General features: G+C 41.6%; 6 protein-coding genes, 2 non-coding genes and 6 pseudogenes across 16 annotated transcripts; 7 read left to right on the top strand and 7 right to left on the bottom strand.

Annotated features, from left to right (window-relative positions):
• Positions 1–230,269: 230,269 nt before the first annotated feature.
• Positions 230,270–234,796, top strand: SIX2 (SIX homeobox 2). Of its 2 annotated transcripts, none has more exons than XM_003926753.4 (2): positions 230,270–231,411; positions 233,476–234,796. In XM_003926753.4, the coding sequence occupies exons 1-2, from the start codon at positions 230,852–230,854 to the stop codon at positions 233,789–233,791; spliced, it is 876 nt and encodes a 291-aa protein (XP_003926802.1). In that variant the 5' UTR covers positions 230,270–230,851; the 3' UTR covers positions 233,792–234,796. The 2 variants fall into 2 exon arrangements, with proteins under 2 accessions (XP_003926802.1, XP_010335760.2); XM_010337458.3 differs by having other exon boundaries at positions 230,270–231,417; positions 233,476–234,751.
• A 4,509-nt stretch (positions 234,797–239,305) lies between these two features.
• On the bottom strand, positions 239,306–243,687 carry LOC101031565 (dolichyl-diphosphooligosaccharide--protein glycosyltransferase subunit KCP2-like; annotated as a pseudogene).
• Positions 243,688–296,257: 52,570 nt separating this feature from the next.
• On the bottom strand, positions 296,258–300,620 carry SIX3 (SIX homeobox 3). Its single transcript, XM_039480568.1, has 2 exons — positions 299,418–300,620; positions 296,258–297,749 (listed from the first exon to the last, which is right to left on the bottom strand). Exons 1-2 carry the CDS (start codon positions 300,218–300,220, stop codon positions 297,557–297,559), a joined length of 996 nt encoding a protein of 331 aa, XP_039336502.1. The 5' UTR covers positions 300,221–300,620; the 3' UTR covers positions 296,258–297,556.
• Positions 300,621–319,686: 19,066 nt separating this feature from the next.
• On the top strand, positions 319,687–320,664 carry LOC101028164 (uncharacterized; annotated as a pseudogene).
• A 147,354-nt stretch (positions 320,665–468,018) lies between these two features.
• Positions 468,019–873,839, bottom strand: CAMKMT (calmodulin-lysine N-methyltransferase). The gene is made up of 11 exons (XM_003926755.4): positions 873,612–873,839; positions 863,056–863,228; positions 844,147–844,211; positions 540,208–540,268; positions 537,858–537,912; positions 536,737–536,800; positions 528,849–528,915; positions 498,669–498,743; positions 489,742–489,805; positions 478,390–478,521; positions 468,019–472,939 (listed from the first exon to the last, which is right to left on the bottom strand). The coding sequence occupies exons 1-11, from the start codon at positions 873,765–873,767 to the stop codon at positions 472,862–472,864; spliced, it is 990 nt and encodes a 329-aa protein (XP_003926804.2). The 5' UTR covers positions 873,768–873,839; the 3' UTR covers positions 468,019–472,861.
• LOC120360907 (large ribosomal subunit protein eL8 pseudogene) lies at positions 696,643–697,491 on the top strand (annotated as a pseudogene).
• Positions 845,530–848,010, top strand: LOC141581666 (splicing factor 3A subunit 2 pseudogene; annotated as a pseudogene).
• LOC120362216 (small nucleolar RNA SNORD81) lies at positions 866,199–866,275 on the top strand. The gene has a single exon (XR_005578177.1). It is a non-coding gene; the product is annotated as a small nucleolar RNA SNORD81 (small nucleolar RNA).
• Positions 873,840–874,121: 282 nt separating the features above from the next.
• On the top strand, positions 874,122–922,656 carry PREPL (prolyl endopeptidase like). Of its 5 annotated transcripts, none has more exons than XM_010337462.3 (15): positions 874,249–874,385; positions 875,699–876,239; positions 892,370–892,492; positions 894,168–894,234; positions 894,795–894,998; positions 896,409–896,544; positions 899,590–899,806; positions 900,410–900,595; positions 906,832–907,029; positions 910,551–910,726; positions 912,330–912,546; positions 915,810–915,959; positions 920,358–920,481; positions 921,297–921,370; positions 921,745–922,656. In XM_010337462.3, exons 2-15 carry the CDS (start codon positions 876,021–876,023, stop codon positions 921,832–921,834), a joined length of 2,181 nt encoding a protein of 726 aa, XP_010335764.1. In that variant the 5' UTR covers positions 874,249–874,385; positions 875,699–876,020; the 3' UTR covers positions 921,835–922,656. The 5 variants fall into 5 exon arrangements, with proteins under 5 accessions (XP_074252813.1, XP_010335764.1, XP_010335763.1 ...); XM_010337461.3 differs by having other exon boundaries at positions 894,792–894,998; positions 921,745–922,655; XM_074396712.1 differs by lacking the exons at positions 874,249–874,385; positions 875,699–876,239 and adding an exon at positions 874,122–874,242 and having other exon boundaries at positions 894,792–894,998; positions 921,745–922,653.
• Positions 922,367–982,618, bottom strand: SLC3A1 (solute carrier family 3 member 1). Of its 2 annotated transcripts, XM_074396723.1 has the most exons (12): positions 982,034–982,618; positions 977,632–977,684; positions 968,142–968,611; positions 963,719–963,898; positions 963,084–963,238; positions 957,309–957,434; positions 942,267–942,386; positions 941,245–941,369; positions 938,421–938,616; positions 930,133–930,300; positions 928,917–929,033; positions 922,367–922,994 (listed from the first exon to the last, which is right to left on the bottom strand). In XM_074396723.1, the coding sequence occupies exons 3-12, from the start codon at positions 968,563–968,565 to the stop codon at positions 922,554–922,556; spliced, it is 2,052 nt and encodes a 683-aa protein (XP_074252824.1). In that variant the 5' UTR covers positions 968,566–968,611; positions 977,632–977,684; positions 982,034–982,618; the 3' UTR covers positions 922,367–922,553. The 2 variants fall into 2 exon arrangements, with proteins under 2 accessions (XP_074252824.1, XP_003926806.2); XM_003926757.4 differs by lacking the exons at positions 977,632–977,684; positions 982,034–982,618 and having other exon boundaries at positions 968,142–968,662.
• A 25,226-nt stretch (positions 982,619–1,007,844) lies between these two features.
• PPM1B (protein phosphatase, Mg2+/Mn2+ dependent 1B) lies at positions 1,007,845–1,085,582 on the bottom strand. Of its 3 annotated transcripts, XM_074396683.1 has the most exons (7): positions 1,085,149–1,085,582; positions 1,070,305–1,070,426; positions 1,040,187–1,041,046; positions 1,031,693–1,031,810; positions 1,022,745–1,022,856; positions 1,022,298–1,022,355; positions 1,010,444–1,011,492 (listed from the first exon to the last, which is right to left on the bottom strand). In XM_074396683.1, the coding sequence occupies exons 3-7, from the start codon at positions 1,041,030–1,041,032 to the stop codon at positions 1,011,187–1,011,189; spliced, it is 1,440 nt and encodes a 479-aa protein (XP_074252784.1). In that variant the 5' UTR covers positions 1,041,033–1,041,046; positions 1,070,305–1,070,426; positions 1,085,149–1,085,582; the 3' UTR covers positions 1,010,444–1,011,186. The 3 variants fall into 3 exon arrangements, with proteins under 3 accessions (XP_010335769.1, XP_074252784.1, XP_003926807.1); XM_010337467.3 differs by lacking the exons at positions 1,010,444–1,011,492; positions 1,070,305–1,070,426 and adding an exon at positions 1,007,845–1,009,599 and having other exon boundaries at positions 1,085,149–1,085,580; XM_003926758.4 differs by lacking the exon at positions 1,070,305–1,070,426.
• Positions 1,085,583–1,088,441: 2,859 nt separating this feature from the next.
• Positions 1,088,442–1,090,068, bottom strand: LOC101051389 (all trans-polyprenyl-diphosphate synthase PDSS1 pseudogene; annotated as a pseudogene).
• Positions 1,090,069–1,094,546: 4,478 nt separating this feature from the next.
• On the bottom strand, positions 1,094,547–1,097,201 carry LOC101031877 (heterogeneous nuclear ribonucleoprotein R pseudogene; annotated as a pseudogene).
• Positions 1,097,202–1,106,647: 9,446 nt separating this feature from the next.
• On the top strand, positions 1,106,648–1,106,754 carry LOC120362156 (U6 spliceosomal RNA). The gene has a single exon (XR_005578141.1). It is a non-coding gene; the product is annotated as a U6 spliceosomal RNA (small nuclear RNA).
• The last annotated feature ends 46,679 nt before the right edge of the window (positions 1,106,755–1,153,433 follow it).

Below are 1,153,433 nucleotides of genomic sequence, written 5' to 3'. Positions count from 1 at the left end.
TATCTAGAGTTAAAGGGCCCAGGCCCAGTGGGAAAAGATACTAGATCAGTGACTCAGGCCACAGCCATTCCTTCTGCCCTGGACAAAGGCAACAGAATCCCTGCTCCCTGACAACCCCACGGCAACGAAGAGAGGCTCAGTTCTATTGCAGTTTAGCTTATTTGCCCTTGGAGAGACAGGAAAGAAAACTTCTCTGAAATAAAAGTATGTGGTAACTTTGCAGACCAATTCATGCAGTAATGTTTATTGAGGGTCTACTACATATGGGACACTATTCTAGGCCCATAGGGTTCATCAATGAATTAAAGATCCCTGCCCTCATAGAGCTTACATTCTAATAGGTATGAACAGATGATAAATAGCAATCATAAAAAATTAAATCTATATACAGAAGGCAAAAAAAAAAAATGCCATGGAGCAAAACAGAGCAGAGTAAGAGTGACTGGAAATACTGAAATCAGGAGTGGGTTACATGTTCAAGGAGGGTGTTTGGGGCAGGCCTTATACTGAAGGTAAGGTTTGAACATAAACTTGAGGGAAAAGAGTAAGTTAGCCATGAGGGTATCCAGGAAAGGGTGTTCTAGGTAGAGGGAACAGCCAGTGCAAAGTCCCCAAGGTAGGAATATGTCTGGCATTTTTTTTTTAATTGCACTTTAGGTTCTGGGGTACGTGTGCAGAACACGCAGGATTGTTGCATAGGTACATACATGGCAATGGGGTTTGCTGCCTCCATCCCCGTCACCTATATCTGGCATTTCTCCCCATGTTATCCCTCCCCAACTCCCTACCCACCGCTGTCCCTCCCCTAGTTCCCCCCAACAGACCCAAGTGTGTGATGCTCCCCTCCCTGTGTCCATGTGTTCTCATTGTTCGATACCCACCTATGAATGAGAACATGAGGTGTTTGATTTTCTGTTCTTGTGTCAGTTTGCTGAGAATGATGGTTTCCAGATTCATCCATGTCAATACAAAGGATACAAACTCATCGTTTTTTATGGCTGTATAGTATGCCATGGTGTCTATGTGCCACATTTTCCTTGTCCAGTCTATCATCAATGGGCATTTGGGGTGGTTCCAGGTCTTTGCTATTGTAAACAGTGCCACAATGAACATACGTGTGCATGTGTCTTTATCATAGAACGATTTATAATGCTTTGGGTATATACCCAGTAATGGGATCGCTGGGTCAAATGGAATTTCTCTTCCTAGGTCCTTGAGGAATCGCCACACTGTCTTCCACAATGGTTGAACTAATTTACACTGCCACCAACAGTGTAAAAGCGTTCCTATTTCTGCACATCCTCTCCAGCATCTGTTGTCTTCAGATTTTTTAATGATCGCCATTCTGACTGCCATTAATACCTAACCATGATGGTATCTCAATGTGGTTTTGATTTGCATTTCTGTAATGACCAGTAATGAGCATTTTTTTCATATGTTTGTTGGCCTCATATATGTCTTCTTTTGAAAAGTGTCTGTTCATGTCCTTTGCCCACTTTTGAATGGGTTTGTTTGTTTTTTTTCTTGTAAATCTGTTTTAGTTCTTTGTAGATTCTGGATATTAGCTCTTTGCCACATGGGTGGATTGCAAAAATTTTTCCCATTCTGTTGGTTGCTGGTTCACTCTAATGATTGTTTCTTTTGCCATGCAGAAGCTGTGGAGTTTAATTAGATCCCATTTGTCTATTTTGGCTTTTGTTGCCAATGCTTTTGGTGTTTTAGTCATGAAGTCCTTGCCTACGCCTATGTCCTGAATGGTTTTGCCTAGGTTTTCTTCTAGGGTTTTTATGGTGTTAGGTCTTATGTTTAAAGTCTTTAATCCATCTGGAGTTAACTTTAGTGTAAGGTGTCAGGATGGGGTCCAGTTTCTGCTTTCTGCACATGGCTAGCCAGTTTTCCCAACACCATTTATGAAACAGGAAATCCTTTCTCCATTGCCTGTTTTTGTCAGGTTTGTCAAAGATCAGATGGTTGTAGATGTGTGGTGTTGCCTCCGAGGCCTCTGTTCTGTTCCATTGGTCTATATCTCTGTTTTGGTACCAGTACCATGCTGTTTTGATTACTGTAGCCTTGTAGTATAGTTTGAAGTCCGGTAGTGTGGTGCCTCCAGCTTTGTTCTTTTTGCTTAGAATTGACTTGGCTATGCAGGTTCTCTTCTGGTTTCATATGAAGTTTAAGGTTTTTTTTTTTTGTTTTTTGTTTTTTGTGTTTTTTTTTGCCTAGTTCTGTGAAGAGGGTCATAGGTAACTTGATGGGGATAGCGTTAAATCTGTAAATTACTTTGGCAGTATGGCCATTTTTACAATATTGATTCTTCCTGATCATGAGCATGGAATGTTTTTTCATCTGTTTGTGTCCTCTCTTATTTCCTTGAGCAGTGGTTTGTGGTTCTCCTTGAAGAGATCCTTTATATCCTTTGTTAGTTGTATTCCTGGGTATTTTATTCTCTTTGTAGCAATTGTGAATGGCAGTTCATTCTTGATTTGGCTCTCTTTAAGTCTGTTATTGGTATATAGGAATGCTTGTGATTTCTGAACATTGATTTTGTATCCTGAGGTTTTGCTGAAGTTGCTTATCAGTTTCAGGAGATTTGGGGCTGAGATGATGGGGTCTTCTAAATATACAATCATGTTGTCTGCAAATAGAGACAATTTGATTTCCTCCTTTCCTAATTGAATACCCTTTATTTCTTTTTCTTGCCTGATTGTTCTGGCTAGAACTTCCAATACTATATTGAATAGGAGTGGTGAGAGAGGGCATCCTTGTCTCGGGCCAGATTTCAAAGGGAATGCTTCCAGTTTTTGCCCATTCAGTATGATATTGGCTGTGGGTTTGTCGTAAATAGCTTTTATTATTTTGAGATAACATTCCATTGACACCTAGTTTATTGAGAGTTTTTAGCATAAAGTGCTGTTGAATTTTGTCAGAGGCCTTCTCTGCATCTATGGAGATAATCATGTGGTTTTTATCTTTGGTTCTGTTTATGTGGTGAATTATGTTTATAGACTTGTGTATGTTGAACCAGCCTTGCATCCCCAGGATGAAGCCTACTTGATTGTGATGGATAAGCTTTTTGATGCACTGTTGTAATTCATTTGCCAGTATTTTACTGAAGATTTTTGCATCTATATTCAATATGGATATTGGTCTGAAGTTTTCTTTTCTTGTGTAGCTTCTGCTGGGTTTTGGTATCAGGATGATGTTTGTCTCATAAAATGATTTGGGAAGGTTTTCCTGTTTTTGGATTGTTTGGAATAGTTTCAGAAGGAGTGGTACCAGCTCCTCCTTGTATGTCTGGCAGAATTTGGCTGTGAACCCATCTGGACCTGGGCTTTTTTTGGTTGGTAAGCTATTAATTGGTGCCTCAACTTCAGCCCTTGTTATTGGTCTATTCAGGGTTTTGACTTCTTCCTGGTTTAGGCTTGGGAGGTTGCAAGTGTCCAAGAATTTATCCATTTCTTCCAGGTTTACTGGTTTATGTCCATAGAGTTGTTCATAGTAATCTCTGGTGGTGGTTTGTATTTCTGTGGACTCTGTGATGATATCTCCTTTATCGTTTTTTATTGCATCTATTTGATTCTTCTCTCTTTTCTTTTTTATTAATCTGGCTAGTGGTCTGTCTATTTTATTGATCCTTTCAAAAAACTAGCTCCTGGATTTATTGATTTTTTGAAGGATTTTTTTCTCTCCCTCTCTTTCAATTTTGCCCTCATCTTAGTTATTTCTTGTCTTCTGCTGGCTTTTGAGGTTTTTTGGTCTTGCTCCTCTTGCTCTTTCAATTTTGATGATAGGGTGTTGATTTTAGAGCTTTCATGTGGGCATTTATTGCTATAAATTTTCCTGTAGACACTGCTTTATTTGTGTCCCAGAGATTCTGGTACATTGTGTCTTCATTCTCATTGATTTCAAAGAACATCTTTATTTCTGCCTTCATTTCATTGTTTATCCAGTCAACACTCAAGAGCCAGTTGTTCAGTTTCCATGAAGTTGTGTGGTTCTCAGTTAATTTCTTAATCCTGAGTTCTAATTTGATTGCACTGTGGTCTGAGAGACTGTTTGTTATGATTTCCATTCTTTTGCATTTGCTGAGGAGTGATTTACTTTCAATTATGTGGTCAATTTTAGAGTAGGTGTGATGTGGTGCTGAGAAGAATGTATATTCTGTGGATTTGGGGTGGAGAGTTCTGTAAATGTCTATTAGGTTTGCTTGGTCCAGATCTGAGTTCAATTCCTAGATATCCTTGTGAATTTTCTGTCCCATTGATCTGTCTAATATTGACATTGGAGTGTTAAAGTCTCCCATTGTTATTGTGTGAGAATCTAAGTCTCTTTGTAGGTCATTAAGAATTTGCTTTATGTATCTGGGTGCTCCTGTATTGGGTGCATATATATTTAGGATCATTAACTCTTCTTGTTGCGTTGATCCTTTTACCATTACATAATACCCTTCTTTGTCTCTTCCTCCATCCCTTTATTTTGAGCCTATGTGTATCCTTGCATGTGAGATGGGTTTCCCAGATACAGCACACCAATGGGTTTTGACTTTTTATCCATTTTGCCAGTCTGTGTCTTTTGATTGGGGCATTTAGCCCATTTACATTTAAGGTTAATATTGTTATGTGCGAATTTGATCCTGCCATTTAGATGCTAGCTGGTAGTTTTGCCCATTAGTTGATGCAGTTTCTTCATTGTGTCGATGCTCTTTACCATTTGGTATGTTTTTGGAGTGACTGGTACTGGTTGTTCCTTTCTGTGTTTAGTGCTTCTTTCATTAGCTCTTCTTTCATTAGCTCTTATAAGTGCTTCTTTCATTAGCTCTTCTTTCATCACCAGGTGGTGATGAAATCCCTGAGCAATTGCTTGTTCTTAAAGGATTTTATTTATTTCTCCTTCACTTATGAAGCTTAGTTTGGCTGGATATTAAATTCTAGGTTGAAAGTTCTTTTCTTTAAGGATGTTGAATAGTGGCCCCCACTTTCTCCTGGCTTGTAGGGTTTCTGCTGAGAGATCTGCTGTAAGTCTAATAGGCTTCCCTTTGTGGGTAACCTGACCTTTCTCTCTGGCTGCCCTTAGCATTTTTTCCTTCATTTCAACCCTGGTGAATCTGATGATTATGTGCCTTGTGGTTGCTCTTCTTGAGGAATATCTGTGTGGTGTTCTCTGTATTTCCTGGCCTTGAAGATTGGCCTGCCTTGCTAGGTTGGGGAAGTTGTCCTGGATAATATTCTGAAGAGTGTTTTCCAGCTTGGATTCATTCTCTCCATCACATTCAGGTACACCTATCAAATGTAGATTAGGTCTTTTCACATAATCCCATATTTTTTGGAGGCTTTGTTCCTTTTTTTTTACTCTTTTTTCTCTAATCTTGCCTTCTCATTTTATTTCATTGAGTTGATCTCAATCTCTGATATCATTTTTTCTGCTTGGTTAATTTGGCTATTAAAGCTTGTGTATGCTTCACTAAGGTTTTGTGTTTTTCAGCTCCATCAATTCATTTATATTCTTCTCTAAGCTGTTTATTCTCGTTAGCGTTTCATCAAACCTTTTTTCAAGGTTCTTAGTTTCTTTGCATTGGGTTAGAACATGTTCTTTTAGCTCAGAGAAGTTTGTTATTGCCCATTTTCTGAAAGCTGTTTCTCTCAATTCATCAGACTCATTCTCCATCCAGCCTTGTTCTCTTGCTGGTCAGAGGTAGTGATCCCTTGGAAGAGGAGAGGCATTCTGGTTTTTGGTGTTTTCGTCTTATTTGCGCTGGTTTCTTCCCATCTTTGTGGATTTATCTACCTTTGGTTTTCGTAGTTGGTGACTTTCGGATAGGATCTCTGAGTGGATGTCCTTTTTGTTGATGATGAACTTATTTCTTTCTGTGTTTTAGTTTTCCTTCTAACAGGCCCCTCTGCTGTAGGACAGCTAGAGGTCCACTCCAGACCCTGCTTGCCTGGGGATCACCCGTGGTGGCTGCAGAACAGTAAGGGTTGCTGCCAGTTTCTTCTTCTGTTATCTTTGTCCCAGAAGGATACCCACCAGATGTCAGCCTGAGCTCTCCTTTATGAAGTGTCTCTTTGGATATACACGGGTTGGGGAGCTGCTCAAGGAGACAGACTATCCCTTATAGGAGCTCAAGTGCTGAGCTGTGAGCTCTGTTGTTCCATTCAGAGCTGCTGAGCAAGTACGTTTAAGTCTACTGCGGCAGAAGTCATAACTGCCTTTTTTTCCCAGGTGCTCTGTTCTGGGAAGGTGGGGCTTTATTTATAAGTTCCTGATGTGCTGCTGCCTTTTTTCAGAGATGCCCTGCCCAGCAAAGAGATAGCCTAGCCACAGTCTGCCAGCAGAGGCATTGCTGAGCTGCCGTGGGCTCTCCCTAGCTGCTGTGTGAACTTCCTTGTGGTTTTGTTTATAGAGGTATAGTTTGAACTGCATTGATAATGGTGGTCTGCCTCAGTAATGGTGGACTGCCTTGGTAATGGTGGACTTCCTCAGTAATGGCAGACATCCATCCACCCCCGCAACCCCCAGAGCTGGATCATCCTGGGTCCACCTGTGCTTGCCATGAAACTCTCAATCCCGAGCATTTCAGATTGCTGGTCTTTGTGGGGGTGGGACCCGCTGAGCCAGATCACCTGGCTCCCTGTTTCAGCCCCCTTTTTTTCAGTTGAATGGGTGACTCTGTCTCCCAGGCATTACAGGCGCCAGTTGAAATGGCCCCCCAGATTCATGTGAGTTTTTGTGTGGAGACCCACTGTGCCAGCTGAAACAGCCATGCTGGAGACTCATGGTGCTTTTCTGCCTGGGAATCTCCTGGTCTGTTGGCAGTAAAAACTCATTTGGAAATGTGGTGATCACTCACCCTCTGCGTTCTCACTGGGAACTGCACTCTAGAGCTGTTCCTATTCAGCCATCTTCATGTCTGGTGTGTTTAAGAAACAAGAAAGCTGGAGTGGGCAGAGGGAAGTGACCAATAAGGGAAGTAGAAGGAGGTGAGGTCAGAGAGATCACAGGGGCCAGATTCATATATGGCCTTGCAGGCACTGTAAGGATTTTAACTTTTTCTGTTCCTATTTGAGCAAATTAATAAAGATCAGCCTCTCTCCTTAGTCAAGCTAGAGTTCAGGAAATTCAACAAATATTTCTTGAATTTGTGTGTCAGGCTCTGAGGACTCATGAATGAGCAGAACATTCTCTGCCTTTATGAACTTCAAGTGTTTGCAGCAGCATGTATGGAGGAAAAGTTTGAAGGACCAGGGGTTAGAGAACTGAATTCAAGGCCTGCCTTTCCATTTTACCTTGACCACTCACCAAACCCTGGCTGCCTGTCACTGGAGATAAGATGCCCTGGTCACCTCCTAGGTCTTCTATGTCCCTTTCCTTGGGTCAGGTAGGTGGAGTCTGTGTTGTTCATCTTTGCATGCTCACTGCTCTCCCTGTGACCTCGTTGGCACTCACTTTGCCTGGTGAGAACCAGCGTCTGCCATTTATTCAAATCTCTAGCATGAAAAACACATCCAGGGGTGTCTGCTTTGCAAAGGAAAATTTACCCATTCCTTCTATTTCATGCCTTCCTGATCAGATAAAGCTGCATTTAATGCTGACTTTTAAGTCAAGTATGCAAGACTCCAACCAACAATAACAAAGGCAGGCCCACAGATTGCTTGAATGGGGTGAGCTTTTAAAATGCATTCAGACAGTGTGAGGATATTAATAGGGAGACACATATCTCATTTCACACTACAAAGCAGACCCCACAGTGGGGCATGGAAATTCTGGGTCCTTGGAGGTTAGCTTAAGCTAAAGAGAGAAACTTGGGTAGAATAGACATTTCTGATGCTGTGTCCTGAGCTTCCAGCTCTGATGGCACATTCTGTCAACTCGGCTCTGTTTTGTGTGGAACTGGACACTCAGTGATGGCTAAAAACAGAAGTTGACTAAACTAATGAAGATACTACATGTAGACACTGACAGAGGCAAAATGCTAGGTCAAGACAGGCCCTTTGGAAATCATCTTGAACATTCTTTCTTTTTTTACAGGTGAGGATGCCAAGGCCTGCAGGTCACATTCTGATTTTGTGATAATGAGGAGACTGAAATTTAAGTTTCCTGGTTCCCACTTCAATGCCATTTACACCATGGGTATACTTGCCTCCTCTGGAGTCTCAGTGTTCTAAATGTCTTTCCCTATCTGTGTGACAATGGTCTCCTGGGCCCAGGACTAGCCGAATGGACACTTGGATATTTTTGGGGTGCAATGATGGAGATGGACTGTGTTGGTCACAGTGGAAAGGACATTGGCTAAGGAATCTAAAGACCTGCGTTGAGGCTGGGCTCCGCACTTACTTCCTGGGTAGCATTTATCTTTTTGTCTATTTTTTAAACTGTATAACATGAAATAGAGTTAAGAGAATGTGTGCTAATGAACTCTGAAACCTGGAAGTATGCATGCAGATTTGATGACCGTTATTTTCCATCTCTCTTTCCCAGATTCCAACATGGCTCTTAATTAGGGGTGAGGTCTTGGATCAGGGAATGTGAGAAAGCTGGCTGTTCTCAAATGGGCCTGACATGGAACCCTGGCTTTCATAGTCATATTACCCAGGGCTGCTTTTTCTGCTCACATCTGACTCTATCACACCCCAGCTTGACAGCCTCACCAGATTTCTCATCAGTCCTCAAATTCTCCCCAACCTTAAGTGTGTCCTTACACCTGCAAATTTCTTTTCTTGGGGGAATTCCTCCTTTCCTTTAAGATGGTAGCATTCCTGCACATTGATTTTGTATCCTGACACTTTGCTGAAGTTGCTTATCGGTTTAAGGAGATTTTGGGCTAAGACGATGGGGGCTTCTAAATATACAATCATGGTGTCTGCAAATAGAGACAATTTGACTTCCTCCTTTCCTAATTGAATACCCTTTATTTCTTTTTCTTGCCTGATTGCTCTGGCTAGAACTTCCAATACTACATTGAATAGGAGTGATGAGAGAGGGCATCCTTGTCTCGGGCCAGATTTCGAAGGGAATGCTTCCAGTTTCTGCGCATTCAGTATGATATTGGCTGTGGGTTTGTCATAAATAGCTTTTATTATTTTGAGATATGTTCCATCGACACCTAGTTTATTGAGAGTTTTTAGCATAAAGGGCTGTTGAATTTTGTCAGAGGCCTTCTCTGCATCTATGGAGATAATCATGTGGTTTTTATCTTTGGTTATGTTTACGTGGTTTTCATCTTTGGTTATGTTTATGTGGTGAATTTACGCTTATAGACTTGTGTATGTTGAACCAGCCTTGCATCCCCAGAATGAAGTCTACTTGATCGTGATGGATAAGCTTTTTGATGCGCTGTTGCAATTCATTTGCCGGTATTTTATTGAATATTTTTGTATCTATGTTCATCATGGATATTGGCCTGAATAGTGGCCTTTTCTTTTTTTGTTGAGTCTCTGCCGGATTTTGGTATCAGGATGATGTTAGTCTCATAAAATGATTTAGGGAGGATTCCCTCTTTTTGGATTGTTTGGAATAGTTGCAGAAGGAGTGATACCAGCTCCTCTTTGTATCTCTGGCAGAATTTGGCTGTGATCCCATCTGGACCTGGGCTTTTTTGGGGTGGTAGGCTATTAATTGCTGCCTCAACTTCAGCCCTTGGTGTTGGTCTATTCAGGGTTTTGACTTCTTCCTGGTTTAGGCTTGGGAGGGTGTTAAGTGTCCAGTAATTTATCCATTTCTTCCAGGTTTACTGGTTTATGTACATATAATTGTTTGTAGTAATCTCTGATGGTGGTTTGTATTTCTGGGGAATCTATGGTGATATCCCCTTTATCATTTTTTATTGCATCTATTTGATTCTCTTTTCTTTTTTATTAATCTAGCTAGTAGTCTGTCTATTCTGTTGATTTTTTCAAAAAACTAGCTCCTGGGTTTATTGATTTTTTTGGAAGGGTTTTTGTGTCTCTATCTCCTTCCGTTCTGCTCTGATCTTAGTTATTGCTTGTCTTCTGCTAGCTTTTGTTTTTTTGATCTTGCTCTTCTAGCTCTTTCAATTTTGATGATAGGGCGTTGATTTTAGATCTTTCCTTGCTTCTCATGTGGGCATTTACTGCTCTAAATTTTCCTCTAGACACTGCTTTAAATGTGTCCCACAGATTCTGGTATGTTGTGTCTTTGTTCTCGTTGGTTTTGAAGAACATCTTTACTAGAACTGTTTCCAACTCCCCAGGACAAATTAGTTGCTATCTCTTCTGCGTGGTTGTGAAGAGAATGGACTCTAGAGCTAGACCATGTAGGTTGAAGTCCCAGCTCTGCCACTTACTAGGGGTTTGCCTTGGAAAGGTCTTTAGTCTCTCTGTGCCTCCGCTTCCTCACTGAGAAAATGGGGATACTAAAAGAATCTGTATCATAAGGTTATTCTGAAGAGTGAATAGTGTAAGTTAAAGCATTTAGAACAATGCCTGATTCATGACACATGCTACGTAACTATTTTCTGTTATTATAATTAGAGTATTTAATATACGCAGTATAATATAATAGATCACATATCTGCCTTCCCTACTCAGAGTAGTAGAACCAGACGGGAGTCCTATTTTTCTGTCCTCTTAGTGCTTAACACCATGTCAGTAACATATTAGGTGCTCAATAAATGCTTGTTGGATAAACAATTGGGTACAGTCTACATGCTCATGTCTACGACATCATTTATGCCAATTTTTTTCCCAGTAAACTTCAAGGGACAAACAGTCTACACCTCTGTGGCTTTGTGTGAATCATCTTGTAATTAAAAATAATGCTCAAGGTCTTATTTTTGTTTAAATAAGTAACAAAAGAAAGTTGTCCTGGAATTTTAAACAGTCGAACTATAATGTGAAAACAAGTGAAACTCAATTGGTAATAAATTACCACTTGGAGTAGTGGCCCTGGTTACACTGTTCTTGACGTGGTTTCAAGAACACAGTCAGAGCTGGGTTCTATTCGAAGAGCACTTTTTTGAAAAGAAGATCGCCCAGGTTACTGGGATCATATGGTATGTTTGGGTGCAATAAAGGACTCAGACAAGTGAACATGGACCCCAGAGGGGACAGACAAGCTAAGCAGATGCAGCGTGAGGATGAGGTCACAGTGGAGTTGGGCTTCTAATTTCCTGGAAGAAGTGGGTTTTAAGCCACTGGTTCCACTTCTGCTCTTAACCTAATTGCTGGGCGCAATGCCCTGAAACTGACACCTAGCAAACTATCCATCTGCCAATTTGGGTTTAGGGGAAGAGTACTATGAGGTAAATGACTATTATTTTCTTAATTTTTCTATTAAGAATTATATTCTTATATATACTTATTATATTCTTAATTTTTCTATTCTTAATTTCCAATTATTTTCTGAAATACAAGAAAGTACAATTCCTCCAAGGGGTTGAAGGGTTAAATTTCAACCATATTCTCTCTTACCAATAGTCACTGCTGAAGATAATAATCTAACAAATGATCACAGTTGACAATATCTAGATATTAACTAAGGCAATGATGTAAAGATGTGTGTTTATGAATATAATATGTATATGCATACACATATTGCATATTCATATGGGGATATTGATATTCAAACAATTTGAATTAGGGATGGATAATCAAGCATGCCAACATACGCACTTCCCCTATTTTATAACATGATTTTCAGGCCAGTAGACACATTCTAGGAGCCATCTGATGGGCTAGTAAAGGGCATGGTAAATTGTCTGCACAGATGGTTGCCAACAATTCGTCGCCTCTATGGATGTGCACATTGGGCCTTCCGTTAAGAAGTGGAGCATATTTCTCTTCCCCTTGAACCTGGCTGGCCTTGTGATTTGCTTTGGCCAGGAGAATTCTGCTTGTAAGAGACCTTTAGGAAGCCTGACAGCTCCCACTTTTACTCTCTTAGAGCTTCGAGCCGCCATGTGAGGAAGTCAGACTACCTTGCTGGAGAGCAGGACCCAGCCAACCCCCTGCCATTCCAGCCTCCCTAGCCAAGGCACCAGACACGGGAGTGTGAAGCTGTCTTGGATCCTCCGGTCCCAATCATGATCCCTCCTTAACAACGCTTGGAAAAGAGATGACCTGTCTCTCATATACCCTTTCCACATTTCACCATCGTGAGCAACTGGTTTTGAGCCAGTATGATTTGGAACGTTTTGTCACATGGCAAGACATACCTGAAACAAGGGATAGTACTGACCTACATTAGTGTCTGAGCTCTCTTCCTGTGGTCTCCTCTTTGGATCAGGATGAGCTGGGGACATTCTTGAGTGCCCATCTCTCCCCGCTGCTCATGGCAGTCACTGCTAGTTGATTGCAGCTCTCTTTCCCATTCAGCCTGATACTCCCTTAAACCTCACCACAGAGCTCGAGACAACCAGTGCTAAGCCACTGAAAGAGGTCCTTGCCTTTCTAGGATTCATCATCATTTTCCCAGAGTGTCTGTCAATGAAAGGAGTAGGAGGCTGGTATACCCTAGTTATATATTAGCACTCCCTAGAATCATGGAATGTGAAAGATGATGGAACTTCAGAGATCATCTCACCCAGTGGCCTGAACCCTGGAGGCAGATTAAAACTACCTGGGCTGCTTTAAAATTTAAACTGACGCCCCCCAGAGATTCAGACTCATCGGGTCCTCAGTATTTTAAAATACATATATTCTTTAGCAATAAAGACATTTGAGTTCACACGTTGGCCCCTGAAGGCACAGATCGCAAGTGGCTAAACCTTGCTTCAGAGACCAGGCTGGTTGAGGAATTATTGTGAGGGTTCTTAGGACATCAAGGGCAGACCATCCAAGGACTCTGAACACCAGAAGGAAGAGGGGTGTTCCCAAAGGGAAAATGAGGATTCAGACTGGGAGAAAGAAGGTAAGGACAGACACCCGGGAGAGCCACCTCCTTAGTCTGGAGGTAGACATCCTTTCCTAGCTGTCAGGAACAGTTGGCAGCTGATCTGTGAGGGCAGTTTTTGATATACGGCTCCAGATGTGAGGGGAAGGAAGGTATGCTCTGTGGTTTGAGGGTTTTTCCTGTGGAGAATTTCTTAAACCTCAGACCTGACTGTCAAGAAGCACTGAGACCGAGTATGGCGTGCAGGAGAGATGTGTTTGACACAGCGGGGTCAGGAGAGTTCAAGGCACCTTCTTTCTGGGTAAGTTTGGCAGGAATGCAAAAACACAATGAGGGGACTGGAAACCTCATGACAGTAAAATTTTAAGGCTTCAATTTTTGGTAAAATATGACTTGCTGTCAGGTATATGAGTTGGTAGCTTTGATGCAAATATATCATAAATCTCACCTCTTTACTGAAATCCAAAGAGATTTTCGGTATATAAATAAAACCATGAGTGTGATAAAATTGCTTTTGATCACCTCACGTGAAAGGTGTGAGGAATGTTCAAACGGTTACCATAATTAAAGGACTGTGTGATGAAAAAAATAATCTGAGTTGAATATCTCTCCTCCCACCCCCACCCCCCCACCCCCATTTTAAAAGGTATTTCTGGAGAAAAGCAACACCCACCCGTTTTGGCATTGTTTTGACCTTAACTTTGTAGTCTGAAGAAAAGTTTTGCTTTTAGTGACAGCAGGAAAATTGTCTTGCAGTTGAAAACATGACAAACTGTGAGTGACGCTGGAATTTGCAAAAATGAACCAAGTTTCTCCTCCCAGCCTCAGCAGAAACAGATGACTTCTAAAGAGAGCTCAGTCTTGTCTGTCACCAAAGGAGTTGTCTGGGGACCTTCTCTCCTTTTCCTGGTCTGGATATTCTATCTGTAGGGTCATGGTGGGAAGTCATCTTTGCCTGACTTGTTCTATTCGTCTTTTACAAATTATCTTGATATTTTTTTCTTTTTCTAGACTTTCACTGGTCTTGAGAAAATGATTTTTGTATTTGCTTTTTATACTAATCACAGTTTTTTTGGAGACAGAGTTTCACTCTTGTCGCCCAGGTTGGAGTGCAGTGGTGCAATCTCGGCTCACTGCAACCTCCACCTCCCGGGTTCAAGCAGTTCTCCTGCCTCAGCCTCCTAAGTAGCTGGGACTACAGGTACGTGCCACCATGCCCAGCTAACTTTTTTTTGTATTTTTTGATAGAGATGGGGTTTCACCATATTGGCCAGGCTGGTCTTGAACTCCTGACATCAGGTGATCCACCTGCCTAGGCCTCCCAAAGTGCTGGGATTGCAGGTGTGTGCCCAGCCCTAATCACAGTTTTTATTCCACAATCATGGGCTTACAATGGTAGAGAGATCATTACTCAGGCAAATGCTCCCATCTCCTTGCACACACATTAGAGCAGGCGTCCCCAAACTACGGCCCAGGGGCCACATGTGGCCCCCTGAGGCCATTTATCCAGCCCCCCGCCGCACTTCAGGAAGGGGCACCTCTTTCATTGGTGGTCAGTGAGAGGAGCACAGTATGTGGCGGCCCTCCAACGGTCTGAGGGACAGTGAACTGGCCCCCTGTGTAAAAGGTTTGGGGATGCCTGCATTAGAGTGTCACAGTGGCTGCCTCACTGGTCACCACAGCTCCATCCCACCTGCTCCCATTCATCCTGGGCAGTCTCAGATTTAATTGTCGTAGCTGGGATCTGCGTAGTCCACTGCCCCTCTCAAAATCATTCAGGGATTCTCCTTTCCTTACCACATGAAGCTCAAACCCCTTATCTTGGCCTTCAAGACTCTACACACTGGTTCACCTTTCTCTCTCGCACTCACCTAACTTGAAACCTTGGATCCAGCTTTCCTGTTGTATTCCTGCCTGTTCCCATTTCCGACACATTGACGTTCATCCTGTCAGAAATGTCCTCTTCCCTCAGGTACAACCCCCGAAAGGTCCAGCTTCCTCCCACCTCCTCTGGAACACTTTCCTCAGTTACTCCATCCAAATCCCCTGAACTTTAGTGGGAATTATTTGATACTTATCCTATACACTGACTTATATGTTTATTTCTCCCTTATGTGTATACTTTATTTTTCTTTCCAGGAGGTGAGATTTCATTCATTTATTCAGTGGCAAATATTTATTGTGGACTAAGTACCTATGAAGCCCTAGGCTCCATGCAGAAACACTGTAGTGAGTGTGACAGACATGGTCCCTGCCCTACAGAGATTACAATCTAGTGAGGGACAGTAATCATTCCATGTGACAAGTACTCTGTAGGGGACAGTCCTGAGTGCTATGGGAGAACATAAAAGGGCCACTTAACTGTGCTCTTGGCCAGAGAGGCCTCCTAAAAAAAAAATGCCCCAAATGAGACTTAAAGAATGGATGAGAATTAGGCAAAGATGGTGGAGATGACTTGCACATGTGTAAGTCATGGAGCACTGGAAGAAGTCAAAGGTCAGGATGCCTGGGCACAGAGAGGGTGGGGCGAAGCAACGAGAACACGGTTGGAAGTGAATAGAGGCCCAGGCCTGAGCCTTATGGTCGTTTTGTCAATGGATGCTTTTAAAGCATGATATTCTTTAGGAGAGCTTCCCCTGTAAGAAACAGGACCAGTAACCCTAGAACCACCTAACTCTGATTTTGTACCAGAGAGACGATTCATGTATGAACTCCAGAGACAGGTAATTCCAGGGTTGGCGCGTTCAGCAGTTTAGTCATGTCAAGGCTTCGGGTCAACTTCTCAAAAGTTCCTTTGGTTTTTCCTTCAGGGTCACGGTTTGGCTTCCACAGCTTCAAATATCATATCCTCCCATGGCAGGAAGGTAGAGAGGGTGAAAGCGGGTGAAGGTCTCTTCCATATGCCTCTTTTTCTTTTAAATCATGTGGGAGAAACTTTATCAGACTCCCCCCTGCAGTCTTCATTCTACTTATCATTAATGTGAACTCAGTAGCATGCCTGCTTTTAATCTAAACACTGAAAAGGGGAATCAGATTTCCATGATTAGCTTGAACCAAACTTGATTCATCTTCCAAAACTGGAAAAAGACCCTATCTTTCCAAAAGGCATCATCACCCCATCCTGGAACATGTTGAAGTTTTTAGCAAGGAAGAGAGGAGAGATTATTGCCCAGGGGACCACCAACAGTGTCTGCCACAAGGCATCTCCTAAATAGACTGACTCAAACCCCCAGACCAAAGGCCTAGAAAAGGGGAAAGTATGTTTGTTTCCAATCATAAAAGATATTTTCCTTCATTTCTATTATATATAAAATGTCCCTGGCTTTCAACAAAAAATTATGTAACATACAAAAAACAAGAAAAAATACTCTCAAGATACAGGGCAATCAACATAGTAAGACTCAGATATGACATATACAATGATCAGACTGAGAATTTAAAATAACTATGGTTTATGTGTTAAAAGTGCTAATGGAAAAGATGGACAATGTACAGTAGCAGATGGATTATTATAGTAGAAAGATTAAATAGTAAGGAAGAAGCAAATAGAAATACTAGACATGAAATACACAGAAACAGAGATGAAGAATGATTTTAGCAGTCCATTAGTAGACTTGTACAGCCAAGGAAAGGATCAGTGAAAATGAAGACTGATCAGTAGACATTACCCAAACTGAAACACAAAAAGAAAAAAAGAGTGGTAAAAAGAAAGAAAAACAGAACAGAGCATGCAAAATCTATGAGGAAGTACCAAATAGTCTACATACATATAAATTACAGCCTCAGAAGAAGAGAGAAAAAAGACAGAATAGTTAAAGAAAGAGTGCTTGAGAATTTTCTAAAGTTAACTCCTAACACTCTACCAGGGATCTAAGAAGCTTAGAGAACACCAATTAGAATAAATACAGAAACAAAACAAAATTACCTAGAGTTATCATATTCAAACTGTTGAAAACCAAAGATAAAGAGAAAAGCCTGAAGGCAGTGGGGAGGAAAATGATAATATATACAGAAAAAGAAAGATTATAGCAGATTTCTTGTCAGAAACTATGTAATCCAGAAGATTATGGAGTGACATTTTTGAAGTGTGGAGGGTGGGGAGAAGAACAGATCATCAAACCAAAATTTTATAACCCATGAAAATATTTCTCAGAAATAAGGAAAAATTAAAGGCTTTCTCGGGCAAATAATAGACTTGTGGACTACAGTAAAAAAAAAAAAAAACTCACTGTCATTTAATCTATTACTAGTGAGAAGTGAGGCTATTTTTTTAAATGTATAATATTAACTTGTACTTTGTCTTTTTTAAAATTTTTACTTTAAGTTCTGGGATACACGTGCAGAACATTTGTTCCATAGGTATACATGTGCCACGATGGTTTATTGCACCAACCAGCCTGCCATCTAGGTTTAAAGCCCCACATACATTAGGTATTTGTCCTAATGCTCCCCCTCCCCTTCCTCCCCACCCCCAACAGGCCCCGGTGTGTGATGTTTCCCTCCCTGTGTCCGTGTGTTCTCACGGTTCAACTCCTCCTTACGAGTGGGAATATGTGGTATTTGGTTTTCTGTTCTTGTGTTAGTTTCCTGAGAATGATGGTTTCCGGCTTCATCCATGTCCCTGCAAAGGACATGAACTCATTCTTTTTTGTGATAGCATAGTACTCCATGGTGAATATGTGCCACATTTTCTTTATCCAGTCTATCATTGGTGGGCGTTTGGGTTGGTTCCAAGTCTTTGCTGTTGTAAATAGCGATGCAGTAAACATATGTGTGCAGGTGTCTTTATAGTAGAATGATTAATACTCCTTTGGATATATATCCAGTAATGGGATCGCTGGGTCAAATGGTATTTCTAGTTCTAGATCCTTGAGGAATCACCACACTGTCTTCTACAATGGTTGAACTAATTTATACTCCCACCAACAGTGTAAAAGTGTTCTGTTTTTCCATAGCCTTGCCAGCATCTGTTGTTTTCTGAGTTTTTAATAATCACCATTCTAACTGGTGTGAGATGGTATTTCACTGGAGTTTTCATTTGCATTTCTCTAATGACCAATGATGATGAACTTTTTTTCATATATTTGTTGGCTGTATAAAGGTCTCCTTTTGAGAAGTGTCTGCTCATATCCTTCACCCACTTTTTGATGAGGTTGTTTTTTTTTTCTTGTAAATTTGTTTAAGTTACTTGTAGATTCTGGTTATGTACTTTGTCTTATATGAATTACCAATTCATATCTTTCACCCATTTTTCTATTGAACTATTTGTCTTTTTCTTGAATGAGTTCCTTATATGTTTTGAATATCAGTCCTTTGTTGTATATCAGCAAATATCTTTTCCTAATCTTTTACTTTACTTTTAGTGTATTTATGGTCACTTTCATTGACAGAATTTTATTGACAAAGTGAAAAGTAACCACGTTTTCTTCTATAGTTTTTGCATAGACTTACCCTATGTGGCATCTCTAATATTTTTGTTAATATTTTATAGTGTTGCATTGTGTTTGGGTCTTTAATTCTTCTGAAACTTCTATTTTTCAATAGTTAAAAGTAGTGATGAAAATTAATTTTTCCCAACTGGAAAGTCTATCTTTTCCCCATTTATTTAAAGTGCCACATTTGCCGTATAATACATTCCCCGTATATCCTTGGCTCTACTTCTAGATTCCCTTTTATGTTCTATTGAGCTATTTTTTTAAACCTTAAACCAATAGCAGTGTTTTATTTCTCATAGCTTTATATTACGTTTTGACATCATAAAACGCAATGGCCAGGCCTATCCTGATCAGCTCCTTCTAGTAGATAAATGACATACCTGCCTAAAATTTTGAAAAAAGAGTTCTAAAAGAGAAAATATGCTTTCCTACACTTCTGATGTAGTCCATCAGAGCATGGTTTGAGGAGGAATAGTGATGGCCTGTTGTATTGTCTTAGTGTAACTAGGTATATGTGATGCCTGGTTATTATAATTTAAGTTGTGTTTAATGTGGCAATATGACATTATAGCAATATAGCAAGAAACTGAACCTGATAATAGATCTAGAAAATGTGGCTTGCCTATCGTGGTTCTGTAAAACCATTCTGGAGTTTTCAGATGTTACTACTGGGAATCTCTGAGCTCAAAAAAACAAAACAAAACAAAAAAATAACAAAGCAGTGTTTAGAGCTGATCATCTGGCAGTTTCTCCCGGCAGGCTGGCTATGGCCAGCACTCAGGCCCAGCTGTCATAGTGGAATTAGGGAAAACCCAAGGAGCTGTGTTCACCAAGCTCTTCTGCTTGTTATAACCTCATATCTTAGAAGGGCATGGCAATGACATGCAATTTGTACACCCTATGTGTCTGAGGGTTCCTTCCTACTCATCTGCAAGCCAGGGTCTTCTGGGCTACTTCAGAAATTTAGAAGAGCATGTTCTGTCTTTTAGAACTTGTTTTTCAACATTTTCTTGGATTTTTCTTTAACATTTTCTCCTCTAGAAGAATTGTATCATTGGTGTATAATGTATTTTAAAAATCTCGCTGGAAATTTAATTGTAATTCCACTGAAATTTTAGAATAATCTGGGGAGAATAAGCATCTTTACAGTGCCAGGATTTTTCAATCAGATTACATAAACATTTTCTTTATTTGGGTTTTCTTGTATGTCCTTTAGTAAAGTTTTCTCATTTTTCTTTGTTTAGATCTTATACATTTTTAGTTTATCCCTAGGCATTTTGTAGTTTTGTGGATTTTGCGAATAGGATATTTTTCATAACATTTTGGAATTGTTGCTACAGAATAGAGACAAGCCATGGTTTTTGTATGTTAATATTGTGCTTGGCTTCCTAACTTAATGAAACATGCAAATTCTGATCATTTACTTCAGAGAGTTCTCTTAGATTTTCTAGGTATGCAGTGATGTTGTCTGCCAGTACTGACAGTTTTGTTTCTTCCTTTTACATTTTTATATCTTATTTCTTTTTCTTATCATTTAAAAGCCTAAGACTTTCAGGTCAATGTGGAGTAATAATGATAGCATCTTTATTTTATTCCTAACACCAATAGGAAGAATTTTGTTTTCTTCTTAAATATGATACTTGCTCAAGTTTCTAGCCAACATTCTTTATCAAGAAAAGAAAATTTTCTTCTATTTCCAGTTTGGTAAGAGTTGTTGGGAATGGGTGTTATGGTTCATGAGGTAATTGTTCTGCCTCTGTTCAAGTGATATTATACTTTTCCTCTTTTAATCTATTAATTTAACAGTATTTTGAAATGTTGAACCACCATTGCATTTTAGGGAATAAACTCCATTTGATTTTTCCCATTTGTGGTAATAATGCTTTTAATCTGTTTGTAAGTACTTAAATAGGACAGGTAATATTTTGTTGTCATGAAAACTGATGCTCTGTGGGCCTCCCTGACTCTGTTGTTCTATTACTTTTGCTGCTGGTAATTGAGTCTGTGGTCATTCTCTTCAAAGATTTTATTGCAAATTACATAGGGGAAACTAAAGCTATTTGGAGTATATTCCTCAACTTTTAAAAAATTGGTTTTTTATTTATAATTGACATAATAATGGTACATATTTAAAGGGGGTCCAGTGCCATGTTTCAGTGCATGTATAGATTGCATAATAATCAAATTAGAGTCATTACCTTATCCATCACACTCAACACTCATCATTTCTTCGAAATGATAACATTCCAAATCTTCTCTCATGCTATCTTCAAATATCCACTACATTGTTGTTTGCTGCAGTCACCCTACTTTGTAACAGAACAGAATACCAGAACTTATCTTTTCCAACTGTAACTTTGTACCCACTGACCAGTCTCTCCTATTCCCTTATATCCTTAACTTTGTTTGTTTGTTTGTTTGTTTGTTTGTTTGTTTGTTTGTTTTTTGAGATGAAGTTTTGCTCTTGTTGCCCAGGCTGGAGTGCAATAGTGCAATCTTGGCTCGCTGCAACCTCCACCTCCTGGGTTCAAGTGATTCTCCTGCCTCAGCCTCCTGAGTAGCTGAAAGGCTATTTCCCTCTTCAAATACATTTGGGGCTATATCGCTGTGGAGTTACATACCCTAACATCAAAATCAGACCCACGGGCTCATTGCAACCTCCACCTCCTGGGTTCAAGGGATTCTCCTGCCTCAACCCCCTGAGTAGCTGGGATTACTGGTGCCTGCCACCATGCACAGCTAATTTTTGTATTTTTAGTAGAGGTGGGGTTTCGCCGTGTTGGCCAGGCTGGTCTCGAACTCCTGACCTCAGGTGATCTGCCTGCCTTGGCCTCCCGAAGTGCGGGGGTTACAGGCATGAACCACCGCGCTCAATCTCTTATATCTTTAACTTTTAAAAGTTGACATCATAGAGAACAACCAAAGCATACCAACTGGTGATTGGTTCCTGTCAGAAACACAATCCTATATTTATTTGAGGAGGGCTGACCCATGATAGCATTGTGTAGTTCATCTTCATGTGAAGAAACATAGAAAACTACAAAAGATTTCAGAGAGTAGAGAGGATGGACCAACATGGAGTCAATCCAGAATCCAGGACACAGACAAAAGGCTAATGATCTTTAGGTTTCCATGACAACCAGAGGTGGCTTTACCATGTAGCTAATGAAACAAGATTCTGGGCCTCTCAATTGCCCCGTCCCCTTCCTGGGCCCTGCTCCTAATTTTGCGTTTGTAATTTTGTATTCTTCTCCTTAAAAAGAGACCTCAAGTTGTATAAACCTTCGACCTCACAAAACGTGCACCCCTAATGACAACCCCAGGCATGACACGCATACCAGTCACCAAGCCTAGACCCAGTGCTCTGAAAGCCCTTTTCTGGCAGCCCTGATAATTCTCTGAGTTTAGTAATTAGAGTGGGTGGTGGATTAAATTACTCTGTTGCTTCCCAGCTGGGCTGGGAGAACTGTGGCCTGACATAGAAGCCGGTGGGTGTCACATGGAACAAGTGCTCAGCTATCTCACACTCTGCTCTCCACAGGGGCACGTGACCAAATTCATTATTAACGCCGAGCTGATCTGGTTACCTTGATTGACACTAAGTGATTTCAGCCTGGGCTGTATTTTTCTTGGTGGGGAAAATGCCGCAGAGCTGAAAGGCTATTTCGCTCTTCAAATACATTCGGGGCTGTCACTGTGGAGTTACGCACCCTGACATCAAAATCAGACCCACGGGCTTTGGAAGACAGAAAATGACATCATGGGCAAAAAATGGTGTCAGCTTAGTTCTGTTTTTCCATTCTGTTTCTGAACTCTGACAGAGAAGTAGTTTGAAAAGGCTTTCAGGCAAGGAAAAGGAAGAGTATAGTGGTAGCTGGACTTGTTTGCCCACACAAAAAGTAGTTTCCAGGATGCATTTCTCTATCCTTATGGTTCCACTCTGTTACTATTCAGCTTCATTTTAAAATGTTTTTATTTGTTAGGGTTTTGTTATCTAATGAACAACACTTAGGAATCATTTAACCTGCTATTGAATAAAATTTTAAGCTCTTAGTAGAATGAAATATTACTTAATACAACACAGTTTTGTTTATAGTACCAAAAAGAAAAATATTACCTGTAAGAAATTCTACCCTAAAGTCTGACTACCCTTTCCCATGTGTGCTAAGTGCATAAGACGAGTCTGTGAATGACCCAGTATTATCTTTACAATGCTGTGCTATGTGAATTCTGACTGCGTGTAAGAAATACATCAAACCTAGTAACACAGGCAAAAATCAGATACTGCTAGTCCGTAAACTTCAATTAGAAAGTTTATATTAGACTAGAGGGGAAATTTTCGCATAAAGATATAGAGCTATAGTGGCTTAATGTGAACTATTGCCCTATCTCATAGGATTCAAGTAGTTTGGATGGAGTAAATGTTTCATTTAACAAGCAATTGTTTTGATGGATTCCTCTGGACTTGAGAATAACAAAGGGAATGTTAAAAAAAAAAAAAAAAACACCCTTGGTCATTGTTCTGGTCCTCATACATGCTCTGGTTCTCTCTCTACTGCTGGCGTAGAGGAAGGGGACCCCCTTGCAGGCTCACAGCCTGGTGGGCTTTGGTGCAGAGATGTGATAAAGCTTGTTCTAACTATCTGCCTGTAGAGATAGTTACTCATGTCAGACTGGGTCAGGTGAGCAGGGAGGCAGAGCCACTGCTTAGCTTCAAATCACTAAGTCGTAACTCCCGACTCTGCTCCTCCTCACTGCTTGAATTTCTGCCTCCTTTCCAGGGAAGATGACGATGAGATGGGCTGTTTTTTGACAGAGAAATGGGAGGGAGTGTCCACTGACCCAAGGAAAATACTTCATCTCATGAAAACATGGTTTCTTTTATATAGAGGCATATAAAAATGCATGTAAACAAGCATTTTTTATTGAACATTAAATTTTATTGGTACAGAGCATGTGTTTTGTTATACTGGTGACTAATGCCTTTTAAAAATGAGATTTTGAAATGCCATTCTACTTATGTAACAGAGATAAAGAGCTTTTAGGACATTGTTCTGCTGTGAACCCCTATAATAATAGCTGATTAGCAACAAGACAACTTGAGGTGCCAAGAATATTTTCTGCAGAACTTTCTATTAAGTAGGAAAAGATTTTGTTTTTTTGGGAAGACTCTCCAGATGGTTTTGCCTGGGAAACCTCTCTAACTGGCCCTCAAACATCATTAGTTTGCAACTATTAGTGTTCAAAAATACTTATTTGCATGTAGATGCCCTGGTTGGTCCCTATTTCCCTGTCTAATGAGGTCACTAGAAGAGTAATTTATTTAAAAAACATCTAGCTAAAAATACGTTTATCCATGAGCAAAAGAGGAGGAAATATACATATTAAAATTTGCTTATTTAAAAAAATCTATCTCAATACTGACTGACTTTCGTTTTTTTTGTTTGTTTGTTTTTTTCACTTTAAGTTCTGGGATACCTGTGCAGAATGTGCGGGTTTGTTACATAGGTACACCTGTGCCATGGTGCTTTGCTGCACCCATCAACCCGTCATCTAGGATTTAAGCCCCACATGCATTAGGTATTTGTCCTAATGCTCTCCTTCCCCATGCCCCTTACTCCCCAACAGGCCCCCGTGTGTGATATTCCCCTCCTCGTGTCTATGTGGACACTGAGTATCTTATAAAGCCCTTATGATGCTCCATAATCATCATTTTTTTTTTTTTTTGAGACGGAGTTTCGCTCCTTACCCAGGCTGCAGTGCAATGGCGCGATCTCGGCTCATCGCAAACTCCGCCTCCTGGGTTCAGGCAATTCTCCTGCCTCAGCCTCCTGAGTAGCTGGGATTACAGGCACGTGCCACCATGCCCAGCTAATTTTTTGTATTTTTAGTAGAGACGGGGTTTCACCTTTTTGACCAGGATGGTCTCGATCTCTTGACCTTGTGATCCACCCGCCTCGGCCTCCCAAAGTGCTGGGATTACAGGCTTGAGCCACCGCGCCCGGCCCCCATAATCATCATTTTTAATAAAGCGCTTTTGAGTCTACAGTAGGTTCCTGGATGTTAGCTGCTATGACCATGATGATTATCACATTTATGAAAGTATGCTTGTTTTTGAAAATAACAGAAGCCAAAGAGGGAAAGTAAATAAAAATATTTTCCAAAAAAATTATTGAAATAACGAATGTGTTGGAAGTGAGTATTTTCCCAGGTTGGTGATTTTCTTATACTATAAAGTGTATGGACAGCTGAGTCCCTGGTCACATTCGCAGGGTCCTGTCTTCCGAGTTCCCCTGGGCTCCCAAACACAGCATCCTTGCAGAGGTGTGTGTCACATAGCATCATCCCCAGCTTCTGGAAGACATGGCCCTAGGTCTTTAGGGAAAATCTTCCCACTTTCAGATTTTTATAAGCATCCTGAGAGCTGCCGGGTATGTTTGCTGCAAAATAAAGATTAGTTCTCAAGATCACTACACAGACTAGCACGCATTCCATGGGAAAGAGGGTTTTTGCTCATTTGCCATTTTTTAAAGTTGATGGTCATTCAGGGCGACTTTGGTCTCCCCCAATTATCCCTGACTCTCAGCTGAAGTGACCACAGGTACGATATGTGTTCTGTCTTAAAACAAAGCAAAACTTCCTCAATTTCTTTTACAGTAGGAAAGCTCATGGGTTCTGCAACTTACTAGCTGTGTAACTTTGGGCACATTTGCCTCAGTTTCCTCACTTGTAAATGCAGAAAAATCATACTTTCTCTTCCTGAGACTGTGAGGATTAAATGAAGTATGTGGAAATCATCTGGCACATAATAGAAACCCAATAGATGTGCATCCTCATTCCTCTGCACCCCTTTTGGGAAAACCTTTCCTGCTTGGATAAATCCAAACTTTCTGGAGGTTTCCTGGTCTGAATATCACCCTCAGGGGAGGCTGAGCCCAGATCGGGGAGTCTCTGTGCTCTCCACCTGCATTTGCCAAGACCCTTCCTCTTCTCTACACATCTGTCCTTCACCCCGAGCTCCTTCTGGGAGGAGCAAAGGGGCTCCTTAAACTCAAAAGGATCCTTCAAAAGGGTGTTATGTTAGCAGCGGAGTTCCAGGGATAGTGAGACCAAAGGCGGATTGTTGGAAGGGGCTTTTGAAAAGCAGGGCTTTCCCTGAACCCCACAGATGCCCCCATGCAGTGGGCTACTTATTCTACCTGAACCCTGGGAGAGCTCCAGCGAAGGGCTTACACAGGCTCTAGCAGAGAGTATAAGCAATAGCCATCGGTAGCCACAATGAGGGATTTTAGGCTGGTCAAAGTCAAGGTCATTCATTAACATTTTCTCAGCACCCATTCTTCAAGAGTGTATATGTTTTGCTCATTGTTTCTCAGCACCTGCACTAAAAGAGCCATTGTTTAGATCAAGGTACTAGTGCAAGGATCCCTGGATAGGCTTCTGAGGGCAGGTGATTCCCTGAAGCTGTGTGCCAAACAGTATGTGCACATGTTTTTGTGCATTTCTGGGGAGAACATCCAGAATTTTCCTTACCTTCTCAGGAAGCTAGGAACCACCTGCTGGTTGTGAATTGAATGTTCTGGGACCAGTAGGAGTTTGGGCTCCAGAGTCCTTCCAGGGCCTCCAGATAGATAAAAGGTTATGACAAAGGGCACAGCCATCATTCCTAGGAAGCCCATGTGCAGTGACTGAGCACTGAGCAACATTTGCTGCACCTCCTTGTAGCCATGGCTTCCTGGACCATTAGCTCGTCAACAGTTGGTCTGCATTTGGCAAAAGAAAAATCAGTCATCTGGTACTAAGCCACATTCTGGGCTACAGTTGTAGGGAGAGCATTGAGCTTGGCCACGGAGGGTGGTGCTCTGGGCTGTTTGGCCACCTCAGCCAGGCTGTTCAAGCCTCAGCTCTCCTACTGGGATATTAGCTCCTGGCTGTAAGGCCATGTCTCCTGCCATGTCTCCTGCCCTCATTAATGTACCCTGCATAGTTCCTGGTGTCCTGAAGATGCTCAGCTCATGTTCATGGAGGTGACAATTATAACAGGAGCTTATAATCCCTGCCCCAGGCTAAAGGGAAAATCAGTCTATATCAGGCGTCCCCAAACTACTGCATACGGCCCCCTGAGGCCATTTATCCGGCCCCCCCGCCACACTTCAGGAAGGGGCACCTCTTTCACTGGTGGTCAGTGAGAGGAGCACAGTACGTGGCAGCCCTCCAATGGTCTGAGGGACAGTGAACTGGCCCCCTGTGTAAAAAGTTTGGGGACGCCTGGTCTCATAAATAACCATGAGAGAATTACAGGTCAGGAGCTTGGAGGCTGCAGACCAGAGGATCACTAACTTCAGCTCAAGGGCTGGGTGGGCAGATGGGGACTCCAAGAAGTATTTATGGGGGCTGAGAGACAGGGCTTGATGGAATGGTAGAAGGTAGGCATGGGGGTATGCAGACAAAGGGCGTTTCTGGGAGGGAAGTGGTCTGAGCAGGACAACATGGGGCAGGGAGGTTCTGGGCTAGAGCAAGCCCCCTGGCTGGGCTTATCCAAGACTGCCTAGAAGAGAGGGGCCAAACTGGGCTGGGCAGTGGTTGACTGCCCACTGCTCTGTGCTCCCCTCGCCCAAGGAGAAGAGGACTGACTGAGCGATGGGTCTGGTGGTCCCCTGTGGCTGTGCCACTGGGTCCAGGGACCTGCTGGCCCCAGGTCCTGTGGGTTCACTGACCAAGGCCCCAAGCCAGGGCAACCCAGCAAGGCTCAGCACTGTGCCAGGTTATGCTCTTTACAGCTAAAACCTCACCAGTCTCAGAGGAAAGTGCTTCTGCCTTTCAGTTCTCGGGGCTCACACAGATCACTCTTGAAGGCAGGCAGATCTATAATTACTGAGGCAGCTGAGATGCTTTTTCCAGGGGCTGGTGTTTAGGCTTATAATGTCGTCATTTGTAAGGCCCGTTCATCTCTGGTAACAGACGAAGTAGGGCAGTGTTACTGGACTTGAGACAGGATTTTTCTTCTCTCATCCCACTCCACCCCTCTCACTTCCCTTCCCCGAATTTCAGCTTCTCTGTCTCCAGATGATCTCTAGTATTTTCAGTGTTATCTCTTCACCACAGAGGGAACATTCTAGGAGACAACAGAAGTCAGAATTGTGCTTAGTAGCCTCTGCGAGATTCAAAACTCCTTCAAAAACTAATTTAAATATCTCTCGGCTGGGCGCGGTGGCTCAAGCCTGTAATCCCAGCACCTTGGGAGGCCGAGGCGGGTGGATCACAAGGTCAAGAGATCGAGACTGTCCTGGTCAACATGGTGAAACCCCGTCTCTACTAAAAATACAAAAAATTAGCTGGGCATGGTGGTGCGTGCCTGTAATCCCAGCTGCTCAGGAGGCTGAGATGGGAGAATTGCCTGAACCCAGGAGGCGGAGGTTGCGGTGAGCCGAGATCGCGCCATTGCACTCCAGCCTGGGTAACAAGAGCGAAACTCCATCTCAAATAAATAAATAAATAAATAAATAAAAATATCTCTCTTCCTCCTGGCAGCCTTCATGGATTGCCTTTCCCTAAGACTTTGCTTTCTTTATGATGACCTTGCTATTTATATAAGTGGTTCTCTTCTGTTGCATCTGGTCCTAAAGAAGCATTGCAAATATTTCAGGCTCTGGACCCTTTAAAGCATCATTTTTTAAAGCCTATATATTCTGTCCCTCGTTTAGATTGGGGATAGAGGGGGTAGGAATTCTGACGCCCTCTCTCAGCCTTTGTGTGGGGATTGTCTTCATTAGCTTCTGTGCTTAAGTCTTCCTCTTATCTACTTTAAATCGTCTCTAGACTATTCGCAATACCTAATACAATGTAGATGCTATGTACATAGTTTTATGCTGTATTGTAAAATTTGCATCATTTTATTGTTGCATTGTTATTTTTAATTTTTATTTCTTCCAATTATTTTTGATCATCAGTTGATTGAATTCAAGGATGCAGAATCCACAGATATGGAGCACCAACTCTACTACCTTCTACCCCTTCCCATCTATTTATTCTGGATGTGTGTGTGTTGTGTGATTGAGATGTGGGGACCCGATGCATTATGATTAAATTACAAACATTGTACGTGACTCATATTCTCTTTGAAAATTAATTGCTATGTATGCTGGTTTGAAATTAGATATACAATATTTATTTGAACTTATTGCTATGATTAAATAACTTTGCTGTCCACCAACACTCCTTTATATTATGACTTGCCCACTGTGTAGCTCATTTTACTTCACCTCTCCATTGGCTGGAGTGGATCCCAGAGCAATTTTCTCAGAAAAGTTACACCTGAGAATAAGAATTTTTCCTTGAAACATTTATACCTGAATGGTAAAATCATAATCTGGCTAAGTTAAAAATTAACCTTTTTAAACTTAGACCTTAGAGATGTTGTATAATTGTTTTTTGCCCTATTATAGAGATGTCTAAAGGTCAGATGACTCCTTGTGGCTAAAACTACATTTTACTGCTTGTGCAATTTTTTTTTTATTCCTCTATTTTTAGAATCTTGCCAGAATATGTCTACATACGGGTATCTTAATTGATTTGTTCTGTACAGTAGGTTGAGTAATGTCCCTCAAAGTTCATGTCTACCAGAACTTCAGAATATGACCTTATTTGAAAATAAGTTCTTTACAGATGGGAGTACTTAAAAGATCTTAAGACGAAATCATACTGGGTTCATGGTGGTCCCTAAATCCAATGACTGTATGCTTATAAAGAGAGAATGCATCAAGAGACACACAGACAAGCCAAGTGAGGATGGAGGCAGAGATTGGAGTGATCCTGCCACAAACTAAGAAGCTGGAAGAGGCAAGTAAGTTTTCCTCCCTAGAGCCTTTGGAAGAAGCATGGCCCTGCTGACATGTTGCTTTGGGCTTCTAGCCTCCGGAACCATGAGGGAAAAAAACTCAGTTGTTCTAAGCCACACAGTTCATTACAGCAGCCCTAGGCAACTCATTCAGTCTGGATGAAGGAGTCTCTTGAACTTACAATTTTTTTTTAGGTCAGTATTTTGTTCTCATTTCTTCTGCAAATCACCTAGAATTCACAAGTATGATTTCTACTTTCTGTCTTTTATTTTTATATTCTGTCCAATTGTCTTGATCTCTTTGTTCTTTATCTCTGTATTCTGAGAGAGCTTCTCCAATGTCAGGAAAAACTGTGAAAGACTGAGACCCATTCAGCACCCAGCATTCCATTGAAGACACCCAGCAAAAGATGACTGAGTGTCTTTTCAGTGGAATGTTGGACGTTGTATAGAGCAGCAGTCCCCAACTTTTATGTACCAGGGACCAGTTTCATGGAAGACAATTTTTCCACAGAAGGTGGGGGAGGAATGGTTTTGGGATGAAACTGTTCCACCTCAGATCATTGAACACTAGATTCTCATAAGGAGTGCGCAACCTAGATCCCTCACGTGCACAGTTCACAGTAGGGTTTGTGCTCCTGCGAGAATCTAATACTGCTGCTGATCTGACAGAAGGCAGAGCTCAGGTGGTTAAGGCTCCCTTGCCAGCTGCTCACCTCCTGCTGTGCAGCCTGGTTCCTAACTGATGGTCATGGCCCAGGGGTTGGGGACCCCTGGAATAGAGAACTTTTTGTGGTTATCTGATCCTACAAGGTCCAGAGACTTTCATTATTTATTTTTTCACGGTTATATTATAACTCTGGAATATGTAGAGACCTGCTATGATGGAAATGATTCCTGTCCATAGGAATAAGGAAAGGGAGGAGTGATCCAAAGAGGCGAAAGTGAAGCCCGAGTGCCTGTGGGGATGAAGGGCGCCCAAAAACAGTGTTCACAGAATCCTACCTTTTCACTAACAACCACTTTTTAGAAGACTGGCCCCATGCTCAGTGGAACCCTTAATTTCCCTCCAGCATCTTGATTGTCACTCTTAAGTGATTCACTGTGTCTTAGTGTAGCTAAAACATTTGCCAAAGTATACAAGAAAAAAAAATGGTTTCTGGAATTTTGGTCTTTTAATCATTGCTCAGTTCTGGGAACTGAGAGGCACCATCTGCAAAAGGCTTTTGAAGGAAATGGGGTGGGAAGGGTTGTGGGCGGAGTCAGCAGGGAGAAGAACAGGTCCCTAGATCCATTAGAACAGTCTCATCTGCCATCCCTCTAAGCTGAGCGGCCACTTTGAGGAGAAAACCATTTTGTGGTGTCTTCACCAAGCCTAGATATTTTAACTTCATTTCCAGGCTGGTCCTTGCCACTCTTTCCTTGATTTATTTTCTGGTTTTTTGGCTGTTGTAGCAGGAAAATCTGTTCCCTTTTCAAACAAACAGAACTGAAAAAGCTAGGCCAGGAGAGAGTTCCCACTTAGAGCCTAACCTCTAGGCCTCCAGAAGATAAGCTGCTTCTTCCACTCCTTGGCCCCTGGCTTGGTCCTTGCATGCCCTGGGGCAGACAGGAAGGAAGAGAGGCCTTATTCTCAGAGACTCAGAGCAGGGTCAACGTCCACCTTCTCTGTAAAGTCCTCCCTGGCCACCCAGTCCTCTGACCCTTTGAACTTCTACTTCATTCACTATTCTACCCGTTTTTGTATTTAATGCTAGACTTGGGTGAATTTTACAAATCATCCATTTTCCAATATGGAATTATTCATTTTTCTAGCTATAAACTCCTTTAACAGCAAAGACCATATTCTACTTTTTTTCTGTTTACCACAGTCCTTAACATGAACCTGGACACATGGTAGAAGTTTAGCAATTACTTGAGTTGACCTAAATTCAAGCCATCACTCAGCCACTAGCAATACAGTAGCACGAACATTTCCGAGGTCAGGTAAAGAATGCTGGGAGGTGGTCAGACCCTGAGCTCCCAAGATGTTCTGCAATAATATCATAGGGAATTATGCCAGTCCCCAGAATGTCACCTCCAAAACTCCCTGCAGGGTCGTGGTATTAGGGAATTGTCCCACCCCCAGGAAACAAAGAGTTATCTAACCTATCTTATGTCACTACACTTGCAGAACTTTTCACTGTGCTTGGCCATGGTGGCCAGTATTTCTTCCCCAGTTCCTCAGCTCTTCCCTCTCTTCAAGTGAAGGCTTAACTTTTTATTTGCTCTCTTGTCACACTGTCATCTCTCCTGTGTCTTCTCTGGATTTTGAAGAAAGCAAATCCTGGCAAGCTTTGTCAAGTATTATCTTCTTCTTCCTTCAAGGAATTCTTTCACATCTTCCTTTGCCTAAAAAGTCCTTCCAGTCTGGGTAGAGTAGACAAAGTTTTCCTTTTCTTCTTGTGCAAATTATTCTACTCTGTTCAAAGCAACAAATACTGAGTTTAGTTGATGATGCACTTTTATAGATAAAGATATTGACTTACTTAATTTCACTTTATGTTTAGGTCTTGACCTTTATCTGGGTCCTCTGCTTGAGTATGTTTCCAATATTATGCTAAATGGGGGTGATCCTCTTGGAATAGACTCTGTATTAGTACATTTTCACACTGTTGATAAAGACATGCCCTAAACTGGGTAATTTATAAAGAAAAAGAAGTTTAATGGACTCACAGTTTCACTTGACTGGGGAGACCTCACAATCACGGCAGAACGTGAAAGGTGCATCTTACAAGGTGGCAGACAAGAGGGAATGAAAACCAAGCAAAAGGGGTTTCCCCTTATAAAACCATCAGATCTCGTGAGACTTATTCACTACCACGAGAACAGTATGGGGGAAACTGCCCCCATGATTCAATTATTTCCCACTGGGTGCCTCCTACAACACATGGGAATTATGGGAGCTACAATTCAAAATGAGATTTGGGTGAGGACACAGCCAAACTACATCAGACTCTCTGGGACTAAGATATCTGCAGTGTTGGTTTTCTGTGCCTCTATTTTCTCTCTCTCTCTCTCTCTCTCTCTCTCTCTCTCTCTCTCTCTTTTTTTCCTCAAGATGGCTCACCCTCCCGTGGTGGGGTCTCTATGCTCCCCTGTTCTTCTCTCCTCTTATATTGGCTTCCAGGAAAGGATCTGAGAGGAACTGCATGAAGACCCAAACATTGCTTATTTCTTCAGTGGGCAGGTGATGGAGAGAGAGGCCAGGTCAAATCAACCAGCTAAACCCTATAGAGCAATGCCAGAGACAAAACAGGAATAAGACCAAGGCCGCTTTTTGGCAAAGGGCCTCCCTGGTGCCCCAGAAGCTCATCTACATAGCCAGGCATTCTCTTAGGTGCTTTACCAAGCTGAGCTGTTCTGATTTTAGAGTAGACATAGCACCAGCCAAGCCTGGAGTATTTGAACTAACAGTCTTGTAACAGAATCAGCCAGAAAATTCTAGAGCTGAAAGCAAGGTTAGACATCCTCTAGCCTGGATGTTTTACTTTGCTGATGAGGAAACTGAAGTCCCAATAGAAATTATCAACCATCTTTCCATTTGTTAGGGCAGAGCTGGACCTAGAGCTCTGGTTTCCTGATTCTCAGTCCAAATCTTGCTCACTGTCCTTCTTTTCCCAGTTTTTACGGCTATACTTGCTTATTTTTCAGTATAAACTTTATAATCCACTGTTCTAGTTTCATGACAAAAGTCTTTAGGTGTCTTTATTGCAATCATATTAGATTTATATTATTTATAAAATAACTGAGTAGAAAATTGAAATTTTCATGATGTGGATCTCCCTATCTAACAATATGGTATACCTTTTTATTCATTTCAATTTCCCTTTGTGTCCCCAGGAGTATTTTAAAGTTTTCTTCACATATTTCTTGAAATTTTTAGATTATTTTCATGTCTTTTATACTCCTGTTGCTATAGAAAATAGGGCCTTTTCTTCTACTGTATCTTCTAATTGGTCCATATTTATCTCTATAAAGGCTATTGTTTATTATATATTAATTTCATAGCTGGATTTATTACTGAATTCTCTTGTTTGCAACAGTTTTTCAATAGGTTCTCTTGGGTTTTCGAGACACATAATCATGTCATCTACAAATCATGATAGTTTTGCCTCTGCTTCTCATATCAAATACAAAAGTTATTCAGAATGCCATCCAAGTTAAAAGGTTTTGTGCTTCAAAGGATACCATCAAGAAAGTGAAAAGACAACACACAGAATGGTAGAAAATTTTTACAAATCATGTATCTAGTAAGAGACTCATATCTAAAATATACAAAGAGCTCTTACAACTCAATAATAAAAAGATAAATAACCCAATCAAAAAGTGAGAAAAGGGCCGAGTGTGGTGGCTCATGCCTGTAATCCCAGCACTTTGGAAGCTAAGGCAGGAGGATTGCTTGAGCTCAAGAGTTTGAGAGCAGCCTGGGCAACATGGCAAGACCTCATCTCTACTAAGGGTTAAAAAAAAAATTAGCCAGGCATGATGGCATGTGCCTGTGGTTCCAGCTACTTGGGAGGCTAAGGTGGGAGGATTACTTGAGCCCTGGTGGTTGAGGCTGCAGTGTGCCATGTTTACACCACTGCACTCCAGCCTGGGTGACAGAGCAAGACCCTGTCTCAAAAGAAAAAAAAAAAAAAAGGAAAGGATTTGAATAGACGTTTCTCTAATGAGGATATACAAATGGCCAATAAGCATATGACAAGATGTTCAACATTATTAGCCATCAGGGAAATGAGATACTATTTCATACTTGCTAGGATAGCTATAATCAAAAACACAGCTAATAACAGTGTTGGCAAAGATCTAGAGAAATGAAACCCTCATATGCTGCTGGAGGAATTTAAAATGGTACAGCTGGTTTGGAAAACATTCTGGCAGTTCCTCAGATGGTTAAACATAAAGCTACCACATGACCCAACAATTCCACTCCTTGGCATCAACACAAGAGAAATGAAAACAGACATTCACACAAAACCTTCTACATTAATGTTCATAGCAGCATTATTTATAGAGGTCAAAAAGTGAAGACAATCCAAATGTCCACCAACCTATTAACTGATAAATAAAATCGCTATATCTGTACAGTGGAATAGAAGTCAGCAATAAAAAGAAACAAAATACTGATACATGCTACAATATGGACAGACCTTGAAAACAAGGCCAAGTGAATAAGCCAGTCACAAAGGACCACGCATTGTATCATTCCATTTAAATGAAATGCCCAGATGAGACAAATCTATAGACAAAAAGTAGATTCATAGTTGCTGGGGGGTAGGCGTGGGGGTGGGGAAAGGGACAGACTGAGGGATGATGCTTATGGGCTATAGAGTTTTTTTGCGGAGTGGGTAGGAGAATAGTCTGAAATTGATTGTGGTGACAGCTGCACATCTCTGAATATACTAAAGCCACTGAATTTTATACTTTAAATGGATAAATGTTCTAGCATTGACATAATAAGAGACACGAGTGGAGTAGAGGAGTCCCAGCTCAGGGAGAAGGGAATGGTACTACCACCCAGAAAATTCGAGAGCTAAGCAAGGTTAGACATCCTCTAGCATGGATGCTGTACTTCGCTATTTATATTGAGAAAAAATCTGGGGCTGAGGCTGACTGACTAACAATGTGTCTGCCATAATGATAGCCAATATAGGTTAGATAGGATGTTCATGCCAGGCACTGGCTTAAATACTTTATATGTTTCATCTCATTTAATTATCTTAAATATGCAAGGTAGGTGTTATCATCGTTTCTAGTTTCTAAATGAGGAAAATTCAGGCACAGCTTGCTCAAGGTCCCAGGGCTGGTTAGTGACAGAGTCAGGAGTCAGACCCTAGAAGTCGAACACCAGAGTCCTCTGTCACGCAACAATGCCTCTCCTGAGAGCCTGGGAGCCTACACTTGAAATCTATCATCTGGAAGTGGTCACTCTTCTTGGGATAAACTAGGCATTTATTTCAGCTGAGGAGAGTCACAGCTCGTCCTCAGACATCTAGGTCAAGAGCTGCAGGGTGCAGGGGGAGCGGAATGCTGCAGAAATGTCTCGGGGGGCGCTGGGTGGGAAGAACAAGTCATAGACACACACAGAAAGCCACTCCAGCCCCCACAATCACAGCCTCTGTCATCTGGAAGTTTTGCCTGAGTTTTTTCATTTGAGGAGTTTCTAAGGCCCTTTGGGGCCAGGCTAACGCCTTGGGGGTCAGGGCGGGGGCTATACCTGGATGTGAGTGAGGCAGTCTTCGTGTAGGTGTGCTTGGCTTTTCTGGGTGACCTGAATGCTAAATGTCGTGTGCCGTGGCGGGAATGGGCACTTCCGTTCTGTAACCCTTTTCCCGTTGGCCCTGAGAGTACTTGCCGGCGGCACTTGCAGCTACAGCGTTTATTCCAAGATAACTTTGCCACAGAATATCTCGCTGTTATTATTACTTTTGCATTGCTCTAGTATATCGACTCTGGCAACAGAAGACATCATTCTATTTATAGCATTCTGGTTTTGGTAGTGGTATTTCCATTTCGATGTATAGTAATCCTTGATTGCTGAAAATGTCAAATCCTAGAATACATAGCACTCTTATGAGTGATGTTAACAGCGTTCTTGGACAATTTTTGGCCAAAGATTCATTTGATGAATCCGATTTTTCTGAAATAGATGATTCCGATGTCAGTTTGGTTTAGAAATAACTCCAGAAACGGTTTTTATATTTTTATTTTCACATTGAAAATCAATCTGATTTGCTTCAGCCTCAAAGAGCATGCGTATGTAAAATTAAATGAGGCTGGCAGCAAGCCGCACTTTTTTTTTTTTTTCTAAACGGAAAAAGTTAGGGGGCAAAGGAAGCTGGCTGCCCTTACACTGCTCACATAGGAGGTCAGCCAGGACTGGGAGAAACGAGTAACCCACCAGGGCCTGGCACCCCATGGAGTCACCCAGCCAGTCTCCCCGACGTTCTCCTGGGGACGGCCAACCATCAGCCACTGCCCCTGGCCTTGGCAGGCCCCTCAGGGGGGGTGTGGGAGGAGCTGCTCACTTCTAGTCTCCTTTAAGTGGAGATCTTGGCCTCTTTCCCCCCTTAGCACGGTCCCCTCCCACCCACAAATCCCAACAGGCTATCTGTGATGCCAGTTGGTGGGGGGATGGGAGGTGTCTTGAGCAGACACAGGGCACAGGCGGTAATATCAGTGGAGGAGTGAGGCAGAAAGGTGTTGCTTGGATGTAAAATGGGAGAAAGCACACAATGAATGCAGGGAGACATGTGAGAAAAGACAAACGTGGAATCTGGCACCCGGCAGGCACAGGTAGGGTGCGGGCTCCACACCCCGATCCATCTCAGCTTGCTCCTAGCCTTCTCAGATTGTCCTCCACCTTCCTCTCCAAGTTTGGTCTCAGCATTACCTGAGTGTATGTGTCCCCTTCGCCACTCACTACCTGTGGGTCCTGAGGGAATTTGTTCTCTGAGCCTTGACTGCCTTGCCTGTGAAGTAGGTCGCAGGACAGGGGAGCCTCCTTCACAGGGTGGCTGGAAAGGTTAAGTGAGACAGTACGTAAGTCGCTTAGCACAGTAGGCTCTTAGTAACAGCTCAGTAAGAGAGATCTACTTTATTATAATATTTTTTAAATTAATTAATTAATTAATTAATTAATTTAGAAATGGAGTTTTGCTCTTGTTGCCCAGGCTGGAGTGCAATGGCACGAGCTTGGCTCACCACGATCTCTGCCTCCCAGGTTCAAGTGATTCTCCTGCCTCAGCCTCCCGAGTAGGTGGGATTACAGGCGTGCACCACCATGCCCGGCTAATTTTGCATTTTTAGTAGAGATGGGGTTTCTCCATGTTGGTCAGGCTGCTCTCGAACTCCTGCTCTCAGGTGATCCATCTGTCTCGGCCTCCCAGAGTGCTGGGATTACAGGCGTGAGCCATCACACCTGGTCATAAAATTTCTTTTCTTTCTTTTCTTTTCTTTGTTATTATTATTATTTTGAGAAGGTGTTTCACTCTTGTTGCCCAGGATGGAGTGCAGTGGGGCGAACTTGGCTCACCACAACCTCCACTTCCCGTATTCAAGTGATTCTCCTGCCTCAGCCTCCTGGGTAGCTGGGATTACAGGCATGCGCCACCATGCCCAGCTAATTTTGTATTTTCAGTAGAGGCAGGGTTTCTCCATGTTGGTCAGGCTGCTCTCGAACTCCTGACCTCAGGTGATCCACCCACCTCAGCCTCCCAAAGTGCTGGGATTATAGGCGTGAGCCACCACGCCCAGTGAATTTATTTTTAATGTAACACAGAATTTACCATTTCAACCATTTTTGAGTATACAATTCAGTGGTATTAAGTACATTCATACTGTTGTACAATCATCCATTTCTAGATCTTTTTCATCATCCCAAACAGCAACTCTCTTCCTATTACTCCCCTATCCCTCCTTCTCCCCTGCACCTGATAACCTGTAATCTAGTCTCTGTATGAACTAGTCTACTTTAGATATTTCCTGTAAGTGGAATCATACAGTATCGGTCATTTGTGTCCAGGTATGTTTAACTTAACTTTATAATGTTTTAAAGCTTATAATGTTAAAAGCTTATAAACTTATAATATTTTCAGGGTTCATCCATGTTGTGGTATGGATCAGAATTTCATTCCTTTTTAAGGCTGAATAATATTCCATGGAATGTTTTGTTTAGCCGTTTGTCTGTTGATGGACATCTGGGTTGTTTGCACTTTGATTTGTTGCATCTATCAGAGGTGTTATGGTCGCTCACCTATGAAGAAATTTAGTCTGGGCAAGGGAGTCAGAGCACAGCATCTGTAGCACACTGCCTGAGGCTCCATGGTTTCTCTTACCACCTGAGATGTTGGCACATGTCTTAACCTCTTTCTGCTGCAGTTTCTCATCTGTGAAATAGGAATACGAGGCTTAGGGCTCCTGTGGGGAGGAAATGAGCCAAACACAGGTAAAGTAGCTACAGTGGTTTCTGGCACCTGGTCAACATGCAGGAAAGTTAGCTGTTAATCTGGTGTTGGGAGTTTTTGCCTTTACTGAGACCTATCTGGGTAGACTGGAGTTTTCTAACTTGTAGGAGCTGGTGGTCAAACAGAGAGAATTGCAAAACTGGAAAATGTTAGAGGTGAAAAAGACTTCAAAGACCACCTACTCAAACTTCCTCCTTTTACCAGTGGGGAAACTGAGGCCCAAAGAAGAAGGGGCCAGAGTGACAGAGGCAGAACCGGAGGCAGGCACCTGCCCTCAACCTTTAGACCTCAGCTTCAGCTCCAAGCCTGGCTTCACCATCCCCATCCCCTCGCTAGGTTCCTTTCTTCAAAAGTCACACCAAGTTGGGGTGTAGGGGCGGCTTCCCACCCACCATACCCAGGTTAGTTTTACTAACTTGAAAGCGAAAAGCTAATAATAGTGACAAGGCCTGAAACTTCCATGCTTTCCTAACCTGGGTATGGCAGAGGAAGGATTCACAGGAGCAGGGTTCTTGGACCTTGCCTCAGACACGATGCCAGGTATTGGTGGTGCTCTGCACACCACCTCTCCTCTTACCCACTTCTGCTGGGCTGGGGGCTGCAGGGGGTGAGGGATATCAAAAGGCTTTACTTGGGAGGGTCTTTTCTGGCAGGGGGCTGGGAGTGGGCATGGAGGAACCCAGACCTGGCCAGCCACGGTGGCGAGACTTTGGTTGTTTTAGGATTAGGTACCTGCGTTCAGTAAGCACATCTGTTGTTCAGCTGTTTGTATTCTCTTTGTTCATCTTGTTGATTTCCTGCGAGGTTATTCTTGGAGAATTCCAGCCTGTCTGAGCTCTACAAAGGGGGCCGGCAGGTGCAACCCACACCTGGGCTGGAGAACAGGGCGGACAAGGTGACTTGGTGACAGTGAGAACAACGGGGCAGTGCCAATGGAGACAGAAACCTGGGGAGGATATGGGACTCTGTCAAACTGTCCCCTTTCCCTGGAAGAACTTCTCTTTGGAGCACTTTGATGAAAGTTATTTGTTTATTTGTTCAAAGGCAAAATTTTATGCGCCCACCCATCCCTACCTCCTCCAAGGGATTAATCTGACATAAGGAAGTTTTACTAACCTGGGCATGGTAGGGAGAGATACAGTCCATTAGGGGAGGCGTGATGAGAAGGGGAGGATGGGGAAGGGTAGGGGGTGCCGCGTGGGTAAAGATTAGGATGAGAATGGCAAACTTGATAAATCTAGTATTTATAGCTTTAGCGGAAATCTTTTTTTTTTTCTTCTCTATCATTTTCCTCTCCCCCTCTTTTATCTTTCCTGGCATATTAGTTATCACCACAGCAAAGACTCTTTTCTTCAGAGACTTCAAGCCGCTGGTAGCAAGGACTGGACAGTTGTGACCAAGCCCCTTCCTCACCCTCCAGCCCTCACTCAGGACAGGTTCATTCAGGATTGGAACTGGGAGGAGAGAGTTGGATTCCAGTTTAGGAGATGGGGGGCAATGCCTGGGGTGGGTCTGAGCAGGCTCTTCTCCAGGACAGGAGAGGGGAGACGCTCACCTCTGTACCTGCTGTGAAAACCAACACCCAGCGACGGGGCAGAGCGAGGAAGGGATGGCTCTGCCCCAATCCAGCAGCTGAAAGTGAGAAGCTGATGATAGTGACAAGGCCTGAAATGCACCCCATGGTAAGGCCTGAAATGCACCCCACAGTAATCGAGCCGCGTCTGGCTCGAGCCGTCTGGGAAAGGAGGCCACATCCGGCCTGCCAGGCTGCACCATGCAGACGTGGGATGCAGCCGGTCACTGTCAACAGCATGTTCCCAACCGCGTCCTGGAACCAGGGATGGGAGGCAGGTCCAATCTCCAGGCCACAAGGCCAATTCTCTCCTGCCAGAGTGAGGGTGAGAACATCCGAGGCCACCTCTTCCCAGCCCCAGGTCCGTGCGAGGCTCAACTTTCCTGGAGGTGAAGTCCTCAGGAGCTGCCGCACAAATGGTAGTAACAGCCCGCCCTGACAGTGCACTTCCCAAGTGCCAGCACTGTTGAGAGTTTTTGTCTAATTCATCTCATTGAATCATCGTAACAGCCCTATGAGATAGGAATTATCTCCATTTTCAGATGGAGAGACTGAGGCATGGAAAGAGGGCAGTGCTGGGGTTTGAATATAGCAGTTTGGCTCCAGAGCCATGCCCTTCACTGCTGGGTGGCACTGCCCTGTATCTCCATAGCACGAGCCAGGGTGGAGATTTGGCCTGCATCGTGCACCAAGGAACCCACATGTCCTAGAGATGTGATCTGTGGGTGTTTAGTTAGCACAGGTGATGGCATGGCATCAGAATCGACTGTCTCCTCACTTGGAACAGGACGGGATCTTGTCCAACCTGACACCCTCCTAAGGTTAGGGCAGCTGGGCCTGGAGAGGTTGCCTGAGGTCATGCAGCTAGAAAATGGTAAAGTGAGGATCGGATCTGAGGTCTCCTGACAGTATCCTGTCAACTGTTCCATATTTTTTTTTCTTTGTCCCTGCCGGCCCCCACAGGTCAAAGGCCCCACAGTGGAAGGCAGGGGTAGTGAGTGGCAGGTGTCTGTTGGAGATTTCCCAGGAGGGAGGGGCCGTGCTGACTGATCACCAGGCCCTGCCTCGGCTCTGGCTCCTTGGTTTCCCGCTCCATCTGAAAAGAGGAATGAGGAGAACTGGAGAGACATTTGGGTCCCCCTCTCCCTGGGGTGAGGGCTGAGCAGTGTCCCTGGGGACCCTCCAGCCAGCTTGGGAACCAGTTTAGGCAGGTCTCACCCCAGGGCTCTCCCAGAACTCAGCTTGGATTAGACACGGATCTACCTGTGGATAAGGGAGCCCTGCTGGGTTGTCATTGCAGATAGTGGCAAAGGCTGTGGATGAAGTGTCCAAACTGGTTCAGCACCCTCTTGGCATGCTCTGATTTTGTGGATTTATTTCGTTCACCTGTTAAGAACCTGCCCTGCCTTAATCTCTGTTCCCTGAAGAATGAATGTCTAGATAGTGGTTTCCTTTGTTTGTTTAAGGGCTGTGCTTGTGTCTCCTGTGCTGGGTTCAGCTGGTCTGCACTCCGGGCCCCCAGCCCACAGGCCCCCCGCTGGCAGGGTGGAGTTCTAGTGATGTTTGGATCCAGATGCAAAATCATTTCAGCTGTTAGAATATAAGGCCCACTCTTCAGTTTATGTGTGATTAGGGGAGCTTGGGATCAACTCCTTGACCCAAAATATTCCTGACTCCACATGCCTGAGGACCCTAAATGACACCAGTAGATGTAAGATCCCTTCTTGAATCAACTTTTTTTTTTTGCCATTAGCAACTTATTTGTTTATTGTGGTACAAAAATATATAACATGAAATCTACCTTCTTAAAGTTTTTTTTTTTTTTTTTGAGACGGAGCTTTGCTCTGTCACTACAGCTGGACTGCAATGGCATGATCTCAGCTCACTGCAACCTCCACCTTCCAGGCTCAAGCAGTTCTCCTGCCTCAGCCTCCTTAGTAGCTGGGATTATAGGCACGCATCACCATGCCCAGCTAATTTTTGTATTTTTTTAGTAGAGATGGGGTCTCACCATGTTGGCCAAGCTGGTCTCGAACTCCTGACCTCAGGTGATCCACCCGCCTCAGCCTTCCAAAGTGCTGGAATTACAGGCATGAGCCACTGTGCCCGGCCCTTCTTAAATTTTTAAGTGCAGTATCATTAACCAAATGCACACTGTTATACAGTAATACAGATCTCTAGAACTTTTTTATCCTTCATGACTTAAACTTTGTACCCACTGAAGAGTGACTCCTCACTTTCCTGTCCCCAGTCCCTGACAACTACTTTCTGTTTCCAAGAGCTTGAGTACTTCAGATTCCTGATACAAGTGGAATTGTGAAGTATTTGTCAGTCTGCAACTAGCTGATTTCACTTAGCATAATGTTCTCAAGCTTCATTAACATTGTAGCATATGACAGGATTTCCTTCCTTTTTTAAGACAAAATACTATTCCATTGTACATATGATCACATTTTCTTTATCCATTCATCTGTTGATGGACATTTAGGTTGTCCCTGGGTTGCAGAGTAGTACTGGTCTGTGGCCTGTTAGGAACCAGGCTGCACAGCATGAGGTGAGCAGCGGGTGAGAAAGCATTACCGCCTGAGCTCTACCTCCTGTCAGATGAGCAGCAGCATTAGGTTCTCATGGGAGGAGGAACCCTTGGCTACTGGGAATAATGCTGCAATGAACATGGGAGTGCAGATATCTTTTTGAGATTATGATTTCAATTCTTTTGGATAAATACCGAGAATGGGGATTGCTGCTGTATTAGTTCACTCTCACACTGCTATAAAGAACTACCTGAGACTGGGTAGTTAATAAAGAAAAGAAATTTAATTGACTTACAGTTCAGTAGGCAGTACAGGAGGCATGACTAGGGAAGCCTCAGGAAACTTACGATCATGGCAGAAGGCAAAGGAAAAGCAAGCACATCTTCACATGGCAACAGGAGGAAGACAGCGAAGGGAGAAGCACTACACTCTTTTAAACAACCAGATCTGGTGAGAAGTCTATCACACGACAGCACTAGGGGGGTGGTGCAAAAGCATTAGGCACCACCCACATGATCCAGTCACCTCCTGCCAGGCCCCTCCTCCAACACTGAAGATCATAGTTCAACATGAGATTTGAGTGAAGACACAGAGCCAAACCATATCAGCTGCATCATATGATAATTCCATTTTTAATTTTACAAGGAACCTTCATACTATTTTCCACGGCCACTGCAGCATTTTACATCGCCACTAGTGCACAAGGGTTCTAATTTTTCCACATTCTCCCCGGCACGTGTTATCTTGCGGGGTTTTTTTGCAATGGCTATCCTAACGGGTACGATACTCATTGTGGTTTTGATTGGCGTTTCCCCAGTGATTAGTGATGTTGGCATCATTTCAAATATCTGTTAGCCATTTGTGTATCTTCTTTGGAGAAATGTCTATGGAAGTCCTTTGCCTACTTTTTAATCAGATTATTATTGTCTTTATTGTGTGGTTATTGAGTTGTAGGAGTTTTTTTAAAACATATTTTGCTTATTAACCCCTTATCAATGATATGGTTTGAAAATATTTTCTCTCATTCCATGGGTTGCCTTTTTACTGTTGATTGTTACCTTTGCTGTACAAAAACTTTTTCATTTGTTGTTGGTCTACTTGTTTATTTTTGCTTTTGTTGCCTGTGTTTTTGGTGTCATAGCCAAGAAATCATTGCCAAATCCAATGCCATGAAGATTTTCCCTTATTTTTTCTTCTAGGTGTTTTATAGTTTCAGGTCTTACGTTGAAGTCTTTAATGTATTTTGAGTAGGTGTTTGTGTATGGTGTAAGATAAGGGTCTAATTTCATTGTTTCGCATGTGGTTATCAGTTTTCCTAGCATCATTTGTTGAGAAGACTCTCCTTTCTCCATTCTATAGTCTCAGTAGAGTCTAAAGGCCATTTGCCTGTCTATGTATAGGTATATTTTGGGGCTCTCTATTCTGTTCCATTGGTCTATGTATGCCTGACCTTATGCCACTACCATACTGTTTTAATTACAGTAGCTTGGAATATGTTTTGAAGTCAGGAAGTGTGAGACTTCCAGGTTTGTTCTTCTTCCTCAAGATTGTTCTGAAGTTCAGGGTCTTTTTAGTTCCATAAAATTTTCAGATTTTTTTTCTATGTCTGCAAAAATGGCATTTGGATTTGATAAGGATTACATTAAATTTATAGATCACTTTGGATTATATGGACATTTTAACAATATTAAATCTTTCGACTAAAGGGTTCCCAACCCCTGGGCTGTGGACCAGTACTGGTCCTTGGTCTATTAGTAACCTGGCCACACAGATCTAGAGATCCGTAGGAGGTGAGCAGGTCTAGAGAGTGAGTGAGATCTAGAGATCTGTAAGAGGTGAGCGGCAGGCGAGCAAGTATTACTGCCTGAGCTCCGCCTCCTGTCAGATAAACAGCAGCATTAGATTCTTATAGAAGCACGAACCCTATTGTGAACTGTACATGTGAGAGGTCTAAGTTGCTTACTCCTTACACAAATCTAATGCCTGATGATCTGAGGTGGAACCATTTCATCCTGAGACCATCTCCACCCTGTCACTCCAGTCCGTGGAAAAATTGTCCTCTACAAAACTGGTCCATTGTGCCAACAAGGCTGGGAGCCACTCTTTTAAACCTATGAAAGATGTCTTTGCATTTATTTGTGTCTTCTTTAATTTCTTTCAGGAATATTTTATACTTTTCACTGTACAAATCTTTCAATTTATCCCAAGTATTTTATTCTTTTCGAAGCTATTGTAGATGAGATTGTTCTCTTAATTTACTTTTGGATTGTTTGTTGTTAGCATATTAAAATGCAACGAATTTTTGTATACTCATTTTATATCCTGCAATTTTGCTGAATTTGTTCATTAATTCCAACAGTTTTTTTCTGTGTGTGTGCAGAATCTTTAGGGTTTTCCACATGTAAGACCATGACATCTGTGAACAAAGATAATTTTACTTCTTTCCAATGTGGATGCTTTTTATTTCTTTTTCTTGCCTAATGCTCTGGCTAGGATTTCCAGTACTATGTTGCATTAAGTGGCAGGAGTAGGCCTCCCTGCCTTCTTCCTGATCTTACGAGAGGTTCAGTGAAATAGGCACTGAATTGGCAAATCAGCCAATCAACAAACACAAAGTGCTAACTGTGATCCAAAGAATCTCGATTTTTAGTCTTTCTAACTTGCTTAGATACTCACTTCGTTATTACTCTGGGCTGTGTTAACCCCTATAAATGAGAGAGCTGCATTAGATTATAAGGGCCTGTCCAAATTTAGTGCTCCTTCTAGATTTTACAGTTCAAAAAATATTATTTAGTACCCAGTAGGCATTTAACCAAGGGAAGGTATAAGAAAAGAAATATTAAATTCTGGATATATCAACAGCATATAACCAAGCACTTATATACAAGGTGCTAAGCAAGAAGTATTCTTGTTTCCTGCCCAAGGGGAGTTTACCATCTGTAAGAAAGGTAAGATATGCATATATGGGAAGTGCAATATCAGTGAGAGAGACAACAGTGCTGTTCAAGAAGGCAGGGCCAGCTTTGTTGCCAAATGAAGGACACGGGAACAATCTTTTGATGAAAGCAGTTCGCAAAGTAGGGGATATAGTGAGATTATTCTCAACAAAAGGGTATAAAAGACATTGCCAAGATGAATGACATCATGATGAATCGGGTCAGGAATCCAGAGAAGAGAACTGGCTGGAATTGTTGGAGGTGGATATTGGAAAAGCTGTGTGTATGGTGAACATTTGCTTCCATTGGGTTCCCCATTCTCCCTGATTTTAGAAACTATCCTGATTTCTTTCTAGGAAGCATTCCTTCCACCTCATCAGCCCATGAACTGCAGGTGGAAGCACCACATTCCTTCCCTATCCCCCAACCACAAGATTGATTGGTCCGGGGATGGGTCTGTGACCCAATCATAGCCAAGGAACAGCTGGTATGTTTACTGGGGCCATTCGGAAACAGGAAAGTTACCTTCTCACTGGGCTTAAACCTGCAGCAAACCTCTTGCCACCAGGTGTGTAGAGTCTGAGTGGAGCCAGCATGGAGAAAGCAACACCAAGAGATGAAACCAGATCCTGGTGACTTTAGGTGAGGCCTTGAATTAAGCCATTCCTGAAGCCAGATCAATCCAACATTCTGTTGCAAAGTGAACCTTGAACTAGATTTGGGTGGATGGAAATGAGTAAAGAGGATGATCCATGCATATTGTGCTACAAGAACTAGGGTGTGTTGTTGAGGGAGGGATGTGGCATCCACGGAGCTGTGCAGAAACTGCCTGAGAGAGAGAGGGTCTGAATGGACAGTGTGCACAATACCTTGCCAGATAACACATATTTTTATGTCTTTGAGTGAGTTTATCTGTTTGGACAAATCCAGTGGGATTGCTAAGGAGTGGCATGTAATGGAAAGGCAAAGGCAGGGAGACAGAAAGAGCTCTAAAAATAATAGAATACAGCAAGCATTTGCTAAATGCTACACGCTAGGCACCATACTAAGCATTTCCCCCCATTGAATTCTTTCAACAGACCATGAGGTATGATCACATCTCCATTTTACAAGTGGGGAAACTGAGGCACAAAGAAAGTGTCCAAGGTGGCCTATTTAATAAGTGGCAGAGCTGAGATTTTAACCTGAACCCCTAGGCTGTCTGACTGGAGCCTGCATTCTTAACCCACCCTCTCCTGCTTCTGCCTTGGGGCAGCCAAGGGCCAGCATGAGAGTGGGGAAGGAAAAGGGGACAGCTATGGCCCAGTGGGGTCACAGGAGAACACAGAAGTCATTTCTCCCAGGGTGACCTGGATTTGACTGTTTGTTCATTTTCACTCAGGTTTTCAAAAACAAAACAAAACAAAAATCCTTTCAAAGAAAGCTGTTGGACAAACGCTGCCAGTCTGATTTGCCTACCCCTGCTAAGCAGCAGTCATCGGAACCAGGGAAGGCTCTGGCTGGCTGCTTCCAGTCAGGTCTGCCAGGCTCCTGGGCTGGCTGAGGACTCACAGGGGAGCAGGTTCCTCAAGACAAGCCCCTTCGCCGGCCCGGCTCGCTCCCTCCTCCCCTCATTGTCTCTTTCCACCTCTGTGTCCCCTTTCCTTGGATTGCCTCAGGAAAAGGAAAGAAGAAACGTTTTTCTAAGAAAGAAGTTTAATGAAACCAAACACTTGTAGTTCCAACTATTGACATTGGATTCGTGCTTCTCCAGTTCTGCCATTTGGGACAAGTCTTTCTCCGTCTCTCTTTGCCCAAGGGTGTAATGCAAACAGACCATAAAAAAATAAACTTTCCCCCCAAATATTATCTTAGGCCTCATTTTATCATGCTTCCTTAAGCTTTCTCTGTAAAAGGGAAGAAAAAAGAATGTGGGTTTTAGTTTGCACCAGGCTGGCTGGAGAGGGCCCTGTAGCTGGTTCTTCCCGGCATGGACTCTCTCCTTTGGCTTACGGTCTCCTTCCCAGAACATTCAATGGCTGTTCCATTTCCCTTTGTGCCTCACTTAGGTCCCTCATCAATTCTCCGGTTCTTGTCCACTCACCTGTAAAATGGGCTGATAATAATGTGATGATACTTCATGATCTGCTGAAAGAATTCAATGGAAAAAATGCTTACTACAGTGCCTAGCATGTAGCATTTAGCAAATGTTTGCTGTTATTCTACTATTTTCAGAGCTCTTTCTGTCTCCCTGCCTTTTCTTTCTATTACATGCGATTCCTTAGCAATCCCACTGGATTTGTCCATCTACAAGTTTGCTGCAACACAAAGAGACTTAGAACACAGGCTGGGTACCATACGAGAGGGGACGGTTGGCCCTGATCTAGCTGCAGAGAAGATGCCCTGCCTAAACGCAGTCTTGCTCCACTTAAAAGCAGAACAAACCAACAAGTGAAAACACTCTGTGCTGGCCACAACGAAACATAACTGCCGGGTGGGTTTGGGCTCAAAGAGACCTGTTTTCAACTCGGCAAAGACTGAGTGAGGTAACATTTGAGAGCGAGGCCTTAAACTCCACATTCCCTAGACTGGATGATGCCCACAATTTACCTCCTAAGGTGAGTGAGCATGAGGACCTTTCCTTCTTGACGGTGGGCTCTGATTGGATGGGGAGATTGGAAGAAAAACTGAGATTCTTAGGGCCTTTGGTGACTTCTTAGGAGGTCAAAGGACCTGGAGAGAGAAGGCTGGGCCGATGGGGCCAAGTTGCCCTTTACAACAGTTTTGCCACATTCACATCTTAGCGACTTACCTGGATGTGACAGGACTTTGAATTCTGAAGAAACAAACAAAAAAATCAAACATTTACCCTGACGGTCCTATTTGAACTGCACCACTGGTAACCAGAGTAGAAGAAGGGACATTTCATACTGGAATTTTGCCACTCTGAAACCCCAAATAAATGAATGGGTCTAGGCTGAATCTCAGAATTGAACATCTATGACTGTTCATAATACAAAAAAATTATTTTGTAGCTAACTATACTTTCTGGAGAACAGATGTACCACCACCTATGAAGTTGTCTTGCCCCAAACAATAAAATCCACATCGGATCAAGCCTACAGATCCAACTAGCAATATGCAGGAAATACAGGCGCCAGAGGAACACATTAACAACACCGTGGGGGTGCAAGTGGCAAAATCCATGCTGTGGGAAACTCTACAAATGATCCAGTTCTTAGGGAAAGGGGTGGGGTAAAGGGGAAATCTATACATTAAAAGAGACTTTAAAATATTTAAAAGTAAAACTAAGCCACAATATTGAAGGATGCACATGTGGACTGATAATGCCATGAAGAAAGGAAGGAGGGTGTTTCCATAGAAGGCAGGTAAGTAGTCGCCTCTAGAGGGCAAAGACGTAAACACTGTGAGGAGAAAGTCTCTTTGTTTTCTATTGCTTATAACAGAATACCTGAAACTGGGTAATTTATAAAGAAAAGGAATTTATTTCTTACAGTTAAGAAATAACTTGGCTGAGAAGTCCAAGGTCAAGGTACCGTGTCTGGCGAGAGACTTCTTGAGTGCAGGCACTTTCTGCAGAGCCCTGAACTGGCACAGAGCATTGCATGGCAAGGGGGCTGAGCGCTAGCTCAGGTCTCTCTTCCTCTTCTTGTAAAACCACCAGTCCCACTCCCCTGATAGCCCATTAACCTATTAATCCATTAATTCATGAATGGATAACCTTCACTTTTTAATAATTTATTAAGCTATACATTTATTTTCTGTGTCTGTGCTAATTTTTTTTTTTTTTTACCATATAAAGATATTTTTTGTTTAAGTACCTGCCCCTAATTCTTCCTCTACTCCTACCCTAACGAATTTGGAGCCCTTTTGACTGTCAGCTGCCAATTTCTGGGTTCTAAATTCTGCCTAGCTCCCTATCCTATTCCTAGACTACCTCCTGATTATATTTTATATCAATCATAATGAGTCATTATGCTACAGAAACAAATAACCCCAAGATCTCAGTGGCTTAAAACAAATGTTTACTTCTTGCTTATGCTACATGTCCATCATATCTCAGCAGGGAGCCTCTGCTCACCTGTGTTGCTCAGAGACAGGCTAACAGAGCAGCTGCCTCCTCCGATATCCTCAGGGGCTAGGCCAGGACTGATTGTCCATCAAATGGTTTGGCATGGAACTGACACATGTAACTTCTGCTCACAATCCATTGGCTAGACTGGTCACGTGGAACCACCCAACCACAAGGAGGATGAAGTGCTTTGCTGTAAATGTGCCCAGAAGTATCTGGTATATATTAATAAAGCCATCCTTACTTTTCATGGCACTGATATGCACAAGTTTCGGTTTAGTAAAATAATACCAGTTCCCAACAACTAGTTCAAATTTCAGTCACCACAGTATATTAACTATAATTGCATAAAGTACAAAATTCACTGCCTGCTTGCCAGTCCACAAAATTGTGGCATAAACAACAGATGCACGTCATGATGAACCAATCACATCACTTCTTTCAAAGCCTGTCCGTGATTAGTCACTCTGCATCTTACTTTGCTCATGCCCAGACAGCAAAATGTGAAGTTGTGTCACCTCCTTGTCTTCCAGTGATAAATTCATGTGACTGAAATTTTACAAAAAAAATGGATCATTGATAGAGGGTAAGCTAACAAAAGTAAAAGTGTAACAAAAAAACAAAGTGATAATGCTAGAAGTGAATTGGATGTGATTAGATTGAAGATTTGAAACTTGTAAGAGCAGAGCAAAGGTTGGATACACCATGGCCCGTATGGAGCTATGGTACAAACCGCACTGTAAAAATCCAGTGTGTATTAAAAACAAGGTAACGTTGCTTCATCTTTGAGTTTAAATTGCAATAGGAACAGAGAACTGCTTATGCTTGAAATGGAGTTTTCTACTTTGGATTGAAGACTGTGTAATATTTCAAAATCCAAAACAGTTTGGCTTGCATGCTGGCCAAAGCATTGACATTAGCTGCCACATTGAAAGAAAATGGTAATTACAAGGATACTGAAGAAGAATCTTTTACTGCCAGTAAAGGCTTGTTTCCTTATTCCAGAATTTACCATGAATTGATTGATGTCAAGCTATTGATGAAGCTGCTAGCACAGGTAAGGATGCAGCTGGGAATTTGCATCCAGATTCCAAGAAAATGAAGATGTCTCAGTGGAAGTGGCACTGGCAGAAAACTTCACTTTCAAGAAATTCTTGGGGTTTTTTTTGTGACATTGCAAGAACAAAGGATAAAGCATCAGAAGCTGACTTAGAACTAGGTTACACTTAGAACAAAGCATGGCAATTCACCAAGGCATAGAAAAGTTGCTGCATCTGTATCATAAGTTATACAGTGAGGGAAGAAAGGGCAAGAACCGTGCAAGCTACTTTTGATACGTTTTTTACAAAGAAATAAAACACCTTAATTCTCAATGTTTCTAATGTTTTAAATTACTACGTAATAAATAAACATTAGTTCTGTTAATTTTTCATTTCCCTGTACATTTATAACCAACAGTAAGAGAATGTTTAATGTCTTGACAAAAATGTTGAAAGGTCACAGAACACCTGTAATTCTTCCCATTGATTATTAAGGTTGCTTTGCGGGGTTTCAGCTTACACAGTCATTTTTATGATCTTGCACTACTATGCAAAATAAGGACTTCCTGTATACATAACTGGTTTATATGGAGTTAGATTCCAGTTTCCCCATGTCTGTCTGCACTAACTCACTTGCATGGGGTATGAGAAAACTCCTGGAAAAAATATTTGAACCACAGAATTAGGTAGGAATAGAGATTCCAGGTATAGTTTGGAGGCAGTTAAACCCTAAACTGATCCAGCCACCTTGATGGCCTATATGTGACCCTGAGCGGAAAAGAGCTTTATGGGTAAAATGAGACCAACTGCACCCATGTAGAGCTCACCATTCTGCTGTGGGATCCAGATAGAAGAATGTCTGCTATGCAAAGGGATGATGTTTTTTCACTTACTGTACAGAGGTGGGGTGCATGGATATATCAAACTACAACCAAAATAAAGACTCAAAACCTGGTTTGGGCTGAGTATCCATGGGACCTTCCGGAGCCAAAGAGAAGGACTTAGTCTCTCAAATCGGTAAAATAGCATCTCAGTCTTCTTGGTGCTACTTTGAAAACTTTTTCCCTAGGTAAACTTCTCCCCAGCTCTATTTGGTAGTATCTCTTTTTAAGACACCTACGTCAGGTTTACTGTGTTCCAGGCACAGTGCAAAGCACCATGGAAGTGTTAATCCACTTCATTCACATAACAAAACTATGAAGTAGGCATAACAGACAAGGCAACAGAGACCCCCAGGGCCAGGTCATCTGCCTCAAGTGGTGGTGCCAGCATTTGGACCCAAGTGGCATGTCTCCAGAGACTCTGCTTTTAATCATTATGCCATGCTGGCTCTCTGATCCACCATTTAATTTTGCAAGTACTACATCATTGCAATAAAATGTAATGAGTATCCCTTAAGCTTCTGTCAGTTGCCATGTTCAATCTTTGAAGAAACTAAAAATCTCTGGGGCAATACAAAGAGGTAAAATAATAATAACCGAAATATCTAGCACGTGCTGAGGTTTTGCAGTGTGCCAGGCACTATCCACACAGGACACCTGTTTACTATGTGGAATGCTTCTTGCTGGCCCTGAAGGAGATTCTTATCTAGTTGGGAAGTGAGCCAGGAAACACATAACCATATGCAAGGCACGTGTGATTAAGAGCCCTTATGTGCAAGACAGGCTACCACTTGGCAAAGTGGTCAGAGAGGGACAGTCTGGGTTCAGATCTAAGGGCTTTAAAAACTCTAAAAAAAAAATTATAGGGCACCCTTCCCCATTATTAAAAATAAGTGATACTATAAACAACAAAATTATAGTAAAGAAGCCCAAGAAAGTTCATATCTTTTCCATTATGATTATTTCAGTACTTTGAGATATCATCTCACACCAGTTAGAATGGCGATCATTAAAAAATCTGGAAACAACAGATGCTGGAGAGGATGTGGAGAAATAGGAACACTTTTACACTGTTGGTGGGAATGTAAATTAATTCAAGCATTGTGGAAGACAGTGTGACGATTCCTCAATGACCTAAAAATAGAAATCCCATTTGACCCAGCAATCCTATTACTGGGTATATATCCAAAGGATTATAAATCATTCTACTATAAGGACACATGCACACGAATGCTCATTGCAGCACTGTTTGCAATAGCAAAGACCTGGAACCAACCCAAATGCCCATCAATGATAGACTGGATAGGGATAATGTGGTATATATACACCATGGAATATTACGCAGCCATCAAAAATGATGAGTTCGTGTCCTTTGTAGGGACATGGATGAACCTGGAAACCATCATTCTCAGCAAACTGACACAAGAGCAGAAAATCAAACACCGCATATTCTCACTCATAGGCGGGTGTTGAACAATGAGAACACATGGACACAGGGAGGGGAGCACTACACACTGGGGTCCGTTGGGGGGAAATAGGGGAGGGACGGGGGGGTGGGGAGGTGGGAAGAGATAGCATGGGGAGAAATGACAGATACAGGTGAGGGGAAGGAAGGCAGCAAACCACACTGCCACATGTGTACCTATGCAACAATCTTGCATGTTCTTCACATGTACCCCCAAACCTAAAATGCAATAAAAAAAAAAAAGAAAATTTCTGATAGCAAATTCTTGCCAAACAATGCTTTTAGTTGCTCATGCTTTGCTGGTGCAAACTCTAGGGTGATCTTCAGTTAGTGTAATCCAGCCCTGGAGAAAGAAGAGCTTCTTGTGGACCCATCAAGTCAGAATGCTTCGTGGGCCTTGAAGACAGTGGGATTAAGAAAGGGGAGAAATGGGCCAGGTGTGGTGGCTCATGCCTGTAATCCCAGCACTTTGGGAGGCCGAGGTGGGAGGATCATGAGGTCAGGAGATCAAGACTAGCTTGGCCAACATGGTGAAACCCTGTCTCTACTAAAAAACTACAAAAATTAGCCAGGAATGGCGGTGCATGCCTGTAATCCCAGCTACTGGGGAGGCTGAGGCAGGATAATTGCTTGAACCCAGGAGGCGGAGGAAGTTGCAGTGAGCCGAGATTGTGCCATTGCACTCCAGCCTGGGCAACAAGAGTGAAACTCCATCTCCAAAAAAAAGAAAAAGAAAGAAAGAAAAGAAAAGCAAGAAAGAAACAAGAGAAATGAGGAAACAGTATGACTAGAGGGAGGAAAGGTGAGTAACTGAGAAGAACACGGCCTCGCTGAAGCACATGGAATGTGCAAGGGTGCACCGAGGTTGGGCAGATAGATTAGGGCCATATTTAAAGACCTTGATTTCCTGGTCATTATGGGCTTGTAATATGTCCCGTAAGCCATGGAATCTATGGGAGGGTACTGTAACGTTGTCCCTGCCATTGTCTTTCCTTCTGCTAATCTGAACACCCAGGCAGCCAAGGTGAATAAAGCTCTCTGGAGCAGAGATCCAAGCAGTAGGGGTCTGGGATCCTTGACTGTTCACCTATGCTGTGGCTCTGACTGTGCAGTTACTGTAAACTCAGGGACTTCCTCATTGCTCAGTTGCCCTTCCAAGGAGCCCTTACCAGCTATAGGATCTGGGCAGCTGCCTGGAGTTGAGAGCTGACCCTAAGGGACCCTAGGCCTCCCTCCGCCCTACTGCCAACCATTTTCCTCTGCTCTTGCAAACAGATTCCAGCAGGTTTAAGTGCTTCAGCCATCTTGGTTTCATCTTTCCCTCCATCCTCTGCTGAACTGTTAAAGCATTTTATCCCACAAATAATCTGATCTTGCAACTGCTCTGAGCTGAAGCTTGCCTCAAGGCAGAAGAATGGGAGGAATGCACCGGGTGAGTGTTCCTGTGGGTGCATTGGAAGAGAAGGCCGGGGCTTGGCTGTAGCATCAGATACTGGAGGCAGACCCAAATTCTTGAAGACCCAAGACAGCAAGGCCATGTCTCAGGCTCTCTTCCTCCCAGGAACAACAGAATCATGATCCAAGTTCGGGAAGGTGCTTCACAGAGTTTTCCCCTCTGTCAAGGAGTTTAAACTGCGGATTTAAATTGCTGCCCTATTAAGAATTTCCAGATTATTGGTGGGGCTTTCCTTTGTGGAGGAAACATTTCAAACATTGTTTTTCCACCTTAGTTTTATACATTCAGGTCAAAGCCTCTGACTCCACTTTTTGGTAGAATGAAATATCCCAAGCTGGCTAAATTCAGGATGGAAATGTCTGTGGAAAGTTTGGCCTGGCCCTGCTAAGAGGAACGTGTGGCTAGAGAGGCCCCGAAAACCCAGAGTAACTGTCCACCGACCCCCAGCAGGCTTGCTCATGTGTGCATCCGTCCAGACAGCAATTTTTCCTCCCTGGCTTTGGTTCATGCTTTCTGGTTTCACGTTATGTTCCTGTCCCTCGAGCCCTTCCCAGCCCTTTCCATGAAGGCTTTTAGAAGTCCCTCCAGGCCACAGTGGCTTGTCTCTGCTCCTACAGGAGTCAGACCATGTACAGTATGACCCAGGACTTAGCTGAACATTCTCGCTGCTTAGCAGTGAGCCTCCTTTCCCTATGAAGATGGAAAGCTTGTTGAAGGCAAAAAGTATGTTTTGTCAGCATTGGGCTAGTAAATAGTGTAGGTGCATAAAATATAATTATACTGATTAAACGATGGGTCAGCCAAGACCTTTCCCCAGGATGTTTCTTTCCAGAGACTGTGACGGGGAGGCATTAGACTCTAACTATCGTGTAAGCAGCAAAGTGTGGCTGGGAGAGATACTCAAGAACTCCTGATGGATAGTTGCAACACAATTTTTCCTAAGGGGTTGGTAAATTTTGCCCAGTGCCAACTGGCAGGAAGACAGATTGAAGACTTGGTTACTCTTTCCCTTCACCAGGCAAAGCTCAGCGTGACCTTTAAATGCATGTACCCAGATTTGTTTGAAGAGCATTGTGTTTAGTCTGTTTTGGCTGCTATAACAAAATACCATAAACTGGGTAATTTATAAACAGAAGAAATTTATTTCTCACAGTTCTGGAAGCTGGGAAGTCCAAGATCAAGGCACGAGCATACTTGGTGTCTGGTTATGTCTAATAGGAGTGGTGAAAGTGGGTATCATTGACTTGTTCTAGTTCTTACAGGAAAGGCTTTCACCTTTTTCCCATTCAGTATGATGTTAGCTATGTGTTTGTCACACATGGTCTTTATTATGTTGAGGTATGTTCCTTCTATGCCTAATTTGTTGATAGTTTTTATAATGAAAGGATGTTGAATTTTGTGAAATGATTTTTCTGCATCTCCTGAGATGATGGTTTTTGTCTTTAATTCTGTGGATGTGATGTATCACATTTACTGATTTGTATATGTTGAACCAGCCTGTATATATTTAACCAGTCCCTGGGATAAATTCCACTTAATCATTACGTATTATCTTTTTGATGTGCTGTTGGATTTGGTTTGCTACTGTTTTGTTGAGAATTTTTGCATCTATGTTCATCAGGATATTGGTTTGTAGTTTTCTTCTTGTTGTGTCTGTAGTTTTCTTCTTGTTGTGTCTGTGTCTGGTTTTGGTATGAGGATAATGCTAGCCTTGTAGAATGAATTAGGAAGAATTCATTCCTCTTCAATTTTTTTGGAATAGTTTGAGGAGACTTGGTGTTAGTTCCTCTTTATAAGTTTGGTAGAATAAAGCAATGAAGCCATCCAGTTCTGGACTTTTCTTTGTTGAAAGACTTTTTCATTACTCATTATTGGTTTGTTCAGGTTTTCCATTACCTTCTGATTCCATATTGGTAAGTTGTATGTGTCCAGGAATTTTTCCATTTGCTCTAGATTTTTCAGTTCATTATCTTGTAGTTGTTCATAATAGTCTTTGAGGATTTTTTGTATTTCTGTGGTATCAGTTGTAATGTCTCCTTATTCATTTCTGATTTTTTTTTTACTTGAGTCTCTCTCTTTTTTCACTTGAGTCTTCTCTCTTTTTTCTTGGTTAGATTGTTCACAGTTTATCAATTTTGTTCATCTTTCAAAAACAACTTTCGTTTTGCTGATCCTTTGTATTTATTTATTTTTTTTAAGTCTCTATTTGGTTTAGTTCTGCTCTAATCTTTATTATTTCTTTCCTCATACAAATTTTGGGTTTGGTTTGTTCTTGCTCTTCTAGTTCTTCAACATGCATCGAGTTATTTGTTTAAAATCTTTCTACTTTTTTGACGTAGGCTTTTATTGCTATAAACTTCCCTCTTAGCACTGCTTGCGGTATCTCACAGGTTTTGGTATGTTATACTTCCATTTTTATTTATTTAAAGAATTTTTTAGATTTTCTTTATAATTTCTTCCTTGACCCATTGGTTTTTCAGGAGCATGTTGTTTAATTTCCATGTATTTGTACAGGTTCCAAAGTTCCACTTTGTTATTGATTTCTAGTTTCATTCTACATTGTGGTCTGAGAAAATACTAGATAGGACTTTGATGTTTAGGATAATTTTTGAGACTTGTTTTGTGGCATAACATGTGATCTATCCTGGAGACCATTTCATGTGCTGATGAGAAGAATGTGTATTCTGCAACTGTTGAATAAGTTGTTCTGTAGATGTCTGTTAGGTTGATTTTTTGTTGATTATCTGTCTAATGCTGAGAGTGGGGTGTTGAAGTCCCTAACTATTACTGTATTAGAATCTATCTCCCCGTTTAGATCTGATAACATTTGCTTTCTGAATCTGGGTGCTCTGGTATTGGGGGCATATATATTTAGAATTGTTAAATCTTCTTGCTGAATTAATCTCTTTATCATTGTATAAATGACCTTCTTTATCTCCTTTTCCTATTTTTGACTTAAAGTCTGTTTTATCTGATGTAGGTATAGCTATGCCTGCCTGGTTTTGGTTTCTATTTGCATGAAATGTCATTTTCCATCCTTTCACTTTCAGATTATCTGTATCTTTACAGGTGAAGTGAGTTTCTTGTAGCATATAGTTGGAACATGCCTTTTAAAATTTTAATCCATTCAGCCAGTCTGTGTCTTTTTGGTAGAATATTTTATGCTTTTACATTCAAGGTTATTGTTGATATTTGAGGACTTATTTCTGTCATTTTGTTGTTTTCTGGCTGTTTTGTATAACTTTTGTTCCTTTCTCACATTGTTTATCATTATGGTTTGGTGTTTGTTTTTGTTTTGTTTTGTAGTGGTAACGTTTGCATTCTTTCTCTTTCTCACTTGTTTGTTTGCTCTACCAATGAGTTTTATACTTCCGCCTGCTTTCATGATGGTTCTTCTGCTTCCAGGTGGTGGACTCCCTCGAATATTTCTTGAAGGGCTGGTCTATAATTTCCCTCAGTTTTGCTTGTCTGGAAAATATTTTATTTCTCCTTTATTTTTTATTTTTATTTTTATTTTTATTTTTGAGACCGAGTTTCGCTCTTGTTACCCAGGCTGGAGTGCAATGGTGCGATCTCTGCTCACCGCAACTTCCGGCTCCTGGGTTCAGGCAATTCTCCTGCCTCAGCCTCCTGAGTAGCTGGGATTACAGGCACGCACCACCATGCCCAGCTAATTTTTGTATTTTAGTAGAGATGGGGTTTCACCATGTTGACCAGGATGGTCTCGATCTCTTGACCTCATGATCCACTCACCTCGGCCTCCCAAAGTGCTGGGATTACAGGCTTGGGCCACCACGCCTGGCCTTCTCCTTTATTTTTGAAGAAAAACTTTGCTACTCGAATATAGTATTCTTAGCTACTAATGTTTTTCCTTCAGCACTTTAAATATATCATCCCATTCTCTCCTAGGCTTTTACTGAGCAATACACTCATATGTGACTAGATGCTTTTCTCTTGCTATTTTTAAAATTCTTTCTTTGTCTTTGACTTTTGACAATTTGACTATAATGCGCTTTGGAGAAGACCTTTTGGGGTTGTATCTATTTGGGATTCCATGAGCTTCCAGCATCTGGATGTCTAAATTTCTTGATAGAGTTAGAAAATTTTCAGCTATTGTTTTATTAAATAGGTTTTCTGAGCCTTCATCCCTCTCTTCTCCAGGAGGAAATTCCAAAATATGAATATTTGGTCACTTTATAGTCTTGCTTCATATATCAATACTCTTTCCTAATTTTCTTTTTTTCTTCACCCGCCCCCGCCACTTTTTTATTTGGCAGGGGAGGGGTCTGATTGGATTATTTCAAAAGACCCATCTTCAAGATCAGAAATTCTTTCTTCTACTTGAGCTAGTCTGTTTTTTGAAGCTCTTGATTGTATTTTGTATTTCATTAATTGAATTCTTCTGTTCTAGAATTTCTGTTTGGTTCTTTTAAAAATTTGTCTCTGGTGAATTTCTTATTCATATCCTGAGTTGTTTTTCAGCTTTCTTTGAACTGTTCATCTGTGTTTCTTGTATCTTACTGAGTTTCTCTAATATCATTATTTTGAATTCTTTTCTAGGCATTTTATAAATTTCTTTTTCACTGGAATCTGTTGCTGGAGAATTATTGTGTTCCTTTGGAAATGTCATATTTTTCTGTTTCCTGTGCCCTTACATTGATGTCTGTGCATCTGGTGTAATAGTAATTTCTTCCAATTTTTGGATTGGCTCTCATAGGAGAAGACTCTTTCCTATAGATGTATCTCTGGTGTTGGTTAGGTAAGGTATCTTAGCTTTGGTTCTTGTTACACACAGGTGTGTACTCTCTGTATGATTTCTTTGGCTATAAACAGTGTCAGTGATGTCTGTGGTTTCCTCAGTGGCTTAGGCTGTGATTGTTAGCAGAGGCCATGGTGAGGCTTTGCTGGAGACTGAGGTGCCAGGTTGGCCAGCTCTCAGGCCCTAGTAGTGACAGTAATGGGCCAAATGTGCCTGTCCTTGAGCTCCCAGGTCATGTGCATGGACAACACTGTTAGTGAGCCCAGGTGGGCTGATTCTTGGGCTTTCAGACAGCATATTCAGTTGCCATTAGTGGCAGTGGTAAGCTAGGCATGTGGGAAGGTCCTCTGTCCCCTGGGCAGCATGTGCAGCATGCAATGGCAATAATAGTGGTGGAACAATCCTGAGATTCCCAGGTGGAAGGTACTGGTGTTAGTAGTGGTGGTGATGGGCTGGGTGGGCCAGTCTCTAGGGCCCCAGGTAGCATGTGTGAGTTGATGCCGGCAGTGGTTTTGATGACAAGCTGGGTGGGCCCATCCTCAGGCCTTGGGAGGAGTATACAGATCCCTGAAGTGGTAGATGGAGTTAGGTGATTCCCAGGTCCCCAGAAAGCATGCTTGGGCACTGAGAGGAGTGGTGCCAAGTGGAATGGGCCTGTCCCCAGTGCTACATGGGTGCAGGCTGTAGTGAGCAGAGTGGGGAAATGCCCCTATCCCCAGGCAATGTACTTGGATGGTGTCAGCAATGGTGGCAGTGGGTGGGGAGAGCCTGTCCTTATGGTGTGTGTAAGTGCACTGCAGCCCTGCTGCTAGGGGTTGGGGTTTCTGTCAGTGGCAGTGCTCCCATGCTGGTGACACTCAGGTACTGGAGACCATGGCATTCAGCTCCCTTTGTCCTGGGGTAGGTTCCCCAGTGTGCTGCAAAATGTAGGACACTGGGTGTGCTAGAGGCTTGGGGCCCCTATCATATTGCTGGGTCCAGCTAGCATCATGCCACTGCAGTCCTCTGGGTAGATGTGGGAGGATGTCAGTGGGGCTCTAGGGATATGAAGATGCAGTAGCTGTTGGGCCCCAGGACAGAATGCAGTTGGATGGGGGCTGGGCTCTCAAAATAGTGCTGTGCTGCAGCTGTTAAGTCTTGGGATGTATGAACTCACCCAGCATAAGCTTCCTTTCTGGAGCAATGCCACTGCATGGATTCCAGGCAGCTCCCTACACTAGCCTCAGGGTCTGCAATAAGTCTTTATCGAAACCCACTATGTGCCTAGTCCCAAGGTAGGCACTGTAGGAAGAAAAAAAAGCAGAGGCAGGAATGGCAAGAAAGGGCCCACATTGTGGATTTCAGCCCTAAACCCTCCTCATCCCTCCCTGCGCAAGCTCTGACTGAGGTGTGAGTTCTTGCCTAACTGCATTCACTGTAGCACAGCCACCCAGGGTGACGCCAGTCACATGGACAGCCCGAGTTTTCAGCAAGAACAAGTTATCAAGATTGAGCTAGCAAATCTTCAGGGAAGACAGCCCAGTCCTAACTTCTGTCATAACATTTTTCTTTGGTGATGAAGCATCGCTGGGTTTGTTGAAAGCTCATTCGGTGTGCCTAATGCTCAAGCACTCAGGCATCCCTCAGGTCCAAGCAGAGGATTAGGGTAGGGAGTAGGCAGGCAGTTCTTGGCCAGTTAGCTCAGAGGCACAGCTGTGCTGTTGAAGTCTATGCTCCTTGCACTGTATCTCACAAATAGAGTTGTATTATCATACTGTGCATAAAATTGCAGATTCTGGAGTCAGACTGCCCTGAGTTCATTTCTAAGCGCTGCCATTTGCTGGCTATGGGATCTGGACAAGCCTCAATTTTTAAACTATTAATAAAGTTATAGTTTGCTTCCTGCTTAACTTGGGTAAAGTCCAATTTATCTTGTTTTCTTTTGTAGATTGTGTTTTTGGTTAGGGATCCAAAAAATATTGCCTAAGGTGTCTTAGTCCAATTTGTGTTGCTGCAACAGAATACATGAGATTGGGTAATTTATAAAGAAGAGAAATTTACTTATAGTTCTGGAAGTCCAAGATCAAGGCAACAACAGGTTTGGTGTCTGGTGAGGGCCCAGTCTCCACTTCCAAGATGGTGCCTTGAACACTGCATCCTCCAGAGGAAGGAACACTGTTCCTCACATGGCAGAAGAGTGGAAAAGCAAAGGGAGAGAACCCAACCCCAAAGACCTTTTCAAAGAGGCATGAAACCCATCCGTGAGGGAGGACCCCTCATGGCCTGTTCACCTCTTAAAGGCCCACCTCCCAATACTATTACATTGGCAATGAAATTTCAGTGTGAGTTTTGAAGGGAATACACATTAAAACCATAACACAAGGTCACAAACAATTTCTTCTATATTTGCTTCTAGGCATTGTATAGTCTAAGGTTTATGTTTAGGTCTATGATCTGTTTTTAGTTTTGAATATGCTGCAAGGTAAGGAGGGTAGAGAGAAGTTTTCTCTGTCTTTTTCCTTCCTTTCATCTTTCTTTCTTTTTTTTAATATATGAATGTATAATTTTTCTAGTACCATTTATTGAAAAGAACATTCTTTCTTCATTGAATTGTCCCTGCACCTTTGTTGAAAATCAATAAACAGACTATTTATGGATCTATTTTAGGACCTTCTGTTCTGTTCTACTGATCTACGCTCCTGTTCTTTGGTCAAGAAGACTTTCAACTTGGTCCTTCTTTATAAAAATATATTGGTAATCCTAGGTCATTTGTACTTCCATATACATTTTATAATGGACTTATTTATTGTTACAAAGAGAGCCTACTAAAATTTCACGTTGAATCTATAGACAAATTTGGGGAGAATTGACATCTTGACAACATGGCGTCTTGTAATCCGTGAACACATTATATAACTATATATATTTATGCCTTCTTCAATTTATTTCAGCAATATTTTGTCATTTTCAGTGTATAGGTCTTTCACATCTTTTGTTAAATGTATTCTTAGTACTTTTGTAAATTAATAGTTTTCAATTTCATTTTCTAATTTTGTGCTGCAAATTAATAAAATATAAAATCAATTTTTATATATTCACCTTGTAACATGTAACCTGGCTAAATTCATGTTACTTCTAATTGCAGTTTTTAAAATTCTTTAGAATTGTTTACACAAAAAATTATCACCTGCAAATAGACACAATAGATCTGTCTTTCTGATCTTTAAAAGCTTTATTTCATTTTCTTCCCTTAGTGCAATGGCTAGGACTGCTGGTACAGTATTGCATAGAAGTTATGCATCCTTGCCTTGTTTCTAAACTTGCCAAGAAACTATTACATATTTCATCATTAAAGATGCCCTTTATCAGGTTGAAGAAGTTCTTTTCTGTGCTAGATTACTGACAGTTTTTATGATGATGAACATATATTAAATGTTGTCAAATACTTTTTCTGCATCAAAATTTTGTATGCTTTTTCTCATTTATTCTCTTAATGTAGTGTATTATATTGATTAACTTTTTGAGTATTAAACGAATTTTGTATTCCTGGGATAACTCCCCCTTGGTCATGATGTTTTATTCCTTTCTATATCTTGGTGGATTTAATCTGCTGATATTTTGTTATAAATTTTAATATCTATGTTCATGAAGGATGTTGGCCTGTAGTGTTTCCTTTTGCAATGTCTTTGTCATGCTTTGGTATTAGAGTTTTGCTGGTATCATAAACCAAATTGAGAGGTGCACCTTGTCTTCCTCTAGTTTTTAGAGTTTGTGTAAGTTTGATGTTATCTCTTCTTTAAATGTTTGATAAAATTTTCCAGTGAAATTATCTGGGCCTATAATTCAGAGTTCCTATTTCATCTTGTGTAAATTTTGATGATTTATATTTATATCATTTCAACAATTTTGTAGAAATTATTGGGATAAAGTTCCTTATACTATTCTTATATTCTCTTTTTAACATTTTAATGTCTGTGATTTCTGTGGCAATAACCCCTCTTTCCTTCCTGATATTAGTAGTAGATTAGATTTGCTCTCCATTTTTCTTACAAAGTCTAACAAAATTTATCAGTTTTTGTATTCTTGACAAAGAACCAACTTTAGGGTTTACTCATTTTTAAAATTGCTTATCTGTTTCTTATGATATTGATTTCTGCTCTTTATTATTTTCTTTGTTTTACTTACTTTGGTTTACTTTGGATTTGAGGTGGAATTTTAAATCACTGAATTTAAACCTTTTTTCTTTTCTAATGTAAGATTTCAAAGCCTTAAAACTCCCTGTAATCGCTGTTTTTGCTTATGTTGTAGTTTCCCTAAGTTTTAAATATTTTATCATTTCTCTGTGGTTTCTTCTTTCACTCATGGATTATTTAGAAGTGCAATGTATTTATTTGGATTTGTCCTAGATAACTTGTTTTAATTGATCATTTGGATTTGTTCTAGATAACTTATTTTAATTGATTCCTCATTTAATTACATTGTGAGCAGAGGGTATATGCTACTATTATTTCAATCCTATAATTTATTTTAGAATTTGTCTTATAGCCTGGGATATGGTCCTTGTTGGTATGTACAGCTGGAAAAAAAATGTGTATTCTCCAGTTGTTGGGTTTAGTGTTCTATAAACATCAGTTAGGCTAGAGTGTTGATATGGCTGCTAATATTCTCTATGACTTTACTGAATTTTTTTGTCCTGCTTTCTACCAATTGCAGAGAAAATATTCAAATATCCTACAATAATTGTAAAATGTTCTATTTTTTCTTTTATTCTGTCAAGTTTTGCTTTATGTATCTTGAGGATCTATTCTTAGGCACATACCCATTGATGATTATAATGGCTTCCTTATTAATTGATTCTTTGTTTTTAAAGCTCATCTCCTCTAGTTAGCACATAGTTAGATCTTGCTTTTTAAAGAACAATCTATTCTGGTAATCTCTGCCCTATAATTGGAATATTTTGTTCATTACCATTTAATGTAATTATTAATATGATTGTATTAAGATTGTGTTTCTCTTTTTGTTGTCCACTTTGTTTTTAGTTCCTCTCTTCCCTTTTCCTACCTTTTAAAATTGTTTGAATGCATTTTATAATTTTGTTTTAACTTACTGGTTAGATTTTTAGATGTATCACATTGGATTTATTTTTAAACGACTGATCTCACTATCACAAGAAATGTCCTTCTACTTTCACAGTATATTTAGTTAATATTGCACTTCCTTACATAAAATGTAGAAAGCTTGAAATATTGTAAGTCCACTCCCTCACCACCACTGATAGTCCACAGTCATTTGAGTCACAGCCCTACATGTGATGGGTCATTTTTCTCTGGGTACTGGCAAGATTTTCTCTTTATCTTTGATTTACAGCAATTTAATTATGATGTGCCTGGACGTGACTTTATTCAAAATTATCCTGTTTGGTGTTCACTGTGTTGTTGGATCTGTAATTTATGTCTTTCAACAAATTGGGAAGTTTTTCAGCCAGTGTGCTCTCGGATTTGTTTTCTGCCCCATTATCTTTGTTATCTCCATCTGGGACTATAATTAACTGTATATGGAACATTTAGATATTGTCCCACATGTCTCTGTAGCTTGTTCATTTTTTCAACCTTTTTTTCCTCTTGTCTTTAGATTAGATAATCTCTGTTGCTCAATCTTCTAGCTCACACACTCAGCCATTCATTAGGAGAGTGGATTTACATTCTTCCAGGCCTGCTTTCTTTTTAAATTTGAGGCCGTGCTTAGGTTTTAAAGTACAATAGAATTTTATTATGATACGATTTAAGAGTTTAATAGAAGTTAAAAGTTTTAAGTTAAGAGTTTAATAGAAGTTAAACTTTTAAAACTATTTAAAAGTTTAATAGAAGGTTAAAGTACAATAGAAGTTTACAATGATAAGGTTTATTAACAGTAACCATATAATACCATGATTTCAAATATAACATAATTCAAAATCTATCCTCACCTTGACTCCTCTTTAAAGAAAAGGCTGAGATTTTACAATGAGTTTGTAACTAGGAGCTAGGGATCTGGTTAGGAGACAGACACTCGAGCAGAGACTGTACAACATAGTGTGAGCAGGTATAAAACTCCAGGCGTGAACAAAGTGCTGTGGACACACAGAGGTCCACATTGCTGCCACTACCCCAAAGAGTCAGGAAAAGCTTTTGGAGAGTTGACATTTTATTAGAAAATTTAGATAGCAAGAAAAGCCAGGCTTTGCCAAAAAGAAAAAAGAACATTCTAGGTAGAAGTGCTCTGAAGGCCTGTCATGGTTTGGGAAGAGGGGAAAAGGGAAGTAGAGCATCATATCCCCCAAAAGGGCAGTGATAGCCTAGGAGGCCGGAAGAATAAGGAGGCTGCCCTGCACTGAAGACCAAATGGAGAAGTATGTTCTTGTTGCATCTCATGAAGGTGCTGGTGGTGAGGAGCAGAACTCCTCTTTTATCCTGTGAAGAATAAAGCAAACTCTGCACTCAGAGAACTCTCAAACTGCCTATAAAACCAAATCAACCTAAATGAAACAAAAGAGGCGGAACACTCAGCCACCATTCCAATTCTGGCCACCATCTCTCACCTCAGCTACAATATCCTCCGAAGGGGGTCTCCCTGTTATTACTTTTGTCCACCTGCAATTCATTTCCATATTTGCAGAAAATCACCTTCTTAAGACATAAATCAGAATAGGCTCATCCACTGTTTAAATCCATTCCGTGGCTTCCCACTACACATAGAATGTTCCGTGTCCGCACCACTGCCCGACCTCACTCATCACACTTAGTCACAACAGCCTTCTGGCTGACCCCAGTCAGGCCACACTCTCATGGACATTAGGACTTTGTGTTGCCTGCTGCCTCCGTCACTGTTGCCACTTTCCTCCAGCTCTCCATAGGGCTGGCTCCTTCTCTGCCAGTTTAGACATAGCATAACTCATCTCCTCAGATAGACCTTCCCAATAAAGCTCATTCCGATGCTCAATTTATTCCATTCAAAGCATTAACAATTTGTAGCCCTTTCATTTATTTGTTTACCTGATTCGTGTCTACATCTCTTACTGGGATTTAAATGACAATGGTAAAAACTTGGTCTGTCTTGTTCTTCATTAAATCCCCAATGCCCTAGTATAATGCCCAGAATATAGTACCCAACAAATACATGTGAATAAATGGTTAAAACTGAATGCTAAGGTGGTGGTATCCATTCTGCGTGTCACAGAGCAGGGAGATGAGCGGGAGTAAAGGATCAAAGCAGGGAGAGAAAGCCCTATTTGAAGCAGGTGGCCCTAGTTGCCACATGATCTTGCTATGGGTTTTGTGGCTCCTTAGAGAGAAGGAGTAGCCTGTGAAAATGACACTTTGGGTACAGCATCCAGCTCTCCTGTTTCCCAGGTCTGCTGGGCACAATTCAGGATTCCACACTCTCTAGAAGGCCCCTTGGATGCAAGCTCATTCTACCTTCCCCTCTTCTTGCTTCTAAGTCATGGGATGATTTTGAAGAACTTGCATGCTCCATCTACAACCCAACTCCTAGGAGAGCAAACCAATTCTGTTTCCTGGGAGTTTACATCTTACTCTTGAAGACAAGAATAAGAGAAAAGAAGTCATTGTTGAATCCTTGAGTTGCTTTCTTTAAAAAAAAAAAACTTTTGCTATTTATAAAATTGGAATACATTTTTTTTGAGTGCTCCTGTCTGAACCCCAGGCTGAGAAATGTAATTAGAAAATACACACTTACCAAGAGTTGGAAGCCTGGGAGAGTGCCTTCACCCATCCCAAGCACTGGATAGGAAAAGATATAAACAAAGCACGTGGTATTGGCGTGCACTTTTATTGAGTGAGATGTGATATTCAGAAAGTCTACAGCACATATGTACCCCAAATAGAAATTCTTTCAGTAACAGTACATTAAACAATCCAGCCCACCCTTCCCACACCCCCTCATCCCACCCTTTGTACTCTCTTATACATGGTTGTAGAAGAACATCTCTCCATGGCTGGGTTCACTGGGTGTCACCTTCTTGACTCCTTCAGGGAATGTTTGCAGCATTTTGCTATTTTCTCTGCTGCATGCACTTGCAGTACCACCACGGAGGCCCACTCTACTCTGCTGCCTCCTTGCTTTGCAGGGCTCAAGTTAGATGCCAAGTCTCTTAGAATATTAAAATATGACCAACTTCTCCCTCCTGCTTCCTTCTGCCCTCCTTTCTCTTCTCCAAGCAAGTGCTTATCTACAATCTATTGGTAAAAGGTTACTCCCTGGAATGGTGAATTTCTCTTTTTGAATGTGTTCTCTCTGCCTCAGGTTCCCTGCGTCTTGAGCAGATCAGGGCAGCTGGGTCAGAGGCAGCTGTGCCTGTCTAGGCAATTTCCAAGCTGCCTGGCTTTGTGCCTGGTGGGTCTCAGAGAAGTTTAGACGACAATGTGGGTAGCCCCAGAGAGCTTCAGCAGTGGTTCTGCAAGGGGCAACAGAGCTCTGGAGGCCCTTCTGAAACAGGCCAGGAGGCCCTCCTTAGGTCTCACATTGGACAGTAGTGAGACAGGCACACACTCAGTGACACAAGCAGAACCTTCACTGAGTCAGTGTCACAAAGGTCTGCTACTGAATATCAGTGTAGTTATAAGAGCTAAAAATGAACTTTCAAGAGAAGCGCCCTGTCCGTGCCTATCTGCTTCCCACTTCCCACCTCCCACCAGGCCAATGATCCAATGATGCTGAGATGGTTTGGCTCTGTGTCCCCATCCAAATCTCATCTTGTCACTCTCATAATGCCCATGTGTTATGGGAGGAACTGGGTGGGAGATACATGAATCATGGGGGCGGCTCTTTCCTGTCCTGTTCTCATGATAGTGAATAAGTTTCACAAGATCTGATGGTTTAAAAAATGGAAGTTTCCCTGCACAAGCTCTCTTCTTGTGTGCCGCCATGTGAGGCGTGACTTTCACCTTTCCCCATGATTGTGAGGCCCGCCCAGCCATGTGGAACTGTAAGTTCACTCAAACTCTTTCTGTTGTAAATTGTCCTGTCTTGGGTATGTCTTTATCAGCAGCGTGAAAATGGACTAATACAGACGCCTCTCTGAAATTTTAGAGATTTATATTCTTGCTAGAAAAATTAGAAAAGCAAAACAAAACAAAACAAAACCAATCCTCCAGATTCCTCCTCTGAGTGAACTGCATGAGGACATGTCTGTAAGAAATTGTGGGTAGATATCTCAGACAGAAGAAAAAAAATGCACTTTAAATTGACAAATCAGTCCAAACCACAAAGGTTATAACTTTTTTTTTTTTTTTTTTTTTTTTTTTTTTTTTTTTTTTTTCCTTTCCGGAGAACAGTAAAACAGACTTGTTATTGGCAGCCCATTAGTGCTCAGGAGAGGCGGTCTCCAGCATGACATCAGCCGGCGGCTCGACCCAAATCTAGTATTTCACCAGAGAGCCTTATGCTGCCGGCTTTCCAACTGTGTGGAAACGTACGTGGGGGAGAGGGAAGAAGGCATAAATAAGATACAGACTGGAGACTTTTTGATGTGTTTAGCACATTTTTGTGATTTCCTTTAATACGATAGGCCTTGCATAATCTCCCATTAGGAGAACAAAAGACAAGCCTGAGATGGGATGGAGAGTGGGTGGAGAGGGGGATCCATTCAATAAAAAGTTCACTTTGACTAATTAGCATTTTTAATCCAAATACTTAAAAGGGGAGGCGAATTGGGAAGAGAAGAACGAATACCATAGCCGAGTGACTGCAGATATAAAAAGTCCCTTCATTAATTCGGTTGTTTTTAAATTCCTAATTGAACTTAAATAAAGAGGACCTAGAGGCAGCTGTTTCTAATATCGAGTCCCCACCGCACATGAAAGACGCATTTATTCCTGCAGCAGCCTCCCTACCCTTGGGTGTTATCAGCTGAACATGTTTTGAACCTACCTAATGCATTTGAGGTAGCTTGGGTTTATTTTTCTTTCAATAAAATAAATGGTTTTGTAATTAAATTTCTGCACTGCCCGTGCTTAATGGTTACATTGACAAGTGCTAATGTATGGCAAGAGAATGAGTTTGAAATGAAACATGCTGTTTTCGAATCTGCAAGCAATTTTGCAGCGGGGCAATCAAAACCCTCATGCCAGCGAAACGTTTTCATTAATCTGCTCACTCCGCCCCTGCCCATTCTGGCCGGGCGAGGACACTTTTGAGCTTCCCCTTTGCCCACCCCCCAGCCTCGCCTTTTTCTAAACACACACACTCACGCACACATGCGCGCGCGCACACACAAATAGCATGAAGCGAGCCGTTGTTTGAAACCATTTTGCGGTCCCTGGCTGGCAGGCCTGTGGAAATTCGCTGACTTTACACCGTGAAATGTTGCAGCTGTCTCTCTCCTCCAAAAGGAAGCCTGCCTCAATGTTTCAATTCCTGGCAGCCAGTCAATAAGAAAATCTGTCCTTCTGTTTTCCCTTTTTTTTTTTTTTTAAACTTTCCTCCCCCCTTAGCTAAATTTACTTTTGAATACATCTTCTCATAGAAAATAAGGAACAGCTATTACATATCTGGACTCGGTCTGAGCAAACCACTTCAAGCCACGGTAAAGGAGGCGTCCTTCCAGCCTTGAGCCTGGAGAAGGTTCATGAATGGAAACCTGGATAGGCGGCTTGCGGTCTTGGCTGGCTCCACTTCTGCCCACAGCCCAGGAAGGGGGCCCTGTGTCTCCCGGCTGGCCTGCACAGGTACAGAAGGACACAAGACTCTTGGCTCTGCCCGTTCCCTGGAAGCCTGCGTTTCATCTGACCGCTAGAGGAATGGCTTCCCAGGGTGGCGGCTGTCTGGAGCCTGCGAGGTCCCCTCATCAAAGGCAAAGAAGCGGGTACGGGGCCCACAGCTGACCGGGGTGTGGGGAGATGGAGAGCAACAGGGGAGCCTCTGGTTCGGTGGCTGCCCACAAGGTGTGCGACTCAGCATTTTCTCCCCAGGCTGGGGGAGGAGAGCCAGAGGGTTGACCGCAGGAGAGCTGACTCACCCCGGGCTGGGCCAGAACCACAGGCTGTCCTCCTCTCCGCATGGCTCCTTCTTCCTGGTTTTAGGATGGTGTTTAGAGGAAGGGCTTCTGTGTGGTCCCAGCCTCCCTGAATTTATTGCAGGGCAAGATGGAGGAGACAGTTGATTATGGCATTCAAGGAGCCGCAGGAAGAATCTCCACCCCTCAGAATTCCCCTACCCATTTTCTAAGTCCTGAATTACCTTTCATAGGGGACAATGCCTTTCATTTCATCATTCAAACAGAAGCGTGGATGCCGAAGTCCTTGGAAAGCAGACGCAGGGAGGGAGATCTCCCCTTAGGTGTACACGAAGGGCAAGGCAAAGCCCATCCTGAGAGGCAGAAAGAAAAAGAACTCGGGTTCGCTGGTGCGTTAGTCCGTTCTTGCATTGCTATAAAGAAATACCTGAGACTGGGTAATTTACGATTTATAAAGAAAAGAGGTTTAATTGGCTCGTGGTTCTGCAGGCTGTACAGGAAGCAGAGCAGCTTCTGCCTCTGGGAAGGCCTCAGAAAGCTTCCCATCATGGCAAAAGGTGAAGGGGGGTTGAGGCTTCTACCTGGTGAATGCAGCAGGAAGAGAGCAGCGGTGGGGGGGGGGGGTTGCTGCGCGCTTTTAAACAACAAGATCTCATGAGAACTCACTCACTACCATGAGAACAGCACTGAGAGGATGGTGCCAAACCATCTAAACCATCGTGAGGAAGCCGCCCCATGATCCGATCACCTCCCACCAGGCCCTGCCTGCAGCTCTGGGGATTACACTTGAACATGAGATTTGGTGGGGACACAGATCCAAACCAAACGGTGGGGGTGGGGGAGGAAATCTTGGCAGGGGCAGAGGGCAAAGAAGTAGGGGGACAAGTGTTAGAGCTAACAGACACATTCACAGCAGCCCTGTGAAGGGGGCAAAGTTCCTCTTTTAAACGGCCACAGTATATTAATGTAAGTCAAGACTTAATCTTATCCAGGGTAAAGGGGCAGAGAGGTCCGTGCCCCAGGAGGAAGAATGGAAAGCAGTGGGGAAGGGAAGGTGAGGGGCTGCTCATGGGCCTTGGCAGGGTCTCGGCTATGCTCCTGAAAAAACTGAGCTGTTCATCCTGTCAAGTGCTGTGATCTACCACTCAGCTTACCACGAAAGTTATCATAGTTACTATGCCCACAAAATAGTAGAGCCCTTCGTTCGTTCCGCAAATAGTAAGTTGCTTCTCACATTCATTTATTCACGCAGAAAATAAGTCCTCACTATCAAATAATGAAAAGAGCCATGTTCCTGGGCTCCTTCAGGATATAGCGTAACAAAGACAAGGATGAAATACGTGCTGTGATGGAGAGACCAGCGAGAGACTGGCAACATGCGACCCGACTTCAGAGGAGGATGAACAGGAGACAGCTTCATGAAGAGGGGAGCCTTAAAAGCCAGGTAGGATTTCAAAAGGGGAGGATAATGTTCTGAGGCAAGGAGCCAGCAAAACATGCAGGAATAAAAGCAAAAATTGTTTCTGGGGAATGATGAGTGGTTCCAAACGAACGGAGGAAAAGTTAAGCACCTGTGGGGTGGGTGTGTGTGTGTGTGTGTGTGTGTGTGTGTGTGTTGGTGGGGGTGGGAAGTGGGATTAGGAGTTATGAGATGCTTTGTTTTGCAAACCACAAGTAACCCTTAAAGATGTTGGAGACTTGTGGATGGAGTGAGTGGTGATGCAACCCAACCTATATATTTGTAATTGACCCTGTGAGCCATAAAAAGGGCAGGCTGAGAAGGGATGATGTTAGAGGCAGGAGGACCAGAGACTATTTCGGTAGCCCAAGTCAGAGAGGAGGAGGACTGGCAAGGCTAAGGCAGTGTTCCTGGAGGGAGGGGATGGATGCTGGGACCCTGCAGAGGTCAGGGGCAGCCAGTCAGGTGTGGCGGCAGGAAAGGAAGTGCTATCAAGTAGTCTGCTGTCTTCAGGGTACTGAGACGATGGTCACAGCCAGGACAGAGACTGGGTACTCTGACACAAAAGTGGATTTGGAAAAGGGCGAAAGAAAACACTAGTTCTGACTGGATACCTGGAGTTGGAGTTGCTGGTGGTGACTGTCATGAAGGAATATTCAGGAAATAGTAAACAGATAGACGGAACACAATAGGAGGAAGGCAGAACTCTGAAGAATGCCCACAGCTAGAGGAGCCAGTGCAACAGACAACACGGAACCACAGGGTTAGGAGGAGAGGGACCATAAGGAAAAGGCGGGGGGGGGGACTTCCAAGAGGAAAGGCTGGAAGGCATTTCTGATGCTTCAGGGAGACCCGAGAAGGGGAGATGGTGAGGCAGTTGGGTTGGGCAATAAAGGAGCAGTTGAGCAGGGTGTGGGAAGTAGAGGCAGAGAGAGAGTTTGCACCTGGCTTTGAAGAAGTTTCACCGAGGTGAGTGCAAGGAAAGTTTTCTTTGGGTGATGGGCGCTTGAGCAATATTCAAGGAGAAATCATAAGGAGGGAGAGATTGAGAGGCACCCAAGAGAGGACTCTGATGGAGCAGGATCATGGGAGAGGCAGGAAGGGGTGGAGCAGTTGGCCTTGCAAAGCAGCAGGAAGAAGGTGTGATAGACCAGAGAAGAGCTGAGGTAAAGACAAGGGGAGGTAAGAGGGAGGAGGAAGACAAAAGCAATCAGATCCTGTGCTGAGGGTAAGGGGTGGGGACGACGGTGATGGGAAGAGGAAAGTGGCTTGGAAATTTGAGGCAGGGAGGAAAGAGTATAGAAAGTCAGGCAGGAATGAATCACAGGGCATTGAGAAGCATGAGAACCCAGCTGAAGATGGAAGCCCAGCTCTGCACAGCCTGGTCTGCACAGTCATGATGTTTGCTCCAGCTTTTCGGGGCAGTCTGGAAGCCGAAGCAGAAGCAAAGAGCAATAGTGGCGGGAATGCTCCGGCTACGGACAGCGCTGCAGCCGCAGTGGACAGCCAAAGACACAGGACCTTAGAGGATGATCAGAGAGAATTTTACAGCCGGAAGCCTTTTTGTTGATACGGGTGACCTTCATCTCCAAGACCGGTACAGCCTTGTCTTGGGTTAAATTTGGAGACCAAATTTGAAAACGTTTCACATAAATCTCTCCCAGAAAGAATTGTGAACCAGGAATGAGAACAAATTCCTGTTGCAGACATTGTTTCTCTTCTTTCCTTTGGCTTTCCTGTGCTGTGTGATGCAAGCAGATGACTTAAACTTTTTACCTATTCCTCCTGACTGCCTGCCTCTGCGATGCATTCTGCTGATTTATTAACGTTCTGAAAGGAAAGTACTGCTTAAATTAAGGCAATCTCACTACGAAAGTGGTTTTATTCTACAGAATTCTGTAGTGTCTGTCTGCCCTCTCCTTACAGCAGTCAAACAAAACAAAAACAAACAAATCCAGTTTATTCGAAACCTCTCTGGTCTTTTGGCTTGTTCTTGATGTTCAATGGGGTTGTTGAAGCTAAACAGATATTAAACAAAGTCTACCCAGTTTAGTTTGGGAAATTAAACACTATCAGCCATGGTCAGGTCTGCACACTCCATGTAGATGGAGAATGCTGGTGTTGGTTATGATTGCCTTAAGTGCTTATTCTCTGATCAAGAGGCAGCATCGTAGCCTCCACCAGAGTGGAGAAAGGACCGTACCATGGATACCATCCACCATTACCCACGTTACTGACAAGGGGCAGTGATGCATGGGATCTGTTCCTCCTGTACCAGCTTCAAGCATCTGCTGAAAGAGATTTTTGAAGCCACTCCTTGTCTCCTACTAACTTAAGGCTTGGGTGCTGTACCGTTAGCCAGCCAGAGTGGAGCAAAGAAGGCCAGAGCCCGAGAAAGGCCTCCCCAGCATCAGCAGCCCCCGGGTCTGTCCAGCCTAGAATTCATGACTGCTGAGACTTGGGTGTGGCTTGGGGATGGGACTCTGAGGAGCCTTCTCCGCAACTCCAGAAGGCAGAGCATGGACTGAACATTGACAGGAACAGCTATGACAGTATAGCCCAATACTCCTGTGAGCTCTTCACATGTTCTCATCAGGACCATGTCTAGGAAGAGTTAATTTCATCAATTGACTTCCTACTGTCTTAAGTGGACGCATCTTTCTCTCCTAGTTTCCGAAGGAGTCATTTTACTTTTACCAGCTTGAATTTGATGACCAACCAAAGTGAGAAAGTAGTGAATGATCGCTACTGGGAGTCTATGATGTACTAAAGCCTTTGCTAAATGTTCGCCTGTGCTAAATCGTTTCACCACATGCTTGTGATTTAGGTAGTTTCATCTCCATTTTACCGACAGAGAGTTAGGCTGTACTATCTGGCCCACCTACGTTTGTTCTCCACGTTTCGTCTTATTGCCTGTAATACCATTATATGTTGCCCTATTGCAACCTCTGTCTTTCCAAATTAAAGAATTGATATTCCATGTTGGTGTATGAGGAGAAGAGGGTTAGACACCTAAACACGTTGGCTGGAAACCGCTACATCGTTCATCAAGTGTTATTAAGACGTATAATATGCTCAGCACTGGAGGGAGCAAGTGGAAAGAGGGCTCCCAGCTGCGAGAACGCTGCTGCCTGTTTCGGGATACCCAGAAAAACACGTCCACTTGCCTTCTACTTGTCTTCCTTGTAGCCGAGTCCCAGAGGCGCAGGCTGTCATTTCAAGATGCAGAACAAGCATCACAAAATAATCCTAAGGATCCAGTGAGCTCCAAGGGGCCTGTTGCCGCAGCACCATCCGGTACTGGTGAGTCCCAGAGCAGCCTTCTTCCGCGGCGAATGTGCCGGGGGCAGAAGGCACTGTTAGGTCCCCCAACTGACTGCCCCTCGCTGTGCTTCCTGGATGTCTCCACTGGATCCTGGAGGAGGACGGCTAAAATGGAAAGAGAAAAAACAGGAGTGGTCTGGTGAAAAGAAGCAAGTTAGCCGAGTGCGCTGAGGCAGTTCTTGCGTAGGAGAACTCCGTCTCGATTTCAGGAGCATCAGAATTCAGCCTCCCTGTGGCACTGACCTCTCCTTCAAACTTCCAGGAAGGAAGCATCACAGAGGAAGGAAGGGCAAAACTTGAACGCTGGCTGCTGAGACGGGCAGGGAAGGCTGGGCGTGTTGGGACTTACGTGCTCATTATGAGAAATGTCTTAATGACCGTAAGTCCTGAGGGAGGCTGGAGAGGAACGCCTGGCGCCAGCCGTGCTTGTGCAGGGGGCTCCTGTCCAGGTGAAAAACGTGTGCAGAGTGAGTGAGGAGAGAGACGGGACTGCGTGGCTGCCCAAGGTGACTGATGGCCTTGGAATCAACTCTGACTCCTCTGGGATCGGGTTTTCCTGGAATGAGACACAAAGATGAGTGACTTTCAGCTGAGAAGGAATCCTAGTTCTCGGTTTTCAGAACCGAGTTTCTTCACGGTTCCTTGAGAGTTTCACTTGTGTTCTCCACCTCCAGACCTCTGCTCGTGAGATTTATTCCTTCTTTCCACGAGTCCGTATCCTACTAGGCCAGCTCAGGCCTCACACTTTCCATGAAGTCATCCTTGATGGTCTAACTTGAAGCCTCCCTCCTCTAACCTGCTGACCTGCCGCAGGCAGAGGTGATGTCAGTGCGAGATTCTCCATCAGGGATATGTGTTTAAGGGGGACATTTGTCTTCACAGAACCTTGAAGTTACTCAAACATTCTGGGAGAACAAACTGATAAGATTTAATATATCAAAACATTTTATGGAGTAAAATGCAAAGTCGGCAAGCATATTTAAAATTCAAGCTGAGACTTCAAAAACATTTCATGAGACTGGAGGGCCACTTTGGGCCATACTCAGCCGGGTACCTGCTTGCTCTGCTCTCCATGGGAGAACTTTAGCAGATGAGTTTGGGGGGCAGGCAATGTGATGTCAGGAGACACGGGAGGGGCTCCTTCGCTTCCTGGAGGCTGGGCAATGGGGAGTTGAAGTCTTGCTAATTGAGAGCAAAAGGAAATTGTTTTATTAAATTGCGGTTAAAAATAACAGCGAATACTAATTTATCAAGCACCTCCTACACGCCAGGTACTGTACTAGTTGCATTACACATTTTATTTCAATCAACGCTCCTAAGTCAATGAGGTAACTATTACTCCCACTCTACAGCTGATGAAATCAAGCCACAGGGAGGCAATGGAATGTCCCCAGGTCAAACAGCTAGCAAGATCAGGGTCCAGGATCCTGAGTCTAATGGACTCTTAGATTCTCTGCCGTGCCGCTGTGGGTATATCAAAGAAGAGACTTGGAGCTTATGTCTCCAGAGTGCACCACACACATTCCCTCAAGTTTTGTGATTTTTATGTTGGCCCCAAATGTTGACCTCTTCTGTTGGAGGTCCAGACTCTAGGTCATATGGAAACCTCAGTTTGCCCTAGTGGTTGGCCCCATGCGGGGGATCCTGGGCCAGGTGTGTGGAAACCTCACCCCCCAAGCAACATCTGGAAGGTCTTGCTGGGTCTCAGCTTGACTTACCTACCAAAAGACTGGCTGATTTGGTCTGTCCTTGTATAAGTTTCAGGAATCACCAGGTCAGATTTCAACATCCATAAGCAGCCAGGTGTGATAGCTCATACCTATACGTAATCCCAGCGTATTGGGCAGCTGAGGTGGCAGGATCGTTTGAATCCGGGAGGTGGAGGTTGCAGTGAGCCTATATTATGCCACTGCACTCTAGCCTGGGCAAGACACTGTCTCAAAAATAATAATAATAAGTCCATATACCAGAGATGAGGATCAGATTTGTGGGTAGCCAGGGGAATGGGTGGTTGTGATTCTTATTCTGCATAAGGACGTAAGGAAAACTCAGAGTGAGAAATCCAGGCTGGAGTCACTTTACTAGGACAGTTTATCTGCAAGAACTTTTCCATTCAGTAAGTATCCTGGTTGATATTTTTCACTGTGGTTGCAGTGAGGAACCCTGGTTATTTTTAATAACATATACCACATTCATAGCATTTATTCAGTCCTGTAACATTTATGATGTGTCTGACCCAGAAAAATGTGTGGCCAGTTTAAGGGGACGGAGATGGTGTGTCTTTATCCTCTGCCCTCTTTTCGCCTTCCCTTTCCTTGGCCCTTTCCTGCAGAAAGAGTGGGTTTGGACATCCCAGGCACACTTTTCCACTGTCTTTCGTGTTTGCCCCATCTCCCAAAAGGCCCTTGTAACTTTACACTGCACAAATCCATGTCTCAGGGACTTGCCAAATCTTGTCAAGTCCTAAAGTTGTTCTTGGCAGAGACTGCACCACTCCACGGAAATGGATCGGGTGAGTCCATCAGGCCTTGGTGTCGCTTCTCCAGGTGCCGTGTGCAACTGCTGCGTCTTTCCCGACTCCCTTCCCAGGCTCCGTGGGCACTGGCACACCCTGTGCCCTGCCTCTTCCAAGTCCACTGATTTCCAAGAGCATCAGCAGACTTCAGCGCCTCCTAGACCAGGGCCTGCAGGAACATCGGCTCAGCAGTTGCTTTATCTCTGTCACCTCTTCCCAGTGACCCACTACCCCTTGCCTTCACTGCCCCAACCACCTCTTCTGGTGGCTCTGCTCTTTCAGGTTAGAGGAAAAAGTCATTCATCCATTCAACTAGTATTTAACAGAGTATTCATGCAACTCAGTTCCTTGTCTTAGGCACTTAAAAGTGAACCAAACAGACAAAAAGCCCCGCCCTCATGGCACTTACATTCTAACATATCTATTAAAGTTCTAAAATGAAGTTAGGGTGATGTATTTGCAATTGCCGTTCCCTTTTCACCCTCCCATGTATGATTGCACTTGTTTCTCTTAATATTCTTTGAAGTAAGCAAGGCATTTCACAGAGGAGAGAACTCAGGCTTCTTTCTAATCCTCCTCCTTCCAGGATGCCTGCTTCTTAAAAAGAGTCTGGCGAAGTACAGTTAAACCCAAAAGGAATGGAGTAGCAGCCAAGTGTGATGGACCGTGCCTGTATTGTCAGCTACTTGGGAGGCTGAGGGAGGAGGATCACTTGAGCCAAGGTACTGGAGGCTACAATGAACTATGATTGTGCCACTGCACTCCAGCCAGGGCAACAGAGCAAGACTGAAAAAATAGAAGGAAGGAAGGAAGGGAGGGAGGGAGGGAGGGAAGGAAGGAGGGAAGGAATAGAATACTGATGGTGAAACTGATGATGGAAGTTGAAAATCCAGGTCTCTGTAGTGACAATATTTGGGCCTGAAAAACCTCTTTTGTATTCTAAACCTGTGGGCCAAACCTGGCCCAACACCTGTTTTGTATAATCCACAAACTAAGAATGGTGTTTATATTTTTAAATAGTTGAAAAAAAATCAATGGAGGAATAACATTTTGTGACGTGTGAAAATTATATGAAACGCATGTTTCAGTGCCCATAAAATTTCACTGGAACACAGCCATACCCATCATTTATACATTGTCTATGGTGGCTTTCACGCCTCAATGGCAGAGTTAAGTAATTGTAACAGAAATTCCATGTGGCCTAAAAAACCTAAAACATTTACTATCTGAACCTTTACAGCAAGTTTGCTGACATCAGTTCTGGAATCATATGGTAGAGACAGCTATTTATATTGCATGTGCATCAAACTGGCCCTGTCAGGCAGGGAGGAATCCCTCTTTCTCATTCTGCCTGTGGAAGGGAATCATAAAGTGGACTGAACGTTGCTGGCTGAGAACTAGACCCTGAGATCTGTTTTCTCTTCAGCACACCAAGACAGCCCTTCTGGAAGTGTTCTGACAAATGCAAGATTCCTTCCTGGTAGCACTGTCAATATTATTTGCTAACTTCAGGAGCAAACCTTCACCTTGGGAGATTCTGGGCTCCTGGGTGGGGATTTCTGCAAATTTAAATAACATTTATGCCTATGGAAAGAACACAGGACTAACAGAGGAAGTGAGTTCAAGTCCCCCCTCTGCCACTTAATAAGTGGTTTGGTATTAGGCAAATCTATTCACCTCAATTAGAAAGAAGCCTTGGCTGGGTGCGGTGGCTCACACCTGTAACCCCAGCACTTTGGGAGACAGAGGCAGATGGATCTCCTGAGGTCAGAAGTTCAAGACCAGCCTGACCAACATGGAGAAACGGCATCTCTACTGAAAATACAAAATTAGCCTGGTGTGGTGGCACATGCCTGTAATCTCAGCTATTTGGGAGGCTGGGTAGGAGAATTGCTTGAACCCGGGAGGCCGAGGTTGCTGTGAGCCAAGATCACACTCTTGCACTCCAGCCTGGGGAACAAGAGCGAAACTCCATGAAGAAAGAAAGAGAGAGGGAGAGAGAGAAGGAAGGAAGGAGGGAGGGAGGGAGGAAGGAAGGAAGGAAGTGGGGGAGGGAGGGAGGGAAGGAAAAGAAAAAAGAAAAGAAGCTTCAGTTCTCTTCTCTGTGGAATGGCCCGCCTTGCCTACTTCAAAGGCTATTAAGAGAAACAAGTGCCATCATATGTGTGCAGGTGTTTGTAAAGTGAACAGCAGCTGCGAATACATCATCCTTTCCCTTCCTGTGATTGGGCAGTAATATTATTGAGTTCGCTTCCTTCATCCTTCTTTGGCTATGGAGACCCAGTCAGAGGGTCAAGGTGAAGGATGCCTACAACAATATTCTCCTTCCCTTCAGTATGGGTCTCTGCCTGCCTTGAACCCCACCTCCCACCCCCTCACCCCAGATTCCACCAACTCTCTGAAATCAGCTTTAGGGATTCTCAACCACATGGTGGGCAACAGACCTCACGCAACCAAATGAGAACACCCCTGCAGTTTTTCATCCACAGCCGCATCTCTTAGTTTGCGGGATGCCACAGCTGCCTTCCTTCAAACAGCCCCCAAGCCCCCTACGACGTGTGATACAACTACCAGCCACAGCCTCCTCAGCCTCTTTGCTTATTCTCCCTGTGCATCTGTATTACCCTCTTAAAGTGCAGTGAGTTTCTATCCCATTGTGTATCTCTGATGATTCTAAACTTAACAACTACCTTCTTGAGGTCAGGACTTTGAGACCACCCTGGCAAACATGGCGAAACCCTGTCTCTATTAAAATACAAAAATTAGCTGGGCATGGTGGTGGGTGCCTGTGGTCCAGCTACTCAGGAGGCTGAGGCATGAGAATCACTTGAGCCCGGAAGGTGGAGGTTGCAGTGAGCCGAGATTGAGCCACTGCACTCTAGCCTGGGCAACAGAGCGAGACTCCATCTCAAAATCAATTAAAAACTACAATTTAAAAACAAAAGTTAAAATCTTTCTCCCTCACTGGACCATGAGTACTGTCGGGACCGAGACTGTTTCTGTCCTGCTGCTTTCTGTTGTGTCACCAACAGCCACATGGTACTGGGCACATGGTAGAGGTTCATAAAATAATCCTCTGAATGAATGAATGAATGGTATCTTGAGATTTAATAACAAGACCCTTGTCATTCTATGGATACCTTGCACAAGTTTATATACAACTCTTCTATGCTAAACACAGTATTCTACACACAGTAAGTGCCTAATACATGTCAGTGGGTGATGACAACAATAAATATGAGGTTGAAAAGTCAGTCTCCCAAGTCTCAAAGTCAAATGAACAGAACAAGACATGTGAATAGGGTCTAAGTTTAATAGAACCCTTAAAAAAAAAAACCGCTTTCTATCACAAAAGGGCTAGTATCTTGTACTTCATATTTCGTTCAAGGGCTGTGTTGCCATGACCTGGACCTTTGACATGTGACTTTGGGGACAGCCTGGGGTGCATCATGGGTTACATTTCCTGAGAAAATTCTCAAACCAGGAAAAAATATCCTGACAGTGAGCCACAAAGATTGACATTTATAGCTGCCATCCTCCGTGTTTAGGAGAAATAAGTTTTCACTCTGACGTGAAACAGATGTCAGATCCCCAGCCATCCCTGTGCTGTTTGCTGCTTGTTATGAGTCACCCTGGAGCTTGTCCATCCTGGCACCAATGTTCATGGGAAGCAGCAATGTGGAGCCAGAAGGCCATGCTGATGGATGGGCTCACAAGAGGAGAGCTGGAAAGCTGAGTCTCAGGCTTCTGTTGGCTCTGGTCTTGTTAAGTTCTTCGGCCACTTTGCTCCCCTTACCCCAAGTCCCCCCTCCATCACCTTCATCCTCCCCTCCCAAGCTGGATTCTCAACTCTTGCCAGGCTCCCATGTCAGTTCCTGCAGCACTGGCTAATCAATACAGAAATGAGGGCTGCAGAAACACCTCTGTGCAAGGCACACGTGTGGTTTGTGCCACCCATGGACAGCCAGTGCTCTAAGAAGAAATAGGCCATTTCCTAGACAGCAGTAGAAGGCAGTGAGTAGCTTTCTTGGTCTTTCCCTCTGGGGCCCCATGAGAGAAACCTTGAACCATCCTGACTTGCCTACTCACTCCAGGGCTCCACAGTGCTCTCAGGTATTCTGGCTGACTCAGCCATTTCCACCAGCAGACTGGATTTCTCATTTCCCTTACTGTTCTGGACTAAGCAGACAATTCCCCTTCTCCTTTAAACCAAGATAATGCTGGGATTTTGAAGAAAAAAAAAAAGAAAGAAAGAAAAAAGAGAAAAGAACTTTGCTAGAAATCTAAAGAAAAAACCCAAACATACATAGTTTCCTAAGCCTGGCAGACTTCATTAGCCAAGATTTCTGGTCCTTCTCCCTGATCTTATTTAACTGGGCTCCTGGACCAGTCACGCAGAGCCCTAGGCTGATAGGTACATGCTTAGCGTTCGTAAATACAGCTGGTTTCCACTATGACTATGCCAGTTTTCTTTCCCATCAGCAGTGTGGGAGAGTTCCATTGCTCAATGCTTGCCCACCTTTGGTATTTCAGTCATTTTGTGGGTGTGTATAATTTTGTGGGGTTGTGGTTTTAATTTGCATTTCCCCGACGAATAAAGCTGTTGAGCAACTTTCCCTACACTTATTAGCCATTTGGTTATCCTCTTTTACAAAGTTTACTTTGAATCTTTTGCACATTTTAAACTGGATGCAAGCCATGCATCAGATACATCTATTGCAAGAATCTTTTGCCAGTCTGGAGTTTGCCCTTGTACCCTCTTCAGGCTCATATGGCTGGCCCAGGTGAAATCCTTTTGTAATAAAAAACCATGGAGTCAGAAGGAGTGAATCTACAGTATGGCAGTCTGCTTTTACTTGACTGCATTTCCAAATCACTTTTCAGAAAGTCAATAATATTTATAATTCAGCACCACAGAAGGTGCCCTGTGTCCCCTCCCAATGAATACCCCCACCCTGCAAAAGTAAATTGTATCCTGACCTACATTAGATTAGTTTTGCCTGTTCTCTTCTTTCCCATAAATGGAATCATACAGTGTATACTCTTTTATATCCGGCTCCCTTTGCTCTATATTATGACTATATAATTCACCCACTTTGTGTATAGTGATAGTTTGTTCTTTTTCATTGCTGTGTGATATTCCAGTGTGCGAATACACTGCAATCAATCTTTTTTTGGGAATTTCTTTCCGGGTTGATGCTATAGTGAATAAAGTTGATAAATATTTATATAAATGAATATTTACATCTATAAATATATAAAATACATAAATCTGTATTCTTGTATGTGTCTTTTGGTGGACAAATGTGATCTTGGGTCTATACCTGAGAATGGAGTTACTGGGTCTTGGGCATGAATTTGTGCTTTGTTTTAGTGGATACTAAAAGCTTTCCAACATGGTCCTACTAGTGTACATTCCCACCCACAGTGTGTGAGTTTCAGTTGCTCCGTATCTTCTCCAACACTTGACATGATGAATTTTTATTGTTTTAGTTTTAGTCCTTCTACAATGTGTGTATTTGAGTAAAGGCTTAATTTGCATGTCCTGATGACTAATGACACTGAACACCTTTTCAAACGCTCACTGGCCATTTGGATATCCTCTTTCTGAAGTGTCTGTTGAGTCTTTGGTTCATGTATAATCTTTGGGTTGCTTGTATTTGTCTTTTTGATTTGTAAGAGTTCTTTATGTATTGTGGATATGGTGGATATGAATCTTCTGTCAGATATATGTCTTGAACATTTTCCTCCCAGTATGTGGTTTGCCTTTCCATTTTCTTCAATAATATCTATTGATAAGTGAAATTTCTTAATGTGAATGAAGTTTAAATGGTCAGTCGTTTCTTTGTTCACTCTTCAGGAAGACATTCCTGCTTGGGCTCTCTCTCTGCCCTCTGCTCCCAGGCTGCAGGCTATTCTGCCCTGATCTGCTTGTGCCTCCCCAACCCTTGATGCAGATCCCCTCCTCTCTGGGGATTTGCTCTCTTCACTTGATGAAGACTCCCTGGATGGAGACTGAAGCTCCCTGGATGGAAGCTGAGCTCCACCCTGGGCTCATTCACTAAGCAGAGGTGATTCACTCATCCTTATCAAGTCCCTCCTGGCTCTGGTTACCACTCTCCTCCTTGTGTCAGGTGACTCTGACACTTCCTCCAGTGTCCTCTCATCAAGGGAATGCTTCTCAAGATCTCAACTCTACAGGATTACCATATAAAGTTACTTTTCATCTTAGGAACAAGATCTTGTATCACAGGCTTAATGCTGACACTCCAAACTCAGGCCCAATGTAATCCAATTAAAATCTACTCATATGGCTGTGACCATCTCATTTCATATCTCTAAGGTACTATTAGAACTGCCCCCTCTTCCTCCTTCTAAGGAGTTCTTTAAGAGGAAGTAAGGAGTTCTGGAAATGCAATCAAGTAAAAGCAGAAGTCTATAAACTAGGATGTGAAAACCTTACATTTTCATTTCTACCAATCACTATTTTAAAATTATCATTTCTTTTCATTATGAATGTAGACACAAACTACAGATGCATTAGCAGTACCTGTGACTTTGTCGCCAATAGAAATTACAGATACCTTCATGTCACATTATAGTTGTTGAGGATATTCTGAGTTTATCATTAACGCTTATTGTTTCAATATCACAGAAGTTATTAGACTTCCACTAGATCTTGCATTTGATGTGCTAACAAAGAAACAAATATATTACAAACTTGTTTCTTAAAAATATCTTGATAATTTTATTTAAACATAATTATTTTTTTGAGATGGAGTCTCGCTCTGTCACCAGGCTGGAGTGCAATGCCATGATCTTGGCTCACTGCAACCTCAGCCTTTTCAAGCAATTCTCCTGCCTCAGCCTCCCAAGTAGCTGGGATTACAGGCATGCACCACCACACCTGGCTAATTTTTGTATTTTTTAAATAGAGATGGGGTTTCACTATGTTGGCCAGGTTGGTCTTGAACTCCTGACCTCAGGTAATCCACCTGCCTCAGCCTCCCAAGGTGCTGAGATTACAGGCGTGAGCCACTGCTCCCAGCCAATTTCAATATAATTTACGCATTTAAAAACATTCTGAGAAACAGTCTGTACATTGTACAAAACTGCAAAAGGGTCTCAGGCAGAAAAAAGATTCAAAAATGCCTGTCAACCAAGAGATCCTCTTAAACCCACAACAACTTAAAACCATTCATTGACCTATGCTGTTAAACTAGCAGCCACGCATCTGGGTTGGGTGGTGCTGAAATCCACTCTAAAGAGTAGTGAATTTCAGTGTGCCCAGGCCTGTGGCTCCGGTTTTCCTTCCCAGTTTTCTAGTGGGCCTTGGCATGTGGCATTCAAAGGATTCTGAAAGAATAGGGCATCTCTTTTGCAGGTCACAGGAAATGGGTAGCTATCCAGCTAAATGGATTTCATGCTTGACTTCAGTGGAATAGCTCAAATGATGATCTGTTTGGGAGAGTAAATTAAAGAGGTAAGTGGGCATGCTGGTTTTATTTGGTTTAACTTTTGCTGGCTTAGTTACTCCCTTAAGCATTTTAAAAGAATATAGACCTCTTCTCCCAGCATCCCCCTCTCCCAAATTCTGGCCAGATCCTGCTTCTCAGGGAGCACTAACTTTAAATTAGTTTGAGGGAAGGCCTTACCAGGATCTCCTTTCTCTACAAGGCAATCAAAACATGACTATTCTTTTCTCACAATTCCAAATATGGTACCTTGGGATACTGGAGATGGGTTCCAGAACCTTCCAAGGGTACCAAAATCCATAGATGTTCAAAGCCCTCATATAAAATGATATGGTATTTGCGTATAACCTATGCATATCCTCTTATATACTGTACTTCCAGTCATCTCTAGATTACTAATACCTAATACAATGTAAATGCTCTGTAAATGGTTGTTATACTCTATTGCTTAGCAAATAATGTCAAGGAAAAAAAAAAAGCCTGCATGTTCAATATATGTGAAACCATCCATTTTTTTTCTGAATAGTTTCCATCCGAGGTTGGTTGAATCCACAGATGTGGAACCTACAGATACAGAGGGCCAACCATACTGAGTCTGACTTCCCCTACTCCTCCCACCTCCATCTCTCCTAATCCTTAATCTTCCTTGGAGTTCTTGGAGCAGAATACTCATGAAGGAGTCAGGGGCTGTCTTCTCTTCCTAGAAGCAATGCTTCCATGTTCTCATTTGATGTTGAATAAAACATTTAACAGAAGAGGTTTGATAACATCACGTAAGAGTCAAGGAAATATCCTTGGCTCACACCATGAAGAACTAGTGAGATCCCCAGTTCCTTAAAATTGGGGAACAATATGCCTCATATTGCTATCTAATATGACCCAGCCACCCCATCTTCCATCCTCCACCTTCCCCTTGCATCCTAACCTTCCATTTCATCATGCAAGCTGCTGGAGTAGCGAGTTGTTTCTGAGATGAGTGAAGGACCACTGACATCTATGTCTTCTGTGAAGAATAGCATAGACATGGCTATGACCACCACCTCCTCCACTCTTCCCCATTAAAGTCACTTAAATTTTGAATGTTTGTGTTATTTTCAAAGAAACTGTAGCAGATTCTACACATCACATGCTTCCAAGGTGCTGTAAGTTCTCTTTAAAAAGCTAAGGCTGTCACTTTTTATCAGGACCTCTAGCCAAGTTGTTGAAGTTGACAGAGTTTTATTAGCTCTGTTTTTGCAATAGTCTGTCTTATTCTGGAGACAAATGGGGGAACTCTGCCTTCACACTAGCTTTGTTTTTATAGCGCTTAGATGTGTAACGCGAATGAATGATGTTGAGCCATTTCCAACCTGTAGTGATGGGTGTCAGTTTCTTGAACACCACTGAGCCGCATTGTAATGATTCAACGCAAGCTGCCCTGGAGACAGGACTGGATTCTGTAATTCATGAGTAGAACACAGTGATTCTAGTTTTGACCCTTCCTGGAATGAATGTGTGGCCTTGGATAGGTCCTTTCATTTTGGTTCCATTTCCTCATCTATAAAAGACAGAGGAGATCTGGATGAACTCTAAGTCCATTCCAGCTCTGTCATTTTATTATTCTAATAAATGAATCACCAAAAAAGTCATGAAAACATCCAATCAAGAAAAATAACTGTGATTCTGTTTTATATGGTGTTGAAGATTCCCACTTGGCTTTTGAGTCTCTTAACTACTCAGTATATGTACCCTGAAGTTCTACTAGATTCCCATAAACTATTCTTTAAAATTGATCTTGGGCCAGTATAAAATCCTGTCTTCTTATCCAAGGCTCAGAATCTGAGTTGTAAGAAGATCTATTTAAAATGGTATGTTTTTCTTGCAGCAATTATTAAGTGGTCAGGTTTTATGATGTTTTAACATTCATTGCCATTCATTATCTAAACATTGTTCTATAATCCAGGGAGTGTGAGGTTAATAAGTAGAATGGAATTCATTCTGAGTTTGATTTCATCTGCTGATTCTAGTGGAAGGCTCTTTACATCTGTTCCTTCTTCCTCAACATAGTGAAGCAGAAAAGCTCTGGCTCTGTTCATGACCTTAAATCTCTTCGACTCTGGGGAAGGGAAAAATATTGCTGTCTTCAGCTCCAAGTTTAACAACTGTACAATGTGGTGACATGTCACAGGAAGAGAAATCCAATCATCATCTCTATAGTTTTGAGTGACTTAAATATTCACCATATAACAACATGAATATTTAAATCACTTACTTGCGTTTTTACTTTTCAGAGAATTTTTCCACTTGCATAATGCTCATGAGTCCTAATGTTTTAATGTTACATTACATTTCTCTGTTGCATTTTATAATGCTCCAAGAAGGAACAACAGTAGGAAAAGAAAGCTTCAGAGTACACGATGACACTTTGTAGTCCAGTTGCATCTCAGGCAAAAGGCAGCCGTATTGAAGCTGCTGCTAAATGTTCCACTTCACCTATTAAGATTATGGGATGCCACAGATGGATTTTTGGAACGCTGTGTCCTTTTAGCCAAGTCATTCTCCCATTGAACAAGGCACTCACCCTCTTACCTTCCCGTTTCTGACTCCACCACCACCACTCCCTCCTAAGTACACACTAACACTTGTACTTGGACTACATTCACAAAAACATTGTTTCATTAACTGATTGCTTTGCTGCGCTTCAAATGGCCTAGCATTTTGTAGCTGAAAGGGTGTAAATCATCCCTTACGTGGGCTACAGTAGGATGTGATGTTTAGAGAAAGGAAAATATGCTTCCTTATAGAAGCAAGAGGCACTAAACCATCTGGATTGTAGAGGGAAAAAAAATCAGTCATTCATTCTGATGTTTTGTCTACGTAGTACCAAACATCTGGAAGTTGGGTGACAGACTGAATTTTTCACATCCAGATGTTTTTCCATTATACTGAAACGTAGCTATATTTTTTAAGAATTTAAATAGTAAAAGCATAAAAGATGTACTAAGTTCTAGTCTGGAGGTAAAAATATAAACGAAACAGAGGCAAACTTTTGGTTGGTTCTTTATGAAATTTTTATGCTATTTTTGGTTTTTAAAAAGTCACTTTCTGCAACTAAACTCTTAGAATTAAAATAACTATGAAGAAGTAGCCCCAGAAATATTGAATGTCTGTCATTAAAAGCACAATTTAGACTGTTTAACAGCCAAAGTGTTAACATACTGCAAATCAGGTAACCCCTGGACAGTTAAAAGCAACTATTCTAAAAAACAGTTGCTTGGTAGTTTAAGAGTTTCATTCCAAGTGGCTCTGAATACATTTATTCCTTCCACACAAATGAGAAAGCATGATCAAGGTTCTAATGGGACTTGCAAGGAGACTTTTCAGACCTCCTCAAGAATCAGTTTTGAGAAATGCTTTTAATGATGCAAAATAAAAAACTAAGATTCCATCTACTGAAGCCACCTTGAACACTTGTCACAGGAACACAGGCAGAAAGGAGTATTTAAGCATTCTGTAACATGACCATCTGAAGCAAGTAAACTATTTTGTATTGTTTTGAGAACTGCATTTTTCCTGTTCTCTCCCATTAAGTGGCCTTGGATCTAAGGCTAGTTAGAAGACAGGTTCAGAACCTATTTCCTTGTATTAGAAGACACAGAAATCTGGCTTCGTGGGCATTGCTATGCCATGATAATTCTAATATATTTTTGATTATTTCCACAAAGGCATATAGAGTGTGTACATTACACACAGCAGTAGTATTGAGCTGAACTGGCCTGGTGCCGCTGACTCAGCGCATGGTTTCTCTTTCCCAGATTACTAAAACAACTTTCCTCTGAGGTAAAAGCTTCGCAGAAAAGCGAAGGGGAATAGAAATACAGAGGGGCCTTATTTCCACCCTGAATTATACCAAGTCCAAAGGCAAATGCAAAATCAGGCCGAACTTTTTGAGGATTCAAGAATTTAAACAGGTCCCCGTCTGCTTCTCCCCCCAACCCCTGGGCCCCTGGGAGGTACAGTAAATTAGAACCCAGCTTATTTTCAGCGACGAATTTGCACCGGGCCTCTTCTGCTTGGGCTGGTGTCCTCGATGTCGGTTGCCCGTGCCTTGTCTACGCTTTGTGTACAGTATTTTAAGCGAGGCAGGCCAATCTCGTTTTGTATGGACTTGGGGCAGCAAACGTTTAAGAGTTTCGCATCAAGGATGCTGCATATCCCAGGCACTGCCTACGGACTTCTAGGACTTGGGGTCACAGCACTTGTTCACCTTCTCCACGCGCTTCAGCGCTGGAACCTGCGGAGATTTAGGGCCCTGTGTGCGCGCCGGACCGCAAAGTACTGCTAAATGGCAGTGGCCGGTTCCCAGACGCATCGAACGTTCTTCAAGTTCGGTTCCCAGCTGCCTGACACACTCAGCCATCGGTGCAGCCGGAATCATTGGGCTCCGGTTAGCTCGCCAGACAGGGGCAGGAGGAATACTGTGAACCTCCGGTCTCCCCCCGCCCCCCGCCCCACGCCCCCTTCTTCCCCTAGACCCGCTCGCTAATCAATGCAAATGCCGTAGGAGGCCAGGCCCGCAACTGGCATTCCAGAGAGCGCAGACCACCAGCCGAGCTTTAAATAAGTGCAGATGTGATAGGCAGGGAGACCCAGGGAGGGCCGCCTCTCCCGCCCCGCACCTCCCTCCGGGCTTAGGCCGGTGCGCCGCGGGCAGTAGTCGTGCACACAGGACGCCCATGGGCCTTAAGTCGCTGGGGACTGGGGCGCACACCCAGCGATGGCAAGGGGAACGGAGGCCCGCGAATTCGAGGGCGGCGCGAGAATGGTGTGAGCTCTGTCACCCATCCCTTCCTGGCCCAGCGGCGGCTTCCCGAGGAGGCTGGGGGTAGCCGCCCGCCTTCGCCTCCACGGGTCCGACAGTCGGGAAATCCTGCACCTGGCTGCCTGGAAAGCCGCAGAGGCCTGGCTCTTCCGCCGCAGGCCTCGCCCCACCGCCAACAGCCGGGAATCGCCTCCACTCCACACGGAAATGCACCTTCCCAGTCCCTAGCCCTGAGCTGGGCGCCCGGCGAGGGCGCAAGGTTGCAGGCCTTCCTGCCTGCGGGCCAGGGCGCGGGGACAGTTCCACCCCAGGACTGCGCCACGCGACTACCGCCGCGGCGTGGGGTCTGACCCGGGAAGAGACTGCCTTAGGAACCGCGACCCCCAGCCTCAGCATCTACAGGGCTGGTGGGAAAGCGGAGAGGAGGAGGAAACAGAGTCTAGCGCGCCCCGGTGTCTCGCCTGTCCGGAGCCCGACTCCGACGGTCTTCACAACCACTGCCCCCAACTCCCCTACCCCGGGCGACTCCACTCACCCGCTCCCGCCCCGGGGCTCCCAGCCCGTGCGGCCACCCTCGCCTATGGTCGCGCCCTCCGATCCGGGCTCTACTTCGGGTCCGATCAAACGCACTTTCGCCCGTCCCCGAGGTGCCATTCCGTGAGTCCGGAGGGTGGCGGGGTTCGGAGCTGCAGACCACTCGGCGGCTGCCCGCCGCCCTCGTCTCCCCGTCCCCCCGGTTCTCCGGTCCGCGGCGCTTTCCTCCCTCCAGCCCGCGCCCCCGGCCACCGCAGGAACGGCTCCCCGCCTTAGCCCGCAGGCTTCGAGGTGCACGACCCCCTCCACCGAGCAGCCGGACCGCCCTAAGCCTCCCCGTCGGCCTCCAGCGCCGACAGGCGTTTCGGCGCCCACTCTCCGTTCTGCGCCCCTAGACGCCCCTCGGCCGCAGGAAGCTCGGCGGGGCCCTGTGCAGAGCCCGCCCGCCGGAGCCGCAGGGCTGCGAGCGTTTCCCCGGCGCCACCAGCCGGGTAGGGCGCGGCGCGAAGGGCTTTGGGCGGAAGCCGTCGGCACCGGTGGGCGCTGCACCCTCCACTCCCCGCCCTCCGTCCTCCGTTCGCAGCGCCCACAGCCACGTGCGCGGAGCGGAGCCGCACCCGACCCGGGGCCGCCCAGCCCCCGGCGCCGGAAGGAGCCGCCGTGCCCACCCCGCACCTGCACCCTCCTCTCCCACTTGCCTTTCCTTGTGCGCGCGGAAATGCTACGGGCTTAGAACAAACTTTTTTTTTTTCCAGCGACACGCACGAAAGAGACGAAGGGGACACGGCCATCCGAGCGCCGAGGCGTGAAAGCACGAACTGCCCGAAGCGACCTGGCTTCGCGCAGAGACTCTTATACTAAGCCCGAGAGGCGGCAGCAATGCCTGTGTGGGAACGGGAGCGCTTCTCAAAAGACAAGGGATAAAACAGCTTCCAGTTAGATCGAAAAACGATGCAAACCCTCAATTCCTTTTCTTTGGACCTGGCCGGACTTGGAAATGCCGGTTATAAACAAGAACAAAAACTTGAATTTATTGGTGGAAGTCCTGTTAAAAGAGTCCAACACAGGCATACAAGACACATGGCCATTAAATTGCAGGGTGATCAGACGACCGTGCTATACATTTAGGGAACAGTCGAATAAATTTTTCTATTTTGTAAAGTGCAAAATTTAGCTGAACAGGTTTCCCAAGCAACGATCGCAGACATTACTTTCTTAATGAAAGAATTCTTGGTGATGTATCACCTAAAACAGTACTCACAAGGTTTCTGATCGTGTAACATAAACAGCAGGACATAACCAAGCTGAAGAGCTAAGTCCCTTTGTGTAAATACTTAATTCCATCATTCAAAAATAGTTGTTGGTTTGTATAGTAAATCTAAATCACAGTAGAGCCAAACATTGGGCCTTTTCATGAATAGTATCTCAGCTTTCCTCGGACCCCAAAGAAGACAAACTCAATGTCAGTATTTTGTTCTTTAGTGTGGAATAAATTGTCCTTTTCAGCCGCCTGAGGTGCTCCGGAATGAGATATTTGAAGCGTTCCTGTAAGGGTAGCTGGATGAGGGTGCAGGTGTAGGCTGATTTAAATTACTTACTTTTGTGTTTTTCCACAGGGTCAAATGTAGGAACTGGTTTTAGGGAAGGCAGAGAGAGTAAGATTTCCTGAGTTAAAATGCCCGTGTGCCAGCCTCAGATAAAAAAGATAATCCAAACCTGACAAGGCATTAGCTGATGCCTCCTGAAATGATGTGCCTATAGCATGCATGTCATCAATAAAAAGTTATTTAATATTTGCATTCAATTAATCAAGTAGTTCCACCGTTTTAAGAATTTTCACACATAAGGAATTAGTAAAATAATCAGTCAAATATTCGCCACTCATTTAATGGTAAATTATTGAGCAGTTGTATTCTCATTTAATTTGTAGGAATATTTAATAGGGAATTACTGTGGTTAAAAATAGAGTGCAAGGATTTCAGTTAATTTTTCAGACTAGTAGAAAATACTAATAAAATTACTCAAGGATTTTTTTTTTTAATTATTTTGGGACAAAGGACTAGCTTTAGGAAACAAAATTAGAACAGACTTAACATCTCAAAACATTGGAGAACTGAGTATATGGTTTCTTGAATGATAAAAACTCTTAGAATCTTTTAAAATCTCTGCTAAAACACATAAAATGGGCTGTATTAAGATGGCTATTTTGTCTTAGGTAAACAGAATTTCTTGTATACCATTGTAAGAAACTAAAAGCTATGCTAGTTTTATTCCCTAAGTATCAGTAATTTAAATTCCCTGAACATAATTGACCTCATTATGTTGAATCATAGGACATAAAAGCTACTGGGGAATCTCTTTATATACAATTATGCAGATCGGTAGAAGTTTGTAAATCACTAATAACTAGACATACAAATTTTCTGGGTTGAAGGATCGACTGTAAATCTATCTTATATAATTTTCTAGCCATCTTTTAGTATGAGATAAATTATAGCATATAAACATCCCTGGGGTCATTTTTATTGTAAGGAAATTATTTTCTTTGCTATCAGGGATGCCCATGAGGGCAAATTTTTATTATATTTTTGAGAGCTGTTAAATTTGATGATTAAACAAATAACTCCAAACCACTTCTCAGAAAAGTTCTCAGACTATTTCACTTCCGAGAAAGGCATTTAAAAATATAAAATTAGTGGCATTCATATTGAACTTTCATAACCGAGAATCTGTACATAGAACAGGAAATGCGAGCAAATAAAAACGAAATATCGAGGTCCAGGCGGCGAAGGACATTAAAAATTATGCTTGAAAAAAAAAATTATGCTTGGCAGAAAATAATCTATTTTACCAACAGTTCTTAAGGTCTGCCCTTTATGATGATGAAACTGCCCAGGGACCCCCCTCGCCAACCTTGAACAATTGCAGCTGTGCGTATGTGTTGTACGGGTGTTTTTTGTTTTTGTTTTTGTTTTTTTGTTTTCCATTTCAATCTCCATTTACTCTTTGCAGGGTAAAGAAATAAAGAAAGAATGAAAATCGTGAGCTACTCTGACATTCATAAGGACTTACAGTTTATTAATTGGAGAATTTAGCTTCGCCCCCCCCCCATTCATCTGAAATTAATTAAGTGTGTAGAATTACAAGGTGGGTGTATCCGAGACTGCAGGCCCTGCTCGGACTAATCAAAAGGGCACATGTTGAATGAGCACAATTTAGTTAAGGTTAATCCAGTGAAGATGAATACCTCCCTGGTCTTAATTACTCTAGGTGATAGATTGTGGAATGGGAAAGTAGGAAGGAAGGGAAATTCAGTCCTACTGAATACTAGGATTTTCTAATTTAATTTAGCTCTCTGTTTTCACAGAAGCAAATAGTCTCCATTCAGAGAGCAGGACCACACTTTCTGGGTTCTTGTTTAAGGTGGGTCAAAGAAAAAAAAAATTATTTGCATGTATGTTTTTAAGAAAAAGACATGGGAACCAAATATGAAGGTTTTAAAGGTGTTCGTGATAACATGCCTTTCATTACAGACATGTCGGTTTGAGAATTTTGTCACAGCTCAGTGGATTCTTTGTGATTTCTGGTGGTGGTTGCTTACTTTGCTGAGCTTTCTTCTGAGTGCCGAGACCGGTCAACATGCTGAAATAAATCAACATGTTTCTCTACCTACAAGACTACATTAAGGAAATGGATATATCCATATTATTTTTTAAATACCATTTAAATATCAATACATGCAGAACTAACCACGATGGATGAAACTCATACACATAACACTGAGCAAAAGAAGCCAGATGCAAGAATACGTACTTTATGGTTCCATTTATATAAAGCTCAAAACCAGACACGAATCCTTAGTGTTACGCCAGCCCCACTGTAGTGAGGGTAGTGGTTACTCTCAGAGGAGGAGTCAATGACAAGTTTCTGAGGCACTGATAATGTTCTGTTACATAGGTGTGTTCGCCTTATGAAAACTCATTGAGCTTACCAATTTGTGAACTTAAGACGTGCATTTTTCTGTATATATGTTTTATTTCAGTAAAACACGAACTTTATAAAATGAAAATGAATAAGGAAAAAAAAATACTAAGAAGTAAAGGAATGGAATTGTGAGCCAGTACATTTTTAAAAGGCAGAGAGGTTGGAGCTGAGGTCTGAGGATATAATTCCCAAAGAGAGAAAATGCATGAAAACATCTGGTAAAATATTATTAGCAAGGTTTGAATGTGTTCACTTTGCCATTTTAATATCTTCCCACCCACAAACAGATTACTACTCAGTATTCATTCTTCACCAAATATAGGGATCTTTCTTGTTTCTTTCATATATGTTGAAGCCAAAGTCTGATTAAGGTGTTTAAGAATCTTATTCTTTGTCTCTGTTTAAGGTGCAGCACTCCCTGCTCCTAAAAAACAAAAACAAAAAAGCGAATTTTCTCCATGCACATGCATTAAAAAAATCATCAGATGATTTTCTTGTTTTCAGTTTTGTGATACATTTTCTGCTCGAGGGGGGGTATCTGTTTCTGATTTATTAGCATGTGATCCCCTAGTTTCCTGCCATTGATCAAGCCTAATACTTAGCTCAGCTGATGAGTTTTATATGAAATTTGATATTTTAGGAAGACGGAGGTTGAACCCATTTTTAATATTTGTTTGCCCTTCACCTCTTTCAGCATTTGACGTGCACATGAGACACCTAGCAAAGCCTGAAACTAAATTTATTTTTCACTGCATCTCTCTGGTATCAAACTTTTCGAAGTAAAACGTGTATTTATCAATAAAACAGATGTTCGCTCAGCATCATCCACATCCTGTCTACTGTATATATACATTTACACTCTCCGGCCAAAACATGCCTTCACCCGACTCTTGACCGGCTGTCTGCCATTCAATCTCCAGTGAAGTCTCGGTCAATAAGGTCAACTCCCTGGAAACATCTGCATTTGATCAGTTTGCACAAAACCGAGGCCTTCTTAATACTGGGCTTTCCTGAAGTCAGCTATGACAATAGTTGATTCACCGCTCCTGCCCAGGCCTCCCTCAGGAAACCTTGTTTTTATCCCCCTCGGAGACTATACAATGCTCTAATGAGCCCAGGGGTATTTGCAGTCCTGCATCTCCCAAGCTGGCATTACACTGGGCGGAGGATTTCCCATGAACTGGAAAGATGTTCTGTCTAGTTATTGCTAAAGCTAGGACGACTTGCTGTCCTTTATTCATTTCGGTACTGGGAAAGAGTAGCAAATGGAATCTGATCAGAAAGTTGTCAACATGTTGTCAGTGTTTCAACCATTCCAGACCGGGTAGGGTCAGTCTCTGTTCCCAGGTGCACATCAGGGAAGGATTAGCATTATCCTGTATGTCTGTTCTTTTCTCTCTCTCTCTCGACCATATTTTCTGCATTTTATGGTCAATGTGTTATTCCAACAGAAATTCTAAAGGATAACTCTAGAACCTCTTCATCTTTAAAGCAAAAAATAACTCTTAGGATAGTCAGTTAGCCCCAAGATTGTATTTTTATAGGCAGATTATACATTTTTCAACACTTCAGTAGAATGACAAATACTTTGGAAAAATTGACCAAAAGTCTAGTGTAACCTTTTCAATTAAACATCAACCCTGTGACAGAATGAAGAAAGTTTCATTAAAATATGGGCATCATTAAATTCATTCTACCGGTAGAGCATTTAGAAAATCCCCAATCACATTGTTTACAGAATTTGCTTGCCACATTTTTTAAATGTTTGGGGTCTGATTATCCTTCGTTTGCAAAAAGGATAGAACAAGAGACTGAAAAGATTGATCAGCTCCATTTCCACTGACGGGTTTTTGACCTTAGTCATGGAGAAGGCAAGAGACCCATAGCGCAGACCTGGTCTCCAGGAGCTGTTGGTCTAGTTGAGGGAAGAAAACAGAAATATCTGAAAATATGCATATAGAAAAGCAAGAAGTCACAGATAGCCAACCAGTGGTATAGCCACGCACATGCACACCCTTCCCCGTGTGAGACGCATCAAAACTTGTTTCCGGTGTAAGCCAAGACTGACTGGCTCTTGGTTTAAGCCTTCTTTGTATGGGGTCCACTCTCCATCTCAGTGCTGCCTGTCACTGTTGCTTCCCCATCACCCCATCCTCAGCTGTGTATCAGGGTTCAGACCAACCTGCATTATACCCCCAGCAGTGCTGGGCTGTATGGCAAGTTACCTCCCTGCCCCACTCTGCATCCTAGGTCCCTCACTCACGAGGAACAGGACTGTCTCACGAGACAGACCGTCAGGAGGATGAAGTGACACAGTGTGTGCGGAGTGCTTAAAGCAACGCCAGGCATGTACACAGTGCTCGCTGCAGTCAGGGATTACCAGTGCTCACATTTCTGCCGCTGCCCATCCCTCCCACATCAGCCAGTCCTGCCGTGGTCAGTATCTACTGATTTGATTTGGATGAAAATGAATTTGTTTTGAAACATTTCTATAAGCTGTTTTGTAAATGTTCGTGGCTTTCACGTCTACTAGCTCTCCCAAACACAACCGTATTTACCAGGGTTGGAAGTCACAGGGTGATTCACATCACTGTGTTTTCCCCGAAGGGCAGAACAGACTGCACACAGAAAGGAACAGCTTTCCCCACCACAGCAGGATTAACTTTCAAAGGTCTTGCAGTGGGTGTAGAAACCCTTCTTGGCACCAAGGCTGACATTTGGTCCCAAATGTCATTATTCTGGAAAACCTGATTTCTTGCCATTTCACTGGCTTTATCCGTGCAACTCAAATGCTTTTTCTCACCTCAGATTTTCTTTTCTTTTTTTTTTTTTATTGCAATTTAGGTTTGGGGGTACATGTGATGAACATGCAAGATTGTTGCATAGGTACACACTTGGCAGTGTGGTTTGCTGCCTTCCGTCCCCTCACCTGTATCTGTCATTTCTCCCCATGCTATCTCCTCCCACCTCCCCACCCCCCCGCCCCTCCCCCATTTCCCCCCAACGGACCCCAGTGTGTAGTGCTCCCCTCCCTGTGTCCATGTGTTCTCATTGTTCAACACCCACCTATGAGTGAGAATATACGGTGTTTGATTTTCTGCTCTTGTGTCAGTTTGCTGAGAATGATGGTTTCCAGGTTCATCCATGTCCCTACAAAGGACGTGAACTCATCGTTTTTGATGACTGCGTAATATTCCATGGTGTATATGTACCACATTTTCCCTATCCAGTCTATCGTCGTTGGGCATTTGGGTTGGTTCCAGGTCTTTGCTATTGTAAACAGTGCTGCAATGAACATTCGTGTGCACGTGTCCTTGTAGTAGAATGATTTATAATCCTTTGGATATATACCCAGTAATGGGATTGCTGGGTCAAATGGGATTTCTATTTTTAGGTCCTTGAGGAATCGCCACACTGTCTTCCACAATGGTTGAATTAATTTACATTCCCACCAACAGTGTAAAAGTGTTCCTATTTCTCCACATCCTCTCCAGCATCTGTTGTTTCCCGATTTTTTAATGATTGCCATTCTAATTGGTGTGAGATGGTGTCTTCAAGAGAGCCAAATCAAGAACGAACTGCCATTCACAATTGCTACAAAGAGAATAAAGTACCTAGGAATACAACTCACCTCAGATTTTCACCTCAATCTAGTCACACAGTCACTTAGTCAGCCCTGCTTCTGAACTGCCTGATGGCCAAGGGTCCCCTGTGACTTTGCTTCAGGAGTTGCCCTTCTTACCCCTTGGATGTGGCCTTCTCCTGGGGCTCTTTTCCTCCCTACATCTTCTGGAGCTGCCTTTTGCTCTTCAAGATAATGTTCATCCCCTCCGCTGACTCAGCAGCTTTCTCCCCGTGGTCCAAGCTACTCCTCTCTCCTTCTCTCTTGGCCGCAGGCAGCTTCCTGCATCACCAGCCTCTGTAACCAATCGGCTTTCGAAGGAAGACCTAGTTGTCACCTTTAAGGTTGTAAGCCTTGGCCATCCTGGGAGTTCTTCTTTCAAAACCAGCCTTTCCCAAGTGACTCCCTTAGGCAAACCAGGCTCACTGTACCCTTGACCTTGCTCTGTCTCCCTCCGCAGGCTTTCTTCATACCTGAGGAAAGGGATGCTTGTCTGGTTCTGAGCGAAGGGATGGGGGCTTCAGGGAGTGAGGAAGGAGAGGCTGGAGCCATGATTCTTGGCCTCCCTTGGTTTGTCGTGTCTTCGTCCTTATACTGATCTATTAGAAGAGTTCTGGAGCCTGCCGTAACCACCTCCTTCAGAATCTCTCCTGGGACACCTGCTTGCCAGCACCACCCAAAAGCAGAGAACTTTCCAGGTGAGTGCGTTGAGACTCTCCTTTCTCCAGCAATGGAAATGCCTTCCCTTTTGTGCCATGTTGTTAAGGATGTTTCTTGATAAGAGCTGCACCTAATTCAGTTTTTTTTTTTTTTTTTTTTTTTTTTTTGGTGGAGTCTCACTCTGTTGCCCAGGCTAGGATGCTGTTTTTTGATCTTGGCTCACTGCAGCCTCCACCTCCTGGGTTCAAGTGATTCTCCTGCCTCAGCCTCCCGAACAGCTAGAATTACAAGCATGTGCCACCATGCCTGGCTAATTTATGTATTTTTAGTAGAGATGGGGTTTCACTGTGTTGGCCAGGCTGGTCTCAAACTCCTGACCTCAAATAATCCTCCTTCCTCAGCCTCCCAAAGTGCTTGGGATTATAGGTGTGAGTCACTGCGGCTGGCCAACAGATTTGTTTGTGTGGTTTTGATCTTAATCTTTTCCCCTAAATAATGCTTGTTCTGAGTATCTTTCCTTGCCAATCATATAGTCTTTTAGAAGTCAACTTTGCAACTCCCCTCTCTGAATGTCTTCTTTGTTTTACAGCAGGTATAAGCTCATTCTGCAATTGCTCGTTCCCAATGGGCCCTGTCCTGATTCTATTTTTAATTCAGGTACTTGGTAAATTTGGAATACCAAAACTATCGAGTTGCAATGTCGATGCTCTGTATTCCATTAACTAACGACCAGACCCCAGACACATCACTTTCCCTGAGCTCCAGTTTCCTGTCTTAGACACCATCTCTGAAGTCCGGTCAGATCTAACCATCTGTGATGCTGGTGCTTGAATTCTCAGTGACAAAGTGTATGCCACATGCTACATACGCTGAGGCCGTGGGCCTTCAGGGGAGGTGTAACCAGTGCGAGCTGGGTTGGAAAAGCCCTGCGATGGAGATCATGGGCCAAGAGGAATCTTGGAGAAGGGTAGCATTAGACTGAAAGAGAGAGAAGAAAAGGGCAGTCTAGAGAGTGGGAGAAACATGGGCAAAGGCCTGGCTGGCAGAAGGAATTAGCCAGCCCCAATGGAAGTGGCCTGCAAAGTAAAAATATTCAAGAGGAACCATAGTAGGTGCAATTACCACAAGGATGGGCATGCTCATTTACTGATGTTGAACTTGGGTGTGTCTATCCTGGCAGCTCTGTTATCTGTTACTTAGCAGTTTTTCCAACTTGACAATTGCTTATAAGATTTCCTTTAAGGATGTATTTTTAAATCTAGAGCTACCTTCATAAAAGGATGTTGAGTCGATATTCTCTGTGCCAGAGCTTGGAGGGGAAGGCTGCCACCTACCAGACCCTCAGGCTTATAAGTGCCATGGCTCTGCCACCTTTCCTCTTTGTACCCAGCCGCCGACCTCCTGTGGCAGTTTTCTGTTACGTAAGTAATGCCCCCCAACACGTAAGGGTTTAGGACAGCAATTCGTTCTCTCTCATGATTCTGCAGCGTGTCAGGGTTCAATCAGGCAGTTCTGCTCCACTTAGTAGTAAGTATCAGTGGGGCCAGTCCTTGACTGCATTCAGCTGCTAGGTGGGTTGGGCTGGAAGGTCAAGACATGCTTCTCGCAATGTCTGTCGCCTTGGTGCTTCTCCATGTAGGCCATCCTTCTGTTGGGCCTTCTTCCCACATTCTGGTTTTATTAGGGTGATCAGACTTCTTACTCAGCTGCTGACTTCCAAGAGAGAGGAAGCAAAAGCTGTCTTAACAAAGAACTGTGGCCAGGTGTGATAGCTCACGCTCATAATCCCAGCACTTTGGGAGGCCAAGGTGGGTGGATCGCCTGAGGTCAGGGGTTTGAAACCTGCCTAGCCAACACAGTGAAACCCCTGTCTCTACTAAACATACAAAAATTGGCTGAGTATGGTGGTGTGCACCTGTAATCCCAGCTGCTTGGGAGGCTGAGGTGGGAGAATCTTTTGAACCCAGGAGGTGGTGGTGGCAGTGAGCTGAGATCATGCTATTGCACTCCAGCCTGGGCGATAGAGCGAGACTTTGTCAAAAAATAAAAGAACTGTGTTTGGGACTTCCAGAATGTCATTTTCACAGCATTCTATTGTTCAAAGCAAGTCACAAGGCCAGCCCAGTTCAAATAGATCTCTTGATGGGAGGAGAATCACACTGGGAAGAAGAATTGATGGTAACTCTATGTGTATGTGTGCATGTCTGTGTGTGTGTCTGTGTGTGTGTCTTGCTCTCTCATCCAGGCTGGAGTGCAGTGGTACAATCTCGGCCCACTGCAACCTCCACCTCCTGGGTTCAAGCAGTTCTCCTGCCTCAGCCTGCTGAGTAGCTGGGATTACAGGTGTGTGCCACCATACCCAGCTAATTTTTGTATTTTTTGTAGAGACAAGGTTTCACCATGTTGGCCAGGCTGATCTCGAACTCCTGGCCTCAAGTGATCCTGACGGTAAGCATCTTTGAGGACTATCTACTCCGTCTCCTCCCACTGCATGGTTGTTCACACAAGTTGCTAGAAGAATTCAAACAACAGCAGGCAAATAGACCTCAAAACAACATCAATCCCCATGCCAGGTGTTGGAATTTCCCATCTGTGAGCAATGGTAATAAATGCTACAGTTCTGCTCATTTCAGCTCTTCACGCTACGCCTTTGTTACTGCTCTGTTTCTTAAATATCAGTCTTTCCTCCCCCTAATTAGGCCAAAAGCTCACAGGGGCAGGGGCCACCTGTTCTTCCCTCATGACTGAATATACCTTAAGTCAGGATGTTAGGTTCTGAAGGAAGTTGAATTTGTATAAAAATCCATGTGTTCATATTTCTTGAGCACTAATAAAGGTGTAGAGTTTAGTCACAGCAGTGAACAGTCAAAGCCCCCCCACACTCATGGAGCTTATTGAGTAAGATAATAACAGTGACGATAATCATATCTGCTGTGTATTAAGCACCTATTCTTTCTCTACCAGATATTATGCCTGTAGTTTGACACACATTCTGTTCTTGATCCTTTCAACAGCTCTATTGTTGTTTCCATTTTACAGAAGAAGAAAAGGAGGCTTTAAAGAGATTATGTAATTTGCCCCCAGGCCACAGGGTTTTTAGTAGTGACAGACACAGGATCCAGATCTAAGACTATGAGGTTCTAAAGTGGGGTCCATAATTTCTCTTCCGTGACAAGTCAGCAGAGCAGAATGCCCACGCTCAGTGCACAGTTTTCAGTTATCCCAGGAACATGATGATATTGCCAAAACAAAAATAGTCGACAAGCACATGCAATTGTATACGTATGTGTGTGTTCACGCGCATGAGGGAGGCAGATGGTGTTGGAAAGACTAACAACTCTAATTCCATAAAACAGTGGTTCCCAAGGCGGTCCACAAATCAAAACTATTTTCATAGCAATACTAAGACATGATTTGCCTTTTTCATTCTCATTCTCTCATGAGTGTACACTGGAATTTTCCACAGGCCATGTGATGTGTCATATCACAACACCCTGGATGCAGAGGCATATAGGAGAGTCAAGCTGGCTTCTAATCAATCAGACATGTAATAGATTTTCAAACATTGATGTTCATGCCAGGCTTCTCACTAGGTTTTGCTGTTGTTTCTGGCTATGTAACTATTTTTCATAAAAGTATTGTGTTAATAATAGGTTTAATATTGTTATTTTTAATAAAGTAGTAAATGTTCCATTTTTTTCTCAGTCTGAATTACTAATATGGAAATTATTGATAGATGTAATTCCTATAAGCAAAAGCTCATTGGGGTAAGTCTCTTCCCTGAGTTTTGGGGAGCATTTTCAGAGATCTAAAGGAGGTAAAATGAGATTCTTCAGGGTTGAGAGGGAAGAGCTTTATGGAACCAAGAAAAATGCCCTGAAAGCCAGACTCAAGCTGTGTGTTCTATTCTCCCCACAGACCTGCAGTCCAAAAGCCCTGGCAGAAGCCTCAGGGTGAGACATGCTGTGCCCACTGCAGATTATGGCAGGAGCCGTTTGCTAAGGAGACTGAAGCTCTCTTTTGTGCTGGAGAGCCAATGCTTTAGAAAATACCGCCCTGGTGGACAAATGTATGTCCCTGACATCTGAGAGTGTTAGGTCAGAGCTGATCTTCATATATCCAATATCTACAAACAGATTTGGTTCAGAAATGAACACGGGCAAAGCGACATCTGCTTATCGTCCTGATTCTCCGGAGCAGTTAATCCTTGGCTCTGAATTGAATGAGAACTGGGAAAACAGAGGCTTGGAGGCCAGACGCCACAAATGAGGAAATGCATCAGTTCGTCATTGCTGAATGAACCCCCTGTCTTTTACTCTGGCTCCCTGCATTTGGGGTAAGTAATCTCACTGAGCAACTTGATTAGATCTAAGCCACACATTTAGTTTTTTCTAAAACTTCTATGTCACAGCTGTGAAGATGTGAACAAAACATCTACGCAAGTGACTTGGTGTACCCAGACCAGCCTCACCTGATGTGACCTTCAGTCAGAGAAGAAAGATACCTGCAGACCGGCAATTGCTTGGAACCATCTCCAGGCTAAACAGTGACGTTTGCTAAAAGGCTGTTAAGTCTGCCAAGCAGCTCATCCCTAAAGCTGGGATTCCAGGCCCTGAGACAAACTGGAATAAGGTGAGTCCAGGGAGAAAGAATTCATGGCTCATGAAGAACAAACCACGGCTTGCCTGCAGAAAACGGGCACCGTAGTTCTCTCTGCGGTCTCCACCGCCAGCATCTCCTTTTCCTCTCTTCTTTCCTACTCCTTGTTTCTTGTTTCCCACTCTCACGTCAAGATTATTTTTCCTTCCTACACTCTCCCTTCCTTTGCTAGGCTTGGGGCCTGGAATTCATGACACTTCTGGAGACATGAAGAGCCTTCAGTTTCAGAAAATAAGAAGCATGTGACTCTCATCTTGGCTAGATTTTCTTTAATTTGATTAGGATAGTGATACCATCTTTACACAGCCCTAATAATGGAGATGCGTGTATCTGAATATTTAGTGTTATGCCAACCACATGTTGAATTGTTGACAATGCTTATCTCAAAGGCTTTTAAGATGACAAAGTAATGCACCTCTAATGGCAGAATCCCAGGCACTGAGACAGAACAGCATGAGTGACATTCAGGGTCGAGAAGATATTCCAGCCCTTCTCCAATTACACCAAATGGGCATCCATCTAGTCCAATTATGTAAAAGGCACCCTGCATCAATGTTCACCTGCATATGAGACGTGCTTGTAAACTAAAATGACTTCTGATAAAATTAGCTTCTGTCACCAAGAGATATGGGGCCTTGAAGTTTCACATTAGTAATCTTTTTTTTTTTTTTTTTTGGAGACAGAGTTTCGCTCTTGTTACCCAGGCTGGAGTGCAATGGCGCGATCTCGGCTCACCGCAACCTCCGCCTCCTGGGTTCAGGCAATTCTCCTGTCTCAGCCTCCTGAGGAGCTGGGATTACAGGCACGCGCCACCACGCCCAGCTAATTTTTTTGTATTTTTAGTAGAGACGAGGTTTCACCATGTTGACAAGGATGGTCTCGATCTCTTGACCTTGTGATCCACCCGCCTAGGCCTCCCAAAGTGCTGGGATTACAGGCTTGAGCCACCGCGCCTGGCCCTATTTTTTTTTTAATTTGAGCATTGCTCCAGCAAAAGGTGACCCCTTAAGCTCTTAAGGCCCCATCTGTAAGAATGAGTTGACTTGGTGACTTAGCTCCATGAACAGAGAGGTAGAGTGGCCTTCATTCATTCATGCAACAAATACTTAATAAGGGGTGGGGGGACTTTCCAGGGGAACGTGGGGAGGGGGCGGGTATTACTAGCTTTATTCACACTTTAGATTGAGCCTCCTGGGCATTGAGACCTGTTCTGCAACCACATCCTGAGTCTCTGAGAGAGGCCTCTCTGTCTCATAGTGAAAAATTAACCCCCAGAAAGCAAGAGAAGAGAAAGGAAAGGAGAAGAGCCTATAGGCTCCATAATGTCAGCTTACCACTCAAAATGGTGCAGAAGCAAAGTCTTTCTTCCCTTGCTTTGCCTTCTAGAATCTGGCAGAAACAAGCCCTAAGAAGCTCTTTGCATGAGCGTGACTCACTTCTCTCTTGAGCAGGACAAGTGGGAGCCCTCGGCTCTGAGGCTGCTTGGAAGGGAGTTGGAAAGGCCCTCCCAGCTCTCCTCTCAGCCTCTCTAATGCTGGCTTACTCTTCTGGTCCAAGCACTGGATCCCATAATACAAACCCCACTGGCAAAAGAATCAGATTAAGTCCTGCGCAGGCATTAGCCTCAGTGGGGTAGTGGTGAGGAAGCAGCAGCTGGTAAAAAAGAAAAAGAAAGAAAAAAGAAAGAAAGAAAAGAAAGAAAGGAATAAGAAAGAAAAAGAAAGAACAAAAGAAAGAAAAAGAAAGGAAGGAAGGAAGAAAAATGAAAGAAAGACAGAAAGTGAGTGCCAGGTATTTGGAATCAGAAGACTTGGATTCAAATCTTAACGCTTCTTAGTTGCACGCTCTGGGACAGGTCACTTATACCTTGGCGAGATGGGTATTTATTTCCTTCATTCCTGGTGAAACGAGGAGAATGATGTGAGAGTTTGGAGAGGATGTTTGTTTAATACATTTTTCTGTTATAGAACAGTTTGGTTATAGTGACGGTCATTATTAATGGATTTTATCAGATCTTTCTTTGAGCGTCAGCTGGCTGGGGAGAAGTGTGGCAGGAGCCCTGGGCGGGAGGGTGGAGGAGGGGAAGGTGAGGACTCCCCCATGAGAATGTGGTCCAAGGCAGGCTGACCTGCAGAGGCTGCTGGGTCTAGAAGACACAGGAGGCCACAGGGAAACAGAGCAGGGGTCTTAAGGGGAAAAGGAGGTATAGAAGAGAAGTGAGAAGGATCCCCAAATCAAAGAGCTAATCTGGGAACTCACATGAGACTCTTGGGCTTGGCTTCTGTTGCTGAAACACAGACCACTGAAGATCCAGAAGTGGTAAGTAGAGGCCGGGGGCCTGCCCTGTGGAACAGCTCAGGAAGGGGGAAAGGAAGTCACGGGACCCTCAGGCTGCCACTCTAGGGTGACTGGTAGAGAAAATCTTGGGGTTCTCCATTTTCTGGGCTGGGGTGAGGGTCTGTCTTGTGCCTTGCAATGGGTTGGAAAACTCTGCAGGTATTGCTGTGGGGTGAGAGGAGCAGTGGGCAGGCGGTTGGTGTTCAGCCGTAGACATTGGGAACCAGTGCTTTGCCCACTCACTAGGAACCTAGAGGCCAGGATGAGGTATGCTATGGGACCCCCATATTTAGCTTAATCACAGCTGATTGAGAAAGCACTTCTAATAGAGACCAGTGTTTTGATTCTAAAACCTTGGGCATCCCAGCTTATCTAGACTTCCGAGGCATTCACGGTTTTACCCAGGGAAGCAGATCCAGTTGCATGGGGAGGAGGGAGGACTCCTGAAACTCACTGCAAATTAACTTTAGCCTGATTCATACAGGCCCCAACTATGCTATTGCAGCCTTGAGGGTTGAACAGGTCTCCCCAAACATGAACCACCACAGTAAACGCTCTCAGAGTTCACTCATGCTCCCTGGCCGCCAGGTTCTTACCACATTGTAAACTATACATTTGCAAATCTCACAGCTAATCCACAGCACAGCCTGTGTGCAATCTAATATGGGTCTGAGAGCCTGGAGGCACCCTCGTGGCACAAGCAGACCCTGTCTTAAGCCTCACACTGAAAAGTACAACCCGTTAGCCAGACTGCAAAATATGTAACTTGAAGTCCCCTTGCCATGAGAACCACGTCTCTGGAATTTCCTGGCTTCGGGAGGGGTGGCGTTCAGTTTCTAACCTTTGCTTTATATTGGTGGAGCTTTGTGCATTTTCTTCCTGGGGTCATTTCTTATTCAGTAGGGAGGTGAGGGGGCAGGGAGAAAGGAATGAAAGGATCTCCCTGGAAAAACGAAGAGACGGAGGCTGCCAGGAGTGCACCGTGGAGCCCTGTACGGCCTCGCAGGGTGAGCTAGTGGACCAAGCAATGCAGATATAAGCCGCTGAAGCACTCCTTCTGCCCCTCCCCTGCACGATGCCAGGGTTTTCCCACATCCCGGTGATTGTGGCAGAGAACAGCTGTCATATCAGGACAAGAAGGCCAGGCTTGGGGTCAGAAAACCTCCCTGCTAGCCCTGGTGTTGCCATTTGCTCTCTGATGGACCTTGGGCAAATCACTTTATCTGAGTTTCAGCTTCCTCCTTGGTAAAGGGGCCAATGGACTCTCCCAGTGAATTGTGAGGATCGAAGGATTTAAATGAGAAATAGAGGACATCCAGAAGTCAGTCGTGAGACTTATTTGCAATATTCAGATGCAGGAATTCTTCCTCTGCAATTGTGTACACAAATAAGTAAAATCATCTCTTGAGCAGCCACTGTGCACGGGACAGCTTGCTTGGTTATGAGGGTGACACCATGAACGCACCACTGAGTGCTGGGGACAGGCCACGCGTGCACTCAGAAGACGGCTGACACGAGAAGGCATTTTTCGCTAACAATGCATGCATGTTAAAAAGGGCTCAGAGAGAAGAATGAGCATTAAATAATGCATTGTAGATTTTTTGACAGAGAAAAGAGACCTTGAAAATGCTTCATCTTGCTCTCTTTGGCCTCCTGAGAATATTTCTTGTGCCCCAAAAGTCTAGCAAATGTTCCCAAATTGGAATAGTCACAGGATGCGTAATCTAACTCCCTGCGAAAATGTGTAAACACTTCCGGATTAAACTGACGTCAGGGCAAGCTAGCATCTTCAGCCTGACAGCTTTGTCTTTCCTGCTGCAAGTCCATAGGTCCTGTCACCATGCATAGCAGGGGACAGTTGCTGCCTAGGGAAGCACAGGCCCTAGAATTTCATCATTTTGTCTGTGTTTCATTTTTTTAAAAACATTATCGAATGTCGTCATGTGATTCAATTTTTTTCGGCTCCTCTGAGGCTCTTTCTTGTTGATAGCTGAGGCCTTCAGAGAGAGACCGAAACCACATGTCCTGGTGCCCTCACAGCCCAGGGATTGAAGCTGCAGTCATCAGGACGGATTTGAGTTATGACTTAGGGATCACAGATGAGAGGACATGCAAGCTTTACTGTTGCTGCCGGGGAAACTTCTCCAGGCATTTTCCTCTCTGAGTATTCCAGGACAACGGCTACAGCCTGCAGGGTCACTTCCAACCGGAGCAATTGCAGAAGGTCACACCAAGGCGAGAGGTTTTGAAGCTGCAATAAAAGTGAGGGCAGCTGGGCACGGTGGCTCACGTCTGCATTCCCACCACTTTGGGAGGCCAAGATGGATCACTTGAGGTCAGGAGTTTGAGACCAGCCTGGCCAACATAGTGAAACCCTGTCTGCTAAAAATACAAACATGAGCTGGGTGTGGTAGCGTGCGCCTGTAATTCCAGTTACTCAGGAGGCTGAGGCATGAGAATCACTTGATCCCAGGAGGCAGAGGTTGCAGTGAGCTGAGATTGCACCACCGCACTCCAGCCTGGATGACAGAGGGAGACACAGTCTCAAAAAAACCCACAAAAGTGGGAAGGTGCAATGTGCCCAGGAGCTGGGAGTGGCATTTCTGTCGAGAGCTAGGTTTTAGATATTAAAGCAAAAAAACAGGAATAAATACAAAGAGTGACAAACAGAGTCAAAGGACTGTAGGGAACACAGCAATATGTTAACAGTGGCTAGCATTGTGAAAATGATAGGATGGGTGATCTCTATTTTTTTTCTTCATGCTTTTTTTTGCAGTGAAAAATGATCATTAGAAGAATTCCCAGTAACTATTCATTTAAAAATAAAACAAAAATATAAATTAAAAAAAAATGTAGGCCAGGGAGTTTACTTCTGTGTGGTCCTGAGCAGGTTACTTAACCCTTTTTAACTTTTGTTTTTTTCATAAGTGGAAAAACAACAGTAATACCACTAACGTCAAAGGGTTCTTGTAAGGATTAAATAAAGTAAGGCCCATAAAGCTCTGAAAGGAGCACCTGGTGCTTGGTAAATCTCAATCAGTGTTAGTTATTATTATTACCGTATATTATCATCATGATGTCCAATTCGTTCTTGAAATTAAAAATAATGGAATGAGGATGTATTCATTGTTCTTGCACTGCTATAAAGAAATACCTGAGACTGGGTAATTTATAAAGAAAAGAGGTTTAATTGGCTCATGGTTCTGCAGGCTGTACAGGAAGCAGAGCAGCTTCTTCCTCTGGGGAGGCCTCAGGACACTCCCAATCATTGCAAAAGGTAAAGGGGGAGTGAGGCTGCTACATGGTGAATGCAGCAGCAAGAGAGAGTGAGGGTGGACGTGCTGGGCACTTTTAAACAACAAGATCTTATGAGAACTCACTCACTATCGTGAGAACAGCACCAAGAGGTTGGTGCCAAACCATCTAAAGCATCGTGAGGAAGCCGCCCCCATGATCCGATCACCTTCAGCCAGGCCCCACCTCCAACACTGGGGATTACAATTGAACATGAGATTTGGGTTTGGACACAGATCCAACCCATTTCAGGGGAGTTGGTGTCCTTCCTGGATGGCAAAAGGAGAGTAATGTGATCAGGCTCAGGTAGAACAAGGAAGAATCCAGTTCTCCTTCGCAGGAATAACAGGGTCTGTTGTTTCCAAACAGGCAGAGCCAAAGCGTGCTAGGTGAGAAATAGTCCTCCCACCACGTGAGAGTATGCTGGGCTGCCTTTCCATTTTAAGAAGTTGCCTTGGCTAGGTGTCTTCAGTTCTTCTGGTAAGTCAAATAGCCAGTCTTTCTTTTTAGGAAGGAAACTGAACTGGAATTGGAGACTCCACATTCACCCTGATAAGAGCAGAGCACAATCCACCCCTTTGGAGTGTGTGTGACAAGCAAAAGAAGGCCTTGTGAGCATCTGACCCAGGTTCTACAAGGAACAAGGTGCTAAGGGGCAGCATCTCCTCTTTTTTGTTGGGAAGGGAAGCCACTGAAGGGAGAACAGAAGCACCTGACTCCGGAAATTTAAGAAGATGGTGCCAGAGATCGCTGATTGCCTCCCAATATCCATGTCTTTTCTTTCTTTAGTAACAGATCCCCGAGTTTTAGTTGGGCACGTGGGTTCCTAGAATAAAGGTGACACTTCCCAGCTCCCTTGTCGGTCAGTGTTGCCGTGTGACTAGCCTTTGGCAAGTTGGATGTGGGCAGAAGTAATATGTGCAACTTCTGGGTCACGTCCCTAGAAGGGGAAGCATGGTCTCCTCTTCTCCCTTCGTCTTCCTTCACCCTGCTAGACTATAGACATGTTGACAGGTGAGCTGGAACGGCTCCTAGATCACAAAAAGGGAACTGTGCTAAGGAATGCAGAGCTGCAAGGCAGGAGTCAGGGTTCACGCACTGCCAAGACATCTGATAGCCACAGACTGTTCATGCTCAGACTATTAAAGAGAGAAACACTCCTACCTTGTTTAAGCCATCCTTATTTTGGTCTTTATGACTGTAGCAAGACCTGTTTTCTACTTAATATGGACCATGAGATGACCAAAAGACAAGAAACTGGATTTGGAGCAGAGAAGCTGGGAGAGTGAGAATGTTCATGTGGGACCCTCCTTGCAAAAGTCTAAGCCTGGAAGGACCATTGGTTCAGAACAAGGAAGAGACTGAGGCATTTGGAGATTCAGCCATTGTCCTTCCCATACTCTGTACTGTTTGCTGAAAGCTGCCCAACCTCAGGAAACAGCTGCACAGACCTGGGCCTTTTTGGTCTGATGGATATTATAGGACAAGTTGGCCCAGGGAGTTAAAGTGTTTTCTGCACTTTTGATGAAGCAGTACTCCTCAAAACGTGGACTGAAGACTGGTGTCGGCACTAAAACTGTCTGTAACCAGGAGATAAGTATACAAATTCAGAGTCAGCATTTAACAACTTCTCTGACAATTTGACATTGTTGTAACATCTGAGCACATGGTTATTTTTCTATTAATTTACCTTTATTGTATGTGACAAAAATGTTATTCTGCGGTGGACTGGAGATACAAAATACTGGTTCTTCCTCCAGATAGTGTGAGGAGGAGAAAGGGGTAAAAATGCATTGGGAAGGTACTCCGAGTATAAAGATTTCTTGATGATTCCCATAGATATTGATGTATGACAGCTGAAAGAGAAAAGTAAGAGGCCCCGCATTCACTGCCGTTTGTGAGCTCAGGACTACGCCATCACCAGGGGGCAGAAAGTGAAGCAGAAGTCATCACTAGACATCCTCAGCGAGCCAAACACACTGACCCTCATACAGAAACAAAATGAGCACGTGTCAAAGATTGCGTTTAACAAATTAAATTAAAGAGCTAGTAAGATGTGAAAACTGATTCAAAGGAGGATGTAAAGAACAGATGTGTGTGTATATTTTTGAAAATGATTTTTTAATTTTTCCATAGGTTATTGAGATACAGGCTGTGTTTGGCTACATGAATGAGTTCTTTCTTGTTGATTTGTGAGATGTGGATGCACTTATCACCCAAGCGGTACACACTGCACCCTATTTGTAGTCTTTTGTCTTTTGCCTCCTCCCACATTTCCCCCCAAGTTCCCAAAGTCCATTGTATCATTCCTATGTCTTTGTGTCCTCATAGCTTAGCTCCCACATATCAGTGAGAATATACAAAGCTTTGTTTTGGGCCGGGCGCGGTGGCTCAAGCCTGTAATCCCAGCACTTTGGGAGGCCGAGGCGGGTGGATCACAAGGTCGAGAGATTGAGACCATCCTGGTCAACATGGTGAAACCCCGTCTCTACTAAAAATACAAAAAATTAGTGGGACATGGTGGCACGTGCCTGTAATCCCAGCTACTCAGGAGGCTGAGGCAGGAGAATTGCCTGAACCCAGGAGGCAGAGGTTGCGGTGAGCCGAGATCACGCCATTGCACTCCAGACTGGGTAACAAGAGCGAAACTCTATCTCAAAAAAAAAAAAAAAAAAAAAAAAAGCTTTGTTTTGCATTCCTAAGTTACTTCACTTAGAATATAGTCTCCAAACTCATCCAGGTCACTGCAAATGCCATTAATGCATTCTTTTTTATGGCTGAGTAGTATTCCATCATATATATATATATATATATATATATACATACATATACCATAGTTTCTTTATCCATTCATTGATTGGTGGGCATTCGGATTGGTTCCATGATTTTGCTGCTGTAAACATGCATGTACAAGTATCTTTTTCACATAATGATTTCTTTTCCTCTGGGTAGATACCCAGTAGTGGGATTGCTGGATCAAATGGTAGTTCTACTTTTACTTCTTTAAGAAATCACCACACTGTTTTCCATAGTGGCTGTGCTGGTTTACATTCCCACCAGCAGTGTAGAAGTGTTCCCTGCATCCCACTGCATCCTCGCCAACATCTACTGTTTTTTGATTTTTTTGATTATGGCCATTCTTGCAGGAGTAAGGTAGTGTCACATTGTGGTTTTGATTTTTATTTTCCTTTCTCTGATCATTAGTGATGTTGAGCATTTTTTCTTGTTTGTTGGCCATCTGTATATCTTCTTTTGAGAATTGTCTATTCATATCCTTAGCCCACTTTTTGATAGGATTGTTTGGTTTTTTTCTTGCTGATTTGTTTGAGTTCGTTGTAGATTCTGGATATTAGTCCTTTGCCAGATGCATAGATTATGAAGATTTTCCCCTACTCTGTGGGTTGTCTGTTTACTCTGCTGCTTTTGTTTTTGTTTTGGTTTTGGTTTTTGCCAATCAAAAGCTCTTTAGTTTAATTGAGTCCCAGCTATTTATCTTTGTTTTTATTGCATTTGCTTTTGAGTTCTTGGTCATAAAATCTTTGCCTAAGCCAATGTCTAGAAGAGTTTTTCCAATGTTATTTTCTAAAATTTTTATAGTTTCCAGCCTTAGATTTAAGTCCTTAATCCATCTCGCATTGATTATTTGGTAAGATGAGACATGAGGATCCGGTTTTATTTTCCTACATGTGGCTAGCCAATTATCCCAGCACCATATGTTGAAAAGGGTGTCCTTTTCCCACTTTATGTTTTTGTTTGCTTTGCCAAAGATCAGTTGGCTGTAAGTATTTGAGTTTATTTCTGGGTTGTCTATTCTATTCCATTGGTCAATGTGCCTATTTTTATACCAGTACCATGCTGTTTTGATGACTATGGCCTTTTAGTATAGTTTGAAATCAGGTAGTGTGATGCCTCCAGATTTGCTCTTTTGCTTAGTCTTGCTTTGGTTATGCAGGCTCTTTTCATTTTTTGTTCCAAGTGAATTTTAGAATTGTTTTTTTCTAATTCTGTGAAGAACGATGGTGGTATTTTGATGGGAATTGGATTGAATTCATAGATTGCTTTGACAATATGGTTATTTTCACAATATTATTTCTACCCGTCTATGAACATGGGATGTGTTTTCATCTGTTTGCATCATCTTTGATTTCTTTCAGCAGTGTTTTGTAGTTTTCCTTGTAGAGGTCTTTTGAATCCTTGGTTAGGTATATTCCTAAGTATTTATTTATTCATTTACTTTTTGACAGCTATTGTAAAAGGGATTGAGTTCTTGATTTGATTCTCCGTTTGGTCACTGTTGGTATAGAGAGAGATACTGATGTGTGTACATTAATCTTGTATCTGGAAACTTTGCTGAATTATTTTATCAGTTCTAGGAACTTTCTGGAGAAGACTTTAGGATTTTCAAGGTAAATGATCATATCATCAGCAGTTTGACTTCCTTGTTACCAATTTGGATGCCCTTCATTTCCTTCTCTTGACTGATTCTCTGGCTGGGACTTCCAGTACCACGTTGAAGAGGAGTGATGAGAGTGGGCATCCTTGTCTTGTTCCAGTTCTCAGAGGGAATGCTTTCAACTTTTCCTCATTTAGTATTATGTTAGCTGTGAGTTTGTTATAGATGGCTTTTATTACATTCAGTTATGTCCTTTGTATGCCGATTTTGCTGAGAGTTTTAATCATACAGCGATGCTGGATTTTGTGAAATGCATTTTCTGCATCTGCTGAGATGATCATGTGATTTTTTATTTTAATTCTGTTTATGTGGTATATCACATTTATTGACTTGCATATGTTAAGCCATCCCTGCATCCTTGGTATGAAACCCACTTGATTATAGGGGATTATCTTTTTAATATGTTGTTGGATTCAGTTAGCTAGTATTTGTTAAGAATTTTAGCATCTATATTCATCAGGGATACCAGTTTGTAACTACAAACTTTTTTGTAGTTTTATTCTTTCCTGGTTTGGGTTTTGTTCTTTCCTGGTTTTGGTATTAGAGTGATGGTGGCTTCATAAAAGGAATTAGGGAGGGTTCCCTCTTTCTCTATCTTATGGAATAGTGTCAATAGGATTCGTATTAATTCTTCTTTGAATGTCTGGTAGAATTCTGCTGTGAATACGTCTGGTCTGGACTTTTTTTTGTTGGTAATTTTTAAATTATCATTTCAATCTCGCTGCTTGTTATTGGTCTGTTCAGGGTATCTAATTCTTCCTGATTTAGGAGGGCTGTATTTTTCCGGGAATTTATTCATCTCCTCTAGGTTTTCTAGTTTATGTGCGTAAAGGTATTCACAGTAGCCTTGAATGATCTTTTGTCTTTCTGTGGTGTCAGTTGTAGTATCTCTCCTGTTTCATTTCTTATTGACATTATTTGGATTTTCTCTCGTCTTTTCTTGTTTGTAATCTTGCTTATCATCTATCAATTTTATTTATCTTTTCAAAGGCCTAGCTTTTTGTTTCATTTATCTTTTTTATTTTTTTTCATGATGACTTTTTCAACTCATCAAATTGTTTCAATTTCATTTAGTTCTGCTCTGATCTTGGTTGTTTCCTTTCTTCTGCTGGGTTTGGGTTTGGTTTGTTCTTGTTTCTCTAGTTCCTTGAGGTGTGACATTAGAATGTCAGTTTGTGCTCTTTTGGTCTTTTTGATGTAAGTGTTTAGGGCTATGAATTTTCCTCTTAGAACTGCCTGTGTTGTGTCCCAGAGGTTTTGTTAGGTTTTGTCACTATTGTCATTCAGTGTGAATAATTTTTAAATTTCCACCTTGATTTCATTATTGACCCAATGATTATCTAGAAGCAGGTTATTTAATTTCCAAGTATTTGGATGACTTCAAAAGTTCCTTTTGGAGTTGGTTTTCAGTTTTATTCCACTGTGATCAGAAAGAGTGCTTGATATCATTCCAATTTTCTTAAATTTTTTGAGGCTTGTTGTGTGACCTATAATATGGTCTATCTTGGAGAAAGTTCCATTTGCTGTTAAGTAGAATGTGTATTCTGCAGTTGTTGGATGGAAGGTTCTGTATATACCTGTTAAGTCCATTTGTTTCAAGATAAGTTTAAACGTATTGTTTCTTTGTTGACTTTCTATCTTGATGACCTGTCTAGTACTATCAGTGGAGTATTGAAGTTTCCCACTACGATTGTGTTGCTGTCTATCTCATTTCTTAGGTCTATTAGCAATTGTTTTATAAATTTGGGAGCTCCAGTGTTAGGTGCATATATGTTTAGGATTGTGATATTTTCCTGTTGGACAAGGGCTTTTACCATTATATAATGTTTCTCTTTGTCTGTTTTTTTGTCTTTTTTTTTTTTTTTTTTTTTTTTTTTTTTGAGACGGAGTTTCGCTCTTGTTACCCAGGCTGGAGTGCAATGGCACGATCTCGGCTCACCGCAACCTCCGCCTCCTGGGTTCAAGCAATTCTCCTGCCTCAGCCTCCTGAGTAGCTGGGATTACAGGCACATGCCACCATGCCCAGCTAATTTTTTGTATTTTTAGTAGAGACGGGGTTTCACCATGTTGACCAGGATGGTCTCGATCTCTCGACCTTGTGATCCACCCGCCTCGGCCTCCCTGTCTTTTTTTTTATGTTTTGTTTTTGTTTTTTGTTTTTTTGTGAGATGGAGTCTTGCTCTGTGGCCCAGGCTGGAGTGCAATGGCACAATCTCAGCTCACCATAACCTCTGCCTTTCAGGTTCCAGTGATTCTTCTGTCTCAGCCTCCCAAGCAGCTGAGATTACAGGTGCATGCCACCATACCCAGCTAATTTTTAAATTTTTTGTAGAGACAGGGTCTCACTATGTTGGCTAAGCTGGTCTCAAACTCCTGACCTCAAGTGATCCACCTGCTTCAGCCTCCCAAAGCCTCTTTGTCTTTTTTAACTGCTATTGCTTTAAAGTTTGTTTTGTCTGATATAAGAATAACTATTTCTGCTCACTTCTGGCATCCATTTGCATGAAATGCCTTTTTCCAGCCCTTTACTTTAAGTTTATGTGAATCCTTATGTGTTAGGTGAGTCTCTTGAAGGCAGCAGATAGTTAATTGGTAAATTATACATTTGAAGTTCCGCATCTTTTAAGTGGAGCATTTAGGTCGTTTACATTCAATGTTATTATTGAGATATAAGGTTACCACTCCATTCATCATGCTATTTGTTGCCTGTGTACCTTGAGGTTTTGTTTTGTTTTGTGTTTTGGCTTTTTAAACTATGTTTTTGTTTCATAGGTGCTGTGAGATTTTGCTTTAAAGAGGTTCTTTTTTAAAGTGTTTCCAGGATTTGTTTCAAGATTTAGAGCTCCTTTTAGCAGTTCTTATAGTGGTGGCTTGATAGGGATGAATTCTCTCAGCATTTGTTTGTCTGAAAAAGACTATATCTTTCCTTCAGATATGATGCTTAGCTTTGCTGAATACAAAATTCTTGGTTGATAATTGTTTTGAGGAGGCCGAAGATAGGGTCCAATCCCCTCTAGCTTATAGGATTTCTGCTGAGAAATCCGCTGTTAATCTGATAGGTTTTCCTTTATAAGTTACCTGGTGCTTTTGTCTCACAACTCTTTTTTTTTGAGAAGGAATTTCACTCTTGTTACCCAGGCTGGTGTGCAATGGCGCGATCTTGGCTCACCGCAACCTCTGCCTCCTGGGTTCAGGCAATTCTCCTGCCTCAGCCTCCTGAGTAGCTGGGATTACAGGCACATGCCACCATGCCCAGTTAATTTTTTTTTTTTTTTTTTTTTTTTGTATTTTTAGTAGAGACGGGGTTTCACCATGTTGACCAGGATGGTCTTGATCTCTTGACCTCATGATCCACCCGCTTCAGCCTCCCAAAGTGGTGGGATTACAGGCTTGAGCCACCATGCCCGGCCTGTCTCACAACTCTTGAGATTCTTTCCTTCATCTTAACTTTAGATAACCTGATGAAAATGTACCTAGGTGATAATCTTTTTGTGATGAATTTCCCAGGTGTTCTTTGTGTTTCTTGCATTTGGATGTCTAGGTCTCTGGCAAGACCAGGGGAGTTCTCCTTGGTTATTCCCCTAAATATGTTTTCCAAACTTTTGGATTCTCTTCTCCCGCAGGAATACCAGTTATTCTTAGGTTTGGTTATTTATAATCCCAGACTTCTTGGAAGCTTTGTTCATATTTTATTATACTTTTTTCTTTGTTGAATTGGGTTAATCTGAAGACCTTGTCTTCAAGCTCTGAGTTTCTTTCTTCTGCTTGTTCAATTCTATTGCTGAGACTTTCCAGAGCATTTTACGTTTCTGTAGGTGTGTCCAGTGTTCCCTGAAGCTTTTATTGTTTTTCAGTTATGCTATCTATTTCCTTGAATATTTCTCCCTTCACTTTTTGTATTGTTTTTTGGATTTCCTTGCATTGGGCTTTGCCTTTCTCTGGTGCCTCCCTGATTAGCTTAATAACTAACCTTTTGAAGTCTTTTCAGGATTTCTTCTTGATTCGGATTCATTGTTGGTGAGCTAGTGTGATCTTTTGGGAGTGCTAAAGAGCCTTGTTTTGTCATATTATCAGAGTTTGTTTTCTGGTTCCTTCTCATTTAGGTAGGCTCTGCCAAAGGGTAGGTCTAGGGATGAAGGCTATTGTTCAGATTCTTTGGTCCCACGGGGTGCTCCCTTGATGTAGTACTTTCCCCTTTTTCCTATGGATGTGGTTTTGAGAGCTGAGCTGTAGTGATTTTTTTTTTTTTTTTTTTTTTTTTGAGACGGAGTTTCGCTCTTGTTACCCAGGCTGGAGTGCAATGGCACGATCTCGGCTCACCGCAACCTCCGCCTCCTGGGTTCAGGCAATTCTCCTGCCTCAGCCTCCTGAGTAGCTGGGATTATAGGCACGCGCCACCATGCCCAGCTAATTTTTTGTATTTTTTTTAGTAGAGACGGGGTTTCACCATGTTGACCAGGTTGGTCTCGATCTCTCGACCTTGTGATCCACCCGCCTCGGCCTCCCAAAGTGCTGGGATTACAGGCTTGAGCCACCGCGCCCGGCCAAGTGATTGTTATCTCTCTTCTGGGTCTAGCCACCGAGCAAGTCTACCAGGTTTTGCACTGGGACTGGGGGTTGTCTGCTCACAGAGTCCTGTGACGTGAACCGTCTATGGGTCTCTCTGCCAAGGATACCAGCACTTGTTCCAGTGGAGGTGTCAGGGAGTTGCAATGGACTCTGTGAGGATTCTTAGCTTTGATGGCTTAATGCTCTATTTTTGTGCTGGTTGAATTCCTGCTGGGAGGTGGTACTTTCCAGAGAGCATCAGCTGTGGCAGTATGGAGAGGAACTGGTGGTGGGTGGAGCCTTAGAATTCCCAACAGTATATGACCTTTTGTCTTTAGCTACAGGGATGGGTAGGAAAGGATCATGAGATAGGGGCAGGGCTAGGCCTGTCTGAGCTGACTCTCCTTGTCTGGGTCTTGCTGTGGCTGCTGTAGGGGACGGGGGTGAGGTTCCCAGGTCAACAGAGTTGTGTACCTAGCAGAATTATGGCTGCCTCTGCTGAGTCATGCAGGTTGTTGGGGAAGTGGGAGAAAGCCAGCAGTCGCCGGCCTCATCCAGCTCCCATACAATCCAAAGAGTTGGTCTCACTCCCACTGTGCCACCCCTAACAGCAGCAAGCCTGTTTTCAGGCAGTGGGCGAGCAGTGCTAAGAACTTGCCCTAGGCTACCTGCCTCCGAGCTGCAAAAGAAAAGGGCTTCAGTTCTTCTCCTGCCTATAGAGCCGGTTTGCTGTATTCATGCCCTCCCCCAAGTTCTGGCCAGGAGGCTTCTTGACTAGTTCAAATGGTTACAAAGTCATCTGGAGATTTCCTTTTCCCTGTGGTGTTTTCCCCGCACCTCTGGCTGGCCTCCCAAAGGATCCCTGTGATGCTGGTCAGGAAATGGCCTTCTTGGGCACCCAGCGAGTTCCCAGGGCCTTTCTGGCTGCTTCCTCTACCCCTGCCTTTCACTTGGCTCTCTAAATTGACTCAGCTCTAGGTAATCTTTTGCCAACTAGACCTTCAGTTTCCCTAGTTGGGGTGTATGTTCAGGGGCAGAGGATCTCCCTTCCTCAATTCCGCAGTTTGGGCACCCGTAGTCTTCCGTGTCTCCTAGGTTCTGCAGAGGCAGTCCACTCCCTTCAGAGGGTCTGTGGGTCCTCTGGGTTTCCTGATTTATTCCTGCAGTAGTTCTGAAGCTAGAACTCACAGTGTGAGCCTCTGCATGCTGCTCTGTCCATCCGAGTCGGAGCTGTACCCTAGTCCCGCCTCCCATCCGCCTGATGGTTTCTTTGGTCTCCTGCTATTCTTTATCAACCTTCCCTAAGATGTCTGATGATAAACTGAATATAGGCAGAGGGTTCTTCACACCATAGTATATATTCATAGAAGTTTCCAGGGTAGTATTTTTTTGACAGGTTTTGGTCTTATCAAAATGATCAGCATACAGATGATCATTTGTCTTCCTCTGTTTGCCTCTTGTGGCGCTTCTCTGCTTCACGGGTCTCCCACGGCTGCGCCGACCCTGCAGTGCCACTCAGCCGCGGATCAAGTTTAAAAAACCATGAAATGCCTATGATGTACTAACTACATTATAGGGAAGTCAGGTGAAGATCATTAATCTGATGGCAATAAATTCTTGAATAGAGAAATTGCTTGCAAATCTGATATCAGCAACAGTGCGTGTGTTCAGCGGGCTTTATGGGTAAATCTCTATTTCTGAGAACTATTTTATGTCCCAGCACTTCCTGAAACAATATCAGAATAGGTGACTTTAAAAGATAGCAATGTCAACTTTCAAGCAGATTCGTGCAAGAAGAGGATGCTGCGTTTTATATTAATTTTTATTTGGTGCTCTCTTAACAGTGTGAATAGTGTGAAAACATTCTGATGAAAGTGGATAACCTAAGTCAATCCTGCAGAGATTTTTGCCATTGCTATTTAGCCTACACTGTGACACTTTGTACATGAACATGTGGCACTGGGCGGTCATTCTCATGCTGCACTTGTAAGTATATTTTATTTATTTCAAGGGATTGTGATCTCATTGAAAGAAATAAGTGTTTTCTGTTTCTTTCTAATCCCCCTGTTAGTACCCGACACAAGGTCCTTCATCTACTTTGTGTGTTATTAATTTTGGATGCTCTTCATTGGGAGGGATGCTCTCAAAACAAAATACAAGGCCGTGTGGTGGCTACGCCTGTAATCTCAGCACTTTGCGAGTCCAAGGCTGGCGGATCACTTGAGGTCAGGAGTTCCAGACCAGCCTGGGCAACATGGCAAAACTCCATCTCTACTAAAAATACAAAAACTAGCCAGGCATGGTAGCACACGCCTGTAGTCTCAGCTACTCAGGAGGCTGAGGCACAAGAACCCGGGAGGTGGAGGTTGCAGTGAGCCAAGATTATGCCACTGCACTCTGACCTGGGTGGCAGAACAAGATTCCATCTCAAAAAAAGCCAAACAAACAAACAAACAAAACAAATGCAAAGGCAAAAGCATCTTGAACAACATGGGCATTTAGGAACTCGTGTGGCAAGAAGTGGAGAGGCAGGGCAGGCACAGGAGTGGGCTCTGCAGAGACTTGGAACAACCTTACAGACCCAGGCTCTTGCCACTTCCCTGCTCCATCATCCTCAGTGTGTGCATTTTTTTAGTTACCATGCTCTACACCCAAGTGCAGGAATTGCCTTTTCCCTTGCTGTTCTTTTGAAGAGGGCAGTCTTTCCCAGAAGCCCCAAGCCTGCTTCCCCTCAGATGCCATTGACCAGGACTGGGCACATGCCCAAGCCCAGACTTCTGCATGGAAACTTCACAATGAGAGGTAGGCACTATTCACTGGGAAGCAATGGAGCGGGTGATACTGGAGAGGCCACCAAGAGTCTGCTCCTTTTTCTGTATATAGAGGATATCTCTAATTTGAGTGACAACAGTGGAGAAAACTAATTTCAGAAGTAGTAGGGTGGGCAAGAGTGAGGGATAGGTTGGGAATTATGGATACTGAGTGCCTTGTTTGAAGAAAATCGCCCAGCTCCTCCAAGCCTGTAAACTTATAAGTAAAGTCATGACAGCAAGTAGCAGAGTATTAGCCGGGCACGGTGGCTCACGCCTGTAATCCCAGCACTTTGGGAGCCGAGGCAGGAGGATCACCTGAGGTTAGGAGCTCGAGACCAGCCTGGCCAACCTGGCAAAACCCCGTCTCTACTAAAAATATAAAAATTAACCGGCTGTGGTAGTGCAGGCCTGTAATCTCAGTTACTCAAAAGGCTGAGGTGGGAGGATCACTTGAGCCTGGGAGGCGGAGGTTGCAGTGAACCGAGATTGTGCCACTGCACTCCTGCTTGGGTGACAGAGACCCTGTCTCCAAAAAAAAAAAAAGTAGTAGAGTATCAAGTTGGTCCTGTAGCAAGTTCTGTTTACTACTCAGTTCTGTAAATTGGCTAAAACCATTGGAGACGGCTGCGATTGTCACAGTCAACCCTGAGACACTGGGTGCTGTGCGTATGTGTTCCATTACCTGCCCCGTCCGTAAAGACATGAAGTACTTTGCAGCTAATCTTTCTTACAGATGAAATGAGTACTGGTAAGCTATTTGCAAAGATAAAGAGCAAATGATGATTTGTTGACATATGCTATTATGTAATTGTATCACATTAAAATGGGATAGAATGGCAAGTGATCTGATAAAGCTGCCAGCTGAAAAACTAAACCTCTCTTCTTCAGTGGGTGCCTGTGACATCAAGGCACTGATCAGGACTCTGGAAAAAGGAAATCTAAATTATCTCTAAGTAACTGACATCAATGAAATACTATCATATCTAGTAATATATTTCACATATATTGATATATATGTGACATATTTTATTAATATATATGATATACAACATTGACGTTTAACACATGACATATATAACAATATATAACATATGTATTACATAAACTAAAATAGTATTTCAATTTATGATAAATTGCTTTCTTTGTTATGCCTCCTTTATGTAAGTTAGATATGCCAGTTTATGTTATCAAGGTAAGACCTGTACAATAATTCCAGTAATGTAGGTTGATGGGTTTGACCCTACCACCTACATTAAAAATCACACCAGGGGAAACGTATTGCCACAAATTAAAGGGAATGGAAGAAGCATCTACATGCAGCAAAAGGACATTAGTTTTCTAGGCTCCTGCTAACAGAAGACTCATCTCCCTGTCTTATCTGGCTTTTCTGGGACATCACTCTCAAAAGCAGAGTTTTCTTAGGTATTATGCGCTCAAGACACACTAAATTCTTAGGAAACCCTTGATGCCTCTGTTGGCAACTTCACAAAGCTGTTAAGTGTTTATTCCTCTTAAAGTATTTGGCAAAAGTCAACACCTGAATTCCAGCCAGCAGGGTTTGCCTCGAGGAGCTAAGGATGAATGGGTCTCAGGAAGAGCAGATTCTCTGAAGCCCTCCTCCCTCACCACCCTCTAGCCCAACTCGTTAAGGCCCAAAGTACTTAGCATAAGTACTGGCCTCCCTTCCTCCCCTCCTTTTCGGTTCTGTAAACTGAGCACTTTCATATGGCCCAGAGGCTGAGGGGCAGAGGTGAAAGACAAAGTGTGGACCCTGCTCTCATCTCAAAGAAATCGGAGGAGACACACAAAACACTCACGAGTTCGGTGCTGCTGGGCAGACGGAACTGAGCATAAGTACCCTCTTCTCCTCTCCGTTCTTGGCCACAGTAAAAGTTTGAAGGTCTTGGGTCTCCCTGGGTTTTCTGCCATTGGGGTTCACCCCATTCTTGTTTCAAACCAGAACACTCTAAGTGAGCAAAAGAAGCTGCCCCTGCGAGTAAAGATCAAGAAAAAAAAAAGCCCCTGCCATTCTCAGAATGTACAGCTCCCCGGGGCAACAGTGAAGTAAATATTGCCATGGTGATGCTGATTCCTCCCGTGCACACCCCGTGTAGAGTTGCAGGCAGGTCTTAGTCACGCTCCATGACGACTGGGTGGGATAAACACAGACAGTGTGGAACACTCCCATCAGGGATGGTGGGCCCCTCCTGAGAGCACACACGCAGGTCCTGCCAGCAAGCCTTCTTCCCACGCTGCTCTTAGCCTGATGCCTCCCTTCCTTCCCTGCCCCTGAGTCCCAGGTGCCCTGAGGAGTTCAGCTGTATGAATGGTGAGTTGATGTGCCATGCCCAAGCTAGGAGGGCCCCTGGACTTGTTGCAGGGCCAGCTTCACGGACACGAAGATGAGCCTACACTTGGCTTAACCCATATAGTCGCCATCTTAAAATTCTTAACAATTTTTGGTCAAGGAGCCTCACAGTTTCATTTTGCACCCACTCCTACAGATTATGCAGCTGGCCTGATGTGCTGTGTGGTTGGTCCTTAAAGAGGTTGGGCTCATATGCAAAAAATTGAAACTGGATTTCCTCCTTATGCCAATTAACTCAAGATGGATTAAAGACTTAAATGTAAAAATCCAAAATTATAAACACACCAGAAGATAGCCTAGGCAGTACCATTCAGGACACAGGCACGGGCAAAGATTTCATGATGAAGACACTCTAATTAAACTAGCACACTTCTGCGCAGGAAAAGAAACTATCATCAGAGTAAACAGACAATCGACAGCATGGGAGAAAATTTTTGCAAAGTATGCACCTGACAAAGTTCCAATATCCAGCATATATAAGGAACTTAAACAAATTTATAAGAAAAAAAAACTCATTCAAAAGTGGGCAAAAAAACACAAACAGACACTTTCTTAATAGAAGACACACATGCGACCAACAATCATATGAAAAAAAGCTCACCATCACTGGTCATTAGAGAAAGGGAAATCAAAACCACAATGAGATACCATCTCATATCAGTTAGAATGGCTGTCATTTAAGAAGTCAGTAACTAACAGATGCTGGCAAGGTTGTGGAGAAGAAGGAATCCTTATATACGTTGTTGGTGGGAGCAGAAATTAGTTCAACTATTGTGGAAAACAGTGTGGCCATTCCTCAAAGACCTAAAGACAGAAATACCATTTAACCCAACAATCCCGTTACTGGGAATATAAATCATTCTATCATAAAGACACATGCATGCATATGTTCATTACAGCACTATTCACAATAGCAAGGCATGGAATCAACCTAAACATTCATCAATGATAGATTGGATAAAGAAAATATGGTACATATGCACTGTGGAATACTATGGAGCCATAAAAAGGAATGAGATCATGTCCTTTGCAGGGTCATGGATGGAGCTGGAGGCCATTATCCTAAGCAAACTAACGCAGGACCGAAAAACCAAATACCACATATTCTCACTTATAAGTGGGAGCTAAATGATAAGAACACATGGGCACATAGAGGGAAACAAAACACACTGGGGCCTATCAGAGGGTCGAAGGTGGGAGGAGGGAGAGGATCAGGAAAAAAATGATGAATGGATACTAGGCTTAATACCCGGGTGATGAAATAATCTGTATAACAACCCCCCACGACACATGTTTACCTGTGTAACAAACCTGCACATCCTGCACGTGTACTCTTCAACTTAAAAGTTAAAGAGAAAAAGAGTTTAGGCTCTTCCCTCCCACTGTCTCAACAAAGCACAACCCCCCACTTCCAACTCTCATTTTCATAGAACCAGGAGGTCGCCCGAGACACACCCCCAGGCAGACCCAGTGAGAAGTGGCAATTTCTGTCCAGACTGCCAGTTACTGGGATAAAGATGAGTTAGGTGCAGGCTCTGGGTATGCAAGCTGCACCCTCGCCTCTGAGATACAGCCAGCCCAAGAGCTTCAATCCCACCTCCCTAAGTGGTCCCTCCTCTCAATCATTCAGCAGGGTCTTTCTGCCTGCGGCTCTGGGGAGTCCACTGTGTGAGCAGTAAGACAGGAAAGGATGATGCTGTACCCGCATGGAAGGGAACGTCTGCCTATGTGGACAAGGGTTGGCGGACAAAGTCGTGTTACATGCTGAGTGCCAACAAGGGCTGGTGGTAGGTGGTTAAGAAATCGAGGAAGGAAGAACTCAGTGTGGGCTGGGGCAGTCAGAACTTCACACACAAGGTCATGCTCTCCATCTCCCTACAGATCATTCCTTAACCCTAGCCAGCTCTCTCATGAAAACAGTCTCCTAATAAAAAGAAGGAAGGGTAGGGAGGGTTGGGAGAGGATCTGAATGCCCCCATCCCTATAAATAAAACAGCCACCAATGTATCCCCTGTTGGCGAAGAGTGATGAAGGGAAGCTCCTTGTTATTACAAATAATTAACTCAGTGGCATCTCATTAAGATGAGAACGATTAATTCTGGTGAGGAGGAAGTGGGAGCCCACAGATAGGTGGTCCACTAAAGCTTCCATTTGGCATAGAGGTCTGCTTACCAACAATGATTTTGATGTTCAATTCTTTATACTAGCAACCAATACAAATTCTCTGCACCGCACAATTTAAGATTGAATTTATTTATTTAGATAGTGGTGAAAATCTGATGCTCTGGAACTTTCTGCATGAATGTGAATACTTCTCCTCTCCCTGCAAGTAATTGTTTTCTAATAACAAACATTTATGGAGCAGTCACTGTATGCCAGAGACTTGCAAAGGGCTTTATATAGCTTATGAATTGTGGGCCCTCACAACCGTGTAAGGGGATACTATCTTTATTTTACAAATGAGGCAGCTGAGGCATGAGGAGGACAGTAACTCTGGATAGTAACCAGAGTCCCTCAGATTCAGGGTAGCAGTTTGACACAGAGCTTGCCTTCTAAGCTACTTGCAGCCCCACTGTCACATTATCTGACTGCAAATTATACTGCAAGGCTGCATGATGAACATAATACACAATAAACACAGAACATAAACCATTCAGCTAGGAAGATTGCCCCCACCTCACACACCTCCATTTTGCCCAGGGTTGTGCTTTAGATTGACTGGTTTACCTGAGATATGAGAGACGGTGGGAAATTCAGAACCAGTCTGTGCTCTGAGCCTTTGACCACCCTCTGCAGACAACTTCTTTTGAGAGTAAAATGAGGCTGGGGCTCTCTTTAGGAAATTGAACCTGCCCAGAACCTTTCTGTCCCTTCTACTGTCGGTCAAGTTCAATGTGGGATTTGAAGGATTCCACCAAATGCCAAGCATTTGAAGATGCTAGGAAAGCATTTGCAGATTTCCACCAGCCACCTTGCCTGTGGTTTGCGGAGTTATTTGCTCCAGGTTGAATGTTCTCGAGGTAAGGCCGGCCAGCTCAGGACCTTCCTTCCTCTCAATGTTTACAACGTTTTATTGTCTCAGCCTTTCTTCAGCCAGGTTCTCATCTGATGGGTGAGGAGAAAGAGCAACAGGGATCAACAGATCCCTCATGAATGGCTTGGTGCTTCTTGCTCAATTAGTTCCCGTGAGAGCTGGTTGTTAAAAAGAGCCCGGCACATCCCCGCCTCAGCCACTTCCTCTCTCTTGCTCTCTCTCTGGACTTCCTGAACCAAAATAATCATGAAGGCAGCCACTGTTTACCGGTATCAAGCTTTACCTGCAGACAGTCCTTAGTCTGCACGGTAGTGGGGAACTGTAAAATCGAAGCGCAAGCTGAAACCCTGCAAGGCAACCTTAACAATCATGAGGGAGAATTATAATTGTTCTGTGACCTTTAAACATTTTGTCAAACGTTAAAAACTCTCTTAATCTCTGTTATAAAAGTATAGTGAACTGAAAAGCATAGTAAAACCAATATTTACTCAATTCACTATAGTTTGAAACATTAAAAACATGAAAATTAAAAAGTTTTATTTCTTTGTTAAAAAAACCTACTAAGTGTAGTTTAAACAGGGCTTGCTGGCTTCTCATTGTAGAACTTATGAGACAGAGTAAGCACCTTTTCTATGCCTTGCAAATTGTCATATATTCTCTAAGTTTGGATCAGCTTCCAACATTTTCTTATTTGCGCTTTCAGTGTTGTAAAGAATGTCTGAGATTTTCTTTCATGGGAAGATTTTTGCTGGTGTCACTTCCTCTGGGACATTGATAGAGTTAGGTTTGTTTGACCCCACCACATCTCATGTTGAAATTTGATCCCCAACGTGGGAGGTGGGGCCTAATGGGAAATGTTTGGGTCATGGGGGCGGGTCCCTCATCAATGGTTTGGTGCTCTCCTCAAGATAATGAGTGAGTTCTTCCCCTATTAGTTCCCAGGAGAGCTGGTTGTTAAAAAGAGCCTGGCACTTCCTCTCTCTCTCTCTCTCTCTCTCTCTCTCTCTCTCTCTCTCATGCGTGCACGCCGACTTATCTTCATATACGTTTGGTCCCTTTGCCTTTCACCATGAGTGGAAGCAGCCAGAGGCCCTCACAAGGATCGGATACTGGTGCCATGCTTCTGGTACAGCCTGCATAACCAAGAGCCAAACCAACCTCTTTAGAAATTACCCAGCTTCAGGTATTCCATTACAGCAACACAAAATGGACTAAGATGGACATCATCATCCTTTTCATCACAACAACTCTCATTTATGTCCTAAATTCACCTCCACTGAGTTTCTTCAGCTGCATAGAGTCTTTCAAATAATGGCAAAGTCAATATTCCCGTGGCCATTTATTCTATAAACTCTTTCTATGGTGGATTCAAATTTTATGTCCATTACGACTTTATTTTTCTTTGCTGCATTTTCATTTTTCTTGGCTACTTCTCTCTTTTGAGTATCCTCTTCTGTAAAATATCATGTGAGTTCATTATTTACTTCTGTAAAATATCATGTGAGTATCCTCTTCATGTAAAAGATCATGTGACACAAGAGGCAACTCAGCTGCATGCTTTGCTGTCTGTGCATTAACTGACTAGCAGATGCACAACAAGTGATGTAATTGGTCACTAAGCATGATGTGCCTTTGTCATCTACACAGAGATGGTGGATTGGAGAACTAGCAGAGAAGTTTGTGCTCTATGCATTTACTCACAGTTAATGCACATGGCTACTGAAATTTGGAGTATTTTGTTGAGGACAAGGGTTATTGAACTAAACCATGATAACTGAAATGCACGCTTATTTGAACTACGCTGAGTGGGGACTGCCTGCTCTTTATCTCACCTAATTCTCTTACAAAGTATGAAGGTATTGCTATTATTGTACCCATTTATAGATCAAGAGGTTCAGAGAGGCCAACTACCGGTCACCCAGGGGCACATAGTCAAATGTAGCAAAACTTCAAACTCCATTTACCCAACCTAGGAGCCTGCACTCCTGACCACCACTCCACTGGGTCTGGATTTGGGAAAAGAAAGGTAGTTGTGTCTTTCCCTGGAAAGCACACCTCATCATGCAAAGGGTGTTTGCAGCTTCTTACATTACCTGTCCTTAGGTTACATGGGATCTTCAAATTGGGTCTAATTTAAACTTCCCTTTCCCCAATGATTTAGGAATCTCTTGTACGCTGTTGATGAATGGGTTGGCTCGTCAGTCATGAAGGCAGGTAAGATAAGGACTGCCGTGACCGTTTGATATAGGAAGAAATTGAGTCTCAGGGAAAGGAAGAGCCTAGTCCAAGGCAACCCAGGAAATTGGTGTTTGCATGCAGCGCCTGAAGCACCCTTTGCAGCACCACATTGCCTGGTGGAGCTACAGCTGGAAACCTGCGTGGCACTGACGTGATGGGGCTAAGGACACGGTCGCTGCTCTGCTGTGCTCAGCCCCCACCTCCCCAACCCTCACTGGCTCCGCTGCTGGGGATCCTCCACCCCCTCCCAGCTGCAGGAAAGGCTGCTCTTACTCACTTGGCCCGGCACAGACAGGAAGGGTGTTTCTCATTAATAGGATCAGAAAAGGCATCTGTCTAAGAACGAAAGATGGCTTTGTCTGCCAAGGTCGCTCCCCTAGAAAGCCCTCCAAAAAGCATACAAAATTGTTAAATTATCAAAACATTAATTAGATTGTTAAATAAGACCGATGCTAATCCTCAAAGCTTGCGGGGCAGGCCTTCTGGTGGATCTGGCCTAATGGCTTTAGGGTGCATCTGAGACTGCCTTTCTAGAAAGTTGCAGTCTTGGAATGAACAGCTGAGAAAAAGTAGGTGATTGTATAGAGTCACCATCTGCCCTGGCAGTGCCAGATTTGGTAGGGCTGGAGCTCCTGTGCCACTGCAGCCGGGACGGGCCCCCCGCCACCTTCACCCTGCCTCTGTGTCTCTATCTTCCATTCTAACATTTGAAGCACTTGATTATAACCTACGATTCTTACTCAGATTATTAGGTTCCAGCCTCCCACTTTAATATAAAAATCTTAAGGCAGGAACCAGATGTTATGTGCTTTATTCTCAACAGCATAAGCTTTCAAAATGGAATAAAAAAGAATCCTTTCATTTCTACTTTCTTTCCTCTCCTCTCTCTGTCTGCCCCAGCTAACACAGAAGGTAACATGACCTGGAAACTGACTCATCTGCGAGTCTCTATCCTGAGACAACATTCCCAGATTAGCTCCCAGAATCAAATACAAGGCCTATGGCAAAAAGTTTTTGCCCTGGAAATAAGGGCAAGAATATATTGCAAATCAGGCTGTGCCACTTTGATTCAAATGAAGCTGGGGAAAAGTAATCTTTCTGCTTCTCTGCTCCCAAAATTTCTTCTTTTATTTCTTCAATGAAAATTCTGAAGATCGTTTGGATCAGTTGGAGTAGGGCTCGTGAAAGAAACCAACTTCAAGAAAACCTACATCGGACAATTTGAATCAACTAATTTTCATAAAATCATCACTTACTGGATGCCTATGAAGTGTCAGACACTGTGATAATTTTCTCAAGTCTGAAGAGTAATTCCCAATCTGTAATGAGAAAGTAGGATCAGAGGGATTGCATAATTTCCCCATGTCTAATTAGGAAGTGTAAAAGGGAGGATTTGAATTTGTTCTGATTCATCCCATGGTCTGTCAATTGTTAACCTCACAGCTGCCTCTTTAACCTCTTTGCCTAGTCTAAGGACAGTTCTCATCATGCAGAAGCCATTTCCTCCTCCTCCATAGTGTAATTCCAATTCAACCCCCCAGCTGATTTATACCCCTTCACCTCATTTCCCAAGATACCCTCTGCTTGACTCTGTAACAGCATTTAGAATGTTAAGTTCTAACACATGGAGTTCCCTTGTCCATCTCCCCTTCAAGTCTATAAACCCTTTGAACCCAAGAACTATTTCTTGTTCATCTCTATGTCCTTGGTGCTTAACGTAGTGTCTGTCAATTAGTAGTTCTGGGTCAGAAAAGGCACCTGTAGTCCCCTAAAGCTGACCCAGGAGGGTCACTTGAGCCTGGGAGTTTGAGGCTGCAGTGAGCTATGATCATGCCGCTCCACTCCAGCTTTGCAGAGAAAAACAAAACAAAAACAAAAACAAAAACAAACTTGCCCATAGACCAGCCGTGATGTTGTGAGGAAGCTCAGGCCACTGTGGAGAGTCTACATGTTGGTATTCTGATCACAGCCCCAGCTGAGGTCCCCAGTCCAGACTACTACAGGAAACAAAGATGAGAGATAGTGGTGACTTGGACCTTGGTGGTAGTAATGGAGATGGTATAAAGTGGTTGGATTCTGGATCAATTTTAAAGGCAGAACTGACACACTTTGCTGGTAATTCATAAGTGAAGAAAGAGACGGAGAGATCAAGAGATCAAGGATGACTCTAAGGCTTTTGGCCTAGATGCTGGAAGGATGGTGTTGCCATTGACTGACATGGGGAAGGATGGAAGATGCAGTTTGGCAAGGATGATGGAATCAGGAGCTCTTCTTTGGACACACTAGGTTTGTGGCCCATTTGTATCCAAATGGAGACACTGTGTTTGCAGTTGGATGTGTGAATCTAGAGTTCTGGGAGTCATCATTATATAGATGATAATTAAAGCTGTGGGAGGGGATGAGTGTGGGTAGAGAAGAGGTCCAAAAACTTTCCAGGGCTGTGTCACAGCTCAGAGCTTGAGGAGACATAGAAAAACCAGCAGAGTCTTTGAGGATGTGACCAACATGGTGAAAGGAAACTAAGTGGAGTCCTAGAAGCCAAGTTAAGAAGGATGGAGTGATCAGCTGTGTCAAAAGCTGCTGGGTCAAGTAAGATGAGGACTGAAATTGACCAGTGGATTTAGCAACATGAGATTCACTGGTAACCTTGACAAGAAAGGTTTTGGTGGAGGATGAGGACAATAGCCTGGCTGCAGTGAGTTCAGGAGAGGATGGGAGAACAGGCACTTGGGATAGCCCATTCTTTTTTTTTTTTTTTCTTACTCATTTATCATACTTCAAGTTCTAGGGTACATGTGCAGATTGTGCCGGTTTGTCACATAGGTAGACATGCCATGATGGCGGTTTGCTGTATCCATTGCCCTGTCATCTACATTATGTATTTCTCCTAATGCTATCCCTCCCCAATCCCCCTATCCCCTGCTATTCCTCCCCTAGCCCCCCACCCCCCAGGCCCCAGTGTGTGATGTTTCTCTCTCTCTGTCCACGTGTTCTCATTGTTCAACATCCACTTATGAGTGAGAACATGCTGTGTTTGTTTTTCTGTTCTTGTGTCAGTTTGCTGAGAATGATGGTTTCCAGTTTCATCTATGTCCCTGCAAAGGACATGAACTCATCCTTTTTTATGGCTGCATAGTATTCCATGGTGTATATGTGCCACATTTTCTTTATCTAGTCTATCACTGATAAGCATTTAAGTCAGTTCCAAGTCTTTTCTATTGTGAACAGTGCCACAATAAACATACATACACATGTGTCTTTATAATAGACTGATTTATAATCCTTTGGGTATATACCCAGTAATGGGATTGCTGAGTCAAATGATATTTCTATTTCTAGATCCTTGAGGAATCGCCACACTGTCTTCCACAATGGCTGAATTAATTTACACTCCCACTAACAGTGTAAAAGCATTTCTATTTCTCCACATCCTCTCCAGCATCTGTTATCTCTTGATTTCTTGAGAGAAGATTTCCTATAAAAAGGAGCAGAGAAGTTGTGCAGTAGGTGGAGGGGTCATAGGATCAAGAAAGAATTTTTCAAAATAGAGGCAATATTACAACTTGTCGATATGTTGATATAAATGATCCAGTAGAGAGAAAACAAAGTGATGGTGATGCAGCAGAGAGGAGAGATTATTAGAACAGCAAAGGCCTTGCATAGGAAAAAGGCATGGTATCTAATACATGAGTGGAGGGTTGGTTTTGGATAAGAGCAGGGGCAGTTCATCCATGGTAATGGAGGGAAGGCAGCGTGTGGTGTACAGAAGCAGATACGTGGGTGAGGATGCTGCTGGGAGAATGTGGAAGCTCTCTTCTGACCACTTGTATTCTCTCAGATAAATAAGAAGTGGCCTCTCACTGGGCAGTCCAACAGATTGGTGCCTGAGAGAGCAAAGCTAGACAAGGCTTACCGGGCAGAAGTAAGGGCCCACTTAAAGTTGGCTGTGTGAATAGGAATGTAAAATGTGTCTGTTTTACTCCAGCAGTCTTCCACCACATGGGTGCAGGCATGAAGTAGACAGGTTATATTTTAAAAAGAACAAGGATTTCGCCAAAGGAGGGAGAAAGGAGCCAGGGAGTTTGGAAGTGTATGCAAAGGTGGGATTCATCATGGAACACTGGGAAAAGGCGAAAGGGGATGAGGGGGATGAGAGATTGGCATGGTAAGGAAAGCAATGAACTGTAGGTCCCAGTGGGGCCAAGTCAGAGCTGGCACTAGACCCCAGAGTGTCTTGGGTGAATTAGATAAATCCTTCCCCTCTAGGTGACACAGTCCCGCAGTTGTGCAAAGAAAACGCTGCCTCTTCCTCTAGGTGGATGAAGCCATAAGCCAGGCAGAGAACACAGTGTCATTCCTAGAACTTGAGCTGGGTTTCAGAGCCCACTTGTCCCTTGGCCACAGGTTTTTGTGCAATACACAAAATGTATAACTGTTCATGGCAAACTGAGTCAAAGGACTGTTTGGACCAGGTACTAGAGGGTTGAGCTACGAGACAGTGATTTTAGAGTGGGAAGATGAAATTAGCATTGTGAGAGTGTTGTAGTCATTGGTCATGGATGGTTATGAGGTGTGAGTGTCTGTGATAGCTGGGAGGACAAAGTCATTGGAGGAGAGATGGGTCAAGGAACAGAAAAGACCAAATATTGGAAGCATTGTCGTCATAAATACTGAAGTTACCAAGAAATAGAAAGTGTGGAAAGCTGTGCAGTGAGCCAGGGTTCAGTAATAACCGTAAGGGAGGCTATTGCAGGATTGTAGGCTGATGACATGGGCTTCAAAGCAGGCATTTTGCAGAGCGTGGATGAACAATGGTTCCCAAGCAGCACTGAGGTATTAGGAAAGATCCTATCCCAGCCTCAGACTTAGTGGCTTGAGGGATGGAGGAGAGGAAACATCCTCCACCTGAAAGGGCTATAGAGGAAGCTGTGTCCTTGCTGGAAAGCCGGCGTTCGGTTACAGCAAGAAGTCAGAAGGAACATTCAGGGGAGGCAGTGGTTGGAAGTATTCTACCTCTGATGGACCATGAGATGAACCATGGATCATGAGATAAAGACTAGGGTCCTCATGGAGTTGTCTGGAGGTGAGAGTTAGGGGGTAAAGATGATCTGGGAGCCCTGGGCTTCTTGGGCTGATGGACATAAACGGAATAAAGGGTATGACGGAATAAACGTTGATGGCCTGCAAGGCAGACTGTGGTCATGAGCCTGGGAGTGTTGGAGGGGGAGTGTCTTGCCAAAGCTTCCAGAACACTGGGGCCCCCTTACTCCTGCTGATGGAGGCTGGGAGACCAGGGGAGAGACTCTATTACCTTTGGTCTATGTCTGACAAATTACCTTATCAGAAAAATGGTACGTCTTCTAATTATTTCAGTTCTGGTATTCCTTCACCTCAAGGTGTCTATCTTAATGAGAAGGGTTATTCCCTCACTCAGACTGAGCACAAGTCAGTGATGTCCCAGAAGGCCAGGCCAACACCAGATTAAACTTCTGAAATTCCCATCCATGCAGCTGCTCCCAACCAAGAATTCCCACTGGAATGTCCAGCCCGATAGGCCCTCGCCCTGGCTGCTTTCTAATGTACAAGCCCCAGCTGTTCTGTAAACTGTGGAAGCCATCTTCAGCTCACTCTCAACCGGAAGGACTAGACGTGTATCGGGAGAAACCAAAACATTGTTTGATTAATCGCCACCTTGCAGGCCAGAGAGTGGCGACTGGGCACGAAATGTGGTCGTTATCTAAATGGAGTGCCGGCCTGTCCCCGGGATCCCAAACAAATGGCCTCCCCTCTATTTATAAACAGCCCTGAAGGATGAGCAGCTCCGTTTACGTTTAGAAGGGGCCATCATTCATTTTTATCTATCATACCTGCTTTTAGTGATATTAGACATACTCCCTACTTGGGCTAGAATCTCAACAACCCGAGAGGTTTATGTGCTTTTAACACCAATTTTGAGGGTCTCTGTGTACATTTCATCATGCAGAGGGTAACGGTGGGCCTGAAACACAGTGTGTGAGCTGATTTCTCCCTCAGAGATTCATGGAGGGTTCATGATGAAGATGAAATTGGAATAAACCACTGTTGGCCCCAACGCTGTGTTTGCGAACCGGAGGTGATTATAGGAAGTGAGGAGTGAGCCATTTAGACAACCAGGATTCTCCTAGCAGGAAGAGGATGGAATGGGGCCAGGTAAGGAAGATGCTCTGTGATGCACAGAGAAGCCAAGTGCAGCCCTGGCCCATGGGAAGTTTAGCATTTGCTAAATGGATAGAAAGAGAGGAGAGTGGGAAAGAGCAGAATCCCTTCACTTTGTGAACGCAAATTATTTCACATTAGAATAGCACTTTCATTTTTTCAAGCTCCCCACAGATATTAATTCTTATGTTTAAAATAGCCCTAAGAACACGGCAAGGAATATTACTTTCACCTTGTAGGTGGAGAATCTGAAATCCAGGGAGGTAAAGCAGCTTGCTCGTGTGTTAATTGTCGTGTGTGAACTGGCATGTCTCGTGATTGCCATAAAATTGGTGCAAAGTCCCAGTTTTCAGATCCCCAGCTCAAGAGTCATTTCAATTACATCCTTAGTGTGACCCTACTCTTTTAAGGATGTCAAGTCTCTTCCCTCCTTCCACTTTCAATGAGGAAGGAGAGAAAGATGGTTTTGTGAAACCATTAGAGACTAGGCAGAGATAGTGTGGAGCCTGGTTTAGACAAAATTTGCTATAGGTGCTAAGAGGGAAATTGTAGGGCAAGGAGCAAATCAGGTCATTCCTGAGGATGGGAAGCTAGTGTCCCCACAAGAGCGCTGTCCCTTAGCAATAAGTTACTTATGTCATTTTACATTTTCTAGTAGCCACACCATAAAAAAGATTTTTTAAAAGGTGACAGTCATTAAAGTGAACCAGCAACCAACAGAATGGGAAAAAATTTTTGCCGTTTAACAATCTGACAAAGGGCTGATATCCAGAATTTACAAAGAACTAAAACAGATTTACAAGAAAAAAACAAACAAGCCCATTCAAAAGTGGGCAAAGGATATGAACAGATACTTTACAAAAGAAGACATACATGAGGCCAACAAACATATGAAAAAATGCTCATCATCACTGGTCATTAGAGAAATGCAAACCAAAACTACATTGAGATATCATCTCATGCCAGTTAGAATGGCAATCATTAAAAAGTCTGGAGACAACAGATGCTGGAGAAGATGCGGAGAAATAGGAACACTTTTACACTGTTGGTGGGAGTGTACATTAGTTCAACCATTGTGGAAGACAGTGTGGTGATTCCTCAAGGACCTAGAAATAGAAATTCCATTTGACCCACAATCCCATTACTGGGTATATATCCAAAGGATTATAAATCGTTCTACTATAAGGACACATGCACATGAATGTTCATAGCAGCACTGTTTACAATGCAAAGACCAACCCAAATGCCCATCGATGATAAGACTGGACAGGGAAAATGTGGCACATATACACCATGGAATATTACACAGCCATCAAAAATGATGAGTTCATGTCCTTTGTAGGGACATGGAGGAACCTGGAAGAAATCATTCTCAGCAAACTGACACAGGAGCAGAAAATCAAACACCGCATGTTCTCACTCATAGGCGGGTGTTGAACAATGAGAACACATGGACACAGGGAGGGGAGCACTACACACTGGGGTCTGTTGGAGGGAAACAGGGGAGAGACAGTGGGGGGTGGGGAGTTGGCGGGGGATGGCATGGGGAGAAATGCCAGATATAGGTGAGGGGGAGGAAGGCAGCAAATCACACTGCCACGTGTATACTTATGCAACAATCTTGCATGTTCTTCACATGTACCCCAAAACCTAAAATGCAATAAAAAAATAAACAAATAAAATTAAAAGGTGAAATTAACTTTCATAATATAATTTGGCACAAAACATCCAAACTCTCATTTAAAAAAAAATTTTTTTTAATAGAGACAATCTCGCCATGTTGCCCAGGCTGGTCTTGAATTCCTGGGCTCAAGTGATCCTCCAGCCTTGGCCTCCCAAAGTGCTGAGAGTACAGATGTGAGCCACTGCACCCAGCCATTTTTTTTTCTTGCTCCTTCTTCTGAGGTACAAACTATCATTTCAACATGTAATTAACATATAAAGCTATTGAGATACTTTAAATTTTTTTTGTTTTGCATTAAAGTTGTGAGATCCTGTTGTGTATTTAAAATCTCTACTCATACGCTAAATTTGCATCAGAAAAACTTGATCGAATGTAGATTTCATAAAATATCCCATTTAAAAAGTAGATTCATATATGCAGGTTGTTCCAAACAGACTTTAAAGTTTTCTAATGACTTCATCAAGTATTAGGTGTTTCCATTTAAATTTAAATGAACTAACATGAAATAAATGTGAAATTCACTTCTTCAGTCATGCTAGCCACATTTCAAGTATCCAACTGCTACACATACTACCACATTGGACAGCACAGCCTTAGAGTAGTGATGGCCACCACAGTGGCAGAAGTTGCTTTATATGGATAGCATCCCAGGCTCTGGAAAGTGGGCCTGGCTTTCTTTTTCCAAACATGCACCTGCCTTGGCATCCTCTTTTCATATGGTATCCCGTCCAGTTTGACTGCTGACAGATAGGAGCAGTTCTTAGTTTATGCACCCCCATTAAGGCATGAATGACTTCAGGAAGTGGTGGGTGTGGGATTGGGTCACTACGCTGCCTCCTCTGACTAGGAATCCATGGAGGCGGATGTGATGTTGTCATGGAACACCAGTGCCCTCTCAGGCCCATGGCGGGACGAGGATCCTGCCCCATGGCTGTCAACACAAACACACACACACACACACGCACACACATACATACACACATATACACACATACATATAAACACACATACATACACACACATGCACACAATACATACACACACATACATATACACACATATACATACATACATACATGCACACACACATACACATACACACACACACATCACATCCATTCTTCCAAGGTCTGTGATGCTGTCAACATGCACACATACACACACACACACATGCACACACACTCATACACACACACACACATCACATCCGTTCTTCCAAGGTCTGTGAAATTGAGTGAGGAACAAAGGCTGTTCGTTACACATTGTTAATTCTCAAAAATTAATTTTTGAGTGATATTTTGGCAGCAGAACCAAGACTAGATCAAAGGTCTCCTAACTGGACAAGGGGTTAGGAGACCTTTGATCTAGTCCTGGTTCTCCTGCCACTGACCAAGGTGTAACCTCAGCCACACCACTTGCTCCACTTTCCTATAAAATGAGCGGCTAGATCCTTCGCAATTTGGTAGTCCTGTTCAGGGTTTGGCAGACTGCTGCCTTCGGCTCAAATCTGGCCACATCCATTCATTTACATATTATCTTGTGGCTGCTTTCACCTACAAGTGCAGAGTTGAAGAGCTGGGCCAGAGACCACATGGCCCACAAAGTTGAAAGCATGTGCTTTCTGGTCCTTGATAGAAGAAGTTCGCTGAGTTTGTTCTCATATGTGGCTCCAGCTCATTTTAATCATCTCTGCACACCGATTATGTTCTTTATTAACACAACAAGTATTTGTTTCTTACTGTTATTATGCAAAGTATGATGAAAATTGCTGAATATGATGGTGACAGTTATTGCCCTCAGGTATCTTACATTCTTGCTTATAAAAGAGGTTGCTGGTCCCTAGTGTGACAGAGACTGCTATTGTCCCCAGTATCTGGCTCCACTTCTTCCATAGTGTAGTAGTTAATTCCATTCTTGTATGTGTGATGGTTAATCTTAGGTGTCAACTTGGTCGGGCCATGGGGTGCTCTGATATTTGGTCAAATGTTATTCTGGCTGCTTCTGTGAGGGTGTTTTTGGATGAGATTAACAACATTTAAACTGGCGGAATTTGAATAAAACGGATTGCCCTCCATAATGTGGGTGGGCCTCATTCAATCAGTTGAAGGCATGAACAGAACAGGAAGACCTGCCTCCCCTGAGCAAGAGAGAATTGTCCAGCCTGCCAGCCCACTCTGCAGGTTTTAGACTTGCTTGCCTCCACAATCATGTAAATCACTTCCATATAATAAGTCTCTTTCCATAGACTTACACAAACTATGGATTCTGTGTCTCTGGAGAACCCTGACTCATCCACAAAGTAATCAAAATTTTAGCTGGCAAGTGGCTTTCTGGAATAAAGATTACATTTCTGTCTCATAGCTAGGTGTGGCATATGACCAAGTTTTCACCAGTGGAGTATAGGCAGAAGTTCATGTGACAGAGTCTAAGACCTTTTTTGTGGTTGCTTTTTTTGTTGTTGTTGTTGTTTTGCTTTTTTGTTTTTTTGTTTTTTCTGAGACAAAACAAACAAGATGTATTGTTCTGCACCCAGGCTGGAGTCCAGTGGCACAAACATGGCTCACTGCCTCCTCAAATTCCTAGGCTCAAGTGATCCTCTTGCCTTAGCCTCCTGAGTGTCTGGAACTACAAACATGCACCACCATGCCCGGCTAATGTTTTATTTTTTTGTAGCCACAGGGTCTCATGGATGTTGCCCAGGCTGGCCTCGAACTCCTGGCTCTAAACTACCCTCTCGCCTCAGCCTCCCAAAGTTCTGCCTGGCCAGGACCTTCCTTAAGACATAGCTAGCACATGCCTTTTGCTACTTCTTTCTGTCTTCCTCCTTCCTACTGCTGGAAATAGAGAGCTGTTTCAACAGGTGGAGCTCTGCCCGGGACCACAGGAGGAGGAGATCCCTGAGAACTGGAGATCCCAAGGCTGGAATGAACACAGCAAAGCCATTTGGGTTGTTCTAAACTTTTACTTGGGAGAAAAACGAACTTCTTCGTCTAATCTATTGCTATTTGGATATGTGCTACTAGTAGCCGAATGTAATCCTAAATTATATACCCGAACTTTCCCATGTCCCTCTGCCGTGCCTGAGTACAACATCTACTGTCACCGAGGGGACCTATCACAGAGTATGCTAAATACATGCTGTCAGGTCACAGTTGCATTTACATATCCTGAGGCATCGGTTATGACAAAGTAGGGTTGTCTTCCCAAGTTAAGTTTAAAAAGAAATGGGGATTGTAATCTAAACATTATCATTCCGCCCATCTCCTTTGAATAGACAATATTAAGTTTAAAATCGAAACAAATTTTAAAAATTCAAACAGCCAGTTGAATAAGGTTTGCTTTGTTTTTGATGGAATATGAAGTTTTTTTCTAACATGACACTATAAAGAGATGAAGTGAGATGTGTAGATTCTTTATCAGCTTATTTGGGGACAAATTTACCTATGTGTCTTAGACTATATCACAGTCACTTGATATTCACTATCAGGTTATTGCTTCCCATAATTTTTTTTTTCCTTTGAGACAGGGTCTCACTCTGTTGCCCAGGCTGGAGTGCAGTGGCATGATCTTGGCTCACTGAACCCTCCACCTCCTGGGTTCCAGCAGTTCTCCCACTTCAACCTCCCAAATAGCTGGGAATACAGACATGTACCACCACACCTGGCTAATTTTTGTATTCTTTTGTAGAGACAGGGTTTTACCATGTTGGCCAGGCTGGTCTCAAACTCCTGACGTCAGGTGATTCACCTGCCTTGGCCTCCCAGGGTGCCTGGGATTACAGGTGTGGGCTACTGCACCTGGCCAAAAAAATATTTTTCTCCATTTGAAATAAATGCTAGCTAAACTGATCGAAACGATGTATGTAGTCTCACCACAGCCTTCCCTATCCTGTTCATGCTGTTCAGAATGATTATTGCCATAGAGATGGCAAATGGTGCTTGCCTTGTCCACACCCCAACTCGTCACCTCTGCTCCTAAGTGGTTTGTTGTCCAGCCCTCCGTGAACTGTCCTCTGGGTGGGTGCACAACACAAGACAACCAAACCACAAGCTGACCAGACCATTAGGTCCTGACCCCTCCAAATGATCAAGGCTAGTTGAGCCCTTTATATTTCTCTTAAGAAACTGAGGCCGGGCCTGTGCCTGTAGTCCCAGTCTCTCGGGAGGCTGAAGCAGGAGAATTGTTTGAACTTGGGAGGCACAAGTTGCAGTGAGTGGCTGTTGTGCCACTGCACTCCAGTCTGGGCAACAGAGTGAGACTCTGTCTCAAAAAAAAAAAAAAGAAAGAAATGAAAATAAAAGGAAAGAAAAAAAAAAAAAAGAAACCAAGCAACAACCAGAAAACACTGGGGATACAGGCCAAAAGTTGTACAGAGAGGTACCGAAGTAAAGGAAACGGGCAGTCGTGATGGGTCATAGGCAAGGTGAAGTAAAGAATCCACGAGTAAGCAGAGAGAATGGACCAGACAGGCAGACAGACCAGGAGACGTTGGGAAGAGGACTGGTCTCCAGGGCCGCCTTGGATTCTTCTAATTTTCTAGTTCCTAGACCATTTCCAGCTTCACTGCACATGTGCCCTGCAACAAATCTACAACTGCGGGGGCCCTTAGAGTATCTCTTCTCCTTGCAGCTCAGAGCTGGACCAAAGCAGCTGTCCATCCTTTACCTCTTTGCACTTTGGAGTCCGGTCCTGATGGGACCAGGTAATCCAGGCATGCATCACTGCGAGACTGGCAAATACCAACTCTTCACCTGAGTGTTTTTCACTCAAGTGTTCCTAAAAATGTCCAAGAGAAGAAGAGAAAAGGCAGTTTTCTGGAAGGACAGATACGAAACTTGAAGAAACGAAATCTGTTATCTTGTTGCTTAGAGAGGGCTCTCTCTAGGAGACATTTGTTATGCTCCGGGCTTCTTCAGAGTCAGAGATTGTCTCTGATGGGAATCACATGGAAGAGTTGGGGACACAGAAGAACCACCTTCCACTGAAATTCACCCTAAAAAGTGGAGATCATGCTTTAAACACCCCCAACTTCTCCCATCTCCCTTTGGCTGAAGAAGATCAAACCTTTCTGGTTAGTCAGAGCTAAACAAAGAAACAGCCTCTTTGGCCTTCTCCTCAATGACCCTCATCCCCACACCACGCCATCTCAGGACTGAAAGACCCATAAATATAGTCCTCTGTGGAGAAACTAGTTTTTAGGTCTCTCACTGAAACCCAACCCCCAGCCCAGCCATGCAGCATGAGCTCATTCTGCCCCAATTGGGAGAATGAGAAAATGGTCTGCGAATTTCTCTTCCACCCTGTCAAAATAAGAACAGAAAAAACCATGCTTCTGCAAAAGGGTTTTCTTTCAGCTTTTATTTGCACATATTCTGTATAATTATGGTCAGCAAGAGGGCATTTTCCATGGCCACACTGGCAGGATTTTCCACACAAAGGCTTATGCTGGCGGGCAGCCTGCCCTTGAGCTATTTACTTGCGTGGTGGATAGAAAACCATCAGACCTATGGCCAGTTAAACCCAAGCAAAATGTTTTCATTTGGACCTCTCCTGTAACAGGGCATATTACTTTAATTTTCCCTCCACCCCCTGTACCCCTTCCCGAGATAAAGTGATTCAATATGGTGGAACCACCTTTATGCAGCCAACTCTGCAGTATACCTTCCAGTGAACTGCTAATGTTCACATTTTTAAATGCTTCCTCCCAGCTTTCAAGGTCTTAGGAGTTTCTTAGCCAACATTACTCCTTGAAATTCCATCTCATTCTCTCTCTATCCCAATATGCCTTTTGCGTCTCTGGGCCCTCACACATCCAGCCCATTTCTTCCTCCAGGTCATTTTTCTTGCTGTGCCCCGTCGTCCCAGTCCTGAATGCCTGCCTCCTTCCTTTGGCTGCTCCGAATTTTACCCACCATTCAACATCCAGTTGTAACCCCCTCCTCAGTGAAGCCCTCGCTGACTGCTGAAGTTGTCCTGACTCTTCTTTCCTTCACTGAGCCATGGGGCTGCCTTGACTCCTCACTTGCTGCATACTTTGTAATTAATGAGTCACTAGACAAGTCAATCAAAATGTTGACATCGGTTTCTGCATAAAACCACCACATAAATCAAGGAAGTCATTGAGTAAGTATTCACTGAGCACCTAGTCTACCGTCAGCCCTGTGAGGAACGTTCCGCACCAGAAAATGCAGGAATTCATGGGCAAGTTAGGCCTGCTTCTATCTAACAGGAATTTGAAGAGAGTTTTGGAAAACAAGCTACAGGCATGAAATATAATCCTAGAGCTGAGGCCCAAAGGATGATGGTTCTTCAGGGCAACAAGAGGTAGACAGAGAAGGGAAGAGGAGCCAAAACCATCCACTAGAATGGGAGGGGGGTTGAGAGGCAGCTTCAGCTGACAAGGAATTCAACTTGCCGCTGCTCATAGGATGCATAGATGCGATAATGGATGGATGCACACATGCTTGTAAATACGGATGAACCAAAAGGTGAGTGGTCCAAAAGGCATCCATCCCTCCACCATTAAAGAAACATTTACCCAGCACATACTCTGCGCAGGGGATACTTAGGTGGGTACATCAGCCTTCAGGGAGACTGCAGTCTAGTCTGGCAGCATGGCAGTTCAGTCATAGGGCAACCAACTGTGACTTTAAAAGTTGAAAGAGAAGTCATAACAGCTGCCGTTTTTTAAATGTCTACAATATGTTAGGTTCTTTTCAAACTCTATTGCTACAGTTCCCACTCTGGCTGCCAAAGCAAATTTATAGAAAGACTGTGGGTTATTTTAAATTTTTGAGGGAAATATCATGATGCTTAATGTCTGTTAGACACTGTGCAAACTGCTAGCTCAAGGTAGTTCACAGTTTCAGCATTAGATCATACAGCATTCCTTTGGATGATGTCACATCTTTGTGGAGCTCTGAAAGTCCATATGTAACAGGAGATGAGAAAAGCAATGTCAAGTCAGATTCCAAGGTCTGAGAAGTTGTACAGTGCCCAATAGGCGTCTGCATCCCGTTAATAAGCAATCACTGCTACTCAGGAATAAAATCGGCCAGGCACGGTGGCTCACACCTGTAATCCTAGCACTTTGGGAGGCCGAGGTGGGTGGATCATTTGAGGTCAGGGGTTTGAGACCAGCCTGGCCAACATGGTAAAACCCTGTCTCTACTAAAAATACAAAAATTAGCTGGCCGAGGTGGTGCATGCCTGTAATCCCAGATACTCAGGAAGCTGAGGCAGGAGAATCTCTTGAACCCAGGAGGCAGAGGTTGCAGTGAGCCGAGGTGGCACCACTGCACTCCAGCCTGGGCGACAGAGACACCTTTCCAAAAAAAAAAAAAAAAAAAAAGAATAAAATCAAACTATTACTTTTTTCTTTCAACTTATATGTAATTACTTTGTCAGGACATAAATTCCTAGTAAGTAGCCTGGTTCTAACTTCTTGATAAATGAAACTCTTGGGCATTTTTTTAAGGCCTAGAGACACTGTGAAAAATTACTGAGGTGCTAAAGACACTACGAACTGAGAAAGTTTGGGAGCCTTTGCATAATTGCTAATCCTTCCACGTTACTAACTTACCAAATATCATACTGGTAGTAAATTCTAGAGTTGCGGTTTGAACCCAGATCTGTTCTAGTGGTCTCTGAAATTACACGACTTTTGCTTGTAATAATGATGGGAGCCGAGTGGGCTCATCAGACGGGAACACGTAGGGCTGCCTGGGGGGCGGAGGTTGGAGAAATGGGGTGAGACTAAAAGATCCATGGAACTGAAAGACCTTGCCCTGACCTTGAAGGGCGCACTGCATAGTTACTATTTCCTTTATGCTGAGTTTCCATGAGACCCTGCTGATGGGAGGAAGAAAAAACAGCTCCTAAGAGGTGTGCAGCAAACAGACCTGATGAATTTTTTTAGCGCCGGGTTCACGAGAAGAGGAAGATGGGGTGGGAGTGCAGAGACCATGGCCAAGGTGCGAGAAATAGGGGCTGGGTCTGCAGGCATTCTGACGGGGGTCTTGTAACTCTAACTGCAGAGGTTTGAAGCTTGAGTGGCTGCTGTCATAATATCTCCAAATGACCAGGCTTCTGTCATTTCAGGCGGCAGAGTCCTGCCAAATCTGTGAGAAGGGTGGAGGCAAGTTTCCTTGAGGGAAAAAAAACCTCTGGAATTGGGAAAAATTTAGGTCGACAGCATTTGAACCTCGACCTCTTGCTCTTTTGTCCCCGGCTGAACACTTCCTTGACCTCCAGAAATTCCTCTGCCTCAAGGAAAGACTTCTTGCCCCCCGCCCCCCACTTCCAGAGGCCTCCAAAGCGGGCTGGGAAGAGATTCAAAGCAGGACTCTGGGAAGCATGATGAGCCTCCGGAGTGTAGAGAGGCTTCTCTGCAATGCGAAGATCTTCAAAGGCCAAGCCCAAGGCACTGCGAGCCCCAGGAGGGCCCACTCCAAAGCAGAGCAATGGAGGGAGCGCCCGCATGCCAAGGGGCCTGGACAGCAAGACCCCCTACTGTGGCAGCCAGCCTGCTTGTAGGAGTCCTGAGAAGCCTAATTCAATTACCCTTATCAGAATGCCTCTGAACTTAACAAAGCAGATAATGAGTTCCAGAGACAGATACTGCTTGGGGGGCCAAAATTATTTTGCTTCCCCAAATTGGAGGCTGAAATTGGAGATGTTTCAATAATGGAAAACATAATCCCTCCCTAGGCCCAACCCCGCTCCCAGTACCCACACCTGAGACAGTTACCCTTTCAACTAAGGAGGCTGGGATTTGACATCCACACCGTCTCCTCCTGAAGACACCTGGCCATGAACTTGACCTCTTTCCCTCACCATCTTTGTGCCACTGTGTACAGGATAAAAGTGGGAGGGGAAAGGGATAAACATTTATGGAGCCATCCCCTCTATGAGTCAGGTACATAATACCTGACACATTCATTTAAACCACAGTTCATAGCTGAGTGCGGTGGCTCACACTTGTAATCCCACCACTTTGGGTGGCTATGGCAGGTGGATCACGAGGTCAGGGGTTCAAGACCAGCCTGACCAACATGGTGAAACCCCATCTCTACTCAAAAAAAAAAAAAAATTCCTGGCGTGATGGTGGGCACCTGTAATTCCAGCTACTTGGAAAGTTGAGGCAGGAGAATCGCTCACAAGAAAAAACAAAAAAACAACAAAGAAAAACCAGTTCATGTGCCACCACATTACAGAAGGCAACAGAGAACTGGAAAAGCTAATTTACTACCTGAGGACCCATCCCCATCTCACCAGCAGCACGTCAGATTCAGACACAGGTATTCAACTTTGCAACACACTGTGCCTCATGGCCTCTCTGCTCAACAGCAGAAATCAAATAGAAACTCGCTCATGTTAAGATTCATAGCCATCCTCCAAGACATGGCATAGTGAACTCTCCTCCATGGACAAGGAAACAGATTGAAAGGGTAATCTAACTCTCCCAAGGGCTGAGTATCTGTTGGGATGTGCGGCCAAGTCAGCCGGCAGTTGAAACCAGGGCTCTCTGCGCTATCTCATGTTGCATCTGAATTGTTTCCTAGAGACTTCTCACAGCTCTCTAGGCAAGGAATACATCTTCTCGCCTTCCTCACTAAGAAAGGCCTCTTTCTTAGCCTGGGTGCTGAGCGGCCAGGATTCCTGCTGAATGTTCAGGAGCTTTCCATCTCCAAAAGTGAACTCTCAGTTTCTACTGACCTTAGAACGGTAGAACACATAATGTTAGCACTGGAAAGAACCTCTCCTGTAGTTGAATCACACCCTTTACCTCGTTATTTAAATGTACTGTTTTAACTACGTAACATTTGATATGTGAAGGATAATATATGTGCAAATTATAAAGCATAATAATAATAAAACCTGTGAACCCACCACTCCACCTTAGAACCAGACCATTGCAATTGATGTCCCTCCTACTTCCCCCACAGAAATAACCACTAACCTGGATTTTATGTTTATAGCCCCCTCTAATGATTTTTGTATTTTGCCAAATATGTTAGCATGGTAGATTGTATTATTGCTCTGAGCTCTTTAGATATCCTTCATTTGACGTATGACTCAGCAGTTCCTCCTGTCGGAAGTGAAGTACATTTCTCTGCCCAAGATGTTAGATTTGCTTGGGTCAGTAGAACGTTGCAAGTTATGACAGGGTGCAAATTCTGAGCCCAGGCCTTAAGAGGAATCACCTGTTTCCACTTCTCCCTCATATTTCTGCCTCTGCCATGAGAAAAACATGCGTCAAGTCACCTGCTGCTCCAAGGAGGATGACAGACCTGTGAGGAAGACCTGGATCCAATCTGCAGTTAGAACTAAGCTCAACTGAGCCTGGCCTCGATTAGCCAACTCCCAGCCAATCCACAGACACCTGAGTCAGAATACACGAATGTTGTCAGCCACTGAGTTATGGAGCCATTTGTTAGGCAGCATTACTGCCGCAATAACTGACTGATACACTATGTATCCCTGAACAGCATATTAGTTACTTTTTTTGAGCTTCGAAAGATGATAATTAATATTGCATGTCATTATCTAATATTTACTTTTCTTTCATACTCAACATTATATGTCTGAGATCTATGCAGTGGAATATAATACAGCTGTGTACATGAACTACAGCACCAGCCCCCTCAGGTTAGAGATGAGGAAAAGCAACAGACCCAGAGAGCTCATGGAGGGTGGAACTAGCTTGTAAGCCCAGTGTCATTTCTGCAGCAAAGACTTATTGAACATAAACTGAGCACTCACCTCAGTGCTAAGGATATAAAAGGAAACTGGACACATAAGGTTCTTGTCCTCTGAAGTTACGGAGGTCACTTCATAGAAAGAGTGCAAGGCCACATCTGTGTCCCCTACATACCATTGCCAAGGCTTCCTTATTGCCTCCGCCCTGCCAACTATTTCCCCCATTCAGTCTACCACCTCCTGTCCCTGGAGGCAGATAATGTAATTAAGGCAGTAAGTGAGGAGAGCAGGCAGAAACTGTGGCGTGGATAACTCTCCTTCGGAAACCTGCTGGCAGACAGACTTCCAGGAGAAAAGGGCCAAAGTACTTGGGAAATTTGGACCCAAGGATTGATCCGTTTTGGGAGGTATGTTGACCTTTCTTCAGATGACACTTCTACAGAGGGAACTGGCAGTTTTCTGGCTAGAGATGGCCCTGTAGTGAGCTTAGCGGCTCCAGGGACTCAGTGCCTGGGGTGACCACCATCAGCAGTGAAGCATGCTTGGAAGACAGAGAGCAGATGAGGGATGTTCCATACCCTTGAGGAGTTTGCAGTCAAATAGCAAAGAAGGATAAGCAAAAAATGCATGTCCTCAAACCCCAGATAACAAACACAAAACATCACAGATAGAACGAGAGCCGAGGTAGAAACGCATGGATTTGCCATATGCAGATACACATAGATTAGCATGGATGTCAGGATGTCCAGAGTGGCTGCAGTGACCGGTCCATACTGTCATTCCATAGACAGGTGTCCTTTGTTTATCTAGAACATTTGAGTTGCCATTTAGTTCATGCTTTGGAAAAACACAGTAAGAATCCCTTCACATTGAAACTAGACTGAACACCGGTACGTACTCCCTCAATGACTCAGAAGGCATTTCGGGGTGTTGCAGGGCCTTGGGGACATCATGAGGAAAATAGGTTCCTGTAGAAACTGAATAAACAGCATCCTGATAATATGAGGTTCCACGGTGACTGGGTCCGGGATGAAGAAGCTGTTTCCGGTAATGAAGCATTAGTAACTCCCGTCAGATATGAAAATGGCAAAACCAAGGAGAGCACTTGGAAACTCCCTGCTCCAGGGCTCAGCTCTAGGGAGGCTGACGGCTGCTCCCCTCCACTCCGGCCACCCAAGCACCTAATGCAAATCCTCATTGCTACAACTGCTCTGGTGGCCCCGCCTTCCTCATCCGTTCCAGCTCACAGGGTCAGAATCAGGCATTTTTGTAAATTCTCTCCTGGATCTCATGATCTATTCTCTTCTGGCCAGGGATCATTCAGAGAGTAGCAGCTATGGGCCATCTTCCTTGAGATGAGGATGGTGCGGACCCGGAAGGCCTAAGGTCAGGGTGGAGTGCAGCCTGCTGGGGGACAGAAGTGCTGAGGGTTACCTTACCTATCTCCCCACCTGGTTCCTACTTGACAATTCCCTTTCTTCTGTGTGTGTGTGTGCGTGCATGTGTGTGTGTGTGTGTGTGTGTGTGTGTGTGTGTGTGTTTTCATGCCAAAATAAATTATTATAAAGACAGTGATTTCTGCCTCTTATGGTTATATGTGAGGGACCACTCAGCAGTGGCCTGCAGTAAAGTGGGGAGGTGCCCCTTCAGTCACCCGGATCTCACACCTTGTGGATGACTGCCAGGTTGGAGGGCAGCAGAGCAGACTGGAAAGAACCGGAAGTTTCGAGGTCAAGTCCTGGCTCTACCACTTCCTAACAGTACCATCTTTGCAATGCAGGACTCCACTCCTCCCCGGGCCTTGGCCAACCATCTGTACACAGGGGCTGGAGAGACAGTGCCTTCTGACTATTTCTAAGCTACAGGGACTTTCCACATTCCGGAGCCTATGGAGAAACCAGCTGCTTCTAGAGATATGACAATCAGAAGGAGGGAAATGACACCAAAGTTGAGAAAATGCCAAATGGCTCTTACGCTCTGTTTTATGGTATTTTTTCTCTCTCATATTCATTGCTGTTATACACGTGTCTTAGTGTTATTTCTGCAGTCAGATTACATGTTTCGTAGGAGCAAGAAAAAGTTTCATAGAACTATTGAATATATACAACTAGAGGAATTTTATTATTAAAAGTAAACATTATAAAATTATCCATTATTTCAGTCTCCACATATTCGATTAGAATAAATATCTCTCAGCTTATGATACCATTATAGCTATCTCATATATCTCTCTATCAATGTTGTCAGACGGGCTGTGTTTCTGTGCCCATTTTATAGATAAGGAAACTGAGGAGGCTGAAAGACTTGTTAAAGTCTACATAACCAGTAAATGATAGTGCTGGGACTTGAACCAAAGTCCTCTGACTCAAAACCTCTAGACTCTTTAGAAGTCCTTTGAATCTCTTCTGTGTCTCATGCAGCATTCAACACAATGCAGAGTACATGGTAGGTGATTAATAAACAATTATGGGTTGATTGACACCGTATAATTATAAATCGCTCAGCCTAAAAGCTGGAACTGCATCACATGGCTGTGTATGATTTTTTTCACTCCCAGGAATACCCTTGAGCCCCTGTGTGTGCCCCATGCTGTAGGAACCAAGGCCTTGGTGGGATTCTCCTGGACCTGCTGGCACCAGCACCCAGTCATGAAGCTGGCCAGGTGCTGTGGAGTCCCTTCCTCATGTGAGAAGCCAGTGGGCACAGGCCAGGATTGGAAGCCCCCTTTACAAATACATTCAAGTATGCATTCACACCAGACCACAAAACAGGGTCCTACAAACTGCCGTGCAAAGGCAGCCAGGGAAAAGCCCTCCATTCTGGCCACAGGAACTTCACCAGTGCATCAACCTCAGCCCCACCTGCCAGCTCTGCCCAGGGGACACCCAGAGGTGGTAACCCTGGCCAGGCCAAACTCCACAGACTTCCTGAATTTAATTTGCCCATCACGAGACTGGAATAATATTGAAAAGCAAAGCCCTCGCACAGTTAAGTTGGTCATCATAGCCACCAGTTAAGACTGGACACGTGTCCATCCCATCTACTGTGACAGCTGAACTAGGCAACACGTTTGGGGGCAGCTCACTTGGTGCTCGGCACTCGGTTCTCTGGGGACATCAGATCTGGGTGTGGTCCCTTTGCCAGCTTAGCCTCCTCCATGGACTATGTGTACACGTTCCTCTTCCTCTACTTGCCCCTAATTTGGCATCCTCACAGTAGCCCTGGTCTGGTTCCTTCTCCACTAGATCTCAGCTCTGGGCTGTTTTATCCACCAGCATCATTCTTCAGCTCTAGCCTCTCAACCACCGCTTCCAACCATCACCCTCTATTCACAAACTTCAAAGACTCCCTAATTCTTATGGTAACAGATTTGGAGCCAGCCTCCCCCTTAGAGCCCTGCTAAATGGCTCCTCCAGCCCCCTCTCTCCCACCCCAACCCCCAGGCCTTCTCCTGTTTCTCCCACACACACCTTCCATCTTGCCAGGCTGGGCTCCCCATTGTGCTGACACATGGCAGACCCAGTGTGACTTCGAGGGACGTAGCTCTCCTCACCTGGAATGCTTTCCCTATGTCCTGGGTCTATCCCAATCTCTCCACCCTCCAAGCCTCTCTTTCCTGTTGGTATCCATCCCTCTCTTTTCTAAAACCTCCACAACATGTAATCGTATCCTGGATTGCATTGTGTTAGACTGTTTCACAGCAATCACTATGTGAATAAATATGCTATTTAGTAAATACCTCTCTTAGATCTGGCAACCAGGGCTCCTGCACATCAAAAAGCTCTGCTCTGGCCCTCATCTGGCCCTGCCCTTCCCCATGGGGTGACGGTTCAATGGGAACAAGTGAACATGCCCATCTTGAGTCTGCATCCTTTCTGTTTTCCACTTTTGCAACATGCTTCTGATGCTCGGGTCCCTGGATTTTCTTCCCAAAGAGCCTTGAGCCTATTTCAGGGCCAATGGAGGCCTCTTCCACCGTCTGCCTTTCTGAGAGCAAGGGGAAGCTGTATTCTGGGAGACGGGTTTGTGGCTGGAGCTTTGACACATGGGTTGGAGTATTTCCATGCATATACACAGGCCTTGTGGTTGGAGGAGAAGCAAGGCTGGGGCTCTGTGAGCTGGGGTCCTTCCGTTATCCTTTGGGCCACCTGCTGGAGGATGAAGCCAAGATAGAAAAAAATGCAGAGTGAGATTCAGAGACAAATTGAGTGCATAGGATGTTGCTGAACCTCTGGATTAAGCCTGTACCTGGACCTTTCAGTTAACCTAGACAAACTGTTATCTTTCTTTGCTTAAATTCATTTAAGTTGTGCTTCTGTCACTTGTAACTAAAATGTACTGACGGATATAATGATGCTGATAATGATGACGGCAATGATGACAGCTGACAGTTATTGGACAACTTGACGTTCTGGGCACTCTGCTTTGTCGGCATTCGTTCATTTATTCCTCCAACTACCTCATGAGGCAGTTGGTACTATTATCTCACTCTTCCAGGTGAGGAGACAGAGCTTCAGAAAAGCGAAGTAACTTGCCCAATGTCACAAAGTATTCAAACCCGAGTCAGTCTGAATCCTAAGACTGTACTATTACCCGCTAAGCTTGCTCTTCTTGGTCCCCAACAGTGTGAGTTGGACCACATGAAAGGCAGGGGCCTTAACTGGGGTACAGGTGGCTACTAGGGGCAACCAATGCTCTGAAGGAGGAGGTAGTGGCAAGGGCCAAGGTCAGGAGGCACAGGATGCTATTTGTTTAACCAAACACCCATCGATCCTCGTCAAAGGAAGAAGAGAGAAGAAAATGATTCTTCTCCAAAATACATTCTTCTGTACTTCTCCATCTCTACCCCTAGTCAAAGGCTACTTCCAGGAAAGCTTTCGGAAGAAGGACAAAATAGTGAGTTCTGGTAGTATACCTTTTAATGTCCCTGCAGAGGTCAGTACTTTATGCTTTTCAGCAAATATTTACAGTAACTTATACTGTCATTGAGTTAAATCCCAATAACGAGCCAAGGCATATTAAATACAGATGGTTCTTGATATGGTTTGGCCCTGTGTTCCCACCCAAATCTCATCTCAAATTGTAATCTTCACATGTGGGGGCAGTGGTCTGGTGGGAGGTGATTGAATCACGGGTGTGGACTTCCCCTTTGCTGTTCTCGCGATACAATTCTCACGTGATCTGGTTGTTTGATAAGTCTGTGGCTCTTCCCCCCACCCACCCTCTCTCTCTCTCTCTCTCCTGCTACCATGTAAGACATGCCTTGCTTCGCCTTCACCTTCTGCCATGATTCTAAGTTTCCGGAGGCCTCCCCAGCCATGCAGAACCATGAGTCAATTGAACCTCTATTGTTTACAAGTTACCCAGTTGCAGGTAGTTCTTCATAGCAGTGTGAAGAAGGGCTAACACAGGTCTTAAGGGTGACCCGCTCCACGTTTTCATCATCATCCAATAATCAGCAACTAAGAAGTCCCAGACATGGTCCATGCAGGAGCCCAGCTCACACCCAAGTGGTGACTAGAATCACCCAACTTCAAGCTGACCTTCACAAGTGGAGGAGGAAAACTGCAAACATCAGAGGATGTCGGCTCCTAAGTGTTTTATGACCACATGCCTAATTGTGAGATGGATCACTGCGTCTCTGCATTAGAGAGAGCCCAATAAGACTCAAAGGATGTCCAAATGAGCACAAAAAGGTATACGTGGTATATGAGATAGCAGGACTGTCATAAAAGGTTCATTGCTGCAAGCACGGGAGAGCTGCACAAGACAAACTCTGCTCTGCTGCATGTGAGAAATGCTCTCATCCCATTGTCACTACCATAAAATCTTTATGGAAAACAGCCCAGACCTCCCCACTGTCAAGCACTCAGAGTCACTCACCAAACACTCATGAAGCACAAAGAGCCTTCCCATTTGCCGGTGTGGGCTTCCAAAATCTTCCAGGAAGGTTAACAGTTTGCAGGATCATCTCCATGGTGCCTCTTGAAATAAAAACTCACTGAAATTCAGGCCTCAAGTCCAAATGCCTTTTATTCCCTGTCTTTTTTTTAGTAGGAAATATGAATCATAATAGGCAAGTGCGTCTTTTTCTACTGAGCGTTAACTATTTCCAAAAATAACACCCACACGTGAGCCTGAAACCTTATTATGGGGAACTGTTACAATGGTTTCTTGATTTGTTTATCTAGTCATGAATATTTTTTAGCAAAGGGTTAGAGAGGTGAATAGACTGTCATGGAAGTGACAGTGAAGTGGGGATATGAATGATACCCATGCATTTAATTACATTGCAATTAATAAAGTACATTTGAATTAATCACATTTCAGCCAACACAAAGGGTTGTAGGAAATTTTCAGGGTCCATAAGAGCATGTATAGGGGGACAGAGATTAGCCCAGGCCTGGTAGTCAAGAATAAGGGAAGGTTTCTCTGTGGGAATGCTATTTGATGGATAAATGACTAGTAATTAAAGCAGCTAAAAAGGTGGGGAAGAATATTCAGCAGAGAACAGCAGGTGCAAAGGCCCTGCATAAAGATGCTTCACGCCTCCTTCCTTCCTGAAACACTCTCTTCCATGAACTTCCGCAACGCCACAATTACTTCACTCCTTTTCTGGCTGGTGCTCTGTCTCCATCAAAAGCTCATATCCCTCTATGCAGCTTTTGAAAGCTGACCAACCTCAAGCCTTAGTCCTGAATGTTATTCTTTCTCTATACTCCCCCAGGCAATCTCTCACTCTTACAGCTGAACTACAATTGGGGTACTCACGAATTCCAAGTTTATGTCTCTATCCCAGATCCCTCCTCTTTCTGATCACTGAAAATACACATCCTTGTCTGCTTCTCTTTGTCCTAAGTAATGTAGAGACAGGGCCCTGTGTGGGGAGGCTGCAGTTGTTGGTTCTGCTTATGAATGAGTGTTCAGTGTGCCTACATCTGGGGCTCAGCATTGGGAAATCACCTGGTACTATGCAACTAAGACGTATTTTCCAGTACTGGCTTTATCAGGAATAAAGCTGACAAGATCTTTGTCCATATCAACCTGACATCATTGAATAACAGCTGGAGCAGAGGAAAGGGACTGGCATTTATTGTACCTCCACCACACCAACAAGGCATAAGAACAAGAGAGTGCCATTCCCATTTCCAACTCTAGTAAGTCAGCGGATGTTGGGGCCTTGCTGAATAAGCAACACTGAAGGAAGACCAGGCTTTGGTGGAGAAGAGAAAAGCAAAATTTTAGCCTGGGTTATATCAAATGAGGGGTGCTTTTGAAGCCGTCAAGTAGGAAATTCAGAGAAACTCAGAGGAGAGATCTGTGATAGAGATGAAAACTTGAGACTGACAGGTACCTCAGTTAAATCTGAAGCCATAGGAGTCAAAGAGATTGCCCAGGGAAAATGCAGAAAAAGAATAGATTTGGGACCAAAGCTTGAGGCCCATCCACTGTTCTATTTTGTCTTGTTAATATGTAAAAACTTCATGGAGATATAATTTGCATACAGAAAATTTATTTTTAAGTGTACAATTCAGTATTTTAATATATTCACAGGGTTATGCAGCCATCACTGCTATCTAATTCCAGAATGTTTTTATCACTTTAAAAATGAACCACATACCCATTATCATTCATCCCCATTCCATCACCTTCCTAGCTTCTGACAACCACTAATTTACTTTGTATATCTGTGGATTTGCCTAACCCATACATTTCATGTAAGTGGAATTGTACAATATGTGACTTCTCATGTCTGGCTTCCTTCACTTAGCATAAAAGGATATTAAGAAGCATCCATGTTGTAGCATGTGTTAGTACTTTATTCCTTTTGATCACTAAATAATATTCCACTGTATAGCTATACCGCACTTTGTTTATCCATTCATCAATTGATGGACACATTGAGTTGTCTCCATTTTACAGCTGTTATGAACAAGGCTGCTATAAACAACAATATACAAGTGTTTTTATGGACATATGTCTTCAATTTTCTTATATAACTAGGAGTGGAATTGCTGGGTCATATGGCAATTCTATGCTAAACTTTTTGAGGAGCTGCCAAACTATTTTTCCAAAGCAGCTGCATTAATTTTACATTCCTACTAGCAATATATGAGGTTTAAGCTCTCCACATCCTCATCAACACTTGTTATTTTCGTTTTTTTTATAGTCATCGTAGTGGGCATGAAGTGATATCTCATTGCAGTTTTGATTTGCATTTCCCTAATAATGCGAACATTCTCTCATGTGCTTTTGACAATTTATGTATCTTCTTTGGAGAAATGCCTATTCCAATCTTTTGCCCATTTTAAATTGGGTTATTTGTCTTTTTATTGTAGCATTGTGCATACCTTTTTTTATTCTGGATACAAGTTCCTTATGAAACGTATGATTTACAAAAATTTTCTCTCATTCTGTAGGTTATCTTTTCACCTTATTGACGATATTTTTTGGAGCACAAAAATGTTTTACTTTGCTGAAGTGCAATTTACTTTTTTCTTTGTAACTCGTACTTTTGGTGTCGTTTTACAAGTTACCCAGTTGCAGGTAGTTCTTTAAAGCAGTGTGAAGAAAGGCTAACACAGGTCTTAAGGGCGACCGGGTCCACATTTTCATCATCACCCGTTGTCTAATCTGAGGACAAGAAGATTCACGTCTGTATTTTCTTCTAAAAGTTGTGTATTTTTAGCTCTCACATGAAGGTCTCTCAGTCTTTACAGTTAACTTTTGTACATAGAGTGAGATAGGAATCCAAGTTCACCATCTTGCATGTGGATACCAGTTGTCTCAGCAACATTTGCTGAAAGACTATTTCCCCCATTGAATTGTCTTAGCACCCATGTCAAAAATCAATTGACCAAAAATGTAAGAGGTTTTTTTTCTGGATTCTCAATTCTATTGCATTGCTCTGTATGTCTGTTTTTATGTCAATACAACCGTCTTGATCACTATAGACTTGTGGGGTTTTTTTGCTGTTGTTGTTGCTGTTTTGTTTTGTTTTTTGAGACAGAATTTTGCTCTTGTTGTCCAGGCTGGAGTGCAATGGCATGATCTCGGCTCACTGCAACCTCCACCTCCTGGATTCAAGCAATTCTCCTGCCTCAGCCTCCCGAGTAGCTGGGATTATGTGCCATCACACCTGGCTAATTTTGTATTTTTAGTAGAGACGGGGTTTCTCCATGTTGGTTGGACTTGTCTCAAACTCCCAACCTAAGGTAATTTGCCCACCTCGGCCTCCCAAATTGCTGAGATTACAGCAGTGAGCCACCGCGCCACAGGCAGGCCTGTGGTATGTTTTTAAAGCAGAAAATGTGAGTCTTCCAAGTTTGATGTTTTTAAGATTGTTTTGGTTCCTCTGGGTCCCTTGAATTTCCACATGAATTTTATAATGAGCTTATTAATACCTACAAAGAAGTCATCTGGAGTTTTGGTAGGAATTGCACTGAATCTATAGGTCAGTACAGGAGAATTGATATCATAACAATATATTGAATATTCCAATCCATAATAATAGAATAACTTTTTGTGTTTTAAAGTCTTCTTTAATTTCTTCCACGGATGTTTTATCATTTTCAGTGTACATGTCTTGAAGTTATTTTAAATTTATTTCTAAGTACTTTCTTCTTTTTGATGTCATTATGGATGAAATCATTGTCATATTTTCTGATTGTCCTTGCTAGTGTTATAGACATGCAATTAATTTTTGCATATTGATCTTACAACTATTCTGAACACATTTGTTATATCCAATTTTTATGAATTCCTTAAGATTTACTATATTCAAGATGATTTCATGTGCAAATAGAGCTAGTTTTACTCTTTCCATGCCAATCTGGATGCTTTTTATTTCTTATTCTCACCTAATTACTTAAATTAGGTGAGAATTCAGGTCAGATACCCTGAATTAGATATTGAATAGAAGTGCTGAGACTAGACGTTCTTGTCTTGTTCCTGATCTTAAGGGGGAGCTATCCAGTCTTCTACCCTTAAACTGGTGCTAGGTGTGGGTTTTTCATAAATGGCTGTATTCTTATAGTGTATTATTAGAGTTTTCATAGATAGCTGTGTTATTATGGCTGTATTATAATAGTTTTCTATTGCTTCTATAATGAATTATGATAATTTGGCTTAAAACAACATAAATGTTTTATCTCCCAGTCCTATGGGTTAGAAGTCCAACATGGGAGTCACTGGGCTAGATTGGAATGTGTCCTCAGGGATCTGCTCCTTTCTGCAGGCTCTAGGACAGGTTCGATTTCCTTGCTTTTGTCAGGTTAATTTCCCTTCTTTGTCTAGTTTATTGAGTGTTTTTAACAGGAAAGAATGTTGGGCCTTGTCAAATGCTCTTTTTGTGCCTCTTGAGATGACGACTGTGTGGTTTCTAGTCTGTCAGCATTTAAAGAGTGGGTAGAGAGAAATGAGACTGCAAAGAAGACAGGAACAGCCAGAAATAGGGGGAGAAAAAGTGAGTGTGGTGGTGTTGAAGTCAAGAGAAAAAAGGGTTCCAAAAAGGAGGGAGTGATCAAAAGCATCAGTGCTGATGAGTGGTGAGATGGAAACCAAAAAATGTTCATTTTGTTGGGTTTTGTGGAAGTTTTTGTGACCTTGGTAATAGCCACTGTAATGGGATGATATGAAGTGAAAGACCATCGGGAGTGCAACGACATTCCCTAAATTTCAGGCACTCTAGGGTAAAAGCTAAAGGAAGGTGATTACATTGGAGAGGTTAATATCAGGAGAACTTAAAAATGGGCCTGTGTATAGTGGATTTTCAGTACATTTTGGTTGAATCAGAAAGGGCTAGAATTAGTCCTCAGTGTCTGAGATGCTAGAATAGGATTCTGAGCTTTTTCTAAAATAAAGAAAGGACAGCTCCATGCCTCAACTTCCGGAGCCAGCTCCCAACCTTTAAGAAGGCATGGTGAGCTCTCTCCTACTTCGTCCTGTGAATGAAACTGAGTGTGGTATATGAGATTGCCCCATCTTGGTAACACACCAAGGCTTGGCCTCCACAGTTGAAGATGGGATGAAATCTACACATGGTATCTAGTCTTGGATGATTCTTTAAACTGAAGTCTGGGGGAGGGGCAGGGGAAGCGGAAATTCCTGGCCTTAGGGAGAGACGTTTCCCATCAGCAGCACCATCATCTTTCACAGCAGAAGCAGCCAGCTCCACCCAGTTCTCTGGTCTCGGCCTTCTATAGCTGAACTCCTGGATGAGGCATCTCACGTGACAGGACCCAGGAGACCCCAGTGCCCTGCTGCAATGCTCATTTCCTTCTACCTGGCAGTCTCATTCGATTGAACGCTTCCCCGGGATATTTATGTGGAAAGCAAAGAAAATACTCCAGGGTCGTTTTTAATAAGTGCCAATCCCTCCTAGGCTCTCTGCAGCCATAAACATTTACGTCTAATATCCCAAAGAAAATGTTGATGCAGTCTGATGTGGGGGCGACAGCACACAGATTAGTCTAAACAAAAACACAAGGGTGACAGTTAGCTTTCTTCTGCATGAAGCTGCATTCACTCATTTTTGACATAAAAGTGCAATTTGCATATTCTTTCAAGTCTGTTTAGCTGCAAACACATGTGTGTTTGGGGCACAGAAATTTAAAATTTGTAAATTATTCAGAAACTACTGCCAAATTGTAATCAAGTGGTAGAAAAAACATCCTACACTGAATAGTTGTAAGTACAGAGGGGAGCCTTCTTGGGCTTGGGAAACATTTTTAAATATACTGGTGCTTAATCAACTCAGAGAAAACAGGGGGAGAAATGTTTACTTTCTTAGCAACAATTTTATATAGTTGTTAGGCGGGTTTTTTCTATTTATTGAACACTGCAGAATGAAATGATTTTAGTATTGTGACATCAAATAAATAATGTGCCTTCCGACAGAAAACTAAACATTGTGACTAAGCCAAGGTAGGAATTGCTAATGCCTCTCTCAAAACCATTATAAACCCAGACCCATAATTACTAGAAAATAATCCAGTGTAATTTAATGCAGGTATACCATACTTTGCTGATTGTAACACTGACTATGTATTGGTTACGGTCTCTGACGTCTACCTGTCTGCCCATCTCCTCTTTTGCTTTGCGCATCTAGCCAGTATTGTTCTGAAGTTCTACTTCTTACAAAGCACTGCACTGGGACCCTTGGGGTCTAGGGGAATTGTAGAGAGAGATGATCATGTACACAGGTGAATGAGTAAACTATTCTTGTGGGGGGTAGAGGGCTGATAGACACTGGCAGGACTGTTAAGTACAGACAGACAGTGAGAGCACCTGTTTCAATGTGGATGAAGGGGCAATGAGTAGAGAGGTCGGAGCAGGTAGATGGTGGTTTGAAGCTCATTGAAGCTGCATGATAATTATAACGTAACTTCCAGGACCATAACTATTAAATACATGCATAAAGATTGATACAACCAAATTTAGTTTTTTAAAAAGTCAAATTTTGGCTGGGCATGGTGGCTCATGCCTATAATCCCAGCACTTTGGGAGGCCAAGGTGGGTAGATCACCTTAGGCCTGGAGTTTGAGGCTAGCCTGACCAACATGGCAAAACCCTGTTTCTACTTAAAAAAAAAAATACAAAAAATTAGCTGGACATGGTGGTGGGTGCCTGTAATCCCAGCTACTCAGGAGGCTGAGGTAGGAGAATAACTTGAACCCATGAGGCAGAGGTTGCAGTGAGCTGAGATCGTGCCATTGCACTCCAGCCTGGGTAACAAGAGCAAAACTCCATCCAAAAAAAAAAAAAAAGGCAAATTCTGTCCAACATCTACTTTTTTCAATTCTCTGTTTGACTATTACCAGGGGCAACCTCTGAGAAATGATGGGGTTGATGTAGCAGGTGGAGGCAAAAGGATTGTTGCACAATCTTTGAAAACAGTTTACTACAGCTGGGAACATTCCTTTAATGAAATCAAGCTGTAAATTGTAAACCAGATTATCTGAACAGCATACAGAAAATAGCAAATAAATTCTAAGTTCAATAGGGTGAGTTATCAAAGAGAACCGAAGATTGGGACTGAACTCCCTCATCTACTCATTCATTCTTTTCATTTACTCATGCATTCATTCATTCAAGGAATGTTCCTGGAACACCTATTTGGCAAGGTGCAACTTAGAAGACAGAAATCCTGCCCTTATCTTGTGTGTTTATCTGGATAAACACAGGGAAAAATTCTTTCTAAAAAGTCCTGAAACATAAAGAGGCCAAGTTTGATAGAAGCAAAGTTTGTTTTAAGACCTCTGTATTCAAGCTCTTGAGCATTTTGTGGTAACTTCTCAAGAATTTTCCCTCAGGCAAAGTTTTTTGTTTTTTGTTTTTTTTTTGCATTTGCTGTGAAGGTGCTTCACCATGTGGTTGATGCATGTATATTACATACATTTTTGTGTGTAAACATTTTCTATCAACAGGAGCATTCAGTGAGAAATCATATTCAGATCATTGCTTCAATTAAATTATCCAGTATTCTTTCCAAAGAAGCCTTCCTTGTCCTGGCACTTTTTATAGCCATTTCACATATGACTTTAATTAGGACCATCAGTCTACAGAGAGAATATTTGGAAGTCCTTTCTAAAGAAAAATAAATAAGAGACCATAAAAAGTAGAAAGGAAGAAGTAAAACTGTCTTTATTTGCAGATGCCATAATTTTGCATGTAGAAATTCCAAAAAATCTATAACAAACTATTAGAATTAATAAGTAAATTAATACAAACTAAATCTATAAAATTGCATTTCTATAAAATAGCCACAAACAAATGGCAAGGAAAAATTTTAAAGGTCTATACCATTACAATGGATTCAAAAAAGTATAAAATGGGCAGGACCCAGTGGCTCATGCCTGTGATTCCAGCACTTTGGGGAGTCAAGGTGGGAGGAACACACCTGAGACCAGAAGTTCAAGACCAGCCTGAGTAGCATAATGAAACCCTGTCTACAAAAATTTAAAAAAAAAAAATCTGGGTATGGTGGTAGTCCCAGCTACTTGGGAGACCGAGGTAAGAGAGCAGCTTGAGCTCAGGAGTTAAAGGCTACAGCAAGCTATGGTTATACTGCATTGCAGACTGGGTGACAGAGTGAGACCCTGTCTCTCTCTCTATATATATATATATATAAATATTTATATATATTTATAAAAATATGTATTTATGAAATGCTTGGGAATAAAGTTAACAAAATACGTGCAAGACTTGTATACTAAGAAAACAACAATAAAGGCAAAATTACGGGAAGAAATTTAAAAAGTTAAATAAGTGAGAGACACACATGTTCACAGATTAGATGACTCAATATCATTAAGACATTAATTCTCCCTGAACTGATATAAAAGTTCAACGAAATCACAATCAAAATTCCAGAAAGTTTATGGTTGTTGAAATTGACAAGTTGGTTCTGAATTTTATAAGAAAATGCAAGAGACCTAGAATTGCTAGGACAGCCTTGAAGAACAAAATTGGAGAATTTACACTACAAAATATTTTACAAAAATGACAAAGCTATAATAACTAAGACAGCAGCATGGTATTGGTGAAAGGACAGATAAGTAGATCAGTGTTACAAAATGCAATGCAGAAATAGACTCACATATATGCTCACCTGATTCACAAAGATGATACCAACATAATTCAGTGAGGAAAGAATTATCTTTTCAACAGCTGGTGCTGAAACTTGAGATATCCACATAGGGCAAAAAAACTAAGTATGAACCCCTACCAAACAATGCACAGAAATTAACATGAGATGGATCATAGACTTAAATATGAAAGACAAAATAATAAGGTTTCTAGAACCCAACATAAGAGAATAGTTTTACGACCCTGGAGGAACAAAGATTTCTTAGGACACAAGAAATCAGTAGCCCTAAATTTTTTTAAAAAATGAATTAATTGAACTTCACTAAAATTGAAGACTTCTGTCATCAACAGAAATCATTAAGAGAATTAAAAAGCAAGCACCAGACAAATATCTTTGCATAGATAAGACAAAGGACTCATATCTGAAATACATGAACAACTACAAATCAATGAGAAGACAACCCAATTTTAAAATACGTAAGAATACTGCACTTAAAAAGAGAGAATATCCAATGGCCAAAAAGCATGTGAAAAATACTGACCATTATACTAATTATCAAGTGAATACAAACTAAAACTATAATGAGATGCCGCTACACACCCACCAGAATGACTAACATTAAAAAGACTGGCACTACCTAATGCTAGTGAGGACAGGAAGCAACTGGACCTCTCAAACATTGATGGTAAGGATGTAAAATGTCACAACCACTTTTAAATACTATTTGGTAACATCTATTAAAGTCAACAGGTGCATACCCTATGACCCAGCAAATTCACACGCAGGCGTTCACCCAACAGCAAACTGTATATATGTGCCCCCAAAAAAACATGTACAAGGATATTCATAGTAGCTTTATTTGTAATAGCAGAAAACTAGAAACAACCCACAGACCCATCAACAGGAAAATGGATACGTCAATCATGGAATATAGGTGTGTGTACATAAATATTTGCGTGTATGTGTACATCCAAATACATACACACATATGCACCCACAAACATACTACAAAACAATAAAAAAAACCAGAATACTACAAAACAATAAAAAGGTAGGAAGTACTGATAAGTGCAAAGAAATGAGTGAACCTTGAGAGATTATATTAAATGGAAGAATCCAGACTCTAAAGTGCATACTGCATGCTTGGATTGATACTAAGGTCACAAACAGGCTAACCCATTCCCTGCTTGTTGAAATACAACTCCCAAGGGGTTGGTGTGGATGGAAGCAGAGTATGAGGCAGGTACTTTTAGGATACTGGGAAGAGCCATATCTTGACCTGCTTATACAGATGTAAAAATTCACCAAGATGAACACATAAGATTAGTCCCTTTGCACAGTTTACTGTATGTTACGCCTCAATAAAAATAGTGAAATAGACATAGAGAAAAAGAATTTCAGCATATTTCCAGGTTAGTGAATATTCAAAAGAAAAATCTTTTAAATACTCTATTTATGAAACACAAAGTCAAGAGAATAAACCCTATATATATGATAAAGAGATCTTATTCAGCAAAACACAGTTACTGAGGAGGGATGGAAGAATACTCTTATGAAAAAATGAACAGAACCTGAAGGCAGGAAACTGCAAAAATAATTGAGAGGCTTTCATGTCTTGAATAAATGAAAAAGCATGTCATGTTTCTGGGTGGGAAAATCTAAGATCACATAGACATAAATTCTTCCCCCTAAGTAATACTACATCTTTAACATTATCTTAAGTAAAATCCAAACAGAAAATGTTTTAACTTGACAAAATTACCCTATAGTTCAACTAACTAGGATAGCCAAGATGTTTGGAATAGGGGCTTTTACATGCCAGACACTAAGACTGAATGAAATAATGTAAAGCTGAAATAATTTTAAGACTGTCCTACTGGTGCAAAAACAGACAAGTATAGTGACAGAACAGAAATAGAGCAATGCGCCCAAATGTGTGTAGTCGGTGGAGGAAGGAAGGCTAGGCTATTTAACAAATGAGGGCAATGAGCCGATCATTTGTAAAATGAAGTTAGAAACTTACCTGTTACCTTAAAACAGTAAATTCAACAGGGATTCATTATTTACATTTTTTAAATAAAGCTGCCAGTAACATAGACTGAACTGCTGCAGGAAGCTCCCAGATACCCTGTCCTACCACCAAATACATGGAAGTTATGCTTTAAATATATATATATATATATATATTTAAAACCCGGGCACTATGGCTCACGCCTATAATCCCAGAACTTTGGGGAACGTGAGGCAGAAGACTGATTGAGCCCTGGAGTTTGAGACAAGCCTGGGAAGCGTGGTGAAACCCCATCTCCACTAAAAATACAAAAATTAGCTGGGCGTGGTAGCATATGTCTGCAGTTTCAGCTACGAAGAAGGCTCAGGTGGAGGGATCGCTTGAGCCCAGGGAGACCAAGGCTGCAGTAAGCCATGATTTATATGTGTATAAATATAAATATATAAATATAAATATATAATATATATTTATTTATTTAAAAACAATTCCTATTTAGCTTATCTCAAAAATATGCAAAGGAAATCCACAAGTATCAGAAAATATAAAAAGAAAGCTAAAATCAGAGCAGTGAAAGGCAACTAAAAACCAAATAGACCATGAAGTTATTAGAACCAGATATGTGCTCAAGGCACTGAGGTTTTAATTGAGATCCTTATCGATAAATAACCATCTTACATTACATCTACTAGCATGTTGTGTCCTATGTATTTCCCCTGTTTTTGTTCATTTTTTCTTCTTTTCTGACTTTCTTTGGATAATTTCTTAGCATTTTATTTTATCTCCTCCATTGGATTTTTAGTTATGCCCCTTTTTTATCTTATTCTAGAGATTGCAATATGCAACTTTAGTTTTTTACAGACTACAATTTATTAATATTATGCTACTTCATATGTAATAAAAACTGTACAACCATATACTTAATTTAGCTCCTTCTGTACTTTGTAGTATTATGATTACATATTTTACTTTACATATGTTATAAACCTCATAGCATATTGTTATTATTCACTTGTTTTATACTGTCAATTGCACATTTAGAAAATTAAAGAAAGAGAAAAAAATTCTTTTCTATTTATTCCTATGTTTACTATTTCTGGAACACTTTATTTCCTCCTGGTCATATGTGTTTCTATCTGGTATTTTGTCCCTTTTAGTTCAGGAACTCCCTTTAGCACTTCTTGCAGTGAAGGTCTACTGGCTATAAATTATCTTAATGTTTGCTTATCTGAAAATGTCTTTATTTCACCTTTTTTTTTTTTTTTTTTTTTTTTGAGATGAAGTTTCACTCTGTTGCCCAGGCTGGAGTTCAGTGGCATAATCTCGGCTCACTGCAACCTCTGCCTCCTGGCTTCAACCGATTCTCATGCTTCAGCCTCTCCAGTAGCTGAGATTACAGGTGTGTGCCACCACACCCAGTTAATTTTTGTATTTTTTTGTAAAGATGGGGTTTCACCGTATTGACCAAGCTGGTCTCAAACTCCTTACCTCAGGTCATCTGCCCACCTTAACCTCCCAAAGTGCTGAGATTACAGATGTGAGCCACTGTGCCCGAACTTCTTAATTTTTAAAAGATACATTATTTCACTGCCTCTAAGATTTAAGGTGGAAGGTTTTTTTTCTGTCAGCATTTTAGAGATGTTTTTCCAATGTCTTCTGGCTTCTTTTCTTTCTAATTTTACAAACCAACAGTAATACAAATACTTGTTACCTTGTATACAATTCACCAACAATGCTTCCGGGTTCGGGCTTTGCCCGCTGCTCTAAATCTGGTGAATTGCCTACAAACCTGGCAGAGAAGCTGTCGACAGTCCTGACCTGCCCAAGCCTGGCAAACTTCACATCAGATAAGTTGGGGAGAGGAGCAGCCCCAGGCTAAGATGTTACAGATTCCCACTGTCCATACCTAAAGTTTAGCAGTTTTTCAAGCATAAAAATGTTTCAGGTGGTCTGCCTTGATCAGTTTTCAGAATACCGAATGGATCATAGTTGGTTTTATGAGAAGAGAGGTTACCAGTTTCCTCATTAGGCCATAGCCAGAAGTCCTGCATGAATATTTCTTAAAGAATAATTGAAGAGAGAGAAATGCATTAACAAAGTTAATATATTAGCAATATTATCATAGATGAATGAAGGACAAATCATTTGCAATTAATGCACACAAAGATGCCAGTCTTGCTTGGGACAAAGATAGAATTTGTTAAGTTAAATAAGCTTATTAAAAATGTAAGAGCAATTGCTTAAAAAGCAGAAATAGAGGCTGGGTGCAGGGGCTCATCCCTGTAATCCTAGCACTTTGGGAGGCCGAGGCGGGTGGATCATGAGGTCAGGAGTTCGAGACCAGCCTGGCCAAAATAGTGAAATGCTGTCTCTACTAAAAATACAAAAAAATTACCTGAGTGTAGTGGCAGGCACCTGTGATCCCAACTACTAGGGAGGCTGAGGCAGGAGAATCACTTGAATCTGGGAGGGAGAGGTTGCAGTGAGCCGAGATTGCACCACTGCACTCCAGCCTGGGTGACACTGTGAGCCTCCGTCTCAAGACAAAAAAAAATTGAAATAGAATATACAATTTCAAACTAATCAAGGAAACCAAGGGAGGAATAAAGAAAACTCAATGGGTCCATCAGAGGAATAAAAATAAGGAAAAGAAAAGAAAGAAATATGATAAATTAAAAATGCAAAATTATACATCAGGACAAAAGTCCCACTATGTCAGTAACCACAGTAAAAGTAAAGGAATTAAGCTTTCTTCTTATGATTAATAAAGTATTCAAATGGATAAAAAGCCAAAATCTAGATAAACATTGATTACAAGATGTAAATCTAAAAAGATTAAGGCACAGAAAGATTAAAATTAAGGAATGGAAGAAATATACACTATGCAAATATTAACCAAAAAAGAACTGGTATAGCAATATTAATAAGAATTACTTAACTATAAAGAAAGCAATCCTGTGAGAAAACATAGCTATTGGGATTGTAAATTGCCACAAACTCCGGAAAGTAATTTGTTAGTATTCATCAAAGGCCTTAAAATAGGGTGTTTTAATTATGAAACTATTATTATTTCCTTCCAGATGAGGAACCTGCGGCATAGAGTTTAGGGTAACCTGTCCACTGTCCCACGGTTGCCCTGGCAGAGACAGAACTGGCACCTCAGCTGTCTGACTCTCCCCCATCCTTACAGCACACAGTGTTTGTAGACAATGGTCACAAACTCCTCACCCTGTGTCCCTCAGCCTACCCCACCCGCACTTCGCATCCCAGAGACTCCAAGACTGCAAATCTGCTGAGGTCAAAGCCTGGGAAGAATTCTTCTAGTTTCGCTCTTTCCTCATCTCCCACCTTGGATCCATCATTGAGTTCTGTCTGCCTCCAAATTGACCTCAAATCTACCCACACTTTTCCATCCTCCCGAGCACACCTCAGTTCCGGCCATGTCATCTCAGTGACAATTGCAGTAACCTCTCTACACATCTGACTCACCCACTTTTCTGCTCAAATCTATTCTTAACCAGCTGCCAGGAAGAGCCTTTAAAAATGTAAAGAGGTTTTTTTAAAAAAAAAAAAAATCATTTTAGGCCGGGCGCGGTGGCTCACGCCTGTAATCCCAGCACTTTGGGAGGCCGAGGCAGACGGATCACAAGGTCAAGAGATCGAGACCATCCTGGCCATGGTGAAACCCCGTCTCTACTAAAAATACAAAAATTAGCCAGGTGTGTTGGCACACGCCTGTGGTCCCAGCTACTCGGGAGGCTGAGGTGGAAGAATCACTTGAACCCAGGAGGTGGAGGTTGCAGTGAGCTGAGATTGTGCCACTGCACTCCAGCCTGGCGACAGAGCAAGACTCTGTCTCAAAAGAAAAAAAAAATCATTTTATTCCCCTGCTTAAAGTCATTAAAAGTGTTTGCATTGCAGTTTGCGTGCATTCCACACATGGCTTCACACATCCTACAAGGTCCCGCACAGCACCCTGCCTCTGTCCAAGGCTTCTTTCTGGGCTCACTTCACCTCACTCTCTTCCAGTTCCAGGGCCTTCCACGCTCTCCTCTACCTGGAATCAGTTCACAGAGCTGATTCCTTCTGATCCTCAAAACTCCAGCGAGATGTCACCTCCTCAGATGGTGGGATGTCACCATCTCTGACCCCCCAGTCTACAACAGTCATCCACTAGCTCCAGTGTTCTCCGTTAGGCATTCCCCCATTCCTTTTCTTCCTAATAAAACATTCTTTCAGCCAACAAGTATTTCTTGAGCACCTACTATGTGTCAAGCATTATTCTAGGTGCAGGGAACACAGCAGTAAACAAAACAGGGCTTACCACAGTTTGTCATTGTATTTTCATTTACTCCTTTATACAGTGGGCTCAATCACTTAGATATTAATTTTTGCTTTATTCTTGTAGATACAGAACTCCCATGAGGGAAAATGTGATTTCCCCTCTCCCAATTCTCAAAGCAGCTGAACCTTTGTGGTCGAACCAGTCTAGGCTCTTTGGGAGGGTCATATCTGCCAGGTATTGGTGAGTTTCTGAGGAGGGGGCTAGCACTGGGCAAGGCAAGGAAGGAGTGGAAGCTGCTGTTTTCAAAAAGAATACTGCACCAGGAAACTGAGTAAACTTCTGGGTGCAGAATTCAGTGGGAGCAGGGATTTCCTCTGAGGGTACAAAGCAGGTATCTCCATGGTGGGAACCCACCTGGGGGCTGATAGAACAGAAGAGGGCTTTGAGCAAGCACCTGTCCAAGGACAACCCCAGAAATTGTGACAGCAGCGGGCTGAGGATGCAAAAGCTGCGTCCAATTTTCTGGCCACAAAACCCCAGCATTTTGGTACACTCCATGGGAAAGGAAACGACCCTGGCAGCTAATGTCAGACTTAGCGCGGACTTTGGCAAGGGTACAGCTGAGACCCAGATTTGATGGGATTAAGGGAGAAAATTTCACACCCAAGTGATGTGGAGCAATTCATAACAGTTTCTCTTGTCTTCTGGGTGCCTCTCCCTCCATTCTAGAAGCCAGTTTTATGCAGTGCTGTTGTGTTCAGGGCCTACTAAGACACTTAGCCCCTTGGAGTTTAGTATATGTTTGTTAAATTAGTGATTTTGGAAAATTATACGTGAAAATGTTAGCATGACTAACACTGAAGAAGTGGTTATAGGCGAGTTTTGTTTTTTTTTTAGATGGAGTCCTGCTCTGTCACCCAGGCAGGAGTGCAGTGGCCCAATCTTGGCTCACTGTAACCTCCACCACCCAGGTTCAAGCGATTCTCCTGACTCAGCCTCCCAAGTAGCTGGGATTACAGGCATGTGCCATCATACCGGCTGATTTTTGTATTTTTAGTGGAGACAGGGTTTCACCATGTTGGCCAGGCTGATCTTGAACTCCTAACCTCAGGTGATCCAGCCACCTTGGCCTTCCAGAGTGCTGGGATTATAGGCATGCGCCACCGTACCCGGTGGTTACAAGTGATTTTAAAATGTAGGCCAAGTGTAGTGGCTCATGCCTGTAATCCCAGCACTTTGGGAGGCTGAGATGGTGACTTGCTTGAGCCCAGGAATTTGAGACCAGCCTAGGAAACATGGTGAAACCCCATTTCTGCAAAAAACACAAAAATTAGCCGGGTATGGGGATACACGCCTGTAATCCCAACTACTCGGGAGGCTGAGGTGGGAGAATAGCTAGAACTGGGGGGGCGGACGTTGCAGTGAGATGAGATGTTGCCGCTGCACTCCAGCCTGGGTGACAGAGCTGTGCCCTGTCCCCCCAACCCCCAAAAACACATAAAATGAAAGTCTAATTCATCATCACTGTTACAAATGCTCATACCCTTGACTCTAAACTTCTGTTTCAAGGAATTTCTCGTAAGGCTATCCAAGCATGTGCAAGGATATGCATATATATACAAGGTATTTCCCTTAAGCCTTTTGGTAATCACAACAGATTGGGATAACCCAAATAGCTGTCAGTAGGGGACTTACTAAATAAATTGCAATGAAATACCACACAGCCAAAAAGAAAACTCTTCATATAATGAAAAAGAATGACCCCAGGATATATTTCTAAATGAAAAAAACAACAGATAGTGTGTACGATATGACATGTAAAAGGAAAAAAGTCAGAGTGTATGTTTGGTTAGGCATCACATACCTCTGGAAGGGTAAAGACACTGATTACCTCTGGGGAGGGGAATTGTTTGTCTGTGGAGTGGGGCAGAAGGGAAAGTTTTTGCTGATTATCTTTCTGACTTTTTTGAGCTTTTAACAATGTTAATATGTTTTCTATTTTTAAAAGAATAGCTAAATATCCCAATGAAATCCTTATGTTCTTTTTTGGTTCTTTTCTTTCTCAAAAATGAAAGACTACCTGGTTGTTGCTGTTGTTGTTGTTGTTGTGTTAATTATGAAAAAATAAAAAGAGGGTGATAATTCCTCAAGGATCTAGAACCAGAAATACTATCTGACCCAGCAATCCCATTACTGGGTATATACCCCAAGGATTATAAATCATTCTACTGTAAAGACACATGCACAGGTATGTTTATTGCAGCACTATTTACAATAGCAAAAACTTAGAACCAACCCAAATGATAGACTAGATAAAGAAAATGTGGCACATATACACCATGGAATACTATGCAGCCATAAAAAAAGAATTAGTTTTTGTCCTTTGCAGGGACATGGATGAAGCTGGAAACCATCATCCTCTGCAAACTAACACAGGAATAGAAAACCAAACACCGCATGTTCTCACTCATAAAAGGGAATTGAACAATGAGGACACATGGACACAGAGAAGGGAACATCACACACTGGGGACTGTCAGGGGCCAGGGGGCAAAGAGAGGGAGAGCATTAGGACAAATACCTAACGCATGTGGGGCTTAAAACCTAGATGATGGGTTGATGGATGCAGCAAACCACCATGGCACATGTATACCTATGTAACAAACCTGCACGTTCTGCACATGTATCCCAGAACTTAAAGTCAAAGTTTTAAAAAAGGAAAAAGAGGCAACGAGGGAACCCCACTGATAGAAAGTAAGGTCTAATAGAAACGGACAAGAAATCTACACCGTTTTGCACCTGGAAATATGTTTTGAGGTGCCCCTTTGTATTAAGGATGTTAAGCCAAATATGGCTGAGCCTTTTCATCAATGAAAATAGTAATAGAATAATGTGGGAGCATATATTATTTTAAAACATGTCCTGTGGAGTCCTCTAAGTAGAATTGATTTTAAAATTCTGTCATACTGCAGTCTTCTCTTTAGACTTTATTGTCATCAACATCTGTTTTTTAAAAGGAAACAGCTTCTACCCAAGGAATGCCACTGAGCTCTGTCAAAGCCATTTACAGAACCAAAAGTGTCTAAATCTGGGGCCTGAACATATGCACATGTGCAGCTGTGGGGCTGGTTCAGAACCGAATGAATTGCTGGGCACAGAGCACATGGGAAATAAAATCTGTGTTGGCAGCGGGTGGGAAACCAGGCGCTTTAGGAGCTCCGGGTTTTAAGCTGTCTTTAGTTTCCTAGACAAACAAATGAACACCCTAGATGAGATCAGAGCCCAGACATCCTTAAAATGTATCTCTGTGTACTTTTCTTATGCCACCTGCCCTCGTGGGGCTTCCAGAATTCAGAGTCACATTATGATGCTCTCTGCTGTTTGGGAGCTGCACTCTGTAAATGTCCTCACTGGATAATCAACAGGTAATACCTTCTTTAATTAAGTCCCCACCACACAATGTTTGTGAGCTGGAAGGGCCATCTCCACCTTCTCCATTTCCCAAATAAAGAAGCCAAGTCCTAAAGAATGTAAGTAGTTTGTCTGAGATCACCCAACAAGTCAGCGGGAAGAAGACCTGGTCTCTTGACACAGCGCCTCCTATTGTTTGTCGCTCTTGCTGCTGCTGTTGTTACTGCAGCATAGATGCATCTGTAAGAAGATCAGGGTTGGGGACTCCTTTCAAATGCCGGTGGCTGGTGGCACTACTCATTTGCTGGGAGACGGTAGTCAAGTTCCTTATACTCTCTGGGTCTCAGTTTCCTTGCCCAAAAACTAAACTAAGACAAGATGAACCTCATAGTTTGATGAAATGGCCTGGAAAAGAGAAGATCTGGGGTAAATACAAGTATCCCATCCCTGCTCTTCGTCTCTTTGCAGATGGACTCTCTTTCTTTATTTGCAAAATGGAGAAAATGGAGATGGCCCTAGGGTCCCCTCCAGCTCAAACATTCTGTGAAAGGCCTTTGTACACAGGAGGTGCAGGGAAAATGTTTATTAATTTTAATTGATTACAGTACTATTTACCCAAATAGGTTTCCAGGCCTTTTGTGAGCTCAGAGACTAGAGCTGCCTCCTAAGCTTCCGTTGGGACTTTTCCGCTGTGGGCTGTGCATTGTAGGTGTGGGCCTGGATTCAGCTCATGGACTGGGAACCGCCAAGGATTTACATTTGCCAGAGGAAGGTCATGGGCAAGTGAGCAGGACCCTGTCCCACGTGAAGGAGGCCAAAGGTAATTTCAATTGAGGGCTGGAGCCCCAGGGCTTGAGAATGTAGATGGCAACCAGAGAAGAATACCCTTTCTCCCTCCTTCCCGGCCCTCCTCCCCAGCCCTCCAGCTTTGCTGGTTAGTCCATAGCCATGAACCAGGGAGTAGGGAACACCAAAAGCCCATCTATCGCTTCTACACTCTGGCCTCTTGGTTCTCCAGCCTGTTCCCATCCATCTGGTACTTGTCTCAAAGGCAACAGTAAAGTCCTGAATGTCCCCAGTTCCTTTCTCCCCAAGGAGAGGACAAAACGGTAAACCGAGAGAAGGGAGATAGAAAAAGATACACTGAGAGGCAGATGATCGAAAGCCCCCAACCATTCCAGAAATGACTAACCCTGTGATGAACAGCCGGATTCTACTTCCCAGGCTTGTACTGAGGAATAAGTGAAATTCAATAAGACAGTATACGTAAAATACCTGGAACAGCATCTGGAATATGGGATCAGCTCAATAAAGGGCAACTGTTATTATTATTGAGGAAGTGCTGGATTTAAAGCCAAAGACTTAAAACTGGAAGAATGTGGTGAAAATGTTTAAAAGCCCCCACCAAACACATCAGCAAAGCTAAAATATAAAATAGTGGCAACACCACATGTGGGCATGGATGCAAATTACTCATCCACTGTGGGTAGGAATATAAAATGGTACAGCTATTCTGGAAAACTTTGATAGTTTCTTATCAAACTAAACATGCAATTACCAGAAGACCCAGCAACTGTACCCTCGGGGGGTTATCCCAGGAAAATGAAATGTTTTATGTTTACACAAAACCCTGTATATACATGTTCATAGCAACTTGATTCCTAATAGCCAACCACAACTGGAAGAACCCCAGATATCCTTCAATGAGTGAATGAGTTAAACCAACTGTGGGACATCTGTATCATGAAACACTATGAACAAATAAAAAGGAGCAAACGACTGATACATGCAACAATCTAGATGAATCTCAAGGGGATTATGCTGATTTTTAAAAATCAAATTCCAAAAGGTATCGTATACTGTATGATATGATTTTGTTTACATAAGATTTTTGAAAAGACAAAAGTACAGAAAATCAGGACAGATTGCCAAATCTCCCAGGTTGCCAAAGCTTAGGGACAGGGTAGGGGTGGAGTGGGGCGGTAGCTGGCAGGGAGGTGGGTGTGGCTACAAAAGGCCAGGAAAAGGGATCCTTGTGATGATGAAACTCCTCCGTCTTGACTGTGGTGATGGATGCTACAGCCTCTGTAGGTGATAAAATTGGATAGAACTTAATACACACACAGAAAACAGGTGAAATCTGAATCAGTTTAGTGGGTTGTATCAACATTAATTTCCTGATTGTGCTATTATTATACACAGTTTTGCACCCAGTTAGGGGAAACTGGATAAAGGGTATTATTTCATTAAACTGCAAGTGAATCTATAATTAGCTCCAAACAAAATGTTTAATTGAAAAACAAAACTGTAAAGAATTGTGCATGCACGTGAAATACTATTTATTTATGTTTTGTTTGTTTATTTTCCTTTAAGTCCTGGGATTCATGTGCCGAACGTGCAGGTTTGTTACATAAGTGTACATGTGCCCTGGTGGTTTGCTGCACCTATCAACCCGTCATCTAGGTTTTAAGTCCCACATACATTAGGTATTTCTCCTAACGTTGTCATTCCCCCATCCCCCACCCCGACAGGCCCTGGTGTGTGATGTCCTCCTCCCTTCTCATTGTTCAACTCCCACTTATGAGTGACAATATGTGGTGTTTGGTTTTCTGTTCTTGCATTAGTTTGCTGAAGATGATGGTTTCCAGCTTCATCCATGTTCCTGCAAAGGACGTGAGTTCATTCTTCTTTGTGACTGCATAGTATGCCATGGTATATATGTACTACATTTTCTTTTTCTAGTCTATCATTGATGGGCATTTGTGTTGGTTCCCCGTCTTTGCTATTGTAAATAGCACTGCAATAGACATACGTGTGCATGTGTCTTTACAGCAGAACGAGTTATAATCCTTTGACTATATACCCAGTGATGGGATTGCTGGGTCAAACGGTATTTCTAGTTCTAGACCCTTGGGGAATCGCCACACTGTCTTCCACAATGGTTGAACTAACTTACACTCCCAGCAACAGTGTAAAAGTGTTCCTATTTCTCCACAGCCTCTCCAGCATCTGTTGTTTCCTGACTTTTTAATGATTGCCATTCTGACTGGCATAAGATGGTATCTCATTGTGGTTCTGATTTGCATATGAAATACTATTTCTATAGTAAGAATTCTAGAAGCACATTTACAGCTGCTTAAATATCAGATAATTCATTATAGCATGGCTTGTAATAGCAAAAGACTGGGAGCAACTGAAATATGTCCATCTATAGGGTACCAGTTAAGGTGTATGACATCCATGAAATGGAACGCTATGTAATTTTTAAATCAAATGAAGAAGCTCTTTATGTACTGATATAGAAAGAGTCCAGGGATATATCGTGGGTGGTGGGGGGAAGGCGAAATGAAGAACGGTGGATGCAGAATGATATCATTTGTATTTTTTAAAAAACTACTTGGAGATACATATATTTTTTTAAATCTCTAGAAGTGTATACAAGAAACTGATAACCGTAGCTACCTGTTTTGTTCTGTCATTTTTGAGGGGAGGAGAACAAATTTAAGAATTAAATGAGGAGAGATTACGGTTGGAGGGAGGCAGCAAAGAGGGCCTCACTCTATGTCTTTTTCCAGTAGGCGATCAAGAAGCCCTTACTCGGATAAACTTTCTGTCAACCGATGCCACCCCCAAAACAAGAACGCTGGTGTCTTTCACATTCATTCGACAGTTACAACCGTCTGGGATGTGCACCTCTGCTATTGCCCTGAATTTTTAATGGACGTCGTGTCTGCGGAGCTGGGGCTTGGCGCCTTCACCACCTCGCCATGGCTGTCTATTCATCTGCCTCCTGTCACCACCCTGCCTGTGCCTGAGGGGCCCAGGGACAGTCCTCTTCATCTCTCCCTAGGGTGTCCATCCCAGGCCCTTATGTAAACTGGGCCCTGCTTAGCCTTCAGCTCCTGGCCTGTCCCAGCAGGAGCATTCACCTGTATTACAGCATCATTTTTGTGGTTTAGAATAGGCTCAACCTACTTACATCTCCAGTGGGTCATGCTGTCCCCGTCCACGTTGTGCCTTTGCACACGTGGCCCTCTTGTCCTACAACCACAAAGTAGACCACCCTCTCCATTGGTTCAATAAATATTTATTAAGCACCTACTATATGTCAGGTACTGTGTGAGAAATGGTAGGTACAAAACAGACTAAAACACCTGTTCTCATTGAGTTTGTAATGGTTTTAGGTGAAATGTCTGTTTCAGAAAAAAGACCTCCTGAGCAGTGTGGCTGCCCCTCCTCTTAACTGCTGTGGCCCTGTGCTTCCACATCTGCATCTGGGACAGGACTCCCTGGGTGGATCTAATGGGGTGACACTTTCACATTGTGGAGGGATCTTCCTTCCACATACTGGCCCAGCTGGCAGCCTCACCTAGGCCCTGCTCTAACCAGGAGATTAGCTCATTTCATAGAATTATTTGGAAGACTAAGTTTGATAATTGGTTGCAAACTGACCAGCACAGTGCCCGAGGCAAAGAATACATTTGTATTCATTGCAGTGTAGCATAGGGATTACACACAAGGATTTGGAGATCAGGCAGGGTTCAAACCTTAGCGAATCATTCACTGTGACTTTGTGCAAGCTACTTAATTACTCTAATTCAGTTTCCTCGTCTGTCAAACGGGGACTCATTATAACGGCTAAAATGTTTACAAAAGGTAGTGTGCACATTTGTGCATCAGTGTCTTTTCAATTCTCAAAAATATCCTGTGACTTAGCATCCCTATTCTACAGCTCTGTGAAGGCACCCACCTAAAATCACATGGCTGGAAATGGTGAGCCCAAGCTGCCCAGTACCAGAGTGTGGGCACTTAACCCCTCCACACAGGCTGTGGGAGGAGTTAAACGAGGTGACACCCAGGAAGCAAGTTAAAGGAGACGACACCATGTTCAGCACATGGTAAGTGATCCATAAATGTTCACAGTGTTCAGTACTGTTATTGCTATTAATTTGCTTAGTGGTGAAATAGTTTCACCATCTATTTGGAGAAAGATGAATGGATAGAGATTTAATTGAGGGAGTAAAGCGTTTTGTCTTATCCAGTCAGAGCAGAAGAAAGAGCAGCCCAGTGTCAGAGAGCTCAATCAAGGCTGGCTCCAAGACAATTATGTTTCCACAAATGTTTCCACAGTGGCCTGCACTGTCTAAGGCACAAAAGTGGATGCAGCAGAACCTTGGTGAATCCTTTATGACCTGGGCAGAATGGGATCAATCCCAAGCTTTATAAAGCAAGCTGAACTCCTGCCTAGGTCATCAATCCACCCAACCGCAGGTACTTCCTGAGACCCTCCTATGTATCCACGCTGCAGGGAGGAAGGGAGAGGAGTGTGGCATGGGTGCTATCAAAAGCCTCACAGAAGCATGAATAATAGCCGGGCCAGCTCTCAGAAGCACTTCGAGACAACACACAGGCATGAGATGTTGAACAATGCTGCCTGCCATATGTGTACCTCCAAACCGACCACCAGCCCTAGGGCCCAGCTGGCAGACCCATGTTATCCTTGCTCTCTTTATTCAACCCCACCCTCTATCGTGGCCCAAGATCCTCCCAAACATGGTGATGGGTGACGTTCTGGGCAGGTTCAGTTCCCGTGACCTTGGGAAAACGGGCTGTGTTTCCTAATTGCTCTCCTCAGTCTACCCATCTAGAAGGGGTTTTTTCCTGATGTCGTGAACTTTGGTCAAACTCCTGGCTCTAGTCTCCTTCATCACCCAGCTAGTCTCTGCCATTCCCCAAGTGTCACCCAGAAGCAGACAAAGCCAGCAGGCAGGCTCAGACAGATGAGATGTCCTGGGCAGGCTCACATTGGGCATTCCTTGAAACTGATGGCTTAAATATCCATTAAACATCTGGAGGAAACAGGAAGAGCACTGGGTGAAGGGCAGGGAACGCTGCTCAGACTCACCCCCCACCATTCAGCAAAGCAACAGATCTGCAGTGAACAGACGCTGCTGCCACTGTTCATAGCCACCATCACCACCTGGAGACGGGTTAGCGGCTACCAGCTGCAACTGGAGCCCGTGCCTTTTATGGCTAACCAAACTATTCCTTCCAACTGGTTACAAAGCCCTCCTTGAGAGCACCTCCTTCATTCCACACATATTTATTGATCACCTGCCAGGGGCTGGGGACACTGCAGTAAATCAAATAGTCAGTAGGCCCTTCAAAAAATTCTATTTATTTTACAAACATATGTGGGAAGCACCATTCTAAATACTCTTCAAGATTCACTTATTTTAGCCTCATTTACAGCCCTTTGAAATAGGTACTGTTATTACCCCCATTTTCCAGGTGGAACCACTGAGGGACAAAGTTAAATAACTTAAATGGCAAAGGAGGATTTAGACCTGGGCGATTTGGCTCCTTAGTCTATATGCTGAACCCCGAAAGACAAATATCCTTTCCCCTTATGCATCCCATGCATTGCCTCTTGTGGACTGGCATCTCTTAACCTAGAAATGGCCTCAAGGCAGGGCTGAGCTCTCAGTTTTTCTCTAAATGAGCAGATAACAGGGCTGGAGCTCCCTCCCCCACCTCCTCCGTGGTGAATGGGCAAAGACGGAGCAGGGCTTCACTTCCAAATCTTGTGGGCTCAGTTCTTTAAGGGGAAACTTTGAATTTGGGGCTAGCATGAAGTAGAAATTCTAGGTACCCACCTGAGACAGCCTTCATTCCTAGAAATCTGACATGACTGGGTCCCTGGTCCATATCCTGGCAGGCTCCAGCCCTCCTTAGGTGGCTGAGGGCTCCCCAGGACCTGAGAGGAATGGGCTTCCCCTCCCCCTACTCTCGAAGGTAGTTTTCTCCTTCTTCCCCTCTTCTCAGCCTCTATTTCCAGGTCACCTTCCAGCTCCTCTGAGCTCACCACAGGCCTGCGTGAGCCAACCAGAGCTGGGTTTGGAGAACCTGGAAGTGAGGGGTTTGAACTTCTGCCTCATCTCCTCCAACTGCCCAGAGGCATTCCCCCAGATCTTTACCCTAAATGTTTCCATGCTGCAGCTCAACCCCACCCCATTCCTGCAGCCACTGCTGACCTCATCTCCATGAGAATAGTCCATCCCGTCATTCTCGAATACCCCTTCCACCTTCTGCACAGTTCTCATGCTCCTTCCACAAAGCTCTGTTCCTGAACAGAACACACCTCTCTTATTCCCCAAGCCCCATCTTCTGTTTAGTCTATAAAATTTGTCGATTTTTCTCCTTAATAAAAAGAATCCCTCAAGAGCATCAAGTGAAATTATATAGATGGTTTAACTTATTGATAAGATTAAACTAATACCACAGTGTACTCGAGTAACACATGCACCCACTTTGAAGCAACCTGACAAAGCAGGGTATGTGTTTTACTAATAAGATATTAAAATAATGCCACATGTGCATGACACTTTCTGTGGTGCTTTTTGTATCTTACTGGCTCGTCGTAACAGCCTTTTGCAATGTCTGGTACAAATGTCCTCATCCTCTTTTGATGGATACATAAACAGAGGCTCATAAAGGCAGGTTGACTTGCCTGGAGTCACATAGTCTCTGGGATGCTGTGTTGCTGAGTCAGCACATGGGTCTGTGGCCTCTTCTCGAATTAACTGCCAGGTCAAAGAGGGAACGAGAGACCCCTTTGTTGTCTAGACTCTGCTGAGAGGAAAGGACAGGCCTACCATAAGTAGGGAAATCAGAGCCAGACATCTTGAAAGCAGAGGGACGGTGGTCTTGTCTGGGTTGGAGACCCCTGCCCAGCCAGTGGGATGTATGGAGGGTCACCAGTTAGAGAATTTCAGAGATCTGCCTAGGTTTGTTAGACAGAGAACTCAGGGTGATCCGTCTGTTTCCGTCACTCATTCTGCAAACACCCTGTGCTGTGCTGATGAGGTCCTGTGGTGAGGACATGATTACCGTCTTGTGCCAAATCCCTCTTATCCCAGCCCCAGCACAACACTGAGTAAGCAAAGGCTGCCCCCTAAACAGCCAGGCCCAAAAGGTACAGCTCTCTGGAATGAGCCAGCAGTAGGAGGGAGCGCAAGGGAGACCAGAGCACTTCTGCAGGGCGCCTGGAGGAGCCCCGATCGTTCATTTTCCCTTCAGTTTTTATTTTCTGTGTCTCCAGTTATGACTCTTTCACCATAGGAACAAATTGAGGCAGGAGCCAGACCTTGTGCCCTCCGAGCAGCCCGAGATGAATGGGACATCGTGGATGGGAGGCCTCCACTGCCCAGCTGAAGCTGCTTGCCTCCCCAGAGACACGGCCACTCCGGATAACAGGAAGCCCCACACATGACGGCCTTTCAGCACTTTGTCCAGAGCGAAGAGAGCAAGTCACAGAGCCTGCACCTGGGTTCAGAAGCCCTCCGCTTTGCCCCTTGTTCTATCCCACACACGTTAAGGGCAAGTCACTGACTGTCCTGAGCCCTGAGCCCTCCCTAAGTCTCAGCTGCTGTGAAGATCCAAAAAGAGATGGTGGTCAGGAAGGCTTCTCATAATAGACAAATGCCAACGGCTGGGATTACCGTCTTTCCATCAGCATCTCCAGTAAATACTTAGATTTGTCTGGTCCTTTTCCTCCCTACTAACTCATGCTGCATCCCTGGCACCCAGGGCGGCGGCTGGTAATGGTGAGTACTGATATGCATTTGTTCTTGAAGGAACCGGCAATTCTCTGTACACTCCTGTCTCCATACCACCCCACCTGCCTCCCACCACAACAGAAACAAGCTGAGGATGTTGCCAGAGTCTGTGTTCTTGCAAGTTCCTTGTGCCTGAGATTGCTGCAGCCGGACATCGTTCTCCATGCTGTCCTCCCCTTGACCAGCTCTGGACCTGCGCTGTCCCATTCAGTAGCCGCTTGTGTCTCCTGAGCACCTGAAATGCAGCTGGTACACCTGAAGAACTGGAATTTCATTTCATTTAAATAATTGCACTTTAAAAACTGATAGTGGTTTCAGTTACTGGGAAGTTGTATGGAACAGCTTGGGCGTGTGGATCTACTTTTTCATCTGTCAATTTGATGAACTCTAAATATGATCGAGTATTTCAGGTGACGATCTAGTGCCTGAATTGAAATGTACTATAAGTAAAATATACACAGGATTTCAAAGATTAGTAGACAAAAGCAAAGTATCTCTTTCCCAATTTTTTGTATTGATTACATATTGAAAAGAAAGTGTTTTAGGTATATTAAGTGGAATATGTAATTAAAATTAATGTTGCCTGTTTCTTTTTATTTTTTAATGTGGCTTCTAAAAATTTTTAATTTCGTGTATGTTTTGCATATTTCTATTGGACACTGCTGATCTAGACCATCTATCTCAGTCCTCTTGGGTTGCTGTAACAAACTACCGTGGGCTGAGTGGCTTAAAAGGCAAACATATTTCTTACGGTTCTGGAGACTGGACTTTCAAGATCAGGACACCAGCATGGCTGGGTTTTGGTGAAAGCTTTCTTCCAGGTTCCAGACTGCTAACTTCTCTGTGTCTTCACATGGCAGAGGGAAAGCTAGAGAGCTCTCTGGGGTCCCTTTTTTACATTTATTTATTTATTTATTTATTTATTTATTTATTTATTTGTTGAGATGGAGTCTCGCTCTGTCACCCAGGCTGGAGTGCAATGGTGCAATCTCAGCTCACTGCAACCTCCGCCTCCTGTATTCAAGCAATTCTCCTGCCTCAGCCTCCTGAGTAGCTGGGATTACAGGTGCACAGCACCACACCCAGCTAATTGCAGTATTTTTAATAGAGACGGGGTATCACCATATCAGTCAGGCTGGTCTCGAACTCCTGAACTCGTGATCCACCCACCTCAGCCTCCCAAAGTGCTGAGATTACAGGCGTGAGCCACCTCGCCCAGCCAGGTTGCCTTTTATAAGGGCACTAATCATGTGCATGAGGCTCCACCCTCATGACCCAAGCACCTCCCTAATGCTCCACCTTCTGTCACTTTGGGGGTTAGGATTTCAACGTATGAATTTCGTGGGGGACACAAACTTTCAGTCCATGACACACTTCTTTCCTCCAAAACAAGTAAAAAGGTGGAAGGGGGATTTGGAAAGGAGCCAAAGGAACTCTAGAGGAAAGAAAGATCCCAACAGATCTAAGACAGGATCTTTATTCTGTTATAACGCAGCAAGTATGTGCTTACCATGTGCCAAGCATGTCGCAAGGACTCACTTAATCCTCACGACAGTCCCATAGAGGAAGTCCATTGTTATCTCCACTTTACATACTAGGAAGCTGAGGCACAGATAGGTTAAGTAATTCGCCCAAGGTTACTGGGCTACTAAGTGGCAAATTCAGAGTTTTTCACCCAGTCTGTCTCCAAAGCCTGAGCTCTGAACTCCCAGGTAGACTGCTTCTAATTTTAGGCTATAGCGATCAATCCAATCCTCCTGTGTATCAGTGTCAGGCTGAATTCCACTCTCCCTCTGTCTAAATACTCATGGCTTCACTTCGCCCTCCGGGTGTCTCCTGCAAGGCTCACATTCCTCCCTGCAGTGGCTGACTCAGTCCCCACGTTGTCTAGCATCACCCACCATCCACTTGCCAGGCCAGGCCTGGGCAGAGCGCCCTTGGCATCCCTGGAAGAGCCTTCTGGATGGAGGCTAGGGGCGTTTCTGAGCCCTTCATAATAAAATGCAATCTGAGAAAATGGACAGCGATGACAAGTCACTTTTGGGGATTCGCAAGGAGAGATGAAGGGGAACAGGGGAGAGAGATTTGTTACCATTCACACAAAGTGTTACAGATGTAGTGGCTGCAAGCTTGTCCTTCAGAGAGACAAGAAGCCGCGGCCAAGGCAGTGAGTGAGGGGCCTTCTCTGAGCTCTGTGTTGCAGCCCAGGGTGACTCCAGATGAGCAGGATGCCATGGGGTCTAATATGGTGATGTGGACACTATGCTGGGGACGTAACCCCACAGGCTTACTTGCCGGGAGCGACAGTCAACCTGTGTTAACATATCCTTCCCTTCTACTCTGCTCACCCAAATATCTTTTCTTAGGCATCTCAACACCACTCTTTCCCTGCCAGGGTCCCACACCCAAGTTTTGCCACCTGTGTCTTCAGGGACCAGAACAGGCACACATGATATCTACTTTCACAGGGGAGTCAGATAAGGCAAAGGGATCCCTCACCAGGAGGTGGCTTGCAAAAACATCTGAGTGGATGGGTGAGAGACAGGCTGAGGCCTGTTCCCACTCGGGTTCTCCTTCTCCTGCCAAGAGCAGAGGAACAGCCCTGCCCGACAGGTACGGCCCAGCCAGCAGCCGGCAGCCTACCTTGCTGCCATAGAGGGACCAGGATGGGAGGCGGGGCTTGGCCAGACCCTCTGAGCAGCACTCATTCCTGGTTGAGACCACTCGGGCCTTCAACAGGAAGGTTTTAATTTGTAGAAACTTCTGCAGAAACTTAGGCCAGAGAAGCTCCAGCTTGTCCGGAAGAGAGGCTGAGAGCTGAGCGGAGCAGTTCCTGGTTGCCTTCCCAAAAGCATCCCTCACTGTTTTCTGAGCCACAAAGTCCTGAAGCCTTTGCTCACCCAGGGACAGTCAGCAGCAACCATCATGGGGACAACAGATAGTGTGGCCAGATGACCCTACCAGCTAGAAGTAAGGTTGGAAATAGAAATTCAAGTTGGCAAACACAGATTGAGCACGCAGTATGGTGCCAGGCTCCTGTGACCAAGAACAGGATTTACCATCATGCAAGGCAGAGCCGGGGGCACTGTTTATCATAAGAGATACCACGCTAGGGAAGAGGCAGAAAAGAGACCCTGGGCCTGAGGAGCTGAGATGCCCGTTGTGGAGATGGCATCAGAGCTGGATCGTGAGGAACAGGAGTATTCCAACAGATGGGGCTGGGGAAGGCGTTGCAGACACAGGGAACAGTGCAAGCAAAGGCAGAGAACTGGAAAGTCATGGACATGGGTCAGGCCGTGAACAGTCAGCCAGCCGAGATGAGCGGGAGATGCAGCTTGGATGGAAGGTGGGCAGAACCTTGTAGGCGCCTGGGTGTGTCTTACAAAAACCTGGAATTTCTTCTACGGGAAACACAAGGCATCACAGGTTGACACGCAGGGGGACTGAGTGTCGAAGGAGGTAGCTAGAGATCAGATGAAGAAAGGCAGGTGAGCAGGAGGGAAGAAAACAGGAAACGATGCCCCAAGAGCTTCCACAGTCACCATCCTCCGTCAACAACACATTGGACAAGGCCTCAGATTTCAAAATGTTCAAGTACGTCCACTGGTGGTCCCTGTTTGAGACCTCTCTCAAGGTTCCATACTTTGTGGCACTTGGGCACCTGGCAGGGTGCGGAGGCGCTGCTGAGGAAGGCAGGATCAACTCCATCCTGAAGCAGGTCCGCACTGTCCTGCCAAGCGGACAGCAGCAGGCGACCCTGAGCACAAACTCTTCCCGTCCATTGCTTCTCCACCAGCTGCACGCAATTTCCCCAAGTTCCACTCAGCTGGCCTCTGCCAGTTCTGACAGCCAAGTTTTGCTGCGTGAAGCCCAAATTCAGCCTATTTTCAGCAAGGAGGGGAAACAAAACTACATAGAACTGGAGAGTGAACAGGTCATACGAGAGACTCCGCGGCTCTTGTCATGTTCATAGTAGACAAAGCCGTTCATTCTAAAGGAGTCAAAAATTTCACGGGTTTGTTTTATTTAAGTTATGCATTTATTTTAGGAAACCAAAGGTGAATTCAATGCTAACTTCCCTCAATTCTTCTTTGGTCATTTGCTTTAGGAATACTTTGGGAGAATAAAATAATTCCACAGTTTGGTTGAGTTAAAAGTTCCCCAGAAGGGCCATTTTCTTCCTCTCCCCTCACTGCGATTTCTGAGCCCACAGCAGCGGGCCTGGGGGAGGAGTTGAGGCATTTGGGCATCTTCTCTTCACTACCAGCACCAGCGGCCAGGGTCCCCCTCTCCTCGCGCCGCTCCCCTCCACTCCCCTCCCCCCCCACACTCCCCCTCCCCCCCGTTTCCGTTCCGTTCACCGTGAATGGCAGATTCCTCTGTCCGGGTCGGGTTTCCAATCACCATAGAAACAAACTGGAGGCAGTTTCATTAATCATTTAGAGCACAAGAAGTCTAGGTCAGTCTGATTGCAGCATATAGGGTATCATCTCCGGGCCACATGGGACTCAGTCGATTTGAATTAAAAAAGATTAAGCTGCCCTGGGCTGCCTGGCCCCATCAGTTTAAGTTCTCATGTAACAGTGGTCTCTGGAGCCATATGGATTAGTGAGTGAAGCTATGCATTTATGTGGCAGGATTCGGTGAAACATTAGATGGCTGCAGGTGTCTGAGGGGAAGAGGACAGGGATCACATACGGGTTTTTTTTTTTTTTTTATACTTGTTGCTGTTCTTTTGAAACTGGAAACAATAACTCAGTTTTATTTCTCCAGTGACAGTTACCGCTCTTGCTGACCATGAAATGGTACATTTGTTACCCGGGTGGGGTTTATGGTTCACCATGAAAGGGTCGAAATGGTCTGTGAGGAACCCTGGAGAAGGCTGTGTTCCATACCTTCTCCAGGGTGGCGGATGAGGATGCTGACTTTTTTTTTTTTTTCCTTTTTCTTTGGAGTGGCAAGAAACGCATCAAATAAATATTGATGACATTTTAGTTTTGCTCAAATCAAGATTTATGAGCCCCAGGAAATTGACTTAGAGGCAGCTACAAATCAATGTAGCTCTGAAAGAGTTGCGTAGGGACTCTTCAAAATGAGTGCCCCCCTTCCAAAGTACCTACCTTATTTATGGGCCTCTCTGGGACTTCAAAGAAGGTCAGTAACTTAGGCCAGACCGTTTTATTGCTTATGGAGCTAAGATGTTTTAGGAGGAAGATGCAGGTTACAGTGTATTAGGAAGCCTGTCTTGGGCGGTGGGCAAGAGCTTTCTGCATATTGAACTGTCGATCTAAAACTTACCACACTCTGGCTTCCCACAGAATCATTCCTAAATCTTCTCAGCAGGCCTGGCATGGTCGGAAGTCTCTGGTGATAAGCCCAAAGTAGAAAGAACTTTTGTGCTCTTCTCCCCACAGCCCGCTTTGGAGCCATTGCCTTGGACTAGGGAGGCAGCCGGGCCTGGTAGGAATCAGTTACAGGGTTCTGTGGGATGTTTCCACAGGCCATCTAGTTCCAATTCGGCGTTTTGTTTTTCTTCACTGTGACAGTGATGATCCTGCGTGCTTTGCTGAGAATGCCAGAAAGCAGGGACCGGTCTGGACTCTGTGTCCAGCCCATCTGAATGGCCTTTGTTCAGCAGGAGCAGCTCATGCGGTGGAGAAGCCTGGAGTCAGCAGACCAGGTTCTCAAGCCAGCCATGCTACTGCCGCCTGGCTGTGTCTCTTTGGGCAAGTAATGCTCCTTCCTGGGCCTCTATTTTCCCACCTCTAAGTTAAGAAACTTGACCATCTTCTTCCAGTTCCAAGGTTCTAAAATCCCTTCCCACTCATTGAGCACTTGATGGGTTATGAAAGAGGAGAAAATATGGCTCCAGTGTCTGGAAGTCCGTGGGTGGGACAGACGGGAGTCTGCCCCTGTCTGATGGGACAGGGGCAGAGCCAGCATGAGCACAAATCTTCTCGTCCAGCCTCAGTCAATCTTTTCTTCCTCTGAACATCACGGCACATCCAGGCAGGACTCACAATGCAGTATCCAGTAGTCCTCTGTCTGCTGCAATTGCCAACATTGGCGTGGGTGATAACCTTGGCTCGCCAAGTGGCCGGCAACCTTGCTGGGGCAGGACCATGCCCTCAGAACCCCATTCCACCTGGTAGAGGGCTAAGCCCCTGGAAGACCAGAGCTCTATTAACTGCCAGACCTTGTTTAGAGAGAAGAAAGAAGATGGAACACAGGAAACAGAGGAGTAAATTTCCCATGAGAAAGCACCAACAGAGACTCTAAGGAGACGATATAGTAAACTGATTTAGAACCCACATGAGGGTGCGGAATTGTGGATTTGACTTGCTAGCGGTGACTTTCAGCAAGCTGTTTATGGCCGAAAGCCTCAGCACAGCAGGAAGATCCCAACTGCTGGGGTCGGATGTCCTGGATACTAGTCCCATCTCTGTCACCTGCTACTTAGTGCAAGCTTAGTCAAATGGCCTAATGTGGGGGGCTTTCTGATCCCTCCAGGATTTTGTTTCAAGAAGGAAGGACTTAAATTTGTAGCCACCAGGAGAGCTGCCTGCCGAAAGTCCTCAGCTGTCAGCCTCCTAGAGGGATTGCCTCAGCCCAAGAGAGTGATTTGCCCAGGGTCAGGCTCCCTTCCAGGACAGCCTGTGTCCAGTGAGTGACCACGACAGGGATCCCCCTAGTGCCTTGGAACAGCTCCGCAAGGCAATCCTAGCTCCAGAGGTCCCTGGCGAGTCAGCCGAGACCCTCATTTGAACTGAATGGAAGCTCAGCTTTTTCCTCTGCCCAATCCTGCTTCCACGCCTTCCTCCTTTCACAGGTATTCATCCTCTAAAACACTCTCTAAACACATCGTGCCCACTCATTGCTAATTTCCATCTCAGAGTTGCTTCACAAGAAACCTCAACAGTGACATTTTACAACTCTGAGTCACATGTCCTCATCTACAACACTGAAACAATGATGGTGCCTAGCCCACCGGGCCGGGTGCGGGTTAAATGAGATCATCCATGCAAAGCATTTCACTCATTTCCTGGCATAATGACATCATACTATGGACGACATATATATTTGCCTAATACAAACTATTCTGCAGATAAAGTGAGTTTGATTTTGAAGAATGATTATGAATCAGAACCCTGGTTTTTAGCTGGGCACATGACCGCTCAGAATGAAAAGGATTTTTGCCAGCTTTTCCAGAAGTTAGATGTGTTCACACGATTAAGTTCTGACCAATGAGATGATATATTTTTAAATGGCATATGTAAATCTCGGAGAATGTCCTTAAAGATAGGAAGCCTGCCATCTGTCTTTCCATTCTCCTTGCTAAAATACAGATGTAATGGCTGCAGCTCCAGCAGCTATCTTGGGCCATAAGGTGACCTTGGAAATGGCAACCAGGGACAACAGAGCATCAGGACAGAAGAATCGAGGGGTCACCCTTACCAGCCCTGGAGCACATCTAGACTAGCATATGGGAGAGAAACACGCTGCTGCCATTTTGAGTTTTCTGTTAATTGTTTACAAACCTAATCCTAACTTTACACAGAGGGACTTCCAAGTGTGTAAAGAGACCATCAGCAAAGGCTCAGATGGTTAGACTAGCCAATGGATAATTACAGTAATCCTTTATGTTCATATTGTGCTTTGCAGCTAATGTTCATATTACGCTTTGAACCTGCAAATTCTTTGCCATTCCGTCTCCACAAGTCCACGATTTATCTTTATTACCTTGATTTATCTTGAAATTTATTATCTTTGCAAATAAGTTCCCAAGGTCATACAAATAGGAAGCAACAGAGTCAAAACCAGAACTCAGATTTCAGAGGCCAGAGCCTGGGTTTCCTCCATTGCATCAGATATATACCCTTGACAATTCACCCAAACCAATTTAGGTAACAACACTCTTGCCTAAAACTTGTATCCAGCAAACATACAGTGGTTCATATGCAACAGGATGGTTTTAACTATTTTTAAGTCATCTCGTACTCTTTAATGTCTGTTATTGACATTCATTGTACACCAACAATGTGATAGGCATCATGCTTCATCATGCCAAGGGCTTTGACACACGCTGATCTCCCGTCTTCCTCAAATTAGCTCTTTCTCCTACACTTCCAATTTCTGTTTTCTGCCATGCTTCTGCCTCCATAAGTCTTCTCTGGTGGCCTCAAGAAAATTAAGTCATTTCTTCATCCACTGCCCTCTCTTGCCTCATGAGGCAGCTCCCAGATGGATTCATGCAATACCCCTTTAACCAAATCTAGGTCAAGTCCCAGAGAGAAGAAACCAGCTGGTTTCTGAAGGAGTCTCCTGTTTAGGCTAGGAAAACGAAACATATTTCTTACAAGTAATTGAGTATGATGGTTAATACTAAATGTCAACTTAATTGGATTGAAGGATGCATAGTATTGTTCCTGGATGTGCCTGTGAGGGTGTTGCCAAACGCAATTAGCATTTGAGTCAGTGGGCTGGGAAGGCAGACCCACCCTTAATCTGGTGAGCGAAAGCTAATCAGCTGCCACTGAATATAAATAAGGCAGAAAAACGTAAAAAGGCGAGAGTGGCCTAGCCACCCAGCCTTAATCGTTCACCCATGCTAGATGATTCCTGCCCTCAAACATCAGACGCCCAGTTCTTCAGTTTTGAGACTCGGGCTGGCTTTCCTTGCTCCTCAGCTTGCAGATGGCCTATTGTGGGATCTTGTGATCGTGTAAGTTAATACTTAATAAACTCCATATACAAACTCCATGAGGGAGAGGAAACTGTATTATTTTCCCAGGGCTGCCATACATATATATATATATATATGTATCCTGACTAATACAGTGAGGGATAGGAAATTGTATTATTTTCCCAGGGCTACCATAACAAATTACCACACTGGGTGGCTTACGACAACAGGAATTTATTCTCTCACAGTTCTAGAGGCAAGACGTCCAAAATAAAGCTGTTGTCATGGGTAGTTCCATCTGGGTGCTCAGAAGGAGCGTCTATCTCACGCCTCTCCCCCAGTATCTGGTGGCTGCCAGCAATCCCAGGCATTTCTCAGCCTGTAGAGGCATCGCACCAATCTCTGCCTCCATTTTCGCATGGTATTCCCCCTGTGCCTCTGGCTCTGTGTCTAATAAACCTTCTCTTCTTATGAGGACATCAGTGATGAGATTAGGGCCCACCCCTAATCTAGTATGACCACATCTTAACTTGATTACACCTGCAAAGACCCTAATTCTGATGAAGGCCACTTTCATAGGTACTAGGGTTAAGACTTCAACATTTCTCTTTGGGAGATACAGTTCAACCCACAACAAAAAACAAGCGGAAACTCTGGAGCCAGAGAGAGGCATTTCTAATCCTGCTTGGTCTCACCACCCTTAAGACCTTGGGAAACTGACATAACCTGTTTGAAACTCTGATTCCTTCTCTGTGTGAAAAAGTATAACAATATATAGGAGAGACATTGAGAGGCTTAAATGAGAAAAAAAAAAAAAAAAAAAAGAGATCAAACATCCAGCTCATTGCCTAATATGTTCTGGGTGGTTTTCCCCTCCCTTCTCCAGGTGGGCACTAAGAAAGAGCTGGGAGAGGGAGAGAGAGGGCTAAAGAGACTTCGTGTGATTGGGAACTGCCACCTCGATCAACAAGATTAGAGTCATGGCTAAACTCAGAATCAGCCCGGTAAAGCAGTGTAAGGGGGACCACTCGACAGAGGAGGACTACGCTTTCTGAAGGAGGGTGTGGAAGCTGGAAGTGACTGGTTTTCTGCAGCTGAAACGGGCTGGCAAATTCAGAGAAGGTATCAACAAAGTTTGGACACAAAGTCAATGGGAACTACTCCAGAAGTGAACGAATTCCTTCTGAGCCCAAGACTTCTGAGGAAAGGAGGAAGGGATGTCAGGATGAGGGAAGAAAACCCAGGATCCAGAAGGGCAGGCCACGTCAGACGACATGAGGAAGCGTGCGCTGCTCAGCACTGGGCCACAGCAAGCGCACCCGAGGGGCCATCAGAATCAGACGTGTTCAGGCTGAGGCCTTCCACGTTCCTTCTCCTCACACCTAGGGGGACGTCCTCAGGGAGGAGGAGCAAGGACCACTGCCAGGTCAGGCCACAGAGCCTCTTGCCGCTGTCAGCGCCACCTGGGTGGGCATCCTGGATATGCTGGCATTCTCACTTCCCACAGAGCGCCACGGTAAATAACTGAAGAAGTCCAGGGGAGGTGGTCAGATGTCAAGGAAGAATGGGGCAGGGAAGCAGAGAGTGACTTATTAATAGATGTCAGGCTGCGTCCTCACTCAGCCAGACCACACCAGGGTCCATGAGAAACATCAAACATTCCAGGGGCTTGGACAGAAGTTTTGATTGCCATCTTGCTTTGCCTAACCGTGGGTGATGGTTGCTCACCCTCAAAAGTCAGCCCAGGCAAACCCTGAGCCACTTTCCCCAAAATCATCACCTTATCCTCATCCTTGTCCCCCATCCAAACTCCCTACCTCTGCTCAGTCTCTCAGAGTCCCCAGGTGTGGGGTCTCATTGCCACCTTTGAGCCCTCCCCACACTTGCCCACGAGCCCTACATTCCATCACCTTAACCCTTGTGCTCTGCTGCGCTACTCATGAGCTCCATGAAGACAAGGACCATGTCTTACTCACCTTCTGTCCCCCACAGGAGTGCCTCACACAAAGGCCTGCCCATAGTAGGTGTTCAATACAAGCCAATGTCACCTCCCACTCTCCCGAGGCCCTTCCTAAGGCCTCCCTCAAAAGAAAACCAGTGCTGTGTACAGGGCAGAGTAAGAAGCGTGTTTCCCCATAGGTTGAAGCTGAGAAGAGGGGAAAAAAGAAGGGAGGAGGTGGGATGGGGTGGAAGGGAAGCAACTCAGTGGAAGGAGTTGGACGATTTGCCCAGGATTCAAGCTTATGTCGGAGTCTTCACAACGTTATCTTTGCACATCTGAGGGCAGGTGTCTTAGTCTGTTTTGTGTTGCTCTAACAAAAAATCCAAGACTGGGTAGTTTACAATGAGCAGAGATTATTGGCTCACAGTTCTGGAGGGTGGGAAGCCCAGGATCGAGCCACCAACAGGGCTGGCAATTCTGACTCTAAGATGGGGCCTCAAACACTGCACCTCCACGTGGTGGAAGGCGGAAGAGCAGAGGCAAAAGTGGGTGGAGCTCACCCTTTTGTAAAGACGTGAATCCCACCCAAGAGGTCAGAGCTCCCATGACCTAATCACCTCTTAAATGTTCCACCTCTTAGCACCGTTACTATCGCAATTAAATTTCAACGTGAGTCCAGGCAGGCAAGCAGCTCTTGTCTACCTTGCTTGTAGCAGAGTGCGGCAGCCACCCTTTCGAGTTCCCTCCTGGGTCGGTCTCATTCCCAGAGTGGAGTCATGCCTGCCTTTTCTTCATGCCTCAAACACACACACGTGTGCCCACACATGGGTACTCATACACACACACACCCACACACACACACACACACACACTGGATACTCAATTAGTAGGTAATTAAGATAGGTTGATTCATATATAGTTGTCTTTCAGTATTTAGGGGGATTGGTTCCAGAACTCCCACATATACCAAAATTCACACATACTCAAGACCTGCAGTCAGCCCTGTGGAACCCAAGTGTACAGAAAGGCAGCCCTTCATAGACACAGGTTTCATATCTGTTTCCATTCACGTTTGGGTAAAAAACATTGCATATGATTGGACTTGCACAGTTCAAACGCTGATGTTCAAGGGTCCGCTGTCCTACCAAACCCCACCATCAGCACCAGCAGGCACTGTGAATGCAGGGATAACATAGCTTTATTTCTCAACCCCATGTCCCTCTTCAAAGTCAGGGAGCTTCCCAGAAAACTGTAAGTGGACTCTCTGACCCTCTCCCTCAGATGACGCCTCCCCACCCTGTCACACCTCCCAGTCCCAGGGTGGCCAAATGTATGCCACATCTCAGGAGGCCATGGAAGGCAAGAACAGACCCCGTCTCCCTGCACCAATCTCCCTACCCCCAGTCAATGACTCCGTTTAACCCCAGGAGAACACTGTTTGGGGTACCCATGCCCTTTCCCCAGGAGGTTGTTTCACTGCTCGAGTTCGCCCTGGTAACCCGTGGTGGGAAATGTTGAAAAGTTGGGTCTCTGGCTCCAGGACCCTCAGCACACAGAGAAGGTGCACGCGCCCTCTAGCTGCCCTCCCCACCACGTGGTTTTCACACCGTTTTGACCTGATTCCTCTGCCTAAGGGGCCTCCTGACAACATAAGAAATTCAGAGCTCAAAGACTTTAACCTGTCCGACCTTCAGCACGAAAGGTGACACGTTATGCTGTATGACCCTGGGAACATCACTTCACTTCCGGGCCTCAGCTTCCACACATGTAAAATGGGGATAAGGAAAGAACCCAGCTCCTGGGATTGACATGAAGAGTGCATGAGATGATACGCAGGACGCCCGTAGCGCAGTGCAGGCGTGCAGTGAGAGCTCAATAAATGCCAGCTGCTATTTTTCTGTATGTGTGTTTAGCAACATTTTTGAATGGAATCTTATAGTGCATTATCTTTTGTAACTTTTTTTCACTCATTTAGTGTGAACATTTCCCTAGATCATTAAATATTCTTCACTTCATCTCAGGAGTTATGGTAATTTATTTAACCACTCTCAGCAGGATTATTCTATAAACTAGTTTTTTAAACCCAGGCTCCCAGGTTGGAGTCACAAGGGTAGAGCAGGCGTGGGGGTGGGTCCTTCAGAGCTCCTGACCCACCTGCCCCCACCCCCAGTCATCATTGCCCTCTGCCTGCGCCTGCCTCCCCATCTTCAGCTGGAATCAATCGTGCTCCCTTCGGCCCTTCCCTCCTGCCCCATAACATCAATCAACCAACAGCCACCACTGTGTGCCCAGCCCAGTGCCAGCAATACAAGGATCATCTGAAAGAAGAGAGGTTGTCCTGCCTTCAAGGACCCTGCTCTTTGTCTAGAGAGGCAAACTATGCACCTATCAGACAATCAGAGAACAGAGAGGTCGTCAGGGATAAGGGTAGGGTGGGAACTGATGTTCCTGGGAGCCCTGGCAACAGAGGGGGCCCTCCAGAGGAGAGAGTTAGTGGGGAAAGGTGCACAATGACCAGCTGGACACTGAGTCGGGAGAGCACGGGGCGGGGGCTGGTTAGAAGTTAGAGTTAGACAGAAGCACAGCTGTGAGCCCTCGTGGGGTTACCGTCCTGCTGGGGTCTGGGCTGATGGAGCATGCTGGATTGTGGGGCCCCAGCTCGGAACTAATGCCCCCAGTGGCTAGGGGCAATCATTTCGAAATGAAGGTAATGATCCAATTAGTGGTTATCCATCAAGTTCAGTTATCTCTTCTTGGGCTGCGGAGCAGAGAAGCTGAGTAAACACGTGCCTTGGACTGTGACATAAAACCAGACTCCCTCGTGCTGGAAAATGAGTTCAAGATGTGGGCTGAGCCACCGCTGGGGCCTGCAGGTTAGCGTCTCTGTGGCCAAAAGAGGCAGGGAAGCCTTCGGCACTCACGACGGGTGGGGTCTCTGAGCCGGCAGCTCCCTCTCTCACCTCCCCCACCTCACCTGGGCCTCTCGTCTCACTGTGAGAATGGGGAGAGACCACTGGTGGCTGTGGGCCTGGGGAAGAGCTCACAGGCACAGCCAGAGTCTGACCTGGCTCCCAATCAGAGGCTTCTGTGCAATTTGGCCGTAGCTTTGAGCTCCCAGCCCCCAGCTCAGAGCTTCCAGAAGCCTTCGCTAGCTGCACCAGCTCACCACCACCCCACATGCACTGTCCCTGCAACACATTTTCAGACTGGTATCTTCCGTCTTGAGCCTCTTTATTTCAATTCCAGGTTCCCTAAAGACGAGGGCTTTCTGTGGCTTCTCATGGAACCAACTCTGTAGTGGGAAGGAGCGCAGGACAGTCACCTATTCTATGTGTCATTTTTAAATGAAGAAACTGAGGCCCAGGGAGGGGAACTGATGGGCCCAGTTACACATCATTAGTTGATACCTTATTCAGGATCAGAGCCACGTCTCCAGCTCAACAACTAGATATTGAATGCTACTGTGCACCAGGCACTGTTGTACTGAACAGAAACAGACAATAATGCCTGCCCTCCTGTGGCTCACATCTAGTGCCATGACGCAGGCAATCAGTAAATTAAACAAGCAAAAATATATAGCACATCACATGCTGAAAAGTGCTACAGAGAAAACTAAAGCAGAGAAGGGGGTGTGGATTCCTTGCTTCTTCCTCATGGCCTGGGTGAGCACTCAGTGACCTTAGGTGGCTCTCTCTGCTCTGGGATACACAGATCTGCTTTCAAATGGGCCAGTCACCCTGTGTGCTCATTTCATTATGCATGGACCAACTGCATATTAATTGCAGTATGTTTTCAACAGTTACCCAGTTCTACCAAAAAGACACATTCACTTGCAACACTATTCACAAGAAAGAAGGGGGTCTGGGGGGAGACCTTTGACAACAGCCACTGGGAAGGTCTTCTAGGAAGGTGGCATATGAGCAAAGACCTGGAGGAGGTGAGAGAGATGTGGCTCAGGTGCAAAGACCCTCAGGCAGGGGAGTGCCTGGCAAGCTGCAGAACATTGAGAAGGCCAGAGCGGCCTGAGCAGGGTGAGGAGACACCGTGGGGAGGTCGGGCAGGCTAGGCGGAGCAGGCGTGATCACAGAGTACCAAGCTTTGCAGGCGCCTAAGGACACTCTGGCTTTTGCTCGGCATGAGATGATGGCAGGGGTGGGGGAATGTGGGGGCGGGGGTGCAGAATGGCTTGATCTGACTTAAGTTTTAAAGCAATCGCTTTGGCTGTTCTTCCCCCTGTGTCACCGAAGGTGCCCACACGACATGCCTGCCTCACGGAACATAGCAGACATGCTCAATAAATGCCAAACAAATGAGCAATGAGACAGACGGGAATTCTACGCAGAGTGAACACAACGGCAACCTTCGGAGTGGCTAGACCTGCAGGTGTGTCCACCTGGAGAGCGCTGGCCGGCAAGGAGGGCCTGGGCACAGGGGTCACGGGAAGGGCGTGGGTGGGTGCGGTGGGAAAGAGAATGTGCCCAAGGTCTGCCATGTCTCCAAGTCAAGAGGGACTTGGGGCTGAGGTCCTCTGAGAGGCCTGAAATCTACTTGGAAAAAGAAGTCCATGGTTGTGTTCTACTCAGGGGACAGGGGTGTGCGGCCCCTCAGGCGCTCGGGCCGGGGCGGGGAACACTGCAGGAACAAGGCTTCTCACTCTCAGGAAGCCTCTCCAATCTCCTTCCCTGGAACATAAGCCATTTATCCTCATCTCCCGCAGGAGGAGGGTCCGAGCCATCATCTCAGACAACCACTGGCCAGTCACCCACACTGGGCAGCCCTTCGTGAGCCATTTTCTGATTCTGCCTCTCACCCAAAAGGCCCTGAAATGCTCTTGGTGACATATTTGGAACTGGCCTCCAATGTCTCTACCCTCTGCTCATGGGAACAGCCACCCCTGCCCCCAGCCCCCTCAGGCTATTGGAAGAGAAGACTACAGGTTTGGCCTGCTCAGTCATTTCCCAGTGGAATTAATTTCACACTGCCCTTTATCCCTCAGCCCCTGCTCATAATGTTCAGAGCTGCCTCAGGAAGTTACTTTGCAGAACACAGGCTCTACCTACCATTGACTCGGCTCAGCCTGGCCTGGTCATTCCCAACTCACTTCTTAGTACCTGGACTTCACAGGGGCCATTGGATGAGACACTCCTCTCAGCTTCTGACCTGGAGAGATCACAGAATGACATGACTCAAGCTAGAACTTCCTTGGTTCCAGGACACCACCAACCTCTCCGCGTTCTATGCTCTACTTTGGCTGCAGAGTGGCAGGGCCCTTCTTCAAATCCTGAAATGGTGGGCCCTTTTTCCATCCTGGAACCTGCCCATCTGGACACTGCTGGTCCTCAAAGACATCTAGCAGAGGCAGCACACAAGCCCTGTATTGAGGCCAGCTCCCCTCTGTAGCAAAAATGCAGAAGTTGAGGCATGGGGCTTCCCATCTGCAGACGTTTCCTCGTGGATTCCTAGTTTCTACTTTATGGCCTGGGTGAGCATTCAGTGACCTTAGGTGGCTCTCTGCTCTGGGATACACAGGTCTGCTTTCAAATGGCCCAGTCACCCTGTGTGCTCATCTCATTATGCATGGACCAACAACATAATAATTGCAGTATGTTTTCAACAGTAATCTAGTTCTACCAAAAAGACACATTTACTTGTAACACTACTCACAATGGCAAAGACATGGAATCAACCTAGATGCCCATCAATTATGTACTGGATAAAGAAAGTGTGTGTGTGTGTGTGTGTGTGTGTGTGTGTGTGTCACATGAAAAAATACAAAAACAACATCATGTCGTTTGCAGGCACATGAATATAGCTAGAGGCCATTATCCTAAGTGAATTAACCCAGGACCAGAAAACCAGATGCCGCATGTTCTCACTTATAAGTGGGAGCTAAACATGGAACACACAGGGACATAAAGAGGGGAGCAGTAGACAATGGGAACTCCCAGAGGGGAGAGGGTAGGAAGAGCAAGGGTTGAAAAGCTACCTATCGGATGCTATGCTCACTCCCTGGGTGATCAGGTCGTTCAGACACCAAGCCTCAGTGATACACAATATATCAATATAACAAAACTGCACATCTGCCCTCTGAACCTAAAACAAAAATTGAAAGAGAAATAAATTAACAGTTAAATGCTTTCCTTTTTCTGGGACTTCTTCTGTCCTTCCCTCTACTTCTAACTTGAAAGTCCACCATGGGCTTCAAAGATGAGTCCCAGCTCTGCTGCTTGCATGCAGCAGGATGTGTCATCCTGAGCAAACGATTTTTTTTTTTTTTTTTTTGAGGTGGAATCTCACTCTGTTTACCAGGCTGGAGTGCAGCAGCATGACATCAGCTCACTGCAACCTCCGCCTCCTGGGTTCAAACAATTCTCTTGTCTCAGCCTCCCAAGTAGCTGGGACTGCAGGTGCACACCACCACACCAGCTAATTTTTGTATTTTTGGTAGAGGTGGGATTTCACCATATTAGTCAGGCTGCTCTTGCACTCCTGACCTCAGGTGATCCTCCTGCCTTGGCCTCCCAAAGTACTGGGATTATAGGCGTGAGCCACTATGCCTGGCCTGAGCAAGTGATTTAACTCCTCTGAGTCTCAGCTTCTTTATCTGTAAGATGGAAAAAAATAACAAATACTGTACCTGAAAGTGTGGTCAGCATTGGCAAGTTCAAGGGCAGACTCAATACCTGCCATGGGGCAGGCTCTCCGTGACATGGAAGTGGTTATTAGTATTGTTTTAATAATCATATTTCAAGAGCCACCTTTTCCATAATGCCATTCCTGATTCTTCATCCAAAAATATTTTTATCCACTGCACTTCGGATTTTTCTGATGGAACTTCCCTCAGGGTGATGGTCAGTGGGGAAACTAAGGAAATAGGGTAGGTGAAAATTGTTTAAAGAAGAAAAAGAAGATTATTAAACAATAGCTTGATGATTGAATGAGTATACCTGAGTGGCAAAGGGGCTTCACCTCATGTGGTAACATGATTTGGGAAGGGATTGCTTGAAGCGCGGGAGAACAGTGCTGTGGTTAATTAGTGATGTCCCGGGCCTGTTGGGGGGTGTGGGGCAAAGGGAGGGAGAGCATTAGGACAAATACCTAATGCATGCAGGGCTTCAAACCTAGATGAGTTGCTAGGTGCAGCCAGCAACCCCGGCACATGTATACCCATGTAACAAACTGCATGTTCTACACATGTATCCCAGAACTTAAAGTAAAATTAAAAAAAATAATAATAATGGTGTCTGCTACAGAGAGTGGACTCTATGTAACATATTTGCCTATGACAGAATGCAGTACAGATCTACAGAATATTATCCCGTCAGAGTCATTGGTCAAAACTCCTCATTTCATAGGTGAAGAAATTGCAGTGTATGCTAAGGTGGACAGTTGTGTAATCTTTATTGACTTGTACATTTTTCATTCAACTATGTCTTTAAATAGCCACAGCCCATAGGAATTAGGAGGTGGTAGGTTTTCTAACTCTCCTTGTACAGTTCCTTACAGTGGCTCGTTGTTTCTTCCTCTAGTGGGACCTCAGAACATTCTGGAAACTTGGGGCCTAAAAAAAAGTATGTTGCTCCAAGACATAATGAATGTTTACAGTGCACTCAAGAAAGACAAATTAAGGTATAAAACCGTGAAATACATAAAACATGTGGTCCTTCTACAGAAGAGGGGTGGAAGGCGAGGTTATAAAGGAAAAGAGACCCCTGGTCCATAAAGAATCTAAGGTCGGCTGGGCGTGGTGGCTCATGCCTGTAATCCCAGCACTTTGGGAGGCGGAGTTGGACAGATCAACTGAGATCAGGAGTTCAAGACCAGCCTGGCTAACGTAGTGAAACCCTCTTTCTACTAAAAATACAAAAAATTAGCCGGGCGTGGTGGCCTGCGCCTGTAATCTCAGCTACTAAGGAGGCTGAAGCAGAAGAATTGCTTGAACACAGGAGGCGGAGGTTGCAGTGACCCGAGATCGTGCCACTGCACTGCAGCTTAGGTAACCAGCACGAATTTCTGCCTCAAAAAAAGAGAATCTATAGTTCCCCTGCATTGTAGCCGGAAGAAGTCCAATGTCAGGACTCAATCAGTATCCATGATGACTGTGGGTTCAGGGGTGAGGGATGCAGGGTAGCAGTAGGGGACTTCCTTGTCTTGAGATTGAGTTACCTTGGAAGTTCAGGAGCTTCCAGAGGCCAGACTGTGGTATAAGGAGGTCATACACACTTGCCTCCCTAGGCTGAAGCTGCCGTCTGTGCAGCACTGAGACATTACCAAGCACTACTACCTTGTCATCTGGACATCCCACAACCTTCTGTGGCTGATAATATTATTTTCATTTTACCCATGAAGACTGGGGTTTAGTGGAGTAAGTTCCACAGGACAACATAGTGGCAACGGCAAGACTTGCACCCAGGACTCCTGACTCCAAGTCCTTACACTATTCCACAGTGCTTGATGCTCTAGGGTCCTCTTTTCAGGTGTGGAATAGTTTCAGCAAAGACCTGCTTCAGCTGTGAGCATGGAGTCATCCTCTTGAAGGCTGACCCTCTTTGATCCCGCTGGGGATTCATCTCTGAGAGTTGCTGTGACCAGGACTCTGTGAAGAACACCGTCACTACGACTGCCGCTCTCTATCACACGGGAGAGCTCCCTGCTCCCTGAAGGAGACAAGAAGAAAACCCCTGCTTCTGGTGGGCCCGCCATGGCCCTGGACAGCAGGCTGCGCACAGGCGGGAGCGCTGTGGTGCCCCCAGCAAGCCAGCTCTCACTTGTTGAGTTTCTGTTGGTATGCATCCTCTGCGGGATCCAACCGGATTAAACTGTTTCAAGCAGCCTATAAAATAAAGACAATTGCAATGCCATAAGGAATAGCGTATCCCCAACCATAAATAAAGGAGGGCTCTATTTCCATCAAGGCACGTGGGTGACATCACACACTGTGAGAGGTGGGCTTGAAAGGGCCGTTCACATCACTGCAAATCTGAGATGGAATTACCACCTTCATGTATTTACACCTTCTGGTGGCTGGATGTTGTGACGGAGGATTTCTGAAACATCTGGTCCCTCTAGATTATGACCCCAGGGTCTGTTCTTCTCCCCGGCCTTGCCTCCCCTTCCCCATCCCCTTTCCTTCTTTTTTTTTCCTTTCTCACACCCCTGGGCCCACATTTCCCTCATCATGTTTTGTTTTCTTTGTGTTCCCAGTACAGACCACAGGGAGGGGAGGCTAGCACTGAGAAGTGGCAAATTCCAGACGCCGAGGACAGGCCTAGGAGAAGCAGGGGAGGCCCGGGGAGAACGAGCCCCTCCTGCATCAAGATGTGTTGCCTTGCCCAGGGCCATTCATCCAGGGCCTCTCTGGAGACATATAGCCTTTCCTGGCTGGAAATGTCAACTTAATTAAATCTACTAGGTGTGTTCTTGAATGTCAACCATGTCGTAGGCAACGTGTAGCAGTCAGAACCATATGGAACCAAGGAATTTTAGAGGCAGACAGACGTTCAGAGCTCTCAGATTAGTTTGACTCATTTTATAAATGAGGGACCCAGAGAAAAGGAAGTGATTTTTCTAAGATCATGTGGCAAATCAACGGCAGGGCCACATCTAGACGGCAGAAAAAGTGGGAACATGGACACCGTCCACCAGGGTCTTATACCTTAAGTCAGAGAAATAAGACACATCTTCGAAAGGGTTATCTAAAAACTGGACGGAGTGCATCATCAGAGCCAAACTGAGGGTCACAAATGCTGAATCCAGGGAAGGACGGAAGCCATACTGGCTGCAGGTTTGGGGCAGATTTCATAGAGGAAGCAGTGGAGTTGGATACTAAAGCGTGGGTGGGATCTCACTTGGCAGAGGTTAGAAGGCAGGGGCATTCACTGCAGGCGGAGAAATGGCTGGAGCAAAGGCCTGGGAGCTGGAATAAACATGCTGGCATGGAAGGTCAATGGGATCCCAGTGGAAAAAGGGGTCAGTATCTAAGTGTCATCATCTGAAGGGGCCAGAGGACTCTGTGCTTAACTCTCAGGTCAGCTGAGGGTACTGACTGACGTTCTTGAATAAAATAAGTAAAGGAAAGCATGTTTTTGAACTTGGCTAAGCCAACTGTGGTCCGGAGACCAGTATCAGTTTTACCTCACCTGAGACTTACTGAATCCAAATCTGCATTTGAACTCGACCTCCAGGTGGTGACTCATGGCCACCTATTAGCATTTGAGAAGCCCTGCTTTAAGAAACTTGGCATCGTTTGAATATCATTTCTTCATTATTGCAAAAGCTGCTCCCTGGTGCTGCTGCTTTTTTTTTCCCTAAGAATAACCCCTTAGCCAACATTATTATACTCAGAAATTCTTGCAAAGTGAGATAAACTAGCAAATTGTTTTCAAAATAGAATGACGTTTTCAAGCGTATTAAGTTTAACAATTAATGAAGATGCCAGCATTAGATTTTGCAAACACAATTAAGCATCTGTTTATTTCCATTTTGCGGTTCTCTTTTTAAACGCGGAAGCCTGTGGACTTTCTTCCAATGATCAGACATTTTCTAAGCCCTTGCAAAGTTCTTGGGCTTTAGTATCTAAGGGATAAAACAGGCCACAGTGCGTCTTGCGGGACCAGGGACTCCCACATAGCTCAGGCCTGCTTCCTAGGGAGGTAGTAAGACCTCAGCAGGGAAATCTGAGAGAGTCCCTGCCCCATCCAAGACCCCTGCCCCATGCCATGAGATTTCAAGGGAGCGCTCCTGCCTGGAGTTTCATTCACTAAGGGTTGGAGGCACTGCCTCTTCTCCAGACACCACATAGAGTTCCTAGATCCTGGTGCTGCCCAAGGCCAGGTGGCAGGTGGAGCCCATAATGGATGAATTTCCCACCAGCCTACCGGATGAGGGTTTAGAGATGGAATTAAGTTGATTTAAAGAAAATATATAAAGTGATTTGTGTGTGTGTGTGTGTGTGTGTGTGTGTGTGTGTGTGTGTGTACCTGAGTTCGCAGACCAAGATGAATACTTGCTATATTTTATTTAAAAAAAAAAAAAAAAAAAAAAACATAAAAATTCCCCTCCCAAGACCTCCACTAAAGGGAGGAGACGGTGTGCATGTGCTGGAGGTAAAGCCACAAGCAAAGCTGCAAAGCGTCCAGGTAGCCTCTCAAGTCCTCCTCGCTAGACTGGGGTTGACACGAGCACCGTGCCCCTCCTCCCACCAAACCACAAGCTATGCACCCAGTCTGGGTCATGGCTTCCTCTTCCAATGATCATCTTAAAGTGCTTGGGGTGGACTTTCAGAGGCAGGAATTCCCCCCACCCCAGGTGCCCTGTGCCATAGCTGACATCACTTTGGTCTTCTGGGGACTGTTGATCAGAGGGGACCTGGCCTCAGGCCTGTCCGTCTCTCTCCCTGAGGGACATCTGTGCCAGGGACCTGCCTGTGAATCCCTTTCAGAGTTGCCCCCATGACTCCCTGCAGGGGGCTCCCTTCTTTGAAGCTCTGGGTCCCTCTGGTGACCCTTCCACTCAGAGGGACGTCCAAATAAGGAAATCTCCTACCACAATAGGAATCTGGCTGGGGGCCTCCTCTCTTAACTCTTTTAAAATTGTGATTTAATTCATATAACATAAAATTTGTCCTTTTACAGAGTACTGTTCAATTGTTTTTAGTATATTCACAAGGTTGTGCAACCAACCATCACTAGAATCTCATTCCAGAACATTTTCATCACTCCAAAAAGAAACCCCAGACCCACAGCAATCACTCCCTCTCCCCCAGCTTCTGGTAACCACAAATTGGCTTTCTGTCTCTGTGGCTTTGCCTATTTTGTGTAAATGGAATTATAGAATATGCGGTCTTTCGTGACTGTCTTCTATTCTCTTTCATCTTGCCATAAGCAGGCTTGCCTCGCTAATTTCTTCAGAAGGCCTAGAAGTCACTAGTCTGGGAAAAATGGTAGCAGTCCTGGAGCAAATTCTCCTGAGGAAGCCCACCAGCTTCTCTTCCTGAGTGTTCCTCCCTTGGCTGGTCCAGGCCCCATGACCTATGGGGACTCAGCCTTACCGAAGGGAACGGGTCCACACAAGTAGACAGTTTGGCTGAGGGCTGTAGTCCAGGCCTGTGCTTACAGTACAGACCGAAGGCCGGCCGCTGCCACAGAAATCAGTTTTGCTTAAATCATGTCTTACCTGGCCATGGCCATTTCAAACGAAATATCCAAATGGCCTTTCACAGGATACAAGATGCCTCCTCAACTGCTCTACACAACTGTGGAAAGAGAGGGTAAAAGTCTCGCCCACGGTTATTCAGACGGGAAATAGTAAAGGTAGGACTCAAGTTCAGGCCTTGAAACTGACAGCTTCCACATTTCCTCAAGGCCTGTGCCTGCGGCAGGCTATTCTCCTGTACTCTCCTCTGAAACTTCTCCCTCCAGAAAGCCACTCTGGGTCAGCTGTGAGCAGACATACAGGCTCTTCCTCCTCTTTCTCCTTCCCCCTGAGCTCCTCCTCTCCTTCCGCATCCCGCAGTGTCCTGAGTGGTCCACTCACACTGCTTGCGGTTCTACTAACATTGAGGCTGATGAGCTTGTGTTCCACTTTTCTGACTGTATGATTGTTAAAGACTCAACGTTGGTGTCCCCCTTCCCAAGTTTGTATGCTGAGGTCCTAACCTCCATTGCGACAGCATTGAAGAAGAGGCCTTTGGGAGGTCATTAGGATTAAATTAAGTCATGGGGATGGGGCTCTCATGATCGGATTAGTTGCCTTATAGGTAGAGAAAGAGACATCGCTCACTGAGGAAAGTTCATGTGAGCACAGAGTGAGTCTGCAAACCAGGAAGGGAGCCCTCAGCAGGATCTGAATCAGCTGAACCTTGATCTTGGACTCCTCAGCTTCCAAAACTGTCGGAAATAAATGCCTGTGTTTTAAGACACCTAGTCTATGGTATTTTGTTATGGTAGCCTTGGCAGATTAAGACAATGATCTTGAGAAAGTCATCGATCCACTAACTCCTTTTTTCTTTTTTTTTTTTCCAAGAGAGGATAATATTAGTACCCACGTTTAAGGCTGTTGAGAGGATTAACTGATAGCTGTAAGGAGCTTAGAATAGCACCGAGGACACAGAACACCTTTAATAAACGTTGGATTTTTGTACTACTGTATATATTTGCATTTCTTATGCTGTTGAATAAAAATTCTATTTATGCATTCTATGACTTACACAAAAGGCATGTTAACAAATATTGGAGGAAGGAAAGAAGTAATGAAGAAAGGAAAAAGAATAAAGGAGGAGAGGAAGAAGGAAGAAAGAAAGGAAGGAAGAACTTTGTAGTCACTTCTAAATACAGAACCAAGATTGATCTATAACTGTTTGCTTTTTTCTTTTAACATATCTTCATATACCTGCCAAGAGAAAATTCAGGCATTGCAAAAAAGATAAATTCATTGGTCATTTAGGAAATCCACTTGAAGCTGCAAATGCAAAGGCTGGACGGGTGTCCCTTCTGTTGGTCAACACTGCAGTAGTCTTGGAAAATCCGTACTCAGCCTTTTAAAATTCATTCTCACATCTAAAGCTGCAGTTACTCTTGATTACATCAATTGCCATTTTATTAGATTCTCCTTTCAGCGTCCTGAGGGCCTGGCTTCTCTCACCCTCTGACCTGACTGGGTGTTGAGTCTGTGGCTCAGTCCATCTTCCTTTTCTTTCCTTGTGATCTTCCTAGTGGAGACTGATGCTCTCACTTGTAAAATTCACAGCGCTGCCTCACATTAACATTAGGGCTGCTTGGCTTGCTGATTTTATTCCAGCTGATCCCTCTTTACACATCTTGTATCAGGGAACGCTCTGGTGAGGGTGTGTGCTGGGGAAAGGGAGATACGACGTTGTGAGATGACGGAGATTCCAGACAACCAGAAGTTTCTTTCTCGCGACCATTCCTGCGTTTATTTGTGCTCTGGTTCCCAACACAGCAGCAAAAGACAGCACTGGAGGATATCCCCAAACCGTACAGACCCAGCCTCAGAATGCCCGCCATCCCCTCAATGCCGTTCTCACAGAAGGACTTGTGTTACATGTAATCTTTAAGGAGCTATGTGTTGCACTGAATGGCCTGCCCTTCCCACATCTTGAGCCCCAGAATTGCTGATTGGACCAGGGGCAGACACCTGGATCACGGGCAGAAATCCCAGAGAGGAGCTGTGCCCATCCTAGTCTCTTTCCAAGGCATTTGAACCAAGATATTCCAAGTGAAGGATGTAATCGGCCTGAGGCTAAAACAGAACATTTGTCATGGATGAAGAAACCAAAGAAGCCATGATAATCTAGTAACAGCCAATGTTACATGGAAACAGAAATTATAAGTAAACAGAAGCTAGACTCGAAGAATTACCAAGAGGAGAATGGAAAAGACACACAAAAAGCAGCAGACACTTGGGGACAAAAAGGGACCAGGCCACCTATGCGAAAAAACCCTACGCCAGCTCCCCCGGGTTCCACATCACACTCTGGTCCCAGCCATCCTCCTTTCTCCTGAGGTTACCTGAGTGAGTCTCTGTTTCTTACAACCACCAGAACCTAAGGATCATCTTCCTGTTTCTCAAGCCTCTCCAGAGATGGGGAGCCAGGTCTAATGGGGACCCCCGAACCAGAAACAGTGGCAGGGCCCAGTTCAACTCATCTCAATGCATTGCACTTGGAGTCTGGTATCCAAGTGCATCCAACAAGCGTGCAGTGTGAGCACTTACCACTCTGAGGCCCTGTGCAAAATTTGCAGAGGTAAAGAGTAAAGAAAGGGTAAGAATGATCTCGACTTCAAGGAGCGTTATTATCTAAATGGGATATAAGAAACAAAACTAAGTCAGCATGAAACTGAACAGACGTGTGTGTCAAAGAGGAGAAAACAATCCTTTGAAGTTTCCGGGAAGTCGTGGTCATATTAGGACATGGGGTTCAGAAAAGACTACTCAGCTTTGTTGCGGATGCAAAGAAAAAATGTAAAGAAATACAGAGGTTGAAGCAGGGCATGGTGGTGCATGCCTATAGTCGCAGCTACCCAGCAGGCTGAAGCAGGAGGATCATGTGAGCCCAGACTGAGCAAATGGAAAGGGAAGGAAAGGAAAGAGAGAGGAAGAAAGAAGAGAGAGCAAGCAAGGAAGTAAGAAAGGAGAGAGGGAGACAGGAGGGAAGGAGGGAGGGAGGAAGGAGGGAGACCCCGGAGGAGAGGAGAGAGAATGGAAGGAAGGGGAGGGGAGGGGAAGGAAGGGGAGGGGAGGGGAGGGGAGGGAAGGGAAGAAGGAAAGAGGGAAAGAGGGAAGGAGGGAGGGAGGAGAGGGAAGGAGGGAGGGAGGGAGGGAAGGAAGGAGGGAGGGAGGGGAGAGAGGGAGAGTGGGTGCACAATTGCTTCTTTCCCTCCTACAGGTTGTACGAGACCAGAGGTGACTCCATGCTGCTCTTCAGGGTTGCTGTGGCTAACAGTTCCATCCTTCTGAAGTGCCAGCTGGTTGGGGCTCTCTCTGGCAACTGATTAGCCGGTGAGCCCTGCCTTGCTGGTCCTGCAGCATTCTCCAGTGCAAGTGACTGAAAACATGCCTTTCCCAGCTAGGAAAATATGTAAGATTTAGTTCCCAAGTTATGTTTCATGTTTACAATGGTCTTCTCATCATCGTTAGTTGGATTAAATTTAGTGATTACAAAGATTTTTGTTTTTATCAATAATACCCTTGATCTTGAAAAACAAGAGCAATTTAAACAGACCCAGATGCTCTAAACTCCACCACATGTTTGTTGTATTTCTTTTAATCGCATTGTATTTGAGGCTGTCATTTAAATCAATTAAATATGAATGCTATTCCTATGGCCATGTTTCCCTGGCTTCTCATACTAAGGCTTTGCTGGTTTTTGTTACTCGATTACAGAACTTTCAAAGAAAAATGTTTAATATTAATTATTCTGTTATCCTCCACTCTTGTGAAGTAGGTATGTTCCCTTACCAAAGCCACTGCAGAAGCCAGAATGTAATACCAGGAAAAAATTACCCTGGGCCTACAAAGTCACCAGATTTTAAATCACTGCTGTCTATTCCTTTTCAGAAAGATTTTTCTCCCTTTAAAATGGATCATTTAGTTGCATTATCCCTACAACTATCAACAGCTCTTTCTTTCTGTCAATGTCATTCCACCAAGACTTAGTAAGTGTCCACTGAATTTCTGTAAATGTTTCCTCCATCTGTAAATCAAAGTAGCTCCAAGAACTTCCGTCATGGGACAGTGAATTCGGCGGAGAGGAGAGGAGAGAGAAGTGGGGAAGGCAGGGATGAAACAATACAGTCTCAGGCTTGCCCTCAGGGGACATGAATGTGCCCTAATGTCAACATCCATCAGCGAGCTTGGACATGTCATTTGGCCTTGGTGAGTCACACTTAGACAGCTGCTACCTCAACAGCAAAGGAGCCAGGGTTGCCTCTAGTCTGTGGGAGACAAAGCCTCCCCTGAGGAGCTGAGGTTTTTCCTGGGGTGCTTCGGGCACCCCAGGTGCTTCATAGGCCTTGCCTATGAAAGGAGAGCCAGAGGAGTTCTGGCTAGAACACACAAGGGCTAAGCTGTTTGGGTGGGGCCGCCTGGGTAGGGATGGTGATTTAGTGCCCACTCCCTCAGAAGGAAAGCCAGCAAGAGCCTGCAGAAATATATCTCTTCTTGGGACCCTCTGGGAATAAAACAGGTGGGCAGGAGGCCCCCGTTCTCTTGAAGCCAGCTTGATTTTTACTCTTCTTTTACTCTTATTTTCTGGGTCCTCCCTTAAGACGTGCAGCAGATTTTGAGAAATTCCAGCTGCCGTAGCTGAGTCAAGGGAGATAAGACAAAGGGTCTGTGCCCACTTGGACTGAAGCACTGAAAGCATAGCCTCGGGATGGAGGCAGTGAGGCACGCCTGTAATCCCAGCACATTGGGAGGCCAAGATGAGAAGATGGCTTGAGTCCAGGAGTTTGAAATCAGCCTAAGAAACATAGTAAGATCCCGTCTCTACTTTAAAAAAAAAAGCCAGGCATGGTAGCATGCACCTGTAGTCCCAGCTCCTCAGGAGGCTGCCGTGAGAACATCAGTTGAGCCAGGAGTTCCACGCTGCAGTGAGCCACAATCATGCCACTGCACTCCAGCCTGGGCAACAGAGCAAGACCCTGTCCCAAAAAAGAAAGAAAGAAAAAAGAATAAAATAGCAACCTCCGTTACTGGGCCTAGGAAGGTACAGGAGCCAAGGGGTGGCAGCGAGGTGGGCGGCGGCGAGCCCCAAGGATAACTAACTTTGACACATAAGGGCCACTTGGTCCCAATTGTTTCTCCCACATCAAGAAAGCCCTTCCAGAGCTAAATCTACTTGGAGTTTTATTTTATTACAAGCAGCAAAATTCTCTCACACTATCTCCAAGCCTCATACCCCAGACATCCCAGTGCCTGAAACCCCAGTGGACTAACAACCCCTGCCAAACACTCAGCTGACAGCAAACACTTTGGACTCTTTCCAGCAGTGGCAAGGGGTTCCATGGAGCCAACCACACTCTCCCCCAGGTAAGAAATACCTTCCCAGGCCAGAGGCTGCATCCTCACTGCACATCCGGGATGGCTAAATTGAGGGTGCAGTCTATGACCTAGAAAGTACTTCTCTAGCTTGTATGCCCAAGCATTGACCTCATCAGTTCAGACTCCGCTCCAATCCACAGAACTGGCCAGCCCCCGGGACTCCCCTTTGTGATGTAAAGAGCTGGATAATCCAGAATGGACACCAAGCCTGGGACTCTGTTCTAGAAATTAATCTGCTGTCAGAGGTCAAGTGCCTTCCACTGAATGTCAAAAGGCCACTTAAAAATCAGTGTAACCTCCTTTGTCGTCTGTGTTCGTTCTCAAACACCAAGCATGGTAAATGGGAGATCCCAGTTCCAGGGAGCCGGCTTCCAACCTTTTAAACTCAAATTGTAATATAACAGCAGCTAATAGTTTTGTTTTGTTTCGTTTTGTTTTTCAGAATGTAATGCATGCCAAGCATAGATTGTCTCATAAAAACCTACACAATTAATCTATGCATTTGGGTCTTATTTTCTTCATTTGGATAAAAAGAATGGGACTCAGAGAAAAAGCAACCTGCCCCAAGTCACACAGCTGGTGAGTGTGACGACAAGATTCACCTGCAGGCTTGGGCTCGTCAGCACTAAGTCATGCTTCAGCTGTGGCTGGTATTGGTTAAGGTTATTGTGATCACTGGTACTGGACACCAACAGCGGCTGGCGGAATAAACAAGAAAATAAACAATCCAGAAGGCAAGGAGAACGTTTTATATTTACCAGAGGATTACTAGAAGAACTCTCAGAATGCAGTAAAAAGCTGTGCCCCGGGTGGAAGGGAAGCAGGGCAGTGCGGCCCGAGCAGCACCTGTGGACTTGCCAGGGCGTTTGTGGTCAACTTACAGCTTCAGTGGATCACAGTGAAAAAACTCCTGGGAAAAAAACCGGACTATTCCAGCTGGATCGGGTGTACTCCCTAGGTCAGTCAGCTTGGCCAGCAGGTCAGGGGCAGGGGCAGAGACAAGGATACCAAGAAGGGGAAAGGGAAGAAATTTCTAGAAAAGGGGGTCATTGAGCCAGGTAGCTGCTTCCCTGCCTCTGAGAAAAGGTCCACAGTGATATGAGGAAGGGTGAGCCAAAGGAACCATGAAATCCTCCTTACAGGGATTCAGAAAACACATGGAAAGCTTCCCTGACTCCCGGCTGGCATTGGGGACCCTGTCCAGGCTTAACAGGAAGGTTCCCTTAGCCTGCAGCCCACTCTTCACCTTGACAAGCCTGACTTGTCTGTGCCTTTGCTCAACTGGTTTCCCAAGGCTTCTCCCCCTCCAGCATCTCCTCTCCAGCAACCCAGATCTTCCCTGTTCGTCAAGGTGCATCACGCATCCTTCAAGGACCCTTTCTTGGCCCGTCTCCTTTCCCCCCCTATCAACATCTACAGCACTTAATCTGCACTTCACACTTGTCATTTTCTGTTCCCTGGTCTTCTGTCTGTCAACTAGAATAGATTCTTTGAGAGCAAAGACCTTATCTCCTCTGTTTTTTTATATTCTCCTTATATAACTGAATGCAGGACTACACCTGATCATAAAGAATGGCCACAAAAATAATAACTATATGTATATCACCTTTTCAAAGGCTTTCTTGTTTATAGTTGCATTTGCAACTCACGGCAACCCAGCACATTTGGAAATAAAGGTATTATACTCCTGACTCTGCTACATGACATCTGGGCCCCCAGCTAAAAGATGGAGTCCTCTACTGGTTAGTGTCCACTGTCAGCTGAGACCTTGGCTGGGCACATTGGACAGAGCACCTACACATGGCCTCTTCTCGTGGCTTGGGCTTCCCCACAGTATGGTGGCCTCAGGGTATTTGAACTTCTTCCATGGTGAAGCTCCAAAGGTGAGTGTTCCAGAAAACCAGGGAAAAGCTGTGTGGCCTTTTCTAATTTTAGTCTCTGATGTCATGCAATGTCACTTTCAACTGCATTCTATTGGTTTCAAGTGAGTCACTAAGGTTGGCCCACATTCAAGGATGAGGGACATAGACCTCCACCTCTCAATGGCAAGAGTGCCCCCAAATTTGCCCAACATGTTTTAAAATTGCCACAGTTCTCCATTGGACAGACAGAAAAATCAAGACGTAGAAAGGGTAAGCGGACTTGCCCAAGATCATGCAGCTGCCGAGAAAACCGTAAGTCAGGAGTCACCTCAATTCCCTGTGCAGGGTTTACTCTCCTACGTGGCACCTGCTGGATGCTACCTTAAAGACTGTCTACAGAAAGGTGGCAGCAGGGCCAAGAAGGAAGAAGGGGAGGAGAAGGGACCCGTCCTTGTCCATGTCATCTCTGCTCTGGTGAGCTCCTTGGACCCCTCTGACCATTTTGGACTCTAAAGACAGTTTGAGAGGTACCTACTTTCTTGTCACTGAGGAATAACTCTCTGTAATAGCTGGGAAGTAAATAAAATGAGATCACTGTCAGATATGTGCGTTGTGTATTAATCAAAACACTGAGAATAGATCTACCTGTGGCCTATTTCAGGGGGCCAGCCATCTGACCATACAGTGGGGCTAGGGGCTGGAGCTGATGCTCTGGTCTAGGACTGGGGGCTGGAGGCAGGAACCCAGGAGTGGGAGTCTTTGCTCCACTTGCTGCTATGATATGGCCTCAACCCAAAGCCTGCATGCCTACCCACACATCTGCTCAGCACTTGGCTGCCATCATTTAGGTTTTATTATTGGACTTGTCACCATATTAATGTAGCTGTACATTTAAACTGATTGTAATTGTACATTTCCTGAAAAACCTTGGGGTTTTTTTGCAAGTATTGATACATTTAAATTAAAAACAATTATGTAACCACAGACCTGCCTTCTTTGCTCTGTGTGCCAAAAATGCAGATTTCATGTAATGCATAAAATAAGTGGATTAATATTTCACAATTAAGGCCAATTTCCATTTGGAAAGGAAAGATAAACGAACTGACTCTCACCTGTAATCCCCTGACATGTTTCCATAAGAATACTAGTCTTCATGAATTTTGTAATCTGGATGTTCAGAGAACATGTTAATAAAGCTGCTGATAAAGGGAATCATTAACAGAATAAATCAGGACCCCTGGCTGCAAAGCTCAGTGACATCTGTTTTCATGTTAAGCTAATGAGGAATTTAGGAAAGTTCAAACAAAGTCACAGCAGAGTCATTCAGTAGCAAAGAAAAAGGAAAGTGGAATTCTTGTCCTGCCCTGAGATAAGTCTCTCCCACAAGAGTAGAGTCAGGTGCAAAGGCTTTTCTGTGTGACTCTGGGTAAGGGACTTGATCTCTCTGAGTCTCTGTTTCCTTGTTTATTAGGTAGGAATAGAAAGTAGTATCACTTCATAATACCGTTGAAATCATACGTAAACTAATATGTGTAATGTACTTAGCACTACGGCTGGTGTCTGCCAGGACTCAGTAAAAGGGAGATGCTGATTTTTTTTCATTTGTGTTGGTTTTGGGGTTTTGTTTGTTTGTTTGCTGTGTTTGGGGACAGGATATTGCCCAGTCTGCAGTGCAGTGGCATGATCATGGCTCACTTCAGCCTCGACCTCCTGGCCTCAAGCAATCCTCCCACCTCAGCCTCCTGAGTAGCTGGGACTACAGGCATGTGCCATCATGCCTGACTTTTTTTTTTTAATTTTTTGCAGGGATAAGGTCTTGTTATTTTGCCCAGGCTGGTCTCAAACTCCTGGCCTCAAGCAAGCCTCTATCTTTGGCCTCCCAAAATGCCAGGATTACAGGTGTGAGCCACCACACCAGGCCTTGTTCTTTTTATTGCGTCCAAGAGAGGAGGCTAAGAGCAGGAAATGAGGAATCTCCTTGGATTGCGGACCAATAAGCCCCACACACTGATTTCCCGCCCCGTGAAACATGCTGTCACAAAGGTTCACCTTGCAGTGAGTTCAATGGGGTAGGCGGCAGAGCAGTCCGGGACCTGTCCCACTGGCGAGGCTCCCACCCAGGAAGCTGCTGGGGATGGCAGAAGGGGGTCAGCCCTGCCTGTGTGAAATCACCAGGCCAGCAGTGACTCCCAAGCATGAAATGTAAGAGAAAATTCCCCATCAACTCACCCCTAGTCCAGACCTCTCTCTAAGACGTCTTTGCCTCTCTACTCTCAGCAGACAGCAGCGCTGTGAAGAGAAGCAATTGCAGTCAGCTGAGTTCTCATTGCTGCAGAACGAGCTCCTCCTCCACACACTCCTCCCTTCTTTCTCTCCTCCTGGGAGTCATCTGCTCACTCTCCTGCCTGCCCCAGAGCAGCCGGGGCTCCAAAAAGGCTGGCAGGAGGGGTTGGGATTTAAAGACAAACTCCAAGGACAGCCCTTCCTCACCCCACCCCAGCCTGCATCCTCACACGGCCCCCAGGGAAGCTGTTGCAAACAATTCCCTCTACCCAAGGTGGCTTCGGGCAGTGAAGAGATGATGGGGAAAGACAAGGGCTGCGAGGAGAGAGCTCCTGCGGTGAGCTGAGCCCCGGGCTCTTCCATCCCTCCTTCAACAGATACGTACTTCAAGCCAGTGCAGGGCCAGGCCCTTTCTTTGGCATTATGGACACAGAAGCGAACAAAACAAATAAGATTCCTGACATCTCCCACATCTCTTGTCCTGCAAGTCTGTTCCATCCATCTGGCTATTGCTTATCTGTATTCTTTATAATATCCTTTACAATAAATTGGTAAACTTAAGAAAAAAGATTGTGACATCATAGAAATTATACTCTAGCGAGAGAGAAAGAAAGAAAGAAAAAGGCAGGCAGGAAGGAAGGAAGGAATGAAGGGAGGGAGGGAGGGGAAAGGAAGAAAAGGAAGGAAAAGAAAAGAAAGAAAGAAAATATGTGGAGAAAGTAAAACAGGGAAGGTCCTTAGGGATGGGGGATGTGCAATTTTAAATGGGAAAGATCAGAGGTACGCTGATTGAGAAGATGACATCAGAGCAAAGACTTGAAACAGAGGGGCTTCCAGTTCCAACTTGCACTGGCTGAGCTTGGAAAAGTCACTTTCCTTCTCTGAGTTTTCCTGGGAAACAATAAAATAACTGGGCTAACCTAAATCAGTAACTTTCACCTGTCTTTTTACTCTGCACAGACCCCTTTAGTCAAATGAAGAATTAACACAGAACCCTATAGGTTAGACTTCCCAGATAAAATGTAAGCTATCCAATTCAATTTGAATTTCAAGTAAACCAATGAATAATTTTTTTGAACACAAGTATATCCCAAACATTGCATGGAACCTACTTATACTAAAAAGTATTTGTTTACCTGAATTCAAATTGAACTGGGTGACCTGTGTTTTTATTTGCCAAATCTGCCATCCTCCTACAGGTGACACAGGAATGGGAGCAGGGGAAGCAGTCCCTGGAGTTCAGCTCTACTGAGTCTTGGTGTCCCTGGGGGCAGGGCTAGAAGGCATGTCTGAGAGATTGTGATGCATCCCCATTGGGAGAATGAGTGATCGCGGCATCACAGAGCTCAGCCTGAGATCAATGCAGGGCCAAAAGCCCCCTGATCCCAGGGAGCCTTCAGTGAAATACCTAAGGAGGAAGCATCCAGTTCAGCACCTAGCATGATGAGTGCACAAAAAGTTTGTTGGGTTCTCTCACTGTCTCTCTGGCTTTCCAGAGGTAAACTCCCAGTCCATTTAGCCCAGATGGTCCCTCTACCCCGTAAGGCCAGGAAGAGGTTGACCAAGCATGGTACTGAGTCTGGGCAAAGGGCCCAAGAGGGTTTGGTGGTTTTCTCCCCGCAGGTTCATTCATTTCTGGGTTGGAAGCTGAGCTTGGCTCAGAAGCTCTTTCACCCTCATTTGTCTCAGAAGGGCTGGCTCTGGGCTCCCCCACCCAATAAGAGTTTAATTGGAGAAGACGATACATTTTTTAAATGAAAGGAAAAACCAACCTTCACATCTAGATAAAGAGCAGAAATGGGAAGGGCAAAATATCTGAAAGCTCTGGCAGGTGATGGAAGTAGTCTCTTACCAGCATGAAGTAGAAGCAAAGCCACCAGCCTCTCCAGAGCCCACGGCTTCGGCGCATGCTGTGAGCAGCTGGGATTTCTCAGCTGGCCACAAGCACTTGTGTTCTCCCTTGGGTAAAATCAGTAGCCAAGGCAGTCTGCTCTCAGTTTTTGGTCTTGTGGCTTGTCTGAGCTGGAATAACTCCAGAATGAGGGAGAGGGGGACTGGGGACAGAAGGAAAGGGAAAAGGGGGCCCTGACCGGAGGCAGGACAGAGCAGAGAAACCATGGCATGTGTTTGTGCCAGTTCCAGTGTCTATTGCTATGTAACAACCACCCCCAAAACAGTGGCTTAAAACAATTTATTTAAATTTCTCATCTTGATGCAGTGGCTCACGCATCTAAACCCAACACTTGGGGAGACTGAGATGGGAGGATCGCTAAGGCCAGGAGTTCAAGGCCAGCCTGGGCAATAGCAAGACCTTGTCTCTATTAAAAAAAAAGAATTGTAATTAACTGGGTGCCTTTGGTCTTAGCTATTCAGAAGGCTGAGGCAAGGGGATCGCTTGAGTCCAGGAGCTGGAGTGATGCAGTGACCTATGCTCGTACCACTGCACTCCAGCCTGGGCAGCAGAATTTTCAGAAACCCTGTCTCTTAATTTTTTTAAAAAAAAAGTTTTAGCTAAAAAATAAAATAAATAAATTTCACATGGTTCTGGGGGTTGAATGGGCTCAGCTGGGCGGTTCTCACCCTGGGTCTCTTCTGATGTCAGCAGGAGCTGGAGACATCTGAAGCCTCGACTAGGCTGGGTGTCCCAAAAGGCTTCTTCACACATACGTCTGGCACCAGGGTAGGGATAGTAGGAACACGAGATGACGGCCCCAACACATCCCACACATTCCTGCCATGTGGCTAGCTTGAGCTCCTTCACAATATGGCAGTCTAGAGTAGCAGACTTCTTACACAGCAGTGGCTTTCCCCCAAACTCACATTTTCAGAGTCCAAGGCAGAAGCTGCAAGGCTTTCTGTGACTCAGCCTCAGAAGTCACAAAGTGTTACTTGCCTCTGCTACATTCTAATGATTGAAAGGGTCAGCCCAGATTTAGTGTGGGAGGGACTGGTGTGAATTCTGGGAGGGTTGACTCACGGTGGGAGGGCCTTTTTTGGAAACTAGCTACTACAGTGTCCTTGCTGTGTGGCTGGGGCTGTGCCCACCGGCCCAGTTGCCAGGCAAAGCAAAAGCTGAAGGAACAAGGAGAGCCAGCCCCTTTGCTGACTGGTGCAAATAATGCCCTCTAAGCCTTGGTGGGTACACGACATAAAGAACCGAGAAACCTGGGGCCTGGCACTGGCTCTGACTTTCTCAGGCTATGCCCTGGTGGGCACTGGTGTCTTCATCTTAAAAGTGAGGCAGTTGGATGAAATCACTTAAAGTTTCTTCTCCCCTCCAAGCTAAGAAATATAACATGGCTGGATGTGGTGGCTCACACCTGTAATCCCAGCACTTTGGGAGGCCAAGATAGGTAGATCCCCTGAGGTCAGTACTTCGAGACTAGCCTAGCCAACATGGTGAAACCCTCTCTCTACTAAAAACACAAAAATTAGCTGGGTGTGGTGGCACATGCCTGTAATCCTAGCTACTCAGGAGGCGGAGGTAGGAGAATTGCTTGAACCCAGGAGGCAGAGGTTGCAGCGAGCCCAGATGGTGCCACTGCACTCCAGCCTGGGTGACAGAGTAAGACTCGGTATCAAAAAAATAATAAAATTAAAATAAGAAATATAACATGCAATATGAGTTCATCACAGAAGCCAAGTCTCTCAAGAAGCAAGGGGACCAAGTTCCAGGGCCATTCTCAGAAGCACGCATGAAAATTAGAAGTGCCAAGTTATCAGTCACCAATCTTTGCCTCTTCTGAAGCAACAAAATCCATACGGCTAAATGGATGTCTAATTCAAGGGATCCCGCACTTCCCTGCCTATGAGTGTGCACCTGTGCGTGTGTGTGCACGTGGGGAGGTGTAAACATCAGATAAGTGTCCCACTGCGCTCTGTGTTTCTGCTCCAGGAAAAACTGCCAAATGAGTAGTTTGTACTGGAGGAAACAGCCCAAATACCTCAATTTATGTAACTATGTGTTCTACGGCCTTTTAATTTAGCCCTCGTTTTAAATGCATGACACGTCCTTTTGACACCTTGAAGAAATGCTTCTCAGATGGCAGGCTGGGCACAGCAGCTGGAGGCTGCAAAAGGAAAGCACACAGCCCTGAAAATTAAAAGAGATTTAGGTCCTCCTTGGAAATGCCCTGCCTCAGGCTACTTGATGTGGTCATTTATTAAGTGACTTAATCAGGAAAAGGAACTCAGTCTCAGAGCAATTAAGTTGCTTTCTGTGCACTCCTGGATTCTCCCAATTATGAGTGGGGTAATGCATTCACACTGGGACTGCCAGAAGAGAATTCTATTCCAGGGCTGAATAATGCTTCGCTACTTAGCTCCAGAGGTTCCATGTTGCTGAGGAACATATTAAATTGCTGCATTTGGGGAACTTCCCTTTGACTGAATCCAAGCAGGTTTGTTGTTTTTTGTTTTCTTTGCTTTTGTTTTTTGTTTCAGAGACAGAGTCCTGCTCTGTCACCCAGGCTGGAGTACAGTGGCATGAACATGACTCAATGAAGCCTCACACTCCCAGGCTCAAGTGATCTTCCTGCCTCTGCCTCCTGTGTAGCTGGAACCACAGTTGTGTGCCACTACACCCAGATACTTTTGTATTTTTTATAGAGACAGGGTCTCACCTTGTTGCTGAGGCTGGTCTGGAACTCCTAGCCTCAAGCAGTCCTCCTGCCTCTGTCTCCCAAAGTGCCGACATTACAGGTGTGAGCCAACTTGCCTGGCTTCCAAGCAGTTTTTTTTGTTTTGTTTTGTTTTGTTTTGTTTTTAACATAGTTTCATTTGCCCTATGATGAGAAGGATTAGGTTTATGGAATTATAACCTGTCAGAATCTGAAGACTCTCAAAGCTCTCTTGTCCCAAGCTTATTCCTTTCTCTGCCAAAGAAACAAAGAGAAAATATTAGTGCTCACGGCCACATACTTTGTCTTTGCAAAACTGAGACTAGCCTCCAGGTCTCCTTTCTCAAAGCTCAAGGCTGTTGTCTAAACTAGAAGGGGAAGGATCTCTCTAGGACTTTGTTGGGAGACTGAAGAAGCATTCTGGGACCCCCCTCAAATAACCAGCTATGGCTCCCCCAAAGAGTAGAGCAGAACGGACTCAATATCCTGTGCAAAGTGTAAATGTGTGAGTGCTCAGTGAGAGAATTTGCTCGAAGATAGCTATTGAGGGACCACTATGTACCAGTAACTATACTAAAAACCAGGAGTATGGCAGAGAACACAAGACCTCTGCCCTAGTGAAGGATGAGGAATGGTGAGGAATGAGTGGATGAATAAATAGATGGATGGGTAATTAAAGGATGGATAGACAGATCGATAGTAAATGAATGGTAGATAGATGGTTGCTACATTTAGAAAGAGAGGAGAGCAGTAACTCAGGATTAAGTTAGGGCTTAGACTCAGAAACCTGGGGATGTGCACCCTCCTGCATGCCTGCTATGCAGCCAAAATCAACTCTAATCAGATTATTTTCCTGCTCAAAACTTTTCAGTGGAGACCCAGTCCTCCATAATCCATGCCCTACACCGCTCCAACGTTTGCCATTGACTTCAGTCCTGGTTAATCTCATCACAGTGTCCTTAGCACCACTACTAATCAAAACCATTCCTACGTATTTGCTCAGACTGACACCTCTTCTTGGAATGCCCTCCGCTGTGCCCTCTGCCTTTTCTCCAAGTCCCCCTCCTTTCATCCAGCTCCCACCATCCCCTCCAGACCTTCCTGTAACACACTCCAGGCACTGAGCACATACTTTTGGGGAGATGCTCTCTGTCTGGTGAGCTACACTTGCCTCCTCCACCCTCAGCTAAATGGTCAGGTCATCTAGGATAGGAACTGTCTTCCCTTTCAGGGTCCCCATAGAGGAGCACATGGCTGGGCACACACTGGATGATCAATAAAGACTTTGAGAATAACAGAATCTGAAGAAAGTAAGTGTACGTGGTCCCCAGGACACATGCCTGGCGTGGGCTCACCCCTAGGAAACTCTGAAACCCTGGTTTTCCCCCCAGAATCTGCTTCCTCCAGCTCCACCCTCTCCACCTGCTGTTGCGCTTTCCTGGAGGCATCCCCTCAGAATTAACATTGGGGAGAGGCCTAGAGTGCTGGGCAGGGATGTATGGAGGGACCTTTTGGATTGTTTTACAACAAAATCTCCTCTTCTGAGCTGGTGAATGACTCAGCATCTTGGATCCCAAATTGGAAAAAAAAAAAAAAAAAAAAAAAAAGCCGCTTTCATTCTGGAAAGCACAGAGGGTCCAGCTGACTTTGCGACATCACTGTGCCAGGCTCGGAGCCCAGCCATGTCAAATCTGGGCACCTGAAGTGTGAGCTGCTCTGCCAATCCTCTAACCAGTCAAGGATGGAGAAAGAGCACCTCCTGTTGATGGACTTGGCAACCCCATTTTATAGATGAGAAAGTTGAGACGCAGATAAATCAAAACCACCTGAGGTTTCCCAAATTGTCACTCTTTCTCCCTGATGTCTGCCCAGGACCTCTCCGCAGGTGAAAGATGAAAATTAATCTTTTCTCAAAATAGCTGCAGCCCTGTATTCAAGGAAGAATCTCTAAATACACAACTTCTCTCGAGCCCCCACACCACAGGTGGTTGGTGGGGAGCCACTGGGCCTGCTCCCACTCTTGTATCCTGCTGGTTCCTGGGAGCCAGGGGCTCTTCAGAGGGGCCCTCTTCTCATTTGAATATGTTGGGAAGCAGAGCGGGGTGTAGATAACAGGCCCTGTGACTGCTGGAGGGAGACCTGGGCCAGCAGCTGCAGGAAACATTCAGCAACAGTTCATCCTTACAAAAATCTCCTCCCTCTGACACCATCCAACTCCGGAGGTGCAGGAGGGGACACTGGGAAATCGATCTCCATTCCAGAATGAGCCAGTGAAGCGGTTTCCCTCCAGCCCTGTCTACCACTGATACAGAATGCCAGCATGGCATCATAGCATCCACTGGTCTCTACATCCCAACTCAGGTGGCCCAGGCTCCAGGACCACATCAGGAGGAGGAGAGGATCATCCTGGCCTGGCAGCCTGGCTTGGTGATGTGGGCATCGACTAGCCAGCCTGGCCACCAGGCAGCACCTGGATTCCCCTGCCTCCCTCTGCTCCTGCAAAATCCAGAGCATGGTCAGTGCATTGAGCATGAGCTCAGCAGCCCTACTGCTCAGGGCAGCAATGCAGGACAGTGGCCACATGTCCAGACTCTGCAAGCAGACCTTGCTTCAACTCCCTTCTCTATCACATCTGTAGTTTAACCTCCCTGCACCCTAAGTACCCACTTTGCATAATGTAAAATGGGCTTAATGGCAGTCCCCACCTTAGACAGTAGTCAGGGGAGACATGAAATCCTTCCCCTCAAGCCCCTTGTTCAATGTCACAGTGAGCACTTAATAAAAGACTATTATAAATTAACAAAAGGGCTTTTTGTTTTTTTAAGCAGAGTTTCACTCCTGTTGCCCAGGCTGGAGTGCAATGATACAATCTCGGCTCACCTCAACCTCTGCCTCCTGGGTTCAAGCAACTCTCCTACCTCGGTCTCCTGAGTAGCTGGGATTACAGGCATGTGGCACCACACCCAGCTAATTTTCGTATTTAAAATTAGTGACGGGGTTTCACCATGTTGGCTAGGATAGTATCGAACTCTTGACCTTGGGATCCACCCGCCTCGGCCACCCAAAGTGCTGGAATTACAGGAGTGAGCCACTGCGCCCGGATGTTTGTTTACATTTTCTAGTTACAAGTTCCGCTGTTCTTACCACCTAAGTCTCCCTTCCCCAAAATCATCACTAGAAATTGTGACTCAAGTCCCTCATAAAGGACTGGTTTGGGGGTGACCCAGAGACATGCAGTGCATTGAAGGCAAATCAGTCCCCATGGCTTCCAAAATTACATCTGCATGTGAGTATGAATATGCATATCCATCATTCCTATTAATTATAAGTATAATGTATTTATATATGTATATGTGTTGAGACAGATACTTGCCTGTATGTATGTTTCCTTACGTGTGTGCACGTACAGTGCTCTTTTATCCCATGTGTGTGTTTATGTGTGTGAGCCCCTTCCTATGTCCTTTCAGCAAGAACTCTAAGTTAGCCCCAGCTATTTAGGAGGCTGAAGAAGGAGGACTGTTTGAACCCAGGAGTTCAAGGCTGCAATGAGCTATGATGGCAATACTGCACTCCAGCGTGGTAACAGGGTAAGACCCTGTCAAAAAGAAAGAGAGGAAGGAAGGGAGGGAGGGAGGAAGGAAGGAAAGAAGAGAGGAAGGAAGGACAGAAGGAAGGAAGGGAGGGAGGGAGGGAGGGAGGGACGGAGGGAGGGAGGAAGGGAGGGAGGGAGGGAGGGAGGGAGGGAGGGAGGAAGAGAGGGAGGGAGGGAGGGAGGGAGGGAGGAAGGGAGGGACGGAGGGAGGGAGGAAGGGAGGGAGGGAGGAAGGAAGGGAGGGAGGGAGGGAGGGAGGAAAGAAGAGAGGAAGGAAGGACAGAAGGAAGGAAGGGAGGGAGGAAGGAAAGAAGGAAGGAAAAGAAAAGCTAAGCACGTGGAATGGGAGATGTTTTAGTCATCTTTAGACAATAAAATCTACCACACAGGTAGAAGATTACTCATACAACTAAATTCATTCATTTTCCAACAATTTTTTTTTTCGAGGATCTAGAAGGGAAGAAGTGGGGAACCAAAAGGATCCAGTTCCTGCCTTCAAGGAGCTCCCAGATTTGGCGCCATCAGGTGTGAAATCAAGCGGTGAGAGCGCCGCGACCTAAGTGCAATGCTGGGGGTGAGGACAGGAAGGCGATACAGGAAGTGGAGCAGGGCCGTTGCCTCACCTGGGAAAGAAGAATGTCAGGAAAGCTTTCCAGGGAAAGCAAGTAACATCAAATCTGAGTCCTGAAAGATTAAGAGATTGGGAAAGGAGGGAGTTCCAGGGAGACTTGAGGTGAGAGAGGGAAATACATTACTCAGCTTTGCCATAGTAACCAACATTCCCCAAGCCTCAGAGGTTTGCAGTCATAATACACATTATTCCTCACTCATATTCACTGTATGCTGTAGGGCATCTGTGACTGTGTCAGGCTGGGGCGCTGTGCCCTTTTCTGTTTCATCCTGTGACACAGGCTAGGGGAGCACCTATCTGGGGTATGGAGGAAAAAGAAAAAAGTGTCTTGGTGGCACTTGCAATGTCTCTACAAGCTTCTGCTCATCCGCTCACATTTCACTGATCAAAGCCTGTCACACAACTGAGCCCAGAGTCAACAAGGCTTCTGCTTCTGCTTCTCTACGAGATCATAGGCAGTGGTGACGCACAGCTACAGAGGATGGAAGAGTCCATGAACTGCGGGTTCTTGAGGCTGGCCAAAGCCTTGAGGAAGAAGTGGGCAGTGGGGAGAGATCGGCTGGTCACATGTGCAAAGTCCGATAGCAAAGGGCCCCCATTAGCCATGGTAAGGAGGCTGTATTCCATCCTAAGGTTAACAGGTACCATTAGGGGAATTTAAAGACAGAGTGGCACAATCTCATCTGTGTTCCAAATTAGTTGCTCTGGCTAATTTGTGATGGGTGGATTGGAAAAGGACTGACATTGGAGAGTGAGGAGGAAGGGGAAAGAAAGGAAATCAATATTTATTTAATACGTCTTAGGTACCAGGCACTAGACTCCCACATTGACGGCGGACATGAATCGCAGTGATAGTCACTTTCTTCTTCCAAGCCTGGGGTCACAGTCCCTGGTGATTGGGCAGTGGCCACATAATCCCTCCCACCCACTCACCCCAACATCGCTGATCAGAGTGGGAATCACTGACCCAAGATGATAAGCCTATAAGATTCTCGCTATCTCCACCCCTGTTTCCTCCCTCAGGAATTTGGAACAGGGGCAGAGATGTTTTTTAGTGCCTCTGGAGTGTTTGAACCAGGGGGGACACACAAAGACCAGGAAGCACCCAGGACAAGCTGCTCTTCAGAGAGAGCAGAACAAAGACACTTGGAAGGGAACGCAGAAACGAGGCCGTTCTTCCATCCAGAGTTGGGGAAAGTGTGGCTGCCTGGATTTCCAACTCTTTCCCACGTTCTGTTCCACTCTTCTTAAGGACATGGTATTCCTTGCCCGTGAATGCCTGCGCCACCCTTGAATCCTTAAAATACATTTATTTTTGTTTCTACTTTTTGTCTCAGTGGATTTCCATGACTTGGGCTTCAAAGTACCTTGACTAAGACATTCAAATTCTCTGAGTCCCTGAGGCTCACCCCAGGCATCATGGATACCAACTCAAAGGGTCCATGGGCATGTCCAGACTTTCCCAGTTGTGGGGCCGAGGATGTTGAGGGATGGTGTGCCCTAGTCACAGTGGGCTCCTTCTCAGCAGGAGCAACCAGAGACTAAAGGTCACCAATCTCAGGGCCTGCAGGGCTGAGACTTGAGAAGAGCAAGGGATAGTTTTTTTCTAGAACGTAGACCTACTTCTTCCTGACACCTGGAAAGAACTCTCAACCAATGGAAGCTGGAAGTGTCTGGGAACCTGAGCTTAGAGAGAGAGGAAAGGCTTTGCGGGTAAACGGAGAGAACTTGGTAGAAAAGCAGGCCCCCAGTGCAATGGGTCAGAGCAGGCACCCTGCAGCCCAACTGCCTGGGTTCAAGAACCCAGCTCTGGCAAAGCTGCCAGAGTCACACTTAACCACTATGAGCCTCAGGGTCATCACCTGTAAGATGGAGATGTTAATCACATCCAGCTTATACAGGCATTTGAGATTATGTGAAATAGCACAATGTCTAGCACATAATAAGCATTCAGTAACTTCGTCCTATCATTACTTTTGCTATTACAGAGAAACTAAGGGCAGCGAGACTTATGGTTTACACTATGGGTTCCAGCATCAAAGACTGAAATTCCAGAGGCCTTACCAGCTGCCTGACTTTGGGCAAGTTGCTTAACCTCTCTGAACCTGTCTGCTCATCTGTAAATGCTAATACCCACATTACAGGATTATCGCACCCACTCTACCTTAGTACACCATTTTGTGCCTAGAGGATACTCTATTAGTGGAAGCTATTTTTTATTTCAACAGATACACCTGGCTCTATCTCAAGGTTCAGAGGGCTCAGGGGGCTGATGAGGATGGAGTTAGGGAAGAGAAGCAGAGTCACTTTATTTTCTCTTGGTCGTAATCACAGTCCACACACACCTACAGAGCCTTTAGGAAGAGTTCTGCTTTGTATTCAGTCCTGAGAACAAACACAATAGAATCAAAAAACTTCATCTCAACCCCATAGGAATATGAGATGCCACACTTGTTCGTAGCTGTCTTTTGCTTTCTGAGAATTGTTCTGCTGTGACCAAAATCCTGGAAATACTATCAGATAATGTAAAACAGTATGGCGGCTGTGTAGTTCTTCAGTGTGTCTCCAAATAGGGAATCCAGACTTTTCACATACATTAGCTTATTTCCTCTTCTCAAACCCCTGGAAACAAGGGGTTTGTTACACCTACTCTTCTTCTTCCTCTTCCTCTTTTTTTTTTTTTTTTTTTTGAGACAGGGTCTCGCTTTGTTGCCAGGCTGGAGCGCAGTGGCGTGATCTTAGCTCACTGCAACCTCCGTCTCCTGGGTTCAAGCAATTCCCAGCCTCCCAAATCGCTGGGATTATAGGCATCTACCACCACACCCAGCTAATTTTTCCCCCAGCTAATTTTGTTATTTTAGCAGAGAGAGGGTTTCACCATATTGGCCAGGCTGGTCTTGAACTCCTGGCCTCAAATAATCCACCTGCTTCTGCCTCCAAAAGTGCTGGGATTACAGGCATGAGCCACAGCACCCAGCTTTTATTCTCTCCCCCATCTACCAAGACCAAGAAACTGACTCCATAAGTTTAAGTTGCTTACCCTTGGTCACACTGTTAAGTGCCAGGGGCAGGATTTAACCCAGACAGCCTGGGTCCAAAGCCCACACTCCTTCCACAGTTGCTGTGGATGTCGAATCGCAGACGCCAAGGCGGTTTCCTGTGGCACCCATTCCTATCTTTCCAAATGCCCTCAAGGACCTCCAGTCCTGTATCTCAGCATTTCCCAGGGTGCCTAGCCCAGTCTGAGCATCTAATAGAGTCTTGATAATAATTGTCACCTGGAAACTCAATCTGTTTTTTGACATTTAAGTCAGATGCTTTCTGAAATAACACTAACTGTATGCAACGCTAAATACTCAATCATGATCACAGGCTTAGTGACAATAGCATCAATTACTGAGCATCTACAATGTACCAGATATTTTGTAAACTTTCTAATCCCCAAAGTAATTGTATTCAATTCAACAACCTATTTATTGAATGCTTACTGTGCACCAAACACTGGGCTCTAAAATCCCCATTTCACCAATGCACAAAATAAAGCTCCAAGATTGGGTCACTTCCTAAAGGGGTTGGTTTGGATTTAGAACCCAGGCTTGGCTGACACCACAGCCCACGTTCTCCAATCTACTCACCCTACCTTTCTCTGTGTGTGAGAGCATTAGTAATAGTGTGACTATATTACAGCAGTTGGAACAAAGAGAGCTGACCATACTTGTCACCACAAACCAGAATGCCACAGTGCTACCAGAAAGACACCTCTTGGAGGCTAACTCTGACCAGGTCCCGCTGCAGCAGGCTCACGCACAGTTTTCCCTGAGCGATCTGGCCTCCCCAGCAGCGCTGTATCTTGTTTCTACCTACTTCATTAAAGTGTTCTCACAGCACTGTGCATAAATTAATTAGCACATATTCTTCTATAAGAAACAGCCCCTGGATTTCAACCTTAATTCAGAGACAACGAAGTAAGGTATTGGATTTCCAAGTTAAGAACAATGCTGGCTTTTTCTAGCTTCCCTTTAAAAATGCAGAACTGGGTAGAAACCCCAAGTGACTGCCTCCAATGGCCGGGTAGGAGTGGCCTCTTGCCCAGGTGCTACCCAAATCCGTAGAGCCAAGAGCAGTCACCAGCCAGGCAGGAGGGGGTATCACTGATGATTCGGGCTGATGCATTGTAATTAATGGTAATAAAAACAGATGCCACATGAGAGAAAAGTGCCAAGCCAGGAATCCCTACGACAGGATAGAGTTTCTTTCAGGTAATGGAAAGAAGAAGGAAAAAAAAAAAAAAGTCACTTCTAACAGGAAACCTGATCTACTCGTTGCCTACAGAGGATTTTTGTAAAGTAACTAAGGAAATGCAACGGAAGACGGCAGCCCCAGAAAAATTAGAATAACTCTACTTAGAAAACTTCCTTTCCTGCAGAAAGAAAGTGGCGGGTACCGGTCAAGAACCATGGGAACCTAGTGATGCTTTAGGCAGTTAGACCTCGGATTTCTAAGGGCAGCGAGTTCAGTCTGTAGCTCCTCCGGCCCTGGGGAGACTCCAGCACCCAGGACTCTGGTCGAAGGAAAGCGGCCACTCTCTGAGACTTCCCCTCCAAGGAAGGGGAGGGTAAGACGGGCTGGGAGAGAAGAGCAGGAGGAAAGAGGAGGAAGAGGGTCATTCTCCTATTGGCCTGGTCACTTTCCAGCTGTTGCTGTCAGTCTAACCCGATTGGTCATTCAGACATCCATTCAAACATTTCCTGGGCGCCCAGACGCTGCCGGGGAAACGTGAGATGGAGAAAAGCCAGTGTCTATTCCCCCCAAGAATCCTGTGATCAGACCGTCTGGCAACCTATTGCACCTCCGAGCTGTGTGTGTGTCTGTCTCCGAGATCTCGCTCTTCGCGGACGCGATCCGCTTTTCGAGCCCTCTGCACCAGCGCACAGGCGGGCCAGTGCTGGGATGAGGAGGGAAGCACCAGCAGGCCCTCTCTGCGGCCTCTCGCTCCTGGGCTACGGGCCTGGGGAGAGCCGAGCGCACAGCCCCGCCAGCCTGAACCCCGAGCCCGCCGCGTGGGGGCGCTGGCGTGCAGACCCGGCGGAGCTGCGGGGCCCGGGACGCTGCAAAACCACCCGGCGGTGGAGCTCGGCGGCTCCCCGAACCCAAAGCCGCCTGCCCGGCCCCTCTCCCGGTGGCCCTGCCCGCCGCGCCCGCGCCCCGCCCCGCCCAGGCGAAGGGGCCCGGGAAGGGACTCCAGGACTAAGGCGGGACCGCGGGCGGGGGACGCAGGGCCGGGCGTCGCAGGAAGGCTGCCAGCGCCCGGGCCCGGATCCCCGCCCCAAATCCCGCCTGGTCCCGGCGCCTCCCGGGCCGACTCGCCGCTCTGCCAGCGTCCAAGACCGGCCCCAAGCCCCAGCCCTCGTTTTTTCGTTTGAACAAAATCCCCCGTGAGCCTGCGGCCTCTAAACCGTTTTATCGTGTGGGCCCTCCAGGCTGCCGCGTGGGACTCAAGGTAAAGGCCCGGAGGGCAGAGGGGTGGCAGGGACCCCGTTGCTCCAACCCTCGGGGCCTGTGACCGCGCCAGCCACGTGCGGCACGGGCGACGCCACGGTTCGCGCGGTTCCAGGAGTGCGGCCGCCCGCAGCCCAGCGCCTCGCAACCTTGCCGGGCTCGGGGCGCCGCTGGGCGCGTTCTCCGACACCGAGAATTGGAGAGAGCGACTGGCCGCGCCCTGACCTGCCGCTCGCAGGACAGCACAGAAAACCGCGGGTGTGGGCTTTTCGAGGAGCTGGTTGCGTCGGCCAGGACTGGACAGACCCCGCGGGTGCGAGGGGCAGGTGGGAGGCGCCGGAGCCTTCGCGCAGCCCCGCCCGCCGCCACCTGCCCGCTTTCAACGAAATGCGTCGCCCAGGCCCAGGCGGGCGGCCGGGTCCCAGCGAGTGTGCGCAGAAAAAAAAAGAACTCGGGGACTGTCTGGGGACCGCGCCCTGCCCGTCCCGGCTGAGAGTCTCGGAGCTGGGAGCTGGCTCGTAGAGGCCGGAGAGCCCCCAGCCAAGCCGGGGCGTCCCAGAACCCGAGGTGAGCTGCATGGAGCGCCGGAGGCGGGTGGCGCCAGGGCCGGAGTCTGCCCAGGAGAATCTGCTGCCTTTATAGGCTGGGAAAATAAAGATCAAAAACTAACCCCCCCCCCCCCAAAAAAAAAAAAAAGCTCTAGTTCCCTGACTTGGCACCGGGCACCCGCCCCCTTCTCTTTTTCCCTCTGTCGCAAACAAAGTTTCTGGTTTACCCAGAACAAAGGCCTTCCCATCCGCTGGCCTTGGAAATAGCCGGAGAGCAGCTTCTTTTTCCTAGATTACCCTATTCTGTCCAAAAGGACCCCATCCCAAAACTAGAGAAGCCCTAGGGAGGCCAGTGGGCTGCCTTCTCCCTTTTCCCAAGTGCCCCCGGTGGGCGCAGTGTGCCAGCCCCGGGCTGCTCAATGGTCGCCGGCCAGTGAGTGCCTTTGGGCTCTGTCCTGGGAGCTTCCTGCCCAACTCCAGACACAAAGACCCCAAACTGCCCCTGAGTTTGTCTAGGACAAAACTATTCCATCAGCCTGAGATCATCAGGAAGCACCCACCCACCCCTGCTGCTGCTTTCCAGAAAGTCTCGTCCTCCCAGGCGACTTCAAGTAAGCTTGGAGTTGAACGGAAGCATTTCAGTGAAGCCTAAATTGCCATGGTTCTGAAAAGATTTCTCCCCCTAGCCATGGAGTTTCTCCGGCTTGTGCTGGATAAAAAGCAAGTACAAGTCTCTTGGGAATGGGTGTTTGGAGAGGAAGGAGGACAGGGATTCCGGAGACTGGAGCGAGGTAGACCCAAAAGTTTTGGCGCCACGAAGGCCTCTCAACGACTGCTCTGAACACTGCATCTGGGGGGCTGAGATTGTCATTGGCTCCGGTTGGCTATTAAATCCTCATCCAGACACCTCCCAAGTACTCTGTCCTGCGGCAAAGACTATCAGGGAATGGGCCAGGAGGGAAGGGGCTGAGGAGTGTGAGGAGACCCTCATTCAGTATGTAACCTTTTTAGGGCCAGCACCCAGCTACTGCTGCTACCAAGAAGTTCTGCTGCTACCAAGACCTGCTGGAATCAGTTTCCTGCAAACATGGGGGAACGAGGAGAACCAAGGGCATATTGACACACACCTATACATCGGGTAATGGTGGCCCAGGTTTTCAGTGCTTGCGCTGTAATGAGTTTTCATATGGCACACACTGTGTTATCCACGGTGGCAGGCCCTCTGTCTGTTCTGTTCTCTCTGTGCTGCTGAGCATTGCCTGGAGGCTCCTGGCAGGGCCACTTGGGGGTTTAGGGCCCAGGGGCTGCAAAGAGGGCAGCACTTGGAGGAACAGTGAGTCTGACGATCCAGAAAAATCTGCTTTTACTAAACATGGGCAGGACCCAGTCCTGGGGGAAGTTTAATCTTAAAGTTCCATGGGTCAGAGGAGTGGTACATTCATGGTGAAGGCTGTGGCTGAGGTTGCAGAGATTGTACGTTTTTTCAAGGTACAGAAACCCACCTCAGCCCAGAACCAGCAGGAACTGGAGAGATCACCTAGGTTTCAATCTAATAGTGGAAGAGAATGAAGAAGAGCAGACTGGGGACTGGCCCAGGGCCTCATACCAGGAACGTGACTGCCTGGTCTCACTCACCCACACCAGGCCAGGGTGCTCCTCTACAGCCCCAGCCTAAGCATGCTGAGATGTAAGACGGCCATTGCCAGAGCTGGGACCAGCCAGCCAGCTGAATCCTTGTAACCACGTAGCTGAAGAAGAGGTGCTGGAAAGAGTACGTGGCACTTTTGCTGGAGGTCAGCAAAGTGGGCTTTGAACCTCATCACAGTCTGGGGTAGATTCTTCTCCAGGGCTCCCAGGGTCTTGGGAGCCAACTCAGGGGCAGCCCCTGTGTGGCAGTGCATGGGATTCTGGATAAGGTGACCTGGACACAGCAGGCCCCCTCCCGGCCCACAGATGCAGACTCTAAAGATGACACCTGGATTTCTGCAGAAAGCTGCCCCTTTCTGTGCCCGCACTGGCTTGGGAACTACTTTACCAACCCTGTGGCCTCATTCAACACACCAGGGTGGGTCCCTGGAAGCTAAAGTCTTAAGAGGAGTCCCAGGGTTCCACTCTCTCATGCCTGAGACACTCCCAAAAAACTTTCAGAATGCTGGAGCAGAGGGAAAATTTTTGACATCTTGCAGAGAAGGAAACAGACGCAAAGAAATAAATATATGCCTTACCGAAGACACCAAGTAAAGCCAAAAGTTGAACCCAGGGCTCTATACTCCCATTCCAGTGCTCCTAGCACAACCCCCCTAGAAAGCATAAAAGGGTGGTAAAAAAGAAACTGGCCTAGACTAGGGTTCATAGCCTAGGCCGAGGGCAGAGCCCAGGATTTGTGCTGGCTTGGGTCAGGCACTGAGAATGGCCCTGGAACTCCTGGCCTGCAATAGCTGAGGGGGAAGAAACTGAAGGAAGTGGAAAGCAGGGAAGGAGCTAAGCCCCGGGCTTTTCAAAACGTAGACAGCGCAGGAGCACCCCCACCCTGTTTTCCCACAGGACCAGCCACGTGTTTCCACTGGCGCCCCGACAAAGAAGCAAAAAACAGGACCCCCCTTTTAAAGCCCGTCATCCCGGAGCTCAGCGAGACCCGGTTCCCAGGCTGGAGTGGCCAGGAGCCGAGCCGAGCCCTGGCGGGGAAGCCGGAGGACCAGGAACCTTGCCTCCGTTCTCCTCCCTGACCTCCCACCGGGGAAGCGCCACCACCGTCCTAGAGTCCCTGCCCTCTCCCCTCGCCTCCGCCCCCGCCCCCGCCCCCGTGGTCAGACTGCGGGTTTGCGCCGTCCCCGGGTTCCGCGTCGCAGCTGCCGACCCGAGTTAGCTTCCATAGAGGCCACATCGAACTGCCTGGCGCTCCTCGGGCTGTGGGACCCGTGGGGTTAAGTCTGAGTCCCCGCCCGGCGAGGAAGAGCGAGCAGAGCTGGGGCGGTACGGGCCGCCGGGCAGCCGGCGGGGTTAGGAGAGGGAGGAAAGGCGGGATCCTCCGGGAAGTCGATTCTCCGGCGTCCGCCCGCGGCCACTGCCAAATCTTCCCCATTTCTTTCTTCTACTCCCTCCCCTTTTCCCTCGAGGACCACTGGGTCCAGAGTTTCTAGGATGGGGGTGGGGCGCTGTCAGCAGGAGAAGCCAAGTCTTTGGGCGGCACCCGAGCACGTCCAACCTCTTCCATCCCACTGGCCTGCACCGGGATGGAAAGTGCCCGGAGAACAGTGAGCCCGGGAGGGACGCAGCGACCCAGGTGGGGAGAGGGGGCACCTGGCAGGGCTGGGCGAGGCTGCAGAGCCCTCAGCTAGCGAAAGCTGCCCAAACTTTCTTCCCCTGGAGGCTCCTTCCACCCCTCTCCCTCCCCTTCCTCCCGGACACCCCCTTAAACGGTCTCCGCCTTCCCTTCTCTCCTCTTCCCTCCCCAGCTCGATCCACCCCTTTTGGTCTTCGCGCGTCCCCACTCCGCTCCCCCCCGCTCCCCCATCGTCCTCCTCCCTCGCTCTTTGGGCATCCGCCCCGTCAATCTCCGCCGCCGCCGGCCCCTACCCGGCCCCACTCCGCCTCCCAGGCTCTCAGAGCGCCCCAGGCTCCAGTCGAGCCGCCCTCCGTTTTGCGCGGAGCCGGGCGATCTGTCAGCGGAGCCGGCAGGAGGGAGCCGCCCGGCCCGCCGGGGCTCGGGTTACCAGTGACTGACAGCGTCTCCATGGCGAATAATTTGACTCCGACTATTGTCTGGCGCGGGCAGGCCCCGGGTCAGATAACAGGACCAATCAGGGCGCGGGCCGCCGCGCCTCATGCCCGCTTAGAATAATATTATTAAAAAAGCTGAGAGCGAGCTAGACGGGAGGGAGAGCGAGCGAGAAGCGAGCGGGGGAACGGCGGGAGGGCGCGGAGCATGAGGAGCGGCGCCCCGGGCGGCCCCCGGGCTTGGGCTAGGGCGCAGGCGAGGCGCGTGGGCGGCGGGGGCGCGGAGCTGCGCAGGACCCGCGGCCGGCGCGGGGACTTGCGGCCGTGACTCGGGGTTCGCCTGGGCCAGCGCCGGGCCAGGGGGCCTGCCCCGCCCGCCTCTCGGCCCGGACGGCCCGGCGGGGAGGCTCCCATGCGGGACCGCGCGGCGCGGTGAGGGCGCGCGCGGGCAGGCGGGGAGGCAGCCGGCACCATGTCCATGCTGCCCACCTTCGGCTTCACCCAGGAGCAAGTGGCGTGCGTGTGCGAGGTGCTGCAGCAGGGCGGCAACATCGAGCGGCTGGGCCGCTTCCTGTGGTCGCTGCCCGCCTGCGAGCACCTCCACAAGAATGAAAGCGTGCTCAAGGCCAAGGCCGTGGTGGCCTTCCACCGCGGCAACTTCCGCGAGCTCTATAAGATCCTGGAGAGCCACCAGTTCTCGCCGCACAACCACGCCAAGCTGCAGCAGCTGTGGCTCAAGGCGCACTACATCGAGGCGGAGAAGCTGCGCGGCCGACCCCTGGGCGCTGTGGGCAAATACCGCGTGCGCCGCAAGTTCCCGCTGCCGCGCTCCATATGGGACGGCGAGGAGACCAGCTACTGCTTTAAGGAAAAGAGTCGCAGCGTGCTGCGCGAGTGGTACGCGCACAACCCCTACCCTTCACCCCGCGAGAAGCGCGAGCTCGCAGAGGCCACGGGCCTCACCACCACACAGGTCAGCAACTGGTTCAAGAACCGGCGGCAGCGCGACCGGGCGGCCGAGGCCAAGGAAAGGTACGAGTAAGTAGAACTTCCTCGCGCCGGCTCCCCGGGGCCCAAGGGAGGGGCTTGCCGGGCTTCTGCCGGTCCCCGGGAGAGGCCTAAACTGGGCCCCCAGGCCTAGCCACAGCCCAGCTGCAACCCGGCCTAACCCGGACGAACAGTGCTTTGCCGGAGACCCGGAGAGCAGGGATTTGTCTAAAGCGGGCAGAGCAATTCAGGAAGTTGTCAACTAACTACCCGGTCGCTAGAGGAATTGGGTGGAGAAGCAGAGAGCTTTGGAGGCAGCGCAGTACTGTGGCCTGGATCCCCAGTGAAGCAAACACAGTAGGTCTGGTCATGCTCGGGATGGAGGGATTTGGGCCTAAGTGAAAGCGGGATTTGCAGATTTCTTCCTGGTGGCGCTTCCCGGCATTTCCCCCAAGCCTTACTCAGCTCCAGGCCAAAGCGTGATGGGGTCCGGACTGGGACTGGAACTTCCCTAGTATGACTTGGATGGGGAAAGCCTGGCCTTGATTTTTTTTGTCAGATGTGGGAGTTGAGAGCGGGTCCTTTATGCCCTTAGAAAGGATCCAGAGGTGAAAGGGAGGAAGTGTCAGTTCTAGGAGAGAAGGGACGCAGGCCCTGTTTTCTGCCTTGCTAGAGACAGCCGCCCTTCCCTGGCACTCCAGGCCCCTGATGCCTCTCTCCTTGGGCCCTACCTCCGGTGGGTAGGTCGGTTTGTCTGCGGTGAGCTGAGAGCCACAGAGGGCCTGGGAGTTGGATGTCCTCAGGGAAACCAAGACTTCCTGAACCAACCTAAGGGTTGATCATTAGGCCCTTGTCACTGCCTACCCTATAACCCCTCAGGACCCCAAATCTGGAGAGAAACTGATTATGGGAACACAATGTAGCCTGGGGTTAGGTACCTGAGGTTGATGATATGGATGGGTTCCACCCAGAGTTTGAATGATCAGGGTCAGAGGTAGGGGTACTGACCATGGAAACATCTTGGGGGCAGTGGGGCAGGCTCAGATACTCCCAGGTATCTGAGACCCTGAGGTTGGAGTATCCACAGTGGTGAGGTCTCAGCTGCCAGCTCTGAGGAAGTTCCCTCCCAGGAAAGCAGAAAGAAAAAAAAAAACCCTCCGGAAGCCAGCGACAAGAGATCCTACCCAGGATTTCTAATTTCCAAATCTGTGGAGGAGCTGTCAGTCAAAGGCTTAGAAGGAGGTGGGTTCTCTCTGCTGGGTCCCCCTCCACCCAGACTGGCATGTGTTCAGACTCCTGAAGACCTGGTTTCTCAGCCCAGGCCCCAGATGAGAGCGGCAGACTCCCCGAGTCTCTGGTTACAACGGAAAAAAGTCTCAGCCTTCTCCCAGGGGCTGCCCTTTATGCCCCCAGCTTCTGGTCCCCCAGCTGATGTTTCCACTGTACCACCATGGAAAGGGAGTCCTCCATCCTTCGACCCTTGTCCCTAGGCCCAACAAGGGGAGCCTTCACAGGGCTACCCAGTTTGGAGCTACAGGGAAAGCACGCTTAGCCCCAAGAGCCTGTCTTCCAGCCAGGGGTCTCCCTTGGGCAGAAAAAAATCAAAGGGAAATGAAGGCTTGTGAGATGCCCCAAATCCCTTGGCCTGGGATCCAGGGTTCCGTAACCTCTTAGCCCTGTGTCTACCCAGCAAACCTGGCTTGAGGGGCCTAGAGTGATCTGAAAATCCTGGCATCGTCTCCTCCTCCCTGCTCACCCCACAACGTCAGGAAACCCTGTTCCCCTGCCCCTCTGTTCCTGAAAAGAAATCTTGGTGAAGTTGGAGCAGGGGGGGAGGAAATACAGAACAGAAAAGATATTGATGAGAATGAGAGCTGGGGACGATAAGGGGAGAGAGGCAAGAGAAATCAGGTGTTGAGAGATCGGGAGAACAGGCAGAAAGGAGAACCCAGACCAGGTCAAGGAAATGGTAGAAACCGAAAACACCCGCAGGCCGCGAGCCGGGGATCTGTCTCCCGAGGCCGGTGGCTGGCTCTGACTGCTAGTGGGATGGCGCCAGGTGCTCTCGATGTCCCTGCTGACCTGGCTGCTTTGCTCCCGCACTTGCAGGGAGAACAACGAGAACTCCAATTCCAACAGCCACAACCCGCTGAATGGCAGCGGCAAGTCGGTGTTAGGCAGCTCGGAGGATGAGAAGACTCCGTCGGGGACGCCAGACCACTCGTCATCCAGCCCCGCGCTGCTGCTCAGCTCACCACCACCCGGGCTACCGTCCCTGCACAGCCTGGGCCACCCCCCGGGTCCCAGCGCAGTGCCAGTGCCGGTGCCAGGCGGAGGTGGAGCGGACCCGCTGCAACACCACCATGGCCTGCAGGACTCCATCCTCAACCCCATGTCGGCCAACCTTGTGGACCTGGGCTCCTAGAACCTGTTTGCCTCGACGAGCTTGCCTTCTATGGCTTGACACTGGGGACCTGAGAGTGGCAGTGTGTCAGGGGCGCCCGGCCCCTGCGGCCCCACCAGGTACTGAAAGACCCGCAGGCTGAGCAGGTGGAACAGCCGATCAGGGTAGGGTGGGTAGCTGTCAATGCTGGTCCTTGTTTGGGATTTATTTTCAACAAGTTACCTTTGGGATCCTTTTGGGGCTGGAGACTGGGTCTTGAACCAGAGAAGGGAATAAATTATACGCCGTTGTCATTCTCTCTCCCTCTCCTTTCCTTTCTTTTCCCCTCTCTTGCCTTGCCTTTCCCCCGTTTCTCTTCCTTTCCCTTCCCTCTGTTTGCTCCTTTTTCTTTCTCTCCCTTTCTCCGTCTCCTTGTCTTGCTTTCCCCTTTTGTCTCTGTTTTCTTCTAGATTTCCGGCTCCCCACCTTTTCACTCTCCCCTCTCTCCCTTTCTCTCTTTCTCTGTCTCTCCTCTTCTCTTCTGCCAGTCTTTTGTACTCTGTGTCCTAGTCCCTCCATCTGTACCCCTGTCCTTGTCCTCCTGTCTGGTGGTCTATCAGCCCCTACCTCGGCCCTTGCTCTCCGGAGTGAGGAGTTGGAGGGGAACGAGGAGAGAAAAGACAGGACCTTTGAACTTAGGCCATCTCCAGAGGCCCTTTCCCTCGCCCCTGTGGCTCAGTGGGAGCTGCAGGTGTCAGCTTTTCGCCTAGTAACTTAAGTGAGAGAAAAAGGGCAGCGCTACAGAAGCCCCTAAATGCCCCCTCCTCGCTAGCCCCTCGTGCTTCTGTCTCGGCAAGGCCCCACCGCAGCCCTCTCTCTTCCTCCCGGGACTGTGGCCACAGTGCTCCCGGCTGAGCGCGTCCGCCAGCCGCCCACTTGCCGTCTCCCTGTAATGCCCTCATGTGAATGTTCTTCGGGAAATATTTCTGCTTTTATTTTATAATAAAATTAGGAAATCATTAATATCTATATGGTTATATGCCACAAGGCCCGCGGGCCGGGAGTGCAGCAGTGTCTGATTTCCCTACCGAGACCGGACACCCCGGGTGGGCCGTTTTGGTTGGCCGTTTTGGTTGAGTGAGTCCCTAAAACTGGGAGACACGCGCACAGGACGTAGGACGTTTGTCAGTCACAAGGTGAAGGCACTGAATCCTGAAACACCCCCCTCCCTTTTCCTGTCTGGGAAAACTCCCTGCAGAAGCGGGGAGGGGCAGCCTGTTCCCCTGCCCACACCAGCGACGCGCAGAGCCCTTGCCAGCCTCTTTCTTCACCTTGAGGTCGAAGTGGAAGACGAGAGAGCCTGTGCCGAGGGCGATGCATGCGTTCGGAGGTGCCAACGCTGGGGAAGAAATCGGGCCGCAAAAGTTTCCTGCCGCGCGGACTCCTTGGCGGTGGTTGCAGTCTCCCAGACTGAGCGCGATGCGCTGCGCGGATTTACGGGTCCCAGGGTTAGCCCCGCAGACCTCAGCTCCAGACGCGCAGGCCCGGTGGCGCGTGTGGCGGTGGAGCAAAGGTCTTCAAGCTCGCAAACCTGCTTCTGTGGATTTGCAGTGGAACTGAAGGGACGGGGGAGGAGGGACATCGGACTCTGGGCGGCCAGGCCGACGGGCGCTTGGGCTCCGAGGTTCAGACGGAGCTGGCGGCTCCGGCTCCGCACACCGGGCGCCTAGGTGCTTCCGTGGCTGTCAATTAACCTGCAGCGCCCCCTCCTCTCTGGCGTGCCAGCCCCCTCTTTAAGCGACGCCTCTAAGTCAGTCCGGGCAGATCGAAAGCGGGCAAGACTCCGAGAGGAAGAAGTTAAGACTTTCCCTTCTCGTGTCGCAGTGGCTGTAGGTACTGACCACGTCCCTCCGCGACCAGGGCACCGCGGCTGGGTGGGAGGGAGGGGATGAGGCGCTCGTGGGGCCCCGAGTTCCTGGAGCACTGTGTCCTCTCGGGGGTTTTTCCTTTCAGCGTTTTCTGGTAAAACCGGGGTAAAATCAGAAGACCAAATTTCGCTTGGACTTTCTAAGCCTCAAGGATTCCTTCCTAGTTGAGACTGGAGCGGCTGCAGGCAGCTGCGCAGGCTAACTTGATGGGGAGGCTGCACCTGGGTCTTGGCTCTGTGAGGGCCTGCAGGTCACCGGGCGACCCGGGAAGCTGGGACTGCTCGGTGTGGCTGCAGTCCTCCATCCGGGGTGGCACCATGCGCCCCTCCACTTTTGCACCCCAGGGCAGCTCCTGCGGCCCCTCCTGGAAGCTCCGCTGTCAGGCACAGCTCAGGTCCTCCCGGGAACTGGTCTGTGTTTCTAAGGCCTGAGTGGGCCCAACCTCTGCTGACTGGGGGCTGGTGAATGGCAGGCTACTGCCTGAAGGTCCAGAGAGACTCAAGCGATGCCTGAAGCCACGTTGGGACAGCCTAGCTGGCCACACAGGACTTGGCGCTGTCCTGTGGGAGATGCCAGGGCCCACTCTTCTATGTGCTTACTTCTAGAGAGGAAGCACACAGTAGCTTCTGTATCCTGTCTCACCCCTACCCATCCCCCACTTTCAAGTCTCACACTCACAGGAAAACAGACTCTATACCAGCTTTCACAAGGATGGGAACATACATACTGAATATCAATTAAATTCAAGATTATTGAGAGCCTGCTATGTGCCAAGCATGATGGACAACACCAAATCCCCTCACCCTCTCACACAGCCACCACTCAGAGAAACACACAGATTCACACACATGTTCACACTTGCACACATTAACACAACGGACCCTCATTTTCAGACCCACAAACACATCCTCAGACTCTCTCCCCCACTGATATATCTGGGAGACGCCCGAATAAATGAACCCTTCCTCATGTCTGTGCCCACACACACTCACACATCACACCTCTCCATGGAAGCACACAAACCCACAGCCACACACCAGTGCCCTGGCCAAGCAACCAGTCCCTGTCCATCAACCTGCTAGGGCAAGATCCAGCTGGGCAGCATGGATTGCTGGGAAGGCCTTGACACCTGGCTGCTTGATCCCAGAGAACGAGATGGCCCCAGACCCAGGTGGCAGCTGGTGAGGGATGGCCCCAGGCACTCTCTCAGCCAGCCCAGGTGGGATCTCAGGAGCTTGCCTGGAGTTTCCACCTGCCAGGAGGGGTTGGGGTGCCAGTCGTTACTCTGGAAAATGAATCCCAGCATAGGGGTGCTACTTGTTGCAACTTCCCTCTTTCCCTCTCTCCTGGAAAGCTAACCATGAAAATATTTAAACGGAGAGAGGGATACTACGTGGAAGTTCTGAAAATAAATTTGGAAGCTCTTTACCCACTGCATAAATCTATCCAAGCCAGTCTTCAGCTCCTTACCTGGCAAGACCCAGCATCTGTCCTGACCAGTGAATGCCTGCTACAAGGGACATTTCCACAGATATTGCTCAGTGATCACAGCCCCTCCCTGTCAGCGTCCTCACTGAATAGGATTCCCAGTGGCTTGTCACCTCTGCCACCCTCCATCCCCGTCACCCTGTAGCAGTTGCAGAAGCCCACCAGTTTTGCCCCGACCACCTAACGTGACCAAGTGACTGGAAGCACCCAATCTTCCTTTCTGCCCCCCGACTGCGTTTGCCACAAGACACCCTTCATTTGTTCCCAACGAGGTCTCATGCCCACGGGACCCTTTAGGGTGAAAGCCCCAAAAGAAATAAAATCCAGCCCTCAGGCAGCTGACTAAACCAGAGAAAGGAAATCTGCATGGGGTCATTAAAGCCTCAGGCTACAGGGGGCAGAGGGGATTATGTGGAGCTTGCAGTGTGTCACTGTCTGTCTCCTCCCTACCCCCATGCCGGCGCCCCGCTAGCCCTCCCCCGGACTGAGTCTGGACCCTCAAATCCCTGCCCCAAATCGCACCTTGATGGAGTGGTGCCTGCCTGGGGAGCAGGTGGTGACTCGCGTCTCACCAGGAAAAGTTAAACACAGCCAGAGAGATCTGGTGAGAGAACACGGGGCTACTCAACTCTCGGTTATCTTTAGTCGTTGTAGGAAATAAATTTCAATGAAAAAGGTAGGGACCCGCATCTTGGGAATTCGGCTTCCACACCCCACTAGGGCTCATCTTCTGCGGCAACCCACCGGGGTGCTGGGAGAGAAATAAATATTTTTTGAGGGGAAGTTGAAGAAGGATGGAGGAGGAGAAGACTTTGGACCACCCCCCCTTCCCTTTTCATCGCGTTACCATCATGGCACTAAGACTTCAGTCCTTTGGGCACTCAAAGCTGCCTAGGAAACGCTGGAGGGGCAGGGAGACCCATTGGGTGGAGATGTACTGGGGATGTGAGCTGGCGTGAGAGAAAACGAGTGCACCGAGAGGGGGTGAAAAAAACGACCCATGAATGCTGAGGGGACCGACCTGCAGCTCGGGAAGGTGGTTGTCCTGCAGTGCACAGGTGTGAGGGTGAGCCCAGAAGCCCAAGAGCCCACCGAGCGTCCGACGGAGTGGGGGAAAGTCTAGCTAAGCCTCAGAGCTCCTGCACCTAAGTGAAGGCGCTGGGGCTAGAGAAGGACCCCCTCTCCATTCATGCCACCCGAACCCACCCCAGCGCGGGCTGGTGCTCATTCCTGGAGCCATTGCCGGAGGCCGGCTGGTGAGCAGGTAGGGAAAGAGAACTCTCGGTCGCGGCGGTCGGGGACCAGGCGACGGAGCCGAGACTGGTCCTGGAAGACCTCGAGTCCAGGTGTCAGGGTCAAGATTCCGAGCGACCTCGCGGGAGCCTCATTCGGAAACTCCGCGGGTGCCTGTGCGGCTGGAACTCGGAAATGGTTTCTCCTGGGCTGCAGGGTGGAATCCGAGTGCGGAGAGGCAGACGGGGTGCCCTCCGATGGGGCGTCTTCCGCCATTTCCCCACAATCTCGGCGGCAGGGCAGCTCCCTCGCCTGGGTAGATGCCCGCCCCAGGCAGCCCAGCAGTGGAGAAAGTCTCCGTAACACCGCTGGGGATGGGTCCGAAGAAGGCCTGCCGCTTCGCCTGACCCGAGGCATGTCCCCAGCTGCCCTAGAGGGCTCTTTCTTAGAAGGACTCACAAATCGGAGAGGCCCGCACAAGGGCGGACGTGAGGCTAAATTCAGAGCTCGCAGCGGCCCAGCCTACCCTGGGTACAAAGCGCGTCCCCTCCCTCCCTCCCTAAGTACCGGGGACCGACCTGGCCGCAGGCCGGCTCCGGGAGGGATCCAGGGCTCCGCCGGCTGTGGGCAACCTAGGCCTCGGAAGACCGACGGGCCGCAACCCCCACCTGCCCCGGCGGGGGCGGCTTTCTTGTCCAGGCGAGTAACCAGCGTACTGCTCCGGGCAATGCAAGGCTCTGAGCCCCGAGGGCAGGGGAGCTTGGAACCCGACGACTGGTCAGCCCGATTCCCTTCCGCCCGCTGAGCACGCGGGCTGGTGGGGGGACAGAGAGGCCTGGGAACCAGGATGATTGAGCCGCCCCGCGGGCGACAAAGCCATTTACAACTCTGTCGTTCCTGGTAGCCTTTAGGCGCAGAAGACTCCACACTCGCGGTCCAGGGCCCCGGGGCCCACGCCCGGGACTCTGTAGTTAGCTGTCTCGGCTGCTCCAGCCCGGGAGTCAGACTGAAGCGACCTGAGGTCGTATAAAGAGTAACTGGTCTGTGGGGGAGGAGGGTAAGAGCAGCGACAGGGCGGACCTTTCAGAGCTGCCTGCCCTCGATTTCCTTCCTCCAGGGCTTTTCCAATAACCCAGGTCTGTCCGCCCAGCAAGGCGCTCAAAAGCTCATTGTCAGCAGGAATTATCCCAGTAACTTTGCTGTGGGCCATTGAGACTCTGCTCGTTGGTGACTTCTGGACCCCCAGAGTAACCAGTCATAACTACTAGCATTTCTTTCTTTCTTATTAGGGTTAGGGTCTTGCTCTATTGCCAAAGCTGAGGCGCAGTGGTGAGATCATAGCTCACTCGAACTCCTGGGCTCAAATGATCCTCCGTGCCTCAGTCTCCCCAGTAGCTAGGACTACTGATGCGAGAGCATGCTTGGCTAATTTTTTTAGTTTTTGTAGAGATAAGGTCTTCTTACACTGCCTAGCCTGGTCTTGAACTCCTGGGCTCAAACGATCCTCCCGCCTCCGCCTTCCAAAGTGCTGGGATTATGAGGGTCAGACACCGCACCTAGCCTGTAACTACCATTTCTTGAACATATACTATGTGCATTGAGCACTTTAGACACCTGGTATCTGTTTAATTCTCACAGAGAACATACAAAGAAATTATTATTACCAGTATAAGAAACGAGGGTGCCAGGTTCAGGGACTCACTGGTGTTACAAATTAATTACAGCAGCGGGATGAGCATTTGAACCCACTTCCAGCGTTTGCAGCACACTTTCTTCCCAGCACGCCGACTGCCTGTGAGTGAGCCCAGTGCCTGAGATTAAAGCCCCACCTGGTTCAGGAGCTCCAGGTAGCAGGGGCAGGTGCGATGATTCCCACCCAGGAGGGGAGGTGGGGGGTTGGGACAGCTCCTAGATGTGTGGAGAGAAAACCGGACTACTCAATCCTCAGTTATTCCTAGTCCTTGCAGGAAATACAATTTTGGCCAATGAAAAAGGCAGGGACCAGCAGCTCTGGGGACAAGTTCCCAGAGACCAAGTGGTGGTAACGGAACTCACAGCCTCAGTGACCAGCTTTAAATAGCTTAAATCCCATCAAAGAGTTTATATCCTCAACAATTCACAAAATAACTGTTTCCTCACTTGCCCTCTACCGTGTAGACATGACTCACAGTCCAGTGGCCCAGAAGGGGTTTCTACCAGGCCGGCTATTCCAGAGTAAAAGCGGAACTGTGGAACCCCAGGCTCAGCCTGCCGCTGTCTCCCTCCATGCCCTCTTTCTGTGACTCCCACCTGGTCTCAGCCACTCAGCTCAGGAAGATGAGGCTGAAGCTGATACAAGGACCCTGAGGGCTGAGACATTAGTCCTTGTGAGATGTCCCCATCTCCCCACCCCACCCATCAATTCCACACTGGTGGGTCGGAGGTAAAGTCTGGAGACCAGTGTATTAAAGCATCTTTCGTCACTCTGGTTTACCACTGCTGAGCAAGGAGGCCGGGGAGGGAGGGGGATCCCAGACCCTGCTCTCTAAAGACCAGAACAGAGCTCGCTTTCCCTGCTCCCCCACCTTCACACAGGCTCCACTGGAAGCCCTCGTCTTCTTCTCCACCTGCAAAGATATTGGCGGTACAAGCTCTCTGATTTCACCAGAGCTAGGTGATTCCATCAGTTTTGAGATAAAGTGTATGAAATAGGTTATTGTCCTGAGGCAAAGCTTTTGGTGACCCTGGAAAGCCACCATGAACTGATGAAGGAGGTCACCCATCCAAGCCTCAGGAAGTGACCTAAACTTAAGGGTGAAGCTAAACTTAAGGAAATAAACCCAGAAGTGTGAATCATTCCTCCCATTTCCTTCCTGGCCCTGATGGGGTGAGGGAGGTGGCCAGGGGGAATTAGAAAAGCAGAGAAGGTGAAGCTGAATCATTTCTAAAAGTGAAGTAATACGAATAACTCCTAGCATTCTTTATATGGTACTTTGCAGAATGTCAATGGTTTCACAAAATTCTCATTGCTTAATATTCACAATTATCTAGGTAGGCAGGAAAGTAATTCTGTTCCACGTTTGGCAGATGAGAAACTGAGGCTCAAGATGTTATGTGTGGCTCTCCTGAGGTCCCAGAGCTAATGGAGGCTCTTGCCTCTGCACTCTTGTTGATGTGACTTTTTGAGTTTTCGGGAAAGAGCAGATACCAAACCAGCCCAAAGAATAAAGTTTGCTCCCCTGGGATTAGGGGAAGGATGTGGAGAAATGGCAGCCATCACGGACGTCTAGATGATGCCACAGAGACTTAAACTAAAAGTACCTCAAAATCAGAACAATCTGCCTCTGAAATAACTAAAAAGAATGCCTGAGACCACTTCCATACAAGGAAAGCCTGGAGAAGTGGACAGAACTGAAAACCAGAGAGCTTTGTTGTCATTGGACTTGGGACCTGTCAGTTAAAGCTCTCAGTCAATGAGCTGGGAGCCAAATATTTTCTTAAATGGTGAAAGTTTTGTAACTGGAGAAAATGAGAAGAGACTTAAGGCTTTTGCTTACTCTGAAAGCCTAGACCCTGATGTCTGTCTGGAGCCTTAGGTGTAGAAGTCAAGAATCACTTTTTTTTTTTTAGATGGAGTCTCACTCTGTTGCCCAAGCTGGAGTGCAGTGACACGATCTCGGCTCACTGCAACCTCCGCCTCCTGAGTTCAAGCGATTCTCCTCCCTCAGCCTCCTGAGTACCTGGGATTACAGGCATGTGCTCCAATAACCAGCTAATTTTTGTATTGAAAAAACCCTAGGACTGGTCAGCCTGATTCCCTTTGGCCCGCTGAGCACGCGGCCTAGTGGTGGGACAGAGAGGCCTGGGAGCCAGGATGATTGAGCCGCTCCACGGGCAACAAAGCCATCTGCAACTCTGTCATTCCTGGTAGCCATTAGGCACAGAAGACTCCACCACTCCCGGTCCAGGGCCCCCGGGCCCACACCCAGGACTCTGTAGTTAGCTGTCTCGGCTGCTCCAGCCCGGGAGTCAGACAAGCATGGTTGAAACCAGCGTGGGGTTTCACCATGTTGGCCAGGCTGGTCTCAAAGTCCCGGACCTCAGGTGATCCGCCCGCCTTCACCTCCGAAAGTGCTGGGGTGACAGGTGTGAGTCATGGCGACCGACCTGATAATCACTTAACAATTTATTTATTATTCCTTAAAGGAGCAAGTAAACCAATTGCTCTGAAGGCAAATAATATTCAATGGAAAGAAATGGGAAGAGGATTAGGAACAAGGAACGAGTGAAGACAAGAGAGATACAAAGAGTGAAAGAGGTGAGAGTCAGGGATATCTGGAGCCAAGACACAAACTTGGAGTCAAAGAGGCATCGGCTGGCAGCACTTTCCTCCAGGAAGGAGACGAGGAAGGAGGCAGGAAAGGCACAAACGTGTAGCACCACGTCACCCAGAGGCAACGAAGGTGTGTTGGGCACCAAACCAGAGACCAGGAAAGACTGAAATCCCACCATACTTGGTAGTGTGTCAGCAAAAACCCTACCTCAAACTCAAAATCTACCCAACACGGGTCAGCCTCCAACCCAGATGGAGCTGAGGCAAAGGACAGGAAAAGAGACTCCATAAGGCGTCACTGTAACAAATTCCGAAACATAAGCTTCTTTCTCACCCACCCAACAGTTCCATAGCAGTGTTTCCGGTCAGCAGGTGGTTTCCCACAGGGAGATTCAAGGACCCAGGCTCTTTTATCAAATGATTCTATCCTCACCTAGGACCTTAGAATCCTTTGCACTTAGGTGCTGGATCGTAAGGAGTGTAGAGGACAGGCACCGGAGGTGTGAGGTGGGGGCTGGTGTAGAAGTGCTACTTTTTTTTTTTTTTTTTTACAAAAAATCAACTTTATTGAACATTCAGGGTCAATTTCTCTTCTTGTTCCTCCTGTGACCTTGGCTGGTGTGAGGAATGGAGCTGCTGGCTGGTACACAGTGGAGGAGGTCTTGATGTAGTACAGACCAACCATGGAGAAGATAAAGCAGACTCGGTGGATGAGGCCAGATGCAAAGACAGCCAACAGGAGGCACAGGAGAATCTCAGAGAAGATCTGTACTTGGGATCCTTTGCCAAAGATAAGATTCTCCAGAACCTTGAATGGTGAGGGAGAACACGAAGAGACCTGAGCCAGGCAGTGTGCCCTGGATGGTAAGCCACTCGGTGGATGCCAGCTGATGGCTGTACATCTGCATCCCAGCAAAGAGCAGCAGGGACAGGAGGGAGGAGATCACTAGTGAGGTGTCTTTACCCACCACCATCATGCTGCACCCCTGAGTCAAAATGGCACCTCTGGCCAAGGAAAGCTCACTTTTACTTTTATTCTATTGGCTGGAGCTTAGTCACATGACCAACCAACTGCAAGGGAAGCTGGGAAATGAAGCTACCTGTGTGACCAGGGAAAAAAAAACCCAGGAAAAGTATTTACTGAATGTGTATGAAATGTGAGTCAGTTCTCAGTGATTTTAGAACAGAAAGCAACTGTGCTCTGTAAATTTCCTTTTTCTGTGCATGTGGACTTATTGGTGTTGCTGTTTTACTATCATGGTGTTTGCGAAGTGTTTTGGGGATTGTTGTTTTTTTTTTTTGTCTTGTTTTTGGGTGGGTTTTTCTTTTCTTGTTTTTTTCTGTAGTGGAGAATGCATGTAGAGGTACTGCATGAGATCCAATTCCCACAAGTGACCACAAGTTATTTCATTTCCTCATTGTTGCATAGTATAATAATTTGAGCAAGTTGCAGCTGGAAGTAATTTTTTTAAAACCCAAATGAGAGGTCTCAAGCAAAATAGGTAATTATTTCTCCCACACATTAAAGTCTAGGTAGGCAATCTAGGTTTGGTGCAAAGCCAAGCTCCTCCTACTTAGTGGCTCCACTGTGCATAACCTCAATCTCATGCCCCAAGATGGCACTAGGAAGGACTGAAGAAAAATATAAAGTCATATGCATTCTGTCTCTTAAGTGAGATTCCTAGAAGCTGCTGCACAACATGCCACTGTCCAGAACCTCACCACAGGACCACACTGCACTTCCAGGAAGACTGTGATATGGGCTTTATTCGGGACAACCGTGTATTAATACAACTAAAATCCAGCAGTTCTATTGATGAAGGAGGAAAGAACATTGTGTCAGAACTCGGTGGGAATTGAACTTGGTTATCTCCAAGGACCTTTCTTGATGTTCTGAGTTTCTATCAAACCAATAACAACAACAACCAAAACAACAGCAAATTGTAAATAAGAAAAGTTGCTTTTGAAAAGCAGCACTACAGCAACTTGTTAACAACCACCCATGGCTAATTTATTTGTAAAGTTTAAAATTACATCAATAAGAATATCCCCAAAATTATATAATGTAGTTTCAGAATTCTATCCACTGAATTTCCTTAGAGTAGGACAATTGTTAATTATTTTCCCATGCATTCGTGTGACAATGTTTTCTGCAAATGTGGAGAACTATTGGGGGGATCTATAGTAATATCTGCAGAAAAAGTTCTGTAACTAGCTGTGCAACCATGGAAGAATCACCCCACTCTTTCATTCATTTATTCATCTGTTCCATTGTTCATCAATCCCATAATTTAATAAATATTTTCTAAGTACCTGTCTGCTCAGTACCAGATATGAGGATATAAACATAATTTTTCCCATCTTCGTTGGAAACAACTGTAGCCTGGCATGTGGCTGACCAACTCCGTGACTTTTCCCAGCCTCTTTTGCTGTTAAGTGTGGCCCTAGGACCATGTTTTCTCTAAGGAAATGTGAATGGACACAACGTAGGCCACTTCAAGACCCAGCCCATCAGATCTCCCACCTGTGCTTCCCCATACTCTTTTTCCCTTTCCATTTCCTTGTTGAATGACAAAAACCAGAGTCACCTTGGAAGTCATGCTTTGAAAATGGCCGTGCTATCATTAGCCTGGGTCCCTAAATTACCACATGGAGTAGAGCACTGAGTGACCCCCCTCCCGCAGCCTGCCTGGGACAGCTGCCCCAGGTAAAGGAAGAGACAAACTTGGTAAGTGTAGAGATTCCAGATTTCTAAGCAGCATCTGAAAGATGTGTTTTTGTGTTTGAACCAACATGTTTTGGGATCTATTTGCTGTATCAATTTAGTCTAATTCAATTCCAGAGTATCACTAACCCCAATAGGCATCATTCACACTGTGCATTATCTGCCCCTGGAGCACAACAGCCAAATTAATAAACTAGATAAATGTGATGAGCATTCCAGGCAGAGAATCAGTGAGTAAACTGATTCTGGAACCAGTGCATTAAATGAGAATGTTCTTTCCCTGGAAGCCAGAGAGGGCAGCAGCCTGTCAAAGAGTCCTAAGAATTCTTTTGTTACGATCTGTGGGAATGGGTGTGGGTAGAAAGGAAGTGGGTATAGGGAGAGATCAACTGAGGCCAACACTTAAGGCTAATGGAGAAGATGAAATTCTGATTTATTCACACAGTGCAACCTGCATACATCTCCCAGCTTTATCTCATGGAGAGAGCACTAAATGGGTAAACAGGAGGTCTGGAATTTTACCTCTATCTTCTTCACCTTCCTGTACAACCTTGAGCAAGTCAGCAAACTCTGTGAACTTCAGTTCCCTGACAATAATGGGAAAGAGGACTATCCATAGCCTCTTATTTCATAGATGTGACAGAGGAAATATGATCAGCATAGAAAGCAACCTGAAATCCTTGGAAGAAAGACCTTGAGAATGATCACATGGATAAAGGCATTGGTCCTTTAGAAGTCACATAAAGTTGAAAAGTACTTACACTAACACACTAAATGCTGGGTTGGAAGATAATTTGTTAAACCTACTGTCTTTGAGCTGCTGTGCTGGGGTTTTAAAATGAGTTTTTTGGGGAAAACCCTCCAGTTTAACGGCAGTGAAAATAGCAGAATAAGGAACTCCAAAAGCCCACCCCTCCATAAAGGCGATTTCTTAAAAATTGGCAAAAGCTATTAGAATCAACCTTTCTAAAACTCTGGAAACTAGCCAAAAGCTTGCAGCAACCCAGGGTGCACTCATTCGAGAAGCCAGTTGAATCTCAGTAAGGACAACGAGCTTTGTGGCATTTTGACTTACCCCTAGTCCTATCCCACACTCACCATCTTAGCAGTAGTCTTGAAAACAATAGCCCACATCTTGAGAACCAATACAGGAGGGAGAAAATGGACCACATTTACAAATTGTCCTTAGTTCATAGTCGTGGCTTCCAGAAGTCCTGTTGAAAAGATTTGTCTTTATCTTGCCAGCCTGACTGAAAGTTGCCTTCTGCCAAATTCACTACCAAGGGTCATTTATCAAAAATATTTACAGGCAAATGGCTTAGTCTCTGCTGTTGGAGTCAATGGATAACAGTTGGGCACACAATAGATTAACCCAAAAGCTTGGGAGGAAAGACTAGAGAGTGAGATGCTTTGGGAAATATGAGCTTTGTAAAGATTCAATATATTCTTGGGAATCTAGAAGACGATATGCATACCCAAGGTTGTGTACATGCCCAGGTAAGACCTGAGGAGGTTCCAAGTTCTTATCTGTGGTTGACCTTGAGGCTAGCAACAAGCAGAATGTAAAGCCAGAGTTGTAAAATCCCTGGCTGAATGTTGAAGACATGCCCAACCTATACACTTAATCCTTTTGCAAAGACTGGGTGTTTTTGTTGTTGTCATTGTTCCAAGTGTTTAAGGAAACCTCTGTCTTAATTAGCTGATTGCTAAGCTAATGGAACAGAGACTTCAGTGGCCATGCATGACAAAGAATACAGACTTTACTAAATTGGTTTAGAAAAGTCACTAAGCAAACAGCAACAATAGCAAATGCTAGAGAGGAGGTAAAATCTGATTTTCAGAGTTGTCACATATTATTCAAAGTATCCAGTTTTAGTTAAAAAGAAATTATGAGGCATGCAAAGAAATAAGAAAAATTTCCCACACAGAGAGAAAAATGGAATCAATAGAAACTGACCCTGAAGAAGCCCACACATTGAACTTACTAGATAAGGACTTTGAGATCAGTTCAAAGAACTAAAGGAAACTGTTTAAAAGACCCAAAGGAGGCCAGGCACAGTGGCTCATGTTTGTAATCCCAGCATTTTGAGAGAATTGCTTGAACCCAAGAGAGTTTGAGACCAGTTTGGGTAACATAGTGAGGACTCATCTCTATGAAAATAAGTAGCTGAATAAATAAAATTTTTAAAAGAACTAAAGAAAAGCATGAGAATGATACATCGCCAAAATAGAAAATACCAGTAAAGAAATAGAAACTATAAAAAGGAACCAAATCAAAATTCTGGAGTTGAAAAGTACAGAAACTGAAAATTTTTACTAGAGAAAGACAGCAGAAGATTTGATATGGCAGACAAAAGAATGAGCAAACTTGAAGATAGGTCAGTTGAGATTATTTACTCTAAGCAACAGAAAGAAAACAGAATGAAGAAAAATGAACAGAACCAATGAGATCTGTGGGATATCATCAAGCATACCAACATAATCATAATAATGGCCCCAGAAAAAGAGAAGAGAAAGGGACAGAAGGAACATTTGTTGGAATAATGAACAAAAATTTTCTAAATTTGGTGAAAAGCATAAATCTACATATCCAAGAGACTCAATGAATTCCAAGCAGGAAAACCTCAAAGAGATCCATGAGGACACACATTATAATCAAACTGTTGCAAGATAGAGAATCTTGAACACATCAACAAAGAAGCAATTCATCATGTACAAGGGACCCTCAATAAGATTAACATCTGATTTCTGATCAGAAACCATGGAAGCCAAAAGACAGTAGGATGACATATTCAAAGTGCTGGAAAAAATGAAAAACATTTCTCAACTGAGATTCTACATCTGACAAAACCATCCTTCAGAAATGAAGGAGAAATTAGACATTCCCAGATAAAGTGAGTTTTGCTGCCTGAAAGTATTCTCAAGCACTACCAAATAAGCCTCCAGTTTACACTGAATACTATCTTACAAAACCAGGACTCTCCCACCAGGATGGAAAAAGGCCATGGGCCTCAGTTTGGTCATTGTTCTGAGCTGCCAATTAGCAGTCACTAATCTTCACCCTCACCATTAGAGATGCCACTTTTGTCCCCATTCACCCCAAAGAGAAACAAATCCAGGGTTAGATTCAGAGGAACTGGCCCCCAAACTCCTTTCCCAGATGTCTTAAAGGGCCATACAAGGGCCCCAGGGGAAAAAATGTATAATCCACCTCTTGATTTTTCAGTTGAGAAAGCTAACGTTCAGAGAGATGAAGTTACTTCCCTGAACCCATTTAGGGGGGCTGGTTGTTCTGGCTCCACAGGCATTGTAGACCCCTCTTTCCTCCATCCTCTATAATCCTTTTTAAAATCAAGCTCAATACTATGAGAAGAGATAGTTTAGAAAGACATCTATGAAATATCAGAAGAAAGAAAAAAGGAGATGGAGAGAAGAGAATATGAAGACAGAAGAGAAAAAAAAATGAAGAGAAATAAAGAGATTAGGTCAGAAAAGAAAGGAGAAAAGAAAAAGTTTATAGCAAAAAGAAGATAGAAGAGGAATCAAGAGGAATATAAGGTAAGAAGGAAAGGAAGCCCAGGCAGCGCAGGGAGACCTGGATTTATCCATAATCAACTTGCAGTTTTCTTAAATTGGAGGGGCCGCATTCCCATACCTCAGAGAAATTGCGAAGAAATGTTGCCTTTTTTTGCACCGTGAAATATGAAGGTCAACGTGAGAGGTAGCATCTCTTGATGGCATAGGGTCCTGACCCACAGAACCCTGGCCACATCTCTCTAGACTTTCTTTTGCTGATTAACACTATCATGGTAACTTCAAGGGCCAGTTCAGGGCTTGACACTGGCCCAGCAATAAACCCTACCTTTGTTTTGTTTATGTTTTGGTGTCTGTTTTTTTGAGACAGAGTCTGGCCTGGGCTGGAGCGCATGGTGCTGGCACAGATCACTGCATCCTCCATCTCCAGGGCTCAGGCGATCCTCCCATCTCAGCCTTCTAATTAGCCAGGACTACAGACACACATCACCATGCCCAGCTAATTTTTTGTATGTTTTTGTAGAGATAAGGTTTTGCCATATGGCCCAGGCTGGTTTCAAACTCAAGGCAATCCACCTGCCTCTCTAAGTACTAGGATTACAGACGTGAGTCACCACGCCCAGGCTTACCCTTGTTCTTATAACACAGCTAAAATTTTGCCAGAACTTCAAAAAGGATTTTACTAAAAATGATTCCTTCCAATATTCCCTGCTACTTTCTTGGTTCTGCGCCCACCTGGCTTCATCCTCTAATCTAGATTCCTGCAGTTGCCTCAGGCCACTGCCTTCGTTTAGATGCTTCTTCCCTTCCCTTCTGACAGTCCTTTGATTTGGGTAGAACCCAGAAATAAGGTACCCTTGTAGGGTCATTTATGTCAGATTCCATTCCTTGCCTCCTATCTCTTCCTAAGGGCACACAGATTTTCCTCTGGCTACACGTCTCTCTCTCTGGCGTAGCACCCATGTGGGTTTAGCTGGTATTGACCCCAGCCCCAGCTTCAGGGGAGGGTCCCGATTGTCTTAATTATCCGTAATATAGCCCCACCCCTCTTGCCACAGTAACTGCTTAAAAGGATGGTCATGTAACCCAGGCCTAGATCAACATGCAGTCTGCACACAGTCCTGACCGTTTTAGGTTTGTTAAATCACAGAGAAATGCAGAACTTATGGACCAAAGTCCATTAAAGGAAGACAAAATGTTTTCTCTGTGTGTTTTGACTGAGTGATATGAGTGTGAAATCTGGAACTGCTGTAATCATTTTGCCCCCAAGAGGGAAGATAGCCTGAGGGCAAGGCCACCACACTGAGGAGGGCTGACTTTTGAGAATTCGGAGAAAGTAAGCCAGAACCTTGATCCAATCACACCTGAAGGTTGCCCTGCCTCTGGACATTTCATTTATGTGAACCAAAAACATTTTCTAATCATTGGATATTCTGTTACTTGGGACCAAGAGCATCCTACTGACACTACATTCCACTAGTTTCAATCCTGTCAGAAATCACAGGACTTTATCCCATATTTCCTTTCATCAAGAAAAGGGGCTTGATTTACCCAGGCTGAACTTCTGCAGAGTGCTAGGGGTGACACTTCAAAAAAAAATGCCAACAGCCAAACAGGGAATTTTGTCCTAGAACCAGATCACTTGAATTCTTAGCTCTGATGCCTGTCAGCCAGTTTCCCTAGTCTGGAACCCTCCTAGTCAATGCTTCTCGCCCCATACCCATTATTTACAAATATCCTATCCACTTCCAGAATGTGCTATAGTCAGATACCATAGGATGTGTAAGGAAGGCATTGCTCCCCACTGAGGACTTGGAAAATCCACACGTGGGATATTTAGTTTCTCAATAATTGAGTAGGGAAGGTTACTTTATCTCCACAGAAGGAGACCTTTGATGAGATAGAAAAAAGTGACAGAGGCTGGGCACGGTTGTTCACACCTGTAATCCCAGCACTTTGGGAGGCCGAGGTGAGCAGATCACTTGAGATCAGGCGTTCGAGACCAGCCTGGCCAACATGGTGAATCCCCATCTCTACTAAAAATACAAAAATCAGCCAGGTATGGTGGCGGGCACCTGTTATCCCAGGTACTCAGGAGGTTGAGGCAAAAGAATCACTTGAACCCAGGAGGCAGAATTTGCAGTGAGCCGAGATCATGCCATTGTACTCCAGCCTGGGTGACAAGAGCAAAACTCCCGTTTAAAAAAGAAAGAAAGAAAGAAAAAAGTGACAGAGGCTCAGTTATCATAGCGTGCTCTAAGAAGCAATCAGTATCAGCAGCAGAGGGGTCTGTTTTGCTGCTGTGTTCTGTGAAGCTGATCTGGGAAGGACTGTCTTTCTGCATTTCCTATGCCAGAGTGATGACTGACAGCTGGATCTAGAGGCTAAGAGGAGAAAGAAGTAAGACTCTGAGAGAAAAGCAGGGTGTAAAAAGATGGGAGGAGTGGTAATGGGGAGGGAAGAAAATAAAAGGTCTGAGAGAAGAAACTTCTTGATGCTTCTCTAAGGTGAATCAGTATAGACCCATTAGGTGGTCCAAGGTGACAGGTTTGGATCTGTGTCCCTACCCAAATCTCACGTCGAATTGTAATCCCCAGTGTTGGAGGTGGGGCCTGGTGGGAGGCAACTGTCTCACGGAGGAGGATTTCTTATGAATGGTTTAGTGCCATCTCCTTGGTCCCGTTCTCGTGACACTGAATGAGTGACTTCTCATGAGATCTTGTTGTTTATAAGTGTGTAGAACCCCCACCCCTCGCGCCTGCTCCTGCCATGTGAGACGGCTTACTTCCCCTTTACCTTCTGCCATGACTAGAAGTTTCCCAGGGCCTCCCCAGAAGCAGAAGCTACTATGCTTCCTGTACAGCCTGCAGAACCTTGAGCCGATTAGACCTCTTTTCTTTATACATTACCCTGTCTCAGGTATTTCCTTATAGTAGTGCAAAAATGGATTAATACACAAGGGGGGGAAAGTAGTAATTTTCATCTTTCTTAGTACTTTGTGTATGTACTTGATAGGCAACTAGTACCATTTTACCTTCCCACCTCATAGATTGCTATTAGTCCCCTTTATTCAGTCTCCACCTCTTCCTTGAGAATAAAACTTGCAATTTGTAGCTGGGTACATGCTGCTTAAAATACAACTAAATTTTCCATCCTCCCTTGCAGCTAGGTGTGCCATGTAACTAAGTTTCAGCTAATGAACATAACTGGAAGTGTCGTATGCAAATTTCTAGAAGTGTTCCTCAAGGAAGAAGATTCCTTTCTTCTCCGTTCCTCCTTCCCAGTGACAGGAATACAGATATGATGGCCAGGACTTGCACAGTCACTTTGGACCATGAAGCAGCATGCTAAAGTTGGTGGAGCAGCCAGATAAAAGGAGCCTGAAACTTGCATGACTTTGAATGGCTTCCTAGCCCTAGACTTCTGACTCCTGACTTCATTTAAGTAAAAGAGAAATAAACTCTGATCTGATTTTAGTTACAAATTTCTTGGGTTTCTGGTACATGTGCTTGCATCTAATTCTAACTTCAAAACTACCTTTCCATATTCAATTCAAAAAGTATAATCTTTCTTCCTGGAACCCTACAGTCCTTTTATGTGCATAATTTGCATTTATTCTCTTAATATTTCCTTGGGGTACTGTATTAAGTCTGACCATTCTTATTTCATGAAAGGATAGAAAAATTATATGACTCAGGTGTAAGTACAGCCTAAGGCAATGAATGGGCTTAGCCAGGAAGCTGCAGCTCTTAGTTTCCCAGTGCATGCTGTTCCCACCAGAGGATATCGCAGAAAGCTAAATTGCAGTATAGCTGGGCACTGGATGAAGGCAGTGTTCAGCCACATAGATCCCTAGATGAATTTGTGTGGACTCAGGCTTCCAGAGATGTTCTCACTTTTAGTTCAGATTTTTATCAGATTGGCTGTGTTAGGAAGAGCCTAGAAACAGAAGAAGTTAGTTTAAAACCCACAGCTTTTTAAAATATATATATATATATAGCTAAGGAGGTGATAAGCTATTGAAAAACAGAGAGTTTGATTTCTCCCCTTTCCAGCCTATTTTTGAATCAGTACCAAAAACATTTTTACCTAATTTTTATAAATGATCTAGAAGAATATGATGATACCTCCAGATTTCCAGATGACACTACGCTCTTGAGGGAGTGAAGGGCCAAGAGGATGTGAACAAATTCAGGAAGATCTCAGGAAGGCTCATGAGCAAAAGACCAGTAAACCGAGGTGACCACCAGGCTGAAGATGGATAACAACCCACCTAAAGGTGTGAGTTGGGAGCTCAAGTTCAAGGCACAGAGATTATTCTTAGCTACTCTCCAAAGACATTAACTAATGAGCTGGTGTAGTCAAGAATTCCAATGCAATTCCATTGTACAACATTAATCAAGAGTCTATGATGGGCCAGGCATCATACCCAGTGCCAATCTGCAAATATGTGCATAACGTGGGCCCTGCCATCACGGTGCATAGCCTAGTTCCAAATGTCAACAGGAAGGGGTTTGGAAATACTCTTCTTCCCTGCTCTCTGGAACACTGTGTGCAAAATGGACTGCTACGCTCCAAGGAAGCCACAACAGAGCTGGAGAATGTCCAAAGAAGAGGAAGTACAAAGGAGCAAGTGTCTGCTACCATGTGCTTGTTACATGTCACCTCCTCTGTGAAGTCCTCCCTGATTGATTCCTCCAGGTAGAATTGATTTATTTTTACTTGAGTGTTTTGCAGTACTTTGTGAACAATTCCATCATGACACTTTATGTCAAGTAATTTTTTTAAAAAAACATGTCTTCCAAAATATGTGAAGGCAAAACCTTACTTACTTTTGTATCTTTAGTAGTGTATTATGTACATTCATATAGTACATGCTCAATAAATATTTGCTAAATTAATAGAAAGATGGAAATAGATTCCATTGGTCTCCGACGTTTTTGTTCATATACTGAATAAAAAAAATTTGAGTATGACGCATATGTGTATTTTAAATACATCGTATATGATATTATATACATTATAAACCACATAAAAATAATTAAAACTGAATAAGGTAAAAAATTAGCTATAACATTTTAGTATCTTATTTTTAATAGTACATCAATACCAATAGTAGATGCAAATTGCTATTTCAAATAACCTCCATAATTTTGATTGTTTTTTGGCCTGGCCTTGTCTAATCTGATCAAGATATTATTGTTTTCACTTCATAACATGACAGATGAAATGTCCAAGCCAGGAGCTGAAATGCCTGCTCTGTCATTTTTTCCCCATTGTTTATGTATCTTAATTGCCTAGTTTTTCAATCTAAAGATTGTTTACAAAAATACTTGAAAGTTTCTTAACCATTTGGGGACGGGTAATTTTACTAAAGCTAGATCCCATTGTGTTGGCACCCAGAAACTCAAGCGTTTCTGTAACATGAGGCACACAGATGGCTAAAGTCCCCACTGGCAATCCTGTTGGGGAACACCCCCTCTTCCCTTGGCATAGATTGTACATAGCAGGTAACAAACACCCACCTGAAACACAGCCCGAAGGTGGGTGCCAGTGTCAAATCTTATATAAAACATTAGTAAAGCCTCACTTTACATTTTACAGGTAAAACTAAAATATGACTGAAAGTCCTGTTATTTTTGTGTCTCACCCACGAGGATCATTTTGTGGTTGGGGTCATCGACCTTAGGTATTTCAAGAGGCTCCCTTGAACCTTGACAAAGAGGTTTTGAATCGAGAAGAAAGACTAGATTCAGAAAGTGTACACTAGAGGCAGATATAAAAAGCTAACTTCAATTCAATAACGTGGTTTCAATGCATGGTGGCCAAGTTTTTATTTGTCCCATCAACAGGCAGAATTTATCTCCCTCACTTCCAACCTGGGTAGGGCTCTGACAATTAGGATGCAGCGGAAGTGGTGTTACGTGACTTCCAAGGCCAGGTCATAAAAGGGCATGCAGCTTCCACCACATTTACTAGAACCCTCACTCCTCACATGGGGAGGTCTGAGCCTCCCTGAGAGAAGCTCAACGGCCCTGAGACCCATGATGTGCTCTGGTTGACAGTCCCAGCCCAGCCCAGCCTTCCAGCCGTCCCTGCCAAGATGCCAGACATGCAAGAGAAGCTGTCTTGGACCCTCTAGACCAGCTCACTGGCCAACTAAATGCCACTACATGACCCCTGTCAATGCCTCACGGAACAGAAGAATCATCCAGGTGAGTGCTCTCTGAATTCCTCCTGCACGAAATCATGAGATGCACGACACGAGAACATGGTTGTTGTCTGGGTTTTGGTTTTTTGAATTGTTTTGGTGGTGGTCGTTTTTGTTTTGAGACAGGGTCTCACTCTGTTGCCCAAGCTGGAGTACAGTGGTGCAGTCACGGCTCACTGAAGTTTCACCCTCCTGGACTCATGCCATTCTCCCATCTCAGCCTCCCAAGTAACTATAGGTGTGTCCCACCACACCTAGCTAATTTTTTCTACTTTTTGTAGAGATAGGGTCTCACCATATTGGCCAGGCTGGTCTCAAACTCCTGGGCTCAAGTGATCCTCCCACCTCAGCCTCCCAAAGTGCTGGGATTACAGGTGTGAGTCACTATGCCCAGCCTGCTGTTTTAAATCATTAAGTTTTGGAGTAGGTTGTTAGGCAGGAGAGGATTACCAGACAGTAAGGAAAGTGTTTCTCAAAACCCGAGGCCTCAAACAGTGGGACACACTACCTTGGGAGGGAATAATTGTGGCCATTGTGTCAGTATTCAGTAAGAACTGGACAGGACAGGCGCAATGGCTCACACCTGTAATCCCAGCACTTTGGGAGGCTGAGGCAGGTGGATCACCTGATGTTAGGAGTTCGAGACCAGCCTGGCCAACATGGTGAAACCCCATCTCTACGAAAAATACAAAAATTAGTTAGGGGTTGTGGTGCATGCATGTAATCCCAGGTACTTGGGAGGCTGAGGCAGGAGAATCACTTGAACCTGGCAGGCGGAGGTTGCAGTGAGCTGAGATGGTTCCACTGCACTCCAGCTTGGGCGACAGAGTGAGACTCTGTCAAAAAAAAAAAAAAAAAAAAAAAAAGCCAGACATGGTGGCTCGCTCACACCTATAATCCCAGCACTTTGGAAGGCTGAGTTGGGCAGATCACGAGGATAGGAGTTCAAGACCTGCCAGGCCAACATGGTGAAACCCCGTCACTACTAAAAATACAAAAAAAAAAAAAAAAAAAAAGAATAGCTGGGTGTGGTGGCAGGCACCTGTAATCCTAGCTACTTGAGAGGCTGAGGTAGGAGAATCATTTGAACCTGGGAGGCAGAGGTTGCAGTGAGCCGAGACCAGGCCATTGCACTCTAGCCTGGGCAGCAGGACGAGACTCCATCTCAAAAAAAAAAAAAAAAAAAAAAAAAACTGGACAAATATTTGCCAAGGGTGATGGGGAGGTAGCTGTGATGCATAGAGTGCTGACCTTGAAGTCAGATGACACTAGCAGATCCTGCCACGTAGTAGCTAGGAGTCCCTGGGTGAGTCACTTCCCCCGTGTTCCTCACAGGGTTGCAGTGAGCTTTAAAGAGATATGAACACCATCTGCAAACTGGAAGGGACCCTGCTGCTATCAAATTGTCAAATTGTAGGAAGGATTCCTGCATTGGGTGAGAAATGGTTCAGTCCTACTTCATACAGTAAGATGTAAACAGATGTAAATATATGCTCCCGGTCTGGCACGGTAGTGGCTCACACCTGTAATCCCAGCACTTTGGGAGGCTGAGGCAGGCAGATCACTTGAGGTCAGGAGTTCGAGACCAGCCTGGCCAACATGGCCAAACCCTGTCTCTACAAAAAAAATACAAAAATCAGGTGGGTGTGGTGGCCTGTACCTGTAATCCCAGGTGCTCAGGAGGCTGAAGCAGGAGAATTGTTTGAACCTGGGGAGATGGAGGTTGCAGTGAGCTGAGATCACGCCACTGCACTCCAGGCTAGGCAACTGAGTGAGACCCTGTCTCAAAAAATAAATAAAGAAATAATAAGTATGCTTCAACTTTAACGGTCTGGATTACATCTTTCCAAAGACTGCTCAGAGTGAAACCCAGATGAGCATCTGCCTTGCGACTTTATCTAACCTCTGAGAAATAAGAGGGTTGGCCAGGTAACCTACCTTTTGACAACGTAAGCAAATCATAGACGCTGCAGATCCTGAAGGCAGACCTCTGAGAGGAGGCTGAGGGTCTGGGGACAGTTCCAGAATGTGGGCGTTAATGGAGAACATAATTTATGACTTGCCCAAATTCTTCCACAGTGTTCCAGGTCTGGAAAGACCGTCAGTATTTCTGACCTGAAGGATTGCTCATGATGCTCAGATAAAGAATCAGAAATATTGAGGGTTTGAGGAGGAGAGCGGCATGGAGAAGGTCAGTGGGAAAAAAGATGATGTGGGTTTCTGTGAGATGTTAAAGCCCGAAATACAGAGAAGAGTCCCAGACGGCTGCCTCATAGCCCTGCCTGCAAACTCAAGCTTACATCACAAGCCACCGAGACACGGAAGGTAAAGTTATGGTGCCATCTGCTGGAGAAATGTAGCCTCGGATTCCCTCCACTTGTCGATTCTGCTCCTCCTTAACACTCAGCCCTAAAGCTCAATCCTCCAGAGACCCCCAAACCTGCAAGGGTGCCATGCCCCAACCAGGTAGAAAATCACTCTCCTGCTTATCTATATGCCTTCAGCTTTTCAGCTTGTGCTTTGGAGTCTGAGAATTGCAATGTTATAAGCCTAGCAGTCTTTCCCAAAGGAGACTGATAGAATAGACATGCTCCAAATCCCTTAAAAAGGTAGGACCAGAGGAGAGATGGGGTCCCCTGAGGTTCACTTATCTGTAAGTAATCAGCACCCCTCTACAGCCAACCATAGTGAGGGTCCTCTTCCTGTCCAGGGACAGATGCTGCCGAGGCTCGGGGAAGGATCATGGGCCAATGGGAGATGAACGCCTTTACTGGCATATGAGCCACCAGCGATCCAAAGCCCAGACCAGCACTGATGAAAGTGCAAGCTCTCCACTCTGTGTAGACCGGGTCTGAAGGGTTCCATAAAGACCCAATCATGGAAGCAGATGCCCTGACAGTGGCTCCCTCCTCTAGGGATCATTAGAAAGCTATTAAGGATGTCTAATTATTTCCTAGTGTTAATAACAGTGCCAATAAGCCAGGCAAGTTTTCTCACTTTTATAGCAATAATTAGAAGGCCAATTATTTTTTATGTCCATGAAAGAGTGAAACTTTAACCGCTGTCCCTGCAGCTGTATTTTATACCGCCCCTGTGACAGAAGCTGCTTTGTAGCACTTCATTACGAATTAACAAGGATCTCAGGTTTTTAAACTCCAAACCACAGTCTACACCAGATTCAGAGTCAGTCTGAAGGAAGTGGAGCGGGGAGATAGGCCATAGATATTTTCGAGGACTTTTGGGGGAAGGGGTCATTTAGGCCATGCATTTGCTTCGGAGGCTGTATCCTACCAAACTCTAAGACAGTGGTTCTCAAACTTGAGCTCATAGCAGACTCACCTGAAGGCTAGTGGCTCATTCTCAGCTCACTGCAACCTCCACCTCCCAGGTTCAAGCAATTCTCCTGCTTCAGCCTCCGGAGTAGCTGGGATTACAGGCACATGGCACCACGCCCAACTAATTTTTGTATTTTTAGTAGAGATCGGGTTTCACCATGTTGACCAGAATGGTCTCGATCTCCTAACCTCATCATCAGCTCACCTCAGCCTCCAAAAGTGCTGGAATTACAGGCATAAGCCACTGTGCCTGGCCACCGGGACGTTTATTCAAGCACAGATTGCTGGTCTCCACCCCAGAGTTTCTGATTCAGTAAATCTGCTAGGAGTAGGGGGCAAGAATTTACATTTCTAATGGTTTCCCAGGTAATGCTAATATTGCTGGCACTGGAACTACACTGCCAGAAACACTTCTAAAACAAATATTTCTAATTTGGAATCCACAGACACCCCCTTCCCTTCAGGAAGAGATTAATAAGTAGAATTCAAAGGAGTCCATGACTTTGGTTGGGAAAAGGCTAAGGTCTTTATCTTCACTAACTTCCAACTGAAATTTAGCTTTTTAAAAAATGATGAATGTAGGCAGCGGACCACCATAGTATTAGCAGCGATCACAGATACGTTCCATTCCATTACAGTAGCGGCAGGTTTCTGCAAATATCATCTATGCTCATTAGTGTTTAAAAACTCCAGTGGTTACTAGTCCTGCCAGTAGATTTTATTCTTTAATCCATTAATGGAGAAGCACATATTACTATATCACTGCTTTAAAAATATTGTGATAACTGTATTTCAAAATGATTGGTTTCTATGTATTATCTTTTGTGCATTTGAAAGTGTTATTCAGACTGCCCGGGGAGGAGGGAGAAAGGGAAGCGGGGCTCGTGGCACACAAAAAAGTGTAAAAATCTTGTTCTAAAGGTATGAAATTAATCCTCAAGAATAATTCAGAACTTCCTTCAAGGAAAAGTTTAAAAGAAGTGATGGTGCCTGTATACGTGAGAAGAGAACGGACTGGGAGGTAGCCTAGAGGCAGAGGGATGGATGAGATACCAGGTTGTTTTACCTCAGTGATGAATGGAGAGCAAGAAAGGTCAGCTTGATCTTCCCTGTGCTCTTCACAAGAGGTTAAGTCTTAAAACACCAGCCCTCGGCCAGGTGCAGCGGCTCACGCCTGTAATCCTAGTACTTTGGGAGGCTGAGGTGGATGAATCACCTGAGGTCAGGAGTTCGAGACCAGCCTGGCCAACGTGGTAAAACCCCGTCTCTACTAAAAATACAAAAATTAGCTGGGTGTGGTGGCAGACAGCTGTAATCCCAGCTACTCAGGAGGCTGAGGCAGGAGAATCACTTGAACCCAGGAGGCGGAGGTTTCAGTGAACAGAGATCATGCCATTGTGATCCAGCCTGGGCAACAGAGTGAGACTCCGTCTCAGAAAAAACAAAAACAAAGCAAAAGAAAACATCACCCCTCTATTTGGTGTGAGCAGTGGCAATAGCAACTACAGCACTAATATTTAAATACTATGAACTTCTATCAGGAGCCATATGGTTAAGGAATTAGGTGTGTCATACGTTTTCTCTGGGAGATCTGGTTTTGTTTGTTTGTTTTTTGTGAAACAGGGCCTTGGCTGGCCCCCCGACCCCAGGCTGGAGTGCAGTGGCGCGATCACTGCTCATTGCAGCTTTGATCTCCTGGGCTCAAGCCTCCAGAGTAGCTAGGACTATAGGTGCATGCCACCACACCGGGCTAATTTCTGTGTTTTTTTTTTTTTTTTTTGTAAAGATGAGGTTTCAATATGTTGCCCGGGCTGGTACCAAATTCCTGGGCTCAAGTGATCCACCTGCCTGAGCCTCCCAAATTGCTGGGATTATAGGCATTAGCCACTTCACCTGGCCTGACAACGGTCATGATTTTATGAAGTGCAGAGATAGAAAGGCTATCTACTCAATAATTTGGATATGAACCTGATCTCTTGACTCCAAATCCTGCACTTTCCATCCAGTTGAAGGAATGGGAGTGGGCGCATGTGTGTGTGTGTGTGTGTGTGTGTGTGTGTGTGTCTGGAGGACAGAGTTGGGAGAGATGGCCCCTTTCATGAAGTCCTTCTTTACCCCTTCAAGCAAACAAGTCCTGGCACTGTGGTCCCCAGACCCAACCCCAAAGTCCTTTATGTGGCATAAAGGAAAGAGCCTGGGATCTGGAGTCAGAGATTTGAGTTCCAAGGCTGATTCTGCCATTGTGATTCCAGGTGATTTCCTGCCCGAACCTTAGTCTCTCCCTCTGTAAAATGAGTTTACCATCCCCCTAGCATGGCTGTGGTGCTCAGCGGGTGCTTAGTAAATGCCAGTGGCCATCACCCTTACACCTCCCCCTGCTCCAATGGCCCCATACCAGCACACTCTCTCTACTTCCCTGTCAATCCCTATCATTTTGGCCTGACCACACGTCTCCTCCCTCCCTTTCCATCTCACGCCCATCTTGCTTACATCTAAATCTCCTAACTCTCCCAGAACTGGACATCTGGAAACAGCTCACTCAGTATCTTCAGCTATGCAAAAGAGGACCTGATTGTGCCTCCTTTAAAGATTGCTGCTGGCTGTTGCCTGAACAGAGGAGTGGGTACCTAGTCTGAGGAGAGAGATGGTTTTTTCCAGCAAGCCTTCCCTGAAACAGTTCAAATCTTTCCGGCATAGTTCTTAGCCACAAAAAGTCTGGGACTTGTTTTGACTTCGTCCTTCCCCTCTCCTGTGTGTGTTGAGACAAGTCCCCTAAAGCTGTGGGTTTGGGTGCAACCCCCACACTTCTGCATCTTCCCCCTTCTCAACCCACCCACCCTTTGTGGATGGCGCCAGGGTAGCACACTGACGCTTTGTTTAAGAAGTGGGAGGAACTGGCAATGTCAACACCTCAACGTCTTGCATTCAGATGTGTTAATCCTCTTATTCGCTCTGCCTCCTTAGGCAAGTCACCTAACCTTTCTGGGCTTAGGATCAACATACCCTGGTGAAGGGAAGGAATGGCTGCTTTATTTTCCTAAGTGTCTCGAAGGAGTGACAACGGATTCAGTTTAATTACCCCAGAGAGGGGTTGTTAAAGTTTAGAAAGAATGATAGCTAGTCTCTAGACCCACGATCACTCACAGTGCTTCCCTACAGCCTCTGTCCTGTCCAGCCGCCCTTGATACCTGCCTTATAAAAGAAACAGAAGAGATAACCCTTAGGCATTCTGCACAGGAAGATAAGCCTAAAAACGAAACGACAACATATGTGACGAGCACTACCCTGGCCTTGCGGGAAAGCACTCCAGGTGCAGAAGAGTGAGTGACCGGCCCCTCCTGGAGTAGTGTAGATGGGCCCAGGTGTGATTTGCACCCTGGCTGAACACAGCAGGCTCAGGGAAGGGAAGGATACGGAGGGAATGCCCATGTATTAGGGAGTAATATGCCATTCATCAAACTGGGGCATTCAAGAAGAGAAGCAGGTTTGCCACAAAGGATGTGAAAAACAACAGTCATGCTAAGGTGTAGAAATGAGAGGTTAGAGCTGGAAGACCACAACCCAAGAGCATCTGAACCCAGTGCTTTTTTTTTTCTTCTTCTTCTTTTTTTGAGATAGAGTCTCACCGTGTCACCCAGGATGGAGTGCAGTGGCGAAATCTCTACTCACTGCAACCTAAACCTCCTGGGTTCAAGCAATTCTCCTGCCTCTGCTTCCCATGTGGCTGGGACTACAGGTATGTGCCACTACACCCGGCTAATTATTTTTGTATTAACAGAGATGGGGTTTCGCCATGTTGGCCAGGCTGGTCTCAAACTCCTGACCTCAGGAGATCTACCCACCTCAGCTTCCCAAAGTGCTAGGATTACAGGTGTGAGCCACGGCACCCAGCCTCCAATGCGTTCTTGAGGGAGGCATGCGCCTAAAGGACAAGGAAGAATAATAACCATCATTTTTGTAACAATGATGATGATAACTACAATAGTCACCCGCATTTACTGAGCACTTACTAAGTGCCAGGCACTTGCTCGGTGTTTTGCTTTGTTGTTTAAGCTTCATAACAAACCCACAAGGTGGATATTGTTGCCTTCATTTTACACGTAGGAAAACTGAGGTGCGAAGGGAATGTGTAACAAGCTCATAATCACACACTCCTACGTCTCCAAACCCTGACATGGAGCCCTGGTGAGCCAGGCAGGACCCCAACAGACTCAGTTTACTCCCAACTAAAGACCATAGCACCATGAACCACCATGAGCCAAACAGTCACTCTGCCTGCCCCCTCCCAAATGGGCTGTGAGCTTCAGCAGCTCCAGTGGTAAGAAACAAGTAAGAAAAGAAAGAATTACTTGATTCTAGTAAGAAAGAATCCAGGTCCACAGCTGAGCCGGCCCAAGCTACAGGCCACGCCCGCCTCACCTGGCCAAGGGTGTGTGAGCCACCAACGAGCGCAGAGGACCCGGAGGCAGAAGGGGAGCAGGAGGCGGCCGGGAGCAGGAGGCAGCCAGGGGAGCAGGAGGCAGCCTCTCACCTGCCAGAACTGGCCCAGCTCCTCCCACCCCAATTCCGCTTATTTAGAAACCTCTTCCTACTTGATTAGGGAATTACATGTCTATGGCAGGATCCTGACCCACTACTGAAGGGGGATGCCGAAGGGATGGAAAGGTGGGAACAGAGAGGAGCCTCAACAACCACCCGGCTTCTGCTCTTTCTCCTGGTTAACTCACTGGGTTCCATAGCCAAGCTGGAGAGCCTGACATCGTCCCCACTTCCACCTCCAGGGAGGAGTCTGGCTGCGCGCGCGCGTGTGTGCGTGTGCGTGTGTGTTCGAGTGTTCATGTGTGTGTATAGGGGTTGGGGAGGTCCCCACCACACCTTACCTCTGACTTTCCCTGAGCTCTGGCCTCGGATCAGTTCACAGATAGGCTGGACACAGGGCTGAAAGTTAGACAGCAACGAGGACAGCTGGATCCAGAATCCCAGAGGGGCCAGGCTGAGGAGCTTTCTGCCTCCAGGGCCTGGGAGGCGGCGCTCAGCCAGGGTTGGGGGCTGCATAGATCGACACCAGCCAGGGTCCCCCCGCAGCCCAGCAGCTCCTCTCTGAAGCACTGGAATCCCTCTCAGCCCCTCCCAGTTCAGGAAACCCCTTAGGTAACTCTAAATATTAAAGACCATCTTCTCCCTCTGCTTTTACCTCCCAGTTTGAGCAAATAGGAAGCTGTTGCTGCTGCTGCTGCTGCTGCTGCTATTAGAAAAGTGATTTTGTGGGGGCTCTTGCTTACACAAAACTTTTGTCAGGAGTCCCAGAACATTAACTTGTCTCAGCTTCAGTTTCCTCATCTGAAAAGTGGGACTAATAGCTTCAATGGGAGAATCCATGTAAAACGCTATCTTAATCCCCTCAGGCTGCTGTGACAAAATACCAATCTTACGCACAACAGAAATGTATTTCTTCGAGTTCTGAAACTGGGAGGTCCAAGATCAAGGCACTGGCAGATTCGATATCTTGTGAGGGATCCTTTTCCGGTTCATCACATGGTAGGGGGCAAAAGAGGTCTGTGGGGTCTTTTCTAGAAGAGCACTAATCCCATTTATGAGGGCTCTGTCCTCCCAAAGGCCCCACTTCCTAATACAATTACACTGGTGATTAGGTTTCCACAGATGAAATTGGGAAGGTCTGCCAGGCACCGTGGCTCAAGCCAGTAATTCCAGCACTTTGGGAGGCCGAGGTGGGTGGATCACCTGAGGCCAGGAGTTCGAGACCAGCCTGCCCAACATGGCAAAATCCTGTCTCTACTAAAAAATAAAAATAAAAATAAAAAAATACCTGGGTGTCTGTAGTCCCAGCTACTCAGGAGGCTGAGGCAGGAGAATCATTTGTACCCAGGAGGCAGAGGTTGCAGTGAGCCGAGATCGCACCACTGCACTCCAGCCTGGGTGATAGAGCAAGACTCTGTCTCAACAAAAAGAACAAAAAAAAAAAAAAAAGGAAAGAGAAAAAGAAAGAAACTGGGGAGATCACAAACATTCGGACCATAGCAAAAGCCTAGCACAGAACCTAACTCCACAGCTGCCGGCGCCCAGCGGAGACTCTGGTGTCTCCCTTTCCCTCCACACGCTTCTCAGCATTGGGCTCACTCCTGGGACTAGGAGAGGAGAAGGACCAAGCTGCTTCTGGCAAAACAGGTCCCTGCGGCTGGGGCTGGTCTGAGATTCTATGGTCAGGTCTAGTCAAGGGACTCTTCAGACCAAAACGGGGTTCTAGAACAAAGAGTTTCCAAAGGCAGGATGGGAAAGAGAATGCCTCCGAGTGACTGAATGCTGGTCTCCGATTCAAAGGGGTACCTCACTTCTGGAAACGGAATAGGATTCACACCGAAGAAACCCTCAGGGTAGATAAGGAACTCATAGAGGACGCTCTAGGGAGAGACATTGAGTCAGGAAGAAAACTCTGCAGAGGTGAGTCCAGAGATGGCCTTCGCTGATTTGGGAGTGGGGATTTCTCAGTCGCTGGACGTGTTCAGGCAGAGGCTGGGTGAGGTCAAGAGAATTTGGGACTGGAAGCGGGACTGGAGCAAATGACTTTACACCACCCCTAATCTGGGGCCTCTGAGTCTATCAAAATAGGTGGGTGCCAAGAGGTATAATTTGAGGACTCTCCACCCCAGATCTCTCCTCTGTCCATTACTGATGCCCGACGTTCCTCCGTTATAGATTCATCGCCTTGAGTCAAGGCACTGTCTCTTGCAAAATGCGAGGCTCCCTGGTTGATGTCATCCTGGTTCATCAGAGCCCTGATCTTGGACTTTCCAGCTACCAGAACTATGAGCCAAATACACCCCTTTTCTTTCTTTATCACCCAGGCTCAGGTATTCTGATATAGCAGCAGAAAATGGACTAAGGTTGATGTCAAATTTTATGTTATATGTATTTCACAATAAAAATTACACCCTCCAGAGTTGGGGATTCAGAGATGATCAGTGAGGGAGGCTATAGATTCTGTTTCCACAGATACAGCCTGTTGGCCCTTTGCCATGGATACCTGCGCACTGCTCACCCCCGGCCCCCATGCCTGCAGTGATGGCTGGGCCCGGGACCTGTGCTCATGGGGGAAAAGTGCTAGTAGGGCTTAAGGGAAGGAGCTCCAAGCCTTGCTGGTTGAGAGGCTCAAATACCCAGTAGCCCCACTCAGGACTGAACACAGGGGCAGGGAGCTATAGAAAGCTAGTTAGAGTGATGGCTGAGTGACCAGTGGAGTTGCTGGAGCTGAGGGCACAGCAGGGGCAGCAAGAAGGCGGGGAGTAGGAAGCTCACCCGGGGCAACAATCCTGAAAGTCTCCTCCTGTTAGAAAGGGGGCTTCACTGTTGGAACGGGAATCCTGTGGTCAGTGGCAGCTCCAGAGTTCCTGTGGAGGAGGAGCTTAGAGCAAGCATTCTTTGAGTACTTAGACATAGGATATTTGGTGCCCCCACTGCTCCTGGAAAAAGCAGCAGGCTTTGCTCCATGACGCAAGGAAGAAACAGCAGGGAGACTACTTCTGAGTCAGTGGAAGGAAGAACTTTGTGGCACAGCTGCAGATGGATTGGGCTTCCTTGAAAGGTGATGAGTTTCCCATCCCAAAGGTGTTCCAAGATAAGCTGTCCTCTGCAGATTCAGAGCTCCCCGGATGGGAGAGTGTGTGATCCCCTAAAGAGGAGGCATTGTGTAAAGGAGTGGCCGTGGCTTTTCAGAAGAAGCCACTAATCCTCGCAGGAGACTATCTGGCCCAGGGCACTAGATAATCCTAAACTGCCATTCTGGAGTTCCTTTCATCCTGGAGCCTGGCGTGAGGGGCAGGGCAGCAGAGCCCACTCCCTGATGCTTCCTGGAGACAGTGCCAAGCGGGGGCACAGACTGGCTTTCTGTCCCTTTGCCTTAAATGCTAGGGTGGAGAGGAGACTGGCAGGAAGATGGACACAGAGAGATGTGGCATGTCACTCGTGCCCTCTCCAAGGACTACTTCAGAAACTAAGAGCTGCTGGCCCTGGATTGGGCTGGGCCAGAGGAGGAGGACTCTGGGCTCCCAGTATGTGGCAGATATGGGTCAGCCCACCCCACAGGCAGGACACACATGGATGGATGGCAGAGCTACACACGCAGCCTTGTGAGACAGCCAGCAAACTGCCTGATGATCTCTCGAGTTGTCTGGGTCCCAAAAATGGCCCATGAGTCACCACTGCAAGGACCCCAGAGCCTGGCAGACAACCACACACCAGCCAAGCTCCAGAGATGGCCTCAGGGTAGAATGTGACTCTCCAGGGGCCCTTCCCCAGGCTCTTCTGGAACCCTCGCGTCCCTTGTTTCAGCCACTTCCCAGTGTCTACGCCGGTCTGGGCATCTGTGGCTGGGTCACCACCTGAGCTGATCAGTGTTTAGAGTACCCAGCAGGGGCTCTTTTCTCCTGGTGACAGTCAGAGACAAGGGGGAGCTCAAGTGAGCTGTCACCTCAGAGGATGCGCAGACCTGCCTCCAGTCCCACGTCACCTGATCCCCAGGTCAAAGGCAGAGTTCAAAAGGGGTCCAGGGAGTCACTTGACATTCTAAGTCAGGGACAACACCAAGCACCAGCAGGGCTGTGTCCCGCCTGCAGATTCCCCACCGCGGAGAACATAGCGGGCTGGAAGAAGCAGAAAAGCCCTGTCCCTAAATCTGGGACCTTTTCCTCAGGGCAGAATTGCTTTCATCTGGGAGTAGCTGAACAAGGACACCCCTCCATCAGACTCCAGTTGACTATAGATTCTCAGTAATGATGATCTTGTCAGCAAAGAGTCATTTCTCTGCCAGGCCTTCCACCCTCCTCCTCTCCTGTGGTGTTCACGTAACACCACTCAGACGGTAATTCAAATAGCTATCATGGCTGGGCACAGTGGCTCACATCTGTAATCCCACCACTCTGGGAGGCTGAAGTGGGAGGATTGAGACCAGCCTAGGCAACTTAGTGAGACCCCTATCTTTACAAAAGAATTAAAAAATTAGCTGGGTACGTTGGCACGTGCCTGTGGTCCCAGATACTTCAGAGGCTGAAGCAGGAGGATTGCTTGAGCCCGGAGGTAACGGCTGCAGTGAGTCGTGATTGTGCCACTGCACTGCAGTTTGGGTGACAGAGGAAGACACTGTCTCAAAAAAAAAAAAAAAAAAAAAAAAAAAAAAGCAATAGCTGTCACTTGCTGAGTTCTTAACATGTGCCGAGCTCGCCGGGCGCGGTGGCTCAAGCCTGTAATCCCAGCACTTTGGGAGGCCGAGGCGGGTGGATCACGAGGTCGAGAGATCGAGACCATCCTGGTCAACATGGTGAAACCCCGTCTCTACTAAAAATACAAAAAATTAGCTGGGCATGGTGGCGTGTGCCTGTAATCCCAGCTACTCAGGAGGCTGAGGCAGGAGAATTGCCTGAACCCAGGAGGCGGAGGTTGCGGTGAGCCGAGATCACGCCATTGCACTCCAGCCTGGGTGACAAGAGCGAAACTCCGTCTCAAAAAAAAAAAAAAAAAAAAAAAAACATGTGCCGAGCTCTGTCCAGCTCTGTGCATGTGCTCCCTTATGTTCATCACAGCAGCCCTCTGCCTTCCTGTGCTGTGTTGACTTCCTGGACAACCCTGTCTTGGTCTTCCCGCTGTGTTCCCGGTCACATGTCAGCTTGCTTTGCTGGTTCTTCCTCTTCTCTCTTCTCCTGGCCCATAACGATCAGAGTGCCCAGGGCTCCTGCCCTGTTGCTTTTCTCTTCTCCTTCTCCACTCTCCCTTAGTGAGGTCATCCTGCTCTGTGACCTTAAACATCATCTCTATAAAATCTACCGACAACTCGAACCTGTCCACCTCTCCCGAACTCTTACTCAGAGGCCAGCTGCCCACTCAGCCTCTCCATCTGGATGTTTCACAGATGCCCAAACTCAACATGTCCAACCTGAGATCCTGATTGCTCCCGTTCCTGCCCCAAACATGCCTCACTCTCACCCTCAGCTGCCTCACTTCCCGCCAGTGGCAGCTCCCACCTTTCACGTGCTCAGAACTTCCTAGGGCCACCACTTTCCTTGAGTGCAAGGCAATTCCCTATGTCGACCTGCAGGGCCTGGAGGACCTGCACCCTGACCAACATCATTTCTGCGCCTGTGCTTCAAGTCACACTGGCCCCTTGCTGTCCCTCAAGCACAGCAGGCATATCTTCAGCCTTTACTGTAGCTGTTCTCTCTTCCTGGAATACATTCCTTCCAGATAGTTCCTTGGCTTACCTTCCTCAAGTCCTTCTCCCATCTCACTTATTTTTTGAGATGGAGTCTCGCTCTGTCACCAGGCTGGAGTGCAGTGGCGTGATCTTGACTCACTGCAACCTCCGCCCCCTGGGTTCAAGTGATTCTCCTGCCTCAGCCTCCTGAGTAGCTGGGGCTACAGGCACCCACCACCACACCTGGCTAATTTTTGTATTTTTAGTAGAGATGGGGTTTCATCATGTTGACCAGGCTGGTCTCGATCTTTTGACCTCGTGATCCGCCCACCTTGGCCTCCCAAAGTGCTGGGATTACAGGCGTGAGCCACCACGCCTGGCCGCATCTCACTTTCTAACAGTGACCTAAAATGACAATTATATTTCTTGCCACCGCTTTCCCCCTCCCACCCATGGCTTGAGCCCAGGAGGTAATGGCTCAACCCCACCTCTCCAAGTTCCCTTACCTGGCTTCACTTTTTATTATTTGTTACCTTCAAACACACGACATGTTTTACTTATCGATTTTGTTTCCTTTTCACAGTTTATCTCCTTAGAGGTGAGGACAGATCCTTTTCGGGTCCATCAATGTCATTCAAGTTCCTAGAACAATGACCGGTACATAGCAGGTGTTTAATAAACAATGTTGAATTGACTCCCACAAGCTGCTGAATCTCCTCCAGGCCAATCTGAAGAGCTTCAGAGGCTGCATATCAAACACACTAAAATGTTACCATGCTCACATTAAGTTTCCTGCTGATAATTTCCTGTCTAGAGAATCTTGACACATTCCATTTGTGATTGGCTTTGATGTCTCAATCATTAAGTGTATTTAGGAAATCCTGGGAAGTATGAGACCCTAACTTACAAGTTGATTTCAAATATTACAAATATAAAATATTTATGAATGTATTTATGAGTGATGGCATCTTGCTCTGTTGCCTAGACTGTAGTGCAGTGAAGGGATCATGGCTCATGCATTTGGAGTTCCTGGGCTCAAGCGATCCTCCCACTTTCACCTCTTTAGTAACGGGGACTGCAGACAAACACCACTGTATTTTTTGTAGAGATGCAGGGTCTCCCTGTGTTGCTCAGGCTGCTCTCAAACTCCTGGCTTCAAGTAATTCTCTGACCTTGGCCTCCCAAAGCATTGAGATTTCAGGTGTAAGCCACCACACCCAGCACAAATATTAAATTAAGGAACTTTGAGTATACTAATAAAATATATATCAATGGGATTTTTATGGTTCTTTTTTCACACTTTGAACCCATGATGTATTTTTAAGATCTGAAATATTATCACAGGCCCTGTGACCCTGGTGCCTACAGGAAAAACTCTGATGATGTCAGCGATGGAGCTGAAGCGTGGACGAAACCCACCTGCTAAGAGGACAGCCTTAAAACCCGGTTCTGTAGATGTCCTCAATCTTGAGTGACCTTCTGAGTTTTAAACATTACTCTCCAGTCTCCCTGAGGAATGGCTGAGCAGCTTTCCCCAGTTCCCAGAGGCCCAGCCTTGTGATCAAGACTCTTCTTGTGTACATGTCCACACGCATGTGTCCTGTGAACCTTGCTTTCTGGGAACCCATGTGACTCTGTACTCTGAGAAATCAAAAGAACCCATCCACCCTCTCTCTAAACTCTAGGTCCTGTTTTCTTTGTCATTTCTGCACATGTGATTGTTGGTTGAATCCCAGTCTCCCTCATTACCTTCCTACCTGTAACCCCTTCAGTCATGAGTGTCTATAGTGGGCAGAGCATACAAGGAAAAGGGCTCTTGTATATAGTTGATATAAGGCTCTGAAGAGTCACTGTTTAAAGAATCTTTGTCCAGTCCCCTGACTGTAAATATCTGGGCATGCAAACAACATTAGCCTCATGAAGTCAAGACGGCCTGCTCCCACACTCACTGTATGTTGTCACCCACTGTCCATGCTGCCTGCACTCACACTGAGCCCCTGGAATGCTGGTAGCCCACCAGTCCCCCATCTGTATGGTGGTCTTTGGGTTTGGGCTCTGAGCTTGCACCTTCACACCTTCAGTTTCAGGGACACCTGGACTTGCTCTGCAGCTATCTCGGCCCTCTTAGGGATCTCTCTGGTTTCTGGCCCCTGTTTTTGTTTTGTTTTTTTAAAAAAAAAAAAAAAAAAAAAGCCAGGCACAGTGCCTCATACCTGTAACCCCAGCACTTTGGGAGGCCGAGGTGGGTGGATTACAAGGTCAGGAGTTCAAGACCAACCTGGCTGAGATGGTGAAACCACATGTCTACTAAAAATACAAAAAAAAAAATTAGCTGAGCATGGTGGCCGGCACCTGTAATCCCAGCTACTCGGGAGGCTGAGGCAGAGAACTGCTTGAACTCTAGAGGCGGAGGTTGCAGTGAGCCAAGATCACACCACTGCACTCCAGCCTAGTGGACAGAGCGAGACTCTTGTCTCAAAAAAAAAAAAAAAAAAAAAAAAAGCCATTTTTTCCACATCTCCGGATTGACCAGGCTATGGACCAACACATCTCAGCAATCATGTAGGCACAATATTTCCACACCAGGATGTTCCCTCCCGCAGACTTCTAGGGAGTCTCATCCTGCCTTCCATCTGCTCTTTTTCCCCACCCCTAGCCCTTGACATTGGGGCTACACAGGGCATGTGGCATAAAAGGAAGATGAACCTAGGAGGTGTTACTAGTTTCTGATTCTGAATGTGCCACTCTCTATCTCAGTGACCTCAAATATGTCATTTAGTGCATTATTTAACCTCTCTGACCCTCAGGTTTCCATTAGTCAAATGGGTTTTATAATAATATTTATAATGCAGAAGCTCTTTAGGAATTCGTGTGAAGTACCTTGGATAGCACCCGGTGCAGGGTAAGTACTCACTTAACCTTAGGCTTCCTCTGACTCTGCCGTTCTGCCCTCTGTCTAACAACTATAAGTGCTAGTTTTTTTTTTTTTTTTTTGGTGGGGGGGGCGGTGTTCTTGACTTCAGTCTTAATTCATGCTGTCTTCCAACTTGGGCTCACGTATGTCAGCACAGCCAATGTGCTGATTCCCCGTGTCTTTTCTCTTCATCAGCCAGTCCTTCTTAGAGTTCTGCCTAGTTCCTTAGTGTGACAATGTGTATGAGGACACTGGGGGTGGGGTGGACCTATGCTATATCAGGGCTCTCTGTGACCCTGTCTGTACTTGCTTCACAAATCTTCTAAAGTACCCCTTTTGCTCTCCCCACACTAGACCCCTATTCTGTGGTTAAGAGAAAGAGAGGTGAAAAGCTGGATCTTTTCACACAGTTTGACATTAATCCTGAGTCTTCCAGAAACAGTGAATTTGAAAGGCACTCTGCCTTGATAGGAATGAACACATTACAATTTTCTACTGCTGTAATAGGTCTGCATTTGTGCATCACTCAGGCAGCCCCCTAGATTTCTGCAGAGCCCAGCACTTTGCTGCCTCTGCCTCCCCACCAACCTTACTGAGGCACAAATGCTTGCAAAAAATGTTCATCTCCAGGAGCGTGAGCAATGGCTCTGGCCTCTGAGTCATCAGATGTCAGATTTCTTTTTCAGAGACAATTATTTGTGATGCCATTTATCCCGTGTGTATGGCTCAAATTTTACAATATATCCCTCTGTCCTCTGTCCTGACTACCAAGGACAACTGATGAAGAGGGGCCCATCTCTGAAGACTGGAAACTGCTCATCCAGCTGACTTGAGATGTAGGTGGCCTTGCCTGCAAATAGAGAGAGGGTTGAAATCAGTGGGTTCTCGGGCTTTTGCAGCCCTCCATCTCCTGTGACAGACATGAGCCTCTACTCTCTGCTGCTGCTATGGGTGTCACAGTGGAAACCCCTTCCCCAAAAGGCAAGTTGTCACCAGCCTGGTTGCCTGCATGGGGCCCTGGGTGAAGAACGTCTTGTAATTACTCTTCAGTTAATGCCAGAAACTAAAAGTACATACCCCACATCCTAGGATTTGAGACCAGCCCCCAGGACCCCTCAGCAGGGTGAGTCCTGGGGACTGCAGGCTCTGGGCCCACCTCTTGCCACATGCCATTCCCCCACCCTGCCCCTATTTCCCTGCAGAGGCACCAAATTAAACTGAACAGCCTCAAAGGGAGAGGTTGTCAAAAGACAGTCTGAAGGGAAATGGCAAGAAGCAATCCCTCATTCTGCTTTAGGGCTGGGAACAAAAGGGTTCCTTCTTCCTTGAATACTGTTCATCACAGGGCTTTGGGGGCCCCTGCTGGTGAGGAGATCCCATAGGCTCTCTCAGGGGCCCCTAAATCACTAGGGAGATGACTAGCCTCAGCCCACATCAGCCACCCCTGCTTCCCACACTGTAGAAACTTCTCTGTTCTTCTCAGACAATTGAAGGCCAAAATATTTCTTGAGGTTCTTTCCTGCCAATAAATTCTGTTTTATTCCAGGGGACACAGGAGTCTACCACAAATGCTTTATTTGTGTGCAGTGTTCATGCGGCTCGTCTACCCGTGTATAGTCGGTGCATTTGTTTTCATGTCCAGCCAGCCATCCTGGGTCTTCCTGCAGGATGGACAATCTGGAGGCACTGGAACAGGCCAGTGCAGGGGATGGGAGGGTGTCCCCTGGCACTAAGACAGATGGCATTTGACCCCACTTTTCTCTGTCAGTCGATGGGGAAGGCACATTTTAACAAGAGTGGGGGTCGCTCCCAGGTTCTTCGACGTGCCGCCACTCCTACTCTACTGAGAAACCTAACACCTGCTCAATTTCATGCCCATAAGATATGAACATGGGGGACTAATCAAGAAGAGAGGTGAAGGGGAAACTGAGGTAGGGACCAAGGCCAGGCCAGTGGGTGTTGCTACTTCCAAGGCAACTGGGGAGGAGAGATTCCATTTCCCGAGCTGAGCTTATTCCATTTCAGTTTGAACAGATGGAAATATAGTTCAATGTTTCAACATCATTTGCCTTTCTCGTGCTAAAATATTGATAAGTGCTGCCCGGGCTGATGCCCCCGCAGTTCCAAGCAGTAACTGGAGCATGATGTGTACTGAAGTGAGACAGGGCAAAGCCTTTAACGAGTGTTTAAAATTCCTGGAATAATGCTCAACACTGGTTCAGCTCATTCGGCTCCTGAAAACCGCCCCCCTGGGTAGCCCCCTAATAGGCAGGAGGAGTGGGAGCACAGCCCGGCCCCCCTGCTGGTGGCAATTAGTGTGGCAGCTGCTCGTCTTCAGGACGGGAAACAATGCAGGGGTGCCTGCATCTGCCCAGGCGGCTGAGCAGGCGGGGAGTGGGCACACTGAGGAGGCGGGGAGCTGGCTCCTTCACCTGCAGGGGGCTGTCACTCGGAACTCAGATTCCAGGGAGAAGGAACACTGGGTGGGGCCCTCCAGACAGGCAGATGAGGGAGAAGAAGGCCAGGCGCGGTGGCTCACGCCTGTAATCCCAGCACTTTGGGAGGCTGAGGTGGACAGATCACCCGAGGTCAGGCATTTGAGACCAGCCTGGCCAACGTGGTGAAAGCCTGTCTCTACTAAAAAGAAAATACAAAATTAGCTGGATGTGGTGGTGTGTGCCTGTAATCCCAGCTTCTGGGAGGTTGAGGCAGGAGAATCGCTTGAACACAGGAGGCAGAGGTTGCAATGAGCCAAGATCGTGCCATTGTACTCCAGCCTGGGTGACAAAGTAAGACTCCATTTTAAAAAAAGAAAGAAAGAAAAGATAAGGGAGAAGAGAATGAGGAAGATGAAGAGGATGAGGCCACAAGAAGGAAGGGGAGAGGAGGAAGAGGGGAAGCCAGGAACAGCAAATCCCCTGGGAAGAGCTTGCCCAGCCCCAGAAAGAGAATTCAATGTGGGGCTGTAGAAAGGGGAAAAGGACCCTCAGGAGGTCCTCAGCCAGTGGCATCCCAGTCCTAAGACACCTCTCTGCAAGTATCAGCCATGACAAAGGCTCCTAGACCAAGAGCTGAAAGGAAACCTACAGTGTAGACCTGCAACGTCACTTCCAAGGTTTGGAACAGTCCAGGCTTCCCAGGCAAGGCTCTCCCAGAATCAAAGTATCCCCCATGTGGAGACTGTGGAATGTCTAATTATTAAACTTCTCACATGCTTTAAGGTGCTGGGTTTTTGGTTCACAGTTTTTGAAAACTCTTGGCCGGGTGCAGTGACTCATACCTGTAATTCCAGCACTTTGGGAAGCTGAGGCAGGTGGATCACTTGAGGCCAGGAGTTCAAGACCAGCCTGGCCAACATGATAAAACCTTGTCTTGAGGCTGAGCCCAGTGGCTCGTGCCTATAATCCCAGCACTTTAGGAGGCCAAGGTGGGATCTCACAAGATCAAGAGATCGAGGCCATCCTGGTCAACATGGTGAAACCCCGTCTCTACTAAAAATACAAAAAAAAAATTAGCTGGAAATGGTGGTGCACACCTATAGTCCCAGCTACTTTGGGAGTCTGAGGCAGGAGAATTGCTTGAACCCAGGAGGTGGAGGTTGCGGTGAGCCGAGATCGCGCCATTGCACTCCAGCCTGGGTAACAAGAGCGAAACTCCATGTCAAAAAAAAAAAAAAGAAAGAAAGAAAAAAGATAAAACCCTGTCTCTACTAAAAATACAGAAATTAGCCAGGCATGGTGGCGGGCATCTGTAGTACCAGTTACTTGGGAGGCTGAGGCAGGAGAATCACTTGAACCCATGAGGTGGAGATTGCAGTGAGCAGAGATTGAGCCACTGCACTCTAGCCTGGGTGACAGAGAGAGAATCCAACTAAAAAAAGAAGAAGAAAATTATTTATAGATCTTTGTGGGACTGTTCAGAGGAATGTTTTCCAGGAGATCTACTTGAATCAAGAAGAAAATGTTGGCTGTTTTCAAGAGTGATCCGGTTAAGAGAGAAAGCAAGTCTGTGCCCAGAAAGCTATGGGGTAGCCCCACTGGAAGGAATTCCAGGCTGGTGGGTGTATGGGACTTAAGTCATCAGAATTCAGAGCCACTGACCAAAAGTACATGCATTATTATGATAGATGATTGTAGATTGATTAATAGTTACAACTGGAAAGAAAGAATAGGAAATCTACAAGGGTTGGAAAGCAAGGCCCAGTGAAGGCATTACTTATGCTCTACCTCTGCCTTCCGCGGAATAAAACTCAATGAAGTAATAATATAAATATAACAATCCTATTTTCTGAGACAAAAAAAAAGGGACATGTGACCTGACACGCATGAGGACATTTATGGAAACAAACAAGATGCAGTATAAAATTGAAGGAGTCAGGCCAGGAAGGTCTAGGGTGTGAATACAGAGAGGCTGGAACTGAACACAGGCCTCCAGACGCCCACCTGGGGCTGCTCTGATTGGACAAATCTGCATAGAGGAGGAATATTATCTGGGTCCAGGAAGTGCTGCGGGGTCTGAGGGTCTGGGAAAGCTGGTGGCAGCCTCATCTTGTCCTGGGTGGGGACTGCCTGGCCTGGTGGCACAATGCTACTTCTATCCACACACATTAGCTCCAGGCACCCTTCATCACCCCCAAGATGTTTAAGCAGCTGGCCCCTGTCCAGCCACCCTCACAAGGCCAACCCACCACCCAAACCATTTCTATGTGGGCCGTTTCTGGGATCCGCACAGTCCCTCTGTGCTGAGGCCTTGGCAGCGGGTCTGTCCCTCCAGGAAGGGGGCTCTGTCTGTGATGATTCTCTGAGTTTTGAAGCATCTGTCCATTGAGTGACTGGGTGTCTGGTTTCCATGACCAGAGGTGGGGTGGGAAGGTGGAGCTGTGGTTGCGGCCAAGGCGGTGACCCACCAGAGGCTGACCATCTTCTCAAGAGTTTATCTGCAAGAGTTGAAGAGCCCCACCTTCAAACAGCCAGCCTAGGCCCTGTGGCCAGGGTTGGCAGGGAGGACAGCACCTGGGAGAAGACAGACGGGGCGGGAGTCCTGGGGCGGCCAGAGTAAAATGAGCAGCAGCCAAGCACAAGGGCCAGACACCAGGGGCAGTCCACATTTCTAAGCTTGGTGAAATGTTTCCAGCCCCACATGCAATCTGGTCAACACAACTAGTACCAACTCTTATTAGCACCAATTCACAAAGGTGCAAGACCAGAGCGCAGATTGCTGAGATGACAGGACCAAGGTTAGGTATCACCCGCGCTTCTTTACAACTGGAAAGAAGGAATAGGAAATCTACAAGGGTTGGAAAGCAAGGCACACAGTGTCACCTTGAAGAATTGCCAACCCAGAGACACCCCTGTGCCTACAAATCACCTGGGATCTTGTTAAAATACATTTTTCTTTTTCTGTGTGTGTGTGTGTGTGTGTGTGTGTGCCCACGCATGTGCTCGTGTGTTGGAGTTGTCACCCAGGCTGGCGTGCAGTGGCGCGATCTCAGCTCACTGCCTCTGCCTCCCAGATTCAAGCAATTCTCCTGCCTCAGCCTCCCAGGTAGCTGGGACTATAGGCCAGCACCACCACGCCCAGTAATTTTTGTATTTTTAGTAGAGATGGGGTTTTGCCATGTTGGCCAAACTGATCTCAAGCTCTAAAATGCATTTCTAATGAGTCCCCAAGAGACACCAGGGCAGCCAGGACCCCTCCCTCACCCTCACACTGAGGAACAGGTCCTCACCAGTATTTTCCCATCTGCCTGTTCCTAAGAATCACCTCCAGCACCAGGAGATTCCAATTCATTAAGGACTCAGAACTGTGACTGTTTAACAAGGGCCTGAGGTGCCCCTCATGGTCAGATAAGTTGGGAACCACTGCCCTAGAAGTGTGGGAGTGATGTGGCCACTGCTGGGAAGCTTTAGCAGGTCCCAGAGATGGGGACATTCTTCATGAGCATCCTAGGTCTCCCGGAGGCCCTTCACTCCAGCAGGAGAATGGCTGCCTTGCCCCTGAAGGTGCTTTAGTCTTCAGCCTTGGCAGCTCCTTCCCCTCTCTCTGCCTCCACCTTCTCATCTGTAATATGGGAACCAACATCCAAAGGCCAGGACATGATGGAAGGGGCCCCCTAGAGAAGGGGGGCATTTGGAGAACAGGGCTGCTGGAGCTGCTAGAGACAAGGCAGTATCCATCTTGTGAGCAGGAGGGAGATGGATAAAAATGCAAGGCAGTGAGAAGGGGAAAGGAGAGGAAGCCAGGGTCATGCTGAGATGTAAAAGAGCAAAGATACCGTAACTTGTCCCTACCCCTTGGCATGAGAAAAAATGCAACCAAACAACAAAGGAGGAGACTAAAGGGCAGGGATGAAAGGGGGACTCACCGGCCAGGCGCGGTGGCTCACACCTGTAATCCCAGCACTTTGGAAGGCCGAGGCGGGCGGATCACGAGGTCAGGCGATCACGACCAACCTGGCTAACACAGTGAAATCCCATCTCTACTAAAGACTAAAATTAGCCAGGCATAGTTGCATGCACCTGTAGTCCCAGCTACTCAGGAGGCTGAGGCAGGAGAATCTCTTGAACCTGGGAGTCGGAGGTTGCAGTGAGCCCAGATTGCACCACTGCACTCCAGCCTGGGCGACAGAGTAAGACTCTGTCTCAAAAAAAAAAAAAAAGTAAGGAGGACTCCAAGATGAAGTCTGCAGAGCTCATCACTCTAGTCTTCCATGCCATAGAGCAGCAGAGAATCAATGGTGTGGGAAGCTTAGTGCAGGGCTGGCAACCGGAAAGGGTGGCCAGGAATCCTGGAATGAAATGGAGGCGAGGACAGAAGTGGCCAGGAGCAGGGGATCACCTGGCCCGCATCTACGATGTGGCCAGATGGAAGGAGCCCATGGAAAGGAGAGAGACCCGCCAGCTCCCTACTCCCTAGCTCCACCCCCATCCCAGCCACCATCACCCCACTCCAGAGCTGCTACCACCAGGCCTGCTTCCTCTCTATAGGCAGTTATTGAGTGCGTGTCTATGTGGAGAGAATGGAAGGTCAACTTGATCACATCAGTTATTCATATATATATATATATATATATATATATATATATATATATACATACATACATATATATATATCTTTAGGTGGAGTCTCACTTTGCCGCCCAGGCTGGAGTGCAGTGGTGTGATCTTGGCTCACTGCAACCTCCATCTCCCAGGTTCAAGCTATTCTCCTGCCTCAGCCTCTCAAGTAGCTGGGATTACAGGTGCTGGCCACCACACCTAGCTAATTTTTTGTATTTTTATTGGAGATGGGTTTTTGCCATGTTGTTGGCCAGGCTGGTCTCAAATTCCTGACCTCAAGTGATCCATCCACCTTAGCCTCCCAAAGTGCTGGGATTACAGGAGTGAGCCACTGCACCTGGCCTGTTTTTTAATTAAATGCCAGTTCCCTCCACGAAGTTTCCACTCAGAAAAACAGTAGCTGCTTCCACAGAGCGATCCTCCCGGCAATCATCACAACCCCCTTTTCTTTCTACCCAGGGTAGGCCTGGCTTTGCAGTCAGGCAACTGACTAATGTCCAGTACCAAGAGAGGGCGTGAGCCACCACACCAGGAACCAGCTAGTCCTATCTTTACACTGAGATAAATGGACATGAAGACTTGGGTTCAAATGCTTGATGTTTACATTCAAAAAGAAGCAGGGAGAGACAGAAGGGTTACTCTAAAGTTTGTCAAAATATGATGAGTGCAGATAGCGCCAGGAAGAACTTCCAGTACTAGGGTACAAATTAACCCCAAGCGAGGATGTTCTGTCTCAATTCCAAGTGCTTCGTGGTGACATCATCGCCAAGGCCGCCCTCCTTCCTCCACAGCACACAGCGTTCCTCCAGGGTACCGCCTGTCATTCTTCTGCCCTTGCCTGCACACCCCCCTTGCAGGTTCCCTGACTGCTTCCCTTACAGCTGGCCCCAGAGAGTCCTCCTGTTGCTGCAGACAGCAGACATTCTGCTCAGGTGCTCTCCCATCCCCTCATTTTAAGAGATTCCCATGGCTCTGGGTTCTGGATGTCCCATCAGGATCACCTGTAGATTTCTCTAGGCATACTGTGTGGCAGGCTGGTAACGCCTGGTTTTTAAGCCATGCATTCAACAGATGTGTCTCTGGCTTTGGGTTGGGTGCTGTGGGCAATACAAAGGTACATTCAACACAGTACCATCCCTAGTCTAGGTGGAGAAATAAGCACGCATCCCAATCGTGGTAAAGCCAGGCAGAATGCGGTCTGGGCTCTCTGGTGGCCAGGAGAGCTGCATGGGGCAGCACTTTCTGCGCCGTCACTTCCCCACCCCCTGCAGTGCACCCTTCCTCCCGATACTTGAAAATCCCAGCTCCCTCTGGCCCATCTGCAGGGCCCCTGTTTCCTCTGCTTCTGGACAGGTCATGATGACTCTGGTATCTCTGAGTCACTCTTCCCAGCTCAGCTTACTGTTCCCACCCTATCTCTAAGCTGTTCTCCGGTGACTCAGGAGCCCACATGTTTCTGGGGAGTGCAGTTCCAAACTTGCATTACTACAAGTTTCTAGTGTTACAATACTTTACATAAGCATAGAAAACAATACGGTTGGCCAGGTGTGGTGGCTCACCTCTGTAGTTCCAGCACTTTGGGAGGCCGAGACAAGCAATCACTTGAGGTCAGGAGTTCAAGACCAGCTTGGCCAACGTGGTAAAACCCTGTCTCTATTAAAAATACAAAAATGAGCTGCGCGTGGTGGCAGGTGCCTGTAATCCCAGCTAACCAGGATTCTGAGGCAGGAGAATAGCTTGAACACAGGAGGTGGAGGTTGCAGTGAGCCAAGATGGAGCCACTGCACCCCAGTCTGGGTGATGGATGGCGACTCTATCTCATAAAGAAAAGAAAACAGCCGGGCACGGTGGCTCAAGCCTGTAATCCCAGCACTTTGGGAGGCCGAGGCGGGCGGATCACGAGGTCGAGAGTTCGAGACCATCCTGGTCGACATGGGGAAACCCCGTCTCTACTAAAAATACAAAAAATCAGCTGGGCATGGTGGCGTGTGCCTGTAATCCCAGCTACTCAGGAGGCTGAGGCAGGAGAATCGCCTGAACCCAGGAGGCGGAGGTTGCGGTGAGCCGAGATCGCGCCATTGCACTCCAGCCTGGGTAACAAGAGCGAAACTCCGTCTCAAAAAAAAAAAAAAGAAAAGAAAAGAAAAGAAAAGAAAACAGCTGAAGTTCTTACAATGAGAAAAGAGGGGAGCATTGACACAGAAGGAAGAGCTCAACAGCTGCAGATGGAGGTGAGCCCCACTGGGGAGGGAGCAGCCTTTCGTAGAGGGACAAGGGGATATGTCACCATTCTATTCGTCTCTGCTGGAGCTTTGGAAAAGGAGCACTGCAGAGTTAGCCTGGCTTACCCCCAGAGCTCAGGGCCCCCAGCCACTCCCTTCCAAGGGACCCACATTCTCCTTTCCAATACACAGTACCAGGGCTCCAGTCTCTCCACTTTCCTGGAAGATGGAAGAGAAGGAAGCTTGGACTAGAACTCCTCACCCTGTGGTAGGGGGACTTTGTGGGGAACAGGAGGACTAGCAAGGATCCTACAACCTCTCAGACCCTCAATTGAGGATAAAAATACTGCAATTGAGGATAAAAATCCTCAATTGAGGATAAAAAATACTGAGGCCTCAGTTGAGGATAAAAATACTGCAACTCCCAGGATGTTGCAAGGATGAAAAAAAAAAAAGAATAAGCTGATGTAAGAACCTAGGGCACCGCTGGACGCCTAGAGAGCATTCAATCCTAAATGTTCACTTTCTTCCTCCTTCGCAGCTGTCTCTCTCATGTAACGTTTTCACACTGTAGGAGCTTACCTGTGGCTGTATTCCCCCAGGGCATCCAGGGGATAGAGGGAGCATCCGGCTCTCCCTAACTGAGTGACCTGGAGAGGTGGAGTCAGGTGTTCCCTGGGTCTGGAGAAAGGGACGATTTTGGCATCCAGGAGAGGGGCTGACTCTGAGAGAGAACGGCCATGAAAAAATGAGAGCTGGCCCCAGAAGTCGAGAAGTCAATCTGGCGGTTTAGTCAGAGATCTGCTCTCTGCTGAGTTACAGACTTACCTGCAAGGGATCATTTTTGTTTTATCAATTTGGAAGCTTTTTGAACCAAACCTCTTCTTTCCACTGAAGGTGGACGCTGCATCTGCCCCTGGGCTTAGCAAGACCAGCCAGCAGAGATTTGGGATACACCCGGAAGGAGGGGGATGCTCACTCAGCTCCCCCAACTCAGTGTGCGCCGAGTTCTCCTCCCAGACTGACTGCCCCAGGAAAGATTCTGCTGTCACCATCACTCCGGGTTCGAATGCCCAGATTCACTCGCCTCCTTAGGTGGCTACCAGTCTTCTTTTTCATCCCGGATCAGCGTAAAATTGTTCCAAATAGACTTGTTGGAAAATAACAAGGTGTGTACCATGTGTGTAGAGGAGGAGGGACCTGAAAACTCCAACTCCATCTGTACATTTAACACCCATCACTCTTCCTTCTACAGCCAAAATACATTCACTGGCAAGCTGGGGTGGCCCAGTGCATGGGGCCCACCGGGTCAGCCCCTTTTCTTCAATTTTTCCCTGGGAGAGAGCAAAAGCCCCCTTTCATCAATGGATGAGGGATAAACAAAATGAGGACTATCCATACAGTGGGATATTATTCAGCCATAAAAAGAAACAAGGTTGACTGGGTGCAGTGGCTCCAACCTGTAATCTCAGCACTTTGGGAGGCTGACACAGGAGGATCACTTGAGTCCAGGAGTTTGAGACCAGCCTGGGCAACATAGGGAGACCCCGGCTCTACAAACGATTTAAAAATTACACGGGTGTGGTGGTATGCACCTGTAGTAGTCCCAGCTACCTGAAGGGGCTGGGTAGGAGGATCACCTGAGCCCAGGAAATTAAGACGGCAGTGAGCCATGATCGTGCGCCACTTCACTCCAGCCTGGGCAACAGAGCAAGACCCTGTCTCAAAAACAAAACAAAAAAGGAACAAAGTATGACACCTGCTACAAACGGATGAACCTTGGAAACATCGTGCTAAGTGAAAGAAGCCAGACTCAAAACGCCACTGATTGTATTATTCCATTTATATAAAATGTTCAGAGGCTGAGCGTGGTGGCTCACACCTGTAATCCCAGCACATTGGAAGGCTAAGGTGGGTGGATCATCTGAGGTCAGGAGTTCGAGACCAGCTTGGGCAACACGGTGTAACCCTGTCTCTACTAAAATACAAAATATTAGCCAGGCATGGTGGCAGACACCTGTAATACCAGATGCCAGGGAGGCTGAGGTGGGAGAATTGCTTAAACCCAGGAGGCAGAGGTTGCGATGAGCTGAGATTGAGCCACTGCACTCCAGTGAGACTCAATCTCCAAAAAAAAAAAAAAAAGTCCAGAACAGGAAAATCTATATAGACAAAAAGTAGATTCCTGGTTGCCCAGGGCTGGTGGGGAGAGAGAAGTGGCCACAGGGGTGACATACAGCGGGATGACGAAAGTGTTCTGGAACTAGATAGTGGCAACAGCTGCACGGCATTGTGTATGTCATAAACACCACCAAAGTGTACACTTTAAAAGGGTAAATTTTGCTGTATGTATTTTATTACAATTAAAACACACACAGCCAGGCACAGTGGCTCACGCCTGTAATCCCAACATGTAGAGAGGCCAAGGCGGGTGGATCATGAGGTCAGGAGTTTGAGACCAGCCTGGCCAACATGGTGAAACCCCATCTCTAGTAAAAATACAAAAATTAGCCTGGTGTAGTGGTAGGCTCGTGTAATCCCAGCTACTCAGGAGGCTGAGGCAGGAGAATTGCTTGAACCCAGAAGGCGGAAGTTGCAGCAGGCCAAGATCATGCTATTGCACTCCAGCCTGGGTGACAGAGCAACACTAAGACTCAAAACACACACACACACACACACACACACACACACACAACCTTTCCAGGCCTTGAGTATTTCCTCCTACATTTTCAACCTCCCTTTAGAAGGAAGAGCTCTAGAGCTCACGCAAGTCAAAAAAGTCAAAAAGGGAATTTTATATTTCCGATTGTTTTTGAGGAGGTCTTGTCCATTGGTTCACTAAAGATGATCCCAAAGGTCCTTGACTAAGGCAGTGTCACCTTCAGATCTAAAGTCCCTGGACAAAGAATAAGAGGAAGAAAGATCCAGGCTCATTCCAGGCAGCACTTTGTCCCAGCTGGCATCCCCCACCAGCCCACTCTCTGCTTTTACAAGTACTGAAATTCTCAATTGGTCCCAAGCAGAGGAGGTTTACCCTCTGTGTTTCAAGATACTCTGCCGAGCTGGCAGGATGAAGTCCATACTCATGGGGTTTGAGAACTGTTTGGAGCTTCACCCATAAGGCCACACCCAATGGGGCAGGCAGCACATTAGGTCTGAACATAACCCAGCCCCTTTCATGAAACCAGGGGCCCAGTCCTGCAGCTAGAGATAGGCAAAGATGACCACAAGAAGTCTGGGCAAGTTCCCATGATCTCTTCCCTGTTTGGATATAACCTGGAACTTCATGAGATGCCATTCAGTTTGCAGTGGACTAAGCTTGGCTTGAGAGTCAGCCAGGCTAACTCAACATGAAATGTCCAGTAGAAAGCTACCCTGGGCTTGCATGTGTTGCAGAGGAGAGAGGATGCTTAGTGACAGAGCCCTGGGGCTGGCCACATCCTCCAACTGTTTGGATGGGCAGGAAGACATCCAGAAAGATAAATGTTTCCACAGGGTAACGGCTGCTTCTCTCACCCTTTGATGCCTAGAGCCAGGATCTTATCTACCTTCTCCAGCTTGTATAGAAATCCAAGGGCTGGGTGCACTGGCTCCTCTCTGTAATCCCAGCACTTTGGGAGGCCAAGGTGGGAGGACCGCTTGAGCCCAAGAGTTTGAGACCAGCTTGGGCAACATAGTGAAACTCCATCTCTACAAAAATATAAAAACTAGCTGGGCATGGTGATGTGCACCTTTTTTCCCAGCTACTCAGGAGGATGAGGTGGGAGGACTGCTTGAGCCCTGGAGGGTGAGGCTGCAGCAAGCCATGATTGCACAACTGCACTGCAGCCTGGGTGACAGAGCGAAACCCTTCTGAAAAGAAAAAAAAAAAATTTAAGCGGGCACGAATGGCTCATGCCTGTAATCCCAGCACTTTGGGAGGCTGAGGCAGGCGGCTCACGAGGTCAGGAGTTCGAGACCAGCCTTGCCAATATGGTGAAATCCCCATCTCTACTAAAAATACAAAAATTAGCTGGGCATGGTGGTACATGCCTGTAGTCCTAGCTACTTGGAAGTCTGAGGCAGGAGAATTGCTTGAACCCGGGAGGCGGAAGTTGCAGTGAGCCGAGATTGTGCCACTGCACTCCAGGCTGGGCAACAGAGCAAGACTCTGTCGAAGGAAGGAAGGAAGGGAGGGAAGAAGGGAGGGAGGGAGGGAGGGGTGAGGGAGGGGAGAGAGAGAGAGAGAGAGAGAGAGAGAGAGAGAGAGAGAGAGAGAGAGAGAGAGACAAAAGAAAGAAAGAAAAGAAAAGAAAGAAAGAAAAGAAAAGAAATTTAAGACCCTAGCCCTGGAGGCTCTCCAGGATGCCAGCAGCTTTGCTGGGCTGGCCCTGTGTGACCCTGCCCCACAGCCAACTTGACCTACTCTTTCTGCAAACTACCTATCATGGTTTATCTCATTACATTGTTTAAATTCCCACTCTCTCCTAACTTCCTCTCCCACCATGAACCTCTTTCTCATAAGGCAATCCAGGCTCAATCCCAAAGGGCCACAATCCCTTTCCAAAAACCTTTGAAGATTCATAGTTTTGGAGATTTCAGAAAGGTACATATAATGGTCCGTATATTCTGTATTACATAACACCACCCGAGTGGGTCCAGAGCAGCACCTGTAATCCAACACATTAGTATTTCTGCAGTGAAACGTCTCATCTATGCCAAGCAGCATAAATAAAGACTATAAATAGCTTCATACTGTTTAGGTCAGGTTTGGCTGCCAAATAGTTTTGGCAGCAAACACACCAAACAAACAAAACCCCGAAGCTTTTAGAATGTTTGCATCTGTAGAGAAGACAGTAAGGGTTGGTATTTACCCTGCCTAAGAGAGAAGACGGCAAGCAAAGCTGCCGCTGAGAAGAAGAAAAGTCCCTGTGATGGCTCCTCTTGCCCCGCCCCCTCACCACCATCCTCCTCTTTCCATACCGCCCGGCATTGGAACCCAGCCTCACTTAGGCACCACGGTGGACTCTAGAGAGCTATCAGCCACCTAACTAGTTGCGTACTTAAGGCCAGAGACTTAGCCAGAGTCTTTGTTTCCTTATCTATTTAAATGGAAAAATAAGCAACTCCAAATATTCCTTTCACCGCCAACGCTTGATGATTCTTATCAATACATTCACCAAAGTTGGTTGGCTATGCTATCCAGGGCAAGGCAATGTCTTCACCACCAGACTGTGGAGCGCCCCAGAAAAACAGCTGTCCATCTCAGCACCCAATGCCCTTTTGTACACAAGCGTCTTTGGACGCACGCTTCCCAGTCCCTCGACTGTCGTTCCCTCCTCTCTAGCCTGGAAAACTCATGCTTATCCAACAAGATCTGTTTCAGAGGCCCTCTTTTGGGCTCCCACTTTGTCCAGGCCTCCATATGGCGGCCTCAATTATAATTCGTGTATTGCGTCTCTCTGCTTGCATTAAACTATAATTGCAGGGGCAGAGTCTAGGTTGCCATTGGCTGTCTTTAAGGTGTGGCAGCATGGAGGGCCTTCAGCAGGCGGTTGTGGAGAGGAGGAGAGGGTGCTAACCTGGCATGGCTTCCCACCAGACAGGCTACCACCTTTTAAGACCGCCCCACACTCCCTCTGCAGGAGACCTGGAGGCATCTAGCTGCAAGAGAGGAAGTTAATAGTGCAGAAGAAGGGCAATATTAGCACGAGACCTATTGCAAGTCCAGGTGGACAGCTACGGAATCAAATAGTAGAGCAAGAGAAAAGAGCTAGAAAGGTGACCCCAGATTTCACAGGCGAGGATGGAGGGTCCTATCCTCGCAAAATGGTGGACTTTGGCATAAGCCAGTGCGCAGTCTATCGCAGACCTCAAGACGAGAAGAAGGCTATCCCGGTGGAAGGGGTGTTGCGAAAAGTCAGCAGAAAAGGACAGCGTAGCGGGGAAGGCCTCCCAAACCACCCGCGAGCACCGCCAACGTCCGTGGCGTGGAGAGTTCGCATGCTGCGCACCATCGCCGCGAGGTGGCAGCAAAAACCTGCCAATGGCCCCCGAGCGCGCTGCCTTCCGCCGCCGACCTGTAGTGAGTGCTTTGCGCCTGAGTGCGCACAAGCCAACTCCTAGGGGCGTCCGGCCGCGGAGCCATGGAGTCCAAGGCTGAGCACTGCAGCCAGGCTTCGAGGTCCTCGGAGGCCGAAGAGGTGACTTCCCCCGGTCTCTGGCTCTTGAGAGCTCCCTAACTGGCGTCTGGCAACTTCTCGGGGGCGTCATGGAATCTAGCTACCCGACCTACACCCTTCCTCTGTCTCCCATCCCCGAGGAAACGGGTCCATTCTCCTGCCTCCCCGCTGCCCAGGCATGCAGGGTCGCGTCCTGGACTTTTCTGCGGGAACAGAGCCCTGGTCAGCCGCCATCCTTCCCCATAGTCCTCCTTCAACTCCTAATCACTGCTCTGGCTAGGACCCCAGAGCAGGTCTGGACGCTGAGGTTTCCCTCCCTGTCCTGCTCCCGAGTACCTGCCACACACGCGCCTACACACTTGGAGACAGTTGCGGGCGTGGAATCACCCGAAGGCCACGCACGCAGACACGCACTGGCACAAATGCGCCCTGGTCGCACCTACACTCCAAGCTCGTGAGGAGCAGATGCGAAAGGCCCAGGGCGCAATGGGCAATGGAAGGATCGCAGGACTAAGGGCCGAGAAAATTGGTTTGACTTTGACTCACTCCATTTCTCTGGGTCTCTAAACCTTCTCAAGTCCGATAACAAGATGGCCAAGTTGTCTGGGAGCCGATGCCTCCTCTGCGTGGAAGCGCCGCGGCCGCCCGCGATGCCTCCCTGAATGTCCCAATAGTGCAAATGGAACATTCCTGCGCTGGGCTGGCTTGACCCCTGGAGCCCGCGGCAAGGAGGTCGCGCGGAAATGGTGTGCGGGAGGCTGCCCGCACTGAAGTTTCGCAGAGCCTGCGGCGGCGCTCGGAAACTCAGGGGTGCGCAGGCGCGCGCGTCCTGGGTCCCTTGCGCCACCTCTGACCCTCGCAACCCTTCTCACGGGCCACGCTCCCATTCACCTAATGCGCTGCTCTCCTCTGACCAGCCGTTACTTTTGGAGGACTCGGGGCCTGGGACTTAAGCTTTCACCGTCCTCCGGCACCCCAGTGCCAGCTGTGACTGCGCAGTATCACAAAAGCCGAAATGGGTGGGTATGGGAGAAGACCTGGCCCCACAGGACTCCTATGCTGGTAGGGAATGGGTTTTGGAACAAGGTGCACGGGTTTGATCGGCTCGCGGTGTCCACCGACAGAGCCCTCTAAAGAGCACCTGTGAGCATTTGAGCTGTGAGTGCACATGAAGCTGGAGGTCACGATGCTTCTGGAGGAACTGAAGTCAGAGAGTGGGATCTAGGGCCAAGTTACAGATCCATGAAAAGGGGACATCGGAGAGCAGCCTATAGGTCTGCAACTGGTTAAGTCCTCACCGTTCTTCCTGGGAAATGCCTTTAACCGGTTCTGGCGCCTTAGCTCAGGCCTAGTCTATTGGAATCGTTTCCTGAGGGCCTTCCTGTCTACAGCCTCACCGCCCCCAACCAAAGTCCTTAAGCAGGACATCGGATATTCCCACTTAAGCTTTCATACAGTTTTACTTGGCTCCCCAGTACCCATGGGATCAAGGCCGCACAACTTGCCTGATCTTGTAATTAATCCCTATTCCCTCTTCCCTCAGAATCAATTACCGACTTCTCAAAAACCCATGGGCCCCACACTACAGTACTCCCGGGGGCCAGCCACACTGCACTGCTCCCCACTGGACCAGCACCTCCTCCATGCCTTCCCGCCTGCCATTCCTGCCTAGAAGCTCCTCCGCTCAATCCCATTCATCCTGGGTCAGTGCCATCTGCTCAGAGAAGCCCTCTCTTTCTCCACCGCCAAAGTTGTAGCAATTAATTGCGAAGTTACCGCTCTGGGAAACACTGTTGCAACTCCATAGGGTTGGCTTGTTTTTAAGTGTGACCTCACCTGTCCCTCCCACTGGACTGTGAGAAACTTGAGGGCAGGGCTAAATTGCGTTTGTCCCTCTCCCCTCCATTCTTTCAGAACTTAGTTGATATTTCTGCCCCGGGCTCATCTGTAGGTAGACGTTTCACGCGCATAAGGTAAACATTTCTGTTGCAACTCCTTAGAATCTGCGCAATAGTCTCACTGCACACTCAGCAACGTTCACAAGTATCCACACACTTTACATCTGGAGTCCCAGCCCACTGGGAAGCACTGGTGGTTTAAGCGGAGGCCGGTCCGCTGCGGGAGGGAGGCCGCCGATATCCCCGCTCTGTCTCTGGGCCTGGTAGGGGCGCCTGCACGTTAGCTCCTTGCTGAGCGCTTATCTAGGGACTGATCCTCCTAGGCGGCGCAAAGGAGGCGCGTTCCTGCAAGGTCCCAGTGCAGGTGGCAGGAGAGATGGCGCGCCCAAAAAGGCAGGGCCTAGGGCCGCCTGCTCCCCGCCCCATCCCACTCCCTTCTGCTTTTGTCTCATTTGGCGTGCCCAGAGAGGCATCTCAGAAAGGTACCCGGCTATCGGGAGCGCACGGCGAGGAAGACGGAGAGGGTCATCGAGTGCACAGGTGTAGCAGGGTGAAGGTAGAAGTTGGCTGTGTGACAGTGACCAAGTTACGGCCCTCTCTGAGTTTCCGTTTCACCTCCCCGTATAAGCAGAGCCACTTCAGCTCAGACACACAGGTGAAAGGCAGCGCTGGCCGGGGCCTGGGTTCCGTGCGCCTGCCCAGGTACACGTGTCCATCGGTCCTCCGTCCTTCCTCCCAGTCGGACCTGGCCGGGCAGCGCCGGTGTGTCGCGGGCGAGGTGGGGGCAGGCAGAAGGCGGCGGCGCCTGTCCCCGGCTGCCGAGCTAGAGGCGCGCACGCCGGGAATTAGCAGCGCGTCCAGTTGTTAAGGGGCCTTGCTAAGAAATTCTGTTGGATAATGGTCCCAAATTAATTATGATGGTAAATATCGCAAAATCCAACAAACTAAGGCCAGTGTGGGCCTGGAAGGGCTCCAGGCCGCCCCCAGCCACAAGCTGGGCCATCGCCCGAGGCAGCCCAGCCCCGCGGGGACCCGGTTCGGAGAAAGACGGCGCGGCGGGAGGACCAGGGCATCAGGCTAGGAGAGGCCGGGGCTTCGGCCACAGCGCCTCCCAAAGGCCTGAAGGAAGAAAGACGGAGTCCGAGCCCACGAAGTGGGGACAAAGGCCCAGCAGGAGAGCTCGGCGAAGGCTGGAGGGCGGAGCGGGGACGAAGGGGTGCTCGCCCCGCCCGGCCGCGTCGGCAGATCCCGGACTCCTGCCCCGGGAACCGCGTCCTCCACGCCCCGCCGCGCTCCCCCTCATGTCTGGACCCTGCCTTAGCCCCTCGGACCTTCTGTTTCGATTCCTGGGCCCTCGCACACTCTTCCTGCCTTCACCTTCAGGGATCCGAGAAGCCCCCAGGGAACTCGCCCCTCCTGTTAAGCCTCATCTTTTGAGAGAGAGAGAGAGAGAAGCAGCCAATGCTTGGCTGGTCTGTAGTTCCACAGCCATTTCCACCCTCACGCAGAGCTGGGCTCCACCCTGAGTCTGCCTTGAGCAGCCCGGCGGGCCAGCGTGGAGGCACAGCCCGGCACATCACGTGTGTGTGACTTGCCTGTGCGCTCCTTTCTTGTCAGCACATTCTAAAGCCCTCGAATTCTTGACGGGTTAAACTACTGCAGGTTAAAGCCCTTTTTTTTCCAAAAAGAGTGTGTGTAGAAACCAGTTTGGGTCGTGAGTTTGTTTGTGCAATGTGGGGAACTGCTGCTAGGAGTGGAGATGTGCTCTGTCCCGTGCTGCGGTGGCGCTCATCCTGTGCAGAAGGGGGTGGTTGCCTGTGTCCACTGTAGAAGGCGGGGGGGGGGGGGGTGCGTGCGCATGCACGTGTGCATGCAAAGCAGTGGCTGTGTGTGTCCTACGAATGGAATCATATTGTGGAAATCTCTAAGAGTGTGTGGTGTGACGGGGAGAGGCTGCCACTGAGTCCAGAGGAGGGAGGCAGGGGCAAGGTGGGTGCTTTTTTGGGGTGGGCCTCTTCTGGGCAGAGGAAGCTGCCTGAACTCCCCAGCCCACAAGAGGAATGGGTGCTCTTGGGCCCCAAGCTGCTGTGCACCCCACAGTATTGGGGCCCCTTTCCAAGTCCAGCCGGCCACAGGTCGGTGTGCTCCCCTAGGGCTTTCTTGGAGATGGAGTCGCTCTCCTGCTGCAGTGGCAACCTCTCCCCAACCAGCCTTGGGCCTCCCCCTGCCTAAGCCTGGGAGGCTGCTCTCCATCTTCCCTCAGACCCTTCCTGCTCCTGCCCCTTCCCTATTCTCCTCTCCTCTTTTTGTTTCGACTCCCCTCTCCTTTCTTTCCCTTTTCCTTGTGCTGTTCTTCCCACTCTATAATTTATCTCCCGCTTCTTCACTCTCCCTCCTTGCTCTGCAAAACAGCATACCATGGGCATTTAGCGGTGGATTGTAACACAGAGGCCTTGGTTTACCTGCTCACTCCCCAACAGCAGGCGGGCTTCTCTCAAGGTGCTTATCTAGTTCCCTACCTGTCTTCTTTGGGGCGCGTGGGCATAACCTCCATTGGCCTGGGAGCAGGTGAGGATGGGCAATGAATGGGTGGTCTCTGAGTCCCTGGAATCAAGCTCTGTGGTTTGGAGGCTGACATGCTCTGGGTGGCATGTCTTATGTCTCTGGGCTGGCTCACAGGTATGTGTGTGTGCCTGAAGGTTTCCTCTGCGTGTCTTCTGTGTGTTTGTCGTTGTGACTGTGTAGTGGCTGCTCTCTAGCAGGATTTATTGTTCATTTGCTTCCTTTCTTGTGTGAAAACTTTCGGTGAGCCCAGCACACTGTGTATGTACCCCAGGCTGTGCACTAAATGTCTATTGGAGCTAATGTCGTCTCATGCAGATGTGTATTTCTATTGTGTGAATCTGGGTAGCTCTGTAGGAGGGTGCGATTGTAAGTCTGGGCATTTTGTGCGTGTGTCTGTGCAGATTTGGAGTGTGTGCATCCTGGAGAGTGTGCCTGCAGGAGAGGCAGATGAAGGATTCTTGTGTTTGTATCTGAGGACCAGTGTAGAATCCATAAGGGGAAAATCAGAGAGGCAGGCCTTATGTGGTATAGAGAAGCAGGTCTATGAGTGCTGGGAAACGCTCTGGGGGCAGGTAGGTGCGTGAGGGAAGGGGCTCGGCTGCGTTTTTGATGGCACGGCTGGAGGTGAAGTGTGATATAACATGGGGGGGCATGTTTATGTAGATGAGATTAATGCGCATACGTGTGTGTGTGTGTGTGTGCAGCCTCTGTCAGCCCGGCTGTGCCTGCCCCCTCCCGCCGCGCCCCGCCCGGCACAGTGGAGCTCAATCAGCCGCTGCATGAATACACTCGAATGGAAAGCTGTGCTCAGCTGACCGGAGAAATCGGAGCCGGGCTAGTACTGCTCCCCTCCTCCATGGCTCCCTCTCGCCTGCTCCCGCCCTCCCTCGGGCTCGACGGCCACCGAGGCCCGCACACTGGAGCCAGGGAGATTCAGCTCTTCTGGGGCCGGAAAATGCTGGAGCGATGGGAAGCCGTGGGGGCCTCAGCTCGCACAGCAGGGACTGGAGCGTCCTGGCGGGGCCGGGCATCTCAGCCCCAGCGCTGGGGCACAAAAGGGACAGGGGGAGGGCCCGGGAAAGCTCTTGGGGCACAGCCGGAGCTCCAGGTGACGGCCACACAAAGGCATAGGCAGGACCGACAGGGCCACAGAGGGAGTAGAGAGACTGCTCCAAAGAGGCCGAGGGCCTCCAGTGCGCCACAGGCCGCCGGGAGCTAGGCTTCTAGCTCCGGGGGTCCAGGTGATGCGCTGGGTCGAGAATGTACCAGCCTGTCCCATTCTCCTTGCAGAAGAACTTGGGGCCCCTCCACCACCACAGCCCCCTCAGCAAGCCCAGGCCCGGGCCTTCCCACTGCCTAATTGAACCAGTTCCACCCCCAAAGTCCCAGGCACCCCCCACCAGGCTGGGCCCTCCTTCTTCAACCCCATTCCCAGCCCGGACTGGCCAGGCTCCTGTGCCTCCAGTCCCACTATTGATCCGCCTCTCTGCCCCGCACCGTGGCAGCTTCCGGGTCATTTCATTTTAATCAGTTGTGTGTCTCGCCCTGGATAATCAACCGCACTGACACTGGGCAGTCGATTCCACAGGATTCAAGGAGGGCAAGAAGAGAGGCCAGGTGGGGGCTCAGAGGGAAGAGGGCTGGGTGGGAAGAGAGTGAGAAGGCCAGAAGGGGAAGACGGGCCTCTTCCCTCAGGCAGGCACTTCTAGGGGTTGATGGCTTTGATACAGATTTGCCCAGTTCAGGTTTCCGATGCAAATCCTGGATTGCCATTATTTTTTCTTTGAGAAAATAGCCAAGTTAGCTATTATTCCTCAAGCCTCTAAAAACTTAGGGAAGGTGGCTCAGGTACACAGGAGGCCTCAGCAGGCAGGGAAGGCTCCAAGGCAGAGCACTCCTCTGGGATGCCAGGCGGAAGTGCACTGTGTGGTGGGTGCGGTTCACTGGAAGGCTAGAAGCAGAGGAGCCAGCCCACTGGCTGTTGCATGGCCCAGACATAGGGGACAGATGGTTAGCACTTAGGCCTGAATGTTGGGCCTGACCCAGGTTCACAAGGCCCATGAGAGAGCACACACCAATGCACACATTCTCCTGGCCAAGGCACAACCTGCAACATTCCCAGGCGGTGGGGGCTGTGCACAGTGTCTGAGAGGGCTTTCCTGCAGGTGGCACTTCAGCCTGGCCTCGCCCTCAAGCTCTGTCTGAGGGGCTTGCAGGGTGTTCACTGCCCTGGCCAGGGCTTTGAGGGACCCAGAAAGAGATTAGGCCAGCAGCTGGTAAAAGGCAAAAATCTGGCCAGAAAGGGGCCTCTATTCTCTCACTCCAACGTTTAAAGGGACAGAAGCCAAATCAACCATAATATCCTCAGTAAATCAAACAGAATAAAGGGTGAACTGGGAAAGCCAAAGAGCCCAATCCCCCTCTGCCCTCCAGCCAATGAATACCCATTGAGAACCCTTGTGTCTTAAAGGGACAGGAAGGCCCGTTAGAGGTGGGCAGCCTGGCAGTCCTATTTATGGACTGCCTAGAACAAGGGAACCCAGACGTGTCTACATCAGAACCAAGACCCACAAGACACATGCCCATGTGCCCTGTAGGTGTATTGGAGCCCCCAAAACTGCACTCCTTGCAGAACTAAGTACAAAGAAACTGCCTAAGCTACAAATACCTATGCTATGCAATACACATGAAAAATACTGGACACACACCAATGCACTGTACACACATTTATATCAAACACACACACACACACACACACAGAGACATCCTTTTCTACGCAGACCTTGACTGAGTGTTGAAAGCTCAGCATCCAGAATTCCACACAAATGTCCCACAACACACATGCCCTTCCTACAGGGAACCTATATGTAAGGTCAGAAAGCATAAAGCATAGAGTACTGGTATTCATGCAGCCCTGGATGGAAACATGGGATATGAGAGAGTGATACATAATAGATAGCAGGATAGACAGATAAAACAGGCTGCTGACACCCAGTAAGGCCCAGGCTCTCCAAAGCTAAAGGCTGCTGTGGAGTCTGATGGATGGTTTTCTGCAATACAGAAGGAGTCGGCACTGGGTGGCCTAAATCTGCTTTCTCTGCACCGTGTGTTCAGATAGGAAATCATTTTAACTTCCAGGTTTGTCTCCTGTCCCCCAGACAAAAAGACACCTGCTCCCTGATGTGCTCTGCCTAGGCAGGCCCTTCCAGGAGTCACCCTCCAGCAGAGCCACTCTGTGACTTTCGTCCATCAGCTCTGGTCAGTTGGCTGAACAGAGTCCATCCAGACTCCACACTGAGGCAGGCACTTCTTTGGGCTTCCAGGCCCAAGCTCTGTGTCAAGTATGTGACTATCTAAAAGCAAGGGTGAGTAACAGAGTTCCTCATCCCAGAACAGAGGCTCAAGTTGGGTAGAATCCAGGCAGCCCCTTTCCCAAATTCCTACCACCTGGGTCAATATTGCCTGAAATGTGGCAGCCCAAGGAACATTTTCTCAAGCAGTGAACACACAGAGAGATTCTGACACAGTGTGCCAAGCCACAAAACTTGGGCGCTTGGGAGGTCGGCTGGATGCTCTGGTTCTAAGCAAGGCCGCACTCAAGAACCTTTCCTGTCTTGCAAATGCTCGCCCTGGACATGCAAGGTCCTACTGGAGCACTCAGGGCACCTTTGGGCTAGACAGCGTCTCTGCCCAGTCTGGCCCTCCTAAACCCCCTAGCGCTGCTGGGGATGGTAACAAAAGGAAATCAGAAATCAAAATTAGTTTGGAAATGGATGCAAAATTCCAAGCACGTTTCTCCCTAATCCTCCACTCTTTGGAAATTGGACTTTCAAGTAAAGGCAAGTTTTCTGAAATTATCTCTTTTGCTCCTCCTTGGGTGCAGGCCGTCCTGGCCCAGAGCGACAGAGGCATCGCCAACCAAGCTGTCCCAGGGAATTGTGGAGGCCCCACCTAGGGCGTGGAGGTTTGGGACCAGTGGGAACATGGTTAGCAAGAGGCGGAGATTATTTTTTCATTTTAAAGTATAAACCAACTCTGAAATGTCTTAGGGGCTCAAGAGACTCCAGCTGAACCCCAAAGATGGGAAGAAATTTCAGGGAGACAGATCGAGAGTCATAAGACAAGTCACACTGTCACACAGACACACACTCAGAGGTGAGGAGGGGAGTCCATCCTGATTCTAGGCACTAAACTCTGCAAGCGACCTCCTCCCTCACTCCCCCTGCCTTCCCCACTCAGGTCACTGTCCCCCCACCCCATCCCCTAAAAAACAAGACCAAAACCTGTCAGCTCCACTCGGGATGGATGCTGGGGTTTGGCGACCTTGTATGTTTCTCCTTTTAAAAAACAAAGCAACAACAACTGAAAGACACCCAGCACACCCCAAGGACCCACAGGGTCTTGGCAGGTTACGATTCCGGCTGAATGTGCACTGCGGTGAAGAGGGCCTGGCAGCTCACTCCGAAGAAACTGGCAGGAGCCTCCCGATCCCAACCCTTGCACCCTCTTTGCCTTTTTGCTCAGGATCCAGCTTTGGCTCTTTTCTGGAGGGCCTATTCTGGTCTTCCCAATGCCCTCTGGGGAAGAAGGAAAAAAAAAAAAAAAAAAAACTCAGACCCAGCCTTGAAATTCTGCCCTGGCTCAGGTGAGCAAGAGTGGAAGCGAAGGCCGAGCACCCCAAGGCTGCGGGCCAGGGGCGGACAAAAACACCAGTCTCTGGGAGTGGTAAGAAAATGGAGAATACTGTATTTGCTTTAGAAAGTTTTTACATATAGATAAACACGCAGTTTAAGATAACAGTAAAAGCGCCCTACAGGGAGTGAGAGATACCTCTGAAGCTGCTAAGAAATACTGGAAATAGCTTTTGCATAAGAATACTACAATCTCACTCTCCGCTTTCGCTAGCGACGGGATCCTTCTTCCTAACTCAGGCCACCAAGCCTCTCCTTGACTGCCAAGTCGACGCCAGGAGCACCGAGTGGGAGGAGAACCCCAATAAGAAAAGAGACAGGCGAATGGGAAGGAAGAAAGAGAGAGGGAGAGGAGAGAAAGAGAAAGGGAGAGGAGAAAAAGCAATATCATATACAGGCAATTTCTACACATATATTACAAACTGGGAAAATGACTGATCATTAAGATATACATAATTCATATAAAATTTTGAAATAAAAATAAAAATCTGTTACAGTCATAACTATTCTTTTTCCACATTTATAACCAGTACCCACACAGGCAGTGACAGAGTGGAGAGAAAAAGGTGCTTACGAAGAAAATGATTGTCTGCTGAACAAAAAACAGAAGATTGCATTTTGTTTGACCAATACTTGGACTTAAAAACAGAGAGAAGAAGAGAAAGAAAGAGAGCGAGAGAAAAAAAGAGAGAGAGAGAGCAACAAAAAGCGAGAAACATTTGCTATTTCCCTCTCCAGGAGTTCTTTTTCCGCCCCCCCCCCCCCGTCTTTTTTTCTTATAAACAAATTCGGAATGGAGATGGCGATTTTATTTTTTTTTCTTTTTGTCTGTTTTGCTTTTGTCCTCTCGTCCTCGTGGTGATGATTGGTTTTTGTATAGTCGACTCTTTAAATCATTTTTAACTAGAGAGAATATTTTCCCAGATACAAATAAATCGTCATGCAGGTGGGGTGCCGGGTCCATGGGAACCGAAAGGAGAAGCCGTGCTTGTCCTAGAAAGTATACAATTGTCACCTCTTTTAGGCTTTCTGCCCGCAACATCAGCGTTTGACTGTCTGTTGGCGTCGGGGTCCTTTGGGGTGGCCGTAGTGGTAGATGGTGGTTGGGGGTTGTTGATAGTTTGCGGTTAATTTGTTTTCTTGTTTTTTTTTTTTTAATATATATATTTTTGGCTGGGGTGGGAGTGTGTCTGGACTTGTATGTGTGTATGGTTGTGTATCCTGATTTCGGTTTGTTCTGGGGATGGAGGAGGAAGAGGAGGAGGGCTAGGAGGAGGAGGGGAAGGAGTGGGGGAGGAGGGGAAGGAGGGGGAGGAGGGCGGCCTTGGCTATCATACATCACATTCCGAGTCGCTGGAGGTTACCGAGAGGATGGAGGTGCCGGTGTCCGCGCGCTCCGTCAGGCTGGACACGCTGGTGGTCGGGCTGGCCGCCGTGGACGGCGACTCTGCCGAGCCGTGCGTGGGGCACCCGGGCTCGGCCAGCGAGCGCATGCCGCTCGGTCCAATGGCCTGGTGCTGGAGCCTGCGGGAGAAAGAGAGCCGCGCCCGCCCTGACACAGCGGCCCGCCACCCCGTTCCCCGCGCCGCCGCTCCCGACTCTGCTTTCGGGAGCGTCTCAAGGCTTCTCAGACAGCGGCTGGCCTCGGAGGAGAGCCAGAACCCGAGGCCGGCCGCCTGGAGAGGCCTGGGTGTCAGCGGCAAAGTACGCCAAGCCCTGAAGAAGCAGAAGTCGGAGAGGAGCTGGGGGCTTCTTCCCTCCGCAGCCCCTGGGGCTCTTCAGACTGAGCCGGCTGGCCTGGGACCGGTCGAGTTCCCCCAGTAACCCTGTCTCTGCTCCCTCAAACACACACCCGAAGCTGCGGGTTCCTCACTGCCCGGCCGGTCTCCGGGTAGAACCGCAGGCTTTGCTCTCTGGATCCCAGCGCAGAGCGCAGGACCGGCGGTAGAGAAAATAGGAAACCTGGCGGTGGAAAAGTGGGGAAAGGCAGGGAGGCAGAAAAGGGGCAAAGGAGAAGGCCAGCGAGGAGCACTGAGCAGTCTCAAGCTGCCCTTTCCCTCACCGGGAACCTTCTGCCTGGAGCTGGTGTCCGGAATGCTCTCCAGAAGGAGGCCTTGGCTTGACCCTGGGCGCTCCCCTCATCAGACGAAAAGTGAGCTCCAAGGCAGGGGTGAGAGGGCCGTGGGCTCAGGTCTGGGCCGCCTAAACTCAAACACACCTCCAGAAACTCACACCCGGCCCCCACCGACGGGCAGCTGTCAGCCGCTGGGGGCCCTGCTCCCTGCGGTACACCAGGCCCTGGGCCTTCCTGGCTGGATAGAGACACAGGCTCCACACCAGGGCTTTCACCCAGCTTCCTCTCTTCCTTCTCCCTTCTCTCCCCAATCCTTCCCTCTATCCCCTTCTTTCCCTCTGGTTCTTCTCCTTCCCTCAGGCCCAGCTCCTGTGATGGTCAAGCCCTACACAACTTTGTGACTTTGTGGCCAACTTGTCGGCAGCGAGGCTGCTCCTGCCCTCTTCCCAACTTAAGAGGACCAAAGGGATTCTCCTCGGCTGGGGCAGGAGGGCCAGTACATGCACACGCGCCCGCACACACGCACACGCACACACACTAGGCCTCTCCACTCCCAGCCCGGCTCTGCAGCTCCAGATCAGGCTACGTGCAGCGTTGTGGAGAGTGGTGGTGGGGGGGAGGCCCGCTGCGCAGTGGCCTTCGTCTTTTTTCCCTTGTGATACGGACCCAGGCTCACTTTCCTCTCCCTGACGCTCGTGGATTTCTCTCGGGATTTTGCAATGCACAGAAATAAGAACCAGATGTCAAGGAGTGCTTTCCTTTCCTCCCTGTCTCTAGGCTCCAGAGGATCGCCTAGCTGGCAGCAGGGCTGAGGAGGCGGGCACGGGTGCCGCTCAGGGCGAAGGCTCCCAGGGGCCTGGATCTGGGGCTGCGGGCAATCGGGTCGCAAGCACACACTCTCCGCCCTGACAAAAGCCCCTGTTGGGCAAAGCAACCAATACACCCACAGCCCGCCCGCCCCCTCTTCCGCGCGTCCGGGGCAAGCGGAAACTTTCTCCAACTGGCCGGGAGTCACGGCCTCTCTGGCTCTCAGCGGCCGCTCCGCTCGCCCCATCTCAACCCCTCTCCCCTTCTCCGGCCTCTGAGGCTGTAGCCAGGCCGCGGGCCCCGCCACTAACCTGTTCTTGGCCGCCGCGGCGCGGTCGCGCTGCCGCCGGTTCTTAAACCAGTTGCCTACTTGTGTGGGAGTGAGGCCGGTGGCCTGCGCCAGTTCGCGTTTCTTGCTGGGGTTGGGGTAGGGGTCCTGCAGGTACCACTCCCGCAGCAGGCTCCGAGTCCGCTCCTTGAAGCAATGCGTCTTCTGCTCGCCGTCCCAGATGGTGCGCGGCAGCGGGAACTTCTTGCGCACGCGGTACTTGTCCACCGGGCCGAGTGGGCGGCCGCGCAGCTTCTCGGCCTCCTGGTAGTGCGCCTCGAGCCACATGGCCTGCAGCTTGCCGTGAGACTCCTTGGTGAACTTGTGGTTCTCCAGGATGTGGTAGAGGTCGCGGAAGTTGCCCGTGTGGAAGGCGACCACGGCGCGCGCGCGCAGGATCGACTCGTGTTTGTTGATGGCCTCGCACGCCCCGGGGGCCACGGGCAGCGACCAGAGGAAGCGGCCCAGCCGCTCGATGTCGCCCGTCTCCTCCAGCGTCTCACAGACGCTGGCCACCTGCTCCGGCGAGAAGTTGAGGGTGGGCAGCTGGAACATGGACAACTCTTCCGGGGGGGCCCTGGAGCCGCCGCCGCTGCCGCCTGCTCCGCCAGCACCGCCGCCTCCCGCAACGTTCCCGCCGCCGCTGCCGCCTCCCGCGCCGCCGCCGCCTCCCGCACCGTTCCCGCCGCCGCTACTCGCCAGAAGTACGGAGCGGTGGTGAGAATCGGCGAAGTTTGGCAACAAGAAGTGGGAGGAATAGAGGTCTAGGGGGGAGCGGAATACCATGGACTGACCTGAGAGGAGAGGAGAAAATTCAGGGAGAGGAAGAGAGAAGGGAGGAAGAGGAGGAGAGGGGCGATGAGGACCAGGAGGAGGGAGAGGAGAGGGGGGAGGAGGAGAAGGAAAGGAGGGGGGAGCAGGAGGAGGAGGAGGGGGAGGAGGAAGGGCGTAAGGGACACCCACACCCCACACACATCCACACACACACACACCCGCGCAGCCACATAGAGAGGGAGGAAGGAGAGCAGCCCGGTGCGCGCGCGCAGAGAGAGAGCCAGAGACAGACAGGGAGAGGGAGAGAGCAGAGGGAGAGCCAACCACCGCCGAGTCAAGATTCAGCGATTCCACCGCAATCGCCCTAATGACAACAGCCTCATAATATCTCCCCTAAATCCACAGTGAGTGCAGCATTGAAACATTTTGTTTCGCTTTTCTATTGGTCTGCGGCGTGTCGTTGTGGCGTTGCCACGGCAACCACTGCCAATCACTGTCAGCCCTGCCAATCAATACCGAGAACGTAAGGACGGTTTTACCACTTAGCCAGAGGGCGGGGGGAGGGAGAGAGCGGGGAAGGAGGGAGAAGGAGGGGGATGAAGAGAATTTTTTTTTTAATCTTTGCAACTCTTAATCTCGCTACTTCCCCCTCCTCTCTCTTTTTTCTCTTCTCCCTCTCTCTTCTCAGCTGTCTCTGAGCCTTCTTCTTCCCTTTTCCTCAAAGAAGTTGATCCAGAAATTTGAAAAGCCCTGGGCACAGAATTGTTGAATGGGATGTGCAATTAGAGCGGGGATTTTGTTGGGAGGCAAGAGGGTCTCCCAGGCTTCACATAGGCCAGGTCGGCAGGCAAGGAGAGAAGGCTGACCAGCCCAGCGGGCACGGTTTGCACATGGTGTGCACGTCGGGCCGCCTCTTTCTGCCTATGTGAGCACTAATAGTGGCAAGGAAGAAAGGGGAGATGAGATCATGGGGCCCACCAAGCACTGACCTTGGCCCAGCGGGCCTTGGCGCCAGCCAGGGATCCCGGACTCCGGGGGCATCTGGCGCCAGGCGGCCTGAGCCCAGTTCCCAGGGTGCTGGAGGCCGCTCTTGCCTCACCCATCCGTGCCCATGGACCAAATTCACCTCAACTCCCTCCTCATCAGTTAGGTTTCTCTTTACTCCCTCTCCAGCCAAGAAGCCTGGATTGCCCCCACCACCCTGTATTTTAAAATAACAGTCCAAACAGTACACTTCTTTCCATCTTAAGAAGCAACTCAACTCTTTGTTTCCTCCCAGAATTCAGCTGCCTCTCTGAGGAGTGGTGGAGGAGCTGCGGGAGCGGAGAAGCTCAAGAGCCCTCTGGACTCGGAAAAGCCCCACAGATGCCCACTCCTCACCACACAACAGAAGGAGCTCTGGTCCTGCCTGTCAGCCCCAGAAGGCACTCAAACTTTGGAGGCCAGCCACCCAGATGAAGTGGATAAGGCCTGAAAATTGCTTGTTTGCTCGTATTGTAAAATAATAATAATTACTATTATTATTCTAAAACTGTCTAATTTCTCTAGAGAAAGTAACATCGAAAGCCTAAAACAGACCCCAAAAGGCCCATAGAACACAGAGGGCCCTCTCTGCCTCTGGCTACCACAGCCCCCAGGCCAGGCATGGGTATTTATTCTTAGGTATGTTGCTTTTAAGAAGATGTAATCAGCATCTTGAGCCGGGCCTCCCTTTGTGAGGCTTCTGTAACTATGGAAGTGTGATTTACGCAGATTTGTCGGGGTCAGAGACGTCTTTCCCTGAGCACTGTGTATATTTAGACAGGACTCGGTTTGGTGTTAAAAAGTGTATATGTTGAATGGATTCACACACAGTAGCCAACAATGACCACATTGTCGGCCCGTGTACAACGCGTATTGAAACGCAGCGCCCAGACTTCAACTAATCTGCCCTCAATAAAGCTGAAATAATTATCCTAAGCTGCCTTTCCAGAAGAAAAATCATTGAGGAATTCAAAACTTTTTTTTTTTTTTTTTAAGATCTTTTCTGCATTCCGATGCAGATCTGGGGGCACGGCGCCGGGTCCACACCACTTTGGTGATCTCAATGAGGAAAGAGAAAGAGAGGTTGAGAGAGAATTTAAATGGGAAACCCAACGTGACTGGGGGCTATGAGTGTCCCAGCCCCTAAACCCTGAGCCAGAGCCCTGCTTAGGCCTGACTCCCGCAGTGCCAGACCTCTGAGGGCCGGAGAGAACAGCAAGCCGGGAAGTGCAAGCCTCCTCGGAGGCTTTGGGGTGACGGGGAGGCTCTGGATCCGGCGAAGGGCCCACACTGGCTCACTTGGCCAGAGGCAGCCGTGGGGTAGCAGATCTTAAACGCGACGACTGGGACAGAAAAATATTCCTCTAAAGGGAAGACCTGCCCAGCCCCATTGGAGTGCTCTCTCCACTCCATATATATTTCCTCCCCTCCTGGCCATGAGTCCTTCACTCAGCTGAGAAGCTCTGGGTGGTCGGTCACTGAGGGCCCAGAAAGAGCCCAAAGGTTGGGACACAAAAACAGACACTTCACGTTTTCTTCCCGATCCCTTTCTCTCGTAGAGGAAGGATTATAGGCTGAAGGGTGGGAGGGGGAAGGGGCAGGAGGAGGAAGCGGGGGAGGAAGGAATGAAAAAGGGGAGGGGAGTGGGTATTGTACCGCGTGGGGGGGGGGAGAATTCCTACGGGTGGGTTTCCGAATATTGTGTTCAACTTTCTGAAAGCAGCTCGTGACCCCGAAACTGCATCCCCCGGTGCCCGGGACCCAGGCGCCGGGCGGGCGGCTGAACCCGGTCAGTCCCCTCCCCATCCCCGCAACCCCCGCCTCCGGGTGGGGGCGACCTGGCCTCTCCCAGCCGCTGCCGGGCCAGCCCGGGAGGGAGGCTGCGCAGGTGCTGCGGGCTCTGCCGAAAGCGCTGAAATCAAAAACCATCGCCACTCAGGGAGAACTGAGGCAAGTGGGGCTGAGACTCTGGCGACACCCGCGCCTCCCAGCCTCTGCCCCAGCACCAGCCGCCCTGCTGCACCCTGCCTGCTCGGGTGGCGGCCGCGGCATCGGAGCGCGAAGTAGGGCACAGAGCTGCGGCGAGGAGTGCAGCTTTGTGCGCCGGGACCCGGTGGGGCGGGTGGCAGCCCCCGGCTGTCCAAGCCTCCCAGCAGAGCCGAGCTCGGCACCGCCCACCGAGCCCACCTCGCAGTCCAGCCGTCGCTAGCTCCTCTAGGCTCTGGACTGAAGCTCTACTCCCACCGCCTGGAGCGGGTAAGTTGAGAGAACCGAGAGCAGGGCAGGGAGGCGGGGCGGCTGGTCCCAGCGCGGAGAGCCGGTCTGGCTCCAGGTCAGGCTGGGGGCGCAGGCTCCATAGGGTCTCAGTCGAGGGGTTCTGAGTGTGGGTTTGGGTAGGAAGCAGGGCTGTGGAGCACCAGAGCTTCCCCTCCCAAATTCCCAGGCGCTGGGCACTGGGGAGGGGAGCAGGAGCTCAGGGACCTTGGGTTCCAGGGCCCAGGTCGCCTTCCTCGCTGTTCTGGGAACCAGGCAAGCCCAGTGAGAGGACTGGGAAGGGGGACTGCTGGAGGAGGTGGCGCGCAGAGGGCGCCTGCACCCTGGGTCGCTCAGAACAGAGAGACTCGAGTGGATAGGTCAGCTTCCAGAGCCCCTAGGTCTCTGCTCTCTGGCCACTCTGACTGCGGGATCTGGGACTTGGCGCCAGTACAGGCCGAGTCACCTGGGCAGAACAAATTCGCTGCCATCGTCCCCACTTCAATCCTGGCCCCAGAGATCGAAAAGATCGCATTCAGGTGGGGCAGGGAGAAGAGACGTCTTTGGGGTTTAGAGAGAGTTCTCCTTGTATCCGGACCCACAGGACATTTATTTACAAATGTCAGCCGCAAGCCCAGCATTGGGAAAATCTCAACCACATCTGAAGAAAGCCCGAGAGATCTCCCACTCTCTTCTTGTTTTGGGTTACAGGGAAAGCCAACCGGTCTGCAGGCCTCCGGGAGAGGAGGATGCGAAGGGCTGGGGCAGCTGCACCTACTTGGCCTCGCTCGGCTCTAAACGGCAGACCCAGGAGGCCCGGGGAAGGTTTGCCGTGTGGGGGCAACGCCCCTTCCGGCTCTCAGGATGTCGGGAGGCGGGGGCTGGCCGGGTGGCCCACACTCTGGGCCTCCCCGAAAGCTGCAAACTGAGGCGCTTGGCGCGGGCGACCAGGGAGGGCGCAGGGGAGCGCAGCACGCAGGCGGGGAGGCCGCGAAACCCTTCAAGGACCCCGATTACTTTTCTTTGAAAAACAACAACAACAACTGCTCTCTCCCCGCACCCCCGCCCCCCGCCTTAGCCTCTGGGGACTGGCGCTCCAAGCAATTGTCGCCCTGGACAGTAAACACAGCTCAGTTGCCTCAACTTTCTCCCTGCATAAAAGTTCCTGGCGTGCAGGGAAATTTGAATATTTGATCAGCCCCTTTGAGTGACCCTCATTAGTCCGGCGCCCTGCTAAGGCCGGGCATTGCAAGAAAGCTGCTGGGCCCGGCATTTGTACGCCTTGTTAGCGCAGCTTAATGAAGCCGCCCCGACGGCTCAAAGACGGCCTCAGGGGCCGGCGGCGCGCACCTCTCGGCACCCTGCTCTGCCTAATGAGCCCCGCCGCCCGCTAAAAGCCCCTCCACCCACCACATTCTCAAACAAGGGAAGTTTGGCTCCGTCTTGAACCACAGCACCTCCCACTGCCAGGCCCAGGAGGGTGGGCACAAACCCAGCCTAGCTGCCTGTGTTGACCCAGCCCCAAGAGAGGGGCTGGAGACTTGGGAGATGTGAGCCAGACTGGTAGTGTTGGCGGAGGGGGGGGGGTGCGGTGGTGGAGGAAGAGGCTTTTGCTGCCTCACGATCCAGTCCAGGGAGTGCACTGCCAACCTCTCCCAAGAGGACCAATTGCAAATCAATTAGTCACTCCAGTTCCTTAAAGGTGAATCTGGACTAATGTCGGGGTGGCTGAGGATCAGCCTTCCATCCTCCTGTCACCTCAGGTTCCCTTGGTTTCCTCTGCCCAGAGGCCACACTCTCTTCCCAAGGATCCCCTTCTGAACAGCCAGACCTGGTGTGCCAGGACTTGGATTTGAGAAAGGGTGGGCAGCTCCCCTCCCTAACCCATTATTGCCTCCACCATCCAGAGCCAAGGCACAGGTTATGACAGGTGGCAGCAGGGAAGGCAGGGACCACAGCCTGCCCTGCACTCCCCCTCAGCAGAGGGGTCCCTTCTTTGGCTTCTAATCCTTGGGAGGCCTGAAGAAAGTGCTATAGGCAGGACCACCCTGCAAGACTGGCCTGACAGCCCAGCAGAGAGGCAGAGAGCCAGAGTTCTGGAAGGAAGGGAAACCAAAGCCATCATCTACTTGACCTTTTCTTAGTGGGGCAGCTGGCATGGCTGGCCAGTAAATATAAGACACCCTCTTAGAAACTCTGTTTCAGTCCTCAGGAGGACTTACCTTTCTGCCTCTCCTCTCCTCTGATGCCCTTTTCCCAGGACGGTTGGAGCTCAGGGTCCCTCACTCCCTCCTTGTACACCCAGCTCTTGGGCCCTTAAGGGTTACTTTTGAGGGGAATTGATGCTATGGGCTTGGGAAGCAGGCTGCTGCCAGATCTGCACTCAGGACTTTCTGGACCCCACCCCCCAACACACACGCCCAGAATCCCTGAGACACACAGTGGGCCTAGTCAGGCTGGTAACCTCAGGACCCCGTTCCAGGGTAAGCATCTCTGGGAGGTTGCGGGAAGGAGCCAAAAGGCCAGGTAGGCCCCGGGATGGAGAGAGCCCTCCAAGTCCATCTGGTTTGCTTCTCTTCCTTTCTCTCTCCCTAGCTCCACTAGCATGCCCTGCCCCATTTCCCATCCCATAACCCCTGACTCAACCCGAAACTGGCAACTTTAGGCATCACCTCTGAGCTGGGCAAAGGTGGTGCCCCGGCCTTGATCCACCTAGAGAGCTAAAGTAAAGACAGGGAAGGGAGGGGTGGGCACTGTTGGTGAGAAAGGGGACCTGAGGCGAGGGTAGAACTCAGCCCTGTGGCCTCGAGGCCAGGCCCACCGGCTGCTCAGGGGAGGAGGCGAGGGGAGGGGGCTGGGAGTCCGCAGGCAACGGTCGGGGCAGCAGGGACCTCAGGCGACGGCGTGGGGGGCTAGATCGGGAGGAGAGGGGAGGGGAGGCGGGGGTCGGGGGATCGCGCAGGGCGGAGGAGGGGTGCGGCTCTTTAAGAGCCACACGGCTGGCAGGAGAGGCGCGCGGCCCGGTGCTGGTAGAGCACTGACCCCGAAGGGGATTTAGAGGGAAGAGAGTGGCCGGGCTCTGGGGGTTTTGTCCGAGGGGGCCGGGAGAGGCCGAGGCACAAGAATGAGGAGCGGCCGCGGCATGAAAGGCGGCGAGGAGCGGCAGCGCTGCTGCTCTTGACTTCTGAGCAGGGCTTAGCGAGCCTGCCCCGGCTTAAGCCGAGATGCTAGTGCTGGGCCCTGAGCGCCGAGTCCGCGAGCTCTGAGTTCCGAGTCCCGCGGAGGCGTGGGATGAGGGGGGCGTCGGGGGACAGGGCAAAGTCGGTCTTGGCTGCACAGCCGCCGGATCCGAGCGCAGAGCTGCGAGCCTGACCGACCGCGTCTGGCATGGTCAGAGAAAGAATTTTCTTTTTCCAACTTTGGCTTTTGGTTTTGTGTGTCCACCTTGCGCAACTCCGGAGCCTGCCGACTCCAAAGGAATTCTCAACAGGTGGCCGGTAAGTCCGTTTAAAGAATTCTGTTTATATGGTCTGCCCCTCCCCGACCTTTTCCTTTTTCCCCTCCCTCTTTCCCCCTAGGCTGGCCCGGGTTCCCCGTGCTCCTCCCGCAGGCGACGGTCGAGGTGGCGGTATGGGAAGAGGCGCTCTTCCCCTGGGGGTCTTTGGGTTCGGGGTTGCAGCCCAGGAGGCCTGGCAGGCGGCCCCCAAGGAGTTCCACCCGGTGCTTCCAAGTCTCGATCACTCTTAGCTCTTTGGTCTGGGCCCTGGCGCCCTGAGGGGGGAGGGAAAAAGAAGGCGCCGCCGCACCTCAACAGCCGAAGTCCCCAGGAAGGGGGATATGGGACCCGGTGGCCGGGCAGCCTTTGTGTGGGGGTTTATGGCAGAAACAGAACTATTCATCTTTTATGAGAGGCCCGGGATGCGGCCCGAGAGAGCCCGCGCCAGCCGTACAATAGCGGGCAGAAGAGCGCCTTAGCAGCCGGGGTAGGAGTGGGGTAGGGTGGGGCAGACCGGGGTGGGGGAGGGGAGGGCGAAAGAAGGGGGAGGGGAAACAGAAAGGCAAAGGGGGGAAATCCTGGGCGTCCGAGTGAAAAGTCGGAAAATGTTCCCAGAGCACGCCAGAAACGCGCGCGCGCTTGCGGTGCATAGTCTCTGTCTCTTTCTCACACACAAAAACACACTTAACATGCTCACACTCATTCCACACAGGGAGCCCACGCACGCGGTTCCTAGTCGTGCGGGGTCGCATGCCCGGGCACCCAAAGTGAATGCAGAGTAGAGCCGCCCTCCCACCCCCACCTACCGAGAGCCCTCCCGCGCAGCCATGGGCTCCCCGACTGGGGAGCTAGGAGGGTCCCCGGGGCTGGGATACGGGGAGGATCTTACCTGCGGAAAGGTAAGGGAAGCCGGGAGCACGAAGCAGCGGCGGATAAATATTCATTAGTAAGCCTCTCCTTTTAAGCCGCGCGGTGCGCTCTCTGGCTCCTATCTCTCTTTCCCTCCCTCCCTCTGTCCTCTAGTGAGGCTCTCTCCCCCTCTCGCTCTGTCTGCCCCCCCCCCTTCCTGCGAAATGCCGGGTGGATCCCAGTATAGCTAACCTGTTGGGAAGCCTGAGCCGCGGGCAGCGCCTCCACAGCTGTTTGCTTTCGCTCTTGGGGTGCGCGTTTCCCCATCCTCTCCCCTCTCTCCTTTTGCCCAGCCCCTCTCCCCCTCCTAAATTACTACATCATTAGCTTTATTTGGCGGGAGTGGCGGGGGGAGAACAGCGCAGCCAAACGCACCTCCCTACAGCAGGGTGAAAAGCCGCTGCTCTCCGAGGCAGCTCCAATTCCATCCTTACCCCAGCCTCACCCATCTCCTTGTCCCTAGCCAGTTTTGTTTCTTTTCTTCTCTTTCCATCTTCATTTCCGTCCTGTACCGACCCAGCTCCCTCACCATTCCTTTCTCCCCCGTCACAGCCAATAGGGATCCCAGACGGGGTCGGCTGCAGGGAGATGCTAAGTGGGTAGGTCCAATATGCCAAGGTCAGGACTCCACCCTGCCATGGATGTGGGGGTAGCTCTCCAGGTCCCTCTTTCCTACGTAGGTTTTCCAACCTGACCCTTAGTGGGCATCGGGGCAGCTTGGGCCTTAGAATCAGAGCACCAGGACGCACAAGCAGGGCTTCAGCCCTCCAGGCCTCTGAGACCTGAGGCCTGGGTCCTTTGAGCCAGTCTGGGGGAGTGCACGGGGGAGTGGGAGGTGGCTTCACTTTGTGAGAATGCTCAGGAAAGACGCAACCACCGACCGTCGGACTGACATTCTCCCTTTCCAAACAAACTGACCTGAAGTTAGCAGCAAGTCCACATCATTCTCACGAGAAAACACATCTACAAGATTCTAGGAATGCACAAGGAACCGCTTCCAGTCGCACGCGACCACGTGCACACACACCACAAGCCTCACCCTCACAGACCTGAGGCCAGCGTTCCCGCTGGCCTCTGAAACAGGTAGGCGCACCGGACCGAAAGACTAATTCTGGCTGAGGAATACATCGCAAAACCGCCCCAGGAAATTCCTGGCCACTCTTGTTGGCCCCCATTCTTCCAGGTTCAGGCCCCTAGGATGCCCCAGGGACCCTGAAGGATGACGAGGCCCCAGGGTGGTCCCGGACGCGAGCTCTGGCGGCCCGCTGAGCGCTGCGAGTTGCAGCAGGGGCTGGAGGAGGGGCCAAGGGAGGCGGGCCCAGGCCAATTCCAAGTTACAAATACAGCTGCTCCTGGGAGGCCTAGGAGAGTTTTGCCCAAAAGCGTGCATACCACTCGCCCTGAGACGCCACTACCTCCCCAGACAGAGCCCCAGGGCACATTCAGCCTCGAGATGGCTTGGGTGATAGGTGCAGTCGAGAGCCAGGAGGCGACGTCGAGACCTCCGACCGCCCATTCAGCCCAGCCTAGCCACAGTTCACCAGGAGAGGTCCTAGAGGATGGTCCTATCTTTCCCAAAGAATGATGGGGCACAGGATCGCGGAGGGTCCCGCTCCTTGTCCGGAAAGATTAAGAAATTGGGCTGATGAAGGTATTTAAAAGAGGCCTAGAGCGCCCTGGGGCCGAAAGCCGTATCAACCTCACACTCCACCCAAAGTCCCGCGTTTGCACGTGCACACCTTCTCCTCCTCTCCATGCAAACCCAGGGGGTTCCGCACATTTGAGCTCAGACTCAAGCTGAGTCACCTGACTACGCATGGGACGTACAGGCAATCGTACTCGAATACATACGGGAGAATTAAAGGAACACTAACAGAGGAATTTGAGGAATAAAGTGTCCACGGGTATAATTATTTGAACGCACGGGTGCACATTCAGTTGTCCAGACGCAGACGAAAGTCACAGTGCCCGCGAGGAGTGATCCCAACCACATGGGCAGATACATAGGAAGCCGCGACCAGGGAGAGCCAGTCGAATGAGGACGCCGGCCGCAAGGCCAAGGGGGCTTCCTGCTAGAGGGACGTTGGCTCAGAGGGAGAAACTTTGTTGAGCCGACTGGGTGAATGAAAGGTTTCAGGTCAAGTCTTGGCCACTAGAAAGAACCAAGGCCTCATCCACCCAGAGGCAACCTTTTTGCCTTCCTCTCAGCTCTGTTGGAGATACCCAGAAAAGGGCCGTCCGGGAATGATTCATTTTGACCGAGATTGTTTTTATTGTTTAATTCTTATGATTTTTGACGTAGGGGATTGCATTCTGAAGGAGGATTTGGGTGGAGTGCATAAAAGTTCTCACTCACTACTGGGAGATTCCCTTTTTATGGGTAGTTCCCATAAAAAATTTTGAATTCTTTATGGGAACATTTAGCTCTAACCGTGGCCTGAGAAGGTGGAGGGCCCTTATTTTGCCCCTTGCACCCTTCTTATCCTAAACTTGATCATTCAAAAGGATGCTCACCCTCCTGCCCCCATCTCCATCCCAATATCCTGTATGTCAAATACGTTTACAAAAGAGCACACTCCAAAGTAAACCAAATCACAGTTATTTAATTTTTTTTTTTTTTGGGTGATATATTGGGAAGTTCTCACCCCCAGTTCCCCTGTCTGCGGCTGATCACGTTTTCCCAGTGGAGCTGGAGGGTTGCAGAGAGGGGTTTCCAGAGGGGCTCTTGGGCCAGTCCTGAGAAACTACTCTAGGCAGGCTTGATTTTAGTGTGAGCTCCCTCCTAACCAGTTCTAGTGGCTACCTCCAGGTTTCCTGCAGAAGAGGCAGGCTCCCTGGAGCAGGGGTGCCCTCCCTTCCACTTCACCTCCCTTCCCAACTTTCTCTCTTTTGAGCACATCTTCTGAGCCTCCCTCTCACATCTAAAAGTGGAGTGTAAGTCCGAAAAGATTCATCTAGACAAAGAAGGAGGAAAAAAGGACTTTCTGGGCCAGCAAGTCGGATGACCACCCTCCAAGGGGCAGAGGAGGGTCCATTTTGTGAAGAAGAAATGAACCACCCGGAAAACGCCACAGGAGGACATGTTTCTGCAGATGTAGTTGCTCTAGAAACAGAAGAGTATGGGGGTGTGAGTTGGGAAGAATTTCTTCTCTTTTGGGGGCAAACACTATGTCCTTTTCTTTTTTAGATACAGTTAATTCCTGGAAATTTTAGCGAGTTTGTTCTTGTGGACGTTTTGAACAATAAAGAGTGAAAATCACTGTGGAGTCACTTAATCTTCGTTGGAAGGGCAGTTTCTTCCAGGGACATTTTCTTTCACCAGATTTGTTTTTCCTCATTTGTTCCTAAATGAGATAGTTTTAAAAATCGAAGTCCACCTGCTAACTTACCTGGGAAAGAGACTGCGACCGAAAGGAAGAGAAATAAATAGACATCACCCTCAAAGTGTAACTTTCATTCCCGGTAGCTGAGATTCAGAGCACAAAAAACCAAACTCGTTTACCTTTGAGTATTTTCCCTCTGTTTTGGGCATTTATCTAGAGCTTTCCCAATAATTCACCCCAGCATTTTGAAGTTGGAAATGTCTGCTTCTCTGGTTTTAAAAACGGGCTGCGTCCGCATAGCTATGCCCGTTGCAACATTTACCACTCAAGCAGAAAAGCAGCTCGTTTTCTCATAGCCCCAAATGCCCCGTGGACAGTCACTGGAGCGAATTTATTTCTGTCTTTCCCAAATGCCCTTGTCACCTCTGCCAGGGCCACAGGCTCAGGGCAAAACTTCGGAGGTTGGAGACCTCTTGAGTGTGTGGATCGCTGTTACTGTTAGTATTTTTGTTGGGAGAACTCGTGCTCAGTGATTGCGTGCGGTTCTCTCTACGCCGACTAGGGTTGCCTGCGTCTTCCTGAGCAGAAACTCCTAGATGAAGCTAACCATTTCCGCTGCCCGGGGCAAAGGGCTGAACGGTGTTGTCGGGTCTAGGGCTGGGGTGAGAAAGTGAGGAGGGTATGCCGGTGGGGGAGGGGACAGTCATCATCTTCAACAATAAATTAAAATAACCTGATACCCCTTTAATCCCTTCCATCAACAGTGTCAACGCGCTAGCGAGGCCGTCTCACCTCCAAAGGTGTCTTCACTCCCGGAGGGCCCGGGCTCCCAGCCGCAGTCCCACACTGGGCCCGCGCGCCGGATAGGAGGTGCTCCGACGGCAAAAATCCCATACATTTTTAACTACAGTGATTACTAAATTAATAGCAGGCACTAAGACAGATGTCAAAACGTCTTGAAAATGTTTATCTGTGAATAATTGAGAAGGTGGTGGGACGCATTATCTGATTGTGTAATGAAATATGTATGAGGAACAGCTGTTTGCAACAGTCCCCTCCCGCCGCCTCAGCCAAGGCCCTTCTCTAGGAAGCAGGCGTCGCGGCGAAGTTGGTCGCCCACTTCCGTCCACTTGGACGTCCTCTCGGCCCCTCCCCGGCCGCTGGCAGAGTTGTGGCTCCAGCGCGCCCCAGAGTCGCCCGGTTTCCTGACGGACAGCAGCCTGGAGTCCTCCTCAGCCTCGCTCTGTGGGCTCCGTGGCTGGGTGAGGCTCCAGCGACAGCCGCGCTGTCCCTCCCTCGCGCCTTCGGGGTGGGCCGCGGGCTCGGCCTGCGGGGACGCAGGGGAGCACGGGTCCGGGCGGCCGCGGAGGCCTGGAGTGCGCCCGCGGAGCGGTGCGGCGCGGCCTGCTCGGAGGCGAGGCCCGGGAGCCCCGCGGCTCAGCAGGGCGGGCCTGGGGTCACCGAGGGGTGACGGGGCTCCCGAGAGGGCTTTGTTCGAGCTCTGGCCACACTGCGCACTTCCTTCCAGCCCCCCGCGGCCCCCACCCGAGGCTCCGCGCCCCGGCCCTGTTTGTTTTTCCAGCCCCGCGCCCTCCACCCCGACACGCAAACAGCCCTCGGGGCTGCGTCAGCGGCCCAAGGCCGTGGCCCAGGGCAGGCCTGAGTCCAAATGGGGCAGCACGGCCAGCCCCGGCCACGCAGGAAGTGGTGTGAGGGGAGAGGGAGCTCCAGGGCCTGCCTGGCGCGAGAAGGGCAGGCGAATGCCGGTGGGAAGGTGGCCCAATAGGGCGCACGGCCTCGGCGGGCTGCGAAGGCCCGAAGCCTGGGCTCGGAAGGGCGCGGGCGGCCTGCGCTGCTGCCCGTGCCCTGCCGCGGTCCCCGGCTCCCAGCCCCAGCCGGACAGGGGAGGCGCGGCGGAGTCGGGGTGAGGAGGACGCCAGGAAGGGCCCCATCGGGCCTGGGCCTTGAAGGCAGCGTCAGCCACACGGACAAACCCGGTGCCCGGTGCGAGTGTGCGGGCCCCCTCGCCGCCTTCCCCGGGCTTCGCACCGCCCGAGACCGCGTCCCCGGCGCGGCGCCTCCCGCAGCTCCCAGCTGGGCAGTCCTCGCCCGCGCCCTCCGCCTCCACGACCTCTCGGCCCTTCATCTTCCTCAGTTCCCGGGCCCAGTCCCTAGCCCCTGGCGTCCGGGAAGCCTGGCTCCGAAACCGTCGGCCTCGTTGGCCCTTCCGGCGCCGCCGTGCTGACCGCTCCGGGGCCGGGAGCGGAGGAACAGAGTCTGGCTTGGCGGCGCCACGGCGCCCCGACACCCTGCGCCCTCGCGGTCTCCCCCGGCCGACTCAGTCGAGATGCGCTCGGGCGTTCTGTCTCAAGCGTCGCCCTTTTACCTAATCCCTTATGCTTTTATTCTAATCCTACACATTACAGTTAATCTGTAATGATACCGCTTCGGAGGAACCTGTTGCTTCGAGGCTCGGCAATTTGTAACCTTGGAAACAGTTTTAAATAAAGATTGTAAGAGTGATGTCAACTGTGTTTATTCTCCACGCGGGGGGTGGGCTGGGGGCAAGGCAGCCCCTCTGCGGAGAGGACGGAGTTTCGGGAGAAGGGGGCGAGGCGCGAGGGGCAGAGCCGAGCAGCAACCAGGGGTCGGGGAGGCGGAGGAGCAGCCACAATCTACTCTTAAGTGACTTCAGCCGGCGCCTGGGATCTTTTGAGTTTTTCTTTCTGGGAAATGGCGTGGTCTTAAACCGCTAGGCATGGGGAGGAAGAAAAGGATTTGCAAAACTGCGGAAAACTTGGTGAACTTGAGCTCCTGTGTATCCCAAATTAGCATTCAGCCGGGCCTTTCGCGCCAGGATCGCTGGAGCTGCGGAGAGCAGAGAAAGGGCGGCTTGCAGGACCCTTGGGCTGGAAGAAGGCAGCGCCGCCTCGGTCCGGTTGCTCTGCGCTTCGAGCTTCCTCCTCTTCTAAGCGCACTGGCAACAGCAACAACCAAAAATTGCCGGCTTACCAAAAGCAAAATTAAACATAATTGCTTTTATTTATCTATTGCTTTCATATCATTAAAATATTTTTAGTTACATTGTATAAAATGGCATCCACTCAGATTATTACCTGCCATAGCTGTTGATCTGCTCCTCGTTTATTCAGCACAGCAATATTAACAATTAAGAAAAAAGCACATCTTATATATTGTATCTGTCAAGATATGTTACAATTTCCATTAACAAAAAAACATTATTCTTGTTGAAGAAGCTACGAAGCATATCTTTCACAAGGACTTTATTAATAATCATAGGTGTCAAAAAGAATTAGATATGCATAGATTGTAGATGCAAAGGAAATATTAGATGCACAGAATAAAATATACAGTAGGACTGAGACATAACTGTTTTTCTTTTTTAAAATAAATTTTACCGAGGTGAAAAAAAACCTGAGCTATTAAGTACTTAAAAGATGGCTTTGTTGGTTTAATTATACTGTAGTTATTTTATAAATATGTTTCAAAGGAAGCTTGCTATATTGCATGTCAATGAGGAGTGTAAAAAAAAGCTCACAAAAGCTAGTGCATACCAAATACCAAATTTTAGTCATTAGCATTCCTATTTATTACAAACTAAAGAAACCTATTAACAGACAAGAATTTCTATTTAGCTAGCATTACAATGTTTGGTTATTAAAATAAAAAGGGCAAAGTATATACGTATTTTTCCCCACTTGGACCTATATGTTCTCCCCCACCCCCTTAAAGCTTACGGAAAAATTGGGAGATCTTTCTGATTGAAGAAACTCGACTCTACAGTGGGAATGGGCCAGAGGGCCCAGAACCCCTCGCTTTAGTGGTGCAGCTTAATGCTATTCATTCGGAAGCTAGAACAGTTTAGCTCTGGGACTGTGCAGCCTGTGGAAGGCTGTGTATTGCCCACAGCCTGTGAGGGGCCCTTTGTCTTATAATTTGTGTTATGAGCATATGCAAATTATTAATTGTTTTTCCTCGAAGGGAGGGAGTGGGTAGTGATGATAATACTGCTTTTGTTTGGATATTAAAATTTACTTAAATGCTCCCAAGGCGGGAGTACTTCTCCAAATGTGGATTCCCCTAGCAGGAATTCCCACCGCTACAGTGAATACATGGGTATCAATTCTAGAAATAAGCACACATAGATTTGTATCATTTCAAAAAAAAAAAAAAACTTTCTTTGACCAAAGGTGGTATTTCCATTCTCACATCAGAAGTAAATGAATATAGAAATATATTTTTTCTGAATGCCAGTTCGAGAGGGGAAACAATGTTTCAGCCATCCTTACTTTTAGAAACTTTAAATATATTTTTCTTCTTAAAATGGAAGCAAATTTTTCCCCCTAATTGGGCAGGGAAACAAATTTTAAGGAACTGAAATAAAATATTTGAAATGGTAAGAAAGGGTTATTACAAATTACATTAAGTGAATTTTGTGTATTTTTAAGGGAAAAAGTAGAACTTGTTCAACTCTGTGTATCTGTCAAGTGACTCAAAGCACAGCTTCTTCTGGCCTGACATTTGGCTCCGACAGGATGTATTCTGCCTGCCTAGGGGACTCTGCGTTAAAAGATTGAAATTTTTTTAAGAAAAATTCTTCCCTGAAAGGGCCACATGAAAATAATAGGTATACAAGGAAGGAAAAAGAATTCTGAATCTCTGATTTAACAAAGAAAATCTCTTCATCAAAAGTCATTAACATGTGCAGATCTCATGCAAAATCTTATATTTCGGTAGCAAAATTGGCTGTGTGGGGTTGGTAAGGCTAGGTATTCTTTCCCCTGTGACTAGCTGGGCAGAAGTAAGAGAGGGAAATTATAATAATTCCTACACCAAACCTTTCCCACTGGGAAATACTATAAGTTACTGTAGTAAGAAAGAAGCCTGGATGCCTCAAGGCTGGCAACTGCAGAACAAAATGTGAATGTTCTCCATTTTGATCCCACTATATCTGGATGCAGTGTCAAATCCCAAATCTCTGAAGCATATTTGATGCAGAGGTGGTGAAAATAATCTTTGCCAGCAGAGGCTGCATCTACACAATTGGTTGGATAATTTAGCTCCTATTCCTCCAGATTAACCAGTCTGATGTTGCTTGCATGGCAGCCAGGTTATTCTGATGGACCCATCCACTTCTTCCCCAGCCTACATCATTTGGTACAACCTTCACTGAATGCTGAATCCAGACACTCTCAGTAGCCAAGGAGGAGAAGGCTGCTTCCCCTTTATTCACACCAAAGTGGTTTAGATCTCAATGTGAGAGACGACGCAGTTTTCACTGCCTTAAGTCTCATTTTAAAGAGTAGATTAGGAAAGACTATCCAGCGATGCAGAGATAAGATCGAGATCGAGACCCTTTTTTCAGGGAACTAACACTTGTGGGGAGAAAGATGTACCCGGTTCAGGACAGCACAGAACAATGCTGTTTTATGGGTGTCCTTGGTTGGGAGCACACAGGGAAGCATGCGAGAAAACTTAGCAGGCTTCCTGGAAGAGATGGACTATGACTTCTAAGCAAAACTGCTGTCCAGGTAAGATATTATGTCAGGTCTGACAAAATGTAGGCATTTAAAAATGCCTGCTTGAACGAATGAATACGTGAGTGAAGTTATGTGGAAGTCTGATAATAAATTCCTCTGAACATTTCTCATTAGGATGGCCTGCCTGCAGAGTTAACCTGAAATTTGCTTATTTCTCTCCCACTTTGCTATTGTATCTTTCCAGTCTTTCAAGGACAGGGGAGCTCAGTTTGAGATTGGGAATGTTTAGAGCCGATTAAATGATGCCCATTGCTACCCTGCAGTGGGTGAAGTTTCTTGCTCAGAGGAGACTTTTCCATGGGCAAATGTCCCCTAACTGATGTCCTGTTTACATTCTTGCAAGAATGAGGGGATTACTGCAATTCTAAGGAGTTTTGTATTTTTAACAAATCTTCCTCTTGTGACAGCAATTTAACATTTTGTTTGAAACGCCCCAGAATGCAAAACAGTTAAGGGGGGCTTGTTAGGTTTTTATTCATAGAGCAGAGAAGAGTCCACTGTAAACAGCCACTGGATTAAAAACAAGGAAACCTGCTACTGCCACTAATTAGTGGGTAAAGTAGCTCACCCAAACCAGCTTTGCTTTTTCTCACTGAAAGACAGAGACAATATTGGCTACCCTTGTCTACAGACAAGGCTTTTGTTTTAGTTCTTTAAAGACAAAACAATAAGAAGGTAGGTTTTTACATAGCTCTAGCCTCCAGCAATTACAGGATTCCTGTGATATTAATCAATTATGAACAGTTTCTTTTCACTCCAGGGAACAGATGCTTATTAGCTTGAGCTTTAAGATACAAATTTTAAAATTACAGCAACTAGAAAAATAAAGAATACTGGCACAATGAGAAATCTGCACCCATATTGTCTTTTCTTTGGAACATGCTTTTATGCTTTAGTAGGTTTTGGGGTCTGGGACATGAAATCCACACTGGGACACAACAGAGGTTTGCTCTTCAGAAAATGCCTTAACTGAGTGAAGTATAGCCAGGCTATATTATGGATCCTTGTTGATATGAAAGTCAACAAGTTGAAGGCAGTTCAATTTCAATAATAAGCAGATGGCTTGTGAGTTCCCGAGACCCAAGTAAAGTCCCTTCCATGGGAAGCACCTAATTCAAAAGGAGGAAACACTAGAATTATGAAGAACTCTGCAAGGAGTGTGGCTGGAGAGAAGCTAGCTTCCAACCCCTCCTTCCTGCACCATCCCTCCGAGTTCATCTGAGGGAAGCTCGCTTTCCCAAGAGCCCATCTTTTCCTGGTTGTAAGATGTGTTCATTTCCAATGTACACAGGCTAAACATATGACAGAACAGTGTGAAGAGGGAAGTGTGTCCATTAGCACATTCGGGGACAGAGTCTGGGATGTACATTCAACAAAGGGCTTCTTGTATCTGAGCCATACACCACAGCGTTGCACCGATGAAAACTGAACTGACCTCAATTTGTGTGGGCAATGGTGTGTGTGTGTGTGTGTGTGTGTGTGGTACCTTTACAAGGCCAAATAAATTCAGGCTACCCTGTTAAACTGTCTCTGTATAAAGGAGGAAAAAAGTATTGGATGACCTCGTATGTATTAAAGAGGAGGAGGAGCCCCCAGAGATTAGAAAATGAAGAGGGGCTGGAATTTTATTTTCATTAGCCTCACATTCCCTGGAGTGCTTTTCTGAGAATATGATCTTCTTTCCCATTTACTTCTCTGCAGCAAAACCTGGAGACTCACCAGTCTGAGGAGGAAGAAGGGAACATCTTAACCCAAGCTGAATTCTGAAGATCACTTGGCCCCACCTTCCAGAAATCCTAAATCACCCACAGAGGGCAAGTTTTGGCTAGGTCACCAAGAATGAACCAGAAGCTGAGTCCATTACTTCAATTTTCACATTAACCAGAAGGCACATTGAAAATTCTTTTCTTGAATGAGAGACTGAAAACTTGGCTCAAGGGTGCTTCCGCTGGGTCTTCTCTTGATATGGCATGTGAGGACCGAACCCCAGCTCCCATCTGCAGCCATTCCCGGATTATACTGCAAGGGAGGCTAGATTAGGAGTGGGTGGGGCGTAGAGGGGTCTGCAGAAACAGCAAAAGCAGCAAACTGGAGCAGGAAAAACCCAGAAAGTATGTCTCAGAGACAGCCAGTGGCTACACGTACTAAAGAAAGGCACCTACCTGGAAGAGAAAGGGTTATTAAGCCCTCCCAGAGTCACAGCGCTGACATCCGCAGAAAGTCTCCAGCCTCTGTAGCAACCTATGTTGTGCGTCAGTATGGTTGAAAAACCTTCTTCTATCAAGTTTAACAACTTTCCGGTGTAACTTCTGAGAGGCCTGATTGCTTATTCATGTGGAAGCAAGACGCCCAGTTCGTTTTGCCCGTTTTTGCTACTCTTTGTTGGGTTTGGGAGGCTGTTATGGTAGCCGCAAATGGCTTCTCAAGTGACATTTGCTGACATTCAGTGAAGTACATTTATCAGTATTCGCCAGCTCACCTCTACACATGCAATCCATTTTGTTTTGTTCTTCATAGCAAACTCCTTTCCGATACCTGTGCCCTGAAAATGATAAATGGCAAGGTGGCATATTTCTCATGCTGCACTCAAATGTCACTGTGAAAACTCTTTAATGGACTAAGTGTAGCTTTTCACGTTACAACTTGTCAGGTACTGAGAAATTCTAGAGTTTGTCTTTAATCCACAAGTCTTTGGAACCACACATCTGCAAGCAGAGACTAATTATAAGCTGCAGCAGTCAGACCTGGGCAAGCAGAAACCGAGGAGAAGACATCTGATATCAGCTAATTCTTCATCATCATCATTATTATCCTCATTCCATTTTTGCTCTGTCCTTTCCTACTCAGAGGATATTTGAGGTATGAGCAATCTGTTACTCTAATTAAGTGGGTGACAGCCCGCACCAGGCCACCATGCAGGCTTATAATCCACTCATACACTCAACTTTCTCCATAATGGCTTTATTCTTTTCCTCCAAGGTTCAAAATCACCATGACTTCTCCCCCTCAAAAAAACAACGACAACAACAACAACAACAACAAAAAAAACAAAAACAAAAACAAAAAAAAAAAAAACACCTGACTGAATCATAACTCCTGGCTCCTAAATATTGGCCATAATTGGGTAGGCAAGAGGTATCTAGTATGTCTGGGTGGAAGAGTTCTTTCTCTTGTCTGCCTGATGATCCATTTTCAGAACACATGGCCATCCTTCCAATGGCTTTGAGTATCACATCACCACCGGAAAGACCTGTTTGTGTGCCTGTCCGCTGCCATCATCCTACTCCCAGGATTGTGGCTTATGGGCACTCACTCACCCTTGAACGTGGCTTGTTCACTCCAGTTCTCCCTTTCCAAACATTCTCAATCCCCTGGGCTATGCCGCAAGGGGGATTCAGACCTTGCCCACTGGCTATGGTCTAAATGTTTGTGTCTCCCTCACATTAATATGTTGAAATTCAACATGTGACGTTGTGAGAAGGTGGGGACTTTGAGGCTTTATTAGGTCCTGAAGGGAGAGCCTCATAAAAGAGGCTGCCTTGTCCCCTCCACCATATGAAGTACCATCTATGAACCAGGAAACAGGCCCTCACCAGACATCAAATCTGCTGGTTCCTTAATCTCAGACTTCCCAGTCTCCAGAACTGTGGGAAATACATTTCCATTGTTTATGAGCCACCCAGTTTAAGGCATTTCATTATAGCAACCCAAATGGACGAGGCCACCACCGCAGTCATGGGAGAGCTGGCTGAATTGTGCATGTCTGTGCTGCGTTCCAATAAAAGCACCATAATCGATGAACATTGATTCTGCAATCCATGTCTGAAGGTCAAAGGAGTTGGGAAAGGGGGATCCTGAAGCCAAGGAAAAGCACTGTACTCCCCAAAACTGTGCCAGCCAAGTTTACCTTTTGCAAGATGCTAAAGATCGAGATGTTTTAGTTTTATTTCTAGCTCCTTAAGCCCCACTCAAGCTCTAATTTTGATATCTGCTTCTGGACTCCTTAGTACGGGGCCCTCCCAGGCTCCCTTCTGTTTCTGTTCTTTTTTTCTAGCATCATCCTTGGCTTTTCTTCTCCTTTAGGTTTGACCTCCTGTCTCCTGGGTTGAGTAACCATCCCCTCTGGCTCCTGACCCCCTGTGGTCCCTCCAAAGCCCTCTGTATGGGCCTTTGGCCACACAGAGGCTCAACAATCTAATAATCTTAATAATCTAAAATTGTAAATGCCACACTTTTTGTGTGTGTTTATTTTGTCTCGGTTTTGAATTCTTTTTGAAATCTTTTAGCTATTCCAGAAGGGATAAGATAAAGAAGAGAAATCAGTTATAATCCCAGTGGCCAGGCACGGTAGGGCAGAAAGAGTGTTGACACTGGCTACCCCTGAAAGGCAGAGGGCAGAGGACCCCAGGTTGACTACCTAGAGATGAGACGGATCCTGGACTAGCTCAGGCCCTGGGATACCTGCACCAATTGCTCTCAGCAGGTTGAGACATCACAGAAAAAGAGAAGACATGTCAACTCTCTACAATAATGTCTTAGCCCTGTAAAAACCACTAGAGAGTGACAAGAGGCAGCAAACAGGGTCCTATTCATAATGGCCATGGATTCACCAAGCAGAGAACATACCCAACCAAAGGGACTTCAGTGAAGCTCTTTCTAATCTATGCTCTGAAATGACTAAGTAAAAGAGAGCTATCTAGAGTATATGAGAATGTCTTTAAAGGCATACTTGCATTAACTATTACATGCAGACTGTAATTATTGACTAAAAATGAAGGCTGTTTTACCTGGGTAAGAAAACTGGATGTGAGGCATCATTACAATTTCTTGGGTTCTGAAAAGTGCTTCCTTCACTTCCTTCATCTGAACTCCTCAGCATTCTAGAGCAACCCCTGCACATGTACACACATTCTCTCTCTCTTTCTCTCTCTCTTTCTCTTTCTCTCTCTCTCTCTCTCTCTCTCTCTCTCTCACACACACACACACACACACACACACACACACACCTCACCCTATCTCAGGAGACCCAATAGTCACAGATCTCATCTGGAGCCCAACCCTTAATCCAGGTGTTACAATCACCACGAGAGACAGTGGAATCTCCACCGATTTTGGAAAGAACTACTCAAGTGTTTTTTAAAAGAAATAATGGAAAAAATTAAACAGCCAATTGAACAGCCAATAATAAAAATGGGATGTGGCTATTTCCTATATTTTGCCGTTTGTATCTAAAATAACTCATGGACATGCAGAAAGCATCCAAGAAAATAAAAACATAACCATTCCCTTCAAAAATCACCCTGGACTCTGCCCATTCTCACCTTTCTCTCTGCCAGCTATCTGGCTCACTGAAGTCTTGACCTCCTGGGCTCTAGTGATCTTCCCACCTCAGCCTTCTGAGTAGCTGGGACCACAGGCACGAGCCACCACACCTGGCTAATTTTTTTTATTGTCTATACAGGCATGGTCTCACTATGTTGCCCAGGTAGTTCTTAAAGTCCTAGGCTCAAGCAATCTGCCACCTTGGCCTCCCAAAGTGCTGGGATTACAGGTGTGAGCTACTGCACCCAGCCTCCATCATAATTTGATTGACAGAGCACATGATTTTGTTTAACCCAGTAAGAGGCTACATACTATTCTTGATTAGGCAAACTATGGCTCATGGAACAGATTCATTCTCATGCTACCTGTTTTGTAAATAAAGTCTTATTGGATCAGAGCCATACCCATTCATTTAGATATGATCGGAAGCTGCTTTCCTGCTACCACAACAATGCTGATCAACAGAGACCATGCGGCCCATCAAGCCTGAAATGTTTATTATCTGGCCCATTACAGAGTTTGCTAATCCCTGTTTTAGATTACAGGGGTTGTTTGATTGGTCCAGGAGAGATGACGAACTATGATTCTAGCACTAGAAGGGCGAGGCAGGGACTGCAGGAACAAAAGCCACAGGGAGGAAGCAGGCAACAGGTTCCAGAACACAGGTGAAGGAATGGGTCTTGATGAGTGACGACACTTCATCCACTGTAACAAGCAGCAAAGCAGAAAATGAGTACAAATGCAGGCAGGAAAAGGATGGCATTTCTACCTCCTACCCATTTTCTTTTTTTTAGATGGAGTCTTACTCTGTCACCCAGGCTGGAGTGCAATGACACCATCTCAGCTCACTGCAACCTCTGCTTCCCAGGTTCAAGTGATTATTCTGCCTCAGCCTCCCAAGTAGCTGGGATTCAGGCATGCGCCACCAAGCCCAGCTAATTTTTGCATTTTTAGTAGAGATGGGGGTTTCACCATATTGGCCAGGCTGGTCTTGAACTCCTGACCTCAGGTGATCTGCCTGCCTCGGCCTCCCAAAGTGTTGGGATTACAGGCATGAGCCACCACACCAAGCCTCCTATCCATTTTTTCTATTCGCTCCGTCTTAATGAAGTGTGAAACAAGTTGAAAGTTTGGGCGGGGAGTAATGGAGGTTTAAGGACAGTGGGAAATTGTAGGGAGTGGAGAAATGAGCATATGGGGACATTTTGTTAGGATGCCTGGGCAGTGTTGTGGTCACGAATTTAACGTGCATGCAGTGAGCAGCACCGTGGTATATCATTCTTCATCGGTGTTTGTGGAGTCTGGTGCAAGCACAGAGTGAGTCAGTGGTTGGGTTTAATCATTGTTGGGATTTTGCCAGGCAAGTATGATGGATGGAGAGAGGGGCAGTGGACTTAAGTGTGCAAGGGATGACTAATGATAATGGTGGGTCATGGAATCTAAACTGGTGAGAAGGAGAATAATGAATGAGGATGGTGAAAGACAGTGGAGAATGTGGTGGGGTCAATGAACGGATTGGAGGTCCCGATGAGAACATAGCATTTTTGGAGAATAAGAGAGCCAGAAATATAGGAGCTCAGAGAGTGGGGTGCCTGCCATCTAGATTCCTGAGGTGGGGCAGTTTCTTGCAATGGCAGGGTCTGGGGGTAGGACTCTGGGAAAGGGAGGCTGGGAAAAGTGAGGGAGTCAAGGGGGCCAAGACACTGGGAGGCCACCCCGATTGTGACAGTCCATCCTGTGGAGAGGAAGTGAGTCAGGGCCAGGTCCTCAATAGCTAGGGGCTCTGAAGGAGAGAGGAGATTGGTATGGAAGTAGCAATGGGAACAAGACAGCCCCATCTCACCTCAAAGACCCACTGGTTTAGGGGATGCAGGAGATAAAATAGCCTCCACCCGAGAGGGTGGCAAGTCTTCAGAGAGAATGGGCTTCAGTTATGTTAGGAGAGGAGAAAAAAAGCATGCAGGGAAGTCACTGAGGCAATAGGAGCTGTACTGATTTCCAGTGTGCCTAAGTAGAAGGGTTGGGAGGGCGGGGAGAGGTGGGCAGGACCTAAGCCAGGTTTGGATGCACATAGCTGTGTTGGGTGAGATCCGGGAAAGGGACTGGGTGGCTTGAGTTCCTGGGATTGACCAGGTTGGTAAGGACATGCAGATATCATGGGATTCAGCTGGGAAAGTCTCTGCAGAGAGCAGGCTGGAAGGACTGGGACCCCAAAATGACCCCAATATCTACTGTAGCTCAATACGGTGTGCAGTGTCTGCTGGCATAGGCAGCAAGCAGGGCTGAAGGAGCAGTAAGTGAGGGTCTTTGTCAGTTGCCTGGCCCTTCTGCAGAAGGCAGGACGGTCAGGATTGTGGGTTCTCACATAGGAACGTGTGCTAATCATCCCTATCAACATCCAACCTGCCTTCATAAAAAACACACAAACTCATCGCCACAACAGATTTCTCCCTTGAACTTGATGACCCCCATCCAGTTTCCAGCCCATTTACCTGCTTCTCTTCAATGAACAATTCCAAAGAACTAGGGATGTTGCCACAGTCTACCACCTGCCCCCACCTCTCCCCTAAGATTGCTCTTCTCAAGGACACGCACATTCAGCGGCAGAGGCCTCTGTTTCTGAACACATCAAGTCCACCCCCGACTGTACACCTTTATCCAGGCGCCTGTCTCAGCCGGGATGCTCTTCCCTCACGTTCCAGAGCTGGTTCCTTCTCATCCAGTTAGCTCAAATGGCACCTCCTTAGAGGGGCTTTCCCTGAGGAACACATCTAACTTGGCTCCTAAAGTCTCTCTGCTTCATCCCACTGTATTGTTTTCACAGCACTTCTTGCCTTTGGAAATTATAGTTCTTCACTTATCTGTTGACTTGTTTATTTTCCATTTCCTTGATTGAGGGTGGTGAAAGACAGTGGAGAATGTAAACCCGTGGACGCAGCAACCCTCAGCTGTCTTTTTCACTGTTAGCATCTAGAACTTGGCCTTGCCCCAACAGGTGTCCAATAATTATCTGTTAGTAAAGTTTCCCTTTACAATAGAACTCTTAACTCAACAACACATAAAAAATCTGTCTGCAACTAGGAATCTCTTGATCCCTGTACTGGGAGCCCCATGGAGCATGATTAAAAATACAAAACATGCAAGGCCCAGGGAAGAAGGTGTGGGTTAGGCAACCACAAGATAGGAATTAATAGCTGGCACTAAAGTACCCACTCATCAGCTTAAATCTTCCAAGGGGTTGGAAATGGCGGCTCTTATTTGTTGCCACCACCTGGAAGTGAAAAAGTTTATCGAGTTATTTCCTAAGGATAGGTCTCAGGGAAGTGTGGCAATAACCATGAAAGCATTGAGCATCTGAAGAGTTTGCTATCAGCATTGGAAAGGTCACCCTGCTTTTCTGTGGGCACTATAGGTAGGTACACAATCAAAGACAAGGGACTTGGGTGGCTATATGGCATGAGAGCCATTTGAACTCAAGGTGAAAAGAACATAAGCTCCTGGAGTGGCTGGATCCATGTGGATTGATACTTTCAGTTGCTTGGTTAGTTCATAGAATTTAACAGGATCAGGGACCCAGGAACCTTCTCAGAAGCCTGTTACTCATGCCCTGGGAGATCTTTTTTGTTTAAAAACTCTTGAACACTGTTTGCTTTCCCTTTCTTCTCATTTCAGAGAGGGTCAGCAGGCCAGGGCTGGGGGACCAAGGCAGCCAGAGGTATTTCACCCAGATCCAGGCAACATGGCTCTACACATCTGCAACTGAAAGCTTTGAGAATTCTCTCTCTCTCTCCCTCTCTCTCTCTCTCCCTCTCTCTCACTCACTCTCTCTCTCTCACTCTTGCTCTCACTCTCCCTCTCTCCCTCCTTCCTCTATCCCTCTCCCCTACCCCCATCTCCTTGGCTTCACAGGACGCAGTAACTGAACCTGGAGACCCCACCTTCCTGGGACCGTCTCCTTAGAAATCTCTTTTTTCATGAATTAGATCTCACTTTAATTCTCCCCCATTCACTCTCTGAGCTGAGCTTATTGGTCAGGAAATCTAAGACCCAGGCAGGGGGCCTGGTTATGCCTCAGACAATGACAGCATCTGTGAAAGCAACAGAAACAATTCCTAGCAGGGCATGGGCTTGGTCAAACCACTGGTGCAGGGACAGTGAAACAGACTGGCCCATGGCTCCGGAGCAAGACCGTGGGGGTAGAGCTGCCATCCTCCCACAGGACAGGCCACAGATACAATGCTTCAAGCCCCAATTATTCTCCCTCTCACAAAGCAAATGCCAGGAAGCAGTTCTTCTCCCCCTCCCTCCATCCTTGCCTGGGGCAAGAGAAAGCACTGGTGGAGTGAGTTAGGATTCCGAGATGTTGTTTCTAGTTCTGGCTCCTTCATTCCCTTATTCATCCATTCAGCAAACATGTACTGAGTACTTATCACAAGCCAGGCCCTGTGCGGAACTCACTGTTTCACAATGAGTGAAACAGGCACAGTCCCTGCTGTGACCAGAAGCACAGGCTTTTTCTGGGCCTCAGTTTCCTCATTTGTAAAATGGGATGCTTGAACTGGATCAGTGGTTCTCAACATTCAGCCTGCATCAGAACCATCTGGAGAGTGTGTTAAAACACAGCTTGCTGGGTCCTACCCCCAGAGCCTCTGATTCAGCAGGCCTGAGAATATGCATTTCTAACAAGTTCCCAGGTGTTGCTGATGCTTCTGGCCCCGGAATATGCTTTGAGAACTGCTGAACTCGATGATCTCTCGGGCGCCTTTCAGCTGTGACGGTCTGTGATGCAGACCGATGAGCAGTTGCTAGAGTAGCCCACGAAGAAAGGGACCGTAGGGAACCAGGCTGGATGTGGAAAGTCCCGTGAGTTTCCCAAGCTTAGGGGCAAATGGATCAGAGATAAACCCCAACAGAGCCACTAAAGCATTCGCCTCATTATTTTTTTATAAAATGATTAAAAAGTAATTCCCCAACAAGAAAGTTCAATCAGATGCTGGAGAAATTACTTCAACTTTCCATAAGGGAAAAAAAGGCTCCACTAAAAAGCTACAAGGGTATTGATGTCTATTAAATATTTGCTTTTCTCCCTAGCCCACACTAGACTGAGTAATTTGTGTTTGGCAGAAACCAGCTGCAATTACATTAGTCAATCCAAAAGCCCAACTTGCTCATACAAAATGCAAACAAATTAGTTAAAATGGCCTAATTAGTGGACTGTAAAAATACAAACTGAGGCTGGCAGGCTGATGTGTGTTAGACAAGAGCACCGTCTCCCCACACAGGGTGGCCTGGAGCCGAGCAGACCATGGGACCCAGCTCACACCTGACTGCAGGGCTTCGGACCTTCCATAGCCAGCGTTGATGCAGCTGAACCCCGTGGTTTTGCCTTGGGTGACACCGTCTTCTCCTGGCCCAAGTCATGGCCCTCGCTTTGGCCAAGTGGGTATAATGGAAAGAATGTGGGGTTTGGATCCAGAACCTGAGTTTTGAATCTCAGCCCTAGTTCACCAATTACTGCTTTATTAAATAATATAACCTGTCTTGAAAGGTGGTTGTAAGGATTAGCGATTATACATGTGTGTGCCTGGTACATAGCAGTTGTTGGGTTATCAGTTTCGGTCTGGTTTTCCTGTGCCTTAAAACACCAGAGTGGCCTTGTAAGTCAGGATTCTGACTCTGAGGGCACCAGAGAACCATTTTTTAAGATTGAGGGGATCTGGGATAATGTCTCTCAGAATGTCAACCAAGTTGAGTGCATTGTGTTCAGGGAATATATATGCGGTGTGACTCACACAACTCATCTGTGCTGCATCCCAATGGGCTACAGGCTGCAGCCTTCTAGATATGTGGGTCATAGCATCAGAGAACTGGAAAGGAAGGATCACAGACATCTCCCAGGCTGGGGGTTCAAGCCCTCAGAGCCCTCACCATGCATCAGAATCCACTGGGGAGCTTATAAAAGATACCAGAGCCAGCGCCCCTCACCCAGAGATTCTGATTCAACCAGCCTGAAGGGGCCCAGGCGACCGTGCATTTGAATGTCTCCCAGGTGATTGTAAATGAAGTGGAGTTTAAGAATTATTCCTCTAATCTGAATGCTTTGTTTTTATGGAGAAAGGGGATAAAAGTAAACAACAACAACAAAACAAATCAGCAAAACAACTGCAACTCAGAGATTTAGGGGGATGTGAATTCTTTTAAGTCACAGCGAATTAGATTTTCCTAACTTCACTCCTGATTCAAATTGTTGGATCAGACCATTGGGTCTGACAGGAAGGAATATTTGCAGGATGCCAGGAGAGAACTGGGGTTTTCTACCAGGCTCCTGAAGGAGGCTAGGCTTTGGTGACAATCAGCATCTTGGTTTTTCTTTGTTTTTTTTTTGTTGTTGTTGTTTTTGTTTTTTGTCTTTTGTTTTTGTTTTGAGTCTCACTTTGTTGCAGGCTGGGGTGCAGTGTAGTGATCTTGGCTCGTTGCAACTTCCACCACCTCCCAGGGTCAATTGATTCTCATGTCTCAGCCTCCCAAGTAGTAGGGACTACAGGCACGCACCACCACATCCAGCTGTTTTTTTTTTGTTTGTTTGTTTGTTTGTTTGTATTTTTGGTACAGATGGGGTTTCTGCATAATGCTCAGGCTGGTCTCAAACTCCTGAACTCAGGTAATCTGCCCGTCTCAGCCTCCCAAAGTGCTAAGATCACAGGCATGAGCCACTGAGCCTGGCCAGCATCCTATACTTTATAAATCTTCCCAGCAAAGCACATTTCCAGCTCAATTATAGTTATAACATAAGCCAGATTGAGACTGGGAATCCCAGGGAAGGGTTGCAATTTGTTTCAAGATCATGTAGCTAATCAATGTCAGACACGAGACTTAGGTGCCCAGGGGAATGGGTGTTAAACAAATAGCCTCCATCAACTCTGACCACCAAAAATTGTGGTTTATGTCAGGATGATCCCCACCCACTTGTGGATTCCCTCCAAGAGCAGATGGCAAAGTTGCACCCTTCTTTAGAGAGGACCAGAGATAGATGTTTTCTTGAGTGTAGCAAAGAGATGTTTAGTTTCCTTAACGTGGAACCCTTATTTCAAAAAAGGAATCTCACCCTTTAAGGACTGTGCCTCATTTATATTTGTATCTGCATTTAGTGAGTGTTCGGAGTCATTCTGCCTCCACTCTCATGGGCCTCTGCTGGTTCCCACAGAGAGGCCAGGACACAGGTGGAATCTAAGGGCCCCTCCCTCTGAAGAAAGAGCAAGAGGGTTCTACTTCTGTTCCCATTTTTCAAGATCAGGCTCTCCTTACGTCCATCTTTGCCACTCCAATTCCCAGAACCAAAATCTCTGTGAACACGAAAATACAGTGCCATCTCTTACTGTGTGGGCTTCCATAATTTCACCACTTCTTAGCTCCAGCCCCTCTAAGTGCTCTTAGACAGATTCACTCTCAGACACAGTTATCTCAGATTGTGGCAAGGACTCAGGCTGAGGTCAGATCCCTGGCTTTGCCCACCGCCTTGGGTCAGATGCTTAGCTCATTTCTAATGATCATTTCAAGTTAGAATTTCTCTCCTAAGAACTGCCTTGACTGTGTCCCACAATTTTTAAAATGTAGAAGTTTATCTTTCAGGATTTTCTAATTTTCTTTAGTGAGAGTCTGTTGGTAGGAAAATTAGTTTGTCTGGAAATGCATTGAAATGTATTTTTTCTAAATATAGACTTTCAGGTTGCCAAGTGTTTTCTTTCAGCACATTGAAGATATTTTTTCCAGTATCTTCTGGCTTCCATTGTTGCTATGGGGAAAGCATTCGCTACTCTAATTATCATTCCTTTGAAAATAACACTTTTTTCTCTCTGGCTGCCTTTTTTTTTTTTTTTTTTTTTTTTTCTGAGTCAGAGTCTCACTCACTCTGTCACCCAGGCTGGAGGGCGGTGGTACAATCTTGGCTCACTGCAACCTCTGCCTCCTGGGTTCAAGCAATTCTCCTGTCTTAGCCTCTCAAGTAGCTGGGATTACAGGTGTGCACCAGCATGCCCAGCTAATTTTGTATTTTTAGTAGAGATGGGATTTCACCATGTTGGGCAGGCTGGTCTCAAACTCTTGACCTGAGGTGGTCTGCCTGTTCCAGCCTTCCAAAGTGCAGGGATTACAGGCATAAGCCACTGTGCCCAGCCTCCTCTGGTTGTTTTTGAGATTTTCTCTTTGTCTTTTGTGTTCTGCAGTTGCACATGTATATGGGCATGTGCGTGGCCCCTGAACTGAAAACATCAGCAGTAGGTTCAAATTGATAGAAAAACCAGACATGGACATCACACAGATAATTCAGATGAGGTTTGCTTATTTATATGATACAGCTAGGAGTCAGCATAGTGAGGGTATACAGCAAAGAAAGACAGAGGTGTAAGCGTCTATGATATGGTTTGGCTCTACGTCCTCACCCAAATCTCATGTTGAATTGTAATTCCCTGTGTTTAGGGAAGGACCTGGTGGGAGGTGATTGGCTCATGTGGGCAGATTTCTCTCTTGCTGTTCGCATGAAAGGGAGTGAGTTCTCACAAGATCTGATAGTTCAAAAGTGTGTGGCACTTCCCCAGCCCCTCCTGCCGCCATGTGAAGACACTGCTTCCTTCCCCTTTGCCCTTCCACCATGATGTAAGTTTCCTGAGGCCTCCCAGTCATGCTTCCTGTTAAGCCTATGGAACTGTGAGTCAATTAAACCTCTTTCCTTCATAAATTTCGCAGTCCCAGGTAGATCTTTATAGCAATGTGAGAACAGACTACTAATACATTCCAGAACCAAATTTTGACAAAGGAGTACACTGTTGCAGATGACGATTTCTAAGTGAGCAAAGGTCATATCAGACTTTCTAGAAAAACATCTTCCCCTTCTAAGACCAATTTTAGGTACAATCTTGGTGCTATATAATATGTAATATGACCACAAAGTTCAGTACAGTATAATATAGTCTTCTTGTGCCTGAACACAATTCTTATTAATCATTCCCAGCCTGGTCTTAAACTTGTGATATGGGACTAGAACAAGGTCAGAACCAAAATATCTCTGTAAGTCATACTAACTTATAGGGCCTACTCTGCCAGCTAATTTTGTATTTCATTTATCCTTCTTGGCATTTTGGAGGCTTTCAGAATCTTTGAAAAATTCTCATTTTTAAAACATTACTTCTGCCCTATTCTTCTTCCCCTCTCCTCTGTACTTTTCTTGAGATGCAGGTAAGATATGTTCACTCTATCCTATGTTTCTTAACATTTCTTTCACATTTTCCCTCTCTTTGTCTTTCTGAGCTGCATTCTGGATATATTTTTTTCATATCTATATTCTAGTTTATTCTCCTTTCAGTTATATCCAATCTTCTGTTGAAGCCATCTATTGAGTTTTTAATTATTTTTCTTTTTCTTTTTTTGAGATGGACTTTCACTCTTGTCACCCAGGCTGGAGTGCAATGGTGCAACCTGAGCTCATCGCAACCTCCCGCTACTGGGTTCAAGCAATTCTCCTGCCTCAGCCTCCCAAGTAGCTGGGATTACAGGCATGTGGCACCACACCCAACTAATTCTGTATCTTTAGCAGAGACGGGGTTTCTCCATGTTGGTCAGTCTGGTCTCAAACTCCTGACCTCAGGTGATCTACCCGCCTCGGCCTCCCAAAGTGCTGGGATTACCGGCATGATCCACCATGCCCAGCTTGAGTTTTTAATTGCAATGATTATATTTTTTACTGGTGAAAGCTCTGAATCGTCTTCCAATCTCCTTGGGCATTTCTATTCTTCATAGTCATAGTTTTAATCCTTTTATTTATTTATTTATTTTTTTTGAGACGGAGTTTCGCTCTTGTTACCCAGGCTGGAGTGCAATGGCGCAATCTCAGCTCACCGCAACCTCCGCCTCCTGGATTCAGGCAATTCTCCTGCCTCAGCCTCCTCAGTAGCTGGGATTACAGGCAGGCACCACCATGCCCAGCTAATTTTTTGTATTTTGAGTAGAGACGGGGTTTCACCATGTTGAACAGGATGGTCTCGATCTCTCGACCTCGTGAGCCACCCGCCTCGGCCTCCCAAAGTGCTGGGATTACAGGCTTGAGCCACCGCGCCCGGCCCAATCCTTTTATTTCTTTAAATGTATTTTAAGCGTATTTTATATTTATCTCTGATACTTTTTTTTTTTTTTTTTTTTTTTTTGAGACGGAGTTTCGCTCTTGTCACCCAGGCTGGAGTGCAATAGCGCAATCTCGGCTCACCACAACCTCCGCCTCCTGGGTTCAGGCAATTCTCCTGCCTCAGCCTCCTGAGTAGCTGGGACTACAGGCACATGCCACCATGCCCAGCTAATTTTTTGTATTTTTAGTAGAGACGGGCTTTCACCATGTTGAACAGGATGGTCTTGATCTCTTGACCTCGTGATCCACCCGCCTCGGCCTCCCAAAGTGCTGGGATTACAGGCTTGAGCCAGCGCGCCCAGTCTATCTGTGATACTTTCAATATCTGACATTATTGTGGATCCAGTTCTGCCGTCTGCTGGCCCTTGCTCACGTTGCTTTGTTTCCTTGAGTGCTTTAGGATATATGACTATGAGTTTATATCTTTGAAATTTTATCTGTGGGAACTCTTTGAGGATTGGATTAAAGTTCCTTCAGAGAGATAGCACCTTATTCCCTAAGTGCTGAGGTTACTATTAACTCAGAGATTCACTTTCTCAGATTCTTAATTTGAGGTCTCTTAGACCCAGGGAGTGTGAATTTGAGTGCAAACTCATGGAAGAGCTGATTTATGGTTATAAATTCTCAGATTAATTCTCTTCCTCTATTTAGGGTCAAAGTCAGAGAGGCCTAATTTTCCCTATAGTCCCTGTTGCAAGATTACAGTCTGGGGTTTATTTCTCATTCATCATTACACTGATGGTGCAACAACTTTGGATGTCAGCTTTATTTTTATTTATTTACTTTTATTTATTTGAGACAGGATTTTGTCTGTTTGTTTGTTTCTGAGACAAAGTTTCGCTCTTGTTGCCCAAGCTGGAGTGCAATGGTGCAATCTCAGCTCACTGCAACCTCTGCCTCCCAGATTCAATCAACTTCTGGGTTCAAGTGAGTCTCCTGTCTCAGCCTTGCTAGTAGCTAGTAGGTAGGATTTCAGGCACCCACCACCATGCCTAGCTAATTTTTTTTTTATTTTTAGTAGAGATGGGGTTTCACTATGTTGGCCAGGCTGATCTTGAACTCCTGACCTCAGGTGATCCACCCACCTCAGCCTCCCAAAGTGTTAGGATTACAGGCATAAGCCATGGCACCATGGCTTACCCCTTAGGCCTTGCCTTACCCCTTAGGCTGGAGTGCAGTGACACTAACATGGCTCACTGAAGCTTCCACCTCCCGGGCTCAAATGATCCTCCCTCTTCAGCCTCCCAAGTAGCTGTAACTACAGGTGCATGCCACCAAGTCTGGCTAATTTTTGTATTTTTTCTAGAGAAGGGAATCTCCTGTGTTTTAACCAGGCTGGTCTCAAACTCCTGAGCTCAAGCTATCTACCCACTTCTGCCTCCCAATATGCTGAGATTATAGGTATGAGCCACCATACCTGGCCAGTGTCAACTTTATGGATAGGGGATCTCGGCTATACTCCCCACCTTGGGTACATACTAGGCTTTTTCTCCTTTCTCTCTGGCTTTGTGAACTTATGAAAATTAAAATTAAAGTTTACCTGATTTGGAAAATATCCTCAAGACCAAGTGAACTTCAGTGCTTCACTTATTTTTGTGGATTTTCACCTTCATCTAGTTCTGAGTATTTCTTAGTTTCTAATTTATTAGTACATTTTAAAATGTTCTTTCACCTACTGTGTTTCTGACCCTGGGCAAACAATTGATCTCTCCAAACCTCGGTCTTCTCATCTACAAAATTGTCTATTTTGGACTGGGCACAGTGGTTCATGCCTGTAATCCCAGCACTTTGGGAGGCCAAGACAGACGGATCACAAGATCAAGAGATCGAGACCATGCTGGCCAACATGGTGAAACCCTGTCTCTACTAAACATACAAAAATTATCCAGGCACAGTGGTGGGTGCCTGTAGTCCCAGCTACTCAGGAAGCTGAGGCAGGAGAATTGCTTGAACCCAGGAAGTGGAGGTTACAGTGTGCCGAGATTACGCCACTGCATTCCAGCCTGGCAACAGAGCAAGAGTCTGTCTCAAAAAAAATTGTCTTTTTTGGAGGGTCGTTTGAGGATCAGCTGAGAAGCTCCACATGAAAGATCTTTTAAACTAAAAAGTATACCAATACTAGAGCATTTTGCGAAACTGTATCAAGTTAAAATGTATTTTCTCCTTCATTAAGATGATTGAAGAAAACTAGCAAAGGCCGTTTATAACACAGGTCAATATTCAGCTATTCTCTCAACAAGCATTTGTCAACCACCTTCTGCAAGGCATTTCCCTAGCCTGCAGCTACTTAGTTCAACTGTTTCCAGAGGTGTTGATTTCAAGACAAAATTATGGTTTGTTTAAACTAAAAAATCTTGTGCTGTTTGCTTATACAGACTTTTTGACATAAAACACATGTTTTCTAGTACATCCCAATTTCCTTGCTGGTTAAAAAAGTCTTAGTTCCTTTAGCATTTTAAAACAGTCTAGACTGTGAGTTAGGAAACCTATGTTCTAATTCCCCTCTCCACCATCTGGATATCTAAACTTGGGAAAATCACACCCCTCAGCTCCAAAGACCACACATCCCATTCCTATAAAACAGGAATACTAATCACAGTAGTATTATGAGGGTCAGGTGAGGTAATGCAGATGAAAATATTGTGGACATTTGAAAACTTTCTACAATTTGAGGGAAGGGAATTATTATTGCCCAGTATTAGAAATGATTTGTTCTCCACTGGGCATGGTGGCTCATGCCTGTAATCCCAGCATTTTGTGAGGCCAAGGCAAGCAGATTACCTGAGGTCAGGAGTTCAAGACCAGCCTAGCCAACATAATGAAACCCCATCTCTACTAAAAATACAAAAGAAAAAAAAATTAGCCTGGCATGGCGGTGTGCACCTGTAATCCCAGCTATTCAGGAGGCTGAGGCAGGAGAATTGCTTGAACCCGGGAGCCGGAGGTTGCGAGCCGGAGGTTGCGGTGAGCCGAGATCACACAACTGCATGCCAGTCTGGGCAAAAGAGCAAAACTCTGTCAAAAAGAAGAAAGAAAGAGAAGGGAGGGAGGGGGGGAGGAAGGAGAAAGAGAGAAAAAGAAAGGAAAGAAAGAAGAGAGAAAGAAAGAAAGAAATGAGTTATTCTTAACCTCTCCCCCACTCGTGATATCCCAGGCCAGAAAAAAATATGCAGGGATTATTCTTTTGGAAGACACAGTTTGAGAATGCTCAAAACTGCGTGTCATCGCAGGACACATCCTGTGTGGCTGCAGGCTCCTGGCTTCAGGGAAGCAGCGCATTCCTGCCATCTCTGGTTGCAGCAACACCTACGTCCTTGCCTCTCCTTAGCTGGGCTGCCCGCTTTTTTGGGGCTTTAGCTCCCTGGAGAGGAGAGCGGTCCTCCCACAGCGTGGAAGAGACCTGCCCCTCTGTGCTGGGTGCAGAGTGCCAGGGCTGGCTGCTCTGCAAAGGGCTAAGGCATCAGGGGTCAGTGTCAGGACGTGCTGACTGCAGAGGACACAGTGACAGGCTGAGCTGGGGCAGTAATTAGACAGTGAGAGCTTCCTCCAGCAAGCTACAATCAATAGGTCCGCTTACCGAGGAAAAAGATTAAAGTAAAGCAGATGGCGGAAGATAATAACATCTCCCACTTAACTCGCATTTTCACTTGTCAAAGTACTTTCACCACCATTTTCTCATTTGGTCCTCAGAACCTCTTTTCTCAGATCCTCTGCTGGGAGTAGCTGTCCGATTTTACAGGCAAGAAAGCTGAGGCACAGACCGGCTGCTGGCTTCCTCGCTCTAGCAGCTGGGACACGCATTTCCATTCTCTTTGCGCTGGCCTTCCTGTCATTCGCATCTCAGAGAGTTTTAACAAATAATTTAGCAAATTTGTATTGGGCACCTACTATGTACCAGTCATTTGTGGTACATACAGCAGTGAGTGAGACAAAGCTCTAATCTTGTAGCGGTTAACCCTTTTCTTTTCTCTTCTTTCCTTTTTCCTTTCTGTTGTTGTTTTGTTTGTTTGTTTTAAGATAGTGTCTGACTCTGTCACTCAGGCTGGAGTGCAATGGTACAGTCTCTGCTCAGTGCAGCCTCAACCTCCTGGGCTCAACCAATCCTCCCACCTCAGCCTCCTGAGTAGCTGGAACTACAGGCATGCACCACCATGTCTGATTAATCTTTGTATTTTTTGTAGAGATAGGGTTTCACTATGTTGTCCAGGCTGGTCTAGAGCTCCTGAGCTCAAGTGATCCACCAGCCTCTGCCTCCCAAAGTGCTGGGATTGTGGATGTGAGCCACCGCACCCGGCCATGAGGTTCCATTTTCTTAGGAGAAGAAGACAATACCCAAGTAAATGGACAAGCTAACTTCAGACAATAATGTGTGCTCTGGAAGCAATAAAACAGAATGATCTGATAGAGAGAAACCAGGAAGGCTAACTGAGCCTAGAAAATAGGTGAGCAGGTGATATCTGAGCTAAGCTAAGACCTGAATATCAAGAAATTGCGTGAATGTCAAGAAGAGGCAGAAGAATGAAGAGCGAGGTGCAGATGGAAAATGACAGCAAGTTAATGGTGCTGTGGGTCTTTCTGGTCTCTGGGGATAAAAAAAATAAAAGGGAGCTAAGGAAGAGGATGTTCTCTTGTGAAGCATGGAGATAATTGGCCTGAAAAGCTAGAACTTCTTTCTGGAGCTCTTTTCCCAGGCTACCACCTTTTCTTTACTCCTGGTTCAGTGTGCCCATCTGTGAAATGGACACAATGGTTGTCAGTCACTGTTATAGACTTTTTTTTTTTTTTTTTTGAGACCGAACTTTGCTCTGTTACCCAGACTGGAGTACAGTGGCCTGATCTTGGCTCACAGTAACCTCTGCCTCCCAGGTTCAAGTGATTCTCCTGTCTCAGACTCCCGAATGGCTGAGTCTACAGGCACCCACCACCATGCCTGGCTAATTTTTGTGTTGTTAGTAGAGACGGGGTTTCACCATATTGGTTAGGCTGGTCTCAAACTCCTGACCTCAGATGATCCACCCACCTCAGCCTCCCAGAGTGCTGGGATTACAGGTGTGAGCCATCACACCCCGCCTATAGACACCTTTGACTGTGGGCCCCCTGAAGAGTTGAGAAGTGCTAGAGATATGCTATCCAACCATATCAGCAAGGGGTTACAGATTCTTTAGGTGCTTAGTGAATATTAAAAATTTTCTTTTTTTTTTTTTTTTTTTTTTTTTTTTTTGAGATGGAGTTTCGCTCTTGTTACCCAGGCTGGAGTGCAATGGCGCAATCTCGGCTCACCGCAACCTCCACCTCCTGGGTTCAGGCAATTCTCCTGCCTCAGCCTCCTGAGTAGCTGGGATTACAGGCACGCGCCGCCATGCCCAGCTAATTTTTTTGTATTTTTAGTAGAGACGGGGTTTCACCATGTTGACCAGGATGGTCTCGATCTCTTGACCTCGTGATCCACCCGCCTCGGCCTCCCAAAGTGCTGGGATTACAGGCTTGAGCCACCGCGCCTGGCTCAAAAATTTTCTATTTTAAATGACACTACCAAGATAGCAAATGGGCAAGTCACTCTAATCTATTCACCTAGAATAAACTCAATTATTCTAGTTGCTACATCAGCTTCCTAAGGTCTCCTTTCAAGGACACCGCTATCTCAACTTTATATAGCACGTTCACTGTGCTGAGTTCTTTGATAGCTCTCACTAGACATTTACTAGATTGTAAGACCCTTGAAGCCAGGGACAATTTCTTCCTCATGTTTATTTACATACTAAAGGTGCAATAAATGTTTGTGAAATTCACATGTGAAAGACAGCTTTATCTCAATCACAGCCCTTCTCCTCAAACCCCACTTGCAAGTGGGCACTTTCATTACTAGCATCCTAATATATATCAAGTGAGGAAACTGAGGCACAGAGAATTTAAGAGACTTACAGTCGCTACCCAGACTCATTTGATTTGATTGGGAATGTCTCTTGGTACCTATATCCACAGCAACAGCAGAAACATCAATCAAGTTTTCAGAAGCAGACACAAAAGTACACATTTATCTCTGCTTAAAAAGCCTTAGTCAGGGATTTCAAATTTTAGGATCTAAGTGGGATTTCCTAAAGAGAATTTACAGACCCTAGGCCTCAGAAGTTCTGCACAGGAAGAGACTGACAAGATTATTTGCCTTGGTTCAAGAGTTACCTGGGCTTGTCAATGTCATCCAGGTAGCTCCATAATTATTTTTAGGGCAGCCATCAGCTACTTCCCCTTACAAAAGGTCCCCTGTGGCAGGGCTCAGGGTTTCCTGTCATTTGCATTTGGATTGCCTAAGATGTCAATCAGTTCTAGCCACCTGCCAAGAAAGTTAGAAGCCTAAGACTTTTTTTCTTTAAGGAGGGGGAAAGGAAGCAATAAAACCAGTCTAGTTATTTTAATGAGGCCTTAAAAATGCAGTCAGTAGATTCAGTTAGAAACACAGCACATTTTTACATCATTCATTTTACCAAAACACAGACTCCTTTGGCAGCATCGAAGATAACTCAGGCTGCTGAGGACACACCCAAAGGGAGCCCAACCTTAAGAGCTCCTTGGAATCCCTTCTCCAATGCATTTGTCCTCAGCCTCAGGAACACACTGGAATCACCTGGAGAAATTTACAAAGCACTGCTGCCTAGGTCCTGCCTCCAGAGAGCCTGATTCAGTTGTTCCAGGGTGAGTCCTGGACATTGAGATGATTTAAATCTTCACAGATGACTCTAAGGTGCAGCTAAGGTTGAGAGCCGTGATCTCTAAAGGACTCTTCAAGGTGAGCAAGAGAGGAAGATGCTGATATTACAAGGGGGAGACAACATCTTTTCTTTGGTAACTTGCACTATCTGTGCTGGGATAGTCATCTCTCAGGTGACCCAATCCAGTTTTTTGTCTCAGTTTTAGCACAGAAATTCCTATGCCCCAGGAAACCTCTCAGTCCCAGCCAAACAAAGAAGGCTGGTCACCCTACTACTGCCCACCTACATTGGCTCAGTTCTGCTGCATAATGGAAGAAGGGGTGAGCTTCCAGGCATTTCAGGAAAGGGAAGAGGAAGGAGCTAAGGGAGTGAGGAGACAAGACGGTGGAGGGATGGCGCCTGTGGTCCCTCCCATAGACAATGTACAATTTAATGACTTCCCCCTGCCCCATTTCACAAAAGTACATTAATTCAAAAAATACTTGATATGAATAACTTTTTTCCTTTGGAAAACTGGACAGGTGACAGTTTGATTCCAGGGTTGAAATGGTGTGCGATACCAGCAAGTCTCTCAAGGCTGAAGGGTCCTTGAGATGATAAGCTCCCCAAGAATTTGCAGATATCTTGTAAGAGGGCTTTGGAGCTGGTGGAACCGGTGTGGTTTGATGTCATTATTATCTTAGACCTTGGAGGAAGGCAGCTCCAGGTGACAGCTGAACTCTACTGAGGAAGGAGAAAAGGGTCTGGAGGCAGGGAACCTAAGGCCAATTCATGCTGACTAGATATCAGAGGCTCCTCCCTTTTCAACACCTTCTTTTTCTGCAGGGCCATTGCTGCTGGCAGTTGCAATGCCTCCTTTTCCCGTGCAGCAGTTGAAAAATGAAAGTACCTCTGATTGGTCCCCTCTTACAACAAATCAAACTGGTCGTGGGCCAATGGGAAATCTCTAGAGGGTATTTAAATCTCAGAAAATTCTGTAACCAAGGCTCTTGAGTGGCTCGCTCCATATCCCTGTGGAATACACTTTCCTTTAAAATAACTGTTTGCTTTCACTGTCATGCTTCGTTTTGTGCGTTTTGGCCAATTCTTTGTTTAAAATGCCAAGAGCATAGACAACTACCCTCAACTGGTAGTACTACTGACATCTATCACACACTCAGCCTTCTGTTGGACACCTGCTATTTGTCAGACTTTGTGCCCACACTCATTTCCTAGGAGAGTGAAGACGGCAGGGGTCGCAGAAGTAGAGTACAAAGTTACTGCAGAGAAGGTACTCTTGAGCGCTTTGTTGGGGTAAGGGGCAGGACTGGGAGTGGCTAGGCTGACACAGACCAGGCCTCCGGAGACGGGAGATAGGCTTAGCTAGCATCACAGAGGGTGGGACCCCGTTTTATATCATATTATAAATCATCAATCATGCCAACTTGACAAGTGGCTGTTGGCCAGGAATTTGACATAAATAAATGTGCAGAAATCACTTACAAAAGGAACTCAAAGGCCCCCAATCATCCCCAGAGTCGACACGATTTGTGGCTAGAAGCAGTTTCGTTTTCTTTTTTACACAAGCTTCCATTTCCACCTTGCCCTTGCCATCCCCAAGGACCAGAATTTGAAAAGTTCCCGATTGGCCTTTGGTGCTCTGATTTTTGAGAGGGAAGGAAAACACCTATTAAAAATGTTCGTTCCAGGCGGATGGTTGCTTCCAGCAGCCTCTGGTGCCAGAGTCATGAATCTAGAATCCCCATTCCTTGCCCAAATCTCAATGGCTAGTAATTAAATTTCCACTAACAGTTTGTTTTATCACCTCAGTTAGCTCGTTGACATATAATAGGTGCTGCTGAGAGGTACATCCAGTTAATGATTTTCTTTTACATATTGATATTAGTACCTGGAGTGGGAACATCTCCTCTTCAGAATATGATTACTATTTTGAAATCTTAAGCACAGGAGGAAAATCCGTTTCTATAAATTAAACAAGAAGTTCTGAGAACTTCTATCTTCAGTTCCCATCCAGACACTAATGCATCTCATTTACTTTGTGCTGTTCCCCTGAGTTATCTGTGTCATGCAGACGATGCTTGCATGTCACGTTAACTATCTATTGAAAAAAGCTCGAAGTGTGCTTGTAACAGTGCCCTGAGCCAGGATGCAAGGTAGGGAGCAGAACATGAAAAATTCATCACTGTTACATTTCAAGTTGCTTGGATATTTTAATTCGAAGAGGAAAGAACCCATGTCAGCTAAAGATGGAGCTATAATTAAACCGATATGGCGTTCACAATTGCCCCCAAACCCGTTCCAGTTGTCATTTGTTTCTTTTCCCCATCTTTAAACTACATGAAATCAATTATCTCCGCAAACCAGTGGCAAGGACTGTATGCCAACCACTTACTCCTGACGTGAATAAATTATTCAAAATTCATTATTGATGTGAATAACTCTTCAGAGGGAAAGCCCGTCCTATTATCTGGGTGTGTGGATGCAGGAAGGCACACTCCCTGGTCTCTATCTTGGATACCCAGGTCTTTCTGTCACACAAGTGCCTGGGCAGGGGACAAGGGCAGTACTAAGCAGGCTTCACATACAGAGTGACCGCCCTTAATGTGGGTGGCTTTACACGTAGTGACAAACAGGTTCCCCACATACCCGTGAGTGACAGCTATAGGGTAAGGGGGGACAGACGTCCTGGTCTCAAAATATCTCTTGTGCATCGAGGATGCCAGCCACCTGGAGCGGTGATAGGCACTGGTGTGTACAGGATGTGAAACGGAGTTGATGCAATGTCATGTTGGCTCTCCTATAACCTGGTTATCTCTTGCCAAGACTTCAGGTCTGATTAGTCTACTTGGAGGGGACAGCGGACTTTATCAGCCTCACTTCCCGACACTCCCGTCAACTTTAGAAATGTGGTGAAGATATTTAAGATGAGGTGTCACATCTTCCTACCAAATTCCTCTGTAAGCCACCCCTGAGTCAGGAGCCTTCTTTGGAAAACACTAATAATGCAGGAAATGAAGTTTTAGCTGGCTTTTGCGCAGGCAATGTGTTCTGCAGTTACATCTCCCTGAGGCAGCATCTCCCGGTTGGCCCTGGGCCGGTCCCCTGAGTCCTCTTTGTCAGCCAGGAGAGCAGGAGGTGACCACAGGCACTGCTGCTTTGCAGGTCACAGAAGGGAGAGGCATGTTGGAGATGGACGAGGCTGCTCTGAAGGATACCTGGTCTAATGATGGGGAAATCATCCAACAAACTGCTGACAAGTCCATCTTCCCCAGCCACTGCCTCTTTACCTAGTCTGCCAGTTTCACTGTTTCTAGCTCCAGGGTCCCTGGCAAGCCCTGGACCACACAGGGTTTTCTAGGGGACTGATCCTGCCAAGCTTCCTGGCAAAGGAAGGAGCCAGGCTCCTGTGCCAGTTCATGCTCTCAAATCCACCCCTAAGCCCCCTACCCCAGCTGCCATAACTGTCCCTCTGGCAGATCCATGACACTCTCTAACCTGAAGAAGGAAGATGAGCGACAGCAGGATTTGCCCTTAGAAAAGTTATGAAGAATGTCCAGGAAATATGACATAGAAATTTCCCAGCAAGAGTTTTCTCAAACTCACCCCATCCCTACTCTGGAGGCATTGAGTGCTTCTGTGATGCCACAGCTCTTTTATCAAGGACAAGATCATACACTCATTTATAGGTGCATATCAGGAACTCAGTGTATGGCCCTTGATCCTAGAAAATTGGTTTTAGAAGAAGAACCTATAGAGAGATCACTGCTTAAGCCAGAGGAATGAGCCGCTAATGGTGGAATTGGTAGACTCTGAAAGATCTGACATTTTGGACCCTGGTGAGATATTTGTCAGGGTCTCTTGGATCATACTCTCTGAAGATTGGTAGTGTCTTAACTGGTAAAATGGGGATTGTAACATCAGGTTTGTGTCTTAACTTCTGTCAGAGTTACAGAATATGATGATTGATTGAGGACATGCAGATGAAATGCCACATAAATGGGAAGGTGCATAAACTAATGTCACTATTGTCTGTCTGTAAGGGGATGCTAATTTTAGTGAGCAAACTCCAGACCTTCCATGGATGTGGTCTAGGAAGGAAAATATGCCAGCTGATCTCACAACACTAATTCTCTCCCACTGAATTCCTTGCAGACTCCGAGGAATGCTCTGCCCTTTGATGCTGTCTTCAGTAGAAACAATATGTTCACCTTTACTTCCTCTATCGGGCAGAGTTGAGTTACAGGAGAAATAAGACATTATATATATATATATAAAATATATTATATATATAATATATAGTATATATATGTCTTATTTTATATATATATATATATATAAAATATATATATATTTTTTTTCTTTTCTTTTCTTTTCTTTTTTTGAGATGGAGTCTTGCTCTGCTACCCAGGCTGGAGTGACATGGTATGATCTCAGCTCACTGCAACCTCCGCCTCCTGGGTTCCAGCAATTCTCCTGCCCCAGCCTCCTGCATAGCTGAGAATACAGGCACACACCACCATGCCAGGCTAATTTTGTATTTTTAGTAGAGACGGGGTTTCACCATGTTGGACAGGCTGGTCTCGAACTCCTGATCTCAGGTGATCCACCTGCCTTGGTCTCCCAAAGTGCTGGGATTACAGGCATGAGCCACCGTGCCCAACCGATTTTATATATTTTAAGTAGAATACTTCACACAAAGAACTTATGAAAGCATGAGAAGGGCTGCAGAAGCTGGCTGTACCCTGGACTCTAGGATCAGTTCCCAGAACACCATCACAGAACTGACCCACCAAGGAGCTGCTGCTTCTGCACATCAGGGAGGTGGAGAATCTGGCAGCCAGCACCAGAATCAGCACAAGAACATGTCACCAAGGTGTGATCCAGGACTCAGGGAGCACCCTCCAATCCAGCTGCCTCTCACTCTCCTGCTGGTGCCAGGAGGAAGGAAGATGCCCTTCTGCCACTTCATCTTCTGTGTCTTATGAGAGCGCACATAACTGGCAGAACGGAATTGACACCCAGAACCCCAAGTGCAAAGAAATCTATCATTTTTGGTTTTCCAGCCTCTCCAGTTTATAAATAAAGAAATAGAAATGAATACTGTGCAATTCACCATGTATCTTCATGTTCTATGCCTTAGCATAGCTGAGTCAGGGAAGCACCCTAAAGACTTTAGTAAATTTGAATAGGACAAAATAAAAATTAACATAGGAAGTGTAAGGAATTATAACAGCCAACATAGCTTTCTGGTTGACATTTCCAAGTAGGGCCCATCTCCTCATTTTCCCAGAGGATAGCCACGCTTCTTCCTCAGGTGTTGCCAACGAGACATGGGCTATCCTTCAGATGAAACCCAGAGGTAAGGCATAGGAAGCTGGCATATATCCACTAGGAGGCTTTTGGTTGCAAGTGGAAAAAATAAGCCAATCGAACTAGCTTAAAAATGACTTGCGTTTATTATCTCATGTAAAGCTCAGAGTGGGTGGGCTTTAGATGGTCTTTGAATTTTTTGTTTGTTTTTTGTTTTGTTTTGTTTCGAGATGAAGTCTCACTCTGACACCCAGGCTGAAGTGCAGTGGCATGATCTTGGCTCACTGCAACCTCTGCCTCCTAGGTTCAAGTGATTCTCCTGCTTCAGCCTCCCAAGTAGCTGGGATTACAGGCACCTGCCAGCGTGCCTGGCTAGTTATTTTTGCATTTTTAGTAGAGACGGGGTTCCTCCATGTTGGCCACGCTGGTCTCAAACTCCTGACCTCAAGTGATCCATCCACCTTGGCCTTCCAAACTGCTGGGATTACAGGCGTGAGCCAGCATGCCCGGCCTAGATATTCTTTGATTAGGACTTCAATGCCATTTCTCTGCACTTCTCTGAGCTTTATGCTTCTCTGCGTGTGGGTGTGGTTTATATAATGGCTTCCCCGATGGCCACAAGATGTCTTCAGAAACAATGAAGGCAGCGTACTCTTCATTCACTCCAGGGAAAAGAAAGGGTAGCTTTTACCACTCAAGGGTTCTGAATTTCTCTCTGATTGGATCACTTTCTAACCAACCACTGAGGTCTGACCTAGGCCTGCTGTCCTCTGAACTCCTGGTGCTACGGATGGAGTCAACTTCACCCAATCTGTTTGTTACCTACTGGGGAGGGGTGGCATTTGGATGTGAATGCAGCTCAGTGCATTGCACTTGCAGGGACCATGGCTGGCTTTAATCTTGCAGGCCTGGGAACCAAGCTGCATATTAACCACACATTGAGCCTAACATGTGAACTACAGACCTGTGCACGGACATCAGGGGCAGGACTGCCCTCTACTGTTCGTGGATAAGGCTGGTTTCGGGAGGCAGAGTCAAAAGTTGAGGTCATGGGGTTCCTAGACCTTGTCTCCTGGCCACCATCTGCCAGAAACACATACGACATCAGGACACAGGAGCACAAGTTTCAATTTACGTGCAGAACCCCAACACTGAACTTGAGATTCCTTCCCTTTTCACCCAAGATCACCTACAAGAAACATCATAGAGAAGATCTGTGTTTGGAGCAAAGTAGACTGAAGCTAAATCCTAAATCTCTGAAGAGGCACAGCCACTTAAGTTAAGACTTTAATCCTTGGTGATATATCTACCCCCATATCCTAATTATCAAGTAACAAGTTTCCTGAGCCTCAGTTCGCTTATCTACAAATGGCGATCATGGAACCTAGCTCATAACATTGCTGTGAGAAAGAAACAAATAAGGTCACAGATGACCTGGAACAGTGTCTGGCATATTGGGTGTTTCTTAACCACCTCTCCTCCTCAACTCTCCAAGGGATCAAGATGGGTGCCAACCTAGTTGGCATCATTATTTGGCTGCCTTTAATGCACCAGTTACCATCCCTTAGAAATACAGACACCTGCTCTCATTTGGAGGAACATGGACACTGAGCAGCTGGTAAATACTGAACACCTATTATATCTGTGCCTAGTACTGTTTAAGGTGCTGTAGGGATGGAAGAAGAACTGGAAATCAGCGGCCTTTGCTTTGAAGGAACTCAGCTTGGCTGACATAATAAGATTTATGCCAATGAGGCTCCAGGGAATTCTGTCTTTTGGTCTCCCTGGCCTCCATGATCTTCTGGGTCAATGTCAAGGTTAGAATTGCACTGTCCTTGTAACTCTGCCGAGGACAGTCATATGTGAAGCTGGTAACAGTGTGGCCTTTGAATACTTCCTTCACTCTGGACACAACTGTGAAGCTGGCCAAGTTAGACCTCATGGCTTTTGTTTGAGATCCCCTGTCCTCAGACCCCAGCCTCCCAGAGGCTTCTCTTTCATCTCTTTCCTCCAGCCTAGTTCCCAGTGAGCTGCTACCTGGGAACATTATTTGAGCATCCAATTCTGGGACTAAAGTATCAGAAGTCACACACTTAAGGTGTTCTTTGCCTGTGATATTTGGCTGAAAGACTTTAATCCTTGCTGATATATCTACCCTCATAGCCTCTGAGTTGAGAGACACTTTTGTACCTAGGACCCAGATCTAGCCAATAAGATGATAATGAGAATGGTGAGAATGTTACTAAAAATAATAGCTAACATGTATTATATATTTGCTATGTACCAGGCACTGTTCTAAGAACTTTATATATATTGACCCTTTAATTCTCATAGCAACCTTAGAGATAGGCACTATGATTGTGATGATTTTATAGGTACAGAGAGCTTGCCCACATTCACACAGATGGTATGTGTAGGAACCCGGATATGAGTCTGACCTCAGAACTTCTGTTCTCTCCCCTGTCTCTACAGGATGTGGAGGGAAATCTGCTGGGGCTTCTGGGAAAATATTTCTTCCCTGGCAAACAGCAGCACAAGGAGAAAATCTTTTTGGCCCCTTCCCTCCTTTCCTAGCATGTCTTGTTTTAAGGAGCAGTGGCAGCCATCTTGTAACCATGAGGCAATAACTTGAGGACAACAACCAAGACTTTCAAGGCAATGGAATAAAGGATGCCAAAAACTGGTCCCTGATGACAGTACTGGGTTGTTAAACCAACCTCTGGACTTTCTTTAAATAAGCAATAAACATTGTTATTAAGCTACTCCTACATCTTCTGTTACTTGAAGTCGGAAGCTTCCTAATTGATACGAAGGTCTTCCATGCTATACCTTAAATATTCTCCATATGGGCATCCACATCCCCTGTACCTTGCCAATAAAACATGCCAACTGTGTTTGTTCATTAGGTTACTAATGCCAGTAGAGGTCCATTATTTTAACAAGCTTGGCAACAATAATATTATCTTCAGGAGCAAGAGATGGAAATACCATCAATAATATAATGTAACTTTCTTTTATGAAATCAAACCCAGATTCTGCTATGGATTAACAGAGACCATGGAGATGGTGATAGTTGGCTGGTGCCCAAGAGCCTCACCAGAACTTTCTTGCTGTTGTTTTCTCTAAGCGTCTAAGGTGTTACCTAAGAGATCAAGGCCAAAGAGAGCTCTAAAGAACCCTGGCATACTGGCTCTTCTTTAAATTTCAAGATTCTTATTTAAAGATTCACCTCCTTTGGTTGAAAATGGGCATATCCACCTGCTTTACACCCACATAGAGGACAATCTTAAATTCAGCACAGTTTAATGAAATCCAGCCAATCCCACACAATTCAATGCAACACAATGTAATACAATGCAATGGACCAAAGAGTAAAAACTAGAGTAGGTGTGTGTGTGTGTGTGTGTGTGTGTGTGTGTGTGTGTGTGCACAAATAAACTTTTCATGGCTGCATGCTCCTTATTACCTAGGTGATTTTTGTTTTGACGGAGTTTCGCTCTTGTCACCCAGGCTGGAGTGCAGTGGCACAATCTCGGCTACTCCCACCTCTGCCTCCCAGGTTCAAGCAATTCTCCTGAGTCAGCCTCCCAGGTAGCTGGGATTATAGGTGCCTGCCACCATGCCTAGCCACTTTTCTTTTTTTTTTTTTTTTTTTTTTCAGTAGAGATGGGGTTTTACCATGTTGGCCAGGCTGGCCTCAAACTCCTGACCTCAGGTGATCCGCCCGCATCGGCCTCCCAAAGTGCTGGGATTACAGGGGTGAGCCACTAAGTCCAGGCCCTAGGTGACTTATTATCAGAAGATGGCCACTTTCCCCATGTTTTTTTTTTTTTTTTTTTTTTTTTCCCAAGGTATTAGGAAGAAGTTGCAGCTAACAGACGAAAGGCAAGTTCTCTCCCAGTGGGCCCTTCCCAGGCTGGAGTCCAGGGCCCTCTCAGCCCGGATGTCATTCTGTTATAAGCTGATCACTCATCTTTCTATATAGACATTTTTAAAACATTTGACTTTTTACAATATAACACATCATTCAACCCCCTTTTTCCCATTAAGACTTTATTCTAAGAACGTCTCTTTGCTATTTTTAGGACCATTGATTTCTTTTTGATTCATTCTGCCTGCGTTATTCGTGATGTCCTCAGACAATACTTTTAGTCTGACTCTTCTATCGACACCTAGCAGAGGCATCCTGCCGATCAGTCAGCAGGCGCAGCAGGAGGGAGGGCGCTGGGGAAGGAACCTCAGCTCCCCTGGCTCCTCCTCTTCTTCCCCTACAGAAATAATCGTGATAACAATAAAGACACCACCGCCCTGCATTTATATGGAACATTGTACTTTTCAAAGAGCAAGCACCTTACAATGAGCAACACATAATATCTTTCAAGGAATGAGAAGAGAACTGTATGCCAGAGGAATAATTTTTGACTGGGGTTGGGAGACTGGGTAGCAATACATGCATCCTGGGCTTTCTTTCTTACCAATTCAATTTCTGGGCTTTCTTTCTTACCAAGTCTGTCTTGAGAAAGGAAAATCCGTTCTGTTGATCACCTCATTTACTTCTGGGCCTGGTCCTTTTGATTATGCCACTACTCTGTTTTCCTTGACCCGAGTGGAGATATTCACCTACCAACCCTTAACACAGCTGAGAGCCTAAAATGTTCTTAAAACACCGTACTCTTAAAGCAAGACATTTCTGTCTTTACTTTTTAGGCAACTTGGATTGTCATCAAATGCAATGTGTTAAAACAAGACTTGTTTTAGGAACTTTGGAAGAAGGTTTCTACTGGAAGATATAGTAGAAAAGGAGCTGAATTTGCTGCCAGGCAACCTGGGTTCAAATCTTGGCTCTGCCACTTATCAGCTGTGTGACATTGGTAAGTGTTTGTAATTAAAATTAAATGACACAAATATTTGTAATGAAAATTAAATGACACAAATGTCTAAAGAAGTGCTTGGCAAATTGGAAAGTAACATATAAATGCAGCTTGAGGTAGAGAGAGCTTGGGTTTTGCAGGAGGCACTTTGGGTCTGAATCCTGGGATGTCAGATTACTGACTGATATGGTTTGGCTGTGTCCCCACCCAAATCTCATTCTGAATTGTAGTTCCCATACTCTCCACATGTCGGGGCAGGGACCCAGTGGAAGGCAATTAAATCATGGAGGTGGTTACCCCCATGCTTTTCTCATGATAGTGAGTGAGTTCTCATGAGATCTGATGGTTTTATAAGGGGCTTTTCCACTGTGCTTGGCACTTCCCTCCCCTGCTGCCATGTGAATAAGGATATATTTGCTTCCCCTTCTGCCATGATTTTAAGTTTCCTGAGGCCTCCCAACCATGCAGAACTGTGAGTAAATTAAACCTCTTCCCTTTATAAATTACCCAGTCTTGGTTATGTCCTTATAGCAGCATAAGAATGGACTAATACAGTAAATTAGTACCACAGAGAGTGGGATGTTGCTATAAAGATACCCTAAAATGTAGAAGCAACTTTGGAACTGAGTAACAGGCAGAGATTGGAATAGTTTGGAGGGCTCAGAAGAAGAGAGGAAGGTGTGAGAAAGTTTGGAACTTCCTAGAGAGTTGTTAAATGGCTTTGGCCAAAATGCTGATGGTGATATGGACAACGAAGTCCAGACTGAAGTGGTCTCAGATGGAGACGAGGAACTTATTGGGAATGGGAATAAAGGTGACTCTTGCTATGCTTTAGCAAAAAGATGCACCATTTTGCCCTGCCCTAGAGCTCTGTGGAACTTTGAACTGGAGAAAGATGGTTTGGGGTATCTGGCAGAAGAAATTTCTAAACAGCAAAGCATTCTGCCCTTAGAAAACTGCTTAGGACAGTGGCCACAATGGCTAAAGTGCTATTAAAAGCTTTCAGGTTTATGCATTCACAAAGATATAGTTTGAAATTGGAACTTGTGTTTAAAAGTAAAATAGAGCATAAAAGTTGGAAAAATTTGTAGCCTGATAATGTGATAAAAAATAAAAACCCATTTTCTGAAGAGAAATTCAAGCCAGCTAAAGAAATTTGCATAAGTAATGAAGAGCCAAATGTTAATCACCAAGACTTCATGGAAAATGTCTCCAGGTCATGTCAAAAACCTTCACAGCAGTCCCTCCCATCAGAGGCCTGGAGGTCTAGAAGGAAAAAACGGTTCTGTGGGCCGGGCCCAGGGTCTTGCTGCCTTGTGCAGTCTTGGGACTTGGTGCCCTGTGTCCCAGCCATGATTAAAAGGGGTAACATACAGCTCAGGGTCAATGTACAGCTCAGGCCATGGCTTCATAGTGTACAAGCCCCCAAGCCTTGGTTGCTTACACATGGTGTTAGGCCTGAGGGTGCACAGAAGTCAAGAATTGAGGTTGGGGAACCCCCGCCTAGATTTTCAGAGGATGAATGGAAATGCCTGGATGTCCAGGCAGAAGTTTACTGCAGGGCAGAGCCCTCATGGAGAGCCTCTGCTAGGGTCACAATACAGAGGCACTGCCTAGTGGAGCTATAAGAAGAGGCCCATTGTCCTCAAGATCCCAGACTGGTAGATCCACTGACAGCTTGCATTGTGTGCCTAGAAAAGCCACAGACACTCAACACCAGCCCATGAAAACAACTGGGACAGGGAGGGGCTATACCCTGCAAAGCCACAGGGGTGGAGCTGCTCAAGGCTATGGGAGCCAACCTCTTGCATCAGTGTGACCTGGATGTGAGACATGGAGTCAAAGGAGATCATTTTGTAACTTTAAGGTTTAATGGCTGCCCTATTTTGGGCTTGCATGGGTCTTGTAGACCCATCTGTTTTGGCCAATTTCTCCCATTTGGAATGGGTATATTTACTCAATGCCTATACCTCCATTGTATCTAGGAAGTAACTAACTTGCTTTTGATTTCACAGGCTCATGAGTGGAAGGGACTTGCCTTGTCTCCGATGAGACTTTGGACTTGGACTTTTGGGTTAATGCTGGAACGAGTTAAGACTTTGGGGGACTGTTGGGAAGGCATGATCGTGTTTTGAGATGTGAGGACATGAGATTTGGGAGGGGCCAGGGACAGAATTATATGGTTTGGCTGTGTCCCCAGCCAAATATCATCTCAAATTGTAGTTCCCATAATCCTCATGTGTTGTGGGAGGGACCGGGTGGGAGGCAATTGAATCATGGGGGTAGTTGCCTCATGCTCTTCTCGTGATAGTGAGTGAGTTCCCATGAGCTCTGTTGCCTCCCTAGCCATGTGGAACTGTGAGTCAGTTAAACCTCTTTCCTGTTTGTACAGCCTCAAGTACGAACGTATAGCAGTGTGAGAAGGGACTGACACACTAACAGTTTGGCCCCTGGCAAATTACTTAGCCTTTCTGAGCCTGAGTTTCTACATTTGTGAAAATGGAGCTCTAAGACTACAGGTAAGCAATTGAGATGCTTTACACAGTGACCACGCTTAGTAAAGGGAGGTGCTTCCGTTACTGCTGTTACTCGTCTCTCAAACCCTGGCCAAGATTCTCTTCTCTCACTAGCAGAAGAGAAAACTGACAATGACCTGTCCATAATTAATAATGAAAGATTTTTCATATCAAGTCATGTTAGGTATTACAGACCAGATAATACAGGGGCATTAGACTGTTCATGAGCCCTCTGCCCTCGGAAAATTGCTTAGGACAGTGACCACAATGAGTTCACTAATGATGATAAGACATAAAAGAGGGTCTTGATCCAGGGAATAGAAGGTCGACCACAGCTTTTGCTTTTCCTCTCTTGCTCTTCACCTGCATCAACATAGTGAGGGTTCGTTCAGCTTTGACCTCCTTTTATCCATTCAGGATTTTGTGGGTCACATTCAAAAGTTAGTTTTAGCAGCCCAGTTAAAACTCAGTGTAAAAAATGACTTTCTGCCCTGATTTTTTTTTTTTTTTAGATGTAGTCTCACTCTGTCACCAGGCTGGAGTGCAGTGGTGTGATCTCAGCTCACTGCAACCTCCACCTCCTGGGTTGAAATGATTATCCTGCCTCAGCTTCCAGAGTAGCTGAGACTACAGGCATGAACCACCATGCTCAGCTAATTTTTGTGTTTTTAGTAGAGACAGGGTTTCACCATGTTGACCAGGATGGTCTTGATCTCTTGACTTTGTGATCCACCCACCCTGGCCTCCCAAAGTGCTGGGATTACAGGTGTGAACCCCTGCACCCAGCCTCCGCCCTGATTTTTAAATGACTTTGAGTCTGATACAGCACAGAGACTCAGAATTCTGAATGTGACTGTGTGAGGCAAGCTATACATTTTCTGAGTATATGCTGGATACTATTATTCCTAAGAAAAATTAGTTGTGGTTAAAGAAACAATCATTAGAGTGAACTGGCAACCAACAGAATGGGAAAAATTTTTTGCAAGCTGCCCATCTGACAAAGGGCTGATATCCAGGATCTACAAAGAACTGAAACAAATTTACAAGAAGAAAACAACCCCTTCAAAAAGTAGGCAAAGGATATGAACAGACACTTTTCAAAAGAAGACATTTATGCAGCCAACAAACATATGAAAAAATGTTCATCATCACTGGTCATTAGAGAAATGCAAATTAAAACCACATTGAGATATCATCTCATGCCAGTTAGAATGGTGATCATTAAAAGACCAGGAGACATCAGACGCTTGAGAGGATGTGGAGCAATAGGAATTCTTTTGCACTGTTGGTGGGAGTGTAAATTAATTCAACCATTGTGGAAGACAGTGTGGCGATTCCTCAAGGATCTAGAAATAGAAATTTCATTTGACCCAGAAATCTCATTACTGGGTATATACCCAAAGGATTATAAATCATTCTATTATAAAGACACATGCACACGTATGTTCACTGTGGCACTATTTACAATAGCCAAGACCTGGAACCAACCCAAATGCCCATCAGTGATAGACTGGACAAAGAAAATGTGGCACATATACACAATGGAATACTATGCAGCCATAAAAAAGGATGAGTTCATGTCCTTTGCAGGGACATGGGAATCTGGAAACCATCATTCTCAGCAAATTTACACAAGAGCAGAAAACCAAATACTGCATGTTCTCAATCATAGGTGGGTGTTGAACAAGAACACATGGACTCAGGGAGAAGAACATCACACATTGGGTCTGTTGAAGGGTCGGGGGCTAGGGGAGGGATAGTGGAGGGTGAGGAGATTGGGGAGGGATAACGTGGGGAGATATACCTAATTAGGTGACGCGGGGATGGAGGCAGCAAACCACCATGGCATGTGTATACCTATGTAACAATCCTGCAAGCTCTGCACATGTACCCCAGAACTTAAAGTATTATATATATATATACACATATATATATAGAGACACATATATATATATAAAATTTTTAAAATAAAAATTGGTTGTGGTTTCGGATATATAGAATAGGATAGAAGAAACATGTGAAGTCTTTGAGCAGAATGGCTGCTCAGGTACTTGACTGTAAAACTTGTGGAATCCACAGGTATTTGCCTTCACCTGGGAATATAGGCATTGCTTGAATCAAGTGACCACAAAGTCCCATTTCATGTTGATAAAGTTACATTGAATGAGTACATACTTGACATAAATGAGTTCTTATGTCAGTAAGAAGACAAGTATGAGAGTATTTATAGCAACTGTATTCATAGTGTCTCAAATTGGAAACAACCCACATGTCCATCAACAGTAGAAAGGGTAAATAAAACATGATATATTCACATAGTGAAGTATTACACAGCAATAAAAAAGAACCATGGATATACCCAATGACACGTTGTTAAGCAAAAGAAAGCACACACAAAAAGAGTACATTCTGTACAATTCCATTTTTGTGAAGCTCAAGAACAGAAAAAATGAATTGTTGGTGATAGAGGTCACCTTTTGGTGGTGAGCGGCAGTATTGATTGGAAGGGTACATGAGGGAAGCTTTTGTGATTGAATTATAAATATTATTGCCTTTCTGAAAAGTGATTTGGAAATGGAATAAGCTTAAAGTAGCCAAACACTCCTTCTAGTTGTGTGGTTTCGCATTTAAAGAAAGATTTCATTGTAGCCATGTGAGCATAGACTGAGAGAAGTCCAGTATTCTCATTAATATCCTTTCAATCATTTATCTCTAAAATTCTATCAAAGATGACATTTATTGACAGATAGTTGTTGAAAGAACAAATGAACGAATGATTTTCAATTATTCATATAACTTTATAGTGAGACAAGTCATCTGCTGACCAGCCACTACTTTGATTGACACTTGAGTCAATCAAAATATTAGTTTTGATAATAGTGGTCCAGATTCAATAGTGAGATCCAGTCACAGTCTTCTCAGAAGCTAAGGTGCCTGGGAAGACCCAGAGGCCTAAGGCTAGACCATTCGAGAGTTCCAGTCCTTGGCTCCTGACTCCAGCTGAACTTACTCTGCTCTTTGGACTTCAGGCCTTTGAACTAAAGCGTGCCCTGGCAAGATTTCCCAACTTCCTTGTTTGGACTGGAGATGAATGAGAAACACCATTCTTATGGTATTTCAGGATCTTGTCTTCCTGTCCAGTCCCTAAAGGAGGAAGTTCAGAGAGGGGCAAAGGTTCAATCCAGTCTCAACATTTATAGGCCATCCGGCCACCCCCTTGTGCCCCGAGCATGTCTCCCCTGAGAGTTTATTCCCTCCACCCACCTGAGTCCCCTTTGCAGTGTTTTTCCATGGTAGTCAAGGCCTCTATTCCCCATCTACCCACCCCCCAAAAAAAGCTCTCCAAAAGGATTTTTCTATCCTGGCTTGAAATTTTAGCACCTTTTTGAGAACAGATCATTATTACAATAATAAAAACCCTGGGCATTGAGTGAATCCTGCTGTTTTCAAAATCCTTGTGATCCTAGGAAATAGGTTACAGCAGGCATTATTTCCTCCACTTACAAAAGTGTAAAACATGGGGGGCTCAGAGAGGTTAACAGATTCTCTCAAGGCCTCACAGTAGTACGAGGCAGGAGTGGGGGCCGGAACCAGCATTCTGACTGTGAGCCCATTTTCATCCTTCTCCTAGGCTCTCTTCTGTGAGTCAGTTCACAGCTTCTGACCCTCGTCTTCCACTTTAAAGGTGAAGACGTATCCTGAGAATGAAAATGCCCAATGTCACCAGGGAGATGGAAACTAAGAATGGGCTTTAGGACCTGCCAAGAGTCCAAAGTGGCCTCTGGTGCCTTTCCTGTATCCCCAGGGCCCATGATGGAACTTGACACCAAAGGGTCCTCCTTAAAAGGTGTTGATGTGAGGCTGCAAGCTGAGTGCTCCAGAGGTCCTAGCCAAAGCATGCTAGGAGGCCAAACCATAAAGCAGGGAGGATTGACGAGAGGCCTTCCTGCCCACCTGGCATTTTCCAATAATAACAATTACTATTACTCATTGTGAGCTTACTGTGCACCAACACCTTTAAAATTTTGACATAGATTATCTCAATAATACAATGATTTTATGAAATAGGCAATTGTCATCAGAGTTTTATAGGAGAGGAAACCAAGGCTCAGATAAGTGGCCTGACCAGGATTACTCAGGTAGTATGTGGGGGTGTCAGGATTCGAACTCAGGCATCTAAGTCCAGAGCCTCTAAGCAGGTCCCTCCAGAGAGAACTGGTCCCAGACCCAAGGAGAGTCTCCGTCTACTGGAAGTTTCCAGTTGCCTGTTCCCTGGACTGATATGTCACCTCCATCAGCAGATTTGCCTGCTTTAGGCATCCGGTAACTTTCCTTCTATCCTCTTCCCCTGCTCTCCTCATTTCTTTAATTTTCTCATCCTTCCTGTTTCTCACATTTTAAAAGGTGGTCCCCCTCTTTTTCTTCCTTTCCTTCCTCTCTGTCTCTAGCTTTCTTTTCTTACTTCTACAAATTGTTCCTCCTCCTCCTCCTCCTCCTCCTCCTCCTCCCCCCTCCTCCCCCTCCTCCCCCTTCTCCCCCTCCTCCTCCTCCTCTGCCCTCCTCCTCCTCCTCCTCCTTCCCCTTCCTCCCTCTCCTCCCCCTTCTCCCCCTCCTCCTCCTCCTCTCCCCTCCTCCTCCTCCTCCTCCCCCCTCCTCCCCCTCCTCCCCCTTCTCCCCCTCCTCCCCCTTCTCCCCCTCCTCCTCCTCCTCCTCTTCCTCCTCCTCCTCCTCCTCCCCACTACCTAATTTCTTTCCCCACAATCTTGAGATCTTTCTCTTCCAGCAATGTCGGCACAATCTTAAGTTAGAATAGAGAATCATCTTGAGGAGGGCTTAGGATGCCCCCAGAAGACACTGGTTCTTTCTCCCATGCTGGATGAGTCAACCAGCCCAAGAGACGCTCCATTCATTCAACACATATTTCCTGGACACTGCTCAGTGCCAGGCACTGGGCATACAATGATGAGTAGAAGCAGACATTAACCAAATACTCACACTACAAATGTAAAAATACCATTGGGTTAGTACAATAAAGGAGAGAGAACTCTGCCAACAGGGCAATAGTGGCCCCTCGGCTAGCCTGTAAGTAACACTAGCTAGGTATATCTTAAGGAGGACCTTCCTCTGTGTCTGACTATTGCAGGTGACATTAATCAATGTCTCAATGTGTTTAATATTCACGACAGTCCTGTGAGGTGGTGCTATTATTGGTCCCATTTTACAGATAAGGAAAACGCAGCACAAAGAAGTGAAATGTTTTGCTCAAGGTCAGAAAGCTAGTGAGTAGCAGGGTCAGAATTCAAGCCTTGACCCTGAGCCTGGGCTTTCAAAACCCAGGCTATGTTGCTGAGAAGGCAGGGAAGGCTTTCCTGAGCAGGTGACCATTGAGGTGAGATTTCAGGATAAGCAGAGCTGGATTCTCAAAATGTTGCTGTTCCCTCATGCCCACGTCCATGGCAGAAATCGCTAACTGATTACAGCACCCCTTTTCTCCAATCAGAACTGAACTTCAAATTCCTCAAGAAGAGCACTCCAAGAAGTCCCTCCTGATAGATCCAAATTGGTCCAAGATTTAAAACCTACTTGTCACCCTGGGATTTGCTCATCTGAAACCAGCAGGCACCCTAAAACCACCTTGATACAGCTGTGAAGTCCCTTCCCTGTGACAATAAGGCAGCAACTGCCGACGGGGCACTTACTGTATGAAGCAGTGTGGCTTTTCCAACACGGTAGGGACTTATCTGGACTGGGTCTTCATTTTCTGGGAACAGCATGAAAGAGAAGGGCAGGGGAACTGAAGGTTGTGTGAACTTCCAGGGGGATTGTTTGGGGAATGAACATCAGCTGTGGACCATGCATCACGCGGACGACTCACAGTCGAACAGAAACGATGCCAAGAATGGCGAGTCATGGCGAGTCCTAAACATCAGCTTCCAAGCGAGAATTCAAAACATCTGCTCAAGTGCTGACCTCCACACTGCATTCCTCCTATTCCCGCCCTGCCCAGCTGTTTGTCGGCAGGCAGAGCTCAGCTCCCTGTGAAAACCCAGAACACCCGAGGGCAACGTGAGATGGGGTGAGGGTTGGTGAGAAGGAGGGCACTGTCACTGAAACAAGGCTCCTAAAATCACTGACACCTTAGACCCGTTCCTCCATTTTTCTTAGGTCTCACCATTGTTTCAAGCACTCACATGACATACTGTCTTTTCAAAAAATATACATTTAATATGGTTATACTTGTATGAATAGATCAGTGTGATATAAGTGATATTTAGTAACCGATAATTACTACATGTTAGCCATCTGCTATTCCTGAGGGTTTCACCAGACCCTTTCATAAAAGCAAAATGATACTCTGCAGCCAAATTATATAACATTAACAGAATATTTTATATGCGAAATGCTGTATTTCTTTACTTTTCATTCAACCGAAAATGTACACAGTTAGTAACAAGCCATTTCAGCTGGATATTTATCCAAAACATTTCATAGGCAAAAAAAGTCAAGTGAGAAAAATAGCAGTTCAGCCACATGAGGGCTAGGAAAACACATTAGAAAAGGGATCCTCATTACAATAATAAACAAGGGTCCAATTAAGGCTGCCACATGCAGGGTGGGTCCATACTTGGCAGGGAAAGCCACGCTGAGGAGGTTTTGCCCTTGACTTGGAGAATGTCCCCAGCACCCTCACCAGCATTCCCAGGCTGGGGCTGCCACAGCTGCCTCTGCCCCCGAGACGACGGCCACAACTCCAGCCCTTTTCAGCCTCACGTTTTGGAAGTGCTTCTTTTGTGTGCGCAGACATCACTTTCCAGGCATGTTTGGGCTGCTACTTCTTCGTGCAATAAGCCTAATTTACCCCAGAACTTGCAGCGGACAGGTAGGAAAGGAACAGGGCGCCAAGTTCTGCAACATGGCCATGGAAGACGCGTTTTAGTATCCATGAACTTGGGCTTGGAGGCCCCAGGACTGGGAGCAGGGGGTGGGGACCGTGACTCCCGGTTGGTAGCACTTGCCAAATGAGTGTGACGTGCACAGTCCAGGGTGAAAAGCAAGTGCAGAAAGCTGGGACAAAGGTGTAGTGTCGTGCTCATTTACCTTCTCTAAGCCTCAGCTTCCTCTTCTGCAAAATGGAGGCATCATCTTTACCTTCTGAATTGTCCGAGAATTAAATGATATTATATTTGGCAAGTGCTAAGCACAGTGCCTGGTCCCTAAGCGTCACTTAATAAATGTTCGCTCTTCTTCTTCTTAAGCTGATGGTCTAATTGGGTAAGTAAATGAAATATAACCACATGAAAGAGGAGGGAATAATCACGGAACAACACGGAGGCAAATGCAAAACAGTCGGGTGCGGATTAAATGCAAGACGTTAAAACATTTGTATCCGAGGAGGTTCACAGAGGGAAAGTGGGGCTGAGCAACAAACCCTGCCTGGAGGAGGTGGGTTTCACGTAAGAACGTCTCTGGGTTTCACGTCCTCAAGGGTGTTGGTCATTTCTAGGCACTGGCAAAGCTTGGGAGGCCTCTGGGGCAGATGTATTCCCTGTGGCTCCAAAAATCAGGTCAACAGTGGGGTCTATTTATGGTAACTTGTGCCCAATGGAATAGGCTTTCTCCCAGGGTGGATGATTGAGAAGGGCAGGAAATTCACAGAGGCACTGAATGTCCGTGTCAGCAGTTACTTCTAATTCATCTTCTCAGAATTGCTCTATCTGTGCTTGCAAGAGCCTTCAATATTTACCTCCCAATTTCTCAAAGGGGCCAGGGCCTTTAAAAAATATATATGAACATTTAAAAACCTCCCAACTAATAGAGAATCTATGTTAAACAGCGTTCCATGGCCATTTCCCATCTCCTATACATAGTCACAGAGAGAGGGTGATGGAGAGGTAGGTAGAAGGGAGACAGAGAAGAAGAGAGAGAACCTGAGAATAGAGGGAGGAGGACACCAGGAAAGACCAGGATGGCCAACAGCGACAGGCAAGGAAAGCAGAGGGGAGCGTGTTCAACCAGAGCCTCGCTTGAGGAGGCAATTGTGTTGCTGCAATGCCTGAGCAAGCGTGGGAGGTTGGCACGCCGGCTGAGTGCTGCCCCATTCTGACCCAGCTGCCTCCCACCTTTTTATCTGTAAACCCAGCTCCGCAGCATTCAGGTCCACATCCCTCCCTCTATCTGCCCATGCTTTCAGCCAGCCGGGTTTGATGATGACTCATCAAGTGCAGTTCAGATTCAGAGACAAATCTGTTGGACTGTCAGCTCCTAAAAGGATCCATTTTGTTTGCAAGGCAAGTGAGGTACAAGAGCACCCTATTCTCTCGAGTTTCATAATGTGGCCGAAAGTTCAGTTTAGATTCAAAGTGTTCAGATCCAAACTTACCATAATATGGAGCTATTTAAAGGAGCTCAGCTTTTTAGAATGAATAATTCATGTTAGTTCATCTGGTTTAGGAAGCTGGCATATTAGGTTTTCTTAAAGTGGAATTTCTCTTACGTTGTGTTTATTGTTAATATGGTCAATTAAAATGAGTGCTTGACAAAAGCGTGTATCACAGATTTCATAGTAAATGATGGAGCAGGGCTGGATCCAAACAGATGGGCTCGGTAGTTATTGAGCATTTACTAAGTACCCATCCTACACAGGCAGTCATGGGATACGAAAGAAAACATATTCCACCTGGACTGCCTTCGGTGTCTTCATCTACAAAATGAGGTGTTGGATGAAATCATGCTTAACAAGACTGCTAGCCCCAGTAGTCTATGGTTCCATAGTTGATCTAGGCTCAAGGGGGCCTAAAAATCTCGCAGGAATAAAAGCACAACACATACCTCCCAATGAAATAACAATGTCACAGTGACCTGAGGTCAGGGAGGGACGTGCCATGGCAGTTGCAGAAGGTCTAAAATGCTTTTCTGCAGTCCGTGGGACATACGTGGGGCCTTCAAAGATGGAGAAAAGTCTCCAGAGAGGACCATTGGAAGGCTGAGTCAAGTGGACATGCTCGATGAGGGTTGGGGGCACCGTGAGGACAGCAGGGCAGTGAGGTCAGCAGGTACTAGGGGATGAGTGAGATGTCACATACAGAGCCACCAAGCCAGGCTCTGAGGAGTGAGTCTGTGTGTGGATGTGTGTGTGTGTGTGTGTGTGTGTGTGTGTGTGTGTGTGACGGAGTCTTTCTCTGTCGCCTAGGCTGGAGTCCAATGGCGTGATCTTGGCTCACTGCAGCCTCCACCTCCAGCTACTACCCTGAGTAGCTGGAATTACAGGCGTGCACCACCAGGCTCCCCTCACTTTTTTGTATTTTTAGTAGAGACGGGGTTTCACCATGTTGGTCAGGCTGGTCTCAAACTCCTGACCTTGTGATCCACTCTCCTCGACCTCCCAAAGTGCTGGGATTACATGTGTAAGCCACTGCACCTGGCCAGGAGTGAGACTTTTAAAGGACAGCAAAGGAACCACATAGGTTTCCATAGAAGGGACCAGATGGGTTCCAGCCTGGCAGCAGCATGGAGGCAGGGCTGCCACGAGGAGGGCAGCGTTCCCCTTGACAGATGGCACCCCTAGGAGGTTCCCACAATGCTGCTAAGGTCTTCCTTGTGGATCTTTCTCATGGCCTGGGTGACCCGAGGACTTTTTCCTTGAAAGTTAATTAATTAAGCAAGCTTTTGCATGTTTGAGTACAGTGTTCTGGTAAGGTGTCACCCTGAACGTATATAATGTTATGTCGCTAAGTTTTTCTGTTGTTTTCATCTCCTTTTCCTTTTTCATCCCTCACATAGAGGCTCTGTCTTTGCAGTAAACTGATTTTGACCTTGCTTGTCAATACTAGCCCCATAGCCTTGGGCAAATTACTTAATCTTCCTAAGTCTCTGTTTTCTTACCTGTAAAATGGCATACTAACAGTACCTGCCTAACAGGGCTGTTGGATGACTGAATGAAGTGAACAGTCTAGCATATGTGAAGAGTCTAGCGTAGTGCCTGGGATAGAGCGCACTTATGACAGTCCCAACAGGACTGCTAGTTGAGTGACTGATGCATTGGATTATCTCTTGCTTCAACCTTGTGGGTTCAAGGAGGAGGAGGAAGACATCTCAGAGGAGTAGCTGGAGAGGGCTTTGGAAGTGGAAACACGAGGGCAAATGGACTGAAGGAAGATGGGGAAGGGGGCAGGTCTGGCACCGCGATTCATCTCTATTTAGTTGTTTTTGCACAAAAACTGCTTGAGAGGTGCATGTAAACAGCAGCTTCAAGATCCTGGAGAGCTTTGTAGATAAGCTTTGGGTTAACCTGACCTCTTGGAATGCTTAGGAAGAATTTCATTTCAAAAACACAAATTTTGTACCTTGTTCGTCTTTATTATTATCAACTGAGGCACAAAGTTGTTTATTGAACTGTCTGTGCTCTTCATGCTGTTCCCGAGAGGTCAGTGGGTCCAGAAAATGCCAAGCCTCTAAGATGTTCCCAAAGCCAAATGCCAAGAGGCCTCTTTTAAAGAACTAGCCTAGCCTATGATCAGCTCTCACAAATGCTCTTTCACTACAGATACATTCCCAGCCAAGGATATTTATACTAATATCTCTCTTCTCTGAGTTTCAATTAATAGCTTTCTTAACATAGCTAACATTGATTGAGCCTTTACTATGATCAGGTACGTAGATAAGATTATTAAATCAGCTCATAAAATACCTTCCATTGGTCCAATGTAATAGATCCCATTATTATGTCCGTTTTTGCAGGTAAGGAAACAGACCCAGAGAGGTTAAGTAACTTGACCAAAGTCACACAGCAGTCAAGTGGCAGAGCTAGGACTAAAATCCAGGTTTGTCTGCTTCTGATTCTTAATAACTATACCCTCCTGCCCCCTAGATATGAAGGCAATTGCGTACTGGGAATCAAAAAGGCATATAAGTCAGATGGATAAGGAAAAATGGAAAGGGCTTTCATGGTACCCTGGGAAAGACACAGGAAGATGATAAGGGGAGCAAACACAGCTGCAGAAGCGCACGTCATTAGCGCGTATGGAGAGGGCAGGGGGCACACGAGGCAGAGGAGCTGGTGCCATGTGCTTTGGCAAGATGATACCATGAAGAGTCCACATTTGATAGTCCTGAGTATTTAGGAGCCAAGTGGAGTTAAGAAATGCTTAAATACAGGGTACACCCCTCACTCTCCGCCTTTCCTGTTTCAAGCATCTGGATCCCCCGGGGGCTTGGGGGAGGGAGAACTCCTGTCTCAGGGGAGTTGAGGCCCCAGAGATAGGAGACAGCTGCCGAGGACAGGAGAGTCCTCAAACAGGAAAGCGCCGGACACTTGGAAGCAGGACAGAGGCAGAAAAGAAAACGCCTTCTAGGTGTGCATCATCTGCAACAAAGTAAAGCAAATTTGCAAGCGTATTACGGAAGCTGCAGGAGAGGGAAATCATAGAAAGTTTCTAGTGAACAAGGAAATTGGAAATGGAAATTGGAATCTCCCAGTACCCTGCCGATGATTATTAATTTGAACTGTGTACAATGTTATTGATAGTGTCTTTGTTACTGTCTTCTTTCTGCTTTATCTTAGTGATTACACAAATATTCAAAAGGCTTCCAACAGTTCATTGTCAGCCTCCTTGTCCTGGTCCTGTTTTTCCTATAACATCTTAAATTCCTTAAACCTTAGTCCTCCTCCACTGGAATTCTCCTCCTGCCTGGATGGAACCCACAAGTGATGTGCCCCTGGCTGGTCACAACTGTGCTTTCCATCTCTGGAATCCCTACCAGGCTAAGCATGGTCAAATAAACACGTGCTGTGTGCTCCACACTTCTCAGCTTTCCCTGCCCTGGTTGTGTGACAGTTCTGCAACTCACATTGAAAGTGGGCAGGAGAAGGCAGTTGCTCCTGGTTTCTGCCAATGTGGGGTGCAGAGCAAAAGCCTGTCCCGGTGTGGGTTGCGGGGGCGCTCTACAGGGCCGGGGAAGAGCCTGACAGGATTTGCCTAAATCTCTGCATTTTCCCTGGGCAGCCACAGTTGGAGGTGGAGGTAGTTGGAGGTATAGGAAGCCCACCACGTCCAGGACAATGAAAATAAAGAGCAAGCGTGCACTTCCTGGACCAAGCCGACCCCCTGCAAGATACAAAGATGGCTCAGGGCCTGCCTGGCAGCAATTCCTTTGGTGTGGACCCCAAACTTGGAGGAAAACTGAAGAGCAGAACAATTTCCATTCATGAAGAAAATGAGGAGGCCGAGTATCTTTTCAATGAGTCAGCTGTAGGCAAAGGGATTTATTTATAATATTATTATTTGGTAGAAAAGAACTTACTATGGCCAAATGTAAAAAGTATTTTTTTTTTTGATAAGTTAAAGAGATTAAGAAAAATCGGGCCGATTTTGACAGAGAATGGTGTGTAAACGAGAGGTGTTATCAGTGAGAATCTGGCACCAGCTCCATTTTGTTATGGTGAAAAATATCAGTATTATTTACTAAGAAGATTAGGGTTGAATTGGAAGAGAGGCTGGTTGTTGTGTGCAGATGGAGATAAGATAAGGATTTTACCTTCTCTGCAAAGCCAAATGCAGCACACACAGCGCTGTTATCTCAGAGCTGGCAAGCAGAGGGATATTAAGATGTACGTTGTAATTACCAATGGCAGGAGCAAATTTCATAGCGACTATTTTAAACCCTAATAAAACGCCGGCCTTTAATTATACGGCTTTGAAATATTTTTTTCAGTTAATTGCAACGGGGGAAAATAAAATCAACCTCATATTTGAAACTGATTCTCACAGGGAAAAGCCCTCGGCCTGGCGCTCCAGCTGCCTCTAAGCGCGGTGCTGCTGAGCGAGGGGGTTGCCTTGGTTCTGAGTTTGCAGGTTGTTTTATCGATCCTCTCCCTCCCTGCCCACCCCCAGCCTCCAGCCGTGAGAAGGAGTTAGAAAGGGTGAAGTCTTTCCAGGTAGAATTCTGTTTCCCCAGGAAGCCACATGCTCATCCCACTGGGAGCGAAGCCTGATTTCTAGAAGCAGGAGGCAGGTGGGATGTGGGAGGGGAGAAAGGAGGGCTTGAGACCAGGGCGGGGTTTCTGCTCCACAGAGGAACCCTCAAGGGCTCTGATCTGGGAAACATTCAACCCTACCACGCCTCCCCACAGGGCACACTGAGGATATCCACTCTGTTCCAGCCACCATCCTGTCCACACATCTCCCATTTCTCAGGCTCACTGATCCTTCGTCTCAAGTCATTCACCTCTCCCTGTCCCCACATTAATAAAAATAATACCAATAGCAGTGGTACTGGCAATAGCTGTAACAGCTGCAACATACCAGGCACTGTCCTAAGCACTTTGTATGCTTTATCCCACGTAAACGTCACACAGCAGCCCTCTGAGACAGGTACGTACCTGGCTCACAGTGTAATTTGCCTGGGATCATGCCTGGGGTAAAGTAACTTGCCCAGGATCACACCTGGGGTTGCCACTCGGGTCTATCTCTTCATTACCAAGCATAGACTCACCTCTCCTTCACCTCCACTGTACCACGGCTCTTGCTTGGCCAGGGCCTCATCAGCTCCTTCCTATGACATCATTTCACGCCTGGCCTCTGTGCCGCCATCACCTTCTGAGTCCTCCTCCTACTCCACTCTCATGTTGGCAAACATCAAGACCCTCTCTGTTACCTCCATCGTCTGGCCCCAGCTACCTTTCCTCACCCACCATCCACCTTCTCCTCACAGGACCCTTGCAGCCCCGGAAGGTGGACCCGTGGCTCACCACACCCACTTATTTTCTTCCTGTCTGGAACCCCAGAAGGCCTCTTTTCACTCAGCTGTTATTCCAAACCCAGTTCAAACTATGCTGTCTCCTGACGCCCCCGGCCCCTGCAAGCCCAGCCGTGCCCTGTCTTGTCCACCATCTGACCCTCTTTCCACACTTGCCTGTGGTGCCTTCTTTGGATAATTTAGAACGTAAGCTCCCGAGGGCAGAGGAGTGGCAACTTATCATATCCCCAGCAGCACACCATTTATGTGAGACTCTAATAATGTACCGATAATTATCAATTAATAATTGGTCAGTTATCTTTTAATATATGTGTGTTTTATTTCACCTGGGGACTGCAAACTGCTTGGTGGCAGGAACTGTATCTGAATTCATTTTCTACTCTCAGCCCAGACTGCCTGTGACGGGAAAGGGCCTGGATGTATACCTTGGTCCAAGTGATGGGAAAACCCCTAGCCGGGAAGCTGAGAGATTGCACAACCTTAACTAGCTTGTGTCACCTTATATCCCATAACCCCCATCTCCTATGTAAAATGACACCAATAACACCTACCCTGTAAAGTGTGGGACGTAGGGATTCAATGAGAACAAGGGATGAGAAAGACTTCTGGCTTGTTGGTAAATAACCTCCTCCCAGGTGCTGCTGGATTCTGAAGTCTGTTTCGTTGGCTGGCACAAAAAGAAAATCTCTCACCCTACACCACTGGCCCCTGAGCTGTGGCCACACAGTGAGCTGCAGGCAGGCACTACCTCAGGGAACCCTGGTTGGGCTCTGAATGAATTGGGAGGGTTCTTCTAGGATCCTCCTTGAGGCTGGCAGGAGGCAGGGAGAATGGAACACTGAAAGTTTTCCCCATGGAAATGAAACAACCCAATCAGATACTCCCTCTACTCGGATCACTTTTATTCGGGGCATCAGGTCTTCATTTAATATTTACAAGACCCTCAGAGGTGAGCGCTATTATTATCCCTATTTTACTGATGAGAAAACTAGCTTAGAGAAGTAACTGTCAGCTGACTGTTGAAACCACTCTCACCCTAAAGCTTAACCACTATGCCTTACAGCTTCACACAAGGCCAGCCTGCACAAAATGTATATGCACAGAAGGGATATTTGATTATGCAGATTTAGCGCACGCCGGTATGGTATATGGGTATCTTTGCAGCCATCCCACCTGTCTGTCCCACTCTGGCCATTCCCAGACTTCCTGACAGTTAGCAATGACCAGGGCTTTGTGAGTCTCCAGCTTTGAGGAATTGGGGCCCACTCAGCTGCAGTGTCTGGCAGCAGCCCTTTAGGCAAATAGCAGGAGCCAACGAGCATGTGCTCATGATCACAGAGCTCCAAGATTGTCGTGGGTGGCCCTGGGGTTGCAGTCTTTGTGGGTGCTGGCTGGTGTTGGGGCTCTCACTGTCCCAGAAATGATTAATACCCTGATACTATCTTGATGGCTTTAGGAGACACCCCTCCGTGGACTGGGATGCTACTGGTTGATATAAAATGATATATTTTTTTCAATCTATTTCACAGTGGCAGTAATTCAGACAAGGAAATGTCTTTGCCTTCTACTGGAGCTTTATGCTGCATTTTTAAAATCACAGAAAAGGATGAAGAGAATTTTTCAGATAATTTTATACATTAGTAACTAGGAGCTCAGAAAATGAAACACTTTCTAAATTTCAGATATTGAACAAATAGCTTTCCCTCCCTCCTGAACAACAATGATTATCTCCCCCTCTTCCAAAAGCCACACAGCCCAAGGGAACTAAAGAAAGATAGAACACAGCTAGAGGAAGGTTTGACAATACGACAGTGTTTTCCTGATTTTTCGCCCGGGAGCAGCTCCATTTATTGGTTTCCTTGAGCAATTACCCATTATTTTTGCAGCCTGTTTTGAAGGGATAGAATGCATAATTTTACGCCACCGACTAAAATTAATTTATAGATTGTGTTATATCTTTGTTCCTCCCATATTTACAATGTTCTTAAGGTGTTTTGTCCCTGGCCAAAGTATATAATGACCAAAGCAGCTCTTTAAAAGAAAAAGATCTGTTACTACTGTGGGTTTGCTTTCTTCAGGCCATTTTCTGTCTTCCCTTGACTGCATGCAACAAGCTAAGGTCACTGGTAATAGTCATGTTTTAAGAGGTTCCTGAAGCTTCTGATTTTGCAGCAAATACAGAATTCAACAAAGTCTGAGCTACCCATTTGCCAGTGGGAGGCTGTGGTTTGATAGAAATGGCCAGCAAGTAGCTGGTAGCTAGTAGATAGACGGGTCTGGGAACTCGGAGGGATTGGCAACAGGAAAACTGTGATCAGAGAATTAAGCTTGAACATTTACTATAAACCTTTGCAAAACATTATTTTTATGAAAGTTAAACAGGTATGTAGTTTAAAAGTAAGAAAAAAAAATGTGATTCTGGGAGGAGTTACCCAATTCCCTTTTCACATTTTCCAGAGGCCACCATTTCACATTTTTAGCAGCCTTTTCTATTTACTTCCATATAGCTAAATGAAATGCTTATGCTATTATTTCTAGAATTTTCCATTTTAGACACTGTCTACTAGCCTCCTACTCAGGAAGATGAGGAGTTGGCTTTCTTACATCCCTATCTCCCCATTCACCTCTGCTCCCTCTCTACTGACATATTCTCTGGCCTGGTGCTTACAACATAGTTGTGTCCTAATTTCCCATAGAGTCAATATTTATCATTTATATTACTATGATTATGAAAATGCCATTTCCTGTGGAGCTGTGTGTAGTCTATGATTATATTTCCTTTCTTGTATTTCCTTTCTTTGTCTCCAGGAGAGTTAATGATTCTCTCCCTTTTGCTCAGTTTTCTAGTATACTTAACATTGATTTATTCCTAAATGTTGTAAATCTTCTCTCAATATGTTAGAAATATTTTATCCATTTTATTTTTTTCCTAGAGACTTGCATCACATAGCTCTCTCTGCTCCTGCTTTAATCTGGACAAGTTATTTCCTAGGTTATTGTACAGTTATTGCCCTGGGATTGTTCCTGGGATTATTCTGGTGATTCGATCAGCTTTTCTCTTGTATTAGATTCCCTGTTTCTGGCAACCAATGTCTTCTTTATTCTTGGTTTACTCAGAAGCATTATAGTAAAAATATATGTAAGACAAGGGGGAGGCAAATATTTTTTGAGCTCTCATATGAATGAAAATGTCATTATTCTATATCATCTATATACTTGATTGATAGTTTGGCTAGGTATAGAATTCTATGGTAGAAATCATTTTCCTCCAACTTTTTAAAACATTTCTTTATTTCTCAGGATTACATATAATTCTAAATATATTAAACCAGTAAACTCAATATATTCAACAAGGAAACTCATATCAGTGATTATCATAGTAGTAACCTACTGATAGATTTTAAGAACTAGAGAAAAGTTGAAGGGAAGAACTCACCACGTAATAGGTATAGACTGATTAAGATAATAGGAATGGTAGCAGTAACTTATAGTCTTCAAACTCCTTTGCTTAATAAACTTCAATGTCTCCTCCACTCCCCTTCCTAGAAGATCAAGTTCAGTCTCCCCTAAAGAGCTCTCCCAGCTCCCAACCACCTCATGCCTTCCCAGCATGCCCACTCCAGTCCAGTTCAGCTAAGCTATTCTTATTATCCCTATTTAATTTTCCTCTCTACCCATCAGGAATTCTCTTCCCTAAAAGAGTCCCCCTTAAAACAAATCCTACACATTTCTGAGGCCTATGTCAAAGTTAATCTTCTTCATGAGACTAGGGTACACTAACATGCCATACACTCAGGAGCAGCCCACTCAGCCTTCCCTCCAACCCCCTTATAGTTTGAGAGATTCAAAAGCTGAAAATTAATTTCTGAAAGTTTCTTGCAAGTACAGTTCTGGATTTGTTTTTGTTTTGAGAAAGGGTCCTACTCTGTTGCCAAGCTGGAGTGCAGTGGTGCCATCATGGCTCACTTCGGCCTCAAATTCCTGGATTTAGGTGATCCTCCCACCTCAGCCTCCCCAGTAGCTGGGACTATAGGTGCATGCCATCATACCTAGCTAAGTTTTTGTATTTTTTTTTTGTAGAAGTGGGGTTCACTAAGTTGCCCAAGCTAGTCTCAAACTCCTGGGCTCAAGTAATCTGCCCCACCTTGGCATCCCAAAGTGTTGGGATTACAAAAGTGAGCCACTGTGCCTGGCCCAGTTGTGGATTTGAATTAGGTTCTGCCTAACTAGATACACTCACACAAGATCTGGAATTGCATTAAACCAACTTGGAATTTGGAGCTGACATATTCGCCATAGGATCTGAAGAAGAGAAAAGTAGATAAGGTTAAAAGTAGAAAAAAAAGAGTCTCCTTCCAACCCATCAAGTAATCAGTTTGTCACCCTCAAGGCTGACTACTTTGGTGAACCAGGATCTGTCTATTTCATACAGTTACTCAATACATGTTTGCTGAATGAAGAATTATTGATCCCTAGAAAGCTATTAAAGATCTCAAGGACTGAGGTCCTTATAACTCTCACCTCTAAATTAAACCAAAAAAGACAGAAAAAAAGAATTTTAAAAGATGAGGAAAAGAAAAGAATTTCCCAGTAAACTGACGTTGCCCTCAGGAGTTCAGAGTCATCATCTACAGTGGTGGCCAAGGAGGCAGTGGCAGAAGTTCGGAACGGTTGGTTAATTAACCTTGCACATCCCATCTATAGAGTTCTCTGCCCAGTTCTGCCTGGCTGCAGGCCTTTTTGTTTTGTTCACCTTGGAGGCAAGTTTCTCTCCCTCAAAATTCCCTCACTTCATCTGGTATCCAGTTCATTTTCCACTTGCAAGTGTCACGAGAATCTCACTCTTATAACAACACTTGTGTATTCTCCCAAATTGAGCTCTGTGAAGCCCCTCATTGTTCTCCAGAGAACTCATGCATATCTGCCATTATGTCACTTCTGACACAGAGAAGAAAGGGAGGACTCCATTGAGAGCAATTGACAAGGCAACAACAACTTGTTCCTGAGTCAGACAAGTTAATTTTACAGCTTGTTCACAAGGAGTTCTTCGGAAGATGGCATAAATCTAAACACCACCTCTAATTCTATCTCTAAAGGGGCAACAAATATATAAATAAATGTTTCAAAACTACGTGCAGCAGTTAATGAAATGACCAGGGACTACCAGTGTGCTCAGCAAGAATCATGGGAACCAGAAGGGAATGATGAAAGCAGGAGAACCAGAAACAGAAGGAACAACTAAGTTGCATTAAGAGATACAACCATGATTGAGCATCTACTGTGTGCCAGGTGATTTCAAGTACATTATCTTATTTAATTTATAAGTTGTAAGTTATATTATCAATCGCAATTTGCACAGGAAGAAACTGAAGGTCAGAGAAGTTAAGTAACTTGTCCAAGGTCACACAGCTAGTGCCTGAGCTAGAATTTTGACTCTAGGTACTTGACGCTGATCATGAGATCAGTTTACATCTTTATCTGTGTATTTATGTAGGTCCCAGGATGCAAATAGATGGTAAGAACCAGTGAAGGAGTTAGGAGAGGAACAATGTCCATTAATGGTTTTAAGATGAACATCAAAGTGAAAGGTAAATGGATGGGAATTTCTTGTCCTAAGAAAGGGAGTATCATAATTTCTGGTCATCTCTTTACTACAAGGATATAGTTGGAAGTTAGACAAGCAGAAGTGCCTGGTAGCCAGGGACAATCATATGTATTTCTTTGGGGGCTTGGATCCTAGAAGACATTCTCCAGTCTGGAATGGTTTAGGGAGGCTTCCAGGAACTTAGATGCAGAAGTGATATCAGTTTCTTCACCCTGGCTCCCTCAGAGCATCTCCATTGTAATCAGTTAGATCCATTGGCTTTTCCTTTACAAAACAGAGTTTGAAAACCAATATGGCACTGCACAGCCTTGCATCAAGTGTGTTGTCAAAATTTCTGTCATTTATTTACATATTCATTCACTCAGTTGGTATCTTTTGAATTCCATTTAAGTACTCAGTTCTGTTCTTCACCCTATAACTCATGAAAGAAAGAATCTGCTTACTCTATTTTGAATATATTACCATCTTAGAGGAAAGACTAGAAACACCCAACTTCGTTACAGGACAACCTAGAGCAGGAATGATCAAATGCCCAAAAGAATGATACAGGTAACATAAACACTATTTTGTATTTATTTAAAAAGTAAATGAAATGTCTAAAATTACAAATTTTATGTTATATGTGTTTTTAATACACACACTCATTTTTCACAAAACTTTTTTACACTTTAAAATTTTTGCCTTTAAAATTACCTGGCTAAGAATAACTCATTTAAATCATAATTGACAACTGATTTCTGGCAATATCTTGTCTACCCAGGAATCCTGGGAAGGTACAAATCTATTTTGCAAATTATTTTCAAATATAATATTTTATGAATAGTAAATTTAACAATGACAAATACTCAATATGATGTAGGTATTTAATCTAGCAAATATAAATTTTGATTTTGTGGGTTTTTTTTTTCTTTCTCTCTCTCTCTCTCTCTCTTTTTTTTTTTTTTTTTTGTTTGAGACAGGATCTTACTCTGTCACCCAGGCTGGAATGCAGTGGCACAATCACAGCTCACTCCAGACTCAATTTCGGGGGCTCAAGGGATCCTCACCCTCACCCTCTCAAGTAGCTGGGACGAAAGGTGGGTCCCCCAATGCCCCACTAATTAAAAAAAACTTTGTAGAGACAGGGTTTCACTATATTGCCTAGGCTGGTCTTGAACTCCTGGGCTCAAATAATCCTCCCACCTCAGCTTCTAAAAGTGCTGGGATTACAGACATAAGCCATCACACACAGCTCTGGTGTTCTTTTAGAATCAAGAGCCAGTAAGTATGGGTTTGTTTGTTTGTTTGTTTGTTTGTTTGTTTTTTGAGACGGAGTTTCACTCTTGTTACCCAGGCTGGAGTGCAATGGCGCGATCTCAGCTCACCGCAACCTCCACCTCCTGGGTTCAGGCAATTCTCCTGCCTCAGCCTCCTGAGTAGCTGGGATTACAGGCACATGCCACCATGCCCAGCTAATTTTTTTGTATTTTTAGTAGAGACGGGGTTTCACCATGTTGACCAGGATGGTCTCGATCTCTTGACCTCATGATCCACCCGCCTCGGCCTCCCAAAGTGCTGGGATTACAGGCTTGAGCCACCGAGCCCAGCCTTCCAGTAAGTATGTTTTGCATCTGATTGTTGAAAAGAAAGCATGTGGATCCTAGGATTGTATCCGGGTGCCCATGAATAAAATGATCTGAAGGTAAGAACGAAAATAAGAGGAATGCTCTTATACACACACACACACACACACACAGAGAGAGAGAGAGAGAGAGAGAGAGACAGAGACAGACACACACACACACACACACACATAATGCATGTGCAATATGAAATGAAAGCTTCCTCTATTCATTTTTTATTCCGCCACGGAGAATCACACAAAAAGTTAGAACCACAAAACATATCATGGGTACTGATCTGCTCCACCTCATGTTCTTGGAACTAAGCTTAGGTGTAGGGTCACGGGGATGGATTTTGCTGCCACTAAGGAGATCGGGTGGTACCCATATGAATGAGGATACTAATAAAAATGGACGTACTATATATTGCTTCGTCATCACCGACAAGCCTCTAATTTCAAACAAGGAGATTGGGCTCTCTTCTCCCCACACTTGTCCCTCAACTCTCCATCAGCTTTAATTCCCACTGTAATCAAGCTCATATCTTCTAAACACAAAATCTTAGCTGTACCTCAGTAGTGCTTGGCAGCTGAAATCTTTTCTATTTAGAATATCCCACCTTTCTATCTTGGAATTTGGTCAAAGCTAAATGCCCCCTACTAGTCTCTGCAGACCTGCAGGAAGACAACATGGGCACCACGTTGGCTACCAGGGCTGCAGAGAGGATTGTCTCAAAATCCTCTCCATTTATCACAGGAAGGGAGGAACGAAGTAGGCTATTCCTTGACGCTCGAGGCTACTGGATGGCCAATCTGTGCTAGGTTTGCAGGCCAGAAAGTAGAATGATGTGAGCTGATACAGGAGAGAAATACAGGGCACAGTTTCTACTCTGAGGGGGCTGTATTTTGGTTGGGGAGATACATGCAATGATTGGACACCACCACCAAGGGTAAGGAAGTCCTGCATTGTGTGAAAGCCACAGCAGTTCAGACAGGAGAAGGAAAAAGACTCTATGGAAATGATGAGAATTGAACCAGGCCGGGGCCTTTCCCCTCTCAGGCGCACTGGAGACCGTTTCCCTACCCTGTTGAATCTCTCGGCTTTTCCAACGTTCCGTCTTATTACAGTCTTTTCTCTCTTCCTCCTCCTGGAAATATTGGCAAGCTTCTTTAGTCATTTGTGTTTCTTTACATTATAGGCCAGAGGTATAGCTTCTCTGATAGATAATGGCCCTCAGTTAAGACTAGCAAAAGCTATTTTGCTTGCTGTATTAGCGCCCTATTTTAGAATAATCCTATTCCCTTGATTCTTTAGTATTTACAATTTTTCTAAGTACCGATTATATTTTCTAAGTCAAAGTGGGGTAAAATTAGTGCATTGTATCCTGTTGTTGCTGCTTTCTGGAGTAGTCAGTCTTACATATTTGAACAATACAACCCTGGTGTAATTTTAAAAAGTAAGAGCTTGATTCTTTAAAAAACACTTAGGCGGGCAGTGTGAGCTCTCTCTGAGGATCCTCACATTAGGAGTGTTTTACATACATCACACAAAAGGAAAATGCGTTCTGAGGGGATCGGGGCTCCTCCGAGCTGAGAGCTGGACCTGATGAATTGTGGTAAATGGGCCCGTTTCTGCCAGCTGCACGTTCTCAGCCAGGTGACGTCTGAGGCTGCCTGCCAGTAATGGCTTGCGGTTTGGGGAGAGAGAGGGAGGCCCTGGACATACTTACCGGTGGGGACCGGGAAAAAGGCCCAATCAGAAATAGTAGCTCTCTTCAGTGTTCCCCAGCTAAGCAAAACTATGCATATACCATGCAGTCCCCATCCCAAAACTCACAAAATAAAGAATTAGTGATACACTAGGGGAGTCGTGGCTTGAGGGGTTCTGATAGGTCACTAGAGGGAGAGGTGACTGCGAGCTGGAATAGTCTGGGTAGGCTTCCTCGAGGAGTGTAACTTCAGCAGGGCAGGAAAAGATAACCAGGATTTAGCTAGGCAGAGCAGAGGGCACAACTTCTTGGCTGCCAGCTCCTTGCTTGATGTGCCAAACTAATCACTTTGCTGAATTTTTGCCCATGGGTCATACACTCTGTCCAACTTGCCCATAAAATATACAGAAAAGCATAGGGGATAATATGACGAATGCTCTGTCATTCATTGCAGTGATGGTACGTGTCACCTCAAACAGGAAAATATTTTGTATTTTTACCATATTAAATATTTTTTAATAAAAATTTTTTTTTTGCAGATAACATAGAGTCTCCTATGAACCTCTCCAGTCTCATCCTCCCCATAGGCAACTACTATAATGAATTTGGTTTGTATCCATTTAATGTTTTATACTTTGTGTGTGCGTGCGTGCACACGTGTGTGTGTGTGTGTGTGTGTGAGTTTTATTGGCCTATACCAAAATAATTCCCTTTATTTTTTTTATTAGGAAATGGGTGCTGCAAGTATCAGACTCTAAAACATGGAACTGGCTGAGTGGAGGTGGTAGAAAAACAAAGGTTGGAAAATTGGGGACCCTTGATTTGTAACAAGGGTCCCTCCTTGTTCCTTGGGACTCAGGCCACATGCCTACGGCACTGTAGTATTAGGGAAAAATTCAGAATCGTGATAGGTGTTGGCTACTTCTTACTGCTTTTGGTAAAGTCCTTCAGGATACAGATGGCCACAGGCATTCCTATAGCAGAGAAAAAGAGGAAGACAAAGCAAGTGTCACAGAGCTCTCCAGTCCTCTCCTGACACACTGGGTCTTGGCACTCAGGACTGTTTAGTATTACCTTAAGACAATTAAAGACAGAGGCCAATAGATCAAAGGACAGGGGCTGGACATGGCTAGGAAAAAGTATTATCAGGACCAAAGATTGTGTCCAGACAAGATTTTGGCTTAAGATTATTAGCACATAGAACTCCCTGAAGCAAAAAGATGGGAAACCTGCTAAAAGAACTGTTTTGCCCAAAGAAATGTCGAGACTACTCATGGCAACCCATGACTGTTGAGCCTTGAAGGCAATCCCTCAACTCCCGATCGGGCACCAAAAGCAATGTGTTCTTAAAACTGTACAGCCTCAGTAAAGAGTTACTCTCCCTAATGCCCATCTCAGACATGGCCGTAAGGATGAAGAACAAGAGAGATTCTCCAAGGGAGCAGAACTGAGGGCTGCAAGATTAGCTGACAAAGGATCTTACAACACTTCGCAGCACATGGAGCCCAGCAAACTGACGATATGTGCAGTGGACCATGGATCAGTGATGACTGTGTGTGTGCATGTGTATTCACCTTTGTCCCTCCTTTTCTGATTGGGAGTTTTTATTCTATTTTGGGTATTTTGAACATGCTCATACCCACATAAAAGACATTCATCCCCCTCACAAGAGAGAGATGACCCAGTATGTCAGGAGAGGACGGGAGAGCTTTATGACACTTGCTCCATCTTCCTCTTTTCTCTTCTATAGGAATGCCTGTGATCATCTATATCCTGGAGGACTTTACCAAAAGCATTAAGAAGCAGCCAACGTGGATATCACGGGACCATAGTCACAACTGTTTGGAAGGTAGAGTTCAGATGCAACCTGCTTTGCAAATGTTTTCCAACGTGCTCTCCCCCAGTAGCATTTGGTCCCACCATATTGGGACTTGGCGGACAAGAATTTACTCCACTCAGAGATTCTGGACCTAGATCTGGTTGCTGTAACCGAAGATTTTGAGTCATCTCTTTCTTGTGAGGGGGATGAATGTATTGCATGTAGGTATAAACGTTTTTATACTGAATGTGAGGGTAGGCAAAGGGATGGACTGTAATAGACATTACTTCTTGCCGTGAAGGACTAATCAACTGATACACAGCATCCATCCTCACCTCCTTCCACATTCCTCCGTGCACTGCAAAGGCTGGAAAGTTAAACCTAAATTCCCAGGACTCTTTTGCTGTTAGGGTTCTGCATGAAAATTAAGTTCTACCAATTACATGTACTTAACAGGGTATTTATAAAATAATCCTGCAACAGCACGCATCTTTCAAGCTGTTTTGGCTCTTTTCTCCTGGCAAGCAAGATTGTAGAGATGCCAAGGTCCAGTATCCATTTGTGTGTGTGTGTGTGTGTGTGTGTGTGTGTGTGTGTGTGTGTGTGTGTGTGTTAGGGCGGGAGGCAGTACTTAAAGATATTTGCAAAGTTGGTGACAGCTAACAGTTGTGACAGTGGCAGTGTTTCTGGATATAAACTTCCTGATTCCTGGATCATAGCTATGGCTGTGTATTCTTGAATCAAGAGCTCCCGGTGGCTGCCTGATGCCCTGCTTTTTTTCTTTTATGCCAGAGGTAGTAGCAACTGGACTATGATGTTCTAGAAGTCATTTGAGGCTCAACCCATAGTCTGCTCCCTCAAACCTTCAGAGATTTCATAAGCATCTATTTCTCTGTGTTCAATATCTATAGTAGATTTTGTTTCCTAATCCTTGACTGATATCATTGCCTATGCATTCAAATTTCCCCTTCTTCTATGAAGAGCCCCAATTTTGTTCTGCTTACCTTTTCCCCAGTGTGACCCAGTGATTTTTTTTTTTTTTTTTTTTGAGACGGAGTTTCGCTCTTGTTACCCAGGCTGGAGTGCAATGGCACGATCTCGGCTCACCGCAACCTCCGCCTCCTGGGCTCAGGCAATTCCCCTGCCTCAGCCTCCTGAGTAGCTGGGATTACAGGCACGTGCCACCATGCCCAGCTAATTTTTTGTATTTTTAGTAGAGACGGGGTTTCACCATGTTGACCAGGATGGTCTCGATCTCTCGACCTCGTGATCCACCCGCCTCGGCCTCCCAAAGTGCTGGGATTACAGGCTTGAGCCACCGCGCCCGGCCGACCCAGTGATTTAAGCCAACCCTAGTGATCCTATTTCCCTTGCAATTGGTTTGGGAGAGAACATGGACACAATTCTGGCCAATGGAGATGTCTAGAGGGGAAGTCTACTGGGCGGTGTGGCTAAGAGACCTTTGCTTTATGACAGAGATGTACAGCAAAGAAGTGCTCTTTTCTCTTTCATTGGATGTTGCTGTTTCTGCATGTGGTGCCTGGGATTATGGTAGCCATATGGTGTCCAAGAGAGGAGTTAGGCTGAGGAGAACACATTTTAAATTGCTGAATGAAAATATGGACAATCCTAAGTCCTTGATAATATGTTTAAACTGCTGGATTAAATACCTTGGAACTGTCCTACTTCTGGGTCTCTTGTTATGTCAAGATAATAAATCTCTACATCATTGAAGCCATCTTGAGTTGGGGATTCTTTTACATGTATTTTAAAAATCCTAACTGACAGGACATCCACAAATAACTGTATGTTTTATTACACACATGTAAAGTCATAACCAGTATCATACTGATGTGTATTTTTAAAAATTTACTTACATCAGAGCATATGTTTTGTACTGTTCTGCAAAATTCTTTCTTTCTCTACATTTTTTCTATCCATGTGGATACCTTTAAATACAGTCCATGCATGTTGGCCCCATTATACGTAGTAGTTTAACTAAATGTAGTACAATTTATTTATTCCTTTTTCTATTAATGGACATTTGGATTGTTTCTGGTTTTTTGCTATTACAAACAATGCTGGAATGAACATTCTTGTAACATCTTCTTGAACACATGTGCTTGTGACATCTTCTTGAACACACGTGCAAGTGTTTTCTAGGCTTTTTGACTACAGATAGATCTGCTGGGCCATAGGATGCACATTACACATTTTGCTAGATATTGCCTAGTTGATCTCCAAAGTGGTTATGCCAATTTGCATTCCCATCAGCACTGTGCAAGACTTCTGTTTCCCAATATCCTTTTCAACAGCAGAATTTATTTTCTGCTAATCTTATGTGTGTGAAATGATCTCTCATTGTGATTTTAATTAGTGCTGCCTTGATTCTAGTGAGACTGAGCTTTTTAAAATGTGCTTTTCAGCTATCCAGGTTTCTTCTTACAGGAATCATGCATTTTCCTATTTGCTTGTTAGTAATGCTTCATCCTGAATGGTAATCCTTTGATTGTTACATATGATGTAAATAACTTCTCCCAGTCTACCGCTTGGCTATCAATTTTGTTTATGGTATCTTTTATTCCACAAAGCTTTCAATTTTGAGGGGTATTTTTGCAATCTTTCTTGTATGATTCCTCCATTCATGGTGTGTGTGTGTGTGTGTGTGTGTGTGTGTGTGTCTTTGAAAATAATCACTTCCGTCTATGGTCGTATCACCCTGAACACACCAGATCTTATCTGAAAATGTAAAAATCCTGAATAAAATATTAGCAAATTGCATCCAGTGACATATAAAAAGAATTATTTGCCACGACCAAGTGGGATATAATAATTACTCCTTATCTGGGAATAATAAATGTACCTTTCTATATTTTCTTTCAAGAATTTTAAAATTATGTTCTATTTTATTTTTGATTAATAAACTTTTTTAGATCAGCTTTAGGTCTGCGGCAAAATTGAACAAAATGACAAAGTTCCCATATACTCTCTTGTCCCCACACACCCACGACCTCACTAAGGATTAACATCCTGTACCAGAATGGTACGTATGTTGCAATCAAACCTACACTGACACATCATTGTTAGCCAATGTCCATAGACTACATTAGGCTTCATCGTTGTTGTGCATTCTATGGGTTTTGACAAATGTGTGGCACATATACACCATTGCAGTTTCATATAGAATAGTTTCACTCTCTTAAAATCCTCTATGCTCTGCCTATTCATCCTTCCTTCCTCCTAACTTGTGGAAACCACTGATCTTTTTTACAGTCTCCATAGTTTTGCCTTTTTGGGGATGTCATGTTATTGGAATCATGCAGTGTGTAGCCTTTTCAAGTTGGCTTATTTCACTTAATAATATGCATTTAAGTTTCTTCCATATCTTTTCATGGCTTGATAGCTCATTTCGTTTCAGTGCTGAATAATATTTAATTGTCTGAACATATTACAATTTATCCATTCACCTGCTGAAGGACATCTCGATTGCTTTCAAGTTTTGACAGTTGTGAATAAAGCTGCTATAAACATCTACATGGAGGTTTTTGTGTAGACATAAGTTTTCAGTTCATTTGGGTAAACATCAAAAAGTATGATTGCTGGATTATATGCTAAGAGTGTGTTAGTTATATAAGACAGCCAAGCTGTCTTCCAAAATGGCTATGCCATCTGGCATTCCCACCAGCAATAAAGGAGAGTTCCCATTGCTCCACATCCTCACCTGCATTGGGTGTTGTCAAGTGTTTTAGATTTTGGCCATTCTAATAGGTGTGTAGTGATACCTCATTACTGTTTGAATTTGCAATTCCCTAATGACAAATATGCTGAATATCTTTTAATATACTTAACAGCTGTATACCTTCTTTGGTGGGGTATTTGTTTAGATATCTATTCATTTTTAATTTGGTTGCTTTTTTCCCTATTTTTAAATTTTAATAGTTCTTGGTATATTTTGAATAAAAGGTCTATGTCAGATATTTTTTTGCAAATATTTTCTCCTAATCGGCAGCTTGTCTTCTCATTCTCTTGACATTGCCTTTCACAGAGCAGAAGGTTTTAATTTTAAGGAAATTCAGCTTATTTCTTTCCTGGATTGTGCTTTTGGTGTTATATCTAAAAAGTCACCAGCATACCCAAGGTCATCTAGATTTTCACTTATCTTCTAAAAGTTGTATAGTTTTGTATTTTACATTTATGTCTGTGATTCATTTTGAGATAATTTTTGCAACATGTGTAAGGTCTGTGTCTAGATTCTTTATTATTATTATTATATTTTGCCTGTGGATGTCCTGTTATGTCAGTATCATTGGTTGAAAACACAGTATTTTTTTCATTGTATTGCCTTTGTTCTTTTGTCAAAGATCAGTTGACTGTGTTTTCACGGGTCTATTTCTGGGCTCTCTATTATGTCCTATTAATCGATTAATCTATTTTTTTTTCACCACACTATCTTGATAACTGTAGCTTTATAGTAAGTCCTGAAGTCAAGTAGTGTCAGTCCTCCAACTTTGTTCTTTTCCTTCAACGTTGTGTTGGCTGTTCTAGGTCTTTTCCATATCCATATAAACTTCAGAATCAGTTTGTCAATATTCAGAAAATAATTTGCTGGGATTTTGATTGGGGTTGTGCTGAATCTATAGATTAAATTGGGAAAAACTGAAATTTTAACAGTATTGAGTCTTCCTATCCATGATCACGGACTATCTCTCCCACGTATTCTGTTGTTCTTTGATATCTTTCATTAGAGTTTTGTAAGTTTTCCTCATACAGATTTTGTTCATATTTTGTTAGGTTTATACCTAAGTATGTCATTTTGAGGGATACTAATATAAATCATAATGCATTTTTAATTTCAAATTCCACTTGTTTATTACCGATATATAGGAAAGTGATTGACTTTCATACATTAACTTTGCATCCTGAAACCTTGCTGTCATTTCTTATTGGTTGTGGAAGTTTTAAAAAATTGATTCTTTCAGATTTTCTACAGACAATCATACCATCTGTTCCCAATCTGTATACCTTCTATTTCCTTCTTTTTGTCTTCTTGTGTTAGCTAGAACTTCTAGTATAGCTAACTAGTGGTGAGAGGGAACATCCTTGTCTTGCTCCTGATCTTAGCAGGAAAGCTTCGAGTTTCTCACCATTAAGTATGATTTTAGCTGTAGGGTTTTGTACATGCTCTTCATAAAATTGATAAAGTTCTATTTTTAGTTTTCTGAGAGCTTCAAAAATCATATATGGCTACCCAAAGTAATTTATACATTCATTGCTATCTCCATTAAACTACCATTGACTTTCTTCACAGAATTGGAAAAAAACATGTTAAATTTCATATGAAACCAAAAAAGAGCCTGCAGAGCCAAGACAATCCTAAGGAAAAACAAACAAACAAAAAAAGCTGGAGGCATCATGCTACCTGACTTCAAACTATATTTCAAGGCTACAGTAATCAAAACAGCATGTTACTGGTGCCAAAACAGAGATATAGACCAATGGAACAGAACAGAGGCCTCAGAAATAACACCACACATTTACAACCACCTGATCTTTGACAAACCTGACAAAAGCAAGCAATAGGGAAAACATTCCCTATTTAATAAATGGTATTGGGAAAACTGGCTAGTCATATGCAGAAAGCTGGAACTGGATTCCTTCCTCACACCTTATGCAAAAATTAACTGAAGATGGATTGAAGATTTAATCTTAAGACCTAAAACCATAAGACCCCTAGAAGAAAACCTAGGCAATACCATTCAGGACATAGACATCGTCAAGGACTTCATGACTAAAACAACAAAAGCAATGGCAACAAAAGCCAAAATAGACAAATGGGATCTAATTACACTAAAGAGCTTCTACGCAGCAAAAGAAACTATCATTAGAGTGAACAGGCAACCCACGAAATGAGAGAAAATTTTTGCAATCTACCCATCTGACAGAGGGCTAATATCCAGAATCTACAAAGAACTTAAGCAAATTTACAAGAAAAAAACAACCCCATCAAAAAGTGGGCTAAGGATAAGAACAGACACTTCTCAAAAGGAGACACTTATGCAGCCAACAAACATATGAAAAAAAGCTTATCATCACTGGTCATTAGAGAAATGCAAATCAAAACCACAATGAGATACCATCTCACACCAGTTAGAATGGTGATCATTAAAAAAGGGGACAACAGCCGGGCGTGGTGGCTCAAGCCTGTAATCCCAGCACTTTGGGAGGCCGAGGCGGGTGGATCATGAGGTCGAGAGATCGAGACCATCCTGGTCAACATGGTGAAACCCCGTCTCTACTAAAAATACAAAAAAGTAGCTGGGCATGGTGGCGCGTGCCTGTAATCCCAGCTACTCAGGAGGCTGAGGCAGGAGAATTGCCTGAGCCCAGGAGGCGGAGGTTGCGGTGAGCCGAGATCGCGCCATTGCACTCCAGCCTGGGTAACAAGAGCGAAACTCCGTCTCAAAAAAAAAAAAAAAAAAAAAAGGGGACAACAGATGCTGGAGAGGATATGGAGAAATAAGAATGCTTTTACACTGCTGGTGGGAGTGTAAATTAGTTCAACCATTGTGGAAGACAGTGTGGCAATTCCTCAAGGAACTAGAACTAGAAATACCATTTGACCCCAGCAATTCCATTATTGAGTATGTAACCAAAGGATTATAAAACATTCTATTATAAAGACACATGCACACATATGTTTATTGTGGCACTGTTCACAATAGCAAAGACTTGGAACCAACCCAAATGCCCATCAATGATAGGCTAGATAAAGAAAATGTGGCACATATATAGCACACGAAATACTATGCAGCCACAAAAAAGGATGAGATTATGTCCTTTGCAGGGACATGGATGAAGCTGTAAACCATCATTCTCAGCAAACTAAAACAAGAACAGAAAACCAAACACAGCATGTTCTCACATAAGTGGGAGTTGAACAATGAGAACACATGGACACAGGGAGGGGAACATCACACACTGAGAGCTGTCAGCAGGTGAGGGGCTAAGGGAGGGGTAGCATTAGGAGAAATTCCTAATGTAGATGACAGGGTGATAAATGCAGCAAACCACCACAGTGCGTGTATACCTATATAACAAACCTGCACATTCTACACATGTACCCCAGAACTTAAAGTCTAATAAAAATTAAAAATATATTTTAAATTTTAAAAAAAGCACACATGGGTGTTGGATTTTTGTTAGATGTTTTTTCTGTATCTGTTAATATGATTGTGACTTTTCTTCTTTTAATGGCTAATGTGGTGAATTACATTAATTGATTTTCAAATGTTGAACCAGCCTTGCACAACGGGAATAAATCCCACTTGGTCGTGACATATAATGCTTTTTATATGTCACTGGATTCAGTTTGCTAGTATTTTACTCAGGTTTTTTACATTTATGTTCAAGAGAGATATTGGTCTGTAGTTTTCTCTTCTTATAATGTCTTTGCCTCATAGGATTGAGTTAGGACGTACTCCCTCTGATTCTGTCTTCCAGGAGTGATTGTAAAGAACTGGTGTAATTTCTCCTTCAAATTTTTGGTAAAATTCACCAGTGGACACATGTGGGCATGATGCTTTCTGTTTTACAAGGTTATTAGTTATTGATTCAATTTATTTAAATGGAAATAGGCCTATTCAGATTGTCTGCGTCCTCTGGTGTGCATTTTGGGCAGACTATGTCTTTTAAGGAATTGGTCCATTTTATTAAGTAATCAAATTTGTGGGCATAGAGTTGTTTGTAAAATTCCTTTAGTATCCTTTTAATGTCCATGAGATCTGTAACTGATGTCCCCTCTTCCATTTCTGATATGAATAATTCATGTCTTTTTTTAATCTTAATTTTTGGAGGTAGGATCTCACTCTGTCATCCAGGCTGGAGGGCAGTGGCATGAGCTCAACTCACTGCAGCCTTGACCTCCTGGGCATAAACAATCCTCCAACCTCAGCCTCCTGAGTAACTGGGATCACAGGTGCATGCCATCACAGCCAGATAATTAAAAACTTTTTTTTTTTTTTAAGAGACAGGGTCTCACCGTGTTTCCCAGGATGGTTGCAAACTCCTGGGTTCAGGTAATACTCCTCTTAACATGGTGGGATTATAGGCGTGAGCCACCGCACCTGGCTCCTCTATTATTATTATTATTTTTTTTTTTTTGAGACGGAGTTTCGCTCTTGTTACCCAGGCTGGAGTGCAATGGCGCGATCTCGGCTCACCGCAACCTCCGCCTCCTGGGGTCAGGCAATTCTCCTGCCTCAGCCTCCTGAGTAGCTGGGATTACAGGCACGCGCCACCATGCCCAACTAATTTTTTGCACCTTTAGTAGAGACGGGGTTTCACCATGTTGACCAGGATGGTCTCGATCTCTCGACCTCGTGATCCACCCGCCTCGGCCTCCCAAAGTGCTGGGATTACAGGCTTGAGCCACCGCGCCCGGCGCCTCTATTATTTTCTTATCCTGGTTATGGTCTTAACAGTTTCCTTGATCTTTTTGAAGAAACAGCTTTTAGTTTTGTTGATTTTTTTTAATTGATTTCCTGTTCCAATTGTATTAATTTCTAATCTGATTATTATTTTTCTTCTGCTCATTTTGCATTTAATTCTTTTCCTAGTTTTCCTAAGGTAGAAGTCTAGACTGTTGAATCTTTCTTTTCTAATATACGTATTCGATGCCATAAATTTCCTTCTATGTACTGCTTTCACTGCATCTCAAACTTTGATGTTTTATTTTCATTTTTATTTAGTTCAAATATTTTAAAATTTCTCTTGAGATTTCTTCTTTGACCCATAAGTTGATTAGAAGTGTACTATTTTATCTCCAAGTATATAAGGTTTTCCAGCTTTCTTTCTGTTATTGATTTCTAGTTGAATTCCATTGTGTTTTAAGAGCAGACATTATATGATGTCTATTATTTCAAGCATGTTAAGATGTGGTTTTTCGTGAGTGTTTAACAATGAGAACACATGGACACAGGGAGGGGAGCTTCACACACTGGGGTCTGTCGGGGGAAACAGGGGAGGGACAGCAGAGGGATGGGGAGTTGGGGAGAGATATGGGGAGAAATGCTAGATATAGGTGATGGAGAGGAAGGCAGCAAATCACACTGCCATGTGTGTACCTATGCAACAATCTTGCATGTTCTTCACATGTACCCCAAAACCTAAAATGCGATTAAAAAAAGAAAGAAAAAAAAAGATGTGGCTTTTCACCTAAAATGTGGTTTATCTGGGTAAATTTTTCAGGTGAACTTAAGAAGAATGTGTGTTCTGCTATTTTTGGATAAAGTAATCAATAGATGTCAATCATATCCAGTTGATTGGTGGTGCTGTTGAGTTCAATTATGTCCTTACTGAAGTTCTGTCTGCTGGATCTGTCTATTTCTGATAGAGGAATGTTTTAAGTCTCCAGTTATAATAGTGAATTCATCTACTTCTTGCAATTCTATCAAGTGTTTGCCTCATGTATTTTGATGCTCTGTTGTTAGGTGTATACACATTAAGGATTATGTCTTCATGGAGTACTAGACTCCTTTATTATTATGTATTATCCCTCTTTATCCCTGATAACTTTCCTTGCTCTGAAATCCACTCTGTATGAAATTAATATACCTACACCTACTTTCTTTTCATTAATGTTAGCATGGTATATCTTTCTCCATTCATTTATTTTTAATCTACAAGTGTCTTTATATTTAAAGTGGATTTCTTGTAGACAACATACAATTGGGTCTTGTTTTTTGATCCAGTGACTTCAGATCAAATCTCTGCCTTTTAATTGATGTATTTAGACCCTTGACATTTAAGGGGACTATTAATATAATTGAATTAATATCTACCACATTTGTTACTGTTTTGTATTGGTTCTCCTTTTTCTTATTTTTCTTTTACACTTTTTTTGCCTTTTGTGGTTTTAACTGAGCATTTAATGATTCCTTTTTATCTCCTTTCTTAGCATATCAACTGTATTTCTTTTTTCACTTTTAATTCATTGTCCTAGAGTTTGCAACTTACATTTACAACTAAGTCCACTTTCTTTTTTTTTTTTTTTTTTTTTTTTTTGAGACGGAGTTTCGCCCTTGTTACCCAGGCTGGAGTGCAATGGCGCGATCTCGGCTCACTGCAACCTCCGCCTCCTGGGGTCAGGCAATTCTCCTGCCTCAGCCTCCTGAGTAGCTGGGATTACAGGCACGTGCCACCATGCCCAGCTAATTTTTTGCACTTTTAGTAGAGACGGGGTTTCACCATGTTGACCAGGATGGTCTCGATCTCTCGACCTCGTGATCCACCCGCCTCGGCCTCCCAAAGTGCTGGGATTACAGGCTTGAGCCACCGCGCCTGGCAAGTCCACTTTCAAATAATACTACACTGTTTGCAGGTAGTGCAAGTACCTTAAAATAACAAAATAATTTTAATCTTTCCTCCCCTCTTTTATATTTATTTCTGTCATTCATTTCACTTATACATAAGCATACATAAGTATATAGGTATACATGAGTATAATCAAAGACACTGTTATCATTATTTTGAACAAACTGTTATCCGTTGGATCAATTAAGAATGACAAAATATTTTTATTTTACTTCATTTATTCGTTCTCTGATGCTCTTCCTTTCTTTATGTAGATCTGAGTTTCTGATCTATATCATGTTCCTTCTCTCTGAAGAACTTACTTTAACATTCCTTTCAAGGCAGGTCTACTAGCAACAAATTCCCTCAACTTTTGCTTGTATGAGAAAGTCTTTTGTTTCTCCTTCACTCTTAAAGGATAATTTTTCTGAGTACAGAATTCTATGTTGGTGAGTTTTTTTTTTTATCTCAATACTTTAACTATTTCACTCTGTTCTATTCTTGTTTACCTGGCTTCTTAAGAGAAGTCGGATTTAATTATTTTCTCTTCTATAAGTAAGGTGCTTTTTTACTTCTTTCAAAATTGTTTATCTTTGATTTTCTTAAGTTTGAATATTGTCTTAGGCCATCCTTGCATTGCCATCAAGAAATACCTAAGACTGGGTAATTTATAAAGAAAAGAGATTTAATTGGCTCATGGTTCCACAGGCTTTATAGGAAGCATGGTACTGGCATCTGCTTGGCTTCTGGGGAGGGGCTTCAGGAGGCTTATAACCATGGTGGAAGGCAAAGGGGAAGCAGGCATCTCACATGGTAAGAATGGGAGCAAGAGAGAGAGTGGGAAAGGAGATGTCACACTTTACAACAACCAGATCTCACAAGAACTCAACATCATGGGAACAGCACCAAGGGGATGGTGGTAAATTAGTCATGAGAAATCCACCCCCTTGATCCAATCACCTCCCACCATGCCCCACCTTCAACACTGGGGATTACAATTCAACCTGAGATTTAGAGGGAACACATATCCAAGCTACATGAAATATGATATGCCTAGGTGTAGTTTTTGGCTTTGTTGGTTTGTTTGCATTTACTCTACTTGGTGTTCTCTGAGTTTCCTGAATCTGTGGTTTGATGTCTGACAGTAGTTGGAAAAAATCTGAGTCATTCTTGCTTAGAATATTGCTCCTGTTCCTTTCTCTCTTTCTCCTTCTTCTGAGATTCTCATCATGCATACATTACACCTTTTGTAGTTTTCCCACAGTTCTTGGATAGCCTGTTCTGTTTCTATTCAGTTGTTTTAGCTTTTCAGTTTTGAGAGTTTCTATTGTAATATACAATCTACTAATAAACCCATCAAAGGCTTTCTTCATTTCTGTTACAGTGTTTGGGATTGCTAGAATTTCTTTTTAATCTTTTTTAGAATTTCCATTTCTCTGCTTACATTATCCATCTGGCTTTGCATGTTGCCTATTTTTTCCAGTAAAGCCTTTAACATAGTAATCATAAAGTGTTATAATTCCTGGTCTGAAAAATCCAATATTGTTGCCATTTCTGATTCTGATTCTGATGCTTAAGTCTCTTCAAGCAGTGTTTTTGCCTTTTAATATGCCTTGTAATCTTTTCTTGAAAGGCAGACAGGATGTACTGGGTAAAAAGAACATTTTAGTAAGCAGGTTTTGGTAATGAAGTGGTAAGGTGTTAGGGAAGAAAATGTTCACTGTGAGTATAATTAGGTCCCAGTCTTTTGGTTAGCCTATGCCCCTGGACTGCAAACTTCACTAGTGCTCTTCAGTACCCCCTACTTAGGTGGGACAGATAGCAGGAGGGGACTAGAGTTGTATAGTCTCCTCCCCTGTGTGAAGTCTAGAGGGGGCTAGAGTTGGGATGTCTCTTACACCATGTGGAAGGCTAGAGCCATCTGGATTTGTATCTTCCTTTACCAGCAGGTTAGGCTCCGGTAAAATAGTTTCTCTTGAGGGCAGGTCTTGTTACAAAGAACAGAATGTGCTAGCATATTTCAAAATAGTTCCTTTTCCTCTCCCCGCTGCCAGAAGCACAAAGGGATTTTTCTCTGATATTTACTATTAGGGCCTGGGAGAGCTCTTGCAGGCAAAACTCAATAAATGCGAGACTCCCTCATGACTGAGTCTGCCTGGAGTTTTTCTTTCTTAGGGTTGTCCACACTGAGCCTCCAGCAACTTGTCGATTACAATTAATGTGTTCCCATCTCAGTACTGGTTCCCATGGAAGTTCCCATTCATAAATTTTGGCTCAAGTAAGTTGTAGTTTTCTGTATCCATCTGTCTGTCTTTCCAATTTTGTGAGCAGTGATTCCCTGTGACCTTGCTTCTCTGACAGATCGTAGAAGAGTTGTTGATATTTCAACTTTTTACTGTATGTTAGGATTTATGTACTGAACTGTAGACTGGAAACCTAGTTTTAACATTTAGCTTTTAAATTAACCTAGAGCTTGATTTTGTGTCTAATGTAATAAAGATATGAAGTTTTATTTTATTTTATATGGTTAGCCAAGTGGTACAACACCAATTATTGAATAGTCCATTCTTTCCCCACTTAGTGTTTAATGCGATCTCATTAATAGATCAAGATCCTACACATACTTGAGTCTGTTTCTGAGCTTTCTATTCTACCCTATTGTTCTTTTCATCTACTCCTGTACAAACATCACACTGTCTTAATTACTATACTTTTGTAATAATAGTCCTAGGTTAATATGCTGGCAATCAATTTACTGAAAGCCAATTTTTCCCTTCTTAACAGCTTTATTGAGTTATAATTTACACACCATAAAATTCATCCATTGCATGTGTGCAATTCAATGGTTTTAGTAAATTTATAGAGTTTGCAATTGCTACAATTCAGTTTTAGAACATTTCCATCACCCCATAAAGTTCCTCCATGTCCTTTTGTAGTTAATCCTCACTCCTCGTACCCTTCCCCTAGCCCAAAGCAACAATTGATCTGCTTTTCATCTCTATAAATTGGCCTTTTTTAGACAAATCATATAAGTGGAATTGCACACTATGTGGTCTTTTGCATCTGTAAAAGCCAGTTTTTAAGTCACTTTATCTAATGTTCAACTTGATAAAGTTATTAAATTTACTAACATATCAAAAATTTTAAGACACTGCCTTCTTAAATATATTAAAAGTATGACATTCTTCAGACTATCTTCATAGATTATATATATTATAACTTGCATTTTTTCAGCAGCACTGAACAGATACTTAATTTATCCAAGGCTGAGTTATGAAGAATACGTTTCAGAATATATTGAATGTAGTCTTGAATATATTCATGTATATATATTTGATCTTTTCTCATGTATATTGCTTATAAGAATGTTAATAAAGACTGCCTTATGAAGTCATTGGTTTTACAGTCATGTGTCACTTAATGATGAGGATAAGCTCTGGGAAATGAATCAGTCAATTTCATCCTTGTGCTAAACCCATAGAGTGTACTTACCCAAATCCAGGTGGTATAGCCTACTACATACCTCAGCTATGGGGTATAGCCCACTGTTCCTAGACTACAAACCAGTAAAGCATGCTACTGCTCTGCATACTGTAAGCAATTGTAACACAATGCTAAGTATTCTGTATCTAACCTATCTAAACAATAAAAGGTACAATAAAAATACGGTATTGTAATTTTATGTGGTCCATCATTGACCGAAATGTCATTAATGGCACATGACTACATTCATGAAGAATATCTCTTTGAAGTATATAGTCTTGAATAGATCCATGACTATCTATTATGTTAAATATATTCTTTACATCTTGTAAATTCTGCGAATCAGTCATTTGTGAAGTTAATTCTTTAGCAAACTGACTTTGGGAAATTCGCTTTTGTCAAACTGGCCATTCATTGAATTGGCCATTTGACAAATTGGTGTTTGGTGAATTGGTCAACTTCATCATATGTCTTGATAGTTTACAGAGCAAATTCTTTAGCTTTCCTCTTTTTCCGATTTATCTTGGTTACTTATGCATTTATACTTTTATGTTTTAATCAGATTAAGTTCTGTAAAATATCCTTTTGGAAATTTGCTTGAAATTACATTGAATATCAAGAATTGGCTAATAGGTTATTATTTGTGTCTAGAACTTTTGTATATTAACGCTGTACCCAGCAGTCTTGCCAATGGCTCTGATTAGTTTTAAGAGTTTGGTTTTTGGATTTTCTATGTAGATAATTATGTCTGCAAATAATAACATTTTTCTTTCCTTCCTTGTATCTAATTTTTCCTTGCTTAAGAGGAGTAATAATGGGCATTCATATCTTGTTCCTGACTTCAAAGAAAATCTTGCTAAAATTTAAAAATTAACAGCCAGGTGCAGTGGCTCACACTTGTAATCTCAGCACTTTAGGAGGCCAAGGTGGACACATCACTTGAGGCCAGGAGTTCCAGACTAGGCTGGCCAATATGGTGAAACCCCGTCTATACTAAAGATACCAAAAAATTAGCTGGGCATGTGTGGTGCCAGTGCCTGTAATCCAAGCTACTCGGGAGGAGGAGGCACAAAATCGCTTGAACCTGGGAGGCAGAGGGTGCAATGAGCTAAGATTGCACCACTATATCCAGCCTGGGCAAAAGAGCGAGACTCTGTCTCAAAAAAACAAAACAACAACAACAACAACAAAAAAAAAAAAAAAAAAAAACCACCCCATTAAGAAAGACATTATTCATTATTGGAGATTTTTAGATCCTACTCTTTATCAAATTAAAAAAGTCCCTTCTACTTCTAGTTAAATAAGCATTTTTCTTTCTTTTCTTTTAGTTATGAAAGAGTAGTGCATTTTATCAAATATTTTCTACATCTACTGAGATGATCATACGTTTTTTCTCCTTTAATCTGATAAGCGATCAATTACGTTGATTTATTTTCTGCTACTGAGTGATACTTAGATTCCTGGGAAAAATCCTACTTGGTCAGGACATATTGTTAGTTTTAAACAACTCTGAGTTTAATTTAATTTCATATTTTACATCTATGTTCATAAGTAACATTACCATATGATTTTTCTATTAACCTACTTCCTTGTCCAAGGTGAAACTAACTTTATTCAATGAGTTAGCTTTTCCTAATTTTTTGTTTTGTGATACAGTTTTTTCACTAATGGACTTAGGTACTGATTTAATTTATTTAACAATGATTACAGGTCCCTTAAAATGATCAATTTTTCATGAGTCTGTTTTGATAATTTTTTTTTTTTTTGAGACAGTCTCACTCTGTCACTGAGGCTGGAGTGCAGTGGCACAATCTTAGCTCACTGTAGCCTCCACCTCCTGGATTCCAGTGATTCTCCTGCCTCAGCCTCCAGAGTAGCTGGGACTATAGGCAAGCGTCACCATGCCCAGCGAAGTTTTTTGTGTTTTTAGTAGAGACGGGGTTTCACCATGGTGGCCAGGCTGGTCTCAAACTCCTGACCTCAGATGATCCACCCACCTCAGCCTCCAAAGTGTTGGGAGTACAGGTGTAAGCCACCATGCCCATCAAGTTTCAATAATTTTTATTTATCTAAGTTTTCAAGTTTAATGACATAAATTACCCATTGTGATTTTAAAATTTCTACTGCATCTTTAGTTTTGTCCTCTTTTACCACCCAATATTATTATTTAAATACTCTATTTTCTGCTTAATCTATTCATCTGATAGAGGTGTACTAAGATTTCCCACTTCAATTTTGGATTTATTTTTTGTTGTAATTATATCTGATTTATTTTTACTTTATATATTTTGAGGCTATCTTTTTTTCTCTTTTATTGATATATAACAATTTACATATTTCTGTGTGGCCATCTTATTATGCACATGTAATTCTATGATAATCATATCTTATTTGCAAATTGTTCTTTCTATTATGCAATGTCCCACTTCATCTTATTTATGCTTCCTGCCTTAAATTATATTTTTTCTGATACAGTTATTTTGATTAGTATTTGCCTTGTATACCTTTTGTCATCCATTTGGTTACAACATTTCTATCATTTTGATTTGGGTTATACTTATAGCGGGCACATATTTGGATTTTTAAAAGTAGTGTAACAGGCTGGGTGCTGTGGCTTATATCTGTAATCCCAGCACTTTGGGAGGCTGAGGTGGGCAGATCATAAGGTTAGGAGTTCGAGACCAGCCTGATCAACATGGTGAAACCCTGTGTCTACTAAAAATACAAAAAAATTAGTCAGGCATGGTGGTGCATGCCTATAATCCCAGCTACTTAGGAGACTGAGGCTGTCGAATCACTTGAACTCAGGAAGCAGAGGTTGCAGTGAGCCAAGATTGTGCCATTACACTCCAGCTTGGGCGACAGAGTGAGACTCCATCTCAAAAAAAAAAAAAAAAAAAATTAATGTAACAGTCTCATGTTTTTTGTAGTTTGCACTTAGACCATTTATATTTATGATTATTACTGATGTGGAATTATATCTGCTCTTTTTACTTTCCATGTTTTCCCTTCTTTTTCTATTCCTTTTCTGTCTACTGTTAGATTGATGACATTTTCTTCATCCCAACTGTTTTTGTTTTCTCTGCTAATTTGGAAGTGACATGTTTTTAGTATCGTAATGATTACTCATAAATTTAAATTTTGCATCATGAAATATTTAAAATGTTTAAAATGCATGGACGTGTACATACACACTCAATAATACATTCATCAATGTACTTATTTAACTTGATTGTATGTAACATTTGACCATGTTTGCCTCAGATATTTTATAAAGAAATAAAGTATTACCAAGTGGCTAAAAACTCTATGTACCCAACTCTGGTCCCACCTCCCTCTTTCTCTCCAGAGGCAACCACTAATCTGAATCTGGAATTTATCATTTCCATCCATGTGACATATGTATGTTGCCATGATTCATATATAGTATTGCTTTGTGGTTTTAAAATTTTTATATAAATGATATATGTGTAATTCTACAATGTTGTTTTCAATATCATTAGTTGAGATGTATTTATTTTAGCCTGTATGGCTCTAGTTCCTATCTTTAATTGTTATTTAGTATCCACTGAATAAATGTGCCACAATCCATTCTCTTCTTGATGGATATTTGGTTGTTTCCGATGTTTTACTGTTACAAATACCATTGGAATAAACTTCTTCATAGTTCCTTGTGCAAATGTGTATGAGTTTCTTTAGAATATTTACTTTGGCTGGGCACAGTGACTCACACCTGTGATCCTAGCACTTTGGGAGGCCAAGGGGGGCAGATTACTTGAGCTCAGGAGATTGAGACCAGCCTGGCCAACATGGTGAAACCTCATCGCTACAAAAAAAAACAAAAAATTAGCCAGATGTGGTGGCATGCACCTGTAGTCCCAACTACTTGGGAGGCTAAGGAAGGAGAATCGCTTAAGCCTGGGAAGTGGAGGTTACAGTGAACCAAGATTGTGCTCCAATAACTTCTTCTCTAACCTGGCTGATGAGAGTGAAACTCTGTCTTAAAAATAATTTTATATATATATATATTTCTTTAATATAAATATCTATAATATATATTTATATAAAATATCTATATAATATATTTACTTTGAAGTGGATTTTTTTTGTCTTAAGGTAGGCACAATTTCAACTTTATTAGATATTACAAAATTGGTATACCTAGTGGTGGTACCAACTTACATATATTTGGTGTATTTTTCAGGTTCCCTTGCATCTAAGGTTCCAGATATGATCTGGTTCTGTTATTAAGATGCACTCGTGACATCTGGAAGGGGAAGAGAGGCAGAGAGCATGGTTCTGTTGCACCTGCTAGCTAGCACAGTTTTGGAGGCATTTGTTTTCTGCAGCGGCATTATCGGTCTTGTCCCTTGTCTTCAGGTACAGGGCATCCATCTGGCTAGTGTAAACAAAAGGGGCAGCTTCCTGATTATGATGGCTTCAGATCATGTAAGAGGCAGCAGCTATCTTGGTGGCCCAATTTAGGGTGACTTTGAGGCCTCTGAAAGCTCAACCTAAAGTCTGTGTTTTTAGTACAATGATTCTGTGAGCTATTTAATACCCTCCAAGAAACTCATTTCTATTGAACTTGCTACAGTAAATTCCCTTCCCTACAATGCCCTAACCAATAGACAAAATTGTTTTTATGGCTGTTTCCCTAGAATCAGGGTACATTATGTTTTTAATTCCCTTTCTGCAAAAATCCACTTTAAAATGTTTACCTATCGGCCGGGCACGGTGGCTCACGCCTGTAATCCCAACACTTTGGGAGGCCAAGGCGAGTGGATCACGAGGTCAAGAGATCGAGACCATCCTGGTCAACATGGTGAAACCCCGTCTCTACTAAAAATACAAAAATTAGCTGGGCATGGTGGCACCCGCCTGTAGTCCCAGCTACTAGGGAGGCTGAGGCAGGAGAATTGCTTGAACCCAGGAGGCGGAGGCTGCGGTGAGCCGAGATCGCGCCATTGCACTCCAGCCTGGGTAACAAGAGCGAAACTCCGTCCCAAAAAAAAAAAAAAAAGTTTACCTATCTTTAGTATGGCTCATCATCTTAAAGTTTATTCAGTGCTTTAAAAATTGTTTTTGAAAAGGTAACAGATGCACCTGTTTAGCATTCAACATTCAAAAGGCATTAACGGGCACACAACGGAAAGTAGGTTTCCCTGCTTTCTATAGAAAGATCTCTGTCCTCAAGCAGCTCAGTTCCCCAGAAGCAAATTCTGCTATCAGTTGTGTGCCTGTCTTTCAGAGTTATTTTAATGCATAGGCAAGCAAATATGTGTATCTTATTTTATAAGATGAATGGTATAATACAATATACATAGTTCTTCACCTGCTTTTGTGACAAAAGTTATTGGGGAAAATAACACACATATAAAATGCAAAAAAAATAAAATACATGTAGTGTACATCTATGTAGCCAGCACCCAGATCAAGAAGCAGAACAGAGTCAGCATTCCACAAATTTCCTGTCCACTCCTCCTTCATCATCTGTTCCTTCCCTCCTTGCAGATAGAGCCTTACCTTGACTTTTGTGATATTAATTTCCTTGCTTTTCTCTGCAGTTTTGCCTCCTCTGAATGTATCTCTAAACAATAAAGTTTAGCCGTACCTATTTTTAAAGTTTATATTAATGGAATCATATTTATGTATTCTTTTTGGTATTTTTAAATTTTTGCAAATTTTTATATTTTTAGGATTCACTTATGTCGACTAGAAAGCACTTGTTTCATAGCACTGCATGAAAGAACAACAACTTACTCAACCAATGTCAGGAATGAGCATTTAGGTTATTTCCCATTTTTGCTATTACTAATATGCTTCAATAAATATTCTTGTATGTACTTGTACAAAGAAGTCAGTAGAATAAATTCCTAGATACTAAATTCCTGAGTCAAAGAGAATGTTCAATTTTTACTTTTTATAGACATTTCCAACTTGCTCTTCATAAGGATTATATTAATTTTTACTCCCATCAGCAGAGTTTCTATTTCCCTAAACTTTCCCCAATACATTTTCAATTTTTTCCTATTTGATAAGTGAAAAATGATAATTTTTTGTTGTTTTATTTCATATCTCTTCTATTACAAGAGCTATTAGGCCTCTTTTCACTTTTAAAAATTATGTATATTTTATTTTTTGCTAGTTTGTCTTCTGCTCTCTGACTTATGGAAACTTTTCATATTAAGGTAATTAGTTGGTGGGGCCTGGTGGCACATGCCTGTTATCCCAGTACTTTGAAAGGCCAAGGTGGGCTGATCACTTGAGGCCAGGAGTTCAAGACCAACCTGGGCAACATAGCAAGACCCTCTCTCTAAAAAGAAATAACAACAAGAACAGAAAGGTAATTTGTCCTTTATTTAGGTAACATAAGTTTTAAGTCTTTTTTTTTCCCAGCCTTCTGTTTGTCTTTGACATTGTTTATGGTATTTCTTCCCACACATAAACTTCAATCTTTATACAATTACATTTATCAATGTTTTTCTTTTTATAGTATCTGGATCTTATGACATACCTAGAGATGCTTTCTCTTGTTTCCTTCTTGCTCCTTTAAAGTTCATTTGTAAGATCTTTGACCTATCTGGATATGCAGATTTTTAAGGGTAAGATCTAAGACAGAAGTACAAATTAATTTTTATACATAGTTTCATTGATCTGTCTATGTGCCAGTACTTGACTGCTTTAATTTTGTAGCTTCGTAATATATTTTAATATCTGGCTAGGCCCTGTTCCCCTCATCACTTTACTAATTTTTCTGGCTATTTTTACTTGATTATTTTTCCATGTGAAATTTAGTGTCTGCTTGTTTGATACTCTCCTTACCCTAGCCAAAAATAAAAATAAAAATAAAAATCATATTGGGATTTAGAGATTAATTTAGGAAATATTAACATCTTTATGATGTTGAATCTTTTCTTAAAATAATTGGGGGATATTCTGTTCACATCTTTATGATTAATGTTGTCTTTCATGAGCATTTTAAATGATCCAGCTCTTGAAGCTTCCTGGGTTTATTCCTAAGTATCATTTCTTACATTATCTCTAACTTTTATTTAGAAATGCCATAAATTTCTTTACGTTAACTTTATACCCAGTCATGTTACTGAATTGTAGCAGTTTTTCAGTTGATTCTTTTGTTGGTTTATTTCCTCTTATTAAAAAAAAACCATCGTAAATAAAACAAGTGATAATTTCATTTCTTTCTTGTCTCACTGTGCTGGGAGGTACTTCCAGGACAGTATTAACTAACAGCGATCAAAAAGACCATCCCTGACTTGTGTTTGTTTGTTGGTTGGTTGTTTTGGTTGGTTGGTTTGAGACAGAGGTCTCACTCTGTTGCCCAGGCTGGAGTGCAGTGGCGTGATCTGAGCTCACTGAAACCTCCACCTCCCAGTTTCAAGCGATTCTCCTGTCTCAGCCTCGCAAGTAGCTGGGACTACAGGTGCACACCACCATGCCCAGTTAATTTTTGTATTTTTAGTAGAGACGGGGTTTTACTGTGTTGACAAAACAGGGTTTCAACATGTTGACCACTCCTGACCTCAGGTAATCCGCCCGCCTCGGCCTCCCAAAGTGCTGGGATTACAGGCATCAGTCGTCACACCCGGCCCCTGATTTGTTTTTTACATTAATGAGATTTCTCCTACTGCTTCATCCAACCACTTGAGGTTTTGCTCCAATAAACTGGAGGGAACTGAGGCTAAGAGGAGATGGTGGCAAAGTCCATGACCCTCATTAATAACCCATAACTTGGTCGAATTGGCCAGGCTGGGTTGCAGGCATGCCTCTGCTTTGCTCTGTTGCCCATCTTAGCCATTCCTCCAGACAGGGGCAGAGAGAATCCTGGGAGAGATGGAGACCAGGCGAGAGGAGCAGTGGATGGAGGACTTCAGAGAATCCTATGACTTCCTCTTAATGGCCAAGACTGCTCATGGACAGTTCCAGCTCCAGAGGCACTGGCTATGACTCTTTCTTTAATATCTCATCAGCTGTGTGTCTCCTTTCCACGGTAAGGGTAGACTGGGAAGCTGCTTAGCTAATGGAGACAGGGAAGAATAAGAGGGCAAGGAACATTCACTTTCCTTTCCCCATAGTGCACTGTAAGTTGGATATTTTTGTTTCTTTGCTGTTAATAACATAACAACCTATTTATATTTATCATCACTTCTCCTACATTACAGAATCTCCAGCCCCTCCCCCTAGTCATCACGAGAACATTAGAGTAATACTCTTTCCTCTGTTAACCTTTCCATCCAGGATAGTTTATTTTCGAGAGGAAACATTTGATAAAGCTCAGAGTAATTTTAAATACATGATTTGCCATGTTAACACTTGTCACTTATCATATGCACTTCAGTCTGACCTTCTTGCCAGTCTGTTAACCTCCCGAGGCACTGTTAAAGCCAGCCATTTGCAGCTACCCTGTGAAAACTCGGCATTTAAATTGCTTTTCCTCCCTTCCCGAAAGTTTCCATAACTATAAATAAATTTAATTACCATTCCAAGAAGTGTAAGCAAATCTTTTAATACATTTTTTAATCTTTTATCTCCTTCTTGTCCCTCCACCAAATACACAGTTTATCAGGCGGCCACCCTGCGTCTAGTGGCACTTACCCCTCTTGGCTTCCCTCCTACTATAAAATCTGAGTTTGTTTTCCCTTCTGCACAACTGAGTTTCCCAAGAGTTACAGCCCAACCCAGCACTCCAGAGCCTACCCTGCAGGCAAGAGTGTTTCTTTAGAGAAGACAGTGAAACATCAGCATGCAGGTCTCCTAGGATGCTTTTTTGTGCCTCCCTCCACTGGCAGCTAAATGGGGCACAAACAAGGTAGTGTCCTCACCGCACCAAAGTGAAGATTTCCTTCTTTCGCTGTGTGTTGGTCCAAATGGCATCTTTGAAAGGCTTTGTTCTTTGCAAAGCACCTTTTATCTCTTTGATACAGGGTCTTACTCTGTCACCCAGGCTGGAGTGCAGTGGTGCAATCTCAGCTCACTGCAGCCTCGACCTCTTGGGCTCAAGCAATTCTCCTGTCTCAGCCTCCCAAGTAGCTGGAACCACATGCATGCACCACCACACCGACGTAATTTTTTTGATTTTTAGTGCAGATGAGGTCTCGTTGTGTTGCCCAGGCTGGTCTCAAACTTCTGGATTCAAGTGATCCTCCCACCTCGGCCTCCCAAAGTGTTGGAATTATGGGTGTGAGCTACTGCGCTTGGTCTGCAAAGTACTTTCTAATGCACTAATTTGTTCTTGGCAAAATCCTTCAAACATAAGAAAGGCAGCCATTTTTTTATCCTCTTGAAGCAGATGGGGAAATTGAGACACATTTCTCTCTCTCTCTCTCTCTCTCTCTCTATATATATATATATATGATATATATATATGAGATATATATGATATATATATGATATATATATGATATATGTATATCATACACACAAAACACACACACACACACACACACACACACACACACACACAATGTCTGCCTCTAGAGTTGCTTCTTTGACTCCTACCCTCTACACTTTAAGGCAATTTTCTTATTCTCACCTCTTCCTTGGTCATATCTCTAGCAACACTGTGACAACAGTGGGCTGTTTAGACCCTTTCCCAGAACTACTGAAGGCAAAGCAAGTGTGTCTGGGTCTACGTCCCGGTCCCTGGAGCTTTCTGTGCCTGCTGATCCTCCCTCAGTTCACCCACCAGATTCTTGCTGCATCTCATCTCCTCAGATTCCCAGACAGAGGGACAAGGGGCCAGGCTCACTCTGCTTTTTCCCATGCATGCACCCAGGTCCAACACCACGACTCCAGTACCTCCCTCCTTGAGCCCTCCCAGCCTTCTGTCCCCAGCACCAGCTACCTCTCGGCTTCTGGGACCTGAGACCTCTGGGCTGGTCCTTCCAGAATGAATGGGGATCAGGAAGAAGCTGGACTTGTTGCTCAGATAGGAGCAGAAAGACTCAAGTAAGAGAAAGACTGAGAAGGCCAAGAATCTTCGTTCCAGGCAGAGCAGCAATGGATGGTGGGGAGACAAGCCATTCCAGACTCTCCACCTGCTAATGGCAGGCAGGGTGTTGGACAAACTCATGCAGGACATTCAGGAAAGCTGCTAAAGTGTCTGCTTGCTCGTAGCAAAGAAGAAGAAAAAAGATGAAGGAGAAGGAGAAGAAGGGGGAAAAGGAGAAGGAGAAGAAGAAGGAAGAGGAAAAAGGAGGAGGAGAAAGAAAAGGAGAGGAGGAACCACCGCCTTGGTTCTTTATCTGTAATAACTCAGTTCTCCAACAACCCGATGCTTGAATAAATATTATTTTGCACATTTTACAGTTAGGAAAGCTGAAGCACAGAGAGGTAAGCACATTATCTGAGTTCACACAGCTAGTAAGCAGTAGAGTGAGGATGTGAGCTTAGGGATCTGGGCTCCAGAGACCATGCTCTTAACCATTACACTTGAGAGGCAGTCATGGCAAGACAAAACTTAAATCTTGATTTGATGGGTATATAACTTGTGATGCCTTCCATTGCAAGTATCAGAAAACCCATCTCAAAGTGACGTACACATCCTACGCTATCGATGAAGCTGGAAGACATGACGCTAAATGAAGTAAGCCAGTCAAAAGAACAAATATTGTAAGAATCCTTTTATCTGGGGGACCTAGAGCAGTCAAATTCATAGTGTGAGAAAGTACAACAGTGGTTGCCAGGATCTGGGGCAAGGAGGAGTAGGAAGTTAGTGTTTAATGGGCACAGAATTACAGTTTCAAGGGTGAAGTTTCTGAAGATGGATGGTGGTTATGGTTGTATCATAAATACAGGAATGTATTTACTAAAGTACTAAACTGTACACTTAAAAATGGTTTAAACAGTAAAATTTATGTTATGTGTATATTTTACCACAATTTTTAAAAACATGACTTACCAAGGAAATGCAGAATAATCACACCCAACACAAGATCCACAGGAGGGCAACTCCATAGTTTGTGCTTGGTAGCTACATCATCGACACCTCGAGTCATTTCATCTTTCTGCTCTGCCTTGGCTGAGTGTGCCTCTTGCTCTACTTGTGATCATAGGATGAACACTGCCGTTGTGGACACCACATCCAAACATAACACATCATAGAGGTAAAAGAGACCCTTTCTTCCTGGGAAAGGAGGGTGCTATGGTCTGAATTTTATTTCTCATCCACCCCAACACATTCTTATGATGAAACCTAACCCCCTAGGCCATTGCTCATACCTGTATTCCCAGCAGTTTGGGAGGATCACTTAAGCCCATGAGTTCAAGACCAGCCTAGGCAACAAAGTGAGACCCTATCTCTTAAAAAAAAGTTATTATTTTTAGATGGATTCTTGCTCTATTGCTCAGGCTGGAGAGCAGTGGTGTGACCTCAACTCACTGCAACCTCTGCCTCCCGAGTTCAAGCGATTCTCCTGCCTCAGCCTCCTGAGCAGCTTGGACTACAGGTGTGAGCCGCCATGCCCAGCTAATTTTTTTGTTGTTGTTGTTGTTTTTTGTAGAGACAGCGTTTCGCCATGTTGGCCAGTCTGCTCTCAAACTCCTGACCTCAGGTGATCCAACCGCCTCAGCCTCCCAAAGTGCTGGGATTACAGGCATGAGCCACTGTGCATGGCCAAAACTATTTTTTTAATTTAGCAAGGCATGGTGGCATGCATATATATTTCCAGCTACTCAGAAGGCTGAGGCAGGAGGAGTGTTTGAGCCTAGGAATTCGAGGCTGCAGTGAGCTGTGATTGTGCCACTGCACTCCACACTCCATCTCCAAATAAAAAAAAAAAAACGGAAAGAAAGAAAGAAACCTAACCCCCAACATGATGGTATTAAGAGGTGAGGCCATGGGGAGGTGATTAGGTCATGGGGGCTCGTCATTAATAGAATTACTGCCCTTTTGCCCTTCTGCCATGTGAGGACCACCTATGAGGAATGGGCCCTCACCAGGCACCAAATCTGCTGGTGCCTTGGTCTTGGACTTCCCAGCCTCCAGAATTATGAGTCATATATTTCTATTGTTTATAAATTATCCAGTCTATTTTTTTAATAGCATCCCAAACTGACTGAGTTAGAGGGATTTCCTCAGGAGACTGGGAACATTTCTCAGAAGACTTCTAGCATATCTCTTCATGTTTCATCGACCATTTCATTACATCACACACCGAGGCCCAGGGAACCATATGACTAGCTTGGACCAATCAAGATTTGCCCTTTGAACCTAAGACCAGAGCCAGCTTCCCCAGGAGTAGAAGGCCACATTGAGTCAGGTGGACACCTGAACAAAATCACCTGTGATGGCAAGATGGATGGTAGTAGAGAGGATGCTGAAAAGACCCCCAAGTGTGTCTGCTATGACTTTGTAAAAGCTAATTTAATAGGGTCATTTACAAGTCATGCTCACCATGATTGTGGCATACTCAGCTATTTTGTTTCTTTTCTAATACGTTACAACACAATCTCTTCTGTAGTCCGTTTGGCAAAATCACCTTCTCATAACAGCTTAAGCATAAGAGTAGCTGGGGTTGCCACTGCAATTTTGATAATATGTCACCAAACTTCTTTTCTAGTGGTGAAAGGTTAGGGAAAGGGAAGAAAGAAGGAGGCACATGAAAGGGCAGGGGGACATGGATTAAAGGAGTAATTTGCTACGGCCCTGACACACACACACACACACACACACACACGTGCACACACATAAGAACATAGTAGGCAAGAACCAGCCTTGGCTACAAAGCCCTAGGCTTAGGTTACAAATCTGACTTGGAGAAAAGACAAGTTACTTGACTTTGGGCGATTGATTCAACATTTTTGAACTTCCATTTCTTTATCACAAAAAAGAGGTGAAAGAAGCATCCACTGAATGACACTTAAGGGGTTGAGTCATCCTGGACTCCTCCCTTTCCCTCCCACCACATCCTGTCAGCTGCCAAGCCCTCCTGGTCCCCTCTAACACCTGGGACCTCCATTGCTGCCTCTCCATCATCGACCTGCTCACAGCCTGCAGTGGGGCTAGCTGGAATTGTTCCCTAACCAGCTTCTGGTCTCCAGTCTTCAGCCCCTCCAATTCCTTTGCCCTACACTCCAAAAGAACCCTTTTAGAAACATGCATCTGACCATGCTGTCCTTCTGTTGCCGACAGAATGAAGCCAACAGCCCCACGACTGGGTCTGATGACCTCTCTGGCTTGCTGGTCATGTACCTGCCTATTAGAACCCCCCATGGTACCTGCACTTCCTAGGACGTGCCTCTGACTCTTACTTACACTCCTCCCTTGACCTCAAATGTTTTCCCTCTTGCACAGCAGGCAAACACATTGTCCTTTTTAATGGAGTTTGGATCCAACTGGATCCAATTCTAATCTTAGCCCCCCTGCTAACCAGCTATGACACTGGGAGCAAGTAGCTTTACTCCCCGGAGCCTCAACTTCCTGATAGGTCCAATGCTGCTTGCGGGGTTGTTGTGAGAATTAGACAAGACACGAGGAACATACCCAGGACAGTCCCCTGCTCCCAGCAAGTTCTCCAGAAAGATTGTTATTATTATCAGCGCAGGCATCCCAGCTCAAGCATCATTTCCTCTAGGGAAATTATCCAAGTCCCTTGGCTAGAGCAGTCCTTTCTTCTTTTCTACATGGACGCTTTATGTAGGCCGATTCCACCATCTGAAACATGTTCTTTACACTCACTTATGTTCAAGGCTTTCCTCCATCCTCACCCCTATAGATTATAAGCTCCTGGGGCACTGGAAGCAGGTTGATCTATTTGTGAGTCCTCAGTACCTGCTCCAAGGTGTTTCAGAGGGCAAGCATTTAACTAAATGTGTGCATCCAGGGCCAGTGACCAAACCAGCAACAGTGTTAACGGATTATGCCCTCGTGCCCAGCCCCATGCCAGGCTCTATCGTAAACTTCTCTGGAAAGACCACAAAATCCCGGCCTGATATGGAGTAAAAGCCCTTTAGGCACCACAACCCTGACTTCCAAGAGCCTGTGTCCCCTGGGAAGCCTCTCTGGGTCCCCCCAACATGCTTGGGTGACCCCATTGTCCTCCCTCACCACCCACATCCACAACTGGAGGGGGACTTATTGAAACACACGCACAAACACCCAAATTGCTTTCCCGTCTTTCCTTTTCTCTGGTGAACAGAAAGTAGCATTCCAGGGCCATTGTGTGTCCGAGTTATCTCCCAAGTCAATTTGTCAGTCTCATTTTCAGATGAGGCAAGTACTTAAGCACATGACTAGGCCTACAGAAAGGTCTCTGGCAAGGCAGGGTGAGAGGATCCGGCCGCGGTGAGCCAGGGTCAGTTTGTTGGACGGGTTCCTGAAAATAGTCTTCGTGTCCAGAACTTTTTTTTTTTTTTTTTTTTTCTGAGCCTGTGAACAAGGCTAGTCTGAAAGTCTGGCCTACCTCCACACCTCCCCCAAAGCCCACTCCATTTTTATATTGCTCCGAGGTTAATAGCCATGTCGTGTGGGGTCATAGAAGACATCTGTGTCTCAGATAATATGCTTACGGTGATTACCACACATAATTGACTGACCTCCCCTCATTCTTTCCCTGCTGCAGGCCGCGGCTGATAGGATGAAGCAAGCCACAAGAGTTTATTTTCCATCACACACCATTGTGCTGCTGAGCAAATATTTTAGCAAGCTTTGAATGAACCACCTTTTCAAGCTCTAGGTTTTCAGAGTTAAAATAGGAAGCCATGACCAACCTAAGAATATTAGATTTTAAATCAGCTTTGGGCCACCCTACCTAGAGTGCTATTGTGGGCATCACAGGGAACCAGGCTTGGGGCATGAACATGGCAGGATGCTTCCTTCAACTTCCTCCTTCACTTTGCCTTGGGGGTGGGGGGCAATGGGGATTCTTGGGATTCTTGATACTACTCATTGGAGCATCTGGGTGTTTAAAAAGAAAGAATTATTAGCCATTGGTGGCCAGGAAATACCCCACAGGGTAACTGGAGTCCAGGCTTTTGCAGTCAGCTCATCCCTTCACATCACTGGCTGTATGAGATCCGCTCCTAGCTCATACATCCACCTGCCTTCACAGGACCACCTGGCCTTCACAAAGGACATACTAAGCTCCCAGCAAATGGACCCCCTCCTTCTGCAGAGACAACTAAGACTCCTGATCCCAGAGAGAATGGAAAAGTAGGAGACTGAATTGGAAAATAATCCCCAAAGCAAACTTCAAAATGTTACATTAAGATTTTAAAACTTTTTAATAATGTTTTACCTTAGCTCTATTCCATCTATCTAGCAATTAATCCATCAGTCTTCACATAATACACACCTACAGGAAACGCAGTTACGCATCTCTGGGCTGGATTCCACTGTGAATTACTAATGTGTTAACACTAGGGAATTCCAAGATCCCTTGACTTCCAGCATCGCCTCTCCCCATCCCACTCCTCCCAAATAAGCTCTTGTGTGTCGCAGAGGACAAGCTGGGGTTTGGTGACTCTGCCGGGGTTTTGGCCTAGCTTCAGAGAACCGACCAGGTTCCAACTCAGTGAGATCACCTCACCCAGGTCTAAAATCTCAATGTTTGCACTCTGAAACTCACATCAACTCCCCAAACCTCTACAGTGCTACATCTCAGGAAGATTAACTACAAGGCAAGTGTCGAGGAGAAAGTTTTCTGCTACAGTATATCACGTGAGTGCTGCTTCAGAGTCATTTTAATTTGTGCAATAACCTAAATTGGGTTCTGTTTGTCGCTTAGAGAGATCCACTTGGGGTTGTTGATTCACCAGCATTTCACATAAGTCATCCATGTCTTCCATTGCTGGGGGAGGGACGAAGGAAAAAAGGGTGGCGGGGAGGTTGCCACTGCTTAACAGAAAAATTATACATATTCTAAACATATGGGTGATCTTTAGAAAATCTCAGCATCACTTCATAATTATATACTACAAGTTTTAATTAACTAAAGCTCTGCAAATCATAATGCCTTATTAAAATGCAATTAATCCTTTGATTAAAAAACAAAAAGCACAAGTATTTACAACAAAAACACAAGTAGAATAATTACAAATATCATGTACCCATTTCTTTTATTTGGGTGTCACTTATGATGTTGCCTGCTCCCTTCATTAATTCAAACACACACATTATCTCACATCCACAGCAGCGTGAGTGACAGTGGCCACCAAACACACAGCACTATATCCTATTGATTTCGGCAAATCCTGAACAATGCCATTTGCATGCTTGTTTCTGTAATAATAAAGATATGCCATTCAGAATTAAAGCCCGGCCAGGCTAGTGGCAACTAATTGTGTTGTATGTAATGAGTGCAATTTCAATTTGATATCACCCTCAGCTTTTCTTGCCGCACTCGCTAAGTACTTTCAAGTCTTTGTGGGGAAATAATTGATTTTTTTGTGCTGTGGGCACAAGAAAATTATTATGATCTTTTGAATAATGCCAAAGAAAAGACCATGAATGATTTAAATTGGTATATGAAGAAGGCTTTGCCGTGGACTACGGCTTGACTGACATCCTGCTAATGCAGTATCTAGATTAGCAGTTCTTAAGGAGGTAGCTAATATGAAACTGGTAAAACAGAAAAGGTCGCTACCAGCATTGGGTGGTGGTGGGGTGCTGGTGGTGAGGATTGCTGCTCCATTTTATTTGTTATCCAGAGAGGACCAACAATTTGGGGATTTAAGGCACGACACAATTACATAATCGCCTGGCCCTCACCACCGAGGGTATGTTTCGACTGATAAATTACACATTTGAAATGGGCAGATAGGAGAGGGCTGAACCAGGATTGTTAGCATGGCTGCAGCTCAACTGGGTAGACCCACCTGCAGTGGGCATATCCCTATGTCTGGAACATGAAAGTTAGCTAGCGTCTCTTTTCCTGACATTCAACTCCAGGAAGAAATTGGGAGTAAGGGAGCTACTTCATTTCCTCCTTAATCTTCCCATGAGGAACAACTGCTCAGTCCCACTGTAAGCATGGCTTGGGTCTGGCAGAAGCGCTAACATCCCCTTTTCATCTGGGATGATAACAAGGAGGGAAATCTGAACCCAATACAGGTTTCTTTTGTGCCCACGAAACCTTGTGTCTACAAATCCAACCAGGACAACTGGTGTCTCTCCCATTCTTCTTACCTCCCCACTCCCCAGCTGAGCCTTCCATGCTCAGTGTGGCAGCCTGGACTTTAAGGATGAGGAAATAAACACCTCAGAAGGATGGATCACCAATTCAAAACACAATTCCACCTTAAAATGCATCCACCTTCCAAATCTCATTCTTCAGAGGAGGGAGTGTTGTTAATTTAGTTGGTCATAACTAAATAGTTTCTAATCTGGAGCAGGAGGCTGCTGGGAATATTGGACAGTTTAAAGGTTAATCACCATCGCCTGGTTACACAAGTGAGGCAGAACTAATTCCTCCAAAGGCAAATGGCTTGCAGTTTTATCAGCAGTGCAGATTAGAAGTGTTAATATACAGAACAGAATGGACGCTTAAGGGCCGGTTTTCCCCTTATCGGCAAACTTTGCAACAGAACTCAGCTCCTGCACAACCTCTGCACTTCTATAATAAGGCCCCTTATTTTGCCTCTCGAGCAGAACTATCAAACAATCCTGTCCAAACCACTGCCACCAAAATCAGGGTATTACAGACCACGGCTAATTGGAAGATCACTATAATGAAGGAAAAGATAAAATACTCTGGCTGTTGGCCTAAAATGTGGATCAACACAACATAGGAAGCTATCTTGCTATGTCACATTCTGAGAGATTTACATAAACAATAAACTCAATCCAACTGCCCCCCCAAAATACATCTTTGTTTACAGTAAATGCAACCTAAAGCCAGACTCATGGAGGCGGGAGAGGTTCTTCACATAGGCAATATGATGAGGCTAGCAGTTTTGCAACTGTACAGGAGAGCAGGACTGTGTGTATTTCCTCTCTTGCAATCAGCAAGGAGAAAATGCGTTTTAATGTTCTCCACACTTCCTATATCATAGACATTTAAATATTTGGACCACTTAATATGCTAAAACACTTGCTCCAGTCACACAAATTGACTTCCACGTTTCCGCTAGGGCTGCAGGTGCCTTTCCAGGGGAGGAGAAAATGGAGGGCGTGAAAGAGGAGAGCTAAAAGCCTGCCAGAGGCTGGTACCCAAGCACCTCAGTGGGTATTCCTTTGAAGACTCAGGGGAGGAGGGCAGTTGCAGGTGTGAGAAGATAGTGTTTTAAGAGAGGAAGTTAGAAACAACCAACCTCATCCAGCAAGGACTGAAATGTTTCCTTGGGGGAAATCTGCTGTTATAACCAAAACCGAACATTCCAAACACAAGAAAAAAAGACATTCTAGGGGAATGCGCTAAAAGCAGGCCCACCTAAGTGATGTATTCTGGGGTCAGATTTATTATTTTTCCAAGATATACCAGGCAGCCTGATGAGATCACCTCCCAGGCATTGTTCAGTGATTTTTTGCTGCAGGCTGCTGGCTCTCTCTGGACCCCCAAATACCTGTCTTTCCTGAGCCCTGGAGCAGGTGGGCTCCTCAACAACCTCAGCAAGCTACCACATGAGCAGAATACCAAACACAGCATGTTCTCACTCATAAGTGGGAGCTGAACAATGAGAACACATGGACACAGGTAGGGGAACATCACGCATCAGGGCCTGTCAGGCCGGGGGAAGGGGAGGGAGAGCATCTGGACACATAGCTAATGCATGTGGGGCTTAAAACCTAGATGACGGGTTGGTGGGTGCAGCAAACCACCATGGCACACGTGTACCTAAGTAACAAACCTGCACATTCTGCACATGTATCCGATAACTTCAAGTAAAATAAAAATTAAAAAAAAAATAAAACATGGGCTCCTATGTGGCAACAACAGGCCTCTGTTTTTCTTTTGTCCAACCCCTCCTTCTTTTATTGTGCAAACTCCTACAAGAAATAGCCATGTCTTTTGTCAGAATGGCCCACGGTACCTGGAAGTGTGTCAATTAAAATACTTCATAATTTATACCAGTGGATGAATGCATTCCCCCATTCCACATATATTTATTGAATGCTGTTGATGCTGTGGAAGGCACAGACTGCCTACAAGGCACTGGTGAACTTTCTGCAGGAAGGCTAAACCCGGCGCCCGTGTCAGTACACCATTGGAGATAAACGGCCTCATAGGAATAGGGAAAACGTGACACGGAAGTGTGGCTGAGTGTCACCTACCTAGCCATGGCAAGGCATGCTTCAAAAAGTTCAGAGGAGGGCGAGGCCTATGTGGCCAAAGTGGTCAGGCACTTTGAACTGGGCCTGGAAATTCATCCACATGTTGGTCGTTTACTCAGCAGATACTGACTCTGCTCCTACTGCGTCTCTGGCAACATCCTAGAAAATGGACATGCAGAGATGAGCAGAGCAAGGCTCCACCACAAGGATTTCATAGCGGGAGGTGAAAAGGACAGACATGTAACCGATTGACCCCAATTCGTCAGACCCCTGGCACCCCCAGATGTAGTATGGGAAGCACTGGCCCACATTTTGAGTCAGTGTTAAGGCCCATGACACGCAGCTCGCTGTGCTGACCCTGGAAGCTGGAAAGCCAGTATGTGGAGGAAGTAGGACCTTGCCAACTGCGAGTTTAGCTCTAAAGGTGAGCAGAGAGATGGAGCAGGAGCTGAGGAGAAAGTAGGGCCGAGGAAGGGTTTTTATTTTTGTTTTTTGAAACGGGGTCTCACTCTGTTGCCCAGGCTGGAGTCCAGTGGCCTGATCATGGCTAACTGCAGCCTTCACTGCCCAGGCTCAGGCAATCCTCCCACCTCATCCTCCCGAGTAGCTGGGACTATGGGTGCACATCACCGTGACTAACTTTCGTATTTTCTGTAGAGTCAGGGTCTCCCTATGTTGCCCAGGACGGTCTCAAACTCCTGGACTCATGTGATTCTCCCGAGATTTCCAAAGATGGGCAAATTCATGGCATGTCTCTGTGCTAATGAGACTCATTCAGACAAGAAAGCAAAAATGGTGGTGTAGGAAAGAGAAGACATAATTACAGGAGCAGAGCCCCTATTACTTAATGAGGTGGAATCTCGTGCATGGGGAGAGGCAGGGTGGCCAACTCATCCCCCCCTGCCCAGGACTTGTCCATTCTTTGTACTGAAAGTCCCACCTCCCAGGCAGCCTGTAGGAAGTAGAAAATTTCCTCTTTAAAGTTTCCTTTCTTGTTAAAGAATAAATCATAAGTGTTAGAAATAATAGTTTGTTTTAAAGACTTTCTTCAAAGCCTTCTTGCTTTTTGCTAATAACTCTTTGTTAAGCCTTATCCTATTCTATGTAGCTGTTAGACATGCTCACAGGCACGTAGTACATTCTATGTCCTTGTACTTGAACCAAGATATCTGAGCTAGACATGCTCACGGGCATGTCCCAGCTCACAGCCTATGCCCCTTCCTTATTTAGACTTCCTCCTTTCCTTTGTTTTCCATTGCCCGTACCTGTTTAGAAAAGTTTTAAGTTATTAGCCAATCAAGTTTAGTTTTAGATTGTGAAGTCTAGCCCCAGCCAACAGAGATCAGCCACAGCAGTAAGGATGACCCCAAATTCATAAAAGATAAATATGTCTGCTTTTCCTTTGTTCATTGTACTCTCATAGCAAGACCGCTGGCAAGAGTACCCTTTCTGCAGAAAGTAAAGATTGCCTTGCTGAGAGATCCTTTGTCTCAGTGCTGATTTTTATTTGCAGCACTGAGCTTCTGTTTCCAATAAAGTCCCTCAGATCCAAGCAACCTGAGACGTTTGGTCACCCTAGTGGAGGCTCAGCCTTAAAGACCCGGGGTGCAGGGACAGGGTAGGCTGAGCAGATGACGCAGATGTAGGTGGGTTGGCCGATCGGTGACAGGAACAAGGATGGTTCCCTTTTGATGCTTCTACTTTTCTCAGTGAAATAACCAATATCATATTAGCTGAGACTAATGAGCAAGAGGAAAGGATCAAATGTTTGAGGAGAGCAGAGAGGGTAGGGAGCACTCATTTGGGAGAGGAGAGAGGAACTTCCATGGAGAAATGTGTGAGGACTTCTAGACAGTGCTGAGCGCCCACCTGAGACTCATGGTGAGGAGTTGAAAGTGAGGCCAGTCAGCATGGCTGTGTGCTTTGCTCTAGCCATATTCACAGGACCACGGAAGAGGGGATTGCATTTCTCGAGAGCAGACAACCCTTGGTGGAGAACATAATGTGACCATTATGTTCTGTGTTAGGTTCAGTTGTTGCCAGATAAGTAAATTTCACAGATACGTAAATTTCAGAGCTGAAGCAGGGCCTGGGGGCTTGCTTCCCAATTCAGTGGTTTCTATCTGTCTAGAATCAGCAGCCAGGCCTCACTGGCACCTTGGCCAAAGGTGTTTCCATGATCTTCAGAGGCCCAGCCTAGGTGAGCTGACAGGGCAGCAGGGAGGAGGTGACCAGGCAGGTGACAGAGAGGGAGCTCAGGGCACAGGAATGTCCAGCTGACAAGTGTCAACCACAAAGCAGAAGGACCTCAGGAACACCTCCCTGTGGATAGGAACAGTGGTCTGCCAAGGAATTTTATCTTATGCACCTATGGGAAGCTTTTAAACATACACTTATGTAATTTACTTCTTCAGACTAGGGCAGAGATGATGAGACGGGGCCTGCTCCATCTCCACTGTGCCCCACAGCTATCCTGGAATTCTTTCTCTGAACTCTCTAGCACAGGGTTGGCCATTTCTTGTATATCTTCTTTGCAAAAAGGGCCCAGAGACCCTAGGAACATCACAAGAGGGACCTTAGACAAGAGAATTTTATACTTTACCACAGGGAGCTGTGCAGCCACCATTGAAGATGTGACCATTCAACCAACACTGATTGGCACTGTGCCTGGGGGCTGTGGAAAGCACAGGAAAGACAAAAGTCCACAGCCCACCAAGGCAAGGGTAGGGACAGCTGGGGAGGATCATCTGGATCTACTGAGAACAAAGCACTGGAGAGAGGCTGAAAGTCACCTTGCCCGGGCTGGGTGAGTCATAGGCAAAAACCCAAGTAGCATCTTCACATATCTACACTGTTGTCATGAGCCACTGGTGAATTTAGACATCAATTTCAGTTTTTCTCAACCTGGGCCGAGTGAGTCCTGGGCAAAAACCCAAGCAGCATCTTCACATTTCCATACCACTGTCATGAACCACTGGTGAATTCAGACATCAAATTCAGTTTTTCTCAACCTGAGGTTTCTGAAGAGGCCTATGAAACTCTTAGTAATGAGTAATGGGGAAGTTATTTCAATCTTTTTTTTTTTTTTTTTTTTTTTTTTTGAGACAAGGTCTCACTCTGTTTCCCAGGCTGCAGTACAGTGGTGCCACCTCAGCTCACTACAGCCTCTACCTCCTGGGCTTAAGCAATCCTCCCACCTCAGCCTCCTGAGGTGAAACTACAGGTGTGTGCCACCACTCCCAATTTTTTTTTTTTTTTAAGAGAGACAGGGTTTTGCAACATTGCACACTCAAGTGATCTGCCCACCTCGACCTCCCAAAGTGTATTTCAACATTTTAACAACCAGGTGGAAATAATACATTTAACCACCTTAAGAAGAGTAAACAGGAAGCTTCTTTACTTTCGGCTGGAATAGAGCAACCCCAAGTGGCATTTCTTGGTGGTTAGAAGCATGATTGGTAGTTCTGTCTCTAATAATAATGGGAAAGTAGTTACTTTAAATGCCACTTCTCTGATGGATGACAGTATCTTTAAAAATATAGAGGTCAGGGGGTAAACTAATAAAAGGAGGGAGACAAAAAGTTAGGAAAGCAATGATCTGTACCTATGGCTTTTTGTATAAGTTATTTATTTGACCCAACATTACAACTAGCAGTTTTAGTAGCACGGTAATGAAGCAAATTATTTCTCAGTACTTTTATGTAAGTAAGTGCAACTGCATAATACATGTATCTCTTTTTATTTCCAGCTGCGACATCTCCTTGATCCCTCCACCAATTCAGCCTGATCCTCTGAGGCCTAGAATTTGGCCGCCCACGAGCGCGCCATTAACTTTCAGTAGAGGAGTGCACGTGAGCGCTCCTCCACTGAAAGTCAGTGGTGACCTGTTCCTGCCTGCCTGCAATGATGACTGCTCCCAGGCCCTACCTGGCCTTGACTCTTCTCTTCTCAGCTGGATCCCTTCCTGCAAGTTCAGCCTCTGATAGGACCAAGTCTGATCAGCAGGTAAGCTCACTGAGAATCAGACACAGTCCCCATTGCTATTAGCCCATCACAGACTCTTGTAACTGGGCTTCCTCCCTGCCTGGATGATTCTTTCATCAGATATATATCGCGTGACTCCTAAAAGCCAGGTACTGTGACAGGCACTATCGCCACAAGAACTAATAATTAATAATGTTCTCTTCCCCGAAAGAGCTCTGATTGCTGTAGGGAGGAACACATTTGTAAAGAATTATACCACTAGCATGGTTAGGGTTCTAGTGCTAATAGAGAAACAGATTTTGAAGGAGAAACTCTGTCTGCATTTTCAGCAAAAGCTTCACTGAGGAGGTAGTGCTAGAGCCAAGGCTGAAAAATGAGTAGATGTTCACCAGATGTCAGGCCAGTAGGGGGCAGGGCAAGTGGTAGAAAGAGTGTGGGGAGGGAGGACTGGAAAAGAGTGTGGGGAGGGAGGATTGGCAAGTTGTGGAAAGAATGTGGGGAGGGAGAAACAGCAACAACATGTAGTAAGACCCAGAAGCATAGGAGAGTACGAGAAATTTGCAGGAATCTTCAATGTTCAGTTGGGCTGTCTAGTGATCTTCTGGAGAAAATACATTTATTAGATGAATTGTTCAGGTATGAGTTATTGCGCTGTTGGCATTAATAGTGAATTCACTATTAATGAAGCAACAATGTATACGAAATAAGGCATCTTGAAGCAAAACACACACAAAATAAAGTTATGTATTGCCTGGCTAGTGAAAATGTTGTGACCAGAGGCTTATAGGAACCTAACCCTACATTTCCCCTGGGAGCCATGGTTTAGTGTTTGCTAATTCAGCATTGGAGGCAACTTTACAGAACATAAGTACTGCAAATGACAAGAATAAACTAAAAGAGGATAAAGTATTTGTGGAGTGAGGTAGAGGCCCCAGGCACTTTGGAGTTAGAATTCAAGTCCTCCAAAGCTTGCAGGAAATGATTTGGCATTAGCTACCACTTTAAATAAAGACATCAATTGTATGGTGCCTTTGGACACACTTACAAAGATGTTATTTATTGCTTTTTTTTCTTTCTTTTTTCTTTTTTTAAGAGAGTGTTTTCCTATAAGAGTCTTTAAAAGATAAGTCCCAAGCTCTTGGCCCCTGGTTCTGGTTCTGGGATCCATTTGGATGAATCCCTACCCAGTATTTCCAGAACTAGAACCCAGCTTCGACTTGACCAGTTCCCTTCTCTCCTGCCCATTCTTGTCTCTCAGCCCAGGACCCAGCTCTCTGCCAATCTCTTTCAGATGCCAATTGCTCAACTGCTCAGATTGCCATGTGAAACCTGCCCCTGGTTTTGTTTATCCCTGCAACTGGCTCTGTCCCTCCAGTAGTGATTCCACTCCACGGAGCACATCCAATGGCAGATTCCAACTCTCTCAAGTTTCCCCATCCTGCTACAAGGGCTAAAATCATAGTTTGAGTCAGAGCTCAATGGTTGTGAGAAACAGAAACTTAAAGAAACAGATGATTACTAAAAGGATATGGAATCATGTTACAGAAATAAAAATAAAGACACACCTTTCAGAAACTGAAGCTGGTAATGGAGAAGCCACAAGAAGCCAAAATATTTATTTCCCTCCCCAACCACCTCCCGTGTCTCTCTCTGTCTCTTTTTCTCTTTTCTTCTTTCCATCCTCTTTTGTCCTTCTCCCTGATTCCCATTTTTCCTCATCCTCGGCTTTTCTCACCTGGTCTGCTTTATTCTCTTTGCAAAACAACTTGTTACACTTCCTCTGGCCACCCTCTCCCCTCCAATTTTTGTCTTGCAAGTGGCTTGGGTTTTCCCTGGCATTAACTCCAACTCCCATTCTGTGAGGTCTTTATCTCAAATGCCCACCACCAAATACTCTTAGTTTGCATATGCAAGGGAGAATCCGATTGGCTGAACTCACCAACTTATATAAGCTTCTCTGAACTCAGGTAAACACCCTTGGTCCAATCAACTGCAGCTGGAGGGGAGGGGAAAATAACCTAAGATGAGTCATGGCCATCTAAACCTGCCCCTGCTGAGGGACTGTGAGCAGAACTTAGTTCCCAGAAAAGGGGACCAGCCCTCCAAATATGTTATCTATGTTTATTTCATAACTAAGACCATTTTCTGAAATAGGAGGCAATCCTCTGTTTGATTATTAGGAATCCTTATTTAATCGTCTATGTTGCTTATTGTCTAAAGGAGAGAGTGGTCAGGTCATTAATGAAACTTGACTTTGGTTCTGTGTCTTGGGGACAAAATTTCAGCCCTCTGCCCCAATCCCTCCTCTCCTCTCCTGTCTGATCTCACTGTCTTTTTACTTCTTTTCTTTTTCTTTTTTGAGATGGAGTCTGGCTCTGTTGCCCAGGCTGGAGTGCAGTGACACGATCTTGGCTCACCGCAACCTCTGCCTCCTGGATTCATGTGATTCTCGTGCCTCAGCATGCTTGGCTAATTTTTTTTTTTTTTTTTTTTTAAGTAGAGATGTAGAGATGGCGTTTTGCCATGTTGGCCAGGCTGGTCTTGAACTCCTGGCCTCAAGTGATCCACCCATTTTGGACTCCCAAAGTGCTGGGATTACAGGTGTGAGCCACCACATCCAGCCCCTCACTGTCTTTCATCAGCACTTCAGGAAGTGTGACAAGTTTGGCAACTAAGGACCACTATCTCCTTGAGCAGGTTGAAGGTTTTCCAGGGAGTGACTACAGAGTCCCTGTTGCACAGACAGGTCAACCTAGGGAGATGAAGAGGCAAGGCTGAGCAGGTCTACAAGCAAGAAGATGTTGGGAAGGTCTCTCCAAGTCAAAGCAGGTCAATCAGAACAGCAGAGATTAGGAATGGTCTGGATGCAAGGTGCGGATGAATGAGGGTATGTCTCAAGGCTGACCTTCAGTCCTTTTCATCAGGTGTGGCATTACTGCTGAGAGAGGAAACTTCTCCCTCTCTTCCTCATGTTTTTGCCTTGTCTGTATGGAGGACAGAACTTCTCTTAGCCCTCTTCCCCACTGGGGTGAGTTTTGGAGAACCATTCATGCTCCTGTGTCTGGGCTGTCTCCCTACAAGTGGGGGAAAGGCTGCCAGAGATGAACTGTCACTGTACATGAAAGATTCATGACCACTTTGCTCCTTTCTGTTTCACTTCCTGTCTTTCATCTGCCTGGCCATGGGGTTTGGGTAGCCCAGCTGCTGATCCACTCCACTTTGGAGGCACAGACGTATTTACTATCTTGCCTTGCTCTTTTTTCTCTAGCAAATGTGCTTCAAATTGGCCTTTCCTAGCACCACATCCTTGGGTTCTGCAGATAAAATAGGCAGAGATTTGTGGAAAAGGAATCGTAGCTACCCCCTTGACGTTAAGTGTAAGCCGTGTTCTCCAGCACTACTTTTGTCGGAGCCCTGTTTTGGGGGGAATCCAGTACCAGCCCAGAGACTCTTTTTTTTTTTTTTTTTTTTTTTGAGATGGAGTCTTGCTCTGTTGCCCAGGCTAACAATCTTGGATCATTGCAATCTCTGCCTCCTGGGTTCAAGCAATCCTCTTGCACGGGCCAGTCACCACGCCTGGCTAACATTTGTATTTTTAGTAGAGATGGGGTTTCACCATGATGGCCAGGCTGGTCTCGAACTCCTGATGTCAACTGATCTGCCCGCCTCGGCCTCCCAAAGTTCTGAGACCGTGCCCAGCCCAGCCCAGAGACTCTTAAAGCCACACTTTGTTTCACAACTGATCACTAGTCCTTGGGCTGCTATTCGGTCCATAAGGACCTCAGAAAAGAGGCATTTACTCTAATGTGCTTGGGAGGCCCAGAATCTAAAGATGTAATATATGTGGAAAGGAACTATAAATTTGTTCACCAATGACTTTATCTTACATGTCCCCTAAATTATCACAAATGAGAAGGTAAGATGCGTTCTGTCTTGGTTATTCCTTGGCAGATGAAGGAAAAGTTAAAAGAGGCACTAGGACCAAAACGTTTTGTTGTTGTATGAAAAAATCTTTTTTTTAATGCTTGCTGGTTTCATCACAAGATTTTCTCTGCTGGAACATCAGACAAATTTAGTTTACGCCATTTAGTCTCTATTTCCCTCCTGCTGTTCTCACATTTCCCCTACCTATGACCTGAGCAGCATGGTGAGAGTCTGGGAGGGCTTCCTCTGACGGCAGGGGGACAAGTGATTCAGGGACCCTGCCCTGGTGGACTTTTTCCATCTCTAGAGGAAAGGGGAGGATAGCTCTGAGGCCCTGAGGGTTTTCTAGAATTGGGTTGGTCCTCTACCAGAACTGCCTGTGCTGTGTAATGAGACCGTCTCCTGATGGTCTTTCGGGAAGGTACATTGAGCCCCTCCTTGCTGTGCTCAACAACGAGGAACAGCAGAGCTAGGACCTGACCAGCAGTAGACCCGGGTTTTCCCCACCTTACCCTTTAAACACTGCACAAGTAAATATCTACTTATTATATAGAATGGGCATGCAAAAAGAAAAACAACCACCTGAAACTCTAGCATGTGTTGAGTGGCCACTGTCATCTCATATGCATCCTTCAGACTGTTTTTGTGCCTATGTGTGATATTTATTTGTTTAAAACAAGGAATTACATCACGCAATGCTGTTTTGTAATCGGCCGTTTAAAATTTAACAACATGTTGTAAATATACGTCTGTGTTGACACACATGGCACCACAGCATCATTCTGAATGGTTACCTACTATTCCAAGGCATGGTGATACCCTCAGTTACTAACTAACACTATTGGTAGATGTTGAGAGCTTTCCCGGTGTTCTGATGCTGTTATAATCAAGTACAAAAGAGCCCTTGTACATTCACTTTCAAATGCTGTTTGATTATTTCCTGTGAATACATTTCTGGAAATGCAGTTGTTGGGGCAAAGCGTTGCCTGTTTACAGCTTTTGCCGCATATTGCCAAATTAACTCCCACCAGAGTTTGCCAATTTATACTTTTGCAGCAGCGTAAGAAGGTCTGTATTCTCATACCAGAGGCAATGTTTCATCTCTGCTCCCATGAAACAGTGGTTGGAGAATCACACGTGTATAAGAAGAGGTGGGTGTGGACAGGGAATCAACTCCAGCCCTAGCAAGTCATGGCTCTCCTCTGGGCACAAATCTCCCTTGTGGAAGAATCAGATGTGTCCCATAACAAGTGAGTCCTCCAGCAACTTGGGCCCATGACTGTGGGCCTCCCTCAGAGCCTGGCCCCACTATGACGGTTTGAGATCCTACAATGACCGAGGTCAGTCTCACCAGGTTGCACCTCTGTCTCCCTCCCTCACTCTTCTGGCCAAAGTCCCTGTTGCCCTCTGGGGTAAGCCAAGGCTAGCCAGCCTGCAGCAAGAAGCAGTCGGAGAGACAATTACTAACACCTGCATCTCAGCAGCTTCCCCAGAGAGCCAGCCGTTCCTAAGCACCCTTGTGACTCTCTCCTTGGGTCCCAGCTGGGTTCCATGGCAGGTTTATTGGAAGTTTGGCGCTTCCTTGTCAGTAAGTCAGAAAAAAAATCTGTTAAATCACCCAGCAAGCCACAGAGCTAATCAGAGACCACAGAACCTAGAGCAGACGGAAGGAGGTGGAAAAGCAAATGGCCCCCACTGTTCCGTTGATCTATTTCTCTCTTTATGCCACTCTTTCTTATCTAGCGCCGCAAAAAAACACTGTCTCCCTCCAGCTTGCGAGGAGGATAGCTTTCCCGCCAATCTACATATTACTGTCCACACAGCCTTGAGCCTCTGCAGAGAAGGCAGTTGATTTATGGGAAATGGATTTTCAATCAGCCTCATTCCAGCCTTCTGAGGCTCTCTATCCACTCTCATTTGGTTCCTAATTCATTAATCTCCCCCCTCCACTTGCTTGATCCGATTATTCTTGGATATAATGTATTATTTTGCTCCTTTATGTACCACTGACTACTCATTTGATCATAGGTGCTCCGGTACCTTATACCAGGAGATGTGAAGGGGCCAATATGAAACCTCCTTCATTCCTGGGGTCTTGCCTGACTCTTGGGGATGCAGGGATGAAGCTGCAGAAAGAGAAACAACAATGGTGGAGAGGCACACGGTCTCACCGGTAAGGAAGCATCGCGTTTTCTCATTCTTTTTTCATTACACAGAAGTTTTCAAGCTTCCCCCAGCTGTATCTTCAGAAAGTGCCGTAACCGTTAGCAGTTTCTGTGGGGTCTCTCTTCTGTTAGGATCATGCAGTGGCAAATCTGCAGAGGGAAGCTGCTTTGTCTACAGAACATGCAGCAAACACTTCACTTAGGACATGATGACCAAGAACTTTTCCAGAAAACTGGGCCAGCATTCAGCACACGTTAAATGAGATTTGCTACACTCCAGAGCTGGAAAGGACTTGAAGATTATTCTTGTCTCATTTTACATTTCCTCCCTTCTTTTCCTTCTTCCATCCTTCCCTTTCTCGCTTTTTTTTTTTTTTTTTTTTTTTTTTTTTTTTTTTTTTTTGATAGGATCTCACTCGGTCACCCAGGCTGAAGTACAATGATGCGATCTCGGCTCACGGCAACCTCTCCCTCCCAGACCCAAGCGACCCTCCCACCTCAGCCTCTTGATCACAGACATGTGCTACCATGCCCAGCTCATTTTTGTATTTTTTGTAGAGATGGAGTTTCACCATGTTGCCAAGGCTGGTCTCTAACTCCTGAGCTCAAGTGACCTGCCCACCTTGGCCACCCAAAGTGCTGGAATTACAGGCATGAGCCACCACACTTGGCCTTGGAATCACCTTTCTTTCCTTTTCATAGCCATCCACAAAAGTGAATAGTGCCGTGAAAAGAATACTGGCCTTAAGGCCAGGCACCATGGCTCATGCCTGTAATCCTAGCACTTTGGGAGGCCGAGGCAGATGGATCATTTGAGGTCAGAAGTTCAAGACCAGCCTGGCCAAGATGGTGAAACCCCATCTCTACTAAAAATACAAAAAGTTAGCCAGGTTTGGTGGTACATACCTGTAATCGCAGCTACTGGGGAGCCTGAAGCAGGAGAATTGCTTGAACCTGGGAAGTAGAGGTTGCAGTGAGCCAAGATTGTGTCACGGTACTCCAGCCTGGGTGAAAAAGTGAGACCCTATCTAAAAAAAAAAATAAAAAATACTGGCCTTAGATGCAGAAACCAGGAGCTTGAGTACTGGCCATGCGAGTTTAGATGAGTCACTTGGTCTTTAGTCTTGATTTCAGTATCTAAAAAATAATGGTATTAAAACAGATGATCAATGACCCAGGCAAAAAGGGAAAAATCAAATTCTAGGAATGGGCAACATGATCACCTCCATTTTACAGTTGGGAAAACTGAGTAATGCGGATTGGCAGATGAGGTGCTGGGAGCAGCCAATGTAAGTTCTCATATTGGTCCTGTTACTGATTGACCCAGGAACTCAGGCAAAATACACATCTTCCAGCGTGGTGCTGTCCTGTGTCTTCTCCCATCATAGCACACGGGGAGGGTCTCTGTGCTTCATCTCTGTGCTTCACTGGAGAATCCCAGCCACTACTGTTACTTCTCAGGCTACACAGAGCTGGCACCTGGCCAGTGGTTCGAATCGCCTGTTTCTCAGCCAGGTGTTCGTTTTCTTCAGCCTCCCCATCTGAGATTCTGCAATGGCCCAGCAGTCTAGGTTGCAGATCAGGGTTAGAGAAAGAATAAAATGGAAGGAAGCTACAAAGTTAGAAGAAATTTTGGAATCTTAGAAGGATGGAAGAGTTATTTCCAGAGTTCACTAGAATAGCAGTTCTCAAAGTATGGTTTGGAGACCCCTGGGTGGGGTGGGGGTGGGGGCCGGAGATCAAAATTATTTTCATAATAATACTAACATATTATTTGTTTTTTTTTACTTTCATTCTCTCAGGAGTATACACTGGTGTCTTCCAGAAGCTACACAATGTGCAATATCACAAAAGACCGACTACAGAAGCAGGTAGCAGAACAGCTGTCTTCTACTAAGCTAGACACTGAAGAGATTTGCAAAAATGCAAAACGATGCCACTCTTCCCACTAATTTTTTTTGTTATGGAAAATAGTAATTTTTCATAAATACATGCTATTTGTGCCAACACATAACGAGCTTATTTGGCTATTCTTAGTGTAAATAAATATTTTAAAGACTGTCAGTTTTACTATATAATGCAGTAAATATCAACAGATATAGCCCATAAAAACAAAGTTCTTCATTTTATTTTATTGGGTTCTCAATAATTTTTAAGAGTGAAAAGGTGTTCTGAAACCTGAAAGTTGGAGAATCTTTTCATGGGAACATAATATTATGCGCTTGCCAGGAGTCAGTGCCCCTTTCCCCTACCTTCCCAGTGTTCATCTCTCTGTTATTCCTGGAGCCCGTGTTTGTGAATTTTGGGATTACTCTTAGCTCCAGGTAATCCATAAAGTGTGGCTCCCGGTGGCCCTCAGCACCGGCATGCTAATGCGGGCAGACCAGCTGTGTGTGGAAGGGAGCTTAGCGAGGGTCCCTGGGCAGCCTCCCTGCCGCATCCAGCAGGCCGTTCCTATTTCTTCTTTGCCGAGGCCCATAAGTCTCTCTTATCACCTCAGAAATTACCTGTCTCATTCTACGCAACTTGGCCAATCCAGCAACCAGGCCTTCTCAGCTCTCAGACCCTTTCTCCAAAGCAAGAGTTAAGGGCAGTTTTCTTCAGGGTTAGCTGAATCCCAATTTTCACTCTCCCTTGGAGATGGTGGGCAGAATGGGAAAGAGGGTGGGAGGGAAAAGGGGATGCCTTCCTCAGAAAGCCGCCACTGGGCTGAGGGGCCTGGTGCTGGCAACCCCACCCCACCTCTGCTCAATGACACAAACCCCAGAACCCCCGAGACCATCTGACCCAGGAAACTGTCTCAAGGCCTGGACAAAGCATGGTTTGTCTGAGCTGGTGTTGCCATGAAGAGGTAGAATGACTTGCTGCCAGTATCAAATCAAGGAAAGCATTTCAAGGACTAGATGGTTGAGTCACAGAGGGATTGCAATTTGTCTGGAGGGCAGAAGGCAGGAGGAAGAGCTCGATGCAGAAATGCTACCACCCACATAAATAATAATAAGAGTAAATGTTTATGATTAGCACAAGCCCACTCACGCATTTCCCACAACCCAGTGAAGCAAGTACGTGATTATCTCCCCTTTACAGGTAAGGATGCTGAAGCTCAGCACGTTGAAGTCATTTGGCACCTAGGAAGTGGTGGGGCTGGATTCTGGCTCCAGAACCCTCTCTCTGTAGAGCAGCTATTTAGAGAATAAGCATTCTGGGCAAGGCCTTAGGAGGCAGTTGTTCTCTTGGTTAATTATTGTCATAGGGAAAGGAAATAGAGCCACTCCTCAGAAAGCCACATAAACCGATTGTCAGACGTCAGCTTCACACCTCATGCAGTCACAGTGGAGTTCATTTCCCAAGTAGTGCACCCAGGGGACACACCAGGAAGAGTGGGCCATCTGGGCAAACATTCTCACTCACGTTCTTTTTTGGCAGAATTGGTGGGGGTGGGGTGGATATCTGGTTACACCTGCCTTCAACATTTTTCAGGCTAGACTGTCTTGGAGTAGACCCCAGGTGCCTGCATCACCATGTGCTTGTGAGCTGCAGCCAACTCCACACGCTTCTCAAGGATGAACCTGGCAGAGCCGTAATTTCCCCAGGGCTCCTCTTGAGAGGGGTGGGACGGCAGTGCAGAGGTAAGCCCCCAATCTCCTGAGCTTACACGAGCGTATAGCCGAGCCTGCTCCCAGTGTGTCTGTCTTATCTTTCAAGGGAAAAAAGATATTGGTGACCTCCCAGGTGCCTACCAGGCAGCACATCCCCGGCTTACCACTCCCCTGCTTTTGTGGCAGGCTCAGTCAAAAGAAGGGATATCTTGTTTGTATTTGCTTTAAGGATACATGCCTTCTTTACTCTTCCAGGGGCTCAAAAGCCCACACCTGGGCCAGGCTAGCTCAGCAGCGAGCTGAGGGTCTGCCCTGCGGCAGCTGGGTTTTAGGAATTGCGTCTTGCCAGATGCCATTTAAATAAACTGGTCACTGGTTGGTGGCAAAGCTGTCAAGAGAGGCTGTGGATGACATCACACAGCAGCAGAACCAAAGGAGGTCCCTACCTGAGCCTTTTTCACAAACAAGTTTAGGTGAAGAGCGATACAAATGCGGATTCCTAACAAACAGCCCCATCCTAACACACACACACACACACTCACTACTCACTCTCTCTCTCTCTCTCTCTCTCTCTCTCTCTCTATCCCCTGAAGGCCCAGCGCTTGGCTTCACACCCTCCTGTGTGGACATTCTAGCTGCCACTGCTTTTGGGTGTCTTAGTACCAGGGTAGCTGAGCTCCCAAAGCCTGGATCTGCTTCCACACTGAAGCCACTCATGACCTGACCCTGGGAATCATATAACTGACCTGGTTCCTTCCTTTATATTGGCTGGTTAGAAAGATTAGAGACAGGACCAGGCACAGTGGCTCATGCCCATAATCCTAGCACTTTGGGAGGCTGAGGCAGGTAGATCACTTGAGACCAGGAGGTTGAGACTAGCCTGGGCAGCATGGCAAAACCCGATCTCTACCAAAAATACAAAAAATTAGCCAGGTGTGGTGGCGTGTGACTGTGGTCCCAGCTACTCGGGAGGCTGAGGTGGGAGGATAGCTTGAGCCTGGGAGGTGGAGGTTGAAGTGAGCTGACATTGTGCCATGGCACTCCAGCCTGGGTGACAGAGTGAAAAAAAGCTGCGAGACAAATGAGTGGCTTCCTAGAGCAGATAAATACAACTTCGAGATACTTGTTCAAACAGAGAAACTTTTCTAATTCCAAAATATACAAAATGATACTATACTTGATCCCTGACGTACAGAATGGACAGCTGTTACTATTTGCTTCAATCCCATAAAACATTACATGAAGTTGAACGTCATCTGTCTCCTTCTAAAATATTACACCACACCCCTGAAAGGAAGAGTTCAGGATTTATCCTGTAAGAAATACCCGTAAGAAACAGAACAATGAAGGTTCTGTGCCGCAGTGACATGTCGAAAGAAAATGTATCAATCACAATAGGTTGAAGAACAAACACCCCTCTCCCATTTCTCAGTACTAAACCAACAAAATTGGCTGGGCATGGTGGCTCACGCCTGTACCCAGCACTTTGGGAGGCAGAGGCAGGTGGATCATCTGAGGTCAGGAGTTCAAAACCAGCCTGGCTAACATGGTGAAGCCCCATCTCTGCTAAAAATACAAAAAAAATTAGCTGGGCATGGTGTGGGCACCTGTAATCCCAGCTACTGGGAAGGCTGAGGCAGGAGAATCGCTTGAAGCTGGGAGGCAGAAGTTGCAGTGAGCCGAGATTGCACCATTGCACTCTAGCCTGGGCAACAAGACTGAAACTCCATCTCAAAATAAAATAAAAAAAAAATAAACCAACAAAATTTATTTCTTGCTCAAGTTACAGGTCCTCTGCCTGTCAGCTAAGCCTTTGCCCCACTTGGTTTCAGTCTGGGGAATCTATCTAGAAAAGAGGTGTCCAATCTTTTGGCTTCCCTGGGCCACATTGGAAGAAGAAGAATTGTCTTGGGCTACACATAAAATACTAACGATAGCTGATCACTAACGATAGCTGATGAGCGAAAAGAAAAAAAATCGCAAAAAAAAAAGTCTCATAATTGTTAAGAAAGTTTATGAATTTGTGTTGGGCTGCATTCAAAGCTGTCCCGGATCATATGCGGCCAGCCAGCAGCGGGTTGGACAAGTGCGATCTAGAATATTGCTGTGCTCTTGTTGCAAAGGGACAAAAAGCATATGGCGAACCAGGTGCCCCGGCTCTTAAAGCTTCCGCCTGGAAGGGACGCGCAGTGCACTGGCCAAAGCAAGTGAGAGAGCCAAGCTGGCTGTCAGTGGGACTGGGATGGATATCATCCCGGGCAGGGGCAGCAAATATTTGTGAACTATAATGTAACCTACCCTAGGGCGTTTTAGGACCCTGCCTAAGATTGTCACACAGCTTCCTGCTATGATATCCCCTCAGCCCAGTAACGTTGTTTATCACGCATTATTACAAATTTGTCTTGAGACCTTGACGGTTTAGAATTTGCCTTGAAATCAACATGGATCTCACCCCCACCTGAGGATGTCTCCATTAGCTGATTAGAAGGAAAGGGTTCTTCTAAGATCTGTTGTTTTTTTCCCCAAGCTGGAGAAATGAATATAATGTTTCTGTTTTTGAGTTACTCAGGCATCTTGGTTGAGGTGAGCCTGTGTGGTTCTCCAGTTTGCCTAGTTTTATAATTTTGTAGCCTGCTGCGATTTCTGGCCTATTGATTAATGGGTCTCTCTCTCTCTCCACCACCAGCGACCTTAATCTTTTCTTAATTGCTTTAATGGCTGTTCGGCTTCCCTCTAGTGCCTTCCCCCACAATGTTGTTGTTGCTAAGCTTTTGTGTCTTAACTTCATTCTCCAACGGAGGACTTTGCAAGCGAGTGAAAGGTGAATTCTCTCTTTGTTTACCCTCTTTTCCTTGTTTTTCTCTTTTGCTTTATTTCTTCTTCAGCTGTTTTCACATTTCTTAGCCAGTGTGGGGGCATTGTCTGAGGTAATTGGTCAAAAACAGAAAAATAAACAAAAATATAATGAGGGGAGGTCAATGCCAAGATCCCCCCCTCAGCCCCCCTCAAGTGACCCCTGCACCTGCTCCATCTGAATCCACTGGTCACTGCGCCTCCCGCTCTCTCCTGCCCCTCCAAGGCCAGCGGCCAGGCCAGTAGCTCCTCCCCCACGCAGGGGGTGTCCAAGATCTTCCTGGAAGGCAGACTGGGGTGGGCTGACTTTCACCTGACCTGGTTTGGGGCTCTCTCCTTTCTTAGGAATAGAATGCTCAGAGCTTCTTCAAATATGCTTCATTTGTTTCTTCCTTCATCAATGTATTTGCAAAGACTTAATGAATGCTTACTGTGTGCCCAGCACTGTGCCAAGTACCATGGGAAAGAACAAATGAAGCTCAGGCCTGGAGTTGCAGATACACACAGGTCAGACTAGCAGAGGGGAGAGAGTGGGGGACACAGCAATGCATCTGGAGCCTTCCAGAGCACGGAGTAACAAATACAGGGGAGTTCTGAGGTGAGAGGCCACTGTGGGCTGAGGATTTGGACAGACCTCCTAGAGGAGGTGGGCTTTTCAATAGGCCGTAAGAGATGGATAGAACAGACAAAGCAGACAGAAGATAAGGCACTTCTGGAAGTGGGAGAGGCATGTGGGCGCTGGGGAGAGTCAGGGCTTAGGGACAGGAACCCTGACTCCCATCTGCCCTGGACCTTGCCGTCATGGCCTTCCAGGTGGAGTGGGGTGGGAAGACGGCTTGGCTTCCCAAGATGGGGCTTCACCATGTTAGCCAGGCTGGTTTTGAACTCCTGACCTCCAATGATCCACCTGCCTCTGCAGGTGGGAAGACACTGGCAGGAACCCCCTTCCCAGTTGTTCTCCACTCTTCTGAGAGGACAGGATGGTAGGAATGGTTGGTGGGTGCCATTTTGAGGGGGAGACAAGAAGGAGGAAATACTCTCTTTCAATGAGAACTAGGAAAACAAAATTGTTGGAAGCTTCTTAGGTGGCCCTACAAAGTCTAAAAGTACCCCTATGGAGGCCATGCCTCCACATGACTCTAGGCCATTGTCTTTTTACCAGGCCTGTTGAGATGTCAAGGTTATGTTTAGGTATCTTGTCATATTCTGTTTGCCAGGCATCTTACATTGCCTCCTCCTTTTATTTATTTGTTTTTAAGTCAGAGTTTCACTCTTGTTGCCCAGACTGAAGTGCAATGGCCTGATCTTGGCTCACTGCAACCTCTGCCTCCTGGGTTCAAGCAATTCTCCTGCCTCAACCTCCCAAGTAGCTGGTCTGTGGCCTGTTGGGAACTGAGCTGCACATTCATACATGGGTATCATACATGCAAGAGGTCAGTGGTGGGTAAGCGAGTGAAGCTTCATCTGTATTTACAGCCACTCCCCATGGCTCACATTACCCCTTGAGCTCTGCCTCCTATCAAATCAGTGGGGGCATTAGATTCTCACAGCAGAACAAACCCATTGTGAACTGTGGATGCGAAGGATCTAGGCTGCATACTCCATATGAGAATCTAATGCCTGATGACCTGTCACTGCCTCCTGTCACCCCAGATGGGACCATCTAATTATAGGAAAACAAGCTCAGGACTCTCACTGATTCTACATTATGGGGAGTTGTATAATTATTTCATTATATATTACAATGTAATAATAATAAAGTGTGAAATAAATGTAATGTGCTTGAATCATGCCAAAACCATTCCCCCACCCCCTGGTCCATAGCAAAATTGTCTTCCACAAAACCAGTCCCTGGTGCCAAAAAGGTTGGAGACCGCCGTATAAAATCAAACGATGCTTTCACGGGCTTAAAGTTTTATGTGATGGGTATCATATTTTTTGAATCCTTTTGAAAATTCCCTTTTTCCCACTTAAATTGGCATTCTGACATTGACCCCAGCCCCAGTTGATACCATTGCCATATGGTGCTTTGCTCTGAGCATGAGCTCTTGTTTATTATCCATCTCCTAGAGCAGGGTCAACAATGCTTTTCTGTAAATGACCAGATAGTAATGATTTTAGGCCATCCAGAGCGAAAACAGCCATAGACGGTATTATAAATCAATGAGTGTGGCTGTGTTTCAATTTAAAAACTATTTTATATCATTTTCATCATCACAGCATATTCTTCATCATCTGCTTTTCTAACCATTCTTAGCTCACATGTTGTACAAAAGTAGGTGGTGGCCGGCTTTGGCCTACAGGCCACAGTTTGCCAACCCCTACCTTGGAGAGACTGGCGGGTTGTCCCTGCCCTTTCTTGAACACTGCAAGAGTGTTTCTTTGCTGGATATGGAGTTGCCGGGTCTTTAGGTATGTGTTTCCTGTTTACTAGGTTTTGCTAAATTGCTCCCAGAGTCACTACTGTGCCTATTAACCCTCCTTCTGGCCCATATTGTCACCAATACTTAGTGTTGTCAGACGTACTCACTGTTTGGCCAAACAGAGGAGTGTGCTGAGTGATACCTTATTCATGGCTTAATTTGCAATTCCCTGAGAAGTGGGGAATTTTTCCAGATGTTTATTGTCCAGGTTTCCTTCCCTGCGAATTGCCCGTTTTTCTGTTGGATTGTACATCATTTCCTTGTTGATTTGTAGGGGCTCTTTTAAGGCCCAGTTTTCTTATCTATGAACACTAACAGTCCTTGCATCACAGAGTTGCTGTAAGGATTAATGTAAATGACTATCATACATGGAAGTGCTTTTGCATCTATCACACAGAGTAAGGATGAGCAGAAAATCAGGTTCCACAGAATTCCTCTCAGTGTGAGACTTGTGCCTGCTTGGAGGAAATAGACTGGATGACATTAAAAGGCTAGATGGCATCAAGAGGAGGATGAGGCAGGAAAGGAAAACTCAAGAGCAAAGCTGGCTGCTAACCGGCTGTAGAATGTGAAGTGCCAAACTTGTACCACCACTGCCAGGGAAGGGGCGAGAGAGGCTGCCCATCACATGCGGAAAGGGAAAGAGTTAAAAGGAGAGAAAGACCAATAAAGAAACCTCAAAGAGTAACACGGGAGGACACATAAGTCTCCTAAAATTTTGAGGTTGGTTGCAAAGGAAGTGGTATCACTGTTTCTCATAATGCAGTCTCCACTACTCACAAATAGTGCTAGGAAGAGACTCTGGGGACTATGAGAGGTACCAGGGTGTGCACTTGGGTTGGGATGAAAACAGATAGCCCCTGGGCACATGAATCCCTGCGTTTGAGAGGAGAGCTGTCAGCTCAAAGGCTGTTGGCTGGTGTGATGACATCAACCCCATAATTGGCCTTTTCTTTTTATATTACCTCACTTAATCCTAGCAGAGGCCTCACGAGGCCCTAATATCATTTCCACATTACTTAAGGGACACAAAGCTCAAATAAGTTAAGTTTCTTTTCTAGGATCATGCAGGCAGTAAACAGGGAAGCAAAGATTGTGTCTGGGTGTGTCAGACCCCCAGACTTCTGTTCTTGGAGAGAGGGATTGGGGGAAGGGAAAGAAAGAAAGAAGATAGGAGGCAGCGAAAGGAGCAGGAGATGGTGGGGGCAAGGGGCAGGGACAGAAACCTTTGCTTATCTTTTTGGAAGCCCCAGGTTGAAGGAAAGGAAGGCAGGGTGGGGCCCTGGAATTCCAAGCTGCTCACAGCTAGAGTTGCCAAATAAAGGAAATGAAAATACAGGACACCCACTTAAATTTGAATTTTTGATAAACAATAATAATTAGGTCCCATGCAATATGTGGGACATACTTATACTAGAAACTCATTTGCTTCTGATCTGAGATTCAAGTTTAACTGCGCATCCTGTATTTAATGTGGCAACCCTACCCTACGTGCGCAGGGACAGACAAGCAGCAGCATCTGGAATCAGCCGCGAGAGCAGGTCCCTCCTAATGCTTGGGATGTTAGAGCTCACATCCCAGGTAGCAACTGCCTCCTTTCAGAGCAGCCTCCTCTCAACCTCCTAAGCAAACAAGCCAAGCGTGGCAGAACTGAGAAGGTCTGGGAACTGTAGGCAATGCCATGCACACAGCTTCTATACTGCCCACAAATATTAATTGAGTCCCTTTCAGGAAAGGCTGCGCATAGCTTCATTTGGGAGAGAAAGTGAAGTAGTGAAAAGAGCTTGATTGTTGGGGGTTCCAGTCCTAGTTCTGCCACTTTCTAGTTGGGTTCTTTTTGGCAAATTACTTATCTGCTCTGAGCCTCGATTTCTTCATCTGGAGGGACACTAATAGCTGCCTTGCATGGTTCCCTGTGAGGATCAGCAGTAGTATGATGCTAAGTACATCCTCCGTTCTCAATAAATCAGTAATTGCTGAGACAAATAAACATACCAGGTCTGCTTGCCATGCCTTTCAGCCGCAGAACAAAGTAGGACATTCATCCAGGACAAAGTACCTTTTCGTGTGAATTTTGCAAATCATAAAACATCAAATTAATTTCTCATAGTGTGTATGACTATGAATGGAGGCATGGAGGCTTCAGAATTAGTATTTTGAATGGGAATGTTAGAATCTGTACCTCTGTTGAATACCATCTCTTTTTGCCACTGAAAGCTTACAAATAACACCTGAAAAATTATATCAATTTGCCATCAGACTGGAACCATCAATTTATACCTGAAATGTGTCAAAATGTTGGGTATTTCTATAAGGACAAAAGTGATTGGAATTGCCTTGTTTAATTAAAATGTTAATCCTCTGTCATCTTCAATGATCTCTATTTATAGAGAATTTTCTGTTTGCTGTTAAGATGTTTTATTATTAAATCTTGCTGTTTAGCCTATGCCTGACACTAACTTAAGGAAGAGGTGACAGTCTTCCAGGAGTAAGGAGAGGTGACCCCTTCTTTAGGAGAGTGTCTCTTATAGGTTGGAGAAGGAGTGGCTTCTGCGGGAGAGCCAGAAAGACCACCTTGGGTCTCAAATCCCCAACTTATGTTAGTAACATAAGTCTGCTCCCTTATGTTCAAAATCGTTTAACATTTGAGTTGACCGAAATGCAAATATTTTTGGGAAAAGGAACACCAAAGTTTGAATTTGCAAAGGGATGTAAAATGCCCTATACCAACCCCTTTTCTGGGAATGAGGTTGAGAGGTTTGAGGGTTACAAAATGGGAAGAAGGAAGTATATCTGTAGAATTTATAATTGGCTGAAATTGACCTTGCATCCAAGGAAAACTAGATTTCCTCTGTGTGTGTTGGTGGTGGGTAGGTGTGTGAGTGAGGAGAGGAGTACTGAAACTTTCTCCTTAAGGAACTGATGTTACCTCTGTTTTCTTGCCTAGGGGATAACCGGGTACAAGAGCAGTCTCCCTTGAGGTACAAGAACAGATCTGGGAAGAGGTGTGGAAAGAGATTTAGAATAATTACAAGGGTCCCTGCTTGGTGTAGCCACCATCTTAGATTGGATGCGTCCATTCTGCCTTCCCCTGTGACTCTTCCAGAACTTGGAGGACGTCTCCACTACACTGAGCCCCCGCTTCCTCTCCAGTTGAATACATCTTGGTTGATGCAGCCTCCACACCTTGGTTAATGCAGCAGCCCCTCCCAACCCCAAGAGAGCTGCTCCTCTGACTCTCTCCACTGGACTCTCTTCCTCCTGTGATTTGCACTTCCCCTCCTAGCCCATTGCCTCCTGGGGTGGTGGCTCCGTGACAGGACACCCTCCACCCACTTCCCACTCAAGCCTTTGCCCCATGCTACTCTAACAGCGTCAGCACTTTCTTCCTGGCCTGCAGGGCAGCTCCAGACCAGGTGGTGGTGCAGCCGCTGAGCCTCAGACCCACAGGTCCCCTGCCCAAGCCGTGGTGCCTATGAGGCTCCCGGAGCCCTGCCCTTCCTGCTCTTAGCCTGTTCTACTTAAAATTCTTCCTTCATCTCCTCCAGCCAAATCCTTCTCAAGTCATACCTCCTCCGTGATGTCTTACTTGACCTTTCCAGCCTTCCCTGGATAACAATTATTTTTCCAAAATTGCGGTAAACACATAACACAAAATTTACCATTTAGAAACTCTGTACCCATTAAACACTTATATCTCCTCCGCCAAGCCCCTAGTCCCCTCTAAGCTGCTCTGTCTCTATACATTTGCCTATTCTAGGGATCTTATATAAGTGGAATCAAAATCTTTGTCCTTTTGTGTCTAGCATATTCTTTTTTAAAAAAAATTGAGACACAGTCTCACTCTATTGCACTGGAGTGAGACTGGCTGGAGTATGGTAGTGTGCTAATTGCTCACTGCAGCCTCAACCTCCCAGGCTCAAGTGATCCTCCTACCTCAGCTTCCTGCGTGGCTGAGACGGCAGGCCCGCACCACCACACCCAGCTAATTTTTCAATATTTTGTAGAGATGGGGCCTCACTATGTTGCCTGGGCTTGTCTCAAATTCCTGGGTTGGAGCAATCCTTCCACCTTGGCCTCCATACGTGTTGGAATTACAGGTGTGAGCCACCACATCTGCCCATGTGTCTCACTTAGCATTATGTCTTCAAGATTTATCCTGTGGCATATGTCAGAGTTTCATTCTTTTTAAAGGCTGAGTAATATTCCTTCGTACGTTTGTGCTACATATTGTTTATCCATTCATGTGTGCTGGACCCTTGGGTTGTTTCCACCTTTTGGCTGTTGTGAGTAATGGTACTATCAACATTCGGATACAAGTTGGAATCCCTGTTTTCTGTTCTTTTGGGTATATTCCATTACCATATGTGGAATTCCTCCAACATATGGTAATTCCATATTTAACTTTTTGAGGAACTGCCAAACAATAATCATTTTGAGGGTAAACGATAGTTCACATTCACCTGGCTCCTTATGGTTTACCAAATGCTGGCTGGTCCACTGGCTTCTCCAAACAAGCCTGTGAGACAAGTACTATCATGAACATCACCTTTACTCCAGTGAAGAAAGTAAGGCTCAGAGAGGTTCAGTGATTTGATCAGAGTCACACAACACATGGATGAGGACTTCACCTCAAAGCAAAATTGTGTGACTCTGGTGCCATAAGCTTTCTGAGGCTGCATGCTACCCTAGAGTGTTCCCTCATTGCTTTATCCCAATGCTAGATTGACCCTGAAGTCACCATGATTGTGAATCTGTCTTGACTCCCTTGCCAGGGTGTCAGCCTCAAGGACAGGGGCTGTGTCATGATTGTTTGTCTCTCCCACACTGTGCGAGGGCTGATACATCGTGGGCTGTCAATAAATGTCAGTTGAATGAATAAGTGAATGAATGGGTTCTTGATGGAGAGGGAGACGAAAAATGGCTGAGAGATGGCACCTTTCTGTGCTGCCCCAGACACACAGGTGGAGCCAAGGTCTTTGTACTGGTGCTGGCCTCTGCCATCAGTGGGAAGGTTGTCAGAGAGACTACAGAACTCCCAGTTAAACTTGAATTTCAGGTAACCGATGAATAATCTTCTTTACTATAATACATGCTTATATGTAAAACTTATTCATGTTTATCTGAAATTCAAATTTACCTGGGCATCCTGTATTTTTATTTGCTGAACTGGCAGCCCTAATCACTAGGTACTTATTACTTACTGTCATGCCACCCAAATCCTCAGAACTGCTGAGGAGGAATAGGAAACTGGCTTTCTAAAGCTGAATCGCTAACTACTTTTTAATTTACAAAATGCAAATGGGCGAGGGGCGGGGGAGGGACTTTCTCCTAAATGGAAAATAATCCTACACCTGCAGTGATTTAATTCCCATTTGAAATTGCAGTTTCTGTTGTTTCCCAGGTAGCTCTGCTCTGGCATCAAAATAGTTCCAGTGTCTGCCATGGCTTTGGCTAATTCTGGCACTCAAGCCATTCACTCTGGGATGGTGCCTGCTTGTGGCTATTGAGGACATTCCCTGAAGGCTGACACACAGGGGTCCCCCTCCACTCACTACCATTCTGATGTGTGGAATTTATTACACTCCAATTTCTGCAAGATTTTCTGTGTCTGTCTACTCTATAACCCAGAACTTCCTAAGACTTCATTAGAAACCTGACTCAGTTTCCCCATAAGCCTGTTTTAAATTGTGGCACCGGCTGGAGACACTGCCTAATCTCCCTGAGGGTCCTCTCAAGTACACTGGAGAGTCCTGGGGTCAGTTCTTCTCACTGGATATGTCTCAGACATCTGGGAAGGAAGGAAGTGAAGGAATCCAGGTGAGGGGCAGAGTCTCTGCTGCTTTGACCAGGATGGTGTCTTTACGGTCTGGGGGTCTACGGGGCTGAAGCTCAGGGTGGAGGCAGAAAAAGTTGTCAAGACAACCCAAGGGAGGAAGTGAGACTCTTGCTTTGGTGTTTACTCAGGGAGTATCCTGCTAAGTAGCGAAGTATCACCCTTCCTTGCTGCTTTTCTAACTCATCTAATTTAATATTGCTAGGATGCAATTACTTATATGTCTGCTGATTCAGGACTTTATTTGTTAAACATTAGCTTTTCAGACTTAGAAGCCACTGGGCTAGTGAAAAAGCCACAAATTTGGGGTCAGGGAGTGGTGGATAGAAGGTGGCAGTGGCTCACCCAGGCCCGTGTGAACAGCAGCCAGGTGAATACAGTGGCCAAGAGCATGGATCCAGCAGACACTTCCAGCTGCTCTGCAACTCAAAGGCACTTTCAGAAGTTTGGAGTTCCCCCCAGATAGTGGTAGGGTGGGGAAAGGGCAGAGAGGTCACACAACTTAGGAATGTCCCAGTTACTTAACATCCAAACTTGGTATCTTGATCTTAGGAAGTTCTTAGGCCAAGGGATTGAGACATCAGCATTCTTTCAGGCCTCAGTTTCCCTTGTGCTCCAAGCGTAGAGAACAGTCTCCCATTGCCTGCTGGCCAGTGACCTCCCCCATCGGTGGGAAGGTTGTCAGAGAGAATACAGGACTCTCAGTTAAACTTGAACTTCAGATAACCAATGACTAATTTTTTAAATATAATACATGCTTATATGAAATTGTTTATCTGAAATTCAAATTTAACTGGGCATCTCAACTTGGCACCTTGGAAACTGGGATACTGTAGGAACTGCAAGAGGGTCTGGCATTTTGCATATTTAGGAAGACAGGTATTATCCAAAGTAGAGTTAGAATAGGTCCAAAGTGAACAAGGTGGAGAATGCCTTTCCAGAGCCATGCGTGGAGTGGGGGAGGCCAGAATGTACGGTGGTGCCGTGAAGGCTGAGTTATTCTGTGAGAGCTCTGCTCCCTTCTGGAACCAGGAAATGGAAGTTGCCTCATAACTTAACATCCCAGCCCTACTTGGGCTGTCACTCATTTGAGGGAACCTGGTGGGACCTGGCTTATGTGGGGCAAGGTAGTCCAGAGAAATTAGCCTGCCCCGTGAGACTTGTCACAAAGTCCCTAAATGTCCCAAACACCAGGGCTCAGGCTGAAACAGAGCACCCCATGGGGAACTCATCACCCGATCCCCATTCCATCCCATCTCTGAAGGGGAGTCATCTGGGGTAAAGCAGCCCTAGGCTGGGTTTTAGAATCTACGACTGAAAAAACTAATTTTGCTACCATAAGAGACCCAAAAAGGAGGTCCATGGAGATTTCAACCTCTGATTACAACCACTTATGGGATTCTATAGAAGACCTGGCACTGGTTACCCAGTCAACAAGGAAGGGGCCGAGAGGAAGAGGGGAGATGAGGAAGAGGGAAGATGGCAGGGTAGGGTCTGTGGGGACTGTTAAGCCCCACAGCCCTTGCCCCTCAGGAGGGGCCTCCTGGTGGGCACAGAGGAACCAAAAAGAGACTTATGAACTCTCAGGAAAGGCCAAAGAATGGACCAGGTCTCAAGCCTCCAGAAGCCTGAATCCAAAAGATGACCTCTGTCCTCTTCCTGAACTTCAGGGTCTCTTCCCAGGCAGGATCCACTCTGGCCAGATCAACAAAATGTGACTATTGTGCAAACGTCTAAGAAATCAGATGACAAGCTTTTATAATCCCAGCTTCTCCATTCTCTTCCCTTCGTGGAATGTTATATTCATTCCAAATTAGTATCAGGGTTGGGGTTGCTGGTGGCCTATGGGACAGAAGGTCTGACTGGTATTGAGGGGCGCAGTGAGCAAGCCATTTCTGTGGCTGGGGGCCACCCGGGTGACATAGAGTGTGGCCCCTCAGGACACCACTGTGAGTGGAACTGGAGAGGAGGCGGGGGGCTGAGGAAGGGAGCAGACCACTCCCTGAGGCCTCTCTCCTGGTCCCCGCTCTGAAGTCCCCTTACTCCTCGCTCCTTGTGCATTGATGATGTGGGGATGGCCAGAGGGGAGCCAGTGTGTTGGCCTCTTATATAATCCGATAATTGGCCATAATCTGTATATGAAATATTTGGAGGTCCGTCTCCCCATTAATTCATACTTGAGGAATAATCACATCTCCACCTACAGGCCTTTGGGCCAAGATCCCCCTCACATAACTGAAGCTCCTATCACAGCTTTGACGTCACCCAGGATTTTTGTGATTGTCCACGCCCTGTTTGTTGCATTTTTAACTTTTACCACACATTTTTAAAGAAATTAATCTTCAAAGAGAAAGCCCTCCATAGATGTCTTTGAGTAAACATGGGAGTATTAATACAATTCTTCCCCCAACTCTGTTGCCTAAGCTGGACTGCAGTGGTACCATCTTGGCTCACTGCAACCTCTGCTTCTCGGGTTCCAGCAATTCTCCTCCCGAGTAGCTGGGATTACAGGCACACACCACCATGCCTGGCTAATTTTTTATTAGTAGTAGAGACAGGGTTTCACCATGTTGGCCGGGCTGGTCTCAAACTCCTAACCTCAGGTGATCTACCCACCTCAGCCTCCCAAAGTGCTGGGATTACAGATGTGAGCCACTGTGCCCAGTAATAAAATTCTTAGAAGCTGACAGAAACCGGGTCTGTTAGGCAGAGTGTGCATGCACTCCATGGGACCAGAAGAGGGTCTTGATGAGAATCCTGAGTGTGGGGATAAAACAGTGTGTGCGGCGATTTGTGTTATAGGTGTGGAAGGACAGCGATGCCTTCGGTTGTCATGGAAGCAGCACACAGAGGTAGTTGAGACATGGGAGGGTCAGTTGGTCAGCCTGACACTCTTTCTGAGGTAGCCACAGCGAGCCAAGGACAGGTATGCCTCTGAAGACGGTGGTGTGGAGCCCCCTTCTCTGGGAGCTGGCCTCTGAGTCTGCTCTCAGGGTGGGAAACCACTCAAGGACAGGAGGGAGAACAGAAGTGAGAACAAGAGGAGCTGGAGACCCTCTCAGGTGTTCAGTGCTGGGGTTGTCTGTACAAAGAAAGCTTTTCAGCCCCTCAAGAGCTCCCCAGGGCAGGGGGAAGCAGCCCCAAGCAGGACAACCCTGGTAGGTTGTAATCAGGCTGGAATAGTCTGTGGAGTTGATGCTACACTGTTGCATTGATGCTACACTGTTGCATTGTTGTATTGCTTCATTCAGGGAAGCCTAGCTTTATAGAGAGGAAGGATTGCAGGTGGTTCATAGTTGCTATTTGAGGAAAGGAGGGTACCAAAAGAGTCCTTCTGTTCTCCAGTTTTCCTCCATCACTCATCAGTGTTACCATCTGACAATTAATATTTGCCCATTTGTTACCTTCCTATATTGGAGGTCAAAGAAGACCCTTCAGTAACTGATCACACAAAGTTGTATCAACTAGCCCTAATGAGGTGAGTTCTTTGTTACATTTCCTTTGTGCCGACTCCCTTACCTTAAGGGGGGGCGGGGACGGGGACCACTTCGACCACCATCATGGGGGGACCACTACTACCACCATCATCATGATCATCATCATCATCAAAATTCAGATTCTACTTGAAGGACAGAGACTTTCAAGGAAAACATAAATGTTTCAAAAGATAGAACATGTCTTTTTTTAAAAAAAATTAAACAATTTCAATCTTTCAAAACTAGTTGCAACTAAACACATTGTTGGGTTCATTACCTGTACTACTACCCTTCTAGCATTCTGAGCCATTTGCCTTCGTGTCCCTTGAGAAACATGCGTGGCTTCTCCAGCAAAGTTAAGTGACTTACATCCTCTTGGAGCCTCCCACTACCCTCTTCCAGCCATATAAGCTGGAATTTGACAAAAAACTACACAGAAAATTTTACTTTGAAATAATAGACCTACCCAAACAAAGTTAATGCCTGTCAAAGCAAACGTACTGAACCAAGTCCAACTTGCATATTATAAATTTTGAAAATTCTGGAATGTGCCAGAGAAAATAAAATCACTCTGAGAAATATAGTACAGTATATATTGTCAACCCTTTGTAGGTAGATTAATTATATTGGCTATTGTTGCTGAGAAATATTTAGCAATATCATGATGTTTTAGGATGATAAGACTCTGTGGGCTGAATAATTTTTATTAATAAATTCAATAAATATTCTTAAAGCTGTTGATGCCTTTGGCACATGTTTTACCTCTCAGATGAAAAAAAAATTCTTGAGAATCTGACAGTCCTTTTTCATTTTTATAACCTTCACAGGGCTTAGCCTAACTCTTGTAACAATTTCCTCAATAAATGTTTGTTGAATGAATATTAGTATTTAATAACAATTCTACAAATACTTGTTGGAGATTCTGTAGCTGAAATTATAACTAAAAAGTAAACTACAGATACAACATTGCAAATGTACTAAATTACACTGAATTGTATACTTTAAAATGTTTAATTTGATGCTATGTAAATTTCACCTCCATTAAAAAAAAAACTGCACAGACTAGGACATAGCAACCTTTCATTAAATTCAGCAAGGTATATTTTCATTTTTTCATGTCGACTATAAAGTACATAAGAGCCCATAAACATTTTTATGAGTAGGAAGTTTTGTATTTTAAAAAATCAGTATTAAATAGATAAAATTTAAAAGTTACAACAGAATTTCCAGAAATTGTGTTGCAAATAATAACACGAAACATGTAAAGCACTCGTGGCTTGGTGAGAGGTGTTTACAGGGCTTTGCAGACCCCTCCCTGGCTGCTCCAGTTTGTACCCACGGTGTATCATGCTGTGAAGGGAAGGCAGAGAAAGAAGTCTCCGGGTTTCTTCCCCATCCGAGATGTGTTCCAAGTACCAGAAGACAGACTCACGGTCCCTCCATTCCCATCTCTTCATCAACTTCAATCACAGTTTCCAGATTCAAGGTGGTATTTCTAAAGATGTCAAACTTGTAAATAATTTACAAAACGAGACTTCCCTCCTTTTATGACAATGTGATGACAGGCTATTTTTTTTTTTTTTAATGCAGTGAAGAAAAAGCCTCTTAACAATCTCAATTCAGTAGAGTTGAAAATATAAATGTCGTTTCTTCCAGTTTAGAGAGCAATCTTTTCGTTTCTGATTACTGGCAAAACAGTTTTTCTTTTCCGTTAAAGGGCTGCTTATGGAGATAAATGTTTCCTTGTACACAAACATTCTGAGGACATTGTATAAGGTTTTCAAGTTATGTTTTTAGTTGTTAAAGGCCAGTCATTACACACTTGTTCTCAAAAAGTTAATATATTCCGAGTAACCTGGAGCCTGGAATCTGGTCTGTATGAAATTTTCCTTTCTGCTTTCTGATAAATCGCAATGTAACAGCCGAGGAGACTGCCTCCCTCCTTAGGTCTTTAAAAGAAAATGCAAATCCTCATCTCTTCATTAACCCATCTTAGAAAATAACTCAGATGTTCCTAATTTCTCTTCTGATTTATCAGATTGGTCTCTGATAACTTTTGTAAGAAGTCTATTCAACATTCTCAAGGACAAAGGACGCTTTATAGAAATAAATAGAACTCCTGACATCAACAAAAGAGAGAAACATTGGTAAATGTTGCTTGCTTGCTTGAGAATTATTTCAAGTTCTACTCAAACCCACAGATAACATACTACGGAAAATGTTTCATTCAAAAACTTCTGATATAATATATGAAAATAACCAAAGGACTCTCCGCATCATTCTACAATATGGATGCCTGGTGAGCTAAAGGAAATCAGCAATCTTTCCGTTCAGAGAAAATAACAGCAGCAACAAGTAGGGAGAGATCATACAATCTGAATGAATCCAATTATGTTTATTCTTAACTCCCGAAACTCTTCTCACCATGTGATTGTATCTACATATATTTTTAATAAGCCTCTCTAAAATTAAGTCTTTTTTTCACACACCAGCACTAACTAAATCCTAGGGTCTTCTTAGAATGTCTCCCCGTGATCAGATGACTTTAAAAAGAAGTCTGTTTACCAAAATCATTACGCCACTGTTTATTTTCCTCAGAGGGGGACAGGAGGGCAGGAAGGGAAAGAGGACCGGCAGGTGAGTTTTTGTGTAAGAGGTGACCCTATCACACAAATAAACCAGCGAATTTCTTTCGGAATATCTGTTATGAAAGACATCTCCAACCCTTTACTGTGTTTCTCAGTTCCTGGCCAGAAATAGAAAAAAAGTAAGTGGAGGCACCAGGGATGATGAACTATTAACCCTACCAAAAGTAAATGCAGATCTTTCTCCTTCTGCCCAAGACACAGCGAAAATAAGGGTGCTGGTGAGGAAATACTTTTCTTGCACTGCACCGAGCACCTTCTCAGCCACTTGGGCACAATCTGGGCCCCTCTCTCTCCACCTTCTCCCTCCCTTGGGACAGATCGCAGGGACAGATCCCTATGCTCCCCCAAATTACACCATCCGGTCCATACTTTTGTTCTGTTTTTGTTTTTCTAAAGTTCTCAGTATTTATAGGTCTCCAAGTTGGAAAGGGGGCAGGGTGGAGCTCTTCCCAACGAAGCCAAACTCCAGTTTTCAATAACAAAGCAGGGTGGATCTGTGCATGTGGGATGGATAGGGCCGGAGGGGGAATGATGTTTGGTTTGTTTTTCTTAGAAGAATGAAATGGAAGGTAGGCAGTCCAGACTCCCTGAAGTCCGATTCTGGGGAGGTCTGTAACACTGGGCAAAGAAGCGTTTGAGAAGCTCCCTGATGGAAAATTTTACTATCAGAGGGAGAGAAGAGTGTGAGGTCTTCTCTAAAAAGGGCATCCAAAGGGCGCTTCTGCCCAAATATTTCCTGTCAACATCCAGAAAGATCTAAAGACATCCCTCAGGTGCGAGAGCACTGTCTCCTCTCCTTAGCCAGAGGGGCGATGGTCCTCTCGTCCTCTCGGGTGGCAGGGGAACAAGGCGTTGGAGGGAGAGGGAAGGCTAGTCTTCTCCAAGGGCCCACAGGACTGTATCTTTGCTCACTGGAGACTGTTTTGCCTTCTCTTCCACCTGGTTCCCGGCAGGGAATCCTGGCCCTCCTTTGGGGGGGCCTGTTGACTAATGTAACAGGGAAAGCATAGGTCAGCCATCAGGCAAATAATAAACATATTTGCCTTGCACGTCTGTTAAGCCTGTTTAATGGGTCGTCCCTACATGTAAATGGGCTTCCTACCCCAGCCCCCATCACTCCACCTGTATCAACAACAATGCCTCCACACAATTATCTTACCTTAATGAACTTAATCTTTAATTTCCCAGCTTGGCCCTGGTACTCAGCCTCCTAACAAAGGAAGTGGAACTGTTTGAGTCCCAGTGAGCAGCCTTTCTCCAACAGCTAGGGAAACTTTAGCCACGACAAGGATTTTTGCCCCTTGTGGAACTGTCAAAAGCAATAAATATTTTTCTTTTTATTCCATCATTAGACCCTCCTAAGAATGCCTCCCCATTGTCCACTGTAATTCCCAGAGCTCTCTGGGCAGGGGCGTTATTGTGGAAAATGAATCCTGAAGTGTTAACAATCCTGCCAAAGCAGCTACACTTTTTTTTTTTTTTTTTCATCCCCGAGGGCGTAACCGTTAGGAATGTGTCGCCTCCCCATAGCCTGCTCAGCGAAAAGAGCACTTGTGTTTTTTAACACTGGTCTTTGAGAAGGATGCTCAAGTTAAAGCATTGTGGCCACTGTAAATAGATGCACTCAGCAGAATAGAGCTTCTTCATTCCTAATTAGGGAAGTAACTCTAGAAAGACAGAATGTCACTTGCTAGGCTGTGCATATTGTTGAGTTTGTGCTCGCCTCCACAATGTGAGGTAATTGGAGTTGTACCTTTTAGAAAGCTGCTAATTTCACATAGGAAGTGCTAACAAGACCTTTCTGGGCCATGTTTTCCTTCTTCCTTTTTAAGGAAGTTACAGACCTTCAGTAGTGGGAATGGCTGAGCCCTGGCCTGGCGGAGGAAACAGCAGTAATGAACCACTTCAGCCCACAGTTAGAAAAAGGAGGCCTCATTTTGGAGTCCTGAGAATACTAGGCACAACAAAAGGTTCTGTTTAAGCTTGTTATCCAGGACATTCTTACAGGCTACACAGCTCTCCCTGCAATGACCCTCTTCAAACAAGTGCATCAAGTTTGAGCAAATAGAAACACGCAACTTTCAAGGTTTGGAGTTATAGTTTTCTTTACAAAGCCATTTATATAATGTAAGCTGCAATTAGCATGGGACAGAGCGAGGAGATTTAGGCTGGAAAGTTCTTTTTAACAAAAGATAGAAATTAGTGGAATAAGTAACAGTTAATATCAGCTTCAGATAACTAGCTGAAAAGACCTTTTAAATCATTTACTAATAAAAAAAATGATTTTGCCTCAGACCTTGTTCCAACCAAAGTGTGGTCTTTTAAATCACTGAACTGATTAATCTTACTAATTTTAAATTATCCAGCAAGAATGGATCGGAGCAAAAAAAAAAAAAAAAAAAAAAAAAAAAAAAAAAAAAGTCCACATATCCCCAAATGAAAAGCACTATGGCTTTTAAGCCTGACAATTTCATTAGAATGTCCATAGGAATTACATAAAAAATTCAAACCGTAATGAAATAAATTGCTACTTACATTATGAAAAGTCTGCAAAAGCTTTTTATAGACTTGAAATGCAGAAGTTATATAAACTGCACAGTAAAAAGAATTAGAAATTGACCTTTACAGATCAAGGGCTAAAATTAACAGTCTTCAGGGGGAAAAAAATTCCCAGTTCACAATGGCTTTTAATGCCATTTTTTTCCCCTACACTCATTTATCTAATAACCATGGCAAGGTTAGGATAAACAATGAACAGTATGTTTTCACATTTTCCACCTTTTGTGTCCTCCCTATGAATTTCTAAAACACTTAAGAGAATAGATACATAAACCTGTGACCTTCAAATGAGCTTTTTGATACTCTCAACATTTTGAATAAAAAGATCAGAAAATGGAGCCACTTTTACACAGTAATGAATTCCATTCTGTTGGGTAAACAAAGCTAAATTTTAAAACAGAGACCTGACATTTGTATAGCTCAAGAAGCTATTCTGTTCTTTTGGGGGTGGGTAGAGGGAGGGAGGGGGCCTTGTCAGTACTTTATGTGGGCTAGATAATGACCAAACCTACAATCCATGTCAGGAAAAGACAATCCATTTGGCCGCGTTCAACAGAAAACCACCGTTTCCAAGACAAGGACAACAAAAATGCCCAATTTTTACCACAATTTCCCCCCACCCCATAACCAATTGATCCAACTCACAAAAAAAAAAAAAAAGTATGGGGCAGGTGGGGGGGGGCGGTGGTGGCGGAGGCCCAGCCGCCATTATGGGGCTGACGCTTATTGACGGTAGCTACAAGGGCCTCCAAAAGTTACTCCAATTTCCGTCGAGCTTTTGTGCATCCCTTGTCCTGCCTGAAAGGCTCAGTTAGGTATTGTTGCAAAAAAAGTCTGCATCCACATTTGTTCCCCTCTAATTCATACTCGGCATTGTGAAGTTTCGCTATTCAGGGGCTGATTGGACAACAGCGCTGACAATGGCCCAGCGATTAGTCGCTCAGCATGGGCCGGGGTTGCGGGTATAAACCTAGGGATGGGGCTGGAATGCGCGGGGGCCTTCAGCTTCCTCTCGGGGCTGTCCTGAGAGGCCGCGCCTCCCTCCTTTGCTGCAGGTAATGCATTCCTTCAGAGCCGGGAAACCGAATCCCTGTAATTAGCGGGTCCCGGACTGGGCAGCCGCCCCCTCCCCGCAAGGCGGCCCTCGGGGGCCCCCGAAGCTTTCTAAGCTCAGCCGGCGCGTCGAATGGAAAACTTTCTCGGGCGGGGCGTCTCGGTGGGCCTGAAAATCAGCACACAGGGGAGGGGAGCTGGGAGGGCCGCTGGCCGCTCCGCTTAACCCTTGGCACGCCGCGGCGCCGCAGCAGGGCCGCCCCGGGCCCCACCGGCCTCAGCCCTGGCCCCGGCCCGCGAGTCTGCGGAGGGACCGCGCGGGCCCCGCCACAGCGGCTGAGCAGCGAGTCGCTAAGTGTACAGATGTCAGTCTGGAGTTTTACTTGTCAGTAACTAGAATTCATTTACATTTACTTTCCTATTGTTTTATATCACTTTATGACAATGTGCTGCATAATATAATTTAAATCTTTAATGTACAACTAATTCTCTACCATTAATTTGTCAACATGATTACTGGATACGCCACCCGAGGAAGCAGGCTGACTTGAAGTCTGTGTAAGACATTCCTGTGTTGTTTCCTGAAGGTTTACAGAGGAAATGACAAAGACGTACCGAGCTGTTTTTCTTGGACTGTCTGTAATCTTAGGAAAACTACCATTTCGGTGGGAGTCCCACTTATACTGAGAAATTCCAGACATCAGTTGGGAAGGAGACGCCCTTAGAGGAGAGATTAATTAAGTAGCGCCGGTGAGCGCAGCAGTAGCCGGAGACCGGCGCTGGCCCAGCCCTTGAGCCACGAGGGATCCCCCAGGACGAGACCCAGACCGCTCGGGCGCTCGTGGGGGGAAGAGGAGGAGAGCCGGCGCTGGGGAAACTTACAAAGGAAAGAGTGGTGCCTGTGGGCAAAGCGTTTCTGGGCCGCCCCGACTTCGGGGTCCCCCCAAACTGTCCCCAAACCTTGGCCTCGCTCTCGCGCTGGCGGCCAGAGCCTGGCTTGGAAACGCTCTGGTCCTTCCCTCCGCGCCCTGGGCGGACGGGCCCCCCGCAAGCCCGAGGCCGGGGATCACGGCCAAGCGGCCGCACCGTCGCAATTAAAAGGAAGCGACAGTACCCCAAACCTTATTAAACATTCAAATAGAAAAATTAAGATATTCTGGGCAAAAGATGTGTTTAGACAAAGGCTGTCTGCTTCAATTTCCTCGTTAAGCGGGGAGCTGGCTGCTCCGAGAGAGAGAGAGTGACGGTGGATTCCATAAATTAACTGAAAATCCCTCTTCTCGGGAGCCCAAGTTATCTCTCCTTTGCCTGCAGCTCTGATTTAGAATGGGAGCCGGCTTGTTTACCGGTTTAATTAATGCTCCTTTTCAAGCAGGGAGGAGGGGAAGGGAAATGAAGCGACTTCGTGATAAACAGGTGTAGCCGGGCCTAGAGCGGGGCTCACCCGGGCAGCGGCCGCTTCTTCAGGCTTGACTGGGCCTGACCCAGCGGAAAAGGTAGATGGCCCAGTTGGAAGCGCAGTAGGTGAGCATTATTTTAACTGCGAGCCTGTGATTGGAATGGCTTAAAGGGACAATTAGCGCTTGGATTTGTTTTTTTTCTTCGTCTTTTTACTCCAGAATGCATTCTGATTCTTCCGCGTTGCTGAGCGGAGACGGAACAGATCTTGGCGATAGAGGGCACAGGCCCGTTTCCTTCTCTGTCGCCTCCTCTTCCTCAGCCTTCACCTCCAAATGTAAGGGAAGAGCCTCTTGAGGAGGGAACCTGGCTTCCGCGTCACGCTGGGGACCGGCTTTCCGCTCTGAAAAATCCCTGGGCGTTCTCTCTTTATGTACTTATTTCAGCTTTTAATTCCGGGAGCCTAATATCTGGGATTGGACTGTCCGCGGCCTACGTGTTTCTGTGACCTTACAGATAACAGGGAAGCTTGGATGGAAAATGAAATTCAAGCGCCAGCTAATTTTAAAAACATAACGAAAAACTCATTCCCGAGGGGGGAAATGGCAGTTTCTGTAAGCACAGGCGGAAGATGTTTTTAAATTAATAACTAGCCCTGGTATTTGCTAAATGATGGTTGTATCGGGGGGGGGGGGAAATTAGTCATTAAAAACAGCAGATACCCAAGGTGAGAATGTATGTTTCAGGACTTAAAGTCACCTGTCTCCGTTGCCTGCCGCCTTTCTGTGCGCCAGCATCTCCAAGGGCAGAACTGAGGACAGGCGCTGGTCCGTCAGCCATACTGGCCTTTGGAGAAAGGAGTTTTTGTTGTTATTGTTGTTGTTTTATTTTTAAACTATCATTTATTGAATGCTCCTTGATGCCTGCAATGGGTCATTGCTAATTATTTAAGCTTCCCTGCAAAGTGATTGTGCCCGTCCACATTTCCCAGAGTTTAGACAGCTCTGGTGATTTGCCCAAGGCCACAAAGCTTATCAGGTGACAGCATAGGGAATGAGAACAGGGGTGTCTCTGAGCCCAGCACCTTCTCCACCTTTTTTTCCCACCCTTTGTGAGGTAACAGTGACCCTAGGTACCTAGAATCTATGGAAAAGGGGCTTCCATTCTAGATAAAGACTGGTTATGTCCTTGGTTACAGGAGAGGATCTCTTTTTGCCACGGGGGAACTCTACCCACGTTCTGGTTCAGGTCTATGGGGACCCAACACACATATAAGCACAAACTACCCTGCAGAACATAGATTTATTGCTGGAGAGATTAATCAACCACCCATTAATGTGTGACCTTGAGCAAGTCACCCACTGCATCTGACTGAAGGCCTCCTTGTCCCTGAGTGGGCACACTGCCTATCCTGCCAGCCTCATAGCGTGGTGTGGGGCCAAAGTGAGTGGAAGTGGGTTCAGATACATCGGTCACCATGAAGAGCTGCACACATGTACAGTTTTATTGCTGACTTCCCAGAATTATGAGGTCCTAAGGTAAGATACATGCATGTGTTTTGAAGGGAGTGACTTACAGTATAAGTGGGAGGATTGTTGTTATTATTAAAGACAACAGCCTTTAGCTCCTGATTTCTGAACATGAAAATCCTGGCAACATTAAGAATGGCGCTAAAAGTTCAAACGCATCCCGAAATTACAGAATTTTGATGAAAGAGACCATTGTTATAATAATAATAATTATATTAATGGTGGCTATATGCCAGGAAGTGCTCTACCAGATATGCACCAATTAGTTCTCACCATAACTCTATGCCACAGGTACTGTTATCATCACACCCATTTCACAGATGAAGAAACTGAGACACAAGGCAATTTGGTCACATAATTCATGAATGGCAGAACTACCATTAAAACCCAGACAACCTAGAACTGGAATCCACATGCTTAATCACTGTGTTATACTGCATCCCATGAGTGTCTGTGTTATCCCTGCTTCTCCAATGCACATTTTGAAGATGAAAAAAGTGATGCTCAGAATGATTAAATGATTTGCCCACATCTGTTTCATGGCAGAGGTGAGAGTAGAGTTTGGATCCCCTTATGTCCATGAGTGGTTCTATTTATAACGTCATTGCTGCTCACTTCTCCCAGCCTTCAGGCCATCTCTGGAGATGAACTGCCTGGGTTTAAACCTTGGTTGTGCAAGCTCCTTACCCTCTCTAAGCCTAAAATAATAGTACCTTCAGATATCTTGGAGGGAATTTAATTTAAAAACTTCATTGTTTGGCAGATGACATGAAATAATGTACAAAAGTATTTAGCACATTTTCTAGCATATAGTAAATGCTCAATAAGTTCACCTCAAATTTAAAATCCTGGCTCCAGGAAAAGATACATGAACAGTGGGAAGGCCTTGAATTGGATGAGACTGTCCCTACTCGGTGAGTTGGCTCAAGCTAAGTTGAAGGAAGAGACAGAGGACAGGCCCACAAGCTGGTACACGGCGGGAAGACAGCCAGAGCCCACCACTGGGGGAAGACTCGAAGGCCAGCCCCTCAGCTATGAGAGGGTCTTTCGGAGTGAGTCCTGAGGAGATGGGACATTGAGGTCATTGGCCAGGCCCAGGGACGGAAGGGAGGTACTGATGGAGGAGGACAGAGGGAGGGGAAAGGGAGCAGCATGCGGGGCTGGAGGAAAGCAGGTTGGGCAAGGCCAGAGTAGGAACAATGGCTGCCTAAGCATGCACCCATCATGGGGCCTCTTCATGAGATGCTCCTGGAAAACATGAGCCATGGCTGTTTCAGCTCTGTGAGGAGGAGGAGGGTGGCACAGTGCTGAGTGCCGAGGAGGAACCACAAAATGCCTGGCTGACAAGAGGCTGTCCAAGGAAGAGAGACGGCTGGAGGCCTGTGAGTACAGGGTGGAGCAGGGGCAACCTAGCTAAGGTAAGAGACCCTCCAGCGTCCCAGAGAAGTGGGAGCTGGGACCATTGCAGTGGCCAGGCAGCTGCCACTCAGGTGCCTCGGGGCCAGGTCCTGGAGGGCTTGTCGTCCTCAGGAAATGGGGTACTGCTACATGGAAGACAGCAGCAGACCGAATGGGTGCTCAGGTTCTGCTGTGGGGGCCTCCAGTGAAGGTCATGGGGAAGATGTTCTTGTTCCAAGCATGAGTTTCCTGCCCTGCTGGGTCCTTCCCCAGAGGGAGGGACAGGGATTGCAGAGGCAGAATCGAGGGATCCCTGCCCTGTGATTTGGTATCCAGGAATGAGCTAAGGCTCTTAGGTATGGGCAGGGTCTGGGGCTGTGGTTTCTACCTCTCTAGGGAGCTTCTAGTTAAAGCATGTTTAGAATTAAGGTAAAATACCCCATCTGATTTTGGAAAAATATCTGAAGGACTGGAAGTAGGAAAAATGTCTGGTGATTCTATCTCTGCCACCCTGGAAAGTGTGACAAACAGCAGATGCTCAAGAGCTATATGTTGAATAAAGGAACAGAGCGGTGCCAGAAGTACTTATCAATGAACACTCAGAAAGGGAAAATATTTTGGCTGGGCCCACGCCTGTAATCCCAATACTTTGGGAGGCCAAGGCGGGCAGATCACAAGGTCAGGAGTTCAAGACCAGCCTGGCCAACATAGTGAAACCCTGTTTCTACTAAAAATATAAAAATTAGCTGGGCCTGGTGGCACATGTCTTAATCCCAGCTACTGGGAAGTCTGAGGCAGAATTGCGTGAACCGGGACCCAGGAGGTAGAGGTTTCAGTGGGCCAAGATTGAGCCACAAGACTCCATCTCAGAAAAAGAAAAAAAAAAAAGGCGAAATATTTTGTAAGCCATTAAAATATTTCCTGCCACCTAAACTCCTGAGAGAGGAGGAAGAACCTCTCTCCAAGTCAGGCCCTTCATGAGTCTCTGTCTTTCTGTTTCATCAATCAAAACTTCCCAACTGCCCAGTTGGGGTATTCTAGGGATCAGGACGGTGATTTGACGTAAATGGAAACCATACATGCTAAGCAAGTCTAAAGGACTGTTACCTATAGAGAGAACAAGGCATATTAAGTGAGGGATTTTATTATTGACTGACAATTTTAAACACATACTAAAGTACAGGAATTTATAGCCACACATTTCAACACACAACCCCCTGCAACAAGACCACACTGGATTGTACTGAATTAATTATCATATATTTAGGTATAAGTATTTCAGAATATGTAAAGTCCCCTTTAAAAACACAACCACAATTCATTACGTTAAAAAAATGATGGTAGATTCTCAATCCCACCAATATTGAGCCAATGTTCAAATTTCCTCATCTGCCTTAGAAAGGAACTTTGGCAGATGTTTTTTTCAAATCAGGAGTCAAACAGGGTTAACATCTTGCATTGAATGGATCAGGGAAGGGACTTTTCCCTAGGGGTTTGTCCTGTCCTCTTGGCCTGCCAGGCCTGGGAGACCTCTAGCCAGGGTTTGCTCAGACCCAGCCAAAGCAGTGGTTCCCCGTCACCTCTTGACCATTGATTCATCACTTTGGAAGGGCTCTTGGACATTAACCTACTGGTTGAGCAGCCTTTTGAAGGTCTGGAGACCCATAAAAAGTGGGTGCTTGTTGGGGTACATTTGGGAGAGGTCCAGAGCAGGCAGACAGCTGATCCTTTGCTAAGGTGTGGTTTATTTATTTTATTTTTGAGATGGAGTCTGTCACCCAGGCTGGAGTGCAGGCTGGAGTGTACTCTTTCGCCCAGGCTGGAGTGCAGTGGCACAATCTCAGCTCACTGCAACCTCCACGTCTAGGCCTCAAGCGATTCTCCTGCCTCAGCCTCCCAAGTAGCTGGGATTACAGGTGCGAGTCATCATGTCTGCCTAACTTTTTTATATTTTAGTAGAGACATGGTTTCACCGTATTGTCCAGAGCTCCTGAGCTCAAGCAATCCACCCACCTCGGCCTCCCAGAGTGCTGGGATTACAAGTGTGAGCCACCATGCCCAGTCCTAAGGTGTGGTTTAAATCAGAGTCTTTAAAAGCAGCCACTGGAATAGCTGCTTCTTCCTTTTCCAAACCATCCTCCTCTTCTTCTAAGTCCCATCTCCGTCACCAACCCTGTTCTGCTTTTCACCTGCTCCCTCAGCTCAGTCCCTGTACCACTTAGCAATCGCCACCTTTACCAATTTTTTCCCCCAGTCATCCAACTTCAAGTAATAGAAGCCAACCTCCCTTAAAGAGTTGGCTGTTTTGTATACAATATGTATCTTGCCTCTTCATCTAAATTTCAAGTTCCTAGACTCAGGGATCTCCCACAGCATCTGGCGTGTACTTGGCCAAAGTACCTAAGTCCTGTGGGTGCCTGACAGGCTTACAGATGGAATCCTTGCAAACTAATACTCTTTTTTTTTTTTTTTTTTTCCCAGACATTGTCTCACTGTGTTGCCAGACTGGAGTGCAGTGGCACGATCTCAGCTCACTGCAACCTCCGACTCCCTGGTTCAAGCAAGTCTCCTGCCTCAGCCTTCTGAGTAGCTGGGACTACAGGCACACACCATCATGCCCAGCTAATTTTTGTATTTTTAGTAGAGATGGGGTTTCACCATGTTGGCCAAGGTGGCCTCGATCTCTTGACCTCGTGATCTGCCTGCCTTGGCCTCCCAAAGTGCTGGGATTACAGGTATGAGCCACCATGCTTGGCCCTAATATTCTTTAATTACTTGCTTAAAATGTATTAAGTGGGACAGGGCAAGGCTGATTTAATAAAGATACCTCTTCCTATATATTCAAAATAAGGGTTTGATTTCCTACATGTGCTGAACACATCTGAAATTTTTTATTCTGATCCAAATAATGCAAACATACAGTTACAGATCAAGTAGTATATACATACTTATGGTCTTTAGTTCTAGGGGATCTAGAGTTGCCAGATTTAGGAGAAAAAAATATAGGATGCCCTGTAAAATCTGAATTTCAGATAAACAATGAATAGATACAACCCAAATACTGTATAATATTGTATTTTATCTGGCCCTAGGTGGATTTCTCCATATAACATATAGAGCTATATACATTATACTTGTAATGTACTTTTATCTCTGCTTCTTCATTTACTAGTTTTTCAGGTATCTGCAGGACTCTGAATGTGAATTTCAATGTTCAATATTTGGATATTCCCTTCTTCTATGGTTTGCCTTTGTAACTTTAATAAAATGTTTAAACCTATATTTATGGATCCATCAACTTTCCCCAGTGCCTCTTGACTGTCTGCTTTGCAAGTTGAGAATATTATTGCAAATATCCTCCCCTGTAACCTTTCTTTTCCTTTCTGTATCTCACCTTCTGCCACTATAGCTGTACTTTTGCATTATTAAGGTTGTTAAAGTTTCTGTTCTCTCCTGCCACACACCCTAGTCTTCTAAGGTTTGTCTAAAGCTTGGCTCTTAAAATGGGAAACTGATCATATTGGCTTTATTGTATTATTGTGCAATTCCTATTTACTAATAGTAATGTTAGGATTCCACTTCCTGCTCTTCAAGTTCGGTGTCATGATCCCTGGACCTCTAAAAAGAGTGTATTATCAGCACCAAGTCAAATGGGTTCTCATTCTTTATACTTTCTCAGCTGTTTCATATCATGTCTCCTAGTTTGCTTCATAGTCAGAGCTTGACTTTTTTTTTAAACACAATTTTTCTCCATAGGGTTTCCAGGTACCTTTATTCTTGCTTGCATTATTTGCCATTATGTTCATTTTCTTTTCATTTTTATTTTTTAGAGACAGGGTCTTGCTATGTTGCCTAGGCTGAGCTTGAACTCCTGGGCTCAAGCTCTTCTCACGCCTTGGCCTCCTGAGTAGCTGGGACTACAGGTACATGCCACCATGCTCCACTCTGTGTTCTTATTTTAAATCTGAATTTTAAATAGATTTTGTTCTTTAAGCTACTGAGAATTGCCTTTCCTCTCTTCCTCTAAGTCTTCTGTGATCCTGCTCTAATACGGCAGGCTGCTCTCCAGGGTGCTGCACAACTCTCTCCTTGAGACTCCTCTTTATGGCTTTCCTTGGTTCAGTCTCAGATTTTCTTCTCTTTTCCATCTTATGTCTTGCTTTTGCTGGAGTATAGCCTCCAGTAACTTCTTAAGAATGGGCATGTTGGAGGTAAACTTTCTGTACCTGTTTGTCTGAAAACTCTTCTGTTGTCCGCCACTTGGTGAACAGTTTGTGTAGAGAATTCTAGACTGAAAACCATTTTCCTTCAGCACCCATTATCTTCCAGCATCTAGTGTTGCTGAGGAGAAGTCTGATGCCATTCTGACTGCTGCTCATTCCTAGGTGTTCTGCTCTTTGGCTTTGGAGACTTCTACAATATATTCTACTTCATGCTTTGAAATTTTGCCAGGATTCTGGTCTAGTTGTAGATCTTTTTCATAGGATTATTCTTTCTTCAGCCCTAGGAAATGTTCTGTGCTTTGAGACTTCTCTCCCCTTTAATTACTTTATTTTTTCTTTTCTTTCTAGGATGCCTTTTGGATCTTGAATTATTCCATGTCTTTTATTATTTTCCCCCTCATATTTTCTTATTTTCCGTCTTTCTGTTGTATGCTTTGTGAGATTTCAACTTTTTAGTCCTTCTACTATTTTATTTCACAATTGCATTTTAAACTTCAAGAGCTCATTTTGTTCTCAAGATCCCATTTTTAGAATGTATTGTCTTCCCAGTTCTGTTTCACTAGAAATGATATTTTTCTGCTTTTTATTTTTTTTTAAGAGATAGGGTCTTGCTACATTTCCCAAGCTGTCCTCAAACACCCAGGCTCAAGTGATTCTCTTGCCTCAGCCTTCAGAATAGCTAGCTACAGGCTCCTGCCACTGCATTGAGCAACTGCTTGTTTATTTTCATATATTTCATTCATGCAAATGGTTCTCCTCATTTATCCATATATGCTTCCTCAGTCATCACAGTAAATCCAAATTTGGGGATATAAAACACTATAGATGGTGTAGATTTACTGTGCAATTGTGTACATACCTTCCCTGAGGCTTTCTGAGATTTCCTCGGTGAATCAGCTCCCATCTCCTCTGTCCCCCACCACCAACCTGCATAGAGCATTCTGTGTGGCAGTCATCAGCTGTTTCCCCTAGTAACGTCTCCCATACACTTCACATATTGCAGAAATTTGCTTACATCTCTTTTCTGTGGGTGACCTCCTCCTCCTCTCCTTAGTATTATAAGTTTGTGTCTTTTTGAAATTCTAAAACTATTCTGGCAAGATTTCTGGAAAGATGGGAGGCAAATGTGTGTACTGCGTTTCCCATCTTGAACAATAAGGAGATTCAGAAAATTATATTTTTGAAGAGTGATTATTTTTTTTTTATTTTTAATTGCTCCATCTTTCAGCAGCTTGGTGCCCAGATCTGGGAGGTTCATCTGAAGTTTAGGGTCTCCCCAGGCTTCACAGATTCTCAGCATCCCATGGCTCGCTTAAAAATGCTACACATAAACTAGGAACACCTCCCTGGTTCAAGCAATTCTGCTTCAGCCTGCCAAACAGATGGGATTACAGCCATATGCCACCACACCTGGCTACGTTTTGTATTTTTAGTTTTTCCCAGATTCCCTGCTATTCCCAGATTTTTTGTTGTGGAGGCTTGTGGTCCCCAGGAGTCAGAATGAGGGAGGCCAGCTTCCTTGTACACACCTTGTACACACCTGGTTGAGACACTGTACGGCACTGGTGGGCTTCCCTTCACCCTATATTCTCTCCTGCTTCTATCCTCGGCCTGGCTTAGCCCTTAGTTACCCTTCAGATCTCTGTTGCTGCTCATTTCCTTAGAAAAGTCCTCCCTGTTCCCCTTGACTCTGTGAAGTCCCTCTATTGCATTGGCTCAGGGGATAATTCTTCCCTTTACAGCACTTGGCTCAGTTTGTGGTCCTTGTGAAGCAAGGCCATGTCTATTTTCTGTTTCACCTTAATGTCCTGAGCATTTGAACACAGTGTCTGGCACATAGCAGGTACTTGATAAATAGCTGTTCAATGAAGAATGATCATTGATATGGTTTGGCTGTTCCCCACCCAAATCTCATCTTGAATTGTAGCTCCCATAATTCCCATGTGTTGTGGGAGGGACCTGGTGGGAGATAACTGAATCATGGGGGTGGCTTCCTCCATACTGTTCTCATGGGAGTGAATAAGTCTCACAAGATCTGATGGTTTTATAAGGGGTTTCCACTTTTGCTTGGCTCCCGTTCTCTCCTGCTGTCGCCAGGTAAGAAGTGCCTTTTGCCTTCCATGATGACTGTGAGACCTCCCAGCCACATGGGACTGTGAGTCCGTTAAACTTCTTTTTCTTTATAAATTACCCAGTCTTGGGTATGTTTTTACTGGCAGTGTGAAAATGGACTAATACAGTCAGGAAGATGGCCACAGAAGAAAACATTCCTTCAGCTCATTATGATTTCAGAAATAACCCACATCTACCCCACATATCCCCCACCTTAGAGGTCTGAAATTCAACAGGGCGAACATCGAGGCCCTCAGCAGCTTTGACCAAGGACTGGAACACAGACTTCCCAGGACTCTTCCCTGAAACCTCAGCTCCATCCATGATGAGTCCCCAGGTCAGGAGGCGGATTCTGGTGCAGCCCACAGGGCTGGAAGCTCATATGGCTTTCTGACCACCCAAGCCTTCCGCAGGGACTTTGTTCAGGCAAAGTTGTGACTTGTCTCTGGACAAGGCCAGTGAAGCCTGGCAGGAAGGAAAACAACAGACTCCCCCAAGGGACCAGGAGGAATTTTCTTAGCTGAGGCCACAGACCCCCCCAGGGCGGGTGGGCCCAGAGGCTGCTCAGACAACCAATGGCGACATCCCTGGCTGGGAACAATAGAGCCCCACACCTCAGCTACCTTCTGGGCTCTGGCTTCCCAGTGGTGAAGCCTTATTAAATTTGGGATTACCATGTGTAAAGCACAGTCTGAATTTTGTTTGCTCTGCCATGTAACTTGCCTTTCTAAACACTCAGTCAGAGCTGCAGTTAATCTACTGACCATGGGCTTAACCGGCAGGTGGCCAGGAGGCCCCCACCAAATTCCTCCTGACCCTTTGTTACCTGGCCTGGAAGGGAGGGACTTCTTGTTTGGGAAATGTTTCTCCTCCCCCCGAACATTTTCAGTATTAAGAGTCTTTTGTCACCATAAATCTGGAGCGGGGATTATGACGGGCAGGCTGTCACCCAGATTGTTTCCTCCAGAGGATAATGGGAAAAGTTTGCGGGCTGGCCTAATGAAACCTTTATTCCAGGGACAATGCCATTTCCATTAAATTAAAGCTCAAGCCTTAACAATGCCCCAGAATAAACCCCATTTGAATATTTAATTTGGAATGGAAGGAGCTGTGTAAACACCTCACTCCCATCAGCCCCTTTCTGGAGACCTCTTGCAGCAAACTCAAGGAAGAGTCCCGGGTTGTTGATGTCAGTTTAGCACCTGTCGCTGCCAGTGTCAAAGGTGGAAAATTCCAAATGTTTCATATTCAATGGACAATAAAGAATGTTAGTCCTAACCGAAAAAAAGTCTAGGAAGTGAATACTGATCAGATAAGCAATGATCTAAAATCTGTTTGTTCTGAGCCTTGCAACCTACAAAGCCTTTAGGATGGGAGCTCTTTCCCCCAGCCCACCGCTCACGAAGCACAGGCGGCCCGGAGCTCCTCTGAGAATTGTATGCTGCCTGGAACTGCACCCAAAATCCTCCCTTTTTGCTTCTTCAAAGAGAATGTCTAAAAGGAAGAAATGTCTAAATGCGCTTTTTTTTTTTTTTTTAAATTACTGTAGTGACGTCAAATGCACTGTAAGGGAACAGAATTTTCTGTATCTTCCTCCTCTACTTGGCAACCAGGCAGCCAGGCAACAGGCACCTGTGAGACAGTTGTGTGTGGGCTCCTCTGCATCGAGTCAGAATTACCCAAGAATAATTTATCCGCAGATTCTTGGTGCAGTTTTCTTGTCCCTACTCACAGCACATCAGCTAATTGTTGGGCTTCTTTTTGTCCCTTGCTTCCTGGTAAAGACCCAGCTTTTGTTCTGTCCTCCCGAAGATGGAAATCAGTCCCAACATGTTTATGTGCTGGCTCTATTTCCTGAATACTTCTGTTCTCCTGAATTTTCGTAGTCTTTACATAGAATGCAGATGATCAAAAGCAGCTTAATCACACTGCAAGGGGGTGAATCACTGACACATCTAATTTCTCTGTCAAAAATTTGGTTTTTACCTTGCCAGTGAAGAATGGAAGGGAATATGGGAAAGGAATATCTTTTGGCATTACTGTCATGGAGATTCTAGAGCCTCACGTGGGTCCTACTGTGAGGGCCACAAGTGACCCCACATGGGTGGGTCCTCTGAGAATTGTATGCTGCCCAGAGGTCCACTGCGGGGGCAGTGCTGATGTCACAGGAGAAATTCTAACCACACTCCTAGCACCTATTCCAGGGGCTGGCAATCAAGTCCTAAAGCAAAGGTGACATTTAAGATGATTCTAGAGATGGGCCACCAGAATCACCCAACCCTTGGCTACTGCTTGGGGTCTTGGGAATCCAGAGACTAAAAGCTAGGGAAAGCTCTTTTTCAGGCAGGATGTGGGTGTGGGTGTGTGCACAAGCACCATGTGTGAGGCAGGGAATGAAGGCCTGGCATGCCACTTGAGATGGTGGCTGACCCCCTGTCTATCCATGACCAAGACCCAGATGTTCCTGCATCTGGTGGGATAAACTGTCTCACATCTGCCCAACCCATACCGATCACAGCCCCAGCTCTAAGGGCTGGTTTCTCAGACACAGTTTTCAACTCTTCATTTGCTTTGACAGCGCTACCAGGCTGAGAACCAAGCACAGGTGATGCCACCCTTCTTTTCTTTTGCATTTGGATTCACCTGGAAGCCTTCTTTTTAGGCAGGCCTTTCCTCTGGGCAAGAGGGTCACAGGCAGAGTGGCCAGGCTTCACCTGGGCAGAGGTGGTCAGGCAGCCAACTGGCCTCTCCTTGGGAAGGTCACTTTGCCTCTCTGAACCTCATTTTTTTGATTTAATGTAGTTAGATGCCCAACGAATCTAAGCTCCTATTTCCCTTGGGGTCTTTCCAATCCTCAGCCAGCATTTTCTGTCCTTTATAAATAGTTCTATGATTATTAAAATATGTGACCTCCGAAGACCTTTTAGAAAGTTGCTCTTAGGAGGCTTTTGACATTTCACCCATTCCTGAATGCAGCTCAGAAGAAGGTGGAGATGGAGTTGGAGAGATGTCCTGAGTAGGCACTCGTCCAGCCTCCTCTCTGGCGTTTCTGTCAATCAGCTATGCTGTACCGAGTGCTCACAGGTGCCGGGTGCTGCTGCATCTCAGTGAGTGAGGCACTGTCCCCACCCTCGGGGGCAGCATGTCGGCCCTGGGCTCTCCAGGTCCAACATAGAGCCCTAGGAAAGTCCTGCATTCCTGCAGTTGGCACAAACCCCAAAGACAGACCTAGGACTCTGCTTCCACATCTGCACCCACCCATGCAGGAGCATGGTCACTCCAGGTCCCTGGATGGGTTACATCAGGTTAGCAGTCCCCAGGACTCCGACACTCCTAAATGAAGTCCAGCCCTCCTCTCACTCTCCTTTCTCACTCCCCTTTCTCACTCCCCAGCCCTCAGCTGGCTCTGCGTGTCCTCCTGTCCCTGCCACTACATGCCAGAATGGCTGAAACAGCCTGTCACTGGGCCTCCTCCTTCCTCCCCCATGCTCCTCACAGCAGCCAGAGTGAGCTTCTAAACGTAAGAATCAGACCGGGCCTGCTGGCTCAGGCCTGTAATCCCAGCATTCTGGGAGGCCGAGGCAGGGGGACTGCCCAAGGTCAGGAGTTTGAGACTAGCCTGGACAACTATGGTGAAACCCCATGTCTACTAAAAATACAAAATTAGCTGGGTGTGGTGGCATGTGCCTGTAGTGTAATCTCAGCTACTCAGGAGGCTGAGGCAGGAGAATCACTTGAACCAAGAGGTGGAGGTTGCAGTGAGCCAAGATCATACCATGAACTCCAGCCTGGGCAACAGAGTGAGACTCTGTCTCAAAAAAATAAATAAATAAACATAAGAAATCAGACCATGCCACTCCACTTCTTAGGATCCTCCAGTGGCTTCCCATTGAAGTGAAGTCCAGCTTCCCTTCCACAGCCTACAAGGTGACTGGGCCAGCACTCCCTGGCAGAGGCCGCGTTCTGCTCGCCACGCTTCTGCAGGTTTCCTCCCGCCTCCGTGCCTTTGCACTTGCCTCTGCCTCTGCCTGCAATGCCCTTCCCCTCAATCTTGAAAGGCTTACTTCATTGTCATTTAGGTTTCAACTAAAATACTGCTGCCTTAAAGAAAGCTTTCTTGACCTTGGATCCAAAAGAAGCCCTCCCCAGTCACTTTCTAAAACATCACCGCATTTTATTGTCCTTGCTGCCTCTATCCCAATTTGAACTAGCCTTGTTTGTTTACATTTCTGTTGTCTTTCTCCCTCTACTCAAATGTTGGCTCCTTGAGAACAGGGACTTTGCCCATCTTGTTCGCTGCTCACCCCTGACTGTCTGGCACCTCTTAAACATTCAGCGAGTATCTGTTTGAGATAAGTGAACGGAATAATCTTTACCCCATTTAACCCCACATTCCTGCCAAGTCAAACATTTTCTCAAATCTTCCTGTGGGCCTCAGCTCATGAGCTTTCTGCTCTTAGTAGGCCCTTTCTCTCCATTTCACAGCTTCTGAAGGCTAGCATCAATTCTGCCTCCTCTCCCATAAAGGAGTTGTTCCTTCTGATCTCTAACAACCCTCAGCCAGTCCCCTCCTCTTCCATGGATCTGGCCTATTTGAGGACATGCTCTGTCTCCCCTACTAGATTATAAGCACCATGCGGGCAGGGCCTTCTACCTGCTTTGTTCTCACATTCCCGTGTGCAACAGGGACCTGTAGTGGGTGTGTGCTGGGTTGAATGAGGACAGCCCTCCTGGCTCCAGATCACTTTGTGAAGCTGAGTGGATTTTTGATACTAGAATTCTCCCATTTCTGTTCCTTTGCCAGTTCTTGGGGTCCCTTTGTTTCATCTGGGTTCCCAGTGTCCTATGCTCCCCTCCCCACCAGTGAGGCCTGTTCTCAGCTCGTGTACACCAAGGACCATGAGTATATTACCCATCCCAAGGAGAGCTGTTCACAGTAACCCCTGCCTAGAGCTAAGGGGCAGATGTTCTCAGGGTGGAATTTTCACATCAATGACACATTTTCCCACCCAAGAGCTCTCCTGTGCTCCTGAAATCCTGCCACATCAGCGAGTACTTGCTCTGCCTCTCTCCAGCTCTGTGAGGTGCCACAACCTGGAGAGAGGCCAGCTCTGACCTCCGTGGGTCTTTTCCTTGAGAAACCCCAAGAGCAGACATTTCCACTGCAGTGCTGGATGCCCAGAAAACAGTGTGCATCAAAGCCTAGGGTTTCTATCTATGGAAAGAACATAAATTCCAACCTGTTTAGCCACTGCCACCTCCCTTTTTGAGAGTTTAAGAGGATGTTAGGGCCAGTCTGAGGGGCCAAGAAGGGAATAAGACACGAAGACCCCCCTACTCTCTACGTTCCCAAGGGCTATGAACTTGCAGCTCATGCAGCAGAAAGTGGAAGCATGTAGAGTGTCCATCCCCTCTCCGAGGTCTATCCTCTCAGGTCTCTGCCTATCCCAGGCCTTAATGTGGGGTGGGGTGGGCTGAGGCAGATCACGGGCAAAGGAACTTGAATTCCTACAGCGTTGGGTGCAGATAAGGCTGAACAACCTTATCTTCGCCTGAAACTTTATGAGGAACCGCCAGCAACGCCTGTTAATTTGGGGTCACACACGGTTGGAATTGGTTTGCTCCCCTTTCCCCATTGTCATTCACATCCCCAATCCAAGCTGCTATTTTCTCCCACCAAGACTATATTATACGAGTCTCCTAACTGGACTCTCCACTTCCAGCCTGCTCTCCATTGCAGCATTCAGAGTCACCTCTAAAAAATGTACATCTCACTATGTCATTCTCATGACTACAAACCCTTCAATGGCTGCTGGGCCTCTCAATAAAACCTAAACTCACTAAATCCCATACATTCTGGCCCTTGTCCAGCTGCAGTCCCTTGTGTGGGACCCCCACCACCCTGGCTAGCTTCCCATTCCTCAGAGGCAGCAGGCTCAGCTCCTGAGGGCCTCCCCAACCCACTCCCTCTGTCTGGGCTCCTCACTCCACCACCATCTCTTCACATGACTGGCGCATTCTCCTCCCGGAGACCCCTCCTCAGGCAGGCTTTATCTGACTGTCCTATTATTATTCTCTGCCAGTAGAACCTTATCTGTTTTTCATAGAATTTATAATTTATCATATAATTTGCTATTATGATAATAAATATTTTTTGAGGTAGTCTCACTCTGTCACTCAGGCTGGAGTACAGTGGCTCAGTCTTGGCTCACTGAAATCTCTGCCTCCTGGGTTCAAGTGATTCTCCCACTCCAGTCTCTGGAGTAGCTAGGACTACAGGTGCACGCCACCACAACCAGAAAGTTTTTTGACTTTTCATAAATAGAGTTTTGACATGTTGCCCAGGCTGGTCTCAAACACCTGGGCTCAAGTGATCCTCCTGTCTTGGCCTCCCAAAGTGCTGGGATTACAGGCATGAGCCACCACACCTGGTCGATAATTTATAATTATTTTATAAACGCACTGGCACATTTGTTTGTTGCTTCAAATGTAAGCTATGTGTGGGCAGTCATTTTGTCTTTCTCACTTGGTTCCAACATGTAATAGAGTTTTTTTGTGTGTTCAGTATTAGATGCCCCAGGATGCCTAGCACACAACAGATAGAAGAAGACCTCAAAGATATTGTGAGCTCGATTCTAGATCACTGTAGTAAAGCCAATATCACAATAAAGTGAGTCACATGAATGTTCTGGTTTCCCAGCACACATAAAAGTTATGTTTACACTATACCATATTAAGTTTATGATAGCATTGTCTTCAAAATGTACATACCATAATTAAAAATAGTTTATTGCTAAAAAATGCTAACATTCATCCGAGCCTTCAGTGAGTCACAATCTTGTTGCTGGTGGAGGGTCTTGCCTCAACGTTGATGGCTGCTGACTGATCAGGGTGGTGGTTGCTGAGGTGGGGGAGGCTGTGGCAACTTCTTAAAATAAGACAATAAAGTTTGCTGCATCACTTGACTCTTCCTTTCAGGAAATATGTCTGTGTAGCATGCAATGCTGTCTGATAGCATTTTACCTACAGTAAAACTTCTTTCAAAATTGGAGACAATCCTCTGAAACCCTGCCTCTCTTCATCAACTCGGTTTATGCAATGTTCTACATTCTTTGTCATTATTTCAACAGCATCTTCACCAGAAGTAGATTCCATCTCAAGAAATGACTTTTGTTCATCTCTAAGAAGTGACTCTTCATCCACTCAAGTTTCATCATGATTGTAGCAATTCAGTCACATCTTCAGCCTCCACTTTTAATTCCAGTTTTCTTGCTATTTCTACCACATCTGCAGTGACTTCCTTCACTGAAGTCTTACACCCCTCAAAGTCATCCATGAATGCTGAAATCAATTTGTAACAAATTCCTGTTAACGTTTATATTTTTACCTCCTTTCATGACTCAATGTTCTTAATGGCACCTAGAATGATGAATCCTTTCCAAAAAGTTATCAAGTGACTTTGCCAAGATCCATAAGAGGGATCACTATCTATGACAGCTATAGCCTTACTAAATGTATTTCTGAAATAAGACTTGAAAGTCAAAATTACTCCTTGATCAACGGGCTACCAAATGGATGTTGCATTAACAGGCATGAAAACAACATTAATCTCCTTCTGTATCTCCTTCAGATCCCTTAGGTGACCAGGTATATTGTCAATGAACAGAAATATTTTGAAAGGGATCTTTATTTTGAGCAGTAGGTCTAAACAGTGGGCTTAAAATATTCAGTAAACCATGCTGTAAACAGATGTGCTGTCATCTAGGCTTTATTTTGCCAGTGATAGAACACAGGTGGAGTAGATATAACATAATTTCTAAGGATTTGTAAAGTGGTAAATGAGCACTGGCTTCAGCTTAAAGTCATCAAAAGGTGCATTAGCCCCTAAAAAAGGAATCAGCTTGTACTTTGAAGCCAGGCATTGTCTTCTCCTCTCTAGCTATGAAAATTCTAGATGCTATCTTCTTTTAATAGAAGGCTGTTTCATCTACATGGAAAATCTGTTGTTTAGTGTAGCCACCTTCATCAGTGATCTTGGCTAGATCTTCTGGATAACTTGCTGCAGCTTCTGCATCAGAACTTGCTGCTTTGGCTTGCACTTTTATGTTCTGGAAAAGATTCTTTGCTTATACCTCATGAACCAACCTCCACTAGTTTCAAACTTTTCTTCTGCAGATTCCGTATCTCTCAGCTTTTGTAGAATTGAAGAGAGTTAGAGCTTGGTCTGGATTAGGCTTTGGCTTAAAGAAATGCTATGACTGGTTTCGTCTATCCAGACCACTCAAACTTTCCCGCTATCAACAATAAGGCTGTTTTGCTTTCTTATCATTTCCTGTGTTCACTGGAGTAACACTTTTAATTTCCTTCAAGAACTTTTCCTTTGCATTCACATCTTGGCTAACTGGTACAAGAGGCCTAGCTTTCAGCCTGTCTCAGCATTCGACACATGAAGCTAAATGGTTGCCAGCTTTTGATTTAAAGTGAGAGACATGCAACTCTTCCTTTCAATTGAACAGTTTAACACCATTGCAAGGTTGTTAACTGGCCTAATTTCTATATTGTTGTGTCTCAGGGAATAGGGTGACCCCAGGAGAGGGAGGGAGACAGGGAACTGCCTTTCAGTAGAGCAGTTAGAGCACTCAGAACATTGATTAAGTTCACCATCTTATCTGGCTACAGTGTGTGGTGGCCCAAAACAATTGCAATAGTATCATCAAAGATCACCAATTACAGATCACCGTAACAGATAGAATAGTGAAAAGGTAGTGTGAGAATTACAAAAATGTGAGAGAGACACAAAGTGAGCACATAGGTGTTCGAAAAAATGATGCCAAGAGACTTGCTGAAAGGATTGTCACAAAATGTTCAATTTGTAAAAAAAAAAAAAAAAAAAAAAAAAAAAGCAATTATCTCCTAAGTGTGATAAAACGAGGTATGTCCATATCTGTTAGATCAATGAATAAAAATGAAGGAGCCTGGGCTTCCACCACTCCTCCCTTCCCCCACAGTGGTACCTGAGGTAGCCCCAAAATGTTCAGCCTGGGGCAGAGGAAGGTGAAACATTGGGATCCACCCCAGAACTTCATGGGAGAAAGTCCCTTGAGATGTATTACGTATTCTCTAGGGCCAAGCTAATGTCTGACAACTCTCTGATAGTACCAGAGAATTCTAACTCCCTGAGGTGGCCAGTATCTCTGGTCTTCATAATAGAATGTTTTTTATCTTGAATACTTCAGAAGTTAGCATGAACTGGGAAATCAAATTATGTTGTTCAGCTCTCCTATGTTATGGAAGCAGAAACTGATGCCCAGCGAGCTTAAGCAGCTTGCCTACACCCACCAGCTAGGTACTAGTAGAGTCCAGGCTGGAATCTAGGTATTTTTTTTTGTTTGTTTGAGACAGTCTCGCTCTGTCACCAGACACTAGGCTGGAGGGCAGTGGCGCGATCTCGGCTCACTGCAACCTCCGCTCAATGAAACCTCTGCCTCCCAGGTTCAAGCAATTCTCCTGCCTCAGCCTCCCGAGTAGTTGAGACTACAGATACGTGCCACCATGCCCAGCTAATTTTTATATTTTAGTAGAGATGGGGTTTCACTATGTTGGCCAGGATGGCCTTGATCTCTTGACCTCATGATCTGCCCACCTCGGCCTCCCAAAGTGCTGGAATTACAGTCATGAGCCACTGCGCCTAGCTACTATAGCCCACTTTCTCTGGTGTCCTCTCCCAGTAGCCCAAGATTGATGTGCCTCCATAATAGGCTGGATTTCTGAACAGTAAATGAGGGCTGTGGTACCTGCATTCTATTTTTGTGTTATTGAAATGTTAGTCACTATGTAACTCACCACATTTTAGGCAAAACATTATATCAAAAGTTACACTTAAGGATGCAGAAAAGTACCTCCAGAGAATAGATCAAGGACTGTATATCTACTGCTCATAACTTTGTTAACAGACTGCCCCAAATGTAGTTGCTTAAAACCACCACCATTTTCAGTTCATGTTCTGTGAGTAGGCAAAGTGGGCTGAACTCAGCTGGGCAGTTCTGCTGGCTCACCTGGCACACTCACAAGCTGCTGCCAGAGCCGCATCTCCCAGGGGTGTTTGGTCCTGGATGCCCTCACTCATGGCTGAATAATGGGGGTGACCGGGCCACGTGCCTCCACTGTGTAGCAGCACAGCCTGGCGTTCTTCACGTGGTAGCTGGTTCCAAAAGCATCAGGCCAGGGCAAACCTCAATGCACAAGTAATTTCCAAACCTCTGCTTGTATTCATGTTTACTAATGTCTCCTCGACCAAAGGAGGCCAAGCCAGGTTCAGAATCAAGGAGTGGAGAAAGATTCCATGTCTTGATGGGAAAAGCTGGAAAGCACTGTTGCTATTCCGCCCCCTCTTCCCTCAACAAATCTACCAGAAGGGCAGAGCTGGATAAATCCCTTCAGTATCACATTCACACTGAGATTATTGTAACCATCGATGGTTTATCCAGTCTCTTGGTGAGGTGTGTGTGAGAGGACCAAGAAACAGCACCTGGCTGTGAGGAAACCACTAACAGCTGGTGGAAGTACAAGCTGGAGACTCACAATCTGTCACCTAGCCCAGAGCCACGGTTCTCATCCTATGAAGCAGGAGTACCCCTGGAGAGCGGAAAGACCACTGGACACTCAGGAGCTGTGAGCAGCTTCATTCTCCTCCGAGCTGCCTCCTACCGCCTCTCCCTTGGCATCATCAAATGCTGCTTAAGAGAGAGACCGAGGGAAAGCCAGAGATCCACTCAAACTGCAGGCTGGATCAGGGATGTGGCCTCTGCTCCTAAAAATAAAGCCCGGGAGGGAAAATGAAGGCTAATGTACCTGGAGGTGGAATCATAGGTCAGGTTGGCAAAGCTTTTAAATGTACTGCCTTCTGGGTTGGGAACGGCATGGTGACATTCCCTCAAGCTCAAGGAGAGCTCGGCCATCAGAAGGCAGATTGCAGATGAAGACAGTGATGGCCTGAGCTCACTCTCCGACCTAGTGTGACAGTCAACAGCGTGTTCAGCTTCCACATTTCTCACATTGGTAGGCTGCAACCCGTCAGAAAAATAGTATTTCCTATCCAAAGCCGAGTACTTATTCTAGATGGCACAGGTGAGGCCCAGACAACAAGCCGACATTTTCAGATCCCACCGCCCAGCTTTCACCATGGACCTGGCCGGGGCTGGCGCGGCCTGAGTGCCCACCGGGAAGGCAGGGTGGCCCAGCGTCGGCGGCAGAGGTGAGGGAGGGGCCGCTGCCCAGAGGCCTTTTTCTTGTAGCTCCAGACAAATTAAAAACCTCCTTACCAGCCATTCAGTCTGGGGAGGCCTCTTCCTTCCTCCACAGGGGGGCTGCTGTGTTGGAAGCCGACGGGATTCTGGGAGGCTGGGCCTCCCGGAGCTCTCAAGGAGGGGGAGCTGCAAGAACGGAAAGAGAGAGGCCCTAACCCTGCAGAGATTGGCAGGCAGGGAGTGGGGGCAAAGTGCAGCCCAGGTCACTGGGAAAAAAGAAATCTCCAAGTAAGGGAGTGGGGGAAAGTTCCACTTTCAGCCTAATTATGAAAGAGGCCAGGGTAGAGAGGGGCGGGCGAGCCCAAAAAAGAGAGAAAAGGGAAGTGAGGTGTTGCGGAGAGCAGAAAGAGATTCTCAGGGGGCACAGGCTATTGAAGGAGCGCGGGCAGGGAAAGGTGCCGCCTCTTCAAACGTGGGTCTGTTACAATTGATTTTGAGAGACCTGGAAGCACATTTGCCTGGGACTCCCAAAGAGGGAGGGCAAAATGCCCTATTAAGGGTGGGACGAATTGATTTCCCAAAGACGCACAGCACCACTTCCTCCAAATGCCCTCTCCAGTCCTCCTTAATCTGCCCTGGAGGCAGCAGGTGACCTCTGCACAGGCCCCTGGAGGCGCCTTTGTTCGAGGGCATTCTGCGGCCCGCCCCGCCCCCTCCCCTTGCACCTGGGCAGCCGCCTCAAAATGCACTTGTCCACCCTTGGCCGGCTCCCGTGGTGGGATGGCGGATGCCTTTGTATGTGAAAAGCCACGAGCCCTCCAACTCCTGTTTTCCCTTTGGCTTGACACATTCGCTAATGATTTTCCTGTGCACTCCCGGGGAAAAAAAAGAGTTTAGCCTGCAATACTTTATCTGGTAAGACAAGCCTGTGACTGAGACTACCAAGCAGGCCGACCCTCACAGTTCCTGGGAGAGCCACTGCCATTCAGAAAGCCTGGCTCTGGCCTCCAGTCCCCACGTGTTCCCTGCCGGGTTCTAATCCAAGCCCTCGGAGGTTTGCTAATTTAATTGTGTAATGGTCCACACCTGAGACGTTCCCTGAACTATCTTTAGGACACTACTTAGCCTAAAAGAAAGACAAATTAGAGTATTAAGACAGGGACTTAGGCATCGAAAGCTTTTACCGTCTCTAAAACATCTGAGTCAAGCAGAAGAAAACGGAGTGGGAGGAAGGAGGCGGGTGGCCTCCAAGTCAGAACATGCAACAAGAAGTAATTAAAGTTCTTGCTAAGTGAGTCTGAAATCTGTATTTAGCCCTTGTAAATTAAATAACCCTGGGTTTTTAAAGAGCGATTCCCCAAACATCTATTATTCACAGCAGTAGGACAGACAGTAAGCCACTGTAAGATTTATAGAAACTAAAAGAGTTCCCATGCTAAAGGTTAATGAAAGTGTAATTTGAATCATGAAATCTTTATGTGTCGGCTCAATTTACACCGAGGGCTCATTAAGGATGCGTTTGGTACCGCGGGCGGCTGGTGACGTCACATGAGTATTTAAATGGGCGGGGCCAGGCCGCTCTGCAAGTAATCCTTTAAAAATATAACAGCCTCCCTCTTTCCCTCTCTGTCTCTCCAGCTGTAACAACTTCACCAACTGTCTGGGTTCCACCCCGAGGATTTCACTGAGAGAACACGTTAGAGGGAATCAGGAAGCAGAAAAAAGGTCACAAATAAGCACCTCAGGAACAATGAAAGCTTTTCTCTATGCAGCAGTGGGAGAGTTGCTAGAAAAACTGGAAAGGTATTAATCAGAAGTGGCTATAAATCCTCTGGAGTTTTGCTCTTATAAAACTCCTCAGAGAAAGTCTTGAAGGAAATGCAGGTCAAAGCCCAAAAAAGCTCTTGATCAGAGATTGCTGGAGGAAAATCTTCCCAGACGCCGTTTAATAGGCAGCAATCACCCCAGGAGTGGGGAAGCCAAGTACGCTTGAAACATGGTTGCAATTCCTAATAGGTCTTGTCACACTTAAGGCACTGCAAGCTCCATCCAACGAACAGCTGAAGCTAGCTGGCGATTCATAAAGCCAACAGTTTAAAGTTTATTATGATGAAAGCACTTAATGACAGCCATCGCTAGGGGCCCATCATTTATAAAGCTGTGCTGAGTATTAGACATGTAGCATGACCACCAATTTTATGTCACAATTGCTACCATAAAATGACCTTTGGTGATTTTTGCTGCATGCGGTGGACAGCTCTTCCTTCACATTAGTGCTCTGTGGCTTTCTTTGCAGACTATTATGCTGTCTAAAGCTTATTTGGCACTGTCGTGAGCCTCAACCCTTGTTATTACCCCGAAGGCCTGTCTTAAAAAAAAAAAAAAAAAAAAAAAAAAAAACTCATGCTCTATTACGCCACTCCAATAATTTACAGTTTTTACCAGCCTTGGTTAGCATAATATTTTAATGCAAATACGCTTTACCATTGGATTTTACTTTAAGCACACACACACACACACACACACACACACACACACACACAACTTCCTATGCTTCTGGCTAGCAAAATATCCATTTTGTGGGAGTTCACTGAAATTGGCCTCTTCTTACCTGGTCAGGTCTCATTAAATGAGCACTGTTTCCTCTGGGTCAGTTAAAACATCACCAGAAAAAGAAGAAAAAAAAAAAAGGTTAATTAAACTTCTGTTGAGATTTTTTTAAAAAGATCCTATACATGATAAACCCACCTAAGGCAGAAACACCAATTCTTATTTCCCTGCATCCAGCTGCAATGCAAATTTATATCTGAGTCACATTATTTAATTAGGCTTCCATTTTCCCACCTTCTTTGTGTAGTTAGGAAATGTTTGAATACACAGCCACTTTACTGCTCCAGTGTAAACCGCTGCTAAGAAAGTGGTCTGTCCATGCTACACCACCTTTAAATTGTGTATATAATTTTATAAATGATATAAAATCTGCTTCTAGCCCGAAAAAAAAAGACCCACAAGCATGGCACACTGCAATTTTGGAAGGATTTAAAATATGTGATTTCTGCTAGTACCTACTGTATTGGGTTTTATATAAAGCTTTTTTCAATAAGGTAAATTGTTACATGACAAACTCATCTTCCACCATTATCATCTGCTGTTTGTGTTTAACCACAGGAGTCCCGCTCTAACAAAACTGTTGTAATGGCTGTACAAATTACTCAGCTGAAAGCTTTTCACCAAACAAAACAGTATTAATCAGCAGTTCTTATGAAGGTGCTAATTAAAAACAATTTTCTTCCTCAGTTTGCAATACTAAAGCCATCTTCACTTGCACAGTTTCCAATATACAGCTACTGTATTTGCTCACACTTCAGGCCCTCTATTAACTATTGAATCTCCTATTAGCCATTTTATTACATTTCTGTTTACAAGCTTGTTGACATTTTAAAAGTCACAGTATGATCTGTTTTATCTATTAAAAAATGTATTAATTGAAAAGTCAGGGAGACAAAAAAGGCAAAATACAGACTCCAAATGCACAGACTTCCAAGGCAGAGAACACTGTGAGCATTTAGCCACAGCCTGGAAAGTAAGCTCTCTGGGTAAAATGAAATCTGAGAATTAAAAGTGGCATTTCAGGCTTAATGGTTTGTTAAACACTAACAGGCTCCTTCCTAATTTGGAAATAGTCCACTCAGGAAAACGTATTTACCCTGCCTAAAATCAGCCTGATTTTCAAATCCATTTTTTCTCTATGGCATACACTCAACATAATTACGATGTTTCCTTCAGCCTGAACTCAGGAGGTTTGAATCTGGGGTGGGGATGTACCTAGAATCTGGGGGCTGGAGCCCAGATCTTGGATCCAAATAGCTGAATCTTTCCTGTGAGTGTGTGTGTCTATATGTTTGTCCATATACTTTGACTCTCTCCCCTATGTGGGAGAGAGTTCCCCACCAGAGTCTGCCCCACCCCCAGAGTCCAGTGAAAGGTTCTTGCCAGACAATGCTACCGAATTGTCTGGCATAGATTGGAAACAGTCAAATATTGACTAAGCACAAAGACAAAATCTGTGGAAGCTGGGTTCCTATTAAAAACCAAAAAACACCTAACCCTCATGAGAAGGTATGCCCCACTTTGGTAGCAGGGAGAAGGAAAAAAACCACCACCACCTCCTGCCTCTGGTATTAAAACCAGGTTCTTCAGCTGTCAAAAGCAGTTAACTAGTTTAGGACAGACACCTGGCTGTTGAAATAGGGCTCCGGAGGGCAACTAATCCTTCCATTCACTCAGTTAACTGCTGGATCCCCCAAATTGATTCAACAGGTATGCAGTGGTAAATTCAGCCTATACTGAAGCCAAAGGGAAAATCAGCAAGGGGCGGGCAGCTCTTCTCTGAAAACACCCGAGGAACTAGCCAGAAAAGCTTTTATGGCCCTGACAAGTTTTCTGCTGAATACTGAGCACCTAAATTACCCTTCCCTAATGGAAGTTACATTTTCATGCTCAGTCAAAAAGCCAACAAAATACACAATTTATACAAAATAGCATCAACCTCTTAGGTAGTCTTTTCTAGCACTTTTATCCCAATTCACAGCATATGTCTTGCTATAAAGTAAAATATATTACTTATAACCAACTTGCATGTAGCTATTCATCTCACAGCATTAGAACCGACCATGGGCAATATTAGAAACAGTCTTTCATCCAACCAAATCTACTTAGTATGACAAAAAAAAAAAAAAATCATGAGTTTTATCAGAAGATAAAGGTACACAAAGAGAAATATCATTATTCTTCGTATTTCCTAAACAGACAGGCTTCCTTTTTGAAACAAACACATGCATAATTACATAGACAATTATGGAATGGGCCATTTCAGTTACGATTGATGCATAGAAATATCACAAAGTTCAAAAGAATGTAAATGGATAAACTTTTAAAGCTGCTGTATTTCCCTTTTCAATATCGGTATTTGATTAAACTTTGAGAAAACAATAACTGTAAAATTATTCAATAATATAGAACATTTATTACAAACTTTCAAAGCACCTGGACTAGAGATATTTCCACGTGAGGATCCCATAAAGAGCAGATCTATGAAACCCTTAACATTGTATAGGAGATTCGCTAGGTTTTAATTACATAATAAGTGTATTTCCTTACTAGGTATCTCTTGGTAGCAACAGTTCAATTCTGAAACACTGTTGTCAGATATTTCTAAAAATACAATCCTAGTTTACTTTTTAAAATATAATTTCTCCCAGAGACATAAACACTGGATTTCTCCACTAACAACATACAAATGCAAATTGAATTCTTGCCAATTCACGTATTTTCTTGAGAGAAAAAAGAAAATATTCTCATGGTCCTGCTGTTCCATATTTAAAAAGAAAAAAGGAATAGATCATCTTAGGTGCTACTACAGGGATACGATTTCTTTGGCAGATTTAGTTGCAGGTTTTACAGAAGAAATAATTTTGCTGTGTTTCCACCAGTATAAATGGAACGTCTGGTGTTGCCTTTTAGAACATGCCAAATTCTAATTTTTAAACAAGAAAATATGAAGCCAGTGTGCAACCTATACAGTCGCCAAAGGAGAGCTGCCACTAGCTGAACTACTCAGCTAAATGGCTGGTTTGCATTGCCCTGGTCTTTATCTAGCACTGAGAATAGACTGCTGTTTTATCCAAAGAGGAATAAATTGCTGTTATTGTGATGTTAGCCCATCACTTGGCATTGCAATTCAAGTTTTTGTGAGAAAGAAATGTATGATCTAACTGCGACTTGACCTATGCCTTCTGAGATCCATCTAGGTGCTCTAATGGAGCAGAAAAAGTGGTGAATACAAGGACATGCAAACTGATGGTGAAAAATTTGTTTGATGATAGAAGTGAGCAGAGAAGACATTTGAGAGGCACTGCTTTTATGACAGCTAAGTTTGTTTAACATGCAAAATGATGCACCCCCCAGTCTCTCACCTATCACTTTAATTGTATAACACCGAATACATGTTTTTGCCTCTACTAAAGATATAAGGATACATAGCTAACCTACTAATGACATTACTGCTAAAGTGGGCACAGATGATTCCTTACAGATAAACATCTGAATTTCCACAAAAGGCATTAGAGGATCTCATGGATGCGCTAGGCAAGGATAAGCTTGGGTTTCCTGCAGAAAAGTCATTCTCTCTGAATCCTAGGTAGCACCTATTAAATGTTTACTATACACTTGAATCACAGCACATAACAATATATACTTATTTTAAATAAGATAATTGTGTGATTGAGTTTTTTTTTTTTTTTTAAACTCCCCCGGTTGCAATCTAGTTTATCAATCATTTATTCAAAATTTCTCTGGGAAGGACCTATTTTGAAAGAGGCCTGGAGAACAGCAGCAGTGAGATTTAAGCCCTGATAAAGGCTCACTTTTCATTCATAGTCAGAGCCTACATGTGCTCTTCTTGTACCTAAACAGATAATAAGCACTCAGCACACTCCCCCTCCTTGACACAGCACACTGAGACTAATCACACATAATTGGGAAGGAGGAGCAGAGGGCTGGCCACGCTATTGTGTCCAGAGGACAAACGGTCAGTTTATGAGGCTTTGGGCTGATGTAGTCAATTTCTTATACATCTATAGGGAAAAAAACATACTGTTTAAAAGGAAAAAAGGAAGGAGAGAGAGAGGCAGAGAAAGGGATGGTGGATTTAATACAATTAATTGGAGAGAGATTATAAAGATGTGCTTTCTTTCTTTCTTTAACCAGGAAAGAATGGTGATATTTGCTGGATTTACTGATTAAAAACTACCACCACCAAAACAGAACAAAGACCAAAAAAAAAAAAAAAAAAAAAAAATTAAGGAGGGATGGGTATCATCAAAAGAAGTTCTGTCTCAATTAGAGGGAAAAATATTTAGGTTGTTCACCAGTCAAATTGAAGTCTCAGACAGGCGGCTTATACATATTTAAAGACAAATAAAGGTTTAGGGCAGGAAGAGCAACACGCAGACTGTAAAAAGAGGCAGGGAGGGATCTGGAGAGGGCAGCTGGGGAACAGCATGGGTAAGGACAGGTGGAGTCCACAGCCCACACGTGAAATGCTGCAAAGGGAGCGGGCAGGCGGTGATACCCATTACAGATTTCTGTTTTTGTAAAAATTTTCCCTGTGCCCTTGATACTTTTCTTCATCTTTGAGAAGCTTAATCTTCTATCCATGTTTGGTTAAAATAAGCAGAAGAGGGTAATGAAGGTTTTCTTCATAGATGTCCGGGTTTTCCTTTTTCAACTGAAAACAATAATAGAAAAAAGAAAGGTAAGGGACTCCGATTAGGGGTCTTTACCAGTCAATATTAATATGGAGTATCATGACGAATTTTGCACCAAAACACATAGTTCTGGAAATATAAATCACAGAAAAGGAACTCAGAGTAGTTCTCCGTGGCACAGATGTGACAGTTCTATACATTAACATGGGGATTGTTTTTGGTGGGGGTGGGTAGGGTGTTTTTTCATACTCAAACTGCATTTTGACCTCTGTAAACCATGAGGCACTTGAGGGAAGGCAGAGCTGGGGCCCCTTCATCATCACCTGACTGGCCATTTGACATAGAGGTTTCTACTCTCTGCACCCTCTGCCTCTGACCAGTGCCACACTATTCAAGCAGGTGGGCATTTCAGATCACTGCTTGAAGTCCGTGGCAACATCTGGGCACAGGGAAAGGCTTGTGGGGCCCAAGACGTTGCAAAGGCTCTCTAGGTGTTTCTTACAGGTTTCAGCATTAATAAGAAGTCACTCAAAAATTCTTTTCTCTGATGAGGAGAACATATTCCAACAATTAGACTAGCAACAGTTCTGTCGATACTGTGCGTGGAAGTTCTGAGGATCTTTCTGTGATAAGATTTTAAAATCCAATCAGCTTTCTCACATTTAAAGTACACTTTTTCTTCATTCAGCTGGAATAGTTTTAAAGTCATATTTATATTTATCCTAGCAAGTAATACTTTGTTATTTATAAAGACAAAATTAATATTTTTGAAGTTGGCATTTATGAGCCAACTGTTAATTCCTCTTTTAGACTATAATAAAAAAAATTATTATTTCTTTTAATTATACATGGAGCCAATTCCTTTATCATTTCAAATTAGTCAAACACCACCCACCCACCGACCCTAAAGCAAAATGAATGGCCTCCACATCACACTCTCCCAGGTTGGTCCCTCTGGTGCATGGTAACTTGAATCTTTTTTGAGGTTCATGTGTCTTCTAAATCATATTCCCAAACCATGACATGGACATGCTATCACTCTTAAGGACAGGAGTAAGGAGCCCACTTCCCCTTTTCCATGGGGGAACATAAAGCTAATTCCGTCTTTACTTTCTAATCCACTGTCCCAGGACGGACAGTGGTACAGTCACAGAGGTGACTTAGTTCTGTTTTCTTCGATGGAGTTTGTTCTGTGTATAGATGATTTGTTGTCTACTTAGAAAGGTCCTTTGTGGATTTTTGCTGCTACCAAAGTAGAGAGAATGTTAAGCCTAAACACGGTCCTGCCACCTTACTCTTTAATTTTAGAAAATGCCAAGAAAATGGCTTCACCAACTTTCCAGTCCATACCCACGGACTGGGACCTACCAACTGTAAACACCTTTGTTGCTAGTTGCCCTAGTGATAGAGGGAGCTCACTGAAGTATTTTATAGAGGGAAGAGAGGGCCAAGCTAGCGCAATGCTTTCCTCAGGGATTGGGGATAAGGGAAAGTTGATTACTCAGTGGCAGTCAGCTGACCTACTCACTCACAATGCACTAATATACAGAGACTCAAATGAGCTCTTTACAAAGTCCCTGAGGTAATATGTGGAATAAATAATTCTTCTGTAAATATGGGTTAGAAATCACTTTTAACTTGGATTCTATGCTGACCTCTGGAGGCCAAAGCGGAGGCTTCCTTGCTGAAAGGGGCCGGGGGCAGCCCCGTGTTGCCTGTGAGCCCTTTCCACAATGGGGAAGAGCGGACAACCCTCAAAGGCCACACTATAACCCAGCCCCGGATCATTTCTGAATCAAGCAAGTCTGTTATGTGAGGGTACTTGAACACACACAAAGCTGTTAGCCAATACTTGCTTCGATGGCGGAATGTTAGGAGCTTTAAGAATAATTCCATTTATCCAGGCTGTCCTTCCTTGGCCAATTAATAATTACAATTTTAACAAACATAAAAAGGCATCTTGAAAGAAAATGAACAAAAAGCAAATTGTGACTAAAACAAATTTTCAATTTCATAGGTTAAAACAGGGTCTTTGAGGACTAAACTAAATTATATAGCTGCTATTAGTAGCATTATGGTTTACTTCATAATTGGATGTAACACGCTCAGCCTTACTACGGCGTGAACAGCAGCAGCGGGAGTGGAGTTCAGACTGTTTACCCTTTACAGTATCCACAATTATCAATAGCACACCACACAGATTATAAGCACCAGCCACTTGTAATGTGGCATTTTGAATAGATAAGCAGAAGTGCAATATGGCTGTGTTTCTAACACAATGTACTGACTTCACAGCCAAGCCCAAGCCTATTTTCAGAGCTACTACAAAAATACAGAAAAATAAACACTTCAGGGCGGTTTTGCAAAAGTTTAAAAAACCCACGGCATGTAAAATTATATTTCAATGAACATTTGCATGAATGAGAGTCTTTTTACCAACTGGTATCAAGCCAGCTGTAATCTCAAAGTCACATCTCTACCTTACAAAATGATTTGCTATCTTACTATCCGAAAGGTTCTGAACCACACTATGGGGGCAATGAATTTGATTCTCAGCCTTGAGATCAAAAGGCTGGGGAGAACAGAGAAGTGTTTTATTTTTCTCCCCTTGCAAGGATGGACTGAAAAGCAGTATTTTAAAAACATACTACACCTTTGGCTGCCTGGTTCCTGAGCACGCTGGCTGCATGGTGTGGGTACAGTTTAACAAAAGCACTGGCAGAAAAGTGCAGAATGGCACCGTTTTGATTACAGGCTTGCTTTTTAACGGAAATAAAATTTCACAGTTAACAATGAGAGGTGAAAAGTTTAAGAGGCAAAGCTGTTCCTCCTGATCACTGACTGTTAATCAGCTTCATGGGTGGTTGCCTAAATCTGTAGATTTTTTCTTTTTCTTTTTTTTTTTTTTTTTTTTTTTTACCTTGCACTACTGCCAAGTAACTAATTTTTTCCCCTGTTGTAAGAGGAGGGGTGAAAAACTCGGCTTCGAAGGCAGCTGTGTATGAGTGACGCGAGGCACTAATGCAGAGGGCAAAATTAAAATTCATGAATCTCTTCACGACCATTTGTGTAACAAGATTAAGACGGGACAGCGGAAAGGAGCGGCATTATCAGGCGTCTTACAGTCCTCCAGCTGGTTACGCTCTATTCCAACACAGTAGGGCTAAGAGGATAACACGCAGCCTGAAGGAAAACGCCGCTACTCCATTGGGGAGCAGCGCGTCCCAGGGACGAGGGGGCTTTGGCCAGAGATGGAGAGGAAGAAAGCTGATTGTCGCTCAAGATGGAAAACTTTTAAGCCCTGGCTATTAGCACGCGGCCAACAAAAGCCGCCAGGGTGGACGCTCCCGGCGGCCGCGTCCCCGAGCCCCGAGCCCCGGGCGGACGGGCAGGGCTGGAGGGGGCAGGGGTGCTGCCTTGGGCCTCCGCCTTCGCGCCCTGCTGCAGGGCATGGGGCTGGCCGAGCGGCAGCGGCGCTCCCCGCTCCCTCCAGCGTGGCCCGCGGCTCACTGCTCCGGCCTGTGGGCGAGCTCCTTCTCCCCCACAGGGGCACAGCTGCACCGTGCCAGCGCGGTCAGCACAGTCTCCCCGCTGCTGGAGCAGGTACAGGAGGGACCAGAGGCATTCTTCTGCTAGAAGCAGCACCCCACACCAGATGAAATAGCTCTCATTATTAGAAATACGTATCACGGGCTCCAGTTTATACCTTTTATCCAGAATGCGCCAACTGCAGAATATTCCTCTAGGTAGGGTTCTACACTCTCCCCACCCCCAACAATGAAGAGAACTATTTCTTAGCCCAATGTACCAATGCCAGCAAACTGTGAATTTGACTTTTCAGGAATTATGACCGGAGAAAAAATAAGGCCACTTAGTTCTCAATGTGCTACGCTTAGGAGGGTAGTGTACAACGTTGGAAATAAAAATAGGAGGTTTGCTGGCCATCAAGTGCTGACGCTCTAAAGTTCTAGACAAAGAAGAGGTGGGCATGCCTGGCACGTCCCAACACTCCTCAGATCTCTGAGGGAGGAGACAGATGGTATCAGGCACAATGCTGAACATCTTTGCTGGTGGAAAAACCCACGCCTTTGCTCTCCTGAGCTGTCACTGGGAAACTAACAGCATTTGTTGTTATAGGGGGAAAGTAAATGCATGACATTGAAGCAGCTGTCAGCTGATCCTCCTAGTTCCAGCCCCACCCTGGAGAGAAAGCCACATTATTCCTTTGAGTGGAGGAGTCCAGGGAGCCAGGAGAGGCCCTTTTTCTACCAGGTAAAGCCCTGCTTTTTAAACGGGGGAGTTTGGAAAGGGGAAAACATCATTCTAGAGAGGCAGGTAAGATCTGAATCACGTATCACTCCGTTTTTATTTTCTGACTGTGAGCAATGGACCTGACTCCACCAGTGAGAGGACCTGATTTAACTCTTTCAGTTCACAAAGCACCATTTTACCTCCAGAGGCTAAATGAAGCCTTAAAAAAAAAAATAAATAAATTCATTTCCAGAAAGTGAGAATTTCTTTCTCTTGCTTGGAAGATCAGATTAATTTTGCATATATTTTTCCAAAAGCCAGCACACTTCTACATTATATTATAGTCCTGGGTAATAAAGAATGCTGTTCACATTGTCCCAGGAGAAGATTAAGGTCAGGCCTTTATTTTTCTGCAGTTACAACTTGTGAAATCATGACAAGTTAAAGTCTCTTGCCAAGGTCAGACTAGCTCAGTGAAGGGAGATTTCTGTAAGGCACAAAATACTGAAATAATCCATGTTATACTAGTCACTGTGACATGTATTCACAAATGTGAGAATCGTAAAAAGTTTTCAGTGAAACACTTGCCTCTCTGTGTCCTATATTGCTCTATACCTATAAATAATAAAAAGGCTGATAACATTGCTTTATGTAAGCAGGCTTAGAAATCACTCTCAGATAAGTGCTTTTGACCTAAATCTTGTAGCGCCTCGATCTGACATATAACCCCACAACTGTGAAATTCTGTATGAGATTTAACAGTCTCAAACTGCCAACTGACCCAGCTATAAAGCAAGCAGAGATAAAGATTTACGGTCCAACATGATACAATTAGACATTCACCTTCTATTTATTTCAGTGCGGCTAAGCATTTAACCTACTTAAATGCTGAAGGTTTTTCATTAAAATATAAATGCATGTTTATCATTCATTCTATGCCACCTCCCCTTGCATCCTACAAATTAGTCTATTATGAATGAAAAGATTAGTTTGTTTCAGAGAAAGGAGTAAACAGGAATGGTTTCTTAAAATCCTTCTAGACATGCAAAGATAAAAGATGGCTTTACCACACAAAATAATCAGATACAAATAGCTGTTCAGAAGCAACACACCTAAGGAGTACTTTAATCAAATGTTTAGGTTACCTGCCAAAAAGACCATGATCTCTTCAAAATGCAATGCGGATTAAAGTGTTATCTAACACAAGCAGAAAACTAACCTTGGAGTGGAAGTTTGAAATGTGTTCATCATAATTTTCATGTCTTTGGATAGAGAAACCAGCTTTTTCAGCTAGATTGCAAAACTGGTTTAAAGTATTCCCTCGGCGTGGGGCGAATACCATTGCTTTCCCCTAGAACAGTAAGAAGGAAATTCACATATTTTAAAACTGAAAGGTAACCAAGCACAACAGACATTGGTCAAAGCATTTAATATACTGCTCTCAAGTAGAAAAACTCAGTTGTTCTTGAGATGTCCACACAGGATGGGGATGCACAGTGAGAGTAATTTCTAGGAGAGATATATATCAAATAAGAAAAGAAAAAAAAGATTTTACATCCAAATGGCCAGTTGCCATGTCTTATTTTTTTCAAACAATTGCTTATAAGAAACAAAATGTGGTTGAAAGCTGGTGTTCAGAACACTATGCACTGTCTCAGGTCCAACAGTTTAAGCCATTGCCTGGATTTTAGAGTAACTGGTCCAGGGCAGTGCCACTCACCTTGTGACTCCTTGGCACCTGCCAACACTTCCCCAACACAGTCCCGGGATATGTGGCAACGGATGCTTACACCTGTTTATTGTGCCCTGAAAATTCATAGAAATCCTTCATAGAGACAAGTAACCACAATTCCTCTTGGAGAGTTTTCATATTTCAGTCCTGCCACCAGCCTTTTCTGTGACCACGCTGTCAGAAGCAGGCTCCAGGATCTTGGTTTCCAACTTTATTGAATCCGTCATAATGGTCATCACTATAGCAAAGCAGTTCCTCATAGTATTCACATGATTGCTTTTCAAAGAAAGTGGTCTAATGAGGGTAAACAGGCTTTTCTAAATAATCCACACAATCTTATGTGATTGTTGCAGTGAGGAGAACAGGAGGACCTGAATAAAGTATGTACTGGATTTCATCAGACCATCTGACATGAAACTTCACAACGACCATTTGATAACTATTGGATACCCATGGATTTTTCTTCCCTCTCATATGTGTACAGAACAGTCAAACTTCAGAATCTTCTTTTCTTTGTGTGTGTGTGTGTGTGTGTGTGTGTGTGTGTGTGTGTGTGTGTGTTTTAAAATAAAGATATAAAGATGGCTATATGCTTCTGTTAATCTCAAGGTAACACTTCACCTCTGTGAAATGACTCTTCAGGTTTTGAGGGTATCGTGAAAATATATCTGAGTTTCTTTCTTTCTTTCTTTCTTTTTTTTGAGATGAAATTTTGCTCTTATTGCCCAGGCTGGAGTGCAATGGCATGATCTCGGCTCACTGCAACCTCCGTCTCCCAGGTTCAAGTGATTCTCCTGCCTCAGCCTACCAAGCAGCTGGGATTACAGGCATGCGCCACCATGCCTCGCTAATTTTGTATTTTTAGTAGAGACAGGGTTTCTCCATGTTGGTAAGGCTGGTCTCGAACGCCCGACCTCAGGTGATCCACCCACTTCGGCATCCCAAAGTGCTAGGATTACAGGTGTGAGCCAACTCACCTAGTCCTGAGTTTCTTACAAAGAGTGGTCTCGAACTCCTGACTTCAGGAGATCCACCTGCCTTGGCCTCCCAAAGTGCTGGGATTACAGGTGTGAGCCATGGCACCTGGCCTTCCTTTACTCTTTAAACCCCCTATGTGGTAGGTATTATCAACTCTGTCAGTGAATGATCAGAAGCCCCAGCACTGATGCTCTTTCCACTACACTACATGTCTCCTTATGAGTAACAGTGATGACAATAATAATGATAGCTACCACTGTGCTAGGTGCTTCACAAACCCTCCCTTTAATCTCCTCAGTGATCTTCTCAACAACCTTGTACAATAGACATGGCGTTTTACAGATGATTAAACATGCAGTGAAGGGTTTGAAGACTGTAAGGAGGAAATGCGGCAGAAAGGACTCTGGACTTAAGAGGAGTCTCCACCATTAAGCAGCTGTGTCATCTCAGGACAATCAGAAAATAATCACAGAACTTTTGAGCTAGAGGGAACCTTGGAGATAATGTTGTCCAATCGCTCCATTTTGTAGGTAAGAACCTGAAGCCATCCTTGCTGATCCACTCGGTTTTCTCATCCATCAAATGGGAAGAACAAAGCCTGCCCTGCCTTTCCGCCCCAGCAAACTGTGAGGATCAAATGCAGGGATGAATGTGAAAATAATTAGAAAGATCATACTGATGTAAGATTAGAAAAATCCATGCCACCGAACAGTGCTCTAAACATTCTATCAATTCTCTCTCCGTCTCCCCTTCACCCTCACTTACCTGTAAGAAAATACGTGGATACACTGTCCTGGGCATCAAGTGTGTTTTCATACTGTGTTTACGTAGGCCTGTACACACTCAGGCACATAATTATAGCAGCACCAATCATGCCACTACACTTAAGGTTCTGTCAGCTTTTTCAATATTAATTGCTATTTTCAGGCAGTTTTCAAACTTAGCAGCAAAAATTCATTTTGATGTGAAACTAGATATAATACATGGTCTCAGCAGGAGAGCAAAAGTCTCCATTAGGAAAAAAACAGGGAATGCTGGTAGGTCATTTTAGTCATTTCTAAGAGCTGGTTGCCATTCTGGATTTTTGAATAATGGAAGCTGTTTTATTTAAAAGTCACCTGCAAAAGTTGTCTCACAGTAACCCTTGAAGAGTAGGTTTTTAACAGCTATTATCTAAGCTGCATATCATAATGTGCATAAGGCTACAGGTTTCCAGGTTAGGCTGATCCTTGCATTGACAAAGCAGTGCATCCCACATGTGTTGCTTGGGGTGAGCTGTAAGGGCGGCAGCTAAGCATGTGACAGCCCTGTCTGCCTAAACATCCCTTTCCGCCTTCAGCTCTCAGTCTACCTGTCCCTCCCTAACCACCCTCCCTAGAACACAGTCCCTCGCTGGGCTTTATTTTTGCTCTTAGCACTTATCACCAGGGACACACATTGTATCCTTGTTTGTTATTGCCCTGTGTTCTCTGGCTCAAATGCATACTCCATGACAACGGGATCTTCTAATGTTTTATTCACTACATTTTCTCAGTGCCTAGTACATAGTAAGCACTCAGGCAATATTTGACGAGACAATAAACTAAATCCAGAAGTTGAGTCATCTAAAAAATTTGAGACTTTGGGAATTCAAAAGCCATGTTCTACTGCTTATTCTTTTGAAAAGATTTTTCCAAGAAGCTTTTACAGAGTCAGCTGCTATGATGAGATTTCAGAGAGCAGCATTCTGTGCCCATGAGAGAGAGAAAGACTGGGTAGTAGTTTTAATTTCTAATTACTCATCAGGAGTTTTGTTTTCTTTTTCAGTTTATTGAATACAGACACCTTTGAGATGTGGGTTAATAGGATGGAAAATAGCCCATCATCCATTCATTCACTGAGCATACTGAGTGGCAACATCCTCCCCCTCCCCATAATGAATGGTTTTAGAAGACCCCAGTACCCCCAGGGGAGACAACACGTCACAGGCGGACCTGTACGATCAGAGGAATATGCTTTACAATTTCAATCGCACAAATCAAAACGAGAAAAGGAATATGGATTTCAAATTAGCCCATCACTTTAGAAAAATTATTTTCAATTTGCCAAAGCACAACTTTCTAAGCATTCCATTGCGGAACCACTTTAAACTCAGAATGAATGCTCAATTGAAATTAACACTTTGACTGATGAGCAGAAATTTGAGAGAAGTCATTTACTCCTGGAGAGAAGAGGGAGAAGTTCCACTAAACCAGAGAGATACTGTTTATATTGTGAGCTCAGTTGTTATTCTGCTAGACTAATCTATACCTATATAGTAAAGGGTGTGTACTTCTGGAAAAATAGGTATGCTTCAGATTTATTGTAAAAGGAATATGCTATACCAACAAAATGTATTAGGGGATGGAGACCAAGACAGAGGAAGCACTCCATTTAGCTTATTCCTTTTTTCATTTCTAAGCAACCACACTAGTAAATATCAATTATATGTTTAAGCTTATGCTTATTTTCTATTTCTTTGTCGTCATTTATAAAAATGAGGTCTTGTTATGCTGCCCAGGCTGCTCTCGAACTCTTGGCCTCAAATGATCCTCCCACCTTGGTCTCCCAAAGTGTTGGGATTACAGATGTGAGCCACTGTGCCCAGCCTATCTTCTATTTTTTTTTACCTGTTTCTGAAATGCTGCCTTCTCCTGCTTCCTCTCCTGGCATCTCTCTTAGCTTCTCTCAGCCTTCTTTAGTAGCTTCTCTTCTCTGACCTGTCTTTTGTCAGTGGTCCTCAAGATTCTGCCTACTTTTTCATCATGTTCCATCTAATTCTAGGCAATTGTACTGATGTCCATGGCTTCAGCTATCACTTATATACCAATAACTCCCAAGTCTGTAACCATAGCTTTCACCATTGCCCAGGGCTCACATCTATATTTTCAGGTGCCTACTGCATGTGGATATTCTGAAAATACCTTTAATCCATTTTGTCCAAAATAAAACTCAATAATCTTGACTGCTAACCCTTATCCTTCCCAGGGCAGTACCCATCAAACACAGCACATACATACACATACACTCAGACAAGCACACTGAGTACCTCTTAGGTACCAAGCACTTCTGTATCTGTCACTTTCAAAATAAAGCTGGAAACTTGGGAACCACAGCATTGCCCTTCAAGATCTTTCAGTGCCACCCCCCTCACCTGCATTACTGTCACCTGCTGCAGGTGGTTCTCAAACTGTGTTCTGAATTGCTACAGGGGTGGCCTTGAGGGATAAGAGGAAGCCAAGACAGAAGAAGTACCAGCTTCACATTTAGTTTACCTAGAGCTGCACCATTTTTATCTGTTTTGTGATTGGGGCGCTGTCTAAGAAGTTTTGACCAAAGTGTTCTGCCATTTAAACAGGGTTTGAAAACCTTGCCTTAGGTCCTACCTTCTTGGGATAGCAGGTGAAGTCCCCGTGACCTGCCCCATGCCTTTGTCGAAGCCCCGTGGCCCGCCACTCCCTCATTCGCTCCTTGGGCACTAGTCAGCCCATCCTCATCACAGCTCCCATCTGTTCTTTTACGTATCCTGTGTCTGATGCTCCCCTTGGGCGGAATGCTTCCCTCACCTCCAGTTCTCTATCTGCCTGGTTACTCTTACTCATCCCTCAGCACCCAGGTTAGACTGCCTGTCCTGGTGATGCCCTTGCTGACTTCTCTGGCCTCCATACTGTAACTCCTCCCCCGTTAGCCACCTCCACTGCCTGCCCCCAGGGGCTGCCCACACCTCTGCTGTGCCAGGCACACACCACCAGATGATCATCCCTTGCTTGTCTCTGGACTGTGAGCCCCTCCAGGGCAGGGTTAGGTCATATCTCACTCTATCCCCAGGGCCTGGCACAGTGACTGGCATCTGAGAGGCACTCAATAAATGTTTGCTGAATGCAACTCTCAGTGAATATCCATTCAATGTCCTCTTCTCCATTTTCAGGTCTTCACTAGCTCCTAAATGGATAATTCCAGGCGGATATTGGTCCACACTGGACCTCTGAGGAGCTTCATTGCTTTCAAGCTCTCCCTTACTCCAATTTACCCTTTATGCTATGGGCAGAGTGATCTTTCTAGAAGGTACACCTGACCACACCACTGCTCAAAAAATTTCATTGGCTCTCTGTTACCCATACAGTAGAGCCTGGTCTCTTCACCCCAGTGTTCTTGGCTGTTCATAACTCTTTAACTTCATCTTCCTGCCCTTCCCTCAACCCTAACCTCAAAACCACAGACACTCTTACACTCCAGCCAGAGCAACTTCCTGTTGATCCCAAAACACATCATGCTTTTTCTTTCTTTCTTTCTTTTTTTTCTTACTCTACACACTCGCAGTGCCCTTCTTACTCTTTAAGACCAAAGTCAGACACCACTGCCTCTAGGAAAACCTTCCTCAGGCAGTTAGTCACTCTTGATGCTTTCTCCTGGTGCAGCCTGTCTGGTTGGCTTGGCTCCCTCCTTGTACCCACCATATTGCACTGTGGACTACATGAATTCCTGGGAGTTCATGTATTCACCTGTCCTGCTAAGCTATGAGATTCCCACAGTGCTCCTAGTTCATAGTCATTCTCCTAGCCCACATTCCTCAGCACATAGGAATGGCGTCAGTGCCAAGCAGATAGCAGTTGCTCAACAAATGTTTGTTGAATCAGGAGAGAGTATTTCTCCTTCTACTGAAGGCATAAAGCTGAAAGATTCACAAAACAAATAAAAATGGCACTGGGCTATATTTTGCACTGTCTGGTGTATGTTACACCTCCACAACCAGACTGCAACGTCCTTGGAGGCAGAGACTCTGCCTCATGTTTTGGTATTCTCTGCTAAGCACACAGTACTGTAAGTGCTGAATAGCATCTGGGTAGATATTAGAAAAAGACTTCTCAGGGCTGGGCCCCTGCTCTGAGGGTCTTAAAACCATCTGAGGACTCTCTCTAAGCTACAACCCTTGCGTCAAAGGCAATCCTACAACCATAGGAGCTAATTTTTCACCAAGAACTGGTGAGGACTTGCTGGGTCTCTGACTCAGTAGGCAGATAAAAACCCAAGTGCCTTTCGGCACTATTTCAGTTCACTGTACTGATCCCACATACGCAAGGTAATTTCCCTGAAATGAGCAAACAAAGAGGTTTATACAGAGGTGGGCAGAGATGTTAAATTTTTTCAAAAAAAAAAAAAAAGATGAGAAAGTCTCTCAGCAAAAAGAACTTGGCTGGGCACAGTGGCTCATGCCTGTAATCCCAGCACTTTGGGAGGCCAAGGCAGGAGGACTGCTTGAGCCCAGGAGTTCAAGATCAGCCTGGGCAACATGGTGAAAGCTCATATCTATAAAAAATACAAAAATTAGCCAGACGTGGTGGTGCATATCTATAGTCCTAGCTATCTGAGAGGCTGAGGCAGGAAGATCACCTGAGTCTGGGAGTTCATGGCTGCAGTGAGCGGTGATGGTTCCACTGCACTCCAGCCTGGGTGACTGAGTGGCACCCTGTCTCCCCCAAAAAATTGCTTTTCTAATACGAGAGTTTATTATTTACATTTATAGGAAACCTGGAATATTGGCAGGACTCTGGGAAACTGGTGGTCAGTTAGGGCCAATTTCTGAAGAAGGTTAAGTGAATTCCACAGTGATATTTCTGGATTCTTGACAGTGGGTTAGCAGTGGTAACAAGCTGGATTACTGTCAATATTCTATCCTCTGGACCTGGGCAAACTCATCCTGTCTGGTTGACTTGGCTCCCCTCCCTGTACCCAAAGCCATTTCAGAGGAATATTAGTAGATACCATTTGTTGGTTGTCATTCCTGGATGAAAGTTCAACTTGCAGGCTGCTGTGCCTGTATTTTAAATTACATTTGGGTCCTCTGATACTGGACACTGCTGTTGTCATGGACTTTAAAGAATACAATGACAGTGAGTCACTCTATCAATCATCGGCAACAAGAAGCCACTCATCAGAGGGAAAAGTAGGTAGGTGGAGGGCGGCTGGGGGGGCATTCCTTCTTGGAATGGGTAAAATGTGCTGATTTCATTCATTTTTCATACATATTCTATTGTTTTCATCTATAAAGTTTGCTGGAGGGTCCCTTGCGGTTGAAGATAGTTCTGACAGGAGTTAACGATCTTTACAGTTTCTTTAGACCAGCAGGTTGAGGAAAGTCTCCATTTCAGGTGGTAACAAACATGCCCTGCTGAAATTTGGGGCCTGCTGTAATGACTTTTCAGGCACAGGTGCCTGTCTGACTGAGGATCTAAGCTCAACCTGGGATCCGACATGACCCCTGGGCCAAGCAAGGAGCCCACCCTGGTGGCTACGCTCTCTCTAGGGCCCTGTTTCTTTTCATTCATAGCTTCAGTGTGGAAACTGAAAGGCAGAGAAACTCCCCCTTTCCATTTATTTTCTTTGCTTCTGGGCCCTCTGACCGCAGACAACTGATTGGCTTGGGTAGAAATCAACCATACTCCCCTAAATGGCAGAATTCATTTGTTCCTACAGCTTGACGCTTGAACCTTCAAGATGCAGTTACTTCTCTCTTGCCAATGTAGAGCACTCTCCCCTGACCTGGTGGGGACTGCCTGTAGTAAAGTGTCATCTTCATCTAGGTAGACAATCCTCCTGGAATCAGTGCAGGGCCTGCTACAGGTGTTCAGGACACATATGCAGGGGAGATGCAGAGTGCCATTGTGCAGAAATTCTCAAAGTCCAGCTCAAGAAAATCATGTCTCCCCCTGCCACTGGCATTTGTCCAGGAAAATGCTTGGCTGAAGGCCCCCATAGCCTGTATTTACCAGTCAAAGTAACCAGAGCTAACCTTGAATAGACACTCAGAGCCAATCATGTCTATTACAGTGTATCAGCTTTTTCACTCCCCATTTTACAGATGAGAAACTGAGGCTTCCAGACATTAATTCCGTTAATGGCAGAGACCAGATTTGAACCTAAGCGTTCTGCCTCCAGGGCCCACATACACCTTCTGTCTGTGAGGCGAATGTAGGATTTCAGAGCTCACAGAACTCTATGAGAGCACAGGTAAACTTCCTCATTTTCCCTCTTTGGGGAGAATGGAGCGAGAGATGATTCCAGAGCCTGTTAGTGCCACACTGGGCCTGGAACTCAGGTGTCCCATCAGCCAAGCCAGCATCCCCCTGGACAAATGTCTCCTGTGGGTTAACCTCAATAAGTTGTAGAGCAATAAAAGAGAAGCAGCTCCCCTTAAGGAGCACCTCCTGTGAGCCAGGCACAGACCAAGGATTTACATATGTAAATATTTCACACCAGCCCACAACGTGAGCATTAGGCCTGCCTTTTGACAGGTGAGGAAACTCAGGCTCAGAGAGCCCAGGTAGTTAATGTAGACTTGGGTTTTGTATACAGATTTTTCTGATGCTTTCCACCCACTACACTATACCTTCAGAAACTGGGGCCACACTATGAACTTGAAGCATTTGCTGGAAGTACACAAAGAACTTGCTGTATCTTGCACTGAATCATCAAGAACTCAGGATCCACCATGTAGCCCACCACGTAGTTTCTTTGTGGGCTTCTTGTGACAGCTTCGGCCTTTGGGCCACAAAACCATAGAGGAGTTGTCTGGGTTCAAGAGAACACTAAAACCAGCTCAATTGTAATGGAATAAAACCCTGACCATTTTCTTAGTCTTGGACTGTATACTCAGCAGGGGGAGGTCCGTCAGCAAATAGCCAGCTCTGAGAGCTCAGAAGAAAAGTCCAGTTTTCCTCTGGTTACCCTGTGCTCTGGACAGCCTCCTAGCCCACCAGCGCAGGCTATGGGACTGTGCTGTTCACTGCCCAGCCCACATGACCCTTCCGTGGTCCATTTGGGTGGAGGCTCAGGGAGGACAAGTGTCCACCTCCCTAGACCTCCAGATGGGGATGTGGTTCCTGGGTGGTAATTTTGGTAAGTCCATGTGCCATCCACAACTGGGATTCCCCTCTGACGGTGGGCTCCTGACACTTTAGAATACCTGGCAGCCTTGGGCATCAGCCATTCCAAGAGGGACCTAAGTGAGGCCCTCCCCCCAACCACTGCCATTTCTAATGCTACAGGTTAGTGTGAGCCCCTCTGACTTGGCCTCCCTGTTCCTCACATAGCAGGAGTAACTGCACCTCCCCTAGGGCCCTGCCTCACCCTTTTCTAGGCTAAGGGTGAGTATCAGCTGTCAGCAGGAGGGCTGCTATCCTTGCCTGGAGGGGGCTGCCGGGTGCAGCCACACTTCACACAGAGGGAGTATGCTCAGGGTTTATTAGAGGGTACAGAAGAGCTGCTAGATTCCAGTCCAGTCTGCGTTTAGGTCTGTTCATAGCTTGGGCACTTTTCTATTGTAAATCACGCGAATGATTTACAATAGATCCTAGGTAAATCATGCAAATTTGCTGCAAAATGGAGTATTTGCCACAAATAGGCCTTGAAGGGGCATTGGTGATGAGTGAAGTATTGTTTGTGCAGTGTGAGATCCAGGAGTCCTTGAAAGCATTATATTTATGTATGATACATCTTCATAGAGGCCTTCATATCTAAGAATCTCAGGCCGTCCCTGAAAATCCTGGTCTTGCAAATGCTCACAAGAATCACCCAAGGCCAACAGGGGTCTGGGGATGGAGATACCCAAAATTCCTTCTGTTCTCAACTTGGGCTGCCTACCCGACCAGGCAGTGGCCATCGATGGCTTGGAACATGCCCCTTTCTTGCCTCAAGATCTACTGCCCGTTTCACAGGGGCAACTGATGAGGCCAAGTGAATGGACTGATGACCACTTATGAGGCTATGGTTACTCCTTTGAGAGGCCTATTTTAAGTTTCTGAGCTACATAGAGATAGCAGAATAAAAAGCAACAGTGTCTGGCAAAGGATGATTATAAGATTGCTCTGGGAACCTTCAATATAAAAAAGATATTTGAAAAAAAAAGGTTAAAAGGTATTGGTCTGTAAGTCTCACTGAGTCAGAAGACTAGAGTGAGCTTTTCTAGAAAAATACTTTAGAAACACACACACACACTCTTCAGTGTTCTTAGATAAATATGCGTTCCTATCTTTGACTATATTACTACTGTTAACCTATTTTAAATTCCTATGGCACAGCAAGAGTCTTACATAGTTATAAGATTTTTTTTTTTAATGCATGAGCTTTAAACTCGTTTTCTTACTTTAAATAGATGTATATTAACTCTCCGTTTAGGCTGCAGGACCTCCTAGCTTAGTATAACAGTCCAACAAAATACAAGTGGATACAAACTCTGTAATTTACTCACAGGCATAAATGGATATATAAATGTAAAAATGTGCACAATATTTCATGCCATGCTTGGCTTCATTGTGACCTAATGTTTATAATATGTAAATAATGGCTTCCTTTTAAAGCATAGAACTATTAATATACAGATTCATCTGAAGTCCTTTTTCTTTAATATAAACAGAAATAAAAAGAAAAAAGTATTCTTTTGCAATAAATAAATACCCAATGACAAAGGTTACCACTGAAGGAATTAAAATGACGCAAGTCAACAGAAAACTTTCAATATCATACTTCGACTTTAATATGAAGTTATTGTCATCAAAGGAAAAGACTCAAGAAATTCTTTGATAATAATAATCTCACACTATCTTTGAAGCAGTTGCATTTATTTTACTACCCACTGTGTTTCTTATCAGAAGGTCAAGGGTAAGAAGTTTCCTAGTTATGATTAGGAAAGAATCTAATAGATCAGAAGACCCAATTGAAGTTGGACATAATAAGTATTAAAGTATTACATGACATTAATCCTGCCATTCCATTACTCTCTCCATCTTTGTGCACAGACTAATTATTCTGTAGCCACTGTTCAGGAGAAAATAGAAACACACTTACCCTGGGCCGGAGTAATCTCTTTATTGCATCAACAAGGCTGGCTCTGTACTGGTCCAGAAACAGGCTGACATTGAGAAGAGAGCAGAATCCAGATTAAACTGGGTTTTCAAGTCTAATGATACTAATAGAGATAAGTACAAGGCTAATTACACATGTTTACCCAACACTAAAAAAGAGAAATTGTTTCCTACCATTCAAGTGTCTCACTGGAGGGAGTGGGGGGGAGGAGATATTGTGGTCAGTGTTATCCAACTAAAGTCAACTTGTCAGTATGCAAATGGGTCAGGACTCACACATGACTGGGCCATGTGTGAATGTTACAGGGACAATTTCCAAACTGCTGTTTGGGGTAGCCATCTGGTTGAGATGGAGCACTCTGGGCACTTCCTGTCATTACAGCCTGGTCTCCCTTAGACCTGGGCCCTCTGCCCACCAAGGGTACTGTGTGGCAGCCCTCAGACAACAAGCCAACAGCCCTGTAACACCCAAACCATGACATTTATCTCAAGGAGGTAATGGATTTTAGTGACTAGAAACAGCACTGAGGTTAGTTAGACTCAGCCTCTGACTTAGGAGTGAACAGCTAAAAACCAAAGAGCAGGCCCAGGCAAGACTTCACAGAGACCATGGCAACTTTGGATTTTCCTCTCTGGGCCTCTACACTGACTTTTTGTTTGTTTTTTCTTTCTTTTTTCTTTTTTTGAGGCAGAATTTTGCTCTGACATCCAGACTGAAGTGCAGTGATGTGAACACACATAATAGCTCACTGCAGCCTCAAACGCCAGGGTCAAGCAATCCTCCCACCTCAGCCTCCCCAATAGCTAGGACTAGAGGTGTGCGCCACCATGCCCAGCTAGTTCTTTTTTTTTTTTTTTTTTTTTTAAGAGACAGGGTCTCACTCTGTTGCCAGGGCTAGTTTTGAACTCTTGAACTACTGGGCTCAAGCAATCTTCCTGCCTCAGCCTCCCAAAGTGCTGGGATTACAAGCACATGCCTCTGTACCCAGCCCATGTTAATGCTTTTATAGTTCACTTTGATTTTTCATTTTCCATCCCTTTAGCAAATTTCTGTTCGGGTAGCCCTGTCTGTCACCCCTTTGCTTGGGTCAGTCTGAATCTGTCCTCACCAGGTATTATCTTGGAAGCTTGGGACACAGTTTCCTTATCTGAACTTGCAGGTCCTAGACCTGAGTTTGGGTTGCTTGGCAGTAGGTAGCAAGTTACTTAATTCGGCCATACCTGGTGCTATGGTCTGAATGCTTCCCCTAAATTCATGTGTTGGAAACTTAATCCCCAATGCAACAGTATTGAGAGGTGGGGAGTTTGCCTCCTTTCTGCCCTTCTGCCTTCTGCTATGTTAGGTCACCTGTTCCTCTGCTCCACAGGATGCAGCATTCTAGGTGTCATCTTGGCAGAAGAAACCAGATGCTCACCAGATGCCAAACCTGTCAGTGCCTTGATCTTGGATTTCCCAGCCTCCAGAACTGTGAGAAGTAAATTTCTGTTCTTTATAAGTTACCCAATTTGTGGCATTCCGTTATAGCAGCAGTACATGGACAAAGACAGCTGGATGTTTATTAAAACCAAGGAAAGGATTCTGCGGGTGGGGCTGGGGTGGGTACAGGTGAAGGCATTTAGTGCTAAAGGCATGCACAACAGAACTGGCTGCCAAACATTAGGGAGTTGTCCAGCCTCTGCAGAAAGGCTCCTGGGCATTGCTAGAGCACTCTGCCAAGAGAGAGCAAAGCTGCTAGAGACTGCCAATGATAGCTATCGGTAGGGACTTTTTTTTTTCCTGAACCCCATATTAGGATATATGAGCTGATATTATGTTGGTGCAAAAGCTACACCAACGTAATAACTATGAACTGAGCTCATAATAACTGAGCTTAGAAAATACAGCTGAATCTTTGAAATCTGAACAGTCCTGAAATATCCAGGATTCCAAAACCATGGGACCCGAATTGTATATACAGCACTGAAAGGCAGTGATACTGTTTGGATGTTTGTCCCCTCAAATCTCATGTTGAAATGGGATCCCCAATGTTGGCGGTGGGGCCTAGTGGGAGGTATTGGGTCATGGGGCGGATCTTTCATCCATGGGCCGGATCTACGTTGGTGAACTCCCCATGGGAATGAGCTCATGTGAGATCTGGTTGTTTGAAAGAGCCTCTCGTCCTTCTCTCGATATTGCTCCCCCTCTCTCACCATGTGACCGCCTGCTTCCCCTGTGGCTTCTACCATGAGGAAACTCCCTGAGGTCCCCACCAGAAGCAGATGCCAGCAACAGGCATAAAAATAAAATAAAATAAATAAATGAATAGGACTATCTTCTACTTAATGAAAATTGACAACGATGTCTTTTAAAAAAGCAGGGGCAGCAGGCTGGGCATGGTGGCTCGTGCATATAATCCTAGCACTTTGGGAGACCAAGGTGGGCCGATCACTTGAGGTCAGGACTTCAAGACCAGCCTGACCAACATAGAGAAACCCATCTCTACTAAAAATACAAAAATTAGCCAAGTGTGGTGGTGCCCATCTGTAATCCCAGCTACTTGGGAGGCTGAGGCAGAAGAACTGCTTGAACCTGGGAGGCGGAGGCTGCAGTGAGCTGAGATCGCACCAGTGTACTCCAGCCTGGGTGACAGAGTGAGACTTTGTCTCAAAAAAATAAAAAAATAAAAAATAAAAAGCAGGGACAGCAAAACTACTTTTGAAACCTCTTAACCCATAACACCATTTTAAATGCATTTGTTTGGAAAGTCATATGGAAAACTGTTTCATTCACAACCTGGATATCTTCTCTAACAGTGGGCCCCTTGACTTAAGCTAGAATACTCAGCAATCTTGTGCATCAGCCATCTCCATGAGGGGCCTAAGGAAGGCCCCTACTCCCGTTTCTAAAGCTGCAGGTCAGTCCCCTCTGATATAGCCTCCTGTCTCTTCACATAGCAGGAGTAAGTACCACCACCTACTCTAGGGACCTGCCTCATCCTTCTCTTAGCTAAGGGTGAGTACCAGCTGTCAGTGGGAAGGCTGCTATCCTCACTCAGAGGGGGCTGCTGTGTGGAGCTATACTTTAGACAACTGAGGAGTATGGTTCAGGGTTTTAAAGAGCTCTTGTTTTGATGCTGCTGCTATGTGACTTTGGGAAGGTCACTTCATTTGAAGCCTTTGTTTCCTTGTCAATAAGCACCCACCTATATGACTATGTGGGCATCAAATCAATAGGATATGTTAGCTGATAAATATTTGTTGAGCATCTACTATATATACTAAGGGCAAATTTAGGTACTGAGGATGAGCTATGAATAAGATAAAGTTCCTGTCCTCAAGGAGCTTCCATTCTGTCTTCATTTTGCTTTACTATTAATAGTTTCAGCACAGCATACACACGGAAGGTGCTCAATACGCGATTACTTGCAGACTGACTGGCAGATCATCACAGTCCTTGGAATTGAGGAGCTTATGCAGGGTGACAGTTTCAATGTCCCTAAAGTGGGTGGTACACATTCCTTTACTGATATTGTCAAGGATGAATCAACTTTCAGGTAGGATGTTTCACCAGACTAGGTTCTCTTTCGATTTAATGATTCTCTCCTCTGAGGAGAGCAGTTTATATTAAGTTTCCAAAAAGTCACTGCTTGAGCTTCTTTGGTCACTGCAAGTTCCGTGGAAGGTTCCTCTACAGACGGGTGCTTTGAGCAACAGATAAAGAATTCTCAGATGAGCTACAAACCATGTCCAGAATGGAACCTTATCCTGTTCCATCCATCTCTCAGGATGATCTGATTATTACCCATGGAAAGACTTTGTCTTTCCCTTTCCTAAAACCACATTCTTAAATCTTGAAGCACGGAATGTATGTAAATTAAGTGCTATGCAAATTTGCCATTAAGTCATATTAAACAATGATTAATAACCATTAAGAATTAATGAGAACGGAATAAAATTATAAGTAAGTCTTTAAAAATGTTGGCTCTTCAGGACTCCGTATTTTATTCCTTAGTGAGGTAACAATATCTTGAGTTTTAATAATTAAGCATTCTGGGTTTTAAAAAGATTATGATTGTAGGAAAGTATCTCTGTCAGTTACCCAGGCCTATGGGAAACCTGGCTGATTGGGATATGTGGCATTTAAGCAAAGGACCACACTTGGTTTATACCTATGCATCCTAAGAGCTGGTAAGACTGTCAGAAAAATAATAAACAGCACCCTCTCACAGCTGAGCTTCAGACATGCCTTTATAAAGCGTTATTTCTTCTTAAAGTTGGTCAGGATGACAAAGATGTTAACATCACAGCTTAACACACAGCACACATTCCAAACACAGTTATTTGAAATGTAATGCGGTCTACTCCATCTCTCCAAATCAAATTTCCCAAAAGTAATTCTTGTAGTTCTTTAATAGATCTTTATTCCAAGCAAGCTCACTTTCTACTTAGCTCTGATGCAGAATTTATAACACTTTGTAGAGTATGTCATCTGAGCAATTTCAATGTGTTTTAGTGGGAATGATATATAATCTCCTGAAAATTCACCCCTTAAATAAGTCCTAATGGGCTAAGAGAACAGCAGTAGCTTAAGTGGATCTATTAAAAAAGGCTGAGTGGGTCAGTGATGGGGACGGAGATATCATTTTAACTCTCCCTTCAGTTACTGATCAAAATACATTGGCAGTCTACTTTGACCATTAAAGGGCACGCGTGCGCGCACACACACACACACACACACACACACGCACACCCCTCTGGATAATTCACTTGTGGATCAACACTTGCTTTCTTCCACTGATCTGAGTCACAGATTTTCCAACAAAGGAAAGGTGCCAGACCATTTTCATCACTTCCCTTAGAATCAGTTTTATGCAGACTGCAGAACACCTGTAACTCCTCTCATAGGGAAGTTAATTAGTACAGAGAATAAGAAGACATTTTTCTCTGTCGATAGCCATAGAAAGGAAGACCGCTTTGTAATTTTCAAGGTGAAATGTGCTGAGTTAAAGTTACTGTTTTAGATTTAACTTCAGCAAAGGATGACCTCTTTCAGTATTTACCAACTGATTTTTATTACAGCTCAGAATGACGCCGTATTCCAATTTTACTTGGCTCTGCCCCTTTAGTTGAGCAATCCTGGGCAATTCATGTATTTTCTCTGGGACTGAGTCTTCTCAGGTATCAGGTGAAAGGGTTGACTATATTTGGATTGAAGATATTTTCAGGTGTAAACGTCTGTGAGTTGTGATCTGGGGCTATCTATGATCAGAGCATCTGAAAGAAAACAAATTCTAGAGCCTACAGTATTTCCATTTTGAGGAAAAAACAGAATCAGCTTAAAAATCAAACATTTTTCATCATTTAGAGTAAAGTAAAAAGGACCCCCCAAAAAGAAACAATTTAGAGTACACAGCCAGTGCAAAAATGCTGAGAGCACGCAAGGTGGGTCGCTACAGGCCAATGTGCTTTCCCCATTTCTTTCCAGTCTTGGGCTGCAGGCACACAGATGTGCTGATTGTCCTGCAGACCCAGCTCAATGGGCCGGCCAGGCTATGGGTGGCATTTCAGATATGCTTTCTAAGCCTTTTGAGAATTCAAATGCACAGAGTCATTTCTATTTTTGCAGAGCTACAATAAACTGGAGAGCCGTCAAACACTGAATGAAAGCGTTCATTGGATAAAAAACATCTTACTTCCAGACCCTTAGATTATATTGTGATTGAACAGGAGTCTGGAAAGGCAGGCTTAAAATTAACAATCACTCACTATTCTAACTCAGCAAGGACCAGGCTGGACTGCATTCCAGCAGAAAGGAATCCTTATATTAAACTCAACATTAAACAAATCAACTGAGGAACTTAATAGGCAGGTTTTTTTTCTACACCTGTGGTTAAAAATTCTAATATTTTGATGTTTGTCAACAGCATCCTTTTGCAGGTGTGGCTCCACCTCAATTTTTCCTTCTGTATATTTCAAAGTTGACATTTTACAAGTTATTTAGGAACTGTTGAACCATGAAACTATTTTCATTGTCAAAAATGCTGAATGGTGAAATAATGACTAGCTTTCACAGTTTGCCTCTTTATTTTATAATCTAGTCGAGCTACTAAATTTAGTTGTGAACTAACAGACTGTCTCTTCTGGGAAATAAGTTATCTCCCCCACTGCCTACAGGTTTTTGAATGCTTGAATGTAAATATATGAATATATGAATGATTTAAGAACATAAACATATCCCCGCTTGTTGTGATCATGTGCATTTTACTTGAACCACAATGTGGGTTTGGAATAGGTTTGTGAATAGAGCTTGTTTTCATGTAAATGGGATCAAGCAGTACCACTGGTTAGCTATTCAGGGAATCAGACAATACCACGCTTGCTAGAAATGCTTCAATAAGATTTTAATCCATGTACCTAATATTTGAACTCCAACTCTTGCTTCATATCCCTGTGGCCTAATCCAGATCTCATTGCTGACAATGACTAAAAGATGGTGTGAGACTTAATGTGATCTATTTATGTGTGGCACCTCTTTCTGGCATGAGGATTTCAGGTTTCATCTTGGAGGTAGTGTCTAAAGAGAGCTTTCTTTTCCTTCCCTGCGACATTCTTAAAAAAATGCAGCATGGTTTGCCTGCCTGCCTGCCCGCCTGCCCCTAGAAGCAGCATCCATGCAATAACTCTTACAGAGACATGCCACACCAACAGGACATAAAGAACTCGTGGAATCCTGTGCTTCACTGCTACATGCACAACGTGCATATCAGAAATATTACTGTACATTTTATGTTCCTAAGCAGATTACCCATCCCTGCGAATATGAAGAGAGACCGTTACCAAAGCATTTCTTTTGGAAATACTATGAACATCACAGTGAGAGTAGCTTAATGTTTCACATTTACAAATGGGAAATTATAAACAGGCTGACATTCTGGCACTTACAACACCAGGAAAAAAAAATTCATGCATGGAAAAGCCATTTGTAAAATGAAGCTTCGTGTATTTAATTCATTTGAAGCCATAAATTCTCACACAGATACCAGATGTGTGTATCTATGTGTGTGTGTGTGTGTATACATATAATGTTGTATTATGTTATGTGTGTGTAATGAAAGTCTTAAACTGAATATGCATTATGTATATCAGTGTACGCGACCCTGTTGATGGCTAGGGAAAAAAGACGGTTTTTCAAACATGTTGTGTGGCTATTTTTAACCTGAGAACATTAATCAGAAAAGAGCTTAAATCTTACTTCCTCTGCTTTTCCCTCTGGTACAAATAGGATGACATGGTGTGAGTGTCCATAACATGAGGCATGACAAAGCCAGGCTGTTTTGATATTTGTGTGAGAGACAAATTTAACTCTAAATCTCTTGGCCAGACCTGCCTTCCCCATATAATCGGAGCCCATCCGCGTGTGACCCTCGTCTAAAGCTTCAGGAAGATGCTGCCCCTTCCCTCTTGCTGCTGCTCTCTGATCTGACTTTCATGCTTAATCTGATCTAATCCTGCCAGCATTATCTTCATCTGTGCAATGAAACCTGGAGGATTCTTTCTCATATTTGGTGAGGAAAGGCATTTACTAAATTACTTGCTCGAATCATACGGTGAGGTTTTAGCTCCTTATTTTTGATTAGATGAGGGCTGCAGCATTGAGGCACATTATCAATGATTAGTCAGAAATCTAGGTTTCTCCCATTTTTGGAACAAGATTTTCTGAAACTGGGTGCAAAAAGACTAAAAGGGCTATGAAAAACTAGAAACTCTCAGCTAAGAATAGAACAAAATATTTACTTCTCATTGAGAAGTTTTTTTTTGTTTGTTTTTTGTTTTTTTTTTTTCCCGAAGAAAAAGAGCAAACCCAATTCTAAGGACTTTGGTAGAAAAGTTATCCATTGAAAATCTTATTAAAATAATAAAAATAACAAAACCCACTTTCTGAAAATTTCATTCATCTCTCCTGTAGGGAAAGTCTTCCCTGAGCACTGGATCTTATGATTAGCCTTATCAATATAACTGAACTTCTTCAGAACCTGAAGTTAACGTGTTTTCAAATCCTAAGTGTCCTAATAAATATCATAATAAAACTGCAAACAAGATCTTACTCTTAACAGGGAAAATACTTGTGAATTGTCAATGTTTCCCATAAGCTGAAATAATTATTATTCAAATAGCATGAAAAAATACACAAGATCAGTTGAAATAATTATTAATGCCTGACGCATATTTATCCTGTAACTTAGGATCAGACTTGCATTAACAAATAAGCAGATTGGGCGAAAACAGAGGGCAAAATATTTCATGTAAATTATTTTTAAAAGGCAGGCACCTGACAGAGATTATAATGTTATTATTTGCATAAGAATAAAATCTAATTTCATAATTTTTGTTTTATGTATAAATATTATAATTGAATACTGAAAACATTAGATAGCAAATACATATTTTAGGAAAAGCGATTTCCCCAAAGATATTCCACAGATATGTTTATTTGCTAGAGAGTATGTGTGGGTACACACACACATATATTCCCTTATATCAATAGTCAGATCTCTCCTAAGAAGTAAGCTAATTGAGCTGTTTGTGTTGATAAACTCCTTTTTCTCCAGACTATTCCTCTCCGAGCCATAATTATTTGCAATTTGCCTAAGTCGTCCATTTACTGATACGTCAAGCATGAAACAGAGGCAATTCCAGAAAATGGAAATGCTTCTCAAAATCAATCTTTGGGAAATAATGTGGTAGAAGTTACTCTGTGATAGAAGACTACCTTATAACTGTCACATGGAGATGAATATTAATTTGTTGAGGTTAAGGTGGCTTTGTGCTTCATTTGTTGACTTTGCTTAGCCGTCAGCAAAGCAGCACAGCCCAATTACTCCAGCAAAGCTATTTTTTCTAACAGGAGTTTTATGATTTTTATGTACTTACCAGTCAGCACACATAACAATGTCAAAATGTCCTTCCAGTTGAGAGACATCTGTCTCATTATCCCATCGTAAAACGCTTGAGGAGAAAAAGATTTTAAAAATTATACATAGGGTTTTTTTTTTAACTTTTGATTTTGAGCTATTAACATTATTTTTTGTGGCACTTGAAATTATTTAAAAGGTATATACAAATTATTTCAAAAGGTATAATAAAAAATAGGATGTAACTGTCTTCTGTGTTTTATTTAGTATTCAAATCTAGAAGAAGAATTCTCTACTTAAATACAGTAGTTAACCTTTTTGCTAGTTTTTATAGGTTTTTGTAGACAAACTAGAGAAAAAAATATCTTCACCATAGTCATTATAATGATTCTGGACCCTTCACATCAATGAGGTACATATTGAAAACAAAGTATTCCATATTTGACTGGAATACAAATTTATGAAAAATGAATGATGTGAGACAGCATCTATACTGCCTGGCATGTCAGTTGCTTTTCTTACTGATGAAATGAGCAATTTGGCGAGATGGAAGAAAAGAAGAGCCAAATCTCATTTGGTAGTTCTTGGTTTTTAGGCATATTGAAAAATTCACCCACACTGACACTTAGCCTCCCAAAGAGGACCAGGCTTAAAACTTCACATTAATAACAATAATTAATAAAATGCATTTGAAAACTTCAGTCATGCTTGTGAGGCCAACCAGAGGCTTTTAGTTACTTTCAACGAACAACTGTGATGATTAGCATTTTACCATATTCAAGTATTTTAATGATTCCTCTTACCACCACACCAAAACTGTGACTTCCAGTACTATTTTTAAAAGTTAAATTCTGTTCCTATTTTTATTTTGATTCTTTAGAGCTAACCGGAGTGACCACATCCTACCCTGCCCAGTTATATTTGCTTGTTTTGGTGGATTCATTTCTTCTACATCTTCCCTAGGTGAAAAGTCATGTGTCTGAATATAATAAAAAGTCTTACACTAGTCAGCCCAAGTTCTTTTCATATACAGTACATTAACTTACATTAATGCCAGTTAGTTTCTCAAGGTAGAAAATATCAAACACATCACCACAAAAATACCTACACAGGCTGGGCAGCAGCTGCTCATTCACTCGTCCAACCCATTCCTACAGAGCCGTTTCTCACTGTGTGTCAGGCCCTGTGCTGTGCCATAGACCGTGCCTTCACAGGGGCAGTCTGATGGGCCATATGGACACATAAACCCCAATTCCTATGTGGTATCCTATGCACTGGGTGAATATACAGACTTGGAGCATGGGAGGGCTTTCCAGAAGCTGTGAGTAACCTCAGCGTTCACAGGTCCTATAACACCCAGATCAGCTTTACAAATTAACTTTAGTGTTGCTGTACTTGCTGAGGCCCACCAGAGAGGCAAGAAACGAATTAGGAAATCCCTAAGAGATCAATCCATAAACGTTGTTTATGGATTTCTCAGAAACTCCATGCACCTGGGGAGAGTAGCAAACAACCAACACCAACTTTTCTGGAAACGGTGAGGCTCCCAGTGTATCCGGGACTCAGGCTCAGTGAGAGATGGGGCCTGCCCAGCCCTCACCAGAGTCCTAAGTCTTAGAGTCTAAAACTTGAACCATGAGCAAGATGGTTTAAAGTGTAGATCTATACTAGAATTTCTCAGATCAGAAAAGTAATGTATCCACCCATCACACAAATTTAAAAAAAAAGATTAATGTATTAAAATTACTCATAATCTTACCATTTCACAAATGACTCTTCAGAATTTGCTTTTAATACATACGCAATTACTAAAGCACAAGAACAACTGCAGGAAATCCTGCAGTGATAGTGGATATTGTATTCCCGAGGGGCTTCAGCCTCTTGGTTCGACAAAGACAAACTGGAGAGACAGGGGTCTAGGCAGTGACTGGTTATGGATTCTCACAGCAGCTGTAACAAGTCGTGACTCTAAAATAAACTGAAAAGCCCGGCTTGGTCACATGGGCCATAACACATTCCCCAAAGGCATTTTTCCCCAGTTCTCATGAGTCTTATGGCTGTGCTATAAGCATGTGACAGAGAGAGAGAGAAAGTAGTGGTATTATGGACAGAGTTCAGCTTTCGCACAACAGATAGACCTAGGTTCAAATCTTGGCTCCTCCCCTTAGTAGCTGTATGGGTCTGGGCAATTATTTAACCTTTCTGAGCTTATTTTCTTATCTATAAAATGGGGATAACATTAACTATCTCCTTGAACATTCTAAGAGCATCATTCGTACAGCACCTGCAGTTGTATTGTTCATGCAATATACAATGAGAATAGCGCTTCCTGGAGCTGTGCAGTCAGGCAGCCTTCTATCTTGAAAGACTAGAGATGACGGTGATTTCATTGTTCAGAAATATGGTCCTTTTAACTCCTCGCCTCCAGTGACCTTGTCCTCCACCTGGGGACACACTCCCATGCATGCCCGTGACACGTGCTTCCACTGTGGGGGAGGACCAAACTTGGTTTGTTTGTATCTAATCTGTTGCAGACCAATATTTTTGTAAAATGTAGTCACAAAAGAATAGCCAAATGAGATTAAAAACACAAAGGCATTCCAAATACAAGTCTACTGATCACATGCTTGGATGTTACAGCAGTGTTTCTAAACACGTATTTTGATTTCTGAACTTATCGCCTTGCAGATCAGTAACATGCAGTTCACAGACTGGCACCAGACCGTGGCCTACTCATTGAGTAGCACTCCTCTAAACCTGCCTTTACCAATTACTGCAACTCTAGCCACTCTCCGACCAACCCCTCCTACCTTTCGCTGCTCATTTCTTCTAGAAGGTACTCTGATCTAACCATTCTTCAGTCCCACTGGGCCACATTGATCCTATCACCATGTCACTATTCCACTTCCCTACTGTTCATCTTTCTTGCTTGCTCAGCTTAAATTGTAATTATTCCCTTGCATACACCCTCAACTTCCTCATCCCTCTCTTACTTCCTCATATTTGTTAATTCCAGCTCTCTGCCTGGTCCATATCTGCACCTGTGCACCTGAATGTGGCTAGAGTCAGCACACAAGCATCCTCACTGGCTTTGCTTTAAATTCATGACCATGAACCTCAAGTGGACTCTTAATGACATCTGGCAGTTATCCTTACATTTCCTTTGCCCATTTAGTCTCCCACTATCCTAGGTCATTATTTTGCACTTTCTACTCTCTTTTCAAAATTCTAACACTACCTCCCTCATCCTCCCTTTCAGCTGATGACCCTGCTTCTTACTGTACTTTCAAAATTGCAGCAATCAGGCCAGGCACGGTGGCTCATGCCTGTAATCCCAGCACTTTGGGAGGCCGAAGCACGTAGATTGCTTGAGCCCAGGAGTTGGAGGCTAGCCTGGGCAACATGGCGATGCCCCCTCTCTGCTAAAAATACAAAAAATTAACTGGGTGTGGTGGCACACACCTGTGGTCTCACTCAGCTACTCAGGAAGCTGAGGTGGGAGGATCATCTGAGCCCAGGAAGTCAAGGCTGCACTGAGCCGTGATTTAGCCACTGCACCCCAGCCTGGGTGACAAAAAATGAGGCCCTTTCTCAAAAAAAAAAAAAAAAAAAAAAGCAGCAATCAGCCAAGAACTTCCATAAACTCCTACCACCACACTTATGCTCCTAATAGCATCTGCACCTACGTACTCTGCCTTCCTATCTATTAGCACAAATGAACTACCTATACTTCTAACTACAGCCAGTACCTCTCTTATACCACCTAGATCCATCCCCTTTGATCTATTATGGGACATGCTCTAGCAATTTCCCTTCTCATTCCTATATCAGCTCTCTTCTTTCTCTGGATTATTTCCATCAGTATTCAAACATGGAGTTCTTTGCCGCCTTGTAAAATATCCTCTCTTGATACCCTTCCCTCCAGTTACTGCGCCATTTCTCTATTCCTCCTTTGCAGCAAAACTTTCTGAGAAAATTGCTTAGACATTCTGTTGCCAATTCTTCTCCTCCTATTCTCTTAAAATTCACTCCAGCCAGGCTTTTGTCCCCACCGTTCCACCAAAAATACTGCTGTCAAACTCACCAAAGATCTCCACATTGCTAAATTTAGGTCAGTTTAGTCTTTGTCTTACGTGACCTATCAGCCTGAACCTCTCCCATGAACTCCAGATTCATACAGCCAACTTCCTATTTTAATATTTCCACTTGGATATCTAATAGACATCTCAAACTTAACATGCCCAAATTTGAATTCCCAATCATTTCCCCCAAAACTCACTTCATTCACAGTCTTTTTTTAAAAAATCTCATTAATGGTAATTCCGTCTTTCCAGTTGCTCCAGCCAAAAATCTTCAATGTATCCCCGACTCTTTCTTTTACAGTCTGTATTCAATATGCCATAAACGCAGTTAGTTCTACCTTTGAAATATATCAAAATCTAACCACTCATCTCTATCTCTACTTCCCTCTCCAGTCTAAACTACTATCATCTCTCATCTCAATTACTGCATAGGCACATAATTGGTCTCCCTACTTCTATCTGTCACCCAACAGTCTTTGCTCAAGAGAGCAGCCAGAGTGATTCTTTTAAAACATGTATCAGATCATGAACTTTTTCTCTGTTCACTCAGAGCAAAAGCCAAAGTCTTTACAATGACCTGTAAGCCCTTATAAGATTGGGCCTGGTTACCACTCTGTCCTTATCTCCTACGACTCTCCCCCTTGCCCTCTTTGCTCTAGCCTCCTTATGCTTTCCTGAATACCCCAGGCATGCTTCTGTCCTAAGGTCTTAGTACTGGCTGCTTGAGCAGCCAAAATGCTCTTCCTGCAGATATCCCTATAGCTACAGCTCACTCCTTTACCACCTTCAAGTCTTTGCTTACGTGTTTTACCTTCTCAGGGAGGCCTCCCCTGACTGTCTTCTTTAAAACTGCCATGATTTATTTTCAGTCCAGTGCTTCTAAAACCCCTTATCTTGCTCTTTATTTTTCTATAGCAACTATTACCCTTAATGTGCTATATAACTAAATTATTGATTTTATTTCTTCTCTCTTTCCCTGCTAGAATATATGCACCACAGGGATATAGATTTTTAAAATCCATTTTGTACAGTGATGTGTTTCTCATGTCTAGAATACTCCCTAGCACCTAATAGGTGCTCAATAAATATGCCATATGGATGAATTGTGTGTGAATGTACCTAGCACGGTGCCTGGCACATACAAGGCCCTTAAGAAATAGAGGTTTCTGTTGTTAATTGCTCTCTGAATCGAATGTGTGGATTAGCTAGACAGGAAGGCCACTTAAAATGCTTTCTGAAGATTTCTGCTTCCAACAAAGATGTTGTAACAAGGCCCTCATTTACCTTTTTTTCTGAAACAACAACAGAAAACCTAGACAAAACATATGAAACAATAGTTTTCAAGACACTTAACATCAGCAACAAAAGAGAGTATTCCTTAAAAAGAGACAAAGAAATAAAATAAGCTCTACCTTTACCCCAGCTTACTGCCTTGAGAGTTTCCAGGCTGTAGTATAGAGGGGGGAAATGATATAAAAGCAGGTGGACTGCCTGAGTTAAGAAGATGGAACTGAGAGTCTAAGAAAACCAAGAGAGTCAGAGTTCCCAGGAAAAAATACTGAATAGGAGAGCACTGGAGAAAGAAGAGAGAGAGAGATTGAGAGAGAGAGGAGAGAGAGAGAGAAAGAGAGACAGAAAGAGAGACACAGAGAGAGAGAGAGAGAGAGAGAGAAAGAGAGAGAGAGTGTGTGTGTGTGTGCTGGAAATCTGTGGATGGTCCTCTTAGAATATTCTGTGGATGACTAATTCATGCATGTATGTGAGGAAACTATTTGAAGATGGGGAAGATCATATCAAAGGATTGAAGGGGAGTGGGTCAGTCCTCATACAGGGCCAGGAATAGTGCCTGTTCCACCAGCCAGATTAGAAAATCTCATAATTTACAAGCATTGTGTAGAGTCCTCAGAAGGGTCTTTTCTCAGTAGTAGGGAATAATTAGCCCTAGACTAAATGGTGCTCTGGTTCTGCCTAACAAATCTTAAAAGCAAGACCCAAACACATCAAAAGTAACTAAAATGTATCCCAGAACAAAACACAAAAAAACACTTTGGGAGGCCAAGGTGGGAGGATTGCTTAAGGTCAGGAGTTCAAGAACAGCATGGGCAACATGGCAAGGTCCCATTCCTACAAAAAATACAAAAATTAGATGAGCATGATGGTGGATGTTTGTGGCCCCAGCTATGTGGGGCGAGAAGGGAGGAGGAACACTTGAGCCTGGGAAGTTGAAGCTGCACTAAGCTGTGATTGTGCCACTGCACTCCAGCCTGCATGACAGAGTGTGAGACTCTGTCTCAAAAACAAACACAAAATCTCAAAAACATTTACAGAATATAAAAACGTTCAGATCCGAACAAAGTAAAATTCAAAATGCCTGGTATACAATCCAAGATGTCAGACCTATGAAAAATTAAAATAAAAACCATAATGAGAAGACAAATCAAACAAGTGAACCCAATTGAAAACTGACAGAGATGTCAGAATTAGCAGACAAGGGCATTACAAAAGTTATCATAATGGGATTTAATATATTCTAAGAATCAAGTAGAGACATGGGAGATATCTTTTAAAGCCCCAAATCAAACTTCTAGAGGTGAAAACTACAATGCCAGAGCAGAAAAATACATTGGATAAGATTAACAGTAGATTAGACAATGCAGAAGAAAAGACTAGTGAAACTGAAAACATAGTGATAGAAACTAGAGAAAAAAAGGAATAAAAATAAAGAGTGAGCTGTGGGACAAATTTAAGTGGTCAATACATGTGTAACTGGAATTCTCAAAAAACAGGAGAGAGGCGATAACAGAAAAAATATTTGAAGAAATAATGGCTGAAAAATTTCCTAATTTAATGAAAACTATTAACTCAGAGATCAAGACATTTCAACAACCCTAAACACAAGAAACATGAAAAAAACTAGCAGGCACATGATAATAATCAAATTGCCCAAAAGTAGTGATAAAGAGAAAATCTGAGAAGCACCCAAAGGAAAAAGATGTTTTATATACAAATAAAGATAAGGATGACAGCATATTTCTTGTGATGAAAATGCAAGTTAGAAGACAGTGAAGCAACATCCATAAGTACTGAAAGGAATAAAAAACAACTGGCAACCTAGAATTGTATAGCCAGTGAAAATGTATTTCAAAAAGAGGTGAAACAGATGTTTTCAGACATACAGAAAGCTGAAGGAATTAATCACCAGCAGACCTGAACTGCAAGAAATGTTAAAGAAAATGCTTAAGGCAGAAGAAAAATGATATCAGATGGAAATGTACATGAAGGAATCAGAAATAGTAACTATATAAGTAAATATATATATGATTTTTTCTTATTATTTAAACCTCTTTAAATATAATTGGTTAAACAAACAAGTATTGTGGGGTTATAATATATGTATAGATAAAAAGTAGGACAATAGTAGCATAAAGACTGTCAGGTGAGAAATGGCAGTATACACATGTAAGGTTTTGTTTTGTTTTGTTTGAGACAGAGTCTCACTCTGTTGCCCAGGCTCTAGTGCAGTGGCATGATCTCAGCTCCTTGCGGCCTCTGCCTCCCAGTTTGAAGTGACTCTTGTGTCTCAGACTCCGGAGGAGCTGGAATTACAGGCACCTACCACTACCACACCCAGCTAATTTTTTTTTTTAAGTAGAGTTGGGGTTTCATCATGGTAGCCAGGCTGGTTTCAAACTCTTGGCCTTAAGTGATCTGCCACCTTGGCCTCCCAAACTGCCAGGATTACAGGCGTGAGCCACTGTGCCTGGCCATAAGGTTTTAATAATATATATAAAATGGTATATCATTTGAGGATAGACTGTGATAAGTTAAAGATACATATTATAAAATCTAAAGCAACCACTAAAATAGAAAAACGAAGAGTTACAGCTAATAAGCCAACAACGGAGATAAAATAGAATAAGAAAACTAAACTCATTTAATACAAAAGCAGGCAGAAAAAGATGAAAAGGGGAACAAAAAATAGATGAATCACAAAACAAATAGTAAAATGATAGATTTAAATCTAACCCCAAACAAAAATGGTCTGAACCCTCCAATTAAAAGGCAGAGTGTCATACTGGACAAAAAAGCTAGACCCAAGTACATGTGGCTTACAATAAATGCATTTTAAATATAAAGATGCAAATAGGTTAAAAGTAAAAAGATGGACAAAGGTATACCAAGCAACACTAGTCACACCAAACAATACCAAGAAAGCTGGGGTGTCTGTGTTAATATCAGACATAGTAGATTTCAGAGCAAAGAATGTACTAGGAACAAGGAAGAGAACTTTACAATGTTAAAGGGTCAATTCAAGAAGCAGACATAACAATTCTAAATGTTCATGCACTGAATAAAAGAGCTTCAAATTTATGAAGCTGAAATGGATAGAAGTACAACTACAAAAAAAAAACACAGACAAAACCATAATTATTGTCAGAGATTTCAATACTCCCCTTTCAGTAATTGATGGAACAAGTAGACAGAAAATAAGCAAAGCTATAGATGACTTAAACAACACTAACAGTAACTTGACTTAATTGATACTTACAGAATACACTCAACAATAGCAGAATAGACAATTGTTTTCAAATAGACCATTTACCAAGATATGCTTATTCTGGGTCATAGATAAGTCTCAATAAATTTAAAATTATTCTGGTCATATAAAAATTATGTCCCCTGGCTGGGCACAGTGGCTGATGCCTTAATCCTAGCACTTTGGGAGGCCAAGGTGGGTGGATCACTTGAGGTCAGGAGTTTGAGACCATCCTGGCCAATATGATGAAACCCATCTCTACTAAAAATACAAAAATTAGCCAGGTGTGGTGGCACACACCTGTAGTCCTAGCCACTTGGGAGGCTGGGGCAGGAGAACAGCTTGAACCCAGGAGGCAGAGGTTGCAGTGGGCTGAGATTGTGCCATTGCAGTCCAGCCTGGGTGTTGCAGCAAGACTCTGTCTCAAAAAAAAGAACCAAAAAAACTTCCCTGACTATAATGGCATTAAATTAGAAATCAGTAATCTCTGCAGAATTCTCAAACATTTAGAAAATAAATAATATACTTCTAAATAATCTGGGGTTCAAACAATAAATGAAAACATAAATTGATAATTATTTTTCATTGAATGAAAATACAATACATCAAAATTTATGGGATGCCATTAATGCAATATAAATACCTATATTAGGAAAGAAAGGTCTCAGTTAGCGAACTCAGTTTCTAGCTAAAAACACAAGAAAAAGAAGAGTAAGTTAAACTTAACCAGAAAAAAAGAAGTAATAAAGATTAGAGCAGAAGTGAATAAAACAGAAAAATAATAATAATAGAGATTAATAATAATAGAAAAAAGTCAATGAAACCAAACACTGATTTTTTGAGATCAATAACATTGATAAACCTTTAGCCCAACTTATCAGGAAAAAAGGGAGAAGACATAAGTCACCGACATCATGAATAAGAGAGGTGCCATACAGATTCCATAAATATTAAGAGGATAATATTTGTGGAATATTAATACAACATACCCAAAGTTTTCCATAATATGCATATGAACATATATGGCAATGCATCATGATCAAGTGGAGTTGATCTTAAGAATATAAGAAGATTGGTTTAACATTTGAAAATTGATCAATATAATCTACCATATTAGCAAGCCAAAAAAGAAAAACCATATGATCATCTCAATAAAGGCAGAAAATGCTTCTGATAAAGTTTAATGTCTATTCCTGCTAAAAACTTTTAGCAACCTAAAAACAGAAAGGAAATTCTTCGGCCTGAAAAATGTCATCTATGAAAGACTTGTAGTTAACGTCACACTTAATAACAAAAGACCTGATGCTTTCTCCCTAACATCAGGCATAAGAAAAGTATGTTTTCTTTCATTCTTCAACACTGCACTGGAGATTATAGTCCCTTTTTGTATAAAGGAATATACAAAAATAAGTTTCTAGAACTAGTAAGTGAGTTTAGTAGGATTGTGGGATACAAGATCAATGTACAAGAATCATAAAATCAACAAATAATTGGAAGTCGGAATTTCCAATTTTATACCATTTACAACAGCATTAAAAAACCATACTGTTGATAATAGCATAACAATATGAAACACTTAAAGATAATTCTGACAAGGGATGAGAGAAATTAAATCAGACCTAAGTAAATGGAGGCAATTCGGTGGGCAAAGGATGATAAGATGTTTAACAACTGAATATTCATTTTTTAAAAGCAGAACTTCAATCTGTATCTCACACCATATGCAAATACTGATACAAAATTAGTCATAAACCTAAATGTAAAACCTAATACTATAAAACTTGTAGATGAAAATGCAGGAGAAAATCTTTGTAACCTTGAGTTAAGCAAAGATTTCTTAGACACACGTAAGAGTCATGATCTTTAAAAGAACAAATTGGTAAATTAGACTTTATTAAAATTAAAAACATTTGCACTTTGAAAAATCCTGTGAGGAGAACAAAAAGACAAGCTGTAGGCTGGAATAAAAATGGCAAATCATATACAGTATCTGATACAGCGCTTATATCCAGAACATACAAAGAACTCTCAGAGTATGTCAATGATTAAAAAAAAAATAATAAGCAACCTAGCTGTTTAAAAAATAGGCGAAGTGGCCGGGCGCGGTGGCTCAAGCCTGTAATCCCAGCACTTTGGGAGGCTGAGGCGGATGGATCACAAGGTCGAGAGATCGAGACCATCCTCGTCAACATGGTGAAACCCCGTCTCTACTAAAAATACAAAAAATTAGCTGGGCATGGTGGCGCGTGCCTGTAATCCCAGCTACTCAGGAAGCTGAGGCAGGAGAATTGCTTGAACCCAGGAGGCGGAGGTTGCAGTGAGCCGAGATCGCACCATTGCACTCCAGCCTGGGTAACAAGAGCGAAACTCTATCTCAAAAAAAAAAAAAAAAAAAAAAATAGGCAAAGCATTTGAACAGACACTTCACCAGAGAAGATATATGAATGGCAAATAAACAGATGAAAAGACATTCAACATCATTAGTCACTAGGGAAATTCAAATTAAATCTCCAAGCTGGGTATAGTGACATGTGCCGATAGTCCCTACAAAACTGTTTTTTAAACAAACTAAACAGAAAATGCTTTCTGAAAAAGAGCAGGGCACACAGAAGTAGGACCCTTATCTATATAAGTTTTACCAGCCAGGCGTGGTGGCTCAAGCCTGTTATCCCAGCACTTTGGGAGGCCGAGGCGGGTGGATCATGAGGTCAAGAGATCGAGACCATTCTGGTCAACATGGTGAAACCCCGTCTCTACTGAAAATACAAAAAACAACTGGGCATGGCGGCGCGTGCCTGTAATCCCAGCTACTCAGGAGGTTGAGGCAGAAGAATTGCCTGAACCCAGGAGGCGGAGGTTGCGGTGAGCCGAGATCATGCCATTGCACTCCAGCCTGGGTAACAAGAGCGAAACTCTGTCTCAAAAAAAAAAAAAAAAAGTTTTAACATCTAACGCATAACATTCATGTGTGGAAACATGTAAAGGATGGTTCACTAGACATCAAATTATGTCAAGATGTTACTTGCAAGTATACTGACACCAAAGGAAAATTTATATTCTCTACATGTTATTTCTTCACAATATTAAAATTTTATTTCCATTCAAAATTCATTATAAAGTGAAATTCAATTTTGTAAACAGAAATATTACAAAGTCAATAATCATAGAATTCTCCATGTTTTAGAAAAATCTTGGCTAGGCACTATGGCTCATGCCTAGAATCCTAGCACTTTAAGAGGCCAAGGTGGGAGCATTGCTTGAGGCCAAAAGTTTGAGACCAGCCTGGGCAACATAGCAAGACCCCTGTCTCTACAAAAGATTTAAAAATTAGCCAGGTGTGGTGGTATGTACCTGTTGTCCTAGCTACTCAGGAGTCTGAGACAGGAGGATCACTTGAGCCTAGGCGTTCAAGGTTACAGTGAGCTATGGTCTGGCCACTGTACTCCAGCCGGGATGACAGAGCAAGATCCTGTCTCTAATTTTTAAAATAAAGAAAAATCTTAACAGCTATGGGCATGGCAAATCTGTGAAGTTTAACTGGTATAGTATAGCAGAAAGAATGCATAGGCTTTGTAGCTAGCTAGCTCTGAGTTCAAACAAAAGCCAGTGAAGCTGAAAGATGCTGAGTATCATTGTCCTCATCTGTTATTAAAAACAAAAACAACAAAAAAAAAAAAACTTACAGTAAGACTTGCATCACAGGACTGATTAAGAATTGAATAAGATGGAGTAAATGAAAACACATTATAGGTGCTCAAGAAATATTAGTTTTCCTTCCCTTATTCTTGTACTAACTTAAGTCCTTTCATTCTGGCTTTTAGTTTGAGGTTTTAATCTGAAAAACAAAACCACGTCAATTTCTGATAGGATTTTTACCTTGTGATGCAAAACTAACACTAAAAGAATTTCTCAAACAATGAGTCTCTGTTTCAAGTTTGTATCAAAACCTAATGTCAAACAGGTTCACCCTAATTTGTATTTCATTCCAGTGATCACAGATAACTCTCCCTACAGAGATTTAAATAATTTATTTTCTCATATGCTCATGTTTAGTATTTCTTCGTTTAACTTTATATTTTCTTTTTTCTTTTTTTTTTTTTTTTTGAGATGGAGTTTTGCTCTTGTTACCCAGGCTGGAGTGCAATGGTGCGATCTCGGCTCACCGCAACCTCCGCCTCCTGGGCTCAGGCAATTCTCCTGCCTCAGCCTCCTGAGTAGCTGGGATTATAGGCACGCGCCACCATGCCCAGCTAATTTTTTTGTATTTTTAGTAGAGACGGGGTTTCACCATGTTGACCAGGATGGTCTCGATCTCTCGACCTCGTGATCCACCCGCCTCGGCCTCCCAAAGTGCTGGGATTACAGGCTTGAGCCACCGTGCCTGGCTAACTATATTTTCAGACTCCTGGTTGCAGGAGAGTGAGTCCTGGTTTTTGTTTGTTTGTTTGTTTGAGGTGGAGTCTCGCTCTGTTGCCCAGTGGCACTCTGTTGGAGTGCAGCGGCACGATCCCCCTTCACTTGCAACCTCTGACCCCTGTGTTCGAGCAATTTTCCTGCCTCAGCCTCCCTAGTAGCTGGAATTACAGGCGTGTGCTACTACACCTGGCTAATTTTTGTACTTTTAGTAGAGACAGGGTTTCACCATATTGGCCATGCTGGTCTTGAACTCCTAGCCTCAGGTGATCCACCTGCCTCGGCCTCTCAAAATGCTGGGATTACAGGCCTAAGCCACTGCACCTGGCCAGGTCCTGGTTTTAAACTCTGCTGTTAAAAAGGTAGTTTTTTGTGTATTTGTGAAAGTAATGCACTTAAAGAATTCTCAATCATGCTTGCTAAATGTAATGAACTTCGAAAACAAGCTATCACACCAGCAGTAGGGAAGGCAGCCATGTTCTTTGCATGGATATTATAGGCGTTCTTCAAAGAGGATTCCAGTAGCCTTTTCCACAGTTTCTTTCATATCACTTTTCAAAGTCTATATTGGCACAGCTCACTCTTGCAGAGAGCCCATTCAAGTCATTTACAGTGTTTACCGAAACCAGTGAATTACTTCTCTTCTCTCAAATAATTTCCTATTTGCTGCTTTCCCCTCCGTTTTTCCTAATCTTTTATAGAGTTTTAAATTTCCATATGGTAGAAGCCTCTATAAGAAAGTGTTTTAAACACTTAGGGAAAAGGACACCATCTAAATCTGGAATTAAAAACTCAGAATGAAAGGGGATCTCGATCTGCTGACTTCCTAATTTGGGAGTTATCTATCTATAAATGTTATTGAAACCTCAGTGGATGCTATGAGCAGCAGTACTATCAGGACATGTTCCTCAAGTAGCAAAATTATAATAGTCAAAAGAAACATACAGTCAAGACATTCTAGTGAAACAGAAGAATTACAGATGGCCCTATGTAAGTAAGGTACCAACAAAGGAGTCATCACTGTGGACTGGACAAGTTGGGGAAGGTATCCTGAAGAAGGTGGAACTGCATGTGATCTTACAGGTAGGATCTAGATGGGGAATGAAGAAGCAAGAGGAGATGTTAGACAAAGCCTAAAGAAGAGGCCAGGACTTGGAGGTTGAAATAAACACACTCACGTTTTACGCTCCCCAAATATCCCAACTCTGTTCTCAGCAGATGACCTTACACAGAAACTGAGGCTACCTATCTGACACCATCTTTTTCCTCTTCTTCTTTTTCTCCTTTCCTCTTGTCTAAAAGGAAGTAGAGTCCCTCTTCTCATTAAGGAGAGATTCTCCATCTGTGTGCTGGATAAAGCCACCCCTTCCTCTTCCCTGTAGGTCAGTGGTTTTGAAACTTCAGCATATATCATAATTCTTAGTCTGTTGAAATACAGATTCCTGAGCTTCAACTGCAGAGTTTCCGATTCAGTAGGTCTGGGGCAGGGCCTTGGAATATGCATTCCAACAGGTATACAACTGACGCTGATGGTGCTGGGCAGGGGGCCACACTTGGAGAAGCCCTCATCTAGGTCCTTGCCTCATCAAATAGCTCCCTTTCTTGTCTCCACTTCTTTCTTCTTTCTTGGCTGTACTGGCTTGCCTGCTCACATGCTCAGCTATTCTCAGTCAGCTTCCCCTTAGCACACACAGAATTTCTTTCCGTTTGCCAAAACATTCTTTATTTTATTTTTATTTTCATTTTTTTTTGAGATGGAGTCTTACTCTGTTGCCCAGGCTGGAGTGTAGCAGCGCAATCTTGGCTCACTGTAACCTCTAACTCCTGGGTTCAAGCAATTCTCTGCCTCAGCCTCCTCAGTAGCTGGGATTACAGGCACCCACCACCATGCCCTGCTAAATTTTTTTTTGTATTTTTAGTAAAGAAGGGGTTTCACCATCTTGACCAGGCTGGTCTTGAACTCCTGACCTCATTATCCACCCACCTCAGCCTCCCAAAGTGCTGGGATTACAGGTGTGAGCCACCCCACCTGGCCACCACCAACATTCTTATGGGAGTGGACGCTCCCATTGCTTCACCTGCCCTTGTGATATGATCTTTCTTCCAACAGTTACTGTACTGCTTTGCAATCTGCTTTACCTTCAGTAATCTGTACCAGCTGACCACACTCTCCTTGAAATGCTTTCCTGTACTTCTTCAGTTGCAAAGTGGTATTATGCATACCACTCTGAGCCCTCCAGTCCCTTCTTAGTATCCCTTTCTGGCTCTTTTTACTGCTGTTTACACACAGACATTTTCTAAGATTCTGTCCTTGGCCATCTTCTCTTCTGACTTCCCAATTTCCATAGTTATATTCTGATCACTTGATTTTGATCTCCAAATCTTGTAGCACAATATTTTTCTGCGACTTGAACTTTTATTTCTAACCTCTTATAGTTACTGTCACATATCTGTTCTACAGCCACCTCAAATGTAAATTTTCAGATGACTATCTCTTACTCTGCCTCTATTTTACATTCTACATACAGTCACTTCTCTGGAATGACTCCATATTTGCTCACCATTTTCCACTGTCATTCAGTCTTAGAATACCTCTTTTTCTCTCTCTGGAACTACTAAATGGCTTTTTTTAAAAAACAAAAAACAAAACAAAAAAACAAAAGACATGTTGTATCGTGAAATAAGACACAGTAAATCACATGGAATAAATACATGCTTTAATTATTATCAGGCAAACACCCTTGTAACCACCACCCAGATTAAGAAATAGGAAATCCATACAAAAGATCAATGAAACCAAGAGTTGGTTCTTCAAAAAATAAAAATAAAAATAATAATAATAAGACTGATAGACGCCCTAGTTATCTTAACAAACAAAAAGAAATAAAAGATTCAAATAAGTACAATCAGAAATGACAAAGGTGACATTACAACTGATCCCACAGAAATGCAAAGGATCCTCAGAGACTACTATTTACAACTCACTCTACCCACACAAATTAGAAAATTTAGAGCAAATGGATAAATTCCTGGAAGCACACAGTCTCCCAAGATTGAATCAGGAAGAGATGGAAACCCTGAATAGGCCAATATCAACTTCTGAAATTAAGTCAATAATAACCTACAACCAAAAACTGCCCTGGACCAGATGGATTCACAGTGAATTCTTCCAGACATACAAAGAAGAACTGATACCAATCCTACTGAAACTATCCAAAAAATTGAGGAGGAGGAGCTTCTCCCTAACTCACTCTACAAAGCCAGCATCAGCTTGATACCAATTTCTAGCAAAGACACAATGATAAAAGGAAACTTCAGACCAATATCCCTCATAAACATAGACACAGAAATCCTCAGCAAAATACTAGCAAATTGAATCTAGCACCACATCAAAAAGTTAATACCCCATGATCAAGTAGGCTTTATTCCTGGGATGCAAGCCTGGTGCAACATACACAAAACAGCTGGTTTTACTGGATCACACCTGTAATCCCAGCACTTTGGGAGGCTGAGGCAGGAGGATTGCTTGAGTGCAGGAGTTCAAGACCAGCCTGGGCACAAAAACTAGATCCTGTCTCTACATAAAAGAAAAAATTAGCCTGGTGTGGTAGCACACATCTATAGTCTCATCTACTTGGGAGGCTAAGGAAGGAGGATTGTTTGACCCCCGAGAGGTTGAGGCTGCTGTGAGCCATGCTCACACCACTGCACTCCAGCCTGGGTGACAAAGTAAAACCCTGTCTCTAAAAAAACGAACAAACATATGTAAATCAATAAATGTGTTTCGCCACATAAACAGGATCAAAAGCAAAAACCATATGATCATCTCAATAGATGCAGAAAAAGGTTTTGATAAGTTCCAATGTCCCTTCATGATAAAAAAAAAAAAAAAAAAAAAAAAACCTCAACAGACTAAGCACAGAAGGAACACATCTCAAAATAATAAGAGCGATATATGACAACCCCACAGCAAACATCATACTGAATGGGTAAAAGCTCCAACCATTCCCCTTGAGAACTGGAACAAGACAAGGATGTCCAGTCTCACCACTTCTATTCAGTATAGTACTAGAAGTCCTAGGTAGAGCAATCAGCAAAGAGAAAGAAATAAAAGGCATCCAAATAAAAAGTCAAACTATCTCTCTTTGCTGTTGGTATGATTCTATACTTAGAAAACCCTAAAGACTCTGCCAAAAGGCTCCTATAATTGATAAATGACTTTAGTAAAGCTTCAGGATACAAAATCAATGTAGAAAAATCAGTAGCATTTCTTTACACCAACAATGTCCAGGCTGAGAATGAAATCAGGAACACAATCCCACTTCAATTAGCCACAAAGAAAATGAAATATCTAGGAATACAGCTAACCAAGGAGGTAAAAAAATCTCTGCAAGGAGAACTATAAAAACTGCTGAAAGAAATCAGAGACAACACAAATAAATGGAAAAACATTTCAGGCTCATGGATTGGAAGAGTCAATGTTGTAAAAATGGCCATACCGCCCAAAGCAATTTACAGATTCAATGCCATTCCTATCAAATTACCAATGTCATTATTCATAGAATTAGAAAAAAAGCAACTCTAAAATTTATATGGAAACAAACAAACAAAAAATAGCCAAAACAATCCTGAGCGAAAAGAACAAAGCCAGGCGCATCACACTACTGACTTCAAGCTATCCATTAAAGCCACAGTCACCAAAACAGCTTAGTACTGGCATAAAAACAGACACACAGACCAATATAACAGAATAGAAACCTCAGAAATAAAGCTGCACATCTGCAACCATCTGATCTTCATCAAGGCTGACAAAAACAAGCAAGGGGGAAAGGACACCCTGTTCAATAAATGGTGTTGAGATAACTGGCTAACCATATGCAAAAGAATAAAATTGGACCCCTACCTATCACCAGTAAATCAAAAATGGATTACAAAAATTAAATCAAAATGGATTACAGATTTAAATGTAAGAGCTCAAACTACAAAAATTCTGGAAGACAACCTGGGAAATACTCTCCTGACACCAACCTTGGCAAAGAAGTTTTGGCTAAGTCTCCAAAAGCAATTGCAATAAAAATAAAAATAGACAAGAACAACCTGATTACATGAAAGAGCTTCTGTATATCAAAAGAAACTATCAGCAGGGTAAACGAACAGTCTACAGAATGGGAGAAGCTATTTGTAAACTATGCATACAGTAAAGGCATAATATCTAGAATCTATAGGGAACTTAATAAGCAAAAAACAATAACCTCTTTTAAACAAGGGCAAATGATGTGAACAGACACTTCTCAAAAGAAGACACACTAAGTGGCCAACAAACATATAAAAAATGCCCAGCATCACTAATCACCAGAGAAAGGAAATCAAAATCACAGTAAGATACCATCTCACACCAGTCAGAATGGCTATTCTCAAAAAGTCAAAAAACAACAGATGCTGGCGAGGCTGTGGAGAAAAGGGAATGATTATACACTGTTGATAGGAATATAAATTAGTCCAACCACTGTGGAAAGCAGTCTGAAAATTTCTCAAAGAACTTAAAACAGAGCTACCATTCAACCTAGCAATCCCATTACTGGGTATACACCCAAAAGAAAACATCATTCTACCAAAAAGGCACAGAAAACCAAATACCACATAGTCTCACTTATAAGTGGGAGCTAAACATTCAGCACGCATGGATAGAAATATGTGTGAACAACAGACATTGTAGACTACTGGAGGGTTGCAGGGGAGCAGATTTTAAAAACTACCTATCAGATACTATGTTCACTACCTGGGTGATGGGATCCCTACTCCAAATCCCAGCATCGTGCAATATTCTCATGTAACAAATCTGTACATGTACTCCCTGTATCTAAAATAAGAGTTGAAAAAAAAAAAAAAAGAAATAGAACTTCTCTTGAAACCGCAGAAGTCTCTTCATGTGCTCTGTCCCATTCATCTCCCCTTCCACCCCAGTGTGATTTCTCAACTGGTCTTTCTGCTTCTAGCCTCTCCCTATTTATCACAAATAGCTACATTTGCCTGGACACGTCTTTTCTTCTTCTACATCTTTGGTTATTGCCTCCCTGCTTTCTATACTTGGAATGCCCACTTAAGCTTCTTTTCTTTCATTATCTTTAATTTGCCAGATCACAGCTCAAGGTCCACCTCCTTCATGAAGCTTTCTCAGATCCTTCCACCTTGACCTGGCAGAGCTCTTTATACTCACATCGCATGGTTAACTCAATTAGAGCAGACTCTGTCTTGAAATTTGGTAGCTGGGGAAGTGTCCATCTCTTGTGTGGACATCTTGAGACTACTAAGGGCAGAAACGTCACCTTAATCATCTTTATTATCCACAAAAAGCCCGTCACAGTGCCTTACATACAGCAGACACTAAATTATATTTCATTGCACTGAACTGAATAATATAAGCTAGACTAGAATATCAGCTAAGCAAAACATTTTAGGGAAAAAAAACCCCTTTTATTCTTTAGTGAAATCAATTTCATGCCATTATTTAAAGAAGAATGTATGTAAGACTGCGATCACATGCATGCATAAACACACGCGCGCGCGCGCGCACACACACACACACACACACACACACACACACACACACGTCCAGAGAGCAAGACAATGCTATAAAAGAGAGCCAAGGAATGTTTCTGGATCTCCATTTCTCATCTAGTCTGGAACTAGTATTTCTTAACTGGGATAGTCTCAACAATTGGAACGGGACAATTCTTCATTGTGGTGAACTGTCCCTTTGCATTGCAGCATATTTACAGTCCCTGCTCTTCTCAGTACTATAATAACACTTTAGCTAATGTGACAATAAAACCAAAATGTCCCATACCATTGCAAACAGTGCAGAGGTGGACATGCAGCCCACTTCCGGTTGAGCACTGTGGCTGGACTATCCCCTCATGCCTGTCCACCTCCAATGCGTGCTTCTTGTTGAATCCCAACAAATCAAAGCTGTGATGCAGACAAGAAACCAATCAGAATTACTTTCTTATTTATACAACTTTCTTCTTTCCACCGAGGTCACACCTTTAAGATGATACCACAGAAATTCAGAGTCCAACATGGGGAGTAAAGCCCTCACATGAGAGTAAAAAAAAATACGTCTTCTAATGACAAACAGGCTATCCACGGATTCACTCTCGTGCTTTCAGTTTACTCATCCAAGCAACAATCCAGAGATATAAAATGGGCTTCACAAAGTGTGCTCTGTGCTTCAGATATATTAGAATCACCTGAGAAGGTTATTCAAATGTCAGATTGCTCAAACGTGGAGTTGCTCAAAGGAACCTCAACTCTATGGAGTTTGCTTCAGCAAGGTTTATATGATGTCTGGAAACCGATGTTTTTAAACTTAGCACACAAGTGATGATGGGTCATGAATCACTTTGAAAATCTTGTTTCAGAAGATCTCTACTTTTATCAATTTACATTTAGAATATTCTTTAAAAAATGTTTTAAGGCTGGGCACGGTGGTTCATGCCTATAATCCCAGCACTTTGGGAAGCCGAGACGGGTGGATCACGAGGTCAGGATTTCAACACCAGCCAGGCCAAGATGGTGAAACCCCTGTCTCTACTAAAAATACAAAAATTAGTTGGGCATGGTGGTAGGTGCCTGTAATCCCAGCTACTTGGGAGGCTGAGGCAGAGAACTGCTTGAACCCAGAAGGTGGAGGCTGCAGTGAGCCGAGATCACACCACTGCACTCCAGCCTGGGAGACAGAGTGCAAAAAAAAAAAAAAAAAAAATTAAGAGAGGGGATCTTGCTGTATTGCCCAGGCTGGAGTACCGTAGCTATTCACAGGTATGAAGATGGCACACTACAGCTTTGAACTCCTGGCCTCAAGCAATCCTCCCGCTGCAGCCTCCCTAGTAGCTGGGACTATAGGCACATGCCATTGCACCTGACTAGAACATTCTTTAACCACAGTCCTAGACTTTAATCCCAAGCATCACATTTCTTTATTTTCAAAAGAGAATTTTAAAGTGGCACTCCAGAGAAGTAACAGTTGCCCCAAAGACAGACTTGATTAAGAACACTTCCCGCTGGGCACGGTGGCTCAAGCCTGTAATCCCAGCACTTTGGGAGGCCGAGGCGGGTGGATCACGAGGTCAAGAGATCGAGACCATCCCGGTCAACATGGTGAAACCCCGTCTCTACTAAAAATACAAAAAATTAGCTGGGCATGGTGGTGCATGCCTGTAATCCCAGCTACTCAGGAGGCTGAGGCAGGAGAATTGCCTGAACCCAGGAGGCGGAGGTTGCGGTGAGCCGAGATAAAAGAACACTTCCCTTATCTCAGAGAAGGAAGCAACATCATAGGTTAACCAAAACAGGATTTCACATATATAAATTCCTTGAAACAGATCATCTGATCAACTTTGTTGATTTTATCATGAAACAAAATTATTTTACATTTTCGGACTAGGAAGAATGCTTGGAGAAAGGCAAAGGGGGAAGTAAAATGAGGTCTCAATGAAATGTTTACCTCAGAAGACCTACACGATTAATTAATTCCAGACAACGGAGGGCTGACTGTAAGTCAGGCCCTTTCCTTTCTTTGTAAGTGCATAACATCTATAAAATAAGCAAGAGAATACAGTGAATGGAAGTGGCTTTAATGAATGGAAATCTGAACAACTTTCAAGCAATGGAACACTGCAGAATTGAATGAGAAACTCTCAGAGAGAACTTTAGTTTGGTGGTTTCCATTGAGGGCTTCAGATCAGACATCAGAGTTACCTGTCAGAAATGCAAAACCCAGGCCTGCCTCAGTCTCTCAGGGTGTGCGGCGCAAGAATGTGTGCCGTAACAAGCTCTACAAATGATTCTAAGGATGAAGTCTGAGAACTGTTGTTTCATCTTATCACTTACATTTTTCTGGACTGACTTTAAAGCTGATCCCAGCTCTGTGTTTTTGTTTGGAATTTAGCTGAAATAAACTTCTTTCAGAGTCCAAAAGAGGGATATTTTCCTAACATTCAGATCCCCCTCATGTTGGGGACCAGTATATTCTGCACTGGTTAAAGAATACCAGTAAGGGTTTCAAGATCTTGAAATGAAAGGTGCTAATTATTTTACTAATTGTATTTTCCATTTCAAATATCCCTGATCCTACAGCAGCTGATTAACTTAAATGGCAGCAAAACAAAGTGACAACAAAATATCAGAATGAATGGACTAGAAATTACAATTATATACTACCTCAGATGAAATCACAAAATTATTTACTGCTTTTTGGTGTTTTCATTTATTTTTTATTCCTTTTTATGTTTCAAACTTACATACTTTCAAGTGCAGTGCATTTTTCAATGAAATTTCATTCTTTCTTGCTAGTATATCTCAAAATATCACATACAAAATAATGGGGTAAAAACTGTTCTGATCTAGAATTATGGTAGCAATGTAGGGTGACCCACTAAGAGGTGGTTCAAAAGATAAGAAAAACTTCCAAATTCTTTTAAACAGCTATCATGTCAGTGCTATTTAAAAATCAGACAAAGATTGCACAATAAAGTAAATTCTGGACCAATTTTACTGATGACAATGCACACAGCTCAGAAAACATCATATACTTTTTGGTAGAAAATGTAAAGTGATTCAACCACTTTGAAAAATAGTCTGGCAGGTCTTCAGAAGGTTAAATATAGAGTTACCATGTGACCATATAAACCCAAGAGAAATAAAACTTGTCACAAAAATGTGTACACAAATGTTCATAGCAGCATTACCTAGAATAGTTAAAAAGAAATGGAAACATTTCAATGTCCATCAGCTGTTGAATGGATAAAGTGCGGTGTATCCATACAATGGAATGGTACTCAGCCATAAAAATGACAAATGTCCTGTTACATGCTACACATGAATAACCTTAAAAACTCTATTGTAAGCGATAGATTCCAGTAATAAGTGAAAGACCGCATATTATATTCATTTACATGAAATATCCAGAATAAGCAAAGGCACAGCAACAGAACATAGATTAGTGGTTGCTTATCCCTGGAAGGGAGAAGCAGTGGGGAAAGGGGATGAGTGTCATGTTTCTTTCCTTTCCTTTTCTTTTCCTCTCTTTTTTCCTTTCTTTTCTTTTTTAAGAGATGGGGTTTCACTATGTTGCCCAGGCTGGTCTTGAACTCCTGGGCTCAAGTGATCCTCCCACCTTGGACCCGAAAAGTGCTGGGATTATAGGTGTCAGCCAGCATGTCTGGCCAAGTATGAGCTTTCTTTTGGCCAAATGGAAATGGAATATTGTGATAGTTGCACAGCTCTGTGAATAAACTAAAAGCCATTTAACTGTATATGCTTTAAGTAGGTGACTTGTATAGTAAGTGCATTATATCTCAATAAAGTTGTAATTTAAAAAAATCTCAGATAATGTTATAAGAATACAAAAGCATATTAAAAGAAGAATTAAGACACCGTGACCAAGTAACTACTAGATATACAGAGATGTTTTAGTATTAGGAAACCTGTTGATATGCTTTGTCATAAGCAAAATAAGAAAAGCAATTTGAACATCTCCACAGATGCTGAAAAGATACCTGCTAAAGTTCCATATGTGCTTGTGATGACATCTCTTAAGAAATTTTAAGAAGATAAAAAATATCATATATATCTCAACTCAAAAGCGAATGCATAATTAATGGTGAAAAATTAGTAGATTCCCACAAAGTCAGACTCACTCATAGATGCCTATTATTTAATAATCATTGTGGAAATTTTTATCCAATAAAATTATACAAGAGACAGAAAAAGGAGATATGAGAATCAGAAGTTACAATTCTCATCATTTATAGATGATGTGACTGTTTATTGGAAAACTCAAGAGGAAAAACCTGCAAAATATTCAAAACAATAAACCACTGAGGTGATTAAAGTTTACTTTATCAAACTCCATAGCAAAACATAATGGAAGTAGAAAATACAATGGAAGAAAAAATTGTATTTATAAGACCAACAAAAAGATAGTTTCTAAAAGTAAACTTAAGAGAAACAAAAATGCTAGTGAAACACCTCTAAAAACTTAAAACGAGAATACCTGTTCATGAATAGAAAGACTCCAAGTTTTTAAAATGTCAAGTTCTTAGTAACTATGAAATATGAAAATATATTACACAGTTATAGTGACAAAACTTATGAAGTTTGGTAGGGTTGTACAAATAGACACAATCCACTTCTGAAAATGTGTTGTGTAGACACACTTGCAAATTATAATTTATGTAAAGATGTGTCTCAGTACAGCATTGTTTATAATAGCAAAATATTAAAATCTAACTAATGTCAATTCTTTTTTTTTTTTTTTTTTTTGAGATGGAGTTTCGCTCTTGTTACCCAGGCTGGAGTGCAATGGCGCGATCTCGGCTCACCGCAACCTCCGCCTCCTGGGTTCAGGCAATTCTCCTGCCTCAGCCTCCTGAGTAGCTGGGATTACAGGCACACGCCACCATGCCCAGCTAATTTTTTGTATTTTTAGTAGAGATGGGGTTTCACCATGTTGACCAGGATGGTCTCGATCTCTTGACCTCGTGATCCACCCACCTCGGCCTCCCAAAGTGCTGGGATTACAGGCTTGAGCCACCGTGCCCGGCTTAATGTCCATTCTTAAGGTAAAAAAAAAATGATTGTTTTAACAATATTTATCATGTGGCCATTCTCTCAAAAAATTTTTTTAAGACGGCTCTATTTTTAAGTGTAGAACTCCTTTGAAAATAAAAACATTTTTATTGAAAGGTAATTTCTGTGATATAAAATTCCGTGAAGGGGGAAGGATTTCTCTTTTAAAACTAGAAGACATTTTCACAGAGAATGCAGTAGTCTGACTTGCATACCTGGCTATCAATACAGAACCTGGGCTATTTTTGGTAGCAAGATTTTGACCTCAGTAAAGAGTCGAAGTGGGCAAATCCAAAGAATCAATACAATGTTATTCTAAAAGAAAAGGCCTTAATTTTTAATTGACTGTAGCTTAAGAGGGTCCCTAAAAATACAGTATCCTCCTATTTTAAAATCTGGCTCATTTTAATTAAAAAATGAGAACTCTATCAAAACAGCTGAAACTGGATAACATTCCTATGAGAGTTGGTATCCTCGGTGCAAAACACTAAATAGTAAGGATATGAGCCCATCTGTAAACTTGTCAAGCAAATCAACAGTGTTATGTTAGTAACAGAAAGTACACATAGTAATTTCATTTTGTCATAATCAAGAGAGCAACAGAAGGAAACAGGAGTGTGGCATCTCTAGAATTCTCAGCGGTCTTCAGGATTCTGTTACTATAATTCTAGCAAAACTCACTAACAGGTATATTTTATCAGAAAATTTCTTAAAGAGCACCCTTAGCTTCCTTATCTCAGTTACCTTCTACTAACCTTCCTCTTCAACCTGACAAAGAACAGATAAATTACTCACACTGTCAGTTTGTCTACAGACTCTTACATGTACATGTCTGAGAAGAGGCCAACACTGAAATCAAAGTCAGCTATCTGATATAAAAACGGATGTCTGATTCTCTAGAGCTTGACTTTCCTCTACTAAAAATTGTTTGGTTCCATAAGCCTTATGGACTCAAGTCTTTCAAAATGTTCTGTAAATACTAATTCAAAAGCTTTCATATATCAAGGATAGGCCGGGCGCGGTGGCTCAAGCCTGTAATCCCAGCACTTTGAGAGGCCGAGGCGGGTGGATCACGAGGTCAAGAGATCGAGACCATCCTGGTCAACATGGTGAAACCCCGTCTCTACTAAAAATACAAAAAAATGGCTGGGCATGGTGGCACGTGCCTGTAATCCCAGCTACTCAGGAGGCTGAGGCAGGAGAATTGCCTGAACCCAGGAAGCGGAGGTTGCAGTGAGCCGAGATCGCGCCATTGCACTCCAGCCTGGGTAACAAGAGCGAAACTCCGTTTCAAAATAAATAAATAAATAAATAAATATATCAAGGATAAAGTGTACTAATTGCTTCAGGGAGTAAAAAAACATATTAAGCAGAATTCTCGCCTTCAAGAAAATTATCTGTTTCTCTCCCTAGGACATCAACTTCAAGAAGGCATGGGCTTTCCAGTCTTGTTTACTATTCCATCTCTAGCATCTAGAATGGGGCTTGGCAAACAGAAGGTGATCAAAATATTTGTCAGTGAGTAGATAAACCAGTGAACATGGAAACAAAGCCAACATGCTTTGAACAATAGGAGAATAAGCCACGTTAAATGGTGGCACTACTCTAAGGGCAGCAGAAATTAAAAGAAAGAAAAGATTAGGGCAGGCTGAAATAGTGTGAGAAGCCAGGGGGGAAATCGTAGTGGAGCCATCCCAGAAGGAAGGATTTCGATGGTGAAGAGGAGGGAAACAAGATTCACAAAGACGAGAGATGGAGAGATCGTATCTGTCTGCAGGCAAGTGAGGGATGAACAAAAGAGGGGGCGGAAGCTAGATGAGATGTGGATTTGAGGGCAGACTGCAGAAGGCCTGGGAAAATCAGCCACTGGATTCCACTTGGTTGGATTATACCTTTCAAAAATCATTTTACACATCCCCATTTTAACCTCTAAAGGAAACCGAGTCTCAAAGGAGGCATACATCTTTAAAAAGCAATAGGGCAATGGGACCGATAACCAGTCTTGGGACCCACATAAAGGTAAATTTTGGGTTATAAAAAAAGTCTTAACATAAGTTCCATAGTACTAAAATTCATGGTTTATCAAAGAATAATAAAGGTCATAAGCCTGAATTCATAGCAACTTTCACACTTAAGATACATACGCTCTTAAGTGAAACTTACTTTGATCATCACAGCAGGGTAAATTTAATGGATCTTATAAAAATTGTAACTCTCAACTAATATTAACCAGAGAATGACGCTATTCACTAATTCTGGAAGACCTAGAACTATGTAGACGTCAAAAGCTCCAAATGGTTCTTTGTTGAACAGTCACAATTTTGAAGATAGCTTTAGATAAACCCAACAATTGAGATGCTGTAAATATCCTTGCTCTTTCATCAACCTCTAGCTATATTTAGTAGCATGATTTCCTTTGTTCAAGAATTATTTTTGATAACTGCATATTTATATTCTCAAAGGCAGAGTACTTTGGACATATTTGTTAAACCAATGGACGGCTGCATGGATGGACAATAAATAAACCAAATGACTGTATTAAGCTCTCTGAGATGTAATGAATACAATGCTTCATGTATGTGGATCCTAGATTCAGCCAGGGCTAAGGCTTCCAGACTTTCACCACAATGTCTTTCAGACTACGATTAAAATAATGGGTAGAGGAAGCAGGAACGTTTGGTAGCTAAGCAAGGATGGAGGTGCTTGTGAGAGCAGGGGTGGATTGACCATGAAGCTAATGAAGGTTCAGCATCAGAGCCTCTTACCTGCAAAACCCCTTCTAAGGCCCCTCGAGAAGCCCTAGTAATGTGTTCACATGGTTGTATATTTTTGTAAAATGTATCAAAGAAAGGTATAATAGAATTCATTCTTCCTAAGTGGGCCCTCAAAATAAGTTTCAGGCCCCACACAACTTGGGTCTGCCCATGTGTAAGAAGTAGGAAGAAGCTGGCAGTAGAAGAAACACTGATAGTTACTGAGAACATCATCAGAATAGTGGGAACAGGAGCTTGGGTGCCAGTCAAATTTCTGGGCAGCTTGCTTTTTTTTTTTTTTTTAAATACCATTTCTTAGGCTCATAGTTCTCATATCACGACTTTCCTTTCAGCTTATACATCTTCTTTGCAAATGAAGTCACAAGAGACATTCAGCTGTTACAAACTTCATGTCAAGCTTTGAAGTGCTTTTTAATAGCAGAAATATTTGGCTCACGTGTGGGCTTTATAGCTATGATAAATACCTCTTAGTTATCTGTCGCTACTGTTATCCCACACCTCCAATTTGGAGGAGAAATTCTGCATATGCATTGAGGCACTAAAAAAGAATATTGAACTCTATCTTAGCTCTTTTGTGAATGGCTTTTATTTCTTCTCTCAAGGAACTAATACTTTCATCACATTGTACTGGTTATGGGTGGGAAAGCAGTGGATGGAGGGAGAATACTGATTATTACATCAGTGGTTGGCCATCTCTCTTAGCTTCTTGACAGTTAAGTGATCAAGTCGCTCCTTAATATAAGATCAAGGCATTTCAAGGATTGACTCATCCACCTGTTTTCTAGAAAGTGCTTTAGTAGACTTTGGACAAAATGTTTACAGGGCTCAAAAGAAAAGAAACTGACCACAATTAGTATGAGATAAAGAAGGAAAAAAAAACCATTCTCACCTTGGAGGTTTCTATGTGACTATTACTGATATACAGTCTATATGTTCAGGTACATCTCAGAATTATATATCTAGAAATAGCATTTTTGAGAACAGAAAAATAGGAACAAAGACTATGTATTAAGCATTTGGGATATGTCCTTTGTTGAACAATGACATTTTGCTTCTTTATGTAACTTAATTATTTTATGAAGAAATGACAGAAAATACTATTGCACTCCATAAGTTAAACCCTTGACATTTTTATTCCTCAAAATGCAACATTTTAGAAGTCTAGATATGTTTATTAATTAGTGATTATTAACACCCAGTAAACAACATTATGTCTTGTAAAAACACAATCTCTCTTCACAGCATGAAGCTAAAATCTATTATTCCCTGATTCCATATGCTGAAATACACTCAAATGGTCACAAATGACCTTAAACATTAAATAAATGTAAATGAGGACAACATAGAAAATGCACTTTTGATTGATAACTAAAAGACCAGGTTGAAAATCATGTCCAAAAATGAAGTCCTCTCAAGAAGGATAAGGCCATCTGCACTGTGAAGGAAAGGCTATCCTAACAATGAGGACCCCATAGGTAAGGGCAGATTTCTCTTTCTCTGAAGCTACCCCATGTTTTCTGGGAAATAGAATTGGTTTGTTCATTTATATCAGAAACACAGAATATGCTGTCCCCTGTGCCACCAGCCTACTCTGAACATTTTAATGCAGGATTTAAAAATATATAGGGACACTTCCTTAAATTCACCAATTAACATAAGAGAAAAAAATTATTGCCATTCTACCGCCTCACACCAATACGTGTCATCACTTTTGTTTTTAAGCATCGTAGCTATTTTCATGTCCTAGGCCAGTACACAAAGTCCACTGGCCGCCGGAGCTGTACCATGGGTGTGTCCAAGAGAAATAAGTCTGAAGGCCTTATCTTTTAATGAATAGTTTATATATCTAATTAAAAAAAAAAGTCAAGCAGGGAAGTTGGGGTGGGACAGTGTCCTCACCATAGGGAAAATTCAAAATAGCAAAGGATGACAGCTTCACAGTAATAAAGAAAATTAATTTATCATGGAGTTATTCTAATAAAGGCTGTGGTTAAGTGAATGAGAAAAAATGCACAAATACAGATATTTCATGTGAAAACTATGAAATGATTACTTATTCTATAGGTCCATTACCAATAGGGCAAAAATAAAATGTAGCATCACAGAACACACCATTGTTTTGGTTAAGAGCAAGCATTCCTCCTAGATTGTATAAGAATTAACAGAATCTACAAGGGAATGGACATCTAGACTATTTTAAAATCATGGAACAGAGCAGTTTCTCAGTCTTGGCACTACTGACATTCTGGGCCAGATGTTTCTTTGTTGTATGGGGGTGTCCTATGCAACATAGGATGTTCAGTGGAATCCCTGGTCTCTGCCACTAGATGCCAGTAGCAACACTCCCCTATCTCCTCCCAAGTTGAGACAATAAAAAAATGTCTCCAGGGAATGCCAAAAGTCCCCTGGGGAGCCAAAACTGCTCCTAGGCCGAGACTCACTGGAGGAGAGCCATCTAAGGAGTTCCTAGGCAGAGCGTCTCCCAACCTCATGCTGCATAATCACAAATCATCCCCAACCCAGTGTTTCATATACGTGTCTTGTTTTCTCATCTGTTAATTGGAGATAATGAGAGTGTCTGTCTGTCTCACAGTATTCCAGTGAGCATTAAGTGAGATAATACTTGTAAAGTGCTTAAAACCGTACCTAAAACACAATAAGTACTCAATAAATGTTAGCTATTATTATTTTTTAAATAACCATCCACAGTATCAAGAAAAGCAATTTCAATGGGAATGTTTTAATGCAAAAAAGTATCTTACCAGCTTGATAGTTTCTGGGTCTTAAACACACCAGCCTTCTGATTCCTTGTGATGATGTCTTGCACATCTACAGAACACAGTTAAGAAAGCATCTGCAGTGACTGTGAACTGACCAAAGGAAAAAAAGGTACACAAACAGTGATTTTTTTTTTTTTGACAGGGTCTTGCTATGTTGCCCAGGCTGGAGTGCAGTGGTGTGATCTCGGCTCACTGCAACCTCTACCTGCTGGGTTCAAGTGATCCTCCCACCTCAGCCTCCCTAGTAGTTGGGACTACAGGCATGCGCTACCACGCCCAACTAATTTTTGTATTTTTAGTAGAGATGGGGTTTCACCACATTCGCCAGGTTGGTCTCGAACCTCTAACCTCAGGTAATCCACCCATCTCATCCTCCCAAAATGCTGGGATAACAGGCTGAGCCACTGTGCCTGGCTGATCTTTTCATGAGCACAGTGAAAGGAGAAGAGCTGAATGTACGGTGTGAAGGAGGATGCTAACTTACCATGGGAAAGCTCTTTTACTTTCCTAGGCTGCATTTTATCACCTGTGAGATGTATCATCATGGCAAGCCCCAGAGTTATGAGGGCTGGTGGAAAATAACTGTCCCATAGGTGCCATGTCCTACTTGCTTAAAAGGACAAGGATTCCAAAGGCAAGCCTCTCTGTCAGCAGGGAGGGCAATGTCAGCTTTCTGAGACTTTCCAGTGTGAAGGTATTTCCAATCTCCTAAATGCTACTGGGGAGGGGTGGGGAGGAGCAGCAGGTTGAGACTTGAGAGGAAGTGAGAAGAAAAAGATGGAAAAAATCCTGAAGAATCTTTGAGAAAATTAATTACTGAAGAAAGTCAGTTCAATGAAAGGTCCCCTGAAGAACTGTCTTCTCAGACTTAAGCTTTGGCCTTTGGCATGGAAGGACTTGTACAAAAGAACCACATTTATGGAAGACAGGTTTTCAGGAGCCGATTCATTACATCACCCAGTGCAATATTTGCAAGGGCCCGTCAGAAAAAATTGTCGGGTTTCAGCACCAGGAAAGACTGGACTGCAGATCAAGGGATGTTGCTTTCACCTCCCAGCACTGTAAGTCTTAGAGTTGATCTTTTCCTGTCTGTTCCAGCACCTGTGCAACTCAGAGCCAAATGTGTGGACTGACTGTAACAGCCACAAGAACCCCTATCGCATATATGTTTTCTACTGACCTCTATTCCTGCCTTCATCATCTTTTCCTGGCTTTCCAATTTCCAACTGCCCTCACTTTCCCATTTATTTTATACGGTATATTCTGTGTCACCATAAGAAGCCTCAAAATCCCTCTTTTGGAATAAGGCAGGTTTAAATAAACAAGAAATAAAATAATTTCACTGAAGGTTGCAAGCTGAATTAAATTGGGCCCATGGGGAGGACACCGAGCAGACAAGGGATGTTCTCCTATTGCTCAGAAAAACAGATTTCCTGAATGCTCAAAGCAAGCATTGGCCAAGTTCTCCCTGCAAAAACAGAGCCACAGGCCTTTTTAACCCAAATCTCTGCTTGAACCACTAGGCACACCCATTTCTTCTCTGAGTGAATAAGCAGGTACTGTGATAGCTTTCTTCCCCCATGGGTGGGTAGGAAAAATCAATTAGGTCTCCTAATGAAGGTCTTTGTTGAGGTTTACCAAAGTGCTATAATGCAGACTTTTTTCTTCCTGGGTGAACTTTCCTGTATGCAAATTAAATACCGTTAAATTACATTCATTAAAAAAATAAAAGAGACTAATTTGCCTACTTGTTTTGATTAACTAAAATGACACATCGGCCTACAGTTCTGTCTATTTCAGGAAGAAAGTATTTCAGGAAAGTCTTCTAAATGAAACGTCTTGGAGAAAAGGACAGCTGACATCTTTATTCTGAGAAGAACAAAATTAGTAAAGAGTCAACTGACAACTGTTTTTGATTAAGTTCCCCCACACTCTGGCCACACCCTACTTAGAGTTTCCATGGCATCCAACGGCATACCATCATGTGCCCAGTACACCTGTAGAGCTGTGTGAGTACATGACTAATCTATCAAGCAAAACATATTATTTTGTTAGTGGAGGTAATACTTTTTATAAAATAGTCACAGGGAATTTAAATTACATAACTCAGAAAACCTATTAATAATTTTTAGTAAACATCTTAACACTATATACTTTTATACAATTTATAAACCTGTGACTCCAGGTGGTAAGATTGAAGCAAACGTATGTATTTATATTCTAGAAGCAATTTTTTCAAAAAAAAAAAATCCACAGCAGTATTTAGGCTGCTTTATTTTTAGAACTGGACAGGAAATATAGTTTGTGGTTTAAGAGATTTTTTTAAATATTAAAATGAGCATGAGAAGAAAAAATGTCTAGTATTTAAAAATATTACCTTATGAGATAAATTCAGATATCCTGCTCCCCACCTACCCTTTACCTTAGGTCAGAGTTTGATGGTTCTTCTGGATGGCACTGTGTCCTATAATAGATTTTATCATTCTTCTGTGTCACCTCAGGGTAATAAAGGAAATTCAATCACATTGAGTCAATATGTCCAGGATGGTGTTCAACACAATGGACCAAATCATGTTCTCTGAACCGCACCCACATTCTGGAGGACTTCAGTGGGAGGGGCTGGCTGCAAAGAAAGCCTTCATGTGATTTCTGATTAGATGAATACAGAGTAATTGCCTCCAATCCCCTTGTCTAGGCAACTGGACTTCCAGAGCTACAGGATAGATGTTTGCAGCTAAAAGGAAACCAGAATTCTATCTCTAGGTTTTCTTCTCAAGTAAAGCACTGTTTAGGGGTAGGGCTCCATTTCAATTTTGTTTCAGTTGATTTTTATTCTTAAAAAATATTTTTATAATAGTAATAATTTGAACAAATTATATACATGTTACATGTATATATCATATTGTTAAAAATATCAGCCTACTCCTGCAATAAGAAATTATTATATTTATCAGTAGTTATATATACATTTTGAGAGTTAGCATGTTCTTTAAGCAAGAAAATATTTTTAAAATAGTAACACTGTGATTCACAGAGCACCACTTTCTTGGTTTATGTTATCTTTATTTTCGCTGAAGCACCAAAAATGAGGGTAGGAAACTATGAGATTATAATATAAATCCTATTCATTTTGATCTCTCAATTTTTTTTAATGATTGATGTGGCAATATTTGCTAATTTAAGGCTGCAAAATATTCTTAAATGTGCTTTTTACTCAAATGAATTGAGAAGCGGACACAGAGGTACTATACTCTCTGTTAGCAAAGCCAACTGTTAAAGTTTATGGATGAAAGGCCTTTATTTCCAGAGCGTGGTAAGGAAATGAAAGATGATGTTCCCCAAATCATTTTAGTTTTTGGTGCCACAGAATGGTTTAAGTGGAAAAAACATAAGCTTTGAAGTCAAAGGAACTTGGCTTCCAGTGCTGGTTCTGATGGTGGCTGTATGTCCTTGGGTTAATTAACCTCCCTAAGCTCCATCTCTAAAATAGAAATAATGATACCTATTTGTTAGGCTTAATGGAATATCACATATGATGGGCCTGGTACATAGTAGGTGCCCAATTCATATCAACTCATTATCTTAGTAAATAATTCAGGCAAAATATTTGGTAGGATGAAGAGGCTGGTAAAGTAACTAACATGAGGTTTGGCAGTTACACTTTATTTTCTTTCTCTGCTGCTTAGAATTAGTCACCTGAACTGGCCACAGTAGCTCATGCCTGTAATCTCAACACTTAGGGATGTGGAGGCAGAAGGATAGCTTGAGCCCAGGAGTTTAAGACCTACCTGGACAACATAGCAAGATTCCGTTCTCCACAAAAAGGAAAAAAAAAAAAGTTAGTATTAATTATGTAAACACTTATATTGTAGAATTTAAATAACTGGAAGTTATCAGAGGACTCCTGTCCTTCATGTGTATAAACGTGTTCCAGCCAAGGCAAAATCTGTGTCCCACAAGGATAGATCCTAGACCTTTCTTGTTCACTACTGTATCTGTAGCACCTGTAATGACACGCCATAAATACTGGTTGAATTAATTTTAACTCCAAAAAATATATATTTGTTGAGCTGCTACCCAATGTGAGGCACATAGAGTTTACTTATGACTCATCGGTAGATGGAAGTACAGCTGGCATTGGAGGAAGGAACTTGGACACAGGAGCCTGGGATTTCCACACTGCCAGCCACCTATGACGCAGGCTGCACAGTCCACATGAAGCTTTGCTCATTAGTTACTCAAGTCAGGGATTCTATTAAATAAAAATAATGTTAAACCGGGATGTCTCCTTTAAAAAGCGCAGGAGATTAACCCATTTTTGGAGAATCTTAAGTCCAAGATCATGATCCACACCGTGCATACTATGGAGATAAGATACTTGAGTCAGGGGCACAGAGAAATGGGTCACCAAACATTGGAGTTTTCTGCATAGAACTCCTAGACATTTACTAAGACAGAGTGCTTATGCTGGGCACATTAGTGATTGAAACCAGAGAGGGCTGCTCACCTTCAGGAGTTCTGCATTTATTCATTATAATTTAGAAGAGGCTTGGCATCAATAATAACTCAGTATACCATGTCTCTCCCCTATTCCTAGGTCACTGTTATCGCAAGCTACAAACCTGATGGAGTAATTATTATATGTGGGCAGTTGAAGATTTCTTTCTTTACACTAAAGGGGCATTGGCAAAAAAAAAAAAAAAAAAAAAAAAAAAAAAAAGGAACACATTTCACACTGTTTGAGAATAAATTTGAGAACTGGACAAACCAAATAATCCCATTTCTAATTCCTCCTTTGTTCTCTTGGGTATAGATAAAATGGCATCTTTAGGGAAGAGGAGCTCTCGGAAATGGGGGCTTTGGGTTAGTAGATCCAGCAATGCAGTTTAAGGACCGAGGAGACCTTAGGGAAAAATGACCCAGCAGTCTAAGAAAATATTTGTGACTTAAAAAAATTCATTTTTACCTCAAGTCTTAATATCTTTCCATACATCTATGTTTAATAAATCAGATCAACATCTAGCTTTTCAGAGTTAAGATGGAAAGCTCAAGAAGACATAGGGAATCCATTTGATACATTTTAGGGAGATAGTAAATAACCTCCAAACTGGTTCACATGCCTCTGTGATATAATGATTCAGAACCAATCCATTCATTGCCTCACATACTAAAACAAATAGAAATAATATAAAATTAAAAGGAAACATCAGAAGATGCTATTTTTTTTTTTAAAAAAAGGTAAAAATCAGAATCTTAGAGGCCTAAGAGACTAAGAAGATTCCACTGGATTCATTAAATTCAGAAGCCAAGAACCACAAAAATAATTCAAAAAATGATGAGAATAATAATACAGGCCAATACTCAGATGTGATATGCCATTGCCAGGTCGATTTTCAATTACATTTCACTGATGTATTCATTTGTTTCTTAATGTGCTCATCTTGCCCATTAAGAATAATTAGCAGCTTTACTAAGAGATTTTCTGGCTTCTGGCAATGTTTCTCCCCCGTTTTTGTTGACATCCACTTTTACTTTTTAGAAAGTAATTTTTGAATAATATCCCACAACTGCTATATAATTTAGACTTCCTAAAATTTTAAAGGAAAGATGTAAACAGTAATTTTTAAATGAGTTTGTTTCCATCTATATGCATCAACAGTATGTGATTCAGTGAATTAGTTATTCTTACAGAAAGTGGGCACATAAATAGAAAAAAAAATCATTCATATTAACCTCAGTCAGTAAAACAGATGATAACGAATGCCAATTTTAAGCTCTGTTAGCAAATCAAGAATAACATTAGTATTAAAAGCAGGAAAAACACATTGCCAATTTTAAGGCTTTATGCATGCTTTTTCTCTTAATTAAAAAAAATTAGATCTAGTTACAACAGAAAAAGGCACACAAACATAGAACAACTGCATGGTAAAAACTGAACTCCATCAGGAAAGTCCTAAGAGATGAAATAAAACCAGTTTTGGTCTGCATCCTGAAAAGACCTACTTTATCTACATTGTAAAGTTCTTCCCCTCCTGCCCTTTGGCACCCCGCTATATTAAACCCATTGTAAAACCCAGCACAATAAAGCACTCTCAGGGCTGAGCTTCTGAGGACCAAATGTTAAAAATCCATTTTCGTGGGAGGGGGCTGTACCAATCATTTCTTTGAAAGGCCGGCGGAATGAATACAGAATCTGAGATTTCCTCTCTGATTTTAAAAGCTGGCATGGCATCTTTGTTGTTTAAAGCAAAGGTGTGTTAATTAATGACATTAGCATTGCTTCCCTTCTTTGGAAGCTCTGTAGTTGAGCTCAATAATAATTTTAGTACAAGTAGATTTACATACAGACTACAGATGTTTCCCATAGTTTGATAAGAGTTCTAATTGGTTTCTGATGCTATTAAATAAGACACCTGCTGACTTGAAGAAAACCTTAGGTTACTGGGCCCAAGCTGAAAGTTTCTGTGGCTAAAATAATCTTCTGTTGTCCAGTAATCCTGCTCCCCACACCCTCTAAAAATCCGCTGGGGCTGAGCTGGCATACCTGAGCTTCCTCTTGCTCTGTATTCCCTGACATAAGGAGGAGGAGCACAGTGAAATGATACATGGATACAGGCGCGAAATAACTCAGAATAAAGCAGAGTGAATGAAACAACATTTGCTCATCTTCAGGAATATTTTGAAAAACTTGAGACAGTCTCAAGAACGTGATTAAAATCCTGCATTTTAAAAAAGGAAGCACCTTTTGTGATCTCTTTCCCTTGTGTGAAAGGCCAGGATTGTGATTGGCTGTTTTTCCTTCCTGAATTTTTTTTTTTTTAAGTCTGTCAGGCAATTAGCTGGGTGGGGCTCTGCGGAGCACACAAGTGTTACTGAACAATATTAGCTACCGTGTTTCTCTCATACCTCCTTCCTCCTGTTGAGCAGCTTGATGAAGCTGCTGCATATTTTCAAAAAATCATACGGCAGAAGTCGGGAAGAAAATCAGAAATAGATTGCATGTAAGATGCCACAGAAATCCGAACTGCTTTGGCAGTTTAGGAGCTTAAAATTCAAATAAGTAGACTGTCTCCTTCATAATGTAAATGTAAGGCACACCAAAATAAATAAATAAATAAAAAATAAATCCAAAGCAAACATACCTTCTACTTTTCCTCTCAGTTTCTAACAGCTGCTAACTGTCCCTGAACAAATCAGCTCGACTGCTAAAGTAGCCACAAATTATGCTTGCTTTCTTAAAGTACAGTTCAATTTTCATGAACTCTATGTACATATTAGTAAAGCATAATCTAATATAATGGAGTTTGAACTGTAATAGCATAGCAGAAAAACAGAGATAGCTTGTATAATGCTAAATAAAAGGAAATAATGAAGAACCGACAGCTGTTTCCAGTGGGAAATGTAGGTAACTCATCAGCAATTAGAGCAGGCACAATATTACATGGTACATACAATATCATGTCCATCAATGTAATAACAAATATGAAGCTGACGTTAATATTTGCAAGCAATATCTGATACAGTAAATACCAAATAATTTATTTTACACTGGTAAATTCCAATGGGAATAAAAGAACAAGAATGCTTGAAAATTATTACGAAACAAATTTTCTTATTGCCTCGGGAGGTCCACAAAACATAGGCTCCTTTAATGACAGATGTCTATAAAAATCTATCGAAAGAAAAAAACCCACAGAGTCGTATGCAAGGAATTCATATATTTCTACTTTTTCTTAATTACTTATCATGTATGTGGGGGGGGGGAAACTCTCTTTTAATACCCCATGCTGTCTTTCTTTATATCAATTGTTACTCAGCCGGGAAAAAGGAATGAGCACAACAAACCGGTTTTCTATCTGAATAAGGATACTTCTGATGGCCTTTTCATTCCCATCAGTTAACAGAACTTCTTTGACATCTGCAGAAATAGCAACCTGAAAAAAAAAAAAGGGAGCACAGCAAACAATGAGCAAATATGCTTGTCTGTGTGGAAGTGAAGACAGGAGTGACAAGCCTTCAGTATCATGCTTCCTCACCTATTTCTCTGTAACAATCTTCAATCTTTTTTCATTTTATGTCTGCATTATTTTAATCATTCAATCAAATCAGTCAATACTTTTATCATTCCATTTGCGGGAGCCTCTATCTTGCTATCATTCTGTTCGGTAATTGCATTGTGACAGCGGATGATGGTATTCTGAGAGGCTTTCATTTGTGGGCTTCTGTTTATCTAGTAGAGCCATCATACAAGGCTGTCACTCTGCCTTTCAGCTTGCTTCTGTCTGACTGCCTGATGCCCTTCATATAACTTTGCATTGCAGGCAGATGGCTTTGTGAGGGTAATTTTTTTGTGAGCTTTGACATGCTCGCACATTGGGCTGTAACCTCGACACATTGTATAAGAGCGACAGGTTTGTCAAATGCCAATCAGTGTAACAATATGCTTTTATTTGTAGAGACATAAAAACTTGTCTAATGCACTGTGCTGCTACATAATATCTCCTGAATACATGACTCAGAACCCAGAGAATGGGGAACGACGTTCCTGAATGGCCAATCTAATTCAAAAGAATCTAATTACTGAGCGCTCTGGATCATGTTTGTTGGTGTAATAATGCAGGCAAAACATTAGCAGCTATATCATGGTGCTCCAACTGTGATTCGCCGGGCTATTCCTGTATCTTAGCAAATGGGACTATAATCTGAAAAAAAAAAAAAATGCTTTCGCTATGGCAAAGAAAGACTGTGCGAGGCCTGGAATGTCACAACAAGCAATATTGACTGCACTGAGGTAAAATGTTTCTGCTCATCGAGGCAACCATAAAATCAATATGATCCGAAAGTAAGTCAATCTAGAAGGTCTCTCAAGACCCGGCAGCTTGACCGCAGCTGATGCTGTTGGCGGTTCTCTGACCCAGCAGTTGGAGGCCCTGGAACATTTTTCCTTTTGTTCCTCTCTCTGAATGGGATTGGAATGGAGAAAAGACCTACCATGAGCCCAGCCAAGCATGTCATGCCACCCCCTAGCTCACACACAGCAAGGGCCCTGAAAGAGAGAAAAGAAATGGTAGAACCCATACAAATTAGATGAAAATGGTCAGAGAGAGATATATGTTACAAGAACAAATTGCCATCTGCAGTAAGAACGGCGCTACCAGGAAGTTGTAGAGACATGACTAGGCTACCTCATGTCGTTTTGCGTTTTAAAAATAATTATGAAATAGAAAAGTCACAAAGCAGGCAAATCAGTGGGGGTTCCCTCATTAGTGTTCACTGCAACATTACCACCGCTGAGCTGAAAAATCTGAGAAGGTTCCCTTTTTTCCCTTGTCAATGGCGCTGTCTTTTAGAACTAAACTAGCTAGAGTAGCGAAAGATAATTGTTAGGAAAGGATAACACTGTTAATCCACATTCATTCCTTCAAAAACAGTTAGACAAGTAAATGAAGAATATATATGAGTGTGTATATACCTATATTATAGTCACATACACACAACACACAAAATAAACAGATGCAATCCTGAATTTAAAAAAAAATTCTAAAACAAACTGAAACATTTTGGAACGCTGAATGGCCCCCATAAAGAACAATTACACAAAGAGCATTTAGCAATTAACACTTAAATCACAATTGACCCCAACACAACACAGTGAACAAACAATGCAGGGACATAATATGGGTAAGCCAGCAAACCCAGGCTAGAGTGATGACTGGGCTCTGACTTCACTGCTCAAAGTAAAGCGGCTCAGCGTTAAAGCTGACAGTCTAGGGTGGCACTCTGCACTTACCTTTCCCTTTGTGCCTAAATATCAGCCCTCAATGTGTGACATTCTCGCCCTGGCCCACTGCTCGCTGATTGGAGCTCCAGTCAAGCTTAAGCACAGCGAGATGAGCAAATGCCAGCCTTCCAGGGCAGCTCTGCAGCCCACATTCAAAATTGCCTTGTTCTTATTTATATGCTTAGACTCTTAGGATTGTTTCCTCTTCCCAGTTTGGGAAGTTTATTACCTCAAGAGGAGAAAAAAAAAAAAAAAAAAAAAGAAAAGCAAAATTAAAACAGAGGGAGAGGTGGGAAGAGGGGGAAAGGGAGGAGAAGAAGCCAGGCAAGGATATTAATATTGCAAAACACACTGAATGAGTGGTTTGGTTGTTCAAAGCAATTATAGACTGGTTGGTAAATATGGACCCACAGAGCTTAAAAAAATACATATTATTGACCCAATCTTGTAAGTGCATACTGTTAAAACGCATACTATGATCACTAGTGGTTTATCTGGAATCAGAATGGGCGATTCAGGAAGTATATATTGAATGACTTTTATAAAATGAGAATTAAAATTTTTAAAAATTAACTTCTATTTTCTAGGTCTACCAAACATCTTTAGAATTTTCAAATAAAGTTTATTATTTTCTTTTTCCTAAATTTCATCCATGGGTTTGATCCGTAATGCATACTAACAGTTAAAAACACTTATTTCTATAGCATGAATCTTAACGGTAATTTATAGAATTTATAGTTCACAAACACATATTGTTAGATATATAAAAATACTTTTAAAACCAGGGGTGGGATGGCATCTTTAAATAATAGCTTGAGGTATTTATTTATCAGACATTCTGTAGTGACTTCCTTAGCAGAAGTTTAAAGAATGTCTTTATTGGTTTTTTTTTTTTTTGTGACCTTCACAGTCAGTAAGGATTGATTGGTGCTTCACTTTTGTTTCCCCCAAATCAAAGTGAAATAAAATGCCTTGAGTGGAAATCAAAAGCCTTTGACATACAGCGAAAATCTTGCTGTGCAATATTAGTACCCAAGGCAATTCAGATTTCATTTCAGAAGCAACATGTGTTCACTGTGAACTTTTTTCCCCTTTCTTTCTGTTTTCCTTTTCTTCCTTTCTGTTTTCTTTCTTATTTTTTTTTTCCTTTTTTTTTTTTTTTTTGAGACAGAGTTTCACTCTTGTTACCCAGGCTGGAGTGTAATGGCGCGATCTCGGCTCACCGCAACCTCCGCCTCCCGGGTTCAGGCAATTCTCCTGCCTCAGCCTCCTGAGTAGCTGGGATTACAGGCACGCGCCACCATGCCCAGCTAATTTTTTTTGTATTTTTAGTAGAGACGGGGTTTCACCATGTTGACCAGGATGGTCTCGATCTCCTGACCTCGTGATCCACCCGCCTCGGCCTCCCAAAGTGCTGGGATTACAGGCTTGAGCCACCGCACCTGGCCTCTTCTTATTTTTTTTTAACAATTTAATTTGAAGAATGTAATCATGGCAATTTTTAATATTTGATTCAATGTCTATGATGAGCTAAAGAATATCTTAAATGCAGCTCTGTACCTGAATATATTATTGTGCTTGAGGCAGTAGTAAGCCAAAACCTCTTCGGATGGCCAGATGCCTAGAAAACACAAGAGGATGAACCTTTTGATCATAGAAGTAATTTTTTAAAGAAATGTCTTTTAAAAATCATTTTCATTACAAACCATTTCAGCTTGAATCAAACTTAACATAGTTATTACTTATATCATTCCATAAATGTTTTTTATTGTTATTTTTATAATAGTGAGATTTATAACCCTTTCCCCCAGGATAATAGAAAAATATCCTAAATATACTTTACTAAATTTTGATCACAAGGCAGCCAAAACAGTTAACAACCAAAATCACGAGTTAAATTTTGATGGTATTTCAAGTAGATCTTAATCTTGTGCACATACAATTAATTAATATCAGTTGAAGACTTACTTATATATATGCAGCCCATATTAGGCAAAAATAAATGGGACAATCACACACAGGAGCAAATAAAACCACTGATGTCACTATACTTTTTTGTTTGATTCCATGCTAATATTTTAAAGTATACACAATTCTTTCTTTCTTTCTTTTCTTCTTTCTTTCCTTCCTTCCTTCTTTCTCTTTCTCTCTCTTTTCTTCCTTTCTCTTTCTTTCTTTCCTTCCTTTCCTTCTTTCTTTCTTTCTTGACAGAGTCTTGCTCTATCACCTAGGCTGGAGTGCAGCAGCACAATCTCAGCTCCCTGCAACCTCTGCCTCCCAGGTTCAAGCAATTCTCCTGCCTCAGCCTCCTGAATAGCTGGGATTACAGGTGTGCACCACCATGCCCAGCTAATTTTTGTATTTTTAGTAGAGACAGGGTTTCATCATGTTGGTCAGGCTGGTCTCGAACTCCTCACCTTGTGATCCGCTTGCCTCAGCCTCTCAAAGTGCTGGGATTACAGGCCTGAGCCACCATGCCCAGCCACAATTATTTCTTTCTTCAGATAAATAAAATCAAACTGGAGTATAAGATTAAGAAATTTTAATTTCACCAACTTTGGTACACCTTTAAATTTAACAATAATTCTACTTGCTAAATTGCATGGACGGACATTTTCTAAAATTATCATCCGTCAATCACAAATTTCAAATACTTAGTCTTCATGAAATGGATATGAATTGCTTAAAGGGAAGACGAACATGCTTGGAAATTGTAGTTTCTAGTTTTTATCACAGGATGGTAGGATTATAAGTGTTTTTAATTTTTTTCTTTATGCTTTTTTGTATTTTCCAACATTTTTACAATAAGCATATATTACCCTTATGATTAGTATAAACTATAACCTTATAAAAATTATGTCTTCCCCCCAAATAATCACACCTAAAGATCAGGCGGAATACCAGGCATCCTGTACTTCTTGAGGCTGAGAGCTCCATGCAGTCCTGGGAAAGGGTAGCAAATGTTCTCTGACTCAGCACCAAGCACTCCGCTGATGGGCCTTAATGCAGGGTTGAAACATCTAAAAAAGGCTTAATATTTTTCCCCTAGATGAACCTCCAACTTTAAGGAGTAAGATATCCAAACATTTCAGAGAAGAGGATGGCAAAGAAATGTTAAGTAAAATCCTAAGAGATTCAGAGGGTAAATATATAAACAGCAAAGAGATGACTTTATAGAACATTTGCTGCAGGAAAGCCCAGTCAGGTGTACATACTACCTCCATCTCCCTGGCCTTTCTGGTAGGAACGACGGCTTGGGGGAGAAACAAGGAAAACCATCAAGAAGTGTTTGGAGTCATATTTAAGAGCAAAGTCAGGGAGGCAGTGGAGTGTGGCAGTTAAGATCACAGATATTTTGGAGCCAGACTTCCTGAGCTCCAGTGCGAGCTCTGCCATTCCCTTGTGGAGTGACCTTGGACAGGTTACTTAACCTCTCAATATCTCACACTCCTCATTTGTAAAATATCATCATTGCAGTATCATCAACCTCACAGGATTGGCCTGAGAGTTAAATGAGTAAAATACATGCACTATGTTTAGAATGGTTCCTAACACATAATAAGCTCAAAGAAAAAGAAAACTTGTGTTAATGTTATTCTCCAGCAAAGAGAGATGGAAGAGTGGAAGAGAGAATATATGAATCCAAAATGATTATCCCCATAACCAGAAAAATGGAAAGCCATGTTGACCTGTTCCTATTCTTGGATCCCCAGATCCTAATACCTGGCCATGTCTCCACATAAAAAGAACTCTATAAAGACCAAAGTATAAATAAAAGTTTCTGAAGGAAGAGCATAAGATAATGCTGTATACCAAGTTGATACAGTCACCACAATAATGAATTTCTTCATGCCTTTATGGCTTTGAGGTTTTAAAAAAATGACAGGGAAAGAGCATCTAACTAAAATTTAAGCCGAGGTTACATATATTTTTCATTTTAATATATCAAACTGACCTCCATAAAATGTGTACCAAATTATACTCCTAATAAGAGTGTTTGTTTCCTCAAAGCCTTGCCCAGATGGAGTTTTTTCAACATACTTTATTTTTTCTAATCTAAGTTTTTAAAAGTTATCTCAGTGAAAATCAAAAACTAAATGAGATACCACTTCACACCTACTAGGATTGCTACAGTAAAAAATGTCAGACAATAACGAATGTTGGGTTGGTGAGGATGCGGAGAAACTGGAACCCTCCTGCACTGCTGGTAAGAATATAAAATCATGTAGCCACTTTGGAAAATTGTCTAGCAGTTCTTTAAAAGGTTAAATGTAGATTACAATATGATTGAGCAACTCCACTGCTACCCAAGAGAAATCAAAATATGTCCAACAAAAACTTGTACATGAATGCTCATAGCAGTATTGTTCTTAATAGCCCCAAAGTGGAAACAACCCAAATGTCCATCAACTGATGAATGGATAAATAAAATGTGATACATCCATACAATGGACTATTATTTGACAATAAAAAGAAGAACTGATACATGCTACAACATGGATGGAACTGGAAACATTATAAAGGCAATACCCAATTTTATTGCAGTTTTCTTTATTGTGCTTTGTAGATGCTGCCTATCTACTTTTACAAATTGAAGGTTTGTGGCAACCCTGCACTGAGCAAGTCCACTGGTGCCATTTTTCCAACAGCATGTGCTCAATTAGTCTGTGTCAGATTTTGGTCATTCTCAAAATATTTCAAAAGTTTTTCATTATTGTTGCGTCTGTTATGGCGATCTGTGATCAATGACCTTTGTAACTGTTTTGGGGTGGCATGAATTGCACCCATATAAGATAGCTAGCAAACTTAATCAATAAATCTTGTGTGTGTTCTGAGTGCTCCACCAATTGGCATTCCCCCATTTCTCTCCCTCTCCCCAGGCCTCCCTATTATTAGGCTAATTAATAAACCTACAATGGTCTCCGAGTGTTCAAGTGAAAGGAATAGTTACCTGTCTCTCACTTTAAATTAAAAGATAGAAATGATTCCACTTAATGGAGAAGGCATGTTGAAAGCTGACATAGGCTGAAAACTAGGCCTCTTGCACTAAACAGACAAGTTGTGCATGTAAAAGAAAAGTTCCAGAAGGAACATACAAGTGTCACTCCAGTGAACACACCAATGATAAGAAGGTGAAACAGCCTTATTGCTGATATGGAGAAAGTTTTAGTGGTCCGGATAGAAGATCAAAACAGCCACAACATTCCCTTAAGCCAAAGCCCAATCCAGAGCAAGGCCCTAAGTCTTCAATTTTATTAAAGCTAAAGGTGAGGAATCTTGTAGAAGAAAAGTTTGAAGCTAGTGGAGGCTGGTTCAAAATGTTTAATAAAGAAGCCATTTCTGTAACAGAGAAGTGCAAGGCAAAGCAGTAAGTGCTGATGTAGAAGCTGTAGCAAGTTATCCAGAAGATGTAGCTAAGATCAGTGATGACGGTGACTACAATAAACAACAGATTTTCAGTGTAGACAGACAGCTTTCCATTGGAAGAAGATGCCATCTAGGACTTTGGTAGCTAGAGAGAATTCACTGCCTGGCTTCAAAGATAGGAAGGACAGGCTGACTCTCTTGGGGGCTAGTGCAGCTGGTGACTAAGTTGATGCCAATGCTCAGTCACCATTCTGAAAATCACAGGGTGCTTAAGAATTATGCTAAATCTAGCCAGGCTCAGTGGCAGGTGCCTATCAGTCTACTCAGGATGGTGAGGCAGGAGGATTGCTTTGGTAAGCCCAGGAGTTTGAGCCTAAGCGGGCTATGATTGCATATGTCAATAACCACTGTACTCCACCCTAGACAACATAGTGAGACTCTGTCTCTTATAAAAAAAAAAAAAAAAAAAAAAAGAAGAAGAGAAAAGGAATTATGCTAAATCTACTGTGCCTGTGCTCTATAAATGGAGCAATAAACCCTGGATGATAGCACAACTGGTTATTGCATGGTTTACTGAACATTTTAAGCTCACTGTTAAGACCTACTGCTCAAGAAAAAAAAAGCAATTCCCTTCCAAATATTATATACTGCTCATAGACAATGCACCTGGTCACCAAAGGGCTCTGATAGAGATACACAAGGAGATTAATGTTGTTTTCATGCCTGCTAACACAGCATCCATTCTGCAGCCCATGGATCAAGAAGTAATTCCGACTTTCACATCTTATTATTTCAGAAATGTATTTCATAAGGATATAGCTGCCAAATACAGTGATTCTTCTGATGGATTTGAGCAAAGTTGTTGGAAAACCTGGAAAGGGGCTGGGCGCGGTGGCTCACGCCTGTAATCCCAGCACTTTGGGAGGCCGAGGCCGGTGGATCACAGGGTCAAGAGATAAAGACCAACCTGGTCAACATGGTGAAACCCCGTCTCTACTAAAAATATGAAAAATCAGCTGGGCATGGTGGCGCGTACCTGTAATCCCAGCTACTCAGGAGGCAGAGGCAGGAGAATTGCCTGAACCCAGGAGGTGGAGGTTGCAATGAGCTGATATCACGCCATTGCACTCCAGCCTGGGTAACAAGAGCGAAACTCCGTTTCAAAAAAAAAAAAAAAAAAAGAAAACCTGGAAAGGATTCACCATTCGAGATGCCATTAAGGATATTTGTGAGTCATGGGAGGAGGTCAAAATATCAATGTTAACAGGAGTTGGAAGAAGTTGATTTCAGCATTCATAGATGATTTTGAGAGGTGGAAATAGCAAGAGAACTAGAATGAGAGAAATGGAGCCTGAGGAATTGCTTCAATCTCATGATTAAAACTGAAAGGACAAGGAATTGCTTCTAACACATGGGTAAAGAAACTAGTTTCTTTTCTTTTTTCGGCTCACCGCAACCTCCGCCTCCTGGGTTCAGGCAATTCTCCTGCCTCAGCCTCCTGAGTAGCTGGGATTACAGGCACGCGCCACCATGCCCAGCTAATTTTTTGTATTTTTAGTAGAGACGGGGTTTCACCATGTTGACCAGGATGGTCTCGATCTCTCGACCTCGTGATCCACCCGCCTCGGCCTCCCAAAGTGCTGGGATTACAAGCTTGAGCCACCGCGCCGGGCCAGAAACTAGTTTCTTGAGATGGAATCGTGTCCTGGTGAAGATGCTGTGAGCACTGTCAAAATTACAACAAAGGATTTAGAATATTACATAAACTGAGTTGATAAAGCAGTGGCAGGCTTTGAGAGGACTGACTCCAATTTTGAAAGAAGTTCTACTTGGGTAAAATGCTGTCAAACAGCATCGCATGCTACAGAGAAAACTTTCCTGAAAGGAAAAGTCAATCAATGTGGCAAATTGCATTGTTGTCTTATTTTAAGAAATTGCCACAGCCACCCCAACCGTCAGCAACCATCACCCTGATGAGTTAGCAGTCATCATCAAGGCGAGACCCTCTACCAGCAAAACGGTTACAACTCACAGAAAGCTAAGATGATCATTAGCATTTTTTAGCAACAAAGTATTTTTAGTAAGGTATGTGCATTTTTTAGACACAATAATATTGCACACTTAAGCTACAGTATAGTGCAAAACTTTTATATGCGCTGGGAAAGCAAAGAATTTGTGTGATTTACTTTATTGTGATATTCACTTAATTGCAGTAGTTTGGGACCAAACCCGAAATATCTCCAAGGTATGACTGTACTGAGTAAAAGAAATCAGTTTCAAAGGACCACATGTTGTATGTTTTTATTTATTTGAAGTGTCCAGAATAGGTATATTCATAAAGATGGCATGTGACACGATAATTGCCTAGGGCTGCGATGGTTAGGTGTAAATGGAGCATGATAGCTAATGGGTATGAGGTTTCTTTTGGAGATGACAAAATGTTCTAAAATTGTGGTGACGGTTGCACAAGTCTGTGAATATACTAAGTACCACTGGATGAATTGTATGGTATGTGAATTATATCTCAATAAAGCTGCTACTTTTGAAAGTTTTCACATTCTTATTTGTGGGAATAAAATGGTCTTTTTAAAGGATTCTCTTTCCAAATTAGTTATACAGACATGTAGTTTAGAGAGCCACTGAGATCTATTAGAATGGTTACAATAAATAGTAGTACCCAGCTCCTCTCCCCAGTATTTCTGCTTCCCCAGAAACTATCACTTGCAACTCTTTTAGCTAACTCTTCTGGTAATGTCTATATTTCTACATAATAAGTTTGTATCATTGCCTCTTGATTTTTCAGTTTCAGGCAAAATCTATTGACCCCCCCACCCCGCACTGTGCAAAATTAGCATTTTTTGCTTTTATCTCTATTCCTCTTCTCCCGTCACACGTGTGCCCCTTATCCACCTCACACCATCTGCTTATATTATATTTTAATATTACAATAATAGTTATAAGGTTAAAATTTTGGTAAGACCACTCCCTAGTTAATTTTATTATGACTATGAAATAAAACTGAGCTATGTAGTAAACTATGATTTTTTTCTTTTGCACAACTTTTTGTTTTCTTTGTAGTTCATAAAGGTCTTTTCCCACCTCATTTGCTAAGATTTTTATGCAATCTCAAACTCCAGTTGTCAATTTCTCCTCTCAATACATTCATTCATAACGGGTGTTCTACCAACCTTATGAGGAAATCTCTCTTGGTATCTTCTGACCTGCCTCAGTCTGGACTGAATGCCCTCTCTCCTTGGTGCACAGCTGACAGCCTAATCTTCACTATTATCCCAGACTCCTTTTGCCTTTCTCCTGGGTCCCATCACTAGTTTCCTCTACCCATGTTGTCTTCCTCTTTCTTGGTGTATTCTCTCATTTCAGTGTAAAACATCCTCCAGTGGTTTCTTGAAAAAGAGGGTATGAGAGGTAAATGATTAAGAATTTGCATGATTCAGTGAGTGATTTCAACCCAGCAACTCCATGTTCTTCAGTTCCTGGAAAGTGTCTTATAAAGTATCATAGATTATTTCTTTGTCTCTGTATTTCTCTGTTCTCTTCTTCTGGAACTGTCATTATTTGGATGTTGACTCTCCTGAACTCATGTTTTTATTTTAAAAAATCTTTTCTTTCTTGCTTTGCATCTCTTATTGTTTTCTACTTTCTTGGAGATGTCCTTAACTTTATCTTCCAATCTTTTTCTTTTTCTTTTAATTTATGCTATTGTTACTGATGGTCATTCTCTGAGTATTTCTTTTACATAGCATCCTATTCCTATTTCACAAATGCAATGCTTTAATTATTTGAAAATATTAATTATAGTTTACGTTTTCTCATCTTTATAAAGTCTGTTTTCTTGAAGTTGCTGTTTTCTATTTCTTGGTTTTGGTACGTCACATTAAAAGCTTTCCTCAGTTATCTGGTAATTCTGAAAGTAAAGAAGGCTGAGTGTAGGTGAGTGAGGTGAGGGTGTGGGGCTCAGCGTTCAGTCTGCATATGTTCACTTAGTCACTCCACTTGGTATCTCATATTCTCCGATTTCAACCATACTTGGTGTCTCCCAATCCCAGAACCCCAAGTTTAACCCTCTCCAAAGAATACACCCCTAGTTTTCTGTTGGAGTAGAGGAGGAACAGTCGCCCAGTCACCTGAAATGGGGATATAACTGCTTCTTAAACAACTTTCAATCAATTCTCCTTAGTTCAGTCCTCTTCAACTCCTTTTAGAAGTACAGTTGCCCCTCAGCATTTGTGGAGGATTAGTTCCATGACTCCCAAAAAATAAAATGAAATAAAATAAAATAAAAATACTTGTGTTATTTTTAGTATTTTTTTTCCCAGAATATTTTGGATCTGAGGTTGGCTGAATCCTCAAATGCAGAACCCAAAGTGGCATTTATAGTAGCTAAAGTGTTAATATAAAAACAGCATCCGCAAACTTTTAAATAGTTTATTCTAGATACTGTATTTTCTGAACACATGTCGTGAATTAGGACACTCCCCTAAAAGTTATTCAGAAGAATATCATTTCCTATTCTTGAGTGCTTTCTGTATAAATCAAATGAGTTTATTTCATAGGAGCAAAGGCATCCTTCATTCTTTGGGCCTCCATAAAAGCACTGGTTAAACAAGAGTTCTGCCTGGAAAAGGAAGAACATCATACTACACTTGTATATCCATGGTCATTTGGTTTCATCGCATTTTCTTTTGAACAAAGGCTAGGTTCCCTGCAGATGCTTCCATCAGAACTGAGCCTGTTGAACTTGTCAGATTTCAGAAAGCCTATAGCCAGCCAACACTAAAACAGGAAAAGCTGGCTGTGTGTGTGGCAAGAGTGAGGTGGAAAATTGGCAATGCAATCTGCTTAATATATGCGACCACTTTGTTGTTGTTATTGTTAGTGAAGTAGCTAGTTTAGAATTATTTTATTTTTTGAGACAGGATCTCTGTCACCAAGGCTGGAGTACAGTGGTAACACCATGGTTCACTGCAGCCTTGACTTCCTAGGCTTCGGTGATTGCCTCCCGAGTAGCTGAGACTACACGTGCATACCACTACACCCAGCTAATTTTTCTACTTTGGGTAGAGATAGAGTTTCACTATGTTACCCAGGCTGGTCTCAACTCCTGGGCTCAGGTGGTCCTCCTGCCTCAGCCTACCAAAGTGCTGGGATTACAGGGATGAGCCACTGCACCCAGCTTAGAATTATTTTCAATCTCAAGTTTCATAGTTAATCTGGAAACAACACAACTATTATTACCGTGAAGACTGAGCAAATCCTAAAATTCAGTGACATGAGGATCCAGCTAAGCATAGGCCTTCTAAGATCACTTCCATTTGAGAGCTTTTCACCTCTCAGAGTTCACCCTGGAGGGCAGTCCGCAGGCTTTGCTAGACAGCATCCAGCAAGCAGCACCACTGGCTCCCTCCTCCCCACCAACTGCTTGTACTTGCTCCATGATGACACACCCCGCTCTCACAGCAGACATACGGTTTTTCTGTGATCAGCTGATGTCCATCGAAGCAACATCTCTGGCTCCCTCAAAGTAAGTGATCAAGCCTATCACACAGGAGTCAGAAAAAGAAAAAAAAAAAAAGCCTCTCTCAAATCTGAGACTCAAGTGGAGAGGCCAGTACACACTTAGCTAAGCTATCAAACCTTCTGGAAGAAGAAATGCACTGGTAGGTGTTACTAAAAAGAAAAGCTGCTCATGTTGGAATGAGTATGTAAGCTTCCTGGGCTAGTGTCAGTGTTTGTACTCTAATTTTCTTTTCTTTTCTTTTTTTTCACATGGAGTCTCACTCTGTCATCAGGCTGGAGTGCAGTGGCGCAATCTCAGCTCACTGCAACCTCCACCTCCTGGGTTCAAGTGATTCTCCTGCCTCAGCCTCCCAAGTAGCTGGGACTACATGCACACGCCACCATGCCCAGCTAATTTTTGTATTTGTAGTAGAGACGGGGTTTCACTATGTTGGCCAGGATGGTCTTGATCTCTTGACTTTGTGATCTGCCCACCTTGGCCTCCCAAAGTGCTGGGATTACAGTCATGAGCAACCATACCCAGCCTCTCTTTTCTTTTAATCCAATTCCCATTTCTGCTTTGTCACTGATGTGTCAACCCAGTGCAGAAATCCGCAAGAGGACTACAGAACGCTCTGCAAATATTTACTGGGCATCTACAACGTTCCAGGCCCTGAGGATCAGCAGGGATGGAGACAGCATGGTCACTGGGGCTTCAGTCTAGCTGAGACCCCGATGAGGAAGAGCACAATAGAGAAGGAAGAGGAGGACAGAGTGGAAGAAGTGGTCCACAGAAGGGGAGCTCCATGAAATAAAGTTCTAAGAAGAAGGCTTAATGCTGTAGGAATGAAAATAAGGTCAGTGGAGCTGTAGAATGAATGAGAAAGGAAAAGAGTAATACAACATAAGACTGGAGAAGAGGTGGCTAGGGGCCGGAGCCCCGAGGCCCAGAGGCCATGTTAATAAATTTTTTTTTCTTTTTTTTCTGAGATGGAGTCTCGCTCTGTCACCAGGCTGGAGTGCAATGGCGTGATCTTGGCTCACTGCAACCTCCACCATCTGGGTTCAATCAACTCTCCTGCCTCAGCCTCCTGAGTAGCTGGGACTATAGGCATGTGCCACCACACCTGGCTAATTTTGTATTTTTAGTAAAGACAGGGTTTCCCCATGTTGGCCAGGATGGTCTTGATCTCCTGACCTTGTGATCCATCCGCCTCGGCCTCCCAAAGTGCCGGGACTACAGGCGTGAGCCAGTGCACCTGGTCCCTCATTAAGAATGTTTAGTCACACCTTAGAATAAATAATATGTTCTAAGCAGCACAGTGGTAGGACCAGATTTATAATACAGTTTAAAAGATAATTCTGGCTACTCTAAGAAAGTAGATGAAAGTGGGCAAGAGGAGGCAGGGAAACTAGGCAGGAAGCTACTGCTCATATCCAGGTGAGAGCTGCTGGTGGCTTGGGTGATGGTTAGCAGAGATGAAGAAAACTGGAAAGATTTGGGATATATTTAGAAGGTACACTGACAAGACTTACTAGTTAATTAGATGAAGGGGGTGGTAAGGGAGAGGGAAGTGTCAAGTATGACTTAGGTTTATGGCATGAATAAGTGGGTGGATGATGTACAGCAGACGCATATAGGATTTTCCTTCAATTTTATATGAAATGAGGAGGCTGAATTCATGGTGCAAAAAAAAAAAACTACCTAGGGATCTGGGGTCTGATTCTGGCTCTGCCTCTAACAAACTGTGGGATGTTAGGAAGTAATTTATCCTTTCTGCGCTTCGGTAACCTCATCTGCAAAATGATAGCCTTGGGTTAGATTATGTCTAGGGGCCTTCAACTATAAAAAGCTACAGCAGGAAACCAGCTCTCATCTTGCAGAGTTAGAGTTCAGCTTGAATGCTGGCTCTTATGGTTCTGTGATCTTGGGCAAGATATTTAAACTTTTTTTTTTTTTTTTAAGACAGAGAGTTCCACTCTTTCGCCCAGGATGGAATGCAGTGGTGCAATCTTGGCTCACTGCAACCTCCATCTTCTGGTTTCAAGCCATTCTCCTGCCTCAACCTCCTGAGTGGCTGGGATTACAGGCACCCACCAGCATGCCCAGCTACATTTTTTTTTTTTTTTTTTTTGGAGACGGAGTTTCACTCTTGTTACCCAGGCTGGAGTGCAATGGCGCGATCTCGGCTCACCGCAAACTCCGCCTCCTGGGTTCAGGCAATTCTCCTGCCTCAGCCTCCTGAGTAGCTGGGATTACAGGCACACACCACCATGCCCAGCTAATGTTTTGTATTTTTAGTAGAGACGGGGTTTCACCTTGTTGACCAGGATGGTCTCGATCTCTCGACCTCGTGATCCACCCGCCTCAGCCTCCCAAAGTGCTGGGATTACAGGCTTGAGCCACTGTGCCCGGCTTACATTTTTAATTTTTTGTAGAGATGGGGTTTCACCATGTTAGCCAGGCTGTTCTCAAACTCCTGACCTTGTGATCTTCCTGCCTCAGCCTCCCAAAGGTATTTAAACTTTTTAAGCCTCATTCACTCATGCAACATACAATTATCAAGGCAGCCAGGCCTGTTGTAGAAGCTGGAGATACAGCAGTGATTAAAACAAGGCCTTTGCCTAAGTAACTTTCATAGGGAAAATACATAATAAGTAAGATCATTTCAGACAGTTATTGGTGCTGTGAAGAAAATAAAACATGTTAATGTTTTAGAGAAACATTAATGAAATAGAGAATAATTATGGGAGTGGGAGCTACTTTGGTCAGATTGTTGGGTAATGCCTCAGTTCTCTCATTTGTTAAGTGTAAGCCATAAAAGTACACCTTCTCATGGGGTGTTGTGGGGATTAAATGAGATGATGCATGTAAGACATTTAGAAGAGTGCCTAACAGAGAGCGATTTTTTTTTTTTTTTTAGATGGAGTTTCGCTCTGTTGCCCAGGCTAGAGTGCAGTAGCTTGATCTCACCTGACTGCAATCTTTGCTTCCAGGGTCCAAGCAATTCTCCTGCCTCAGCCTCCTGAGCAGCTGGGATTACAGGTGTACACAACCATGCCTGGCTAATTTTTGTATTTTAGGTAGAGATGGGGTTTCGCCATGTTGGTCAGGCTGGTCTCGAACTCCTGACCTCATGATCCGCTTGCCTCGGCCTCCCAAAGTGCTTGGATTACAGGCGTGAGCCACAACGCCCAGCCTTTTTTGTACTATTAAAAACAGAAATGATGCTGCTGCCATTGCTGCCATTGCTGTTACTTATTGTAACAAGTTTCAATTCAGGGAATTTTATCAACCTGAATTACATTTTTATGGTACTTTCAGGGACATTATTATTCCTCATGGATAACCCACAAAATCAAAACAAAACTGAACTTAGGATAAATGTGCCCTTGTTATGGGAGCTTTGAAAATGGATCCAAAGCAGTAATTCCACGTATATGGACAATACACATTCTGCACTTGTCCTCCCACTTTAACCTATTAACAGACTCACTCTGTACAATCTATGATTAAGGGCAGGCCTCCCTGTGTTTGTGGAGCCAGGTTACAAAGAACATCTGAGTAGGAGAGAACGTCTGAGAATCCCAGAATGGTGGCAGGTGGAGGCCTGCCCTGTGACACTCTACCATTTAGGGAATGCTGATGCTGCCCAGGGACTATGAAGCAGAGGAAGAAATCAAGGCACAGGGAGGTTTGGAAACCTTCTCCCCAATCATACAGAAACTGAGTCACAGAGCTGGAACTGGAGCCCAGGCAATCTGACTCTAGATCTGTTATTCTTAACCTCTGGGCTCTGCTGCCTCTCAATTACAAAAACAAGGGTCCAAATGAGTTATTTTTCAATGTTGTTTCTTCCCCTGCTCCTGGAGAACCCATCCACAGGGCTCAGGGAGTGAAGACATGAACTCCGAAGACAGCTCTCAGTCTTAACACATTTGTGACCTCAGCAAGTCAATATAACTTTTCCTTCCTTCTCCAATTCCTTATCTGAAAGTAATAACACTATCTACTCCATAGTATAGACCAGGCGTCCCCAAACTTTTTACACAGGGGGCCAGTTCACTGTCCCTCAGACCGTTGGAGGGCCGCCACATACTGTGCTCCTCTCACTGACCACCAATGAAAGAGGTGCCCCTTCCTGAAGTGCGGCAGGGGGCCGGAAAAATGGCCTCAGGGGGCCGCATGTGGCCTCAGGGGGCCGTAGTTTGGGGATGCCTGGTATAGACTGAGGATTAATCAGAATAGTACTTAATAAGTGCTCAGTTAGTGTTAGCTAGTGTTATTGTGTTTTTTTGAGACAGAGTCTCACTCTGTCATTCAGGCTGGAGTGCCATGACACGATCTCGGCTCACTGCAACCTCTGATTCCTAGGTTCAAGCGATTCTCCTGCCTCAGCCTCCTCAGTAGCTGGAATTACAGGCACACACAACCACACCCAGCTAATTTTTGTATTTTTAGAAGAGAGGAGTTTCGCCATGTTAGTCAGGCTGGTCTTGAACTCCTGACCTCAGGTGATCCACCTGCCTTGGCCTCCCAAAGTGCTAGGATTATAGGTGTGAGCCACCACGCCCAGCTATTATTATTGGCAGTGGCAGCATCACTTATTGAACACTTACTACTTGGCCAACACTGGGCTGTGTACTTTACATGGATGACCACATTTAATCCTTAAAACAACCCTGTAAGGTATGCATTATCCTTATGACCAGCTAAAAGCCACAATGAAGTACAGCAGAAATGGAAAACCAGTGAGCTGAAGCGCACAGCCAGGGTTCAGGCCCACGCACGCTAACTCTAGGGCCCCATATCTTTTTACTACATTCTGTACTCAACCCTGATGCTGCTCCTAGAATCAGGAGCACTAGTGTCTAGTTCTCATAGCTCTGTCAATCACCAATCTGGGGACTTTGGATAAATCCTATTTGGGCTCTCACTTCAAGAATACAAATGGAAGAGCTGAACTGATTTCTGAGCCTCCTTCCAACTCTAAATCCAATGACTAGAGATCATTGTATGTGTGTATTTTCAAATGAAAGCTATAAAATTACCAGCGAGCTCTAGCTTGCAACATTTTAAACAAATTAGATTGGTTAAAATATTTTATTTTCACTATAATCCAAATTTAAACCTCTACCAGGAAATATTTTAGATGGCTTTCAAAACGGTCCTAGAAGTTAAATCTTTATTACACGTCTATTTCAATGGAATTATAACTATCTTTGTTAATTAAATCTCACAGCTTTGGAAAGGAACTGCTCTACATCTATATACACTAGATGTGAATGCTTATTTAGTTAATCAAGCATAGTAACAACAGAAAACATCTTCAAGTATGATTTTCCCTTTCCAATATTGAGCACAGTTCTCGGCTGTATTTTTTTCTTCAAACGAATTTCCTTCTCCTCAGTGTAACAAAACTACCTAAGGGCAGAAGAAATTTTCCTGAGGTCTAAAGCACACGTAGAAGAACATCTCCTGATGTGAGCTATCTGGGCTTAGGTGAGAAAATGCTCCATCTCCACTGGTCAGAGAGGATGTCGGAAAGTGAGAAGAAACACGTCTAGGACAGGTAGACCCAGAAAATCAGACCAGAGAGCTCCTGGCAGAAGGGAAAACATGACATGGATTTTCCCAGAAACATCGCATGTCCTTCCCACAGTGGCAAAGAGAGAGACAGAGAAAGAGAAAAGAAAAAGGAAGACTTTCATTGTCAGTTTTATTCCTTTACTTGGGGGAAGTAATGCCTTCCACGAAAGCCGGCTGTGCGGAGTGTCCTCAGGGTGGGATGATCAGGCCATCATTCTGATGAGATTATCCTTTTCCCTTTAAAATAAGCACTTTGTTATGGAAGGCTGAGGCTGGAGAATCGCCTGAACCCGGGAGGCAGAGGTTGCAGTGAGCTGAGACAGCACCACTGCACTCCAGCCTGGGCGACAGAGTGAGACTCTGTCTCTAGATAGATAGATAGATAGATAGGTAGATAGATAGATAGACAGATAGATAGATAGATAGATAGACAGACAGATAAAATAGCGCTGTGTCATGTCTTGAAAAGTCATGTAAGAGCAGCAACATGCCAAATGGAGTGGAACAATGAAAGTATTAGGAATAATTGTTACTGTTCCCTGTCTTGGGTGTTGAGCCACTTCCTGGACACAGACACATACTTGTTACAGGGTATACCAAAACAGCAAAAGCAAGCTTCTTCCCTGGAGTTACCTGAATTTGATTTCTAACGCACTTCCCTGCCTTGGAGTCCAGCTTTATCTCATTTGCAGGTAAACACTATGGCTAAATTCCAAACAAACTGAAAGCCATGTGTCCCATGTGGAATGCACGCACTACACACTTATGCAAGCTTTCCTGGAGAGTAAGTGATATTTAGAAGGTGCATGTTCCAGGTGCAAGAACAGCGCATTTTACTCAACAGTCCTAGTATTGGGCTTGTTAGGCAGCATAACTTACTCTAGCAATGTCGTCTGGTCTGGAAGGTGAACATCTCAGCATATCACACTGCCTTTATTCCAAGTTCCCTCCTTAGGACTTGAGGAAAGAATCATTCCTGTGTGGGGAAGGGGGAAGGAGAAAAACTGCCTCCTCTTCTTACAGCGGGAATTGCCATTAGCAAGTTCCAAAAGGTAAAACACTATTCAGCAAATTGACATGGTAAGTAGGGCAACATCTCATTGAAGTTCAGTCTATACATACTTTAAAAAAACCTCACTTTGCCATGCCATCTGAAAGTAAATGTATGACATCCAGATTACTAAAATAAATAAATATATGTATGTATGTGTATATATACACATATATGTATGAGCGCTGACTGAGAATCTCAGCTGTGCAAAATGGCCAGGGTTCTGTCCTTCCTGTATCTCCACTCATCATTATTCATTGATATGAAGGAAACATGATGGTCTGCTCTCCAGAAATTTCTGATGCTGCACAAACTTGGGCAGCTCACTGCAACTAATGTGGAAATGTAGTGCTAAGCACGTCCCGGCTGTAAACACAGCGGTCTTGCTCTGTTAGGGCCATCTACAAATGTCTCCAGCCAACTTGTGTGATTGTCTTTAACACTTTTTTTTTTTTTTTAAGAAATGAATTTGATTTCATTTTCCTTCCCCAGTTTTCAAATACTCATTAAAAATTAAACAACACTGGGAAAAGCCTTTTGTGATTATAGCCTTCATTCTCCTGCAACAAACTGGATCTATAAATTTACGTACCATTGTAGATGTAAATTACAAAATTTATATTCAACTATATTAAAACATCTATTCCAAAAATGATTACCAGTTGTGAAAAGCAGACAGGCTTATCACTTGCTGTCAGTTGTTCATGTCTAGTTAAGCAATAATGTGCTAAAACTGCTCTTTTGTTTTGTGTAAGAATTTTGGCAATAGAAGAAATGAACACTCGGTTAATAAAAACTCAGGCTGCTTTTTGCTTTGATGGAGGAAGCAGCTGCCTGTTTTCATTTGCTGCAGAGCAGCAAAACCCATCAATATAATAAGCAGCTTAGATGCATCCATCCACAGCATCTGTAAGGATATAGGGCTATTCGCTCAAAACCAATCCCTGGTTTAATTTTAACAAAGATGTGTCTGACATATTTGAAAATGCATTATAATAGGTTTTGAAACATGAACAATTTCTCTTTCTTTTAAATACTTTTTACAGATTTGAAAGGTTAATATATGTAGCTGAATGATGGCAATGATAAAAAACAGTCCAAACTGTGAGGCCACCCTAAAACAAGGGCAGTGAAGAGAGCAAATCGACTGGCAGCTATTTGGTTCCCTTCAAAGGAGAAATAATGCATTTGAATGTGATTTCATTCATTTATTCATCCAAACAAATATTTACTAAATCCTTACTATATATTGCACTAGGCGAGATACTAACACCACAGCCCCTACTCTCAAGTTCACTCTTCAAGGGAAAAGACGCACACAAACATGTCAGTAAAACAATATGGTAAGCACAGTGACACAGATACACATTTTTATATTTGCCTTTTATTGTAAAACCTCAAATGGGCATACAACAGTGGAAACCATTTAACATAAAAATTAAAAATCAAATACTGTCTCGTCTATTATACAGTCACACACTTCATTAGACATACCTTTAAGAAAAGACGATCTGATAAAAAAAATTGAATTATGTTTAAACACATGTCAAACTGTTTACTAGTGTAGCCAAGAATTATCATACATTGGAGAGAAAGTTTTAAGATTTTAAGTTTTGTTTGGACAGCCTCTAATTTTACAGTAACCATTAGACACTTTTACATGATCAGGAATACATCACGCAGCAAGCTTAATAGAAAATACAAACTTTAATGCAACTTACAATGTGATACAGTATGTTTTGGCTAGTAAACATGCTAAGGGATTATTTTATTTTAGTGCTGGGTGGCCGTCCAAGGAGTCAGTTAATTTAAAATTCTCCTGTCTTCCTGACCCAACATCGGATAAGTGAGCATTTCAGCCTGATCAACTAGTGACCTGTCTGGAGGTATACATGAGCATAGGGTCAGTCGTCAGCTTCTCAGGATATCAAATTAAAATCAGCATTCATTTTCAGAAATATCAGAAAATGTAGCACTGAGGACTTTCTTATTCAAACATGTTCATGGCAAAGCCCATACACGGGGTTGTTTTTTTTTCTTTAAATAAGCTTCTTACTTTGGAATAATTATAGATTCACAGAAATGTTGCAAAGATGGTAGAGAGTTCCTAGCTTTCATTGTTAACATCTTACACTTTCCAAAGCTAAGAAACTGACGCTGGTTCACGACCATGAACTGAACTAAAGGGTTTGTTTTCAATAGAAGAGTCACCATTCAGATGAGTTGATGAAGGTATCTGTCAGAAAGTCATAACTTGAATTTAAAGGGCAATACTATCATCCATCATAGATTGCCTTCCCTTAATTTTATTCTATCTTCTTAAGTTACTCTATGAAATTCATATCAGATTCAAGAGTTAAAACAGGACACAAACCATATATACCTCAGGGTTAAAAAAAAAAAAAAAAAACTGACCTCATCAAAAGAACTGTGTAGCCAGGTGAAGCCTTGGTTCCCCCATTCCATTGTTGAAATGGGCAGAATATTATTTCTAAGTCATTATTCACATAGAAATCCTGATTGCCCCTATTCAATTAATACTTTCATATCCCAGGGTGATATGGACCTTATAACCAATCTTGTGGCAGCATGAGTTAAGAACCACAAAGAAGTCAGAGGTCATTATTTCCCCCCACTGAGAGTGTTTATAAAGCATTCACTACGTTCCCTCTCCTCTATGGCCTCCTTTCTTCCCTTGTCTGCTGCCCTGGTTTAATGGCTGAACACAATGCTTCCAGAATCCTGCAGAGATTCATGGGCTTTGTACCGGTTAATGGTGGTCTCTCCGAGAGCAAGTTGGAAAAGACACCTTTGAGAGATTCTCTCTAGCTATAACTGGTGGTCAAACCTTGGTGCCTGGTGTTTGGGTGAATACTCCCTCTCCAGCCCCAAAGTACTGTAAGCTGAAAGAACTCCCTCCCTTCACTTCGCCCATTGCTTCCCCACCCTTGATTCCTTCAGTTTCCCCTGTGTCCATCTCATCCTCTCTCCTTTTCACATTCATCTTCCGCCCTGTTTTAGTGCCCACTTTTTCTGTTTGAAAGAATTCATAATGGAAGAGCATATCTTTCTTTTAAAAAGCAAAAATTAATCATACTTTGATAAAGAAAACTTGCTGATACCACCTTCAAAGTTTCATTAAAATACTTAGATCTCTTTTTTTATGTTGTCTTTGAACATAAACTGCTTGAGGACAGGGACTTCATTGTTTTCTTCTCGGGGGCATGTTTACATGATGGGTATGAAGTCATGCTGTATTCACAGAGAACAGCAACAAATTGTTCTAAACCTAGAACTCACAGCTGTAAAAAATGAATCCCTCTTCTTTTGCAAGATCTATTTACTGAGCTTTATATGCTGTTTCTACTCTGGACCGGATTCTACCTACAAATGCAATCACAGGACAGTTCTTGTGTGGATAAGTTTCTAATTGCACTCAATCCACTTTCACTGGCTTTCTTATCTAAGTCCACAATCTGTAGACCTGGCAGGACAATTATCACCAGTAGTCGGGATAGATCCTCTAGGGAGTAGGCTTGCCCTGGGCCTGAAAGGTACATGCTTACCAGTTTCCAGGCCAGCAACATGGAAGAATCCACATTCAATAGGCCATCTTTCTCTAAATCAATCCTTTTGCTTCGTTCAGCAGAGCCCACGTCATGGGTGCTCATATCTGGGGCTTATCTGTGGATATCTACAAACATGCAGGTCTCTAATCATAGGAGCCTGGAATGAGTCCCAGAATGGGCCCTTTAAGTGACTTGAGAGAGAGAAAATGATTCTCTGTCTGGCTTTTCTGTCTGGCTTTTTTTTTTTCCCCGCCTTCTCTTGGCTATGATAAAATTTATAACCTTAACCCATATAGAAAATTGTTTTCTCTTAGAATCACACCTCCTCAAGAAATGTTTTCAAAATACACTATTTAAACCGAGCTATTGCTCTGAACTTGACACCACAATTATCTTTCTGTTGGGAAAAATACAAAAATTCTAGAGCTGTTATATTGTTATCAGCCCTTTCACACCAGGACACACGAGTGTTCTTAAGTTGAGATCAAAGTGCACAGGCTGAGTTGCTGAGAATGGGGAAGTCATCACGATCTCTATGGATTCATGCTGGACTTCTCAGGACAGAAAACAGATTTCCTTCTCTCTCCAGCAGTAAAGAGTTCATGTTATTGTGAACTCCATCATTTCTCCTCCTTGGCCCCACCCTCAACAAATGACAGAAACAATGGCTTCAAATTCAGAACGTTGTATTTAGGCTAGAATATGTTTCTCATCTGTTTATGCTGCCCAACAGCACTGAAGAGATTTTTGGCTGAGCAAATACTATAGTGGAAGTCAACATTCATACCATTAGTGACATGAAAAAACAATAACCTTTTGGAAGAATATGCAATAGTGTTTACTTATCAGGAGAGTAACTTGTTACTGTTTTTCATAGGTGCTTCAGAGACATTGCAATTTGTGGAGTAAGGTCTAAAGCAGGCGTCCCCAAACTTTTTACACAGGGGGCCAGTTCACCGTCCCTCAGGCTGTTGGAGGGCCGCCACATACTGTGCTCCTCTCACTGACCACCAATGAAAGAGGTGCCCCTTCCTGAAGTGCGGCGGGGGTTGGATAAATGGCCTCAGGGGGCCGCATGCGGGCCGTAGTTTGAGGACGCCTGGTCTAAAGGATCCAGGGGCTTGCTTAGCACAGGGGGCTAGCTAGTTGATGGCTGAATTTGGGCTAGAACCCCAGTTCCCTAATACCTCACTACGGTTCTCCTTTCAAAGTATGACACTTGAACTACTGTGTGGCAAAGACATGATCTGAGTTTTCATCTTGTGGAGAGATTTTACCTTCCAGGTGGAAATCGGTGTTTGAAGAAATGAAACATATTCATAACAATTTCAACATATTCATAGATGCTTAGCAATAAAATTTAAGTCATTTTTTTGTTTCTATTTCTCAATAAACAGTTTTGTAAAAACCCTGCCTCCTTTCCATGCTCCAACACACTGGCTGGTGGCAGAGGCTACAGATATATTCAGCTGCAGCTCACCTAATATCAGAATCTCTGAATCAAGACCAGGAAACAACATACAATATTTAGAAATAAGTGACCCCCTTCTCCAGAATTATAATGATTGTGCGCCTTGCTTTATATAATTGGGCTTCTGTTTGTTTTCAGGAAATTTATCATCTACATGGTCATTAGTCTTATTTATTCAAATGTCTACATGTAATTTGTCTTGCAATTAAGAGTTTGTGGCAGATTCCAACAATTCTTTTGATGACCAGCATTACAATCATAATAAAAGAGCAATTTTATTTTAGATTGTTGTGTCTTGGGAGGGAGAATCATGTAATATATATAGTTTTCACACACAACAGTGTTGAGAAATGTAATTTTCTGTGTATTCTCTTCTAAGAATATTTTCAACGTTTTTGGATTGTCTCCACACTCAGGAACGGGATTGAAATCTCCACTTTGGTATTTATCTGAGGCTGTGATAGCTCGGTCGTCTGCCGTCAAATGCCAAGATAGGGGGAATCTCATCATCCAGAGACCAGCTGCATGATGGGCAGTTAATAGATATATCAAACCTTAGGATATATGCTAAGCTGAAGAGATGATTGGTTGGTTGATACACTGATTGATTAGCATAGGGAGAATGGGTTTCTTCTTGACAACCTAAGATTATGCTTCAGCTAAGCTCAAATTGCTTACACCTCTTCTATTGGGTTTAAAATTACAGTCCTGTCATCTAAAATCTCTCTTCAATGAAATTTTTACCATATATAAAAATTAAAGGGAAAAAGAAAGTAGGAGCACCGGATAAGAGTAAATGGAGTAGATACATTTCATGCTACTGTTGTTGATTCCACTAGGAAAAGTTGATATGTAAATCCCCTTGAAAAATGTTACACATTTCATAAACGATTACTGAATATTATACAATAATTCAGGGGAAAAAGTTCAGTGTATTTAAGTCAGTGAACACATATTTTCAAATACATTACAGTTAGATCTCCTCTATATAAAAAAGGGAATTAAAGGAAAGTCCTCTATTAATCAGGTTTACTCCCTAAGGCACATAGACACCATCTTTGGACTTTTAATATTTTTAACTGCTGGCATGCCTTTCATGGGCAGAGAAAAAAAGGGCAGACTTATCGAGACTGTGGATTAGCTTTGTATTTGAAGCTGCTTAACGCAAGTAGTAACTTCTTTAATTAGCAGTAACGATTCTAAAGACAGTCACATGTACATCTTGAAATATTTTAATATTGTGCCTGTTTCCCACGCATGCAGAATCAGATACGCTTTAAAGTGAAATAAAGCCAGCTGAATGAAGGAAACATAACCCTGTTCTATCAAACTCTAAACTGATATTTAAGTGGTATTGAATAAAATCAAGACTTTGCACAAAGGGCCAACATTTAGGGCTCTACAAACATCTGATTGTCTTAGTTTACAATAAATTCATTAAGCGTAAGCTTGGTTTATGATGTCCTGTTTAAAGATTCAATCTCATTGTACTCCAAATTATCAGAGGCTAGCTAAAGAAAGGACCTTGCTCTTGCTTCTTCCTCTCCATTCCCCTCCCCCTCCAAAAAAAAAAAAGCTGGTAAGCTTTAATTCAGCACTTTGAAGAACACCCCCTCCTCTGCCTGAGCAAATAAGGATTTGGTTGCCGAATCACACTGGATAAGTGGTTCATTGAGAATGTTAAAATCTGCATTAATAAATAGGACTGGGCTTCTCGGATTTTCCCCCTTCCTATCAGCTATGAGCGGTAGGGGATCAGCTGCGACTAAAATCCCCAGCTGAACAACCCACATACAACTCAGTGAGCAGACTTAAAACAAGGCCATTTATTGGTGACTGTTATGCAAACAAAGCGTCCAAGTCTTAGAAACAGATGTCAACTGAAGCATATGCTTACTGTAAACTGGAATTTGATTCTCTTTATGAAAATAGACATAAATGGGCCTTCAGAAAGTAGACTGCCTCTTGTTGTCTACCCCTGCCTAACTTGATTCAGCCTAAAGCTTTTAAAGAGATGAATAGACTGATATGTGAGGGCAAAAGAATAAGAGTTAAAAAAAATTAAATTGGAAATAAATGATAACATGTTGGAGCAGTTCCCAGAAGCAATTTTACAGATTTTTCTCTAAAAACACAAGACAGGAAGTTAAAAGCTTAGTGCAGGTCACCCATGGCATGTCGAGTTATCATTTCCTACCACTTAGGGTGGAAAAGAAACTGCACATTCGGGTGGCAAGTTTACTAGCGCATACTTTTTACCCTCCTCTCTCTGTCTTTCTCTCTCCCTTACCTCTTCTCACATCCTGATGTCTTTTAAATGTCACTTATTTTACATGAGGCAGTTGGTGGAGACATGAGTCAACAGCAATCAGAACCATTATCCCCTGCAGCGAGTCCCGGTCTTAATGCATTGTGACACCTTTGCTGGTCAGCCACCGATTTACCTTTCTGCTTCTTAGGGAATTAAGTGGCATCATGTGAAAATGGTTGTGATATGAACAGCATGGGCATAACCGGTATTAAATTTACCTCTCAGCCTAAGTGAATTTTCCTCACATGTGACTAATCAAAATGAAAGCCTGTGGACCCAGGCTGTGCTGGCCAGCACTTCCCCACCCCTGGGACCAGGGCTATTTTGTTTTATCTCTTTGTACAAGCTGGCAGAAGTTTAAAGTGAAGGGGATAATCCAGTGCTGGTGTCTTTATGAAATAACATCCTTACATGAAGAGGCTTTTAACTGTCTGTCGCTGTCCTCTCAAAAAAAGAGTGTGACAATCTCATTTTGCTGAGCACACTCCCATGAAAAGGGAAAATAATAGCCATGGCCGCCATGGCTAGCACTGACCTTACATGATCTATTATCCACTAAACACTTTAAAAGTCAGTTTTACATACACTGCGGGGGGATATGAGGGAACTATCACAATCATTTTCACTTTAGTGAATTTGCCATCTATTTGAAGTCCGTCAATTGATATCCCAACACATCCAGCTAGTGTCACAGTATCATGCAAAAGAAAGCACCGCTGATTAAAAGATGCCAAGCACAGACACACTGGCACCCTGCTATTTCAGACATTTGCTAGAAGTAATGGCAGCAGTGGAATGGCTTGGCGTGAACTTTCTTCAAACTTAAACATAAGAAAAAGAACAATCAAAAGTGAAGTCCTTCAAATTTTTAGAAGTGCTTGACATTCCTTCAAAAATATGTTTTACTAACCACTTAGCGGAGATCAGTAGGTGCCAAAGGAAGTGCAGGCAGAGCAATTATCATCCTGCACAGTCAGCCTGATGCTTATTCACAGACAAGAGTGGCTTGCATTCTGCTATGAACCAACTGTGCATGTTGCTGATAATAGAGCAGAGGTATTGCTAAATTGGTACTGAAATAGCACACCTCGTTTACTTCCAGCAACTTATTTGTGGAAGGCAATGAAGGCTGGAATATTTTCTCGTAACTATGAGAATACTCAACTCATTGTTAACATTAAAATTAGTTTTCTGACATGGCGCAGGCTATGCATTTACTTTTCCTTAAATAGGAACTTCCATGCCGAGGGTGTAACATTAACGGCATTTCTTTCCCCTCGTGGATGATGCACTGCTTCGTTAATAAACCATCTAGAAGCGTGACTAGTAATCAAATTCTTAGTCACCTTACAGTTCTCCACTCAGAAGTTCAAAGACCGTTTCCCTTCATTTTGGTAATGCATTTATTCTTGAACCCTTCGCTCGGAGGCAAGTACTCAGAGTGGGAAAAAAATTAGGACAGAGATGCCTGAGAGGATGGCAGCAGCCCAGTATCAAATACGATAATTGCCAAATTTTGAGCCACATTTATAAAATTTAATGTCACTATGTTGGGGTGCTGGGCAGGGGCAAAAAAGAATAGGTAAATAAATGGTCACAGTATTCTGAAAGAACTGATTCACCCACAGCCCTCAAAACACTGGAGTTTGACTTTCTGGGTTAATACTTTCATCCCGAACTCTATGACACAACTCTAGCAGTCAGCTTCGAGGAAACCAGGATGGTTTATTCAAAAGAGTTTGGGGAATGAGATTCATAAAACAGTAGAAAGAGGATTCTGTTAAAGTTCTTCTGGGACCAAACCAACCTAAAAACCAGCCTGCTACTGGGTTCCTGGGGATTTTCAACTCAATGTAGGGAGCAGGGAACCAAAATTCTCAAGCAGAATAGGAGAAAAATAGGATTTGGGGAAAGACAGTTAATTATGTTTAAGGTTTTGCTCTTGTTGCCCAGGCATGAGAGCAATGGCGCAATCTTGGCTCACCGCAACCTCTGCCTCCCATGTTCAAGCGATTCTTCTGCCTCAGCCTCCGGAGTAGCTGGGATTACAGGCATGTGCCACCACGCCCAGCTAATTTTGTATTTGTAGTAGAGACAGGGGTTTCTCTATGTTGGTCAGGCTGGTCTTGAACTCCCAACCTTAGGTGATCTGCCCACCTCAGCCTCCCAGAGTGCTGGGATTACAGGCATGAGCCACTGTGCCTGGCCAAGACAGTTAATTATGAATAAAAGAAAGTGAGTAGCAGAGTCTGCCATTTTCACAAAATATGTACACGGAATACCAGGGGCTCCTATTTTCAGGACTCATAAGAGACAGTCTGAGAAAAGATGATGCGAAGGAAGGCTATCAGGAGGAGAAAACACTCAGAAGACAACATACAAACATTCACAATATCAGTCTTACTCATGAGAGAAAAATAAAACAAGCACAAAACGTAAGATGTGGCTTGAGAACTGCCAAGTTCCCCATGGAGTAGTATCGTCTGTTTTTTGCTGAGTAAAACCTGCTGTAGAGAAGAAAAATATAAATATCAAGCAATCGGTCTTTAGAATTTGATTATGCACTTCAGGAATGAGGCAGGAGTAATGAATTCAACCCAAGCGTTTGGATAGATTGACCATTTTAGATATGCCTGAACCATTAGCTTGAAGCTGGAGTGTGTACCAAGGGTGGTCATGCTGTTCACTGATGAGTGAGCAGCCTCGTGGTCTCAGGAAGACTCTGCAGCAATCTCAGTGAATACGCAGTCAAATTTGAGAATTATGGACATGGCTAGACCTGGATGTCTAACACAAGATAAAGAACTAGCATTGTCCTCATTCACTACGTATTTACTTAACATTTCAAAATGTTAAAGGAAAGAATTTATCGGAAGTACACCATCACGAGTACTTTTCTCACGCCTAGTCATTACGAAAATTTTTCTCCAAGCTACTCATAAAGATTGGGGTATTGTTGTTATTGTTTTTGCTGCTAATGGGTTTTTGGAAACCAGCAACCCAGCTAGGTAAGAAACACAGTTACTTCAGCATCTGTACACAGAATCCCTATCTCCAGTGCGGCTGGATGTGGCCTGGCTACTCTGGACAGCTCCCTGGAGTTCAGGTTGTGGATGAGGAAGTTGGGATTTAATTGCTTGAATGCCCTTACTTCATCTACGGAAGGCAATCTTCTACCCAGGTGTCCCTTCTGCTGAAATGCACAAGTTCGCCTGTGTTCTTGCAAAATAGTACTTTGGGGCGGCAGTAGGGGGCAGGGAAGAGATGTTTGCTGACCCCACTTATCCCAGATAAAACTCCTGGCACACTCAAAGTTAGGGATAAGCTCATGCTGCCTCTCCGTTAATCTCTCCAACTGCTCTTAATATCATGGAAATGCTACTCCACTGACTTTATAGCAGTCCTTTAAAAAATGAGGCTGGGCTCAATAAATTTTGCAGGTCACAAGTGTTATTTATAAGACAATTCTGATAAAGCAGTTCGGGAGATGAAAATTCCCTTCAAGATTGTTGAAGCACAAATATAAAGGGTCAACACAGTCACTGTCCTCTGATTGGTATACAGAATCAACGACATTATAATATAAAACATAATGCTAAAATATAGTGGTTTGTTTCCAGCAGAAAATTCCGAGACAGAGAAAAAAAATCCTTATGAGGGAAGAAGGCTAATGAATTAGAAGCAGGAAGACAGATTAAAAAAAAAAAAAAAAAAAGAACAAAGAATTACCATTTACTTAGTATCTAAGAAATGCTGGGCACTGTGCTGAACTATTCATAAACACCATTTCATTTAATGATCAATATACCTTGCACATTAGGTTCTCTCCCTCAGATGAGGAAACTGAGGCTCAGTGAGGTCAGGTGACTAGCCAAACACGTTCCGTCCTCTCCATGCCAGTGAATGGCTGGGCTGGGACTTAAACGCAGCCCAAGCTCTTAGACCCACCCGACTGTAGGACTTCTTCTGCAGGCACAGCAAGGCTGGAATGGGCATGAAGAGGATTAGGGAGACACAGCTGACAGGACTGACTTTTAAGATTTACAAAATTTGCGAGATGTGGAGAAAGAGGCTTAAGGATGACTCATAGATTTAGTATCCAGATGACTGGGAAATGTGTGATGTCATTAACAACAACAGGGGTGTGAGAAAGTCAAGCCTGTTTTGAGGATCTTATCAGATGATGATGTACTTGGTTTTTTATATATAGTGAGTCGAAAGCAATAGGGGTATATTCTGGTTGGATCTACTGGAAATATGGAACTAGATTCAGTACCAAGGGTAAATTTGGTATATACATTTAAGGAACACCCACATGGATGGAAATTAAAATTAAAAATATGGGAGCAGATCAGCAAAGGTGGGGTGGAGAGAGAGAGAGAAAGAGAGAGAGAGAGAGAGAGAGAGAGAGAGAGAGAGAGAGAGAGAAAGAGAGAAGAATACTTCCCCATAGGGAAAAGCTGTGCAACCTCAATAAGTTTACTTCATTATTCTGAGCCACAGTTTCACCATTTATATGGGGATGATTGAAAATTGAGTGGATAAACAAAATGTGGTATGTATTTGCAATGGAATATTATTTGGCCTTAAAAAAGGAAGAAATTCTGACACATGTTATGGCTGAACCATGGGGACATTAGGCTAACTGAAACAAGCCAGCCACAAAAGGGCAAATACTATAAGATTTTACTTGAGGTACCCTGTGTAGCCAAATTCACAAAGAAAGAAAGTACAATGGTGGTTGCCAGGGACTAGGGGAGGGGAGACTGGAGAGCTAAATTTAATGGGTACAGAATTTCAGCTTGGGAAGATGAAAAGAATTCTGGAAATTGACGATGGTAACGGTTGCGCAATGATGTGAATGTATTTAATACCACTGAACTGTACACGTAAAATGATGAAAATGATAAATTTTACATTATGTGTATTTTACCACAATTAAATAATTTTTAAAATGGAGATAAGAATGTCTATGTCCTAGGGTTGATGTGAGAATAAAAGATGTTTGAAAACTTGGCACAATATCTGACATGTAATTTGTCTTGCATATCAATAAATACTAGTTTCTTTTCCTCTTTTACCAGAAAGGAAGAAGGAAAACAGGGAGGGTGTGAGGAGTAACGAGAAAGAAGAAGAAAACCAGAAGGGTAAAATGTCACGGAAGTCACAAAAGGGCACAGTTCTACAGAAGGGGGAGGTCAACCATGTGAAAGACTTCAGAGATGGAGGAAAATAAAGATTCCGGAATCTGACAATTAAGAATTATTTATAGCTTCTGAAAGAGCTTCGTTTGAGTGCTGAAACCATAAGAGTTTAAGGGAATAAAAAACAATCAGCCATCAAGCTGAAGAGGCAAGGAACATAGATTTCTTTCCAAGAGGTTAGGGGATACAGAAGAGAAAGACGGGAGAGAATTAAGGGAATGGAGAGTAAGGGAAGAGTCTCGTACTATCATTTGCTGGCTTGCTTTTCTTTTTCCTTAAGGTTGGTAAATCCTGAGCATGTTTGTAAACAGAAAAGAAGAAATTCATGGAGAGGGAAAGGTAAAAGATGCAATAGATAGAAGAGAGAGAATAGGATCAAGACCACAGGTGGAGGATTTAGTTTAAGAAAGGAGGGAGTCACACCTTATTCAGGATGGGAGACAGGAGGAGAAGATTGATAGTTTTGTGTTTTTTTTTTTCCTTGTGGGGAAGAAATCATTACATGCCAAGAATGAGAGGCTATTAGCAGGGTAGAGAAACAACAAAGCTGTATAATCAACTCTTAATTATCAGCATTTTGGTTTATCAGCTTCAAATCTTGCTTTCAAGCAAGTTAGCACTTACTCAGCTTAATTACTTGCTTTGTTAGCATTTCAAACTCAATGTAATATAACTTTGTATGTGGCCTGCAGCCCAGCAGGGTAGCATTTTGACACCTGAACACTTAACCACTTCCGTTATTCTGGGAAAAGATTTACAGTAGGGCACTTTGGTTGAGGTTGAGGGCTTCGCAGCAGTCTGAGAGACAAGCAGTTAAGCTTTCCAGGTGTGACTGAGTGTTTTCATTGTGTGGAGGCATTACTTTGTTTGCAGTGATTTCTCAGATCAGATACATCTTTTTCTTCAGTCATTTATTTAACATTTATAGAACCCCAGCTATGTGCCAGAGACTGTGCTCTAGGTTTTGGATACTAAGATGGTCCCTGCAGTCAAGATGCTGATAGTTTAGAGGAGGAGACAGACGGGTAAACAGATTGTTATAATACAAAGGGGCAAGCGCACAGTATCAAAATGCAAATGGAAATAACCAAGTATAATCACAGGGGGTCGCACACCCTTTTGGATGATCAACCTTTCCTTCTTAACGTCATTCAAACAGTGAGTTGACTGCTATATTCTAGTTGATTCTTACATATGGTATGACGAAGTAATGAGGTATCCTGATAAATTCAGGACAGGGACGTCAAATTTAGTGAGCCCTGTGTCTGTCAAATTTAGTGAGCCCTGTCAGACACTGAGTGATTCCACATAGACTTTCATTATGGGGAAAAGTAAGCGAAGTTATTTTTTCTTTAGGTAACACTGGAGGTTTTGCTGCATGAAAATAGCAAACATGATTGTAGCTATGTTTTTTCAGGTAGCACTTCTTATAAACAGACATTTCATAACTACTAATCAAAATAAGCCAATGCCTTGGTTATCTGTAATTTTCTCTTACAACAACTTTAGACATTGGAATAGCACTAAAATGAAGAGTAATGATCTTAATTGCATATTTCTTGGTAGATGACAGAGTTCTTCCATATATATGATTTTGTTAGATTTTTTAAAATTGGCACTATGGGCAAGGGAAGAAACTTTGGGGCAATGAATGGTTTAAAAAAAAAAAAAAACATAGGCTGGGCTAAGTGGCTCGTGCCTGTAATCTGGACATTTTGGGAGGCCAAGATGGGAGGATTGCTAGAAACCAGGAGTTTGAAATCAACCCCGATCAATATAAGGAGACCCCATCTCTACAAAAATTTCACAAAATTAGCTGGGTATGGTGGCATGTACCTGTGGGCCCAGCTACTTGGGAGGCCCATCAAGAAGGGGATTTGCTGTGAAGAGCAGTTGCCGGGCTAGCCTGGTATGAAATGAGGTGTCTGAAGCCGGGAGGGCTGGGTGTCCGAAAAGACTGTTCAGGTATGCTGGGCTGGTCCCACCCTGAAGAAGTACTTAATCTTTCCCAATTTCTTGGTGACTTATGCTGTCACTTTCTCACACCGATGTTGAAATCTTCACTTCTCTTTCCAATCATCTCCCTCGCTTGTCCTCCAGTCTTCATATTTTCTTCTTCCCTCTTTCCTTCATGTTTATTTTGCTTGGCTCCTTTATTTGTCATTTTCTCATGTTTCTAGGTTTTGCAGCAAGTGCCTTGGTTTAGATAGCTACCACTACCAAATGAGAACCCCTCTTTTCCTTTTGATAAGCAAGACAACCAATCACACTGCTCAGGGATAATGTTTAAATCTTTGGGGGCATAGATATTTTCTTTTTTCTTCTTCTTGTTTTTTAAACAGGGTCTCATTCTGTCACCCAGCTGGAGTGCAGTGGCGTGCAATCATGGCTGATTGCAGCCTTGACCTCTGAAGCTCAAGTGATCCTCCCACCTCAGCCTCCGAAGTAGCTGGGCCCACAGGTACATGCCACCATACCCAGCTAATTTTTTGAAATTTTTGTAGAGATGGGGTCTCCTTATATTGATCGGGGTTGATTTCAAATTCCTGGTTTCTAGCAATCCTCCCATCTTGGCCTCCCAAAATGTCCAGATTACAGGCATGGGCCACTTAGCCCAGCCTATTTTTTCAAAACCATTCATTAACCCCAAAGTTTCTTCCCTTGCCCATAGTGCCAATTAAAAAAAAATCTAACAAAATCATATATATGGAGGAACGCTGTCATCTACCAAGAAATACACAATTAAGATCATTACTCTTCATTTCAGTCCTATTCCAGTGTCTAAAGTTGTTGTAAGAGAAAATTACAGATAACCAAGGCATTGACTTACTTTGATGAGCAGTTAGGAAATCTCTGTTTATAAGGACTGCTACCTAAAAAAATACAGCTACAAATAGAATTCATCTAACCCTCAAACTAATATAAAATATTGTTATTGCTTAGGCTTCCCCCCACCCTTTTTTTTCTTTCTCTCTCTTCCTTCCTCTCTCTCTCTCTTTCTCTTTTTTTTTTTTTTTTTTTTTGTTGAGACGGAGTTTCGCTCTTGTTATCCAGGCCGGAGTGCAATGGCACGATCTCGGCTCACAGCAACCTCTGCCTCCTGGGTTCAGGCAATTCTCCTGCCTCAGCCTCCTGAGTAGCTGGGATTACAGGCACGTGCCACCATGCCCAGCTAATTTTTTGTATTTTTAGTAGAGACGAGGTTTCACCATGTTGACCAGGATGGTCTCGATCTCTTGACCTTGGGATCCACCTGCCTCGGCCTCCCAAAGTGCTGGGATTACAGGCTTGAGCCACCGTGCCCGGCCCTCTCTCTTTCTTTTTATGACAGAGTTTAACTCTTGTTGCCCAGACTGGAGTGCAATGGCATGATCTCAGCTCACTGCAACCTCTGCCTCCTGGGTTCAAGCAGTTCTGCCTCAGCCTCCCAAGAGGCTGGGATTACAGGAATGTGCCACCATGCCCAGCTAATTTTGTATTTTTAGTAGAGACGGGGTTTCTCCATGTTGGTCAGGCTGGTCTCGAACTCCCGATCTCAGGTAATTCACCTGCGTCAGTCTCCCAAAGTGCTGGGATTACAGGTGTGAGCCACCACACCTGGCCAGGCTTTTTTATTTTTTGGATGATTCATAAGGTACGTGTACATCTTACAGTACTTCAGGGTTGCTGGTATTTATCTCAACTAAGACAAAACTAGAAATGTACACAAATACATGGTACCCAGAGCTTGTTTGATATCTAGTAAATAAGCAACTCTTGAGTTCCTGAAATTGGGCAGGAGACAGACACAAAGCTCTTTACACTCCTCAGGCATATTCTCTGGCTGTGTCATGGTGTTCCCATTGAATGAATAGGTGCTCTGCTTATGTAGAATGAGACTGAGTTGGAGAAGGTTCCTAAACGCAACTAAAAAGGAGCAGTGGCCTAATGGAACAAATGGTTGTCTTGTTCTGCAAAAGTAAATTCAAGAGGGGCTCAGCAAATGTCAAACTAAGAGCAGCTGAAAAAAAGGAAACCCACAAAATTATTTACTATTTTAGCCACGAAAACTAGAAAAGTGCCATTTCAAATTGAAATTGTAAAGAGCTCTACCCACTCCACTTGGGAGCTGCATTCAGTTCGGGCAGGTTGTTCTAAGAGTGGAATGCACTCTTCCTGAGTAAGTATGTATTGCTGCCATTCAGCAGACCTCCTTGCTAGTCTGTAAGCAGCTATCTCCCCATTATACAACCAAAGAGTAATCAGGGTGAAAAGGACAGTCAGTGTAAGAGGAAATAATTGCAGCTTAAACTACTCTTACTCATTAAGAAGCAAGACTATTTGGGGAGTGAGGCGGGTGGGGAGGGTCAGGGAGAATGGTATTGAGTTTTCATCATCCTGTCAGGGCAGGTCAAGTTTTAGCTCCAGCAATTTTGGCATGATTTTCTATAATCGCATTACAGTTAAAAGTATATTAATCACAGTAACTACCACCATCCTATGGTGAGAGTAATACTTGCAGGAAGGGCAGGAAAAGAATCTGAAATGTGTCCTGGGGTCTGCTTCCATGTGTTTGGTGGAGCTGCCCTTTGTCTTGAAGAAATGTGGTTGAGAATTGGTTTTTAAAAAAAATCATGAAAAGACAATACCCTCCTTTAGCTGGAAACAAAGAGAAATATATGAAAAGAAAAGAAAAAAAGAAATGGAGAAGATTAAAAGAGTTTGGGGGGTTGAAATTTTAAAAGGCCCAAACCAGCTGACAATATTTCACACCAAAAAAAAAAAAAAAAAAAACTCCCTGAAAATTCATGTAAGGCGTGAGATGTCTCTGTATTAGTAGTTCTCAACCAGAGGAGGTTTTGCCCTCAAAGGACATCTGGGGTGGCCACACTGCCTGAGGGTGGAGAGCTGCTGGCATGGTGAGCTGAGGCCACTGCTGCTGCTGAGCACCCTCAGTACGCTGGGCAGGCCCAGACAACAAAGAGACATCCGCCCAGAAGGCCAACAGTGTCACTGCTGGGAAACCTGGCTCTAAATAAACTGCAAGGGAGGTTTAAATATTGTAATTTAATTTTTACAGTGTATTCCTATTACCCATCTGAGGCTTTATTATTAAGATGTTTGAGGTTATTATTCATGTCCCAGAAAAATACATGGGTGTCAAAAATAGGACTGGGGATTAAGGGACTGACTAATGACAGGAACATAGATCTGAAGTGCAATTTTGAAGGAAAAAAGGGGGTAGGGTTTTTGGGAAGGAGACTGGGTACTGGAGCACGCCAGGACAATGAGTTTGATTCATGATTTAACATTGTATCAGAATAACTTCAGCACACATATACTCCTAAAGGAGACTATAAAGTCAGCTAATCAATAATACCAGGCCATTCTAAAAGCTACCTGTTAACTTTGAACGAAAAGGTAGTATGTATTAATATTGCAAGCATTCCTTAGACAACTAGCTATCTGTGCCTGGGATTGAGAAGGCCTGGTAAAAAGTCAATTAAGGTGATCCAGGGCCCAAACATTAATAGGTCAAGAGCAGAAGAGGTGAATAATATTTCAGGCAATAGAATGTAATCTCTAAGGAACCATGGAGAGAGGATTGGCTAAAGATGTTGAGAAGACAGACCTGGATGAGGCAGGGTTTCTTAAAGTGTGATTCCTGGATCAGCAGCATAACGCAAGAACTTACCAGAAATGCAAATTTTTAGGCTCCACGCAGAACTACTGGGTTAGAAGCTCTGGAGGTGGGGCCCAGCAACCTGTGTTTTTAAATTTGTATTATTATTTTATTTGTTTATTTTTTAGAGACAGGGTATCGCTACCACCCAGGCTGAAGTGCAGTGGCATGATCATAGCTCACTGCAGCCTTGAACACTGGGGCTCAAGTGATCCTCCCACCTCAGCCTCCTGAGTGGCTAGGACCACAAGTGCACCACCATGCCAACTAATTATTATTATTATTATTATTATTTTTACAGACCAGGTCCCACTCTGTTGCGCAGTATGGAGCGCAGTGGTGCAATCTCTGTAATCCAGTAATTTTTGTAGAGATGGGGTCTCCCTATATTGACCAGGCTGGTCTTGAACTCCTGGCCTCAAGTATTCCTCCTGTCTTAGCCTCCCAAACTACTGGGATTATAAGTGTGAGTCACCACACCCAGCACAGTCTGTTTTAATGAGCTCTCCAGGAATTTCATGGGATTGTTTGTGTAAGTCAAAATGATCACATATAAGCAATTTCTTATAGCTCTGGAAATTTCTGTTCATTAAGGCACCATAACCGTAAACAGAGAAGCTAAAAACTGGGAGAAGATAATTGTAACACATAACTGATCAAGGGTTAGTATTCAGAATATATAAGAAATTCTTATGAATCAATAAGGAAAAGACAATTAATCCAGTAGAAAAATGGGCCAAAAATGCAAATAGGCATTTCACAAGAGAGGAAACATGAAAGCCTATAATCATTGAAAAGTAGCTGATTAGTATACAGGGAAATACAGATTAAAACCATAATAAGCCAGGCGCAGTGGTTCACATCTGTAATCCCAACACTTTGGGAAGCTGATATGAGCAGATCACTTGAGCCGGGAGTTCAAGACCAGCCTGGGCAACATGGTGAGACCCTGTTTCTATAAAAAACATAAAAATTAGCCAGATGTGGTAGTGGTGCATGCCTGTAGTCCCAGCAACTTGGGAAGATGAGGTGGGAGGACCACCTAAGGCCAGGAGGTTGAGGCTGCAGTGAGCCAAGGTTGTGCCACTGCACTCCAGCCTGGGTGACAGAGTGAGACCCTGTCTGAAGAAAAAGAAAAGAAACACACACACACACACACACACACACACACAGAGAGAGAGAGAGAGAGAGAGAGAGAGAGAGAGAGAGAGAGAGAAGGAGATGCCATTACTTAACTAACAGACTAGGAAAATTTTTAAAAGTCAGATAGTACCAAGTTTTGACAAACATATGGTGGAAGGTGGAATGAGAAAGTGCTTATATTAGTAGAAATTGATACAACACTTCAGAGGATAATTAGGTAGCATCAAGTAAAGGCAACCCACTAATTCCACTCCTCAGCATATGCCCTACAGAAATTCTTGCACACATGTGCTAGGAGCCAAGTACAAGGATGTCCATAGTAGCTTTCTCTGTAATAGCAAAAAATCCAGAACTGACCCAAATGTCCATCAACAATACAATGGAAAAAAAACTGCAATATCATACAGTAGAATACCATACTGCAATGAAAATGAATGAATTACACATAATACAAATTTTTTAAAAATTTAAAGGCAAGCAACATAGAAAGTCACAGAAGAATATATAATAAGATTCCATATAAATAAGTCCAAAACATGCAAAACAAAAATATATTATTTAGGGATACATACATATATGGTAAAATTATTTTTTTAAAAAAATATGTGGGGGTCAGACACAGTGCCTCATGCCTGTAATCCTAGTGCTTTGGGAGGCCAAAGCACGTGGATTTACTGAGTTCAGGAGTTCAAGACTAGCTGGCCAACATGGTGAAACCCCGCCTCTACTAAAATATAAAAAAATTAGCCAGGCATGGTGGCAGGCACTTGTAATCCCAGCTACTTGGGAGACTGAGGCACAAGAGTTGCCTGAACCTGGGAGGCAGAGGTTGCAGTGAGTCAAGATTGCATCATTGTACTCCAGCCTGGGCAACAGAGCGAGACTCTGAGAGAGAGAGAGAGACAGAGAGAGAGAGAGAGAGAGAGAGGAAGGAAGGAAGGAAGGGAGGGAGGGAGGGAGGGAAGTAGGAAGGGAAGGGAAGAGGGAAAGGAAGGAGAAGGAAGAAAGAAAAAAGAAAGAAAGGTAAGTGAATGATGGAAAAAATTCAAGAGAGTGCTTACTTAAGCAGTGGAGGCAGGGGCACACTCTTGGGAAAGGATGGACAAGGTGTTAAAAACATTGGTAATATTCTGATCATTATATGTTGTCTTGTATGTGTGGTCCAAAAAAGTAAAGAAAAATAAGAGTGAGCTGGAGGTGAGGCAATATAACAGTACAGACAACTGGAGGGATTTTGCTGTGAAAGAGGGCAGAGAAACAAGACAGCCTAGAGGGCACTGTGGAGTCAAGAGGGGTCATGTCTTTCCTTTTCTGAAGATGAGTGATATTGCCACATGATTTTATGGTGATGGGAGTCAGCAGAGAGAGAAATTTGGTAATGAGGGGAAAGGGGAATAGTTGTAGAAGCAAAATACTTAAGCAGTGTGGAGAGCTGGGGTCTGAAGCATAAGCAGAATGCCTAGCCTTAGAGAGGAAGAAGGGAGGTCCATTCATTCACTGTTACCGAAGGAGAGGAAGAGGCATGAGACAGACACAGGTGGACAGGTGGCTCTGGTGATGAGAAGATGAAGTTCTAGTGCAATTGCTTCTATTTTCTCAATGCAGTATCAGCCAGGTCATCAGCTGACAATAATAGGAGAGGAGACAGTGGAGAAGTTTGATGAACAAATCTGCCAGGGAAATGAAGCAGATTTCTCAAATGCTGATTTGAGATCTGTAGTCATAATTCAAACCAAAACCAGTCAACATGGTTGACTCAGGGACAGGCTCTGAGTTTAATTAGAGCTGGACTGTTGAAGTGAGAGAGGAAGGAGCATAGAGGGTGAGTGTCGAGGATGAATCACCTAGTGATGGACATGGAACATAAATGCAGAAGGGAAATGAGAACCTGAAGCTGGCAGGGAGCAGGGAGTGATGGGCAATGAGAAATGAACAGGGTATTGGAGTCGAGGTCCAACGTTGGAATGGTCCACACTGTTGGAATGGAGCTATCCCAGTGCCTGAGCTGTAGAAAAAGAAGATGGGGACCAGAAAACAGGATGCTTGACCTGGAGATTTCAGAGGTAGTGTGGTTATTGGTGATGACAAGGTAGGGTATGACTGTGGCGGTAGGTAGCTAAGAGGGTGCACAGGAAAAGAAGTAAGGAGATAAAGTGGAGGAATAACCAACTAGGGATGGATGATCTACCTACGTGGATGTTGAAGACTTGGAGAATAATGACAAAGAGGAAGATAGTGAACCAAGTTCTAAAATCTTCAGCAAATAAGAGGGAGTGTTAGCCGGTTGTGGTGGCTCAACCCTGTAATCGCTGCACTTTGGGAGGCTGAGGCGGGTGGATCACGAGGTCAAGAGATTGAGACCATCGCGGCCAACACGGTGAAACCTGAGGCGGGTGGATCATGAGGTCAAGAGATTGAGACCATCCCGGCCAACACGGTGAAACCTGAGGCAGGTGGATCACGAGGTCAAGAGATTGAGACCATCCCGGCCAACACGGTGAAACCTCGCCTCTACCAAAAATACAAAAATTAGCTCAGCGTGGTGGCACACACCAGTAGTCCCAGCTACTCAGGAGGCTGAGGCAGGAGACTAACTTGAACCTGCGAGGCGGAGGTTGCAGTGAGCCAAGATTCGCCATTGCACTCTGGCGACAGAGTGAGACACCGTCTCAAAAAAAAAAAAAAAAAAAAAAAAAAGAGGAGGGAGTGACTTAGATGTTAGCAGATAATAGCAACTTGTGCTTCAGAGAGTCTACAGTTCTTGAGATAGAAGACATGTGTGAAGGTGGCAATGTGGAGCAGCAGTAGGAAAGATGAAAGAAACATCCTGCAGCAGCTGAGAGGGCTGCGAGGGCAGCAGGGTCCTCAGGAGGGAGCTAGACGGGGGATCTCATCTGCTGGTAATAGATGTAAATAACGGTGGATGGAGTGAGTCAACACAGTCCCTTATGGGAATATAGGAAATCAATCCGCTTAGTCAGGAGACTTTAGCTAGATGCTAAGGCCCCTTAGGGAACTGTTGGATCCTAAAGCTCCCAGCGATGGGTGGGCTGCATTGGAGGCTCTCTTTCCAAGAACACACAAGCTAATACAAAGGTCTCTGGGATTTTGCCTCCCCGCAGCTCAAATGTCCATTTCAGAACATTTTATCAAATCTCTAGATGAGTATGCCTACCTCTTTAGATTCAATATATGCCCAGACTGCTGTACAAAGATTTAAGGTTTGTAAGTGCAGAAGGTTTGGGGGTATGCAAATTGGTTACTTCTCCTCCTCTATGGATTTTTAACCAATTAAGAACAGACACCAGGAGCCAAAAGGCAATCAAAACACAAGTTCAGTTTTATTACCAATAAAGTTGGACTAGAGAACGTGGTGTCTCCTCCTTCCTGAACTTAGGTCTTGGGGTTTATCTGTCTGCCCTGTTCACAGGAGGAGAAGTTAAGGATACCAGGCCGGCCTTAGACTGCTTATCACATTCCGGGGGGCTGAAGGGCCCACGGGGGTCCTGGACCTTTTCATCAAGCTGTGAATAGATAGTGCAGTGGGAAAATGTTGATTAAAAAAAAAAAAGCAGAATTTAATTATGTTTCAGGTAAAGAACAATAGAAAGCCCAAAATTATGACAGTATTTATTTTTTAGAAAATCAATATGACTCGATGAAACTCGTCTGAAATTCTGTTCAGAACCACTACCTCCCATCTCCCTATTCAGGTTGCACAACTTTTTCCTTCACATTTCATTCTTTCCTTATCTATGCTTAAGTTATAAATGTAAATCTCTTAACCTCTCTCCAAAGATCAAACCTACATTTCCATCTGCCTGAGAAACAGCTCAATCTGGATGTATCTCTGAAGTTTCAACGCAAACTATTTAAAATCTCTCTTCTCCTAAATTCACATGACTTGCCTATTTCTTTCATTATCTCCATGTTTTTCCTAGTCAGCTTTAAGTCAGTTTGACGGGTGAGTGATTTGGCCACCTTTAAAGGACAAAATAGAATCACTTCTGCAGCAGGTATTAGGGGTGTCTTTTCTCCATCCCTGCTGCCAGCATTCTTACTCAGGTGCTCACATTGTCACGGTCTCCTGATTTGACGTATGAACCCCAAATCAAAATGTAGCTCTGATCCTTGACTAATTAATTCACTCATTCAACAAACGCTTATTAGGTATATAGATGTAAGACAATGTTAGGTACTGAAGAAGACTGAAAGATGAGTACATCCCCCTTTGCGCCTTTGGTATGCTTATAGGGCATATAAGAAATGTACCCAAATCACAGTAATGCAATGAAGACAGGAGCATTGAGGGACAAATGCCTTAGAAGTCTGATAAACCAGGAAGTTCAGAAGTGGTCCAGCTATCATTGTCTGGTTCAAGGGCAATGATTGCCTAAATTAAAATCAAACTCCTCAATCTGAAACAAGGCCTCTACAATATGTCCTTAATATATTGTTTTTTGGCTGATCTTAAACCTCTCCCCTATGCTGTATTCTGGCCCAGGAGGTCTCAGCCCATGGCTGCACATTAAAACCTCTTTGAGGCCAGGCATGGTGGCCCATGCCTGTCATCCCACAATTTGAGAGGCCAAGGCGGGCGGATCACCTGAGGTCAGGAGTTCAAGACCAACATGGCCAACATGGTGAAACCCCATCTGTCTCTACCAAAAATACAAAAATTAGCTAGGCATGGTGGTGGGCGCCTGTAATCCCAGCTGCTCGGGAGGCTGGGGTAGGAGAATTGCTTCAACCTGGGAGGCAGATGTTACAGTGAGCTGAGATCGCACCACTGCACTCCAGCCTGGGCAGCAGAGCAAGACTCAGTCTCAAAAACAAAACAAAACAAAACAAAACACCAAAAAGCCTGAGAACCTCTTCTTTTTTAAAAATCAACAATGTTTAGGTCCCATCCTAGACCAACTATATCAGAATTCCTAGGGGGTAGTAATGAACAGCAGTATCTTTTAAAAGGCCCTCCCAGTATCTACTCTACAGCCAGAGCTGAGAAGCACTGTGACCCACACTGAACCACCTGCCAGTCCCTTGCGTTCTGAAGGCTGTTTTCCATCTACTAGTATCTGCTCATTTTCTGTCTTTTTAAAAAATCTCCTTTAAAATCCTTTCAGAAGTTTAGGACACAGTTCCAATGTCACCTCTTCTTAAAACTTTCTCTGCACTGAGGAGGCAATCTCATGTGAATACCAATATCACTGCGTGCCTGCCTCTCTTATTGTATTTGTCTTTACTTTATCTTTACATTCTAGCTTAATTTATGTATTTATTTCCTCTATTAAATTATAAATACCTTAGGGTTGTATTAATATTCATAGCACCTTATATACCGAAAGTGCTTAGTAAATGTCATGTGAACAAATTAATGAAAAAAATGCTGAGCCAATATAGGACACTAATTACTGAACATGTCTATTACACATCTATTCTATGCCCAGCACTGAGCTAGCCCCTGTGGGTGACGCCAAAGAAGGATTCCACATAGAGGAGACAATCGGATTTCTAACATTTGTTAAAGACCTACTATGTTCCAAACAATGCTAGATGCTACATCTTTGCTATTTCATTTAAGCCTCTTAACAAACCTATAAGGCATCATTAGCCTCATTTTGTAGATCAGAATATTATAGTCTTAGAGAGGTTACGTATTTTATCCAAGTTTACACGGCAACTAAATCTATATTCAAACCTATGTCTCATTTCAGAACCCGAGTGCTTTCCACTCTGCTGCTTTTAATAAACAGATTATCATGAAACAATTATAATCCAATTGTTTAATTGAGATTAACTACTTACAGACTGAAGAATTTACAGAAAGCAGAGTTCAGGGGCTTTGCTGCAGTATTGACTTATACAACCTTCCCTGGCCACCCTACTTAAACTGTACCTCCTCTAACCCTCCTTATCTCCTTTGACCATTTTTTTTTCTCCTTAGACTCATCACCATCCTGTTTACCATATATTTATCTTATTTATCTTCCCCCACAAGAATGTAAGCTTTATAAAGCAAGACTGTGTTTTGCTCACTGCTGTATTCCCAGCACCTAAGAAGAATGTTACCACATAGAAAGTGACCATTTGTTATATAAATGAATGGAAAGATTCATGAACAAGGTGGTACCTTGAGAAATAAACACAGTTTAGGAGGCTGAAGAGGGTGAACAATAAAATGTTATAGGCAAGTAAAACCCCATAAGAATAGACATGAGGGCATGACTAACATGTGAACCTCAGGGCAAAAGGACCAATCTAACAGCTATGCCACATCTGCAGGAAGGAGTAGAAAGGCTCGCTGAAAGCAAAGCTTATGAAAATGAACTTGGGTGGAGAATAATGAACCTTTAAAAAGTTATTGCTCTCTGATGTCCACATTGATATGTCCATAGTCAAGACGCTAAACAAGATTTCACAGAAGGGGAAGCTCAAAGATTTATTTATTTGTTTTTGTTTTGCTTGAAGATGGTAGTTGAATGTTCTGGAAATCAATGACGTAGAAGTTATGGACAAAGGATTGGTAATCCCCACAGCTACTATCCAATTTTTGAAGGATAAGAACATCTCTTCTTAGGTGGAGAAATTAGCAGGTATATGAATGAAATGCATGATCCTAGATTGGATTCTGGACCTGGAACCCCTCCCACTTCCAAAAACACTGTAAAGGACCTTAGTGGGATAATTGGTGAGACTGAAGTATGGATTGTGGATTAAATAATGATATTATACCAATGCTAAATTTCCTGATTTTATAATTATACCATGGTTGTTTAAGAAAATGTCCATATTCGTGGTAAAAACAAACTGAAATATTTAAAGAGGGATGATAATCTGAAACTTACTCTCAAATTGTCTAGAAAAATCTTACACATAATTATTTGTATGTGTATCTAATCTATATTTATTCATTTAGGGAACGACAAAGCAAATGATATACAGGAATGCTTTGAACTGTTCTTGAAACCTTTCTATAGATTTTCAACTATGTCAAAATAAAAAATTAGGCTGGGTACAGTAGCTCATACCTGTAATCCCAGCACTTTGGGAGGCTGAGGTGAGAAAATCAATCGAGCCCAGGAGTTTGAGATCCACCTGGGTAATATGGTAAAACCCCATCTCTACAAAAAAGTTAAAAATTAACCTGGCATGGCATGGTGATACATGCCTGCAGTCCCAGCTACTCAGGATGCTGAAGTGAGAGGATCACTTGAGCAGTGAGCTGTGATAGCACCACTGCACTCCATCTTGGGTGACCAAGTGAGACCCCCGTATCTAAAAAAGTTAAATAAAATATTATTTCCACTGACAAAAACAGAAAACAAAAAAGAACACCTTCTCGTGAAACTTCAATGGATTCAGTTTTGAAGGTGCATGTCCAATTGCACAAATGCAGGATGAGGAAAATGTAGCTTAGTAATAGTAGTTGATGTGACTAAGACACAGTTTCCATTGACAGTAAACACAGTCTAAGTCCCTGTGACACAACTGCCAAAGAAGCCAGATCTTCAGCTTCGTTAGCAGACAACGGCAGTAAGGAAGCAGTTGGTCCCACTCTGCTCTATAATGGTCATGCAGCATTAAAAGCCTTGAGTGTCATTCTGGGCATTGTACTTTTATGATGGATACTGAAAACTGGAGCAGGACAACAGGAGGGAGGACAAGGGTGGGAAAGGCACTGGCAACATTTTCATATGGAGAAAAGAGTTGAGGCTGGAGACAAGAAGGCTCATGCAGATACAAGAGTAAAACATGGGAACTATTTGAGGTACTATAGTATGGACAACAGTATCTGTCTCTGATTAAGTTGGGAAGAAAAGATTTCCTAATAACTGCAGCTGTCCCAAATCATGAGGGTTGCATACACTGATAGATATAGAACTATATGGGCAAGCTATTTTTTAGGTGAAGGCATAACCATCTTCCATGGAAAATCTGATGTGATATAAAGGAGATTCCCAGGGCTTAGCAAGGAGTCATGTTGTCATTGGAGATAGTAGTTGATACTTCTTGACCTTGTTTATTTTGCCACCACCTGTCTGAAACCCAAAGAAATTTATTTGGGATCTGTCTCAAGCAAAAGACTACTTAAAATAACTCTGCCACTTCAAAATATCCTAAACCTAACTCTAATGCCACTGTTGGGCAAGTGATCCATTTTCTCCTGTGGAAATGCTTGATAGTTTAAGATTGTTCTTTCATGGAAAGAGAAACAGAAAACACAAGTAATTGATGGAACTAGCAAAATTGCACTGTAATGGAGATTCCATCACACTGAAAGTGGAGATACTATCCTTAGTCTTATAGAAATACCAAGGCTTAAAGTCTGCTCACCTGAGGTCAGGAGTTCAAGACCAGCCTGGCCAACATGGTGAAACCCCATCTCTACTAAAATACAAAAATTAGCTGGGCTTGATGGTGGGTGTCTGTAATCTCAGCTACTTGGGAGGCTGAGACAGGAGAATCAGTCGAATCCAGGAGATGGTGATTGCAGTGAGCTGATATCGTGCCACTGCACTCCAGCCTGGGCGGCTAAGTGGAAAAAAAAAAAAAAAAAAAAAAAAAAAAAAAAAAAAAAAAGCTGCTGCTCACAACCATTATTGTTATTACCTAAATAAAGAAAAATAAAATAGAGCAAAATCAAATGTGTTATTCTTCTGTACTAACTCATTCTGGACCTACTGCCACTCTGTAAATTAGGCAAGACATCTACCTTTCATTATGAAGCATCTCACGGCAGGAATAAGAGAAATCAATTTGTTCTACTCTCATTATTGAATGGTATAAAGATGATATAACAAGCAACACATACAAATAAAAATAATGGTTTAATAAAACTAGCTTTACCATTATAGATTGGAAGGGTAAAAAAGCTAAATCTTCTTATATACCACAACTAAAAGGATCACCCCTGTTCAATACATATTAAAAAAAAAAAACAAAACTATTGCTGAAAACATAACATTGATGTCATATATTGCTAGTACCTTTCAAAATGCACTGGCCTGGCCAGGAGTGGTGGCTCATGCCTGTAATCCCAGCACTTTGGGAGGCCAAGACAGGAGGACCACTTGAACCCAGGAGTTCGAGACCAGCCTGGGCAACACAATGAGACTCTGTATCTATAAAATATACAAAAAATTTGTCAGGTGTGGTAGTGTGTGGCTGTAGTCCCAGCTACTCAGGAGGCTGAGGTGAGAGGATCACCTGAGCTGGGACCGCAAAGGCTGCAGTGAGCTGTGATTGTGCCATTGTACTCCAGCCTGGGCATCAGAGTGAGACTCAGCCTCAAAACACACAAACAAAAAAACCCAAAATATATTGGCCAGATCTTCAAGAAAAAATCTAAACATTCCCATTAACCATAGTTTGACCTTAATGTTTCTATAAACTTTGGAAGAAGAATTAAGAGGTATATTTTTAATACTTAGTAGCTCGTTGAAACCATTAAAACTTAAAATGTGAGCAAAATATTATTTCCATTTCTCATGTTGCAATATGCATTGGCTATCTTCTATGCAGCAGCAGTTCTCAAAGTGCAGTCCAGGCTCTGGAGCATCCCTTTGACACTTCCAGGAGGTCTCTAAGGTCCAAGCTATTTTAACAATAATAATATACATATTTGCCCTTTTCACTCTCATTCTCACATGAGACCGCATAATGTACATTATGGCAACAGACTAAATGCAGAAGCAGATATGAGAGTCCAGCTGTCTTCCACTAAGACAGACATTAAAGAGGCTTGTAAAAATAATGACACTCTTCTATAAGAATGTTTTGCTTTTGTTACTGTTGTTTTGGAAACATAATTACTTTTCATAAAAATAGGTTATTTATGTGAACATATGAGTTTAGTGTTATTTTTAATGAATTTGTAAATATTTTTTAAATTTCTGTTTTAATTTCAAATATGATAAATATTGATAGACATAACTCATATAAACAAAAGCTCTTTGGGTCTTCAATAATTTTTTAAAGTGCAAAGAGGCATCCTGAGACCAAAATTCTTTAGAGTCACTGTTCTATAATAATACGATGAGAGGCAGCAATGTGTACTATTCTTCAGATTTTTACTAAGAAAATTGAAATAAATAATCTATGTTGAAATAACTCTATATTTGAGTATTTCAGGTAAAATATCATCTGAGTGTTACTGTCATATTTTCCCAAGTAAGTGATATAGCAAAGATCTAATACTACCATGAACAGACAGTATAAATTAAGGAAAAAAAGTAACTTTGTCACCTACAGAAATAAATACTATACAGTACCATAAAGAGAATGGAGCTCTAGTCTTTCTTTCTTATTTTAATTATTTAGTTTCCACCTAATTTTTCTTTTCTTGTCTTGTCTTTTTTTAGAGCTGGGGTTTCCCTATGTTGCCCAGGCTGATCTCAAACTTCTGGGCTCAGGGGATCCTCCCACTCCGGCCTCCCAAAGTGCTGGGATTATAGGCATGAACCACTGACCTCTACCCTCTGCCACTTTTTCTTTCTTTTCTTTTCCTTTCTTTTTTTTTTTTTTCTCCTGAAACTGGGTCTTGTTGGGTTGCCCAGGCTGGAGTGCAGCGTCATGATCGTGGCTCACTGCAGCCTCAACCCCTTGGGTTCAAGCTATCCTTCCACTTCAGCCTCCCTCTCCAGCCTTGCATCCCAGAGATGAAGCCAACTTGATCGTGAAGGATAAGCTTTTTGATGTGCTGCTGGATTCAATTTACCAGCATTTTATTGAGGATTTTCGCATCGATGTTCATCAGGGATACTGGCCTGAAATTTTCTTTTTTTGTTGTGTCTTTGCCAGGTTTTGGTATCAGGATGATGCTGGCCTCAAAAAAATGAGTTAGGGAGCAGTCCCTATTTTCTATTGTTTGGAATAGTTTCAGAAGGAATGGTACCAGTTCCTCTTTGTATCTCTGCTAGAATTCAGCTGTGAATCTGTCTGGTCCTGGGCTTTTTTTGGTTGGTAGCTGATTAGTTGCTGCCTCGATTTCAGAACTTGTTATTGGTCTCTTCAGGGATTTGACTTCTTCCTGTTTTAGTCTTGAGAGGGTACATATGTCCAGGAATTTATCCATTTCTTCTAGATTTTCTAGTTTATTTGCATACAGGTGTTTATAGTATTCTCTGATGGTAGTTTGTATTTCTGTGGGATCAGTGATCAATAAGAGTTATCCCCTTTATCATTTTTTGTTGTGTCTATTTGATTCTTCTCTCTTTTCTTCTTTATTAGTGTGGCTAGCAGTCCATCTATTTTGTTAACATTTTCAAAAAACCACCTCCTAGATTCATGGATTTTTGGAAGGGTTCTTTGTGTCTCTATCTCCTTCAGTTCTGCTCTGATTTTAGTTATTTCTTGTCTTCTGCTAGCTTTTGAATTTGTTTGCTCTTCCTTCTGTAGTTCTTTTAATTGTGATGTTATACCCAAAGGATGATAAATCATTCTACTATAAAGACACATGCACATGTATGTTTACTGCAGCACTGTCCACAATAGCAAAGACTTGGAACCAACCCAAATGCCCATCAATGATAGATCAAATAAAGAAAATTTCACACATAAACACCATCGAATACTATGCAGCCATAAAAAAGGATGGGCTCATGTCCTATGCAGGGACATGAATGAAGCTGGAAACCATCATTGTCAGCAAACTAGCACAGGAACAGAAAACCAAACACCACATGTTCTCACAAGTGGGAGTTGGCTGAACAATGAGAACACATGGACACAGGGAGGGGAACATCACACACCGGGGCCTGTCAGAGGGTGGGGTCTAGGGAGGAATAGCTTTAGGAGAAATACCTAATGTGGATGATGCGTTGATGGGTGCAGCAAATCACCACGGCACATGTATACCTACATAACAAACCTGAACGTTCTGCACATGTATTCCAGAACTTAAAATACAATACAATACAATATAATACATACAATACAGTAAAAGTATCTACATTTTTGGAAAATTCAGGAGAACAAATCTGTGTGGAGAAATAATTTGAGGAGAGAGATATCATTATTTTATATAAAAACAGAGTAGGGAGGAAAATGAGACATTTATATGAATTTTAAAATGAACACCTAAGACGTTATATAAATGTTGAGTATGCCATACTATTTTGGACTTGAATTCTAAAGGGGAGAAATCTCATTTTCCTTCTTTAGTTAGCAGAAATGTTTTTGAATCTATCATTGTCAGTTATTCTGTTACCAAAATAAGCTTTCTTTTCATCCTAAAAATCTATAAAGTAGTAAGCATGCACCTGGCAAAGATATATTTTGAACCACAGACTTGCCTTGCTTTTGCTGTTTTAGTGAAGTGGTAACCTGCCTTCAGAAGTGGCCTCAGGAACACTTGTAGTCAGGGACACGAATTGTTCAGAAAAAGCTCCCTGTTCATCTATTCATGAGCTTAAAGACTTAGCTAAATTCCAAACTTACATACCGTAAAGCATGGAAGGCATAACCTTGGCCAGAAATATCTTGATGGCACATGTAACCAAATTTCTGGTCTTCCAATCCTTTCACAGAGAGGGTGGAAGAGTCATTTTGGACTTCAGGTTCACAATACTCATGAAGATCTTCATGACCAGGACTTTTAAAGCTCTCTCCAAATGAGTCAGGTTAGACATTGATATGTTATATGTAATCACTGAAAATAAATTAATTTGCACGACACTCAACTGGCATCTCTTTAGTTCTTTAATATACCAGGAACTTCAAATTGAAGAAGTTATCTGAATCTTCTAAAATTCAACTCTGAGAGGTCCTGACCTTTGCCACAGGATGCCCTTCATATGGCTCTCACACAAATTGGATTTCAGGTGGGGCTGCACTCTGACCAGCACATTAGAACAAATTAGCAATTGCCTGTATCTTTAGATATCTGAAGGATATCTGAAACAACCTGTTAAACACATTAATGTGACCCAGTCTGGATGTCAGAATGTCCCTGTCAAAAATCAATCATTTGAGTTTTATGGATCTTTCTGACAGTAGGTGCTTCCTGAGAGCACTAATGGCACTGGTGTATAAGAGGATGTTATCTTCCTGCTTGTGGTGTCAGAAAAGTATTTCTCTGGTGCATTTGAGAGCTATCACATTGTTTGAATGTAAGTTTAAGTGTGCTACCTCACTTAAAATAGAAACTATTTTTTCTGTCAGAGGGTCATCTCTGCCCACTTTGACTATTGCCATAATTTTTTTTCTTATTTTGGGAGCAATAGTGAGGGATTTCTTAGTGACCAAAAAAAAAAAAAAAAAAAAAAAAAAAAAAAAAAGGGGGGGGGGTGAGGGGACTTTTCCCAGAGGCCTTTAGTGTCCCAATTAGAAGGCACAATGCGTTTCAGCATGCTCAGTGAAACAGATCGACTGCCATAGTGGAATGGAGAAGGGAGAAAACACTCACCTAGAATTTCAACAGCTATTTGCATTTCTAGAATTTGTTTCATTGCAGTCATGCAGCCACGGCCCGGGATTGACATTTATTATCCACTCTTACAATTAAGCATAGGCCTACTAGAGACCTAAGGGACCTACTGCTTTGGTTTGGCTTCCTTGTTGGGTTTTTTTTTTTTTCCCCAGAAAAAAATTATTTTTGAAAAAAGCTGTAATGTACCTGAGTTTACATTCATTAACCACTCTTATTGATAAGCCAGGGCCTTCTAAACATACTTTCAGAAGTACCATTATTTTTGTTCATCTTTTTTTTTTTTTTTAAAGAAAAATAAAATTCCTTTTGAGAAAAGTTTCTCACAGGATTTAAATGTACTGTCTTATGAATGAAGGAATGATTTGGTAAAACACACATTCACCTCTTCCATCATAGCCTTACATAAAGACAATAAAAATATTTCTAATAAATAACATTCCCTTACTTTCTTCAAGCAAAAACTACTTGTAGATAACTTGAAATCATTTTGGGAATGCTTCTTCTCTGATGCTGTAGAAAGAGCTCTTTTCACAAAGCATAATATTTACTCTTCTCACAGTGCTCTCTTTTTATTCGTTAATAGATTATTTGCTCCACAATATCATTTAAAAGAAACTAATGTTTTGCCGACCCTCCCCACTGTCCCACTTAAATAAACAAAACTGGAATGGAAAGCCTTCTGACCTGGTTTTAATTTCATATCTCTTTTAGTTAGCCTAAAATATACCAGAAGAGGCTGATGTTTGCTACATGGTACATGAGGTCCTACTGGCTTCTCCAGATTCCAAGGCCATTAAAATTAATATAAAAAGATAAAGGTTATTGAAGACTTTATCATGAAAACCATAATGTCATCAAGCTGAAAAAGCTCGGTAGGCATGGCCTCATTCCCTGCCTCCTCTTCTAATTGGATAGCCCTGCTCTTACATCCTATCGCGTGCAAAACTGAAGAAGACTCTCTGCTCCTTGCTTTAAATACTCTTCTAGAGTGGCCTTGCCTGAATAATCATATTCTCATTTGGGTACAGATAATGCAAGGCCTATTTAGGAGATAAGTTCAGATGGCTGAAAAGCACCTGTAATGAGTCACTTTCACTTAATTAAAAAGACAACACAGTATTGTTTATATAATCAGCCTAGAAATGGGTAAAATGGGGAGGGGGGAGGGAGATTAGTGCATGGTCCAATGACATTTTGCCTCCAGCAAGAAACTGCCTCATGCCAAGTAGCCAAACAAAGCATCCAGGCTTTGAAAATAATGAGGAAACTGATCAGCATGATTTATCATTATTATTACTCAAAGAATGCCACCCTTTAAAACATTTAAGTATTTGAAAACCATCTATAACAATGCATTTGGGAGTTTATCATTTATCAAACACAACTGTATTAATGTATAATAAAAATATCTTTACTGTTGCCATGAAGAGCCAAAATTAAGCACTAAGTATCTAAAAGTCAGCATTTCAAAGTTTACATGAAAGTGATCTCTTTGACACCTAAAATTTCCTATCTTCCACTCTTAAAACTGGCTATATTTTAAATTTGGCAATTGTACTCCTCAGAATGCATTCTAAGAATATCACTGAACACATGAGTCAAGATGTATAAATAAGAAAGTTAATTGCAGCATCATTTATAATAGCAAAAAATGGAAAATAACCTAAATATCCAAAAGCAAGGGATTAGTCAGACAAATTATGGTACATATACATAACAGGATACTCTGCAACCATTAAGAATGGTTCCTAGAAATATTTATTGACACTGAGAAATATTCATAAGATATGAAAAAGTCATCTTAAAATGGTGTGTAGGCCAGGCATGGTGGCTCACAACTGTAATCCCAGCACTTCGGGAGGCTGAAGTGGCGGATCACTTGAGGCCAGGCGTTTGAGACCAGTCTGGCTAACATGGCGAAATCCCATCTCTACCAAAAAATACAAAAAATTAGCTGGGCATGGTGGCACATGTCTGCAGTCCCAGCTACTCAGGAGGCTGAGGCATGAGAATTGCTTGAACCCTGGAGGTGGAGGTTGCAGTGAGCCGAGATTGTTCCACTGTACTCCAGCCTGGGTGATAAAAGCGAGACTCTGTCTCACAAAAAAACAGTAACAAAAAATGGCTTGTAGCATATGACCTCATGAATATGCATAGAAAAAGGTCTAAAGGGTATACAACTAATTGTTAATGGTCGATCTTTGGCTCCTAGAATTAAGGGTAGTTTTTTTCTTCTTTGTGATTACCTGTACCTGTATTTTCTAACTTTTCTCGACCATGAGTATGCATTATATGAGTAATATAAAAACTTAAAGAAAACAATAGAATTCAATTTTGCCTTCATGTAAAGGTTTATGAATTATAGAATTCTAAACCTAAATTCAATGTAAATTACACCTTCCCCCCCCCCCACCCCAACAACCAGAACTGGAAATGTTACCTGATATTTGAGATTCACCTTGGAAATTTACATGAATCCTATCTGAAATGTTCAGGCTAAGATCATAAAATGTTCAACAGACATTTCATTGGTAAGTGATGGCACTAGCTTTCTTTGGTAATTTATAACATCCACAAACAGGTATTTATAAGTTCATTGTAATTCATGGCTGAACTGTTTGTCCAGAATCAATTAAAATACATGGAGAACTAAGAAAATTTTAATTCAAACAAAGACCCTAACAGTTTTCATAAATAGGTTGGATTATACTGGAACTGAACAATACTCATAGTCCTTAGAAATGTGACAGTTTTGATTTCATTCTTTCACTCAAAGAATATTAATTGATGCCTACTATGTGTCAATTTTGTTCTAAGCACTCAATGAGATCTTTTCAATTCTTCTTTTAGATCAGTGATTAAGATGAATAAAAATAACTCCAAGTTACTGCTATCATATTTACAATCCCAAGGATTAATTTACTTAAAAGGGGAATAAAATTTTTCATTAATCTTGGTTAGTCACCTGTCACTAATATAGACTCCTCCTCCTGGGAACCTAACCTGAGCCACTCCTTTTCTGCATAACTTCACTTCTGTATAATCCTTGGAAGGCTGGAGTATAAGAGAAATGGCCTCTAGCGATGTGAAGTCTAGTCCTGGCTCTGCTACAAATGCTCTGAGTGACCAAAGACAAGTTACTTCACTCCTCAGGGCCCATGTTTCTCTATCAACGAGGTAAAACTATCTCTAATGTTCCTTCCAGTTCTAAAAGTCTGCGATTATCTTTCTTTTCATTGATTTTTATAGCAAATGGCACTTCAGCTTACTGCTCCTCTCTGTTGTGACTTTCTCATTCCTTACCTGGTTGAAATAACAATGAATAGTACTTAGCCAACAACACTTGTCCCACACCTGCCTTGTGAAGAGGAGCTCTCTGGGCCAGTTGAAGACGATATTAAAAGCAGAAGAGATATCCCTTGCTTTAAAGAAGCTCACTAGCTAGTGAAGTGATAAATAATTAAAAAAAAGACTCTTATGAAGCCAAGATCAACAAGCACAAGACTGTACATTAGCAACTAACCAATGTGTCCGGTGAGGAATCAGAATATGCCAAGTGACCAGATTTGACCAGGATGCGCACTGAATAAGCTTAAAGGGAGGACTGATAGAGGTAATAGAAAAGGTTTGGCAGAAATGGACGGAGGTATTTTGACTATTTTCCATGTTAATAAGAAGGGAAATAGGCAACCAGCCAGATGGCAAAGGAGGAGAAGCATATGGCCTGGATAATCCACACTCTAGATAATCGGTCTCTGAATAACTGAGGGCAGGCTGCATTTCACTAGGGAGTCAGTAGATGTCAGTTGTCCTGCACTGCTTTGCAAGGCTCCTCATTGTCTAGTCTTTATTTTGGAGAGAGGGATTAACTCTTTTCCATCATCACTCCCACTCCTACACTCATCTCACTAGACTCCTCCTTGTTTCTTAAGAGATATGTTGATTGTTTCACACTAAACCTGTGTGCAAGTGTGTGTGTGCGTGTGTCCACATGCATGGATGCACTTGCTACTTTGGAGAGGGAGAGGTGGTGGTGATGAGAGGCATTACCATCCAACCTTAATATTCAGTTAGTAAATTCAGAACAGTGAATTCAAAGCCTAGTCAATCTTAGAGGCATAATCTAATCAAGCCTTACCAGTGGAGGGCCCAGAGGGGTTGTCATTCCTGGTTACTTCTCTCACCCCCGAAGAGAGTCAGCACCTGTGTTCCCTTGGGGGTGATGAGCAGTTCAGCAAGCCTAGGGAACATGCTACGGGTGCCCCACCAGGAACAAGGAACAGGGCTAATGATCATGTTTTTACAGTTCTTATAAACTGTGCCTCTGAGAAGCCAGAGGCAAGTCCTCTTAATAAGAACACAAGTAAAGAGATTGCTAAAATAGTATCAGCTGCATTGATCACCGAGCATTAAATCCACACTGTTAAGTCATAACTACAAAGTCAGAAGAGATCATTTGTCATGGTGAAAGTAAAACTATTTCTCTCCAGCCTGTGGGTAGAGTTATTTTCTTCATAAACATAGCTTTAAAATCTCAGCCACAAAACCAAAACTAAAGTGAATGATGAGACGGGATTAAAATAATTACTTCACCAGTCAAAAACATCACCATTAATCATATAATGCACATATACCATATTAAAAAGCTTTCTTCAAATGTCACTTTTTTTTCACATTAGAATAATCCCACTACTTAGTACAAGACTTTTCTGTGACAGAAAAACATCTGGTGTGATTTACAATACTACTGTGAGCAAAAATTTTTTTTTCTCAGAAAGCTCATTAAATTCTCCTTTCCTTCTAATGGCTTCATTAACATGCAAAAAGTACAGAAGAATTTTAAACTCATTGTAAGTTGAATACATTTAAATATTTTTTTTAATTATATGAAAGTCGGGAAAAGGATTCGTAATCATTCACCTTAACACAACTCCAGGCTCCCTAGCACCTTCTACAAACTTCACTATCTCATTGTTGCTGACTTTTTCCACATGTATACTTTTAAATTTACCATAATTGCCATCATAGATGCCACTTTTTTTTTTTTTGACGGAGTTTCGCTCTTGTTACCCAGGCTAGAGTGCAATGGCACGATCTCGGCTCACCGCAACCTCCGCCTCCTGGGTTCAGGGAATTCTCCTGCCTCAGCCTCCTGAGTAGCTGGGATTACAGGTATGCGCCACCATGCCCAGCTATTGTTTTTTTTTTGTATTTTTAGTAGAGACGCGGTTTCACCATGTTGACCAGGATGGTCTCGATCTCTTGACCTCGTGATCCACCAGCCTCGGCCTCCCAAAGTGCTGGGATTACAGGCTTGAGCCACCGCACCCGGCCCATAGATGCCATTTTTAAAAACACACAACTTTATTTATTTGCTTATGTTTTTTATTTGGGACAAAGTTTTACTCTGTCGCACTCTGGAGTGCCTTTTTTGTATCTTTAGTAGAGACAGGGTTTCAACATGTTGGCCAGGCTGGTCTTAAACTCCTGACCTCAGGTGATCCACTCACCTCGGACTCCCAAAGTGCTGGGACTACAGGCATGAGCCACAGTGCCCAGCTAAAAAACATGCAACTTTAAAACACAGGTATTTCTTCATGCTACCACTGGTCATTATAAGACCTTTTGATGTTGCCTATTCCAACAAAAGGATGCATAAGTCCGTCGACTATTCTACTTTCAGACTAGATTGCTTCCAAGTTTTCACTTTATTACAAATGATTCTGCAATTAATAGCTTCAGAAACACAGCTTTTTTCTTCATTAGCCATTTACTTAGGCTAAGTTCCCAGAAAAATCAATTGAATGAACATTTTTATAGCACTGGATGTATTTGCCAAATGCTTTTCAAGGGATTGTATTAATTTATATCACCATCAGCAATATAATAATTTATCAGTCACACTGCAGTTTAAACTGTACTTTTTAACTATGACTGAACATTTTCCCACATGCTTGCTTAACAAACATGGTATTTTTAGGTTGGTCACATCCTTTGACCATCTAGCTATTGGGATCTTAATAGTTGTATAAACCGTTCATGTTTATTGTCTGAATTAGTCACTGTGATATTCCCAGTCTGTCATTTCCCAACTGGTTTTTTTTTTCTTGTGCATTAAGTTTTGTATCTTTGTACAGTTAGGACTTGAGAAGTTTTTCCTTTATAATCTTTACTGATACTTATAACCCCACAAATATTCAAAAGGGCAGTTCCTGCAATTCTATAAAATATTTAACTCTTCAACACATTTGTCTATTTTTTTGGCATACAGTCTGGATTTTTAAACTTTTTCCTAAATTTGTAACCAGTTATTTGAAAATGGTTCATCAAGTAACCTTTCATATTGCCACAGTTTTGTAGTCAAAATAATTGTTTCTCAAACTAAGACTAAAAATAAGGCTTTTAGAGGTTCATTACAAAACCTAGGTACAAAGAAACGTGACTTGGAAACAGAGCATTTCTTATTTATACACTAAGCGCAAAGCAATGATATTATGGATTGAGCTCCTCCCCTCCACCTAACCCACAATACTTCAAAATATGACCTTATTTGGAAACAGAGTCTCTGCAGATATCATTAGTTAGGTTAAGATGAGGTGACACTGAGTACAGTGGGCCCCTCATCCAATATGACTGGTCATTTGAAGACAGAGAGACACCCAGGGAGAGCACTGGATGACGACAAAGGTGGAGACTGGAGTGACGCAGCTAAAGCCCAAGAGCACCAAAGATTGACAGCGGACGCTATAAGGAGGCAGTGACGGATTCCCCTAGGGGTTCAGATGGAGCATGGCTCTACACCTTGATTTTGGACTTCTAGCCTCCAGAACTGTGAAAGAATAACGTTTATTGTTTTAGGCAACTTAGTGTGTGGTACTTTGTTACAGAAACCACAGGGAACGAAAATAAATGGCTATAGCTATACAAATAAGACCAAACCAGCTACTAATGATGGAGTTATGTTTCTTGCTCTGGCAGGCACTGTAGTTTGCTGGATTAATTTTCAGCCTCCTTCACAGCTCAAGGTGGCTGCATGACACCATTCCACATAAGTGGAAGATTTGGGGGAAAGACTCTCCTTCCTGATAAAATTACAAAGCTTTACAGGGAGAAGGCCTTGGCTAAAGGTACAGGGACCCACTTGATGCTAAGGATGAAAGCCATGTCATAAGGACAAGAGAGCAGGAACGGGTGAGTTTGTGCCATCACATCTCTAATATATTTAAATAATTACTTGTTTGGTTTTCTATCACTACAGCCAAATGTTGGGAAAAGAGAAACCCAAACTTACTGTCATTTCAGTTTTATGAACAGTCATGGAAAATTTCACAACCCACATCAAGCAGTGTCTGCAAACATCCTATGACATAGGATTTCTACCTAGCAGACTCCTGTCTTCCCTTCAAGCTCCAGTTTAGACATTTCCCCCTTTAGGACGCTTTCTCAGGCTCCCTCAGACTGACCTCAGTAGGTTTTTCTGCTTGCTCCATTAATGTCATTTACAGACCTTTACTTTTAACCCAAATCACATCATAATGCAATTATCCGACTTCTTTCTCTTTCTGACTAGAGCAACCTGAGCAGAGTCCCTGTTTTTTCATCTTAGTACTGCCAGGACATAGAAGTGAGCCTGGAATCCAGTAGGTAATCAGTAAATGGTGGCTGAATTAAAATAATAAGAAAATCGCTGAACCTCAAGGGCAGGAAAACTGAAAGGAAACAGGATCCAAGAGCAACAATAGTGTGCTAGGCTTTTAATTATCAAACCGTTTCCCCCCACTCACTTAAAGGAAAACCTGTACGATATATCCCCAGTTAAAATGTCATCTCACTTATAACATGATTTAGTGGGATATGTATATGTGTGTAATTTTTGTTTCATTACTATTTACTATGTGCTAGGCATCATGCTAGAAGTGGTATATTAATTATCTCATTTAATCCCCTGAACACCTTCTGAGGCAGTGGCAGCTCTAGATAACTTTTTATAAAGAAAGGGTTTATAGTAGTAATTTGGTTAGGACTGGACGACTACAGTACTTGTCTGGAAGCTGTGTTCACCTAGCTGGCCCATGTTTTTGTTTTTGTTTTTACTTAGATTGTATATTTATTTGGGGTAGTCTAGGGGAGAAAGCTGATGGAGATTATAGCGGGGTCATGAAGCAATGCTAACTCCACCTTGAAGGTATCGCTGCTCTCAAAAACAGCATTAATTTGATTACTCCATTTCACAGATATAAAAACTGAGATCTAGAAAGGTTAAGAAATACACCCAAGGGCTTCTTAAGAATCCCAGAACCAAGATGGCCGAATAGGAACAGCTCTGGAATGCAGTTCCCAGGCAGAACGCAGAGGGTGAGTGATCACCGCATTTCCAAATGACTTTTTACTGTCTACAGGCCAGGAGATTCCAGGGCTGAAAAATGCCACGAGTCTCCAGTATGGTTGTTTCAGCTGGCTGAGCAGGTCTCTGCACAAAAGCTCACACAAATCTGGGCAGCCATTTCAACTGATGCCTGGAACGCCTGGCAGACAGAGTTGCCAATTCAACTGAAAAAAAGGGGGCTGAAACAGTGAGCCAGGTGATCTGGCTCGGGTTGGGGGAGGGTGCCACCTCCATAAAGACCAGCAATCTGAAACGTTCTGGATTGAGAGTTTCACAGCAAGCACAGCTGGACCTGGGACGGTCCGGCTCTGTGGGGGCGAAGGGTGTCCACCACTACTGAGGCAGTCCACCACTACTGAGGCAGTCCACCATTACCGAGGCAGTCCACCATTACCGAGGCAGTCCACCACTACCGAGGCAGTCCACCACTACCGAGGCAGTCCACCACTACCGAGGCAGTCCATCATTACTAAGGCAGACCGCCATTACAGAGGCAGTTCTAACTATACCTCTATAAACAAAACTACAAGGAAGTTCACACAGCAGCTGGGCAGAGCCCATGGCAGCTCAGCAATGCTTCTCTTGGCAGACTTTGATTGGGATACCTCCTCACTGGGCAGGGCATCTCTGAAAAAAGGCAGCAATGCATCAGGAACTTATAAATAAAGCCCCACCTTCCCAGAGCACCTGGGAAAAAAAGGCAATTATGAGTTCCACTGCACCAAACTTAAACATACCTGCCCAGCAGCTCTGAACAGAACAACAGAGCTCACAGTTCAGCACTTGAGCTCCTATAAGGGACAGACTATCTCCTCAAGCAGCTCCCTGACTCCTGTATAGAGACACCTCATAAAGGAGAGCTCAGGCTGACATCTGGCGGGTATCCTTCTGGGACGAAGATAACAGAAGAAGAAACTGGCAGCAACCCTTACTGTTCTGCAGCCACTGCAGGTGATCCCCAGGCAAGCAGGATCTGGACTGGACTTCCAGCAGTCCTACAGCAGAGGGGCCTGTTAGAAGGAAAACTTAAAAACAGAAAGAAATAGCTTAATCATCAACAAAAAGAACATCCACTTAGAGACCCCATCAGAAAGTCACCAACTACAAAGACCACAGGTAGATAAATCCACAAAAATGGAAAAAAACCAGCGCAAAGAGGATGAAAACACCCAAAACCAGAACGCCTCTCCTCCTCCAAGGGATCACAACTTCTCACCAGCAAGGGAACAAGGCAGGATGGAGAATGAGTATGATGAATTGACAGAAACAGGCTTCAGAAAGTGGGTAATAACAAACTTCTCTGAGCTAAAAGAACATGTTCTAACCCAATGCAAAGAAACTAAGAACATTGAAAAAAAGTTTGATGAAATGTTAATGAGAATAAACAGCTTAGAGAAGAATATAAATGAATTGATGGAGCTGAAAAACACAACATAAGAAGCATACACAAGTTTCAATAGCCAAATTGACCAAGCAGAAGAAAGGATATCAGAGATTGAAGACCAACTCAATGAAATAAAATGAGAAGGCAAGATCAGAGAAAAAAGAGTAAAAAGAAATGAACAAAGCCTCCAAGAAATATGGGATTATGTGAAAAGACCTAATCTACATTTGATAGGTGTACCTGAATGTGACGGAGAGAATGAATCCAAGCTGGAAAACACTCTTCAGGATATTATCCAGGAGAACTTCCCCCAACCTAGCAAGGCAGGCCAATATTCAAGTCCAGGAAATACAGGGAACATTACAAAGATATTCCTCAAGAAGAGCAACCCAAGGCATATAATCGTTAAGATTCACCAGGGTTGAAATGAAGGAAAAAATGCTCAGGCAGCCAGAGAGAAAGGTTGGGTTACCCACAAGGGGAAGTCCATCAGACTGACAGTGGATCTCTCAGCAGAAACCCTACAACCCAGAAGAGAGTGGGGGCCAATATTCAACATCCTTAAAGAAAAGAACTTTCAACCTAGAATTTCATATCCTGTCAAACTATGCCTCATAAGAGAAGGAGAAATAAAATCCTTTACAGACAAGCAATTGCTCAGAGATTTCATCACCACCAGACCCACCTTACAAGAGCTCCTGAAAGAAGCACTAAACATAGAAAGCAACAACTGGTACCCGGCAATTCAAAAATGTACCAAATGGTAAAGAGCATCGACACAATGAAGAAACTGCATCAAGTAATGGGCAAAACAACCAGCTAGCATCTAAATGGCAGGATCAAATTCACATATAAAAATATTAACCTTAAATGTAAATGGGCTAAATGCCGCAATCAAAAGACACAGACTGGCAAATTGGATAAAAAGTCAAAATCCATTGGCATGCTGTATTTGGGAAACCCATCTCATGTGCAAGGATACATATAGGCTCAAAATAAAGAGATGGAGGAAGATTTACCAAGCAAATGGTGAGCAGAAAAAAGCAGCAGTTGCAATCCTAGTCTCTGATAAAATAGACTTTAAACCAACAAAGATCAAAAGAGACAAAGAAGGGCATCACATAATAGTAAAAAGATCAATGCAACAAGAAGAGCTAAAGATCCTAAATACACATGCACCCAATACAGGAGCACCCAGATACATAAAGCAAGTTCTTAATGACCTACAAAGAGACTTAGACTCCCACACAATAATAGTGGGAGACTTTGACACTCCACTGTCAATATTAGACAGATCAACAAGACAGAAAATTAACAAGGATATCCAGGACTTGAACTCAGACCTGGACCAAGCAAACCTAATAGACATTTACGGAACTCTACACCCCAAATTCACAGAATATACATTCTCAGCACCACATCACACCTACTCTAAAATTGGCCACATAATTGGAAGAAAATCACTCCTCAGCAAATGCAAAAGAACGGAAATCATAACAGTCTCTCAGACCACAGTGCAATCAGATTGGAATTCAGGATTCAGAAACTAACTCAGAACCGTACAACTTCATGCAAACTGAACAACTAGCTCTTGAATGTTGACTGAATAAACAATGAAATGAAGGCAGAAATAAAGATTTCTTCAAAACCAATGAGAATGAAGACACAATGTACCAGAATCTCTGGGACATATTTAAAGTAGTGTCTAAAGGAAAACTTATAGCAATAAATGCCCATGTGAGAAGCAAAGAAAGATCTAAAAGGGACACCCTATCATCAAAATTGAAAAAGCTAGAGGAGCAATATAAAAAAAAAACTCAAAAGCTAGCAGAAGACAAGAAATAACTAAAATCAGAGCAGAACTAAAGGAGATAGAGACACAAAAAACCCTTCGAAAAATTAATAAACCCAGGAGCTGATTTTTTGAAAAGATCAACAAAATAGATCACTAGCCAGATTAATAAAAAGAAAAGAGAGAAGAATCAAATAGATGTAACAGAAAATGATAAAGGCAATATCATCACAGATTCCACAGAAATACAAACTACCATCAGAGATTACTACAAACAACTCTATGCACATAAACTAGTAAGCCTGGAAGAAATGGATAAATTCCTGGACACTTGCACCCTCCCAAGCCTAAACCAGGAAGAAGTCGAAACCCTGAATAGACCAGTGACAAGGGCTGAAGCTGAAGCAGCAATTAACAGCTTACCAACGAAAAAACGCCCAGGTCCAGATGGGTTCACAGCTGAATTCTACCAGACATGCAAAGAGTAGTTGGTATCACTCCTTCTGAAACTATTCCAAACAATCCAAAAAGAGGGAATCCTTCCCAAATCATTTTTTGAGACCAACATTGTCCTGATACCAAAACCCAGCAGAGATGCAACAAGGAAAGAAAACTTCAGGCCAATATCTGTGATGAACATAGATGCAAAAATTTTCAATAAAATACGGCAAACCGATTGCAACAGCACATCAAAAAGCTTATCCATCACGATCAGGTAGGCTTCATCCCGGGGATGCAAGGCTGGTTCAACATACACAAATCTATAAACATAATTCACCACATAAACAGAAACCATGATTATCTCAATAGATGCAGAGAAAGCCTTTGACAAAATTCAACAGCTCTTTATGCCAAAAACTCTCAATAAACTAGGTATTGACAGAACGTATCTCAAAATAATAAAAGTTATTTACGACAAACCCACAGCCAACATCATACTGAATGGGCGAAAACTGGAAACATTCCCTTTGAAATCTGGCACTAGACAAGGATGACCTCTCTCACCACTCCTATTCAACATAGTATTGGAAGTTCTAGCCAGAGCAATTAGGCAAGAAAAAGAAATACAGGGTATTCAAATAGGAAAAGAGGAAGTCTCTCCCCTACCCCTGCCAACTGCCCCCAGTGTATGATACTTCTCTCCGAGTTCACGTGTTTGCATTGTTCAACACCCACCTGTAAGTGAGAACATATGGTGTTTGGCTTTCTGTTCTTGTGTCAGTTTGCTGAGAATGGTGGTTTCTAGATTCATCCAAGTCCCTACAAAGGACACAAACTCATAGTTTTTTATGGCTGTGTACTATTCCATGGTGTATATGTACCACATTTTCTTTGTCCAGTCTATCATTGATTGGCATTTGGGTTGGTTCCAGGTCTTTGCTATTGTACACAGGGCTGCAATGAACATACATGTGCATGTGTCTTTATAGTAGAACAATTTATAGTTCTTTGGATATATACCCAGTAATGGGATTGCTGGGTCAAATGGAATTTCTATTTCTAGATCCTTGAGAAATCACTACACCGTCCTCCACAATGGTTGAACTAATTTACACTCCCACCACCAACTATGTAAGAGTGTTTCTATTTCTCCATATCCTCTCCAGCATCTGCTGTCTCCAGATTTTGTAATGATCACCATTCTAACTGGCATGAGATGATATCTCCGTGTGGTTTTGATAAAAGCATTTAACACTTGTCTTCTGCTACTCCTCTACTCAAACTGTATGCTTTAACTCCTACTGATCTGGCCCTTTTTAAGTCTAGGTCTTTGCCTGGAATGCCTTTCTAACTTTTCCCACCTACTCACCCCTATAAACCCACAGCCTGAGTGTCACCTCGTTATAGTCTGTCCCAGTTTTCCCAGCCAAGGAAACTGCATCCACCTTTGTGCTCATATGGCCCTTTGGATACTGCTCAATTGTAGCACTTTTCACACTGTGAGTTCCTAAGGGGCTGGATTAAATGTTCCTTCCCATGTGTGGTATCCAGTACAGTCTCCAGTGCTACATAGATGCTCAATAATATCCGTGAAATTAGAGGAAAAAAGGAAAAAAATATATTATCTGTTGAGTCAGGCACTGTGTTAGGTGTGTACAGACATCTCATTTAGCTTTAAACTCTAAACATTTTAAGTTAGTATTACTTTCTCCTTTTGATAGGTAAGGCTCTAAGGGATTAAGTGTTCAAGGTCATATTTTGTTTACAAAATGCCCTCTATGACTAAAACTCAGGTCTATCTGACCCCAAAGCTCAGGTTCATTCTATCAAAGAAAAAGCTGTGATAATCCTTCTGAACCAAAATCCAATGGCAGATACCATTTACTTTCATTGTAAGAGACATGAAGCAGTAATATGATATGTACAGATGAGCTTTTCATTGCAATTATGTATAAGAGAACTTGAGAAATACTTTTAAAATATGCCATTTGTAACAAAAGTAACCAGAAAAAGATACTTTCCCTAGTAGCCTTTTCATATCACTTTTACCTTCCAGCTGGAGAAGAGCACAGACCCACTGGCTCTCAGCCTTCTCTCATCTAAGACATTAACTGTAGTTTACTAACGGGAGACAACATGCAGCTCTTTAAAAAGCACTAGTAGACCTTCCTGGAGAATCAAGTGTCTCTAAAGTCTTTGGCTTCTCACTAAGGAAATGGGGGCCTGGTGGTGGTTTTTTTTGAAGCAGTTTGAATAAAGTGTTTCCAAATTATAATCAATGTAAGATATATTGAGATTCACGGTTTTGGGGGAAAAAGGTAGAAAGTTTCTTGTGGGATGATTTTCTAGGCTAGCTTAAAGAACAGGCTGGGCAAATGTTCAGTATAAAGTACACAGACTTGGTGGAGAGATTCTGACAGGACTTCCTACATATAGGCAGTGAAGATTTGAAATCATCTACTAGGTTTTATTGTAGTCAGTACTAATTCAGGTTCAGAATCACTGGATGGAATTGTAAGAAAATTTTTGAATTTTTTCTTTTGCTCAGGCTCATATTTTTCTTTTCTTTTTTTTTTGAGATGGAATTTTGTTCTGTTGACAGGCTGGAGTGCAGAGACGTGATCTTGGCTAACTGCAACCTCCATTTCCCGGGTTCAAGCGATTCTCCTGCCTCAGCCTCCTGAGTAGCTGGGACTACAGGTACGCGCCACCACACTCAGCTCATTTTTGTATTTTCAGTAGAGACGGGGTTTCACCATGTTGGCTAGGATGGTCGCAATCTCTTGATCTTGTGATCTGCCCGCCTCAGCCTCCCAAAGTGCTGGGATTACAGGCTGGAGCTACCATGGCCAGCCCAGGTTCATATTTTTCTGTAAAGTTATGAGACAGGTAAAGTAGCCCTCCTATTAAGATGACCTTCAAAACCAGTATAGAATTCAATATTGTCTTTGGAAAAAAAAAAACCCACAAAACTTCTAGCAATGCCTAATTTTGCAGTTACAGGCATTCAGGAAAGAAAGCTAGCATCCGTGCTATTGGCCATTTATAGCCAATCTGAGCTGAAGTATTTCTCTTGGTAGCTGGAATCCATATTCTCACGTAAGCTAGAAAATGCTAAACTGTTAATAGCTTCCCCTTGATTTGTTTTTTGCCTGGATGCCTCCAGTGATTTCATCCTAATTTAGGCAGAGTATTATATCACTACTAATGTTCACCAGCACGAAGCTCTCTGACTATTCTACAATCAGTTTTCTTCCCAGTCTCAATGTTTTTCTAAAGTAGAGAAATTATTACACATGCAATGAGAGCACCTGTAGTGTTATAATGGTCTTAAGTGTTGCTATAATGTTTACAATGCTTTATAACAGAATAGTTCAACACTGAGCAAAGATCATTTCTTTTTCTGGTCCTTCAGTGAGACACTGTCTCCAATTACAGTCAGTCTTCCTACCCTTTGGAAGAGAGTATTTGGGATCCAACATTTTTCCTCTTTTTAATTTATTCTCCACTTTGATTTCTCTTAGATTCTTTTATTATTATTTTTTGAGATGGAGTCATGCTTTGTCACCCACGCTGGAGTACAATGGCGCGATCTTGGTTCACTGTAACCTCTTCCTCCTGGGTTCAAGCAATTCTTCTGCTTCAACCTCTTGAGTAGCTGGGATTATAGGCACGCACCACCACGCCCAGCTAATTTTTGTATTTTTAGCAGAGACGGGGTTTCACCATGGTGGCCAGGCTGGTCTTGAACTTCTGATCTAAAGGGCTCTGCCGGCCTTGGCCTCCCAAAGTGCTGGAATTACAGGTGTGAGCCACAGCCTAGATTCTTTTTGCTAATGGATTTTGTTAATAAGGATCTTTTGGTTTTGTTTAACACTTCTTTTCATTCTGCCATTCTAAAACCTCTCCACAACTTCCAAGAGCCTAGAGCTGTGCTTCCTTCCCCTTCTCCTTGGGCTCACCCTCACACTAACCACTGCCCTAGCCTTTCTGCTGTGGTGTGCATGTGGCCTGAATGTACTGCTGGGTGGCATTCTGAGAAAAGGTGAAGCTGGAACAAATACGCCATTTTAAAACTCATGTTATCTGATGCCATGAAGGCAGGACCAGGGCTAAAACTTCATGTTCAGCTAATGGTTACATTGCTCTTGTTTCCTTCTGCTTTTACCCCTGGCCTCCTCCTCACCTCCACAACCTTCTACCTTCCTTTCCCAACCTTCTAGTTACTCCCCAGTCAAATGTGGACTAAGCTTGGGTTACCTGCTTGTACTCCTACTAGAACAATGTGATGCCAGGATTGCACAAGATGTAAAAATAACAGAGACATGAACCCTTTTTATCGAAGGGGAAAGAATGTTAGAAAAAAGCAAGATTTTTTTTATATCTTTCAATATGAGTCTGTTTGAGAGAACGACAGAACTCTTGCTTCTCCAACTCAGGGTGAGTTGGTAATTATATATTTCAGAAGAATACCACATACAATTAAAAAAAATCATAAAAAACCACTAGCATAAAAACGTGACATGACATGAAGCTCAATATAAAGTTGTTCAATGCACATACAGTAATTGCACCAATCACATTTAAAATATTTATTTGCTTACCCAAAACCCCAAGATATAAAAGGCTAATTATAAAAAATGACACCAGTGAACAGTTTTTACCCAAGCTAACCAAAAACAGAATAATATTAACAGTGCAAAGAAATGAAAAGAAACTTCAGTTTACATTTTGAATTAAGATGTCAACGAAATAAAACAGCAAATTCATCAGCCTTGTTGTTCACATACATGGCTTTAACATTTGAAGAAAACACAAAAAGCCTTTTCGGCTTTGATAATCACTTTTGACTCTTTGGAGTTGATTGAGAAAGGAAACTACATCAAAACTTCCACATGTTAATAGAGGTTAAAATCATCATTTGAAAACGTGATACTTTTTTAGAGATCACATAAGCCAAGTTGTTACCACTGCATCTGAGTCCTTTGATAAAACAACTTAACAGACTTACTTGTTGTAGGGTCTATTTTCCTTTCCAAGCATGGCATAAAACGTTTTAAATGAGACGGGTCTTTCTGGTACATTTTACACAAAATTTCTTTCATAGTTTTTTAGCCTAAAATTAAAGAGTTATACAGGACGACAGTGACGGGGGCAATTGACTGGAATGACTGACATTCTCCACTGACAGCTCAAGGCTGGATTCCGATCCCTCTGCACTTGTACAATTTGATTTCCGTGAGCAATGAGATAATGCCACATCGATGATCGTAGTCATGTTAGATAAAAATAATTCTGCGTACATTTATGCTTTGACTTCAAATGAAGAAACATGAATACATTGTCTTTGGTCAACATGAAGAAACATGAATACATTGTCTTTGGTCACAGGGGGTAATCATTATATGAGTGGACTGCTTCAACTCTCCGGCAATGGGCAGAGATAGTTCATCAATACCGCCATCTCAACACTTCATCACTAACTCTAATTCGTCTATTTTATTATAATGTATTCATATCGGTCATATCTACACACTATAAAAATGTTAATTGATCTCAGATATGATACCAGTATCTTATCTTTCCAGATCCACAGGGAAAAGTTGTAACTAAAGTAACAATGATATTTAAAAACAGAAATGTTTCTGAGTCATATCAGAAAGGTTAAAGGTCACTTTTAAACAGAATGTTTAATTTTTTTCTGAGAAAAGTGCAGAATATTTCTACCCTTTTTTCAAACACCCAAATTCCTTTGGAAATATTTTATTATTTCCCAAGAAGAATAAGTAAGAATGAGTACAGCTTTTACTATTAAAATTTTAAAAACAATTTTACAGATTAGTTATTATTTCCTTTAGCTGGAAAACTCATCTCATCTTTACCCATCTAGCTCCTACCTATCTTTTAAGAACTGTTCAAGTTCTTTTTCCTCCATCTAGACCTCTCTCACTTTTCCAACCTATCACAATAGTCCATTCATTTGAATAACCTCGATATAGTCCACTCATTATATATACTTGCATAGAATTATATATCTTTCCATATTATTTGTTAGTTGCTCCATAATGTTTCTTTAATGTTTCAATAAATTAATTTGAGTTCCCTCATCTCTCACCCTCTCCATGCCTTACACAGTGCTCCTGAATTTACTTGACTAATTGGAAAATCTTATTTTCACTAGTGTTTCTGAAGGAAAATTAAAGAGCCAAAAGTTTACAAATAAAATAGAAGAGCTTTCAATATACTCACAGAAAATAATTTAATTGGGAGTTGTTGTTTTTTTTTTTAAAGTATGTGAATGCTAAACAAAACTAAGGTAGGGAGACATGTCGTTGACTGATATAATAATACTCATTTATAGGGTTCTATGCATGTGTTTCCTCTCAGTGTGCCTCCCTTCTCGGCTATTTTAGAGTCTTTGCCTTCAGAGTGAGGATTAGGTGTTCTTAATTATCCATTAGGCTTACAACCATGCCATAAACACAGCGGACACTCAATATGAGCCTTTGCCTGAGAATCGTCCATGGGTAATTGTATGTTCTATCTTAATTCAGACAAAGAAAAATTAACTGTTTCATACTCTGGATGAAGTCCTTAACCAAGCCCTCCCTGAACCACAGAGTGGCTGCATCCCAGGGTGTCACTTCCTTTTATGCTCTGGGAAGGCTGGACCCAAGGGCACTCCCTCCACACCCTTACAATTCTCTCCCCCAGAGTAGTTCAGACATGTTCAGTGGGCTTGCCAACACCCCAGCCAGGGCACACCTTATCTCACAAGCAGGAAGATTTGTGTAGAGAGAAGGTCGGATAATTCTCATAAAGTCACACACATAATCACAGACACTCAAAGCAGGGAAGCAGAAGGAACACTTCCTGACATCCAGTCTTCTTTTCAAATACCTGGACCACGTTCATTCCCTAAATTACAATAAATATGTATGAAAGACCTGTGCCCTTTTCAGCCACAGGAAACAGTGGGGATCAGGAAGATACTCAGCTTCGACTCAACTAAGCTGCCTCATGGCACCAGTGCCACTAGGAAGCACTTGAGACACTTTCAGAGGGCACTTTATTTCTTTCTACCAGATGAGCCTCTGTTTTCTCAACCCCCTTATCTTCTCTCTGCCCATTCTTTGCTTACTTTTAGGTTTGTTCCCATCTATGGCCAAGGCCTGCCATGGCACTATTCAGACTGGCAATCAAGATAAGTTTTAGACAACAAAAGTAAATGTGTCTTCTTTTACAAATAATTTCCCCTAATTATTTTTATATATGAGGCAGAAAAAAATATAGCATATTCATTAGCATCTTATATTTGTATAATAAAACACACACAAATAAAGTACGAGGTCTGGAAATAATACAAGTCTTTAAGAAGAGTAGGCCAGAGAAGTCTTTCACCCAAATTTCAGGATGTCAGGTGGTGAGATAGGTGCAGACAGCTCAGTAGATGCTGGGAAATGTGACGGTTAATATTGGTGCAAGGATGGTATTTCTCTTCTAAAGTCCGGGTTGATGCTAGGGATCAGATAAAAATATCATATCACAGCTGGGTGTGGTAGCTCTAATCCCAGCACTTTAGGAGGCTGAGGTGGGCAGACTGCTTGAGCCTAAGAGTTCAAGACCAGCCTGGGCAATAAGGTGAAACCCCATCTCTACAAAAAATACAAAAATTAGTTTCGTTTGGTGGTAGCTACTCAGGAGGCTGAGGTGGGAGGACTGCCTGAGCCCAGGAGATGGGAGTTTATAGTGAGCCAAGATTACACCATTGCACTCCAGCCTGTGTGACAAAGTGAGACCTTGTCTCAAAATTATATTTATATAAAAATATCATAGAAATTCTGAACAATGGAACTTGGCTCTACAACAGCAACAACAAATGACTGTCACATGTATGTGTTTGCCTTAGGTCTGGGATTGGGTTTTTGTTAAGACTGGGGCTTTGTTATCTCAACTGGGAAAATTGCTGTTCCTAATACGTAGAAGACATATTTGCCCAACTCAGGGGCAGACTGAATGGATGCATAAGACCATCTTTCTCTATAATTCTTTGAAAGGAGCTTAAAAAGATGTACATCAGAAAAAGAATAGGCAACCATGGGTTATCTATGCTAGAATCTAGAACAATTAGAAATGATGATAGAGAAACAACCACTGCCTCACTCTTGAATGTCATTTTACTAGGGGAAAAGCTGCCATTTAAGAAGATATTTATGTATTTATACCATTACTTGAAGGATTCTTTAGGTTTGAAGATAATGTGTGAGATAAAAGGAGGGTAACATGGATTTATAAAAAATCACTAAGAGTGTGTTTGAAGGAGATCAAAGTGATATGTTCAACAAGTCTGTAACATAAAAAGGAGGGTTGGCACCACTTCATGACGCTAGAACCAAGTGGCCCTGGTCATTCTATGTCAGTTTCCATATAGCCCAAGAAGATTATGGAACTCCTGATTCCAAGAGGCAGCACTAGCTGGGTAAGTTCAGATGTCCAAAACAGCTTTAGGAAAATTCATGGCTGGTGGATTAACATTGAGATATTAAAGGAAGCTTGAGAATATCTCTGATCTTTTCAGTAGTAACATTACAGGGGGCATGCTCTTCACACAGTATTTCTGGGTGATTTTGTTAGGGAAAGAAACCTGGATTGAATAATGACATTATTATAAGTAGTAAAAGTAAAGCAGCAATGTTGGTAATAGTAAAGTAGAAGTAGCAGCAACTAACTTTTACTAACAATTAGGCCAGGCGTCCCCAAACTTTTTACACAGGGGGCCAGTTCACTGTCCCTCAGACCGTTGGAGGGCTGCCACATACTGTGTGCTCCTCTCACCGACCACCGGTGAAAGAGGTGCCCCTCCCTGAAGTGCGGCGGCGGTGGGGGGGGTGGTGATAAATGGCCCGAGGGCCATAATTTGGGGACGCCTGAATTAGGCAGTGTGTGGTGTCCTTCATTTACAATGTTAATTCATTTCATTCTCACAACACTGTTATGTATGAGGAAACTGAGGTCTACAGAGGTTAGGTAGGTAACTTGCTCAAAACATACAGCTAGAGAGTAGGAAAGCCAGGATCTGAGGACAGGCGGTGTAACTCCAAAGCCCATGCTGTTAAATTATGCGGCACCCAGTGCATATTCACAGGCATTCCTATGTTTTGTATCTGGAGGTTATCTAGGCAGAGGAGCTCAGTCTCTCAAATACTCAGAATGGGACCTTCAAATAAAACTCTACATAAAAGGGGAACAAAATCATAGGTGATATTTCTTTGTATTGTATTGTTAAAACTGGCATTTTTTTAAATATTAAGAACCACTGTTACGGCCGGGCGCGGTGGCTCAAGCCTGTAATCCCAGCACTTTGGGAGGCCGAGGCGGGTGGATCACGAGGTCGAGAGATCGAGACCATCCTGGTCAACATAGTGAAACCCCGTCTCTACTAAAAATACAAAAAACTAGCCGGGCGTGGTGGCGCGTGCCTGTAATCCCAGCTACTTAGGAGGCTGAGGCAGGAGAATTGCCTGAGCCCAGGAGGCGGAGGTTGCGGTGAGCCGAGATCGCGCCATTGCGCCTGGGTAACAAGAGCGAAACTCCGTCTCAAAAAAAAAAAAAAAAAAAAAAAAAAAAAAAGAACCACTGTTGATGTTTCTTATGATGCTTCTATTCAAAGTAGAAGCATCTTTCTACTCCATTTTACCAGAAGTCATATTATTATTGATAGTCATCTGCCTATTTGATGACACATCGATAGTAAAATAACTCAAATTGTCTGTTGTTTAATATGAATATTCAGAACCCAGGTATTAGGTGCAAGGGTCGGTGTTCCACGACAAAGGCTCAGTTTTTAGGCAGGAGGGAAATGGGTATTTGCTGGGGACTTCATAGACGCTTCCCGCAGAGCAAAAACCCAAGGCTACCATAAATTCATATGCATTCACTGGATCAACCAAGTTGGGGTCAAGGGTAGCTGTTCAGACAATTCAAAACATAAACCAATCCCAAATATTTACACACGCATTATGTGCTTTTAAGTCATCCTGATGTCCTTATATAATTCATAAAATTAGCTTGTATTCCCAAAGCACCAAATCAACTTTCATTAAATGAGGCACCCTGAAAAATAGGATGAATAGAATAAAAGAAACCAGGCTTGACATACTCCCCAGATGTCCTCAAAATATCCAATATCCAACCACAAAGGATAGGAGCTTGTTCTGAAAGTTGTTCCAATGACATGTATGTCATACATAAATCATCCCATTGCTACCACTACACTTGTATAGTGCTTTCCCAGTACCAGGCACTATGCTAAAGTGCATTCATACCCAGCAAGTCACTGACTATAACTCATCACAACCTTATGAAGTAGGTACCATAATTATTCCCATTTTAAAGATACGGAAACTGAAGCACATAGATTAAGTAATTTGCCCGAATTTACTAAAAAGTGGCAGAGTTGCAGTTTAATCCCATGCAGTCTCACTCCAGCATCTGTGCTCTTAACTACTGTGCTAAGCTGTCCATAAGAACTGAATATAACCCTCTGGGAAATCTGAAAGATGCCATTTGCTGTTTGTGCAACAAGAAAACCATAATCTGGTTATATTCACTATCTTGATATAAGCTCACTGGAAGTTCAGATGAACACCATAAATTAATACCTTGCCCACTGACTAGTCATTTCCATCAGATATCCTGACCTGAATTAACTTTGTTACTATTCCAAGCTAGCTTTGTCAATATACCTAGACTATTTCGTTTTGACTGGAATAGTTCTTAAATACTAAAGAACTGGTCTTGGTTCATTTTCTTGTGTCTTGTTTTCTCCATGTCAAAAAGCCAAAGGAAATCAATGCAACTCAGGATGTAATGAAAAGATCAAACCTGCTGTGGCACAAACCATTTGGGGGTGGGAGGGGGGTAACTTGGCAGTTCAGACAACTCAGAAATAATCTTCCCCATTTGAAGCCTTAGTCTTGCCAGTGGCTACAAATGTGTCGGTTCTACCCCTCTGCCAGCGAAGATAGCAAAACTGGCAGTCCAAGGCCTCTGTCACTGACCACACGTGCTGGAGCAAACAAAGGTCAGGGGACGTCAGAAGCAATTAATCAGATGGTATCTGGAAGAGTGGTGCATGTCCCCTACTCGTCTATTTTTCTTCTGGACCAACAATATTATTCCTCATGGGAGGACCCACACAGTTATAAACAGGTGGTCTAAATACCATGTAATTTTACTTACGAAAGAAAACAAATCACAAATTATATAGTCCTACAATTTTGTTTTAGAGTATTTCCTTTCCCTTGAGAGGCCCCGGCTCCATTTGAAAGACAACAGACACTCTGAGGAATTATTACAGAAGAAACACAGTTTTTTTGCCTCGGGTTCTCAGTAGGAGAGTTTTCACATGAAGCAGATGGCAGGATTTTAGACTTCTCAGCAATTTTTCATGACCCTCTAAGGTAATCAGTTTCTTTCTTTCTGTTTTTAACCTGCAATAATGCCTACAATAAAGGGAAGGCAGCTTTTAGATTTTATGAGAAGGAATCTCTATGTATTCTCTTTTGCTACTGGGGAAAAATCCACCCTATTTCAAATAGAAACTGAGCAACGTTAACTGATAGTCTAACTTTCTTAATACTCTACCGAATGTTGAAAGAAACAAGAGAAATATTTCCTAAAGACATGGGATGTGGTTTCTCCCTTCCAGAAGATGAAACCATAGTTGAATAGAAAGTATATATAGTTTCACAAGCAAAACATAAATACGCATGTAAATTTAAGAACACTTTAATTTGGTGGCTTTTCAAATGCAAAAGAAACTCTGCAAACAAATGGGAAACTTATTCTCATTTTAAACAACCATTGTCATGCTGGGTTTAGGATTACTAATAGGCTTCTTAACAATGCAGTCACACCTGACATAGGAAGGGGCTCACATTTTCTAATACAGCTTGTAGTTCAGAAGCCACTGGGTATCCCAGGAAAAAAAAATTCAAAGAGTTATACATATTTTTTAAAATTTAAAGGGAAATTCGCTATCTTAGGCTGAAGTTAATGGTGGCAGGGAGGTGAAGTAAAGACTAGTTTCCTAGTGAAAATATAGACTCCTTTATTCCTTTAAAACTAAACTAACATTGGGAAAAATTCTGACTTAAAAAAAAATGGGTTATAAAAAAACTAAAAAGCATTCAGTGCAAAAAAATTCTTCTGACAGACTAATAAGGACTTTAATATGATAATCTGGTGTTTATCTGCACTTTGCTTGTGCAATTGCAGTTTTCTCAGCTATTATTCAAGAGCTGTAAAACGAAGAATACCTAATTGCCTCCTGTAGAAAAGCATTACTACTGAAATGACTTAAGCAAACATGTTCCCAACTAACAAAGTATTCTGAAATAATTTGAACTGAAAAATGAATGAAAGCTAAATGACTGTCATTAACTCTTCTACAGGTGCCTCTAGCCATGGCCCATTTTGGTTTTAGCGAACACCCACTACTAGCCTTAGGACAGCTTTCAACAGCAGCGTGTCAAATTGGTAACCCATTTTTTTCCCCTCTTACCTGCTACAATGCCTGTCAAGTCAGAGTACTGTTGTTCCATCTACTGCCAAGAGAACACAGAATGAGAATGTTTTGGCCTGTGATGTGATGTTACCTCAGCTGTTTGAGAGAGGTGAGTTGAAGTGGGGCAAGAGAAAGAGGCATTTGCTACAAAGCAATTACAGTATGTAGGCAGGGAACAAAATCAAAGCTGGGGAGAAACCAGGAAAAGCAAACTGAACTCTGCTGCCTAACTTTTCTTGTCATAGTTTTCCAATTGGTAAAAGGAGTTTATGTATTGTTGCTGTTAAACTGCATAGGAAACATATATATAAAGATTCGGTTAACACATTCTTATATAATTTAGGAAGAACGCTTCCCTTTATTATATGACAGAATATTCTAAAACCATAAAAGAACCACTAGAAGTTCAGAAATAAGTAATAAAAATGTTTCATGAGGAAGATGAATTTGGGGCACACTGACTACTTGCAAACCATCTTTCTTTCAGCCTTTTTCTGTCCCATTCCAGTCAGGTTCTCAGCTGCACCTAAGTTACCCTGGTAACCGCCTTAGTGTTTGCACAGAGACCTGCTGAGCTAAAGCAAGCCGCCTCTTCAGTCACTGAGGTTTTCCTCCCGGCTGGTTCTTTACATGCGTTCTCCAAACTCTTGCACATCCGGGTCCTAACTCTTCCTGGGCTGGAAGTCCCTGGTCCTAATTCTGTCTTCTCAGTTACTAGCCTTCTAAACAACCTGGCATCTCATCTGCCTGACGTCTTCAGTTGCCCTACTGCAGCCTACGTTCTACCCTGTACCACTGATTTCTGGGACCTCTAAAACTGCCTCGTTTTGCTTCCTTAGTCCGGCTTTTTGGATAGTGTGCCCCACCTTTATTTCTCCACTTCTGGGTATAATATGGATGAACAAGAAAGTAATTTGCCAAAGTTTATTTACGAAAAAAATATTTCTGTCCAATTTCTTACTTCCATTGAAGGAGCACTGACTTACACAAATCAACTTCTTTGGTTTTGTGGTTCTTTTTTTTTTTTTTTTTTAAGCATAGCATATCTATAAAAACTGAGATCTATCTCACTGAAATATCTATATAGGAAACCAGTTGGATTGTTTGCTGTGACTTATTTATTTATAAAGTGGTGGCTTGCAAGTAACAAAGTCAGTTTCACTGTAGGGAATACCAACCGTAACTCTGTACTGGATAGTCTATTTTAAGTCATTTGGTCAGTCTAGTGTAACGTATCTTAATAACAAGACAAATCGACAACACTAGGTTAGAATGCTAACCTTTTCTAAGGAAGACCCCTTGGGGTATACAGCTTGCTATATAACCCTGGAACTGGAGGAATCATATGAGTCCAGCTTCTCCTATGCTTTTAAAAACATTATTCAGCAAAACAAAAAAAAGTGATATTCAGAATCTTTATGAATCAGAATTCTGATCAAATCCTTTTGTTGCATAGGAAGCTTGAATTCTTCCCATTTCCTACTAGTTTACAAAGGAAGGTACGTGAATCCAGGATATGCAAGATGGAACATGGAATGCAAGAAGAGAATACTAGATTGTCTATGTACATTTAAATTATTCCATTTATATTTATTTTGTGTACATTTTACAGTACATATATCAGTATCGTAGTATACATTATAGAGTTTATTAATAAATGTATGCATATGTTGGGGTAAATACGTGAAATTTTTATAGGCTGGATGTATAGTCAGCAAAATTTGGAGGCCAGTAGCTTTCAGAAGAATAACTAGCCCCTTAGGGCTGCATTTAAGGTAGCTCACACTCTGCCTTCAACTGGCTATTCCTGCCACCTTGCCCACAGATACTATTTCTATCTAGGCACCCTACGCTCTATTCATACTAAATGGTGGACTCTATGCTCTAGGAAGGCAGAAGTCATGAACATCTTACTTACCCTTTGGATACCCAAAACTTAGCACATTGCATAGCATCAAATATTTATTCTTTTATTTATTGCTTTTGAGACAAGGTCCCACTCTGTCATCCAAACTGGAATGCAGTGGTACAATCATAGTTCACTGTAACCTCAAACTCCTAGGCTCAAGCAATCCTCCCACCTTGGCCTCCCAAAGCACTGGGATTATAGGCATGAGCCATCATACCCAGTCTTACAGACACATTTATTAAATGAATGATTAGTTAATGAAACTAGCTTTATAAACACACTGTGCTATTTCATAACTCTGTATCTGTTAATTTATTGCTCTTACTGGAATGCCTTTTTTGACAGCCCTCAACTTGGAGAACACCTATAAAACAAGATCAATTGCTTCATAACACCTCTACCCCACACCATATGGTTACTTATGACCTCATCTGAGCTCCCAAACACCTTTCTACTTATTTACATTACATGTTTGTCCTCTTTAACAGACTATGAGCTTCCTTGAAGATAGAAAGAGTTATTCCTTTGTATCCCCAAATCCTGGCATGGTACCTAGCACATCATAGGTACTCAATAAATCACCGTGGTATGATGTACAAGTAAATTTTTAAACAATAAACCATTATATTTAAAAGTATTAGAACGCTTTTGCTTCTAGTGATGACTGAAAGCTGGTACCAGAGCTGACTTCCAATAATAAACAACTAGAAAATGTATAAAACCATTGTTTTCAGCTATTGGACATCAGGCAGCAAAGGTCTGTGATCTCCAAGAAAAGGGAAACAAGTGAAGTGAGCCTTAAGAACACTCTAAGCAGAACGCAGATGACTTGTTAAGCCGAGGAGGTAGAGATGAAATCAGGGGAGGCTGAGGTGGTGGGAATTTTCAGGGCACAATACTAGAGAGGAGGAAGCTATGCATAAGTGGAGGTTCAGAAACTGGCACAGAGTCTTCCTTGAATCTTTGCCTGAGCACAAAGCTGTGTGTCATAGTGTGAGACTCCATGAAGCTAGACAAAAAACAATAGTCTGTAAGATATTCCCAGTTCCTTCTAGCCATCGTAGAGAGATATTGTTGTTGTTGTTGTTGTTGTTGTTGTTGTTGTTATTATTTTCTGAGCTGGAGTCTCACACTGTTGCCTGGGCTGGAGTGCAGTGGTGCAATCTTGGCTCACTGTAACCTCTGCCTCCCTAGTTGAAGCAATTCTCCTGCCTCAGCCTCCTGGGTAGCTGGGACTACAGGTGCGTGCCACCACGTCTGGCTTTTTGTATGTTTTAGTAGTGATGGGGTTTCACTATGTTGGCCAGGCTGGTCTCCAACTCCTGACCTCGTGATCCACCCGCCTCAGCCTCCCAAAGTGTTGGGATTACAGGCATGAACCATTGCACCCGGCTGAGATATTATGAAATAACAGAGGCATTCAGTGAAAACACCAAAAGGTAAGCCTTTAATAATAGGGTTAAAGTAGCCTAAAGTAAAGATGACACTAGACATATCCCCCAAAAGCTTAAAAAAACCCAAAACCAAAACTAAAAATAATCCTTGAAAGAACTTATCTGATCCACAAGTAGCTTAACTGACTACCAAAACAAAAAATAAATTCAGACCTTCAACAATGTAATGTTCACAGTATCTTGCATCCTCAAAAACTTACTAGGCTTTCAAAGAAGAAAAAAAAGCATGATAAAAGAAACTCAAGAAAATGTAACCATAGAAGCAGACTCAGAAACAACAAAGATGATGGATTTAGCAGAACAATGAGTATATAAAAGGATACTACAAACATATTCAAAGATTAAAGGAAAACAAAAACATAATGAAAAGGAAAATGAAAACCAAAAAGAAGAACACAAATGAACTCTTAGAGCAAAAATATATAATATCTAAAATTAAAAGTTTGCTGGATAGGCTTACCATCAGATTAGTTAGTGCAGATGAAAAGATTGGTAAGAGTGATAGAAACTAACCAAACTGAAAGAGAAAGAGAAAGGGGTAAAAAACAAAAAAGAACAGAGCCTCAGTGACATACTGGATGACATCTGCCTAACATATACATAATTGACACCCCATAGGAATGGGGAAAGAAATGGCACAGAAACATGTTCAAAGGAATAAGCCCAAAACTTTTATGATGAAAATCATAAAACCAAAGATATGTAAGGCCAGCAAACCCAAAGCAGAGTAAATACAAAGAAAATAGCATCATAATCAAATTATTGAAAACCAGTGATAAAGAGAAAATTTTAAAATCACCACTCCCCAAAGACAGTACATTCAAAATAACAAAAATAGGTGCACTTTTGACTTCTTGTCAGAAATAATAGAAGCCAGGGGACAATGAAATGAAAGTTTTCAAGTGTTAGAGAAAAAAACCAAAGTAAATTCTTTATCCAGTTAATAAAGTTGTACTCGTATTAGTCAGGGTTCTCTAGAGGGACAGAATTAATAGGATAGATATATAGAGAAAGGGGAGAAAGTATTAACTCACATGATCACAAGGTCCCACAATAGGCTCCTCAGCAAGGAGGAACAAGGAGAGCAAGTCCAAGTGTCGAAACTGAAGAACCCAGGGTCCAATGTTCGAGGGCATGGGAGAAAGATGCAGGCTGGGAGAAAGATCCAGCATGGGAGAAAGATGCAGGCTGGGAGGCTAGGCCAGTGCAGTCTTTTCATGTTTTTCTGCCTGCTTATATTCTAGCTACACTGGCAGCTGATTAGATGGTGCCTACTCGGATTAAGAGTGGGTCTGCCTTTCCCAGCCCACTGACTCAAATGTTAATCTCTTTTGGCAACACCGTCACAGACACACCCAGGAACAATACTTTGCATCCTCAAGCCAACTAAGTTGACACTCAGTATTAACCATCACAGTACTTTATTAGGGATTTCTGTTAGATAAGTAGGCTTTTAGTGGCTCCTGTCACACAAAAAAAGTGACTATGTGAAATTATAGACATGTTAATCTGTTTCACTGTTGTCACCACTTCACTATATATGTATCTATAACATCATGTTGTAAACCTCAAATATATACAATAAAATTTATTTTAAAAAATAAACCTCAAAAAATAACACCTCAAAGAATAAAAAATAATTTTTCCAGAGAAAGTGTTTTTAAAATGACATCAGGGCCGGGCGCGGTGGCTCAAGCCTGTAATCCCAGCACTTTGGGACACTGAGGCGGGTGGATCACGAGGTCAAGAGATCGAGACCATCCTGGTCAACATGGTGAAACCCTGTCTCTACTAAAAATACAAAAAATTAGCTGGGCATGGTGGCACGTGCCTGTAATCCCAGCTACTCAGGAGGCTGAGACAGGAGAATTGCCTGAACCCGGGAGGCGGAGGTTGCGGTGAGCCGAGATCGGGCCATTGCACTCCAGCCTGAGTAACAAGAGCGAAACTCTGTCTCAAAAAAAAAAAAAAAATTAAAAAAAAAATGACATCAACCCAGTATTCTACATTCATTGAAAAGATACTACAATGATAAAGGAAAAAATAAAATATTTTCCTGACAAACAAAAGATGACATTACTAGCAGACTTGCACAGTAAGAAATAATTAAAGAAGGTCTTCAAGTGAAAGGAAAATGGAATTAATAGTACATAGAAACTCAGGTATGTATATAAATCAATGAAGAGTGCTAAAAATGGTAAATACATGGGTAAACATGAAAATTTTTCTTTAAGTTGCTTTCAAAGAAAATTAACTATTGAAAGAAAAATAATGCCAGTGTATTTTGAGGTTTATGACATCTGTAGAAGTAAAATGTATGATAACAGCATAAAGGAGAGGGAGGGGAAGTGGAAGTACATTCTTAAAGGTTCTAACATTATATGTGAAATGGTATAATATTATGTGAAAGTGAATATACGTTAAAGTTATATGGTTTAAACCTTGGAGAACTCCTAAATTCTAAACAAAGAGGTATAGCCACTAAACCAAGAGTAGAGAAAACAGGAATAATAAAAAACAATACAAAAGAAGACAGAAAAGAGGAAAAAAGAACAATGAACAAATAAATAGGAAACAAATAGCAAGATAGTAAACTTAAACATAATCATGTCAATAATCAAATTCAGTTCAGTTAAACAGTCCAATTAAAAAGAAAACTTGTTGGATGGGCTCAAAATCCAAGACCCAACTATATAACTGTCCACAAGAAATGCATACATGACTGGGAGCCACATGCCGTTAATTGCACTTTAGGGGGCTGAGGCAGGAGGATTGCTTGAGCCCAGGAGGTCAAGACCAGCCTTGACAATAAAGTGAGACCTCGTCTCCAAAAAAGAAAAAAAACTGTTAATTAGCTGGGCATGGTGGTGTGTACCTGTAGTCCCTGCTACTTGGGAGGTTAAGGTGGGAGGATCACTTGATCCAAGACTGTGGAGGTGAAGATTGCAGTGAGTCAAGATTACACAATTGCACCACAATCTCAATCTGGGTGACAGAGTAAGACCTTGTCTCAAAAAAACAAAAAAAAAAAAAAAAAAAAAAAGAAAGAAAGAAAGAAAGAAATGCACATACAATATGATGAGATAGGTAGGTAAAATATAAACGAACGGGAATAGATATGCCATGTGCACATTAATCATGAGGTTAGAGTAGTTGTATTAATATCAGATACAGCGAACTTCAAAGAAGGAATATTACCAAGGATAAAGAGAGACATTTTATAAAGACATAGGAGTCAACTCATCAAAAAGACAACATAACAATCATAAATATGTATGTAACAAATATAAGCTTCAAAATAAATGAAGCAGAAGCTGATAGAAACAGAAATATAGACACATACATATATATTATATGGAAGATTTCACCACTCCTCTTTCAGTAATTGGCAGAGCAAGTAGACATAAAAGTAGTAAGGATATAAAATATGACAATAGCACTATTAACCAACTTGTTTTAACTGATATTTACAAAGCAGTACCTCAAAGAAGGGCAGAATATATATTTTTTTCAAGTGTGCATGAAACATTCACCCAGATAAATCATATGATGGGCTATATGACAAGTTTCCAATAACTTAAAAGATTGAAATTATCCAGAATCTGTTCTCTGATCAAACGAAAATTAAGGTGAAAATCAATAACAAGAAAGAAGTCTTGACAACTCTCAAATATTTGGCAATTAAACAACAAACTGCTTAAAAAATTTATAGGTCAAAGAATAATTCATAAGAAACATTAAAAATATGTTGAACCAAAATAAAATATAGCATATCAAAATTTGTTGAATGAGTAGTGCTTACAGGGTAGATTTGCAGCTTTGAATGCTAATATTAGAAAAAAGATTTGACCAAGGCAGGAGGATCACTTGAGCCCAGGAGTTCATGACCAGCCTAGACAACATAATGAGACCCTGCATCTAAAAAAAATTTAGAAAAAAACGTTTAAAACCAATGACCTAAGCTTCCACTTTCAGAAGCTAGAAAAATTTACATTAAGCCCCAAATAATTAGCTTTTGGAAGCTAGAAAAGTCTACATTAAACCCCAAGTAATTAAGTACAGGAGTTGAAAACAATAAATCAAGAAAGCAAAGATAAAGAAAACAGACAAACAACAGAGAAAATCAATGAAATAAAAAGCCAGTTCTTTGAAGAAATTAATAAAATTAATAAACCTTAAGCTAAAAGCTAGACTGCACAAGAAAAAAAAGAGAGATGAAAATACAAATTAATGATGGGCACAGTGACTCATGCCAGTAATCTCAGCGCCTTGGGACCCCAAGGTGGGAGAATTGCTTGGGCTCAAGAGTTTGAAACTAGCCTGGGTGACATAGTGAGATGCCATCTCTACCAAAAAATATAAAATTTAGCCATGCATAGTGGCATGTGCCTGTAGTCCTAGCTACTTGGGAGGCTAGGGTAGGAAGATTGCTTGATCCTGGGAACTCAAGGCTGCAGTGAGTTATGATTGTGGCACTCGAACCTGGGTGACAGAATGAGACCCTGTCTCTAAAAAAAAATGTAAATACAAATTAACACTGTTGGGATTGAAATAGGGAAAATTGCTACAGTTCCTATAGACATTACAGGAATAAAAAGGGGCTGGGCATGGTGGCTTATGCCTGTAATCCCAGCACTTTGGGAGGCTGAGAAGGTGTATGGATCACGTGAGTTCGGGAGTTAGAGACCAGCCTGGCCAACATGGTGAAACCCCATCTCTACTAAAAACACAAAAATTAGCTAGGTGTGGTGGTGTGCACCTGTAATCCCAGCTACTTGGGAAGCTGAGGCACAAGAATCTCTTGAACCTGGGAGGCAGAGGTTGCAGTGAGCTGAGATCGCACCACTGCACTCTAGCCTGGGCGACAGAGCGAGATTCCATCTCAAAAAAAAAAAAAAAAAAAAAAAAAAGAATAAAACAGGAACATTATAAATAAGCTTATGCTAATAAGTTTGAAAAATTACATGAAATGGACAAATTCCTTGGAAGATATAAATTGTCAAAACTGACACAAGAAGAAGTAAAACATCTGAAAAGTCCTATGTCCATTTAACTGAATCTGTCAATGAAAAAATTTTCCCAAACATACTCCAGGTTCTGATGGCTTCATTGATTAATTCTATCAAGCATTTAGGGAAGAATTACTAGTAATCTTCTGTAAATATTTTCAGAAAAGATAAGAAAAAATAACATTTGCCAATGTATTTAATGAGTCCAGCAATACCCTGATACCAAAACCAGACAAAAAGAAACTACCATAAAACTTGTTTTTAAAAAAACTGCAACTAGTATGAACATAGATTATATCATCCTTAACAAAATAATACAATACTAAATAGCAAATCAAATCCAGTAATATATATAAAAGATAATACCTTATGATAAAACAATATTTAATCTCTATTCTGTAAGGTTGAATTAACATTAGAAAATCAATGTAATTTACCATATTAACAAAGTAAAGGAGAAAAGCTATATAATCATCTCAAAAGAGGTGGAAAAATAATTTCACAAAATTTAACAAACGTTTATAAAAAAATTTTTCAACAAACTAGAAATAGAAGGACATTCTCTCATAAAGGACATTTATCAAAAAAAAAACTACACTTAGTATCTTAATTAATGGTGAAACACAAGTACCTATCCTAAGATGAGAAACAAGACAAGGATATCCACCGTAAACACTTCTATTCAGTGCTGCACTGGACATCCTAGCCGGTACAATAAAGCAAGTAAAGGAAATCAAGACATACAGACAAGAAAGGGTGAAGTAAAATTGTCTTTATTCATAGAGGACATGGTCTCGTGCAATGGTCTGAATGTTGTGTCCCTCAAAATTCATCTGTTGAAATCCTAACCCCTAAAGTGATATGTTTAGAAGGTGTAGCCGTTAGGAGGTGATTAAATCATGAGGGTGAAGCTCTCATGAACAGAATTAGTGCCCTTATAAAGAAGATCTCAAAGAGCTACCTAACCCCTTCTACCACGTGAGGACACAGTTGAGAAGGATGGGCCTTCATCAGATACCTAATCTGCTGGTTCCTTGAGGACTTCCCAGCTTCCAAAACTGAGAAATAAATTTCTGTTGTTTATAAGCTACCCAGTTTATGGTATTTTGACATAACAACCCAAATGGGATAAATCAGTGTTATACAAAAAATATTCTATAAATTCCTTTAAAAAGCTATTAGAATTAGTAAGTGAATTTAGCAATGTGATAGCATTAAAAGTCAGTATAAAAAAATCAATTGTATTTCTATATGCTGGCAGTAAACAATTGGAAAATGAAATAAAAATACAATACCATTAACCATAGCATTTTAAAAAAACAAAAAATAGGAATAAGTAGGCACATCAGAGTGGGTGGGTGTATAAGATCTGTTCGCTGAAAACTATAAAAGACTACTAATAGAAATTAAAGAAGACCTAAATAAATGGAGTGAGATATCATTATTACGGATCAAAAGACTCAATATTATTAAGATGTAAATTCTCTTTAAATTCATCTCTGAATTTGATGCAATCCCAATTAAAATAACAATAGCTTTTTTATTTTTTTAGAGATTGCCAAGCTGATTCTAACGTTTGTATAAAATACAAAGGACCTAAAATATCTAAAACCAATATGAAAAAAAGAAGAAAATTAGATAATTTATAGCAATTGATTTCAAGACTTGTAAATCTGCAGTAATCAAAACAGTATGTTATTGGCATAAGGGTAGACATACAGATCAAGGGAACAGAAAAGAGAGTGAGAGATCCAGACATTTATGATCAATTAATTTTCAACAATATGTAAAAGTAATTCAATGGGGGAAAAGATGGTCTTTTCCCCAAATAATGTTAGAGCAATTGAGTATCAATGTGGAAAAAAATAAACCTCGACCCTTACCTCACACTACATTAAAAATAAAATTCAAATATATCACATTCCTAAACATAAATGCTAAAGCTTTAAAATATATAGATTAAAACACAGGAAAAAGTCTTCATGATGTTTGTGTGAACAAAAACTTTTAGAACACAAAATGCACTAGCCATAAAAGAAAAAAAAGATAACTTAGATTTCATAAAAACTGGCTGGGCGTGGTGGCTCAAGCCTGTAATCCCAGCACTTTGGGAGGCCGAGGCAGGTGGATCACGAGGTCAAGAGATCGAGACCATCCTGGTCAACATGGTGAAACCCCGTTTCTACTAAAAATACAAAAAAAAAAAAAAAATTAGCTGGGCATGGTGGTGCGTGCCTGTAATCCCAGCTACTCAGGAGGCTGAGGCAGGAGAATTGCCTGAACCCAGGAGGTGGAGGTTGTGGTGAGCTGAGATCGCACCATTGCACTCCAGCCTGGGTAATAAGAGAGAAACTCTGTCTAAAAAAAAAAAAAAAAAAAAAAAAAAAAAAAAAAATTCATAAAAACTAAATTCTTCTGCTCTTCAAAAGACAGTAAAATAAAAAAGGCAAGCCAAAGGCAAGCAGATTTTTTGGGAAAAAATCTTCAACACATACATTTAATAACTGACTTGTATGACTTGTATACAGGTTTACATAAAGAATTCTTAAAATTTAATAAAAAGAAGGAATCTAATTCAACCAAAAACTGTACAAAAGATTTGAATACATCCCAAAAATATATACAAATGGTCAAGAAACACACACAAAAAAATTCAACATCAGCAATCATTAGGGAAATGCAAATTAAAATCACGACAAGATACTATTACATAGCCATTGGAATGGCTAAATTTAAAAAGACTAACCATACCAAGTGTTAGTAAGGATGTGAAGTAACTGAAACTGTCATACACTGCTAGGAGGGATGTCAAATGGTACGATCACTTTAGAGAACAGTCTGGCAGTTTCTTAAAACGTTAGACATATATCAAACATACCATAAAACCCAGACATTCCATTCCTAGGTATTTACCCAATAATAACAAAAATTTACATTCACAAAACATTTTGTGCTGGGTGTGGTGCTTCATGCCTCTAATCCTAGCACTTTGGGAGGTCAAGGTGGGAGCATCACCTGAGGTTGGGAGTTCAAGACCAGCCTGATCAATATGGAGAAACCTCGTCTCTACTAAAAATACAAAATTAGCCGGGCATGATGGCCCATGCCTGTAATATCAGCTACTCGGGAGGCTGAGGCAGAAGAATTGCTTGAACCTGGGAGGCAAAGGTTGCGGTGAGCTGAGATGGTGCCATTGCACTCCAGCCTGGGCAACAAGAGCAAAACTCTGTCTTAAAAAAAAATTGTACACAAATGTCCCTAACACCTTTACAACCCAATTCTTTATCAACAGTAGTATTCATTTTTCTCCCATTCTGTAGGTTGTTTACTCTGTTAATGGTGTTTCTCTTGCTGTGCAGAAGCTCTTTAGTTTACTTAGGTCCCACTTGCCAATTTTTGTTTTATCAACAGTTGGTTAAATGGATTAACAAATCTGTCGTGGTAAATTCAAACAATGGAATACTACTCCAAAATTTAAAAAGACTAGACTACTAGTAGAAAACAAACAACATGAATGAATATCAAAAAATAATGACTTGAGGGGAAAAGGGGATCCACAAAATATTACATACTGTATAATTCCATTTACATATAATTCTACAACACTCTAAACTATAGTGACAATACATAGATCTGTAGCTTCCTGGGGGTGGAGTTGGAGATTGCCTGAAAAGGGACATGAAGAAACTTTTCAGAGTAATACAGCAGAAACAGTAAGTTGATTGGAGTAGTGGTTACACTGGTGTATACATTTGTTAAAACACATTAAAATGCATGCTTAAGACTAATGGAACAGAATCAAGAACACAGAGATAAAGCCACATACCTACAACCATTAGACCTTCATCAAAGTTGACAAAAATAAGTAATGAGGAAAAGACCCCTATTCAATAAATGGTGCTGGAGTAACAGGCTAATCATATGCCAAAGAATGAAACTGGCCCCCTACTTACCATCATATAGAAAAGTTAACTCAAGATGGATTAAAGACTTAAACATTAAGACCTCAAGCTATAAAAATCTTGGAAGAAAAGCTAGGAAATACCCTCGTCTATATCAGCCTTGGCAAAGAATTTATGGCTAAGTCCTCAAAATCAATTGCACCAAAACTAAAAATTGACAAATGGGTCCTAAGTAAACTAAAGAGCTTCTGCGCAGCAAGATAAACACCTTCAACAGAGTAAACCGACAGCCTACAGAACTGAAAAAAAATCCATAAACTATACATCCAACTAAGGACTAATATCCAGAATCTATAAGGAACTTAATTCAACAAGCAAAAAATGAATAACCCCATTAAAAAAAGGCAAAGGATACGGACCCTTCTCAAAAGAAGATATACAAATGGCCAATAAACAAATGAAAAAGTGCTCATGATTACAAATCATCAGAGAAATGCAAATCAGAACCACAATGAGATACCATCTCAAACCAGTCAGAACAGCTTTTGTTAAAGTGAAAAAATAACAGATGTTGGTGGGGCTGCAGGGAAAAGGGAATGCTTACATACTGTTGGTGGGAATGCAAATTAGTTCAATGATCATGAAGAGCAGTTTGGAGATTTCTGAAAGAACTGAGAGTTGAACTACTGTTTGACTCAGCAATCCCATTACTGGATATATACTCAAAGGAAAATAAATCATTCTACCAAAAAGACACATGTACTTCTATATTCATTGCAGCACTATTCATAATAGCAAAGACATGGAATCAAACCAGTCCATCAACAGTAGACTGGATAAAAAATAATATCATACACACACACACACACACACACACACACACACACACCCCATGAAATACTAAGCAGCCATAAAAAAGAAATATCCTTTGCAGCAACATGGATGTGGCTGGAGGTCATTATCCTAAGCAAATCAACACAGACACAGACAACCAAATACTGCATGTTCTCACTTATAAGTGGAAGCTAAACATTGAGTATACACAGATTCAAAGATAGGAACAACAGACATTTGGGAATATAAGAGGAAGGAGGGAAGGAAGAGGACAGGGGTTGAAAAACCTCCTGTTGGGAACTATGCTCACTTTATGCGTGATGAGTTCAAGTATACCCCAAACCTCAGAGTCATGCGATATACCTTTGTAACAAACCTACACATATACTCCATGGAAGCAAAAATAAAAGTTTAAAAGAAGAAAAATTAAATTAAAAATAAATAAATAAAATGGGTGCATTGATTATATGCAAATTGTACTTCTATGGAGATGATTTTTTAAAAGCTAAAAAGGCACTAGACATAAATAAGTAGAAGTTTTCCTCAAGATTTACCAAACTATGAGGAATAAGAAACCAAGGCCATTCTGAAACCAAAATGACTAACTTTGTAGCTGACCTTGCATTATTCCTTACCATTTCCTTTGGGTGCCTGAAGATTGTTGATTCTCCTAGAGAATGAATTACGTAAACTGAACCACTATCTGCCCTATTGTTCAAGCCAATAACTTAGAAGTTATACTTGATTCTTATCTTTCCTTCAACATCTCTCACATCTAATCCATCACCATGTCCTACCTTTTACCCCCAAATTACATCTTGAGTTCATCTATTCCAATCAATGACGATTGTCACCACCACAATCCAAATCACTATCATCTCACATTTAGAATAATGCAATAGTCTTTTATCTTTTCCCCATTTTACTCTTGTCCTAAAAATCTATTTTCCATGGAGCAAAAAGAATAATCTTCACAAGATACCAATTAGATTATGCTACCTTTGGTTAAAACTCCCCAATAGCTTTCCATTGCACTAAGAATAAAATCCATAGACTTTGCTATGCTCTACAAGGCTATACATGATCTGGACCTAGCTTATTTCCCCAACTTCATCTTGAACCATTCTCACCCTTCCTGCTACACTTCAGCCTTAACTAGTTTCCTTTCATTTCCTCAAATATACTAAACAAATTCCTTCTTTCAGGGCCTTTGCATTTGTTTCCTCTGCCTAGAATATGTTCTCCCAGCTTTCCCCCTTGACTGGTCTATTCTCATCCTTTAGATCTCAGCTCAAATGTCACCTCCTCAGAAAGCCTGCCAGGCCATCCAGTGTAAAGAAGCCTCCCCCATCCCTTTCTGTATGCTACTTTTCACAATCAGAAACACAGGTAGAACCCTGGAAAGACCCTGAGGCAGGAACATGAGTAGAGAGTTGGAAATATAACAGTAACAACTGTTACAGGAGTTGTGCTTTCTTATGTTCCAGGTTCTGTTCTAAGAACTTTACATATATTGTCATTTAATCTTCTTGGCAATCCTAAAGACAAGAACTGTAATAACTGTCATTTTACAGATGAGAAAACCAAAGCACAGAGTTGTTGAATAACTTGCCCAATGACACATAGCTAAGAAGGGGTGGAGCCTAAATTCCAAACAGGCAATCTGGCACCAGAATCCATGGTCTTGAACATTAACTTTGTTGGAAGAAAGAGTCTATTTGTTGTGAAATAGAGGGTAAGAATTAAAGATGAATAAAGATACATTTAAATATAGAGGAAGGAAGAACATTTGAAATAACTCAAAACCATTGTCCTTTCTTACAGAAATAGAAGTTCAAGTCATGTATGATGCCTGATGAAATTGGCTAGAGGCCAGGTTGGGGAATTAAAGAAAGTGGTATGGATTTGAAATAGTTCCTGTGGGGAACGGGTAAAATGATCACCAGGTGGTACAAAGGGGCCACCTGAGGCTGAAAATCATAAATGTGTAATGGTGCCATCAACAGTTACGCATTTTTCTTCAATAGCATTTGACAGCCCAGGCACAGAGAAAACCAATTTTAGCTTTATGTAGGGTTATGATAGGATGAGTAAGCATCAAAGAGGTCAAGGGGTGAAAGAATTAAAGGTAGTGATGAGAGTGTAGTTGAAATGCCCAATGAAGGGGTCCTGGCTGGGCAAGATGAAAATGAGTAAGAAAAAAACTATCAAAGGACAATAGGATAACAGATTTGGGAGGAAAAATAAGTGTGTGTAGAAAAAAAATCAATCAAAATCTTAACCACTGGTAATTCTGAATAACAATAAATAATATCTGAATACTAATTATATCTTAATTATATTAAGAGATTATTGCTAAGTCTTTTTAGGTGTGTTGATGGTATTGTGGTTATGTTATCTTTTAGAGATAGACACTGAAACATTGATGGAAACAGTTATATGATTATCTTGGGTTTGTTTCAAAATAACGTTAAAGGAGTAGTGAATGGGATTTTTCAATGGGCAAGATTGGCCATGGGTTGTTGCTTGTTGGGACTGGGTGATGATTACATGGGGTTCTGGCCAAATGTAACTATCTTAAAAAGCATCTAGAAGAATCCACTTCAAAAACATGACTCTAATGTTGAAATAGAGTCTACATCTCATCATTGCTTTCCTACATCTCATCATTGCTATCCACAGCATTGTACAGGTATGAAACCACAGGGTCAGAATTCTAAATCCAATGTTAAGTGCATACACCAAGAATGCCCTGTTTGTAAATCAAGTTCTTCAAAAAGGACGTAACCACTGTAGGGTTGCCAAGGAGCTAGCTATAAAATTTCAAGTCTAGTTTAGCAAAAAGTACTCTCTAGTAGCCTGAAAAAATTTATACATGTAAAACATTTTCATTTTCATGCCTTTTGAAGGGTCAGCAATTGCCAAGTCATAGCACCAGCATGTAACTGTAGAAAATATAGAACTTTGTTACAAAACATGAATTATTTATATATATACACACACACAAACATGTTTGCAGATGCATATACATACACATAATCAGCTAAAATTATTCTTACTTATAAAAATATGCAAGAGTAGATGCAATGAATTACAAATTACTGTAAATAAGTTATATGCCAGGTCACCTTGCTAAATACCAAAAACTTGAAATTTGAGAATTCAAAATCTCAATTATGTATACAATATAGAAGTACACTCATAACAATTTTCTGATGTTAGTAGATGTTAAGACTATTCAGTAATCTTTTAGTTCAAATGCAGACTTGAGTAATGGTGTTTTCAATACCTCAAATAAGTATCCTGTAGAACTTTTTCAAGGTCAAAAATGAAGCTTCTCAAAGATATTCTGTTTCTATCATTTAAGACAATCTTACGTGTATTAGTCCTATATCTATGTTTCCATCCTTCTGTTTATCTCCCTTCCATGAAAATCTGCCTCAATCTTCTGGGACCAAAGGTCACAGACTGAAAACAATAGTGCCCTTCCTAATCCCCAGTGATTCCCAAACTATTTATCATCTGAATTTATAGTAGTCTGGAGAAAAACATGTCAAAAAGCCTTTTTAAATTTATCATAAATGAAGTTATCAATAATTACATGAAACAGTGTCATCAATTATACATGAAATAGAATAAAAGGTAGTAGTACAAAATAACTGCTTAGAGAAGCAAAAAATAAAAAATAAAAAGTAGGTAGAAGCACTGAGAGCCTTATTGCTGAACTCTGCAGAAGGCGCCTTCAAATAAATATTTCAAACCTTCATATGAATATTTTAAGCATGACAACTACACATAAACACACAGCCAAAGTGCTCAAATCCACTCAAGAAAGACTATTAAGTCATCAACTTGCTCCTGACAGGATCCACTGAATATGGCAACAGTGAGAAGTCAGGAGACAGTTGGAATCATTTCAAGACTGCTAATTTAACTTGTCTTAAAACCAACCAATGCTCAACGTGTCATCATCAATGTCATCTCATCGCAGTCTGAAAAGCCTTCGACCTAAAGCAAAAAGGTCCCCAAGTGCCACCCTTCTTGTCTACTGGTTGAAAATCTAATTGGTTCTGCTGACAGGCTTGGGAATTGGTAGGAAGGCTGTTCAGTTAATCTCCAAGGGCCAGCAAAGAGCTCAGTATCCATCTCTGAGCTTTGCTCCCTGGCTGTCGTAAAATGACTCTGATGGCAGTGCAAGCTCTTATGCTTCAGCTGTCTTCTGACTTCTGTTAAGTCAAATTCAATAAAGTTTGTCACTCAATAATCTGAGAGCTACCCAACAAAACCTCTTTGATCAATAACAGCTTGCCTGCTTGCACTTGGGAAGGTGACCTATTAAAGATTAAAAACACACCTGCTGCTTGAAGCACGGAACATCTTTTTTTACTTTTAAATGAAAATTCATCCATTAAAATCAGTTTAACTATTAGAAGTGTATATAAGGTAACAGGAAGGAGATGAAAAGAATAGCTCAGATATGATGCTTTCTTGATGTCTGAATAAAGTTTGATAGTTGTATGCTTCTGCTATATTTGGTTCTTATATAAGCCATCTATATCTTACTTTTTTCATCTCAGTATCACATATTTATTTGTTGCCTGTGAACAGACAAAGCATTGGTATTGTAAAACTAATTCAATCTTCAATCAAAACAAAGTAATCTGTTGTCCAGTGTCATTTATTTTTCTGCACAAAGTCACGAATGCTGATTTAGAGAAAATGCACTATATTCTTTAAAGCCACACTCTTGATTTAAGTGGTTTTCCTTGCCCATTCACATACATCAGGCAAGGCTGTGACCATGTAGATCTCCAGGTAACTTCAAAATGAGGAAATACAGCTCAGTGAGCCCAGGGTGCAATACAAACTATTGGATAAAATCAGAAAAACATCTGCACTTACATTCCCACATTCAAGCCTCCCATCTTGAAGATGAGAACTTTTACAGTTTGAATTCTTCCAAAATAATTTATAATTGAATCAGTATAATCAAGATGTTGTGACTGTTTTTAAGAAAAAGAAAACTGGATAACTCTTTTTCACTTGCTTCCAATAACAGAGGATAGCATACATGGGGTCTCTTCCTTTACTTAGAAGTATGTGTTTAGGATGCATTTTGTTGGCAATTGAACAATAATAATTTTGAAATGTATTATCATATTACAAAAGACACTAAATAAATACAATGAGATTAAAAACTCCTGCAGAGCCACAATTATGGGTCAATATTAATAAAAGCTTCTGCTAGGATGTGACTTTGAGTTTCCTGATTATCAGCTGCTCTCACCACATAGCAGATGAATTTCCCTGTAGAGACAAATGTGTCCACCTCTGAATGTATGTGTATCAGTCTCTTGTGTGGGTATTTTTCACAAAGTTTAAACATGTTTATTTTGTAAGGCATTAATTTTCTCCCATGACATTCATGGCACTATCACACAGGACACATGTGACAAGGAGATATGGATTACATCTCCAACAGCCCCTAATAATTTCATCATAGCCTCTTTGAACTTTGCAGCTTTTCTCCTGATCTGAATTAATCACTTCTCCCCTTCCTTGGCTATTATCTCCTTAGTTTTGTGCTTTTGGTTTTCTGGTTTGTATTTGAAATGTCTTCATCAAAGCAGCTGCATATGGAAACATGAGTTCCTTTCTGCTTTCATTTGTTTTCTCCTGATTTGTGTGATATGCGTAGATCAAGGTTTTTAACTCCTGTATGTAGCAACACATAAAGTTCAGAAAGGTCAATCTAATCTAATTAGGGTTTTCTGACTAAAATAAGGTAATTCTTCATGTCAGTTGAACCCTGGGATGAGGTGACTCATTTCAGAGGATATCTTAGTTTGTTCAAATGTACAGTTATAATGAGGTAGAGCTGAGGACAAGAAACCTTACTGCTTATGATCAAGAAATGATCACCTTTTCTGGTAAATTTAAAAAAATATTGTTAAAGGTTGTTCTATTAGTATATATATGGCTTGTAATAAAAAGCTTTTAAGTCGTCTAAATCAAATGACAATTGTGAAAAAAAATGTGGGTTTTGGAATATCAGAATTAGAGAAAACAAAGGAACAAAGTAGTCACTAGAGCTCTTCTTCCATGGGGAACAATTGCTTGGCAGATAAATGCAATTTTTTAAAGGTCTAAAAGTTGGTACATGACTATCTTAGGATGTTTGTAAAAATACATTGCAACAGAGAATGACAGTAAAAACTTGCGGTTTTCAAAGATCACTCAGCTGAATATGGAGATTGGTTGGAAGTGCAAAAGAATGAAAGCAGGGCACCAGCAGGGGGCTGCTGCACAGTTCAAGAGACAGAAGATGGCAGCTAGGACAGGATGGAGGCAGAGTGACAGTCAGATTTCAAGGACAGTCCACAGGACTTATGACTGGAGGTTGGGGGGAAAGGGGTATTCAGCTGACCTCTGGGTTTTTGAAGTGCACAGTTGGCTGGATAGAGGGTTCCCATCCTGATCTTGGGAAACTAGAAGGAGAGCAAGGGGCAGGGAATAGGCTGTAAATTCAGTGTTCTGCATTTGCATGCATGTTTTGGTGACATGGGATGAGCGACTGCATGCCTGCTGTGCCCCTGCCTGGAGTCCTCCTTACCTAACTGCACAGTTGGCACTTATCATCTTTCAGATCCCACTAAAAGGCTACTGCCTTTGAGAGGCCATCTCTAAATGGGTCCCCCATTATTCTCATTCTCAAGATCCTATTGTTACTTAAATTATAGGATGTGGTTTAAAAAAGCACTTCACAATACTTTAAAAATATTGACAAGAGGACAGGCGCAGTGGCTCACACCTGTTTGGGAGGCCTAGGCAGGCAGATCACGAGGTCAGGAGATCAAGACCATCCTGGCCAACATACTGAAACCCCATCTCTGCTAAAAATACAAAAAACTAGCTGGGCATGGTGGTGCATACCTGTAGTCCCAGCTGTTCAGGAGGCTGAGGCAGGAGAATTGCTTGAGACGGAGATTGCAGTGAGCTGAAATTGCACCACTGTACTACAGCCTGGGCAACAGTGTGAGAATCAGTCTAAAATATACGTATATATTTTTTTATATAAACAAGAAATATATACAAATAAATTTAAATATATTTATATAGAGAGACAAGAAATAAAGTGGATATTATCCTCTTCAATCTGTATGGTATACCAACCCAAATCATGCCCATTGGCCCTCAAATGTAATATTCCCGAAACAACATTCATCATCTCACCTAAATGCCTCCAAAAATGTATCCTGCTCAGGAACTGCATCATCATCCAGCCAGCTACTGAAAGCAGAAACCTGGGAATTACCTTGCATCTCCATTCTCTTTTGGTTACCATATCCAAGCAATCACCAAGTTCTGGTATTTTTTTTTCCTTCTCAATCTCTCTCAATCTGTCTACTTTTCTTGATTCCCTTGGCCATAGCCATAGTTAAGTTGCTAATCATCTTTTACTTTGATTATTGCTCTTTCTCACCCTAAATGATATCTCTGACTTTGGACTTACATCTTTCTAATTCATTCTCCATATACTGGCCAAATGCAAATTCCCTGATATGAAAATCATCAGGCATGTTCATGGCATAGCAAGAAAACCAGGCAGGGCACAGTAATTCAATCTGTAATCCCAGTGCTTTGGAGGCTGAGGTGGGGTGATCACTTGAGGCCAGAAGTTTGCCACCAGCCTGGGCAACACAAGACCCTATCTCTAAACTAATTTTTTAAAATTAGTCGGATATGGTGGTGTACCTATAGTTCCAGCTACTCAGGTGGCTGAGGCGGGAGGACTGCTTGAGCCCAGGTGAGCTATGATCACACCACTGCACTCTAGCCTGGGCAATTGTCTAAAAAAAAAAAAAGCAAGGAGATCAAACAGCTGGTTAGAGTGAGTAAGGGTCAATAGTAGCAGACTAGGTGGTATATGAGACAGTAGTAGCAGACTGATGATGCAAAAGAAAGAGAAGCAAATTGCTGGTGTGTGTGAAGCATAATGAGACAAGACTCTGGAGGGGACATAGTTTTCTGCCTGGAACATCTTTCACCTGGAACAACCCTGCCTAGAGTCACAGGGCTTGCCACGTCTTTGTGGCTTTCAACATTTTATTCAAATGTCTACTCAATGAGGCTTTTCTTGACCTCTGTATTCAAAATTTCAACTCATTTCTCCCAACTCCAGCAAATTTAATAACCTTTCTTGCCTGATTTTTCTCCAATGGACTTATCACCATCTGTTACATTCTATATTTTATTTATTTATCTTCTGCTTATCTTGCTTATAAGAGCATAGTCGTCATGAAAGCAGAGATTTTGGTCTGTTTTGTTTTTTGGTATATCTCCAGCATTTTTCACATGCTTGGAAAACAGGCACGTTCAATAATCATGTGCCGTCAACAAATATGAAGAATGCAATGCACCTTTTCCCCAGTCACAATATTATTACTGTTGGTTTACTTCTCCGTCATTCTCACTAGACAGGAACTGTATTGCAGTCAGCTTTGTGTTCCCTGCACTTAACACAGTCCCTGCACACGGAAGACACTCAAGTTTCCATAAACCCACCTCTCATTTCCCCTGTGGAACACTTACTGGTTCGTGCTATTCTTTTTGCCCAAAATGCCCTCTCTTCTGTTTTTTCACTTTCAGTATCAGTCCAAATACAACCTTTTCAAAGAAACTGTATGTGATTTTTTTCTAATAATTATTTTAATTGAAAAGGAGGGATGGAAGAAAAAAAGCATTATAGGTTGTCTGGAAAAAAAATTATGCATGGTCCCTTCTATACTTGCTTTCATCTATAGGGTTTTTCATTTCTGCCTTCAGTTATGCTTATGGATTTCTCCCTTTAATTAATATTAGTCTTATCACTCTTGTGGAATTGTAGGTTTTTAAGACTGTTAGACATCATGCAATTGAACCTCCTCATTCCATAGAGGATGGACGTGAAAATCAAGGGGATCACATGACTAGTGACAAATTAGAACTCCACGTGCTTCCTCCAGGACTTTTACAGGAGTCAGACTGGCTGGTGTGGACTTAATCTCTCTATACCTAAGATTTCTCTTCTGTAAAAGAGAAAATAAATGCCCATGGATATCATGAGGGTTAATGAGATGATATATGAAATTGCTTAGAACAATGCTGCTAGTTAGTGCTCAGTAAATGTCAGCTGTTGGTATAATTATTACCACTGATTCATCTGTGAGCTCTTTGAGAGCAGAGGATGTGACTTATTCACCTTTTTATTCCCTGATGAGTTAAGCACAGTACTTTACATATAGCCAAAGGTAATATTAAATATTAAATATTTTAACAACTGGCACAGCATAGAGTTCTGACCAATCAGAATGCTGTTGCCCTGGCACTAGATAAGGATCCTGAAGCCCTGCTGCTGTGCTGTTCATTTTCCTTTTATTTTCTGGACCCTAGGGAGATCCGGAGGTTTCTGGAGGAGGATCTGGGACTTCCAGAGTATGAGAGATAGGGTATGGCATTCAAGAAAGTGCTATTTCTCTACCAGTATAGAAATATTTCAATATTTTAACAACTGGTATGCTTGTTCTGCTGTATACCAGCTGACTGCTGTATATAGTAGACAATCAAATGCTAATTATATAAATAAAAAACAAACATAAGAGTTAAAATTTCATGTCAGTGACACTTCTATGTTATCAAAATAATGTCAAATACAGAAATCTTATACTGCTCCCCAAAAGACTCATTGAAATCTCTTGTAAATTTAAGAGAATACCATAGATTCTTTATATTCTTATACCCATTCATCTTTCCCTTTCACCATTATCCATATTGCCAGATAATGTGTCTGGAAAAAATCTGTATGCAGAAAACAGAAATAGCAGACTGGCAAAGACCTATTCACGTCTAGAGAAAATCTTGACTTAGGCTTTAAAAGTCAATGACATTAATGAGTGAGAGGGGAAAAGAGGGGGGCTGAAAAGTAAGCTTAACAATAATCAAAATAGTCTTACTAGTTATCAGTTCAATCAGTTGTAACATCACTTTTGAGTTCCTGTTACAAGTTAATAAACATGTTACTTAATAAACTTGCCATTTATACTCCAGAATCAACCTTTCATCAGCATTTGGCCAATGTTACAACTGATTTTTTGGTAGGCTGGTCCAAATGCAAGTAAGCCATTTTCTATTCATGGACCTTTTAATGATAGGAACTAATAAAGTATTGTGCTGTATTTTCAAAGTTAAATAACTACTAAATAATATTTAGTCCTAAGAGAAAGGAAATACCCATAACTGTAATATTACTCAGAGTTAGAGGAAAATACTACTACTAAAATTCCATAATCACTACTTCCTCAAAGTTAACTCTCCTTTTTGGCTTTTCAAAGTGCTGTATTTAGTCAACACATACATTATTTCTGACAACTAAAGCTATGGTCATGAGTGTGATGCTATCTTTACTGATTGGCAGCGAGATACTGAAAATTCTTTGGAAACCTTTAACTACTGGTACCACATGTCCCTTTAAGACAGCAATATATGCTGGTTATTCTATTTCCTGTATGATTATTCCCATAAATTAACTTTCTCTTTTGTTTATATTATCAGGTTTTGATCATTCTAATGATAATGACTTCCTGTTAGGTTTAAAACACAATTCTAGTGCATAAAAGTTCAGTAAAAGGCTTTTTAAATTATATATGGTAATTATATATGGCATCACATACATAGTTTATTTGAAAGTTACCGAAATGATATAGTTTGGATGTTTGTCCCCACTAAAATCTCATGTTGAACTGTAATCAACAATACTGGACATGGGGCCTAGTAGAAGGTGTTTGAATCATGGGGGCAGATCCCTCATGAATGGCGTGGACCATCTCCTTGACGATAAGTGAGCTCTTGCTCTGAGTTCACACAAGAGCTAATCATTTAAAAGTGTGTAGCACCTCCCCCTACCTCATTTGCTCCTGGTTTTGCCATGTGACTTACCTGCTCCCCCTTGGCCTTCCACCATGACTGGAAGTTCCTGAGGCTTCTCCAGAAGTCAAGCAGATGCCGACACCATGTTTCCTATAAAGCCTGCAGAACCATGGGCCAATTAAACCTCTTTTTCTTTATAAATTATCCACTCTTAGGTATTTCTTTATAGAAATGCAAAAATGGCCTAATATACCATGCTTAAAGGGCTGAAGAAAATATTATTTAAACTCCCTTTTATGGGTGCTCCAGAACACAAGTTCTTAAAACTTCTAGGAATCGTGTGACTTACTTTGTAATTTCTTATTTTTTCACTATTAATTGTAGTCAAAATTGCTTCATATTCTCCTTAAAAGTATCTGAGTAGATACTCTTTAAATGGACGCAGCCTAACTGTAAAATATGCCTTCAGGAACATATTGGAAACAAGAAAACCCAATTTCGGATACTATCTTGGGACTATTATCCCTTCTGGACCCCTCCCCCTTTTGCTCTGATAAGCCCTTCTGTACCTACTTCTCTTTATTCTGCCCACTAACACTGTTTCTTGGACCCAATTTGTTAAATGTCTATAGTTTCAAGCCCTTCTGTTCTCACCACTTGAAGGTGATTAGAAAGTTTGGTTCTGTTTTATCTTATATGTTAGAATTCTCAAAAACTGAGTCAATGGATCAGTTTTAAAGGATCGATGAATCCCTGAAATATGTACAATATTCTGTATGTAAATATAAGTATTTTTCAGAAGAAGAGTTCTGTATGTTTCATCAATTCTCTACAGACTCAACATAAAAAATTTAAGAACTCTTTTTTTTTTTAACTTCCCTTAAATAACACAATTGGGGCTTACTGCTCATACTTATTTTTACTTTGAGATATTTCATTTATTTTCAGTAAACATGTTACAAATGTAGCTTGTCAGTTTAATTGAAAGGGTTACATTATTTTGGTCATACTGACAGTTTTTGTTCATCAAAACTTTAGATTTTGATAATATTCTAGTGTGAGTCACAAATATGAAGGAAACTTAGAAGTTTTGGAGAGGGTCATCTATTTCACTTCACATGATAAAAGTGTCACCTCCCACATAGGAGAGACCCCAAACTTCCTCAGAAATCCTCTTCGGTACTTATTCTTCCCTTTATTCTGCTTCCTAAAGACTTTATCATCCCAAATTCTAACGTTTAATAGTATGTTTCATTTTTATTTAATTCTTTTAACCCTATATGCCTTTCTCTTCAACTATTAATAGACCATAAGCTTTCATGGAACTGAGATACACTTTACATTTTTATTTCCTTTTTTCCTCAGAGACTTACACAATGAAATTAAATAGATGCTCAATAAATCCCGTCTCCATGAATACATTTCTATAGTCAGAAATGTAGCCTCTTCCCTATTCTAATCTAGGTTTATAATACAAATCTGCCTCCTTAGTAGGAAAAAGAGGTTATTTTTTTCTGTGACCTTTTTATTTTCTTGATAGTCAATGCCTTAGGCTAAGATGTCTTTGAAAGTCAACTAGATGTATTCCAACTTTATACAACAACTTTCTCATGGAAGTCTTACATAATAGACAGTTGACAATGGTTTTCAACTGTTTTTCCACCCCAGCACATCTGAAAGATGGTTTATGATTCCATCAGTAGCAATGGGTCACTCTAACAGCAATCTTCAATTCAGCTGGGGGCATTAAGAGCCCTATGAGTGGATTCCATTCCACCCTTTTGGAAATGAGCCATTTCTCCTCCATCCCTCCCTAGCAAGCAAAGAAACACTAAATTAGAACAGTTATAAAGAGAAGAGAAATTTCAGAAATCAAATCCTACAAAATTGCAATGGTCAACAAGCACTTAGTAATTAAGAACTTATGACCACCTTAGGAGTCACTTTTAAAGACTTTTACTTTTACATTAGGGATTAGAATGGCCTTTATATTCTTTGTAGGAGTCTATGCCACTCACATGTGGCATAACTTAATAAACTAAAATTTTTAGGTGATTAATGTCTTTTATTTTTTCCTTTCAAAAGTGTTTTTCTTTTAACTGACAGAAAATTGTGTATATACACCTTAAGGAATGGTTAGCTAATTAACAAATGGATTACCTCATATGGTTATCATTTTTGTGGTAACAGTATTTAGTATCCACTGTCTGTATTTTTCAAGAATACAATATACCATCATTAACTATGGTAACCACACTGTACAGCATGTACCCTGAACTTATTCCTTATATCTAACCATAATTATGTGTTCTTTGACTAACATCTTCCTATTCCCCCTCCACGCTAACCACCCCAGCCTCTGGCAATCCCCTTTCTACTTTCTACTTCTGTGAGATCAACTCTCTTAGATTCTACATATGAGGGAGATCATACAGTATATGTCCTTCAATTAATCTCTCTTCAAGGTCTAGGAACAAATGGGAAAGCAATCTTTTTATATTCAATCTTCTTTTAAAATACTGCAAATGTGATTGACTGGTATGGCAAGAAAAAGGTAGATTTTGGACTGGACTTTACTTGAATAGAGAAATGAAGACATGTTGAGATTTACATTCAAAGTAAAAATTGAAAAATAATCTTAAAATAAAATACTGAAATTATTAGTTCAGAGGTACCTATTAGCAATATCCCCAAGTGAATACAATCAGCAAAATCCAGAATATGAGAATTTTACAGGACGGATGACCCTGTTTTCTTCAAAAATGACTGGTAAGAAAATGAAAGGGAGTAGGAGGAAACCTAAGTTTAAGGATTTGGGAGAAATATTAGCCAAAGACAATGGAGTCTGATTGGATCCTGATTCAAACAAATTGTTAAAAAGAGAAAGAGAGAGATAATCACAAAGGAGGAAAACTTGACTCTGAATATTTGATGGTATGAAAGAAATATATTTTATAATACATTATGTAGTTTCAAATAGCTAGAAAGGGATACTGAATGTTCCCAACACAAGAAAATGATAAATGTTTGAGATGATGGCTATGGTAATACCTGATTTGATTACTATATAGGTATTGAAATATCACTAGGTAGCCCATAAATAAGTACAATTATTATTCGTCAGATTTTTAAAATAAAACTTAAAAGTACAAAAAAGGAAAACGTATTTTACATACTTATGGGTATACACTTAAGGATGAAATGATACCTGGTATTGGCTTTACATAATCTAGTGGTAACAGAAGAATGGTGAATGGAGATATAAGTGGAGTAAGACTAGCCATGCTGCTGGATATACTGGGTGATGGGTATATATGCTATTTTCCTTAATTTTTTGAGTCGTTTAAATTTCATAATTGAAAGTTTTTTTTTTTTAAATAAAGTACAAGCATATATAAGACTATAATTTGGAAAAAAGTAGAGGACAAAAAATCAGAATATATTTAAATTATAATTACATATGCACAAATACAGAATTCATATAAAATGCCAATGAAGCACCTAATTGCATCAATTACACATTTCTGCACTTAAATCACTGTAACCAAGTGTTTACCTATTTTGGTTTTCATTATGGTACATAAAACACCATTTTTTATTTAAAATGTATCAGTAATTCATAGTATTTTCTAGTCTTTTAATACATTATAGGTAGAATTTAAAATAAACAGAAAATTTTTTTTTTTAGTGAATCACTGGAGCTTTTATGTGCACTAGTAGAACCCATAGTAAATGCAAATGTGATACACGCAAGAGCAATTTAGTGTTCAGTTAAGCAATAAACACAGGTACTGATAATTTTGAAAATACTTTTTAGACATTCATATACCAACCTTCATTCCCAAAATTAGCTTCCCAAAGAGAAAAACGAGATTTTTCTACCATTTCCTCTGTAATAAACATTTTAATGTTATTGGAGATGATAGAAAACATAAGGAAAATGTTCTTAAGAGTTAAAATGATCTCATCAGCATTACTGGTGCATTCTGAATGTAATCAAAGAGGTAAATGGGAATAAAAAAATATTCTTTGACAGATGAGCCTTCCCTGTCATGGGAATTTGCAGCCTGTCTGCACAGAATGCATTTCCTATTGTGGCAAAATGTTCCTTCTGATCATAAAGGAACTGCTACCAAAATAACTTCTTGAAACCACAGGAACAGTATAGTAAGAGGTGCTACGTGACACATCACAATGTTAATAATGAGCTACTAATACTGACAAAACAATTCAGACTCTACATAAGCAGGCTGAGCTTCAATGAAAGGTTCAAGATGGTCATGAAAATGGAAGAGGGGTAGGGAATCACTGCTTAGAAGCAGCTGCAGTGAGCTTTTAAAGATAAACTAAAGATAGACCAAACTCTCATAGAAATCTTGAGGGAGGGTCATATTAAGAAACTTCTAAGTCATTTATTTTACTTTCATTAAAAAAACAAACAAACAAACAAAAAAAAACACCTCAAATTCTGTAGTAGGCACTTTACTTATATTCCAAAAGGGCAGACCATCGAATTGGATGACTTTTTAAGTTGGGAGATCCAACTTTGCTAAGGCGAGAATATGATAAAAACAAACAAATAACAAAGATCTATTTTCACTACCCTTTCAAAAATGATTTTTCAATAATAAAAAGCTGAATATATTTAGTTTTCTAATAAGCTCACCATATCATCTTCTTTTTCCTCATTTCACTACTGATAGGCTAAAATGCTGTCAGAAACTCCTTGTCATAGGCTAGTACCAGTCCATGGACTGGTGCTAGAATGCCATCACTCCAGTCTTTTCCAACACTGAGTGGCAATCATAAAGTCTAAAAGAACTTTTGACTCTCTAAATGTTAGATTGACTAGGTTATTTAAATGGAAAAAGGTATTTGTCATTTTGAGAGGTAATTGTTTCAGCCAATCCATTTCTCTGAATGATCATATATTATCACTTAATTTCCTCATGAGCTGTTTTCTTTTCCAAATAAAAGTTATTTCAGATACATAGTTTATCACAGTAAAGGGATCACTTTTGGCTAATAATTCAGTGGCTATTTCAGAAGTCCACATTGGGGAAAGTAGTAGATAGCTGATTTTGTAGAAGAAATATGTTTGAAAACATAGCTACAAACACAAAACACAAAAACATTTAACTCACGTTCCCGGAGTAGTTCATTTTGAACAATACTTGTGAATTATTAGGTGCAGCCTCAAATTATTCAAATGGTTCATGAACTATATAGAATTCTTACTTTTGATATTTTTCTGATTAAAAGGAAATGTCTATAGATTATTATAATTCTATCAATAGAATTTGGAGCTTTTAAAATATTTTAAAGAAGTTCTATGAATAAGTGTTTTTTTTCCTTCTATGCCAACAGAATTTCTTAGGAAATCTCCTACACGCAAGACTCTAATCTGTATTCCCTCAGAACTCACTCTCAAAAGAATTAGGACAAGCAAGATACATGATCATCAACAAAGAATATTATATCTAAGAAATTCTCCATCACTGCCCATGAAACTTTGACAAGTCATTTTCCTGTTCTGAGTCTTAGTGTCCTTGGAGTATTGAAATAAATGACCTTCAAGGTTTTTTCAGTACTTTTTGATTCTTAAAAATAAAAAAATGTGCCCAAACATTTAGGAACCTTCCCTTTTTCAATGATAGACAAAATCTGAGTTATTCTCATCACTTTATATATGTGTGATTATATACCTGTGTATATGTGTGTATATGTACAGACATATTATGCAGCATGATTCCATCTGCCTAAATCACCAATTTTGATTGTAAATTACTTGTTTACAAAACAAAACTCACCCCTCAAGAAAGACGTGCCACCACCAAGTATTTTCAAAAAAATGTGCCACGGTTTGTAAAGGCCATAACAAAAACATACTTTGCGCGATAGCAGCAGAGTTGGCCTAAGTTAAAAAATGTGAAGAGGCCAACACTCATCTGTATGGATAAGTGCCACTATAAAATAATAATTTGTCCACCTTGATTTCCCATTAAGTGAAATTCACTTTTATTTATGGCTTCTTCATCCTCAAGAATTTTTATCTCCTTATCACACAAATAATTAAGAAAAAGAAAAGAGAAATAAAAGAGAAGAGAACAGAATTATTACCACAAATTCTTGGTAGAAAGAAGGTGAGAAAAAGCTCATGAAAGCCTTGTAATTGCACATCCTCAACTTTTTAGCTCAGTTCATCAGGGATTGATGACACTCTGTTTGGAATTATGAGAAAACAACACACTGAAATGGGGAGAAAGAAATACTTGTTCAGGTTAGTTAAAGAAAGTGAGCCACAAATCACTTATCTGTTCAGTTTTCTTTGTCTCTGAGACCATGGTGGGAATCAGATAGTGGAAGTCAACAACTCTGTGTCATAAAATTTCCTGGATGATTGACAATAGCATTCAGGAAAAAAACCAAAAAACCTTTAGAATAAATACCTTCAGCAACAAAGCAACCTGAACTTATAAGCACAGAGTGGATGAAGAGCCTGAAAGTTTACACTGAAAAAATGGTAAATGTATATGAATGCCTCAGAATCTCATTGTAACTATTTTACTGTGTGTATTTAGGGTGACCAAATTGATATTTTACTTTAATAAATGTAAAAAAAATTAGATTGGTTTTCATAGGTTTGCTTATACCCACAACCCTCCATTAACTATTTCCTTCAATATGCTGAAAATCTTCCTACTCCGAATTACCCTACTACATGGGGTTTTCAGATAAGGGTTTCTGAATTTGTTTGAGAAAATTGGTTGTTTCCCTCTAGTCACACCTTGTATGATAAAGGATGGTCAGAAATGAAAATATGGTAGTGAAACAAGCACTTTAGCAATCCTAGTTGTGAACTCGGTAGGGAAATATTTAGCAGATAGTCTTGTGCTTATAGTAAACAAACAAGAAAAGTAATTTCTAGCCATACATACAAAATAAAACAGATTTAAAGCAAATCATTACTCTATGCCTTTCCTTATTCTAATTCTAAATTGTGCCTCTAGTTCAAGGGCCATATCAAGTCCCACTTCTTTAACAAAACCCCCCATAGCTAGAGGACTTTAACTCAGCCATTCTCTTAAATTCAATGATAAACACTAAAAAATTATTTACTGAATACTTACTAGATGTCAAGTAATTAATATAGCCTGTCCTGTCAGAGGAGGAGAAAGAGGTAAGCAACTTGACAACTGTTCCCGGTCTTATAATTCAATCTGACGACTTTATTAGTGTTTGAGTTATCTACACGACTAGATTATAAATTCCTTAATAACTCTATCTTGTATTTCTTTCTCTTGCACCTTCTCAATGCCTAGCCAAGAGATACTCAATATATTCATTAAAATGAATCCAGCCAGCATCTCAGAAAATTACTGACTTTGAATTGAAAGAATCCAAATAGAATCTGGGGTAGGGGAAAACATTTTAAATAATTAAAGAGGGCAATTTGACTACGTATATCTTTTTATAAAGTAACTCCAATTCCAGAAATTTATCAAGTGAGACCATCTTGCTCCATCTAGCCTTAGTGAAACTGCCAGATCACTATTATTGCATGAAAAACTCTAGTGAGGCCAGCAGAAAAATTGCTCAGCTGACCTTAGCCTACATTGTTAACTCACAAAATCAAAAGCAAATAAAGTATTTGTTTGTTTTAAGCCACTAAATCTTGGGGTAATCTGTTATGTGGCAATATATAGTTGATCCAATTATATTAATAAATAAATAAAAGTAAAACAATTTTTTTAAATATAGATTGGGGGCCTGGTGTGGTGGCTCACACCCTGTAATTCCAGCACTTTGGGAAGCCAAGGTGGGTGGATCACGTGAGGCCAGGAGTTCAAGACCAGCCTGGCCAACATAGTGAAACCCTGTCTCTACTAAAAAATTATAAAATATTAGGTGGATGTGGTGGCACATTCCTGTAATTCCAGCTACATGGGAGGCTGAGGCACGAGAATTGCTTGAACCCAGGAGGCAGAGGCTGCAGTGAGCTGAGATCATGCTGCTGCACTCCAGCTTGGGTGACAAAGCAAGTCTCTGTCTCAAGAAACAATGATACATAAACAAATACTGAACTCTGGTTAATAATGGTTGAATACACAAGCAAATACTGAACTCTGGTTAATGATGCTTAACTACTTGAGTGGTGGGAGTATACTAATGTCTACAACTTACTTGGCAATACACAAAAACTAGTGGAGAGACAGCTAGCTTGACTGGTATGTGATAAAGCAGCTGATATGAGATAAAGCAGCGCATATGATTTGGCTAGGTGTCCCAAATCACATGTTGAACTGTAATCCCCAGGTATCAGGGGAGGGACCTGGTGGGAGGTGACTAGATTGTGGAGGCAGATTTCCCTTATGCTATTCTCATGTTAGTGAGGGAATTCTCATGAGATCTGATAGTTTAAAAGTGTAGCACTTCCTCTCTCTTTCTCTCTCCTGCTCTGCCAAAGTAAGACGTGCTTGCTTCCCCTTCACCTTCCACCATTATTGTAAGTTTTCCTGAGGTCTCCCAGGCATATTTCCTGTTAAGCCTGTGGAACTGCGAGTCAATTAAACCTCTCTTCTTCATAAATTATGCAGTCTCAGGTAGTTCCTTATAGTAGTGTGAGAACAGACTAATACAGCAAGAATAATAAGGTATTAGTTGTAAAATCTAAGTGGTGGATATATGTGTGTTTGCCGCACAATTATTTTAACATTTTTGCTGTTCTCTTAATAAAAATGTTGGAATAGCAGATTGAGTAAATTATGGTGCATTCACACTATAGAATGCTACCTAGCTATTAAAAATAATGGGTGGAGGAATGTTTATTATCTAAATTGGCTAATAAATTTTCTAAAAGCAGGGCCAGGCATGGTAGCTCATGCCTGTAATCCCAGCACTTTGGGAGGCTGAGGCAGGCAGATCACTTGACCTCAGGAGTTCAAGAACAGCCTGGGCAACATGGTGAAACCCCATCTCCACAAAAAATTCAAAATTAGCCAGGTGTGGGGGCATGCTCCCGTAGTCCCAGCTACTCAAGAGGCTGAGTGAGAGGTAGGAGGATCGCTTGAGCCTGGAAGGTGGAGGCTGCAGTGAACTGAGATGGTGCCACTGAATTCCAGCCTGGGTGACAGAGTGAGACCATGTCTCAAATAAATAGATGAGTTTTTAAAAAGCAAACTACAATATAGTATATGCAATATATCGTTTTTGTAAAACACAATTTTAAAAGTACAGACAGAAAAAAAAGAACCAAAAGACACATGCTAAGCTATTGCCTCTAGACATGGAATTATGATTACTTTTCCTTTTAGCTTTGTGTTTTCCAAACTGTCCTCCTTACTAGGGAAAATTAAAAAGTAATTAAGAGAATTGAGAGGAAATGTTTAATAATAGGATTAAATCTTTAAAAATAACTTTTTTTAGAAAAAACAAAGGTATTCAATGTTTTAGAGCAAGAAAAAATAAAATAACAAATGGAATTTAAAGAACAGTAAGAGTTTATTTAGATGTATGGAATTATTTGATAACAAAAGTTGCTACATGTTAGAAGAGAGGCTATAGCTGTCTTCTTTCCAGAAATAGTCTTTCCAAGAAAAGAAATTGTATTAGTGACCTCTTTAGGTTTCTCCCAATTTTATGACTTTAAAAAATTTTATTTATTTTTATTTATTATTATTATTTTTTGAGACAGAGTCTTACTCTGTCACCTAATGTGGAATGCAATGGCACCATCTCAGCTCACTGTAACCTCTACCTCCCAGTTCAAGTGATTCTCCTGCCTCAGCCTCCTGAGGCATGCACCACCATGCCTGGCTATTTTTGTATTTTTAGTAGAGATGGGATTTCTCCATGTTGGTCAGGCTGGTCTCGAATTCCCGACCTCATGTGATCTGCTCATCTCGGCCTCCCAAAATGCTGGGATTATAGGTGTGAGCCACCAAATGACTTTTTTAAAAAAGTGTAATGGCATGCCTTCATATATATTAAATATAACATCTGGCTATGTTTTGGTACTATTTAACTGATATCAGTCATTTCATATATATATATATATATATATATATATATATATATATATATATGTATATATTCAGTTAAAAAGTACCAAAACATAGCCAGATGTTATACTTAATTTGGAGATGAATATTATTCCCTCCCTAAATTTAGGATATGGCAGAAACCTGATAATTGGAAGAAGAAAAGAAAATATCAAAGAAGGCTCATTGTCTTGATGCATTCTAATGTACAGTTATCAAAATTGTTAGCCATATTTTACATAAATTCCTAAATCTACTCAACATTATACTACAATTGTAGTAGTCTTAATCTCCATCTGACAGAAAAGAAAGGGAAAAGATTTTCTAAAAGCCACCATAAAACTCTCTAATTTTTTTTTTTTTTTTTGAGATGGAGTTTCGCTCATTACCCAGGCTGGAGTGCAATGGCATGATCTCGGATCACCGCAACCTCTGCCTCCTGGGTTCAGGCAATTCTCCTGCTTCAGCCTCCTGAGTAGCTGGGATTACAGGCACTCACCACCATGCCCAACTGATTTTTTGTATTTTTAGTAGAGACGGGGTTTCACCATGTTAACCAGGATGGTCTCGATCTCTTGACCTCATGATCCACCCACCTCAGCCTCCCAAAGTGCTGGGATTACAGGCATGAGCCACTGCGCCCAGCCCTAAAAATTTTTTAAAAATTAATTTTGATACCAAAAAACTATGGGAATAACATATCAATTTCATCCAACAACCTAGGGACAGTTTGTGTGCACAGACACATATATGTGTGTGTCTGTATCTGTGTGTGTTAACTGAAAAAGGAGAAAAACTTGCCCAAGTTGAAGTACCTGATATGAAAGTGCAAAACATTTACAGAGAAAAGGTTTCTGTCAAAAACTTGATCTTGGCCATGGCCCACACTGTAATCCCAGCACTTGGGAGGCTGAGATGGGAGGATGGCTTGAGCCCAGGAGTTTGAGACTAGTCTTGGCAACATGGGGAAACCCCATCTCTCTATCACAAATACAAAAATTCGCTGGGCATGCTGGCGTGCACCTGTAGTCCCAGCTATTTGGAAGGCTGAGGTGGGAGGATCACCTGAACCCAGGAGTTTGAGGGTGTAATGAGCTATGAGGGTGCCACTGGACTACAGAATGGGCAACAGAGTGAGAACCTGTCTCAAAAATCAAAATAAAAACTTGGTCTCATGATAATGGTGGTATATAATGGAATGGTGAAGCTGAGGAGAATCTCTTTTATAATTTGTATTATAAGCAGAGTTTTAAACTCTGAAGCTAAAAGATGATCAGTATCTTTTCTCACTTCAATTCAATGATAAATGTAAATTTCAAAATGTAGAAATAACAGCCTTTCTAAGAAAATTATTCAATCAACATGAGTTTTTAATGAAGGAAAAATAGGTTAAAATGAGAACACTGGAAACTTTCCACAACTTTTATTCATTAACTGCAAAATAAAGTTATTTAAAACCATTAGTTATTCAAATTCCACACATTACCAAATTGTTTTGAAGGAAAATTCATAAAATTCCCACATTGGAATGAATCGCTTCCTAGTTTCTTAAAGCAAAGAACAGGAGAAACATACAAGTTTTGTTTTGTTTTGTTTACCTTGCCGAGATGTCAACTCCACTATTAACATAAACTGTTTTTCAGAAATAGCCCAATCCAGGCTTGGTTATTAGACTAAACATGTTAGAACCTAGATTAGAAAATGTACCTAAAAGTATACGTGGAATCTAAGCCCTAATTTCCCATTTCTGAGACTCTTAATGAATATGTTTAAGGTTCTTTTTTTTTTTTAAAAAAAGCTATAGTTCCTTTTATTTAAGAAAATTTACATAGATTGATCTTTAAATTTAAAAAAATGCTTCTGACAAATTACTTTTCATTCTCACAGAAGATAATGGCCCTATTAAACAAAATAATAACAGGGCATGGATTAAATGGGCTCTGAAGGAATATAATATTGATGTGTCTACATTTTTTCCAGCTCATTCATTGAAAGGATTAGCTGTAACCAGTGCAGTAGCTATAAAATGTTGACAAAGGTTGGTTCTTAAGAACTGCTAGATGGTCAGAAGAAAATATTGTACAGTAGTATTACTGGAGCCCTTCAGGCAAAGACAGATATAATCTAGGTTTGAAAGCTGCCAGATATTTTGAAGTGTTACTTTCCATTTATAAATAAACTATGGGTTATGGTCACAGTATTTGAGAAATGGAAAACAGAAATTTCTAACAAAGTTCTAAAGCTTTTCATACCTAGGCAATTCACACTAGGTTTAAATGTTTTTCCCATTCCACCTTACATGTTAAAGCTAATTGTTTAGTAAATAGTGATCAAGAACTTACATGTATCAAGATCCACAGAAAATATAGGATTTTACTTTCTACCTTGCTAACAGATTATAATTGGTCAAAATTTTAAAGATATATGAAGTAGATGAGCCTTACAAAGATAAAAATACATGTATTTTTCTTAAGTAATTATAGCCTTTTACTGACATGTGCAATTACTCAATCTAATCATGTAATTCCAGTTAGTAACTTGTAAATATGAAGTTTGGCATATGTACTGAATACCTGTGATGGTATACAGCCTTTTCGAACTTCACATTGTGAAACCATACTTTATTCCTTCTTTTCATTTTCTTTTTTTTCTTTTTTTTTTTTTTTTTTTTGAGACAGAGTTTCGCTCTTGTTACCCAGGCTGGAGTGCAATGGCACGATCTCGGCTCACCGCAACCTCCGCCTCCTGGGTTCAGGCAATTCTCCTGCCTCAGCCTCCTGAGTAGCTGAGATTACAGGCACGCACCACCATGCCCAGCTAATTTTTTTTTAGTATTTTTAGTAGAGATGGGGTTTCACCATGTTGACCAGGTTGGTCTCGATCTCTCGACCTTGTGATCCACCCGCCTCGGCCTCCCAAAGTGCTGGGATTACAGGCTTGAGCCACCGCGCCCGGCCCTCATTTTCTTATATCTCCTCACAACCACCTCCCCACAACAGAGCCTTTAACAAGTTAAGTTTCTAAGCCAAGACCCAAAGGACTCTGATTTTAAAGGTCCTAAGCTTGCTGCCAATTAGGTTCTCCTGAGCTAAGATTTTATTATGGTATATAAGTCTCTCCTTATATCATTATATTTCTATTTCATGCTAACATTCTAAGTGGGTTTCATAGATTAAAAGTGCCATATGATTAAGTCATACTTGTCAGGCTGTTCATTAGTGGCTCATTGAAGAGGACAATGCTAATTCCAGCAGGAAGTAATGGCATGTAAAAAAAAAATACACAGTGTATATATCTTAATGTGGAATAAAACCTTTTAACCAATTCCACGAGAAAACTGGAACTTCTCCCATATTCCTTCATAGTCTATTTTTACATAATTTGGTTGCCTAAAATCTAAATTTTCATTAAAAATTAACAGAAGGAAGCCAGAGGTTCTTAGGATTCATAGAAAGAATTCAAGGGGTCCATGAACTTGGAAGAAAAAACATTCTTATTTTTACTAAACTAACCAAATTTAGCATTTCCTTATATTACAAGTATGGTTTATGAATAGTAATATTTTCATCTAATACTATAATTTTGGCCATTGTTTGTTTGGAAATGATATTTAGTGGCTCATTCTTAATGAATTCATTGACCAATATAAGGAATAAGAAAGATGGCATCACTATAGTTTCTATAGATGGTTAAAAAAAAAGACAATAAAGGAAAATTATAAATAACATTATGCCAATAAATTTGACAACTTGGATGAAATGGAAGGACAAATTCTTTGAAAGATACCAACTATCAACACTTATTCAAGAAGAAATAACCTGAATATTGCAGTACCTATTAAAGAAAATGAATTTGTAGTTAAAAACTTTCCCACAAAGAAAATTCTAGGACTAGCTGGCTTCATTGGTCAATTCTACCAAATATTGAAGGAGAAATAACACCAATTCTTTTCAAACTCTTTCAGAAGATTGAAATGGAAGAATATTTTTCAACTTACTTTATAGAGACAGCATAACTCCAATACAAAAACCAGACAAAGACAGAGAAAACTACAGACCAATATCCCCCATAGAGATATCCTCTATCACTGCTTCTATTAAGCACTATACTAGAAGTTCTAGCCAATGCAGTATGGGAGGAAAAAAAATAAAAGGCATCTAGATGGGACACGAATGTCATTATTATCAGACAACACGATTGTCCAATGTGGAAAATTTGATGGAACGTACAAAAACCCGACTATAACTAACAAGTATGTTGAGTAAGGTTGCAGGACACAAGGTCAGTACACAAATATCAACTGTATTTCCATAAACCAGAAACCAACTATTGGAAATTAAAAAATAAAAGGCATCTAGATGGGACAGGAATGTCATTATTATCAGACAACACGATTGTCCAATGTGGAAAATTTGATGGAACGTACAAAAACCCGACTATAACTAACAAGTATGTTGAGTAAGGTTGCAGGACACAAGGTCAGTACACAAATATCAACTGTATTTTCATATACCAGCAACCAACTATTGGAAATTAAAATATTTTAAAATAAAATTTACAATAGCATTTAAAAATATACAATTCTTAAGGATAAATCTGACAAAAGAGATGTAAAACTTGTACTTTGAAAACTGCAAAATATTTCTGAAAGAAGTTTAAAATTTAAATTAATAGCAAAATCTGCCATGTCCATGGATTAGAAGACTCAATATTGTTAAGATGTCATTTATTCCCAAATTAACCTATTGATTCAATGCAATTCTCGTCAGAATCTGCTAAAGGACTGTATTCAGAATAAAGCACTCTCAAAATTCAACAATGAGAAAACAAATGAATAAATTTAAACGTGGGCAAAAAAAACCCTGAATAGCCACTCCACCAAAGAAGATATATAGAAAACAAATGAGCAATGAAAAGATGATTATTTGGGAAGTGTAAATTAAAACCACAATGACATTCTAATACATGTATTAGAATAACTAAAATGGAAAGGGCTCAAAAATCAAGTGTTGACAGACCTTTCCCACACTGTTGCTGGAAATGCAAAATAGAACTGCTCCTCTGGAAAACAGTTGGGCAGTTTCTTTAAAAGTTAAACATATACCTACCATATGATCTAAGCATTTCTACTCCTAGGTTTTTACTCTAAAGAAATGAGAGCATATGTCTATATAAAAGAATGTACATAAATGTCACAAAAGCTTTATATATAATTACCCAAAGCTGGAAAAAAAACCAAATGTCCATCAATGGATAAATGGATAAACATACTGTATATAAATCCACAAAAGAGAACAGTACTCAGCAATAAAAAAAAAGGAACAGATGACTGAAACACACTACAATATGCATAAATCAAATATAAATAATGATGCTGAATGTATGCTCAAAATAATTATGCTAAGTGAAAGAAGCCAGATGAAAAAGAATACAATTTGTTTGATTCTATTTACATAAATTCTAAAAAATAAAAACAAATCTATAATGACAGAAAACAGATAATATTTGCCTAGGGAAGGGTAGGAAGAACTACAAAAGAGCAGGGCAAAGCTTTGGGGGGTGATAAATATGTTCATTGATCGTGGTAATAGTTTCATGGGTATCTACATGTTAAAACTTACCAAACTGTACATTTGAGATACATGCAATGTATAGTAGGTCAACTATACTTCAATAAAGCTGTTTTTCAAAAGATTCTATCCAAATGATCCTGAAACCTTATCAGATTTTGGAATTCTTGAATTAAACCAAGCCTTTAACACCTATGCCACCTTGGGCAGAAGGCTGCCTATTGTGTTTTCAAACAGCTTTCAAGAAAAAGTATTTCAGGGCCAGGTACAGTGTCTCACACCTGTAATCCCAGCACTTTCAGAGGCTGAGGCTGGTGAATCACCTGAGATCAGGAGTTCAAGACCAGCCTGACCAACACAGTGAAACCCTGTCTCTACTAAAAAAGAAAAGAAAGAAGAGAAGAGAAGAAAAAGAAAAGAAAAGGAATTTCAGAAACTCTTTGAGGACATGTTTTGGTGCTTAATGACTTAAATAGTAAGAGTTCTTTTTTACCTAACTAAACTCTTGCTACATTTAAGCTTGTTTGCTCTATATTCTTTGCTATGAAAATTAAAACAACAAGAAACAATTGCTCCATAAACATATCACGACAAGCTGAGATACAGCTGGCTACTCAATAGATGACTATGAAATGAAATGATACCTCTGTACAATTTGAAGAGTGGTGTCACTTCTCTAGCCTGAACTTTAAAAGAAACATTTATTTATCTTCTTGCATATTTAGAATGTTTTTCTCTGGACCCTCTAGCTTCCCTGTAATATAAAATCAGAATAGTCTGATAGTTGTGATTAAAACTGACTATTGCAGTGGCTCAGGCCTGTAATCCCAGCACATTGGGAGGCTGAGGCGGGCAGATCACAAGGTCAGAAGTTCAAGACCAGCCTGACCAATATGATGAAACCCCGTCTCTATTTTAAAAAAAGGAAGAAAGAAAACTGACTATTGTAGAGTAATGACTTTTGGGCTCCATATGCTTGCAAATCATATTCCTCTTTAAACACTCTAAAATTATCCATTTTTTTATAAATAATAACACGGAATTATCAGCAATATATGGATTGAATTCCACTGTGACTCCTAAGTCTCTCGTCATCTTATTTACAGCCTAGCTGTTCCCATCTTGCATCTATCTTTGCTGTTGCTTATGGTCACCACAGCATGTTATTTGAACTTGATCTTATAGCTCTTCATAAAGTATACAATTGTCACTTTTATGGTTTAAGATCATTTCATTTAATCTATAACAATCTTCCAGAGTACTCATATCAAGGCTTTCCTTTGCCAACATATGAGTTTATTTTCAATTACTTATCTGTGACATAGAAACTCAGAATAACTCCAGCATTTGGATATGCATTTATAAAACAAAAATCCATTGTTGACACCAAGCCCTTCAGAACATTTTTCAAATATAACTCCTCAGAGAAGCAGCCCCCTGCCTTCAGGAATACGGTCTGGACTATACGACATCCTTTGAGTTAGTGCTAAAATGTCGTGTGTGGCTGAAATCAAAATCCTTTCTCAAGTTCAGATGAATTACATATCCTGCTCCCTAAATGTCTGTATAAACTGTCAATCTCTTGAAGAAGGAAATTAAATCGATCTGGTACAATTTGCTCTTTGCAAAGCCAAGACAGTGACTACCCAGTGCTTCATGCTCTCCTATGTGGTGACTAATTGATTGTTCAATGATTTCATCTAGTGCAGAATCTTTAAAGGTATCAAAATTAACTTGATGGGCTTATAGGAGGTATAATTTACTCCCCTTTTAAAAAGATGGGCACTACAATTACATTGGTTTAATCAACAAGCGTTTTTACTGTTTTTGTTTTGTTTTGTTTTGTGTTTTTATCATTTCATGCAGACACCCAATTTCCCACTGGACCTCCAAGGAAAGAACTCCATCTTGCTTATCTTGTTGCCTGACAGATTTGAAGTATGGCAGACATTCATAAATGTTTTTTTGACTTGAATTTGAATTCCAAAAATAATTGTTGCATTCCATAAGTAGCCCACAATACATAGAATCAGATTAATTTTAGTGTTTTACATGTTAGTTCAGAACTCTACTCAACAACTTAGAAAGCATTTAATATTGTCCATAAATTATCAATGAAACAGTTTCTTCAGGTAGGACTTGTCTTTATAACAGACTCATTTGGGAGATAAAGATTACTTCAATGTGGGCCAACACTATTCATATGTGGTGAATATAAGGTGATATCCCAGATCCTCTGGTACAGTTTCACAGCTCACAAATAAAAATGTACCACTACTTTCATCTTGCCTTATGGGCAATAGATTAAGGTTTATTTTTGTCAGTCAGTAGATTAATAAACAAACTGTGCTCTATCTATAAAATAAATGCTAATCAGTAATAACACGGAAAACACCAGTGATATACATAAGAACATGGATGAACCTCAGAAACATCAGGCTGAGCAAAAGAAGTCAGACCCAAAGAGTACCTACTGCATGATGTACTCTAGAAAAGAAATCTAGAAGCCTAGGGAAATCATGCATTGTACTTGGGGAAAGAGCACAAAGGAAGCTTTTTGGGATCATGTAAATATCCCATATGTTGAATGAGGGGCTGTGTAAGTATATATACAGTTATATATGTATATGCTTATACATACATATATACTCATATCTACCTACATAATATATTCACTTACATTTGGATATTTGTATACACTTGTCTAAACTCACTGAAATGTATACTTGCAATGTGTATATTTTGTCTCCTCCCTTCCTCCCTCCTTTCCCTCCCTTTCTTTCTTCTTCCCTCCCTTTATTTCCTTCCTTCCTTCCTTCCATCCATCCTTCTTTTCAGAGGCAGAGTCTTGACCTGTTCCTCAGGATGTGGTGCAGTGGCTCAGTCATAGCTCACTGTAGCCTTGAACTTCTGGGCTCAAGCCATCTTTCCCCCTTGGCCTCCCAAGTAGCTGGGACGACAGGCATGCACCATCATGCCCAGCTAATGTTTTATATTTGTAGAGACAGTCTCCCTATATTGCCTAAGCTGGTCTCAAACTCTTGGCCGTACGAAACCCTCTCATCTCAGCCTCGCAAAGTGCTGGGATCATAGTGCGAGCCACTGTGTTCAGCCTCATTTTATTTTTAAATGCAAAAAATTAAGTTTTAAGAGTTGATTTTTAAAGGTCCCTATCCTGGAGAAGCATAAACTTGATCTGATTTCTTATTGATGAAACCTCTAACATTGTGAATTTTGTTTAAGCATATAATATTAAAATAAACTTGCATTAAAAACTATGTAATTGGTCACTTAATGTCTGTCTTACATCTTTCTCATCATGAGATCTTTGATAGCAGGAACTATGTGTGTGTTTTACTTATTGACTGCTATATCTAATGTCACTCACCATGTCTCTTATCTAGTAGGCATCCAATAAATATTTGCTGAATAAATATCTGGTCCATTTTAATCAATAAAGTTCCTTCTATACACAAAGCATAGTAGTAAGCAATCCAGAAAATACTAAAATAGGTCAAATATGAAGAGCTAACTGTATAATAGGATCAGTACCCAAATAATGACAATTATATATTATACGTATTTTAGGTTTTTTTGTGGAGAGTGTCAGAAAAATTCAAATTTCCAAAAAACATTATCATTTTCATTGAAATACTATACGGACAGTATGTATTTCAGCAGCCGAAAGATAAAGGAACAGAGTATACACACAAATTTAGGCTTCTCTCGGACTGTTAGAATGCTAGAAATGGGGAGTCACTTTTTTAGTTATTTGCCCTGTTTAGGTAAGCAATGTTAAAGGAGCACTCAAACAGCTGAGTTTTTTGGTATTAACAGAGAGGGAAATTACTAAATATCTCGACTCTAAGCCACCTCTGCATGTAGCTTTCATGTACTCTGTCCATTATCTCCTCTAATATTTTGGGTAAGAGATCGGTCACTTAGTCTTTTAAAAGTAAGAACACAAAGTAGTTTTCTAGGAGGAACAAAAAAATCAAATCATTGCCCAATCATGATTCAACAGCTGTAGGATTTAAGACCAAAGCAGAATGTGGTATTGCTGGACTTGCTTATTGGACTACGAGCTGAGTGTGTCTTTAAAATACAACGAGCAGGTAACCACTGACCTTCATAAAACAATGGTCCAGAAGTTGGCAGACAGAATGAGACAGCTTACCAGGCACAACTGAGTGCATTTAGAAATAGAGAATTATGTTTCAGTATGCCTTCATCTATTTTACTATTTGGGGATTTGAATTATCAGCACCAAAATGTTAATATTTTTAAGGCATTGCACCGTTAGTGAGGTACATCCTTTATGCCCTTTTCTTTTCAGACAGAAAGAGTAAAAATGCCACTGTGAACACTGCCAAGTTCACATATATGTATTTGCGAAGCAATCTGAATGTCAAAATAGGCTAAAGACATTCTTTCTGTTCTTCCATGCAGTGTCAGAAAGGCCCAGGTTAGCTATTAGGATTTGATGCCATCCTGTACTTGCCTACGATGGATAGAATGATCCTAAAGTACAGGGAAAATGGGACATACATGGCAACATAAATAACCTTTAAGGATTTTCTCACATAAACAAAACACTCTGTTAAAACCATCTAGATTTTTAAAAAATGGTCACCAGCTATAAAACTTACATTGCTCTTTATATAAAATGATTTTATCTGTAAAAATAATCCCACATTAGACCTTGGCCTTTGGAATGTTATAATTATTTAATAGTTCAAATAGTCTCAAAAATCACCGAATGCAATAATTTATTTAAGTAACATTGAGGTCTTTATTTTTTAATCCAGTTGGATGAAACCTTAGATCTCTGAGTACACATGTATTTAATGGTCAGCCTGGGTAACCTAATAAGACAGAGCAGTAGAACATAACAAACTTGACTTATATTCAGAAGAATCAGATTTAATTCCTAGCTCTGCTGCCCATTGTCCATGTGATCTTAGCCCATTTGCTTAGCTTAATGGAGGCCTCAGTGTCCTTACTAGCAAAATAGAATATTAAGTGATTTGTCATAATCCTTAGCACATGATAAAGTGCTATATACATAAAGGTTTCATTATTATCATCAGCTAGATACACACAGGCCTTTTATTACATTCTTATGGAGAGATAAATTCAAAAAAGGTAAAGACCTTGAAAATTTCTCTTTTTGATCTTAATCTGAAACATACTTGTACTGCCTAGTTTGCAGACTAGCTATATTCTGACATTTGTGTAGCCAACCACAACCACAGCAAGCAGGATGGCATTTATCTTTTATAATAATACAGAGTGCTCTGTCAAAAAGTAGGGTCACTGAAATGAGTAATAATCCTACCAGCATCTAAGGTACAACCAGCAGGGTCCAGGTCAACAGGCAAGCAGCCGATAATTTGCCCAACAACACTGAATTTCATCTGCCCACAGCCTCTATCTACTGATTATACAATCAATACACCTCAGATGAGAAGAGCTAACAACTGACCGGGGCAGATCAATGCTAGCAAATAAGCGCTTCATGACAAAAAGTTTGATAATTACCATTCTGAAGCCGTGTAAATGTTGTTCCTATTGTAACAACATTCATGATGATACTGCTATGATTGCACTGTTATTATAGGTTTAATGTTAGGCAATCAAGCTACAGTGGTCTAGATATCAACAAACAGCATCAAAAGAAAACATCAAATTGTCCCTATTCTTTTGACACTGTAGCTGAGAAATTCTGCTATGTTAGTGGCCCTAAATGAACAATAATAAGTGACAATTTAGTGAAAAACACTATTTTCGCATCTTACAAAAGTCATGCAATATGGATTGATACAAGTATGATTATTTCTAGGACCACTTGAACCAGGGGATTAAAATAAATTCAGTCCTGTGACCATGGTTTTTCTTTCTTTCTTTTTTTTCCCGCATGCATCATTTAAAGAGGATTTATGTAAATTTTCTCTGTACTCATAATTTTTCAAGCATTAGTGCAGTCATAAGTATAGGGCACCTTGGTTTGATTTAATTATTATCGTTTCTAATTCAGCACACTTTATTTTATTTTATTTTATTTTTGAGCCCTGATTGCTAGTTCATTCTCAATCATTAGCATTTAGAAGAACTAGTCATTACTGGTTTTCAATAGCTGCTTGGGTTCCTATAAGCACTTAGAGTCTTAAAACACAGAAATGGAAAACAGACATTTCAAAGGTAGAATAAATCATGACTCCTAGAGGTAGGGTACAAGAATCCCTGGGTGCGTGGGCACTGAAGCACACAAATTCTTAACTTTCCTATTTGCCTTTTAAAAACCACAAGAAATTGGGTCTAAAAAAAACTAGGACACCTCATTTCTGTAAGATGTTTGCTCATATAGAAAAGTGGGAACTGATTCCAAATGAAAGGCTTTACAAAAGAATGGCAGTCACTTTGGACAACAATAATCATTTATACAAGGGTATGTTTGACTTACGATTTGTGCGACATACACTTTTAATTGTCATGTCCATAAATACATCCCCCAGCTGCACCCAGACAGCAATAAAGTTACCGGTCTAAAACTTAGTCTCCACATCCCTGACTGGCCAAATCTCTCACTGTCTGGGGTAAATCAGCTGCCTTTCCATGTAGATAAGAGACACAGAGCCGGGGAGGCAGCAATGCTGAAGAGTTTGTCAATAGCTCAGGAGAGAAAGGGCAAACCAAAAGCTTTTGTGGGCAGTAGTGCGAGCAAGATTTTCAGCGAGCTCAGAGGTTGCTGCTAAATGTCTTTTTCAACAGCATTCTCTTTCTTTCCATGCAGCTTCTACCTTGCAATAGAATGAAAGAATGTGATGTATATTAAAATGCTTTGCCTCTCAGATGGGGTTCATTTTTATTCAGGGACAATTTTGCTGACTGACAGGTAAGCGTTTGGTGCTGAAATTGGACCTGTACAAGAGCTTTGCATTTCATTTGCTCCATTACACCAGTGCATGAATTACTGGCCTTCCACGTTGGCATCTTCCCATTACTTTTAAATATTTGACATGAGCAAAATGACTCATCTGACATTTCATGTAACAAATTTGTTCCAAAAAAAATAGAACATTATTATACTATTTTATATATATGGGTACCACAACTTTCTGCCCTAATCTGACCAGAAATTGTAAGTGTATAAATAGTACCTGATATCAGTTTAAGAAAACACGCTGCCAATGACAGCTGTAAAATATCATGGCAAGAAATATGTCTGCTTTGCCTATTACCCACTGTCACTTCATCCTACTTCTTGAAATGTTAGCAAACTTCAGTCACAAACGGAGCTTTGTATTTTGGTTTCACTTCCACCCCTGCATAAACTTTGAGGATTATTTACTCCAATGCACAATGAATCAACTTTTTCACTTGTAATCAGTTGCTTTAATATGTGTTCATTCTTCCTATAGAAACATACTTTTTAAAGCAGTATAGGTAACTAACAGAGCTGAGAAGTTAAGAGGCCTGTACTAAGTCATTCACAGTCACACTACTACTGTTTGCTGACTAGAACAAAACTATTTGGTCTTCAACTCCTTCTAACTCTCACTTTCCCTTTGGTTGCTTTTTGTTGCTTGTTTGTTTGTTTTGTTTTGTTTTGTTTTTTTGAGATGGAGTTTCGCTCTTGTTACCCAGGCTAGAGTGCAATGGCGCGATCTCGGCTCACCGCAACCTCCGCCTCCTAGGTTCAGGCGATTCTCCTGCTTCAGCCTCCTGAGTAGCTGGGATTACAGGCACGCGCCACCATGCCCAGCTAATTTTTTGTATTTTTTAGTAGAGACGGGGTTTCACCATGTTGACCAGGATGGTCTCGATCTCTTGATCTCGTGATCTACCCGCCTCGGCCTCCCAAAGTGCCGGGATTACAGGCGTGAGCCACCGTGTTGCTTTTTAGTTTTAAGCAACAACTTAAAAATAATATGGACCACGACTCACAACCTTAAGATATCTACTCATTCCAAACCTAACACCACATCCATTACCCAATTTGCCTTGCAGAACTAGGAAAGTGTTTCAGTTCTTTCCTAGAGGCCAGTGTTAGCCAAACAGCTTTCCTCCAGGCAGATTAGGAAAGAAAGAATCCTCAACTTTATGACTCAGTCAGGAGTTTTTCCCACCTCTTCACTTAAAAATACCTCAGTAACACATTACAATCTGCCATCTGAGGCTGAAGATCGCAGATCTACACTCAAAGAAGGGTTTTTCTAGGTGACAGTATAACATTTCATAAAGCAGCAGCATAATTATGTGACAGCAAAATTTAAAATATCATGTTCACTGTTAGTATGAATACATCGAATTAATACAGTATTATTTCCATATGAAATTATTAGCCTCATTATTATATAATGGTATTTTCTTTAATAAATGGTCTCATATTATAAAGGTTAAAGTACTTCATGTTATGGTGTATCCTTTTTAACAATGTTAATTTACTTTCAAGCATTATTCATATGCTGAATTTATATAACGTGTAGGGGAATGAGAGATCACCTCCAGTCCCCCTGAACTCTTATGTGGGCCTTTCAGCTGATCTAGAAACCAAAGTGACACACGGTAGATTAACAAGAGAAAAGCATACAAATTTTATTAGTTTTACATGTACAAGCGAGTGAAGTCCGAAGAAGTGGCCAGAGCAAGATGCTTTTATACTTTTTGGACGAAGAATAATAAATCTGAGAAGAAATGATAGGACAAAGGCAATCTGTCTGGGGATGATAAATTCCTAGGGGAGTCACTAGGAGATATATGGGTAGTGCAAAACTAGTAGAATATAAGGGTTACTTTGGAAAATATATTTATTTGGGTCCACTGCAGCCCCCATTTCCCAGTCTCTGGTGATAAGAGCTATTTCCTGGCTCTGGTAAAGGGAGGATACCTTGTCCAGAAGAATCTTTCTTTCTCTCTCTCTCTCCTTCCTTCCACCTATCTTTCCTTCCTTCCCTCCCTCCCTCATTCCTTCTTTCCCTTCCTTCCTTCTTTCCCTCCCTCCTCTCTTCTCTTCTCTTTCTTTCTCTTTCTGTCTTTCTTCCTTTCTCTCTCTTTTTTTTTCAGGGTCTCACTCTAGTCTCTCAGGCTGGAGTCCATGGTGTGATCATAGCTTACTGCAGCCTGGACCTCTCAAGTTCAGATGATCCTTGCAGCTCAGCCTCCCAGGCAGCTGTGACTATAGACGTAAACCACCACTCCTGGATAATTTCTGTATTTTTTGTAGAGATGGGGTCTTACCATGTTGCCTAGGCTGGTCTCTAATGCCTAAACTCAAGCAATCTTCTGACCTCAGCCTCCTGAAGTGCTGAGATTACATGCGTGAGCCACAGAAGAAGCTTTATGGCTTGCTGCATCCAGGTCAGCTACTCCTTTCTGAAACTACAATTTCTCCAATGTTTTCAAAATAATTAATATACCAGTTTGACATATTTGGGGATGGCAAGTACTTCACTCCTTTGAAAGTTATAATTTGAAAATGAGACATTCAAAAAGTTGCATTACCTTTGTCATTATAACCCATCTGTATTTTAAAAGCATCTGGGAATTCATGGCATTTCCCTTGTACCAGTATCAAAGTGACTTTCCCATCCTGGGAAATTATTTAACTAGAATGCTTACAGAAGACAGTACAGATCTGAATAACACATATCTTTGAGGAAATGGCATTTCTTCTTTGGATAAATGGTCCAAGAAAGTAAATTTTTTATAAATGAGCTCCTTGAAAACAGTTCCAGCATCTAACACAGGTATTCTTTCCACAAAAATGGAATGAATGAACCTTCCCTGCAGTATTTTTGTTTTGTTAAAATTAGTGTTAAAGGCATGGAGCTATTTAATTGTCAATAATTATCTTTTGAATTGCTTTTTTTTTTTTTTGAGATGGAGTCTTGCTCTGTCACACAGACTGGAGTGCAGTGGTGTGATCTTGGATCACGGTAACTTCCACCTCCCCAGTTCAATCGATTCTCCTGCCTCAGCCTCCCAAGTAGCTGGTACTACAGGCACGTGCCACCACTCCCAGCTAATTTTTTTCATATTTGTAGTAGAGATGGGGTTTCACCATGTTAGCTAGGATGGTTTCTATCTCCTGACTTTGTGATCTGCCCACCTCAGTCTCCCAGGGTACTGGGATTACAGGCATGAGCCACTGCCCTCAGCCTTGAGTTGCATTTTTAAAACTGTGCAAGTGAGACTATTTCTGAGCAAATGGTAGCACTCTAGCCTCAACAGTGCACTTACTTTTATTTTTGACCATTCTCTCACTAATCCTAACATGCCACTTCTCAGGCCTGAATAATCTCACCAACCACACTGTCCTCACCTGCTCCTGTGGTTGCTGAATGCTATCAGTGTGAGTCACAAAATCACACTGACTTTGACCACTGATCACATTCATGCTGGACCCTCATGTAATCCAACAAGCTGCTTTTATTACAACAAATTATTCTCCACCATGAAGACTTGTTCCTGCCCTCTCATTTTTAGCAGATGACTGCTTCCTAAGTTATTGAAATATATTGAGGCTACTGAACTGTCTCACAACTTCTATCCTCTTTACTTCAGATTCCCTGTGTCTTCCTTTGCTTCTGTTTCTCCCTTCTCTCACCTGTGTTCTTGAACCCATGTGTTCTCAAGTTCTCTGGGACCAATTTCACCACCTGTGTCCTCTCTATGTTCAGCGTCTCCCAGAAAAGGATATAACAAGTCACTAGGAAGGGGACTACCTCGTGGTTACCTTAGAGTCTGACTCCATACTTTACAAGCACTTAACAATTTTTTTTTTTTTCGAGAGACAAAGTCTCACTGTCACTGAGGCTGGAGTGTAGTGGTGCAATTATACTTCTCACTGCAGCCTTGACCTCCCAAGCTCAAGCAATCCTCTCACCTCAGCCTCCTGAATAGCTGGTACTAATGCCCAACTAATTTTTGTATTTTTTGATAGAGAGATGGGGTTTTACCATGTTGCCAAGGCTGGTATTGAATTCCTGGGCTCAAGAGCCTGCCTTGAGCAGTCTCCCATAGTGCTGCCTCAGTCTCCTGCCTCAGTCTCCCATAGTGCTGGGATTACAGATATGAGCCACTGCACCTGGCAACAAATATTTTCTGCGAAAATAAATGAATGATTGAATATTGAATGAGATCTGTAAGGGTTTCATGTCTGGTGAAGCTATAGGGGGAAAAAAAGAATAGCAATAAAAATCTTAGGAATATTTATAAGAATAACAACGGGCAAGATCTATATGACGAAAAATATGTAAAGTTACTGAAAATATAAAAGAACATGTAAATGAATGGAAATGGACTAGGCGCAATGGCTCATGCCTGTAATCTCAGCATTTTGGGATGCCACGGAGGGAGGATCACTTGAGGTTAGGAGTTCGAGATCAGCCTGGCCAACGTGGCAAAACTGGCAAAACCCCCTCTCTACTAAAAATACAAAAATAAGCTGAGAGTGGTGGTATGTGCCTGTAATTCCAGTTACTTGGGAGACTGAGGCAGGAGAATCACTTGAACCTGGGAGACGAAGGTTGCAGTGAGCTAAGATCACACCACTGCACTCCAGCCTGGGTGACAGAGTTAGACTCTGTCTCAAAAAATAAAATGAAATAAAAAATAAAAAAATAAATGGAGAGACATGGCTAGGTGTGGTGGTTCACACCTGTAATCCTAGCACTTACAGAGGTCTATGTGGGTGGATCACTTGAGGTCAGGAGTCCAATACCAGCAAGGCCAACATGGTAAAACCTTGACTCTAACAAAAACACAAAACCAAAAAAATTAGCTGGCTAGCTGGGCATGGTGGCTTGTGCCTCTAGTCCCAGCTGCTTGGGAGGCTGAGGCAGAACTGCTTGAACCTGGGAGATGGAGGTTGCAGTGAGCCAAGACTGCACCAATGCACTCTAGCCTGGGCAACAAACTGAGACTTTTTTCAATAAATTAATTAAATAATTAATAAGACATATCATTTTCCTAAATGGGAGCACTCTATATTGTAATGATGTTATTTCATTATCAAATTACTCTATGAGTCAATGCAACCTCAGTCAAATTCACAGCTTGTTTGGACTTTTTTCCCCTGTATTATTGATATTCTGGCATTTGGAGTCTTTATCTTAGATTGCCCCTCTCAAGGCTAGCTAATTCCTAAAGAAAAGAAAGGCCTTCTTTGCAAGTGTACCTTTGATATTTAAGCCAACCAATGCAGAGTACACATCCTCAACTATCTCCTGTACCTAACTCTCACATACTAAGCCAACATTCCCCCTGCCCTAAATCTGTCTTTGAAACCTAAATCTGGCTAGGTATCAGCCAACTAGGGGCCACAGCCATAACCCAGAGCCCACCAAAATTACTCAAACTCTCTAATCCTAAACGTGTTCAACATGCCTACCCTGCCTCACCCATTCAATCCTGCGAAAACCCCAATAAAGGCACTGGGCCATGCTCCCTGGTTCTGCCTCTTGCCCAATCTTGGTTTTCCCTATATGGCCCTGAATGGCATTGTGTGACAGCTGTTTCTAGGGATTTGTATGTCTAAACTTTTTCCTCATGATAATTATTTCCATGTCTGCATTTCTTACCAAACCTGATTAAAACAAATGCTGGGAAACTGTAATATACTACTGTATTTCTAAAAATCCAATATGTAGATTCAAATGTTCAACTGAGAGAATAAATAAGAACAGTCAAGAAAAAAATGCACATAGAATAAGGAGAAGGGACCTGCCCTATCAGAAATCAAAACATAACTATAAAATAAGTAAAGGAGAAACTGACAAATCAGCAAGATATAATAGAATATTCAGAGGTAGACAGGCCTACCTACATATGTGGATATAGTATATGATAAATGAACTAACACATTTGCTTTGAACAAATGAATATCCATATAAAAAATAAATTTGGAATTTTACCTCACATCATATGCAAAACTAAATTCCAGATGAGATTATAGAACCAGATGTTTAAAAAATTATAGGAATATTTGAAGAAAATTTAAGAGAATATTTTTATAATCTTATGATGGAGATGGCCTCCCTAACAAAACACAAAAGCTAGAAGACTTAAAGGAAACCACAAAATGAAAAACATATATGACACCAAAAGCATAAGCAGCAAAAATAAATAATAAAAAAAGTAAACTTCATCAAAATAAAAAACTTTTGTCCATCAGAAAACACTATCAACAGAGTGAGAATGTAAGAAGGGAGAAAATATTTGCAAATCATACATCTAGCAAGAGATTACTATTCATAATATTATAAAGAACTCCTACAACCCAACAACAACAAAAAGCCTGATTGAAAACTGGACAAAGAACTTGGATAGACATTTCTCCAGAGAAGATACACAGATGGCCAAGCACCACATTAAAAGATTACTAGTACTAAAAGTAACAGCAGCACACGAGAAGATTACTAGTACTAAGAGTAACAGCAGCACACGAGAAGACAACTGTTACTAAGAGTAACCGCAGCACACGAGAAGACTACTGTTACTAAGATATACAGATGACCAAGCAGTACATGGAAAGATTAACATTCCTAATCATTAGGAAAATGCTAATCAAAACCACAAGAGATACAATTGGAACTCTTGTGCTCTGTTAGTTGGATTGTAAAATGATGCGGCCACTGTGGAAAACACTATTGTGGTTCCTAAAATAATTAAATGTAAAATTACCATATGATCCAGCAATTCCACTTCCAGAGATAGACCCCAACAAATTAAAGCAGGGACTCCAATAGACATGTGTACACCTGTGTCCATAGCGGCATTACTCATAACAGCCAACAGATGGAAACAACTTAATGTCCATCAATGAATAAATGGACTGACAAAATGTAGCATTCATATATACACAAAACAGAATAATATTCAGCCTCAAAAAGGAATGAAATTCTGACACATTACAGCACAGATAAATCTTGATGCCATTATCTTAAGTGAATTAAGTCATTTACTAAAGGACAAACCCTGTATGACTCCTCTTCTATGAAATTCATAGAGTGTAGGCATGGTAGCTCACGCCTGTAATCCCAGCACTTTGGGAGGGTGAAATGGGAAGATTGCTTGAGCCCAGGAGTTTAAGACTAGCCTGGGCAACACAGGGAGAACCTGTTTCTATAAAAGAATTAAATTTTTTAAAAACAAAATTCATAGAGACAAAAGTAGAATGGTGGTTGCCAGGGACTGGGAGAAGGGTAGATTGTGGAGTTATTGCTTAATGGGTAGAGTCTCAGTCGGGGAGATAAAAAAGTTCTAGAGATAGATGGTGGTGATGGTTGCAGAACAATATAAATGTACTTAACGCCACTGAATTGTACACTTATAATACTTAAAAGATTATATATGTTTTATCAGGATAAAAAATATTTTAGAATAGTGGAGGATTTTTGGCAATAATTCATGAAGGAAGGTCACAAATGAGTGATGTGTCAATGTTCTAATTTATTATTTAACATGTTAATATCATTTCAAGTATAAGCTCTGCAAGTAATAACTTTTATTTGTTTATAACTCATTTTGTCATTTTTATTTTTTAGGGACAGGGTCTAACTATGTTGCTGCCAGGCTGGTCTCAAACCTGTTAGTCCATGCAGTCCTCCTACCTCAGTCTCCAGGGCACCTGGGACTACAAGTATAGGCCACCTCACCCAGCTTGTTTTTGTTTCTTTATACCCAACAGCAGATCAAAGAATGCCTTAGAACAATGCTATATACATAATACTGGTCATGAATAATGTGCAAACAAATAAAACCCACTATATATATGGATTTATAAAGTGTTTATTACTAAGTCTGAGAAACAAAAGAATATAGAGAATTGCTATTTATCAATATTACATTGATTTAAAAAATCTATGATGTCCAGCTACTAACACTGAAAAGAGCAGACTAGATTTAAACTAAGAAGTTTCTAGTTTAATTTACATAGATCAATTACTTGAACACATATTAAAACCTTAAAAATACCTGTTTTCAAATATTACTACAATGGGACAAATGCTTTCCTTCTCTCAAGTTTTAAGAAGACCCCTTCTCTTTTACCTCACCCTTACAAATTCTTTATTCTTCTATCTGGAAAATGAACAAAACAAAACCCTCTGTTAAAGACCACATCTTTGTAATTACTACACAAATCTTACTTTTTTATTCAAATTTTCTCTCTTAAATTCCCTTACATTGGTAAAAAGGACTAAATTTAAAATATCAGCTCTAGTTCCTCCAAAACAAAAACACTGCATTAAACATGGTTTTGTTTCTTGATCTTAGTAAAGTCTTTTAACCTCGCCATGCTCTGAATCTAAGTTCTCATGAATTCAGATTATCTAACCTTTAAATCAAAATGGTTTTTGTGGTTTGGATTTTTTTTATGGTGTTTTTGGTATCAATAAGTGCCTGTCTAAAAGAACGACAGCACTAAAATACAGTCAACTGTCTTTTGAAGCTAAAATACGTAACAACACTTGAAATCCTGCCAATCCCCAATGATCTTCTTATAACACGGCCCCCAAATTTGTGCTTTCATAACCTAAGTGGAAACACACTACACAGTAACACAGATTGCTTTCAAAATAGCCTATAACCTGTTTTTATTGGTTTGCTTTTCATCTTTTAAAAAGTAGAATTATTCAAACAAAAAAACTATCTAAAAATTAGGCAATTCTGATCAAGTTTGAAGAAACAGAAGCAGGTAAGAATAGCTAACGGCATTAGTAGTTTCTGTCCTGCATTGTTTCTGTTTTGGTTAGTATAAAAAACAACAAACAGTAATTTAGCTCTGACTGCACAGAAGGAATTTTTCCCCATGTAAATGAATAATATCTCTGTTATGATAAGATTCAGATAATAGCATTTTTGTAAAGTTCCTGAAATGTAATTGTTTGAAAGAAGATGATAAATCTATTCCTCTAACAGATTTAGTATTGCCACTGGGATTTCATCATAGTTCAGTCATAAATTAATTGCACAGTAGATTTATTCATCTATCATTCTCCCATAACAAGTCTGATCATGATTGCTTTGTACGTCTCCATTTGGCACACTGGGGTTTTATTCATTTAACAGGATTATTTATTAATCAGGCATTTATTGAATAGAGTTTAAAGAAACTCGATGGGTCTGATACAAAGTGCATTAGATCTATCATTAGGATTATTTTTATTTCAGAAATTCATTTAAATGGACCTCATTGTATTTGGGGGAAATATTACTCACAAGATGGATATTTTCTCTTAAATACATTTATCCTGGCTTTATGAAATACCTGATATGGGGATAATCTAGTTAAAAAGAAAAAAATTAACTATGTAGCATCTCTATGAATTCGGTATTTAGAGAAAAAAAGGCTTCTAAATTAATATCCGATAAACGAATAATCCTAGTTAAGAAATAAAATCCTCCTTGATCCAAATGGCAACTTAAAATAAAAAAAGGTAACCAACAACTATAAAAACTCCTTACACAAATAAAATCTGCCAGTTGCTATAAAATCCACATCATCAGACTGATATGCCATTTTGCCTTATACTAGAAAAAAAATTGTCATTGCAACAAAGAGCATTTTATTTGAGGACTAAATGAGTAATGACTGCACTTGAAGCTAATGCACAGAGGAAATTGAGGAAAGAGGATTGGCGATGACTAGGGCCCAAGCTTCCCTTGATAACTACCCTTCCTGAGCATTCTAACTCCCATCTATCATGTCAGCTACTACCTCCACAAAGAGAGAAAGACAGGACACTGAGAGAAGAGATGGAATGAAAGATAGTAAGAGAGGCAGGAACAAAGGAAAATCATGGAATCTGAGAGTTGAAAGAGATTTCACAGAACTACTGAAGGAGAATAACAATAGTAATAGTACACAGATTAGGCATGTAAGGTTATTAAACAAAAACTCATTTTTAAACTAAAAAAAGAAAATGACTTTCAGAGTCATTTGAAATGAATATATTCCATTGGATTACATATGCAAATACAGTGAAATAACTCCTGGAAAATAGCCATTCCTATAATAAGCTGTAAGAAGCCTATGATATTTGCATCTTGATTTATAGACCTTTACCAGGTAAGCAGAAATACTGCAAGTAACTGAACTTAGAACTTTTGAAAATGAAAAACATTTATTTTGAAGAAGTGAGATGATATTATCACCAGTTATTAATAGTTTTCCTATTGAGTTGTCTCTAGGTACAATTGTTCCATGAATAAAAATCACAAGAGAGCATGATTTTTATTCATGAGGCAGAGTCTCTCAGAGCACATACTTAATTTGGGGCTCTACCTGTCTAGCATTAACCAGAACAATCCAGAAACAGAGATGAGATGGCCAGAGCAGTCAGGTGGAATTCTGACACTGCCCTAGAAACTGGCATTTCAACCACTGCCATTGCATCTAAGCCAAGACTTGACTTGTAAATGTGGCTTGCATGCTTCCACCTCTCTCCCACTGCCATCCCCTCGTCCCTGTTTTCTGGTCTGGGCTTCCGCACTAGCCTCCACAGGGCATCTCAGAACCCACACCCCATTCTAACCCTAGTCTTTTGTGCCCTCTGTAAGCAGGGGCTGCACATACCACTTCCGCAGCTTTGTACCTTCAATGTCTTCCCACTAATTTTAGGATAAAGGCAAAACCCCCTGCCCTGTCCATGAAGTGCTACAGTCTGGCCCCTTCTCCTTCCTCTCCTGTTATGCTGACCTGCTTCAGCCAGGGTGGCCTTTCTAGACCTTCAGTTCCTCTAAAACCAATCTCCTTGCTACCTGTGGGACTTATGTGACATATGCAATCCAACCATCAGTCAGTGGCATGTGGTCCTCTCCACAGGACTGCAGAGCTGTAGGTGACCTCTGCATGGACATCATGTTTGCTGAGCAGGAATATTCATATTTCTGCCCTAAGTGCAGAGCAACAGCTATCAACTGTGATAGAAGTTACGTTCATTTGAGAGACTCTTGAAACATCTTGCTTCTCTCCCATGTAAGTCCTTGTAATAGAGTAAGGGAAAAGACACAACACACATACATTTTTGAGTAAGTTTCCAAGCAAATGCACTGATGAAAAGAGGGTCCCATTTGGAGGAAGCTCAATTCAGGCTCAGCCTGTTTTGCTCATTTCCGGATGTCGCCTATGCTCTTCCCATTGTTTAGAACACTTTGCCCTACTCCTTCATCTCTCCAGTGCCTCCTTCAGATTTATGCTTAACTGTTACATCCTCAGGGTTGCCTGCCTTGATCACCCACCCCCACCCTGACCCCTGGCAAAGTTAGAGCTCCTTATTATAAGCTCTAAGATGACCCTTATCATAACTGCAAGTAAACAATTAACCTTGGTCCCCAGTACTTACTTGTAAATAAGAGAAGGAACAGCATTTTACCTCATTCATCAGTTTCCCCAGTGCTAAGTAAGCACTCAATAAATACCTGCTGAATGAATGACTCTCGATCCAAACAGACCATTTACTGTTAACTTTGAAATCAGCTTCTATGGCTAAGCTGTTGAAACACTGTTAGCACCTTCCAAATTTGGATTCTGCCAAAAGTTGTGCTAGCAGGATGTGCCAGGACAACAGACAGAACTGCAGAAGAACTCTGACAAGGAAAATCTTCTCGTTTTATCTTCTTTCAGTTCTCATCGTTCCCATATTTGCCTCTGTCTAACGGCAGTCTTTTGCTTCCAGAATACAAGCTGAGCCCTGAATTGAGCTTCATCCAAATGGGACCTTACTTTCATTAGTGCATTTGCTTGGAAACTGTTACTCAAAAGTGTATGTGCTTTTCCCTTACTCTATTACAAAGGATTTACACAGGAGAGAAGCAAGATGTTTCAAGACTCTCCTGAATGAACATAATTTTTCTATCACAGTTGACAGCTGTTGCTCTGTGCTTAGGGCAGAAATATGAGTATTCCTGCTCAGCAAACATCATGTCTGTGCAGAGGTCACCCACTGCTCTGTGGTCCTGTGGGGAGTGTTTTGATATGCCACTGACTGATGGTTGGATTGCATATCTCACATAAGCCCAACAGAGGGGTTGAATGAATGTTAATTAGGACAATCTGAGCATTTTTTGGAGAACCCAAAGCCAAACCAATACTACTTAAAGAGCTGCAGAAAAATTCCTGTTCCTCCATTACATCAAGCCAGTAATTCCATACTGAAAATGCCAGACTTGACACTCCACAAACCTACACAGAAATCCTTTGGTCAACTGATAACTCTCATAAGCAGAATTTGCTTCTGAAACACTGGTTCGTACGGTAGCTTTTCTTTTCCCCCAAACTTCTGAACTTGGCTATACAATGACACCAAATTCTGCTACTACTCCTAATGTTTAACCATAGACCCTTATCTCCCCGAGAAATATTTACAGATCAGAGCCCAACTCCTCAAAAACACTTTAATATTAATCCTTGTTATAAGCATAAGAGACTGTGTCAACTGAAATGTTTTTTACAGGTATGTTTTTTACAGGTATGTTTTCAGTTTATCTTAACTTTTTTAATTACAAGCATCCTTTAACTTATGATTCTTACATAATTCGTCAAACGCATCCACTCATAAATGTCAAGCGGAGTTCTCAACTTGTCAGTTGAGAGGCCTAGATTTGTTTCAATTCTGCCACAACTTCTTCACCTCCTTTCCCATGGCTGATTTTTTTTTTTTTTTTTTTTTTTTAATGATGTCAACATCGTGTTTTGCTGCTGTGGCAGAGGGCAGCTTGATCCTTCACCATCAACTAGAAGCCCCCACGGTGACCTTATGGTTCATAGGCCTTTAGGATTGCCCCTGTGTGAGTCAAACAATAGTTCACATACGATCCAGCAGCCTGACTGAAAAGAAATTCCAAATTCTGCCCCAAAGGACTAATTGAACTTAGCAATTTGTTCTTTTTCATAAAAAAATACTTGTAGTACCTTTCTGTAATACAACAATAAGCTATCGTGTGGATTTCTGCAGAACTCTGGAACGAAGCCAAAGCAACAATAGCTCTTTTTCTTTAGGAATAAGACCCATATGTCAAAATTTATCTAGAAACTCAATTTGGCTTGCTGCTTCATCATGCTAGGAGAATAACTACACAATTATATTACTGTTCATTATGACCAGGGGGATCCCAATTTATTACAATTCATGCCAGAGTCATACAGTAGCCTTAGCAATGGCTCGTGCCGTCTGGAGATGTGCCAGTCGCCTAACAGTTATGAGTAGATCATAATACTATACTTGGTTTTTACAAATGTTTAATTGACATAAAATATTCAACAGCCGGTACAGATAATTTGTAATCCTCAATTACTTTTTAGTGTCATCTAATTTACCCCACAGATTTACAAGCCACGTACACATGCCTTTGCGGTCAAACACATGTTGTGGCATGGCAAAATAATATTGTGGGGCAAGTGACATCTGTGCGAAAAGATCTGAAATAGCGTCATCAACTTTAGAGCAGTCAGCCTTCCCATTTATTTTGAGGGTCAAAATAGTCGTACCTGGGGCAAAACCAGTAATTGATCACTTCTTAATAAGACAATGGGGAAACCTTTTAAAACAGCAGTTTTGGCCACACAAACAATCACCTGGGGAGTTTTGTTTTTTTGTTTGTCTGTTTAATTCCAGACTCAGACCACTCACCAGCTCACTTAGATCAGATTCTCTGAGTAAGATCCAGGCATCATTTTTGTTTTGTTTTGCTTTGTTTTAAAGCTCCCTATGTGATTCCAATGTGCAGCCAAATGTTAAAAGAACTAAATGCTTTAGAATCTGTTTATTCCTGAAGGTTTTTTTTCTTTTTGTATAGTAAGCACAAACTCAGGCAATATTAATTTATGTAATCCTCACACATCATTTATGGGAAGGATCTAAATAAAAATTATCTCATCTCTCCTTCATTTTCAAAAGGAGAGATGGAGGACCAGAGAAGTCAAGTGACTTCACCAAGTTCTCTCCACAAGTTAGTGCCAAAGCTTTACAGCTACATCTTCTTGCTGCAATTCAGTGTTCTTTCCAGGACATCACATTGCCTAACTACTTTATTAATATTATTTTTAATGTTTACTTCTTTTTCTGAGCATTCTTGATCCAATTTGTAGATCAAATGCATATGGATAAAAATGTTTGAAGGTGTAGCCATTAAGTCACCCTTGCCATATTAAGTGAATATAAAGTTAAATCACGGGGTTGGGGGGGGGTCCCCTTGGCCAGCACTATGCTAGAAAATGTAAGAGACAAAGATGAGAAAGATGCCTTCTCTGAAGAACCATCAATTCAGTTGAAAAAAAATTGAGACAAGAGCACACATGACAGCAACATCAGGCAGACCAAGTAAGGAAACAATGGATAGCCCTGGAATACCCCTTTAGACTGCAATGATTTCATCTTGCACAACTCTACAGACGGGATTTAGTTCACAAGATTCACCTACAGACAAGAGTGGATACTTGCATGTATGTAATGATAATACAAGGTCCAATCAAGAATTAGTGTTATCAGCTTGGGGCTGGGTGCGGTGGCTCACCTGAGGTCAGGAGTTCAAGACTAGCCTGGCCAACATGGTAAAACCCCGTCTCTATTAAAAATACAAAATTAGCTGGGTGTAGTGGCACATGCCTACAATCTCAGCTACTTGGGAGGCTGAGTCAGAAGAATCACTTGAACCTGGGAGGCTGAGCTGTGATCGCACAACTGCATTCCAGCCTCCTGAGTGACAAGAGTCAAACTCCATCTCAAAAAAAAATGTGTTATCAGCATGGTAAATAATAGCAATATAGGCCTTAATTCAATCCAAGGAAAGTTCTAGGCCAGGTGTGCTGGCTCACATCTGTAATCCCAGCACTTTGTGAAGCCAAGGCATGCAGAACACTTGAGGTCAGGAGTTCGAGACTAACCTGGCTAAGATGGCAAAACCCCGTTTCCACCAAAAATACAAAAATTAGCCGGATTTGGTGGTATGCACCTGTAATCCTAGCTACTCAGGAGGCTGTGGCTGGAGAATAGCTTGAACCCGGGAAGTAGAGGTTGCAGTGAGCCAAGATCGCACCATTGCACTTCAGCTTGGGCAAGAAGAGCGAACCTCCATCTCAAAAAAAAAAAAAAAAAAAAAGTAAGGTTATAAAACAGTACGGGTAGTATAATCCTTTTTTAAGAAAGAAACAAAAAGTTTTATATACACTTGTGGGAAATACATCCCAAAGAGTTAAGAGTAGATACCTTTTAGTGGTAGGATTATAGAATTATTTGTATAATAATTTAAAAATTAATTCAATAAAAGTAAACCTTGTAAACTTTCGTTTAATCTCTCAGCCTTATTTTTCTCTTCCATAAAATGGAATAATACTAGTTACAGCACAGGATTGTTGGTTAGAGCAAATAACGTCATGCCTGTTTTTTTTAAAAAAAGAGAAAAACCTTTACATATTGTGAAATACATACTTAGTTATCATTTTATCCATATCTTACCATGTATACCACCAGTACTGATAGAGTAAGGGCCTCTTAAGCAGGGCAGGCAGATGGGAATATGATATTAAGAGCATGGCTTTGGGCTGGGCACTGTGGCTCACACCTGTAATCCCAGCATTTTGGAAGGCCCAGGCAGGTGGATCACTTGATGTCAGGAGTTTGAGACTAGCCTGGCCAACATGGTGAAACCCCATCTCTACTAAAAATACAAAGTTAGCCAGGTGTGGTTGTGGGCACCTGCAATCCTAGCTACTCAGGAGGCTGAGGCAGAAGAATTGCTTGAAGCCAGGAGGCGGAGGCTGCAGTAAGCTGAGATCGTGCCACTGCACTCTAGCCTAAGTGACAGAGTGAGACTCTGTCTCAAAAAAAAAAAAAAAAAGACCATGGCTTTGAAGACACAGCTTACTAGCTATGTAGCTGTGTGACCTCGGGCAAGTTACTCTACCCTTCTAAGCCTTGGTTTCCTTATTTGTATAACAGAAATAATGATGCCTACCTCCCAGGGCTGCTGTGTGACTTAAATGAGTTAATACTTACATTTGGCATAAAATGAAAGCTCATAAAATATTAGCTATTATTGTTGTTAATGGTCATGCTTCTGTTGTAATAATAATTATATTATTAAGCAAATGGATTAGAAAAGAAAGAAGGGTAAAGAGAGACCGTGGACAGTGCCAAGAAAAATAGAATTTATTCGTTGTAAAAACCGCCCTGGTTCTGAAATTCTGATGTAGAACACAGAGTGGAATGGGAAGGCAGGCATGGCTGTTAGCCCTCTCACTAGCTCACCACATCAGAGGACTCTCTACTCAGACAGCAGCTGGGTGGCAAATTACAAAGTCCTTGGCAGAACACCCCAAGCATCCTACCCAGTTTCCAAGCATCAGCTTGATCTTCTACTTTCATTTTGTACAAGTTCACCACCTGTCACAAGCAAGTCCACTACCACAGGTACTTCTCAACACCACCATCGCTCTGAATGGAGGCTCAGGTGTTTTTCTCCCTCTTACATTCTCCAGCCCTGTCCAAGGCTTACTTCCCTACTCGGCCATTGCCTAGTGATATCTTCAATGTTTCCTAACCATCCATGACCCCAAAGACTCCTATAGATAATTTTACTTCCTTGTCCATTTAGCAGCATCAGATCTACTTTATTTTCTCTATCACGAATGAGTGAGGGAATCCAACGTGACCAGATCTTAAAGTCCCTCATCAATGTCTTAGGTGCCATTTGCTCTAAACCCCATAATATTGCTTTATCTCTATCTATAGCTTAAGCTGGCAGACTGAAAAACTCCTAATGAGAGAGATCATTCACCTCCTGAAAAGGCAACAGAATATGTTTGACAAAAAACTGAACTGATGGACAGTAAATGGGAATGTTAATAAAAAGGCCTACAGGTATGACATAGACAGAAGAATTATACTGGGAAATGTCACCAGGTTATCCCAAGTGAAAACAACAAGGAAAAGAAAGTCGCATGCTTATGTATCAGTTCACAGGGATGAATAATAAGTAAACCGTATGTTAAAAACATATTTATGCATGTAAAAATCAAACACAAAGAAGCAAAGAATAAGTGGGAATTAAGAAAGGAAACTAGCAACGGTCTTGTGGAAGTATGTATACTATAAACCACCAGCTAGCTGGAGAATTCAGATAATCTATTTCAAAGTGTAGCTACAAAACTGTCATTTTGGTAAGATGTAGTAATGGAGAGGAGCTTCACCTCACCAGGTGTATGCTGCCAAGTTGGTGGGAACCTACAAAACGCAGTGTCAGAAAGGCTAAATTCCAGAATGCTGCGGCATGCAAGAAGAAAGAAAAAAACGATAAAGATGATAAGAAGGTTGTCTGGCATAAGAAGATGAACATGAATGTTACAAAACCAGTGGTCAGGCCATATGACATAATACTAAAGAGTGACAGGAAGGCAGCAGTTCTTATCAATTCCTTTTTTGCTTCGATTTAATTTTCTCTCTGGAAAGGGTAGAACAAGAATCAAAAAGAAAGACTCAAAGTCCCATCTAAGGTGTAAGATAGTAGGAAAACAGCATGAAGTCACTTCAAGTGAATTCAAGTTTTCAAGCTTAGACAAATTACACCCCAGGGTCCTGAAAGAACTTGAGGGCAAGTGTGCAAAATCAGTATTAGTAACTTCGAGACATCCCAAAGAACCGGGGAGCCGCCAGGGAAATGGAGATCAGCATAGGCTTTGTTCAGACGATTTTTAAAGGAAAAATTAGATTAGGTGGAACTATTGTCTAAAGAGCTTAAATATACCACCTCAAGCTATGTAATATTAGATATTAATAAATGAGAGCATGCTTTTTTCTTTCTTTTTAGACAGATCAATCAGGCTATCATTAGAAGGATGCCACCTGCTCGGCATGGTGGCTCACGCCTGTAATCCCAGCACTTTGGAAGGCCAAGGCAGGAGGATCACTTGAGGCCCAAGTTTGAAACCTGCCTGGGCAATATAGCAAGATGCTGTCTCGGGAAAAAAAATTTTTTTAAATTAACCGGGCATAGTGGTGTGGCCCTGTAGTCCTAGCTACTCAGGAGGCTGGCTGAGTGGGAGGATCACTTGAGCAAAGGAGTGAGCTATGATCATGTCAATGCACTCCAGCCTGAGGAACAAAGTGAGACTCTATCTCTAAAAAATAAATTAATTAATTTAAAAAAACAAGTATGTTGAGTATCTCTTAATTCCAAGAAGACATTTAACTAAGCCTCAGATAGATTCTTACAGACAAGACCAGGAAAAACTGGCCAAGTCAGTTGATGGATATCAATTTTTCTTAAGAGAAACTCCCAATGTGTTGTGTTTAGCTCTAGCCTATTCAAAAATTTTATGGACAACTTAAAAAGAGACTTCAAAGGCAAACTTCCACATTTCCAATAGCCAAAGCAAGAGGGCTAGTTAATAATACAGATGATGAATAAAAATTTGAATTGACGTTGATTGGCATAAAAATGAGTTTAAAAAACGATATTATTCAAAGTCAAATGAATATAGCAGGTAGAAACATAGAGAAGCTTATTTATCGTAAACAAAATAATTAAGTCCCATGTACAAATTGGAAAAGACCTAGTTTGCTAGCAGTTCAAATAGAAAATGTAATTTTGAATAGTCATAAAGTGCTTTTACCATGAACCAATTATGTAATTTTAAATCAATCAACTGTTTCAGGCATGGGGCTAGACTCTTCCCCTCCTCCATAATTAGCCTTCAGTAAGAAGATAGAGGGTTCAGCCCTACTGACATAATAGTCTGCTCAACTACAACCTGTGTAAGACACACCTTTCAAAGGGTTAACAGATTTGGTAGAGAAGAGGGTGAAAAATCTGAAGACCACTTTAAAAAAATAAGTGGTTGGATAAAATCGGAATTCTTAGTTTGAAGAAATAAAGATTTACAAAAGCCATGACAGTTGTCATGAAATACCTGAAGGCCTGTCATGAAAATAAGGTGGTGCTCTAGAGAGCAGAACAAAGAATGTACATTATCACAGGGAGGAACACAGAGGCTCCTTATGAAGAGCATTTCTTCACACCTACAACAGTTTAATTGTGCACTTCCTATTAGTGAAGATGCTCTCAAGGCTGTAACAGATGCTCTAGAGGGGTTCCTCCACTGGAGGGGAAGCTGCAGTAGATGACTATACGTTCCTTCCAACACCATCATTTCATGATTCTGCAAATAGTATGTCCTAATTAAAACACCACCACCACTAAGTTGTGTCCCTAATCCAACAGTGTTCAAGTTGGACAGCTTTAGTGGTTCTAAGTCTTTGAAGAATCACCTGTTGTAGAAACTGAGAATTAATTTTATTTGGGATTCTAGATAGATAGATAGATTCATACATACATACATACGTATATACATAGATACATAATTAGATAGGCATATGTCTATCTATATACACACACATATTTTTCAGACTTTTAGGTTTAGGGGGTATGTATGCAGGTTTATCACATGAGTAATTTGGTATCACTAAAATTTGGTATATTAATAATCCCATTACCAAGGTAGTGAACATAATACCCAATAATTAATGTTTGAACCCTCACTTCTCTTCCATATCCCTCTCCAGGAGTCCCCAGTGTCTATTGTTCTCATCTTTGAGTCTGTGTGTATTCAGTGTTTACCTCTCACTTACAAGTGAGAACATGTGCTATTTGGTTTTCTGTTCTGGATTAATTGGCTCAGGATAATGGCCTCCCACTGCATCCATGTTGCTGTAAAGGACATGATTTCCTTGTGTTTTTTTTTATGACTGTGTAGTATTCCATGGGGCATATGTACCACATTTGCCTTATCCAATCCACCTCTGAGAATTAATTAGTTTCTCTGAACTCTATGCATTGAAGACAGACTTCTGCCTTAGGAACTACCTTTTGAGGTTACAACGGATGATAAAAGCATTCCCTGTATATTCCCACATATGTAAATTGGTCCACCCCAAGGTCTAAACTTAGCAAGTAGCAAGGAAGCTGGGGCAATGCAATAGAGCTACTAGAAAACTGACAATTACTTAGGCACAGTGGCTAACTCCTATAGTCTTAGAACTTTGGAAGGCCAAGGCAGGAGGCTCGCTTGAGCCCAGGAGTTCAAGACCAGCCTGGGCAATATAACAAGACGCTATCTCTACAAAAAATTCAGAAAGTTAGCTGAGTGTGGTAGTAGCTATTCAGGAGGCTGAGGCAGAAGGATCACTTGAGTCCGGGAGTTCGAGGCTGCAGTGAGCTATAGTCACATCACTGTGCTCCAGTCTGGGCAACAGAACAAGATCTCATCTTACGAATGAATGAATGAATGAATGAATGAATGAATGAATAAATACATAAAACTCACAATAGTACTGTAGTTGATCATCCCTGAGTGAAACTCATTACGTAAGTTTTCCTTTAATGTCAATCAGGGTCCTTGTAACAGATATTTTAAACTGACTGACACGTTAGGTGGGGAGCAGAGACCAACCTAAATTGATACAGAGCAGATAGCAATGGTTAATCTTAAACCCCCTTCTTTGTCTATTCCTTCTATTTTAAAAATAGCAATATGATATTAGAAAAATGTAGAAAACAATAAAAGTGCCTTAAAAATCATTTCTCCATAAAAAGTGATCACCTCCCAGTAACAAGAAAATGGACAAGGACTCAGAAATACGGTGCTAACCACTCTTCTACTTATTTAGACACTTTTTTTTCAAGCTTTTCTAAAGAGATTATTACTGCTATTACTGTTTCTATTTTACACATAGAGGAAGGGAGGAAGGAAGACAGGGAAGGAGGGAGGAAAGAAGAAAGAAATAAATTAATTGACTTGTTCAAGACATTCCCTCAGGTCAAGATGAGGAGCAACATCATCAGACCATTCCATTAATATTCCCCTTCCTCAAAAAAGGACGGCCCTCTAAACAAAGAAACCAACCAAAGGCCCGCCCTCATAGTACCACAAAATTAAGTAACTTCTTAGGCACTGTTTATTTTGCTTCCTATTTGTTTCATGTGTTAGTCTTATTTACTCAAATAAGAGAATATACTAACATTTTTAAATGGGCAAAAAAAAAAAAAAAAAAAAAAGAAAGCCAGAAGCAAAACTAGAAAATGTACCAGAGGTTTATCTTGTAGCTCTATCCCCCCACAGAGCTATGAGTAAGATTAAAGTGATGGCAGAAACAGGACAGAGTACCATTATCATTTCTAGCGGACATTTCTCTGATAAATAATACTTGAAAAACACATTATCATTAATTATGAATGGATCCTATCTCTAGAAAAGTTAAACAAGGCAACTTCTCAGTTAAACAAGTTGAAGCAAACCACATAGGCAAAGTGAAAAATAGAAAACTTCTGCATGCTGTTGCATTCCAGCGGGAGTGGGTAGTTCCTGTGCATTTTCTCCCAGAAATAAACTTACATCATCCTAACTTGTATCTTTTAAAAAATTTATTTATTTATTTTTGCAGAGACAGGGGTCTCATTATCTTTCCCAGGCTGGTCTCGAACTCCTGGGTTCAAGGGATCCTCCTGCTTTGGCCTCCCAAAATGCTAGGATTACAGGCATGAGCCACTGCGCCCAGCAGATTAGTCCATTAAAAAAAAAATTGTAGGTATTTTTAAATAGTCTTTCTGTTTGTAATGAAGATGCTACCTACAACATAAACAGGTATAACCCTGCATTCCCCTTTCTGCTGTCCCATGTGTTGATTTTCCTTTACAAACAAGCTATACTTTCTGCTCCTCCCATTCACTCACTCCTCAGCCCACTGCAATCTGGCTGCCACTCCTTCCTCGCTGGAAGCCTCTCTGTCCAAAATCAATAATGACCTCTTTGTTGCTAAATTCAATGGACACTTTTCTGTCCCCATCCTACCCAAAAGCTCTGCAGGATTTGACATGGTTGGCCACTCTCTTGCTCTTGAAAGTTTCTCCTCCCTTGGTTTCTATGACAACACCTTCTCCTGGTTTTCCTACTCTCTGGCATTACCTTTCAGTCTATTTTAGCGCGTACACACACACACACACACACACACATACACACACACACATACACATTGCTAATACCCAGTCTTCAAATTAGTGATCACCAGGAATCTATCCTAAATTCTATTATATTCTTTCTTTATTCCTTTTCTTAATCTCACCCACTCTCATGGCTTCAACTCACGTTCATTTCAAGACAACTCCCAAATCAACTTCTACAGCTGAGACCATTCTCCTGACCCCTAGACTTTCTCAACAGCCAAAGTCCTATTGGGGAAGCTCTTTTAAATGTCCCACGGGCTCTACCCACACAAAAATACCTAAAATGAAACCCATCCTCCTTCCCCATCCTCACTCTAATCTGTTCTTCCTGTAGCCCCTGCTTCAGCAATACACCAAACAAGCCGGAAACTGTGACTCATATCTGATTTCCACCTGTCCCTTGTCCCTTATCCCACACTTTCAGTCACCAAGTCCTAACAATTTCACTTTCTTAATACCTCTCTAGTCAATTCCCTTCTCTCTCCCTACTACCAATATCCCTAGTTTAAGGTCTCAATCATTTTTTATCTGAACTATGTCGACAGCCTTTGACTGGTTTCCCTGCTCCAATCTATCTTCCACGGAAATATTATAAAAATGTGAATCTGAATGAATAATGTAAATTATTGCCATGCTTTCAGACAAGACTGTGTAATGTGGTTCCTGCTTACTTCTCCTGTTTATTCTCTTACTCCCCACTTCCACCCTTTTCGGCCATTCTGAGACCCCTCTTGCCAAGGCCTTCTATACAAACAGTTTCCTCGAAACCATCCTATCTTCCCTACTTCCACCCCAACCAAAACTCCCTTCATCTGGTTAATTCCTATTCATCCATTCTGCTTTAAATATCTTATTTAACAGACCCTAGTACAGTATTATTGTGTTTTCATTTTATTTTGAGATGGTCTTGCTCCGTCACTTTGGCTGGAGTGCAGGGTGCAATCATGGTTCACTGCAGCCTTGAGCTCCTGGGCTCAATGATTCTCCCACCTCAGCCTCCAAAATAGCTGGGTCTACAGGCATGTGACACCACACCCAGGTTTGTTTGGTTTTTTTTCATTTTGTAGAGACAAGGTCTAACTATGTTGCAAAGGCTGATCTCAACTTCCTGGGCTGAAGTGATCCTCCCACCTCAGACTCCCAAGTAACTGGGATTATAGGAATGTACCACTATGCTCAACTAATTTTTTAAATTTTTGTCAGACAGGGTGTCACTATGTTGGTCTTGAACACAGGCTGGTCTTGAATTCCTGGTTTCAAGTTATCCCTCTGTCTTGGCCTCCCAAAGTGCTGGGATTACAGGCATGAGCCACTGTGCCTGGTGAATATTTATGGTATATCAAGTACTGTTCTATGGATTGTATGAAAAATGAGGCACAGAAAGGTCAAGTAACTTATCTAAGGCCACACAGTCAACAAGTGGTAAAGCCATGATTTGAACCTAGGCAATCTGGGTTACTAGGAAGACTTCCGTGCTCACATACCATTCAGTGCATAACTCTATCATAATGTTTAACTAACTACTGAATTTTCCTCCTCCCTTGCCTATCTCTCTCACGAAACAGTCAGCTTCTTGAAGGTACAAACTATCTTAGTTGTCTTTGAATGTCTAATTCTCACCCCAGAAACTGTGACTGAACATACAGACAATAAATGTCTACTGAATGAATGAATGAGGTAGCAAAAGGTCATAATGGATAAAGCAAACATTTCTAAAACTATGTTCTTGAAAGAGATAAAAAGGCAGCCACCTCCTAAGATTCTCCATACTTCATTTGCAAGTCATTTAATATTAATGCCTACAACCTCTTTTTAAAATGTTGTGTTTTACAGAACCAGAATACTCAACAACACAATAAAAGCGGCCAATCAAAGCTACCTTATAAGAGGGATGTCGTCAATTTTAAATTCATTAAAATACCTTAATTTGGTAAATTATTCTTTTTATTTTAGTATAAAATTACAGTTAGAAATTCTATGAGAGCCCTGACAATAATTAGAGAAAAAAAGAATACAACAGTTGACTATCTTCCCATCCAATGTTGATTAGTGACAGAAAGAAAATGCCATTCTCAGAGGACATTTCTAATAACAACAAAAGAGTAGCTGAGTATGGTGGCTCACAAGTGTAATTCTAGCACTTTGGGAGGCCAAGTTGGGTAGATGGCTTGAGGCCAGGTGTTTGAGATCAGCCTGGCAAATATGGCAAAACCCCATGTCTATTAAAAATACAAAAATTAGCAGGGCATGGTGGCCCATGCCTATATTCCCAGCTACTCAGGAGGCTTAAATACAAGAATCACTTGAACCCAGGAGGTAGACGCTGCAGAAAGCCAGGATCACGCCACTGCACTCCAGCCTGGGTGACAGAGTGAGACTCTGTCTCAAAAAAAAAAAAAAAAAGTTCTTACTCTAAATGTAAAGATGTCATATCCACTTAATGGATAAAACTATACATAACAGAGATGCAAAGTCAATTTAGAGCACTTGTATGAGAGAACAGATTACAAAATTTAAAAGGTTCATATGCTATCTACACATGTGACCCTCTGGATCAACAGTGAACAGAGCACCGATAGTATAATATTGTCCTGGTCAATTACAGGTACTTGAATAGTGTCTACTATTTGCTGAAGATGTTACAGATTTTTCAACAAAAGACTTTGATGTGCCATGAAACTTTAAATCATAGCACACATCTAGTACTTAATTTCTGTGACAAGGGAGCATTGACTTTGAATTATTTGGCTAAGCCTCTTTGTGCCTTACATATACTTTCACAGCACCCTCTTACTTTCTTTCCAAGTCTCCTATTCCCTTCCTCTAAAATATTTGTCTCTTTCTTTTAAAATTATTGCTGATTTGTTCAGTGATTATCAGGGGGAAGGGTCCTGACTAAATGACATAAACTTATCCTGTCCCTAAGGCTGAATAAATAAAGTAAATAGCCCAGTGGTAAGAGGCTAGCTTAGCTTGGTGGTTGAACAGGCTGGTTTTCATATCTCAGCTCTACCATCAGATATCATGTGACTTTGGACAAATTACTTAAGCCTCTCTGTATCTCAGTTTCCTCATATGTAAAATGGAAATAATATTAGCAGAACAGCTATAAGAATTAAATGAGATGATGTGTGTAAATTGCTTTAGCATGGTTCCTGAAACGTTAAGTCCTTAATAAATGGAAAATATAGAGGTAAGTGGTTGCCTCAGAACTCACACCAGATTCTGAGCACTGCCACAGTATTTTCTGCGAAAAGATTCCATCTCCATGAAATTCCAGGATCTTGGAGTTGTTATTGACTGTAAAGATCACCAAGTAAACTCTTCCATTTTAGAAACAATTTCTAGGATTTCTTAAATCCTCCATGTCAAGCCCTAGATAGGTAAGTGACTTGGTTTAGTTTGTCTGTCTTGTTAAGGAGAAAGCCAACATTTTTTTTAAAAAATTCTCTTCTGAATTTTATTTAAAAGATTCAAAAGTAGTAATGATTACAGTAATATATCATCGTGTATCACTGTGAACATACATTCAAACTGTAGGTTAGTGTTCTCACTTATAAATGGGCGCTAAACAATGCATATTACATGGACATAGAGAGTGGAATAACAGACACTGAAGACTGAGGAGGAGAGAGAGAGGATGAAAGATGAGAAATCACCTAACAGGTAAAATGCTGTACACTATTCAAGTGATGCTTACATTCAACGCCCAGACTTCACTACTACGCAATATATCCATGTAGCAAAACTGCACTTGTACCCTCTAAATCTATTAAAAAATGAAAATGAAAAAACAAAACAAAACACAAAAACGTATGTTAGAAACCCATATTACGCTTCACCCTAAGTAAGCTAAACTGGTTCTGGTATAATGCCAAAAAAGGAAAGTTCTCCATAGATATACAAACTAGGTCATATAGGCCTCAGTTTTGTGTAAAATGAGAAAAACAATTGTGTGAGTCTCAGGACTATTATGAAGTGAAGTGACATGTACAAAAGCACTTAGCACAGTGCTCCACTCTGATGTCCCAAAGTTTACTGGGCTGATAATGATCTCTATTCTTCAGTGCAAATTCATCTACAATGACATGAGTTTTTGACAAATCTTTTCCACTGCTGCCATTTAGAATGCATTCTTTGGTTTAGAGCCCAGCCAGGATGTTTTGAAGAAAGCCTGGCCTCAATGCTAATGCACTGGCTGTGTTCCAGCATCTTTTTGTTGGGAACTCTCCCTCGCAACCAAATGTTAAATACAGATCATAGGTGACCCTGATAAAACTACTCAAGAAGGCAAATTTGACATCTTTCTTTCTTATGCATAAAACTCCAGGGAGTTTCAAGGCCCACTAGTAACGGCCTGTGGAAAACAAAGGCCGACACGCACAATTCCCTTTAGAACTTCCAGTCCTTCCAATCTTACGCGTATGCCATCTGCTTAGAGTCACCTGAACAATGAGAATTTAGAGTCTTCATGCTCAGGTTTCTGGAGTAAATTTATAAATACAGTTCATGCGACATATAAGGCATGCGCACCCACTGCATGACACTGTAAAGCCCTGTATCCAGCTCTTTGTCTCAGCAATCTGAGAGAATAAAGATCTTGCAGATGTGGGTTTCTGCCCCAATTAAACAGGACTGCATGATCTTGTGACTACATTACTGCCATGTAGCCTACCCTGAACCCTAGAACACCACCTGGAATTATGTGGCTAGGTAGAATAGATGAGACTTTTTATAATAAAACACTGAAGAAAATGATTTTGAAAACACTTGGTTTTCAGGTCTTTAAAGTTGTCATATATTGTGTACAGAAGTTTAGATAGATGGACATTCATGAATGAGTTGTTTAAGACTTTAGTCTCAAGCCCCTTTCTTGGCAGTCTTTATGAAGATGTACAGAGAATATATAGAACACCTTCCTCTGATAACTTGTAACAGTTCTCACTTTAAGTATGGAACACCACCTCAATCAATGTACAATACAATGTATCATTGATTTAATCCCAAATTACAAAACAACTGGTAAAGAGGAACTGACAGAATTTGATTCATCCAGTCACTGCACGCTTTTAGAATACACCTTTGGTTCAGAAAAGAGGGGACAGATGGTCAATAGATCTTGGTAACTGACTTCTCTCATACCACATGGAACAGAAAAAAGATATAAGGAGCCTATAAATTCCTTGGGTTCGGTGTCTCCCTAAGAGTTCAGCTTAGTGATAACTTTATATTAGACATTCTGTAATTGATTTAATTCCTTTACTATCCATCTTCATATATGAAATATTCTATATATGCATTTTATATGTAAATGTGCTCTTATATGACTGCAGTCTTTTTTTTTTTTTTTTTTTTGAGATAGGGTCTCACTCTTTCACTCAGGCTGGAGTACAGTGGCACCTTCATAGGTCACTGAACCCTCAACCTCCCAGGCTTAAGCAAACCTCCCACCTCAGCCTCCAGAGTAGCTGGGACTACAGGCATGTGCCACCATGCCCGGCTAATTTTTTAATGATTTATAGAAACAAGGTATCCTATGTTGCCCTGGTTGGTCTCAAACTTGTGGGCTCAAGCAATCCACCCACCTTAGCCTCCCAAAGTGATGGAATTATAGGTGTGAATCATCATGGCCATCAGTCTTAAAAACATATATGCTGATGTTCTTTGTGCTGGTATTGGCTCTTCAGCAAGGTATTTCTGTGAATAAGACTACACACACATTCCCTTTCTCCATAGTTCCCTTCCCCATTCCCTGCACACATTTTAATATGGCTTTCAATTCAGGTAGGTCAGAATGAATCTCTCCTATTTCAAAAATCCTAGAATCTATAAAGTCTATCAGAACTCCACACTGAATGACGGAAGGATGGATATGACACTCTTCACATAATACCATGACTTTTAACATTGATAAAACTGGGTCTGAGACAAAAATGTATGGCCAGAGTTGAAGAAGACCCCCTATGTCCTGTTCTAGGATGTAGGTCCAAGAGGGAGTAGAGTTTACAGACATCACATAGGACATAAGCTTACTTACTGAAGTTTGAGACTTTTGGGATACTTAAGCCAATAAATAAGCAAAAGTATAATTATCCTCTGCCAAGAAGTGTTTCTAAAATATACAGGAGTTCGAGGTTGCACTGAGTTATCATCACCACTGCACTCCAGCTTGGGCAACAAAGTGAGACCCTGTCTCTAAGGAAAAAAGAAAAAAAATCGTATAGACATTTTAGGTTGGTGCGAAAGTAATTGCAGTTTTTAGTTCAAGAGATTGTGGCAAGTGACTAGACAGAAAAACTGAGTCTTCTTGCTGTGTGAGGTGCTTCTCTTCCCTTGGGGTGAATTATGTCTGCCACTCCATACATTTTTAGGTTTTTTTTTTTTTTTGGATTATAAAACTATAATCATAGTAATCTGGCAGAGAATTCCCCTAGGGGTTGGAGAGGAGGATGCTTGAGTGATTAGTCACCAAAGAGAGCCCAAAGAACTGGGCAGAGCTGGTAAACTAGTGAGAGAGCCTTAGGCATTCTCTAGCTTCAGAAGATTGCAATCATCTCTTTCGGCAAATGAATGAACATTTTTCTCCAACAGAAAGAAGATCTTAGCCGTACCAGAAAGAGACATAAGATTTGAAAATAGAAAAAGGAGATCATGTTTCCTTCTGATCTAGGAGGAAACAAATGTGGAACAGGCAAGATGTAAACAAAGATGTATTAGTTTTCTATTGGTGCATAACAAATCACCACAAATTTAGCAGCTTAAACCATCACTCATTTATCAGCTCAAAATTCCATAGGTCCAAAGTCTGATATGGCATGGCTGAATTCTCTGCTCAGGGAATCACAAGGCTGAAATAACTGTGGCAACAAGATTGAGTTCTCGTTTGGGGGCTCTAAAGAAATTTTGCTTCCAAGCTCATTCTTGCTGGCAAAATTCAGCTCCTTGCAGTTGTAGAATCAAGGTCCCCATTTCCTTGCTGCCGGCATCCAAGGGCCACTCTCAGTTAAAACATTCCTTGCTACATAGCTGCCTCCATCTTCAAGCCAGCAAATCCTTCTGCTTCCAATCTCTGACTTCCTGTCTCTGATCTCTAGACCCAGATTTAAAGGGGTTACATCATTAGGTCAGATCTACTCAGATAATGTCACTGCTTTATGGTCAACTGATTTGGGACCTTAACTACATCTGCAAAAATCTTTCCACAGCAGTACCTAGATATTGCATGGCTAAATACCTTGGAGAAGGTATGTGTACAACAGGGCCAGGAATCTTGGGAGCCGTATTAGAAGTCTGCCTACCACAAGAGACACCTGTTTTCAGGACTTGTGGTTTCATGTGATACCATGGATTTCTAGCTTAGAAAGAGAGTCAAAGAATGAGTAAAATCAAAGCACTTAGACATAAGTGGGTCTTGGACAGTGGCAGAGCTTTTAAGTTTCTGGGTTCACGGAGAAATACAGAAGAGGCATGTCTTTGTCTAACATTCATCCTATGATACCCAACAGAGTCAGGAATGAGGCAGGAGGGGCCTCGAGCTGGTTGTCCCCATAAACTTTGCCAACACATAGAAAGCACATAGTAGGATGCTAAGCAAATACCTGTTGAATAAAAGAACTAAGCTCATTTGAAGGCAATCATTAATTAACATTAGAATCACAAATCTGAACTCAGCATATTCTATGCTTTTCTCTTTCTTCTGTTTCCCTAAATCTGCAGGAAAATGTCCAGGGCCAGGTTCTTCCCCACTCCTCTATCAGGATATTTAGAGTGATTAGTGTGCCTCTGACAGCCAAGCAGCCAGTAGCAAAAACAGTACTGCAGGAGGGACAGTCAAGGACAGCTGTCATGATGATCCCTTTCCACTGCAGCTTCATTTCAAAACTTGCCCTCCCTTTTGCATTATAATTAGCTAAATTTAGGCTGTTAGAGATAAGGAGAGAGAAGAAGAAGTATTATCATTTGAACGCCTCCTATGTGCCAGACACATTACATAAGCTCTTATTTAATTCTCATAATAACCCTATGAAATGGGTATTATTTCAAATGAGGAAATGATGGTACAGAGATAGCATTATATTCCAGATCCCAAGACCCAAACATTGTACTAATCTAATCTTGTTCCATGCATTGCTAACTTTTACACCTGTAATGATTTTATTCACTGCCTTTTAACTTTAGGTTCATCTTTCGCCTATCATATCTTTCTTGTTTTTTAGAGATGAGGTCTTGCTATGTTGCCCAGGCTGCAGTGCAGTGACTACTCACAGGCACAATCACTTGCACCGCAGCCTTGAGTTCCTGGTCTCAGATGATCCTCCTGCCTTGGTCTCCAGAGTAGCCCCACAAGCATGCACCACCACGCCAGCATCATCTAACATGTTTTAGAGCCCCTCCTCTTACTTGAACCCTGAATTCCCAGCTTCACTAATCCCTGCTGAGGTACTGTCCTTCCAGCTACCAGCTTAGAACAGTTTTCACTCTTACTTCTACTGAGCTAATTTCCAAGTGACTGCCAGAGGCCCCAATAACACTACTGATATTGTTCTACTGGAGGTTTGTGTGCTCGAAAAATGTCCTCTGAATCCTAGCACATTCACATTTCTTTGACAGAAAACAACAATAACAAAAAACCTGAAACTGAGATTTTTCTGCTCTATCAAGTTCTTCTCCACCCTCAAGACCCCTCAACACATTTTGGACATATTTTGCTGAGCCAGGCAAGCCAACCCAAGGGATTTATACTCACTCACCCTTAGGGATTTACAGTCTATATTGTAAAGTGAAAACCCCCACTAAAAAGGCAACTCTACTGAGGGAGAAATGAAACTAACACCAAGTCACATGTCATTCTGTTGTATGGTCAGTCTCTTGGTGTGCACTACACTGTATCAGCATTAGGGAAAATTAAGTGAGAAAAACATTACAACAGCCCAGGGACACTTCTACCTAAATTTTGTGATTACATTTTAAGTGCTCTCTGTCACAGATATCATAAACTGATTAAATCATTTCATGCCTGACCCCTACTGACTATGCTAAGTGAAAAGAGAGGGCTATTAATAACTACCCATTTCTGACAGCTGCCCAGGGGCAACGCAGCCTTTTGCAGCAGTGAAATGACTCCCCAGCTCACTTACTGAATGCTGAATATTGATTCATATTATGAGTGTTGTCAAACACAGAGTGCAGTGCTGCAGATCCGTAGTGGCAGGTCATCAGGAATAGCATTAGCAAATGTCAGGTCAGGAATCAAAGGCCTGCTGGACTCTTTAGGGATGAGATTTATCGATTCCATAAAACGTGAAACAGATCAAGTACTTGTGATGATGGAAATGGTCGTGGCAGAATGAGGCTGAGCCTGCTCTGATGTAGACCTCAGGAGAGATGCATCACACAAGTGACCACTGAAGAAAATGCTAAAAGTTGGAATGCCCAGGACAAGGCCAACAGCAGCTTTGGGCTAAGAAGGAGATTTTAGGGCTAAATGTCAGATCTTAGATGTGAAACTGGTCATAGGTGTAGGGTGTGCACGTGTGTGTGTGTGCATGTGTGTGTGTGTCCTAGCAATCTAAGATAGCCAGATCCAAAAGAATGTGATCAGATACTGATGACTGTTATAGAACAAAGATAACTCTCTATATAAAAGATGCAATTTGCTAATCTTACCCCTAAATACAATTTTAAGAGAAATGTACTTATATTTTTTCTATTCTTTAAAGTCTAAATTTTCCTCTGATAAGAGAAGGCAAAAAATATTTGAATCTTATAGCCTGCCCATCAAAGGATCACTCTCGTCCCGTTTTAAATGCATTGATGATCCCTCCTTTTGAAGATACTTAAATTATATCTGGTTTCTGGATTTTCATCCTTAGAATTAATTTTTTTAATAAAAGGCTCCCACATTGTTACTCCATTCTTGCATTATTCTACAAGGTGTCCATTAAAACTGTGCCTTCATAATCCCCTTCTCTCTTCTGGTATCTTCATCTTGATACAGTTAAAAAAAAAAAAAAAAAGACCAAGTCTAGAAGTTAGAAAACTGGATTCTTCTAATCCTTACTCTGCCACTTACCTTGTGACCTTAGACAAGTCACAACCTCCCTGCATCTCAACTTCCTCACCAGCAACAAAACAAACAAAAACTGCATGTTTACTAGCTCTGAGAAAGGTTTTATGCAGAGGATCAGTAATAGACTGTAAGTTCCATGAGGAAGAGCAGGGTACACATATTATGACTCATTTTGACATTCTCAATGCCTAGTAAAGTGACAGGCTCAGAGTAGTAATTTGTTTTTTAATTTAAATAAAAGACAGATATACCTGGGGACTGTAAAGTTTACTAAATTGTACGTTGCTCTTACTATTATATGTTATTTGCTAAGGATGTAGTACTTGGTCCAGGATCACTTGGGATGTTTGGGAACTCGCATTGCTAATGGTGGTTTGCAGAAGAAATCCTTTCCTCTTCCCCTCTCCTAAGAGCAGGCCATGATGCTTTCTTTAATTTTGCCCCATACTGTGACAGAGCCTTGAGCTCTATATAAGGGGAAGCTAGCAGCTGCTAAATTCTAATTCTGTTTATTATATTTGAATAGGTAAACGTAAGTTGGTTGTCATCTAAAGCTTGAAAGAGTTTCTGCTGTCTATGGAAAATTTGCTTTTTGGACCACTGTAGTATGTCCTCATTGATTAGCTTTTACCTAAAAAGTAAATTTCAGAAAAGTAAACAAAATCATTCTTTTAAAAAATTATTTATAATAACCTACTCATGATTGGATTATATTAGATAATCCTACCTCTTAAATAAAATCTTTGAGAAATGTACTTACAGTGTATTTTTTCTATCCTTTAGTCTTACTAAAAGTCTAAATTTTCCTCTGATAAGACAAGGCAAAAAATATTAGAATGTTATAGTCTGCCCATCAAAGGATCACTCTAGTCTTGTTTTAAATGGGTTGATGAGAGAAAATGAACAGCTACAGGTTACTCAGTTGATCTAAAATTAAAGATTGATATTCTTCCTCTTGTTCTATTAGCAGACCTTTAGCGACATGTTAGCACTGGATAATGGTTGCAGCAGTTTAAGCCTCATGCTGTGATTTTTAACAGAAAGCCTAGCTACAGCAGCAAACAATGACATCTCCCTGAAGCCAGTAACCTAATAAGGAAGCAGTTGCAGCCTTAGGCAGTTTGACTAAACAGCAAGAGAAATCTGACTTCAATGTACTGACTCCACTTTAAAGACAATGGCCTGGCTTAATTAACACTGTATTCATTTGTAACTCAATCAATGTAGAATTTTTTTGTCCTTTAACCATTGACTCTATCAGTTCAAAAAGAAAAAGAAGGCTCAAGCTGCTGGGAGTCTTGATTGTATAAACAGGCATTTTTGAACCAGTGACAATATAAATAATCCTTGGCATTAATTGCTAACTTTCCCAAATGTCCAGGTAATCACTGAAATAATTTTTTACACAGGAAAAGAATTTCATGGACTATTTTAGTAATAAACATGGGATGTTTTAAACATAATACCAAAATTTAAATGTTTTTCTCATACTCCTCTTTTGGGGGGCACTAAATTAAAAATTTTAAGCCGACTCAAAAACAAGTCTTTTTCAAATTATTTTTCCAACAGTAGCCTAGTAGATTTTTGTCTAGAAAGCATATAGAATCTTGTAAACTTCATTCGGCCTATCTTACCCCCTGAGCTTTGGTTTAACCAATATTTGCTACCTTCTACACAGAAACTAAAATAAATGCTAACTCAACCAGAAGGTTTTCCTACATTAATTTTTATTTTCTAAATACTTCAGTCAACAAACAATGAAAGTTAAGTAGATAAGATGCTACTAAAATAAGTATTCTGATTTTTACAAGTGAGGATAAAATTTTCAGAGAAATAAAGTACTTATTACTGCATTACATCAATTATGTTGTGTAAATATTTGGTATTTTCAAATTTTATGTCTTAGAAAACCACCCACCTAGCTTTTCTGAAAATCCTTGCATTCTGCAAAATTATGCACCAAATAATAATAATAATATGGCTTATAAGAAAAATAGGGTTGGGTTTAACCACTCAAAACTCTTTACCCACAATATAAATAAAAATAATAACAATCCTAATAAAAGTACTAGCAAAGTTCATCTCAACTGTTGTTTACACTGAGCACCACAGTCAGTTCTTTGTAGCCTTAATCCTGGGGGCTCATACTTCCTCCTTCTAGATTTAGGTCCCCCAGAGCATTTGATTCTAAAGAGACCATTTTATATTTAAATTAAAAGTAGAATTAATCCGGAACAGAGCCCTCTTTATTAATTCACTGTCTTAATATGGGAAAATGGCTTTGCAGCCTCTTCATTTGTGCTGGTGGCTACACTTACATGGCAGAAATCATACTGGAAGAAATATAGGCTCTAAAAGCCACTAAATTTGCCACTATTTTCACTAAAACAAGGCTTTTCTATAGATTCTCAGCTTTTTTTTAAGGTCTTCATAAAGTGCTAAGATTTCTCTTTAATTGGGAGAAAGCTTGCCCCAATCACTTCAAAGCATTAATTTAAAAAGCAGGAAAATCACATCTCAATGACATGATTTCCAGCTTATTCCTACTTTATTCTCCTAGTTATCAACTAGTAAGAGATAATTGCATCAAAGGAGCTGTATGATACCTAAACTCGGTTCTCTATTTTAATAAGAAAGTTTAACTGTTAAAAGCTTAATAGTAGTGAGGAATGGAGGATGAAGGGAAGTAAAGCCTAAGCTCTCTAACCTGACACCCTGGACCTCTCACCATCTGACCTAAATTAGTCTGGGTTTCCAGTTTTATCTCCCACACACAGCTCTCCCGATGAAGCCATGCTGGAATGATCTTTTATCTGGTCCCTGTCTTAAGTATCCCATAACTGCTATCCTGAGACCCCAGTTTCTCAGAATACCATCCCTGCTTCTAGGCCTGACAGTGTCTCTGCCTCTCCCAGGAAACCTCCCCTCTCCCTCTTTCTTCTTCCTTTGATCTCTTTCTTGTCTTGCAACTAACTCATTTAGATCTTTCCATATAATGCCTTGAACTGCCAGCCAAGTTTCTTTATACATATATAGAAATATATACATATATGGAGAGAGAGAGAGTGTGTGTGTGCATGTGTCTTATCTCCTGAGTTAGGCTCTAAGCAACTCGAGTGCAGGTCTTGGTTGTCAGCATCTTCCATTCTTTTTGTCGTAACCCCAAATGCCTAGCACTATTTATGCCTGGCAATATCTCAATAAGTACTGGCTTGAGAATTTTCCAGTTGATTTTTGAGGGCCCTATATGGAAAAAATATATTTGTACAATGGCAACTCTATGCTTGCTGAATATACTCCAAATTACTTGAATAAAATTATGTGTCTCCTTAAGCACCAAAACAATATCAGAAAATAATTTATGTTCACAGGGGAGACTTGAGCTGACTATATTGATAGAGACAAAAATATGGCTGTTTTTATAGCTTTTCTAAAGTAATAGTCTTAGTAAAAACATATCTGTATCTTTTTTTTTTTTCTGAGACAGAATCTCACTCTGCCATCGAGGCTGGTGTTCAGGTGTTCAGTGGCAAACTCATGGCTCACTGCAGCCTCGACCTCCTGGGCTTTAGCAATCCTCTTATCTCAGCCCCTCGAGCAGCTGGAACTGCAAGGATGCATCACTATGCCCAGCTAATTTTTTTTTTTTTTTTTTTTTTTTTGAGAAGGAGTTTCGCTCTTGTTACCCAGGCTGGAGTGCCATGGCGCGATCTCGGCTCACCGCAACCTCCGCCTCCTGGGTTCGGGCAATTCTCCTGCCTCAGCCTCCTGAGTAGCTGGGATTATAGGCACACGCCACCACATCCAGCTAATTTTTTGTATTTTTAGTAGAGACGGGGTTTCACCATGTTGACCAGGATGGTCTCGATCTCTTGACCTCGTGATCCACCCGCCTCGGACTCCCAAAGTGCTGGGATTACAGGCTTGAGCCACCGCGCCTGGCCTCCAGCTAATTTTTGTACTTTTTTGTCAAGATGGGTTTCACCAAGTTACCTAGGCTTATGTATATGTATCCTTAAACGGTAAAAATACAGTAAGGTAGCAGGATATAAAATTATATTGAGAAACTGATAGGCTTCAAATACTGTACATTACATACATAATAATCAGAAAACCTCCTTTTAATAGCAACATAGAAAATAAGATACAGATAAGCATAGTAAGAAATGTGCAAAATCTAAGTGAGGAAATTTTAAAAGATTCTGAAAACCCCAACAGTAGACTTGAACAAACGGAAAGACACCCCCTACAATAACACAGAATGACTCAACAGCATAAAGATGTTGGTTCTCTCTAAGCTAATTTATAAATTCAATGCAATTTCAGTAAAAATACCACATTTTTTAAAACAGAACTAAGTTGGTACTAAAGTTCATATGAAAAAATAACATGCGCTCTCTTCCCGACGCCCAAGATGACGAAAGGAAAGAAAGCCAAGGGGAAGAAGGTGGCTCCGGCCCCTGCTGTCGTGAATAAGCAGGAGGCCAAGAAAGTGGTGAATCCACTATTTGAGAAAAGGCCGAAAAATTTTGGAATTGGACAAGACGTCCAGCCCAAAAGAGACCTCACCCACTTTGTGAAATGGCCCCGCTATATCAGGTTGCAGCGGCAAAGAGCCATCCTCTATAAGCGGCTGAAAGTGCCCCCTGCAATTAACCAGTTCACCCAGGCCCTGGACCGTCAAACAGCTACTCAGCTGCTTAAGCTGGCCCACAAGTATAGAACAGAGACGAAGAAAGAAAAGAAGCAGAGGCTGTTGGCCCGGGCCGAGAAGAAAGCGGCTGGCAAAGGGGACGTCCCCACTAAGAGACCACCTGTCCTTCGAGCAGGAGTTAACACTGTCACCACCTTGGTGGAGAACAAGAAAGCCCAGCTGGTGGTGATAGTCCACCACGTGGACCCTATTGAGCTCGCTGTCTTCTTGCCTGCCCTGTGTCGTAAAATGGGAGTCCCTTACTGCATTATCAAGGGGAAGGCAAGACTGGGACGTCTGGTCCACAGGAAGACCTGCACCACTGTCGCCTTCAAACACGTGAACTCGGAAGACAAAGGTGCTTTGGCTAAGCTGGTGGAAGCTATCCGCACCAACTATAATGATAGATATGATGAGATCCGCCGTCACTGGGGAGGCAATGTCCTGGGTCCCAAGTCTGTGGCTCCCATCGCCAAGCTTGAAAAGGCAAAGGCTAAAGAACTGGCCACAAAACTGGGTTAAATTGTAAAATTTTTTTGTAAAAAATAATACAAATTTTCCTTCAAAAAAAAATAACATGCAAATTTAGTCAGGAAATATTGATAATGAAAACCTACGAGAAGGGACTAGCCATACCAACATTAAAACATTAAGCTTTTGTAACTAAAACATTGTGATACTGGCCCATAAATAGAACGACCAGTAGAATAGAATAAAAGGTACAGAAATATACCTGAGTACATATGGAAATTAGTATATAATAAAATGGCATGTAAAATCACTGAGACAAAGATGAACTTTTTAGTAAATGATGCTAGGATAAATGCAGAGCCATCTGGAAAAAATGTAATTAGACACATGTATATCATGCACAAGAGTAAACTTCAAATAGATCAGAGATTCACATATATAAATATAAATGTTTTTAGCTTTGTACCCTGTGGGGGCCTAAAAGCAATTACATCCCAGTAACAATGGGCATGTCTTGAACCCATATCTTAGTTTCTTTTTTGAGACAGGGTCTTGCTCTGCTGCCCAGGCTGACGTGCAGTGGCGTAATCATGACTTGCTGCAGCCTTGACCTTCTAGGGTTCAGTGTTCCTCCCATCTCAGCCTCCCAAGCAGCTGGGTCTACAGGCATGTACCACCATGTTTGGCTAATTTTTGCATTTTTGTTAGAGATGAGGTTTCACCATGTTGCCCAGGCTGGTCTTGAATGCCTGAACTCAAGGAATCCGCACACCTCAGCCTCCCAAAATGCTGGGATTACAGGCATGAGCCACTGGCCTGATCTCAGATCTGGGTTTTTAAATAACACTTTCCACTAAAATGAATCAATGTTCCTTGGAGGACTTGCTGGTTCCATGGCTATGTCAGAGAAAAGTACAAGATAATCCTGGAACACAGTGTTGTATTAGAAAGTTAAAAGTATACAAAGAATGGTAAGATCATGTCAAAAGGACAAGGGGGCCAGCTTGAAGGGGCTCTCACAGACAAAATCTGGGAAAATTTGAACATCAGAATAAATAATGAAAGCAAAAGATTTGAATCCACTGAATAACACAAGTGCCTAACCCAAAGATGATCATGAGAAAGCCGAAGACAAATCCAGACTGAAGGACATTCAAGAAAATAACTGGCCTTTATTCCTCAAAATTGTCAAGGGTAAAAGAGACCAAAGAAAGGCTGAGGAACTGTTCAAGGTTAAAGACTAAATAGACATGACAAGCAAGTGAAAGGCATGATTGTGAACTGGCATTAGTGTAAAGAAAAATAGCTATAAAGACTATCATTGAGGCAACTGATGAAATCTAAATATGGTTAGATCACAGTTTTGCACCAACACCAAATTTCCTGATTTTAATAACTGGAATGTCGTTACATAAGCGGATATTCTTGTTCTTAGAAAATTCACACTGAAGTACTTATAAGTAAAGGGACACCATGTCTGCAACTTACTTGTAAACGGTTCAAAAAAATAATATAGACAGATAGATAAAAATAGATTTAAAAGATATAAAGAGATACAGAGAAATTTGTTGTTGTTGCTGTTGTTTTGTTTGTTGGTTTTTTGGAGAGAGTCTTACCCTGTCATGCAGGTTGGAGTGCAATGGCACAATCTCAGCTCACTGCAACCTCTGCCTCCCGGGTTCAAGCCATTTTCCTGCCTCAGCCTCCTGAGTAGCTGGGATTACAGGCGCCCACCACCATGCCCAGCTAATTTTTTGTATTTTTAGTAGGAACAGGGTTTCACCATGTCGACCAGGCAGATTTCGAACTCCTGAGCCCAGGCAATTCACCCGCCTCAGTGGGGAATTACAGGCGTGAGCCACAGTATACTCAGCCAAGAAGTATTACACACACACACACACACACACACACACATACACACACACACACAGAAAGGGGGGGAGGGAGGGGAAGGGGGGAGAGCGAGAGAGAGAGAGAGAGAGAGAGAGAGAGAGAATGGTAGATGCAAATAACTGGTATACCAATTATTTGCTGTACAATAAATGGGGCAGATTTAATAATTGGTATTATTATAAAGGGTATCCAAGTATAAGCAAATGGCATGCAATTTTTCCTTAGGTTTGAAGCTAAAATTTTTTTAAAAAAATTATTATTCAAATAGCTTTGGGGATACAAGTGGTTTCTGGTTACACGGATAAAATCCACAGCAGTGAATTCTGAGATTTTAGTGCATCCATCACTCTAGCAGTATATATTGTGGTCAGTATGTAGCCTTTTTAACTATCACCCCCATCCCAACCTCTCCTCCTGAGTCCCTGAAGTCCATTATATCATTCTGTTTCTTTACCTCCTCGTAGTTTAGTTCCCAATTATAAGTGAGAATAAACCATATTTGGTTTTCCATTCCTGAGTTAGTTCACCAAGAAAAATGGCCTCCAACTCCATTCAAACTGCTGAGAAAAACATTATTTCATTCCTTTTTATGGCTCAGTAGTATTCTATGGTATATATACCACATTTTCTTTATCTCATTGATTAGATGGCACTAGATTGGCTCCATATCTTCGAAATTGTAAACTTTGCTGCTATAAACATGTGTGTGCATGTGCCTTTTTAAAATGATTTCTTTTCCCTTGGGAAGATACCCAGTAGCAGGACTGCTGGATTGAATGACAGCTCTACTTTTAGTTCTTTAAGGAATCTCCATACTGTTTTCCATAGAGGTTGTACTAATTTACATAGCATAGTGGCTCACACTTACAATCCCAACACTTTGGGAGCCCAAGGCAGGAGAATCACTGGAATCCAGGAGTTCAAGAACAGCCAGGGCAACATAGCAAGACTCTCTCTCTACGAAATATAAAACATAAGCTGAGCATGTTGGCACATGCCCATAGTACCAGCTACTTGGGAGGCTGAGGTGGGATGATCACTTGAGCCCAGAAGTCAAGGCTGCAGTGAGCCATAATTGCACTACTGCACTCAGCCTGGGTGACAGAAATGAGACCCTGTCTCAGAATTAAGAAAAAGAGAGAGAGAGAGAGAGACAGAGAGAGAGAGAGAGAGAGAGAGAGACAGACAGACAGACAGAGAGTTCCTTTTGTTCCCCATCCTCACCAGCATCTGTTGTTTTTTGTCTTTTTAATAACAGCCATTCTAACTGAGGTAAGATACAATGATATCTCATTGTAGTTTTCATTTGCATTTCCCTGATGATTAGTGATGTTAAACATTTTTTCATATACCTGTTGGTCATTTGTATGTCTTCTATTGATAAATGTATATTCATGCCCCTTCTCACTTTTTAATGGAATTATTTGTTTGTTTGTTTGTTTTACTGTTGTTTGAGTTCCTTGTATATTCTGGATATTAGTCCCTTGTCAGATGAATAGTTTGCAGACATTTTCTCCCATTCAGAAGGTTATGCCTTTACTCTGTTGACAGTTTCCTTTGCTCTGCAAAGGGTTTTTAGTTTAATATTGTCCCATTTGTACATTTTTGTTTCTGTTGTCTATGCTTTGGAAGTCTTAGCCATAAAATCTTTGCCTAGACCAATGTCCCAAACTGTTTCCCCTATGTTTTCTTCTAATAGTTTCATAGTTTGGGGTCTTACATATAAGTCCCTAATTCATCTTGAGTTGATATTTTGGTATATGAAGAGATATATGGGTCCAGTTTCACTCTTCTGCATATAAATATCCAGTTTTCCCAGCACTATTTATTGAGGAGACTGTCCCCACAATGTATGTTCTGTTGCCTTTGTGAAAAATCAGTTGTCTGTAAAAATGTGAATTTATTCCTGACATCTCTGTTCTGTTCCATTAGTCTATGTGTCAGTTTTCATACTAATACCTCTTTCTCCCTTCTTTGGCTATAGCAATTTTTGGTCATAGCGGTTTATCAACTTTAATCTTACAAAAAGCCAACTTTTCATTTCACTGATCCTTTTTTATGTTTTGTAATTTCTATATTATTTAGTTCTGATTTGATCTTTATTATTTCTTTCCTTTTACTAATTTTAGGTTTGGTTTGTTCTTGCTTTTCAAGTTCCTTGAGGTGCATTGCTAGATTATTTATGTGAAATCTTTCTACTTTTTTGATGTAGGCATTGAATGCTATAAAATTCTCTTAACACTGTTTTTGTTGTATCCTGAAGATTTTGTTATGTTGTGTTTCCATTTTAAGATTTTTTTAAATTTTCATGTTAATTTCTTCATTTAGTCAATGGTCATTCAGGAGCATGTTGTTTAATTTCCATGTATTAGTATAGTCTTCAAATTATTCTTGATTTCTATTGACTTCCAGTTTAATTGTGGTCTCAGAAGACACTGATATGACTGCTATTCTTAAAAATTTTTTGAGATTTGTCTTCTGGCCTAACATATGTTCTATCCTGGAGAATGTTCCATATAATGATGAGAAGAAAGTGTATTCTAGAGCTGTTGGGGCAAAATGTTGTATAAATGTTTGTAAAGCCAATGTCTCTTTGTTGATTTTCAGGTCTGGATGATCTATCTATTGCTATGAGTGGAATGCTTAATTCCCAACTATTACTTTTTAGGAAGTCTATCTCTTCATTTAGGTCTAGTAATATTTGCTTTATAATCTGGGTGTTCCAGTGTCGGGTGCATATATATTTAGAATTGTTACATCCTCTTGCTGAAGTGATTCCTTTGTCATTATATAACTTTTCTTTGTGTCTTTTTACTGTTTTGACTTAAAGTCTGTTTTATATAACTATAGCTACTCCTGCTTCTTTTGGTTTCTGTTTGCATGAAATATATTTTTCCATCCCTTTACCTACAGTTTATTCATGTCTTTACAGGTGAAGTGAGTTTCTTGTAAGCAGCATATAGTTAGCTAATGTTTTTTAATACATTCAGCCAGTCTGTATCTTTTAAGTGAAAAATTTAATCCACTTACATTGGAGAGTATTATTGATATGTTTCTGTTATATTGTTAATCGTGTTCTTAATGTTTTACATATTCTTTGTTCCTTTCTTCATCTCTTATTATTTATAATTGTGGTTTGGTGTTTTTCTTTAGCAGTAGCGTTTTGGTCCTTTCTCTTCCTCATTTGTTCTTTTGCTTTACCAGTGAGCCTTTCACAGGTTTCGGACTCCCTTACCCATTTCTTGTAGGGCATAATGGTGATGAATTCCATCAGCTTTTGCATGCCTGTGAAAGAATTTATTTCTCCTTTATTTATGAAGGATAATTTTGCTAGATACAACATTCTCGGCCAGGGGCAGTGGCTCAGCCTGTAATCCCAACACTTTGGGAGGCCAAGGTGGATGGATCATTTGAGATCAGGAGTTTGAGATCATACTGCCCAACATGGTGAAACCCCATCTCTACTAAAAATACAAAACTTAGCTGTGTGTGGTGGTAAGTGGCTGTAATCCCAGCTACTTGGGAGGCTGAGGCAGGAGAACTGCTTGAACCAAGGAGGTAGAGGTTGCACTGAGCCAAGATCATACCATTGCACTCCAGTCTTGGTGACAAGAGTGAAACTCCATCTCAAAAAAAACAAAAAAAATCTGTTTTTTTTTTTTGTTGTTGTTGTTGTTGTTGTTTAAATAAGATTATTGGATTTGCCGCTCAGAAAAAAGAAGCAGGTATCTGCCATCTTAAAGTTGTATTTCTAAAACAAGTATGTGATCTATCACTCTGTTTAAAAATATTTAGGCCAGGAATGGTGGCTCATGCCTGTAATTCCAGCACTTTGGGAGGCTGAGGCAGGTGGATCACCTGAGGTCAGGAGTTTGATACCAGCCTGGCAAACATGGTGAAACCCTTGTCTCTCCTAAAAATACAAAAATTAGTTAGGCATGGTGGCGCACACCTATAAACCCAGCTACTCAGGAGGCTGAGGCAAGAAAATCACTTGAACCCAGGAGACAGAGGTTGCAGTGAGCCATGATCATGCCATTGGGCAGAGTGAGACTCCATCTCAAAAAAAGAGAAAAACTTTAATGGCATACGATTACCTTCAGGATAAAAGTAAAATTGTTTAACATGACTTTATAAAGTCCTCATAAATTTTTTCAGCTTCATTATCTCCATATTGTGCCGCCCTTACAAATGTGTCTTACTGGTGACACCTTTCCTGGCTTTCACATAAAAATACATTTCCTCTTTTGTTTTCCCATTAGAAAATATGCATCCTATTATAGCTATTGTGCATTTGTCATTGTTTCTTTCCACGCCAGTTTTCTCCAACTTGCTTTATGCTGTTTGAGGGAAGGCAAATTGTTGTACTCATCTAACACACCAAATACAGAAGCTGACAATAGTAGGAACTCGATATCTGTGACACGTCCTAATGTATTCCAAGTGCCATAATATGCAAACAGATATTCAAACTTTCCTTAACTCTGAATTCACTCCAACGGCATAGCTCCTATAACTATTTTCTGTTTGCAAATCAACAGATCACTGATTTACTTCCTTTTGAATTCACATGCCCATGTATTTTGTCAACATAACCTATATGTGGTAATGGTGATTGCGATTTCCTAGATATTTGCACTTTCTTTGATCAACAAAAACATATTCGAGAATTTTTGTTGACACTTTAAAAGCAAATAGCTAGCCTCTCTCTACATTGTAAGTAGCATTTTTAACAATGACTAGATTTAAATGTTGATTAAAATGACACTATATCAGCAAGTAGCTGTATTCAGAAAATACATGTACATACATACATATACACATTATGTACAGAGGTCTATATGAGAATCAAGAGTCCTAATCCTCAATTACTATGCTACAATGTTTGTTTTAACTTAAATACCTCCTAAAATTGTTCTTTCCTGTCTTTTATTTTGTAATGCTCAACTTCCTCTAGAAGAAGCCTCAGAACTATAACATAGCACTTTAAAACTGTGATAAGACAACACATGTAAAAATTACATTCTTTTTAAATTTATTTTAAAACACTTGTCTTAGTTTTCTTAAAAGGAATCTGCATGTACCAAAGGAAATACAGGTGTAATATCATGAGATTCAAAGGTTTATCAAAATTGTCATAACACAGACAATCTTCAAGTAAAATAGATGCCAATTTGTACCACAGAGATTTGTAGTATTACTATTTACTTAAAAGATAAAATGTTAGGCCGGGTGTGGTGGCTCATGCCTGTAATCCCAGCACTTTGGGAGGCCAAGGTGGGTAGATGATGAGGTTAGGAGTTCAAGACCAGCCTGGCCAAGAAAATGAAACCCCGTTTCTACTAAAAATACAAAAATTAGCCAGGTGCAGTGACAGGTACCTGTAATCCCAGCTACTGGGGCCGGGGTGAGGCGGGCAGGGGGAACGCGGAGGTTGCAGTGAGCCAAGATCATGCCACTGCACCCCAGCCTGGGCAACAGAGTATGACTCCATCTCAAAAAATAAATAAATAAATAAAATGTTAGCAAACAATAAACATAAAGTGGAAAGCTTTATGAAAAAAGGGATATGTGACCAGAATAAAGTATTGGCTCCTACGACTAATAATGCTATGGCCTGTGATAAAACTACGAATATAATGTTAGTTGTCTTTCTCATTCAATTTCTTGAATTCATATCAGCACAGCAGTGTTAGTTGTGGCTGTCAGCCAGAACATTTAAAGAACCTTAAAACAGCTGGATTTTACAAAGAAGTCCTTAAAATGGGATCGTACAGACTCAAATTATCCCACGGTATATTAAACAGGACAATTTTTAAAAGGAAAACCGCATAAAACGTTGGGTAAGTAGAGCCACATATTTCTAGGATTTGAACTCTATGTGACCCTAGTGTATTAGACCCATTATTTAAAAGTCGACCTCTTAAGAATTGGGCTTAATTTTTAATCTTAAAAACCGGGTGGAACAAAAACTATTAAAATTCCTTGAAATAATCTTTAAAAGAATAGGTTTATTAACTACCTAACAGTATAATCCAGGAAGGGAAGAATTATCCTCGGTTTGTCTTGTGACTAGAAAATGAGATTTTCATAAGCCATATATTTGAAAAATCATCCTGTGTTCCTCATATTAATGCACATATATACCAGGCTCCCAGCAAGTTGATATGCACAACGGGGAAAATCTTTGTCATCATATCTTGTTCCCTCTAAGACTACCACACTATTAAATTATTAGTAATAATTGTTTTTAACTCCCTAGATTTAAAAATATTATGAAATTTTCACAGGTTAATAAATAGTGGACATTTTTTATACTTTCTAAAATTAAAATTTCACAACATCTTTAAAAATCAGAATTTTAATAATTTCTTAAAATGCATCAGATATTCTCCCCTTTCTTTCCCCTGATACATAAGATAGGAGCATTATGAAGTCATATTACCCATAACCATCAAAAATACTAAATAATTCACCAAATAAAATGTGTGTTGTTTCAGTAGTAGTGACATTGTATGTGCTTTGGCCCTTTAAGAACCTTAAAAGTACCCAGTTGGGGAAAATGCACTGACTGAACATTGACAAAGTACAGTGCTGATACGGTCATTCATATCACACACATCGTCAGTGATTTTCTAGATAAAATGTCAACAATGTAGCTAATCTTTCCAGTTAAACAATGCTTTTAGAAGTGCCTTAGGAGCTAAAATGAATATCTAAAAATTCTTTCAAATGCTATAAGGCCATTAGTAGACGAATACATTTGTCAACAATTTAATTAAATATTTTTAAGTCATCTCAAAGTCACATAGTGGTAGAGTTTTTTGTTTTCAAAGCATCACACTTGTTATTGATATGCTATATAACAGATAATACATTCAGAATTTTTCTTTGTTTATTAACAAGCCCTTGTAATTAACTTGCTTTTAAATCATAAGTATGATACTATTTTAATTTCCCTCACATTCACTACCCTATCATTTGAAATCACATTAAGCTGACTCTTAGAAGGCCACCTGGTGTAATACTATGACATTGAAGTGAGCTGTTATAGTATGCAGGAAATACTGACAGTCTTCCATGCTAAAATCCATTTCTCTAACTGGGAAATTAATTTTTGCTATTCATAAATACCTGACAGGTTTAATGTAAATGTTTTGAAAAAGACCTCAGCATATGCTGCACATACATTATATATGCGGCACTGCACTGGAATATTGTATTTGAAACCCATTTAATTTCTAGATCACTACTGCTGAAAGTGTTGAAATTTCTCAAATTACTCACAGATTGCAATTTTCTCCGTATACATGTAAATAACAACAGAAGTCCCCATGAAACCTTTTAGTCACTGGAAAAATCAGCAATTTGACACTTTAGGACAAATTTCTTTGATAGGAATACTATGAGAACGCAGGTAAATCTGACAAATCACTGAGTGTTAGCCCAGCTGGTCTCCTGCGGTCAGAGCTGAAGAATGTGCTCCAAAGAGATTGTGCTGGTTTTTAAGGTAAGGAAGGGCTGTTGCAAAATGGCTGCCACCTGAGAAGCAACCCTAGCCCAAACCACATGACTCAAGACTTCTTGTATAAAGATGAACATGTATTCACTCCTTAGAGTATCATATGCTGTCTTAGACAGACACACTAACACATTTATTTAAGTGTATATGCATAAACAAACCCCCTGTGCGAATTCAATCCACTTTATATGGTAGATATATTCCTGAAAATCCATGTAGAGCTACACAAGAAAGCTTTCTATTTTCATAAATTCTATGGGGAAATCATTGATAATAAAATACAATTTTTAAATTTTATGTTAATTTTCAAGTTTGAGTATCTGTAGAATAATAACTGTATTTGATTGAAAGACATCAAATAGGTTAAAAATCTATGAGTTCATAATGATATTAAAGTAACAAACCAAACAAAACCTGATTGGTCTCCTTTGGAGGATGCTAGGGAACCAATTCATTATTCTGAAAATTAGCAGTTAAAGAAAAATAAATCAAGCATTTAAACTGCCTTTTCTATAGGAACTATACCTCAAGCTATTGATAAAAAGTTTCTCTTTATAGAAATAATCTAACTAATAAACGAAGAAAGAAAAACACATTAGAATATCACCACTTTCCAAACCCCTAATGAAATAATGGCCACTAACATCATAAAATAGACAAACAGAAATTTAGTTGAAATTAAAATGCAGTGTACCATCAATGAAGTATTCTTACCAAAACAAAAACAACAGCAACAAAAGTATCATGGAATTAGATCAAACTTCTTAAGTAAACTGCCAGTTTACAGGAGGAAAATAAATACCACAGAGGTGCAATTAGCAAATCCTGAGTGCAAGAAACAAGACAAATGGCCCAGTTTCTTCAACAAATAAGAAGCAAGGGAGAAGCAGCAAACAAGGGAGGGAAGCTATAGATTGAAAGAGACAAATGCAATGTGTGGATATTGTTTGGATGTGACTCAAATAAAGTGACAATAAAGAAAAGTTATGAGGTATTGGGGAAATTTGAATGATTAGTTATTTGGTGACATTAATGAATTAGCAGTATTATGGTATGATAAAGGGAAAGAAATCAAGCATTTAAACTGTCTTTTCTATAGAAACTATACCTCAAGTTATTGATAAAAAGTTTCTCTTTATAGAAACAGTCTAATAAATGAAGAAACTTTTTCTCCAAAAACAACTAAATTATATACCTTAAAGGGATGAATTGTATGGTATGTGTGTGAACTATATCTTACTAAAGTCTTTATTAAAAAGATAGTATTTGGGGACTTTTGTAATGGTTAATTTTATGCATCAACTAAGGGATTCCCAGGTAGCTGGTAAAATACTATTTGTGGGTGTGCCTGGGAACCCTCCAGAAGAATTTAGCTTTTGAATCAGTAGACCGTAAAAAAAAAAAAAGAAAGAAAGAAAATCGCCCTCACCAATATGGGTGGGCATCATCCAATCAGTTGAGGGCCAAATCAAGGGAAAAGACAGAGGATAGGTGAATTTGCTCTCTCTCTCCCTAGGCTGGGTCATCCATCTTCTCTTTCCCTCAAACAGGACTCCCGGTTTTTGGACCTTCAGACTCACACCAGGCCTTATAGACTTACACTCCTGGCCTCCTGATTCTTGGTCCTTAGGGCTTGACTGGAACTACATGACCAGCTTTTCTGGGGCCTCCAGCTTGCAGACAACATATTGTACCTTCTCTGCCTGCATAATTGCCTGAGCCAAGCCTTATAATAAATCTCTTTCTGTATATCTATATCTATATCTATATCTATATATACTGTACTGGTTCCATTTCTCTGGAGAACCCTAATATAAATTTTATATCTACATGTATAAAATTAGAAAATTACTTGTGAATATCCTTAGCATTATACATTTTCTAGGCAGACACTATTAATTTCATAAAATTATTCAGATTTATATTCAATTTATTGGGACAAAATTTCACTTTGAAATCTTGGGAAAGAGGCCTATTGCTTAATCAGGCTTTCAATCTGATAGATCCAGATTTGAATCTTAGCTCAGCTACTTATTAGCTATTGACCTCAGACAAATGAATAATCCTCTCTCCGCCTCAGTTTCCCATCTATAAAATAAGTACATTAATTTCTACCTAATAAGCTGATGATGGCTGGGCACAATGGCTCACGCCTGTAATCCCAGCACTTTCAGAGGCTGAGGCGGGTGAAACATGAGGTCAGGAGTTCGAACCAGCCTGGCCAACATGGTGAAACCCCGTCTCACCATGTTGAGACCTAATTTTTGTAATACAAAAATTAGCCGGGTATGGTGGCATGTGTCTGTAGTCCCAGCTACTCAGGAGGCTGAGGCAGGAGAATTGCTTGAACCCAGGAGGTGGAGGTTGTGGTGAGCTGAGATCGTGCCACTGCACTCCAGCCTGGGCAACAAAGCAAGACTCTGTCTCAATGAAAAAACAAAACAAAAAAGATGATGATAAAAATGGCATGACATACAATGGTATAAACCAACTTGTACTCAAAAAATACAAATAGTTAAAATTTCTTCTGTGAAAACATATAGTAATATTTTCAAAAGAAAAGAATATCTCCTCTGGGCACGGTGGTTCACGCCTGTAATCCCAGCACTTTGGTAGGCCAAGGCAGGCAGATAATGAGGTCAAGAAATCAAGACCATCCTGGATAACATGGTGAAACCCCATTTTCACTAAAAATACAAAAAATTAGCTGGGTGTGGTGGCTTGCCAGTAGTCCCAGCTACTCAGGAGGCTGAGGCAGGAGAATCTCTTGAACCCAGGAGGCAGAGGTTGCAGTGAGCTGAGATCATGCCACTGCACTCCAGCCTGGGTGACAGAATGAGACTCCATCTCAAAAAAAAAAAAAAAAAAAAAAAAAAAGGAAAAAGAAAAGAGTATCTCTTTAGTATTTTTAGGACAATTTTGTAATAGTTACCATTGGATTTCAGTCATCAACAAGCTAAACATGAACAGTTTTAAAATAATAATCTAATTTACTACATATTTTATGTCATCAAACCTATTAACACTTATACAAATGCTGAAAATTTTCCAATATTACTACTACTATAACTATCTTAATCTCACTTATCCTAATATAAAATAAAAGGCTTTAAATGAACATTTAATGAAAATAATACAAAGGGATGAATAACAGGCTAAATTGTTTTTTGTTTTTTGTTTTTAATGATCTTTGCACTTAGGGAGAGGCTCTTAAACTGCTTAAAGTAAAAAGAAAAGATCTCAGGAGAAATAATACCTATTGTTTAGAAGAAAGGCAAAAAAAAAAAAAAAAACCATTCAATTTTTTAACTATTCCACAGATATTTGCTGGATTCCAATTACTGTGCCAAGGCCTGGTGGATTAATGATGAACAGAAAATGGCCTTTGGCCATCGTAAGTCCCAGTTATTGTGACATACAGGTAAATATGCAGATAATTCCAACAGAATGAGATAAAGGCCAACGGAGGGATATACAAAGTATTTCTGTAGCATAAAGTAAGGCATAGCTAACTGTAAAAATAAGGAATCCTTCAGCACCATGGAGTGATAATGATTAGGCAAAGGACAGAATTCTCAAGCCTAGTTTATTTATACACCAATTATGTACAGGTGCTGATGATACAGAGATAAGTTAGACCTAATGTCCCATGGAGTTTCCAGTATAACATAGAAAGTAGGTAATGTAAATAATTACATCAGTGTATTAAAAGTGTTATAATAGGACATAAGGGGCATTAATTTGAGTATATGGCAGAAAAATCTCAAGACAATACATTTCCCCTTGGGAAACTGGGGAGTCCAAACAGCTTCTCATACTTTATCTCCCTGGAAGTTAAAACAGCAGACTATATATTGTTTTATAATAATTTCCTTCAACTTTGCTCCTTACTGATACAGTGCATTTACAGAATGAAAATACTCTCCAACATTCATTCTAGCTTTTTATTCTATTTATTTTATCTACTGTATTCTTGTCCTTTTTTCAGATTTTTCAGCTGGAGATACGTTATAGATTTCAGACTGTCTTCAGAGCTAACTACAACCGAAATGACAACAAAATGAAAACAGATGCTAAGGGATGTCCAGTGTACACTGCTTGATGACGAAGATGAGGGAAGAGGAAGGAGTAAGAATGGTAAAGGAAAGAAGGGGAGGAAGATAAAGAAAGAAGGAACAGAAAGAAAAGAGAAGAAAAAGAAGAGGAGAAAAATTAGAAAGAGAAGACCATTAGCAACAATAATAAGAACGCACCTTCGGATAGAAATGTTCCCACCCTGAATAAAATAGTATCTCCAAGCATCCAAGGTTAGTCCTGGGAGGGAAAAGCAACTCCTGGTTATGGGATGGGAGGATTGGGGAGTAATGTTACTGGCCACGAGGATGGACTGTATTACTCTTGAATTTTACCATCATGGTGGTTGTTTAAAAACATAAGCCTCCAATTTTTTGATATTCTATGCCCTCATCTCTTGAATCTAGGCACACTTGTGACTGTTTTGACCAATAGATTTCAGTGGAAGTGATGCTCTGTGATGTCTGAGGCTAGGTAAGAAGAGGTTATACAACTTGTATTTGATCTTGGAATGCTTGCTTTCTGGGTCGGGTGCAGTGTCTCACACCTGAAATCCCAGCGCTTCAGGAGGCCGAGATGGGCAGATCACTTCAGGTCAGGAGTTTGAGACCAGCCTGGCCAACATGGTATAACCCTGTCTCTACTAAAAATACAAAAATTAGCCAAGCGTGGTGATACACGCCTGTAATTCCACCTACTCAAGAAGCTGAGGCAGGAGAATCACTTGAACCGGGAGGCAGAGGTTGCAGTGAGCTGAGATTGTGCCATTGCACTCCAGCCTGGGTGACAGAGTGAGACTCCACCTAAAAAAAAAACTTGCTCTCCGGAGGCTCCTCTGAACCCAGCACAATCATGCAAGAAGTCTAAGCCCCACAGAGGTCATATACAGGTATTCCAGTCTGTGGTCCCAATTAAGGCTTTAGGTTATCCTAGCTCAGTTACCAGATACATCAGCAAAGAAACCATCTTAGAAGTGGGTCCCCTTGGCTGGGCATGGTGACTGATGCCTGTAATCCCAGCACTTTGGGAGGCTGAGGTGGGCAGATCACCTGAGGTCAGGGGTTCAAGACTAGCCTGGCTAACACGGCGAAATCCCAACTCAACAAAAAATTAGCTGGGCATGGTGGTGGTCGCCTGAAATCTCAGCTACTCAGGAGGATAAGGCATGAGAATTCGCTTGAACCAGGAGGTGGAGACTGTAGTGAGCCAAGATTGTGCCACTGCACTCCAGCCTGGGCAACAGAGCAAGACTCCATCTCAGAAAAAAAAAATAGTGGGTCCCATTGACCCCAAAGGCCCAAGACATCATGTAACAGAGAAGAGCCATCCCTGATGGAACCATCCCAAATTCTTGACCTACAAAATCTACGAGCAAAGTTAAAAAGTTGTGATTTTACACAATTAATATTGGTAGGCTTTTTTATTATTTTTTAATGCAGCAAAGCTAAATAGAACAAACTTTATTACTAAAAGTTTGGTGCTGTTGTAACAAAATCTAAAACACATGGCATTGATTTTGCAACAGTACTCTAGAGGCTAACATTAAAGCATAAATAAAAAATGCAGGCCAGGCGCAGTGGCTCACGCCTGTAATCCCAACACTTTGGGAGGCCGAGGCAGGCGGATCACGAGGTCAAGAGATCGAGGCCATCCTGGTCAACGTGGTGAAACCCCGCCTCTACTAAAAATACAAAAATTAGCTGGGCATGGTGGCGAGTGCCTGTAGTCCCAGCTACTCGGGAGGCTGAGGCAGGAGAATTGCTTGAATCTGGGAGGTGGAGGTTGCAGTGAGCAGAGATCGCACCACTGCACTCCAGCCTGGCACCTGGCGAGAGAGCAAGACTCTGTCTCAGAAAAGAAAAAAAAAAAAGTAACAAGAGATATTACTGGAACTTAGAAGAAAGAAGATCCTGTGTGATAACTTGAAATTTGACAGTACTGTGGCCTGTGGTCGTATGAAAAAAGGAAATGTACTTAATAAATTTGCGATCTAGGTAAGAAATTCTGCAGGTGGAACACTGGAAGTGCTACCTGGCTTATTTTTGCTGCCTATAATAAAATGTCAGAGGAGAAAGATGAACTGAAGAATGAATTATTCCATTTCAAACAAAATTTAGAGGTAATGTAAAGGATCCAGAACTCACTGGGTTAAAAAACTAAATTTGTTTCTCATTCCCAGACCCTTCAGACAGGAAATTAAGAAATGCTTTCAGCCAGGCGCAGTGGCTCACACCTATAATCCCAGCACTTTGGGAGGCTGAGGCAGGTGGATCACAAGGTCAAGAGACGGAGGCCATCCTGGTCAATATGGTGAAACCCCATCTCTACTGAAAGTACAAAAATCAGGCCGGGCGCGGTGGCTCAAGCCTGTAATCCCAGCACTTTGGGAGGCCGAGGTGGGTGGATCACGAGGTCAAGAGATCGAGACCATCCCGGTCAACACGGTGAAACCCCGTCTCTACTAATGGTGCAAAAAATTAGCTGGGCATGGTGGCGCGTGCCTGTAATCCCAGCTACTCCGGAGGCTGAGGCAGGAGAATTGCCTGAACCCAGGAGGTGGAGGTTGCGGTGAGCCGAGATCGCGCCATTGCACTCCAGCCTGGGTAACAAGAGCGAAACTTCGTCTCAAAAAAAAAAAAAAAAAAAAAAAAAATCAGCGGAGCATGGTGGCACACGCCTATAGTCCCAGCTACTCGGGACTACAGTGGCTGAGTCAGGAGAATTGCTTGAACCCAGGAGGCAGAGGTTGTGGTGAGCCAAGATTGTGCCATTGCACTCCAGCCTGGGTAACAAGAGCGAAACTCCATCTCAAAAAAAAAAAAAAAAGAAATGCCTTCAAGGTAAAAATGAAATCCCAGGTGCTATCAAGAAAGTATCTCAGAGTGTGGCTGTAAAACCCTTAATAACCCCAAAATGATTTAAGGTAATGCATTATAAACCCTTTCAGACAGACAAAAGAACTTTTAAAGATTTTAAAGCCAGGTATAGAAGACCTTCTGTGATAACAATTGTTATTCTAAGTATCTTAAGGGGATTGCCCTAGCAGCATTACAGGGAGCTTAAGAGAGAGAAGGGCATATTAGTGAGTGTGGCTTATGTCTAATACAATAGATTGTAACATACACAGTAAACCTACAAAATTTTTAAAGGAATTTTATCAGTTTAGACAGAAATGAACAGACAGAGCATAAAATGAAAAGAGGTTGCATAACCATGTGAATGTACTTAATACTATTGAACTGTAAACTTAAAAATGGTTATATTGGTAAATTTTATGTTACATGTATTTTACCACAATTCTATTTTTAGAGACAGAATCTTGCTCTATTGCCCAGGCTGGAGAACAATGGTACAGCCATAGCTCTTGGCAGCCTCAAATTCCTGAGCTCAAGGGATCTTCCCACCTCAGTCAGCCCAGTAGCTGACACTGTAACCTATCTTTTTTTGTTTTGAGATGGAGTCTCGCTCTGTCACCAAGCTGGAGTGCAGTGGCATGATCCTGGCTCACTGCAACCTCTGCCCCTCGGGCTCAAGTGATTCTCCTGCCTCAGCCTCCTGAGTAGCTGAGACTACAGGCACAAACTACCACACCTGGCTAATTTTTGTATTTTTAGTAGAGACAGGGTTTCACCATGTTGGCCAGGATGGTCTCAATCTCCTAACTTCGTGATCTGCCCGCCTCAGCCTCCCAAAGTGCTGAGATTACAGGCGTAAGCCACCACACCCAGCCACCATAACCTATCTATATGGAAGACTGAGCGCATGGGCTCTGGAGGGAGATTACTACATTTAAACTGAATGGCGCTGCCACTTACTAACTACATAATCCTAGGCAAGTTGCCTCACCTTATCATGCCTCAGTGTTCTCAACTATAAAATTGGGATAATAAATAGTACCTACCATATAAACTCATTCAAAATAAAAGAGATGAAGTGTAAAATGCTGTTAAAAACAGTAAGTACCATAGGCAGAGCATCTAATAAATGTAAATCCATACCATTTGCCACAAAGCATATTCACCTACATTATGTCACTTTCAACTTGGGTCTCCACCTTGTGGAGATAGGTTGTGCTGATATTATTCCCATGGTACGTGCTGAAGATACCAAGTTTAGAGAGTGTATTAGTCTGTTCTCACACTGCTAAGAAGAAATATCCGAGACTGGGTAATTTATAAAGAAAAGAGGTTTAATTGACTCACAGTTCCTCATGGTTGAGGAAACCTCAGGAAACTTTACAATCATGGTAGAGGGCACCTCTTCACAGGGTGGCAGGAGAGAGAATGAATGCAAGCAAGAGAAATGCCAGATACTTATAAAGCCATCAGATCTCATGAGACTCACTCATTATTATGAGAACAGCATGGGGGAAACTGCCCCCATGATCCAATTACCTCCACCTGGCCCTGCCCTTGACACGCAGGGATTATGGGGATTAAAATTCAAGGTGAGGTTTGGGTAGGGACATAAAGCCAAACCATATCAGAGAGATTAGGTACATAATTCAGGATAATACAACTAATAACTAATAGAGTCAGTCTTTGAATTCATATTCTCTAAATCCATTGCTTTTTCCGTTGTACCATGTTGCATTTGAAATAAGAGGAGCAGGTACCATGACCATCAATTAACAGGGAAAGAAATTACTCTTCTCAAAGCCTAAGTAATTTACTCATAATGATATAACCAGTTATAGATAAGAGTATTGATGAATAGAAGTATTGCATAGTAACTTAAAATGTTTTGAGGGCTGGATGCAGTGGCTCACTCCTATAACCCCAGCAACTTGGGAAGCCAAGGCGGATGGATCGGGAGGCTGAGATAAGAGGATCTCCCTTGAGGGTAGTAGTTCGGGACTAGTCTGGGCAACAGAGCGAGAGCCCATTTCAACCAAAATTTTAGAACTAGCTGTGAATGACGGCTTGTACCTGTAGTCCTAGCTACTTGGGAGGCTGAGGTGGAAGGCTCACTTAAGCCCAGTGTTCTCAGCTATGATCATGCTACCCTGTACAAAATGAAGATTGGGTTGTTGGGACCAAATGAAATAATGCATGTTGAGGTTGAAGCACAGCGCCTGGCACATAGTAAACTGTTTAGTAATGTCCATCTCCTGTGTTCTATGTCACACGTTTTTGTTTTGTTTTTAAACATACCATGCTGATTCACCTCTTTCCTTTCTGAAGTCTTTGTGACAGAAAGAAATCACTCAGGCTTATGTTTAATTATCTTTACAAAATTATTCTTATTCCTTCTTTTGCTATGCCTTGTACTAAGGCAGAGAGGGAGAGGTACTTAATAAAAATAAACATAAAATGTTTTCACTTATTGGATGGCCTTTCAGTTCACAGGGGAAAATCATAATGAAAATTATACAGGTTCAAAATTATGACCTGGAAACCTGTTTTGGAAAAAAAAAACATTTAGGGGTGATACCTATAATGCTCTCTCTCTCTACAAACACCTATCTCTGCTTCAAAATACATTCCAATGAAAAAGTTTATGTCCCTGTTTGTTTATAAACACATGTACAGAGGGAAGAAGTTCAATTTCCACCAGTAGAAGGAAGCAATCTATTTCACCATAAGTCTGGAACAGCTTTAACGAGTCTGAGACACACAATAGCAGCAATTTCAACTTTGCTAGCACTCTATTATGCTGAAGCAACTCATGGTGCTTTGTGATAGCATTAAGAGTTTCTCTATCCTACAGGTTCAATAGTTAAAAATCAGGTCTGTATCACTTTCATTATATTTGGCCCCAAAACAGGTTCGTAAAGTAGTGGAACCTGTTTATTTTTTAGATACCATTATAAAATAAGAACAGACAACACGGACAGAAGTATCATATGGCAGGTATATACTGAACTACCTTTCCTCCAAAAGCTGAAGCCCAGCTTCCCCTTTTAATATTCAACCTTCAACACTTCAGCATTGTATCTTTAGCATGACACGTTCTAAGACATTCTTCCCACTCACATGTGTCACGAACATGATTTCATCTGGATACATCTACCTAGCTAAGCCTCATCCATCAGAAATATACATCATCATCAGGTAGCTAAGGACACTTGTACTCTGGAGAATACAGAATATCATCTATCTTCATGTCCTACAGGCTCAAGTGGGAGAGAAGTAGCTTTTCCACACATCTTCGGTTTTTAAAAACTCTGTAAAGGGAAGCAGCTTAAGGTAGGGATTTGGGGGTTTGTATAGAGGTAATTAGAGTAAATAATTTAATTGAGTTGACTAATTTTTCAGGAGTCTATTTTTATCTGTAAGAATACACAATAGATTCATGCTTTCTACTGTCACATTAGATTATTCCTCCTACTTTCACAGCCGCTGTTTAGAAATGATCTTTAGCAAACATTTTGTGTTTTATTTTCAAAAATAGCACTGTAGAAATCACATTAATATACAGCATATCTTGAAGGTGTATAGAAACCAATAAAGTCAGTAATATATAAAGAATAATGCAAATAGTTATGCCGTATGACAGTCAATGACTACCCATAACAGCTCCTTCCTTGATGATTCTCCATGACTAGAATGACCAGAGGGACAACACTTTTATTTTTGTTTAACAACAATGCCAAAAAGTACTACATTTTCTAGGGAAAAAAAAAGTGTTTTTGTCTTCCCTTTCCATAGTCCTACATTGTCTCTCCTCCAAAATTGAATAGTAGACGAAGATCTGCAACACTTCCTCAATTTCCCCACCCCCTGAGCACCACAAAACACTGGCTGGCACCGGAGCCAAGATGGGTAGGTAATTTGTTAAGTGAAAAGGAAAACTAAATAGTTTCCCCAAGAAAAGCAAAATAAAAAAAGTCAAGTATATGGAGACAGCGTATTGAAAAATCACAGTGTAAAACATCATTCATTTTAGGAAACAAATTAATTAAACTGCTAAATGTCAAACAAGACCCCTTATTATTCATGTCAGTGAAATTTCAGCTCAGTAATAGGTGTGATAGAGATGTCACCTAATTGTTGATGATCTTTCTAACTAAATTGTTCTCACATAGTAGCATCAGGGCCTTGAGAGATGAAATATTTATGGCTGTCAAAATCTTTCTCTTAGGGCTACCAATCTGGCCTGTAACTTGAGGATATTGTCGTTTTCCACTTTGTTCCCATTACACCTTTCAATACTACCTGATTACTGGGAGATTGCAAAAAGGCAGTCCTCAGCAGAGGTTTCAAGTTAAAATGAGAAGCACCGCTCCCTGTTGAGACGGTGACAGAGGTATTAGGGAGTTCTGTGCCAAAAGAAAACTATCGTTTTGACTCTGGTTTTTGTTCCTGTAGAATAAAACACCGTACTTACAACAGCACATCCCTTGAAAATTACAAGTGTCTGTGGAACAATTTAGCAATGAAAACTTATTGCTGTATTTTACCTAACATTATATTTCATCAATTCTTGTTGCTCATAAAGTATACGAATCAAAATCAAAGACTTCTTTCTAGAGACAGATTGTTTTCAGATACCATGTATCTTCTCTGATACATTTTTGAATTGTCTTCATTCAAAAAAAATTTTCAAAACAGTTATTTTTGGTCCCTTTAACAAGTGCTTCTAGTTATTAAAAGCATGTGGTTATACTTTGTTTTTTTTTAAAGAAACTATTAATCAGAAACATGATTAATAAACAGTTATGCCTATTTATAATATAATTATTTAATTCTTATAATGATGATTCAAGCTCTTCTAAATCACAAGAAAGCTGGGTCTGGTGGCTCACACATGTAATCCCAGCCCTTTGGGAGGCTGAGACAGGCAGATTATTTGAGGTCAGGAGTTCGAGACCAGACTGACCGACATGGTGAAACCCCGTCTCTACAAAAAGTACAAAAATTAGCTGGGTGTGATGGCACACGCCTGTAATCCCAGCTCGGGAGGCTGAGGCAAGAGAATTGCTTGAACCCAGGAGGTAGAGGTTGCAGAGAGCCGAGATCACGACGCCACTGCACTCTAGCCTAGGCAACAGAGTGTGACTCCGTCTCAAAAAAATAAAATCACAAGAAACTTCCTTAATTATAAAGATTAAACTATATTAAAAATAATCTTATGTTTTTAAGTATTTTAAAAATAGAATATAATAATACTTTTCTTGAAAGGCTATATGATTAAAATTAAACATACAGAACATTTCTAAATATTCAAGAGTAATGAATTCTTAATAGTGTATCTCTTTATAGCTATCCCAAATACAACTATTTTGATATTTAGAGAAGCAATCCTAAATATATTTAGAGAGGTGAACAAAATATTTTAACCTTTGGGGATAAAAGAAAGCTTCCCTTAGTCATATTCACTAGGCAGCAAAGACAAATCTCTCTTTCATCCATGTCCTCTGTCCCCTGAGTCACACTATCTGGCTAAGACTCAAGCCCAGATCAAAAGAAACCAACAAAAATTAAACTAGAAATGCATGCTAAAAATAATTTAACTGCATGGCTTCCCCCTGGCCTAACACTGTGGCATTTACTTCATTAAGTGTTTCTAAAAAACTCACAGTGGGAAAGGTACTTAATTTATTTACTGCATGACTCTAACAAGAACTGTGAAAGAAATTTTAAGTAAACTGGCATGGTTTGGAGCAAGATTACTGGAACATTTGGTGTTTCATATGAGGCGCTCTATTTCGCCCATCAGCCCCGCTGGTGCATTTCACCATAAGCAATGAAACAATTTTGTTTGGCTTCTAGTATATATTTCCTGACAGAACCTTGGTAATTATGAGAAGTTTTTTTTTTTTTTTTTTTAAGCAAAGAAAATTGCTTCTGTATGATTCTCAATCTCTAGACTTGTTCTTTCTCATAAACAGAAGCCACTGCCTGTGCTCTCCCCATTTTATGTATCCCAGCAATGTCTTGACATTCTTAGACTACAAATAAAGGGCCTAAAAACCACGTCGCCATAGACTAAAGCAGGTATCTTTACTTTCTGCTTTCTCAGAGGAGTTGGACAAATAATTTCTTATCTTCTTTTGAACAGAGCTAACAACCCCTAACTTGTCTTCTCACCTAAGCTTCCATCAGTTCCTCCCAGGTGTCTACTACACATTTCAACAGGTGCTGTAGCTTTCAACTCTGAATTTCTGAAACCAAAATGATAATCCTTCTTTCCAAACCAGTTCTCCCTCCCAAATCACTGATTCATTCCATTGGTGCCATGGTTATTCCCATTTTTCAAGGTCATATCTTTGATTCATGTAACAGTAAGTCCTCCAATTTCAGATTTTCCCTAGAAGTGAGTAAGATCTGTGTGATTGACAGGTGAATGAATTGCCTATTCCATCGATCATTTACCTCCCCTAATCCTGTGTGTTCTAGGATATCCCAGAGGTTACATATCCCTTACCAGAGCCTGAAGAGCTACTTTTGCCAGGTTTATGTAAGCATTTTGACCCAGTGTCACAAGTCCCTTCATACCCAAATCCAAAGTTCTACCTAACTCCTCCCAGACCCACTGAAAAGCCTCTACCAGTGACCAGAGCCACTCTCTCAAAAAGCCTTCAGACACCAAAGCCAGCATCTAAAGAACTGATCTGGCAGTAGATCAAACCCTCCCTTATGGAAATTTAAAACACAAATGAGGCTCCAGTTACTTCCAGGTAAAATCTTTGCAGATAGTATTTTATGATGTTAATCCTAAAACCTCTGTCTTTCCCTAGTTGCTCACTTCTCCCATCCCTTAGAGTTAAAACATGGAGATTAAGACATAAAACTATATCAGGTCAGCTTTATTTGCCACTTGGCCTGGTACAAATAAGTGAGTGGTCTACACAGGACTACCCAACGTCTCAGAGGCTATGCAGTTCCCTTCCTTGTGAATATGCCAAGTTGTCATTTGTCCCATCCCATAAGTCACAGCAACTATATCCTATGATTTATGAGTATCCATCATATTCCTTTTATATATGCTTAATTATCTTAAAATATTCGGGAAGGATATGGGGAAGAATCTAGGCATGAATATCATTGCTATAGCAACAACCGTTGCATATAATTGACCTTGCATTTTATCTTTCAAAAGTTTCTCCTATTAATGCAGTCCTTGAAACCTACTTACTCTATCTACCATGTGTCAGGCCCTAGTCTAGGAGCTGGAAATAGACCAGTGAACAAGACAGAAAAGCTCCCTTCTCTCATGGCATTTACAATCTCATTAGTTCTTCCTTGGCCTTTCTTGTCATCTCAGCATCTTTTGTTTTGAAATTGGATACCCTTGATGAATCCGTGCAACACTCCCCCTTTTGCCTTTCTACCTAGTACAAACCAGCCACCGTGAACCAATGTTCACCTGCTCTCAGAGCAAAGAAGCACTAGCCTTGGCTAGTTCTTAGAGAGGAAAGAGCTTGGGCAATCTTGAGACACTCTGGGCCACCTATAGCATGTCATACTAAAAATGCTTCATTCAATAGGCTCACCTCTCTATCAGCCTCTCTATCTAGTCAGTCACCAAGGGTGGCAGAAGGTATTTTTCCTATATTACCTGGCATAAACATTAAGTTTTAGCTTACTCCTAAACACATTTGCCCTTCTTGGATATAGGTCCTAGCCCTGGACAACTAATTCAGATTCTTCACCTCCTCTAGTGAAGCTTTTCCTGCTGGCCCCTATATAACCATTCACCCTCTGATTTCTCTCAGCACTGAAGGATTTTCTTTTTTCTTTTTTTGAGACAGGATATCGCTCTGTTACCCAGGCTGGAGTGCAGTGGTGCAATCTTGGCTCACTGCAACCTCCACTCCCAGGCCCAAGTGATTCTCCGGCCTTGGCCTCCCAAGCAGCTGAAACTACAAGCATGCACTGCCACACCCAGCTATTTTCACATTTTTTTGTAGACACGGGTTTTCATCATGTTGCCCAGGCTGGTCTTGAACTCCTGGGCTCGAGCGTTCTGTCCACCCCGGCCCGCCAAAGTGCTGGGATTACAGGTGTGAGCCATCGCTCCTGGCCAGGATTTTCTTAGTAATCTTTTCTCTTCTATATTGGAAGTTGGGGAAAATGTCTGCCCCAGATTTTACAGCACCCTGTTCTACACTGGCACAGTAAGTCAATGTCCATAGTAATGGAAGATGTCCTTTCCAGTGCTCCTACCCAAGAAGGGAGAAAGGAGTAAGCTCTGTGGGCTATGATTAGAAGAAGGCGCATTTGGAACTGGCCTACGGTCCTGGGAAGAGCTCTCCTTGCTTGTACACCAGGAACTTGAAACTAATCTTACTAAAGTTTCATAGTCCAACCATGGGAGAGGGCTTATTAAAGCATCCGTAAGCAGGATAATAAAAATTTTAAAACAACTAGGAATAGAGATAAGGTATATCAGACACTATTCTAGTTGATGCAATGGAAGAGCAAATTTAGCTCTGCCCTTACTAGCAGTCATAGTGTACTGGAAACATACTTTGTTCATTGGTTAATTCATTAATTCAACAACAGTTATTAAGTTATACTATGTACTAGTCACCCTCCTATCTTCCAGTTCCCATTTCCTTTGGCCCTTATCTAACTCTGTGTGAAGAATAAAGTACTGGGTGGGTGGAGGTGGGTGCAGGAAGGGGCCCGTCAGTGGGGTAACCTGGCTGTCTGTAGTAGGCCACACAGAAGAGCAGCATGAGGACATTTCTCCCTCTCCATGGCTGGGAAATTACAATCAACAGCTAGCATATATGTGAAAATAAACACATAGAGCGCATTACCAAAGCTCTCATCAGAATGATTTCTAATTCCATGAAAATGCATGACTGCTTGTGGGTAAGATTAACACCAAATGTAATTAAACAGATTTTGTTTTTGTTTTTGTTTTCCTGAACTGGCTTCATAAATACAGACAGGGGACAGCATACATTATATCATTCCAAGCTCTTCAGGAAATCCTAGGAATACTAACATTTATTTTATTTGCTTTGAGAAAGAAAGTTGGTTTGCATTTATCTTAAGAAAAAAAAAAACACTGAAAATGTACATCAAATAAAAATTTAATTTTAAGCAAGTATAATGAAGTCCATTGTAAGTTGACTACACATGATGTCTTTTAAAATTTCATACAGATTTAGGCATATATATTTTTATGTTGTCTTTAACCAGCTGGCCTTCCACTACAGAAGAAATACAAGCTTAAATATTGTAGTTTAGAAACATCATATAGGAATTGAGAAAGTACAAAAAAGTAGGAGACTATTGAAAGGCTAGCAATAATAAAAGGGTAGAAAAAATTGTTCTTTAAAGTTAGGTACATATAGGTCAGAAGAAGAAGTATACTGTCAAAGTGAGATAAATTAAAGTACAATTTTGTGCCATGTTTAAAATACATCCATAAGAGCTAGATAATAATAATAATGGCTGCCACTCATTGAATGCTTATAACACGCCAGGTGCCATGCTAAGTGCTTTGTGTGTGTTTTCTTATTTTGTCCCTGCAGCAAACCTATGATTTATTAGCCTCAGTTTATAAAGAAAATGAGAAACAGAAAGGTGAACTTATTTGTCCAAAGTCAAAATGTTGGCTAAGGGGAGGAGCTAGTAACTCTTTGCCCCTTTTTTGTCTTGTGTACAAAATTACATAGACATGGCCAAGCATCAGATAATAGCCTGGAGTCTGAATTCCTTGGGAAGTGGTAGCAGCAGTGACCACAGGTGCCATGGCTAACATAAGGAAGACGCAATGGGAAGAACGATTTCACTGTGCACTCCTTCATCTGCCCACAGCAGAGAAAGTTCTAAGAACATTATCATTCATACCTCACTAAAGTCTGAAATTACAAGGAGCTAAAAGAGGGACAGCCTAGGTAAGCACAAAGTACAGCAAAATTAGAAGATGGGGGAGGGCAGAGTAAGCAGGTTCGACAGATTGGTTTGCAGTATTACTGAACAGGGTGGTCGAGGAGTTCTCATTAATAAGGTCAAATTGGTGTCAACACTTGAAGTGAGGGACCCAACCAAAAGATAAAATCTGAGGGAAGAACAGTCCAGGAGGAGGGAACAACAGGAGGGAGCAAGAGCCCCAGATGGTTTTAGGAGGCAGATCTCTCAGCCCTCAGTTGAATTATCTTTTTACTTTCAGATAATTTACAAAAGTACAATGTAATGAGTAAGAATGTAGGACATGAAATACTACTCAGCCATAAAAAGGAATGAAATAGCCTGGGCACAGTGGCTTACGCCTGTAACCCCAGCACTTTGGGAGGCCGAGGCAGGCAGATTGCCCAAGGTCAGGAGTTCAAGACCAACCTGGCGAACATGATGAAACCCTGTCTTTACAAAAAAACACAAAAATTAGCTGGGGGCGTGGTGGCGCACACCTGTAGTCGCAACTACTTGGGTGGCTGAGGCAGGAGAGTCTCTTGGACCCAGAAGGTGGAGGTTTGCAGTGAGTGAAGATTGTGTCACTGCACTCCAGCCTGCATGACAGAGTAAGACTCTATCTTAAAAAATAAAAAAAGGAATGAAATAATGTCCTTTGCAGCAACTTGGATGGGGATAGAGGCCATTATTCTAAGTGAAGTAACTCAGGAATGGAAAACTAAATGTCATATGTTGTCACTTACAAGTGGGAGCTAAGCTATGAGGATGAAAGGCATAAGAGAGATATAATGAGCCAGGCATAGTGGCTCACACCTGTAATCCCAGCACTTTAGGAGGCTGAGGCGGACAGATCACCTCAGGTCAAGAGCTCGAGACCAGCCTGGCCAGCATGGTGAAACCCCATCTCTTTTGTATTTTGTAAAAATACAAAAATCAGCCAAGCATGGTGGGGCACGCCTGTAATCCCAGCTACTTGGGAGACTGAGCCAGGATTATCACTTGAACCCAAGAGGCAGAGCTTGCAGGGAGCCAAGAGCGCGCCACTGCACTCCAGCCTGGGCAACAGAGTGAGACTCCATCTCAAAAAAAAAAAAGGTGATATAATGGACTTTGGGGACTCAAGGAGGAAGGCTGCGAGGCAGGTGAGGGATAAAAGACTACATACTGGGTACAGTGTCAACTGTTCAGGTGATGGGTGCATAAAATCTCAGAACGTATCCGTGTGACCAAAAACCACCTGCACCCCAAAAACTACTGAAATAAAGTTTTCTAAAAAGAATGTAGGTCATGGAATCAGTAAGAATGTAAAGTTTGAGAGGGAAAGTATAATGAGAAATGGGTTATTTGTATACCCTCAAAGTATCTCTCAACATGATACTTATTAATATTAATTACAAAGGGGAAAAATAGTAGTGTCGCAATGGAGGATCCTAGAGAAGCACCACCTCAGCCAAGTGATCAAGGTGAGCATTACCAGTAATGAGTCATGTTAGAATCATGTAGCCCCAATATGATTCACTGAGAAGGGGCACATCACTTCTGTAATATTCTAGCCGAAACTTTAAAACTTCAGTGTAATCATGAGAAGACATCAGATGAACTCAAATTAACAGACATTCTACAAAATAATTGACTAGTATTCTTTAAAGTATCAGGGCTATGAAAGACAGAGAAAGACTAAGGAATTACCACAGATTTAAAGAGACTAAAATAAAATGACAGTTAAATGCAGTATGTGCTCTTGGATTGGATCATGGACCAGAAAAAGGATATTAATAGAAAAACTAAAATACTGGTGAAATTTGAATAAGCTCTGTAGAACAGTTAACAGTATCAATGTCAATTTTGTGATTTCAGTAATTATTCTATGGTAATGTAAAATGTTAACATTAAGGGAAGCCAGGTGAAAAGTATTTGAGAACTGTCATAGGCCATTTTCTATTGCTGTAACAGAATACCTGAGCCTGGGTGATTTACAAAGAAAAAAGGTTTATTTTGATTCACAGTTCTGCAGGCTAGGAAGCTCAAAATTGGGCGGTCGCATCTGGTTGGCTTCTGGTCTGAGTCTTGTCCCATGCTGTAAATAGCACAGAAGCCAGAGAGGAAGTCGGCAAAACACAAAGGGTGGCCTCACTTTATAACAACTTGCTCTCATGGAACTAATTGAGTTCCACAATAGCGAGAACTCCCTTACTCCTATGAGAATTAATCCCTCTTAACCACCTTAAGACCCACCTCCCAATAATGCCACACCAGGGACCACATTTCCAACATGAATTCTGGTGACATACTCAAGGCACAGGAGGAATTATACTTATTTAAAAACTTTTATTTGGTAGGCCAAGGCAGGAAGATTGCTTGAGGTCAGGAGTTCAAGACCAGCCTGAGCAACACGGTGAAACCCCCATTTCTACAAAAGATTGTCCGGGCATGATGGCATGTGCCTGTAGTCTCAGCTACTCAGAAGGCTGAGGTGGGAAGATCACTTGAGTCCAGGAGGCGGAGGTTGCAGTGAGCCAAGATCGCGTCACTGTACTCCAGGCTGGGTGACAGAGAGAGAGACCCTGACTTGAAACAAAACAAAACAAAACAAAACAAAACAAAACAAAACAAAACACTTTTTTTGGTAATAGTCTAAAATAACTAAAAGTTAAAAACAAAGAAAAATAATTAGGGTACTGGAGCCATTTCACTGAGCTGAAACCCTTGCTCAGTCCCTCATTAGCTCTTGTCACCTTTCCGTGCTTCGATCTTCTCACATTAAAGGTACAGGAATTTAAGACAAACAATTTAAGATATACAAGTCACACCATATTTTTGCCGCTGCCTTTAACATACTAATATAGAAACTGACAATGATATCCTATCCAGATTATTTATATTTATTACAGGACTATTTACCTAAAAGAACAAATATCCCATAGAGAGTTATTCAATCTACCTAGGCCAAACTTTCCTCTTATTACACATCCTACATATACACACACATATTCCTTTGGGATGAGGTAAAGAGCCACAGTACTGGAACCTCTAGATGGATGTCTACAATGGTCTCTTGTACGTATGGATGTTTACAACCCTGGAGTGTGAGGTAAGGAAAGAAACATGCTTTCATTGTGCATGAAAGCTCAGAATTTTTAAACACTGTAGTGGGGAACTCCCTTCTTGTGACTGGTTCTATACCTATAGGTATACTGCCTATTCACTCTCTTGCTGTGACTGGCTATATGCAAACCAGATAAACCCAAGGTGCTGATGCTACAGGATTAATATCTAGATATTTGTTCTGCTATTCCCCACCAATGTGGCCACAGGTATACATTTATGCAAATTAGGCAACTCTCATATGTTGATACGGAATAAGATGCTGTGATTCTCCCTAGGATCTAGAATCAATCACAATCGATACACTAATTCACTCTATACCAGTGCTACTCAACACAGGGTCTACCTATGCCAGTCCTTAAAGTCACTGTTACTTGTTCAAGACAAAGTAATTATATAAAGTACTTAGAAACTTTTCACATTACCATAACATTTTTGTTTTATGAAAGTCTCAGCCCATAAGTGTTAAACATTTAAATGCATGCACAAAAGTTCTCCACCACAGATAACAGTTTGAGAAACACTGTTCTGGAATGGTGCTACTCAAAGTTTGATGTCCAGGCTGACAACGAAGTGCTTTTGCCAGTTGGTGTCTAAGTAAGTTTCTTGCATCAGAATGCGGATCAACTATGTCATTAAGCACGTTGTTTAGGTCAGCTGACAATTTTTTCACAGCATGACTTTCTTGATGAAGGTAGTAGTAAGTTGATTTAATTCTGGTACAAGCTGCTAAACTCATCTCAGTCTAGTGCTTTGAGTAGCACTATTCTACTTCATCAGTAAAATGGGGTTAATGAGAGTACCTATCACAAAGGATGTTAGACATTAAACTTAATGTAACATGAAGAGTGCTTGTAAACAGAACTAAATAAATATGAATAATTATTACTTTTACTATTATCACAACAGGATTTCTAAAATGATGAAGAGATCACTGCAAACAGAAAACAGAAGAGAAAAAAATGATATGAAATCAGGGTCAGTACAAAAAAGGCATACTACATGGTACAGTACACCAATTAGAAGTAGGCCACGAATTTGGTTCAGTGCTTTTTGCAGTCAATAAAAAGGAGAAAATGTGATGTGTTCCATGATGCATACGATCCATAAGATTTTTTTTATAAGCGCTCCAAAGAAGTACAACCAATCCTGGTTCTGAGTGAAGGTCACTAAAGAATTAAGGTCTGAGTTTCAAAATTGAAATTAAACCTACTTTGCCTTTTGCCTCCAATTTGTAATGACAAAAAGAATTTATTGAAGCAAGGTAGAAGTTCTAACAGACTTGCTATAGAAGAAAATTTAGCCATTAATCTGTCATTTCAGTCAAAGCTAAGCTCATTAATAACTTCTATTCAGCTCCAAACTGCCTTCAATTTTTCTATTCCTTTCTGATAAGGACACACATATTCAAATTTCAAAAAAAAAGAGATTGCACAAATTTTATGAATTCCAAAATGAACAGGTAAATAATATTGAAGTTAAGAATTTTCTTGTAGGCACTACCTTTCTAAATGCCTTGTGAGCGTTTCGAATTAAAACGTTTTAAAGGGTATGTTTGCCATTCTGTCACATAGTCATTTTTATAAACATTTCAAATTTGAAGATTTTTTGATCAGCATAAATTTGCAAGATAAAAATGATACCTTGATTATTTAAAGTAATATTAGCTAACACATTTTGAAATATGACAAAAAGCAAGAATGGTTTAAACAGAGTTAATTTTGAAAGAAAATTAGTCAGTAAAGCACACTTATTACAGAAATCCAATTTGGTATAAGGAGATGGATTTCTTGAACTATATTTCTACCGTGTGAAATGTCTCATGTTATTATTCATTATTAGCACTAAAAATCTGGGTTTACCGGTATCCCTATTTAGAGAGTCCCCCTGAAGTGAGAAATGGGGTTTATTTCTACCTGTCTAGAACATAATCTGGATTTTAACATATCAACATCAAGAGATGATAAACAAAGATTATATAGATATTGACTAAAACCAACCACCATTATCCAAAGATGTTTTAAAAAAAGGATACTCAGAAAGAAATATGAAAAATAACTTACATATTTAAATGAAAATCACTGAAAACTATTTCATATACAAGGAAGAGGATCATCCCTTTGTTTACAAATTCATTAAGGCGTGAGAAAAATTCTCAAACAGACATAAATATATTGTGCAGAAGGGATGAGATATACAAGTAGTCTTCAACTCATTCACCTTGAATTTCGACTTTCTTTATTTAGTTGTCTCACTTTTATACTCCTACCACTTTGCTTAGGAGCACTTACCATTTGTTTCTTCTTTCCTTGAAACAGGCACAGATTTAAACTCCCAGTTTCACTGGGTACAGTGGCTCATGCCTATAATGCCAGCACTTTGGGAGGCCAAGGTGGAATGAATTCCTTGAGCACAGGAGTTTGAGACCAGCCTGAGCAACATGGTGAAATCCTTCTCTATAAAAAGTACAAAAATTAGCCAGGCATGGTGGTGCATGCCTGTAGTACCAGCTACTCAGGAGGTTGAGCTGGGCGGATGCGTAAACCCGGGAGGAGGAGGTTGCAGTGAGCCAAGATTGCACCACTGTACTTCAGCCTGGGTGACAAAGCCAGACTCTGTCTCAAATAAATAAGTAAACAAAGTAAATAAACTCCTTGTTTCTCCTTAATGTAACAGAAGCAAGCTGACATTTTAAAAAGGAAGTACAGTTGGCTCTTGGACAACAGGAATTTGAACTGCAAGGGTCCACTTACACAAGGATTTTCTTCTGCCTTTGCCAACCCGAGACAGCAAGACCACTCCTCCTCTTCCACCTTCTCTACCTCAGCCTATTCAATGGTAAGATGATGAGGATGAAGACCTTTATGATAAAGAATAGAGCAACTGGACATGAGCAAAAAAAGTGAATCTCATCCAAAATCTCACACCTTATACAAAAATTAACTCAAACTGGATCACAGACTTAATGTAAAACATAAAACTATAAAACTTTTGGATAAAAGCAGAAGAATAGTTTTCAGTACCTAGAGCTACAAGAATAGTTCTTAGAATCGATGTTAAAAGCACAACCCACAAAGAAAAATAAATTGGACTTCATCAAAATTAAAAAGCCTTTGCTCAGCAAAAGACCCTATTAAGCAGATGAAAAGATTAGCTTAGCTGCAGTCTAAGAGAAAATATTTACAAACTACTGCATATCCAACAAAAGAGTAGCAAGTAGAATATATTTACAAATTCTCAAAACTCAATTATCAACAACAACAACAACAACAACAACAACAACAAACAATTAGAAAGTGGGTGTTCTAATTTTGATGTGGTTTGTTTGATCCCTCCAAATCTCATGTTGAAATGTGATCCCCAATGTTGGAAGTGGGGCCTAACATGAGGTGTTTGGTTCACAGGGATGGGATCATTCATGAATGGCTTGGTGTCATCCTTGCAGTAATAAGTGAGTTCTTGGTCTATTAGATCTGGTGACAGCTAGTTGTATAAAAAGGCTGCCACCTCTCCTCCCATGCCTCACCACAAGACTTCTGTACACACTGGCTCCCCCAAGCAGCCGGAGGCCCTTACCAGAAGCAGATGCTGGTGCCACGCTTCTTGTACAAGCTGTAGAACCATGAGCCAAATAAACCTCTTTTCTTTATAAATTACCCAGCTTCAGATATTCCTTTATAGCAACAAAAAAACAGGCTAACACAATGGGCAAAACACGTGAACAGTTATTTCACAAAAAGGATATACAGACAGAAAATAAGCACATTCAGAGATCTTTGGCACCATTAGCCATTAAGGAAATGCAAATGAAAACCGTAATAAGATATCAGCATATATCTATTAAAATGACTAAAATAAAAAAATTAAAACCAGCAATACCAAAGGCTGGCAAGGATGCCAAGAAACTCAAAGGCCCCACCTCAATTCTGCCCTTGTAAGTGGTACAGAAAATTGAACAAATCCCTAGGCCAAAAATCAGAAAGAAGCACATCATAGGCATCCATTACATGGCTGTTAAATAAACAAACTACATTTGTCTAAAGCCAAATATTCACTTTATGAAATCATAAGGTAAGCCAATTATGAGCTCTCAAAAAGCTCATTTTGAATAAAGAATTAAACATAAATTCAAAAATAATTATAAATACTTGACATCTGGACTAATATATGACCCTAAAAGGAGGGCCCTAATTTAAGTCCGGACTAAGTCCTAAGTCATCCGAGCAGTGTATCTTATCTTCTAGGGTACTCAGGGAAGATAGGGAATTAAGGCAAGGGTGGGATTGGCCGTCACACAGATGAGTTCTGGGTTGTGTTACAAGTGTGAATGTTTGTATCCCTTAAAATTGATATGTTGAAACCCTATACCGTAATGTGATGGTATATGAAGATAAGGCCTTTGGGAAGAAATAAGGTTTACCTGAGGTCATGAAGCTCAGGCCTTCATAATAGCATTTGTACCCTCACAAAAAGAGGAGACGACTCTCTCTCACCCTTCCCCTTTTTTTCTCTGTTTTTCCATCCTCTCTCCCTCTCTGTCCTTTCCTCTCTCATTCTCTCTCTCTCCACAAGTGAATTCATCAAGGAAATGCCACATAAGAACTTAAGGAAAAGAGCCCTTCTAAGACGAGCCAAGAGACAAACTCAGCAGGAACAGAATCTGGGGGCACCCTGATCTTAGATTTCCCAGACTCCAGAACTGTGAGAAACAGATTTCTGCTGTTTAAGCTAACCAGAAGGGTATTCTGTCAGTCATAGCAGCCTAAACTCTTAAAAACAGGGTGCTTGAAAATACAAGTCTGTCCACAGGGTTTGGACAGACTTCATGTTGACCAATGAGGAAGCCTAGAAGCTAATCTTTTTTCTCTTTTTCTTAGTTTGTTACATATATCACCTTTGGGTTGAGAATTCTAATAAAAATATTTTAAGATTTTTCTCTCAAAGGTCCTCTTCCCTTTTATCTGTCCACCAAAGTATAGTCTAAAACTTCTATGACATCTCAAGCCTACTGTAACTTCTCTTTTCTCTCTAAATACTGATACTGTTAACTTTTTCAAATATCTTAGAACTTTAATCTGGCTTGCTGATTGATTATGTCATATGTGGTTATCTGATTTCCCAATAGACCATCAATGTCTTAGGACAAAGCACTCTATCTTACCTATTATAGCCTCTTTACTTTTACTTTCCCTGACACTCCTACAAGCACTGATTTAGATATGCCAAGTTTCTAACAAAGGTAGGTCAGAAGTACTTCTATTGTTTGCTTTTAGGCCAAATCTTAAAGCAGGGGAGGGGTTAAATTTCTGGGGAAAAAAATATTGGCTATTACACTAACAAAAGAAGTATGGAATATGAGAAAGAATTTTTTAAAATAATGAAATAAGCTTTTTTAAAATAGACTTTAGGTTTTGTTGCAAGTTTTGGTAAGAAAAATAACATGGAACAGAATAAAAATGTCCTCTTCATAATATAACAAGGAAGCATTTGGCTATAACACGTGCTAATAAAACTGCGACAAAGAATTATATATAGCACAGGACAAATCAGCAATCATAATCACAGAAACGAAAAATAATAAGTAAAAAAAAACACATTTTCTATCCCCTAAAATTACATACCTATTAATACATAATATTTTCATTTAATTGGCTAAGAATAAGAAACTATAATATATTTTATTATGGATCATAGTGATTGAATAGTTTTACCTTTTCTCTTCTAAAACCAACTTTCCTTAAGGGACAGTTGAAATCTCAAATTATTACATCTTGAAGGTGGATGTTCATGCTGGGCTCTCACTGTTTCTTTTTCCTTTAAAATAAATACCTTTATAAACCAGAAAAATATCTAAACTCAAGTCCAACCATCAAGGTGGTATATCTTGAAATGTTTTCTAAAAACCTAAGTTAAAATTCTAATTAAAATGGCAAACCAGAAAAAGGCAAGACATTATCAAGCATTATCAATGTAACCGTGATTAGTGGATCAGATTAATTTCTAGAGAATGGACGCAGAGGAACTGAAATGAAGCACTGGCCATTTTTAAAGAAAGTGAAAAGGCTACAAGGGCATGGGGGGTAGGGAAGGCTTAAAGTACAGAGGGGAACAGGAAAAAGAGCAGGCCTGGAGTGGCAAAGACAAGGGTACTATCGGTCACAGGGCACACAAGAGCACAGGGCAGGTTTTAGGGAAGAGACAAAACAATTCAAATCTAAGTTGGGAAACACCAAAGGTAAAGCAAATTTATACAGTAATTTTTTTTTTTTTTTAAGAAGGAGTCTCAACTCTGTTGCCCAGGCTGGAGTGCAGTGGTGCAATGTTGGCTAACTACAACCTCTGCCTCCCAGATTCACGTCATTCTCTTGCCTCAGCCTCCTAAGTAGCTGGGATTACAAGTGCCTGGCACCATGCATGGCTAATATTTTGTATTTTTCGTAGAGATGGGTTTCACCATGTTGGCCAGGCTGGGATTACAGGTATGAGCCACCTCGCTCGGCCTATTCAGTAATTTTTGCCTGGGGCAAGACCTTACATAGCCTTTACAGTTTCTCTTTTCGTTGTTTTGCTTTTTTGTGTTTTTGTTTTGTTGTTATCATTTTATTCTTGTTTTGCCCCCAGCCTCCCCTCCCCCTACCACCACTCTATTGCCCAGGTTGGAATGCAGTGATGTAATTTTTGCTCACTGCAACCTTCAACTTCTACTCCTGGGCTCAAGATATACTCCTGCTTCAGCCTCCTGCTGGGACTAGAAGTACCAGCCACCACGCCCAGTTCCTTTACATTTTCTAATGTTACATCCTAATTCAAACATTGGAACTGCACCTATAAAAATATTCCCTGCGTAGACCCTGTGTTTCAATTTGTCCAAGCCCTTTATTAATTAATTTTTAATAGGAGAAAAGGCATACAAAATTCATTTAACATATATACATGAGAGACTTCACAATGAAGACCCAACCTCCCACTGAATTAGGAAATAGGAAATAGGAAACTTAAATTCTCCAAGTCTCTTTCTTCACTCTTGCTCCAAATTACAGCCCTATATTCTACTAGAAACATGTAGCATTTAAAATAGACCCTTTCAAAATTGTGATGGGAAATTTCTCCTTTTGTTCCTTTATATTCTCTGGCATACACATAATGTACAGTCAACAACAGTTCTGTCTCACCCAGTGAAAGTGTTTAATAACAATAGAGTATCAATGCTTTCTCGAAACAAAGATGCCATACATGGTTATAAATATTAAGGTAAATAAAATACTGAATTAATCTTGAATTGAAGAAAAAAAACTACCATTGCAGAAAGAAAAAGAACATTGCCATATATTTGTGTATAAAAATTAAGATTTGTCATAGGTATGTATATAAAATATTCACATTGAATATATAAATATATTATGCAAAATGAAGTCAGTACTAAGTAGAAGTCGCCAGGAAACAAAACAAACATATAAGGTTAAGGAAAAAAAAGCTAAGTAATTGCTAACAAAATAATCTCTCCTCACATAGCCAAGTCAATTCTAAGCAAAAAGAACAAAGCTGGAGGCATCACACTACCGGACTTCAAACTATACTACAAGGCTACAGTCATCAAAACATCATGGTACTGGTACCAAAACAGAGATATAGACCAATGGAACAGAACAGAGGCCTCAGAGGCAATGCCACACATCTACAACCATCTAATCTTTGACAAACCTGACAAAAACAAGCAATAGGGAAAGGATTCCCTGTTTAATTAAATGGTGTTGGGAAAACTGGCCAGCCATGTGCAGAAAGCAGAAACTGGACCCCTTCCTGACACCTTACACTAAAATTAACTCCAGATGGATTAAAGACTTAAACATAAGACCTAACACCATAAAAACCCTAGAAGAAAATCTAGGCAAAACCATTCAGGACATAGGCGTAGGCAAGGACTTCATGACTAAAACACCAAAAGCATTGGCAACAGAAGCCAAAATAGACAAATGGGACCTAATCTAACTCCACAGCTTCTGCACAGCAAAAGAAACAGTCATTAGAGTGAACCAGCAACCAAAAGAATGGGAAAAATTTTTGCAATCTACCCATCTGACAAAGGGCTAATATCCAGAACCTACAAAGAACTAAAACAGATTTACAAGAAAAAAACAAACAAGCCCATTCAAAAGTGGGTGAAAGATATGAACAGACACTTTACAAAAGAAGAGGCCAACATACATTTGAAAAAATGCTCCTCATCACTGGTCATTAGAGAAATGCAAATCAAAACCACATTGAGATACCATCTCATGCCAGTTAGAATGGTGATCATTAAAAAATCTGGAGACAACAGATGCTGGAGAGGATGTGAAGGAATAGGAACACTTTTACACTGTTGGTGGGAGTGTAAATTAGTTCAACCATTGTGGAAGACAGTGTGGCAATTCCTCAAGGACCTAGAAACAGAAATTCCATTTGACCCACAATCCCATTACTAGGTATATATCCAAAGGATTATAAATCATTCTATTATAAGGACACATGCACATGAATGTTCACTGCGTCACTGTTTACAATAGCAAAGACTTGGAACCAACCCAAATGCCCATTGATGACAGACTGGACAGGGAAAATGTGGCACATATACATCATAGAATACTATGCAGCCATCAAAAATGATGAGTTTGTGTCCTTTGTAGGGACATGGATGAACCTGGAAACCATAATTCTCAGCAAACTGATACAAGAACAGAAAATCAAACCGCATGTTCTCACTCATAGGCAGGTGTTGAACAATGAGAACACATGGACACAGGGAGGGGAGTATAACATACTGGGGTCTGTAGGCGGGAACTAGGGGAGGGACAGCGAGGAGTGGGAAGTTGGGGAGGGATAACATGGGGAGAAATGCCAGATATAGGTGATGGGGAGGAAGGCAGCAAACCACACTGCTATGTGTGTACCTATGCAACAATCTTGCATGTTCTTCACATGTACCTCAAAACCTAAAATGCAATTTAAAATATATATATATATATGTGTATATATATATATGTGTGTGTGTGTGTGTGTGTGTGTGTATATATATATATATATCTTTGATCTTCATTGAATCTGAGGCCAGGCATGGTGGCTCATGCCTGTAATCCCAGCACTTTGGGAGGCCAAAGCAGGCAGATCATTTGAGGTCAGGAGTTCGGGACCAGCCTGGTGAAATCCTGTCTCTACTAAAAATACAAAAAATAGCTGGGTGTGGTGGCACCTGCCTGTAGTCCCAGCTACTCGGGAGGCTGAGGCAGGAGAATTGTTTGAATTCAGGAAGTGAAGGTTACAGTGAGCCGTGAGCCAAGATTGTGCCACTGCACTCTAGCCTGGGCAACAGAACAAGGCTCCAAAAAAAAAAACAAAAAAACACTAATCTGAGAAAAGGGCAAAATGCTGAAAAACTGAGTCAACTGATATGTGATAAAACAAAGTAATAAATTCATAGAATTTAACATATATAATAATGGGTCAAATTTGTATGATCTAATCAACATAAACATATCAAATCTCTTTGTATCTTCTTATTTAAAAAGTTATTTTTTCCTACAATAATCCAAGTAAAAATTAATCTCATAAACTGGATGACTACAACAAAAGTCTTTGAAAGATAAAAATACAGCACAAAAATGTTTTTCAAAGAACAATATTTTTGAAGTCTGAGAGTTCATACTTCAACATATTTTAAATAAGACAAGCTCAAGAGTTCTAAAAAGGAAGCCTAATTCAAAATGCATCATAGATTTAAGTGTATGCTTATATTTATAGTCTGATGTGGAAGAACTTCAGTAGATAGTGTAAAACCTACTTAGATACTACAAAACCCTAGTGAGAATTAGACTAATGACACTCTAGAGACATGTAGGGACAGCTTTGAACTTACATTCTGTGGTTCTGTGCTTATATTTCAGTCAACAGTTTTGCAGAATATTGTCCTTTTCATGTATTTAAATATTTTCATCAAGTGAATCTTCTGTTTACTTTTTGAAGCTATTTAAAATGAAGAGTGACATTTTGTAAGTTTAGAAAAGATATAAATATGTACATGAAATCCAACTCAAGTATTGTTCCAATACATAGTACAAAGCTTTTTATATTGAATTCAACCTAAGATGTAAAGCCAATGTCATCTCTATTAATAAAACATGGAAAGACTAATCCTGAGTAAGAACTATAACCATTCAAAAGTATCACAAAATAGATTTTACTCAGTGTTATTGTGCCAAAAGCCTTTCACGCAAGACTCCTACAAAATTCTCATGGTTCCACAACATAGAAATCATAGCCACATTTCAGAACCTCATGTTCACTCACCTGGAAGATCTGGGACATCCTGAGTAACATTAGAAGAATTTCATCAGTGCTCACCAGGCTTGTCACAGGACAAGTACCAAAGAACAGTGAATGCCTGTGCTGTTGTAAGGACATGAGATAATAATGTGTGATCTCTATGATTTACACTATTTAAAAGACATTCAATAAAATTATCAAGGCATTTATAAATGTTGTAAGAATTGCACTGACTTTTTAGCATGTCCTGCACACTAGAGAGCAATTAGGAAGTATGATATGAATATACTAGAACTTGAGCCTGACTATATTCAAAGCTTCAATTAATTTTAAGTGATCAGACAACTGTACTGCCAAGAGACAAGAAACCACAGGTCTTTTACAAGATCCCACAAAGTAGTAGACAGAAAAGAGGTCACTCTCCAAGGTCAGCATATACACTGCTAGAAACATTCAAGTAAAGAACCTCACATAAATGGCTGCATTCACATCTGAAGACAGTCCTTGTTAGCATCATTCAAATAATACTTACAGGTTTCTTCATATATCTGCCTATTCTTGAGGCTAAATGATTATATTTTCTTACAGAAATCAAAGAATTTGTTTTTTAAAAAAAGATTGAACATAGGTCACTCATCTCAGAACTGCAACTCGTCTTAATAAGATCTCTTACAATAAAAGAGGTTTTGCAAATATCATCTATATTTTTACCCTCACATAGTGCCCACACTATGCCAACCCAAATGGAAGGTATCTGAGTATATACTTGAAAGAAATCTCTCCCCCAACCCCCACCATTACCACAAAATTCAAGACCTGAAAGTGCTCAGGATAATTTGGTTATTTCCAACAATCAAAAGAGACCAATCTCATTTGGGAATATTGGCCAATAATTAAGGAGATATCAGTTGCCTTAGCAACAGATTCCTTCCCAAACAAGCACTGTTTTCATTCAGCAGCCTTTAGCCAAAAGGGGAATTAAATCACTGAAATCAACAATTCCTTTGTTTAGCAAACAGAACAGCTTTCCAGGTCTCAAGAAAACAGTCCCCATGCAGTTGGTCCAGTATTGCCCAAGGTAGCAGTTGTTTAGTTGAATAAGCCAACCTCTTGAATTACAGGATTTTATCATCAAAACCACTGCTAACAGAACTGCTAGCTTTTGCCAAAGAAACAAAACAAAAGAAAGAGCATCTCCTAAGTGATACTAATGAATATATTTAGCTACACACATCTTAACCTTACATAGAGTATGTATATGTGTGTTGATGTAGCTCCTCATATTTACTCTAGCAAAGGATTAATCAACCTACTCTGTTAATAAATAGCTTGTTTTACCCAGTTTCTCAGTGTAAGAGCCTAATCTCATATTAGACAATTTAAAAAATATTTGACATGTGTCACCACCAAAACTGAGAAACTGAATAGCTATATTCTTACATGTTCATATAACCTGGCCAACTCTACAATTTGAAGTCATGTCAGCATATTAAAGTTATCTAGAGAGGTTAAGCATTGCTCATTTTCTAATAAATAGTAATAATAAATACATAAAGGCTATGATGGATGTCTCTGAATAGACACATACTTGAACTCCCAAGGGCTCCCCAGGGTAAAAATATAAAGGAAACAAACTTCAAACTCTTGCACAAAATGCTTATATCCTAAGTACAGTCCATGATCACTGACGTCTTCATTTTAGACTATCTCCATAATGGTTGACCTTATCTTTCCAGTCTTAATCTACCACAGCATTCCACTGTACAGTCCTACTCCTTACCCGACACAGACCCCCAACTTCCCCACTGTCCTGGGCTCCAGATTTTTCTTCCAGTAAGACGACTCTACCCTACCCCGAAGGCCAGCAGGTGTCTGAATTGCTCCCCATGGCAAGATCCAGTTCTGATGCCCACTTGGTCTTCGCCTTTCTCTCTGCTGGGGCTGCCTATGGCCCTTCATATACTATCTGTCTCTCTCTCTCTCTCTCTCTCTCTCTCTCTCTCTTTCTCTCTCTCTCTCTCTCTCTTTTTGCCTGCTTGCTTAATTTTTTTAAATTACAGGGATAATACACGCTCCTCAAAATAAAATCAAATTATATGAAGCCATAAAAATTTTTAAAAAGAAAAGGTCCCTGGTTAGAGGTTTATTCCCCCAAAAGAACAGTTAATAATTTGGTATATAACATTCAGGTATATCTTTACCATATCTATACAAATGTTTGGTTTTTTTTTACAAAATGGGATTTTTTTTAACTCTCTCTTTTGTCATGCCTACAAGGAAAAACTTTAGTTTAGAAAAATTAAATATGAAAGAATTTCCTGAATCCATCCCACTACACGTACTGAACTATATACATTCATTTTTATTTCTTATCCCAAATACTTCATTCCAACCCTGCCTAGTAAAATAACTATATGAAATGAAAATAAACACTGTCCAATCTATAGTATTTATTTTTCTGATAATAAACATATACAAAATATTTTCAGTGAAACAGTGATGTCCAGTTATCTGTCAACATTTCCAATATTAAGGTAAAATAATCAGCTAATGACATTTTTGGAGATGTATGAAATCAGTTTTCTAATTTACTCTGGAACCTTTTATTTTTTATTTATTTTTTTTGAGACGGAGTTTCACTCTTGTTATCCAGGCTGGAGTGCAATGGCGCGATCTCGGCTCACCGCAACCTCCGTCTCCTGGGTTCAAGCAATTCTCCTGCCTCAGCCTCCCAAGTAGCTGGGACTACAGGCGTGCACCACCATGCCCAGCTAATTTTTGTATTTTTAGTAGAGACTGGGTTTCACCATGTTGACCAGGATGGTCTCGATCTGTTGACCTCGTGATCCACCCGCCTCGGCCTCCCAAAGTGCTGGGATTACAGGCTTGAGCCACCGCGCCTGGCTACTCTGGAACCTTTAAAACTATATTTGCCTTTAATTTTGTCACATTTTTAACAAAAGAATAATAACTAATATACTGTAGCTATGAATAATAAATGAGAATCCTCTGCCAACTCCAATGAAACACCCCTAAATGTCCAAGGTCTTTGACTACCAGATTATTTTGGCCAAAGGTTGACTTCTAAGTCCACTGTTACACTAAAAATGCAACAAATGATGCCAACAAAAAACACTGCCAGCAGCTCTGAAGGTTTTTACCTACAAGTAAATCAGTGTATTAGAGTCCCAGATGCCTGCATATTAGACTTAAACAGCCAGTAGAACTAAGCATTTCTATTACCATGGATTACCATTATTCATTTAAACTTCATTTCCCAAGCCCAAAACTGAGACACTACATTTGTGACTACACATTTATCTATGCTGAAGAGAGAGAATTCAAAGTCATATTCCCTTAGGAATGTAGAAGACCACCAGATATTAATTAACTCTGCCTAAGAGGCTTGGTTATCTCACGTTCAGAACTGAAAAGCAAGGATATTCATCTCTCATCATCAGCTAACATTTATTGTGTGCCTGTAAGGCATATGTATGAGTCACCTACAAGGATGGGCTCTAAAAACTTTATTAGTCAAATGTGAAAAATGCCTTTGTTACTCTATGAAGTATACATTCAATCTGGCAATACCCTCTGCTGAGCTCTACTTACAAATACATAATAAATAAGGTGCCCGTGTTTCTTTGAATCAGTAGGGAGTGTTTACCTTTAACCTTCACTCCCTAGACAACAGCTGTTCTTCTCTTCAAGTACTGACAATATTGTGCAATAGTATCGGAAAAACATGACTGCTGAATATGCTTTATTGTTACAAGACAGTAAGGGATCAATTCATTTAAAAAGCCCTGATTTATTCCAGAGGAAAAGTACAATAATGCTGGTTAAATTAATAGTCAAATCTTTAGATTGGTCAATATAAAGGATAGTGTAAAATTGTACTGAGGACTTTCACAAGAGAAAACTGAAAAGCTTTAAATGCCTTGGCATTTTATAAATTAGTAACTTGGGAATGGCCTAGTGCAACTATGGCCTTATTCTGAATGCAGGAGGGAAAAAACTAAATCCTCTCTATTTAAGGATTATTCATTTGAGTTACTAAATATTAAGTTACTAGATATTAAGTAGATATTAAGTTACTAGATATTAAGATTTCATAAGAAAGTAAGAGATTCTGCCAAAGATGTGATTAAACTGAATCACTAATAAAAATGAAATTGGATCTCCTCAAAAGCAACCCAATAGAAGGAGAATAAAACTTTTGGCTGGTCCTGTTCACTGGTGGCTTTCTTTGTGGGCTCATAATACAGAATGAGAAATGTACACACCACTGCTGGAACTACACTGTGACAGAGTAATGGAGCCCGACCAGATATTTCAGCCTGGATACAAATCTGCCTTGCTCATGTAACTTGCCAACAACTAGTAGTGAGTAAGAAGTGCTTCAAACTGACATCCTTGGCCACCAATAAAGGGCAGTATTAAAATTAACACTACAAAAGTTTTTAGAAACCCAAAGTTAAGTTACCAGAATTGTGATGGCATTTTAACAATATATTTTCATGATTTTTTTCACATATTACAAAACTGCAATGAATTTTTTATTTTAAAACTTCTAGTCAGTCCTCAAAATAAATATCAATTCTTGGTTGTGCATGGTGGCTTACACCTTTAATCCCAGCACTTTGGGAGGCCAAGGCAGGAGGATTGCTTGAGGCCAGGAGTTCAAGACCAGCCTAGGCAACACAGCAAGATCCTCATCTCTACTAAAAAAATTTAAAGATTAGCTGGGCAGGTGGCATACACCTATAGTCCAGGCTACTCACAAGGCTGAGGCAGGAGGATTGGTTAAGCTCAGGCGTTCAAGGCTATAGTGACCTATGATCATGCTACTGTATTCCAGCCTGGGTAACAGAGCAAGAACCTGTCTAAAAATAAAAATCAGTCATTTTAGAAAGACTGCAGAGGCATTTATTTCTTTAAAAAAGTAGTGAGATTTTCAAACTTAAACACTGCTCATTTTGATTTTACATGGATGTGGACATAACTAGGGTCTATCCATCACCACTCTGCACCTCATACTGATTCAACAAATACTTCCTGAGCAACTACTGTGTGAGATGGATGAGAAACCAAGCCAAATAAGATATAGTACCTGCCTTGAAAGAGCTCATGGACTAGTGAGGATGTGCTAAGCACAGTGCTCTGATTATAAGAGCTTCACAGAGTGGCAGGCATCTCACTCAGCAAGGGCAGGAGGTGAGAGGTCAGAGAAAGCTTCCTGGGGATGTTTTCAAATTTTCTAATTTACTAATTATAAATTTTATGTAAACCTTATCCGTCAAAATGGAGTCTCTCTTTCCTGTACTAATAGGTAGGTTTTAACTAACTCTAACCTGTATTCTTTAAAAGAATCCATGTTATCTTGGTACGATTTAAGATTCTGAAGAAAAAGGACTTTTAAAAATATTTCCTCATTAATTTAAAAATAATCCAACACTGAATTGCATCTTAACATTGAAAATGTTTTCATTTTTATGTCTTGTTTTTTTATGTCATTAACATTTCACATTCTGTATGAGCATTATCCCTTAGCAACAGTTTTAAAATTTGGACCAAATTCTAGAGGATAAGAATATCTCATTTTTGTGCATAATCAGAGGTAAGAGAATAAGTGATTTGGTCTCTCTCTTTTGCCCACCTAAAACATAAAAGAAATATATTAAAATACCACTTACAAGATTTCAAGAGGACACAATTCAAAGGATGATAATAAATGCACGTCACCAAGAGCTGACATTTCCATGACCTAAGCTTGTTACATACTGTACCACCCGTTCATGTCTACTGACATCCAAGAGTAAACCCTAAGGGAGTTGTTTTGAGTGAGGTTTTCTGTATGTCTCTTTGAATAGGAATACAAAGTGACAGAAAAATAACTCAAAATTGCTATAAAATGAATGGTATTTCCAAATGCGCAGGCAAACAACATGCACTTTAATGTAACACATTTCTTCTTATTTGGCAGTAAGTTAAAACATATGTTGTTTGAAGTTTATATAAAATGGATGAAAAGGTGTTATTTGTGTTAAAAATGAAACCAAATTACTAAGTGGTTTAAAATCCATGGCTTTTATTATCCAAATGTAGCCAGTTAAAAGTAATGTCACTTGAAGAGTAAAAATAAATTAGGGTTAACAGTTACTGGTTTGCTTATTTTTTTTTTTTATGAAGAAAATAAACAAAGTAAAACCTTCAAAAACACTCACTTAGTCATGACAATTTCATAATTTTCTTTAACACAATTCCAAAAGACAAACAACAAAGAAATTTTGTTACCCCTTAAAATTAAGTACAAATATTTTTCCCAAGGCTTTTTCTTCTAAAAATTACCAAAGGAGCTCTCAAAAGCTTAGTCACACTTCAAAAAGAAAAAGTCAATGGCAACAGGCAAAAATCAGGTGGCAAAAACGTCTTCATCAATTTGCCCTGGAGAAAAAAAAACTCATGAAAAATAAAAACAAAAAGCAAAATCATTATTATCAAATAATTTTTAAGCCATCAATAGTTTGATTAGCACTTCATAAAACAAGTAAAAACAACAGTGCATCCTCTGGGGTTGTTTAGACTTCAGAGAGACAGAGAAAGAAAGAGAATGATCTCTAAAGGGCCGGAAGAGTAGAAGTCCAGACTAAAACTTAAAAACAAAAAGTTTTGCTAATTTGTTTTTAAATATACAGTATATAGGCAGATATTTGTTTCTGAGGCCTCAGGAACTTGGCACAGGTGACTTTTTTCTAAAGTCATAACTTATTTAGGATTCAAAGTCAAGTCATGTTTTTTTCCTGTTGACCAGTGCTTAATACAGTAAAATATGAAGGCCGGGCAAGGTGGCTCATGCCTGTAATCCCAGCACTTTGGGAGGCCAAGGTGGGCAGATTATGAGGTCAGGAGTTCAAAGCCAGTCTGGCCAACATGGTGAAACCCTGTCTCTACTGAAAAAAAAATACAAACACGGAAGTTGGTAACAATTTTAAGAGGAAATAAACAATTAACCATAGACTAAATTTCATTTTTAAATATGGCCTACTTCTGCTAACATTTTAAATGTTAGAAGACACTGGTGAACATCCTCCTTTATTCTCACATGCTAGCATTCTATTTAAAAAAACCCAAATGCTTTGTAAGAGACATAATTTCATTAATCCTCATTCAGTCTCTGGGATTTATGTTTAACTCCTGCCTTTTTTTCTCTGTCCTTCAAGTGAAGTGAACAATAAAATCATAATTAAGAGAAACATTAAGTCTCACATCTGTAGTTCTCAAATTCCTAACCAGTGAATCACATTTCAAAAAGTTCATCAGCTGGAATCTGGATTTAAGGTAAATCAATAATTTTAGGAGAATTAAGTCTAATTACTTAATTGATTAAAAAAGAAAACATTTCCTGAATTTTATGCTATACAAACTTTCACTATAAATTTGTTGACAGCTATAAGAATTGCTATATTCTCAACATACTTTCAAGGGAATTAGTTACCAATTAAAAAGGGCCCATTCTGGTTCAGGGGGTGCGATGGGTAAAAGAACAGCAACAAGAAAAGTGTATGGTCTGCCCTCACAGCCATAAAGAAAAAAAGGTCAGATGTATAGTCACAAGAGACACCCTGACAGAGTTGAAAGGCATTCATCGTAGTTCAGTGCAAGTTAATATTTCTATATTATACAATTATCCTATGAATAGCTCCATTAAATTGCTTTTATACTAAGAGTTAATTTATTAAATTAAAACATTTAAAATATTCCAAAAATTTATAACCCTACTTTTGGCATTTTCTTCATTTTTAAAATATCCTGGAAGCCAATGGTGTGCCACAAGGCAGGGCATGGTAGGAGTGGTCTACACGAATAGGGACAGGGAGAGGTATTTTATCACCGGCATTTAAAAAATTTTAGGCACATGGTGATAATAGAACAAGTTCCAATTTTATTATGTTTTAAAAAAATTATCTAACTCACTTCATTGGCCTAGACTGGACTTCCTCTGCTATCCCCTCCAACCTTGCTAGAAATCTAAAAAAAAAAAAAAAATAGAAATAGCTAAGAGTTTGTCACAATTTCTGACATACTCAGCATTTACTTATCATTCTTTTTTTAACATTTTTTTATTTTTTTGAGACAAGGTCTGTCTCTACCACTCAGGCTGGAGTGCAATGGCATAATCTCAGCTCACTGCAACCTCTGTCTCCTGGGCTCAAGCCACCCACCCACCTCAGCCTCTCAAGTAGCTGGGACTATGGGCATGCCACCATGTCCAGTTAATTTTTTTTGTAGAGACAAAGTTTCGCCATTTTTCCCAAGCTGGTCTCAAATTCTTGAGCTCAACTGATCCACCCACCTTGGCCTCCCAAAGTGTTGTAATTACAGGTGTGAGCCACTGCACCTGGCCACATTTGCTTATCATTCCTAAGCAACTTCGTCACTCCTTTCTTCTCTTCCTTTTCCCCCTCCTGTGTTCAATTTTAAGCATTTTATAAAGAAAATAGTAAAGTTGAATCTGGATCTTATAGAATTATTAGGCTGGAATGGAGAGAAATAAATACTGTTCATCTAGTAAAATAGTGCTCTCAGAACGTAAATTATATATTCATGTGCTTGAAATACAGAATACTTCGAAATGAAGATAAATATGTTGAGATTTTAGTTTCTAGAAAAATGATAAATGAGCTATTGAAAATTAAATAAACACTTCAGAATGGTCTGATTCAAGAGTACCTAATGATGGTAAAAGTCTATACATTTTTCCTTTTCATCTAACATATCTGTGTGGAAAAGGATTTTTGCATTTGTCTGTATTAAAAATAAAATATAATGCTATAACTGGATGTTGCATCTGGTATGCAGATCCAACAATGACACATTGCCCATATATTTGTGTGTGTGTGTGTGTGTGTGTGTGTGTGTGTGTGTGTGTGTATTAATCTAATAGATATATTAGATTCAGGGAGCATAATACTGAGGTTTGGGATTTGAGTGAATGCTTCACCCAAAAAGTGAACATGGAATCCAATAAGTAGTTCTCCTTATATTAAGTAGGAATGAATACGACATAAAAACACTGATCTCACTGAAAGTGTTTTTTAACTTCATTTTAAATTTGATTTTTCTTGTTCTTTTTACAATATCCAATTTTTCTAATATGTTACCATAATTTTTTCCATTCTGTTAAAAAGTTTTCAAAGCATAGGAATCACAACTACTACTTCTCACAGCAATTAGTTTGCAAGTTTATTTTTCTATCAATTGTAATCCAAGTATTGGAATATACTATTATACCTCATTAATTCATTTTGGAGTTCTGCCATATAAAAAGTATTCCAGCTGGGCGTGGTGGCTCAAGCCTGTAATCCCAGCACTTTGGGAGGCCAAGGCAAGTGGATCATCTGAGTTCAGGAGTTTGAGACCAGCCTAACCAACATGGTGAAATCCCATCTCTATTAAAAATACAAAAATTAGTTGGGCATGGTGGCAGGTTCCTGTAATCCCAGCTACTCAGGAGGCTGAGGGAGGAGAATCACTTGAACCCGGGAGGCAGAGGTTGCAGTGAGCCGAGATCATGCCATTGCACTCCGGCTTGGGTGACAGAGCAAGGCTCCATCTCAAAAAAAAAAAAAAAAAAAAAAAAGTATTCCATGGACAAATACAGATGTAAATCATAACACTAGAGGATGCACAAACAATTCCCAAAGTTAGTGACTCATGCCTGTAATCCCAGCACTTTGGGGGCTGAGGCAGGAGGAGGACTGCTTGAGGCCAGAAGTTTGAGACCAGCCTGGGCAACATAGCTAGATTTCATTTCTAAAACAATTTTTAAAACTTAGCCAGGCATGGTGGTACATACCTGCAGTCCCAACTACTCAAGAGGCTGAGACAGGAGGATCCCAGGAGTTCAAGGCTGCAGTGAGCTATGATTGTGCCACTGCACTCCAGTCTGGGTGAAGCAGAGGGACTCCATTTCTTAAACACATACACATACACACACACACACACACACACAAACCCTAAGGCTTTTCTAATTTTTTAATAAGTATCCTCATGCTTAAAAAAATTACAATTCCATATTTCATAAGAATGCAACTGAACATCACTTTATAAATAAGTTTGGGTTTTGGGGGGTGGGTTTTTTTTTGGTTTGTTTTGAGAGATCTCGCTTGTCACCCAGGCTGGAGTACAGTGGTGCAATCATGACTCACTGTAACCTTCACCTCCTGGGCTCAAGTGATTCTTCCACCACAGCCTCCTGAGTATCTGGGATCACAGGTGCACACCACCATGCCTGGCTAATTTCTGTATACAAGTAAATTATTACTAACACACTCAAATATTATTGAATTGTATACTGGCAAACTTACACATTTCATATCCCTAAAGATAGAAAACTGATACATATGGAGACTTAATGCCATTGATATTGATGAGACACATATTTCATGCCGTTCTTTCATAAGTCTAAAATAGGTCTCATTTAATTACATAAGCCTCAATTTTAGAGTTCTCTTAGGTACTACAGACATCTTTACAAAGCTAGTATGAAAATGAGGCAGAACCTACCCAAAAGCCAAGTGTGCTATGACATAAAGAAAATACTGAAGAGCATGTGGACTCTGGCCTGTAGGCCATGAATATGAAAATCTACCTGCATGAAGCCTTATGGTGTCAAAGCCTTTAGAAAAGGTGACATTTGAAATTAGTGGAAAGCCACTTTATTGAGAACTGCGGGAATTTCTAAATTAGGGGCCTATGGGTCTTCACATATCTCGTCCGAGGACACAGATTGTGTCTATGATTGCCTTAACACAATGACCAGTACAAAAGGAAAAATTTCCCCCCTCTACAAACACTCCCTTCGTAGAAGCCATCTTTCTCTCTCCTGGATTTCCCCTCTGGGGTCCCCTTCCACACTCTCTCGTGGAAGCCTGTCTTCCCCTCCTAAACTCCATCTCTCTCTATTCCCTCGCACTCAGTGTGGAAGCTGCTTTCCTCTCCTGGATTCCATCCTTCTGGAGTCTCTCACTCAGTGTGAGAGTGAGCTGTTTCCTTCTCTCTCCTTCTCCTGTTTCTCTCTCTCTTTAAATAAAATCACTTTCTACAAACAAAAAAAAAAAAAAAGAAAAATTTCATTTGTCTTCACTCCAGTTATCTGGTTTAGGCATTGTCATTAAATTAAACAGTTTATATTTATGGTATGATAAATATAAAATAAATAAAGCCATCTGGTCTTATGAATCCAATATCAAAACTTTATTTCAAAAAAACACTGTTAATTTGACAGAAAGCATATCAGTGATAGAAATATGAAATTCAAGTCTGACTTCTCTATTTGATTATAATTATCATGATAGTATATATTTCAACTTTATATAATAAACAGATCCTAAAAACTCAAAACATTTGAGAAATCATTACCTATAATGATTTTGCTAGGAAGTCTTTTTAAGTATAGATGATTTAAGAGCAACTTCAAAATATCACTAAGCTCTATGTTATCAGGGGAAAAAAAGCTGATTTCACATTTTTATAAAGTAATTTCAAGATGAGCACACTGTCACTGAGAAAAGTAATTTGTTCTAGAACCAGGAAAACCAGGCCTTTTCAAGTTTCTACTTTATTGTAAACTTTTTCTTTTTTATTTTGACCACTTATCAAGTTCTAGTTTATTGTAAAATTTAACTACAGTAAACTTTAAAATGTAAACAACAGGCTAGTACCTATGAAAGGATCCCAAATTCCTCATGCTAATATTCAGTGCTGATAAGAATTATGTGTTCCAAAATGACTGAATCTATCTATAAAATAGCTATACACACAGTCAAGCACATTTCATGTTATTGTCTTACAAACATTTATTCATTTACTTATTTTATTCAGTCCTGGGCACAGTGTTAGGCACTGGAATCTGAATTATGAACAACACAGACAACATCACTCAGGACAGACAACACAGACAACTTCACTCAGGAAGCTTACAGTTTCTTGGGGGATATACCAAGGATCTGTGGGAACACAGAAGGAAAGCACTTGGCCCAAACTGATGGGCCTGGGAAGGCTTTCTGGAAGAAGTGGTATCTGTGCTAAGCAACATATGCTCAGTGGCTTTCAGCTCTCTGACCAAAGGTTCTGGCCTTTAACAATATTCAGGTTCATAAACACTATCCTGTGTAGGTAAAGAACCACAGCTCAAAGAACCTTGCAACATTGAGGCATTTTATCAGCAACATTAGTTGCTGATAAAACACTATGAGTTTGCACCTAAGTTAAAAACATTTATCTCATCTGTAAATCACCTCTTTCAAATCAGAAAAGGCTTCCAGAGCTCCTTATCCACATTCTGGACTGCTTTTCCTCTGCTCTCTATTTGAAAAGCTAAAAACCAACCAAACAACAAAACACTTCAATTACCTCTCTTTTTTATTAAACTTGTTTACCCAAGTACAACATACATACAGAAAAGTGAAGAAATACGAGCACGGCTGAAAAAATTATCACAAAGGGAACACACCCAGGCTGGATATGGTGGCTCACACCTGTAATCCCAGTACTTTGGGAGGCTGAAGTGAGCAGATCACTAGAGGCCAGGAGTTTGAGACCAGCCTAATGGTGAAACTCCATTTCTACTATAAATAAATAAATAAATAAATAAATAAATAAATAAATAAATAAATAAATAAAAACAAAATTAGCCAGGTGTGGTGGCACGCCCCTGTAATCCCAGCTACCTGAGAGGCTGAGGCATGAGAATTGCTTGAAGCCAGGGGACAGAGGTTGCAGTGAGCTGAGACCACGCTACTGCACTCCAGCCTGGGCAACACAGTGAGACTCCATTTCAAAAAATAAAAATAAAAAAAGTGAACACACCCACATAATCATCACCTAGTTTAAGAAGTAGAATATTACTAGCACTCCTAAAGCTTCCCTTGTTCCCTTTCTCTCTTCCCCAGAAGTAACCATTATCCTGATTTCTAGCACCACAGATTGGTTTTGCCACCCTTTGGACTTTACACAAATGGAATCATATAGTACAGTCACCTGCTGCAAAAAGATGTTTTGGTAAGTGAAGGACCACATATATGGTGGTCCCTTCAGATAATAGTATCAGTTTTTTACTGTACCCTTCCTATGTTTAGATACACAAATACTTACCACTGTGTTACAGCTGCCCACAGTATCCAGTACAGTTACATGCTCTATAGGTTTGTAGACTCAGAACAGTAGGCTATACCACATAGCCTAGGTGTGCAGCAGACTATATCATCTAGGTTTGTGTAAGTACACTCCACGATGTTCGCACAACAAAACTGCCTAAGGACACATTTCTCAGAACATACCGTCATTGCTCAGTGATGCAGGACTGTATGTATTGAGGCTGTCATCTTTCGCTCGACATTACGTTTGTAAGATTTACACAGGATATTGTATGTGGAAATAGTTGATTCATTTTCTTTGCTTTTAAAATATTCCATTATATGAATAAACCACAGTTTATTTGTCTTTTCTAATGCTGATGGGCATGTGAGTTAGTTCGAGTGATTAGCTATTATGAAAAATACTATGAACATTCTTGAATATGTCTTTTGGTACATACATTTCTATAGGGTCTACTACACATGAGAATGAAATTGCCAGGAAACAGGATGCATATACCTTCAGCTTTAACAGATACTGTCAAGCAGTTTTCCAAAAGTAGTGTATGTGAGTTTCAGTTGCTCAACATTCTTATCAATACTTGGTTTCCTCAGCCTTAGGTTTCCTCATTCTGTTGGAAATATGGTGGTATACTATTTTGGTTTCAATATGCATTTACCTGTTAACTATTTCAGTTTAGTATCTTTTTCTGTTTATTGGCCATTTGGATATACTGTGTGAAGTGCCTGTTCATGTTTTTCACATTTGTGAAATTAGTTTTTTTTTCCTGTTGATTTGTAAGAATTTCTTACATATTCTGAAAATAAGTCCTTAATTATATGCATTGCAAATACTTCCTCCTACTCTGTAACCTACATTTCCACTTTCTACGTACTGTCCTTCAGTAACAGAAATTCCTAATTATAACATAGACCAATTTACCAAGTTTTTTCTATACGGTTTTTTTGTCCTGTTTAAGATATTCTTACCTAACTCAGATTCATGAAGATATTCTTACATATTAATGTTAGAAGCTTTACTGCTTTACCCTTTATATTTAGATTTATAGTCTAAATAGAAATCTGAAATTGATATTGTATATGGTATAAGGTAGAGGATCATGATTTTTTTCCATGAGGCTATCCAGTCAGATCAGAATATTTTATTTAAAATACCATCCATCTTCATTGTTTTGCAGTGCTATCTATGTTATAAAATCACGTTTCCACACATATATGGGTATGCTTTTGGACTCCATACTAGTTACTTGACTTTCATCAGTCCTTACTCCAATACCACACTGTCTCTTTTTTTTTTTTTTTTTTTTTTTTTTTTTTTTTGGAGACTTGAGTCTCGCTCTGTCATCCAGTCTGGAGTGCAGTAGCACGATCTTGGCTCACTACAACCTCCACCTCCCAGGTTTAAGCAATTCTCCTGCCGCAACCTCCCTAGTAGCTGGGACTACAGGCATGTGCCACCACGCCCAGCTAATTTTTTGTATTTTTTTTAGTAGAGGCGGGGTTTCACCATGTTAGCCAGGATGGTCTCAATCTCCTGACCTTGTGATCTGGCCACCTTGGCCTCCCAAAATGCTGGGATTACAGGCATGAGTCACTGCATCTGGCCATACACTATCTTAATTACTGTAGCTTTATAATAAGCCTTGTTATCTGGTAGTGTAAATCTTCCAACTTCCTTCCTTTTCTTCCAGATGATCTCGACTGTTCTTGGTTCTTTACATTTTTATATAAATATTAAAATTGTTTGTCAGTTTCCAACAACAACAACAAAAAACCCCTTTGGCTCTATCCATCTATTTGTGATTCTGCTCTAACAGTACCTCTTCTGCATTCCTGCCAATGGCTTCAGATCATTTTGGAGTATGTTTCTCCCCATTAGGACTTAGGCACTTATTTCTGCAAGAAGACATGAGGTACCAATATGAGGTATTTCTGACTAAAGGCTCATGATAATGCTTTAAGAGCATGCCTCTGATTGTTAGAAACTTCTTCAGTTCCTTAGAGATTTTGCAAGAAAACATAATTTTTAAAGAGTCAATTATTGAGACTTCTCTAGAAATATATTTTTTGTGATAATTGCCAGTATCATATACTTCTAAAATCTCAGGGGATATTCAGAAGTTCCATTCATATCACTCTTTAAAATCAATGGGAATCACAACATTGCTAGAATTTTACAATGCAAAGGTTCCACAGGGGTTACTCCTTTTTTGATTAAGCCCAGTTTTACTTGAAGATCAGTTTTCAAAAATGAATAATTTCTTATATAATTATTTTTATTTTATATTGAGAACTGCAACAGCAATATTTTCCCTTAGACTTTGAGCTACATGATGGCCTTCATACGTTCTTTACGTCTAAATTCTTTTTTTTTTTTTTTTTTTTTTTTTTTGAGACAGAGTCTTGGTCTGTCATCCAGGCTGGAGTGTAATGGCAGGATCTCCACTCACCACAACCTCTGCCTCCTGGGTTCAAGCGATTCTCCTGCCTGAGCCTCCAGAGTAGCTGGGATTACAGGTGCCCACCACCACACTCAGCTAATTTTTTGTACTTTTAGTAGAGAGGGGGTTTCACCATGCTGGCCAGGCTGGTCTCAAACTCCTGACCTCGTAATCTGCCTGTCTCGGCCTCCCAAAGTGCTGGGATTACAGGCGTGAGCCACCGCGCCCAGCCTAAATTCTTAATGCTCAAATTACAAGCAAACTGTAGAAGTACAATAGTCTAAAATTAGAAGTCAAGAATTTTAGATACCAGTTGAGGTTATGCCATCAAGAAATTATGACTACTCACCATACACTCTCTAAAACAGAGGAGGGCAGTTATAGTGCCTATGCTTAATATATTGCATTAACTAGGTGACATATTTAAGGCTAATAAAGTCCATTAGACTAAAATGAACTTCAGAAAAGGGACTGTTGTAGCCCTATACCTCAAAGATAGTAAAGCTTAAATAATGTGGTTCAATTCATGAGAAATTAATTTTGATCTCATCATTGTTTTTCTGAAAGTACAGAAGAAAGAGAGACTAAAAAAAAATGAGTTGAATGAGAAGTTGACTTTAAATGTTAAGGAAGCTAAATTTCGCGTTCAGCTTTACTCTCCCCACGTTGACTGAGGGTGACGTATCTAATTAGGTAAAAGAGTAGATAGGGCTCAATTGTCAGGCCTGAATGGGAAAATGTCAGTTGTGGGAGCTTTAACTGTATTCTTATCTAGTGCTAAGCACATGTCTTGCCCACAACATGCATGCTATATGTACTTGCTGATTCGATTTGAGGGCACTCAGAGCCACAGCATTGGCATTATAATTATTTATAATACAGATGGTGCCTTTATAAGAAATGTTGGCTTTAAGCAGAACCTGATGGTACATGCCCAGGGCTCAGAAGGCCCCTTTTGTGGGTCATAAGACTAGATGCACATGCAGACTATGGATTCTATGATGGGGGAGAATAAATTCCCCATATGCTGAAATACCTAGAGTGTTTATAATACTAATTTGCCTTTGCAATCATCATTCCCTCCTCTACAAAAAGAAACATGTTCATTAATAATATTCAACATGGATTCTACAGTTTCAGGCTTGTGGAAAAAAGGGCCCTCCTAGGGTAAATGATAAGTCCATTTCTAGGGTTCAGAAATCTGCAGAAGGCCACTCAGAGAAAAAGGTGCTTAAGGCCCTAGCATTTTAACTTAGTTACTCAAAATAGAACTATGTTTAATAACAGTATTTTAGTTAAATGTTTGTAAGTATATATATTTACCTAAATGTACAGAATTAGTATTAACAAACTCTTATTTATCTAGTACACAAGTAATCAGAAAGCTCAATCATTTTCAAATTATTTTCCCCCATAAGCAAGACTCTAAAATAGCAATAAATGCTCACAATGATAATCATTCAAACTAAAGACTCCAATAGACCTCCTGAATAATTTTTGGAAGTAATTGCTTTTTGGGGTATGTTTAAAACCAAGTTTATTATATTCTAATGCTTATAAAACTAGTCACATGTACAATATGTACATATGGACATAGGTTAAACATAAAAATTCAATTAGTGACCAAATTCCATTCACTATTCATTACATAGAATGAGGCATTTATTGTATCTGCTGCTTTCTCAGATTCAGGCATATCAGCCACTGTGCCCCATCTCCTGAAAGTCTTTCCCTATCAGTCTATCATACTATTCTCTAAGCCCTAAAAGTCCCCTCAAAATGCATGAGTTAATCGTATCGTATCCTTTCAAACGTGTCAAAAGTTTCTGTGAACATCTTTTAGGTAATATTTTACTAATACTCAAGTTTACTATTCTTAAGTATGGACAAGTTAAATGCATAATCATTTTTAAATAGATCAACAGAATTTTTAATGATAAGAAACTGAAATTTCTAAAACCTGGGTTTAAATGAGTCTAAGCTGTTCAAATTTAACTATATATCTCATTTTCCCCCATATGTAAGATACCTAAAATGTTTTAGCTTATTTTTTAAACCTACATACATTCAATTTCTGAAAAACAACTCCAAGCTTTCATAATATATGATTCATTAAAAGCTTTTTCATTGATCACAATGATTTTACTTACAAAATACTAAGTATCAACTTTATCCTCAGGGAATATTTTATTAAATAGCAATATGAATTCATGAAGGACATATATCATTTTACTAAAACACTTTGTAAAAACTTACAAATTAGAGCAAAGTGATCATCCTTACATGTTCATAATTTACATAAGAAACCAACATAAACTGAAATTAACCTTAAAATAAGGTTCTAAAAGAGAACTGCAGAAATAAAAATGGAATTTATTTTGTAATATCTTGGTGTTCAAATATTTTTAAAGAAAGGACAGATACAAAGTTCACAGATGACCTGAAGAGCCTTGCCTTAAGTGATGATTTTTTTGCTCTTCAGCTAGCTATTATAAATATGCTAAAAACAATAACAAGGACAAAAAAAATTATACATAATTAGACTGTCATTATGCCATCAAAAATAGATTTTGTATGAACATGTAATATTAGAAGTGTTCAAAATAAATTGATTTCTATTTTGCTCCTAATAGTTCCTTTAAAAACAAATAATTTGTTCAGTACCAGACAATGCACAAAATAATTACTAAGAGCATGTAAGGTTCCTAGCAAACTTTTTTGCTTTTATAATTCTGTTTCTTTGCATAACCACCAAATGGGAAATGGAATTACATGTGACACTAATAATTCTTCATGAAAAACATCATTCTGAACATACAATCGAATAAATGTATTCATATACACACACAAATGTATATGGATAATAGAAGGTATAGGCATGTATCTCCTACTTATATGATCCAAATGTTCTACAACCCAAAAACCTACATTTATCTTCAATAAATATATATATGCATCTCTGCGTATGGTATGTATAATGCATATAAATATGTACGTTTTAATTTGAAATTATGTATTCACTTACTAGCTTTAGATTAGTTCCAAAAATATGGTTCAATAGACTTCTAAAATGTACCTAACTGATACAGAGATCAGCTCCTAAAGAATAACATTTTAACCTATTCCCTTCAAAATATGTTAAGATACTCATACGTTGCTGTTTGTTTCTTTGTTATCTCAAATAATAAATAAAGAGAATCTAGTCTTTCCTGAATTTAAAGCAAAGAATTTTCAGATTTTCATATTAATTTGAGTAAACAATCATAATAAAGTCTCTAGATAATTAATTTGAGCAATAAGACAAGGGTTGCTGAATTTCTGAATAAACATTTCTAGAGGTAGGTTAACTCTATTTTGACTTGAACCAAAAAACTAGTTTTATTTAGGATTTTGCAACTCTCTGAATCAAACACAATAATTATCAAGGAAAAAGATTTTCAATGATCACTTGACCATTAAAACTGAATGAATTACAATTCTTATACCAAATATGGAGTTTATTCTAGATGGGTGGAGGGTGTGTGTGTGTGTGTGTGTATGTGTGTGCGTGTGTGTGTGTGTCTACTGCTTGTCAGAGGCAAAAGGTGAGTTGCTCTACGAGTACAGTGCTTACATCCTCAGTTCTGTGCCACCTAACAGAAACTACAGTATAATTCAAAGTTCTTTTTTATTAAAGAGAGTTACAAAATCACTCTTCGATAGGTGCTACAATTTGGTTCAAAGCCTCCTAGAAGTTGAATGGCAATGTTAAAACCATTAACCACTCAGCTCCTGAACATGAAGAAAATTATGCTTGTATAGCAACTAGAATTTCCTTCTCAAGATTGCAGCAGCAGTCAAAATTAACAATGGATTATTCTTGAGACTGGGGTGGAGGGCCGAGGTGGGGAAGGAAAAGAAAAAAAAGTTGACATCGTATCTTTCCCTGAGATTACCTAAAAATTTATACTTCACAATGTAACACCAAAATTATGGCTGTTAATGCTTGTTTGGGGACATGATTTCAAATACAAAATGGAACTTAAAAGAAAGATAAGCTACTTAAGTCTTAAAAGGGAAACTAAAAATTAATGGTAATTTTCTCATGTATCACATTTCAAAGAAGAGCCCTTACAGTATAAAGATCCCATGAGTTCATGACAGCTTTATTCTCAGACCCACAAATCGAGGCCATTGTTATGCTCTGAAACTGTAGGAACTGCTGCCACCTATAGGATCTGAACGATAACAGCAGTGTTTTACTCAGCAGTACCCTCTATTGGGGACAGAAACGTGCTGAATGTGTAGGCACTTTTCATAACAGCAGGTGGCCTCACTTTTGCTATAGATTTACCTCTAAGATGTTGGTTTAAAAGCTTTTTCATGTTTTGTAAAATAAATTCCAACTTCTGCCTGAATCTAAAGTTGCTAGGTGATTTGAAAAAAGAAAAAAAAAACAACCACAACCTTGAACTCTGAAAATTCGCTTCCATAAACACAGTTTCACAAAGTTGTTCCCCAGTTGCTAATCTAATGTCACTTACTGCCATGCCATACCAATCAAGACACAAAAGAGAGGTATTCTGCTGAGACTCCCTGCATAGGAGTGAAAGGAAAGTTTTTATTGGGTATAAAATGTCAGTTACCATAATTAGTTCCATCTCCCTAGAATTTATTACACTCTGTAATATAAAGTAACTATAAAGATCCCAATTTCGTGTGGCATTCTTAGGTAATTAATATTAAGCAAGGTTACACATTTTTAAAGATATTTAGTGTTGAGTATTAGTAAACTCAAACCTTTAAGAACAGCAGTATGTACCAGAGACGTCAGCATAATTTTCTGGGAAAAGAAAAACAATTAACTTTTATATCTTTTTATTATAACCAGAAAAATGACAGCTTCCCTTTAGTTTTATTCCACCCACACAAATTAAAATAACTAATGCCTTTATTATTGTTAAAAATTTGAGGACAATTTAAATGTTAACAAATAAAAGGCGTTATAAGCAAGGATTGAAGTAAAGGATTTCAGCATATTCAGAAGCCAAGGTAAAGTAGGCCTATAAACCAAAGAAAATCTTGTAAGAGAAAAGCATTCAGTCAGAGTCAAATAGCACTCATACTATTAAAATAAATAAATAAATATCCACTATACTGCTGTAGACATGCCATCAACTGATGAAATTGCAAAGGCTAAACTCTAAACCTCTGTCTGTAATCACAGCAAATGGTAGCAAGAAAAAAAAAAAATACAGACTTAGGACAAAACAAAGAAACAAAATAATACCCAATTCAAAGCTATGAAAAAGCAAATAAAATTATTATTGAAATGTTGACTAATCTGGAATACTGGATGAATGTTTCAGAATGTAATTATCATGTTTCTTTAGAAAAAAATAGGATTTCTTCTTAAGTATATGCAGATCTTAGGTCACAAAATCACAGATTCCTAGAAAATATTTAATATACATTGCTTTTAATTTTACACATTAAATCTATGATACATATAGGTAATTTTTAGGGCCACTGAAACAAATTGTCACTGCAGCCTTACATAGGCTGCTTGCCACTGAAATCTTAAAAGGGAATGTACATGGAAAAAGTACCATCCATCCCTTTGTGTGAAGTAGCTTTGCTAATTCCATGAGTTCTCACACTACTGCCTTTCACCTGTGACCAGGCTTAGCCTATACCTGTACCACTGTGAATATGCTAATAGTCCTGAATTTAGGCCTATCACCTTCCTTTTTTTCTTTATATATCTTTACTTGTCTGTCTTGGCACCACTTTCTCCAAATGACTATTCTGTGCTGCAAACAAAAGCTCTGATGGACTTTTCAATTCCTTTCATAGTTAAGAAATGGCAGCTAGCAAAGTGGAGGACTAGAAAAAACTAAATGTGCTCAATCAAAAATATACTATAACCGTAGAATTCTGGATAACTGGGCTTTATCTTAAATCTATACTTTTGAGATTTATAATTTTTTTCTAACTACCTACACAACTTCTTTTTAAATTGTTTATTGTCATCATAGTTTATGTTTTTCAGCTTTAAACTGTTTTATCAATTTCCAAACCAGGATGGGAAAATATGGTTTAAAAATAGTTTTAATTTATAATAGAGCTAAGCAAATTTATTTGATACATAGTTATATATAAACATCATTGTACTGAAACCAATACACCACACTTACATAGATCCACTGGTTATCAGGGTGGATACACATGTACACCCTAATCCTGGGCCTCTCCAAAATTTATGATAATATCATGGGTTTGCTCTACTATAAAGTGTATTTTATTAGATCAAATCTCCAAGCTCCTGTTAACTCAATAATGAACTATAGCAAACTGAACTTTTATTGTGTGTTTTCTAAAAGATAGTGATTAAATACGTAGGTAGACAGATATACTTGTATGTGGAAATACCACCTACAGTGTTTTTCAACTTTAATTTTAAAAACTTTCCTAAATTCTCTATATCCTCATAGAAATGATGTCTCTGAGTCTATAACCCAGAACTACCTTTGATATAACTATATAAAGGCTTTCTTTCATTACTTCAGTAATGAGCTATGTGGATGATAATAATAACTGTGATATAACACCCACCATATGTCATGTACTAGGTGCTTTTTATTCATAAGCATTGATCAATCCTTTGAGTTATTATCCCCATTTTACAGATGAGGAACTTGAAAGACAGCGAAATTACATGGCTTGCCTAAGACCATCAGGTCTTTCTGTTAAAGTAAGTGCTTTCTGTTAAGCAACTGTAGATATAATTTAATTCAATTCCAGAAAAAAATAGTGAACAACTGCTATATGGAACATATGATTCTAAGCAATTTTTCACAAAATAACTTAGTTTATAAAATTGGGTAACTCAAAATCTTAAGAATGTATAAAATTTTTTCTACACAGTGTAAAAAACCTTACATGTTTTTAAGAATGCCAAAAATCTAAACGTGACAAGATTTAATGTTTCACTTACATTCTTGATATACATTAATATCATTACACAATAAAATAAACACATCTCACAGCAAGAAAAGGACTCAGGAGCTAGAAAATGTACATAGTTGATGCTACAAACATTATGTATCCCATTTTAAGAATATGTTATAATATGCAAACCTGTAAAGAATCCCATATTGATAACGAGTGAGATCTTTTGAATTTGCAATATTCTTTACCTTTAAGAAATTAATAATCTCTTACTACTTTTTTTTCCAACTACATGCTTTTACCACTTTAGTAGTGTCTTCATTTTGAAAGCGCTTGGAATAAACAGTTTAAAAACTGTAATTTTCTTTGTAGGTACAGTATTGAATTGCAGTATCAACTCAATCACTGAAGAACTACAGTGCTACCCTGAGGACAAAGGCATTTTAGATGTCATAAATATATTGTGAATAAGTCTTTTAAGTTGTCAGCAAGATAACCTCATTCGTTTCTTTTTAGTGATTTATTCTTGTTTCACACAAAAATCAAATGCAATGGTATTTCTGTTACCACACATTATATTATAAGAAATAAAAAGTTTTCAAAGGATATCCTAAAGCTTCAGTTTTAAGGGACATAGGTAGGTGAGCAGATGGTTCTCAGAGAGTACAGTCACAGACTGTTTCCCCTTTAGAATATTCCTAAACAATGATGTATTCTGATCTGAAGGGTCCTGTTTGTATGTCCATCATATGCTTCTTTCTAGTAAACCCAACTGAAATGAGATCATGCATAAGAGTTTTTTTTTTGTTTTTTTTCAATAAAATTTCTCTTTAAAATCGTGAGGTATCCAAAGTCCTCTGCCTTTTGAAGGCCATCCTTGTAATATACACAATGTTGCAAGCTCTACTTTGGGCACACCAGTTATTCCTTTCAAAAATTTCTACCTATATCCTTACCTATTTAAAAACTTCAACTTTTCAAATAAAGTCCATTCTATATTCCTTTATTCAGAACAAGTCCAACCACTTACTAAGAGTTTCCATTTGTTTTTATTAATGCTTAATTTATCTACTTTAAAATTTAAATCAGATAATAAAATTTATTAAATATTCAAGGGGATACAAAAAAAAATAGAACATGGATATTAAACTAAGCCACATGATATAGAAGGATTACATTTGACTCTTTTCAACTGTATCATTTTGGTAAATATTAGAATCAAGTTTGTTCAAATAATAACACATTCTCGAGTTTCATCTATCACCATGTCTCAGGTCTTTTCTTATCATTCTTATGTCTGGCCAATCTTTCACATTGAATGTCATAAATATTACTCAGTTGTACATACCAGGCACTGAATAAAGAAAAGTTATTAGTTTGAGGAGGTTACATTTTAGCAGCATAGAGAGCAAAAATGGAAATAGAGAATTTCAATGCAGAGGGATTCCATGTATTTATAGTGGTGTTAGTGTAATTAACAGAGATATCACACAATGGTATTTGGAGTACAGGAAGGAGCACTTGGTCTGGCACAGTGAGGAAGGTCAGGAATAACATTTAGCACAGTTGTTAGCTGAGTATGAATCTGAAAGGAAGCAGTCACTGCCTTAGAGATTATAGGTCTAGTTGGGTTGATAGACATATGGGAATTAAATAGTAACAGATGCTTTTCATGTTGACTTGGTTATATTTACTTTGAAAAAAATTACTCTTTTTGCTCTCCATCTTTATCTCATTCTCTCTCTGTGTGTCTCTCTCTCAATACTCACTAAATTTTTGTTTGTTTGAGACGGAGTCTCGCTATGTCGTCCAGGCTGGAGTGCAATGGTGTAATCTCAGCTCACTGCAACCTGTGCCTCTTGGGTTCAAGCAATTCTCCTGCCTCAGCTTAAGTAGCTGGGATTACAAGCACCCACCACCACACCCAGCTAATTTTTTTGCATTTTTAGTGGAGATGGGGTTTCACCATGTTCGCCAGGCCGGTCTCAAACTCCTGACCTCAAGTGATCCACCTGCGTTGGCCTCCAAAAGTGTTGGAGTTACAGGCGTGAGCCACTGCACCTGGCCCAATACTACTAAATTTCTATTAAGTGTGAAGGATATTTCATAACTCCAAAGAAGAACTGTGATGTGTATTATGATGCACATATACCATGTATATGCACACAAGTATATGTGAATAGAGATTATATTCCTTCTTCTTTGTCTTGTGCTGCAAATAGCCAGATAATCTGTGCTATAAATCATGTAATTGCTGCTTAATAGTATTCAATTTGAATGCTGCCTCATGGATAATCTCTAAATAGAACAACTGGTCCCAGTTTGCTGATTGAAAGGTTTGTAAAAGAAGGGCAGAGATAAATGATGGGTATCCCAGCAATAACCAAAGATCAGGCACAGAAGACAATGATCCTAGAAAGTCCACAAGTCTCTGGGTAGTTGAATTCCCACTGCATAAACTGTTGTAACTACCATACTTATTCTACATTAAATGTGGAGTTTACTTATTTCACATTAAACTGTAAATTCCCCAAGGATAGACGGTTGTTTTTATATTTTGTAACTTCAGGTATCTACTAAGAAATTCTACACAGAGTAAAGTCATGGATGGAAATGTTTCATTGTCCAGGTTGGTTATTACATATTAAAAAGAATTCATGTTCATTAAGTTATGTTTTCCCTAGATAATTTATCTCTAAATCCACACTTAGAAGATATATACCATTGTATGGAATTATTTCTAAAATGTACTAAACATAGCATTGTTTTTTAAAAAAAGTTTTGGTACTCAATCTACCACAATGATCCTTCTCCAATAATGGGATCTTTTCTTTCTTTTTTTCTTTTTTCTTTTTTTAATCTTTTATTCATCCCAAGAGTCCTTTTGAGGGGAAGGATTATTTCTTTAGCTCTAATTTGTCAGTGGTTCAAGATTTAATTTTTAAAACATAGATTGTTAACATTTTGTTACATAAAATGTAAAATCTACTAATGAGGTTCCAATTATTATAAACTACTTGTTACATTAATGTGATGCCTATCATTTTTCATAAAATGAAACAGAAAGGAAATGCCCACAAAAAAAAAAAAATACGTTTGCCAATAACAATCCATGTCTCTGGTTTTCTTTTTAGTAGTGTTGATAGCAGGTCATAACATTTGGCAGTTCAGCTACCATTTCACCAATGGAAACATTCCTTCCACCCCTCTCACCCAAATCCGAAGGAATTGAAAGAAACATCACGGTAGAACTATATTCATTTAAGGCTGGGCACGGTGGCTCACGCCTGTAATCCCAGCACTTTGGGAGGCCGAGGCGGGTGGATCACGAGGTCAAGAAATCGAGACCATCCTGGTCAACATGGTGAAACGCCGTCTCTACTAAAAATACAAAAAATTAGCTGGGCATGGTGGCGTGTGCCTGTAATCCCAGCTACTCAGGAGGCTGAGGCAGGAGAATTGCCTGAACCCAGGAGGCGGAGGTTGCGGTGAGCCGAGATCGCACCATTGCACTCCAGCCTGGGTAACAAGAGCGAAACTCCACCTCAAAAAAAAAAAAAGAACTATATCCATTTAGACATGTTGTACTGGAAGAGTAAATGCTAAATCAATTGCTTCACTATCTTTCATCTCTCTCAGTTTATTCCTCATGCTGGTAACTGAAATGGGCTGGCTGCATATCAATCTCAGGAGAAGTAGGAAGAAAATGCACATAGATTTAAATGCAGCTAAAAAAAAAAATGCAACTTGACTGTTACATAAGAAGACATTAAATTTATCTAAATACATTTTATTACTTGATTTGAACATTTAATCTCATCAACATGTAACTTGTGTTTTACCATCTGCAGAACAGAATTCTGTTCAAAACCACACTTGAGAATGCTGTTTTCTAGGATGTATAATTTAGGAAAAGCAATTTCTTCTTTCCTATATCTGCCTGCCCTCTCTACCAACTGTGGCTCCTAGGTGACACGAACCAAGTCTCACTTTTTTGGATCCTCAGGTTCTTGCTTACATTGTTTCATCTAAAAATATTTGTTAAAATGAAAGAAGATACATGGAATATCTGTATTATGAATGTTTTTAGATAGTATATTTTAGTACAAACAGGATTTTGGGGGCTGATGCAAAAGTTCAACCTTAGACAAGTTATCAGATTGAGCCTCACAGTAACAGTAGTAAATAGCCACCATTTATTAGGTGACTCCCATGGTATATATTTTATACACATTATCTCATTTAATCTTCACAATAAAAAATAATAATTCAAGTGAACTTCCAAAGCATATTTCATGCCCTGATTAAAAAAGAATTGCCCACTTTTGCATAAAATACAAAAAAAAATTAGAAATGAAAGAAATTTTTTTTTTCAAAAATGAAAACAAAACCAGAAGGGATATGAGAGCAAACAAACGTAACTGATAATACCTTAAAAGTAATAGAAGATGAGCCAGGCGCGGTGGCTCAAGCCTGTAATCCCAGCACTTTGGGAGGCTGAGGCGGGTGGATCATGAGGTCAAGAGATCGAGACCATCCTGGTGAACATGGTGAAACCCCGTCTCTACTAAAAATACAAAAAATTAGCTGGGCATGGTGGCGTGTGCCTGTAATCCCAGCTACTCAGGAGGCTGAGGCAGGAGAATTGCCTGAACCCAGGAGGCGGAGGTTGCGGTGAGCCGAGATCGCGCCATTGCACTCCAGCCTGGGTAACAAGAGCGAAACTCCGTCTCAAAAAAAAAAAAAAAAAAAAAGAGAGTAATAGAAGATGAAAAGGAGACAATTACTTAAAAACAAAATAAAAATTGAAAATGAGAGGAGATAGATGCATGATGATAATTGCACAACATTATGTATGTATTTAATACCATTGAATACTAAAAATGGTTAAGATGGTAAATTTTGTGATAGGTACATTTTAACACAATAAAAAATTGGGGAAGAAAAGAAATTAAGAAAGCAATCATAAACATAAGATAAAGTAACACATATAGAAACACAAAGAAGATTTAACACACATATAAGAGGAGTTCCTGAACAATAGAATAGATTAAAACAAATGTAGAACTATCATCCAAGAAAATGTTTCTCAAATTTATAAACAAAGAAATATACTTAAAGCTATACATTGAAAGGGCACACACCAAATATAAAATCTTTTGATTTTCACACATGACCAAATTATTTTTTTAAATCAAATTTAGTAAGATTCAACAGCCAAATATATTACAACATGCAATAAAAAATAAGCTATTTTTAAAATTATATTTAACTGACACATAGTAATTGTACATATTTACGGATACAGTGTGATACTCTGACATATGTGTACAATGTGTAATGATCAAATCAGGGTAATTAGTGTATCTATCACCTCAAACATATATCAAAGTTAACTATAGCCACCTACAGTGCTATAGAACATTAGAACTCATTCCTCTCATCTAGCTTTAATATTGTATCCATTAACCAACCTCTCCCAATACTTTCCTTCACCTTATTCTTCCTAGCCTTCTATTCCCTGCTTCCATGAGATCAACATTTTTAGTTTCTACATGAGTGAGAACAGACATTTTCTTTCTTTTCCTTTTTTTTTTTTGTTTTTAAGACAAGGTCTCACTTTTTCATCCAGGCTGTAGTGCAATGGAGCAATCATGGCTCATTGCAGCCTCAACCTCCCAGGCTCAGGCAATCCTCCCATCTCAGCCTCCTGAATAGCAAGGATTACAGGCATATACCATCAGAGAGACTGGGTCTTGCTTTGTTGCCTAGGCTTGTCTCAAATTCCTATGTTCAAACAATCCTCTCCTCAGCCTTCCAAAGTGCTGAGATTACAGGCATAAGCCATGGTACCTGGCCTCATATTTTCTTTATCTATTCATCTGTGGATGAACACAGGTTGATTCCATATCTTTGCTATTATGAACAGTGCTGCAATAAACATGGGAGTGCAGATAACTCTTCAACATATTGATTTCAATTACTTTGGATATATACCCAGCAGTGATACTGCTGAGTCATATGATAGTTCCATTTTTAGTTTACTGAGGAATCTCCATACTATTTTTAATAATGGCTGTATTAATTTACATTCCCACCAGCAATGTATAAGCTCCTTCTCTGTGTCCTCACCAGCATTTATTTTTTGTCTTTTTGTTGGTAGCCATTCTACCTGAGGTAAAATATTATCTATTATTGTGGTTTTGATTTGTACTTCCCTGATAACCAGTGATGTGGAACATTGTTTCATTTACTTGTTGGCTTTTAAAATGACTTCTTTTGAAAAATACCTATTCAGATTGTAGTTTCTTCTTCTTCTTCTTCTTCTTTTTTTTTTTTTTTTTTTTTTTTTTGAGACAGAGTCTCACTCTGTTGGCCAGGCTAGAGTGCAGTAGCATGATCTCGGCTCAATGCAACCTCTGCCTCCCAGGTTCAAGCAATTCTCCTGCCTTAGCCTCCCATGAAGCTGGGACTACAGGTGCTCGCTACCACACCTGGCTAATTTTTATATTTTTAGCAGAGATAGGGTTTCACCATGTTGGCCAGAATGGTCTCAATCTCTTGACCTTGTTATCCACTCGCCTCAGCCTCCCAAAGTGCTGGGATTACAGGCGTGAGCCACCGCACCTGGCCTATAGCCTTAAGTTAGATTATTTGCTTTTTTGCTGTTGAATTGTTGAGTTCCTTGTATATTGTGGATATCAAACTCTTGTTGGATGACTTGCAAATATTTTCTCCCATTCTTCGGGTTTTCTTTTCACTCTACTGATTGTTTACTCTGTTGTGCAAAAGATTTTAGTTTTATATAGTAAGTACTATTTATTCTTGCTTTTGTTGCCTATGCTTTTGAGGCCTTAGCCATAAAAATCTTTTCCAAGACCAATGCCCTGAAGCATTTCTCTCATGCTTTCTTCTAGTAGTTTCAAAGTTTTGGGTCTTACATTTGAGCCCTTAATCCATCTTGAGGTGATTTTTGTACATGGTGAGAAATAGGAGTCTAGTTTCATTCTTCTGCATATGGATATCCAGTTTCCCCAGCACTATTTATTGAAGAGACTGTCCTTCTCCTCAACATATTTTTGTAATACCTTTGTCAAAAATCGGTTGGTTATAGATAACACAAACTTATTTCTAGGTTCTGTATTCTATTATATTGGTCAACATGGTTGTTTTCATGCCAGTACCATATAGTTTTGGTTACTACAGCTTCATAGTATATTTTGTTGTTGATGGTAAGTTTTTGTTTGTTGGTTTGTTTTTTGTGTTTTGTTTTTTTTTTTTAAGACAGAGTTTTGCTCTTGTCACCCAGGCTAGAGTGCAGTGGCACAATCTGAGCTAACTGCAACCTCTGCCTTGCGGGTTCAAGGGATTCTCCTGTCTCACCCTCCCTAGTAGCTGGGATTTCAGGCACCCACCACCACACCTGGCTAATTTTTGTATTTTTAGTAGAGATGGGGTTTCACCATGTTGGCCAGGATGGTCTTGAACTCCTGACCTCAGGTGATCTGCCTGCCTCGGCCTCCCAAGGTGCTGGGATTACAGGCGTGAGCCACCTGTTTGTTTTTGTTTTTGGAGACAGGGTCTTGCTCTGTCACCCAGGCTGAGTGCAGTGGCATGATCATAGCTCACTGCTGCAGCGTTGACCTCCCAGGCTCAAGCAATCCTCCCACCTCAGCCCCCTGAGTAGCTGAGACTACAGGTATGTGTCACCATGTCTGGCTAATTTTGTTCTAATTTTTTGTAAAGACAAGGTCTCACTATGTTGCCCAGGCTGATCTCAAACTACTGGACTCAAGCAATCCTCCTGTATTGGCCTCTCAAAGTGCTGGGGTTACAGGTGTGAGCCACCATAACCAGCCTATTTTTATTTTTTAATGATTCAGTGTTGGTAGGTTATATGTTTCTGGAAATTTATCCATTTCTATGTTATCAAATTTGTTGCTTTATAATTGTCCATAGTCTCTTACGGTCCTTTTTAGCTCTGTGGCATCATTTGTTTTATCTGTTCTTTCATTTCTGGTTTTTATTATTGGAGTCTTGTCTCTTTTTTTAAGTCTAGCAAATGGCTAGTCAATTTTGTTCATATTTTCTAAAAGCCATCTTAGTTTTGTTCATTTTTTAAAAGCATGTTTCTATTATCTTTTTATTTCTGCTCAAATCTTTATTATACCCTTCCACTAGCTTTAGAATTAGTTTTTTTTTTTTTCTAGTTCCTTCAGTAAAGTTATGTTGTTGATTTGAGAGCTTTTTCTTTTTTAATGTGCCTACCACTATAAAAGTCCCTCTCAGTACTGCTTTTGCTGCATTCCATAAGTTTTAATATGTTGTGTTTTAATTTTCATTTGTCTCCAGATGTTTTCTAATTTCTCTGGTGATTTCTTTTTGACACAGTGGTTGTTCAAGAGTGTGTTGATTAATCATCACATATTTATGAATTTTCTAGTTTCCCTTTCGATGTTGATTTCTAGTTTCATTTCAGTGTGGTCAGAAAAAATACATAATGTGATTTCAATCTTCTTAAATTTGTTAAGACTGCTTTTGATGGCCTAACATGTAATTTATACTGGAAAACGTTCTATGTGGGCCTGAGAAAAATGTGTGTTCTGCTGTTGTTGGGTGGAATATTCTGTATATCTGTTAGGTCCAACTGGTCTATAATGTTATTGAAGTCCTCTGTTTCCTTGTGATCTGTCTGGTTGATCTCTCCCTTATTAAAAGGGAAATATTTAAATACCCTACTGTTACTGTGTTACCATTTCTTCCTTCAATTCTGTTAGTGTTTGCGTCATTTATTGCGGTGCTCTGCTGTTAGATGCATATATATTTGTACTTGTTTCAACTTCCTGGAGAACTGACCCTTTTATAATATATATTACTGTCTCTTGTGACAGTTTTTCTTAAAGTTTATTTTGTCTAAGTATAGCTAACCTCTTTTTTCCTTTTGTTGCTATTTGCATGGAGTATCTCTTTCCATCCTTTCACTTTCAGCCTACCGAAGTCTTCATATCTATAGTGAGTGTCTTATAAATAGCATTTGTTGTTTGGGGTTTTTATAATTAATTCAGCTACTCTCTGTTCTTTGATTGAGGAATTTAAAGTAAACTTTTACATTTGAAGTAATTTCTGATAGAGAAGCTCTCACCATTCACATAGATCTTACTATTTCCCTATGTTTTCCAGTTATTTTGTCTCTTCTTTCCTTTCTTGCTGTCTCCCTTTATGTTTCTTTTCTTCTATTCTTTTCTTTTTGAGAACGAGTACAGTGGTGCAAACTTGGCTCACTCTAGCCTCTGCCTCCTGGGTTCACGCAATTCTCACGCCTCAGCCTCCCCAGTAGCTGGGATTACAGGCATGCACCACCATCCGGCTAACTTTTGTATTTTCAGTAGAGACAGGATTTCACCATGTTGGTCAGGCTGTCATGAACTCCTGACCTCAAGTGATCCACCCGCCTTGGCCACCCAAAGGGCTGGGATTACAAGTGGAGCCACCACACCCAGCCTGTTTCATTGATTATTTAGTGACATGCTTTTATTCTGTTATCATTTTCTTTTGTGCATCTTCTGTAGGTATTTTCTTTGTGGGTACCATGAGGATTACATAAAACATCTTACAGTTATAATGACCTCTTTTAAACTGATAATAACTTTAATCACATATAAACACTTCAATTCTTTATATTTTTTCCCTCTATGTTACCAGTGTCACAAATTACATATTTTTTAATATTTTATATTCATTAACATAGTTTTATAGTTACCTATTTTCTGTGCTTTTATCTTTTAAATCCTATACTGGAATTAAGTGATTTATGTACTCCATAACAGATTATAGAATTCTGTATTTGTCAATATATTTTCCTTCACTAGAGGGCTTTATATTTTCATGTTTTTGTGTTCCTGCCTAGCATCATTTTGTTTCAACTTGAAGGATTCCTTTTAGCATTTCTTATAAGGAAGGTCTTGTGGTGATAAATGATGAATTCCCTCAGCTTTTGTTTATCCAAGAAGGTCTTTATTTCTCCTTTATCTTTAAATGATAATTTTGCCAGATATAGTATTATTGGCAGTATTTTTCTTTCAGCACTTTTAGTATATCTTCCAACTCTTTCTGACCCGTAACATTTCTGATAAGAAATCCACTGATAACTTATGGGAGCTCCCTTGTATGTGTCAAGTTGCTTTTCTCTTGCTGCTTTGAAGATTCTCTGTCTGTGAGATTTGATAGTTTATAGTGTGTCTCAGTGTGGACCTCTTCTGATTCATTGTATCTATAGTCTGTTGAGCTTTCTGAATTTGAATGTCCATTTTCTTCCTCAGATTTTGGAAGTTTTCAATCATTATTTCTTCAAAGAAGCTCTCTGTCCTATTCTCTCTTCTTCTAGAACTCCTATAATTTATATATTTGTCAGCCAGACCGTATGCCGTCCCTTATTTTACTTTTCTATTTTTTCACTTTTTAATTTTTTCCTTTTCTTCATTTCTTTGTTATTGTTGTTGTTACTCTGACTCAGTAATTTCAAATGACTTGTCTTTGAGTTAGCTGATTCTTTCCTCTGTTTCATCAAGTCTCTTGTTGATCCTCCACAGTGAACGTTCCAATCCAGTTGTTTTCTTCAGCTCTAGAATTTCTATTTTGTTCTTTTTTATAGTTTCTATATCTTTGTTCATATCCTCAATTCTGTTCATGCTTAGTTTACCTGGTGTCATTTAGCTATCTGTATTCTCTTGTAGCACACTGAGCTTCTTTAGGATTATTATAAATTATTTTTCAGGTAACTAATAGATCTCTATTTCTGTGGAGTCAGTTAATGGAGATTTATTTTGTTCCTTTGATTGGTTTCCCTGTTTGTGTGCCTTGTTATTTTTTATCATAATTTTTGAATTTCAAAACCAGCCACCTCTCCCAATCTTTACATACTGGCTTTGTATACAGGAAAACCTTCACCAAACAGCATAGCAAGAGAATCTGACAGCCTCTCAATCCTTTCATGAGGATGTGTCTTCTCTTGCCCTCTGCATGTAAATTCCCAATTAGAGAAGTTTGTGAGTTTCTTTCTCAGTTTACAGTTTCTTCCTCCCTCTTGTGTCTGTCTGTAGTACACAACAGACAGTACTATAACAGGGTAGTGTAGTACACAATGGGGTTTACTGGTGCTACAACAAGCTACTAAGCTCTCTTTTGTTCTCTGCAGCCCCCAGGTAACCAAGGTATACAGGTTCAGCTAGCACTCTGAGTCTGGCAAGACTGGAATCAACATTCTGGGCAGCCCAAGGCATATCTAACCCCTTACTTTTCACACCCTAAAAAGCTAGTATATTCCATGTACATTTCACTCTTCTCCTTTCAAGGCAGAAGCAGTAAGTTGGGATTCTCCTCCCTATTAGGAGATATGCTGGCTTAAGAGAGGGGCTGACACCATTAAAATGAAACCACTTTTCTTATCTCTTTCAATGAAACAATTCATGGCTTTGATCCCGTCTAGGGTGCTGTGAATTCACAATTGGCTTCTGGAGTTATCCTAAATGTTTTTTGGTCATATATTGTTGTTTTTATTTTTATTTTTATTTTTATTTTTAGAGATGAGGTTTCATCACATTGGCCAGGTCGATCTTGAACTCCGGACTTTGTTATCCACCCACTTCAGCCTCCCCAAGTGCTGGGACTACAGACATAAGGGACTGTGTCCAGCCCATATATGGTTGTTAAGTCAGTGTCTTTGTGGGAAAACAAGGTCTACAGGTTCCTATTCTTGCTGACATTACTGTAAACCATTAAGTTTTAAAGTGGTTTGTTGTGCAAATCCAAACTGCAACAACTTAAAGGACTGCAAAGACATTAACATAGGTATCGATGGCATTGATCAAGAATGGCTATAAATACTACAATAAGACATTCAATCAGATACACTAGTCTCCTGGCAGAGAAGAAAAACTCTCCCTACAAAGTAGCTTTGAATTAAGTAAGTAAATAAAATCAAACTTGAATGGCTCAAGCCTATAGATTTAACTAGCAATGTATAGGAAATACAGAAGGTAGCAGTTCATGTTAAATGACAATACGGGGATGCAATCAGCAAAACTCAGACTCTGTAGGAAAATCTACAGAACAAATGGTTTCTTTAATAAAGTGCAAGGAGAAAAACTGAAAGAAGATAAAGAAGAAATCTTTAAGAAACTTAAGGAGCATATTTTTTCTTTTCTTTTTTTCTTTTTTTTTTTTTTTTTTTGAGAAGGAGTTTCGCTCTTGTTACCCAGGCTGGAGTGCAATGGCACAATCTCAGCTCACCGCAACCTCCGCCTCCTGGGTTCAAGCAATTCTCCTGTCTCAGCCTCCTGAGTAGCTGGGATTACAGGCATGCACCACCATGCCCAGCTAATTTTTTGTATTTTTAGTAGAGACGGGGTTTCACCTTGTTGACCAAGATGGTCTCGATCTCTTGACTTTGTGATCCACCCGCCTCAGCCTCCCAAAGTGCTGGGATTACAGGCTTGAGCCACCGCGCCCGGCAAGGAGCATATTTTTTCTAAATAGCTGAGACCTAAGTTATATTTCTATTAAATCATATAATGCCCTCTTGCACACAGATACTCCCTAAGCAATAAATGCAAGGACTTCAGCACATTTTTGTATAATTTTAAACTGTCAGATTATACATGACCCACAAAATATAACGTTTGACCCAGCAACAATTCATATAGATATATGAATACATATTCATTACAGTTTTATTTGGAATGTCGAAAATAAAAGCAAAAAAAGGAATTTAGATCTATTATCATAAGGCCAATTAAATAATCATAAATACAAACAACAGAGTAAGTCATTAAAAATTATAATAATGTTCATTGACATAAAAAAAATTTCTAAGTGACGGGGAACGGTGGCTCATGCCTATAATCCCAGCACTTTGGGAGGCCAAGGTGGGTGGATCACAAGGTCAGCAGTTCAAGACCAGCCTGGCCAAGATAGTGAAACCCTATCTCCACTAAAAATACAAGAATTCGCTGGGTGTGGTGGCGGGTGCCTGTAATCCCAGCTGCTAAGGAGACTGAGGCAGAGGCTGCAGTGAGCTGAGATCACGCCACTGCACTCCAGCCTGGGTGACAGAGCGATACTCCCATTTAAATAAAAAAAATTTTTTTTCCAAGTTTCATTGTAGCAGGAAAAAAATGCAGGTTATCCAATAATATGTACATTATAAACTCATTTATTTAAAAATCATGTCTGAGTGTCTATGTATACATAGAGTTATCTGAAAGGATCATTACCAAAATGTTAACTAAGAATACCTTTAAATGATATTAACACGAATTATTTTGAGTAATGAGAATGATTTATTTTTACTTTATTATCCTTTATTATTCAAATTTTCTACATGAGTTTTCCTGTATACTATATTTAGAAAAATTATTTTTCATTTTTATATTCTAAAAATGAACCATATACAGGAGAAACCCCCATTCACTCAATCATTTAATATCAGTTTGATACTTACAGAACAATGTTACTGACTTCTCTAAAGATACCAGAAGAAATGAAACAATCAGAAGTAGAAATACCTAAGAATCTGCAACTTGACATCACACAAAACATTTTATGAGTCAAGGGTAGCAGGTATTAAGAACACAATCTGAATCAATCTGATGTGATCCCACTGAGAAATCCCATATACCTAGGGTAGACAGGCTATGGAGCCAAGGTAGGTCAAGGAATTCTGGCCCTACCCTTACACCATCCACAGGAATTGATCATATTATCATTCTAACTGGTGCTGGATTATACACATAAGGCATATGCTAATTTAGAACATCAGCTAAACAGATGTAACAAAATAAATTTTGAAAAGAATTTGATATGAAATATTACTTTTGATTTATACATATATAATAGTCATTTACACGCACTTATTCTACAAATATTTACTGGCCACCCTCTATCGCCCAAGTTCAGTGCTACATGCACAGAGGTGAACAAGACAGACACATTTCCTGTCCTCTCAAATCTTGCACTCTAAAGTAGCAATTCATTTTCCACTAAACAATTTCTTCGGGTTGCCACAGAGTAACAGTGATTAGGAACACTTATTCTGCAGCCAAACTGCCTAGGATTTAATCCCACCTCACCCATTCACTAGTTATATAACTTTGAGCAAGTTATTTAACACTTATTGTCTAGATTTCCTCATCTGGGCATAACAGCACCTCCTTTAGAGGGTTTTTTAAAAATGAGATATTTAATAAGTAAACTGCTTAGAAGAGAGCCACCACATATTAAACACTCAGAAATCCATGCCTACAGAATTTTATTACATTTTTCACAGAGATGTTGGTATGGATTACAACAAGGTATACAAAAGTCCTTAATTTCTCTTCAACACTAACTTATTTATCACTTTCTTTACATTTAGAAATTTTTGAGACTGTTTGGAAATCTGTGATTGAAAATAGCATATTTAATGTTTGAGTCTATTTGGCAAAAACATGGTCAGGGTAGAATCTCTCAGATGGAGAAGGATCTACTTAAGAATCTATCAGTCAGGCCAGGCATGGTGGCTCATAACTGTAATCCCAGAACTTTGGGAGGCTGAGGCAGGCCGACCACTTGAGGCCAGGAGTTTGAGACCAGCCTGGCCAACATGGCAAAACCCATCTCTGCCAAAAATACAAAAATTAGCCAGGTGTGGTGGCATGCGCCTGTATTCTCAGCTACTCGGGAGGCTGAGGCAGGAGAATCGCTTCAACCCAGGAGGTGGAAGTTGTAGTAAGCCGAGATCATGTCACTGCACACTCCAGCCTGGGTGACAGAACAAGACTCAGTCTCAAAAAAATAGCCAATCTATCATTCTCTAAAACTGTATTATGTCTTTGTTTACTTGCTTATTACCTCTCCTGTAAAGAAAAAAAAAGGAAACTCCAAGAGGATAACCACATTGCCACTGTCCAACACAGTGCCTGAAATAAATGGGTGCTCAATAGTGTTTTTAAATGAACAGGAAGTCCCCACAACACAAAAATATGAATTCAACAGAATTTGAACTAAATGTTTTTGATGTTTGCAAAGCCAGTATCATCAAGTATAGAACTTTATAAATTATATATGAAAATAACCAAATCACTGAAAAGACTCATAATTTTTTTTTTTTTTTTTTTTTTTTTGAGACGGAGTTTTGCTCTTGTTACCCAGGCTGGAGTGCAATGGCGCGATCTCGGCTCACCGCAACCTCCGCCTCCTGGGTTCAGGCAATTCTCCTACCTCAGCCTCCTGAGTAGCTGGGATTACAGGCACGCGCCACCATGCCCAGCTAATTTTTTTGTATTTTTAGTAGAGACGGGGTTTCACCTTGTTGACCAGGATGGTCTCGATCTCTCAACCTCATGATCCACCCGCCTCAGCCTCCCAAAGTGCTGGGATTACAGGCTTGAGCCACCACGCCCGGCTAGGACTCATAATTTTTTAAACTTTGTTACATTTCATATCCCCAAGACACTTATTACCCAATCCATGTAACTGTGCCTACAGTTTAACTCCAAATAAATAACAAAGAGAATCTTTCAATTACACTCTTTTCTTTTGAAGCAAGTTATTTACATTTTTATGAAAATTATTTGCTATGATTCAAGACTAACAACAAAATGAAAGCAACCACGGCTTTTTTTTCCCCTCTTATGTTAGCTAACTATAGGTGGGAAAATGAGAAGCTTTGATTATGCAAATTAAAGCAGAATCTATTATCTCCTTCCTGATCTATGTCCTGATCATGGAGGGTTTTTAAGCAACGTTAGTTTCGCATATTAGGAAGCACAGTCAGTTAACTATTGCAGCTAACTGATGGGCTGTATTTGCCAACTCTATCAGTTTGACCCAGCTTCCAGAGCTTAATGGTCCTCCAGGCTAAAAGAGAAAGCTGATCCATCAGGCTTGTATTAGCATAGATTCACACTCCAAGCTTATTGATGTGTGCTCAGCATAACTACCATCCCCAGCACCCAGCACAGTCCATTATTTTCATTTTATCTCAAGTCATTTGTATGGTTGTCTGCCCCAGTTAAAGCTCCAGCAAGACTGGTACTTAAATGAATTTGTGAGAAAGGAGACAAATGCCCCCTGAACTTTCGACACTTTGCTATCAAGGCTTGCTGACATAAAATATACTAGTACTCTCAGGGCCACTTAGCGAGCATATCAAGAATAGCCTATTGCGGGGGATATGGGGGAGTCACTTACTACCCTATTAGCCATCAAGGAGTGTGATGATTAAATGATTTTTTAACTGTAATTTTAAAGCACTGTTCTGATTTCTGCTGAAAGCTATTTATAAAAATAAATTTTGTAACAGTTACATCTTTGCTGCTTAAATACCTTTCTCTTTAAAAATACAGAATACACACTAAAATAAATGCTCCCAATAATAATACATTTCATCACCTAGGGAAATGTTACATTTAATAGTAACAAGAGAAACAACAATCTATAACAACCAGGCATTTAATGTGCACAAAACCCCATAATAAGAAGGGATTTAATGTGTGTATAAACCCTGTAATGGGTTTGTATGCAATCAGGCATTTGAGGTATACATAAAATCACTTTAATTGTAAATCTTTAAAATGAAAATAAAGTGCTTGTGTAGCTGTTTTGAATATACAATAACTATTGAAATTTTAAAGCTGGTCTTCAAAACTGTTTTCTATGAATTTACATAGTGCTTACAAATATAATTCTGAGAGAATCTCAAAAGGGTACTATTCCTAAATCTTTTTCTTCCCCCGACCCCGCCGCACTAAGAAAGGTTTACAGAGGTATAGCAGCTGGCCCAGATCCCACAGTGAGTTAGTGTATCTAAAACTCAAAAAGTTGGTGGTGAATTTTCAGTTTCAATTTGTTTATCTGTCATGTAAAACTTCAGGATATGATATTTTTGCCTCACTATTTGTCTTATTTTTATACTTGAGAAGTTAAAACCCAACCTGAGAGTCTTTCTGTCCCAAGCAGCCTTCCTCTTTATGTATTTAACTACAGACTTTAGAAATCTTGTATTATTGCAACTAGAAGAAAAAGAAAAAAAACGCACTTTTAAATAATTTAATCTATCAAGTATTGCTATAGAAGTATTCATTTGTAATCACCTTTCATCGATTTCTCGCATCTCCCTAGAGAGAATGGAAAGTTAACATTCGTAAACTATTAAAGCATTACAGAAAAGCTGGTTGTTAGATTAAAAATAGATTCTGACACTTGCATCTTTACAAGATGTATGATTATATAAAAATGTCTTTCTAAATGCTGTTTTTAATTCCGAGAAGCACAGTAAGACAGAACACCACAAACCTCTGAAAGTAGACCTTTTCATCTTGAATGTACTGACAGAATGGCAAATAAAGAAGCTGACATTTATTGAGCACCTACTCTGTGTCAGACAGTATTTACTTACATGATCTCATTTAACTGAAATATACGACAAGGTTTGGTTTGATTACTCTCAATTTACAGTCTCATGAGGTGACTCAGACACTTGCTACAAATCACAGAGCTGGCCAGGCACAGTGGCTCACACCTGTAATACCAGCATTTTGGGAGTCTGAGGTGGGCGGATCACTCGAGGTTGGGAGTTCAAGACCAGCCTGACCAACATGGTGAAACCCCATCTCTACTAAAAATACAAAATTTTTGTATTTTTATACAAAATTTGGCCAGGCATGGTGGCATGCACCTATAATTCCAGCTACTTGGGAGGCTGAGGTGGGAAGATTGCTTGAACCAGGAGGTGGAGGTTGCAGTGAGCCAAGACTGCGCCACTGCACTCTAGCCTAAGCGACAGAGTGTAACTCTGGCCCAAAAAAAAAAAAAAAAAAAAAAAAAAAAAGTCACAAAACTGCAACGTCATCATGCTAGATCTGGGTCTCCAAACCCAGATTAATCTGACTCCAAAATGGGGGATGCTCTTTACACTAATGTGCAGGCTGTTCCATGCTTCCAAGAGAATCTTAGGGTTCACTATTCACATGCAGAGGAATGGTTTATCCATCAGCAAGCAGCCATGGAAGAACCAGCTAGTTCAACTTTGTAACATCTGGAATTTCTGTTGAGAATTCCCAAAAGAAGAAAATAAATATTGAGTGTTTCTAATCCATCTTTGCTTTCTCTTCTTATTTCTATTTTCAAAGACTCTTATACACTAGGCACTTTTAGGAAATATGACTTCAGGCAAGTTGATACTCTCAGAAAAACCTTATGATCATCTTTTGCCTTCCAGAAAGTGATGCTTTATTCAAAAAAAAAAAGTCATCTCTATTTTTTAAGTATACAGAAATATATCCAACCATACATGTTTTTATTTGTATGCAGAAAATGACTCTAGAAAGATACAAAAAAAAATTAGTCATTGCGGTTACTTCCAGAAAGGGTAACTGGGTTGATAAAGGACAGAGATGGGAAGGGGACTTTTCACAGTTTATACTCTTGAGGCCATTTTGAACTTTGAATCATATAAGCATACTACATATTCCAAATATATATACTTACATACAAATATAAATAAATCATATTCAACTATCTTTATGATGAATGCTGACCAGTGTCCCTGCAGCTGCAACCTAAAGCAATAACTGGCTTAAGGATACTGTACTTTACGAAGTATTTTAAATAGAATTTATGGTAATGATATAGCAGCTTGCTTGCTTGAATGAGTTAAAAGAGTTAGTATCCCAGACACTAGCTTTGGAGAAAACACAATTAAGCTGGAGAAGGAGAAATTGTAAAATAGAAAAACTCCCCACCCCCCGCTGTCCCTCCCCTATTTCCCCCCAACAGACCCCAGTGTGTAGTGCTCGCCTCCCTGTGTCCATGTGTTCTCATTGTTAACCACCAAACAATTTCGACTCTCAAGATACTAGTTTAAGAAATTTTCAATGGATATGCTTCATGAGACCATATCCCATTAAATTCTTGCAGCTGCAATGAATGATAATTGGGTTGGAAACCTTCTCAATATCTTTCAAACCACTGTTATATCACATTTTCCTGAAGCTCTTACAGTGTATCATGGCAACACAATTTCTTCTCTTTTTCCTGCACTGCTCAGACCTCAAAGTTCAAAGGGCAAGCAGAAAGAAAAATGAAGTCGCATAATACAGAAAGCATCCACTGGAATCGCTAGTGACTTCTTTCATCTTACTCATCTGCAGAGATAAGCCTCCTTCTAAAAAAATCTATCTCTAGGTTTGGTTCTGGAATCCCCAGTCCTACTTTCACTTTTCATAGTTTCCTCCCCACAAATAACCAAATGTAATTAACTATTTTGTTAAACCAGTATGTGGGTACCATGAATTCCTTCTCGTTATTCTGAGATCAATAAAGTTAAAATACCTTTCAGGTACTTGTCCTAGCATCTCATGATGCTATAGAGAAGCAGGACTAATGTGATGATGCCCTTCTGCCTCATACAATGTCCTCTATCCATGGGCAAATCAAGATTTCAAGAGGGTCACTTTACAACAAAATCAAGAGTTCAAAGATCAGGCTGCAAACTGATGGCACTATTGCTGGAAATAAGCTGGATTCTGTTAGGTAAATAATATCCTCTCCAGGTTTAAATAAAATGTTTATAGAGGTGTACCAATTCTTTCATGTCAAGAAATTCTTTTGATTCACAGATATAATACAATTCTAAAGAGTACAGTAGTGACCTAACATGAAAGCCTCTCTAAAAATGCTTGACTTGTACACAGATTCATTGCTATGTTAGGTTTGGAGCCATTATGCCTTCCAAGAGATAAGTAAAATAGAGAAATAGATCAGAAATGGAAAAAATCTACTGGCTATTAAAAATTATTTACTTTATCATCCTACTTTAAGGCATAGTTACTAAGCAAAACTAACTTTTAAGTTCCCAGCGCCTTGGGAACCCAGAGGAGGGGCCCAGAAGCATGAAGGGATAATGAAGACCAATGAACAAAGCTCTCTGGCAATGCATTTGCAAGGGGATTTTTGACAATTTAAAAATTTTCACCACTGCTATATATTTGGTTTCTTTTACTGGTAGGGTCAGAAACATTATTGGATATTGGGTAAAGTACTCAGTTTACTTACTTTGTTCACCCAGATTTCATTGAGTAATGTGTTTTCTAAGCCACATTTAACACAATGCTCATTGCTGAACCTGAAGTCTCTATCTTAAAAGCTCTGGTAATTAGCTCAACTTAGAAAAAATAGCAATTAGAATTCTCAAACAATTTCTACAATAAACACAAAAGAATGAAATAACTCAATTTGACTTATATTATTTTTTATACTATGAGTTAAAAATATATGTTTTATTTAAGAATTGCAGAAGCTTCTCCAACTTATTTTCTAAGAGTTGTCAAAATCACGTGTTACCATTTCCTTATTCCTAGTAAACAAATTTCTCTAAAATATAGTCAGGCAGACATTGTCCTTCTCTCTCTCAATGTTATTTTTTCTAATTCTTACTTCCATTAAGACAACACTGCCTCAAGCTTTATGTCCATTTCGAAAGACTATCTTATTTCTTAAAAGCTACTTCGTTTAAACTGTGAAAGACTAAAAAGCAGCATTGAAAAGCACCTCTTAGAGTTACTCTTATAGTCGCTTTATTAGACTATTTCACCCATGGCAGGAAAGAAAAATGAGAAATTTCATTTTAAACCTAGGTTCTAGAAGTGATGGTTAGGTAATTCATTAAAATATTAATTAAAAGCCGATAACATACTCTTAACATCTGCACCCCTCGGCAAAATGGACAATAAAATTATCTTTTAATAAAAATGTTTGCCCTATAAACTACATGATACAAATTTGCTTAAACCGAACTGAATCCATTCTCTATACTAAAGATGACAAAAATTATCCCACTAGCTGAATTTCATTGCCAAGCTGTCAACTTGAATTTCTTCTGTTTAAAAATAGCTGTTCATTACATTCAGTAATGGGCTGTCAAAGCACTACAGCACTGAACCTGTATCATACACAGAAGCAATTGGGCAATGTGCATTATTATGTTTAGATTACTTGCATTCTTTACAAGACCCCTGGGCTAATTTTAAATGAGATGGTTCACTTGAACTAAATCAAAACCTATTTTATTTTACCTTAGAGCTAATAGATATTTTCCATTTATGACTCACTAGTACAAATATTAATGGCAGGTAAAACAAAAAACTCATTGAATATATATGTGAATATAAGTAAACATGCACATATATGTTTATGAATTTGCATGTGGTTTTGCTCCCTAAAGCCACATCTATTTTTAATAATAGATTATTGAATTACAACACCAGGCACATCAAATTAGACAATATTGCCAATATGTGAGCAAGCATTGTCGTCTCCATGAATACATGATAAGTTGTTAACTGGAAGCATCACTCCTGCAGCATATCGCCTTTGATATTTTAGCACAGTAAATCAATTAGACATCTTTTAAACTAGCTAATGTATAATAACTCACCATATAATTTAGCATGGGATATTGTGAACAACTATAAAAAGACACATAAAACCTGCAGCTGAACCATTCTTCCCCAGCATGCTATCATAACCCCAACGACATCCAATAATGGCTGCAGGATATCAAAGAGATGGTAACTAAACTGATGAGAGATGACTTGTAAATATATCTAATGAATGCAAGAACCAGGTTAATGATTTGTAAAATTTTTTTCACTAGTCTCTATTTTCATTAATAAAGAGAGGCTACGTGCAGAATCATGTAAAAAGAGATGATAATAAACAGGTTAAAGACAAATTTTAATTTAAAAATTATCCCTAGGTTCCTAATTTTGGAACAGCAAAGGTAAAATGACTTATAAACTCCTATTTCAGCAAGATGAAACTCTGTAAGCCAAGTCCACCATGACAGATTGCACGGAAGAAACAACAGTAGTATTTTTGTGTGTTTAATATCTACTTTTTTTAAAAGTAGGTGGGTGGGTGGGGAGCACAATTTAAACATTATTTCTGTGATTCAGCAATGCATCAGGCACATATGTGGCTAACAGTTGAATGAAAACAATAAGAAAAGCACCCCTAAAATACAACGGTCATATTTAAAGAAAAAATGCTCTCTCAAGTACGAGATTATTGGCACCATGCCTAGTTAGAAGCTTAATAAGCATTATTTATTGATATTTTCCCATTTCAAGGTATACTGGAGAGAATATTTATTCTATGTTAAAGAATACACATCCACATTTTATTCCTAAAACTCCTCAAACACTTCGTTGCATCATGGCTCCTTGAACAAAACAGAAAATTATTCTGGCTAAGAATCTACTTTTGATGTAATTACCCTTATTCAGTTTAAATAATGCCTAAATTAGCTTTTTAAACCACCAGCTAAAATACGAATGGCATATAGTATACCTATTTAACAATTAAAAACCAGTTTTGTATTTTCTTTTTTTTTCCAATTGTTTTTTAATTGCATTTTAGGTTCTGGGGTACATGTGAAGAACATGCAAGATTGTTGCATAGGTACACACATGGCAGTGTGATGTGCTGCCTTCCTCCCCATCACCTATATCGGGCATTTTGTATCTTCTCACTCACCAAATATGTGATATTATCAATATATGTTATATTGTATTTGCACTGTTATGCTTAGATAATGAAATTAAAATACGTAGATTTTTTTCAAAATTATGTTTCTTTGGCTATTGGCTATGATAATCAAAATAGAAAGCTTTTTTCTCTAAAATGTTATTATGAAAATTTTAAATATACAGTAAATGTGAAAGAATTTTACAGAGAAGACCCACCTAGATTCTATCCTTAACATTTTACCATGCTTGTTTTATCACATATCTATCCATGTAAAATAGAAAGTTTTAATAAAATGGTAAACATATTTCACAAGCATAAATGAAATAAAGAAAAGCAAAAAGAGGCTAATGCTTTACTGAATAAAGAATTTATAAGGATAGTAGTTACTGCTTTTGATTACAGCCATATTCTCATAAATGAGAATCTGCATTTTTTAAAACTATGATATCACTTTCTCTTAATAAAGACAACTCAATCTAAATTAATTCTATATTAGATTCTAACTATTATATCTTAATTTGAAAGGCAAGGTTAGGACAATAAATGTAGAAAAACACAAGCCTCTTGGAAAGAATAGATCCTCCAAAAAACAAAAACCTTTTTAGTTTGTTTTTGAGTTGCAAAACAAGGATTACAGTAATTATTTTTCTAATCATTAATGTATCAGAAATGAAAACTATTCAAATTCAACATTGTGTCTTCCATAATACATGTATATTATGAAAAACAACTATTTACTTCAAATCTCTACTACAACAAAAGAATGCCACCCATGGTATTCTCTTTAGGAAGCAAATGTGTTTCTTTAGCTACAATAAAATTATTTTTTAATTAACACACAAGATTCTGGCAGATTTAAGAAGTTTACATCCTTTGTGTTTTTCACTTATTTACATGAGAATTAAGATTTAAAATTTGAGTTGGAAACAAGAATACCAGTTTAGCCTCAACTTTCATTTTTCTCAGATGAACACTTGGAAAGAATTATCAGTGCTGCTTCCGCAAATCCCTTGGGTGCTTCCTGCAAAACTTCAACAAGTCAGAGAGCACAGAGAGTTGGAAAACAATAGGTAAAGCACATTTTTAATACTCAAATAATCTTTGATAAAGATTTAAGTGGGAGAAAATCTCCAAATCTCAAAACCCACTATTAAATCAATTTATAAAAAGTATTACTAGAGCGATGACATTGTGATTTTTGTTTTATTGAAATATTTTTCACACTCAAAATTACTCTGGGTTCCACCCAGAAATAGTAAATTGTAATTTTTATTCCTTTTTTTAATAAGAAAGAGTATGCTAATTAAAAGTGAATAAGCTTTTCAAAATTTATTAAACAAAACTATTATAAACAAAATTAAAATTAGCTTTTCATTTGAATATTTGGTTTTGAAACTATATATGAAAATATATAGGTGAAAGTGTATCTAAAAATAAACATATTAGTGTATCCAAGATTCTCTTAATCACCATAAATTATGTTTAAGCAAGTTTGGAATGCTTCATAACCCCTTTTAAGGTATTTGTTGATGAACCAACAATGTTTGGCATAATTAACGCTAAGATCTTCAAAACTCAATGACTGAAAATAATTGCTTCTCTCTTTTCTTTCCTGAGTACTCTGAAGCTGAACCTAAAGATTTAGAGCTGACTGGACAAACATAAAGGATGTCAAAAACAGTGACCACTGACATGCCATTCAAGGCACATGGAAGAGAGCTCAGGCTTGAATGCCTCTAAACCGCTCATTGGTAAGATCAGCTATCAGTGAGACACAGTGTAAGTCAGCATTATTCACTGAGCCTGCTATGACCTTAAAATCATTGCTCCTGGGGCATGTTCACCCACCAATTAGTTTATATGCTCACTGGAAATCCACTGCTCAGTAAAAGCATTGGTCCCTCATTCCACAGTGTTGATGAAGTGTGTGTGATGGCTTTCTCTTCACAACTTCACCCCTAAAGCTGACCCATCTCAAGCTGAAGCATTCAAGTCACTTGAGCACCGCTGGGTTATCATGGATGTTGCTACTTAACTTAAAGACTACTACAGTTTAACTTATTTTATAAATACAAATATTATAGTAATCATAAAAGGACATATGTAAAACAATGTAAAAATTATAACTGAATTTTCCAGTCCTCCAAAGGAGAAAAATTTCTAGATACACTTACATGTGGATTTTTTTTTCAACTAAAGGCGGATGGAAAACACAATATTCCCCAGATGCAAACCCATGCATAAGAAGCAGCGGGTAGTTGGGTGCTTTTCACATATACAGTTTCTGTAGGGTCAACTTTCGGATGTGGACTGTGTGTGGATTTTGGTATGCTGGGGGAGTCCTGGAACCATTTCCCCACATGTACCAAGGGACAACTATATTCACCAGATGCAACAAGCTGGATGAAGATGCAGCAATGTGAATAAATCTCATAATAAACATTAAGTAAAAAAAAAATCAAGAAACAGAATACAATCTCTAGCATAATACCACTTATAAATTTAAAATACATATCCCAAACAATAGAATGCATTTTATAAAAACACATTAAAACAAATAGACAGATGAATTAAAAAATAAAGTGGCCAGACACGGACCAATGATGATAGTGTGCCATAAACTGAAAAATACAAGTTGCTCAACACTCTGTATGTATGGTCACAGATTTTTCGGGGGGAATATTATTTTTCAAAATTATTTGCTGCCCTACCTAGAGAAGCATTATACTTTTATGCCCTACTGACAACACGCTTCACCATGTAAATTGCTCTGGCCAATGAGATATGAAAACAATATTGTTTGAGAACTAGTACGTGGGTCACCATGCCCTTTTTCTATCCACTACAAGGATTCAAGAAGTTGCTTATTGAACCCAGGTCACAGATTGCAGACAACATGAAACACGGCCACAATAAACCCAAGATAAACATGCAACAATTAAAAAATGTTAGTGTTGTAAGCCACTGGGGTTTGGGGGTGGGCTGTTTATTATTACAACATAACCTATCCCATTATGACTGATACATTCACATACATCTACATGGCAATTAAATCTATCTATCCAAAACTACTGTATCCACTAATGTTATGAATATTTGGAGGAGGAGGTATGATACAAAACACAACTCTTACCTTTAGGGATATTATAAAAGAATTACATAAAATGAGGAGAATAAGAGGAATCAACTACTCTAGTGAACAGCATACTTGACAATGAGTTATAAAATGGGAGTTTTAATGCTACTCTATTTCCTAGCCAAATGCCCTATGCCAAATCTCTTAACCACTAGAAATCTCAGTTTCCTTATCTGAACATTAACAAAGCAATATATAGATGCGCCGTATCCCCACTAAATAAAACTCCAACTGTAAACAAAGATAAACTAAACTTGATTATTTACTCTTGTCTTAAATGGTACAATGTACCAAAATTTTGTTCACATAAGCTTGTCAGGAATATGAGTTACATTAAATAAAGAACACCTGGGTAATCAAGTATAGACTACCTTCATAAATGCTAATGTTGAAAAGGAATAAGAAAAAGCCCAGATATAAATCTTAATTTGTGTACATCTAACAACAAAGGTAATGACACAGGTATGGTCAGATCTTGTGGGTATAAGGAGGAATGACAGAAGATAAACTTTAGATAGAAAGACTATGATGATAAAAGTCCTCAATGCTGGACTGAGATGCCTGCCTTGACACCACAAACCCTGTGACAGCACAAGGTATACAGAGTAGTGGAAGACAGAGACAGAGGCCAATGGGTCAGAACTTAGGTTGTTGAAGTGAATAAGAATATAAGGGAAAAAGCCGGGCACAGTGGCTCATACCTGTAATCCCAGCACTTTGAGAGCCAGAGGCAGGCAATCACTTGGGGCCAGGAGTTTGAGACCAGCCTGGCCAACATGGCAAAACCCCATCTCTACAAAAAATACAAAAATTAGCTGGGCGTGGTGGCACATACCTATAATTCCAGCTACTTGGGTGGATAAGGCATGAGAATTGCTCAAACACAGGAGTCAGAAATTGCAGTGAGCCGAGATCGCACCACTACATTCCAGCCTGGGCAACAGGGTGAGACTCTGTCTCAAAAAAAAAAAAAGAAAAGACAGTTGGGCGTGGTGGTGTGTGCCTGTAGTCCCAGCTACTTGGGAGGCTGAGGCAGGGGAATCACTTGAACCCAGGAGGCAGAGAATGCAGTGAGCCAAGACTGTGCCACTGTACTCCAGCCTGGCCAGAGAGCAAGACTCCGTCTCAAAAAAAAAGAGAAAGAATTTAAGGGAAAGACCAAATCTGGGCAGCTCTGAGAGTGAATAATCAACACAACTGAACTCTGACACATAATTGGCATTCAATAGATATCTGTTGACAGGTATGGTGACTCACACCTGTAATCCCAGTTGGGAGGGCTACGTGGGCAGATCATCTGAGGTCAAGAATTCGAGACTAGCCTGGCCAACATGGCAAAACTCCATCTCTACTAAAAATACAAAAAATTAGCTAGGCATGGTGGCACATGCCTGTAGTCCAGCTACTGGGGTGTCTGAGGCAGGACAATCATTTGAACCTGGGAGGCAAAGGTTGCTGTGAGCCGAGATCGCACCACTGTACTCCAGCCTGGGTGACAGAGCAAGACTCTGTCTCAAAAAATAAAAAAATAAATAAATATCTGTTGACTTAAATTCAGATCCTGCAACCTTTCAACTAAGACATTTTACTTTCCCCAAATAGTCACAATCAAACATGAACACCAACTTATTGATGAATCATGTTGTCAAGACCCTCTTTCTTCAGGTAAACACCACCTCCTATGAGATTAAGAACCTCAAAAAGGCTGTTTCATGCTTCTTCTATAATACCATCAAGCAAATAACAGATGTGCTCAGGAAGAAGTTATTCAATGTCAGTTAGAGCTTCATCTGCCTTTTCACGCCCCTTTAACAATGACCCACACCATCCCCAGTCCTCGCCCATCACTAGTCACATGTCAAGCTTAGTATCCTCTTGATACTTTTACATGTTTGAATATTTATGTGTAAGGAAGAAATACTGCTTAGAAGAGGAGAAATCTGTGCATTTTCAGCACTTACTCATATTTCAGCAACATGAACTCTTGTCTAAAAGGTACACGTAATTGTGGGCATTCTGTTATCTTCAATTCTTTCTTTAGTCTCTTTATCTTGAAGGTGTCTCTTGCTTTGGGGTTAATCATTTTTCAATCAGTCTCCTCTTCACACAATGACGTCTTCCTCCTGCCTCGAGACATCATTGATTTCTCCCATTCCTGACACATGCAGCCTTTGTTTGGATGGTTTTACGTTTGATGATAATCAATTTTGCACTTAATTTTGTACTATCCTGTACTTTTGTTTGTCATGACAAATCAGAGAGAAAAAGGAAACAGGAATATGGTGTCAAAGTCAAAATACATAGAGATAGATCTCTAAATGTAAAGTTTTATTTGGGGAGAAAATACTGCAGTTTGGGGCATACACACAGACTAGGTATGTCCAAAGAACATAGAGAAGGTTGAAGGTTGTATGAAAAAGAGAGATGTTATACATTGCTCTTTTAGTAAGTTCACTGTCACTAGTAAAGTTCTGAGGAGCTGGCAAGTTCTGACTGATGAGTGACAGTGGTCACTGAAGTCAGTCTCTGAGTTGTTTCAGAAGCCATTAGATAAAATTGGTTTCAGGTTACAGCAAACATTTTCAGCAGTCAGGCTTACAGAGAATTACATTCTTAGGGTAATGTTTCGTGTTCTGAGTGCTTCTTCTCCATAGCTTCTCAACTCTCTTGTAGTTGGGTATGACAAGAAGGACTCAATTTGGGGGGGAAAAAAAATGAAGAACGACCCAAATTGTATCATCAACGTTGACAATGGAAATGCTGTTCGGATATTTTGGAGAAGGGAAATAACATACACATACACACACGTGCGCGTGCGCGTGCGTGCGCGCGCTGTAAGACTTTCTCCCTAGTTCAGCTAAAAACGGGGTCCTTGTCACAGGACCAGGAAAAATTAGCCTAGCAAACACTATGAAGGGTGAGAAACACGGAATTTATTCGGAAAATAGGAAAAAAAGGGAAACAGGGACTCCGAGCAAAGTGAGAATCCAGTCAGCTGCTTTCCTGCCTCACAGATTGAATCCCAGCTTAATATCCTGATCAGGAGAGGCCAGGTTCCTCCCCCATGCAAACAGGGCGAAATTCCCAGGGTTCTACCCCAGTGAGCATTCCTCTCAGTAGGCAGCCTGGTCAGAGGTTCTCTGGGGACCCCTTTATACTTGGCTGTCTCATTCACCCCTCCAAAGAAGTATCCTTATCCTTAGGATAAGGATGAAGACAGATCTTAATTGCTTCCTGCTCAAGGGGTCTTGTTTTGGGGAAAACAGCAGTTAGAGGCCTAGCTAACCCGGAAGAAGGGGTGATTGTCAGAGGCTTCAACTGCATGCCTGTTCAGAGTCTGATGGTCTGAAGGTGAGAAGAGACAGACCGGGTTATTAGAAAACATGTATCAAAATAAAGTAAGAGGAGGGGCTAAAGGCATCTCAAAAATCCTGAGGCCTTTTACCAGTTTGCGTGAGAAAAGGAAAGCCAAAGGCCCAGCTGGTAAACATAACTACCATTTTGACGGCATGTTGAGCTTCTGGGTTCTCTTCCCCTGAGCCCAATCCTAAACCAACCAGTTTAAGGTTTGGGAAATTAACTTTTTCCACTTTGGAGGGTGCATCTTAGGGGAGTGCCCCGTGGTACAGAAACATATTTACCTGTCTGAAGAGAGCACTAAGGAGGAGAAAAGGAAAAAGAGGGCATTTTTCAAGTGAGTCCCAGGGGTTCAAGACGCATTTGAAAGGGATGCAAACTGAAGATGAATAGCTACGCATCTAGAAAGAGGGGAGCAGGCATCCCTGGTTCCCTTCTCTTCCTAGCAAATACTGGGGTTGGAGGGGGGTTACCTGAGAGAAAGAAGGAAGTGTGTCCTCTTTCCCTCTTCCATCCTTGCATCCCCGAGTCCTGGTGACCACAACAGGTGCCACCCATGGGTGCCAAAGTGGTTTGTACTCATGAAGCAGGGAGGGCCTAGAGCAGGTGTCCCCAAACTTTTTACACAGGGGGCCAGTTCACTGTCTCTCAGACCGTTGGAGGGCCGCCGCATACTGTGCTCCTCTCACTGACCACCAATGAAAGAGGTGCCCCTTTCTGAAGTGCGGTGGGGGGGCTGGATAAATGGCCTCAGGGGGCCGCATGCAGCCCGCAGGCCGTAGTTTGGGGACGCCTGGCCTAGAGAATAGGAATTATCTGCTTTCACCTATGTCTCTATCCCTGCTACTGTCAGTAGCCTTGGAGTTCCCTAGACCTCATTTATGCCATGGATATTAGCATGACCTTTATCCATGAAATGGGAGGCTTGGCTTAATCAGCAGAAACTAGCCATGCTCACCTGCACTGTGCCTTTTAACCTATATTATCATCTGTCTCTGAATCCCTTAGATCCAGTTTTCTTTCCTAGGGCTTTGACTCGAAGCTTGTAATTGAGTTTGCAACAAAAATGTGTTTTAGGGGGTTGCATAGACTCCTTATCATAAGGAGTTATGAATGCTAAGGTGAAGCTGTGGAATGGAGTCCTCCTTGGATATCTTGTGATATGCCCAGATAACTGGTGGCTATAGTTATGCTTACTAAGATCTGTGTACGTGGTGCTTGGCGTTGGTTAGCTCCCATGGTATTACTTTCCCAAAAAGGAAACCTCTGGGTGATGGGCACCCTATTTATTCCCATCACCTGGCAGGATGTGCAGGATAATTGCTCTGAAAGAACTAGAATATTAATCCAGATTCTTACACATATAACTTGAACAGTAGCTTAACATCCATGATAATATTTTGTAACAGATTACTAATTAGTGGCTTATATACATTTAGAAAATAATGCAGGTTCAAAAGTAGACAAAACGCATGTGTGAAAAACAAGTATGGGAAGTGTCAGAAGGCTCTTTCTTGTCCCTAACCTAAACATGGCCTTGACTTTTCAACATTTTTATCAGTGACTTAAAAACATAAAAAGGTATGCCAATCAAAAGCTCATGTGACACATCTGGGAATGATACATATAATAACAGAATCAAAATTTTAAATGATCTTGACAGCTTACAATACTGTCATTCACATATCCAACAATTCTAAGAAATTATTTCATGGATTTCATTTCTGTCTCCTCAAAAAATACTAAACTCCTCAAGACAGGACTGAATTTAATGCTCTTTCAAAGCCTCCTATGGAATCCAACATAGTGCTGGGATCATAGTAGGTATTTTATCGATATTTAAAGAATTGAGTTGTATATATCAAGTACAAGCATAGAAAAATTTGGAATTAAGTCAGTCATCTATGCAACATATCTTCTTACTTTTCCTTCAGGCCTTAACACTTAGCTCCCTCAAAGACCTCTTCAAAATGGAATTTTTCTAGCATACCCTTCTTGTGACATGTCTTAGACCCTTAAAAGACCACTATAAATAAAATTTTACAAGATATTTAAAAGCCTTTGCACTTTTATTTATTTTTGTTTCATTATTATGCCCAGTTCTGTGCCATTAGACTTTAAGCCCACTAGGCAGTTTCAATAGTGTTTTAAAGCTTCTGCCATACATACGAGGTGAGAACAGATGCACACCCCCTTTGCAGAGCTGCACAACATATAACATTTTCTCGTTACAATTCAGTATCATTGCAGCAAGATAAGCACACCCCATAGTCTAATTTAACAGACATGAAGAAGTCAAGCTCTATTGTTCAATGTCACAGCCAGCCAGCCCTGCATGATCAACCTTTATTCTTTTCTGGCTTCATTATGAGGATGATGCCTTTCAACTGTGGTGACTAAACCTGTTAAACTACAAAGCAAGAAATTTATAGAACCTTTCGAAGAGTAATACTGAACAGCTTAAATGTAAAACCTACAATTAAATTCCAAAACGAAGCACTTCACCCCCAAGAAAATGCTAAGTAGTTCTTCAGCAACATTCCTGATTTACATACCCCAAAGATGACAGGACTTATATACATACATGCTGCGGTGATATTAATAGTAATTTTTTCAAGTAATATTCAATCTGAAAAAAAAGGTAATATTAACCCATGCATTACAAAATGAATACATTTCCCCTTAGCATACCAGGGACAGGAGCTGTGCTTTTTCATTTTCAAAAAGCCTCCTTTTGTCAGATGAAAAGCCCCGAAAGTAAAATATTTCAGTATAGTTCAGTGTTAACAATGGATATGCCATTAGATTACCATACAAGTGAATAAAGCACAAAATGATACGAACATTTTTTCACACTTTAGATTTTGATGTGAAATTAGTCTAATTATTTATTCAGAGACTTTTCCTCTAAGGAGTTCAAAGAACTATATTTTAAATCTTCAAACGTGTATTTCCTAAGCTCTAAAATCTACCCAGGTAGGACAGAAGAACGTGCTGCAAGGAAGAAGATAAAGAAAAGCAGCACAAAAGAAAAGGCTGGTTGGAAGAATTCAAGCACATTTCAAACATGAAGTGGTATACTTTATTCATTCATTTATTCTTGCAGTCACTCATTTATTGAGCACCTATTATAAAGTCTAGGTCTCTCTAGATGTTAAGGATTTGAAAACAATCCCTGCTCCAGAGCTCGTCAGAGAGAGGGATGGCAGACAAATAAAGTGACAATTACAGTAGGTGCCAAGTGCTGTAACAGCAGGACAAACTAAGTACTTTGGGAGCACAGGAAATGGAACCACTGACCCGAAGGAATTTGGAAAGGCTTTAACAAGAAGGTAGCATTTCGGTTGTATTTAGAAACATCAGTAGAAGTCTGTCAGAGAATTAAAAGGAGACCTTTACGGTAGAGGTAACATTATATTAAAATGCAAGGAGTTATCAAAAGGTTTGACCTGTCAGAAAATGTGAGGAATGCAATATGGCTTAGTAGCAAGAGATGACATTTAATGCCCAGAAATCATAGGTTTCAAGTCTGTTCTGTGGGGGACTACAAGGGTGCCATATTCATAGAAACCCTGGCACTAGACTAACAAAGCAAAATGAACAGATGTAAAATATGTGTATGTATAGATATACAGATATATATCATTTGTATGTATATAGTTTTTGCTTTATATGTGTATATGTATACACACAACTCTATGCTCTTGGGCTTCTGACCTGCCCTCCACTAGGGCCACTGATCCATTTGTAAGGCAACTGAAAGAACTGAGTTGGCTAGGCGTGGTGGCTCACACCTGTAATCCCAGCACTTTGGGGGGCCGATGAGAGATCACGAGGTCAGGAGATCGAGACCATCCTGGCTAACACAGTGAAACCCCGTCTCTACTAAAAATACAAAAAATTAGCTGAGCGTGGTGGCATGTGCCCGTAATCCCAGCTACGCAGGAGGCTGAGGCAGGAGAATCGCTTGAACCTGGGAGGTGGAGGTTGCAGTGAGCCAATATCATGACACTGAACTCCGGTCTGGTTGACAGAGCGAGACTCTGTCTTCAAAAAAAAGAAGAAAGAAGGAAAGAAAGAAAGACAGAAAGAAGGAAAGAAAAAAAGAAAAAGAAAGAAAGAAAGAACGGAGTCTTACTTACTTCTCTTTCATTCACCTTATCTAAGCAGTTTTTTTTCTCTTTGACTGGAGTCTTGCTCGGGTAAAGATGAATATTTGGGCCAGACTCTGCTGATGCTCTTTATTCCTAAGCTGCTACCAGCACATCTGTTTAGTGGCAAGAGAGCTACCTGCTTCGCAAGGGCCAATTTGAAGACCAGCCCAACATCTTTTTTTTAAAGTGCTGAAGGGCAGCCTCTTTTGCGCTCCATCAGCCTTGTATATAGCTGTACACTACAGGTGCCAAAAGAAAATGAAAAAACAAAAAACCCAGCTTAAGCCTTAGAAGTCTAGATAAAAGAGGATCTTTTCCTTGCCTTCATATTATTTCAAGTATAAAAGCTACAATGTCAAAATACACAGAAAACTGTGGTTCCTTATAGAATAAATAGAAAAAAAGCAAGAATGATTTAAAACTGTAAGACTCCAAATCACCTTCTACAGTATAACTAGTTGATATAAGGAGAATACGTACCTACAGCGTGATATGACAGAAGACCAAGCAGTTTCTAAATTTGAAATTATATCTACACACATCAATGCACCAATCTGAAAGATATTAGAAGGCACTATATTATTCACTCTGTGTTGGGTTAAAAAAATAAAAGAAGAAGAAGAAGAAATATCAAGAGATAGTTGACCCTACCCTGAGATGGTGCAGCCTTTTTATACAGTTAATCATCTACATCTATTGAGTGCACAGATGAAATGCTTGGTACTAATCCGTGTGCCATGAGAGAAAGCAAAGATAGAGTCTTAGTTCTTGAGACTCCTCTATTTGCAAGCTTGATGACACAGGCTAAGAATTAATTCTGAGTCATCATTCTGAACTTATAACTCATTTGTTATCCTAGATGTTATCACCCAGCAACACTGATTTAGGCAAATTATTAGTCATAATTCAAAGGTCAAAAACCTTCTAATCCTGAAAACGTCTGATGTAAGGAAAGAATAACTATTTTCCAGCAAGTCAAATTAAGAGGCATGAACTTCAAGTATCCAGACACCTCAAACTGAAAAAAAGACTTGCATATAAACATATATTGAGTCACAGGAAAAGTGTTAGGATATTTAACAGACAGCAAATAAGTAAGAAAAAAAAAATATTAAGGAACAGGAACCAAAGGAACATATTAAGGGGAATAATATGATCTTACAGGTGAATTCCCTTAGGTGCTAGTCAGGTAAACACAAAGTATGAACTTTCATATCATGATGTAGAACTCAAATTAGTAAGGGTGGCAAGGCTAATTCAAAACAGGCCATTTTAAGAAAAGAGAAAATATAAGTTAAGAAGATGAATGGAGATTTCTGGCTGCATCAAGTAAAAGAGGGATTCTGTGAAAAATAATGCCAAGATATTCAAAATGGATAATAAAAAAATAAGGGATAAAAGGTTCTACAATCACAATCAGTACCAATAGCATAGAATTCTAAGAAAATGTGATAATTCTGTGGAAAATGAATGTTTTGGAAGGGAAGTAGCACTGTTTTAGTACATCTTTCTGATAGAAATACTCTATATCATTCCTGTCCAATATGGTAGCCACATGTGGCTACTGAGCCCTTGAAATGTGAATTGAGCTGAAATTTTATTTTAATTAAATTTTATCATAAATAAATAAATTTAGAATTTTCGAAGCCATGGAGCTACTGGCTACCATATTGGATAGTGCAGCTTAAAATGTAAAATGTTTGTGTGTCTTTTATAGGTGGAACAATGGGAAGAGCACATGCTGTGAAGTCAGATCTGGTTTTCAAATGCCAGCATTGACATTTGCCAGTATTTACTAGCATGGTGCCCTGGTGACAATCTGAATGTTGGGTTCTTCATTCAAAAAATAAAATAATATTGTTTTTTCTATTAATGCTATTAAGACCCACTCTTTGTGTGATTTCCCTGAGATCCTGAGGTTAAAGAGCACAAGTTGGCTTTTAGAACCTCAGGAAACATCAAGAAAATCATGGGCTGCACTAGAATCATGAGACTAGAGGATACAGCATCCCAAATCCAGCTCAAATGAGTACATTTTTATAAGACCTGTATAAGTAAAAACAAACAACAACAACAACAAAAACCCTTTCCAATTCAACTCTCTTTACCGCTAAGCACTCTCCTTTCTCATTCTGACCTGTGTGTGCTATAAGAAGCCATATCCCATGAGATGGAGGCTGTCAGAAAAGATAAGAAGCTTGAGCCTGCCAAAGAGACCTTCGTCTCCAATTAGAAAATGTTTAACTTCAGGGAGTTAATTCAGTAACTCTGTTGTTGGCTCCTGACATTTCCTGACTTATATCACTCATAAGCCCTGAAAAAGGTTTCAGATGGATTTAAGTTCTCCCAGCATATTGGCATTTCTTGAATCCAGTATCAGCAGAAAGAATGTGAGGGGAAGCAACTAGAACCAACTCTATCAAAAAGTTTTTCTACACAAAGGAATCAAAAGAAGAGGTAGGTGGCACGGAAGTGGAACAACAACTAGATTGGATAGGGGTCAAGAGAGAATTATTTTTTAACAAGAGAAGTACTACATATTTGTTTGCTGATGGAAATGACTCTACAGAGAAGGAGGAATTAAGGATGTAGGAGAGAGAGGGGATGAATTACAGGATAAAGTCATTGGGATGGTAAGAGAAGGATCTAGGTATACAAGAAAGAATGTAGTACAATAAACTGTGCCCCAATGACAGTTTTTAATGTTTTAATAACAAGTGATAGTGGTTTCAATTTGGGCTCCAAAAGACAGTGTGGTGGGGGGAAAAAAAAAAAAGATGGTGGCTTCAAGAAAATGAAACCGAACTGGCCAGGAAAGTGTGGTTACTTTTCAGTATAGTTGTTTCTTCTGTACCTGTCCCTTTGCTCAAGTTATCAGTTTAATGAAAACAGGTACAACAATTATAAAACAATGTGAGTGCACAGGACACTATGCAGTTACCAAAAAAGGGACAACAACCAAGCTCGGGCAGGGGTGTTAAGGGGACGCCATGTCCATTTTCCTAGAAGGAGGACTCGATAAGAGGAGATAGTCCTACGCAAGGGTCAGATGAAACAAACAAAAAACCACACCTGCTAATCCAGAGGCTGAGGCAGGAGGATCACTTGAATCCGGGAGGTGGAGGCTGCAGTGAGCCGACATTATGCCACTGCACTCCAGCGTGTGCAATACAGTGAGATTCTGACTCAAAACAAACAAACAAACAAACAAACAAAAAAGCAAAAACAAAAACAAACAAAAAAAAAACCCACCTGAGTAGTTCAGTGCCCAGAAGTATAAAGTATAAAGGTGGAAATGGTGAGAAATCAAACTGAAGATAGGCAGGGAGCCCATCTTTAAGGAATTCTATACTGCATTAAGAGTCTAACTTTATATCATGGACTAGTATTTCCTAAACTTAAGTAACATACGTAAACAAAAAGGAAAAAAATTATAGTAGTTGAGCACTACTCTGTTAACTCTTATTTTTGTAACTGTCATTATTATGTACAAACACAAGTATCACCTCCTCAGATTTATAGCTTTTATAAAACCATGAAACCAAAACAAGTTTACAAATTAAAGACAAATGAAATTTCAAAACCAATTAAATTCAAACTGAAGTCATCAATTTAATGTAATGAATAATGATGTTTTACTAAAAAGAATTCACTGATATTGAATTTAATAGTAGGAAGCTGCAAGCCTAGTGTTATATTTGAGAGACAGTTTAGAGGAATAGTTAAGAGCACAAATGAATGCTGAAGCCAGCCTGCCTGAGTTCAAATCCCAGCTCCCCATTTACTAGCTGAGTAACCTTGATCTAGTTAAGAAATTACTTAACCTCTTGGTGCCTTAGTTTCCTCAAAGAATTATTGTCAAGATAATGTGAATTAATACATGGAAAGAGTTTAGAACAATGGAACAAGAAGCTGTCTATATTTTTTACTTTATTAAAAACCCATAGAGGTGGCAGGAAAAGAAAAAAAACCAAACACATTACTTGGTGAATCTCTGGAGGAGCTAACATAGAAAAGAAGACTCAGAGAAGGTAGTAGTTCTCTGAATCCGAATCCTACTTGGTCATAACATTTTTCTTTTTTTTTTTTTTTTTTTTAGCAGGGTCTTGCTCTATTGCCTGAGCCAGAGTATATAGTGGCTCAATCACAGCTCACTGCAGCTTCAAACTCCTGGGTTCCAGCAATCCTCCCACCTCAGCCTCCCGAGTAGCTGGGACTACAAGTGTGTACCACCACTCCCAAATTATTGTTGTAGTTTTGTAGAGACAGGGGTTTCACCATGTTGCCCAGGCTGGACTTGAACACCTGGGCTCAAGTGATCCACCCACCTCAGCCTCCCAAAGTGCTGGGATTATAGGCATGAGCCACTGTGATCAGCCAATACCAACTTTTTCAAAAGAACACTACTAATGCCCCAAAGAAAAACAAAGAAATTAGAAAATCATGGACTTAAAGGAGTTGAATAAAAAGCATTTTCAGCCATGGTTTGACAGCCCCAGGTCCCTTGCCATCCCTATTCTCCATCAGAAACACTATCCCCCAGTAACCCTGCTTGCAGCCTCTTTAAGCAGAGGGGTTGAAGCTTAAGTCTGATTCACTTTAGCCTGTCAAAAATAGACTGTTAATGAATTAAGGAGTTGGAGAAAGAAATATTCACATGTATATAAACACTGATCTATCAACAAAAATCTCAGATAACTGATACCTATTGTTATAAAATGCTTTTTTCTTAAGAAGGATAAAGAACCATTTTCTCAGCTACTCCTTTGTATTATTCAATAAAATGTATACTGTGGTGGGGAAAAGGAACTAATAGTCTGCAATATCAAAAATCTATGGATAGAATAGTAAGCCCTCAAATATCAAGGAGGTAAGATTTTTAAAAATAAAATTAAACACTCAGGTATGAAACTAAAATGGTATGTTATAAATTCTGTAACTGTCAAAATCCACTTGTAATAATACCTTTCACTTTATCTGTTATGAAATGAAATGTTTCAAAAAGTTGAATCTTTCAGGTACCTAAAATATTATTATAAACACCAAAACCTTATTTTTATTTTTTTGATCAAAATCTAAGATGTAATACTTACAAGCCTTCTTAAATAGGGCACTGATAACCGTAATTTATCCATTTTCTTAGGGTTTAAAAGTCACTATTATGGATATAAATTCTCTTATTGTTGACTATAATCACAGTCTTGAAAGAATAGATATATACAGGGCTTACTGACATTGTCATAAATCTGAGGTTGGTGAACTAAGGACTTTTGGTCAAACTTGGCCCTCAGAATGTTTTTGCACAGCCCTGGAGTTAAGAATGGTTTTATATTTTTTAAAGTTTGTTAAAAAAAAAAAAAAAATTAAAAGATTATTTGATAAAGACCCTATGTGGCCCTCAAAACCCAAAATATTTACTATGTGATATTTTACATTAAAAGTTTCTCAATCCCTATCTGAAATTATCCCAGCCTAGCAGGCCTTGGAAATTAGTGTCCCCTATCTTTATCTGCCCTATCTGAGGAGGCAGAGGCTCTGGAGTGAGAACTGAGTTTGGCTGGGCATGGTGGCTCACGCCTATAATCCCAACACTTTGGGAAGCTAAGGTAGGTGGATTATTTGAAGTTAGGAGTTCGAGACCTGCCTGGCCAACATGATGAAAACCCCTCTCTACTAAAAACACAAAAAAATTAGCCAAGTGTGATGGCGCACACCTGTAGTCCCAGCTACTCAGGAGGCTAAGGCATGAGACTCACTTGAACCCAGGAGGTGGAGGTTGCAGTGAGCCAAAAAAAAAAAAAAAAAAAAAAGAATTGAGTTTGATTCCTAGATTAAGCACATACTAACTGTAATGCCCTTGGGTACCTACTTAACCTCACAGAGCCTTTGCTCAATCATTTGCAAGATGGGTATAAACATAACCAACTTCACAAGATTTCTAGGCAAATGAATGAGGTACTACAGGAGACATTCAATAAATGAAAACCATTATTATGTCATGCTTCATTAGACAAAGACTACCTCCAAAGGGAAGATACATAACTTTGTAAACTATGAACCATAAAGGCAGAATTCAAATAATTTCAAGTTTTCTTTAAAAGTTCCTTCTGCTACGTGAATGAAAACATCATGAACTTTCCTTAACCTTAAAATTAAACATTCTCACTTCTTAAGTAGTAAATTTGAGTAAAAGCTAAAGACATACCAAATAATAGCCATGACAGTCAAGCAAGTTCTGAATTCAGAAACATAGTGATTAAGTCACTACTGGAAAGCCAGAATCTATTTTTGATTCACTTGGATCACCTTTATTTCATTATACATTTTATAACATCAAAGCAAAACATGGCATAATTTCAGGCACTGAATCATCATCAAACTGAGTTGTAATTAAGGATAAGAACACCATTAAGTTTTAGGTAATGCTTGCAATTGTAAGTAAGCAGTGCCTTTCTATTCTTCTGGAAAATGACATTTAGGAGGTTTCAACAATTCTCCTAAATCTAGACTGTAAGTGCCATGCTTGAATTTTTTTTTTGGATGAATGCCCAACAATAAATGATCCACAATGATCTGAGGACAGCACTCCCACCCAAGAACTTAATCAGATTAATGATGTATTTGTTTTATAAAAATGAAGTACATTAAGCCTGAGAATACCTAATTTACATACTAAATGGTTGCTAGGGACCAAAAATACTAGTGGTTTTTATAAAATTGAGGCTAGAAAATTGTCTATTGTCTTGAAATCTGTTAGTAAATAGCAGTGAAATGCAAAATAATAAACAAATGTTAATTAGTAGTATTTATGTATGTAAATTCATTAGATGGCGTACAGTTGTTCAAAAGAACCTAACGATGCTCATATTTGAAAACATACGTGCCCCAGAGACAATGATGCCATTATAAGTTTGTTGGAAATAACAACAAACTTACTTATAATGTTTTCTAATTGACTTGACTTCAAATTGTGATTAACATGCTACGCTAATATTTTCATTTGTGATCCTAGTTTAATATATGCAAACATAAACAGTAAATTAGCAGTCGGGTTTCTACCTTTTTTTTTTGTTGGAAACCTATTAGCAACCTTTATCTAAAAATGGGAGAAGAGCTTTCACAAAATAGTTAATTTCACCAAATCCTTAAATGAGTGGAATTTACAGCATCTCTAAATGTTTCTTCTGGATTTCCTCTCTCTCTCTCTCTCTCTCTCCCTCTCTCTCTTTCTCTCTCTCTCTCTCTCTCTCTCTCTCTCTCTCACACACACACACACACACACACACACACACACTACTTCATTCATTCAACATACTTATATTAACTGATCTTGGTGAGGTAATAATGAATAAGACAAAGTGACTACCTTGTTTGCTAAGGAAATCGGCAAGTAACAAGTAATTACCATAGAATAGGACAATATTACAATTGGGGTATAAATGGAGAGTTTCAATCAGATTGCTGATGAAAGCTTTATTTTAGAATGAAATCGAGCCTCAGTCCAAATGTCCTAAATGAGTTCATATTGAAAGACAAAAATTTGTTACTTTTAGAAGCAACAAATTCCTACAGAAGAGTTAACCTAATGCTAAACCATCTGTTGTTTGCCATACACTTAATGAAGTCAACAGACGGGTGCACTCCCTGTGCTTCCTATAAACAGATGGTTTTCTAAAAGTTAAAAATATTATATAAATGGGAACCTCAACCAACACCAAAAAACAAACAAACAAACAAACAAACAAACAAAAACAAAAGCCCTCACAACCATACAACAGCCCACAGTTGAATACTTGGTTTCTTTTCATTCAGCATACACATAACGAAGATGGCACTGCAAACCCTAGAATACCACCCTTCTGTTACCATGAGAGCAGCATCTTTTCTTTGTGAAACGTGTGGAGACAAAGGAGGACTATTCAGTTGTTAAACTTATCTTTTGTACCTTGAATGTTGATGATATATTTAGTTGGCAGGCAGAAGCAGCACAGCTTACAAATAGCTCACCTACTCCATTTGTTTACAAAACATACATTTATTTACAAACCACAGCACACAGATACACCACCAGACAGACGAATGCATTCGGTATGTAAAAGGGCATGGCGGGATCCCTCTATAGCAAGACCTTTGATTCTAAAAGATTTCTCTTAAATTTATGAAAAACAATACTTTTGAATAAAATATTGATACCTGAATTTTTAACTATTTCTACTCAAAGGCACTTACTTGCATAAGCTATATGTAAGCATGTTTTCAAAAGTTAATCAAATATTAGTGGTTCGTACTATACCAAGTCATTCATATGACATTATCATGCTCAGTGTAATTATTTTTTAATGAACAGTTTAGGGTCAGCAAATAGAATTTATTTTGCATGTAACAAGCGCAAAAATAAAACTTAAGACTTTTTAAAATTTAGGCTAAGCACAAAGTGTTACAAATTCTTATAATGTCAGACACTTCCATTTTTTTTATAAGAAACATCCTGGCTACAAAACGTGTTTTTGTATACAAACTTATGAAAACCCTAAGATCATGAAACACATGTCATTGACAACTTTGATTTGAAAAAAAAAAAAAATACACTTAAAGCTTATAAACTCACAGTAAAAGCTCCATGATAGTTATTACTTACTATGTTAATTAATCTTTCTTTGCTTCTATTGCATCAGGCATGAATGTCCAGATCTTGGCTTACCTGAATCAATTACTTGCTTGGAATCAAATAATAATAGACAGTCATATATAAAATATACCCTGGAAAAGGGTATATGTATACATATGTCTTTCGAGTCCCAACTTAGCTGGGAGTATTTAAATATTCCCAACTATTTTAACTTGAACTAAGATTTGTAAAAAAGATATAAAATAATAGACCAGCTCTAATGTAACATAACTACATAAGAAAATGAGTTGGGTATTCAGATTTCTCTCTGCCAACAGGACCACATTTGAGACAGAATACAAGGAAATATTTTTCTGAGGTTTAATGATTACTATGTCATGTTTAATACAGCTGATATTTACTAAGCATTTACCATGTGCCAACTATTAAACTCTTTTCATTATTTAACTCATTTAATTCTCACAATAGCCACAAAAATTAACAGTAGCATCTTAGTAAAAGAATGAAACACTACTTGGAAAGCACATGATTTGTTGTTTTTTGATTTTTTTCTAATTTACATGAAAAGGCAGCTTAAACATAGTCTCTATTAGCAACCAGAAGACCAGTTAGTTTAGGAAATCAGTTAACATGTTAGGAAGAGTTAACATGTTAAAAATTGAAGGCAACTTTGTTATGTTAGTCTAAGTGAAGACTTAGTCCTGCCTCTATCTGGAGTATCAAACAAAGTTTCAGAGAGCCATAAAATAATATGTATCAATTAATCATCATCTGCTGAGTCAAACATTGGAAAATAATGTCAAGAAGTTACCCTGTAATTACTTCGTGGCTCCTTGAAAACCCATTTGACATAATCAATCTTTGACAGCTGCAACAGGGAAAATGTTCTAATTCTTCTCCCACCAGTATTCTCTTCTGAGACTCAGGGGCATCGCTTTTGAGCACTTCCTGATCTGCCAAATGTTTCTGAAGGAAGTGTGTGGGGTGCCTTCGTAATCAGTGCTCCCAAGGCTGGTCAGGGGTTGAGAGTTTCCAATCAAAGCTGTGGATTCAGCAGAGTCACAGTCAGGGGATGGGCAATGGGCTTATTATTACCAGTGTGCAGGGAGGAAAATTACTCAAGTATGAGAGTAACTGGTTTTATCTAAAAGACTACTTGAACATTTCTCTCCCTTTTGTCTACGACATTAAAACCATTTACGAAAGGAACCCTCAGCAACCACTATATCATAACATTTTAAACATTCTTATTTGTCTGTATGTAGGGCAAAAGTTATTTTAAACTGTGACTAAACTAGCCAAGAAGTTAAATTATCCTGACCTTGCTGTCAAGAAAGCCTATAACTTCCAAAGTTTTTGGACCCAGGACCACAATTGTGTTTTCTGCCTATACCTGAACTGGTAGGGGCTAAACAAAGCTTGCTCTGAAAGTGAAGCACAGCCTTTTTAACAGCTCATTTCCAGGATTGAAATTTGGTACTTCATTTCTTCTCTGAACGCTTACCATTGAGCTAACATCTTAGACTAGTTCCCCATTTCCCAATGGGAGTGTTTTCTAGTTGTCTATTGCCACTTGGTTTCAGCAGGGGCATCCACCAGAAGAAAGGCCTAACCTGATAGCACAAAATGATAAGCCTAACATCCCAGTACCTCAACACTGGAATGTGAGAGGAGCCTAGAAAAAACTGTCTGCAAAACAATCCTATTGAGAGAAATTGAAGCTTCATATTGCATTGAGAATATCTATGTTCTTATCATGGATTTTTCATTTTTTCCATCAGAAGAGATACGAGTTAGGCCTGTGACACAGCAAGATTTGGAAAGTCTATTGCATTAATGAAAATGTCACTGATACTACCTCTACAGTAAAAAAGGAAAAAATAAAGACCGGGGAAAGAAGAAAGCAATAAAGGAACTAACCAGGCAACACTATAATAAATGGCAGTTTCTGGAGGCCATTTTATCCCACAAACAGTAACAAAAAGGGCAAAATTTGGTATTTAAAATTGAATTGGGAAGTGCTAATAATATTTTCTTAATTTTCCTAAGTTTCTGAGTTATTCCTCAGAAGTTAATAAAAGATAATTTATCCCACCTCTCAAATTAAGATGAAAACTTGAAAGGGAAAAAAGTATCAGTTTACCAAAAAATGTTACTTATAATATCTTCAGTTTGAAAAATATATATATACTTAATGCAGAAGGGAAAAATACCTCTCATTGAAAAGAATAGGTTAATTGTGCTACTCTAATTTAAATCAATATCATTCTCACTTTTATCCTGAATCAATGCCACCTGCATATTTATAAGAGAATTATGCATGATTATAAAATAAATTTAGAGAATTTCATAACTAAAATTTTAAAGTAACTTTTTAATAATAATGTGCTACAAAATGATAATCTCACTTATTAAAGCTTTGTTTACAGTGTTGATAGCTCTTATAGTACTTTTGCAAATCTTTACTAATTTAACATTACAACTCCCTATCTTTTCCTAATCTCATGTAATTTACCCTACTTAATTCCTTGCTTCTGGATATGCTATATTTGCCACCCAATGAGTTTATTTCACTGGTCATTTACTTTTAACAGTAAAGCCAAACTATTTAAAGAAATAATCTCCCAGCAAATCCAACATAGGAAAAAAAGACTCTTATTTATCCAGCATTTTGTGCCATGAATTGAAGTTTTATTGCAAAGAGTAAGCAATAAACAAAAACACCTCAGGGGCCTGGGAGGAGCAATGTAACCAATTACATTTAATTAAATCAAAGGATGGGAGCCCCAGGGTTGAATGCGCTGAAGAACAAATTTGCATTAACACCTAGCAGCCAAACAAGTAGCTCTGGGTCTAGTATGCAAGTACAATTGTTACCATCTATTCTCTGCACTGAAGGGGGGCCATTAGCTAAATTCTTAGGCATTGTTTGTCCACTGATGAGAGGCTGCCTTCTCAACATTTCACTTCATCACACATGAAAATTGCCTACTAAAATAAACAGCTTCCTCTGAAAGCTCAGAAACAAACATTATTACCTGATTCCAGTTTGCAATTTGGTGAAAACTCTTCAGGGCTGCTAAAGGAGACAAAAAGAAAATGAAAGGTGTGATTCCAGCCCCTAACTTTACATTTGATGGAGATGATACGTTTGAGCAGATTCTTGTGTAACATCAGAGACTACAAGGCAAGCTTTTCCTTAGCTTCCACCAAGAGTACCAATGTTTTAGATGGAATACTTTGACTTAATCCAGCACCATGAGAATCTCAAACATCCATAGCTGAAAACCCACTGAAAATATCAAGAAGTCGCAATTCCCCCCAAAATTCTCTCATCCTTATGGATTCTCTGTAAAGAGTCCTTGATGACTATGTTTATTAGAGATTTTTGTCTTAATACATATGTATACACATATATACAATTGCTATCACAAACTATTTAACAAGATCATATAATGAGAACCTACATAATTATGGGTAAATTAGCACCTAACTCTGATGGGTTTTATTCTTTTGCCTTATATATCTTCTTTTAGTCCCATTAAAGTAACACTCTCAAGCAACAACAAAACCTTGGAAGAGTCATTAGTAGCTCCACTATGGTAAATGATGATGAATTGAGTATGTTAACGTAGAGACCAGGAAAGAAGCAAAGAGGTACAGGTCCAGCTATGGCTATTTCAGATTGAACAAACCAAAACAGTAGTAGGAATGTAATATGTACTATCTAGAAATATAAGTTTGAATTAACAGTATAATTCTCCACCCATAAGACATATATATAAAACCTCCTAAGTCACCAAAGCAAACACATTCCACATTGCTTCAAAGCCAGCCTCATAGCTTGTAGGGTAGGGATGTCAGTTTGAGTCTAAGTGAGATTCTGATATGTCTAGGCTGGTCAGATAAGAACCTATTTCGCTGGTTGGGGTTCAAGGAGCCCCGTAAGAAGAGTTGAGCCTTAAGTTTAACATGGCTGGAACAAAGATGATTATAACCTATATTTCAAATATATTTCTTAGATTCAAAGCACTCTGAAAGACCCCAAATGGATGGAGAAATGGCAGGAAATGGCAAAGTAACTTCTTGCTCTGTCCAGATGGGTCACTCCAACAGGCAGAGCACCCTGCCCAGGCCTGCTGCCCATGCTTTCAGATCCTTGAAAGTCTGTAACAGTTTTACAAACTCATGGAGTCATCATAAACTTGTATCTGAAGTTGTATCCACTGGAATTTGAGTTATTATGGTTAATGTGACTGTGTAACTTTAAGTGGTGGTATGAAGCCTGAGAAAATTGAAGATACATATATATACATACATACATACATACATATATATAAAATATACATATACACAAACATACAAAAATTCAAGAAAAATCTTGGACTATGTTAACTAAAAGAACTGCCAACATCTACAAACCCTATTGATATGGGCAGGAGGCAGGGAAATGCTGAGTAGAAAAGGGTGGGGACCCTGGTGATGGTTCCACCTTCGAGCCTGGACCTGCAGCCCTAAATGAGAACTTCATTATCTCCACTTTCCCACTCAAATGTTAACTTTTTGCCCCCCATTCTTGCTATCATGTGCCCATAAAAACCACAAGCTCCACTGGCAGAGAAGCAGAGCAGCACAACAGAGAAGGAAAGAAGAAGTGCTGAACATCGAGGAGAAGAGGCAGCTGGACACTGGAGACCATGCTCAGAGAGAAATTCAGCTGCAGATGGCCAAACTCTAGGGGAAGATTATCTTTTGACACCATCCCATTTCCAATTCTCTACCCTGCTGAGAGCCACTTCCGTCACTCAATGAAACCTCTGCATTCACCATCCTTCAAGTCCGTGTGATCCGAATTTTCCTGGATGCCAGACAAGAACCTGGGTACCAACAGAACAGGGTGTAAAAAGGTGTCACCCTGACCCTCCACTGAGCTGGTTAACACTTAACCATCCACTGACTGCAAGTGCTAAAAGAGCACTGTTTGTGGCACACACACTCAGGGGCTCCAGAGGTTGTGGGCAACTCCTAGAGGCTGCCGCAGGCCAGTACATGTTTCATCCCTGCCAGTGCCCAAAGGCATTCGCCCCAGAGACTGCACCCACTCACCTGCATGCTCCCTCTCCTGCAAGGGGTTTGAGCACAGTGGCCAAGTAAATGAGCCATCCCTGCTGCAAGTCCCATGAGGAACTCTCTTGGGAGAGTCAAATAAACTCTTCCATCTCACTATCACATTTTTACCAAGCAGGAAAATACATGGTCTGGTTTGGCCCATAAATCATTAGAATACAAATCTAGAATATTTCGTACCATCTGTTTTTTGGCCTCTTGGGCTCCATGTTAATTTACATTTGAAGCCTAACAAAAAATACATATATATCTATTTTGAGATTCAGAGGATATTTGTGCTGGTTTGTGACATGAATATATTGTATGGTGCTAAGGTTTGGTATCTCATTGTTTTCAATGCGCATCCCTCTAGATTCGTGAAGTTATGAGACTTTTTTGTTAGTTGGCCACTTGCATGTCTTCTTTTGAGAAGTATGTGTTCATGTCCTTTGCCCACTTTATAATGGCATTGTTTTTTTTCTTGTTGATTTGTTTAAATTCTTTATAGATTCTGGATACTAGTGTTTTGTCAAATGGATAGCTTTCAAATATTTTCTCCCATTCTGTAGGTTGTCTGTTTACTCTGTTAAATTGTTTCTTGGCCGGGCGCTGTGGCTCGTGCCTATAATCCCAGCTTTTTGGGAGGTAGAGGCAGGAGGATAGCTTGAGTCCAGGAGTTCGAGACCTGCCTGGGCAATATAGCGAGACTCCATTCTCCACAAAAAGGTAAAAAAAAAACCAAGACATAAAAAAAAAAAGCGCAAATTGTTTATCGTATCTTTTCCTGTGCGGAAGTTCTTGTCTAATTAGAAGCCAATTATCAATTTTTTTGTTGCATTTGTTTTTGAGGACTCAGTCAAATAATTTGTGTAGGCCAGTGTCCGAAAGAGTATTTCCTAGGTTTTCTACTCGAATTTTTATAGTCCAAGCTCTTATATTTAAATCTTTAATGCATCTTAAGTTAGTTTTTGTATATGGTCAAAGGTAGATGTCATTTCATTCTTCTGCATATGGTTAGCCAGTTTTACCAGCACCATTTATTGAACTGGGTATCCTTTCCTCATTGTTGACATTGTGGAAGATCAGTAAGCTGTAGGTGTGCGGATTTCAGGATTCTCTATTCTGTCCCATTGGTCTATGTGTCTTTTTTGGTACCAGTACCATGCTGTTTTGGTTACTGTAGCTCTGTAGTTTAAAATTGTGTAATGTGATGCCTCTGGTTTTGTTCTTTTTGCTTAGGACTGCTTTGGCCACTTGGGCTCTTTTTTCGTTCCATATGAATTTTAGAATAGTTTTTCTAATGCTGTGAAAAGTGACATTAGTAATTTCATAGAAATAGCATTGAATCTGTAAATAGCTTTGGGCATGGACATTTTTAATGGTATTGATTGTTCCTGTACATGAGCATGGAATGTTTTTCCATTTGTTTGTGTCATCTATGATTTCTTACAGCAGTGTTTTAAGTTCTCCTTATGGAGATCTTTCACCCCCTTGGTTAGACGTATTCCTAGGTTTGTGTATGTGTGTGTATTGTAAATGGGACTGCATTCTTGATTCGGTTCTCAGGTTGAATGTTATTGGTACATAGAAATGCTACTGATATTTACACATTGTTTTTGTATCCTGAGACCTTACTGAAGTCATTTATTAGGTCTAAGAATCTTTGGGCAGAATCTTCAGGGTTTTCTAGGTATAGAATCACATAGTCAGTGAAGAGATATAATTGAACTTCCTTTTTTCCCATGTATATGCCTTTTATTTCTTTCTCTTGCCTGATTGCTCTAACTAGGACTTGCCAGAACTCTATTGAATAGGAGTGGTAAGAGTGGACATCCTTGTCTTGTTCCAGTTCTTAGGCAGAATGCTTTGAACTTTTGCCAATTATGTTGATTTACCTGCCTTTTCCAATTCTATTTTATACCAACACTTATTTTCAAAAATATTTAAACTATGTTTTAGTGTCAGTATAATTTCCAATTATTTATATAAATTACGTGGTAAAATGATTCTCATGGTGGTTTTTTTGTTTTTTGGGTTTTTTTTTTTAAAGTCATGAACAAAGCTATTAAGTTTTCTGCTTAAGAGATATGATCCTGGCCAGACACAGTGGCTCATGCCTGTAATCCCAGCACCTCAGGCCAAAGCGGGTGGATCACTGAGGTGAGGAGTTAGAAACCAGCCTGACCAACATGGTAAAATCCCATCTCACTAAAAATATGAAAATTAGCCAAGCATGGTGGTGCATGCCTGAAATACCAGCTACTTGGGAGGCTGAGGCAGGAGAATGGCTTGAACCCGGGAGGTGGCAGTTGTGGTGAGCCAAGATTATATCATTGCACTCCAGCCTGGGCAACAAGAGTGAAACTCTATCTCAAACAATAACAACAAAGAGATACAATCCCATATCATATAGAACCAGAGAGAGAATAAATCAGTCTCCCTGAAATAGTCTCCATCTTATACATACGGCTTTTGATTTAACAATTCTTTTGCCCTTTGAAAAATGTAACATCAATTACTCATTGCATGTTACAAAAAAGAAAAAAACAATTGAAGGATCAATCTTATAAACCTGGAAATTTTCCTATAAATATATGAATTTAAAATGAGTCATAACCTTTTCTGTAATCAAAACAGTTCATATCAAATGTCACTTTTTTAATTGCTCTGTTAACTATCAGAGTCTATAATGACCTTGTCTTTATACTTCTAGGATAACCTGAAATAGCTATTCTCTTTTAGTCATGATATTCTTCTAACAATGTAAATAAATCTCAACCGTAAATAAATCTCCACCAAAATGGTTGTTATAATAATGGTTAGTAGATACTAGATAGTCAGATCATTAATGGCTTCATAAGTAGGTTTGAAATATTATTGTCTTTTGGTAAGATAACGATAAGATAATGTTTTATTCATTTAAAAACCTGGCCATTAACTACTGTTAGATAGCTTTATTTTAATTATTATTTTTAATTATTATTCTAAATCAGAACCTCTAAAGGAGTCCATGCAGTTTGAAAATATGCAATATTTTGTTCTTTGAGTCACAATATTGAACATGTTCTAATTGTGACTATTAAAGGAAGATATGAAATCTTACTATTTATCAAAAGGGGTACTTTTTTTATTTGTTTAATGTTCTAGATCATGTGCATATCCCTAAAACTTTATAGTCTTGTCCCCATTCCACTCTGTGTTCTTTTTCTTTATAATTTTTTTATTTACATAAGTTATTGGGGAACAGGTGGTATCTGGTTACATGAGTAAGTTCTTTAGTGGTGATTTGTGAGATTTTGGCGTATTCATCACCCGAGCAGTATACACTGCACCCAACTTGTAGTCTCTTATCTTTCACCCCGCTTCCCACCCTTTCCCCGTTAAGTCCCTGAAGACCATTATGTCATTCTTATGCCTTTGCATCCTCATAGCTTAGCTCCTGCTTATGAGTGAGAACATATAATGTTTGGTTTTGCATTCCTGAGTTACTTCACTTAGAATAATAGCCTCAAGTCTCATCCATGTTGATGTGGATGCCATTAATTCATTCCTTTTTATGGATGAGTAGTATTCCATCATACATATATATACCACAGTTTCTTTTTTCACTCATTGACTGCTGGACATTTGGGTTGCTCCCACATTTTTGCAATTGTGAATTGTGCTGCTATAAACATATGTGTGCAAATATTGTTTTCATATGACTTCTTTGCCTCTGGGTAGGTACCCAGGAATGGGACTGCTGGATCAAATAGTAGTTCTACTTTTAGTTCTTTAAGGAATTTCCACACTGTTTTCATAGTGGTTGTATTGGTTTACATCGCCATGAGCAGTGTAGAAGTGTTCTCTGTTTACTGCATCCACATGAACATCTATTTTTTTTTTCATTATGGCCATTCTTGCAGGAGTAAAGTGGTATCACATTGTGGTTTTGATTTGCATTTTCCTAATCCTTAGTGATGTTGAGCATTTTTTCATATATCTGTTGATCATTTGTATATCTTCTTGTGATAATTGTCTATTGACGTTCTTAGCCCATTTTTTGATGGGATTGTTTACTCACATAAGCTACAAAGTTCGCACATAAAGTGCAGCAGCCATCAGTGGCAGAAGCTGGAACACTGAAAGTACACATTTATCTCCATCTCTTCTCCCTCTAGAGACTCCACTAAAATGATAGTAGAGGAGTTAAAAGATACAAATCAACACAGCAAAGAAAAACAGGGAGTTAATGTGATAGTGCACAGGATTGCCATACTATGGAAGACGGAAAGCAGATGGAAGAGTGATAACAGGGAAGCAAAGCAGAAGAGCCCAAAAATGACGAAGGAAAACAATGTATCCTCGGCATCCTAGAGAGCTTCCAGGTGTGAATATATCAGATGTAAGGGAAGAGGAGTAAGATCAGAGCCAAAAATAGAGGGACTATTTTGTGTTTCTATTAGTATTCTGGCATACAATCTCTGCCACAATATGCATAGACTACTCTAGGAAGACTGAAAAAAAAATGGAATAGGGTTATCTCAGGAAACTAGGCTACATGGGATTGAGGGTGAAAACTTTTCACTGTATATTCTTTTTTACTGTTTTAACTTTTTTTTTTAACAGTGTTCACATAGAAGACAGAGAGCAAAATAAGAAAGAATCAACCTACAACTTCCAATACTGATTAACAGTAGTTCCAAAGGAGAGAACAGAGAAAAATAAAAATGAGAAAATGACCAAGGGAATAATGCAAAAGCATTTCTCAGAATGAAGGATATGAGTGTTCAGATTAAAAGCACTCATCCACACCCGAAGAATTAACAACAGAAAATACATACCTAAGTTTTTCACTGAGAAATTTCAGAAGACCATGAACAAAAAGAAATCTTAATTTTTTATAGAACAAACAAAAGACTTTTCATTAGCCCTATTGGATGCTAGAGCGTTAATACATAATGCCTTCAAGTTCTAAAGGGCAATTAGTTTCTAACTAATTTATATCCAATCAAATAAAGTATGAAGGTCAAATACTTCTTCAGATGAACAGGAACTCAGAGAAATTTTCTCTTTCTTAGGAAGTTACTTGAAGATATTTTTCCACAAAAGAAAGGAGTACAAGGAGAAAGACACAGACCCCAAGAAGAAAACTATGAGATTCAGCACAGAAAAATAAAAAGAAGTCCTAGTTATTAACCTTGGTGTGGACTTAAAGAAAAAAACCTAGTCCAGACTAGAACAGGAGGAAAATGAAAAATAAAAAGTTCATTTAAAAATCTATAGTGATGGAAGGCTTGAAAAAAAGTAAGAAATACATAAGGTACAGAAACATTAGATAATATATAAGTTTCAGAAGTAGTACAAGAAAGGAAATATGGGCCGGGCGCGGTGGCTCAAGCCTGTAATCCCAGCACTTTGGGAGGCCGAGGCGGGTGGATCACGAGGTCGAGAGATCGAGACCATCCTGGTCAACATGGTGAAACCCCGTCTCTACTAAAAATACAAAACATGCCGGGCGCGGTGGCTCACGCTTGTAATCCCAGCACTTTGGGAGGCCGAGGCGGGTGGATCACGAGGTCAAGAGATCGAGACCATCCTGGTCAACATGGTGAAACCCCGTCTCTACTAAAAATACAAAAAATTAGCTGCGCATGGTGGCGCGTGCCTGTAATCCCAGCTACTCAGGAGGCTGAGGCAGGAGAATTGCCTGAACCCAGGAGGCGGAGGTTGCAGTGAGCCGAGATCGCGCCATTGCACTCCAGCCTGGGTAACAAGAGCGAAACTCCGTCTCAAAAAAAAAAAAAAAAAAAATACAAAACATTAGCTGGGCATGGTGGCTCGTGCCTGTAATCCCAGCTACTCAGGAGGCTGAGGCAGGAGAATTGCCTGAGCCCAGGAGGCGGAGGTTGCAGTGAGCCGAGACCGCGCCATTGCACTCCAGCCTGGGTAACAAGAGCGAAACTCCGTCTCAAAAAAAAAAAAAAAAAGAAAGGAAATATAGCAAACAGTACAAGAGGATGAGAAAAGAAAGCTGTGTAAGACAGAAAATATAATTACAAACACTGCTTGGTTCTGTAATGAATGTAATTTGCATAGTTAATATACATGCTAATTATGCATAAAAATAAATAAATAAATATATATACACACACACATACATATGTCAGGAATACTGGTGGGTGGTCAATACATTTTCTAAAACTGATTTATCAAGAAATACTACGATAAGCATATTTTTAAAGAAATATGGAAATAACTGCCAGAAAACTACTTAGAAAAATGAATAATGGCCTCTAAGAAGCAGGACAGGATAGAAAAGCAGACTGTTGATTTTTATTATAAAGCCTTCAAAATATTCTATTTTAACCATATGTACATGTTACTTTGATTTTAAAAATTGAGCCATTACTATGTCCCAAATAGTGTTAAGTGCAGAAAACACAAAGACAAATTAAAGCTTCCTGTTCTCCAGCAGTTTATAGTCCATGGGGAAGATGACATACAAAATGAAATTACAATTTATTGTAGTAACTAGGCTTATAGATTTATAAGATAGCATCTCTGCAGCACAGGAAAACAGAAAGAGAGGAGAAAAGGAACTGATGCCTGAAGTGATATTGAGTTAATGGTCTTGGCTGGGCACGCTGGCTCATGCCCGTAATTCCAGCACTTGGGAGGCCAAGGCAGGCGGGCGGATCACTTGAGGTCAGGAGTTTGAGACCAGCTTGGCCAACGTGGTGAAACCTCACCTCTACTAAAAATATAAAAATTAGCCAGGCATAGTGGTGCATGCCTGTGATCCCAGCTACTCAGGAGGTTGAGGCTAGAGAACTGCTTGAACCGGAGAGGTAGAGGTTGCAGTGAGCTGAGATCGTGCCATTGCACTCCAGCCTGGGCAACAGAGTGAGACTCTCTCTCAAATAAAATAAAATACAAGAATCCTCATGTCTGAATCTGTGCATATGATTACTCGTCCTCATATCTAGGTTTACTCCTAGGATAATTCCATTGAAACCAGGATGATCAGTAGAAAAAATACTATTCCTCTGGAGGAATGCTAAAAAAATAATTGTTTGTGATACTTTTATTACTGCTGCAGGAAGAAGATATCGCATGAAGATGAGAAGGAAAGAAAAGCTGAGACGAAAGGTGTAATGGACATTTGGTAAACCATACCACAATGATTCTGAACAAGGAGCTCACTTCACAGTGATAAAAATAAAGCCATGGGCTGATAACCCAGGGAATTCACTAGTTCTATGTATCTCTTCATCAGAAAACAGCTCACCTCTTAGAGACCCTGAACTGGAAATTCCATTAGAGTGTCAACTGGGAGACAAAACTTTATCCAGAGAATAAAACACAGACCTACAAGATAAAATTTATGCTCATCTGGATGTTGAGATATTTGAAAATTAAAAAAAAGAAAGAAATTTATGCTCCAAATAATGACCAATATATTTGGATAGTCCAATTCTGGACTTTGAATCTTGAGAGAATAAGGCAAAATACAGATGCAGGTTGCAGCAGCAACAGCAGAAGTAGCATTAAGAATCTAGTAGTATGAGTGTCTGAGAGCAGCATCCATCTGTGTAGAGGTTCCTGGCTGGGTTCCTCTTTATTTCACAAGCTCCATTTTTTAGACTTACCTAGTTTCTGAGAATTGCCCAATATCCAATAAATATATTTCTACTTAAGTTAGTCAACATTAATGTGCTGGTCCACTCTTGTATTGGTATAAAGAAATACCTGAGACTGGGTAATTTATAAAGAAAAGAGGTTTAATTGGCTCACAGTTCTACAGGCTGTATAAGTATGGCACCAGCATCTGCTCAGCTTCTGATGAGGCCTCAGGGAGCTTTTACTCATAAGACAGTGCAAGGGATGTGCTACAAACACACTTTTAAACAACCAGATCCTGCAAGTACTCACTATCACAAGGACGGCACCAAGCCATGAGTAGTCCACCCCCATGACCCAAACACCTCCCACCAGATCCCCTCTAACACAGGGGACTACATTTCAATGTGAGATTTGCAGGGACATATATCCAAACTACATCACACAGGTTGATCTGTGCAGCAGTTCCTGGGCCTAGCCTGCCTTGGTTTCTCTTTATTTCCCAAGCCCCATTTTCCAGCCTTCACCACAGACTCTGAGAATTGCTTGATACCCAATGAATTTATTTCTACTCAAGTTATTCAATCTCAGTTTCTATTACTTTGCAACCAAAAATTCGACACAGAATGGAAATGATGAAAAGTCAGAGATTAAACGATTCCTAAATCTTATTTAAAACATTCTTATCTATTGTTGTTCTAAAAATCATAATTGATTCATGTACTCTAAGTTTTCTCTGTTTTTGATTTAGTAAGAAAAAGAGAATGCTTTCAAAACAAAGAAAATTAGGCATTTTACCTGGGACAATTAAGAAGTCTATAAGCCTGTTATGAATATTAAACAAACTTCAGTTATAAAAAGCAAGATAATTTTTTCACCCATCTTTAACAACCTTGATCTATGTTTCAATTATTTTCTTTATTTTGTACTGTTATTGTGAATAGCAATGTCATCTTTTAATGTGTTTCAGTGACACATTACTGAGAAAATTTGAAGATACATTTATTTATTAAAAGATCATTATATTTATACATTTCTAAGAAGGAATTCTTTGCTAAGAGAGAATCTTTAGTTTATAAATTCAATTTTCATATTGAAGTTTTTTATCTTTAAAAGAGAAGTACAGGCCGGCACGGTGGCTCACGCCTGTAATCCCAACACTTTGGGAGGCCGAGGCGGGTGGGTCACGAGGTCAAGAGATCGAGACCATCCTGGTCAACATGGTGAAACCCCGTCTCTACCAAAAATACAAAAAATTAGCTGGGCATGGTGGCACGTGCCTGTAATCCCAGCTACTCAGGAGGCTGAGGCAGGAGAATTGCCTGAACCCGGGAGGTGGAGGTTGCGGTGAGCCGAGATCGCACCATTGCACTCCAGCCTGGGTAACAAGAGTGAAACTCCGTCTCAAAAAAAAAAAGAGAAGTCCATGGATGTTCTTATTAAATATGTAAATAAAATTTGCCAAAAAAATTCCAAAGTATTTAACAAAAGACAAAAGTCTTCAAAACTTGCAATAACACTGCTCACAAAGAAAGTAAATGAATAAGAGAACATTATAAACCATTCTGAGGAGACATTAGTCAAGTCTCTTAAAGACTTTGTTTCTATTTTCTATGGTTTGAGAGTCAATATTTTTCTGACAAAATCTTTTCCCACATTAAACATCACTTCTCAATAAATATTTAATTTTAACCATTACTACCCTAACGAATATTCAAAGGAAATATATTGCAGATATAAGCAAAGCTGAGAATCAATTTTCTTTGTAAATGAAGATTTAGCACTTTCTTCATGATCCTCTGACCACTGTGACAAACAATAGGGAAAAGCTCTGGAAGTGATTAACAAAGATAATGAGGTGATAGTTAATCCCTTAGACAATTTTTAAAAATTACCCAAGGGGGGAAAAAAAAGTAAGCTTCTACTAGTTGAATGCAGGCTATGAAATAAATGATACTCTATCTTGAATGACAGGCCTGGGTACAACCCATCAACTAACATTTTTAAAAATATAATTAAATTATTTCAGCTCCAAATTATCCACACTATTTTCTAGGGTTTAGTAATAATGCAGATATTGTCTGGGAGATACTTCACTGCTCCCAGGTTTTATATACACTTGACTCCTGGACAGTTTTCACAAAAGGAAAAGAAAAAAAAAAATACATACATATATATATATATATATATATATATATATATATATATATACACACACACTGTTGATTCTTGAACAACACATTTGAACTGCACAGGTCCACATATACATGGATTTTCTTTTCTTTCTTTTTTGCATTTTAGGTTTTGGGGTACACGTGAAGAACATGCAAGATTGTTGCATAGGTACACACATGGCAGCGTGATTTGCTGCCTTCCTCCCCATCATCTATATCTGGCATTTCTCCCTGCCATGCTATCTCTCCCCAACTCCCCACCCACTGCTGACCCTCCCCTATTTCCCCCCACCACAGACTCCAGTATGTGATGCTCCCCTCCTTGTGTCCATGTGTTCTCATTGTTCAACACCCACCTATGAGTGAGAACATACGGTGTTTGATTTTCTGTTCTTGTGTCAGTTTGCTGAGAATGATGGTTTCCAGGTTCATTCATGTCCCTACAAAGGACACTAACTCATTGTTTTTTTATGGCTGCATATTATTCCATGGTGTATATGTGCCACATTTTTCCTGTCCAGTCTATCATCGATGGGCATTTGGGTACATAAATTTTCATCAATAAAAGTTAACAGTAGGCTGTTAGTAGTCAAAAGTTGCATGCAAATTTTTTATTAGGGAGGAGTCAGCACTCCTAACCACCGCATTGTTCAAGAATCAACTTTTTTATTTGTCTTTACATATATATTCCTTCTCTAGCAATGTAAAAGTATTGGTTGGATTCTAAGATTAAAGAAAGATAAAAACACCATGAAAGCAATAGTAAATATTAATCAGAAAACAGTGTGAGACTTGACTAAGTAATTATGCAGAAATATACAAATTATATATAAATTAACATGTCACCTTTTTATTTCATACACCTGGATGTGATCCTCAGAAATTTTTCAAATAGAAGCCAGAGATTTAAGCTATATCCTATTATTAAACTCACATTACATTTACACAATTAATAAATCTTTATATGTAATTACCTAAAATAATTGTGTAATTTCCTCTCCTGAATATTCACCTAAACTTCAGTGATTAGTGATCTTATATGAGTATTTTTAGATGGCAAAAAGCTCTAAATACTAAAAACGGCATTACATCATCTATTTTGTCTGACGACTGTGAAATAACTCTTTGCACTTTAAAAAGTTATTACCAACCACAGAAGAAAAAAAAAATTTTTTTAAAGAGGTGAGGTCTCACCATGTTGCCCAGGCTAGAGTGCCGCATTAACACGTGTGATCACAGTGCATAACAGCTTTGAATTCTTGGGCTCAAGCAATCCTCCTACTCTCAGCCTCTGTCTCCCGGAAAAATAACATTTTTAGCACGCAGCTGTGTCCTAGCTAACTGGGAGGCTGAGGCAGAAAGATTACTTGAGCCCAGAAGTTCAGGGTTACAGTGATGACTACACCACCGCACTCCAGGCTGGGTGACAGAGCGAGACTGTCTTTTAACAACAGTGGGCTAAAGTCAAGGTGTATGTAAATTGCTATCTGTTCTGGAGGCCTAGAGGAGAACTATTTCCTTGCCATTACACGCTTCTAGGACCTGCCAACATCCTTTGGCTCATTGCTTCCTTTTCCCTCTTCCAGATGGGTGAATAGGAGGCTACCACTAGAACTGCTGAGTTCAAGAAAATATACCTGAGATTTAGGGATCTAGAAGCTGCCATCATATCTTCAACTATCACTCATGAAGCTAATGACCAAACACTGGAATGCTTTTGTACATTCAGCATATCCATCACTGTGCTTTTCAGTAGAAACAGCTGGCCAAGGCATTGTCTTATGTCCACATTTCAAATCTTATCTAAGTGCATCTAAGTGGTACAATCTAATTCATATTTAGCACCTTAGCTGCGACAGAATCTGGAAAAGTAGTTTTAGTTTTCCTGCTTCTTCAGATCTCATAAATAGCACATACTTTAAATTAAGAGGGCTTTTTCTAATAACTGAGCTTGGAAGACATTTTCTTATTTCAATAACTGAATTCTAGCAACAAACACCAGGAAACTGAAATGTTTAAAAGATGATTTAAAATGTTATTTTAAAAATGCAATATTTAGAAATAAATTTAGCAAAATATGTGTAAGAACCTGTAAAATGAAAAATACAAAGGTTTACTAAGAGAAATTAAGGAACATCTACATAAAGAGTGAGCCATATAATGTTTATGGATTAGATGACCAAATATTGTTAAAATGTCAATTCTCCCCAAATTCATCTACAAATGTAGTGTTTTCCAATCAAAACTGTAGCAGACTTCTTAGTAGAAATTGATAATAAGCTTAGCCTAAAATTTGTCTAGAAATGCAACAACCTAGAACGGCCAAAACAATTTTGAAAAAACAAAAACAAATTCAGAGGACTTACATTATCCCATTTCCAGACTCACTATAAAGCTATAATAATCATGACCATGCAGTGCTGTTGGCATAAAAGATGGATCAATGAAACAGAATACAGACACTAGAAAAGATCAATACATATTTGGGTAAATAATTTTCAAAAAGGATGCAACACTAAGTCAATGGAGAAATGACAGTGTTTTCAATAAATGGTACCAGAACAACCAAATATCCATGTGAAAAAAAAGAACTTTAATTTCTACCTCATGCTATGTTATATATTAACTCAAAATGGACCACAGACCAAAAATGTAAAAGCCAGAACTATAAAACTTCTAGAAAAAAAATAACAAAAATTCCATAACCTTAGGGTAGGCAAAGATTTCTTAGACAGGATACACAAAGTATGAAGCATAGAAAATATGTTAATAAATTGGGATTTATCAAAATTTAAACCTTCAGCTCTTTGAAAGACACTATTAAGAAAAGTAAAAGGCTAGCTAATCAGCTTAGAGGAAATACTCTTAGTACATGCCTGACAAAGGACTTCCATTCAGAGTATATAATGAGCTCCTACAACTCTTTTGTTGTTGTTGAGACGGAGTTTTGCTTGTCACCCAGGCTGGAATGTGATGGCACTATCTTGGCTCACTGCAACCAACCTCTGCCCAGGTTCAAGCGATTCTCCTGCCTCAACCTCCCAAGTAGCTGGGATTTCAGGCACGTGCCATCACACCCGACTAATTTTTTTATTTTCAGTAGAGATGAGGTTTTGCCATGTTGGCCAGGCTGGTCTCGAACTCCTGACTTGAAATGATCCACCCACCTCAGCCTCCCAAAGTGCTGGGATTACTGGCATGAGTCACTGCGCCTGGCCTACAACTCATTATTAAAAAGACAAAAAATCCAATTTTTAAAATGAGCAAAAGCTTTGACATACACTTCACAGATGAAAATATTTGAATGGCCAAAAAGCACATGAAAAGTTATTATTCAACATCATCGTCATCAAGAATATGCATAGAACCGCAATGAAATAAACTACACACCTAGCAGAATGGCTAAAAAGATAATTGACAGTACAAAACATCAGCAAAAATGTGAAGCAATGAGAACTTGCATACATTATTAGTGGCAATGTAAATAATACAACCATTTGGGAAAGCAATTTGGTAGTATCTTACAAAGTTAAATGTACACTTATACAATCTAGCAATTCTACTCTTAAGTATTTACCCAAGAGAAAGAAAAACCATGTCCACACACACACACACAAAAAACTTGTATGTGAATGTTCAGTTGTATGCAAAACAGTCAAAAACTGGAAGCAATCCAAATGTCCATCAATAGATACATGCATAAATGAATTGTCGGCATATTTATACAATGAAATACTACTCGGGCATAAAAAGGAAAGGAAGCCAGGCATGGTGGTACATGTGTGTAATCTCAACAACCCAAGAGGCTAAGGCAGGAGAATCACTTGAGCACAGGATTTTGAGGTTGCAGTGAGCCATGATCATGTCACTACACTCCAGCCTGGGGGTAAGGGAGACCCTGTCTCTTAAAAAAGTCAAAAGAATAAAGAAATGAACAACAGATACACACAACGACACGGACAAATATCAAAAACATCATGCTGGTGGGGCACAGTGGCTCATGCCTGAAATCCCAGCACTTTCAGAGGCTGAGGTGGGTGGATCATCTGAGGTTAGGAGTTCAGACAAGCCTGGCCAATATGGTGAAACCCTGTCTCTACTAAAAATACAAAAATTAGCCATGTGTTGGGGTGGGCGCCTGTAATCCTAGCTACTTGGGAGTTTAAGGCAGGGAGAATCGCTTGAACCAAGAAGGCAGAGGGTGCACTGAGTCAAGATCGTGCCATTGCACTCCAGTCTGGACAACAGATCGAGACTCCATCTCAAAAAAAAATCTCTCAAAACTCATCAAAATATACATCAAAATTGGTAATTTTATTTCTGTAAATTATATCTCAATAAAGCTTATATTTTAACAAATTAAAGAGTAAACTAAATCATACATTACTTTTAAATTTTTTTCATTGACCTATACTTTACTTGTTCTGTTAAGATATTAAAATTTCTCTTTCTTCAAATACATGAGCACTGAAAAGATACCTATTAACATTGTTATGTGGATATGTACCTATTACTTTTTCCTTTAAATAATAAATGCCCTAAACTCAACTATACTTCATAAATTGATATTATTTGATGAAGCGTTTAGTTAACTGAAACAATTATTCAATACCTTAAAAGGATTTTGAATATTAGTTCACAGATTGACGTGCAAAGAATCAAACCTACAACCATTTACTAAACTATTATGTGCAGCTTAGCCAACATTAGTAGCAATTTCCCTTTAAAAACAATATTTGAATTTAAAACATAACAGAGTATTATGAATCACAGCATGATTTAGTGTGTAGGGGTTAGAAATGAAGTACTGAATATATGTATAAGGGGATGCAAAATACTTTGAAAAGGAATACTATGATTTCTAGCACACTTCCCACCCAGGGATTTCAATTTCCATTCTATGGCAGCCACTTGAAGAAATGTGGAATCATTGTTTTCATAAAATTGAAGACTTTAAACGTATAATTCCTTCTCTAAACTGTGATTTCATTATAAATTTCACTCATGTGCATACACACACACACACACACACACACAATTTGCTCTCTGTTTACATTAGAAATTTACACAAGTAATGCAAAGCGACCAACTTAAAGACCAAAGAAAAAGACTCAAAGAAATTATTGCCACTAATTTATTCATGTGATTATCTTAATTTGTATCACTATCACCAGAGTCTAAAAATAGTGGAAATAACTAATTAACATAGGACCACTGTAGTGAATTAAACTTGAGGCTTATAAAGAAGCAAAATTTAAAAACAAGTCATTTTCTTTAAGTATTCTTCCTAAATACCTCCTACCCACTTGAAGAAATCTTTTAGTAACTCACTTGTAGATACCAGGCCTGACACCAAGTTATCTGATAATCTGACACATAGCTAATAATAATAATTCCCAGGATTTTTAAAAATTCAAACTTACCTCCTCTAGCTGTATTAATCTAAATGCTAGACAGTTCAAATTTGGCTTTGGAGACTTACAGATTGCTAGCTAGAGAACTACAAATGATGATGTCCTTCACGAGGAGTTTGGTGGCCAGCCTCCAAGATCATCTCCAATCATCTTTGCATCCTCGTATTTACACCCTGTATAGTCCCGTCTCTCAGGGGATTAGGGTTGGTCTGTATGATCAGCACATGGCTGCAGTGATGGTATGTTACTTCTGAGATTAGGTTACAAAAGACTATGACTCTCATCTTGGGTGTCCACACTGCCTCTCCGATCTTACACTCTAGTGGAAGCTGCCATATTGTGAGCCTCACGGAAGGGCCCACAGGGTGAAAAGCTGAAGCATCTGACCAATAGCAAGAAACTGAGGCCTGCCAACAACGATGCGAGTGAGCCTGGAAAGATTTCCCAGTCCTAGTCAAGAACTGAGCTAACTGCAGCCTCAGCTGACAGCTTAACTGCAACCTGTTAAGACACCCTGGGTCAGAACCAAAATTCCTGATCCTCAGGAACTTTATTAGGTAATAAATATTTGTTTTAAGCTGCTAAATTTGGGGCAATGTGCTATGTAGCAATAAATAATACATGGAGATAATATTTTCTTCCCTTTCCAACAACCAGAAAATAGGCATTATATTCCCCTACAAACAGTCACCTCTGGCTAACTATTCTAAAAGTTGCCAGAGATATGGGGATGTGGGATAGGGCTGGGAGAGGGTATCATTCAGGGTTATTCTGTCAAAATATAGTTAAAAGGCCTACCAATTGGCATACCAATACAAAGCTACCCTGATCCTGGCTACTAAACATCCTGTATAGAAACTAAAATATTACTATGAACCCTGTAATGAGTTCTCAATCAAGGATAGATCAAGTATGGAGATATATTTTGTGAGATCTAAAATTTATTAATTGTGCAACTCATGACCAAATATTAAATCAAGTCTTCTGGAACACTATGGTAGTTTTAGATTTCTAACCATAACTTCTTTAAACCATCATCTTCATTTTACCTGCTTTCTAAGTGAACAACACAGTAGATATGAGCCAGGTATTATAATTTTCAGCTCAACAAATGCATATATTTCCCATGGATCCATTTCTTAATTTTTTTTTTTTTTAGATGGAGTGTTGCTCTGTCACCCAGGCTGGAGTGCAGTGGCACAACCTCAGCTCACTGCAACCTCCACCTCCCGGGTTCAAGCAATTCTCCTGCCTCAGCCTCTCCCAGTAGCTGGCATTACAGGCATGTGCCATCACGTCTGGCTAATTTTTGTATTTTTTAGTAAAGATGGGGTTTCACTATTTTGACCAGGCTGGTCTTGAACTCCTGACCTTGTGATCCGCCTGCCTTGGCCTCCCAAAGTGCTGGGATTACAGGCGTGTAAACCACCACAGCTGGCCTCTTAATTTCTTTACATGATGGTTACATTTAAATCAAAATGCTCTTCTCTAAACATCTACCTATCTCTTTCATTTGACCTTACATTTTGAGATTAGGAGAAATCAAGCAGAGAAACAATGTATACTAAGACTTTAATGTATGGGATCACTCAAGTGAAAAACAACAGAGTACTATACTACGCTTTGGCACTTGTAATCAGTGTGTGGTGATTGGAGTGTGGTGGCATGATCTCAGCTCACTGCAACCTCTGCCTCCCAGGTTCAAGCCATTCTCCTGCCTCAGCCTCCCTAGTAGCTGGGATTACAGGCATACACCACTAGGTCCAGCTAATTTTTGTATTCTTAAGTAGAGATGAGGTTTCACTATGTTGGTCAGGCAGGTCTCAAACTCCTGATCTCAGGTAATCTGCCCATCCTGGCCTCCCAAAGTGCTGGGACTACAGGTGTGAGCCACTGTGCCTGGCCTCTTTAATTAATTTGTTTGTTTTTGAGATGGAGTCGTGCTCTGTTGCCAGGCTGGAGTACAGTGGTACGACCTTGGCTCACTGCAACCTCTGCCTTCCAGGTTCAAGCAATTCTCCTGCCTCAGCCTCCCAAGTAGCTGGGACTACAGACATGTGCCACCATGCCCAGCTAAGTTTTGTATCTGAATAGGAATATCTCTTATAATAAACTTATTTTAACTCCAAACTCATTATTTACTAGGGCACAATTTAAACAACAGATGCCACATAATTTTCCCTTTTTAAAAAATGGTAATTTTTTTAAAGACTTAAGGCAAAATGACAAAGGCACTTAAGAACTTTTGAAGCAATGCTCTAATTAAAAGCAGAGAATATAATTAGAGGCATACTAAAACACAAAATGAAATGCCCAACTGTCAGGTGAAACATGAATTCTATTATCTGCTTAGAATCTGTCACCCAGGCTGGAACACAGTGGCACCATCAGGGCCTTCTGCAATTCTTTTTGTCTAAGTTACATTTCTTTTTGTCTAAGTTAGCCAGAGTCAGTTTCTGTTGCACACAACCAAAGAACCCTAACTGATATAACTAGATACCTCTGGTTCCAAGTTAAATACGGTCCGTTGAAAATGGGGCATCTTTTCAACTATGAAATTGATTGGTTCAGTTACCATAACAAAAAGGCTTAAAGTTTAGGCACAAATTTTAGGAGCATACTGAATTAATATATAAAAGGCGAAAGTCTTCTAATTATTACCCAGCGATTTCTGTTAGAAGTTTGAGAACAGAATCAGAGTTCAATATATATTTCATAGGCATGAGCTATCAATCCAATTATGTTTCCTTCCAAAAGCAAATTATGATCTAATTCATTATTTGGTTTCCTATGCATATTACTTTCTGTGTCTCTTTACAACTTTAAAAACAAGTTATTATTATCTTGGATGAGCTGACATTCATTTTAAAAATATTTTATTTTTACATTGTTTTCAAATCTCCATTACATTTTCCCCAAAAGTAATACATACTTGAAACAAATTAAGTACAAATATTAATAAAGTTATTTTTTTCCTCTACCCCATTCCTTCAAGTTCCATTTTCCTAAAATAACTAACATTGATACATTGGTATCAATGTATCAGTGATACCAATGCTTCACAGCTTTTACATATTCATAGTTTCTTTTCATTAAAATGAAATTACATTTTATGCATTACTCAATTTACCTAAAACATCTTGAACATCCCTCCAGAATACAGCATCCAACTTAATCCATTCTTTTTGATTGCTACATAGTAATCCATCTTATGGATACACCATAATTTACACAACAATTCCATTAGCAATGGAAGTACAGCTGTCAGAAAGTTTTCAAGTTATTTTCCTTTCCTATCCAAATAGTGCTATATTTAACATCCTTGCTCATATGCCTTTACGTGCTAGAAGACTAATACCCAAAAGTGGGATTACTAGATTCAAAAGAAACGAAAAATGATACTTAACCTGTTTTACACCTTGTATTTAGAAAGAGTTTAATAAACACAAAAAACAGAATAGAAAATAATGAACTCCCATTTATCCATCATTCAATTTTTACAGTTGCCAAATGTCAATGCTCTCTTTTCCCTTGTCTAAGAAATTTAAACACATCTTGTTTTAATATTTCTGTCTCCATGAAAGACTAAAAGTTTATCAAAATCCTTTTTGGAGCAATAGTTATATAGTAACCACCAGCATTTATAATATTTAATATTATATATAACAACTTTTTAAAAAAAAAAAAAGACACCCTTAATATTCACTTCCTCTTTCTACTAAGCTCTTTGCAATGGAGAAAAAGCAGAATCAAAGCATCTAAGACAGTAGAAAAAGAAACTAGGAAAGACATCCTAAAAGCATAAAAAGACCTTGAGAAGGAACAATATCAGGCAGGCGCACAGGTATATTAAGTGACAGAGGCAACAAAGAGAAAGAAAAGAGAAACATTAAGTAGATTTTTAAAAGCTAGCATTAGCTGGTAGGGAAAGTACTTAAGGGATTGCTGGTGGTCTGAGTGGGAAATTTAAGCAAAGAAATAGCAATTCATAAGGAATAGGGCATGCTATTTGAATGTATTTTTGAACTAGTTACTTAAAATATATTGCATTGATCAAAAAACTGATGAATAGCAACTTAGTGCTCTTCCAGCAAAAGATATTTGGAGGGGAAAATATCACCAATATGTAACAAAATAGAATTTATATCTTTTAAAAGATGAGTAACATCCCTACTAAAGAAGAACAATGCAAAATGCATACATTTGTACACACATATGCAAAAGTGACACTAATATGAACGTGTTCCTGGAGGGAAAAAAAGCCATGTAATGAAATTTTAAATACACTGTAAATTATTCTGCATGGTGACTATTTTAAATGCATTGCAAATTATTTTGTATAGTGAATATTTATAATCATATCCTGGTTTATTTAAAGTGTGGTTTCCTTTTTTAAATAGTAAGTTAGCTGAGTGTGGTGGCTCACACCTGTAATCCTAGCATTTTGGGAGGCCAAGGTGGGCGGATCACCTGAGGTTGGGAGTTCAAGACCAGCTTGTCCAACATGGAAAAACCACATCTCTACTAAAAATTCAAAAAAATAGCCAGGTGTGGTGGCACATGCCTGTAATCCCAGCTACTTGGGAGGCTGAGGCAGGAGAATCTCTTGAACCTAGGAGGCAGAGGTTGCGGTGAGCCGAGATTACACCACTGCACTCTAGCCTAGGCAACAAGAGCGAAACTCTGTCTCAAAAAAATAGTAAGTTCACTAATCTACAAAGCATATATTGAGTATTCATTATATGCCAGGAACTGTACAAACAAAGCATCACTCACTCCTGCCTTCTGGGAGCTTAAAGTCTAGTAAGTGATTTAGACAGTTATAACACAATGTGATATGTTTTAATGTCATATTAAATTAAAAAGCCTACAAGTAAACATAGAAAAAAACCAAAACCAATGAACTGTAGCTTAGGAGAGTCAGGAAAAGCTTTACAGGTGACAACTAAGTTAAATCTTGAAGCTGAAGAATTCAGAAATGAGGGAAGAAAGAATATCTAAAATTTATGCAAAGCCTTGGTGATTTATCTCAATACATGTAAACTGCAAATGCTGTTCTAGTGTAGATTTGACAAGAACCATAGGTAGTCTAATTAAATGAACTATTAAAAATTTTATTATCTTATTTTTAAATGTACATGAGTGCATGTATGTATGTTTGTGTTAAAGATGGTAGCTAAAGATGTTAGAGTGAATCTACATATTAGTTTTCCCTGTTTCCTGATATCCCACCTAAAATAAAAGTACATTTAAAATGAAGATTCATAAAGGCACAAAAGCAGCAAAAAGCAGAATCTTGAATCAGAAATGGTGAGAAGCTAAGAAGCAACCAGATTTATATCTCTGTAAGTCGGGATAAAGGATGGACTAAACACAGAAGAATTTGTAGAAAATCTACTTACAAAACAATTAGATCTTGAAATCTCATCTCTTATTCCAAAGATCTGTGCAACTACCCCCTGCTCCATCCTGTCAGATGTCTTCTGGTCTAGTCTCTCCAAACTGGAGGGCATTCGTGCAGCTCAAGGAGGGTGGTGGTAGGGAAGGTAAAATCCTTTTTTAATTGGAGGTTTAGTAACTGAATGAGGGGTTGAGTAACTGAGGACTCTTCTTCCTATTCATCCTCCAAAATGCTAGCTGCTAAGGTATATACACATACTTCCCAAAGCAGCAAACTCAAAAGCGTTTTTCTCTGATAAACCGGCCAGCTCAAGGAAAACACCAATTGGACATCCAGGGTTCCCCATGAAACAGCCCAGCCATATTATCCCACAGAGAAAACTGTAGTATCAGTGTCTGTTCCAATCAGTTTTGTAGTACACAACTCTTAAGGATCACCGGAAATATAATGAAAGCATCTACTGTAAAAGAGAACAAAGAAACAGAAAAAGCTATTTAAAGGAAACAAAGACTATAAAGACAAAAAGAAAAAAAAACATTTCAGTAGTATCTATAAAAAAAAAAGAAAGGCAATTAAGAAATATGAAAAGACTGCTATGGGGGAAAAAAATCTAAGAAAAGGGAAAAAGAACTTTTGGAAATTAAAAAGCATAAATATCAAAATAAAAAACAACAGAAAGGTTAAAAGACTAAGGAAAAAGTAAAAAAAAAAAAAAAAAAAAAGATGCAAAACAAAAGATGAAAAGATAATCGGAGAACAAAACACCAATTGGACATCCAGGGTTCCCCATGAAACAGCCCAGCCAGATCATCCCACAGAGAAAACTGTAGTATCAGTGTCCCTTCCAATCAGTTTTGTAGTACACAACTCTTAAGGATCACCGGAAATATAATGAAAGCATCTACTGTAAAAGAGAACAAAGAAACAGAAAAAGCTATTTAAAGGAAACAAAGACTATAAAGACAAAAAGAAAAAAAAAAAACCTTTCAGTAGTATCTATATAAAAAAAAGAAAGACAATTAAGAAATATGAAAAGAATGCTATGGGGGAAAAAAATCTAAGAAAAGGGAAAAAGAACTTTTGGACATTAAAAAACATAAAAATAAAAATAAAAAACAACAGAAAGGTTAAAAGACTAAGGAAAAAGTAAAAAAAAAAAAAAAAAAAAAAAAAAGATGCAAAACAAAAGATGAAAAGATAATCGGAGAACTATCCAGGATGTACAACATTCAAAAAACGTAAGTTTCTGAAAGAAACGGAGAAAACAAAGGGGAGAAAGTCATTAAAAAAGTAATTCAAGGCCGGGTGCGGTGGCTCAAGCCTGTAATTCCAGCACTTTGGGAGGCCGAGGCAGGTGGATCACGAGGTCAAGAGATCGAGACCATCCTGGTCAACATGGTGAAACCCCGTCTCTACTAAAAATACAAAAAATTAGCTGGGCATGGTGGCACATGCCTGTAATCCCAGCTACTCAGGAGGCTGAGGCAGGAGAATTGCCTGAGCCCAGGAGATGGAGGTTGTGGTGAGCCGAGATCGCGCCATTGCACTCCAGCCTGGGTAACAAGAGCGAAACTCCGTCTCAAAAAAAAAAAAAAAAAAAAAAACATGTGCCGAGCTCTGTCCAGCTCTGTGCATGTGCTCCCTTATGTTCATATATTTTGTAACTTCAGGTATCTACTAAGAAATTCTACACAGAGTAAAGTCATGGATGGAAATGTTTCATTGTCCAGGTTGGTTATTACATATTAAAAAGAATTCATGTTCATTAAGTTATGTTTTCCCTAGATAATTTATCTCTAAATCCACACTTAGAAGATATATACCATTGTATGGAATTATTTCTAAAATGTACTAAACATAGCATTGTTTTTTAAAAAAAGTAGGCCGGGCGCGGTGGCTCAAGCCTGTAATCCCAGCACTTTGGGAGGCCGAGGCGGGTGTATCACGAGGTCGAAAGATCGAGACCATCCTGGTCAACATGGTGAAACCCCGTCTCTACTAAAAATACAAAAAAACTAGCTGGGCGTGGTGGTGCATGCCTGTAATCCCAGCTACTTAGGAGGCTGAGGCAGGAGAATTGCCTGAGCCCAGGAGGCGGAGGTTGCGGTGAGCCGAGATCGCGCCATTGCACTCCAGCCTGGGTAACAAGAGCGAAACTCCGTCTCAAAAAAAAAAAAAAAAAAAAAAAAAAAAAAAAAAAAGTTTTGGTACTCAATCTACCACAATGATCCTTCTCCAATAATGGGATCTTTTCTTTCTTTTTTTCTTTTTTCTTTTTTTAATCTTTTATTCATCCCAAGAGTCCTTTTGAGGGGAAGGATTATTTCTTTAGCTCTAATTTGTCAGTGGTTCAAGATTTAATTTTTAAAACATAGATTGTTAACATTTTGTTACATAAAATGTAAAATCTACTAATGAGGTTCCAATTATTATAAACTACTTGTTACATTAATGTGATGCCTATCATTTTTCATAAAATGAAACAGAAAGGAAATGCCCACAAAAAAAAAAAAAAAAAAAATACGTTTGCCAATAACAATCCATGTCTCTGGTTTTCTTTTTAGTAGTGTTGATAGCAGGTCATAACATTTGGCAGTTCAGCTACCATTTCACCAATGGAAACATTCCTTCCACCCCTCTCACCCAAATCCGAAGGAATTGAAAGAAACATCACGGTAGAACTATATTCATTTAAGGCTGGGCACGGTGGCTCACGCCTGTAATCCCAGCACTTTGGGAGGCCGAGGCGGGTGGATCACGAGGTCAAGAAATCGAGACCATCCTGGTCAACATGGTGAAACGCCGTCTCTACTAAAAATACAAAAAATTAGCTGGGCATGGTGGCGTGTGCCTGTAATCCCAGCTACTCAGGAGGCTGAGGCAGGAGAATTGCCTGAACCCAGGAGGCGTAGGTTGCGGTGAGCTGAGATCGCGCCATTGCACGCCAGCCTGGGTAACAAGAGCGAAACTCCATCTCAAAAAAAAAGTAATTCAAAAAACTTTTCAAGACTGACAAATATGACTTTTGAAATTGAAAGTGCCCAAGAAATGTCCAACACAATGTTTGAAAATAAAGCCACACCAGGATATTTTAACATAAAATATTGGAATAATGGAAATAACAGAAGATTCAATCAACAGAGAATGAATAGGTTTCATAAAAAGATAACAAGTTAGAATAGCATTGGATACTCAAATGCAACACTAGAAGCCACCACACATTACTGTAAAACTTTGAAGGAGATATTGTTTTAAATTCTATCATTTTATATCCAACCAAAGTACCACAAGATCTCAAAAAATTACTTCCCCTTACTTTCTCAGGAAGGTATTGGAGTTTATAATCCTCCAAAACAACAGAGTAAACAAAAAGGAAGACATGCGATTTAGAATGAGATTCAAAACAAAAGAAACGAAATGAATCCTCAATATGATAGTGAAGGAAGATGTCAAGATGTTTGATGCAGGTGTACAGGTCAATCTGAAAGAGGTCAGGCAGCTTCAGAAAAACTTCAAGAACAAGAAATTGATCTACATATAGATAATTTTAACTGAAAACATATTAAACCTTAAAAATGTACAAATAAAATCATGTCCTGAGACAATATGTTCATGCCATTAAATTCATATTTAATGTAGTTAGTCAAGCCATTTTCTCACCAAAATTCTAAAAATTGTTAGCAGGGTAAATTCTTCGTTGATGAAGCAATGTAGCTATTTCAATTTTTTAATTTTTTTGAGATGGAGTTTCTCTCTGTCTCCCAGGCTGGAGTGCAGTGACACGATCTCAGCTCATTGCAAACTCTACCTCCTGGGTTCAAGAGATTCTCCTGCCTTAGCCTCCTGAGTAGCTGGGACTACAGGTACCCTCCACCATGCCTGGCTAATTTTTATATTTGTAATAAAGATGGACTTTCACCATGTTGGCCAGGCTGGTCTTAAACTCCTGACATCAGGTTATCCACCAGCCTAAGCCTCCCAAAGTGCTGGTATTATAGGCGTGAGCCACCCACAAACATTATTTTTAAAACATGCTTGCTGGTGAGATTAAAGATATAGTTCACAGAAATCATCCAAGTACCTGGATGCATCAGATACTGAGGTATTTATCAAAATTTAACATGCAGTAGTTTCCTCAACATGTGTAGAAAGAATGCTTTATTTCTTTGTGGGTCAAAGTTGATAGATCATTTGAGAATTGAAAATGCAGAACAGCTCATAATAGGAACTTAATAAACACTTGATGAGATTACTCTTTCTTTTCCAATCTATAAATAAACAAGAACCAAATGAAGATCAGTTAACTACGTATTTTATATACACACATATATATGGACACATACAAGTATACATGCACACACACACACATATATATGTATACTCACAAATATTCAAAAATTTTCCAGTAGTTCATTAGTTTTCAATTTCAATTTTTAAATGGATTTAACAATTTTAACTCAAATAAGTATGTTTCAAAAATATGCTTTCCCAAAGATAATGGCTGTTGAAAAATATTTAAAATAGTGTTGGCTTATTTTTTATTAAATAAAATAACATAAATATTTGTTATTAGCTGTTACCATTCATGGATGATATGGGAAAAAAAATTTTCCAAAAATTAACAATTAACCTGTTGAATTTTTTAAAAAGGTTTATCACCAAAAGAATTTATAAATATTTCATTTAAATAGCTCTGATAAACAAAATGACTAACGAGAATTGGCTCTGCTTAGGTAGATAACTAAATATACAAAGTTTAATACCTTAAATGCTTCCAAATATACAATATGCATCAGGAATTGCAAATTTGAATGTCTATGGGTAAAGTGGTGAGTGTCAAGGCAATATAAACACCCAGCCCATTCCAGATCATCATTCCATGTGAGCTCAGACTCAGGCCACTAGATCATTTTTTTTCTCTAAAAGAAACTGAAATCTATGTTTTTATGTGAGTATTTCTGATTTTTAAATCCTGGTTGTAATTTTTTTAAAAAAATACTGCATTACCTAAATAAAACATGTGTTCTGAACTCGGATTCTATTAGTTTATAGGGCTTGTGGTATATGTCCTCTAAAATTGAAGCTTAGATTTATCTCTCTGTTATATAGAATAATATTAATATATCAAATATAAATACACTTGTGCAGAATGAACAGATTTGTTGGCTATGACTTGAGATTCAAATGAATCAATGCATACTTTCTGATTACCACTTGGGTCAGGCTTTATGAACAGTACTATGCTGGGATAAAGAGGTATAAAGGAATATAAATAATTAAGCTTCTGATCTTTCTCTTTCCTTGTCCTCTAAACATACATATATAATTTATCATTCAAATCAGGGCATTTTGGGGAGTGAAAGTAGGCATTGTTAATAATTATGCTAAGAACAACTGTGACCATGCCAGGCAAACAAGGCTGTACAGTCAACCTAACTAAAAAAACCTGGTCTGTTTCTGTCTTTTCTCCCTGCATTCTGCCTACCCCAGGCTCAACTGCCTGCAAGAAAAATCCTGCCTTGACAGTAGCCTCATTCCTCAGTTCTGTCACGGCAAAATCAGAAGGAAAGAGGGTAACATGAAAGTCAAGAGTTTTCTTATGATGGATACAAGAGTTAGAATTGTTCTCTTAGTTTTTTGTTTTTTTTTTTTCTTGATTGTTTTGTATTTAGGTATAGAACCAGCAGCAATGTGAGATGGTAGTAAATGAGGGAAGGAAAAAGGGAAATGGTAACAAATCTGTGGGAAATAAGAGAAACGTCAAAGAGGGCAATAAGAATCAATGCTCCCTCCCCCAGCAAATTTCTTGTTATACTAATTTCTCTTTTAAAGAAATCCAGAGGATAGGCACAGGCAGAGGAGAACTTGTGGTTTTTATCCAATACATATCATTTCTTATTTGTATCTAATGTCAGTCCAATCAATCCCCACTAAATTCTGATTAGGTCGCCAAATATTAAAATAAAAACAAAGTCCAGGATTAACCAAAATATTGTTTGTCTGTGTTTGACTATCACACAGTTAAAAACAATACTTTTGTGTGGGAAGTTAATCAGAAATTAAGTGATGCTAGTTGTCGGGGACTCCTGGAAAATGGCAGTAACACATAAGTCTGATCTTCAATACCCTGGAAGGGCAAAGGTTTAAGACAAACTACGAATTTACCATCTTCAGCAAAGATTCCACCTGACCCAGCATACTAGGACAAGCAGATTGTGAGAATGTGGCATATCTATGATTACATAAAACATGCACCTTTTCAATCTCATACACACAGAACAATTGGAAACTTTTCCTTATTCCTTCCCACATACTGTCCCCACCTCCCAAAATATAATGAAAATATTCAGACTCAGGGCTGAGAGTAGAGAGTAAAAGTTCTGAGAGGAGGATTTGTTTTGTAACGAGTTATTTACACACGAACACTAAGTTCATTCAATCATCAAATATTTTGTTCTTATCAAGCATTGTCAAGAGTAGTGCAATATATACAGCTCATATAAACGTCCAAATACAACAATTCTCTGTGGAAAGGCTATCTACAATCCAAACAACTTTATTAAAATCAAGAATATCCTTTTAGATGAGCTCTTTGTGTGAATTATGTTTATGTACGTACTTTAAAAATATATAGCCATAAGCTTGAGAAGTACCTTAGAGAAGGGGCTCTGTTAAAACGTAACTTGTTATTTTGATGTTACAAAAATCAGCACTTAAAAAAAAAGGAAGAAAAAGAAACTAACTGAGTAAAACAAAACCCACATTTGGTTTAAGACTATTAAAAGAAAATGCATTCTTTGTCCCCATCCTCTCTCTCCAAATCCCCACTCCATTAGATTGTCAACTACCTTGCAGAAACCCTGGAGAGCCCATTTTTCCTTGACCTTTAATCAGTCTCCTCTGAGACACAATCTGCTGCACAGAATTCCATTTGCCAAAGTTATTTTCTAGCCCTTCAAGTTACCACTTTTAGTTTCAATTCTCATCACAAACTTTTAAAATTCATTTCCCGCCATTTTGGAGAAATGTAGCCTTTAAAAAACGAAATAGAATAGTTCCAAATTCCTGTGCCATCACCTACTAAATCCTTAAGAAAATTACTCTGTTCTGGATATCAGTTTCCTCATTCCTTGTAAAGTCGCTAAGATTATTAAAAGGGACAGTACTTACAAAGTTCCCGACAAATACTGTAAAGGATACAAAAGTAATGGTAGCTATTTAAAAGACAGACAAAGGGAAACTACTCAGTATTTGCTCAGGGGGTTAAAAAAAAAAAAAAAAAAAGACTTTCTTGGCATATCTTATGCTAAAAGTTGGAAGTACCTAAATTAAACACATCCCTTTAGATATTTAAAGGAGGCAGAAACTAGCAGGTTTATAACAAAGACATGAGCTACTTTTTCATATTATTGCACTGATTAAGGCATATGAATCTACAAAGGATTATAGGGTTTATTTCAGTCAGTTCCCACCATAGTACCAAGTTCTATTAGCAAAGAACCATTCCAACTCTGTGGTTTCTTATTTCAAATAGAAATTTTTAAAATACATTAAAAAGAGACAACTTGTTCCTTCTTTGGTAAATTAGAGGCATGCTCACCCAATTTTGAGCCAAAAGAAAAAACTGTCCTGACAGCTGTGGAGCTAAGAAGTCAGACAGTTGGAGACACGTGACTAGATAAACTACTTTCTCAAGGTTGCTAGAAGGTAGCAACCTCGAGAAATTCTGTCTAACACAGACTAAGAATCAAAGACTACATGTACATTATTATGCTAACGAGGGGCTAAGAATCCAGTGCCCATGCCGCATACCACCAGTGCTCCAGTGGCTTTCAGGTCCCCTATCATCTCAGGGTTGCTGATTATTACCCATGTGTTCTAACCACATAATGCGTTCATCATCTTCTATATTTATTTTCTAACACAACTTACAATTTTCCATGCCCAAAGCTCAGTATTCTGCCACTGACTGACTTTTACCTCTTTGTTCTTCCCCAACCTAACACAGGGCTAAAATGATTTGATCTCTGATTCCTTATCTCATGGGTGTAATGGGAGACTAATACATTAACATCTAACATGCTGTGAGCTCCAAGAAAAGTATTATTTTAAAACAAAATATTGTATACTTTTTCTTTTTTTTTTGAGATGGAGTCTCACTCTGTTGCCAGGCCGGAGTGCAGAGGCGAGATCTTGGCTCACTGCAACCTCGGCCTCCCAGGTTCAAGAGATTCTCCTGGCTCAGCCTCTCAAGTAGCTGGGACTACAGGTGCACGCCACCACACCCAGTTAATTTTTGCATTTTTAAAAGGGACGGGGTTTCACCACGTTGACCAGGATGGTCTCGATCTCCTGACCTCATGATCTACCTGCCTCAGCCTCCCAAAGTGCCGGGATTACATGCGTGAGCCACTGTGCCTGGCCAATATTGTATACTCTTTCACTGGTAAAATAGATTGCTCCTTTTTTTCCCACAATGCTGTCCTAAGCAATTTGAGATTTTATCATAGCTTTCAGTTAAATAATAATAACAATAACAATACTCAGTTTGGAAGTTAAAGAGTAGTTTTTCAAATGAAAATAGCATTATTTTTTCCAGTTATAAAAGGAATACTTGTCAACTGGGCATGATGACATGCACCTTTAGTCCCAACTACTTGAGAGGTTGAAGCAGGAAGATCACTTGAGCCTAGAAGTTTGAGTACAGCCTGGGCCACATAACGAGACCTCCCTCTCTAAAATGTATACATACATACATGTGTACATACATAAAATACATGACATAAAAATTTAAAGAATACAGAAAAGTATAAAGAAGAAAGAAAAATCACGCATAACTCCAATACCCCAACAAAATAATGAGCACTGAGACACAGTTCTCTGCATATATACACCTACACGCATTCTTAATAGGTGTAAATGTTTTGTAGAAAAAAGATCAGATTTTAGTCTTTTTTAACCTAATATGTTTTGGAGATCTTGAACACAGTAATATGTTGCACAGATTATCCATAATTAGTCAGTAATCTAAAATTAAATATTTACATTTTTTTCCAGTTATTCATTGTGCTGTAACGAATCCCTTTACATACAGCTTTGCATAATTTTTTTTTTAGATGGAGTATTGCCCTGTTGCCCAGGCTGGAGGGCAGTGGTGCTGGAGGGCAGTGGCGCTATCTTGCCTCACTGCAACCTCTGCCTCCTGGGTTCAAGCGAGTCTCCCTGCCTCAGCCTCCCCAGTGGCTGGGATTACAGGTGCTCACCATCACACCCAGATAATTTTTGTAATTTTTAGTAGACAGGGTTTTGCCATGGTTTTTTTTTTTTTTTTTTTTTGGAGACAGAGTCTTGCTCTGTTGCCCAGGCTGGAGTGCAATGGCATGTTCTCAGCTCACTGCAACCTCCGCCTCCTGGGTTCAAGTGAGTCTCCTGCCTCAGCCTCCCTAGTAGCTAGAATTACAGATGCCTGCCACCAAGCCCAGCTAATTTTTGCATTTTTAGCAGAGACTGGGTTTCACTATGTTGGCCAGACAGGTCTTGAACTCCTGGCCTCAAGTGATCCATCGGCCTTGGCTTCCCAAAGTGCTGGGATTACAGGCATGAGCCACTGCACCTGTCCTGGTTTCATTTTTTTTTTTTTCCAGAAAGGGAATTATTAGTTGAAAGATATGGATATTTAAAATTATGAAAGCTACAATCAGACTGCCTCTGGAAAAGTAGAATTTGTTTACCCCCACCAACAGTGTATGAGAATGCCCAGTTCCCTACAATTTATTTATTATTGCTTAACTTCTTTCATCTTTGCCAACCTGAAAAAATTATATCTCACTTTTAAAATTCATTCCCTCAATTACTAGTAAAATAACTCTTCGACATACTTGCAGAACATTGCTTTTTGTGTGTGTGAAATATCTCTTCCTAATTTTTTGGCTATGTTTTTCTTTATCTTACAGGTTTTCATATTGTCTGTCTTTTTGTTATGGATTTGTGAGAGCTCTTTATAAAATAAAGAAAATACATCTTTATCTGAATATGTCATAAATAATCATTGTCAGGGTGTCATTTAAACTTTTTTGATGCTGCTTTTTGAATAAAGGGTCTTTAAATCTTAATTTAGTCAATCTATTATTCTTTAAATTCATGGTGCTTGACTCACATTTAGAAGGATTTTCTTTATTTCAATATATTAAAATTATTCAACTGAAATATCTAAGAGTGTTATGATTTTTAATTACATACTTAATCCATCTTAAATTTATTTTGGTATATAGTATATAGGAGGGAGTCAGCTTTATTAGTTTCCTAAATTCCTAGGCAATGGTCCCAATACTATTTATTGAGGAATCCATCCTTTCCTTTCTTACTGAAATTGCATCTTCATCATATGATAAGTCACATATATTTAGGCCTTTATTCTAAAACATTGATTTATATGTGTATTTCTGAAAGCTTTACACTGTTTTCACATAACAAAATAATGTACAATATTAAAACAGAATGGCACACACCAAAAATATATTGTATCCTGTATCATTTTCTGATAACAAAGATACTGAAAAAATTCAAGAATGAGGTAGGTAATATTAATACTAAACATAAAAAACAAAAATATTACTTTAAGTTTACTTTGTACTTTCACATTATCTAATATTATGTTCACCTCACCATAAAGGAGTTATTGTTTCTTATTCAATTTTACGTAAGGAGTTAAGATTTGTACAAAGACTTGCCTACAAGCACATAGCTAATAACCAATAGAGCCAAAACCTGAACTTCATATCCCATGTACCTTCCATGACTACTCTAATTGAAAAACAGAGCACTGACCCCTAAAAGCCCAATATTTTCTTTTCTTTTTTTTTTTTTTTTTTTTTGAGACAGAGTTTCGCTCTTGTTACCCAGGCTGGAGTGCGATGGTGTGATCTCGGCTCACCGCAACCTCCGCCTCCTGGGTTCAGGCAATTCTCCAACCTCAGCCTCCTGAGTAGCTAGGATTACAGGCACGTGCCACCATGCCCAGCTAATATTTTGTATTTTTAGTAGAGACGGTGTTTCACCATGTTGACCAGGATGGTCTCGATCTCTCGACCTCGTGATCCACCTGCCTCGGCCTCCCAAAGTGCTGGGATTACAAGCTTGAGCCACCGTGCCCAGCCCAATTTTTTCATTTTTAAATCAAACTACTTTACTGTGTATAAATACATATGTATATAGATATACAATGCATATATGTATAGATATGTAATGCATATGTATACACATATACTACAGCTAATTCTATATCTGCGTATGTATACACATATACTACATACATGCACTATGTCTACATATACATATATACATACATACGCATTACATATGTGTTTGTACATATATAGACATCTTTATTTGAATAAGATTAACACTTTTAAATCTAAGCTGACATTCTTGAAGCATTGATAATTTCACTAATATTCCAAACCCTAACTTTATAATAACAATGAAACAGAAAAACTAAAAGTTTAGACCGTATTTCCAAGAAACTATTACCTTTGGTTTCCTAAATACAAGTAAAAAGTAAAAACACATGATTGTTTTTTCCTGTAGAAAAACCCAGAAAGATAAATATTTGGTTTTCTTTTTTTTAGAGAAAGGGTCTTGCTATATTGCCCATGCTTGCCTCAAATTCTTAGGCTCAAGCAATCATCCTGCCATAGCCTTCTGAGTAAGCTGGGACTACAGTTACCACCACACCTGGGTTTTATTTATTTTTTATTTGATTTCATTTTATTTTTTGAGATGGAGGTTCACTCTCATCACCCAGGCTGGAATACAATGGTGCGATCTTGGCTCACTGCAACCTCCACCTCCCGGGTCCCGGTTCAGGTACTTCTCCTAACTCACCCTCCCAAGTAGCTGGGATTACAGGCATGAGCCACCATAACCACCTAAATTTTTGTAATTTTTAGTAGAAATGGGGTTTCACCATGTTGGCAAGGCTGGTCTTGAACTCCTGACCTCGTGATCCGCCCACCTCGGTCTCCCAAAGTGCTAGGATTACAGGCGTGAGCCACCACGCCTGGCCACCCGGCTTTTATTTTAATAAGTCTTTCTTTCAATAATATCTGATTACTACCCAAAAGAGATCAGTTTTAGGTACATCACAGACAAACAGATCTTGCTATCAGACCACTAGGAAGCAAAGTCTATAGCTGTGTGCGTTAAAAAATCGTGGTCAGGCTGGGCACAGAGGCTCACACCTGTAATCCCAGCACTTTGGGAAGCTGAGGCGGGTAAATCACCTGAGGTGAGAAGTTTGAGACTAGCCTGGCCAATATGGTGAACCTCCGTCTCTACTAAAAATAAAAAAATTAGCTGGACACGGTGGCGGGCGCCTGTAATCCCAGCGACTCAGCAGGCTGAAGCAGGAGAACTGCTGGAACCTGGGAGACAGAGGTTGCCGTGAGCCAAGATCACACCATTGCACTCCAGCCTGGGCGATGAGAGTGAAACTCCATCTAAAAAAAAGAGAAAAAAATCCTGGTCAGTCCTAGAATTCACTGGGGGAAAAAATAATCACTACTGTCACATGTATAAGTATAGATGGCACAGGGTCTACAAATTCCTCCAGGAGATAATGAGATACCAACTACCACAGGGTCCTGTCATAGAGCTCAACCAGGAAAGAAAAATTTTTCAAAAAATAGTGGAGGAATTTTACCAATACGTCCCCCAGATTTAAGCTACAACATTTGCCAGGGATCCTGCTTCACAATCATATTATTGCAATGATATAACTATTGACCTCCTATCCTTTAAAGGATTATACATTATATTGTACATAGTTTAAATCATATGAAGTACTAATGCATCTGCTCATACTACTAAACAAAGGATGATGTGCTAAAAATGTACAAATGAATCTATTACAGACCCAAGCACGAGATGAGATGTTATAAACAGCAGTTATATTAGATACTATGATATCCGAATTTAGATCAAGTAAGCACTGAGGAGAATTACATTTTTAAAAATTCCTTGCAGTAGCAGAAAGAAATGACTTTGGAGAAAAAAAAAATGATTTTTGAAGAGACAGCATCATGCAGCTTCTTTGACTAGAGGTTAGATGACTAGCTAGAAAGGAGCCCCTGCCCAAAGAAAAACCAGAAGCAAGAAATCTACTACAATACTTACAGAGCAGTCCCTTGTTACTCGAGGTACCTGAGGGATATATCAAAAGAAACACAGAAGCAGCCAGTACCTCATTTGAGGGAAAGGATGTCATCCTAACTTTTCCCTAGGTAGCTTTCAAGCATCTCTTTCCAGGCACAATGAATCAATAGTAGACACAACCTCCTGACCAAGAAGCTTTGATATCTCAGAAGCAAGTAGGTTCTCAAGCAGTAGAAGCCAAAGAATGAAATAAACATACCTACTCCTAGTTAAAGGTAAGCACTTTCAAATGGTTTGTTTTCCACCATAGTAAATATTAATATATAAAAAGAAGGTTGGGATCGTATATCACACAGCAATAAATCAATATACAGAAGTGATTTTGTATGAGATTCCTCTTAATTTCTTGCTACAACATTGGAAGAAATTCTAGAAATGAAAAGTTATCTCAAAAATATAAAACACCTTGCAGTTCATACCCTTAAAATCACAAAACTTCTAAACAAGAAAAGTAAATACAAAAAAATTCTCTTTTCTAATAGGAAATAAGCTATATAGAGGTTTCGTTTATTATTCAAAATTAAAGAGACTTTTCCATGTCTTTTCCATTAGAGCATAAGCCAATTCAGAAGGTAAGATTGCTCCTTTCATCTGTGAAAATTTACAATGAGTATAATCATTCCCTGATTTTTCAAAATTAACTTAAAACTGAAATTAATGGTTCTCCTAAACCACCAACCACATCGTGTTTACTGTATCTATACATAACCAGGTTTTTTTGACTAGAAAATGTTTTAATCAAGCTATTTTTTTCTATTACTAGGAAGCATTATTAACCTAGAAACAAATCCTAAAATAAATAGATAATTCCATCTATTGGTTCTCTCATCTTTTAGAAACTTTTTTCCTCACTCTAATTATCCTTTAATGTACTACCATGGTGGTGATTTACAAACTGATACTCTTATATGGAACTTTCACTCTCTATCAAAAGTACTTCTTTATTTAAAGCCAGAAGTAGAAACATTAAACTGATATTTTCAAAAATTGAACTAAAAAAATCAGTGGGAAAAATCTATTTTTTTGTATTTTTGAATTACAGAACATATAAAATATATTATAAATCAAATAGAAATGTTGAGACATATATTTATATGTGTACATGGTAAAAGCTTAGGGTTATTATCTGAGCTATTTACCCTAATTACATTGGGCTGACACAGAATTATGATTGTGGCGCCCTCTGCTGGCTTTTCTAGTCACAAACTCAATCACTATTGGCATAATAAAATCAAATTTTTGAGGCATCAAGTGAAAAATCTTTTTCAGTTCATGGTCACTTTACATCCAAGATTATATAAAAGTTATAATCAATATTTACTTTATTGTAACAGGACTTTACCAATTTATCATTAAGTGAAACATCAATATAGATTTTTTAAAATAAAAAGACTAAACATAAAATATATATAAAACAACATATTTTAGTAGGTCTTATTTTTGTCACCATTTCTATCACGTAGCAATATATTCAGGTTTTTAAGACCATATTTATGATGAGACATTACAGTTATTTTGCTAATTTTATCTAATTTTTCTACATTGTAAGTTCAATTAAAATAGTATATTTTAAGACAGAATAATCCTAATAATATTATCTTCTTCATTAGAAAAAAAAAAGGAGAACTTTTATAGGTACTCATCACTAGTAATAATTAATAGATAGCTTCCATTTATTGAATATCAATGCTGAGTCATACAGTATGATTCATACTTTCTAAATAATACAGCCAGTCCTACGAGAGGAAAACAGTTGAGGTTCATAGAGGTGATACAAATTGCTCAAGATGAATTTCAGAGCCAGGAGTCAAATGTAAGTGGGTATCATTCCAAAGTCCTAAACCTTTCTACCAAACAACAGAAAACAGTGAAAAAACAGCCTGAATACGCAATCTTTCCACTTGTTAATGCACAATAATGTGGGGTATGGAACAACTTGATTAAAAAAAAAATATCAGAGAAGGACAAGACAGTTATTCATGACTAAAATAATAATCGATGCCTTCAGGAAATTATTTTTATTTTACATAATGCTGCCAGCTAGTGGCCCTATTTCATACTGAGTCAACTGGTAATAATATTTGACTGTTACAATACTGAATCAAAAATTCTGCATTTAACATTCTAGAATCATTTTCTGAAATTACATATGTGTAAGCCTGACTGAATGATATTTAACATTATCCCGGAACTAAAGGAGTCTATAACCTCAACCATCAATGGTATTCCTTGCCCAGTCCTTCCCCAGATCTAATAAAAATATGAGATATGCCTTTATGGGAAAGAATTCAACGCCAACATGGAGAAACTGAAAGGTACTCAGGTTCAAGCTGGTGTTTGGAAATTTTTTTAAAAAGAAGGAAGGAAACTAAAAGTCACATCTGTCACTAACTATGAAAAAGAAACCTACATTATTTTAGGCATTTAGGATAATTTAAGGACATTTAAAGATTCCTTAGTGACAAAATACACAAATATTTTTCTATAAAATCAAAAGCTTATAATGTGGACATAAGAACAAAAGTGTTGTCTGAGTATTACTGAACATAATTCTATGCAAATCTATGCATTTGATAAAGCTGCATTGTTAAGCAAAAGATACTACCTAAATTCAGACAATAGTTAACCGTTCTGAAATTGTCTTTGAGAAAAAAAGTATGAGTACTATTGTTACATTTAAAATGGTCATATTTCATTAACAATTCACTATCTTAAGAAAGAGGAATGTTCTATACAAAAAACATAAAAAGTGCACAGCTCCTACGATGGTATGCTGTTTAACCCAGTGACATAAAGGTATTCTTGGCTGATTTCTTTCATCACACGAAATTAATTACAAGAATTTTAAGAAATATTGAAGTGATTTTCTCAGTGGACAAATCTATCACCATTTAATCAGAGGCTTTGATTGAAAAGGCAATATATTCTGTAATATTGTAATACTGCATCAAGCAAAAACACTATTGTTAATGTATATTAGCATCAAGAAAAATTGGCCAGGTGCAGTGGCTCATGCCTGTAATCCCAGCACTTTGGGAGGCCGAGGCAGGTGGATCACGGGGTCAACAGATCGAGACCATCCTAGTCAACATGGTGAAACCCCGTCTCTACTAAAAATACAAAAAATTAGCTGGGCATGGTGCCTCATGCCTGTAATCCCAGCTACTCAGGAGGCTGAGGCAGGAGAATTGCCTGAACCCAGGAGGCGGAAGTTGCGGTGAGCCAAGACCACGCCATTGCACTCCAGCCTGGGTAACGAGAGCGAAACTCCGTCTCAAAAAAAAGAAAAATATGTTCTGGGTTTATTCTATAGTGAGAGTAAAGAAGCAGGGAATGATTAGAGGGGAAAAAAAAAAAAAGCACCCGAAACAAAGCAAAGAAAGAGGAAAGAAATAGCCCCGCTATTGAAGTAACTGAGGTCAAAATGGAAACAAAAATACAAGGGACAGTATTGCAGTGTTCTTTCTGACCTATATTTTCTCTCTTTCTTTCTCTCTCCCCCCCCTTCTCTCTCTCTCTCACTCTCTCTCTCTCTCATACACACACACAAACACACACCCCTCCAAGTGTAAAAACTGTGGTATTGCATTTAATAGATGCATCTTATAAAAGGCTTATTTTGCAGCTAAAGACAGTAAGTTTCTTATATACATATATATGCATACATTTAGTATATAATAAATATTAGTGAAAAGAAAACATCAACTATAAATTCACTTTGTAAAACACTAAGTATATTTCTATAGAGTGAATGTATAACTTACAAACATTTCCTGTGTTGTCAAAGCTGGTAAGAACATCTTCAACATTCAAGGATCCACTATTATGCCTAGAAAGGAGTAAAGCATTTGCTTTAATGATTCTGAAATGTTAACATTTTTAGTTTTTTAAAAAGCTGAGACTGAGACTGTACATTATGATACACATTTCCAATAGCAATAAATTCTTCCATGCTATATTTTAAGAATATTTTCTGCCCACTAGAGGGAGAAGGAAAAGAAATAACAGTATGGTCCTCAGAATATTTAACATAATGACTTTTTAAATAATTAATCTACATCTTAAAAACAAATAATATTTACTTGTTATATTTTCATTATATAAAGGGAAGTTCTTAACCTTTCTAAAGCCAAAAAATTCATAGAGTACACTTAGAGAATCTTCAAGTTGAAAAATAATCACCTTCTAGAACCACACTCAACAATACATAAATTTACTCTATAATAGTAAAAAAAAAAAAATCAGAACTTCAGTTACAAAGAACTAACCAACCTTCAGGTCTGCATATTCCATGTCCAGGCAGTCATGAATGTCAGTAAGCAAAGTTTTTGTATCTTTTACCCACTAATCTTAATTCTAACCCCTTTAACTCTAATCCCTCTTCACTTAACAACTCTTTTAAATATTTGACTTGACACTGATATTTTATTAATACCTATGAAAAATACTATTTGTTATATACAAATAGACCCAATTGTGCAATAGTCATAGAGTTTGAGTTTCTTGGGGTCAAAAAAAAAAATTAGTGCTAATCTATCTACAATCGTCTACATTCTCTCCCATATAATTTACAGCTGAAGCTCTTCAGAATGTTATAAAAGTTTATAATAACCATTGATAATTTCTAAAAATTTACTTCATCAACATTCACTTTGTCTTTTAAAGCTTGTCATAAATGATATGTTATGGACTGAAGTGTGCCTCCCACTTCCCCCAAATTCTTACGCTGAAGCCCTAACCCTCTACCTGAAAAGGTGACTATATTTAGAGATAGGTCTTTTAAAAGCAATTTAGTTAAAATAAGGTCATTAAGTTGGGCCTTAATGTAATGTGACCGGTTTCCTTATAAGAAGAGGAGGTATTAGGAATCTCACTCCCGTCCCCCACAGCAGCCACAGCAAGACCCATCCAAGGAGAGTCTGAGCTCAGACACAACTATCCCTGCCCCACCTGATGGTCCTACCCATCCTGGTAGCTGAAGACAAAGGACATATACTTTTGGGAGGTCTAGGGCCCCACTCACCACTGGTCTCTCTCCATATTACTACAGTTGATGCTCTCTGGAAAGCACCACCTCCCAGCAGGAGGCCAACGAGCACAAAAAAAAAAAAAAAAAGAGCATTAAACCACCAAAGCTAAGAACCTTCATGGAGTCCATTGTACCCTCCTGCCCCACCACCTCACCAGAACGGGCGCTGGTATCCACAGCTGAGAGACCCATAGACGGTTCACATCACTGGACTCTGTGCAGACAATCCCCAGTAGCCAGGAGCCAGGCAGACTGACTGCGCGGCTGGACCCAGAGGAGAGACGACAATCACAGCAGTTCCACTCCTAGGAAACCACATCCATAGGAAAATCGGGAGAGTACTACATCAAGGGAACACCCAGTGGGACAAAAGAATCTGAACAACAGACTTCAGCCCTAGACCTTCCCTCTGACAGGCCCTATCCAAACGAGAAGGAAACAGAAAACCAACCCTGCTAATACGACTGAAGAAGGCTCTTTAACACTACCCAAAAATCACACTAGTTCACCAGTAACAGATCCAAACCAAGAAGTCCCTGATTTACCTGAAAAAGAATTCAGGAGGTTAGTTATTAAGCTAATGAGGAAGGCAACAGAGAAAGGCAAAGCCCAATTGCAAGGGAAAAAAAAAAAATACAAGAAGTGAAGGAAGAAATATTCAATAGATAGTTTAAAGAAAAAAACAATCAAAACGTCAGGAAACTTCGCACACACTTTTAGAAATGTGAAATGCTCTGGAAAGTCTCAGCAATAGAACTGAACAAGTATAAGAAATTCCAAGGTCAAAAACAAGATCTTCAAATTAAACCAATCCAACAAAGACAAAGAGAAAAAGAATAAGAAAATATAAACAAAGCCTCCAAGAAGTCTGAGATTATGTTAAACCGACCAAACTGGAGACTAATCAGTGTTCCTGAGGAATAAGATAATTATAAAAGCATAGAAAACATATTTGGGGGAATAATCAAGGAAAAGTTCCCTGGCCTTGCTGTAGACCTAGACATCCAAATATAAGAGGTTCAAAAAACACCTGAGAAATTCATTGAAAAAGGATCATCACCTAGGCACATTGTCATCAGGTTATCCAAAGTTAAGATGAAAGAAAGAAATTTAAGAGCTGTGAGGCAAAAGCACCAGGTAACCTAAAAAGAAAAAACCTGTCAGGGAAGTCGTGGCCCTGGCAGATTGAGGAGGCACGGCCTTAGGCTCTGGTGTCTCCCAATCTGCTACGCCCAGAGGCCTCAGCAGGGACATCCTGCATCGCCTGCGGGCAAGACTGAGAATGGGGGCGTGGCCTCCTCCTCCAATAGCAACCGTGACCGGAGGGAGCACCTCCAGCAGCTGGCCCTGGTGACCATGGACATCAACAAGGACCCTGTACTTCATGAAAAACCACCTGGGCTCCTACTAATGCAAGCTCAGCCTGACACTTCCCAACAGGCAGGGGAGCTACCTGGCACATACTCGGTAAGAAGCAAGACACCAACAGGCCCGCAAGCAGCCAAGAAGGCCAAGGAGGCCTCTGCCCAGCCTGCGCCTGAGAAGGTCAAGGTAGAGGTGAAGAAGTTTGTGAAGCTCGGCCACCCAGGCTACAAAGTGACCAAGCAGAGGGACTTGGAGATAGGCCAGCAGAGCCTCCTCTTCCAGATGGGCCACCCTGAGATCACCGAGGGCATCAGACCGCGCCACTACTTCAAGTCTGCTTACGAGTAGATTGATCCCCCGACCTGCGCTGGTAGTACCTGCCGTGGAGCCCTATGAGACCATCACCTTCAAGGTGCTCCAAGGTGCGGAGGAGAGAGATTGACAAGGCGGAGGAGGGCAAGTTCTGGACGCACTGGAACCAAGATACCAAGCAATTTTTCCTCCAGTTCCACTTTAAGGTGGGGCAACTCCAGGCTCCGCCTAGCCTCCCCATCCGCCCGCCTGGGGTGAAGCGGCCTCCACCGCCACTGACGAACGGTCTGCCCCCTCGGCTACCGCTGCCTGAGCCTTTGCCACCACCCCTGCCAGGAGGCCTGCCTCTGCCACCCATGCCCCCCACGGGGCCTGAACCCTCTGGGCCACCGCGACCACCCCAGCTGCCCCCGCCAGCTCCAGGGGTCCACCCCTGGCCCCAGTGGTCCATCCCCCTGCATCTGGGATCCATCCCCCAGCTCCTGGGGTTCACCTTCCAGCTCCTAGCATCCATTCCCCAGCCCCTATGGTCCACCCACCAACCTCTGGGGTCCACCCTCCAGCTCCTGGAGTCCACCCTCAAGCCCCTGGGGTTCACCCACCAGCCCCCACAGTCCACCCACCAAGCCCTGGGGTTCCCCACCAGCCCCAGGGGTCCACCCTCCCCCATCAGTGGGGGTTCAGCCCCAACCCCCAGGGGTATACCCAGCAGTCCCAGGGATGCACCCTCAGGCACCAGGGGTCCACCCCCAATCTCCCAGGGTCCATCCATCAGCTCCTGGGGTCCATCCTCAGCCTCCTGGAGTTTCCCTTCCAAATCCTGGGGTAGACCCCCAGCTCCCATGCCCTCAATGCTGAGGGAGGCCCCCCACTCCCCTCCGAAGGCCAAGGGAACATATCTCCCCCTCCCCCAACCAACTGAGAAGCTGCTGGCTTCCCAGCAAGCCCATCCCAGGTGCTCCTGCCTTTCCCACAGAGAGAAGTTTGCTCTTTTGTACTGTCCCCATTCATTAAACAGCCTCCCCCAGCCAAAATAAAAATAAAAATACAAAAATACAAAAAAAGAAAGAAAAAGAGAAACCTATCAGATCAACAGCAGATTTCTCAGCAGAAACTCTACAAACCAGAGGGATTGCGGCCCTATCTTCAGCCTCCTCAAACAAAACAATTATCAGCCAAGAATTTTGTATCCAGTGAAACTAGGCATCCTATATGTAGACATCATATATGAAGGAAATTACAGTATTTTTCAGACAAATGAATGCTGAGAGAACTCGCCATTACCAAGTCATCCACCACTACGAGAACTGCTAAAAAAGACCTCTAAATCTTGCAACAAATCGTGGGAACACATCAAAATAGAACCTCTTTAAAGCATAAATCACACAGGACCTATAAAACAAAAATACAAGTTAAAAACAAAAAACAACAAAGTATTCAGGCAACAAAGCACAATGAATGTGAGGGTACCTCACTTTTCAACACTAACACTGAATGTAAATGGCCTAAATGCACCACTTAAAAGGCACAGAACCACAGAATAGATAAGAACTGACTATCTGCTGCCTTCAGGAGACTTACCTAACACATAAAGACTCAAGTAAACTTAAAGGGGTGATAAAAGCCATTTCAAACAAATGGATACCAAAGGCTAGCAGAGGTAGCTACTCTTATCAGATAAAACAAATCTTAAAGCAACAGCAGTTAAAAGAGACAAAGAGGGACATTATATAATGGTAAAAGGCCTTGTCCAACAGGAAAATATCACAATCCTAAACATACATGCACCTAACACTGGGGGTCCCAAATTTATAAAACAATTTACTAATACCTAAGAAATGAGATAGACAGCAACACAATAATAGTGGTGAACTCCAATACTCCACTGACAGCACCAGACAGGTCATCAAGACAGAAATTCAACAACAACAAAAAAATAGATTTAAACTATACCTTATAACAAATGGACTTAACAGATACATACAGAACATTTCATCCAACAACCACAGAATACACATTCTATTCAATAGCACATGGAACTTTCTGCAGGATAGACCATATGATAGGCCATAAAATGAGCCTCAATAAATTTAAGAAAATTGAAATTATAGCAAGCACTCTCTGAGACCACAGTGGAATAAAACTGGAGATCAACTCCAAAAGGAACTTTCAAAACCATGCATATACATGAAAATTAAATATCCTGCTCCTAAATGAGCAATGGGTCAAAAATGAAATCAAGATAGAAATTTAAAAATTATTTGAGCTCAATGACAATAATGACAAAACCTATCAAAACCTCTGGTGTACAGCAAAGGTAGTGCTAAGAGGAAACTTCATAGCCCTTAATGCCTACTTCAAAAACATAAAAGATCACAAACTGACATTCTAAGGTCATACCTCAAGAACTAGAGAAACAAGAACAAACCAAACCCAAACCCAGCAGAAGAAAGAAAATAACCAAGATCAGAGCAGAAGTAAATGAAACTTAAACAACAATAACAACAACAACAAAAAATACAAAACATAAATGAAACAAAAAGCTGGTTCTTTGAAAAGATAGGTAAAACTGATAGACCATTAGCAAGATCAACCAAGAAAAAAAGAGAAAATCCAAACAACCTCACCAAGAAACAAAACAGGTGATATTGCAACTAACACCACTGAAATACAAAAGATCATTCAAGGCTACTATGAATACCTTTACACACATAAACTAGAAAATCTAGAAAAGACAGATAAGTTCCTAGAAAAATACAACCCTCCTAGCTTAAATCATGAAGAATTAGATACCCTGAATAGACCAAAAACAAGCAGTGAGATTCAAATGGTAGTTTAAAAATTACCAACAAAAAAAGTCAAGGACCAGATGGATTCACAGCAGAATTCTACCAGATATTCAAAAGAATTGGTACCAATCCTTATAACCCTATGCCACAAGACAAAGAAAGAAGAAACCATCCCTAATTCATTCTATGAAGCCCATATCACTCTAATAACCAAAACCAGGGAAGGACGCAGCCAAAAAAAGAAAACTACAGGCCAATATCCTTAATGAACATAGATGTTAAAATCCTTAACAAAATACTAGTTAACTGAATCCAACAACATATCAAAAAGATAATCCATCATGATCAAGCAGGTTTTATATCAGGGATGCAGGAATAGTTTAACATACACAAGTCAATAAATGTGATATGCCACATAAACAGAATTAAAAATTAAAATCACATAATCATCTCAATAGATGCAGAAAAAGCATTCAACAAAATCCAGCATCCTTTATGATTAAAACTCTCAGCAAAATTGGCATACAAGGGACATACCTTACTGTAATAAAAGTCATCTATGACAAACCCACAGCCAACATAATACTGAATGGGGAAAAGCTGAAAGCATTCCTTCTGACAACAGGAACAAGATAAGGATGCCCATTCTTACCACTCTTCTTCAACATAGTACTGGAAGTCCTAGCCAGAGCAATCAGACAAGAGAAAGAAATAAAGGCCATCCAAATCAGTACAGAGGAAGTCAAACTGTCACTGTTTGCTGAGGATATGATCCTTTACCTTGAAAAATCCTAAAGACTCCTCCGGAAAGTTCCTAGAACTGATAAAAGAATGCAGCAAAGTTTCTGGATACAAGATTAACGTACACAAATCAGTAGCTCTTCTACATACCAACAGCAACCAAGTGGAGAATCAAATCAAGAACTCAACATTTTTTACAACAGCTGCAAAAAAATAAAATAAAATACTTAGGAATATACCTGACCAAGGAGTCAAAAGACCTCTACAAGGAAAACTACAAAACACAGCTGAAAGAAATCATAGGTGACACAAACAACTGGAAACATATCCCATACTCATGGATGGGAAGAATCAATATTGTGAAAATGATCATACTGCCAAAAGCAATCTACAAATTCAATTCAATCCCCATCAAAATACCACCATCATTCTTCACAGAATTAGAAAAAAAATTCTAAAATTTATATGAAACCAAAAAAGAGCTCGCATAGCCAAAGCATGACTAAGCAAAAAGAACAAATCTGGAGGCATCACACTACCTGATTTCAAACTATGCTATAAGTCCACAGTCACTGAAACAGTATTGTACTGGTATAAAAATAAGCACATAGCCCAATGGAACCAAATAGAGAACCCAGAAATAAACCCAAATACTTAGAGCAAACTGATCTTCAACAAAGTAAACAAAAATATAAAGTGGGGAAAAAACACTTTTCAACAAATGGTGCTGGGATAATTGACTAGCTATATACAGGAGAATGAAACTGGATCCTCATCTCACCTTATACAAAAATCAACTCAGGATGGATTAAGAACTTAAATCTAAGACCTGAAACTATAAAAATTCTAGAAGAAAACATTGGAAAAACCCTTCTAGACATTGGCTTAGCCAAGGATTTCACAACCAAGAACCCAAAAGCAAATGCAAAAGAAACAAAGATAAATAGCCGTGACCTAATTAAACTAAGGAGCTTTTGCACAGCAAAGGAACAGTCAGCAGAGTAAACAGACAACCCACAGAGGGGGAGAAAATCTTCACAATCTATACATCTGACAAAGGACTAATATCCAGAATCTACAACAAACTCAAATCAGTAAGAAAAAAACAAATGATCCCATCAAAAAGTGGGCCAAGGACATGAATAGATAATTCTCAAAAGAAGATATATAAACAGCCAACAAATATATGAAAAAATGTTCAACATCACTAATGATTAGAGAAATGCACATCAAAATCACAATGTGATACCATCTTACTCCTGCAAGAATGGCCTTAGTCAAAAAAATCAAAAAACAGTAGATGTTGGCTTGGATGAGGTGATCAGGGAGCACTTCTACACTGCTGGTGGGAATGTAAACTATGAAAAATAGTGTGTAGATTCCTTAAAGAACTAAAAGTAGAACTACCAATTGATCCAGCAATCCCACTGCAGGGTATCTACCCAGAGGAAAAGAAGTCATCATTCAAAAAAAACACCTGCACACACATGTTTACAGCAGCACAATTTACAATTGCAAAATCCTGGAACCAACTCAAATGCCCATCAATCAATGAGTAGATAAAGAAACTGTGGTATATATATATACGATGGAATACTACTCAGCCATAAGGAGGAATGAACTAACAGCATTTGCAGTGACCTGGATGAGACTGGAGACTATTATTCTAAGTGAAGTAATTCAGGAATGGAAAACCAAACATCACATATTCTCACTGACACGTGGGAACTAAGCTATGAGGATGCAAAAGCGTAAATGATACAATGGACTTTGGGGACTTGGGGGGAAGACTGGGAGGGGGACAAGGAACAAAAGACTAAAAATATAGTATAGTGTATATTGCTCGGGTGATGAGTGCACCAAAACCTCACAAAGCACCACTAAAGAACTTACTCATGTAACCAAATATGAGCTATACCCCAATATCTTATGAAAAAAGTAATTTAAATTTAAAATTTTTTAAAAGGGGCTAGATGCAGTGGCTCATGCCTGTAATCCCAGCATTTTGGGAGGCCAAGGCGGGCAGATCATGAGGTCAGGAGTTTGAGACCTGCCTGGCCAATGTGGTAAAACCCGTCTATAATAAAAATACAAAAATTAGCCAGGTGTGGGGGTGAGCGAGACTCCGTCTCAAAAAAAAAAATTAATTTTTAAAAATTAGGAGGCAGTACACACAGAAACAACAGGAGCATGCAATGCACAGAGGAATAGCCTCTGAAAAGGCAGAGTGAGGTCGACCATCTGCAAGCCAAAGGGAGAGGCCTCAGAAGAAACCAAACCTGCCAACACCTTAATCTCAGACTTCTAGTTCCCAGAGCTGCAAGAAACTAAATTTCTGTTGGGTAAGCCCTCAAGTATGTGGTGTTTTGTTTTGGCAGCACAGCAAACTAAAACACAGTAAGAAAACACATGTAAATTCTATTACCCTTTCCATAAAGATAGAGTTTTTTTTAATTTCTGCCATAGAGGCCCAATTCTTTGACAGTGTGATTAAATCAGATTTAAAAAGTTATTTGCAATGTGACTAACCAAATAAGCACTAGGCCCCAAAGTATCATAATCTAAAAACACAAAGTCACCAATCACAGATAAACCAATCATAATAACAATGATTATCCTCTATGAGCATATAAGATTCTAGGTATAGATGAGGTTATTTATACTAATATTATGGAAAACTATAGTAAATACTCAGATTAAGATGAAAAGGAGCAAAGTATTTAACCTCTAAAATGTAAGATGACTCATGCCTGTAATCCTAGCACATTAGGAGGTTGAGGTAGGGGGATCACCTGAGGCCAGGAGTTCCAGACCAGTCTGGCCAACATGGTGAAACTCCGTCTCTACTAAAAATACAAAAATTACCCAGGTGTAGTGGCAGGCACCTGTAAGCCCTACTATTCAAGATCTCGGCTGAGGCAAGAAAATTGCTTGAACCTGGGAGGCGGATGTTGCTGTGAGCAGAGATTGTGCCATTGCACTCCAGCCTGGGCGACAAAAGTGAAACTCCATTTCAAAAAAAAAAAAAAAAAAGTAAAATGAAACTATTAAAATTATCAACAATACAGTATAGAAATCCAAAAAAAAGTTTTAAAATAAAAGCAATATATGGTTCCTTCCTTCAAGAAAAACTGCTCATAATCCTAACATGGAGATATATCATTAGAATTTTGGTACACAGCCTTCAAATGTCATTCTATGTTCACATCTTCCTTTTACTAAAGAACTGAAAGCACTTGTCCATATTGTTTTGCAAGTTGCTTTTCACTAATTATAACAAATTACGCATTATAAATGGTTTCCGACATCATTAAGTAATATCCCATAACAAGATTCTAATGGCTGCCGAGAAGTTCAATGGATGTCTGCACCATAATTTACTGAATGAGAACTTTATGTTGGATTTTAAGATTGTGCTCAATTTTGTGCTATTGTGCACATTGCTGCAGTGAACATTCTTGTGGAAAACATCAAATCTATTTCTGATTGTTTACTTAGGATAAATTGCTAAAAAGAGAATTGTTTTATGGCCTAATTTTAATAAGAATATTCTCTTCCTCTTGCATCTCTCTCTGTCTCATAAATCAGGATGAAATAAATATTCATAATTAAATCTGAAACAAGTAGAAATGACATGCACACATTTTGTAATAATGGCAAAATTTTTTTACTTTATTTTCTTTTTTTACTCACCCATCCCCAGATTTTTTATGTTTCTAAAAAAACAGATAATAGAAGTGAAGTGCATGTTTTAAAAGTTAAAAATACTATTCAAAATTTAAAATTTGCTTTTCATACTTATCACTGAAGCAAAACTTGTCATTCCTGAAAGCATTTTTTTTTTTTTTGAAATGGAGTCTTGCACCGTCACTGGGCTGGAATGCAGTGGCACGATCTCAGCTCACTGCAGCCTCCGCCTCCTGGGTTCAAGTGATTCTCCTGTCTCAGCCTCCTGAATAGCTGGGATTACAGGTGCTCACCACCACACCCAGCTAACTTTTCTATTTTTAGTAGAGATGGGGTTTCACTATGTTGGCCAGGCTGGTCTCAAACTCCTAACTTCGTGATCCACCCACCTCAGCCTCCCAAAGTGCTAGGATTACAGGTGTTAGCCACCTGAAAGCATTATTTCTTAAAGCAAAGAAACAGAATGTTTACCCTATGACCTTTTTAAGGGGGTAGGCAGTGGAGAAACAGTAAACCTCATCCTATACCATTAAGATATTTACAAAGATAAAATCAAATATCCATGAAATTATCAAGGTTTAGAAACCCTAAAAGATGGCATCTTATGAAAGAATGTTAATAATCACTATTTTCAAAACTATAGGAAGTTAGTTCTAATTATAGGAAAACTGCCATGAATGTCGTATGACAAAGATTCAGTTCAATTACTTCAAGTTCCCTTTCATTTGTTCCAAACTTAAGGACTGTTCTTTTTCACTGAATCATCCATTTTATTCAAGTGTCAACTGTATAAGCTCTTGTCTAGTCTTAGTTTTTCAACCATTTACCTGGGTCCTGTGTGAACTCTGTGGTTAGATGGTAATGCCTGTAAGAAAAGAAACTTCTCAAACTGGAATTCTTAAAAATTTCAGTCTTAGCATTATACTTGTAATTAATGTTATGTAACAATGACAGTTTTTTGCCAACATAGTCATGGTATAAAAAGTTCACTCCATCTTTCTCCTAAACTTCAAAGCTTTATCCCAGATCATTACCTATCACCACCAGATTCTTCTCCCCAGGGCCAAACAATTTTTTTCACAAGCACCTAAAGCTATCCTAGAAGTGAGGAATTTAGAGTTTCTTCTTTAAAAATGGCCTGCTGAGTAAGGACTGAGGAACAAGTCATTGGGGCAGATAATTATTTGAAGAGGGAAAAAGAAAAGCTGCTAAAGGAAAAATCGGAAGCCCAAACGTGCCAAGAGGCTGAAATTAGAGGTTTAAAAGCAATCCATGGCTAAATATGACATTAAAATTATAGAAAAGAAAAAACAGTAAGTTAGACTACACCAAAATTAAAAATTTGGGGCATCAAAAGATATTACATATCAATAAAATGAAAAGAAAATGCACAGACTAGGAGAACATATTTACAAATATCACATGTATGATAAAGTCTACTATCCAGAATATATAAAAATAACTCTGACAATAAAAAGAGACAGCTTAATTGAAAACAGGGAGATAGGAGTGCAAAAGTCCCATTGGAAAGAAAATATAAATAAAAAAAAAAAGAATTGGAATAGGCATTTCTCAAAAAAATATATACAATCGGCCAATGAGCACATGAAAAGACGCTCAACATCAACAGACAATAGAGAAATACATATCAAAACCACAGTGAGCTATCACTACATATCCACTATAAAGACTATAATTTTTTTAAAAAAGAAGAAAAATTAACAAGTGCTTCACTGGTAAGCATGGGGAGAAACTGAAACACTCATACATTCCTAGAATATAAAATGGAAAATAGTTGGCTATTCTTCAAAAAGTTAAACATGGAGTTACCATATGACCCAACAATTCCACTCCTAGGTACTTTCCCAAGAGAATTAAAAGCATATGTTCACACAAAAACTTGCACATGAATATTCACAGTGGCATTATTCATAATGGCCAAAAAGTAGAAACAATCCAAATGTTGATCAACTGATGAAAAAATAAACAAAATATGATATTAGCCATACAGTGGGATATTAGCCATAAAAAAAGGAATGAGGTACTAGTACATGGTACAATATGGATTGTTGAAAATGCATGCTTATTCTCTGGTATCACAAGGAAGTATTAGCACTCAGACAAAGGGTGTCTCAGCAAGACTATCTTTACTTTCTGCAGAAAGGGCACCACTCACCAGCAGTCTCGCCAGGAGAGTGTAATGAACAAAGAAAAAGCAGGCATATTTATATCTAACACATCCAGCCCCTACTGCCGTGTCCTAATTCCATTGGCTGGAATTGGACCTCACAGTCTAGGCTCTAACACGACTGGCAGAGAGCTTAAAATTTTCCTAAAGAGGTAAAGGCAAAAGAGAACAAAGGGAAAAGAGGAAGTAACCTGTGGAAGGCTGAAAAAGGCAAAATACTTCCAAATAAGGAGGAGGAGGAAACTATGATCTAAGGCTTGCCTGGGATTTTTCAGGCATGCCAAGGCAAACCATCTAGGTTAAAGTGTAAGAACTAAGAACACTGGATATACTTATTTATTACTTACTCAGGAGTATTAGCAAAGGGTCTAGAGTAAATTAACTTTTGAATAAGCTGTTATTTATGATGAACTAAGAGAAAAGCTTTAAGAAGAGCTTTTATTTTTATTTTCTACATGGATGAATCTTAAAATATAAAAATATTGTGCTCAGTGAAAGAAGACAGGCATAAAGAGCTGCATATTGTAGAATTCTATTTACATAAAGTATCCAGAACAGACAATACGTAGAGCCAGAAAGTCAATTACTGATTGCCAGGACTAGGGGAAGAGGGAGGATGGGGAGTTGCTACCAATGTATATGGGGTTTCTTTTCAGGGAAATGAAAAATTCTGGAATAGTGGTGAAGGCTATACATTGCAAAAACCACTGAATTGCATACTTTAAAGTGATTAAAATAGTAAATTTTGTTATGTAAATTGTATTGTGAGTAAAAGAAAATTGATCCAAAATACAAAATAAGCCAGAGAGTGGAATGGGTCCTAAATGGTTGCAGAAGAACAAAGAGGAGAGGTTTTCAGAAGAAAAAGATTTTAAAAACTTAATTCTAGATGCTTTGGAGTTCTTTCAAAGACAAGTAGTTAAAAATTAAGAATTTTTAAAATAAATAGCTAAAGAGATGTTTTCCAGTCTTATATCTATGAATTTTAGAAAATTATTAGATGGTTTCTACATGTGCTATATTGAAATTTGGAAGATGTTCAAGGGAACATTTCAATGTACTGAAACAGTATATTTATATGTAAGCATGCTACATAAAAAATTGTGATGGAATTTAAAACAAATTAGAAAACTAAGTTATAATGGCCCATATCTATGATTTAAGATGCATGAAAATGTGACACAATGGAACTCAGTTTTCTGAAAACTACTGATCATATATTAAAGGTCCTAAAAACACTGTTTTATTACTAATACTCACCTCTATTGTTAATATAACTACTAACATAAAAACTATGCTTTTAAATATAGATGCAGCATTCATATTTGTCTTAGATGCCAGCCTTGCCATCTAAGACAGCCTTGCCATAGCTCTAAACAGGTACCTATGATATATCACACATATAAGAATAATCGGTCATACATCTAATTTCATAAGCAAACCATCTCATCACTAGTTTTTATTTACTGAACATTCACAAGCTATATAACTAAAATCATGAGGTGAGGGTTTGGTTTGTCTTTTTCTTTCCCTAGAGATGGAATGTATGATCTCGGTGCAGTGCATTTGTTACAACAGAAAGATGCAACACAGTCAAAGACAAAGCCATTCTTGACTTCTTGCCCGTTCTAAGTTCCCAGGACAAGCCAAAATCAAGAGTTCTAGCCTTCTAATTCAGCAATTACCATAGCAACAGTAGTCGTATTCAAACAAAGGAGGACAGTTCAGGCCTCTCAGCTTTTTCTATACCTAAGACATGTATACACTTATAAATGAATAACTCAGGCCCTTCTATGGTTCCAAATATAATGGAAGTAATTTAAAGCTTCCAGAATATGCAAATTCCTGCTGTGCTGAAAGTAAGCTGAAATATGGGGGATAGAAACAATTTCTTACATCTACACAGCACGCTTTATATAACAATAGATTACAGTTTATGAGACAGGGAAAAGGAAATTTTAATTAAAGAATTTTAGTATAACATCTCCTGGTATCTCTTAGTTTATATACTTGCATCTATTGAAAAACAAGAGCCTCTTCCATAAAGTTCTAAGAAATCAAGTACCAGAGGCCAGGCATAGTGGCTCATGTCTGTAATCCCAGTACTACCAGAGGTCAAGGCAGGCAGATCCCTTGACCCCAGAAGTTCAAAACCATCCTGGGCAACATGGTAAAACCCCATCTCTACAAAAAATACAAAAATTAGCTGGGCATAGTGGCATGCACCTGTAGTCCCAGCTACCTGGGAGACTGAGGCAGGAGGATTGCTTGAGCCTGGATGGTCAAGGCTTCAGTGAGCTGTGATCCTGTCACTGCTCTCCAGCCTGGGCAATAGAATGAGACCGTCTCAAAAAAGAGAAAGAAAGTACCAGAAAGGCAAAACTATTTTGTCAAGGAACAAGATACAGGAGTCATACCCTGGATTTTCATTTCATAACTTTCAACACGTAATTTGAAACAAAGAGTCAACCATCCATAGGTACACAAAACACAACAAACCTTGGGAACTTTGTAACCTAACTTTTACCTTATTCAAACTTTAGCTTCAGATGAAAAGTCACTAAGAAAAAAATCTTTATTCCTTCATTTTAAGTATCATCATATAAGGCTGCCAGAAAATAATGGTCAAAGTTTTTATTAAAGACATTGCTTATTTACCTTCTAATAATATAAACAAAATACAACTAGGTATTTTGAATTCACAAATACCTAGGTATTAACCCTCTTGGAGGTATTCATTTCAACCCTAATAAAACTTTAAGGAGACAGAAATTAATGGGTAGCAAAAGTTTAAGATAAACAAAGCTAATAAGTATTGATAACAAGTACTGATCACCCTGCGCGTGTTATCTCTGTTAAGTTGTGGCAGGTGATCTTAGGTGCTAAGAACTGAGAAAGTGAAAATGGGGTTTACCATTATGATTTGTGAGAAACTTGTAACAACCCCAGTATCTTTTTTTATTTTTTTTTGAGACAGAGTCTCACTGTCTGACCCAGGCTGGAGTTCAGTGGTGCAATCTCAGCTCACTGCAAACTCCACCTCCCAGGTTCAAGCAATTCTCATGTGTTAGCCATCAGTTAACTGGGATTACAGGTGTATACCACCATGCCCAGGTAAATTTTTTTGTATTTTTAGTAGAGACAGGGTTTCAGCATCTTGGCCAGGCTGGTCTCGAACTCCTAGGCTCAAGTGATCCATCCTTCAAGGCCTCCCAAAGTGCTGAAATTACAGGTATGAGCCACTGTGCCCAGCCCAACAACTCCAGTGGTTAGCCCCTTAATAGAACCTGGAACAGGTTAGGTGTGGTGGCTCACACCTGTAATCCCAGCACTTTTTGAGGCTGAGGCAGGTGGATCACTTGAGATCAGGAGTTCAAAACCAGCCTGGCCAACACGGTGCAATCCTGTCTCTACTAAAAATACAAAAAATTAGCCGGGTGTGGTGGCACATACCTGTAATCTCAGCTACTCAAGAAGCTGAGGCAGGAGAGTCGCTTGAACCCGGGAGGTAAAGGTTGCAGTGAGCCAAGATTGGGCCACTGCACTCCAGGATGGGAGAAGGATTGAGACTCTATCTCAAAAAAAAAAAAAAAAAAAGAAGCTGGAGCAGATCCACCATATAATATGCACTGATAATCTTTCCTCCAGCTAAAGATTGCAATGGCCTTCTCAGTAGCCTATGATGATTCTGTCTTACTCTTTCTCACTCTGTGTATTTTCTAGTACCTTTGCCATCTGGGTATCCCCTTCTCCCAGAACTTTAAAATACTTCCAGATCTAGTTTTTAAAAAATCATTTCCAAAAATCACTCCTACCTGTAAACTTCTGTTAAGTGTGAGTATTCTACTCATTTTGAAAGTAGTTATGCATGGCCTGGTGAGAGTTCTTAGACTGGATAGTTAACCTTCTTTATTTATTTTAGTAATGTAACTTTAATATATTTCAGCTCCTTGAGTATATTATATTTATTTCTGTTTATAGATATAGAAGGTGCTATGAAATATTTATTGGTTTGATTTTAACACTATTCATCACTTTTTTCAATCATCATTACTGCTGATTAAACAAACGTAAAAAATATAGAGGAAGAAGACAGTACTCTACTTCACTTCAAAACTACTTCGAAACAACTGCTTTGGGCTATTGCAAGTAATCATAAAAACAAACAAACAAAAATACAAACCCTGGCCAGGCATGGTATCTCAAGCCTGTAATCCCTAAAGGGGGTTTTGCTCTATTGCCCAAAGTGGAATGCAGTGGCATAATCAAGGCTCGCTGCAGCCTTGAAATCCTGGGCTCTAAGGATTCTCCTGCCTCAGCCTCCTGAGTCCTGTGACTACAAGCACATATGACAACCCCTAGCTAATTTTAAAATTTTTTTGTAGAGATAGGGTCTCTCTATGTTGCCAAGGGTAGTCTTGAACTCCTGGCCTCAAGTGATCCTCTTGCTTCAGCCTCCCAAAGTACTGTTATTTTTGCATTAATGTGGAGAGATACTAACTAGTTTGAAAAAAAAAAGAAAAAAAAATCTTGGCAGCCAATGAAGCCAAAATTTTAGCTCAGTTACCCGTCTGTTTTCCAATTCAAGAAAAAAATCTTGGCAGCCAATGAAGCCAAAATTTTAGCTCAGTCACCTGTCTTTTTTCCAATTCAATGTCAAATTTATATAGACATACATTTATTCTTTCAAAAATGAATATATCACAAGAAGATATATAACAAAGAACAATGCTGTTGGAGAGGAATCCCAGTTTACTCTACAGCCTGGGCTCTGGATATTACTACATGAGGATCATCTCCACAGGGGTATAACCATGACCTACTTTGAAAGATCTTGAGAAGAGAATATTTCACATTCTCACTGGCTAACCCTTAACAGGGCCTTGGAGATGTCAGGAAATTGTTCTTGCTACAATTTATACTTATTGTCTCTTTTCACCACTGGATGTAGAAGGTAAGTTTTAGAACTTTATACCTAAAGACCCTTACTGTATCACTCTGTCCTTCCTTGTCTTTAATTTCCTTCTAACTGTTTAATCATTTCCATTTCTGCTTCACACAATTATTTTAAGGATCGCTGGAAATGGAATACATCAAAGCACCTAGCGCTGTACCTGACACAGAGTAAACATATACTGTACTAGCATATACTGCACCTTTCTTTCTAACTAGAGACAAAACTGATTATCAGAACTCAAGGCAGCTGGGGTATTCTAATTAGAATCTCATAATGAATGCACAGGTACACCCAAAAATCTGTAAGTTCATATGTTTTATTTGGCATTTTCTTTACTTTTATTTTTGTCTTTGTGTTTTTTGTTTGTTTCTTTGTTTGTTTTTGAGGCAGAGTCTTACTCTGTCGCCCAGGCTAGAGTGCAGTGGCATAATCACAGCTCACAGCAGGCTCAGTCTCCAGGGCTCAATCAATCTTCTCAGCTCAGCCTCTGGTGTAGCTAAGACTATAGGCACATGCCACCATGCCCAGTTAATTTTTGGGTTTTTTGTAAAGATGGGTTTTGCCATGTTGCCTAGGCTGGTCTTGAACTCCTAGGGCCAAGTGATCCTTCCCCCTTGCACTCCTGAAGTGCTGGGATTACAAGCATGAGCCACTGCGCCCAGCCAGCATTTTCAGTAATATTATAAAACCAGATTCTAATTGTTGTTTTCTGCCCACCCTAGTCAATTTTCATCCAAATCCAAAATTTTTAACTATTATGATTTCTTTTAAAGCTTAGATATTCTAAACTAAAATAGCTCGAGAAACATATACTATAAATAGATACCCTTTGTGAAAATTTTTTCCTTAAAATTATTCCTAGCCTCACCTAAACCTTATTCAGTCACATTTCCACTTAAAATGTTTTTTGCTCTTCTTACAGTTACTGTAAATGTGCTCCTCCCTCCCTTTCAAAATGTGAAATCCTGTCAGAAAAGGCAGATTTTATAAAATCAAACACCTACAGTAACAGTGCAACATGCTAGAATATAACTGTGAGAGAAAATTAATTCAGTAAAACGGTATCTTGTTACTTCAGTCTGCAACTCTCTCGTCTCTTTTCTAATGATTTTAAAAGTCAGAACAGTCCATACGCTTCTTACAATATCAGTGTTTTCCGCTGAATCTTCTCCTTCAGCCTTAAGATTGATTCGATTCTGAAAGTAATATTAAAAAAGGAAAAAGGAAAAACTACCAAAGCTTGGCTTTTCAGATTACTACTTGAAGGACAGTTTGGAAAAATTGTTTTCACTTTCATCCTTCTTTGCCTCAAAACAAACATGGCTTTTTGTCATAATCGAATGGTATGACAGAATGTTAAATGAACCCTTTGATTTGCAACTACCTTATCTTCAAATGCCACTATATTCCTGAGAATTTTTTTCTTTAGTCTGACAATACGGCAAGACCCAGTTAAAATTTTAGAATTTTCTAAAACAAGTTGTAAAACCTAAGTTCTAATAAAGATTGCCCATAAACTCAATAAATAATGAGATTCTTATTAGATTATTTTCCTTATCCAAGAGAAATCTAGTTTTTACAAATCTTCACTAGAACAATAGTTACCTTAAGGAGATGCTGTATTCAGGATAGAAGATGCTTGTATATTGGACCCATGCACCAACCTCCTCGTCAGTTTCCCTTTTTTTGGCTTCTGTTACTGAAAACAGATTAAATGATTCAAATCTTCTTACGGATACATGTCGCAGACAATCATCCAGGTGTTTTTGCTTCAGAACCTTTAAAATAAAACCAAATATTGCAGTTATGTTATATAAACAATAAGTGTTCAAAATGTTCAAAATTTAAATGGGAAGGGGACTTTCCCTTCCAATAATTAAAGATTAGATAATTCAGACATGTCTCCTACTCAAATAACTAAAGATGAACAAAATATTTTAAAACAATACTTGAAGACATCAGAGAGCAAAGACAGTGAAGATTTACAAGTATGATATCTTTTTTTTTTTTTTTTTTTTTGAGACAGGATCTTACTCTGTCACTCAGCCTCACTGTCACCCAGCCTGTCACCCAGCTGGGTCCAGGTGATCCTCCTACCTCAGGATCCCTCCTAGTAGTTAGAACTACAGATATGCACCACCACATCGGGCTAATTTTTTAAATTTTTTTGTACAGATGGGGTCTCCCTATGTTACCCAGGCTGGACTCAAACTCCAGGCCTCAAGTGATCTCCAACCTTGGCCACCCAAAGTGCTAGGATTACAGGTATGAGCCACAGTACCCAGCCCGCAGTCTGATATCTTTAAAAGGAGAAAACCTAGAGAGGTTATTCTGACTTTTCCAACCACTTTTCTCCTGGGGATATTTGTCAATTCTGAAAGAAAGAACTGAGAAGATAAGCTGCACCTGTAGCAGCCTATGGAGCAAGGAGAGAAAAGCTGAATTTCAGATCTTAACTAGGAATGGGGAGATACATTATTTCGAGCATGCAAGGTATGTATGTTTTAGCGTAATGAATAATTTTGCTGGTATTGCTGAAAGTCAGGTTTTTAAGTGTGGGACATATAAATTAATAATAATGTTTGGATCTTATTTGGATCCTGTTCCAAAATAATCAAATTATAAAGAAAAATTATGAAAAAAATGAGGAAAATTTGAAAACTGATCGGCTATTTCATGGTATTGTGATTTTTCTTAATGTCATTTTTATAAGTTCATAATGAAATATTTAAAGAAAAAAATGACATCTGAGATTTGCTTCAAAATAATAGTGGTGGGACATGGGGAGAAGTGAGATTAAACACAGTTGTTCATGAGTTAAAAATGGTTGAAGCTAGCCAGGCCCGGTGGCTCACACCTATCATCCCAGCACTCTGGGAGGCCAAGGTGGGCGATCACAAGGTCAGGAGCCTAACCAATATGGTGAAACCCCATCTCTACTAAAAGTACAAGAAAATTAGCTGGGCGTGGTGGCGCATGCCTGTAATCCTAGCTACTCAGATGGCTGAGGCAGGAGAATTGCTTGAACATGGAAAGCAGAGGTTGCACCACTGCATGCCAGCCTAGGCGACAGAGCAAGACTGTCTCAAACAAATAAACAAAAAAAACTCAAACAACACAATGGGATAGATACCCATGATGTAAAATAACTAGAACACAGGGCAGTTAAGCAATTTGCCCGACAGAGAGCTCGTAAAAGGTAAAGCCAAAGTTAAAATCCAGGCTGCCTAACTATGGACCCTAAATTTTTAACACCTCTGCTTGCAGAGACTATGATAAACAGGCATCACCTATCCATTCCAGCTTCCAAGATACCTTTCTATTTTATATAGCTGGAAAGTTAGAAACTATATTTCCCTGAATCCTTAGCAGCCAGAGTTTCAGATGTGATTTTGGTTTAAACATCAGCTGCAAGGCCGGGCGCGGTGGCTCAAGCCTGTAATCCCAGCACTTTGGGAGGCCGAGGCGGGTGGATCACGAGGTCAAGAGATCGAGACCATCCTGGTCAACATGGTGAAACCCCGTCTCTACTAAAAATACAAAAAATTAGCTGGGCATGGTGGCGTGTGCCTGTAATCCCAGCTACTCAGGAGGCTGAGGCAGGAGAATTGCCTGAACCCAGGAGGTGGAGGTTGCGGTGAGCCGAGATCGTACCATTGCACTCCAGCCTGGGTAACAAGAGCGAAACTCCGTCTCAAAAAAAATAAAAAAATAAAAAAATAAACATCAGCTGCACTAACATGAGATTTGAAACAAGGAAAGATGGTGTTAACTATAATTCACCAACTTGTGTTGGTTAGAATAGTTGTAAAAATACTTGGTTTTTCTGAAGCAGTTTTAACAGAGGTCCCAGTGTTGACTCTCTAATTTAATAGAGAGTGAAAGGGAAGCACAAGCAGCATCACCTCCGCTGGTACAGATCTAGAAGAAGGTATGCTTCTAGAATCTATAGTTATGGCACAGTTTCTGATCATCAGAGATCACAGCTAACGTGATGTGACCCTGGAGTCAGCTTCAGGTTCTTCATTGTGGTAAAGGCAGTATTTCTCTTGACTGGCCAGCTCCAGCTTTATACTGTTCTGGGACTCTGTTGTTCTGGGATTCATTCTTAGCCTGTTTCTCCAATGATTTTGTCAGCACTTAATTCACTACATTAAGCCTCTTTCTGCTTAAAGTAGCTAGAGTGGTTTCTATTTTCTAAAAAGGAACCCTTATTCCAATGATGCATAATTCTTATGTGTATAAGGGCAAACTGAGGTCAAAACAAGCAAGAAAATGTATCAGTATGAATATATCTCATAGGAAAAATGTTTAAATTTTATATAGTATGTAGAAGTTTTAGAAGGTTAGTTTTTTAAATGGAAAATCAGAACAGGCAGCCTCTCTTTGAAGGTTTTATTTATTTATTTTTAATTGTTTAAAAGCCTTAATCAAAAACAGAGTCATGGCCAGGCAGGGTGGCTCGCATCTGTAATCCCAGCACTTTCAGAGGCAAAGCTGGGTAGATCGCTTGACGCCAGGAGTTCAATACCAGCCTGGCCAACATGGTGAAACCTCATCTCTACTAAAAATACAAAAATTAGGCAGTGCATGGCTTGCACTTGTAATCCCGGCTTCTTAGGAGGCTAAGGCACAAGAATTGTTTGAGCTTGGGGGGCGGAAGGCACAGGAGCCACAAGAATTGCTTGAGCCAGATCACACTACTGCACTCCAGCCTGGGCAACAGAGCAAGACTCTGTTTAAAAAAAAAAAATACATGATGATCTCACTCCAACTTGAACTCTCTCACTGATTACTTGATGACAATAAAAGATCTGATATTCTGCATTCCCATGATATTCTTTTCCCAAAAGAAAAAAATACAGTCTTATTACTGTCTGTCAGCTATGGTCAACAGGAAGAAAAACAAATTACTCAACAGAGCTTACTCTTAAGAAAAAAACAAAGTATAAAATTCAAAAATATATAAAATGTAGATATTATAAATTATCTTCAATCTTGCCCAGTTAAACTCCAAACAGTAAGCACCTTTTTATAGTCTAAATTACTCTGATGTCAAGGTAATGGCACCATAAACCACTAATGTAAAAAATAATTTAAGTCATTATGTGTGTAATACTGGAAGGGGCTTTCATAGTTTAGTATGATCTGCATGATCTACAAGATCTACAATATGACAAGCTAAAACTCAATGAAAGTAAAAGGCAACATATTTAGAATAAGACATTTATATAATCCATATTAGATAAAAGTAATTAAAATAGGGTATCAAGTCAAATTACTTTTGACGTTTCTTTAAAAAGAAGATTCAGTTATTTTAAGGCCATCAATAATATTTGTAGTTTTATGAATTGAGAGAATACTCAAATCTCCCATCAAGTTATAACCTTATCATCTACCACTTTTAGAAGACTTCCTTCAAATACCCATGTTCCACAATTAAACGATATTCAAATGAAATTATCTGGGGCAAAGGAATTAGTAAAGGCACTTTCTCATTCCCCTAAGTCAATGAGCTATTTAATCAAATATCAATGCTATACCAAATAAGTTCATGTCAAAAGATTAAGTATCAGAAGAAGGAAAAAAAGACATCAAGACCTAGGGTCCCTAAACCCATCAGGTAAACAATATATGCAACTGAACACAATGGAATCAAAGACTCATTTATTAACTTGAAACGTTTACTCCAGAACTAACTAAACTGATTATAACTACACAGAAACACTTATGAAGACTAGATGTAGCAGTTGGATAGAGAAGTAAAGCTAAACACAGAAGTACTGTTTGAAAATCTTTTAGAAGAGTAGCTAGATGCCCTGATTACATCATCACCAGGCAACTACATTTCTCTACAATGGAACTTTGATAGGTAAATTGCTAGAGAAGATGAGTAACAGTTCCGACTTTAAACATCAAGTATAGCTTATAGTGGTATAAGAGGCTCTTGATTCTGATCAATATTCCTTTTCTTCATTTAGCTTCTAGATTACAATAGGCAGCTAGTCTTGTATCTGCCAGAGAGGAGATTGCAATATACATTGAGTATCCCTTATCCAAAATGTTTGGAACCAGAAATGTTTTGGATTTTGAAATTGTTCAGACTTTGGATTTGTTTGGATTCGGGAATATTTGCAAAACAAAGAAAATGCTTGGAATGGGACCCAAGTCTAAAGTGAAATTCATTTATTTTATATATATACCTTATACACATAGTCTGAAGGTAATTTTATATAATTTTAAAAATAATTTTACACATAAAACAAAGTTTTGACTTGCAACTCGTCACAAGAGGTTGAGCATGGAATTTTCCATTTGTAGCAACACATTGGTTCTCAAAAAGTTTTGGATACTGGAGCATTTGAAGTTTCAAATTTTTGGATTAGGAATGCTTAACCTGGTTTTCTTTCTGGGATATTGGAACAAGAAGTAAAGAGCTGTAGATAATGACATTTGTGATCCACCCAACAAAAATGGCCAATCCCAGTTACCCTACAGTTAAGACAACAGTTAACAGGATTCTAAATGCTTATATTTATATATGAATCTATGCTCAAGGATGCAAGTAGAAACCAGACAACCTTATCCTTTACCTGCAGAAGCTATATTGTTTCCCATTTTTAAGACAAAGCCAACAGGCCGGGCACAGTGGCTCACACCTGTAATCCCAGCACTTTGGAAGGCTGAGGTGGGCAGACTGCTTGAGCTCAGGAGTTCAAGACCAGCCTGGACAACATGGCAAAACCCCATCCCTACCAAAGAAAAATACAAAAATTACCCAGGCATGGTGGCATGCACCTATAGTCCCAGCTACTCGGGAGACGAAGGCATGAGAATTGTTTGAACCCAGGACGTGGAGGTTGCAGTGAGCTGAGATCACACCACCGCTCTTCAGCCTGGGTGATAGAGTGAGACTCTGTCTCAAAAAATAATAATAAAAATAACAGCTACTATTTATTGTGAGTCTATGATGTGGCAGATTCCAAGCTAAGCATTTTACAAATATTATCTCAAATTCTCAAAACAATCTTCCAAAGTATGTGGTATTGTTCCCATTAAGTGAGAAGAAAACTGAGGCTACGAAAGTAAAAATCTGTCCAAATTCCCACAGCTTACAGAAGACTTACATCACACCTGTTACCACAAGGATTTAAGATGGCTTAAAAAGATGGACAATACCACAAGATAGTATTTATGAAGAGTGGATGAGAAAAAAAGAAAGCAAAGGTAAGAATATAAAACAAAGTCAGGAATAAAAGTGATACAAAAATACATTCTATAACAACCTAAATACTTGATGTAGATCAGTGAAGAGCACACAGTAGACCTAGGACTGGAGCAAGAGTTTAGATGCATCTGATGCCAGTGTCAAGTTGCATGCTTGCCAAGTTAACTGTTCCATTTCAAAAACCTTTTATACCACTTGTTCTTCAAAATAACAAATTTAATTTTCCTCAATTAAATATTTAACTTATTATTAATTAAATATTACAAAACTAATAACATACAGCTAAAAGAGAGTTGTCACTTTCCTAAAAGCCAGGTGGAATGTCTTAGAAAGATAAAGGTAAGTTGCTTAAAAATTTACTATCAATTTAGTTATTGGAAGCTAACTATAAACATCTGAAGAATTATAAATATCTAGAAAGATCTGACACTCAGAGAGTAAACTTCATTATTACAATTCACCTCTTAACCAACTTTTTTAATTAGCCAAAAGCATCCTGCTTTAATATAAATTGTACTGTGAAATATTCCATTATCAGATTCTTCAGCCAAGTATTATACCTATAGGCAAGATTTTTCATTCGGTAGGTGGTTTGTGAATACATGTGTAACAGTCACTGCTACTTTTTCATCTGCCTTATGTGGCTTCCTTTTAGGAACTGCTCCTCCCTCACTCTGTGTAATTCTAGTGAGGTTGTTAACCTCACCTGCCAGAGGGTGGGCTGATGACCCAGGTTAGCCAAAGTGCCCCATTCTGGACACAGCAATTGGTCTAACCTTGGCCTATCAGATATCAGAGTCCTTAGGAGAAAATCATTTGGATGTTGGGGAAAAGAGTTATTTCTTCTGGATTACTAGCTGGATGAATATGAAAGCCTGGAGTTGCCAGTGGCCATCTTTGTCAACATGTGATGAAACTCAACAAAGAGTAAAATAGAACAACATCCATAACTTCTGATACTGATTCATAAACTTCCAGACCTCATCTAATTTAAGTACTCTCTTAACTCAAATCTTGGTAACTTATCATGTAACCTGGAACCAAATGATAAACTAGGTCAACCAGATTTTCTCTCAAAATTGTTAATTGCAAAACACAGAAAATACTGAACAGTTAAAGTAAAAGGACATTATCTACAGGGTAATGGAAAGACAGAATTGTAAGGGAAAAAACAAGCAGAGCAGATGTTCTGTAGATGTCCCATGAGAGAAAAGGAGTCACATATCCCTAGCACTGCTTACTTACATCCCTTATAGTTTTCCACTACTAGATGCATATAAGGTTAAGAATGGTTCATTCATTTGAAACACATTTGCTAAGAGCTTGAAAATGTTTAATATATGTGATCGATTAAATTATAATAGAAAAAGATTCACTTTCTCTTTGTCACCGACAAGGAAGGAGTTGTATTTCCCTGCCCCTTGACTTTGGGCTTTGCCAAATACCTTACTTTGGTCAATAGGAAGTCAACACATGACGTGAGCAGGGGTTTAAAATGTGTTTCCCTGGTTGGGCTTGCTCTTATACCTCTGCTATCACCATGAGGACTTGAGCACACTAGTCCAAAGATTAGAGATATTTGGACCACGTGTGTATCACAGAGTTATCTAGGTGACTACAGCCTATTTTGGTCAGTTCCCAGGTGACCCCCAGATGCACCAACAAAATAAATACTAACTGTTGTGTGCCACTGTACTCAGCAATAGCTAACTGATAAAATACACTGAGACCAGCTTGGTCGTAGAAGCCCCCACCCAGGCAGCACTGAAGGCATTAAGAAGCAGACACCCAGATAGAACAGCAAAGTGGGACTATGGCCAACAGCCTTCCAAGCTGAGAGCCTCAGGGGGCTGACAGCATTCCGGGCTGAGGGCCTGGAGCAGATTCTGACCCAGGTATTTATTCTCTCTGAACAGATCATTATTAACAAACAGGTGTTCCGTGTTTTCTCATAGAACCAAGATAAACTAGGTAGGCAGCTAGTGCCTGCTTACCACTGATCAAGGACAAACCAGAAAGTATTCTCCACGAGGGAGCCACAGGGGCCAGGTCGCATATGCCATGCTTAAGGAATTGTTTTAACCGGTGTATGATATATACTGTTTTGCTACTTTTAGAATGCCCCAAGTAGTTTTCTACTCGGGGGTGGCAGCTGAGTTTTTCTTGCCATTATTTTTCTTAGCAATGTATTTTATCATATCCTCAGCATTTCTAACAAAAATATACTAAGGAGTAGGTAAACCACTTAAAGACTGTCCTTACTCTCAGGCTTCCCACAGACACTTAACTTAACAACACCTGCTAAAAACCAATTAACCAGGCCCTGTGCTAGGTGCAGAGGATGTAAATTAATAAAGCATCACCTTTTCCCAGGGAGAATGCCCATTCTAGTAAGAAAGAGACCCTGATCACATAATCATAAAATAAGGAGCTCACTCGAGAGTGGGCTGAGGGTCTAACTTAGCCCAGAGGCATTAGGGGTGGCTTCACAGAAGAGTAGTTTGAAATTGAAGTATGAAGAATGACCAATCATTCACCAAGTAGAGAAGATAAAAAGACTCTAACCAGGCAGATGTATACCAAAAGTTTCATGTCAAAACGTGGGGAATTCATATAACAGCCGCAGCTGAAACCTGTTACTTGTTCTCATTTAGATCGCAACTTAGAATGAACCTAAGTGCTAGAGTTTTTACTATACTAAGAATCACTGAAAGCCAGGTATCATGGCATACCCCTGTAATCCCAACTACTCAGGAGGCTCAGGTGGGAGGATGCTTTTACCTGGACTGCATTTACCTGGATTGGGAGGTGGGCGTCGCAGGCGCAGTGGCTCAGGCCTGTAATCTCAGCACTTTGGGAGTCCGAGGCAGGTGGATCACCTAAGGTCAGGAGTTCGAGACCAGCCTGACCAACATGGCAAAACTCTGTCTCTACTAAAAATACAAAAATTAGCCGGGCGCAGTGGTGGGTGCCTATAATCCCAGCTACTCGGGAGAATTGCTTGAACCTGGGAGGCAGAGGTTGCAGTGAGCCGAGATCATGACAATGAACTCTAGCCTGGGCGACAGAGTGAGACTCCGTATCAAAAAAAAAAAAAACAAGGCGGGACGGGAGGGTGTTGAGTCCCCTCTCTCCAGCTCACTTAAGATCCCATTTCAGTGGTCACTAAAAAAAAAAAAATCAGATGTTTACTTCATTACAGACACTTCCTATGATAATCTGTGAGGTCATGCATTTTCTTTCTTTTTTTTTTTTTTTTTGAGATGGAGTCTTGCTCTGTCTTCCGGCTGGAGTGCAGTGGCGCAATCTCGGCTCACTGCAACCTCCGCCTCCTGGGTTCAAGCAATTCCTCCGCCTCAGCCTCCCGAGTAGCTGGGACCACAGGTGCGTGTCACCACTCCCGCCTAGTTTTTGTATTTTTAGTAGAGACAGAGTTTCACCATGTTGGCCAGGATGGTCTTGATCTCTTGACCTCGTGATCTGCCCGCCTCGGCCTCCCAAAGTGCTGTGATTACAGGCGTGAGCCACCGCGCCCGGCTGCATTTTCTTATCCTGTAATATCATTTGTAACAATAGCAACACCAGATCATTACTGCTCTGGAAAGACTCTTAATGCATCAGCAAATACATCTTAATTAACTCTTATAATCTACTTAACTCATAACTCTAACAGCACTAAAAGACCACTGTATGAAAAGGTGACTCAAGGCAACTGCAAACTAACCCTCAAAATACTAAAAGCACAATCTCAAGTAAAGTGGCAATAGTTGGGAAACTCTTCCCAATACAACTGTCAGAAATGGAAAAAATGTCGGCCGGGCGTGGTGGCTCACACCTGTAATCACAGCACTTTGGGAGGCCCAGGCGGGTGAATCACTAGGTCAGGAGTTTAAGACCATCCTGGCCACCATGGAGAAACCCAGTCTCTACTAAAAATATAAAAATTAGCCAGGTGTGGTGGCATGCGCCTGTAGTCCCAGCTACTCAGGAGGCTGAGGCAGGAGATCTCTTGAACCCGGGAGGCGAAGGTTGCAGTGAGCCGAGATGGCCCCACTGCACTCCAGCCTGGGCAACACAGCAAGACTCCATCTCAAAAAGAAAAAAAAGTCCTTCTGAGTAAAATTTTCAGCGGAAAACTTCAGGCAGAGGCATAACAGTTACGTAAAAACAATAACCAGACATCACTTCAAGCAGTTTGCAAAGAATGTCAGTGTTCACAAATCAGAACTTCCGTGAAGCTTGCACATGAGTGAAGTTATAAGCAACAGCAGGAACTTTGAAGTACCAGAAGATACCGTCATTCAACAAACGAACACACTCTGACTAGCCCGTCTTGTACGCGGAGCATCTTGCTGATCACTTCAAACTACAAGATAACCATTTAACTTTCAGACCTCGGTGAGAGAGGCGGGCAGCTCTTCCTACTCCCTGCACGCTCCGCTGGACGGAAGCAGCCGAGGGAACGCGTGCGGTGTCTCAGTCCCTGCACAGTCAACCAAGCTGGGCAAAAGAAGGTGCAGACGAACATGCGTAACGAGAACCAGCCTGGAAGTTACGAATCTAGAAGAGAGCTGGGGAAGGAGGCAAAACAGAAGAAAAGAGCAGTGGGGAGCGGCGGGCGCACCAGCGACAGGTGAGAAGGCGAAAAGTCCCCCAGATGCAAGTAAATGTCTATAGAAGGGATTCTTCTACTTGGATCTGAGTTTCCCAGCAGCTCAGCCTTGGCTGTCCCCTTCCTCACTCAACCTCACAAGATTCCTCCTCTTGGCGGGACGATTCGGGGAAGCGAGGGGGCGCTTCGCAGGTGGCTCCCGGCAAACTGAGAAGGAACTCCCAGAGCTGCCAAGGAGAAAGAGCAGCGACCGGTCGCGCGCCGGGAACCAGAGAGGGAAGTGACCAGAAGCAAAGGTGAGGCGAGCGGGTTGTCCCTTACCTGCCGCAGGAGCTTCCACCGGGCGGCTCCCAGGGGCGCCGAGACTACGGACCCCCGAGCGGTGCAGCCAATTGCCGGATCCTCGCCCGCTGCTCGCGCAGTCTCGTCGGCCCCCGTGTCTGCAACTCGCGACTCCATCTCACTGGAGCCTTCCATACCCGGAGGTGCCCCCACCGCTGCTCGTCCCCTGCCAGGACCTGCCAACTTCTTCCCTGTCAGGACCTGTGACGCTCGCCCCACCCCACCCCCACTTCTATCAGCCCAGGCGTGCGAGCCCTCCCCGAATTCCGCATTTCCGGTACTCGCGTCTCCTTGGCAACCAGGGCAGCGCTGTCACGTCATTGCACCATTTTGCTGGTAGCCATCTTGAGTGAGGGCGGGCCAGAGGGTGAGAGAGCTGTGGCAGGGCTACCGGAACGCTGTCCCTCACTGTCTTAGCCTTCCCTGCTTCATCTCGAGCTCAGAAAACTAGCAAAGAGCCAAGAGTCTTTTATCTTTGGAGACTAAAGAACCCAGGAAGCCAAGAAAAAAATCCGTGACCACAACAAAGATGGCGAAACCTGCCTGTTGCTCGTGCTAGATTGGGGTTACGTAGATCGGCGTGCTGCAAACCAGCTCTGGGCGCCTCTGGGTAGGTTGTCGTTGTGTGGGCTGCGGAGCGCAGACTTCGGCTGGACGTTCCTGCTGCGGTGACACCTGCTCTTAACTGAGAGCTTCAGGTTCTCCGGCCTGCCTTCACTGGTTTGTGTCCAGAGGCGGACTCACTCAATTTGCGTATGTATGGAGGGTGTGCTGGTCTCTTCCCTTCTCCCCTTCCTCCCCCAACCCAGCCACCCACCCCTCAGTTCCAGGTCCTCGCTTTTTGACTCATGTACCAGCACTGCGTGCCTGTCACCTGGTCCCTCTCCCTGTTGCATTCAAATCGCTCAACCCTGGGATGGAGAGTTGCACGGGGAAAACGAATAGGTTCTCCCGGGAACACACATTTATCTACCCCACCCCCATCCTAGCCATGCATACTGTCTTCTTTAGTGTGAAAGATGGATGGATAAAGGCTGTGGAGACACGGAGATGTAGGGCCTTCGCAGGCCTTTGTTATTCGGGTCCTTCTTTTTTTTCCTTTTTTACTAGTGTCGGCTATTGCTCCCCTATCCCCAGTCGCCCATTATTTTGCTGCGACATGGAAAGGGATTAAGGGGGGCGGGGGCGTCATAGCGAATCTGAGTTATGGTAAATTTGACGCAGCATTCTACCTTTGATACCGGGGGCGTTTTGTGGAAGACATCCATGATCACGTTCAGCAGTGTGCAACATACCTAGATTATTCCTGTCGTAAATAATAGCAACTGCCATTTATTGAGTGGTTACTACGTGCCAGGCAGTGTATGGTCTTAACATAAATTCTCATTTTATTTTTACAACAGCAACCCTGCAAGGTAAATGGTGTCATTTCATTTTTCCACATGAAGAAACAGGCCTAGGAACACAGTTAAGTGTAGGGGGGGGGCTAAAACCTCAACCCAGGTGTCTCTGACTCTCAACTGCTTATTAGCTCTCAAGGTTAATAAAAGCTACCTCCTGACAAACCAGAGATGACCTCACGTTGATTTGTGCATCTTGCAGGGGTTTTTTGCTGTTTTTAATTAAAGTGCTAAATACCTTTTTAACGTTAAAAATCCATAGTTGATTATGTCCAATATTTGGAGCCAAACCAAATTGGGTTTTTTACTCTACAACTTACTGTCCAAGTGACCTGGGACAATTGCTTAAAACCTCGCACAGCCACAGTTTGGCAACCTGTAAAATGAGCATTGTGATAAATGCTTTGTCAAGTCCATATAAAATTTAAGTTAGACAAAGAAGATAAAAGCACCTGGCACTTAGTCAACACTCAACAATAATTGGTCTTTCCTCCCCACCTTTATTAAATAATTAGGCTTTTCTAGTTTATCCCCACATGTTTGTAATTGTGTACGACCAAAGGCATTTTGCCTTTTACAGCCTTGAGTTCCAGAGCTATCCCATTAAGTCTATATACTTATTTGCAAATTTTTATTTTGTTTTTTGTTTCTTGTTTTTTGTTTTAGTTTGCCCCTTTGTGTGCCAGAATCAGTGCTGCATAGTTTGAACCTGATAGGACTGACTTTACAAGTGAGACATTTAAGTCACATCTGCCAAGAAGTATGATTTGAATGAAACTTTAACTTAAACAAGTTTTTAGATTTAGTTAGCCTAAGTTATCAGCTGTCTGAAGTTATTCGTAACCTAAGCCGGGCATGGCCCTGAAATGGAGGGATGAGAACTGCTGATCTTAGATACTCTGAGAACCCACTACTCTGTAATCATACCTATAAAATCACTTGTGTGCTGCCAGCCCCAAAGGGAGCATAAACCAGGGACTTTGATATCATGCAGCAGAAGACCAAATTATTTCTCCAAGTTTTGAAGTATAGTGTTCCTCACCTGGGAAAACGCATGCAGAAACAGCCTTTGAATCACTGTAACTTCGCTGATCATTATTACAATAGAATAAAATTGAAAAAATATCACCTAACCAAGTATCTTCAGAATAAACCCAAGATATCAGAGTTAGCAAGAAACATCCCAAGTCGGAGCTTCTCATGTAAGGTATGGACTGTTTAAGTTAACCTATTTGTAGGTCATTAAGATTAATTTTAGTTTAAAAATAAAGAATGGGTACAATGTCAGAGCTACTGATTTTCTCAGTAATTCTAACTTGATTTTTCAAATTTTCAAGTCTCAATTCTCTCCTGTCAAATATAAATATAAAAAGAGTATATGCAAGCAGATACCTGAAGGCAAGCAGATCACCTGAAGTCAGGAGTTCGAGACCAGCCTGGGCCAACATGGCATGATGAAACCCCGTCTCTACTAAAAATACAGAAATTAGCCGGGCTTTGTGGCACCGCCTGTAATCCCAGCTACTTGGGAGGCTGAGGGAGGAGAAGCTCTTGAACCCAGGAGGCAGAGGTTGCAGTGAGTGGAGATTGTGCCACTGCACTCCAGCCCGGGCAACAGAGGGAGACTCCATCAAAAAAAAAAAAAAAGAAGATACACATATATTTATAGGGCTCTAATGCAATATAGAAAAATGTAGGTTTATAAAAAATGATTCACCTCAGGACTTCCTTAGTATGCCTGCCAGTGCATTTCAAAGTATAATTCAGCCTTCTAAAATTCCTAGAATACTAAATTACAGCTCTTAATAAAATATAATATGCTAATAACAATTGTTTTATGAATCTCGAATCAGTAAACTTCGGTAAAGGCTATGAATTGTGTTTTATTTCTCTGTAAAAAAAATGAAAAACAGTCGTGCATTTTTGACCACCTGAGTCATTCGGAAAGGCACTGTCAGACTATTGCACTTCTGGCAAGACCCCAAGCTGTGGGCATGAACTCAACCTTGAGAACCTGATTGCCCTTATGTAGAGACTGACCACGTATCCGCTTTTGCCTGGGACAGCCCCAGTCTACACCTGTTGTCCCTGTGTACTTATTAATAGTGTCCCCTTTCCTCTCAAAAAGTGTCCTGGTTAGGATGGTAAATTATATGGTCATCCTACTTACTTGAAATTAAATTGTCTATTTGTGCTGCTGCTGCTTTGACATCCCTCTCATACCTTTGACTTCTTAGGTTCCTTAATGACATTTGGGGGTAGTATTCTTGGAAGAGTTTCACATATTTATGATCTTAATATTTTATTTTTTATTTTAATATTTTTCTGGTTTTGTTGCTTACTGATTTTTAGTCTGTTTTGGCTTTCTCCTTTCTTTGGGTAAAACATGTGTAACAAAGTTTTCCACTTTATCCATTTTAAAGTATGCAATTTAGGGGCTTAGCATGATGTTTTCAAAGTTCATCTGTGTTGAAGTATGTATCATAACTTCATTTTTTTATAGCTGAATAATATTCCATTGTATGTATAAGCCACATTTTGTTTATTCATTCTTCTATTGATGGACACTTGGGCAGATTCTTCTCATTTTGGAAAGTATCTTTTTAATCTAATTTTACTCTTTCTAATTTTTGTTCAGTTTTTGTCCTTAGCTGATAACCTATTTGGGCGTCGTGTGTGTGTCTCTTCTGCTTTTAACTTTTTATATCTTAGCCTCCTAGTCTTCCTAGACTTTCTATGTTTGTCTTTGAAATTGTTTTCCTTTTCATAGTGTCTTGCTTTAGTTTAGTATTTCGATTCTTTATTTACTCATTTAGAAATTTTTTATATCTTCCATTTATTTCATTTTTGTGGGTTTTTTTGTACCTCTTTCCTACTTTAGAAAGATAGTTTTTCACCTATTGAACTAAATTTTGGACCTTTAGGTCATTTTATTTTGCATGGTATTTAGAACATTTTGTGATCTCATACTTTGTCTTAACTCTTAGTTTATAAATAGTAGGCAGGAATTACCATCAGAGTAACAGCTGTGATGTTAGCTCACATTCTAAACAGAAGGTTGACTATTTTTTTCCCTCCATTTGTCCCTGAGGCAACTTTTGAGTTCTCATTTATAGATTCCCACTGGAAATCTGTAAGTTTATAAACTTACAGATTTCCAGTGGGAATCTATAAATGTAAAAATCTTCTCTTTTATAGATTTCCCCTGGAAACTTTAACCTGACTCAGTGACTCCAAGTATTAATAACTTGTAGTAATTCCTTTACCTAAGAAAGCAATCCTGCTTTCACATGTCATGTATCAGTCATTCCCTCTGTGAGAAATGATGTGATAAAAAAGCCATGGTCTTTATCTTTTTTGATGACTGAGACCTGGGGAAGCTTTAAAAGATACTCCTGCAGCTGTGAAAACACCTGTAGACAAGAATGCACATTTTCTTTCTTCAGCAAGCATCCACTGAGTTCCAACTATGTCCACTTTTATGGGGTGCAATAAAGTAGAAAAAGTAGTTAATGCTTTAAGGTAAATTAAAATATATCCGCTTAAAGTAAAAACCATTACCTATATAAGTTAACTAAGAAACAAAGTAGTATGTGTAATGGGGATGCTAGAAGGCCAAATATCTAACCACAATTGGTGTGACTGTGAACTCATCAGGACTCCTGATTTTCCTGACTGAAAAAAACAGGGAGTTCTGACCAGGGACGGTGGCTCATGCCTGTAATCACAGAACTTTGGGATGCCAGGACAAGCAGATCCCTGAGCTCAGGAATTTGAAACCAGCCTTGGCAACATGGCACAACCCCATCTCTACCAAAAAGACGAAAAATTAGCTGAGTGTGGCGCACACCTGTAGTCCCAGCTAGTTGGAAGGCTGAGGTGTGAGAATTGCTTGAGCCTGGGAGGATGAGGCTGCAGTGAGCCAAGATTGTGCCACTGCACTTCAGCCTGGGTGACAAAGGGATACCCTGTTTCAAAAAAAAAAAAAAAGGGGGAGTTTCAACTTGTCATTCTCTAAAAAGTCTTCCAAGTGCTAAAATTTCATGATTCTGTACTTCTCTCTTGTACCTTAGCAACAAATTATTGCCTATAAGTTTGGGGACTCTTCAGTATCAACTTCTGCAGCCTAGCTGTATATCAGAAATCCTGGAGAGCTTTTTAGAAATGTGGATTCCTGGATCTCACCCCACATCTGTTGTATAATGAACATCTCTGTGGTTGTGGCCTACAGATCTGTTTTTATTTGTTTTGGGGTTTTTTGTTTTTTTTTAATAGTTGGTTTTTTCTGAGATGGAGTCCTGCTCTGTCACCCAGGCTGGAGTGCAATGGTGCCATCGTGGCTCACTGCAACCTCCACCTCCCAGGGTCAAGCAGTTCTCCTGCCTCAGCTTCCCAAGTAGCTGGAATTATAGGCGCCTGCCACCATGCCCAGCTAATTTTTTTTTTTTTTTTGTATTTTTTAGTAAAGATGAGGTTTCACCATGTTGGTCAGACTGGTCTTGAACTCCTGACTTCAGGAGATCCACCGACCTTGGCCTCCCAAAGTGCTGGGATTACAGGTGTGAGCTACTGCGCCCGGCCCTGCATCTGTTTTTTAAAGTTTATCAGGTAATTCTGAAACTCATAGCTTGACTAACAGTGGACCTGTATTTAGAAACCGGAAATGTTTGGTGATCAAGTGTTGTTAATCTAAACCTTATTGAATTCATTCAGTTCTACAGTTCTTAATGGCAGGTCCCTTAGCTTTCCATTTTACATTAGCCAGATGGCAAGATGAACTTATTCCATTATACTTGCAAACCGGCTAGTGATATTCAAAGGCCAGTATCCATCCAGATGTCACATTTATCTTCCACATCATCCTGCTCTGCCCTGCCTACAAAAATAATTCCCAGGCAGGCGCAGTGGCTCATGCCTGTAATCCCAGCACTTTGGGAGGCTGAAGTGGACCGATCACTGGGTCAGGAGTTCAAAACCAGCCTGACCAACATGATGAAACCCCGTCTCCAGTAAAAATACAAAAATTAACTGTGTGTGGTGGTGTGTGCCTATAATCCCAGCTACTCAGGAGGCTGAGGCAGGAGAATCCCTTTAACCCGGGAGGCAGAGTTTGCAGTGAGCCAAGATCATGCCACTGCCCTCCGGCCTGGACGACAAACTAAGACTCTGCCACCAAAAAAAAAAAAAAATCCCAAAATCTTTAATAGTGATAATTTGAAGAAGATACAAAAAGGAAATGAATAATTAAAGAGAGAAGACTAAATCCTTTGGATAAACATGTCATTTGCCTATTTCTGCAATACAGATTAGCAGCTCCTGCAATAGTGTCTTTTTTCTTTTTCTTTTTCTTTTTTTTTGTAACTTTTTTTTTTTTTAAATCAGCTTCTTCTGGTTGAAAAGCTCTTAAATAGATTGGTTGACAGATAGCTTCTTCACCATGATCTGTGATTTCACTATGATCTGTGACTTGTAAGAACCACTGGTTATAACTAATAACTTCAAAACATTGTCATGAAAGAAGGAGGAAAGAAAAACTATAAAGGAAAACTCAGAAATGCCAGAAAGAAAAAAAAATGGTAGTCTCAACAATTTTTTTATAATAATTCGTAGAGTGGGACTACCTTATAGGTACAACTTCATTGTTAGTCACATTCCATTTATTCTTTAACCTGTTTGGGTCTGGCTTCCACTCCTTCCTTAAAACCTGTGTCACTGTCACCCCAGGGTGTTACATATTTTAACCCAGAGGTGGTTTTCCTGTCGTCCTCTTGAATAAGCCCTCTTAGCAGATTGGACATATATGACCATTTCCTCCTTGGAAAGAGTCTTCTTCTTCTTGGGCTTTATGACTCCACTTTTTTCTCGTTTTTCTCTTACCTTAGAAGCTTATTATCCTCAGTCTGCTTTTCAAACTTTTCTTCCATTTGACCTCTAAATTTAGAGGTTTCTCAGGACTTGGTCCTGTTCCTTTTTCTCTCTTTAATTTCTTCCTCAGTAATCTTATCCATGCCCATGGATTGAAGGAACATAGCAACTACTGTCGTCATCCCCAGAATTCCTTCTGAGCTACACAGTATTTTGCTGCTTAACTAACAGTCTCCAGGTGGACATTTCACTGTCTTCCCAAACAAACTACTTATAATTGAACTTCACTTCTCCAGCCCCAACTCAGCTCTTCTTTATTTCATTGCTGTGTATTCATTTGTTCAAGCTAGAACACTGGAAAAGATTTTTTATTATTTCCTTATCCTGCCGTCATATCCGTTAACAGTGTATTCCTAACCAGCTTTGTGATCTTTGCCGTGTCTCCATACCACCAACTCTATTACTTGTTTTAGTTTAATCAATTTGTTTCATCCAAATAATTCATATTCAGTAAATCATTAATTTGATGGCCTAATTTAACCTAATACAGTGTTTATACACCCCAAATTATGTATACCATCATATTTAACATGTTTTCAGAAACACATTAACCTCCGGAATATATATTGAACCTGTCCATATCTTTCCACCATCATCACTCTAGTTATCCTCTACCTGGGCCACTGGTAAAGACTCCTAACCAGGCTCTTGGCTTTCCCTCTTGTTCCTTTCCAGCCCATTTTACACATCATCAGAAAAATGATCTTAAGATATAAATGAAATCATGTCACTTCCCAAATCAAAACCTTCCCAAACTTATTACAGAAACATAAAACTCAGTCTCCTAATTATGTCTCCTAAGGCCATGCAAGATCTCACCCCTGTCTCATTTCCTGCCTTTTCCCCCTTTGGGTAGGCTTCAGTGGTCATCTCCCAGATTGAAGAACATGACTCTTTCCCATCCATCTTAGGACCTCTATGTACTATTCCTTAATCCTGTTCACCACTACTTGATTAGTTCCTTCACCTACTTTAGGTCTTGATTGAATGTTACCCCCTGAGAAGTTACTTTGGTTACTATGGCAGAATTCCCCTTCTTAGGAGGTAACGTGTAAGAAGGACAGAAACTAGGCAGAGGGAGCAACATGTGTAAAAGCTCAGAATTGAGGAGAACTACAATTAGAAGAGCCAAAATGGTCAAAGATAGCTGGGCGTGGTCCAGCACTTTGAGAGGCCAAGGCGGGTGGATCATTTGAGGTCAGGAATTCGAGACCAGCTTAGCCAACATGGTGAAACCCCGTCTCTACTAAAATATAAAAATTAGCCAGGCCTCGTGGTATGTGCTTGTAACTCCAGCTATCTGGGAGGCTGAGGCAGGAAAATTCGCTTGAACCCTGCGGGCAGAGGTTGCAGTGAGCCAATATCGCACCACGGCACTCTAGTAGGTGACAGAATGAGACTCTGTCTCCACAGTAATAAATAAGTAAATAAATAACCTGGTCAAAGATGAACCAAAAGAGGCAAATAGGGCAGGATCATATATAGGTAGTTTTGTATATCTAAAAGTTTGAGTTGCATCCTTTTAAGCAATAGAATGTTATTCGAAAATGTAGGTGCAATCAGATTGGCATTTTAGAAGAATCACTCTGACAGAACAGAGAATAGATTGAAAGTAGGAAGTCTTGTCAGCAACTCAAATGAGTGAAGATGAGAGTCTTTACAGGGTGTTTTCTTTTTTTTCTTTTGGAGACAGTGCCTCACTCTGTCACCTAGGCTGTAGTGCAGTGGCACAGTCTTGGCTCACTGCAACCTCTGCCTCCCAGGTTCAAGCGATTCTCATGCCTCAGCCTCCTGAATAGCTGGGATTATAGGCGTGTGCCACCACGCTCAGCTAATTTTTTCCTATTTTTAGTACAGACAGGGTTTCCCCATGTTGGCTAGGCTGGTCTGGAAACCCTGGCCTCCAGTGCCTGCCTTGGTCTCTCAAAGTGCTGGAGTTACAGGCATTGGCCACTGCACCTGGCCCTGATTGTATTTTATTTGAGACATCTTAATGGAAGACTACAGAGCTTGGTGATAGATAATTCCTCATCTCTTTGGATTCTAAGAGAATGGGCAAAACCTGACCTAAACTGACTCAAAGCTATTGTGATCTTTATCCCAATTAGTAGATCTTTTTAAAAGCTCTAAAATGTTACTGCATTTGATTACAGAGTGTTGTTCCCCTGTAAACTGAGATAAAGTACCAAGTTAACATTCCAAAATCTCAAAATTCTAAAACACATCTGGTTTATCTTTATGTTTTAGAGGGACTTACTTCACAGTCATGTATGTAACCTTACTGATACTCAGATCTTAAGAATGAAAAAGGCCAGGCACAGTGCCTCATGCCTTTAATCCTAGCACTTTGGGATGCTGAGGCAGGTGGATCACCTGAGGTCAGCAGTTGGAGACCAGCCTGACCAACATGGTGGAACCCCTGTCTCTACTAAAAATACGAAAATAATTAGCCAGGCATGGTGGTACATGCCTGTAATCCCAGCTACTTGAGAGGCTGAGGAAGAAGAATCACTTGAACCCAGGAGGTGGAGATTACAGTGAGCCAAGATTGTGCCACTGTACTCCAGCCTGCGTGATGGAAACGAGACTCCATTTCAAAACAAAAAAAAAAGGATAAATATAACTCACTAATAAAGTGGATATTTCAGTAGCAGTTGGATATATGAGTCTGGAATCTGGGGAGAGTTGTTACATATAGGTAGCAGTTTAAGCCATAAGAGTTATATCACTATATTTACTTCTCTGCTATTACTACATCATTTTAAACTTTTTCTGTCTCCCCATTAGATTGGGAGATCCTTAAAGATAAGAATTTTATAATGTATATCTTGCCAGCACGTAGCATAATGACTGTCACATCATAGATAAGCAGCGTTTATAGAATGAATAGTTAAATGAATGCATTTTTTATTTTCATATAACCATAAATTTTATTGCTAGAAAACATACCCCAGAAATTATCCCATCTGTACTCTTTCTCAGATCTTTGATACTTATCTTTTCTTTTTCTTTCTTTCTTTTTTTTTTTTTTTTTTTGAGACAGCCTCTCACTCTGTTGCTCAGGCTAGAGTGCAGAGGCACAAACATGGCTCACTGTAGCCTCTACCTCCTGGGCTCAAGCTGTCTTGCTGCCTCACCTCCGAAGTAGCTGGAACCACAACCATGCCCAGCTAATAATTTGATTTTTTTGTGGAGACAGGATCTCACTTTGTTGTGTGGACTGGTCTTGAACTCCTAAGCTCAAGTAATCTTCCTGCCTCAGCCTCCCAGAGTGCTGGGATTACATGCGTGAGCCTCCATGCCCAGCCCCATGATCCATTTTGAATTCATTTTATTTATGGTGTAAGGGATTGGGGTACAGCTTTATTCCTTTGCTTGTGGGTATCCGTGATCTCAGCAACATTTGTTGAAAAGACTCTTCTTTTTCCATCGAATTGTCTTGGCATCCTTTCTAAAAATCAACTGACCATAAATTCAATGGTTTATTTCTGGACTCTCACTTTTATCTCATTTTTTTATATATCTGTCCTTGTGGCAGTACTACACATTTAATTATTATAGCTTTGTAATAAGTTGTTTTTGTTTTTGTTTTTGAGACAGAGTCTTGCTCTGTTGCCCAGGCTGGAGTACAGTGGTACCATCTCGGCTCACTGCAACCTCTGCCTCCCAGGTTCAAGCAATTTTGCTGCCAATGCCCCCCAAGTAGCTGGGATTACAGGTGCCCACCACCATGCCTAGCTGTTTTTTGTTTTTATTTTTAGTAGAGATAGGATTTCACCATGTTGGTCAGACTGTTCTCAAACTCCTGAGCTCAAGGTGATCTGCCTTTCTCAACCTCCCAAAGTGCTGGGATTGTAGGTGTGAGCTACCACGCCTGGCCTTTAATAAGTTTTAAAATCAGGAAGTGTGTGAATTCTTTCTAAACAAATGAAGAAACTAAAGCCACAAAGCAAAAGGTTAAGTGAGAAAACTAGTAGAGTCAGAAATAGACCTAAGGTAGCCCAATTCAAAGTACCTTTCTTTTTCAATATCTTGTGGTACAGGTAGAGCATCCTTAATCCAAAATCTGAAATGCTCCAAAATACAAAACTTTTTTTTTTTTTTAATAGAGACAGAGTCTTGCTATGTTACCCAGGCTGGCCTCAAGCTCCTGGGCTCAAGTGATCCTCCTGCCTCAGTCTCCCAAAGTGCTGGGATTATAGGCATGAGCTGCCACTGCTGGCCAGTGAGCATCTTTTCTTAAATTTATTGATCCTATTGGATTTTCTTCTTGAATACCTATTTTTGTCTTTTGACCTTCTTTTAATTGCTTATCCTTTTCTTACTGATTCCTAAGATTTCTTTACAGGTGTTTTGTCTTTTACATGTGCTGTATTTATCTTCTCCATGCTTTTCCTATTAATATTCTTTTCACTTTATGTTAGCTTTCATTAAATATGTTTTTTCATTTTATGTTTTGTGCTATCTGAATTTTATTCAACTCTACAAATATTTGTTGAATACCTGCTATGCACCATTCTAGGCACTGGGGACATAGCACTGAGCAAAATAAAAATCTCTGCCTTTTTGAAGCTTACCATCGTACTTGAGCAGGAAGGAGAGAAAGAATAAAGAATTACATGAACAAGCCTAGGTGCAATGGGTCATGCCTGTAATCCCAACACTTTGGGAGGCTGAGGTGGGCTAATTGCTTGAGACCAGGAATTGAAGAACAGCCTGGGAAACATGGCAAAACCCTGTTTTTACAAAAAATGCAAAAATTAGCTGGGCATGATGGCACCCATAGTCCCAGCTACTTAAGAGGCCGAGGTCCAGGATCGATTGTTTGAGCCCAGGAGGCAGAGGTTGCAATGAGCTGAGATTATGCCGCTGCACTCCAACCAACATGACACAAGTGAGACCTCATCTCTCGGGGAAAAAAAAAGAACATGAACGTAATACAGAGTATGTCAGAAGTGATAGGTATAGTGAAGAAAAAAAAGGGAAGATGTGAATAGGCAGTGTGGGGATAGGGAGGGATGTTATTTTAGTCAAACGGTTATTAGGAAAGGCCTAACTTAGAAGTTGACGTTTGAGCAACGGCTTTAAGGAAGTATTTGGGCATAGGGCCCAAGTTCTAAGAAACTGATATGGGAGCAAGCTTTATATGATCAAGAAACATCAAGTATGGATTAACTGGAATAAGTGGACTTGGTGTGTAGTAGTAGATGAGGTCATCAATGTAATGGGACAAGATTCTTCAGGACTTTATAGACCATTGTAAGGATTTTTGCTTTTCCTCTTGAGCAAGATGGGAAACCATTGGAGGATTTTGAGTAGAGTAACATAATTTGACTTTAGACTCACACAAGCTTCTTTGTTGAAAATAGACTGGAAGGCAAGTGCAGAAGCAGAGAAAGCCCTTGAGGTTTTGCAGTAATCCAAGGGAGAAATAATGATCGTACTAGCCTGGTGTCCAATCCAAGTATGAGAAGTGGTCAGATTCTAGGTATCTTGAAAACAGAATTGACAGGATTTGGCAGACCACTTGTTTGTGGCAAAAGAAAAAGACAAAACCAACTCTAATGCTTTTAAGCCTGAGTAGCTGGGGGTACAGATTTGTCATTTATGTAAATAGGAAAGATTGCTTGGAAAATGAGGTTTTTTTGTTTTGTTTTTAATAGGGCAGGGGATATATGGGGAGATTGAAAGTTCAGATTTAGACATTTTTTGGCATGTTAGACATACAGTAGAAATGTTGGGTAGTCAGTTGGACATACAAGTTCAACTTGTTCAGGGTTGTTCAGGCTACAGCTATAAATTTGGAAGTCCTCAGCATATAAATAATATTTAAGGGCATGACTGGATGAGATCTAGGGCAGACACTAAAGAAGAGAAGTAGCCCAGGAACTGAGCCCTGCCAATGTTAAAAAGCCAGGGAGATGCCAGGCACGGTGGCCCACGCCTGTAATCCTACTACTTTGGGAGGCCAAGGTGGGCAGATAACGAGGTCAGGAGTTTGAGACTAGCCTGGCCAATGTGGTGAAACCCCGTCTCTACTAAAAATACAAAAAAAATAGCCGACCTTGGTGGTGAGCACTTATAAATCCCAGCAACTCAAGAGGCTGAGGCAGGAGAATCACTTGAACCCCAGAGGCGGGGTTTGCAGTGAGTCGAGATCGTGCCATTGCACTCCAGCCTGGGCAACAAGAGGGAAACAAACCAGCTAAAGAGACTGAGAAGCAAAGGCCAGTGAAATAAAAGGAAAACAAGGAGAATGAGGTGTCCTAGAAGCCAAGTAAAGTATTTTTACGAGGAGGAAGTGATTACTGTATCATGATGCTGTTAGGTCAAGTAATATGAATACTGAAAATTAACTTTTGCACCTTGCAATATGGTGGCCATTCAGTGACCTTGACAGGAGCAGCCAGTGGCATAAGAAGGGCAAAAGTCTGGGCTCTAGAGAAGAGGATAAGGAGAAGAACTGGAAGCAGAAGATGAAAGAAAGAATTTTCCTTCATTTAACAATAGTTTTTAAAAAACAATGAGTTAATAGCAAATACGGTTAGTTATTTTAAATGAATATAACTAAAATTTTGGAAATCTCATTGGTGTTTCATGGTTGCTAAATACAGTGTATGCTAATATGAATGAATTTCAGGTATTTTAATTACAGATTTAGTATATTTCTGTGTAAGATAACTGACAAATTATTAAGTCAAGGAAGTTCCTCTCTATTCGTAATTTAAGGTTTTATCATTTTTTAAAGCATGGTGATTAGTTTTTTCCCCCTGCATTTATTGAAATGGCTCTAAGATTTATCTTCTTTATTTGTGTTAGATTACATTGATAGACTTTTTTTTCTGATGTTGGACCATCCTTTCGTTCTTAGGAAAAAATCCTACTTGGTCACATAAAATTTTACTAGTATTACTACTAGTGTTTTTATTTTGTGCTTTTTAAAATTTATTTTATCACCTTTTACTCTAGAATAAGATTGATTTTTAAATTGTCTTATATTATCATTGTCTAATTTTGATGCCAAGTTTATATTAGCCTGTTAAAATGAGTAGTTTTATCTCTTTTACTATTTTTTATTATTATACTTTTAAGTTCTGGAGTACATGTGCAGAATGTGCAGGTTTATGTATACACATGCCATGGTGGTGTGCTGTGATCTGCATTAGGTATTTCTCCTAATGCTATCCCTCCCCAAGACCCCAACTCCCCCATTCCTCCCCTAGTGCCCCCCACCCCCTGACAGGCTGCAGTGTTCGATGTTCCCCTCCCTGTGTCCATGTGTTCCTGTTGTTCAACTTCCACTAATGAGTGAGAACATGTAGTATTTGGTTTTCTGTTCTTGTCTTAGTTTGCTGAGAGTGATGGTTTACAGCTTCATCCATGTCCCTGCAAAGGACATAAACTCATCCTTTTTTATGGCTGCATTGTATTCCATGGTGTATATGTGCCACATTTTCTTTATCCAGTCTATTATTGATGGTCATTTGGGTTGGTTCCAAGTCTTTGCTATTGTGAACAGTGGCACAATAAGCATACGTATGCCTGTGTCTTTATAGCAGAATGATTTATAATCCTTTGGGTATATACCCAGTAATGGGATTGCTGGGTGAAATGGTATTCCTGGTTTTAAATCCTTGAGGAATCACCACATTGTCTTCCACAGTGGTTGAACTAATTTACACTCCCACCAACAGTGTAAAAGCATTCTGTGTTTCTCCACATCCTTTCCAACATCTGTTGTTTCCTGACTTTTTAATGATTGCCATCTTAACTGGCATGAGATGGTATCTCAATGTAATTTCAATTTGCATTTCTTTAATGACCAATGATGATGAGCTTTTTGTCATATGTTTGTTGGCTGCATAAATGTCTTTGAAAAGTGTGTCCATATCCTTTGCTCACTTTTTGATGGGGCTGTTTGTTTTTTTCTTGTAAATTTGTTTAAGTTCTTTGTAGATCCTGGATATTAGCCCTTTGTCAGATGGATAGATTGCAAAAATTTTCCTCATTCTGTAGATTGTGAAACGATTATATGTTTCTTGAAGATCCAAGGAAGCTACCTTTGAAAACATCTGGGCTTGGTGTCTCTTTCAAGAAGGGGACACTTAATTACCAATTTAATATCTTTAAGAGTTAGTGGCTTACATAGCTTTTCTATTTCTTGAGTCAGTTATGGTAATTATTTTTTCCTTCTGGAAAATTGCCCATTTCGTTTATTTTCAAATAGATTCACATAAAGTTTATTGTGATTTTTTAAAATCTCTATTATATCTGTAATTATGCCTTTTTCACTCCTCATATTTTTTAATCAATTTTGTGATGTTTGTATTTAATAGGTTTCTAAAAGCCAACTTAATTTGATTCCTGTAGTTTCTTTGTTATCAATTTAATTGCAACAAATTAATTTTTTTCCTTTCTTTTACTTCCTTCAGATTTACTCTTTTTCTGTTTTCCTAAATTGAAATGCTTCATATTGCATTGTTTTTCTATTGCTGTGGATTTCTGTTTTTTCAATATATTTGTTTATTATTTATTATTATTGTTGCTCAAATTGTCCAAAATGTGGCCAGAAAAACCCCTTCAGTTGATACTTGTATTCTTTTGACATGTTTCCATTAAACTTTGAGCACTTCCTTATTTTCTGGCAGAAGATTTCCCAAACCTACCATGTATTTTCTCCCTGCCCTCACCTTAGAATTAGCCGTTTACTAATGGCTAATTAGTCTTGACTGAAGGGCTGTCCAGTGTCTTTCTACTTCACCATTTTTCTATCTTTAGAGTTCACCATCTTTGCCATGATAAAGTTAACACACATTATTCTCCTTTGTATAACAGTTTTCATTGTTAAAATGATTTTGTGGAGGGCCACTTGGGAAATGGGAAGGAGTACTTCTTTTTACCACTAATGGAGTGATTCTGTATCTGTAACCTTCTTAAAATCTGATGGTAAAGCCATCCTTACTTCAGCTCCATTGGGTAGTATATGCCCTTAAAACAACTAGACTATTTAAAGTATTAAGATACCTGGCTAAAATGGATGGCTTTAGCTGTATACCCTAATGATACTGCTAGCTGAAATTGAAATGAAAGCTTAGAACACATAACAGGTGTCCTTGGGACAGAAAAAAAACCAGGTAACTTGGAGTACTTTATACATATTATATAAAATCTCAGTTTCCATGGGAATAATTCCTTTGGAAGAATTACTTAGGAAGCTTTTGAGTTCTGCTTGAATTTCATTAAGGCACTCAGAAATCGTATTGTTTTCAGAGTATTTTGGTTCAGAGAAGCTCAATTTATTTGAATTTAATGTAAAGTTAAGAGGATGAGTTTTGGAGCCAGCTCTGTTGCTTTTAGCTCTGTGTTGGCTATGGCTCTTAATAAGAATGAGTATTTAAAAGAGACAGAACCCAGCTCCATGACCTAAAATGTGCTAGAAGCTGCAGGGTAATAGAGAGAGATAATCCTGACTCTACTTCAAAAGTTTTAATGGAGATTACAGAACAGACAATTCTGAATCTAGAAATGCAAAGGCAGCTCCTATTGCTATGTTACAGTTTCAGGATAGAATTCTAGACATCTTCTGACTTCTGATGGTGAGATGAGGGGATTATTGATACAGATATCATACCTTACCACTTTAAAGATCAACCATAGATTTTTGTAGAAATGCTTTAAAAAATGAATGAAAAATTAACATATAAGCTTCCAGTATTTGATCTTCAAATACTTAAAAAATTAACTGTATGGGGTGAGGTGGCATACTCCTATCATCGCATCTACTTGGGAGGCTGAGACAGGAGGATTGTTTGAGCCCAGGAGTTTGAGTCCAGCCTGCGCAACATAGTGATACTCCGTCTCTAAAAAACTCAGAAAATCATGTGATTGGAAGTAGAAGCTAAATGATTGAAACTGTCATAGCAACCATTAATGCTAATTTGAATCTAATTCAAATAATTGTCTCAAAAAAATCAAAAAGGAAACCCTTTGTAAAAATGATTCTTTTCCATTTAATTTAGTGATTTTTCTATTCTTGTGTTTTAGATTGTAAACTCTTTGTAATATAAACTATATTTATAGTTTATATTCTCTACAGTGTTGGTAAAGTATAGACACATTCATTTATGCAATAAGTATTTTCCAGCTGTTGGAGATCCTTAGCAAAAACTTAAGTTCTCCATCCCCCTCACTGGCACAAATCACTGTACAGTTGTCATCTTTGGCAGAGAGCTGAAGTAAAAAATCTTGGCCAGAATTATTTTGGTTAAATAAGGCAAACCATTGCAGTGTTGAGTTATTGAACACTTTTTAAATTTGAAAACTAAGGTTTTGCTTTATCCAAATTATAATCATTTGTATTATAATTATTTGCTTAACAGAAGTCAAATAAAGTTCTTAGCTTGTTAGTCACTCCCAATAAGACACAGTGAATGCTTATTTCGCTTTCATCTATCTCCTCCCTCATGTTCACTAATTTTCTATTGTTTTTCCTGGTTCTTCCTTTCATAAAGTGAACATACTCTTTTTTTCTTAAAACGAAAAAGAAGCTCTGTTTCACTAGGCATTAATTCTTTCTCTCTCTCTCTGGTGGTGGTGGTTGTTTTTGTTTTTGTTTTTGTTTTTTTTGTATTTTTTATAGAGAATAGAGTCTCACCATGTTGCCCAGGCTGGTCTTGAACTCTTGGGCTCAAGTGATCCATTCTTCTTGACCTCCCAAAATGCTGGGGTTACAGGTGTGAGCCACTGCACGCAGCCAGTTCACTTTTTGATTTGATAAACAGTTCTGTTTTGGGGGTTAGTTATTCCCACAAGAAAAGAAAAGTATATCCCTTGGTTCTCAGACCCATGTAAATTTTAAAAAATTTAAAAGTAAAAAATTATAGTTAAGTAGGAAAATATTTCTTATCATTCTGGCTGTGAATAAAATAATAGTGAACATTTATTAGTAATGATAATGCCTTCCTCTTCTTTGTTATTTCCCTCCTTTTAGGAGGTACTTCAGTACTTACAAAACTCCAACGATTTTTTTCTCTACCTGACTTTCCTATTAAATATGTAAAAGTTCATGAAATTTTATTTTCTCCTTAATTGTGTATGAATTTTCCGTAGTATTTCTGAACATTTCTCCTGAGCTTCTTAGTATTTCTGCTTCTTAAGGACTTATTCATCTAAAATAATAGTATAACCATCAAATGTTTTATTCTTTGTTTATTTTTTTAATGAAAAAGAGATCATTTTATTGATGAGCCTAGGAAAGAGCATTTAAAATGTGTGAAATGGATATTATTTAATATTATTTCTTTTTTTGAGCAAGTATTACAATGTTAGGTCTACATACTTACTTATCTTTAAAAGCAAAAGTTATTTTCCCCTACTTTGAAATGCTTTTGATCATAACAAACCTTTTTCCAGGATCGTCAGCCTGTGGAACAGGAAAACAAAAAACCCCTTCCAGAAAACATGGATGCATTTGAAAAAGTGAGAACAAGATTGGAAACACAGCCACAAGAAGAATATGAAATCATCAATGTGGAGGTAAGATATCTCATGTCTTTTTTAAAAAAAATTGATATTACCAATCAAAATGCAAATAAGATACCTTGCAGTTTAGAGACATAATCCACATCAAGATTATACTGCTTTTGGCCTTTAAAATAAGCTGAAAAACTTAAAAAGCAAAGACTTTGCAGATTGTGATCACAGATTGTGATCCTTTACATCTTTCAATAAGTATAAATATCAAAACTAAGATGAATTTTCAACTGTAATATATTAATTCTGGTTTTTGCAAACAATCAGTTCTGATTTATAAGTAAATTTAAGAAACAGGATCTCACTGTTTGCCCAGGCTGATCTTGAACTCCTGGGCTCAAGCAACCCTCCCACCTCAGCCTCCCAAAGTGCTGAGATTATAGGTGTGAACCACCACACCTAGCCCTGATATAAAAATTTTTAAATAATTCTAAGGAGAAGTTCCAATTAAACTAGTTCATACTTTGTTATTATTTGAAAATTACTTGATTGTTCTAAATTTTTTTCTTTAGCATAATACCATGAAAGCCAAGCATCTGTTTAACCATTTTATGGTTATCACAGTCATAAATATTCAATCGAAATGAATTGAGGGCCGGGCACAGTGAGTTACACCTGTAATCCCAGCACTTTGGGAGGTCAAGGCAGGTGGATCACCTGAGTTCAGGAGTTCTAGACCAGCCTGGCCAACATGGTGAAATCCCCCATCTCTACTAAAAATACAAAAATTAGCCGGGCATAGTGGCGGGTGCCTGTAGTCTCAGCTGCTTGGGAGGGTGAGGCAGGAGAATCACTTGAACCCAGGATGCGGAGGTTGCGGTGAGCCGAGATAGCGCCAGTGCACTCCAGCCTGGGTGACAGTGTGAGACTCTATCTCAAAAAAAAACAAAAAGAAATGAAATGAATTGAACATGCATGTTGAAAATTTTTTTATAAGATTGGAAAATAGAACCACAATAAGTGAAAATCACCTACATAGTAGAATGGAAATAGTAGGTTAAGAATAAAGAACTCCAAATTCAAATTAACTAGCAGATAACAAATATGTTGTAAGCCACTGAAATCATATCAGTCAATTACATTTAATATGTAGGCGTTAGACAAGAACACCATATTTTGGTAATATTCATTGTCTCAATTTCAAATTGTCTGTCTTGTCATCCCACAGCAGAGGAAATATTTCGTGTAAGATCAAGACTGTGTATAGTTGTTAGTGACAGCATATTTTAAAAGAAAGAATCTCAGAAAGTTATTGACTGGGTTTTCAGGCTAGTCTGAGCCACAGTTTCCTCCTCTGCATCATTTTGGATTATCTTAAAGATGCCACTTGGTTTCTGTTAATTGACTCCCATTGTACAGATATCAGATGTTTCTAAAATATAGCAAAAGTGTTTTGTACAGTTGTGAGAACGGACAGATTTTTATTATACCTTTTCTTTACTGCCTCTTGTATTTATGTATTAAAAACCCCTCTAGTGGTTATGAACATATGAAAATCATATCTTATCAACTGTATTGTAAAAATGGTCCATTTTATATTTCCTATGTGTTCATTCATATACTTCAACAGGTCTGTTTTTTATAAGAGGTCTCATTTCTTCTTCATCTTGAATAGTCAGACCATGAAAAGGTTCATTAAATTATTATTAAGTAAACTGTGTGTTTCTTTTATCATTAGGTTAAACATGGTGGTTTTGTTTATTACCAAGAAGGTTGTTGCTTGGTTCGTTCCAAAGATGAAGAAGGTATGCCACAATATTTCTTTTTACATGATTTTATATTTTTATAGGAAATTTATTAATTTCTTAAAGACACTTTTTTTAAAAATTATTTCTAAATGTTTTTTTAAATGACCACGTTTTAATCTCTGAGTTTATGTAAGACATAGTTAAATACTACACTCAGAAGCTTTGGCAGGGAGAATGGAGATGGGATACAACATTTTTTGGGCATCTGCTGTGTCTTAGGTACTGTGCTAGGCTCCTGACATATGTTATTGATTGTCATTTATATTTGCTTACTTTCTAGGGTCTGTATGGTCTGTAAACACTAAATTAGACTGTAGCAATACCAAATAATGTCTCATAAGTTGATGCATAGAATAATACTGAATAGTGTAAGATAATATTAAATAACATTGTCAGTTTATGTACAAGTTAAGCTGCCATCATTGTTAAAAGAAGCTAGGATATGGCCTCTTACAGAATGGAAATTCTGATTTAAAACATTAAAATACAGTTTTAATTTTTTTAATTACTTTAAAGTAATTTAAATTTTCACTTTCATATTTTTCTTTATGCAGCAGACAGTGATAATTATGAAGTTTTGTTCAATTTGGAGGAACTGAAATTAGACCAGCCCTTCATTGATTGTATCAGAGTTGCTCCAGATGAAAAATATGTGGCTGCCAAGATAAGAACTGAGGATTCCGAAGCATCTACCTGTGTAGTTATAAAGCTCAGCGATCAGCCTGTAATGGAAGCTTCTTTCCCAAATGTGTCCAGTTTTGGTAAGCCACCCACCGAAATAGTCCTCTGTTTCAAAAGGCAACGTAACACTTTTGAAACATTTTTTTGTCCCGTATGAGTGAGGGAGAAGGTGAATGCCTAATCCATATATCCCTGTGGACTATACATCTTCCTATAAAACCTCTTATTCAAGAGCCCTTCCCTTATTTAATTATATATCTAGTTGGATAGTTTTGAAATCTTCATGTTTTTAAAAGAGTTACTATCAGAGTCCAGGTTGTATTTTATATTTTGATTTATCAGTAATTCTTTGCCAAATTATTATTTAGAATACATTTTTACACATTAAGTTGCATCTTAATATTTTATTCAAATTTAAGCTTGAATATGTTTTTTTAATTTTATGTTATCTTACAGAGATGTTAACAGCAAACTGCCCAAAGTCATTACCAAAGAACTTTGGTATGCCTTGAACCTACTTATTTACCAATGGAAGCTGTGACATTTTTAGTAATAGAACTAACTTTAAATTGTATTATTTATCATTGAGTGGTCCGTATGTTACATTTTGTCCTCTCTTTTCATTTTCTGCCATCATTTTCTCCATTGTTTAACTAAATGTTGTTGCAGTGACTTGAAATTATACCCTAGCTGTTGAATTCTAAGACATACATTTTGTACATTTTAACCTCTAAAATCACATTATACATTTTAAACAGTGATGCATATTATACAGTGATGACTTAAAATCACTGTCAGCCAGGTAGCTGTCATGATGTAATTGTGTGCAGAATTCTGTTGACAGCTTCTGGTGGGATCAAGAATCAGCATCAAAATGTGTTTAGTAGTTGGAGATATTCTGTGGCTTGAAAGCAGACAGGGAAGGTTTACGCATGAGAGGGAGATGCAGTATTTCCTCAGACTTAGTTTCAAGTTGTAGAGTGAAACAGAATTCACCTCCTAAAAGCAAATGTGACTTTACCAACGTCTTTCCTAAATATTGAGCATTTAGCTCTTATTTAGAAACTTGAGTACTCTGAGACTGGTAACTACTTGAAAACTTGGAACTGGTATAGTAGTAGTTTATTCTCAGAAAAGCTCTCTGGCTTATATACAATGCAGAGTAGATACAGTCAAATGTTTAGATCAGGCGTCCCCAAACTTTTTACACAGGGGGCCAGTTCAGTGTCCCTCAGACCGTTGGAGGGCCGCCACATACTGTGCTCCTCTCACTGACCACCAATGAAAGAGGTGCCCCTTCCTGAAGTGTGGCGGGGGGTGGGGGGCGGATTAATGGCCTCAGGGGGCCGCAGTTTGGGGATGCCTGGTTTAGATTTACAGGGATAAACTTGCATATCTTCTCATTGGCTTTCAAAATTAGAATGTGCTGTGCCTTTTTTTTTATGGTATACAGATGATTATTTATAATTTTTTTCATTATTTTCTTTCAGAATGGGTAAAGGATGAGGAAGATGAAGATGTTTTATTTTACACCTTTCAGAGGAACCTTCGCTGTAATGATGTATATCGAGCTACTTTTGGTGATAACAAACGTAATGAACGTTTTTACACGGAAAAAGACCCAAGGTACTAAAGTAATCTAATCAAATCTTTTTATCCAGAACATTTCTCCAATTAAAGTACTGACCCTGGTTGACTTAAAATGTTTATTTTGGTTAAAACCAAGAATAATAATGCTAAAATGATCATTCTTTTATTAGTTGTTTGTGTTCAAAATTGGAGTCTTGTAATATTCAAAATCAGAGTAAATACAAATGCATCATTAACAATTTATTATTAAAAACAAATATATTTTGTGAATTATAGTATAGTTGTAACTGCAACATAGTTCATTCATGTAAATTCATAATGCTGACTTAGAACTGCTAGATTGTGAACAGACTGAGTCTGTTTCACCTTTGCATCTTAATTGATAAGCAGGGTGCCAGGTTTATATAGTGCTATTTAGTCAGTGTCTATTGCTTGAGTAAATGGTATATTTAGGTAGGTATCCCTCTTTCAAACTAAAAACCCCTTGTCCCTGATGATTGTTGAGCACCTTTTAACCATTAAATTTTTAGTAATATATAGAAGAATTTAAAGTATGTCTTGCTACTAAATTATGAATTAAAACTAACTCAAAAATGTGTGATTATGCTAGTTGAAAAAATGTGAATATATGTTATGGTGTCAATGGTATATCAAGGAAAAAAGATGCATTTTTAAAAGGTAGAAAGCAAATATACCCAAAGTCCTAACAATGATTTTTTTTCTATTTTCTTTCTTTTTGTAATAAGCATTGTTATTTTTATAATCATAGAGAAAATACATTTTAAATTTAAAAATAAGTATCAATAGAAATAATTGGAAAAAAAGATTAACCTCTGGTTGTTTACATTTCTTGTATTCTCTTAGACACATTTTACCATAGAGCCACTGGTGTTCTCGCTTCCTGTAACCACATATCTACCAGTTATTTGATCAAGTAGTTTATTTTTGATTTGTCATCACCAAACAAAGCAAACAAAAATTTTCAAAAAGCCAAGTAGCAAAGAAAGTGTTGAAAATAAAGAGCAAAGTAGGGTAGGGGACTTGCCCTACAATTATATATTAAAGCACCTATAACAGTAAAAATAATACACAATGATAGACAAATAATAGAGCCTAGAATAACAGATCCTAGCATATATGAAAATTTATATGATAAAAGGCATCACAAACTAATGAAAAATGAATGGGTGTTATTTTATAATGCAATGGAAAATACTATTTGGATAATTTTCATCATTACGTATGTCAGCATATATTCCCAAGAAATTTAAAGAATCTATTGAGGGAAAAAAATTTTTTTTAGTAATTTGGTTGGAGTATTTTTGAGACATAAAATCAGTGTAAGAAATCACAAAGGATAGTAACAGTCTTGAGTCCCTAAAATATTAAACTCAAATCAAAAACTACAAAAACTATGGCAAATAGTTAAAATCTAGATAACAAAATGGAGGAAAGTGTTTTCAACAAAAAGACAAGTTAATATTCTTAATTTTTTGTTTTTAAACGGAGTCTTGCTCTGTTGCACAGACTGAAAGCAATGATGCAGTCTCAGCTCACTGCATCCTCCGCCTTTTGGGTTCAAGTCATTCTCCTGTCTCAGCCTCCTGAGTAGCTGGGATTACAGGCATCTGCCGCCATGCCCAGCTAATTTTTATATTTTTTTGTGGAGACAGAGTTTCACCATGTTGGCCAGGGTGATCTCGAACTCCTGATCTCAGGTGATCCACCTGCATCGGCCTCCCAAAGTGCTGGGATTACAGGCATGAGCCACTGCACCCAGCCAATATTCTTAATTGATAAAGAACTATTTACATCCCAGTAATTTAAGCTACATTCCAAGTTTAAAATGGACACAGACATTTCACAAAAGAAATACGATTGACAGATAAACATGGTAATGTGATCCAATTCAGAAGAAATTTTACCCAGCTATAAGCAGTTGTTATTTGGGGGTATTGGGATACTTTACATTTTTCAATAGTTTCAGTATGAATTACTTTTATAATAAGGAAAAATATAAATATAATGTGTAAAGCCACCCAGTATGTTAGTATAGTGCTTCTAGGATATTATTTGATTGTATATATCAAGTCATAAAAATACATGTAATTATTAGTATTTCCATTCCTAAAAATTTTTTCTGGGGAAATAAATGTAAAGATCATGAAAGGGGAAAATATTTTCATGAATATGTTCCTTGTTACATTGTTTATTATAATGAAACATTAAAATCTAAATTTTTAAGAATTATGATATATTAGGTAGCCATTAAACCTGTTATATTAGGTAGCCATTAAAAATAATAATCACAAAGACTTTCAGTTCATGTAGAGAGTATTGATATTATATGAAGTAAGAAATACGGAATCAAAAATTGTATCTATAATTACATCTATTTAAAAACATGCATAAAATATAAATATACCTTAGAAGGAAAAATGGAAAAAGTAAAATAGCTATGTTAATGTTTTAAATGTGTTACATTAGTAAGATTGTGAGGAGTTTTCTTCCTATTCTATTTTGTCATAAAAATTGGGAGAAAGGAAAAAATACTCCAAGATGCATATCAGAGAAAGAAGAAAATAAAAATAACTATTTTATTCCCTATTTATATCTCCTATAGAAGGTTTATTTCCTCTTCTCAGCAGAAAGCCCTATTATCTTCTCATGTGATTGAGAAATGATGTCTCTAGTTTACCTTTAAATACATCCAAATATAGATGGATTAATAGATGTGTGATAAAAGTAAATATAGCAGAATGTTAGCATTGATGGAATCTAGGTGGCTTTTTCAACTTTTCTGTATTTTTGAAAAACATTTATGATAAAATGTTAGAAATAAATGATTTTGAATGCCCTTTAGGAGAAAATGAGAAAAATAATATCTAATCGTTAGAGTTACAAGTGATACTCACTAAGAATTATTTTTATTTCCTGTCTGCATTATAAATCAACATGTATACTGACCACCTCTGAGATACTGTCCTTAACAAGGTAGCATGTATCTGAAATAAACTGTGATCTCATGTATCTCTCTCTCCCCCCGACTCTCTCTCTCTCTCTCTCTCTCTCTCTCTCTAGCTACTTTGTTTTCCTTTATCTTACAAAAGACAGTCGATTCCTCACCATGAATATTATGAACAAGATGACTTCTGAAGTATGGTTGATAGATGGCCTGAGCCCTTGGGACCCACCAGTACTTATCCAGAAGCGTATACATGGGGTCCTTTACTATGTTGAACACAGAGATGATGAATTATACATTCTCACTAATGTTGGAGAGCCTACAGAATTTAAGGTAATCTGGATACTCCTTGTCCCCATTTGGGCTGTTAAGAAGTGTCACACTTCCATCAACAACATTTCTTGCTCTAAGAGTTCATCGTTTTATAAATTGATGCCACCTTCCTAGGTACAACCAATCCGATTTCTTTTCCCTTAGAGCTAATGCCTCTACATGTTTTAATTGTGCCTAAAAAGTTCGTAAATAAAACATTCTATCCTGAGCATATGTTATCGAAACCAAACTTGGCAGCTTAAAAGAGCAAACTTATAAACTTGTGATTTTATGAATTGGCAATGTGGATTGATCTCAGGCACTTCTTCTGCTGGTATCTGCTAAGCTCACTGATGTATCTGTAGTCAGCTAGCTGTCAGTGCCTTCACTCAAATGTCCAGTGGTTGGCTAAGCACTGAGTCATACTGTCTCCCCACCCAGCAGACTAGTCAGGACTCATTAATATGGTGATGGTCACACTTTATCCCTGATGCAAAGTTAGTTCCTTCAGCTCTTTATATGACAGTGAGGACTACTATGGTCTAGTTCTCAGTGATTTCATCTCTGGATGCTGTAGCCTTCATGTTTTCTTACCTATATGTCTTCTAACTTTGTTCCACATAGCTAATGAGAACAGCGGCTGATACCCCTGCAATTATGAATTGGGATTTGTTTTTTACAATGAAGAGAAATACAAAAGTAATAGACTTGGACATGTTTAAGGATCACTGTGTTCTATTTCTGAAGCACAGCAATCTCCTTTATGTTAACGTGATTGGTCTGGCTGATGATTCAGTTCGGTCTCTAAAGGTATGTTTAATTTTCAGCAGTTAATACTGTTAATCAAAATATATATGCAGTTTAGCTTAATGAAACATCACGTTTTGAATAGTAGCAGCAGTGTTCTTTTTCTTAAAAGGAATTTATTTTAAATGGAATTTAGCAAACTCAATGTCAGGTTTAGGAGGGTTATCTTAGAATTACTTAGAGGACCTTGCTTTTTATGCATTTTTACTTAAAATACTGTCTTAGAACATGGACTTCATAAGTAGAGTTAAGTGCTAATATTTCTCTTTCTGTATATCTCTCTATCACGTATCTCTACAACTTTTATGTATAGCAATAACTCAAACCAAACCTGGTAGCTAATGCCTAACCACTGACTGCTGCTCCCCCATCCCACATCCCCAGCAGGGACAGTAGTGTTACCCAGTGTGTTTTAGCCACTACATGTTGTGTCTGCATCATCATCTCTTTGCCAGTTTTCTTACCCACGGGGGATGCAGGGAACAAACTTAGGTTTCTTTCAGTGTAGGAGTAGCAGTGGTCTCCACAGCAGCACAGAAGGGTAATAGTGGCAAGACTGCTTGGCAGGGTGACTAGTTGATACTGCTTGTGGATACCAGGAAAGATAATTTGCCTTCACAAGTGAAATTCCTAAAATTGGTGAATGACAACTTTATTGCCTAGTTTTAAAGTAGCATTAACACGTCAGTTAAGGTAGTAGACACTGAAGGGAAGAGAATGGGTTCCATTTTGTTTGATATGAAAAGAGTTACTGAGCCAGTTGATGAGCAAACAGCATAGACAACTTAACACCTCCCAAACTCCAGTATTGTCAAAACTCCTGTCAAAATGCAATTTCAGTCAATTCAGTGGCTTTTTATTGAACTTTTATGTGCGTAATACTATATCAGGCATTATAGAGTGGAAAGCTGTTAAAGCAGAATATCTCAGCCTTGAAGATATAGTTAATCATAAGATTAGACTAGTACACAAAGATTTAATTAAGTAGTATCAAAAACATAAGATGTGCTGTGGGGCTCACACTAGAGAAGGAAGGTCCAGGAAAGCTTTTGGTAAAGTTGGTTGAATTTGAAATAAACCAAAGAGGAGAGAAACGATTTTGACAGGTGAAGAGATGGTATTCCAAGATGAGAAAGCCATCAGATGAAGCTCTATGCTGAAGCTCATCTGACATTCAGAAAATGTTTGAGGAACTGTTAATTGTTCTGTTTTATTGAAGCACTCTACATTTCTGGGAGATGAAGCCACGATTTGACTTTTTTTGAGTGTCAATATGAGGAATTTATTAATAAATTATGGAAGGTAACATTTGAAGTTTTTAAGCAGGGGAATGGTTTGAGGAGTGGCAGCCATATTAGGACACACTAAACCAAAAAGAAATGAGGAGCAGGGAGCTAGTTTTGAGATTGTTTTGTTGGTATAAATAAGAACTGGAATAACTGAAATTCTCCAGCTACTCCCTAAAATCAGAAGATCAAATGTAGTGTCCAGTCTCTTAGAACACTTTGTAATTGTTCTAAAACCAAAATGGTGATTGACTTGAGGGATTTCCTTATTGTCTTTATCTGCTGGAATGCAAAGTATTTCTTTTCACTTGCTAATTTTTTTAATTTGAATATTAGTACTTTAGATAGCATTTCTTTTAACTTTTACTTTCAGGGGTACATGTGCAGGTTGGTTCAGTAGACAAATTGTGTGTCACAGGGGTTTGATATACCTATTATTTTGTCACCCAGGTAATAAGCATGGTACCCAATAGGTAGCTTTTTAATCCTCATCTCCTTCAACCCTCAGGTAGGCCCCAGTGTCTATTATTCTCTTCCTTGTGTCCACATGTACTCAGTGTTTAGGTCCCACTTACAAGCAAGAACATGTGGTATTGGATTTTCTGTTCCTCTGTTGGCTCACTTAGGATAATGGCCTCCAGCTTCAACAATATTGCTGAAAAGAACATTATCTCCTTTTTTATGGCTGCATAGTATTCTGTGGTATATATGTACCACATTTTGTTTATCTAGTCTATCATTGATGGGCATTTAAATTGATTCCCTGTCTTTGCTATTGTGATGAACATAATGCATGCATGTGTCTTTATGGTAGAGCAATTTGTGTTCATTTGGTTATATACCTAGTAATGGGATTGCTGAGTTAAATGATAGTTCTGTTTTACATTCTTTGAGAAATTCCCAAACTGCTTTCCACAACGGCTAAACTTAGATTTCCACTAGCAGTGTATAAGCTTTCCCTTTTCTCCATAGTCTCACCATCATCTGTTGTATTTTGACTTTTTAACTACAGTCATTCTAACTGATGTGAGATGGTATTTCATTTTGGTTTGATTTCCATTTCTCTAATGATCAGTGATGTTGAGCATTTTTTTCATATGCCTGTTGTGGCTGCATCTGTGTCTTCTTTTAAAAATATTTGTTCATGTCCTTTGCCCACTTTTGTATGGGGTAGGGTTTTTTTCTGTTTTTGATTAATTGTTTGTTTTGCTTGTTAATTTAAGTTCCTTATAAATTCTGGATACTAGACCTTCTTCAGATGCATAGTTTGTGAATATTTCCTCCCATTCTGTAGGTTGTCTGTTTACTCTGTTGATAGTTTCTTTTGCTGTGCAGGAGCTCTTTAGTTTCCATTTGCCAGTTTTTGTTTTTGTTGCTATTGCTCTTAGCATCTTTGTCATAAAGTCTTTGCCTTTGTCTAGAATTGTATTTCTTAGGTTTTCTTCAAGGGCTTTTATTGTTTTAGGCTTCACATTTAAGTCTTTAGTTCATTTTGAGTTGATTTTTATATGTGGTATAAGGAAAGGGTCCAGTTTTCAGTCTTCTGCCTATGGCTAACCATTCACTTGTTAACTGATGCCAAATTTAGACATCTTCAGTTGGGAGACTGGTGGAGCATCTTCTTATTTCAGTCTATATGGATAGGAATGGGAGAGAATATATAATTTCTAGCAATGTACTTGTTTCCAAAAAATCTCATGTCAGGAAAGTTAGGAATATCATATGGAGTTTATTTTGCTATGATTTGACTTCTAAGTAAATATGACCTTTTCTATTTTTTGTAAGTATTCTTAAAGATATGCTCCAGTTTCTATGGTTTTAAATTCCACTAGAACAAACATTATGTCTTTAATTTATTCTGTATCTTCTATCTCTTCATTTTCTGACCCTTCCCAAATGATAGTACTATTATGACTTGTGTAATGTTCTAGTCATCATCAAGTGGAATTAAATACTACTTGGTCTTTCTGGTTAGTACCTGTATATAATAAAGAGAATTTTAGCCAGGCACGGTGGTGGCTCACGCCTATAATCCCAGCGCTTTGGGAGGCTGAGGCGGGCAAGTCACAAGGTCAGGACATCAAGATCATCCTGGCTAACATGGTGAAACCCCATTTTTGTACTAAATATACAAAAAACTAGCCAGGCATGGTGGCACGTGCCTGTAGTCCAGCTACATGGGAGGCTGAGGTAAGAGAATCGCTTGAACCCGGGAGGCAGAGTTTACTGTGAGCCGAGATCACGCCATTGCACTCCATCCTGGGCAACAGAGCAAGACTCCATCTCAAAAAAAAAAAAAAAAAGAATTTTTTAGATTAGATCCTTTTTATGAACCTGGATAACATGAATTAATATCCATAGTCACTGCCACACACAAAAGACAGAATCTTTAACCAAACCATGAGTGCATTATAAAATATTTCTACGTGTAATAACTCTGCCTAGTGGGCAGTTGACTAAAAGATCTTTTTAAATTCAGTCTCATGCCTGTAATCCCAAGGTGAGCAGATCACCCGAGATCAGGAGTTTGAGACCACCCTGGCCAACATGGTGAAACCCTGTCTCTACTGAAAATGCAAAAACTAGCCAGGCATGGTGGCAGGCACCTGTAGTCCCAGCTATCCTGGAGGCTGAGGCAGGAAAGTTGCTTGAACCCGGGAGGTGGAGGGTGCAGTGAGCTGAGATCGTGCCTCTGCATTCCAGCCTGGGTGACAGAGCGAGACTCTGTCTCTAAATAAATAAATAAATTCTATCTTAGCAGTAGAAATGTAAAACCCTTCATATACTTGTCTCCTATCCTTGGTCATCATGCCATCAGTATTTTCTGGACGTATTTTTTTTTGGGGGGGTGTCACTATAAGAAGTTATTATACTTAATTTAGGCTAGTTGGGATTTTTTTGCTGTATGCTAACATCAGTTTTATTTAGAGGAGGAGCAGTCTGCATACTCAGGCCGATTTTCTTTCGGCCTATATGTCTTAATCATTCTTTTGATGAAATAACTATAATTTGCTGCTAGAGTGCTACAACTGAACCTGTTTCTGTCAGGTATCTAAGGAATGTCTGCCTGTTTCCTAGCCTACTTACTCTCTGGTGCTGTCCGTTAATATATACAGATACACTGCAGGCTTATCGCAGTAGGAAATGTGGCTTAAGATACCCTTGAGTTAGTTAATACTTATTTCTGCATTAGCTGGGTGAACTTTTTAAAAGCCCATAGCTTTGAAACAGTTTTTATTATGATTGAAACATTAATGTTGGTTCCATTAGTTTTAGAAAAAAAACAAAAAGACTTTTTGATTTTTGGAACCACTTGGTCTAAAGCTACATGGGTTACATAGAGACTGTCCTGAAGTCTGATTAAAAGGTGGAGAAACGGCCAGTCACGGTGGCTCAAGCCTGTAATCCCAGCACTTTGGGAGGCCGAGGCAGGTGGATCACAAGGTCGAGAGATCGAGACCAACCTGGTCAACATGGTGAAACCCTGTCTCTGCTAAAGAAATACAAAAAATTAGCTGGGCATGGTGGCGCGTGCCTATAATCCCAGCTACTCAGGAGGCTGAGGCAGGAGAATTGCCTGAACCCAGGAGGCAGAGGTTGCAGTGAGCCGAGATTGTGCCATTGCACTCCAGCCTGGGTAACAAAAGCGAAACCCCGTCTCAAAAAAAAAAAAAAAAAAAAAAAAAGGTGGAGAAACGTGAGCTTCCATGGGCTAAGGAACCTTGTACCCTCACTCTGAGGCCTAGTTATGAGGTTGTAGCAGTGCTGCTTTTTTTTTTTCTCCCTCTCAAGTCTCGGTTTGTGTACTTAGAACTATATGCTACCAGATTTCTCAACTTCTGTTTATATTTTACTCTTCAGTTATGGCTTAAATTTAAATATACAAATTATCCTTTAAAACAACCCTCAATTTGAGAAGAATGGGAACTTTTTGAGATTGCAAATGCATGTCCTTTTTCGTGTTTTATGAAAATAGATTTTTTTTAATTAATAAGAAATTTGTTCGGAGAACTTAAACTCTGGCTGTAGTTGCTGCAGGTGGAATGGTATCCTCTTTATGCACAAATCCCCTGGCTGCCTTTTTCAATAGTGCCCACCAGTGATGTTTCTGTGCCTCTGATTTTCTAAGGAATTTGCTCTTTCTACAATTACTCAGGAAAAGAAAGGCAATTTTCTTTTAATGTTCTGCCTCTCGGTACCATTTCTAACACTCTGTCAACCTGCTTACCAGAGTTCTTTAAAAGGTGTAAGAGGGATGTTAGTGGAAGGCTTTAAGCTGGACCCTGCTGATCTAAGAGAATAAATTTTGATTCCTTTCCTTTTTTCTTAAAGTTAAGAATCTTGAGCATAATAGCTGTGAGTCTCTTAGAGTAGATGTGCCAGAAAAGGTTTTGTTCTGCACAATGGTTAGCCTAGGAGCTAAAGTTGAAACAAATTGCAAATGCCTTAATGCTGCTGAGCCCGTTTGTAGCCCTGAAATAATAACTGTCATCACCGTGGCTGTCCAGGCAGCAGGGTAAGGACTGGTGGCTAAATTATTAAAAACACACGCATGTGAGGGATTTCATGTTCTTTGAGAGAACAGAGATCTTGGCAGTGTCTGTGGGTTTTGGAATTACTATTTGATTTGCTCTTATTCTTCCATTTTACTATTTTATTACCCAAGCTTATACCCCTAAATAAACTTTTCTATTAAAGGCAATTTCATGTAAAGCTAGAATCATGATAAATCCTTTTCCTATCATTTGTCTTATTTTATTGGTCATTAATGGTCAGTTTTGGTTTTTACATGAAATATATCTTGTTGTGATAAAGTAATCCTTGAATGAGGCATCATGTGATAACAGAAAGTAAACTAGATATCCATATCATCTTGTTTGGAAAGATTTAGAAATTTAATTAATGATACTTGGTGGCCTAAATAAAGAATAAAAATAACTTTTATTTCTGTAGCTCCCTCCTTGGGCCTGTGGATTCATAATGGATACAAATTCTGACCCAAAGAACTGCCCCTTTCAGCTTTGCTCTCCGATACGTCCCCCAAAATATTACACATACAAGTTTGCGGAAGGCAAACTGTTTGAGGAAACTGGGCACGAAGACCCGATCACAAAGACTAGTCGTGTTTTACGTCTAGAAGCCAAAAGCAAGGTAGGTCTTGTAATCTTCACTTTGAGCTCCCACTTACTGAAAGCATACTGTTGGCCAGGTGCCATGCAGTTGTTGGCGTTACATTAGCATGGTTTCCTAATGTAGATTTCTTAGACCATAGTAATACCCAGATGATTTTAGGGGTATGTGAATTTTTTTTAACCTTAATTTTCATGTTTGTTTGAACATGGATTAGAAAATTTATAGCATGTCAAGCTTTTTATTTCACATTTTTTTTTTTTTTTTTTTTTGAGACGGAGTTTCGCTCTTGTTACCCAGGCTGGAGTGCAATGGCGCGATCTCGGCTCACCGCAACCTCCGCCTCCTGGGTTCAGGCAATTCTCCTGCCTCAGCCTCCTGAGTAGCTGGGATTACAGGCACGCACCACCATGCCCAGCTATTTTTTTGTATTTTTAGTAGAGACGGGGTTTCACCATGTTGACCAGGATGGTCTCGATCTCTCGACCTCGTGATCCACCCGCCTCGGCCTCCCAAAGTGCTGGGATTACAGGCTTGAGCCACCGCGCCCGGCTATTTCACATTTTTTATGTATGATTTTTTTAAAGTTGATTTTAAAAAATTAATAGAGGTGGTATGTAGTTATGACAAAAATAGTGAAGGTGGTAGCAGTTGACTAGAGTAAACTAGACTGATACAGTCCCTGCCCCCATGGAGCTTACATCTAGCAGGAAAGATGACAGATATTTAAAAAGTCATTAATAACCACTAGGATGATTAAGAATAAACTAGAAAGGAGACAGGAGATTCCATTTTGTACAGAGGCCCTGAATTTGGGGAGAAAGTATACAATTCAATAAGTGTAGGGCTGGCCAGGTACGGTGGCTCATGCCTGTAATGCCAGTGCTTTGGGAGGCTGAGGTGGGCAGATCACAAGGTCAGGAGGTCGAGACCAGCCTGGCCAACATGGTGAAACCCCATCTCTACTAAAAATACAAAAAATTACCTGGGTGTGGTGGCAGGCACCTGTAATTGCAGCTACTCGGGAAGCTGAGGCAGAATTGCTTGAACCTGGGAAGCAGAGGTTACAGTGAGCCGAGACCGCACCATCACACTCCGGCCTGGGCAACAGAGCGAGACTCCATCCCAGAAAAAGTGTAAGGCTAGGCACAGTGGCTCAAACTTATAATCCCAACACTTCGTGAGCCCAAGCTGGGAGGATCACTTGAGCCGAGGAGTTAGAGACAAATCTAGGCAACATAGTGAGACCTAATCTGTACACAAAACAAAAATATTAACTGGGCATGGTAACATATGCCTGTAGTCCCAGTTTCTTGGGAAGCTGAGGTGGTAGGATTGCTTGAGCCCAGGAGGTTGAGGCTGCAGTGAACTGTGATTGCCGCCATTGCATTCCAGCCTGAGTGACAGAGTTAGATCCTGTCTCAGAAAAAAAACAAATGTCAAGGAGGCCATTATGGCCAAAATCAAGTAAAGGATGGAAGATTGGTAGGATGAGGAATAGAGAGAAATGAGATGTAGAAAAGGAAATAACAAATATTCATATTCCAGGTATACTCAATATACGCAATTTACAAATTTGTGCAAGCAGGGAACAAAAGATAAACTATAGCCTTGAATTTAAGGAATCCTCAGGTTTTAGCATATCATCTTTCAGATCATTTCACATGTGCTGACACAGAATGAATTACAACGCAAGCCTTTTATTAGGAATTTTTTTCTTTATTTTCTCTGAATATCTTTAAGTAAATATTGATATTTTCATATTATAAAAGCAGTACATGCTTGTTGGAATGGATGCAAAAATACAGAAGATATAAATCTTAAATGACTACTTCTCAGTACCATTTGCTTACTACACCTCTTAGAAATAATCATTGTTAGGCTGGACATAGTGGCTCATGCCAATAATCCCAGCACTTTGGGAGGCCGAGGCAGGCAGATCACGAAGTCAGGAGATGGAGACCAGTCTGGCCAACATGATGAAACCCGTCTTTACTAAAAATACAAAAAATTAGCTGGGCGTGCTGGTACGCGTCTATAATCCCAGCTACTCGGGAGGCTGAGGCAGGAGAATTGCTTGAAGCCCGGAGGTGGAGGTTGCATTGAGCCGATATCCTGCCACTGCACTCCAGCCTAGGCAACAAAGCGATACTCCATCTCAAAAAAAAATCATTTTTATCCATTTAGTGTACTATCTTTCAGATAAGGTTTTGGCTAGTTTTCTAAACCTGGAATTATACCAGTCTATCAAAATGTTGTAATTACTAGACCTGAAATGGAAAGAACAGTTAAGTGCCATGTTCTTGGAGAGCCAAGAGGGGAGAAGGGAAGCAGCTGCCGAGTGGAAGCTGGAAGCTGCTATACCTTTCCACGGCCATTTCAGTACTGCTGGCAAACCCAGGTCCAGCCCATCACAAGACTAGCTGTTCTACCTCCTCCTTTCACAAGTTTTCAACAAGCAAGTTCTTCTGCTTGTATAATTGAAATTGGGGAAGAGGTGGGGGTGAAAAGACCAAGATTGTTTTATAGAAATTAATCTGCATCAAGTTTTATAAAAGTGAATCTTACTAAAATAACAAGTTGGGTATTTTAAAGAAGAATGAGAGGAGGATTTCCTTCTTATTTGATAACACTTTGATGTCTCCAGTTATTGCCCCCAAGTAAAGTTTTCAAAATGAGAATGAAAATATGGAGAGTGACTTGGTTATATGATTTATTTTCTTTATGTAAAGTAGTGCTTTTTCATTCATTTCAAGCAGAGTGAAAACCAATTTTACCTTTTTTCTGTGAAAAGTAGATCAGAGGTAGTTCTTTTATCTGTTCAGAGACTGCATAGTTTCAATCAACTGGGATTGATGAGTTTGAGCTACATTGGGGAATGGTTACATAACTTAAAAGTAACTTTGTAACTCGACAAATAATTTAAATTACTTTAACCGTACAAAGAATTTTACCTAAAAATTTTAAAACCACTTAAAATTTTTTTTAATAAAGTTAAATGGGCCTTTGAAAAGGATTGTGGTAGTTAGCAGTAACGTCAGTAAGATTTCAAGTCTTAATGGTTGAGAATTCTGACTACAGAGGACAGAAAATTGAACTGGTAAGACTTTAATCAGCATATCTGAAGATACTCAAAAATGAGAAATTCCAGTATCTTGCTCTAGGCATAGGAAGAATTCTATACTGGGATTTCTAACCTTGGTAAGTATTTTGGTTTCACCTGAAAATTTAAAATTAGAGTTATAGTGGGTAGTGAAGAACTCTTTAAAATTATGTTATTGTCATGAAAAGCTGCATTTAATAAAATGTTTTTGGGCCAATCTTGCTACTCTTTTCTGGTTAATAGTGTAGGACAGCAAGTTATCTGAAACCAAAAGCCATGATGTATTTTTAGAGACCATAATTCTTTTTCTTAAACAAATTTGTGCTCAACATCAGTAGATAGCACATAAGTGGGGACAGTGCACCTCAATATTTTAAATTGGGATAAAACTGTTATTAGAAAAGACCTCTTTACATACATAGTAATTGTTCATTTCTAGGATGGAAAATTAGTCCCAATGACTGTCTTCCACAAAACAGACTCTGAGGACTTGCAGAAGAAACCTCTCTTGGTACATGTATATGGAGCCTATGGAATGGATTTGAAAATGAATTTCAGACCTGAGAGGCGGGTCCTGGTGGATGATGGTTGGATATTAGCATATTGCCACGTTCGGTGAGTCAGTATATTTTACCTGGCATGTGAGTGCCAGACCATTGTGATCGATATCCAGAATAGCAGTATATCAGGGAACAAAAGCTTATTTTTTTCATTTGTATTATTCGATTTATGTATTCCTAAACCAGTCCTAGTGAAACTTGATTCTTTAACAGATTAGCTGATCCAAAAAGCAAAAGGATAGATTTTTAGAATTTTTGCATAGATGTACCAGACTTTGTACGTATTTAGTAACATTATTATTTCCATTTAGTTCTCCTGAATTAAGGTTTAAGTAGCCTCTCAATCCGAACTCCTGTTTTCCATCTAACTTCCATTTTATTTCAGCTGTTTTCAAAACACGTATTATTTTATATTTCTGCTTAAAATTCTTCTCCACCTCTTAATCTCTAGAACAAAGTCCAGATTCCTCAGTATAATACTCCTAATGGTCTGATTGATCTATTGATCTCTGTAGTGGCATTTATCATCATATCCTTTTTTTTTTTTTTTTTTTTTTTGAGACAGAGTTTTGCTTTGTCACCTGGACTGGAGTGCACTGGCACAATCTTGGCTCACTGCAACCCCTGCCTCCCAGGTTCAAGCAGTCCCCATACCTCAGGATCCTAAGTACCTGGGACTATAGGCACATGCCACCACATCATCTGATTTTTTTTTTTTTTTTTTTTTTTTTTTTTAAGAGACAGAGTATTGCTCTGTTGCTCAGGCTGGAGTGCAGTAGCATGATCTTAGCTCACTACAACCTCTGCCTCCCAGGTTCAAGCAATTCTCAGCCTCCCGAGTAGTTGGGATTATAGGCATGCACCACCACACCCATCTAATTTTTTGTATTTTTAGTAGAAACAGGGTTTCACTATGTTGGCCAGGCTGGTCTTAAACTCCTGACCTCAAGTGTTCTGCCTGCCTCAGCCTCCCAAAGTGTTGGGATTACAGGTGTGAGGCACCGTGTCTGGCCCCCAAAGTCATGTCCTTTTAAATGACATGCTCTGTCACCACCTTGCCCTTAAACATGCTGTGACTTATCTGTGTCTTAATGCCTTTTCTTTGCGCTCTGGAAACCCAAATTCCTCCTTCACAACTCAGTTTAGGTATCATCTCCTTAAAAGCATTTGTGTTCCTGACTCATATATATACCCCTCACCTGGCAGATAGGTATTCTTTCCTCTGCTCCTGTAATACCTTAAATACACTTGTGTGACCACACTGCTTGGTCACTTGTTGGTCATTGTTTTCTTAACCCACAAAATTACCTTCTCCAGGGTAGGGAATTTTTGTTTGTTTCTACTTTTAAGGTCTGTACTTAATCTCTAATAAATGGACCGGCACTCAACACGTATTTGTTGAATCAATTCTGGATTATCTGTATCAGGAGTTGACAAACCTTTTTCTCTGAAGAGCTACATAGTAACATTTTAGGCTTTGCAGGCCACATACAGTCTCCGTTGCATATTACTTGTTTTCACCCAATCTTTAAAAAGTAAAAACCATTCTTAGCTCCAGGGCCACACTAAAACAGGCTTCCAGGTGTAGTTTGCTGACCCCAGCCTACATCATTAACGGTTCTTTTTCCACTAAAACTTTTTTTGCCCTTCAATTTCAGGGGTGGTGGTGAGTTAGGCCTCCAGTGGCACGCAGACGGCCGTCTAACTAAAAAACTCAATGGCCTTGCTGACTTAGAGGCTTGCATTAAGACGCTTCATGGCCAAGGCTTTTCTCAGCCAAGTCTAACAACCCTGACTGCTTTCAGTGCTGGAGGGGTGCTTGCGGGAGCATTGTGTAATTCTAATCCAGAGCTGTTGAGAGCAGTGACTTTGGAGGTGAGTACACTCTGTCCCGACTGTTTATAGAATGGGGGAGGTGTAAAGCCATAGGCTGCTCTAAGAAAAACATTTCTGGGCTGGTGCAGTGGCTCATGCCTGTAATCCCAGCATTTTGGGAAACTAGGCTGATTGCTTGAGTCCAGGAGTTCGAGACAAGCTTGGGCAACATGGCCAGACCCTATCTCTACAAGAAGTACAAAACAAAACGAAAGAAGCTAGGCTTGGTGGCACATGCCTGTAATCCTAGGTACTTGGGCGGCTGAGGTAAGAGGATCACTTAAGAGGTTGAGGCTGCAGTGAAACACTGTGCTCCCTCCTGGGCAAGAGTGAGACTCTCTCAAAAAAAGGAAAGAAAAGGATTTCTGCATAGGAGTGTAACAAAGCTTTTAAGTTTTAAACTCAGAATTGTAGCTTTAGGAGAACTTTTAAAGTTATTTTAATCCAACTGTTAACCCTTATTCTCTTCTGACAGTGTTCTTTATTATTTTTAAAGATTTCTACTGTAAGATGTTAATGGCTATCTCTATTGCTCATTTATATTTGTAAGCACATTTAGAATTGGTGAAAAAGCACTGAAGCATATATGAGTCACAGTTCAGAAAGCCAGGAAGAGCATGCTGTGACTCTGGAATGCACTGAGTCCTTTGGCTGCTGGTCACCTTGACAGGCTGCTGCCTATCAACATTTCAGTCTTGGATTTAGAGGCTCTTTATTTTTAGATAATCCATTCTTAATGGTCATTGGTCTTTTGGGCATAGTTTTTCTGTATTTTAATTGAAATATCTTACCTTGTTCGGAAAATCTTTTATCTTTTCCCAGTGTCAAAAATTATGAAGTTACATTATAGCAGTTGGTTTCACTGCCATCTTAGATACTCTAAAAAATAATGACTGAAATGGGAGAGAATAAATCATTTTCAGAATTTTTATTTTGAGGGTGGGGAGTTCATAACTTGGGCTTGCAGATAAGTTTTAAATGGTACTCATCTGTAAGTCTGATTTTTAAAAGCAGAAAAATGTGGAGGAAAAAAGACCTATGCACAAAGATAATAATGGCAGAATTATTTACAGTTTAAAGAAAAAGCAACTAGCTTTTGACTTTTAGAAATGTAAAGGGAAATAATGAGAAATGTATGTGTAAGGATATTTATCTTAGGTTGCTTATTATAGTGCAGGAGACAACCCTTTATAAATGTTCAGCAATAGGGATACATGTGTAAATCAAAGTTCTCAAATATAAGCAGCAAAAACCAGCCCTGATTAATTTAAGCAGAAAAGGGCAGTAGGGAAGTGTAGGTATGTTCAGACCAGTGTTAGAGGTTACCCAGCCAAGGCATAGAATTGGCCCAGTGAAACTCTGACTGCTATTACTGCCACCACTGCCAAACACAAATCACCTCACACTGCCAGTGCAACTTCTAGAGCTGGATACAGCTGTGGCACTTTTGCCAGAATAAATTATCTGTGATCACCACTTCTTTGAATCACTAACTTCCCAGGCAGAGTATAGAGCACATGTGTCTGGTTGATAGACCCAAGTCACACATGAGTCACATAGCTACTCTAAAGCCGCAAGGGAAGCTGGGAAAGAGACTGTCTAGCATTTAGTATCTCTACAATGAGAGGCAGGCTCTATCTGATAGGGTTGGAGGTTTTTCAAATGCAAAAAAAGATGACAGGCAGCCAAAAAGAATTACGGATGCCTTACTATACTTGGTTAATGTTAATACAAGGGAAAGCTAAAAAGCATGTTAACAGAAGAATATAAAGCTAAGTGAAAAATACAGCCTTCATTTTTGTTTTGTTTTTTTGAGACAGAGTTTTGCTCTTTCACTCAGGCTGGAATGCAGTGGCGCACGATCACAGCTCTCTTCAGCCTCAACCTCTGCGGCTCAGGTGATCCTCCCAACCTCAGCCTCCTGAGTATCTGAGACTACAGGCATGTGCCACCATGCCCTGCTAATTTTTATGGGTTTTTGGGGTTTTTTTTTTTTTTGGTAGACATGGGGTTTCACCAGGTTGCCAGGCTGGTCTAACTCTTGGACTCAAGTGATTTGCTTACCTCAGCCTCCCAAAGTGCTGGGATTACAGGCATGAGCCACCATGTGTGACCCAGCCTTCATTTTATTAAATTTTGTAATACTAGTTATAAGCCAATGGGTTGTTTTCTCATCTTTCACGTTGGATGTTTTTCCAGGTTTCTTTACTTAGCGTTTTTTACTTTTAATATAAAATGTCAAACTAGTGAAAAAGATTTTACACCTTGCTGTGTTTTTTTCATTGTTAAAAAATTTTTAATTATGGTAAAATAACATAAAATTTACCATTTAAACCATTTTTAAGGGAATAGTTCAGTAGTAGTAACTGCATTCATATGATTTGCAATCTCCAGAACTCGATTTTCATCTTGCAAAACTGAAACCCTATACCAATTAAAAACTCACCATTTGCTTCTTCCTGCAGCCTCTGTCTCTGTGAATTTGACTACTCAAGCACCTCAGATAGGTGGAATCATAAAAAATACATATTTTTGTAACTGGTTTATTTCACTTAGATGATATCCTTGAGGTTCATCCATTTATTCCTTTTTAAGGCTGAATGATATTCCATGTAATATTGTATGTGTATACCACATTTGGCTTCCTCATCTTTCCATTAACGGACGCTTGAGTTGCTTCCACCTTTTGGTTATTGTGAATAATGCTGCTATGAACATAAGTACACAGATCTCTTCAAGACCCTGCTTTCAGTTTTGGGGATTATATGCCAGGAGTGGAATTGCTGGATCATATGGTAATCTTAAGCTTAATGTTTTGATGAACCACTATACTGTTTTCCATAGCAGCTGCCCCTTTTTATATTCCAGCCACCAGTGCATCAGGATTCCAGCTTCTCCACGTGATTGCCAATACTTTTTAAAAAACATAACCATCCTAATTGGTATGAGACGGTAGCATTTATTGCTTTTATATAAGAAAAAATATATATGAATAAAAGGTACCAAGCTAAATAAATATTGTGAAATTAGAAAATAAATAATTTCCTGTTACGTAAGTGGCATTTAAGGAGTCTGAAGACTTTAAAAGTAGGTTATAAATTACAGGCCCTGGTTAAGGACTGAGTATTCTAGCTCTTGGTAATCTGCATGGCTTCTTGAGTTATTTTCGCTCCTATCAATACGTATATTCATAAAATGTCATATTTTTCTGAAACTCACCAACCTCTTACTTGAAGTATAAGTTTCTTTGCCCTTTTTTTTAGGCACCTTTCTTGGATGTTCTCAACACCATGATGGACACTACACTTCCTCTGACATTAGAAGAATTAGAAGAATGGGGGAATCCTTCATCTGATGAAAAACACAAGAACTACATAAAACGTTACTGTCCCTATCAAAATATTAAACCTCAGGTAGTGAAAGACAATTGTGTTAGACTATCCTGAATTGATACAGAAGATAATTTTAAAAAAAACTTATTCAAACTGAAGAAAAGATGTTTCTACTTATAATACCTAAATATCTTCAGCACCATCTCTGCTCATGCTTCATGTTTAATACCTCAGGGGAATAGATTTATGCCTTAATTACTGATTAGCTAAGGTCCTTTAGTCAAGAAAAGGCTATTCCAGGTAACAAGTAGTCTAACTGTAATACTGAGGCTCTTTCAAGATATCAGGTGAGAAAAAGCTCAGAGCACTTGGAGAAAATTGGAGGTGATTATTTTTCATGGTCTCTATAGTAAAAAGGGACCATAAGAAATAATGTAGAACTCAATTTTAGAGTAGGTGCCATGCAGTGCTGAGAAGAATGTATATTCTGTGGATTTGGGGTGGAAAATTCTGTAGATGTCTATTAGGTCCACTTGGTCCAGATCTGAGTTCAAGTCCTGGATATCCTTGTTAATTTTCTGTCTCATTGATCTGTCTAATATTGACAGTGGAGTGTTAAAGTCTCCCACTATTATTGTGTGGGAGTCTAAGTCTCTTTGTAGGTCATTAAGAACTTGCTTCATGTACCTGGGTGCTCCTGTATCGGGTGTGTATATATTTAGGATCGTTAGTTCTTGATGCATTGATACGTTTACCATTATGTAATGCCCTTCTTTGTCTCTTTTGATCTTTGTTGATATAAAGTCCATTTTATCAGAGACTAGGATTGCAACTCCTCCTTTTTTTTTTTCCCTCTCCATTTGCTTGATAAATCTTCCTCCATCCTTTTATTTTTAGCCTATGTGTGTCCTTGCACGTGAGATGGGTTTCCTGAACACAACACACCAATTGGTTTTGACTTTTTATCCAATTCGCCAGTTTGTGTCTTTTGATTGGGGCATTTAGTCCATTTACATTTAAGGTGAATATTGTTATGTGTGAATTTGATCCTGGCATTTTGATGCTAGCTGGATGTTTTGCCCATTAGTTAATGCATTTTTTTCATTGTGTTGATGGTCTTTACCATTTGGTACATTTTTGGAGAGGCTGGTACCGGTTGTTCCTTTCTATGTTTAGTGCTTCTTTCAGTAGCTCTTGTAAGTCAGGCCTGGTGGTGACAAAAATCTCTCAGCAATTGCTTGCCCATAAAGGATTTTCTTTCTCCTTCGCTTATGAAGCTTTGTTTGGCTGGATATGAAATTCTAGGTTGAAAGTTCTTTTCTTTAAGGGTGTTGAAAATTGGCCCCCACTGTCTTCTGGCTTGTAGGGTTTCTGCGGAGAGGTCCGCTGTGAGTCTGATGGGCTTCCCTTTGTGGGTAACCTGACCTTTCTCTCTGGCTGCCCTTAGCATTTTTTCCTTCATTTCAACCCTGGTGAATCTGACGATTATGTGCCTTAGGGTTGCTCTTCTTGAGGAATATCTTTGTGGTGGTCTCTGTATTTCTGGGACTTGAATGTTGGCCTGCCTTGCTAGGTTGGGGAAGTTCTACTGGATAATATCCTGAAGAGTGTTTTCCAGCTTGGATTCATTCTCTCTGTCACATTCAGGTACACCTATCAAACGCAGATTAGATCTTTTCACAATAATCCCATATTTCTTGGAGGCTTTATTCATTTCTTTTCACTTTTTTTTCTCTATTCTTGCCTTCTCATTTTATTTCATTGAGTTGTTCCTCAATCTCTGATATCCTTTCTTCTGCTTGGTCAGTTCGGCTATTGAAACTTGTATATGCTTCATGAAGTTCTCGTGCTGTGTTTTTCAGCTCCATCAAGTCGTTTATATTCTTCTCTAAGCTGTTCGTTCTAGTTAGCATCTCATCTAACTTTTTTTCTAGGTTCTTAGTTTCTTTGCATTGGGTTAGCACATGTTCTTTTAGCTCTGAGAAATTTGTTATTACCCACTTCCTGAAGCCTGTTTCTGTCAATTCATCAGATTCATTCTCCATCCATCTTAGATCCTTAGCTGGTTCCAGGGATGCAAGGCTGGTTCAACATACACAAGTCTATAAGTATAATCCACCACATAAACAGAACCAAAGACAAAAACCACATGATTATCTCAATAGATACAGAGAAGGCCTTACAAAATTCAACAGCCCTTTATGCTAAAAACCCTCAATAAACCAGGTTATCGACAGAATGTATCTCAAAATAATAAAAGCTGTTTACAGCAAACCTACAGCCAATATACTGAATGGGCAAAAACTGGAAGCATTCCCTTTGAAATATGGCACTAGACAAGGATGCCCTCTCTCACCACTCCTATTCAATATAGTATTGGAAGTTCTAGCCAGAGCAATTAGGCAAGAAAAAAAAGTAAAGGGTATTCAATTAGAAAAGAGGAAGTCAAATTGTCTCTATTTGCAGACAACATGATTGTATATTTAGAAGACCCTATCATCTCAGCCCAAAATCTCCTTAAACTGATGAGCAACTTCAGCAAAGTCTCAGAATACAAAATCAATGTGCAGAAATCACAAGCATTTCTATACAGCAGTAACAGACTAACAGAGAGCCAAATCAAGAGCAAACTCCCATTCACAATTGCTACAAAGAGAATAAAATACCTAGGAATACAACTAACAAAGGATATAAAGGACCTCTTCAAGGAGAACTACAAACCACTGCTCAAGAAAAACAAGAGAGGACACAAACAGATGGAAAAACATTCCATAGTCATCGTTAGGAAGAATCAATATGAAAGTGGCCATAGTGCCCAAAGTAATTTATAGATACAACGCTATCCCCATCAAGCTACCATTGACCTTCTTCACAGAACTGGAAAAAAACACTTTAAATTTCAAATGGAACCAAAAGAGCCCGCATAGCCAAAACAATCCTAAGCAAAAAGAACAAAGCTGGAGGCATCACACTACCTGACTTCAGCTGTACTACAAGGCTACAGTAATCCAAACAGCATGGTACTGGTATAAAAACAGAGATTCAGATCAGTGGAACAGAACAGAGGCCTTGGAAGCAATTCCACACATCTACAACCATCTGATCTTTGACAAACCTGACAAAAGCAAGCAATGGGGAAAGGATTCCCTGTTTAATAAATGGTGTTGGGAAACTGCCCAGCCATGTGCAGAAAGCAGAAACTGGATCCCTTTCTTACACCTTACACTAAAATTAACACCAGATGAGTTAAAGATTTAAACATACGATGTAACACCATAAAAACCTTAGAAGAAAACCTAGGCAGTACCATTCAGGACATAGGCATAGGCAAAGACTTCATGACTAAAACACCAAAAGCAATGGCAACAAAAGCCAAAATAGACAAATGGGATCTAATTGAACTTAAGAGCTTCTGCACAATAAAAGAAAGAATCATTAGTGTGAACTAACAACCAAGAGAACGGGAAAAAATTTTTGCAATCTACCCATCTGACAAAGGGCTAATATCCAGAATCTACAAAGAACTAAAACAGCTTTACAAGAAAAAAACAAACCCATCTAAAAGTGGGAGAAGGATATGAACAGACACTTTTCAAAAGAAGACATCTGTGAGGCCAGGAAACATTTGAAAAAACGTTTATCATCACTGATTATTAGAGAAATGCAAATCAAATCCACACTGAGATACCACCTCACGCCAGTTAGAATGGTGATCATTAAAAAATCTGGAGACAACAGATGCTGGAGAGGATGTGGAGAAATAGGAACACTTTTACACTGTTGGTGGGAGTGTAAACTAGTTCAACCATTATGGAAGACAGTGTGGTGCTTCCTCAAGGACCTAGAAATACAAATTCCATTTGACCCAGCAATCCCATTACTGGGTATATACCCAAAGGATTATAAATCATTCTGTTATATAGACACATGCACACACATGTTCATAGCGGCACTGTTTACAATAGTAAAGACCTGGAACCAACCCAAATGCCCATCAACGATAGACTGGACAAGGAACATGTGGCACATAGACACCATGGAATTCTATGCAGCCATAAAAAACGATGAGTTCGTGTCTTTTGTAGGGACATGGATGAATCTGGAAACCATCATTCTCAGCAAGCTGACACAAGAACAGAAAAACGCCATATGTCCTCACTCATAGGCAGGTGTTGAACAATGAGAACACATGAACACAGAGAGGGGAACATCACACACTGGGGTCTATTGGGGGCGCCAAGGGAGGGACAGCAGGGATGGGTGGGGAGGGATAACATGGGGAGAAATGCCAGATGTAGGTGATGGGGGGGGGGGATGGAGGCAGCAAACCACATTGCCATGTGTGTACCTATGCAACAATCCTGCATGATCTGCACATGTACCCTAGAACCTAAAGTACAATTAAAAAATAAACATACAATTTTGTATAACTACATCAAAAAAAAAAGGTAAATTCTTTGTGCATGTATTTTCTTTCAGCATTATCCTTCAATTCACATAACGGCATATGAAAATGATGAACGTGTACCTCTGAAAGGAATTGTAAGCTATACTGAGAAACTCAAGGAAGCCATCATGGAGCATACTAAGGATACAGGAGAAGGTAGGAGACCACCTAGAAGCAGGGAACATGGCCAAACAGACTACTACCCATGGCATACTGTTCAGAGTAATGTATTTCAGGCTGCAACCAAATCATCTGCCCAGGATTTAAGCCAAACAGTTATTATCCTATGTTGCCCACCCAGTTAAAGTGTACGTAGCTACATAACTACGTATACTGCCTCGCCTCTTTTTCAAAGGACAATATTAAAATGGGTAGGCAGACACAAAGAAATAAATTTAAGGCTCAAATATAACTTGGAGATGTACTGCTGTACAGTTATTCATTTAACAATATTTATTGAGCCATTATCCTTGGGAATCTCTAAAAGATGGATTCTGAGGTTTTTGCTTTGGGCCACCAGTGCCCAGACTTTTTAGGTGCTTGAATTTCCTTTAGATAGTTGTTTCAGCTTTATGAGATAAGAATCCCTCCTTTTTGCCTTGCAACTGCATGCTAAGTCAGACAGTTTTCCCTGTATTCCTCTCCATTTATCACTCCCACACATTGCTATAGTTGACGTTTTCAGGGCAGAAGACTGATTCCACAGGGCAGGTTGATGATCTCCTGGGTTTCAACCTTCTCCATGTGGCACCACATAGTCTTTTCCATACAGCCTCTTCTTGCTTTCCCTATGTCAGGAGTTTGTCTTCTGCTGCTTGTCCCCTCCCATCTTTTTGTTGATCGTGGTTTTTCCTTTTTATTCCTTCACTGTTATTTGAACTGAGTACTCAAAGAACGGGAGAAATGGGTCTGGATCTTCCAAAGAAGATTCCCAACAGTCTTCTAATTGTTCTACATGTTAACTCTTTCAGGTTATCAGGCCCCTAATATTATTCTAGATATTCAGCCTGGAGGCAATCATGTCATTGAGGATTCTCACAAAAAGGTATGTTATCAAGCCCCTCTGTAGACAGATACCTGAACTAGAGAGATGTTGTATTTATAAGTTTTCAGTGGTTGCAGCAGGATTTATGACAAAGCTACTTTGCAAATGTCCTGTCTATGGGTGAGAACTAGGAGGGGATGGTGGGGCACTGTGTCAATCAAGAGAAATGTCTCTAGTACTTGATAAGTGAGCTCTGTTAAAGAACATAATTTAATCTTAATTGTTGGAAGCCTGCTGTCTCTCTCCCAAATAAAAGTATTCTTGCCATAAATTGCTGACTTCAGGGTTAGGTGAAGATGGATAGACAAAGAGAAGTTTCAACAGTGGCATTTTACTACAAAGGCCTTCTAATTTTTAAAATGTGTTTCTTTTAGATTACAGCCCAAATTAAATTCCTGTACGAGGAACTTGGACTGGACAGCACCAGTGTTTTCGAGGATCTTAAGAAATATATGAAATTCTGAAACACTGCTTTCAACTGGGAATTGGAAACACCGAAATATTTGGTAGTGTTACTTCCAATTGAGTTAGCAAAAAAAAAAAAATTAGTTACTTAGAGATTTTGAAGTTATTAATCTTTTAAAATGTGCTTCTCCATCTAAATTGTGCTTAGTCTACATCTCACTTGCTTATACTGTTCTCTCCATTGATGCACATGCCCATTAACCTAGGAAAGTAGTTTTCAAATCATGCTCCTTAGAAGGACATGGAGTTGGGGCCAAGGGAAGGATTGGTGACAACAGAACTCCAGGCCTCCCTTCCAGTCAGAACAGTTGAGCAGTTTACAAATCAGTGTCCTGCCTCTTTGCTAGCAAATGCTTTTAGACACTGTGGCAGGGAGTCATCCTCTGATTTCTAAGACTGCATTTTAAGGGAAAATATCACATTCTTCCCATTAAAATGTGTTAAGAGTTTTTGAATAATCTGGGGTCCTAATGTGTTCTGGTCATCCCTGATTGATGCTATCTCAATAAAGTTATAAGCTCCCATAAGTGATAATTTACTTTTAAACATTTTATTTTTTCAAAACATTTGAGAACCCTTCTTAAAGCAGTTACGTTCAAGCTACAGAAATATCTAAGAATGAATGATTGTTCACCAAGCAGCGTGCTGTACATGAAGCTACTACAAATGCTTACAATCCCAATGAAATGCCAGTGTCTTCATCTCTTTGTAAAGGTGCCTAACACGAGGTATACAGTATATTCAGTACACTGGAATAGCATGCTCGATTGGAAACAAAGCATCTATCTCTGAAAGCTGTTTGGCGATGAAGGAGATTCTTCGTGTTGTGTTCAAGGATGAGTCCATCTCCCTTTGCCAGAAAAATGCCACTGGTATCAACTTCACTGCCTTTGTTGGTAGAATTGGTACTTAACCTTATTCTCACTCTAGTGGGAAGGCCTGAAATCATATTCTGTAGATTTAGCAGTGTCGATTCTCCAAAATTCAGAACGACGATAAAGATTCTGTCTATGCCATCCAGCTCTCTTGTGTACACAACATAGTGGCTGTCGTTCCTCAAATGGCAAAACCAGCCCCTGCTGAGGAGTAGCTCATTGGCATGAAGTAGACTTAAGTCTTGATATAACTTCAAAGCCGATCTGGGCTGAGTCATTTGGACCTGTTTTTTAAAAAAAGTATTCACATAAGTGATTCTAAGAATTGTTTGTAAGTATTTTTAATATATTGTAAGGAGTTATTTCCCGAAAACACTCGCTTCAGTTTTGCCCCGTATAATTTGCCAAATTGTAAGCATCAATAGGTAGGTAAGAATAATTCATCTAAAAACTGATAGAAATGACAAATTCAGGGTTTCAGCTTATCTAGGAGTCATTAAAGCTTGCACAGCGCTCTGCTACATTGTAGAGTTTCTGTAGAGACCAAATTTGATTCCACTTTAGGAATCCCAAAACAAACGTCCAAGTCTAAGTTGATGAATAATTTACTCGTGTAAAGTCACTCTGTACTGTATTGTAACTGCCAGATGCCCAGAAGGAAAGCAGTGATGTACTCAGACTTCTGAGGAATTGGGGCTTGTTTGTTCCCCTTTGTAGAATAATGTGGAGGCTGCTGTTGTGCAAAGATCACGTACTTTTAGCAGACATGTATTTCTTGCACAGCTAATAGAAGAGAAAGTTGAAAAAAGGATGCAAAATAAATAGCTGCCTAAGGTGGAAGTTAGAAATTGTACATTTTTTTTTTTACCGTAAAAGTAGTATGTGTTCATTAACACATACTACTTTTATGGCAAAAAAAAAAGTAGTATGTGTTAATGTATGTTTTATATAGCTGTAAAATAAACCCAAATAATCTTTGGATTTATTTTACAGCTATATAAAACATACATAATTTGATGATGTACTTATAACATTTCAAGCATTTTCTGTTACTGACTATATAACTTCCACAAATGTTTTTAATGACAATATTCTGTTGAATGGTTGTGCCATACTTAACCACTCCCTTTCATTTTGACATTTGTGTTTCTAATATTTTCTATTTTTATTCCCCTCCTCCCATTTTTATATTTTAGATTATCAGAGAGACACTTTGTCAAAGAATATGGACACTTGATACATAATGCCAAATTCTTCATAAGAGCTGTTGCCAAATCAATGATAATGTTTATTTACTTGTACTCTTGCCAGCCATGTTTACTGGGGTGGTGGTGGTTATTGTAGTGGTGTTGTTCTTTAGGGGTGGATTCCCAATATGTGGTCTTTAAATAATTATCTAATAATGGGTGTTTGAAAAAATGTTTATTCTGTTGGTCAGGTACACAGGTATTTATGATACATGTATATGACTTGTCAAAGTTAATAACATTTTCTCTAGCCTTAGGTAATGCATGAAAGCGCGTTTCAGTGCCACTCATATAAGAAGTGCCCAGTAAGTGTCAACTATTATTGTCTACTTGTTACTACTTTCTAGAAATATGTTGAATTCTTTTTCTGTAATTGCAGATTTGTCAGTTTTACATTTCTGAGTATTTTATATATATATTGAAGCTGTTGTTAGATGCATATTCATGATTTTTAGTGGAATGTTTTATCAGTTTTTCAAAATTGCCTTTGTCTCATATAATGCTTTTCATATTGAACTATATTTTGTCTGCTATTAAATATTTCCAAGCCTCATTTTTATGATTTTTTTATTCAATTACAAGAAGAATACATACTATAAAAAGGTTTTAACATGGTTCCATAGCTTCACAGTTCCCCTCAGAGACAGACACTATTACTACTTATGTGTTGTTTTGTTTTTATGTATCATATGAAATGATACATTCTGTGCCTATGTAAACATGTTTACATATTTTTCTTTACACAATTGGTGGCATGTTCCCATTCTATACTTTATTTAATACATGTTAGAAATGGTCTCATATCAATGTATATAGAACTCTAATTTTTAAAAGCTGCATACTGGGCCCACAATTGATAGAACTGGTTTTATATTGATAAAATATCTAAATCATTTCTAGTGTCTTCTATTAACAAGTGTTGCAGGCTAGGCATGGTAGTTCACACCTGTAATCCTAGCGCTTTGGGAGGCCAAGGCAGGTGGATCACCTGAGGTCAGGAGATCAAGACCAGCCTAGCCAACATAGTGAAACACCATCTCTACTAAAAAAAAAAAAAAAAAAATACAAAAATTAGCCAGGCATGATCATGTGCACCTGTAATCCCACCTACTTGGGAGGCTGAGGGAAGAGAATCGCTTGAACCCGGGAGGTGGAGGCTGCAGTGAGCCAAGATCATGCCACTGCACTCTAGCCTGGGTGACAGAGCAAGACTCTGTCTCAAAAAAAAAAAAAAAAAAAAAAGTGTTGCGATCCCTTGAGTATTTATCATTGTGCACCTATGCAAATATTTCTAAATATAAGTATCTAGGAATGGAATCATTTGGTCAAAAGGTAATTGCATTTTTTTTTGTTTATAGCTATAGCTGAGTTGCAAGCTTTCTTTTTATTCTTTGCTTGCTTTATCTTCAATTCTTTGTCTTTCGTTTTAAAGCTGTGTCTCATATCTGTATTTTGTCTTGTTAGCTGAGTGGTTTTATCTTTTAATAGGCTAATTTAACCCATTCACATTTGTGATTATTGTTATGTTTAGACATAATTCTGAAGCCCTATTTTATCTTTTATTTGTGGTTATATGGGGTTTTTTTCTGTTAAGCTTTTTATTGGATTGACTATAATTTTTTTCTTCTAGTGTTTGAAAATTTGTATATCTGTCCAAATTTTACCATTAAAATTATGACCACTTTAAACTAATTTTTCTCAACATCTAGAACAATGCTGACCAATAGAACTTTCTGTAATGCTGGAAACATTCTATATCTGTGCTATCCAATATGGCAGCTACTGAGCACTTAAAGTGTTAGTATAACATGGGAACTAATTTTATTTATTTTTCAGAGTCTCTCTCTGTTCCCCAGACTGGAGTGCAGTGGCACAATCATGGCTCACTGCAGCCTCAACATCCTTGGATCAAGTGATCCTCCCACCTCAGCCTCCTAAGTAGCTGGGAATACAGGTGTGTGCCATCATGCCCAGCTAATTTTTTCTTTTAAGAGATGGGGGTCTCACTATGTTGCCCAGACTTGTCTCAAACTCCTGGGATCAAATGATCCTCCCGCCTTGGCCTCCCAAAGTGCTGGGATTATAGGCATGAGTCACCATACCCAGCAGGAAGTAAATGTCCAATTCTGTTTAATGTTAATAGTCATAGTGGTTAATGGCTACTGAACAGCTCAAATATGTACTCTTTTTCCTGTGCACCCCCTCCCACCCACACACCCTCCCTGCTAACATTTCCCACATAGAATCAAATCACTAAGATTTTTGTTCCAGAATACCTTGTTTTACATTGTGTATCAAAATTTTTAAAAAATCAAATTAGATTGTTTCCTTTTCCTTCTTTTAATACACTGTATCTCCATTTTAGATTCGTTGTGTTTTGTTTTGCAGGATAGTCCCTTCACTATTCTTTCAGAAAGTAGCCACACATGGTAAAATGTGGGTCCTTGCTTTCCATCTCTATTTTGCTCTCTTACATGCCAGTTTGAATGGACATAGAATTCTAGGGTTTAGAATTCAGTTTCCATTACAGCTTGGAAGTTAGAGTTGTAATGTGTTACAGTATCCAACTGAGAAGTCTGATGCTAGTTCAATTTTCAACCCTTTTCTCAGGCAGTCCATTTTCAGGTTTGGTTTCTTTCTGAGTAGTTTTGGAGTTTTCTCTTTATCCTAGCTGTTCTAAAGGAAGATAAAGTCTTCCTTTATCTCTGGGTTATGTGTTTTATTTATTTGATTATAGTCTCCTGCATTCTGTTCTCCTGTGCAATTGTTGCTGCATGTTGGAATTCTGCATCTATCTTCCATGTATCCAAATTTTTCTTATGTTCTTAATTGTTTGCCTTTTTCAGTACATTCTGGACAAACCCCTGGATCAATTTTTCAGCACACTAAATAGCACTTATGTTCTATTTTATGTCATTGTGTGACAGTCTTTTACACTTCTGAGGTATCTAATCACTTCTTTAAAGAATATCAAGGAGCTCCATTAAACCATCTACTGGGGGTATTTGTACTTGTATTGAAGTCTTATGTTTGCTGTATTTTCTGCTTTTACAGTGTTCTGTTAGGAATGGTGTCTCCCTTTCATGTCTTTGTTTTTGTCAGATACTGTGTGATTCTTGATCTGTCTGCTTTTGTGTTTTGACCTTCCTTGTTTGTCTTCAGTTGTCTGCCTCTCATAATTGTGAGAAGCCAAGATGGACATGGATCTGACATGTCTTTGGGACGTTGGTTCTTTTCCTACTTGAAGGTGATAAGCTTGCTAGATTTCCACCTTTTTTTCTCCTGGCCCCTGTAACTCTGTGAGCTGAGTAGTAAAAGCTGTCCTTTCTGAGAGCATTCCACAGTGAATTCTCACCAAGGACAGCACTAGAGTTAAGTCTTGTTTTCCTTCTTTTCTTTCTTCTGATCCACTTGTAGACGCTTCAGGCTTTGTTCTAATCATTCCACCATGCATGTGATCACCAAGCAGTTCTTGGATTTTTTTTTCCTTAGGGAAATTACGCCATGGCCAATTGCAGCAGTTTAGGAAATTACTACAGTGTGCTCTCTCCCTGTTAGAACTGTTTTTCTCCTATGTGTTTTAGATGCATGTATATGTGTAATATGTGTATGTGTGTGTGTGTGTGTGTGTGTTTTTGAGACAGTCTTACTCTGTCACCCAGGCTGGAGTGCAGTGGGGCAATCGCAGCTCACTGCAACCTTGAACTCTTGGGTTCAGCCTCCTGAGTAGCTGGGACTACAGGCACATGTCACCAGGCCCAGCTTATTTCTCTTTTTTTGGAGGGTGGGGGCGTAGGTGGGAGTGCAAAGGTAGAAACAAGCTCTCCCTATATTACCTAGGCTCGTCTCAAATTCCTGGGCTGAAGCGATCTTCTGGCCTTGGCATCCCAAAATGCTGGGATTACAGGTGTGAGCCATGGTGCCCAGCCCTAATTTTACTTGATATCTTTTAAAAATTTCTTAAATTTTCAGTTCCTTTCCAGGATCATCTGGATGCATTTTATTAAAATGGCATTATCTGGGATTTATGATTTGGTATCCTTCATCACTCATGATCATTTTTAAAGACTTTGTGAATCTGATAGAAAAAAATGTCATTGTTGGCCTGGCGCAGTGGCTCACACCTGTAATCCCAGCACCTTGAGAGGCCGAGGTGGCGGATCACCTGAGGTCAGGAGTTTGAAACTAGCCTGCCCAACAAGGTAAAACCCCATCTCTACTAAGAATACAAAAATTAGCCAGGCATGGTGGTGGGCATGCCTGTAATCTCAGCTACTTGAGAGGCTGAGGCAGGAGAATCACTTTAACCCAGGAGGTGGAGGATGCAGTGAGCCGAGACCACACCATTGCACTCTGGCCTGGGCAATAACAGTGAAACTCCGCCTCAAAAATCGTTTTAATTTGCATTTGTACTTTCCATCTTTGCTGGTATGCATTTTATGTAGGATTTTCTACATAGGTCTTAAAAACACAAAATATGTATTTAACATTTGTGATTTGGATTAAATGCCTCTTGATTTTCATTTTGTCCAAAATATTCCCATAGGCCAATTTGAATATTGTATTCAAATTAATTGTATTCTAAGTAATTTAGGCACGAAAGAGACTTCTGATGTGTCTTCTAAAAAACCTCCCCTTTCCCTGCCTTTTGAGGGGAAGAGAGGAAGAACTGGGCTTGCTAAAAAAAACTTCCGTAAAATTTCCTTCATTGCTCAAAGGCCGGTTAAGAGTAGTCTATTCTGTATGATCGTTTGATTCACATGGTAGACTTGTACCAGTTTGTAGTTTCAGAAAGGCATGATTTGCAAACTCCTTACAAATTGAAGACAGCAAGGGAAGTCTGTGATTGACTTAAAGAGTATCAGTTAAGGTTTAGACACATTCAGGGTGAGTGTGTACTTTCAGTAGAAACCCATTTCTTGTTTCTAGAATCAACATAAAATTTTCACTGATACTTACATCAACATTCACAGTGTGGTAATCTGAATTGGCAGGTATCCAGGTGTGACTAGCTTCAGAAAACCCAGCATTTGAACTATTGTCCCACTGCATTGGTGACTTTGAGAGTAGGGTATTCTATGTCAAAAGACCAGAAAGAGGAAACAATGGTCTGGTTATTAAAAGAAATGCATGTTGGTGCTGATTTACTTCATAAATGTTTAATTCCCTATAGTTTTAGCTATACTTGTACTCATTAGCATTTGTGATGAAAATGCCTTAACATTCACCACTTTCACACTTTTAACTAGAAAGTACCTAATAACATTGACTTTGAATAGACAATACTAGTTGAACTTTAACATTTGAATTTGAATAGACAATACTAATTGAACCTTAATACATGCTTGAAATCATTGCTGCTTTTGCCTAAAAATCAGTAATGTAGGATTTTAAAATGTGCTGTTACCGATTTATACTACTACTACTGTGGTACAGTGATGGTGAATTTAAGAACATTGCCATGTACAAGTGAGTGTGAATTCTATCCTACTGGTTTATTCAGCCTGTTTATTGCTCATGGGTGTGCGCACACAGATGTAGGAGCTGATAGAGAAAAAAAGCTACCTTAAATATTAGGGAAATTGGATCTCATACAATTGAAAGATAACCAGGCAAATTAAAGTTTCAAGATAGTCATCTGCCCAGCAACACAATTCTGAAATCTGTAGCTGCAAAATAAAAAACTGCTCAACTCAGGCTGTGCACTGCACTTGATAACATAAAAGGAAGAGTCTTTGTGCTATGGTCACCCAAGACCAAACAGGACAAATAAGAACCAAAGAAATAAGTGTTCCTAACTCCACATTTCAAGTAGAGAGAAATGAATAATAATCTAAAGTAAACCACTGGTTCTCCAGTTTTAGTGTGCCTCTCAACACAGTATTCCTGGCAAAAATGAAAAAATGAAATTTTAATGTGCTTTTCAGGTGGAAAACATCTTTAAAATGCCTTACCCAAGAAATTCAGTTGTGTGGCTCAGAAAGCATTTTTAAAATAAGCTCTCCAACGATCAAGAAAGCTGAGAATTCTTACTAACAGTAAAAAAGAAAAGCAAAGTAACCATGATTTTCAGCAGTAGAACAGAGAGATAGTAAGTGCCCTGATTTGACAAAAAATAAAAAATGAGTCCTTGGTTTTGTAGTTGTGACAAATAGTCAAGTTGTATTCAACTTACAGTATCGTAGCTTTCATTGAGAGTTGTGGCTACAATATTTCCCATTCCAATTTCCTCTCCATAGTAAGTTATAGGAGTTCCAGGGAGTGTGAAAAGAAGCATGTTCATCATGTTGACATACTCATTCCCCAAACGAGAAGTCAGCCTGGAACTGTCTGGTCCACCAATCTGAAAGGCAGATATATTTAAGAACACAGCTCTGTACACAGTTTTCTCAAAGATTTACCCTATTTCACAGAAAGTTCCCCAGGCAGCACAAAGTAGGTGTGGTAACTTGGTATTAGCAGCCTAGACTTGAGTCCCTAGGCCTGCTATTTGCTGTGTAACTGACCAATTATCTTGGCCACTGTTGAGCAAGAAAATGGTGATAAGAATTTACTTCATAGTGATATTGCAAGTAAAATTCAGAGGGCACATTATTCATATTTTCTCACATCTGGATAAGAGAATATTGACAGGAAAGAAAAGACGACTGTTTTCTCCACAGAGAGCAAGACAAGGGAATAAGGTGAAAGGGACAGGCATAAGAAAGACTTCTGATGTCTCATCTTTTAAAAAATTGTTTTGACTTACAAACTATTCAAACAAAATTTTTAAATCAACTTTTAGAAAGAATTTACATAGTCCAAGATGAAATTTTATAAAGTGTTTTCTATTTTTAAATATATTTCCGTATTAAATGTTCGGGTATATAACATCTAGTCCTTATTTAAGTAAGACTGTTTAAATAGTAATTTATTTAAATCACTTGACAACTCTACTCATAACCGATAACTCAAACCCTTATGTGCATATGCTGAGCATGGCACTTTACTGTTGAAAAAGTACTTTCACATCTGTTTCCCTCCTTCATAATGCTATCAAGTACTATCTTCATTTTATAAATGAGGAAACAAGCTCTGAGAACTTGCATCATTTATTGAAGTAGTAGTATGAGACAGAACTAGCTTTTGAACTTGAGTCTTAGGACAAGACTTAATTGCTACAATTCAAGAAATGGGAGGTTGCTTTTTTTTTTTTTAACTTCCTCAGATGTATGAAAATCATCTTTATAATTACGTTTTTATAGACCATTGTGAAGTGTTTTTCTATTTTTACGGCCAGAAAATTAGGTCAATTTTTGCCTCCATCCTTTTATTATTTTCGCCATCATGAGATCTGACAGGAAACCCTTTGATTTCTCAGGCCTTCTGGACAGAGAGCACAACAAACATTGGGAAAGGGAGAATGTGATTTTGAATTGTCATACTACTTAAAATGTCCAGTTTTTAACAATAACGAAAATACAAAACAAGCAAAGAAACAGGAAAATATGGCTCGTATAATGGCGGGGGAGTCAACAGCAAATGTTGCTTAGGAAAACCAAACATTGGACTTACTAGACGAAGACTTTAAACCAGCTAATATTCTGATATTCAAAGAAAAAAAGCTGTGTCTAAAGAATTTAAAGGAAGTATATGAACAGAGTTATCAGATAGTATCAGTAAAGAGAAATTATGAAAATTTTAGAGTTAATAAGTACAGTAGCTAAAGTGAGACATTTACTAGAGGGGCTTGACAAATTTGAACTAACAAAGGAATCAGAAAACTTGAAGATGGGTCAATTGAGGGTGGTATCTGGTCTGAGAACCAGAAAGAAAAAGAATGAGGCCAGGTGCTGTGGCTCCCACCTGTAATCCCAGCGCTTCGGGATGCCAAGGCAGGAGGATTGCTTGAGCCCAGGAGTTCTAGACCAGCCTGGGCAACATGGTAAGACCCCATGTCTACAGAACTTAAAAATTTAGCTAGCCATGTGGCATGTACCTGTAGTCCCAGCTACTCAAGAAGTTGAGGTGGGAAAATTGAGCACAGGATGTCAAGGTTGCAGTGAGCCATGTTTATACCACTGCACTCCAGCCTGGGAAAGAGACCAAAAAAAAAGAGCAGACTCAGACCTGTGGGATACTATCATGCATACCAACATAGGCCTAATGGGAATCTCAAAAGGGAGGGAAATGGTCAGTAATAATATTTGAAAAAATAATGGCCAATTGATTTCCCACATTTGATTTTTTTTTTTTAATTGTGTATCAAAAACCTCAGTGGACTCCAAGTAGGACAAAATTAAAAAGACTCGGCCGGGCGCGGTGGCTCAAGCCTGTAATCCCAGCACTTTGGGAGGCCGAGGCGGGTGGATCACGAGGTCAAGAGATCGAGACCATCCCAGTCAACATGGTGAAACCCCGTCTCTACTAAAAATACAAAAAATTAGCTGGGCATGGTGGCACGTGCCTGTAATCCCAGCTACTCAGGAGGCTGAGGCAGGAGAATTGCCTGAACCCAGGAGGCGGAGGTTGCGGTGAGCCGAGATGGCGCCATTGCACTCCAGCCTGGGTAACAAGAGCGAAACTCCGTCTCAAGAAAAAAAAAAAAATTAAAAAGACTCACTTGGACATATCAGTCAAACCATTAAAAGGCACAGAATCTTCAAAGGAACAAATTGGTACATCACATGTAAGGGAGTCTCAATACGATTAGCAATAGACTTATCAGAAACCATGGAGGCCAGAGGGCAATGGAATGACATTTGAAGTGATGAAAGAAAGAACTTAAACCAAGATTTCCACATCCAGCAAAACTTTTTCAATAATGCATAAAATGAGATACCACTTCACACCTACTATGATGGGTATAAATTTTTAAAACAAGACAGAAAAGTGTTGGTGAGGATGTTAAGAAATTGTACATTGCTGATGGAATGTAAAACGGGGAAGTCACTGTGGAAAACAGTTTGATAGTTCCTCGAAAAGTTAAACATAGAAGTACTATATGATCCAAGGCTGGGCACAGTGGCTCACACCTGTAATCCTAATGCTGGGAGGCCAAGGTGGAAGGATCACTTGAGCTCAGGAGGTCAAGACTAGCATGGACAACATGGCAAAACCCCATCTCCACAAAAAAATACAAAAAGAAGTACTACATGATCTAGCAATTCCACTCCACTGTACAGATCCAAAAGAACTGAAATCTGGGGCTCAAACAGACACCTTGTACACCATTTGTTTGTAACATCATTCACATAGCCAAAAAGAGGCACCAAATGCCCATTACAGATGAATAGATAACATGTCTTATGTAAGTACAATGGACTGTTACTTAGTTGCAAAAAGGAGTGAGATCTGATACATGCTATTGTATGAAGGAAACTTGAAAACATTAAGCTAAGTGAAATAATGCACACAAAAGGACAAATACTGTATGATTCCACTGTGAGTTACCTAGAATAGGCAAATTTATAGAGCCTGAAAATAGAAGGGAAGATATTAGGGGTTAGTGGTGGAAGTGAAGAATTAATGTTCAGTGGGTACAGATTTTCTGTCTGGGATGATAAAAGTTCCAGAAACTGATAATGGTGACGGTTGTACAACATTTTAAATGTATTTAATGCACTGAATCATACACATTTAAATGTTTAAAATTATGTTTTATGTATATTTTGCCATAATTTTAAAATAAAAAAATCCTCAGGAATTCACAGTAAACTATTAGAAACAATAAACAAAAGCCGGGCACGGTGGCTCACGCCTGTAATCCCAGCACTTTGGGAGGCTGAGGCGGGTGGATCACGATGTCAAGAGATCGAAACCATCCTGGCCAACATGGTGAAACCCCGTCTCTACTAAAAATACAAAAAAATTAGCTGGGCATGGTGGCATGTGCCTGTAATCCCAGCTACTCAGGAGGCTGAGGCAGGAGAATTGCCTGAACCCAGGAGGCAGAGGTTGTGGTGAGCCGAGATCACGCCATTGCACTCCAGCCTGGGTAACAAGAGCGAAACTCCATCTCAAAAAAAAAAAAAAAAAAAAAAAGTTCAGCAATGTAGGATACAAGATCATGATACACAAATCTATTGTATTTCTATACACTTATAATCAAAATGAAATAGTTTACAATAACATCAAAAGAACAAAATACTTAGAATAAGTTGAACAAAAAGTTTTAAGACTTATACAGTGAAAAACACAAAACATCAAAAGAAATTAAAGACCTAAGTAAGATACATCTGTATTCATGGATTGGCAGACTTAATACTATTAAGATGGCATGACTAAAAAAATGATAAACAGATTCAATGCAATCCCTGTCAAAATCCTAGTTGGCTTTTTAAATCCCAGTTGGCTATTCTAAAATGTATATGGAAGTTCTAAAATTTACATGGAAATGTAAGGTACCCAGAACAGCTAAAATAATCTTGAAAAATTGTAACAAAGTTGAAGGACTCACACTTCTCTATGTCAAAACTTACTAAGCTATATTAATCAATTCAGGGTGTTGAGGCATAGAAACAGACATACAGATCAACAGAACAGAGTCTGGAAATCTAATCAATTGATGTTTTTTTTGTTTTGTTTTATATTTAGAGAGAGGGTCTCACTCTGTCACCCAGGCTGGAGTGCAGTAGTGTGATCATGGCTCACTGCAACCTTGAACTCCTGGGCTCAAGTGATACTCCCACTTCAACCTCCCAAAATGCTGGGATTTCAGGTGTGAGCCCCCATGCCTAGCCTATAATCACTTGATTTTTCAAAAAAAGTTCCATGATAATCCAGTGAAGGAAACAGTAGTCTTTTTAGCATATGGTGCTGGAATAAATGGACCAGGCAATGGTTTCTAGTATAATACCTAAAGTACAAGCAACAACAACAAAATAATTGGACTTCATAAAAATTAAAAATTTTTATGCTTTTCAAGGGACACTATCAAGAAAGTGACATGAGGTTGGGTGCGGTGGCTCACACCTGTAATCCCAGCACTTTGGGAAGCCAAGGCAGGCGGATCACAAAGTAAGGAGTTCAAGACCAGCCTGGCCAACACGGCGAAACCCTGCTTCTACTTAAGAAAACAAACCAACCCACAGCCGCTGCAGTGGCACACACCTGCTGTCCTAGCTACTCGGGAGGCTGAGGCAAGAGAATCACTTGAACCTGGGAGGCAGAGGTTGGAGTGAGTTGAGATTGTGCCACTGCCCTCCAGCCTAGGCAACAGAGAGACTCCATCTCAAAAAAAAAAAGAAAAAGAAAGTGACATGAAAGCCCACAGAATGGGAGAAAATGCTTGCAAATCATCTATCCAGAATATATCAGAAATTCTTACAATAAAAAGACAACCAAATTTAATTATAGGCAAAGAATTTGAATAGACATTTCTCCAAATAAGACATGCAAATGTCCAATAAGCACATGAAAATGCCCTCAACAAAATTAGCCATTAGGGAAATGCAAAAAAATAATAAAAATACACACACACACATAAAATATGAGATAACAATTTGACACTCAGCAGGAAGGCTGTAATCAGAAAGGCAGACTATCACAAGGCTTGATGAGACACACAAACACACACACACACAAAATATGAGATAACAATTTGACACTCAGCAGGAAGGCCGTAATCAGGAAGGCAGACTATCACAAGGCTTGATGAGATGTGGAAAAACTGAAACTCATAACATTGCTGGTGGGAATGTAAAACAGTGTAGCTACTTTGGAAAACAGTTTGGCAGTTCCTCAAATACTTAAATGTAGACTTAACCATATGCCTAGTGTGACAATTCCACTCCTGGATATACACCAGAGAGAACTGAAAATACGTTTTTATAGAAACGTACACAAATGTCCACAGCATCACTATTCATAATAGTCCAAAAGTGAAAACAATTCAAATGTCTGTCCCTTCACAAATGGATAAACAAAATATGCTTTACAGAAGCATTCAGCCAGAAAGAGGAACGATGTGCCAATACATACTATGACATGGATAAACCTTGAAAACACTATGTTAAGTGAAAGAAGCTAGACACAAAAGGCCCATATTTTATAACTCTTTGTATGAAATGCCCTGAGTAGGCAAATCCATAGATAACAGGAAGTAGGTGAGTGGTTGCCAGAGCCTGAGGACAGAGAGGGAGGGGCCGTTCAGTGACTGCTAATGGATATGTGGTTTCTTTTTGGGGTGATGAAAATGCTCTGGAATGAGACATTGGTGATACTTGGGTAACTCTGTGAATATACAAAAAAAAAAAAAAAAAAAAAAAAACTTACATACTTTAGAAAGGATAAATTTTGGCCAGGCACGGTGGCTTATGTCTGTAATCCCTGCACTTTGGGAGAACTATGTCTCAACAAAGCTGTTATTTAAAAATTTAGTATAGTTCTAATACTTAGAGTTAACAAATTAAAGTAAATTTGAGCCTCTTTCTCCTCACCGGACAGAGAAAGGCTCTGGCAATAGAAACATACATTCTTGCCAATTAAAGCATCAGAAAAGATTGAAATAAGCTTAATCATGGTTCACAGATTCAGTGTTTTTCTGCCCAGGCTGCATTTTCTCCTTCCTTATCCTTTCAGTTTTTCATCAGGCTGTGTAAGACAGCTGGCAGGATCTGTGCGTAAAGTATCAAAATCATACCACGTTTCAAGGCCCAGCTCAAACCTATAAGTATTGTGGAGGCACCACAGAAGATATTGACTAGTAGAAGACACCTCTCTATACTATACAAGAGCAACTCTTTACTGTATAAGAGAAGGTACACCTTTGTTAAATTGCTTAACTGCTAAGAATAACAGCACCAGCAATAAAGAAGCTCTGAGCCTGAGCACCTCAGTGTGAGGTGGCGCTGTGCTAGGATGCTGGGAACCTGCCTCTGTCCTTAATGAGTGAACCATCTGGCAGGGAAAGCAGATATCGTGGAAGCGTATGGACTTTTAGGGAATGAAGGGGTGCTATGGTATAAATAGGTAGACCTGACACCTCATTTCAGGGCTCCAGAAGGCTTAATGTGGTGACACATACCCGAGACCTAAATGGTGAGACCAAAGAAACAGCATAAGATGGTAGAGATACAGAGAAATGGTGGATTACAGAGATGAAAGAGGTGTTTGAGCGTAACATTTTAAATATATACACTTTAATATATTAAAGAAAGGAGGGTTGTCTTTTGTATGAGAGAAAGAAACCTCCATTTTGTTTAAACCACTGTTACTGTGGGACTTTTAAGCAGCCCTACTTACGTCTATAATTCTACAGACATCTTACTAACCCAAACCCAAAGACAGAAAAATCAGATCAGGGAAAGGAATCTTGATGGGTGTTGATGGGTGTGGAAGTGAAAATATTAGTTTGTCACCACAGGTATATGTCACTATCTTTTGTCACTGAAATAATGTATTGCCAGTCTTCAAAAATGTTAGGGCAGGTATGGTGGCTCACACCTGTAATCCCAGCACTTTGAAAGACCGAGGCAGGCAGATCCCTTGAGGTCAGGAGTTCAAGACCAGCCTGGCCAACATGAACCCTGCCTCTACTAAAAATACAAAAAAAATAATAATTAGCCAGGTGTGGTGTCATATGCCTGTAGTCCCAGCTACTCAAGAGGCTGATATGGGAGGATTGCTTGAGTCTTGGAGATGGAGGCTGCACCACTACACTACAGCCTGGGTGCAGAATGAGATCCTGTCTCAAAAAAGAAAAGAAAAGAAAAGGCCAGTCACGGTGGCTCACACCTGTAATCCCAGCACTTTGGGAGGCTGAGGCGGGTGGATCACAAGGTCAAGAGATTGAGACCATCCTGGCCAACAAGGTGAAACCCCGTCTCTACTAAAAATACAAAAATTAGCTGGGCATGGTGGTGTGCACCTGTAGTCCCAGCTACTTGGGAGGCTGAGGCAGGAGAATTGCTTGAACCTGGGAGGCGGAGGTTGCAGTGAGCCAAGATCACACCACTGCACTCCAGCCTGGTACCTGGTGACAGTGAGACGCTGTCTTAAAAAAAAAAAAAAAAAAAAAGTTTTGAAGAGTGCAGTGCAGAAGAGGGAGGAATTCTTTCTCCAAGAAACTCTGTAGCTTTTTTGCAGTGCATTCTGCCCCACACATTGGTGTTTTGTCAGTTTCGTGTCACCCTGAATTGGTATGTACCTCTTCCACACCTGAAATCCTCTTTTTTCCCATTGACATCATAAACTCTGAGATATGTGGGGAGAAATTATGGTTTGATATCCATCCCCAGCAAAGCCTAGTCATGCTCTAAGCATAGAGAAGCACTCATTCAATATTCTTTCCATCCAGCAGGCATGTCTCCCCCTTAATGAAAGGAACTTGGCAGAAGCTGGGACGGGGCTGACCACTGAACAATCATCAAATAAGGCAGAGGTAATGGTCACTTAGAGACAAAGGTCCATTGTATTTTAGAGGTAACCGGACAGCAAGGGCAACAGTAGCACATTATGTGCTATGCTGGCATGAGAACTTACCATCCAATTAGGCCATTTTCCTTCTGGCATGTTTTCCATCCAGGATGTGATAACCTCATACACACTGTTCCCAGAAAGAGTGTCTAGCATGGTGAGGTAATTGTTGAAGGGAAAGTCGGCTTCCTGGATAAATGACATTCCATAGAACATCACGGTCCTGTCAATGCTCTCTGCATAAGCTTCAGTCCCCATGAACCTGTAAGAGTTGACAAGGTTCAGTATCATCAGGACCTTCAGAAGCCTGGGAAGGTGCTCTGCAGCTGCTTATCTTGCATGTACAAGATGTAGGGGCTGAATGCACACTATTAACCATATAGGTCTAGCACTTTCTGGAAAGCATAGTCAAACCAGATGGCCAAGAACTGTCATGCTGGGTCGCATGAACATTTTCTCACTGTAATAAACCCAAAGGCTAGCCTAATATTAGGTCATGCCTCAAAGTTAAGCAACACATTTGGGGGCCAGGTGCGGTGGCTCATGCCTGTAATCCCAGCCCACTTTGGGAGGCCAAGGCAGGTGGATCACTTGAGGTCAGGAATTGAAGACCAGCCTGGCCAACATGAAAAAACCCCATCTCTACCAAAAATACAAAAATTAGGTGTGGTGGTGCACGCCTGTAATCCTAGCTATTTAGGAGGCTGAGGTAGGAGAATCACTTGAACTCAGGAGGTGGAGGTTGCAGTGAGCCGAGATTGTGTCACTGCACTCCAGCCTGAACGACAGGGTAAAACTCTATCTTTAAAAAAAAAAAGAAAAAAGAAATACATTTGGATCTCAGTCAATATTGGGTTTTTTTGTTTTTTTGAGGTGGAGTTTCGCTCTTATTGCCTAAGCTGGAGTGTAGTGGTACAATCTCAGCTCACTGTAACCACCACCTCCTGGGTTCAAGCAATTCTTCTGCTTCAGCCTCCCGAGTAGTGGGGATTGCAGGCACCCACCACCACGCCTGGCTAATTTTTTGTACTTTTAGTAGAGACGGGGTTTCACCATGTTGGCCAGGCTGATCTCAAACTCCTGACCTCAGGTGATGCGCCCACCTCGGCTTCCCAAAGTGCTGGGATTACAGGTGTGAGCCACCACGCCCAGCCTTTTCTTTCTAAACCTAGAATCCTAGGAGAAATAATCTCCTAGAATCAAAATTCATTAACATCCTGAGACTAAAACTCATGGACATTCATGAAGACTTTCTGTAGCAGTTCTCATCACTCCACGTAGAATCTAAAGTGTATGTCTGCAAATAAGATGAGGTGTTTACCCCAAAAGAACTTCCCTTTGTATTTGAGTCCCTATAAAGTCTTGCCTTATTGTTGGTGTGCACTCTTAATTACTGAAAGCAAAACACTGTTTGGGGAAGACGTATTCACCTGAAATGACTCCAATCAATGCTGGCTTTCGCTATTTGAGGAAGCATAATTATGGATACGTGCATGGTCTCTGGAGGCCAACTGTTTCAGTTTAAATGCCATGTCTGCCACTCCTTCCTGTGGACATTCCCTGTATGCTCAGAGCCTTAGTTTCCCTGTCTCAGACAGAGTAATCAGAGTACCTACCTTAAGGAGGGGAAATTTCTTTAATTCCTTTTTATTGATTCTGTTGGATAATCTATATAAACTTAACGATAGTTAATTTTTTTGAGTATTATGATCCAGGCTTTAAGTGCTTTATGTATACTATCTAATTTAATCTCACAACAGCCCTATAAAGGTTATTGCTATCACTTTTTCATTGATAAGAAAACAGACTTATGTTAACTAACCAGCCCTAGGTCACAGCTACAGAGCAGGACGCCCCCTCAGGCCTACCTGATTCCAAAGCTATGTTCCTGACCATTGAGATCTACTGACACTTTAGCTGAGACATATGGATTCATACTGTACAAGGAAAATATAGATCCAATAACAATGATAATAATACTGCAGAGAAGGAGCTGGTATTTTTATTGTGTTTTCTTGACATGGAGTCTTGCTCTGTTGCCCAGGCTGGCTTGTAATGGCATAATCTCAGCTCACTGCAACCTCCGACTACTGGGTTCAAGCAATTCTCCTGCCTCAGCCTCCTGAGTAGCTGGGATTACAGGCATGAACCATCATGCCCCACTAATTTTTGTATTTTTAGTAGAGGAGGGGTTTCACCATGTTGCCCAGGCTGGTCTCAAACACCTGACCTCAGGTGATCCACCAGCTTTGGCCTCCCACAGTGCTGGGATCACAGGCATGAGCCACTGCACCCAGCCGGAGCTGGTCTTTTAAAAATAATAATAATAATAGCTCATGGCTAACATTTAGCTTATTATCTTTTTAACTAACTGAAACTGAAAGTCAGCAAAGTAAGCAAACAGAAAAGGAATATAGCAGGCCCTGGTATAACCAAACTGTAATCAATTGTAATTATGCAGGCTTGGGGTCTGGGCGCAGTGGCTCACACCTGTAATCCCAATATTTTGGGAGGCTGAGGCAGGTGGATCATTAGATCAAGAGATAGAGACCATCCTGGCCAGCATGGTGAGACCCCATTTCTACTAAAAAAAAAAAAAAAATACAAAAATTAGCTGGGCATGGTGGCGTGTGCCTGTAATCCCAGCTACTCTGGAGGCTGAGGGGCTGAGGCAGGAGAATCAATTGAACCCAGGAGGCGGAGGTTGCAGTGAGCCAAGATCATGCCACTGCACTCCAGCCTGGCAACAGAGCGAGACTCCATCTCAAAAAAAAAAAAGATGCAGTCTTGTTACATTATTACTTGAACCTCCAAATACACCTGGTTGTGAGGGATACACTGCAGATCACACACTAATCCTGGGAAGAATGAGGGCGTGTGCCGTGCTCACCTGTATCTGCCGGGCTCCCTGCTGAACTGGTCCATGGTCTGCCGGAAGCTGCGGACGATGTCGTGCATTCCCACCTGCGTGGTGGTGAAGTCATGGTACAGCTCTGAGTAGTGTGTGACCGTGTCCTTTGAAAACCAGAACGACATGGTTATCATTTCATGTGTCGCATGCCCACAGCTGGCTCTATGTGAATGCAGACAACCTCTTCGAAGGACTTGAGCTAAGCCAGACACACACTCAAACATGGTTTTGTGGATGGAGAATACTTCATTTAATGCTCAAGTTAACTTTATAAATCTACTAAACAATATTTCTCTAATAAACTGTCACCCATTTTAGCAAACTTAAATTTTACCAAATAACAAAACATTGATTACAAAGTCCTCCTCAATATGTAACTGTCAAAATGTTCCACACTTTTTTAAAGACAAAGAAAGCAAATGATAGTGGTTACAGAGTTCATTATTACATTTTATCTGCTCACAAAAATATTAACATCACTCACTTAAATTTGTTTCTTTACCACCACTATCCTTTATCCTTATGGTTATACTTTCTCAGAGTTTCAGTAATTTTTTCCTGATTTCTATGTCTTTCTACGATTTCTAAATCAATGTCTCATTTCTATGTCTAAGATGACAATAATCTCCTGGAATCCAAAGATTACATCTCATACTAGCCAAGGCCTCGTCACTTGAGCTTATGTGAGATGACAAAATTGCAGGAGTCAATGTCCTCTATTGTGTGGCCCTTGGTAGAGCCTGCAATGTCCATGTCTTCAGAACCCTTGTCACTGAAGGACTCCTCAAGGGATCCCTCGCTCTAGAGGGAACCAGTGGAAGAAAACATCTTGTGCATATGCATTTGAAACTCTGGTGCATTTCCTAAAGAAATGAATCAAGGTACTTCCCAGACACAGGACAAAACTCATCTTTGTAATTGGAATCTCAGGCTGAGAAAGAAAACACTCTGATGGCATTTTCAGAAAAGGCAAAAGAAACATGTTTAAAGTAAAACTTTACCGGGATTTGGGTCTTATTTACTTGGATCTCATCTCTCAGATGCTTTGCTTCTAGCAGAAATTTAACAGCGTCAAAACTAAAACCATCGACACCCTTTGTGAGCCAGAACCGTATAATTTCCTAAAGATGAAGAGCAAAATGCTTAGTTACATTAACTACACATTATTATTTCAGTGTTTAAAAAGTTTTGACTGTTAATGACTTGGCATCATAAAATAGTTATCTACATACAAAACCAGCACAGTATCCACATGGTCTATTTTTATCTATTTAGCATAACTGTCTTACTACAATGCACTCTCAAGTAACTCCATTTAGGGACTCCCACACCTCCTTCAAATTTGAATTCAGAATTACAATTAACAAGTAGTGACATTTGTAATGGATGTTAGGAAGATGTTTCCAAAGTTTAGAGAATCCACTAAAAATGAAAGAATGAACCCATAGTAAAAGACAGGATTCAGGATAAACTGGGAAAGTTTCTCATTTCCCTCATTCCCACCCCTTAACTGTCACTTCAAACTGAAAGAAAATAACACATTGTTCAACAGTTAAATATTTCGCTCCTTACTAGGCAGGCAAATGAGAAGGGAAGTGCTTAGGTATTCAAGGATCTCCTGTTAGAATATGGAAGGAACACAAAATAGAATCTCCCATCAACCAAGTAAATAAGAATAGTGGCCATCCTGTGGCAAAACTCAGATATGTGTTGTCTTGAATACAGTCAGAAAATAAAAGATTAACTGTACATATTCAAAGAAGCCATTATTTCACTGGCTTTCATTTCACAGATAAAATTGATCCCAAGCAAAAATAGTTAAGCCTGAAAATCCAGGTTCTCATACATTTCAATTGATTCTTTGGTGACAGACTTCGTTCCAAAGGTGTGTGCTGGAAACTCAAATTATTGTATGAATGTCCCTGGCTTTCTCTCCTCTCCTGTCCTACTCTCCAACATGCCTTGCTAGAGAGAAGGTGGCCACTGCCAGCCCAGCCTCTCCTCTACCACACCTGCTCCTGAGAGCATCATCATGGCCTGCAAGGTTCTCAGGCATTTTTAATGCTGAAGCCAAAGATTAGAGAGATGAACACTGGTGCAAATAAGTGGTTAGGCCAGGTGCAGGGGCTCACATCTGTAATCCCAGCACTTTGGGAGGCCGAGGTGGGTGGGTCACCTGAGGTCAGGAGTTCAAGACCAGCCTGGCCAACATGGTGAAACCCTGTCTCTACTAAAAATACAAAAATTAGCCTGGCGTGGTGGCGGGCTCCTGTAATCCCAGCCACTTGGGAGGCTGAGCCTGAGAATTGCTTGACCCTGAAAGTCGGAAGTTGCAGTAAGCCGAGATCACGCCAGTAAACTCAAGCCTTGGTAGCAGAAGAAGATCCTGTCTCAAAAAAAAAGGGGGGGGGGTATGGGGGTGGGTAGGAGAGTGGACAGTGTGGCCGGAGGAACATAAGAGTAGAAGGAGGTAAAGAGAACTCATCATGACCAGCTTTGTAATTAACAGGAAAGATCTGGGATTTGTGTGAGGTTGATGGGAAACCCCTGGAGGAATTTTTAAGCAGAAAAGGTGGTGGGCTGACTTACATTTTTAAAAGATCTGATGTGTAAAGAATCAACTGTATAGTATGGCATTTCTTCAAAGGTTAAACATCAAGTTACCATAAGACCCAGCAATTTCGCACATAGGTATATACCCAAGAGAAATGAAAACTTATGTCCAAGCAAAAACTTGTACACAAATATTCATAGCAGCATTATTCACAATAGGCAGAAAGTGGAAACAATCCCGGTGGTCTATCCTACACTGAATATTTGGCCATGGAAAGGAGGGATGTACTGACACATGCTCCAACATGGATGAACCTTGAAAAGATTTCTCTAGCCAGGTGTGATGGCTCATACCTGTAATCTCAGCAATTTAGGAGGCTGAGGTGGGAGGATCGCTTTAGCCCAGGAGTTCTAGAGCAGCCTGGCAACTTGGCAAAGCCCTGTCTCTACAAAAAATAATTAGCTGGGTATGATGGTACATGTCTGTAGTTTCAGCTACTCAGGAGGTTGAGGTGGGAGGATTATTTAAGCCCAGGTGGTCAAGGCTGCAGTGAGCTGAGATTGTACTACTGCACTCCAGCCTGGGCAACAGGGGAGACCCTGCCTCCAAAACACAAACAAAAAAAGTTTTCTGAAGGAAAGAATACAGACACGAAGGGATAAATATTGTATGATCCTATTTATATGAAATGTACAGAATAGGCAAATCAATAGAGACAGAAATTTTATTAGTGGTTGCCAGGGGCTGGTGGTGGGGGGTGAGGGGGTAAGGTGGGGACAATGAGCTGGGGTGGGTGATGATGGCTAAAGCGTATGCCGTTTCTTTTGGAAGTAATGGGAATGTTTTAAAATTAGGTTGTTTGGTACCATAATTGTGTTTTAAATATATTTTAAAAATTAAATTAGGTTATGATAAACTAATTTTAAGTTTGTACAACTCTATAAACTTACTAAAAACATTGAAATTGGACAGCTGCAGTGGTTCACACCTCAATCCCAGCATTTTGGGAGGCTGAGGTGGGCGAATCACCTGAGATCAGGAGTTCAGGACCAGCCTGACCAACATGGTGAAACCCATCTCTACTAAAAACACAAAAAAATTAACCAAGCATGGTGGTGCATGCCTGTAACCCCAGCTACTCAGGAGGTGGAGACAGGAGAATCACTTGAACCCTGGAGGTACAGGTTGCAGTGAGCCAAGACTGAGCCACTGCAGTCTAGCCTGGGCAACAAGAGCGAAACTCTGTCTTTAAAAAAAAAAAATTCAAATCATACACTCTGAGTAAATTTTATGGTATCCAAATTTTATAAAAAACAAAACAAAACAAAACTTTTTTTTTTTTTTTAAAGAATAAATAAAAGCTGAAGAGTACAGCTAGTGCTCGACTCACAACCACGGTCGGGACTGCGGAACGGCCGTAACACAATTTGGTCATAAGTTGAGTAGGCTATATACAGTTGAAATGGTGCACGTGGAGATGGTAGTGCTGCCAGAAGCTGGTCCGCACTGTCGTACGCCCAGCTGGGCAACGTTTGCGCTGCCAGACGTGGAGCAGTTGTGGCTAGCGATTGTGGTCGTAAGGTCGAATGATCGTAAGTTGCATAGGTCATAAGTCGATCAATGCCTGTATAATCAGGGCTTCCGTTTCAGAGCCTAGGAGGTGGCTTGGGCTGGGAAGGCAGTGGTGGAAGTGGGGAGAAGTGATCAGATGTTAAATCTGCTCTATGGGTAAAGAGCTCAGGGGCTGTCAAAGAGAGGAATGGAGGCTACCCCTAGGTCTCAGCCCAAGTGTGTGCTGAGCAGGTAGAAGGAGAAAGATGGACTGTTCTGTCTCAGGCACCGGAAGCTGGAGGCATCTACTGTACTTGTAGGGGGAAATGCTGAGTAGGCTGCTGGCTTGTGAAATCTGGACCTTAGGGCAAAGTCTATGGCTAGAGATGTAAAGTTGGGAGTCATCAGCCTAAAGACAGTATTTTCTAAGTAGCTTTCCCCTTTTTCCAGCAATTTAGGTGGCTGCAGTGTGAACAGAGCCCACCCACCCTTGGTTTAAGTCAAACCAGTTAGCCCTGTCATCAAGGCCTCTGACACAGCACCTGGTACTTAGTGAACCACTTGTCGAATGAAAGAATGAAGTATTGAGCCTGAAAGAGCAAAATTACAGAAGCACAGCGTGTTCCCTGGCTTCAGGTCTACCGAATAGTTGGGGACGTGTGAGACAAGGGAGGGTCACCTAATAATGCAGGTCAGGGTGCAGTCCAACAGCATGAGAGATGTCTCTGCCTACAGGGTTGCAAGAGCTCCAAGACATTCAAAATAATGTGGGTGAGCGTAGCAGGACAAGGAAGAGCTAGAGCTTGAGCTTGACCCAGATGACCTGGTGGATTTCAATGGAGGATGGCACTGGGACAACATGAGCCAAGCATGGAGGCAGAGACTGGCCTGGCCTGAACTGGGACAGGTGGGAGGACCAGGTAACTTTGAAAAGCGGAGGGCCTGAGCCTCAGCTCCCTACCTCAACACCCCAGCCAGCCCCTCCCAGCAAGGCCTGCTCCTGCACCAGCTCACAAGCTCTGCAAAGGAACAGTGGCTCTCCCTACTTTTCTCTTGGCTTATCCCTTGCTGAAGGGAAGGTTTCATGGGAATGTATCACTTTAGAGCAGAACCATCTGTAAAGTACTAAACAGCCAGTTTTTACCTATGGAGGGGAACAGAGCTGCAGATTCCAAATGACAACTATCCCGCAGTTCACTTGTGTATTATGCTGCTAATAAAGACATACCTGAGACTGGGTAATTTGTAAAGTTGTTTAATTGACTCACAGTTCAGCAGAGCTGAGGAGGCTTCACAATCAAAGTGGAAGGCAAATGAAGAGCAAAGTCACATCTTACATGGCAGCAGGCAAGAGAGCTTGTGCAGGAGAACTCCCATTTATAAAACCATCAGAACTCACTATGATGAGAACAAGATGGGGGGGAACCACACCCACGATTCAATTATCTTCACCTGGTCCCTCCCACGAGCTATGGGGATTATGGGAATTTCAATTCAAGATGAGATTTGGGTGAGGACACAGACAAACCTTATCAACTTGTTTGACTTGAAGTGTGTTTCTTCTATCTGTATGTGAATATAGAGGTTTAAAGTCAAGTCAGGGTCTCAACAGCTAAATGCAAGGGTTAATACTGCTCATGTCAATTCCCTTTAAGCTGAGATTTTTGAATGGTGAAGCCTGAATCAATTTTTTATACCTAAGAACAGGCTCTGGGCCGAATAACTCTTATGGACACAGGTGACCCAAATGACCTCCAGTAATCTCCACCCAATGGAAGCTTTCTCTGGGGCATAAAAAAGAAATTTGTTCTTACTAGTGCCTTTATCTTTTACCAAATTCATTTATTCAGTAAGTATTTGAGCTCCTACTATATACCAGGCACTTAGGCAAGCCCTGGAACCACAACCAGGAGCAAAACACAACACAGTCTAGATCTCCCGGATTTAGAATCTCCAGCTAGACAGTCAAAGAGCAACCCCAAAATATTTAAATCACAGCTGAGATAAAGGAGAGAAACATGGTAAGAGTAAAAACAAGAGAGTAAAATAGCAATTCGTACTGGGAAGGACTTGCAGCTGGTGAGCAGGAAGTGACAGCCACTCATCAGAGAATGAGCTAGAGAAATTTGATGGGGCAGAGAAAGGCACCTCATTTCCACAACAGGTTTTCAGTGGCTTCCGGAGTGACCTTACTATGAAGCTAACCAAATTTAAGCTTCAAGACCTCTCACTTGCACCCATCTAACTCCCCTTCTGTTCTCATTCGAAATAAACGCCAACTTTTCTGTACCTAATTTTGTGCTCTTATTTTAAGAAGGTCCTAAATTATGAGCTTCAGCCCCCGCACGACCTGGGTCAACCCCCAGGTGGTACTGTTCATTAAAAGTTCGAACTGGCTGGGGCAGAGCACAGATAACTGAAGGCATCCAAACAGCCTCTGACAAAAATGTGGGAAAACATTAAGCACCATTCTCTGTAAACGTCAAGCTATTGGGCACCGATTCCCTAAAATAAAGCCAGTCATTTTCTTTACGGAGTCCTTATTCAATTCTGGATCTCAGCATTTTGAAATATTGACCTGATATTAAGAATGAGAAACTTGTACCCCATGGAAGGTTTATGGCCCTGGCATAATCGGAAATATTTTCATTGTTTAATGAGACAAAACAGCAAGAGATGGACATTTTTTGAAAGTCATTTTAAATGCTGATAATTCGGATTATCACAAAGATAACCCAAAGTTTGCTCTTGAAAAATATTTGCTTCATGCTATTTATTCTCTCAACAAGGGAACAAAAGAGAGCTTCAGATTTTAATTGTTAATCCCTCTTTACTCCAGTAAAGGTCTCCCAGGGTGCCAGATGCAAAAATGGGCACAGAGCCTGGATCGGCTGGGTCTAGTGACCCACGTAGGTGCCATGGACTCTGGGAACTGGACTGTACATTACGTCCTTGACTCCTGTTGGACTCCCATGACATCACACACTCCTGGTTTTTCCACCGGGCACCTTTTAACTCTTTTCTCTTTAAAAAACTCGCTGCTCTGAGTAAAAAAGAAGGCAAGTCAACATTAAAGCAGCAAGTTAACATATCCAAATGCATGGAAACTCTGGCCAAGCCTTTCCTTTTGAGATGGCTGATATTTGGGGGCTCATTTACCCAAAAAGCATGTTTGGGAAAAGCTGTCTACTCTTATATGTGATGATAGAGAAGACATCCTCTTCAGCCAGGTGTGGTGGGTCATGCCTGTAATGCTAGTACTTTCGGAGACTGAGGTGGGAGGATCACTTGAACTCAAGAGTTCAAGACCAGTCTGTGCAACAAAGTGAAACCCTGTCTCTATTAAGCAAAAAAAAAAAAAAAAAAAAAAATCAAAAAACAAATGGAAGACAAGCCTCTTGAAAGTGATGTCAACCCCAGGTTGTGCATCTCAAGAAGGACTAAGAAAAGATAAGTTATTTCAGAGTACAGAGAAAACTATTCCTCTACTTACAGGCAAGAGAAAAAAACTATCCCTACTACTGCTTAGAAATCTTGGAAAAATTCTCTGCTAACTCCTCCAGAAGCAGGAAGTGCAGGAAAAATCAAGGGCTTCAGACTCTGACCCTCTGGGTACCATCCCAGCTCTCTCACTGTCCAGCTGCATGAGATAGGGCAGCTGCAAGACCTGGCTAAGCCTCAGTGTCTCCATCAATAACACAGTACCTGCCTTGAAGGGTTTCTGTACAGAGTAAATAAAATATTGCTGCTAGAGTCAACTGCCTTTTTCAGTCTTTTTTTTTTTTTTTTTTTTTTTTTTTTGAGATGGAGTCTTGCTCTGTCACCCAGGCTGGAGTGCAATGGTGTGATCTCAGCTCTGCAACCATTTCCTCCTGGGTTCAAGCAATTCTCCCGCCTCAGCCTCCTGAGTAGCTGGGATTACAGGCACCTGCCACCACGCTTAGCTAATTTTTGTATTTTTAGTAGAGATAGTTTCACCATGTTGGCCAGGCTGATCTTGAACTCCTGACCTCAAGAGATCCGCCCTCCTCAGCTTCCCAATGTGCTGGGATTACAGGCATGAGCCACTGTGCCCAGATCCCTTTCAGTCTTTTTATTACTCAATCTCTCTGCATTATTTGACACTGTTGACCAATCTCATCCTGTAGAAACACTCAGATACCTTAGCTCCATTATACCCTCCCCCTGGGTTTGCCTCCCCTGTCTCCTCCACAGTTCTTTGATGTCAGTGCTCCTTGGGGCTCCATGTTGCACCCTCTGGACAGTTCACTTCACAATGTATTTATTTACTTACAAATTTACTGATTATTTAACAAGTACTGTATTCAGTTAAAAACAAAACAAAACAAACAAAACCACCACAGCATCCTAAGTGCTTTACAAAGGTTAAACCATTTAATCTTCAAGTAACCCTATTAGGTACTTACCATTATTATTCCCACTTTACCAATGAGGAAACTGTGGCTCAGGAAGATGATGTGCCTTCAACAAGGTCACAGTTGGTAAGTGGTGGCAGCAGAATTGCAACCGTAGGGCGCCCTGGCTTATTTGCTAGGCTGGCTCCCTCGGTTTTTTTCTTTTCATTGGAAGTGCTACCAACACCTGGCCCTCGTTCCAATGAACAATTCACACGAGCTAAGTTGCAGGTGGCCCCCTTGCTTGCCTTATCTGGCCTGCTTCTCTCACCAAACACCTGCCTGAGCTCTGCAGACATCAGCTATATGTCAACAAATCCCAAAGTTTTATCTCCACACCAGACTTTCCCCTGAGCTCCATGTCCTTATATCTCGCTCTGTTGCCCAGGCTGGAGTGCCAGTCATGCAATCTAGGCTCACTGCAACATCCGCCTCCCGGGTTTAAGCAATTCTCCTGCCTCAGCCTCTTGAGTAGCTGGGATTATAGGCACCTGCCACCATGCCTGGCTAATTTTTTTTTTTTTTTTTTTTTAGACGGAGTTTCGCTCTTGCTACCCAGGCTGGAGTGCAATGGCGCGATCTTGGCTCACCGCAACCTCCGCCTCCTGGGTTCAAGCAATTCTCCTGCCTCAGCCTCCTGAGTAGCTGGGATTACAGGCACGCGCCAACATGCCCAGCTAATTTTTTGTATTTTTAGTAAAGAGGGGGTTTCACCATATTGACCAGGATGGTCTCGATCTCTCGACCTCGTGATCCACCCGCCTCGGCCTCCCGAAGTGCTGGGATTACAGGCTTGAGCCACCGCGCCCGGCCTAATATTTGTATTTTTAGTAGAGATGGGGTTTCATCATGTTGGCCAGGCTGGTCTTGAACTCCTGACCTTGTGATACCCCATCTTGGCCTCCCAAAGTGCTGAGATTACAGGCGTGAGCCACCACACCCAGCCAGTATCCTTGTATCCAACTGTCCACTGAACACTTACATGTCTCACAGGCAGCTCGAACTCGACATACCTAAGACATTTCCCTCCCTCTTCCTGTGTCTCCTATCTCAGACAATGGTTCCACCACCCACCCCATATTCAAATCTGAACTGGGAATCACAGGGCACTCCTCTCAGAGCCCTGATGATTTCTCTGCACCTCCATGTCTCCATCACTGGCCTATGGCCACCAGAATTTCTTTTCTGATTACTGCACCATCCTCCTTCCTGGCCCCACAGCCTCCAAACCTGCCCTACTCAAACCCCTTCTCCAAAACCAGACTGATTTCTCAAAATGAAAAAGAAATCATGCCCCTACCTAAGACCTATTAACCCCAAATCCTTACCAGAGCCTTCAGTGCTGCTCTTGACCTGGCCCTGGTGACCTCTCTAGTCTCATCAGGTCACTCCCTGCTCTATAGATCACATCCCAGTGACATGGGACAACTCCCAGCACCTCTAATGTGTCAAGATCCGGGCTTTCCTCTGCTTGAAACACTCCCACCCATGCCTATTCACTTGGCCCATGCCTGTTCCTCAGGTATCTCACTTTCTCTGCAAATGAGTCCAGGTTAGGCGCTGTCCCGTATATTCCTACCTCCTACTGTCATGACTGCTTGGCACATTTTATTGTAATTGCCTGTTTAATTGTCTGCCTCCCACTCCAGAATATAAGCCCTAGGACTGCCACAAGAGGTGTCTGTCTTACCAGCCCCTACACCCTTAGCATGTGGTCAACACACAATACATATTGTTAAATGAGTGAATGATTATAATAAAGTGCCTGGCATAGAGGAAGTACAATAAATGGTACAATTATTATTATCAAGCAGAGATGGCTAACCAAGCAGGCAGTGAGCGAATTGTGTTTTGAATTGAGCTGTTGCCTCCAGCGGCATCATGCTTAGTAGGGACAGAATGGAGCCTACACCTATTCTCTGGGTTCCCTCTTCAGCTATGTCTCCCCAGTGGTTCCTACTCTGGGGCTCAGCATTCCCATAAGGCAGGTCCAGGATCACTCCAAACCCCAGACATGAGCCCACACCATCTGGAGTCTCTTCCTTGCCATGCTGCTAACCTGCTGGATTACTTCAGCTCTCTGTGCCTCCGTTTCCTCATTTTTCAAATCAGAAATTTGGAGGACCAGTAAAAGCCAAAGTGACTGGAAAAGTATAAAATACTATACAAATATACACCCCTGATACCTCAGAGAAGGCTTTCTGCCTTCTCCAGCTGAAAGCTCTCTACCCCGAGAGGTTCAGAGCAGAGCCAAGTCCCCTGATGGCCAGTGCAAAGGGGAGGAGAAGGAGGACCGCAGAGGGTGCTTGGCACTGGATTTGCTCTGCGTGCCAGCCTCCCCCTGTGCAGATAAAGCAAAATCCGATAGAAGCAGGGAGGAAGTAGGCTCAGATTCCAGGAATACAAGTTGGTATGCAAGCAAGAGTCATTCCAAATGCCCCCTCCCCACAAACCTTTTGAGCTGCAAATTATTAACCTGCTTAACTACTACAGAAATAATTGCTGCTGGGGGTAAGGTGGGGAGGAGGGTGTCAGACGTCTCCTTCATGCCAAAGTTCCCTTTCCAGGAGCAAACAGGCTTTACTCTCAGCTTCTCAGCGTTTCTTATTTACTTCTAATAATAAATCTTCTAAACCAGTCTTGCAAATAAAGTCTAATCTCTCAACTGAAGGCAGTGACATTTCATCACATGAGGGATTTCAGCCTGAAGGACCACTAAATAAGGATCCTATCCACACACTCCACTGCTTGGGGTATCTGGAAGAGCACAGCTGGGTTAGTCAAAAACATAATTAATATATTGGCTGGCACATTTTGGCAAAATTTATCACATTTATCTAAACATCCCAGACAATTCATCACTATTGCCACAAGGGGCCTGGAAAATTCCACTGCCTGATAAACCACCTGTAAACCAATTGGCTTACACTCACATTGATCAATTTGTAACTGAAAACCTCCTTGAAAAAAAAAAAACTGTGCAGAAAAAGTGAAGCATGGAGAGGGAAATACACACATTGCCTCAAAACAGGTGCAGGATTGTGGCTAAGAGCATGAACTTGATTCCCAGTGTCGAGACTTCAATCCTGCTCTGTGACTCCCAAGGCTGGTGACTTTACCTATCGAAGTCTCAATTTCCCTGTCTGTAAAATGATCACAAAACCTCATAAATTAGGCTGATTCTGAGCATTAAATTATCCAGGTACAGCACTTGGCACATAGTATGTGGGGCGAGAGCATGAGATGTGAGTGTGTGAAGGAACTTTGGTGATGAAGAGGAGAGTCCACAGGCTACCACAGAAGTTTAAAGCCAATTGCTAGCTAGTCTGCTGACCATGTCTACAACTACCCATCCCACAATCCCGCAACCCCATGGAGGCAAGGTGCCCTACTCATGGTGCTTATTTCTGGAACAGATTCCAAAGCAGTTCATACAAATTCTGGAAACACCAAACATATGTAGTTTAAAAAAAAAAAAAAGTATTAAAACTAAGTGCTCTATAGGAATACATTTAACAAAAGAAGTGTAAGATTACTCTGAGAACTGCAAAACATTGTTGAAAGAAACCGAAGAACACATAAATAAACAGAAAGACATTTCATGTTCATGGATTGGAAGACTTAATATAAGATGGCTATATTCCCCAAAGTGAAACACAGATTCAATGCAATCCCTATCAAAACCCCAGAAGGCTTCTTAGCAAAAATTGACAAGCTGACTCAAAAACTCATATGGAAATCCAAAGGACTTGGAATAGTCAAACAACATTGAAAAAGAACAAAGTTGTAGAATTCATACTTCCTGATTTCAAAACTTACCGGAAAGCGCTAGTAATTCAGTGTGTGGCACTGATGTAAGGACAGACCTAGAGATGATTGGAAAAGAACTGAGAGCCCAGAAATAAACCCATGTGTTTATGGTCAATTGATTTTCAACAAGAGGTGTAAGACATAGGGACAGAATAATATTTTTAAACATGTATTGCTGGGATAACTGAATAGCCACATGCCAAAAAAGAAGTTGGACTCCTGGCCGGGCGCGGTTGCTCAAGCCTGTAATCCCAGCACTTTGGGAGGCCGAGGCGGGTGGATCACGATGTCGAGAGATCGAGACCGTCCTGGTCAACATAGCGAAACCCCGTCTCTACTAAAAATACAAAAATCAGCTGGGCATGGTGGCGCGTGCCTGTAATCCCAGCTACTCAGGAGGTTGAGGCAGGAGAATTGCCTGAACCCAGGAGGCAGAGGTTGCGGTGAGCCGAGATCGCGCCATTGCACTCCAGCCTGGGAAACAAGAGTGAAACTCCATCTCAAAAAAAAAAAAAAAAAGAAGTTGGACTCCTTACTTTTACACCCTATATAAAAATTAACAAAAAATGGATCCCAGACAACCTAAAATGTAAGAACTCAAACTTACGAAACTGAGAAGAAAACATAGGAGTAAATCCTCATGACCTTGGATTAAGCTGATAGTTAATAGATATGACACTAAAGGCACAAGCAACCAAAAAACGAAATAAATTGGACATCATCAAAATGAAAAACTCTTGTGCTTCAAAAAGCAACATCAAGAAAGTAAAAGACAACCAACAAAATGGGAAAAATTATTTGTGAATCATGTATCAAGAATATGCAAAGAGGCCAAGCATGGTGGCTGACGCATGTAATCCCAGTACTTTGGGAGGCCAAGCCGGGCAGATGACTTGAGGTGAAGAAGTTCAAGCCAGCCTAGCTAATATGGTAAAACCCTGTCTCTGTTAAAAATACAAAAATTAGCTAGGCATAGTGATGCACGCCTGTAATCTCAACTTCTTGTGTGGCTGAGGCAGGAGAGTCACTTGAACCCAGAAGGCAGGGAGGTGGAGGTTGCAGTGAGCCGAGATCATGCCACTGCACTCCAGCCTGGGTAACGGAGCAAGACCCTGTCTCAAAAAAAAAAAAAAAAAAAAAAAAGGAAAGAACTCTTACAACCCAATAATAAAAAGACAAACCTATTTGAAAATGGGCAAAGGGTCAGGTGCAGTGGCTCATGACTGTAACCCCAACACTCTGGGAGGCCGAGGCGGAAGGATTGCTTGAGATCAGGAGTTCAAGACCAGCCTGGCTAATATGGAGAAACCCAGTCACTACAAAATATACAAAAATTAGCTGGATGTGGTGGCGCGGACTTGTAGTCCCAACTACTCAGGAAGCTGAGATGCACAAATCACTTGAGCCTGGGAGGCAGGAGTTGCGGTGAGCTAAGACTGCACCATTGCACTCCACCCTGGATGACAGAGCCAGACTCTGTCTCTAAATAAATAAATAAAATAAAATAAAACAGGCAAAGGATTTGAATAGATATTTCTACAATGCAGACATATGAATAACGTATAAGCACATGAAAAGATGTTCAACGTCTTTAGCCATTTGGCAAATACAACCAGTAAGATGCCACTTCATACCCACTAAGATGACTATAACAAAAAATACATGCAATAACAAGTGTTGGTGAGAATGTGGAGAAATAAGAACCCTTACATGGGTTACTGGGAATGTAAAATGGTGCAGCTGCTTTGAAAAACAACTTGGCAGTTTCTCAAATAAACATAGATATAGATACCTACCATGGATATATAGATACAGCATGATTCCATTACATAAAGTGTCCAGAATAGGCAAAACCTATCTAACTGAGGCTTCGGTGGGTAAAGAGATAGAAAGTAGATTTGTGGTTTACAGGGGCTGGGGGAAGAAAGGAGGGAGACCATAAGGAGTGACTGCTGATGGATATGGGGTTCCTTTTTGAGAAGATAAAAGTATTCTGAAATCAGGCCGGGTGCAGTGGCTTATACCTGTAATCCCAGTAGTTTGGGAGGCTGAGGTGGGTGGATCATTTGAGGCCAGGAGTTCGAGAACAGCCTGGCCAACATGGCAAAACCCTGTCTGTACAAAAATACAAAAATTAGCCAAGCACAGTGGTACACGCCTGTAATCCCAGTTGAGGCAGGAGAATCACTTCAACCTGGGAGGTGCAAGTTGCAGCGAGCCGAGATCACACCACTGCATTCCCGCCTGGGTGACAGAGCGAGACTGTCTCAAAAAAAAAAAAGTTGTGAAATTAGTGGTGATGGTTGCACAACTCTGTGAAAATACTGAAACCACTTAATTACACACTTGAAAGGGGTTAATTTTGTGGTATGTGAATTATATTTAAATTAAACAGTTATTTCAAAACAAAACTAAAGTAAACCAAGGGTTCTAGGTGCTCTTAGTGACTCCGATATGACAGCTTGCATCTGCTCTATCTGGCTGACATGGTGAGCTGTGGAAAGGCACCCACTTCTCCCTGTTCTGTTCGGGTCTCCTCCTCACCTACTTGGCTCAGAGGACTCCTCTACTCACTTAAATTCCTGCCCACTGTAGCCATAGGAGCAGCAAGAACAAGAATAAGAACATGGCTGATACGTTTTGTGAATTGTATCGTGAGAACTGATCAGCCTCCACCTCTTACTTCAGCGCCCTCACCCATTTCACTCCAGCATACTGGTAGGGTTGACGGTTAAAATATAAGACACTCAATTACATTTCAATTTCAGGTCATCCATGAACAATTTTTTGGTAGCAGTATGTCCCAGGTGTTGCATTATTCATTTAAAATTTAACTGGGTATTCTGTATTTCTGTTTGCTAAATTTGGCACCCCTACACTCTGGCCCCCATGCCATCCCTGAAACACACAAACCACACTCTCACCTCAAGACCTTTACATTTGTTCTTCCTTCTGCCTGAAATTCTCTTCCCCCAGACAGTCACATGGTTCCCTTCCCACTTTAGGTTTTTGTCCAAACGGCATCTCATCATAAGAAGGCATCTCCTACACACCTTGTATAGAAGAGCCACTTTTCCTTGGCACTCCGATGCCCCTTCCCCTTGGCCTTCACCACCACCTGACATATGTATGGATATTTAGTGGTCAATTGCCTGCTTTCCCCTCAGTATATTGGAGACTTCTTGAGAGTAAGGCTTCTTTTATTCAATGCTGCATTCCCAGTGCTTAGAACAGGGCCTGGCATGGGGTAGGCAATATGTTAATATTTACTGAATGAGTATAGAAGTGTTGTGCATGAGCTATCTCATCTAATCTTCCAAAGAGCCCAATAAGACAAAAATTGCCACCAACTGTGTCTCATAGATGAGAGAGCCAAGACATGAAAGCCAAATAACTCATCAAGAGGCCCACTGCAGATGCAGGAGCCAAACCCCAAATGGCCCACCTCCCTGCACCAGCTCACTGTCGCAGGCGGCAGGACAACTTGGAGCTAGGGTGGCAGGTTTTTCTGATCCCTTCCATTTAGAGTACTCTAGGTTAGATGAAGGAAGGAGCCACAAACATGTCTGAGAGTCTACATTTGCACCAGACACCTAAATCCCTGAATTTAATTGAGGCTTTTTGCCTGCACAATTATTGTGCAATATAAAGTGTTTCAAATAACTACCTAAACCTCCATTAATAGAGAAGTCTGTGTGGGTATCTATACTCACTTTTATTTCTTCTTGAACGTCAGGATTGCGGAAATTTAAATCAGGTTGCTCTTTCATAAACTGGTGAAAATAACATTGGTTTCGCACTTCATCAAAGTGCCAGCTGGAGTTTCCATATACACTTAACTGGCAAACAAAGAAAATAGTACATCAGTTACATATGATGGCATTGCCCACAAATAAAGATCATTGCCCTCCCTGGCCCTTTGGAGGCAGAGTATGTAAAACCTGAGAGTTTTCCTTCTATGGAGAGCCATAGGTTTAAAGTAACCCCTCCGAATACCCCCACCCCATTGGCTAATGCCTCACAAACATGGTTGCAATGTATTTGCACAGCAGAAGCTGTTTATAACAACTGCAACAGCAAACCAATGCTCTCAAACCCAAGTCAAGGTCAGCTTCAGGAACAGACATGACTAATGTATTTTCTTGAAACTTCTGTCCAGGCTGTGAACTCTTGTTTGTGAAGAGAAGCAAAACAGTCGTCAATTTGGAAGAAAGATACTTTCCACTCGTCTTGGGGCTTGAGTTCAGATAGACTGGATATTTAAATTGAATCCCCAGAAAATTATTGGAATCCTTCACTTGAAATCTCTACCAGTCTCCAGGAATAAAAAGCAACTTCAGGTGTTGGTACTCAGCCATAGCTGACACTGTCGCTGGTCTCCTCTGTCTGGAAACGCTCACGCTTATGGCCCCATGGCACGACTCTCTCGGCCACCCTCCCATGTCTCTGGCCACTCCTTAAGTCAACTCTGTGGGCCCTTGAATGTGAGAGTTTCCTGGGGCTCTGTCCTAGGACCTTTTCTCCATTTCATGTTAAAGAGAATATCTGGAAAACATTGAAAAACTGGGAGATTTGACATAAGTCTTTTCCTTTTGAATTGAAAGACACAGTCACACTGGGTCCACATGTCCATGGCAACAACGGGCAGGTGCTGAGTAGTAGCTGCTGCCTTTCAAGAAAATGTACCCTTTCCAATTCAACACATAGCCCGCCTGGACGCAACCAGGGGGAGAGATTTTTAGTGTACGTAACCAATAAAAGATCAGCAGCCAGAATACAAAAAGAACTGAAGAAAGCAATTTCAAAGGGATACATAATCCAAAAGAAAACAGGGGAAAGAAACCAAAATGAGGTGTTTCCCTGAAATGGACACTCAACTGAATAAATGTAGGAAAAGATGTGCAACATCATTAGGAATTAGATAATTACCATATTGGGAATTAGTTACATCATCATTAATAATTAAACAAATATAAAATTAAGATCTTGGCCAGGCGCAGTGGCGCATGCCTATAATGCCAGCACTTTGGGAGGCCAAGGTGGGCAGATTGTGAGGTCAAGAGATTGAGACCAACCTGGTCAACATGGTGAAACCTCATCTTTATTAAAAATACAAAAATTAGCTGGGCGTAGTGGTGCATGCCTGTAGTCCCAGTTACTCAGGAGGCTGAGGCAGGAGAATTGCTTGAACCTGGGAGGTGGAGGTTGCAGTGAGCCAAGATTGAGCCACTGCACTCCAGCCTGGTGACAGAGCAATACCTTATCTCAAAATAAAAAAATAAAATAAACGTAAGATCTCAATGTGATACTGTTTTAAGTCTGGGCTGGGCATGGTAGCTCAATGCCAGTAATCCTAGAACTTTGAGAGGCTGAGACAGGAGGACTACTTGAGGTCAGAAGTTCAAGACCAGCTTGGGCAACATAGAGAGACTCCATATTTCCAAAAAATAAAAACAAAAAAATTAGCTGGGTGCAATGGTGCGTGCCTGTGGTCCCAGCTACTAAGGAGGCTAAGGTGGCAAGGATTGCTTGAGCCCAGGAGCTTGAGTCTGCAGTAAGCTATGACTGAGCCACTACATTCCAGCCTGGGCGACAGAGTGAAACCCTAACTCAAAATAATAATAATAATTTTTAAATAAAAATTACAAAGTTGGGCAATACCCAGAATTAATAAGAATCTGTATTTTTTATACCTCTGTTGGGGATATAAATTGGTACAACCATTCTGATAACTGATTTGACACTATCCTGTAGAGCTGAGCATGAAACATCCTGCACAGCAATTTTAGTCCTAGTTATTTACCTTGAAGAAGCCCTTACACATGTGCCCCAAGATAGATAAATGAGAGCGTGTAGAGCAGGCGTCCCCAAACTTTTTACACAGGGGGCCAGTTCACTGTCCCTCAGACCATTGGAGGGCCACCACATACTGTGCTCCTCTCACTGACCACCAATGAAAGAGGTGCCCCTTCCTGAAGTGCGGCGGGGGGCCGGATAAATGGCCTCAGGGGGCCGCATGCGGCCCGCGGGCCGTAGTTTGGGGACGCCTGGTTTAGAGTGACATTGTTCATAATAATAAAAACCTGGAAATAGCCCAACAGCTCATCAACGAAGAGTGGATAAGCATATCATGGATTGTTCACACAGTGAAATACACAACCATGAAAATGTATGAACTATAGATTTACCTGAAACTACATTAATAAATCTCAAAGACAATGAGTGAAAAAGTTAGTTCCAGAAGACTATACCTAGCATGACACTTCTCATAAAGTTCAAAATACAGGAAACTAAAAAATAATTTTTTTAGAGTCAAAGTCTTGCTATATATGGTTATACTGCAAGGTGTTTATCCATCATATACATATACGTATTCTTAAACGTGTTAACTATTACATTAGAAAATGTAACCTTGACAGGATCACACCTGTAGTCCCAGCACTTTGGGAGGATGAGGTGGGCGGATCACAAGGTCAGGAGTTCGAGACCAGCCTGGCCAACATGGTGAAACCCCATCTCTACTAAAAATACAAAAACTAGCTGGGCGTGGTGGTCGGCACCTATAATCCCAGGTACTCGGGAGGCTGTTGAACCTAGGAGGCGGAGGTTGCAATGAGCCGAGATCACACCATTGTACTCCAGCCTGGGCAACAGAGCAAGACTCCATCTTGGAAAAAAATAATAAAAGAAAAGAAAATGCAGCCTTGACCATAGTAGAGAACTAACAAAGCGATGGAAAAACTAGATGACAAAAAAGGCAGCTGCAACCATTCCATAAGCTAGAAATGATATGGTTTAAGACACAGGAGCAAAGATACAGAGTTTAAGATAAAGTAGACTATGTCATTGGACTGACTCAATCCGATCTTTAGCCCTGTCATTTACTAGCTGAGTGACCTCAGTTGGCGTATTGGCAAAACGGGAATTACACCTAACTCATAGGATTGTAGAATGGATTAACTAAATTAACTAAATTAATGAATATAAAACTTAGCACAGAGCCTGGAACAGAGTAAGTGTTTTGTAAACGTTTGCTAATGTCATTGCAACTTTAACAAGTCAGTGAACTGGAGGAAAAAATTCAAGAGGTGAAACTGCCAGGGCTTCCTGACAGCCTGTTTCTCAGGCTGCATAGTGGTATCATTCACTGAACCTGGGAGACAGAAGTTTGTAGGGAGAAAATCACACATCACAAAGTTGGTCTGGAAACATGTCAATTCTTAGCGTCCTTGGGTCACCAAAAATTTCATGTTTAAATATTTATGGAGAAGGGGCTGGACGTGGTAGCTCATGCCTGTAATCCCAGCACTTTGGGAGGCCAATGCAGGTGGATCACGAGGTCAAGAGATCGGGACCAGCCTGACCAACATGGTGAAACCCCATCTCTACTAAAAATACAAAAAATTAGCTGGCTATGGTGGCGGGCACCTGTGGTCTTAGCTACTCAGGAGGCTGAGGCAGGAGAATTGCTTGAACCCAGGAGGTGGAGGTTTCAGTGAGCTGAGATCCCACCACTGCACTCCAGGCTGGGTGACAGAGTGAGACTTCATTTGAAAAAAAAAAAATTATGGAGAAGGTCCAGAAGAGAGAAGGAGGGACTGGAGAAGGGAGAGATGATCTAGAATAAAGGCAAGAGAGAACACAAATCCGAGCAAGCGGAAGCTCTGGCGTGGGACAGAAGTAGAGCTGCCAGATGAAGTACAGAATGCCCAGTTACATCTGAATTCAGATAATCAACGCATACTGTTGAGTATATGTATGGCTCATGCGGACAGGCACAGTGGCTTACGCCTGTAAATCCCAGCACTTTGGGAGGCTGAAGCAGGAGGATCACTGGAGTCTAGGAATTCAAGACCAGCCTGAACAAGATATTGAGACCCTTTCTTTACAAAAAAATAAATAAATAAAAGAAAATTAGCTGGGCATGGTGGCACACACTGTGGTCCCAATTACTTGGAAGGCAGAGCTAGAAGGATTGCTTGAGCCAAGGAGGCAGAGACTGCAGTGAGCCATGATCAAGCCACTGCACTCCAGCCTGGGAGACAGAGCAAGACCCTATTTCTGAAAAACTAAAAGTAAAAAAGAATGTATGGTCCATACTAAAAAATTATTTATGCACTGCTTATCCAAAAATTGAATTTAACTGGGCATTCCGAATTTTCTTTTTTCAAGATGGAGTTTTGCTCTTGTTGCCCAGACTGGAGTGTAATGGCGCAATCTTGGCTCGCTGCAACCTCCACCTCCTGGGTTCAAGCAATTCTCTTGCCTCAGCCTTACCAAGTAGCTGGGACTACAGGTGCATGCTACCATGCCCAGGTAATTTTTGTATTTTTAGTAGAGACGGGGATTTCACCATGTTGGTCAGGATGGTCTCGATCTCTTGACTTCATGATCCACTCGCCTCGGCCTCCCAAAGTGCTGGGATTACAGGCGTGAGCCACTGCACCCGGCTGGCATTCTGAATTTTTATTTGCTAAACCTGGTCACCCCAGAAAAGAGGAATCTGGCCTCTGTTATAAAAGGAGTGAAAAAGAAGAGGGTGGGAATGGGACAGGCACGCTTGATGGTTTCTGTTTTCTCTGTGAAGTCAAGTTTGCTGCTGACAGTGATAAGATGGGCAGAGGCAGATAGAATGTTTGAAAAGAGGGAAAGAGGGGATGTTTGAAAAGAGGAAGAAAGGGAAGTTGATCAGTTGGAATTAGCAAAATTCCCCAGAAGACTGGATGGCTCAGTTCAGGTGGGGACAATGAAAGTATGATGTCTCCAGGGACTCAGCTACCAAGAAAGCAGATAATTGGGTTTATTCATGGATGGGGCTTTGTCAGACAGAGGACACAATAAGTCAGAAAGGCAAAGGGGCCAGGTGTGGTGGCTCACGCCTGTAATCCCAGCACTTTGGAAAGCTGAGGCGGGCGGATCACCTGAGGTCAGGCGTTCAAGACCAGACTGGTCAACATGTTGAAATCCGGACTCTACAAAAAGTGCAAAACTTAGCTGGGTGTGGTGACACATGCCTATAATCCCAGTTACTGGGGAGGCTGAGACAGGAGAATTGCTTGAACCCAGGAGGTGGAGGCTGCAGTGAGCTGAGATCATGCCATTGCACTCCAGCCTGGGAGACAAGAGCAAAGCTCTGTCTCAAGGGAAAGAAAAGAAGGCAAAGGGGTATGGAGAGTAGAGAAACAGCTATCAAACTAATGGGACATGGAATCTCAATCGGATCTAGTGGCAAGTGAAGGAAGGGTGGAAGGAGACGCTAGGAGAGAATATAGGTCTTAATTTGCTAGAACATATCACCTCTATGATGAAATCTATATAATAACTGGAAGCCTGGGTAAATAATAATTGGAAGCCTTATTTCTATTTCTTTCAGAAACGTCCTCCCTTCCCTTACTCTATATTCATTAATTTTTTCCTCAAAAGGGTTTTACTGAACCAGTTTAATCACTGCATATCTGCCTTTGTAAATCAGACAGGCTGACACTTACCCAGTTGTTTGGTGGAATGGTTGTGCCATTTTCATGGGTACAGTCATGCCAGATATAATAATCACTATATTTTCCCATTCGTGTCCGACTCAGTTGAAACCAAGTATGTTTATCACTGGTGTGGTTTGGTATGAAATCGATGATTAATTTTAAACCTAACGAGTAAAAAACATTTCAAATGCTAAGACAGGATTATATTAGAATAACATATGACAAGCTAGGCACGGTGGTGGCTCATGTCTGTGACCCCAATACCTTGGGAGGCTGAGGCGGGAGGATTGCTTGAGCCCAGGAGGTGGAGGCTGCAGTGAGCCATGACTGCATCACTGCACTCCAGCCTGGGAGACAGAACAAGACTTGTCTCAAAAAAGAAAGGAAAGGAGAGGAGAGGGGAGGGAAGGGGAGGGGGAGAAAGGAGAGGGGGGAAAAGGAAAGGGGAAGAAAAGGAAAGGAAGAAAGAAAGAAAGAAGGAAGGAAAAAAGGAAGGAGTGACAGAGAGGAAGAAAGGAAGGAATGAAGGGAGGGAGGGAGGGAAATACGTGACAGTTAAAGGGAAGAAATGCTTTAAGTAAGCATTTGAAAAAGTGCTTTTTTCAACCCTCACCTCCATCCTGCCCACTTTCCATTCAACTTGCCTTTATCATGTATGGCTGCAACCAGATTCTCAAAATCGTTCATTGTTCCAAAAATGGGATCAATTTCCCGGAAATCTTCAACACCATATCTAAAATCTTTAAGGGATGATTTATAAAATGAAGTAAGCCAAACAGTTTTTACATTTAAAGCTGTGATGTAATCCAGTTTATCTTGAATACCTGAAGAAAAAAGTCAGAGTCACGAATAAATCCTACTTTGTTTTAAAGGCCAAAAAAATAAATATATAACAAATGTACCCAAGATATAAATATTTACATGAAGGCAAAAATACTTAGAGCCTTGTTCAATTTGAGTATAATTCAAATAGGAAGATCTAGCTCTACGAAAAGCATCAAATTAGGCTGGGTGCGGTGGCTCATGCCTGTAATCCCAGCACTTTGGGAGGCCAAGGCAAGAGGATACCCGAGGTCAGGCATTCAAGACCAGCTTGGCCAACATGGCAAAACTCCATCTCTACTAAAAATACAAAAATTAGCTGGGTGTGATGGCACATGCCTATGATCCCAGTGATTTGGGAGGCTGAGGCAGGAGAATCGCTTGAACCGGGGAGGCAGAGGCTACAGTGAGCCAAGATCACACCACTGCACTCTAGCCTGGGTGACAAAGCAAGACACTGTCTCAATCAAAACAAAAACAAAAACATCAAATTAGTCATCTAGCAGTAACCGATGACCTTTAACATCGTATTTAAAAATCTGTGACTTATTCATATTTTATATTTAAAACCAAGTATTGTTCATTTATTCTACACGTGGTTTTTGAGGAGCTAATCTAGGCCAGCTGCTGGGCTAAGTGTCAAGGAACAGGGCAGAGCAGCACTGGCCCCTGTTGGTCACATGGTCTACACTGTGTTGCCCTGCCTAAGAGCCATGTGCCACATGTGGCTCCTGAGCACTTGCAATGTGACTAGCTGGAATTGACATGTGCTGTAAGGGAATAACATGCATCGGATTTTCAAGACCCTGTACAAAAAGAATGTCCAAATCTTATTAATATTTTTATACTGGGCCGGGCATGGTGGCACATGCCTGTAATCCCAGCACTTTGGGAGGCTGAGGTGGGCAGATTGTTTGAGCTCAGGTATTCGAGACCAGTCTGGGTAACACGATGAAAACTCATCTTAAAATAAAAAATAATAATAATACGTATATATTTTTATACTGACTGCATGCTGAAATGATATACTGGATTAAACAGAACATATTCAAATTAATTTCACCTGCTTCTTTTTCCTTTTAATGTGGCCACTACAAAATGTACAATTTCTTATGTGGCTCGCATCGTACTTCTTTTGGGCGGTGTTGGTCTCAGAAGTGTCCACAGGCAGGGGTAGGATGAAGCCCAGACTGGAGAAGAGCTAAGGAAGAGCTGCAGAAAGTGCTTTAAGGGCACCGAGGCATTGGCTCCTGACCCTCCAGGGGCAGAGGAAGCTGACGACTCCTGAGGGTAAGGATAGAGAAGGTCCAGGATGGTGCGGGCAAGGGGAATCAGAGCGAAGGGCTTCCAGGTAGAGCAAAGGAAAGGAAGGAGCAAGCATAGACAAGGCATGTCTAAAAAGAGAGAGAAGTCTGGGCACAGTGGTTCACACTCATAATCCCAACACTCTGGGAGGCTGAGATGGGTGGATCACTTGAGGTTAGGAGTTCAAGACCAGCCTGGCCAACATGGTAAAACCCCATCCCCACTTAAAAATACAAAAATTATTGGGAGACCAAGGCAGGCGGATTACAAGGTCAGGAGTTTGAGACCAGCCTGACCAACATGGTGAAACCCCATCTCTAATAAAAATACAAAAATTTGAATGTAATTCTAATTTTTGCATTTTGTAAGATACCATCTCAAAAAAGAAAAAATATTAGTTGCGCGCAGTGGTGCATACCTGTAATCCCAGCTACTCAGGAGGCTGAGGCAGGAGAATCACTTTAACCTGGGAGGAGCAATGAGCTGAGATTGTGCCACTGCACTCCAGCCTGGGCGATAAAATGAGACTTCATCCCCAAAAATAATATTAATAAATTTAAAAAATAAATAAATAATTTAATAAATTATTTAATTTTAAAAGGTGAGAAACGCTGTCGGCGCACAGGGTCTGGAGAAGGCGTACAACCACAACATGGAAGGTAAGTTTGTGCCAATATTTGAAGAATCTTTTTTTCTACTCTCAGACTACCTTTGAACTTGCTAAATTTGGAATTTTTCCCTTGTTCACTTACATAGGAGACCAGAAATTTATACAGAAGAGAATTCTAGGCATGTCTGAGAAAGACATGGAAATGAAATTTTATATTTGGAACTTTGTAGGATAATCAGCAGATAATGTGTTTTTACTTCTATTTCAGAGTCCTAAATGCATATTCATCAACTTGAGTCTAGTATTCAATCTCCAGGGTTTTTCTGTGTAATCTTGATGTGTCATCCTCGAATCAGACTCTCAGAGGCCACACAGCAAGCTGAAGGTCACTAATTCCAAAGTGCAGAGTCACCTGACACCTGACATCTGGGCTCTTCCCCTATAATCTCTGTGCCCCAATTCTCCCATATAGGTAGCTTCGGGGAAGAGAAGACAATCACCAAAACCAGACTCGAAGCTGGAATGGGATCTTCACAATAACAACAACAAAATCCCCTCAACGTCAAAGACAAATACCTATGTATTGTAGGAAGTAAACCCTTTCTCCAGGAACAGGTATTGGAAATGACAAATGTCAGAGCTGATTACAATCTAGAAGGAAATCCCAGCACTTTGGAAGGCCGAGGTGGGCGGATCAAGAGATCGAGACCATCCTGGGGAACATGGTGAACCCCCATCTCTACTAAAAATACAAAAAATACCCGGGCATGGTGGCAGGTGCCTATGGTCCCAGCTACTCAGGAAGCTGAGGTGAAGAGTCGCTTGAACCCAGGAGGCAGAGGTTGCAGTGAGCTGAGATTGTGCCACTGCATTGCAGCCTGGCAACAGAGCAAGACTCCGTCTCAAAAAAAAAAAAAAAAAGAATCTCGAAGGAGATTAGGAAGGCAGGGCCAGGAAGTGGTAATGTATCTCTGGATTTAGGACTTTAGGTGTATTCAGTTAAAACATTGCTTTTGCTAAGCACTCACTGTGCAAAAGGCAGCAGGTAATAGGTCATGTGTCAGGGAAAGGGAGTCACTCAAGGCAGGATTAAAGGATGCTAGAAACACATCCAAAGCAGAAGAGCCTGGGGTGGGGAGCCCATTGTCTGGTTAGGGAGGCTAAAGAAAGAGTAATGAAGGCAATGGGTTTGAGCTGCACCCTGAAGGACGGATATACTGTTCTTCAGTGAGTGACAATGCAGGATGATTCTTTAAAAGAGAATGATACGGCCAGGCCTGTATCATTACAGTGGCTCACGCCTGTAATCCCAGCACTTTGGGAGGCTGAGGCGGGCAGATCACCTGAGGTTGGGAGTTTGAGACAAGCCGGACCAACATGGAGAAACCCTGTCTCTACTAAAACTACAAAATTAGCCAAGTGTGGTGGTGAATGCCTATAATCCCAGCTACTTGGGAGGCTGAGGCCGGAGAACCGCTTGAACCCGGCAGGCAGAGGTTTCGGTGAGCCGAGATGGCACCGTTAAACTCCAGTCTGGGCAATAAGAGCAAAACTCCGTCTCAAAAAAATAATAATAATTTTTCACTTTTTTTTTGAGGCAGGGTCTCCCTATGTTGCCTAAGCTGGCTGGTTGAGAGCTTCTGGGCTCAAGCAATCTTCCTACCTCAGCCTCCCAGTGCAACTACAGTCATGCGCCACTACCCCTAGCTAATTCTTTACTTCAATTTTCTACTAATATGGACATGGTTTTAAACAATCCTTAATTCAAGTAATGATGAACGCACACTGCTGCACCTTTTCTCCTTCCCTTCCTTTTTTAGAATTCAAACTTTAAGACTCAGCCTATACTTTTTAAAGGTATTACTTGATTAATTAATTTAAAAATATGATTTCTGCTCTATTCACTAATAAACTCCCAGCCACACAGTCAAACTAGCCACGTCGTGTGCTAGGAAAGCAATTCCCAACTGCCATCCTGACATCTTCAACTATAAAGTTCCCAGAAACAGGACATAGATTTTAGAAGGAAGGCTGCTCTGTGTAAGAAGTCAGAACTGATGACCGAACAACTATATGTACTTAGTGGGCAATAAATTAAACAACTCATTTGGCTCAAAGGCCTTCAGCAAACAGCCATTCAGCTAGAAAAGAACTGCTGAGTTCTGCTGAATGGTTTTCTAAGAATATCATAAACAAGGAGCAAGTTGGCATGACCAGTCATAACAGAATGTGCTTACTGAACAACCCAGGCCTAATTCGGCTCTGAGGAACAAAAGAACCATAAACCAGTCTCATCCTAGCACCCACCCTGAACTGTCCTGGGCACGTACCTTTCAGATCTCCGTTCCCATCCTTGTCACTGTCCTTGAAAGACCTCAGGTAGATCTGGTACATGGGCCCCTCCTGCCACCAGTCTAGGCACTTTGGAGAGAGGGCGATGATGGCTATGGTGGACGCAATGAGCACCAGCACAGAAGCCACAGTGAGCCAGAAGAGGATCTCCCGGGGTACCCGGTAGCGAGCCTGGCCAGAAAACTGGAACAGCACCTCCTTGGGCATCCCTGCGTAGGGCTGGATGCCCTTGAAGTCCTGGGAGGCAAGGATGCTCGTGGTGCTGTGCTGCAGGTTGTCTGCTGAGCTGCCTGGATCCGGGGCCTGCTCCAGAATGTCTTCATTATCGACAAAACCATTGTTTTCCTGGCATCCCTTCATACTCATCTGGATGGAGTCTCTCTTGCTTTTATCCTCAGCCATGTCTCACGGACTTACGCCTTTGGAGTGCCTTCCTGCAGTAAGAGAGCTGAAAGAATGGCTCGCTGAATGCTTGGTCATGTTAATGAGCTTTACGCACTTTATAAATAAACCTGGCTGGACAAAGTCCAGCCAAGGAAGAAAGGGTAAAAGTACGGAGGTTTTAAAAAAAGATCTCAGGCTGGGCAGGGTGGCTCATGCCTGTAATTACATGTATTTTGAAAGGCCGAGGTGGGAGGATTCCCTGAGGTCAAGAGTTTGAGACCAGCCTGGCCAACATGGAGAAACCCTTTCTCTACTGAAAGTACAAAAATTAGCCAGGGGTGGTGGCGGGCACCTGTAATCCCAGCTACTCAGGAGGCTGAGGCAGGAGAATCACTTGAACCCTGAAGGAGGAGGTTGCAGTGAGCCGAGATTGGGCCACTGTACTCCAGCCTGGGCAACAGGAAGGAGATGCTGTCTCAAAAAAAAAAAAAAAAAAAAATCTCAGCCGGGTGCTGTGGCTCATGCCTGTAATTCTAGCACTTTGGGAGGCTGAAGTGGGTGGGTCACCTGAGGTCAGGACTTCAAGACCAGCCTGGCCAACATGGTGAAACCCCGTCTCTACTAAAAATTTAAAAATTAGCTGGGCCCGGTGGCACATGCCTGTGGTCCCAGCTACTTGGGAGGCTGATGCAGGAGAATCACTTGAACACAGGAGGCAGAGGTTGCGGTGAGCTGAGATCATGCCATTGCACTCTAGCTTGGGTGACAGAGCAAGAGTCCGTCTTAAAAAAAAAATAAAAGTATTCTGGAGATGGAGAGTGGTGATGGTTTGATGGTTGTCTAACAGTATAAATGTACTTAATGCCACTAAAATGTTATATATGTTTTACCACAATTTTTTTTAAAGCTTAAAGCTTTCTCTATTTAGCCAGGTAAAGGAAAAATAAGTATTGGGGGGAAGTTATTTTTCATATACATGATTAAATAGAGAAAGTGGGAAGGCAGCTTGAGCCCAGGAGTTGGAGATCAGCCTGGACAATACAGTAAGGCCTTATCTCTACAAAAAAAATTCTAAAATTAGCTGAGCATGGTGGTGCACCCACATACTCCCAGTTACTCAGGAGGCAGACTAAAGCGAGAGGATCACTTGAGCCCAAGAGGCAGAGGCTGCAGTGAGCTGAGATCACGCCACGGCACTCCAGCCTGGGTGACACAGCAAGATTCTGTCTCAAAAAAACAAAAGGAATATAATGATGTCCCTTTCATCAGTAGCACATACAGCTCTAGGAATCATTTGATCTGATAATGAGACTTTGTTTTCTTTTAAATAAGGTAGTTATCTGGGGCCCTAATCTTGTTTCTTTTGTGGAGTGGCTTAGAAGTACTGTATAGTATAGTGGTATAGAGGAATGACCTACTTGATCTTGGACAAATTATTTTCAAAAATGAGTAAATCCCAATACTTGGCTCATTGAATGCATCCAGTGATACCTATCATTATTATTAATTATGCCAATTGAATATTTTTATTTCTTTATTCATTTTATTTTTTGAGATGGCGTTTTGTTCTTGTTGTCCAGGCTGGAGTGCAGCGGCTTGATCTCGGCTCACCCGCAACTTCTGCCGCCCTATCGTGTTGAAGCGATTCTCCTGCCTCATCCTGTCCTGTAGCTGGGATTACAGGCACCTGCCACCACGCCTGGCCAGTTTTTTGTATTTTTAGTAGAGACAGGGCTTCACCATGTTGGCCAGACTGGTCTCGAACTCCTGACCTCAGGTGATCCACCCACCTTGGCCTCCCAAAGTGCTTGGACTACAGGTATGAGCCACCGTGCCCAGCCTCTTCTGCCTATTTATTAAACCTCTGTCATGGCTAGACACGGTGGCTTACACTAATCTCAGCAATTTGGGAGGCCGAGGCAAGTAGATCACCTGAGGTCAGGAGTTTGAGACCATCCTGACCAACAGGGTGAAACTCCATCTCTACTGAAAATACAAAAGTTGACCAGGTATGGTGGCATATGCCTGTAATACCTGCTACTCACGAGGCTGAGGCAGGAGAATCACTTGAACCCAAAAGGCAGAGGATGCAGTGAGCCAAGATTGTGCTACCATACTCCAGCCTGGGCAACAGAGTGAGACTCCATCTCAAAAAAAAAAAAGGAAATGTAAACAGAACATAAAAATGTGACCAACGTCACTATCAAATCTTACGTATCCCACACATAAAAAGAATTAATGCAGGCCAGGCGCGGTGGCTCAAGCTTGTAATCCCAGCACTCTGGGAGGCCAAGGCGGGCGGATTACAAGGTCAAGAGATCGAGACCATCCTGGCCAACATGGTGAAACCCCATCTCTACTAAAAATACAAAAATTAGCTGGGCGTGGTGGCGTGTGCCTATAGTCCCAGCTACTAGGGAGGCTGAGGCAGGATAATTGCTTGAACCCGGGAGGTGGAGTCTGCAGTAAGCAAGATTGCACCACTGCACTCCAGCCTGGCATCTGGTGACAGAGTGAGACTCTGTCTCAAAAAAAAAAAAAAAGAAAAAGAATTAATGCAAATGTATAAAATCAATTACCAAATTACATTTAATCAGAGATTTCTTTTAATTGTCAAATTATATATGAGATTTTTAAAAATTGTCAAGTTACGTATAAGAAAGCAACATGGCTGGTCGCAGTGGCTCACACCTATAATCCCAGCACTTTGGAAGGCAGAGGTGGGCAGATCACCTGAGGTCAAGAGTTCGAGACCAGCCTGGCCAAAATGGTGAAACCCCATCTCTACTAAAAATACAAAAATTAGCTGGGCATGGTGGCATGCACCTGTAGTCTCAGCTACTTGGGAGGTTGAGGCAGGAGAATCTCTTGAATCCCGGAGGCAGAGGCTGCAGTCAGCCAAGTTTGCGCCACTGCACTCCAGCCTGGGCAACAGAGCAAAACTCTGTCTTAAAAAAAAAAAAAAAAAATATATATATATATATATATATATATATATATATATATATATATGTCATTCCATTCCATAAAAGTACCTTCCGGATAGAATTAAAGAAATACCTTCTGAATAGAATTAAAGAAATACAAATTCAAATATTGCTAAGGTATCAGAAGATTGACTTTATTAATAGCCCAATTAATGCCCGCACCCCCCCCATTAACATCCATGCCTTTTGTCCCACAGCTCCTTAGTCTCTTCACATAGACTCTGAATGTGGCCATTTGACTTATTTTGGCCAATGGCATAATAACAAACTTGACACCGAAGTCAACTTAAAAACTGCTTGTGTGGGAGTCTCTCTGAGCCTACTATGGCTCGGGAGGCTGCCCAGCAGAAAAGAAGAAGGAAGAAAAAGCTCTTTGTAATCTCTACCTCCTACCACACTCCCTGTGTCACACTCCCTGCCTCCATCTCAGGCAATTACTGATCTGCTTTCTATCACTATAGATTAGTTTGCATTTTCTAGAGCTTTATATAAATTTAATATATATATATTACACATATATATGTGTGTGTATATATATATATATGCATATATGGTATATACTCTATTTTGGTCTGGTTTCTTTTACCCAGCATATGTTGGGATTTATTCATCTTGATATATCAGTAGTTCATTCTTTTTATTAGCCAATAAACTTTTTTAAAGAACAGTTTTAGGTTTACAGAAAAGCTAAGTAGGAAATACAGAGTTGTCATATACCCCCGTCTCTCCCAACTCTCCTGCAGTTTACTTTACTATTAGCACCTTGCATTAGTGTGGTACATCTGATGTACAATTGATAAACTAATATCAATACACCGTTATTAACTAAAGTCCACAATTTACATTAAGTTTCATTCTTTGTGCCATATATTCTATGGGTTTTTACAAAAGTATAGCGACACATTCTGCCATCACAGTAGCATAAAGAATAGTCTCCCTGTGTGACATGGTAAAAGCCCCATAAAACTGCATACCTCAACCATACCTCGGCTTTCTGTTGAAACTGCTCTCTGTAACCCTAATGTGACAGGCAAGCAGTCCAAACCCACGCCGCCTTGGCCGCTGTGACTTGTAATAAGTAACTAAGGTCTGTAATTTCCACCCTACCCAGACAATGTGTAAATTAACACTTGACTTCCGTGAACCACTTTTTAATTTAATTTAATTTAATTTAATTTATTTTTTTAAGATGGGGTTTCACCATGATGGCCAGGCTGGTCTTGAACTCCTGACCTCAGGTGATCCACCCACCTCGGCCTCCCAAAGTGCTAGGATTACAGGCGAACCACTTAAGTAACAATCGGAATGTCCAAAGTTCCCTGGCCCTCAGAATGTCCGAAGCCCCTCATCCTCATCTCCACCCAGGAGGTGATTTACGGAATACCCAAAGTCCACTGGCCCTTGGAATGTCTGAAGCCCCTCACCCCCACCCCTGCCCCTCACCCTCACCCGCAAGGTGGTTTACAGGCGTAAAATTCTTGACACCCTCCTTTCGGGGCCACGGGTTGGAGAAACGCGAGTCCTCAGTGGCCACTGGCAATAAAGATCCTGCAATTTGGCATACTTTTGTCTTGATGTTGACTTTCTATGCTTGCTCCAGTACAACACCTACCCTTAAAATTTTCTGTGCTCTACCTATTCATCCCTCCTTCCCTCCCCCCAGACCCCTTATAACCACTCAACTTTTTGCTGTCTCTACAGTTTTCCCCTTTTCGGAATGTTATATTGTTGAAATAAGACAGTATTAGCCTTTTCAGACTGGCTTCTTTCATGGAGCAAGATGCATTTAAGTTTCCTTCATGTTTTCTAGTTACTTGATAGCTCATTTCCTTTCCTTGCTGATTTCCTTTCCTTCCTTGTGCAGATGTACTACAACTTATCTATTTACCTGCTAAGGGACATTTTAGTTGCTTTCAAGTTTTGAGAATTGTAGACAAAGCCACTATGCACATTCAAGTTCAAGTTTTTGTACGGACTTCAGTTTTCAACTCATCTGGATAAATACCAAGTAGCGTGATTGCTGGATCATGTAGTAAGACTATATTTAGCTTTGTAAAAAACTGCCAGATTGGCTTCCAAAGTGGCTTACTTCATATCTTTTCCAACATCTAGTATTGTCAGTGTTATGGATATTAGCTGATCTAATAGGAGTGTAGCAGTATCTCATTGTTTAGCTCATTCAATTTTTATTGCTGAGTTCCATTTTAAGACTATACTACAGTTGGCCGGGCATGGAGGCTCACACCTGTAATCCCAGTATTTTGGGAGCCTGAGGCAAGAGATCATGTGAGCCCAGGAGTTCAAGACCAGCCTGGGCAACACGGTGAAATGCCATCTTTAAAAAAAACAAAAGTTAGCCAGGTATGGTAGCATGTGCCTGTAGGTTCAGCTACTCAGAAGGCTGAGGTGGGAAGAAGGAAAGGCTACTCAGAAGGCTGAGGAGTGAAATAGCTGTATAATATGGTAAGTGTATGGTTAATTTTTAAGAAACTGCCAAACTGTTTTGGAAAATAGTTGTACTGAGGAAGGAGAATAGAGTCTGGAGGAAGGGAACCTATGGCTGTTTCAGGCAGGTTTCCTAGAACTAAACCGAAAGGAAAACCCTAACTTTCCATGCCAAAATAACAAAAGGACCAGGGGTTACTCCCTTTGCAAACCCCCTGCCTTTTCTGCCAGATAGATGGGAAATTAGCTGTCAGCAAATCAGACTGATGGCAGGTTGAGTCCTCCTTTGCAACTTTGTGACTTCACTCCAGCCTCTGAATGGTTGCTGTCCACAACCAATCAGACTGATTGTGGGCGGAGTCCTTGTTTGCATAGAAGTATAACTTTGTCACTTCACCCCAGCCTCTGATTGGTTGTAGAAAGCAATCATTTTAGTTTGCACAGGAGTGCAACTTTTGTAACTTCACTTCTGCCTCTGGTTGGCTGCTTTCTGCAACCAGACTAATTGCGGGCTACCACTTCATTTAGGTGAGCATAAAGTGGCCAATGGGAAACTTCTAGAAGGTATTCAGACCCAAGAAGATTCTATATCTGGGCCCTTGAGCCGCTGCTTGGGCCACTCCCACACTGTGGAGTGTACTTTTGTTTTCAGTAAATCCCTGCTTTTGTTCTTTTGTTGCTTCATTCTTTCTTTGCTTTGCTGGGCATTTTGTCCAATCTCTTCAAAACGCCAAGAACCTGGACAACAACTACCGGTGACAGTATCATTTTGCTTTATCTTCATTGGCGTGTGAGAGTGCCAAGTCTTCCCCATTCTTGCCAGCACTTTCTCTGTTGTCTAATTTCAGTGATTCTGATGTTGTACTGGAGCGAGCAAAGAAAGTCAACACCAAGACAAAAGTATGCCAAATTGCAGGGTCTTTATTGCCGGTGGCCATGGAGAACTCATGTCTCTCCAATCCGTGGCCCTGAAAGGAGGGTGTCAAGACCTTTTACGCCTGTAAACCACCTCAGGAGTGAGGGTGAGGGGCAGGGGTCAGGGTGAGGGGCTTCAGACATTCCGAGTGCCACTGGACTTTGGGTATTCCATAAGTCACCACCTGGGCAGAGATGAGGGTGAGGGGCTTCGAACATTCCTAGGGCCAGGGAACTTTGGACATTCCGATTGTTACTTAAGTGGTTCACAGACGTCAAGATAAGCATTAGTTTACATACTGTCTGGAAATTACAGGGTGGAAATTACAGACCTTAGTTACTTATTAAAAGTCGCAGGGGCCAAGATGGCATGGATGTGGACTGCTTGCCTGTCACATTAGGGTTACAGAGAGCAGTTTCAATGGAAAAGCTGAGGTATGGTTGAGGTATGCAGTTATAGGGCGATTACCATGTCATACTGGTAGGTAGGTAGTGGTGTCTCACTGTGCTTTTAATTTATACTTCTCTAAAGACTAATAGTGTTGAGTATCTTTTCTCATGCTTATTTGTCATCCATATGTCTTCCTTGGTGCAGCTGATGCTGACAGCCAGCTGGGTGGGGAGTAGGGCTGGAGGTCTCTGTTCTCGATTCCTGTATTGCTTCAGTGCAGTCTCCATGTTGGCAACTGTGGACTCCTTCATAGCATGCTGGCTTGGTACCAAACGTTAGTGCCCCAATTGAGAGAGCAGGCAGAAATGAGATCCTTTTTGTGACCTGGCCTCAGAAGTTACACAGCTTGTTTTTGACTGTACTTTATGTGCTAAGCCCAGAGTCAGCATGTCAGGGACTAAGAAGTTATAAGGCAAAGGTTATAGATACGGGAGGCTACTCATTGGGCTATTAACGCAATTATTGTGTATTTTCTTTATTGTGGTAGAAACACATAAACTGTGCCATCTTAATTATTTTTAAGTATACAGTTCAGAGTGTTAAGTATATTCACATTGCTGTGACACCAATCTCCAGAACTTTTTCATCTTGCAAATTAGAAACTGTATACCCTTTAACAACTCCTCTTTGCCTCCCTCTCAGCCCAGGGTAACCAATATTCCACTTTCTGCTTCTATGAGCACTGTAGATATGTAAGTGCAATCCTATAGCATTTGTCTTTTTGTGATTGGCTTATTTCACTTAGCATAATGTCTTCAAGGTTCATACGTGTTGTAGCATGTGACAGAATTTCCTTCCTTTTTATTTTTTTAAAAAACAAGGTCTTGCTCTGTTGCCCAGACTAGAGTGCAGTACCATAATCATAGCTTACTTCAGCCTTGAACTCCTGGGCTCCAGCGATCCTCCTGCTCAACCTTCTAAGTAGCTGGGACTACAGGCATGCACCACTAACCACATCCAGCTAATTTTTAATTTATTTTTTTAATAGAGATTGGCAGGGTCTCACGATATAGCCCAGACTGGTCTCAAACTCCTGGCCTCAGGCAGTCCTCCTTCCTTGGCCTCCCAAAGTTCTAGAATCACAGGTGTGAGCCACTGTGCCTGGCCTTTCCTTTTTAAGGCTGGATAATATTCCATTGTATGTATATACTACATTTTGTTTATCCATTCATCTGTCAAACTCTTGGTTTGTGTCCATCTTTGGGCTATCGTTAATAACACTGCTATGAACATGAGTGTACAAGTATTTCTTGGAGACCCTGCTTTCAATTATTTTGGATATATAACCAAAAGTGAGATTGCTGTGTCATATGGTAGTTCTATTTTTTATTTTTTGATGAATGTTTATACTGTTTTCTATAGCGGTTACACCATTTTACAATCCCATTAACAGTGCACAGGGGCTTCAATTTTGCAACATCCTTATCAACACTTGTTATTTTCTGTTTTGTTTTGTTTTTTGATAGCAGTCATCCCAACAAGTGTGAGGTGATAGCTCAATGTTCTTTCGATTTGCATTTCTCTGATGAAATTGATGATGTTGAACATCTTTTCATGTGTTCTCATTGGTTATTTGGATATCATCCTTGGAGAAATGTCTGAGTCCTTTGCCCATCTTTTTATTTTTTATTTTTTTATTTTTATTTTTATTTTATTTTTTTTTATGAGAGGGAGTTTCGCTCTTGTTACCCAGGCTGGAGTGCAATGGCGCGATCTCGGCTCACCGCAACCTCCGCCTCCTGGGTTCAGGCAATTCTCCTGCCTCAGCCTCCTGAGTAGCTGGGATTACAGGCACGCGCTACCATGCCCAGCTCATTTTTTGTATTTTTGGTAGAGACGGGGTTTCACCATGTTGATCAGGATGGTCTCGATCTCTTGACCTCGTGATCCACCCGCCTCGGCCTCCCAAAGTGCTGGGATTACAGGCTTGAGCCACCGCGCCCGGCCTGCCCATCTTTTTATTAGGCAATTGGATTTTTTTGTTGTTGGGTTGTAAAAGTGCTTTATTTTATATTTCCAACAGGCATTAGTACAGCCTGAACTGAAAGCTTCAGCCTGATGACAGGCAAGTGTTTCTGTATATCTCAGACGCAAGTTTGTGACAACCACAGCTAGGGGACTTCAGTGGCCATTTCAACTTCTTACTGGTGGCCAACCCTCCAGGCTTGACAAATCAACACAAAACACACACAAACAGAAAAGTATAATCTGGTCCTTACGTGATGTCATTGACCGACAATGTAATTGAATTCATGGTGTAATGGGCTGATTTATAAAAGCTCTTACCCATAGGGTGTCTCAATTCTTTACTGCTTAAACATTTAGTTCTCAAAAGGAATCTAGAATCACAAAAGAAACAATGACACATTATATCTGGTCTTTAACAAAGGTCTATTGAAAAAATCACCCAACAGCTAAATGCCACATTTAATGCCCTGTGACAGATATTTCAAATTTCAGACACATGAACTGTTCTGGAAAACTTCTAATTAGGAGCATAGATAGACATTGTACTGCCACGAATAGTCTCACTGAAAATTCAAAGAGCGTAAATTACACAGTCACATGTTGCTTTCAAAATGCTGCCAGTCATCTGAGAACACTGTGTGTTAGAACTTCACTGGGACATAAACATTATTCTCTGCCATCTTACAGCTGGGGAAATGTGGTTCTTGGATACGGAGTGAATTCCTCAATTCCCAGGCCAGCCCAGCATCCCTGGGAGAGGCCGTGTGACTCTCTGACCTTTAATGGTCACTCTCATGGCAACGCCTGACAAAAAGCCAGGAAAGATTCAGCATGGCTTTGGGTGCTGGGTCAGGAACTCTGAGTATACATATCAGAGTAACACACACCAATATAGTTAGGAAACACACAAAATATGTCACATCTTAAGGAATTTGCTTTACCCACAACTAGGCTTGTGTATAAAACCATTCTGACTGTGTGTCTTTAAAATACAGCCCACTGACCCTGCATAATCATCTGTCAGACTATTAACCTCAAAACACTCATTTCACACCTCTAAAGCTATCAATGGCTTCCATTATAAAGAGAACAAAGGCCAATATCTTAGCCTAAAAGTCTAAGCTACAGTTTATGCTCAAAATATATTTCCAATCTTATTGCTTTCTTAGTATATCCAGATCAGGCTCTGTGCTGAAGCCAATCAGCGCTGGCAAGGATTCCCTTACTGCAGACTGTGAGCACCTCATTCTGGACATCTCCTCCTGGCCTGGCTTTGACGCCCAGCTCCATCTTCTATCCCCCTACCACCACCATCACTCCAGTAGACATTGATACCAGCCCAGTGTGCATTATATATTTGCACATTCATCCTTATAATGGCTTTTTTTGTTTGTTTGTTTGAGACAGGGTCTCGATCTGTCACCCAAGCTGGAGTGCAGTTGCGCCATCTTGGCTCACTGCAACCTCCGCCTCTCAGATTCAAGCAATTCTCCTGCCTCAGCCTCCCAAGTAGCTGGGACTACAGGCTTGCATCACCACGCCCAGCTAATTTTTTTGTATTTTTAGTAGTGATGGGGTTTCACTATGTTGCCCAGGCTGCTATTCAACTCTTGACCTCAGGTGATCTGTCTGCCGGGCCTACGCAAGTGCTGGGATTATAAGTGCCCGGCATGGTAGCTGCTTTACGATTTTGTTCTGTCTTCCCGTCCTAGGCACTGTGAGTTGTACCTGTTGCTACGGTGAATAGTTCAGAGGTTTGACCATGGCCACAGAATCTGGTTGAGGAAAGGAAAGGATTTTGAAGTTCCTGGTTCTGCTCAAAGGACTTCTCAAACTTTAATCTGCATATGATTTTCCTGGAGATTTTGTTAAGAGGCAGGTTTTGATTCGGTAGATTTGGGGCGAAACCTGAGATTCTGCATTTCTGACCACCTCTCAGGTGACATCAGTGCTGTGATCCTTAGACCACACTTGCATGAGGCTGCAAACATAAAAGCCAACAGGATTGGGATGGCACACACACCAGTGAAGCAGGCAGGGCAAGACACAGTAGAAAATGATGGGGATGATGGCAAACCAGAGGCTCATGCCATCCCCACAGGGCCATAGCCACTGTGCTCCAGGAACATGTGGGCTCAAGATGGCCAGATCTAATTTTTCTAGGGAAGCTGGAAATCTGTATTAACAAGTAAAATTCTACACATTTTAAATGTTGCCAGTTCACTCAAATCCATGTTTGATTTAAAGGACCTTTGGTGTGATGGAATAATACTCTGAGTCTTTGCTCTTCTGAGGTTATAGCAGTCTCTCTATACCAGGGTTTATTTATACACCACCATTCTTTAAACTGAAAAAAAAAAAAAAATTAACTAAAAAAAAAAAAAGTGGCTTAGGCCAGGCACGGTGGCTCATGCCTATAATCCCAGCACTTTGGGAGGTCGAGGCGGGCGGATCACATAGGTCAGGAGTTCAAGACCAGCCTGGCCAACATGGTGAAACCCCATCTCTACTAAAAATACAAAAATTAGCTGGGCATGGTGACACGCGCTTGTGGTCCCAGCTACTTAGGAGGCTGAGGCAGAAGAATCACTTGAAATCGGGAGGCAGAGATTGCAGTGAGCCGAGATTGTGCCACTGCACTCCAGACTGGTGACACAGTGAAGGTCCATCTCAAAAAAAAAAAAAAAAAAAAAAAAAAAGCCGGGTGTGGTGGCTCATGCCTGTAATCCAAGCACTTTGGATCACCTGAGGTCGGGAGTTCAAGACCAGCCTGACCAACATGGTGAAACCCCGTCTTTGTAAAAAAAAATTTTTTTTTTTTTTTTTTTTTTTTTTTTTTTTTTTTTGAGACGGAGTTTCGTTCTTGTTACCCAGGCTAGAGTGCAATGGCGCGATCTCAGCTCACCGCAACCTCCGCCTCCTGGGTTCAGGCAATTCTCCTGTCTCAGCCTCCTGAGTAGCTGGGATTACAGGCACGCGCCACCATGCCCAGCTAATTTTTTGTATTTTTAGTAGAGACGGGGTTTCACCATGTTGACCAGGATGGTCTCGATCTCTTGACCTCATGATCCACCCGCCTCAGCCTCCCAAAGTGCTGGGATTACAAGCTTGAGCCACCGCGCCCGGCCCCAAAAAAATTTTTTTAATTAAAAAAAAAAATCTGTGGCTTAATCGATAGTCAGTCTGCTAGTTTGTATGTTCAGTTAGAACAATGGTTCCCAAATTTTGGATTTCATGGGCAATGAAATTCCAAAAAAGTCCAACAATATTTTAGAAGCCAAAATAGGGTGCCATATCTTCTTTTGCTCAATAAAAATATTTAAAAATAATCTGGCCACGCATGGTGGCTCATGCCTGTCATCCCAGCAATTTGGAAGGCTGAAGCCGGAGGATCACTTAAGGTCAGGAGTTTGAGACCAGTGTGGCCAACATGGTGAAATTCTGCCTCTGGGTGTGGTATGTCACGCCTATAATCCCAGCACTTTGGGAGGTTGAGGCAGACGGATTGCCTGAGGTCAGGAGTTCAAGTCCAGCCTAGCCAACATGGTGAAACCCCATATCTACTAGAAATACAAAAACCAGCCAGGCGTGGTGGCAGGCACCTTAGTCTCAGATACTTGGAAGGCTGAGGCAGAAGAATCACTTGAACCCGGGAGGCAGAGGTTGCAGTGAGCCGAGATTGTGCCATTGCACTCCAGCCTGGGTGACAAGTGAAACTCTGTCTCAGAAAAAAAAAAAAAAAAAAAAGCCGTGTGTGGTGTCATACACCTATGATCTCAACTACTTGAGAGGCTGAGGCAAGAGAATCGTTTGAACCTGGGACGTAGAGGTTGCAGTGAACCAAGATCACCCCATTGCACTCCAGCCTGGGCAACAAAGTGAGACTTCATCTCAAAAGAAAGAAAGAAAGAGATAGAGAGAGAAAGGCAAGAAATGTTGTTGGCGCATAGGGTTTGGAAGAGCGCAACTGCAATACAGATATTAAGTTTGTGCCAATATTTGAGGAGTCTTTTTTTCCACTCTCAGACTGCTTTTGAACTCAACTAAATTTGGACTTTTCCCCTTGTTCACTTATATAGGAATCCAGGAATTTCTATAGAATAGAATTCTAGGCTTGGCTTAGAAGACATGCGAAAAATGAAACTTTGTATTTGGAACATTGTAGGATAATGAGCAGCCTGGGTGACAGAATGAGACTCTGTCTCAAAAAATAATAATTAATACATAAAAATCTATCATCTCCTCTCAATATTTTATTTTGTGAAGGACATTGTAACACTAAAACATGCAGAAAGAACATAATCTTACATCAAAGGATAGCTCTTTTAAGTAGAATGTAGCTTGATGGAAAATCTACATTGTTCTTTTGCTTTTTCCTTTTTTTTTTTTTTTTAAAGACAGAATCTGGCTCCGTCTCCCAGGAATGCAATGGCTCAATCTTGGCTCACTGCAGCCTCTACCTCCTGGGCTCACACCATCAGTCTCCCCAGTAGCTGGGACTACAGGAGCGCATCACCATGCCTGACTAATTTTTTTTTTTTTTTTTTTTTTGTAGAAATGGCGTTTCACCATGTTGACTAGGCTTCTTGAACTCCTGAGCTCAAGCAATCCACCCAACTCCCAAAGTGCTGGGATTACAGGTGTGAGCCACCACACCTCACCTGTTACACTTACAAGGTTGTTAGAAAGATTAAATAAAATAGTATATAAAACTACCTACCAGTGGTAATGAGTTCCTCTTGTGAAAATTGGTCAGCTCCCTCTCCAACAAAGAGCTTTGCATAGCAAGGCCTATATTACTGATAAAAGTTGTCATTGTTAGTATAGTAATAAAATTACAGTCAGTATTTGAACTATTCTCCTTCCTTTCCTTTTTTTTTTTTTAACAGGTTCTTGCTCTGGCATGCAGGCTGGACTGCAGTGGTACGATCTTGGCTCACTGCAACCTCTGCCTCCTAGACTCAAGTGATCATCCCACCAGGGTACTCTACCATGCTTGACTAATTGTTTTTAAGTGGCTTTTTTGTTTGTTTGTTTTTTGTAGAGACAGCTCTCCTTATATTGCTCACGCTTGTCTTGAACTCAACTCATGGGCTCAGGCAATTCTCCCTCCTTGGGCTTCTAAAGTGCTGGTATTACAGGCATGAGCACCCGGTGGAAGTAATTTTTCTATCCTCACTTATCCCAAAAAGCAGCTAGAAAATTCTCCCACTAAATAAGAAATAAATACTAGTTCTACTTGACAGTAAACGCTGAGTAGGAGGAGACTAGAAAAGCAAAGCATTATATATTCACCATAATATCTTTTTTTGTTTCTCTTTCTTCCTTTTCATCTTTTAAAATATATTCATTTAATATAAATGATATGATCATGCAACAAGGACTCTTAGATTTTCTAAGTTCTATTTACTTTTATTGTATTTTATTTTTTGAGACAGAGTCTCACTTTATCACTCAGGCTGGAGTGCAGTGGTGTGATCTCAGCTCACTGCAACCTCCGCCTCCCAGGTTCAAGCAATTCTCCTGCCTCAGCCTCCTGAGTACCTAAGATTGTAGGAGCACATCATCATGCCCAGCTAATTTTTTGTATTTTTGTAGAGATAGGGTTTTGCCATGTTGGCCAGGCTGGTCTCAAACTCCTGACCTCAAGGGATCTGCCCACCTCAGCCACCCAAAGTGGTGGGGATTACAGCCATAAGCCAATGCACCTGGCTCTAAGTTCTATTTAGCAACAATATCTTTGCTTAAATCATGATTGTTCAGAAGTTCTTAAGCAATAATGCTGCTTTAAGTCAAGGGAAATGATCTAAGTACAAGGGAGCATTGCAAATTGCATAAATTCTAGTCATAGATGGTAGTTCTGTCCTTACCTACTTCTTACAGCCCAGAATAAAAAAATTATAGAGCTAAATCATCAATAGGAGTCAATCTGATTTGTTGGAATGTATTAACATGAATAATGGTCACCTTAGATTACTTGCTAAATATAAAAAAGTATAATAATCTTATAGAAAAACAGACAAAAAAGTAAAACCTACTCTGAATTTTACTTTTGTAGCTAAATTATACTTGGTTTAGCAACCAAAGTGGTGAATCTGTGAAACATTTCTAAACTATCTTGGATAAATATCATTATATTTTCTATAAATCAGAGATTTTTGTATATCACTTAATCATGCAGAGTCCCAGAATATGTAGACCCTAATTTTCAGATATGAGAACTTCCCAATGGATATTTCATTATTCAGTATTGGTTCTCTTCATGGAAGCACCTACGTTGTTTGATTGTATAAACAGTCTATCATAACAAGTTGCATATTTGTTTTCAGTGATGTTTACAATCTACAGCTGGGTTCAACAAACTTCAGCTCAGGTCAAATCCACCTCCAAGCCTGTTTCTGTATATAAAGTTTCATCGGAACACACAACACAGCTACTTTATTTGTTGTCTATGACTGCTTATCGTAACAGCAGAGCTGAGAGACAGAGACCACATGGCTTTCAAACCTAAAATATTCACTCTCTGGCCCATTACAAAGTTTATTGACCCCAATCTATAGAATACAGAACAATAGCCATATATGTTAAGGGATCATTACCAACAACATTATCACTTCCGGGGCCTTAAAGGATGCCATGCTAAGCCTATAGTATACCTTTTTACCAGAAAGGCAATCATCTTTGCTTAAAAGGTAGAAGCCTGCTTTCCTAAAGCTTGAAGAGGCATCAAAATTAAAATGGAGGCACCCTCCACCTTATAAGCAGCAAATTAAAGTGTGCTTGGCTTTGGCAACATTGCCTGTATTAGTCTGTTTTCATGCTACTGATAAAGACATACCCGAGACTGGGAAGAAAAAGAGGCTGAATTGGACTTACAGTTCCACATGGCTGGGGAGGGCTCAGAATCACGGCAGGAGGCCAAAAGCACTTCCTACATGGGGGCGGCAAGAGAAAAATGAGCAAGAAGCAAAAGCAGAAACCCCTGCTAAACCCATCAGATCTTGTGAGATTTATTCAGTATCAGGAGAATAGCCCAGGAAAGACCAGCCCCCAATGACTCAATTACCCCCACTTGGGTCCCTCCCACAACACGTGGGAATCCTGGGAGATACAATGCAAGTTGAGATTGGGTGGGGACACAGCCAAACCCTATCAGTTGCATTAGCGAGAATGCCATGCAAATGGAACTGTTCTAAAAGGTTACAAAACTGTGGATCTGGAGAAGCAAAAAACAAAAACAAAAACAAAAAAACTACCAGCATCTTCTATAGTTGGATGTCAATGAAACTTTGTAACTTTTACAACATTCCAGTCAGATTCTATTAATAGGTCTTCCTGATTGTTGGGTGAGGGTATTAGATGGGATTATAAAATAAAGAAGCCGACGGGTGCAGTGGCTCACGTTTCTAATCCCAGCATTTTGGGAGGCTGAGGCAGGTGGATCACCTGAGGTCAGGAGTTCAAGACCAGCCTGACTAACGTGATGAAACCCCCTCTTAAAAAAAAAAAAAGAAGCAGCAGCAGCAGCAGCAGCTGGCCAGGCACTGTGGCTCACGCCTGTAATCCAGCACTTTGGGAGGCTGAGGCAGGCAGATTGCTTGAGGTCAGGAGTTGGAGACCAGCCTGACCAATAAGGTGAAACCCCATCTCTATTAAAAATACAAGAAAATTAGCTGGGAGTGGTGGCAGGTGCCTGGAGTCCTAGCCACCTGGGTGGCTGAGGCAGGAGAATTGCTTAAACCCAGGAGGTGGAGGTTGCAGTGAGCTAAGATTGCACCACTGCACTCCAGCCTGGGTGACAGAGAGAGACTCCATCTTAAAAATAAAATAAAATAGCCATGATCAATTTCATATGACATAATTCAAACCATATAAATGGATTACTTGGCAAAGTATTGTATACTAGCTTTGCTCCTTACTCTGTCGCCACCATCACCCCAGCAATTGTTCAGGAAAATCATTAAATGATTAAATAACTCAGATAATAAATACTTTCATATATATATTTTATATATATATATTTTTATATATATATTATGTATATGTGTATATATATTATATATATATAATATATATACACATATATACATAAGTACTAAATAAATACATAGATAAATAGTAAATCCCTGGTGCTACTTACCCTAAGCAGGTTACTTAGAGGTGCTGATGTGAAAAGTAACTCAGGGCATAAAATTTGGAGTTTTCTTCTCTTGTGGCTTTCATCTCAAGTTCCTATTTTTTGGCTTCTTGTCTTGTTTTGTTTTTAAGACAGAGCCTCACTCTGTCACCCAGGCTGGAGTGCAGTGGTGCGATTTTGGCTCACTGCAACCTCTGCCTCCCAGGTTCAAGCCATTCTCCTGCCTCAGCCTCCTGAGTAGGTAGGACTCCAGGCACCCGCCACCATGCCTGGCTAATTTTTGTATTTTTTTTTTAGTAGAGATGGGGTTTCACCATGTTGGTCAGGCTGGTCTCGAACTCCTGACCTCAAGTGATCTGCCCACCATGGCCTCCAGAAGTGCTAGGATTACAGGTGTGAGCCACCGCACCTAGCAGGAAATTCGGCTTTGTCAGAAGTGGGACTTGAACCCACAACTCCAGGGGAGACTATGACCTGAACACAGCGCCTTAGCTCAGCCATCCTGACTGCTTTGGAATATTTTAAAATAAAAATTACCAACTCTAAAGCAGATTTGAAAATGTTTACAATAAACACCAATAAACCCAACATCTACATTAACATCTTCCTCCTCTTCCTCCTCTCTCTTCTTCGATAATAAGGCATAAAATGCATACGGACCATTTTTAGGCATATAATTTTATGAGTTTTGGTAAATGTAACCACCACAACAATCATGATACAGAATGGTGCCATCACCCCCAACCAAAGATTCCTCATGCGTTCCCCCCAAATCCAGCCCCTACCAACAATTGACATGCTTTCTGTCCCTCCAATTTTGCCTCTTCTATGATTTCGGATAGTTGGATTCAGATATTATGTAGTCTTTTTTTGTCTGTCTTCTTTCATTTAGTATGATGCTTATGAGATTCATCCATGTTGTTGAATGAATTATTGTAGTAGTTGATTCCATTTGTTGCTAAATAGCTTTCCTTGTTATAGATGTGGTTTATTCACTCACTAGTTGATGGACTTTTGGGGTGTTTCCAATTTTGGACTATATGAATAAAAGCTCTCACGAACATTTATGTACAGACAGGTATATTTGTGGACATATGTTTTTATTATTTATTTATTTTTTGAGACAGAGTCTGTCTCTGTTACCCAGGCTGGAGTGCAATGGCGCAATCTCGGCTCACCACCATCTCTGCCTCCCGAGTTCTAGCCATTCTTCTGCCTCAGCCTCCCAAGAAGCTGGGATTATAGGCACCCACCATCACACCTGGCTCATTTTTGTAATTTTAGTAGAGACAGGGTTTCACCATGTTGGCCAGGCTAGTCTCGAACTCCTGACCTCAAATGATCCACTCACCTTGGCCTCCCAAAGTGCTGGGATTACAGTCACGAGCCACTGCACCAGGCTGCTTTGAGTTCTTTTGGGTAAATGCTGAGGAATAGAATTACTAGATCATAAGGCTAGTATAATGTTTAACTTCATAAGAAACTGCCATACTGTTTCCTAAAATGGTTGGACTTTTTTACCTTCCCATGAGCAATGTATGAAAGCTCCATTTGCTCCATGTTTTCGCTGACAAACTGCAATGCCAGTTTTTGTGACTTTAGGCATTCTAGTGAGCAACAGTATAATTTGTGCTTCCCTAATGACCAGTAATGTTGAACATTAGCATTTATTTCCATTTGTATATCTTCCTTAGTGAAATGCCCATTTAATTTTGCAATATTTTACCCATTTTTGCTTTTTGTTACTGAGTTGTAAAAGTTGTTTATCCTAAGTATGAGTCCTTTATCAGATATGTGTTGCCTAAGGCTTGCCTTTTAATTTTCTTGACAGTTTCTCTTGGAGAATAGAAGTTTCTAATTTTTATTAAATCAGATTCACCAATAATTTCTTTTATGGTACTTATTCATATGTTTTCTGTATTTTATCTGAGTGTTGCCTAACTCAAGGTTACGAAGATTTCCTCCACTGTTATCATCTAGAAATTTTAGTTTCAGCTCTTATCATTAAATGTGATTAATTGCTAATTAATTCTTGTGTGGCATGAGATAAGAAGGTCAAGGTTGATTTTGCTGTTACTGTTATAGTTGCATATGGCTATGCATTTGTTCCAAAACCATTTGTTAAAAAGACTTTCAGCTGGGCATGGTAGCTCACACCTGTAATCCCAGCACTCCGGGAGGCTGAGGTGGGTGGATCACTTGAGCCCAGAAGTTTGAGAATAGCCTGGGCAACATAGGGAAAACCTGTCTCTACAAAAAATACAAGTTAGCTAGTATGGTGGTGCATGCTGTTGTCCCAGCTATGTGGGAGACTGAAGTGGGTGGATCACTTGAACCCCAGAGGTCGAGCCTGCAGTGAGTCAAGATGACACCACTGCACTCCAGGCTGGGCAATAGAGCAAGACCCTGTCTCAAAAATTAAAAAATAAAGAACTTTCCTTTTTGCCATTGAATTCCCATGTCATTTTTGTTAAAACTCAAGACCATATATGTACAGGTCTATTTCAAGATTCTGTATTGTGTTCCCTTGTTATATAGAACCTGATGCCAAAACCACATTATCTTAATTGCCACAGCTTTATAGGAATTCTTGTAATTGGGTAATATGAATCCATCAATTTAATCCTTCTTCATCAAAGTTATTTTGGCTATTCAAGGTCACTTGCATTATTTAAGATTTAAAATACATTTTTAAATCAGCTTGTCAAACTCTACCCCCAAAAAATGGCTAGTAGAATTTTCATTAGAATTTTATTTCATCTATAAATTGGCCAGGTGCGGTGGCTCACACCAGTAATCCCAGCACTTTGGGAGGCTGAGGAGGGTGGATCACTTGAGGTCAGGAGTTCGAGACCAGGCTGGCTAACATGGTGAAAACCTGTCTCTATTAAAAATCCCAGAATCCCAGCTACTCATGAGGCCGAGGCACAAGAATCACTCGAAACTGGGAGGTGAAGGTTGTGGTGAGCCAAGATTGTGCCATTGCACTCCAGCAGGGTCAACAAGAGTGAAACTCCATCTCAAAAAAAAAAAAAAAAATTACAACAATATTTGAGATATTGGCCTGCAGTTTTTTCTCCTTGTAATATAGGCTTGTCTGGTTTCATACCAAAGTAATGGTAAAAAATGGTTTTGGAAGGCCTCCCTCCTCTTCAGTTCTCTGGAAGACTTTATGTATATTTAGTATTATATCTAGGCAATTATTTCTGTAATAGATACAGGGCTATTCAATTATGAATTCGATTTCTTCAAAAAACACAGGGCTATTCAAGTTACCTGTTTCTTCTTGAGTGAACTTTGATAGTTAATGCCTTTCAAGGGATTTGTTCATTTCCTTTAAGGTGTCAAATGTATTAGTATCAACATTTTCATAGTATTCCTTTAACTTTAAAAAAAGTCTAGGCCAGGCACGGGGGCTAATGCTTGTAATCCCAGCACTTTGGGAGGCCAAGGCAGGAGGATCCCATGAGCCCAGGAGCTCGAGATAGCCTAGGCAGCATGGTGAAACCCTGTTTCTACTAAAAAATACAAAAATTAGCCAGAAATGGTGGTGCACACCTCTCTCGATCCAGCTACTCAGGAGGCTGAGGTGGGAGGATTGCTCAAGACTGGGAGGTCAAGGCTGCAGGAAGCTAGGGTGAGTGCGGTGGCTCACACCTAAAATCCCAGCACTTTGGGAGGCTGAGTCTGGTGGATCATCTGAGGTCAGGAGTTCCAGACCAACCTGGCCAACATGGTAAAACCCTGTCTCTACTAACAATACAAAAAGTTAGCTGGGCATGGTGATGTGTGCCTGTCATTCCAACTACTCAGGAGTCTGAGGCAGGAGAATAGCCTGAACCCGGGAGGCGGAGGTTGCAGTGAGCTGAGATTGTGCCACTGCACTCCAGCCTGGGCAACAAGAGCGGAAATTCTGTCTCAAAAGAAAAAAGAAAAACTGCAGGAAGCTATCATGCCTGTGCACTCCAGCCTGAACAACAGGGTGAGACCCTGCCTCAAAGAAAAAAAAAAATGTCTGTCAGGCTAGTGGTGATATCTTCCCTTTCATTCCTGATATTGATGATGTGTGCTTTTCTTTTTTCCTGATTTGTCTGGTTAGAGAGGTTTATTAATGTTATTCATATTTTTCAAAGAGCCAGCTTCTAATTTGATTTTCCTCTATTTTCTACATTCTATGCCATCCATTTCTACTGCTTCCTTCCTTTCTTGTGCTTGTACTTAATTATTAAATTAAATAATTAATCTGTGAGTTAAATAATCTGTGATCTTACATTTTTTTGAATATGTGTTTTTCTTTTTCTTTTCTTTTTTTTCTTTTTTTTTTTTTTTTTTTGAGACAGAGTCTTGCACTGTCGCCCAGGCTAGAGTACAATGGCACAATCTCAGCTCACTGCAACCTCTGCTTCCCAGGTTCAAGCGATTCTCCTGCCTCAGCCTCCCAAGAAGCTGGGACTACAGGCACCCACCACCATGCCTGGCTAATTTTTGTGTTTTTAGTAGAGACTACCATATTGGCCAGGCTGGTCTCGAACTCCTGACCTTGTGATCCTCCCGCCTCAGCCTCCCAAAGTGCTGGGATTACAGGCATGATCCACTGCAGCCTGGCTTCCTTTTTGTTTGTTTGTTTTTGGAGACAGAGTCTGTAGCCCGGTCTGGAGTGCGGTGGCACAATTTCGGCTCACTGTAACCTCTACCTCCTAGGTTCAAGCGACTCTTGTGACTCAGCCTCCCGAGTAGCTAGGATTATAGGCCCATGCCACCACACCTGGCTAATTTTTTGTATTTTTAGTAGAGACAGAGTTTTGCCATGTTGCCCAGGCTGGTCTCTAACTCCTGACCTCAGGCAATCTGCCTGCCTCGGCCTCACAAAGTGCTGGGATTGCAGGAGTGAGCCACCGCACCTGGCCTAATATGTGTTTCAAGTTATAAATTTCCTTGTAAACAGTATCTTAGCTGCAGCTCACAATTTTTGATAACTTTGATAAATTAAAAAGAATACATAGTCTGCTGCTGTTGGGTGGAGTACTGTCTAAATGTCATTTTAGGCAAGTTGGTTGGTCGTGTTGTTCAAGTCTTCTATATCTTTATCCGTTGTTTGTCTATGTGTTCTATCAATTATTGAGTGAGAAGTATTGAGATATTGAGACTTCCAACTAAAAATGTGAATTTATCTAGTTCTTGTTAGTTCTATCAGCTTTTGCCTTACGCATTTTGAAACTGTTATTAGATACATACATGTTTATATTTATAATCCTTTGATTAATTGAGGTGTTTTTTTTTTTGAGACAGAGTCTCACTCTGTCGCCCAGGCTGGAGTACAATAGTGCAATCTTGGCTCACAGCAGCCTCTGCCTCCCGGGTTCAAGCGATTCTCCTGCCTCAACCTCCTGAGTAGCTAGGACGACAGGTGTGCGCCACCATGCTACACAAATACATTTTGTATTTTTTTTTTCGTTTTGTATTTTTAATAGAGACGGGGTTGGTTTTGCCATATTGGCCAGGCTGGTCTCGAACTCCTGACCTCAGGTGATCCACCGCCTTGGACTCCCAAAATGTTGGGATTACAGGTGTGAGCCACTGCACGTGGCCTGATTTTTTGTTTGTTGTTGTTGAGACAGCGTTTCACTCTGTTGCCCAGGCTGGAATGCAATAGTGCAATCATGGCTCACTGTAGCATCGACCTCCTGGGTTCAGGTGATCCTCCCACCTCAGCCTCTCGAGTAGCTAGGACCACAGTCACATGCCACCATGCTTGGCTTATTTTTTTATTTTTAATAGAGATGTTTTTTTTTTTTTTCATGTTTCCCAGGCCAGTCTCAAACTCCCGGGCTCAAGCAATCTGTCTGCGTTGGCCTTCTGCAAAGTGCTGGGATTACAGGTATAAGCCACTGCACTGGGCAGGACATCCGTTTCTATTTCTCTTAGGTAAATACCTAGGCATGGAAATGATGGGACATAATGTAGGTGTATGTTTTGTTTTATAAGAAACCCCAGAACTTTTCCCAACACAACTGTGTCATTATGCTTCTACCAATAATGCTGACAGTTCCAGTTGTTACACATCTTTACCAACATATGGTTATTATCAGTCTTTTTAATCTTAGTAATTCTGGTGGGTGCATGGAGAGATCTCATTTTTTGAAGCTTGTGTTTGAACCGTTCATTTTCTCTGTCTACAGTGCCTTAATATGCATGCCGCATCTCTCCGAAATGGTGGAACCTGTTTACCTGCTCCAGAGAATGGTTGTCTGCGGCCGACACAGGAGTTGTCCTCGCACTATGCTTCCTGTGTTCCATAGTAACTGAGTTGTAGCTGCGATGCAGCTACCAACCAGGCATACAGTTTCTCAGCCCCACGCCTTGCACCTACAGCGAAGTGTGGCCATGCTCTCATCAATGAAATGCGAACAGAAACAAAGTGCACCGCCTTCACGTTAAGGCTTTGAAGAAGCAGGGTACCCTTCCCTTGCTCTTTCCCCTTGTGCTGGTGGGATTTTGATGACTATAAGGCCCTGAGTGATAGGTAGCCACCAGATGCAAAATGTCTCAAACCCGAGTCACCACATGGAAAAGAAGAAGCCTCTGGCCTGGAACACCTAGCCTGGTCTATAGATGAACAAAAAATAATCTTCTGTGATGTTTGAACATGACAGATTTGGTTCCACTACAGCAGTTTAGCTTACCCTGTCTAAACTGTTGCCTGTCTCTTGGAAGGTGTGCCATCCAAGACCATCCTGGTCAACATGGTGAAACCCCGACTCTACTAAAAATACAAAAATTACCTGGTCATGGTGGCGCACGCCTCTAATCCCAGCTACTTGGGAGGCTGAGGCAGGAAAATTGCTTGAACCTGCGAGGCAGAGGTTGCAATGAGGCAAGACCACGCTACTGCCCTCCAGCCTGGTGACAGGGCAAGACTCCATCTCAAAACAAAACAAAACAACAACGGCAACAACAAAAACATACAGAATAAAAAGGGAGAGGTACCTAAAAATAACAAAAACAACAATAAAAACAAAACCAAGAAATCAGCAGTTACACAGGAAGACTTGTAACAAGCTCAGGATTTTTCAAATGCGTAAATAATGCAAACAATACCACAAGCAAAAACCAACACCAGAAATTTGTAAGGACCTGGAGGAACAGGTCAAAGTGGAAACTCCTGATAAGTTGGGTTATATGCAATTGACTTCTGCAAAGAATGTAAAATCCTATGCTATCTTTACCGATAACCTGGAGAAATATGAGCAGATAAGTGGATCAGTACATTGCTGAAATTCTTACCTCAGGCATGTTGAGTAAAAGATTGGTCAACCTGCATCCTACTGAAGAGAAGTTTCTGAGGCCTCTCACAGGGCCTCAGTAGTTGGACTTGTTGCATTCAGTATGGAAGGTTTACATATGAAATTTTGGAGTTACTGGAAAGAATAAGATAGTTAACGTATCTTAGATGAATCTACAACCAGCTCAGAAGGTTAATGAATTTTACCCAAGAAAACGTAATAGGAACAAATAAACGTCCTACAAAGTAGGTTAATCCAAACACCAACCTCACAAGTGTGGGATGGGAAAACATTGCTTAAAAGCAGTGAAAATAAGCTCGAAGGACTCAAACAGCATCATACGGTTGCCAGAAAAGCTAGTTCAAATTTGGGTGTTAAATAGAAGAACAGAAAAGTATTAACTACATAAAGGATGAAACAGTTCCGCTGCCCACACCTGCTCAGTTCTGGGTTGCATACTTTAAGAATGATCAAGAACATGAGAGCACACTGGGAGAAAAGGGTCTTGGGTGGTGAATACAGTTGGAGTTAGGATGTTTATTAGTAATCAATGAAATCATGGGGGACAGAAAAGAAAATATGCTGGGGGTCATCCTAATACCTGTGGTTAAATTTTGGCCCTGCCAACCTGAAATAATCAAAAAGGTCAGAATCTAATTTAAACAGATTATTCAAGCACAGAGTTTGAGGACAGCCCACCCAGAAGGACCAACCCCAAAGGAATGGAGTCAGCCTGCTGAAGGAAGGAAGCTTAAGGTTTCATTTACGTAGGCAGAGACCGGAGTTTTTGGCAGGATTGCAACATTTTTTCTCACAGGGTTGGCACATATTACAGCAATTTGGTTACAGGCAGTGTTTCTCTTGGGAAGGGTACACTGAACACCTTTCACAGAGGGTGTAGTCATTGGTTTTCTGTCATCTGGTATCAGCAAAGCAGGACAATAAAGGAGAAGTTAATCTATGACGAAGGTCATTAATTAAGAAGGCAGGAGCTTTTTGTACCTGATGTAGCTTAATTCTCTCTAGTCATTGTACAGAACAGGAAGAATACATCAGGGAAACAAAACATTGTGACCGTATGTGACTCAGATCAGCTACATCTCTCTCAAGGCTTAGTGTCCTCTATGGGTTCCAGCAGCTTTTAAATATTTATTTTCATAACCCCAACGGTTAATGAGACAATTGAGTAGAAGCAGCAGAGATGTGATAGGACAGGCAGAGCTGATCAGGATGGAAATGAACTGTACTTACACTCAGACCAGAGGCTACTGAAAGATCATCTGGCATTCAGGGTTTTCTCAACTTTGAGATTTTATAATTATATCTAGTTAAAGATCTGCCCAGCTGTAACATTTATGACTCTATCTTTGAAGCACACACAAATGACAAACTTCAGAACTACTATGTGAAAACTTTTGGGGGCACAAAACTACAAATCGTTTAGAGTTTGCTTTATTGGCTCTTCTCAAATGGGCATGCAGTGTGTGTGTGTTATTTTTTGGTGTGAACACAGTTTAGAAAATGTAGTTTATTCTGGCATATTTTTTCTAGTGCTAAAGCAATCAGCATTGATATGTAAATTGTTGATGGTGAAAGGTATTTCATTAGTTTAATATTGTACACTGTTACACCGCTATAGGAAACATTCTGTCTCAACTGCCAGATTCATGTATCCCACCCTAAAAAAGCCAAAAGCCCTAAAAATAAATACATATGTATATGTACATATTTACGCATAGATATACACACACAGTCACACACACACACATACACATGCACACATATATATATCAAGTAATTCACTATCATTTCTAAATGTAGATTGGAAGTCACTAAAGCCAAAAAAAAGGTCTAATATAGAAGAGTCATTAAGATTTGTATTCATGGCCAGGTGCAGTGGCTCATGCTTGTAATCCCAGCACTTTGGGAGGCTGAGGCAGGTGGATCACAAGGTCAGGAGTTCAAGACCAGCTTGACCAACATGGTAAAACCTAGTCTCTACTAAAAATACAAAAATTAGCCAGGTGTGTTGGCCTGTGCCAGTAGTCCCAGCTACTCAGGAGCCTGAGGCAGGGCAATCACTTAAACCCTGGAGGCAGAGGTTGCAGTGAGATAAGATCATGCCACTACACTCCAGCCTGGGCAACAGAGCAAGACCCCATCTCAAAAAAAAAAAAAAAAAAAAAGGACTTGTAGAAACAAGATGGCTGATTAGGAGCAGCTCAGGATTGCAGCTCCCAGTGAAAGCACAGAGGGTGAATGGACGCTGCATTTCCAGACAGATTTTTATTGCCCACAGACCAGGAGATTCCCAGGTGGAGGAGCCCCATGGGTCACCAGCGTGGCTGGTTTGGCTGGTGAGGCTGCTTTGCTGGCACCCCGGGGCGGCAGTTCTCCGTACAAAATACATGGGCCTGGGCACCATTTTAGCTGGCAACTGGAGCTCTGGGAAGGCAGAGTTGCCCATTCATCTGATTAAAAAGGGGACTGAAACAGGGAGCCAGGCCAGGAGATTCCTGGGCAAAAAAAGCCACGAATCTCAGTGCTGCTGTTTCAGCCAGTGCAGTGGGTCGCTGCATGGGAAATCACACAGATTCCGGTGCCTTTTCAACAGGCAACTGGAACACCTGGGAGAGAGTCAACCATTCAAATAAAAGAAAAGGCTCTGAGTCAGGGAGCCAGGTGATCAGGCTCGGCTGATCCCACCCCCACATGAAAACAGCAATTGGAAACGCTCTGGGTTGAGAGTTTTATAGCAAGCACAGCTGAACCCGGGAAGGTCCAGCTCTGTGGGGGAGGGGCGTCCGCCATTACCAAGGCACTCCACCACTAAGGAGGTAGTCCGCCATTGCTGAGGCAGCCCGCCATTGCCGAGGCAACCTGCCACTACAGAGAGAGTCTGCCATTACAGAGGTGGGCTGGCTTTGCCGAGGCAGTTCTAACTACACCCATATAAACAGGACTGCAGGGAAGTTCACACAGCAGCTGGGCAGAGCCCACAACAGCTCAGCAAAGCCTCTGCAGGCAGACAGTGACTAGGCTGCCTCCTCGCTGGGCAGGGCAGCCCTGATAAAAAGGCAGCAGCACAACAGAAACTCATAAATAAAGCCCTAACTACTCAGGACAGAACACCTGGGGGAAAAAAAAAAGGGAGTTTATGAGTTCTGCCACAGCAGACTTAAACGTACCTCCCCAGCAGCTCTAAATGAACAATGGAGATCACAGCTCTGCACTTGAACCCCTATAAAGGACAGACCGTCTCCTCAATCAGCTCCCTGACCCCCATGTATCCAAAGAGTCACCTCATAAAGGAGAGCTCAGACTGACATTTGGTGGGTATCCTTCTGGGACAAAGATACCAGAAGAAGAAACTGGCAGCAACCCTTACTGTTCTGTAGCCACTGCAGGTGATCCCCAGACAAGCAGGACCTGGAGTGGACCTCAGCAGTCCTCAGCCCAGGGGCCTGACTGGTAGGAGGAAAACTAAGAAACAGAAGGAAATAACTTCATCATCAACAAACTGGATGTCCACTCAGAGACCCAATCTGAAAGTCAACAACTTCAAAGACAACAGGTGGATAAATCCACAAAGATGGGAAGAAATCAGTGAAAAAAGGATGAAAGCACCTGAAACCAGAATGCCTCTCCTCCTACAAGGGATCACAACTCCTCACCAGCAAGGGAACAAGGCTGGATGGAGAATGAGTGTGATAAAATGACAGAATCAGGCTTCAGAAGGTGGGTAATAAGAAACTTCTGTGAGCTAAAAGAACATGTTCTAAACCAATGCAAAGAAACTAAGAACCTACAAAAAAGATTTGATGAAATGCTAACAAGAATGGACAACTTAGAGAGGAATATAAGTGAATTGATGGAGCTGAAAAACACAACACGAGAACTTCGCAAAGCATGCACAAGTTTCAACAGCTAAATTAACCAAGCAGAGGAAAGGATATCAGAGGTTGAAGATCAACTCAATGACATAAAACGAGAAGGCAAGGTTAGAGAAAAAAGGATAAAAAGGAATGAACAAAGTCTTCAAGAAATATGGGACTATGTGAAAAGACCTAATCTACGTTTGATAGGTGTACCTGAATGTGATGGAGAGAATGAATCCAAGCTGGAAAATACTCTTCAGGATATCATCCAGGAAAACTTCCTCAACCTAGCAAGGCAGGCCAATATTCAAGTCCAGAAAATACAGAGAACCCCACAAAAATATTCCTCAAGAAGAGCAACACCAAGGCACATAATCGTCAGATTCACCAGGGTTGAAATGAAGGAGAAAATGCTAAGGGCAGCCAGAGAGAAAGGTCAGGTTACCCACAAAGGGAAGCCCATCAGACTCACAGCAGATCTCTCAGCAGAAATCCTACAAGCCAGAAGAGAGTAGGGGCCAATATTCAACATCCTTAAAGAAAAGAACTTTCAACTCAGAATTTCATATACAACCAAACTAAGCTTCATAAGTGAAGGCCATCTCATGCCAGTTAGAATAGTGATCATTTAAAAATCTGGAGACAACAGATGCTGGAGAGGATGTGGAGAAATAGGAACAATTTTACACTGTTGGTGGGAGTGTGAATTAGTTCAACCACTGTGGAAAACAGTGTGGTGATTCCTCAAGTACCTAGTAATAGAAATTCCATTTGACCCAGCAATCCCATTACTGGGTATATATTCAAAGGATTATAAATCATTCTACCATAAGGACACATGCACACAAATGTTCATTGCAGCACTATTCACAATAGCAAAGACCTGGAACCAACCCAAATGCCCATTAATGATAGACTGGACAGGGAAAATGTGGCACATATACACCATGGAATATTATGCAGCCATCAAAAACAATGAGTTCGTGTCCTTTGTAGGGACATGGATGAACCTGGAAACCATCATTCTCAGCAAACTGACACACAGAAAATCAAACACCACATGTTCTCACTCATAGGTGGGTGTTGAACAATGAGAACACATGGACACAGGGAGGGGAGCATCACACACTGGAGTCTGTTGGGGGAAAATAGGGGAAGGACAGCAGGGAGTGGGGAGTTGGGGAGAGATAGCATGGGGAGAAATGCCAGATATAGGTGATGGGGAGGAAGGCAGCAAATCACACTGCCACGTGTGTACCTATGCAACAATCTTGCATATCCTTCACATGTACCCCAAAACCTAAAATGCAATTTAAAAAATGTATTCATGTAGAACAAGCCAGTTCTTTTCTTATTAACTATGCACACCACCTCCTTTCAGAAGAGATCTGAGAATGATAAAAACCAGTTGGAAGATGCACTTAACCATTTAGAAATCCAGTAACTTCTGATTTAAATGGTGCTTTTAGGAGAAGGAAAACAATGCCAGACTAAAGCCTGCCTTTAACCATACAGAGTCCCTGGAATCAAACCAAAAGTGCTGCCAAGAAGCTGCAGGTGTTTATCACATGGACAGGAAAAAATATGATTTTGAAGGGCATGGTGACAGTTATTCTCTGTCTCCACTAATGGGCTATAAGATTAAAGGTTAACAGCAGTACAAATGCTATAATTATATAATGCTGGGTTCATTTTTCGTTTGGGTTTACAAAAAAACCTGTTCGTTGGTGTGCTTCTGGGTTCTTGGAAGGTCTGCCAGCCACTGCCTTTCTTGTCACCAGAGCTCTCAGCAGGTTTACAAATGGACATGCCCAAGACTGCCATCTGGTGGAAATGATAGAAATTGAAATAATTTTTTTTTTCTTGCAGGATATGGGGCAGAGTTGCTCTAAAAGTTTTAACTAGCGAATAAAACTAGTTGTCTAAGAAGATATAAATTTAAAATATACTGGGGAGAGGTGTTCATCACAGCAATAAGAAATATAAAATAACAAGGAATTAACTTAAGAAAGGTGTAGGCTATATGGACAAAACTACAAAACTGTACTGGTGACGTTAAAAACACTTGTATAAATAGAAAGATGTAGCATCTTCCTGGATTGGAACTCACCTCGGCTAAAAATATGAATGACCCCTACATTAATCTACACATATAACAATTCAATCAACACGTTAATGAGATTTTTATTTGGCAGGGAAATCGTGGCCAAATTATTGAAAAATTCGTCTGGAAAAATAAACACATTCAATTTTTGTAAAAGTAGAATAATAAGGGGTATGTTCTCTACCAAATAACAAAGTGTATAATAAAACTATGATGATTAAGATGACATGGTACTGACACGCAACACAAAATGATAAAATAGTATGCTTATAAAAATACAAGCATATACATGAATATATAATAAAGAACAACTTCAAATAATGAGAAAAGATTGGCTTATGTAGTAGCTGGTATAAGGGGATAATGGAAAAATCTATGGGAAAATGTTATATTGGCTTTTTGCCTCAGGAATAATTTGTTGTATTAAGTACTTATAAGTACAAACATTCAAGAGGCCAATGTCTTAAAATACATGTAAATATTTACTTACTCAGAATATAAAAAATTGTCTGTATATGCAACTGAAGGTTGATGAAACTGTTAAAATGATAAAACTCTGAAAATTTTGAATGTAAAAGTATGACACTTCTTGAAACATATCGAATTTAACACGAAAGATCTTTGTAGTTCACTGTATGTTAGATTTTCAACTATTTTAAAGTAAAAAAAAAAAAACAAAATAAACCCTATTTGATTTAAAAGGGTATATGAAGGGTAAAAGGGAATATTTTTAACCAAGGAGTGCTAATACTCTTTAGCTCTGAGCAACTTAGCCCTCTTTAGTACTTCTCCAATCATAGTGAGTAGAAAGCCCTTATTCTGCCTATAGAAAAAGCTGGCATCGAAACAAAAAGTTATTGTGTAAGAAGCAGCTCAGAAGTTCCATGATGTGATTCTTCTGGGAAAAAGAAGATTGTGTTTTTTTTTTTTTTTTTTTTTTTTTTTTCAAAAATTAGATCATTTTCATATAGCTAGATGTCCTTTGGTCTTAGTCTAATTTGTGGATATCTTTCTTTAAAAACAACAACAAACTATCAACAGTATTACAGTATTGAAAGGCAAATGATGAACTTGGGAAAATAATTCATGACATATGTAATAAAATAATGGTTAAAATCCTACATATATAAAGAGCTCTCACAAATCAAAAAGAATAATAAGTGTGTAAATAGAATATCTTTTATATGTTAAGAAAAAATGCTGCCAATTAACATGTGTGAACAGGTTATAAAAGAATAACCAAATATGAGAAAAACAGCTTCACTGACTAGTAATCAAATAATTGGGAATTAAATCAAGAAAATACAGGTTACACTATTTTACCCAGCAGCTTGGCAATGTGCAACATTGGTGAGAAAGTGAAAAACATGGGTACTCTTGTATACTATTAAGATTGTAAATTGGTGCGCTCCTCTTGGAAGGCAATAGGACACTGAATTTCATTTCTGTATTTTATTTAACTCGAGATTTTATGAAAAATTCAAACATACAGAAAATTAGAGAAAAGACTATAACCATTTTACCTATTGCCCAGACTTAACATTTTGACATCTTCACCTTTTTGAAGGAGAAAATAAAAACCTCGCTTTTCCCAATGCCTTTAAAGAATAACCACTGTTCTAAAGTTAATGTGTATTATTTTCATGTGTTTTATATGCACATAGTACAGATCCATAAATTGTACCTATTGTATTTCATCAACTCTAAGATTCCATGTTTTATGTTAAGAAAAAATGCTGCCAATTAAACTATGAAATAATGTTTTATTAACATTTAAGATTATTTTCTAATACTACAACAGGTTTTTAGGACAGATCTTTTTTAAATCTTACACAGTGCTGTTGTTTCTGTGTTATATGCCAAATCATAATATAATTTTTAAGACTTTGATTTTTTGAGACAGGGTCTTGCCCTGTCACCCAAGCTGGAGTGCAGTGGCATGATCTTGGCTCACTGAAACCTCTGCCTCCCGGGATCAAGCAATTTTCCTGTATCAGCCTCCTGGGTAGCTGGGATTATAGGTGCCCACTACCACGCCCAGCTAATTTTTCTATTTTTAGTAGAGATGGAGTTTCGCCATGTTGGTGAGGCCTGTCTCGAACTCCGGACCTCAGGTGATCCACCCACCTTGGCCTCCCAAAGTGCTAGGATTACAGGCATGAGGCACTGTGCCAGGCTGAACCCAGTACCTTTCAAGCGTATACTTCAGTAAAACCAAAATGCTGTATCAATTATAAGCAGTTTTAAGTACAATTTCAATAGCAAATATTAAATATTTAAAATAAGCTTTAAGCTTTATACTGTATCAGTAGTCATAGGCAAAATCTGATGGAAATAAACCCCATGGTCCTCTGTATCATGTTACTGTGGTATTTTGTCAAAATAAATTGCATTTCGGGCCAGGCATGGTGGCTCATGCTTCTAATCCAGCACTTTGGAAGGCTGAGGCAGGCAGATCACCTAAGGTCAGGAGTTCAGGACCAGCCTGACCAACAGTAGAAGCAAAACCCCGCTTCTACTAAAAATACAAAAACTAGCAGAGTGTAGTGGTGCATGCCTGTAATCCCAGCTACTCAGGAGGTTGAGGCAGGAGAATCGCTTGAACCCGTGAGGTGGCGGTTGCAGTGAGCCAACATTATGCCACTGCACTCCAGCCTGGACAACAGGAGTGAAGTTCCATCTCAATAAATAAATAAATAAATTGCATTTAATATCTTTAAGACTTAGGAATAAAGCAAAACCACCTCTCCATAATCAGTGCCCAAAAAAGTAAGTGCAAAAGACTCAGGAGAGGGAAAGAAGGTATCAGACCCACTATTAGAGTAACTTCTGGATGGTACTGGTCCTCTTCATTTCAAATGCAAAACTATTTTCATGGCCGGGCGTGGTGGCTCATGCCTGTAATCCAAGCACTTTGGAGGCCAAGGTGGGTGGATCACCTGAGGTCAGGAGTCCAAGACCAGCCTGACCAACATGGTGAAACCCCATCTTTAAACAAAACAAAACAAAACAAAACTGTTTTCATTATAGGTGAATGTTATATGGAAATAATAATTTGTTGTACAGATATAATCATTTAAAAAACTCACTGTTGCCAATATTACAGACTAGGTTTATTAGTTAAGAAAAATAAGTAAAGCCAAATCCTTCATTCTACCCTTACATAAAAGGTATGGCTCTTTTATGTCCCACTGGAGTTGTGGATATACTTAACGAGATAGCAGAAATACTAACTTCCTAACACTAAGTGCCCCTCACCCCTGAATTAGAACAGCATGTCCACCAGTTACATCTGAGCATGAAACACTGTACTAGCTAGAAGTGTTTGCAGGTAAAATAAAACTGAAACAGAAAATAAGGGGAAGAAAAGACAATAGCTAGAAAAGCCAGCAGGAAGTGAGAAATGGCGGTGATACTACCCGAAAAGCAATGTACTCTCTATTAGTAGCGGCATGCACTTACTTCTAGATCATAATGTAACATACACAAATTATCAAAACAATGGGCAAAACAAACACTTGCTCAGCATTTTCTTTAGGGTTTACAAAGTAACTCCCAAAGTTGAATAGAAATAACTTAAAAGCAATTTAGCATAAAAACAACAGTGCAAATTAATGCCCATTATGAACTTATTTGTAAAAGCAAGTAACTTCATTTCAGTGCATTTTCTTAGATTTTTTTTAAAAGTAACTTCAGAATTGCTTTGAAATTAAATCATCGCTTGAATTCGTCTTAACAGTTACTATTAGCATTTGATGATTTTACATATACAATGGATTTTCTGCACAACTAGGAATTGTCTAATATGTGAAAAACGTCACAATATGCTATTTTTCACTAAATACTATTTAGTTTCTCAAAACAAAGTGTGTTCCAAAAGAAATCTTATCACATGCTTTTCCTTAATACTTAAACCAGATGAACTTCAAGATACAAATGAAGGCAAATTGGAAGAGGAAATGTCAGTGTGAGGTGTCATTTAAAAAATACAACCTTAAATTCAAGACAAGGGAGAATACTATTTGGCCAGCAAAAGATATTTGATGGACATGTTCAGGTTAATTTAAAGTACTAAGGCCAGGCGCAGTGCCTCAAGCCTGTAATCCCAGCACTTTGGGAGGCCGAGGCGGGTGGATCACGAGGTCAAGAGATCGAGACCATCCTGGTCAACATGGTGAAATCCCGTCTCTACTAAAAATACAAAACATTAGCTGGGCATGGTGGCACATGCCTGTAATCCCAGCTACTCAGGAGGCTGAGGCAGGAGAATTGCTTGAACCCAGGAGGCGGAGGTTGCGGTGAGCCGAGATCGTGCCATTGCACTCCAGCCTGGGTAACAAAAGTGAAACTCCGTCTCAAAAAAAAAAAAAAAAAAAATTAAAGTACTAAAGTTGGATAAAGACTCAAGCACCATATATTGCTCTGGTTTGTGCATTTCCCAAGGTTTCAGAAAAATATCAGGCAATTTAAAAAGGAAACCAGTGAGGCTCTAATTCCTGGCTCAAATATAAGGATAATGTGATTATAGAAACATTTTCCTCCAACTAATATTATTTCTGTTATTAAAAACCATTTTAAAGCCTGGATAGGAAGATCAGAAGCGGCAAGGCAGGGACATTATTTTCATATAGCAAAACCAATTCACTATAATTGTTTTTTGGAAACAGAGTCTCACTCTGCTGCCCAGGCTGGAGTGCAGTGGTGCGATCTTGGCTCACTGCAACTTATGCCTTCCAGTTTTGAGTGATTACCCTGCCTCAAATTTCTGAGTAGCTGGGACTACAGGAATGCACCATCACACCTAAGTTTTGTATATATACGTATTTTTGGTAGAGACAGGGTTTGACCATTTTGGCCATGCTGGTCTCAAACTGTTGACTTCACATGATCTGTCTGCTTTGGCCTCCCAAAGTGCTGGGATTACAGGTGTGAGCCACTGCGCCCAGCATTCATTATAATTTTTTTCAACGGCAATGCAACTCCCAATGGATTTCTACTTTTAGCATTAAGAAATTATGACTTGGTGGTAATTTCTACGCAGGTTAATAAACTAATGGTGAAGAAGCTTAGAAACATTTGTTGCTTACATTGTTTTTTTTTTTTTTTTTGAGACGGAGTTTCGCTCTTGTTACCCAGGCTGGAGTGCAATGCCGCGATCTCGGCTCACCGCAACCTCCGCCTCCTGGGCTCAGGCAATTCTCCTGCCTCAGCCTCCTAAGTAGCTGGGATTACAGGCACACGCCACCATGCCCAGCTAATTTTTTGCACCTTTAGTAGAGACGGGGTTTCACCATGTTGACCAGGATGGTCTCGATCTCTCGACCTCGTGATCCACCCGCCTCGGCCTCCCAAAGTGCTGGGATTACAGGCTTGAGCCACCGCGCCCGGCTGCTTACATTGTTTATTCCTTCACAGTGTTACTTTCAAATTTAAAATAATGTTTTTAAAATATAAAACAGAAAGACGTATTTAAAATTTGAGATGGGAGTCTTGTTCTGTTGCCCAGGCTGGAGTGCAGTGGCTGGATCATAGCTCACTGCAGCCTTGAATTTTTGAACTCGAGCAATCCTCCTGCCTTAGCCTCCCAAGTTGCTGGGACTATAGGCATGTGAAACCATGGCAGGGTACTTAACATTTTTTTGTGTATAGAGACCAGGTCTTGCTACGTTGCCCAGGCAGGTCTTGGACTCCTGGCCTCAAGCAATCCTCCTGCCTCAGCCTCCAGGATTATAGGCACAAGCTACCACACTCAGCTAAGCTAGTGTGCAATGGCACCATCACGGCTCACTGCAAACTCTTCCTGCTGGGTTTCAGCGATTCTCCCACCTCAGCCTCCCAAGTAGCTGGTTACAGGCATGTGACACCATGCCCAGCTAATTTTTGTATTTTTAGTAGAGACAAGGTTTCACCATGTTGGCCAGGCTTGTCTCAAACTCCTAACCACACATGATCCACCCACCTGGGCCTCCCAAAATGCTGGGATTACAGATAAGCCACTGGCCACAAAGAATCTCAATCTCACAATGATTCAGACACTTCATTGAGCAAGAAATATCTACATTGACAGAAATTACAAGTGCAGTAGAAAAAAAAGTTTTTTTTACACCTTCAAGGAACCTTTCCTCATCCCTGTTGAATGTTCAGAAAATTGAAAAAAAAAAAATCAACTTCAGCATAAAACTATTACCTACTTGATCCACTTTACTGTCATTTTAATGAAGTCAAAGCCTTCACTTTAACTGGTCAATCTGATGTGACATCTGTGACAGTAAAATGATCTTATGTAAAACAGGAATTTGAAATTTCAAGAGACCTTTTCAAAGAAATACCACAAATCTACAGATCAATTAATTGCAGATACCTTAAGGTTAAAAATGTCTGAATATACATGCCATACAAAAATTAAACTCTATTGCTTAGTTTAACCTTAAGTCATAAGTTTCCCAAATTGAAACAGATCATAGACATTTTCTAGGGGGAAAAAATGTAACACTAAAGATTTCATATTGTTTATCTTGCTTTCAAAGTTCTAGTGTTATAGAAACCATCCCACACCCCCCACCAGCAAATTTTCTATCAGATCCATAGGTCTTCAAGTTCATTTACTATTAAAATGTGTTATCTGAAATAAAGGAATACACTATGAAGATGTCCAAAGGGTTGGGGCACCAGTTTTCAAAGTCTGGGAGTTCTGAACGACCTTTTTTCTTTTTTCAAGACAGTGTCTCATTTCTGTCACCCAGGCTGGAATGCAGTGGCATGATCTTGGCTTACTGCAGCCTCTGCCTCCCAGGTTCAAGGAATTCTCCTGCTCCAGGCTCCCGAGTAGCTGGGACTACAGGCATATGGCACCATGCCTGGCTAATTTTTGCATTTTTAGTAGAGATGGGGTTTCATCATGTTGGCCAGGCTGGTCTCAAGCTTCTGACCTCAGGTGATCCACTGGCCTCAGCCTCCCAAAGCAAGGAGCTCCATGAGGTCAAAACTATTTTCACAATACTACAAGTCATTTTCAACATATAGACATTTGCACTGATTGTGCCAGAGAAACAGCAGGTAAAGCTGCAGGTACCTTAGCACAAATCAAGACAGTAGCACCAAATTAGTTCATCATTGTATCTTCACTGCTACACTCCCACTTAGGGTGGGGAGAAGCGGGGGAGGGGGAAAGCGCTCCCTGAAAAGCCAGTTTCAGTTAACAACATCCTTTTTTTTAAGACAGAGTTTTGCTCTTGTTGCCCAGGCTGGAGTGCACAAGGGCACAATCTCCACCTCCGCCTCCCAGGTTCAAGCAGTTCTCCTGCCTCAGCCTCCCAAGCAGCTGGGATAACAGGCATGTGTCACCACACCTATTTTTTTTTTTTTTTTTTTTAAGTAGAGATGGGGTGTCTTCATGTTGGTCAAGGTGGTCTTGAACTCCCGACCTCAGGCGATCCACTGGCCTCAGCCTCCCAAAGTGCTGGGATTACAGGGGTGACCCACCACACCTGGCAACAACATCCTTAATGAAGCAGTGCAAAATTAATCTTATTAAACCCATACCTTTGGGTACACACCATTTTAATATCCTATAGAATGAAATGGGAAGTCCTAGTTCTATAGCATATTAAAGTGTGACCATTGTCTCATGTGCTATTATTTGATCTGTGCAATGAACTAGCTACTTCATAGGACACCACTTTTGAAAGAATGACTGATAATGGTTATTCAGCAGACATTTTCTCTAATATAAATAAATTGGGCCTGTCACTTAAGAAAAACAACTAACAATATTTGTTGCCAATAATAAAATTTCACCTTTTATAATAAAATCAGAATTTTGAAAAATCTGTATCTATCACTGTGAGCTTGACAGCTTCCCAATACTTAAAACACTTTTTCAACAAGATCACTTATATTAACTTAATTTTTTTTTTTTGAGACAGTTTGACTCTTGTTGCCCAGGCTGCAGTGCAATGGTGCGATCTCAACTAACTGCAACCTCTGCCTACCGGGTTCAAGCGATACTCCTGTCTCAGCCTCCCAAGTAGCTGGGATTACAAGTATGTGCCACCACGCTCAGCTACTTTCTGTATTTTTACTAGAGATGGGCTTCTCCATGTTGGTCAGGCTGGTCTTGAACTCCTGACGTCAAGTGATCAGCCCGCCACAGCCTCGCAAAGTGGTGGGATTACAGGCATGAGCCACCGTGCCTGGCCTTAACAAAAAATTTTAATCACTGCAGAATAACACATCAATATTTAGAAGAACTGCATAATTCAGTGAACCAGTATTTTCCAAATGACCAATTCATGATGTGACAAAACCATGCATAGGCAGGTCCATTCAAAATGCAAGACAGACCCAGTGGATTTTAACATAACAAACTAAGAAAAGTCCTCTAGTAAACTTGCCGATTTCACATTGCAACCAACCTTCAAGAAACTATCAGTTGTAAAGTTTTGATATCTACAATTACCTGAAGCTAATAAAATGACTCCTCTTTTCCAACTACCTATCTGTGTGAGGCCAGGTTCCTTCTTATACTTCAACCATCCGGCTGTATCACACTGTAACAGACTGAACGCAGAAGCACAAACAAGAATTCAGCCCAACATTAATGGGCTCACAAAAATGAAAACGGATCCTTCTTTTTACACTGATTTTTTGTTTCTTAACTTGTAAGATAATTATTTTTCATAAAATGGTTTTATGTTAACATGTATTTTTAAAAACAAATTAAAACAGTATAATTTCTCAGTTTTAATTTCTAATATAGCAAATATTGATAGTATCCACAAAAGCAGAAGTTCATTGGAATATACAATTTCTAAGAATATAAATGAGTCCTGAGACCAAAATACTTAAGAATGCCAGGCTAGGAAATTCAGATGAGTCAACAGTGAACTCGAGTTTTTTCTTTTACTATTTCATTCATGATTTCTATTTCAAGCACCAGTAACCGCTCCCCCCACCCCGAAAAAGACAGGTTTTTAAAAAGGGAGTATAAATATTTCTGGAGTAGAGAAGGAATTAATCAATATTGTCTGGTACGGTTTGGTTAACTCCTCTTTGGAATTAAATTTTCACAAGTATGCCAACTACATAAGAAGTTTAAAATAACATTCAAAACTGAATCATATCAAATAGTAATATGTCACACTGTTTTTATCAATTCTTTATTTAGGTAACAAGTTGGTTATGTTCACTGCATTGTATGAAACATCACAATATCATACTGGAAAGTACTATCAGTACAGGGTTGGATCAGAGTGGACAGTTTGAACAATAAACCATTTGCATTCTTCATTCCCTATCTTTTAACAACCCCCCAAACCCAGTAAAGGGACAAACAGCTTTTAACATCATCATGTAAAGCACTTTTACTTACAAAGCTAAAATCTAAAGAATAAATAAAATATATCGTGGCAATAATTTCTTTTAGACCAAAAATCAGGTGCACAATAAATCAAATGATCAGGAAAGCTGTCTGTATTTAAACGTGTGGCTCTCCAGAAATAGCTTCAGGAAAATGTTACAGAAAATACTGTGAATTCCATTTGACACAGGACCAGATGACGACTCATTTAAACTACACACAAAGGCAATTACATTCTGCTGAAACACAATTTAAACATATAGGAAATGTTTACAAAGCATCCACAACATGTAAACCATGTACAAATGGATACATTCATTACTTCTCCTAACCCAGTAACTTCTTTCATATAAATACTTTACTCTTCATGTTCAGTATTAATTGAATTTAATACATGCAAAACTCAGAAGAATTCAAGGTTACTGTAAAAATAGAATTAAATAAATCTTCAAGTACCTTATGTGACAGCCACTCTGTACCGTGCCCAATGTTATAAAATGAAAGGTTACTGAACCCATGAAAATATCTCTGTAATATTTCCTTAGATCTAAAATAGATAATTTTAAATGTATTTATAATTTCAACGTGATATTCTGAGCTTTTAAAATAACATAAATGATTAAAAATACCAAATTACACAAAACTTGTATCTTAAAAGCTGAAAAAATTAAAACTATAGAAACCCACATGTAAAACATAAATCACGATTTACATTATAAAGGCAAATCTTATCTTTAAAAGAATTTGCAACAGTGAGATGTCAAAGCAAATTGTAAATAGCCATAAATTAATCCATTTGGTTTCAAAAGATTTTCTAGTGAGAGTTGAAGGATGCAGTAGATACATGCATAAAATTTGTAAGGATTTCTAATATTATTGCCAAATACACTTTATCTTGAAGCAAGGCAACATTACAATTTGGACATTATTGGAGAACCCAGTTTGGTAATACAGGTAAAATTGGAAAAAAAAAAATTAAATAACAATTAATAATAAATACATATCCTATAGTAAATTGCTCAAATAAAATTCCAAGCCACAGAGCTGCAAAAGGCTTTCAACTTGGTGAACTGAAAAATGGAACATATCATACAATTCTTTACTCTTACATGCTTACATGTTGTGTGTTTTGTTTAAAGAAAAAAACAGAATGTATTTTCAGAGTATAGCTAACTATTATTTCCCATGCACCTCAGGTACATTGCTGATTTGTGATGAAATAACTCCACTGGTTTCTAGGGCCAAAAGTTCAATACAGATGTAACGAGTATGCCTGAGGTTGGCAAAAAATACTGTAGTACAGGCAATGCTACGAGTGGCAACTGTCAGAAAACACAAATATGAACAAATGATGGGAAATGCTAATGATTTTCTGCTCATATCACAAAACGTTGGGAATCCACAAGAATATTTTCCCCTTGTATTGAAGAAAATTGTGATTAAAAGTTTTTTCCCCCAATTTTCAGAATCAAAAGCATTTTAGAAGGTTTTTAAGGCTACCATGGGTCTTCTAGATCTCCAGCACCCTACAGGAAAAGAAAAGGAAGAATATTATTATTATTTACCTATACCACTTCCAGATTGGATTGAATTTCAAAAGAAAACAAAATTGATGAACAAATTACCTTCCTTTCTTTGTCTGAAAAGGTACTTTTACAGAGAGACGTTGTGTATTGCATATTGTGTGTGTACACATGTATCTATCTAATACAGATAGATAACTGGGTTGGGTTATTTTCCTCCCCTCTCCACCAAATGCCTTCCTTTCTCAAAACACTTAAAAATATTCTGGCATTGGAAAAATACATCAAAACATCAGCTATAACATCCAAAGATTCCAAAGTTTCAATTTATGGTAACTTAAGCAACTTTAGACATATGATATAAATATAAACATAAAGAAGAAAAGTTAATGTTCTACAGTCATAAAGTACTTTTTAAAAAAATATTTTCCCCCATGTGACTAATCTAGTATTTAAAAATCCCATTAAACAAAAACTCTCATCTGCCACTATTTTTAAAATAGCCTATAATTACTCCATTTATTAGTAACTAATAAAAATCTGTAACAAAGTTGACAATTCTGCAATCTTTAAAATGCTCCCTGTGACAATTTTCTCACGTCTGTGTGCCCATAATGTCCAAACATTATTTTGTACCACAAAAGATGGATAAGAAAAAGAATAGATTTAAGTATGCAACACATATATTTTTATATTAAATTCTTTCCTTTTTGTTAATGAAAAAAGGTAAGCCAAAAGTGTTCTAAGTGTTATATAAATACAAATGAATTTCTAAAGGGTATTCTTCCAATATACCAAACACCTGGTTGTTTTAAAAAAATTAATTCAAAAATAAGTACAACATGCATAGATTATTCCACATCACATGCTTTATTTGGACTTAAACACTTATAATTTCATTCTAAACACTTGAATGACATACATTTTGATGTGTGTAGTTAGGCTATACAGAATATACAAACCAAAGCTGTATGAATACATAGGTTTTTCAAGTTATGTTTCATAAAGAATACAGAGAAGGGAAAAATAACCACATATCCAATATCTCAAAACTTCTAAAAGTAAAACTACAAAGATGTAAAATATAAACAAATCAAACAACACACAAATTATCCTTGAAAGAAAAATTACAGGCCATCATTAGCCATTCTTGAAGAACTAAAATTATTAAAGAAAACATAAATTTATCACAAAGCTAACTATGAGTGTACTAATAGGTAAAATAATATGAAGCAGTATAATTCTACATTAACAAGTTTTTCAATAATATAGTGTAATCTCTCTAATCAAAATTTCTAATCCTATCTAGTATTAATTTAACTACGGACTTTTATTAATAATTGGTAGCCTAATTTCTGGCATACAATGTGTAATGACACAATTTCATTAAATTCAAAGTATTATAAATAGTCAATTTTATACTATCTCATAAAGGTGTATGCAAAGGCCTTTTTAAAAAACAAGGCTATCTGAATATAATAAAACTAGTTTTCCAAGATTCAAATAACAAAACGGTTATATAAATGCATACATTATACTTCCTAAGATAAAAACCATCAAAGATCACAAAAATATTACCAAAAAGGAAAGTCATATTTTTTCACCACTCATCTTTGTCCCTGCATCTTCATTAGAGCTGTCTAATTCAGCAAGACCACTTTCTGATTCAGTATGGCTTTCCTGCATTGTCACTGGGTTTCCAGCATCACTGTTCGAAGAAGTAGCTGTGGCAGCTGGTTCAGCAGGGCTTTCTTCTCCCTCTACTTTAGCTAGCCTGTAACTAGTCAGCATCTCCTCCAGAAGTTGTCGGTAGTTTCCCCTATGATTAATTCTCATTTGCCTGAGAGCTTCCACCAATTTTCCCTGTGATCCACTTTCCTCTGCTTCATCGGAGGCCTTTTTTTAAGATTCAAGACCCCAGTGTCAGTAGACAAACTAGGATATCACATGTATTTCATAACATTACAGCAAAACACTAATTTCTCTACTGAAAATATAGTCTAAGCATGAGAACATTTTATTAAATATAAATTCTTACCTGTATCAATAAAAACTTCCAATCATAATATCTCATCATTTCTAGCAAATTACCATTAACTAGTTTATGTCTTATTTCACAGTCATTTAAAGTTTTATCTGAAATTTACTCAGCTTTTATAATTAAGCAGCAACACAAGTATTTCCTAAAACTGACTTACTTAAAAAAACAATAATTGGCTATATGATTTAGTACAAAAGAAAATTAATGTTTAAAGCAGTAGGAAAAGGACAGAAAAGCAGGCCATCAGAACAGTTTCTTCATCATTTCTGCTAAATGATAAGTAGGAGTTATAAAACATAAAACTATATAGATTTAAACAGATTTTTGAAAGATTTTAGAGTTTTCATGGATAAAAATTTTACTTTTTGCCCTTGAATATTTTGATAAAAACATCTCTAGATAAAAATATTCTAAGTATGAATAATGAACTACTCAATCCTTTCATATTTTAATAAATTTTGGAAAATCTACAGGTTTCTACAATAGTAATTACTTAATACTGTAGATAGAACAAGCACTATCATCCAAGCTAATCACAGTTAAGCTGACAGACTAAAATCAAGACATCTTTACATTATGTGCCTCCTGATATGATGCATTATAAAGTACAGTCATGTCCTGTATTCATGCCAAAAAACATTTAAAATGAATCTAATAATGCTAATTCCCAGTTTATAGGAAAAAAGGGAATAGATAATCAAGTTAAAAGACACCATGAGAAAACAATCATATGAATCCATAATGCAGGAAGGACTATAAAAAACTGGCTCAACCTCTTCAAAGTCAGTGTAATGGGAAAAAACAGGTGAGGGGGCTTGACTGATTAAAGATTTGTTTAATGCGCTTGACTGATGACTTAACTTGATTAGACTGATTCAAAATAACCATTATAATAGTCATTGTGGGGAAATTTAGAGCCGAGATTCGAAGACATTATAAAATTTATTATTTTATATACCTACTATGTATACCCAAAAATTAAAAATAAATTTTTTAAAAATTAAATTTCTTATAATAATAGTATTACAGTTATGCAGAAAATTGTCTTCATTTTTAAGAGCTGCATGCTGAAATGTTTACAGGTAAAATATGGTATCTGCAATTTGCTCTCAAAGGGTTCAGTCAAAAAAAAAAAACAATAGTAGATATAGAAAGAAAAATAATAGCAACTATGGCAAAATGTTAACAGTTGCTGACACTAGATAGAAGATATATAGCTGTTCCAACATATCATATCCCTTTTTAAATATGTTTGGAGGTTTTCATCTGACACAAACTTTTAACCATCTTTAGAGACTATTACACTATACTTCTGCAACAAAGATAACACTAATGAAGCCAAATAATAAATGGCAATTTTTTTTTTTTTTTTGAGATGGGAGTTTCGCTCTTGTTACCCAGGCTGGAGTGCAATGGTGCCATCTTGGCTCACCGCAACCTCCGCCTCCTGGGTTCAGGCAATTCTCCTGCCTCAGCCTCCTGAGTAGCTGGGATTACACGCACGTGCCACCATGCCCAGCTAATTTTTTGTATTTTTAGTAGAGATGGGGTTTCACCATGTTGACCAGGATGGTCTCGATCTCTTGACCTCGTGATCCACCCGCCTTGGCCTCCAAAAGTGCTGGGATTACGGGCTTGAGCCACCGCGCCCGGCCTAAATGGCAATGTTTTATTAGCAAAATGAGCGCTTGTGAACGTTATTTTTAAAAAAGTTGCCCTCAATGGCCAGGAGCAGCGACTCACATCTGTAATTTCTCCACTTTGGGAGATAGGGGTAAGAGGATTGCTTAAGGTCAGGAGTTCAAGGCCAGTCTGGGCAACAAAGTGAGACCCCATCTCTACAAAAAATATTTAAAAGGAGCGTGCCTGTAGTCCCAGCTACTCAGGGAACCGAGATGAGAAGTTGAGCTAAGCCCAGGAGGTTGGGACTTCAGTGACCCATGATCGTACCGTTGAACTCCAGTCTGGATGACAGAGATCCTCTTAAAAAATTATTGCTTGTTTTCCTGCCTCAAGACATGTCAGGGGAGGGGGAGGAAGTGACTTCACGGCAAAAAATGAGATGATACTGGGCCAGGTGCAGTGGCTTATGCCTGTAATTGCAGCACTTTGGTAGGCCAAGGCATGTGGATCACCTGAGGTCAAGAGTTTGAGACTAGCCTGGCCAACATGGTGAAACCCCATCTCTACTAAAAATTGCCAGGAGTGGTGGCAGGCACCTGTAATCCCAGCTACTCGGGAGGCTGAGGCAGGAGAACTGCTTGAACCCAGGAGGTGGAGATACACCCACTGTATTCAAGCCTAAGCACAACAAAGCAAGACTCCAATTCCAAAAAAAAAAGATGATACTGTGTATGGCCCATGTTTTTTGGGTACATACATGTCTGTGTATCTATTCATTTTAGCTTATGAAAAATACCTGGAAAGAAAGAAAATACAGCAATATAATGACAATGGGTAGGGGAGTTCTAGATAGTTCTTTCTTTGAATTTTCCAATTTTCTACAACGAGCATATTAACTGTCTTTTAATTTGCAAAATTTATTATGTGGACTTAAAACACGTTTCCCTAAATAAAATTTCTCGGCCAGGGCTGGTGGCTCATGCCTGTAATCCCAGCACTTTGGGAGGCCAAGGTGAAAGGATCACTTGAGCCCAGGAGTTTGAGACCAGCCTGGGCAACATAGGGAGAACACGTCTCTACAAAACAAAAATTTTAAAAATTGGTGTGGCAGCACACACCTGTGGTCCCAGCTACTGGGAAGCTAAGGTGGGAGGATCACTTTAGAATAGGAAGTTGAGATTACACACCCACTACATTCCAGCCTGGGCAATAGAGGAAGACCCTGTTTCAAATAAAATATTAAAAAAATAAAGTTTCCCATTTGAGTCTATTCAGGAAGAGCTGAGATGGAACAATGTGGGATAAGTGTACTCAAATGATAAACCTTATCAGTCTTTAAGAGGAAATTTTCTACTTTACAGTAGATCACAAAGACCTTTTAATGCAGAGCCTACAAACCTCTCCCCCAGAAAACTCCCAAACAAAAAAGAAAGAAGGAAAGAAAAAACCCTACCATTTTATTAAAAAAAAATTATAGGACATTAAAACAAAATCTGCCTCAAACTAGGTGGCTTACACATATAAGTGATTATCAACCCTGGTTCCATACTGGTATTACCTTGGAGCTTTTAAAATTGCATACATGCCAAAGTTACATTTTAAAATACACAGATTCAGTGGATTTGGGTTGTTCTTTTAAAGCCTGACAGGCAATTCTAATATACAGCCAGGGTTGAGAATCATTGACTAGACTAAATGGCATAACCCTATTTAGAGGTGGATTTATTAATAAGGTTGGATGAAAGATTGTTCTATTTGGGTCAATTTTGGTAAGTTCAACAGATGAAGTTACCTCTCACTCTCAAACTGACACTTTCATTATTAATCACCCGTACTTCTGTGAATTGATACAGTAGTGATAGTTGGGGAAGAGAAGCTGCTTTTTAAAAGACATACTAAAACCAAATAATGGCCAAGCAAGGTGGCTCACACCTGTAATTCCAGTACTTTTGGAGGTCAAGGCAGGTGGATCACTTGAGGTCAAGAGTTCGAGACTAGCCTGACCAACATGGTGAAACCTGTCTCAACTAAAAACTAAAAAATTAGCCAAGCATGGTGGTGCATGCCTGTAGTCTCAGATATTGAAAGGGTGAGGCGGGAGAGTCCCTTGAACCTGGAAAGCGGAGGTTGCAGTGAGCCGAGATCACACCACTGCACTCCAGCCTCTCAAAAAATAAAAAAGAAAAAAAAAAAGAAAACCAAACTAGTAAATCAAGTAGAGATGGATTTGCAATGTCTGACATTACAGAATCACTAAATTGAGAAGAACTTTAGCTAATGACCACACTTAAAAGTCATTTTATCTTATGGCAAATTATACTTTCTTATCACTCTGGGTAGACAATAGACGACTGAAACCTCTTCCCCAGCCATTACATTTGATTTTTCAAAATACTGTTACATAACTCTCTCATGGGCTTTCATTAATATTAGAAGAGAAACCTATTATCTAGGTTCCTGCACTTTCTTTATCTGAACTCATACAGTTGATATAGCACACCTATTTTTACACATCTATTATAGCAATTAACTCTACCTTGCAGCTGTTCACAAGACTCTCCACTTACACTGCAAACTCTTTGAGAGTAAAGACAATTTCATATTCCATTCTATGTCCTCCTGTCATCTAGGGAAGGAAAATTAATATTTGTGCTAAGAAATTTATATACATAATCTTACTGAACCCTCACAGGTACCCTACAAAGTAAGTACTCCAGTTATCATTTTTATAAGTGAGGAAACTAAGGCTCAGGGCGATTAAGTTATTTGTCAGGGTGACAATCTTAGTAAGTGGCAGAGCTCTGATTCATGCACAGGTATAATTAACATCAATGTCTATCTTTATGCTCTGTTGAATACATTATGGTGAGTAACATTTTTTGCATAGGAAGTACCTAATATAGATAAACTCTTACTAAAGAAATATTGGTGAAATTATTATAGAACACCACAGGTTATTTCATATTGAAGTTTAGAATATAGTTCCTTAATACAGTAAAATTAGTAAAACTGTAAGACACTAGTTATGTTGATTAATACATTGTATCAGATGGGATGTTTACAATTATTATGTAAAACAAAGGCAATTACTGAGATGAGAATTTAGGACATCTCCCATTCACCCTAGTTTTTGTTTTTAAGGTTTTACTATAAGCTAGGCTAACACAGCTTAAAAATAAAATCTCTCACTATGAAAATACTAACTTACGCCAAATAAGACAGATAAATTAGATAAATCAAGCAGAGAGTAGTAATAGGAGGGGGAAGGAGAGAAATCTAAGCATTATTTAAAAAAATATAAAATTTAACCAGCTAATATTTATTTGCAGCAATTACTTATCTTTTAAAACAGATATCATAACCAAAATTCTTAAAATAATTACTTGTAACAGTGCAGAGAAAGTAAGCACTAGTAAAAATATGCTTCTTGTGGAGTCCTATGCTCTGCTTGTCAGACAAAAAAAATTTTTTTAAACTAAAAATTCTCGAATATGACAAAATTGATGACTAATGAAGATTCTAATAAATTAGATGTTATTTGAAGAATCATGTCAAATTTAATGAATAATCTTAGACAGTATCATTTGAATGGTCAAGACCATACAGCTAAGATAAGTGTTACATCAAATCATACCTTAAAAACATAGTGACTATGTTTTTTATGGAGACAGTATAGGTCTCCATAGCAATGCTTTCACAAGTGAATAAAGAACATGAAAAAACTAGTATTCACATACTTCTAAAAACCGTGACATAAAAATGTAAAAGGAGCTATGGCTATTGCATTTATCTGTTTGAAGTAAAACAGAAAAATGACTGCATGCGAAATTTAATAATGTGAAAACACTACAGAGATTCTTCTGGGCTCAAAAAGAGACTAATCTGTCCTATTTTTCCTCCCCTTCTCTAAGATCCAAATGCCTTACAAAGGTTTTGGATTAAGATAAATAAGTATGTGTATTTAAGTGAAAAATAACTGACAAGGAACTGTGCTTGACTGCTTCCTTTCAACAACTTTATAAAATATTCATCATTAAAAACAGAGTATCTTGTGGCTGGGTACAGTGGCTCATGCCTGTAATCCCAGAACGTTGGGAGGTTGAGGTGGGAAGATAATTGACCCCAAGGAGTTCAAGACTAGCCCTGGCAATGAAGCGAGACCCTGTCCCTATAAAAAATACAAAAAGTGTCCAAAAAGAGTGTGGTGCTGTGTGCCTGTAATCCCAGGAGGTTGAGTTGGGAGGATCACTTGAGCCTGGGAGGTTGAGGCTGCAGTGAACGGTGATAGTGCCATAGCACTCCAGCTTGGAACAAAGAACAAGACCCTATTTCAATCGATAAAATAGAGTATCAAGACTATTAAACATGATATTTACAAAAGAATAGGAAATAATTTTTCCTGGATTGTAGATGAGATGGGGTACAGACATATATATCTATAACTACCTTAGAGAGGCCACATGGAATAATGTAAAGAGAATAGGTTTTGAAGTCAGCCTAATTCAAATTCTGGCTGCATGATTTATTTAGCTTTGTGACCTGTACAAGCTACCTCATCCCTCTAAGTCTCATGTGTAAAAGAAGGGGGCTGAGAAGATTACCTATGACTCTGTGTATGTAAAAATAAGGGAGCTTGGCACAAGCAGGAGCTGGGTAAATACAAGTCACCCCCCTTCACAACTGTACTCTTGGAAAATCATCAACTGGTACAACTACCTGATCAGTGGCATACTAATTCAAAAGCCTTATGAGTCTTTTTCAAGGAAATAATTTTTTGCATGAAAATATAAAATCCTATAAATACAGACTTTATACCAATTAGTAACCTTGAATCAATTTTTAAATATAGGACTTAAAGACAGTCTTAAGCAAATTACTAGAAATGAATAAATACAAATATTTCATATTCAAAAAATATTTACTGAGCTCTCACTGTATGCCAGGATTGTTATATGTGCTTGGACTATAGACATAAACGAATCAGACCAAGTCCCAGATCTCACATAATTTATATTCTAGTTATAAAACCTAAAATGTTATTTTAGAAAAAGGGAAGGACTGTGATCCCAGAGCCCATAAGGATAACTTATAGCAAAATGTAGTTTGGTATTTCTGGAGACTATCCAAAAGATTTCAGGGGATTCATGAATCCCTAGATTAAGCATCTCTGCTAGACTCTGTCACAAATTTGTATTTTAAAAGTTGGAAAAATATCAATATTGCTTGCAGTAGGAAGACAGAACACATTCTAAAAAGTTAGTTTAGTATAGAACACATACTAAAAAACAAATTTAGTAAACAACTTAAGAAGCTTCCCCTAAATAGTAACTTTTGTATATTAAAATTATTTAATTTCTAAATTATACTCAACTCTACTTTCTGAAATATATTTATTTAAAAGATTTGTCTTAATTATAAGAAAAATGAATGAATTCCTATTTCTAGTGGTACTACTTATAAGCATTTACAACAGTACAATTCTCTCTGATACAAAGCAGGTATTTCAGGAGTTAAAAAAAAATCTCTGATTTAACTCTGGCTATAATCCTTTGAATATCTAAACAAAAATAATTTTTCTTATTAAAAAAACCTTAATTTTTATAATACCTTCCAACTTTCTCTCTTCTTCTGTAATTCTACCATACTTTCATCTTTCCTACCCTGCAAGTTAACATCCAGTTCCTGGCGACATCTTCCACACTGTTATGAAGCATTTATGGAGCACCTTTGTGCCTAGCTTTTTGTTACAGTGGGTCAAGTTAAGAGCTAAGATTTAATCACATGTCTATATTTTCTTCATTCTTTCTCCTTCTGCAGTATTCTTCAGTGCATTTCTGCTACTTGCAATTATGGTTCAACATTTTTCTAAGATAGTGACTACTGTGAAAGGCATATTATTATTTCCCTATCTAGAACTCTAGGCTGCAAATTCAGTTTTTTTAGTAAACAAGGGAAGTTCCTTTAATCCATATATCTATGTACTGATAAGTTATTTCACAACTACCTGACTGCCAGCATCTCTTTAATCTAATATGGCAAATGTTTGTAGTAGATTAAAGTACCATAGATTTTTTTAAAAAAAATCTATCAGTCTTTTTTTTTTTTTTTTGAGACGGAGTTTCGCTCTAGTTACCCAGGCTGGAGTGCAATGGCGCGATCTCGGCTCACCGCAACCTCCGCCTCCTGGGTTCAGGCAATTCTCCTGCCTCAGCCTCCTGAGTAGCTGGGACTACAGGCACGCACCACCATGCCCAGCTAATTTTTTTCTGTATTTTTAGTAGAGACGGGGTTTCACCATGTTGACCAGGATGGTCTCGATCTCTTGACCTTGTGATCCACCCGCCTCGGCCTCCCAAAGTGCTGGGATTACAGGCTTGAGCCACCGCGCCCGGCCCAAAAATCTATCATTCTTATGCTCCAAACCTAAGGTGGTTCCTTACCCTAAAATGATGTTCAAAAGGCTGGTCTCTCAGCAAATACCTCTGCAACTTAAATTCTTCTTTCTCACCACAGTAGTTCTCTGCATTAGCCTTAACAGATGTCCCTTCTTTTGAAGATATCTTATACTTTGTCTTTGCCTCTCTAGTCCACTTGAAAGGTCATCACCCTTATCTCATTTCTGCCATTCAAATCGTTCTTCAAATCCTATCTTTTCTCTAAGAAGCTAACTTTTCCCCTACTTAGCTGAACTTTCACAGTAATCACTGTCCAATTCAAATGGCAATGGTCACATTCTGGATTTTGTCATTTATTTGTTACTAAGCTATGTGAAACATTTTGATCATTTAAGGTGTGTTTATAACTACAGTGCAAGCTGCACTGAGCATACAGGTGGGGTCATGTCTTATGTTTTCTAATCTTCTCCCTCTATGAATCTACTATATGATACACTGTCAGCATCTGATCCGCTGATATTAATAGAACATTTATGTATAAAGGTAATTAAGTACATATATCCCACTTATATTGTCAAATAATAATCTATTTAAGACAAGGTTTATTTATTTTCTATTTATTTATTTTAATTTTTTTTTTTTAAGGGACGGGGTTTCGCCATGTTGGTCAGGCTAGTTTTGAACTCCTAACTTCAGGTGATCCACCCGCCTTGGCCTCCCAAAGTGCTGGGATTACAGGTGTGAGCCACCACACCTGGCCAAGGCAAGGTTTATATATTGAGCATCTCCCCCAAGTTTCATGGTTCCATTGCCTATTTACTCCCTGTTTATGTAGCTACTATGTGTAATCATTTTTTCTTTTAAAAAACTTTAAAAGTAATCCTTGGTATATGTTAAATAGAGAATCCTGGAAGTAAAAATAAACCATTTTCTGGAGGGACAAAAAAATCCAGCAAAATACTTACGGATATATTGTTAAAGATTACATTCTATGGCTAATAATGACTCAATAACTTCTGAGGGCTTATTTCCTCTAACCAAGGTAGTGGATACCATGTAGAATCTATAATCTAGCTGAAAAGGTAAGATTTTCTTCTCTCAACCTTCCAAATTACCACCATCCTTTTAGTCAGGTCAAAATCCTAAACTCATTTGTTTGAGGGTTCTCTGATGGATCACATGAAATATTTGTATTTTAAAATTAATTTTCACAGCTTTGGGTAAAAAAAAATTTTTTTTTTTTTTTGAGATGGAGTTTCGCTCTTGTTGCCCAGGCTGGAGTGCAATGGTGCAATCTCAGCTCACTGTAACCTCCACCTCCTGGGTTCAAGCGATTCTCCTGCCTCAGCCTCCCAAGTAGCTGGGATTATAGGCATGCGCCACTGCACCTGGCTATTTTGTATTTTTAGTAGAGATGGGGTTTCTCCATGGTTGGTCAGGCTGGTGTCAAACTCCTGACCTCAAGTGATCCACCCGCCTTGGCCTCTCAAAGTGCTGTGATTACAGGCGTGAGCCACCACACCCGGCCGTGGATACAATTCTTAATATTTTGAGGTAACTGCCACAAAAAGACTCAGAATCACTGCTTTAGACCAAGATATAAATTATGATTAGCAATATACAGCACTGCTTTCATTTGACTCACTAAAATTAATTGTGAAATTTTTCTTTTTGCCAGGATACTTTTATTGTTTTTTATATTGCTATGTAGTAATGAATCCTAGCAAATAATGTAATTGAGATGATACATGATTTCTAGCCAATGGATACTGTCCTCCTCAACCTGCCAAGACGAGCTAGAGACTGGAGGGGGCTCTATTTCTTCCCAATCAGTTTTATTTCCAAGTTTGGCTCCCTTTAAGTTTTGAAGCATATATATTAACAATTAATAATTTATTTTTAGATACCCAAAAACTTGAAAACCCAAGAGAAAAGTGCTTATTTGAACTGACTTGGAGTAGGGGAAAAAAAAAAAAAAAAAGACACTTCCGTTTCCTGGTAATAGTACTAAAACAAAACAAAACTATGTAGAGAAGCAGCTGGCAGGTCGTTGACATTTCGAAGGAAAGCAAAGAAAAGTTAAGGGCATATAGTCTTGCTCTGATAAAGCACAGCAGGGTACAACAGAAATGGTTATCTCAGCTCAATGCTCATATACCCATAATACAACAATAATATTAGAAAAAATCATTCTCGGGTATTCCAACTGGGCATACAGGGGCACCAAAAGGTCTGGATATTAAAATAATAACTCACTCACTATTACTAACTTCTGGTGATGGCAGCAGCCTGCTGGAGGAGAAATTAAGATATTTAAAAGAGTATTCTTGCCTCAAAATTAAGGTTTAAAGGAGAAGAAGAAGGAAAAGCAGACATATAGAGAAGAAATAAAGATAGCTAAAACAAAAAAGGTCATTTGATGGCCAGAAAGTGACAACAAAGCTATCTACAAAACAAAGTTTTATCTCTATCTTCATTTCAATACATTTTCTTAAACTTTAACTGACACCTTAAAATGAAAAGCAGCAGTAATTTAATTTACTACATACTTTATTATAGACTTCATTAATGTAAATGTACTCATACTTAGTAATTATATTGTGAAATTACTTCAAATGCTTAGAAAATAAAATAAAACTTACCCCATCACTTTCTCTATGTGGATTCAGTCTACTATAAACAGCTTCAATAACATTGCGCCTAAAAAAAATTATGTTTTAGTTTTATTCAATTACATAGAATTTTAAGCTTGTGAATATCTCAATATTTCGTCCTGACTACACTAAAAAATTAACTGCTACACTCTATACTTGTCGAGAACATACTCTCTCTCAGAATCTGATTTTGCACAATCCATTTGTACTCATTAGCAAAGAAAGAAGGACCTTCATCCCAAAGAGTATGATAGATAATTCCTTTTTAAAAAACTGGTTTTGGATGAAGTTTTAGAGTTCTTCTCTAGTAAAAGAAACATTAACCCATTTCATCTCTAGATAATTGATGTACTTCTGATTTAAGTTTTCTTATCCCAAATTATTTAAGTACTAATTATAAATGAACCCAAAATTAGCTCTATTTGTTCTACTTACTTGCCAGCAAGACCTCCCCCAGGAGGCAAATTTGGAATATTCTCTGCAGACAAGATGCGCATGACATGGGCAAGATCAGGCATTCCTTCCTCACCAGACTTCTCCATAATCTCTGTAGGTTATTAAAAAAAAGTTCCTGAATTAATGTGATAAGTCAGCACTCACCAAGAAGTGAAACAAGAGGTACTATTTGGTAGTATTTATTTAAAAATAATAACACATATATATAATTATCAACACACGAGGAATTTTTACCAAGTAATATAAGAAACTTATTAACTGAAACATTGTTATGCAGGGGTAAAAAAGCAAAAGTAAGTTATTTGCATACATATGTTCATTCCAACATTATTCATAAAAGCAAAAACTGGAACAAACTAAATGTTCAGCAACAAGAGGACAGTTAAAAAATTTTTGGTGTAAAGCCGGGCGCGGTGGCTCAAGCCTGTAATCCCAGCACTTTGGGAGGCCGAGGCGGGTGGATCACGAGGTCGAGAGATCGAGACCATCCTGGTCAACATGGTGAAACCCCGTCTCTACTAAAAATACAAAAAATTAGCTGGGCATGGTGGCGCGTGCCTGTAATCCCAGCTACTCAGGAGGCTGAGGCAGGAGAATTGCCTGAACCCAGGAGGCGGAGGTTGCGGTGAGCCGAGATCGCGCCATTGCACTCCAGCCTGGGTAACGAGCGAAACTTCATCTCAAAAAAAAAAAAAAAAAAAAAAAAAATTTGGTGTATCCATTGATGAAATGGTTTATAATCACTAAAAATTATGAAATAAGTATCTATGAATACCATAACAGCTATATGGAAAAATACTTTTGATCGAATATTAAGTAAAAATAATATAAAAGTTATGAGTGCCGTTACTACAGAATAAAAAAAGATTAGCTGGATAAGAATTATAAGAAAAAAGGGAGAAATTAAAAATCATTTTTTTACAGACTGATACTTACCTGAATAGTTACGTCCCACAGCAATTTTTAAAAGCATGATTATTTGAACACTGGCAAGACACACATTCCTCAAAAATCAATGACAATTTATTTATTTTTTTTGAGACAGGGCCTCCCCCTCTGTGGCCCAGGCTGGAGCACAACGATGCAAACACAGCTCACCGTAGTCTTGAACTCTTGGGCTCCAGTGATCTTCCCACCTTAGCCTCAAGTAGCTGCAACTACACCAAACTTCACTAATTTTTTTTTTTTTTTTTGAGGCAGAGTCTCGCTGTCATCCAGGCTGTAGTGCACTGGTGTGATCCTGGCTCACTGCAACCACCTCCCAGATTCAAGCGATTCCCTGCCTCAGCTTTCCCAGTAGCTGGGATTACAGGCAGGCCGCCACCACACCTAATTTTTTATTTTTAGTAAGAGATGGGGTTTCAGCATGTTGGCCAGGCTGGTCTCGAACTCATGACCTCAAGCAATCCACCTCCCTCGGCCTCCCAAAGTCCTGGGATTACAGGCGTGAGCCACCGTGCCCAGCCCAAGCCTTACTTTTAAAACAACAAAAAAGCAGTGTCTTCAGCAGTCCTGGAGACACAAAATCCAAACTGTACCATGCCTCACAAAACTTTTACTTTAACATTCACTAGTCTTTCAACTCTGCCCCTGATTCCCTCATCTCCAAAGGATCTATCTATTCAAAAACTTCTACTTCTAGATTTTCACAAGTACTCTTTTCCTTGGTTAGGGGACACTTTTCACACTAATCCAACTTCTCTGTATGGTGAATGCCTATTTTCACCCTTGAGGTTTCAACTTTATATGTCACATTCTCAAATCCTTCTCTGATCTAAGTCTGAGTAAGTACACTCCCCATGTGCATAACATGTACTATATGCCATAATGCTATATACTCCCATATACAAGATACTTTTTGTGTCACAGACTGCAAGCTTCATGAAAACAGAACTGTAAGTTTTCTACCTTAAATCTGTGTTTTATAGCATAAGGCTTCTCAACATCAATAATACTGACATTTTACACCAGAAAATTTTTTGTTGTGGGGGCTGTCCTGTGCACTGAGGAATATTAAGCAGCATCCCTGGCCTCCGTTCACTAGATGCCAGTGGTACCCCCTCAGCTATGACACCAAAAATGTCTCCAGACATTTTCACACCCCTCCACTCTAGTCCAATTCACCACCATCATCTGCCATCTGCATCAATGCATGATTTTTAATTGGTATCTTGGCTTCTCTTGTCCCCTTTATACAATCTCTTCTCCATACAGCAACTAAGAGAGATCCTTTGGAAAAAAAGAATAAAGCACTCTTATACTCAAAATCTTCCTACCATAAGTCAATGAATTCCTACCATAAGTCAAATAAAGTCCAAAGTCCTCACTCTGGTCTACAGAATCGTACATTATATGCCTCCTACAAACCTCTTAATCTTCCTCTAATTTTCTACTGGCTCATTCTAACCCAACCACACTCACTAAGCACATTCCCTCCTAGTCTTTGCTGTTCTCATTGCCTGGAATGTTCTTCCTGCAGACACTCTCTATGCAGGTCTCTGTTCAAATGTCCTTCCTCACTGAGACATTCCTAACCAATATTCCTTGTTGTTCTCTGCTTACTCTATTTCTCTTCTATTAAAAAATGAGGTCTTTACTGGAATACAAACTCCATGAGACTTCTTTTTCTGCTATATCTTCAGTGACACATGTTTAATAAACATTGAATAAACATACATGTAGAAAGCAATCATTAAATATATAATTAATCAATTTAGATGAACTATATTCCCTGTTTATTTTAGTATTATTCCTTTCCCACCTAACCAGTCATCACTAAAAGCATATACACAGGTTTACTGAGAACACCAGAATGCATTTACCACAATATTTAATGTGATATTACATGATTTTAAAACTCCAGTAGAAACATAATGCTCCTGAAGAACACGCTTTACAAATAAAAAGTTACTTAAAAAAAAAAAAAAAAAAAAAAAAGGCTGGGCGCGGTGGCTCACGCCTGTAATCCCAGCACTTTGGGAGGCTTAGGCAGGTGCATCACGAGGTCAAGAGATCGAAACCATCCTGGTCAACATGGTGAAACCCCGTCTCTACTAAAAAATACAAAAAATTAGCTGGGCATGGTGGCGCGTGCCTGTAATCCCAGCTACTCGGGAGGCTGAGGCAGGAGAATTGCCTGAACCCAGGAGGTGGAGGTTGCAGTGAGCCGAGATCACGCCATTGCACTCCAGCCTGGGTAACAAAAGCGAAACTCCGTCTCAAAAAAAAAAAAAAAAAAAAAAAGACATGTTCTCCATCTGTAGCCTAGGCTGGAGTGCAGTGGTGCGATTATAGCTCACTGTAACCTCAAACTCCTAAACTCAAGTGATACTCCCGCTTCAATATTCCAAGTAGCTGGAACTACAGGTATGTACCACCATGCCCAGCTAATTTTAAAAACTTTTTTGTAGGTCTATGATGCCCAGGCTGGTCTTGAACTTTTGGCCTCAAGCAATCCTGCCTTGGTGTCCCAAAGAGCTGGGACTTTAGGTGTGACTACTATGCTCAGCCTGTGAAGTTATATTTTCTAAGAACCAACTTAAACTTATTTGTAGTGGCTGCCTAGCTAACAGTTTTGTCTCCTGATCAACAATAACTATTTGCTACAGTCCCTAGAGATCATTATTACACATTTGTCATCTCTGCTATATAATATATACTTTGGAAAGTTACAAACTATGCATGAGAAAATTAATACTAAATTATTAATCCATGTTAAACTGCATGGACCATACCTTTAAGAAATTCAAATTTAGCTATTACAGAAGAGTTAATAAAAGTTACAGTTTGCTGAGGACTTGCCTGCTAGGCACCATAATAGGTGCTTAACAAACATAATCTCATTTATTTTGACAAAAACTCTTTTTCCTTGGCCCAAACCTTTACTAAGACTCTTGAGTTTTTTCTGACTAGGAGACCTTTGGGCTCCCTCTCAGTCCTTACAGAAACCAGACTGAATCAGAATCCTGCTCAGTCCATTTATTGAAAACCCCAACTATTGGTACATGATCACTCTGGATATTTTATCCTGGCCTGCCATCTTATCAAGTCAGTTTAGCCAGAAACCCCTTATGTTGATGCCTCCTCTTAGTAATAATTTTCCATCCACTGACACTTCCTCCCAGCACTTAGCTCCTTAGTTATAAGTTCTACTTATCTTTACAGAACTCCAAGTTGAGTCTAATTTCTTTCTGCCACTGCAAGACTCCATCGTAGTTGTCCTCATACCTACTGCCATGGCCCCCTTGAAAAAAAATCTGCCTTACCATCTTTAACAAGTGTCATCAATAAGCTTTTTCTGTAACAATTTATTTTTAAAAACTCTAAGGTTGGTGTTTTTATGTTTAGTGTCCAACAAAAAAACTGGAGCCTTGAGGGGTTAAGCAAGTTGTATAAGATCACATAACTAGCAGCTGACCAAACTAGAGAGCTCTTCCTAAAATAAAAACTACCCAGTTTCTTTATGAATAAGGAAAAAGGAATATAAGAGAACTCTTCCCACTTTCTGACAAACTATAGTCACCAATAAGCAACCTGAACATACTACAATTTATCATTAAATAATTAACTCCTATAAAAACAGCTCCTCTTAATGATATTATCAATAGGAATGAGTGCATCTGATATAATCTTCAATGTGTTCTTGCATGTTTCTCACCTTTCCATCACCCTCAAAACAGGACTCATTGAGACTCAAAAGTACTGAGACCTAAAAACAAGATTCATTTAGAGCAAAGGAAATTGCAGACCTCCCAAAAGCTTTAAGCATGTTGTTCAGGGTCCACAGCTAGACAGTTGTAAAGACAGAAAAGATAAATCCCCATTCTCCAAATTTGCAAGACTCTCTCCTTGGTTTTATCCTTTAATTGTAATTATATATTAGAAATCACAGATCTTCATACTTCAAAATCTCACCAATTACTGTGGCCTACTATATACAGAATGACTCAAAATAGGCCAAATTCAACAAGTCTATGACACCATCATTGTAAGTTAAATGTATTTTCAACAAAAAGAAAAGAATCAAAACATAAAAGTGTTAGGAGAAAATACAGGTAACTATGTAACCTTGAGTTAGGAAACAACTTTTTTTTCTTCTCACAAAGAAAAAAAAGAGTGACAATCTAACTTTATACAGAGAAATTTCATATCTTAAAAACAGCATATATAAAATCAAAAGTTTATATTAAGACTATAATCCTTAGCTTCTCAGGGTTGAAAGTAAAAAGAGAAAAAAAAGGAAAGGGCCTTAAGACTGCAATGTACATTCTCAATTTATCAGGGTAACCACTAAATAATTTTTTTCCTTCTTTTTACTAAATGAATTTTTAAAAGACTGTATAACTAATAAGCTAATCCTAGGATGAACTGGAATACATCTAAAAGAAGGCAAGAATGGAAGATGAAAAAAATAGATGATGAAAAAATAGATGAAACAAGAAAGATGGCAGATTTAAACTCAAACATATCAGCAATTACGTTAAAGATAAACAGACTGGCTTCTCCCTTCTCTCGTTCCTGAATACTTTTGTCCAATACCATTAGATTGGCTTAGCTAAGCAAAACAAATCTTTCAGGGAGTCAAGGGGGAAATAGTGGCCACAGATTGGTCCAGAATGGGATATTCATGCCTAACCACAGTAAGCATTAGCTTTAGCATGGATATAGGGTGAACCTGGATGGGCAACATGGAATGAAGACGGCAAAAGCATGAGGTGAGGGTTAACCATGACAGATTTGTCGGGTTGATAATGAGACAGGTTTCTCTCTATAGAAGGAAGTTATAAATATGAAAAGGAAGAAAACTATACTAAATCCTATAGTACTATATAGCTGGAGAGTAGGAATAAAAGATATAGGTGATGGATGAATGGGTAGATTGCTAGAAAGAAATGTAAACATATAGAATATGGGGGCGTGTGTATTAATAGTTTTGTTCTCTGAGAGAGTCTGGGGACAAAAACACCTCAATAGCACATCTAACACCCAAATCCCAATTCCCAAATACTATTCTTCCTGAAACTGAAAAACAACAAAAAAAGGGATCATTGGAAAAATTGACCAGTAAAGAACTGGTGCAAAGAAAATAACAGTGAGCCTAGAACATCTGATTATGCTAGAAAGTAAGAAAGTGCTCAAAGACTCATGTGGGCAGGACAAAAAGATGCTACAGCAAGTTTTAAGAGGCTCTCATTGGCTGCTACAGTTTATAACACAATGAACAGAACAGGAATTTGTGAGTCTGTGCTCATATAAATAAACAGGTAGAAAAGAAAACTTTTTCCTGCAATAAAATGCTAACTAATACATATAAAAAGAATGACTGAGCTGGACACAGTGGCTGATGCCTGTAATACCAGCACTTTGGAAGGCCAAGGTGGGCAGATTACCTGAGGTCAATAGTTCGAGACCAGCCTGACCAACATGGAGAAACCCTGTCTCTACTAAAAATACAAAATTAGCTGGGCACGATGGTGCATGCCTGTAATCCCAGCTACTCGGGAGGCTGAGGCAGGAGAACCTCTTGAACCCAGGAGGCAGAGGCTGTAGGCCAAGATTGTGCCACTGCACTCCAGCCTGGGCAACAAGAGCAAAACTCCATCTCAAAAAAAAATGAATTCACTGAATCAGAAAATCACCAGCTGGCTATCATTCTTCAGGCAAAAATCACAAATGGATGCTAAAACTGCTAAAATCTTAATGAGCAATAGGTTATTAAAAATCTCAAAGTGTCGCCCCATAGAATACTTACTAGTAAGCATAACATACTTGTTGAATAGTTATTAGATATAACATATTAATTAAATAATGAAAGACAACAACCCAAGCAAGTCACTAAAGATGTTAATATTACAAATCAACATCACATCGCATGCCTCCCTAACTGTGATGCACTGACAAGAATCTAGAATCACTTCTGTGGTATTCCTGACAACGTATAACCTAAATCTTATCAAGAGGAAACATCAGCCAACCCAACCTGGACATTCCATAAACTAACCTGTACTCTTGAAAAATGTCATGGTCAATTAAAAAACAAAAACAAAAACAAAAAAAGACTATGAAACTTCTTCCATTGAGGGAGACTAAAGAGGCATGACATCTAAATGCAGCTCACATGCTCAAGACTGCATCCTGGACCTACATATGAATTACTAGGATAATTACAGAAATTTAAATGGGATCTGTGGATTACACAGTAATACTTTATCAATGTTAATTTCCTTCCCCCCGACCCCAAGACGGAGTCTTGCTCTGCCACCCAGGTTGGAGCACAATGGCATGATCTCAGCTCACTGAAACCTCCACCTTCCAGGTTCAAGCAATTCTCCTGCCTTAGCCTTCCAAGTAGCTGGGATCACAGGCGCCTGCCACCACACCCAGCCAAATTTTGTATTTTTAGTAGAGACAGGCTTTCACCACATTAGCCAGGCTGGTCTCAAATTCCTGACCTCATGATCCACCTGCCTTGGCCTCTCAAAGTTCTAGGATTATAGGAGAGAGACACTGCACCTGGCCAATTTCCTAATTTTTACTGATGTACTATAGTTATGTAGTGTTATGTAATCTTTGTTACATTAAGGAGTATTGGTATATCACATTTGCAACTTTCAATTGATTTGGTCAGGAAAAAGATTAGTAATATGGCAGGGAGGGGAATGAGAGGAGAGGGGGAAGGAAGGAAGGAGGAAGAGAGAATGAGAATGTTACAGAAATTATATATACAGATAAGCCAAATGTGGTATTATATAAACAAATGAGGAATCTAGGTAAAGGATACTACATGTATGTGGAGCTCTGTAATACTTTTCCAACTTTTCTGTTGTTTAAAATTATTAGGCTGGGTGTGATGGCTCATGCCTGTAATCCTAGCACTTTGGTAGGCCAATGTGGGAGCACTGCTTGAGTCCAGGAGATTGAGACCAGCCTCGACAACACAGTGAGACCTCATCACTACAAAAAATAAACAAAACTAGCCAGGTGTGGTAGTGCATGCCTGTAGTTCCAGCTACTTGGGAGGCTGAGGTGAGAGGATCACTTGAGCCCAGCGAGTTGAGACTGTTGCAGTGAGCCAAGATCACACCACTGCACTCCAGCCTGGGCAACAGAGCAAGACCATAATTAAAAAATATATATATTGCAAAATGAAGTTTTAAAAAAGTATGTAAAGTAATCTATTGAAACATCAATATTAACTCTATCAATAAAAGGGAAAGGATATGGTAATGAATTCCAATAATGATTAATCTGGGAAGGGAGAATTAGTATTAGTGGAATTAGAGTACCTGGTTTTCATGAGACCATTAAGGGAAATTTCACTGGATTCTCCACTTACTACTAGGAACGTATGCAGGGAAAGAAAAAGAAAAAAAAAGAAAGCTTTAACCAACTACTTTCAAATTATGTTTCTCTTTGGTGGTGAAACAGACATATTTGTCTGCTCCCTGGCAATAAATCCACACACATTAGGGTCCAAAATAGTAAATTTTAGACAGATAGATGTGTTTTTTCAAGGCCTTGTTTTGAAATACTTGTTTGTCATAAGGACATTTTTGTTTTTTTGGAGACAGAGTCTTGCTCTGACACCCAGGCTGATGTGCAGAGACACGATCTTGGCTCACTGCAACCTCCACCTCCCAGGTTCAAGCAATTCTTCTGCCTCAGCATCCCGAGTAGCTGGGACTACAGGCGTGTGCCACCACGCCCAGCTAATTTTTCGTATTTTTAGTAGAAATGGGGTTTCACCGTGTAAGCCAGGATGGTCTCGATCTCCTGACCTTGTGATCCACCTGCCTCAGGCTCCCAAAGTGCTAGGATTATAGGCATGGGCCACTGCGCCAGGCCAAGAGATTTTAAAATAATTATTTGATAAACAAAAAAGAATACTTTCCGTCTCTGTCTAAATTTTTAAAAAGCATCTTTCTTACCTTCAACCCGTGATTCCAAGTGCTTATCCAACTCTGAATCTTTTTTCACTGCTTCATCTGAGACCTTGGGAGCATTTGAAAAGCAAACTAGTACAATACTCATGTTATCTCGACTTCCCTGTATATTAAAGAAAAAAAAGGAAAAAAATTATGTTTCTACAGTCTATCAACTATTATTTACTTCAAAATACTTTAAGCAATTATAGTTTATTTAATCATCCAGAACATTTATGTTCACATTTAAGTTTATTCCAGTGAACTACTGAAAACACAACTTGAAGAAACAAGGTGTCTAGGTATGGGTAGATCTGTAAGTATTTTCATGTTTTTAATTCTGATGAACTATTCTTACCCACAACCATTCCAATCTGAGAAATGAAGATATCTTATTTATATATTAAATCTTCTAAACTATTTCCCACTCAAGATTGTCTATTCCCACAGTGGCTTAAGTCCACAATTCATCCTCCCAAATACATACGCAAATGTTTTCCAGCTTAGCTTTTAAACTGTATCAGAGCAATGTTACAACGCTGTTGAATTTAACACAGCTGAAAATTGTTTTTTGGCAGAAGACCCAAGATGCTAAACTGAACAACTATTAATACAAGAAACCGTTCAGAGGGCACAGCAACAGAGTGGACTGTAAAAGGATAACATATCCAACTGTAGTCATGAGATAACTTTTAAAGAAAAGGCATCAGATTGTTGTATAGTCACAAATAGTTTTAGAGTCTTTATAAAGTGTCTAAAATAGCTAATTTAAGGACATATTTTACTTCTGTCTTTTAATCATACCCTCACAAATTACCTCCGTTAAAAAGGAAGCATAAAGCCAGGCACTGTGGCTCAGGCATGTCTGTAATCCCAGCACTTTGGGAGGCCTAGGCAAGCAGATTATTTGAGCTTAAGTATTCCAGACCAGCCTGGGCATCATGGCAAAACCTTGTCTCTACAAAAAATACAAAAATTAACTGGGCTTGGTGGTGCACACCTGTAGTCTCAGCTACTCGGGAGGCTGAGGTGGAAGGACCACTTGAGCCCGGGAGATGGAGGTTGTAGTGAGCTGTGATGACACCACTGCACTCCAGCCTGGGCAACAGAGCATGACTCTGTCTCAAAAAAAAAAACAAAAAAAAAAAACAAAAAAAAAACACAACAACAACAACAAAAAACAAAAGGCGTAGAATATATACTATTCTAGTATCATGAGATTATGTGCAATAAATTAAAAATATCTTCTCATTACTTTTTCTAAAGGTATATTACTTTAACTGAGTTTCAAAGAGCAGATGAAACTGTTCTTAGAATAGTAAATTTTTTTTTGGAAACTTTCTTTTCCTGTTCACTCTAAAAAACTAAGTCAATGGAGGTGGCAGGCTATTTTGTCCGACAGTGGAGTCTGCCAAATTTGCCAACTCAAGTGAAAGAAACCCAAGACCACACCCATTCTAGTATTTTCAGTCATTAAAGCCAGAATCTAGGCAGGCATGGCTTGGTTCAGACTTGGACCTTTCCAGAACCTACATGACACAGCCCAAAAGACAGGTGGCCTTTAATAACTTCCGCTTTCACCTCATAATTCAATGGGAGTAAAGGCTGAAGACAGTGAAGGTTAGGTCTTCAGAAGACCTCAAAAAAAAAAATTAACTTGTCATAGATTGCTGTGCTTTGGATGAAAGAACCAATGTAAGTATTTCATTAGATTCTCGGTTATCTGGAAAAAACACAATTTCCAAATTGGCCAAATTAATTTCATTCCTTAATGAAACACACCAAAACTCTGATATTAGAAATACCCTATGTATTTGATTGTATGAATATACATGTATAAATATCATAAGGGCAGGTCAAGCAAAAATTTTTACTTAAAAAAAATTTAAACTACAATATGGATATTCAAGAATCAAACAGCTAGACATAATCCCAGCAGTTTGGGAGGCTGAGGTAGGAGGATCACTTGAGGCCAGAAGTTTTAGACTAGCCTGGGCAACACAGTGAGATACCCATTTCTAAAACAAAACAACAAAAAAAGAATCGAGCATAATTTCATTTTATAAAGCAATTTTATAAACAGAATTAACACCTTACATTTTTAGAAATCTAATTTCTTTTAACCCCTTTAAATTTTAGTAGCAACAACATAAGCATTGTTGAACATTTCCTTATCTATCTAATTTCCGTAAGACTTTGTAAGTTATAAAATATAGATACTTTTGGAAAATTAATTGAAAGAGAGTTCCAGTAAGTTTATGGCTCTCCAAAGATATTTAAGGGAAATAATGTATATTTACACCTCAGGCATCTGTGATTTCAGTGATGTTGCTTCTTCGCCACCCTTTCTGGTCTGCTTCTATTTCTATGTAAAGATGGCTTTCCCCTAAACACCACATATGAATATGTTTCAGTACCTGTTATACAGCAACAGAAAAGGTCCTTTTTTTGTGCTTCTGTTTTGTAGAGACAAATCATTCTTGTATAATCAGTATAAAGTTTTCACTAAGTCCAGAAGTGAAACTTTTTTTAATACAGCTTGGATGACTAAATAAATTAGCTCTGCATATAAAAATTGATTATTTCATCTGGGCATAATGGTGGTGCTACCATTATGCCCAGACGAAATAATCAATTTTTACATGCAGAGCTATATGGTGGCTCACACCTATAATCCTAGCACTTTGAGAGGCCAAGGCAGATGGATCATGAGGTCAGGAGTTCGACACCAGCCTGGCCAACACAGTGAAACCCTGTCCCTACTAAAAATATTTTTAAAAATTAGCCGAGTGTGGTGGTGCAAACCTGTAATCCCAGCTACTCAGGTGGCTGAAGCAGGAGAATCACTTGAACCCAGGGGGCGGACATTGCGGTGAGCTGAGTTCATGCCACTGCACTCTAGCCTGGGCAACAGAGCGAGACTCTGTCTCAAAAAAAATTTTTTTTTAATTATTTCATTACATGTTCATTTTACTTTTTACAATGGCACAGCAGTAATACTCTCAACAATTATAGTCCTAGGTCAAAGAAGCCAGTGCCCTGCCAAAAATAAGGGTACTTAAACAGAAAATAATGTGATACAGTTAGTTTTAAAGCTCAATGTTGCATGGTTACAAAAGTGCCCAGAATCAAGTCTCAACACAGCATACAGATTGTGAACAGAATCTTTATCTCTGCCAAGGTTATTAAATTAATATCTGATAAGTAAACCATCAATATTCATTTTTAAAATCTTTTTTTAAAACCTAGTGCTGTTACCCACCTTACATATAGTTCAAAACCAGCCAAGATAAAGGATAAACTAAATTTTCACCAATCCATGAAGAGATGAAGCCTATGATTAATTCCTTTCAGGAATACTGTACCCACTATTACCCCATTCCTTGGACCAATTTTTCCTCTCCATAAATTTAACTCTTTGTTTCAAAACCATCATCAACAGAACTAAAATTTATTGGGGTTGGCTAGGCACAGTGGCTCATGCCTGTAATCTCAGCACTTTGGGAGGCTATGGCAGGAGGATCACTTCAGGCCAGGAGTTCAAGAGACCAGCCTGGCCAACATGGTGAAACTTCGAACCTATTAAAAATAAAAAAATTAGCCAGGAATGGTGGCAAGCACCTGTAGTCCAAGCTATTTGGGAGGCTGAGGCAGGAGAATCACTTGAACCCGGGAAGCAGAGCTTGCAGTGAGCTGAGATCGCACCAGGTAACAGAGAGACTCTGTCTATTGGGGTCTATAAATCAGATACTATTTAGGCACTTGCCAACAGCTTTACTCTCAACAACACCATGAGAAAAATTTTAACATCATCTTTTTTACAAAGATGAAGAAACTAAGGCTTTACCCAAATGTATACTAAGTGGCACAACATAACTTAACATTGGGTCCAAAGTGTATGTTTTACACTAAACCCATGGTTCCCAAACAGTGTATCAAGAGGCCCCAACGTTCCACAGTGTATTCACCACAGATGAAGGAGATTCAGTGACCCTCAATATCTGTGGACATCCCATTAACTCAACTGAAGGTGGAGATGCTTCACAGTTTTAATATTAGATAAAACAGATAACACTATATTCCTCCCAATGACTTCCTACTTTTGCAAAGTGGAGGTTTTTGGGGGTGGCTGTGATAAAAAGCAAGTCCCCATAAAAATCAATGAGATACAAGAAATGAGGGTGGCAGAGTTCTAGGATTCCAAGGTTTGAGAAGTTGTGCAGTGTCCATCAGGTACACCTCATCAGTAACTGTTGAGTTTTTTTTTTTTTTAAATGAAATTTATAGAAACTGTTTTCAATGAGAGAGAGAGAAAGAGAGAGAGATGTGTGTGTGTGTGTGTGTGTGTGTGTGTGTGTGTGTGTGAGAGAGAGAGAGAGAGAGAGAGAGAGAGGAGAGAGAGAGAGAGAGGAGAGAGGGGGGAGAGGGGGGAGAGAGGGAGGGAGAGAGAGAGAGAGAGAGAGAGAGAGAGAGAGAAATGGGCTCTTACTATGTGGCTCAGCCTGGTCTCAAACTCCTGGCTTCAAGCAATCCTTCTGTCTCTGCCTCCCAAAGTAGTGAGATTACAGGCATGAGCCACTGTGCCCGGCCACATGTGTTATTATTTTGTTAGAACACACACACTCATTTAAGTTTGGATCTAATCACTTAATATTTGGAACTATTAGGTATTAATTTTGGTTAAGTAGTATTGTGAAAAAAATTACTGAGACCCTAGGGCAATATGAACCAAGAAAATATGGAAATCTCCACAATAAACAATGCCTTTATATATACCATACTTTTACAATTAGTCCTCTCCTCTACACCTCAAAATACCCAACCACATTCCACTCTAATATTAGCTATGTCTACTTTTGAACTATTTATGATATTTTCCGAAAATTATAATAGAAAAGAAAAAGTCCTGAGTTTAGAACTAAACAATTATTGAGGGAATTACATCTTCTGTTATATGAATTAATCTAGAATAATATTGCCTTTGAAAAATGAATAATTAATTTCCCTCAATTTTAATCCAACTATGAGGTACTATCTCATGTTTTAAAATAAACAGGTTTCTGGTAGATGGTACATAAATGAAATTTTAGAAAATCAAATAATATTTTAAAAGAACAATTTAAAAGAATATTGACTTTTATGATTTAAAAAAAAACAAAGCAGATGACAAAGTAACAAGCATAGCATGATCCTTTTCTGCAAAACAGAAGAAGAGAAAATCCTATTTTATGTTTATACATTTGTATCAATAAACACAGAGAACCATTTGAAAAGATATACAGCAAACCATAAGCAGTGGTTCCCTAAGAGGGATGAGACTGGAAAGCAGAAACATAAAGGGGAATCCCTTTACTTCAAACATCTTTGTGTTTCTTACAAAAAATATTTAATCTTAATGTTTCCCTTGGGGGAAAATTTTTCAGACCATGAAAACCAAAACACACAGAAACACACACACACACACTTCTTTATTTTATCAGACCCTTCTGGGAAACACTGCTAACTAAAGTACTAAACTTGAGTCAGAAAACTTGGATTCTAGTCTCAGCCTCAATACTCATCAAGTATACGACTTATGGATATCTTTTAATATCAAATAACCTCCATTTTCTCAATTGCAAATTAAAAAAAATAAAAACTTGTATTTTGTTCAAATCAGAAAGTTACTATGAAGATTAATAAGTATGTATGATTTACAAGTTACAAAAGGCTGTGCAAGTAGCAGTTACATATTCTATACAACCCAAAATTAGTTAGCAGTAAACACCACAAATGCCAACATTGACAATAAAATGAGAGGGCTACTTTCTTAGGTGCCATTCTCCTCTAGAGTTAAATATCTAATTTAAATAGGTTAATACTTGACCATAGTCATCCAACACTTACAGCTTAATATTAATTGGCAACCCTAAAAAATGCTTATCATTAAAAACAGCAATGCTAACTACCTCATATCATTGTGAAAATTACAAGTTAAAATGTGTAAAGTATTTAGATTAGCATTTGGCTTACAGAAAGCAATAATTTGCTAATACTATCACGATAATGAGTATGATTATCATAACCCCCAAGATCTCATGAGTTAAGACAAAAGTGTTCATAAACTATGAAAATATGACAAGTGATAAAAGTGTTGGAAAAAACTAAGACTTCATTTAAATATCTTATAAGGAAAACATCTACTTAATGATTCTTCTCCTCTTAAAGCAGATAACTACAGAGCAATCGCTAAGTGCTTTCCATGAATTCTTAAACTTACAGTTTTTCTGAGTAAATTCAAATTATATTTGATCTTACTGCTAACCCTTGCTTTTACCTTACAAATAAATAGAATGACAAACTATGAAGTTAAACAGAAAAGAAGGTTTCCATAAGTAACTTTCAATGCTTCAAAAACAATTTTAAATCTGTTTTGTTTCAACTCAAACCTCCAAACTGATTTCAATTTGAATGCAACTCAATTTGAAGGAACTATGATGGTCAGCTTCCATTAACACTGAATAAATCATGGGCTTCAACCTCTTATCTGTTGTTATCATCCCTCATTTCTGAGATTCTAGAACTCCACCTAGACTCTTTCAACACCATCAACATGAACATTTAAACACTCTAAATTGATAAAAGCTGTCAAGTGAAGACATACCACCAGAAATATTTAAACCTCATTTAGAAGGGTCAAGTCAAAATTTTTGAAAACTAGCATCCTTTCAATGGATAAAGGTGTAGTTTGTTTACTAACACAAACGGCTTTCCTTAGTCCAAATTACAGACATAATAGATTTTTTGGCTATTCTCTCAAAACCACATTCTTTCAATAATACGCTATCAGCCAAGAAAAATAACATAGATCAATACTTATAGGCATGGAGCTCTGTCTACAATATATTGTTGGAAAAGACAGGCTGTAGAATAACAAGTATAATGATCTCAGTTTTATAAAAATACACATAATTGCAGGCAGGCAGAAAAGACTGGAAAGATATATGCCACAACAATGAAAGTAGCTGACTTCGGTGGATGGCAAAATTTTGAGTGTTTGTGTATATTTTCTGTAATATCTGGATTTTTTAAATCAATAATAAGTATATACTTTTTTAAAAAAAAATAATTGGGGAAAACATGATTTTCATTAGCTACTCAGGCAACAAACATACCCCTGTGCTTGTCTCAAAAAGCTACAGGTCAGAATTGTTTCATTTAGAGTTCAAAGACAAATATATTTTTAGACCCATTTATTAATTGATGACTGACAACCATCAACACTTTTTTGCTTAACTTATCCAGATGTAAAAAAGATACAGTCTGTTAAAAATAAAAATCAGAGGAGCTAGAGGTACCATCATTAAAATCCTTTCAGAAAAAAGCTGTCCACCGACAATAGCCTTTATATTTTGTTTTTGAAACCGTCTTTTTCCATTCTATTAAAAATAATTGATATCTCACCAAAATGTGGGCATTTCCATAGACCCAGAGATCCTTTCTGAAAAACTTTCTGGTTATGCCCATACCTTTCACAGTAAATTTTGCAGTAGGGAGACAGAATGGTTCTAGACAGAATAAATAAGTTAAACCCTTTATTTCATAAAACTAAAGGTCAGTTTTACCTTGATATCTTTTCAATCAGCGAATACTTACACACTCCAGACACTGTCCAGATAACTCAAATTTTAACTGAATTATACATAGATGTTGTCAAAAACCCACTTGAAACAACTGAGTATTTTTAAGACATTCAAAAGAACTGCCAATTATCTATTACTCTGGACTTTTTTTCTATCAATGTATCAAGCAATGATTCATAGAAAATTAGAAATCTAAATAAACTTTGGTGTTCCATAGGAATTTTTCACAAGATTACATTTTATATAAGCCTTTGGTTTTTAATCAGAAATGATAAAAATATCTATATGAAAAGAATTTTATCTTCTAGAAAAGATACCATCCATCAAGTTATATGTTACTTAAAAAGAGAGCCACATGTAAATCTGTATTGTCAGATAAAAGCTGCTTTTAGAAGACAATGAGTAATATACAATCCATATTTTTTATTTCAGTTTTTGTTTCCACTGCTAGGAGGCTCAGAACTAAATTTTATATAGGCTAGCCATCTAGTACATCTTCCAATATTTTATATGGCTCTTTATCTTTTAGTAATATCTACTACAGAATTCTATTTTATACATATTTTATCCAGCTTGGCTACTGCCAATGTCAAGAAAATGTCACAATTCTGTGTAAATGCCTCTGCTACAGCAACAAGCCATAAAGTACTTAAATAACAACAAATACTTCAAATTTAACAAGTTTAATTTTCAAATTAGAAGGTTGGGACAGACAGGGATGGCAAAGAAAGCAATGGTTTCATTTCTGGTAAAGAAAGAATTCTAAAATATACAGCTTCTATGAAAATATTAAAAGTTTTAAAATTTTAAGTTTAACTTTATCTACCGTACCTTTTCAAAATTAACATACTATTTTAATGACAAAAAAATTTACATACCTTATGTAAACAAGTGTCCACTACCCAATTGCACACATTTTCCAGGTCATCAGATACCTCAAGCCTAGATTTAACAAATTCACAGAGCTCCTCATTACTCATAACATCCCAGATCCCATCACAAGCCAAGATGATAAATTCATCCTCTTCTGCTCTTAAGATTTCATAAACCTCAGGCTCTGGAGAAACAAGTTGTTCTGTTGGGCCCTTGCCATCAACACACTTGTAATCATAGTCCCCCAGAGCACGAGACACTGCTAATGAACCATTCACACGTTGTATCATCACGCTGCCTCCTGCATTTTGGATTCGCTCCTTTTCCCTTGGATTGCAAGGTTTGTGATCCTGGGTAGAAAAGCAGACTTGTCCATTCCTATACAGAACAGCACGTGAATCACCACAGTTGATAAAGTAGATATGCTTAGGTGAAATCATAACTCCCACTGCAGTTGAACCACTCCTGTCCATCCCGTTTCTGAGGTCTGAAAAGTTACGCATGTATTCATCAATTTTCAAAAAGCCAGTTCTGATACCATTCTTAACATTTTCCACTGAAAGCTCAAGAGCAGATCCTGATTTTCCAGCTGCCCTAAAGTCTTCGTTGGTAGTGATGTGTTCTAATAAATGTGTTGAGCAGTAATTTGCCACTCGGGATCCAGCATGACCATCATAAACTGCAAAAAACGACCAGTCTTCCAAGCCATGAGGAATACCTACAACAGCTGTGTGTGCATCTTCCATTTCCACTCTCCATCCTTGCATGCTGCTCAGGCCATAACGTAAACCATTCCCAGCACCATGAGCATTATGTTTTTCAGTTTTGGGTTTATCCAAAAATGCACCCATGTTTAGCAATAAATCTGAAAAAAAAAAAAAAAATTGCAGGTGTTAAATGTTTAAATTTGACAGAAAATTTATCTACAATATTCCATCTATAGTCTAGTAACTCCTACTTCAAGGATATTTTTCAGTATTATCCTAATTTACAGGAACAACAACAAAAGCCCAAGAAATTTCCTCCCCTATATCCTACTTCTACAACAGTGGTTTCTCAGCCCTAGCACGTAAGAATCATCAGACCAATTAACTCAGAATCTCTAGGGATGGGACACAGATACCATCTTTTAAAAGCCTCTCTGGTGATTTTTATGTGCAGCCACATTGAGACCTCTGTTCTAGGAGAAAGGAAAACCAAGAAATAAGACTTCATTAATAATTTTATTTTAATTTAATTTACAAGGTGAGACTAGGGTTCGACATGTAAGTTTACAGTAGACTGGCCTAGTGAATCATGTTGTTCAATAAATCAAGGTAGCCAGGCGCGGTGGCTCAAGCCTGTAATCCCAGCACTTTGGGAGGCCGAGGCGGGCAGATCACAAGGTCAAGAGATCGAGACCATCCTGGCCAACATGGTGAAACCCTGTCTCTACTAAAAATACTAAAAATTAGCTGGGCGTGGCGGCGTGCGCCTGTAGTCCCAGCTACTTGGGAGGCTGAGGCAAGAGAATTGCTTGAACCCAGGAGGTGGAGGTTGCAGTGAGCCGAGATTGTGCCACTGCACTCCAGCCTAGTGCCTGGTGACAGAGTGAGACTCTTGTCTCAAAAAAAAAAAAAAAAAAAAAAAAAAAAAAATTAAATAAATAAATAAATAAAGGTAAAAAGATATGCTAATATATTTTAGAAGACTTTCCAAAGCAAGTATTGAAATCAAGATTTCTCCTCTCAGTGATCCTAAAGACAACCGAACAATTCAAACAAAAAATCTCCATTCTACACACATTTGGTTTTATCACTTTTACTATTTATCTATAAAACTGAAAACCGTATCATTACTTGGATGCTGTTAAAAACATAATTTTAACACGGTGCTAAAAAATGGACTTCACATTGCTAAATTTATAACCCATGAAGTAGCTACTCAGTGTTGACTGACAAAGACTTAGAACTGGAAGCTACTACTACGCATCACCTACTCCTCGCCTACCCAACTTTACTATTTTGTAGAATAAAGTTTTCCCAATTTCAAATGACTCAGACTAGAGTAATGGTTCCCAAAAGTATGCAAAAGAATTCTCTAGTATGTTTTTTACATACAATGCTGGCCCTATACTCTAATTAGGTGACCTTGGGCAAATTTCTTAGTCACCTGTACCTATATCTCACAGGGCTGCCATGAAAAATGAGTCAATGTAATGTGCTTAGAACAGCACTTAAAACACAATAAACACCATAAAATGTTTACTGTTGTATCTGCTCAAAATGCAGACTCCACAGCCCTATTCCCACACCTAAAGATTTTTTTTCAATCAATCTTGGATGCGATCATCAAAAAAAGCATGCTGGTGATTTAAGGTTTTGAGAGATACTGGTCTAGATTAATTTACTTCCATTTGGGTCTAGGTATCTTTGTGAGACTTTTTTTAGGTATGACCATTATTGATTTTTACAATAAAATTACATATTCCCATTTTAAAAATCTGATGAACCACTCAATACATATATATGCAAATATTTGTTATATATCAGTTTTATACTTATAACTTTCCTGTGTTAGATGTAATGCTGTATTAATAAATTACAAATATACTTATAGAAAAGGATTCCTAAAAGGATAAGATTAAAACCACGTAAAACTTATTTTTCATTCTACAGTTAAATGTCGTATTTTGTACTGAGAACAATGCAACAGAATATGCTTGATTACTTTTGAACATGCTGGTTTAATTCTCTGTGATACAATGATTTGAAAGCCTAGCTCTAAGTACATTTTTATATGCTTGCTTGTAAAGGCTATTTCATCTGAAAAGACAATTTTAAAAGACACTTAAGTGCAAATGAAACAGAATTGTTGTCTGTATTTATTAAATCACTTTTCTTTCTTTCTTCTTTTTTGGAGGTAGAGTCTTGCTCTATCAAGTGGCGCCATCTCAGCTCACTGCAACCTCAGCCTCCCAGGTTCACAAGCGATTCTCCTGCTTCAGCCTCCCAAGTAGCTGGGACTATATGCATGTGCCACCATAACTGGCTCATTTTTGCATTATTATTATTTATTTTTTAGTACAGACGGGGTTTCGAGTTTCACCATGTTGCCCAGGCTGGTCTCAAACCCCTGGCCTCCAGGGATCCGCCTGCCTTGGCCTCCCAAAGTGCTGGAATTAAAAGTGTGAGCCACCTTAGCCAGCCTAAATCACTTTTCAGTTCCATCTACAAATTATGGAAAAAAAGTTTTGTTGCAGTTTTCATCTTTCCTAATGCTCCTGCAATTAAGGTACTGCTGTTTTACATTTTGACAAGTAAGTTAAAAATCCACAAGAACTCTTCATTTATAAGTTTTTTTTTAAGTTTAGAAATTTCAATTTCCAAATTTGTCTTTAAGAATAAAGAGAGGAAAGAAGGAAGGAAGGTGAGGTCTTCAGTAAAAAGCTATTAGGGTGCCTAAGAATGGGAGGGATCCTGGAATGCCAGTCCGGAAAACCATCAGGAAACAAAAAGCCCCTGAGGCTGGGCTGCAAAACACAATGAAGGTTATACCAACAATGGCTTTCCTTGCCTCCTACTGCTCATCTCTGTAATGACTCCTACCTTCTGTTTCTCTCTTGAAAGTCACTTGCTCAAGATGCAGAGTCCTGGGAACTGGTATCTAATTGACTAAGCTTAGGTCACCAGCATACCTTTTGGCTGAATCAGGAATTCCATTCTTTTGCAAATTGGTAATTTTTTTTTTTAAGTTCCACAATGATCTCATTTGAAAGTTGGGGTTGTCCCATAATTATTTTATTTTATCTTATTTTATTTTACTCTTTTGAGACAGAGTCTTGCTCCATCTACAGGCTGGAGTGCAATGGTGCGATCTCAGCTCACTGCAACATCCACCTCCCAGGTTCAAGTGATTCTCCTGCCTTAGCATCCTAAGTGGCTGGGAATACAGGCACGTGATATCACGCCCAGCTAATTTTGTATTTTTAGTAGAGACGGGATTTCACCATGTTGGCCAGGATGGTCTCGATCTCTCGACCTTATGATCTGCCTACCTCGGCCTTCCAAGGTGCTAGGATTACAAGGCGTGAGCCACCACACCGGGCCATGATTTTATTTTTTAAATATTATAAACTATCATACATATAAGAGCTTATATAATGTGTTTATATAGTTAAAGAGTAATAAAACAATCACCCACGCATACAACCACACAATTTAAGAACAGAACATGATAAAAAAGCCTACTATTTAGCCTCTCCCCAGTCACATTCCTCTCTGTCCCAAGGTGGTCACAATCCTGAATTTTGTAATTAGTATCCCTTGAGGTTTAACTCTATTCATGTGTGGTTGTTCTGTTTTATGGATTTGGCACTTTTTAATGATACAAAGTGAAGTATGTACTATTATGTTAATATTTATTTTCCTTGTGCAACACTGTATTCTGAGATTCACCTACACTGATACAGAGTTGTAGTTCATTCACTGGTATTCCCTTATATGTGTGTATCACAGTTTATTTATCCATTCTACTATCAATTAACATTCAAGTTATTTCTCACTTTTTCTTTAAGGTACAATGCTGTTTTGAACAATCTTGGTGCATACATATGAGTGTTTCCAGACAATATAACAGAAATTTGACAGTGGGATATAGATTTTTTTCCACCAACAAAAATCATTAAATGACTTCCAAACATTTATTTCCCAAATGCCCTCTACTATACTACCTTCTTTAAAACATTTACTTGCTTAATAAGTAGGCTTTACCTTGAATGTAAAGATTAAGAGACAGAGAATGTGTTTTGGGTGGGGCCGATGTATGTGTCTGTAATGGGGTAGTAAAATGAAAGACCTAATTCTCACCTTTCAAAATGGGAAATCAATAATTTCCAAAAGTGAAAAATAAAAAAGCAGCACGAGAAGCATATTATTTAGATATGAAGATAAATTCCAAAGGAATCAGATGTTAAGGGTTCCAAATGGTTGTTTTGAAGGAAACTTCTCTAAGAGGAATGCAGAAACCACCAAGCCTTGTAGAATCATTTGGTTAAATCATGAAAATGTATATTTTAATTTAAAAAAAAAAAACCTAAATTTTAAAAAGCATAAAGTAAAACAATATCCCAATTACTCCAACTTGGTTATATTTATGTATCTAATTATCACATGTACCCTGAAAATATGTACATCTAGCACACATCAATAAAAAGAAACAAAACAAAAAGGTCCTATAAACGACAGACAGAAAAATGAACCCAAAAAACCCCTCACAAATGCAACTTAAATTATGTCCAACCTTACATTAATAAGAAAAATGAAAATTAAGACTATACCAAAATATCACTTTTCATGTATCCGACTGACAAAGATCAAAGGCTTGGTAATCATTCTCCCGGTGATGTTATACAGAAACATACTAACATTGCTGATACCAACAAACTGGCAGAATCTCAGTGGAAAGCAATTTAATAAAATCTGTCAAAATTACATTTGCACATACCTCTTAACAAAATTCTAAAAATGTACCTACAGGTTTACTCCTGTCTATATAAACTATTCACTGCAGTGCTGTTAGCAAAAGTAAACATATAAAACAATATTTGTATTACTCATTTGGGAACTGATTACTTAATAGGATGTCATGATATCTATTTAACATAAAACAATATGCTACAATTTGTAGAACACACACACACACACACACATACAAACATACACACTCTATATATGTGTGTGTATTTATATTCATTCTCTGGAATTATATACCACAACTAGAAATTTTGAGGAAGATTGTAAGAGACAGGAATAAAAGAGATATCTTCCATTATATACAATTTTATACCTTACCATTTTAAACTGTGAATGTAATAAAAATAAAATTACTTAAAGTTTAATATTATTTAGTGAATATTATTTCAACTAGGAAAATTCCTTGAATCTTTTTTTTTTTTTTTTTTAAAGACGAAGTCTCACTCTTGTCCCCTAGGTTGAAGTGCAATGGTGCAATCTTGGCTCACTGAAACCTCCGCCTCCTGGGTTCAGCAATTCTCCTGCCTCAGCCTCCTGAGAAGCTGGGATTACAGGCACCTGCCACCAAACCTGGCTAATTTTTGCATTTTTAGTAGAGATGAGGTTTCACCATGTTGGCCAGGCTGGTCTCGAACTCCTGACCTCAGGTGATCGGCCCACCTCAGCCTCCCAAAGTGCTGGGTTTACAGGCATGAGCCACCGTGCTCAGCCCTTTGAATCTTTTTTTAGCAATCAGAAGCTATAATCTATAAAAATCTAAACAATTATACCTAAATCATATATCAACATATCAATATCCAAAATTTTTCTCTCTTCAAACAAATCGAAGAAATGATCACTCACACTGGCACAGTGAGCTAAGATCCAGCACATACATCCTGTTTTTAAAAAATAAGTACCATTTCCTTGAAGAAGTAAATCCACCAGTGAACTCTACTATTTAAAAACATAAATAAAACACATGAATTCTACACTGACGGTAGGATGAGAAATGGGATGAAATGGCCTCTGTTAAGTCAGCATCAAACTTTAATAAAGCATGTAAAAGAGATGCATATCATCATAGCAACGGAGGGAAAAGTTCCTTTCTAGAAAAAATTTAGGACAAAACTAAGGACTTAACACTGCTAAAGCATCAATTTCTTCCTAACTGAATTGCAATTCTGTAAGAGATGAAGTGAACAAAATTCTTGTGATAAATTTTATAATTTTATTGAAATAGGATTAACAACAGTTCCCTAGACACCAATATAAATGCTACAGTATGAAGCATACTAACAAAAATCCAACATGCCTAACAAAAGAAGACATTTTTAAGACACTGCAATATGAGCATACTCTCAAAGAGCCTTGATACAAATGCATTATTGAGGGAGACTTTTTTTTTTTTTTTTTTTTTTTAACAAAGACGGGGTTTCACCATGTTGGTCAGGCTGGTCTTGAACTCCCGACCTCAGGTGATCTGCCTGCCTTGGCCTCCAAAGTGCTTGGATAACAGGCGTGAGCCACCATGCCCGGCCTATTGATGGAGACTCTTATCTAGCAACATACAGTTACAGGAAAACACAAAACAGTATTTCTTATGACTAACAGGTAGACTCCTTGCCAAAGCTCTAGAAACAATAAAAGCTAACATTTACAGTCTCTTTACCATAACCAGGCACAGAAGCCTACATTCACTTCATGTATATCAATTCATCTGCAACAATATTCAAAGGTTTGTTACTGTCCTCATTTTATAGATGAAGGCACTGAGTCACAGAAAGGCTGAGCAACTAGTCCAAGTAGGTAGCAGAGCTGTTCTAATGCACTCTGTCTGGCTCCAGAGGTGATGCACTTAACTACCACCAACACACACAGAGTAAATAAATATTAAAAGTATGCCAGTCTTTTTCCTCCAGAGTTGAGACAAATCTGTTTATTCACTTGAACAAAAATATACGTATTAATAGGTCAGAGCTTTGATTTTGTTTTCTTTTACATACACTACTTATTTCATTAGCAAATTCTATCAATTTTACCTCCAAATATAGCCCACATCAGTCTGTTTCTCTCAATCAATAGCTGCATCATTCCAGTCAAAGTTGGCATAATCTACCATAATAATCTCCTAACTTTTGCCTCCCTATTCATTCTCTAGAGTGACCTTTCTTAAGTATAATGGAATCATGTCTCTGGACATCCTACTGAATTGAGAAGAAAATTCAAACTTAGTACATCTATCTCTCTATAATCTGACCCCTGCTTACTTCTTCAATCTTGTTCCTGTAATTCTTCAGTTACCATTGACTGCTCTCTAGCTGCAGTGGCCTTATTTCTATTCCTCCAATATACCAAACTTGTCCCATCTCTAGACCCTTGGATTTGCTCTTTTCTTCCTAGAATCACTTTCATCCCTCCACCTCCATAGCTACATGGCTAGTTCCTTCCTAACATTTAGATCTCAGCCCCAATGGCAACTCAGAGAAACCTTCCAGACTATTCTCCTAACACCATCACATCTCATTTTCGTTTTTATTTTCCTCATAACTTGCTGAAATTGTTTTTCATCAAATTCTTTGCTTTTTTTACTCTGACCAGAATGTAAGCTCTATGAGAAGAAGGGCATCTGTCTTGTTTACTCCCAAAATTAATAAAACTATCATGGCACATAGTAGGCACTCCACAGATATTTGTGGAATAAACAAATAAACAAATGAGCACCAAATGAAGTAGATATTTTACTATTAAAAATACACATTCAATACCACTCACATTGCAGAGGCCCACTAGAACATGGGTAAACCAAGTTTACCAACTCAAGCTCATTAAAGTAGGAAAATATAAACACTTCAGTCTAAATTAATATAAGCTCAATGCCCTGAACTGCCAAACATATAAAGCACCATATTCAGTTCTAAGAATCATTTTAACTGACATTGACAAAATTAAAATATATCCTAAGCAGAAGAATGAAAATAGCATAAAGTTCAGAAAGCACATTCTATAAAGAAGAAGGCTTGAAGAAAATTGGGACTGTTTAGAATAGAGGGAGTATTAAGTCCTAACAGGGCTGATAGTGAACAGAACTGAATTCTTCTAAAAGAAGAAAAAGTCTTAATCATTTGTTCCAGAAGCCAGATCTAGGATCAATGGATAAAAGGCTTACTTGCTACATTAAGCTAAAGGTATAATATATTACATTAAAAATGAGTTATCTAGTTAACACTAAAGATATATTTTAACACTATTTATTAGGGATGCTGAAAGAAAGGGTGTAATCAAGTCCAAAACTGGAGTACGGTTGTCCTTCAATCATTCAACATTTAAAAAATTACATGCTGACTCTCCACCCACCTGATGAAGGATTTAAGACAAAAAACAAACAAACAAAAATGGCCATGTGTGGTGGCTCACACCTACAATACCAGCACTTTGGTAGGCTGAAGTGGGAGGACCACTTGAGCCCAAGGATTTAAGACCCGCCTGGGCAACATAGGGAGACCCTGTCTCCACAAAATAAAAAAAATTTTTTTTTTTTTTAAATTTTAGCTAGGCATGGTGGTGTGTGCCTGTAGTCCCAGCTATTCGGGAGGCTGAGGTGGGAGGAACTCTTGAGCCAGAAGGTCAAGGCTGCAGTGGGCCATGACTGCACCACTGAATACCAGCCTGGACCGCAGAGCAAGAACCTGTCTCAAAAAAACAAAACCATCAGGCCGGGTGCGATGGCTCACGCCTGTAATCCCAGCACTTTGGGAGGCCGAGATGGGTGGATCACCTAAGGTCAGGAGTTCGAGACTAGCCTGCCCAACATGGTGACACCCCATCTCTATTTAAAAAAACAATAAAAAACAATTTTAAAAAATTAAATTAAAATTTAAAAACCATCATACCGGATTGTGCCACTGCACTCCAGCCTGGGCGACAGAGCAAGACTCTGTCTCAAAAAAAAAAAATCTTTAGATAAAAGCAAATCACCGGGCGCGGTGGCTCAAGTCTGTAATCCCAGCACTTTGGGAGGCTGAGGCGGGTGGATCACGAGGTCGAGAAATCGAGACCATCCCGGTCAACATGATGAAACCCCGTCTCTACTAAAAATACAAAAAAAAATTAGCTGGGCATGGTGGCACGTGCCTGTAATCCCAGCTACTCAGGAGGCTGAGGCAGGAGACTTGCTTGAACCCAGGAGGCGGAGGTTGCGGTGAGCCGAGATCACGCCATTGCATTCCAGCCTGGGTAACAAGAGTGAAACTCCGTCTCAAAGAAAAAAAAAAAAAAAAGCAAATCATATGCTTTTAGATAAAGCAAATCATTAAACTTCAACAAAAGACTATCAGATACTTCAAAATTCTCCTCCTTACTGCAGTTGGCATACTTTGTTAGAGGAGGCACCTGGACACTGGCAAGCCTTGCTTAAGAACAGCACAATCTGTCAATCCCATCTGCTTCCTATCAAAGAAAATGAGGTGGTGTTAAGGATGCTTCAGGCTCATGGATAAGATTTTTCCCAAAGGTTTCTGAAGGCTAGTATGTTGCTCTTCTGACTAGGAAAGTAGCATACATAGCAATAACAATGCTTTATTTTTCAATGAGTTCTATATGTCAGGTGCTACACTAAAATATTGAAATACTCTATGTCATTTAGTTCTAGTAACAACTTAGTAAGGTTAGCACTATTTACATTCTCATTTTACCATTAAGAAAACTGGGATACCTAGGGTACCCAGACAACAAAACTAGTGGCAAATCAGTAATCAAACCAATTAAGACTAGCCTAGAGCACGCAGTCTCAAACTCTGGCTAATGTATTACAAGCTTTTTTCTTCCTTTTAAAAAATAATAGTTATATATGTTCACGGGTTTAAAAGGCAAGAATACTAAATGCAATGTCATATCCCTAATTGGATACTGACACAGATAAACAGAATTACTAGAAAAACTGGTGAAATCCAAAAGCTGGAGTTTAGTTAACAGGATAGTAATGTTAGTTTTTTTAAAGTTTTGATAAATGCACTACAGCAAATGTAAAAAGTTAACATTAGAGGCCTGGTGTGGTAGCTCACACCTGTAACCCCAACACTTTGGGAGGCCAAGGTAGGAGGATCACTTGGGCTCAGGAGTTTGAGATCAGCCTGGGCAAAATAATGAGACCCTATTTCTACAAAAAAGTAAAAAATTAGCCAGACGTGGTGGTGCACGACTGTAGCCCGGTTTACTTAGGAGGCTGGGATGGGAGATCTCCTGAGCTTGGGAGGTTGAGGCTAGAGTGAGCCCTGATCATACCACTGCACTCCAGTAGTGTGACAGGTGACAGAGCAAGCCGTCTCAAAAAAAAAAAAAAAAGAAGTTAACGTTAGTGGAAACTGGGTAGGGGGTAGATGGGGAAGTCTCTGAACTATCGTTGCAAACTTTTCTGTAAATCTGAAATTATTTCAACATTAAAAGTTTATTTTAAAAATGGAAAAAGTAAAAGGCAAGCCTCAGTTAAGTCATTCTAAGTACAGTGTTGGATGAAGCAAGGTAGTCTGGCTATGGAAAATCTCTCCACCTATGATTTTGCCAATCATGCTAGGTGGCTAGAAGTATCCTAAAAATCCCAAGATTATATAATAATTGGAAACTCTAAACCATTGATTCTATTTCTGAGATGTTACAACCACTCTTGGTCTATGACAGATCAAACATTTTCTTTTTTAATGGATAAACAATCTGAGCAACAAAATAATGTAATATTGGATTATAACCCATAGTAAAAATATCCATGAGTCCATGCTGATAAAAATAAAGGATTGAATATGTAAATGAATGGGGGTACCAGACAAATCTTCAATGCAGAAGAATGCCAAATAATTTATGTAGATCTCCCACCTTCAAAGAGGTCAAGCACAACTTCCCACCCATATGGGGAAAATTGGGCAGTTATTTTCTTTTCAAAAAGTACAAAATGAAAACAAGGGGGAGAGTAACTTTACAGTAGAGAAACCTGACAAACATTACCTCAGCCAGGTAATCAAACTTGACATTGACAGTTCATATTCCTGGTAATGAGAAAGGCACTTTACCTCAATGGTCTTCCTCCAAAACCAAATCCATAATAACCCCATTCTAATAATCAGAAAAGCATCAGAGAAACTCCAATAGAAGGATATCCTACAAAATATCTAAGCAGTACTCCTCAAAATTGTCAAGGTGATAAAAAACAAGGAAAGCCTGAGAAACTGCCACAGCCAACAGGGGCATAAGGAGACATGATGACTAAATGACTAGACCTACTGCTCTCTAGCTGCAGTGGCCTTCTTTCTATTCCTCCAATATACCAAACTTGTTTCCTACCTCTAGACCCTTGGATTTGCTCTTTTCTTCCTAGAATCACTTTCATCCCTCCACCTACGTAGCTGCATGGCTAGCTCCCTCCTAACATTTGGAAGGTGCTGGTACATCCTTAATGGGATCTCGGACAGAAAAAGGCCATTAGGTAAAAACTCAGAAAACGCAAATAAATGATGGGCTTTAGTTAACATTGTATCAATATTGGCTCATTAATTGTAAGGGCTCAACTGGACAGTTCTCACCTGAGCTTTCTCATATTATTGAATACAAATAACTGGCTGGGGAGAAGGTCACCTGAAAGCTCACTTAACATGACTGGCAGCTGATTAGAGATGCCGCCTAGGAATTTAGCTGAGACTGTTCCAAGGAGTATCTGTATGTGGCCTCTCCAGATTGAGGATTTCAACACTGTCAGACTTCTTAAATGTCACCAGGTTACCAAAGCAGAAGCTACATGGCCTTTTCTGGCCAACCCTCAGAAGTCTGAGGGTTGCATTATTGGTTACTGAAGTCACTTCTGTTGCATTATTGGTTACAAGCAAGTCACTAAGTCCTGTTCAGATTCAAGACAAAGGAACGTAGACCCTACTTCTCAAAGGAGAAGATTAGTAAACAGGTTGCAGACATATATTTTTTATTTTTAGAGACAATACTCTGTCGCCTAGGTTGGAGTGCAGTGGTACAATCATAGCTCACTGCAGCCTTGGAACTCCTGGCCTTCAGCAATCCTTCCACCTCCAAAGTACTGGAATTACAGGTTTAAGTCACCACACCTGGCCTGTCGGGTAGTTTTAATACATGTCTGGGCTAGGCATGGTGGCTCATGCCTGTAATCCAAGCACTTCAGGGTGCCTAGGTTTGGAGGATCGCTGGAGGCTAGAAATCTAAGGCCAGCCTGCGCAACAGAGCAAGATCCTATCTTTACCAAAAAATGGGGGAAAAAATTAGCCCAGCATGATGGTGTATGCCTGTAGCACCAGCTATATGGGAGACTGAGGCAGGAGGATCACTTGAGCCCCAGAGGTTGAGGCTGTAGTGAACTATGATCATGTCACTGTACTCTAGCCTGGGTGACAAAGTGAGACCCTGTCTCCTGGGAAAAAATAAAAAAGACTAGGTGAGGTGGCTCATGCCTGTAATCTCAGCACTTTGAGAGGCAGAGGTGGGTGAATTACCTGAGGTCAGGAGTTCAAGATCAGCCTGGCCAACATAATGAAACCCTGTCTCTACTAAAAATACAAAAATTAGCCAGATGTGGTGGCACTCAGCTGTCATCCCACCTACTCAGGAGGCTGAAGCAGGAGAATCACTCGAACCCAGAAGGCAGAGGTTGCAGTGAGTCAAGATCGCACCACTGCACTCCAGCCTGGGCGACAAAGTGAGACCCTGTCTCAAAAAAAAAAAAAAAAAAAAAAAAGCAAAAGACTGGAGGCTTATCTTGCAAAGGGTGAACTATAGGGACTCTGGGTTTAGAGATAGCAGATTTAGCTGAAGGGCAGAGTAAAAAGCCTTACTGAAAACCAGTGATTTAAACTATAAATAAAAGCTGATATGCTCAGCCTTCTTTACCAACTCCCAGAAATCAAAGAAACCACAAGCAGGCAACAGCTCTATTGCTCTCTGAGGAAATTCAATAGTCCCAGAGAAAGTATCTACAGATTACTTACACAAAGGAATACTCCATAAAATGCTCAGTCCGCAAATTCATCCTACAGTGAGGCCTATCAAATGACATGCCTGTCAAGGCTGTCAGGGCAACACTTAAGTATGAAGAGATATCCAAAGATTACTAGATACTGGAAAAATATATACATCATGAAAAACAAAATAAATCAAACAAAGAAAAAGGAATCGGAAGAAAAAAAACATGCAGGGACTAGGGAAAAAAATCCTCAAGAGAAATAAAAGAGTATTGTATTCATGAACAAAAAGATATTTAAAAAAAAAAAAAAAAAAGGCCGGGCGCGGTGGCTCAAGCCTGTAATCCCAGCACTTTGGGAGGCCGAGGCGGGTGGATCACGAGGTCAAGAGATCGAGACCCTCCTGGTCAACATGGTGAAACCCCGTCTCTACTAAAAATACAAAAATTAGCTGGGCATGGTGGCGCGTGCCTGTAATCCCAGCTACTCAGGAGGCTGAGGCAGGAGAATTGCCTGAACCCAGGAGGCGGAGGTTGCGGTGAGCCGAGATTGTGCCATTGCACTCCAGCCTGGGTAACAAGAGCGAAACTCTATCTCAAAAAAAAAAAAAAAAAAAAAAAAACTGGGTGGTGCAGTGGTTCATGTCTGCAATCCCAGTGCTTTGGGAGTTCAAGGTCGAAGGATTGCTTGAGACCAACCTAGGCAACAAAGTGAAACTCTGTTTCTATTTAAAAAAAAAATTTAAGCCAGGTATGGGGGCTCACGCCTGTAATCCCAGCACTTTGGGAGGCCGAGGTAGGTGGATCACCTGAGGTCAGGAGCTTGACACCAGCCTGGCCAACACAGTGAAACCCCATCTCCACAAAAAATACAAATATTAGCTTAGCATGGTGCTGCAGGCCTGTAGTCACAGCTAGCTGGGAGGCTGAGGCAGGAGAATGGCTTGAACCTGGGAGGTGGAGGTTGCAGTGAGCCGAGATTGTGCCACTGCACTCCAGACTGGCGAAGAGATAAAGACTCTGTCTCCAAAAAAAAAAAAAAAAAAAAAAAGAATTTAATTAGCTGGGTATAGTAGCAAGCACATGTAGTCCTAGCTACTAGGCAACTGGGATGGGAGGATTGCTTTGACCCAGGAGTTCAGGACTGTAGTGACGGACCACTGCACTTAGCCTGGATGACAGAGTGAGAATCTGTCTCTAAAAAAAAAATTCAGAGGAAAGTGCTTTTTGAAATTAAAATGGCATACAAATGGACAAAAAATATGTGAAAAAAATGTTCAACACTACTAATCTTCAGGGAAATACAAATTAAAGCCACAATAACATAGCATCTCACACCTGTCAGAATGACTATTAGGAAGATAAAGATAACAGGTAAGGATGCGGAGAAAAGAGAACCCTTGTACACTAATGGTGGACATGTAAATTAGCACAGTCAGTACGGACAACTATCTGGTGTTTCCTCAAAAAACTAAAACCAGAACTGCCATATGATCTGGCAATCCCACCTCTGGGTATACGACCCTAAGGAACTGAATTCAGTATGTGGAAGAAATATCTGCACTCCCATGTTCACTGTGGCATTATTACCAAAACTAAGTTACGTAATCAACCTAAGTGTCCATCAATGAATTAATGGATAAAGAAAAGATGGTATATATACGCAATGGAATACTGTTCAGCCTTAAAAAAGAAGGAAATTCTGTCATTTACAACAACATGGATGAACCTGGAGGATATTATGCTAAGTAAAATAAGCCAGGAATAGAAAAACAAATATTGTATATTCTCACTTGCATGTCTTATCTACAACAATCAAACTCATAGAAGCAGAGAGTAAAATGGTAGATACCAGAGGCTGGGAGGGTGGTAAAGAATGGGGAGATACTGGTCAAAGGATAGAAAGTTTTGGTTAGACAGGTGGAATAAATGATAATTACTTAAGGTGACAGATACGTTCATTAGCTTGATTCAACTATTTTACACTGCATACATATGTTATAATTTTAAACCTAATAAATATGTAAGACTATAATGTCAAGTTTAAAAAAAATTTTTTTTAATAAAAATGATAGGCCAGGTGTGGTGGCTCATGCCTGTAATCCCAGCACACAGGGAAGCTGAGGCAGGCGGATCACCTGAGGTCAGGAGTTGGAGACCAGCCTGGCCAACATGGCAAAACCCTGCCTCTACCAAAAATACAAAAATTAGCCAGGCATGGTTACAGGCACCTGTAATCCCAGCTACTCGGGAAACTGAGGCAGGAGAATTACTTCAACCAGGAGACGGAGGTTGCAGTGAGCTGAGACTGCACCACTGCACTCCAGCCTGGGCAACAGAGCAAGACTCTATCTCAAAAATAAAATAAATAGTAAAAATGACAGAAAATTGGCCGGGCATAGTGGCTCACGCCTGTAATCGAAGCACTTTGGAGGCCAAGGTGGGCAGATCACCTGAGGTTGGGAGTTCAAGACCAGCCTGACCAACATGGTGAAACCCCATCTTAAAAAAAAAAAAGAGAAAATTTTCAATAAAAGATTAGAAAATCGAACTGAAAAAACAAAAACATCCAAAGTAAAATCCCCCAGAGCCCTCCTCCTTCACAAAAACCAAATAGACTCAAAGTAGTAAAGAATAAAACTAAGAAAGCTGCAGAGTCAGTCCTGAAACTAATAGCTATTACAGAAAGAACAAGAAAAGGAAAGGGAAGGAATTTATCAAAGAAATGATTCAGAAAAGTTTCCCAGAACTAAACACCATAAGTGTCAAGATTGAAAGTAGAACCCCACCCCCCAACACACAAAGCAAGTGAAATTTCAAAACGTTGGTGTTAAAGATAAACCCAAAAAATTCCCAGAGGGAAAAAAATAAGTCACACATAAAGAATTAGGAACCAGAACAGCATGAGAAATCTACAAAATGTAATCTGGTAGAATAAAAATGCATATAATTTCCCAGGGAACTGTGGATTATAGAGGATCCACCCAGAGAAATCTAATATATATACAAGCTGAAGCATACGATGATGGTAATACAATGTAATTCTCTACAGAATTTAAAAGTATGGATTATATTTACTTGTATCACCATGAATAGATAAAAAATAAAAGCAGCTGGAAAAGAATACACACAGTGTGATGCCATTTATGCAAAGTTATAAAATTTACAAAGCAATAGATTAGTTTACATACATAAATATGGAGCAAAAGTATTTATAAACATGCTTGAGTAGTATGAAAAATAATACTACTATCAAGACTAACTTGAAAGTACTTACTTCTAGGGAAATAGTGAAGTGGTAATATTTAAAGTTGGTTAACATTTCTCTATGAGATCAGTTTGAAGCAAACAGCAAAATGCTAATGTCTGTTAAATCTTGGTGATGAGAACATGGATCTTTATGTTAAGAATCAAAAATGTTCATGCTGCAAGACTATTCAAATAAGCGGCACACAATGATATAAAAGTTCGTGTCTCAGTAAAATCTCATTTCAATACAATAATTGTGTACAATTTCTTTTACTACTAAATGGTCATTAATACCCATTTCCTCAACAAATATTACAGTAAAACTTAGTCAACAAAAATATGGGTATTTGCTCTGTTCAAATTATGGAGTGTGAAAATGCTATGTAAACACATATGTAGAACAGAAACTGTTTAGCCAAAATAAATGTCGCTTCTGTTTTAACAGATGCCTGGTCTAACACTTACAAATAAAAGATCAACTCATTTAAATTTATCTGCCTATTAAATTTTTTTAGAGTTCTTTAAAATTACTTTCAAAAGAAATGGGGAAAAAAAGCCTTAAAAAGAGAGAACAAGCAAAGGGGACAAAAGCTTCAAAAGTGATACAGTAAAAAAAGATGTAAGTTTCAATATTTTCTAAAAATCAAACATACTAGGCCAGGCGCGGTTGCTCACGCCTGTAATCCCAACACTTGGGGAGGCTGAGATGGGCAGATTATCTGAGGTCAGAAGTTCGAGACCAGCCTGGCCATCATGGTGAAACCCCATCTTTAAAAATAATAATAATAATTTTGTAATGAAAACAATCATTCACATTCATACAATATAATCCATATGATAAAAGGGTTTCTAGTTCAAGACAGATGGAACAAAGCCATTTATAATTCCTTCCAACACTCCATCAAAATGTTAGTAAAGAAAAATATTTTAAAAGGTATAAAACATAAAACAATGAAAAATTAGGAGGAAATGGGGGCAAGAGGTATGTCATCAATGAGTAGAGATATCAAAACCTTTGGAAGCTATCAAGCAGACAAAAGCAGTGATTAATTTAAAAAAAAAAAAAATGAACAGGAAGCAGTGGCTCATGCCTGTAATCCCAGCACTTTGGGAGGCCGAGGCAGTTGGATCACCTGAGGTCAGGAGTTTGAGACCAGTCTGGCAAACATGGCGAAAATCCATCTCTACTAAAAATACAAAAAATTAGCCAGGCATGGCAGCAGGTACCTGTGATCCCAGCTACTTTGGAAGCTGAGTCAGGAGAATTACTTGAATCCGGGAGGCAGAGGTTGCAGTGAGCCGAGATGGCACAATGCACTTTAGCCTGGGCGACAGAAAGAGACTCTGTCCCAAAAATAAATAAATAAAAATAAAAAAGAATGGAAGGACCAGAAGCTTAGCAAGTTAGAACTGTAGAGGGAATTCCAGACAGGTTGAGAACTCAGACATATACGTTCACAGATGTAAAACAGGATCATGCCTGCGAATAAGAATGAAGGTGTAACTAAGATGGAGAACCATCAACCCCAGTCTCCCCTCAAACAGACAAAAAGTAGAAGTGTTCTTTCTTTTCTCAAGAAACTTAAGATGAATTCTCTATTCATATTTAAGAATAAGTATGAACAGTCAAGGATAATCAGCCATGTAAAGAAAGAAAGGAAGTATGGCTGGGCATGGTGGTTTACACCTGTAGTCTCACCACTTTGGGAGGCTAAAGCAGGTAGATTGCTTGAGCCCAAGAGTTCAGACCAGCCAGGGCAGCATGGTGAAACCTGATCTCTATAAAAAATACAAAAAGATGAGCCAGATATGGTGGTGGCATGTCTGTAGTCCCAGCTACCCGGGAGACTGAGGTGAGAAGATTACCTGAGCCCAGGAGGTTGAGGCTGAAATGCCTGGGTGACAAAGCAAAAACCTGTCAAACAAACAAATCAAACAAACAGAAACCAAGGTGGCACCTCCCTCTCTCTATTTTGCTTCCTCTGTTGCTATGTGATCCCCATAAAAGAAAGAAAAGAAAAAGAGGGGAGAGGAGGAAGAAAAGAAGGTTGGCAGACTGGGCATAGTGGCTTATGCCTGTATTCCAGCACTTTGGAAGGCTGGGGCAGGAGGATTACTTGAGGCCAGGAGTTGAAGACTGGCCTAGGGAACAAAGCAAGACCTCATCTCTAGGACAAATTGAAAAATTAACCAGTCATTTTGGCATGTGCCTGTGATCCCAGCAACTCAGGAGGCTGAGATGGGAGGACTGCTTGAGCCTGGGAGGCCAAGGCTGCAGTAAACCATGATTGTACTGCTGCACTCCAGCCTGAACGAGAAAGCAAGACCCAGTCTCGAAAGAAAGAGAGAAAGAGAGGCAGCAGCAGCATTAAAGGCAGGATAAACAGTGGAGAAGAGAAGGAAAAAACTACTTAATAAAAGAGAATTTTTTCCTTTAAATCAGAATCCTCAGAGATTAAAAAAGATACCTCATCTTGCTTCCATAAAATAGCAGGATATTACAAAATGAAACATAGTACAAGAGCAGCTTTTCAGATTTTTAAACATGACTGCCTCAATCCATCCCCCTTCTTAAAAAACAAACAAACAAAAATCCAAAAAATTCTTGATCGTTTTGGAAGTTAAAGTAAGCCAAAGCAATCTCCTGGACTATATATCAAATTTTAAAAATTTAAAGGTGAACATCACAGAGGTTCAATCCAGGAAATGCAATGCTGGACCAAACAAATATTCCAGAAATATAGAAGAAATGAAATTATCAAAGAAACGATAAAACAAAAATAATTTGTCAGACCTGAGAGAAGATACAAATACTGAGAGTCAAAGCCTACTGCTTGGTGGAGGGGCAGAGTAGGGGAGAGATTCCATGTTTAAACAGATTATGGACTTTCAGAATTAAAAGAAACTTAAAAGCTTTTGGAAGTAGTATGGCAGTTCCTCAAAAAATTATAAATATAACAACCATATGATCCAGCAATGCCACTTCTGTGTATGTATCCAAAAAAATTGAGAGTGGAATCTCAAAGAGATATTTCTATTTGTACACCCATGATCATAGTACCCATATTATGCATACTAGCCAAGAGGTAGAAGCAACCCAAATATCCAATGACAAATGAATGGATAAACAAAATGTAGTATATACATAGAAAGAATTATTATTCAGTCTTTAAAAAAAAAAAGTGAAGGAAATCCTGACACATGCTACATACACCATGGACAACATGCTGGTCACAAAAAGATGAATCCTGTATGATTCCACTTATATGGGGTATCTAAAACAGTCAAATTCATAGAAACAGAAAGTAGAATGATAGGTACCATAGTTACTGTGGACTGGGGGTAGAAGGAGAATGGGGAAGTTGTTGTTTAATGGACACAGAGTTTCAGTTTTGCAAGATGAAAAAGTTCTGGAGATTTGTTGCACAATAATGTGAATATACTTAACACTACTGAACTGTACACTTTTTTCTTTTTTGTAGCAACCATAGCCTGATATGAACTGTATACTTAAAAATGGTTAAGATGATAATGTTATGTTATATGCTTTTTATACTACAATTAATTTTTTTTTAAGCTTTTGGGAGTAAGAATAGAGCTAGAAAGTCATCTACACAAAAAGAATCCAAATTGCACGAGACTTTTCATCAACCAAACTAGACCACAGAAAATTCCTTTGATATTCCAAAGCAGAAAATCAAATGATAATGTCTAAATTTTAAAAATCATTAAATAGTTGTATAAACATTTTAGTTAAAAATCAGGCCAGGCACAGTGGCTCATGCCTGTAATCCCAGCACTCTGGAAGGCAGAGGCAGGTGGAACGCCTGAGTACAGGAGTTCGAGACCAGGCTGGGCAACATAGTGAGACCCTGACTCTAAAAAAAAACTTCAAAAAGTAACTGGGCATGGTGGTGTGTGCCTGTAGTCCCAGCTACCTGGAAGGCTGAGGTGGGAGGATTGCATGAGCCCAGGAAGTAGAAGTTGCAGTGAGCCAAGATGCACTCCAGCCTAGGTGACAGAGAGAGACCCTGTCTCAAAAGAAAAAAAGCTTGTACAAATGAAATACTTAAAACGGTGTGACTCTTTCTATCTTCAAAGGTAAGCATAAGATGTATACAATAATTAGGATTACTATGAAACCCAACAATATTAAAGTCATTATCAAAATATTTTTTAAAACTTGACATAGTAACATATGTCTTCTTCACTAGCACAATAATAATATCTAGTAGCAGGTCTAATAAGTGTCATAATGAAGTAGTGGTTACTTTAATAATATTTTAAGATACCTGCAACAACTACAACATGATATAGAAATATCTGATTTCTAAAGAAGATAAGTAAAAAGTATTGCGGTACTATACTGATAATTGAAGAAAATGTTAAATTTCAGTTAGAGATTAGTGAAAATAAAAACATGATCTGGGAGACAGATCCAAGATGGCTGATCACTAGCAGCTCGGGATTGTAGCTCCCAGTGAAAGTGCAAAGAACGAGAGGACGCCACACCTTCACATGAATTCTTGTTGCTCACGCACCAGGAGATTCCCAGCGGAGGAGCCCCACAGGTGGCCAGCATGACTCTTGTGACCGGCGAGGCGGTTTTGCCGGCGCCTCTTGGCAGAGCGTCGGCTCTTGGTGCAGAGTCAGAAAAGCACCATCAATCTTAACGCTGATTTAGTCGGCGCAATGGGTTGCTCAGATTTCGGCGCTGAGAATCAGTAAGTTGGATGTCCACTCAGAAACCCAATTACAAAGACGGTAATTATAAAGACCACAGATGGATAAATCTACAACGAAGGGAAGAAAACAGCTGAAAAAGGCTGAGAATACCCAAAATCAGAATGCCTCTCCCTCAGCAGGGGATCACTGTTCCTCATCAGCAACGGAACAAGGCTTGATGGAGAACGAGTGTGTTCCAATTACAGAAGCAGGCTTCAAAATGTGGATAATAAAAAACTTCTGTGAATTAAAAGAACTTGTTCTAACCCAATCCAAAGAAACTAAGAACTTTGAAAAAAGGTTTGACGAAATGTTAACAAGAATACACAATTTAGAGAGGAATACAAGTGAATTGATGGAGCTGAAAAACACAATACGAGAACTACGTGAAGTATGCACAAGTTTTAACAGCCGAATTTATCAAGCAGAAGAAAGGATATCAGAGGTCGAAGACCAACTTAATGAAATAAAACGAGAAGACAACATTAGAGAAAAAAGGACAAAAAGGAATGAGCAAAATCTCCAAGAAATACGGGACTATGTGAAAAGACCTAATCTACGCTTGATGGGTGTACCTGAATGTGACGAAGAGAATGAATCCAAGCTGGAAAATATGCTTCAGGATATTATTCAGGAAAATTTTCCCAACCTAGTAATGCAGGATAATATTCAACTTCAGGTAATACAGAGAACACCACAGAGATATTCCTCAAGAAGAGCAACTCAAAGGCACATAATCGTCAGATTCACCAGGGTTGAAATGAAGGAGAAAATACTAAGGGCAGCCAGAGAGAAAGGTCAGGTTACCCACAAAGGGAAGCCTATCAGACTTACAGCAGATCTCTCAGCAGAAACCCTACAAGCCAGAAGAGAGTGGAGACCAATATTCAACATCCTTAAAGAAAAGATCTTTCAACCAAGAATTTCACATCCCGCCAAACTAAGCTTCATAAGTGAAGGAAAAATAAAGTTTTTTGTGAACAACCAAGTACTCAGAGATTTCATCACCACCAGGCCTGCTTTACAAGAGCTTCCAAAAGAACTGCTACACATAGAAAGGAACAAACAGTATCAGCCTTTCTAAAAAATAACAAAAAGTAAAGAGCATCAATATAATGAAGAATTTTACATCAACTAATGGGCAAAATAGCCAGCTAATATTAAATGGCAGTATTAAACTCACATATATCATTATTAATTCTAAATTTAAATTGACTAAATCTCCCAATTCAAAGACAGACAGGCAATTTGGATAAAAAACTAAAACCCATCGGTATGCTGCATCCAGACCCATCTCACATTCAAGGATACACAAAGACTCAAAACAAGGAATGGAGAAAGATTTACCAACCAGACAGCAAAAATAAATTTAAAAAAAGCAGAAGTTACAATTTTTGCCTCTGATAAAATAGTCTTTAAAGCAACAAAGATCAAAAGAAGCAAAGAAGGACATTATATAATGATAAATGGATCAACGCAACAAGAAGAGCTAAAGATCCTAAATATATACGCACCCAATACAGGAATACCCAGATATACAAGACTAATAAGGAGACTTAGACTCCCACACAATAATAGTGGGAGACTTCAACATTAATATTAGACAGATCAATGAGACAGAAAATTAACAACAATATCCAGGACTTGAACTCAGATCTGGAACAAGTAAACGTAATTAACATTTATAGAACTCTCCAGTTTAAATACACAAAACATACACTCTTATCAGTACCACATCATATCAACTTAGAAGTTTAAACGAAATGTTGGTTGGCTCCTTGTTTGTTATTCTCTTCCCTCATTTTCTTTCATGTCTCCATTATTAAGGACAATTATAGGCATACCCATATTTAGACTGCATTCTAGCCCGGGCAGTAAAGCAATACCCCATTCTCTCTCCCTCTTCCTCTTTCTCTTTCTTTCTCTTCTTTATTCTTTTTCTTATTATTCTTTTTTTCTTAAAAAAAAAAAAAAAAAAAAAAAAAAAAAAAAACATGATCCTTCTGAATTTTATTGATAGACCCCTATGTGGGTCTGTGGGCTCCAGCTTAAAAATCCCTGATTTAGCCTGTGCCAACAGCAATTTAAGGGAGAAGAGGGGAGGTATAATGTACCTCCCCAAAACAAGTAGTCAGTTTTGAACACGTTCAGTTAGAGATACCTGTTACATATCCAGTGGAGAGAGTGCAGGCAGGTGGATCTAGAAATAAAGCATTCGGGAGTGGGATCAAAGATGAAGACATAAATTTGGGGGCATTTATATGGTAATTAAATCCCCATTTAAACCCCTTGAGAACAGAGTAAATATAATTTAAAAAGAGAAGACACTAAAGAACTAAGTTCTTCAGCACTCCAACATTTAAAGGTCAAGAGTTGAAAAAAAATGCAGTAAAGGTTACTGAGAATCAGCAACCATGGTTGTGGGAGGAAAACCAAGAGTGTGGTACCCCTGACAACAAAGAAAACTATGTTTACAGAGGAGAAAGTAATCAACTGTCTCAAATGCAGCTAATAGGTAAATGTCCTATTAAAAAGAACCCCCGATGGATAACTATTCGAACAGCAAACATTTCCTATGTGCTGGGAATTGTTTCAACATATTTACAGGCATGAACTCATTTAATCTTCACAGCAATCCTATGAGGAAGGTACTATTATAATCACTACATTACAAATGAGGAAACATACAATGGGGTTAAGAACTTGTCAAAGACACACAACTATCAAGTGGTAAAACTAACATACTAACCCATGCAGTCCAATTCCAAAGCCAAATCTCATCTTCAGGCTCCTAATCGGGTCAAAAAGCTCTCTGGCTTATTCTCTCTCTTCCTCCTGGGGCTCACTGGTATACCCTTCAATACTTAATAAAGAAGCTAAAGCTTTGGGCTTTAGTGGGTGGTGATGAGGCAGGCCTTTTGGCTTCCTCTGGTTTTAGGTCATTCGGGCCTACCTAACAGCTTATGTAAACCTTATCCCAGTATCCAGCTGTCCTTGATTCTGGAGACTGACTATCCAACCAGTTAAATACCTATTATTCTGTCTTACTTATCCTACTCTTTGCAGATATTTGCTTCCAAAACCACACAGGAAGAATATTCAAGGCAAAATATGGATATTCCTCATCTTAATGGCCTGATTTCATCAAATATTACCTGGCAAGTAATACAGCGCAGCAGTTAAGAGCATGCACATGGAGAGAATTCTAAGATGGTAGTGGTGGTTGCAGCACAGGTTTTTTAATATCCTCCCCCAGACAAGGCACTCCAACAAAAAAGGTATTATTCATTATTCCTATATGAACCACAAACTGTTATAAGACCCAAGTGGTATTAGCATTTGTGCAAAAGAAAGCAGAAGGGAAACAGGCTTCTGAAGATTCTGAGATGAGAGAAACTCCAACATCACCAATAGCTACTCAGTGAAATGAGTGACAGGACAATCTAGTAACAGCTAAAACTAAAAGGGAATTCTGAAGAATTGCTGAGGTCATGCAAAGGGCCAATACACAATAAGATCTGATAGCACTGGAGCAATCTACATTCTACAGAATCTGAAATAAATGCTGCCTTGTTAGACAAAGCTCTACACTAAAGAAAAACTGCTAAGAAGATAATCTAAATTACAAAAAAATCCACACATACCCCCCACCTTCCTAAAAGTTCAGGAAAACATCATGGTCCAATTCTACATAAAATAATTATAAGAAAAAAGAGAATATGGGAAATAAAGCCCCTGGAGTGAAAGAAAACACACTAGGAAAAAAGTGCCTACAAAACAGAGGAAACCTACAACCTATTCTTCCAAAACAAACTAAAAGAGAAAAATAAAAAAAGAAAAATCACAATGAGAAAACCTAAATATTCGGTAACCAAGAACAAATGAAAAAGAACTCAGGAGCGTGAAAATGCCTAAGTGAAAGAACACTCAGGAAAGAATGAGAAATTAGAAAATCATTTCGGAAATAAAAAACAAAACTAGAGAAGAATACAAGAACAAAGATAATGGATAATGTCTTATGAGAACGAGACCATGAAAAGAAAAATTTTTAAGTCAAAAAGGAAATAATAAGTCAAGCGCAGTGGCTCACACCCATAATCTCAGCACTTTAGGAGGCTGAGGCAGGAGGACTGCTTCAGGCCAGCCTGGCCAACAGAGTGAGAGTCCACCTCTATAAAGAAGAAAAAAAGATGAAAAGGATTTGAGGAAGAGATATTGACATAAAAGATGAACAAAAAACATTCAACATAAACAAAATTTCACCAAAAAAGGAAACCCAAGCAATGTGACAGAAAAATGCTAAAAACTATGAGTCAAGAAAACTTTCCTGACACTGTAAGATTACTACAGTCAACAATAATATATAGTTGCAAATAGCTAGAAGGAGAATACTAAATGTCCCTAACACAATGAAATGATAAATGTTTGGGATGATGGATATGCTAATTACCTTAATCTGATCACTACGTATCAAAACATTACTATGTACCCCACAGATACGTAGAATTATTAATACATGCCAATTTTTAAAAATAAAACAGAAAATCTTCCTGAAATAAAACAATATATTGAAAAGGCATACCATGTATCTAGTGGGAAAAAAAAAAAAAAAAAAAAAAAAGACCCAGAAAGGACAACACTAAGACATGTTCTAGTTAGGCTATTGGACTTTAAAACAAAAAAAAATAAAAAATCCTTTCAGCATTCAGACAAAAAGACCAAGTTACATATGTGGGAAAGAAAATCAGACTATGGCTGGGCGCAGTGGCTCACACCAGTAATCTCAACACTTTGGGAGACTGAGGTGGGAGGATTGCTTGAGCCCAGGAGTTCAAGACCAGCTTGGGAAACATAGGGAGAGCCCCATTTTAAAAAAATACAAAAATTATCCAGACATGGTGGTGCACATCTGTAGTTCCAGCTACTCGCAAAACTGAGGTGGGAAGATCACTTGAGCCTGGGCGGTCGAGGCTGCAGTGAGCCATGATCACACCACTATCCTCCAGCCTGGTGAAAATGTAAAATTGCAAAATGTAAAATGCTTAATTATTTTACCACAAAATTGATTTCCAACACATTGAGAGAAGTCACCTTTTCAACTTCAACAAAGCAGCCCAGGAATAAAATAACTGCTCTTTCTACTCCCAGTGGTTTTTCAATTAGCATTAAAATTTTAAAAACACTTATTTTATTAAACAAGTTCAGGGCTACATGGTTTGACCTCTAGCTGTTCTTTGTTTTCTTCCCCCTCCAAGATAAACAGATTCAGATAACAGAAAAGCAAGCTTTCAGATATTTATAGGTTTGATTGTCCAGACATTTTAATACGTTTACAAGCAGTGAAGTGAGACAGAACGTGATTCTAATGTACAGTCATAGTCCTAATACCCTCAAGTACTTTCATACTTTACCCTGGAATATGATCCTAGTATTTCCGAAATGTCTGGACTACTGTGCATAGAGAATGTTTCTTACGATATAATATACAGTCATTTCAGCACCCAAAACACCAATACTCCTGGCAAAACAGCTCAAACACTGATGTCCTGTAGGGTAGAATTAGCCAACTATCAGTCCTAAGAAGAGGCTTCTCAAAATAAGGTACTTTGTGGCACTTCAAACGATTGACAACTCCTCCATTCTGGAAACTCAACACTTGTGCTGACTTTCAACTCACTCTCAAATCATTTGCCTTTATTCTTTTTTCTGCAGCCTCTGAAAGAGGGAAGTGGGGTCCCAAAATAATAGTTAACCTTCAACCCAAAACATAGTATCTGCCCTCTGATGCAATCTCATGGCTTAGGCTATCATCTCTACACTGAGTTCTCAGATGAATTTTAGTCTAGATTTTAAACATAAAGCTTGGCTGTGCTACATCTCTTAAACGTAACATAATAAAAAACTTCATCTCTGCACTTAAGCCACCTTCATATATCTACCTACCTATTTGTATTAGTAACAGCATTCCTCTTGTATTAATCCAGGACAGAAGCCATAAATCTTCCGATGTATATTCAACTACCACTAAATCACTATGTTCCATCAATTTTTTCAGTGTCTCTCTTATCATACCATCCTAATTTTTAGTATCATCACCTAATGCATTGATTGTCTAACTTCTTCCTAGTGGATCTCCCTGACTTCAATCTCGTCTTCCTCTAATCTACCTGCAGATTATCATGAGCTTGATTTCCCTAAAACACACTTTAAATGTCCCTAAAAGATGAAGTGGTTTTTTACAACCTTATCAAGAACCTTCTTGAATCTGTCATGCCTAGGCTCTGCACAGCCCAACTTCATCATTCTCATTCCCACCTCACATTCAGTTTTTTCTACTTTACTTAGCTAGTCAAATCCTTCAAGGTGCCTATGAAATACTATTTCCTAGGCTGGGTATGGTGGCTCATGCCTGTCTGTAATCCCAGCACTTTGGGAGGTTAAAATGGGAAGACTGCTTGAGCACAGGAGTCAGACCAACCAGCCTGAGCAACATAGTGAGACTCCATCTCGACAAACAATTTAAAAATTGGCCAGGTATGGTGGCACACACCTGAACCTGTAAGAGCGAGGCTGCAGTGAGCTGTGACCTGCGACCTGCACTCTAACCTGGGCAACAGAGCAATTTCCTGTCTCCAAAAAAAAAAAGTACACTTCCTCCTCCTTGACGTCATCTCAACTCTTCACACCACCATCTCACCACTCCTATAGAGAATCATTTGGGTTCTTTTAACAGTTTTGCCTGTCTTCGTTCCTCTCATATCCTAATTTGTGGCCTTGGCATCTAGCAGGTACTAAATAAAAGACATGTTAACTTAAAAGACACTTCTTAGCCAAGCATGGTGAGCCATGCCTATAGTCCAAGCTCCTCGGGAAGCTGAGGCAGAAGGATAGCTTAAGTCCAGAAGTTTGAGGCTGCAGTGAGATATGATTGCCTTGCACTCCAGCCTGGGCAACAGAGTGAGATACTATCTCAAAAAAAAAAAAAAAAAAAAAAATTGTAATTAAAAAAGATCCTTCTTCAAGAAAGAATGTCCTAGTCAGCTATTTCAACATTCCCAGAAACATTAAATTGGCAGAGATATAAAAATGTATTGGAATGCTGATTAACCTCTATTATCTACTGTAAGATTTATTAAGTACCAGCAGTCCTTGATTTCCCGCAATTTTACTTTTGCTGATTCATTTAAAGCACCTAGTCAATTACACCTACTTACTGTGGAGAGAGGATATACTAATGAATTTATATTACTTGGTCTGTTTCCTGAAGACATGCATAAAGTATCTCCAACTCCCCAAGTCTGTCTAGCCCTGTAGCCACTTTTGAGAACATCTTTGGCTGTAGGTCAGATCCATTTAGCCAAATTTAGGTTGAGGAAAGAAGGATCAAGATTAAGTAGAACAAAGGGAGCAATATGCGGAGGAAAAGAAATACATACAAAGGACTTTTTGCCTTAAGTATTTAGCAACTGCCCTATCCCTACCCCCCATAATTACCACTCAAGTACTACCCTTCCAAGCAGTCACTTCAATCCAAATACACATTTTGGGGAATATTTTAGAGTTGCCTCTAGGTTAAAGTATTTAATTAGCACCATCATTTTATAGACACATTATCTAATTAATATCTAAAACTCTTAAACACAATTAACAAAATAAACACCTGCATTCTAATGGCAAAGTGATTCCATATTTATGCCTGTAAGATTTTATTGTCATTAAGAAAACTAACAGGAAAATGCAAAATTAAAGTCACAATAAAACACCATTTCTCTTTCCTTAGATTAAAAAAAGAGAGCCTCTCAATACCAAACACAGACAAGAATATTATAGAGCTTTTGCTGTCTGGTACAGTAGCCACTAACCACATGGGGCTAGTAAGAACTTTAAACGAGGTTAATGCAAATAGAGATTTACTGTAAGTATAAAATACACAATGGATTTTAAATATTTAATGTATTAGTATGTTTTCACACTGCTGATAAAGACATATCCAGGACTGAGCAATTTACAAAAGAAAGAAGTTTAATGGATGTACAGTTCCATGTGATTACTGCGGAAGGCAAGGAGGAGCAAGTCACATCTTTCATGGATGGCAGCAGGCAAAGAGAGCTTGTGCAGGGACACTCACAATTATAAAACCAGATCTCATGAAACTTACTATCATGAGAACAGCACAGGAAAGACCTGCCCCCGTGATTCAATTACATCCCATGGGGTTTCTCCCATAACACCTGGGAATTCAATTTATCCACTGTAACATTTATTAGTATAATCAGTCCTTGATTTCCAGCAATTTTAGAGATTTGGCTGGGGACACAAGCAAATCATATCATTTAATATTTTTAAAAGAATGCAAAATATCGAATTAACTTCATTGTTTACATACTGAATCGTTTTGGAAATACTGGATTAAATAAAATACATTATTAAAATTAACTCTGCCTGTTTCTTTTTACTAATGTGGCTACTAGAAAAATCTAAATTATAGTATATTTATATAGGACAGCACTGAAATAAAACAACAGAAACTTTTGGCTGGACGCATTGGCTCACACCTGTAATCCTAGCACTTCGAGTGGCTGAGGCAGGCAGATCACGAGGTCAGGAGTTTGAGACCAGCCTGACCAACATTGTGAAACCCCGTCTCTACTAAAAGCACAAAAATTAGTTACGTTTGGTGGCACGCACCTGTAATCCCAGCTACTCAGGAGGCTGAGGCAGGAGAATCGCTTGAACTGGGGAGGCAGAGGTTGCAGTGAGCCAAGATTATACCATTGTACAACAGCCTGGGCAACAGAGCGAGACTCCATCTCGAAAAGAAAAGAAAAGAAAAAAACTAGAAACTTTTATACACCACTGATAGGAGTATAAATTGGTATAGCAACACTGGTGAGAATTTTGAATATCTCGTTAGGGTTGTAAGATGAGGATGGCCTACAGTTCAGCAATGCTACTCCCTAAAGAAATTCTTACATATAGATGGCATGTAAATGGTTTTAGACCATTGTTTAAAATTACAAAAATAATTCAAATGTCCTTCCAAAAAAGACTAGACAAAATGTGTTCTAGTTCCATGTGGTGGCTCACATCTGTAATCACAACACTTTAGGAGGCCAAGGCAGGCAGATCACTTGAGCTCAGGAATTAGAGACCAGCCTGGGCAACATGGTGAAACCTCATCTCTACAAAAAAAGACAAAAATTAGCCAGATGTGCTAATGTACGCCTGTAGTTCCAACTACTTGGGAGGCTGAGGTGGGAGGATCACTTGAGCCTGGGAAGTCAAGGCTGCAGTGAGCCAAGATTGCACCACTGTACTCTAGACTGGGTGACAGAGCCAGATCCCATCTTACTTAAAAACAAAACAAAACAGAACAAAACAAAATAAAACAAAAAAACTGTTCTAATCATACAATGGAATACCATGCAACATATATGCAATACTATGGAAAAAAGGAACTAGAACAAAAAAAGAACTGCAAAAATATTAAGCGACAAGAACAAATTGTAAAAAAAAAAAAAAACAAAACCTTCTGTATATGATTATGTACATAAAAGTCTTAAAATAGTACTATATGTTATTTAGAAACAGATCATGTATGGAGATTGTATCTATAAGGCAGGCATGAAATTTAGGATAGTGGCAGAGAGAGGAGATGAAATTCAGGAAGATTATAGAAGAGCTTCAACTACCTAAACTAAGCTGGGTGGTGGGTACTTCAGTGTTCTATATTTATAACTCATCTGAAATATTTCCAAACCTTTAACAGAAGATTTTACATACTACGTATAGCACTAACTGGGTATACTTTATGGTTTGGGGGACATAATGAAGCAGTAACTGCACAATTTTAACAATGTTAAAAGCAGCTGTCCCTGGAATAACAACAGGGTACAGGAGATGCAGTAAACACCAATAATATAAACACCAAATATATAAATACCAATTGTATACCACTACAATGAGAAAAAGGTAACAAAACACATCCTAAATCAGGGTTCAACAAACTTTCTCTTTCAGGGTCAAAAGAGTAACTATTTTTGGGTTTCCAAGGCCATATGGTTCCTTTCTCAAGTACTCAACTCTGCTTTAGTAGTGGGAAAGCAGCCATAGACAAAATCAGCATGGTTATCTTTCAATAAAACTTTACAAAAATAAGCAGTGGGACAAATTAGGCTGATAGGTTATAGTTTGATGACACTTGTCTAGATCTACCTTTAAAAAAGTTACTAGTAAATCTATTAAGTGAAAGTCTAAAGGGGAAATGGATTTGCATAGTAACAATATATGTCATGATCATCTGATAATTACAACAAAGAAAATGTTCCTGCTCCACAGAAATAGCTAGCAGTTACCACCATCCTTAACCCAGTGATCAAACTTAGCACCACTATTAATGTAAAAGGCACTGGCTGGGCATGGTGGCTCACACCTGTAATTCCACCACTTTGGTAGGCAGAGGCGGGTAGATTACCTGAGGTCAGGAGTTCAAGATCAGCCTGGTCAAGACAGTGAAACCCTGTCTCTACTAAAAAACTACAAAAATTAGCCAGGGGTGGTGGCAGGGGCCTGTAATCCCAGCTACTCGGGAGGCTGAGGCAGGAGAATCGCTTGAACCTGGGTGGCAGAAGTTGCAGTGAGCTGAGATTGTGCCACTGCACTCCACTCTGGGCGACACAGTGAGACTTTGTCTCAAAAAAAAAGTCAGGCATTTTGTGCCTCTGATATAACATGAAGCAGTATCACCTATAAACTATGCTGGCCAAAATGGTTAACCTAAATTTATCTATCATTAGATCTAACTTAACAGTTTAAGAAGACAAAAAAATAATTTTTGTCTTCTTAAACTGTTTTGAGAAGAAACTGTTTTAAGAAGTTTGAGATTTTAAACAAAATCTCAAAGAAATACTCAGACAAATTCTGAATACAGGACACTTTACAAGATAATTGGTGCCTTCAAAAAGAGAAAATTGGCCAGGCACGGTGGCTCATGATGTAATCCCAGCACTTTGGGAGGCCAAGGTGGGCGGATCACCTGAGCTCAGGAGTTCGAGACCAGCCTGGCCAACATGGAGAAACCCCAATTCTATTTAAAAACGAGAGAGAGAGAGAGAGAGAGAGAGAGAGAGAGAGAGAGAGAAAATCATTTGGGTGTTTAAATTTGTAAGAGAATAGAGATGCAAAAACAAACACAATAAAACCCACAATCCTTCAAAGACTTTAGTTTGGAGGGGGTAAAACTATATAAGACATTTTTTTTTTTTTACCCATTGAGGAAGTCTGAATATGGACTGTGGATCAGATGAATTGGGGAATTAATTTTGTCAGGTATGATAATTTTGCAGGTAGAGAGGAAAATCATTTTTTGGAGATTCATACTTTGGTATTTAGGAGTAAAGTAACATGGCATCTATAATTTATTTCTAAATGGCTCATATGGCAATGTTATGGATTGAATCTGTGTCCACCCCTCCCCCACAATTTATATGTTAAAATCCTAACCCTAAATGTGATATAAGGTGGGGCCTTTATTCGGTCATCAGGTTGGAGCCTTCCTGAATACTATTAATGCCCTTATAAAAAAGACCCCGGAGAGCTCTCTAGCTCTGTCCACTATGTAAGTACACAAGATGGCCATGTGCAAACCAGAAAGACAGCACTCATCAGATGCCAGATCTTCCAGCACCTTCATCTAGAACTTGCCAGCTTTCAGAACTATTAAGAAATATACTTGTTTTTTATAAGCCACCAGTCTATGGTATTCTTTTACAGCAGCCCGAAGACAAGCAAAAACACAAAATACTGTTGAATTTAGGTGATTGGTATATAGGCACTCAGTATAGTATAATGTTTTGCAGCATTAAAATTTTTCATATTAAAAAGCAAAGAATCCAGTATGAGATTATTTATAATTTATTAAATTTGTTACTCTTCCCCCCAATATTAAAATAGTCCTATGTCTTCCCCAGAGTTCTCAAGGTTAAATATCAAAATCTACCCAAAATAAATTCTCCAAAAGTTCATGACCCTGATATTTTTTCCTTTTAAACATGTGATTTCTAAAAATGAAGACAAAAGGCAAAACCACAAGATACTTTGAATTATCATTATTCTCCTATAGACATTAATCCTATAAGCGATTAATGCCTATAGACAATGTTTATTGACTAAACAAAAATGAATAGAAGAAAATTTATGTTCATTCAATTATTTTTTATTTATTTATTTATTTTGAGACACAGTCTCACTCTGTCACCCAGGCTGGAATGCAGTGGCACAATCTCAGCTCACTACAACCTCCGCCAGTTCACATATTCAACAACCATCCTCTTCCCTCTTCCTATCCCCTACTAGGAATCCCCAACCCCCAGGCCATAGACCAGTACCCTCCATGGCCTGTTGGGAACCAGGGTACACAGGAAGTGAGCAGTACGCAAGCAAGCGAAGCTTCATCTGTACTTAGAGCTGCTCCCCATTGCTGGCATTACTGTCTGAGCTCTACCTCCCGTCAGATCAGTGGCAGCACTAGATTCTTACAGGAGTGTGAACCCTACTCCTGTCAGATCAGTGGCAGCACTAGATTCTTACAGGAGTGTGAACCCTACCGTGAACTGAGCATGCAAGAGGTCTAGGCTGCAAGCTCTTTATGAGAATCTAATGCCTGATGATCAGTCATTGTCTCCTATTACCCTCAGATGGGACCATCTAGTTGCAGGAAAACAACATCAGGGCTCCCACTGATTGTACATTATGGTAAATTACATAATGATTTCATTATATATTACAATGAAATAATAATAGAAATAAAGCGCACAATAAATGTAATGTGCCTGAATCATCCTGAAACCCCTACTCCATCCATGGAAAAAACTCTTCCATAAAAGTGGTCCCTAGTGCCAAAAAGGTTGGGGATCTCTGCCTTACTCCTTTTCTCTCCCTAAAAGATGATGTTTAACTTATTTACTCATTTATTCAGCTAATATTTGTAGAACACAATATAGACACATGGATAAATCAGCATACAAAACTAACACAGTTATTGCCTTTACGTGGCTCACACTCTGGTAGAAAATGAGGATCTTAGAACAGAACTCTTGATTTTAGAGTCAAAAGAACCTCAAGATATCACACGGTCCAGGCTTCTCCCTTAACGCTGATAAAAATGTTAAGATTGCAGGTTAAGGCTACTAAATCCTAGAAGGAGTAAGTACACATGCCACAGAACCATTAAAAGGTTGAGTGGGAGCCACAAACAAGTCTTCTGTTCCCAAGTTTCAGTACTCTTTCAACTTACCATATATCATTAGTAGTATAATAGTAGCAGTATTAATAGTATTAACAGCAATAGAAAGCACTCAATAAAGGTTACTCATTATAATGTGCCAGTCTCTATTTTACATGGATTATAGCAACCCAACAATCTTATGAACATTCCCACTTTATAAATGAGAAAACTGAAGTTTAGAAACATTAAGGTAACCTACCCAACAGTAGGTAACCTGTCTATGTGTAGGAGCAGGGATTCAAATCTGAGACTATGACTTTGGAGTCAGCGTTCCCAATCACTATCCTCCTTTTTCCAAAAAGATAACCCACTCTAAATATAAAGGCTTCTTACACTTTATACACTTACAAGCATTGCTAAGCATCCTACAGTATTACTGCAGGCACAGAGTAGCAACAATTCAGAAATATTTCGCTAAATCCGTTGAGAAGATACTTCATTCACATTTGATAAACAAAACCAGTATCATTACCATAGGGACAACCCCTCTAACCATCTTTCAAATACACAACTGAAACTGTTGCTGTCTAGCATCTCCTGAACTTTATTTAGCCAAAATATCTGACCACCAATTAAACACCAAACTTATTTTTACCTTGTTAGATTGTCTTCAGTACTCTTAAAAACACACATTCAATGTGATTCCTGGTACTCTATAATTAACTACTCCTTTACATTAGGCTCACTGCAACCTCCACCTCCCGTGTTCAAGTAGTTCTTCTGCCTCAGCCTCCCGAGTAGCTGGGACTACAGGCACACACCACACGCCTGACTAATTTTTGTATTTTTAGTAGAGACAGGGTTTCACCATGTTGGCCAGGATGATCTCAATCTCCTGACCTCAGGTGATCTGCCAGCTTCCGCCTCCCAAAGGGAGCCACCACGCCTGGCCAACATAGATAATATTTTACCATATTCCATAATACAACATCAGTATACAACTACTGTATATCCACCTGTGTTTACAAACTTGGTGGCCACACTGTACTTAAATAAAAATCAAGTAAGCAAAGACACAGGCAGAAAAAGCAACTCAAAGCAAAAGCACACTGAAAGGTAAGTAACCGGAACTTAAATATAAACCCACGCCACTGGGAAGATTCAAGATGTAGAGTAACAACAATTATGCAAGTCAATATCATCACTAATCTTTCCAAACGTGCCCTTACAAACTAGAGTTAGAATTTATTAAAAAGGAGGGTGGGAGGGGCATAACTGAAAACAATTACATATATTACATATTAAGCTAAAAGTTATTTCACGGCTGGGCGCAGTGGCTCATGCCTGTAATGGCAGCACTTTGGGAGGCCCAGGCAGGCAGATCATCCGAGGTCGGGAGTTCGAGACCAACCTGACTAACATGGATAAACCCCATCTCTTCTAAAAATACAAGAATTAGCCAGGCGTGGTGGTGCATGCCTATAATCCCAGCTACTCGGGAGGCTGAGGCAGGAGAATGCCTTGAACCGGGGAGCCAGAGGTTGCAGTGAGCCAACATTGTGCATGGACAAGAGCGAAATTCCATCTCAAAAACAAAACAAAAAAGTTATTTCACTTTCACATTGCAATTCAAAATACTCCAGAACAATTGAATAGAAATAAACTCAGTTTCCCTAAGTTTAGGATGACCAACCGCCAAAGATTTAATAAACTGTTAGATTATATAAACAAAATCAGTTACAAGAAATAATTTTTAAAAATTCAAGTAAGGTTGTTTTTGGTTATTTTTCAATCTAAGACAGATGGCTAAATGTTGAACAACTTAATGAATCTGGTCTGAATTATAGTACTTAACATATTCCAAAAATTCAAGTTCTCTAGCACGTCAGCATTTTGATAAAGTAACAGAGTTATAAAAATACATTAAAAACGAAACTAGGCTGGGCATGGTGGCTCACGCCTGTAATCCCAGAACTTTGGAAGGCCGAGATGGGCAGATCACCTAAAGTCAGGAGTTCAAGACCAGCATGGCCAACATGGCGAAACCCTGTCTGTACTAAAAATACAAACTTAGCCGGGCATGGTGACGCAGGTCTGTAATCCCAGCTACTTGGGAGGCTGAGGCATGAGGCAAAAGGTGCAGTGGGCCAAGACTGTACCACTGCACTCCAACCTGGGCAACAGAGTAAGACATTGTATCAAAAAATAAATAAATAACAAAAATACCCACACACACAAATACAAAGAAACTAGTAATCTGAAGCCATATTTGGGCATAATAAATGAGGACTCTTATGTCATAAATAGAACTAACATTCATTTTTATATTGAGGTACTGAAATAAATGCAAATTGATTTGCTATAAAATTTTAAAAATCAGTCTTTATTCACTTTAGAAAATGAATGAAAAATGAAATGAAAGCAAAAGACGGCCAAGCATTAAAATAAGAACAAAAAGATGAAAGATATTTTATGCTTAATAGGCCTCTTCATTAAACCGGTTCGTCAATAGGAAAGCAATAGAAAGAATAGAAAGCAAAAACTAAGCACTTGCTTCACAAATCTAAGTGCAATATGACAATCTCATATGCAGAAAAAAACAAAGGCACAACATTAAGTAATACAACAAAGCTATGGAAAGAGAAGTAGTGATAAATATACAGACCAAGTTGAGCACAACAAACCAAGAGACAAACTGGCTCATTAGCCATCTTTGCTAAGGGAATAAAAGTATTCATTACAAATCTGTGACAGTATCACCAGGTACTATTGTTCAACCGCTAATCCTTCAGCTATACTCACATAAGAACAGAAAGTTTTTTAAACACAAATGACAACATACATTTTATAGGTACATCCCCATTATTTAAATCAGACTTAAAAAATCCTGTCCACCTTCTTCCATTGTTCCACCTTTACTCCCACACTCCTTTCCAGGAACTCATCTATCCCAAGGCTGTATAGTAAACAAAAACACCTGAAGCCCCCAGACTCCCCACATGTCTGCCTGACTCAGGGATCTTTTTCTCTCTCTGAGTCATCTTTTCATCTTAAACCAATGTCTTTCTCTAAGATACAACAGTATTTCCCCTTTCCTCTTTTCAGTCTAGTTTTTATCCAATTACAGAAAATCTCTTCCTTTCCTTTTATTAAAAACAGTAAAGCTCTAATCACAGCTTTTAAATTTAGTGTAGAAAACACACACCCCAAATTTTCCACTCAAGTTTTAAAGCCAGCCGCATAAGGAGTTCAGCTTTTTTTTTTTTAAGACGGGGTTTCACCATGTTGGTCAGGCTAGTCTTGAACTCCCGACCTCAGGTGATCCGCCCGCCTTGGCCTCCAAAGTGCTTGGATAACAGGCGTGAGCCACTACGCCCGGCCAGGAGTTCAGCTTTAATGTAAACTGGGGAGTTGCTGGTTACCAGAATGCAAAATCAACAAGGGCAAGGATTTGGGATTTTGTCTGTTTTGTTCAGATACTAGCATGAAATGGTGCCTTTGCATACAGAAGGCACTCAATGAACATAAGAATTGGCTACAGACTAAAAATTATTAGACAATTCTGAATTCTTTACTTCTCAGTGGGTTGGTAGCTCAGAGTAAATAAAAGCAGAGCACCTCCAAAACCTTAACAAAATCTCCTATATAGACTAACATTTGGAGTGCTATGAATGAATTATGTGCTCTTTTTAAGGGACTAAGAAGGTCCACCTGTCTTCAACAGATAATGCCATTTCCCCACCTCAGAGATAAATGCTTTAGTCAGAACAAGGGAAAAGAAAAACACTGCCCAGATGGGTTAAGCACCCATACTAACACTCCTAGATTCTCCTATCTCATAAGAACATCTATTAACTATCCCTTTTCAATGTGAGGAGTGCTCTTGATACCTACACATCAAGAAAATAAAACGCAATTAGACTTAAAAATCAGTTGCATTACTCTCAAGCTTAAAATTGCTTTGCAAGCCATCAGGCTCTTACGAATTGCATATTCTTTATCAAATCTACTTCTTCTCAGGCATGTACCTCCAACCAAACAACACTTAACTCATTTGTTTTATTTTCTTGTATATTATACATTTGATTCTACCTGATAATATAACCGCATTTTAAAAGTTTTCTATATAAGACAAGATTTTTCTTCCAATTTCTAGCACACAAATGCACTTTTCATTCACAACCAATTCTGAAGTGAAGAACATTCTACGTAGACAATAATTACAGCAATTCTAGAGACAGCTCTTATCCTCCCTATATCACTAACAGTCATTGTACCATCTCTAAAAGTAAGTTCCTTAATAGTCAATAGATGGCTTGTCTCCTCTAAGTATCAGATTGGATTTAACTGGATATTCTTTTGTTCCTAAGGATGCAAAACAATTTTCCAAGAAGTGTTACGTTTCTAAACTTTAAGATTTTAAATTTTCAAGAAACAAAAATATAACAATTTTTAAAGCTAAAAAATATAATCTTGATGATACTTCAACCTTCACCAAATGAAAACTTTGAATCCATTTTACATTTAGCAAGATAATATTAAACTATGTAATAAATCAAAAGTTTTAAATTAGTAAAGTGTGTTTTAAATGTTACAAACCATGTCAAATGTATAACCTATGAACAAATTAAAATACTACAATTGAGTAAGCTACAAGGTTCTTGTGGTTAAACAAGTTATTACAAAGAGTATTATTTTTTTTGTTTTGTTTTGTTTTGAGACAGGGTCTTACTCTGTTGCCCAGGCTGCAGTGCAGTGGCTCACTGCAACCTCCACCTCTGGGTACAAGCAATTCTCCACCTCAGCCTCTGAGTAACTGGGACTACAGGCGTGTGCCACCATGCCCACCTATTTTTTGTATTTTTTGGTAGAGACAGGTTTCACCATGTTGGCCAGGCTAGTCTCGAACTCTTGACCTCAAGTGATTCACCAACGTTGGTCTCTCAACATACTGGAATTATAGGCATGAACCACTATGCCCAGCCACAAAGAGTATTATTACAAAAGGTATATGTTATGCCAAGTAATAACAAGATATTGTAGATGTGGTCACCAGTTAGCAATAGTAAAACAAAAAGAAAAAAGTACTTGAGTCATAATTTACCATAATTCAGAATTAAAGTATTAACGGTTGCTATGAAAGTTAACTGAAGGGGAGAAATAAAGCACCCTGTAATGTGAATGAAAACTAAAAAGTGTGAGATCCTGAGGGACAAAAAAGAAATTTAAAAAAAAAAAATTAAAAAGAAAAAAGTATATGAGTTATCATATAGTATGTTTCCTATGATGTTATTTGTTATGTTACTAAAAACTAAATCTCAAAATCTTTAAATAGTCTGAGAAATGTATATACTATATTGATCAACTTCTGGAAAACTTCATAACATCATCAAGAATTTAGTAAAGGGTTCTTTTTATCATAAAGTGATTCAACTGTCTGGTCTGCTAGTCTTTTTTGGCCCGCCAGTACACCTGGCTAATTTTTGCATTTTTAATAGAAACAGGGTTTCACCATGTTGGCCAGGGCAGGGTGGTCTCAACTGATCTGCCCGCCTTGGCCTCCCAAAGTGTTGGGATTACAGGCGTGAGCCAACGCGCCTGGTCACACTTGTTAGTATTCAAGGCAGTCTTTTAAAAAAGGAGTACAGATGGAATGTTCAGAAGTGTCAATCTTCTTAAATCAAATCGACACAAAAAGATTAAATCACATCAGAAATTTTTTTAAAAATAGAGGCATGGATTTGCTCTGTCGCCTAGGCTGGAGTAAACTGGTGTGATCACAGCTCACTGCAGCTTTGATCTCCCCTGGCTCTAGCGATCCTCCCATCTCAGCCTCCCAAGTAGCAAACCACAGGCACACACACCATGCCCAGCTAACTTTATTTTTTGTAGAAACAGCGTCTTGCTATGTTCCCCAGGCTGGTCTCAAACTCCTGGTCTCAAACAATCCACCTGCCTCAGCTTTCCAAAATGTTGGGACAGGCGTGAGCCACTGTGCCTGGCCTAGAAACATTTTGTTTGCAAAAAGATTATAAAATGGTTAATCAAAGACATTAGCATGCTTAACTTAGTTCAAAAGATGAAAACCTATTTTTTTAACTCAAGGCATTGATGTAAATAAGCCTCACCAACAAAAACAAAGAAAAAATACAGATGAAGCTCATGTACCTTTTTCTTCACCTGTTCTTGTTACATCAGCCACTACATGCCGATAATAAGCTCTGTCATTTCGCAATTTTTATGACAGTCAACTACAAACTATAAAAATTAAATATTTCCCAAAGACTTTTACCATCAATGTTTGAAGGTAGGATAGTGAACGTTATAGGACAGTGAAATGTCAGTCCTCTTAATTATCAATTCTGTTAATATAACGTATAAGATATATTTTACAATAAAACTTTAAAGCTGCTAACATAAATAGCAGAATTCCATTTCATTCCAATTCTGAAACTAGCTCACCAAAGGGAAAACAAAAAGAATCAGGTACAATGTGAAAAATAACTGGAAATCCAGGAATATTATGCTCCCAAAAATTATCTTACCATTAATCATGATTTCACACTTTATACTGTTACTTGATTAAATTTTGCTATTAGAATTTTGGATTAAAAAAACCTTTTATTATTCTGATTTCATCGGTTATTTCTTTGCTGACTAATTTTTATTAAAATCAGTGAATTGTGGTCTGGTGGCTCAGGGTGGCTCATTCCTGTAATCCCAGCACTTTGGGAAGCCAAGGTGGGAGGATCACAAGGTCAACAGATCGAGACCATCCTGGCCAACATGGTGAATGCTCATCTCTACTAAAAAAATACAAAAATTAGCTGGGCATGGTGGTGTGCACTTGTAGTCCCAGCTACTAGGGAGGCTGAGACAGGAGAATCGCTTGAACCTGGAAGGTGGAGGATGCAGTGAGCTGAGATTGTGTCACTACACCACTGCACTTCAGCCTGGTGACAAGCAAGACTCCATTTCAAAAAAACAAAACAAAACAAAACCAGTGAATTGTGAAAGGCATATTTCACAGAAAATATAAAATATCATATGTTGCATTTTAAAAAGAGAATTATACTACTACTTAACTACTTTCTATGTTAGGTAATGTCACTTGAAATATTTAAAAATAGTTATACATAATATAAAAAATATTCATAGGCCGGGCGCGGTGGCTCAAGCCTGTAATCCCAGCACTTTGGGAGGCCGAGGCGGGTGGATCATGAGGTCAAGAGATCGAGACCATACTGGTCAACATGGTGAAACCCCGTCTCTATTAAAAATACTAAAAATTAGCTGGGCATGGTGGTGCGTGCCTGTAATCCCAACTACTCGGGAGGCTGAGGCAGGAGAATTGCCTGAACCCAGGAGGCGGAGGTTGCAGTGAGCTGAGATCGCGCCATTGCACTCCAGCCTGGGTAACAAGAGCGAAACTCCATCTCAAAAAAAAAAAAAATTCATGAAAGCCTTTTTTTTTTTTTTTTTTTGAGAGTCTCACTCTGTCACCCAGGCTGGAGCGCAGTGGCACAAACTCAGCTCACTGCAACCTCCACCTCCGGAGTTCAAGTGATTCTCCTGCCTCAGCCTCCTGAGTAGCCAGGATTAAAAGCACATGCCACCCTGCCCAGATAATTTTTGTGGAGATGGGGTTTCACCATGTTGGCCAGGCTGGTTTTGAACTCCTGACCTCAAGTGATCTGCCCACCTCAGCCTCCCAAAGTGCTGGAATTACAGGTGTAAGCCACTGCACCTGGCCTATATAGCCTCTTTTTAATAAATCACCATAATCACTAAGTGATACCGTGGCAAATTCTACTTTTCCAACACTGCCAAGACATAATCAGCATCATATTTTAATTCGAAAGATTCCATTAAAGGGGGCCAGGCGCGGTGGCTCAAGCCTGTAATCCCAGCACTTTGGGAGGCCGAGGCGGGTGGATCACGAGGTCAAGAGATCGAGACCATCCTGGTCAACATGGTGAAACCCTGTCTCTACTAAAAACACAAAAAATCAGCTGGGCATGGTGGCACGTGCCTGTAATCCCAGCTACTCAGGAGGCTGAGGCAGGAGAATTGCCTGAACCCAGGAGGCGGAGGTTGCGGTGAGCCGAGATCGCGCCATTGCACTCCAGCCTGGGTAACAAGAGCGAAACTCCGTCTCAAAAAAAAAAAAAAAAAAAAAAAAAAAAAAAAAAATGTTTGCTATAGGAAAGGTAATTTTCAAGAAGAGCCACTTTTTCTGACCTTGTCAACCTGTGAATGAGCTGTTCTTAGAAGCACAGCTACTCGGACACCACACCATTCCTTTAGATGATGTAATCTTAAGGAATTTAGTAATTAGGTGAATTACTAACATAAAACAGTATTTACTGACATGACTAAACTGAAAAGGCCTTTCACCTATTCCTAGAGTCTTCACAGAAATCAGATACCCAGTGTAAGAAAACGGTGTTGAAAGCTCTGCTGGTCACTTCAAAGAGAATAATCACATCAACAAATCCAAAGGATAACGTATTAGAAACTAGGGAAATCTTAAAGTATGAAAGTTCAAGTAAAAATACCACTGCATGCTAATATACAATAACACAAACAGACACCACAGAAACTGTTATAAGACTTTATGAGAGCAAAAACAAATGAAGAGGCAAAAACACAACGACAGTTAAGGAAAAAAAAAAACAAAGGCGGCATTGAGAGAAGAAGCACAGAATAAAGAGTATCCCTGAAAGAAAATCTGTTGACTAAAAAATACTGTTCTACTTAGTTTTAAATTTTCGATTAGAACAACACACTGTCCATTTAGCAGACCTACAAAAACATTTCCTTAAAAAAATTACCATTACTTCAACTATATTTTTAAAAGGCCTGTACACTTGGAAAAGACTATCATAATAATTAGAATAACTTGTCTCGCTATTTACTCAGAAATGCTCTATTTAAAAGTAGGCCAACAATAGGAACTTTGCTATTGCACAACAGTGAAAGTAAATGAAATAACATCTATTAACATTCAGTGTCCATGGCATGTTTCTCCACCTCCTAGAACATACTGTGACTTACACTGTGCACCCTGAACAATTTACCACTTCTTCATCCACGCAGTAGCTCAAAGACAGTTCCTGTGTTAATCCCACAATAAACCTCAGTAATTCTCACATCACCGTAGTTGTGAACGTTTGTTAACAGAAAAAGAATGTTTTTCCTAAAATAGCTACGTAACACTAAGACTACTCAAATTCCTAAATAATCCTTTTACAACATGCCTGCCAACTTTACGATACATTAAACATGTGGAGCCTAATTTAAAAGCTCTTTAACTGTGAGTTTATCAAAACAGCTTCCTAGTTACTAATATAAAGTCTCTTTAAAACTTTCAAGTTGTTCTTAGAAAAAATTGAATATTGATGAATTTGGGCTGCTATCAAATGCTTAAGAAGCTTTTTTTTTTCCAAATAAGATGGGCAAACGTCCTAGATCTGCTAAATCTGACATGAGAGGTCATGCAATTTTTACAAATGAAGAAATAACTATTTCCAGCACTCACTGAGCCCTTCATTTAAAAAATTATTTTCAGTATTATTTTCATACAGTACGTTTAATAGTACAATTTTTTAAGGCTGTTAGGCTTAAAGCACAAAAAACTGATCTACCACATAAGGCTAGTCAGTCCATACTCTTCACGGGGCTCCGGTAGATTTGGGGCACTGACAGTAAGTGGCAGTTTCAATTAAGAACTTCAGTGTTAGGAATGACATCCGAAAAGGATGGTGCTGGGGAGGACGATGAGAAGAGAAGCGCACGATTTAAAGCCACTAAGGAGGGAAAGCGAGGGCAGAACGCAGAAACAGCAAGGAGAGAAAGACGATTTAACAAGGAAGTGAAGTGGAGCGCAGAGCAGGGCAGAAGCTGATGAGGAAACGAATGGGAAAAGGCAGCGTTTTCAAACAGTGCATGCACCAGGAAGAGTCGAGCCAAGGCTCGGGGAGCCCCAGTGCTTCCGTGTGAAAGAGACGCCTGCAGACTGAAGCGGAGGGAAGGGGGAATCAATTGGCTCCCAGGCGTTCGAGCAGACTCCCATTCTCTCCCCGCGCCTCTCCCAGCCCTCAGCCGAGCGGAGGCGGCTGCCCGGAAAGGGGCCTACCCGAGAGCCAGGCCCGGCGTTCCCCTCCCTAGGCTCCGGGCAAGCGGGGCACATGGCGAGGATTCGGAAGGACAGAGGCCCCGGCCGCGGTTTGGCGGCCCCGCGAAAACCGGCCCGGGGCCCGGGGCCTCAGCCGCTTCCCCTCCGGCGGGGCGACGGGCGGCCTTACCTGAGGCAAAGGAGGGAGGACTGATCTAGGGCGCCTCGCCTGCGCCCAATGCGGAGCCCCCCGCGGTACTCAGCCCAAGTTTCCAACGGAGGGGCGACCCTGCCTCAGCTGCCGCTTCCCCCTCGGAGTCTCGACCACCGCCTCCGCCGCCTCCGGGGCTGCTTACACCGCCGGGCCCCTCACGCCGCCGCCGCCGCCTTCTCTCCACCCTAGCGCCGTTGCCGATTCGGCCACCGCCACCTCCTCCGCCGCAGCCTCGTCTCTCTGGAGCATCTTCCAACGACCAAACCCTGAGAATCAGAGACTCCAGCCGCGCCGGCAGGAAACTCCCCCGCAACTGCCAGGGGAACCAGGCAGTCAGAGCACCAGCGGCTTTTCCGCCATTGAGCAGCAGCGGCTCGGCTCCTTCTGCAACCCCCTCCCTGCACCCTAGTCCTTCCCCGCCCCTCAGGGAGCCCCGCCTCCAGCTCCCACCCACTGGGATGCCGCGCGCCCTCTCGCGGCTCCCAGTTTGCTGGGAGCCTTGTCAATCACTGCTCTCCCGCCCAGCACGGCTCCCTCCTCACCTCGGTACTTAGTTTACCCCGCCCATCCTGCCCCGCCTCTGAGTTTCTAATTTCCCATTGGGCATCAGTGGCCACTTTCAATTGGCAAGATCAACTGTCCATCAAACACCGCCCACTAAGTGGACCCAACCCTTCATTACCATTTACTTCATTCGGCCCCGCCTCCGCTAAGTCCTACCTCCCGGACGTCACGGACCAGCCCCCGCTACCAGTCATAAGTAGAGCCCTCCGTCAATCAAATAACGCCCACCTGCGCCCCTCCTAGCAAAGCGCAGGCCCCAGCGGTCGCCTTTTTTTATTGGTCCAAATCGTGATTCGAACCCCCAGTCACTGGCTTTCTCTGCGTGTCAGTCACTGAGCCAATTTCCAAGTCCGTCACACCGGCTTTTTTCAAATGAAGGCGCAAAAGGCGGGGAAATATCTGGAAAGCGATTGGTTCGTCTTAGAAAACGGTCAAACCCAGAGAGTCTGTACGGATCCTTTCCGTTCTGTGAGGAACGTGACCCCTTGTAGTTGACCTCTAAGCCATGCGTAAAACAAGCGCCATAAGAGACCAAGCAGCAGTCCAGCTATAGGTGTGGACGCCTGGTCCCACCCGGAATTGCAGGGGCCTAGCTAACTGATTGGCTAAGAAAGTCCTCCTAGGCCCTCATTGGAGGATCTGAACGCCTCTCTTCTGCGTAGTGACGAGAAAGGGTGGCTCAGACGAGGACAAGAAGCGGGCCGGGGAGGGACGGTTGTTTTGCTTCAGCCGCGGGTGGGGCGCACGCGGGAGTGGGAAACTGGGAAGGCAGGGCTCTGGGGAGGTGTTGCAGGGAGGGGAAAGGCCCGGATGTTCCCTAACAATGAAATCATCGCCGACCTATCAGAGCCGCCGAGCTGGGATACCTGCCTGACCTGTCCCCGGGAGGGAGGAGAGTGGGCGGGAAATTGAGGTGTCGGAAGAGCCTGGAAAGCAACGTGAGAAAGTGGGACAGGTGTTCCCTTCAGGAGGATTCTGTGCTATTAGAGATTATTTTTATACCAGCCCTTGACATTCCCGTATTTTGTTTCTCAGTCACATTGATTTTTAAAACTCCCGGCCTAGTCTCTTGACAGTGGACTTGTTCATTCCGCAGTTATTGAGCGCCTACTGTTTGCCAGGCACGATACAAAAATAAATTAGGCAATCGCGGTATAAGGTGATAGGTGCTATAATTGAAACATGCGCAAGGGCTAGTGATGATGAAGGGTCTTCCTTGTGGATAGGTTTACCAAGAAAGGCTTCACAAAGACACAGGATGAGTCAAGAATGAATGAGAGAGGTTTAACCAGCCGATGAGGAAAGTGGGCATGACTCCTCCAGCTATAAAAGTAGACGACGATGCTGCCATGTTAGTTCTCTAAACGAGAAACAAAAGTAAAATGTAATAGAGGTATTCTAATACTTACCTTAGGATAGATTTTATTTTTTAATCCGAATATCCTAAAAGAGTACTGAAACCTAATTCCTACTTTGTTGCAAATTACTTTGGGCAGACAATTTAAGCTTAGACCCAACAGAGTACTATTCAGGTTAGGGGTTGTTAATATTTTGTAGAAAAGGGCAAATTAAAAAAAAAATTAGGGCCGGGTGCAGTGGCTCAAGCCTGTAATCCCAGCACTTTGAGAGGCCGAGGCGGGTGGATCACGAGGTCGAGAGATCGAGACCATCCTGGTCAACATGGTGAAACCCCGTCTCTAATAAAAATACAAAAAATTCGCTGGGCATGGTGGCACGTGCCTGTAATCCCAGCTACTCAGGAGGCTGAGGCAGGAGAATTGCTTGAACCCAGGAGGCGGAGGTTGCGGTGAGCCGAGATCGCGCCATTGCACTCCAGCCTGGGTAACAAGAGCGAAACTCCGTCTGAAAAAAAAAAGAAAGAAAGAAAGAAAGAAAAAATAAAATTAAAAGGGTAATAGGATAATTGCCCATGCCATAAAAAAAAAAAAATCAATAAAACGGCAGAAACAAAGACTTACTTGCAATTCAGGTGTGGTGTTTTTTGTTTCTGTTTTTTTTTTGTTTTTGTTTGTTTTTTTTTGCAAGCATATTTTACTTTGTAATCAGATAAATCTTAAAAATACAGTCCAAAAAGCATGTGATTCAGTAAGAGAGATTTTTTTTAAACCTGCCGCGCGCAGTGGCGCACACGTGTAATTCCAACACCTTGGGAGGCTGAGGTGGACGGATCACCTGAGGTCAGGAGTTCAAGACTAGCCTGACCAACATGGAGAAACTGTCTACTAAAAATACAAAATTAAGCCGGCCACGGTGGCTCACGTCTGTAATCCCAGCACTTTGGGAGTCTGAGGCAGGCGGATCACGAGGTCAGGAGTTGAGACCAGCCTGACCAACATGGTGAAACCCGGTCTCTACTTAAAAATACAAAAATTAGCCAGGCATGGTGGCGCGCATCTGTAATCCCAGCTACTTGGGAGGCTGAGGCAGGAGAATTGCTCGAACCTGGGAGGTGGAAGTTGCGGTGAGCCGAGAGCTTGCCATTGCACTCCAGCTGGGACGACAGAGCGAGACTCCGTTTGAACAACAACAACAAAAATTAGCCAGATATGGTGGCGCCATGCCTGTAATCCCAGCTACTCAGGAGGCTGAGGCAGGAGAATCACTTGAACCCGGGAGAAAGAGATTGCGGTGAGGCAACATCGCACCATTGCACCCCAGCCTGGGCAACGAGAGGCAAACTCAGTCTAAAAAAAAAAAACCTTCTTTTCACTCCAGATCTTATTAACTGTGTGTTTTCCTCTTCGAGAACTTGCATCGTCAATATACATTATCGTGAACCAGACTAGCAGTGTAGATCATTTCTGCAATTAAGGCTATGGCACGCTGGCTGATTTGCACATGTCTAATTAACGGAAAGCAATGCGTTTTAACAGACACCGCCTAGAACCTTCTCAGCAATCAGCTTGTGAAAACTGGATTTCGGATTGGGAGTTGTTATGACTAATATTACATGCTCGGGCCATTAGCACAATAATTGGTCGAAAGGCTTTTCCTTTCCATCAAAGAAGTACTCAGACATTTCCTTAAGTTTTGTTGTTGATATGAGCAGTTCCTTTCCAATGTCCTTATGCAGACCTTTCAAGTCTCTCCAATTGAGTTTGAAAGGATCGGCCTATTTCTCACCACTGTGTGTTTTACTGTCTGGGTTGGGGGTGATGAAACCATGATCTACTATATACATTTGGACAGGCAGATGTTAAGTGCTTCACAGGATTAAAATAGAGTGTCTGAGACAAGTCAAGTCCTTTCGGCCTGAGCCTGCGCGCCTGCGTTGGCAGCGGCGAGCCACCCGGGCGGCCCGGTAAGGCCGGGGGAGCCGGGCGCGGGGCTCTGTGCCGTCTGCCATCAGGAGCAGCCGTGCGTCCACCGCCACCTGCGGGAGGCCACGGTCCACTCAGGCCTACAAATCAGGGACTCTGGGGACAAAGCTCGAAAGGTGAATTTTAAAATAGCTCCCCAGATTATTTATTTATTTATTTTTAAATTTTTTTATTTTATTTTATTTTATTTTTTTTTTTTGAGACGGAGTTTCGCTCTTGTTACCCAGGCTGGAGTGCAATGGCGCGATCTCGGCTCACCGCAACCTCCGCCTCCTGGGTTCAGGCAATTCTCCTGCCTCAGCCTCCTGAGTAGCTGGGATTACAGGCACGTGCCACCATGCCCAGCTAATTTTTTGTATTTTTAGTAGAGACGGGGTTTCACCATGTTGACCAGGATGGTATCGATCTCTCGACGTTGTGATCCACCCGCCTCAGCCTCCCAAAGTGCTGGGATTACAGGCTTGAGCCACCGCGCCCGGCTATTTTTTTATTTTTTTATTTTTTTGAGACGGAATCTCGTTCTGTCACCCAGGCTAGAGTGCAGTGGTGCAATCTCGGCTCACTGCAACCTCCGCCTCCTGGTTCAAGAGATTCTCCCGCCTCAGCCTCCTGAGTAGCGCCTGCCACCACGCCTGGCTAATGTTTGTATTTTTAGTAGAGATGTGGTTTCACCATGTTGGCCAGGCTGGTCACGTACTCCTGACCGCAAGTGATCTGCCTGCCACGGCCTCCCAAAGCGCCGGGATTATAGGCCTGAACCACCGCGCCGGCCCCCAGCTGATTTTTATGCGCATCAGTGTTTGAGACTCCCTGGGAAAGGATAATGGAGGCAGATGTAAAGTAAATTAATTTCCTCACTTTTGCATGTCGGGAGAACATACATATATCTCACCTTTCTGCCCTGCCCTTTATCATCAGCGTGAGGTCATATAGTCTGCAGAAGTACTACTGAAGTGACTTACAGAAAAAATTTTCTTAAATCACACTCCATCGTCTGACACTCCTTATATAAGCAGAAGGGAGTCTGAGACCTCAGCTTCTAAAATGGGAACCATGCAAAGGATAAAACACTGAAGACACTTAGGGACACTTGTCCTGTGAATACAAGAAACCACAGAAAGGCATGAGAGCAGTTTCCTGGCTTCCTTGACTTCCTTTTCACTATCCCTTGGTTGACCCAAAAACAAATACAAAGCTCAGTCATTTAGTTAGGCTAATAATTCCATATCATTCATACTTTCAATCACTAAGAGCGAAAAAGTATGGAGACACCCCAGAATAGGTATGTAGGTTAACTTTGTTGTATCATTTATTTGCTTAAAACATTAAACCATTAAAGAAAGCCCAACAAGATTCTCAACTTTGAAAACTGGTTTTTACCATCATAAACATAATGCGTTGTAAACCCTGAGCACCATCGTAATGGGCTCTGCTACTAACTAGCTGTGTGACTTGAGCTGGTAACTAAGCTCTCTGAGCCTTGGTTTGTTCTGCAAAATGGGAATCATAACATCTTTCTCCAGGGCCACATGAAGAGCTTTAGAAGCTCTTAGTAATGCAGATCACGCCCCAATATATAGTTTTAAATGAAAACAATATTAAATGTAATGTAGAAAAAGTTGTTATTTTTCCTGTTGTCTGTAATATTCTGATATTCTTTTTTTTTTTTTTTTTTAAAGACGGAGTTTTCGCTCTTGTTACCCAGGCTGGAGTGCAATGGCTCGATCTCAGCTCACCGCAACCTCCGCCTCCTGGGTTCAGGCAATTCTCCTGCCTCAGCCTCCTGAGTAGCTGGGATTACAGGCACATGCCACCATGCCCAGCTAATTTTTTGTATTTTTAGTAGAGACAGGGTTTCACCATGTTGACCAGGATGGTCTCGATCTCTCGACCTTGTGATCCACCTGCCTCGGCCTCCCAAAGTGCTGGGATTACAGGCTTGAGCCACCGCGCTCGGCTAATATTCTTTTTTTAAGTAAGATATCAGATAGCCATTTTCTCTTTACAAATTAGGGTGACCTAGTTTTGCTGACGCTCAAGGCCCATACTTGGTGACAGGTAATCTAGGGCTACCCACTTAGCACAATTATTTCAAAGATTAAATAGGATATGGGCTGGACATGGTGGCTCACGCATATAATCCCAGCACTTTAGAAGGCCAAGAAGGGAAGATTTCTTGGGGACAAGAGGTTGAGGCCAGCCTGGCCAACATATTGAGATTCCATCTCTATATATGTATATTATTAAAAGGACAGCTGGACACAGTGGCTCACACCTGAAGTCCCAGCCACTTGGAAGGCTGAAATGGGAGGATCACTTGAGCCCATGAGTTAGAGGCTGCAATAAGCTATGATCATGCTGCTATACTCTACCCTGGGCAACAGAGCAAGATCCTGTCTCAAAAAAATTTTTTTATTTTTTATTTTTTTAGATGGAGTCTTACTCTGTCGCCAAGCTGGAGTACAGCGGAGTGGTCTCGGCTCACTGCCACCTCTGCCTCCCAGGTTCAAGCGATTCTCCTGCCTCATCCTCCCGAGCAGCTTAGACTACAGGCTTGCACCACCACACCCAGCTAATTTTTACATTTTTAGTGGACATGGGGTTTCACCATGTTGGCCAGGATGGTCTCGATCTCTTAACCTTGTGATCCCTCAACCTCAGCTTCCCAAAGTGCTAGGATTACAGGTGTGAGCCACCACGTCTGGCTTCAAAAAATTTTAATTTAAAAAATTTCAATGGGCTGGGTGCAGTGGCTCACGCCTGTAATCCCAACACTTTGGGAGGTGAAGGCAGGCAGATCACTTGAGGTCATGACCAGACTGGCCAACATGGTAAAACCTCGTCTCTATTAAAAATACAAAAATTAGCCAGGTGTGGTGGCATGCACCTGTAATCCCAGCTACTTGGGAGGCTGAGGCAGGAGAACTGCTTGAACCCGGGAGGCAGAGGTTGCAGTGAACCAAGATTGTGCCACTACACTCCAGCCTGGACGACAGAGCAAGACCCTGTCTCAAATATATATATATATACATATATATATATGTATATAAATACACATATATAGATTATGATGCATAATTGCACCTAATACAGTGACTATCATAGTTGGAATCTGAATCTTTATACATCACATAAAATAAGTGTCATTGATTCATTCAGCGTATTTACACATCTGTTACATGTAGATCACTGTGCTCCTTCTGACAAAGAGCTTTGATGTCAAACTTCAAGTAACTTGATTTGAGTGGATTGGTCCACTCTCTTCTTAACCACTGGAAATGTTCCACTAATAAACCTGTTTTCTTCATTTAAAAAAATTAACCAGTTCCACTTACAAATATTTATTAAGTAAGCACCCACTGTGAATCAGATAGGTGATGGGGGCTGCCTTTGAAAATAATTGACTATTACTATTTTTTAAGAAATGTTCTATAAAACCATCAGATCTAAGAAAAAAGAAAAAAGAAAAAAAAGAAACGTTCAACACTGGCTTTCAGAAAACCACAGCCTAGTTTCTCTTAAAAGTGCTTCTCAAACATATCCAGAGGAGGACCCCTTAGGACTGCAGAGTTTTATCCCAACATATCTGGGGATTTAGCAAGAAGTGAGCCACACAAACTGAAAAATTACCTTAAAAATCCATGAGTTGTGTCCTTTGTGCCATATTTGTTAACATATATTTCAATAGTGTTTAAAATTCTTACCATTATGAGAAAAGTCTTTTTAAAACCATGTTGGATTAATTAGAAATATGTTTGGCTATGACTAACAGAAAACCTAAGCAGTGGTTTCAGAAATCACTGGAGAGTGGAAGTGGCATTTTCTCACAAAACAAGGTGTCGAGAGGTAGGCAGTAATGTCGGGATCAGTGCTTTTCCAATTATCTTGTCGCCTCAAGTTTTCAGTATAGGTAGTGAAGCTTTATATGAGATGTCCAAGTTCAAGATGGCAGGGGTGAGGAAATCACACATCCCCTGTAGCTGCAAGGGAGGCCAAAAAATTAGGGAACTGTGAGGTCATGGGTTGCTTAGAGCAGAGATTCCCAGTCTTTACCAAGCATCACAGTCTCTCTAGATGTCATTTATACTCATCAATTTTTTGAAATTATTATAAGTATTACACTCACCATTTTTTGGAAATTATTATAATTATTATACTTACCGCTAGATCTTGTTATTTCATGCATTAATAAAGAAGCATAGGCCAGGCGTGGTAGCTCATGCTTGTAATGCCAGCAGTTTGGGAGGCCAAGGCAGGCAGATCATGAGGTCAGGAGCTCGAGATCATCCTGACCAACATAGTGAAACCCCGTCTCTACTAAAAATACAAAAATTAGCTGGGAGTGGTGGCTCGTGCCTATAGTCCCAGCTACTCCAGAGGCTGAGGCGGGAGAACCGCTTGAACCTGGGAGGTGGAGGTTGCAGTGAGCTAAGACCACACCATTACACTCCAGCCTGGGGACAGAGTGAGACTCAGTCTAAAAAAAATTAAAAAGCATATCACAAATTTATTTAATAGTTTGATAACTCTGTCTTTAATTACAATTGAATTGGTTTTCCTTTGTAACCCTATGAGATTTATGTATTTTTAAATTTTGTTTTTGAATAGATATTTTAGTTTTATTGAAATCTTACATGGGCCGGGCGTGGTGGCTCAAGCCTGTAATCCCAGCACTTTGGGAGGCCGAGGCGGGTGGATCACGAGGTCAAGAGATTGAGACCATCCTGGTCAACATGGTGAAACCCTGTCTCTACTAAAAATACAAAAAATTAGCTGGGCATGGTGGCGCATGCCTATAATCCCAGCTACTCAGGAGGCTGAGGCAGAAGAATTGCCTGAACCCAGGAGGCGGAGGTTGCGGTGAGCCGAGATCATGACATTGCACTCCAGCCTGGGTAACAAGAGCGAAACTCTGTCTCAAAAAAAAAAAAAAAGAAATCTTACATGAACAAGAAATTGGAAATACAATCACCTCACAGAACAAATTGTCACGGCTTTTTACGTTTAATCCAAACAAATTTTGTAGGGCAGATTTCAAAAAGGCGTGAAGTTAACAACAATTTAAAAACACAGTTACCCTACTTCTAGGAATGCAAACATACAATTATAGGTTATTTTCAATATAAGAAAACTTAAATTTATTTGCTTTAATTTCTTAAAACTGCTAAGACAAAGCACTAGCTTGTGTTTTTATTTATAGCATACTCCATACTCCTAGGTAATCTATTCCAAAACCAAAAAAATGAAACTGTCCTAAACCAAAGGTTCTGCAAAATCATGATTTAACAGTGTGCCCAGCTTGTTTTGAGGCTAAAATGAAGCCTGAAACGATAAAAGCATTGTAATCCCCAAAATAAGGGAACTCTGCAAGCACAGTAATGTCCCAGAGCATTTATGAAAAGAAGAAAAATAAAGACTTGAGTATATACACAATAGTGATTTCTTCAGCCCAATACAAATGGGAGCAAATTGCTACTTAAAGAGGAAATAGTTAAGCCAATTTTTTTTTTTTTTTAAAGAACGTAGATCTAGAGCCAATCGTATCTTGCCAGTGTCATTTTCAAGCCCTTACTTGTCTACTTCCACTGTTGCCCATAAGCATCCTGATAAAATTCGCGGTTGTCATTATTGTAACCATAGTTACTAGAATAGTCAATACTTTACTGAAGCGGCTGCTGAGTGATGGGTTGGGAACCCTAGTTCTGTTGGTTGTTGGAATCAAGTTGGTTGTACCCATCTGCCTTTCTCTTGCCTCCTACATTGCATTGCCCACACGATTGCCCTGAGATCCATGGGAACAACGACCTCTCTGCTGTTGTGCAGGACTGCCTCTGCCACCCCTAGAGCCTCTTGGTGGTCCCAAAGCTGCCCTCCTCTGTGAATAGCCAGCTCTCTCTCTCAGAGGTGGTGCTCCCCTCCCCCTTGGTGGTGGTGGAGCACCTCGCCCTCCCCTTCCTCCTCCTCTTCCTCTTACTGCATAGCCATCATCATAGAGGTAGTAAGGATCTTCATAGCCTCCACAATAGTCGTGATAATCATAACCACAGTAATCATCATAGTAATCTTCATAGCCATAGTAATCTGGAGGGTAGCCATATCTACCTCCCCCCCCACCACGACCCTGACCTCTAATTGGAGGTGGCATTCGAGGAGGTGGGTGGTAGCAATAGTCTTCATAGGCAGTGCTCCTGGAGACCTGTCTAGCAGCTTGGCAATCTTTCCTTTTCTTGTCTGGTGGCTTGGCTAAGACTATTTCAATTTCTTCCCTTTCTATTTCTTTGCCATTCATGTCATTCATAGCCTTAATGGCCACTCCTCTGTCTTCAAAATGAACAAATGCGTAATCTTTCAACTTCTTCACTCTTTCAAGTCTTCCAAATTCAGAAAATGACTTTTCCAATATTTCTTCTGTCCTTGTAGTGCCAAATTTCTCACAAAACTTTTACCTTAGCCATGACTTCTGGATCTGGTTCTTCCGCAGAGTTAGCCCATTCAACTGTAACTACATTACCTCATACTTTTACTTTTCCACTTATCGGCCGGCGTCTGGCTTGTGCTGCTGACTTTGATCCTCATATTCAAGGAAGTAGAACCCCCAACTCCTCTTTTCATCATCGGGTTGATGATAGAGAATAATGTCCACCAAACCCTCTGTGACTTTACTGAATTCTTCCAGAATATTTTCTTGAGTCTTATTCTTCGGAATGGATCCAACAAAAAGTCTGTTGTTTGCCACAGAAATGCATACTCCAAGGTGTTTACCAAGGCGAATTTCATAGCTGTCACACAGTTTCACAGCCTCCTGTGCAGCTTCCTTTCCACAGAAGGAGATAAATACATACCCTCTATTCTGACCGGACAGTGGATCCATCATAAGACGTACATCCCAAATGGGTCCAGACTTCTCAAAAAGGGGCACCAACTCATTCTCATATAAATCTCACGGTATTTTACCTACAAACACTTCTGTTCCAATTCCTGGCTGCACACCAGAGTACACACTGTCTGAGGGAGGAACACCTGTCCTGTGGTTACATCCAGAGTATACCCAGTTCTCTCAAGCAAGGCCTTGATCTTCGCTTCATCAAGTCCCTTTTTGGACTCTTGCACCTTGTTCCCCTGTTTCTCTCTCTACCTGTAGGTCTTCGTAACTCCACATAAAAATGCACTTTTGCTCTGAACGTGTGATAAGTCACGTTCTTTAAACTGCTGTAGTACAGACAGAGCTCCTTTTCATTAAATTCCCTGAGAGCATCAATTGCTCTTTCATCAAGACTGACATAAGCTACCAATCCAGGACAGAGTGGGGGCTGGTGGCCAGGCCTGTGGGAATCAGCGTGAGGCGCTTTGAAAATGACTAGAAGCTGGGCACGGTGGCTCAAGCCTGTAATCTCAGCACTTTGGGAGGCCGAGGCAGGTGGATCACGAGGTCAAGAGATCAAGACCATGCTGGTCAACATGGTGAAACCCCGTCTCTACTAAAAATACAAAACATTAGCTGGGCATGGTGGCACCTGCCTGTAATCCCAGCTACTCAGGAGGCTGAGGCAGGAGAATTGCCTGAACCCAGGAGGCAGAGGTTGCAGTGAGCTGAGATCGCGCCATTGCACTCCAGCCTGGGTAACAAGAGTGAAACTCCATTTCAAAAAAAAAAGAAAAAGAAAACGACTAGAAATGGCGTGCACGCCACCCCCTCCCTGCCTCATGGACAGAGACCAAGCTTTGCGTATTTTTAAATGTTATTCTGAGAAGAACTATACAGGATTCACCAAAGGGACCCTTTGCTTCCTGCAAAAACAGGCATGGAAGAGGTAGTATCCCTGCTGTGGACCATAACCTCCAATTCAGCAAGGGCATCGTTTCTTTTTCTGTATACTATACACCATCGATGCTTGGTAAGTATTTCTTGAATTGCATTTGGAGGATTTTAAGTAGTTTGCTGGACATTTTCCCTTTTCTCAGTGCTATGACCTTGAGCCTGGGCCTGTCCCCCAGTCCTACTTCCTCCTTAGAGAGGAAGTTGATCAAGCTATCACCATCTTACATGCAATCCACACAGGCGAGGAGGCCAGAACTGGCTTCCTCAGAACCAGATCCTCCTTTGTGTTTTAAAGTGAGTGTCATGCTCATGAGATGATTGAGATTATGCTTATAACACGGGGTGGTATCAGAAAAACTATTCACATGGAGCTCAACCATAAATTACTAATGCAAAACTACTAAATGTTTAAATATGCTTGGCTGTGGAAAACTCTAATAACAGCCATTTGTGTAAGCAGTTTAGCATTTATGCCCAAATACATTTACATTATTCATTCACTGTGTTGTATTTTATTTTCTTTTTACAATAAACTATACATTTCAGCCAACTCTTCATCTTTTGCTTTTTTGTAGCATTGCCATTTGCTCATGCAATATGGTGGTTTGCTCATGCTTCAAAAACCTAAAGGAAACGTTGCACTACTTTTCCCTTATGTTCCTTCCACATCTGCAGCAACTCTTCCTGTTGACTTGTCTGAAAGCTCTTCTTCTCCTGCTAGTGAAACTGGGCTCGAATGCTGACCTTAAGAATCTCAGCAGCCTCAGATTGGAACCGACATCAAGGAGATGAACATAGGAGTAAATTCACAAGTTGATTATTCTAAGAACAAGCATGCAGGCATATAGCTGTAGGAAAACCTGCAAATGGAAAATTCATGGTGAAAGAGATATACAGGACTTCAATACAATTAATTTAAAAGGTTTCATATTAAGGCCCATATTTAATGTCCTTTACCTAGAAGCCTAATTCTGGCAAGTAAGCAGAGATCCTCGCAATTAGATAACTGGTCTGGAGGCAGATATCTTATCAGGACCTGGCTATGGGAAAATTGGAGATCAGGGTTGAAAAGTTCAGGCTCTGAGGCCAGATAGAAATGGTTATAGGGGCTAGGTGTGGTGGCTCACGCCTGCAATCTCAGCACTTTGGGAGGCTGAAGTGGGCAGATCACGAGGTCAGGAGTTCTAGATCAGTCTGGCCAATATGGTGAAATTCTGTCTCTACTAAAAATACAAAAATTAGCTGGGCGTGGAGGCCAGAGCCTGTAGCCCCAGCTACTTGGGAGGCTGAGGCAAAACTCTTTGAACCAGGAGGCAGAGGTTGCAGTAAGCCAAGACAAGATCGCGCCTTTATACTCTAGCCCAGGCAGCAGAGGAAGACTGCAGAGCAAGACTGTGTCTCAAAAAAAAAAAAAAAAAAAAAAAAAAAAAAGGCCAAGTGCAATGTCTAACGCCTGTAATCCCAGCACTTTGGGAGGCCAAGGAAGGGTAGATCACAAGGTCAGGTGATTGAGATCATCCTGGCCAATATGGTGAAACCCCGTCTCTACTAAAATACAAAAAAATTAGCTGAGTTTGGTGGCACGCGCCTGTAGTTGAAGCTGCTCGGAAGGCTGAGGCAGGAGAATCGCTTGAACCTGGGAAGCAGAGGTTGCAGTGAGCTGAGATCACGCCACTGCACTCCAGCATGCACGGCATTCCAGTATGGGCAACAGAGAGGGACTTCGTCACAAAAAAAAAAAAAAAAAAAAAAAAAAAGTTTACAGGAGAGGATGCCAAGAGACTCCCAGCTGAGTTACCAGAACCAACCAGCAGCAGAAATGGCTGGAAAATGAACCAGTGATAGGGCACACTAAGACTTCTTATTTTCTCCCTGCCTGGGGCCAGAACTTGTCCAAAAATGTGGGGGTAGATATAAACCTTATACAAGGGTTAAATTACAAGAGAGTTTGCAAAGGCTTTGGGATTGATTTTGTTTTGTTTTGTTTTGCTTTCAAAATGTTTTATTCTGAATTTCAGACACACGTAAAACTAAAGAGAGTAATTATATAATATACCCTATCACATAGCTTAAACAATTTGGAACATTTTGCTGTATTGCTTCAACCATCCCTCCCATCAAATTTTTTTTTTTTTTTTTTTTTTTGAGAGTTTCACTCTTGCTGCCTAGGCTGGAGTGCAGTGGTGTGATCTTGGCTCACCACAACCTCCACCTCCTGGATTCAAGGGATTCTCCTGTCTCAGCCTCCTGAGTAGCTGGGATTATAGGCATCCACCACTATGCTGGGATAATTTTGTATTTTTTACTAGAGACAGGGTTTCTCCACATTGGTCAGGCTGGTCTCGAACTTCTGACCTCAGGTCATCTGCCCTCCTTGGCCTCCCAAAGTGCTGGGATTACAGGCCTGAGCCACTGCGCCCAGCTCCTCCCACCAAATTTGTAAGGTTCAGTTTTTAGCCTGCTGATTTTGATATCATCTTCCTTGAAAATGTGTCCCACTCTCAAGACTTCAACTACTGTCTCAACGCATCTGAGCCTCAAGTGTGGAGCACCAGCCCCATCATCTTGATGTATCCTCAGCTACCTACCAGATTTGTCTGTTTCAACGTCCCATGGCACTTCTCTCTGTGGTAGACCAGATTTGTCTATTTCAACATCCCATGGCACTTCTCTCTGTGGTAGACGTTATTGGTTGCCTTCCTGGCAGCCTCCCTAACTCAATCCTGTATCCTGCCATAGAACCTCACTTAACTGAGGAATGTTTTGGGTGAGACTGAGCTGCTCCCCAGCCCCAGAGATTAATCTTAATTAGTCTAAGCTATCTATGATAACATCATTCCCCCTTTCGGATGATTGGTTTAGGAACGTGCCTGTGAGGCAAGTCAGGCTAATGACATTTGACAGGAAATATGCTAGAGGTGGAGTATCCTGAATAGTTCCTTACTCTTATAAGGACCATGAGAAAAGATACTCACTCTTCTTTTCTTGAACTCAGATTCCTGCAGTGTATCTCAGTTATGCCACTTACTACCTAGTGACTCTGGGTAAATTACTTAATATCCCTCTATCTTGGTTTCCTCATCTGTAAAATGGGGATAATACAATCAACTCATAGGGTTGCTGTGAGGACCAAAAGAATAAATATATGTGAAGTATGTAGAGCAGTCATTTGTCTATCAAAAGTACTATGCAATTTTTAGCTCTATTATTATTATTTTGTAAGGATGTGATGCTTGGAGCTATGACAGCCATTGTGACCATGAAGGGACCAAACTAGAGGACAAGAAGCAAGTCACTATGCATGAAAGAGTGAAAACGTGGAAAGGACCTTAACCATTGATGATATTGTCAAGCTATTTAATTAACAACCTTGGAACCACTTTACTCTTCAATTTCTTTTTAAGTGTGATAGTAATTTTCCTTATTATATGTGCCTCTTTTGGTTGAATTTTTTTTTTTTTTGAGATGGAGTTTCGCTCTTGTTACCCAGGCTGGAGTGCAATGGCACGATCTCGGCTCACCGCAACCTCCGCCTCCTGGGCTCAGGCAATTCTCCTGCCTCAGCCTCCCGAGTAGCTGGGACTACAGGCATGCACCAAGATGCCCAGCTAATTTTTTGCATTTTTTAGTAGAGACGGGGTTTCACCATGTTAACCAGGATGGTCTCGATCTCTTGACCTTGTGATCCACCCGCCTCGGCCTCCCTTTTTTTTTTTTTTTGAGACAGGTCTCCCTCCGTTGCCCAGGCTGGAGTTCAGTGGCATGATCTCCACTCACTATAACCTTCACCTCCTGAGTTCAAGCGATTCTGTTTCATGATCCTGAGTAGCTGGGACCACAAGCACCTGCCACCATGCCCAGCTAATTTTTGTATTTTCAGTAGAGATGGGTTGCATCATGTTGGCCAGGCTGGTCTTGAACTCTTGACCTCAAGTGTTCGGCTCACCTCAGCCTCCCAGAGTGCTGGGATTACAGGTGTGAGCCACCACTCCTGGACTTTTTGTTTGTTTGTTTGTTTGTAGAGATGGGGTTTCACCATGTTGGCCAGGTTGGTCTCGAACTCCTGACCTCAGGTGATCCGCCCATCTTGGCCTCCCAAAGTGCTGAAATTACAGGCATGAGCCACTGTGCCCTGCCCACGCCTGGCCTTTTGGTTGAATTTTCTGTTACTTGCAACCAAAAGCATCCTGACTGATATACCCCAAATCAAATTGTTTCTTCCCAAATTTCACTTGAGTTTATTACCTCTGTCAATACATAACAATTTCCCCATTCAGCCTCATTTATAATTCCCCATATCTAGCCAGTTTTGCCAATGTTTCCTTCCAACATTTTTTTTCTCTCCACTAACACAATTACTGTTAATGGCAAAACAAACAAACAAACAAAAGTACAGCTAATGTCCTGAAATAGCCCTCATTATCTTTGAAGTGGAAAGATAACATAAGACATTAAAGATTAAAAGAATAATTATTGGCCAGGTGTGGTGGCTCATGTCTATAATCCCAGCTTTGGGAGGCCGAGGTGGTCGGATCACCTGAGGTCAGGAGTTCAAGACTAGCCTGGCCAAGATGGTAAAACCCCATCTCTACCAAAAAATACAAAAATTAGCTGGGCATGGTGGTGTGCTCCTGTAATCCAAGCTACTGGAGAGGCTTAGGCAGGAGAATCGCTTGAACCTGGGAGGTGGAGGTTGCAGTGAGCCAAGGTCGTGCCACTGCACTCCAGCCTGGGTGACAAGAGTGAAACTCCATTTCAAAAAAAAAAAAAGAAGAATTCTTTTCAGGCTGGGCATGGTGGCTCATACCTATAATCCTAGTCCTTTTAGAGGCCAAGGAGGGGGGATCACTTGAGCCCAAGAGTTTGAGACCACCCTAGGCAACATAATGAGACCCAGTCTCTACAAAAAATTTAAAAATCACCCAAGTATGGTGATGCGCACCTGTGGTCACAACCACTCTGGAGGCTCAGGCAGGAGGATTGCTTGAGTCTGGGAGTTTGAGGTTACAGTGAACTATGGTTGTACCACTGCACTCTAGTCTGGGTTACAGAGCATAATACTATCTCAAAAGAAAATTCTTCAGAAAAGATAACTATTGAGTATTGGGCTTAATACCTAGGTGACAATAATGTACCTATGTACTTAGGTACATTATGTACCTAATACCTATGTACAACACATCCCTTTGATGCTTTTAGCTATGTAACAAACCTTCATATGTACCCCAAACCTAAAATAAAAATTAAAAAAGAATTATTTTCAGAGTACTATTTAGAAAAGGATACAAAATGTATAGACTAGGTGTGAAAATTCTCTACGTGGATTTATATTCATCACTATATTTTAAGGTTAAATTTGACCCAATAAATAGCTATAGAGAGGGAGAAAGCCATCTGCTAAAGCTTGTTTTTTATTGTATGATTTTGGAACTCCACAGACTCTCAGCAATAAATTGGGCCAGGTGCAGTTGCTTGCATTTGTGGATTGCTTTGGGAGGGAGGCTGAGGCAGGTGGATTGTCTGAGGTCCGGAGTTTGGAACCAGCCTAGCCAACATAGTAAAATCCCAGTTTCACTAAAAATGAAAAATATTAACTGGACATGGTGTTGCACACTTAATCAGGAGGCTGAAGCATGAGAATCGCTTGAACCTGGGAGGCAGAGGTTGCAGTGAGCCAATATCGTGCCACTGAACTCCAGCCTGGGCAACAGAGCGAGACTCTGTCTCAAAAAAAAAAAAAAAAAAGAAAAGAAAGAAAAGAAAAGAAAACCACCACCAACAACAAAAAAACAATAAATTGAGTATAACTTTCAAACTCTATCATAGTTGTCTCTACCCACTAAGGACAACTATTTTGGAGATTTTGTCAATACTAAATTCATACCATTTATAGCAAGAAAGCACCAAATAAAGATCGTTGTTCATAACTGTATAGGTCAATTCTAGAATTATAATAATTTCATAATAACAAGTCACAAAAGAATGTATGTATATTTTTGTTACTTTCTCCTGGACATATTTCTTTGTGTGTTTTAGAAGATTGTATACAACCACTGAAACAATTTTCTTTTAAATCACTTTGTAGTGTTATTTTTATTTACTTACTGTGGGGTGATTATATCATAAAGTTAAGCACTTTTGTGAATTTCAATTGCGACATGAATATGCACATGTTTGTTCGTATTTGGGCAACTGTATTATGGTTTATTTGCTATTAATTACTATCATTCAGTACAATATAGAATAACCAGCATAAGGCATTAGACATGATTGCTAATGTTTTTTGCAAAATACTTTCTCAACGGGACAAATAGCCGAATGGCCCCAGGAAACCTAATCTCTATATCAAGCTGACTTGAGTAAAAGTAGATTGGATAGAAAAGAGAAACCAGCCTCCATCCACATAGTGAGACAGAAGCAGCTGGACAGAGAAATGGAGAGAAGAGAGACTATGTCAGCTTTTAGAAAAAGAGACTGGTTTCTGACCTTCCAGTTCCCACTTTCGGAGCCATGGGTAGCTGACTCAGCGTACACATCCCATTTCCAAATTTCTGGCAGAAAAAATAGAATTGGCCTATAATGGGTTAGATATTAATCCCTGGCCCAATCAACTGTCACCTAGATAGCAAGGGCCATGCCATCTCTCTGAGGGTTGTGGAAACAACCCTCAAAGTACAGAAAAGATACAGAAGGCAGGCAACTTGATTGATGCAACTACTACAGTTAAAATCTAGAGAAAAAACTTTTGTGGGTGTATTCCCAGATCATAACTCCCTTCCTCTGAGAATTTAACCCACTCTCCCATGGGATGGGTCTCCAACAGACACATTGGTACTAAATGACACTGTACATCTGGTCATTTGACCAGACCACGGTGATCACTCTTCCTAAGCCAAGCCAAACGGTTTCTTCCTGGGTAATTTGATTTGAGGCCAAGAAAATGTCCATCAGGCTAAGCTGGTCTTTTGAGAGGAAAGGCTGTCAACTCAGAGAGGTTTCAGGCCACCTTTCCCCATTCTGTGCCCAGGGAAGGAGAGAGAGCCAGTTAGTTGTGAGAGAAGAATGAAGCAGAGAGCCTTAAAGGAGCAGAGCTGAGAGAAGGGAGCCAGCTCTGCCTGAATTCTTTAAGGCTGAGTAGTTTCTGATTACAGAAGCTCAACTACTTTACGCCCTTGAGTTTTGTGAGATATCTCCACATTCTTTTTTGCTTAAATTAGCTTGAGTTGGTTTCCATTATTTGCAACCAAAATAGTTGTAACTGAGACATCCAAATTAAAAGTAAGAAAAAGTCTTCCTACACTTGTCCATTGAGACAAGTCAGTTGTATCAAGATGCCAATATTTCATTGCCATGAAAAGCTTCTAAATTTATCTGTAGACTAGCATATCTGCATGGCTATATAGTACATCTGTTGATGACTCATGAAGATTAAATAGTATGGGAGGCCTTTGTTACCTGATCCTTAGTTGGATGTTAGATTATTTATTTTCTTTTTAAAAAATGCAGCTGCAGGGGCTGGGTGCAGTGGCTCATGCCTATAATCCCAGCCCTTTGGAAGGCCAACCCAAGAGGATAGCTTGAGCCCAGAAGTTCAAGACCAGCCTGGGCAAGATTGGAGGTTCCTACCTCTCTCTCTCTCTCTCTCTTTTTTTTTTTTTTTTTTTTTTTTTGAGATGGAGTCTCGCTTTGTCGCCCAGGCTAGACTGCAGTGGCACATTCTTGGCTCACTGCAACCTTCGTCTTCCAGGTTGAATCAAGTCTCCTGCCTCAGCCTCTTGAGTAGCTGAGATTACAGGCACCCACCACTGTGCCCGGCTAATTTTTGTATTTTAGTAGAGATGGGGTTTCACCATGTTGGCCAGACTGGTCTCGAACTCCTGACCTCGTGATCCACCTGCCTCGGCCTCCCAACGTGCTCGGATTATAGGCGTGAGCCACCTTGCCCAGCCAGGAGATCCTATCTCTTTCTTTTATATATATTTTGCATACCTTCCCATGGCAGAGATCCTATCTCTAAAAAAATAAATCATTAGCCAGATGTGGTGGTGTACACTTACAGTCCCAGCTACTCGGAAGGCTGAGGTGGAAGGATCACTTGAGCTCAGGAGGTGGAGGCTGCAGTAAGCTGTGATAGCAGCACTGCACTCTAGTCTGGGTAACACAGACAGAAAGATCCTGTCTCAAAAAGAAAGCAGCTGGGCCTGGGATAGATGATTTCTTGAGAGAACAAATTATGAAGGAAAAATGGCCTTGAATTTTTTGTCATTTAATATATGTATTATATGTGATGTTTGTTATAGTTTTTTTTGGCATGCTTACTCAAAAACAAATGTTATAGTTTTTTAGGCACATTTGTACACATTCTCTCATTTGACCTTCACAATAGTCCTCTAAGAAAGTATTGTAATAACATCCTACTTCATAAATGAAGAAACTGAGGCTCAGAGACATCAAGTATGATCAAGTGATCAGTGACACTGATCAAGTTTAACATCATTAATCTAGCAAGGATACAACACAGACTCAAAACCAGTGTTGTTTTTGTACTCGTATTTCATTTTTGTCTTCGTATAGCAGAGGTTTTAAGACAGTTCTGGTTTTTGTTTTCCCTTTAAATCTACTTTTTCGACTGGGCATGGTGGCTCACACCTGTAATCCCAGCACTTTGGGAGGCTGAGGTGGACGGATCATGAGGTCAAGAGATCAAGACCATCCTGGTCAACATGATGAAATCCTGCCTCCACTAAAAATACAAAAATTAGCCGAGTGTGGTGGCACACACCTGTAGTTTCAGCTACTCAGGAGGCGGTGGGTGGAGGCTGCAGTGAGCTGAGATCGTGCCACTGCACTCCAGCCTGGCAACAGAGCAAGACTGCGTCTCAAAAAAAAAAAAAAAAAAAAAAAAAAATTATTTTCTTCTATTGAAGTATAAAATTGATACCAAAAAGTGCACCAATCATAAGTGTATACAGCTCAATGAATTATCACAAAGTGTACACACCCTGTAAACACCAAGGCATGAAATTGGAAATGACTGGGACTCCAGAACTCCCCGCTTTTGCCCCCTCCCAATAACTATTCTCTCCCTCTTTCCCAAAGGAAATCGCCCTCTTGATTTTTTTTTTTTTTTTTTTTTTTTTTTTTTTTTTTTTTGAGATGGAGTTTCGCTCTTGTTACCCAGGCTGGAGTGCAATGGTGCGATCTCAGCTCACCGCAACCTCCGCCTCCTGGGTTCAGGCAATTCTCCTGCCTCAGCCTCCTGAGTAGCTGGGATTACAGGCACATGCCACCATGCCCAGCTAATTTTTGTATTTTTAGTAGAGACGGGGTTTCACCATGTTGACCAGGATGGTCTTGATCTCTTGACCTCGTGATCCACCCACCTCGGCCTCCCAAAGTGCTGGGATTACAGGCGTGAGCCACCGCGCCCGGCCTTTTTTTTTTTTTTAAGTTGGAGTTTCTCTCTTGTTGCCCAGGCTGGATTGTAATGGTGCCATCTCTGCAATCTCTGCCTCCTGGGTTCAAGCGATTCTCCTGCCCCAGGCCCCCCAGTAGCTGGGATTACAGGCAAGTGCCACCACACCTGGCTAATTTTGTATTTTTAATAGATATGGGTTTTCTCCATGTTGGTCAGGCTGGTCTCAAACTCCTGACCTCAGGTGACCTGCTTGCCTCAGCCTCCCAAAGTGCTGGGATCACAGGCATGAGCCACCATGCTCAGTCTCACTTTCTTGATTTTTAATACCATAGATTTGTCTGTTTACAAACTTTATATAAATGGAATCATGTATACAGAGAAGAGTAGCATGGTCCCTGTGCAAGGATGACATGCAAATTCATGAAACATTCATTAAAAAAAGATAAAGAAATAAATGGAATCATGCATTTTGGATATTTTTTGTGTTCAGCTTCTTTTATTTAAGTGAGATTCGCTTGCATTTATGTGGGTAACAGTACATTAATGTCTATTCCTACATAGTATTGCATTTTATGAAAACAGTACAATGGATACATCCATTATATTATCTATAAATATTTGGATTGTTTCCAGTTTGGGGCTATAATGAATGATACTGCTATGATCATTCATGAATATATCTTTTAGTATACCACATATATGCCTTATTAAGTAAATACCTAGGAATGAAGTTGTTAAGTCAAAAATTCAGACTTAATAGCTACTCCTGGCAGTTTTCCAATATGGTTGGATCAATTTATACTTCCACTCCACTGATAAAGAAAAGTTTCATCTGCCCTGTATTCTGATCAACACTTAGAATTGTTTCCTGTTTTTTTTTTTTTTTTTTTTTTTTTTTTTTTTTTTTGAGACAGAGTCTTGCTCTGTCACCAGGAGCCAGGCTGGAGTACAGTGGCACAATCTCAGCTCACTGCAATCTCCGCCTCCTGGGTTCAAGCAATTCTCCTTTCTCAACCTCCCGAGTAGCTGGGACTACAGGCGTGCAACCACCATGCCCAGCTGATTTTTTTATTTTTTAGTAGAGACAGGGTTTCACCATGTTGGCCAGGATGGTGTTTTCTGCTTTTAACCTCAGGCATTCTAGTGAGTACGTAATGCTAGGTCTCAATATAATTTAAATTTGTGGGCAGGGCATGGTGGCTCATGCCTGTAATTCCAGCACTTTAGGAGGCCAAGGTGGGTGGATCACAAGATAAGGAGTTCGAGACCAAAATGGTCAATATGGTGAAACCCTGTTTCTACTAAAAATATAAAAATTAGCTGGGCGTGGTGGCACATGCTTGTAGTCTCAGCTACTCAAGAATCAGAAGAATCGCTTGAACCTGGAAGGCAGAAGTTGCAGTGAGCCGAGCAAAAAAAAAAGAAAAAAAAAAAATTGCTTCTCCCTGATTTCTAATGAGTTTGAGCACATTTTTCTGTTCATTGGTCATTTGGCTATTCTCTTTTGTGAAGAGCATGTTCAAGATTTTGCCCATATTTCTATTGGTTTATAGAATTCTTTATGCATTCTGAACATAAGCGCTTTGTAATATGCATTGTAAGTATCTTCTCCCCCTCTGTGGTTTGCATTTTTAGCTTTGAATTTTTGACTTGAAAGAAACTAAAACATCTTATTTGCATTTTTCTACTTCCTTTAAAAACATAATGATTTTGATTATTTGGGATAAAATCCAATGGAACCACGTGCTCAAATGACATTTCTCTCTCTCTGTTTTAGTCAGGCCCCAAAAGCTAAGACCAATCCATTGGGTACCAGTACTGTCGCAGTCACGGTGGACCTGTTAAGATCATGAACACACTTCTGGCTTTCGTGAACCCACCATTGACCTTGAAAGTATAAGGAGGTTGAGGCAGAAAGACAGAGAGTGAGGATTTCTTTAGAAAGTGCTTTCTCCGGCCGGGCACGGTGGCTCAAGCCTGTAATCCCAGCACTTTGGGAGGCCGAGGCGGGTGGATCACGAGGTCAAGAGATCGAGACCCTCCTGGTCAACATGGTGAAACCCCGTCTCTACTAAAAATACTAAAAATTAGCTGGGCATGGTGGCGTGTGCCTGTAATCCCAGCTACTCAGGAGGCTGAGGCAGGAGAATTGCCTGAACCCAGGAGGCGGAGGTTGCGGTGAGCCGAGATCGCGCCATTGCACTCCAGCCTGGGCAACAAGAGCGAAACTCCGTCTCAAAAAAAAAAAAAAAAAAAAAAAAAAGAAAGTGCTTTCTTCTCCCCTGACTTTCACATGGGAGCAGGGAGAAAGGTGCCTCCTCTCCTCACCCTAAGCCAAAGAAAAGGTGCCTCAAGGAGACCTCCTGGAATTGTCCCCTGGAGTTTTAGGAAGAAAGACTTGGGTCTGATCCTTGCCAAGTATGAAGGTAGAAAAAATCGCTAAAGTTTCACTTGTTTGCAAGGTCACATTGGGTGTAAACTGGACTTTTTCTTTTCTTTCCTTTTTTTTCTTTTCCAGGCAGAGTCTCGCTGTCGCCCAGCCTGGAGTGCAGTGGCGTGATCTCAGCTCACTGCAACCTCTGCTTTCCAGGTTCAAGGCATTCTTCAGCCTCAGCCTCCTGAGTAATGGGAACTACAGGTGCCTACCATCACATCCAGCTAATTTTTGTATTTTCAGTAGAGACAAGGTTTTACCATATTGGCCAGGTTGGTGGACTTTCATTCACAGTGCGTAAAGGAAAATATGTTCCAGGGAACAAAGTAGAATCCACAAAAGGTGCTTGTCTGGTGTCTCAGTTTGTTTGTTTGTTTGTTTGTTTGAGACAGAGTCTCAATCTGTTGCCCAGGCTGGAGTGCAGTGGTCCAATCTCAGCTCACTGCAAACTCCGCCTCCCAGATCAAGCTATTCTTCTGTTTTAGCTTCTAAGTAGCTGGGATTATAGGCATGTACCACCATTCCTGGCTGGCTAATTTTTGTATGTTTAGTAGATATGGGGTTTCACCGTGTTGGCCAAGCTGGTCTCAAACTCCTTGCCTCAAGTGACTCGCCTGCCTCGGCCTCCCAAAGTGTTAGAATTATAGGCGTGAGCCACCATACCCAGCCTCAGTTTGTTTTCTGCTGCTATAATAGAATACCACATTGAGTGATTTATAAAGAAAAAAGATTTATTTGGCTCATGGTTCTGGAGGCTAGGATGTTCCAGGTGGAGAGGCCACATCTGGGGAGGGGGTCTTGCCGTTTTATCCCCTGGCAGAAGGTGGAAGGGCAAGAGATTTCATGAGACAGAGAAAGGAAGCCAAAATCCTGTGATAACGAACCCCCTCCTGTGATTTGCATTAATCAACTCATGAGAACTAATGCCTCTTGAAGTTCCCACCTTTCAACACGGTTACACTGGCAATGAAATTTTAACATGAATACCTGAAACCGGGTAATTGGAAAAAAATTTCAACATGATTTTGGAGGGGACATTTAAACCATAGCACTCCATCCCTGGCCCCTCAAACTTCATGTCCTTCTCACCTACAAAATACTTTCATTCTATCACCAAAGTCCCAAAAGTCTTAATTTCAGCATCAACTCAAAATTCTGAAGTACGGGGTCTCATCTAAATTAGATATGAATGAAGGCCAGGTATTGTGGCTTACACCCGTAATCCCAGCAGTTTGGGAGGCTGAGGCAAGCACATCACTTGAGCTCAGGTGTTTGAGACCAACCAGAACAACATGGTGAAACTCTGTCTCTATAAAACATACAAAAATTAGCTGGGTATGGTGGCACGTACTTGTAGTCCCAGCTATGCCAGAGGCTGAAGCAAGAGAATTGCTTGAACTCAGGAGGTGGAGGTATCAGTGAGCTGAGATCATGCCGTTGCACTCTAGCCTGGGTGACAGGAGTGAAACCCTGTCTCAATAAATAAATAAACAAATAAAATGAAATAAATTAGATATGAATGAAACTCAAGGCACAATTCATTCTGAGGCAAATTCCTTCCAGCTGTGAGCCTGGGAAATCACACTATCTTTTTCCAAACTATAATGGTGGGACATGCATAAAATATACATTCCCATTCTAGAAGGAAGAAATAGACAAAAAAGGAAGATTAACTGGTCCTAAGCAAGCCTAAAACCCAACAGAAAAAAACAACATTAAGTCTTAAGGAATAATCTCCTTTGACTTCATGTCCCACATTCTGGACACACTGATGTGGGGGTTGGCCCCCAAAGCCTCAGGCATCCCCACCGCTGTGGCTTTTGTAGACTCAGTCCACTCAGCAGCTCTCACAGGTTGAAGTCTTGTGCCTGTGACTCTCTCAGGCTGGCATTCTACATTGGTAGCTCTACAGTTCTGGGGCCTCAGTGGTGGTCCTTCTCCCACAGCTCCACTAGTCATCACCCTAGTGGGGACCCTGCAGTGACTCAGCCCCATGGCAAGTCTCTGCCTGGACCCACAGATGTCCATGACATCCTTTGGAATCTCGGTAGAGGAAGCTATGCCCTTATAACTCTTGCATTTGGTGCATCTGTTGAATTAGCCGTATGTGGATGTTGTCAAGGCTTCCTTCCCACTTACAGACTCTGAAGCAGTGAGTGGAGCCACACCTGGGCCCACTGGAGCCATAGCTGGGGCAGCTGAGGAAGGTTATGGGGATCAGAGACCTCAGGCAGCCCTGGGAAGCCAGCCTGTGGAAGGTGTCCCAGGCCTGTTCCCTGAAACCATTCTGCCCTCCTACAGCTCTGGGCCTGTGCTGTGAGGGCAGCCTTAGTAGATCTCTGAGATGCCTTCATGGGTCTTTTTCCTATTGTTTTGATAACTAGCACCTGGCTCCCGTCTATCTATGGTAATCTCTTTAGCAAATGGTTGTTTGGCCACAGCATTGGTTTGCGCTCCTAAAAAATGTCCTTTCACTCTCTACATGACCAGCCTGCAAATTTTTCTAATCTTTCTATTCTGCTTCGCTTTTAATTATAAATTCCTGGCTGGGCGCAGTGGCTCACACCTGTAATCCCAACACTTTGGGAGGCCAAGGGGAATGGATCACTTGAGGTAAGGAGTTTGAGACCAGCCTGGCCAACATGGTGAAACCCCATCTCTACTAAAAATATAAAAATTAGCTGGGCATGGTGGTATGCACCTATAATCCCAGCTGCTAGGGAGGTTGAGGCAGGAGAATCACCTGAACCTCGGAGGCGGATGTTGCAGTCAGCTGAGATTGTGCCACTGCACTCCAGCCTGGGCAACAGAGTGAGACTCCATCTCCAAAATAAAATTATAAATTCCGTCTTTAAGTTCATGTCTTTCCTCTTGCATCTCACTCTATGTAACTAAAAGTAGACACAAAGCAGCCCAGATGCTTTGCTGTTTAGAAAATTTTTTTCCTACCAGATATCCTAGTTCATTGCTCTTAAGATCTGTATTCAGTAAAGTCCTAGCGCAGGGACACAGTTTTGCCAGATTTTTGCAACTGTGTAACAAGAATGGCCTTTACTTCAGTTTCCATCACCTTCTTCCTCATTTCCATCTGAGACCTCATCAGAATGGCCTTTACCATTCATGTTTCTACCAACATTCTGATCACATCCCTCAATTAATCTCTAATAGGTTCCCTACAGCTCTTCTCCTGAGTCCTCACCAGAATCTCCCTTTATGCTCCATTCACAACAATCCAGGATTTTTCTAGCCTGGTCCTCCAAATTCTTCAAGTCTCTAATCATCACACAGTTCCAAAGACACAAATTTTCAAGTATTTTTTATAACAATAGCTCCACTTCTTGGTACCAATTTTTGTAGTCTGTTTTCCATAGCTATGACAGAATACCACAGATTAGGTAATGCGTGAAGAAAAGATCTTTGGCTCGTGGTTCTAGCGGCTGGGAAGTCCAAGACTGTGGGGCTGCATCTGGTCAAGGCTTTCGTGCTACATTATCCCTTGTCAGAAGGTGGAAGAGCAAGAGAGTGCAAGAGATAGAGAGAAAAGGGAGCCTACGAGCCTATAACAAATCCACTGCTGTGATGATGACATTAATGCATTACCTAATCTGGATTAATGGCAATTAAATTTCAACATGAGCTTTGGAAGGGACATTCAAACCATTGCACCTGGGATGATCTGATGAGGAATCTTGCCTCTTTGCTCCTCAAGGAGTGAAGGAACCCCCAGAATCCCAAATTGAGGAAGTCATCAAAAGCTGACAGCCAGAGAAGTGTTGTCTGCATCAGGATACTGCAATCAGAGTAGGTGGAGAGAGAGGGGTGACTTCAGTGAAAATATCCTGGGAGAGAGAGTCAGTGTTGGGCATTCTCTATTCCCAGAGGTCACTGATGCCAGAGGACACTGTACCAAATATAAAAGACTGCCTTGGCCCGGCGTGGTGGTTCATGCCTGTAATCCTAGCACCTTGGGAGGCTGAGGTGGGTGGATCACCTGAGGTCAGGAGTTCAAGACCAGCCTGGCCATCATGGTGAAACCTCATCTTAAAAAAAAAAAAAGCCGGGCGTGGTGGCTCACGCCTGTAATCCCAGCACTTTGGGAGGCCGAGGTGGGTGGATCACAAGGTCAAGAGATCGAGGCCATCCTGGTCAATATAGTGAAACCCCGTCTCTACTAAAATACAAAAATTAGCTGGGCATGGTAGTGCGTGCCTGTAGTCCCAGCTACTCAGGAGGCTGAGGCAGGAGAATTGCCTGAACCCAGGAGGCGGAGGTTGCGGTGAGCCGAGATCACGCCATTGCACTCCAGCCTGGGTAACAAGAGCGAAACGCCGTCTCAAAAAAAAAAAAAAAAAAAAAAAAAGACTGCCTTTTCTTCTGATCCTCTTTTCCCACTGGTGCAGGGTGGAGAGGTCAGAAACAGCAGTTAGGAAGTTCAGGAGGTGGTGTGGGAGCAGAGAAGTGCCTGACAAGGCTGCCTCTTCCACTTCTGGCTCTCATGCTTGAGGCAGCCCTGAGCTGGAGAAGCAGAGAAGATTTAGCTTGAACACATTTGGAATTTTGAAATGGCACTCTACAAAACTGGAGTTATGTGATTATAAGCCTGGACTGGACTCTTCTACAAATTCTCTTCTCAGCTGTTTCTATTCTGAGGCTTAATCCATCTATTGGGTTTTCAATTTCAATGATTAAAATTTTCATCTCTAGAAATTCTGTTTGGCTCTTTATCATATTGGCCTATCTATTTTTATAGTCTTTTGTTCCTTGCTCATATTTTGAAACCACCATTTTATTTCTTTAAATATTTTAAACAGTAATTTGATGTTGGATCTGACAATTGCAATATCTGAAGTCTTTGCAGATTTGATTTTGCTGTTTAGTTTTAGCTAGTTCTTGCACTGAATGCCTTATTTCCTTGTGTGATTAGAACTTTTACTATGAGCTGAATCACTGGCCTTGGCATTTTATTGGCAGGATTTCTTTGAGGTCCAGGTTGAAATTGCAATCCTCTTGCCTGTTGCCTGAGGGAACTACCAACCTAGGACGACTTCAAGTAATATAATGGTATTAGTACGTTTTCACACTGCCGTAAATCTGTGAGTCGATTAAACCTCTTTTCTTGATAAATTACCCAGCCTCAGACCTGAGAATATGGCAGACCTGAGACTGGGTAATTTATAAAGAAAAGAGGTTTAGTTGACTCACAGTTCCACATGGCTGGTGAGGCCTCAGGAAACTTACAATCAGGGCAGGAGAGGAAGCAAGGCACATCTTATATGGTGGCAGGAGGTGGTAGAGGCAGGTGCAGGGATGGGGAGTGCCACACTTTTAAATCATCAGATTTCATGAGAACTTACTATCATGAGGAGAGCACGAGGAAATCTGCCCATAGGGATTATAATTTGAGAAGGGACACAGGCCAAACCATATCGATGATCATTTTAGGTTTTCAAACCTCACAGGGAGCATGCTATTGGGTTGAAAATCCACTTGGGGCCGGGCATGGTGGTTCACGCCTGTAATCCAAGCACTTTGGAGGCCAAGGCAGGCAGATCACTTGAGGTCAGGAGTTCAAGACCAGCCTGGCCAACATTGTGGAAACCCTGTCTCTACTAAAAATACAAAAATTAGCTGGGTGTTGTGGCATATTTTTGTAATCCCAGCTATTCAAGAGGCTGAGGCAGAAGAATCGCACGAACCCAGGAGGCAGAGGTTGCAGTGAGCTGAGATCACGACACACACCACCACATTCTAGCATGGGCAACAGAGGAAGACTCCATCTCAAAAAAAAAAAAGATGGTACCTTCTTGCTGTGTCCTCACATGATGTAAGGAAGAGACAAGCGCCCATTCACAAGGATGGAGCCATCGTGACCTCATCACCTTCTCCAAAAGCTTCACCTTGTAATATTATCACATTAGTGATTAAATTCCAACATATGAATTTTGGAGTGACACCAACATTTAGACCATAGCACAAGGTCACTCTGAAATTCTAACAAAATTACCTAATATGGCTGTAAAACTTGCCTCCATAAAAGCAAGCCAGATCACCTGGGTCCAGCATTAGGCTTTGGATGAGTTTTATGCTGTCTCTAATTCCACTTGCTGTACTCTCCTCAGGGTGATGGTAATGACTAAGCATCATAAATGTGTAGCCGAGTCTCATTGCATCTAGGCAGCAGTGACCAGTCTGTGGGCATTTGTAATTATTTAACTAGGAGGCCAAGGAGGGACAGAGCTAAGCAAACCTGATCAGTGCCTACCAGGTAGCCATGCTGATTAAAAATGTTAAAAAAAAAAAAATATATATATATATATATATACACACACACACACACAAACACACACACACACACACAACCAGAATAAATCTAGCAGTCCCATGTAAATAGGATGAACCTTTGTGCAGTTAATCACAGTTACATTCTAAAAGCAGTAGTTTGACCCCAAGAACCCTAAAGATAATGTTGCTCTTTGCCCTAGGTTTCCCTAAAGCAGTGAGGTAGGAATGCTTTCTCACATTGTAGTGCTGAGGATACTTCATACAAAATTACGGCTAACTCAAGCAAAAGAACTAAATTACTGGAAGAATATAGGGTAGATTTTTACCTAAGAGAATGCTAGTGAAGCTTACTCAATAAACTTGCAAGAACTATGGAAAACTAGGCTATGTGAGAATTCCAAGACCACCACACACACTATCTTAAGTATGATTTCAAGACCATACATGATGGCTTATGCCTGTAATCCCAGTACTTTGGGAGGCCAAGGTGGGTGGATCATTTGAACTCAGGAGTTTGACACCAGTCTGGGCAACATGGTGAAACCCTGACTCTAACCCCATCTCTATCAAAAATTTAAAAAAATTAGCCAGGCATGGTGGTGTGCAACTGTGGTCCCAGCTACTCAGGAGGCTGAGGCAGGAGAATTGCCTGAACCCAGGAGGCGGAGGTTGCGGTGAGCCGATATCGCGCCATTGCACTCCAGCCTGGGTAACAAGAGCGAAACTCCGTCTCAAAAAAACAAACAAACAAAAAAAAAAAAAAAAAAGGGGGGAAAAGCTACTTTTACAAAGGAAGGAACTGGTAGACACTACATTAACTAAATAGTCAAACTTAATATCACTTAATAATGAGACAAACTGACATTATGTTTCTCCTGACATGATACAACAGAAGGACACCACAATACCTGTGTAGTATATTTGTGAAAGTATTTAACTTGAAATTAATCAGAGGGAAACAACTGGGTAAATCCAGATTGTGGGACATTCTATAAGACAACTTGTTTGTAATCTTCCAAAATATTAATGTCATGAAACAAAAAAAAAAGAGAGAGAGAACTTTTCTAAATTAAGGGAGATTAGAAAAACACAAACTTTGATTAAATTCTAGTTTTGGGAAAAATTGTTTTAAAAGGCATTGGGAGCCAGGTGCTCATGCCTATAATCCTATCACTTTGGGAGGCCAAGGCAGGCAAATCACTTGAGGTCAGGAGTTCAAGATCAGCCTGGTCGGGCCAGGCACAGTGGCTCATGCCAGTAATCCCAGCACTTTGGGAGGCTGAAGCAGGTGGATTACAAGGTCACGAGTTTAAGATCAGCCTAGACAATATGATGACACCCCTGTTTTTACTAAAAATACAGAAGTTAGCTAGGTTTGGTGGCAGATGCCTGTAGTCCCAGCTACTCGGGAGGCTGAGGCAGGAGAATCACTTGAACTTAGGAGGCAGAGGTTGCAGTGAGCAGAGATTCACACAACTGCACTCCAGCCTGGGTAACAGAGTGAGATTCTGTCTCAATAAATAAATAAATAAATAAAAGTTATTTGGGGAATAATTTAAAATTTTTGAATATGCATTAGAAAATACTACTTTATCAATATGCAATTTTTTGCATGAGATAATATTGTAGTTATTTAGCAAAATGTTCTCATTCTTAGGAGATATATACTCAGTGTTTAGGGGTAAAGTTTCATGATATCTTCAACTTACTTTCAAGTGATTTAACAACAACAACAACAAAAATACAGATAGAGGCAGATAGATAAGCAAATGCCATAAAAGTTAATGATAGGTGAGTCTAGGTGAATGGTATATCAATACTCATTGTACTATGTTTTTCAACATTTTTGTAGATTTGACATTTTTCAGAATAAAACATTTGGAAGGCCAGGCACAGTGGCTTATACCTGTAATCCCAGCGCTTTGGGATGGCGAGGTGGGAGACCAGGAATGCAAGAGTTTGAAATGAGTCTGAGCAATGTAGCAAGATTCCGTCTCCACAAAAGTGAAAAAAAAAAAAAAAGTTATATGGGTGTGGTAGTGTACACCTGTAGTCCCAGCTAGTAGGGAGGCTGAGGCAGGAGGGTCCCTTGAGCCCAGAAGTTCATGGTTACAGTGAGCTATGATTGTACCACTGTATTCCAGCCTGGGTGACCTAAAAAAGGAAAAGAGAAAACAAAATAAAAAATACTTTGGAAAATTTGTTAAAATCTGTCATGCTTCTTAATTGCATGTTGGAATTTACACTGAAGATACAAACAATGAATTATACAGTGATGGGAAACTACTACAGTAAATGTTTATATCATTCTCTTACAAAGCTTGTGGGTTTTTTCGTAGGTGTGGTATTATTCAATTAAAAGCTTTAAAAAACAGAGAGAGAGAGAAAGAAAATTCCCAAAGGTCACATAGCTTCCCGGTGGCAGAGCTGAGAGAGAAACTCTCCTGCTCACACTCCCTTTCTTTATGGAGAGGAAAAAAGCCTCAGGCTTGTTGTGCTCTGAAATCAAATAACCTACTTCCCAATTTTGCAGAGGGTCAGCCTTAAAAATAATTTGGAAACAATTCTTAAATACTAAAGATAGTCACAGAATAAAAGAAAAAGAATGCTTTAAAAACACTGTTACATTGAGCCAAGCTTGAGAATATGCTTGGGATTTATAAGAGGATTTGAGGATTTAATAAAACCATGATTTAAGGCCGGGCACGGTGGCTCAAGCCTGTAATCCCAGCACTTTGGGAGGCCAAGGCTGGTGGATCACGAGGTCAAGAGATCGAGACCATCCTGGTCAACATGGTGAAACACCGTCTCTACTAAAAATACAAAAAATTAGCTGGGCATGGTGGCACATGCCTGTAATCCCAGCTACTCAGGAGGCTGAGGCAGGAGAATTGCCTGAGCCCAGGAGACGGAGGCTGTGGTAAGCCGAGATCGCGCCATTGCACTCCAGCCTGGGTAACAAGAGCGAAACTCCGTCTCAAAAAAAAAAAAAAAAAAAAAAAAAACAAACAAACAAAAAAAAAAACACCACCACCAACAACAACAAAAAACAACCATGATTTAAAAACAAGAGAATAAGAGGCTCTTTGATACGGGTTTAACAAGAGTTTAGGAATAGTTAGGAAAGACTCACTTCCAGGTAGTCTAATTAGTATGAAAAATGTGTGAGGGAGAAATTAATCACTAAAGTGAAGAATTATTCTGAAAAACAATACGATTCTATAAAAGTCATTGTCTTACACTGACTGACACATCCTTTCTTTTCTTTACTTTTTCCTTAGAGACGGGGTCTCCCTATGTTGCCCAGGCAGGAGTGCAGTGACTATTCACAGGTGCGATCCCACTGCTGATCACCACGGGAGTTTTGACCTGCTGCATTTCCGACCTGGGCCGGTTCACCCCTCCTTAGACAACCTGGTGGTCCCCCACTTCCGGGAGGTCACTATGTTGATGTCGAACTTAGTGTGGACACCCGATCGCATAGTGCACTACAGCCCAGAACTCCTGGGCTCGAGAGATCCTCCCACCTCAGCCTCTTGAGTAGCTGGGACTACAGGCACGTGCCACTGCTCCCGCTATCTTTGCACTTCCGCCCCAGCCTTTCACAAGTCTGTTCTCTGGTCTCAGACTGTTCTCCTCTTTGCTCTTTCTCAGCGTCTTATATGCCCCCCCTTCCTTATCCAATAACTCAATGCCCATGTCTCCTAAAATCTGTATCTCTGATATTAGTCTCTTGCTAGGCTTCGCAAGTACATTTTCAACTGCCGCTGGATCTGTGCTAGGGTATCCAGTTGCCATCTTAAACTCACTGTCATCTTCTCAGTTATCAGCTTTAACCCTTGGAATTTTTTTAAAATCCTGCCTTCTCCTCTGCCCTATATATTTTCAAAATCATGTGTGTCCTACTTCCATGGTGCCACTTAGGTTTGCTCCATTCTTTCCCATTCTAACAGCGCCGCTGGTGTAGTGGTATCATGCAAGATTCCCATTCTTTCCCTTTCTGTTACCCACTCTAATTACATCTAACCCAAGGTTTTCTGACTGGGGTGCAATAGAAAATCTTTTGGACAGGAGCATTCTTTATTGTGAGAAGCTGTTCCATGCATTGTAGGATGTTTAACTACCTACCCACTGATAATGGCAGCCCCCACAGTTGTGAAAATCAAATATATCCCCAAACATTGCCAAATGTTCCCTGAGGAAAAAAAATCTCGACCCCCAGTTAAGAGTTACAGCTCTAACCAAATGCTTGCCATAGTCTTCTATTAGAAAGGTCCTCCTATTTGGTGTGGTCCTACCACCACTTCATTCCAGACTCTGCTACTGGTTTAGTCTTTTTTTTTTTTTTTTTTTTTTTTTGAGATGGAGTTTCACTCTTGTTACCCAGGCTGGACTGCAATGGCACGATCTCGGCTCACCGCAACCTCTGCCTCCTGGGTTCAGGCAATTCTCCTGCCTCAGCCTCCTGAGTAGCTGGGATTACAGGCACGTGCCACCATGCCTGGCTATTTTCTGTATTTTTAGTAGAGACGGGGTTTCACCATGTTGACCAGGATGGTCTCGATCTCTTGACCTCGTGATCCACCTGCCTTGGCCTCCCAAAGTGCTGGAATTACAGGGTTGAGCAATTGCGCCCGGCCTGGTTTAGCCTTCTTAAGGTTTAGCTCTGATCTTATTATGTCCCTCTAGTGGTACCCTCCTGTCTACAGAGTAATCCACAAATTTCTTTGAAGCCTTCTGACTATATGGCCCTAACCTATACCTTGGTCATATCTCCCACTGCTACCCTCTACATTTTTTTGTTGTAGCTTTGTGACCTTTGAAACATTGCCTGTGATGTTTATTTATGCCTTATTTATTCATCTGACAAACATTTGTTGAACACTTGTTAAGTATTAGGTACTATGTTGGGCACTGAAGCTGTAAAGTGAGGCACGGCTCCTTCTTTCAGGGAGTTTAACATTTAGTGGTAGAGGATTAAGAATGGTCTTGCCACCAATTGTTATGGCCTGTCTAGCATCCCCATCTACTTTTCTATTTTGGAAAATACTTTCAATAAGATTCAGCTAGGGCTGACCTTCCCAAACCCCCTCTTCACACCATTAAAGGGATGAACACGTAATCCAGGCCTGATCGGTCAAGGACACCATCTTTCTCTGGCTACAGTGATTGGTTCAGGGGTGGGAATGTGACCCAAGCCAGGCCAATCAGAATGCAGACTTCAAACTTTTCTGCCATGCCCTAGGGTTATCAAGCTGTTAGAAAATGTCTTAGTTGGGTACAGTGGCTCACACCTGTAATCTCAATACTTTGGGAAGCCATGGCAGGAGGATCACTTGAGGCCAGGAGTTCAAGATCAGCCTGGGCACCGTAGTAAAACCAGGTCTCTACAGAAAACCAGACCCTACAGAGTCTTGCTGTGTCACCCAGGCTGTAGTACAGTGGTACAATCTTGGCTCACTGCAACCTCTGCCTCCCAGGTTCAAGCGATTCTCCTGACTCAGCCTCCTGAGTAGCTGAGATTACAGGCATGTGCCACTACACCCAGCTAACTTTTGTATTTTTAGTAAAGATGGGGTTTTACCACATTGCCCAGGCTGGTCTTGAACTCCTGACCTCAGGTGATCCACCTGGCCTCAGCTTCCCAAAGTGCTGGGATGACAGGCATGAGCCACCACACCTGGCCCCATCACCAAGTCTCATCAAAATCCCTCAACCATCCACTTCTTTCATCGCCCGCTGGTGAGCTGCTAATCTAAAATCTTCTCATGTATCTTTGAGAGACTCCAACACACTGATGTATCTTCATCATCTTTGGACCCTATCCAATCTCCTTTTCCACCAAAAATAGAGTAGTATTTTCAAAATGCAAATCTGATCAAATTGTTACCTCCTTCCTTATTACTCTCCCATTCTTCCTATTGTCCATCCTCATTTTGTGCCTCCCTCCCTTTCACTGTCTATGCTCTAGCCACACAGGCTTCTTAAAGCCATTTTTTCTCTCTCCAGCCTCCCTCCTAAACAACAGCATCTTTGCATACACTAAGTCCTCTGCCAGGAATATTCTTCCCCTTTCATTTTACTAATTAACATGTACGTATATTTTAGAAATCAGCTCAAGCATCACTTCCTCAGACAAGCTTCCATCCTTTGACTAAATAAAATCCAAAATTCTTATTATGACCTATGAATTAATTGGGATGAATTAATCAGGACTTATTTTGCAGAAAATTGAGGCCATTTTACTAATAAATGGTAATAGACGAAATGCAACATAATCTAAGGAATTAAGTACTTGCAAAAATATTGGAAGTGTTTGTATGCAGATTCTAGGCTGTGCCTCCAGGAAGGAGTCCCCTCAATATTCACATACTGGAACCTAATATCCAATGCGATAGTAATAAGAAGTGGAGCTTTTGGGAAGTGATTAAGTCATGAGGGTTTCCTCTCATAACTTAGATTTAGTGCCCTTACAAAAGAGGCTCAAGAAAGCTTTCTTGGCCATTCCATCATGTGAGGGCACAGTGTTCATCTCTTCTGCCATGTGAGGACACCACAACAAAGTGCCATCTTTGAAGCACATTTTAAAAAGGAAATCACATGAGCAATGGTATAGATATTACAAATCTCTACCTTCACCGCCTTCCAGGTACTTTCATCTCTACCTTCTGTAATCCCGCTTTTTCCCACTTCTTCACACTTCTCAATGAGAAGAATACAAGGGTCAGATCAAGAGTGGGAATTCACAAGGAGTGCCCCAAATAGGTCCAAGACAGGAGAGTGGGGAAACCTGAGCTGAGGGCAAGGCAAAGTGAAAACTAGAAGCAGGTTACAAAGTTATAGGGGTGAGCATAGATCCAAAGTCAGGGAAGCAACAGTTTCCAGAAACAGAGCTGAAGGACAGAGAACACATTAATGATGTTCTCTATAAAGAATCCTACAGGTCCAGGAGGCTGAGGCAGGAGAATTGCCTGAACCCAGGAGGCGGAGGTTGTGGTGAGCCAAGATCGCGCCCTTGCACTCCAGCCTGGGTAACAAGAGCGAAAATCCGTCTCAAAAAAAAAAAAAAAAAAAAAAGTCCTACAGGTCAGGTGCGGTGGCTTATGCCTGTAAGCTCAGCACTTTGGGAGGCCGAAGCAGGTGGATCACCTAAGGTCAGGAGTTCAAGACCAGCCTGGCCAACATGGTGAAACCCCATCTCTACTAAAAATACAAAAAAATTAGCTGGGCATGGTGGCAGGCACCTATAACCCCAGCAACTTGGGAGGCTGAGACACAAGAATCACTTGAACCCAGGAGGTGGAGGTTGCAGTGAACTGAGATCACACCACTGCACTCCAGCCTAGGTGACAGAGTGAGACTCCATCTCAAAAAAAAAAAAAAAAAAATAGAATCCTAGAAATCATTAAGAAATAGAAAAATCATGCCGGGCGCGGTGGCTCAAGCCTGTAATCCCAGCACTTTGGGAGGCCGAGGCAGGTGGATCACGAGGTCAAGAGATCGAGACCATCCTGGTCAACATGGTGAAACCCCGTCTCTACTAAAAATACTAAAAATTAGCTGGGCATGGTGGTGCGTGCCTGTAATCCCAGCTACTCAGGAGGCTGAGGCAGGAGAATTGCTTGAACCCAGGAGGCAGAGGTTGTGGTGAGCTGAGATCGTGCCATTGCACTCCAGCCTGGGTAACAAGAGTGAAACTCCGTCTCAAAAAAAAAAAAAAAAAAAAAGAAAGAAAGAAATAGACAAATCATAAGTGAGAGAAAGCAAAGAATATAAATAGACATTTCACAGAATAAGAACAAATGATCAAAAAATACAAAAAATTCTAAATCATGAAGAATCAAAGAAATGCAAATTTTAAAAATTAAGAGATACTATTTTTTTTTTTCCAATAGTGTCCACTAGCCTTATTGCAATGGTATAAGGGAAACTACTCTGTTCATACACAACTTGTGGGTGTGTAAATTTGACAGATGGTTTCAAATGCTCCTCCTTGGAAACTAAAAAACTAAAAAAGGAAGTGCTCGTCCAAGGGCATACCGTAGCATGGTTTAAAATAGCTGAAGATTGGAAATAACCTTAATATCTGTTCATATGGAATGGTTAAGTAAATCAAAGTACATTTGTCTTATTGGATACCACATAGCCATAAAGAATGAAATTCAATTGATTTATATTGAAGCTGTCCTCACAGGGTTAACAAGAATTCTGGACAGAAATATAGTTATAATTATATAACGAGGCTGCAAGTTGGCCCACTTCCTTGTAAAAGCCATGTAGCACTAGATACTGATGATTTGTATCCCCATTGCTCCTATAGAGAGGATGTCTGATGTAGGAATCATAAGGCTTTTGTTTGAAACCTGGTTAGGTCTGGGTGCAGTGGCTCACTCCTATAATCCCAGCTTTGGGACACCGAAGCAGGTGGATCACTTGAGGCCAGGAGTTCAAGATCAGCCTGGGCAACATGGCAAAACCCCATCTCTACTAAAAATACACGAAGTAGCCAGGCGTGGTGGCATATGCCTGTAGCCCCAACTACTCAGAAGGCTGAGGCATGAGAATCACTTGAACCCTTAAGGCAGAGATCAGAGATTGCAGCGTGCTAAGATTGCATCACTGCACTCCAGCTAAAGTGACAAAGGGAGACTCTCCAAAAAATAAATAAATAAAATATATATAGAGAGAAACAAAGAAGGAAAAAACAATAAATAAAATAAAAACTACTTAGAATGTGATTCAGATTCTGAATTCCAGTGGAACAGCTGATACCAACCAGTTTGAAGACTCCCTCAGAGAAAGTAAATCAGCATGAGAACACAGTTTCTTCATTTCCCTGTTCCATGCCTTTACCCTGCATTTTCAACCAATCAAGAATGTCCACAGTTTGGCCCATTCCAAAACTCTTAAGATCCCTCGCTCCAAAATCCTTGTGTAGATGGATTTGAGGTTTCCTCCTATTTCCTTGTTCAGCGGCCCTATGATTAAACCTTTTCCTCTGCTGCAACCTGGTGTCTCAGTGTGTTGACTTACCACGAATTGGGCAATTAACCTATTACAGTTACAATATCATCTCACATGGAAATATATCTATGATATATTGCTAGGTCTTTAAAGCAAATTGCTGTGTGTAGTATGATCCAGGTGGAGTGGAAAACTGGATGTATATGTCTAGAAGGATACACATCAAACTGTTAATAGTTACCTCTAGGACTTGGGTTAAAAAAAAGGATCTGTTTTAAGAATAAAGTACAAAGGAAGCCTTTGTTTCTATTTTTAATTAGATCTATGTGAGAGATTTGTTACTTAGATGAAACAATTACTCCTTTTTATAACGCTAGTGCTCAGTGTTTTTTTTTTTTTGAGACGGAGTCTCTCTGTCACCAGGCTGGAGTGCAGTGGTGCAATCTCGGCTCGCTGCAACCTCCGCCTCCCAGGTTCTAGGGATTCTCCTGTTTCTGCCTCTCTAGTAGCTGGGATTACAGGCAAGTGTCACTATGCCTGGCTAATTTTTTCTTTTTTTTGTATTTTTAGGTGAGACAGAGTTTCACCATGTTGGCCAGGATGGTCTTGATCTCCTGACCTCATGATCCGCCTGCCTCTGCCTCCCAAAGTGCTAGGATTACAGGCGTGAGCCACCATACCCGGTCGTGCTCAGCATTAAAAATTAAAATGTAGGTGAATCATGAGGTCATGAGTTTGAGACCAGCCTGACTAACATGGTGAAACCTCATTTCTACTAAAAAAAGTACCAAAATTACTTGGGTGTGGTGCTGCAAGCCTGTAATCCCAGCTACTCTGGAGGCTGAGGCAGGAGAATCTTTTGAACCCCGGGGGGCGGAGGTTGCAGTGAGCTGAGATTGTGCCACTTCACTCCAGGCTGGGCCACACAGCAAGACTCCATTTAAAAAAAAAAATTTTTTTTAATTTAAAAATTACAAATTGAATTTTAAACACTTTCTTAAAAATAAAAATAATGTCATTTCGAGAATAATCTAGTTATAATTCAGTAATTAATAGGAATTCCTTTGTCAGACTTTAAATAACAGCTAAAATGTTTTTGAGTGCTTACTGTATGCCAGGCACTGTACCAAGCATACACTGTTTCATCCAGTTTTTACAACAACCCTATAGAGTGAGTGCTATTCATAATTCACCATTTTAGAGATGGAAAAACTGAGGCTAAGGAAAGCTGATGAGAAAATTCAGAGGAAAGTTCAGTGTCGTATCTAATTGACTGGCACACAGTTACATTGTTCGTGAATCACAGGCAGAATTTGAAGGCAAGACTTTCAATTCCAGAGTCCACATTCTCGACTACCATGCTGCACTGGTTTTCTATTATTTACAGAAAACAGAGACGATTAATGAGGATTAATGTCATGATTGAAACTACCTGGCATCAATATCACAGCTGCCAGAAAAGCTCTGCTCATCCTTGTGTTGAGAAAAATATAATTAAAAACAAAATCTTCTCCCAATCCAGAAAACCTCCCCATAAAGGTAGAAGAAAAAGAAAATGATTTTTATTATTGAATAAGCATTAAGCCAGAATGTGATGCACAATACAGGAAACCTGCTACAGGATTTGCAAAGTTAGAAAGGAATTTGACTCTTTTTAGAGCTAAGTAGATACAAATTGTCTTAGTCTGTTTTCTGCTGCAGTAATAGAATGCCAGAGACTGGTTAATTGGAAAGTAAAGACATTTCTTTCTCACAGTTCTGGAGGCCAGAAGTCCAAGAACATGTTACTGGGATCTGGCAAGGGCGTTTGTGCTGCATCATCTCACCAGGGAAGGCAGAAGGGCAAGCAAGCACGAGAGACAGAGAGAGAATGGGAGCCAAAATTTATCCTTTCATTAGGAGCCCACTCCTGCAATAATGGCATCAATCTACTAATGAAGGCAGAGCCCACATGATCCAACCACCTCTTAAAGGTCTCTCCTCTTAATACTGGCAAAATGGTAATTAAGTTTCAACAGGAGTTTTGGAGGAAACATTGGAACCATAGCCCAACCCATAGGTTTTGTAATTCGGAATCAGGTGACAGTGTAGGCAGATAGGTTCATCATTTCTGACAAAACTGAAAGATGGGGGTGGCATCAGGTGGAGAGTTATCTTCTTAGATGATAACATTTCGAAGCGATGACTCTTAGGTCCTTGAGGAAACATTCCTGAGTTGTGAGATTGGCCAGCGGCTTATTTAGTCATTAAAATAATTTACATACTTTTGACAAGGACAGAGAAAGAAATTCCAAAAGAAAAGGAAGAAGTGTGAGAAAATACTCTTCCCCTATTTTTCTGCCGAAAGAAAATTTGTATTTACCCTTACATTTCATCTAGCATCAAAGATCAGTCAATATTCTCAGTCTTACTTCATATGCTATTTTTTCCTTGTATTTTTTGCAAGTCATTTTCTTGGACTGATATATGCTCTATTTATATAAACTTGTAATTCCTTTGCCAGGAAGAAGGACTTAGAAAATCTTATGAAATGATTACAGCTTTCAACTCCAAGAACTTAGGAGCAAAATGTGAAGTTGTTGGAGTTCAATCCATTGACAACCAGACCAGAGTCAGGAAGAGAAAGGATCTGGGGCCCAAAGACAGTACAATGTCTGCCCTTTTGAAGTTCTGAGCAATTCTGTCCCAAAGAATTTGTGAGCAGAGAATGTATTTAATCTACCTTAATACTGGTTCAGGCAAAATAGCTCAATGAACCTTTAAATAAAGCTTAGAAAATTACCTGCTTAACTATGTTTTTACAGACAGCTCATGGGGTTCAGGACACAACAGCTCAACGAATGTAGAAGACCAGAATATGCCACCCCAACCTATGTCTCCTTGGCATATTGATTATTTTGAGCTGGTTATTTTGAGAAACTATTGACATAGGAGTACCTCTGAAAAGTTGCCCTCTTGTAAGAGAAATTTGCATCTGTAAAGGAAATCTCGATTTGTAAGAATGTCTCCTTCTCCACGCCAGGAAGAAACGCATGACTAAATCATGAGAGACTCTTGAACAGAACAATGGAGAAGGCATGGACTTAAATCTGCATAACAAATGCTACCTTTGTTCAAGGTGCTTTTCCTGGCCATCTCATTTTTCCCTTCTTTGTTTCAGAAAAAGACGATATTTAAGCCTGAAGTTTAAACCTTCTTTGAGATCCACTCTGCAGATTTATTAATTTCTCAGGGTTTTGTGCTGTATTCTGCCCCCCTGCTCCCACCATGTATCCATGAGGCATGCATGTCAATAAACTTGTTTGTTCTTCTCTTGTTAATCTGTCTTTTGTTACAGGGACTCCCCATTAATAATTATGAAAGGTAGAAAGAAAATTATTTTTTCTCCCCTACACAGCTGTGGCTCACACCTATAATCCCAGCCCTTTGGGAGGCTGAGGCAGGAGGATTGCTTGAGGCCAAGAGTTCAAGGCTAGCCTGGAACATAGGGAGATAACATCTCTACAAACAATAAAAACCAAAAAAATTAGCCAAGCCTGGTGCTGCTTACCTGTACTTGGGAGGCTGAGGCAAGAGGCTCACTTGAGTTCAGGAGTTTGAGGCTGCAGTGAGGTATGATCATGCCACTACACTCCAGCCTGGGTGACAAAGCAAGGTCCTGTCTGGTTTTTTTTTTTAAAGTCATTTACACAGTAACTGATATACAATGAAAGAAGTAAAATTAGGAGGCTGGAGGAAATAAAAATATTTTATCCCCCAATATATTTTGAAATGGCTGCTGCCAAGCCATCCAACTAAGGTGGCCCTCTGAAACTACTTTTCACTGGGAAAATTTGCATCTCTAGAGAATCTCCATTATTACATTTAGGCCTTTCTTCCTAGACCTTTCCCAGATCTAGGAGAGATTAACTGAGAATCTGACACCTTTCAAAATCTGAAAAAAAAAAAAAAAAAAAAAAAATTATCATCTATTATAGGAGGCTTCATCTTAATAACAAGACCAGCTTTACTTGCCAAGCCTCTTCCTTTCACCCTCCCATTACCTATCTTGCCACTAAAACCTGTTTTAGCCACACTCTGAGTACACATTCTTTCTATAACTTCAAGATGGTATATGAGCTTCTGTACCTCATTGGGGAGTTGGGTCCTCACTGGGAAGGCTCCTGTGTGTATACATGTTAAATAAATTTGTATTCTTTTTCTCCTGTTAATCAATCTGCCTCATGTTGTTAGCAGTAGCAAATCCATGCAGGTCTGCAGTGACCTCAATTTTTGCCTCCTCAGAAGAAATAATTTGTCCAAGGGGCATAAGGCAAAGAGAGACTGAGACAAGTTTTAGAGCATGAGTGAAAGTTTATTAAAAAGTTTTAGAGCAGGAACAAAAGGAAATAAAGTACACTTGGAAAAGGACCAAGCAGGTGACTTGAGAGATTCAAGTGAGCTATTTGATTTGTTTTTTGTTTTTGTTTTTGTTTTTGTTTTTTTTGTTTGTGTTTTTTTAAGATGGAATCTTGCTTGTCGCCCAGGCTGGAGTGCAATGGTGCAATCTTGGCTCACTGCAGCCTCTGCCTCCCGGGCTCAAGCAATTCTCCTGCCTCAGCCTCCTGAGCAGTGGGGATTACAGGCACCCACCACCACACCTGGCTAATTTTTGTATGTTTAGTAGAGATGGGTTTTTAGAATGTTGGCTAGCCTGGTCTCAAACTCCTGACTTTGTGATCCACCCACCTCGGCCCCACAAAGTGCTGGGATTACAGTGAGCCACAGTGCGTGACCGTTTTGTTTTTGTTTTTGTTTTGAGATGGAGTCTTGCTCTGTTGCCCAAGCTGGACTGCAATGGCACCATCTTGGCTCACTGCAACCTTTGACTCCTGGGTTCAAGTGATTCTCTTGCCTTAGCTTCCCAAGGAGGTAGAATGACAGGTGCCCACCACCATGCCTGGCTAATTTTTGTTTTTAGTACAGATGGGGTTCCACTTTGTTGGCCAGGCTAATCTCTAACTCCTGACCTCAAGTGATCTGCTTGCCTTGGCTTCCTGAAGTGCTGGGATTACAGGCATGAGCCACTGCACCTGGCTGCTGTTTGACCTCTGACTTGGGATTTTATACATTGGCATGCTTCCAAAGTCTTACATCTCTTTTCTCCTTATTGTTTCCTAGGGGTGGGCTGTCTGCATGTGCAGTGTGTTTACTGGAATTGCATGCATGCTCATTTGAGGCATTTCCCCCTTACTAGTCAAGTGCTCCTGGAGGAATGTTATATAGTAAAGTCCACCATTTTGCCCCAGTGGGCATGCTTGAGCCCACTTGCCCAGCTCCTGAGACCTTTTCAGGAAGCTGCTGATCACCAGCTTCACGTATTTTCTATCTATTGGGAGACTGCCTTTCCCTGGCACTGGCTGCAACCAATTATTATTTCAGAGAGACAGCTTAACAACCACCTGACCATCACCTGATGGTCACCTGACATTCCTGGGTAGGAGGTGGGGGAGGCTGTCTACTGCCCTACTTCTGTCTGCCTAACTACCTACTTAACAATGTCTGCTATTTTTCAATGAAACTTTAGGGAGTTAAGACCTAGGACAGAGACTTGAGATCGTGAGTAAGAATAATCTTATAAGTTAACCTTAGAGTTTGATTTTAGATTGCAGTTTTAGGGGTCTCCTTTGAACAATCTTAAGAGTTAAAATGCAGGCCAGGTGCAGTGGCTCATGCTTGTAATCCTAGCACTTTGGGAGACCGAGGTGGGCAGATCACGAGGTCAGGAGTTTGAGACCATCCTGACCAACATGTTGAAACCTCATCTCTACTAAAAATACAAAATTAGGCATGGTGGTGTGCGCCTGTAATCCCAGCTACTCGGGAGGCTGAGGCAGCAGAATTGCTTGAGCCCTTGAGGCGGAGGTTGCAGTGAGCCGAGATGGCTCCATTACACGTCAGCCTGGGCAAGAGAGCTAGACTCCATCTCAAAAAAAAAAAAAAAAAAAAAAAAAAAAGAGAGAGAGAGTTAAAATGCAAATATTACTATCAGGGAACTCACTTTAAGTCTTTATCAATTAAGTCTTCCATAACTTCTTACTATCAATTAATAACATTAGCAAAGATGGAAAGTCTCCACGTGACAGGGAGTGGGAGGAAATTACAGTAAATCCAATTCTAAAGGAAAAATAGCCATACTAAAGGAATATAGACTGCCTACCAAAGACAGGTTTGGGTTACCTCTGTTTGTTGCAGGCCCAACCTAAGAGAGGATGGACTAAACTAGGTGATGTTTCCAAAGTTAGCTCTAGGCCAAATTTTTGTGAGAATGAAACTCATTTTCTGCCCCTCTCAGAACCCTGTGTTGATTTTATTCCTCCCTTTAAAGCCTCTAGCACACTGCTCCTCCTAGGCCTGCTATCCTGGCTGACTCAAGCTGATGCTCCATTGTAGGGCTATGCAAGACATGCATTCTCCTACCTCCCACCTTCCTACTTTTCTTTATTCCCTCACATCACAATTTACCTGTCTATTTACTCAAGGAGCTGTTAAATCAGGAGCTAAAGGAAGCATCATCTTTTTTTTTTTTTGAGACGGGGTTTCGCTCTTGTTACCCAGGCTGGAGTGCAATGGTGTGATCTCGGCTTACCGCAACCTCCGCCTCCTGGGTTCAAGCAATTCTCCCGCCTCAGCCTCCCTAGTAGCTGGGACTACAGGCGTGCGCCACCATGACCAGCTAATTTTTGTATTTTTTTAGTAGAGACGGGTTTTCACCATGTTGACCAGGATGGTCTCGATCTCTTGACCTCGTGATCCACCCGCCTCGGCCTCCCAAAGTGCTGGGATTACTGGCGTGAGCCACGAGCCACCGCTCCCGGCCGTCATTTTTTTTTTTTTTTTGAGACGGAGTTTCGCTCTTGTTACCCAGGCTGGAGTGCAATGGCGCGATCTCGGCTCACTGCAACCTCCGCTTCCTGGGTTCAGGCAATTCTCCTGCCTCAGCCTCCTGAGTAGCTGGATTACAGGCATGCGCCACCATGCCCAGCTAATTTTTTTTTTTTTTTTTGTATTTTTAGCAGAGACGGGGTTTCACCATGTTGACCACGTTGGTCTCGATCTCTTGACCTCGTGATCCACCTGCCTCGGCCTCCCAAAGTGCTGGGATTACAGGCTTGAGCCACCGCACCCTGCCAGCCGTCATCTTTTTATCCTCAGCATCTGACATAGGATGGCTGTACAAAGTTGATTTTTTTTTTTTTTTGAGATGGAGTCTTGCTCTGTCACCCAGGCTGGAGTGCAGTGGCATGATCTGGCTCACTGCAACCTCTGCCTCCCAGGTTCAAGTGATTCTTTTGCCTCAGTCTCCCAAGTAGCTGGGATTACAGGCACATTTCACCGTGCCTGGCTAATTTTTGTAGTTTTAGTAGAGACGGGTTTTACCATGTTGGTCAGGATGGTCTTGAACTCCTGACCTCAGTTGATCCACCTGCCCCAGCCTCCCAAAGTGCTGGGATTACAGGTATTAGCCACGGTGCCCAGCCCAAAGATTTTTAAGTGGATGTTGGTCTTGAACTCCTTGTCTCAAGCAATTCTCTTGCCTGACCTCCTGAAGTGCTGGGATTACAGGCATGAGTCACGACACCTGGCCCAGTGTTTCCCTATTGATAGCCAATAATTCGGAGGGAGATATTTTGGAGGGAGGATGGGTCTTCTAATCCTCTTGTCTCCTTTTAGGAGAACTTCCATTTGTGCATAAGACTATTTGGGCCTAGAGATAACATTTCCTGGTCACTGCCTGAGTGTGGATATAGAAGTAGAAAAAACTTGCTGGGTGAGGTGGCTCATGCCTGTAATCCTAGCACTTTGGGAAGCCAAGGTGGGTGGATCACCTGAGGTCAGGAGTTCAAGACCAGCCTGGCCATCATGGTGAAACCCCATCTTTATTTAAAAAAAAAAAAAAGAAGTAGAAAAACTTCCTCTGCACTCTTAACTTCCTTACTTGGAATGTGCAAATTAAACTGACAAAAGCAGATTAACAGGAGAAAAGGCATACAAATTTTATTTTACGTGCAAGGGGATTCACAGCAAAGAAGTGAAAACCCAAGCAAGTGATTAGACCTGAGGGCTTGTATACCATTTTAACAAAGGGCAATAAATTGTGGACAAGCAACTAGACAAAGAAAAAGGGCATTTGGGTTATAGAGAGGTAAACTGTGGGAAGGTGACTAGGAAATGTATAGTAAATAAAGGTTGTTTAGTAAGGTTTGTTATGCAGATTCAAGTTGTCCCTGGTGATAAGAGTTGTCTCTGGAGTCATTCTCCTCTCCCTTATATGAGAGTGTGGGACACTTTTACAAATGAAAATTTATGCCCTGCTTCTAGGCAGATAAGAGAAAGACAAAGAGCTTCTCCTGTATCTGCTGTTTCTCAATTACGTTAAGCTCAAGTAGTCCTTATGCCAAAGTGGCATATTGAGGTGGCATATTCTGATTCCCTTCATTGGTATTTTTTAAAAAGAGATATATTAAAGCCCCTTTTCCCCCACCAAGGTTTCCCACACAGCAGTAGAGTCAGATAGGAAGTTTCATGAAATAATAAAGCAGGCATTGCCCTAGAAATCAGAGCACAGTCAAGTTCTCTCTGTAACCTGATTCCACCATTCACTTTTAATTTAGCCATAATATTACTGTAAGTTTATTAAAAGAAACTTAAATTATTATTTTGACTATGTGCTTGCTTATACTTAACCAGAATGTCACCCGTAACACTCTTAATAAAAGGAATTTAAATAGATAGGTTGAATATATGCTTATGTATACTTAATCAGAATTTGACCCATAATACTCAGTGTCATTGTATCTCACAAAATGTCCTAGATATACTGTGATCTTATTTCTAATAGCTAAATAAGCTAATCCCCATAAAGCCACATGAGTACTTCACTGTAATGTAGTACAAGGAAGAATTAGGATGTTCTCAGTAGGCAACTGCAATAAGCTACATGCTGAGTCACTGAGCTGATCTATTTTTAATCCAATGAGCAAAACTTCTATTTGGTGTGACCTTATCTGAATGATATCTTTGCAGAGCTTGTAAAAACTACACCATTCCAAAAAATTAAGAAAATGTTCATTTTCATGACTCTCTGACAAAATAATTATGCTGCTTATCCAGTTAGACATAAATCTTTTATTTTAACAAGATATTGAGTAAGTATTGCCTTTATCAAGGAAGATAGGCAGCCAAGTTGTAAAAACAAAACAAAATGTACAAAAGCTTAATAAAATGAAATTTCTATTTTTCTTTGAGAATTTATCTACATAGTAATAATAATGGAAATGTATTGCTCATGGCACGAAGTATATGCTTGTTTTACATATAGTTCGCTATCTGTACAGAAAAACAAAACTAAGGTCATTGCATGATACTTCTTTTGATAGTGTCAAAGTAGGTGAACAAATAGCTTCGTTATTTCTGGAAAATGTCACATCAAAATTGTCAAACTCCTGATGGTATAACCAGAAAAAAAAAACACTAGTATTTGTAAGCCCACTATCAAATAGGAAAGGCAAAATTTTGTAATCTGTAATTTGGTAGCATTTGTTAGTGATTTTCTTTTTAATTTCCACAAGAAAAGAAATAACTTGATGCCAATTGTTTAAAGAGGTTGACAGAGGTGCTAATGTCTGGTGTTAGTTAATTGTCTCTTGATAAGAAAATCACACACACGATACTTTTAGATCAGGGACAAAGCTTCATTGTAAAATTGTGTAGGATAGGAGGACTTCAGTTTATCAAGTCTAAGGATTTTTGACCATGGAGTTGGGATTCATTAATTGATATTTTAGATGAATTTCCTTTAAAGACTGCAGCAAATTAACATAGTTATTTTTCATCTTCCAGGCAACAGAGACATCTTCTTAGCAATAGCCTTGGGAGTACGGATCTGGAAACCCCATTTCCACTTTTGAGTCACACCTACCAGCAAAATCTTTTTCCCACTAATTTTCTTTTCTTGTTTCTTTTTTTTTTTTTTTTTTTTTTTTTGAGATGGAGTTCCACTCTGTCACCCAGGCTGGAGGTGCAATCTCAGCTCACTGCAACCTCTGCCTCCCAGGTTCAAACCATTCTCTTGCCTCAGCCTCCCAAGTAGCTAGAATTACAGATGCGCCACCACACCAGGATAATTTTTGTATTTTTAGTAGAGACAGGGTTTCACCATGTTGGCCATGCTGGTCGAACTCCTGACCTTAGGAGATCCACCTACTTAGCCTCCCAAAGTGCTAGGATCATAGACACAAGCCACCGTGCTCATCCCTCCCACAAATTTTTTAGAGTCAAGACTATCCTTAAAACTGTGGTCAATAATTTCTTAGAAAGTTAGAGGGTCCTAAGGTAGTTGAGACTAACAATGGGAAATTCTACCTTTGGGGTGTCTTTCATCTTCCAAATTCACAATCCATATGTGTGTATACAAAATACAAGAATACAACATTAGAAAGTGGACATTGAAAATGACATTTACTTTTCATTGTAGATATTGCAAGTTGCCTACCCCCAATTGCTCTTCTCTTCCTTCTTCCTAATGTAAATTCAGTTTGTTTAGATTGGCAGAGTACCCAGTTAAAAATATTTGGCTCTCTGGTCGCCTTTGCAGCTAGCAGTGGCCATGTAACCCAGTTCTGGCAGATAAAATGTAAGTGGATGTCTATGGCATGGAATTTCCAGAGAAGCTACTGTTTTCCTGATTCAAAGAAAGTTTCCAGAGAAACTATTATTTTCTGGAGTCAGCAAAAGCTGACTTCGTTCTATTGTCCTTCCCATTTCTCTTTTGCCATTCATCCCACCTAAAACATGAATCTGATACGTGGAAGTAGGGCATCCATCTTGCAACCATGAGGATAAAATCACAAAGAAAGTACAGTAGGAGAGAATGAAAAGAGTCTGTAGACATCCTTGAACAGGTGCACCAACCATGCCTGCTTCTAGGATTGCCAGATAAAATGCCCAGTTAAACTTGTATGTGCAACATATTTATACTAAAAAAGTATTTGTTGTTTATCTGAAATTCAAATTTAACTGGGTTCATTGCTTTCTATTTCCTAAAGCCGGCTACTACCCTGTCTGCCTCTAGACGTCTAGTTATTTGAAAACATAACCTTATTTGATTAGTTATTTGGTGTTTTTTTTTTAAGACGAGGGTCTAACTCTGTCACCGAGGCTGGAGTGCAGTGGCGTGAACATGGCTCATTGTGGCCTTGACCTCCTAAACTCAAGCGATCCTTCCACTTCAGCCTCCTGAGTAGCAGGGACTACAAATGCGTGCCATGGCACCAGGCTAATTTTCTGTATTTTTTGTAGAGACGGAGCTTCACCATGTTGCCCAGGTTGGTCTCAAACTGTGGACTCAAGCTATCCTCCTGCCTTGGCCTCCCAAAGTGCTGGGATTACAAGCATGAGCCACTGCACCCAGCTGATACACTTTTTTTTTTCTTGAGACATAGTCTCATTCTGTCGCCCAGGCTGGGGTGCAGTGGTGGGATGTCAGCTAACTGTAACCTCTGCTTCTTGGGTTCAAACAATTCTCCTATTTCAGACTCTTGAGGAGTAGCTGGGACTACAGGCACCTGCCATCACACCCAGCTAATTTTGTCTTTTAGTAGAGACAGGGTTTCACCATGTTGGTCAGGCTGGTCTTGAAGTCTTGACCTCAGGTGATCCGCCTTCCTCGGCTTCCCAAAGTGCTGGGATTACAGGCATGAGTCACTATACCCGTCAGCTGATAGACTTTTTAAGAATTCATTTAGATTTTTCCTTAAAGTCATGGCTTTAAGATAAACCATTTGGAAGTATAAGCTATATACATCTTCTTACTTAGAAAACGCAATCCAGATATATCTTTGCGTGACTGGGTAATTGTTCTACCAGCAGTTGGCTCTTGAAACTTAATAGCATTAGTAAATAGAATTTAAATTTGCTTGTCCATATGTTCACCAATAAGGCATAAAGATTTAAGACAGTAAAATCTAAATACCAGATACGTGAAGTATAAACAAATTAGTAAATTCGAAGGCAAATATTATTCATGGAAAAACCGAAATATTTCTAGATTTATATACGTGTGTGTGTGTGTGTGTGTGTGTATATATATATATATATATATATATATATATATATATATATATTTTTTTTTTTTTTTTTTGAGATGGAGTTTTGCTCTTGTTGCCCAGGCTGGAGTGCAATGGCGCGATCTCAGTTCATTTCAATCTTTACCTCCCGGGTTCAAGAGATTCTCCTGAGTAGCTGGGATTACAAGCATGCACCACCACACCCAGCTAATTTTGTATTTTTAGTAGAGATGGAGTTTCACCATGTTGGTCAGACTGGTCTCGAACTTCTGACCTCGGATGACCCTCCCACCTCAACCTCCCAATGTGCTGGGATTATAGGCGTGAGCCACCATGCTTGGTCTTTACTTACATTCTTTTGTACTTCTCCAGTGACTAAATTGTTGAAGGCGAACTGATGAATTCAACTGAATTATTGACTACAGTACTTATCGTTATGCAGAAGAAAGTTTCTAGCATAAAGAAAGGGAAAATGACGGCTGGGCGAAGTGGCTCACACCTGTAACCCCAGCACTTTGGGAGGCTGAGGCAGGCGGGATCATGAGGTCAAGAGATAGAGACCAGGCCGGCTGCGGTGGCTCAAGCCTGTAATCCCAGCACTTTGGGAGGCCGAGGTGGGTGGATCACAAGGTCGAGAGATCGAGACCATCCTGGTCAACATGGTGAAACCCCGTCTCTACTAAAAATACAAAAAATTAGCTGGGCATGGTGGCACGTGCCTGTAATCCCAGCTACTCAGGAGGCTGAGGCAGAAGAATTGCCTGAACCCAGGAGGCGGAGGTTGCGGTGAGCTGAGATCGTGCCATTGCACTCCAGCCTGTGTGACAAGAGTGAAACTCCGTCTCAAAAAAAAAAAAAAAAAAAAGAAAGAAAAAAAAAAAAGAAAAAAGAGATAGAGACCATCCTTGCCAATATGGTGAAACCCTGTCTCTACTAAAAATACAAAAACTAGCTGGGCCTCGTGGTGCGTGCCTGTAATCCCAGCTACTCGGGAGGCTGAGACAGAAGAATCGATTGAACCTAGGAGTTGGAGGTTGCAGTGAGCCAAGATCGCACCACTGCATTCCAGCCTGGCAACAGAATGAGACTCTGTCTGTCTTAAAAAAAAAAAAAAGAGTGGCCGGGCGCGGTGGCTCAAGCCTGTAATCCCAGAACTTTGGGAGGCCGAGGTGGGTGGATCACGAGGTCGAGAGATCGAGACCATCCTGGTCAACAAGGTGAAACCCCGTCTCTACTAAAAAAAATACAAAAAATCAGCTGGGCATGGTAGCGCGTGCCTGTAATCCCAGCTACTCAGGAGGCTGAGGCAGGAGAATTGCCTGAACCCAGGAGGCGGAGGTTGCGGTGAGCCGAGATCGCGCCATTGCACTCCAGCCTGGGTAACAAGAGCGAAACTCCGTCTCAAAAAAAAAAAAAAAAAAAAAGAAAGAAAAGAAAAGAAAAAAAAGAAAGAAAGAAATGGAAAATGGCATGTCCTCAAAGAGTCAGAATCTTTTGAAGAAGATAACACTTCTATAAGTCAAATAAAGATGAAACACTGAAGAATAATATAAAACATAAATTTTAGTTCAAATGGAATATACCTGAATATCAAAATATATGATGCATACGGTGGAATGTTAGGACAGGAGAAGTTATCAGAAATTTCACGGAGGAGGTGCAATTTGTGATGGGTCTTGAGATTTTCCTGATTCATGTCTGAGATACCTATATAGCATCTCTGATTTAGGGTCAAAGCTCCACTTGAATAACAAATGCTATGGCGATGGCATCACTTCATCTGAATGCTGTCCCCTGAAGTTGTGCAAGAGAGAGCCCGGTCAATCATTCTCTAGCATACCAGGGCTTGGAAGTACAGGTTCTGATCTGCCTAAAAGCAGTTTATGGTGTGTAATAAATAAAAGCAGCAATAAATCTGTCATTTTCATGAGTATCCCAGCTGCATACTCTGTTCGCTTATTCTCCAGTTTTAAATAGTTCCCCAAATATCCTGTACTAGCTACAGGTTTAAGCTCTCTCCTGTTGCTATTTGTAGCACGTTACTCATGCAAAATAAGTTTCCTCATTCATAAAATGCGGATGGTAATAATACCTTGTCCTATTTTCCTAAAAATAGTTTCCTATCTGCAAAATGGGGCTAATAATACCTGCCCTATTGATTTCACAAGGCTGTTTTGAGCGTCAGATGTGATTGTGTACAAGTAAGTTGAAACTCAAAGTATGATACATCAGAAGCATTGCCATATCTCTGAGTAGCATTGAAACCCAAGCGTTTGTGAGAAAAGTGCTATGCTGTCCTTTATATCTTTGAACATGAATGGGTGTGATACTTACCAGCCCAGTGGACATATCAAAATATTTGTGCTGTATTTTGTTTACGATTTGTATGAACAGCTATTTTAAAATGAGTTGGCCAAAGTCTATGCCACTTGTGTAACAACATTTATAAGACCACACAAATGGTTTAGTGTTGAAAGTGAGAAGGTCAAGTTCATTTCTCTTCTCTTATTCTTCTCAGCTTTTCTGCAGTTTCCTATTTCTTTCCACAAAGAGTGACACATTCAGAGCAGAATTGTAGCTAGAGTACTTTTCTTGTAGATAGTTTCTGTTCACCTTGCAGACTACAGTTTGAATGTATTTGGTATGATCATTGTCATATCACTGCAGGAGTGAAAGGGCATTGTATTACTATTCGAGGGGAGGAATTGTACTCTACTACAGGAATTAGAAAGCTGTGTTCTTGGTCGGGCATGGTGGCTTACGCCTGTAATTCCCACACTTTGGGAGGCCGAAACGAGTGGGTCAGCTGAGGTCAGGAGTTTGAGACCAGCCTGGCCCACGTGGCAAAACCTTGTCTCTACTAAGAATACAAAAATTAGCTGGATGTAACAGCACGTGCCTTTAGTCCCAGCTACTCAGTGGGCTGTCAGGAGAATCACTTGAACCCAGGAGGCAGTGGTTGCAGTGAGCCAAGATTGCACCACTGCACTCCAGCCTGGGCAATAGAGTGAGACATTGTCTCCAAAAGAAAAAAAAAAAAAAAAATAGAAACCTGGATTATTTCCCCAGGTTTTTGTAATTTTAAGTCAGTCCCCTCATCTTTCTGAAAATCAGTCTTCCCATCTATAAAATGATTTCTCTAAAAAAAAAAAAAAGTCGCTAATTTTTTCTATACTGTAATTAGTTTTAACAGCTTTATTGAGATATGAGCCACATTCCATACAATTAACTCATTTAAAGTGTATAATACAATGGTTTTTTTTTTGATGTGTGCAACCATCTTTTAGATGGTTTAGAACATTTTAAACATTTCAAGAAGAAACCACATATCCCTTTAGCTATCACATTCTCCCACATGCCCCACACCACCCTACTCCAAAGTAATCATAAATCTACTTTCTGTCTCTATAGATTTCCCTATTTGGGGCTTTCATGTGAGTGGAACCATATTAGTATGTGGTCTGTTCCTGGCTTCTTTCAGGCAGTGTAACATTTTCAAGGTTCATCCATGTTGTAGCATATATTAGCACTTCATTCCTTTTTGCAGCTAAATAATAGTTCGTTGAATGGATCTACCAAATTTTGTTCATTCATTTGTCTGTTGATGAATATTTTGGTTATTTTAATATTTTTCTTTTTTTTTTTTTAAAGATGGGGTTTCACCATGATGGCCAGGCTGGTCTTGAGCTCCTGACCTCAGGTGATCCACCCACCTCGGTCTCCCAAAGTGCTAGGATTACAGGCGTGAGCCACTGTGCCCGGCCCTCATATTTTTTTTATTATGAGCATGCTACCATAATACTTGTATAGAAGTATTACTGTGGACATATGTTTTCCTTTCTTTTGGGTATGTACCTGGGTGTGGAACTGCTGGATCATATGGTAACTCTATTTTTTTTTTTTTTTTGAGATGAAGTTTCACTCTTGTTGCCCAGGCTGGAGTGCAGTGGCGCAATCTCGGCTCACCACAACCTTAGCCTCCTGGGTTGAAGCAATTCTCCTGCCTCAGCCTCCTGAGTAGCTGGGATTACAGGCATATGCCACCATGCCCAGCTAATTTTGCATTTTTACTAGAGACGGGGTTTATCCATGTTGGTCAGGCTGGTCTCAAACTCCCGACCTCAGATGATCTGCCTGCCTTGGTATTTTTTTTTTTCTTTTTGAGATGGAGTCTCAGTCTGTCACCCAGGCTGGAGTGCAGTGGCACGCTCTCGGCTCACTGCAACCTCTGCCTCAGGTTCAAGCGATTCTCCTGCCTCAGCCTGCTGAGTAGCTGGGATTACAAGTGTGTTCCACCACACCTGGCTAATTTTCATATTTTTAGTAGAGATGGGGTTTCACCATATTGGCCAGGCTGGTTCTCAAACTTTTGGCCTCAAGCAATCCTCCCACCTCAGCCTCCCAAAGTGCTGGAATTACAGGCATGAGTCACTATGCCCAGCCAGTAACTCTATGTTTACTTGTTTGCAGAACTGCCAAATTGTTTTCCAAAGTAGCTGAACTATTATGTATTCTACCATGTCACTAACAGGTGTGAGTCACCGTGCCCAGCCCTCATATTTATCTTATTATGAGCATGCTACCATAATAACCATGTCACTAACAGATCTTCTAGTGCTAAAAATGAAAATAGAATTAACTAATCTAAATTTAAAGTCTCTAAACTTTTGCAATTATCCTGCCTCAGCCTCCCAGGTAGCTGGAATTACAGGCACCCGCCACCACACCTGGCTAATTTTTATATTTTTGGTAGTGACATGGTTTTGCCATGTTGGCCAGGCTGGTCTAGAACTCTTGACCTAAGGTGATCCACCCGCCTCACTCTCCAAACATGCTGGAAAGACAGGCGTGAGCCACTTTACCCAGCCCAAAGTCTCTAAACTTTTTAATCTAAGTTTGCTTTCTGAGCACATCCACTAGAAAAGCTAAATGAGTACTAAATCCTTTTTTTTTTTTTTTTTTTTGAGATGAAGTTTCGCTCTTGTTACCCAGGCTGGAGTGCAATGGCACGATCTCAGCTCACCGCAACCTCCACCTCCTGGGTTCAAGCAATTCTCCTGCCTCAGCCTCCTGAGTAGCTGGGATTACAGGCACGCGCCACCATGCCCAGCTAATTTTTTGTATTTTTAGTAGAGACGGGGTTTCACCATGTTGACCAGGATGGTCTCGATCTTTTGACCTCGTGATCCACCCGCCTCGGCCTCCCAAAGTGCTGGGATTACAGGCTTGAGCCACCGCGCCCGGCACTAAATCCTTTTGTTTTCTTACCTCTGTGACTTTATAGTGTTTATCCTATTAAAAGGGCACGTGTAATAATCAGTGATCTACCCCAGCATTCTATTTCACATATCAAAGTCTTCATGAGGAAATACAGTTTTTATCTAAGATAACAGTTCTAAAAATATGGTCTGCATCCCCCTCGAGGCCATCAAAACACTTTCAGGAAATCCATGAAGTCAAAACTATTGTTTATACTGAAAGACTGTTTGGCTTTTTCATTGTGTTGATTTTAACATTTGTGGTACCAAAGCAATGGTGGGTAAAACTGTTGGTGCCTTAGCACTAATGAAGGCATTTGCATCAAATTGTAATAACAGTCATTACATTGTTCATTGCCAAACACTAATAGCAAATAAATACAATTAATTAAATTGCCTGGTGCAGTGGCTCATGCCTGTAATCCCAGCACTTTGGGAAGCAGGCAGATCACGAGACCAGCCTGGCCAACACAGTGAAACCTTGTCTTTACTAAAAATACAAAATTTAAAAATACAAAAATTAACCAGGTGTGGCAGCACACGCCTGTAATCCCAGCTACTCAGGAAGCTGAAGCAGGAGAATCACTTGCCTGGGAGGCAGAGGTTGCAGTGAGCCAAGATCACACCACTGTACTCCAGCCTGGGCAACAGAGCAAGACTCTGTCTCAAAAAAAAAAAAAAAAAAAAAAAAAAGAGAAAGAAAGAAAAGAAAAGAAAGAAAGAAAATTAATGTTAAATTTAAAATATATGTTTCACTTAAGAATGTTTTTGGGGGGCTGGGAGGGATAACTTATGTCAGTAATCCCAGCACTTTGGAAGGCCAAGGTGTGTGGGTCACCTGAGGTCAGGAATTCAAGACCAGTCTAGCCAACATGGGGAAACCCCATCTCTACTAAAAGTACAAAAATTAGCCGGGTGTGGTGGTGGGCACCTGTAATCCCAGCTACTCAGAAGGCTGAGACAGGAGAATAGCTTAAACCTGGGAGGCAGAGGTTGCAGTGAGCCAAGATCTCACCACTGGACTCCAATCTGGGTGGCAAAGTGAGGCTCTGTCTCAAAAAAAAAAAAAAAAAAAAACCTTGGGGAAGCAGTAAAATTCTCAATTTTATTCAACCTTGATCCTTAAGTACATGTCTTTTTAATGTGCTGAGTGGCAAAAGGAGAAACACACATGGAGCCCTGGTTCTGCATACTGAGACAGGGAGATATCTTGAGGAAAAGCACCTGTGGTTTGAGTCACAAGTTGAACTGTGTTTTAATGGAACGCCATTTTGATTTAAAACAATGACTGATGGACAAATTACAGTTATTCGTGCTTGGGTATTTGGCAGATACTTTTTCAAAAATGAACAAAGTGGGCCTGTCACTTCAAAGAAAACAGTTGACAGTATTTCCAAATTTGCCAGTGATCGAATCGGAGCTTTCAAGTAAAAAATAGGAAGTTTAGAAAACTTGGGTTTGCTACTGTGAACTTGACAGCTTTGCAGTATTTAAAGACCTTTCCAATGAGATTAGTGGTGATATTAATGAATATGATTTTTCTGGGTTTTGTATGGTGAGATGGGTCAGCAATGGGAAGATCTGTATAACTCAATAAACCAATATTATCTGAATGAACAATATGTGATATTATACAATCATGCAGTGGTGAAATACCTATTCAAAGCATGATAGGTAAATTGATTTTTTTTTTTTTTTTTTTTTTTGAGACAGAGTCTCTCTCTGTTGCCCAGGCTGTAGTGCAGTGGTACAATCTCAGCTCACTGTAACCTCTGCCACTTGGGTTCAAGCGATTCTCCTGCCTCAGCCTCCCAAGTAGCCAGGACTACAGGCACGCACAACCATGCTCAGATAATTTTTGTATTTTTAGTGGAGACGGGATTTCACCATGTTGGCCAGGCTGCTCTTGAACTCCTGACCTCAGGTGATCCACCCTCCTCAGCCTCCCAAAGCACTGAGATTACAGGCATGAGCCACTGCATCTGGCCAGATAAACTGCTTTTAATATAACAGTATGTGAAGGTCAGATCTCAAATTGCTACTAACCTTTAGGAAACTGAAACTTGTCAAGTTTTGGTGCAAAATCAAAAAAGAAACTCCACACTTATCTGAATCTGAAATGACTACTAAAATCTTCTTCCTTTTCCAACGACCTGTGTGAGGCCAGATGCTCTTCAGATACTTCAACTAAAACAACATATTGCAATAGATTGAATGCAGAAGTAGAACCTGTCTTCTATTAAGTATGATATTATGGAGATTAGCCAAAAGAAGAAGAGAAAACCAATGCCACTCTTTTCACCATTTTTTTTGTTTTGTTTTGGAAATAATTGTTTTCATAAAATATACTATTATTTATTATTTTTATTTTTCTTATTTATTATTATTTTTAATAGAGATGGGGTTTCACCATATTGGCCAGGCTGGTCTCAAACTCCTGACCTTGTGATCCACCTGCCTCAGCCTCCCAAAGTGCCGGGATTACAGGCATAAGCCACTGAGCCCTGCCAATAAAACATATTATTGTTAACCTGTAACATAATGGGTTTATTAGCATTTGATTTTATGTTATTTTATTTATTTTTTTGAGACGGAGTCTCCCTCTGTCACCCAGACTGGAGTGCAGTGGCGTGATCTCGGCTCACTGCAACCCTTGCCTCCTGGGTTCAAGCGATTCTCCTGCCTCAGCCTCCCCAAGTAGCTGCGACTACAGGTGCCCACCACCACACCTGACTATTTTTGCATTTTTAGTGCAGATGGGGTTTCACCATATTGGACAAGCTGGTCTCAAACTCCTGACCTCAGGTGATCCACCTGCCTCAGCCTCCCAAAGTGCTGGAATTACACGCATGAGCCACCACACCTGGCTGGTTTATTAGTATTTTAAACGAGTAAATAAACATTATTAAATTTTCAGTTTTAATTTATAAGTTCCTCCTTAGCAGCTTGGTATAGCTAGAAAACACCATGGTCCTGATTGTTTTCCTTACTAACATACCTGAGGAAAATACCATAAACCCTTAGTAATGGTGGCTTGGTCCTATGAGGCAAGGATAGTGTCTCTATTGTAGTCCCAGAACACAATACAGAGCTTGGCATTATAGTTACTCAACAAATACTTTGCTGAATTGAATTGGCTGGAATTAAAGCACTGATCCTCAGCTCGTAGTATGTTTACTCATGTTTTGAAATATATCATTTCTTAGGGCAAGAATTTTAATTGGTTTCCAAACTAAAGAGTCACTTTTTGAAGGCATCAAAGAGGAAACATGACTCAAGCACTGCAAGCAAGACATATGGGGAAAAAACAAATCACGAAATCCAACCACAAAATTCATAGATTCAAAATGTTGTTGCTTGGAATTAGCAAAGGCTGTACATGCAGCTCCAGAAATACTGCCTAGGTTCAAATTCTGGCTTCACCAGTCACCATCTGTGCACTCATGGGCAAGTCTTTAACCCATCTGTGCCTCGTGTCCTCATCTGTGAAATGGATAATAATAGCATCCAGTTCGTACGGTTATTTTAAGGCTATAATGAGTTAATGTTAATACATATAATTCACTTAGATTTTTATGTACTATATTAGAAGGATGTAATTTTTTTTTTTTTTTTTTTTTTTTCTGAGACGGAGTTTCGCTCTTGTTACCCAGGCTGGAGTGCAATGGCGCGATCTCGGCTCACCGCAACCTCTGCCTCCTGGGTTCAGGAAATTCTCCTGCCTCAGTCTCCTGAGTAGCTGGGATTACAGGCATGCACCACCCTGCCCAGCTAACTTTTTGTATTTTTAGTAGAGACAGGGTTTCACCATATTGACCAGGATGGTCTCGATCTCTCGACCTTGTGATCCACCCGCCTCGGCCTCCCAAAGTGCTGGGATTACAGGCTTGAGCCACCGCGCCCGGCCTAGAACGATGTAATTTTAACAGTGCTTGGCACTGAATTAAGTTCTCAATAAATTTTGCCTGTACTCTATAGAATGGAGGAAATTCACTATATATTTATATATGATAAAAGTATTCATAATGAACAAAAGTCTTTTATATCTGTTTTTTTTAAAAAAGAGATGGTGTCTTGCTATGTTGCCAAGGCTTAAGTCTAGTGGCACAAACAATCACTTCTGCTCACAGTCTGCAGGGAAGGACTAGGCACATGGTCCTAAACTGACAAGGAGGCTGGGAAGTATTGGAAACATGAAATACTGCGTAAACAACCACTAATTTATTTTAGGATCTGGTTAAATGAGTATAGTTCTCCAATTACCCAGATTGTCTTTTTTTTTTTTTTTTTTTTTTTTTTTGAGATGAAGTTTTGCTCTTGTTGCCCAAGCTGGAGTGCAATGGCGCGATCTCGGCTCACCGGCAACCTCTGCCTCCCAGATTCAAACGATTCTCCTGCCTCAGCCATTCGAGTAGCTGGGATTACAGGCATGTGCCACCACGCCCGACTAATTTTTGTATTTTTAGTAGAAAGGGGGTTTCTCCTTGTTGATCAGGCTGGTCTCAAACTCCCAAACTCAGGTGACCCGCCCACCTAGGCCTCCCAAAGTATTGGGATTACAGGCGTGAGCCACTGCACCCGGCCGAAACAATTTTTTATTTAAAACAAACTGATAAATATTTATTGGGACACCATGCCATTTGTTTTTACCCACTTGCTAAATTGTTATCCGTAATAATGTTCCAGTGACTGTCTGGCTTGGGAGAGCCTCTTCTCTTGAATAATTCAAGTCTATTTCATCTACTAATGAAAAATTGAAAACAACATCCATTTCTAGTAGTAAGGACATAGCTAGGCAAGCTATAAAATACTGACATTGTGTGGCTGGTGAAAATGCAAGTATGACTCTATCGTCGACACACAGAAATAGATAAAATAACTATATCATGCAGGATGTACTGACTGCCTACTATGCACATGTTGCTAAGCAGTTTTTATACTCATTGCCTTATTTAATTCAGGCCATAATCTTACGAAATAGGTAAGATTATCATGCAAAGTTTACAGATAAAGGAACTGGGGTTCAGGTAGGTAACTTGCCTGAGTTATTTTCTTTTGAGACAGAAGTATTTTCTTTTTGCTCTGTTGCCCAGGCTGGAGTGCGGTTGTGCAATCTCTGCTCACTGCAACCTCCGCCTCCTGGGTTCAAGCGATTCTCCTGCCTCACCCTCCTGAGTAGCTGGTGTTACTGGCTAACTTTCTACTAATTTTTTAATACAGATGGGTTTTCACCATTTGGCCAGGCTGGGCTCGAACTCCTGCCCTCAAGCAATCCATCCACTTCAGCCTCCCAAATTGCTGGGATTACAGGGTGAGCCACTGCACCCAGCCCAGATAAGTAACTTGCCAGAGTTCAAACAGGCATAACGTAATACTGACCCCAGGACTGGCTGACTCAAGAGTCATGCTCTCAACCACTTTGCTGTGATCAACTCCAGATATAGGAAATGATGTCAAATTTTTGGAACTACAAGATGACAAAAGCACTGATAGGTGCGCAATGACTACTACTAATTGAGCTGAAATGCCTATCCACTAAAAAAACTGAAAACATAATTTTTAATTAAAAAATATGAAACTGGGAAAAAAAAACCTACCATTTCTATTGTCTTAAACCAGCAAATTAATCCCCCCTTTTTTTTTTTGGAGATAGAGTCTCATTATGTTGCCCATGCTGGAGTGCAGTGGTACAATCTCAGCTCGCTGCAACCTCTCTCTGCACCCTGATTTCTAGCAATTTTCTGCTTCAGCCTCCCTAGTAGCGGGGACTACAGGCACATGCCACTATGCCTGGCTACTTTTCTGTATTTTAGTAGAGATGAAGTTTCACTGTTTGGCCCAGGCTGGTCTTAAACTCCTGAGCTCAGGCAATCCACTCACCTCAACCTCCCAAAGTGTTAGGATTATAGGTGTCAGCCACTGCACCCGGCCTCCTGTATGTCTTCTATGTATTTTTGCACATACAATGTTGTCTCCTGCATTGTTTTAACTCATATGACATAAGCCTTTCTGCATTAAAAACTCAGAAACAGGGCCAGGCACAGTGGCTCGTGCCTGTAATCTCAACATAAAAGCATGAGGCTAAGATGGGCGGCCAAGATGGGAGGACTGCTTGAGGCCAGGAGATCGAAACCAGAGTAAAAGGCAACTTGAAGTTTTATAAATTCATATTCATTTGTATTAGGATTAACTTCATCTGTGAGTGATAGAAAGCTCCCAAAACAGTGGGTTAAAGTTTATTTGTTTCTCAAATAAATATAGGCAATGTATGTCTAATACGATGGCATCATTAGACCATCAGGGACCAAGATCCATAAGTTTTGCTGCTTTTCCATCCTCAACACATAGAGTCTATATTATGGCCCCAGTGACTTCTCTTACACCAATTATCAAGTCCACCATCTATCAGCAAAAAGAAGAAAACAGGGCGGGGCACAGTGGCTCACGTCTGTAATCCCAGCACTTTGGGAGGTCGAAGCAGGCAGATCACTTGAGGTCAAGATTTCAAGCCCAGCCTGGCCAACATGGTGAAACCCTGCCTCTTCTAAAAATATAAAAATTAGCTGGGCATGGTTGCGCGCATCTGTAATTCCAGCTACTCGGAAGGCAGAGGCATGAGAATCTCTTGAACCCAGGAAAGGGAGGTTGCAGTGAGCTGAGATTGTGCCACCTCACTCCAGCCTGGGCAACAGAGTGACACTCAGTCTCCAAAAAAAAAAAAAAAAAAAAAAAAAATGGCCAGGTGCAGTGGCTCACGCCTGTACTTCCAGCACTTTGGGAGGCTGAGGCAGGTGGATGACAAGGTCAGTTCGAGACCATCCTAGCTAACATGGTGAAACTCCGTCTCTACTAAAAATACAAAAAATTAGCCAGGCGTGGTGGTGCATGCCTGTAGTCCCAGCTACTTGGGAGGCTGAGGCAGAAGAATTGCTTGAACCTGGGAGGCAGAGGTTGCAATGAGCCAAGATCACGCACTGCGCTCCAGCCTAGGTGACAAAGGGAGACTCCATCTCAAAGAGAAGAAAAAAAGAAAAAAAAAAAAGAAAAAAGAAAATGGAAGAAGAGCATTCTTCTCTTTAAGGATGCTTCTTGGAATTTCCTTACATTATATTCATACTGCATTGGCCAGAAGTAAGACATATGGTCACATGTAATTGTAACCCTTTTATTCTAGGTGGCCATATGCTTGGCTTAAAGTTAGGGATTTTGCTACTGTAGAAGAAGGAGAAAATGGGTTCTGGAGGACAACTGGCAGTCTCCTTGTAGCTGAGACTTTTTTGTCTATAAAAATTAATAAAATTGGTTTATTAATTTGTTTATAATACTCAATACCTTGTAAGCTCTTTCAAAGTATTGTCTCTTGAATTAGGAAGTATATAATCTATTTTTCCATTACTCTTCCATCCCCAATATTTAAAGAAACACTTAACAAACAACAGAAATGCAGCAACAATTTATGTTCCTTTTTTACTATTAAGAAGAGAGATTTTTTTCACTACCTGCTATTTTCTTACACGCTGTATTTTGTTACATACCATTTTCCCTCTGTGACTGCATATTATCATTCCTTCTCTGCATGTGTAGAAATGCTTTTCTGACTCACATAATGAGGAAACAGACTCAGAGAAATTTTAAAACTTGCTAAAAGTCACACAGCTAGTGCTTGGCAGAGCTGAGATTGAAACCCAGGACTGTCAAACTCCCAAATCCATCTGTCTTTCTATAGCACAGTACATCAGAGCTCAGGGCATCCTCAGGAGAAAATGAGAAATTCAGAGAAACAGGTATTTTTATCTACAAAACTGTAATCTACCAGTGATCGCTATTGGAATTATTGATGCTATAATTTACAATCAATGACTATCTACTAGAAAAAAACAAAATTCCCTGAGTTTAAGAAACTCTTAATTTTTCCCTCTTGTATCAAAATATGTGAAGATACTGAAGATACTAAGATCTGAAAATTGTACATTTATTTATTCACACATTTACAAATACTTACTAGGGACCACAACATTCCCAGAACTCTGCCAAGCTCTGTGGACAGAGATGAAAGAAACAGTCCCCATTTATAAGCATCTCATCTGTTGGTGAAAGAAACATCATCAACAATAACAAATAGCAATGCTCTGTGATAAGGGCAATGCAGACGCTAGTTCTTTAGACAGCCTAGCAGAGTCAACGAAGCCTTCCTGAAGTGACTCTTTTTTTTTTTTTTTATTTGTTTTGAGACGGTGTTTCACTCTTGTTGTCCAGGCTGGAGTGCAATGGCGCAATCTCAGCCCACTGCAACCTCTGCCTCCTGGGTTCAAGCGCTTCTCCTGCCTCAGCCTCCCGAGTAGCTGGGACTACAGGCATGCGCCACCATGCCTGGCTAATTTTGTATTTTAAGTAAAGACAGGGTTTCTCAATGGTCTTGAACTCCTGACCTCAGATGATCTGCCCGTCTCAGCCTCCCAAAGTGCTGGGAGTACAGGAGTGAGTCATTGCTCTGGCTCTGTAATTTTAATAAGTGGCAATTCTTTTTTGGGATGGTCCAAAGACTATACTCTGAGAAATACTGAAGCAAAAGAAGTGGAAGACAGCAGGTAAGGTTGGCAAAGCAGGCAGCGGCATGGTCTGCCCAGCTTGTGAATTTAATGTATACCCTCATTGAAATAATATGGAGGATTTTAAGCATAACAGTGAGATGTATGACTAGGTTGATGTTTTAGAAAAATCATTTCAGCTCAAGTTTGTAGGTAAGAGAGGCCAGGAGACTGGAGACCTTAATCAAGGCAGGGGGATGAAGATGGAGATAGGAGAATGATTTTGAAAGATATTTTGGAGGTAAAACATCCTGGATTTTGATGCTATTAGTACAGTCAATACATACTTAAATATGGCAGTGGTGGAGGAGGCTAAATGGGACTTTTTTTTTTTGAGACAGAGTTTCACGCTTGTTACCCAGGCTGGAGTACAATGACGCGATCTCGGCTCACGGCAACCTCTGCCTCCCCGGTTCAGGCAATTCTCCTGCCTCAGCCTCCTGAGTAGCTGGGATTACAGGCACGAGCCACCATGCCCAGCTAATGTTTTGTATTTTTAGTAGAGACGGGGTTTCACCATGTTGGCCAGGATGGTCTCGATCTCTTGACCTCATGATCCACCTGCCTCGGCCTCCCAAAGTGCTGGGATTACAGGCATGAGCCACCATGCCCGGCCGACTTTTTTTTTTTTTTTTTTTTTTTTGAGACAGAGTCTTGCTCTATCACCAGGCTGGAGTGCAATGGCGAGATCCCGGCTCACTGCAACTTCCGTTTTTCGGTTTCAAGCAATTCTCCTGCCTCAGCCTCCTGAGTAGCTGGGATTACAGGCACTTGCCAACATGCCCCGCTAATTTTTTGTACTTTTAGTAGAGACGGGGTTTCACCATGTTGGCCTGGATGGTCTCGATCTCTTGATCTAGTGATCTGCCTGCCTCGGCCTCCCAAAGTGTTGGGATTACAGGCGTGAGACACCGCGCCCAGCCAGGACTTTTCTTTTTTTTTTTTAAGATGGAGTCTTGCTCTGTCGCCCAGGCTGGAGTGCAGTGGTGGGATCTCAGCTCACTGCAACCTCCTCCTCCCGGGTTCAAGCCATTCTCCTGCCTCAGCCTCCTGAGTAGCTGGGATTACAGGGTCACACCACTACCCCTAGCTAATTTTTGTATTTTTAGTAGAGACGGGGTTTCACCATGTTGATCAGGCTGGACTCGAACTCCTGACCTTGTGATCCGCTCGCCTTGGCCTCCCAAAGTGCTGAGATTATAGGCGTGAACCATGGTGCCCAACCAGGACTGAGAAGGACTTTAAGATACTTTCTGAAGTACTGCAAAACTGGAAAAAGGGTGAATAGTCTAAAAGTAAAAGAACAACTGTAGGGTACATGAAGCTGAGGATCCAGTAAAAACATTGCTGGCAAATTTTAAAATCTTTTTTAACTGAAAAAAACAAAAAACAAAAAACATTTGATTTTGTTACTAAACAAGTCTAGTCACCTTTGAATGCCATGACAGTTTCCTAAAATCAGGCTTTTTTTTTTTTTTTTTTTTTTTTGAAGACAGAGTATTGCTCTGTCGCTGAGGCTCGAGTGCAGTGGCACAATCAGCTCACTGCAGCCTTCACCTCCTCCTGGGTTCTAGTGATTCTCTTGCCTTAGCCTCCCAAGTAGCTGGGATTACAGGCACGTACCACCATGTCCGGCTAATTTTTGTATTTTTAGTAGAGATGGAGTTTGGCCATGTTGGCCAGGCTGATCTCGAACTCCTGATTTCAGAGTATCCTCCTGCCTCAGCCTCCCACAGTGCTAGGATTACAGGAATGAGCCACCATGCCCAGTTAGGCATTCTAATCTCAGGTTAAACACTGGTCCCTGGCCAGGTGCAGTGGCTCATGCCTGTAATCCCAGCACTTTGGGAGGCCAAGGTGGGTGGATCACTTGAGGTCAGGAGTTCAAGACCAGCCTGGCCAACATGGTGACACCTCATCTCTACTGAAAATACAAAAATTAGCCAGTTGTGGTGGTACACACCTGTAATTCCAGCTACTCAGGAGGCTGAAGCAGGAGAATGATTTGAACCCAGGAGGCGGAGGTTTCAGTGAGCTGAGATTGCACCACTGCCCTCCAGCTTGGGCAACAGAGTAAGACCCTGTCTCAAAAAAAAAAAAAAAAAAAAAAAAAAAAAAAAGACCAGTTGGGTGAGGTGGCTCAGGCCTGTAATCCCAGAACTTTGGGAAGCTGAGGCAGGCGGATCACGAAGTCAGATGTTTGAGACTAGCCTGGCCAACACAGTGAAACCCCGTCTCTACAAATATATATATATATATATATATATATATATATATATATATACATATTAGCTGGGTGTGGTGGCACATGGCTGTAATTCCAGCTACTTGGGAGGCTGAGGCAGGAGGATTGCTTGAACCCGGGAGGCAGAGATTGCAGTGAGCTGAGATCACATCACTGCACTCCAGCCTGGAGACTGAACAAGACTCTGTCTCCAGAAAAAAAAAAGACAGAACACACACACACACAAACACACACACACACACACACACGCACACACACACACACACACGTCCCAAGCAAAATCTTCTGTTTCAGGAACTGTCTGATCACTCCCTCAATCCCTCTATCACTGCTGGGTGCCTCAAAATGGAATAATTCTTCCTCTGCTACCCATGGGGGAAGGAAGAAGAAATACATTCTCCGTCCCGAGCAGGTCCTTGCATTCCTTCCAGAACTGTGTGAGTGCATTGCCAATTCTTTACAGAATCAGTCTACCAGTTTATAACATGTGGACATTTAAAAAATTTAAATTATTTGCATTAGTGGCTCATGCATACAAGTAAATGGAAGAAATCCACTTATAATAGATGTTCATTAAATATAATATGTGAATTAAGAAATTCTTGAAAATAATGATATTGCATCTGGAGGCTGGGTAGGACTGTTTTCACATGATTACCTAAGAAAAGAACATTGTATTGGAAATTTGAAAGCCAGGCTTTAATGCCTAATGCCCTGCCATGATCACAACTTCAGCAGCAAACAGGAACAGGGTGAAACTGTGGTTATGGAGTAATAACTGGCACTAAGAATAAAACAGACTCATAACTGGAAGAGGGTCTCAATTATACCTTAGGAGTCAAACCGGTCGTTCTGGTTTGCCCATTGTGTAGCAATAGCACCCTGGTCAGGCTAGCACTCATAGATCTTTAACATTGATCTTAGCAACTGAATATTGTCTCAGGTTCTAATGTACTGAGAGAAATTAATATAGCCATTTGCTGGTCCTCAAGAACATTTCTTTTGTGTTCTTGGACAGAAAATTCTTGAAAATCTGGCTTGCATACCACGTCCTCCTATAATCTCAAACTTTTAGAAGCGGAAATTGCAAAGACTTGATTCTTGCCATCAAGAAGCTCATCATCGCCGGGTGTGGTGGCTCAAGCCTGTAATCCCAGCACTTTGGGAGGCTGAGGCGGGTGGATCATGAGGTCAAGAGATCGAGACCATCCTGGTCAACGTGGTGAAACCCCGTCTCTACT

This window comes from Saimiri boliviensis, chromosome 1 (assembly GCF_048565385.1).
Source record: "Saimiri boliviensis isolate mSaiBol1 chromosome 1, mSaiBol1.pri, whole genome shotgun sequence".
Taxonomy (NCBI): Eukaryota; Metazoa; Chordata; class Mammalia; order Primates; family Cebidae; genus Saimiri; species Saimiri boliviensis.
The sequence above is the reverse complement of the archived record's forward strand: the minus strand, read 5'-3'. Positions and strand labels throughout refer to the sequence as shown.

Coding starts and splice junctions, on each gene's coding strand:
- SIX2 (XM_010337458.3), top strand. CDS start 230,852: ATGTCCATGCTGCCCACCTTCGGCTTCACCCAGGAGCAAGTGGCGTGC. Junction 231,418..233,475: donor GAGGCCAAGGAAAGGTACGA/GTAAGTAGAACT, acceptor CCGCACTTGCAG/GGAGAACAACGAGAACTCCA.
- SIX3 (XM_039480568.1), bottom strand. CDS start 300,220: ATGGTATTCCGCTCCCCCCTAGACCTCTATTCCTCCCACTTCTTGTTG. Junction 297,750..299,417: donor GCCGCGGCGGCCAAGAACAG/GTTAGTGGCGGG, acceptor TTTCTCCCGCAG/GCTCCAGCACCAGGCCATTG.
- CAMKMT (XM_003926755.4), bottom strand. CDS start 873,767: ATGGAAGGCTCCAGTGAGATGGAGTCGCGAGTTGCAGACACGGGGGCC. Junction 528,916..536,736: donor GAATGAAAAGGCCATCAGAA/GTATCCTTATTC, acceptor TGTGTTCTGTAG/ATGTGCAAGACATCATCACA. Junction 478,522..489,741: donor AGAGATTACTCCGGCCCAGG/GTAAGTGTGTTT, acceptor TTACTGTTCTAG/GGGAAAGCAATGGTATTCGC.
- PREPL (XM_010337461.3), top strand. CDS start 876,021: ATGCAGCAGAAGACCAAATTATTTCTCCAAGTTTTGAAGTATAGTGTT. Junction 899,807..900,409: donor GAGAGCCTACAGAATTTAAG/GTAATCTGGATA, acceptor TGTTCCACATAG/CTAATGAGAACAGCGGCTGA. Junction 912,547..915,809: donor TGAGAGCAGTGACTTTGGAG/GTGAGTACACTC, acceptor CCTTTTTTTTAG/GCACCTTTCTTGGATGTTCT.
- SLC3A1 (XM_074396723.1), bottom strand. CDS start 968,565: ATGGCTGAGGATAAAAGCAAGAGAGACTCCATCCAGATGAGTATGAAG. Junction 963,239..963,718: donor TGCAGCCATACATGATAAAG/GCAAGTTGAATG, acceptor TTTACTCGTTAG/GTTTAAAATTAATCATCGAT. Junction 941,370..942,266: donor TAAATAAGACCCAAATCCCG/GTAAAGTTTTAC, acceptor TGGTTTTCAAAG/GACACGGTCACACACTACTC.
- PPM1B (XM_074396683.1), bottom strand. CDS start 1,041,032: ATGGGTGCATTTTTGGATAAACCCAAAACTGAAAAACATAATGCTCAT. Junction 1,022,857..1,031,692: donor CTTGGAATCACGGGTTGAAG/GTAAGAAAGATG, acceptor AATAACCTACAG/AGATTATGGAGAAGTCTGGT. Junction 1,022,356..1,022,744: donor GGGGGAGGTCTTGCTGGCAA/GTAAGTAGAACA, acceptor AATTTTTTTTAG/GCGCAATGTTATTGAAGCTG.